Source organism: Gorilla gorilla, chromosome 12 (assembly GCF_029281585.2).
Source record: "Gorilla gorilla gorilla isolate KB3781 chromosome 12, NHGRI_mGorGor1-v2.1_pri, whole genome shotgun sequence".
Lineage (NCBI taxonomy): Eukaryota > Metazoa > Chordata > Mammalia > Primates > Hominidae > Gorilla > Gorilla gorilla.
Genome location: NC_073236.2, coordinates 37,087,820 through 38,240,379, shown reverse-complemented (window position 1 = coordinate 38,240,379; position 1,152,560 = coordinate 37,087,820). Strand labels below are relative to the sequence as shown.

General features: G+C 41.8%; 6 protein-coding genes and 1 long non-coding RNA gene across 30 annotated transcripts; 5 read left to right on the top strand and 2 right to left on the bottom strand.

Annotated features, from left to right (window-relative positions):
* The first annotated feature begins 66,249 nt into the window (after positions 1-66,249).
* Positions 66,250-115,087, top strand: LONRF2 (LON peptidase N-terminal domain and ring finger 2). The gene is made up of 12 exons (XM_004031509.5): positions 66,250-67,037; positions 79,305-79,423; positions 85,484-85,606; positions 87,741-87,884; positions 88,614-88,815; positions 89,213-89,306; positions 89,582-89,696; positions 92,975-93,096; positions 94,147-94,305; positions 98,126-98,288; positions 101,472-101,621; positions 104,042-115,087. The coding sequence occupies exons 1-12, from the start codon at positions 66,353-66,355 to the stop codon at positions 104,234-104,236; spliced, it is 2,271 nt and encodes a 756-aa protein (XP_004031557.3). The 5' UTR covers positions 66,250-66,352; the 3' UTR covers positions 104,237-115,087.
* Positions 115,088-134,355: 19,268 nt separating this feature from the next.
* LOC101154141 (uncharacterized) lies at positions 134,356-145,971 on the bottom strand. The gene is made up of 4 exons (XR_173936.5): positions 145,542-145,971; positions 141,170-141,296; positions 135,134-135,340; positions 134,356-134,783 (listed from the first exon to the last, which is right to left on the bottom strand). It is a non-coding gene; the product is annotated as an uncharacterized lncRNA (long non-coding RNA).
* A 135,988-nt stretch (positions 145,972-281,959) lies between these two features.
* Positions 281,960-850,981, top strand: AFF3 (ALF transcription elongation factor 3). 10 transcript variants are annotated; one of them, XM_063695617.1, is made up of 24 exons: positions 281,960-282,193; positions 283,198-283,314; positions 375,698-375,772; positions 378,339-378,459; positions 379,809-380,121; positions 380,249-380,634; positions 556,670-556,717; positions 642,237-642,317; positions 650,420-650,456; positions 667,769-667,820; positions 723,149-723,200; positions 745,993-746,033; positions 793,947-794,133; positions 801,291-802,385; positions 808,297-808,421; positions 812,560-812,761; positions 817,115-817,239; positions 826,644-826,707; positions 829,929-830,065; positions 835,129-835,200; positions 836,591-836,684; positions 840,835-840,884; positions 841,033-841,256; positions 845,245-850,981. In XM_063695617.1, the coding sequence occupies exons 2-24, from the start codon at positions 283,262-283,264 to the stop codon at positions 845,364-845,366; spliced, it is 3,756 nt and encodes a 1,251-aa protein (XP_063551687.1). In that variant the 5' UTR covers positions 281,960-282,193; positions 283,198-283,261; the 3' UTR covers positions 845,367-850,981. The 10 variants fall into 10 exon arrangements, with proteins under 10 accessions (XP_063551687.1, XP_063551690.1, XP_063551691.1 ...); XM_063695621.1 differs by having other exon boundaries at positions 282,114-282,193; positions 745,996-746,033; XM_055378436.2 differs by lacking the exon at positions 281,960-282,193 and adding an exon at positions 282,205-282,362.
* A 55,996-nt stretch (positions 850,982-906,977) lies between these two features.
* REV1 (REV1 DNA directed polymerase) lies at positions 906,978-995,497 on the top strand. Of its 12 annotated transcripts, none has more exons than XM_055378443.2 (24): positions 906,978-907,196; positions 931,711-931,774; positions 934,070-934,196; positions 947,191-947,359; positions 953,939-954,091; positions 957,106-957,815; positions 960,473-960,580; positions 961,972-962,088; positions 966,490-966,595; positions 971,548-971,655; positions 972,167-972,295; positions 974,735-974,889; positions 977,451-977,570; positions 983,490-983,710; positions 985,532-985,704; positions 988,286-988,388; positions 989,957-990,122; positions 990,341-990,537; positions 991,783-992,016; positions 992,630-992,750; positions 993,339-993,556; positions 993,645-993,801; positions 994,098-994,200; positions 995,099-995,497. In XM_055378443.2, exons 2-24 carry the CDS (start codon positions 931,721-931,723, stop codon positions 995,208-995,210), a joined length of 3,861 nt encoding a protein of 1,286 aa, XP_055234418.1. In that variant the 5' UTR covers positions 906,978-907,196; positions 931,711-931,720; the 3' UTR covers positions 995,211-995,497. The 12 variants fall into 12 exon arrangements, with proteins under 12 accessions (XP_055234418.1, XP_030864213.1, XP_030864209.1 ...); XM_031008353.3 differs by having other exon boundaries at positions 966,487-966,595; XM_031008349.3 differs by lacking the exon at positions 971,548-971,655 and having other exon boundaries at positions 906,979-907,196.
* Positions 995,125-1,057,882, bottom strand: EIF5B (eukaryotic translation initiation factor 5B). 2 transcript variants are annotated; one of them, XM_004031497.5, is made up of 24 exons: positions 1,057,545-1,057,882; positions 1,035,892-1,036,017; positions 1,035,704-1,035,788; positions 1,034,433-1,035,105; positions 1,032,387-1,032,604; positions 1,031,828-1,031,978; positions 1,027,601-1,027,699; positions 1,026,688-1,026,777; positions 1,024,436-1,024,510; positions 1,019,491-1,019,780; positions 1,016,991-1,017,098; positions 1,016,688-1,016,798; positions 1,013,912-1,013,979; positions 1,013,215-1,013,356; positions 1,006,543-1,006,674; positions 1,005,991-1,006,173; positions 1,005,690-1,005,851; positions 1,003,318-1,003,449; positions 1,002,005-1,002,136; positions 1,001,818-1,001,894; positions 1,001,520-1,001,684; positions 999,485-999,623; positions 997,475-997,636; positions 995,125-997,076 (listed from the first exon to the last, which is right to left on the bottom strand). In XM_004031497.5, the coding sequence occupies exons 1-24, from the start codon at positions 1,057,577-1,057,579 to the stop codon at positions 996,969-996,971; spliced, it is 3,663 nt and encodes a 1,220-aa protein (XP_004031545.1). In that variant the 5' UTR covers positions 1,057,580-1,057,882; the 3' UTR covers positions 995,125-996,968. The 2 variants fall into 2 exon arrangements, with proteins under 2 accessions (XP_004031545.1, XP_018876335.1); XM_019020790.4 differs by having other exon boundaries at positions 1,019,491-1,019,777.
* TXNDC9 (thioredoxin domain containing 9) lies at positions 1,057,861-1,076,141 on the top strand. Its single transcript, XM_019020791.3, has 5 exons — positions 1,057,861-1,058,894; positions 1,061,886-1,062,106; positions 1,067,458-1,067,576; positions 1,072,903-1,073,157; positions 1,075,312-1,076,141. Exons 2-5 carry the CDS (start codon positions 1,061,918-1,061,920, stop codon positions 1,075,427-1,075,429), a joined length of 681 nt encoding a protein of 226 aa, XP_018876336.1. The 5' UTR covers positions 1,057,861-1,058,894; positions 1,061,886-1,061,917; the 3' UTR covers positions 1,075,430-1,076,141.
* Positions 1,076,142-1,108,190: 32,049 nt separating this feature from the next.
* On the top strand, positions 1,108,191-1,132,429 carry LYG1 (lysozyme g1). 3 transcript variants are annotated; one of them, XM_055378490.2, is made up of 9 exons: positions 1,108,191-1,108,497; positions 1,113,740-1,113,860; positions 1,115,609-1,115,699; positions 1,118,125-1,118,215; positions 1,120,971-1,121,045; positions 1,124,029-1,124,133; positions 1,125,249-1,125,433; positions 1,131,847-1,131,979; positions 1,132,156-1,132,429. In XM_055378490.2, the coding sequence occupies exons 5-9, from the start codon at positions 1,121,003-1,121,005 to the stop codon at positions 1,132,272-1,132,274; spliced, it is 585 nt and encodes a 194-aa protein (XP_055234465.1). In that variant the 5' UTR covers positions 1,108,191-1,108,497; positions 1,113,740-1,113,860; positions 1,115,609-1,115,699; positions 1,118,125-1,118,215; positions 1,120,971-1,121,002; the 3' UTR covers positions 1,132,275-1,132,429. The 3 variants fall into 3 exon arrangements, with proteins under 3 accessions (XP_055234465.1, XP_030863990.1, XP_063551686.1); XM_031008130.3 differs by lacking the exon at positions 1,113,740-1,113,860 and having other exon boundaries at positions 1,132,156-1,132,422; XM_063695616.1 differs by lacking the exons at positions 1,108,191-1,108,497; positions 1,113,740-1,113,860; positions 1,115,609-1,115,699; positions 1,118,125-1,118,215 and having other exon boundaries at positions 1,120,906-1,121,045; positions 1,132,156-1,132,422.
* Positions 1,132,430-1,152,560: the final 20,131 nt, after the last annotated feature.

Here is a 1,152,560-nt window from a genome sequence, read left to right as displayed (position 1 = left end):
CCGCTGTGGTAGCACAACTGTCTAAAACAGTGCTTGGCACAAAGTTCTCAAGACTTTTCGAAAGCTGATTTAGACCCAAGTTTGTGCCTTCTGTCTGCATGTCTTTTTGAGCTTCTGACACTTATACCACCTACCTACTAGGTATTTCCTCCTGGTTGCCCCACACTCATTTCAAACTTATTAATTCCTGAGCAGAACCTTCATCTTCCCCTTCAAACCTGTTGGTTTATATGTGGCCATGATTTCAGGGAACAGTGACACAAACTATCCAGGTGTCTGAACCAGAAATCTGGGTCAGAATCTTGGACAACTCCTTCTTATTCACTCCTCACATCCAATCAGTCACCACTTCCAGTAGATTCAACTATTTACAGGTTTCGGGTTCCCGGCCACTTCTTTCCATCCCTGTTGCCACCTCTCCAGTATGGGCCACTAGACGTCCCAGGCGGGCCACACCCACAAACGCAGATGCCTGCCCTGCTGCTCCCCCTGCCTCTGCCTCTGATTTTGGCCACCTGCAATCATTTCTTTCTTTCTTTCTTTTTTTTTTTTTTTTTGAGATGGAGTTTTGGTCTTGTTGCCCAGGCTGGAGTGCAATGGCGCGATCTCGGCTCACTGCAACCTCCGCCTCCCAGGTTCAAGTGATTCTTCTGCCTCAGCCGCCTGAGTAGCTGGGATTACAGGCATGCGCCACCACACCACCACACCCGGATAATTTTGTGTTTTTAGTAGAGACGGGGTTTCTCCATGTTGGTCAGGCTGGTCTTGAACTCCCAACCTCAGGTGATCCGCCTGCCTCGGCCTCCGAAAGTGCTGGGATTACAGGCGTGAATCAGCATGCCTGGCCCCACCTGCAATCATTTCTATACCCCCACAGCTAGAGTGGGTTTTGTCAAATAAAACTCTAATTGTGTTGCTCCTTAGCTGAAACTGTTAAATGGCTCCCCATTGCTCTTAGAAAAAAAGTCCATTTTCTTCCACATAAAGTACAAGGTCTTTAAGGATTTAGACTCTGGTTCCTCTGCAGTCTCATCTCTCACCATCTCCTTCACTTTCACTCCGTGCCCCACCCATAGGCTTTGGCTATAGCCATCTATTCTCATTTCCATGAGTTTGCCATGGCCTCTTGTCATCTCTAGACCTTGTCACAGGCTGTTCCTTGCACCCCTCCTCTTCAGGTAGCTAACTGCTATTCATCCCTTAATATCCAGCTCAGAAAGCATTTAGGAACTCTTAAGCCCAAGATGCCCTTCCTTGAGATACAATTCATCCTGGGGCAAAATTCCTCTCCATCTGTGAACCTATGACCAGATAAGTTACGTGCTTCCAAAATACAATGGTGCGACAGGCACAGACATCCTCATGCCAAAAGGGAGCAATCAGAGGAAAGAAAGGGATGATGGGTCCCAAGCAGTTCCAAAACATAGTAAAGCCAATCACACTGGGGTTTATGGCTTAAGATTAATCTTTTTTGGTTTGATGCTCTGCCCTCCGGACCCACTGGAGCAGTGGTCTCCCCTTCCAGAACCACTGGGGTGGCAAAGTCACTCCCATGACTTGGCCTGTTGCCCCACCTCCTATGTTGCCCATGCTGGTCTCAAACTCCTGGGCTCAAGCAAACCTCCCACCTCAGCCTCTCAAAGTGCTGGGATTACAGGCATGAGCCACCGCGCCTGGCCTCTGCTGTCGTTAGTGTCAGCTGGCAGTGTTTCTGTTGGTATCATCCCATTTCTGTTCCTGGCCATCTCTGTTGAGATGGCTGGTTAGGTCCATGCTCCACACCCACACTAATCTCCTTATCAAATGGTAGGTCAGCCATACCCTTGTTCTCTTCTGAACATGTTTTCTTATTTTTTGCAACATAGACTGAGAATCTCAAAATCTTTAGGCTCTGGTTCCTTTTTGCTTAATAATTCAGTCTTCAAGTCATTTCTCTCTTCTTGCATTTTACTACAACCAATCAGGAGAAACCAAACTGCTTCTTCAACACTACTTAGAAATTGCTTCAGCTAAGTACTTAATGTCATCACTTGCAGGTTGTACCTTCCACAAAACACTGGAATGTCAACATAAGTCAGGCAAATCCTTTGCCGCTGTATAACAAAGATAACCTTTTCTGCATTGTCCGATGTCATTTTCCTCACTTCTGTCTGTGACCTCACTAGAATGACCTTTACCTTCCATATTTCTACCAACATTCTGTTCATAATTATGTATATATTCTCTAAGAAGATGGACGCTTTCTCTACAGCTCTCCTCTTTCCTATTTTTTTCTTTTTTTTTTTTTTTGCAAAGGAGTCTTACTCAGTTGCCCAGGCTGGAGTGCAATGACATGAGCTCGGCTCACTGCAACCTCTGCCTCCCGGGTTCAAGCAATTCTCCGGCCTCAACCTCTTGAGTAGCTGGGATTACAGGTGCCCACCACCATGCCCGGATAATTTTTGTATTTTTAGTAGAGACAGTGTTTCACCATGTTGGCCAGGCTGGTCTCGACCTCCTGACCTCAGGGTGATCCACCTGCCTCGGCCTCCCAAAGTGTTGGGATTACAGGCGTAAGCCCCTATGCCCAGTCTCTCTTTTCCATCTGAGTCCTCATCAGAATCACATTTCATGTCCATATTGTTAGCATGCATCTGAAACTTCTCCATTATCTGTACATCATCCATTTCCAAAGCTGATTCCACATTATTTGTTACAGCAGCACCCACTTCTTGGTAGTAATTTCTTAGTCTACTTGGATTGCCGCAATAAAATACTATAGACTGAGTGGCTTAAAGGACAGAAATTTATTTCTCACAGTTCTGGAGGCTGAGAAGCCCAAGATCATGGGGTTGGCAGATTCAGTTCCTGGCAAGGGCTCTCTTTCTGGCTTGCAGTCAGCTACCTTCTCACCATGTCCTCACGTGGCAGAGAAAGTGCTCTGATCTCCCTCCTCTTATAAGGATACTAATCCGATCATGGGTTCCTATCCTCATGACCTCATCTAAACCTAATTACCTCTCCATGGCCTTACCTTCAACTACCATTGCACTGAGGATTAGAGTTTCAACATAGGAATTCTGGGGAGCACAAGCATTCAGGCTATAACACTATGTGATCATCAGGGCAGGGAATATTTACATTTGCCATAGCAGCACCCAAGCCTGAAAACAATAGGTGCTTCATGAATGTTGAATTGACTTGTTATGTTCATGCAGATATGGTATTTTCTATCTGGACATTCACTGACCTCTTTGGCTACCCATATATTGTATACCTTGGCATGGATGCAGCAACCACTGAATCTTCCTCTCCCCTTCCCCTGCTGCCAGGATTCAACTAGGGAATAAGATATTAACTGAAACTCCTTCTACCCTCACCCTATTCCAAAACCCTATCATGAACAGCTCTCACCCGCCCTTCCTGTCCCATAATTTGAGGATGGGGATGAGGAAAAATAAAAGATCATTCCCACAGAAAAGTGGTTGCCAATTTCTAAATGTGTATTTTCTTTTTATGGGCCATCTATTGCCTTCTCCCTTAGAAAAGTGCCAGATGTAAAACAACAATAGGAATTTGCACTTTCATTAATCTCAAAGTAACTTAAGTGTAAGATATACTTTAGAGATCTTTGCACATAATATCAAAGCTGTCTATGAACATTGAGCAGCTCAACTCATGTCAGGCCCCACTGCTTTGGAAATAAAAGACATGGGAATCTCATCTTGAGCCAGCCAGGTTGGCCGTGCTCCACCTTAAGACCTGGAGGCCCAGTGAGTTCCTCCAGGCCCAGAGGTTCTAAAGGAAGAGGTAGCTATGCCTGCAAGCTAAGCCGGAATGGAATGGGCTGAGCATAACCAGAAAGAAGAAAGTATGGCCACCTGTCTCCACACTGGTCCTGGTAATAAAATTTGGCTACATGTAGAGGTTAGAAATGGTGCTTTGTGGCTGGATGAGAATGTGCTTTAATAAGAATTCATTCAAGGACTTCATAGAAAACCCACTGAGAACCCAGGTGCTAAGGAAGGAAAAGAGAATTCCTTTTACCTTCCTCCTAGATCCCTTATGCAAGAAATAGACTTGGAGCATCTGGCTTCCAGGCCCTTTGGTTCTACACTAATACATTTACTCCATTTTGTAAATTCAGAACTAGTACCCATGACCCTACATGAATAAGTGAATGGGCTCTGGGCCTTGCGTTTTTCAGAAAGTGAATTGTCCGCAAACCCTCAGTTTTCACCAAGATGTTGATAAGGAATGACAAGTTAAAGTATTTGCTCAGTACTCAAGTTTGAAAGTAAAAACTAGCATAGAACAGAATGTACCAAGTTAACCACCAGGGAAGTGGATCCTGTCCTGTTATCCAGGACCAGGTTTTATTAAATGATTCATAGAATCAGATCTATTTTTTCCAAGTAGACTGGAAATACTCATGTCCTGATCCTTTTTGTATGGTTGAAACCACTTCATTAGACATGTTGCAATAGTAAAAAGCCCGATTAGCTTAGTGTTTACTCATTTTATTTCTCAGTTATTTAATATTTTGTTTTCCTTAATATCCATGATGTTTGTCTCTGGTGTTCTAATGTAAAATCATAGTGTGTATTTTTTACACTAATGTTGAAATCTGAAATATATGCACCCATCTTTAATTTTGCGTGATGTGTTTTACGTGCCATTCCTTTCTCAGTGACAGAAATGAACAGACCAGAATTTGTGGGATTTGGGTACAGGATCTCCATTACCTGAGAATTCCCCTCTTGCTGTTGCTGCCAGACTTTCGGAGGCTCTGTGGCTGAGCCCCAGACTCCTTACTGTTTGGTCACTGACATGGGCTCTGGCCTCTGCATTTTCCAGAACCCCAGAGAGACCTGGAAAGTCATCCTCAGCCTCCATTCCTGGTCACAGATGATAATGTAGAACTGGCCTTAGCTGTCTTTCCTGGGCTCTGGCTTTCTGCCACCTTGGACTTTGCTACTTTCTGTAGGACTTAGTAGCACCTGCCATGCTCTGCCACTCCCTCCCCTCTAGGCTGAGCCCTGTCTCACAGACTCTGAACAATACGATGCTTTTGCTGCCCAAATTTTGTCATGATTGATTTAAACTAGCATGCCAAAAATAAATTCCTAAAAGTCAGTAAGTCAACTTAATAACTGTGAAGTTCAGTTATCAAAAACTTATATTATTTTTAGGGACAAAATCTTAATAACCTGGAAAGATAGATTTTTTTTAAATTAGTTTTTGTTCTTCAGCTTAACTGACACGTAATTTACAAAACATAAATTTTACCTTTTATAACTATGCAGTTCTATGTTTTAGTAAATGTACTTTTGCGACTATTACTACAATCTAGTTTTAGAACACATTTGTTACCCAAAAAATCTCCTAAATACCCATTTGAGGTCCAGCTTTAGGCCCAGGCAACCACTCTTCTTCCTCCTGTTTCTGTTTTTGCCTTTATTAGAAATTTCACATAAATGAATTCATATGATGTATAAATTCTTGAGTATGGCTTTTTTCCCTTAGTATAGTCTTTTAGATCCATCCGTATTGCTGCATGTATCAATATTTAGTTCATAGACTGGGCACGGTGGATCACACCTGTAATCCCAGCACTTTGGGAGGCCAAGGTGGGTGGATCATTGAGGTCAGGAGTTCAAGACCAGCCTGGCCAACATGATGAAACCCCGTCTCTACTAAAAATACAAAAATTAGCCAGGCATGGTGGCAGGCACCTGTAATCCCAGCTTCTTGGGAGGCTAAGGCAGGATAATTGTCTGAACCCGGGAGGCAGAGGTTGTGGTAAGCCAACATCACACCACTGCACTTCAGCCTAGGTAACAGAGTGAGATCCTGTCTCAAAAAAAAAAAAAAAAAAAAAAAATTAGTTCATTTTTACTGCTGTGGGAATTCCATTATATGGAGATACCAATTTTATCTATTCATCATTTGATGAACATTTGGGTTGTTTCCCAGGTTTGGCTCTTATGAATAATGCTGCTATGAACACTTGCATACAAGACTTGGTGTAGGTATATGTTTCCACTTCCATGGGATACCTAGGCATGTAATTGCCGGTAATAAATATATTTTTTTCTAATGAAAAGAAAATCAATGTTATGGCTTTTCCAAAGGGCAAAACTAGGCCGAACTTCCATGTTACAGAGAGAATAAAACTAAAGAATTAGCAATAGGCAAATTACACTGATAAATTATCTGAAAACTAAAAGGTTAATTATAAAAATAACAGCAACATATTTTCTAGTCTACAGTTGATCCTTAAATATTAGTAATTATGGCCGGGTGTGGTGGTTCACGCCTTTAATCCCAGCACTTTGGGAAGCCGAGGCAGGTGGATAACCTGAGGTCAGGAGTTCGCGACCAGCCTGGCCAACATGGTGAAACCCCATCGCTACTAAAAATAAAATAAGATAAAAATTAGCCGGGCGTGGTGGCATGTGCCTGTAATCTCAGCTACTTGGGAGGTTGAGGCAGGAGAATCACTTGAACCCAGGAGGCGGAGGTTGCAGTGAGCAGAGATTGCACCACTGCACTCCAGCCTGGGCGACAGAACAAGACTCCGTCTCAAAGAAAAAAATATATATGTACGTATTAGACAATTATGATCAAAAGCTGTAGACTTCTAGACCAGAGTCTAGAAGGGTGTGGCCATGCTTGCCCTGGGCAGCCCCATGACAGCTGATGTGGAAAGCGGGAAGAGGCTGACAATCCTTCTCCCCAGCATGTCTGCATGAAGCCTTGTGATTGACTTTCACCAAGTACCTGATGTTTCACAATTCCAGCATTCCCGTTAATGTTACCTCCCATTGATCCTAAAAAGAGGCAAATATGAAGATGTATATAATTTTGGATAAATCAAAGGTGGTTCCTGAGGAGGAAGGTGTCGAGAACCTCTGATCTGCATAGTATTTTACACACTTCCAAGCATAAGAAGATGAACAGAATGGCAGAAGTGAGAGTACTCATTTTACAGTGAGGGGCATCAAAGAACAGGAAGTGCAACAAATGAGGGAGGTTCTTGGGCTACCGTTCAAAGCTATCCACTTGGAAGTTTCTCTGTGAGTTTCATTTCCCCATGTTCCTCCAGGGGGCGCTGTTTCCTATTCTAGCTCCTGCTAAAGCCAGGTTCCCTTTCTGTAAACTCACTTGGGGAAACTCACTAAGGTACTCTCCGAAGCTACAATGATGACAGTTACAAAACATCACTGTTCGGAGATTAGGCCTAGGACATATGTGGTCAGATTTTTCTCTGTTGAAGAGCAGGTAGAGAATGGGAAAACAAGTGTACAGAGATCACCAAAAATCTCAAGAGCTGCGGGAACAGAAATTTTGTCTGTTTTATTAAATCATAAGTTCTAAAAACAATGCAAAGCTTCCCTCCCTAGAAGATAATTCCTAGTAAAAGGCTGCTAAAACCCACAGGGTTTTGTTGTTGTTGGTGGTGGTGGTGGTGTTAGTGATTTGTTTGAAATCTGGAACGCCTTGCTTTGGTCTTTGTATGGTTCCACCATGATTTTACCCATCCTGGAGCCTGCCCCAGCAATACTTGGGACAAGTCACACTAACTATGTATGTTTTCCTCTGAAAGGAATGGTGACCTGTGATGGGCCCAGAGCAGCCGTTCCAGTTACAAAGCGGTATCTTCACCTGCAGTGAAGAAAGCAACTCTCAGCCACAGGGGTGTTAGCCGACCTTGGCCTGAATAGAGGCTCCTCAGGGCTTTGGAGGGAGTTTTAGAAAAAGAGGCCTCTCCGTGCCTGGCAGAATTGTGCTCATCAGCTTCAACAAAACCCATCTAACTAAATGCAGGGAGCATTTGTGAGCAATTTTTCTATTCAATGATTGCTCAAAGTTGCAGATTATTCTCCAGATGATGTTCTTGCTTGATAAGAACCCAGCAAACAGTAAAATCAAGATATTCAGAAAAAGCTTTATATGTGTGTGTACGTGTATATACATACCATATAACTCAGGTTGGTTTCAGTAAGCCTACAGCTATAGCTTCCGTTCTTGGCAAAGATATATAAAATGTATACTTTGCTTTTATGTAATGCAGCAGGGTTTTTCTTCCTTTAAAAGCCTTCTGCTCCACACATTGACTGCTTTCTTGCTTCCCACGTTATCGTGTACACACTTCACTGACAACCTTCAGCCTGTATCACCTGAGATATGTTTCTCCTGCACAAAGACACAGCATCCTGCTGATTCTGTCTTTGTGGTATTAATGGCAGATGGCTTTAAAAATGCTTGTGGGGGTCAGGTGCAGTGGCTCACACCTGTAATCCCAGCACTTTGGGATGCAGATGTGGGATGCCGAGGTGGATCACTTGAGGTCAGGAGTTCAAGACCAGCTTGGCCAGCATGGCGAAACCCTGTCTCTACTAAAAATACTAAAAATTAGCTGGACATGGTGGCAGGCACCTGTAATCCCAGCTACTTGGGAGGCTGAGGCAGGAGAATCGCTTGAGCCCAGGAGGCGGAGGTTGCAATGAGCCAAGATCGCACCACTGCACTCCAGCCTGGGTGACAATTACTTGTGGGAATCTGCATGTGAACGTACCTGGCTGGGAACACCCTGGCAGATACAGTCATTTAATGCCAGGAATAAAGGGCAGGAAGGTGTATAGTGAGAGAATCTGAGAAATGGGCACCAGGTGTGGAAAGAGCTGTAATGTGAAGTAGAAATGGGTAGGCTTGCTTTATGTCTTTAATTTCTTTCTTTTGTTTTCTTTTTTGAGACAGAGTTTCGCTCTGTCTCCCAGGCTGGAGTGCAGTGGCGCAAAGCTGCCTCACTGCAACCTCCGCCTCCCGGGTTCAAGCAATTCTCCTACCTCAGCCTGCCTGGTAGCTAGGACTGCAGGCGCACACCACCATGCCCAGCTAATTTTTGTATTTTTAGTAGAGACAGGGTTTCACCATGTTGGACAGGGTGGTCTCCATCTCTTGACCTTGTGATCCACCCACCTCGGCCTCCCAAAGTGTGGGACTACAGACATGAACCACCATGCCCGGCCTATGTCTAATTTCTTTTTAGCCTGCTTGCTGCTGCTTTTTTTTTGCCACATGATTCTGGAGAATGCCAACTGATATCTACGAGATCTGTGAAACTGAGTTATACATATAAGAACTACTTTGTGAAGAAGATTTACCAGGACACATGCAAAGGATTTGGTGCGAGAAATTTCCATTGTAATGCTGTACATGCTCAGGTTCAGGGACTTCTAAAAGGGAAAAAAAGGCCACAGAGCTTTTGTCCAATCAATAGCCTCATTATCACTCAGCCAATAACTCCATTAACACTAATGATGGCTTGTTTCCACTCCTGGCAACAAGGTCTGTACTTGTAGAATGACTAATGGCCACTTCATACAGAAATCCAAGCCATCTCCTGTTCAATGTGCATCTGTGTCCCAGGCAGGTGGGATGTTGTTCATAGTTTATTTTTATACGCTTTGAATCATGTAAATCTGGGCCTGATGGTAAAAACTTGTCTGCCAAGGGCCAGTATGTAACGACAGTGATCGTGATGTTAATTGTGGTGGCCCGTGTTCATAGCACCATCCCACAGGGACTCCTCATCCATCATTTGGCTTTAATGTTCAGCCAGTCCTGCTCATTTGGGAATCAGCATGTCTTCTTGATGTAATGGTAGGTAAGTTCGATTGTGAAAATGAGGAACAGGCATGCTCAGTGCTTGCCGAGGGGCTGGCACCGAGTCTACTAGGTAGAACAGGGGTTTCTACATCTAAAACATGTCATTGCGTTTCTTTTGCTGTCTTGGCATATGATTGATTACTTCACCTTTGTGTATTCCTTAGTACTTTTCAGTAGACACAATAATGCCAGCTACCATCCTGGGATATAATGCTATAAAAACTAACTATAGTTCCTTGAATGTTTGTGTTTAGGAGGTGATACAGGCTAAAAATGTGCTTAAGATCAAGAAGATCTTAGATGCTATAGTAAATAATAAAGTATAGAATTTAATGATGAGAGTAGAATATTTTGGTTTTACACAGCACTTTGAGGTTGATAAATGGACACTACCAGGCTCTCTTTCAGAAGGATACACTGCATAGAGCATCATCCCTGTCATCATCACCATCAAACAACACCCCTCTGTAGGGCTCAATAATATATGATCTGCAAAGAGCTAATAATCTAGTGATAGGAACTCTCTGGCCCTTAAGAATGTACATTCTAAAATCAACTAATCATTTAGTATATCCTCTTGGTAAATGAGAAAAATGTAAATTTAAGCAAATATAATTGTGGAGAAGTTGGACCTCTTGTAGGAAGTCATTTCAGGATGCTCTTCTCATTTAGTTGAGAATCTTGATGTGTTGGGTGAGCAAAGAGCTGATTTCACTGAGGATGCCAAGAGCACTGAATGTGCCACATAAGAGAGGGAGAAACAGAAAGAGGTAGGCTTTAAGGGGGTAAGGTGAAACCAGTTGACAATTGTGCTGCCAGATAAGCAGTAATAATATTACTTGTATTTCTATTGTTTAAGTAACATTGGTATAACTACCTATTTTACCAATTTAAGAAAGTTAGTTCACTATTTCAGTGTTAGAACAACATGTAGTTTATAACTAAAAGCACCTTGAAATTAGTATAGATATAAAGATCGGATCAAAGGGGCTGGTTGACCACACCCACCTACCTCTCCTTCCCTCTGCTTTCATTATTTCTTTGCAACTTTCTTCTTGCCCACCTACCCAGGCAACAAGTCCTCCTCCTTCCCCTAAAACACTGGGGACAGGAGACAGCAAACAAGAACAGCAGCTACCAACAAGCGAACAGGGAATCTCAGACCTAATAATGAGTGATGCGCAATCAAGAAACATCAGACACTTGGGGGCAAAGCAGCACAGTGAAGCAGAAAGAACATTCCCTAGCAATAGCAGAAGAATGTCTTTCTACGAAATTTAGATTTGCAAAATCTGAACACCTTGGAATTGTTGCAGATGAACATCATGCCGTGGCCAGGGTAGATGGGCCCTGAACAGAAATAACACTTCTCAATAAGCATGTTGAACCTGTACGGGTCCCCACTGACCAAAGGCCAAACTTGAGAGGAAGTGACCGAATACCTTTCTAGTAAAGCAAATTAATAGCAATGCTGTTAGTGCCAGGAAAAGAAAAAGGGTCATCGATTGAAGGCAAATTTTAGGTAATCCCTGAGAAACAGAAAACAGACAGAATATGATTAATGAAGACAATGATAGCCTCAAACCCAGAAAGGGCTGTGGCAGCAAAAGAGTGGCCACTACTCTGGGAATGTTCCAAGTTCGGGGACATTGGACACAGGGAGCAGCAGGGAACCTGGGAAACCTGAAAAGGGATTGGGTCGAGAACGACATTCAGAGTTCCCAGTTAGGTCTGGCCCTTTGCCAAGCTTGTGCCAAGTAGGTAACAGCAGAGGTGTTTGCCCTCAGCTCAAAGTAATGAGTGGATGTGCCCTGGGGCTGGAGATTCCACACAGCTCAAGAGGAACAGAGAGGCTGGGCGCGGTGGCTCACGCCTCTAATCCCAGCACTTTGGGAGGCCAAGGTGGGTGGATCATTTGAGGTCAGGAGCTTGAGACCAGTCTGACCAACATGGTGAAACTCCACCCCTACTAAAAATACAAAAATTAGCTGAATGCGGTGGCACATGCCTGTACTCCCAGCTACTTGCGAGGCTGAGGCAGGAGACTCACTTGAACTCGGGAGGCGGAGGTTGCAGTGAGCCAAGATTGCACCACTGCACTCTAGCCTGGGGAACAGAGCGAGATTCTGTCTGAAAAAAAAAAAGAAAGAGAAGAAAAGAAAAAAAAAGAGGAACAGGGAGCCTCGGACTCAAGAGATGAGCTGCTACACACCTTCCTCCCAAAGAGACATGCCTCCTCCTTCCCCTCAAACACTGGAGGCAGGGCACTGCAAAGAGACAGCAGTTAATGACATGGGAGCAGGGAACCTCAAACCTCACAACCAAGGAGCATGAGACACTTGGGGGGAAACAGCACCATAAACAGGGGCAGCAAGGCCCACAAGGAACCTACAGGAGGAAGCATCATAAACAGAGCAGACAGAATAGGACGATTACAAGAAGTATCACTAACCATAGTTTTCAACCAATTTTTTAAATTAATTAATTTATTTCTTATTATACTTTAAGTTCTAGGGTACATGTGCACAACATGCAGGTTTGTTACATATGTATACATGTGCCATGTTGGTGTGCTGCACCCATTAACTCATCATTTACATTAGGTATATCTCCTAATGCTATCCCTCCCCCCTCCCCCCACCCTACAACAGGCCCCGGTGTGTGATGTTCCCCACCCTGTGTCCAAGTGTTCTCATTGATTTTGAACCAGTTTTTGAAAACCAGAAAGATGAAATTCTCTTGTCCTTCTTTTGTCTCATTTGAGCACAGGATTATACTGGGCTCCTAATGAGCTGGAGCTGGTTAGCATCACCTGCCTGTCCCCCCTACCCCTTTTTTTTCCTGTGCCCTGGAACAGTTTGCATAAGCTATGAGTTATTTGTTCCTTGGAGGTTTTAGAAAATACACCCCAAACCACCGTATGGGCCTTGAACCTTTGGCAGACAGAATAGCTCTTCAAATGTTATTTCATTTTTTTCTATGGTTGTTGGTTTGCATAAGCTTTCTACTCCACTTTGGACCAACTTTGGAATTTTTATAATCCTGTGAGTTGCCTATGTCATCTAAGCTTGCAAATTCAATGAAGTAAAGAAATATTAATTTCTAATTTTAAAAAACTCTTTTGTATCTGTAGTTAAGCCTTCTTTCATTGCTTCTGTTTTTCATTACTATCTTCTTCCTGGTTTTTGTCTTAATTATACTTCTAAATATTTGTCTATGATGTTGGTCTTCTCAAATGTTGGTCTTATGATGTTGGTCTTTTGACTTATTTTTATTTTTTTGAGACGGAGTCTCACTTCGTCACTCAGGCTGGAATGCTGTAGCATAATTTCGGCTCACTGCAACCTCCACCTCCCGGGTTCAAGCAATTCCCCTGCTTCAGCCTCCTGAGTAGCTGGGACTACAGGTGCCCGCCACCATGCCCAGCTAATTTTTGTATTTTTAGTAGAGACAGGGTTTCATCATGTTGGCCAGGCTGGTCTCGAACTCCTGACCTCATGTGATCTGCCCGCCTTGGCCTCCCAAAGTGTTGGGATTACAGGCATTAGCCACCGTGCCCAGCGCTTTCGACTTTTATTAGTCAAATCTACTGTTTTATTTTATTTTCTATTATTAATTTTTGTTCATTCCTTTATGATTACTTTAGTCCACTTTCTTTAAGTTTACTTTCTTGCTTTTTTTTCTTTTTTTTTCCCTGAGAGAAATTTAAAAATTTTTAAAATGTTCTTCAAGGCTCTAATTTTTCTCTCAGCACAGTCTTTGAGTTGTAGGTCTTTTTGCTGTCTAGTCCTAAAGAATTTTGACTTTGACATTCTCTTTAGATGTATTTTTAAAAATACCTTTAACATAAATATGTATAGTTGCTAGAAATTCATATTTTGTTTGCTTGTTAAGTCCTTTTAATGATTACCATATCACTAAACTGTGGTAGTGAATTCAGACTGTCGACAAAATTTTTAATTTTTTGTTGAGAGTTCCTTCGTGGATTAGGGAAATGTCAAATTGTTTGAGAAGTGTTTGCTTTTGTGAAAATAATTTTATAATAGCTCTATTACAGAGATATATTTCATATATCATACAATTTATCAATTTAAATGGTTTTGAGTATAATTGGTATGTGCACCTGTCTACCTAGTCAATTTTAGAACATTTCTATCAAGTCAAAAAGAAGCACCATACTCTTTCACTATTATCCTCTGTTTCTTCCCCACCTTTTCCCTCACCGAGAAATGACTAATTTACTTTCTGTCTCTATAGATTTGCTCATTCTGGACATTTTATATAAATAAGATCATATAACGTGGTATTTTATGTCTGGCTTTTGTGACTAAGTGTAAGTGTTCAAAGTGTTCATCCATGTTGTGCATGTAGCAATCAACATCAAATAGAAGTGGTAAGATACGACATTCCTTCCTTGTTCCTGATTTTAGGGAGACAGCATCCAGTCTTTCACCATAAAGTATGATGTTAATTACGAACTTTTTGTAGATGCCCTTTGTCAGATGGAGGAAGTTCTATAGCTAGTTTGTTTAGTGCTTTTTATCATAAGAGGCTGTCAGATTTTATCACATGATTTCTCTGCATCAATTGAGATAATCAATGGTTTTCTCCTTTATTCTACTAATTTGGCATATTAATTTAATGGATGTTCCAGTGTTTAAAAAAACACTGTGTGCCTGCGAAAATTCCCCCTTGGTGATGATATATAATCCTTTTTATACAACTCTGGATTCAGTTTTTCAATATTTTATTGAGGATTTTTATGTCTATATTCATAAGAAATAGTGGTCTATCAATTTTTCATGATGTCTTTGTTTGGTTTTGGTATCATGGAAGCAATTGCCTCATAGAATGAGTTGGGAAGTGTTTTCCCTTTTTCTAAATGTTTTGGAAGAGTTTGTTAATAATTGGAATTAATTCTTCTTTAAATGTTTGGTTAAATTCACTAGTGAATCCATCTGGTCCTGTGGTTATCTTTGTAGAGAGTTCTTTATTACCAATTCAACCTCTTTTCTATTGGTCTGTTCAGATTGTCTATTTGTTATCAGTTTTTGTAGTTTAGGAGTTTATAATGAATTTGTCCATTTCATCTAAATTATCCATTTATTGACACACAAATTATATTTCTTTATAATCTTTTCTATTTCTGTGATGTCCTTTTTTATTTCTGAGTCTAGTATTTTTTGTCTTCCTTCTTTTTTTTCTTGGCGATTCTAGTTAAAGCTTTGACAACTTTGTTCATACTAACTTCATTCCAGTGAGATATAAAAATGTCACTGCTATAGCTCTATTCACTTCCTCATTTTCTGGGGCATTATTTTTATACATATACTAATGTTAAACATGTAACACTACATTTTAATGATTATTATTTTTATAATTTTATGTATTTTAAAGGAGCTGTTATGGGTTGAATTATGTTCCCCCTAAAGATATGTACTAAGCCTCAGAACCTCAGAATATGACCTTATTTGGAAATGGGCTTATTGTAAACATAGTTAGTTAAGATGAGATAATTTTGGAGTAGGGTAGGCCCTTAACCCAATATGAGTCGTGTCTTTACAAGAAGAGGAGTGAGAAAGACATAAAAAGGAGAATGCCATGTGAAGACACAGAGACACACAAGGAGAAGAAAAGCACAAGGAAGGCAGACTGGAGTGATGCATCTACCTGGTAAGGAATGTCAAAGATTGCTGAACACCAGAAGCTAAGAGAGAAGCATGGAACAGATTCTCCCCCAGAAACCTGCAGGAGGACTCAACCTTGCTACCATCTTGATTTCAGACTTGTAGCCTCCAGAGCTGTGAGAGGGTAAGCTTACATTGTTTCAAGCCACTCAGTTTTGTAATAATTTGTTGTGGCAACCCCAGAAAACTAATACAGAAGTTATGGAAGGAAAGAAAAAAAGTAAGTATATATGTGTAGCTTTTGTTATTTCAGTCTTCTTATTTATTATGTCTGGCTCTCTTTATTTGCCTGGATTTGAGTTGCTAGCTGGAGTCATTTTCTCAGCCAAATACACTTTTTCTCTCATCCACTTGTGCTGTTATTGGCGTATATTTCTATATATTATAGACCCCTCATAACACATCATATACATATACACACACGTATATAATTTCTATCTTACGTATATAATTTATATCATATATACACACATATATAGTTTTATACAATTAGTTTGTAAAACAGTTAAGAGAATGAAAGAGAAGAAATATGCATTTATACTGTATGTTATAATTACATGATTATGTTTCCTGGTGGTCTGTGCTTTATCATGGGGATTTAAATTACTGTCTGGGATAATTTGTTTTCAGCCTGAAGAATTTCTTTAGTGTTTTCTGTAAGGCAGCTCTGCCAATAACAAATACTCTCCTTTTTTGCTTATCTATGAGATATTTGCCTGCATTTTCGAAAAAAAAAAAGCTCTATTTGCCTGCATTTTTGAAAAATAGCTTTGCTGAATATAGGGTTTTTTGTTGACAGTTTTTTTTTTTTTTTTTTTTTTTGCTTACTTTGAGCACTTTGACTATATTATCCTAATGCCTTCTGGCTCTCATTGTTTATACTGAAAAGTCAGTGGATAATCTTATAAGAGTTTCCTTGTGAGTTTCCTTGAAGGTTCCCACTCAGAAGCTGGACGTCCTGCTTGAGATATTCTTGAAAGAATATCTCAAACGGAAAACTTAATATTTTACAGTGCTTAAATTGTTATCTATAGAGCAGTTAAGGGGAATGATAATCTTATAACAGGATCTGCATGATTCTTGGACAGAGATTGTTTTTTTTTTCTGGCTGCTTTCAAGATGTTCTCATTGTCTTTGGCTTTCAGCATTTTTATGGTGATGTGTCTATTTGTGAATATCTTTGCATTTATCCTATTTGAGGTCCATCGAGCTTCCTAGTTGTGTAGATTAATGATTTTTCATCAAATTTGGGGAGTTTTCAGTCATTATTTCTTCAACTCTTTGTTCTGCTTCTTTTGCTCTCTCCTCTCCTGGTACCTTCATTATATGTATGTTAATATGCTTAATGGTATATTAAAGGTATAAACTTTCTGTTAGGTACTCTTCTTTTTTTTTCTCTCTGCTCTTCAGATTGTATAATCTGTATTGGGATATCTTTAAATTTGCTAATTCTTCTGCCAGTTCAAGTCAACTGTTGAGACTCAAGTGAATTTTTTATTTCAGTTATTGTACTTTTTAATGCTCTACTTATCCATTTGGTTCTATATGCAGACAGTCCCTGACTTACAATGGTTTGATTTACATTTTTTGACTTTGTGATTAGTTTATCAGGATATTAAATGCATTTTTTTATAGAGACGGGTTCTCATTATGTTGCCAGGCTGGTCTCGAATGCCTGGGCTCAAGTGATCCTCCCACCTCAGCTTCCCAAAGTGCTTGGATTATAGATATGAGCCACCAAACCCAGCAAAAATACATTTTTGACTCTTGATATTTTTGACTTACAATGGACTTATCCATTATAAGCCAAGGAGCATCTGTGTGTGTGTGTATGTGTGTGTGTATATATACACATATGTGTGTAATTTCTATCTCTTTATTGACATTCTACACTTTATGCAACATTGTCATCATACTTCCTTTACTTCTTTAGTCATGGTTCCCTTTACCTCTTTAAACAGGTTTGTAATGGCTACTTTTAATATTTGTCTGTTAAATCCAGCATCTAGTCACTTTCATAGCCAGTTTTCATTGCTTGCTCTGGTGGATGGGTCGTATTTCCCTGTTCTTTGTATGCTTTATATATTTTTATTGTTAGAAACTGGTCATTTTATAGTGACACCATACCTATGAACTTTATAGAGTTAATCAAGGAGCAAGAGGGGGAAGATGGGAAACTAACCAAACTTGCAGCACACTCAGCATTGGTCATTAGGTCAGCTACTCTCAGACCTGCTTCCTCAAGGTTTTTAGCTACCTACTGTCCAAGAATCATGCAGATCCTGTTATAAGATTATCATTCCTCATGGTGTGAACCCCGGGGGGCAGAGCCTGCAGTGAGCCGAGATCGTGCCACTGCACTCCAGCTTGGGCAACAGTGAGACTCCGTCTCAAAAAAAAAAAAAAAGATTATCATTCCTCTTAACTGCTCTATAGATAACAACTTAAGCACTATGAAACATTAGGTTTCCCATTTGAGATATTCTTTCAAGAATATCTCAAGAAGCAGGACATCCAGCTTCTGAGCAGGAACCTTCATAATGCCAGCAACAAAAGAGAAAATTAAATATGAGTGATGTTGAGAAAGGCAATAAGATTTTTGTTCAGAAGTGTGCCCAGTGCCATACCGTGGAAAAGGGAGGCAAGCGCAAGACTGAGACAAATCTCCATGGCCTCTTTGGGCAGAATACAGGTCAGGCTGTTGGATTCTCTTACATGGACCCCAATAAGAACACAGGCATTACTTGGGGAGAGGGTATACTGATGGAGTATTTGGAGAATCCCAAGAAGTGCATCCTTGGAACAAAAATGATCTTTGCCAGCATTAAGAAGAAGGCAGAAAAGGCAGGCTTGATAGCTAGTAATGAGTAATAATTGGCCACTGTTTTATTTATTACAAAACAAAAATGTGTTATGATTTTGTTTTATGTACCATAATTTAATAGATCTCATACACCAGAATTCAGATCATGAATGACTGACAGAATATTTTTGTTGGGCAGTCCTGATTTAGCCAAGACTGGCTTGTGGTTAAAGACTGGCTTGTGGTTAAATGAATATGTTCAGTTTTTTTTTTTTATTTTAATGGTAACTCTGATTCAGTAAAAGCTATCACTGTTTACCCCTTCTAAAGATATGATTGGGCTTCATTAGTAATGTTTAACTTTTCATAAAGATGGTGAATGCCATCTTAAAATCTATTGGAGATTGGTTTTATATTTAGGTTTATATAACCGGTTATGTGAATATATTTAAATAATGAGGAAATTCCTTCACTGTCTCACAACCAAGTAAGATGCACCTGTGTTTTGTTTACATTTGCCTCTTAAAGGCAAGGGCTGAAGATAAGGTAGGAATGTCTACTTTATATTTTTGGCCTTAACTATGCCGATCTGATTAGAATTCCCTGTATCTAAAATGGTTCCTTTGACCTATTGAAAGGCATTGTAGTGTGGCTTGTGTGTAATATCAAATAAAGATCATTTAATACTTCTCACATTTATAAAATGTGATGATCTATAAGGTCAGATGCTTTAAAAATAGTAGCAAGTTAAGCATCACTTTAAAATTCTTTACTATCTAAGTTAGACTAAGTTATAATTTAGGATTGTTTAGTCATTCAGAAACGTAAAACCGTAGAACTGCTCTGTATTTGTGATTAGGAATGGTGCTTTTGCCAACTTAAAGGATTAAAGTAGAGGAGATATATGCAAATTTAAAAATTATGTGTAATCATAAGACTTAAAATGATTAAAATCACAGATCATGGAAAAAAAAAGAGAGATTCTTTTAGGTCCTGCATACTAATGAAACAGCTGATGCAAGCTGGTCTTCAGGACCCCAACAAGAAGCTGATTCACCAAAGAATGCAGTTTCGAGATCCTGTTGATTTCATCCCCTTTACCCTGACCAGTCAATGACCTCAATTTTCCAGCCCCTGCCCTTCATAATCCCCTTAAAAATCCCAGACCAGAACTCCTCAGGGAGATGGATTTGAGGGTCTTCTCCCATCTCCTCACTTGGCTGCACTTCTATTTTTAATCTCTTTCTCTGCTGCAAACCCTGCTGTCTCAATGCACAGTGGGCATATGAACCTATTGCTCCTGTAACAGTAGAATACATTGTAGTAACTCTGGCCACTGGTCCTTCCCCCACCTTTGGGGTTTGTTATTGTTATTTGCTTATTTGTTAGTGACTGGCTGGATTATTAAGTCTTTTTTCATCCTACCTTCCCCCATCTCCCCTTCAGTGTCAAGCCTCTCATGTCTGATGTTGCTCTGCAGAGGGTATAGCCTCCTGTATGCCCACAGTGACTTTGGGATAACAGTAATTTTGGCAGTGCTCTTTTTTCTTGACTATACCCAGGTGTTAAGCTTCACTAATTGCCAGTTGATTTCTCTATTGTTTTCAACAAAGCCTGGGGCATATATTGCTTCACAGGCTAATCCAATCAACCTGGGGGTCTTTTGGAAGGATAGTTCCCTCTGCATATGTTTGAGATTTTTTTTTCTGACTCCAAAAAGTTTCCTCTAAGCTGTCTCTTTCTGTTTTTTTGTTTGTTTTTTGTTTTTTCTGGAAAATAGCTAGCTTGCAGTTTAGCCTATATCTCCAATGAATCTATTAATCTCCTCCCAACTGCCTGTCACTACACCTTGCACTGTTTGAGCTTCTCCACACTCTTGCAGCTGCAGCCAGTTGCTTTTTTATTGGATTTGGAACTCTGTTATACAGCTTGCTTATCTCCCTGGGCAAAATCTATGAGCCAGTGTTCTTGTCCTGGGGGTAGGGACAATGGCAAGCTTCTGAGTGACATCCCTGCTTTAAGAGCTGAGTACTCACTGGATGGAGGGAAGCAGCACCGGGTCTCCTCAGCTTGCCACACAAGCCAGGGCAAAGGCAATTGTTACTCCAGGATTCTCAGTATCCTTCTGCACAGGGAGAGCCTTCATCCCATGAATGTGAGCTGGCCAAAGGAAGGGAGCCAACCTCTCTCTGTTGCACTAACCTGGAGCTTGGCCACAGCAACAAATATCTGGGGGAAGGATGAGAAATCTGATGCCCTGCCCCTCCTGGAAAGATAGCCCTCTGACTAGCAGTTTGCATGGGAGAGAGGAAAAAAGAGTCCCTGAGTTCTTGGCTGTACTAGTCTGGAGTTGAGTTTCCATCTAACTGAGCTGGGAGCAGGAAGACAGTGCAGGTCTTGTTTTAAATACCACAGACTCTTGCAGTTCTTACGAGTTTTAGTAAATTTTTTAAAATTTGAACTGTAAAAAAATTTTTAAAAATTTATTGTATATCTCTAGAACTATTTTCATAAAACTTTAAATGATTGTGTATTTTGCGCATGTGTGTTATTGTTTTGTTTTCTAATTTAAATACGCAAATGTAAAAATCAAGTGTGTTTCTTTAGGTTTACTTGATAGAGATTTCTGTATATTGTATATTTCAGAGGATTATATAACTGTACATGAAAACATAGAACTTCACAGGTTTTGTTACTTGAAGTAGAAGAAACGTTCACAGGAAGTTTAAAACAAACAAACAAAACAAATCCTGTGACCTTCAGAGCCCTAAACAATTATTGAAAGGCAAACTAGGGAACAATGGCTGGTATCGCTTAACTAGGCCCACATTTTAGCAACATTCAGGCCCCTCCCATAATCCTAATCTTGTGGTCTTTCATAGGTCTTACAAAGGTGACTTCAGTCCTGAGCAAGGAGGGGGATAGCAAGGAAGGGACTGTTACCATCTTCGTTTTAAAGCTAACAAAGGCAGTTAGCTTGTGAGGTTTAGAAACAAGATGTTATCAGTTAGGTTAGATTTCTAATTTTTGCAAAGGCAGTTTCAGTTCAGTGTTCTAAGATTCACCCATTTTTTTTGAATTAATGTGTCCTGAATTGTTGCAACCCTTTGGTTAATTTGCAGAGCTCTAAAAACATTGATTCTGACAATTCTTTTTGCCAGTTTTTTTAATTGCTTTTATGAAGGAGATAATTTTCAAAGGTCCTTACTGTGATATTTTCTGTGATATCACCCTTTTATTGTTTAATGACTGCAGAATTGTAGTAATAGACCTTATTTCATTCCTGATATTGATGATTTGTATCTTCTATATTTTTATTGTTATCAGTCTTGCTAAAGTTTTATTAATATTAATTTTTTTCAAAGCTTTTTGTTTCATTGATTTTCTCTATTAGTGTCTTATTTTCAATTTTATTGTTTTCTCTCATCTTTATTTTTGTCTTTTTTCTTTGGAATATTTTTGCTCTTTTTCTACTTGATCAGATATTAATATAGCCTACTTTTTAAAAAACTTTTTTTTTTTTGAGATGGAGTCTGACTCTGTCACCCAGGCTGGAGTACACTGGCGCAACCTCAGCTCCCTGCAACCTCCGCCTCCCTGCAACCTCTGCCTTCCAGGTTCAAGAGACTCTCCTGCCTCAGCCTCCCAAATAGCTGGGGTTACAGGTGTCCACCATGATGCCTGGCTAATTTTTGTGTTTTTAGTAGAGACAGGGTTTCACCATGTTGGTCAGGCTGGTCTCAATCTCCTGACCTCAGGCGATCCACTTGTCTCAGCCTCCCAAAGTGCTGGGATTACAGGTGTGAGCCGCCATGCCTGGCCTTAGATGTTGGCTGGGCGTGGTGGTGGGCGCCTGAAGTCCCAGCTACTCGGGAGGCTGAGGCAGGAGAATGTCATGAACCCAAGAGGCGGAGCTTGCAGTGAGCAGAGATCACTCCAGCCAGGGTGACAGAGCGAGACTCCGTCTCAAAAAAACAAACAAATAAATAAATAAATACACTTTAATAATTTTAACTTAATGTCAGGAATGAAATAGATATCACAATAAATTTAAATTTTTAACAATTTTAGCTATTAGACTTTTAATTTTAAAATTCATGTTTGCATGGTATATCTTTCGTATCTTTTTTTTTATGTATTTATTTTTTTGAGACGGAATCTCGCTCTGTTGCCCAGGCTGGAGTGCCGTGGCATGGTCTCGGCTCACTGCAACTTCCACCTCCTGGGTTGAAGTGATTCTTCTGCCTCAGCCAACCTGCCTAATGTCACTGAATTTTAAACAGCAGATAATTAGTTCTTTTTAATATATATTTGGTTAGTTTCTGTGTTGTAGGAAGTCAGGGACCCCGAATGGAGGGACTGGTTTACCAGGACCCATGTCTGCCAGTAACCATAAAGTTGACTGTTTGGTCTCTTTTGCAACCCAAGAAGCTCAGGAGTTCCATAATCTCACTCATGTCAATGCTGCTGGATTAAAAGATAAATTTGCTCTTACCTGGAAACAGGCTAAGTTTATTGTTCACAGTTGCCTTCAGTGTCAGGTCTTCATACTTCTAAACCAGGAACCTGGCGTTAATCCCAGAGGCCTAACTCCTAATGCTTTATGGCAAATGGATGTGACTCATGTTAGCTCCTTTGGCAGACTGTCATATGTGCATGTTTCTGTAGATACCTTCTCAGGTTTCATCTGGGCTACTTGCCAAACAGGGGAAGGCATGGCCCATGTTAAAAAACATCTGTATTCTTGCTTTGCAGTTATGGGGCTTCCATATCAAATAAAGACAGACAACGCCCCTGGTTGTGTTAGTAAGGCTTTTGATTTATTTATGCAACAGTGGGGAATTTCCCATGTTACTGGAATCCCTTACAATCCTCAGGGACAGGCTGTGGTGGAACGGGCCAATCACACTTTAAAAGCCGAATTGTCCAAATAGTCTGACCAACAAAAACATAATTTAACTACCCCCCACTCCCAATTACATTTGGCATTGTTTACTTTAAATTTTTTAAATGTCCCTAAAAATAATAATCTAACTGCAGCCAAACACCATTATACAGGCAAAAAATTCTCCCTAAACGAAGGCAAGCCAGTGTTATGGAAAAACTCCCAAACTAATACTTGGGAACCTGGCACAATTATAACGTGGGGAAGAGGATATGCTTGTATTTCACCAGGAGATCATCAATCCCCTGTCTGGGTACCCACCAGGAGACTCAAGCTTCGGGTGAATACTGACAATGAAAACCACAGGGAAAAGACATCTGTGTCAGAGACCGCCCTCAGACATGGTGAGATCTGTGCCGACTCCTCAGAAGCAGGCACACCAAATCACAATGGGTCTGATTCAACCCTCCCTAATGGCAATGGAGACCCATCTAACTAATCCCACTTCTCCTGATTACCTTTCTTTTTCTCCTTACAAACCTAAAAATCTCACTATTTCTATTAGCCTGAAAATAACATCCCTCTGTTCTCTTCCTCCTTCAGCACTGAATCTCGCTTACAATAGGTTTTATTTAATGATTCTCCTCCTTATACTTTCTGTCTCACCAGTTTCCTCTCACACTGATTTACCTGCTACACATAATTATTCTTATGTGCCTTTTCCTCCACTTATTCGACCTCTCACCTGGATAGATGCTCCTGCAGAAATCTACACTAATAATAGTGTGTGGATGCCTGGAGCTACAGATGACCGTTGCCCTGCTCAACCAGAAGAAGGCACTGCATTTAATGTTACCATGGGTTATAAATACCCTCCTCTGTGCCTCGGACATGCACCTGGTTGTATCCATCTAGAAACTCAAATCTGAGCTGCTTATCTTCCAGAGAGATCAGCTACAGAGGAACCAGGACATTTGGTCTCTGGCCTCTCCCTTTCTTCTTTAAAATAAATGAAAGAGGGAGTAATTGGAGATACCCCATAATTTCAATATAAACCTGCAGGAAAACCATGCCCTAAAAATTTTGAGGGCCCATCTAAAACTTTAATTTGGGAAGATTGTGTTAACTCACATGCAGTAATATTAAACAATGACTCATATGGTTTAGTAATAGACTGGACACCAAAGTGCTATTTAAAAAACAATTGCTCCTCTGGCAGAAAGGAATGCCTGGAGGCTACTTATTTTATTTCTTATTGGGAGAACGAGAATCATCATTCTACTTTGCACAGGAGGTTCAGCTCATTCTTTCCCTTCAAATGGGAAGATAAAGGCATTACCCCTGCCTCACCGAGGCCTCGTATGATACTCCCCATTCTGAGCCCAGAACACCCAGAACTTTAGAAATTGGCTATTGCTATGTCTGGATTGCGAGTATGGGAAAGGGAAACTATTCTGTATGTTGTCCCCACTACCATTCCCCTCTCTCAGTATCAGTGTAGATCCAGACATTCTGCTTTACTTACCTCCAACCTGACTGTTCCCATACAGAGTTGTGTTAAGCCTCCTTACATGCTGTTAGTAAGAAATATCAAAATTTGGATGAACAATCAAACTATCCAATGCATTAATTGTCATTCATACACTTGTATTAACTCCCATTTTGACTCCAGAAAAAGTGTAATGTTGGTTCGAGCTCGAGAAGGAATCTGGATTCCAGTAACTTTGCCCAGAGCTTGGGAATCCTCCCCATCAATACATTTAATTAATGAAGTGTTACAGCAAATTCTAAAAAGATCTAAGAGATTTGTTTTCACTTTAATCACTGTGATCATGGGCCTAATTACAGTCACTGCAATGGCCACTACTGCTGGAATGGTGTTACATCACTCTGTTCAAACGGCTCATTTTGTTAATGATTGGCAAGCCAATTCCACCCAAATGTGGAATTCTCAACAAGGCATGGATCAAAAATTGGCTAATCAAATTAATGATTTAAGACAGTCTGTTATTTGGCTTGGAGATAGGGTGGTGAGTCTCGAACATCGCGTGCAAATGCAGTGCGACTGGAATACTTCGGATTTCTGTATCACTCCGTATTCCTATAACGAGACTGATCCTTCATGGGAAATGGTCAAAGGACACCTTCTGGGTAGGGAAGATAATTTATCATTGGACGTAACTAAATTAAAGAAACAAATTTTTGCAGCCTCTCAAGCTCACTTATCCATTGTGCCTGGAGCTGAGGCATTAGATCAGGTGGCAGAAAATCTTTCTGGACTAAACCCCACAACTTGGATTAAGTCTATTGGGGGCTCCACTGTAGTAAATTTTGGAATTATGTTTCTCTGTTTAATTGGCTTGTTTTTAGTGTGCCGGACCAGTCAAAGAATCTTGCATCAAAATCGAGAGAACGAACAAGCCTTCATCGCCATGGCACATTTATATAAAAAGAAAGGGAGAGATGTTGCAGGAAGTCAGGGAACCCAAACGGAGGGGCCAGCTGAAGCCATGGCAGAAGAACATAAATTGTGAAGATTTCATGGACATTTATCACTTCCCCAATCAATACTCTTGTGGTTTCCTATGCCAGTCTTTAATCTCTTAATCCCATCATCTTCATAAGCTGAGGATGAATGTCGCCTCAGGACCCTGTGATGATTGCGTTAACTGCACAAATTGTTTAAACAATATGAAATCTGGGCACCTTGAAAAAAGAACAGGATAACAGCGATGTTCAGGGAACAAGGGAGATAACCATTAGGTCTGGCTGCCTGTGGGCTGGGCGAAACAGAGCCACATTTCTCTTCTTTCAAAAGCAAATAGGAGAAATATTGCTGAATTCTTTTTCTCAGCAAGGAACATCCCTGAGGAGAATGCGTTCCTAGGGGGAGGTCTCTAAAATGGCCGCTCTGGGACCGTCTGTCTTTTACAGTTGTAGATAAGGGATGAAATAAGCCCCAGTCTCCCGTAGCGCTCCCAGGCCTATTAGGACGAGGAAATTCCCGCCTAATAAATTTTGGTCAGACTGGTTGTCTGCTCTCAAACCCTGTCTCCTGATGAAATGTTATCAATGACAATGCGTGCCCAAAACTTCATTAGCAATTTTAATTTCAACTCGCTCCTGTGATCTCACCCTGCCTCCATTTGCCTTGGGATATTTTATTACCTTGTGAAGCAGGTGATCTCTGTGACCCACACCCTATTCGTACACTCCCTCCCCTTTTGAAAATCACTAATAAAAACTTGCTGGTTTTGCAGCTTGAGGGGCATCACGGAACCTGCTGACATGTGATGTCTCCCCTGAACACCCAGCTTTAAAATTTCTCTTTTGTACTCTTTCCCTTTATTTCTCAGATTGGCCGACACTTAGGGAAAATAGAAAAGGACCCACGTTGAATATCGGGGGCTGGTTTCCCCAATATCTCTGTCTTTTGATTTACTTAGACCATTTACATTTGAGGTAATTATTATTATTATTATTATTATTATTGAGATGGATCTCACTCTGTTGCCCAGGCTGTAGTACAGTGGCATGATCTTGGCTCACTGCAACCTCCACCTCCCAGGTTTAAGCAATTCTCTTGCCTTGGCCTCTGGAGTAGCTGGGACTACAGGCACGTGACACCACACCCAACTAATTTTTTGTATTTTTAGTAGAGATGGGTTTCACCAAGTTGGCCAGGCTGGTCTCGAACTCCTGACCTCAGGTGATCTGCCCACTTTGGCCTCCCAAAGTGTGCTGAGATTACAGGCATGAGCCACCGTGCCTGGCCTTCATTTGAGGTAATTATTCATATGTTTGTGCTTATGTCTACCACTTTATTTATTTTTTTCAGTTTCCTATGTTTCTTGCTCAGTTTTACTTTTCTGGTCTTCCTGTGGATTACTTGAGTTGTTTTAAAGAAATTCATCTTGATTTGTTTGTAATGTTTTTGAGTGTTTCTATTTGTATAACTTTTGTATATGTGAAATTTTTCACCATTTACTGTTAGCAACATGTTGTTGATATAGGAGTTAAAAAGAAATTATTGGCTGGGCATGGTGGCTCATGCCTGTAATCCCAGCACTTTGGGAGGCCGAGATGGGTGGATCACGAGGTCAGGAGATCGAGACAATCCTGGCCAACATGGTGAAACCCTGTCTCTACTAAAAATACAAAAATTAGTTGGGTGTGGTGGCACATGCCTGTAATCCTAGCTACTCGGGAGGCTGAGGCAGGAGAATCGCTTGAACCCAGGAGGCCAAGATTGCAATGAGCCGACATCAGGCCACTGCACTCCAGCCTGGTGACACAGCGAGATTCCATCTCAAAAAAGAAATTATTTAGGCAGGTAGTAAGGGTAAGGAAGTCCTCGGTAAGGTTTTCCTTTTAATGAAAAGCAGCCCCCAAATCATTGCTTTTCTAACAAAGGGCAGTCTGTAAAATTGAGCTGCAGACACAGATAAGCAAGCTGGAAGCTTGCATGGGTGAATACCAGCAGCTGTGCCAATAGGAAAAGGCTACCCGGGGGCCACGCATGTTTAACATGGCAACTCCATCGGCTCTTTTCCTTGCTCACAGTAAGGAGCAGACAACATGGTGCCAGCCAAGTAGAAAATGCATTTGCATAATAAGAAGATTAGGGTGGGGTGGCCAGCTTCTTCATGTGCTACATAAACGTCACACCTGGTCCAACCAATCTTTGTCCCCTATGTAAATCAAACACCATCTCCTCAAGCCAGTCTATATAACCCCATGCACTTCACCACAAAACCAAAGACCCGTAGGGCACATTTCTCTCTCTGCAGGAGAGAGAACTATTCTCTTTTCTCTTTCTTTTGTGTATTAAACCTCCACTCTTAACCTCACTCCACATGTGTCCATGTCCTTGATTTCCTTGGCATGAGGCAACGAACTCCAGGTATTACCCCAGATGAACGACACTGCTTCCTTGTTACTGCTGGTCAAATACATAAACCTGTCTTCCATTTAGGCCCCTTAGTTTCTCTCACTTTTAAATATAATTGTCTTGAGTTTCAAATGGTGTCTTACTTTTTGTTTCAATCATCGAATATGATTTTAAAAATAAAATGTATCATTCTACAATTCAAGAGGAAGAGGCTAGCCTGTGGTGTACCTTTAGACCCTTGTTTTTTCTGTCATTCTGTCTTCCTTTCTGATGCTCCGAGATTTCTTCTATTAGCATTTTCTTTCTGTTTGAATAACTTTCTTTAGCCAATCTTTAGTACTAGGTCTACTAATGACAAATTCTTTTCATTTTCCTTCATCTGAGAATGTCTTTACTTCTCCTTTATTCCTCAAAAATAGTCTTATCCAATATTAAATTCACAGTTAACAGAGTTTTTGTTTGTTTGTTTGTTTTTCAGCATGTGAAGAGTGCTGTGCCACTTCCTTCTGATCTCTCTAGTGTCAGATGAAATCCACTGTTCTCTGAATAGGTGTTTCCCTATAGGTGTTGTATCATTTATCTCTGGCTATGTGAAATAATAGGAAATACTTATATTAGTATCTTCTCTCAGTTCCTGGCACAGAGCTCCTGAAACCCCTGTGATTTCCTGAGCAATAGGGATACTAGGAGAATCTTCTGTTCTAATTTTAGCCTTTGACTAAGATTCCTGACACAGAGCTCCTAAGTCCCTGGGAATTTCCTGGATGACTGGAGCATCTTCAGTTCAGACAAGGTGACTCTTAGTGGGCTCCTGAATAACCTCAGCATGGGGACCAGTTGCCAGGGGGAACTAACTATGTGCTTAGGGGGTAAGAACTTTTATCCCCATCCTCCTGACCTCTGGAAAGAGGAGAGGGGCTGAAGGTTGAATTAATCTCCAATGGCCAATGATATAATCAAATGTGCCTGTGTGATGAGGTCTGCATAAAAACCCAACTACTTCAGATGAGCTTCCAGATACCTGAACATGTGGAGGTTCCTGGAGAGTGGCACATCCAGAGAGGGCATGGAGGCCCCACACCTCTTCCTATGTGCCTTACCTACACATGTCTCCATCCAGCTACTCATCTGTTTCCTCTGCTATAGCCTTTGTTAATAAACTGGTAAATATAAGTGTTTCCCTGAGTTCTGTGAGCCACTCTAGCAATTAATCAAACTCAAGGAGGCATTAAGGGAACCTGGATTCATAGCCAGTCAATGGCTTCAGTGGCATCTGAAGTGGGACAAGTTTGTGGAACTGATCCTTGACATGGGACCTAATGCTGCCTCCAGGTATAGAGTGTCAGAATCGAGTTAAATTAGAGGATATGCAGCTTCTAGCCTCTGGAGAATCTTCCAGAAAATTGATTGGTGTGTTGGAATCCCCCTACCCCATATCTTGTGTCAAAAGTGTTGACAGAACTAAATAAAAAACAGAGAGGCTCTTTAAAAGAAGCTGACATTTATTTAGGAATACGGCATTGTAACGGGAATATGCATGCCATAGTAAACTATGTGTGTATTTTGGGAGGCAAAGGAAGACAAGGTTTTTAAAGGAAAAATTGATAGGATTATATATTTTTTGACATAATTATCCTTGGCTACAAGGATCAGTAACAAGAATGGCGCCAGTCTGGGGTTGGACAGGCAGTTGCTGGGCAGATGTCCTCGCAATGTCTTGTATAGTTTTTGTGTAGTCATAGCCTTTGTGCAAGGTTGCAGTTTTTGCAGAATTTTTTGTAATAGTTTTTATCAGGGATTTAAGGCATCTCCCATTATGGCCTTTCCAGGATCTATTTGTTAGGTTTTTGTTTTGTTTTGTTTGTTTGTTTGTTTGTTTTTTAACACAAGTGATACCATTTTGGTTCTGAGAACTTTTACAAGAGACTGTATGAGAGTAGAGAGTAGGAAAAAGACTGAGAGTAGAGAATAAGAAAAAGACCGATTTTTCCTATGTTACGATAGGCTTCATTCACGATTGTTTTTATTTTTTATTTACTTTTAATTTTTTTTTTTTTTTTGAGATGGAGTCTCGCTCTGTCACCAGGCTGGAGGGCAGTGGCATGATCTCGGCTCACTGCAACCTCCACCTCCTGGGTTTAAGTGATTCTCCTGCCTCAGCCTCCCGAGAAGCGGGGACTGCAGGTGTGCACCACCACACCCAGCTAATTTTTGTCTTTTTTTTTTTTTAGTAGAGAAGGGGTTTCACCATGTTGGCCAGGATGGTCTTGATCTCTTGACCTCATGATCCACCTGCCTCAGCCTCCCAAAGTGCTGGGATTACAGGCATGAGCCACCATGCCCAGCCATATTTTTTTTTTCGAGATGGAGTCTCTCTCTGTCACCCAGGCTGGAGTGCAGTGGTGCGATCTCTGCTCACAGCAACTTCCACCTCCCAGGTTCAAGTGATTCTCCTGCCTCAGCCTCCTGAGTAGCTGGGATCACAGGCATGCACCACAACGCCCAGCTAATTTTTTTTTTTTTTTTTTGTATTTTTAGTAGAGACAGGGTTTTACCATGTTGGCCAGGCTGGTCTCGATCTCCTGACCTCAAGTGATCTGCCCACCTTGGCCTCCCTAAGTGCTGGGATTACAGGCGTGAGCCACAGTGCCTGGCCAAGATTATTATTATTATTACTATTGCCTTTAGTTTCCAGAAGTTTAATTATGATGTGTGTGATAGGCAGAATCATGGCCCCCAAAGATGTCCACACCCTAATCCGCAGTACCTATATTAGCTTACATTGCAAAAGGGACTTTGTAGATGGGATTTGGTTAAACATTCTGAGATGGAAAGATTTTCCTGGTTACCTGGTTGGCCACAACCTAATTTTTTAACTGTTGTGTTCAGAGAGAGACATGATGACTGAAGAAAGTTCACACGGCTGGCTTTGAAGATGGAGGAGGGGGCCATGAACCAAGAAGCATGGGCTGCCTTTACACTCTGGAAAACTTAAGAAAACAGATTCTCCCCAGAGTCTCCAGATAGGAATGCAGTGAGCTCTGAATTGGACTTCTGACTTACAGAACCAGAGATAAGAAATTTGTGTTGTTTCAAGTTTGTGGCAATTTGTTATGATAGCAATAGAAAACAAATACAATGTGTCTTGATGTCATTTTCTTTGGGTTTATTCTATTTGGGGTCTGTTCGATTTCTTAAATCTGTAGTTTGTGTTTTTAATCAAATTTGCAAGTTTTCAGCCACTGTATCTTTGAATATTTTGTGAGTCTCACATTCTTTCCTCTTTTTGGAATTCCCTTTGACATGAATGTTTGATCTTTTGTTATTTATCACAAATCTGTGAAGCTCTGTTATTTCTTTTCTTTTCTTTTCTTTTTTTTTTTTGTCTTTCTCCTCTCTGTTACTCACATTGGAAGAGCGTATCAATTTGTCCTCAGATTCACTGATTCTATCCTTTGGAAGTTTCTAAAATATCTATTGTATTTTTCAGTTCAGTAATGTTTGTTTAGCTCTTTTTTATAACTTTTATTTTTTGGCAGAGATTTTCTATTCATTTCATTTAAGATAATTTGTCATTGATTTTTTAAGACTTCTGAAGACTGCTTTAAAGTACTTGTCAGATAATTCCACCCTAAAAATTATCTCTGTCTTGATGTCAGTTGTTTGATTTTCAAATTCAGATTTTCTTTGTTCTTTCCCACAGGTGATTTTTAAAATTATATCCTTAGCATTTTATCTGTTATGTTAAGAGACTCTGGGTCTTATAAAGTCCTTTATTTTAATGAAAAGTCACCCTGTTTAATTATCATGCAGATTCTGTCCTACTTTCATAGCCTATGACTTAATGTTCAGAACCTTTGTGGTGCTGTTTTCATTAACCCTAGTATCTGGTGGGGCATGTATTAGTCTGTTCTCATGCTGCTGATAAAGACATACCTAAGACTAGGTAATTTATAAAGAAAAAGAGGTTTAATGGACTCACAGTTCCATATGGCTGAGGAGGCTTCACAATCATGGCGGAGGGCGAAAGGAACATCTTGCATGGCGGCAGCAGAGAGAGAATGAGAACCAAGCAAAAGGGGTTTCCCCTTATAAAACCATCAGCTCTCATGAGACTTATTTACTACCATGAGAACAGTCAGGGAAAACCGCCCCCATGTTTCAATTATCTTCCACTGGGTCCCTCCCACAATACGTGGAAATCATGGGAGATACAATTCAAGACGAGATTTGGGTGGGGACACAGCCAAACTGTATCAGAGCAGAAGGGGTTCCTCAGTCCCACCCTCCTGGGATCTTTCTGGTGGAACAGGCGAGTCTCAAACCTAGCAGGGAAGTATTAATAGTAGTTAGTTGTTTATTGTTGGTTGATCCACAGCAATCTCCTTGCTCATGATGTCAGGCTTACCTGATGCAATCAGATGGACTTCCATTAGAGACAGGGGAAGATAAGCTTACCTGGACTGCTTTCTGTTGCTGCATCAAGGGTCAGAAAACTCCAGGTTTGAGTCATCTTCTGATGGGGAGGGGGAAGGGGACAGGGAACACACAAGGCACTTGCCACAGTGCCATTTCTCCAGTCTTAGGTTTCCAAGCCAGTGTGTCATCTTTCTACCACATTTGACATCTCCAAAGGAGATAGCCAGTTGGCAACCAAAAAAATATATATATATCCAGGGTTTATCCAGTTGTCCTTAGTGGGTAGGAGCAGAGAGAGATGAATCCACACCATCTTGTCTGGACTGCAAGGAGGTAGTATATTTTCAGTTCCAATTTTAATCCCTTCCCACACAATGAAACAATGTTATGCTATTTTAGTTTTATTTACTACTCTCCCTCCTTTTATATTATTGTTGTCATGGTTTATTTATTTATTTTTTTTTGAGATGAACTTTCACTCTTGTCACCCATGCTGGAGTGCAGTGGCATGATCTCAGCTCACTGCAACCTCCACCTCCTGGGTTCAAGTGATTCTTTTGTCACAGCCTCCCGAGTAGCTGGGATCACAGGCGTGTGCCACCACACCCAGCTAATTTTTGTATTTTTAGTAGAGATGCAGTTTCACCATGTTAGCCAGGCTGGTCTCAAACTCCTGGACAGGCTGGTCTCAAATTCCTGACCTCAGGTGATACACCTGCTTTGGCCTCCCAAGGTGCTGGGATTACAAGTGTGAGCCAACATGCCCAGCCTGTTGTCATGTATTTTAATTAGACATGTATTTTAAAGTATACTTTTTTAAATTTTAGTTCTGTCATATTGTTTTAGGTTCTATTTTTATTCACAAATCTTTATATATAATTAAATAATTATTCCTGTTGTTCATGTTTAAATAAACATTTTCCTGTGCATTTAGGAACAAATTCCAAAGTTCAGGGTGTGGATGGGCCAGGATAGTTTTCCTAGCTGTACAACTCAAGGGCTTCTTACTCTGTTGTTACCAGGAGGTAATAGAAAATGGCCTCTCTCTGCAGTTGGGCTCCTCTGATCCTCCCATGTTTCAGAACTGATGCCCCAGTTCTTACTCAGCTCCATTCGGGTTTACAAGTAGCAGGTTTTCCTCATGGTGCATCTTACTTCTTCTACAAGGGAGGTTGTGTTAAAGGGTTGGCCCCCATCTGATCTCCCTGCTGCCCCTCAGTGGGTCCCTGTGATCTTTCTGCATTCATACTCACAAAGGAACCTGTGGAGATGTCCCCATGCTGCCAGTGGTTCTCAGATCTACTTGCAGAGATCTGAGATCTCAGATCTCAGATCTACTTGCAGACCCCAACACAAGTTGGGGTCCGCTATTGGGCCCAACTCTCCCCTGCCCAGAGTTGCAGATCTCACATGGGTCTTAGAAGGTCTAATTGTTGTCAGATGGTTTGGCCGACTTATCCGTATTTCATGACTTCTGGGATATCTTGTCACTTAATTTCATTGAAGATGTGGTCCACAAGTTTTTCTGTCCTCATTTTTTTTTTTTTGGGGGAGTCTTCTTTTATCCCCCAGGCTGGAGTGCAGTGGCCTGATCTCGGCTCACTGCAAACTCTCTCTGCCTTCCCGGTTCAAGTGATTCTCATGCTTCAGCCTCCCGAGTAGCTGGGATTACAGGTGCCCACCACAACGCCTGGCTAATTTTTTTTTTTGTATTTTTAGTAGAGACAGGGTTTCACCATTTGGCCAGGCTGGTCTCGAACCCCTGATCTCAGGTGATCCACCCACCTCAGCCTCCCAAAGTGCTGGGATTACAGGCATGAGCCACCGCGCCCAGCCCTCATTCATTTTTGGGAGGAGATTTAAGGAATTTTAGAGGGGGATATTAAGAGGATTTAAGGGAGAGTCAGAAAACTATGATACCATCATGATTTTGCCCCTACTGGACATTCTGCCTTGTGCTGTTTCCCAGACTGTTCTTCTGAATTCAGCCTTGAGTTGGAGTTCTTGACTCTAAGATTCAAACCTTGACCCTAGGTTTGGTCTTCCAGGTGCATGTTCCTATTGGCCTTTCAAGCACCTGACAGTGGCCTTCTCCACATGGATTGGCTTGATTTTCCCCTTGTTCTGGGAACCTCACTTACCCCTGGAACCCAGCTGTGACAGTGACCATCTTATCCTAGTGCATTGGCTCACCTGATGCAATCAGATGGACTTCCACTTCCAGCCTCCCTCCAGCCACCCTCCAGCCAGCTGGAGAGAATCAACCCTTAGAGATCATTTTGTCTACCCTCCTTGTTTTATATGGGGAAACTTAGGCTTAAGTAAATTGGGGAAAATATCCAGAGTCACACAGTTTTTTCATAGCAACATAAACACGATAACTTACAGGTTTGTCTAATAGACACCAGGAGCCTCTGGCAGAGAACAGTCCTGCACTCTTTCCCACCGAGCCTCAACAGAGCCGCAGGATCCTCATGAACACAAAGTGCATGGCAGTCACTTCTAGCAGTTTCTAACCCCAGTGCAGAGCTCTTTCTAAAACACACTCTATTTCTGCTCCTCATCATGGCAACAAATATATTTACCTTTTGGTGTAAGTACACCACAATGCTGACTTGAGTTTTGTTTGTGGTTCACTATGATCCCTGGACCCTTTTCTCTTATTGTCACAAATAGAAGGACAGTCCCAACTGTATTTTACAATTTCTCCTCTTCGTCCTTCTCCTCCTTTTTTCTGTGCTATGCTTTGCTTTGTTTCCAAATACTTGTTACTTTTTTTCTGAGCATTTCTTCCACAATCATATATTTATTTATTTATTTATTTAATTTTTGAGATGGAGTCTCGCTTTGTTACCCAGGCTGGAGTGCAGTGGTACTATCTCGGCTCAGTGCATCCTCTGCCTCCTGCGTTCCAGCAATTCTCCTGCCTCGGCCTCCCAGGTAGCTGGGATTACAGGTGTGCACCACCACATCTGGCTAATTTTTGTATTTTTAGTAGAGATGGGGTTTCACCATGTTGGCCAGGCTGGTCTTGAACTCCTGACCTCAGGTGATCCACTCGCCTTGGCCTCCCAAAGTGCTAGGATTACGGGTGTGAGCAACTATGCCCAGCCCACAATTATTTTTTTTAAAAATAAAGTGAAGGATTTTGAGGAGGGAAACGAATTTAAAATTATAATGAGTACAAAATTGCCCACCCCCCGCCCCGACCCCGTCAACTGTAAGTAGATCAGCGCGTTATTTCCCAGGCACTTCATGACATCTTTTATCAGTATCTTCAGCGTGATTTCAATGGCTTTGAGTGCCTTTGCCACCCGCTTGTTTGGCCATGGTATTTATTAACTTGCACATCGTTATGCTTTAGCACCTCTCATACTGGTGCTCCAGTGAGGGGAGGGTTTAGTGTTTTATTAATGCCTCATTCATTTGTGGCCCATGCCTTCCTTGCCCTCACTGCTGTTACGTTATATTTTGTCACTGAATATTCATTTGGCTCAGCCTGCAGGTTTATAGCATCTGCTATTTAAAAGGTCTCTTTTGTCATCAAAACTCCTCTCAATAATTTTCTTCACCTCTTTTCTTCCAGTTTCTTCTCCTTTCCACTCACTCAACACTGAAAATCATAAATTTCCTATCCACCTTATATCCCTGATTTTTTTTTTCTTTTCTTCTCTGATTTTCTGCTGGATCTTGCTATACATATCCCGATACCCTGACTTCCTTGTATAGGAGCAGGTTAGCTGTCAAATATAATTGAGAGGAGAATCTCTCGACCTTGCTGGGCTAGGCAAAAGAAAGATCTGCATATTAAGCAAAATTGCATAAAACATATAAATACATGGAGAAAACTGAGGAAATTTCATGTCTTTTAAAATTAACTAGGAGAGAGGATTCTCATTTTTACCTTACATCTTTTTGGCTGGTACCAGGGCTGGGATGGGTTCCAAGTCTTGGGCCCATGCACCAGAATTTTATCCAGACCCCAAAATGACTCCTCTCTGGAAGACAATGTTTGATTCCAGCAGAGACTGCACTTTGTCCTCTAACCTTCTTTCGCCCGGGATTCCCGTTATTCCCAGCTGCAGCCCGGTCCCAGCCCTGCTAAGCCCAATATCACCTTGGGCTGAGGAATGAAGAGTGAAGAATATACCGTAAGCTGACTCAGGTGCCAGGCAGGTAGGTATGTTCCAGCCATCCTGGCTGATTCCCATGACACTCCCTTGAAACATATTATGAGGTTTATTTATTTATTTTTATTTATTATTTTTGAAGCAGAGTCTTGCTCTGTCATCCAGGCTGGAGTGTAATAGTAGGATCTTGGCTCACTGCAACCTCTGTCTCATGGGTTCCAGCGATTCTTGTGCCTTAGCCTCCTGAGTAGCTGGGATTACAGGCGCATGCCACCATGCCTAGTTAATTTGTGTATTTTTATTAGAGACAGGGTTTGGCATGTTGGCCAGGCTGGTTTTGAACTCCGGATCTCATGTGATACGTCTGCCTCGGCCTCCCAAAGTGCTGGGATTACAGGCATGAGCCACCATACCCAGCCTTATGAACTTTACTTTATCAAAGATTGTCAACAAGGTAAAAGTTTGAAACTGTCATAGAAGTGGAACCAAGATTCAAACTTAGGTCCTCCAATTTCTTCTCTCAAACTCTATTGCTGATTCAACTGTGATGACATCTTGCCCTTTCTCACTGATAACAATAGGGCAAATGCTTAATCACATAGTATATATGTCATTTATTTTAATTTGCTTAAAGGGTTTGCAGCCAGATTTTGACTGGGTGTTTTGTTTTGGTTTTTGTTTGTTAGTTTTTGTATAAATCCTTGGTTCATTCTGACCCTGTTCATTTTGACCTTGTTTAGGTATGCTCAGAGGAATGTTGTTGTTTTGAAATTAGAATTATCCAGAGACTGGGCTTATGCCTGTTTGACATATTTTTACAGTTTTCTTGGGTTAGGTGAAAACTGTGTTCGCTGAATGGTGCTTCTCAAATTGCCCCTTCCCACTGTTAATAAGAGAGATTTACCCAGCAGGGAGTCGTAACCCTCAGGCCTCGAGAGCCACCCAGCTCCTTCCCCTCCATGTAGGTGGTAACTGTGTTCCCTTTATTCCTCCAATTGGCTCACTGCTCCTTTGGTTTCCTCTATACAGCAGCGTAAACGCTGTCTTTGGATGCTCCCTGGTGCCTCTGGCAATGCTCCACTGCTGTCCAAGTCATACCTTAGTCTGGGGCAGTGCTTCTCAACCCCAAATCACCTGTGGCTCTGGTTAAAATGCACGTTCTGCTTCAGTAGTTTTGCAGCAGGCCCTGAGATGGTTCATTCTGAAGCAGCTCCAGGTGATGCCAAAGCTACTGGCTGGCAGACACCGTTAACAGCTGGGTTCAGGGAGACTTTCTTCCTGTGCCTTGGCCCTCCCTGCTGCACAGGCTATTCCCAATTATCCAGGGGCACTGAGTGGGAGCCGACTTACAGATAACCAAACGTCTGGCTAAAACAAGACTTCAGTCCTGATTCTTCAGGAACAAATTAACCGTGATAGGTATGGCAGGAACCTGGAACGGAGGGGCCTATCTCACCAGCAAGTGCCCTTAATTAAGCTGATAATTAGGCAGCAGTTAATGAGAATGGATTTCTGACTGTCAGTACAGAAGACAGAAGCCAGGTGGCTGGGTGGGAGGCCCAGTGAATGGCACTTCTCTGGAGGATAGGGGGGACAAAAGGGGTCCTGAGGCCCAGCTCATCTAGGCTGCTCTGGAGGGGGCTGGGACTGGCCATGAGCATGAGCCAGGAAGAACAGAGCTTGCCAGGTCCTGCCAAGCCTCAACAATAGTTAATCTGCACCATGGGACTCCAATGGCACAGAGGTGACAGCACTCAGTAGAGTGATTGTATTAGTGCGTTCTTGCATCACTATAAAGAACTACCTAGGACTGGGTAATTTATAAAGAAAAGAGGTTTAATTGACTCAAGGTTCCACAGGCTGTACAGGAAGCATGGCTGGAGAGGTCTCAGGAAGCTTACAATCATGGTGGAAGGTGGAGGGGAAGCAGGCACATCTTACACGGCCAGAGAAGGAGGAAGAGAGAGAAGAGGGAGGTGCTACACATTTGAAACACCAGATCTCATGAGAACTCACTCACTATCACAAAAACAGAAAGGGGGAAATCCACTCCCATGATCCAATCACCTCCTACCAGGGCCCTCCTCCTACATTGGGAATTACAATTTGACATGAGGTTTGGGTGGGAACACAAATCCAAATCATATCAGTGATCCCTGAAGGTGGACTTCTCAGGGCCCTATCATGACAAAATATGGACTCCTGCAAACTGCTCTGGTGTGCTTCTCCACAACTCTGCCTGGAGAGTGTGTGGAGAGGTCAAGCCCACTCACCCCTGCTGTGTTCTTGACGTGCAATCTGACTTGCTTCTCCGAATTGAGAACGTCTACTACAGAGACCTTAAGTTACTCCTGAACATAATGTACTTTTCATGAGTCTAATAATGATAATCCTTCTATCCAGCCCTTTATTCTTTATGTAGCACTTCCATGTCCACTAGCTTTTTTTTTTTTTTTGGAGGCGGAGTTTCACTTTTGTCCCCTAGGCTGGAGGGCAATGGTGCCATCTCAGCTCACTGCAACCTCTGCCTCCTGAGTTCAGGCAATTCTCCTGCCTCAGCTTTCCAAGCAGCTGGCACTACAGGCACCTGCCACCATGCCCAGCTAATTTTTGTATTTTTGGTAGAAATGGGGTTTTGTCATGTTGGCCAGACTGGTCTCGAACTCCTGACCTCAAGTGATCCACCTGCTTAAGCCTCCCAAAGTGCTGGGATTACAGGTGTGAGCCACAGCGCCTGGCCTCCACTAGCTCTTTTGATCCTGAAAACAACTCCGGGGGTTGGGTAGAGCAGTCATCATTGCCTCCTTTATAGTTGAGGGAATTAGCCTGAAACCACACAGTGACACCATCAAGACTGGAATCCATGGCTCCCTGTTCACAGGCCAGTCACCTTTCCATCATATTGTGTGGGCTGTCCATTGTTCCACTGCAGTGCACTGGAATTGATTGAAATTAATCTTGCTGAGTAAAGATCCTGCAGGAAACTGAAAATATCAGCTTTTTTTCTTTTGGAATGCCTGGGGGGCGGGAAATACCTGTTTGCTTTAGTAGCTTTCTTCCATGTGTTCAGTTTTGTATTAACCATATTAAGTTTAAATTGATGCTAAGATAGTGGAAGGATTGTTTTTACTTCAGTAACAAATACTGTGCATATGGAATAGCTAACTATTATTCCATGCGTTCAAAAAAATTCTATATATACTCCAACTTTCTGTCTGGAGGCTCATTGTGGACCATGGAGTAGGGAGGGGATCCCAAAAGTGAACAGAATCCTCCCTGGGCTTAGGAGACAGAGGTTGGAGTTCAGACAACTGAAAGTTGGGGGGGCAGAGTACAAGAATGGAAAGATAGAATAAACGGGAGGGAGAAAGAAAGAGCTACAGAAACTTACCTGGCAGTTGCCTTGAGACTTTCCTGAATTATAAAGTGTGCACATGTAGGATGAAGCTCCATGAGGTAGAGCAAAGAGAGGTCAGAGTTATGAGCTGAATGGTTCTCAGGGCTCACACACTCCTAGAAATTATGCAAGGTCGCCATTAGCCAGAGTAAACAGTTGTGCCTCACCACTCAGGGCACCCAATAGAAACCCCCAGATGGGCCACATCTTAGAAGTAAGGCTATGCTCTCCTTGATATAAAGGCAACTCTAGATCCACCATAACAAAACTTCAAAAAAAGCCTCAAAAGGAACAGAAAGTAACTTTACCAGAACAATGCCCTATACTTTTCGGGGGGCTGAGGGAGTCTTGCTCTGTCACCCAAGCTGGAGTATAGTGGCACAGTCATGGCTCACTGCAGCCTCGACCTCCTGGGCTCAAGTGATCCTCCCGTCTCAGCCTCCCAAGTAGCTGGGACCACAGGCACACGCTACCATGCTCAGCTAATTGGTGGTTGTTGTTGTTGCTGTTGTTGTTTTGGAGAGATGGGGTCTCACTTTGTTGCCCAGGTTGATCTCAAACTCCTGGACTCAAGTGATCCTCCCTCCTTAGTCTCTCAAAATGCTGGGATTACAGTTGTGAGCCACCATGGCCAGCCTTGCCCTGTACTTAAAAAGAAAATAATCCAGATACTCATTAAATAAAAGCACAATTTCCAGCATCCAATTCAGTATTATTAGACTTGCCAAGCAATAGAAAAATGTGACTCACAACTTAGGAGAAAAATCAGTCAATATAAACAGACCTAGAAATAATAGAAATAATGAAAGTGGCCGCAAAAGACGTAAATACAGTTATTATAATTATGTTTAAGTGCTTAAAGGAAAACATGAGTGTAGTAAGGAGAGAAATGGGAGATATATAAAGGAACCACATGGAAGGTCCTAGAGATTAAAAATACAATATCTGGAAAAAAAATTCATTGTGTGGGAAAAAAAATTCACATACTAGACCATGCAGAAAAAAAGATTAGTGAACTAGAATGCATAGCAATAGATAGAAACTATGCAAAATAAAAAAGAGACCACTGAAAATAAATCAACAGGATCTCAGTGACCTCTGGGATAATGTCAAATAGTCTAGCACACATGTAATGGGAGTACCAGAAGGAGAAAATGGGGAACAGAAAAATATATTTGAAGAAATAATGGCCTCCGAAATTTCCAAATCTGATTAAATCTATATGTCCACAAGTTTAACAAGCTCAGTGAACTCCAAGAGGGTTAAATACAAAGAAAACCACCCCAAGGCATATAAAATTCCTGAAAACCAGTGATAAAGGAAAAAATCTTAGGAGCAATCAGAAGAAAAAACAGCATATTACATAGGGGAACAAACACAAATCAGTCACAGACTTCTCACTAGAAACTATGAAAGCCAGAACAATGAAATGACATCTTTAACATGCTGAAAGAAAGTAACTTTGAACTTCGAATTCTATGCTCATCAAAAATAGCTTGCAAAAATAAAGGCAAAGAAAAAACTTTTATCAGGAAAAAATACATATGTCGTAATAGCACAAAAGATATGTAGGGAGTGAAAGTAAACTCCTACATATTGTTGTAAACTTTTTGCATAATTATTGAGGAGGTGCTAGGTAAACAGAGCAGCCAGTGTGAACATTTTCAGATGTCAGTCACCTCGCATGAATCCTATGCTCAAAGCCCTCCAGCAGTGTTCCACCTCACAGTAAATGCTGAAGTCCCTGCCATAGCCTGTGAGGTTTGGCACAATTTGACCCTCCCCTCTCAAATTCTCACCACCACTGTGACCTCAATTATGAATAGATTAGCAAAAATACACATTTATGAGTCTTTTTAAAATAAAATTTCACCAAGAATTTATGATTATCTTTTCTCTGGAAATTATGAAATACATCTTCTTAAAATGTAAGACCCATAAGACAATGCCATCATCTCCCTTGTCTGGAATTCGCTCCAACATGGCAGGGAATTTCTCCCAAGTTCCCATAATTTCTGCTTGGGCACATAGTCCTTTCTCCAATATTACAATTGAGCCCAGAGCAGAAGATCCTGCTCTTGTTGCCTTAACTTTCAGAATGATTTTTAAAATGGTAGCTAAATAGCCTTTCAGGAGCCACAATCTGTGCTAAGGGCTTTTGACCAAGGGGAGCATGTGGGTTACATTGGAGCTTTAATTGTTTCCAATGGATGAATAAAATCCTTGCTGTTCTTCTTCTGAGTCACTGCAGTCTCCACTGCTCCATTTCCTCCACTGTATTAGGTTTCAGACCATGGACTCTTCAGCTTGTCACTAGGGCCCTTTTCCCCTCACCAACTTATTTTCCAAGCCTTGCCTCCCTTTCCTTGCACATCAGCTAAATGGACCTAGTGACTTAGCCTTGGGAAAAGCCTACTAGTCCTCATCCACACCTCTGTTCATGACGCCCTGCAGCCAGGGTTATTTTTGTCCTCTAAAGACCCATAGCATAAAGAGCTGTATTTCTATAGTTGAAAGCCATACAACCTATTTTCAGCTGCGGATATCTATGAGGGTAAGTAAGGAAAACCAACTACACTGGGCTTGAGCAGACTTCCAGCAGCTGCCAAGATTTTGCACTCCTGGGGTGATCTTAACTTGTCCCAAATTTACAATTTATAATAGGCAACTATCATCTCTACAGAAGAAAAATAGAAAAATATGTAATGTAGAAAACTAAATATGCCAAGGTTTGGCGAGAGTTAATCACAAGTTTCTGTAAGAATAGGGCTTATCTTCCATCCCAACCTCCTTTTTAACCTATATTTACTCACTAACTCCCAAGTCAGTATCAAGTGTGCAGGAATGATAAAGAAATGCCTGTAACATTCTAGGAGCTTTTGCAGGCTCCTTGTCCTCCTTCAGCTGTTAATAAATAACAAATTAATGTATGAACTGGTAAAAATTATTCAGCAGGATTGACTTCCCGGTAGTTGTTGGAGTATATTTTAGGGTAGTTTAACAAATTGGGCCACTGGGGAAGAAGTAGCTGTATTAGTCCATTTTCATACTTCTATGAATAAATACCTGAGACTGGGTAACTTATAAAGAAAAAGAGGTTTAATGGACTCACAATTCCACCTAGCTGGGAGGCCTCACAATAATGGGGGAAGGCAAAGGAAGAGCAAAGCCACATTTTACATGGTGGCAGGCAAGACAGTGTGTGCAGGGAAACTGCCCTTTATAAAACCATCAGATCTTGTGAGACTTATTCACTATCACAAGGACAGCACAGGAAAGACCTGCTCCCATGATTTAATTACCTCCCACCAAGTTCCTCCCATGACATGTGGGGATTATGGGAGCTACAATTCAAGATGAGATTTGGGAGGGGACACAGCCAAACCATATCGTTCCACACCTTTCCCCTCCCAAATCTCATGTCCTCACATTTCAAAACCAATCATGCCTTCCCAATAGTCCCCCAAAGTCCTAACTGTTTTCAGCATTAACTCAAAAGTCCACAGTCCAAAGTCTTATCTGAGACAAGGCAAGTCCCTTGTGCCTATGAGCCTGTAAAATCAAAAGCAAGTTAGTTACTTCCTAGATTCAATGGGGGTACAGGCATTGGGTAAATACATCTGTTCCAAATGGGAGAAACTGGCCAAAGCAAAGGGGATACAGGCTCCATGCAATTGCAAAATCCAGCAGGGCAGTCAAATCCTAAAGCTCCAAAATGATCTCCTTTGACTGTATGTCTCACATCCAGGTCATGCTGATGCAAGAGCTGGGTTTCCATGGTCTGGGGGAGCTCTGCCCTTGTGGCTTTTTGCCTCCCTCTCTGCTGCTTTCACAGGCTGCGGCTTTTCCAGGCACACAGTGCAAACTGTTGTTGATCTGTGGCAGGCCAATTCTCCCTGACGGTCACACAGACAGGGCTCCATAGCACTCCAGTTATACAGGCAAACTTCCACAGCGTCTGCCTTAACAGTAAGTTAATAATTAAACCTAGGGAAACTGATGCCCAGACATTAAAGCCAGAAATGAAACATATGTTTCAGGAGAGTCTTGCTCAGGCTTCTCCTGAAGCTTGGAACAAGTAAAGATAATGGAAATAGCTTTACATTCTTTGTACCAGGACCCATCTTGGGTTGACCACACCTGGGGTAAGTCAAGATAACAAAGACAGCCCTACATTCCTCATACCAAGACCCATCTTGGGTTGAATAAATTTACTGGGGGTCTGAAGCAACTCTCTAGACACAAATCGTAGGTAAGATAAGACAGAAGTAATCACTCCAGTATCAGGGCCCTCATTAAACAGACTTAGGAGACATTTCTTAATCACCATGATTCCAGGGCCCTCATGGATTAAGTAGATTTAGAGGACATTTCTGGCCTCTGGCCTTGTAGTTAAAACAAAATTAATCACCTATAAACTTAGGTGAATATGGTACTGAACATAGGCATACAATCTAAACATATGTAGGCACTGGAAAAACTTTATAATCCTGAGTTGGTCTAACAAATTATCTCGGACCCTCTCCCTGTATCCAGTTACAGAAGCAAACGCTCTTCTTTCCCAATTCATATGCATCTCATTATAGGGCCATGAGAAAATGCAGCCAGACCTGGTTCAGTCCGGGAACAGATCTGTCATTCTGGGGTCTAGACATGGTAGCCCTCTTCTCACAGCTCCACTAGGCAGTGCCCTAGTGGGGACTCTGTGTAGGGGCTCCCACCCCACATTTCCCTTCCACACTGCCTTAGCAGAGGTTCTCCATGAGAGCTCCACCCCCGCAACACACTTCTGCCTGGACATCCAGGTATTTCCATACATCCTCTGAGATCTAGGTGGAGGTTCCCAAACCTCAATGCTTGACTTCTGTGCACCTACAGGCCTAAAACCATGTGTAAGCTGCCAAGGTCTGGAGTTTGCACCCTGTGAAGCAACAGCCTGAGCTCTATGTTGGCCCCTTTTAGCCACAGCTGGTATGCAGGGCATCAAGTCCCGAGACTGCACAAAGCAACAAGATCCTGGTCCAGCCCACAAAAACATTTTTTCTCATAGGCTTCCTGGCTTGTGATGGGAATGTTGCTGGGGAGACTTCTGACATGCCCTGGAGACATTTTCCCCATTGTCTTGGTGATTAACATTTGGCTTCTCATTATTTATGCAAATTTCTGTAGCTAGCTTGAATTTCATTTCAAAAAATGGGTTTTTCTTTTTTATTGCATCATCAGGCTGCAAATTTTCCAAACTTTTATGCTCTGCTTCCCGTTTAAATATAAGTTCGAATTCCGAACCATATTTTTGTGAATACATAAAACTGAATGCTTTTAACAGCACCAGGTGACCTCTGAAATGCTTTGCTGCTTAGAAATTTCTTCTGCCAGATACCCTAAATCAACTCTCTCAGGTTCAAAGTTCCACAGATCTCTAGGGCAGGGGCAAAATGCCACCAGTCTCTTTGCTAAAACATAGCAAGAGTCACCTTTATTCCAGTTCCCAACAGGTTCATCATCTCCATCTGAGACCACCTCAGCCTGGATTTCATTGTCCATATCACTGTCAGCATTTTGTCAAAGCCATTCAATAAGTCTCTAGGAAGTTCCACACTTTCTCACATTTTCCTGTCTTTTTCTGCACCCTCCAAATTGTTCCAACCTCTGCCTGTTACCCAGTTCCAAAGTCGCTTCCACATTTTCAGGTATCCTTATAGCAGTACCCCACTCTACCTGTACCAATTTACTGTATTCATCCATTTTCATACTGCTATGAAGAAATGCCCAAGACTGGATAATTTATAAAGAAAAAGAGGTTTAATGGACTCACAGTTCCACATGGCTGGGGAGGCCTCACATTTATAGTGGAAGGCAAAGGAGGAGCAAAGGCATGTTTTACATGGTGGCAGGCAAGAGCACATGTGCAGGGGAACTGCCCTTTATAAAACCATCAGATCTCATGAGACTTATTCACTATCATGAGAATAGCATGGGAAAAACCCACCCCCATGATTCAATTACCTCTTACTGTGTCCCTCCTATGTCACGCAGGGATTATGGGAGCTACATTTCAAGATGAGATTTGGGTGGGGATGCAGCCAAACCTTATCAGTAGCATTACTGGATTGCAAATACAGTTGCAAGACAAGGGTTAGCACCAGCCACTTAGGGAGGCTGGGTTTGGGGGAGATTTGACAATTTACCTCATAGGAAGAGAATAATGTGCAAGATTGGGCAGGAAGGGGGTGAAGGAGGGAGTAGAGGGAGCCTTGCCTGAGAGGCTGATATTCAAATACCTCCCAACAAGTTCCCAGCTTTTCCTATGGGGAAGGCAGAACAGAGATAAGCTAAGTCCTTTGCAAGCCAGGGAACTGTCCTGGCTTAAGCCATGGAAGGGCACAGTTGGGGTTCATCCTTTCTCTTGTTCAATAGCTAATGTAACCACTGATTATGTTTAGAGTCAGAATACAGTTAAATCCAATTACATTTCAAACTGTAGTTCCATATTACTCTTTTACTACCATGCTTGATGCTCAGGTAGTATTTCTTTTAGAGTTTTTCCTGAGCATTTGCTAAATTTCTTATGGATATTATCAATTCTACTGGATTTTCAGAGTAAACTTTTCTGAAAACTAAAAAAAAATATAGAGAGAGAGTTTGACTTTAGAGATTCTTATATTTTCTTTAAGATGGAAATAAATGTATCTCAATTTTTCCAGAAAATAGTGGAAAATAAATCCATTTGAATAAAGCCCACATTGGCCTATCTAAGGTGGAGGAGCTCATAGAAGGACAAAGATCACTTGCCACAGTTACCACTGACACTTTCAAAAAAGTTTCTCAGATCCTCCGCACATAACTGAAGTGGTTCACTTTGATTCCCCAAGTCAGTTTGCTCAAGGGAATGCTTGGCAGAGCAGCCTCTTGACCACCTTTTAAGTTTACACACAAATAAAAACAACACTCACTCTTTCCAAATAGTCTGAGGTTTTTTCTTTCCTCTTGAGCCCTCTTTTCTCTTTCTCTTTTAATTCCTGTTTTGGTTCAATGACAACCATCTAATAACTCTGTTATGCATGTCTATTTTATTTTTGACAAGTTATAAAGCATGAATTTAATTAAAGCCTTCTGGAATCTATGAGTAAGAGCAGTAATGTAGCAAACTAAACATTTCTATTAGTCTTCAGGGGGTGCCCTAATTGGTTTTAGTAATTAATTCACAGTCATCCTTTGCCCCTACACAAATGCATACACATTGTTCAATCCCTTTCTGTCTAACTTTATATTTAAGCACATATCTGTAATACACAGCTGAACAGTAAAGAAAGTAGTTAATTAGCCCGCATGGTGGCACACGCCTGGAATCCCAGCTACTAAGGAGACTGAGGTGGGAGAATTGATTGAGCCCAGGAGATCGAAGCTGCAGTGAGCTGTGATCACACTACTGTTCTCCAGCCTGGGAGACAGAGCAAGACCCTGTCTCAAAACAAAACAAAACAAAACAAAACAAAACAAAACAAAACAGATAAAAATGAAAAAAGAAAGTAGCTAAATTTCACAGCACCTAATGTAATTAACATGTGTTATTTAAAAATATTCCGACATAATATTTTTTACAAATTCCAATTTTATTTCTAGCTGGACCTGAGATAGTACTCTCTCATTAAATGCATTGGGTTGACATTCCAGTCTTATTGGCCCACCTGAATTCAGGAATTAAGACGTATCATTTTTCATTTACACTAACCAAGTTGTCACCCCTGTGAAAATGACTATTACAGTGAAGACATTTTCTAAATATTGCCAAAGGTAAGTGGGTTATTTTGTAGATAATCTTGAGGTTAGGCTAAGGCACTTGGATAATATATAAAAAGAAAGCAATTGTAAAAATATTTTCATAGGAAGTACATTTATGACGAAGCTGAATGGAGGAAGGTCAAGGTCAGAGAACATTCTAACCACTGGATCACCACACTGCCCCGACTACAAACGGGGCTGCAGATGTCTAAATTCTAGAAATGAGCATCGCTGGCCACTGGGCACAGGGCACATAGTGGTCAAAAGCAGAGAACCTGAAACCTGTTTGTCTGGATTCAAATATCAGCACTGGCCTTACTGGGGCCTCTCAGGTGGGGTACGAAAACCCCTTGTGCTCAGTTTCCTCATTTTTATTTTTACCACAAAATAAGAGCAGTAGTGGGGGAAGGTGGGGAGTTAGTGTCTTTTTGTGGGAAACGTCAGGGGTGTGCTCTTGACCTTGTCTTTCATTAGGAAAGGAAGTATCTCAGCACCTGATGAGCACAGGTATGTCTGCAAACATCTCCTGTTCGGGGTAGGAGCTTTGGAAATAGTCAGGAAACTGACACAGATGCTGCAGCATCCCATCTGCTCACTGCAGCATCTGAACATTCCTTTCTGAGGTCCCGGCTGTGGAACTGGCTCACCCTGATCCTTGGTGTGCAGCTGCTGGCAGAGCTGGTGTGCTGACCGGCCGGCATGCTGTGACCAACAGGACAAGCTGGCAGCTGGGCTCTGGTCTAGCTCCCCAGACATCTAGTGCCTCCTCTTGAGATCTGTCAAGGGAAGGAGATTGAGGCAGCGTGGCTGCTATGGTGGAAGCAGCTCCTCCCCGTCCACTCGGTGCCTGAGCATGGTGAACCTGTTGCTCCAGATGGCTTGTTTATGCTGTTCAACATATGAGATCATTGAGAGCTCATGCTTCTGTCTGGATCACTAGACACAATGCACCTGGATGACAAATCAATTTCCTCTCTGCTCTATGAGGCTTCGAAGTCAAAAACAAAGCACATTCTGGTGTGTAAGCTGAGGTGATGGGGTAGTTTGATAAGGAAAATTTCCAGGATGGCCACTCTTAAAAGGCAAGCATCTGAGTTACTCATTCATTGGCTCCCGTTTTCTATAAACAGAACCGGCCATATGTCTCCATGGTCACCGGGCTTTGTGGATTTGGAAGAGGTGAGATGGCATTCATCCTACAGAGGTTTATTAGGCATAAACCATGGGCTAGACCCCATGCTAGGAGCTGTTGGGGACATATATCATCTCCTTACATGAACTCACAGTTTCATGAGGGAGACAGGCCCAAAAAAAGCCTGCACATGTGGCAGATGGTGAGGGAGTATGGCGCCATTGGAGTTGTCCTCAGGCTGTCAGTTGTCAGCACCTGTGCAGGTGGTGCCAGGTTCATCTTATTTACATTTTTGAATTATTTAAGCAGTTTTAGGATATTGATGTATTCAAATTTTATCCCCCAAAGTAAGCTGGGTCCGGCTTCCATGTATTAGGTGTTCAACCTCTACCAGTACATGCTGGTTCTAGGATTAAACTATTTGTTTCAGTTTAGCTTTGTATGTAAATGAGACAAGGGTGGATATGGGTGGTGACTCCATGGTTTTATGTTTTGCTGCCTGACCAGGTAAGGAAAGAGGATGGATTACAGCAGCATGGTCACAAATGGGTTTCTAAACACAGGAGCAGCCCTCATCCATTTGGGTCAACTCATTTCATTTTTAAAGTATGAATATTCTTTTAAAGGATTAAGCCTTATTCATAATAGTAAGTCACTGCAAGTAATCATTAGCCCCTCTCAGAGAGTGCATTTACAGACTTTGAAATTTTGAGATTTGAAGTGGAGGCATTTGGAGAGGAGATGGCCAGCAGTTCAGCAGTGAAATATTTTTAACAGATAGAGGAAGTCATAAAAAGCTGGGGTAGAGATTCACCAAACCACTTACACAGTAATGCTAGCTTTGTTCCCTCCTCTCTCACACAGCCAAGTTGGGTGATTTAGCCAATCCTATCCTTCCCTTGACGCTCCCTAAAATTACACCAGTGAATTTTAGGGAGTGGTAAGGGAAGGATAGGATTGGCTAAATCACCCAAACACACATCCCAGGAAGAGTTGAGAAGGAAGGGAAAGGAGTGAGCATTAATCATTTCAATCTGATTAATCTGCATAAAGAGAATGGAAATATTAGATGAGGAAAAAAAGTTGGGATTTCAGTAAGTCAGTCTTTGTCAAACTATCTTTAATTTCCAAGTCACTGCAAATAAATACTTTTGTAAAACACAAAAAACCAAATTACTAGGAAAAACAAAAGAAAATAAAGATACACAAAATACAAGCCCAGATTTTTATTAATAGATTCAGCAGAATCTACTTAGTAATACATTCAACATAAAATTATAGTTCAATAAATATAACCAGCACAAACATAACATTAGAAAAAAAGAATTACAAAAATTATACACATGTACTGAAAGCACGCATTTGTACAGGTAGTCTATATACTTGTAACTTTTGGTTGTGTCACCAATGTAACTAGATAATATGTAATGAGCGAAAGGTGATTCTCCATATGAAATGTCTGTATGCACCCTCTGAATAAACACCATGTATATTAATACATGAAGTCTTTAGAGTGACAAATGAGCATGCTTCTTGTGTGTTAATCTCATTTGAATTGGATTACCAACAATGCCATTTGTAGAAGACAAGGTTTCTGTTTTGCTCCATATTTTGTTTTAATAACATTAGCAGTAGAGAAACCATGTCACAGAGGAATGTTGACCAAAATTTCAATTTAAAATGTTTAAATTTTAAAGGAATTTCAGTGAATTCAGGATATTTATTTTGAACTCTTTCCAAAATGAAGCAAGTGATACTATACTGTATTTTCAAAATTAATCTTCAATCCTTCATCAGTAGCCAGTTCCAACAAATTTGTCCTGTAAAGTTAAAATTGAATTTAATTATCTTTTTATGAAAGAAATTATTCCTGATTTATTACTTTCTTCTGAGAAATTCTTTTGATGAATAATTAAATTCAGGGCTGGGCACAATGGCTTATGCTTGTGATACCAGCCGAGGTAGGAGGGAGGCCGAGGCAGGAGGATCACTTAAAGCCAGAAGTTCAAGACCAGTCTGGGCAATATAGTGAGACCTCCATCTCTACAAAAAATAAAAATTATCAGGGTGTGGTGGTGCAGGCCTATAGTCCCAGCTACTCAGAAGGCTGAGGCAGGAGGATTTCTTGAGCCCAGGAGTTCAAGTGCAGTGAGCTATGATCGTGCCACTGTGTTCCAGCCTTCCAGCCCAAGGAACAGAGCAAGACTTTGTCTCAAAATTGTCTCAAAAAAAAAATTTAAAGCATTGTATCAAATGTATAAAAAGTGTGATGATAACTTTTTACAGCTATGCAATATCAAGAGCATCACCTAAATAATTTATCATTGAGGTTAGCTCATGCATGTTCTAACAATCTGTAGAAGCTCTGCTCCTCCGTGCTTCCAACTTTCTCTTTTGCCCGCCATCTTATCTGAAATTGAGAAACATGTCGCACTCCTTCCTTGAGTGGACGTATTAATGAAATGACTCTTGTCTGGGGAGTTACCCGTGGTTCTTTGTCTCACACGGAGAAAGATTTCAGGACACAGACACACATGAGGAGTGGGTTTAGGGGTGGAAAATTTAATAGACAAAAAAGAAGAGAAAGAAAGAAAGCTTCCTCATGCTGAGAAAGTGGGTCATCCAAGATAGAGTCTACGGTTTGGGGCAGAACGCAACCGATGTTGTACAGAGGCTTAACGAGGCAGTGATTGATTTAGATAGGGCCCAGGAGGTTGATTTGACCAGGTGTGCCCTTTACCTAGCCCGAGAAAAGGCTGGCCCTCCCAACCTAATCTTTTATTATGCAAATGTGGCTTCTACCTGGCAGTTGCCATGACACCTGCACATGTGGTTTTACCTGGACTGTTCCATGACACTCGCACACAAGGTGACAAGGAAAAGAGAGTGGAAAATGCCATACTGAATGTACCTGGATGCAGGTACAGCTGCTGGCATTGACATATGAAGCTGAAAGCTCCTGGTTTGTATATCTATGCTTGCGGCCTGACCTTTCAGGCTGCTTTCTGTTAAAGAAGAAATGGTTTGGGGGCTGCTTTTTATTAAAGGAATATTCCACCAAGAACTCTTGCCCTTTCTAGCTGCCTAAAAATAATTTCTTAATAGCTGCTATATTATTAAGACAATTAAAAATAATACCAGACAAATGAACAAGTCTGACTGTCCAATTTACATATTTAAAAAGTGGGATTGAACTTATTTCTTATATTGCAGGAGCTCTAAGCATTCATTTTGAAGTTCAAAAATTCTCAACAGAACTTTTTTCTTTGAAATATCTCAAGAGCAATAATAATAGTTATTTGTGATCAGCTGTCATGGTTTCACACAATTAAAAAAAAATCTTGAGTTTAACACATTTTACTATTTATACTATGTCACTTTAGTTGAGCTGACTTGTTTTCATAGCAAGCGTTTCTCCGTGAAAGCAGTGGTGCATTATTTTACATTCTGGTACAACTGCTTAATCTGACAACTCCAGAATGTTTTCCTATCATTGCAGCTTCACCATCAGAACACACGTCTACACAAAACCTAAAATCCAGACACTTTGCTGTAATTCTTCTCATGCAGTTCTTCCTACCTGTATACTATTCAGAACTCGTTGTTTGTTGGCAATAATGTTGTAATAAGGGATTCTCCACATCAACACAGTGTTCAAATTATACTGAAATAATTGCCACATTAATAATATCTGTGCATTCATCAAGTTTCAATAAACAATGCTTTGCTAGTTTCATCTGTTCTGTAAGGTGGTTTTTCATAACGTTAGCCAGTTCTTCAATCCTTTGAGCTACATGTCATTGGGAAGTGGTTCTTGAGCTATTTATTCTCTTTGCCTCAGATTCACTCAACATTTTAAACAAACATCTTTGATGCAGTTTTCCACTAATATATGCGTGCATGTGTGTGTGTGTGTGTGTGTTGTATGTATCTATATCTTTTTTCTTAGTGTTTCAAAGTATTACTTTGTAAGATGTGCTTGAGGCACTCATGTCATATGTAAAATATTAAATGTTTCTTCTGTCAGCTTTTATGCTACTCAATCATCCTTCTCTCTCTCTCTTTTTTTTTTTTTTTTGAGAGATGGAGTCTCAGTCTGTTGCTCAGGCTGGAGTGCAGTGGTGCAATCTTGGCTCACTGAAACAGCCGCCTCCTGGAATCAAGTGATTCTCCTGCCTCAGCTTCCCAAGTATCTGGGACTAGAGGCTGTACCACCACATCCAGCTAATTTTTGTATTTTTTAGTAGAGACGGGATTTCACTATATGTTGGCCAGGTTGGTCTCAAACTCTTGACCTTCAGTGATCTGCCTGCCTCAGAATAATCCTTCTCTTAAGGGGTTATTTCAGTTTTGGCTTTTAATTCTTTATGGTTAATTGTAAATGCCATTAGGCTTTGATAACTTCATTGTTTCACTAGCCAGGATGTCTCTGCAAATAACACACTGTGGTTTGAGCCTTTCACCATCAATCACAGCCACAAATCCAAACTCAATATGTGAGAAATCACACTTCTGAGGAAAATTGAAGCTAATTTTTGGTCTTTACTTCTTCATATCACTTATGTCATCATCATGAGCTTTACTGTTTCATGTCTACAGATGCATGCAGAAAACCTGTGTCTTCTCTTGACAAAATAGTCCAGAGAAGCTTGTTTACCAATCTGTAAATCAGAGTTTCAAATAAATAATACAGATTTTACTTCCCTGTTTTAGCTTATAACAGTAAACCAGAAATTTTTAAAAATTACTTTGTGAAAATTATAATAAATAACAATTATAAAATAAAATAAATGTTTACATTTTCTCAGCATTTTATACACTTGTAGGATACATTTGGCAAATATCACATATTGTATTGTGGTCCTGCTGTGCAGGAGGCTTACCTTGAGGGCTTGACAACACTAAACTTGTCGATACCCTGCTCCCTGAGAAACCCAGGGCTTAGATAGCCCAACAGTGTCACCATGTCACATTGCTGCAGAGGTTTCTAAGTGCCTACCCTCTGTTTACATACTCCTCATAGATTGAAGTACTACCTCACTTTGGTAGTAATGCTGTGAGTCACTCTACTCTTCTGTACCATAAAGCCAGGCCCCAGGGAGGGGGAGTGGACAGGACAGTTCATAGCCCTTGGTCTCCAGAAAATACAGGATGAAGGTAACCTAACCAACAAGGCAGAGCACCCTGGGATCCCCAGGGTTACGGCTCCATAGATTTTCAGAAGAGACTCAGAGTGGCTTCTTCCTCTGCTCACTCCGCTTTTCCTCAATTGACCCAGGAAATTCAAATTTCCATTAATTAGTTATATTGGCACTATTACTATGAACTCTCACTATCCATCCTAATTATCGTACATTACACTCGTTTTTCTAGCATTTGAGGATAACTATGCTTATTTGTATTGTTAAATAGCTATCACATTAACTTTGCTGTAAATTCGGTTTGATTATAGTACTAAATTCTTTCATATACTCAGCCTTTGTTTTGTTGCTCATTTGGTGTGATTGCATGCCAAGACCAGCTCGGTCGGGGAGACTCTAACCCAGCGGCGCTAGAGGAATTAAAGATGCACACACAGAAATATAGAGGTGTGAAGTGGGAAATCAGGGGTCTCACAGCCTTCACAACGGAGAGCCCTGAACAGAGATTTACCCACGTATTTATTAACAGCAAGCCAGTCATTAGCATTGTTTCTATAGATATTAAATTAACTAAAAGTATCCCTTATGGGAAATGAAGGGATGGGCCGAATTAAAGGAATAGGTTGGGCTAGTTAACTGCAGCAGGAGCATGTCCTTAAGGCACAGATCGCTCGTGCTATTGTTTGTCGCTTAAGAATGCCTTTAAGCAGTTTTCTGCCGCGAGTGGGGGGCCAGGTGTTCCTTGCGCTCATTCCTGTAAACCCACAACCTTCCAGCTTGGGCATTATGGCCATCATGAACATGTCACAGTGCTGCAGAGATTTTGTTTATGGCCAGTTTTGGGGCCAGTTTATGGCCAGATTTTGGGGGGCTTGTTCCCAACAATTGCATAATTATATCTTAAAAAATTAAAAAGGAAGTCTGAGTCCTGGATCCCTTTCTCCCAGCTCCCTTTTGAAATGGGTAAAGTTCCCTTATCCTCCTCACCGGGTGTGTGACAGGGGTGTGGCTTGCTTCTTTGGTGCCCCACTGCTCAACCCCCTAGCAGGAGCATGCACAAAGGCAGATCATGGGGAGCATTTCTGGGGTCCGACCCTATGGCAGCATGTAGGGTTGAGTGTTTACAGCTCCTGAAGCCCCAGTGGGCATGTGTTACAGTGTGCTCTTTCAGTTTTGCCTTCTGCAAGTGGCTTGTGTTAATCAGCTCAATTAGACCCTCTGTCTTATTACAAAGACAGAGGGCTTTCTGTATCCCGGGCTCTTGCCCAAGTGTACCAGAAAAATCGGATCACACGTGGGCTTGAAGGATGGGTGTAAGGTTTTATTGAGTGGTGGAAGTTGCTCTCAGCAAGGTAGATGGGGAGCCAGAAGGGGGACGGAGTGGGAAGGTGGTCTTCCCCTGCAGTTAGGCTGTCCAGTGGCCAGACTCTCCTCTGACTGCCCCTGACCAAATTCCACGTTGTCCTGCTGTCGTGGCCTGCCAGTGCCTGCTGCCTATTGGTGTGCTCTTCTGCTCCTCTTCTCCTCTCAACATCCAGCCACTTGTGTCTGTGCCCACTAGGGTCTCGGGGTTTTTATGGGCACAGGATGGGGTGTGTGGCAAACCAAAGTGGTCTTGGAAAATGAAACATTCAGGCATGAAAACAGGAGTGCCTGTCCTCACTTAGGTCCATGGGTACAGGCTCTAGAGTGGAGCCCCTGCCAGAAACCCCACCCTACCCAACACTTCCCTGCCCCACTTCCGTATCACTGGCTCAGCTGCCTGGTGTGGAGATGGAGAAAACTATATTAAATCAGCTTTATTCACCACCTATTTGCTATAATCAAGAGAACAGGTTGGTTCTCTTTCACCTTGCTCTTAATTGATGTACAAATATCTTTTGCTTGGGAACTGGAATGCTGTGTGTTGACCTTTTTGTGTTTTGCCTACTACAGATTGGTAACCACTTGACCAGCTCCATCACCAATTCCAGCTGAAATACAAAGGAAGGAAAGGCCCCAGGAAAAGGGGGTGACAGATTCCAAAGACTAATTCACCCATTTCAAGATTTCTCCAGGCTTCAATCCTGTTCTGTCTTCAACTGTGTGTGAACAAGTAAAGGAAAATATCAAAGCACATTTCCCTGAATGTGAGTTCTGCTCTGTTTTTCTGTCTGATATAAGGCTAGACTGAGTTTTTAAAACAATTTACAAATTTCAGTTGTATGTCTGTTTTGACTATTAGATTTGGTGAATGAGATCATAGCATACCTCATGCTTCTAGTAAAAAGGTGGATGACATGTATTCAATTGTTCTTGCTAAGTCCCTGGCAGTAATTCATCTGCCATTAAAGCCAACACACCTGCCATAATGGAAATTAGGTAAAGGGTGAAATGCCATCATAATTCTGAGAGGTGATCTCGAATTCATCCAATAAATAGTTGCCAATAGTCCCACGAAATACTCCTCTCTGAAGGACACTGGATCTGAGAAAAGTGAATTGGGGTCTAGATCTATTTCTATCATTGAATAGATGTGTGACTTGGCTTTGAACTGAAATCACTTAACCTCTCAAATGTTACGGGCATTTGCAATTACACAAATAAATCATTAAATAAACAAATAAACAGGGCAAATTATATGGTGCTCATCTTTCCGTCCAGCTCTGTAATTCTGTAATTCAGCCACCAAAAGACCTTAGATGCAAAATGAGAGGTTAGGGTCAACCAACAGTGTACAATAGTGTCATAGGTATATGGGTGAATACGTCTGATTCTCTTAGGGCAGTGTTTTAAAGGTAGCAATAGCATCTGCTGCCATTTCTTGTTTTAATAATTAATAGATAAAATGACAGTTTAATAGGTTTTACTTTTGAAAACAGGGCAGTGTCAGCTGAGTGTGGACATAGTGAGAGGCTTAGCAGAGAGGAACTCACACAGGTGACCCCTGACTCAGTGTGTCCACTGAACATCCCTCTCTTCCAGGGGTGGAGGTTGACTGCTACACACTTTTAAATTGTCTTCATTCTCATGAAATAATGTTTAATTCATCCCCAAAATGGACTGTTGGTTTGAAAAAAATAAATAGTGCTATTGAAACACACAAAATTAATAAGGACCTTAAAAATTTGAAAACTAAAAATTTAAGGACCTTCATTAGACCCGTGAACTGATGATCTGGCTTCCTTCTCACCAAAATTCTAATACAGAACATTAAGCTGTCCCTAGCATTTAAAAAGTCAACATTTTGAAAGACAAAATATAGTGACAATTATTTCTAATTTTCTCTTCATTTATCGAGAGAGGGAGGAACTATCCACATCTGTAACACATGATTCTTCAGATAAAATGTCTAATAAAAAGCAGTCTGAAATTCTGCCATCAGGTTGTTTAGTAACAAAACATTACTTGTAAGTAGAAACCTGTTGCTTTTTGTGAAGCCAAAATTCAATAATTCCAAATATTAAGACATAATAGTGGTTTTTGCGTATTTTTAGGCCTAAACCTTAATTAAATTTCAATCTACACTTCAGTGCACACTCATTTCTGAGAACAAGAACAGTGAGCAGTTCCACATTTGTCAACAAATCATTCTTTTCTTACATAATTAAATTGGGTGATGTGTCTTTAATATTAGGAAAACAGTATTTTTTTCTTTACATAATACTTTATAAAGATACTAAAATTACTTTTAATATAATTTAAGAATAATTTCCTGGCCAAGTGTGGTGGCTCATGCCTACAATCCCAGCACTTTGGGAGGCTAATGTGGGAGGGTCGCTTGAACCCAGGAGTTCAAGACCAGCCTGGGCAGCATAAGGAGAACACGTCAAGACAAAAAATTTAAAAATTAGCCGGCCATAGCAGTATGCACCTGTAGCCCCAGCTGCAGGAAGACTGAGGTGGGAGGATCACCTGAGTCCAGGAAGGTCAAGGCTGCGGTGAACTCTGCGGCACTGGACTCCATCTTGGGCAACAGAGAGAGACCCTGTCTTAAAAAAAAAATAAAAAAATTTTGGCTGGGCGTGGAGGCTCACGCCTGTAATCCCAGCACTTAGGGAGGCCAAGGCAGGTGGATCACCTGAGGTCAGGAGTTCGAGATCAGCCTGGCCAACACGGTGAAACCCCATCACTACTAAAAAATACAAAAATTAGCTGGGCATGGTGGCGGGTGCCTGTAATCCCAGCTACTCGTAAGGCTGAGGCGGGAGAATCACTGGAACCCAGGAGGCAGAGGTTGCAGTGAACCTAAATCGCGCCATTGCACTCCAGCCTGGGCGACATTTTTTTAAAGAGTAAAAATAACATCCTGTTCTTAAAAGATTTTAACTGAAAGTCACCTTTTTACATATATCTTACAAAACTTATGATCTACAGGGGGTCTGTAGTTACATATTTCCATGAAAAGTGTTCACTAGTAAAACAAGATTGGGAAACTTTTCATAGAGGATCTTGCAATATAAAGATGAGATTTGTCAAGGTGGGCTCACCCCTTCTGCAGGAAGGATCAGAGCCCTGCAGCACCCTCTTTTTCCACTCTAGCTAAGTATTGGGCCCTTTCAAATGCAGAACTCCCTCCCTGCTACCCCCAAATATGTTCCAAGATAAAAATACTATGACAGCCTTTAGAATGTGCAGAAAAAAGCAAAAATGTATACTTTTCCAAAGATGTCATTGCAAATGCATTTCACATAGAATTTCAAATTCTATGTGAATTTTCCCAAAAACAATGTAGTGAATATATGGTAGTATAAGGAATGTGTATTAATTTCCTTTTATACAGGAGGGAATAAGACACAGAGAAGTAAGATTATTAGCCTGTGGTGATATAAATATTGAGAAACAATCTACAAGTCAGGTTGGAAAAAAAAAACTCTGCTGTCCATCATAACTAAATTATTAAAAAGTGTTTTAACTTATTTTACAGGTAATTACCCACATAAATGTTACCATACTTGAATGTTTCTTGGAACATGTTGCTGAGAAGTGTTTGTAACATGCTATTGTAACTTTTTTTTTTATAACTTGTATCTTTGTAACTTACATCTTTCATTCCAGTGCTGTAAGAAGTGACACATCTCAGCATCTAGGACATTGTTATTTGTAATTGAAAAAATAGTGCTGCTTATCAAATTATCTGGAATTAATTACAAAGGCAAATAGTCTTCTTCATACCAAGTATTTCATAACCATCAGTTCCTTTAAAAATCTCTAAATTAAATGAAAAAGTGCCAGGAATCCTCATTTGCTTATTTTATTGGTATCCTTAAAGATATTTATTGTTAGATGAATAGTAGATACTTAATGCTTTGTTTGAAATACCAGACCACTCTCAGACCTGTCTTGAAATGCATTATTATTATTTTTTTTTTTTTAGTTTTAGAGAACTAGGATGACGTTGGTACCACATATATTTTTAACGTTTATTATATTTTTAAAATAAAAAGCATAAAGTTGAATACCATATATGTTTCAAACATACATTGTATTTTAATGTAAAACATATAGCCCTAAAATCTAGATAACTCCTAAAAATTTTTGATATATATATATGCATATTTTTCAAAAACATGGTGCATAAAGATAAAATGAAAACCACTTTCCATTGAAGAGGTCTAGAAACGATGACCCACCCAGAAGAAACAAAGAAAAAAGCACCCCTAAGGCCAGATTATTTTCTGATTACTATTTCCCACTAAAGAAACCAGGGCTCCTTGGAGAAACAGCTGGTTCCAAACCCAGCACAGAAAATGTGCCAAAGGAACTTACATTTTGTTATTCCAGAATGCAAGGAGGCTCTCAAAGACTTCCAGGGTCATGTCAAAAAAATCTCAGCCCCCAAATTTCAGAGGCTTCTACTGGAATGATGGGAACATTAATAACAATTATAACAGCAGTGGATTAAAGTATATCAAATATGTTTAAATCTATGTGTTCATAATGGTGAATAATAAAATACCATTTACCTTTGGAGGATGTTAGGAAACTAACTTGTTTTTTTAAAACTGATAATTTTTTAAAATTCCCATTCAAACTGTTGGGTTAAACAGATAACGAGAGGGAGTTTCTCTTTATAGAAGTATTGCAGCAAATAAGTTAAGAAGAACTGAACAGTCATTAAAACATCACCTTTTGGCAACTTCTAATGAATGAAACTGGATCTGGGCAATGATCATCAATGGCTGTTAACAGCACAAACAGACAACCTGACATTTTGATCTACAAACGTATGATCTGGTTTCTTCCTCAAAAAATTGAAAAGGAAAGTCGAGGCCGTGGCTCACACCTGTAATCCTAGCATTTTGGGAGGTTGAGGTGGGAGGATGGCTTGAGTTCCAGGCTGCAGTGAGCCATGATCACACCACTTCACTCCTGCCGGGGCGACAGAACAAGACTGTCTCAAAAAATAAATATAAATAAATAAATAAAGGTTAAAAAGATAAAGGAGAGCTTATATGTTGAAAGACACTGATGAGAGATATAAACCAATAAGAATATATGGACTTTATTTGAATTCTGATTCTGACTCAAGCAAACAAACTTGAAAAGTGATAAGATAGAGAATTACGAACTGACTGGATATTCGATGACATCACATGACTTTTTTTAAAAATGTGATGAAGGTGTGGTGTTTTCTTTTTAAAGGATTCCTTACCCTTTGGGGATACATGTTGAGTTATTCACAGATGAAACGATTTGATATCTAGATGTCTGTTGAAAAGAGCAGGGGAAGGAAAAGTGAGAAACAAGACAGGCTGTGAATTGAAGCTGGGAGATGGATACGTGGTGCTTTGTTATTACTCTCCTCTCTGCTTCGGCTATGCGTGCTTGAAATCTTGTACAATAAAGGGCTTTGGCCGGGCGCGGTGGCTCACGCCTGTAATCCCAACACTTTGGGAGGCCGAGACTGGCAGATCACGAGGTCAGGAGATCGAGACCATCCTGGCTAACACGGTGAAACCCCGTCTCTACTAAAAATACCAAAAAAATTAGCCGTGGTGGCGGGCACCTGTAGTCCCAGCTCCTCGGGAGGGTGAGGCAGGAGAATGGCATGAACCCAGGAGGCGGAGCTTGCAGTGAGCCGAGATCACGCCACTGCATTCCAGCGTGGGCGAAAGAGCAAGACTCCGTCTCAAAAAATAAAAAATAAAGGGCTTTATTAAAAAAAAATCCTTTTAAAAAGAGTAAAATTTCACTTTCACTCACAAATTCTTGTCTACCCAAGTAGTTGCATCAATTTCTTTTCTTTATACATTTTGAGAATCTTTTATTAATTTCATACCCGCTTAGAATTTAGTATATTCACGGTGAGTTGAACCTTGTATCATGAGGTGCTTTTTGCCTTAAAATCTATTTTATCTGCTATTAATACAGCCATCCTAGCTTTATTTTTGTTAGCATTTACCTGATATATCTTTTTTCATCTTTTTATTGTTAACTTACATCTGTTTTCATAATTTAGGTGTACCTCTTTAAAATAACATATAGTTGGACTGGATTATTTTACAATCTGATATATTCAGTGATTAACTGGTAAGTTAGTCTTCTTACATTTATTAACATTTTTGATACATTTTAACTTATTTCTGTCCTCTTACAGTGTTTCATATTGTTGCCCGTTTGCTCCTTTTTCTCACCTTTTGAGTTGATATCTGTATCTTCTTTTTACCAAGATAAGAACTATTCACTAGTTTCTTCTCTTTGTCTTCTTACTACTTTTGGGGTTTATTCTGTTGGTTTTTAAACCCCAACTTTTTGAATTAGATGTTTAACACATTGCTTTTTAGTTTTTATTATTTTTTAACACAAGCATTTAAGGCTATAGTTTTCTGTGAAATATAGCTTTAGAAGCATCCTATATATTTTTTAAAATTTTAATTTTTAAGTACCTCTCTTTAAATCAACACATATTTAAAAGCAGCCCCAATGAGGTATAATTGCAATACAATAAGATGCATATATTTAAAGTATATAGGCCAGGTGCAGTGGTTCATGTGTGTAATCCCAGCACTTTGGGAGGCTGAGGCAGATGGATCGCTTGAGCTCAGGAATTCGAGACCAGCCTGGGCAACACAGTGAAACCCCATCTCTATAAAAAATGGTTTTTGTAATAAAAAAGTATACATTGTGATAAGTTCTGACACACATATACACCCATGAGAACATTGCCACAATCAAGGTAACAAATGTATGCATCATCCCTAAAAGTTTCCTCATGGATCTTTGTAATCCCTCTTCCCATCCCCACATGACCACTCATCTGTAGTGTAGATTCTATTAGTGTAGATTCACTCATACTTTCAAGATTTTTTTTTTTTTTGAGGCGGGGTCTCACTCCTGTCGCCCAGGCTGCAGTGGTGCAATCATAGCTCACTGCAGCCTTGACCTCCTGGGTTCAGGCGATCCTCCTACCTCAGCCTCCTGAATAGCTGAGACTATAGGCATGTGCTGTCATGCCTGGCTAATTTTTTGTATTTTTAGTAGAGAAGGGGTTTCACCATGTTGCCCAGGTTGGTCTCGAACTCCTGGCCTCAAGGAATCTGCCCGCTTTGGTCTCTCAAAGTGCTGGGATTACAGGCATGTGCCACCGCACCCAGCCTAAGATTTTTGTATAAATAGAATAATTTATACATACGTACTCTATCTTGCTGTATTATTTCACTCAGCATAATTATGTTGGATTTCATACATGTTATTTGATACATTAATAGTTCATTCCTTTTTATTTCTGAATAGTTTTCAATTGTGTAGAGAAATCAAAATTTGTTCATTCCTTTTTATTTCTGAATAGTTTTCAATTGTGTAGAGAAATCATAGTTTGTTCATTCACCCGTTGAAAGACATTTGAATTATTTCTAGCTTGGGGCTGTTACAAATAAAGCTGCTATGAAGTTTCATGTAGAAGTGTTTGAATGGACATATGCTTTTATTTCTTTTGGATAAATACCTAGAAGTGGAATGGGTGGTTAATATGATAAGTATACAGTTAACATTTTAAGAAACTGTAGTCCAAAGTGGCTGCACCATGGTACACTCCCACTGACAGTGTGTGAGAGTTCTGCATATGCCCTGTATTTGCCAGCACTCAGCATGGTCAGCCTTTTTAATCACAGACATTCTACTAGGTGCGCAGTACTAACTGCTTGGGGTTTCATTTGCACTTCCCCAGTGGCTCATAATGCTGAGCATCTTATTTGCCATCAATATGTCTTCTGTAATGAAATGACGGTTCAAATCTTCCACTCACTTTTTAATCCAGTTCTGTATTTTCTTATTGAGTTCTTGGAGTTCTTTATATACTTTTGGTTCGTACTTTATCAGCTATATGATCTGCAAATATTTTCTCCTAGTGTGCAGCATGTCTTAGCAGTGTCTTTTAAACAGCCGAAGTTCTCAATTTGATCCAATTTATTGATGTATCAGTGCCCTAGGAGGAATACTTTTAAATTGAGATTTGTTTTATGGCTCTAAGATGTTCTATATCGGTAAATGTCCCATGTGCACTTGAAAAGAATGTGTATTCTGCTATTGTTGGGTGGAGTGTTCTATAAATATCAATCAGATTGAGCTGGTTTGTAGAATTGCTCAAGTATTCTATAGCCTCACTGATTTTCAGTATACTTGTATTAATTGTTGAAAGAGGGGTGTTTTATTTTTAAGTTCTGGGGTACACGTGCAGAATGTGAAGGTTTGTTACATAGGTAAACGTGTGCCATGGTGGTTTACTGCATCTATGAAACCATCACCTAGGTTTTAAGCCCCACATGAATTACTCATTTTTCTTCATGCTCTCCCTTCCTCAATCCCACCCCCGACAGGCCCCAGTGTGTGTTGTTCCCCTCCCTGTGTCCATGTGTTCTCATTGTTCAGTTCCCACTCATAAGTGAGAATATGCAGCATCTGGTTTTCTGTTCCTGTGTTAGTTTGCTGAGGATAACGGCTTCCAGCTCCATCCATGTCCTTACAAAGGACATGATCTTGTTCTTTTTTATGGTGAAAAAGGGATATTTAAATATCCAACTATAATTATTAATTTACCTATTTCACCTTACAGTTCTATCAGTTTTTGCTTCAAATATTTGAAAGCTCTGTTATTGGGAACACACGCGGTTAGGACTATTATGTCCTCTTGACCAACTAACACCTTTATCATTATGAAATGGCCATCCTTTCTCCTAGCAATGTTCTTGGCTATGTAATAGACTTTGTCAGCTATCAATATAGTCACTCTAGATTTATTTTGCTTAGAGTTAACTAGAACATCTTTTTCCATCCTTTTACCTTTACCTTATTTGTATTTTCATATTTAAAAGTTCTTTTTTGGTAGGCAGCATATATCTGGGTCTTCCTTTTGACAATCTTTGCCTTTTAATTATGGTATTTAGACAATATTTAATGAACATTAACCGATATAATTGGGTTTAAACCTGCCATCTTGCTATTTGTTCTCTATTTGTTTTATCTAATTGTTTCCTTCCTCTCTTTTTATGCCTTCTTTTGGATTAATAGAGTTTTTTTTTTAACAACTTCATTTCATCTCTATAGGCTTTTAAACTATAGCTCTTTGTGTTATTTAGGAGGTTGCTTTAGGGTTAGAGGACACATCCTTAACTCATTACAGTCTTTCTTAAGGTGACATTATACCATTTCACATATAGCATTAGAACCTTACAACAGTATCCTGCCATTTCTCCTCTACCTGCCTTTGTGTTATTTTTGTGATATATTTTATTTCTACATGTTATAAACCTCACAACACACTAACATTTTTGCTTTAAACACTTCTTGCTCTCAGCAGGCATACCTCCGGCAAGCTTCTTTCTGTTCTCTTGCTAGATATTTGTCTAAAATAAGAACAAATAGGATCTGAGATCATAAGGTTTCACAATCTTTACTGTATGGTCTGTGCTCTGAAGCTTTTTCCCCATTGCTTCCTGATTGTTGGTTGTGAATTTGATGGATAAATCACCCTCAAATATAAGTGAATTGTTATTCTATAAAGAAAGCAGATAAAAATCCAAACAGTGATTGAAAAAGTGAATTTGAAATAATTCAGTAATGAAAAAGAGACCCAAACAGTACACTGTTATCAATTAAGTTAAGTAGACAGCTGGGGGAAATCCTTCATGGAAAAGGAGGGGGGTACTCTGCATTTGTTTATTGTAGAACTAGAGGGCTGGCCAAAAATTGCCTCTTTTTCCCTTTTAGGAACTGGTCTAAAATGTTATCTCACTTAATGAGACATTTCTCCTTTCCCAAAGCCAGATGTGGTCGAGGTATTGTATATTTTCTTTAGCCAGCAGTTTTAGATGTAGAAAAACCTCTCCAATTTTTAAAAAAATTTATTCTTGAAATATGAACAGTAGTATGAATTCTAGAATATTGTAATGCATTTTATTGTATTCAAATACACAGGATAAAACAGATACTGTGACGACAGGAAGAAGCGAGCAGGCTATATAGGAGAAATTATGAACCCGGTTAATGCGCACAGAGGATTTTAATTTAATCCTTGCTTGTACACCAACGGAGCGTTTAGCTCCCTCTCCCCAGCAACTTATGTCTGCAGTACTCCATGCTAGGGCACACTTTCTATTTCTATTCTAATTCTATTAATTAGAATTCTATTTCTAATTCTATTTCTGCTTCCTAATCAAGGGCACAATACAATTGTCCATTTCTCGAATCCCTCCTCCTCCTGGTATCTGGTTCTCTTGGCCCTCCACGTTCTCTGTTAAAATGAGTTCTCAAAGGCCTCAGCCTAGAGTTAAGAGAAGCTCGCTGAGGCGGGGCCTCTGGGTGCCCACTTCAGCCTCCCCAGTCATTTAGGACAATTTCCTAAGTCGAAGCTAGAGATGCGTGATGCGTTTGGTGACTTTTCCTGGGTTCTCGCTTAAGCGGAGCCACAGGTTGTGGGGGCGGCCAGGCCTCTGGGGAAGAGCAGGTGCTGCGGTGCCGGCGCGCCAGCAGCCCGCGGCCAAGGCCACCTGCTCCCAGGGCCCCGGCACCTCTGCGGGGAGGCGGCGGGCAGAGGACTCGCGCGCAGTCGCGCAGGGGCCCTCAGGCGAGTGGGGGAAACATCGCAAGAGACGCGGACCTGGAGCGCGGTCACTGCGTTACCGCAGCGACCTGGGTTACCTAAGCCGGCGGGACTGAGAGGCCGCTGCGCGTGGGCAGGGGCTCAGATTGCGCCCGCGGTGCCTGTCCTGGTCCCCACCCCGGAACGATTGCAGCCCTGAGGGGCTCGCCGCCCACACCGCGCTGAGGACGCTGCCCAAGCCAGGCGCCCGCCCCCGCCCGCGGTCTCAGCCGCTCGCAGCGCGCCGCCCCCAGACGCGCGTGGCTGCTGGTGAGGGCTGAGACCGCGCTCCCGCCGGCCAGTTCCCAGCAATAGCGCATCCTCCCTGCTCCGCGCCTTCGCTCCGGACCCGCGTCGTCGCAGCCCCGCGGTGATGAGCCCCGAGCCGGTCCCGCCGCCGCCGCCGCCCCAGCCCCAGTGTCCTGGCTGCGACCGCGCGGAGCCGATCGCCCAGCGCTTAGAGGAGGGCGACGAGGCCTTCCGCGCAGGCGAGTACGAGATGGCAGCCGAGCTCTTTCGCTCCATGCTAGCCGGGCTGGCGCAGCCGGACCGCGGCCTGTGCCTGAGGCTGGGGGACGCACTGGCCCGCGCCGGCCGCCTCCCCGAGGCCCTGGGCGCGTTCCGCGGCGCCGCGCGGCTTGGGGCGCTGCGGCCGGAGGAGCTGGAAGAGCTGGCGGGCGGCCTGGTGCGCGCCGTGGGCCTGCGCGAGCGGCCGCTGTCCGCGGAGAACCCGGGCGGCGAGCCCGAGGCGCCCGGCGAGGGAGGGCCGGCCCCGGAGCCCCGCGCGCCCCGCGACCTGCTCGGCTGCCCGCGCTGCCGGCGGCTGCTGCATAAGCCGGTGACGCTGCCCTGCGGGCTCACAGTCTGCAAGCGCTGCGTGGAGCCAGGGCCCGCGCGGCCGCAGGTGCGGCGCGTGAACGTGGTGCTGAGCGGCCTGCTGGAGAAGTGCTTCCCGGCCGAGTGCCGGCTGCGCAGGCTGGCAGGCCAGGCGCGGAGCCTGCAGCGCCAGCAGCAGCCGGAGGCCGCGCTGCTCAGGTGCGACCAGGCCCTGGAGCTGGGTGAGTCGGCTGCGGGGCGGGTCCGCCTCCCCTACACCTGTCCGGCCCAGCAGCGGGGTGGGGAGCTGGCCGGTGGGCCCGACAGGCTTTGGGCTTTCGAGAGCTTTGTCTAGGCTTAGGGTCACTTTGCTTCCTAACGATGGGAAGGTGAAAGGTGGGGGCGGCCACACCCTGCAGCCAGGAGAGGCCATGTGCACCCCACTGGTTTTGTCTTTTCCAGGATGCTGGTAAGTTTCCCGCGGCCCCCGGAGCAGCTCTGTAAGGTCCTGTAATTGCTTTTCGGCACTTCTGCGCTGTTGAGGAGCGGGGAGGATGACGAAACATTTTTGCTCATCCTGAAGGAAAATGCACATAGCTGACACACTACAGGCGCAGAAAGGGGTGCCTTGTGCTGGGGCAAGATTTGCTTTGGGTTTCAGCTAATATAGCCAGGAAGGAACCGCCTCCACTCTGCTGTAATCACGTCAAACGCTCCGGCTCTAGCCTGCTCTCTGTCTCAGAGGCCATCATTAGATGTCATGGCGTATTTAACTTACTAGATAGTTACACTGACTAGTGTGTGTAGTTTTAAATTGTTCATTCAGTCATTCCCTTATTTATCTGAGGCCTAAGGCCAGCAACAGGCACTCTCCTGCCTTCACCCAGCCACCACCTGTTAACACTATTTAGCTGAAAGGAAGACCAAACTTCTGTCATCGTTTTGGCTTTGACATATGAGTATGCGCTCTATTGGCAGTTGTTTTGGGCAGTGTGAGGAGGACGGTTTGCTTTCTGGTTTCACCGGTTTTATAATAGGGCATATACGATTTAAAGCGCTAGCCGAGAAGACTTGTTGAATCTCTTGTTACCAAAATAATCTACTACCATGCTATAGTCAGTGCACATTTTATTTTAAACTTAGGATTAAGGTTTTCCCTTTTAGAAGGCAAAAATTATAAAGTGACTAGCATTCAATTTTGTCTTGCAAAAAAAAAGATCCAAATATTGAACAAGTGCTCAATATCTGCATCTAAATTGGGATATTCTCTGCTGGAATAGAGCACTTAACTCAGCTTTTCTAACGAGTATTCTGTAGTTTTTGCAACCAACATAGCCATACTTTAACAGGCATTTTTTTAGTTTTCTACTAATTTAGGTATTGATGGTGTTAGAGCAGCACTATCCAATTAGAACTATTGTGTAAGCCACACATAATTTGGAATTTTCTTGTAGCTACATTAAAAGGGTGAAAAAAGCAGGTGAAATTTATTTTAGCAATTTTTAACCCTATACATCCAAAATATTATTTCAACATGCCTTCAACTTTAAAAAATAATTGAGATTTTACTTTTTTAAACTAAGCCTTTGAAATTCGTTATATATTTTGCATTTACTGCACTACCCAATTCCAACACCAAATTTTCATCAGAAATACTTCATCTGTATTTAGATGTTGGAGAAGATGTAGAAAAATGAAAACTGTGATATTTATATGCTGCTAATGGGACTGCAAATTATACCCCTGAAAAATATTTGGTAGTATCTACAGATGTTAAGCCTGTCCTTGGCCAAATAGTTTCAAAGAGGTATATGCGTATGTGCCCCCAGAAGAATGTGCAAGTAGATACAAGAGTGTATGTCATTGTTAGAGATACCCCAAAAGTGCACACAACCCAAATGTCCAGTAAGAGCAGAAGGGGTGAATATATGATTATGTTTTCATAGCATACTATACAGAAAGAAAATAAATCAATTACAGTTACAAACTACAATGTGGACAAATCTCACAAACATAATGTTAAGTGGAAGAAGCCAGACTCAAGCATTTTTACTATATGATCCTATTTATCTGTAAGTCCAAACAGACAAAATTACTGTAGGATGTTAGAAGTAAGGACAATGGTTACCTTGGGGGGATGAAAAGGGAATAGTGATTGTGAGGAAGTATGAGAGGGATCTGTGGGGTAGTGGTGATGTTCTGTTTCTTGATTTAGGGGATGGATACACAAGTGTGTTCACTTTGCAATAGTTCATTGCACTATATACTTATATTTTTAGCTTTTCTGTATATATATTAAACCTAATTTAAACGTTTTTAAAATAGGCTATTTCAGTAAATTCATATGAGAACTTATATAGAATGTATTCACTTTTCTCTTCAAAGATTAGCTTAAAATTTTATGAAAACATTTAATTTCAAAATAAATTAGCCCTTTTAAAGAGGTTTTGATATAGTTAAAAAAAAAAGTTCACAGATGTTTGGAATCAGAAATACCTGTGTTTAGATCCAAGCTCTGACTTTTTTTTTTTTTTTTTTAAGACGGAGTCTTGCTCTGTCACCAGGCTGAAGTGTAGTGGCGTGGCTCTACAACTTCTGACTCCCTGGTTCAAGCAATTCTCCTGCCTCAGCCTCCCAAGTAGCTGGGATTACAGGCACGCACCACCATGCCCAGCTAATTTTTGTATTTTTAGTAGAGACAGGGTTTCACCATGTTGGCCAGGATGGTCTCAATCTCCTGACCTTGTGATCCACCCGCCTCAGCCTCCCAAAGTGCTGGGATATCAGGTGTGAGCCACCACGCCTGGCCTTTTCTTTTTTTTTTTTTTTTTTTTTTTTGAGACAAGGTCTCGCTCTGTCACCCAGGCTGGACTGCAGTGACATGATATCGGTCACTGCAACCTCTGCCTCCTGGGTTCAAGGGTGATTCTCGTGCCTCAGCCTCTCAGGTAACTGGGATTACAGGCATGCACCACCATGCCTCGTATTTTTTTTGGGTGTTTTCAGTAGAGACGTGTTTCACTATGTTGTCCGGGCTGATCTCCAACTCCTGTAGTCAAGTGATCTGCCCGCCTCAGCCTCCCAAAGTGCTGGGATTATAGGCATGAGCCACCACACCTGATGTCTGATACTTATTTATTATGTAACCTTAGCGAAGTGTGGTAGTCATTAGTGCTGGTCTGTCTCTATACCTTCCCCAGGCAAGGTAGGATTGCACTTCCCGGTCCACTTGTGATTAGGTGGGGCCATGTGACTACTTTTGGCCGATAAGTTATGAGTGGAATTTAAAATAACTAGTACGTATGTTGAAAGAGGTAAATAAATGTATGAAAATATAAAGCATTCAGAAGACAATTGTCCATAAAAAAGAACCAAGTGGGTATCCTGGAAATTCAAAATACAATGTCTGAAGTTGAGAATTAGTTAGATTTGTTACAAACCAGATGGCACACATCAGAAATCTGAATGAGAAAACTCAGAAGCAAGTTAACAGAAAATATCCAAACTGAATCACAGAAGAAGACTAAAAGAGAGCATGGGAGTTATGTGAGACACAGACAAAAGTTCCAACATCGATGAAATTGGAATCCTGGAAGAAGAGAGAGGGGAAGGGCAAGAGAAATATTTAAAGAAAAAAGTAATTGAGAATTTTCCAAATCTGATGAGAAACTTTAAATCACTGAATCAAAAAGTTCACTAAGCCCAACAGGGTGGACACAAGTGCACACACAAACATACACACAAAACCCATCCAAGTACATTATAGTCAAGTTCCTGAAAATCAAAGATAAAGAGAATTTAAATGCAGTTAGAGAAGACAGGACATATTTCCTTCGAAGGAATCATAGAAGACTGACAGTTGACTTTTAGACAAAATTATTGAAGCTAGAAGCTAATGGAATAATGTCTTTAAAGTGCTGAAAGAAAAAAAAAACCTAGCTGGAATTCTTTACCCAGCTGAAAATATTTTTCACAAATGAAGACAAAATCAAGGTGCTTTAAACCAAAGAAGTAACTCAAGCTAAAGGATTTTATTACCATCAGAATTGCATTTCATGATATACTGAGGGGAAGTCTTCAGGCTAAAGGAAACATGTCCATATGGAAGCATGAAACTAATGCATAAAGAGTGCTAGAAGGTGTAACAATATGAGACAATATTGACTATTTCAAATAACAATAATAATGTCTTGTGGTATTTGTAACATACATGAAAGTGAAAGATATGGCAACAGGACAAAGCCAGAATGGGTAAATACAGTTAAATTGTTGTATGGTTTGTACACTGTTTTGGAGGTAGTAACAGTACTAATTTAAAGTAGACTGCTAAATCAGGTTTGCATATTCTGTTGTCTTGGGTAACCACCAATGGGAAGGTAAAATTAAAAAGCTATAGTGGAATAGTAAAGTAATACTGGATTAATCCAAAAGAAAATGGGAGGGAAGAATAGAGAAGGAGAGAATAAGTGGGACAACTAGAAAAGAAATAGAAAAATGGGGATTTAATTTACATTAAATGTGAAGACCTAAATTTCCCATTTAAAAACTAAATGTTGGCAGATTGGATTAAGTGAAGTATAGCTACATGCTGTTTACACACGAGGTAAACTTTAGGTGTAAGAACACAAAAAAAGGTTAAAATTAGTAGGATGGCAACAAAGACTGACAAAAAAAAGCCTGATATGGCAAAGTGACTATCAGATAAAGTATTCTTTAAGGCAAGGAATATCAGAAGAAATAAAGACATTTATGATGAATGGGCCAGTTCAACAGAAAAAAAATGTGTAATAATATGCCTAAATTTTTATGCACCTAACAACAAGTGTACACACACACATATGGAGAGAACAAAAGGAGACAAAAGCAAAAGGGGAAATAATTGGAGATGTTGAACAAAACTTTTAGTAACTGATAAAGTAAGGATTGAAAAATAAGTAAGGATATAGATACAACATACTTCAGCACTTAGATTTAATTAATATGTGTCACTACATACAACTACTGCAAAAACATAGCCATTTAGGCTCCCATGACCATAGGCAGAGCGTTGGAGTTGGCCTGTGGTTGTGTTTGCCAGCTCCTGGATTAGGCCATGAAAGAAGTCGTAATAAATATTAAAAGATTGAAATCAGACTGTATATGTTCTTTAAACACTGTGGACTTAAACTAAAATTAAATAGCAGATAAATAGAATATCTTCAGATATTATGAAATTAAGCAATATATTTTTATATAATCATGGGTAAAATGAATCACAACATAAAGTAGAAAATTTTCTAATTATCTAATAATTATTAGAATTATTAGAATTTCTAATAATTATTAATATTATTAGAATTTCTAATAATCATTAGAATTATTAGAAATTCTAATAATTATTAGAAAATTTTCTTTCTTTTTTTTTTTTTTTTTTGAGATGGAGTCTCGCTCTGTTGCCCAGGCTGGAGTGCAGTGGCACGATCTCAGCATGCTGCAAGCTCTGCCTCCCAGGTTCACATCATTCTCCTGCCTCAGCCTCCCCAGTAGCTGGGACTACAGGCACCTGCCACAACGCCTGGCTAATTTTTTGTATTTTTAGTAGAGACAGGGTTTCACTGTGTTAGCCAGGATGGTCTTGATCTCTGACCTCGTGATCTGCCCGCCTCTGCCTCCCAAAGTGCTGGGATTACAGGTGTGAGCCACCGCACCCGGCCAGAAAATTTTCTATTTTGCCTGAATGATAATGAAAATACAAATATCAAACACTGTGGGATGCAATGCAACAGTGCTTAGAGGGAAACTTACTGTTTTAAATGCCCATACTACCAAAGAACAGCTGATAGTCAGTGATCTTTAGGCTTCCATTTCAAGATGCTAGGAAAAGAAAAGCAAATAGAATCCAAAGAGAGTACAAAGAAGGAAATAAAGGAGCCAAAATCAGTAACAAGACAGGAAAAATACAGCCCAATGTTTCTTACGAATATAGTTGCAAAAATCCTAAATAAAATATTAGCAAACTGAATCCATTGATACCCTTAAAGAATATCACATCAGTAGCAAGCAGGTTAAGTTTTGTTTAATCCTGGAAAATCAAGCAATGTAATTCACCATCTTTACAGAAAAAAGAAAAATGATATGATGCATCTCTCAGGAAACTATGAATAAAAAGGAACTTTCTTAATTTTTTAAAAGTCTACAAAAATGAGATAGCAGCTATCATAATTAATGATGAAATAATGTTTTCCCATTGAATGAGAAGGTAACACTGTTTTATTCTCACTGCCACTCAGCATTTCACTGGAGATTCTAGATAGCTGTGTATTAAGATTGGAAAAATAAAAGATAAAACAAAAAACTGTCATTATTTGTAGATGACCTGGCATACATAGAAACTCCAGAAGAATGTAGGAACTATTAGAAATTATAAATGATTTATCCAGATTGCTGACTACAAGGTCAATATAGAGGTTATCAAAGATAACTATATACTTAGAAAAACCAAATAGGAAAAAAATTTTAAACAATTTATGTAAACAAATTCCTTGGAATAAATCCTGAAATAGCTGAAAGATGTTTAATACCTCTACACTGAAAATTTCATTTCAATACACTGAAAACATGAAACATTTCTGAGAGAAATTAAAGCAGACTTAAATGGATGGATATATCATTTTTTTCATGGATTGCAAAACTCAGTATTGGCAAGACATCAGTTCTCTGCTGATTGAATGGTAAATTCAGTGCAATCTCAGAGAAAATCCTAGCCAGTGTTTTTGGTGGAAATTGATGAATGGCCAAGGCAACAATGAAGAAAAACAACAAAGCTGGAGGATTTACACTGGCAGATTCCAATACTTACTATAATGCTACAGTAATTAGGACAGCATTGTATTGGCTTAAAAATAGACACATTGAAACTGACTCTCACATATACAGTCTCTTGATTTTCTGAAAGATGCTAATGGAATTCAATGGGGAAAAATTCAATGGGGAAAAAAGAGTCAGTTGCTTTTTTATATGGAAAAAAATAAACCTGAATACCTATCTCACATCATATAACAAAATTACAATTAAGTATCTAGGAGTCATAGGAGACTGTTTTCAAGGACTTGGGGTAGGCAATTGTTTCTTAAATAAGACACAAAAAGCATAACAATAAAACTTCTGTTCCTCAGAGGCCCCCAAAAAAGTGAGAAGGGGATGAGTATACAAATATCTTACTGAGACCTCTAATGCAGAATAAATAATGCCTATGATTCAAAAAGAAAAAGCCAATCTGTCTAAATACAGTAAGTACTCACTTAACACCATTGATAGAAACAACTTTAGCTGAAACTACGTAATAGGCGAAGAGTTAAAAACTAGATCTCAAAGTGAGCAATTAACATCTAAAAGACTGCACAACATAATTAGTGCTCAAATGCAAATTAAAATGAAAATAAGTTAGTACATCCCCACCAGAGTAGCTGAAATGAAAAGAACTGGCAATACTTAGTTTTTATTTGCAGCAATTGGAACTCTTAAATTACTGGTGGAAGCATAAGTTTGTACGACAACTTAAGAAATGTGTTTGTTAGCACCTGCTAGAGCTAAACTCGTACAACCTCTGATGTGGCATTTCTACTTTTGAGTATATACTAGATAAAAATGAATGCTTATGTCCATCAAAATATGTGTACAGGAATGTTCATTGCAGCTTTATTTATATATGCCAGAAACATTTGGGGAACAGTTCAATTGTTCATCACTAGTAGAATGAGTAAATAAATCAAGTCATACAGTGTAATATTACACAGCAATTTTTAAATTTTATTTAAATATTAATTTAAAAATATTACTGAGACATATAACAATAAGAATGAATCTCACAGAATGATAATTTAGTGAGAAGTCAGATATAAAAAAGTACATTCCATTTATAAATATCCATTTATAGAAGTTAGAAAACAGGATAAAGTAATCCAAAGTGACAGAGGTGAGAATGGTGGTTACCTTTAGGAGGGGCACACTAAGTGGGATAGTGCACAGGGGAACCTTCTTAGGCCCTGGGAATGAACTACATGATGATGGCATGGGTACATATGCAAAGGTTGAGATATACACCTAAGATTTGTGGACTTGACTCTGTAATTACAGTCTTCCATCAGTTTGAATAAATAGGCTTTGAGGAGTATTGCCATTTATTCTTTCTTTTCATAGAGAACACTACCCGGTTTTTATTGCTTTATGTGTCCATTTGTTTGTTTATTTATTTATTTGAAACTGGGTCTCACTCTGTCACCCAGACTAGAGTGCAGTGGGACAGTCTTGGCTCACTGCAACCTCCACCTCCCAGGTTCAAGTGATTCTCATGCCTCAGCCTCCCAAGTAGCTGGAATTACAGGCACGTTCCACCACACCTGACTAATTTTTTTACTTTTAGTAGAGATGGGGTCTCGCTGTATTGGCCAGGCTGGTCTCAAACTTCTGACCTCAAGTGATCCACCCACCTCGGCCTCCCAAAGTGTTGGGATTGCAGGCGTGAGCCACCATGCCTGGCTCATTTAACTTGTGTAAAATAACATGTAATCCTCCATTTCTCACCACTGCACACATTTGACAGATTTTATAGCAGTAACCCTAGCTCCTAGTACAACAGTGGCTCTGGGTTGCTGTTGGAAAACAGCCTTTGGTCGACCCTAAACACAAATGTGGTAGACATCTCTTCTTTTCCTCTCAAAGCCTGGGTCTTAGGCTGCCCTCTTATGACTTTTCCCCATAGAGGGGTTAATTGGTGAACCTACTGAAATGTTGCATCAATTCTTTGGAAAGTACATATGTACATTTTTCTTCCATATGTTTTCTCTACACAAAGACTTTTAATAATTTGCACTTCCTCTTCCACTTAGTTTTGAGGGATCCTTGGAGAATTCCTTTAGTTTTGTTGAGCCTAAGGTTTAATCCTTAGAAAATGTGTAAGCATTTATTTTACGTGTTTTAAAAGACTAAATTGTGAAGTGCTGTCCTCACAAATGTATCACCAAATGGTGGACGTCAACAAAGAAAACAGTGATTCATTCAGTGTCGAGATGAGAAGTGATTGTTTCTTGGCCTTTTGGCTAAGATCAAGTGTAGATGGGAAGTGAATTTTATGAAATTTGGACTTCAGTTAAAGCACCCTTTAGAATGTGAGGAGTAGAGACTTAAATGTATTCATTAGAAAAGAATGATTAAAAATAAATGTAAATAAAATGTATTTTTAACACTAGAAGCTTTATCAAGATTAATTAAGCTAACACAAAGATAGTATAAGCAAAGGAATAATGAACAAGATATTAGTAAAACAGAAAAAAATTGAGTTAGTTAACAGGTGAGAAACTGATTCATTGCCAAGACCATTAAGGGACAAATATTTGATAAATGTGTTGAAGAAAAAGCAAGGCATAAATACCATAAGGAATAAAGAAGCATCATTGCGGATATAAAAGGATATTTATAAAAGATTTTAAAACTTATATAAAAAGGACAATTTTAAGGAAAATACAAATTATCAATATTTATCCATGAAGAAGTAAAAGCCTACAAAAAAATTGAGATGCTCCTCAGGGATTCTCTTCTGCTGAAAAGGCGCTAAGGTCAAGAAAGTCCTTACAGCTTTCAATGACTAATTTCCATCTTATTTCAGATCATAGAAAAATGTGGGAAGATTTTCATCTCATTTAATAAGGTTAGTATAATCTTGACACCACAATCAGGTAAAGCTTGCACAAGAAAAAAAAATGTGTAGGCTAGTCTTACATATGTATATAGATGTCAAAATCCTAATTAAATTTCTTAGTATTTTGAGTCCAGCAGTGTAATAGGAGTTAAGACCAAGAAGAGCTTATACTAGGACCATAAGGATAATTCAGTACTAGACAAATCTTTCAGAGTAATTCACCATAACAGGTTGAAGGAGATAACTATATGTAATCTCTCAGATGCTGAAAGCAGTCTATAAAATTCAACACCTACTTGTTATAAAGTCCTTACAGAAAACTAGGAATAGGAGAGAAATCACCTAACTTGATAAATATTTTCTCTCAGAAACTTACAACAAACATATTTTGTGTTAAAACATTAGATACATGCTTTTTAAAGTCAAGAATAAGAGAAAATGCTGTCACTATTATTGCAATATGAGAGCGTGAGGAAATAGGAGTATAAATACTAGAATGAAAAAGAGTGAATTGCACATGACATTCTTGTTTAAAATATTCAAGAGAATCCATTGGCAGATTGGACTAATAAGAAACTGTAGCCAAGTGGAAACAGGGTATGAGATCTCCATTCTCACACAGGTTTGCAGCAGGCATAACCCAAGCCTAAAAAACTATACTTCCAGGAGCACATTTTTTTTTCCAAAATTTTTTTTTTCCAAATCTCTTTTGGAAGATTTGGAAAAAAATCAGCATTATAGTAAGTATTACATTTTTTTCCCCAAATCTCCTTTGGATTTTTGGAAATCTCCAAAGGAGAATTGTATATTTCAAAATGCATTTAACTGTGTGATTGAGGCATTTTCACCAATCTTTTAGTTGGAAATAATCTAATAACATGCTAAAAAGGCAGATACCATGAGGAGAATCTAATAGAATTCTATAATGTCTTCCCAGCAATTAAAATGCTCAATTTAAAATCATATGAATTGATGCCAGCACTTTCACAGTTACTATGTGCATTTTCAAAGATGAAATACATAAAATCTCATGTTAGATCATAATTAACAGATGAATATTTTCAGTTGTTTTGATGATAGGAAACACTAACTTGGAAACTTAAGAAAAATGTTATTCCCCAAACAAGAATTCCATTCTTCTCATTAGTTTATCTGTATTACAAAAAAGTACTTAAATTATTGTTACCATATTTTAAATTGCATCAATAAGAAATCTGTCAAAATTTGTTTTCCTTCTTGTTAAGCAAGTATCTATATAATATCCTTCAGTTTGCCTCTTTGCCTGCAAAGCCTAAAATAGTTACTATCTGGCCTGTTACAGAAAAAAAGTTTCTGCCACCTGCTCTAGCCAGTTATCCATACCCAGCAATGTCTCTCTTAATAATTCAAATTGTATTGTTTAACTCTTGCTGTTTCTTTCCCCTTCTACTTTTTTCTTGTTATACTTTCTCTATATTACACATATGTGGTGATGACACATTTATAAGTAGTTACTTTTCACCATGTCTTGATGTAATATCTTTGTGCGTAAGTTCTTTGGCGTATGCTTGCTCAGTTACCTACATAAACTAAAAGGAGGCTAGTGGCATTTGGAAAGCACCAAGTGGGTAGTTTGAAAAGAATCAAGGTCAAGGTTTTGGAGGAAACTGAAAACGTACATTAGGTAGAGGGATGAGAACACATCTTAGGAGCTCAGAAAATTTGTGGTTGAACTAAAATGCATAGCTGTAGCCCTCCTACAAGGATCGTAGGTGGGCAAAGGTAGAGTGAGCCAGGCCCCACAGTATGGAAAATGGCTGTGATGGTTCTGCCTTTCTGAGGTCTGGCTTCCTGCCTTTTCCATGGGACCCTGCCAAGTCAATACTTCGTAGACTGCAAGTCAGTTCAAAGAGAGAGCCAGTCTTGGCTTCTGTGTAGCTGGACTTAAGTCTGTGGCAGCATGTGAGTTGTTATCAGGACCTCTGCTGTTGAGGAATGCAGAGAAAGGAGTTTTTTTTTTTCCTTTCCCTCCTTAAGAGAATATACTGTAGGTACAATTATGGGGACAAATCAACATCTACCAAGTTGTGTAGAAAAACAAATTATGGGCCAGGCATGGTGGCTCACACCTGTAATCCCAGCACTTTGGGAGGCCGAGGTGGGTGGATCACCTGAGGTCAGGAGTTTGACACCAGCCTGGCCAACATGGTGAAACCCCATCTCTACTAAAGATACAAAAATTAGCCGGGCGTGGTGGCACATACCTGTAATCCCAGCTACTGGGGAGGCTGAGGCAGGAGAATTGCTTGAACCCAGGAGGCAGAGGTTGCAGTGAGCCGAGATCATGCCATTGCACTTCAGCCTGGGCGACAGAGCGAGACTCGATGTCTGAAAAAAAAAGAAAAAAAATTATGTTTTACTTTTCTGTTTCTTAAACATGAATTTCCTTGCATACTTTCATAAAAATTATTTTAAATCTCTTCTAAAAATACCTAGTTATAGCAGTGAGAGGATTCAGCAGTTGCTGAATTTATTATTGGAGATGATGTAGCTCGTGTGTGTGTAGGAATACTCAGTGGCAGTCTGTTTTTCTTGGTGCTTTTTCAAGTCTTGTTAATCTTCTTCCTGTTTTCCTGAGAGGAGCTGTCTAAAATATACTTATCAAATAACTAAACTCTAAATATGATTGGAGGGAGGAATTCTTTCTTATTTTGTTTTTATATTTATTTTGTATTGTATTGTATTTATACTTTATACATATGTATATATACACTTTAATATATGTAATGACATTAAGATTACTTGTTTTTAAATGCAGTCATTTTTATTGATTTGTATTCCTCCTGTCTTTCAGCTCCTGATGATAATTCATTATTGCTGCTGCGGGCGGAGTTATATTTGACCATGAAGAACTATGAGCAAGCTCTCCAAGATGCCAGTGCAGCTTGTCAGAGTGAACCTCTCTTGATTAAGGTATTTGTATTTGTTAGCTTTGGAGATAATCAACGTGAAGTTTATACGATTTTCTTAAAAATAAAAGTAAGATTATTGTGATCAGGTACCTATAGACAAAGTATGTTTCCCTCACATTACTGTAACCTACGTTCAGCAATCCACCTCACACTAAAGCAACCTAATTTAAAAGACTAAATCTCCAACTGATTTAGCTGAGAAACACTAACTTCGATTACACTTAATAGATATTTAGCTGAATAATATGCTCTCTACATTGAAAAAATATATAAATAAAATCATCAAATTTTATAAAGTTGTAAGTGAAGAAAAAATATTTAAAATTACAATGTAAATAGGAAGATCACATAATGATCATGATTAGCTGTTGGGTCCTAATATGCATATGAACAAATCAATGTTATTGGTGAAAGAGTTAACATTTTGTGTACATTTTACACTAATTTTAGTCTCTGTGGTTTGATTGGAAAGGTTTACTATTTCTCTCATGACAAAAAACGAACTTTGCGGATCTAATAATGAGAGCTTAAGTTGTACTTAAAGAAGTTTAAGAAGCCAAAGAATAAAAGCCTTTTCATGAATCTTTGAATTTTAAAGTTTTAAAGAACTTGAAATTAACAGCTATAGCATGCTCTTTTAGTCAGTTAATAATTAAAAATATTTGCTATATTACTTTATATCAACTTTGTTTTATAAACATTAAAGAGACATTAAGCCAGGTTAGTAGACAAGCACCGGGAAGCCTGCCCTTTTTCCCTCCCATCTTTTATTTTTTTATTTTATTTTTTTTTATTTTTTGAGAGGGAGTGTCGCTCTGTCCCCTAGGCTAGGCAATTCTCCTGCCTCAGCCTCCCGCATAGCTGGGACTACAGGTGCGTGCCACCACACCCAGCTAATTTTTTGTATTTTTTAGTAGAGACAGGGTTTCACTGTGTTAGCCAGGATGGTCTTGATCTCCTGACCTCATGATCTGCCTGCCTCAGCCTCCCAAAGTGCTGGGATTACAGGCGTGAGCCACCGCACGCGGCCTCCCTCCCATCTTTTAAAACAAATGCTTTCAGGTTAGCCTGAGTGTCAAGTTCAACTTAGGGATAAGCCCAAGGATGGAAGCAGATGTTTGTTGGACTAAGCTCAGAAATCTATTTTGTTGCTTGTTTGCTTCCCTAAAAAAAAAGTTTAGACTCCAATTTCAAATGCCCTTTCTCCTATGCCTTCATCCATTCTTCTTTAAAATTATGTTTTTAATTGACAAGCAAAAATTTATATAATTTATCAGGTGCAATATGTAGATTTGAAACATGTATACAATGAGAAATGGCAAAATCAAGTTAATTAACATATGCATTACCTCACATACCATTTTTGTGGTAAGAACACTTAAAATCTATTCTCTTAGCAGTTTTCAAGAATACAGTACATTATTATTAACCATAGTCAACATATGGTTTTGTAATAGATCTCTTGAACTTATTTCTCCTGTTCAACTGAAATTCTGTATCTTTTGACTGACGTCTCCCCAATTCCTCTCCCCTGCCACTCTTCTTCTGAGTTAATTTCTATCAGTAATGATCAAGCCTTAGTTATTATGAATTATAACTATTATTTCTGACTGACAGCAGCTCTGCATTGCCCTCTGAAGCTAGATTCCTCTCCGTAGTATTCTTTGAGCTAAAAACTTGACAGTGTGTCTCTGACAAAAGATAGACTTAATTTCTACAGAGGTACGTGGCTAATTATAACTTGTCAAGGGAGGCAGCAAATGAATATTTAGTGTTTGAGATGGTATGAGACGGTGGTCATATCTGCAGAGTTTACTGCAAATCTGTGGACCTCAATTCTTGACAGATGCCCAGTGAAGAGCAGCTTCAGCCAAAACGTAGTTTAATAAGTAAGTTTAGGCCGGGCGCGGTGGCTCACGCCTGTAATCCCAGCACTTTGGGAGGCCGAGACGGGTGGATCACGAGGTCAGGAGATCGAGACTATCCAGTCTAACACGGTGACACCCCGTGTCTACTAAAAATACAAAAAATTAGCCGGGCATGGTGGTGGGCACCTGTAGTCCCAGCTACTCGGGAGGCGGAGGCAGGAGAATGGCGTCAACCTGGGAGGCGGAGGTTGCAGTGAGCCAAGATCGCGCCACTGCACTCCAGCCTGGGCAAAAGAGCGAGACCCCACCTCAAAAAAAAAAAAAGTAAGATTAAGATAGTAAAAGATATATTCTAAGTTTGTTATTATAACTAAGGATTGGGGAAGAAGTGCCATTGGAAGGTAAGGTAAGGGGATGGGGAGTAAGTTCACTGAGGGGAAGACTAAGGTGGCTGAGTGTGATCAAGCTGAGATGGAAGCTGTTTTAGAACCAAGCACTTTGAGAAGCACTTCTAGATTCTGGGGGGAGGTGGGTTACAGCAGAGTGTCTTACTCAAGCAAAACTGCCCTTTCAAGCATCCAGGCACGGCTAATATTCATCATGGCTAATGATTCAAAGCTTTTGGAGCAACTGGAGATAATCCATTGCCAGCAAAATATTTGCCCATTTGCAGAAATAGATATAGGCACATGATTAGTTTGATCTTACCCAAAGAGCAAACTTGTAAGACTTAAAATTACTTAAAAGCCAGTTAATTCAGTTAATAAATATTTATTGATACACTGTGGTATCAAAAATGCAAATCTCGATTGAGATTCTGTGCACATGTATGAAAAACTTGAAACTTTACGTGAAGTTCTTTCTGCATATAAGACAGTATTATTTTCTAAGAATTTTTGATAATCGAAGCAAATTTAGACACTACTGAAACATGAAAGTTGGGGACTTTTATAAGGCCTGAAAGGGGCCCTAGCAACTTTGTATTCTTAATTTTGTACTTTTCCTGACCAGGTGTGGTGGCTCACACCTGTAATCCCAGCACTTTGGGAGGCTGAGGCAGAAGGATCACTTGAGGTCAGGAGTTCAAGACCAGCCTGGCCAACATGGTGAAACCCCGCCTCTACTAAAAATACACACACACACACACAATAGCCAGGAAAAAATTAGCCAGACATGGTGGTGCACAGCTATAATCCCAGCTACTCCGGAGGCTGAGGCAGGAGAATCACTGGAACCTGGGAGGTGGAGGTTGCAGTGAGCCAAGATGGCACCACTTCACTCCAGCCTGGGTGACAGAGCGAGACTCCATCTAAAAAAAAAAAAAAAATAGTAACAATTTTGTACTTTTCCTTAAACAGACTTTCCAAATTATGTAAGATTCAAGCTCCACAAAAGCTGAATCTTTTGTGATTCTGCGTTTGTGAAAGGAGAATAAGAAAATTAGTAAAACTTCACATTTATTATCGATGTAAAGTCCCATAGATGAATCACTGATTGTCTGAAGTGTATTTGAGACTTCAGGGAGCTCAGGGATGAAACTGATGATTTGTTGTCTAAAATACTCGTCGTGTCTTTTGAAATGGCTGCTCTTCCAGAGGGCTGCAAGGTAAGCGATGTGTGAATAGACAGTTAGCAAACATGAGGAGAGATGTTGGTGCTGGAGATGGAACCTGGGCACCATCAGCACAGTCATGGTATTTCAAACAATGGAGAGAGAAGTGCAGTAAGACAGGACCTGAAAATAGACCTTCACATTTACCCATCAGTGGCTGCCAGTGTTCTGGAGAATTTTTATACAGAAATAATTAAAATGACATTAACAGGGGTAGTGGTTTACTTCTGGTAATAGTGAAGGAGTGAAGTCGTCACGTGAATCCAGAGGGGAAAACAGTTATAAAAACTGTATTAAAAAAATAAAGACACTGTAAAACATCCAAAAACAGAAGCTGGAGGAGAGTTTCTTAAAAAAACCTGCACATGAAAAGGGAAAGAATTGTGTGTGGGTTTTTTGTTTGTTTGTTTTTTGTTTTGTCTTTTTGGTCCCTGAGTTCTATCTATCTCCACAGCTACAACTGCACAAAGACAGTACTGGGACAAACACTCAGCATCACTACCTGAAAGTACCAGGAGTTCAGAGTTCCGAGTTCTAACAGAAGAGCTGGAAATTAGGGGAATCCCTAAAAGCAGAGAAATCCCGGAGTGGATAATTCCCAGCTCTGGCCAAATCCTGGCTTATTTCCAAATTTCATAGGCATCAGGGAGAACCACAAGGCTTAAAAAGGAGCCATGGAGGCTGGGTGCAGTGGCTCACACCTATAATTCCAGCACTTGGTGAGGCCAAGGTGGGTGGATCACAAGGTCAGGAGTTTGAGACTAGCCTGGCCAATATGGTAAAACTCCATCTCAACTAAAAAAAAAAAAAAAAAAAATTAGCCAGGCATGGTGGCAGGCGCCTGTAGTCCCAGCTACTCTGGAGGCTGAGGCAGGAGAATCACTTGAACCTGGGAGGCAGGGGTTCCAGGGAGCCGTGATTGTACCACTGCACTCCAGCCTGGATGAGCGAGCAAGACTCTGTCTCAAAAAAAAAAAAAAAAAAAAAAAAACCATCAACTAAAATTCTCTCTGAGTGGGCCCAGATATTATATTTTCCACAAAGAGACTTTGAAGAAGCTATTATGCATAAGTTCAAAGAGTTAAATTGCATGCAAAGAATTGAAGGACAATATGGTACCTTTGACTTAAGAGCAATCTCAGCAGGGAGATGGAAACTATAAAAAATGGAAATTCTGGCTGGGTTCATGGTTCATGCATGTATGCCCAATGCTTTGGGAGGCTGAGGCAGGAGGATCACTTGAGGCCAGGAGTTCAAGACCAGCCTGGGAAACATCTCAAGACCCCATGTCTACAAAAAAATTAAAAAATTAGCCAGGCAGGGTGGCATGTGCCTGTAGTCTGAGCTACTCTGGAAGCTGAGGCAGATTGTTTGAACCCAGGAGTTAAGGGTCACAGTGAGATGTGATCATGCCATTGCGTTCTAGCCTGGGCAACAGGGTGAGACACTGTCTCTAAAAAAGAAAAAAAAAAGGAAATTCTAGAGATAAAAATTATCAATGCTGAAATTTAAAATTTCTAGGTAGGCTTAATAACACATTATACATGGCAAAATAATCAGTGAAATTGAAGATAGATCTATAGGAAGAGAAATTATTCAATGCAAAAAACAGAAAGAAAAAAGATTAAAGAAAAATGAAAAGAATCTTGGAAACTTGTGGGACAATATGAAGTGGTACAACGTATGTGCAATTGGAATCTCAGAAGAAGACAGAAAATGTTTGGCAAGAAAAAGAAGAAGAAATAATGGGTAAAAAGTTTCCAAATTTAGTGGGAAACATTAATTTCAGATCCAAGAAGGTTAACTCAACTTATAAGCAATGATAAACTCAAGTCATAATCAAATTGCTAGGCTGTAAACCAAAGATAAAAGGAAAGTCTTGAAAGCAGTAAAGAAAAATGACATGGAATGAGAATGAGAAAAATGACGTACAGGGAAATAATATTTATGGTTGTCATCTCATCTGAAACTGTGGAAGCTGGTTGACATTGGAACAACATATTCCAAGTGCTAAGAGAAAGTCTTTCAACTATATGTAAACCAGTAAGAAAAGAAACAAAAATAGTGTTTTTATAGATTTGAGAAAATACTGCATTCATAAGATGAAAAGAAAATGCCATGGGAAATTACTGATCCGTATTGTATTTTGTTTACTTTTATTGTGGCACTTAGTATATTATGATTTGTATTGTAATTGTTTTTAGTCGTGTCTGTCTTAGCTCGTGAGACTGTAAACTCCTGGAAGGCAGGAAGATGGTAATGATCTGTAACTGCTGAATGAATTTAAAGTGGATAGCCAGTTTTCTCTTAGCACGTCCCTTAGAACTCCTTTGAGCAGAACATCTCAGGTATGGTAGCTCCTGTGTTCTGACTGTAGATTGTATTTATGAGCTATTGAAGTTTGCTAAGTTTCCAGGGTAGAGAAAGTAGCGATAGAGTCATCCTTTGCTGGGTTTTGTTTATTCTACGTAATGTGAAATTAAAACAAATTGTTCTAATAAATTTGTTCAGGGGAGTTTGTATTCAAGTATATAATCATGCTGGGTTTTAACAATGTACACTTTGTCTTCGGTGAATCTAGGGACATCAAGTAAAAGCTCAGGCTCTTTCTGGATTGGGAAGAAGTAAGGAAGTGTTAAAGGAATTTCTCTACTGCCTTGCTCTGAATCCTGAATGTAACTCTGTGAAGAAAGAAGCACAGAAGGTATGAGTTCTGTTAAAGGACTTTCTCTATCAGGTCTTATTTATAGCCTTCATGACCATGCTGAGTAACCCTTGCATGTGAAATATACAAGAAATATAATTCTGAATGTTCGTGATGATGTGATAAAAAATGCATGGCAATAATTGTAAGGTTCATACATTGGATAACTTCTAGGTAAACATTATATTTTGTCCCTGGGTAAAGCAGAGTGTTTCATGAGACAGTGTAAACATGCCTCGATTCTGTTGACATAAAGACACATGTTAGGCAAGGTTATTATAGTTTGTGTAGAAGCTTCATAAAAGACATTATGATATATGTAAAATGTATCAATTCGGCTCTATAGGGTGACCTGTAATTTTCAGCAAAGCTTCACCAGCATAGTGCAGAAATACCTGCTCTTTTACCCATCATCCAGTCACACTGAATGTGGAAATCTGTCCTGTTAAAAAGCTTATACGATAGTTACCTGATATTTACTTAGCATTTCCAATGACCAGCGTTTTTATGTTTTTATGTTTGCGCTTCCCAGTTTTAACACTGTTTATTGTCAACTTCTACCACGTATTTACCCTGTAATTTTTACTTACCTGTCTAGTTCTATTTTCTGGAGCAACAGAAAATGAATCAGTTCTTCCTTGTACAATTCAAACCACGTTAGATGTTTGAGAACAGCTATTATCTTTGCCTTAATGTCACCCTGTGGGCCAAACATTCTTTTCTCACAGAGTGGCGTTTCTAAGATTTCCTCTTCTGGATGCGTTCTAATGTACCCTGTATTTTAGCATCTACATTTGACAGCCACAGTTGGTGAAATGTTACCTTCACTTGTGTTCACATTAGGGGCATGCTTATTTTTAAATACCTTGTTCCTCTTTTTTTAAAAGTAAGAACTTTAGAGCAATGTTGTTTTTTATCTTCTCTTGTGCAGTTGATTGGCATTAGTCCTGTTCAGTTGTCCTGACAGTTGTTCAATTGACCAGTGTCACTCATTGGTTTTTGGCCGTCATTTCAACTTGTCAAAATAATATTGCATCTTCAGCCTGCTATTCAGCTATCCCTGCCTGCTTTGTCCTATACGGAAACTTCCTAAGAATCTTAAAACATATCTCAACTGATTCTCATAACACTTTTCTGAGAACGTCAGCCCAAGGTCAAAGAGATGAAGCACATTCACCAAGGTTCCTGGACCAGGGTTTAGGTCTTCTGGGTTGTTGTCTACCTGGAGCTTTTTCAGACATGGTGTTTTCCCCTGGACATTCTATGGCTGATAGATATCTTGTATCACAGATGGTACCAAAAACAATGTTAGCCTGTTTACATGGAATGTGGCTCCATCTCCAGCAGCTCTGCTGAGGCTACTCAGAGCTGGGGCTGAGGACATTGATGTCCCTGCTGAGGGTGGTGGTGTGCATTGCTGCAGGGCCATGGATTCTAGCGCACTCACCTTGAACCATGAGGAACAGTGGAGAGTGGGAGGAGTCTTTGTTTAGGTTTCAGTCACTCCTTTCTGCTTTCCTCAAGCCTTGGATGCAGCTGAAGCCATGAGGTTTGACAGGACCATTTGAGTGTCTGCTAGCATTGGGTGTCAGCTAGAATGCCTAACTGGCCATTGCTGACCACCCTTCCCCTGCCCCCACCAATGCCACTCCCTGGTTCTTGAACCACAATTAGGGCCTTTCCCTCTCTCTTCCTTTAAAGTTCTTTACGAGGTGGGTCTTCTGGTTCTCATAAATAAAGCAGTTCTCTATAGTGACCTCAGCCCTGCGGGTGATCACAGCTTAGATTTAATTCAAGGCCCCCAGCAACCTTTATACTCCCTTTCTCTTTTGTCTGTGTGGCTTTTAGGGGAGATTTTATGTAGTGTGTAAAGACCAGGTAGAAGGAAGTGGTATTGCTATCATTTTGTCATTGGGAAGTGTAAGATGGAAAGGGATTGGAAGCTAAAATAACTTAAAATATTGACTCTGGTTTAAAAAATGTTTGGATTTTAAAAGGTTGGCAGTTAAAATTATTCTTTTCAACATTTTAGGCTTATTTGGCCTCTTAGTTTCCTCTGAATCTATAAGACATACTATATTTTTACAGAAGTGTTTTAAAATATATATTTTTTCTTTTCTTGGCAATTTTATAGGTAATGTGTGAAGTGCTGTTTTCAGCTACAGAAAATGTGCATGAAAATTTAACATCTTCCATCCAAAGCAGATTAAAGGCTCAGGGTCACAGCCACATGAATGCCCAGGCTCTGCTGGAAGAAGGTGATGCAGGGAGCTCGGAGGTATGACATGCATGCATTTGTCAGGATTCTCTTGATTAAGCTTTACGTAATTGCTTCATTTTAAACAGTTTACAGATTATTCACACATTATGGCATTATGTTAGTTAGACATATTTCTCAAGACCAGTTGTAGCTCCTCAACCTGGGAGTTGGAACTTTTACATGAAGTCTATGGAAGTAATTAAAATGATTAAAGATTGAAAGAAGCTTTAGAACACCACCAAATCACCCCAAACAGCAGGAGACTTGAAGTTATTTTGGCTTGGAGAAAATAAAGCAAAGGGACAAGTTAACGGGGGCAGCACACCAACATGGCACATGTATACATATGTAACAAACCTGCACGTTGTACACATGTACCCTAGAACTTAAAGTATAATTAAAAAAAAACAAAAGAAAGCAAAGGGATGATTTGAATATGATATATGATTTTATGTGTGTACGTGTGTGTGTGTGTGTGTGTGTGTGTGTGTGTGTGTGTAGATAGACAGATTGCATACGAAGATAACTTTTCACTTGCCCTGGCTCAGGAAGAAATTATCCTGTATTTTACTGTGAAAAGAATAAAGCTCATCTTAGAAATTAATAGATGAAACCAATTGTGAGGAAGAGTGTATGCCTCCCCCCTTTTTTTTTTTCGAAGATTTCTAGTACAGGCTACTGCATTCTTTTTCTCTTATGCTATGATTTCTTTAATACTCAGGATTCCTTTTTTTCTCACTTAACCAGAACTCATCTGAGAAATCTAATATGCTTGGAAATACCAATTCTTCAGTTTTGTATTTTATACTGGGTCTACACTTTGAAGAGGATAAAAAGGCGTTAGAAAGCATCCTTCCAACAGCACCCAGCGCTGGCTTAAAGAGACAGTTTCCGGATGACGTGGAGGATGCACCTGACCTGAACGCCCCTGGAAAAATTCCCAAGAAAGGTCAGTGAATTGTTTTCATCAGGCAGTTCTGTGACTCCAAAGTGATAGAATGTTAACTGGTATTCAATATATTTTTTAAAATTTTACACCATTTAATATTAGTAATGAAATGATTATATCAGCTCTAAGATGATAGAGCATTTTAGATGTTTTATACTGCAAAGACTTCATAGTCAAAAATAGCAGAGAAAATTTAGCTATAATTTAAAATTTTATTCATGCTTACCATCCAGATAAATTATTGCTATATGCTATTAACTGGGCAGGAACTATTTCTGCCCAGTGTGATTTGTTACATTGATACAACACGTTTGGTCCAGAGAAAATACATTTCTTGCATGCCGTTGTTCAGGTGCTTAGGTGTTAATTACAGCGTTTTAAATTTTTTCACATTCAGATCTCTCACCTCAAAGGAGCCCAAACTCTGAGACAGAAGAAAGTCAGGGGCTCTCGCTTGATGTAACTGACTTTGAGTGTGCCCTCTGCATGAGGTAGGATGGTACAGAATCCATGCAACTCTTTTAAAACTGCAGCCTTTCTGAAATGTATACCAAAGTGTAATGGGCTTTTTATTATCACTGAAACTATGGAGAGCTCAGTAATAATTGATTTATTTTCTAAAGATTTAATAAGAGATAAAATGAAAGTGCATGCAAGTGATTTCTAGAACAGAAAGGGGATTGCATAAGGAGTCCTTCAAAAACCAGTCCATGATTTGAAAGTCTGTCCTGGACATTTCTGGCTGAAAACAGATATTTTCTTCCAGATTGCTCTTTGAACCTGTCACTACGCCCTGTGGACACACATTTTGCCTAAAATGCCTTGAGCGCTGCCTTGACCACGCCCCACACTGTCCTTTGTGCAAAGACAAACTTTCGGAAGTAAGTACACTTTAGGAAATGACGGGACAGCTCCTCCTCTCATCCCTTGGTGGACGCTTACTCCCTGTCTCGTGTTGCTTCCCCTACCCAGTTGTTAAAGAAAGTGAGATTTCTCCAATCAAAGATAGGTCTTTTCTCATCTCTTTGATGAATCAAGAAATACACAAGGAAGGTTGACATACAGAAATTGCTAAATGTTAAGGACATTTTTAGGTAGAAATTTTAGTTGAGATAGATTGAAAATAGCTAACATTATGAACCCTACATTACGTTCATTGTAAATGGTTGAGATGTTGTCATGGTGCACTTAATGTGCTCCAGGAATTCTCTTTTTCATCTTGAGAGTTTTTCGTAGGATTGAAGACTTGATCATTTCTGACCACTGGTGAGTCCCTTTAGGGCTTTTACAGTTGTCAGTTATTATTGTCTTTGGTCTGAAATCAAAACCAGTAAAATTCAGGTCCCATGGGGAAGCTATTTAATGATATTTAGCCCCAATATAAACTATTAAATCCGGGTTCCATGGGGAAGCTATTTAATGATATTTAGCCCCAATATAAACTATTAAATCCATTTATGTTAGGTATGGTAAATACAATGAAGAGTATTTAAAAGCTGAAGACCTTCTGATCAATTTCTGAAATAGTGAATCCATATCAGCTGTATTGGGCTGTGGTCCTATTAGTGCCATGAACTTTCTATGGAGCAAGTCATATAACATCTTAAGGGGGTAGGGAGTGTCTTCCTTTGTTTTGCATTCATTAAATGAGACTGATAATATTTGCCTTAATTACTTTCCAGAGATTAAACTTATTGAATGCATTTTAAGTAGGATAAAGTTTTTTTCTTTTTACAAATGTACAGTAAAATTTATTTTTTAAATCTGATGTGATAAGAGGAGATATTATACTTAAGTGAAGTTTTAAATAATTATAACCTTTAAAATTTACTGCCAAAACATTAAAATAACTAGTTACAATTGAAAACATTTTCTAAAACATTGTATGCACATACTTGCTTTATTAAATTGCATGCATACTGAATCTTTTTAAATTCTTCAGAGTTCTCATGAACATCAATTATTGTGCTGTGCACTGTGTGTCACAGTGGTGACTGTGTTCTGAGTCTGCAGAGCTGTTTCCTTGGTGGCCCCTGTGCAGTTTTCCTCTGGGCATTTGGTGTCTCTTCTTGCTAGTAGATGCATCGGACCCACTGCCTCTTGTTTTGGTGCCTGCCTGGGCCAGAACAGGCTCATCTGTTCTTACAAGAATAAAATGCATGTATGTGTGAGCCCTGTTTACAACACAGACCTTACTCACTTCTGTTTCAATGCTGCCTTGTAGGGGGCTGAGTGAAGAAGTGATAGCTGGAGGTCGGCACTAGAATAGAAGCTGCTTGGCCGGGTGCGGTGGCTCACGCCTGTAATCCCAGCACTTTGGGAGGCTGAGGCGGGTGGGTCACAAGGTCAGGAGATAGAGACCATCCTGGCTAACACGGTGAAACCCCGTCTCTACTAAAAAAAAAATACAAAAACAAAATTAGCCAGGTATGGTGGTGGGCGCCTGTAGTCCCAGCTACTTGGGAGGCTGAGACAGGAGAATGGCGTGAACCCGGGAGGCAGAGCTTGCAGTGAGCCAAGATTGCACCACTGCACTCCAGCCCGGGTGACAGAGCAAGACTCTGTCTCAAAAAGAAAAAAAAAAGAATAGAAGCTGCTTAAGTACTGAGACTTCCTGTGACCTGTTTTCCCTGTATTTCCAGGGACTAGCACATACACCAGAGACTCTAGAAGTCTTTGTTGAATGAATGAATGAATGATTACATGCAAACTATACATGGGTTCCTAATGTTCCAGAAATTAGAATGCTATAAAGTGAAATAAAATCCAAAATTATAGTTTTGTCTTTCTTCAATGCAGGAGTCACATCATGCTTATAGATGACTTTGCATGCACTACCAGGGACCTGAATCATCAATTATATATGAATCTCCAGAGCCCTTGGTTAGCATCATGCCAAGTAGAGCATGTTTTATTGTATTACTCTTCAATAAAAGGACATCATAAACCATTTATTAAATACCTATGTCATTAATAATGACAATTATGAAGCAGTTTTGTGAGTGAGATGATAGCCTGTTTCTCTACCAGTTACCCTGTGATGGTGGTTCTCAAACATAGGTGTTTCCAAAGTTTGAACTCCTGGTTCTCAGTCAATCACAGCAATACATTTAGTTTGTTTCACACCAACCACAAGGAAACCTGGCAGTATGCGAAGGACTCACCCAGCCATGGTGTGTTGGAAATACGTGGAGCCATCCCAAGCCCAGAAATGCAGCAGGCCACCAAGGAAAAAGCAGAGCCCTGAAGCCCGCCAGGCCTGGGGTCCTCGCTATGCCATGGTGGCTCAGCACTGACCCCTTACCCTTTCTGAATCACAGCTTTATGAATACAGTGGAGAGAACAACTATAGTATTATACTGTTTTCAGGACTAATAAAGCACCTGCAGCGGTCCCTGATGTGCATCAGAATGTCAGTGAAAAGAGCTACTATATGCTAGTATACATGCCTGCAATATAACAGTGCAACCTACCGAACTACTACTCTGTGTGTGCACATACACACGCGCACACACACACACGCAGAGTAGTAGTTCAGCCACATTGTGGCCCTTCCACCCACCGATCCCAGCACTTTCTTGTTCAGTCTCCTACCTTCCCTTCACATCCCGCTTTAATCCATGGTCCGTCTCTCTCTTTCTCAATCCAAAAAAAGTCAACCTTTGCCTTTTGCATGCATCCTAAGTAACACAACGAAGCTAGAAAAAAACACAATGTTGGGAAGATTGGTGTCAGTTTAAATGAACAATTTTAAGTCTCAGACTCAAAACATAAGTAATCATTCTTACATTCTTTCTCTAGTAGTTCCAGTTCTTCACTCTCCAAGCTGATCATTGCAAAAGTCTCTCCTCTCCCAACATGCCCTACTTCACTTCCTCCCCTCTCACCAACATCATGGCACTTGGTTGAAAATGTAGATGCTGTCAAGATTGAGTTGCCTCATCCTTCATCCCGGTGAACGCCTCCTTCTGGCCTTTTCTCACAGTGGAGGGGCTGCCCATGCTCTTGTTACAGGCTGGCCTGCTTCCCTCTCCATCCCTTTTCCTTCTTACCTGCTCAGAGATCCCACCCACCACCTCCTTGTTCACCTTTCCACTCGGAAGCTTCGTCCTTTAGAATCAATTACCATACAGTATCATTTGACTTTTTTTTGTTACAGTTATTGGCAAGCAGAAACTTTAACATAACTGTTCTGGCCGAAGAATTAATATTTCGATATTTGCCGGATGAATTGTCTGATAGGAAGAGAATTTATGATGAAGAAATGTCAGAGCTGTCAAAGTAAGTGCTCATGTTGTGTGTCCTTGGTCTTAAGTTCAGACTGAACTTTGTCAACTTCAGCTTCACCTCAGATTTTCTTTTCATGGCAGAGAACTCTCTTGGTCTGTAAATGGAAAAGAATGTTAATTGCAAAATATTTTTGGAAACATAATTGCAAGAAGTTATAAGAATTTGTTTTCTTTTTTTATAAGATATTTTTTAAAGTGTTTTAACAAAATTGTATAGTTGCTTTTTGTATGTAAATAAGTGATACTGAATTTTTCAGGATTTAAAAATCAAAGAAGGCTGGGCACAGTGGCTCATGCCTGTAATCCTAGCATTTTGGGAGGCCAGTGCAGGAGGATTGCCTGAGCTTAGGAGTTCAAAACCAACCTGGCCAACATAGCAAGACCCCACCTCTATATTAAAAAATTATTATAAATAATTAAAAATAATTTATATATTAAAAATAAATAAAAGGCAAATAATATAAATGTATTTGTTACTGATGAACTGTACACTTAAGGATAGCAAATTGTATATGTATATTTTACCTCAAAAAATTTTTAATGTAATATCTGCAAAGTGGAGTAAAGTGAAGCACAGTTTTTAAAAAGTAGAGAGAATGAGAACTAATACCCAGGATTGCGAATCACAGCAGGCTTGACAGTTTTCATCTTTTAGAATGGTAAAAGTTTTGTATTTTAGTAGAGATCTTATCATTTTTCCAGTCTTCTATTTAAAACTCATTGCCTTTGACTACTGTGTAGTTTTTGCTTTTATCAAAATTTTTTTAGAGTGCTTAAAAGGTATAACTTTTCCAAGCAAAGTAATATAATTCAGCATTTTCTCTTTCCTCAAGTTAAATAAGACAGATTTGTCAGGAAACCTGGGTGAGCAGAGAATTTTCACATGCTATGGTCCTTGGCTTTCTTGTTCCTCTTAGCCTGAGGGTTTTGTTTTGTAGAGGGAAGAAATGAGGTTGGCTGGCTTTTGTTGTTTTGGTGGCCAGTACTACCCTCTGATCTAACAGCTCATACATCTGAGATAACATGTCCCCTTGCTCTGCAGTCTGACCAGAGATGTCCCCATCTTTGTGTGTGCCATGGCCTTCCCCACGGTCCCATGTCCACTCCACGTTTTTGAGCCCCGCTATCGGCTTATGATAAGAAGATGCATGGAAACTGGCACCAAGCGGTTTGGCATGTGTTTATCTGCTGAGCACGCAGGGTAAGAACTGTCAGCATTTGGTTCAAAGGGTCCTAATGAAGGGCATCGTTTGTCATTTTTCTTGCAGAATAATTTAGGCTGATACTTGAAAACCTCCAGTGGCTCCCATTACATAACAAAGTCCAAGTTCAAGGCTGCCCACAATGCGGTTCCATCCCTTCTTTCTAGCCTCACTGCCCGCCTCTTCCTTTCAAGTGTCACACCCGCTAGTCCATTGCCATGCTACTTGCCCTTCTCTTGTGACAGCTCATGCTTCCACACCTCTGTGCTTCCCTCTGCCTGCAATTTTTTTAATCCCCATTTATATACAAACAAATCTAGTCCAACTTTTGAGGTCTAGGAAAATTGCGGCTGGGCTTGGTGGCTCACGCTTGTAATCCCAGCACTTTGGAAGGCTGAGGTGGGAGAATTGCTTGAGCCCAGGAGTTGGAGACCAGCCTAGGCAGCATAGGGAGACCCCATCTCTACAAAAAAATTTTAAAAAGAAAAATGTCTATATCCTGCACAAAGCTTTTTCTCTGTCTCTACAGCCAAATCATTTTCAGTCTTACAAAAACATACTACGCTTGGTTTTCACCTCCCCTCGTTTCACGTCTTTGTCCAGAGAGGGTGTTGCAAGCCAGCAGGTCATTCCCCTCTGTGGACTGATATGGGGACTCAGGACCCTCCCATCCCTTAGGGCCTTGTCAGCCCTACATGGTCATGATGAGGTCACTGCATTCAAGTGCTAGCTATGGAGGGGCGCACGTGCTCTTAAAGGACTCTGGAGAAAGGGGGCTGCCTCCTGTTCACACCTGCTGCAAAGGAACCTGGCAAATATAGTCCACCTACGTGCCCAGGAAGAAGAGGAGACTGCATTTTTAGGGCCACTCAGAATTTTCCACCATAAATATCTAGGGACAGATCTTTTTAAAATATGTGTAGGACCTTTATGGAGAAAATTCTGAAATTTTATTGAAAGATAAGAAGTTCTGAATCAATGGAGAGAAATGCCATGTCCGTTGGTACACAGACAGACTCAATGCCGTAGAGATGCCATATCTATCCAGTTCCACAAATCCAGAGTAATTCCCGTCAGCATCCCCAGGAAGCTTCTTCATGGACTTGCTCAGGCTGATTTTAGAATCTGTGTAGAAAAGCAAAAGACTAAGCCCAGATCTGGCTGAACAAACAGGAGAACATTCCTGTAATATCAAGTTTACAAGCCTTAGTAAGTAGACCAGTGACACAGTAATGGAGAGATCTGAAACAGGTCCACTCATATGTGGACGCCAAATGTATAGACAATTGTATGAGAAAAGACAAACTACTCAGTAAAGGGTGCCCAGAAAATTAGTGGGTGGTCCAAACGAGAGGGGGGGAAAAACTTTACCTTATGCCATAAATAAAAAAATAACACATTTGCATTCCTAATGTGAAATGTGAAAAACAAAATATAAAAACATTTAAGAGGAAATATTGGGGACTGCCTTTATAATTAGGAGTGGGGAAAGATTTTTTATACAAGGTGCTGAGAATACATAACAGAGGGAGAGATTAGTAAATTAGAATATATGAAAATTTGATTCATCTAAAGTCAGCAAAGAGAAAAAATAAGCTATAAGAGTTCCACGTGCACTGAGAATATAGAACACTGAAAAGAATGTTATTCCCATCCAAACAGCAAGAAAAACAAGAAAAAAACAGATAAACCACAGAACATATATTTCTTGAAGCCATCAGAGAGTGAAGGTTGCTCAGGGTAACCAAACAAGATCCCACAGGGAGAGAGTAGGCAGAGCCCAGGAAGAGACATAAAAGTGTGTAGGAAGAATTCAGCTATTGTTTTTTTTTAAACAAATTGCCAATGACCTTGTGTGGGCTGGCATCGGAGTGCAGGTCTGGAGAGCTGCACTCACAAAGGGAGTTTGCATCACACACAGGCTCCTGTCCACAGATAAGAGGCTCCTTGGTGAGTCATGCCCTGCAGCGAGGCAGGCTTGGAGGAGCTGACATTTGTCTGGAGGCCTCTGCTGGTTGCTGGGGCATTCAGTCCTCCCTTGAAGAGGAATCTTCAGGGCGCCTCCAGTTTCACCATGCTATGAATGAGATCATCCTGTTAGATACCAGGAAGAGAGAGTTTTATTAAGTATATAAGTAGAGGCATCCAGGTGGCAGTTTGAATCATCGCTGCTCTTTAGTTTGGGGGATGTGTAGTAAAGCTGCTCACCATGAGGACGTTAGAATCACACTGCCATGAGTTCTCATTTTGGCTCTAAATCTCCCTGTGGCCTTAGAGAAGTTAATTCCTCTGAGCCTCCGTGTTTTGTGGGCTTGAATTCATATATATTATAAACTGCTGTGTGTGGTGCTTGGCACGTGGTAGCGTGAGAACATCACTAGGTTACGGGTGATAGTTACAGTCAGAGTGTGGGTAAGAGCTGGGGAGAGCTTTGGAATGAGAATAGACACAGCCTAGAATACCACCCTGGGCAGCATGGAGCAGGAGGGACATGCAGAGGTAGGGGCTGTGAAGGGCCGGGCTGGTTAGAGAGGGTGCAGGAGAGCAGAAGCATTAGCTCAGCAACAGTCTGCAGGGCCGTGCCTTAGGGAGGTCAGACAGGAGCCTGTCAAGTGATTTGAGCAATTCAGAGGGCATCTCTGACTTCTTTTGGAGTCATTTTAATGGAACAGTAGGATATGGAGGAGTGAAGGGGAGGCAAGGAGATGAAGGCAGTGGCCGGGGACTGCTTTCCACGGCACTTTGGTTGGGGAGGGCAGAGCTGGCAGAATTGGAATGAGGTGAAGACCTTGTGGGCAAAGGCAGGAGGGAGGAGGAGCTGAGTGCCTTTGAAGGTGGAGGACTTGCTGCCCCAGCAACCAGCACCAGCAGAGGCCTCCAGATAAATGTCAGCTCCTCCAAGCCTGCCTCGCTGCAGGGCATGACTCATCAAGGAGCCTCTTATCTGTGGACAGGAGCGGGTGTGTGATGCAAACTCCCTTTGTGAGTGCAGCTCTCCAGACCTGCACTCTGATGCCAGCCCACACAAGGTCATTGGCAATTTGTTTAAAAAAAAAAAAAAATAGCTGAATGCTTCCTACACACTTTTGTGTCTCTTCCTGGGCTCTGCCTACTCTCTCCCTGTGGGATCTTTGTTTGGTTACCCTGAGCAATCTCCACTCTCTGGTGGGTTCAAGAGACATATGTTTTGTGGTTTATCTGGTTTTCCTTGTTGTTTTTCACATTCTTTTTAGTGTTCTATATTCTCAGTGCACATGGAACTCATAGCTTGTTTTTTCACTTTGCTGACTTTTGATGAATCAAATTTTAAGTGTGGGCTTGAATTCATATGTATTATAAACTGCTCCGTGCGTTGCTTGGCACATCGTAGCATGAGAATATCACTAGGATAAGGGTGATAGTTACAATCGGAGTGTGGGTAAGAGCTGGGGAGAGCTTTGGAAAGCCGAGTGTGTGTGTGGCACCAGCTGGGCAGTCCTGATGGTGCCCCGCCAAGGTGGCTGAGGAGCCACATTTGAGATTTCATCTCTTCCCATCTCTCGGGTCCTTCCCAAAACACTAGCCCGTTGGAACTGCTAAGGCACAAGTCCTGTCTCACCTGGAGCCCTTCCCCTGCAGCCACCATCACCACTATATTTAACATCTAACAGAAGCGACCTTGTGCACGTGTCTCTTAGCGACAATAACCTTTCTGGTCTGATGTGGAGACACTGTTTTGTGTGGCTTTGTATTCCTTTTAAAAGTAAACTCTCATCCAGGGAAAAAGAAGGCCCCCTGCATTTTAAAAATCACAGTCATTTCTCCTAACTATCTTTTCAGGCTTTCAGAGTACGGATGCATGCTGGAGATTAAGGACGTGAGAACGTTTCCTGATGGAAGTTCTGTTGTAGACGCGATTGGCATCAGTCGGTTCCGAGTGCTAAGCCACCGCCACAGAGATGGCTATAACACAGCAGACATTGAATATCTTGAAGATGAAAAGGTAAGGCTTATCATACTGGTGTATTTTATAGCAGTCGGTCCTCTCGTTTCCCTCTGCATTGTGGAAAAGCTTTGTCAAACTTGTACTGACAATATTACTTAAGTCCTTAATTCATCACTTAAGTTATTTATTTATCTATTTGTTTATTTATTTTTGAGTCAAGGTCTTGTTCTGTCATGCAGGCTAGAGTGCAGCAGCATGATCTTGGCCCACTGCAGCCTTGACCTCCCAGGCTCAAACGATCCTCCTGCTTTAGCCTCCCGAGTAGCTGGGACTGTAGGTGCACACCACCACACATGGCTAATTTAAATTTTTTTTGTTGTTGAAACAGAGTCTCCCCGTGTTTCCCAGGCTGGTCTCAAACTCCTGGGCTCAAGCAGTCCTCCCACCTCGACCAAAGCCTAGTAGCCCCAAAGCGCTGTGACTACAGGCATGAGCCCCTGCCTTCAGCAGTTATTTATTTTCTCAGTGGATTTTTACCTGAGTTGGGAGCTGGTACAGAAATCTCCTTTTAAAAAAATGATCTGGCTGGGCAGTGGCTCACGCCTGTAATCCCAGCACTTTGGGAGGCCAAGGTGGGCAGGTCACGAGGTCAGGAGATTGAGACCATCCTGGCTAATATAGTGAAACCCTGGCTCTACTAAAAATATAAAAAATTAGCCATGCATGGTGGCGGGCGCCTGTAGTCCCAGCTACTTGGGAGGCTGAGGCAGGAGAATTGCTTGAACCTGGGAGTTGAAGGTTGCAGTGAGCTGAGATCGTGCCACTGCACTCCAGCCTGGGTGACAGAGCAAGACACCATCTCAAAAAAAAAAAAAAAAAAGACCTTAATAATGTACTTATGCAACATGTAAACCTGCGCATTGCAAAATAGGCTTGTGATTTGTATTCGATGCTGTAGCCCTGGAGCTGGCAAACTTTTTCTGTAAAGGGCCGGATAATAAGTACTTTAGACTCCAGAGGCCATATGGTCTCTGTCGAAGCTACCCAATTCTGCCCTTGTAGTGCAAAAGCAGCCATAGACAATGTGTAAAGGCATGAGCATGACTGGTTTTCCGTTAAATGTGACTTCTGGAAACATGGTGGTGAGCACGGTTTGACTCATGAACAGCAGTCTGTCAGTCCCTGTTCTCTAGGTTGGTATTAATTCGGAATGTGACAAAATCTACAACTTAAAAAATACCTCCCAAAGCTAAATATAAAAGACTTGAATTTATTAACCCTTAAGAATTTTTTCATGTGTCTAATAGAAATATCAGTACATATAATTTGACAAATTAGCAAAATGTTTTGAGAGATTCTCCAACAGACATACACAAGGATGTCTGTAACAGTCTTACTCCATTATAGCCCCAAACCAGGAACAGCCCAGGTGCTGATCACACTTGAGTCAGTAAACACATTGTGGTCCATTCATGCAATGGAATACTACCTGTCAATAAAAAGAAATGAACCACTCGTGCATGAAACAATATGGATGACTCTCACAGACATGCTAAGTGAGAGAAGCCAGACACAGGACGAACACATACCACGTGGCTTCATCTGTATACTTCCAGGAACAGGCAAAACTAGACTCTGGGGACAGAAGTCAGAAAAGGCTTGTGGGGTTGGCTTTGTAATTGACTGGAGGGAGTGGTGAAGAATCTTTCTAAGTAGTGGAAATGTCTATCTGGTTTTGGGTGATGGTCAGACTGGTGTATACAGTTGTGAAAACTCTTTGAGCTAAACAAGACCTATGCACTTTTTGGTCTGTAAATTATACTGCAGCAAGAAATTTTAAAATACTTAAAAGGACAAAATCCTTGGAATTATTGTATCCCTCTTTTAAATTCTTTGGTTGACATTTGGAATTGTGGAAGTGAGGGTACGTAGCCACCCCACATCACACTGGAAGTCATTTTGGGGGCAGTGATGTACACTTATGATTTGTGAATGGAGTCACACCCAGGACACTGTCTCTGTGCCTCCTCCAGCTGCTGTTTCTGGTCATCCCAGTGCACGGGAGCAGAGCAGGGAGCCCAGCTCCCAGGCTGGACCAGAAAGTTGGGTTTCAAAGCTACAGCTGAAAGTGATAATTCTCAGGGTCTCTCTGTGGGATGGATAGACCTGACGGCAGGGTTTACTGACCGTTGTTGTAGATGACAGCTTTTAATAGTGTATGCGCTTATTTTAAACGGGGGTTTAAATAGCTACAACATGAAATAATTTTAGCTTATTTTTATAAGAAAATCCTCTATCACATATGAATATTTGATTTGTATAAATCAAATTGAGGGTGGTATATGCATTACATTATAATTTCTCAGCACACCGTAGTTTTTGTAGGTACTGGAATTTTGTAACATGAAAGGACCTTCATGGTTTATTCCTATTATACAGATGAGAAAACTCTGCCCTAACGAGGCTGTGAGACTGGCTAGATTCACACATGAGAGTTGGTGATGAAGCCAGAACAAACCCTGGCCCCGTGATTCCCAGTTGCATGCTCTTCCTCCTCTACCAGGTGTTTCTGAAGAGGACTGAGGCATAATTTAAATGACAGATGTGATGGTGACATAGGGACCAGAGGCCAAGCTTGGTCAGTCTAAGGTGCTGTGGCCGACCACAAGCTGGAGTCCATCAGCCCAGGCCAATGTAATGAGTGTAGTCTTGCCCTGTCGTGCCTTTAGGAATATAGTTTGGTGATATGGAATACAATTTTTAAAATGTCACCCTTTGACTTGGTAATTCTGTCAAGGTCTCTAGGAAACTATACTGAGGAAACCATACCTCCCTCCCTTGTCAAAAAAGCAAAACAAAACAAAATAACTTTTCCATAAATGTTTATATTATTGTGTTATTTTTAAAAATAAAAAGCTAGAATATTCTAAATAACTTACGTGAATAAAGTAAATTGGCATGTATCTCAAATATATAATTGCATGCAGCCATTGAAAATTATTCAAAATTACATGAAATGTGCTTACATTATGGTATTAAGAGAAAAATCAGGATACAATTGATAGATTTCAACTATGCAAAAAATGCAGATTTCTATATTGAGCATGTACCATTTTTGTGAAACTGATGAATTATTAAAATGCTAACTGCCACAAATCCACTCAGTGGCAGTGCAGAGGTCGCTGTGTTACATGCATTACTATGAATGGTTCACACAGCTGTGCCTCTTTGCCTGATCAGGTGGAGGGTCCAGAGTATGAAGAACTTGCCGCTCTCCACGATTCTGTGCATCAACAGTCTGTTTCCTGGTTCGCGTCTCTCCAGGATCGCATGAAAGAACAAATTTTAAGTCATTTTGGGGTAATGCCAGACAGAGAACCTGAGCCTCAGGTATGCCCTCCCTTTTTCCTTTATAATTCTGTTACTTCCTGCTGTAGTGTGCTGAGCCATCATTCTGGTGGAGAGCTTGGCAGTATGATGCTGGTTACCCCAATGTGGCTGCTTATGAACCAGTTCATCTACTAACAGCCCAAAGGAGCACCTACTGTGGTAGCACATGACTTGTGAAGCAAAACAACAAAGGCTCTCTAACAGAACATAATTTCTTTTCTAACAACAATCAGTTTATTCTGCTTGGCTGTCAGCTTTTGTAGCCTTTTGCTTCTTTCACTCACATCTTAAAATTTAAGTAGTAACTTTATTGTATTGGCATGAACATTCCACGTTTGGCACATAGCATTGCCTTGCACCTGGTGTACAGATGTTGAATAGGTGAAGAGAAAAATCCCATCATTCTTGTGACATTAGTAGTGTGACTTCCTTGTCCTCTAAGTACCCTGCTGCCCAGCTGTCATGGGCTTTCTCTGGTGCTCCCTACAAGTACTTTTGGTGAAGCTGGTTCTTTAAGCAATGAATGAGCTTAGGTTTGTGGAGCATTTCTAAGCTCAGGTGGCCCTCTCCTCTGCATTAGATGGGAGAGCCAGGCTGGGCTGGTTTAAGATTGTGCCTGAGAGTGTATACCTCCCACCTTACATGGATGCTCAGCTGTCAAAGACAGTAGGGGAGGGGGATTGGCTCTCAGCTGGTTTAGAGTGATGTGAAAAGTCTTTTCCCATCCATTTTAACTTTTTTTTTCTATCTCTTGGAGCTTCTGTCTTTTACCCCCTGCCTGAATTCTTTTTTTTCCAAACACAGAAAAATGCTTTAACTGCCAGAAATTGCCATTAAGTCCTTCCTGGCTTGCCCTTTTCGCATAAGCCTTTGTTCTACAGTGTCCTGGAACTCAGATTCAGAAAGCGTGGTGGTTACACTGACTTGCATTAGGATATGAGTCATTCTTTTTCCTAGGAGTTGTTGTTTATTAACCAAATTAATCAATCTCTACTTGGCAGCTATATTTGCTTCCTACTACTGCTGTTAAGAAATTTCACGAACGTGGTGGCTTAAAACAACACATATGTATTATCTTCCAGTCCTGGTTCTGCAGGCCAGACTATGATCAGGGTGATGGCAGCATGCGTTTCTCTTTGGAGGTTGTGGGGGAGAGTCTGTTTCCTTGTCTCTGCAGCTTGTAGAGGCTGGCGGCATTCCTCGGCTTCCTTCCTCCATCAGAGCCAGCAATGTTGCTTCTCTCCGACCGTTCTTCCAAAGCCACATGTCCCTCTGACCACAGCCCAGAAAGGACCCTATATGAACACATTGGGCCCATCAGGATAATCCCCCCATCCCAAAGTCCTTAACTGAATCACATCCTCCAATTCCCTCTGCCATATAAGGTACCATATGGGGGACCATTTTTCTCATGACTAGAGAGGGATTTTAGGTAATACATCAATTTTTATATGAGGTCCTTCCCATTAAGCGTGCTACTCAGTTTTTTTTCTTTCTCTGTGAGATGAGGCAGGGAAAAGAGTGTGAATCTGTATAAAAGGTTGTTTTCTCCATCTGTGCCTTTCTCCCTCTGAAGGGCAGGTTGATGTCTTCCTCACAGTGACTTGGGCTACCCCTGGTGAGCTTTGGCCACAGTGCTATTCCTAATCCTCCAGCATAATCTACCTCTCCCTGAACTAAGGTGACTCCAGAGTTCACCCTCCCAGCTCTTATTGGCATCCTGCACATTTTTGCAGAAGGAATAGAGTTAAGAATCCTAGACCCTGGAAACAAAAAGGCCTGGATATCTTGGTTCCAGTACTAAGAATATTGAGAACAAGTTTATGATCGGCTTTTGCCTAGCACTTAGTCTAGAAGTGCTTTGTTTGATTATGTGAAATAAAGGTTATTTGGTGGCATAATAATTCTTACATATATAATTTATGATAACTCTTGCATACGACATGCATACATATATATGTTTCATACATGTACTCATTTACCACATTGAGTATGTCACTCAAACTTGTACACATACTTTTAGCCTTTATAATATTATGCTTTATATGGCATGCTTAAGACATAAAAAATAATAGCACAGAACATTGGAAAATGAAGGTTAAAGTGATAGTATTCTTCTCTGACTGGTATATACTCTTAACTGAAAGCTTGAGAGAACAGAAGCAACTAATTCATAGAATCTCCCCATGGAAGATGCTTCTCTTTGCAGGCTCTTCCTTTTGTGAGTTCCCCCACCTTTAAATGTGTACCGTAAAAGTAAACTATGTATTTTGAGAGCTGAATGAATTGTGAAGTAGCCCTAAAATACAAGGTGGCATTTAATTCTTGCTCACGTGTCTGTTGGTGGAGCAAAAGACTGTGTTGGGGAACAGGCTTGCATTTTCAGTGTTAACCTTGCTTTCCCCTGATCTCTTTTGCAGAGTAATCCCAGCGGCCCTGCCTGGTCCTGGTGGATCCTGGCAGTGCTGCCCCTGGAGCGCAAGGCTCAGCTGGCCATCCTCGGCATGACCTCGCTCAAAGAGCGGCTCCTTGCCATCCGACGGATATTAGTCATCATCACGCGTAAGATGAATAGTCGGCAAGAGCTGGCTAATGCCAGGGAGAGAAATAATTGATTTTTCCCTCTGTCAAGGTTTCTGGCAGCCCTTGTACTTTTATAAATGTCAGGCATGGACGAATAGCCGTCCATTCATTGTGCTTTGTCAAGTGCTTGTGGATGAGGTTCCAAAATGGGACGCTTGCCAAACATTGAGTCCTCCTCAAAAATGACAATTCTGTGTCTGGTGGGATCTGACCTTGTATGAGGTTAGCCTGAAGTCTGAATGGAGCCCATAGTTGGAAAACAACCTAAGAAAATCTCTTAGAAGCAGGTGCTTGGGGAATGCAGTTCACTGACAGCACAGGACCCTGCAGATGGTTTACATGTGGTTTGGGTTTCACGAGAAAGAAGGATTCGCTTCCCAGTCAGTATCTGGCTCTGCCAGATGGTAAAGGCATGCTTTAGTGTATAGACAATATGGGGGAACCACGTTTTTATCTGGAAGTGGATTTCTTAGAACACAGGCTAACCAAAACTACGCTTAGGCTTTGCGTGTTGCTGTGAAGTTGTCTGTGAAATCGAATAATCACACCATTGTTCAGTGCAGGAGCCCAAACTAGTCCTTACCCAAGAAGTAGTAGCCTCTGGATAGAACTGTGTTTAATGTCCTGTTGTAGTCCCAGGTGTTGTAAATTGCATGTTGTAATCAAACGAATGTCAAAACATAAGAAAGTATACCTTGGATATAGAAAAACCTGAGAACAGTATCATTCACTTGAGGATATATATATATTTACACACAATAAAGTGAGTTAAAATTGTATATGCATTGGGATGTCAAACATAAAACCACCAAGTGCAAAGAATGCTTTGAAAGTAGAACCTTGTCTCATTGATCAGTGGTTACTAAGCATTTAGGAAACAGTCATCTTTTTCTATTGGGATTTGCATTAGAAATTAGCCCCATCAGTAAATTTCAGTTTACTATCCATTTATTAATATACAAAAACATTAAAAAATCTGCCATGCCATGGTAATCTATCTATTCCAGGAAAATAGATCAGAATATATGAAGGGAGGATGGCCAGTAAGGGATGTAAATATTTGGTAAGTTTTTCTCCAACACCAACCTAAAATTATCTTTATTTTTTTGAAAGAAAGTTTTACGGTGATCAGACCAGGTGTTATCTGTTAAAGGGCAGTAGTATGACTTCCATCCTGTAATGCACGTTGGTGATATTGATTGGAATAACTGTATCTGAGATACTCATATGTTCCCTCTGGCCCAACCAGCTGGTGCATTTGGTTGGCTTCCTCATCTGTAAGGTGGACATTCTTAACCAGAGGGTCACGACCACATCACAGCTGCAAGTTTTGCTTTGTTCATTGAAGGTGATTTTTTAGTTTTAAAATATATATATCTCATAATATACAATGTTGATGGTATATCAATCCATCAAGCAATTTATTAGAAAGACTTTATAATATTATTAATTTTTCTTTTAGTTTTCAGTAGATAAAACTCAGTCTCATCATGGGAGTTAGAAAATACCAGCATCACTTAATTGTAAAGAGAAAATGTGAAAGTATTTTCCAATCCAATGTTTCAAGTGCCTCACTTATTGTGAATCTCAAATATCATCTTGAGATGGTTTAATGGCAGTTTGGCCAAGTGATTTCTAAGAGAGTTTATTAATTTATGCATTAACAATAGTATTCAACTTTCTTAGGCATTATAACCTAACCCGATCATTTGATTGGAATAACTGAATCATTCATTGATTGGAATAAAATAAAGAAAACAAAATGCATCTCACATGCCAGAAGACCTTTACCAGAAGTGGTTCATGAAAATCAGTATGCATTGACCATTCTCTGCCTTTCCCTTTTGGAAAATTTTTTTGTACCTTCATATCACAGCTGAATAGTTATCAATGCCGTTTCCATTTGGAAGTGTCTAAATAACCACAATGTGATCACAGCTTCTCCACGAGCCTTCCTGAAGTTAAGCTGGTATGCTTGCTATAATACTTGGAACCTGTTGCTTTCTTTTCCTCACTCTTTAAATGTCATAAGGTCACACAGTTTTTGGAATCAGAACTATTCAGTTATTTCTTCATGATTCTGCCTGGCTTTCTGAGTCTTCTCATTTGGCATGTTATGTAAAAGTCTGAACAACAATGATGATGCATACGAGAGCAACATACGTTTTTATTTTTTGATAGGTTTTTATTTTTTTGATACCAGAGGGAATTAACTATGATCACATCGTGCTCTCTCTGTTCAGCATCACACCCCCACATACTGCAGTGTGGGAGTAGATTGGTACTTACTGAGCACTTAGAAACATCACGCATCAGGAACCGGGTCAGGGTGACAGCATCCTACGGTCATATCATGAAGGAAGCCTCCTTTACAAACCTAAAAAAAACAACCCCCCAGCTTCAGTTTGCTACCAATTAAGCTAAAGCAGAACGGTCTGCTTCCTCCTCCGCCTGCCCCCTTCTGCCTCTTTTCTGTTGGGGAGATGCCAATTCTAAGGATTTCTCAGAAAATAATGTAATCTCTCATTCAATGTCAGGACATTCCAGCTTAATTGTACTGAAAGTGCTCCAATAGGCATGCTCTCGTTACATTGGAATAAAAGCAGAAAAGAGTAATAGCAGCGTGGGGGAGTCATTTTTCTTCTTGAGGAACAATACATGCTGTTCTGTATTTTTCCATTCATCGCCCAAACCTGCCTGTGTCTTTGAAATGCAAGTAAGATCCCAAAGGCAGCTTTCTGAAAGCCCGTGGCATTTTTAGCATATCCCATCCCCCGTGTGTGTCCTCATCTTCAGAATTGAAAGTTAGGATACTTTTTAAAGTTTCAAAAGAAAATAATTTAAAATGTTAAGGTTTATCCATAGAAACACAATAATTCTTAACCAATTCATGTACCAAATTCAACAGTATTATCTCATTTTTAGGGTCACAAATGTGTCCTTTTTGCACTTAAACCTCCTCCCTCTCTCAAAAACAAAAACAAACAAAAATCACAGCAAGACTGTTTAACAAATTGTATCTCAACTCTTAATATATGTTAAGTCTTACCACAGGACTTTTGAATCATCAAGGAACAGTTGAAGTTTATGGATGGTAGAATAACAATGAACTATGATATTATCACTTTATTATAAGCTTTTTGGAAAATTGGCAGTTGTTACCATCGAAATACTCCATTGCCTGTGTTACACAGAATTTGTTATAATTTTTAAGGGCTTTAAAAAAATACCCATCTGTTGCTTCTCCTTCTTGTTTTCTTTTGTGCCCCACCACTTAAATTACTTGGGTAAATACCACTCTTCAAAATTTGAATACTGTCTATCAAATAAGAAGAAGTGTGAAAGATATGAAGAAGAAAGGTGATAGCAAATTAGAAGAAAATAAATGTGGGTGATTTCTTTTAGTTGAAAGCACAGAGTTTTATTTTTCACCAGTATAACTATTGAGTAGGGTAGGGAGGTCCCCGTATCCCCATTTTTATTTTTTTTGAGATGGGGTCTCACTCTGTCACCCAGGCTGGAGTGCAATGGCGCAATCTCGTCTCACCACAACCTCCGCCTCCTGGGTTCAAGGGTTTCTCTTGCCTTGGCCCCCTGAGTAGCTGGGATTACAGGCACGCGCCACCACACCCAGCTAATTTTTGTATTTTTTTTTTTTAGTAGAGATGGGGTTTCACCATGTTGGTCAGGCTGGTCTCAAACTCCTGACCCCATGATCTGCCCGCCTCGGCCTCCCACAGTGCTGGGATTACAGGTGTGAGCCACCGCGCCCGGCCCATCTCCCCATGTTTTAGCATAGACAGCAGTGGCATTCAGTGGAAGGAGTTCTTCCCCTTCAACATCGCCCTTCCCAAAGGCCACATTCTGATTCTATTGTTCACCAAAAACTAATTCCCAGGGAAGCCCGCTCTGGATGGGAAGGATGAGCTGCGTGAGCCATCGCCCACACAGGGAGATAACCGAACCCCTTTGCCAGCATCACCACCTCTCTACTGGGGTGAGACACTTCATTCAGAGCACTGGCTCTGACTCCCAGGGGCAAGTCTTTTTCCCTTTACAACTCCTCACCTCAGCCTCACCTTGACTTTCACTTCTCAACTGCTGAATTCTATAAAATAGCCTTTTAGCAGTGACTCAGCTTTTAGGTGAGCACAGATAATGAAGAAATTGAAGTGCCACCATTGCACTCCCCCAAGTTGGGGACATAAACTCGAATTTGCACCCAGGTCTGATAAAAGTAACTGATTGAGGACGCAGAAAGGTGGATGCCATTGACAACATTGACTGTTCTCACAATTCCTACAGAAATGAAAGAAAGAGAGGCCCAGCAGACCACACCGGGCCATGAGGGGAAGCATGGGAGACAGGCAGAAGCAGGAGTGAGGAGGAACGTGGCTCAGACCCTCTACTGTATGTTCTGCAGGAAAGGGCAGGGAAATAGCTAAGACTGGCTGGTTTGAATAACAGCTCAGACTCTAGGCTATACAGGCGGTCTCTAGCCATCTGGCACCTAGCCCTGGGTCGTTAGGATGGGGGATATTGCCTCCTAGGTTGTAAGAGCCAGATAGAGGAGGATGGGCTCTGGATTGGTCACTTTGCTCCCAGGGTAGCCCTTTGCTATGTCTAAGAATTGGCTCACCCTGGGATGGGCAGTTTCTCCTGGGTCAGCGAGGCCCCTGAGATGTCAAAATATCATAAAATATAGAAATCATGATTCATACAATTGGTCCTCTGCTGTTTTGACATACTAAGGTCACTTTTGATAGCAGAAACTTTTAAAGAGTAGGGCATACGTTGCCCTGAAGAGCATAGAAAACATTTTATTCTGAGAGTAGAAAGGAGGAAGACACGTGGAGATACAGGAGTCCCTTAGGCTGGCCCATAGCTGAGTCTCTCATGTGTGTGGCATTAGTCAAGAATGTAGTTCTGCAGTTTGTGGGGGGGGGCCTCTAACATTTCTTGGTGCAGTTGTTAACATGTGTTAAACATATGAGTCTGATGATGATATCGCGGTGTTTCTCGGCTCGGGGTGGCAGGTCTGGCGGTTGTGTGGCTGGGGGTGTGCACTGATAGTTCAGTAAAGGATAAGTAGAGACTCGTGGTGTTCATGTGTCACCACAGGGAGGGAGTGGCTGTGGAGACCCAGGGCAGGAAGTCGCGGTGGAAAGCAGGCTGGGGTGGTAGGAGAAGGCACCGGGGGTGGGTGCTCCTCCCCCAGGGGTTGAGGAGTTGACTGATAGGGGGCAGTTACCTCCTGGGAAAGCAAGACGCTCCCTTAAGTTTTAGAATGGTACAGAGAGTAGTCCCTTCTACCAGAGTTTCCATTTAGACATGGGAGTGTAGGGGGCCATGTTTTGGCAGAAGCAGGGCGTGTATCAGCATTAGTGGACTCCTCAGTATTAAAAGGAAGAACAGCAAACATGTCATGTGCCCACTTTGTGACTCAGGAGAGGCAGCCCATGGACATCGCTAGGGCAGAGGTTTTAATATCTGGGACAAAGTTATCTCCCACGGCGAGGTCGTGGCTGGGACCATGTCATCTTCAGCCGTGAGCTGCTGGGCTGGGCAATGTCTTCTGGGATGTGAGACGTGGGGTCTCCTTTCTAAGCGGACCCCCGCTTGTGCTGATGTGGGTCCCAGCATTTGCCGCGTTTGGTTGAAACAGTGGCTTACCTGGAGGGTCTGGGTCTCTGGATCATAAACCAGCGAAAGACCCCACATCAGTGGTGACAAGATCAATAGACCCCAGAATGTGTGCAGCTGTGCTTGATAGGGTTTTGGTTCTTGCTTTTTGGTGGAAGTTTAGGCTCAAATGGGTCCCGTATCAGATGAGCAGCTGCACGGCCTGTGGGAGCCCTGGGGTTAGTGGGTCCAGGAGAGAATGTGTTCTCTCTCTGGGCTCCGGCCCTGATGGGGTGGGGATAAGATCCAAAATTTATAGGAATAGGGGGAAACATTATGGAAGGCCCTAATATGTAATGAGCTTTTATATACAAGAATGCAAGACATAGCCCTCTTTTTATGTTTAAAGGGGACTATGGTAATGTTTTTTAAAGTTTGTGTGAGGTGTGAGTCAACCGAAAGGCCCTAAATTAAGAGAGGTTCAGGTTTGTGGTGCAAGATAGAGGCCCATTTCGGGGTCTGTTTGTAGACCAGAATTTGAAATGGAGTTGTTTGAGGAGACCATTGTGTGTCTTCATGAAACCTATTGTGTGGAACCTATCAGGGCTGTGGAAGTTGTAGCGAATGCCTTTTCCCAGAGCCCAGCATTGTGGATTCCGAGAAGTGGCATGTGTGTCTCGGTGACTTCCAGTGATGCCTGCCACTCTGAAGAGATGAAGGAGTGTCCTGGCAAGACCTGGAATCCCAGCTGTAGCACCTGTGGAGAGATGTGATTTAGATTTGGATTTGGGGTATCTGTGAGGAAGAGTCCCAGAGTTTTTCATCCTGAAGGGGGCAACTCTTGGGCAGTGGTCCAACAGTTGGCCATAAATGTGAAGCTGGGGCCCTGTGCTGACCAGGGCATCCAGCATTAAGACGACTGCCTAACTTTGGCCACATGCGTTTTTTTTTGGGTTCCGTTTTGTATCAGGGCATGCTGGCTAAAAGATGGGAAGCAGCAACATTCTCTTGGGCTCCATCATTTATATGAGGGTTGGCAATGCCATCTGTACCCTCTGTGAACTCCCACTGCTGTTCAGTTAATCTAAGGGACACCAAGGGGTCTGTGGGAGGATGACCTCACAAGGGACTGAGGACACGGGAGACCACCCTCCTGTGGGTAGAATACACCAGAGGGCCCAGGCTTGACTCTGTCCTGTGTTAAGGAGGCATCGGTAGTTTTGCTGAGCTTGTCAGGTGTTTATAATGGACAGTTGGAGATTGGGGTCCTAGGCTTAGGTCTTTGAGAGCCTCTGTGTCCAGGAGAGCCCAGTAGGCATCCAGCCATTTACTGCTTTAATAGGGTAGCATGAGGCTGAGAGGGATAGTTTCTTGCATCCGAAGCCCTTAGGCACCTTATGTCCATCCTAAGTGGGCCAGAGACTCCAGGCCTGCACAGAGCTTGCCAGAGCTTCTATAATGAAGGGGTCTCTGAGGGCACCAACAGGAGTGCCCATGGATTTTAAGGTTGGATTATAGAGGTTGTTTATGGAGGGTGCCCCATTTAAAGCAAGCTGATTTGTAAGCAGCAGCAAGAAGATTAAGTAAAATTTGTAAATGAGGACTACATTGCCATCAGAACCTTGAAAGTATCTAAAGATGTTGGGCTTGTATGTCCTTAATGAGTGTGACAGTGAGTCTCCTCATTTGTGCTCCTGGAGAAGGTGGATGTGGCAAAGACCCTGTCTGCAGACGTTGTGTGCCATGGCAAAGCCGTGGAGCTCCCTGTGGGTGGCCCGCAAAGGTGTATGTGCCCCTCAGGGCAGAAGGCAAACGGCAGCCAAGAAGCCGTGCAAGTAGATACTTAATGGGACATGTTAGCCGAATCTGTAAGAGCAAAATATTGGCCAGTTATTTATTGTGTAGAATTAATAATTTTAATAATAATGAAAATTGGGTAACGGATGGGACCGCAGCGATAAGGCTGTAGTAATCCACCATGAGGCACACTTTTTTTTTTCCAGGTTTAAGGATAGGAAAAATTGGGCTGTTCAATGGAGAAACAAGGGTATAATCACCCCTTTATTAATTAGTAAGTTTTAATCCTTGAATACCTCATATTAACTGTTTTAACTGGAGGTCCATGGGGCATTATTTTATCAAGCTAGTTTATAACTGCCAAAGACTGACTTTAATTTTAATTTATTATTTGTTTTATTAGAGTGTCTGTGTTCAATATGGGATATTAGGGCGTTGGGTACTATGACCACAGGAAATTTAGACAGGCTACAGTTAAAGTGAAGCATCCACCTTACCCATCCACCCCCCATTTTATATTTAGTTGCCTTTTTAAAAAAATTATAGGGGTACAATGTTTAGATTTAGTGGGATCTCCAGGTGTAACTGTAATTTGAGCCCCAGTGTTAAGACTATGAAGCTTTGTCAATGGGTACATTTTAGCAAATGTTACAATTAATTTAGAACCTAAGTTATGGAGACACAAAAGCCAATAGGCACCCTTTTATGTTTTGGTTAAATGTTTTAGTATATACATCTTATTTATTTGTAATATTAGTATATAATTTGTTGTATACATTTTTAGTGTATAAGCGTTGGATTTCTAATTGGATCAGATTAGGGACCTTCCGTTTAGCTGCATATGTACATATACATGTACAATTTATTATATATTTGCGCTAAAATAGCCTATCTACATGTGTATATATGTGTGTATGTGTATGTATATGCGCTCACACGCATAAATACACAGTCTATTTAGTTACCTTTAATGTTTTTTCCCTCGTACCTAGGCTTTTTCTCGCTTTTTCCTTATTTTCTGATTTTGTGGCAATTTAGTTGGAAGGAGGCGGTCCCAGCATGTTGACAGGCAGGGTGTTCAGAGTGCCCAGGCACACTGGCAGGGGGTGGTTACAGGCTCACGTAGCTCAGGGGCTTCTGCAGGTCTCAGGGGAGTGGGAACAAAGTGTCCCACCCCTTCCCCTTTTCCTTAAACCTCAAGCCACTGGTCTCTATGGATAGATCCTTTGCGTCCCACTGGATTGAGGAATGAGTCACAACAGCTGCAAGGCTCTTAAAGCAACATTTAAACCTTTTGGCGGCTGTCATTTCTGTGAGGAGGGTGCCTCTCACCGGCCACATGGCCGGAGGATCCCTGCAGCGCTTTGGAGACCAACACCCAGATCCTTTGCCCAGGAGTGCGATTAATTCCTCACTGGATGCTGGGGGAGGGCCCCTCAGGTGAGCAGCCCACCACTGACTTCAGCGTTGCTGGCTCGGTTATCAGACTCTCATCCAACACAAGCTCACAGGGAAAGCCATTCCTTGCTTCTTGTGGAGGGAGTTACCGTCATTGCCCTGAGACCACCAGCCAAGAAAATAGGTATGTCCAGGTAGGGAATTCAGAGGGACCCAGTGCATCCAATTATACAATTATACCCAGAAGGTCCTGTGTAGGGGACTGCGATTGACATCACCCTAGTCTGCAGCACCAAGGACTGAATGAGCTCAGTCCTCTTATAATTTAGGCTGGACTGTCACAGACACTCTGGCAGACACAGCATACATGGTGCAGCCAAAGTGCAAACATGCCAGCAGCGGCCATGCTCCCCAGGGTGGGGGTCCAGTTAGTAAGCCGCACGCAGCCAAGAGGCGAGGCATGCCCTCTGCCACACACGGACTCACCCTGCTCACTGTGCCCGTGGTATCAAAATGTACCCACGTTTAATTCATAAAGGAGAGGCTGCTGTCATTGAAAGAAAAGTTTGTTACTTGCATTTCTGGAGAAAAGGAGCGCACCAGGCCATGCAGGGCTACAGGAGGAGGAGGCACCAGAGTGGTCAGGAGGCAGAACTAGGCGAGCAGCTTTCCACTGTGTCTCCATGGCAAAGGCGAAGATGGGTGGGGGCAGAGTGTAGGACTGGCAGGTTTGAATGTCTTGGGCAGTAGCTACAGGGGTGGTCTCCAGCTGCCTGGTGCCTGGCCCTGGGTGATTAGGGTGAGGGGATATTGCCTTCTGCAGTGGAAGAGTCAAATCGAGGAGATGGACTCTGAATTGGTTAGTGTGCAAAGGTGCACTCCCAAGGGACCCCTTTGCTATCTCTAAGAATTGGCCTGCCCTGGGAAGGGCAGTCTCTCCCCAGTCAGTGAGGTTCCCGAGATGTGAAAACATTATACAGTATAAAAAAGCATGATTAATGTAAGCTCATTCTAGCATTTCAGGTTACAGCTTCTAGAAGAGGTTTGTAGTCTCAAATGAGTAGGTTTTTCCTCTAGAGAGGGGTGGGCCTGGACCTTCAAGCACCCCTTGGTGTGTTTAGGAGCTCAGGAGCAGAAGCACCTGCCTGCAGCCCTGCAGCTAAGGAAGTTCTCTCAGTCACTCAGAGCAGGGAGGGGCTGGGAGAGGCATGTGAGGCTCCCGGGGTACTACGACAGCCCCCGAGGTGAAGGATTGGCCCTGATCATAATAGAGAACCCTGAGGAAGTTTACTGTCATGAGTCTCGGCTGGTTGGCGCATGTGACCTTTGAAGGATGAAGATGGAGTTTGCAACATGAGTATCTCTAACCTTTTGCTTTTCAGGGATCATTTTCAAAAATTGCATTGGGGCCTTCATTATTTACCATAGTATTTTCACTTTCATAGTTTTGTCACCTTTTTGTACTGCGAACAGTTCGACCAGTGACCGACTTCTCTCTCATGCTGTTTACCCCACACACAATTTCCCACTCAATTCTGAAAATAAGAACCTGTTAATAGGTTGGAAAGCTGTGTACTCTATTCATATATTGTTCTTTCATGCTAGTGGAGAGTGGTGTCATTAGCATCTTAATTTTAGAGTTGTGAAATGATTTTACCAATTAGGAATTGAATGTGTATTTTTTTTCTGTTTAATAAGAAGAGCAAATTTGAATAAATAAGCCGGTGTAGATAAACTTAATAATCATGCTTTTTCTTGTTTGGAGATAGGTGATGTGTTGTCATATCCTGTGATACAGGTCACTCATCTGGCCTTCTGTTTCTGAAGTTTAAGTCTGGTTTGAATATGTAATAATACTACTCAGCATTTCTTGTTGCCTAAGTGAGACGAAACTTAAATGTTATGATATTTACTTCATGTATTCTTGTACTGTTCATTTCAATTAATTGGTATTGTATATCTAATATGTGATATTTGAACTGAATAAAACTTACAGTGTTGTAAATGTTCTTTAATAAATAATCACACCTAAGTAATAGGCTAGACTGATGAGAAATTAAATCAAATCAGTGCCTAGGCCTTTGTGTTTGTGTCATAGGGATGTACTAACACATCACCACAGGCTGACGGCTTTTCACAATAAATCAGTTTTCTTCGCTTACATTTCTGGACATTAGAAATCCAAAGCCAAGGTGCCAGTAGGGCCGGGATTTCTCTGAAGGCCCCAGGAAAACTACTACTTCACCTCCTCCAGCTGTTGTGGCTGCTGGCCGACCTCGGCCTTCCTCAGCCAGCGGCTGCATCACTCCAGTTTCCGTGTCCATCGTCACATGGCCTTCTTCCCTCTGTGTGTCTGTGTCCAGATGTCCCTTTCCTTATATAAGGACACCAGTCATTAGATTTAACTTCCACCCTAATCCAGGATGACCTCATCTTAACTTGATTACATCTGCAAAGACTCTATTTCCAAATAAGGTTATATCCTCAGGTTCTAGTGGACATGAATTTTAGAGGAATAGTATTCAACGCAGTGCAGATGTGGAACGATTCCAATTTAATTTTAGTAGGAAAAAAAAGGAAAGAGGGCTGCCAATGGCTTTGGCTTAAAACCATAATTACTTTTAAAAATCATTTCTATCCAAGGCAGATAAGATTTAATAAGAACTGAAGCTTGTATAGTTGTTTATTTGGGAGGAAGGGGGTAGTGCTTCTTAAGAAAAGGAATATGAATTGCAAATACTGAGTTAACTATGAAAGCATATATTTATTTGGAATTTTTAAAGGCATAAATTAAAATATTTAAAACAGCATAACACACTCTACAAAATACTGAAAAGTATTTTTATTAACTTTCTGGCACCTTTATGATACCTTTTCCATCCTTTTTTTTTCTTTTTTTTTTAACCTACATACTCTGGTTTGTTTGTTTGTTTGTTTGTTTGTTTTCCTCTTGGGGGACAGGGTCTTGCTGTGTCATCCAGGCTGGAGGGCAGTGGTACAAGCATAGCTCACTGCAGCCTCAACCTCTTGGGCTCAAAGGATTCTCCTGCCTCAATCTTCTGAGTAGCTGGGACCACAGGTGCATGCCACTATACCTGGCTAATTTTTTTACTTTCTATGGAGACGAGGTCTTGCTGTGTTGCCCAAGCTGGTCTCAAATTCCTGGGCTCAAGCACTTCTCCCACCTTGGCCTCCCAAAGTGTGAGATTGCAGGCATGAGCCACTGCACCTAACCCTGCATACTCTTTGATCATCTTTTTCTTCTTAGGACAATCTTGTGTTGGTTACTAAAGAGAGAATGATATTCAAGTTCTTCCTCTAACATGGATATGGGGCAAAAATCATAGACTAAACGTTTCAGTTTTCATAAGTCATTATTGGTAATGTCATTTAAATAGGATGGTTGTCAAATCTGGGAAAACCTCTGATGAAGTCTTTCATACATGAGCTGTAAGGATCAGGCATTTTCCCGCTTCCTCATGCAGTGACTAATCTTAAATCCTTCAGCACTGTTGGATGAAACTTTCTGTGATGACGGACATTGTTGGAAATAAAGCTCGGAGTCATAAGGAGAACAAGTACTTAGACATGCTCTGTATTTGCGCTGTACAGTATGGTAGCCACCAGCCACATGTCACTGTTGAGCACTGACGATGTGGTTAGTGTGGCTGAGAAACTAAATTTTTTATTTGATTTGATTTTAACATTTGGCTTTTCCTCCAGAAAGCTGCCCTCTCCCTCTCCCGGCCCCGTGGCCCACCTCGGTGTCCCCATCTGGGCCTCCCTCCAGGCCTGTGACTGTGTCCACTGACTGGGGCCTGAGCCAGTGGATTTGGTGAAAACTAACCAAGGTTTATTGTAAACAAAACTGTCCACCTCACTCACCCACCTGAATATGCTTGGAATGACTATTGAATCAACATGTTTAAAAATGAACAGGCGTATGCTTCTGGACAGGTTCCTCTTTATGTTCTTGAGATCTTTTCCTTCCTTTCCACATGAAGTCAGGTGTTTCAGTCAGGATGGGTTACATGATGCTGTGGTAAGAAACATCCCCCACATCTCAGTGTTCTCCATGGCAAAGGTTTATTTTTTACTGTTCCAACATATTTCTCTGTGGTGGGCACCCGTGGTCCATGGCCTACCTCCCCTTCAGTGAGAGACTGGTTGCTGCCACTGCGGGGAGCTCTGCTGGTGGTGGCTTTTGGCTGCCTGCCCCTTCACAGGGCCACCACACCCAAAGGCTCTCCCTTTTTGGGAAAGTTAACATTCTGTGACTGATCAAAGTCATTGCATAAAGGCCTAGCCATCTCAGCCACACATGGGACAACTCTGAAGGGCCAGGTTGCTCTGAGCTCTGAGCCCAACTGATACTGTCACTGCACCTGCAGGACAGCTGGACTTCTCCCTTTGCCCACAGCCACTTCCTTCCTTAGGCATGAGTCCCAAGAACACTCCTTAATAAGCACCTTGCCTGCTAAGTCCTTGTCTCAGATCTGCTTCCCTAGAGCCAGCCTGCAATGGTTAGTTAGTACCAGGAGTGGGGGTTGGAGCTGGATCACTCACCACTTTTCTAGCAATAAGAACCCCCATCACTGGTGGTAGGTGGAACACAGCCCCGTCATGAAGTGACGGTCCAATTTTTAAAACGTGAAGGGGGCCAGCCCCTCTACACCTGTGGGTATTTCTTGTCAGGTGGGACAAGAGACAGAAAAAAGACACAGAGACAAAGTATAGAGAAAGACAAGTGGGCCCAGGAGACCGGCACTCAGCATACAGAGGACCTGCACCGGCACCAATCTCTGAGTTCCCTCAGTATTTATTGATTACTATTTTCACTATCTCCGCAAGGGGAATGCGGCAGGAGAGCAGGGTGATAGTGGGGAGAAGGTCAGCAAGAAAACATGTGAGCAAAGGATTCTGTGTCACAAATAAGTTCAAGGGAAGGTACTATGCCTGGACGTGCACATAGGCCAGATTTATGCTTTTCTCCACCCAAACATCTCAGTGGAGTAAAGAGTAACAGAGCAGCATTGCTGCCAATATGTCTCACCTCCTGCCACAAGGCAGTTTTTCTCCTATCTCAGAATAGAACAAATGTACAATCGGATTTTATACCGAGACATTCTGTTCCCAGGGACAGGCAGGAGACAGAGGCTTTCCTCTTATCTCAGCTGCAAGAGGCCTTCCTCTTTTACTAATCCTCCTCAAGCGCAGACCCTTCATGGGTGTCGGGCTGTGGGGATGGTCAGGTCTTTCCCATCCCACGAGGCCATATTTCAGGCTATCACATGGGGAGAAACCTTGGACAATACACGGCTTTCCAGGGCAGAGGTCCCTGTGGCTTTCCGCAGTGCATTGTGCCCCTGGTTACTGAGAATGGAGAATGGCGATGACTTTTATCAAGCATGCTGCCTGTAAACATTCAAGCATGCTGCCTGTAAGCATGTTGTTAGCAAAGCACATCCTGCACAGCCCTAGATCTCTTAAACCTTGATTCCATACAACACATGTTTCTGTGAGCTCAAGGTTGGGGCTAAAGTTACAGATTAACAGCATCTCAGGGCAAAGCAATTGTTCAGGGTACAGGTCAAAATGGAGTTTCTTATGTCTTCCTTTTCTATATAGACACAGTAACAGTCTGATCTCTCTTTCTTTTCCCTACAAAAACGTTCACTGGTCGTGAACTGGGATGGTGTACTAGCTCCTGCAATCTATCAGCCCTTTGAGAAATATGGAGTAAATCATAACTATAAGGACAATGGAATTAGGTAGCTATCGCTAAAATTGGCCAATGCTCTGGAAAAAGATAAAATATATGAATAGTTAATCACCAGCTGAAACCAGTGGAAGAATCGGAATATCCAGATTCCCCTGAACCTATAGAAGTAGCTTGGAGATGATGGTACGAAAGCTTCTTGCAGGGGCCGATGCCACTTGCCTCTCGGAATCCACCCTCACCTTCCCTCCTGGTTACTTAGCCTGTAACTAGGGTGAAATATCAGTAAAACCCACTGGGATGTTCTGAGCCTGATGTGGGGGGAGGGAAGCACTATATTCCCCAGGAGCTGTAAGACCTTAGCCAGCATGGATCAGCAGAAGCCAGGAAACTGTACGCTGGGTGGGAACCTGAGGGTGTTTTATCCGGGGGACTGGAATACAGCATTGAATAAAGGAGAGCTGGCCAATCTGGGAGTGCTGTCCTAGGATTCAGGATTTAGCGCACTAACACGGAGCCCAGGAGATGGGAGATTATCCTGGTGAAAGGGACACCAGCCACACTGAAGTCCAAGCCAGAGCCGATGATAGGAGAGGCTGCTACAGAACTCGGCTCCCTCATGGCAATCAGGATGGTACAATTCCAAAACAACAGAGGCCACGTGGAAACACCAGAAGCCAGGTGAGCACGATGACTGTGATGAGGCACCGTGTTCGGGGAGTGGAGGGAGGGCTGCTGTTGGCTCATAGGTACAGAGGTGGTTATTAAAGCAGTGCATCCCTCGGGGCAAAATAGACGGCCAGCAGGGAGCCGCTCAGCCCCACTAAAAGCAATCAGGAGTGATGGTGAGGAGGCAAAGGGGCCTGGTCCTAATCAAAATTCACATTCCCTTGGACTGGTTTCCATGTCTGAGCTGCTTTCAGACCCAGAAGCCATTGACTGAAGAAGAGAACCACTCTCCAGGTGGAAGGGCCTGCGATATCATGGCCGGGTTCCCCAGTCCTCCTCCAGAGATGCCATCACCCGTTCTCTCAGATAACAGTACACTGGGGGAAGGGGAGATGGTGGATTTCAAGGACTCTGGGGGTCCAAGTCCACATCGCTTCCAGGGACATGAAACATCATCGTGACACCCCTATTAGAGTGGGTACATGGGGACCAGGTAATAAATGCAGCCTCAGTCAGGATTTGGGTCACAGTGGGTCATTTTTCTGGTACTTAAATATATTATCAGAATGGACACATTTTAGAGTATTCTTGGCCTGAGAGGTAAGAGCTATTACAGTGAAGAGGGGAAGTGGAAGTCTCCAAAACTGTTTCCTCTTCCCCTCAGCCACTCCAGTAAATAACAACAATATCATGTCCCAGGAGGGGTGGCAGAATTTAGCATCACTGTTAAATATCTAGAGGATGTGAGGTTGTAGCCCATCATTTATCTATTTAACTTACAAGTCTTGCCATTGAAAACTCCTGGTTGACCTTAGAAAATGTGAGTAGACTCTTCTAAACTCAACTGAGGATTAGCACTGATTGCCGTCTGCCGTGCCAGATATGTTTTTCTGTCTTTGCCAGGACATAGTCACTTAGACTGTAGCAAATGGTGTACAGACATTGATTTTCCAAGTGCATTTTCTATCAGGAAAGAGGCACTTTACTTTCGCATGAAACAATGTGTACATTTATAGTTTTGCCTCAGGGCTAATGTTGACCCATCTGCCCTCTGTCATAATTAAAGTAGGAAGAGATCTGGACCACCTAGAAGATTTGTAGAGCATCAAGTCACAATCTATTACATCACTGAGGCCACTCAAACTGGATGAGCAAGAAGTGGCTAGCACATCAGAGGCATGGGTAAAACACATGCACGCCAGAAGATTGGAGATAAACCTTACAATGATTCAGGGACTTTGCCACATCAACGAAATTTCTAGGGAGGCAGGGATGAGGGGCATTCAGGACAAATCACTGTATCTTGCACCTCCTACCATGAAGAAAGAAGCACAGTACCTTGTAAACTTCTTTGGGTTTTGGAGGCAGCGTATGACACATCTGGGAGTGCTGCTCGGACCTGTGTCCTGGGTGAAATGAAAAGCTGCCTGCTTTGGGGAGGGCCAAGAGCAGGAAAGAGCTCTGCACAGGGCCCAGGCTGTGGTCCATGGGGCGCTGACACTTGGGCACATCACCTGGCCGACTGAGACATGCAGAGGATCACTGGGGGGTATTATGGGCTGAATTGTGTCAGCTGACATCCCCCTCCCACAGAAATTCATATGTTGAAGTCCTAAATCCCAGTACCTTAGAATGTGACCCAAACAGGGTCACTGCAGAAGAGTTAATAAAGGTAAAATGAGGTCATTAGGGTAGGCCCTAATCCAATATGACTGGTGTCCATATAAGAGAAAATTTGGACACAACTACATCCAGGGAGGAAGCTCATGTAAAGACACAGGGGAAATCAGTCATCTGCAAGCCCAGGAGAGAGGCCTGGAGCACACACTTCCCTCTCAGCCCTTAGAGGGGACGAACCCTGCTGACACCTTGATCCTGACTTCTAGCCTTCACAACTGCAAGCAAATAAATTGCAGTTGTTTAAGGCTTTCAATTGTGGTACTTTATTATAGCAACCCTAGCAAAATAATACAACAGAAGAAAGGAGCTGTGTGGAATTTATGGCAAATTATAATAGGAGAATCACAAGACTGCCAGCATGCTGCTGGGCCCTGGTGGAGACAGAGCCCTTGACCATGGCGGAAAGTGGACATGCAGCCACAGCTGCCCCAGTGAGTTAGGGTTGGGCAGAACCATCATGTCATAAGACGAGGCAGGTCAGCAAAAATCCATCTTAAGATGAAAGTGGTATCCCTACAGTCACACACGAGCAGGACCAGGGCACACTACACAAACATAGCTCAGACCTCTGTCATCCACCATGTGTGTACCACTGCATCTTACCAGTTCATACCCATGGCTATGTGGGGGAATTCTCTATAACCAAAGGAGGAAGAAAACATCCAAGCTCAGTTCATGCTCAAGTGGGCTTGATGTGTTTGTGTGAGCTGCACACAGATGGCAGCTGCATACAGCCTCGATCAACGGTGGCCTCGAAAGACAGTAGCGATGGAGAAAGCTCCCAATGGGCAGAATTTGGGGCAGAGTACCTGGTCATCCACTTTGTGTGGAAGGAAACCTAGGCCACAGTTAGAATATACATGGACTCGTGGGCAGTGCCAAATGGCTTGTCTGGCTTCAGGAGCCTGGAAAGACAAAGGCTGCAAGATCTGGGGCAGGGAGGTCCGGTAGAGGCATGCGGGTGGGCACATGGGAGTGGCGGGCAGGGAGCGTGATGACAGTCTTATTACATGATAGTGCTTACTGGAGAGCATCCACCACAGAAGAGGCTCCTAGCAGCCAAGCAGGCAAAATGACTCGGTCAGGTAACATGGGCCAGCCTGTGTCATTGGCCCCCCAGTGCTGGCACAATGGTGGCAGGGATGGAGGCTATAAGTGAGCCCAATGGCACAGGCTTCTACTTACCAAAGATAATGTAGCTACTGCTTCCACCAAGTGTCCAGTCTGCCGGTAATGGAGACAAATGCTGAACTTGATAGAAAGCCGAAGGGCCACTGACTCATTCTGAAATCTAAATAGACTGCTACTCTGAGTACAGATTTCTCTCCCAACCAGAGGGCCTCCATCAGAAGCACTAAGACAGGGCTCATGGAGTGTTGGCTTCGTCAGCAGTGGACAGCACCTCCATTGTGAAGGACGCAGCATGGGCTGTGATGGTGGATGCACGTCACCTACTGAACTAGACAGCAGCTTCTGATCTTATAGGAAATTGGCATGGCTGTTAAAGGCCTAGTGCCAGCTCACAGGCACTACCTGACAAGAACGGGATGCTGTCCTCCAGGATGCAGGAGGCACTTGGGATCACGCACTTTTACATGACGCTTTGTCCCCAGTAGAAAGCCCTCAGGTCTGGAAACCAAGATGTGCTGACTCCAGCTCCCAGAAGCCAACTTGGAGCATCTGTGCTTCCCATGCCCTGAATTCTGAGCTCTGCAGGTTGAAATGTCTGGGTTTCCAAAGGGAAATTTTTTCCTGGGGACACAGCGACCCGACCCCTCACTCAACTCAAAGTAAGGGAGTGAACTGCTAAGGTCACAGACTAACCTGGGCCTATGCTAGGCCCCAGGCCTCCTGGATCCCTGCCTCTGGCCTGACCACGGTCTCAGGCAGGACCACTGCTTCTGATTCACACAACTGCCGCCAACGCCCTTTCACAGAGCGCATGGCCTCCGAAGGGTGGAGTCAGGCCAGGCAGTGTGGGAGCGTCCAGAAGATTCAGCACAGCAAGCATGAGGCGAGCACCTGCACCCAGCTGACACTCCCTGCGGGGAGGGAGGGCTTAGGTCTGGGGAGAAGGAGAAGGGTGGGTGTGTGTTGGGAGGTGAGAGTCAGGCATTTCTCCATGCCCCAGGGCCCTTTTTCTTCCTCCTGCCAGTCCTGAGGTGGGGGCTCTGACTCCTAGTACTATGCATACGGTGCCCTTATTTCTAGGGGAGGAGGTGGAGATCCCTGCGGTCTGGCTAGGGAGGAGAGTGTGCTGTGTCTCACACCCCTCCATACCCAGGGAGAGTGAGGGGCGTGGTATCCCACAGACCCCTGAGACCTAAGATCCCTAACATGGGCCTGGTGGCACACACCGTGGCCTGAAAGAGCAGTCGCTACTGCTCAGCAGATAACCAAGGTGCCAGCTGAGAGGAACCAGCCTCACAGGCCTGCAGAGGCTCAGATCTGCATGTTGGCCCAGACCCCAAAAATGGAACGCTAGGGTGCCCTCAAACCCATGCTCAAGGCTGCACAGGTGCCACCTGCCCCCAGATGCCGCCCCACCTGGGAGATTGTCCCTCCACTGTCACTGTGTCATGATGAAATCTTCAGAAACCTGGGGATGTGGGGACTGGCCAGAGGCATCTGTGCCCCCAACACTCAACACAGTTCCTGCACAAAGATGCTTGTGGAAGGAAGGAGGGAGGGAAGAAGGAAGGGAAAGAGGGAGGCAGGAGGGAGGGGAGGAAGGAAGGGCGGATTCTAGTAGAGACCTTCTCTCATTCAGTGGTTCGATGCCACAGCCCACCGTAAGGCTGTGCACGCCCAGTGTCTCGCTGGATGCTCATAGCTCAAGGGGCACTTGGGGGTGCTCCAGCCTGGGCACCAGAAGCTCTGCCGGGGCTGCATCTGATTCACATAACTGCAGCCACTGCCCTTAACCTTCCTCCATCACCTTTGCCGAAGTCAGGATTCCAGCTGAGCCCCATTCCTCCCTTGCCTCCCTCCCTGCCAAGATTTCCTGTGCGGGCCTCTGAGGAGGTGGAGGCCTGCACCCCGCTATCAGGGAGCTCGCAAAAGTGAGTTTCCATCTGCCGAAGACCACCATGCACCCCTCAGTCTGAAAAATGCCGCTGACTGACATGACTTTAGAACCTGGGGGTGCTGCACACTTGGTGGGGGAGGGGGAGGGAAGCCCCTTCTAGAAGGTCTGGGCTCTCCCTGGAGACTCTGATGAGGGTCTGAGGAAGTGGGATCCATCCTGTGCCGGCTGCTGTTTCCAAGACAGTCTCAGGAGCAGCAGGATTTACTACTGTTTGGGTGCCAGCAAGAGCAAGGAGGTCTCAGCATTTGGGGATTCCTAGCAAAAGAGAGGTGCAGCAAAGCGGCTCTGGGGCACGATTGGTGAGGAAGCAGTGCTCACTCAAGGGAGATCATCCTGGCATTTTCCAGCTATAGGTTGACCCCGGGAGAAATGGCATTTTCGGTGGATGCTGCAGCTGGCTTTATCAGAGTCTGTCCTCCCAGCCAGATTAACAGCTAGGCTGCTTTCTTCTCTTTTCAGTCCAGGCTGATTTTGACTGTCACAGAGAAAAGTGTTCAAGAAGATGTTGAAGAAATATTCACCCTGACTGCAAATCCCCACACTCAGGAGTATTCCTTCTATTTACTTTGTACCTCCTATAATAACAAGGACAGCCTTCTTCACATGGTTGTCATGCAAATGCCTATAGAATAAATGAATGCATGCAAGAATGAATGAGTTATATGTTTTAAATAACGTTTTGGTTTTTTTAAAAATGTGCTAAATGTTTTAGGTATGTTAACTCCTTATGCCAACCTTATGAACATGTCATAGGACAATCTATTGTTATCCTCATTTTACAGATAAGAAACCGAGGCTTTGAGGCATTAAGGAGCTTGCACAATGTTGCAGCAAGTGTGGTATTGGGACCAGAAGACAGACAAGACAGATTGGTCTGACTCCAGAACCTGCAGGCTGCGATGATACTGCTCAAGAGTGACACTGCTCCCTCAGAAGCCTGTGCTACCTCCTGTATTTCAGTTGTTTATTATTTTACTTTTTTATTATACTCCAGGTTCCTCAAAGGCAAGGGACCCTGTCCTAATTCATCCCCCCATTATCTTGCACAGAGCTCTGCTTGTAGTCTTTCATGGATACTTGATGATTCAATGAATAAAGAAGAAAGAGAGGGACAGAAGAGAAGGAGAGGATGGAAGGAAGGAAAGGAGGGAGGGGAAGGAAGGAGGGGGCTGTCATTTTGGTCAAATTTCCTTCATAAGGACAAGAGATGGGTAAGGCCAGCCCTTGTCTTTTGCGCCACCTGCTGGACATCCTGCAGTACTGCAGAGGACTGGAGAGCCTGGGTATGAGCTGCGAGCAAGATTTCCCTGCTTTCCAAAGATTTGGGATACATCAGCGACGTTGACAAGGCTTGGCTGAGAACCCAGGACGAATGGCTTCAAGACGACAAACCATAGGCCATATCATTGTGAAGCAGGACCACCCTAGATGTCTCTCCACTGTCACATGCCCTAGGCAGAGTTGGACGTCCCTCTGTCAAAGAGGCCAGTTGGAAGATCCTGTTGTCAACCAGCTCCAGTTCCCCGCTGACCTACATAGCGACCCTTCTTCATCTCCGCTTGATCTTCAGGTGGCGCTGTGTCACACACTCTAGCTTTAAGTTTCTCTGTGCTCAGGCCTCTTTCTTGAGTGGCTATTACTTTAAAATATTTTATATTTAAAGATGCTGGAGACCTTCACTTAAAGGAGCCCTGGAATGAGTCCTTTTATGAAGCCAAGGACCTTTTCACAAAGCCAAAGGATTTATCTTTATTGTACATTTAAAAGATTTTTTACAAAATCCTGGACACAGCTGTACAAATAGTAAAAGAGGATAAACTGATTATCTTTTACTGATCATGGTGAAACCAAAATCACCTAGTTTCACGGATATGTGGAAGGTTTCTCCTGGAGCCTGTAAGAGTGACAGTAGGTCAGAGAACGGATTAAGGGTCTGGGGAAATGAACTCTTGGGCAAACTTGCTTACTAGAATACAAACCCAGTATAGTGCTCTGTCCTTCCCAACAATGGTGACAGCGGCCACAGCTCCTTCCTCAAGAAGCATGTTTTCATGCTGCTTCCTCCATTTACGAGGAAGTATCAGTGGTTACCACGCCAAGGGAGAGTGGCTTTGTAACGTAGCTTTGGAAGCCTGAGTCCTGTGTCTCTGCCCCTTTGCTAGGTGCTGTAAGGTGAAGACCGTAGGATTTGAGTCATATCTAGTTTCAGATGTTGTCCCCAGCCCTCACTAGGTGTGGTTCAGTTAACCTAAGCTCACTAAACTTCACTTTCCTCACCTGTGAAATGGGATAACAAACTCTATCTGCCAGGGTTATTCTGAGGATAGATAAAGTCATGTAAACATAGTAAGCTCCAAAGAAATGGTAGCTGTTATTATCCCGAGTAGAGATGGGTGAGGTCTCTAGTAATCTATATCTCCATTCTCTCCCTCCTTCTAGGAATACGCTCAGCTCACAAACTACAGTTCCAATGGCCAGTACGATAAAAGGAAGTTATTGGGTGAAATCTCAGGAAATGCTATTGAAGGGGAAGCTTATGCTTCTGACAGTTGGCCTCTGAGCTTTCCCTCTTCTTTCTTTTCCCTGCCTGGGACTCAGGAGTGAGAGGGGAGCTGAAGCACGTGTCGTGACCATGATGTAGGTTTGTGGAGAAATGCCATGTTTTAGGACTGGTGAAGCAGAAGACAGAGTTGGGGTCTCTCATGACATCGTGGGGCCTCCCTAGCAGCCCTGGACCACCTGCTTCTGAGAAATTTCAAATTACATAAGAGAAAGACACCCCTACCTAGCTGAAGCCCCTGTGACTCGGCATATGTTGGCAGCAGCCACATGCAGTTCCTCACAGGCTCACACATATTAGTGGGCGGCTTTAAGGAGAGGCCTTGTCACACTCTGGCCCTCGCTGTCTTTATAAAATGTGGCCATAACTTTGATAACCCCATGGGCCCTCCCAGCTCTCACATGACAGCCCCCCATTTCCCCCTCCTGAGTCTGGGGGTGACTCAGTGCAGAGTTTCCTTGGTCTCATCTGTCTCTCTCTCTCCTTTCTCTACGAGGCAGCAGGCTGGTTGGGGCCTAGAAGGCTTCAGGCCAGCCGTCCAGATCACCTGTTGCTGCCCCTCCAATGTGGCCCGAAGGGGTCGCTCTCAGCCCACCTTCAGAGCTGGAGGGTCCTTGTGGCCAGCAGGCTAGGTGGACATTGTCCCTGCACGCTCAGCCCCGCCCTTCCCATTCCAAGCCACCTCTGTTGCCTCTCCTCCTCAGTGGAATGAAAGCAAAACTTCAGCAAAAGACAGCAATTGGAGAATTGCTTAAATGAAGAAGAAATAGCAGTCACAGCCCAATGTCCATCAAGTGGCTACACTTGGAATTGGCCACATGGGGTCACTGCACCCTCAGGAATGGAGGGACTTCGGCAGGGTGCCTCTGTCTCTGAAGCATGGACTGGAGAAAGCTGCTGCCTGTGGAAGGGATGGGAGATGCTCCTTTTCTGCAAAGTTGAGCTGCCTGGAACATGCTAAGTCCCTCCCCACAGCCAGGCGGGGAAGGCGCTTAGTGTAAGGCCTTGAACCAGAGAACAGTCTTCCAAAATATTACTCTTACCGTGATTTTCATTGTTATTACAGGATTTTGGAATTCCTACGTACTCTTTTTGTTGTTGTTCACAGCTGATGAAATCTGTAGATCCTCTCTGTAAAAAGGTGTGAATATCAAATGCAATAAATCCAGGTCCTGGATGGTGACTGAGTTTCTGGCTCTGTCTGCTGGGTGCATGATGCCAGGTAGTGTGGTAGAGTCAAAGGACTGTGCTGCAGGCCCCAGGCCTGGGTTTAAATCTTTGCTGGCTAGGTGACCTTGGACAAGGTGCTTCACTTCTTGGAGCCTTGAAAGCCTTATTTATAGAATGAGAATTCTAATATCTACCTTGGTTTGGAGTTAATGTATATGGAGCGCCTATCAGTGCAAGGCACATAGTGAGCAATTAGTAAATGACCATGCTCTTCTCAGGTTAGGGAGCCCAGGAATAAGAGAGGCTGGGGAGAAGGTGCTGAGCTCAGCTATATGTTTAGATGTAAGTTCTCAGTAGCCTGGGAAAGGCAGGTGCAGGTGGAGCTGGCTGTGAGCTCAGGAGACCTGAGGCTGCCACCTAGGGTGAGATACAGCTGCAGGTATGGGCATCAGCAGGTAACTGAAGCCACTATAAGTGATATATGCCAGTGCCTCTCAAGCCTTCACACACTCAGAGGCATCTGGGTTCACTGAAACACAGATTGCTGGGACACCCAATCCTGAATACTATGTGGTTGTAACCAGTTCTTTTAAGATGCACAACACAAGGCCTGGACTCACTGCTGTCTGATGCCTGGTCTAAAGCCAAGGGGGAACTTCAGAATTTCCATTTGGTTTGGAATTGTGCCTTAGGAAGTGTCTGGCACTGCCAAGCCCTGTACCATCACCTTGTTTGTTGCTTTATTATTGTTTGGTTTGTTTTTGTTTGTTTGTTTGAGACGGAGTCTTGCTCTGTTGCCCAGGCTGGAGTGCAGTGGCACGATCTCAGCTCACTGCAACCTCCACCTCCCGGGTTCAAGCGATTCTCCTGCCTCAGCCTCCCAAGTAGCTGGGACTACAGGCACACACCACCACGCCCAGCTACTTTTTCTATTTTTAGTAGAGATGGGGTTTCACCATGTTGCATGGGCTTGTCCCGAACTCCTGACCCCAAGTGATCCGCCCACCTCGGCCTCCCAAAGTGCTGGGATTACAGGTGTGAGCCGCCACTCCCGGCCTCATTGCTTTATTTTTGCCTCCAAAATATTTCATTTGACCAATCCCTGGCTTTGAAACACTTGTAGATTATGGGTTTAAACAGTGGTTCTCAAAGCTCATTCTTGAGAGCAGCCATGTTTGCATCGCTTGGGAACTTGCCAGACATGCAGTCTTCGGCCCCATCCCAGATCTGCCAGATGAGAAGCTCTGGGGTGGGGACCAGCCAGCTGGGTTCTAACAAACCTGCAGCAGCCACGCATGTGCTCGAGAGTCAGAAAAGCACTGCTCTAGAGAAAGGGTGGCTTGTGGCCATGCCTCAGCCATTCTCCTGTTGGTGAAGTCTGCCCCCAGCACCAGCTTCCTTAAGGTGACACTTCCCTCTTCGGCGTTCCCAACCCCTACCTTTCCTGCTGCCCCCCATCAGACTCCAGGTGCTACTTGCTCATTCCTCCATCCTCTGCTCTGGCATCTAGCAGTGGGTAGCGATGAGTTCATCAGGTGTGCCAATTTTTACTGGTGGTGTAAGGGGAGTAATAAGGTCCCATCCCAGATTCACCTGCAAAAAAAAAAGTGCACGCATTCTTAAGAACCTTAAAAAAGAGAAAGTACCACAAGGATGTATGCAGATGTGGGGATAGTCCGTGGCCTTTGGACACCCCTCAGATGGCTAATGCACAGACTGCCATTGGTGGGGCCATCATAATAGCAGTCCTAATAATGATGATGATGAGGACAGCCACAGCAGCTGACATCTGTGGGCTCCTCACTGCAAGCCCATGGGCTCCACAACTATTATCCCATTTTACAGAGGAGGGAAGGCAGACTCAAGGAGCTTAGGTGACCCTGCTGCCATTCACACATCTGAGGACTGGGGGAGCAGCAGGCTTTCCACCCCAGCCAGAGTTACCCCTGCCCTACACCAATGCCGTCCCCACCTCTCTGCCCCCCAGACCCCATGGGGTGTCTCTGAAGAGACAATGCTAGCAGGAAGACAGCTTAATTGGAAGACATTTTCTTTAGGCCAACCAAGTCTATGCATCTTACATTATCTGCGCACATCTGTGGAATGAGCATCCTCCAGGAGGATGCCTCCAGGATCCTGAGCATGGAGTCAGGAGTGGGAGGGGCAGGAGCACTGTGCCCACAGGTGAACGATGGACCGTGAATGTCAAGTTCGAACTTCAGATGAGAAGGCGCTCCTCTCCTGGGGTGACAAAGGAGGGGAAATTCCTTCCTTCTGATCCATGAGAAGAGAGAAAAGGGCCCCACCCCCAGCACCCTGTATACAGTAGGTGCTCAGGAAATACAAACTGAACCCATGACTGCTCATCCGCCCAGGGCCGCCGAGTCTGGATTACTGGTTTGGTTTTTCCGGGAGTCGTGTTTTCTAAGGACTCTGTTTCCTCTTGCCATGAAAATGTGCCTATTTTTGGCTTTGATTCGTGCAGGCTGCAGCATGAATCACCTAAAATGCCCCGCTAGAAAGAGCTGGGATTAGAGAGCAGGTAGTTGAATTGGACTCAGCGTCCCTGCATGAATGCAGGACCCTGAAGACCCTGGCATCTGGAAGGTGGAGGGCAGGAGGAACGCCCATGCCTTGGAGAGGGAGGGCTCTGGGCCTCCTGGGTATCTGACCCTCCTGTGTGTATTTAGTCCAGAAAAAGCAGGTTTTCACACAGTTCTTCAGTCTGATGAAATTCCACTTTCAAAAGGCCCTAAATCCAAAAGCTAAAATGCAATAAAAGAAAATAAGATGCAAAGCCACGGGAGTGATTTTTTAGTTTAATTGGGAGCCTTCCTGGCTCACTCCTCATTCTCCTTGCTCCAAATTTCTCCAGCTTCTCTGGCCAGGGTCCCAACCACACTATAAAACTACCAATGACACCACCCAGGGTGCCAGGGACAGCTCAGGGCCCTTTGCATGTGCTGCCTCCAAGGTGGGCACTGGCCTGGCCCCCCTGCCTAGATGGAGACACAGGCACAAAGAGACAAGTTGGCCTGCCCAGGGTTGTATAGGGGCCAGTGGCACAACTAAGGATCTGAGCCAGAAAATCAATGCCACTTATTGGTCTCTCTCATTGGCACGGGCCCTTCCTTTCCTTATCACTCCCTGGCACCCACCTGGGAGGAGCTGTGATGGCCGATCTTCTGCGTCAACTTGACTGGGCCACAGGGTGCCCAGATGTTTAGGCAGACATGACTCCAGGTGTTTCTGTGAGGTTGTTTTTGCGTGAGATTTACATTTAAACCAATAGAGAGAGTAAAGCAGATGGCCCTCCCTAATGTGAGGTGAGGGGGTTGCAATCAACTGAGAGCCCAGAAAGAACAAAAAGGCTGAGGAAGAGGGTGCGTCTTCTACCTGACTGCCTTCATTTGAATGGGGACATCAGCTTTTCCTGGTTCTCCAATAACTTTCCATCTGTGGACTCTAACTGGGACATCAGGCCTGTGGATTTGCCAGCCTCCACAATTGCGACAGCCAATTCCCTAGAATAACTATATTTCTGTGAATACAGATACACACTTTCTATTGGTTCTGTTTTTCCAGGGAACCCTCATCTAGGAGCTTTTCAATTCTATGCTTTTTGCAGCCCCAGGACACTTAGTGAAGCACCAAAGCCGTGGTGGGGACAACAAAGGTCTTTTGAACCCAGGGGACCCCCTTCCCAGTGGACCGTCATCCCTGAGAAGAGCGTTTCCTCCTCCCTGCCCTCCAGGAAGGGCTGTGGGAGGAAGTGCAGGCCCAGGAGGTGGGCAGGGTGGTGGGTGAGCGGGGTCAGGACTGGAGGTCAGGAGCGATTGGGGGCCAGTGATGGACCGGTGGGAGCAGAGGGGATGTCAGCCTGCGGCCCCCAAGCAGAGGTCGGAATGCAGCCTCCCCATCAGATGCAGCCCCTGACACTGGGGGCACCAGCAGAGATCAGGTGGGGGCCAGGGTGGCAGCCAACGTTAGTGTCCCAAGGGGCGCCCCATGGCATAGCAGACTCGCTGCAACATCTGTTTCTTATCACTTAATCAGAAAACAACATATTAACTCAGAAAACAACAATGAAGCACCTCCCTTGCCCAGGCTCTCTGATGGGCCCCGGGTACAGGAAAGTGAGCAAAGCCCAGGCCTGCCCTCAAGGTAAGACAGACACAGCATCGCCCCCAATATTAATATTAGCACCTTCCATGGAGCTCAGTGCGCCATGCACTGTTCCTGGTATTATTCTAGCCCCATGTACAGTCGCCCTCTCATCCATGCGAGAAAAGTTCCAAGACCCCCACTGGATGCCTGAAACTGAGGTAGTACCAAATCCTACAATACTGCTTTTTCCTAAATGTACATACACCTAGGATAAAGTTCAATTTATAAATTAGGCAGAGAAAGAGATTAACAACTAATAATAATAATAAAATAGAACAATTCTAACAATATACTGTAATACAGTTATGTGAATGTGGCCTCTTTCTTTCTCAGAATATCTGATTGTACTGCACTCACCCTTCCTGCGATGAGCGAGATGGTGAAATGCAGGCGTGATGAGACAAATGGAGGGAGTGGACAGAACAGGAGTAATATGCTGCTCGGAACGGCAGCAATGAAAAACTTAGGAATTGCTTATTTCTGAAAATTTCCATTTCATATTTTTGAACCATCATTGATGACTGCTAACTGACACTGTGGAAAATGAAGCCATGGACAAGAGAGGCTACTGTATGATATTAATTCATTTCATCTTCCCAGCAGCCCTGTGGAGGAGGTACTATTACTCCATTTTATATATGAGGAAACTGAGGCACAGAGAGGTTAAGTGATTGGCCTAAGGTCACACAGCTCTCAAGGGCCAGATCTGGGGTGTGTACCCAGGTAGTCTGGCTCTACTTAATGATAAAAAATTATAACGCAATACTAAAGTGCAACCCTAAGGTGTGCAGCAGGCACAGTGGATGAACAGATGGGGCATTCCACGTGGATGGGCAGTTATGGACCGAACGTTTGTGCCCCCCAGAGTCTCATGTTGAAGTCTTAACCCTGCAGTGTAATGGCTTTGTACTGGGAGGTGGGTCTTCGGGAGGTAATTGAGGCATGAGGGTGGAGCCTCCACAAATGACATTGGAGTCGTTATAAAAGTGACCCCCGAGAGCTCTCTTGCCCTCTTTCCACCATGTGAGGACACATAAGAAGCTGACAGAGGGCCATCGCCAGAGCCTGACCATGTGGCCCCTGACCTGAGACTTCCAGCCTCCAGAACTGTGAGCATCAGTGTTTATCTTGAAGCCTCTCAGTCTATGGTAATTTGTTATTGCAGCCCCAACTGACCAAGACGCTAAGGGCTTCACCGAAGGGGAGAGGCCAGGCAGGGTCCTGAGGCAAGGGTAGGAGCTTGCCAGCAGGTGGTGGTGAGGCCACAGAGTCCTGATTCAAGGCAGAGGCAAGAACTTCACGTTGGAGAGCGAGCCCAAGGCCGGGAGGCTGAGGGGAAATTGGGAGAAGTCAGGAAGGCTGGGTTGTAGGAAGCTAGCCATGGCCACTTGGATCCAGAGGGCCCCTCTACAGAGGGGAGAAAGGCCAAGAGTCACACCAAGGTACCACACAGTCACCTGACATGGCACATCTGGCCGGGCAGGGGCTGCGAGAGCCGCCCATTTGGGCAAGGAGCCATCATTCAGGACTGACACTGTTCACAACGGAGCTTGTGGTGGTGATGAAAAGAGGGCTAAACTTGAGTTAGTTTTCTTCTCATTTTAAATTCTCTATAGACAATGCACCTCCTGCTTCCCGTGCTCAGGCCAGCCACTCCCACCACAATTGGTTAAAAGATAATAAGGCCGGGCGCAGTGGCTCACGCCTGTAATCCCAGCACTCTGGGAGGCCAAGATGGGCAGATCATGAGGTCTGGAGATCAAGACCATCCTGGCTAACATGGTGAAACACCATCTCTACTAAAAAAATACAGGCGTGGTGGCGGGCACCTGTGGTCCCAGCTACTTGGGAGGCTGAGGCAGGAGAATGGCGTGAACCCAGGAGGCGGAGCTTGCAGTAAGCCAAGATCATGCCACTGCACTCCAGCCTGGGTGACAGAGCAAGACTCCATCTCAAAAAAAGATGAAGAAGAAGAACCTTTGGAACAGCTGGGTCATCCGGGCAGAGTGTTTGGTTTGGTCGCTGTTTTTTTGGGTGTTTGTTTTTTGTTCATTTAAGCCTGGATTCCTTAGTATACATAGGGTAACATTCCCTTAAGACAACTTAAATACAATGTTAGCTACACATGCAAGCCACATGGGTAATCGAGTAGCCATATTTTTTAAAAGTGAAGAGAAACAGATGAAACCAATTTTAATATTACTTTATTTCACTTAATATATTAAATATCTAAAAATTAGCATTTCAACATGTAATCCATAGAAAAACTATTCATGAGCTATTTTCCTTTGTTTTGTCTTTGAAATCTGGTGTAGGTTTTCAACTCGGCACCCACCTCCACTCGAGTCTCCACCCTTCCAGCGCCCAACAGCTGTGTGCAGCAAGTGGCCTGGGACAGGACAGCACAGCCCGGCGCCTCTAAAATGAGCCCAGATCAAGCTGTGGCCACGCAGACCATATCAGTCACTTTGAGTTTTTGGTCTGCTTGTTTTTGTCATCCAATAGGACCTTCACTGAGTCAGCAGGCATGTACCAATAAGCCCTAAATATTAAGAACACATTGACATGATTCCCAGGGTAGCAACATCTCCTTACTTGAAAAGCATAACCCAAACGCAGGCCTTGCAAAGTGGAGTAGCCGATGCTGAGAGAAGAGCTGCTTCCTCCGCTTTCATCAGCACCATAATCAAAAGGCATGAGAGGCTGCAGCTGAAGGGAGGGGAGGGAAGTGGTCAAGACCAGGAGTGATCAGCTGGGACCTCTACACCCAGCGTTCAGGGCGGACATGGGTCTCTCTGCTTTCCTGCTCTTTGGCTCCACTGTTCATTTTTAAAGCCATGCCGCTTCATGTCGGTAAAGGAACTGGTCCTAAGGTCAGCCCAGGGAAAAGCATGTTAATAGATCCTCCAGACCTCAGGTTCTAAAGAACTGAACAGCATTTTCCTAAGATGCCTCAGGAGCCACCTAAGCCACTGGGCAGGAAAGCCTGCCAAGTCTTTTTCAGGGCCAGAAGCAAGGTTTCACCACCCGGGCCCCTCCACCCTGGCCCAGGGACTCACATTCTATGGAGCTGGGGCTCTGCTGAGCACAGCTCTCCCCTGGGCTGGAACGCCCATCTGGCGGCCTGCCCTGGGTCAGGAGGAGACAAGCCTGGGAGGTCATCCATGAAAACTCCACACTGCCTCCTGGGCACTCGCTTCTTTCTTCTGACCCCCAAAACATATACACACAGGACTCTTCGACTTTTAGAACGGCTTTGATAATCCCTGCAAGGAGAGACTGGGTTACAGAAAGCACAAAAGTGGTCAATTTGCAAAGGTTCCCAAACCTTGGCAAGTTCTTCTAGTTCCTGACTTCTACCTGGGATGGCAGATGGCAACTTGACAGGACCCAGGGACGGATTTTTGAAATGAAATGTCGCATACTACAGAAAAGCCCTGTGAATATAATCCCACCTTTGGCCCCATTGTTGACTCTATCAAATCCTGTTTATGGATTTGATTCATATTTATTTTTAAGACGTGAACAATTATAGGTAGTATGATATAATAAAGAATAATAAAAATAATAGGTTTGTGAGTGCTGGTGTATCCTTCCCCCAACGTCTGTGTGTGTGCACACATGCACACACAGGCACATGCATTCATGCACACTCACACACACACACACACACACACACACACAGGCAGTGAGTGAGCCCTCAGATCCAGCCTCTAGCCTGGGAAACTCCTCATTCTGTACAGGCTGTAGAGACCACCGACCATGGAGCTTGTTTGAGGAACTAAAGATGTAAAAAGGAATATAAGCCAGTGGGGTGCGGTGGCTCACACCTGTAATCCCAGCACTTTGGGAGGCCAAGGTGGGTGGATTGCCTGAGCTCAGGAGTTTGAGACCAGCCTGGGCAACACGGTGAAACCCTGTCTCTACTAAAATACAAAAAATTAGCCGAATGTGGTTGCGTGCACCTGTAATCCCAGCTATTCAGGAGGCTGAGACAGGAGAATCGCTTGAACCCGGGAGGTGGAGGTTGCAGTGAGCCGAGATTGCGCCACTGCACTCCAGCCTGGGTGACAGAGCAAGACTCCATCTCAGGAAAAAAAAAAGGAATCTAAGCCGTTCACTTTATCCTTAAACTTGGCTACATACTTTGTGCTGTTTGTCTGCTGTTCCTCAGTAAAAAAGTGAAAATCACCTTAACCAAGCATGTGTTCTTACTCACCCCAGTCCTCAAACACTGACCAACCTTCCACAGTGTCCTATATATATATATATCTCCTGCAACCTGTGGTTAGGCCCAGCTTTATCGGTAATTAACATTGTGTAACTGTGCCTCAATTTACAGGTCTATCCTCTTTCCAGTGAACATTTGGGTTCTTTCCTTTTCCCGAACTAAACAAAGCTACAATTATTAACATCGTTTATGGCCGGGCACACTGGCTCACACCTGTAATCCCAACACTTTGGGAGGCCAAGGCGGGAGGATCACTTGAGGTCAGGAGTTTGAGACCAGCCTGACCAACATGTAGGCATGACCATGTCTCTATTGAAAATACAAAAATTAGCCAGGTGTGGTGGTGCGCACCTGTAATCCCAGCTACTTGGGAGGCTGCGGCAGGGGAATTGCTTGAACCTGGGAGGCACAGGTTGCAGTGAGCCATGACGGTGCCACTGCACTCCAGCCTGGGTAACAGAGCAAGACTTCATCTCAAAAAACAAACAAACAAAAATCATTGTTTACCAGTGCTGTTGTGAAACACTTTTGATTTCAGGTGATCTGATGTAATTGAAAGGTGTCTCACTGTGGTTTTTATTTGCCTTCTGATTCTAGCACAGCTGAGGATTTTTTTTTTTTTTTTTTTTTTGACAGGGTTTCACTCTGTCATCCAGGCTGGAGTGCAGTGGTACGATGGTGGCTCACTGCAGCCTCAACCTTCTGGGCTTAGATGATCTTCCCACCTCAGCCTCCTGAGTAGCTGGGACTCCAGGCACATGCCACCACACCCAGCTAAGTTTTTATAGAGATGGGGTTTTGCCATGTTTCCCGTGCCAGTCTCGAACGCCTGGGCTCAAGTGATCCTCTTGCCTTGGCCTCCCAAAGTGCTGGGATTACAGAGGTGAGCCACTGCGCCTAGCCACAGCTGAGGATCCTTTCATAGGCCATTGATCATCCTGCCTTCTTCTATGAATTGCCTGTCATGCCCTTGGTATGGACAGTTTTTTAACGTAGGAGTGTCATGCCTGACATGGTAAAGGAAAGGTCCAGTATCTTCCAATGGGAATGTCTTCCCAGCAGAATGACCCCAACAAAGGAGGCATTCGGTAAAGGCATGGATCACCCCAAGAGCCAGAGGATTTGTTCAGTCAGCACCTGAGCCTCCTCTTGCAGGTGTTCTAACAGAATGGGGCCAAATGTTGACTTCAGTTGCAGTGATCCCTCTGCACAGTCCCTTTTAGGAATCTAAAACCTTTGCAGGTGAAAATGACGTGTTTTCAAAATGAACACATGCATCACCAGGTTGCGCTGAGGGAAAACTATTTCTATTCGCTTTCTGTGGCAGCCAAGACAAATTACACAAAATGTTGACGTAAAACAAGGAAAGTGTATTATCTCACAACTGTGGAAGCCAGAAGTCCAAAATCAAGGTACTGGCAGGGCCATGGACCCTCTAGAAACAGCGCGGGGAAGCTGCTCTTACCCCTTCCAGCTTCTGGTGGTTGTCGGCCTTCCTTGACTTGTGGCTGTGATTCTCCAATCTCTGCCTCCCTCTTCACAGGACCTTCTCCTCTGTGTGTCTCATATAAGACACTTGCCATTGTGAGATTTTTATGAAGGGAGTGTGTGTGTGTGTGTGTGTGTGTGAGAGAGAGAGAGAGAGAGAGAGAGGCTGAAGGAGGGTGAAGGAAGGGCTGGTATTTTAAGCCATCCATGACCTTTTCACTGCTCTGCTGTGTGACCTGGGCCCGTTAGTTCACCTCTCTGAACCTCCTCTTCTCCACCCTATGAACTGGATCCAATGACCGCCAGCTCTTGGAGTCTGGAGCATTGATGTGGGTGTGAAAGCACCTGGCAGGTGGTCATTACTCAACACATAACTTTGAACTTTGCTCTTTTAAAGGAAAGATGCTTACAATCTGGAGGGAAGATAAGATTCAGTGCTTAAAATGATAGCGAACATCTCCATGTGTCCGAAGCTGCTCCCAGCACATTACATGTATTCATTCACTTTATCCTCTTCATGACTCTATGAGACGGGCACTATGACCCTCCTCATTTTGCAGATGGGGAAACTGAGGCCCAAGGTCACAGAGCTGCTGCATGTTAAGCTGTCTCTCAGGAGAAGGAATGTGCTAAGGGAGGAGAAAGAAGCTCAGTGTGGACTTGAGGACTCAAAGAAAGAGAATTGCTCTGGTTGGAGAAATGCAGGAAGAAATTCAGGAAGGCTTCAGGACCTTGGTGACCATTGACGTTGATGGAGGTGGGTGTGAAGTGAAAGCCTTTGAGGTCCCTGCCCATGGACAGAGGAGTCTGCTCTTCGCAGCAGTTTCTACTGTCACACCTCCCTCACCTTCACTGGCCTTTCCAGAGCTTCAGGGAAGCAACCCTGACCCCTGACCCCCTCCAACAGGGAGGAGGTGATTCAGCCAGGCCAGATGTCAGAGCCCAGATGTCCTTTCCCAAGGATAATAACTGTGGTTATTGTCCAAACTGAGACACTTTGGTGGGGTGGAAGTTGTAACCATTAAGCCAGGATAAGAGGTGTCATCTGCGACTATCTCAGCAAACCAGGTCAGAGAGTCACTTTGTCACTTTAGCAGCAGCTGCCTGAACCTATAGAACATAAACTGCAGCTCGACAGGCCCCTCCTGGACAGACAATGTGTTCAAGCGGAGTTTTGGGATAGTGGGGATCCCTGGTAAATGTGGCCCCAACTAAATAGAATTGGGTGACAAGAGAGCCTGGAGAAATCCTGTGCGGGGGCAGCAGGGAGAGGCAAAGGCACCCGCCTGCCCAGACATGCCTTCTTAACACACCCTGCACCGCCTTCTGTGTTTTAGAGATAACAAAAGGCCAAAGGCAAAGATCTGAGCAGAAGATATATAGATGGCAAATGAGCAGATGAAAAGATAATCCACATCATATGTCATCAGAGAAATGCAAATTAAAACAACAATGAGACACACCTACTGGATACCACACACCTATCAGAATGGCCTAAATCCAGGGCACAGATAGCAGCAAATGCGGTGAGGACGTGGAGCAATAGGAACTCTCATTCATTGCTGTTAGGAAGTAAAATATGCAAACTGTGAAAAACAGCTTGGTGGTTTCCTCCAAAACTAAACATCCCCTTACCACACAATCCAGCAATCATGCTCCTTGGTATTTGTGCAGATGAACCGAAAACTAATGTCTGCACAGAAACCTGAGCACACATGTTTATAGCAGCCGTGTTTATCATTGCCAAAACTTGGAAGTAACCAAGATGTCCTTCAGCAGGTGAAGGGATGAATAAACTGATACATGCCAGCTGGGCATGGTGGCTCACGCCTGTAATCCCAGCCCTTTGGGAGGCCGAGGTGGGCGAATCACTTGAGGTCAGGAGTTCGAGACCAGCCTGGCCAACAAGGTGAAATCCCATCTCTACTGAAAATACAAAAATTAGCCAGGCATGTTGATGGGCACCTGTAATCCCAGCTACTCAGGAGGCTGAGTCAGGAGAATAGCTTGAGCACGGAAGGTGGTGGTTGCAGTGAGCTGAGATCCCGCCACTGCACTCCAGCCTGGGCGACAGACTGGGACTGCATCAAAATAAATAAATAAATAAGGATATATCCAGACAATGGAATATTATTCAGCACTAAAAACAACTGAGGTACCAAGCTATGAAGTGAAATGGAGGAAATGTAAATGCTTCCAATTATGTGGCATTATGGGAAGGACAAAACAATGCAGACAGTAAAAAGATCAGTGGTTGCCTGGGATTGGAGGAAAGGACAGATGAACAGGAGGAGCATGGGGAATTTTAGGGTGGGCAAACTATTCTGTTAAAATGGTGGACGCATGTCATTACCTGCTCTCCACACCCATAGAATGTACAACACCAAGAATGAACCCTAATGCTAACACTGGGCTTTGGGTGATGATCATGTGCCCATGGGGGTTCATCAGTTGTCACAAATGGATAACCGATGGGGGATGTGAGTAGTTGGGGAGGCTGTGCCTATGCTTGGGCAGGGGGGACGTGGGAAACCTCTGTACTTTCCTCTCAATTTTGCTGGAAACTAACACTTCTCTAAAAAAAAAAAAAAAAAAAAAAAAAAAACAAAAACCTGTTTTTTTTAAACTACCATCTTAAACAAAAAGAGGAGGCCCCAGGTAAAAGACCTCAACCCATAATTTTCCACTGAGAAGGGACTTTCTCACTGGTGGAAGGAGGACACACCGGGTTGTTATTTGAGTAATCCAGGCAGGAGACCCTGCCTGGATTGAGTAATCCAGGCGTCTACTTCAGCCATGAGACCGCCTCAGGTGAAAATAGCTTTGCGGTTGTTTTTCTTCTTTTCACCCGATGGGTCTTTGGGGGTTTGTGGCATGCCCCACGTAACAATGAACTCTCAGTTCCCCTTTCTCATTCTCCCCAGGGAGCCAAGGTGCCCTGCCGGGAGAGGGGCCACCTGTACCAGGTGTGAGAGGAGCCGCACCTGGGCCCAGGCCCTGCATCCTCGTCCTGCCTCTGCATCCAGCATCCCTGCAGGAAGCCCTGCCTGCAGAAGGGCTGAAAAGTAGCCTTGCTGTGAAAGTGCTTGTGTGTCCCTGAAGGGAGAAGCAAGTCACAGTCAGGGCACTGGTTCCTGTCATCCGGTACAACACAAAGCAGGCCCCAGGACATGGGGTGCAGACGGGAGCACAGACAGGGTGGGTGCTACTGGGGTGCTCAGGCAGCTTGAGGAGGATGGAGATGGCAAACTTTCCTTCATCATTCCAGGGGCCACATTTAGGGCCGGAGGACCAGCAGGTCCCCAAAGCCTCCAATGCTTCTGGAGGCCAGTGGCGAGCAGTGTCCAGGGACCCCACAGCCACCACTGAGGCCCACCTGCTCATCCCTCAGCTGGGTGTCCACTGGCGGCCACTCTTCAGGTCTCCGGGATGCGGAGTTTGGGCTTCTCTCCCGAGCGGAGGTTATCCAAGTGCCCTCGGCATCCCACGGATTTGCTTTGTCTCTGAGGGAAGAATTAAGGAGTGTTAGCATGATATCAGAAAACTGCTAATTATGGTGAAGAGCTAACACGGCAATCTGGGAACTTGTGGAGCTCTAGTTAGTGATGACAGAAGAGGAAAATATTTGACTGTTTTGTGCTGCACCCAGGTTCTCAGGAGGCGGCAAGAGACGAGAGTTGGCGCTGAGCCATGCTCGGAGCCCCTGGTCCTAGAGACGCTGCTTTCCCCGTGGGAGTTCGGAGCAGAGGCAGTCAGCTGGGAAGCTCAGGATGGAGTGAGGAAGGAGAGCGACTTGGGGTGCTTGGGTTGCAGAGATCTAACGCCCCAAGAGAGACTGGCTGTGGCCTGTGCCCACCCCAAACTCACACACACTGTTGTGCTCACACACACTGTTGTGCTCACACACGTGTACACACTCACACACATTTCAACACTCGCACCCCCAAGCTCACACACCACACTCACACGCCTTAGTCACACACACATACACACATTAACACACATACACACTCACATTTGCACATCCACACACACAGTTATGCACCACAGACACACACTCCCAAGTTCACACACCACTATCACACACATCTCTTCACACACACACACTCACCTACACACTCTCACACATGGAACACCGACACACTCTCCATTACGCACCTGCCCTCTCTCACACACACGCACAAACACACACATTTCAAGCCGAATTAGAGCTCTTTTTTTGGTCCCACAAAGAAAACGGTAACCTCAGCATCTTGGTCTCAACGAGAACTGGGTGCATGATCCCATCCAACCACAAGGGGGAAAATGAGGAAATGGGTCCTCCATGTCCTCAGACACTGGAGAACAGAAGTATATGCCAGCTCTAACGGGCACCACACATGAACAGGAGGGATTGAAACAGAAAAGGGGTTCCTCCTGATGCGTGGCATTGACAGAGCCCAGTTCTGCCTCATGCCAAGCACCATCTCGCCCCTTGATGATGGAAAATGGTTGCATGTCTTGTTTCCTGGCCCCCATCTCTGTCTTGGTACAGAGTAAAGACTTGAGCCTCCCTTCTAAAGACAGGAGTCCCACTGAGCTGACCCACCAGCTGACAGATGAAGCCATGCCATCTGCTGACCAAGTTCCCCAAGACCCCTTGAGACTCAATTTCTGAAGAGGGTCTGCTGGGAATTTCCTGTCTCCATGCTCTGCCCCGCTGTTGGGACACCCTCAGCCTCTGTGGAGCCTCTTGGCCTGACAGTGGGGCTGGATGACTGGCCACCTCTTGACTGTGCCAGCACCTCTACTGCCATGTTCTGCCTGGGGGACTGGAGTTCCTTCTAGCCCTGGCAGAGGGGACTACCCCTAGGATCTGTCCCACCCCATAGCTGGAGTCCTCCCAGTCTACGGGGGTCAGCCCATATGACCAGCAGACTCCTAAAACATGAAGGCCTTTCATTTAGAGAGCTCAGTGAAGGATACGACCAGAGAAATGAGCATTAAGGCTGAGATGAGGGAGCCACACTGGGATACAGCCTAAATTAGTTTTGACCCCCCTGCAAATCCTGCCTTGTCCCTTCTCTCAGTTAACTGAAAACCCAATAGCAGTTAAGTTCAATTCAGAAGCTGAACACCAAGCCAGGCATTATATAAACGCCTGGGACCAGCAGTGAGTAAAAGACTAAAAAACATGGCCTTTGCCCTGTGGGATTTGTCTACAGGGAAGATGGATATTAAGCAAGTGTGAAAGTATGAAAAACCTCTGTGTGTGGGTGGGTGTATTAGAGCTCTATAGAAGCACATACAAAATGGAGAAATTATCCTAGTCTAGTGGCTCAGGAAAGAGCCTCCTAGGAAAATGGCATTTAATATGAAACTCAAAGTACGTAACAGTGCTTGGCCAGAGAAACAAGGTGTGTGGCTTAAAGATGGTCACAAGATTAAAGACACACATTAAAGGTCACACATTCTTTGCTCCTCCATTCTCTGAAAGAGTCAGATTCCCAGTCCTCATCCCCTGGATTCTGGGCTGGCCCTAGCCTTTGCCTGTAGAATGAGGTAAAAGTGACTTTCTGGGTTTTCTGAGGCTGAGTCATGAGAAGCCTTGAGCTTCTGCCCAGACCTTTCAGAAAACATGCCCAGGGGAAACCAGAGACTGCGTAAGGAGTACAGCTATCCGAGACCACCATGCTGTGAGGAAGCCCAAGTTAGCCTCGTGGAAAGGCAGCATGGAGAGAGGAATACCCAACTGGTCCCCTGCTGTTCCTGCCACCCCAGCAGAGCCCAGGCAAATGAGTAAGGAAGGCTTTGATAGTTCCAACCCCAGCCACCCTCTGACTATAACTGCGGGAGAAACCCTGAGTGGGAACCACCTATATAAGCCCAGTCAACCAACAGAATTGTGAGAAATAATAGTAAGTTATGCTTTAAACCACTGAGTTTTAGAATAATTTGTTCTACCGCTAGAGACAACTGAACCAGCTCCTCAGGACCAGCTGCAGTACCTCACCCTCCGGCATAGGACAGACAGAGAGATTTTTTTTTTTTTTTTTTGAGACGGAGTCTCGCTCTGTCACCCAAGATGGAGTGCAGTGATGTGATCTTGGCTCATTGCAACCTCCACCTCCCAGGTTCAAGCAATTCCCCTGTCTCAGCCTCCCAGGTCACTGGGACTACTGGTGCATGCCACCATGCCCGGTTAATTTTTTTTTTTTTTGTATTTTTGGTAGAGACAGGGTTTCACCCTTCCTAAAATGTGAAGGTGTTTCTTTTAGAGAGGTCAAGGAAGGATATGACCAGAGAAATGACCAGCAAGGCTGTGATGAGGGAGCCACCCTGGGATACAGCCTAAATTAGTTTTGATCCCCCTGCAAATCCTTCCTTGTTCCTTCCCTCAGTTAACTGAAAACCCAATAGCAATTCAGTTGAAGCTAGCCTCATGGAAAGGCAGCGTGGAGAGAGGGATACCCAACCAGTTCCCTGCTGTTCCTGCCACCCTAGCAGAGCCCAGGCAAGTCAGTAAGGAAGACTTTGATGGTTCCAGCCCCAGCCACTCTCTGACTGTAACTGTGTGAGAAGCCCTGAGTGGGAACTACCTTTATCCAGTTATCTGTAGTGGTGTAACAAATCATTCTAAAACTCAGTGGTTTAAAGCAATAATTTATTATTATTTCTCATAATTCTGTTGGTTGCCTGGGCTTATATAGGTGGTTCCCACTCAGGGCTTCTTACACAGTTACAGTCAGATGTCGGCCAGGCAGGTCTCTAACTCCTGACCTCAAATGATCTGGCTGCCTCGGCCTCCCAGTGTGGTGGGATTACAGGCATGAGCCACCGTGCCCAGCCCAGAGATAGACTTTTAATCCATCCACAGATGAACCGGGGAGAGGAGTGATTCATCAACGTTTTGAAACTGTATTTAAGTTAGTTTGGAGATGGGTGCATTAAATTTCTCCTGGGACAGGGCCTATCGTATTTAGAAAGCACCTGAGAACACTTTAGAACCAGGGATTCATGATCATGTTTTCTGAGCCGGCCATGATTATGCTGGGGAACTAACAACACATGCATGTAGCTGGATACAATGTAGATTCCTCAAAAGAAGAACCAAGGGAGGTCATAAGATTTGAGTTAAGAAATAGAGATTTCCTACTTACCCTGTGCTGATTTAGTTCATAAAAATAAGCATTTCCTCCTTGAGGTCTAAGAATGTGTGGGGCTGAGAAACATTTGGTAAGACTGTGAGGAAAAGAACTGAAAACAAAAGTTCAGAAAGAGCTGACAGAGCACAGGGCCTGCTGGGCTCTCCTTGCGTCTAGGTGGTCCCTGGGCCCTCGCGGGTGAAGGGCCCTGGCCCCGCTGGAGCCTGTCCAAGGCTGAAGGTGTGAGGTTGGGGTCTCCCAGGCCTCCTCAGAGCAGATGAATGAAGGTGGGGACAGAGGGCAGGACAGACCCTGCCCAGATAGGAATGTTCTGTCCCTGGGGCACCTGCGCCTGCATCTCTCTGCGTGTTTACACCGCCTCTGCCTCCAGGTGGCACTCTGAGGCCACATCCTGCTTCTCCCGCTTTGAAACAGCCAGGCCACCCCCTCCGGCCTTCAGCCAGTGTCTTCCAGAGAGCCCAAGCCAGGCCTGTCCTTTGGGGGTGAGGAAACCTCACACAGTGCTTTCCAGAAGTGGGGGAGACAGTAGCACAGCCTCCTGCCTCCTCCGGGTCTTGGCATCTGGGTTTCTCTATTCCTGAAGAAACAGAATTCGCAGCTTACCCTCTTCAGACCGTGAAACTGGACTGTTTGTGGGAGGGCCAGGCCAGCACAGCATTTTCTGTCTTCACCCCATCTGATATTCCAGCGTCCAGTGAAGGCTGTCTCCAGAGCCTGGGGGTGCAGGAGGCCGCCTGGAGGGATTTCCCCACTCTTGTTCCCCTCCACCTCCACCTCACGTTCTTTCCATGAGGCCTCATTTGCCGGTTCCTGGAGGTCTGAGCACACATCATCCACCTCGGACAGCTGCCTCATCTCCTGGGCAGCCCACACCACATCAGGCAGGAGGTGGCCGACAGCGCATCCCCAGCGCGGCCCAACGGAGGGAATTTGAGTGCATGAAGCAAGGGGACAGCTGTTCTTGCTCTGTGGGGAGTCCCTTTTCAGCTAGCACGCAGTCAGCAAATGACTCTTCTCTACAAAGAGACAGAGGATGAACCTCCTCTCCAGTTTTGGCAGCAGAGGCCATGAGATCCACGGCGAGAGGCCAGAGCTGTGCAGGCTGCAAGGGGCACCAGCTCAGGGATTCCGAACGGAGGAAGGTACTTTCCAGAGAGTACTGCAGGGGATCAAGCCTTCTCCACAGTCCCGCCAATAAAACCCCTGGGGCTCAGCCTAAACCCGATCCTATAAATGACATCCCAACACAAGCTTTGCAGGGTAAGTAAAATCTAGAGAGGAGAAAAGGCAGACCCAGGCAATGAGAAATACAGGTGGTCTGGACCAGCTCAGGACAGACACAGCACCTTTTCCATGTGCAGTGAATGATGTTCTCATGTTTGTTGGTGTGAGGAATTGAACATTAATATCAGAAGCATTCTGTGTTACCTACAGCTGACTTTATGTTATGTTGAAGTCAACCGGATGACAAACTGTCTTTTGTCTTCATTCTAGAGCAAAGACACTAACTATTCCTTTCATTGTCTTTAGGGACACTCACGTTAATTAAAACTCTTCTGGGGTTCGTCATGAATATAGTTCTAGTTCGGGCACCCAGAGGACCCAAATGAAGCAACTGCCACACTTATGGAGCACTGCTCTGAGAAGCCACGTTCCTGCCTGGTTCTCCATGGCTATGAGCTTATAGCAGAAAATGCATAGAAACACCCTGTCTCAGCCTGATTTCCCCTAAAGTACATCCCAAGACAAGGGCTGATGGGATTGAGGTTTATTCAGGGATGCAATCTCCAACAGTAGGAGTGAGGGGCAGGAGAGAGGGCAAGGAGCAGAGGCATTATGGAATTGGGCACCACAATGGGTCATAGATGCTCTCAAGAATCTTCTGAACCAGCCAATTGAGAAACCAGGGAGCACAATGACTCCCCTCTCATGCCTCCCAGGTCAAGGGGCTCCTTCCAGGGTATGAACTCTGCTGCACTCCCAGGTGACAGGGATGTGAGGCAGTTTCAGGCGCCCCACACCTGGGCATCACAGGGAGGTCCTGAGGCAGGGTACTGTCAGTTCTTCACTCCGGGGTGAAGCTGGTTGCCACCAGATGGGACCTGGTTCCTGCCCCAGTGGTGAGGCTGCAGAAGCTGGGTTGAGTTACAAGAGATGTTATCCACAAAAGCACGGACCACCGTGGGGAATGGGTCAGTGTTTAGACCACAATTCTCCATAGAAAGAGTGTTATGAATAAACAATGATTAGTGTAGCTTGTAGTCAAGTCCACAAACAACTTGAGCCCCCTTCTGAGTAAACTGTCCTGGGAAAAACATCAAGGCTCTTGCGTTGAAAGTCAACAGAAAAGGAATGATCTGGAGTAGAATAGTATGTTTAATGTTCATCGTGGATGCTGGCACTTGAGGAAAGCAGGCTTCCTTGGAGAAATGGAATGAGGTCGTTAGAGACAGCACTGAGACTGAAAGGTGCTTCTGGGTCTCTTCCAGAACTTTCGAAATGGAAGGCCCAGGAGCATCATTGCATTGACCTCCCCAGCAAAACACGGGTGTGTGCTTTTCCTCAATACACTATGATCACCAACGCCACATCCACATTGTTCGCCCCTGATTTTGGTTAGTATTTAGCTCCCAAACAGAAGGAAGAGAGGGATGGAAAATGGAAAGAAATTTTCCTGGAGAAACTCCTTTGAGTTGCAAGAGAATGAGAAGGAGGAAGAAATTAGAGAATAAAGATGGGCGTGTGTGAGGGAGGATGCCTGCGGGATGCCTGTGCGATGAACTAGCTCTGCACATCACTCACTGGTCACTAAAGACAAGAGGGCCATGGTGGAGGATGGGAGGTGCATGGCACACACTGGCTCCTCTCAGAAGGATGGGAGGAGTGAGGAGGAAGCCAGCCATCAGGAGTTGGTAGGAGGGGACACCGTTGACCCCAGGAGCTGGGTTGCTGCCGATGATGGGGCTAGCACGGTGCAGGGCCGAGGACCAGGGCAGCGATTGTTTGTGTGAATGGAAAACATGTTGTTTCTTAGGAAGGTGGTGCAGGCCTTGGGAACTCCAGTGGCTAGTTTGCATTTTTTAAAGTGTTATGCTAATAATATGTCACTGCCACGGAGAAAAGGCTCTGGTCTTCCGTGGAGTCCGGATTCTATGCCTGAACTGTTCTTGCAGGTAAAGATTTATATAAAACGCTCAGAGGAGGCTGTAATAGACTTTGAGACATATTTCATAATATTTTCTAGCATGCCACTTGATGTCACAGGCAGATTTATGAAAAGGCAGTATTTATTATACAATATTCATGTTTTATTAAATCTGATTACATTGCAGGAAAGAGAGAGTAGTGACGGCAGCCTCCAGGCTGAGCTGGGGCTGAGTCCCCCGCCCCTACCTGACGCCAGGATGAGGACCCAGACATCGCATTGTGGGCTCTCAGCTCTGTCAACGTCTCCCTCAGATAACCTGGGTGGAGGCGGGGGGCATCCCTTGCCTCTTCTGACTCTCACTCTGTAGGAAAAGAACCGTGCTTGCCCCTCTTCCCCCCTGGGCAGGCAGGCAGTGGCCTGAGCAGAGCATTAATAACACATGGGGAGACAGAGGACCTCTCTCTTACCTGTGGGAGAAAGGAGCCTGGCTGGCTATCCAGCCTGCAGCCTGAAGCTTCTCTAAGGAGCCACACAGTGCGGAATTCATCCCTGGGGCTCAGCGCTCCCAGCTCCCCAGCCAACCTGCCCTCCTTGGAAACCCGAGAAGATTCACTTCAAACAGGCCTCCCTGGGCCAAGAATCAAATTGGCCTGGCTCCCCTCTGATCTCCGGGAGTCTGTGAGCAGGGGGTCCCGGCAGCTGGAGTAACTCAACCCCTGCACAACCCAGGTTCTTTTCTTTTCCTGGACAAGATTTATGCAGCAGGGTTTAGTCTTTACCGCAGATAGACATTCCCAGGAGAGGCCCTGAACTCCCCTGTACCACAGCCCCTCAGTCCCTGCAAGCTAACTGGAAGATGGGCTTTTAGATAAAGTTCGGTTGATACCCAAGGAAAAGAGAATTTGTATGAGATTGAGGAATCGCTTTGCACAACTTGATGGACTGTGCTGACCCTTGGAGGGGAGGAAAACAAGGGGCTTTGTCAGCTGCGACAGTGTGAAGGAGTCAAGGCTTAGGCTCTGGAGATAAGAAAAAACAGATTTGAGCCCCAGCTACCTTGTGTGCTGTTTGTGTGACCTTTGGCACTAACATCCCCTGCCAGTTTTCCTACCTGTATAACAAGGAGGGGAACAACCTCGTAGAGTTGCTGTGAAATAATGAATATTAAGCACAGCCCTGGCACAGAGAAAGAAGTCAATAACTGTTAGCCATTATTGAGAGGTCATTTAGTTAATTCATTTAAAGCCACAGAGCCAATGGCTTTGCTGTTGTTTGATATAGGTCATTACTGACCAGTGGACAGTGTTCCCATACAGAGGGGTGTCGCCCAGGAAATGATGGGGGAACAGAGAAGCAGGCCCTGGCTGTCATCAGTCCCCACCCAATGCTAGGTCTACACCAGCCAATGCTTGAGCGCTAAGGATGTTAGAGTTAGGAGGGGGTGCTAAGTGATGTGAAATAATGAAATATCTTGTGCACAAAGCATCCCCGTGTGTCTGGGGGCTGCAGACCTTTGCCACAGGAGGGCTGTACCTCCCGTGGGTGCAGCTCTGCACTTCTCCACCGCGGGACCTAAGAACATGCTCAGGCTGCAGTGAATGTCCTTTTATTTACCTGGCGATGTCAGCTCCAGACAGCCTGGGCCTGGCTGCTGATCTGAATCCTAATCAGCTCCTCACATCTCCCTTTCTTTAAGGACCCTGGGATGCTAATCACATCCCCAGGGAGGGGCTGCCGCTCTGTGAGCATCTGCAGTGGATGCAGGGCGGGCCTCATTCAGCCTTTAGGCAGTGGCCAGGGAGAAAAAGGATTTTTTAACTTTGCTGACAGTTTCAATTAAAAAACAAAATAGAATAAATACTTGTGTCTGTTGGCCATACTGCAGTGACATTTGTATTTTTTAAACAATTATTCAAAATTACTTTCTATGCAACCTCCATTTTAGTTTGTCTTTAAAGTTGCCCTTGTCTATTGATGTGTAACTCAGTGCCCCCAAGAAATTGTGACAACAGCCCTGCACCTCACTCTAGGTTTCCCATACACACTCTCAGGGGTTGTATCAGAGGAACTCCTTTTCTATACAGATACCCTGAGAAAGGACCAGGACTGTTATAAGAAGAGTTTTAATGTCCTTGGAATTGAATCCAGCCCTTCTTTCATTGAGTGTATATGTGCTACGGCACAGCTGGGTGGAAGAGGCCCTGTCCTCAGGGGCTTCCACTCAAAGTGAGATGCTAGATGGCTTCAGCCTTTCGTGCTGCCTGGAGACCTGCTGGTCAGCTCTCCCTGTTGGACACCCACCCCCTTCCCCAGCAGATAGTGCTGGAGTGCATCGTAAGAAAGGAGGTGACACATCTAGGGAGGAGGTTGTGGGAGGGGAGGCCCATGGCTCTGTGACACTCATGCCCCCAGTGGACGTCTGCCCTGCACTGCGCCTGTCACCCGGCCCCTGGGAGACGGTAGATAATGACTGCAGGGACTCCTGGGGAGGTCTCCCTTCCCACCGCTACATTTATTCCATCAGAGTTTTGTTTTGTTTTGTTTTTTGTTTTGTGTCTGTGTGTGGGGGTGTTTTTCTTGCCTAAGTCTAATTAAGTCTAATTGGTGCAGTCATTATGTCAGAGTGAATGTTATTATTTTAGTCAAAAGCAGTAAACTAGAAAAGACAGTCTGTACGACAGCTTTCCTCTCTGTCCCATGGCTAAGGTTTTTAGGAGAGGCCCAACAAGACCTGACCGTTTACAGTTGTCATCAACTCAGACCTTCCAGGTCCCCAGAGAACAAATAGAAAACGGACCTGTTGAGTTTTGCCTCCCATAATCTTAAGTGAAGCTGTGAAGGTTCACATATCTAGACTATGTCTACCTAGAGAGGGAAGATAGCGCTGCATTCCTTTCCTCCTAGGAGTTGCTTGTCTACACGGTGGGATTCCTCACCGTCGAGTGTTGAACGCAGCAACGAGAGGGCAGTGTGCGTTTGTTGAATGAATGAATGAAATATTCAGCGTCTGTGTGTGTGACACACTGTACCATGTTAGTGCTGCATGAAGCAAATTAAACACAAGCCTCACCTTTGGTGAGCTCATGTCCTTCTCACCGCCTGCTGGCTGCTGGGTGACATGAGAAAACATACAGAAAGGAATTTGTGTTTATACTTCCACCCAGCAAAATGCATATCTGATTACAGAAAAATCAGAAATGTCTGTAGATAGAGTGCGGGGTTTTATCAAGTCATCAAAGTAAACCATGTTTTGCAAAATTGCCACAAAACTGTGCATGTTCTCATGGCCCTAATTTAGAATATGTTCCTTAAACAAAGAACATCTTTGTTTGATTCCATTTGTTTTGAAGCCCATATTCTACAGATACATTCTTTCCCAGTATGACACAAAAATGTAAGAATGTTAAGTGGAAAAATTACATCATTTTATCAGATGCATAGATTTTCCAATTGGCAATTATACAGAAGACTAAAACATGGTTAAGTGTAATCAATACGCATTCAGTCTAATTATCATCTAATAGTTTGGGACCTTGTGCTTTGGGTATCATCTCCCTAAGGTGTTTGTTTGTGTGCTTATTGGAAATCTGTCAGTAAAGACAAGTATTTCCTACAGGATGCACACCACCACTCTCCATGGATGGTTCTTGGAAGGTTTCCTGAGAAGTGAGGGAAATGTCACAGAAAAGCCATGGTGATTTTGAGCTGAAATCACTAACTCTGCCTTTGCCGTATTATAATGTGTAATAATTAGAAATAATTCTAGAAAGGCTGAAGCCATCTAGAGTCTTGCCCTAACAGTTCTCTCACACCTGAGAACTGTTGTCCACGGCATAGGTTTCTCTGAGAAGGGCTTTGAAAATGAGCTATTGTATTCGTTTGCTAAGGCGGCCTTTACAAAGTACCACAAACTGAGCAACATAAACTACAGAGAGGTGTTCTCTTGCAGCTCTGCAGGCTGGAAGCCCGAGACCAAGGCATCAGCAGGTGTCCTTCTGAGGGCTGTGATGGAGAATCTGCTCCAGGCCTTTCTCTTTGGCTTTTAGGTAGCCGTCTTCATGTTCACATGGCATTCCCTCTGTATGTGGGTCTGCGTCCAAATTTCCCCTTTGTATAAAGTCATACGGATTAGGGGCCCATCCTAATCCAGTGTGATCTCAACAGGCCTATTTCCAAATGTGGTCACATTCTGAGGTACACGGGTTAGGACTTCAATCTGTGAATTTTGGGGGCCACACTTCAACTCATAACAGCTGTGGCAACAGCTGACTCTGATACATCGAGAGACTGTGGAAGGCCTCTGGTTCTCCCCTTGCTCCTCTCCTCCCTGCCCCTCTGGGCTCTTTCCCTATCCTTCACCCACCAATATCTGAAAACCCTTAGAGACTTGTCCCTTTGCATCTTAAAGTTGGCTTGATCTCCTGGGATCTCACCCAGATTGCAGTTATGCCCAGGAGAGGCAGCGATAAGCCATTTCAGTGAGCTCCCGACCGTCGTGGCTCTTAACCTCCCTGTGTTAAGGTGTGTCCACACCTTCACTGCCAGGTCCAGCTTTCTGGCTGGAAGGCTCGCAGCATACAAGAAAGCCATGGGGCACACTCAGTGGGATGGAGCAAGGGGTGGGAGATAGGTCTGGAAAGATCCAAAGGAAAAAATCAAAGGCAGCAATATCAGAGCAAGAGAAACTGAGCAGATCTGGGTTTGAGTCTTGGCTCTGTTACTTCTGGCTGGGTGACTTGGACAAGTCACCTGACCTCCCCGTATGCTTGATGTGCTTATCGTCATACCTACCTGCAGGTAAGGCCACAAAATGCCCAGGAAATACGTTATGGTGGTTCTAATATCCTTGATGACTTCATCATTCTCCCTGGGCCTAGCACCGGCTGGCGGTAAAGGCGTAAGCTCTGTAATGCCTCAGAAGACTCAGCGGCTGTGAACTTGCCTTTGCCACAAAAGCTGCTCTTACAGTGAGAACAGGGCCTGGAGCCCCCAGCTCCCCAGGCTCCTGACCCGCGGTTGAGTTCTGCATGCACAGCCAGGGCTGCACAGCTTCCTGAGCAGCGGGGAGGCTGTGGGCAGGAAGGGGAAATGAGAGTGGCCGAGGCTGTGCACACCTGGGCTGGATCAATGGCCACGTTGTAAAGCCGGCCCTCTGGGACGGCCTGCAATGCCCGGATCTATAGCTGTGTTAGTCATCGCCTCGCCAGGCCTTCGTTTGTTTTTCAAAGTTTTGTTAGTGTGACTTGCACCTCCAGTAACTCACCTTTAACTGCCCTCCCTCCTGTCTGACCCAGTTCGCACACCATTCATCTTTTCTTCTTCCTAATACATTTGATTTTCTTTACGCTCTCTGTCTCAGTCTTGCTCTCTCTCTCTTTTTCTCTTTAATTTCTTCAGTCAACTAGAGATGGGGAAGCAGACCACCTGGGATGAAGGAGAGAAAGCGCTGAAGGGGAAAAGGCCACCTAGCTACATTAAGCTGGGAAAGTCTGTTTAGCTGACTTTGAGGTCCGCTAGCTCTCGGGCACTCGTCCTAGCAGACACGAGCAGCACCTTCCATTGCTAGGAGTATCATTTACCTAAATTCCACTTACTTGCAGGCTGAGCCCATTTCAACTGGAGAAGTCCTTAAGAAGGTTGCCTTGCCCAACCACACATTGCAGATGAGAAAACCAGGACACTGGGAAGCTTACAAATTAGTTGTTCGAAGACACGTAACCAATTGCAACTCTTGATTCGAGGATCTAAATAAACTTTGCCACATAGACTTCCCCATACCTTCCTTTGTTTATTCATGTGGGAAATTTGTCTCTTAGAGCCTCTATGAAATATCACTTTGAATGCCCACATGTTTACAAATTTCATGAATAACCCCTCCAGATAGCCACTGAATGGAAATGTGTTTCAGCCTACACTAAGATGGGCCCTGCCTTTTTCTTCTGATGACATGGTGCAAAGTTATGTAAAATTCCAAACCTTACAAGAATGTACGTAATCTCATTTCTAGGGACACGCTGCCAAAAATTGGTGCATAATTCTCCGTCTTCTTTTTTCACACTGATACTAACCCTCTTACTGTTGCTGTTGATTACTTTGCATGTGGACTCATACCGCCAATGCCGTTCGGAGCTTGCGTGTTTCACTTTACATATCAGTAGGGACAGGAAGGTCTAACCCATTCTTAAGACGTGTGCGGTATTTCATCGTTCGGCTGCACCAGCATTTATTTAATCTTCTTCTTCAGAGTTCATTTGGGTTACTTTTAACGTTTTTAATACTTTAAAGTCTTTAAACAAAGCCCCAAGGAACATTCTTGAGGCTTTAGAGGCTTAAATGTTAGAAGTAGAAATACAGAGTTAAAAGATTAGAACTTTAAACATTTCAGTAGATATTGCTAGGTTGCAAGCCAAGAAGGTGTACTGATTTACACTTGCACCAACAATGTACTTGGGTGCCATTTACTTCCTATACCCTCACCAATGCTGAACTTCATCAGCCCATTTTTACGTTGGTCAATTTGATAAATGGAACAATATGTCATTGCAGTTTAATGAGCACATCTTGATTAGCCCTTGTTTCCTCTTCCTGGCCAGTCACTGCTTCTTGACTCTTCTCACCCCTTAATGCATATATACATGGGAAGTATCCACACATTTTTTAGTCGATGTTTTAGTTAGCAAAACATAGCCAGAAGGCAATAAGTGGCAAATTCACACCCTAAAGTTCAGAGCGGAGAGTAAGTGACTTTCAGACAAGCGGTACCATCACGCGCCTCCATTAGCCCAGCTACGCGTCTATTACCATATTCAAAACTCATAACCAAGACATTTTCTGGCTGCCTTGACACAACAGGGATGATATCAGCTGGATGAGAGCGCTGAAGAACAATTCTGTTTCACAGGCAGGTGTCTTCTCCAACCAATCAGGCAGCCACCTCTAAATCACTCCAAGGGTGATGCCTCACATAAGGTAAAACTTGCAGGACCAACAGTGAGAAATGAACCTCGCCCCTGCTGGCCTGCACCACCTCAGACTTTAATCATTTTCCACTCTGGGCTGTTGAGCTATTTCTTGTCTCAGCATGGGGCATATGCTGGCTGGTCTCCAATAGACCTCATGTATGGCAGGTGCCAATGGCCATGAGAAGGAAGTTGCTGGGTGGATAGGTTCTGACTCTACCCTGGATCTGATTGGCTCTGGTGTTCATCGGGGTCCGCTCTGTTTGGATTCCCCAGACAACTTGACCTGCCCTTCCTCCCACCCTTTCTATTTTAACCTCATCTAATGATACCTGGAAATGAGCCAGTTCCAGAACTGGTAAGAAACCTGACTTGTCCAGGTGGCCACAAGACCACCCCCAAAGCCAGCTTGGACCTCTGCCCCTGAGTGGAACTGCTCATAAAACATGTTCTGTGTTTCTCCTCTCAGACACACATTTCTGAAATTAATATGTCACGACCTTCACTGGGGTCACTGCCTGATGCAAGGCTATATATACTCGTGTACCTGGCAACGATATCTGATTTATTTTTTTAAGAAAAATGCTCACGTTTGCAGCACTACATATGTTTCTTTAATTTCCCTAGATTAGTTTTTGAGTACCATGTTGCTTTCATAGTACTCGGCCTAAACACAATTAAGCCTACTTTAAGATTCACACTTAAAGAGTGTGAATAACATAACTCATTCAACCCCACTTATAAAAAGAGGAAACATGTGAGGCTCGTTAGGGTTTCTTAGGTATTAATTTAAAAATTAATTACCAGTGTTTTTATATCCCATCAGAGCCTTCCCAGCTCTCTTTAGGAGATATTCCTAAAATCAGTTCTTTATTATTACTTTTGAGCACATTTGCTCCATGACACCGTCTATGAAAAGAAAAATTCTTTTCCTTGAATATTCAAACCTGCATAATATTGTGGACTAAAGTATGAATGAAAACTTGTTGAGGGTTGTGATGAGTAACAGAGATTCTGTTGCAAAGGGCCCAGAAGATGATTAAGGAGTAAGGAAATGAAATAGCTAAAAGATGCTGGAATAATTCAGCCTGGGGAAAACCCCAATAAGTAACTTAGGGGGAAAAAAAGCTCATTAAGTTCTCTTCATCATAAAATTATTTATGCCACTTTTTTTTTTCTTTGTAGAGACAGGGGTGATGCCCAAGCTGGTCTCAAGCTCCTGGCCTCAATCCTCCTTTCTCAGCCTCCCAAAGTACTGGGATTACAGATGTGAGCCACCACGCCTGGCCACATATTCATGCTAATCCTAGAGAATACAATTTTAGAGGAAAGACAAAGGAAAATCACTCATAAGCCCACCATCTAAACAAAACTTTGCTGACATTTTTATTAATTTCCAGGCACTTTCTATACACACATTATTTTTACATTGTTGTGATCAGATTATATATGTGAATAACAGTCATGTCATTGTACACTGATACAGGTTCCCAAAATAGTTTGTTTCATGATCCTGGCTGCTGCTGCCCTCCTCAAACCCTGTTTATTTATTTGTTTATTCAACAAATACTTATGGAATCCCTCATTAAGGGCCAGGTCCTGAGAGGACTGGAGTGAACCAGACAGAAAGGAATCAGCTCTGATGGAATACACATTCTTGGTGAAGGAAACACAATAAATGAATAAACAAGTGTTAAGTGTGATGGGAAGCTACTGGAAATTTATAAGCAGGGAGTAGCGTCATCTGCTTTACATGTTTTAAAAGGTTTCCTTCTGTGTGGAGGGTGGATTGCAGGGAGAGGAGAGCAGCAGCAAGGAGGGCAGGTGGGAGGCTGCTGCGTTCCTGGAGACCAGAAAGATGACGGTGTATTAGTCCGTTTTCACGCTGCTGATAAAGACATACCCGAGACTGGGCAATTTACAAAAGAAAGAGGTTTAACTGGACTCACAGTTCCACTTGGCTGGGGAGGCCTCACAATTATGGCAGAAAGCAAGTAGGAGCAAGCCACATCCTACATAGATGGGGACAGGCAAAAAGAGAATGAGAACCAGGCAAAACGGGTTTCCCGTTATCCAACCATCAGATCTCGTCAGACTTACTCACTACCACGAGAACAGTTTGGGGAAAACCACCCCCATGATTCAATTATATCCCATCGGGTCCCTCCCACAACACGTGGAAATTATGGGAGTAAGATTCAAGATGAGATTTGGGTAGGGACTCAGAGCCAAACAGTATCAGGCAGTTTGGCTGGAAGGGATGGAGGGAGGTGGAGAGGAGAGGAATGGACAGCAGTGGGGGCCACAGAGCTTGCTGATGTGTGTTATGGATATGAAACGGATGTAAGGAAAAAGGAGGAATCTAGGATGGCTGCCAGGATTCTAGCTTGAATGACTGGCTGAATGAGGGAGATACAGGTTTGAGGTGAAATGGAGAGCCCTGCTGTGGGTGGGCGAGATGCCCATCCAGGAGGACACGTCAAGCTTGCGGTTGGATGAGTGCCTCTGGAGTCCAGAGCCAAAGTCATCTAATGGAGACTTGTTGACACATGGCAGCATTTAAAGCTGTGGAACTGGAGGAGACCTTGGGGAGAGAGTGTGAATGGAGAAGAGGAAGGCCCTGACTTTTAAAAGCTGAGCAGAGGAAAAGGAGCAACATGGCCTATACCCCAACCACATGCTCCCTGCCCGCCACCACAGTCCCTGGGATTTGTGAAATAAGAGATAGGCTCTTCTCAATAAATTAGGCCATTTTTATAAAGGAATATGTAGTATTCTACAACCTCTTAAAACTGTGGAAGTCAAAGCAGCATTCTACAATTTTGATTTAAAAGATGACAAGCTGTGTATTGACAATCCAATATTTAAATCACACAATAAAATATATTTAAATTATTTTATAAGTCCACATTATAAAAACTTTTATTTTCAAGGGCTGCTTTTAAAATGTGGTGGCATTTTTACACAGTTCTGTGTATATTTTAAAATTTCCTTTGGAACTTACTTCTTGACCAATGGATTATTTAGAAGTGTGTTGTTTAATTTACAAGTGTTTAGAGATTTTCCTGACTTCCTTACCTTACTGAGTTCTGGTTTGATTTTATTATGGTCAGAGAAGATAATCTGTATGATTTGAATCCCTTTACTTTTTTCTTTCTTTCTTTTTTTTTTTTTGAGATGGAGTCTAGCTCTGTTGCCAGGCTGGAGTGCAGTGGCATGATCTTGGCTCACTGCAACCTCCGCTTCCCATGTTCAAGCGATCCTCCTGCCTCAGCCTCCTGAGTAGCCGGGACTACAGGCGCCCGCCACCACGCCCAGCTAATTTTTTGTATTTTTAGTAGAGACGGGATTTCACCATGTTGGCCAGGATTCTTGATCTCTTGACCTTTTGATCCGCCCACCTCGGCCACCCAAAGTGCTGGGATTACAGGTGTGAGCCACTGCACCTGGCCAAATCTCTTTAAACTTTTTAAGGTTTGTTTTATGGTCCAGGATAGTGTATGTTTTCAGAACGCCCTTGAAAAAAATTGGTATTCTGTTGTTATGGGGTGGAATGTTCTATATGTATCAATTAGATCCTATTGGCTAATTGCATTGTTTAGATCTTCTCTCTTCTAGCTAATTTTCTTTCTAGAAATTCTATCAGTTGCTGAGAGGAAGCTGATGAAATATCCAACTACAACTGTGGAATTGTTTATTTTTCCTTTCAGTTTTATTAGTTTTGCTTCATGGATTTTGAGGCTCCATTACTTGGTGTGCACACATTTAGGATTGTTATTTTTCCTAGTGGATTGATTCTTTTATTATTATGTAATATCCCTGTTTGTCCCAAGTAATTTTCTTTGAGACCCACTTAATCATATATTAATACAGCTACCTCTGTTTTTGTATTATTGCTTGCATCTATCTTTTTCTATACTTTTGCTTTCAATGTACCTGTCATTGAATTTGAAATAATTTATTAAAAGCAACATATAGTTGAGACACGGTTTTTAATCTACTAAACTAATCTCTGCCTTTTAATTAGTATATTTAGACTACTTACATGTAAGGTAATTATTGATATGTTAGAGCTTAAGCCTGCCATTTTATTTTCTGTTTCTTGTAACTTTCCTATGATTCTCATTTCTGTTTCTTTTTTGTACCTTCCTATAGATTACTTGCACAAGTTTTAGAATTCCATCTTGATGTGTTTATAATGTGTTTGAGTGTATCTCTTTGAATAGCCTGTTCCGTGGTTGCTCTGGGTATTATAGTGAACATATGTGACTTATTGCTGTCTACTACTATCAACATTTTACCACTGCAAGTGGCATGTGAAAACCTTACTGCCATTGAGGCCCCTTTACCTTCCCCTCATTGACTCAAGTGAGAACTGGTCTTGTAATTTTTATTCCCTCAATCAAATATGATTGATGACACTCATAAGGAATAGGATAGCCTATCGTATGTACCCATATATGTTCTCTTTCCATTGTATTTGCTTCCTGATGCTCAAGATTCTTTCTTTCATCGTCACCCTTCTGTTTGAAAACTTGCTCTAGCCGTTCTCTGAAATTAGGTCTGTTAACCGCACAATCTTTTGGTGTCCTGTCATCTGACAATAGGTTTATTTACTGTTTATTCCTGAAGGATAGTTTTGCCAGATGTAGAATTTGTGGCTGGCAGGTATTTTTTTTTTTTCCTTTCAGAGCTTGAAAAATGTGTCACTTTCTTCTGGTCTCCAGGGTTTCAGAGGAAGAGAAATCCACTGTCATGCAAACTGGTGTTTCCCCATAGGTAATGTGTCATTATCCTCTGGCTGCTTTTAAGAATTCTTTTTGGTCTTTATGTTTTCAGAACTTTAATTTGATGTGTCTTGGCATGGATTATTTTGGATGTATCCTGTTTGGGATTCACTCAACTTCTTGAATTTGTAGGTTTATGTCTTTTTGCCAAATTTGAGAAGTTTTCAGCCGTTCTTTCTTTGAATTCTCTTTCAGCCACAGAATCCTCTGGGACCCTGATGTTACAAATGTTGGATTTTTTTTGGTTGTTATTTTCACACAGGTCCCTGAAGCTCTGTTCTTTTGTTTTTCAGTTTATTTTCTCTCTGTTGTTCAGATTGGGTGAAGCCTACGAGTCCTTCCTCAAGTTTATCAGTTCTAGCCTCACTCAGCTCCACTGTACTATTGAGCCCATATAATACCTTTAACATTTTTCAGTTATTGGATTTTTCACTTCTATAATTTCTGATTGTTTCTTTTTTATAGCTTCTATTTATTTTCTGAGATTTTAATTTTTCCATTTGTGTCAACAGATTTTGTAATTCATTGTTAAAGCAGTTTTACAGTGACTACTTTTAAATACTTGTTAAATACTTTCAACATCTGATTCGTGTCAGTATTGGCATCCATTGATGGTCTTTTTTCTTTCAAGTTGTGATTTTCCTGATTCTTGGTACAATGGGTAACTTTTTACATTATATCCTGAACAGCCTGGCTATTATGTTTGGAGATTATCTTTTTAGGTTTTGTGTGCATGCTAGTTTTGTGAGCTGTGAGTGCAATGCTAATTTCATTTTCACAGCCTTTGTGGTACTACTTTGGCCTTCCTGGTTTTTCTGGAGCTGCTGAGGCTCCCACTGGACCCTCCTGGTGCTACCTGAGAGGGCATGAAGAATTTCCCTAGTCTGGTGCCTCTAAAGGTGGAAAGGGACCCTTCTATGCCTTAGAAATAAAGAGCGCTTCCTGGGCAGGATCTCTCTTGCTGGGGCCCCCCTGCCACCCATGTGTCTGGGTGGGAGAGAGGAATCTCACATCCATGGAGACTAGAAGACAGAGAAGACGGAGCTTCCCATGGCAAAACCCCCCTTGCCAGTACTGCCCAGCTTCTGGTGTCTCTCAGTGGAGGAGAAAGGTCTCAAGCCTGCAGGGAGGGAGAGTACTTCCCTTATAGATTTTTGCCAGTGGATCTTGTGACCCATCTCTCTTGGCATTGTCCAGGGAACTCTTGTTTCATCCAGCAGAGGAATGAGCCTTCCTGGGCCACTTCCTATTGCAACTTCGGTGCTGGGAACCACAGATATGAGTCTCTTTCTTCAAGTGGGTGGAAGGTTGTACACACAGCATAGCCATGCTGCCAAGGTGTTTCTCCACTCCTTAGTTTCCAATCAGTTCACCTTCCTCTTTTCACCTTTCAGAGCACTCCTTTGGTTACCTTTTACATTAAAGAGAAATTCTTTGGGACTTAGGGCCAGGCAAACAATTCTTAGGCTTGACACCAAAAGCACAATTCAATTGATAATTTGGACCTCATCAAAATTAAAAACTCCTCTATGAAAAATTCTATGAAGAAGATATAAAGGCAAGCTACAGACAGGGAGGAAATATTTCCAAGCCACATATCCAATGAAGGTGGTAGTATCTTAAAACTCAATAGAATCAAGAGAATGAGAAGACAAGCCACAGAATGGGGAAAACAGTCGCAAGAGACACATCTGATAAAGGACTGTTATCAAAAACATGCAAAGAACTCCTAAAACTCAACAGCGAAAAAACACACAACTCAATTTAAAAATGGGCAAAAGGCCCAAACAGACACCTAACCAAAGGAAATATTCAGATGGTGAATAAGCATATGACAAGATGTTCCACAAAGGTACATATTACATAATTCAATTTATGTAATTTAATAGAAGTAAAAATTATAGAAGTGGAAAACAGATGAGTGGTTGCCAGGGACTAGGGACAGACAGGAGTCTGGGGAAGGAAGTGTGTGGCTATAAAACATCAACAGGGGGATCCCAGTGTTAAGGGAACTTCTGTATTTTAACTGTGGTGGTGTGCATACACACACACAGCCTTACATATGTGATAAAATTGAGTAGAATACACACATGCACTCACGTGCATGCACACACCCACACACACGCAAGTACCAGTAAAACTGGAGCAATCTAAAATCAGTGGATTTTTATCAATGTGAATATCCTGGTTATGGTATTGTGCTTTAGTACTGCAAAACATTACCATAGGAGAAAACTGGATAAAGGTGTCTCTGTGTTATTCTGAACTTGAATCTATAACTATTTCAAAATTTTTAAATTACTTTAAAAACAATCAGTGGGTAATTTCCTTCTTTGGGTGAACTGAAGCTGGGGTGTGTGTGTGCAGGTGCACATGTATGCAACAGAGAACAGAGCCTCAGGTTTAGTATTTGTGATTTTGGGGTCCCGTGGGATTAACTGGCAACTCAATTGTTAGCCTCAACCCTTCCTGGATTCTGGAGAATGAGGACACTTAGAGGAAGTCCTCTTTGTCACTTCTCCCCTGCCAAACACTACTGATTCCAACATTTCACACAGCTATCTGCATCAATTCTAAAAAGCGAGATGTGGTCTAGGTGAGGCTTTTCCTGTCGATAGCACTTTTCTGTTGTTCTTTGATTTGATTTCTGTTGTTCTTGCTTTTTAATGGGAAAAATGGCTACACTGTGGTAGAAAATTAAGTAGTTTATAAGTTTCAATACTCGTTAATAGATGTTAAGTGCTGTGACTTATTAAAATGCTAATAATTCTTCAGCGTGTAAAAATTAAGCATAGAACCTCTAACATGATCAACTTAATTGTGTGTGGTACTGATGCAGAAGGATGGTAATGGGGAATGCAGAGTGAAATCTTTATATTGTGTATTTGTAACAAAAAAGAGCTTGGCCGAAGCATTATCTGAAGAGAAACTTAATTAGACCATTGGAAACACAACAGAAAACATCGAGTCAGTAATTGTGAGCAGGAGTCCAAATTCTCCAGGCTCCTAAAGGAAATCTGTGATGTCTTTTGCTTCCTATGTGGATAACCTGGCATCCTCCCAGGGCTGATTTTTTTTTTAAACTTAGTATCAGATTATAGTATAAACATTTCTCCAAGTCAATAAAACTCTTAATACACATAATTTGAGTGCCTTTATAATGCTTAATGGAGTAGATGCATCATTATCTTCTTAACCTTTAGATATGTAGGCTTTCTTATTTTGTTTTTTTATATTCATGGTGTTTATTATGTTCTTATGTGATAGTCCCAGGAGAAATACCAGATGAGAAAGAACGAACATCTTGATGTAATATGATGTATTTTTGTCTAGATTTTTTTTCCAAAGGTGTTGTGTAAATTTACACCCCTTAGGAGAGAGTTTACCCCAGGAAAGCCTTTCCAGAATCTAGTGGTGTATGCTTAAAGAGAAACATGTGCTAATTTAGTAACAGGAATGTGATATCCCATAGTTCTTTTAATTTGCTTTTTCTTGTTTGTTAGGTGGGTGAAACTTTTGCCCTGTGCATCTGTTAACAATTTAAAGTCGTTTTTGAAAATTGTTTGTGTCCTTTAAGTAATACCTATGAAAAATTTCATCTATTTTATTGACTCTAAAATTCCACTGAGGAGCCAAAATGTAATTTACTTCATCCTTTTTCTGCTGTTGGATATGGGTTGTTTATGAATTCCACTATTATCAATAGACTCTTGTATTCATGCAGTGGATGTTAAAAGGGTGGTTTTTGTGTGTCAGTCACTGTTCCTATAGCAGTGAACCAATTAGACAGAGGGACTGCCCTCAAGGAGTTCACACTCCCCTGTAGGCAGAAGAAACAGACCCTAAACAGAGAAGCACATGATATGTCAGCAGGAGCTGTGAAGCTCCTAGCAGTGCTGTGAAGAAAAATAAACAGGCTAAGGGGAATCAAGGGTGGTGGGGAGGTGGAGTCCAAGCTGTTTTATGGAGAGTATTTAGAGAGGGTCTGATTTATAGGAGACTAGAAAGAGATAGGGGAGCAAGCGAGCAGGTATCTGGGGAGAAAGTACTATAGTCCAAGGATATAGACAGTGCAAAGGCCCTGAGGCAGATATTAGAGAAAGGACAGGAGGCCCACGGGCTGCTATGCAGCAATTTAGGATGAGGTCAGAGACATGGAAAGGATCCAATTTGACTGTAAGCAGATGGAAAGCCATCTTGAGGCTTAAGGCATGGAAGTGGTCGATACCAATGACGTGGCTTTTTGTAAAAGCCTCCTCTGGCTGCTGTGTAGGGAAAGATGATAGAGGGGCACAGGGGAAGCAGAGCCCAGTGAGGCCACTGCAGTATTCCTGGTGAGGTTATGCTGGAGGTGGTGAAAAATGGTTGGATTCTAGACATAGTTTGAAGAATTGGCCGATGGGTTGACATGTGAGAGAAAAAGAGAAGCCAAGGACAACTCAAAATTTTTTTGGCTTAAAGTACTACCATGTAGAAGTAGAAAATGGCACGTTGGCTCCAGAACTCTATTTTTGGATATAGGAATTTTGAGACGATCCTTGAGCCAAGGGCAGCTGTGAAGTGGGCAGTTGGTGGGAGCCTGCCACTCCTGTAAGAGGCCTGGGTTGCAAATCCAAACCCAGTGGTCATGAGCAACTGAAAGTCATAGTACGTCCTAGGGAGCGGGTTCGGAGGGGAGGAAGAGCTGAGAGCTGAGAACCATGCCCGGGGCACTCCATCAACCTCCATGTAGGACTGATGAAGAGGAAGCAGACTAGGAAGCAGCACTGAGGTAGGAGGAGAGCCAAGAGATGTGGTGCCCAGGAAGCCAGGTGAACAAAGCTCTTTCAAGGAAGAGATGGTGCATTGGAGGAGGGCTGGAAACCGAGCATGTGGCTAAGCATGGGGACCTTGACAGAAGGTGACGTAGATGCAAATGAAGGTCAGGTTGGAGTGAACTGAAAAGAGATTCAAAGAGAAAGTGGAGATGGAGACTACAGACCACCATTTCGAGGAGTTTTACCATAAAGAAGAGCTGACAAATGGGGCTGTAGTTCACAGGGAATGAATAACAAGAGGGTTTCTCTTCCTTTTTTGTAAATTGGGAGATATTTCGTTATGTCTGCTTGCTCCTGTAGAGAGGGGAGAAATTATGATTTGAGAAAAAGAGGGGACAATTGCTGGTGTGAAGCCCTTGAATAGGCAAGAGGGGACAGGACCAATGCCCAAGTGGAAGTGTGGGCTACAGTAGGCATATGATCAATTCCTCCATGGTAAGCAGGAACAGGCAGAGTACCTAGGTCTAGATTTAGGTGAGTTCCTAGATTTGTTGGTGGAAGCTTGCAGAAGTTCTCTTCTGATTGCTTCTGTCTTTTCACTGGAATAAGAAGCAAGTTCATTGGCTGAGAGGATGGTTGGAAGCAAGGAGGGTGAAAATAGCTGTCAAGGAGAGCAGAGCGGGCACATGAATGGATGAGGGGAGTTCAGGAGTGCTCAGGCACCACTTGAAACAAGTGGGCAGGATTTTTCATTCAGACCTGCTGGCTGGCTGTGTGGTTATAGTCAGCCCCATTCAGTTGCTCAGTTGCAGGTGTGAAGAGGGTTGGGTTTCATCATGATTGGGGATTTGCAGGCAAGTGTAGTGCAGGGAAAGAGGGCCAGAAATTCTAAGGGATAAGCACAGGAATGATGGATCACACTGGAATCTAACCCTGGACAAAAAGGAGGCTAAAATTTAAAGGATCTACTACAATGTTCTTCATGAACATAGCTTCTTTCATATTCCCATCTTTAGACAAAAGAGTGACAGTAATAGAAGCACAAATGTACAATGTGTTTCTATGCACATTGTACATTCAAATGCACATTGTACATTTGAAGCACAAATGTACAATGTGCTTCAATGAGTGACCTATAGAAGCACAAACGTACAATGCTAAAAGTCTAAGAGAGATAAGTTGAAAAGCTAACTGCCTTATTAATTAGCTCCTAGTTAACTTCTTACTAACTTGATTCAGGAAAGTCTGAACTTTGCTAAGGCACCTTCTAGGAATAATGCATTTAAAAAGGAGAGTAATAAAACTCCGGCTTGGGGAAAGAAGAAGGTACATTTTCTCTTCAAGCTGCTTAACTAACATGGTGGCCTGGGCCTCACTCAGCCCATAAACTGGATCCAGGAGAGATTCTGTTATGCAGTTAATGAGGTTTTTAGGTACCACTGGCAGCTGCTTGAGTGATGAGCTGTCGGGTGGTGTAAATGACATTCTTACTCAACCTCCAATCCCTTCAGTGAACAAATAGCAAAGCTCCTGCCCTCATGTAGCTTACAGTCTAGTGGGGAAGGAGGCAATAACAGAATTGAGAAGTAAGATACAAGGCAAGTAAGAGGATAGAGTGCTTTAGGGGTTGGGGTTGGGGATTACACTGTAAATGGAGTAGTCATGGACAGCCTCACTTTGAAAGTGACACTTATATAAATATCTGAAGAAAGTAAAGGGGTGAGCCTGTGAATATCTAGGGAAGAGTATTCCAGGCAGAAGGAACAGCAAATGCGAAGGGAGGAGTGTCCTTGGTGTTTTTAAGGAGACCACTGAAACCGGAGCAGGTGGAGAGGTGGAGCTCTCCTCTGGTCTGTGTGATGAGGATAAAGTTGGAGGTGAGGGAAGAAGCAGAGAGAGCTGCAAGGTGATCCCTGCAGTCACCCAGGTGAGAGGCTATGGGGGCGTGGTCAGTGGGGGATGCCATCATGGCCCTTCACTCTCAGTTCTCATTCTACCTTTGCAGACCCCCTCAGGGAAGAGACCTATAGGACTTTGAGACAAGGAAAGTCTAAATAATTGAGGAAGTTTGACAAGGCCTCCCTTGAGAACTAACTTGGAGAACAAGAAAACAACAACAACAACAAAGAGTTTCTGGGTTCCAGGCAGGAAGGAAGTCAATAACCATAGTCCAAGAATGGGAGAACTTGGTTGGATTTCTTGATCCTTGCAACTTCCCCATGTTTATTAGTTTGGCACTCTCAGTGCATTTGCAGTGATTAGCAATAGCAATGAAATGCCTCACAGAGATAGGAAGAGATTGGGAAGTCAAGCAAATGGAAACTTTCTTTGCAGCCAGGCTGGAGTGGAAAATAACTCACAAGGACCTGGGACCATGGTGACAACTCTGGAAGGCTCTGATGCAATGGGGTGGGGAAGGTGCTTATTGTTGATGACAACTTTCTAGAGGCCTCTGAGCTATCCAAAAGTGACAGAAAACAAGGACATTGTTTAATGCTTTTCCTGAAAGATGACTATCTCCAAGAAGCCACATAATATCACCTAGCCATCTCCATCTTCAGAGAAGTGCCACCAGCATCTGAATTAACACCTGTTGCATTTTGTGTTGGACTGCAAAATGATGGGAATTTAATTTCATCACACTTTTGCTCATTCACAAGCTCATATTTTGGATCAAATGGTTCAGGGAGTTCAGCTCACTCAAGAAGAGTTTCTAGATGACCCAACCACAATCTAGTTGCTTAGAAGAAGAAAAGACTCAGCCGCAGGTATCAACTCAATAGAGTTTTTGACTTTTACCTCCAATAGTGTTCACTCTTAAAGGTGACTTGATTCTCTTAAGAGCTTCCCAGTCAAGAAGAAATAGAAAAGATCTAAATAGACTAATAACAAGAAGAGAGATTGAGTTATTAATCAAAAAGCTACCCACTGAGAAATATCCAAGTCCAAACTCTTACTGGTGAATTCTACCGAACATTTGAAGAAAAATGAATGCCAATTCTTTAAAAACTTTTCCAAAAGACAGGAAAGGAGGGAACACTTCCCAACTCATACTATGAGGCCAGTATAACCCTAATACTAAGGCCAGACAAAGACATCACAAGATAAAAAGCTACAGACCAATATCTCTTATGAATACAGATGCAAAAATTCTCTGCAAAATACTAGCAAACTGAATCCAGCAACATGTAAAAAGGATTATAAACCATGATCAAGTAGTGTTGTATTAGTTGGTGTTCTCCAGAGAAACAGAGTCAATAGGATGTGTATATATACATCTGTATGTATACGTAAAAAGATATTTATTATAAGGAATTCACTCAGGTGGTTCTGGAGGCCGAGAAGCGCAGACCCAGGAAAGCTAATGGGATAGATCCAGTTTGAGTCTTAGTCCAGATGTCCCAGCTCAAAGACAGTGAGGCAGAAGAGAGAATTCTCTGCTGGGCGTGGTGCCTCGCACCTGTAATTCAAGGCACTTTGGGAGGCTGAGGCAAGTGGGTCACTTGAGGCCAGGAGTTCGAGACCAGATTGGCCAACATGGTGAAGCCCTGTCTCTACTGAAAATACAAACATTAGCCGGGCATGGTGGTGTATGCCTGTAATCTCAGCTACTCGGGAGGCTGAGGCACGAAAATCGCTTGAACCCAGGAGGTGAAAGTTGCAGTGAGCCAAGGTTGCGCCACTGCACTCCAGCCTGTGCAACAGTGCAAGATTCTGTCTCAAAAAAAAAAAAAAAAAAGAGAGAGAGAGAGAGAGAATTCCCTCTTACTCAGCCTTTTGTTCTATTTAGGCCTTCAGCAGATTGGATGAGGCCCCCCCACAGTGGGGAGGGCCATCTGCTTTAAGTGGAGGAGCCTCTGGTCAGGATTACAACTACAAGTGGCCCAATTAAAGATAGTGATGTGATTACTCCCAGCAGGTTCACAGATCCATGCAAGTTACCCTGGGTTCTTGTGGGAAACCGCTCCTTTCAGACCACATCCCTTTGCCACAGGGTTGCCCTTAAGGATCCACAAGCAAACAGCTCCCTAGCAATTGAATTTGGGAAAACCAAAATGCCTCCCCAGCCTCAAATGAGTCCCCTAATCCCTCATTCAAAGAACTTTAGCAAATCAGATCAAAGTTTTGTTTCCTGTAACTAAGAAAATGTCCCCATGAGAGACATTTACACTTTGGTAATGAATAAAGTTATACCCATTTCATGCTATACATGGATGAAAATGGAGAGAGGTTGGGTACCTCTGAGGACCCAAAGATAATCTAGGAAGCAAAGGGTGATGAAAAGGAAGAGTTTTTGATTCTCAGTGTTGGCTTTGGCCACTCTAATAGTCAATCAAAAATAAAGGAAGATCCCTTATCCTTGGATAAAGCTTTTCAGTTGATAATGCCTGTGCATGATCTCATTTGGTCTTTATAAGTAGCTCATAGAAGTAAACATGAATGTGATTCCCATTTTCAGGGAAAGAAAGTAGAACATAAAGATAATGATCACCCAAGGCCACCCTGCTATTAAACGGTAGAGCTAGGACCTAAGCCCAGGTCTCTAAATTCCAAATCGTGGATTCTTTCAACTACCCTGATGTGGAAGGAATTTGTCTACTTTTCCCCAGATAGAGGTTTTAAATCACAGCTGATACCCTTTAATATGAGACAACAATTGTTTAAAAAATAATTTTCAAGGAGTTTCTTAGATCAACTGAAAACTGAGGAGAAGAAGAGTGACAAGCACTCCTTTTATAAATTCATCATTAGAATGCTTAAGTTGATCTCTTGCCCCAAAAGACTGCACCCTATAGAGGATGTGTAAATTGCTATGCCATGAGCCTGTGTTTGAGAATTTGCTGTTTTAATTCAGGCCCTTGATGCAGCAATTGGGTTCTGACAAATGAATTAAGGAGAGTTTCAGAACTGGCCTTTGCTGGAGGGAGGAGGGGTTTGATTGAATTATTCTAAATCCTAGGAGACATGCTAATGATATTAGCATTTGTGCTGCTCGGAGTCAACAGGAATCTGCCTTACCCAAGAGTACCTGTGTTGGTGGCCTGAAAGTGGGTCAGAGATTTTTTTAAGATAAACATTCTTCTATTTCCATATTAAACAGTATGTAGGTCATTGCGTACCAAAGGGCTCAGTTGATGTTGAAGCTGAAAGAATCAGAATTGTACATCTTTCTGCTACACAGGGTTGTGGTGGCTGAGCAAGTGGCTGTTTTTGATGCAGTAGGTGGGGTGCAGTGGAGATGAATGGGAAAAGAGAGGAAGGAAGAGCATGCCAGCCTCAGATCTCCTCTCTGAGAATCAGAGACCTTGGAAGGTAAAGCAGGACAAGCATGGGGTCTCCAAGGCAGGGCACTTTGATAGAAAAGAAACCTTCAACCCTCATGAGCAAACATGAACTGCACCCCCAGATCACAGGAGGCCTTGGTCACCCCTCTGTCCTTTTCCTCTGGCTAGCTGGGGGACCAGGAGCAGGCCTGCCTTGAGTCTGATGAGGTGTGCATTGAGTTGGGGGTGCTGCTGAGGCAGGAACTGCACATTGTTCAATCAGTTGCATTAGCAATGAGATTTGGAATCTTTGCACCTTCTGTATCTTGTAGCCCTGACACAAAACCTGGGGTGCCTCACCCTGTTTAGGTCTCTGGCACTGGGGACACCAGATGGGATTGAAGGATCACCTCCACTCTTGCTAATTAGTTTTTCTATGATATTGGGGTTTCTTGCCTGCTTCTATTAAAACACTCCAGTTAGAGAAAAGCCTTTCTGGGAAACAAAGGGAGGTGTGTCATCGTATTTTTATTGAGACATCTGGGGATGCTTTGAAACATACACCTTAAAAGAGTCATACTTCCAAGGCCTGAAAAAGAACAAGCGTGTGAAGTGGCCTTGACCATGCAACTTCTTTTCCCTGACCTCAATTTCTTCATCAACTGATGAACTGTTGAACTCAACAAGGATATTTGGGCTTGCTGATGTAATGACTGGAGGATCCCTTAAGGACACTATTCTGCTTAGGAAAGCCTGGAATAATAAGGATGTTAGAGAGATACTGCTCAAGACCTTGTGCTAAGGCTGATATACTACCGCAGTAAGGACTCTGCATCCCAGCAGGGCTGCTGATGCCCTGGCCACGGGGAGTGGGCTTTTCTAACACCAATTCCTAAAGAAGACCTTAGTTCACTACACCTGGTTTACCTTTCACCAATGGGACCAAGACCCAGCTCTCAAAGTGAATGTGTCTAACACTTGTGAGCAGCAATTGGGGCAGAGCTGGCATGGACACATCTGAGGGACCATCCCGGCTCCAGAGCTTCCTGCGGGGTTGGCTGAGGCCTTCGCTGGGCATCACAGCCCAACTTCTCACCCTCCCAATCCCACCTCCTTCTCCAATGTTGATCCTGAGAGCCCAGAGGAACTCCAACAGCGGAGATGGGATTGCGGATCAGACAAAAAGGAAGAGGTTGGACTGGATGGCCACTGAGGTGTCCTGAGGCTGTGATGCTAAGTCTGTATTCACAACCTCAAGGGGGTCTGGGCTGCTAACTAATACGACAGATTCCTGAGCCCTGCCTTGGCCAGCCCCACTGACCTGCATTTTTAGCAAGCTCCAGGACCATTCACCCAACCACTAAGGGAGAGCAGCTGCCTTAGAAGGAAATCCTTGTGGTCTTGACTCCAGCATAGCTACAAGGCAGGTCGGTTCTTCTTGGTTAATATTTTAATTTTACTTTTAAATTTTTATTTATTTATTTTCTTGAGACTGGGTTATGAGACTGGCTGATCTTTGTATTTTTGGTGGAGACAGGGTTTCACCATGTTGTCCAGGCTGGTCTTGAACTCCTGGCCTCAAGCAATCCACCTGCCTCGGCCTCCCAAAGTGCTGGGATTACAGGCATGAACCATCATTCCTGGCTGCGAAAGTTCTGAGTCATCTGAGGTCAGTGTGGAATTTGGCTGATGGTCTTCTGGGCGTAAAGGAAGAGGGCTGGGGGCACTGGGGAGCTGTATCTTTCACAGAAGCAACTGTCATTTGAGGGAATATCAGCACCCACTGCCACCTCTTCTTGGTCCAGCATGCTGTCCTCACCTCTCAGAGTGAAGTGACCTCCAGGTTTGAATGGTTTTGCTATTCACGTTTCCTGCAAGGTCTGTTACTCCAAACAGATTTTTCTGGAGAGGTAATTTACATAGGTTATATCCAAAAATACAAGGGTCAGAGATTATTTGCAACTTTCAAGTGCAATTATCCAAGGATGTTGATACTCATCCAAAAAAAGAGAAAAACCTCTAATCAGCTATTAAATATTTATAGGTCATTTTATTATTAATTTATTTCGGCAGGAACTCAGGAAAGCACCCACATTTTACAGCTGACCTAATCATTCAGAGCTAACCCTGGCCACACAAAATGAGCATGAATCATATCATGAAATTCTGCAGCAAAAAAACTCAAATCTCAGCTTTACAGTTTTCTTAATTACCATTTGAGCTGACTTCCAGCTTTGTACCCAAACACACTTTCTCTCTGGTCAGTCCTTGCTTCGACAAGACCATAGCTAGGGCAGCATGCTGCAGAGAGAGGCATGAGGCTTTGCCCACAGAGCTCCAGCACTGGGTAGCCCTGTGGCCTGGGCAAGCTACTTGACCTTTCTGAGCCTCACCTTCCTCATCTGTAAAATAGGGTCACTAAACTCCTTCCTTTGCAGGTTTCTTGTAGGGCTTAGATGAGACGGAGTCTCCTAGCACATAAGATAGGCTGAAGCACCTATCCAGCGGGACTGGACATGCCTGAGTGCACAGTAAACAGTCAGATACATCCTCCTGCTCACAGCTTTAGGCAGAATTAAATAAATGCCCAGAGCTGGGGCAATGGCAGGGGAGAGGCTGTGAGGGTCCTCACTGCCTAGTTAGTGAAGGAGAAACAGCAAATGACAGGACAAGGAGACAAGGCTAAGCACCAAATGAGCAGCAAAGGTAAATACTCCAGAATTATTACTGCAGAAGCACATGATCTGGAAGGCCCAGGATGGCTTTCTAGAGCAGAGGCTCTCAACCTCGGCAGCGCAGTAGCATCCTCTGAGCAACCTAAACAAGGTGCCAAGACATGAGTCCTGCTCCCAGTGACTCTGATGGAATCTCTCTGGGGTACAGCCCAGGCATTTGTGTTTCTGGAAGTCTCTTGTTTATTCCAGCGTGTAGCCAGGTGGGATCTGCTGCGCTAGAGGAACGTGACCTGAAAACAGCACTTACTTACTCTGACATCTGAACAGCACTTGGCCATTTCCAAGCACTTTCACCTGCATGGCTCAGGAGACCCAGACTGGTGAGGGAAGGGGAGGAGTTTGGACCAAGGCCTGGAGGGCTATGTGACAGTGATGTTTCCCTTCCAGAGAATTCTGGGTCTATTCCTTGGGTTCTGTGGTCACAAAGCTATCAAAGTCACCATTTCACTTCTTCCTTAGAGAGAAAAAACAGTTGTCCCTTACAACAGGTAAATAGCCTTCAACAATGGGTGGAAATAGCTCCAGGTCTTTGCAGCTCATACCATTTGAGGTGCTCCCTCAAGCAAAGGATACAAAATTACAAATACAAAAACCTTAAGCTTCATTAGCTTTAGGCTAGATCAACCCCTGAGAGGGGGATCACACGGACTTCGCCCCTCACCAGGTTAGATAATGTGCCCTAGGTCCCATGGCCAGTGGCGGGTAGGACTGGCATTGGAGTCCAGGTCTGACTCTGTAACCTCTTCATGGCTACTGGGAACCCCAGTATCAGTCCTATCAGAGTCACTAAAACGTTTTTATTTGAATATTGATCCCACAGTGGAAGTTAAACTTGTCTGAGCCCTGACCAACTGTTCGTCTCCATCTGTAGGTACTGTCCCATAAGTGCTTCCCAGGAAGGGGGCCAGGAAAACCTCTACCGCCAAGGCCCACCCTTGCACAGCGGCCCCCAGGCAAAGTGCCAAGGACTGCAAGGGGAAACCTCTAGTGTGGCTCTAGCCAAAAGAAGGACGTTTATGGGCTGGCCCTGCCAGAACATTTTCTGGGATTTAAAAACAGAGCTGGAACTAAGTCCTTTTAGGGAGGCAGGAAGCCAGTGCAGGAGCTGCTGCTGGCAGAAGAGAGCCTGGGGCCACGAGGAGCCCGCCTGGGGCTGGCAGAGAGCGAAAGAGAGAAGCCCAGGGATGGGATGGGGTAAGGGAAGAGCCAAGGGGCCACCACAATCCTGGGAACGCAGGCCAACCCCAGTGGTGGGGAGCAGAATAATCAGTGTCCAGCCACCTCCACTCAGCCTGCTGGCCTTAAATGTCCTTTCATCCTTGCAGAGGGGAGGTACCTGCTCAGAGTCCATGGATCAGGGTTCAGCTGCCAGCTCACACTTCCACACCCTTACCCTGACTTTACACAAGGTTGTTTGTCTCTTTTGGCCCAGGTTTTTCATCTGAAAAATGAGGAGATAATTATAGCTTCCTTGCATGGTGGTTGCAATGACCAGAGAGGAAGTATGCAAGAGATTAGGCATGGATTAAGGCCTCAGTGAACCACAGCTACGTTTGCGACACTAGCTTTTTAGAACATTTTATTTATTTTGAATGAATGAGGAGTACCATTGCTTACTCTCACAGTGAAATAGACACAGAGAACTTCAGGGTGGAAATGGGGACCTTGAGACTCCCAGAATCACCGCAGCCTCTAGAATTTAGGGGCCTGCAGATGGTCAGTGGTGGAGAAAGCCTGGTGGATTGGCTGGCCTCAGAACTCCAGAGAGCCCATGGTTGAGGGTGACTCTGTTAACTGAAGGCCTGCCTACTGGCAGCCTCCAGTTTGGATTTTAGTGACAGCCCATGAGCCTCAGGCTAGGAACGCTGGCTGCAGTGGGCTTTGTCAGAATGCATGGCTCCCATGCTAAGCCACAGTAGACAAGTCATGGTGAGGCTTATGGGACCTTTTCTGCTCTTAAAAGGAGAGGATTCTTTCTGGCATCTCGTTATAGGCTGTACTGATGAGAGGTGCCAGAGTGAGCCGGGTGGGCTGGTGTCCAGACCTGGCTCTGCTGTCGGCCAAGTGTGTGACCTGGAGATGGCATTTCCCCCTGCTGAGGTCCAAGAGGCCTCATTAGCCAAATGGAGGTTGGCCTGGGTGACCTCCAAGCTGCTCATGCACTTTATTGCACCTATTGCAATAGTCCATGAAATTACATCTAAGAAACTAACTTTGGCTCTATTATCAAGCAATAAATACAGTCAACGAATAAACGAATCAATCAACCAGGCATGAAAAGAGGACCCATTAAGGGCTTAATGTGGTTCTAAACACTTGGGGGCATTCAAGAAAACTTCGCTGACAGTTAACTCTCAGCCTCTCAAGAACCTACAGTACAGCTGGCATCCAACGTCCCACCCACTGCAGCGTCCTCTCCCAATTCTATCACCCATGTCTTTGTTTGAAACTCTCCCGTGCACACTGATCTTGGCCTCTAAATGCCATTTCCATATACAACAAATCTGGGCTGCTTGGAGAAATGGCTGATTCCAGGACGGGGACAGGAAAGAACAAGATTGACCTGGATCATCTTGTAATGCCAGAAAGTAAGGAAGTACTCAAAGAATGCTGGGGACATGTTCAAAGGACTCAGGAGACAGAAGCCAGCTTGAAAGGGCTCCCACTGACCAAACATGGGACAATTTAGAGCATCTAAACAAGTCCTGCCAGTAATATATTTTAAGCCATTAAAATAATAAGATTCCTTAAGTCCATGCCTGCATAAATACATAGCCACCACTGGGAAAGCAGTCACGTGTGGTCTGTGCATCACTCTCAGCTGTGGAAGATGGGCCTTGGGCCTGGAACATTTTCTTATGGGAAGATAAAGAGCCTGCATAGCCTGTGCTGGGCTTATCACCTGGGAGGGGATATCGTTCCCTGTTACAAATTCCATGTGCACTCCTGTGTTCTGCTTCAGTGTGTGATCTGATGGCTGTCAGACACATCCCCAGCTTTTTGCATTTTAGATCCTACGTGGGGAAGAGTTGGGGTCCATGAAGTGGGTTGTGTGTGATCACACTGCCTACATCACCTGTGGAGTGGACCCACCAGCCATGGGGTCCAGCGCAATGCAAGGGGCTAGATCTTGTGTACACGCTGCCTCTTCCCTGGCTGCAAGTCATCGCTGGGCCACTCGAGCCAGGTGTGCATGTTGTCTGTTCTCAAAGACCTCAAATCCTGTCTGGTGTCTTCCCCGGGTGACACTTACCTACTTTTTAACATCGGCCATATGCACATTGTATTCTGTCTTGCAGCCCAGCCTAATGACCTACTGAACAGGGAAATACCCTCAGATATACAGCAGAGGGAAAGCTCTTTCTTACAGTCAATCACCAACTAATACATGGTGAATAATGGAGTTAAAAAAGAATGATGGAGTTTATTTTTTTATCAGCATTTTGCAATCATCATGGTAATAATTGAATCAGGCAAATAATCAGCAATTTTGCTAAAATGATGGGGTGAAACTTTGATGAAGGCTATGACAATAATTACAAAAGGAAAATTGGTAAATTTAACAGATAAGAAACCTTCACCAAATAATCAGAATTAATATCACCAACAATGGGACAAGCTGACATCAGGCACTAATACATTGAGAAGGATAATATCAACATGAATTCCTGAATTTGGTCATTGTATAATGCTATGGCAGATACTTAAGGTGGTCCTCATGATCCCACCACCTGGTGTTCTTTTTTGAGATGGAATCTGGCTGTGTCACCCAGCCTGGAGTGCAGAGGTGCGATGTCGGCTCACTGCAACTTCCGTCCCCCGGGCTCAAGCCTCCTAAGTAGCTGGGATTACAGGCGCCCACCATCATGCCCAGCTAATTTTTGTATTTTTAGTAGAGATGGGGTTTCATCATGTTTGCCAGGCTGGTCTCAGACTCCTGACCTCAAGTGATCTGCCAGCCTCGGCCTTCCAAAGTGCTGGGATTACAGGCATGAGCCACTGCACCTAGCCCATCTGGTGTTCTTGACTTGTGTGACACCCTTCCCTTGAGAAGGGGCAAGACCCATGAATTTCTTCTGACCGATAGATTACGGCAAAAGTGACTAGAGGTCTGCAGTTATGTGCACATCATTACGTGATTGTGTTACGTAAGATTGTAGCCGCTTCCTGCTGGCGTCTCTCACTTTCTTGCTGGTTTTGAAGAGTCAAGCTTCCATGCTGTGGGTTATCTGTGGTGGGAGGCACTGAGGGTGTCCTCTAGGAGCTGAAAGCAGCTTCCAGCAGAGATACCACAAGGAGCTGAAGCCCTCAGTCCTACAGCTGCAAGGACTGAACTCTGCCAAGACAGGCAGATTCTTCCCCTGGCAAGCCTCAGATGAGACCGTAACCCTGATCCACCCTTGATTACAGCCTTGTGCAACCCTATACAAAGAACCCAGCTAAGCCATACCCAGGCTACGGGATAACCCCACTGAAACTAAGGGATAATAAATGAGTGTTGTCTTGAGCTGTTAGGTTTGTGGTAATCTTTAATGCAGTAATGGAAAATGAGAGTGAATGTGTTCTGTAACAGAATGTCCTCACTTATGGAAGATGCATCCTGAAGTATGTAGGGAATCATCTTACCTACAACTTTGAAAAGGCTCAGCAAAAAAATAAATAAAATAACATAAAACTATATATGTTCACAGAGAGAGAGAGAGAGAGAGCCTATGTGGCAAAATGTGAACATTCTGTGAATCCACATAAAGGATATATAGGAGTAATTACTGTAGTTTTTCTATGAGTTTGAAATTTTTCTAAGTAACAAGCTCACTCCTGTAATCACAGAACTTTGGGAGGCTGAGGCAGGCAGATTGCCTGAGGTCAGGAGTTTGAGACCAGCCTAGACAGCATGGTGAAACCCTGTCTCTACTAAAAATACAAAAGTTAGCTGGGCATGGTGGTGGGCGCCTGTAATCCCAGCTACTCGGAAAGCTGAGGCATGAGAATCACTTGAACCCAGGAGGCGGAGGTTGCAGTGAGCCGAGGTTGTGCCATTGCACTCCAGCCTGGGCAACAGAGTGAGACTCCGTCTCAAAAGAAAAGAAAAGAAAAAAGAAAAGCTCTGCCCCAATCTCATGACAACCTATTGTCCTGAACACCATCACATTCTCAGACCAGTCTTTATTCCACTGTGTTGGAAGGAGTAGACACTGAGGCATCCACAATTTCTGATTTTTGATGTCTTCCCAACTACACTCTCCCCCAGCCTGACCTTGGGAATAACTGACACAATCATCATCTCGTTTGTTAACATTTTGTATGTATTGTTGTTTCTTTTGGTTTTGAAAACATGTACCTTTGATTTTATCATTTCCTACCTTTTCTTGAAAGTAAGAGGTAAATTAATCCTATGCCTGATATGCTGTGTTTTGGCGTTTTGAACTTGAGCTTGCACTTGACTGTCCATGCTACTACTCATTTGTGTTTAAGGGTTGTGGGTTGGAAAGTTCATCTGAGGCACTTTAGTGAAACTAGAGCACCCCATTATTTGCAGTGTCCCCAAGAGAAGGAAGCATGACTTCAACATTTTTAAATGCACAATTCCTGTAAAAAGTCAGTTGGGTTTTGGAAGAAATGGTCCATTTGACGTGATGGCTCATGATTGTGGTGAAGGTTTAGATCACGTATTGGCTCAGGTGCCCCAGGTGACTTGCTCTGAATGGTCCCCAGACCCTAATCAGATATTATGCAAATTTTGCTCTTGAAGACTTGGTCTGAGCAAAGATTTTTTGAGTAAGATTGCAAAAGCATAGGCAACAAAAGCAACGATAGACAAATGGGGTAACATCAAGCTAAAAATCTTCTGCACAGCAAAGGAAGCAGTCAAGAGAGTGAAGCAACAACCCACGGAATGGGAGGAAATATTTGCAAACTACCCATCCTACAAGGGGTTAATCACCAGAATATGTAAGGAACTGAAACAACTCAATAGCAAAAAAATGATAAAAATAATCAGATTTTAAAATGAGCAAATGACCTGAAAAGACATTCCTCAAAGGAAGATATACAAGTGGCCAAAAGGCATATGAAAAAATGCTCAACATCACTAATCATTAGGGAAATGCAAATCAAAACCACAATGAGATATCATCTCACCTCCGTTAAAATGGCTACTATCAAAAGACAAAAAAAATAACAGATGCTGGTGAAGATGTGAAGAACGGGCAATGTTTGCACACTGTCGATGGATGGAATGAACATTTGCGCACCCACTGTGGATAACAGTATAAAGGTTCCTCAGAAACCTAAAAATAGAACTACCATATGATTCAGTAATCCCTCTGCTGGGTAGATATCCAAAGAAAAGGCAATCAGTATGTTGAAGAGATACCTGCACTTCCACGTTCGTTGTAACACTGCTCATAATAGCCAAGATATGGAATCAACCTGTGTTCATCAACAGTTGAATGAATAAAGGAAATGCAGTATGTATATACAATGGAATACTATTCAGCCACAAAAAAAGAATGAAATCCTGTCATTTGCAGCAGCATAGATGGAACTGAAGGTAATTATGGTAATTGAAATAAGCCAGGCACAGAAAGACAAATATAGCACATTGTCACTCATATGTGCAAGCTAGAAAAAGTTGACCTCATGGAGGTAGAGAGTAGAATGATAGTTATTAGGGGCTGGAAGGGTAGAGGGTGGAAGGGGATGAAGAGAGGTTGGTTAATGAATACAAACACACAGTTAGATAGAAGGAATATGTTCTAGGGTTCTACAGCACAGTAGGGTGACTACAGTTAACAATGTCGTATTGTATATTTCAAAATAGCTAGAAGAGAAGATTTGGAATGTTCCCAACACAAAGAAGTGATACATGTTTGAGGTCTTGGATATCCCAATTACCCTGACTTAATACGCATTGCATGCATGTATCAAAATATTACATATAGTCCATAAATATGTACAACTATTACATATCAGTTTAAAAATAGATGACAGCCAAGGAAGAAGGGCCTCCAGAGAACCCGATGGGCCAGGACTGTGTGAGTAAATGAGCTTCCTGAGATTACCTGAGCCTTGGTGTGTTCATCTGCGAGTAGGCCTCTTTCCTGAAGAGAGAATGGAGACTGAAGGGTCTGTGCCGCTCCAGGTGATGCAGACAGAGCCCGCCGGGGCAGCGCTGGCCACTCTAACCCCACTTGCTGCTGTGCACCATGCTGACTCAGCCACAGGTCTGCCCCCAGGACACTGGGCCCTTGGGAGTCTCTGAGAAGCAATCATTGGTCTTTCAGCTCATTATGAGCCAATGGCTGGCGTGCTTGTCTCGTGGAAATAATTCCTTTATTCCCAATGCTCCAGTTTTCTGATGGCTTAACCACATGGATGGGTGTTCCTTTCTTTTCCTGGACAGACGATGGCATCGTAGCACTTCCTTAGCATACAAAACACCCGCAGCATCTTCCCTTGTTTGATTGGATCAGACATGCTGGAAGAGTCTGAGGTTTAGGGTTTTGCTTCGAGTTCTGGATGAAACAGATGAACGCCATAATCCCTATTTTTCCTAAAAGGGAGACATGAAAATCTTGCGTTTATACTAAAAAGTGTTCCCATCTCATTGAAATTCAGGCTTGAACTATCCACCCTGAACACGTCCAGAAGCCCTTTCTCTAATTCTGGAAGCAGTGATCTCGGGAGAGAAGTTTTCCATCTGTCTCCTTATGATGCTAAGCTGTTAGTGCAGTTCATTATTTATTACATCTCCTGCTTTATGTTAAGCCATGATTTTCTTTTTTGCCATATATTAAGAATTCAGTCGGGTTGGTATAAAAATAGGGTTGTTATCTGCGTCTCCAGACTGACTTTTTGAACAGCATATTTTTTGGGGTAGGGGAGGTGGTTATAATTATTCCCAAACTACTTTCATTCTTATCCAATACTTAATACTGACTCTGGCTATTCACTATAATACTGCTTCTTATCAGATATGTGTGTGGCCGCAGTGGCAGTAAAGAGATACGTCTTCCGAGGCCCTGCATGTGTCTGTAGGGCTGGAGAACATTTGCTCCCAGAGGCAAAGAGATGACATGGGAGAATGTCAGCATATCAAGGCACAGCATCTCACAGTCACAGCAAATCCAGTCTCTGAATAGGCAGTTTGTGGCATGTGCTTTTAAAATACAAACTAACAGACACAACAACTGGCATTCCAAACATCTCCTGGTCCTCCAGGGCAGATGGTGCCAAGGCAATGATGTATTTATCAGAGCTAAGCTCCCCAGGCTCATGTGGGGAAGGGAGCCGGGCTTTGCACTCTAACTCCCTCTTTGCCATCAGAGTTCAGCTCCCCCTTTTCAGCCCCGAGCCGAGCCGGGCTGTCTGCAGCTAATGCGCAGAGGGAATCCTGGCCTACCAGCCTGCAGGGACATAGCTGAGTGCACCACCATGGGGCAGGAAGGCAGTCCTGCACAAGACAGCCCCACGAGGGACAGAAGGAGGAAGGCACTGACACCATGGCCCCCTGTTTCCCCTAGTCCAGTCGTTATTGTCAACTCTCTTCTTGGTAACCCCTGGCCCCTCATGTCCCGCTCACAGAGGCTCAGGGGTGGTGAAATTGCCTCAAAGGGTCGTTATTTTATTGAAACAGAATCAGATCATTTTCCATCCAGCATCTTGTTTGTAGAAATATCCTATTAGACACAGAAAGGAAAAGATCAGTATCTTTTACACCATAATTAAAATATCACTTTTCTCAATGAAACGTTATCTAGATTATCTCACAAAACAGCATTGCTTACAACATTGCTTACAAGCCTTATAAATGTGAGGCTGCCAGCTAGAACACTATAGAAAATGTTAGTTATTGCACCATCTCCCACAGTTGTTCTTTTGATGTGCTGGCTTGGAATAAACAGACTTATCTTTCCTGTCATACAACACTGTCCTTAATTTAATGGAGATGTTATTAAGATAAAATCTCTATTCAATTCCATATTGTACCATATTAACACACACAATTAGTAATGCTTTATCAGTTATGAAGAAAGATGATGGCTGCTTTTAAGCTAAATTACCTTTATCATGGTAGCACATGAAAGAAGCGACAAATATTTATCCGCGTGTATGTTAATTCTTATTTAATTTTAACGCTGCTTTTATCAACCAAATTAACCAATGAATTTTATTAAAGGGAATGTTATTATAGAAAAGAGCTTCCAATACTCTCTTCCATCTGTTTTTATTTATATAATTTTGATGGTTTCTTTTTCTCTTTCATTTCATTTCTAATTAAGAGGAACACGTGGAAAATTGAACATTTGGGCTTAATTTTAACAGGATTTGGAATAATTAGAAGCATGTTCTTGCTAATATAAAGATTGTGAGTGTTGGGATTGCAGGGCTTACATCTGTGCATTTAACCCCTCCCACAAGGCATCTTGCTCAGTAAACCTCAAGAGGTGATGGCGGCATTGTAACATGGAAACGTAATCTCACCTTAGTGATTTTACACTTAGGGAAGCCAAGCAATTCCTTTCTACAGTTTTAGAAATGCAAGCAGAATGTGACAGCAAGACGCATCTTACAATTCAGGTTGGAGCATTCTCCTCAGCAATATATAAACCTTGCTTCCCTTGGCCCTGGAATCACCCAGGAACTTGTAATGTGTGATTCTAATTGTGGATGGCACATACAGATGGGAGAGACTGAAATCAAGGAAAGCTCTCCTCCTTGGACTATGACTTTTTTTGACTTAAACTTTCTTGACCTTTTTTTTTCTCCCAAGGTGAGATATCAAGTATAGTAGCAATGTCATTGGGAATGCATACACCCTCAGGTAACAATCTGCAATCAGAAGGGACATACTTATTCTATCTTAGGGCATATTCGAATTTGAATTACGCTAGTTTTGTTTTGTTTTTGTTTTTGTTTTTGAGACAGGGTCTCACGGGCACAATCACGGTTCACTGGAGCCTTGACCTCCCAGGCACAAGCACTCCTCCTGCCTCAGCCCCTTGAGTAACTGGGACTACAGGCATGCAGCCACCATGCCTGGCTAATTTTTAAATTGTTTACAGACATGGAGTCCCACTGTGTTGCCCAGGCTGGTCTAGAACTCCTGATCTCAAGTGATCCTCCCACCTCAGCCTCCCAAAGTGCTGCAATTACAGGCGTGAGTTACAGCGCCCCAGCCTGTGCTTGCTAGGTTTCTTATTTGCTCTCTGGAAACCTTCAGGGAGACAGAACTTATTCCCACCTTTCATTACTTTTAGGAAGGAAACCACAGTGACTGCGCAACTTGAGAGATGCCTCTAGGTGCAGTCAATGAGCCCTGAAGGCCCTTGGCAATGCTGTGGCACAGCTGGTGTCCCCGCAGCCACTTCACATGTGCCCCACTCTCCAAACATAGAGGCAGCCCAGTTTTGGCTGTCTCAGACACCTCTTCACACTGATCTGACGGCAAGTGTGCAAAACATAAAGACACCATCCCGTGAGCTTGACAGGCCCTCACATCAGCCCAAGCTGACCAGATCTCACACGAAAGGTCACAGCCTTCTGTAAGAGCCATGCTCATGAAGATTGCGGTGAAAGTGCATTGTGGTTTAGTTAACAGTGAAAGGAGTGGTTTGCATTTCCTATCATCCATATTTCATGTGCTACGGTTGAAAGCTGCAGAGCAGGACACCTGGAGCCTCCCAGTCTTCATGCTGACACTTACTTGATGCGTGACCTTGAGCAAGTCACTGGTCTCTCTAAGCCTCAGTTCCTTGTCTGTAAAATGGAGCGAATACCTGTTTAATCTATAAAGTGCAATAAATCACACAAATTCTCCTCACGCTCAGGATCTTTTAAAGCGAGCAAAAAAACACAAAATTGTTTTTAAATAATTGAAAACATGACAGTGCAAACTATCATTATCATTATGTTTTTAATTGAAATCTGAGTCATTTTTTATTTCTTCTAAGCCAAAAAAAAAAAAAATCTGAACACTTTACTGAAAAATAGATTGGAAAATGTCTGTGGCTGGCTGATAGGAAACCACTTCCAATTCCAGAAATACCGAAAATGGCATCTCTGAAAATCTAGCTCTGGTTTGGATGCACAGGGCATTTATGATCTTATAAACTTGAAAACAGCCAAGGGGTGTTTAATCAAGTTGGAAACAATAGTTTGAATTTAGTCCATATGTGTCAATCTTCAAGTTGCAACTTGCTAGTCATACTGGTAGTGTCATTATTACCGTTGAGTGATGATAGCCATCTGAAAGCTGGGTTAGAATGGACAGGCTTACAAAATTTTATAGCAGCTCTAAATGACAATCTAATGCATCCAAAGCCTCTCTATCCCCTACTTAAACCAGCACTTCACAGCTATGGAAGACTCATAAAATTCCGAGCCTGGCAATTTATACTTAATCTCTCTGAAGAGCATGTGTTCAGGGCAGCCCCCACTCTGTGAGATGGCATTTGAGTACCAACACCTCTGCTATATAAAACACCTTATCAGTAGTAAATATATTAATTTGACCCCAAGGGAGAGAAGGTGAGAGCAAATCAGTCGCAGCAAGCCATTTACATTCTTTATTTCTGCAGATGAATTCTCCAACTATTTTCATCTTGTAATCAGGCACTTGCCAAATACACAAGAATTTCATTTTCTATCTCCACAGCATATGTGTCTCCTTACTTTGATATGTCCTGTTTTTAGGAAGTAGAGATGTTTTAAAATTATATTTCAAACAGGAAAAAAATCAGTCTCCATATAATTAGTGAATGTTACCAGATTATTTGCAATCAACATATGCTTAATGCCTTATTACCCTAATGGAAGTTATTGTAAGTGATGATAAAATTGGCAGAAATAAGTTATGCTAAGTGATGATAAAATTGGTATTATTAAGTGATGAAAACCTTTTACCTTCCGCTGTTTTTTTTTCCCCATCTCTAATCTACCCAAATTCATCTTTAATGAGAGAACCTGGAGGACGCATTTATGGCACTTAGGCCAACGAGGAAAACACAGCAGTTTTTATCCACAGCCAGAACACATTTGCCAACCTCCAACCTCAGAGGGCAGAGGCAAGATGGACAGTTGGAAAAGCTCTCAACCTATTATTTGTAAGCTTTATATGTTCTTGCCCATTAGTGCATTCCTCTTTGTTCCTAATCTGTGGTTTTCCTCTTGACCTGTGACTCCCAGTCTTAGTGTCAGAGAAGAAATCAGAAGCAAAATGATTATTCTGAAGGCAGAAGAAAAACAAATAGAAAGTTATGTGCTGGCCAGGTGTGGTGGCTCACACGTGTAATCCTAACACTTTGGGAAGCCGAGGTGAGCAGATCACTTGAGGTCAGGAGTTCGAGACCAGCCTGGCCAACATGGTGAAACCCTGTCTCTACTAAAAATACAAAAAATTAGCTGGGCATGGTGGCATGCACCTGTAATCCCAGCTACTCGGGAGGCTGAGGTATGGGAATCCCTTGAACCTGGGAGGCGGAGGTTGCAGTGAGCCAAGATCGTGCCACTGCACTCCAGCCTGGGGGATAGAGCAAGACTCTATCTCCAAAAAAGTAAAACAAAAGAAAGAAAAAGAAAGAAAGGTATACGCCATGTAAATGAGAGAGGTCCTTGGAGCCAGGAGGGTGGGCTTCTTAGCCCCGGTGCTAGGAACTAAGAATGAGTAACAACTGAAAAATCTCTCTCTTTGGCAGGTAGCAGGTCACCCGCTCACACTTGACTGATAGTTGTGGGACACCTTGGCTCTCTTTAGGAACACGTCTTTGATAACCTGAAGGAGAAAAAAAAATAAACATGGATTTCTAAGTTGGCTATAACTGACTCCAGCTTTCCTGCTAAAAGCTCTAATGATATCTTCATGTCAGTGTGAGTGAGGTTGATGAAGCAGATGGGAACCTGTTTTCAGGGGTGAATGAATGGCAAATCGCTGGAGAAGCACATGGTAGGCCTGCAGTTCCTAGGTCATAATGCTCTCGAAAGAAACAAAGGCATGTATTTCCATTCCTTTCTCCCCAGCCCCACCCCCAGGATATAAGCTCTGTGCAGATGGGCACTTTGGCTTGTCCGTTCAACCACTTTCTCCTCAGCACCTAGGACAGGGCCTGAAGGAGCTCCGCACATACTTGGATGAGGCACACGTGATGATGACCATCACCCAGGTTTGAAAAGAAGAATTGAAGGAATTAATGATCCCTTACTTGCAAACCTTCTCATCTTTCCAGAACCTCCCTTTCTGCCTCAGTTTCCCCTCTCTTTCCAGAGGCTGGCATTTGGAAGCCCTGGGTCATTATGAGTCTTCCTCCACTGCTCACCACATTCCATTCACTGGCAAATCATGTCCTTTCTGATCTACAGTGTCCTTTGGATTCCCTCTGCCAGGTACAGGACTGGACTCTCTTGCCTAGGCAGCTACTGCAGCCTCCTCTCTGGTCTCCCTGCCTCTACAGTACATCCTACAGTCTAGGGCCAGGTTGGTCTTCCTCAAGGACATCTGTGGTCATTGTCTGTATGCTCAGGAGTTTGCAAAAGCTTCCCACTGTCCCAGGCATGAAGTGCAGTTGCCTCGTGCAGGCATGTAAGGCTCCCAGGATGGAGCCCAAAGTCACTTTTTGGCCTTGCCCTCTCTGGATATATGACACTTTAATAGGGCTTCTTTGATGCTCAGTACATTTTGATATGGGTGTTTTAAAATGTAGGTTTTAGTATTGTTCCAGTATGGTGAGGCCTAGAGATCAGGAGATGAGTGCCATTGAAAAGATAGTTTGTTACTCACAGTTCCCGAGAAGTGAGGACAGGCCATGCCATGCAGGGCCACATGGGAAGTACCAGGGGCTGTCAGGAGGTAGAGAGAATGAGGGGGAAACATGGGTGACAGCCTTTATTGTGGTTTCTGCAGGAAGGAAAGGACAAGGCAGTGTAGGCAGGCTTAGGATTGACTGGTCTGAATAATTTCAGCGGGCTCTGGGGTGTAGATGCCTTCCTGGGTTGTCTGGTACTTGGCCTTGGGTGATTACAGCCTACTGGCATAGTAAAGGCAAGTCACTTACTATCTCTAGGATTTGGCCAGCCCTGGAAGGGGCAGTCTCTCCAGAGTCAAGCAGGGCCCCAAGATGTCAAAGCACCAGGAAATATGGACAAGAAAAAGCATGATTAATACAATGGTCTTAAAAACCCCTCGAATTATTAGACTGTTAAATAACGCCTAAAATAGTCTCACCCCATCCCTGGGCTTCCCCAACTCTAAGACTCAGTCCAATGCAGACGCTCCCTACATTCCTATCTCCAGCTCCAGCTTGGCCCTTAATTTTCTGGAAAATGCTCAACAATGATGGGAAATTAGACTTGAGCTTTTCACGTTTGCTCTCTGGGGAACTGCTGATCCTTACATTTAGATGTACCCCACGCCTCGGTCTCAGCACCGACAGCCACTTCTGTGTCTGAAAGCCTGTTGTGGTCCATTTCCTTTACAATTGGCTATTAAGAATCCAAACCAGTCATCTGTTCAGCTAGGCATTTGCCATTTGCCAATTCATAATGCTTAAAATAGTCATCTCAAACTATTTTGTTAATTTTTAATAGGCTCTGTCTGTGCAACTGGATGCTGATTCCTGAGAGCGGCCCCTCTGCTCAGCCTCCCAATTATTTCAGGACTTGGCCAAGCCCCTAAAGACTTTTTTTCCATCTCATAGACTTTTATTCCGGCTTTAGGATAGCATAAATTCCACCTGATTACTCACTTCCCTGTTTTGTCCACACTTAGTCATTAATCAGTTTTATTAAAAATGGTGGCTGACTCAACTTGCCATTATATGTAAAAGCAGTTAACCATCAGTATTTGTTTGAGAAGGACTCTCTTTTGAAAATCATTTTGTTTCATATTTCTTCCCAGAAAACACGTGGGTAGTGAACACAGAAATGAGAATAGGAGACTATCAATCATTTCTTATATATTTCTCAATATCTTTCTTTAAAAGAAATACGTTATTACCTTCTTAATCTGTTGAGAATTATTTACTGTATTGTAGTAACTTTGAAAAACACCATATATATGCAACAGGTTAAGAATACTTATTAAAAACTATAATTAAGGTCTATTCCTTAATCTGACAATAAATGAAATAGTAGATGTAAAAAAGTGCTTTTATAATTAAATTTTTCTCCTCCAAATGTCTTTTGTGCTGGAGGATTCAGAAAAAAAAAAGCTCTCAAGGAATAATTTCGTTGTCTGCTATTCATTATGGTAGTGTTTTTAGTACTCTACATTTTTTATCTATGCCTAGATGCATATATAAAAATAAAGGACATCCAACTTTGAGTGGTTAATTGCACGTGAAGTAGTGAATCCCATAGGACACAATGATTTGCAAAACTTGTAGGATCAGCTAATGCCCGTTAGTGAAGATGATTAACACGGAGCCAAGCTTGCCTGAGTGGGTGGTAATACAACTTTGGACACTGTGCTAGCTAAATATTTTTATGTAGATTTTCTCATTCAATCTTTAGAATATGCTTAGGAGGCAGATACTCTGATGTTTTCCATTTGGCCAGTGAGAAAACTGAGCAGAGGCTTAGGGAGCCGGGTCCCTTACTCTGCCTTGGGTTCAGGCTGCTCTCCGCTGGGCCACCTCCCTGACCACACCGAGGGCCAGTGTATTGATCCATTCTTTCACTGCTGCAAAGAAATACCTGAGACTGGGTAATTTATAAAGAAAAGAGGTTTAAGTGGCTCACCATTCTGCAGCCTGTCCAGGAAGCATGGCGGCATCTGCTCAGCTTCTGGGGAGGCCTCAGGAAACTTACAATCATGGCAGACGGCAAAGGCAAGGGGAAGCCAGCACTTCACATGGCCAGAGCAGGAGGAAGAGGGAGGAAGGAGGTACCACACACTTTTGAATGACCAGCTCTCATGAGAACTCACTATCATGATGACAGCACCAAGTGGGGGATGGTGTTAAATCATGAGAAACCGCCCCCATGATCCAATCACCTCCCACCAGACCCCACCTCCACACTAGAGATTACATTTCAACATGCGATTTGGGTGGGGACACAGATCCAAACCTTATCAGCCGGCCACCACTTTTCTCACAGTGGCCAGCTCACCATCACAATATGCTCTTGAAGAAAATAAAATGATCACACATGCCCTGGAGATTTGAGGACTATGTCTTGGTGACCATTTGGGCCAGGAACTGCTGAACTTCGACTGCCTTTATGGAGACTGTAAGCTTCACGGGGACAAGATCCATGTGAACCTCGCTTCCATTAGTCCCTCCAAACCCCACCCCAGTGCCGGGCCCATGGCAGAGCCCTGCTAAGGACAATCTCATGGACAGAGCTCCTGCCTAGGAGGTCACTTGGGGAGTCAGGTACCTGGTTTGGACTCCTGCCTCTGCTCTTTGCTGTGTGACATTAGGCAAGTCACCTCACCTCTTCGAGTCTCAGCTTTCTCATCTCTAAATATGAAGATGAAATCTGCTTCCTGGGGTGGTTGTGAAAACAAGTGAGAAAATTATTGTGAAAGTGTTTTGTAAACTGTAATTAATATAAATACAAGCAATTAACCAAGATCCAGTTGCCTTGCAAGGCACTGATGGTGAGGCCCAGGGACCTCCAGCCGCTTGCTCTCCAGGCAGCCTAGCCGTCTCAGGGACCCCAATGCCTGAGTCCATATTGGGCAGGTTCCCTTGGAATGCTGAGAATGAAGGTGAATATACTTGGTCATGCCATAGGAACTTCAGGTCAAAACCCCACACAGCTGAGTCCCTCTGCTGGCCCTGCTCCAAGGCGGAAGAAGGGTGATCTCTGATACTCACTGTCACTCACTGTGTGCTGGCCATGTCCCATCACCAATGAGGCGAGCCGAATGGCCTCGTTCACAGAGGGGAGAGGCTGAGACCACAGCCTGGAGGGCAGGCACAGACCCCTGAGCAGGGCAGAAGCCACGGCAGGCTGCCTTCCAGGGCTGCCATCCAACTTCAGAGCCCCCAGCCGACCACGGGGGTGCACTGACAAGCTCTCCTCTGAGAACCTGAGGAGTTTTGAGGCTAGGATCTGTCTATCCTGCTCACTGGGGCCCAGTCCCATCTGGGAGATAGTGCCACAGAAGCTGCTGGCTCACTAAAAATTAAACCTTCCTCCAGCTAAGTCCAGGGCATAGACTGAAAGGACCATCCTTCACTGACTGCTTGTGAGGAGGCGTGACCGTGCCCGGCCAGGCCCTGAGTTGCTGAGCCTCTTGACGGGGGGATGAGGGCAAATGCGGGTGCCCCAGGCAGAGCGGGGAGGACGAGGGGGAGAAGGGCTGTGCTCTGCCGAGGGCAGGTTTGCAGGGAAAAGGTTTTAGTGTCTGTTTTTTATGAAGGTGAGATACATGTAAGATGAAGCATTTAAAATTATATAGCACAACTCAGAAGCATTTAGTATTCCCAGAAGCACGCAGCCATCACCCTTTCCAGTCTTAAAACATGTCCATCACCGCTAAAGGAGAGCCTGTGGGGATTTTGGAGCTGTGACCCTGACCACCTCCTGCAGGTAAGTCCTCAGGGTGCCTCGTGCTGCCTCTGCGTAAATGGATTTCAGGGGGAGAGCCTGGGGTATTCCACATCTGACTCTTCCTCAGGACAGGTGACACAGGAGCCAAAGGTAGGTGGGACCCACACCTAGAGTCAGTCTGGGGGTGGCAAGAGTCAGCAGGAGGCCACTGAAAAGGGGGAGTTTGTGAAGCCACCTTTACCTCACAGGACAGCCTCTTCAGAGCTCTCCAAGGACAGAGAGGCCCCAGCTGACCTCTGGGTTATATAAGCCATTTGTGTGTCTAAAAGGCAGCTTCCCAAGCTCAGCACAGAAATTTCTAGTACATAAAATGCCTTCCTCTGAGCTGTACCCATTGTGCCTTGCATTCCAGAAGCGACTGTGCTTCAGACAGCTGCTGTAAATTGTCCATGAAGCAAGGCTGTTCTCCTATTGGCTCTGTGATCATCTCCAAGGCAGCTTCCCATCTCTCACTGTTTCTGCCTTGGGCTGATAATGGTGCAAAGCAGGCAAGGAAGGGAGAGGGCGGGGAAGAGGGGCCCGAGCTCCCTGCTGGCCTTCTAGGCAGCAGCCTCCCAGGAGCAGGCGGCGGCGTCCAGCTTCCTGGAGCCACAGCCAGGCCCAGGCATGAGCTCTGCCCCTCCCCGAGGCTGCTGCTCCCCGCACCCCAACCTCTCCTCTTGTCTAGAGTCAGAGCCACATTTTTTATTTCCCTCTGGTGCATTTCTGGTATTTCTTAGTTGTTTTACCGAAAAGCCACTTTGAAGAACATCTCTATTCTTTAAAGCGAGGTGTACCTATGTACTCTTGAGCTAAGATTTTATTTTATTGAGGATTTCCTTATATTGTGATTACTTAATGGACAATCTGCCCTGCTGGGAATGGCAGCAAATGAAACTATTGACAGGAAAAAAAGATGCACTTTCTGAGACACACTTGGCAAAGCAAATCCAGCTTCTTACAAGAAAAGAATGTAATGAATTTTTCTCTATTTTTAGTCACACATAAATCCCTTTAATAGGTTTGAGCTCAAAACTCCATATTTGTCTTGGCCTGAAGTTCAATTTACAGGGTAAGTTTAAAGGACAGTGTGCTTGTCCGGCTCTGCACATCAAGTCTCCCCAAGTGGGCAGAGAGGCCTGCAGGATCCAGGGTGTCACGGCCACCCTGCAGCTGGGGCCCTCACACATGTTCGGGGATAGAAAGGAAAGGGCCTCCTCTCGGCTTTTCTGGGAGGAGATCAGATGGGGATAAAATGCCCACCATGGGCCTGGGAACAGCAGTTATCATATCCCAGTCCGGACAGATGGGAGGGAACAATTTTGAAGTCCACCCTTAGGGAATTTAAACGAAGGCCCCAGCGGGAAGGGGGTGGGATCACTACACTGAAATGAAAGACGGAGAAAAAGAAAAGCATTGCAGCGGCCGGGCGCGGTGGCTCACGCCTGTAATCCCAGTACTTTGGGAGGCCGAGGCGGATGGATCACCTGAGGTCGGGAGTTTGAGACCAGCCTGACCAACATAGAGAAACCCCATTTCTACTAAAAATACAAAATCAGCGGGGGGTGGTGGCACACACCTGTAATCCCAGCTACTCAGGAGGCTGAGGCAGGAGACTCGCTTGAATCCGAGAGGAGGAGGTTGCGGTGAGCCAAGATCGCACCTTTGCACTCCAGCCTGGGCAACAAGAGCGAAACTCCATCTCAAAAAAAAAAAAAAAAAGAGAAAAAGAAAAGAGTTGCAGCCTAGGGTCATGTAAGACTCTAAGCCTCCCTGTTGGACAACTTAATTTTTTTTAGGTCTTAACACGGACAGAGAGTCTTTGCCCTGCATAAGGGATACGGCCAGGATTATGTAGAGGGAGGCAGGCCCAGCATTGGCAATGAGAGGTGACTAAGTAGACAACATTAACAAGAGAGATCAAAGCCATGGCCAAACCAAAAGTTGCACAAGGACCACACCATGTCACCAGCCCCTTAGGAAGGCAAAGGCATTGGAGGCTGCTGACAGTGAACAAGAAAGGGTGGTGTCTTGACTTCAGAGGCAAAGGACCCTAAAGGACCACATGGGACTAACCTGGGAGCCCTGCCAGGAAGCTAGAAGGACATTGTGGGGTGGGGGAAAGAGGGTTTAGGGAGTCGTAAGCAAAGCAACCAGCAGACCCATACCTCCTTGACCACAGCCTCAGGTTGCCATGGTTTGGGAGTCCCAACCCATATATGTTTACATCAGGGCAACACACTTGAGATGAAAGAAAAACACTGCAGCGCACGTTGCCTGCAGTCTGGAGATCACCCCTGTTCTTACCATATGCCATGATTAGTGATAAAACAGGGCTTAGAGCTTCTGGGATCAGGGAGGGGCTGGCATCACTAGCTAGGGGTGTAACCACGGCTCACCTCCTTCAACATCTGCCCAAACCAGCTGCCATATGAACAGCCAAGACACACTGCATCGCTGCGGAACAGCCCATCCTTTCCACGCCCCCTCCTCCTTCCAACTCCCCTAGGAGTCAAACCAGGTGATAGCCCCGTATGCCTAGCAGACTGCCTTTGTATGATGCTCTGTGCTGCTTGAAGCACTTGAACAAGCTTTCACTCTGTCCCCATCAGCCCTCAGTGAGACAAGCAAGGCAGGGAGGTGCATCACAGCTTAGTCATTGAGAGACTAAGCCGCAAAGAGGCTCCGCCACTGCTCAGGGTCAAAAGCCCTGTGCTAGAACCCAAGTCTCTCCACTCCAGTTCTGATGGATGCACCATGGCCCCCCACAACCCACGGGATATCAACATCCTGCTGGGGTGATTTTTAAAGTATTCCTTTGAAATGCACGTGGCATAGACATACATAACTCATTTTTTAAATCTACATAATCTTAAAAATTACAACATACAGAGAATAGCCTCCTTGAGACTGCCAGCATTGACAGCACAAAGCAATAGAGAATTGGAAATCAATCTGTTTTCCAGGTCAAAATCCTTTAGTATAAGCTCTCATTAAAGCCTTTTAAAAGCACCTTTGCTGCCTTCAAGTTCTTTAAATGTCTTTCGCCTTCTTACCGCCTTTTGTGTGTGTGGTAAGAACACTTAACATGAGCTCTACCCTCTTAATGTTCAAGTGCACAGAACTGCATAATTAACTAGAGGCACTGTGTTGCGCAGCAGAGCTCTGGAACTTGTTCTCTGCACTTTAAGCATAAACAGCACCACCTGAGCCCCTTCAATGTGGTCACCAGGTGTGTCTGTTATTCCAGTCATAGCTGGGAACCTGCACAGTGCCTGGCCCCCGGGTGTTTACTGGGGAGGCAACAGAGTGCACGCCTATTGTCGTGGTCTCATTTTTCAGAACTTCTGGTGGAGAGACATAGGGTTTGAGATTTTTCTGACTAAATCACAGTAAGAAATCTACTCCAAACTTTACATTCTAAACTTGCATAGTTTGAATAACAATGGGATCTTAGTTCCTCTAAGTCTATGCCCAGGTTCATTCCCCACGGTGCAGAAATCGAACCCCGGCCGTTCTCCCTACAGTGGTGGAGGAACCAAATCTACCGAATGTTCCTTCTGTCTCAGGAAACAGAAGGACCAAGCCAATCTAAATCTCATTTTTTAAGAGAATTATGTTTTGAAAGGAGGAGATTTATGCAAGTTTTCCGTTTAATTCAGAGCTACAGGGAAATCTAGATTGATCACAAAAGTAGTTTCCACCCTTCCCTGTGGCATTGGAAACAGCACGTGCTGCACACGCCGTTGTGGAGGTCTGACCATCAGTGAATGCACTCAGTCATTGAAAGAACAAGACAAAACCCCCACACTACTGAGCACCTCATTTTGATTTTTACTCCCAAGGCCAAATGTTAAATAGAGCTCCTCTGCCTTGGTGAATGAAGACATTATCTGTGATTTACAAGGGGTAGCTGGCTCAGCAGACACATTTACATGTGCTAATAACTGCAAACCAGACAGCAACTTCCCCATATATAAAATGATAACTGATAAATAAGCCAAACTGAACAACAGCATCAACAGCAGAAAAGCTCTAAAGGAACAACAACAACAACCAAAAATCTTGAAAACAGGATTTTTTCCTCCATACTTTTCCTCCATACTTCTGCTTCAGCTCCAGGGTGAGCTCTTCTTGGAAGGACTTTGCATTGGTTGCTGTCTGCTTGCTCCCCACCCAGATCACTTCTCTCCCTTCCTCTGCTCTGTTCTGTGTGTGCCCCAGTAGTAGGCTGCCCTCTGCAAAATGCATTGTGCTGGCAGGACTTCTGGTTGAGTTCAGCCAATGGGAGAGGCTGGCAAGAGATTGGAAGGCATGAAGAAAAAGAGGGAATTTCTTCTTCCTTCTTCCATATCTTGGGGCCAGGCCTCCAATTATAAGCAGGTCCACAACTCTGCCTCCTTGCTCCAACAGGACTGTTTCCTTTTCTTGTCCCTTAGCCCCAGGAGAAGCAATTGAGAAGGAACAAGGACCCATTCTTTTGTCCCTCCCAACTCCCTATCATACATGGAAATAAAGTAAAGTCTTGAGTTCCTTCAAGGGAAACTCTAGGAACCTAGCTAGCCCTGAGAAAGTAAATGAGCAACTTGGTAAGCAAGAAGGTGATAGCAGCTTAAAACAATAGCCAATGGAAGTTAAAAATCACAAGATGTTTGGTTCCCTGTGGAAACTAAAGATAACATCTTAACGTATGTCCCTGAGTTGTTCCTCAGAAACCCCGCCCTCACCAAATGGATCTGCTGGCCTATAGACCTCAGATAAGAGGAAACTGCGGACTAAACTCTGACCACCGTTGTTTGTTCTAAATTTCTTCCTGAGGGGCCTGGAGGAAATGACGCCCACGGGCCACACCCAACATTCTTTTCTGCTGACTCCAAGTCTCTAGACAAAGCTTCTCTTCCTTAGCCAATTGCAAATCAGAAAATGTTTGAATCCACCTATGATGTGTAAGGCCTTCCCCACCTTCAAGATATCCCACCTTTTTAGGCCAAACCAATGTGTAACCTGCATGCATTGATTTATGATTTTGCCCGTAACTTCTGCTTTCCTGAAATCTACCCCTGCCTTTAAAAACTCTTGCTTGCAAGCCATCAGGGAGGTCAAGTCTTAAGCGTGAGCTGCCCAGTTCTCCTTGCTTGGCACCCTCCTTTCTCCTACTGCAAAACCTCAGTGTGAATGTTTGGTCTTACTGCACCAGGTGAGCAGACTCCGGGTCGGTCCAGTAACACAATGGAGTGCTGAGACCATGTGGACCTGGTGTCTGTTCCCAATTTTCAAGAGACGTCCAAAACACTGGGTTTTTATTTTTAAATGTCCATAACTAATCCAAAAATAGAAAAACACTGACGAAACCAAATGCAATATGTCAAGAGACCAGAGGCTGCCAACTTCCCATTGCTGGCTTCAACTATAGACCTAAAGGCCAAGCAAGAGTTAGCCGGGTAGAGAGGTCAGTGTGTGTGTGTGTGTGTGTATGTGTTAGTGCACACACACATATGTGAGTGCGTGTGGTGGGGGCTGGGGATAGGTGCTTCAGTGGAAAGAGAATTCCAGGTAAGAAGAACAGCATAAGCAAACACCGCAAACAAAGTCAGAGCTGGCAGGTTGAGAAAAGAAGAGGAATTTTATTGGCTGAGGAATGGGACATGAAGGAGACATGGTTGTGGAGAGGCTGAGTGAGCAAGCGGGGCTGGTAGAGAAGGGCTTGCTGGGCCAGTGTGGGAGGCACTGCTGATTGTGCTACCCCAGGCTATACTTCTTCACAACTGGAACCTAAGTTATTTAATTAGGAAGCAGCAAGTCACTGAGAGGAGGTGAGGCCCCTCCCCACTCCAAGATCTAAGCCAATCATGGTAATATCCCGTGACCACTCCGGGGATTGCTTTCACACTAAAAAGAATGCAGTGCTGTGCTTGCGGAGACGACAGTGGGGAAAAGAGCTTTCTACAGAGGTTTTCCTGATAACTAAGAGTGGCACAGGAACAAAGGTCCCCTCCCTGCCTTTTGCCATTATTCCCCTGTGGGTATATTCTGGCTACATCTTGGGATCAAAAGAAAAACCAACCTCAGAAGAAGAATCAATGTGCTGGAAGGCACAGCGGCCAGATGCAGACAATTTCGTCCATGATGGGATCCTTGGGCTGAAGAATTAAGTGGTTCTGAAGCTTCTCTTCCTTGGACTTCTTTTCTGTGAGGTATGAAATTTTCTTATTGTTGACCCATTATGAGTTCCGTTGTCTGATAACTACTGCAGGAAATGTATGGAGTAATCACCACTGGTTAGGAAGTTTGCACTTTATCCCGAGGGCACTGGGAAGCCATTGAAAGGCTTTAAGGACAGAAGTGTCCTAAATCTGAAGGATCACTCCCACTGTGGTGAAATAGAGGGGCACTGACGGCAAAATAAGAGTTGGGGAGGAAAATGTATCTTTTATTTTGTCCCAGAGACTCAGTTCCCTGAGGAAACTCTTCCTTAATCTGTCACAGCACCTTTCGTATGGTTGGCCCTTATGTTTGTTCAGTGACTGAGATGAATTGCTGAGTGGTCATCCCTTCCCTTACGGCCGAAACAGCAGGAGGTCTGCCTCCAGCTGGGTCAGTAGAAAATATCCACAGGTTTCCTTAACAAGAATTGCCAGTTAACTTTTTCCTTTTCTTTTCTTCCTTCCTTTTTTTATCTTTTCCTTCTTTTTTTTTTTTTTTTTTTTTTGCAAAAAGTATTTCTATTGCCAGAACTAGCTCTGTAATCAATTGACAGAGCATAGTGCAAAATGAATACATGAAGCCCCTTGTCCAAAAAGAAGGAAAAAAGTGCCATTAAAGGTACTAAAATACAGCCAAGTGTGGTGGCTCACCACCACACCCAGCTGTAATCCCAGCACTTTGGGAGGCCAAGGCAGGAGCATCACTTGAGGTCAGGAGTTCAAGACCAGCCTGGCCAACAAGCGGAAACCCCGTCTCTACTAAAAATACAAAAATTAGCCAGCCATGGTGGCGTGCACCTGTAATTCCAGCTACTCAGGAGGCTGAGGCAGGAGAATCACTTGAACCCAGGAGGCGGAGTTTACAGAGAGCTGAGATCGTGCCACTGCACTCCACGCTGGGTGACAGTGAGACTTTGTCTCAAAAAAGAAAAAGGTAGTAAAATAAAAAGGTTTTCACTTCCCTACATACATCTCCTCTGTTCACATGCATGTTCCATTGCCACATTGGACTTGACTTGCAAAACACAAGTTCAAAGAACTATTAAGAATTTAAAGCTGGTGGGCCAGGCGCGGTGGCTGACGCCTGTAATCCCAGCACTTTGGGAGGCTGAGGCAGGCAGATCACGAGGTCAGGAGATCAAGACCATCCTGGCTAACACAGTGAAACCCCATCTTTACTAAAAAAAATACAAAAAAATTAGCCAGGTGTGGTGGCGGGCACCTGTAGTCCCAGCTACTTGGGAGGCTGAGGCAGGAGAATGGCATGAACCCAGGAGGCGGAGCTTGCAGTGAGCCAAGATCGCGCCACTGCACTCCAGCCTGGCTGACAGAGCAAGACTCTGGCTCAAAAAAAAAAAAAAAAAAAAGAATTTAAAGCTGGTGAGAGCAGAGCATCAAATATCCAGCCTGGGACCCTTCCAAGAGTGGGGCCCCATGGGCCTGGACAGGTTTTGCATCCATGAAGCCAGTCCTGCCTGGAGCCAAGAGCTTCAAGCTGCGAGGTACATGGGCAACAAGCAGGCGGGTAGGGCAGAGGGGCACGCAGGGCTGGGTTTCTAGGATGCTAACTGCATTCCAGTTATTGATCCGTGGGCTTTATAATTATGACTTACTGGAATGTGTGTTTTTAATACACTTCTTTCTATCTATATTATATTTTCCAATTATAAAAATGCAAATGAATGATAAATTCATCATCGTGGGTTTAATGAATTTTCTAAATTTTTCTCTCCTGGGATCTTTTTCTGTTTTCATGATTGTTTTGGATGTTTCTACCTTGTCATTCATTTCCTTCAAATGTCCCAGGAGTAATCCAGATGCACAGGTTCCAGGTTGCACACTTCTTTATGATCCTGCGGCACAGTAAATAAACCCAGAACAGAGTTCAGGGGCAAATTAAAGGGTTAACCTTTTCCAAAAGTATTGACAGAGATGAAAAAAATTGTTTCACACATCAGAAAGAACAACTGACTCTCTTCAGTGCACAAATGATGTCCACTCCCCTGTCTCATGGCTGAAAAAAGCCTTCGTGTTTGTTCCATATAGGCCTTGTTCTTCTACAAAGGACCGGACTAACCTCTGTCTCCAAGAGTAATAGGCTCCACACCCTGCAGGCCACCCAGTGTACCTTCTCCACCTGTCGCGACAGCACTGCTACCCCTGCTCATGTGACTCCAGGAGGAAAGGGGCTCTAGTCTCATTCAATGAGGTGGGCTGTGCCCTCCTTGCCCTGCTCACCAAGTTATTAAATGGTAATTTTAAATGAGGGGCTGGGCTACAGCAGAGGCTTCCTATCAAGTGATCCATGTACAAAATACAATACTTACCTGTAATAGTTTATCAATATATATTGCCTTTGTCTTAGAAAGGCAATATATTTATGTTGCCTTTCTAAGACAAACATTCTTTTTTTACTTTAACCTTTCGGGAATTAAGACACACCTTGCAATCAATGACATTGTATGTCTTTTGTCAACAGTCCTGGGCAGGCACTGACATCTAAAATACCAGCATCAAAACCATGCAGAATAGAGATCAGCTGCTGGGACGAAACTCTCCGACGTCAGAGTGGAGTGCTGTTTAAACTCCTGGGAGCTAAAGAGTTGCCAGGACATGGTAGGGAGATGGTATTTAGATGGTAAGCCAGGCATACTTAGCAATATTCTCAAAGCAGGAGCCACAAGTGGGCTGGCTGTACAGAAAGAACATTAGCTGAAGAGCCCAGCACCAGTGCTTTTAGGGCCTTCTTCAGAAAATGCTGCATCACCAGTGAGTTTGATGGTCTTACAGCACAGAGCATAACATTGGGCAGGAAAATGTCACCTTCTCTGAATCACACAGTGCCTCAGGAAAGTCAGACTGGATGCAAAGAAGTTTAAGCAATGCCTGAAATGATTAATTTCACTTATATTTTCATTTTTACACAATTGCAAGAGTGCTATGTGATAAAAATCTACGTCCAATTAGGACGGCTATTATTTTAAAATGGTAAATTGTAAGTACTGGCAATGGTGTGGGGAAAGGGGGACCCCCTGCACTGTGGGTGGGAATGTAAAATGGGGCAGCCAGTGTGGAAAACAGTAGGGAAGTTCCTCAGAAAATGAAATATAGAATTACATGATCCAGCAATTCCACTTCTGGCTATATACCAAAGTAACTGAAGGCAAGGATTCAAACAGATATTTGCACACCCATGTTCGTAGCGGTATTATTCACACTAGCCAGAAGCAGCCTGAGTGCCCATCCATGGATGAATGGACAACAAAATGTGCATTCACACAATGGAATATTATTATTCTGCCTTAAAATGGAAAGAAGCGCTGACACGGGCTACAATATGGATGAGCCTTGAAGACGTTATGCTAAACAAAATCAGCAGCTCACAAAAGGACCACTACTGTATGATTCCACTTACATGAGGTACCTGGAATAGTCAAATCCATAGAGACACAAAATAGAGTAGTGGGTAATAGGGGCTCAGAGGAGGAGTTACTGGGGAATTGTTTAATGGGTACAGAATTTCAGTTTGAAAAGACGGAAAAGTTCTAGAGATAAAGTGTGATGGTTGCATAACAATGTAAATGTACTTAATGCCACTTAACTCTGCACTTAGAAAATGGTTGGAGGTTGGGGGTAGTGACTCATGCCTGTAATCCCAGCACTTTGGGAGGCCAAGGTGGGAGGATTGCTTGAGCCCAGGAGCTTGACAGCAACCCTGGCAACACAGTGAGACCCTGTCTGTACAAAAATAAATTTTTAAAAATTAGCCAGGCATGGTGGTGTGTGTTTGTGGTCCCAACTACTTAAGAGGCTAAGGTGGGAGGAACACTTGAGCCTGGGAGTTCAAGGCTATCGTGAGCCATGATCACACCATTGCATGCCAGCCTGGGTGACAGAGAGACCCCCTCCCTCCCAAAAAAAGGTTGGAATGGTGAATTTTATGGATATGTAACTCCAGTTTAACAAATCTATCTTATTAAACCTATATTAGCTCTATTACTAAGTATAAAATTATAATTGAAGTGATAAGAAAGCATTTTGCTACATTTAATTTACAGCGTTTTTTTTTCCTTGGTGGTAACTAAATTATGGTGCATCTTTCAGACATTGGCGTCCTAGATTTGTGAAATATGGCCATATGCCTTCTTTCTTTCACCCTCTCCCTCTGTATAAAAAAGGTCCACGTGAGAGTTTCCGCTTTGGAAAGGGAAACTTGTGCCCTGCAACTTCACTTCTGATCAATTATAGGATTTACTTCACACCCAGCACGAATCTAAGAGCTGGGATTAGAGACCTAATTCCCAACCTCAGTGAGTATATGGCTTCTTGGTCAGGTAAAAATAATGCAAAATGCTTAGGGGTGGAATTTTAAGTTCTGGGCCAGGAATCTGAAGAGGAATATTCTAGTCTAAACTGCACCTGGCAAGTCACCTTGCTTCTCTGAGCCTCATCTGCAAAATGAGATGTTTAAATTAAACTTCTGAGGCCCCTTAACACTTTTCTGCATCCATGAAGATAATTAGACAACATATAATCAAAGTGAAGCATCAACAAATAGAGCAGAGACAGTGCTTATGTGCCCACCAAATGTGTCCCTTTTCCTCCTGGGCCGGTAACTTCACTACATTACAGTGCCTCTGGCAGAGAGGCAGGGCCAGCTGCCTGAGTTCTGGCCAAAAGAACATGGTGAGAAATTACACCTGCCACCCTCAGACCTGGCCTCTGGAACATTCCAAGGAGATCCTCCACTCTCCACCCTTCTTTGGTACCCTAGGAGGTCACGGGTTGAAGATGCTTCTGCCACAATGGAAGGGACTTGGTTCCAGTGCCCAACCCACGTGGACCGTGACATGAGCAAGAATTACGTTGTCATTCCTTTAAGTCACTCAGATTTTGTTTGTTGTTTGTTTTTAATAACTAGCGTACCCTGAATGAAACAAAAAGCAAAGTATGAGTTTAATAAGAGTTTTGGTCATGCGTGGTGGCTCATGTCTGTAACCCCAGCATTTTGGGAGGCTGAGGTGGGTGGATCACCTGAGGTCAGGAGTTCAAGACCAGCCTGGCTAACATGATGAAACCCTGTCTCCACTAGAAAATACAAAAAATTAGCCAGGTGTGGTGGCGCATGCCTGTAGTTCCAGCTACTCATGAGGCTGAGGCAGGAGAATCGCTTGAACCCAGTAGGCAGAGGTTGCAGTGAGCCCGGATCACACCAATGCCCTCCAGCCTGGGCGAAAGAGCATGACTCTGTCTCAAAAAATAAAAAATAAAAATAAGAGTTCTTCAGATGTAGGAAAGGTCAGAGGGGAGGTCATTGACACAAGTCCTAAAGGCACAAACAAAATGGAAAAGGGAGATGTTCGGCCCTGGCAGAAGCAGAAACACTCAGAATGTGGATATTTGGCTTTGGTTTGTTCTGAGAGCTGGAGACGAATGTTTGATGTTATAATCCACCTCCATGCCCAACTCCCTTTGCCCACCTGCCCCCACACGTATCCAGAGATTCTCCATCATCCAACAGTATCACTGGAAAAAATCTTCAAAATGACTCTGGATGGATCCAGTAATATGGAAACAAAATATGCCTGACCATAAAGAAGCCAAGGCACTGTGGAGCCTAAGTAGATGAACTGTGCGTGTGCTGAGCATTCCCGCGAGATCCCCTGAGATCCACCTCCAATAATAGAAGCCAGCAAACCCAAACCAAGAAGAGGAGCGAAGCAGCAACTGGACAGGGGTGGACGAAATCCCAAAGGTGGAGCTTGCTAGGGTCCTCCCAGGCAGGAGGCCAGGATGAACTCTAAGACCCCCACTGTGCAGGTAACAGGCAGCATGGGGGCTATCAAGGAGGAGTCCCCTCCAGAAGTCCTTCAGGGAAGACCCACAAGCCCCAAGTTGCATCACTGCATTCATCACAGAACACCAGGGGAGGTGTGGGGAGGGAGGATGGAGACAAGGGAGAAAAGCAGGTTGGGAGAGGGAAAGAAGTGGGGAGGAAGGAAGAAAGGAATGAAGGGAAGAAAGAAGGACGGAGGGCAGGTCGGGGGGCAGGCTATAAAAATAGACATAACTTCGAGGGAAGCTTGCTAAGGATCTTAAATAAAAGGCAAAACCTTCCTAAATGGTTCAGGACCAAATATCCAAGAGGTCAGTTGACCCCTTCTCCATGACTAATTGATCTCCTTACATAAATAAGAAGGGTCAACATTTAGCCAGAAAGCAAAACAAGGGTTGTTTCATTTACCTACATCCAAGCCTCTGAATTCCTGCAGCTTCCAGGAGGGATTTCAGCCATTTAAATAAGACTTTGCAAGCACTTTATTGTAACTGCAAACTCAGAGACAAAGATGAGAATTACGCACGTGTGAACAATGATTGCCCTTGGCCAAGAGAGGAAAATGGGCTGGGGCAGTAGATTGGAGCCAGGCTGCAGGACAAGGATGGCAAACAGGTCTCAGGTGGGCTCCCACCCCAGGGCCTTTGCACTTGCTGTCCCCTGCCTCAAAGGCTCTCCCCCTGGATGTTTGCAGGGCTGGTTCCCTCACTTCGATCTGTTCTCTATTCAAATACCATCTCTTAGAAGGCCTTTTTTGACTCCCATTAGCAAAATGACTCCCCAGGAAACTTCATCTCCTTAACCTGCTTTGGTTTTTCTTTGTGATGTTATTTTCCCTATCTGACGCCCAATTGTATACCTGCTTGTCTGTCTCCTATGAGGGCACGTGCTTTTCTGTGTTTTCTGCTTTGTCCTTAAGGCCCAGAAGCGTGCTTGGAGCATAGGAGCCACAAATAGTTACTTGCTGAGCAATCTTCCTTGCTAACTCATGCTTGTAGCTAGTGGCCATTTGATGGCTGCTTTGAGAAAGACTTGGGAGAATCAGAGTGTGGTCATCAATGACCGACATCCTCCTCAGCCTTTGGGAGGCAGAGCTACACTGCCTGGTAGGCTGGCAACACTGCTGCCTGGTAGAGGGGTTGAAATGGTACTGAATTGGGGCTTCACTAATATGGTAGCCAATGAGTTAGCACTATAGGTGTAGAGGTGGGACGAGTATCATCATGAAAATGTGGCAGGGTAAGAGATTTCCCCTGGCAAGGTATACAGCTTCTGGTAGAATGGTGCTGATGTGGGATAAGCCTGGAGCTGGCAGACGCTGTGGGAAGCAGCCCAGGTCAGGGGCTGTGAGGCCCTTGGCAGAGAGAGTGCTTTGAGCAGGCTGCACTGGATGGTGAGCCTTGTTTGAGATCTCACCCCTCAGGAGGCAGGGCTTGTTTGAGATATTGCCCAGGGTTAAAGGAAGGACAATTGAGATGAGGAGGGACCAATCTGTCCACTGCCACCACCCCCACCCCCACCTCAGCATCCCAGCATCCTCGCATTACCCACAGCTGTCGCCTCCTTCCCAGTTCAAAGCAGAGTTGAGAAGAGTCCATGAAAGAAGAGTCAGCAGTGAATAAGTAAGCCCACAAGTTAATGTGTCATTAGGCAATATCCTTTAAACACTCTAAATTTGGACCTGTGACACAATTTCTCTTGATTCACGAAGCAAAACTTGACAGAAAGGAAACCTCCTTCCCCTTTTAAGCTTGAGGAGTCTGCCAGGCCAGACAACACCCAGAATCTTCTCCATCATATTTTTAATCATAAGTTGATTGTGAGCTCTTAAGCAATGTCCTCAGTGCCATGCCAGGGCCCAGCACAATAGTGCTGGCTTCCCAGGGCTGAAACACCTTCCAACTCTCTCCCTCTCATCTCTCTCCCGCTCTCTCTCTCTCTCCAAAGCAAATAAATGAGCATCGCTGAGCATCTTGGATCTGCATCGCCCAGTTTCTGGGATAGAACACAGAATTGATAGGCACATCTTTATTTCTCCCTACAATATGTATTCTTGTGTAATAATCTCCCTCCCATTTCCTAGAGTCTCTTCCAGCCAAATGATGACAAACATGATACAAACACCACTTGCAGAAGAGATGGTCTTTTATTAGTTCTTAGAAAGGGCTTCATTCCCTTCCAGGCTTGTCTTTGTAACTGGGAGCTGGCTGATGGTTGGGAGTAAAGCAAATAGATTAGAAGAGTAAACACCAGGTTTCAGAAAGATGATTATGCTTATAACGGCAAAATAATTATAAGCAAGAACCTCAGAGCAGACTTGAGTTTGCCCCCAGGAAGAACTCTACTATTAGAGTTTTATGATGGATGAAGATTGGGGTTTCAAACGGTTTAATTGCACCTCTTTTGAAGTGCTACCACTCGATTTCCAGAGATAGGGAGAAAATAATATTTAGTTTCTTATTTCTAATTTTTTTTCTGAGGAGCTGTTTGGGTTTCAGAACTGATTTCTCATGTAGAGGAGATATGGAAATGTCAGGAAATTATTCAGAGTTCCATTTTAGCAATCACCACTTGGGATGATTTAGTCTGCTGCAGAAACCGGAGTTTCTGGTTCTGGTACATAGGTTCTTTTTATGCAAATAGAATTCTACACAAATGACTCCAAATCCCAGGTTATTCATTTCTCACTTATTCACTTTTAAGCAAGAATTGAGTTTGAAAGTATCCCCATTACTGGCTATCTGTACAATTTGTGCCACCTGCATACTGCCTTTCCGACCGAGTGTCTTAGTTGATGCCACTTGAAATTAGCAGCCATTAGGGCTTATTTCCGCAAATCTACATGCCTCAGCCCAGATATTGCAGATCATTAGTGAGCCCAAATGGAGGCGTAGGGAACGAGCACCCGCCAGCACTTGTCACTTCATTTTGACTGCTGCCTGTTCTGATAAAATGGAACGAGCCAGCAAGAGGGACTTTTCTCCCACCCAGGACGATTGAACTGTTGCATAAAATGAGATAGCACATGGAGCGGAGACAGTATGATCTTGCTAGAGAGACTGGCATTAATGTGCCGTCTCCCAAGTCACTCAAGTGAAGGGAAAGATTCCAGCGGATGGCAGGAGGCCAAGTGACAAAGAAAGCCAAGGGCACAATGGGAAAGACGCTCTGAGGCCGCACTGGGGAGAGGTGAGAGACATGGACAATGGCCCAATTACTGCGAAGAAATCAAAGGCGCGCTGGCTGTGCACCAGGCACTGAATTTTCAAGTGACTCAAAGAATGGAAAGGCTAACCCGGTGTGCGTTTGTCTGACGGATGCAAGGTGGTGCATGCGGGTGTCTGGGCCTTTACAGTGTGTCCTCGCCAGATGAGATCCTCTTTTAGGCCTGCCCAGGGAGAGCCACGGTACAAGGGGAGTTCCTGAAAGGTTAGAGAGGTCAGACCTCCTGGAAGGAAGAGTCCCCACAGCCCAGAAGATTTTTCATCCTCCCTAGTGGCCTTTCCCTTCGTAGGGGCCTCTCTCTGCACCCAGCTGTGCCTACATCCCCCCACCTGCAGTGGCTTTAAAAGCCTGGGGATCCCCTTAGCCACATCATCCCTCTATTAAACAACAAAGCAAAATCATCCCAGGACGCCTGGGAAGAAAGCCACTGCTTAATGAAAAGCAAATGAGGGCCATTATACTTAAACTACAGTATTAGTTGTTGCCAGAGACAAAATGTAAGAACTGCCCCGTGATGTTTTTGTTGCCAAAACAAAGTAAATCAGTGAGAGTCCATAGAGATATATTTGTTCCTTCTAAATGGCACACTTTTTGGATGACCAACCGTTCTGGTTTGCCTGGATGCTCCCTGTGTTAGCACCAAAAATCCCAAGAGAAACCTGCAGTCTAGGGGAAAACGGGGCAGTCGGTCACGCTGCTTTTAGCTAATATCGGGGTAGCCGATTTAGGGTACAGCAAGATAAATGACTCAGTATTTTCAGACCTGGGTAACAAAAATCAAACAGAAGATTCACTCTCTTTGCTTTATCTACAGGCATTAAAGTATTATGACAAATTCCACATGACCCAGTTTAGCAGGTAGACCCCAAAGACTCTGGAGCCACGCTAGCTGGACCGGGATCCCTGGCTCCACCGCCCACCAACTGTGTGAACTTTGGCAAGTTAGCACTCAACTCCTCTGTGCCTCAGTTTCCTTCTCTGTGAAGTGGGGATGCTAATAGAATATGTCTTAGAGGGTTGTTTCAGAATTAAATGAACTGATAGAAGTGAGAGGCTTTTCTGTTTATCATGACTTAGTTACCATCATCATTATTGCTGTTATTATTTCTCTTTTCATAAACTCTAAATTACCACCAGGTATAGCAAGAGTTAAAATAAATCTAACCCCTGAGTACAAATTAAGCCTCCTATCACTACTTAACTGCTGTAATTCCTATGTCATTAAACATTGTCTTCTTCGAGACCTAAAAATGTGATTTTTTTTCCTTCTTGGCTCTGTGCTGGCCTGGAACCTTCCCACGGCCCTGGCTGTAGCTGCTACATCCTACTCAGGGAAAGGCACCCATTCGCTTCCTAACACCCCCGCTGCCAAAATTTTCTTCTGAACCTGTAGTTCAAAATCCTGAGCCCTACTGTCTTCTTTGCTTTTTTTTTTTTTTTTTTTTTTTGAGACAGAGTTTCGCTCTTGTCATCCAGGCTGGAGTGCTGTGGCGTGATCTCGGCTCACTGCAACTGCCACCTCCTGGGTTCAAGCAATTCTCCTGCCTCAGCCTCCCAAGTACCTGGGATTACAGGTGAGTGTCATCATGCCTGGCTAGTTTTTTTTGTTTGTTTTTTTTTTTTGTATTTTTAGTAGAAATGGGGTTTCACCATGTTGGTCAGGCTGGTCTCGAACTCCTGATCTCAAATAATTCACCCACCTCGGCCTCCCAAAGTGCTAGGATTACTGGCCGCCCTGCTGTCTTCTGTCTCTACCTTGGGGCACTAACTGCCCCAACACATATACATACACACACACACACACACAACCACACACACACACTGTTGTGCACCATTCCTGGTGGTCCATGGACTCCAGTTCACCCCTAGAGAGTGTGCCAGAATGTTTTCACCGTTTCCACATGGATTCAAAGTTGGGCCTTTCCCTAACGAACCTTTAAGAAAGGGAAAAAAAAGACACTTATAAAAGACATTTATATGTGATTCTTTCACTGTCACATTACAGACATCAGTTATGTAAAAGGCTATGTCAAATCTCAAAACTCTTGTGTACGTGCTGGTCCTTTGATATATTCAACAAATAATTAAAATCGCACCGTTTGTCTCTAGGACTTCACACAAGATGCCTCCTGATGTGTTGTTTCGTGTATTGAGGAACCTCTGTGTGCAAGGCACGGCATTAGGGGCTGTGAAACTGTCTAGCCTTGGAGTATGTGTGTGTCTGGTTGGGGGGCAGCTCCAATGTGAACTAAGCAGAGGTCAAGAAATTTTGACCAGGAGTGGAGGGAACAGAGGCTGACCTGGCTCCAAAAGTGCAATTGGTGGTCAGGCACTGTGGTTGAGTGGGGACAGTTGTTCTGACATATGAAGCTATTAGTTCTAGGTGACCAGCCAGGCAGCTAAGGGACAGTGGCAGAGAGGCTGAGTCCTGGTTCCTGGAGATTCATCCACTGCCTGTGGAAGAGATTTGGGATGCCGGAGCCATGGAGCTGGAGACAGAGATGGTGACAGTATAATAGCTAGGTGGGGCGGATCTCAGGGAAGGACACCGTTGTTGAGGGAAACTGAGGAAAGAGAAGACCACAAGAAGCCCCAGGTCGGATGGGAGGTAGAAGATGGCGCAGGTGGGGAGGTATTCCTGGGATTCTGCGAATCTTTGTCTGATTGGAAGGAAAGGAGACATAGACGGGGATCAAGGGCATTTGTGGCTCTGACCCCCAACTACCTTATCTCGGACCCAAGCATTGCCATGTGGGAACTGAAAATTATTAATGGGGGTTGAAACCATTCATCCATGTATCACTCAGGGTCCTGGCTGGACACAGAGAGCACCACAAACTGGGTAGTTGGATGATTTAATAAAGGAGCTATTTACAAAGGTACAGGCAGAGTTTAGGGAAATCAACAGAAGCATTAGAAGCAGCCATTACCACCCTGAGATAGGACTGGAGCCTGGAGAGAGGAGGGCTGCCTGATGGATGCCATGGCCTTCCTGGAGGGAGGCAACCAGCCCAAGACCATCCATATGCAGGGAGCTGGCAGAATCAATCCCTCCACCTCACTCTCTCCCCACTCTCTAACCAGAAGGCAGAGGGCAGGGACGTCTGTTAGTGTGGTCCACACAGGCTAGCCTCCCCAGACAAGGGAACTAGCCAGCCAACTTCACCCTTCTGCCCCTTAGAGTCCTTTCTTTTATTCAGGAAATAATTAGTATCTCCAACCAAGGGACACACAAAGTCCCCTCAGTGACTGTATTAGGGTTAATTTGGTCATACTCTCTCCTGAAACCTCGTACATTATCCATGACTTGTACTCTTCATGAGGGGGAGAAAACAGGAGGAACCACAATTCATTATCAGACACACAGATGCTACAGTCCCCTCTTCTGTACTAGGTCAAGGTCTGAGCTGATGACATTGCTTCCTTCTTCCACCTTTCCCTCTGCCATCACCTTGGACAGACAGATAGGGTGACTCAGATCTTTTCTTTTTTTTTTTTTTTTTTTGAGACAGAGTCTTGCTCTGTTACCCAGGCTGGGGTGCAGTGGCCCAATCTAGGCTCACTGCAAGCTCCGCCTCCTGCGTTCACGCCATTCTCCTGCCTCAGCCTCCAGAGTAGCTGGGACTACAGGTGCCCGCCACCACGCCCGGCTAATTTTTTTGTATTTTTAGTAGAGACGGGATTTCACTGTGTTAGCCAGGATGGTCTCGATCTCCTGACCTTGTGATCCGCTTGTCTCAGCCGCCCAAAGTGCTGGGAATACAGGCTTGAGCCACTGTACCTGGCCGACTCAGATCTTTATTCCTGCAAAATCTCGGTCCTGAGTGGCCTTGCCTTCATCAGGTTGCCAAAGTTTTTTATTTGTCCAGGATTTCTGGCAAGTGAGTGCTAAAAGGCACCCTAGGGAACCCCGTGGTTAGAAACATAGTTCTTCCTTCCTCCATGCTGTAGTGGTCACCCATCTCCCCTTTGATAATCAGATCAATCTGTGGATTTACTTCAATAATTATAGCATAATCAGAACCATCACTGTAATCACTGTCACCCTCTGGTTAAGATTGTCATCTTGTTATTGTCCAGGAGCCATCTGGCTATTTCAACAGGTAATTAAGTAGAGATGTGACTGGAGTCTCTGCTCTTGCTTATATCAGGTCTTTGATAGCAGCACTCATCTTTGCAAATTCGCAGGAACATGGCACGTCTTTGGTTTACTTTCTTAATGATGGGTGCTGGGGAAATTCCAGAGACTTCTACTTGACTCTTCCTACTGTAGTAGTCTTCACTCCATGTCCAGGAACCAATGTTAAGATTGGACCAGTTACTAAGTATATCTATTCCCATTGTAATCCTGATAGTGGGGAAATTAACCACAGGATGGGTTCCTAGTCTCACTAGACCTTCTGTGACATAGTCTAGGGCAAAGACTTTATCTATCCCTTATTTCAAAATGTCTCTACTGTGATGTGTGGCCCAGTGCTGCGGCAAAATATGTGAGTCCCAACGTTGGGAAGGTTTTTGGCTTCCCCCAGGAAAGAACTTAAGGATAAGCAGGTGATGTTGAACAGTACTGCTCTTCTGGGAGCAGAGCTACCTCATAGGCAATATATCCAGAGTGGTAAGGAGGGCTTTTGGCAAATATATTTATACTCATGTAAACCCACTTGCAATTATATACAAATTAAGGGGTGGGCCAATGCAAATCAAGGGGGCAGGTTATTTAGAACGTTCTAGGAAGGGGGCAGTAACTTCCGGGTTGTTGCCATGGAAAGAGGTGGTAACTTTTGGGTCATTGCGATGGCAACTGTAAACTGTCATGGCGCTGGTGGGCGTGTCTTATGTTAATGAGCGTAAGGGCAGCTTAGGGAATCACTTTCATCGCCACCTGCTGGTTTCTGCCGGTTTTTCACTTTATCCCATCTGGACCAGATTCTGTGTCAGTCAGCAGGGTTGTGACCAGAAAACAAGTCCTGCCGGTCTCTTAACCTTACAGTGGCTACTGGTTCTCCAAGGATTAGCACAAGTTCAGAGCCAGGGTCTAATAACGCGTGGAAAGTCTGGGTACCTCAGGACACAGTCTTGAAAAATGGCCTCAGGTCTCTCTGGGGAGGTTTGGAAGATTCTTCACAGGATACTATACCTCTGTGTACATAGTGCTGTATCCTTCTTCAAAAGAATCCAGTCACCCCTTCAATTAAGAAGTTCTTGGCCTGCAATCCCGGCACTTTGGGAGGCCAGGTGGGTGGATCACTTGAGACCAGGAGTTTGAGACCAGCCTGGCCAACATGGTGAAACCCCATCTCTACTAAAAATACAAAAATTAGCCAAGCGTGGTGGCACGTGCCTGTAATCCCAGCTACCTGGGAGGCTGAGGCAGGAGAATCTCTTGAACCCGGGAGGTGGAAGTTGCAGTGAGCCAAGATCGAGCCACTGCACTCCAGCCTTGGCGAGAGAGCGAGACTCTGTCTCAAAAAAAAAAAAAAAAAAAGATGTCCTTGAGCTACAAAATGGCTTATGTCTTAGAATTGCATAAGAGACCTTGAATTCCCACTATGGCAACTCAAGTTAGGCTTCTATTAATCAGACCTCGAATTTTTTTACCTCCATAGATCAAGCAGCACCATCTGTTTCATTCTCAGGGACCCCAGGGACCCAGCTCTTATCATCCTCACATTAAAGCATTCTGATAACAGCCCGCTGTTGTTTATTGTGATATTTGCACCTGCCTTGTCCCTGAAGGTTAAACAGAATCATCTGGATTCAAAAATGTCAAGTCTCCATTTAGATAAGAAAATTCAATAAATTGCCACACCTACAAATATCTCCAACCTTCAGAAGACACCACCTCAGAGCTGCTATTCAATAACTTTCAATAACTGCCCTGGGCAGTTATAGCACAAGGCCCACTGCCAGCTCCCTTGTTGCCTTGAGGCCCTAAAGAAAGTTCATTCCATTGCAGCCCTCATGCAGGGGCGCAAGGCCTGCTCTGGGAGGTGATATGCCATACCCTCAAAAGAGTTTCAGAACTTTGCTGAGTTTTACTGAAATTCTCAAGGATTGCAGGGCCCGCTTCTTTTCCAGCGCACTTCTTATGACCTGGTGATTCTTAGGCACACCAAAGTTTTCAAAGCATTACGAGGGGAGTTCAGCCTTGTTGATTATAGGCCACCATTTGAGTCCAGACCTCCATGAATCCTAACCAACTACTAATGCCACCGTCAAGTGCACAGACCAGTATTTTATTTTATTAATCAATTTTTTTTTTTGAGGCAGAGTCTCACTCTGTCACCCAGGCTGGAGTGCAGGGGCGCGATCCCGGCTCACTGCAACCGCCGCCTCCTGGGTTCAAGTGATTCTCCTGCCTCAGCCTCGCGAGTAGCCGGGATTACAGGTGTATGAGACCACTCCAGGCTAATTTTTGTATTTTTATTAGAGACGGGGTTTTGCCATGTTGGCCAGGCTGATCTCAAACTCCTGACCTTGGGTGATCTGCCTGCCTCGGCCACCTAAACTGCTGGGATTACAGGCGTGAGCCACAGCACCTGGCCTAGACCAGTATTTTAAATCCCAAACCCTGAGCAAGTACATCTATATTAATTAATTTGTCCCAATCTTGTTTTAGATTTTTCTTCCTTGGCTTTATGTCCAGAGAATTCACTTCCATACATGCTTCCTGGACCCTTGCTGATAAAACTCAGCAAAGTTCTGAGACCCTGTAAGTGTGTGGGTTATCACCTCACAGAGCAGTCCTGACACATCTCCATCCGGCCGGCAATGGGATGGAGCTGTCTTTAGGGCCCAGAGGCAATGAGGGTGGTGGCAGTGGGTCTTCTGCTACAACTGCCAAGTGCAGTTACTGAAAGGTTGGAGGGAAGGTGTTTGGGGAAGGGCAAATGTCTGCTTTCTGCTTCAAGGGATTAAGGGGGATTTGGTCGTTCAAAACTCTCCTCTATTGTCTGCCCAAATGTCCCCATTTCATTTCTTAGGGTGCATCTTATTCTCTACAGTGTCCTAATGCAGTGACATAAGAAACCTTAGCATAAGAGACCTAGTAGGGTTGAGCAATTAGTGGATACAGCAACACTGCAGTTGTTACAACCACACCCTGGCCTTGGTCTGTAGCTCCCCTGCAGCTATGCGATGTAAGGGACTCACTCAGTGCTTCCATAGAGGTTTTCTGGTTGTCCAGGAATTCTGGGTTTTCTTTTGTGTTTTCCCTATGTTAACTCCATTGGGCTATCAAAAGCAGTCATCTGAACCCACATGATTTATAATGACTATTATGCCTGCACTGGGTTGGATAATGTCCCTTCAAAACTCATGTTTACCGGCCGGGCGTGGTGGCTTACGCCTGTAATCCCAGCACTTTGGGAGGCCAAGTTGGGTGGATCTAGAGGTCAAGAGATTGAGACCATGCTGGCTAACACGGTGAAACCCCGTCTCTACTAAAAATACAAAAATATTAGCTGGGCGTGGTGGCGGGCGCCTGTAGTCCCAGCTACTCGAGAGGCTGAGGCAGGAGAATGGTGTGAACCCAGGAGGCGGAGTTTTTGTTTCGGAATATGAGGACCTAAAATCCCAGCTACACCTCTACTGATTGAGTAGCCTCGGGCAGGCTATATAATATCCATGTCTTAGTTTCTCTGGAACTCTTACATGTTATTATTCTTACTTCTCCCCTTTCTGCCTCCAGAGTTCTTCCATTCACAGGCATAGGGTAATAAGGTGTAGGGAGGGGCTCAGATCACTTGGTCAAGGAGAGCTACTCTGTCCTCGGGGGCTAGTCATCAGTAGTTGAGTTATCCCATCACTTGCTGCTCCGTGGGCCAGGAGGCAAAAGCAGGCAAGGTGTGCTAGCCCTGGGAGCTTCCCTGATGTCTTTTTACCTGCTTTCTATCCTTTCACTTCATTTTCTCTGTATTTTTCTCTTTCCACAGGGTTGGACTTGCATTTTCTCTTCCTCCTGTTGCTGCCTACCCACACACTTCCGACACTCTGGCCTTTCTCTCCATTCTGATAGTTTTAAACACTCTCCTGTCCATCCTGGATCACAAGCCCCTGGATGCCATGCCCCCAGTTAATACCCTATACTTTTTCCCTTCCTCGGCTTTTAAAGCCACATTTTTTCAAGATGCTGAATCCTACTGCATATCCAGCTCAACTACTATTGAAAGAAAAGTCAGGATCCATTACTTTTTCCACCCAGAGTTCAGACACAGCAGCATTTCCTAGCATTGACCACTTTCTTTTTCTTTTTTCTTTTCTTTTTTCTTTTTTTTTTTTTTTTTTTTTTTTTTGAGACAGTCTCTTACTCTGTTGCCGAGGCTGGAGTGCAGTGGCTCAATCTCGGCTCACTGCAACCTCTGCCTCCTGGGTTCAAGTGATTCTCCTGCCTCAGCCTCCTGAGTAGCTGGGACTACAGGCATGCACCACCATGCCCAGCTAATTTTTGTATTTTTAGTAGAGACTGGGTTTCGCCATGTTGGCCAGGCTGGTCTCAAACTCCTGACCTCAGGTGATCTGCCCACCTCGGCCTCCCAAAGTGCTGGGATTACAGGCATGAGCCACTGTTCATGCCCACACCCTGGGGTTTGCCCTCCATTCCCATCCTGACAGAATGCTGGTCTGAGAACGCCAGGCTCAGAGAATCATCTTCTTGTCTGTCCTGTGGGTCACGATCTCGAGGTTTCACCAGGCGCCCTAAGAGGATGAAGTATCTTGGCTCTGTTGAAGCCTGGACACAAGAATGTCCTTGAGAAAGCATTTCTGAAATCTCTATTACTGGAATGTGGATTAAAAAGGCTTGCTGGGGTGAGCTGCTAAATCTTTACAAATGTTTAGGATAAAGTACAAATGAGAAAAATATGTTCAACTAGGCTTTTTGTTTCTAATGAAAGAGTGTTCTTAATTCTTTTCTACTGAAAATAGAAGTGTTGTGATCCAGCAGAATGACCGCAGGCCAGATGCTGGGGCCATTGTCCTCAAGGGCAATGCTCTCGTTGCTTTCCAACTCTGTCTTGCTTCCTCTTTCTTTCTCTTTCTCGATCTCTCTCCCCCTTCTCATGACAAGGAAAGCCAATAATTTTGCTTTTATTTAACAACAGTCTATTGACTATGAGCCACAAACACATTCTTCTGGGCCACTGGCAAACATTTTAGATGGCGCTAGGTATTTTGGTGGGCTAAGGTTTTACTGATTAGGACAGCTAAAAAGAAACTGGCATACAGTGGCAGTTAAGAATTGGCTAACTTTACTGGCAACTAAAAATTGCAGAGGAAACTGAACATTGGTGATTTTATAGAGTTTTTAAGTAAAATTATTATGGAAGTATAATATACATTTAGAAAATTATACAAATCATATGTGTATAACTAAGTGTTCACTAAATGCATACATATATGATGATCACCCAGATCAGGAAACAACGCTACCAGCACCTCGGATGCTCTCTATGTGCCCTCTTTCATCACTACCATTATCCCCAAAGGTGACTGCTGTCAAGTCCTCTACCATCATCAGTTTTGCCTGGAATTATAAGTATGCACTCTCTTGTGAATGGGTTCTCTTAGGCAAAATTCTGTTTGTGACATTTATTTGCATTATTGCATGTAGCAGTAATACATTCATTGCTATTGATCTAGGGCAGGGAATGGCAGACTACAGCCCACCACGGCCTATTGTTGTATGAGTCGCAAACTAACAATGGCATTTATTTTGTAAAGGATTGTAAAAAAAATGAAGAATATGCAACAGAGGCAATCTGTTGTCTGCAAAACTGAAGATGTTTATTTTCTGGCTCTTGACAAAAAAGTCTGCTGATCCCTACTGTAGAGTATTCTGTTGTAGGACTATACCACAATTTATTGATTCATTCCACTGCTGAAGAATGTTTGGGCTATTTTTCATTTCAGCGTCCATCAGTAATGCTGCTATAAATATTCTTGCATGTGCATTTTGGCGTGTGTGTACACATTTCTGTGGGGGATATACCCAGGGGCATAAGTTATGCAGATATTCAGCATTAGTAGATTTTACTGTCAAAGAGTTGTATAAATTTACACACTCATCAATAGTGATTGGGAGTTCCAGTTGTTCCACATCTTTATCAACACTTGGTATTGTCTGTCTTTTTTATTTTAATCACTTTGGTGTATATGCAGTAGTATCTCCTTGTGATTTTGGTTTGTATTCATCTGATGCCTCATGATGTGAAATGCTTTCATATTAATATTGAACATTTGTCTTCCCTTTGTGATATAGCTGCTTGCATGTCTTGTCCAAGGTTTGTCTGCATTTTCTTCATTTATTGGTATAATTTCTTTATCAAATTCTCTGTTAGATATGAATTGCAAATACTTTGGTCTGTTCAATGATTTGCACCTTAACTCCCTAGCATTCTATTCTTTTGAGGAACAGAAATTCTTAATTTTAACATGGTCTAATTTATCAATTTTCCCTCATAGTCAATGCTTTTTGTATCCTATTTAATAAATCTTTGCTTAACCCTGTGTCACAAAGATATTCTCCAATGTTTTCTTCTGGAAGTTTTATGGTTTACCCTTCACAGGTAGATTTGCAACTCACCTGGAATTGGTAACTTTGTATGGTGTGACGAAGATGTCAAGATTTGTGTCCCTTATGGATATCCAATTGGCCCAGCACTGCCTTTGGAAAAAATGTCCCCACTGTGCTGCAGTGTCACCCTTGTCATAAATCAGTGACAATGTACATGCCAGTCTGTTTCTGGACTCTCCATTGTTTCCATAGAAATTACACTGTGGGTATGGCCAGGCACAGTGGCTCACGCCTGTAATCCCAGCACTTTAGGAGGCCAAGGTGGGCAGATCACTTGAGGCCAGGAGTTTGAGACCAGCCTGGCCAACATGGCAAAACCCTGTCTCTACTAAGAATACAAAAATTAGCCGGGCGCAGGGGTGGACGCCTGTGGCCCCTGTGGGCATTTGAGCCCAGGAGGTGGAGGTTGCAGTAAGCCATGATCATGCCACTGCACTCCAGCCTATGTAACAGAGCAAGACCCTGTCTCAAAAATAAATAAATAAATAAATAAGGAATTACTCTGTGGTTAGATAAGATCTTCATCTTTCTTCTTATTCTTCAAGGTTGTCTTGACTCTTCTTGGCCCTTTGCATTCCCATATAAACTTACTGAATCAATAGGTCAATTTGAGGAGAAAGGAGATTTTTATAGGATAAAAAATAAATATGGTATATCCTCCATTTATTTAGGTCTCCTTTAATTTCTCTGTATACTATCTTGTAATTTTCAGTGCAGAAGAATTACATAACTTTCATTAAGTTTATTCCTAGTTATATGACGTTTGTTGATTTTTTTAAATTGTATCTTATTAAGTTTTTATTTTGTGATTGTTCCTCATATGTAGAAATACAATTGATTGCTGTATGTTGACTCTGTTTGCAGTGTTCTCACTACATTTATTATTAATTCTGAGTGTTTGTGGAATCTTTCCTACATAAACAATCATGCTGCTGTGAAGAATAACAGTTTTATTATTTCCTGTCAATTCTTGTAATTTTTTTCTAACCTTCTTGTACTGGCCATATTATGTAGTATAATAGTGAACAGAAGCAGTGAGAGTAAGGCCAGGTACGGTGGCTCATCCCTCTAATCCCGGCACTTTGGGAGGCCAAGGTGACTGGATGACTTGAGGTCAGGAGTTTGAGACCAGCCTGGCCAACATGGTGAAACCCCGTCTCTACTAAAAAACACCGTCTCTACTAAAAAACACAAAATTTAGCTAGGTGTGGTGGTGGGTACCTGTAATCCCAGCTACTCGGGAGGCTGAGGCAGGAGAATCGCTTGAACCTGGGAGGCAGAGGTTGTAGTGAGCTGAGATCGCACCACTGCACTCCAGCCTGAGAGACAGAAAGAGACTCTGTCTCAAAAAAAAAAAAAAAAAAAAAAGCAGTGAGAGTGAACACCTTTGTTTCATGCCTAATCACAGGGATAAAAGCTTTCATTAGCTTTTCTATAATGTTTCTATAAGAAACATTAAGTAAAATGTTTCTTGTAGACTATTTGTAAATATTTTGTCATTCTAAGGGCATTCCCTTTTATTTCTAGTTTGCTGTTTTTTAAAGTAAATAAATCAGTCTTGAATTTAATCAAATGCTTTTTATAAATCTGTTGAAATAATATGATTTTTCACATCTATTGTGAAATTACATCCATAACATGAATTGCATTGAACTATTTTTTCAGATGTTACACTAACATTGCATTACTGAAAAAAACCAATTCCTTGTGATATGTTATACTCTTCATAAATTGCAGGATACAGTTTGTTAATATTTTCTTTAGGATTTTGCATCAGAAGACAGATTAGCTGACTTTTTATTGTATTGTCTTCTTGTGTCTGGTTTTGCTATCAAGAATATGCTGGGTTTATAGAACATGTTGGAAAGTATTTTCTTTTCATGTGTTCTCTAAAAGAGTTTGTGTAAGAATGGTATTATTTCTTCCTTAATGTTCAGAAGAATTCACCAGTGACTACATCTAGGACAAAAGATATCTTTGCAGAAAAACTGTATTTAAATTTATTAACAGGTTTATTGAAATGAATTGACAGATGAGAATGCACACATACCTAAAGTAAATCATTTGATAAGTTTTAACATATGTATACACCCGTGAGACCATTACCAATCACCACAATCAAGATAATGGAAAGCTCCAGCATTCCCACAAGACTGCTTGTGCTCCTTTGTGGTACCTCCCACTGCCCTTCCCATGCCTCATCCCTCAGCTTGATGACACTTTCTATTATTTGCCTTTTCTTTAAATTCAATAGAGGCGAAATCATAAGTCTATTCATTTTGTCAGTCTTCTTTCACTCAGCATAACTATTTTGAGATTCATTTGCATCGTGCTTTGTATTGATAATTCTTTTTTATTTTTTTTTTAGCTGGGCGATACTTCCACTGTATGGACACACTGCAATTCATTTAACCAATCATGTCTTGATGTGTGTTAGTTTCCCATTTGAGGCTATTGCAAATAAGGCTGCTAAAAAGATTTGCATACAATCTTGGCGTGGACATACGTTTTCTTTTCTTGTCTAGTCTATCTAGGAGTAGAATGGCTAGGCCATATGGTAGGTATGTGTTTAACTTTCTAAAAATCTGCCAAACTGTTTTTCAAAATAGTTGTGCCATTTACATTCCCACCAGCAATGTATGAGAATCGCAGTTGCTCCACATCCTCTCCAACACTTGGTACGTTTGGACATTTTAATCTTAGACATTCTAATCTATGTGTAGTGATATCTCATGGAGGTTTTAATTTGCATTTCTCATATTAATATTATTGTGCATCTTTCACGTGCTTACTTGGCATCTGTGTGTCATCTTGGGTGAAGTGTCAGTTCAAATCTTTGCCCATTTTATATTGGGTTGTTTGTTTTCTTATTACTAAGTTTTGAGAGTTCTTTATATATTCCAGATTCAGGTCTTTAATGAGAAATAGGACTTGCAAATATTTTTTCCCAGTCTGTGATTCACTTTCCATTGTCTTAAAAATATATTTTGAAAAATGAAACTTTTCAACTTTGATGACATACAATTTATCAATTTTTTGGTGTGTATCCTGATTTTGATATTGTATCTAAATGATACCTAACCTAAGTTCATGAATATCTTTATTTTGTTTTTCTCTAGAAGTGTATGGTTTTAGGTTTTACATGTAGGTGTATGATTCATTTTGTGTTAATTTAGTTTGGCAGTTTCTTATAGAACTAAACATGTCACTGCTTTACAGCCCAGAAATTGCATGCTTGGGCATTTATCACAGAGAAATGAAAACGTACGTCCACACAAAAATCTGTACAGAAGTGTTTGCAGCAGCTTTATTAGTAATAGTCAAAAAATGGAAACAACCCAAGTGTCCTCCAACAGGTAAGGTTTAAACAAACTGTGGTTCGTCTATTCCATAGGATTCTATGGAACAATACATAGGAATGAAACATTAATAATGGTTCGTTATTATTCTGTGCAACAACTTGGATGGGTCTCCAGAAAATTATGCTGAGTGAGAAAATCCAATCTCTGTTTAATTCCGTTTATACAATTTTATTAAAATGATAAAGTTATGGAGTAAAAGAAAGTAGTTGATGCCAAGGATTGGAGATGAAGCAGGAGATAGTAAAAAGGAGGTGGCTCTCGATATGTGAAGGTAGTATAAGGGCTATTTGCAACTGAACTGTTCTGTATTTGGCTTATGGTAGTGGTCACAGAAATTCACACACGTATAAAGAACTAAACACACACACACACACAACACACACACGAGGGCTTGTAAAACTTATGAAATTTGAATAAGGTCAGTGGATTCTATCAATGGAAATTTCCCAGCTGTAAAATAAACTAGTTAAGCTACTTCAATAAAAATCTTGATAATATGGACAAGAATGGGGGCAATAGAGTGAGAAAAAAAAGCAACGTATGTAACACACATACTGTACAGTAAAAGATAGTAACCTGGAAACTAATGTTCAGCAAAAATCACAGGAAAGCCATTTGACTAGATGTTCATCAGTTTTATTAATCTCAAAGAACCAGTTTTTTGTTTCATTGATATTTCGCTATTGTTTTCTGTTTTCTACTGTATGAATTTCTGATTTGATCTTTATTATTTTCTTTCTTACTGCTTACTTTAGGTTTCATTAGCTCCTCTTATTTTAGCTTTTTAATGTTTGGTCTTGGATTTGAATTTTTTTTCTTTTCTAGAATAGGCGTTTAGTGCTATAAATTTCCTTCTAAATATAATTTTAGCTGCATCTCATAGATTTTGGTAGGTTGTGTTTTCATTTTCATTCAGTGCAAAATACTTTCTAATTTCCTTTTTGATTGTCTTTCTTAGATCCATAGGTTATTTAGAAGTCTGTTATCTAGTGTCAAAATATCTGAGGATTTTCTATGGATTTTTGTCATTTACTTCTGATTTAATGCCATTGTAGAGAGCAATGACTTTGTATGACTTGATCCCTTTTTAAATTATTGAGAATAGTTTTATGGCCCAAAATAGGGCCTGTTTTGGTCTATTTCTATGTGCTGTTATAGAGTGGAGTGTTCTATAAATGTCAATTATTTCACGTACATTGATAGGGTTGATCATCTTCTTTATCCACCGATTCTCTGCATACTTGTTCTCTCAGTCATGGAGACATGGATGGTGAAATATATCATAATTGTGTATTTCTCTATTTCTCCTCACAGTTCCTCCCATTTTTGATTCATATATTTTGAAGACCTGCTTTAGATATATAAATGTTAGAATTGTAAGTTTTCTTGATGAATTGATCTTTTTATTATTATAGATGACCCTCTTTGTCCTTTTCCGAGGAAATTGACTTCACCTGATACTAATATACCCATTCAAGCTTTCTTTTGATTGTTGTTACTGTGGTATTTCTTTTTCCATTCTTTTACTTTTAACCTATTTGTGTCTTTACATTTCTCTTACATTTCTTCTAGGCAGCATATACTTGGGTCTTGATTTTGTTATCCCATCTGCGAATCTGTGCCTTTAGATTGAGGTAGTGGATCATTTCATGTGCTTTTTGACACAATTGGTTTCATCCCATCATCTTGCTATTTTTTTTTTCTATTTGTTCACCTATTGTGTGTTCTCTTTCCTTCTTTTTCTGCCTTCTTTTGGATTGAGTGTATTTTGTGATTTAATTTTATCTCTTTTATTGTTAGCTATAACTATTTTGTTATTTTAATGGTCACTTTAGGATTTATGGTATAGACATTTTACTTATCATAATCTATCTTCAAATGGTATTATAAAGCACTATACATATAGTTTAATAACATTACAATAGATTATATCCATTTATCCCCTCCTGGCCTTTGTGCTATTGCTGTCATGCCTTTTTCTTCTATATGCAGGTGTCCCCACTTATCTGTGGTTTTGCTTTCCACAGTTTCCATTACCCATGGTCAACCATGGTCCAAAAATGTTAAATGGAAAATTCCAGAAATAAACGGTTTATATATTTTAAATTGTATGCTTTTCTGAGTAGCAAGATGAAATCTCACACTGTCCTGCTCTGTCCCACCCAGGACATAAATCATCCCTTTTTCCAGTGTATCCACGCTGTATATGCTACCCAGCCATTAGTCACTTAGTAGACGTCTTGGTTATCAGCTTGACTGTCATGGAGTCACAGTGCTTGTGTTCGGGTCACTCTTATTTAATTTAATAATGCCCCCAAAGCACAAGAGTGGTGATGATGGCAATTCAGATATGGCAAGGAAGCTGTAAAGTGCTTCCTTTAAGTGAAGCGGTGAGAGTTATTGACAATCAGGAAAGAAAAAATGGCACGCTGAGGTTGCTAAGGCCTACAGTAAGAATGAATCTTCTATCCATGAAATTGCAAAGAAGGAAAAAGGAATTTGTTTACAATATATTTAGGATTCAGTACTATCTGTGGTTTTGGACAATCACTGGGGGTCTTGACATATCACTCATGAATAAGGAGGGGATTATTGCGTATTATAAACCTCAAAGTACATTATTATTTTTCTTTTACCCAGAAATTACCTTTGCAGAAATTCAAATAGTAAGAAAAAGTTTTGTTTTTACCCATATAATTGCCATTACTGCTGCTCCCTATTGTGTTGTGTGGATTCAGATTTCCATCTTGTATCATTTTCCTTCAGCTTGAGGAATTTCCTTTTACATTTATTGAAGTGCAAGTTTGATTGTGATAAATTCCTCCAGCTTTTGTATGCCTGAAAATGTCTTCATTTTTGCTGAGTAAAGAATTTGTTGACAGATTTTTTTCTTTCAGTACTTTAAATATTTTGCTCCACTGTCTTCTAATTGGCATTGTTTCCATCAAGAGATCTGCTGGAATCTTCCTGTGTGCATAATTTGTCTTTCTTATCTGAAGCTTTTATAATTTTTTTCTTTTACTGGTTTTAAGCACTTGTATTATGACATGACTAATTTACAAATAGTCATTTGGTTTCATTGCTGCGGTTGTTCAGAGATTGTTAGTATTTTCCCCAGAGCTTACGGTTTTTATTTGTGAGTGAGTTAATCTAATACAGGCTCCTCCACCATTGCTGAAAACAGAGCCTCTTATCACTCATTTCAAAATATTTTCTAATTTTCATTCTGATTTCTTCTTTGACCCATGATTTGTTTAGAAATGTATTACATAATTTCCAAGAATTTGGGGATTTGCTGGTTATATTTTGTCACTGATTTATGGCCTAATTTCACTTTTAGGTAAGATGATCTGAATGATTTCACTGCTTGTGTTATGGACCACAAAATGTTCAACTTAGGTAAATATGCAATGTAGATTTGAAAACACTGCATTTTGGGGTGGAGTTTTCTATATGTCAGGTCAAATTTCTTAGTCATATTATGCAAGTCAAGTCTTTTATGCCCTTACTAATTTTTTTTTACCTTGTTCTGTCAGTTAATTAGAAATTCAGCTAAAATGTCCCAGTAAGGTTGTGGATTGGTTTATTTCTTTCAGTTTTGCTTTATATAGTTTGTAACCATGTAATTAAGTAAATACATATGCTTCTTGAGGCCTGAACCTTTTATTAATTTTCATATGCTTCTTGAGGCTTGAACCTTTTTATTATTAAAAAAGCCTCTCCTTAACTCTGGAGATGTTTCTTGCCTTAAAGTCTACCTTGTCAGTTGACTAGTAGTTGGTAGATTAGTACAGTTATATCAGCTTTCTTCTCCTTAGTGTTTGCAAGACACAGTTCACTTTATCCTTTAAATGTCAACCTTTCTATTTTGTCATTTGTTTAGCTGTGTCTCTTGTTAGCCATATATAATTGGGTTTGGGTTTTGTTTTGTTTTGTTTTCATCTAGCCTGAGTCTTTGTATTTTTTTTTGTTTGTTTTCCTGTGATGGAGTTTCACTCTTGTTGCCCAGGCTGGAGTGGAATGGCGCGATCTCAGCTCACTGCAACCTCCGCCTGCCAGGTTCAAGTGATTCTCTTGCCTCAGCCTCCTGAGTAGCTGGGATTACAGGCACGTGCCACCACACCCAGCTAATTTTTGTATTTTTAGTAAAGACAGGGTTTCGCCATGTTGGCCAGCCTGGTCTCAAACTCCTGACCTCAGGTGATCTGCCCACCTCAGCCTCCCAAAGTGCTGGGATTACAGATGTGAGCCACCATGCCCGGCCAAGTGGCCAAGTCTTTGTATTTTAAATAGGCCATTTTGTCTTAATGTAATCAGTAATTTGTTTGGGTAGCTGCCATTCTCCCTGTTATGTACACCTTTTATCTAGCCTTTAAAAAAAAAACTTCTTTTACATAACTAAAAGTCTATTATTATTCTACAATTTTTATGTATTTGCTCTTAGTTTTTTTTTACTATTTTTTAAATGGCTACCCTAGAGACTACCACCTGTGCTTTTTACTTTTTAAGGTTCAATATAAATTAGTTCTCTTACCAGTTCCCAGGCTAGGACTTTTAACTCTATTCCTTTTCTGCTTTTTGTGATATGCTTGTCATGAACTTTAAATGTGCATACATTTTAGGATACATAAGTTGTTGTTCTTCTTCTTAATGTATTATCTGTGCATGTGTGTCTCTCCTTTATTCTCCATTCATTTTTGTACTTCAGTCTGGGATCATTTTCCTCCTGCCTTAAAAGCCCAATTTAGTGTTTCTTGTGTGGGTACCCATGGTGATACATTCTCAGTGTTTGTTCAAAAGTATTTTTATTTTTTCTTAATTTTAAAAAATCATCTCTTTGAATATAAATTCCTAGTTTGGCTATCACTTCTTTTCAATGCCTAAAGACATCTTTCCATTGTCTTCAGGTGTCTGAAGTTTCTGTTGGGAAGTCAGCTGTTAGCCTTATCATTTGTTTGTTACTCATTTGAAAGTGCTGCTCTGTCTTTTTTTTTTTTCTGCTTTTAAGATTTTTTGTCTCTAAGATTCTTCATTTTACTATAATGTACCTAGGTATGTGGGGTTTTTTTTTCCATCTTTGTTTATAGTGTTTTAGAGTAAGAATGATCCTTGAAGCTGTGGTGTCATGTCTTTCATCAGTTCTGGAAAACTCTCAGATATTATCTTTTTAAATATTATTTCTGTATCCCAATCAATCTATCTCCTCCTGAAATTCTAGGTATATATTTTTAGACTTTTTCATTCTAATTCATTTCATTCTAATCCATATGTTGTTAACATTTTTAAAATATTTCCTGTTCTTTTTTAAATCTTTGTGTTAATGTGTAAATTTTCTACTGACTTGCAAATATACTAGTCCTCTCCTTAGCTGTTTTCCATCTGTTGTGTTCATTAGGTCTTAATTTTAGTTGTATTTTTAATTTCTAGAATGTTCATAATACTTTAATATATTAGAGTTTTCTGTTGAAATTCTTTATCTTGGCTGGGTGCGGTGGCTCATGCCTGTAGTCCCAACACTTTGGGAGGCCAGCGTGGGTGGATCACCTGAGGTCAGGAGGTCAAGACCAGCCTGACCAACATGGTGAAACCCCGTCTCTACTAAAAATATAAAAATTAGCTGGGCATGGTGGTGCATGCCTGTAATCCCAGCTACTTGGGAGGCTGAGGCAGAAGAATCACTTGAACCTGGGAGGCGGAGGTTGCAGTGAGCTAAGATCGCACCACTGCACTCCAGCCTGGTGACAGAGTGAAACTCCATCTCAAAAAACAACAACAACAAAAAAGAAATCCTTTATCTTGCCATCTTCTTTCAAAAAAAGGATATATGAATATCTGTGTCTAATAACTGAAATATCTTCATCATTTTTGGGTCTATTTTTACTGCCTGTTTCTATTAACTTTGTGTCATATATACCTGATACTTTAATTAAAAGGCAATTATTATACACAAAAATTGAACAGTCTGAGAATGATTTATCTTCCTTCAGAGAGGATTAATCCTATTCTCTGCCAGACAACTCAAATATGGGCAGTTTACTTAAATCCCTGGCTCAAAGCTATGTTGCAGCCTTTGTAAGACTGAATCTGTCTCTCATTCAAACCTACATTTAGTATATACCCAAGACTCTAAACAGAGATCCAGGGTGTTTACTAGAGCTTGGAAAGACTAGACTCCAATTTTTGTCTCCCCAGCTATGTAAGGCCACTAAAACCTCTGTTTTATTTTCCAGCTGTTTTGCCAGAGATTTCTGAGCCTTTTGCATTGCAAAAATTAAGAATCACCAAATGTCTCAATGCAGAAACTAGTGTGGCATATTAGGCCCACTTTTCTGAACTTCACTTCTCTTTGAATGCTTGGCCCTTCAAGTGTTGACTGCCTTGGCAACCCTAAGTTCCTGTTTGCCTTTCCACTCCTATTTGAGATTATTAAAAGTTCTTCAGACTTATTTGATTCTTGGCATCCTTTTTTTTTTTTGCCCAGTTTAACCTTACTGTCTTTGGATCAGGAATCAGCAAATGTCCTAAGAGGATGAGTAGAATAAAAATTACTGAGTTCTCCTCAATGAACTTCCCTTTTCTCTAGGAGTTTGGCCCCTAAAGTCCTGGCATCTATCCCAGCATCTCTCCAATGCCTTCAAACAAGCTTATCTTGTTTTTTCTCCAGCTTTTCTACTTGCTTTCAGCTGAAGCATTAGTCTACTGCAAGTCATTCCATCATAGCTTAAAGAGAAATACTCTGATGGATTTTAATAAAAACAAGTTTGAATTATGAGCTCCTAATGTCAAAGATTGCATATTATTTTTTTGACCGTAGTGGTTCACACTTGCTAATATTAGTATTCATGAGTGTTTTCATAATAATGTTTTCTGATGTACTCACAGTGATAAAATAACTAACGGTCGTGTTGGTAGTAACAACAGTGGATTCTAGGAAAGGATAAAGTTCTGAGATAAACCTCCCATTATTTCCACCTTTGTTTTTATCCATTTGTACAGACTGTTTGCTCTGTGTCCATTTTCTCATGTGACAATATGTTAGAATAGAGAGTCAAAGAGACCTGTGCATTTCTGGCTTTGGTGTTTCCAAAACAGTGTGTTTTTTGTTGTTGTTGTTGTTGTTGTTGTTGTTGTTTACAGTGTTTCACTCTTGTTGCCCAGGCTGACATGCACCGTCATGCCTGGCTAATTTTTGTATTTTTAGTGGAGATGGGGTTTCACCATGTTGGACAGGCTGATCTCGAACTCCTGACATTAGGTAATCTGCCTGCCTCTGCCTCCCAAAGTGCTGGGATTACTGGCATGAGCCACCGTGCCCAACCCAAAACTTAGTTCTTTAGAAGAACTTAGAGAATTTAAGAACTCCACAACATTTTTGAGAAAAATGGAGTAGAGAGAGTAGAGTTCTCCCCACTCCAAGACAAGAAAATAGCTTCCCTGAGTTGGTGGTAATAGGAAGAGAGCATACTTAGAGAGAGCCATGATGGAGCAGATGCTTTGGATGCCTGCCCCATCCTCTGGCCCTCCGGACCTACCTTACAGTTGCCAGTCTGACTTCCAACTGCCACTACCTGAATCTCTTTGATTGAGAGTTTTCAATGGCCTCCAAATCCCACTTTGCCTTTGTCTATGGCAGACTGGAAGTGCCAGAGAATTAATGCCTGTAGCAAGCAGCCTTCAACTGATAAGAGTTGGTTGAAATACTCAATATAAATACTCCAGTCCTCCACCCCTGAGCTGAGCTGTGTGTTCTACGCTGGTTCCCAGGTCATTTCCCCAGAAGGTTAAGCTCCAGTTGGCCACAGTGTTTGATAGTACCCACTTTGGGCTGCTTTCTTTTCCCTGTTTCTCTCCCCAACTCTCCTATTGGTATTTCCGTTACCTCCCAAAGAAGCTATTTACCCTGGAATCCTTGTCTCAGAGTCCACTTCTGGAGCAACCCAAACTAAGACTTTTGGCTTGGACTAGTGCAGATATGCCAGGACCTGGCTCCCAGAGAGCAACCAGAGGAGACAAGGAGACTCCAGAGATGAAGGGCTGGGGATGCATGAGGGCTTTGGGCCGTGGGTCATGGTCAGCCTTCCAGAGGGCCCTGTGACTGTTTGTTGAAGGGGTGATAAATTTAAAGGAATCCTTTACACTATTGAGTGGTCTGTTTCCTATTTGAGTGGATACTAATAAGATAGCATCTTGAAAATAAGTGAAAAACACGAGCTACAAACCAGCGCTTTTCTTTGAAAGCAGAGCCTGTACTAAGCTTTTTATCAGGATGATGCGTTCTGCTTCCTTTGTCATTATTTGTCCCATATTAACAAGCAGAATGTTCAAAAAGAGGGAAATTACCCTGAATGTATAGAACCAAGTAGATTTTGATCATTATTCTAGATGGCATTCATTTCAGATCTTCTGATAGGCTCATAGAAGGAATCAGAAGTTAACTTTTTTTTTCTTAAGCCATTGAAAGTATGATACAACAGGGAGAGATTTTCAACTTAATTCCTTTTTGAAACTTTCATTTTGCTCATTAAACCTTGTAAATCAGGTGATATGAAACTGGTGGTTAAGTTAAGGCTTAAAGTCTTAAATTTTATTTTATTTTATTTTATTTTTTGAGATGGAGTCTTGCTCTGTCACCCAGGCTGGAGTGCAGTGGCGCGAACTCGGCTCACTGCAAGGTCCGCCTCCCAGGTTCACGCCATTCTCCTGCCTCAGCCTCCCGAGTAGCTGGGACTACAGGCACCCGCCACCACACCTGGCTAATTTTTTGTATTTTTAGTAGAGACGGGGTTTCACCATGTTATCCAGGATGGTCTCAATCTCCTGACCTCGTGATCCGCCTGCCTTGGCCTCCCAAAGTGCTGGGATTACAGGGGTGAGCCACCATGCCCGGCCTAAAATCTTAAATTTTAAATATGTCTTCATGCTTTAAAATGCCAGAAAGCATTTCTAGTGATCAAAATGCCCATCACTCCTAGCTAACTCAGTAAATTCACTCATGCAATATAGATGACACTTTTCTGTATGCGTGTATGTGTATACAAATATATCCGCCCCCCAGTGGAAGTCCAGTTTATCCTTGGTTCTGTTTCTACTCTCTTCTCAATAGAAGGGAAATCTTCTGCTTCCTTTAGAAGGGAAACTATAGGAGATTACATTAGCCTAGTAGTCATTATCCAAATCACCACAGTTATGAGGTAATGTAGCAGGGGCAACTTATAAAATGAGAAGGTCCATAACAAATTGACCACCTGTAAAGTTTTTTCCCAGTCAGACTTCCCTCTCCACTAAACATCAGTCTACTGAGTCAACAAATCCACATGTTTTAAGTCTGTATAAGAGGTATTTTTGTTTGTCCCTCCTGATCCGATTTCTCCTTTTCTGTTTTTCTTGAGACAGAGTCTCACTCTGTCACCCAGGCTGGAATGCAGTGGCATAATCTCGGCTCACTGCAACCTCCGCCTCCTGGGTTCAAGCAATTTTCCTGCCTCAGCCTCCTGAGTAGCTGGTGCTGGGCACCCACCACCACGCCCGGCTAATTTTTGTATTTTTAGTAGAGATGGGGTCTCACCATGTTGGCCAGGCTGGTCTTGAACTCCTGACCTCAAGTGATCCACCTGCCTCAGCCTCCCAGAGTGCTGGAATTACAGGCATGAGCCACTGCACCTGGCCCAATTTCTCCCTTTCTACCCAACTTTTTGTCCTGGGAAGCTGAACTTTATCAATGTAATCAAGGGACTCCTTTACTCTCTGGAATCCCTTAGGGCTTGGCCAGTGGGAGTCAGTGGCAGGAGGCCAGAAGACAGGAAGAGAGTGAAACCAGGGCAGTTGCTCTCTCAGCTCCATCTCAGCTGGGTTACCACAAATGACTGTGACCTAAGTCACAGCTCCTTTGAGGCAGCTCTCCCTTCTAGCTACAGCTCTCTGCATCACAGGTAGGTTGGGGGAGGGAGGTTGTAATGGCTTCCTGCTGAAGCTAACCCAGATATCCTTCAGCATCCTTTGTTTGTTTCCCCCAGCCCTGCCCAACAACATTTTGTAAGTTTTCTTTATTAAACTCTCCTCAATTATGCAGTCTGGGTGAGTACGCCATCTATTTCTTGCAGGACCCAGGGCTGGTACAGTTTGCCCCACCTCGTTTGTCAGACAGTAGCACAAGGCCACACAATACAATGAAAGGGCAATGCAAGTGAATTGCATGGTGAAATAACACCTCTTGCAAAAGATGGTGGGATTTCATGAAGGAGACAAAAGTGATGTTGGAGAATTGTACGAACCACATGTAAAACTACTAACCTGTTTAGTTTGGCAATTTCTCCAGTTATAAATGGAAAGGAAAACCAATGCTTAGGCACTGCAAAAGAAAGTGATTTTAATGCCAAAGGATTAAGAGAGGCATCAGGGAAATATATGAATCCTTTGCATCTATTTTTTTTTAAATAAAAGAGACACTTTCCTTATGCTTGTGATGTAACACTCTGTGTGAAGTAAAGGATGTCCTGATGAGCTACCCTACTCTTTTGTCGGGAATGTTGTACCCAAAAGCCACCCTAATACCACTCAGTTTGTTCCTTTTCTATCTTACAAATTAGCACATATATAATTACAATTATAATGTACATTTTAATAAATGTAAGATAAACTTACTTTCATAATTTTCACTCTATTTTTCAAGATAAAATCACAATTAAACCTATTATTCTTCTACTGAATGTCAAATTTTGGTCCTGCTTTAAGTGGATTTAAGTGGTGTTTTCCCAGGACCAGTTATCTTTGGCTAACGAGACCTTCTGAACATCCCTGGAGGAGCCACAGAAGGCCACTTTGGGAGAGGCTGTTCCTTCCAAGATTTCTGAGGGCCTTCCTTCTGAGTTGGGATTTGGCCTCCAGAATCACACAGCCTGCAGCTCAGGTTCCAGCTCCATCCCCTGCTACCCCTTTGGCCTAGCAAACTGTCATTGAGGCATTCTTTGAAACACTCAGCAAGATGGCCGAATAGGAACAGCTCCAGTCTACAGCTCCCAGCGTGAGCGACACAGAAGATGGGTGATTTCTGCATTTCCAACTGAGGTACCCAGTTCATCTCACTGGGGAGTGTCGGAAAGTGGGTGCAGGACAGTGGGTGCAGTGCACTGACCATGAGCCAAAGCAGGGCAAGGCATCGCCTCACCTGGGAAGTGTAAGAGGTCAGGGAATTCCCTTTCCTAGTCAAAGAAAGGGGTGACAGATGACACCTGGAAAATCGGGTCACTCCCACCCTAATACTGCATTTTTGCAATGGTCTTAGCAAACGGCACACCAGGAGATTATATCCCGCGCATGGCTCAGAGGGTCCTACGCCCACGGAACCCCGCTTATTGCTAGCACAGCAGTCTGAGATCAAGCTGCAAGGAGGCAGCGAGGCTGGGGGAGGGGTGCCCGCCATTGCCGAGGCTTGAGTAGGTAAACAAAGTGGCCAGGAAGCTTGAACTGGGTGGAGACCACCGCAGCTCAAGGAGGCCTGCCTGCCTCTGTAGACTCCACCTCTGGGGGCAGGACATATCCAAACAAAAGGCAGCAGAATCTTCTCAGACTTAAATGTCCCTGTCTGACAGCTTTGAAGAGAGTAGTGGTTCTCCCAGCATGCAGCTTGAGATCTGAGAACGGACAGACTGCCTCCTCAAGTGGGTCCCTGACCCCCAAGTAGCCTAACTGGGAGGCACCCCCCAGTAGGGGCAGATTGACCCCTCCCATGGCCAGGTACTCCTCTGAGACAAAACTTTCAGAGGAATGATCAGGCAGCAACATCTGCTATTCACCAATATCCGCTGTTCTGCAGCCTCTGCTGCTGATACCCAGGCAAACAGGGTCTGGAGTGGACCTCCAGCAAACTCCAACAGACCTGCAGCTGAGGGTCCTGAGTGGTAGAAGGAAAACTAACAAACAGAAAGGACATCCACACCAAAACCCCATCTGTATGTCACCATCATCAAAGACCAAAGGTAGATAAAACCACAAAGATGGGGAAAAAACAGAGCAGAAAAACTGGAAACTCTAGAAATCAGAGCGCCTCTCCTCCTCCAAAGGAATGCAGCTCCTTACCAGCAATGGAACAAAGCTGGATGGAGAATGACTTTGACGAGTTAAGAGAAGAAGGCTTCAGACGATCAAACTACTCCGAGCTAAAGGAGGAAGTTCGAACCCATGGCAAAGAAGTTAAAAACCTTGAAAAAAATTAGACAAATGGCTAACTAGAATCACCAATGCAGAGAAGTCCTTAAAGGACCTGATGGAGCTGAAAACCAAGGCATGAGAACTACGTGACAAATGCACAAGCCTCAGTAGGTGATTCGATCAACTAGAAGAATGGGTATCAGTGATGGAAGATCAAATGAATGAAATGAAGCAAGAAGAGAAGTTTAGAGAAAAAAGAATAAAAAGAAATGAACAAAGCCTCCAAGAAATATGAGACTATGTGAAAAGACCAAATCTACATCGGATTGGTGTACCTGAAAGTGATGGGGAGAATGGAACCAAGTTGGAAAACACTCTGCAGGATATTATCCAGGAGAACTTCCCCAATCTAGCAAGGCAGGCCAACATTCAGATTCAGGAAATACAGAGAATGCCACAGAGATACTCCTCGAGAAGAGCAACTCCAAGACACATAATTGTCAGATTCACCAAAGTTGAAATGAAGGAAAAAATGTTAAGGGCAGCCAGAGAGAAAGGTCAGGTTACCCAAAAGGCGAAGCTCATCAGACTAACAGCTGATCTCTCAGCAGAAAATCTACTAGCCAGGAGAGAGTGGGGGCCAATAATCAACATTCTTAAAGAAAAGAATTTTCAACCCAGAATTTCATATCCAGCCAAACTAAGCTTCATAAGTGAAGGAGAAATAAAATCCTTTACATACAAGCAAATGCTGAGAGATTTTGTCACTACCAGGCCTGCCCTAAAAGAGCTCCTGAAGGAAGCGCTAAACATGGAAAGGAACAACTGGTACCAGCCACTGCAAAAACATGCCAAATTGTAAAGACCATCAACACTATGAAGCAACTGCAACAACTAACGAGCAAAATAACCAGCTAACATCATAATGACAGGATCAAATTCACACATAACAATATTAACCTTAAATGTAAATGGGCTAAATGCTCCAATTAAAAGACACAGACTGGCGAATTGGATAAAGAGCCAAGACCCATCAGTGTGCTGTATTCAGGACACTTATCTCATGTGCAGAGACACACATAGGCTCAAAATAAAAGGATGGAGGAAGATCTACCAAGCAAATGGAAAACAAAAAAAGGCAGGGGTTGCAATCCTAGTCTCTGATAAAACAGACTTTAAACCAACAAAGATCAAAAGAGACAAAGAAGGCCATTACATAATGGTAAAGGGATCAATTCAGCAAGAAGAGCTAACTATCCTAAATATATATGCACGCAACACAGGAGCACCCAGATTCATAAAGCAAGTCCTTAGAGACCTACAAAGAGACTTAGACTCCCACACAATAATAATGGGAGACTTTAACACCCCACTGTCAACATTAGACAGATCAATGAGACAGAAAATTAACAAGGATATCCAGGAATTGAATTCAGCTCTGCACCAAGCAGACCTAATAGACATCTACAGAGCTCTCCACCCCAAATCAACAGAATATACATTCTTTTCAGCACCACACCACACTTATTCCAAAATTGACCACATAGTTGGAAGTAAAGCACTCCTCAGCAAATGTAAAATAACAGAAATTATAACAAATTGTCTCTCAGACCACAGTGCAATCAAACTAGAACTCAGGATTAAGAAACTCACTCAAAAACCACTCAACTACATGGAAACTGAACAACCTGCTCCTGAATGACTACTGGGTGCATAAGAAAATGAAGGCAGAAATAAAGATGTTCTTTGAAACCAATGAGAACAAAGACACAACATACCAGAATCTCTGGGACACATTCAAAGCAGTGTGTAGAGGGAAATTTGTAGCACTAAATGCCCGCAAAAGAAAGCAGGAAAGAGCTAAAATTGACACCCTAACATCACAATTGAAAGAACTAGAGAAACAAGAGCAAATACATTCAAAAGCTAGCAGAAGGCAAGAAATAACTAAGATCAGAGCAGAACTGAAGGAAATAGAGACACAAAAAACCCTTCAAAAAATTAATGAATCCAGAAGCTGGTTTTTTGAAAAGATCAACAAAATTGATAGACCGCTAGCAAGACTAATAAAGAAGAAAAGAGAGAATAATCAAATAGATGCAATAAAAAATGATAAAGGGGATACCACCACTGATCCCACAGAAATACAAACTACCATCAGAGAATACTACAAATGCAAATAAACTAGAAAATCTAGAAGAAATGGATAAATTCCTCAACACATACATCCTCCCAAGATTAAACTAGGAAGAAGTTGAATCTCTGAATAGACCAATAACAGGCTCTGAAATTGAGGCAATAATTAATAGCTTACCAACCAAAAAAAGTCCAGGACCAGACGGATTCACAGCCGAATTCTACCAGAGGTACAAGGAGGAGCTGGTACCATTCCTTCTGAAACTATTCCAATCAATAGAAAAAGAGGGAATCCTCCCAAACTCATTTTATGAGGCCAGCATCATCCTGATACCAAAGCCTGGCAGAGACAAAACAAGAAAAGAGAATTTTAGACCAATATCCCTGATGAACACTGATGCAAAAATCCTCAATAAAATACTGGCAAACTGAATCCAGCAGCACATCAAAAAGCTTATCCACCATGATCAAGTGGGGTTCATCCATGGGATGCAAGGCTGGTTCAACATACGCAAATCAATAAATGTAATCCAGCATATAAACAGAACCAACGACAAAAACCACATGATTATCTCAATAGATGCAGAAAAGGCCTTTGACAAAATTCAACAACACTTCATGCTAAAAACTCTCAATAAATTAGGTATTGATGGGACGTATCTCAAAATAATAAGAGCTATCTATGACAAACCCACAGCCAATATCATATGGAATGGGCAAAAACTGGAAGCATTCCCTTTGAAAACTGGCACAAGACAGGGATGCCCTCTCTCACCACTCCTATTCAACATAGTGTTGGAAGTTCTGGCCAGGGCAATCAGGCAGCAGAAGGAAATAAAGGGTATACAATTAGGAAAAGAGGAAGTCAAATTGTCCCTGTTTGCAGATGACATGATTGTATATCTAGAAAACCCCATTGTCTCAGCCCAAAATCCCCTTAAGCTGATAGGCAACTTCAGCAAAGTCTCAGGATACAAAATCAATGTGCAAAAATCACAAGCACTCTTATACACCAATAACAGACAAACAGAGAGCCAAATCATGAGTGAACTCCCATTCACAATTGCTTCAAAGAGAATAAAATACCTAGGAATCCAACTTACAAGGGATGTGAAGGACCTCTTCAAGGAGAACTACAAGCCACTGCTCAATGAAATAAAAGAGGATACAAACAAATGGAAGAACATTCCATGCTCGTGGGTAGGAAGAATCAATATTGTGAAAATGGCCATACTGCCCAAGGTAATTTATAGATTTAATGCCATCCCCATCAAGCTACCAATGACTTTCTTCACAGAATTGGAAAAAACTACTTCAAAGTTCATATGGAACCAAAAAAGTGCCTGCATTGCCAAGGCAATCCTAAGCCAAAAGAACAAAGCTGGAGGCATCATGCTACCTGACTTCAAACTATACTACAAGGCTACAGTAACCAAAACAGCATGGTACTGCTACCAAAACAGAGATATAGACCAATGGAACAGAACAGAGCCCTCGGAAATAATGCTGCATATCTACAACTATCTGATCTTTGACAACCCTGACAAAAACAAGAAATGGGGAAATAATTCCCTATTTAATAAATAGTGCTGGGAAAACTGGCTAGCCATATGTAGAAAGCTGAAACTGGATCCCTTCCTTACACCTTATACAAAAATTAATTCAAGATGGATTAAAGACTTACATGTTAGACCTAAAACCATAAAAACCCTAGAAGAAAACCTAGGCAATACCATTAAGGACATAGGCATGGGCAAGGACTTCATGTCTGAAACACCAAAAGCAATGGCAACAAAAGTCAAAATTGACAAATGGGATCTAATTAAACTGAAGAGCTTCTGCACAGCAAAAGAAACTACCATCAGAGTGAACAGGCAACAGGCAACAGAACAGGAGAGGAGAGAACAGAACAGGAGAGGAGAGAACAGAACAGGCAACAGAATGGGAGAAAATTTTTGCAATCTACTCATCTGACAAAGGGCTAATATCCAGAATCTTCAAAGAGCTCAAGCAAATTTACAAGAAAAAAACAAACAACCCCATCAAAAAGTGGGTGAAGGACATGAACAGACACTTCTCAAAAGAAGACATTTATGCAGCCAAAAGACACACGAAAAAATGCTCATCATCACTGGCCATCAGAGGAATGCAAATCAAAACCACAATGAGATACCATCTCACACCAGTTAGATTGGCAATCATTAAAAAGTCAGGAAACAACAGGTGCTGGAGAGGATGTGGAGAAATAGGAACACTTTTACATTGTTGGTGGGACTGTAAACTAGTTCAACCCTTGTGGAAGTCAGTGTGGCGACTCCTCAGGGATCTAGAACTAGAAATACCATTTGACCCAGCAATCCAATTACTGGGTATATACCCAAAGGATTATAAATCATGCTGCTATAAAGACACATGCACACGTATGTTTATTGTGACACTATTCACAATAGCAAAGACTTGGAACCAAGCCAAATGTCCAACAATGATAGACTAGATTAAGAAAATGTGGCACATATACACCATGGAATACTATGCAGCCATAAAAAATGATGAGTTCATGTCCTTTGTAGGGACATGGATGAAGCTGGAAACCATCATTCTCAGCAAACTATCGCAAGGACAAAAAACCAAACACCGCATGTTGTCACTCATAGCTGAGAATTGAACAATGAGAACACATGGACACAGGAAGGGGAACATCACACACCGGGGCCTGTTGTGGGGTGAGGTGAGAGGAGAGGGATAGCATTAGGAGATATATCTAATGTTAAATGATGAGTTAATGGGTGCAGCACACCAACATGGCACATGTATACATATGTAACTAACCTGCACGTTGTGCACATGTACCCTAAAACTTAAAGTATAATTAAAAAAAAAAAAAAAAGAAACACTCAGCCCAGGTTTCAGGCATGTGGTAAACACTCAGCTCGCATTAGCACCTACCAGAATTACTAGAATTACTGTAGTTGTGCCATTAGTAGTTCTACTTAACACGTGACTCTGTTCAACATAGTATCCATTTTACTAAGCTTCAACCCTTAAATATTGCTTGGTTTTTACCAGTTTCAGAATGATTAGATTTAGAGAATAAAAGACTAATGGGACTAAAACAGGATGTCTATCTTAAAGAAAGTTATATACAATTCAAATAGAAATATAATCAAAGAGAAGTCTTTAAAAATCAGAAAAGGCAAATAAACTAATTAAGACAATAAAAGTAAATGGGAAAAATTTCTAACGGGCAAATACTAGGTAAAAAATAAACTCTAAGCGTCTGGGCTCCTAACATATAAATAAAAATGATAAAGAAATATTAAAATTTAAAGAATAAAGGCTCTTAGGAAAATGCTAAACATAAAGGAAGCAGGGTTTATGGTATTTCTATTCAAACAAGTTCAAATTCAATGTAAAATACATTAGAGTTATAATGAGAAATTGAATCATTTTATAAATTGGTTAATCAATATCAAAAGTAAAGTTAACAGGAACATTCATGTGCCCAAACACATAGCATCAGAAGACAGAAAGCAAAAATTGTAAGAAAAAAAGTAATTAACAAACCCCAAAGGAAAGGCTACAGTAACAAAGATGTATCAGCCAATGGAATATTGAGTTTGAAAATAATAGCAAACTCTTAGCTTCTGTTGTTTAGAACAGAGTTTCCCAAACAATAAGCACCCTTGTGCCAGAGGATCGCCTGAGTCCTTAGGTCATCTACAGCGCTTACAGCTGCAGTAAACTTCAGGTTGGCCACCTCCAGGTTGAGCAGCTTTTTCTGAGACTCCTTAATGACAGCCTAAGCTGACTGGAGTCTGACCACATGGCCCACAATATGTCAGAGACAGAACACAAGGAGCTATTCCCGGCTCTCTCCACTTGACTGCATACATTGAGCACAGGCCAGGAAGTGTCTACCGCCTGGGCATCTGATTCCACAGCCACCCAAAGAGATCTGCAGGGGCCCCCCACGGAGCAGGTAAGTTCATTGAGGGGTGCCCAAGGAGCAAGTTACACAGCAGGGATGAGGCTGGGCATCAGGGAGAGTGAGCAGGAACACGTCCAGGTCTCAGCTGTAAAACTCTATCATTATATACTTTGGAAATTTTTGTCCAAAAGTTTGCTAGGAGCAGAGCAATCCTCCTAGCAATGCATGCACAACAAACTGCAAATGAGGGCTTCATTACTATTTTTTTTTTTTTTTGAGATGGAGTCACGCTCTGTTACCCAGGCTTGAGAGCAGTGGCGCGATGTCAGCTCACTGCAACCTCTGCCTCCTGGGTTCAAGCAATTCTCCCATCTCAATCTCCCAAGTACTATTTTAAAACATTGATATGTAGCTTAGTTCAGTACAAAATCCATTCATCGTTCACAATTTCTTTCTTTCTTTCTTTCTTTCTTTCTTTTTTTTCAAATACAGGGTCTCACTGTTATTTGTACTCAAGCTGGAGTACATTGGCCTAATCACGGCTCACTGCAGCTTCAACATCCTGGGCTCAAGGGATCCTCCCACCACAGCCTCCCAAGTAGCTGGAGATACAGGCATGCACCACCACACCCAGCAAATTTTTTAACTTCTTGTAGTGACAAAACCTCACCATGTTGCCCAGGCTGGCCTTGAACTCCTGGGCTCAAGTGATCCTCCAGCCTTGGCCTCCCAGAGTGGTGGGATTACAGGAGTGAGCCACTGTGCCTGGCCCACAATTTATTTCAACAATGCATTTTTCAAGAAAAGTAAAGAAACACTATTAGATTCTTTAAACATAATTGTAACTGTTGTAACATTTTGAATGGTTATGTATAAGTTTATATTTTTCTGACCTATTTGTGTAAACAGAGTTTGTGTCAATGGCAAAGAAGTATTTGAAGAAAGTATTCTTAAAAAGTCTTGCCTAGGAATTGTATGCAGCCTATCACAAGAGAATTAAAAATAATGTTTATGAAAATTTGGCATTCATTTTAAAATATTATTTCCTAAAATAATATTTCAAATACACAAGGCCAACCAATAAAAATGAGATACACACACCCCAAATACTGGCTAATATTGTGATTTGAAAGCCATGTACCTGTTTAAAGCTCAGTCAGCCATTTAAAATTTATTTTGGTGATGTAATATAGCTAACCCTACATGGTATCAACTTAATGATTTTTTTTTTTTTTGCCTCTGACATGCTTTAATACCATGTATGAGGCCTTATCGCTATCCTGTTCCTGTGCTTTCAGTATCTCATTTGTATGCAAATTCTCGTGTATGCAACTTATTCTTTGGTAAATGCTACCAGCAGATTGAGTGTCTCTGTAATTATGTTCCATCCCTGTCGGCCGTATTTGTGTCTTATTATATCACTGCTGCAGTCCCTGCTTCATGTTCCAATCATGAATTACATATGGAGTGGCCCAGGCAGCAATTTTTCTTATTGGTGATGGGCTGCTCCACATCTCTCCCCTGAATGCATTCCCCACTTGCACGATGTCTTTCTAAAATGCATGTGTGGGACTTGTGCCTCCTTTCCTTTTGTTTCTTTTTTAATCTACTTTTTAAAAAATTTCTTTAAGAGTAGGGGTTGCAGCCTCTAACTTCTGGGCTCAAGCTATCCTCTTGCCTCAACCTCCTGAGTAGCTGGGACAAAAAGGCTATGCCACCACGCTTGCCTAATTTTTAATTTTTTATAGAGATAGGGTCCCACTATGTTACCCAGGCTGGGCTTGAACTCTTGGCTTCAAGCAGTCCTCCACTTCAGCCTCCCAGAGCACTGAGATTACAGGCATGAGCCACTGTGCCCGGCCTTAATCTACTTTTAAAACTAGATGTCATTTGGTTCTAACAGAGATACGTTGTTCAACTAACTTAGCCTCTTCTCATTTTCTCCCCCATTTGATTTATGTGATTCTAACATATGAGGTAAAATCACTTTATATACACGCGTATGTTTTGGGTTGTTTATAGCAAGGCTGAGTAAGCTAATGAAAATTTCATGTGGGACAGCCATGCCAGGAATAAACATTATGCATATAGATTTACATACAAATATAAACACAATGTGTACACCTGTCTTTACACATACACACAAGTGTATGTGAATGAAATGTGTGTGCGTGTGTGTGTGTGTGTGTGTGTGTAGGGAGGGAGCAAGAGTGAGAGAGAGAGAGAGACTGCATGCTCTGGAGCAGTCATGCCTGTATTCGAACCCTAAATCTATTATTTATTTATTTTTCTTTTTTGGAGATAGAGACTAGCTCTGTCGCCCAGGCTGGAGTGCAGTGGCACGATCTCAGCTCACTGCAACCTCCACCTCCCAGACCCAAGCAATTCTCCTGCCTTAGCCTCCCCAGTAGCTGGGATTGCGGGCACACACCACCACACCCGGCTAATGTTGTATTTTAGTAGAGACGGTGAAACCATGTTGGCCAGGCTGGTCTCGAACCCCTGACCTCAGTGATCCCCCTGCCTTGGACTCCCAAAGTGCTGGGATTACAAAAGAGAGCCACCACGCCTGGCCCCTTAATCTATTATTAACGATCTGTTTGACCTTGGGCAATTTCTTAAACATCTGTGCCTCATTTTCCTCATTGGTAAAATGAGGCGAAGATTAAATACATTCATGTAATCATGAAGATTAAATACACTAATGCATAGAAGTGCTTCTCGGTGCATAGTAAGCTTCAATAAATGACAGCTTTTTTATTATCACATAGGATAAACAAGAGATATAAATATACACAGAACAGGCATTGATTAGATTCAATCCCCTGTTCACTCAGCCAAAATTCATGGTACCTGCTGAGGGCAGCCAACCTGTCAGCTGTGACATGGGAGCCCGCAGGGTCAGTGAAGATGAAGTTGGCCTCTGATGGGCATTCACGACCCTCCTCCCTCCTTGCCCATTTCTGTACCCAACCTAGCACCAGGACAGAATGGGCCACCAACACCCAGCCTGGTTGGGAATTATGATAAATGGCCCCAGTCAGTTCTAATCAGTCCTCCCTCACCCACTACCACCTTAGCTGTCCCTTTGCTCAATGGAGATTCCCATACGCATGTCTCCGTCCCCTCCCAGCCTCACGAAGAGACTCACGCAGGCCCTCTGTGTCCTTGCCATCCTCATGCCCAGAGAATGCAGGCTGTGTGGGCCTGTTTCCGGGGTCCTGGAGGACAGAACAGGGTGTGTTTCCTAGGGTCTCATTCCCAATCACAGGGCATGCTTCGGCTGCAAGATGCACTTCTTCCCTCCAGGAAAGCCAAAGGAACTTTGCATGGTAAACAGGGAAATGGCCCAGGGGAGCTACAGGCATAGACACAGCCCTTCCTGGGGGTGGTGGTGAAGCCCCGGCTTTCTCCTGCTGGAGAAGTGGGGCCTGCTTGGTGCACAGCGTTCCCGCCGCCAACCTGTGTGGACACAGCATGGCCCAGAACCCTCCCACCATCTTCTAACATCACGCCTCACTCTGCTGGCTCCCCAGGCTGTCTGGGCATCCAAGAGACCAGGACCAAAGGCTCATCCTGTGTCAGGACTGTGACAAGTCTTCCAGACCTTTCTAGAAGAAAGCTACACCAGGAAAGGAGAAGAGTCCAGATACACCCAGACACATCACTTCTGTAAAAAGCTTTGCAGTTTATGACCTGCTTTGGCAGCAACCGTGCCCCTGTGGGAGGATGGGTATTGACTGGGCTTTCCATGTTATGGCTGAGGAAACTGAAGCTCCAGGATGTCACAACTTGCTTGAGGTCACACAGTGACTATTTGACCAAATTGGCACTCAAGTTTGTTTTCCCTCACTGCAGTCTCGTAAACTTTTCATTCATTTATTCACTCAACAAATATTTATTGAGATCCTACTATGTGCAACAGGTCCTGCAGAGACAGGCGTGGGCAGGGCCAGCACCACCTCGACTTCACAAAGCCTCCAGTACCAGGCGGAAGACACACAAGTGACTAATTGATTATAATTAAGTATGGCGGGTGTTGCAGCAGGAGAAGTACATTTATTAACCATCGTTCTAGATGTTCTGCCAGAGGCTGGAAATAATTTTAAATGAATGAATATTGTGACCAGTCCAGCCTCCAGGGACCTGTTGCTGCTCTCACTGGATGTCTGCCTTCAGCGTGTCCAGCCGCTGGCCATGGCAGGGATGTCTGCATGGGGCAGATGGTGGCAGGCAGGCTCCTCTGAGTCTTCCCAGGCAGCTCAGGGGCAGCGAGGACCTCATACAAATGCACAGTGGCCAGACACAGCCCAGAGAGGTTGGTTGGAGTTTGGGGGGCAGCAGGGGATAAGTGGAGGACAACGTGGATGTGGTGTGGCTAGAGATGTCCACACCTAAACAGCTCGCAGAAAGTGCATTCTCAGCACTTCTGTTTCAATTGTACACTAAAAAATTCACTTTTTTTTTAGAGACAGAGTCTTGCTCTGTCACCCAGGCTGGAGTGCGGTGGTATCATCATAGCTCTCTGCAGCATCAACCTCCCCAGCTCAAGTGATGATCCTCCCACCTCAGCCTCCTGAGTAGCGGGTACTAGGGTATGTGCAACCATGCCCAGCTGATTTTTTATTTTTTTTTTAGCAACAGGGTCTCACTATGTTGCCTAGGTTGGTCTCAAACTTCTGGGCTCCAGCCATCCTTCCACCTCAGCCTCCAGAGTAGTTGGGTCTACAGATGCATGCCGCCATGCCTGGCTTTTTTTTTTTTTTTTTTTTTTTTTGGGACGGAGTCTCACTCTGTCACCCTGGCTGGAGTGCAGCAGTGCGATCTTGGCTCAGTGCAACCTCCGCCTCCCGGGCTCCAGCGGTTCTCCTGCCTCAGCTTCCCGAGTAGCTGGGATTACAGGTGTGTGCCACCATGCCTGGTTAATTTTTATATTTTTAGGAGAGACAGGGTTTCACCATGTTGGTCAGGTTCATCATGTTGGCCAGGCTGATCTCGAACTCCTGGCCTCAAGCAATCCGCCCACATCAGCCTCCCAAAGTGCTGAGATTACAGGCATGAGCCACCACGTCTAACCACCTAGCTATTTTTTTTAAATTTTTAATTTTTTTGTGCAGACAAGGTCTCACTACGTTGCCTAGACTGGTCTCGAACTCCTGGCCTTGAGCAATCCTCCTGCCTCAGCCTCCCAAAGCACTGGGCTTACAGGCATGAGCCACCAATCCTGGCCAACTTTTTAATTAAAATGAAGACATTCTGCCTTAGAAGTAGTAGCTCTCCTTGGTATGAAATTTATAAATTTTACAAGCAGTTTACAGAATAGTGAGGTAAACAAACAGAATAACCATCATGATAATCTCCACCACTTACTGAATACTTATGACATCCTGCACACACACTATGTTGTTTAATTTCTACAGTCACTCTGTGAGTGGGTACCGTATAGACGAGGAAGCTGAACGTAACATCCCCAAGGTACCCTTGCTAGTAAATAATAGAGGCCAAACCCAAACCCAGGTCTTTCTGGAGGCAGAGCCCACCCTCCTGACCATCAAATTGCCCATAGTATCATCTAACATGAAGGCAATGGCTTCAGCCGGCACAGGTGAGGAATTCTGCTTTGAGAGGAGCAGGGTGGAAGGGTTTTTAATATCCATGGGGATCTGCCAGATAGCCAATGCAAGTGAAGGCACCCCGAAAGAGGAAATAGCATGTGCAAAGCTGTGACGTAAAGCAGCCTGAAAGTTCAAGAAACCATGAGTGGTGGTGGGATTGTTGGGTGGTGAGGAAGGAAGTGGTATCAAGGATGGCAAGAGATGGTATTGGGGAGTGGGCAGAGGCCACTGAATCCAACATCTCGCCTGCCCAGCCATGGAGCCTTGGGATTTTCCTGTGGGTGACAGGGAGCCATTGAAGGGTTTAAGGACTGGTCGTGGGGTGAGGGGAGTGTACTGTCATCATTTTTGTAGTCTTTTGCCGAGAAAATTTGGAGGCAGTTTGGAAAACACTCTAGAGCCTGACATGTGAGAGATGAGTTAGGAGGTCACGTGTCCCCACTTTTCTAATTTTGTATCTTCTTCAGCAAAAAAGTCTTTGCCGCCTATTCTGAGCAGATGTATGATTATTCACAAATGATATACAATACAACTGTATTCACACATTGCATGCCTTGAAACATACACAAAATGTAAACACTAAAAACATGACGTAAAAATAGATGTAAGTCTGGGAACTCGATGGAGGTGGTGGCTGCACAACATTGTGAGTGTACTCAATGCCACAGGATTCCCCATCTTAAAATGGCTCATTTTATGGTATGTGAGTCTTAATTAAATACAAAAACCAGACAAGTGTGGGTAGATAGACATTCAATTCCTTTCTTCTCATCCTTCAGTGAACGGTCTGGTGTGCCCTGGGTGCACGTACCCCTTGGGGATTAGGGCAGTGATGAGAGGCGATGGAGGGAGGGTGTGGCTGTGGAGATGCGGACGGGAAGAAGGATCTGAGGAGTGACTGAAGAGGTAGAATGGGCAGGGCTTGGTGATGGAAGGTTGAAGAGTATTCAGCAAAGAGAAGAATGCGGGAAGCCTCCCCATTTCTGGTTTGGGTATAAGGTAAAGAAACGTTTTCTCCTTGCCAGGGACAGGAGGCAGACAATACTGGGATAATTTCCCAGGGCTTGGGACAGGACTGGGTGGGGAAGTTTCTAGGTATCCAGTCTCAGGATAAGGACAGGCCTGTTTGGATGAGGATAATGGAGGGTCAAACCTGAAGAAGCCAGATTAGTAAAGGCAAAGCGAGAGGTCAGAAGGTGGTAAACTCAGAAGGGGGTAGAGACCTGAGGAGCAAGCTGGGACAAGGCAGGAGGGAATTCACAGGCCACATGGTAAGCAATGAGTGGGGTAGAGGACAGAGCAGGGTTTCACTGTGGCGAGTCCTACGGGAGGTGCTGGGGGATGTTCCAGGAGAACAGCAGAAATGTGTGATGCTATGGATGTGGGCTTGGCAAGTTCCATCTGGAGCTGGGAAGAGGCCACCCATGGAGAACAGGAACCATGAGGCGGAGAGTGGAGCTTGCAGGAGGGCGAAAATTAAGACCAAAGAATGGAAGCCTGCCAGTGTGAGAGACCGCCTGACAAAAACCAGGAGAGTATGGAGTCATGGCGGCCCAGGCAGAAGTTCTGGGAGGAAAGAAATGGTCAACACTACAGGGAAGTCAAACACTGCCAGTGGAGACAAATAGGACAGGAACTGAAAAAGCATCCATTAGTGAATCCCTGGTGTCATTAGTGAAAATAATTCCAGGCATGAATGGGGAGAGGGAAGGGTGTCGGGCAGGAAGTCCAGTGCCCATGGGTTGACTGAATGGGAGATGAGGAGGTAACACCCATCATGTAGGTCATGTAGAGCAGCCTTAGGACATCTGATTCCTTGCCTAAGACTCTTCTTTCCTGGTGTAGCTTTGTTCTAGAAAGGTCTGGAAGACTTGTCACAGTTCCGATGCAGGATGAGCCTTTTGTCCTGATCTCTTGGAGGCTCAGACAGCCTGGGAAACCAGCAGAGCTTTGGACAAGTTAAGCAGCCCATTGAAATCAACATTCTTGATAATCATATATCTAAGAGATTCCAAAATGTTCCTGGGATTCTTTTATGGGTCCGCATAGGGTTAGAAAGCACAGGAGTCAAAGAGGCCTTCTCCCTTGGCCTCCAGGGCCACCATCCTCTGCTTTTGTCAGTTGGTCTCCCCAGAGTAGAGTCCAGGTTCCTGCTTCCAGGCTTCTGGTAGACCAGGCCCTGCCACAAGTGAGAGTTGGCCGGTTGGGTATCTGGTTTAGTCACTCGCCTCCACACTTTCACATCCTCTATCAACACCTGCACACTTGGGTTGTGACCACACATGCTCTTCCTGTTTGTACAGAAAGTGCCATTCAGAAAGCTCGCCAGCAAGAAGAGAGCTCCACGCTCAGCCTCAGAAGAAAGACGTTCAACGACTTACTGGGGAGAGAAAGAAAAGGAACGGGAGCTGAGAGGTAAGATCAAACTGGAGGGTGTGCGGGCCCTCTGGGATGCCTTGCATGGAAGAGAGGTAGCCCCGACTTTGTGTCCTGAAGGGTGGCGCTCTAAGTAGCTGTGCCCATGCTCCACTGGTCAGGGCAGTGGGGAGCATTCTTGGTCAGCCTCACCGAGATGGTCCAGGCCCTGGTGAACAGCCAGAGGGATTGAGAAGGAAGAGATGGGATGTGACCAAAGTTGGTCACTGAAGCCCTGAGTGTGTGTATGTGTGCGTGTGCATGTGTGTGTGTGTGTGGTGGAGGGTGCACATAAAGAAGACATAACCTGGGTGTGAACATGCTCACACACACATTTATGATGCTGGCTGGGGCCTTATGAAAAGTGTGTCTTAACCTCATGTTGCTCATTAGCTATAACCTCAAAAATAGAAACCATGACATGGCCACAGACTGGATCCCAGTCAATGGCCCCAGTGAGTGAGCTTGCAAGGAGAGATCATGGGCAGTTCCACCTAAGGCCACCGTCACTTCTGCAGAAATGACTTGGAATAATGACCTCCTCACTGTTAGGGGCTAACAGCACTATATTTGTATTTCTTGGATGGAACATTATATATGTGTGTATTTGTGTGTGTGTGTGTGTGCGTGCATAAACACATCATGTATTTATACACATTACATTGTGTATATGTGTGTTTATGTGTGTATATATATGTACACACACATATGATATAATGCAATATACACAGTGACCAGATTTTTGAAACCAAAGAGAACTAATAGCAAGACAAAGGGGTTTTTTTCCTAATATGTGATTTCCTTGCTATTCAAGTCTCACATATATAAAAATGAAATAATGTCTACACATGCGTTTCATAATTCCTTTTATTCAAAGAGGGGATCATTCAGGTAGCTAAAGGTCAAGTGTTTACAATAACAAAGTGGTGGTAAACTCATTCTTTGAATGTTGATTGTACAAACTAAATAATCCATCAAAAAATATTGTCTCTGCCATTATTAAAAGCATGTGTTCCTTGGTGCAAAATTTAAGAATGTTCTAACTACAAGAGCACCTTCCTTTACCTGGGGCTATCCCATCTCACTGTTGAAGTGAAGTGATTACAGTGAAAGTAATACAGACATTTAATATTCTTAGTTTTGGTTGCGTTTCTGTCAACTGCTTTCCCTTGTTCTAGGCGTAACTGCACTTAGTGTTTAGTGGTGTTATGCATATTTATATTTGATTTGCATTTAGAAAATAGAAAAATATATACATTGCTTATTTTCCAGATTTCAAGGTTTAAATTCCCACTCTAACGTGATGATTTTAGGCAAGTCACTATACATCTCTGCATCGGAGTTCCCACATCTGTAACACAAGTACAATAGTAGATAGTAATCCCTTCCTCTTAAGAATTAAATAAGCTAATACATGCAAAGTGCTTAGACAAGTGCCTGGAACACTGAAAGGGCTCAGTAAGTATTAGCAGCTGTTATCATTGTCATCATCATCATCATTATCATCATCACTACCTTTTGTACAATTAAGCCATCAAACTTGAAGGGACATGGTAAGAGTTCGGGAAAGGTGAAAGGTGGGAGGTGGTGTGTGTAAAATGGGTTTGGGAGGTGACACTTAAGGCCAGAGCAGTGACATTACAGTCCTTACACTGTGGCTACAGACAAGTAGTGAGCAGGAAAGAGGAACAGCCCAGAACAGCCCTCCCTATGAGGCCTGCTTGTGAGAGGAACATGTTCTGGAGCTCTGTGGGCTTGATGACATGTACTCATACACATCTTGTACAGCAAACCAGGAAATAGGCACATGGAACGGTGACATCCAAATGATAGTATATAACATGTGTTCAGTGCCTCTCAGGTGTGAGACGTGGTGCTCAGCATTTTACACACATTTTGTTATTGTATCTGAGCCATTGCAATTATGCTTATTTTAGAGGAGAGACTGGTAGGTAGCCTAAGAGTGCAGAGCAGGGAAATAGCAGCGTTGGGATCTGACGATCTCCAGATTCTGTGTCCCAATCCCCCACCCATCACACCCAGAATACAAAGCAAGTAGTAATAAAACGTGATCAGTGAGGACGTCCAGTTTCAGAGAGTTTAAGAAACAAGTTCAAAGTCACAGAGAAAGTTGAAGGCATGGTGAGGAGCTGGATGCTGGTTTCTAAATTCCAACCATTTTTTCTACGCCACTACTCAGAGGAAGGACCTGATGTCCTGCCTATCAAGGTTGACAGCTATGGACCCTTCCATAAATAACTTTTATCTTCTGCACTTCCACGTCTTTTTCTGTGAAGTGGGTGTAATGTCCTGTCCTACAGAGTTCACAGGATTTTATGAGGGCTCAATGAGTCTACATACGTAAAATGCTGTTATATTATTTCCGAGTCATGTAAGGAAAACGTGTTGAAATCCACCTTCGGTAAAGGCAAGTTAAATGGAAATGAAAAGTATAAATAATGTTGGTTCTTAATGACATGTCATTAGGTATGATTTAACTTGTTCTTTCAAATGACCCGTTTGCACCCTCTGGAGCTGATGTTCCATAATTTGTGCAACCATTCCCATATATGAAAATTTAGTTGATTTCCGGTTTTTGAATATCACAAGTTAAATTGCAATGACTGTTCTAGAAATCCTTTAGTGCAATCATCCTATCTGTTCTTTTAGTATTTCCAAGTCTGACAAACAAGTCATATCTCATTTCTGCTTTCATTTGCCTTTTTTTGGTTATTAGTGAGTTGATTCTCAATGTTTTAAAACATAGCTTTGCCAAAAACTAAAAACATTATTCTTCATCCAGAAAACAGCCAAAATACATGCTCCTTTCAAAGTGAAATGGCACCATTGTTCTCATCATTAAAATACAAGCAGGTGTTTGTGTACAAATACAAACCTATTAAAAAGCATCTTGCACAGATATTCCTCTTTGTAGTTTTTATCTGCACTAAAAATGGGGGGTTATAATGAATACAAGACAACTAGACTCCTGCAATAACTAATAAACATGACAATTTGATTTATTGCTGTTCCTCCCCTATAGCCTGTTGACAGATTTTTCTTTATGGAAAAATTACCATGGTTTAAATCTCTATCATATGGCACTTAATTCAATCGGCAATATGTTACCAATTAGATCCTGCTTAAACTACCATCAGCCAGCAGAGCAGGGGACATGTTAAATGGAATGACAATCAGTTAACTAGTAAAATGCTTTGTGGCAGCTTTCTCAGGACCAAGGAGCAATGTGGAGACCATGGATAATGAAGAGAGAAAGGGCAAATAGGGCTTTTACTTTTCTCCATCCTGAAAATTGAAATTGTTTCAAGTTCTCCTAAAAGCGTGCGAAGAGTTTGTGTTTCAGTGGTGGTTGTATAAGTTGATATTCACCACTTCCCTTCCGCCCTTCATCCTCTTGCCCCTTTGATGATAAATTGGCAAACAGAAAGGCATTCTACCCCCAAATCCTCTCTAATGTAATGATGCATAACTTCAACTTAGTTGTTGTGTCCCATTTAGTGGTGTCTTTTTTTTTTTTTTTTTTTTGAGACAGAGTCTTGCTCTGTCACCCAGGCTGGAGTGCAGTGCCATGATTTTGGCTCACTGCAATCTCCGCCTCCTGGGTTCAAGTGATTTTCCTGCCTCAGTCTCCTGAGGAGCTGGGATTACAGGCGCCCACCATCACGCCTGGCTAATTTTTGTGTTTTTAGTAGAGATGGGGTTTCACCATATTGGCCAGGCTTGTCTCGAACTCCTGACCTCAGGTGATGCGCCCCCCCCCCTTGGCCTCCCAAACTGCTGGGATTACAGGCATGAGCCACTGCACCCGGCCTACTGGTATCTTTTAAGATTTCACCTTTTTCCCAAGCCCTGGATGATGACCACAGTAAAGAGAAATCTTTTTAAGTGGTATGAGATCCCTTTTTCTATTTTCCTCTTGGAGTCTGGTTGTACCAGACAGTGCTCCTGTTGCAAAAGACAGAAACCGGATCAGGCTATGCTGAACAAAATGTCAATCTAGCAGAACAATATTGGGGGCTGATTGACTTAAAATAGAGCAGCAAGCAAAGGTAAGAACACCGTTAAGAACCACAGGAATGGAAATGTGGCAACAGTCTGGGCCACATGATGTGGCTGCCACAGTGACAGATATGACCTCAATTGTCCCCATATTGGGATGTCACTTATTTAAAATCCCAGAAAGAGGGGAGAGAGTGATGACCCCTGTTTAGATCACATGCTTGCCCCTTGAGGAAAGGTAGACACTCCATTAGACTTCCGGCCTATCTCCCACATCTATGCATGGTGAGGCATCCCCAGAAGGAAGACTGCGGTGGTAACAGGAAGGGAAGATAGTTGGTGGTGACAGCAAAAAAATCACAAATGTCTTCCACACAGTCATTGCACGGTGAGCTCTGAGTGGAGGCTGGCTTGTTATCATGGGCAATCTAACCGTTGGTGGGTTTGTTTGCAGAAATAGGCATACAAAAGGGAGAACTGGCAGATGGCCACCCCATGCTTCCTGCATCCTCATTCTGATTGCTTTGCTTCCACAGCTGGGAGTGGAGTATGACGACCAAGGAATTTTCTTAAAGACCTGAGCAGTTATCTGGAACTCCTCACAAAATCACAGTAATGGGTATTATTTCCCAGTTCCTACTCTACACTGGGCATAGATGTTATGGACAACTTCTGAGTCCCACAACACCCCTGCAAGGCAGATATGATACACTCCTTTCACCTATGGAGAACGGAGGCTCAAAGAGGCTAGGTGACCCTCGGGAAACACACATGAGGGGTCCCCGCCCAGTCTGCCCAGCTCTGAAACCTTCCATGCCAACTCCCTTAGGGCGATCCTGAGTCTAGGCTGTACAGGCAGTTCATGGGGTTGTATTTGAATAAAATCCCTTTCCTCCAGGATGCCTCTGTGTGTGTGTGTGCGTATGCACGTGTGCACGTACACACATGCACGCACCAGGCACACATAACCAGGAAGAGTACTGAGGGGAAAGTTAGGGGCTCAGAGGAAAAACATCCCATGTGTTACAACTTTGCCTGGGCTGTCCCTGTTTCTAAATACCATGGCAATATTTTTTGAAGCAAAGATCAAAGGACATGTGGTCTGACTCATGGGTTAACAAAGGGAAAAATCTTTGAAATTGGGAATATCTGGGACATTCTGAGATGTGTGGCTACAGTCATTCCCAGAGCACCTGGAAATCATGAAGTTCTTTGGGAAACACCATGAAATCCTGTCACATTAAATCCCATCCTCCAAACTAGGAACGATTTTACTAGCAGAGATTAGGACAGCCTTATACATCGGTTATATAACTTCATACATGTGGGATCCCACGCGGTGAAAATAATAAAGGTGTTGCAATCTGTTTGTATCAGCAGTAAAATAATTCAAAATAACAGAATTCTTTATATATAAATAGATTCCTTATGGCAAAAAGAAAAAGGCCAGTAAAACAATGCAATGGGGAAATGGGATGCAATTCATAAAAGGCATCAAAATTTAAATACCTAGAAAAGAATTTAAGAGGAAACACCACAAGACCTATATAAAAAGAATCTATAAAATCTATTTAGCGATGTAAAACATACGTAAATGGAAACATATACCACATAGAAAACTCAATATCAACTCTCAGGAAACCAATTTTTCTTTTAAAAGATTAAATTAAAATTCCAATGCATTTGGGGAGGGAGAGGACTTGATAAAATTCAAATGTCAAATTTCAAATTAATTTTAGATAAGAATAACCAGGATACTTTTGAAAAAAAGATGAGAAAAAGAGGAAGTGTGCTACTTGTTTTGTCAGATACAAAAGCTTCAGCGGTCACATAGCTCCAAATGGATAAACAGATCAATGGGGGAGAAGGGAAAGTGTGAAAGTGCACACACACTCCCACATGTGTCCATTTAGAATATGGGAAAAGCCCCTTTTCAAATCAGTAATTTCAAGAATGAGGACAGTCATAGTGAGAATTGTCAGTCTTCATTTGACTTGATTCTTCAGCTGATTTGACACATTCACTTCTTCCTTCTGGAAACCTTCCTCCTCTGCCTCCCAGATCATCATTCTCTTCCTCTCTTCCTACCACACTGGCCGCGCCTTCTCGGCCTCCCTTTTGGGTGCCTTCTCCACCTCTCCCACATCTCCGGGTGGTGAAGCTCCCCAGTCCCCCGATGGCCCTGCTTTATCTGCATTCGCTCCCAGATGATCTGGTCCACTGTGACCACTGAAACACCAACGATGCCCAAACTTACATCTCCCAGCCCTGACTTCTTTCCCGACTACAGACCCAGCTCTCGCACAACACTCAGTCTCTCCTTTTGAATGTGTGTTCAACCTTACGTCTTAACATGTCCGAAGCAGAATTGCTAATTTCTCTAACTCCAGCCCTGTTCCTCCCACAGTTTTCTCACATCCCCACGAAGCCCCTTCATTCTTCCAGTGTCAGCCTAGGACCTTGAAGCCATCCTTCACTTCTTTCCTTCACAACCCGTAGCTAATCCATCAGCAAATCCCATCTGTGTGTTCTTTGAAATCATCCAGAATTGAATTGCTTCTTAGCACTTTAGCCTCTGCCTCCCTGGTCCTGGATCCTATAGTCTCTCCCCTGCTCTCCAAAGCAATCTTCTTTCCACACTCTCCCTCCTTCACACTGTTCTTAGCGCAGAGCTGGAGGAATTCTTATAACACTTAAGTCAAAATATATGACTGCTCAGCACTCTCCTGTGGGTCCCTACTTCACTGTTCCAGTTGTCCCTTGCTGCATAACCAACTACCCTAAACCATGGTGGCTCAGAACAACCTTCCGTATTTGCTCAAGATGTCATGGGTCATGAATCTGGGTCTTTGGTTGTCTGGGCTGGCTGAGCAGGAGGATTCCCTTCCACTGACATGTCTGGTGCCTTGGAGCTCCTTGGGCGCTCTCTCTCTTCATGTGGCATCTCATTCTCCCAGGCTCTCCCTGTGCCTTGGGCTTCTCACAGAATGGCCATGTTTTGGTGGTTGCACTTTTTGCATTGTGATTGGTTTCTAAGAGGCAGGAAGCAGAAGCTGCCACAGCAGTTAAGAGTTGCTCCTAAAATACACAGCAGCCTTTATCCCGTCTTCTACTGACAAAAGCAGTCACCAGGCCTGCTAAGACTCAAAGAGGTTGAGGAATAGGTTCCACCTCCTGAGGGAGGCGTGACAATGCCACATTGCAAAAGAGCTCACACACACTGCTGTGGCCATCTTTGGGAAATACAATCCACTACCCTCACCCAGTGCAAAATCCAAGGTCTTCACTGTGACCTATCAGGGGCTACATGATCTGGCTCCTGTCACCCCTCTGAACTGTTCTAGTGCTCTCTCCCTTATTTGTGGTACTGCTCCAGTAGAGTGGTCTCTTCATCATTTCTTGAACACTCCTATGTCATGGCCTGGCAACTTGGAGCTCCTCCCCAGATGCATAGGTCACCTCTCACTCCCTTTAGGTCTCTGCCCAATGCCACCATTTCAGAGAGAGCTTCCCTGACCACCTTGTATAAAATAGCCAGCCTCTGCCTGTTCACTGCATTTAGCTCCATTTACCATATATATTTAGTTGCCATTATCTGCTGTTTCCATTAGAATGAAAGTTCCTTCTTGTATCCCAAGGACCTAGAACAATGCCTGGTCCTATGGGTCTTAGATAAACTGTTTACTGAATAAATGAACGATTGGATAACTTTTCAGTAAATGATATTGAGACACTGTCTAACTGCTATGGGTGGTGGAGAGGAGAGTAAAAACTAGATGCAAACCTAGTGTATTAAATCAAAATAAATTCTAAAAGGATCGTCATGTGAGATAATAAAGCTGTAAAATTGCTACGGAAAAATTCAGGTAAAGATTAAATGATCTTGGGATGAGAAAGTTTTTTGTAAGCCTGATACCAAATAAATAAAGTATAAATGAAAATAAAGATAGCTTTGACTCTGTCGAAAATGCCACAAAAACATAAAAAGATGAATGGCAAACCTGGAAAAATACTTCAATATGTAATGACAGCTTACTATCCTTCATATATAAGGAGCTCTGTCAAATAAATTCAGAAAAAAAATACAGATGCCTAATAAGCAGTTGGGAAGAAAAATTTTACCTTATTAGTAAACCAAAGCTACACATTGAAATACAATAATATTGATGAAATTTTAATGCTAGTATTAGTGTTGGAAAATGCATATTTTTATACAAGGCTTATATGAATTCATGTTGGTACAAACTTTCCTGTGAGTAATCCCCTGTAGTAGCTGTCAAAAGCCTTAAAAACTACATATTTCTCCTGATGGGTGTATGTGCAAAGATATTTATCATAATGTGTTTCATCATAGCAAAAATGTGGAAACAAGCTACATTTCCAAAGATAGAGAGTGGCTTGAGCAAATTGTACCATATTAGTCCAGTGAAATACTATGCAGTCATGTAAAATCCTGATATATATTTCTTTTGAAATATAAAGATGGCCCCTTTATATTATTATTGTTATTTTATTTTATTTATTTATTTTTTTGAGACAGAGTCTCGCTCTGTCACCCAGGCTGGAGTGCAGTGGCACGATCTCAGCTCACTGCAAGCTCCGCCTCCCAGGTGCATGCCATTCTCCTGCCTCAGCCTCCTCAGAAGCTGGGACTACAGGCGTCCACCACCATGCCTGGGTAATTTTTGTGTATGTTTAGTAGAGACAGGGTTTCACTGTGTTAGCCAGGATGGTCTCGATCTCCTGACCTCATGATCTGCCCACCTCAGCCTCCCAAAGTGCTGGGATTACAGGCATGAGCCACCGTGCCCGGCCTATTTTATTAAGTGAAAAAAAGTTGGATAAAAAGTAGTACATGAGAGCCAGGCACAGTGGCATGTGCCTGTAATTCCAGCTGCTGGGGAGGCTGAGAAAGGAAGATTGCTTGAGTCCAGGAGTTCCAGGCTGTAAGTCACTATGATCATGCCTGTGAGTGGCCACTGCACTCCAGCCTGAACTACACTGTGAAACCCTGCCTCTAAAAGAAAAAAAAAAGTAGTATGTGTAGTATGACTGCACTCTGGTTAAAAAACAAACAACAAAACATACATACTAGGAGATACATTTTCAAACATTAAAGTGAATATTTCCAGTGATGGAATTGTGGATGAGTGCAGGGTTTTTTTTAATTGTTTTTACTTCTCATATTTTATTTTATTTTTTAGAGACAGGGTCTGGCTCTGTCACCCAGGCTGGAGTGCAGTGGTGATCACAGTTCACTGCAGCCGCCAACTCCTGGGCTCAAGTGATCCTCCCGCCTCAACCTCCTAAAGTGCTGAGATTACAGGTGTGAGCCACCGCACCCAGACAGCAATGTAGTCTTTTAAAATATGAGAGCCAGGTATGGTAGTGCATGCCTGTAATCCCAGCTATGGGAGGCTGAGGTGGAAGGATCACTTGAGCCCCAAGAGTTCGAGGCTGCCGTGAGCTGATCACACCTCTGCACTCCAGCCTGCAAGACAAAGCAAAACCCCGTATCTAAAAAAACAAAAACAAAAACAGAACATTAAGAAAACCCAACCCATTGACCTAATTTCTTCTTTCAAATTTGAAAAGGCCAGCATCATTCAATTTTTAAAAATTTTTAATAATATATTTTACTTAATCCAAAACAAGAAAAAATATTATCATTTCAATGTGTAATCAATATAAAAACAGGAAATGAGATATTTAACATTTTTTTGAGTACTAAGTCTTCAAATTAGATTAGCCATGATTCAAATGCTCAGCAGTCACATGTGGTTAGTGGTTACCATAGTGGACAGTGAGAGTCTGGTTATTCACTTGGCATTAGTGTATGTATACTGCCTTGATACTTCACTTAATTTTCAACTAAAGCTGAGGATGAAGAGGGAAAAAGATACCGCACACTTTGCTTTTCAAGAAACTTTTCTAAATTTCTCTAGTCTTTCTCTTTTTTCTCTCTTCATTAAGTTATTATATCTTATTGATCTTTCTCTTGATTAAGCAGAAAAAAGACTTAACTACGTTCTTTGTCTTTTTAGTAGTGTTGGCTTTGTTTTGTTGTTTCTAGAGTTATTTTCTGATTGACAAAAATGTGTATATTTATGGCACATAGCATGATGCTTTGATATAGGTATACATTGTGGGATGGCTAAATCAAGCCATTTAACATATGTATTCATATGTATTACTTGTCATTTACTTATTTTGTGTGTGTTGTGAGGATACTTAGAATCTACTCTCTAAGCAATTTTCAAGCATATAACACATTGTTCTTAAGTATAGTCACCATGCTGTACAATGGATCTCCTGAACTTATTCCTCCTGTCTAACTGAGGCATCCTTCAATTTCAACAGCTGAATCCTAGGTACAACCTGTGGGATTAGATGGGGAACCAATTCTCCAAGATGTGGAACTAAGAATGTTCTGCCAAAGGAGGTGGAGTGTGTGGCGGGCCGGTCCTCCCTCGGAGCTGGGAGCAATGTACCCCTCAAGGCAGGCGCTCCATCCCACCCTGACTCCTTTATGTCCTGGCTGAGTGAGGGTGAGCCAGTTACCTGTTCTGTAAAAGGGGATGGCAGATTCAATGAGCAAAGATATGAACCCTTCTTAGAACAAGGTCTAGGATATAGTGGGTGCTCAACAAACATTAGCTTTTAACATTACTATTATCTTCTAATGCCATGTATGACACACAGATGGAACTTTAAAAATGTTTATCCACGCCTGTAATCCCAGCACTTTAGGAAGCTGAGGCAGGTGGATAACTTGAGGTCAGGAGTTCAAGACCAGCCTACCCAACATGGTGAAACCCCGTCTCTACTAAAAATACAAAAATTAGCCGGATGTGGTGGTACATGCCTATAATCCCAGCTCCTCGGGAGGCTGAGGCAGGAGAATCACTTGAACCCGGGAGGCAGAGGTTGCAGTGAGCTGAGACTGCACCACTGCACTCCAGCCTGGGCAACAGAGCAAGACTCTGTCTCTAAAAAAAATAAAAATAAAAAAATTTTAAAAAAGTTTATTTATTCTTTCACTCATTCATCCCTAGATCCCTGGGGTGTGTGGTAGTTTTTGGTGGCGACACTGCTTTATATCAACATTTGACTCATATATATAATGGAAAGGGTGCTGCAGAAGTTCTTTAATTCTTGAGAAACCTATATTAAAAGGCAGCCTCTCCCAGGAAAACTGCACTCACATCATATCATTAATACTAACCTGAAAATCATACTCATTCAAGTAGCTTAAGGGATGAGAAAGTACCATAGAGAGACTAAACCAACACTTTCTCAGTTTGGTTAAACCAATAATAAACTTTGTCCCCAGGTGTAAGTTTCCCAGGATTAGTAAGCTGCCCCGTTCTTAAGCAGTGGCTGAAATGTTGAGTGCATCTTTTTTGTTGTTTTTTTAAGTAGGGTGTTTATAATCTGGGGTTAGAGAAACGTGGAGCTGAAAATATTGCTATGGAGTTTCTGACCATTAATTTTATGAGTCTATTATTCAATCTTTATTGTTGTCTGGCCTGCAATTATATTTTTGTACTTTAAGAGATGGTTGACTATCTTTGTTTGGAAATGAAGAGTGAGTGGTTAACCTTCTGGCCTAGCAGGTGCCCTCTCTCATCTCAGCTGAGAAGCCTGCGGTACTGCTAGTGTCTCTGTCTCTGTGGGGCTGTCCCGGAGGTAGCTCATGCCCCAGGGACCTGCGATGGCAGCCCAGTGATCTCATCAACCCACACTGCAGCCAGTGATTTTGCTCACAAACCTCCTAAAAGAACTACAGAAAACTCCATACTCTGAAGCTTCCTGGAAATCAGTGTTTGAAACTGCCCCTTTGGTGCCCAGGGGCTTTTATTTCTTAGGCAACGCACTGCTATAAGATTTGGGCAGGCAGTGATGTGCCTGTGGGCACACAGCTGAGCCCGTGGATGGAGACTAAAATCCAGCCCACACTCCACTTGCTCAGAGAAAGGGAAACCTGTTTTCTAATTCTCACAAACGCATTGGCATCTCATCGAGCCCTGTGCCCATGGGGTGCACTCTTCAGAACAGGTGTCTCTTACTTTTGCGCAGAGGACAGGCCCAGGTGAGGTGAGTATCTGGTCTGGCAGAAACCTGGGGTGCAGAAACGTGGAGCTGGCATGGAGCCTTGCCTGCAGAGCATTCTCGGGCACATCAGCTTTAGGAAGGATGACATCTGCAAGCTATGAACCTAGCCATAGTTTGCACTAACACTGAATGTATTCATGAACTTCTGGAAACTTCACACACCCTACCTGAGTTTGGAGACTCCTATCTCAATCATTCTGCTTTACATGCCACACGCTGTCAACTGACAGGGAGCTACTGAAAGTGTGACATACACAATATGCCTCCCTTAGGACAGGGATTCCCGCTGGCAGCACTTGGTCATGGCATGCCTCCTTTTCATGCACAATATGAATTCTATGAGGCAGGACTACATAGAGGCCACGTGTAAAGGCTTCATTGAGTGTTAGACCTGGACTGAAATCCCAATTGTGCCTCCCACTATAAAATAATATTAATCATCACTCATTGCAGGCCTCCTACATGCCAGGCACTAGAAGCTATGTGACCATGAGCAAATTACTTTTCTCTCTGAGTCTCATTTTACTCTTCAGTTAAAATGGGGACGATAATGGAACTCTCATCTGGGTTGTTGTGAGGATTTATTGAAGCTGTATCCAATTCATTTAGAGTTCCGGGAACATGCTAAGTGCTCAGTAAAAATTAGCTGTTTTTATTATATAGACACTGGATCTGCATCAGCTTTAATGTGCCGATTACCTGAAGAACAAGTGAATTAGACGTATTGGGAAGAGGGTTAATTCCTCAGGCTGGTGGGGCATTTTGTGAAGCACAATAGTAATTTTCTAAATGGCTCTGAGTAACCTGTAAAAAAGCATGCATGTAACACAGGCCCCATTGGGTTCCTAGAGAGTAAATTGCCCAGCAGAATGACCTGACCATTACTTGCTTGTAAAGCAAACTGTTTTATACATGAATATGTATACACACACACACACACACACACACACACACACACACACACACACACACACACAGAGTTATAGGACATTTGCCAGGGAAACTACTAAACTGATGTTTTTGCCTAAATACCCAATCGCTTTTGTTTTGCAGAAAGTTTCACACATATGATTTAGACCTTATGATCAGCCATTGTTTACATCGGGAAGCATCAAATCCGGAGTAACTGGCAAGCAGGTACACATTCAAGTGATACAGTGATATCTCTGCTGCAGTTTCCTATGATTCGAGGGGAAAAGTCATTTGGGATTTTTGTTCCAGAATCTCATCAAAATAGATATTTTAGTTACGTTAAGTGGTTGCTGCTGCTAAGCCAGTCAATGGTGACAATGTTGATGAAACCAGGGGAACTGAGAAGGTAGCCAGGCCTATGAGCTGTGGGCCTGTGTTGTGTCCAGAGACAGATGCTCTGGAGCCCCCTGACCATTGGCCCTGACCTCTGATCCCACTCCCTCCCTCTGTACTCCAGGACAGAGAAATGTGTCCACAGGAAGGATATACAAATTAAATATCTCCGTGCTGAGACCTTAGAGGTCATCTATTCTAACCATCCTCTCCCTTCCCAGCACACTTAGACATGTAGTCAACAACTCTTTAACTACTTCTGGCAACGAAACCTTTTGACAGGGCCATTCCTTTTTCAAAGAGTTCTAATTATTTGAAAGTCCTTTATTTCAAACTGAAGTCAGCCTCTTTGTAATTTCTACCCTTGTGTCCCATTTCACCTTCTGGTGTCACAGTGGATCGATCTAAGGCTATGGGGTTGACTTAGGCATGCAGGTCGTAATTCTCCGCATTCAAAGCCTCCTTGGGGCCAAATAACAATAACCAACATTTATTAATCTCCAGTGGCATGAGTTTGAAGAGGCAGACTCTGGGAAAGTCATTGCTTGACCTCTGAAATTAACTTCCTTGAGTAGGTCACTCATGTCTTCCTTAACCAACCACAGAAAAAATCAGAGGCCTCTGGAGAGGTTTCCCCATGAGGCTGGGCTAGAGGAAAGAGAGAGAACCAGGGGTGGTATTATCCATACCTGTTTTAAAGGAGCGTCTGTTACAGGAAAGGGGTCCTGATCCAGACTCCAAGAGAGGGGGTCTTGGATCTCACGCAAGAAAGAATTCAGGGCGAGTTCACAGAGTCAAGTGAAAACAAGTTTATTAAAAACGTGAAGGAATAAAAGAATGGCTACTCCACAGACAGAGCAGCCCCGAGGGCTGCTGGTTGCCCATTTTTATGGCTATTTCTGGATGATACGCTAAACAAGGGGTGGATTATTCGTGCCTCCCATTTTTAGACGATATAGAGTAACTTCCTGACGTTGCCATGGCATTTGTTAAACTGTCATGGTGCTGGTGGGAGTGTAGCAGTAAGGACGACCAGAGGTCCCTCTCATGGCCATCTTGGTTTTGGTGGGAGTTGGCCGCTTCTTTACTGCAATCTGTTTTATCAGCAAGGTCTTTAGGACCTGTATCTTGTGCTGACCTCCCATCTCATCCTGTGAATTAGAATGCTTTAAATGTCTGGGAATGCAGCCCAGTAGATTTCAGCCTCATTTTACCCAGCTCCTATTCAAGATGGAGTTGCTGTGGTTCACACGCCTCTGACACCTCCAGCTTAGAAAGGGAGCTAGCCAGACAGGGTTGAAGATCTACCTGCTCCGTGAAGAACTGTTTTCTGATGAATGCCAACTCCTGCAGGCAGTGTCTGCCATCCTGGGAGCTCTCCAGGCCTCTGGGCAACAACTCATCAGTCTCTGGGCAGGGACCTCCTTGGGCTACTCTTCTCAGGGGTTGTTTATTCAAACATTCGGAGCATTTGTGCAGCAGTGGCATGGAAGAGCAGTTGAAGCTGAGAGGTCAGGCAAAACAGGACCGGAGGTCAGGGACTCCACAGGAAGTGACCGCAAGGAACCAGAAGACCCCGTTTGCCCACCCCAGGCTAGTTCTGACTCCGACACCAAGCAGCCTTGTGACCCTGGGCAAATGTCCTCAACCTTTCTGAACCTTGTGTTCCTTACCTATGAAAGGGGAATGACCTTCACCCCCACCCACATCACAGCAGGAATGTTAGAATCAGATGAGACAATGGAGGCACATGACAGTGAGGGCCAGTTGAAGTGACAGAGGGAGGGAGCAGGACTGAACATCCAGATTAAAATGAGACAAATGCGGTCCGTAATCCTGGATTTTCTAAACCGCTGAGTCATGGGCACTAAACACCTAGGGGAGCCTCGGTCATTTTTTCTCTGACTGGATGAACTGTGATCGCAGAGTTACCTCCTAGAGATGATGGAATGATGCCTCTTGGAGGGCCACCACCAGGGACCTCCCAGAGAGGATGGAATGATGCATATAATAGTGCCACCACCCGGAACTGCCAATAATATTTCTGTAACCTCACAGAGCAGCCAACAGCTCATTGAAGCAAATTTATATGCATCAGCACTGTTTCCATCTTAGACTTTAAACAAGTTTAATTAATAATACCCTCCTTTCCCAGTGTGTCAACACAACTCCACCTTTTCATTTTGAAAGAACTTAAATAAATATAGAAATAAAATATTCAATTATTGGAAACAGAAATGAGAAAACATAATTGATTTGAGAGGCTTTTGCTACAAAAATTCCCTGGGGCCACTGACTACATTTTATTAAAAAATATCACACACTTATATTTCTACATTTCTTATGTAATAATTTTGAGTTTCTCAAGGGGGAAATAGTATTATTGAAAGAAAAATAATTATGACAAGTATTAAAGATTAGTGAGCCAGATTCCCCTGGTGTGCAACCAACATCCTGGGAGTAAGTTAAGTGCCTTAGAAAGCGACGTGAACTCTTGTCATTGAGTAAATTACTGCTTCGATGCACTAACAAGGACCCTAGTGGGTTGGAAGAGTTAATTCAGCTTCCCAGAGCACCAAGCCTAATCCCCGTGCAGCATTTGTGCTCTGTGAGAATCTGGATCTGTGTGCATCCACATCTATTTCTGTCTTCTAAGAATGGGCACTTCTTCAGAATAGAGCCCATATCTTTACAATTATCCTTGGCAGCTGGCCCGGCCCCATGCTCCTGAGAGCCCAGTAAACACTCCTCTGGCTTCTCGAACAGAACATGCTTTGCCACTGATCAATGCCTAAATTGTCCTGATCGTGTTTCTCTGCCTCCGTGCTAAACCAGTGTCACAACTTCTGACAAGTAGCAATACCTTGGTGAGGAGAAAATCCAGCCATTTCCCCGGCATTCCCAGCACATCTCATTCGCCTCACGCAATAAGCACAGGATGGGTGTGAGAAGTTGGCCACGCTCTATTTATTCAGTTATCTAATAGGTAGCATTTTCTTCTCTTTTTTTTGGTTGCTCAAAGTAATTAGATCCCATACATCAAATCCAAAGGTCCAGGCCGTTCCTGATCAGTTAAGAACAGAATGTCATGGCACCCTGGTCCCAAGTGTGTGCACAGAGCATTTCTTGAGCAGTTCATCAGCATCCTGAATGTGGCCTACCATGCCTGTGTAAACCTGGCCCCTGCCTACCTCCCCAGGCTCACGCGGAGCCTGTCACCCACCCCCTGCTGTGCTCCAGCCAGCTGGATCTGTCTTCCTTCCACTTGGAGTCTCCACACTATTTCCTCAGCTGGGAACACCTCCTCTCCTTCCCTGGCTGGCTCCTCCTCCAGAGCTCTTCCTACATTCCCCTCCCCAAGGTGACCACCCCCTTCACAGCATGCCTCATTCTTTCATAGTTTTCACAATTACAGATTTTTTTTTTTTTAACCAAAATAATACCTCCATCTGCAACTACTCAATGTTGGAAAGCAACAGCCCCTGGCCCTTCTCTTCACCTCCAATACCATTGCCCAGGGTGAACTTCTTTTCATGCATTCATTAAGCAGGTATTCCCAGCACCCAACCATTCTAGGCTCTAGGGATACAACGTTGAACAAATGAGACAGGCATGGGCCCCAGTCTGCGAGCTTGTTTCCGTTTTTCCATTCTCTATTCTTCTGGTCTTGCCTTCACATAGACAACACGCTTACACCTCTATTTTTTTTCATTTGTCAATAATAGATGATATTTACAGACTCCATAATATGAAAGTTGAGGATATAGCTCCATAATACCACCCCTCTCCTCCCAGAATCTTGGACATTGCCAGGGTCTGACATTTGCATTTTTATCTCTGTTCTTCTTGTGTTTATTGTTGTAATGTAAGGTGTTATGCTAAATCTCCATTTCTCATTTTATCAACTTCCAATAATATGTCTCTTTATTTCCCACTTTAAAAGATAAAGTTATTAATGGCCCTCTCCTCTTCTCCACGTTCTATCCCCACCATTCATGTCCCATTTCCAGATACATGTTTACCTTTTGTTTTTGTGTTGACATTGCAACCAAGTTGCTATGATTCTGTCATTGACTGATGAAGTCTTGTATTAGGAATGTGTTCTTTTTAATATGTCTAAGGTCATGACACCTGGGCTGATCAAGGTTCCCAGAATCATGATTCAGTGGAATTTCTCTCTGTCTTTATGCTCTAATTTTGCCACATTTTAGTTTGCTTCATATATGAATTATGACCTTATTATACATTCAGATTTATTATACATTCATCCACCTGATTTTCAGAGTTTCCAACTGATGTTGTTTTCTTGCATTAGTTGCCCTTGATTAATTTTCCCCAAGTCATTTTTTTAAGTCCCCCTTTTCCTGAAGACCTGATACACCCCCCCATCTCCCCCCTTCTGCTCCATCTGTACTGGCTGCCCTCTATGTCAGCAATGCAATTGCCATGTTGTAAATTTCTTCTAACTGCTATCAGGGGTCTGGATTGGAACCACAATTTGCTGGAGCCCACAACTTCCTATCTCAGTCTTGTTTTTCTGGAATATGTCTATAATACCCTTTAAAAAAGGATGTATAAAAAATAAACTTTCTGAGATCTTTCTTTCTGAAAATACCATTATTCTGCCTTCACACTTGATTGATATCTGGCTGGGTATAAAAGCCTTTAGATGTTTGTTTTTATCCTTGGTACTCTGACACATCAAAGCTGTGCCTAGGCAAGCTTTCTTTTCACTAATTGTTCTGTGCACTCAGGAAACCCTTTTAAGTCTGAAGAATTTTGTCCTTCAGCTTTGGAAATTTTTTCTTCAAGTATTTCTTTGATAATTTTTTTCAACTCCAGCCTTGTATGTTAAATCTCCTAGACGCATCTTCAAGGATCACTCTCATAGTTTTCAATTCCTTTGTCTTTCTCTCCCTACATTCTGAGAGAGGAAAGAGAGTTCTTGGGCTTATTTTCCAAGTATTTTAAATTTTAAAAATGTAATTAGTCCTGTTTTTAAACCTGTGAACACTCTCTTTTATTCTTTGTTTCTTTTTCTTAGCATTTTGTTCTGCTTTTAAGAGTGTAATATTTTCTCCCAAATCCCCTGGCATATTAATTAGAGCACTTTTAATGTTGTCTTCTGTTCCTCAGTTGTCATTTTTTTCCGGGGGGAAGGCATTCTTGTTTCTTCTTCTTTCATGCTGCCATTCTCTTTATGTGCCTGGTGGTTCCTTGGCTTTGCATTTCTATCTAAGGGAGTGGGATTAAGTGACTGTGTTTCACGTGCTTACTGTTAGCAGGTCTATGTTTTGGCTCTGACCTCTCTCCTTTAGAACTGTGAGTGGGATGGGGTGGGGCATGTCTGCTAGGATATTTTGCTTTAGGGTAGGATGATGATGAGCTATGCTCTCCTGGAGATTTCTAAGAGTCAAAATGAGGAGGCCTTTATTCTACACTATTCAACACTATCGATGCCATTTTACAAATACAAAACGGAAGCACAGAGACTTATGATTACAGAGCTACAAGTAATGAAGCCAAAATTTGAACTGGAATATGCCCAATGATCACATATATTCTCATTCTACAAACCCAACACATTTCAATGTAAAGTGAAAAATGGTGTTATATGAATCATATTAGCTCTATTTTTTGTTAATATCGACTTTCATATGCCTTGACAGTCATGCCACCAGGAGCACACCAGGACTCTGCATCCTTCCACCTATGTAACAAGACATTGTTTGTTCCTCTTAAACAATTTATCAACCCTCTGCTATTAAAGAAAATGAAATAATTAAACTTCGCTTACAGTCAGAAGGCATCTAAGCAGAATTAGCAGTTTCAGAGGAACTACATGCTACAAAAATTGAGGGAATAATTTATCCCTGGGTTGGCCAAGCCAAATGGTAGACATTTTTGCCTTATTTTAGTGGATGTTAGTAAAGCCATATTCCTCCTAATACTAAGGTTTTCTTCTCATCCTGAAGGTCATGGCTACTTCACTTTTTTTACATCCATTTTTGAACAACTGTTGACAACAGATACAGATTTCATTAGAAAATTACTCATAAAAATTCAAAAATAAGCATTTATTGATCATCTACCAAATTAAACATTTGTTTCTTAACTCAGTGTTTCCCACACCTTCCTGGGAGGTGGTAATAGATGTTCCATGAAAAATGCATTCCAAGGTCAAATTAGTTTGATCCACATTGGGTTAAATGAAGTTAAATCGTTTTCTTTGTTGCCAGTATTCTCAGAGTCTTTCATTGCCAGTATGCATTGTGAATCTCTAAAGATTTAAAATTTGAAAAATGTACATTTTGGGAAATGCTCATTTTAGAAAACTCACATTTTGAGAAACATTGACTTCATTTATCAAAGAGCCATTTTGCTTTCCTCTCTTCTCTAGAGATATACTTGTTCTCAATTACACGCACCTGGCCCATGACTCTCAGGCATGTCGTTTTCCAATTCAGGGTCTCATATGTTCAGTTTTTACAACTTTGGGTTGGGCAACCTTATTATTATAGTCTTCACTCTCTGCCTCTCTGCTATGACCATCTCTTAATTTGCCCTGCACATCCTTGAGTGATGCTTTATTTTAATGCTTTTGTTTCTGCATCTACAAAATGTTGACACAATAACACATAGGTTTTAGCAAGAAATTAAAGTGACAGCCTAGCTATTACAGGAAAGTGATAAATAAATTTGAAATAAAGTTTCTGATTTTGGATGGTTCTCTCATGATCATCTCAATCTTTAGTAAATAATACCCCATTGTGCTAAATGACAAAATTAAAAGATGGGCTCTAGGAAAGTCAAAGAATGCACCAATAAAAAAGACTGCAGAATGATGTAAGTTGTGTCAATATGGAGAAGGGCAACTTTAGACAGTAACACTTGTCATGATGTACCAGTCTCTTAAACATTAATTTCCCCAACTTGTGGCAAAATAGCATATGCTTGTTATTAATTTGACTGACACCTCCTCCTCCATCCACCATCTTTTTTTATCAATGGTACCACTGCCCACCTAACTGCCTGGACAAGAACTTGAAGGTCATCCTCACCCCAGGTGCCTTTGCATATGCTTTCTTTGATTTGAACCCATCCCCTCTCCACTGGCCAAGCTCATCCTTTAAGATTCAGCTGAAAAGCTTGGCCAGCTCAGACACTGTCAAAATCAATTTATTTACCTAGCAAGCATTCATTGAGCACTTCATGTGCCAGGTATTACTGCCTGGCAGTGTACAGAGCTAGTTTATTGAGAATTTCACTTCCATATCTTCACTGTGGGAAGCCACTGCTTTAGCCTATATAACCACTGCTCCTTCATTGCCACCGTCTTTGTGAAGCAGGATATTCCCATCCCTGGCCGGACTCCTCTCCAAAGCTACACTGTCAAGCTGTCCCTCTGAAGTCAAACCACTTCTCTCCGATGTTCAACTATAGTCTCCAAAGCCCAGCTGCTTCTCCTCTCTCTGCCGGCTGAGCTTGAGGTTTTTATGGGCACTGGATGGTGGGCAGGGTGGGCCATGGGTGGTTTTGGAAAAGGCAACATTCAAGCAGGAAAACAGGGCTGTCTGTTCTCACTTTGGGCTGTGATATCAGGCTTTTCAGCTTGAGAGTGGGGCCCTCACCAGGGACCTGCCCTCCCAGAATTTCTCTGCCTCCTGTCCCTATCATTTGTAATAAATATTTCAGACCTTTTCACCTTCACACCTAAACCTTGACATTAACAGTCCCTGAATCTATTTCTATCCTTACTTAGACTTTGGTGAGACTAGGATAAAAGGCAAAGGTGGCCAGGCATGGTGACTCATGCCTATAATCCCAGCTACTCATGGAGATTGAGGCAGGAGGATCGCTTGAGGCCAGAAGTTTGAGATCAGCCTGAGCAACATAGGGAGACTCCCATCTCTAACAAAATTTAAAGGAAATATTAGCCAGGTATGGTGGCATGGAGGCATGGAGGATCGCTTGAGCCCAAGAGTTCAAGGCTACAGTGAGCTATGATCACATCACTGTACTCCAGCCTGGGTGATGGAGCTAGGCCCAATCTCTTAAAAAAAAAATGGCTAAGGTGGAGTGAAGGGACTCTTCAATCTCATAATAATTTTCTGAAGCTACATTTTAATTGCCTCAAAAAGTTAAGGGGAGAATTTCTTCCCTTCCTCAGATACGTAAGAATAACCAGAACTGTTTGGGTAAATGTGGATCTCAGCCTTCTGGCTACAGGCTTTTGGTTGGATAAGTATTCACAAGGCAGAGGGTGGGGGTGGGGGTGGGGGTGCAGAAGCAAAATAAAAAAGAAAACCTTTCCTAAGAAGGCCAGGCAACCAGACCACTAAGTAACTTACCAATTTTTTTTCTTATTTTAATTTCATTTTGCCTCCATAAAAGATACTCAAATGCAATGATTTCTGTGGGAAGCCTCAGACTGAGCTGTTAGAATCCTTAATGGGGGTAAATTCTGTGACCACGGTTTCATGCTGAATGTGTCCAGTCAGAGATCCTGTGGAAATACATATTCTAGCTGGGCCTGGAAGGCTGATTTTTCACAGGCATACACTGGCAGGTGTGTCGCCTTCCATTTTGTCAATTGTAAGCCTCTCTAAGAAGCTACTTCTCAAGACCTGATAATGCTTCTCGTATGGACTATGTATTAAACATCATCACTTATGTGACTAGATGATATCCCTTTGCTGCCAGACTTTTCTCCCCCTATTGTGATGAGTTGATTTTGATGTTGCTAACCTGTTTGCTTTAATTTGGTCCTCAGGCTCTATCCCCATCAGGATAGTCTTTAGAAGCATAATCTACTCCATTCTAACAGAGCGATTCTGTTAATAACTACAGACCTATTCACTTGTTAGACATTCCTTCAAAAAATTCACAATGGCTTCCTCCATAATGCACTGAAGGTCTGTGTTTCTCAGGCAAGTATTCTATGTCAGGGAGCACACAGACTCCAGGAATGGCTGACATGAACACTGTTGCTGGCTTGAGGCCTCAGATTAAATAGTTTTCCCCCTGTAAACCACACTTTCTTCCCTGTAAAACAGGGATAATGACAGTGCCTACCTCATTTGGTTGTTATGTGAATCAAATGAGAGAATGTGTGCACATTGCCTGCCACTTTATTAACACTCAATACTTGTTAGCAACTATTAAGCCATAATTAACTATTGTTGAACTCTTTCATTGTTTTGCAAAGTCAGCCAAGAATAACATACCATTGTTTGCTGCTTGTATTGACTTTTCACAGGGCTTTGACTCTGGGGTCAAGACCAGGTTAGGAATTAAGCAGCATGAGGCCAATGAAGACTCCTAGTTACTGATGTTTAAATGAGCATGCTTTCAAATGCCCAACAGTGGGAATTAGCAGGAATGGTCTCCTGAAGAGTGGATAATCTCTAGACATGTAAAACAGGGACAAGTGGCTTAAAGTAGGGCTGTAACAACAAAGCCCCTGAGGGTAATCACAGGGACTTTACCTGTGCACTTTTGGCCTTACCTGTGGGTAAAAAGGGAGCTAGTAAAGGCATTAAGACAACTGGAGCAATTGTAGAAACTGAGACACATAAGCAGGGGTCTCACATATCTCTGCATGAAGGTATGCATTAAGACTATGTGTATACAAATCCAGAATTAGGGCTAGGTGTGGTGGCTCACGTCTGTAATCCCAGCACTTTGCGGGGCTGAGATGTGCGGATCACCTGAGGTCAGGGGTTCATGACCAGCATGGCCAACATGGTGAAACCCCGTCTCTGCTAAAAATACAAAAATTAGCTGGGTGTGGTGGTGCACGCCTGTAATCCCAGCTACTCGGGAGGTAGGAGATTGGCTTGAACCTAGGAGGCGGAGGCTGCAGTGAGCTGGGATCACTGCACCCTAGCCTGGGCGACAGAGCAAGACTCTGTCTCAAAAAAAAAAAAAAAAAGTCAGAATTTTCCTTAGTTGGAATTTGTTATTGATCCAAGAATGCAAGGAAGTATTCCAAAGGGCTGAGTTCTACAGCATAAACAGTGCTAAGATTTGGGCATAGGAAAGTTATGAAGCAGGTATTCCCAGGGGCCAAAAATGATGACCTAAGAGTTCCTTCCTGAAATACAATGACCAGAAAAAAAAATCCCATCATTATAACCATTTTCAATCTAAAATACTTATCCTTGGTAAATGTTACATTTAAATGGCTCATATCAAATAAGAATAGATACCATTTGATGAGAGCTTACACTAGGTGCTGACACTGTAATATAACTTTGCAATGTTATTTCATTGATTTATCAACAATGGAGCTATAACCATCAGCTCCCTTTACCAGTCAGGGAAGTGGTAATTAGAAAGTTTAAGTAAGCTGCCTAAAATTGCACTGCTTCTAGGAGCATAACAAGGATTAGAAGCAGATTTGCTCACTCTAAATCTTGTGCTCTTAGCCCATTCACAGGATAGTTTGCAGGCATCCTGTGAAAGTCAGTGGAAGAGCAAGTTACTCAAATCCAAATAAAACTTTATTTGGATAAATGTGCATATAAATGCAATATATGCATTTATTTAGTTCATCTAAAAGAAGTTTTCAAATAATTAGGATATAAGGGCATTAGGGATCTAACAACTGAGTAAAGAATTACAGCACCCTGCTCCAGAAAAGATAGAAATCAAAAGAAGTAAGTGTGGTGTTTAGGATCACTTTTCCCCTGGTGGCCTTCCCTGGTTTTGGAGGTGGTGGAAGAGAGGCAAACTATGTTCTTGACAGTCTTCTGGAGCTCAGGTGAGGCAATGAAGTGAGAGTCCAATGGGGAAAACTCGAGTACAGTGAATCTCTATCATTTGGGTTGGAATACTGAAAGCATACACTAGAAGAAATGAGGTCTTGAAAGTATACATGTCCCTAAGGGGATTGCAGTATATTTTAAAATCCCCTGAACTTGTGAAATTATGTAAAGATAATCTTGAATTGCTAATGCCCCCAAGTACTTGGCAGAATTGGACATGCTCTCTGGAGAAAAATAATATCACCCTAGGTCTCAGATGTTTTTGCATATTATTGTTTTTCAAATACAATGTTGATCACATAATTCGAAATAACTAGCTACAAGGAGATTAATGAAATGCTGTCAGCAGAAACAACAGATAGGAGAAATAGACACCTATGGGCTCCACATAAAAGAGTCAGTAGACCCAAACTTTAAGATAACTATGCTTACAATCTCCAAAAGGCAAAAAGATAAGGTTGAGAATTTGGCAGAGGCCTAGAAACAATAAAAAATAACCAAGTGGAAATTCTAGAATCAAAAAATCGTGATACCCCAAATTAAGAACTCAGTGGATGGGTTTAACAACAGATGACATAAAGCTGAAGAAGAAACTAGTTGACTGGAAGACACATTAGAATAAAATATTCAGAAAGAAGCTTTCAAAAGATAAAAATGTAAAATTTCACAAGAGAAAGTAAAAGAAAGACAGCTAAAAATTCTAGCATGCATAAAATTGAAGTCTCAGAAGAAGAGGAAAGAGAATGAATGGGCCAAAATAAATAATTAAAGAGATAATGGCTAAGAACTTCCCAAACTGATGAAGCTATCAAATTTAGATAAGAAGCCCTATGAATTCCAAATAGGATGAATAAAATGAAATCCACACCTAGGCACATTATGGTAAAACTGCTGATAATCAAGGACAAAAAGAAAATCTTAAAAGCAGACAGAGGAAAAAGGGGTTTTATTTTCATCGGAACAACAGTAAAGTTGACAGCACTCAAAGTACTTAAGGAAAAGAACTGTTAATCTGTCATTTTAAACCTGGCAAAAATACTCTTCAATTATAAATGTAAAATTGATATTTCCAGACTGAAAGAAACAAAGAAAAATTGATGTTCTCGTACTAAAAGAAACAGAGAATTGTTCACCAGTGGAAACACAGGAAATACTGGTATTCTTTAAGGAGAAGAAAAATTATCCTAAATGGAAGACCAGAGATGCAGGAATGAATGAAGGGCAAGCAAAATGCTAATGAAAATTAACTATATAAAATAATAATGTCTTTGGGGGTTTAATATATAGAAAATTAAATACATGACAACAATGATACACAAATATGGAGAAGAGTAAATGGATTTAAAAAGTTCTAAGGTCCTTGAATTTTCCTGGAAGAAAATAAAAATAACAATTAATATTGGACTTTGATAAGTCAAGAATTCATGTTTTACTTTCAAGTTCAACAGTAAAGAATAGTAAACAAAGCCATGTATGTTCCAAGGTAATAGAGAAGGAACATAGGATAATAAAAGTATACTCAAATAATCCAAATGAGGACAGCACAAAAATAGACAAAGGAACAGAACAATCAGAACAAATAGCTCCTTGCAAATGGTAGACTTACAGCTCAATATAAATGTAATTACATTAACTGTAAATAGATTAATTTCTTTAATTAAAAGGCAAAGTTTGTCAGGCTGAGTTAAAAAAAAGCAAACATAGAGCTATATGTTGTTTACAAATGACACATATAAAACATAAGGATATAGAAAGGCAAAAAGTAGAAGTATGGAAAGATACTTTTCCTACAAACATAAACCCAAGGAAAGCTGATGCAGTTATATCTGTATGAGATATGCAGATTTTTAAGGCAAAAATCATCATTACAGATTAGGAGAGACCACTTATCATTGTTAACAGGGCCAATTCAACAGGATGGTGTAACTATTCTAAATCTTAGGCACATAATAGCATGATTTCAAATATGTAAAGAATAACTTGAAAAAAATTATAAGAAATTTTAAAAACCTTCAATTATAGAGGAAAATGTTGACAAACATCTCATAGGAACAACAATAAAATTGACAGCACTCAAAGTACTTAAGGAAAAGAACTGTTTATCTGTCATTTTAAACCTGGCAAAAATACCCTTCAATTATAAACATAAAATTGATATTTCCAGACTGAAAGAAACAAAAGAAAAGTTGATATTCCCATACTAAAAGACACAGAGAATTTTTCACCAGTGGAAACATAGGAAATACTGGTATTCTGACAAACCTCTTAGATAAGATAGACATAATACATCAGACATCATATCAGTAAGAATGGAAAGATCTGAAAAAAATGAGCTGAAAATATAACGGATGAACAAATAAGGAATACCATACCAACAATAGCAGGATACACTTATTTTTATTTTTATTTTTTGAGACAGAGTCTCCCTCTGTCACCCAGGCTGGAGTACAGTGCATGATCTCAACCCACTGGAGCCTCCACCTCCTGGGTTCAAGAGATTCTCCTGCCTCAGCCTCCCAAGTACCTAGTAGCTGAAATTACAGGTGCCTATCACCATGCCCAGCTATTTTTTCTATTTTTAGTAGACACGAGGTTTCACCATGTTGGCCAAACTGGTCTGGAACTCCTGCCTCAAAGTGATCTGCCCACCTCAGCCTCCCAAAATGCTGGGATTACAGGTGTAAGCCACCACTCCTGGCTGGTATACACATATTTTTAAGCATGCATGGAAACTTACAAAATTAGCTATAGGTGGGATCACAGAGCAAATCTCAACAAGTCTTAAAGTATCCAAATGATAGATAAAGAGTCTGCTCTGAGATTACAATGCAATTGAGCTATGAGCCAATTTTAGGAAGATCACCAGGAAATCCCACATGTTAATTTTGTACAACCATTTCCTCCTCCTCTCAGTTTCCCTAAGATTCATCTTGATCATCACCTTGCATAACAAACAAAAGTCTTTTTGAGGACTCTCTCATAGAAAGGGGAGAAAAAAATTGAAATACATACCTATAATTTGACATTTCCACCCCAATCACGTACTTACTGCTGTGCATGGCTTGAATTGTCTTCCTGTGTGTATATTATCAATACGATCAGAAACTAAAAGAAGCTTCTCATTTTGGAATGAACTCAACACAGGAGCTTGCATGATGTTATGAGTTCAGTGCTGAGCTCTCAATGTGTTGCTCAACTAGTCCTTGTGACTCCAGGCTTCAGGGAGCCAGCACCCACCCATTCTGTTAGTGAAAGGATGCCTGATGGTGCAAAAATGCAGGGCTGGCCAGGTGCGGTGGCTCATGCCTGTAATCCCAACACTTTGGGAGGCCAAGGTGGGCGGATCACTTGAGGTCAGGAGTTCGAGACCAGCCTGGCCAACATGGTGAAACCCTGTTTCTACTAAAAATATCAAAATTAGCCAGGCGTGGTGGCAGGCCCCTGTAATCCCAGCTACTCGGGAGGCTGAGGTAGGAGACTCCCTTGAACTTGGGAGGCAGAGGTTGCAGTGAGCTGAGATCACACCACTGCACTCTAGCCTGGGTGGCAGAGCGAGACTCTGTCTCAGAAAAACACAGTGCAGGGCTGGCTTCATGAGCCTGTGACCTGTGCAGTCACACAGGGCCGTACCCTTAGAAGGGTGCTATCTTTGTCTAAAGCTCTGCTGTCAACATTTTGAATTCTTAATAATTGATGAACAAGGCACTTCACATTTTCACTGTGCTCTGGGCCAGCTCTGTGCAGAGGGAAGGGGTTTCCAGACTTGCTGGATTTTACAACTAAGAAAAGAAAAACCCCTGGGCTGAATCCTCTGTGAAATACTTTCTCTGGCTTCTCAGAAGACATTTCCTCTTTTCAACTCTCAGTTGTTCCCCTGGGTTTGGCAGCTGGGTGTTCACTAGCTGCTTTACTGAATCTCTGATCTTGGTTTCCTGCTTACTTGAAAATGTTTTTACAACATCAATACAGGCCTCTTCACCATCTGGCCCCAATCTCTTGCCCTGGTCTTGGCTCCTTTTCCATCTCCCTTCATTCTGCTTCTTCCCCCAACCCCCATTTGACCTACTGACTTCTACAACCCCCCACCTCAAGGCAGCACTTTGACCACATAGAACCTTCTCTGCTAGGGGAACATGGCATGCTTCTTCTGGCCTCTGTGCTCTATTCTGTGGTTTTCCCACTGCCTGGAATGCTCTTCCATCACTGCCACCTCACTCTCACTTTGACTTTCATTCCGTTAGACCCAACCCAATGTTAGGGGCTGTATTAAGCCCTTTAGGAGTGCCTTGGTCATCATCCCCTTTCTTTTGCTCCTTTAGCTCCACAGACATGCTTCTGTCATAGCAGGTAATACGTTATAGTACACGGCGTTTGTTCTATTCCATTCTCCCCTATTCACTTAGTCTTGATAATTCAGTTCTTGACTTGGAATGCAAATCGGTCGTTCTTTCTGGAAAGATCTCCCTGAGTACCTGCACTTCTCTCATCATAGCACTAAGCATATTAAAACAACATTGTATATGGCCTGTTTCATGAGACCATGTCTGTTTCACTTTGGTAATAACCTCAGTACCTAGCATAGTTCTAAGCACCTAACTGAATCAAGAAGTATTTGTTCAATTCAAGGATGAGTAAGTGCATTAAGATGTGCGTGCATTATCTTCTAGACAGTGGGCTTTTTGGCCTTTCAAACTTCTCTTTCTCATCTTCTTTCTTAGCTCACTGCTTGGCATGTAATAGGTGTTCAATAATGTTTGTTCAGTAAATCGATATCTGAAATGACTTATGTGATCATTGAGATTATCCTCTTGAGGCCTGACCCCAGGACCCTGGTTTGGGAATGTATCCCCAATGACTTCAGCCCTGACTTGAGGTTGCATTCTTCAAGGGAAGATGACAGAGATGACAGCATGGGGATTTGGGCTGACACTCAGTCAAGTCCAAGAGGATGAATTTCCCTTTATGTTGTAATAAACCTCATATTGTTGTCTAGAGAGTGACAGAAAGCAATGCTAAATTCATAAAATTGTAACTGTCTGTGCCAAGTATATGAAATTATAATAAGCATCACAGGTGAGTAGGAGCTTTGGAAAAACACTGGGAGCCATCCCTGGAAAGAGTTGCTCTCATTATAGATAGTGGTGGAGCAGGGCAGGCCTTCGGGCCTGTAGCTCTAATCGGGGCCCCTTCCTTCACTCACTTTCCTCCTCTCACGACCTTGGGCTCCTGCTTTCTACCTCCCATTGTGCAGCTTCTTTCTTTTTTTCTTCCATTGGAGACAGGGTCTCACTCTTTCACTTAGGATGGAGTGCAGCAGTATGATCACAGCTCACTGCAGCCTTGACTTTCGAGCTCAAGTGATCCTCCCACCTCAGCCTCTTGAGTAGCTGGGACTACAAGTGTGTGCCACCACAGCCAGCTAATTTTTTATTTTTTGTAGGGACAGGGTCTCACCATGTCGCCCAGGCTTGTCTTGAACTCCTGGCTTAAGTGATCCTCCAGCCTCAGCCTCTCAAAGTACTGGGATTACAGGCATGAGCCACCATGCCTGGCCCAGCCTCTTCCCTGAGAACTAGCAGGGAGGTATCTTTCTTTTCCAGGGGTTTCCTGCCTCCTATCTTGTTGTGGGCATTTTCCTTCTTGTGGCCAGCTCTAGCTTCTTTATGAAGCTCCCTTCTTCCAAGAAACCAACTACAAATTAGAAGGTGGGGTTTCTCTCATCTCCATGGCCATGTGCTCCTCTTAAGAGACTGACTCGCCCTCTCTGTATGGTATTCCACTGAGCAAAGACTTCTTTCTTTGCTCTTTCACTTACCAAAGTGCTGAGGAAATACTTGAGCCTGTAAGTCTCAATATATGGAGGACCAATAGAAGGAGTTCAGCAAAGCTGAGCTCTAATTGCATGCTTACTGTGAGCCTGTGATATGTTAAGAAGGTACAGGGAAATCAATTTGGGATCCATAAATATAGGGAAGAATGTTGTTCCAGCTAGAGCTGAGCCCTTGAAAAGTAAAACAGGGAGGCTCTTCAGAGAGTGCACTCCCCACCACTGGAAACATTCATGTGAGGGAACTGCTGCAATGGGTAGGAGGTTAGCTAGAGAGAGACTTGATGGCTTCTCCCAACTTTCAAGCTTCTGCGATCTTATTATAGGGTTCCAACCCTGTAATGCAGTTTATATTTCAACATACTGTACTTAATTAGTTGTTTTCCTAAACTTCTTCTGAAGTAAATCAGCTTCATACAGTGATAATTAGTTTATTGGTAGAAACAATGACAAACTCTGAAACATACATATTTTTGTGTATGTGGCAAGGACACAAGAAAGGCTGACTATTATTATTCCTACACTGTTTTTCGTAAATGCCATCTGTTAGTATCCCTGTGAGGATGTCACAGCAACTTAACCAGGTTAACAAATAACATGAAAATAAAGAAACAAATAATATGGAATATTCAAAAAATGCTGGAGTCAGATTAATCAGTCTTCAGACAATTGAGCATGAGTTTCTTATTAATTAACTTGCTTACAATTGGAGTGAACTCAGAAGTCAAGATTACATATAAGGAAGTAATCACAGGTTTTTGTAAATCACACATAATTCTTTGGCAGTGCTGCCCCCATTGGGGCATATAGGCTGGGATATCTGGTAGACCTGACTATACACGGCAATGTGCGGGGCACATTTAAGGGACTGTGACTTCTCTAATGGGTTAGCTGCAATATTTAAAACACTGCTAGAGTGGCTTAGCCACATAGGGTCTTATTTTGTTCCTAAAAGTCCAGATCTGGGTAGGATGGTCCAAAGATGGTAGGGTTATATGAAGCAGTCATCAAGGACCTAGCCTCCTTTTAACTTCGGACCTGCCAACTTTAGTCTGTGGCTTTTGCTCCTAAAATTGATGATGGCTTCTCCACCTTTCTGGACAGGAAGAAGAAAGTGACCTAGAGGAAGGGGTGGTATCTACTGCAGGGAAGCAAAACATTCTGAGAAATCCTGACTGACATAAACGGGTGTCTTATTGGCCAGAACTAAGTCATATGCCCAGTTCTTGCAATAAGAGAGACTAGAAAATACAGTTATGTGAGCTGGGCTTGTGACTTCCCCAAATCAGACTCAGGTTTTGCTATCAAGGACAAGTGCAGATGGATGTTGGGTGGGCAGCCAGCCGTGTCTGTTGCATGAACTTGTTTATCTTAAGCTCCTGAAGAGGTGAACTCTGCTCTCTATTTCTTCTTGTTTGGGACTTGGGGACCCCCAGCAGGACTCTGAGCAGTGGGAGATGCCTGTACCTGAAGGACCTTGTGGGGATCTTCTGCTGCCCTTTCTCCACCAATGTTTTACCCATTAAGATGCAATTTTGGAATGTCACCATTTTCAGGCTGTAAGCCATAATTGCTGCATTTGCAGCTTCGGTTTCCTCTGAGGGCTGCATGGGGACTACCAATCCATGCTTGAATACTCTCTGGTGCCCCAGAGAAAAGAGCCTGACACCCACAGTTGTGTTGTGACTTCTTCCCCATGCTTCCCCCAGACCTAAGCTAAGTGTCCTCTTCCTGAACACATTCCTCTTGCTGTCTGCTAATACTTCACAGATAGCACAGCACTCCTGTTTGAAGCAGACCAACACCTTGAGATTTGTTTAAGCCAAGAAGGAGGTCCTACCTTTAAACAAGAAAAGGTTTATGACTCTCTTGACATACTCCAGGGATTCCTGTCTGGCAGTGCTCAGGAAGAACAACTGAAAAAAACAGAACTCTAACATTTCAGAACTGTCAGAGACAAAAACTGACAGAGACAAAGAACACCCAATCCAGCCTTCTCATGTTGCAAAGGAAGACGTTGAGGCTAGAGACAAGGAGCGCCTCACTCCAGGTGCGGTTATGGCAGAACTCAAGGGGCAAAACTGGGTGGGAGGAGAATTGCAGAGAGGGGTAGAGGGCTGTCTCTCGCCTTCCGACTGGGACTGTATTACTTTCATTATTTCAGTGCCTGTGAGCATGAGAATGCACCAGTGCTATAGATAATTAAGGCAAAAGTTGTGGGAGGTGGAGTATGGTATCACAGCTACCAGTAATACCATACCAATTCCTGATCTGCCATGCTTGGGTTTGTGACACTTACCTGTTCCTTAGCATACTCACCTGCAAAATAAAAACAATGGCAACATACCTCATGTGCTTTTGGGAGGTATAAATGGAGTTGATACTTTAGAACAGCACCCAGTTGATAGTAATATAGACATGTTTGCTAATGATACGATTAGTTATGTCCTATTCTCAACAGATTCAGAGTCCTTGAAACTTGCATGAATGGCCAGGGCACATCTTGAAGAAGTATGACAAAGAACCTGTGGGGATATTAAGATTTAAGTCAGGATGATTGGTTCTTGTTACCAGCATCAAAGGATCTTCTCATATCACAAAATAATGAGATTATCCCCCAACATAGGTCAGCATGGCATAAAATACATGACCTGTGATAGGAGATGCTTTTCTGATCCGCTTTTATGAAAAGTAAATGTCCTTCCTGCCTGCATTTTCAACTTTAGTATGTGTGCCTGCCTTTTTCTTTTTAAAATGTGGTAAGCTTCACCCACCAGCCTTTAGTACCGGCTGTATAAGGAGCAACTAACACCAAGACATACATGCTTATGCCCCATCCACTTTATTTTAAAGCACTCTTCAATTTGTCGATACTTTAATTCTCTAAGCAGTGTTATAGTGGCTGACCACTTTTGAAATTATCTTTGTTTTGTTTGGTACTTGAAGGGCATGAAAAACTTCCCTCCACTTCCTTCCCCTCTCCCGGGGCTCATTTTCCCCTCTCTTTTCTCTGCCCTGCTTGCCCTCCGACCCTGCCGAGCTCTGCTGTTTCCACAGACTTCTGAATCTAATTAATGTCATAGTGACTATATAAGTGAATTATGTAGGCAGGAGGATGCGGGAAACTTTGGGGAAGGTGCATTCCTTAGGGAAAAACCTGGTTTTGTTAAAAAAAAAAAAAAAAAAAAAAGGAAAGAAATGAACATTCCCAGGAACACTCATTCCCAGGGGGTAGAATGTCAGTGAAGCATAAAACCTCAGCAACTACTTACATTCAATAAATATCTGTTGTCTGATGAGCAGACGGAACCCTAGGAGCAGCTCTTTTGACATCTGGGCAATAATCAGCTATTATGGAAGCTGGCTGCAGGGACAGATAGTCCAAATATGTTGCCTTCTAAAACAGTTCTCAGCCCTCGACCGGGGTATTGGCCCCCTTTCTACCCTCCCTCCTTTTCCCAGCCAGTTCACAACCATTTGCAGGGAGTATGTCCTTAGATGATCTCTGAAATGACCCTGGCTTCTAGGGCCCCAGAAAGGTCTCCAACTCCCTAGGACAGCGGACAGGCTGGGGGGAGGGGCACAAGTACTGAAGTTCTTCGCCAGAGGATACTGTCAGAGAGCCCAAGGCGGAGATGGTCCCTATGCCCCATGTTTCCATGGAAACATAGGAGGAGTGATGACAGCCAGCACAGCCACACCATCTGCTCAGGACCTGGTGAATGATGAAAAAATACAGAAAGAAAGGCACCTCGAATCCTAGGTTAGAACCACTCAGAGATACCTGTGGAGAGAGAGGGAAAGGCCTGAAGACACAAGAACTCCTGGGTGGATCTAAAATCTACGCTGTCCTGGGACTCAACATATTAGCATGTAATTTGCAAGGAGAAAGCCTAGAAGGTTTATCCTGCAATCCCTGGATACAGTTACAAACACCCAAGAAGCCTCTGGAAGGAGAAGCAGATGGAGTCATGCGTCTGCAGCTTTGCTGGAACAGGAGAGAATAGTGTCCTTAGGGACAAAGCTGGAGGAGATGCTGTAGGGGATGAGGCAGCTTGATGATGCTCCTATCACCTTCCAGCAGTACCACCTGCAGAGCCAGCTTTTGGCCAGACATATTTTTCTAGGGGAATGGTGGGATTATAAAGAGAGAAAAAAAATCCCACTTGGTTACAAAAACGACCTCTGAGTTGCAGCTGTGTCTTCAGGATAAGGCATGAATTAAAGCCATGCAAGGCTTCTCTTCTATCAAATCATATCTGAAGGGAGATCTTAGATGCTATAGGTTTGCTTCTGGATTTATTTAGGAGGCTTCCAGCACTAGGTTGGCAGAATGTGAGAAGGGCCCCAGACTGAGCAGGATTCATTTGTTAGTCCCTTTCTTTGGTACATTTAGTCTACACCAACCAACCAACCTGACCCGGGAAGCCAAGCAGCTCCTCTCATTTAGCAGCTTCCCCCAGCAGCCCTCCCCTTAGCTGGGTGGTTTGATTCAGCTCCCAGGGGTGTTGCTTGCATCCGTGTGGGGAGAAAAGACCCTCAGGTCACAAGCACTATAGGATGAGCAAAAGCTAAGGCAGCTTCATAGAAAACATCACTCTAAAATTTTTATTTTTAGAGAGTCTCTTTCTCTTTTACATAAAAAAGTTCCCTTTTAGTTCTGACATTCTAATCCCCAAAAGTCCAAACCCTTTTTTTGCTTTGTATTAAGGAGTTAAAATTTTGACAACTAGATTAAGTGCTTGTTTTGGTTTGCATACCCAGAGGCTGGAGGATAATAGGAACATCTTCATAAACCAGATAAATAATAAAGATCTCCCATAAAGGCTCTCACTAACTGTTCTACATTTTACTTGTAAAAACTATTTTGGATTTATCTCCATGACAGCTTAGTAAAAAACAGGATCTGCAACTATTATTTGGGTTTCCTCAAAAGTCCTCATTCTCCAAGACACTATTACATGAAAACATAACTCTGGAAATAATCAATCCAACTATCCCCATGTTAGAGGCCCCAAACAGAAAATCATGGCTATTCCTAAAGAAACATTTTTAAATACCCGCCTTGCAATTGCTTTAGGTGCACACACTCTCATATATTAACACAAGGCACCAGAGTTTAAATTCAAACGTAAATCTGCCCGTTACTACATGGCTTTTTGGGAGAGGCCTTTCATGAGTAAACCCCTCAACCAGCTCTATACCATCCCAGGGCCTTCCCTCTTTCCTTTTCTGGGATCATCTATTTATCTTCAGCCTCCATGGTGAGGGCAAATCTGTATCTGAGCTCCAAGCCCAGCATGGGACTCGCAGTAAACACGGTTATGTTTGTCCTTCAGCGGCCCTCCTTTGTATAAACAGATGTGGTGGGAAGGGAAGGAAAGCCAGATCCCGGTGAGGGCCGGGAGGTCTCCTTTCTGAAGAAGCTTCCCAGCTGCAGCCAGGAGCACGGGAACAGGACACATTTCTTGTTCAGGCCTCAGAACTTGCAGTTCTTCCAGACAGGGGCTGTTCCTGCTCCCTCCTCCACCCTCCACCCCCAGCCTTTGTTCCTGGGAATGCTGTCTCAATGTCTCGATCTCACTTTCGCCAAAGCAAACATTTCCAACAAGGCGTATGCTAAGGGGATATTAGAAAGACAGATTTTCTTTTTTTTTCCTTTTTCCAAATACACTGTGCATTGGGATTTGGGCAGCCAGCCCTTCACACCTGTACTTTTTCCTATATTCATATTCTCTATGTTTTTACCTAACCTTCTTGCTACTTGCTACCTTCAGCTAATGAGAGGGGTTTTTGAGGGCTGAGAGTTATCAGCTTGTAAAATAACAATTCCATTTTCTCAGACTATGTTGATGCCAACTCTGCCTTAATTTAGCGTTTTACATTTTGCACATTAGTTATGGATGCTAATGAAGAAAGGATTGATTCAGAGCTGGGGGAAGAAGGGAGCCAGGCTGAGCATTCTGAAATCCGATCTCAAATAGGAAAGAAGTCTCATTGGCCTTTTGGTCTTCTACCTGTGTCCTGAATTGAGTTTGTTAATCCTCATTCGGAGGTGGGTGAGGTGAGAGGATGACTCTTCGGCTTGACGCTGGAGGGATCCCGTCACTTGCACCCAGGGTTTACATTTCTGGCAGCCCCAGTCAGCGGTTCTTGCCCAGAAAAAGGAACAAAGGGGAGAGTGCTGGAAGGGACTCCCTTTTGGCGGGGAGTGCGAGGTTTGGTTCGCGTGGTGAGGCACAACTGCAGGGCTCTGAACTGCTCTCTAGGAATTCTGGGGAATCCCTGGTGAGAATCCGGAGCTGTGGCCAAGAGGTCAGGAGAGTCAGGGGGCCTTGGAGGGGCTTCCGGTTCTAGGCCAACTGTGGAGAAGCAGAGGTAGGGCCCTGATGGAGACATGCGCTTCTCAGCATGTCTAAAAAAGTAAGCCAGGGGGAAGAGCTGTCTTTACAATGAGGGAGATGATTATTACTCTTTAGGAGCCACGATGATACTCTTATCACCCTTCTAGCTGATCACCTGCCTTTCCAGACCGGAGACGGGCGGCAAGTTTGAAGTCGACACCCAGAGGCCAGTTTGTCCCCCTTCCCGGTGAGAAATAAAAAGAAAGGAGGTTGGTTTCCAGGGCTGGCCAGCTAGAGGGTGGGTGGGACCACCACTGGAGGCCAAACCGCAACGGAGAGCAGGTCCGGGTGGAAGAGGTTTCCTCCGCGCCGCCGCTTTATTTCGCCGAACTTGCGCGCTCCAGAGACCTTAAACGGTTTGTTTGGGGCGCTGCTGCGGGCGGCACAGCTCACTCTCTCCGCGCCTGGGCGGCCGGGGAATTCCCCCGCACCCACCCGGGTCCGCCGCCCGCGGGAGCGCCCAGCAGGGTCAAGTGGATTCTGGGCCGCGGGAGAAGTGCGTGCAGCCGGGGCAAGGCCGGGCGGGGCCGGGCGCGGGCGGGCGGCCGAGGGATGCGACAGGGCCGGGCACGGCTCCGCATCCCCCCGCACTCGGCGCCGCCGCCTCGCTGCTCTCTCCCGCTTGCAGGGCCGCCCCGGGCACCCCAGGGCTGTTGAGGGGCGGGCGGGCCGCAAAAGCCGCGAGACAGGGGCGGCAGGGCGGCGCGGCCTGCGAGCGCCGCGGGACCCCGAGGAGCGGCGCGGGGAGTACAGGGGCGCGCGGGGCGGGCGCGGCGCGGGGCTCACGGTGCGCGCGCGCCTCGGCCTCGCCCGCGCACACGCGCCTCCCGGAGGAGAAAGAGGCGGGCGGGCGGGCGGGCGGGCGGGCGGGCGCAGAGCACCGCGGCGGCGGCGGCGGCGGCGGCGGCGGCTGCAGCAGCGGGCCGGGCCGCCGCGAGGGAGGGGAGGAGGGGCGGGCGCAGGGCCGGGGGCGGGGGGAGGCGGCGGCGCGGCGAGCTCGCTGCTCTCTCTTGAGTGTGCCTGCGCGCAAGCCGGGGAGCGGGTGAGTGCGCCGGCCGCTGCAGCCAGCCCGGCCGGCCCGGAGTCGGGGGCGGGGGGCGTCGGGAGCCCCGACCTGGGGGCGGGCGGTGGGCGGGCGGCGGCCGCTCTGGCGCGGCTGGGATGCACCTTGAGCGGCGCCTTTCGTTGCAGCGCGCGGGCGGCCCGAGCCTCGGCGGCGGCGGTAGCGGCGGCGGCGGCGCTGACACCTCCCACCATGGACAGCTTCGACTTAGCCCTGCTCCAGGAATGGGACCTCGAGTCACTGTGGTAAGTCCCCGTGCCGGCCGCTTCGGGCGGGCGGGAGCGGCGAGGGGCGGCCGCGGCGGCCCGCGCGTCCTCACCTGGGCCGGGGGCTCCGGGCGGCCGGCCGCCGTGGGGGTGGGGTGGGTCGGGGGCGCCTGCTTCGCCAGCCCTTTTCTGCCTCCCCGGGTGGGATGCGTGGCCGCCTGCCCGTCTGTTTCCCCCTCTCCTGTTCCCCTCCCTCGCGGCGGCCCGCCCCAGCCCAGGGACTGGTGATCTAGGTAGCCAGGGGCAGAGCGCAGCCGTGGGGAGGAAAAGAAGCGATTTGAAGACTGTGTCACTAATGCCTGGGGATCCACCCGTCGGCCCCCTGCTCCTCTCACTTCCTTTCCCTCCGACTGCGCCCCCTCCCTCCTTCGGCTGGCACCAGCGACCCCCTGGAGTTGGTGCTGCTGCGAAGTGCCCTTAGAGGATGCTCCAGCCTCCCCGCCTGCGCCCGGTCTCAGCTGCATCCTTTCTGTCTCTCCCACCCACTTCCACCGAGATGGAAAAGTGAACATCCAGGGCAGGAAACGAGTGTTTCTGCGTGCGGGTATTCCAGAGGCCTTAGCCCAGGGAGACTCCTTTCCTCTGGGTTCACAGTTCCTCTGGGCCCTTTCTTCACACCTCGTCACAGTTGCACTCCTCCTCCCCACCCTACCCGGGCGCCCCGGGTATCCCTTTATGCCACGCTTACAGCTCGCAGCCCGGGGGGCACTCCAGGTTCCGTTTCTCGGGGATCTCACACTGGGGAGCTGCTGTAGGTAAATCGCCGCTGGAAGCGGTTTAATTCCAGTTGCGGGCGTCTTAAAAATCCCATTGGCTGCTTTAGTATCTGTCTTATTCCCCCTTCTTTCTCTGCTCTCCCCCAACCCCCCACTATCTCTTAAATGTTTCCAACCAGCACTATTCAGGTGGTAAAATTACTGCCTGCATATTCCTGGAGGAACTTGTGTTATGTTTAATATTTACGGGGATGAACATCTGCTGGAACAAGCATATTAACTGCACTCTGTTCTGCCTCTGGTAATCGCTTATTGTAGAGCTGAGCTTTTTTTTTTCCTTTTGCTTTAATTCAGTAAAGAGTTCACATGTGTCTAAAACTGCAAGTGGTGTGCACATGAATATGCAATGTACAATTTTAAAGCTAAACTGCTTTATGATTTATAACTTATACAGATGATATGTGGGTCTGTGTGTATTTTCTGTGATTTAGGTTTCCAGTGACTTTTATTTTCCTAAAGACAGGTGTAACAAAATAAACTGGACACAAAGCTAGCACATTATCGAACGGTTTCTTATAAAAGATCCTATGATGAGTAAGTACCGCTTGCTCTGCATAATGTTGGTGCCTGTAAAACACTCAAGGACGGGCCCTAACATAATAAAACTTTTACGTATTGCACTGGAAACTTCAAAGAGCCAGGGCAGAAAGAATATGAAACATGTTATGACTGTGTAAAAGTTGCTAATTACTGTGTTGCTGCTCCTGGGGTTATTTCAGCCTTTCATTTACAGATACCTGTTATTTTATAGGTTTACATTTAGAAATGTTGGTTTCTGGCGCAAATTCAATAGCTTTCCAGATAGCAACTGTACTTTTAAAATGCTGTTTGCTTTTAAAAGGCAGTTTTTCAGTCAAAGGGAAGAACTTACTGTTTCGGTATATTTTTATGCTGCTTGTCTGCTTGCTGACTCAAAGCGAACCCCCTTATGACTTTCATAAGTAATATTTTGAGATTATCAGCGTAATTTGTGGGGTCTTCCTGCACAGAACCTGAGCTCTGTTTCCTTTTGCATCCTTAGTTCCCAGCTGAATTACCCTGGAGCAGTGTCACAGAATAAATATCTGTTGAATTGACTTGAAATTTACATTAGCAGTACATTTATTACTTTTAAAAAAACAAAAACTTACACGTTTTTTAAAAAGTTGATGTACGTGCAATCACATTTTAATCAGTGCATCGAGTTTTGGCTTATGAAGGCATGTAGACTTTCTTGATCACAATATACTAGGACAGTTTGGCTTGACCGGGAGGGTTTCTAGTTTTGCAGATGTAGAATTACATTTTACAAAAGCTTATATGTTTCTGATAAGTTAAAGAAAAACCAAGCTTGAGTATGCATTTCTAATATGTTTAGACATTTTCTCACAGATGAATTTTTGGATGCTATGTTCTCAGTTTTATGGTTTACGTAAACGTTTAAGTTTATGGTTACTTTTAAGCTTATAGATGGTTCAAAATAATTAATATTTGAGAACTTTCTGTGTGTCCAGTATTTTCATATCCATTGTTTTCTTATTTGAATCTCTTAATCCTGGAAAGAGTAAGTAAGTGGTAGTAGTTCCATTTTATAGATGAGGAAATAGAAGCTTTGAACTGTTAAATGACTTTACTGAGGTCATAAAACAGATGACAGCAGACTTTTTAAAACTAACATTTGCTGAACACTTATTATTTATCAGACACTGTTCTGGGTACATTACATGTTTTAGCTCATTTAATTATAAAGCAAGTACTGTTATTAGTTCCATTTTACAGATAGGAAAATTGAAGATGGGAAGATAGGGTAACCTGCCCAGAGTCACACATCTAAAAATGGGGCAGCCATATTTCAACCAGAAATCAGCTTCAAAGCCCAGTGACCTGACTTCAAATCCAGTCAGACAATTGCCATTTTCTAGAGTACTTCAAATGTCTCTCAGCTTATAAGGACAGCTCTGAAATTAATTACAAAACAAAACCTCGATGGACTGGAAGTTAAGGTCCTACTAAAATATCAAAGAGAGTGTTAGAGCCCTAAATGGTATTAAAATTAAAAATTTGAAAATAAGCTACCATAGTTAGGAAAGTATACCTGTTAATTATGAATTATTGTATTAGAGCAATATACATTTTAAAGACCATTGAAAGCTTCTTCCTTTGATTGATCATAGAAAAACTTTTTTGAAGGAGGAAGGAGGAGGTACAGATTAATGGCAAAAGAGAATCTTATTTTAATCCCTAAGAACTTTTTCTAATTGATGGACATCATTTTCCAATTGAACAAATTGGAATTTATTAGTTGTGACTGTGGCTTTGAATCTGAGCTAGTTTATTCTTGCAGTCACAGAGAGTGTCCTCAAATGACTGTATAGAAAATATAAAGAGAAAAGCTCAGTTCTGTTGAATATAATCAATATACACAATCAATTGATAATTCACAACTACCTCCTTTGCCTTCTTGCACACTCTTCCTGCCACTCAGAAACATCCATACTTACTCTTCAGGATGGGTTTTTTGAGCCTGAATTATCCAGATGGCTGTTTCAACTTTTTCAGCCATACCTTAAAGTTGAAAAGGATAGCCCTAATTTCCACCTCTAATTCCACTTCCAATTTCTGGTTTGAAGCAAGACTGGAGAACTTGGAAAAAGGTGAAGGTGTTCATTCAGCACCCGACACTGTAGCTTTGTTCTGTAGAGTCTTGAAGAGTTGGGCATTCCGTGAGTTTACAGGGGCAGCAGATATGCAGAGGCGCAAAGCTGCCCCCTCCACTCCCTGGTCTTCCTTCTGTGGTCCACCAGCTTTTGATTAGGTGCTAGACATATAAGCCATTCCTCAGGGCCTTTAAAATAATGACCATCCCTTTTAACAGGCTAACTGTTGCTTTCATTTAATTCGTTTAACAAATATTTATTGATCATCTCTTAAGTAGAAGACCTTGTGCTGGTTTCTGTGGGAGATGCAAGGATGAGTAAGGCGTAGGTTGTACATATTAGTGTTATTGTCAAGTGAGGAAATTAAGACAAGAACACACATGAAAAAGGAAGTTTTCAACACTGGTGATTCAGAAAAGAGACCATATTTGGGACTTGGGTGGAGGATGGAAAGAGGAAAAATTGAGTTAAAAAACAAAAAAAGGCTTCCATGAAATAGGTGGCCTTTGAACTAAGTCTTGGAAGACAGATGGTGTGGGTGGGGGTATTGAGAGTACATGGAGACATCTTGAGCAAAGAAAACTTGAACAAGGGCTTTCATGGTGTCTCTAAAAGATCATTTTATGCATCATGGTGGAATTACCTATACTGTCTATTTTAAAGATGCAGAACTTTGTAGTCATGAGGTAGTTTCAGTGAATGAGAAAAGTTTTCCAAAATGAACTTGTATTTCATCTTCCTTAAATGTTAACACATTTTAATAATTGGAGAGAAAGTCTATCAACATACAATAGTATAATAAATATTCTGATCTTCCCTACCACTCACCCCATTCCTCCACAGCTTCATATAAGCCAGAATCCACACACTTTTGTTCAGATAGGCATTATTCTTTATATTCCTTTAAGTTGGAGCCTTTGAAGTTATAATACATGGATCATTTCATACTCATCAACCTGTTAAATTCAATAAGCATTCACAGAATATTAGACAGAGGAGAGGTACCATCAGGGCAGTGACTTTCAAATGCTTCAGACCATGACCCCCAGTAACAAATACACATTTAACACTGCCACCCACCGCCCCTTGCACATGCATACACGTAAGTGAAACAAGAGCATCATGAAATAACGCTTATTACTATGTGTGATACACTTGGATATTTCCTATCCTCTTTCTTTCTCTTTTTTCTTTTTTTTTAAATTTCCCATTCATAGGCTGAAACCTGCAGTTTAGGAAACCCTGCTGTACAGGATGCAAAGGACAGTGTGTTTTTTGGGAACTTAATAGGAGAATAAGCCATACCCATAAATACCTGCAATCCAAGGCTGACACTGCCTGCTTGAGGGGGCATGGGCACATCCTGTTGAAAGTAAGATATTCATGGTGGGGTGGCATTTGAAATGGGTCCTGGAGTAGAATTTCAGGAGGAAATGGAAAGGAGGAAAACCATGTGGTGGGAAGACTGTGAATAGAAACATGGAGGGAATAAAGTGTGGATCTTGTTTGGTGAAGGTAAGCTAACACAGGCAGGGAGGGATGCAGAGGCACTAGCAGTTTAGTCTCCCTAAAGATGCTGCCCAGTAGTGCCCGCTGATGCTTTTGCTTGTCTTCAAATCAATCGCCAGGGGCCATGCGCAGGCCAGTGGGCGGCTTCCTCCAGGCCTTTTTAGACTTTACTTCATAGTGCCAGAAAATGCTATAGATCCCTGATCTTGACCTTCAGGTGCCTCTACCCTTCCCTCCAGCTGCAGTAAAGCAAACATTTTAAGGCCTATTCCTATCCTTTTGGTCAGTCCTTATGGGTCAAAAAGAGTACAAAGAAAGGGCAGAAGGAGAGTGCACCTGTCTGAGCCCCAGGTGTCCTGGAGCTGATTGGTAGACAGCAGCTCTGCAGAGCTGCATGTGCTCACACTGGCCGAAGGTCACCGTGTAGTTGACTGCGTGGCTCTCATTGGCCCTCAGCATGGGCCTGGAGGGGCCTTGGCAGGTACGAGGAGGCAAAGTCTTCTCAGAAGAGTGGCTTCCAGGGCTAGGGCTGTGGGCAGCAGTGGGGAAGGGGCTGCTCATCAGCCTGGAGGAGGCAGGGGGCCTCGATGGGAAGCAGTGGAGTGTTGCATCCGCTGTGGAGGAGCTCAGCCCTTGTGTGGGGCGTGTTTTGGAGAAAGCTGGGTGGAGAGACTGGTTAGTTCAGGGCGCCAAGAACTTGGGGACTCCAGCTGGGCTGGGACCCCAGAGGATACCAGGGAGGAGGAACCCAGGGAGTGTGCACCTTAATGTGCAGATAGGTTTTTAACCAAATGTATCTTGATGACGATGAAGATGAGTATTGTGTGTGGGGAAATGATTCCTTCCTGTGTTCCAGATTCTCTTTTGTGAAAATGTAGGAGGGTTTTAAAATGCTAAGAATCTATTTTGGGAGAATGTCCTTGTTAACCACAATGGGTCTAATCAATGACACTTGAGCAACTTGAACGAAGACCTTTGGCTTAATACAGATTAACAGGCAAATTAAGAAAAAAAAACCTCTCTATATGGAATGCAAGATTTTGTGTGTAAGTGGAATTTTTAACCTGGGATAGATTTGCCTGTTTGATATTTTTTTATTTTAATTTTTGGGAATAAAGCCTTGGTGGCAAAATCGAGGCCCCATAAAAGACGATTTTAATATCATTTAATGGTAACATAATTTTTTTTGTTGTTTTATTTCAAAGTGAAATCCATAAAACTTATTTTCAATGTTGGCTGTTCCCTTTTGTCTTGGAATTTAATTGAGGTTTCTGAATTCAGCTGGCCCAAACCTTGCTTTCTGTTTGGCCCTGAGCAGCTCATGATTTTTCTCATTTCCTATTCTCAGTCTTGGTTTAATCACTTATAAAATGACAGCACTTAGACTGGCCTACCTCATAAGGTTGTGATGTTAAGTAATAAAAGTGTCAATTGCTCTGAATGCCAAACGTAGCTCTTCTATACCCTTTGCTTTCTTAAAAATGTCTTTTTCATAAACAAGGAAGAATACAGAAAGGCCGCATAAGGTCAGATTCAGCAGTCCATGCGGTGCAGCGTTGTGTCCCTGGCAACAGGACCCTGGGACGGTTTTGAGTAGAGGTTGGTAGCTTTTCTTAGTCGTGCATCATAGTCCAGCAGACAAATATGCTCTTACTTAACGGTGGTGCTACTCACATATGTAGATCTATTAACCATTACATAATCTTTTATGTTTCACTGAGAATGTATTGCATTACCAACCATTACATCGAATGACTTCATTTGGCACTGTGGGTCTCATTAAATTATGTCAGGCTAATCATAATTTAGTTTCACTGGAAACAAAATACACAGTGTTTATATCAGAGTAAGAGGACACCACCCAATCCAAGGAACTAAATGGGTTGAATCTAAGGAAACTACCACCCGGGATATGATAGGGGCCTTAAGTGTTTGAAGGCATTTAGCTGGGAAGTGGGAATAGAGTTGTTCTGGGTTGCTCAAGGGCACGAGTAAGATCAGTGGGTGTGAGAGCATTTAACAGTGATGTGATGTGGGCTGTCTCAAAGGGTAACAATTACCTGACTTTGTAGAAAGACATTCCTGGGTAGGCAGAGCGGCAGCAATAGGCTATCTCCGAGATTCCTTCCAGCTTCAAAATTCTATGATCATTCCCCTCACAGGGTAGCAGGAATCAAAGAGTGCAGAAGTCATTAATTGTATTCACTTGTGTATTTTTCCTCTGCAATTTCCCCACTCACCTGTGGAGAAAGGCATAGAGGGTACTTAAACTTCTTCACATAATTTCTTCCCAGGAGGCTCATTGTTAGCGGAGGTAAACAAAAATGACTGTAATTTGGAGACCACTTTAACATAGCAACTCCATTTAGAGATTTATGTGCTTAACTTGATACTGGAAATAATTTTATTTTTCCTTTTATATGGGCAGGAAATTAGTTTCGAAAATCCCCTAGAGGACCATGATGTGAGTCTGTTGGTCTTAAATTTTTCTTCTCATATCTGTACTGTTTACCTGCGTTATGAAGTGACAGAACAGAATTTCAGCCAGTGTTCATTGACATGTTAATTAGTTACCTGGCAATTTAGATAGGAAGAGGCTTTACTGTAGTGGATCAACACCAGTTCTGGGAAATAATCTATTTTTGTTTTAAAATTTCAAAATATATTTGTTTTCACATAGAATGCTTGTAGAAGAAGAAAAGACCCAGGGTGTAGAAAATAGTTTTGAGAGCATAGGTCAGTATGCTTAGCTCTCACTTGGGGAATGCTTCTCAAACTTCCATGTGCATCCAAATAATCTAGAGGCCTTGTTAAAACACACATTCTAATCTAATAGAACCAGGAGTCCACATTTCTAACTGGCTCCCAAGTAATAGTTTTGGTCCACAGACCAAACTTTGACTTGTAAGGACTAAATGGACAAAAATTTCCTTTGAAAAGAAGCCCTTTCAAAATTTGCATTTTCTTTTCCCTGTTTTGGGGACACCTTTGTGTAATAACAGTACAGTTCCATAAAGCTTGACAGTTGCGTTTAGATGCAGTATTTATTTTATTTTTGTGAGTCTTTCTAATACAATTCTGATGAGTGAGGGGGTGGTTAATTGTATTCTGGTGGAGATATGGTGGGAAGTAAACATAAAAACCTAAGTAAACACAATTTGTAATAAATAGGCTAATCACTTTTTATAGCCTCTCAGTTCTCATCATTCCTTCAAAGCCCGGGACCTTCTGTTGTATCGGGCTCGAATGCTGAGAGTAACTGGATAGTCTTACAGACACTTTTGGATTTGTGGAGAATCTCTCAGTAACCCCTGTGGATGCCCAGGATTCAGACCAAATGTCCCCATTCTCTCCTAGCCATTCTGTCTTTGGGAGGGCTGGGGTTGGGGGGATAGGAGTGTTGGGGGTGGGGTCAGCTATTTGCAGAATTATTGCACTACCCCGTGGCCATAGCTGCAAATTGCAACTTTCCTAGTGTCCTGCGAGAAATCACAACTGAAGACTCTACGTGGAACCCATAGTAGGTTTCAGATACTTCAGTTGGGGACCTTGCATCCCCGCTCGGCCAACCTTCTTCTCTCTGCGCCATTACCGGAGTACCCTGAGTCCATTAGGTGGCCAAACTTAGCTGCAGTTTCCGTGTGTAATTTCCAGTTCTATTTCATTAGAATGTTTGCATATAGGATGGATAATGCAAGGAAATATTGCACAATTGACTTTGCATGTTCTGTGATACTGACAGGAAGTTTATTGACTTTATCTTTCTAAGGAGGGTGTGTGCATGCACATAAGCACATGAGTGCACATACACACATTTTCATTCTCTGAAGTAGGCATTGAAGACTGCTACTGACAAGAGAAACCCAGACTGGATTTAAACAATGGGGAGTATTCCAGATTTGGAAAAGAAAGGTGAATTTTCACGAATAGTAGGGCAAATTTAAATCTTGCAGTCTTGAGACACGTGAACTGGTGGATGAACTTCTTGCAATAGTGTTCAGCATTATTTGGGGCCATAGTTGGTATCTATACTCCTGGTAGCCGTGATACTGCCTTAATACGTCATAGTCCATTATGTGATCTGACTAATTGTGTTTAACCATTTCTTGTAATATGCAACATTACTTTCCACTGTTCTAACTCTTCCTTCAGATTGTGGGGGAGGAGAGAGGAAAACAGTTGCCGTCAAGCCTGAAGGTAGGTCAGGCCCATAGTAAGATAAGCAAGTATTTGATTATTGCTTCAGTACTAGTGTCATCAAATTAATACAGTTTCTTTTACATTTAAGAAAATACAGTTTACTATCAATAAATAGTACAAATAACAGGTGATTCAGACAACCCGCCCCCCATCACACACCAAAAAAAAAAGACTGTCGGACTCAGAGGTTTACTCTGTTGGGTCCCAAGAAGCGACATTCAGGAGTTCCTGAAGAATAGAAAAAGCTACTGATGATGGTCAGGTAAGTTCTGACCTTTAGATGCGTTGTTTGGGCTTTTGCCCTGGGACCCTGCCTTGGTTGAGAAGATAGGTTGCCCACATGGCCCACTTGCTTCTTGTCCCACCAATCGTATTCCATGGCAGGGAGGCTTCTAGTGTCCTTTCTCAGAACTGCTGAGGTAGAAACTACAGTTGGAGGCCGAGGACTTTATCTCAGGCTGTGAAGTAGATATCTTCACTGGCCATAGACTCTGTAGTTTACTAAAATAGAAGCTCAGAGCATCCTGGGAAGAAGCAGGTAGACTTTCCTTGCCAGGCCTTCTCAGTGTGCTAAAGATTCAAATGTTTACTTCCTTCCACTTTCTGAAACATCCTGCCGGGCCTCTCTTCTGTTAAGGAGTGCAGGGGTCCCCAGCCCCCGGGCTGTGGATCAGTATTGGTCCAGGGCCTGTTAGGAACTGGGCTGCACAGTGGGAGGTGAGTGGATGGCGAGCAAGAGAAGCTTCATCTGTATTTACAGCTGCTCCCCATTGCTAATATTACTGCCTGATCTCCGTCTCCTGTCAGATTAGCACTGGCATTAGATTCTCACAGAAGCATGAACCCTATTGTGAACCGAGCATGTGTGGGATCTAGGTTTCTCCTTATGAGAATCTAATGCCTGATGATCTGTAACTGTCTCCCATCACCCCCAGATGGGACTCTCTAGTTGCAGGAAAACAAACTCAGGGCTCCCACTGATTCTACATTATGGTGAGTTGTATAATTATTTTATTATAGATTACAATGTAATAATAGAAATAAAGTCTACAATAAATGTAATGCACTTGAACCATCCTGAAACCATCTCTCCACCCCTGGTCCATGGAAAAAAAGTCGTCTACAAAACTGGTCCCTGGTGCCAAAGAGGTTGAGGACCACTTCTGTTGTGGGAGTAGAAATGAGGATTCACCTTAAAGGAGGATACAGCTCTAGCAACCCTTTGAGCAAAATATATGAGCTGTCTGTCATCTCGAGGAAATAGATGGCAACATCAGAAATGGGAAGACCACACTACTCCAACTCACATCTATGTCTTTGTGCAGTAGGCCCTCTGTTTTGATGGATAATCAAATGGTCTCACGTTTTTACCATGGTGTGCCACCTGTGGCCCTAGCTGTGTGACTGTCTAGGATGAAGTCTGGACTCAGGTTACAGTGATGTGGATAAAGTCCGTTCTGCCTGAGCACCAGTGATCATCACGTGCGGCGGCATATTGTAGAGCCCAGGACAGAGTTTGACTTGGAGCCTGCTGAGTTTTTCGCAGAAGCATGTCTATGTGCAGGAGAGGACAGCTCAGCGGGTAACACCAGGACTCTCTTATTTGTGTTCCTTTCATTGAAGGTAGTTCCTTCCCCAGAACATGGCATAGCTGCTTTTGAGAACCAATCCTTGTAAGTGACTTCCTTTAATTTTTTTCAATAAGTAGAGTTTAATCTTTGAATATGAATGGAACACCTGAGAACATTCTTTGGAGTCTGAAAGGAAGTAGGGTATATTGGTTTCTAATAGTTAGGTAAATAATTAGTTACATAAATTGATTTCTTTTCCTTACTTTTATTCCTCAGCAGGACAAAAGTAATATTTTAGACAAGGCATGGTGGTACAGGCTGATCACACCTGTAATCCCAGCATTTTGGGAGGCCGAGGAAGGAGGATGACTTGAGCCTAGGAGTTTGAGACCAGCCTGGGCAACATAGGGAGACCACATCTCTACAGAAATATTAGCTGGCCATCGTGGTGCATGCCTGTGGTTCCAGCTACTTGGGAGGCTGATGTGGGAGGATTGCTTGAGCCTGGAAGGTCAAGGCTGCAATGAGCCATGATTGCATCACTGCACTCCAGTCTGGGTGGCAGAGAGAGACCTTGTCTCAGAAAGAAAAAAAAGGTAATGTTTTAGAGCCCTAAAATATATAATAATGTAACGCAATCCGTCTACAGTATAGAGGGCTTGAAGCTGCTCTTTGTAACTTTCTTCCTCTGGATTTCTAGGTGTCTGGGTTGAGATGAGCATCCTTTTATTGAGCCAGACACAGAAGTGAAGAGACCACATTTCTAGCCCTTGATATGTTTATATTTTAGCCTGGTAATAAGAACAGATTATTTCATTAGTCTAAGTAGACTTTTTACCTGCCCCAAATCCTGTGGAGTATGTACGGGGGGACCCTACTCAGCATGGTATTTTAGGGATGATTTCTTAGAGAAAGTGACATCTGATTGCAGTCTTAAAGGAAGGATAAGAGTTAGCCAGGCTGGGAGTGGGGTAGGGATATGGCAGGTACGATAATGTAAGGAAAGGCAAAGAGGTGAAAATTAGTAAGCTGTGAACAGTAGCAGTGACCAGTGCAGGTCAGTTTCAGGTCCCTGGCATTCAGGTTGGGAATGGCAGGATGGGAGGTTGGGCAGTGGAGCTGGGAGCAGCTCTCAGAGGGCCTTGCATGGCTTTCTAAGGAGCTCAAACATTTTCCAGTAGGTGATGGCCTGCATGAGGGCTTTAAGCAGGGGAGCAAAATGGTCACATTTGCATTTTTTTATTATTTCTAGAAGGCACTATAGATGGATGAGTCTGGTGGCTGTGAGAGGCCATGTCTGAAGGTCAGGAGGTCAGTGAGGAGTGAGGGCTGACTAGCCTGGGCCGGTGAGGATGGAGAGGAGGAGAGAGAGTAGAGGGCTGTTGGCATGACACAGACAGTATTCACTCATTTTCTGGGTAGAAGGGGATGAGGGTGCTTTGAGGCTATCTAGCTTGTGTGGTGAGATAGGGAAAGTAGGAGGAAGAGCAAGCTGAGTGGGGAAAGAGGAACCCTTTGGATTTAAATGTATTGCATGTAAATGCCCTTGGACCATGAAGATAAAATTGTCTCTGGGAAGTTTACTAAAGATCCTGACAGTTAGGGAAAAGGTCAGGATGGAAATAAGTGGGCGTTATCAGCATACAGGTGCTGGTGAAAGCCTTGAGATTGGACAAGATTGTCTGGGGCGGAGGAGGAGAGAATGAGAAGTAGGCTGCAGGCACCACGGTGTAGTGGGAGGGAAAGCAGCCGGCGAAGAGGGTTGAAAAGGGAAGATCAGCCAGGGCGAGGCCATGAGCCAGTGGGGTCTGTGACCAGCTGCTTTTTGGAGTTGGCAGTGGGGGTGAAAGAATGGGTGGGAGGTGGGAGGGCGGCTATGCGTGTTCCCACTCTTGAGGGGAAAGATGGGCAAACTGATGGAGGAAGGCCTCAGAGGAGATGTGGGCAGGCCAGGCCCAGAATCAGAGGAAGAACGCGAGGGTGGAATCTGTGTAGATACTTTGGGATAAACCTTGTGGGTAGGGGTGATATTTAACAAAATACCTATGAGAAATGGAAGGTTCACAGAATGGAACTACAAAGAAGAGGGTAATATGAAACATCAGATTGTAAAGGGAAACTAGTAGGTTCTTCCTAGTTATTTTTGAATATATGACTTAAAAGTCCGCATAAGCCCCTTTGGCATACATCTATGTCATACTATCTGTAATTTAAAGTAATTTTGATTGAGAAGTAATTTGGTGAAGGTACATAGCCAGGAAAAATTAGTGAGCTTGTCTAATTGTGGGCTGTTTTAAATGGATTTTTAAAAACTATTTTCAAATAGAAAAGACAGGAGTCCCACGATGTTGTCCTAACATTTGATGGCAGATTTTCCTTGGAAAGGCACCTAGGCCAGCTGGCCTCAGGGTGTTGTGTTTCTTACACATAAGAAGTGTCCTGAGCCTTTCACAGGTATGTATTATCTCTTTTAATCTTCATTACCTGTAGGGTGGATTCTACTATTCCCCATTTTATAGAGAAGGAAACAAAGGCACAAGGTAACTTGCCCAAGGTCCCATAGTTAGTAAGGCAGAACTGGGAATTTAATGCAGGTAGCCTGGCTCCAGAGCCCCTACACGTCACCACCATCCTGTAATATGTATCTCTTAATGACAGAATCAGAGGGCATGAGTACTGAGGTCCCATGCGACCTTAAAATATATGTGATATAGGCTGGGAGTGGTGGTTCACGCCTGTAATCCCAGCACTTTGGGAGGCTGAGGTGGGTGGATCACCTGAGGTCAGGAGTTCCAGACCAGCCTGGCCAATGTGGTGAAACCCTGCCTACTAAAAATACAAAATTTAAAAATACAAAAATTAGCTAGGCGTGGTGGTGGACGCCTGTAATCCCAGCTCCTCGGGATGCTGAGGCAGGAGAATCACTTGAACCTGGGAGGCAGAGGTTGCAGTGAGCCTAGATCGCGCCATTGCACTCCAGCCTGGGTGTCACAGCAAGACTCCTTCTCAAAAACAAACATATATATATACACGTGTATATATATATATATATACACGTGTATATATATATATATATATATGTATGTATGTATGTAAATGGTCTCCAGCAGGTACAGTGAGGTATATATGGAAAAACATCTTGAGATTTATTTTGAACTTTCAAACTCAGAATGAATAGTATATTGTGTTCAAGCTATTACAGATTTTAGACTAGTGGAATTCTAATTAAACAGGCTTCACCGTGCATGGATTGTCTGTAGTTCACTGTCATTAAGTCCTGCTCTTTTTGTTAGTATTTAAAATGTTAAAAATACACTGCCTATATATTTTCTTGCAATTAGTTGTATACTCCATAAAACCTCTAATTTGACAAATTTTATGGATGAAGACAATGGTAACAACTGTTTGCAACATCTGGTCAAATCTACCATAACACCTAAATGTAACTTCATTAATAACAATAATGATGGTACAGCAATACAATTTATAAAACCACTTCATGAAAGTCATCTGAAATTGTAAGGTGATTTTTTTTTCATGTAGATCATTTTGCTGTTTCTTCTTAGAAATGGAACTACACATGGTGTACAAATGGTCTGTGCAAAGTCAGACCATCTCTTCTAGTTGTATGACTCTAATTCTAGAAAGAAGCATTGCTTCAGTGGCCTGGAAAGAATAAACAGGCTTAATTTATATCACGAGATAGTTGAGTAAAGTAAAAATGATAGATTCTTAGCTTAAGGGATTGGGACATATTAAAACAGATGACAAAAATAACTTTAAATGTCTTTTTAAAAAATCTTAGAGAATAAGATGTTAAATAACGTTAGTTATTTTTGAATATTTTAAGTTAGGTTAAAAAAAAAAATCCAATTGGCTGGCAAAATTCCAGAAAGGCACGAATTAATGCTGGGAAGGGCAAAGGGTTCAGAGCCATCCAGCAATGGGTTCAGATTCTGACATGCCATTTACTAGCTGTGCCATCTTTAGTAACTCAGCATCTCTGAGCTTCAGGTTCCTTATATATAAATGAGATAATACTGCCACTGATTTGTTATGGGGATTAAATTAGATAATGTTCTTTTATACTATCAAAGATCTGTGCCTTACTGTGTGGTTTTCTTTTTACTGGAATTTATTATCTCATGAATTTTTATGGCAAAAAAGGGGGACTGATGAAGAAAGTCAGTGAAATGTTTCCATCCAAAGGGCTAAAGTTTTCATGTGATAGGTTTAAAATACTAGGGAAATTGTCTTTGAAAGTGTTTGCCTTCACCGTGTAGAGAGTAAGGTATACTTATATATCTTGATTCTTTAATTAATAATTCGACTTTGCTTGCCACTTAAAAATTAGAATCAAATTCTGAATGGAGAGTAAAGCCCACATATATATTGGAAGGGAACCAGGCCATAAACTATCTGATTTACAGAAAACAAAGTGTTTCGTGAATGCTTTCCTTAACCCAAGCTTTACTTGTAACTTGAGCCAGGTTTTAATTTTTGAAAAAATTTAAATGGCAAAAATATGTGAACCTACAAATAAATAGGGAGTGATAATCGACTGTTGAGGCCAATGAGTGAACATGTATTTGATGTGGCCCTGAGATAGAGGCTGTGAAGGGAGTTTCCTGGAACTTATCAGGAGCCCCCAGAGCATAGGTTCACACTTTATACCTCGTGACTTTTAGAGTAGGCAGGGTCTGTATTCAGGCCTGCAGAAAAATAAGTGTAACGCTTTTTTGAAATGTATAACAATGCTTCTTTCTATTTGTGTTTGGTTTATATTACCTAAGAAGCATGTTTTGTATTATTAGGATAGATACCACTTCTGTGTTTATTCTAATGAAAATGAAGAAGGAAACAGTCCCCACCAATATTGTGAAGTACTTAATGGTATTTAAAATCTCTATGAGACTGGGCCAAAGTAAAAATATAAATGAAATAAATGGAAATGTAGCCGTTACTTTCCAGTTTATGTGAGTATCACGATGCAATATTTGGAATTGATTGCAACTGCTGTAAAGTACTTTGAGGAAACCCATTAGAAGAGAATTAAAACTTGAACAGATTAGCTGATCTCTAATGGCCCTAGGAGAAGATCTTGTGTTGCTTCAAAATCTTTTCTGATTCTCATCACTCAACCTTCTTGGCTATGTAAACAAAGGAAGCTTTCCTTTTGTTTTCCAGACGTTTGGAAAACAAAATTTTCCAGAGCTGTGCATCTGCCAGGAAATGTTTCTTTTAACCTGATATCATAGATAGTTTTAAAAGCTAAAGTAAACTCTGGATTTTAGATTTCTATATCCCAGGTTGAGAGTAATAAAACTAAAAGAGGAAGCTTTTTAGGTGCCAGTGATTATTTAGTGATGGTAACATGGATCACTGATATTTTTACTTTCTTTTTTGTATATTGATTTTGTATCCTGTGACCTCGCTGAGTGTATTCATGAGTTCTAATAGTTGTGTGTGTATTTCTTAGGATTTTATATATATATACACATGATTATGTCATCTGTGAATAGAGATAGTTTTGCTTTTTCCTTTCCAATCTGGTTGCTTTTAATTTTTGTTTCTTACCCGATTGGCCTGGCTAGGACCTCCAGGAGAATGTTAAATAGTAGTGGAGTGAGTAGACATCTTTGGTTTGTTTCTCATCTTGAAAGGAAAGCTTTGTCATTCACTGTTGAGTATGATATTATCTGTTGGTTTTTCATAGATGCCCTTTATCAGGTTAAGGAAGTTTCCTTCTGTTCCTAGTTTGTTGAGTGTTTTTAAGCACAAAAGGATGTGTGATTTTTGTCAAAGGCTTTTCTACATGTATTGAGATGGTCATATGGGTTTTAATCTATTAATACTTTAATATACTTTAATCTATTAATATACTTTTATATACTTTAATACATTGACTGATTTTTATATGTTGAACCAACCTTGCATTCCTGGACTATGTCACTTGGTTATGGTATATAATCCTTTTATATATGACTAGATTTGTTTTGCTAGTATTTTGTTGAATGACTTCCTTTTTTAGAAACAGTTGCCTATTTTCTTCTTTGATAATGAAAGTTCATGAACACTTGAGATAAAAATAAAGGAATATGACTTTTCTCAGGACATGCCCATGGAAACATGAAAGCATTGTTTCTGCATATTCTCTGAATGATAGTCCTGTAAGTAAGAATAATCAAATCTCAAAAGAGATTTGAGTACTTGAGTACTCAAGTTCAGAAACTTTTACGTAATGATTTTCTGAAGAATTTTAACTTGACACCTGCTTAAGAAATCCTCACATAATGTAATTTCTTATATGACACATTTAGATTTTAGGTCCTGATCTTGTGCAAGTCATTCAATTTTTTTTAGCTTAGTCCTCTAATGAGTAAACAGGATTATAAGGAAGAAATAAAATATGCAGTGAATATGCTCATAAGGTGTTACATGATGGGAAGATATAATTATTTATATAAGTATATAAGTATAATTATTTAGCACAGGGGTCAAAAATTCAAATACCTTCAGGGCCAAGTAGACCAAATAAATGTCTGAAACAGTATCACAGTTGGATGTGATGGGGCTTGTGGTCCATTTGAAGCTCTACTACCTTGCTTCAATACATTCAGATGAAAAGCAAAACAAGCAAAATACAGTAAACAACACACACCCACACCTGTACTTTCTTGGCCAGACATCATACATCTGCCTCTATAGAATCCCTCATTCAGGGGGTCACTGATGAAGTGTAAGGCCCTAGGGTTGAGCTTCAGCTCCACTGTGGGGTAGGTTTTTACCTTCTCCAAAGCTTCATTTTCTCATTTGTAAAATGCAGATAATGTGTGTCTTGCCTAACTCTAAGGGCTGTTGTGAGAGGTTTAAATGGCATAACAGATAGAAATGATTCAAACTATTAAGTCCTTTATAAATGTGTGGAATGTTGTTTCTCTGTATAAATCTTAGCTTTCCTATTATCTCAACAAAGGTGATTTTCTTGTTAAGAAGGTTTAGTAGCCAGGCATTGGACAACTCCAGAAGACCAGCTAGAAACATCTTTTTTCAATAGTAGAATAACCTTGGTAATAGATTGAAGCCCATTTAATATACTTCCTGGACTTGAATTGTTACCTGGATCACCCCACTGTCATTCCAGCAAAAAGATCCATATCTTCTTCTCACCATTAGGTTCTCTTAGATATGGGAATTCTTTTTTTCTTTTCTCTCTCTCTTTTTTTTGAGATGGAGTCTCACTCTGTCGCCAGGCTGGAGTTTAGTGGTGTGATCTTGGCTCACTGCAACCTCTGCCTCCCAGGTTCAAGTGATTCTCTTGCCTCACTCAGCCTCCCAAGTAGCTGGGATTACAGGCTTGTGCCACCACACCCAGCTAATTTTTGTATGTTTAGTAGAGACTGGGTTTCACCTTGTTGGCCAGGATGGTCTCAGTCTCCTGACCTTGTGATCTGCCCACCTCGGCCTCCCAAAGTGCTGGGATTACAGGCATGAGCCATGGCGCCCTGCCAGATATGGGAATTCTTATGACACTATGGCAGTATGCATCATAATTCTTACAAACCACATACATTATCTCTGAGGGCTTTCTGTGGTTTCCTTAACATATAAACAGAAAGTCAGAACTTGTTGTATCTTGGTATACTAGAATTTGAAAGAGTTTGATTTCTACAGTTTTCTGACCACAGTAAATCCAGTGTTGACATCTTGATGCCTTTGTGGGAGATTCCTTTGGAGCAAGATGTAACTCAGTGTCTGCACAAGATCTGCCAAGTAGCCCTGCCACAGCAGTGCCTGGCTCAGCTTACTAATTACCCTCAGTCAGCGGGCACAGTCATAGAAACCCACGAGTCACAAGTTTATTGAGCTCCTTCTATGCATAACACACCATGCTGGCTTGGGAACAGTGAAAAAGTAATGTGGCCCCTGCTCTGAAGAAGCATGGAGTCTGTGTGGAGAGAAACCAGTATCCATGAAATAGCTATAGAGTCTGGACTCTTGGACTGTTAGATCTGTCTGGAAGGAACCTTAGAGATCATCTTTCCAGCCCACCTCCCTCAATGTACAGCAGAGAAAGTGATACCTATAACTAAATGCTTATTTCTATGGTGTAGTCCAGGGCTTATCAAATTTAGCTGCTTCCCAGAATCAGCTGGGGATCCAGAGTGCCTGGGGTAGGGACCCAGGTATTTATTTTGGAGTTCATAAGTCCTATAGTTTGCTTATTGGATTTGGGAATGGTAACAGGCTGAGAGTGGTTTTGGAATCTAGGATTTTGGGAGCTCAGTGAAAGACCAAGAAAGAGCCTCAGGGAGGAGATGATGCTGCATAAAGGGCAGGTAAGATCGAGGGAGACTGGAGCCTTTGGGGACAGGGGTGCAGTTAGGTGAGCATATGGAATTGGGAACTGGTGTGGCTGAGGTGATGAGGAAGATGTTTTACGTCACGTGACTCCCTTGGACAGCAAGGGGCTGTAGGAGATTTTGTACATTTGCTTTGAAAAAGAGCCGTGAGTATATTTCTGCTAAAGACATTTTGATAGTCAATTTGACTTTTTTTTTTAGTTTTAAGAAAGTATGTAATTGCATCACAATTAATTCTTCAATCCCAAATTGATTATATTCGACAAAGCGTGATTTTTTTCTTTAGTTTATCATCAAATCATAGTTAGTCTGTTCACTGCCATCTCAAAATAGTTGAGACAGAAACTGATAATTTTGTATACTCAGTTTCCGAATTTCTTGGTAATAAAGTAATTTATGTGCAATATGCTAATATATTTGGATAAAGAGGTGTACTATGGACAACCAATGAAAACACTTAACATCTATAAGCTATTCTTTTTGAAAATAATTTTATTCTCAAAGTGAATTCTCTTTATGGAACTTTTGATATTATAAAGATACACGAAATTGGACAATCTATATAAATCCTTCATAATAAATTTTATTTCTCCAATGTGTATAATAAGACATCAAACAGAATTCCCCTTTTATGAAAAAACTATTTTATACCTATGCATATTTCATGGTTGTGTTCATTTTCTTTTTCTAAGAAATTTAACCCTATGATTTAACTTATTTTTAAACGATGCATAATACGTGCACATTTTTATAGGGTACGTATAATATAATATTTTGTTACATGCATACGACGTGTAATGATCAAGTCTGGTTATGTTCATTTCACTGTCGAACTGTCAAACACAAGCAGTGCTTTTTGGTACTGTTACATTTCTCCTTGTTGTGTGGGTTGGTTGAAGGCAGGAACCGTAATGATTAAGAACACAGACTGTGAACCAGATAGTTTGAGTTCTGATCTCCTGCTCTGCCACCAGCTAGCTGTGGATAGCTCTATTTTGTCTATTGTGAATAGTGGAAAAGAAAGAATAATAACTACCTCAAAGGATTAGTGTGAGGATTAAATGAGCTAATATGCGTAAAGTGTTTAGTACAGTGCCCGACACACAGTTAAGTGCACAATGTGTTTAGCTATGATTACTTTTTAAGTGGTTATTAATTGTACCTGGCATATGACCTGACACATAGCATGTGGTCTCCGAGTGTTTATTGACTAAATGAGGGACTGTACCGATTACTGTAAAGTTTTGTTAAATAGAATACATTTTTTTTCTAAACTAGTTCCATCCTGTATATGCCCAAAGGCATCAACAATTTGTAGTAGAATAGTTTAATCAATGAGAGAGAATATTTGGTCAAAAAGATTGGTGTGGTCACGTGGAATAGCTAATGGCACTGTGGGCAAGGGAGCATTTTTGATGAAATCATAGAACTTTGTGGCTTTCACTGGGAATCTCGAGCCTGAGCCAGAACCCATACCGTCTGATTCCAGGCTGAGACAAGGGCAGCACTTTGTTCAGTGGCTGGTCCCTGGAGCTGGCTCACTCCGTACTCCCTTCTCTCCCTCTCTGCCTCTCCTTCCACCACCCCCTCCATTCTTCCTCCCTTAGCCTTGTAAAGCTGAGGATCCTTAACCTGGAGGTCAGGGAATCCCTCTCATCGTCTCTGCATTTCTGTTCCTTTCTTTCATTTTTGTCTTTCCTGAGAAGAGAGCCTACAGCTTTCATCAGACTCCCAAAGGCAGCCGTGACCTCGCTTCCGTGAGGGTGGAAGTGGCTCTGGCAGCAGCCGTTTTCCATTATGAGCAGACGCTGAGGTAGAGCTCAGAGAACTGTAAGAACTCTATTCCTTTGTGAGTGTTTCTGGCAGCAGAGGAAACGGTGGGCACGAAGAGGGTAGCTTGGCAAAGCCGTTGTGCCAGGCAGAAGTGCGGTGATTGTGGAGACACTGTGGAGTCCCTTCTTGACTGCCTGGACCAGCAGGGGCTTGCGGTGACCTGGCCAGGTCATAAGCACAATGCAGGCCATGGTTTGGAAGGTACTCCAGGAAAACCTCAGTGCCTGTAGGGCGTTCTCTTGTCTGTCATTTCCTCATGGCACAGTGGAGTCAGGTAGCTTAGATTTGCCTGAACTGCAAACCGGCTGATTGACATAGACTTTCTCGTAGCAAGGCACAACTGCTAAATGAAAAATACCATTGTTCTTTGCTTAAAATAAAATTAAGGGGGCAATGTTGTATATAACTACTTAGAAATTCAAATGCATTATTTTAAGAGCCGTTTTATTTCATTTTATTTTATTTTATCTTTTTTTTGAGACGGAGTTTTGCTCTTGTTGCCCAGGCTGGAGTGCAGTGGCACAATCTGGCATGATCTTGGCTCACCACAACCTCCGCCTGCCGGGTTCAAGTGATTCTCCTGCCTTAGCCTCCTGAGTAGCTGGGATTACAGGGATGCATCACCATGCCCAGCTAATTTTGTATTTTTAGTAGAGATGGGGTTTTTCCATGTTGGTCAGGCTGGTCTTGAACTCCCAACCACAGGTGATCTGCCTGCCTTGGCCTCCCAAAGTTCTAGGATTACAGGCAGGAGCCACCAAGCCCAGCCAAGAGCCATTTTATAAGAATGCATATCACACTATGTCCCAAGGGCTTTTCAAGTATTAATTGGAATTTGAGTTGTCTAGGTCACTACTCCATGACAAAATCATGACTAAATAGCTTCACATATCCCTTTTATAGCTGTAGTGTAAGTCCTTGATTTTTTCCCCTCCATTGTGCAATATTCAAATTTATCACACAACAGCTTTAACGTAACTGATGGCAGTGCACTTTTTGTTGCTGAGGCAGGATGAAGGACTTTTTAATATAGTCTGGCTAGACACCAAGAGTACAGAAGTGATCCATTTTCCCCTGGCAGCTAGGTGGAAGACAGTCCATGTTGGGACATTTACTTAAGCATGGCCAGACAGGAGGGCTTTATCAGGATAACATTCTTTTGCCAAGTATGTGTGATAAAGCCAGAGTTAGACTTTGGGAATTTGGACCTTGTCTATATTTAGCATCCAGAAACCACTATGGGGCTGTCATTGGTTAGGTGTTTCCAGTCCCAGTTCTTGCTGCAGTTAGATAGTTTGTTCTGAAGTTTGTCCATTCATTCGTTCGTTTGTTCGTATTTCAACATATCTTTTTCCTGACATTGTTTACTTACAGGACATTTTTAGAAGTATCTGAATTATTTTTGATGAGAAAATCTCATAATGAGAATTAAAATTAAGAAAAACTAGAAATGCTTATGTAATTTGGCAGATCCTCTTAAAAAGCTTTTCAAGAAACCAGATATTAAAAAAATCCCTAAATCAAGGGAAGAACTATCAATACAAATTTTTCTTTAAAGGAATTTAAAAAACACACAAGAGCTTTCTGTGAGATTACATCTCAGTTTTATCCCTAAGAGACATAATTCCTCTACAGAGGCTGCCTACTGAGACCTGTTGATCAACCAGAGGCCAAATGTGAGTTTACTTCTGACCATGCCACTCACTGGAATCTGATTTTTTAATTTTCATGTCTATAAAGTGAGGATGGGGACACTATGCTGTCTAACTCATGGGGTTGTGTGAGAATTAAATGAATTTTCACAGCTAACCTATGACAGTACCTTACACTCAACCCTCAATAAATCAGAAGAGTTTTCCCCCAATGATTCTGTGTGTCAGAAAGTGTGAAGGGTGAATCAGAGTTAATTATAGAGGCCCTGTGATCCTAATACACAGTCTCCCTAATCTTTTGTCTCTGAATATGGAACATGGGTGGGTCAGAGGCCAAATGGTTCCTAAGCTAGATGATGAGGGGGTGCAGGTCAGGGGACGTTCAGGAAGGCCGGATGCAGGGTGGAGGCTCAACAGAAGGTCTTCTGTTGGAGGAAGTGCCTGGGTGAGCAGGTGGTCACTGACATGGTGGCGATTTTCTCGCTTGCCCAGCTCTGCTTGGGTTGGCTGCCCAGAGGCATCCTCTTCTGTCTCCAGATCTGAGTGAAGGAGAGAGAGGTGCTTTTAGAAAGAATTGACTTGTAGTTTGGAAACTCCTTCCTGGTTAGAGAAAATGGGCCTCTGTATCAAGACTTTTTCTTTTTTAAAATATTTGTATAAATGTATGGAGTACAAGTGTAATTTTGTAACTTGCTTAGATTGCATAGTGGTGAAGTCAGGGATTTTAGGGTTTCCATCACCTGAGTGACAGACATTGTACCCAGTGAGTAATTCCTAACCCTTGTCGTCCTACTTCCTGAGGACAGTGACCTGATTCCACTTGTGGACTGTGGGCTTGGCTTACCTTGTGGATGGCTCCAACCCCCAGCAGAAAACTTAGAAGCATCAGATCTTAGTGTTGCTGTGGCTTTCTGCCTGTGGTTCAGGCTGCATTGCTGGTTTCCGAACCTTGCTTTTCCTTGACCTCTGTGTGTATCCCAGATCTCTACTGTGATCTGACTTTGTAGCCTCTTCCTTGATCCTGATTGCCAGCTACTGGGTACAACTTAGTCTGCTCCCAGCCCAATAAAGACCCCACCTCTGGTTCCAACATTTTCCTGGCTGTCATCCTAGGTTTCCACCTTCTTGAGAGCTTTCTTTTTTAGAGAAGTGCAGAGTTCACTATCCAGGTCCTTTGGCAGCATCCTGGCCGGGGGTGTGGGCAACATACAGATCATTTCCCTCAAGTAAAACATTGAGGCACACTGGTTAGTGCTTGGTTCATGCCTGTGTTTTTTCTTTTTCTGGAGTCTTGCCTTAATATATATATATATATATTTTTTGCTAATACACAGACTGTCTTTTCCTCACTCCCTCCCTTTAGAAGAGATGGTAGGTTTCATTTTGCCTCTTGTCTCCAGGTTTCAGGAAAATGAAAATGATTTATAAGAGAGGTGACAAATCTGCATAGAGTTTTTTTTTGTTTGTTTGTTTGTTTGTTTTTAGTTTCAGCTAAGGCCCCAGATAAAAATGTAAGGAAAAAGAAAATCTTCAAGATGAACTATATTAACGTTTTAATTAAAAGTAATATTCTTTGACAGAGCTAAACAAAATTACAATAAACATCTAACTACTAATAATAGCATCTTTACCTATATTCTCTCTAGTCCTCATAATAACCTAATGCAGCAGACACAGTGCCTCTATTGAACATACAAGGAAACAAAGGCATAGTTAGGTTTCAGCCTGAATTTGACATCCGACCTGATGTCATTCTACCATGCCATTCTGATTTGCAGCAAAGCAGGTGTTCACTCTGGCTCTGGCTATTCTAAAGGATAGTACAGTTCTCTTAAAAAACTGTAAATTCTGGTTCTTATTCTTGGTTGGTTTGCAGTGTCTGAGCTAGGCCACTGGAGTGCTGCTGTGTGATGAACTCTGCTGAAGTGATAGTGACAAGAGTCACGGTGAAATACATAGTGAGTTAAGAGCGAGGAAAATAAGATCAGGAAGTTCTGTCTTCATGGCCAGGCGCTTGAGGAACATCAGACGTCAAGGAGGCTCAGTTACTCTTCTTTTTGTGTGGTGAGTCTATTGACCCAGAACGCAGATATAACATCTGCGGCATCAGACCTTTCTTGTACCCTGAGAAAAATAAGCTTCAGACCAAGGAGCAAACACTAGTACAGGAATCTGGTGTTTGTACGGGAATCTGGGCCATTAGGACAAATTTAAATTATGTCTGCAAGTGGTTATGAGCTGGGGAAGCGTGAGTTCTGTTGGGGGGCCACAAGAAAGTACAGTTCATCATATTGCTTCATATTTCTAGATTCCTAGAAAATGTATTCTAGATTCATTTCTGGGAGCTAAGCAGGAACTGTGTATAACAGTTGAATTCAGCCCATACTGATTGTGCACCTGTGGTTAAATAAGGTGCAGCAGGCAAGAGAGAGAAGTATGTTTAGACAGCATCTGCCCTCAAGGAGTTTGTAACCTAGTTGAGAATCTTGAAATCTGATTTCTAGTTTGCTAGTTTCTAGTTGGCTTTAATTAATTAATTAATTAATTAATTTTAGATTCAGGATACTACTGTGTAAGTAAAACTTAATTACATTTGACATGATACAGTTGGCCCTCCATATCTGCGGTTTCCACATCTGTGGATTCAACCAAACTTGGATTGAAAATATTCAGCAAAAGGCCAGGCACTCTGGCTCATGCCTGTAATCCCAGCACTTTGGGAGGCTGAGGCAGGCGAATCACGAGGTCAGGAGATCAAGACCATCCTGGCTAATACGGTGAAACCCTGTCTCTACTAAAAATACAAAAAATTAGCTGGGCGTGGTGGTGAGCGCCTGTAGTCTCAGCTACTCGGGAGGCTGAGGCAGGAGAATGGCGTGAACCTGGGAGGCAGAGCTTGCAGTGAACCGAGATCACGCCACTGCACTCCATCCAGCCTGGGCAACAGAGCGAGACTCTGTCTCAAAAAAAAAAAAAAAAAGAAAGAAAATATTCAGCAAAGGAGCCCCAATAAAAAATACAACAATAAAAAATAATACAAATAAAGAAATTATAGTATAAGCTATTTACATAGCATTTACATTGTATTAAGTATTATAAGTAATCTATAGCGATGCTTTCAGGTATATGGGAGCATGTGCTTAGATTATATTGAAATACTATGCCATTTTATATCAGGGACTTTAGCATCCTAGGATTTTGGTATCCTCAGGGGTCCTAGAACCAATCCCTTGAGGATACCAAGGGACGGCTGTATAATTCCTCATTTGACTTTTTAATTCTTTTATTTAGGGATGTTTACAAGTCCATTTAACTCAGTTCATTCCACAGCTGAATGAGCCTGTTCTCTGTGCCGTAATTTACAACACTGATTATATTAAAAACAAGACCTGATGCTCTTGGCCAGGAGCAGAGAGCCCTCTGAGACATTGTATGTGCTTGGGTCAAATCCAAGTCCTACATAGATATTCCTGCAGAGAGAATTCTCTGAAAGGATTGAAATAATTATCACAAAGGTCACTTCCAACTCTAAATCTATGATTTTGGTTCAAAAAAATAAATAAATAAAAACAAGCCCTGTAAAAGCTGTAAGTTTAGGGTAGTAAAAACTCTCCTTAGTATTTTGGATGAAATTCATAGACCTTGACAAACCTGTATATTCGCTTACAGTATCTTCTGCATTTCAGCAGAAGCTGAATTCACCAGGTTTCAAAATTTCAATCTTTGATAATGTGGTACCTGGGCTGAGCCTGTGAATGGATGTTGTCATATGAACTGAAGCTCTTTGAGCCAGTCTAGCTTGGCATGAATTTGCTGGCCAGTCTGTGCTACTTTCTAGTTGGAATATGCAAAATATGCATAGTTTACTAATTGAAATATTCATTTTAAGGGAAAATTTGCCAAGGGAACTGGCTTAGGGCAGGAAGAATGCTTCTGAAGGAGTGAGTTGTTGACAATACTAGCAAGAGATGAGAAATTTAGAGAACTGGATTAGAAAGCCAGCAAAATTCACCCATTAACTGGTGTCCAGGGGCATTCCTGAACCCTTCTTTGTCCTTTCTTCTTTTTTTTTCTTTCCCTCTTGGATAAAATTAGAGGCTTGGCTTAAATGGCCTCTAGTTTATCCAGCCTTAAAAACTCTATGATGCTGAGTGGTTTCCAGATAAATAAACCATCACTTGGTTAGTTTCTGATAATGGAACAGATACTTGGTAGTGGAAATAGTAGAGAAAGAGAATTTGGGTATTAGCTAGATTTCCCCCCTCCACTTCCCCAAACTCCTGGATTGGATTAGATCAGGAAGGAGGAAGTAACAGATACTGTAGTTTCCCATTGCCGCTATAACAAATTACCACAAATTTAGCAGCTTAAAACAGCACACATTTATTATCTTAGAGTGCTGAAAATCAGAAGTCCACAGTGGGTTTCACTGGGCTAACATCAAGGTGTTGGCAGGCCTGTGCTCCTTCTGGAGGATCTAGGGGAGAATCTGTTTCCTTGCTATTTCCAGCTTCTAGAGGAGCTCCACATTCTGACTCACGGCCCCATCCTCCATCTTCAAAGCCAACAACCTCCTCACTCTGGCCCTCACTTGTCTAACCTTCCTGCTCCCTCTTTTGCTTAGAAGGACCTTAGCGACTACCTTGGGCCTGATCTTATTATTTTTAAGATTAATTTTAATTGTTTTATTTTCGTTTGAGACATCACTGTCGCCCAGGCTGGAGTGCAATGGTATGATCTCGGCTCATTGCAACCTCTGCCTCCTGGGTTCTAGCAATTCTCCTGCCACAGCCCCCTGAGTAGCTGGGATTACAGGTGCCTGCCACCATGCCCGGCTACGTTTTGAATTTTTAGTAGAGACAGGGTTTCACTGTGTTCGCCAGGCTGGTCTCCAGCTCCTGGCCTCAAGTGATCCACCTGCCTTGACCTTCCAAAGTGCTAGGATTACAGGTGTGAGCCACTGTGCCTGGCCAGGCCTGATCTTTAACTTATATCTGCACAGTCTCTTAAGTCATAGAAGGGAACACATTCAGAGGTTCCAGGCATTAGGAGGTGGGCATCTTTGGGGAGCCATTCTTCTACTTACTGCACATACATAACGTTGATAGCATTACAGAGCTGGGACACCACACTTCCCTCTCTGGAAATAAATGTTTCCAGCAGATTAAATCATTTTTATCATTAATGAGAGACTTTCAGCTTTACTGTTCCGGTCCCTTGTACCACAGCAGGGAATTTATTAAAAGGAAAAAGGGGAGAAAATGGGAAAAGAACTACATGTTGGGGAGGCAGTTTTATCAGCTCAAATGGAGTCAACCTCAGTGTCCTCAGAAGCAGAGTGTGCTGTTTACTTGGACTCAGTGGTGCAGAGGAAAAGGCAAATGGGTTCCCGGGGCTGGAGCCATAGGTGTTTTGAGACCTGTCTCTTAGGCAACTTGGTGAGGTATCAGGTTTTACATTTTGGGAGTTCACCTGCAGTGGCCACATTGCCTTCCATGTTGGGGTGACGTGTATTTACTTTCAGGTATCGAGGCTTTTTTAAAGCCCTGGGAAGTTGTCACATCCTCTGTGGGGAAGAAATTCCTGCACACAGTCTGAATGTGATACTGACTGTCTTTAGAGTTCTCTGCAGCAGAAGCCCTACTCTTACTATCTCAAGGGTGACATTTTAATTGTCACTGCATTAGATAAGAAGATATCTCGGTTTGTAGTTAGACATAATTGAGGATAAGGCAGAATTCGGGAGAAGCAGTCAGTGGCACTTGAGTCACATCTTTTTCACCATGAACACCAGCTGCTCTGCATCCATACCCTGATTTGACGTAGACATTCATGTCATCAGAGGAAACTCACTTGGTTCCTGAGACATTTACATGTCTGCAGCCCATTTTTGTATTCTAATTTGCTTTACATGCTAACCTGTCCACAAACCAGATTTAACACTACCTGGAATGGCAGAGAGACACTGGCCAGGGTCTTAAGGGAGAATCTGAGCTGCCTTTGGGTGTGGCTGTGTCTAAGTAGCCAGGTCACACCAAGCTCCATCCTACGGGCCCCAAAGCATTTGGACAGCACCATGCCTCCAAAGGCACAAAACATCTCATCGAGGGTGGGAACTATGGAGAAACAAGCAGTGCAAACAACTGAAATATAATATTCTGTGTTTGCCATCACTTGAGACATCATCAGATAAATGCATTCTGGGAATTTGGCCAGAACCTATCAGAAAAAGTAAAAGCTGGAAACATAAAATACAGAATTTGAGATTTTCCGTAATTATAGTGAAATTTCCATAATTATTTCCCTAATAAACAGTTTTTTTGGCCACTGTTGTTGCCGTTTCTAGAAATGGGATTATTCTGGTCTGACAGTTTCTAGGAAATATAAGTACTTATTCTCCAAGCTCTTGTCTGGTGGTGCTCCGAGGAAGGGCATTCTTTAGTGAAGAATCTTAATAGGATGTTCTGAGAAAGAGAAGCACACAGCCTGGACAATAATTTGCTGCACTTTCTGCATATTGTTTTTCTTTAATTCTCAGGGCTTTAATATAAAGAAATGCCCCCTCACTAGAGGGGGCAAAATGATCGCCCCAAACACGAGCTGTGGTTCTTGAAGACGTGTTTGCTAAATGAAGACACTGATCACGGTGTGTCTTAAGAGAGTTTTAGAAGAGGTGGACTGGGGAGTCAGGGATGTTTGCCCTGGTTTACCTGGGGGCCTTGACTTTTAACTTAGTTCATGGTCTGCTTCTGTTTGCCCGTGGTCCCCGTAAACGGGTCTTCTGTAAACTTATCCCATCACCCACCTACAAACATGAGAAGTTAGCTCAGGGCCTTCTTGTGAAAGCTGTAATACTCTGTGGAGCAGAGAGCTACTGTCTTTTCTTTCTAGAGTGGTTGTGTTTATACTTATTGTCATCTAAGTACATGCTGTGTTTGCTAGAAGGAATTAAGATCCTGTAATGGTCCTTTTAACATTTAAATTAGGATACTTTTACCTCTACAGGCTTCCTGCCTCCTCTCCACCAGTGCTCAAAGGTGGACTTTAATTGACCTCCAAGTGGCAGTGACTGTTTCCAACATCCCTTAATTCTCCAGAGTCAGAGTTTGTGTTATTGGCATAAATAAGGTCAATAAGCCCTCGGCTGGGGCTTTGTCCATTATCTCTAACTGGGTGTTGAGTCTTAGGAAGGACCTGCACATCCTCACCTTGGATGCAATTGAAAGCACATTGCCTATTGTGTACCCTCTAATATAGAATTCAGAGACAAACTGGGCTTTAACTTTTCACCAAGTAAAATGAGATAAAAGCCCTTGTTAAACCAAAGAATTCTGTAAATAGTGCTGGGATATGTTGACCTTTTTAAAGAAACTAATCTATTAACAAACCATTTTTTAAGTCACCTTATTGCTTCATGCTGTATGGATCAACTGTAAAATCGTAGTGTTCAGCACAGTATAAATATTATCATGCATATTATCATAAGTGCAAGCATATTATCATGATTATTAACATAGCTGCTGTCCTAGAGACTGCTCTTGGTAGGCGAGAGGTCAGGGTTGGACATGCAGGCAGGGAAATAGTGGGCCAGCTCCCTTTGGGAGAACACAGAGAGTGGCAAGAACGAGGGTACTGAGGAATACTTTGGACAAGTGGAGGAGGAACAGAGCAGGAGGAGGGCCAGGAGGCAGAAAAGTCCAGGAGCTCAGGAAGTGGGAAATTCCAAGGAGTGAGGGGTCAGCAGAGTAAAACGCAGCAAAGTCATTGAGCTCCGTTAGATCGGGAGACGGTGGAGCGGGCAGCCTTGCCTGAGACACCTGACGGATGCACACAAGGAAACCAAGGCTTGCAGCGATTCAGCATTGGGTCCGTGGCTGAGTTACAACAAGGGACCAGGGATGGTGGTCATTCTGCAGTTTTCTACTCAGTCTCCTTCTGACTTGTGAGAGATTAGTTCCTCTGATATGACTGTGTTTATAGTACCCTATTATACAGATCACGTGTTCTTGTTTTTTGTAATTTAACAATTTCTCATTTCATTAGTCTCTTATTCAGGTCCGTAAAGTCATGGATGAAGTAAAGTGTTGCATTTTGCACATTAGGTTCCTTATTTACAATTTTAAACTTAGGTGCAACACAAAATTTTCACAGGCAAAGAATAAACAGGATTCCTATGAAGAGGTCATCTGAAAAGCCCTTGACAGCAACCTTTAAATTATAGACAACGACAATTGTTCTTTTAATTTTTAACTTCTGACTATGATATATGAACTTGCCTTTATTTGAGAAAGAGGTTAGTGTCTTAGTTATTTGGTGCTCTGTGTTTCATTTTATTTGACCAAATAACACATTTTGTTGAATTTCAGGGTAGACAGAGAAAATGCATGGCATGTGTATTAATTTGATGAAGCTGCCCTATAAAGTCCCACAGCCTGGACAGCCTCAACAGCAAGTGTGCGTCACCTCGCAGTCCTGGGGGCCGGAAGTCTGAGAGGAAGGTGTTGTCAAGGCTGGTTTCCTCTGAGGGTGGTGAGGGAGAATCCCTTCATGCCTCTCCAGCTTCTGGTGGATGCTGGCGATCTTTGGCGTTCTTTGGCTTGTGGATGTATCACCCGACACCTTCATGTTCGCTGGGCATTCTGCCTGTGTGCATGCCTGTGTCCACGTATCCCCTTTTCATGAGGACACCAGTCACACAGGGTTGTGGTGCCCACCCTACTCCAGAGTGACCTCTTCTTAACTAGGTCTGCAACAACCTCATTTTCAAATAAAGTCACATTCTGAAGCATTGGAGATTAGGATGTCAGCATCTGAATATTGTGGGGTCTGCAGGGACACAATTCAACCTGTAACAGCATGTTAGACTACAGCATGGGAAGATCCTCTGAGGCTGAAGTTAGGGAACCTGTCCTCAACATTCATACTCACAGTGTTGGCCTTTATCTTGTTCTCCATCGAAAAAAGACATTGCAGTGAACAATGTCTCAGTCCAACAATAACTTCTTCATATTTTAATCAACGGGTGAACTAGCCAAGTCATTTAATATGGGAACAGAAATAGGAAACAAAAGAACTCAGTTAAGGTAAAAGGGATGGCAGGAAAGAGGGAAATGAAGGTGAAAAGGCAAAGATAAAATACAAACGAGAAGAAACAGCAATGAGGTTATTTTGGAAATTGGTTGACCCAACAGGTCAATGTTTGTGATATGGTGGATTCCTAGCATTCATGGCATTAATCCTGCACTTAATACACATGAAGAACAAGGGTGCAGCTGTTGGTGTGACTGCAGAGATGTTTCCGTTTGTTGTGAGCACCTCTCTTCTTGGTCTGAAATGGGCACTTTGTCTGGGGTTGCAGGCTTTACCAGTAGGACAGGCAGCTAGCTCATGGTATAGCCCGGCCAGGAAGCCTGCCGCAGCCCAACTCAGGATCAGCTCTCCATGGGTCCAGCTCCAGGTGTGCAGCATGTGCCGTTAAAGGCCAAGGGTTCATTTAAAGCAGTAATCCCCAACCTTTTTGGCACCAGGGACCGGTTTTGTGGAAGACAGTTGTTCCATGGACGAGGAGGTGAGGGTGGGGATGGTTTCAGGATGAAATTGTACCACCTCATATCCTCAGGCATTAGTTAGATTTTCATAAAGAGAACACAACCCAGATTCCTCGCATGCACAATTCACAATAGGGTTTACTCTCCTATGAGAATCTAATGCCGCCAGTAATCTGACAGGAGGTGGAGCTCAGGCTCGCTCACCCTCCACTCACCTCCTGCTGTGCGGCCCAGTTCCTAACAGGCCATGGACTGTTATGGTCTGGGGGTTGGGGACCCCTGATTTGGAGGACAGTCTGGGCATGAGCTGGACATGGGGAGGGGAAATGTCTTGTTCTGTGGTTAAAGTGCAGGTGATTTTACCAGCCACCACATCTCCTAGAGTAGAAATCTCTAGTTTTCGGAGATGCTTTCATTGTATTTAGTAGCAGATGTCAGAAGGCATAAAAATACATGATAAATGCTATTTAGTTGAGCAAACTGGGTTTACAGGCTGTACTACCTGTAGATAACCACATATGCTGTACAGTACGTGCCTTGAATAGATATCCCTTGAAACCCTGAAGTGGGTGTCTTTGTTGGAAAAAGACAGTTGATTCACGGAGGAGAAACAAGCCACAGCCGAGGTTTTGTAAAGAAAGTAGCAGCCCCTTTATGTCATAATTTGGTATTTACGGTTTTGCTCAAAGAATTTTTAGGGGTACACCTTCTAGCTCCCGCCAATCGCCATGCCAGCAATTTAAAGGTGCTAACCTTTAAAAGAAGACGCTAATACTGAGCCAGCTCATTTGTGCAGCTTCAGGCAGGAGTCAGAGCGTGGTGGTTTCTTTCTACAGACCAGGGGCCTCACAGAACCACACTTCCTCTCTCCCGACGTGTTTCCTGGGTAAAGTGGATGCTTGCTTTGTGTGTTTTTCAGATCTGAGTCCGTGTTTGTTAAGTATGGCATCATGGAGTCATCTCACTCACAGATGGTCTACTGTATATTTCACAATTCATGTTTTATATGCTATTCGCATAAAAAGCTCAGAATTTGGAGACTTGAACCCCTCCTGTCACTTTTATACTTTCATGTAAGAGGTACCTCAGATTTTTTCTAGTATTAGACATTTTTATTTTAAAATTTTTTCTCTATTGTATATGATGACATTTCCAGAATTAAAAGCTTTTGCATACATTCTATTTCTTCTTAGAAACAGGTCATATACTGTTAGACCCCGGTTGACAAGAAGAAATGTAGCATTAAATTGCAGTGTGTTTCAAGTCAAATGTTTTAATGCCACAACTTCTGAAATGTAGAGTAATTTTAAACAAATATTTGAGTATCTACACTGTGCTGGATAAGTATTTAGCTACAGTATTATTCTGTCTCGTCCTTTTATATATTACAAAATGTTCATTCCTATCAGCAATTTTAATACTGAAAACCAGAAACATTATATCCTATTTTAAGAAAAATCTCATTTATTAAAATTAAAAATTATCATGCAAGTTCACTAGAGATGGCAATTTGCAATACAAAAAAGGCTTTCGTGAAAAAAATGTCTTCAGGGAGTAGATCTTTTAGGTGTTAAAGATAATTACTTCATTCAACAAATCTTGGTTGAGCATCTACCATGAGCTGACACTTGTAATTATGTGACAGAAATGAGCGTAGAGAAATGGAAGGGAAGAGAGAATCTTCAGGAGCCATGGCCAGTTTGGATCAGTTGGAAATGAAGCTAATGCCTTCCTAAAATTATCATGTACTGTTAAGAAAACTAAGTGTTTTAATGGAAAAAAAATTATCATGTATGAAACGGTGTGCAAATATAACTGATGATTAGAATTCAACTTATAACTTTCTAAGAGCATGTCTGTAGAATAAACTATGAACATCATATAATAATTCAGGAGAATCACAGTGTGAAAATAAATGAAAGGCTGTCGTTGTATCTCAGTCATGAACAGGAAAGTTGACCTGGAGCATAAACATGACTGCTCCAAAAAGTGTTGTATCTTCTAAAAATGCGCAGATTTCTACTTCTAACAATTATAGCAACGATGGTTTCACATCTGTTAGACGGTTTTAATCTGCAAAAGGTTAAATGTTTGACAGTTACTTGTTCTCACATGCAGATTAGCTGCTTGGAGTTTAACCTTTAGATGTGCTTACGCAACCACGTTTTACAGTTTTTTTTTGTATAAAACCACCCAAACAGAAACAGTCTAATAACTTGCAACTAGGAATGCAGAAATCCAGGAGACACTTTTTTCACTTGATACAAATTACTCCAATTACCTTCCCTCTTCCTTTCTGTCTGGGAGTATCTTAACACTCACCCTAATGTGTAGAAGCAACTTCACAATTAAAGAACTGAAGCCATTTGTAGAGATATAAATGTCAGGACAGGATGATTCTTCCACTTCAATACCTTGCAGGATTTTAAAGGAGTGAGTGTAACTGCGCGATACAGAGGAGAAGAGACATGGGATCTTTTATCTTTACCTGAGAATGGGGAGATATGTATGAATTTTAAACTTTTTTGAGTGAGGAGTTTATATCTGGAGCTTCTGATTATTATAAAAGAGCAAAAAATCATAGGCTTTCTATTACTGCATTCAACTTTTAAATGCATGTTGATGATACATTAATTTTAAGGCATTATTCACATAGATGAGGCATTTGATTAAACTGATTCAAATTACATCGTATCAAATTTCTTTCTGATTTTGTGTTGCTTGAAGAACAAGACAGGATTAAAAAACAGGCAAGAAAATAGGAGATGGCTAAACATTAACTCTATGTAAGCCATTCTGTCCTCATTTTTAATCAGTGAATGCTCTTAAGCTTGATCATATATTGCAGAAAACGTTTTTTAAAGGGACTATGACTGTTTTCTAGGTAGAGGCATCATACTAGGTATTTTACGTGTTATTTAAATATCTCCATGACTCATTTAGGCAAAAACTATCATGTTTCCTATTTTACAAATGAATTCATAGGCTAAAAATGTTTATTGGTGGTTTCCAAAATTGTACTGCTAGCAACTCATGGGAAAAAATGGACATTCCTGGACCCCCCTCTGGAGGGTAAGATTTTGAAGTTCTGGGGTATAGATCTGATTATCTTTAGAGTTAAGTAGTTTCCCCAGTTGATTCTAATAAACACCTTGATTTGGAGGTCACACTTGGGTGGAAGAGCCACTCAGTATCACACAGTTAAAAAAAATGATAGAAATCCATCTATGTTCCTGCAAAGGGCATGATCTTGTTCTTTTAGTGGCCTGTTGGTGGGTGGAGGTTGGGAGGAGGGAGAGGATAAAAAAAATAACTAGAGAGTACTAGGCTTAACACCTGGGTGACAAGATAATCTGTTCAACACCCCCATGATACAAGTTTACTGTATAACAAACCTGCACATGTACCCCTGAACTTCAAAGAAAACTTAAAAAATATAAGGTTTGGTTACCATCTAAGGAGAAAAAAATACCCAAAGTGATAGAACTGAGGTTGGGACTCAGTTCTGTGTGACTCTCCACCTCATAGTCTGGAAGTGACTGTCATGGGGACCTTGAAAATCACCCTCAAATCCTAACAGTTGAAAGAATCCTAGTGTTTATCTTGTCCATCATCTTTACTAATGTGGGATTTCCCTCCCAGCATCCTTGATGGTGGGCGTCGGAGTCCCAGCTGGAAGTAGTTCAGAGGAGATGAGCCTCTGAGTGTTCCTTGCTATGGATAAGGCAGTCCTAATTATTAGCAAGCTCTGAGTATGTGTGTTCCTGCTGGCCACTTACTAGTTTTGCCCTCTGGAGCTATCCAGAATAAGTGAAGTCCTTTTTTACGCATGACAGCCTTTGGGCTATTTAAAGAAACTCATCCTCTTCCAACTGAGGCTTTCCTACTTTAGGATAATTGTGTCAGGCGCCAAGTTCAAATCTCCCTTCACCCTCTTGAAAAAGAAATCCCACCACAGCCTCAACAAACAGCTGTGATATCAACCACAAAATCTTCCTAGCTCATCAGAAGCTATGGCTGTTTCTCCCAGTGGCAGATTGTTTCTTAGCCTCCTTGGATCTCCCAGTTAATTTCCTTTGTTTTCTGTATTTCTTAGCACCGTGTATCAAAATTAGGACACTTGCTCCCTGTTTATAACACACATTTAAATTTTGTTTGTCAAAAAGATCACTCATGGTTCGGGTCAAAGCTATGAAGAAGACAGGAACTTAGAGCATTAAGAGAGAAGTTAGTTGTGCCGAAGCGAGCTGGCATCTCAATTCCATGTAGCTTGTGATCTTGAGGCCTTCGGCAGTACAACAAGGCCAGCCTTTACAGAAGAACAAACTGTTCCTGAACAGTTCCTCCACTGTATTAAAAGCAAACATATTTTTTCTCCTATATTGAACCCTTCAGCCTTTTGTGTTTAAACTATTTCTCATCTTGTTTGAACTATTTTTTCTGGAACAAACATTTATTGTAGGCAGTGTAAATAACAGCTGGCACTCTGTTTGTGTTGACTTTTGTATGTCTCTTCTGGGCCATTATTTAGTTAGCAGAGAGTTTGGAGACCCAAATTCATGTCTCTACCTTGTTACCAGTTTAAAGCTTAGACAAGTCTTTTAATTTTCTGGGACATAGTTCTCTTGTGAAATAGGGATAATAAGTACCCTTGCCCTACCTCATGGAGAGGGATGATAAAAATATGGGCTACCGAGAGTCTTAAGATATCTAGAAAAATGTGCTACAGAAAACAACATCATGCTAGTGTGCATTATTAATTGCCATTATTATTAATGCCACTATTGGCTTATCAATGGAATTTAGACTCTTCTTCAAGCATGCTTTTAGCTAAAATTTTTGTTGTCGTTGTTGCTGTTTAGACAGGGTGGAGTTATAAAAAATATTTACCAGAAAATTCTGACCTTTCAGGGAACAGACTCAGAAAGGATTCTTTTAATTTACTTCAGATGCACTTTGAGAGGGGCACATGTGTGCACACATGTGTACACTCACTTCTGTATGCTTGGTCCATTTGTTCTCAGGAAGGAAACAGATAAGAGGCACTTTCCCTTGTAGATTATCCTGCTCCTTCCTTTGGCTGTATATTGGACTGGAAAAAATAAGCTTTCTAAGTCCTGGGACGAAAGGGGTTTAGGATTATCTGTCTGTCTTTTGAACTACACCCTCCCCCCACCTTTTTTTTTTTTTTTTTTTTTGACTATGTGGAAGCATGAACAGATCTTTAAGTGTGCTAGGTAAGGGGGAATGAATTATGGGTAAGATGGTTTAGATGAAGATACAAGTCCATGAGTTGCAGTTGACATCGTCATGAGTGCATTTCCTTCAGGGCATAACCCTGGAGTTGAAGATATGAATCAAGTGACATTTTCTGCAGGTTGTGTTTGTAGAAGCTCTCAGACTTTTGTCAGGTTCTCCAAATATCTGTCCCCTCCTGTTGTCTTCTCTAAAATGTTAGTACAGTATTGCGCAGTTCTCTAGTTTTCCTTGCGGAGGGGCTGCGTGGATTAATTAACAGATTACTAGCAAATGCTTTGAAAATCAAAAGGTCCTTCAGAAATAATCAGCATTGTTTGGTTCTCCTTTTGAATGAGTAGAAAGGATATCTGATTTCTTCAAAGCAATATAACTAAGATGGAAGAGAGTGTTTCTCTTGCAGTGATACTAACTACTGTGTTCTGATGCACTACTCAGGTTGTATTATCATGCTGTTATTACAAGTGAAGAAATAAATGGGACCTCACTGGGTCTGCCAGAATCTCACTGCTGCAGAGCATTACAAACACATTAAAGTGTAATTGACATCTAGTAGCTGTATGTCTACAATGTGCCAATTAGAATATTTAGCTTTGCAATAAAAGAGGAGTTAATAAAACACATTTAAGAAATGGAAAATAAGATTAGAAGTGCATTTTGGCCCTTATTCAAGTGGCAGGGAACAGAAGAGGGTGTGGAAACCAAGCTCAGCTCAGTTCCCTGTGTCTTCATTCATCACTGGCTCGTTCATTACCAAATGTCTATAGATATTCAGATACCACCCCTTCCTCCAAAGTATTCTACTCTCCGTTTGATTCAGTACTATTTTATAGCTTAATGTCATATGGAAGTTTTAGAATTCAGCTCCAAAGTAAACAGTAAAATGAGTTAAAATTACAGTTCATTGATTTCTTGCTGGCTTTTTAATTTATTTGTAAGACAAATTGCATAGAGTTTCTACTTTCTTCCCCTCAAAACTCACAACCCCAAAAATATCTGGCAGGGGGAGGGGGCTTTTATTTTAACCACGAGTGAACTACTGTTTAGCAACATTGACTACAAATGTGCTTCTTGGGAATTTCACCACTATATAATTGCCTTCTTCATTTCTTTTCTTGCTTAACTAGTGTATATAATCACTGATTTATAAGTGTGAGCTGTAATAATGTCAGCTGTCTGCTGGCATGATTGGAGAACTTATTATGAAATGAAGTTAATTTTATATCTTCTTTTCTTGGAAACTCTTTTATACTTAATTTTAAGCAGATAAGTGACATAAAAGACCAAACTACTTGAAGATAATGCATTTAGAAATTGCTGATTGATGAGCTTATGCTTATCTAATTTTGTTTTAAAAAGATTCTAATATATCTTTTGAGAATAGATTTTTGAGTGGAAGAACAAAACTAGTGTAGGTGGATAAGGTACCAGCAAAAGAAAAATGGAAGGGTTCTGTTTCCCTCTGTCCCAAAATTATTTTAATGTTAATCCTAGAATTCATGTTTTAGTCATGGTTGTCAGTTGTGGAAAATATTATTTAGTTTAATAGTTTTACTTAAAATAAATGTTTGTGTTTTAAGCAAAACAGTTTATGTTGTAAAAGGGTAACAGCTACATTTTATGCATCTCTTTTTGCTGGATTTTCTTTTAGAGATAATGATCTTTAGGGCTGTTTTCTATAAATATGCATATCGTACTTGTGTTTCTGTTTAAATGCATACATAAGAAGAACTGAATTTGATTAACTTTATTAACAATAAATAATGAAGTGTACTCTTTTATGTTAACCCTTATTTCATTGTGTATCAGCCTTTAGACATTTGGCTATCTAGACAAGCAGTCATTTATATCCTTTTAAAAAATATTTATTGCTCTTTTGACTAATTGATTTTTATATGACTTTTTATAAGCCTTTTGCATTGATACCATTTGTTAAAACACAGCCAGAAGAAGGCAGAGCAGCCTCGTTTTTCAAAACTTTAGTGTCATTTTTATAGACAAATAACGCTTGTAAATGATGGATAATAGCCAGCAGGATGCTGCGTGGTATAAAATGTGCATGAATTATATTTTCTGGGAGTTAGAAGGTTAACTTGTCTATGAACTAATTGAAAAGCTTTATGGTAAATGCAAAGTGCTGTGTGCACATTATTGGCATGACTTAAACCAGCTGAAAAAGGGATTTTCCTTCCCTTGGGTATTATTCATTATCTCCTCCCCTTTTCTGGCTAGCTGATGTATATGGAGAGTATCTAATCATAATGAATCTATAGAATTTATAAAAAAGAGAACAGCGTAGATGCTTTTCACAATGAGTTGGCAGTTAATACGTTGCATATTAGAAATGGGATGGAGGTGAGTGCAGGCATTGAAATTATCACTGCATGATGATGTATTTTTGTATTTGCATAGGCCTTGTTTATCAAGATGACTGTGGTTTCTGACCCTGGGAAAACAAATGGTGAGAGATAGACTTGGTTTCTTCTGCAACTTGCAATGCAGAGGTAATAAGAATTTATCACAAGCTTTTTGTTAAGGAAGGCTAACTCACATGTCTCTCTTTCTTCCTACATTGGACAGTTGTTTTAAGTTGAAAACACACCATCTTAATTTAGTAGCAATTCAGATATTCAGTCAAGAATATTAATATGTTAATGAGAACTTCAGAAATTTCACTTATGCGAAAGTAAGACTTTCTTTGCCCATTGAAGACATGGCTATAGGCATCCATCCAGATGATGTGGGAGGAGGTAGGTTTAGTGTCATATTGATACTCTCCCCACCCCCTCCAGCTACTCTTTCTCATTGAGTGAATGCTGGGGAGAAAAGGGGTAGAGGAGGAGTAAGTGATAGTAAGAAATAGAAGGGATTTCTCACTGGGTCTGGTCATGTGCTGGCTTTGTGTTTTCTGGGCCTTGTTGCAATTTAACACCTCTTTTCTTTATCATTGTTGTTTATCAGTTTTATGACAATCACCTAGATTGAATTTCTTTTCTTTTCTTTTCTTTTTTTTTTTTTGAGACAGAGTTTTGTTCTTGTTGCCCAGGCTGGAGTGCAGTGGCACAATCTCGGCTCACTGCAACCTCCGCCTTCCGGGTTCAAGTGATTCTCCTGCCTCAGCCTCCCGAGTAGCTGGGATTACAGGTGTGTGCACCATGCCTGGCTAATTTTGTATTTTTAGTAGAGATGGGGTTTCTCCATGTTGGTCAGGATGGTCTTGAACTCCTGACCTCAGGTGATCCACCTGCCTCAGCCTCCCAAAGTTCTGGGATTAAAGGTGTGAGCCACTGCACCCAGCCTGAATTTCTTTTCATTTACCCTGATTAGTATATCTGTGGATTTATGTCTTTTAACACTCCTGGAAACATCTCAGTTATCATCTCCTTAAATATTCCCTTTCCTCCTTCCTTTCTATTCTTTTCTTCTAGGTCTCCTATGAGACATATTTTGGACCTTCTCATTGTATTCTCCATCTAGGTTAACATTTCTTTATATTTTTCATTTCCTTGTCTTACTGTGTTGCCTTTTAGGTAATTTCTTCATTTCTTCCTTCCAATTCACTAATTCTATTTTTAGCTTTGACTGAATGCTGTATAATCTTGCTAGCAAATTTTTTTATTTCAATAATTATAGTTTTTATTTTAAAAAGTTTTAGTTCTTTTAAAATCTTCCTTGTCATTTAAAAAATTGTGGTAAAATACACATAACATAAAATTCACCATCTTCACTATTTTTAAGTGTACGCAGTTCAGTTAATATTAAGTACATTCACATTGTTATGCAGCCAATCTCCACAGCTCTTTTCAGTTTGCAAAGCTGAAACTGCCTGGTCATTTTTTTTTTTTTTTTTGAGATGGAGTTTCGCTCATTGTTGCCCAGGCTGGAATGCAGTGGCGTGATCTTGGCTTACTGAAACCTCCGCCTCCCAGGTTCAAGTGATTCTCCTGCCTCAGCCTCCTGAGTACCTGGGATTACAGGCAAGTGCCACCACGCCTGGCTAATTTTTGTATTTTTAGTAGAGACGGGGTTTCACTGTGTTGGCCAGGCTGGTCCTGAACTCCTGGACTCAGGTGATCCACCCGCCTCGGCCTCCCAAAGTGGTGGGATTACGGTCGTGAGCCACTGCACCCAGCCCTGCCTGGTCATTTTTGATAGTCACTTGTTGCTTATTTATTTTTGTGATTATGTCTTTTACTTCTTTAGCCTTTCATATGTAGTTATTTTATAGTCAGTATTTGGTAACTGAAGCATCTGAAGTCCTTGGCACTTTGCATCTGTTCTTTCTCTCACTCCTGATGTTGTTTTGTTTCCCTGTCTGTTTAGTAAACCTTAATTGCTAGCTCATATTTGGTTGATCCTAATTGTAGAAAAAGTCTTGGGGCCTAAGTCAAGGATGCTTTTCTCACAGTATTTGCTTTTGCTTTTGCCAGTAGTCATAGGGTGCTGCTGTCCTGCGGGGGTACTGCGGTCCTGAGACAATTCCATTGCCTTCCAGATGCTGCCGTGTAACCCCGGAATTTTAGTTTAGTTCCCCCACCCAGCCGCAGAGCTGAGGCCCAGCCTCCCAGAGATCACGTGAGATCACCACATGCCCTCACAGGACCGTTCCCCTTTTCTGAGGCTCACTGCCCAGGGATTTTTGGTTGTTACTGTTTGTTCCTTTTCCTTTTTGCCCCTGTAGACATTTTTTTTTCATTTCCTCTGAACCCAACAAAACAATAATAATTGTTTTTCATTCATTCATTACTGGTAGACAGTAAAACAACAAGAGTATTAGTCTGCCATACTTCTGGAAGCCTGAGCTGGTTTTAAAGGGCCTTCCACATGGGCACTCCGTGTGCTCCTCTGCTGGGCCCCTCCAACTGCAGCCACCTTACTCTGGCAGCCTTGCCTTCCCCTGCTCCCACATTGCTTGCAGCTTCTGATTTTATGAGGTCTGCCTCATCCAGACCCTGCTGGGTCCATCTGACCCCCTGGAAGAAATCTCTTGGGCAGGATGACCTTGGTTGACATCCCCATCATAAATTCTACATCTGGCTTCCCAAATTAAGGTGCCTTTCCTCCACTTCAGAGGGAGAATGGGGTTCAGGTCCTTCCCAGTGCAATTTTAGCTAGCCTCTATCTTTTAGCTGTGTACCAGCTGCCAGTCCAGCAGGCCTCCAAAATTCTACGGGAATTATATCAAGTGCTGTGCATTTCTGCTTTGAAGCCTCTGTCAGTGGACTTGAGAGTAGACACCCCACCCTCACTGTGCTACCCATCTCTTTGGTGATGGTGGAGGGGATCACAACACAGCTCTTTTTTTTTCCCCCTCAAAGAAAAACAAAATTCTCTGTTGACTTCTGTTTCTCACTCAGAGTAGGTCAGGGGTATAAAAAATCATGAATCTAGTTATGACACATTAACTTTGAAAAGCTCCTTTGGAGAGCCTGGCACCTCACTTTGGAAATTTATATCTGTCATTGCTTGGAAACTTACTGGAAACTTCCAGTTTAATACCTGCCCATACAAACATGCAACATGTGTTGCCTCCATCATGGGATAGTTTCTTCTCCTTTCTCTGACTCCTGTTGTTTGTTAAACATCATCTAGAATGGAATGGACTTCCCTCTTTCCATGCTGGCCAGTTGTTTTACTTTTTTGTCACCTTGGAGATAGTACTTCTTACCTCCTGTGATTCTGAGACATAAAGATGATCAGGAAGCCATTACAGCCACTGCAGAGTCACCAACAATAGGGAAGGGCCGTACACTGTCACTTGGCATGTTGTTTTATTTTTTTTAATGCCATACGGATTAACCATCATTAAAAATAAGGTTATATTTATATAGTTACTCCCCATTAAGGATATGGAGCTTAACTCCTCATTCCTACAGCATGGGCTGCACTTTGGGACTTAGCTTCAAACATCACACGAGGGCAAGGAAAGAAAGTAACTTAGAGGTGGAGAAACCTGGCAAACAGTTTCTCATCCCAGTGATCAGTTCACATCGACTATGTCACACCTTGACAGGATGTGGTGAGAAGGACGTTTCATCTCTGTGACCTGAAAAACCCGTAATCTGGCTCTAGTGATGAGTGAGAAAAGCATCAGTCAAACCTACATTGAGGGATATTTTACCAAATGCCTAACAGTGTTCCTCAAGACCATCAACGTCATCGAAAACAAGGGAAGAAGTCTGAGCAAAGTGTCACTGACCAGGCCAGGCAAAGGAGCCATGAGCTCTAAACGTAATGGGGTGGGATCTTGGGACAGGAAAGGACATTAAGGGGAAAAAAGTTGTGAAATCCAAAGAAAGTGTAGCGTGTAGTTAATAGTATCATACCAGTGTTGCCTCCCTCATTGTGACAGATGTACGTAGTAATGTCAATGGTTACAACAGAATAAACCAAGTGAGGGGTATCCAGGGGGTGAGGGGTATACAAGGGTTCTCTGCACTATCTTTGTAAAGTTTTTGTACCCCTAAATCTAAAACTATTGTAAAATTCTATTTAAGTAGAATTTTTAAATATTTTTAAATAAAAATAAATATTTAAATCATTTATCTAATAGCTCAGAGAGCTGATATATATCTATAGTGTTACCTGTATTTCAGCAACACCTGTGACCATCTTTCAGAAGGGATGAGAAATTGTGGTGGAAAAGGTAGCCCGGTTAAGCAGGCGGCGCTTAGCACAGTGGTTAAGGCATAGCCTTTGGAGCCAAAATGACTGGGTTTGAAGCCCTATTTTGTTCCTTCTAGCTTTGTGACCTTAGGCAAGTTGACATTCCTGTGCCTCAGTATCTCTTCCTGTAAGATGATCACCCTGTGTTGAGTGACTAATGAGGTAACACATGTAAAGCTTATCTGGCATGGGCTACACCTCTGTTGTAGCACCAGGACTTTCACTGTATTTTTCCAACTTCTTCAAGTGACTATAAAGGTGACAAGTTTGTGGATAACACAGAGCTGAGCAAGCTCCTATGAAATTACCTGTTCTCGGAGGCTGGGGTTGAACCAAAGGAGGATGGAGGGTGTGTTTCCCTCATGGGTTGGGAGTGACCCCTTCACGTGTGTGTGTGGGACCCCTTGGGTGTTCTCTAACTGCACACGAGTGGATCAGAAGGATACACTTAGTCATAGGCATTTTTGTTTGTTGTTACACAGAATGTTATCTGTGATCTTAAAGACACGCATCATGACTGGCAATATCAAAGCCTGTTCTTTGGATCCTGCTGTGTTTCATGCCAGATACATTTTCATTGTCCTCTTTCAAAGGCACTTGCAAAGTCTCTCTGCCAGATCCTGGAAGTGGTCATCTTCCACTCCTGGCAGTTGGCTTCTTGGCTGACTCTTTGTCCAGATGGAGCACTGATGTGGCCTCTGAATGAAAATTAGACCTCTTTTTCCCATTATGCCTTTGCTAACTTGCCTTGGATTTGGAAGAAATGAGGACATACCATTTTCTTTAAAACAACAACCACACTGGCTATATTCAGATATAATTCACATACCATACACCTCATCTATATAAAGTGTACAATTCAATGGCTTTAGTATATTTACAGAGTTGTGCAACCATCACCATAATTTTAAAATATCTTCACGACCCTACCAGTAAACTCCCACTAGTGGTGTATGAGGGTTCCAGTTTCTCCACAGCCTAAGACTTTTTAATTATGTGTCTTTTTGATATAGGCATCCCAATGCTACATGTGTGGTGGTGTCTCATTGTGATTTTGATTTGCATTTCCTTAAAGACTAAAGATGTTGAACACCTTTTCCTGTGCTTATTTGCCATTCATTTATCTTCTTTAGAGAAATGTCTACTGAGATCCATTGCTTTTTTTTTTTTTTTTTTTTTTTTTTTTTTTTTTTTTTTGAGACAGAGTCTCACTTCTGTTGCCCAGGCTGGAGTGCAGTGGCACAATCTTGGTTCACTGTAGGCTCTGCCTCCCAGGTTCAAGCTATTCTCCTGCCTCACCCTCCCAAGTAGCTGAGATTACAGGCACCCACCACCAAGCCTGGCTAATTTTTGTATTTTTAATAGAGATGGGGTTTCACCATGTTGGCCAGGCTGGTCTTGAACTCCTGACCTCAAGTGATCCACCTCCCTTGGCCTCCCAAAGTGCTGGGATTACATGCATGAGCCATTGCACCTGGCCAAGAATGTTTGCTCATTTTAAAATAGGTTTTCTTTTTATTATTGAGTTGTAAGAATTCAGTGTATATTTCAGGTACAAGTCCCTTATCAGATACATGATTTACAGATATTTTCTCCCATTCTGTGTGTATCTTTTCAATTTTTTGATAATGGTTTTAATTTTGATGAAAACTTTTTTATACTTGTACTTTTGGTGTCATATCTAAGAAGGTTTTGCTAATCAAGGCCTATATTTTCTAAGAGTTTTATAGTTTTAGCTCTTACATTTAGGTTCATGATCTATTTTGAGTTAATTTTTGTTTATAATACGAGGAAGGGATCTCTTGCATTCGTGCTAAGTGGTGTGTAATTTTGGTAGAGGCTATACAGTGTATATACATGGCTAGCCATCCAAAAAAAAGGAAAGACTTCGGATACTGAGTCCCTAATGAGCTGCCCTGGCCCGAAGCATTGCACCTATGTTGCTGTTTCATCATTCAAAATTCCTAATTAAAGGTCTGCTATCCACTTAACCAACAATGTTTATATATTTTTTTCTAAAATGTATGTAAATATTATTTTTGCTTTTTTCATGATGTCCTTTTATTTTTAACTGTGTCTCAAAAACTAGTTTGGAGCACCTTCAGTAAAAAAAATACACGTAGCGTGGTATGTCTGAAAGAGCTTGAACTTAAAGTGCAGAAGACCCGTGGTAAGTGCTGTACCTGCCATTTACTAGTTATGTCCCTTGGGCAAGTGCTTCCTCTGAGCCTCAATTTCCAGCAAAATTGTTGAGAGGAATCCATGAAATCATGTTTATAAAATGCCTGGTATGCCATTTCTTGGCATATCTTAGTTACTCAGTAAATGGTTACTGTTTTTGTAGTTGATACTAAAACTGTAGCTATCACTCATTTTTCTCCTGTGTGGTCCCTTTTATGATTCCCCTATTTGAATGTGCCTTGGGTCAGTCCTTTTCTCAGAAAGTTAATGTCATTTTATTTTCTAGCTAGGGTGATTTACTCAAGCTATTTGAGAGTTGCAGTCTCCTAAGTTTTCAGAGTGTGTTCCCAAGGGAACCATGAAGGATAATAGTTTATCTTGATTCCAGGAAAGACAGTTGCTGAGGGATTCATGGAATACACGTTTGCATTTCTTTCCAGAGTAGCTCACAAATTATGTTTGTTATAAATGCTGGTTGCTTCTTTGCCAGAGAAGAAACTTCCTTGGAGTATTCCAGATTTCTAGTGAAGACAAAGATTTCTTTGTCAAGATGAGATAGACTTTACAAGATTGTGGGGAGGTAGCATTGAGTTTAAACCAGTAGCAAGAGATTGGTGAGAAAACAAGATGTGACATTCTGAAAAGGAAGGACAAACTGCACCAATAGAGAGTCACAGATACCATGTTGCTGTGGAGGGGTTGAGGGAGTTAATAACACTGATAGTAATATTGGTAATGATAATTGGTCTTGAGCATTTATCATGTGATATGTGTAAATGCTATGTGCTTTAATCATGCATTTAGTATTGAATAGGCACAGAGATTCCAGTGAGTTGAGCTGAGAGTTAAAGAGATTGGATAACTTATCCTGTGGTCATATAACTAGTAAGTGGCAGGCCCAGGATATGAATCCAGTGTGGCTAGAGTTTTGTTTTGTTTTGTTTTTTTGGGACAGAGTCTTGCTCTGTTGCCCAGGCTGGTGTGCAGTGGCGTGATCTCAGCTCACTGCAACCTCTGCCTCCCGAGTTCCAGTGATTCTCCTGCCTCAGCCTCCTGAGTAGCTGGGATTACAGGCGCTCGCCACCATGCCTGGCTAATTTTTGTATTTTTGGTAGAGACGGAGTTTCACCGTGTTGGCCACGCTGGTCTCGAACTCCTGATCTCAGGTGATCCGCCCGTCTTGGCTTCCCAAAGTTCTGGGATTACGGGCGTGACCATGCCTGGCCCAGTGTGGCCAAAGTTTTCAACAGAAATCGTTTTCTCTTTTTCTTGAATGTGTGGAAGACCTGAGAGCCCATGAACCCTGTGGAGTGCTTTACCATTTCTTTAGCTTTACTTATCGAACCAGCTGTTCAAAAAACCAGACACTTTTCAGAGTAAAGAGGCCTCTATTCATATTTACCCCAGGGCAGACAGTATATACCAGAGTGCCTGAGGTGAACCAGAAAGTGTGGTTGCCTGTATATAAGAGTTTTAAAACAATACTATTTGGAGCACTCCCCACAAAAAAGGACATAGCCTTATTTAGAACAGATGGTATAGAGTAAACAAATGACATGGACAAAACAGAACTGCTCAACTTCTATTTTGATTTTATCATCTTTATCAGGAAAAATGATCTTTAAGTTGGAAAGGGTAGAATAAACATGGTTAGGAGATATTAAAACCCAAGATAGAAGAGATAATGAGAATGACTAAAAAAATGCCTTTACGCCTCCTGGGCACGGAAGGAACTTGCAGATGTGATTGTGGAACCACTTTAGATAATATTTTGTGAATCAAGGAGAATAGGTTGCCAGAAGATTGTAAATGATTTTGACAAACATGTCCCAGCTTTCAAGGGGGAAAGCATGGTTTGGAAACTACAGATGGGTGAGCTTAAGTCAGTTTCTGAGGAATTCTAGAAGCAATATTAAGCAGACATTTGTGAACATATAATAAGGCAGCAGTGAGTAATGGGAGACAGAAAGGATCCTCTAAGAACAAGTCTTTTTCTTGTTTAGATGGGATCATTCGTCTGATACATGAAGGGAATGCCAGATAGAGAGTGAATATTGATTTCAGCCAGCCAATTTGAGAGTCTCTGGTGTCACAGATGAGATGGAGAAATGTGACTAGCGTGATAATAGTTTGATGAGTTTATATTTGCTGCCATAACCTGTGTGTGTGTGTGTGTGTGTGTGAGAGAGAGAGAGAGAGCGATTTTTTTTTTGTTCTAAGTGACAGGGTCTTACTCTGTTGCCCAGGCTAGAGTGCATGATCATAGCTCATTGTAACCTTGATCTCCTGGCCTCAAGCAGTCCTTCCTTCTCCGACCCTGAAAGCTCTGGGATTACAGGTGGGAGCCACTGTGCTGGGCCCACAACTATTTTAAAACTGGGTGATGAATGGATTGATCAACTAATGAAATAGCTTCTGGGGCAAAATGGCCTGTTGCTTGTTTTTATAAATAAAGTTTTATTGGAACACAGTTGTGCCCATTTGTTTATTATGTATTGTTTAAGGCTGCTTTTGTGCTACAGTAGCAGAGCTGAGCAGTTGCTTTAGAGACCATTTGGCCCGCAAAGCCTATAATATTTGCTTTCTGGCTCTTTAACAGACAAAGTTTGCTGATCTCTGGCCTAGACAGAACACTGGTTCTCAGCCTGCTGTACATTAGAATCACCTAAAGCATTCTTACTAATGCCCAAGCATCTTTCCTCCTCAGCCCCTGCAACTAAATCAGAATCAGAGGTTGAGCCTGGCATTTTTCTTTCTTTTCTTTTCTTTCTTTTTTTTTTTTTTTTAAGATTTCTAGGTGATTGTAATGTGAAGTCAGAGCTAGAGACCACTGGCCAGGAGGGAGGGTGCTGGTGGGGAGTGCAGCAAGGGCGTATGTGCCATCTCCTGTTTCCTATGAGGGTTAATGATGTACTGTGCAATCCAATCTCTGGATGACACAGAGGGAGAGGTGGACATGGTTCTTTAGATGACAGGGTAAGAACTGCAAAAATTCTGGCCCTAAGGTAACAAGATGATGTTGGCATAGTAAAAAATATAAAGGCCTTCCCTATGTACTAAAAGTCTCTTGCAGAAGTGTCAGGTGGTGATTTGGCCACACCCAGTGAAATGGATGTGAAAATGAGTTAAGGGTTAACTGCAGACTCAATATGAGCCAACAAACAGTATATGATAACCAGGAAACCCAAAACGAGATAAAACCCAACAATAACAACCAAGGCAATCTCAGCCTACATTGACATAATTACAGTGAAAGCAGGGATAAAATTTCTACTGTATCTGCTCAGGTCAAATCACACCTGTTGGAGAAACACTCTTTGTGGGTGGGAATGCGGCTGGTTCAGCTTTGGAGTCACCTGGGGTAGTGCTTCCCAAGAGGCTGACCTCCACTGCCCTTAGAGCAGGGTGAGGTGCCACAGGGAGCAGTGCAGTCTTGTCTCTTAAGAGGTGTATAAGTGGATCAGATGGCCATTTGGTAGGGGTTAGAAATGAAAGTTCATCTTTGGGGATTGTATTAGGATTTTCCAGGGAAATAGAACCAATAGGATGGATGGAAACCAATACGTGTAAAGCCTTAGGATAAGGAATTGGCTTATGTGATTATGGAGGTCGACAAGTTCCAAGATCTGCAGAATGACTCAGCATGCTGGAGATGAAGGAGAGCCAGTGGTGTGAGTTCCAGTTCAAAGGCTGGCAGACTGAAGACCTAGGAAAACCCAGTGTTTCATTTTGAGTCCAAAGGCAGGGAAAAACTGATGTCGCAGCTCAAGGCAGTCAAGCAGAAAGAGATTCCCCCTTATTCTAGGAGGGTCTGCCTTTTGATTCTGTTCTGGCTTTCAGCCAATTGTCTGGGGCCTACCCATGTTAGGGAGGGCAACCTGCTTTACTCAGATTGAAATGTTATTTCTATCCAGAAACAGCCAGAATAATGTTTGACTAAATGTGTGGCACCCCATGGCCCAACCAAGATGACACATAAAATCAGCTGTCACAGTGATCATCTAGTGCAACTTCCTCATTCTGTGGATGAGAAAACAGTCTCAGAGGATGTAACTTTCCCAAGGTGCCCCCACTTGGTCAGTGGCCAAGGTAGCTCTTGGATTATTAGGTCTTGTCACTCCACAGCCCTATGTTCTTCCTGCCACACTGTTCAGCAGGTGTAGAGGTTGTGTTAATGACCTCTGTGGCCCTCTCCAGCCCTCAGGATTAGACTGACTGTTAAATGGAAGAAGTCATTCCTCAGAAGGAGAGGCCTTAACCAGGATGGAGAACTGCAGCCATTGGGGGTGTGGTGCTCGATTTTGAAGAGACCATTGCCTAGATACAGAGGAGGTCAATGTAAACCCAAGTGGTGTCCGTTGTCTTATGTACTTGGATTGTGAGCTCTTCCTTTTGTACACAAACACTCTTCAGGCCCCTTCAGAGCCCCAAATACTACTTAATCCTTTAATGCTGTTGCTGTCAAGAGGATGAGGAAGAGGGATGTCAGGCAGATTTCATGCTGGCGTGAATAATTAAGTGAGTGCAGGGCTACCATCTGAAGCTCCATGGGGGAGTTCCCTTTGTGCTGTCTGCATATGGCCTCCTCTTCTTGAATCAGCAGATGATTCAGCTGGAAAGACAAAGACACTCAAAGGGACTTTTTTTCAGGGATATGTCTCATCATAATAGGCTGTGCTCCCACCCCAAGTCAAAGATGATTCTAGGTGCTTCTTATACATTATCTTTCCTGGTCTAAAAGACAACTATGAAAGGCAAGCTACACATTATTATCCCCATTCCATAAATGAGAAGACTGAGCTCTGGATGTGTTTTCTTCATGTTGGAGGAAAATGATATTAATTGACAGGTCCAGGTTTCTAATGTAATGCCCCCATGTGTTTTCACACTCTTGGCACTGAGCTAAAACATCTCATTTTAGGAACCAAGAATACAGTTATTAGAAGACCACTCTCAGAGTCAACTCTCGGGTACTGTCAAACAGCAGAATTTGAAATTCCACAGTGGCTAACACGCTGACACCCAACACAGTTCAAGTGTTGTATAAATAAAGTCAACAGGCTGACTTTTGAGTAAAGCATAATTTTTCAACTGCTGCCAAGAGGAAGATAATTGATGATAAAAGGTAAACATAAATGACTTTTTGATTACCTGTTGTTTTAGATTACCTTAGCTTGTCTTCATCATTACTGCAGAGACTTCAAAGCTATGCAGAGTAAACTCTCAGGATCAATTTCCCCCTCTCTACTTCCTCTCCTGTCACATTTCCCCACGCCTTTTAACAGAAGCCCTGCTCTTGGGGAAGTCAGGAATTAGTTGCTTCACTTTCTAATTATTACAAGTGTGTTAAACAAAATCACTGATAAGAGCCTCACATGTTGCAGGTGCGCATGCTCAAGCTCGTACTGGGGAAGGCGGCTGGAGGAAATGTGAGCAGGTGCAGCGCCCTGTCCTGCCCTGCGCCTGCAGGAGTCCTCATTAGTGAATGGACTGAGAGTGGCCTGGGCAGTGTTCTATCTGGACATACAGATACATTATTTTTAGGCTTTAAAACAGTATGATTTGGCAAATGGACCCACCAAGTTGAATCACAATCTCTAAACCCAGGAGCATTTCCTGGGTTCCTCTGGAGCAGTTCCTCTGTCTGGGTAAGGGAGGACTGGAGACAGACCCTGCACATAGAGTGGCGACAAGAAGTATAGGTGGTGTGACAGTTTGCTGTTAACACGGGACTGTTATGGATCCACTCTAAGCCAGGGTAGTTCTAGAAGGCAGGATATGGTCAGCTCCAGGTAGGTCCCAAGCATACTGGGTCATGGCCGTGGGTCCCAAGCATACTGGGTCATTGTCCTTCCCTAAATCCATGTTGTGGAAGGGATGGCATGGGGGACGAGGTAGAAGATCTGGAGCTACTTCTGCCTTTTTCTTCATAACTTCGCAATGTAAGTTTTGTGGATTTTCAGAAACACAAATAGAAATCTTAATCGTATTCTTTATCCTATTAAATGAGTTTTAATGCTGCAATTTTAAAATGAATTGAGTGACATGGCTGCTCATCCCTAGATTAAGGTTCTTTGGTAAAACAAATTTAATTCATACATGAACTACAAAATGAACAAGAAAACAGCACACCAGTGAGGGAAGGAAATGAAGACTTCATACAGCAAGCTCAGGTCTGTTGTCTGTTTCCTTCTGCCCCCTACCCTCTGCAGTCCTCCTCCTCAGCCTGTGATGAACATCCCCAGGCCCTTTGAAAATCCATTTGTGTTTTTTGTTGAATGCATCTCAGGTCTTGAAGACTCACAGCCTAGAGAAGTATTGATTGCATTTAAGGGTCCATTACTTAGGTAAACCAAATAATGTAACTGATCTTGGCTTTAATTGATCAAATCTCTCCCATAGTGTTGGAAAGATTGTAATCTAATTACTCTGGTTCCTGGTTTCTAAGGTGAAGGTTACATTTTGCTGAAACTTAGCCTGCTTCAGTAACCTCCCTTTATCTGGGCTGTCCCTTCTTGAAACACACACACACACAGTGTATGTTGTACATCTGTGAACACACAGAGGCGGACACTTACAAGTCATCTGTCCATGTAGAGACCCCCTGAGTTTTAATTTAAACTCTATATTAACAGTAGATAAGAAATGTGAGCCATGCTAGTTTTTTTCATCTTAACTTTTTACAGCTTGGGAAAGGGGACTAGCAAGATGCTCCTGTCTAATCAGGTTCAATACCAGCCTCTCTTGTTTCTCCTAACAAGCTTGGCCTCATCCTAATTCTTTCCTTTTCTGGAGACAGAAGATCTATTTTCAGCCCCAGAACATTGCAAGAGCAGTATGTTTGAAGACTGAGTTGAAAGCTGCTGAGCTGCTGATTTATCTGCAGATCAGCTCCCCCCTTAACTAGTTCTTCATGGAAGCCCCTCGACATCTTCCTGGGAGCCGTTGCGTGGGCTCAGCTCGTATTCTCCGGCTCTCTTTCAAAATACTTTTTACCTCCCTTATTAGGGCTGGTCTACCCCAGGGGTTTCATCCAGGGCTGGGGTGGGAGTGGGTGCATGTTTAAACAAAGGGGCTTGATGTCTGCCCTAACCGGCAGGATAACCACATTTAAAGAAGACTACCTGAATGACTATTTGAGGTGGAAGAAATGGGCTTTGCCATGGGGAGAAATCAGGACTCTTGTAAATAACTTCCCCAGCATTTCTAAAAATGACATAGGTTGCTGGAAAGCTTTGTGTCAGTCACATGGATTAGCGGAGAGCATGTTGGGCAGTTTCTCTCTCTGGGTAGCAGAGGATGGGAGACAGGGAACCTGGAATGTGGCATTCTTCTGGCAGGTCTTCTTTCTGCGGGACTGTTCCCTTGTTGGCTGTTACTCCACATTAGTCAATAGCAGCATCCCCAGAAGAGGTTGTCAGCATCACCTGCTGCATGGAAATTGGTGCATCAGTCAAGCCCATCTGCATCTGCAGGGGTAGCGTGGAAATGTGAAGCAGGGACTGCTGGGAGATAAGGGGTAATGATCTGCCCTTTAGGGTGCTTGGGGATTTCTCTCGGTCAGACAAAATCCTACGTGCACTGACGTTTACTTTCCTTTAAGAAAGCGTGTTTTTGCACACTTGTGCACAGTGCTGTGTAGTGGACCTTATAGTAAGGATCTTAAAATTGAAACACACTCTGCAGATACATCTTTTCTAGACAACAAGTACAGGAACTCTCACCTAAGCTGGCAAGATGCATGAGTCTTTATACAAGAAACATCTTGGCTGCTCTGTGGCATGGATTCTTTCTGGGATCTAAAAACAAGAATATTTGATCCAGGAGTCTTGAACTGCAAGACGACAGTGAGCTATGATCAAGACTTCAGTGAGCTATGATCGTGCCACTGCACTCTAGCCTGGGTGACAGAGCAAGACCCTATCCCAAAAATAAAAAGTAAAATAAAACATAAGAATGTTTATGTGACAATGTGAAGAATGTGCTTCATGGGAATGTTGTGACTGAATATTTTGAGAGACAACCGTGAAGCCATTTGCAAGCATAACTGCCTTTTTTTCCCCCCCGAGATGAAGTCTTGCTCTGTCACCCAGGCTGGAGTGCAGTGGTGTGATCTCGGCTCACCCCTGGTTCAAGCAATTCTGTTGTCTCAGCCTCCTAAGTAGCTGGGACTACAGGCGCATGCCACCATGCCTGGCTAATTTTTGTATTTTTAGTAGAGACAGGGTTTCACCATGTTGGCCAGGCTGGTCTTGAACTCCTGACCTCGTGGTTTGTCCGCCTCAGCCTCTCAAAGTGCTGGGATTACAGGCGTGAGCCACTACGCCTGGCCGAGTAACTGCCATTTTAATGGGTTTAACATTAATGCTAGAAAGCTTACATTCAGAATAGGGCAGTAATGTTTCTTGAAGTTTGGGGTGTAAGATGTTGTATGAGGAGTACTCCTAGTTTGACCTCCCACTCTGCCCATTGGATGATTTATATTTTCCCAACTGTGATTTTTTAAAATTTCAAGTATATAGAAAAGTTTAAAAAATGGTGTCATGGAGATGGGCGAATACTCATCGCCCACATTCACTAGCCATTCTGCCACATTCTCTTGATAGCTCTCACTTTGTTTTCTGAACATTTGAAAGACTCTTTCAGGTCACTACAGTTAATCCCTAAACATTTCTAGTGTAACTCAGGACACTTTAACCTGAATATAATAATATCTAGTGCACAGTTTATATTCAGATTTCCTTAATTGTCTTAGTAATTTTTCTTATGGCTGTTATTTTCTAAAGTCCGAAATCTAGCCAGAGATCACACATTATGTTTAGTTGTCACATCTCGTTAGCCTCATTTTGAATCTATAATAGTCTTCCAGCTTTTTCAAAGTCTTTTGTGACATGTAGCATCTTGAAAAGTCCAGGCTAGGTCTTGTGGAATGTCCCCCAGTCCCAATTGTTTCCTCCTATAAGATGCGAGAATATCCCATCAGGACAGAGTGGCCTTCCCCTGTGGCACCACAGGAAGTACACGGTGTCACACTATCCCTTTGGTGGTGATGTGTGGTCACATGAATAAGGCTGTGGCCACCAGATTTCTCTGTGCTGTAAGGTTCTTTCTTCCTTTTGTGATTAAGGAGCCTGTGGGGTGATCTTTTGAGACCAGGTGAATATCCCATTCCCTGTAGTCTTTCGCAGAATGATCTTTGCCTGAATTGGTTATTTCATTGGTAGTTACTGTGCCTCAATATTTGACAAAAACAAAAGGCAGTTGTACTTTGGAAGCCAGAGAAATGACTTCAGAGAGGAAAAAAGCCATGTCTTTTTTATTTTAAAAAACCGAATTTGCTTTTTATATGTTAAGGTGGGATTTTTAAATTTGTGAGTGTGACTGTCGGTAGGATTTGATAAAGTAGGATTTGAAATTTGTGAGCTTGAACATCAATAAAGAAATCCCATGTTAATTTTGGTTATAGATTTTTAAAGATTATACTCATACATTTCTACATTTTGCACACCGTATATTAAGATTTGCATTAAAAATTTCTAGAGCTGAATTCTTGTTACTGGTAATTATTGCAGTATTTGGAAAAAAAACGGGAAATGCTCTGAACTCATGAGTGAAAGATATCCATGTGGATATCTCTCTGTAGAAATATCACCCAAGGAATTTATGAAACACTGAAAGAATCTGTTGTATTTTGTAAGCAGTACTCATTTGAGAAATTGCTCTTCATAAATGGGTTTCACTAATTAAATCATACACTTCCATAGTACATTACATATAAAACTAGACTAGGAAATAAATATAATTAAAGTAAACATGCCCTTCTAATTAGTAATTGTTTCTGCCATTTTAAGCAAATTTCAGAGTCACGGAGAGCTGCTCCACTATAAACCTAATAATGAAGCTTGTGATAACAGGTGTAAATTAACACAATGGAAAACATTTACACTGTAACATGCTAAATTAAAAATGACATTAACAAGTCCCATTTTCAAATTCTCTATAATTAACATTTGTTCAACCCAGAGATGAGTAAGTGCAGTACAATGGTAAATGTCTTTATTTATAGCTTAGGATATTTGTCACGGCATTATCTTTGTTACATTGTAAACAACAGGGATGCATTCCTTCTTAAAATATGTCATGTTTATGTAATCTTAGACAGTTCTGACAAAGGGTGAGACGTGATATTTACTGGTGCCATTGTTGTGGGTAATCTGCAGGTATAACACCAGAACGGCTTTGGTTGAGAGTAGAGCTTGACATGAAATATCGAGAGTGGGTTGAGTATGGAGATACGCAGGTACAATGGCAGTAATATCCAGGACATGATAAAATATTAGGATTCTCTCAAGTGTTCCCCTCATTGCACATATGTGCTTCTAAGTGCCTTGAATCAGTGTTTGTTTCTGCAAATAAATATTATCTTAAAGGCTTTCTTTTATGGCACTAGTTAATACAAGCTAGAAAGCAGAGAACAGAGGAAACAGCTTTGTAGCTTAATTTGTCACAGAGGACATGATGTTTTACTCCTTACAGAGAATTTCATCAGTATACTAATGGTTGAATAAAGAACTTAAGCATTACTGCATTGCCTAAACATTGGCTTAGAGCTAATCGCTGACTTTTTTTAACTCAAGATTTTAATCACTCCAACTGTATCTTGTTTAAAAAAATTGTTGAGAATATATACTACGGATTATTTTTTGAGTAATTAAAAATGTTTTCAAGTTGTATTCAGATTGTTTGGAGTTTCTCCTCGCGGTGGAGGATGGTAATGTAATAAGGACGGGGTCTGTGTTGTGCCTTTGAGAATTGTAAGACTCAGCATTTACCGAGTTCTGGAACTCACCGTCTCCTTGGGGAGATAGAAAAGTAAATCAGTAATTGCATTCACCTTCTGTCACCACTATGACAGAGCCAAGGAACAAAGGGAAGGACTATATAAATAATGGAATAATGTAGGAGTGACAAATATTATAAGAAGTTCAATGTTTTAAATAAAGTACACTGAGCACATGTTAAAGGAAAATTGACTTGTCCACGTAGCATGTGGCTCAGCACTGCTCAAGAGCGCTTTCAGCGATGGTGGAGAGGCCCTAGATCTGAGCCATCCAGCACGGGTGCCATTGGCTCCACGTGGCCGTCAGGACCAAGGAACTGAGCTTATCATTTAACTTAATTTTAATTAATTTACATTTAAATGCCATATGTGGTTAGTGGCTGTTATAGTGGAAAGTGTAGATCTGTATTTTTAAAGTCTTACTCTTAAAGTCATTATTTCAAGACTTTTTTTTTTTTTTGGCTGTTAAGAGGAGTCATAGATTTGTTTTCACTCTGAGAAATTCTATTCTGAAATAGTTTCAAATCCACTGAGTTTAGACGGTTGAACTTTCTTTGTCAAGGCGGATTCCTGCCCTCACTTTTACACAGCCATTGGACAAAAGGGATGGTACCTGCTCAAGGTGCCTGGCTGAGAGTGTGTGGGAGTCTGGTTGGAGCCCAGATTTTATATATTTATATATTTTATTTAGCTTTGACCAAAAAGTGAACATAAAAACTGAGTCATGGCAATTAAAACTAACAGATAATTTATCTAAAATAAATCTTGATCTGACTAACATTGGTCAAACATGACATGACTTTTTACTCCTTAGAAGCACCTTGTGAGATAAATAGAATCCTTCCCTCACATTTTATAAATGGGAAACCAGAAGCACCAGGAGATGAAGTGAGGGAACTCAGCAGTGGGAGGACCTAAACTGCAGCCCAGTCCAACAGTGCCAGTCGAAACCTAGTTTTCCAATGAGGACTGCTTTCCTGTCCCTTCGTCTCCTCTTTTTCCTACAGCCTCACACCTACCACTTATTGACTATTTACTTGAGAGGCATCGTAGGTTAATGGTTTAAGAACATGGACTCTGGTACCAGACTTCTAGGTTTGAATCCTGATGTTACCGCTGACTAGCTGTGGGGCTGGACACATTACTGGGCCTCTCTTGTGCCTCATTCTCTTTGTGTGTGTAGCACTATAGAGTAGGTATAGGATAATGTAAACATTAGCTGTTATCAGAATCATTGTCTGCACCAGCTAAGTACATGCCTTACATGCATTATTAATTCTCTTATTCCTGTTTTACAGATCAAGAAAGGTTTTCTTTTGAAGGTTGAGTTACTTGCCTTAGATCATGTGATCAGCAAGTGGTAGACTATTCTTGGAACTCAGGAGTGTGTGCTGTTGACCCTTGAACAGCTCTGGGGTTAGAGGTGCCAACCCTCATGCAGTCAGAAATTCACATATAACTTTTGACTTCCCAAAGGCTCAACTATGAATAGCTTAATGTTGACTGGAACCGTTACTGATAACATAAACAGTTGATTAACACGTATTTTATATGTTACATGTATTATATGTCCTGTTAATATATGATATTATTCTTACAATAAGCTAGAGAAAAGAAAATGTTATTAAGAAAACCATAAGCAAGAGAAAATATGTTTACTATTCATTAAGTGGAAGTGGATCATCATAGAGGTCTTCATTCTTTTCGTCTTCCTGTGGAGTATACTGGCTGAGGAGGAAGAGGAGGGGTTGGGCTTGCTGTCTCAGGACTGGCAGAGGTGGGAAAGGTGGAGAGAGGGGAAAGGGAGGCAGGAGAGGCAGGCACATTTGCTGTAACTTTTATCAAAAAAAAAAAAAAAACCTACATATAAGTGGACCCGTGCAGTTTTCAAAATCCGTGTTGTTGAAGGATCAACTGTATTTTTGAAAGCCCTCCCTTAAAATAATAGATATTCATTGATAGCCTTAAAGGGGAAGACATAAGGCAGTTCTTAGCAGAGTATCTGACATAGGGTGAGAACACAGTCACGGGAGCTGCTGTTCTTATTAAGAAGTACATTAGTCTGCAGTTGCTTGGCTGTTTTCTGTGCCTCTTAGAGGCAGAACAAGAAGAAAAGAGCGCTGGTAAACATGCCACTGTTGCTGGCGGGTAGTAACCGCGGCACTCAGCTGCTCCCTAGCTCAGTTGTCTTCTGAGTGACCTCACCGTCTTCTCTACCACTGGCCACTTGATAAGGAAAACGGCCGGCTCCTCACCCTCCTCCCCTTCCCCACCTCTGTTGCCATGGCCAGTCCCCCTCCCCTTCCTTCTGTTTCTCTTCCTGACCAGCCACAGCCCTGAGTTTCATCAGGGAGGCTGGTTGGGCTGAGGAGGTGCTTTGAAGCCTCTGTTGGAAAGATTGAAAAAGATGCTGTGGGCTGATGCTCTTCTTCCCAAAGCAGATTGCCACCTTGTCCACATCCCCCTAGCTTGTTCCCATCTCTCTCTTCATGTCTGCTTGACGTGATGGTCTGACTTGCTGGACAGCGAGGCTGCTGTGGAGTATCCCCCATGTTTAGAAATAGTACCGTCCATTTAGAGGCCCCATCAGCCATCCCCCATGTTTGATAGGGCCTGTAAACGGACAGTACTGTGGTACAGTTTTCTTTGGCACATCCATAGATTATTTTAAGGACTATAAACCTATTAATTACTCCAAAGTAAATCTCAGAGGTTAACCTGGGGCCTTTGATATGTTTAGTGTTTTGAAGGCTCAGTCGAGTGCCAGGTCGATCATTATTGGCAAGTGAACCAGCAAGCATCTGTCTAGCCCATGAAGGAAAAAAGTGAGAGAGTATTCCTTTCTATATATTGCCCAGGGAAATTCATTTTATTTTTAGCTGTTGGCTACTGCAGTGGGACAGGAAAGTCAACTTAGGTGTTTAGAATGAAAAACAGCTTGAAAAAAAGACATTGAGGTTCATTGCACTCTATGACTTGGGTAGATAGATGGAAGGGGGTTGTGAAACGGAGCTATTCTGAATACGTTCAGTGTTTTCATTTAGAGATGCAGAGGTTTTCTCTTTATTTGTGTCTTAGTGGACAGTGACAGATGAAAACAGAAAGAGCCACTTCCCTCAAAATACATAGCTGTGCACGAATACACGGGGTGAGCTGTTTTCCACGAGAGGGGATCCTGCTCGGTGCTGAGAGGGTAGAATGGAGGATGTGGGTCCTGCCTTTCAGGCACCCCTGGTGTAACTGAGAACCCTGCCATCCTGAAGTAGGGTAAGGTGCAGAAGAGGTCAAGACAGCTGCACACCACCCTCATCACTCCTCCATGTGTTCATTCCTGGCCCCATGGCCAGATCGGCTGGGAAGGAAACTGCCGCGGTGAGCTCTAATTACTAGAGATGGAGACGCTTAGGTGCAAGCTGCCTAATTACAAAAGCCCAGAACACACATGCTCTCAGGGGGCCCACCAGGGTTAAAGAGACTGAAAAAATAATTTTGGCTGCAAATTTAAGTGAGGATGAACACCACGAGGAGCTTCATATGCAGAAATGAAGTCCTGGCTTTCTTAAAAAAATAAAAACACTAATGCCTCAACAACAACTACAACAGAAACCCTTTGGGTTTATTATTTCAAGCCAGGTCATGCTAGTTTCACAAGAGTGTGAAAATGGATGCACATGAATAGAGCCTTTAAAAACTCATGATTAAAGAGAAAGATTTCACAGTTGATGGTTCGGTAGATGGCAGTCATAAAAACAATTGCTCTTTGTTGTGTGTATTGGTTAAAAAAAGTTTTATTTTCTAATGTCCTGCATTATGAAACTTTTTTTTTAAATGCAGCTATTTTTTCCTTCATCTATGTTCAATTTCTTTGAAGATAAAAATTTCAAGTGCAGTGAAACTATTTTCATCTTTTTCGATATTACCGTCTCCCCATGTATGGAATTCATTTTGCATGGCCTCAGACCAAATATTTCCAAGTCCCGTCCTTATATATAGCAAAGCCATGTATTTTGCTCATGCCTTCAAGCCTGGGAGTAACACAGTTTTGCTGTCAGAAGAAGATGGTTGCTGAGGCAAGTGGGAACAGGCATCCCGCACCGTGCCATCCCACCTGCCCTTCCCGACTGGAGCTGAGGCCACAGGGTTTTTCACCGCCAAATTGATATGCTTTTGAAGGAAGCATCTGGTTCTTTGGCAGCTCCATAGGAGTAATCTTGGTGGTTGGAGAGTTTCTCCTGCATCTATCACATAGTCTAGTTATTGAAAGGGTTCCTGGCATTTTCACGTCCCAGTTTCTGGGCATAGGAATGTGAAAAAGCTGAAGTCTGTTTGCACTTGCAAAGCCTCTTTGAAATTTGTCAGGCTAAAAAAAAATTCACTGTGTTTAAAAAAAAAAAAATTCTTCTGGGTTGTGTCTTACCTGCATCCATGGATGATTTTTCTACTATTTAAGTTTCATACTCATATATCTGGTATTTATGCCGAGAAAAACATCAGTACGAATTATAGACAAGTGGTCTTTAAAAATATTCACTAAGAAAGCTAAAATAATATTTTAACGTTTTCTTAGTTTAAGAATTGCAAAATTCAGCAGTATTTATTAAGCAACTCTGATGTTCTAGGCAGTTAGGTGCCATAGCAGGGACCATGTTAGAAACTTCATAAAGTTCCTCATTCTCAAACCTCAGAGAGCTTTCCCAGCCTAGGTCATTAGCATTTCCATATGACATGTCTTGACTTAATAATTTATTCACGTTTGATATGTTCAACTAACTTTGATTACTTAATCATAATTAAGTATGCAGCTGCTAAATTTTTTTTTCTGTGTTTCTTGGCTATTTGTCCACTTGTTTCTCAATCATTAGCACCCAGTGGGTAGGCTGCCATGTCTGTAACTTGTTTTATCCACCTTCTAGCACAGCATTCATCTGTGTAACAAATGCTTGTGGTGGATCTGTTGTGTGTCAGACACAGTTCTAGGCCCTGTAGTGGAAGCAAACTACTTTCTTATTGGAGCTTATATATTTGTGGTCCGGATAATCAGAAAAAAAACAATATATTTCAGATTGGAATATACTTATGCTCTAGAGAAAATGAAGTGAGTGCGGGGTGCATAATGGTGATTGCAGGTGAAAGGCAGCACTCGCTGGGGTGGCTGCGGAGGGCCCTCTGTGGGGTGACATTTGACCTGAGATCGGAGAGTTAACTACTGCACGGAGGTTTCGGGAGAAAGCCTTTCAAACAAAGAAAACAGCGGGGACAAGGGCCTTTCTCTTAGCTTGTTCAAGAGACAAAGAACAAAGGAAGGCGGCCAGTGTGGCAGGGCAGAATGAGTGATGGTGGGGCCGGACCGGGGGCTGGAGAGGTTGGGATGGTGTGGGGGTGGTAGAGATGGGCTCAGAGAGCCTTGGAGGCGATGTGAGGGGTTGGATAAACGTTTATAGTAAGTGCATGGGGAAGCCATGTAGGGTTTAAAGCCGGGGAAAATATGATTTTATTAATGCTGCAGGTTTATTCAATAAATACCATTGTGATAGTAGTATTGAAAGTCTGCATGTAATTACGTGTAATAATAGCCTGTGTACTTGTGATGATGCAAATATCCCTTCTATATGTTTGGTTGAAAGCTAAAAGAAATGTTTTATGCAAAATGAGTCAATGAATTATATTTCCCTATGTTTCTAACAGTTTAATATTCATCATTTGGAGAAGATATATGGAGTTTTATCTATGTGTGGGCATAAATTGTTCATCCGAATAGGGCATGCCAGTTTTAGCTCAGGTCTCCTCTTAATTTTGACTGTATATCCCTTGTGGCTACATGTCAAAATATGACATATCAGCATTAGGCCAACCTGGATTTAATGACTAGGAAACTGTGGAATTTATATGATTTGGGGGCACTTGGGGGCTTTTCTAATGCCAATTCCAAGGATAAGTGGCATGGAGGTTATTTGATTAATTGGACAAGCATAAACTCTAGCTCAGCTTCCTGCCTGTCATCTGAACACAAAACATTGAAGATTAGGCGACTTAGCACTCCAGAATTAAAATCTTGATATTTCTTTTCCTGTTAACAGACTATTTTGCTTAGCATTACACTGTCTTTTAGGCAAGCATTCACTGGGCCCCTGCATATGTAATCTTTACTTATGAGTGAGGAATTTTCCAAGGTATATGTTGAAAACACTGTGCTCCCTGAAGTCCAGCTATGGTTGAAGCCATGCCTTTGCAATCAGGCCCATTTAGTAGCTTCCGTGTGAACCCATCTATCACTTTAGTAGAGCTGGAGAGTGTCATATGCTCACAAGGCTCTTACTGAACTCCTTTGCTGAGATGGTTTGTGTAGAGCCATCAATCACACACAACTCTCATCCTTGTGAGGTTATTCATTTGTGCATAGGCTTTGGCTCTGCATTGACTTGCTCGGGAAGACCCAGAGACCTGGATCATGGCTTAACTTTCACAGTGATGAAACAGAGGCAGTAACTTGATGATGGCTTGACTGTGAGCCCCAGTGCCACCTGACCCACCTGGATGATATGCCCTGTGGCCTCCTTGGAGGGTGCAGCCAGGTGAGGCTGTCTCCTCTAAAAGAGATCTGGCCTCTTGCTGCTCAGCATGACTTTCCAGCCAGTCTAAAACAACGCTGCCTCCCCAAGCCCTGAAGCTGTTTTCTAACACTGCTTTCACTTGTGATGGTCCATGAGAAAATCTTTGAAAGAAATAGCAAGCCTGTCGGTAGCAGGGGAACAAAGCAGGTGTGCCAGAGCCCTGGTTCTGCCTTGCTCTCATAGGCAGGCGACCTGACATCAGCCCTGGTCGCTCCTTCAACATCCTGCTCTCATCAGGGATTCATGGTGGTCCTCTGATGTAACTGATAAAACCAGGAGATTTTTGTTTCTCTTATTGCTCATGATTAGAAAAGGGATTCATGATCTTGTTTTCCCTCTGCCTCTTAACTGAGAAGAGGGTGGTCTCCAGGAACATTTGGAATGTTTGAAACTCAATGATGTATATTGGCCAAATTAGTAAAATAATTGCATCTCAGCTGGTTGGAACTCTTTCCTGGAGCAAAGTAGTGCTGCAGTCATTGGGTTGGAGGTCTTTCTTTGGGTGGAACACTGTATAGGGACTCAGGAGAGATGGAATTCCGGATAATATGTCACATTTTCTTTCATGAAGGAGATTGCAGTCTAACAGGTTAGGTTGTAAGCAATAATCGTCATATTACTTAATAACACTGGTCAAGGAGGGGAGGCTTCTTGTGACAAGAGCGTGGAGGGTCGTGAAAAGGGGGCAAAGGTATGGGTCATTTAGGTTGATGAAATTCCAGTGAGGAGCATGGCACATACTGTTACTGGGTTTTGCAGTCCTTCTTAATGCTGAGGCAGATGATTGCAAGGCTGAGGTAGTGAATCTGCATTGGAAATTCATAAGAAAGAATGATTAAGATGAAAACACAATTTGACAGACATTTATCCAATGAGGCTAGTCATTGAGCTCTGTGCTGGGGACAGCAAAGAGGAGTTCCTGTCCTAGAGAGAACAATGGAAAATTAGTCTGTACTGAATGTGAGCACAAGGTGCCTGGAACAAGGAGGAAGCGACAGGCAATCACCTCAGGGACTGTTTCCAAGAGGAGGGGAACTTTCACCAGAGCCAGCCAGTAAGTGGGATGTGGTGGGGAGAAGAGGAAGTTCAAACAAAGTTAGAAAGTGAGCGAAGGCATATGGATGTAAAGGAACATGACCCATTAGGGAGCCAGCCCGGACATCAAGAATATGGACCCATGCAGAAGAGTAACGGGTAGAGCTAATAAGGGAGACAGGCTAGGTCATTGGCCATGGGGGAGGGCCTTTTTTTTTTTTTTAGAGAGGAGTTCTCCCTTTGCCTTCCAGGCTAGAGTGCAATGGTGCCATCGTAGCTCATTGCAGCCTTGACTCCTGGGCTCAAGTGATCTTCTTGCCTCAGCCTCGCAACTAGCAGACACTAGAGGCACAAGCCACCACACCTGGCTAGTTTTTTAATTTTTGTAAAGATGGGGTCTCACCGTGTTGCCCAGGTTGATCTCGACCACCTAGGCTCAAGCAATCCTCCTGTCTAGGTCTCCTAAAGCCCTGAGTCTATAGGCCAGAGCCACTGTGCGCTGCCCAAGGGGACCTTTTATGTTATGCCAAAAGTTCTGGACATCAGGTCTGGTAGAAAACACTTGAAGGACTGTGAATTCGATAAGATAGCTATTGGGGAAGCCATTGTAGATTTTTGAGGATGAAAGAGATATAGTGAAGTTGGTATTTCACTTAACTACAAAAATTTTAGACACTGCTGACCTTTTTCTCATTATAAAAGTAAAAATTAATTTCAGAAAAATTCAAAAGTAGGAAAACTATAAAGAAGAAAATAGGCTGGGCATGGTGGGTCACACCTGTAGTCTCAGCACTTTGGGAGGCCAAGGCAGGTGGATCACCTGATGTCAGGAGTTCAAGACCAGCCTGGCCAACATGGTGAAACCCCGTCTCTACTAAAAATACAAAAAATTAGCCGGGCATGGTCGTGGGCACCTGTAATCTCAGCTACTTGGGAAGCTGAGGCAGGAGAATCGCTTGAACCCGGTGGCGGAGGTTGCAGTGAGCCGAGATAGCGCCATTGCACTCCAGCCTGGGCAACAAGAGCGAGGCTCTGTCTAAAAGAAGAAGAAGAAGAAGAAGAAAATAAATATGCTGCATAGTCCCATGACCCTTAGATACAAATTAAATTATTTAAATGCTTCGTTATGTGGCAGACTTTTTGTGCATGTATGTGTCACGGGTAACATCATGAGGAGATTTTGGACCCATGCCCAGCCTCTGTCCCCTCAACTGCAAGCCACATGATGTCTTTTACCCACCCTCTCCTGTGTTTATAAAATATATGAGAAATAAAATCAAAGCTCTCTTTGTGTTATTAGCTCACAAAATGGTTGAGATTGTTTACTCTTTGTCTTTCTGTAAAACACTTTTTGATCTGAGCAGCCCTTCTCTTTTTTATAAATGAGCCCTTTTTTTTTTTTAAATTTGAGGAAAATATAAGACAACTTGATTGTTGCTGGAAGGCTGGAATCCCAAAGTGAATGGGGTTGGGGTCCAGGTGGCTCATGTGGTTTTAATCTGCGGGAGTAAGACCAGACAGCGACTTTAGCCCTTAGAGTGGTGGGGAAGCGGGCGGGGCTTAGATGTGCCAGCCCAGCTGAGGTGTCCTTGGGCGTCTCCTGCAGATCCTTCTGTCTTAGACTTCATTGCAGGGGACTGATGGCTGCAGTGTCTTCACCCTCTCCTCTTCCCTTAATGGCTTGATAAGGACTTCCCAGGTACAAAGAAATAAAGCCTAGAGTTTTCTAATTTGAAATAATAATTGACCTTGAAAATTTTTCTTTTACCCATCGTCATTTCAGAGTCTGCAGAGATCCAAATCCAATAATTCCAAAACAAAACTAAAAACACAAAAACACTCAAGGTTGAAGTTGAGACTACTGTCCTTGACCTTCTCACTGATATATATATATATACACACACACACATATTTATATATTATATATTTATATGTAAATAGATATATATTTATATATATATTTATATATTATATATTTTATATAATATATAAAATAAATATATTTATTATATTTAATAATATATAATATATAAATTAATATAAATAAATATTTATTTATATATTTTATATATAAATTAATATATAAAATATAAATATATATATATATAAATAAATATATATATACAAAATAAATATACCCCCCATACATGTATGTATAAAATATGTGTATTCCTATTTGGGCCTTTCACACATGTTCAGATCATACCCTGTATAGTTTTGAATCTTACATTTTCACTAGTATTGTAAACATCTATTATTAAATACCATATTTTTCTTGAAAACACATTTGTAAACTACATTACGTAAATATACCATAACTTGTTTGTTCTTCCATTGGACATTGAGATTTTTTTCTTCTAATATTTTGGCTGTTACATGAACATGTGCTATGGTGAACATTCTTGTGCAGAAATCATTGCACACATTGCTGTTAATTTTCTTGGTAACAGTTTTTAACAATAGAATTACTGATTAGAGGACGTGAGCTTTCAGAACGCTTTTGATATATTGCCAAGTTTCCCTCCAGAAGGATTTTACCTGTTTGGCTGTCACCAGGAGCACATGAGACCTCCTGCCGCTCTGCACAGCTGTCTGTAGGTTATTGAGTGTTACACTTTTTAGTTCTTTGCCTATTTGGTAGGTAAAAATGGTATTTCCTTATTTGTTTTTGTTTTTTTCTTTTCTTTTTTTTTTTTCTGTTTGGAGTAGGCTGCTGCTTTTGTACTTGTTTGACTAGTTTCTCTCCCTCTTCACCCCCACCTCATGACTTACTACTATTCATGTCCCAACTCATATTTCTCTGATTTTCAACCATTTTCATTTGTAAGAGCTCTTTATATATATCATGAGACTACTGCCCCTTCTCTTATATGTCACCTATCTTTTTCCTAGTTTATCTTTAATTTTGTAACTTTGTGGTTATGTGTGTATGATTGCATGATCAAATATGTCCATTTTTTTACATTCTCTCTCATTGCTTTAATGATTAAGAAATGCCAGCCCCTGCCTTTCATTCTTGTTTTTTAATGGCTTCATTTAAAAATAATTATTCTTTAATTTATTGGAATTCATTTTTTTAAATGCGAGGTAGGAATAAAATTTATTTTTTCCCAAATATTTTACCTGTTATTCTAAAATCTAAAAGTAGGTTGATTGAAGCGCCCACTTTTCTTCATGGATTTGTAATTATATGAAGTTAGGTTTTAGAAAAGTTGGTAGGATACTAATGGGTGCTAGGGTAACGTGTGGGCAATGCTAGGATTATTAAGTAGAAGGACCTGGGGTGGCTGGGAAAGGGCTGGCACATTGTGAGCAGGGTGGTGCCATTGTGTTAGTGGGGAAATTCATGAGGGTGACTGTTGCCAGGAAAGACTTTGAGAAAGTTTTGTGTGTGTGTGTGTTTGTTTTTTTTTTTTTTTTTTTTTTTTTTTTTTTAGCACTGTATTTTTCAGAGCTTGGCACACATTTTTGGTTTTGATTAGAACCATATCAATTTTCTCTCTCAGTGAGTTGAACACCCTTTTAAGCCAAGAGGTAGATTAAAGGATTCAAGGGACAGAGGAGAAATCTGGGCTTTTCAAGGCCGTATTCCTTGAAGTAGCCTCATTGCTTCCACCACCCCCAATTCAAAGAATGCTTCTTTACTTGCAGTGTACCTTTGTAACAGACTTTATGGTTAACAGATAACTTTCATATCTGCTAGTTTGCTTGGTTCTTTCAGCAACCCAGTGTAAAAGGCATGCATTGCCTTACTATGTCCCCGTTTTTAAAGATTTGGAAACTTAAACCCAAAGATGTTAAGTGCTTAAGTCACATACATCCTATATATTCTCTTGTTCTTTCATTGAGCAAATACTCATCGAGGGTTCACAGTTTTGCAAACACTGCTAGGTGCTGAGGATATATAGATGAAAAGAAGGTTTTTGCTCTTCAAGTGCTTAAGTAAACTAAAAGGCAGAGCTGGAACTAAAGCCCGTATCATGGACTCCAAGTAATGCTCTTTCTGCTACACCATACTTTGTGGTGTCTGCTCCCATGTGCTTCTTGGCTAAGGCTGATCAAAAAAGTTAGTAGGTTGCTTCAGCTATAAGAATTTGATGGTCTTCCTTAGTTCACTGAAGAGTCATCATAGTCTGCAGCAATCATTTTTGTTCATCATTGGGATGTCTGCTTACTCCTGTTGAGTAAATGTGATATATTCACCCTTGGAAGCTCCTTGCACACCAACAGTATTCTTGGATAGGGAAAAGTGTTGTCTAATTCAGTGACGATTTCTTTAGCATAGTAAAAGGCTCCATGTAGGATGCTAATACTTGAGTGAAATATGCTTCATAAACAGCCTTGTTTTGACAGAGTTGGTGTAAAGTGAGGTTATGTCTTGGCCTGAGCGTCTTCAAAGCATGTGCCACTTTGTGCATCTGTGTGATTCCACAGGTGCCCAGAGACTAAAATTTAAATGGAGGCAGTTGGTTGTAGCCATAGCAGAGAGATCCATGGTTGGCACACAGGTGTATTGTTTATGATGTGGTGGTGTGAAGTGGTGTGCTGCCTCCTTGGTGGCCTTGAGGATACAGGGAGCTGAAGTCTGGGGACATGAGGATCCCCAGGGGAATGGACACTGGGACAAAGATTTGACTCCTTGTCTAGGTCAGACTTCATATTTTACAACCAGGCCCTACAATACTCATCCATTAAAACAAAGGAAAATTTACATGAGGCAGTTAATGTGAATGACATTGAATACTTCATGCATGTGAACTTGAGTGACCTTGATGGAACCGGGGGAACTTAGGTGATCATTAGATCTTGTGTATTATGTTGCTTTCTACCTTGGTATTCCATGTAGACCTTTCTGGGGCTCTTTTTATAGGCACTAGATCAAAAGCCAGGCATCTGTATTTCTTGGTTGTTTGTTATGTAAAGTGTAATTTAGAATCACTCAAAATCCTTGTTTTAAAGAGAAATGTTTTCTTCATTGATATTCTGATATAAATGTGCCAGCATTATCATCTGTATAGAAAGCTTAGTTTTTGCAGATTTAAAAAAAAAAGGGAAAATTAGGTTTTTGTGGACTTCCATTGTGTTGGAAGAAGCTAGTCCTTCTAATGAGTTTTTAAAATTCTGAAATGAAAAGAGATTGGTGTATTTGAAAACTGAGGATCGGAGTAAGTCTATTCAACTGATTTTTATCCTTTAGGTTTCATTCCTATATTTAATTTTATTTTTGCATTTAAGTCTTTATTTATGTTCATTCTGTTTACAGGCATGTTAATACTTTGGCATTTTATTTCTATTTCATCCTATATGATTCAGTGTACTTTTATGTGTTGCAATAAAATAATTGTTTCTACATGTGTTTTCTGATTGACAAGTTGAATAAAGAGGTTGATTTTCTTTGGCATAAAACTAAGTATAGAGTCATGCGGGAAAGCCTTTGGAAAACAAATAGAGCAATCCTTTTGTCAATGCTAATATGTCAGTTTTTAAGCTACTTGCATGACTGGAGTGATAACCAATCTTAGAACAAGCATTTGCTATTGATTTACCAGTCTAAAGTAACAAGTTACTGCTTCAGTTCTTATTGAGAATTAAATCAAAATAATTCTGTGCCCTATATAATATGTATTGTGAGAATTCGCCCACATGATTTATGTACTGTGGTGTAGCAGTGGATAAATGTTGAAGAATCATATGACTTTAGTTAGAGGTTGAAAATTATTACTACATAATTTTATTATATAGTAAATTTTAATTTGGTATACACAAAAGCTGTTGCAGAGGTTCTTATAAAGTTATGTGGAACATTGTATTATAAGAATTTGCATCTTTTTTATTAATCGTGATGAATTCTTAGCCCATATGGCTTTTATTGTCCAATAAAAACAGCAAGTGGGAAATGCTGATTTGTTAACAAAACGTAGACCATTTTGCAAATCAGAATTGATTATCATTCAAAGCTAATATTAGAAATAAAAATTCTATATTTTTCCTCTTCCCAAAATTAAAATGTTAAGTTACAGTTAGGTACTCTGTGTTTCATAGAAATGTCAGATAGCATTGTTTTGCATATTTTAAATTTATCTCCAGAATTTACCATCTGGTAAATGGTTTGAGTTAATTTCAGAGAGTTGCAAGTAACTCAGATGTTTCATATAGAAGTAACGATTCACGTATTCCACATTTGTGTTTATGAGTGTGTGTGTGCATATAAGCTTATCATAGCTCAGATATTTAAAATAAATCCACAGTTAATCTCAAATCTTTCTCTTTTAATGCTTCCTCTTACCTTAAGTTTTAGGGCCATATAATTTAATTTTTTTTAATAATGAGGTTTATTTCTTGCTAACCCTGTATGTTTGTAATGTGTTGATGGGGGTGAAGGCTCTTTGCAACATTGGCCTCACTCAGGACTCAGGCAAAGGGAAACTCCATCTCCATGCTTCCACATTTGGCAAGGAAGGAAATATGGGTATGGCATATGCAAGGATATGACGTACTTGCTCCCAAACTAGTTTCCAACAGTTGTGTACAAAATTGTATGTGGAAATTGGCAAGCTGATTCCAAAACATGTATGAAAAGTACAGAGGATAAGGCATAACAAGCCAATCTTGAAAAAGAATAAGGTTGTTGGACTTACTCTACTGACATCAAGACTTAAATCTATAGTAATTATTACTTACTACTTATGGTAATTACTCATTACTTATAATAAATAATTTTTCTTATTATAGTAAATAGGTAGATAAGTAAGCTATAAATTTATAGTAATTAAGACACACAGTGTTGATGCAGGGATAGGCAAATATACACATGGAATTGAAAAGTCAGTCCAGCAACAGAACCAAGCATATATGAAGACATAACTTGTGACAAAAATTGGCACCTCAGAGCAGTGGGAAAATAATGATCTGTTTAACCGTTAATGGGTCAATTGGATCACCATGTGAAAAAAATTGTACTAGATATCTTCATTACATCAAAATTAAGTTCATATTTTCTTTTTCTGAACTGAAGTTGGTTTGTATACAGTGTGAGGTACACAATTCATTGAATTGGTTATAACTTTGAGAACTTCGACAGAACTTAGATCAGTGATCAAGGTTAACAGAGCACAGCTAGAATCCCAGAATCTCTCTTGGGCATACTTTTTTTTTTTTTTTGAGACAGAGTCTCACTCTGTTGCCCAGGCTGGAGTGCAGTGGCGCAGTCTCGGCTCACTGCAGCCTCCGCCTCCTGGGTTCAAGTGGTTTTCCTGCCTCAGCCTCCTGAGTAGCTGGGACTACAGGTGCCCGCCACCACACCTGGCTAATTTGTTTTGTATTTTTAGTAGAGACGGGGTTTCACCATGTTGGCTGGGATGGTCTTGATCTCCTGACCTCGTAATCCGCCTGCCTTGTCCCACCCAAAGTGCTGGGATTACAGGCGTGAGCCACCACACCTGGCCTCTCTCAGGCATACTTCTAATCATTACCCTTTCCCTTTTCTCTAGAGGTAACTATATGCTGAATCCCAAGACTATAAGTTTACTTGTTTGGTACATTATAGACACAGAGTTATATAGTAGGTATTCTTCTCTGTGTTGCTTCTTTCAATATAACATACTTTCAATATGTAACACTCAATATTATGTTTGTGAGATTGATGTTGTTGCATATAGCTGTAATTCTTAAAGAGTGTAGTGCTATGCTTCACCTCCTTAAGGTTGGAATATCTACATAAATTATTTGGAATTCTTCCACATGGGTGATTCAGCTATTCCCCATTTATTTATTTACCGTGTGGACTCATGGATATTTGTTTTATACTTCAAGTGATAAGCCAATACTGCTTTATTGTGTTGCTCAAATTACTCTAGCTTTAGCCACTGGAAACTCTTTCAGTTGCCTCCTGTAACCCTTTGATACATACCCATTATTGTGTTGTTGTTGTTGTGAGCATTTTCTTGCTTTCTGCACTACAAGGTGCCTCAGACCTATTTTGTATATTTTTTGCCCCAGTCCTAGAATCAGCCATTTTTCCAAGTGGCCCTGGTTCTATTAGAAATGAAGATCAGGATGCTAGGTGTACTCATTGCTACTGGGTGTAGGGTCACTCAGCTACAGGGCAAGGAAATATATGTATGTATACTAATCTCTCTGTGTGTATGTATACATTTCTATATGTAACCCTCTATATCTACAGTAAGCTAATACATATGCTACTGAGTTCATCCTGATGTCTCCAGCTCTAATCCATTTATCACATGGATCATTCTAACTTCCTTCCCTTGCATATGTGTAATCCCACCCACTTCAACATTGAGAAATCTTGGTTCCATTATTCACCATCTATTTACTTACATCTTTAATTCCAGTATGCATGTATAGCAGTTTCAGCATTATCATCCTGTACTTCCACTGGGAAACAGCTTTATCAACTAGAGTATGATATTTATATGAAGTTCCTTTTGTCTTTTTTTTACAGACTCCACTTATTTCTAAAGTTATTATTTGGGTCAGCATTTTATTTCCTCATACTGTTAAGTGAGGTTTTTAAAATACATTTAAAATGCATATATATTATCTCATTCTGCTTTTCTTCCTGGGATTTCCCTAATCTCCTGAATGAGATTTAAGGTTTAGTCTTTGTGTTTATAAAGTTCTATGAATTTTGACCAATGCTTAATTTCTTGTATTAATCATTACAGTATCATACAGAATAGTTTCACTGCCCTAAAACATCTCCTGTACTCTACATTCAACCTTCTCTACCTTCCTGTCCCCAACCTGGAAACTACTCTATATTTTGCTTTTCTCAGCATGTCGTATAATTGGAATCATCCAATATGTAGCTTTACAGGCTGGCCTCTTTCATTTAACAATATGCATTTAAGATTCATCTGTGTATTTTTGTGACTTGACACCTCATTTCTTTTCATTGCTGAATAATATTCCATTATGGATATACCGCCAATGGTTCATCTATTGAAGTGCATCTTGATTGCTTTCAGATTTTGGTGATTATGAATAAATCTCTATAAACATTTGCGTGTAGATTTTTATATGGACGTACATTTTCAGATTAATTGGGTAGATATCTAGGAGCTTGATTGCTGGATTGCATGGTGGGACTATGTTTAGTTTCTAAGAACTTGCCAAACTATCTTCCTAAGCCGCCATATCCAGCTGCTTATATTCCAGCCAGCTCTGCATCTTTCCCAACAGCTGTACATTAGCTTTTTGGATTTTAGCCATCACAATAGGTGTGTAGCAGTATCTCGTTGTTTTATTTTGCAACTCCCTAATGACAAATCTTATTGTAAAATTGAGGTAAACTTCTAGAATACTGTCATTTTGCTATTGATAGCTAGTGAGGAAAATTACATGGTTTTTTATCTGAAATATTAATGAAATGTGTCAACATGTATCATTGTGAAACAATTTTTAAGGCTCAAATCTACTTTTAAAAAATTGTGGTAAATATCTATAACAAGAAGTTTATCATCTTATTATTATTATTATTATTATTTTGAGACAGTCTTGCTCTCTCGCCCAGGATGGCGTGCGGTGGCATGATCTCAGCTCACTGCAGCCTCGACCACTCAGGCTCAGGTGATCTTCCCACCTCATCCTACTGAGTAGCTGGGACTACAGGCACATACCACCATGCCTGGCTAATTATTCTGTATTTTTAGTAGAGTCAGGGTTTCGCCATGTTGCTCAGGCTGGTCTGAAACTCCCAGGCTCAAGCAGTCTACCTGCCTTGGTCTCCCAAAGTGCTCAGATTACAGGCATGAGCCACTGTGACCAACCAGTTACTTTTAAGTATATAGTTCAGTAGCGTTAAGCACATTCATACTGTTGTGCAACCAATCTCTGTTCATTTTGCAAAACTGAAATTATATCTGTTAAACAACAAATGCTGTTTTCCCACTCCCTGCATCCCCTAGTGGCTGTCCTTCTTTCTGTCTCAATGAATTTGACTATCCTAGGTTCCTCTTGTCAGTGGAATCACACAGCATTTATCTCTTTGTGACTGGCTTATTTCACTCAGCATCATATCCTGAAGGCCCATCTGTGTTGTATGCGTTAGTTGCTAGGGATGCCCTCACAAAATGCCACCGACCGGGTGGCTTAGACAGCAGAAACTTATCTTCTCACCGTTCTGGAGGCTGGAATTCCATGATCAAGGTGGTGGCCAGTTTTCTCTGAGGCCTCTGTCCCTGGCTGCAGATGGCCTCTTGCTGCCTTTTCATGTGGCCTTTCTTCTCTGCCCAAGCATCCCTGTTGCCCCTCTATGTCTGTCTCAGTTTCCTCCTCTTATAAGGACACCAGTCAGATTGGGTTAGGGCCCACCCTAATGACCCAATTTTAACTTAATCACCTCTTTAGTAACCCTTTCTCCAAATACAGTAGATACTGGAGGTTAGGGCTTCAACATATGGCTTTTGAGGGGACATAGTTCAGCCTGTCACATTGACCACATATTAGGATTTTCTTTCTTCTTAAGGTTGAATAATATTCCATTGTATGAGGGTGCACACTTTAAAAATCTATTCATCCATTGATAAACGCTTGAGTTGTTTCCCCCTCTTGGTTACTGTGCGTTATGCTGCTGTGAACGTGGGGGTGTAGATATCTCTCCAAGACCCCGCTCTCAGTTCTTTTGGATATATACCCAGAAGGAGGATTATTGAATCATATTATAATTCTACTTTTAATTTTTTGAGGAACCTCCCATACTATTTTGCACAGTAATTGTGCCCACTTTGTATTTCCATCAGCAGTGCTCAAGGGTTTCTTTGCAATATCTCCACATCCTCACCAATGCTTGTTATTTTCTGTTTTTTGAGAGTAGCCATCCTAATAGGTATAAGGAATAATAAATGTTTAATATAAAACATTCAAAAATAGTAAGAACAGAAAATGGAAAAATAAAATTTTATTTCTTCTGTGTCTCAAGAATAGCCACTGTTAACATCTTAGTGGTCTTTTAGATTTTATTTTGTGGATATATTCATATATATATGTATATGCACACAAATATCCATTTATATAATGTAAACATTTTATATTGTTATATGATTTTTCCCATTTAACATTACATTATGAGCCTTTCCTGTGTCATTAAATATTATTGAGGTACATGAGTATTAATAGCTACATAATGTTTTAATTATTTTCTGATTATTACATGTTAGGTTTCTTCTAGTTTGCCCCTCTTATATACAATTCTCTGATGGAAATTCATACACATAAATCTGAGCATTTCTGACAGTTTTCTTTGGTCAGATTCCTAGGAGGACATTATCGAGGTAAAGTGTTCTTTTTAAAGGTTCTGAAAATGTTCTACAAAATACAAAATTGTTTTTAGGAAGTTTCTTCTGATTTACACTTCCTCAGGCTGCCTGGGAGACACCACTGTCACCTAATAGCACTGTCACTGGTATTGAATATTACCTTTCCAACTAATTGAAAAAAACTGTTTCAACTTTGCAGGTAAAAATGGTTTCACCTTGATTTGGTTTGTATTTCCTTGATGATTAATGAGGATATGCAGTTTTCAGATATTTATCATTCTTTTGTGAATGTAATGTGCCTGCTAAAAGAATTCACATGGATAGTAAATGGACAGTGAATTTGCAGAATTACCAATGTTTTCATAGTAAAGTAATGAGATACTATTAGTTAACAACCTTTAATGTTTAAGAGAATATAATATGCTTAACATTAATATTAAGAAATGGTGTTACATTTATTAATGATGATTTCCTTGCTGTGTAAGACTGGTAAATACTAGTCAGAAAAAACTGCTTAAAATGTAAATATTTGTGAACAGGGAACACATTTTTATCTAAAGTTCTAATTTTATTACATACTTACTTGGGAAGAAATAATAACTCTTGTTTATCAAACAGCAAAGTTTGACTATATAGGAGTAAAGGGTACAGTTTTATGCAAAAACTGAGAAGAGTACTGATGAAATTTTAAAGGTAGGAGAGATGTGGTTAGGGGGATGAATAAGGAAGAGGAATAGACAGTTAGTAAATGTGTAGCCAGGAGAGTAGAATTCAGACTTCCTGGAAGGCCTTGGCAGTTCAGTAAATTGTTATCTATCTATAAATTAAAAAGTTCTAGAAGCCTTGGTACCCAAGTTCAGTCTGCAAGTTCAGTCTGGAGGTCCTATATCTCTTGGAAGGAGACAAGTTGAGTTTATAAAGAGAAGCCCCCAGGCCTGGTGTCAGAAGACCTGCTATCTTCTGAGGTATCCTGGGGAATAATGCAGCTTATTTATCAGAGACCACCATTATTCTGGAGCAGATGCAAATTAGGTGCTATCAGAATAGATACAGTGAGCTTGTTTTTGTTTTTCGCCTGCCTGAGTACAGAGGAATTACTTTGAGACTTGGAATGTCCTTAATCAACCTGGAGTTTGGTTGGGATTAAAGCCTATAGGATAGGTTTGTGGAAACATTGGTCTAGTTCACTTTTTTTCTCTGTTTATTTGTTTTTATTTTTCCATAGGTTATTGGGGTACAGGTGGTGTTTGGTTACATGAGTAAGTTCTTTAGTGGTGATTTGTGAGATTTTGTGCACTCATCACCTGAGCAGTATACACAGTACTCTATTTGTAGTCTTTTATCCCTTGCCACCCTCCCACCCTTCCCCCCAAGTCCCCAAAGTCCATTGTATCATTCTTATGCCTTTTTGTCCTCATAGCTTAGCTTCCACATATCAGTGAGAACATATGGTGTTTGATTTTCCATTCCTGAGTTACTTCACTTAGAACAATAATCCCCAGTCTTATCCAGGTCACTGAAAATGTCATTAATTCATTCCTTTTTATGGCTGAGTAGTATTCCATTATATATATATATTTATATATATATTTATTTATATATATCAATCACAGTTTCTTTATCCACTTGTTGATTGATGGGCATTTGGGTTGGTTCCACGATTTTGCAGTTGTGAATTGTGCTGCTATAAACATGCATGTGCAAGTATCTTTTTCGTATAATGACTTCTTTTCCTCTGGGTAGATACCCAGTAGTGGGATTGCGGGATCAAATAGTAGCTCTACTTTTAGTTATTTAAGGAATCTCCACACTGTTTTCTATAGTGGCTGTACCAGTTTACATTCCCACCAGCAGTGTAGAAGTGTTCCCTGATCACCACATCCATGCCAACATCTACTGTTTTTTGATTTTTTGATTATGGCCATTCTTGCAGGAGTAAGGTAGCATCACATTGTGGGTTTGATTTGCATTTCCCTGATCATTAGTGATGTTGAGCATTTTTTTATATGTTTGTTGGCCATTTGTATATCGTCTTTTGAGAATTGTCTATTCATGTCCTTAGCCCACTTTTTTATGGGATTGTTTGTTTTTTTCTTACTGATTTGTTTGTTTGTTGTAGATTCTAGATATTAATCCTTTGTCAGATGTATAGACTGTGAAGATTTTCTCCCACTCTGTGGGCTGTCTGTTTACTGTGCCGACTGTTCCTTTTGCCGTGCAAAAGCTCTTTAGTTTAATTAAGTCCCAGCTGTTTATCACTGTTTTTATTGCATTTGCTTTTGGGTTCTTGTTCATGAAATCCTTGCCTAAGCCAATGTCTAGAAGGGTTTTTCCAATGTTGTCTTCTAGAATTTTTATAGTTTCAGGTCTTAGATTTAAGTCCTTAATCCATCTTGAGTTGATTTTTGTATAAGGCGAGAGATGAGGATCCAGTTTCATTCTCCTACATCTGGCTAGCCAGTTATCCCAGCACCACTTGTTGAAAAGGGGGTCTTTTCCCCATTTTATGTTTCTGTTTGCTTTGTTGAAGATCAGTTGGCTGTAAGTATTTGGGTTTATTTCTGGGCTCTCTATTCTGTTCCATTGGTCTATGTGCCTATTTTTATACCAGTACCATGCTGTTTTGGTGACTACGGCCTTATAGTATAGTTTGAAATCAGGTAGTGTGATGCTTCCAGATTTGTTCTTTTTACTTAGCCTTGCTTTGGCTACGTGGGCTCTTTTTTGGTTCCATATGAATTTTAGAATTTTTTTTCTAATTCTGTGAAGAATGATGGTGGTATTTTGATGGGGATTGCATTGAATTTGTAAATTGCTTTTGGCAGTATGGTCATTTTAACAATATTGATGCTACCCATCCATGAGCATGGGATGTGTTTCCATTTGTTTGTGTCATCTGTGATTTCTTTCAGCAGTGTTTTGTAGTTTTCCTTGTAGAGGTCTTTAGCCTCCTTGGTTAGGTATATTCCTAAGTATTTTACTTTTTTTTGCAGCTATTGTAAAAGAGGTTGAGTTCCTGATTTGGCTGTCTGCTTGGTTGCTGTTGGTGTATAGGAGAGCTACTGAATGGTCTAGTTCATTTTTGAGGAGTGAGGAAGGAAGGGGTTGGTTAGGAAGGAAGAAGAATGAAGAAAATAGGCCTAGCCTGGTAGGGAAAGCCAGGATCCTGGTATAGTGTAGCACATAATCCTGTGCTGTATTTGATAGTTACTACCTTAATTTTACATTTTTCATGTTTATAGATAGTTTAAAGGGAAAGAACAAATTAAAACTTACACTGTCGATATTTTTAAAATGTAATGCTTTGTATTTAAAAAGTAATATTTGCAGTAAAACCCCCAACTAAAGCAGAAGAATATAAATTCTTCCCCACTCCTCACCACTCTATCCTTCACCTCAAGATAACTATTTTAAAATGTTCATGTGTCCATAAATGCACACACATTTTATGTACAAGAGATTATATAATCCATGCTTTTCTACAAATTATTCTTTTCACTTAATATTTGTATCTTGGATATTCCCCATATCTATACATTTAAATCCACTCCATCCAATGCAATGACTACAGTCTTCTATTGTATGAAGTGCTATAATTTACTAACCAGTCTCCTAAGAATGGATATTTCATTGGTTTTACAATTATTTTTGTTTTATAATAATAATAATAATTATTATTATTATTATTATTATTGAGAAGGAGTTTCGCTCTTGTTGCCCAGGCTGGAGTGCAGTGGCGTGATCTTGGCTCATCGCAACCTCCGCCTCCCGGGTTCAGGCAATTTTCCTGCCTCAGACTCCCGAGTAGCTGGGATTACAGGCGTTCGCCACCATGCCCGGCTAATTTTGTATTTTTTTTGTTAGTAGAGACGGGGTTTCTCCATGTTGGTCAGGCTGATCTTGAACTCCTGACATCAGGTGATCCATCTCGAACTCCCGACCTCAGGTGATCCACCTGCCTCAGCCTCCCAAAGTGCTGGGATTACAAGCATGAGCCACCGTGCCCGGCCTGTTTTATAATTATAAATAATTCTGTAGTGAAATTCTAAATACAAATAGTATATTCCTAAATATGCTATTGCTGGTTCGAAGTCAGTGTTTAATGACAGCCTACCCAGGCTACCTGTCTGAGATGGAGAAATAGTGTTTCTTTCTGAATGGTGGCTATGTTAGTTGTCTTTCATTTAGGTATTAATGATATTTTACCTTGGCAGAGCACTTAAACATTGCCAACCACTCATCACAATGTGTGGATTGGTTTCTTAACCCTGCTTGAGATGAGGGTGTAAGGCACAGAGTCCTGACTTGTCTCTGCTTGGACCTTAGCTGAATCTTCTCATTTCTGGCACAATGTTAATATCTTTGGAGGTAGAGGGGGCTCCTTGGAAACTATGGGTTCAGTAATAGGAAGTATTCTTCTTGTTTAATGGGGGGCCTTGCTGTTTCTCCCTCTTCTGTAATTCTAAGATGATCTGGAATCATTTGCTTCTTGTTCAAGACATCTTCAAGTTTAGTAATTTTCTGGTATGTTTCCCAGAAATTATGTAGTATCTTCTGTTAATGCATGTAGAATTTTAATTCCAAAAGGACAATGTTGACACTTCCATGTTTCTTTGTGCCAGTCATAAACAAAATTTGGTAAAAGCTAGCTTGATCTACTCCTTGAGGCTGCTGCTTCCAGAATGTACCTGAAGCAGCTTTATGTATTATAGTATGCGCTTTACTGTCCGGGAAGACCAGACAAATCTCACGTATTGTTTATCCTTACTGGCTCAGTGAAGGGAGGGCTTCAGTGAGAAGGAACACCAGATACTTATTCGTCCATCCATTCGACAAATGGTAATTGAGTGCTTACGGGGAGCCAGGGCTTGTTCTCAGCTAAGCTGAGAGGTGTGTTCTCTGAAGTCCAGTGGATGGAGACCCCAAAGGGCCCAGACAGCTGGGAAACCCAGACGGAGGCCCACAGAATGGAGGCCTGCTAACTCGGCAGAGGACTAATTGATGTTGAGTTGGCAGAGATCAAGGATGGGGAGAAATGTGAAGTGTCTCCCCCTATCTCCTCCTGTGTGTACAACTAAATGCCCAACCCCACCTACCCTAGCTTGTCTTTTGTTCTGTGCAGTGTTTCGAGGAAGAAGAGCCTTCTTCATGGGCTCTCTTCACATTAATAAATTTATCTCCATATCACAGAGCTAGCTGCCTGTATTGCCTGTGGCATTGGACTTGCTGTGTTGTATGTGGGTGTATATGGGAAACATAAAAAGAGACAGGGCCAGGCGCAGTGGCTCATGCCTGTAATCGTAGCACTTTGGGAGGCCAAGGCAGGCGGATCACTTGTGGTCAGGAGTTCAAGACCAGCCTGGCTAACATGGCAAAACCCCATCTCTACTAAAAATAAAAAAAATTGGCCAGGCATGGTGGCGCATGCCTGTAATCCCAGCTACTTGGGAGGCTGAGACATGAGAATCTCTTGAACCTGGAAGGTGGAGGTCACAGTGAGCCAAGATCACACCACTGCACTCCAGCCTGGGGGATAGAGTGAGACTCTGTTTCCCCCCAAAAAAAAGTGGGGAAGGGAGGAAAAGAAAAAAAGGGAAACATTTTAAGGTAAGAGGAAACAAACACATTGTTAGAGTAGACTTCATGTCCTCTTTGCAACATTTCTTTAAGATTTGTGATAATTATCATGCTTAGGCAGCCCCATGATATATAACATTCCTAATGTTCTAGGAAATCAAGTAAAATATTTGTATGATAGATTAGGTGTCTAACTGAAATTGGGAACTTGTGAGTGATGCCACAGCTATAGGAAGACCCCTTGGTTTTCTGACATTGTTATATGGATATTTAGAATTAATCGTCTTTAGTGTCACTAGCACAGAATGAATTATAGAACTGTGGAATTCAAATAATTCATAATTCTTAATGTCTTCCTCTGAGTCAAGCTTGATTGACTACAGAGTTTTCACCAAAGGAAGTTACAGAAATGTCCTCCGCAGTACCTGTGTGGAAGTTGTGGTCACAGACATTTTTTGTCCTGTGTAGCTGGTACTTTGTGTATAATGAGCATTAAATAATATTTTTTAAATTTAAAAGCATAAACTTTTTAGAACTTAAATTGTTTTTAATATCCACAGTTTCTATGCAACTTAGAATCCCGATTCTAATACTTATTGTGTGACTTTTGCAAACTGTTTAAATTTTCTAAGCCCCACTTTTTTCATTGATGAAAGGCCTTTATCTGTAAAATGAGCATAATAATGTTTATGGCACAGATCTTGTATCATTTTTAGATTTATATGCTTTTATTAAAAGTTTGTTTTGTATAAATAAGGAGGTTTGTTGAGGGGGTAAATAAAATAACAAATATAAACTTTCTTTACAAGCTTTCCAGCACCAGGCAGTTGCTCAATATTACTGTTATTATGACTCCCACTATTACTAAATTCTATAACCATAAATAAAATGTAGGACTCAGGATCTGAATGGGGTTTAGTTCTGTGTGTTCAAATGGTGATATGCATACAGCCTAAATTTTGAAAAGGAAGGAAAAAGCATGAAACAAACATTCATTTACCACATATTTTTAATGTATCTTATACTATTTTATTCAGTGCCCACTCTGTGCCAGTGTGTAAACAGGAGAACCAGGTTGCGTGTTTCAGGAAACCAGGAATTAGAGTGCCAGGTACTCTTCTATGTGCTGAGGATACAGTTTGATAGAAACTAGATGTAGACTTTCTTCTTATGGTACGGTTTAATAAAGGATTCAGATAATTAGCATAAGAAGTGCCATTATCGGGGAGAGTGGAGGGTTCTACGTAGGACTTATATAGGGCCCCGGGATTTGGTGAGGGGAGTCTGGGAATGTTCCCAAGAGGGAAAAATCACTAAAGTGAGACCTTCAGGATCAGGAGGAAGAGGGCAGGTGGACAGCAGAGGTGTTCAAGGCACAGGAAGGAGCCATAACATAGAAACTGGGAAGATTGGGAGCTGACCTTGAGCAGATGAGCAGGGGCTAGGTCCTGTAAAGCCGTGGCTACCAGATTGGGACTCTATCCTGAGGGCAGGGCAGTGGCATGACCAAACTGCTCTTTTTTAAAGAAACACCACCCTGGCTTGACGGGGAAGGAACGATTGGGCTGGGGTAGGAGTGATTGGGCTGGGGTAGGAAGAACAGCCGGGAGATATATTTTAGGAGGCTCTGCAGGGGGCTGGAAGGGAGCCCATGGTGGCCTGGGCCAAGGAGTTGGCAGTGCAGAAGGAGAGAGTTGGGCAAGTATGAGCGGTCTTCAGGTAGTAGAGTTGACAGGTCTAGAGGGGGTTGATTGGATATGGGGGGCATGGGAAATCACATAGTCCAGATGATGCCCAGGTTTCTGACTCAGGCAACTAGGTGGGTAGTGCTGCGGTCTGCTGACACAGGCAGCAAGTGGAAGCTGGGGTTGGGGTCGGCATGGTGGTGAGCTGAGTCTGGACATGCAGGCTGTCTATGAGAAACCTGACTTGAGAAGGCCACATAGGGAGTTGGATAATTGGTAGCTGAGAAGAGAGATTTGAGTGAATCTTGGAGACTTGTACAACATCAACATAAAGATGGCACCTGAAAGCAAGGAATGAATGACATCTCCCATAAAGACTGTCACTTGAGAAGAGACCAGGTTTTGCACAGAGCCTGGAGTGTCACAGGAGGGAAAAATGGCAAGCAAACTGAGGAGCAGCCAGAGAGACAAGAGGGAGACCACAGTCTCATGGTACCAGAGGGCCAGGGAAGGAGACCTCTGAAGGGCAGTGCTAGCCGAGGGGAGATAGGGGAGTGAAAAGCATCCACGGATTGCCCCATGAGGAAGTTGAAGCCTGGCAGTGGACAGGAGAACCAGATTGCATGTTTAGGGAAACCAGGAATTGGAGAGAGACAGTAAGTATAGACAGCTTTGCAGAAAACTGTGGCTGGTAAGAGAAGGTGTAATGGCAAGAAAGAGGGTCAGGGAGGGCCTATCATTCTCTTTTTCTAAATACGGAGGGGCCTTGACCAGGTTTATTTGCTGATTCAAAAAAGCCAATTGAGACCAAGAGCAAACACGAGAAAGTGGCATCTGTGGGAAGGTGGGGTTGGGGGGATAGGCCTCAGAGCCCAGGTGGGAGAGTTAGCCTGGGGAGGAGAAAGGGCTCCCCCCAGAGAGGAGGAAAGGGTGTGAAGACTGAGGTGAGGGAAGGTTGGAGGAGGGAAACTGAGGCACATCTGACCACTGGTGACTGCGGAAATGAGCCCCTGATCTCACACCCCGATTCTGCTTTTGTGGTGACCACAGGGGCTGCTCTGTGTTCTCTTCCAGATTCTGATATTTTTATTGTCTTATTTCTGTCTTCTATGTCCTCTTGACCCACTGAGACTTCTAGCTAAGCTGACAAACTGCCTGTACCAAAACAGGTCATTCTCTCTTCACACAGGGTGTCCTTTCCTCTCAGGTACATTAGTGAGTTTATTCTGTTGGTTTCCACCTGTGTTGTTTCTGTGGAGAACCGTGATGGTTGGCCTGTCAGGGTGATTAGCTATCATGAGCATTTGGGGCCATGCATCTCCTTTTAATTCTTCCTTTTTGAAAAGTCGGTTCCATTTATCTTCTTTCTAGCCTAGGGCTTGTTCTCTACCTCACAGGTAAGTTGATTCAGTTCAATGGATAGCAGTAGTTCAAGGTGACTCTTAGTCCTTTTCAGAAACCCCATTTCAACCACAGCCTATCTCCTTAGTAGTCCTGGGAGAAAAAGAAGTCGAGTTGGATTCGGGAAGAGCATGAGCCATTTTTTACAGCTAACGTTGAGGGTCTCTGGGCTTTCTGGGTCCGTGAGACTGACCAACCTGAAGTATGGGGATTGGATGAGAGGACTCAGACACCCTTCTCCCTTCTGACTTCAGGCACCAGCCCATGACCCTGAGTGGCCACAGCAAGGATTGCAGGGAAGGGCATCATGGTTAAAACATAAGCATGTTATAAAATATGACTCATTGTGTAGATAGCTTTTAAAATTCCTAGGAGCTGAAGTTCAGAAACTGGTGCTGTAAAGTGAAAATGAAATTTAACTGAGCATTTGGTGGAGGAAAAATAGTTTATTGGCTCTCCCATGAAAAGCCCTGGGAGTCAGCATCCTTCTCATCGCAGACACCTGTGATTGATGACTGCCCTGTGCTGCTGCCGGGAAGGGAGCTCTTTGAAATAGCATAGTAGGGACTTTGTAAGTGGGTCTCATTTGGTTAAGTTACTGCCTTTGTGAGGTTCTGCTGCATCTTTATATTCTACCAAGGAGAAGATGGTAAATCAGAGTAATTGCTTCATCCCAAGGCACTTTTATATTGTAAAGGAAAAAGGTCCTGTTAAGAAACTCAAATTAACTTCTGCTGTTTATACTATATAGAAAGACTCTGAAAGCTGCTTGTCATACAGCCTGGCAGTTTATTTATCATGGAACAATTCCATTAGAGCCTGACACTTGTTCTCATGGCACCAAGACTTAGGATCCCTCAGGAAAAGCATTTAACCCTTGGAAATGCAAAGCTGTCATTTATCTGTCATCTCTCGAAAACCCACTGGAGTATATTTACGAGAGAGATTTGAAACAGTCATCGTTCCCCTGAACTAGAAATGGAGTTGGGACTCAGTAAATGATCAGTAAAAAACTGATGAGTGTCCAATACCAGTTTGCAGCAACTCAACTGTGCTAGCTCTGTCATAAAATGAACTTGCCATGGCATTCTGTATTTCTTAAGGAATTCAGTATGCAGAATTCACACTAAAAAATCGGTAAAATAGGCGAGTTGGTTTACCTTACAGCTTCTGAAATATTCTGTTTGAAAAAATGTAGGGACTAGAGTATTAATTCACTGCTGGTGCTGTGTCATTTGAATTGCATATTCCAGTTATATTTTATAGGTTTTAGAAGAATTCTTAAAATTAGCCTATATATATATATATATACACACACACATATCAACCAAGGAGGCATAGCAGATCTTGGAAGAATGAACTGAAACAGGCATGATCTGTAAATTAATACCCTTTTGCCTAGCATTTACTAACAAAGGATGAAGGTACCATTTGTCAAAGCTTGTCAGTGAGCAGTTCCCCAGGGAGGCAGTGGAGCAGAGTCTAAGAATTTGGTCTCTGGTGCCAGACTGCCTGGCTTCACATCTAAGTGATGTCGCTTACTGGTTATGGGACTTGGACAAGTTAGTTAACCTCAGAGCCTCTTGTTTCTTCACTGTAAATAGGGAGAATGCCTCTTGGGGTTTTAAATGCAGTAATTCATGTAAAGTCCATGTAGAGTAGTTGTTACTAGCAACATTTAACATGGGCCAGATGGGCCTGGGAGGATGACATAGACCCAGAAAATTATTTGGGATGACTGTGGTTTAAACTTATCTATGGGTCTTTGTGACTTTGTGACTCCCTTTAATGTCATAGTTTCTCAAAAGATAGAGTACAGAAGTGGTTATGGCACAGACCACCCTCAATCTCATTCCTGCTCTGGTAGAACAGGTCAGCATAGCTAAAGTAGAGATCTAGAAATGCTCCCAGAAAATATTTTCAAGATTGAATTAAGATTGAGATAACCTTTACTTGTTTGTGGTCAGAGACAAACAAGTAAAAGGGGACCGATATTTTTGAGGAGTCCATGGTAGAAATAATACACTGTGGGTGAAAGGAGTGCTGGTGAGCCAATGTTATAGTGCTGTTGGGGGAAAGTAGAGTGAACATTCATGAGAACTGAAATTTTTTGGCTCATAAGGAAAATCCAGTATAAGTGAGCCGGGGCATAGTCATGTTCTTTAGGATTTAAGAATTTGTTATATGCACTGTGGACTGTTTCTCACTCCTCAACAGATTTTTAACCACTAGCACCTTCACTACCACTTTCACCACCACCAACACCGTTACCACCACCACCAGCATCATCATCATCATCACAACCACCATCACTACTGTCACCACCATTATCATCACAACCACCACCATCATTACCATTACCACCACTACCACCATCATCACCACCATCAGCATCACTACCGTCATCACCATTATCATAACAATCACCACCATATCATCACCACCACCACCATCACCATCAGTACCACCAGCACGATCACCACCTTCATCACCACCACCATTACCACCATCACCACCACCACCATCAGCATCACTACCATCACCATTACCACCACTACCACCACCACCATCACTACTACTATCACTAACATGTTCACCACCAATACTATCACCATCGCTACCACCATCACCACCACTACCGCCACCACCACCATCACCGCCAGTACCATCACCACTTTCATCACCAACACCATTACCACCACCATCACCACCACCATCACCATTACCACCACTACCACCACCACCACCATCACTACTACTATCACTAACATGTTCACCACCAATACTGTCACCATCGCTACCACCATCACCACCACTACCGCCACCACCACCATCACCGCCAGTACCATCACCACTTTCATCACCAACACCATTACCACGACCATCACCATCTCCACCACCACCACCACCACCACTGCCACCACTACCACCATGACCATCACTACCATCACCATTATCACAACCACCACCATCACCATCACTAACACCATCACCATCACTATCACTACCACTAACATGTTCACCACCACTGTCACCATCGCTGCCAGCACCGTCATCACCCCCACTACCACTGCCACCACCACCACTACCACTGCCATCACCACCACCACCATCACCACCACTACCATTGCCATTATCACAACCACAGTCATTATCAGCATCGCCACAACTACCACCACCACCACCACCACCACCATCACCATTGCTACCACCACCACCATCACTACCACTACCACCATCACCATCACTATCATCACCACCATTATCACAATCATCACCATCACCATCACCACCACCACCATTACCACCAACACCTTCACCACCACTACTGTCACCATTGCTACCACAACCACCATCATCATCACCATCGCCACCACCACCACCATCATAACCATCATCACCATCACTACCACCAACACTACTACCAGTACTTCTGCTGCCACTATCACCACCACCACGACTATCACCACCATCGCACCTATACCATCACAACCACAACAACTCAGAGCTTCAAAAGACTCCAGTTGGGAGATTCTTGCCTTTTTACCACGTTCTACCTTCAGCCTCACCTTCTCTGTCTGAGTTGCCTCTGTCCCATGCTCACTGTCTTTCTGCCTTTCAGTCCACCAGCTATGTCTATAGATTAAGAAGGGAATTTGCAAGTACACTTCAGCAACCTTGCTTTACTCTAATTTAAAAAACAATTTTTAATTTTTATCATTTGCTTTATAAATAACAAGAGATGTTAATTAGTTTGACTCATTAAATGTAAAACAATTGTTATAAATTTGGAGTGTTTGATTAAATTTCCTTAATTATACACAGTGCTTACGCTGCTGCTCTGGAGAGCAGGGGAGTTTCTGGGGAACGTTCTTCTCTCCTCCTTATGCCTTTTCTTCTTCCTCCTCACCCTCATGGCTCCAGGTCCATGCCCAGGAAGCATGTTAGCATGTTGTCAGGTCTCAAAGTATCTGAAAAGATTGTCTTCTCTGTGGCCAGGCTGCTTAGAGGCAGCCTGATGTAAACTGTAAAAAGGGGGAGAGTGTTTCTCTGTTTCGTCTGCATCCACTCTTCATGCATTTGCTCCAAACCAAATCTGCTCTTAGGAAGGGATCAGACGAACCTATTTAGAGTGAGGTAGCAATGATAGGTTAGCAGTGGGTAAACCACATAAATGAAACTTTAAATGAGGAATTCCACCTTGTTAAAGAAGTAAGGTGGGCCAGGCACAGTGGCTCACGCCTGTAATTCCAGCACTTTGGGGGGCCAAGGCAGGCGGATCATGAGGTCAGGAGATCGAGACCATCCTGGCCAACGTGCTGAAACCCTGTCTCTACTAAATATACAAAAAAAAAAAAAAAAAAAAAGAAAAAAAAATTAGCTGGCTGGGTGTGGTGGCACATGCCTGTAGTCCCAGCTACTCGGGAGGCTGAGGCAAAAGAATCACTTGAACCTGGGAGGCGGAGGTTGCAGTGAGCTGAGATCACCCTGCTGCACTCCAGCCTGGGCAACAGAGTGAGACTCGTCTAAAAAAAAAAAAAAAAGGAAGCAAGGTGGTATGGAGAGAGTAACATAACCGCTTCTGAATATACTCCCAAAGGCCACTTACTAGTAATCCATGTATTTTGTACCTCTAAGCCCTTCTTCCTTTCCATCTCCTTAACCTGCCGTTTTCTCAAACTCAAAGCTGGTCTCCTGCAGGAAACAATGCTGATTCCTTGTGCTACCCCTGCCAGTGCCCTGACCACAGGCTGCTCACATTGTTTGATTGTGAATGGGTGCCCTTCTTCCTTTTCCCCATTCTCCTTGCCCCAGACTGTTGTCTTCTCATCAGCAGGATGGCTCAATCACGACCCTGTCTCCCCAGTATCTGACACAGTGGTATTCAGAAAATGCTTTTGGACGAAAGTGAATTGTGTTTTTGTTATTTGAAAAGGACTGTATTTTAAAAACATGCAAAACATGATAAGTTTTTCCAAAAGATAGGTGAGAGATGGTTCATTCTCTTCTCCTTGAGTTCGCTTATTTCTTAGACGCCCCGCAACCCTGGAGACATATCAGTAGTTTGGATAGTTTTTTAAAAATAAGAATAAAACATTTTGATGATTCTAGTCAAGGGATACAATTGGCTTCATATACCCTTGCCTAAAAGTCTCCTCCATGGGAAATGCAGTTTGCTTGGAGCACTCACTCCAAGCAAACTGCATTTCATCAGATTTCATCAGGCTGCATGTGGATGAGTGCAGTGGGGAGGAGGTCATCCCCCCTGGCTGGCTGGGTCTGCTGAATCAACCTGTGGCTCAGCCAGAGGGCAGGCTGTCCTGCCTCCAGCACCTTTCTCACCAGTAGGGCAGCCTAGGGAGAGATTGGAGCAGGCTAATGAATGGGTAGCACTTGATAAAAATAGTGACATCAGTAGCCCTCGCTGGGCAACTTTAGAATCTTATCATTTTTCATTTTTTTATTTACTTCTCTATCTTCCATTCCACAATTCTAGGTTACATAGGTCTGCTTTGTGTGTGAGCTGTGGAAAGAGACTGATTTCTATCCTTTGTCAATTGGGGGCTGTAAAAAATTATAACAGCTGAGACTTTATTCCAGAATTCTCCTCGTGGTTCTCTCTGTCTGACTGGGAAATAGCTTGCCTTATTTCATTTATTCCTGTTTTGCCTCTGTGGGGCTCATGTTAACTACTTCTCACTACTGGGCTTGTCAGACATCAGGGTTTAAGAGGTGCCACCACTTCTTGGCTCCAGGATAGCTCCTGTTCTCTGGGCAGAGCTGAGTAAGGTACTTTGGACATTGCTGTTCCTTTTACACGGTGTGTCTTTATGACATTGTTTTGATGATCAAATTCTTATCCTAAGTTTCTTGATCTTTAAAAAAGTTAACCTAGTCATAATATTCACCATCAGTGTCTTTCTCCAAGGGGCATTGTGAGGATAATTAAGGGACATATAGGTGAAATGTTTTGAGCTCAATGGAAGAGAAAAGCCATCGGGCTCATAGATGTTACTTTTATTTAGTTTCATGCTGTTACCATATGATCAAGAATAGATGAATTTTGGAAATGATGACAGTTTCATGTTTAGACGTCTATTTCTACTTAACCACCATAATTGGCCTTGGCTGGAGCTCTACAAGATACCGCAATTTATAGATTTAAAACAAATAAGTGAGAAATGATCAAAAATGTTTTCACTACATTTTTTATTTGCTATTTTTTTTAATTCTAAAAATAAATAGGCCCTTTAAAAGGAGTTGATTAAAAAGGTTTATTTTCTGGGAATGTTATGCATCTGCAACAAATGATAAATAATATTGAAGCAGTTGGCTACCTCCACTTTCATGCAAAATAAATAAATACATTTGGTGACATACATTTGAGGAATGTGATTTTTGTAATTTTTATGGAAATAGGAGCAACTTTGCAGATGATAGAAATTTTTACCATCTGCTAGTAACAAAGAAACATAACTCATAACGTGCAACACATTTTGAGTTTAATGTATATGTTGGCATGCCAGGAATTGGAATTCTCTTAGACCTAGGTCAGCCATCCCAGGGGAAGCTGACCTGACTTTCAGCTTGTCAGGGGAAAGCTTTCTTTGCTTTTAAAGCATGATCTTCACATTGCTCAAATGGCAGGGGGACGAAGAGGGCTAAGCTTTCATGGCAAGAGATGAAGAGAAAGGCACTCTGCAGGCTGGTGAGCACCGGCACGATTTTCACTTGTAATTAGTGGGATGGGGGCTCACTGTCGAGAAGCTACTGTCTTTATGAGTCAAAACATTTAGTATCGGTAGAAAGGTGAGAGTTCAGACACTTAGGGAGATACAGGGGGCGGGAAGCCCAGCCTTTCTCTTACAGTGACATCTGCTTTAAGCAAGTGACATTTTAGCTCCCTAGCCATGAAATGACATGTGGTGGGGGGCTTCTAGTTAAAGAGAAGGAATGGGTAGGTTAGTTTTAAGAAGCAGCTCAGTGGAGGCTACAGAGCTACCCACTAAGGAAGGAGGAGAGAAACCAAAGGGAAGGCATTGCCTTTCTTTTTGAGTTTCCTTTCCTCTCCTTTGAAGAAGTGGGGACGTTGCCATTTTGAGTCATTCTGGGTTCATCGTATGGTGTGGAAGCATGGCACGAGCGTGATGGCAGGCCCCTGAAAAGATGGCTAGTGGATTTCTATTAGTAGATTATGAGTAAGTGGTCCTGAGGGTGTTCACTCCTTCTTGGTAGTAGGAGCTGTAGGCTGGTTATGCGGGTAGAACTTCATTAGTGGATTTTATCTAGCAATCTGCATGCTTTATAAAGCATCTTGGAGTGCTTTGGGGTATCTTTCAGCTTAAAGGGGTTTGGGGATGAGGCAGGTTTAGTTAAAGAGGAGCATCTTTTCTCTCACCTCCAACATTTTCAGAGTAGGACATGACTCATAACTCCCAGACCCTGGAAATGTATTGGGTCTGATATCTGCCTAATTAATTTTGGTTTTTATCCTGTTGCCTTTGTCTTAAACATTTAAGCCACACTGAAAAATAAGTGGAGTTTATGAATCTGTTTTCATGGCTGCATCTACTGTTGTCCCTTCCTTTGTTCAGCTTGCCTCCCGTTCTGACCCTCCGGGATCTTGGATTCTTTCCCCTTGGCTTCTGGAAAATATGCTGACAGACTCATGCACGCTAAGATACTCAAGGCTAATCAGGTTTAAAGTGTTTCAGCTTCTTGTGGTGTTTATATTTCTTGCAGGGGTGAAGACATCTTAAACCAGAGGAATGACTCTCTAGTTGTGGAATTTCAGTCATCAGCCAGCAGATGCAGGAGGTATTATTTTGGGCATGGGGGCCTTCTGAGAAGCCCAGAAATCATTCTCAATGACCACCTGCCTGCTCCATCTTACATAAGGCCACTTTGTGCATCACACCAGTCTTGTGTGTCTGGTTGGGTTGACCTGACTGAGGGCAGCAAGCATGTGTGTGGGAGTCCCTGCTATGTATGGGAAAAGGGGAGAGTTATGATGCATGCTGTGCAAGCTTTTTTTTCTTTTGAGAGGGAGTCTCGCTTTGTCGCCCAGGCTGGAGTGCAGTGGCGCAATCTCGGCTCACTGCAAGCTCCGCCTCCCGGGTTCATGCCATTCTCCTGCCTGAGCCTCCCGAGTAGCTGGGACTACAGGTGCCCACCACTGCCCCTGGCTAATTTTTTGTATTTGTAGTAGAAATGGGGTTTCACTGTGTTAGCCAGGATGGTCTCGATCTCCTGACCTCGTGATCCACCCATCTCGGCCTCCCAAAGTGCTGGGATTACAGGCATGAGCCACAGCGCCCGGCCGCTTTTTGTTTTCTAACTGCAGGTGTCAATATTGTTCCAAAAGCTAGAAGTTCATAATGAAACTAGAATTCTCCTGTTGATTAAAGGCTACTTCATATCCATCTGCAGTGTGGGTCATATATCCTCAGAGCAGTCTCCATTTTAAATCCATGGAATGTTCCTGAAAGCCGGGGTTTCATATTACAAATGTCCACAAGCAGGGCAGGACCATCATACCCTCTACTGGGAACTGGAAGTCTGGTTCTGTGAATAAGAGTGTCTTTCCCATCTCCTGCTTTCCTTAGGCTGGTCACTGTCACCACAGCCACCCCAGAGAGTTATTAGTGATCAGTGATCGTGATTTAGTGCTGTGAGCCTCTCAGTTGGTAGAAGATTCTAGAGGCTGCAGTCCCCGTTATATGAAGGTCACTGGTTGGACTCCCAAATCTAATAACTGTGGGTAATATACTAAGGATGAATTAAAATGCTAATAGGCTCCATGTTCTGGATATCTTTACATTCCCTAACCTTAAATTTAAATTAAATGCCTTAGGTGCTGCAGCAGCCTTGCCAGAAGCATGTTTAGTATCGCATCACCCCTTAGACAGCAAATTTAAACTGTACCCCAGCCACACGGGCAGAGCTAGGATAAGCAATATTTATTTTACAATAATTTGTGTGTCCCCCTACAGCTACATGATACATATACTTTCTGTTTTACTAAAGATAGTTATTTAGCTTTTAAAAATCACAATTTTTAAAAGTTTCTTTGAACCCACAGATCCTTTTATTATTAACAATATTTTATTAGCAATATGTTGGATTTTGTGGCACCTAAAGCTACTCCAAAGCCATTTTATAGATTACCTTCACATTTAAGCCTTATAACAGTGCCATGAAACGCCCGTGCTTTGTAATGAAGTCATTAAGGCGTAGAGAGACCGAGTGGCTTTTCCATCCCCATGTCGCTGATATGGGGAGAACCACATTTCGCAGGTGAGTGTCCCGACACCCAGCTCAGCATCTGCCCACTAGACCAAGTGGGAGCTGGAAGCAGAATGATGGCCAGGTCACTGAACCCACCTGCTTCTGCTGGGAAAGGAGGACAGAGCTCATCTTAAGGGATCTGTAAGCTCTTTTTGATTGGTAGTGTTGGTTCTGTTGTCTACACGGAGGCCAGATTTCTTTATCCAGGGAGCCAGAAAAACAAGTGCATTTCCTTCCTTCAGTAAACAGGTCACTTCCTCATCACTAGTTGAATTAGCCCCTTTGTTTTCTCCTTATTAGGGGGAAGGAACACTTTATTTCTTCCTCATTTCTTCCAGTTGTCTGGTGCCTGGCCACTTCATAATTGTATTTTGAGAGAATAGATATTAATTTTCTTCAACAAAAGGCGGAGTTCGTTGATGACACAACATAATTCAATTTCCGTTCTCTCCCCTCATTGCCTGCACCCCTTCCTCCTGGCACATTTTTCATAGTTAGGAGGAGTGATAGTGTCAAATATATCAGAAGGAAGAATTGATTCAGTAGTCGTTTGACGACTTGACTGATTAACAGAGATCAGAAGAAGGCTCATAACTGTGAAAACCACTGCAGCATGCAGTTTTAACAGCTCTTTAGGGAGCTAGTTAATGAAAGAATCACTACAGAAACACAGCCATGCAAAAAGGAAAAAAAAAAAAAAGAACAGGAGCATTCCCATATAACACTCAGAAGCTCTGTCATAGAGAAAATATGCTCATAATTTCTATTTACACATCACTGTAATTACCGTCTGCCTTAAGATTACTTTTAGTCTTCTACTGTCAAAGTTGCTTAGACAGTTCCTCTTTCACATACCAGGAAGAGAAAAACCTAGTACTGGTTGGAACTGGTCCTAAGGATTCTTTTCCCCCCGAAGAATGTAATTGTTAGACACCCCAGCACACTGCCTGATGACTCTGGCTTTTGTCTCATCCATGTTCTTGTTATCATCACCATTTGTCCACGAACCAGACTTCTGCACTCACACAAGTGTTACATTGGGCTTTACAGTTTAATTTGTGCATGTGGTTGTTCTCTCTTGTTTTTCCTGATGCAGTGTCTATGAACCAGATAGAAATGCATTACGGAGGAAAGAACGAGAAAGAAGAAATCAAGAAACTCAACAGGATGACGGCACGTTTAATTCTAGTTACTCTCTCTTCAGTGAGCCCTACAAGGTAGATAGTTTTCAGTTGTTCATCTCTACCTCTCACTTGTTTCTCTCACTCCCTGTGACGGTGGCCTTGACTAAAAGAATTGGCCGACCAAACTTGACTGCATCTTCTGTCTGTTCAGCCCAGGGAAGACAGCTCAGCCACCAAGTACGGGGTCTTCCCCCAGAAATTGAGGTGTGTGGTTCACATGGCTTTACTGGCCACTCCCTCAGTAACATGCAACTTTTGTTTACTATTGAGATCTGCTTGCTGTGATTTTTATCAATAATACAGACTTCATCTCCGCGTTGACATATCAAGGTCAATCCCATTTGTTATGTTTTCTCAGATCGTAGGAAACAAACACTATTAGAAGGAGGTTGTGTTACATATTTGTCGTACATGGATCACGCTAGGATTAGAGAACCTGTTAGGGCTAATGAGAAAGAAAGTCTAAGATTATTTCTCATTTTTACCAAAGGCCAGAAATATAACCTTGCTTCCAAAATGAAATGTCATCCCAGATTTCACAAATACCTTAGGCGGCATGGAGCTCTGGGTCATTCCAGCTTCCTGCACATTTAGCCCCATGTTCCTTTAAACTTCACATTGACATCTCTTGCCTGTCACTCTGGATTTCTGGCAAGAATGATATTTAGACTAATCCCGAGCCAAATCTGAATTTTCAAGTAAAGCATCTAACGGGACTACAATTACAGGACAATCCAATCATAGAAAGACTTAATCCAGTTCATTTTTTAAAGTTGCAATAGTTAATTTTCCTGATTTCCAGGTAATCTGTTTTAGCTGCAACACACACAATACCAAGGATAGATCCCCCTGCTCCTTTTTATTTTTTGAGACAGAGTCTCCTTCTGTCACCCAGGCTGGAGTGGAGTGGCGCGATCTTGGCTCACTGCAACCTCTGCCTCCCAGGTTCAAGTGATTCTCCTGCCTCAGCCTCCTGAGTAGCTGGGACTACAGCAGCCCGACACCACACCCCACTAATTTTTGTATTTTTAGTAGAGACAGGGTTTTGCCGTGTTGGTCAGGCTGGTCTCAAACACCTGACCTCAGGTGTTCCGCCCACCTCGGCCTCCCAAAGTGCTGGGATTCCAGGCATGAGCCAGCCACCGTGCCCGGCCGGATAGATCCCTTTTTATGCACCCCAAGGCCATTACAGGCTTCCTGTTCTGGTGCATCACCAAGTGCTGACAGACATCTTCAGAGACAATAAGAATTTTGATTTCATCTCTCAGATCTCATTCCACATGTGACAGCCCTGGCTCTGTGATTGATAAGGGCACCTGTTGATTATCTCCGGTGTTTCTGTTGTCTCTAACAATAGCGTGGATGTGTTTTTCTTTCTCCAGACTAACAAGGGGGATGAACTCTCCAACCGGATCCAGAACACTTTAGGCAATTATGATGAAATGAAAGACTTTTTAACTGATAGATCCAATCAGAGTCATCTCGTTGGAGTTCCCAAACCTGGGGTTCCTCAGACTCCTGTGAACAAGATCGATGAACATTTTGTTGCAGATTCAAGAGCCCAGACCCAGCCCTCGTCTATCTGTAGCACTACAACTTCCACACCAGCAGCTGTCCCCGTGCAGCAGAGTAAGAGAGGCACTATGGGCTGGCAGAAGGCTGGGCACCCACCCTCCGACGGCCAACAGAGAGCAAGTAAGCACAGGCACAGGCTGCTTGATTTGCACAAATCTGCTAAAACCCAGAGAACTATAATGAAAAAAGAAAATCCCTATGTGTCCACCCCCCTCATCCTTATCTTCCTCTTCTTCTTCCAACTCAGCACAACAGGGCTCTCTCAGGACCTTGCTTGGAGATGGTGTTGGCAGACAGCAGCCGCGGGCCAAACAAGTGTGCAATGTGGAGGTGGGCCTTCAGACCCAGGAGAGGCCACCTGCCATGGCGGCCAAGCACAGCAGCAGCGGACACTGTGTTCAGAACTTTCCTCCATCCCTAGCTTCAAAACCCAGCCTGGTCCAGCAGAAACCGACTGCGTATGTGCGGCCAATGGACGGCCAAGATCAGGCCCCTGATGAGTCTCCTAAGCTGAAGTCGTCTTCGGAAACTAGCGTGCACTGCACATCATACAGGGGAGTCCCTGCCAGCAAGCCGGAGCCTGCCAGAGCCAAGGCCAAGCTCTCCAAGTTCAGCATCCCCAAGCAGGGGGAGGTGAGTCTTTATCAGCACCGTTTACGTGCAACTGCGTAGTTACAAGTGACAATTTGACCCTCGTGAATTCAGTTTCCATGTTTCTTTTTTTTTAGTGATGTGGTTGCCTTCATGTGGTAGGATTTGTAGCAGTCACTAAAAGGGGAGGCAGACTTAAATAATGATTTCTTAAAATCTCAAATTTATTATAATTTGAATTTTTAGAGTTCCAGCAAATGCAGTTGTGTGTGTATGTATTAGTTAGGGAAGGAATGTCCCCTTCACTATAGTTTGAGAATTTTCTTCTGAATAGCTAGTGTTCACTGAGGGTATAAATAAAATTAAGAAATAAGTGAATAAGTGATTCAGAAGTAAGAAAAGCACTTAAAGGCTATAATTTCAGTATCTATTTACCTATTTAAGGTAAATTTTTATGTAAAAGAGTTCCAAAACTCTTTTAACATTTTTGTGTTTTGAAATATTTTAACACAAACTTTACCAAATAAACCTCATAATAGTTTTTAAATTAATTGTATAAATTATTCAACTTTGAATATGGTGAACTATTCAAATGTTTTGGAAATCCTGTCCTGTCTCAGACCATATTCCAAATTGATGATGGTTGTGAAGAGTACATGAAGAAAAAAATATGACCATGCATACATATTTTTTGCTGTGATATTGTATACTAACTAAAATTAAATGTGAGTTCTAGAACATTATACTTAGGAACTGTTCAGTTTTTTCTCTTTTTAACATATTCTTTAAAGACCGAGTAACAGTGTGGCCAGAATATTCTTTGTATCTTAATTTGATTTAATAACCAAATGAAAGCAATGATTTGACATTTGTTGTTGCATTTTTGACAAGGCTGAGCTTAAACATTTCTGAACTATCATCTCAGAGATCACCACGGACTGATAGGGAGATCAACATATCACCCTTAGAAAAGACTTCTTTTTTAATCTATGAGATGTTTACACTGGTTTTGTAGAGAAAATCAAGTGACAGGTATACCGTAACTTTTTTTGATTACACGTTTATGATAGATTCTAGAAAATGTTCACTAGAAAGTAATGGAAGCAAAATGTAATTTCTATAGGCATTTACGTTTTTAAAAGTTTGTAGGAGACACACGTAGGTACCACCTTACAAAACTGAATTCATCAGGCTGTTTGATTCGTCATCATCAAATGACTGGTAGCAGCAAATAAATTCCGGCGTATCCTTGAGCAGTGGTGACTGACTTTTACAACCACCAGGAACCCCTTCATTATTTCAGTCTCAATTGACTTCTTGTTAAAATGGTTTTTATCTACCAGAGAAACTTCAGATTTATTAGGTAATAATTTACATGTTTGTTTATTTTGGAATTCAGTGAGTTCATAAAACTCTAGTTAAAACAAAAAAAGACGAATTTTTGATTGCCAGTAAAGCCTTAAGCAGATAACTGTGCAGTTTTTATGAGGCTTTTGGGTATGTCATTAATAACCTGGACACTTTCAGGATGCCCTTTGAGGACTCAGATTGGAAAGAACATGCTGTGTATGGTGTCTGGTTAGCAGAGAGAGAGGGGGATGCCTCAGACAGAGACTCATGCTGAGAGAAATCAGAGCTTTCTATGGGAAGTGTTCCATTTCCCCTATATGTAGTGACATTGAGCTAGTGAGCCTGCCCTCTTCCTAACATTTTGTCCTGAATATTTCAAAAAGGCCAATCATGCTTTGATAGAGAAGAGACAAGAGGTGTTTGTAGAAGAAAGTTAAAAATTGGTGGGTGGGTTCTTTTTTTTTTGTGAAGGGGGGTGCAGTGTTTATCATAGTTAAAAGCACTGCATATTAGGAGAAATATTGTAATTTGAACCTTATAACACTTGTCTGTTTAATCGGTCCACTCCCACAATAAAAACATGACTAAATTTCACAGTCAGCAGCCAAGTAGTAAGTTACTTCTACCCTTCAAACTCAGAGATCTTTGTTGACAGTATTCCAAGAGAAGATTAAGACATACTCTTTCGCAGGTACATTGTTCAATGTTTATAGGCTATTCCAATAAAATCCATAATCAGGCCAGGCACAGTGGCTCATTCCTGTAATCCCAGTACTTTGGGAGGCTGAGGTGGGAGGATTGCTTGAGGCCAGAGTTCAAGACCAGCCTGGGCAACATAGTGAGATCCCATCTCTACAAAAAATAAATTAAAAAAAAATTCACAATCATAACATAGAAGCTGAAGAATTTTATCAACCAGATTTTACTTTTGAGGGAATAAATATTTTTATCTTTTGAAAGAGGTAAAACAATTTAATGTGACAATTTCAAAAATATTCATGCCAATATTTTAAAAAATAAAGATACTGCTGGTATGAAAATGTCCTCTCAATAGTACAGACATTAATTTCCAGTGAGGTAGAGAAGGGTTTTTTAGGGAAATTTCCAAAGAAAATAACCTGCAAGGTTATTACTTGACTATGGTTTTTCAGGATGTTAGCTACAGAGCAAGACTTATCACAGTGTGAAGAATTTGGGGGCTGGAAGGGTTAGGTAAAAATGACATGAAAACAAGGAGGGCCATGCAAAAATAGCTGTTTGGCATCGTATAGGTACATTCCTCATAAGAAAATCAGATTAATAACTAGGTGCAATGCAATGAGAGAATTTTTTTTAGTGTAAGATGTAATCTCTGCCTCCAAGAAATTTACATTAACTGAATAAATTAGACTGCAGCAAATAGCTTTTAATTTGCAGTTTCTCTCATTTACAGTCCAAATTAAGTTTAAAATTGGCCTTTTAGCCCTAGGAAAATTCCCTCACCTTCATCACCCTTGTAGTAGAAAAACAATTCTGTATTATTTTTAAAAATTAGGAAATTTTGAATCCCTTTTGCCTTGTTTTACACTTCATAAACTCTTCATTCTTTCCCTTACAACATCTGCACCCTACCTGCTGCTATGGCAAATTATTTGCAGTAATTCCTGAGTCTTCAATAATAGGTAATTAGTGCAGAAAAATCCAGTGCAATTTGATGTGGAAGTTAAAGACCTCAAGAGAATTCCTTAACTCTTACATCTGCTTCTTGGCTGGCTTTTTCCGACTCAGTTTTGTGTTTAATGAAAAACGTATTTTTGTTGTTGTGGCTGAGTCTTTTATTCTGAACACCACTCCTCATTAAGTGAGCCTCCCTGGGAGTGCCCCTTGGAAAGGTGTCTACGGTCAGGTGAGAGACCAGGGACTAACGAATAGCCAAAGCATGCCCTCTAGAATGTTCTAGGGCACAGCACACTGAATTTTATTTCTGACTGAAGTGAATTATTTTTTGTTCACACACACACACAAATTAATATTTTGTGCTCAGCATATAATTCCAGATTCAAACATTGGGGACTGTTAACCTAGAGAGGCAGATACAGTTTTGTGGGACCTCAAATTTGCAGTCTTGGGGATCTTCTTTAGAAATGAAGGAATAGAAAATATCTCACCTTTGCCATTATTTCAAAGACATATAACTGTGTTAACACAGTACTACCCCCACCCCCCCAACCCCCAGCTCCCCAGGGCCTTAGAGACCCTGAAGCTTAAGCATCATTAACTTCATAGTGTATCTGTCTTTGGCTCGTGGAATAATATAAAAGCATTACTAAGATGATCATTTTGGATTTGAAAAAAGTTATATTGGCCTAAACTTGGTAGAATTTAAAAATACGTATGTATATGTTAGGTGATGGGGGCAGGGCACAAAATAGGACAGTGGTGTGAAAAACCTAACATGCAGAGCCATTGAGACAGCACAGGAGTGTCCTGGGCCTTTTGCAGTTGGTGGTTTGACAAGTTACAGCTTCAGCAGTGTATTCCAAAACCTACACATTTATAGTTTTTTGTTTGCAATTTAATAAGTAGTGATAGTTTGAAACTGCTGTTGCAGAGGGCTCCAGTGGCTGAGAACAGAACTCATTTGATAAGCCAGGAGAGCAAAGGAAGCCAGGAGCTGGTGCCCATAGCTTAGTCAGTGGTAAGGAAAGAGACACCTGAATTTGAATATCAATCAATAGACTGTGGTATCCTAGATGTTTTCATAGTGGTTGATAATTCATCTATAAGAACAGAGAAACCATTTATGGTTGATCAGAATTCTATTTGTTAAAATAAGTAATTAAATAGTCTAAGATGTATTGATTAATCATAGAATTTTCATGAAGGGCATTTTAAAATTGCCGTTTATGCCATGAAAAAGAATAGAAAGATGAAGCACTGTGATTCCATAAAATAGCTTCCTAGAAAAGCAATTAACTGATTTTTTCTAAAGTTCACAGAAGATAAATGATGTAGGCTTCCTATTTCCTGTCACTCTTGGTTACCTTTGTATGAAAATGGATTTCTTCCAAATGAAAGTCGGCACCAGCCTGTCGGGCAAAAAAGGCATCTGTAAAGCAATGTGTACATTACATATTCATGCCAGTTGAATTTCTTAATTACATTTGAGATGTATAATGTTTTCAAATTGAAGTATGCTATCTGATTGCTCCTGGGAGAAATGAGGGTGTGTGGCAAGCCTGGAGACTCAGTTTCCCCACCTGTCGTGGTGTCATCTTTCCCATCACCCTCGCTCACCCATGGCAGTCGGAGGCCACGTCCCGCAGGACAGCGTGGCATAGCAACAGCACAGATGGTTACGCTCTGCGCTTCCTCCTGTCTGCTCGATGGGCAGCTTCCGTCCGCTTAGAACGTGGAGTGCCTGTACTGCGTATACCTGAAAGAGTGGAGACCCAAACCTTGATCTCAGATGCTGGAGGGAAGCACTTGGTTTCTGTAGTTTAGATGGGTCGTTCTGAAGGTCATAATGAAGACTGGCAAGTGGAAATATTTCCATATTTTCCAGTCCTTTTATGTTTGGCCATTGGGGTCTTAAAAGGTGAGGCACTTGGGCTGGGCGCAGTGGCTTACGCCTGTAATCCCTGCACTTTGGGAGGCCAAGGCGGGTGGATCACGAGGTCAGGAGATGGAGACCATCCTGGCCAACACGGTAAACCTCGTGTCTACTAAAAATACAAAAATTAGCTGGGCGTGGTGGCGCATGCCTGTAATCCCAGCTACTCAGGAGGCTGAGGCAGAAGAATTGCCTGAACTCGGGATGCAGAAATTGCGGTGAGACGAGATCATGCCACTGCAGTCCAGTCTGGGCGACAGAGTGAGACTCCGTCTCAAAAAAACCAAAAACCAAAAAACAAAACAGAAAAAAAGGTAAGGCATTTAACATGAAAAAACTTCAGTTTCAGTTTCTATAGTCTTGTGATGAGAAATTTGAAGAAAGTGCGTTAAAATGTATCGTGTGTGTGAAGGTGCTAGAGACTTTTTGCTTTCTCTTTCCTCTCTGGGCTCCTTCAGACTTATATCATTAAGCCAAGTTTTCTAGCCTTAAGGGTGGGAAACTACCACTGACCAGAAAGCGTGGAGGGTGGGACCTGGAGGGAGATTATTAGCAAGCCCACTTTATTTTCCATACTTTCTCGGTTCTCGTAAAGCTTTCTCGCCCGGAATGTGTCTGAACAGATTACAGGGCTGCTTTCCCTTCAGCTGCAGCCTCCAGGGCCTGAGCTCCGCACCTGGGGCTGCTCAAGAACCACCGGGCCTCTGTGTTTGGAGTTGGTTGAAAGTGACGTGTGATCCCGTGTTTATTCTACCCACAAAGGAGGTGTCACTCTTCCAGTTTCGTGAGAAAAGCTTGTGTCTTTCATCCTTTCTTTGGTCAGAAATCTTGTGCAGTCTTTCAGATATACAGGGAAGAGGTAGAATGCTGTGGAATGGGTGCAGCTATGGAGACCAGCAAGAACTGGGCCTGCCACCTGTCAGCCGTGTGACGGGGAGCAGGTGGTTTAATTCCTCAGGGCCTCAGTTTTCTTATGTGTGAGGTGGAGAACATGATAATGATACCTGCTTGGCAGAGTTATTGCAGCAGCGGGGAGTGAATGAGATGTATGTAATGTGCTTAGCACAGTGACAATATACTAAGCATTTGGCAAATATTGGCTACATTTCTGTTATTTAAACACCTTTGAAACGAAAGCAAACAAAATAGAAAAGCGAGTATATTGTTGAGAGTGATTTTATGTTTGTGTGTGTGTGTGTGTGTGTGTGTGTGTGTGCTAGAGAGAGATGAAATTCTACAAGTTCCTTTGTATTAGAAATAACTGATATCTTGAAAACTGAGATTATCCTGGATTAATATCACAAATCCTGAATAGCGAGTGTAATTCTTCCTTATTTGATGCTAGCCCCCTCCTGAGATTTTATGTTCAAGTCTGAGATCACCTTTTCTCTCTTTTTCTGTGTATTTGTTTTTTCTGAGCTATTATTATCTATAGTGGAACCTATCACATGAGAGCTTTATTCCCAATCAAATGAAATACTAAATCAACAAGATATGAGCTGAGGACAAGTATTAAAATGTTCACATAGTAAGCATTTAGAATGATTTGTTGAGACAGATCTGTCTGAAGCCACAGTGTATTAAATAGTGTGTTTAATTGGGCTGAGCAGTAGAATCACTTATCTCCACATGATTAACCAGCATTAGCAATACATTTACAGTAGATGAAAATGGAGTCTCCCTGGTGCTGTTTGCAGATCCCATTCCATAGCTACTCATGTGGCAAGCACCCGTTGACCATGCCTGGACACTCCCGCTGCTGTTCTGACCAAAGGGTGGGCTGTGGGACCAAGAGATGCCTCTGGAAGTGATACTGACTGGGACCCCTCTCTCTGCTGTAATTGGCCCGGTTCTAGAGCAGAGCGAGGAGTGTGGGTTCTAGAGCTGGAATGTCTGAGTTTCTTCACTCCATTTGCTGGCCAGATGGCCTTATGCCTCAGTTGCCTCATCTGTGACAGAATCATGGTAGAACCTCCTGATAGCATTTTTATGACTGTTAGATGAGTTAGTACTTACAGTGCTTAGCACGGTGGCTGGCACATAGCCCTCAGAAACAATTCACACTCATAATAATTCCTACAGTTATTTATAGTGGCTCTATTTGCTTTGCATTTACCTGCTCATGTGTCCAACCCCAGATGGGTTGACAGCTCTGAATGTAGAAATTGAAGAGAGGTGGATGAATTTCACTAGATTATAAGTTCCACAAAACCAGGGATTTTTGTTTATTTTGTCCCATTTTCATGGTACTGCTTACTGAAGCATCTCTAATGGTTCCTGGCACATAGTTTGTGCTCAATAGATGCTTATTGGATGAGTTAATTAGTTTAAGGATATGGATGAAAGAAGGTGCTCCCCACCAATCCTGGGCCTTCCCGTGTTGGGGCCTCCGTAATCCCTGCCAGACCTTTATGGGAAGAGAGGAGCCAAACACTTCCAACAGATAATTTATAGCTGCTGTTACAAAGCGAAATGGAAACCGTATTTACTGATGTATGTAAACACAGCACATATAAAATAAATCATAGAGCTAGATGCTGGCCTCAGAAACAAACATTTAACAGGCAGTGCTCTGAGTGGGACGCTATGTTCTCTGCCTCTTTTTCCTTGTTCTCCTTTGTTTGATTTTCATGAGCAGAAGTCCTTTCCCGGGGGTAGTGTGTGCGGGTGTGCTGTGCTTGTGCTCCCACAGATGGTCGTGTTCTGTGGCCACAAGATGATGTGGGAATAAGGAGGGTGATGAGGGGAACAGAGCAATATAGGAGGGAGCCCACATTTCCAGCGTCTCTGCCACATGAACTAGGTTTTAATGTACGAAAGGCCTAAAATATGCAGAGTTCTTAGAAACACCCGTTGGCCCCATGGGGTGCTGTTTCCCAGAATGTCTCTCAGCCTTTTTCTCTGCATGCCATTTAGTACTTTACCAATCCTGTTTCTGTCACGATTCCTCATTCAGTTATTCATGGGAATGCTGCATTGTTCCAAAATTTAGGTGAACATAAGCCGTGTATGTCTCCTGAGCTCTGTGTATTTGTTATCTGACAGACATAACCTTCAGGAATAGCATCTGTGTCCATATAGGCCTTGGCATGTTTTTAATACACACTAAACGGTTGACCCCTTATTTGTGTAACAAAAGGATTAACAGCAGAAAATAGGAAAATGTATGCAGTCAGCTATTTCTCTCTATAAGCCCTGACAAAAGGTATAGACAGGCCCTCTGCCCACCTCTCCCCCATTCTTGGATATCTCCATCAGCGATGAAGACCTCCTCCATCCCCCGAGGGATGCTCGATGCTCTCTGCGGCATCCCTGCTGAGGCTCATGCTGCTACATGCTGAAATCCCCCAGTTTCATGTTGAAACCCCCCAGCAGAAGGGGATGGTGCCCTCCTGGGGTGCCCTTTTCATCTTTGGGCAACTCTGACCCTTATGCTGATGAACAAATCAACCCATCTATAACTTAACGCTTCTTAGCTTTGGTCATGCCCCTGGGATTTCTTAATTGCTGGCGATTTCATTTTCATCCATCTTTGATGACTGATTCGTACCTACTAGGTCCTTACTGTGTCCCTCAGGACAGTCCCTCACACAGGGTCATGCCACCCTTTACCAGACAGACCTGAAAGTCAGAGGAGCCTTCCTGTGTCACCATAGCCTACCTAAATTCCTGTTAGAATTTTGATTTTTAACCTTTTGGCAGTTGACACTAAGTGGTACAGAGAGAGGAAAAAGCAGAGCAGGGGAAAGAGGGCTGGGGATGCCCATGGGGGTGGAGGGTGGGAGCTGGGTGCAGCATCAAGAGGGTGGCTGGGTCACTGCACTGAGACATTGAGATGTGAGCAGGAGAACAGTGAGGCTGGGACGTGGTAGAGTTAGCCAGGAAGACATGGCAGGGAGAAGGCACATGCCAGGTGGAGTAGGATGGAAAGCTGGAGCAAAGGCTGAGTGGGAATGTGCCTCCTCGCCCGGCATAGCAACAAGACAGCATGCTGCAGCGGTGTACATGGGGTGGGAGAAGTGGCAGGGGAGGCCACGTCTTGCAAGGCCTGCCAAGCCTCAGTAAGGACCGTGGCTCTACTGTGAGAATTGGGAGCCATTGAAGGGTTTGGAGCAGAGGAGTGTCATGATCTGACGTAGGTGTGAAAATGATCGGTTTGGCTGTTGCACTGAGAATGAGCTGTAATGGGTCAGGGGAGAAGTGGAACATGGCTTGGCAGGTTATTGTGCTAATCTAGGGGGGGTGATAGTTGCTGGGACCATGGGGACAGCAAAGATGATAAGATTGGATTCTCTATATATTTTGAAGGAGAGCCAGTAAGATTGGCTGACAGCTTGGATGGCAGACAGAGGAACTGAGGACAGATATTTGTTCTGAGCAAATGAAAGGAAGAAGTTACTATCAACTGAGATGAGAAAAACTATGTGTGAGGCAGGTTTTGGGGGAAAGAGCAAGAGTTTACTTACTCACTTGGGCTTATTGAGTTTGAGTTGTCTCTTAGACATCCAAGTGGAGGTGACCCACAAGTCTGGAGTTTGGAGAACGAAATCTGTATCTGGGCTGGAGGTGTAGATTTGGGAGTTGTGAGCATACGTGTGGCATCTAATGCCTTGAGCCTGGATGTCATAACCCAGGGAGTGAGGGCAGGTGACGAGGGCTGACCTGTGGTGTATCCCTACCTAAAGGGGTCAGTCTGATGAGGAGGAACCAGCAAAAAAGAGAAGAAGGGATCAGTAGGTAGGAAGAAAACGTACAGTATAGCATCGGGAAGCCACGAGGAAAGGGGGTCTCAAGAAGGGAAGGGAGTTATTACCAGTGTCACCTCTGCTGTGTTAGGCTTAGTAACATGGAGGTCAGCATTTCCCTTGATGAGAGCTTTTGGGGCCAACGTCTACTTGGGTTTGAGAAAGAAGCAAGAAGAGGAATTAGAGACATTACATACAGTCTTTCTGGAAGTTTTGCTGCAAAGGACAGCAAAGAATTTGTAAATAACAGGTCTTCCTTATAAAAATTTAGATAACATTAAGAACATAAAGAAGGGCTGGGCGCGGTGGCTCACGCCCGTAATCCCAGCACTTTGGGAGGCTGAGGCGGGCGGATCACAAGGTCAGGAGATCGAGACCATCCTGGCTAACATGGCAAAACCCCGTCTCTACTAAAAATACAAAAAAAAAAAAAAAAAAAAAAAATTAGCCGGGCATGGTGGCAGGTGCCTGTAGTCCCAGCTACTCATGAGCCGAGATCACCCCACTGCACTCCAGCCTGGGCAACGGAGTGAGACTCCGTCTCAAAACAACAACAACAACTACTACAACAAAAACATAAAGAAGAAAAAAATCACCTGTGGTTCTATAATCTGGAAATAATCACAGTTAACGTTTTGGTTAAAGAGCAGATCCTTCTGGTCTTTTTTCTGTACTTTATCTTTCTGATTAAATTGGGATTAAAGCTATTATATTTGGTTGTTATCTAATTTATTTTCCTTACTTATTGTAACCACTTTCCCATGTCGTTATACAGTTTTTGGCAACATTCAGTATGTGGTCTTTAGTGGTTCAGCATCTCATTTATTTGGACAACTTCAGTGATTATGTCCTATAATTTATTTGTATAATCCTTTTGTTGGTTATCTAAGATGTTTTAGGTTTTTTTCAGTATTACAAATTATTCTGCAATGAGTGACTAAATTTTGTATATATATGTGATTTGTTCCTAAGAAAAATTCTTAGACATCCAATTTATAATTCCAAAATGAGCAAACAATTCTCATATATAAACCTTTGTGCATTTTTTGTTCATATCCTTTACCCATTTTTCTGTTGAAGTGTTCATATATATTTTTTCTCATTGAGTTAAAAGAGTTGTTTAAATATTAAGAAAATCAATCTTTCCTAATTACATTGTAAACAGTTTTTCCAGGTTGTTGATTAACCTTTGTTCTTAGTGGAGAAATTAAATTTTGTATCTCTCTCTCTTCCTTTGTTAGTATGGTTACAAAGACTGTTACCAAAGATTAGAGTTAAATCTAACATAGGACACTATAAAAGAAATAGATGGGCTGGGCGCAGTGTAATCCCAGCACTTTGGGAGGCCAAGGTGGGCGGATCATGAGGTCAGGAGATTGAGACCATCCTGGCTAACATGGTGAAACCCCATCTCTACTAAAAGTACAAAAAATTTGCCAGGCATGGTGGCAGTCGCCTGTAGTCCCAGCTACTCGGGAAGCTGAGGCAGGAGAATGGCATGAACCCGGGAGGCGGAGCTTGCAGTGAGCTGAGATCGCACCACTGCACTCTAGCCTGGGTGACAGAGCAAGACTCCGTCTCAAAAAAAAAAAAGAAATAGATGAAAAGTTACCTATCTGGAATTTGTTTTGACGTAAGATGAGGCTTTAGTTATTTAATTTTTAAATAGTCAAATCCCAGCATAATTGACTTATTAGTCCATCCTTTTTTTATAATTTCAGCAAGAAAAAATGCTTTCTTTTTATGGAATTATAGCCACAGGTAGGAGTCACCTATGAAGACAATTTCTTGTGAAACTGGAAATCTTAAGTTAAAATGCTCTGTCCTTCCTTCAAGACCTAGTGCAAGTCTTACCACTTCCCCCACCTGCTCCAGCCACCAAAGTGCCCCTTCCTTTCTTCTCAATTCCTGTAGTGTCCACATGTGTTAAATTACCATACATTATTATTTATTTTTATTTGGTGTCATCTGATCTCACAAATTTCCTGAGGACAGTTCCCCTCTCACTTGTCTTTGGGCTATCATCTTCTAGGATGGGGTCCTATTAGAGCTGGTACTCCAGCTCTAATAATTTTGTTCCTGATGTCTGGACTTGAGTTTCTGTACCTCAAATATAGGGTGAACCCTACTTTCACTGGTTCAAATGATGTCAGGCAGATCAGTGACAAAAATAAAGAATAACACTAGAATGAGTTCAAGCATAGCATATAATCTGACCCAGGCTTGATCTCCATGCACTTATCAGACCTCTTGTCATTCCCTTAAACCATCATTTTCTTTCATACCTTTCTGTCTTTGTGTATGCCTGGGGTAATATCCTTTTCTAGTTTTCCCCACCAGATTATTCCTTCAAGGCCCGTTCCTCTTATTAAAAAATGATGATAATCTTTGGAAATTGGTCATGGGGATATTTGCATTACATCTTATTTTTGATATTTTTCTGTCTAATTTCTAATTGTTTATATTGACAGGTTACATGCTCATTTAGATAATTTGGATAATGAAGAAAAATGAAGTTTAAAAATCAACTCAAATCCCACTATCTGGAAAAAAACTAACAAACATGAATTGAGCTTCATTTCAGATGACAGTGTCTCACTTTTTTACCTCTCTTTCTGTTTCTTTGGTTTCATCGAATTTGGAGCCTCTCTTGAGCTTTGATGTCTTTTAAGATGCCCACTCTGTTTGCTCTTATAGATCATTCGTTCTTTCTATTTGAGTCCCTAAAGAATTATTGGGATTTCTGAAGCTTAACCAAAATATGTCTCAGTATTATGCATTTCCTGAAACATGGAGTGTTCTTTCAGTCTGCGTATCAGTTTGTTCTAGCTCAGGGAATTTTTTTAAAAAAAGATTAAGTTTGGCTGGGAGCAGTGGCTCACTCCTGTAATCCCAGCACTTTGGGAGGCTGAGGCGGGTGGATCACCTGAGGTCAGGAGTTCAAGACCAGCCTGGCCAACATGGTGAAACCCCATCTCTACTAAAAATACAAAAATTAGCCGGGCATGGTGGTGGGCGCCTGTAATCCCCACTGCTCAGGAGGCTGAGGCAGGAGAATTGCTTGAACCCAGGAGGTGGAGGTTGCAATGAGCCGAGATCACACCATTGCACTCCAGCCTGGGCAACAAGATCGAAACTCCGTCTCAAAAAAAAAAAAAAAAAAAAAAGATTAAGTGTTTGTACACATTACTTGCACAAACTGTTTTTGATTTGTCCCTTACTGAAACTATCCTTATGCTTAATCATTTTTGTCTTTCTTTCATATCTATTAGTTTCTCTCTAATTGCTTTGATCTGTATTTTTAGCTACATTCACTGTTATTTTCCTAAGCCTTTCTTGTATTTTAAAGTGTCCATTTTGTTTCCAACTCTCTCTAGTTTTTGTATATTATTTTTATCTTTAGTTTTTGTATATTAGTTTTATCTTTAGTTTTTAGTTTTCTAATTTTTAAAATTAGTTCTGGCATGTGGTTATATAATTTTATTTTTAAACTTATGCCCCCCAATGATTACTTAAATTATTCTTTTCTGAGAATTTACAAGATTTTAATTATAATCTCTATTTTGTTATTTATAAGATTGATTTATTGTCATAATTAAAGGTGTTATTTTCATGAAAAAGTTAGAAATTAAGCTTTTCTTTGCTTATACTATTCAATTTTGGTTCTTTCTTTTAAGGGGGCATTTTTCAGAACCAAAAATCCTTAGAAAAAGAAGCATCTCTGTTACATATTAATTAGAGCATGGGGCTGTTTCATGGGATAGATTCCAAATAACAGTGGCTTAAATACAAGACAAGAGCTTATTTTTCTATCATTGTCAATCTGAGGCAGTGTGCTGGTTCTGCTCTGTGACATTGGACTCCCTTTATTCTGTTGCTCTGCCACCTACAGGAGTGTTAGTCTTATCCACATGATCCAAGATGGTCCATATTCCCTTCCAGCCATCAGGAAGAAGGAACAGAAAGGGGAGGGCATATCCTGCCCATAGAGGTGCAGTCTGGAAGAGCAGGAACCACTTTTTCTCACACCCTACTGGCCAGAGATCACCTGGCCATAGCTTCCATAGCTTTAGTCTGGGCCATGAGGTCTTTAAGCTGGGTCACCATGTGTCCAGACTAGACATTGGAGAGAAACAAGCAACTCTGCCTTACAGTTGTCATTACTTTATATCAGTGGTTATTTAAGGGTTTATCTCACTTACGACTTTCTGAGCCCTTCAAAGGAAGGAATCATTTTCTCCATCCTCATTTTCTTAACACCTGAGCCCAAGATCTAATAGGTGTTTAGTAGTTACTTGTGGAATTGCTTTTTAGTTAAAATGACAGTCTAATATTTTTAATTTCTGAAAGAGTGGGGTCTATAAACTCCAAGTGTTTTAGAACATTCTAGAAATTTTTGATACAGAAAGGCTCCCTATTATCTTATTCTGGTTCGATAATTGTGCCCCAAATCAGTGATAGCTACAAAGTATATAAATTTGATTGAAGTAAGTATAAATATAGCTAGTAATATAGGCTCTCCTAACTTGATATGAAAACGTCTTTGGATAATAAGTGGATTCCTATCTAAATTCATGAGTTCTCTTATGACATTTGGGTTAAGCCTGAAACGGATTAATCTTTTTCTGATAAAGTTTCATAAGCTGTGATTTCTCTGGTGACCACATTTAATTAGATATTAAATAAACTGCTTATCTTTATACCAACAGGTTTTATGACTGCATTTTTTTTCTGAGCTGTATTTCCTAGATTAAATAGCTAGCAGAAGTAAAAAAAATAAATAAAATTTTAATTAAACCATTCTTTCCTTAGATTAGAAGTTAAAGGATGCCTACTTTTTAAATAAAAAATAAATGTTTAAGCTTAAATTTAAAGGACAGAGATAGGGAAGATACTCTAAATGTATACATTCTAGTGAAAATAAATTCACTTTTCCAAGTTCCTTTTTTTTTAATCTTTGAAATTGGCTATGCTTCTTGTAAGTGGAAAAGTTCCATTTAATCTGTCAAGACTGAAACTTTTTATGATAAGGTTTTTTGGGTTTTTTTTTTTTTTTTGAGACAAAATCTTGCTCTGTTGCCCAGGCTGTAGTGCAGTGTCGCAATCTCGGCTCCCTGCAACTTCCGCCTCCCGGGTTCAAGCAATTCTCCTGCCTCAGCCTCCTGAGTAGCGAGGGTTACAGGTATGCGCCACCACGCCTGGCTAATTTTTGTATTTTTAGTAGACACGGGGTTTCACCATGTTGGCCAGGCTGCTTTCGAACTCCTGACCTCAAATTATCCACCCGCCTTTGCCTCCCAAAGTGCTGAGATTACAGGCATGAGCCCCTGCGCCCAGCCCGTTTCGTGATAAGGTTCTGAAGGTTTTAGTTAAAAAACAGTTTTCTTTTTCTTCATCTCCTTATACATCACAATAAGATTCTCCAACTTCAAATCATGACATTCTGACTCAGCTTTTTTCCCTCTAAGTCTGGCAACAGAGAGGAGACACTTGCAGGTCTTGTGAATGTTGAACAGCAAGGATTAATTTAATCTGCTGTTTTATCGAGAGGAACACGGCAGAGATGGATCAGGATACACCAAATGACCTTCTGCGCAGATTACAAGAGAGTTTCTGAGTTTCCTGCAGTGCTAAGACCCAAACATGGAAAGAAGATCAACAATTGTCAGAATCTTGAAGAGCGTTAAGTGTGTGAAAGGCTTGACTCTTCTGTCTCCCTAGAGCCAGGGAAATTTTCAGAAGAGATCTGGCCCTCCAGAAATTTCTGCAGTCTCATCAAATTTGAAGTGAAATTATTTTTACCTTTCTCTGTTAATCCCTTCTCCCCGCTTGGGTAAACCTCAGGTGAAGACTGGGTAGGGGCAGGTGAGCAGCATGGCATCTTTGGGAGAACATGATGGTTCCACTGGTAAAGATATAGGTTCGTGAAGGTTGGATGCAGCGGGGCCTCATTTGAGCCTGTGGTTGTGGTACACACCACAGATTGGTATCTTTGGGGGCCATGGAGGTTCAGCATCTAAACTGTGGTCTCTTTTTTCCAGCTGCTCCCTGGGCATTTTCATTTTCTTGGTTTCAACTCAGGTTGACCGTAACAATAAATACCATGTTCTTGCTGAAATTCGACATCCTGGAATCGTCTTGGATTCTTTTTCTGTATCCATACCATATCCACACCTTGTTGATTGCTCTTCTCAAAGGTCTCTCGTATTCTTCCAAATTTTACTGCTACCTTCCTATTTAAATATTTCACTTTCATGCTGGCTTTCCTAACTTCTGAGTGTCCACCGATTCAATTTCTCTTTCATAAACCCTGAGTAGCATTATCTGGTGAATCCTCCTAAAGATCCAGTTTCACCTCTTTCTTCCTCAGCTCAAAAAAATTGACAAGCTCCCAATCCTTGCAGGATGTAGAACAAACAATTTATGGACAAACGTCAGTTATTTAAAGATATTTTAATTTCATAATATAAAAAATTTTTAGTTGTATGAAAATGATTAAGATGGTTAAATTTTATGCTATGTGTACACACAGCATAAAATTTACCATCCTAACTATTTAAAGTGAACAATTAGATCGTGTTAAGTCTGTTCACATTGTCGTGCAACAAAACTTCATAATTCTTGGGCTTTTGGTTTTATTCCTCACAAAAGAGACTTGTAAATCCTATTACATTTAATGCAGGATTGTAAGTATGTATACTGAAGTGTTTAAGGACTTCATACTGGTCACTGAATGCATTATATTCAATTAAGTAGTGGCCAACGGAAACCTCCTCGAACTCAGTTGTGAGTGGGCTACTTCCTCATCCTTTTCCTGGATGTCTCCTCTATGAGTGAGGACTGTGCCTCACTCATGTAAGGCCCTTGATAATGTCTGTTGAGTGGCTGCGTGAGCTGATATTCTGATATTCTAGATCAGATCTAGCTGATATTCTAGATCATTGTTGATCTAGAATACGGCTTTTCTTGACCACCCTTACAAGAATACAGGCTAATTCCCATGATATTCTGATGAAACACAACTCAACTACATCAAGAAAAAACAGCTAATATTGTTAGCACTCTCCTATCATAGCAATTAAAAATAAAAAGATAACATGGGAAAGCAGCAAAATGCTTTTCTAATACCTGATAATGATCTTACTTTCAAGTGAATTATCTGATTTTATTTGCATCCTCGAATGCCTTAGAAACAAGTAAAATGAAAGAGAATATCATATTTTGAATTAATTTTCAACCTTTTTTCATAGAATTAAAAATACAATTTTGATGAAAATTCACAGATGGACCTCTCAGGGTCCTTTTCAGACCTGAGCCCGTGATTCACTCTTTCTTTTTTTAAAAAAATCATTGTTGAACTAGTTGCAAATGAGACTAGCTATAAGGCTTTGGTCAATTCTCCTAATTGCTCTGGTCTTCAGGTGTATTTAATTAGATCCTATTCTATTCCAAACATATCTTGATTCCTTTATAGTATATACTGATGACAAATATTAAAAATATAAACCATTGTCAGGCTCAGCCCTGTATTCTGTTCTGGATAAGGTAAACGCAGATCTAGGACTGCAGTGTTAATGAATGTTGTATGTCCATAAAGCTGATGGATTAACTTTGTATTTTATATGTTGAAATGTGGGTATCCTGGATTCTGGATTCTTTTGTCCTGTGTGTTTTCCTGGAAGGACTTTATTCAGATGACTTCCTCTGTGGGCTCTGTGATTACAGTGTGTAGCTCTAGTCCTGACCTTCCTTGTAAGCTGAGGAGCCATATTTCTAACTGCTATCTTGATTTGCCTATGTGGATATTTTTGCAACATTCCATACTTAAAATGACGAGCACTGACCATACTACCTTTTCTGTAGAGCAGGCTTCTCCTCTGTAATTCTATTAGTTACAAGAGGGTCTTCCACCTGGCTCCTAAGCTAGAACCTTTGAAGTTACTCTTTGGTTTGCTCCCATCATTCTATATCTAATCCATTGTGAATTCCTTTTAATTTTATCCTAGAAAGTCTCTTGAGTGGGCTCTCTCACTTCTGCATTTAATCACCACCTGGCTTCTTGCCATTAATCTCTTCCAAACTTAGTTCAACCTCCATATCATTACCAGACATAGACTGCCAAATAAATATTTTTCTGTAGTAAGGAAAAGGAAAAAATAAATCAGATCATGTTACATTCATGCTCCAATAGCTCCTTTTGTCCTCTCTTTCCTAGGGCAGTGTTCAGTGTCCCCCATGTATTCTGCAGAACCCAGTGCCGAGGGATGTCAGGAGTTCTGCAAAAATGGTGTCCAAGTTAAACTGATTTCTTTCCTGCCACGCTTATCAGCCCCCTCGAGACCAAATATATGTTACTAATCTCTGAAAGGAGATTGTAGGAGGCAGCATTTCCCAAATGTACTTGGCCACAAAATGGTTTTTTGTTTTTGCTTTTGCAAAGCAACCCATAGAATTAGTATTCTGGGAAACTTATGCTAGAAAACACTAACCTAGAAGAGAAAAAGCTGGAGTTGTGGATCCGGCATACAGGACCCTTTACATCAACTCACCCCTCCAGCTTTAACCTCAGGATGCTGTGCCAGGTACACTATACTTCAGCTACTCAGAGCTTGACTGTCGTCCCCCTAACATGCTGTGCACTTTGCAGGCTTCCATGCTTTTAGCGTGAATTTCTCCATACCAGAAATATGCATCTACTCACCCTGCCTGATGAAGTCAAGCTGGCACTAAATCGTCTTTATCATTGCCTCCAAGAAGGCTTTTCTACTCCTCATGGAATGAGTTGCTTTCTATGTTCCTTCATAGCACTTCTCCCCCTGCCTTCACTCCCTGGCTTCTCTGTTGTCTACCATCTATCTATCATCCTTCATCCCTTTGTTCCTTCTTCCCTTCCTCCCATCCATTCATCCATCCATCATATTATATTTTTAGTCGGCTCACATAGCTGCCTCTTTTATTGTTCTGCGTGCTCCTGGAGGGCTGGCACGCTCTCTTATTCATCTTTATATCCTTGGCACTGAGTACAGTGCTTAACATGCAGGTGCTTCATAAATTAATGTTGAATTAAATAAAAAAGCTTTAAAAATCACAGAGCAGTTCTTTTTCATAACAGGTTCATAGTGTTTTATAAGCAAGCATTATCTGAGGCTGGAGATTGAGAAAATAGTACACTTTATTTCTTACATTCTGTCAGAGTTCTGCCTGGACATTAACTTCTTAAACAGCATAGAATACATTTTTAAAACATATGGGCATTGGAAGAGTAGGCTCACAGGTGAACCTTCCTTTGGGGTAGCAGATGATAGGTAGGAGAGTGTACACACTGTAAGAATGATTGGGAATCTTAAATCTTATAATTTCATTAAGGATGCAGACCTAGTTTTTTCAAATTGTGGCTACAGAAAAAGTGCTTGAAAACAAATGCCCCCAGCCAGGCATAAGGGGAAGTCCAGGTAGCACTGCTTATTTCAGCTAAAGTTGAGAATAAATACAATTAAATGAGCTGTGGCACTGCCCTGGGCCCCCAGCTAGATCTCAGACTGGCATTACAGGAGGGTCTGTGGATGGATCTAAACTAACGTTAGCTTAATGCACCAGCCCGGAGTATAGGGTCTGATTTCTGCAGTCATTGCAGTTGAGAGCTGAACACTCATCTGTGGAGTGCTTCATTGTGCTAGATACACATCGTCTATGACTTTCGCTTATAAATGAGGACCCCGAATTGATGAATGGAAAGAATGTGGATAAAGTTCTCCGTACCCCTGTCTTTTAGGTTTAATGGTTTAAACACTAATGACTTCAGCCTTTGCAACAATATTGAAATAGGTGAACAAACCCAAAGGGTGAGGTCAGAGAGACCCTCCTTTTAGGGGAAAGAAAGTCTCTTTATGCCTTTGACCCCTGGTTCATGCATTGATGGTCACCAATTGAGAAGTGCAGCTGGGAAGCCACTTAGAGCAAAGTGTGTGTGATTATGTTTGTAACGATCGGCCTTTTCGTTCACCAAAGACCTAACTAGGATGAAAGAGCCTGTAGAGCACCCTGCATGTTTTATCACCACCCTCATCATTAACAACCACCACTTGTTTCCTAAGTTTACTTCTCTAGGCCCTCTAATGCCTTCCTAGTTATTCCACAGCATAATTTCAACTTGGAAAAGTGCAATCCTGAATGAAAAACTCCACTATTTAAACTCCCAGTCAACCCTACTGAAATGTCATTTTAATTCAGGGTCTTAGAACATACTAGGTCATCTTGAATAGGCATTATCTTCCTTTTCTACTTTTGTATCAGCTTATTTACATCTATGGATTTCTGTATGAATTATTGTTCTTTAGGTAAAACAGTATAATAAGTCATTTTTAAAATGCACTTAGAACCACATTTGACTGCAAATTACAGGTTTAAAACAGCTTCTTTGCTTTAAATATAGTACTAATAATACAGTTCACAATAGAAAATTATGTAGCATTTGCACCTTTCGGGAGGAAAATCAGTTTAAAGTACTAAATAAGGGACTCTGTTAGAACATTGTGCTACTTAAGCTTCAGCATTTGGCCAGTTTATTCATTTAAAAAGTGAAACTTATGACTTGATAAAAATGGCTAATAAGGACACTGCTATTACAGTGTCATAAAGGTGTGTAAACGCAGGATGGATTTTGCCGCTTGAAGAGGTTGTGGCCAAAAGTGGTGAGTAAGCGCTATGGTTGACACTGAAAATCAGAAAACACAGTGCATGTCCTACCTTATTATTATTATTATTATTATTATTATTATTATTATTATTATTATTATTATTTGAGATGGAGTCTCGCTCTGTTGCCCAGGCTGGAGTGCAGTGTCATGACCCCAGCTCACGGCAAGCTCCGCCTCCTGGGTTCACACCATTCTCCTGCTTCAGCATCCCGAATAGCTGGGACTATAGGCACCCACCACCACGCCTGGCTAATTTTTTTGTATTTTTAGCAGAGACAGGGTTTCACCATGTTAGCCAGGATGGTCTCGATCTCCTGACCTCGTGATCCGCCCACCTCGGCCTCCCAAAGTGCTGGGATTACAGGCGTGAGCCACTGCGCCTGGCCCACCTTTTTATTTTTTTTCTTCTTATGAAAGTACAATTTCTATTTAGAAAAGTAATCCTAAGTATACAACTTGAAGAATTTTTACAAACTGCACACACCTGTATAACCATCACTCAAATGAAGAAATGGAGTATGACCAGACCTGAAGAAGCTCTCCTGTGCCCCCTGCTTGTGATGGCCCTACCCACCCAAGGGTGGCCACTATCCTGACTTCTAATGATACAATTACTTTTGCTCATTTTTGTGCTGTATATTATTGGCCTTTTTGCTTAGCATTTTGTTTGTGAAGTTCATCCATGTTGTTGTGTGAATTTTGAATTGTTCTTTCTCATGGTAGTGGAGTGGTTCCATTAATTTATCCTTACCTCTCACTTTTTGCTGTAATTTTATCATTTCATTAATTTTATTTCTCTGATCTAACTCCACACCAATTTACCTTTAAAAAGGTCAAATGCAATTCCTTTTACTGCATGTGCCATGCAGCCTTTTACAACATGGATAAATGAGGCAGCAATAAATTTAGCAAATTTTATGAGTAAAAGAAATGGGTAGGACATTTTCATTATTCAAAGGAGGTCATGTTCATGGCAGTCCATTGCAATTTCGAATATGTAAAAAGAAAGTGAATTTGGTAGAATGCCAAAATAAATTTAGTTGCAAGATGATGACAGAAATATAGTTGTACTTAGGTTTGGACATTGCCTTATACTTTATTATTGACTGGATATTTTTAAGGGAATATTTTAAAGCAGAAAAAGTAAATTTGGTTTGGTTATCCAGTACACAATTTCCAGTATGCAAATGCCTCACATCTGTGTATTTGTTTTGCTGCAGACATAACCAGGAAGAGTTTAGTGATGAAATCTGTTCTTAATTACGAGAGCAGCTGTTAGAGTGGTAGCCATTTTTTTTCCTCCTGATGTGAAGTTGCCTGATTTACTCATTTTTGCCTGCATTTTTCAGGCTTGCTAGTGCAGAAAGGGGCTGCTTTGTGAGAGGTTGCAATTTGTTTTCTGTCTAAGAGCCAGTGCAAATGGACTAAATCTACACAGCAGGGTGGTTTTATCTGTCCTCCTCACACACTGCAAGCTGTCCTACCTCAGCTCAGCACCAGAGACCTATAAAACCACCCAACAAATGAGGGGGCTGTTAAGTGTTCTGGCAAGAATTTCAGGCAGCAAGCAGTTCCTGTGAATTAACTAGATCCTTGTGATGGGGTTGGGGGTTGGTGGGGTGGGCAGACTTGGACCATATAGAACTGGAACAGATGGTATTAATACACTATTTTGTCTTTAGATTTGTAGATTTTAAATATGCATCTTTCCATTTCTATTCCATTATTTTTACGTTCATAGAGCTGTAGCATGTTTTTGATCCTATAGGTTACCCAAACAAAGCAAAAACACATTTAGATGATCTTTCAGGTTAGTTCTTAAGCAACCTTAATACTTGGTCCAGGCTGCCACAGAAGGGGACTATATTTATTTCCTCTCAATATGTTTCCTAGCATACTAAAGGACTTTGCATAAAACTGGAAATGGGAGCTGAGTGAAAGTGATCTCTTTCACTGTTATAATTTTCTACTCAGGACTGGATTTAGAAGCTTCATAGATTCCTTTCCTGTAGAGAAGTCAATGAACTGTTTCATTGGAAGCAGTTGATACCTACATATCAATCTTGGATACATCGTGTATTTCTTCACTGTCCATATTATGTTCAGCTCTAGCCACAATTGCCTTAACACTTGAAGTTTCACATTTTAAATTTTAATTTACACTATGTTGTGAAATTAAAAAATAAAAGACTAAAACAAATGCAAAAACAAAGCTTATTCTTACAGTCTGGGGGCAAAACCCTTCTATATTTTGTTTCGTTTTATGTAAAAGATCTTTTTGTTTTTTTAAAAGAGCTTTTTTATTTTATTTTTTGTTTTATGTAAAATAGCTTTTCTTTCTCATGCTTGAAAACCAGAGTTTTATAAAAAGCTTTTTGAAGTTGATTTTTTTTCCAAAATGAGTGAAACTAAAACTAATGTTATTTACATTAATTTTTCTGCTCTGCTGGCACTTTTCGGAGCTCTGTAGTACGATTGCAAAACTCTAAACCTTCTGAAAACTGCTTCCCTGACAGCATTATCCTCTTTCTTCTTTTGATTAAACTCAGACCAATGCAGAACAATTACCTGAGTAACTCAGTCCATTAAAGCCTCTTTACACAGAGAATTCAGGGAAAAGTGAATTTTTCTCACCTAGATTGCCCAGATCATTATGTTTTTTGCCTTCCAGCCTTTCTGAAGTCAGTAGATAAAAGGAGACTGGTACTGTTGCCCTTGAGGTTCTCCCCTCAGATGGCAAACAGCAGCAGACCCTTGAAGGTCAAGTCGCTGCCTGGTTAGCAGAGATGTTGTCAAGTATTTGATATTATTCCAGGCTATATTAATAACAATAATGATAATAGTAATCACAAAGACATTGACAAATAATTCACAAGTAATGCACACAGAAAAAGAATTGAATCATCTTGGATTAACAAAAAAAAAAAAACAGAGATAGGATCAAGATCTATTGGGGAACAGCCTTTATCTGAAGGATTGGAATGTTGTAAACCATTCAAAGCAGGACAGAGCAAATGGGCTAGATGAAGAATAGGCTTCAGTCAGCTCTGCCACCTCTGCCATTGGATAGCTGGTAGCTGATGACTTGACGAGGCCATCCTCTTCAAGGAAAACTTTGAATTAATCACATACTTGTACCAGGCTCTTCTGATTAAGCAGAAGTTAGATTTCATTTAATACATTTCTAATCTCTTATGGTTGAGTTCCAATCAGCCACAGACACCTGGATAGTTCTTTAAGGGGCTGAGACTTTTGTCTTTATTAAACTATGTATGGATTATACTCTGTATGCCTGATTATGTACTTGAAGTATGAATGAGTACTTACAAATTGTGACTAAGATTACATCCTGTTCCTCGGGGGTTACCCATATATGGCAATTACCTGGGTCATTATAGGTGAGCGAACCTAAGTCATAAAGCATAATGTTCTGTTTCCTCCACTGTTGAACTTTCCCATCTTTAATTTGGAATTTTTTTCTGTTCTGATTTTCTGTATTTTTTAAAATCATAATTCCTTTCTTGATTGCCTGGTTTTTAGTTTCATCATGAGTTAAAAACTCCACATTTAAAGTTTTCTACAAATGTCTAGTCGATTCAGTATCCTGGGTCCATAGCATGAGGGGAGTTGGAAACTCAGACCTCGAGAGTCATAAGGAATGTTTCCAGTAGTGAGCATGCCAGAATGAAACTTGGAAATTCAGGTAACTTAGTGTCTGTGGTTGCCTAAGCTCCTAAGCTGGATTGCATTTTTCTGTTATGTTTATGTTCTTTTGGTTTGGTCACTGTATTAGTTTGTTTTCATGGTACTGATAAAGACATACCCAAGACTGGGCAATTTCCAAAAACGAAGAGGTTTAATAGACTTACAGGTCCGCATGGCTGGGGAGGCCTCACGATCATGGCGGAAGGCAAGGCAAGAAGGAGCAAGTCACATCTTACATGGATGACAGCAGGCAAAGAGAGAGCTTGTGCAGGGAATCTCCCATTTTTAAAACCTTCAGATCTCGTGAGACCCATGCACTATCACGAGAATGGCACGGGAAAGACCTGCCCCCATAATTCAGTCATCTCCCACCTGGTCTGTCCCACAACACATGGAAATTATGGAATCTACAACATGAGATTTGGGTGGGGACACAGCCAAACCATATCAGTCACCTTGGAAGGCCAAACTGAACTCCAGAAGGTGGTAGTTTGGTCCCACCCACCTTCGCTTGCTTGTGTGTGTCTTCTCCAGGCTGAGGAAGAGCCCTGTGCAGGAATAACAGCTTTGAGGCATTGCCAGGTCCTGGCACTATGAATGGCAAAAAAGCAACAGAAGGTACTGGCTTCTTTTGTCTTCCCACAGTTGACAATTCAGGGCTCTCTTTTTTAAAAAAGACTCTAGTAGTTAACAGTCCATGGACAAGAACATAACATGCATCTGATTATTGTAAGTGGAGTAATTCTCAATGGCATTTTGAAGTTCATGTGAGAAATACTAAGTTCCTATTCGTTTGCATTTTTAAAAACATGATCTCAAATTCAAAGGCAGATGACAAACTGGGAAAACATTGCAGACAGTTTGTTAATATCCTTAAGATATGAAGTACTCTTATATATCAATTAGAAAAAGCCCCAGTGCTCTAAAAACAATAGGGAAAGGTCCTGAGCAGACAATTCACAAAAGAAGATTCCAGATATTCAAAAACATTTAGGAAAATGAATATGAAGACATGCAAATAAAAATATCATTGTCATAATGTGTTATCTAGCAAACTGGCAAAACTTGAAATCCTTCACTTGAAAAAGTGAAGGATTGGGAACCAAGATTCTAATCTAAACTTCTAGCATCCTTCTAGAAGTTTAAATAGTTGTTAACTTTATGAAGAGCAATTTGGAATATGAGTGAAGACAATTAAAAGATTGGGTGCATGAATATGTATCATAGTTTCATTAAGCACTTCAAGGAATTGGAAAAAATCTCTATGCCCTAATGTGATATTAAAACATGATTTGGGGCCGGGCACGGTGGCTCACGCCTGTAATCCCAGCACTTTGGGAGGCTGAGGTTGGGAGTTCAAGACCAGCCTCCCCAACATGGAGAAACCCTATCTCTGCTAAAAATACAAAATTAGCCGGGCATGGTGGTACATGCCTGTAATCCCAGCTACTTGGGAGGCTGAGGCAGGAGAATCGCTTGAACCTGGGAGGTGGAGGTTGCAGCAGTGAGCCGAGATTGCGCCATTGCACTCCAGCCTGGGCAACAAGAGTGAAACTCCGTCTCAAACAAAACAAAACAAAAAACCACATAGTTCTGAAGAGGAGTTAATGTCATAAGAAAATTTTCATATGTTAACTGAAAAACAAGTATATAAAAACAATATATAGAGGATGATCCCAATTTTATAAATAAGCAGTCAGTTACTAGAGCTTATCTTGATTGGTGGCATTATGAGCTATTCATTTCTTTTTGCTCTTTTCCAATTGTTACAGTGAACCTGAATTACTTTTATAATCAGAAGTAACTCATATACTTTAAAAATAACTCTGTGACTTAAAGGTGCCTTAGATGAACTACAAGAGCATGTTGTACCAACAGATATTTTGGTTAAATACAATACAGTGACTGAAAGGCATGCATTTTTAAGAGAATTAACCTGGATAAAGGAAAATTGATACAGATAATAACTGCCCAGGGAGCACTAAATAAGAAGAAAATACCTGGCTCTCTGCTTAAGGCCAAGAAACCTGGCATTAATGGAATCAGGAAAAGAAAAGCAGTTGCCACAAATCAAATCCTTTCATAGGGTATATCTGTCTGTTATTCCTTTGACATCTGAAAATTGCCACATATTGGGAAAGAGAAATCATTGCCTTTCTTCATGTCCCTCCAGCACAGTTGTTTCTGAGCTGCGCTGTCTCTAACTGCCAGCTCATGTATGCTCCTGCCAGAGAGTCATTCTGTCTGCACTTAGAGGAAAGAAAACATGGACTCCTTGACACCACGTCTCTGAGGACTCATCTTGTGTCTTCCATCCTGGCACAAGAACCAAGTGTACCAGACAGCCTTTGAGGCTGAAAAGAGATCGAGGAACAGCAGGGGAAAGGCAAATAGCACAATATTTGTTTCTACAACTGATGTTACTACAATGAATATGAAACTCAGAATTTTCTGTTAAGTCAAGCACTAGCTGAGGTTGAATAGCATGCTATGACAATAGCGGTGCTATAAACCCAAGGACATTGTTATGAGTTTTCACGTTAAAAAAAATGGCTGGAAACTTAGATTTAATTAAGGGCACACAATTATGGCAAGAGGGGTGTAGTTGAAAACCATAGAGAGTGAGAAATACAGGCAGTAAGATTCTCAGAGCCATGTTTGCATATCTACATTGCCTGTACTTTATGGAATTCTGGTTCTTGGTGATATTTGGAGTTCAGATAGTGGATTTATAGTGGGAAAGAGGATTTTGAATATAGAGATAGTAGAACTAGGGAATGATTTTTTAAAAATAAAAGGTAAAGAACAGAATAGGCCAGGTGCAGTGGCTCATGCCTGTAATCCCAGTGCTTTGGGAGGCCCAAGAGGGGGAATTGCTTGAGGCCAGGAGTTTGAGACAGCCTGGCCAACATAAAGAGACCCCATCTCTACAAAAGTTAAAATTTAAAAATTAGCTGGTCGTGGTGGTGCATGTCTGTAATCCCAGCAACTCAGAAGGCTGAAACAGGAGGATCACTTGACACCAGGATTTCAAGGTTGCAGTGAACTGTGATTATACCACTGCACTCCAGCCTGGGTGACAGAGCAAGACCCTGTTTCTAACTTTAAAAAAAAAGAGATAAAGAATTTAAAAAAATTTTTGAAGGTGGGGAGCTGTTTATTCTCCTTTTCATGGAATCTGAATAGTCCTTTCTCATGGTTTATGAGACTTCTCCTTGAATCTAAATATTCTCAGCCTCAGAGCCATAGCTGTTCTGAGCTTTGGATCAGCCTTCTTAACCCCTTTTCTTTAAAAGCCCCTCTCACAGGCTGCCTCTCACTAAGATGAGCTAGTTCTTAGGCACTGATTTTTCCCTTGGGAAAAAAAGCAGTGGAGTTCAGTATAAATCTTTGCTGTAAACCCACACTGTATATAACACACTGCAGGGTCTTTGCGCGATACAAGAACAACTTCGTCCCAGTCCTCATCTTTTGAGGATACTAGGGAGGCAAGCAAATATATCTATTAATACAATATGCCCTATTTATATACTTCCAGATCTTCAACAGACTGTTCTATTGAAGAGATCATTGCATTGATCTCTTCAGTTGGAGAGCCCATGTAGTCAGTCCTTCCACCACCTGCCTTTGATCCTGTTAGTTGCTGTCTTAGTTTATGTGGGCTGCTATAACAAAAATACCATACACTGAGTATGTGTGATGTGTAAACAATAAACATTTATTTCTCTCATTCTAGAGGCAGAGAAGCCCAAGATCAAGGTGGTGGCAGATTCGTTATCTGGTGAGGGCTGCCCCCATAGATAACATCTTATTGCTGTATCCTCACGTGGTGGGAGGGTAAGGCAGTTCTCTGGGGTCTCTTTTATAAGGGCACCATTCTCAACTGGCTCTGCCCTTATGATCTAGTCACCTTCCAAAGGCCCCTCCTCTTGATATCATCACCTTGGGGGTTATGATATTCAACATGAGAATTTTGTGGGGACACAGATAGTGAGATTATAGTGGTTGTTCATCTCTTCCCTGCCATGCCATGCACACACGTGGCACCTTGGGTTTGTCTGGGGGGAGAATGATGTTCCCGTTATCCCGATGGTGTCCAGCTTTTGTATTTGTCATGTCAGCTGCTGGGCCTGTCTTAGAAGTTGCTAATATCTTCCACTTTTATATTACTCTCATTGATGCATTGGGTTTTTTTATTGACCAATAAATAATTTAGGCATTGGCAATGTTAAGACCATAACATAAACCTTTTCTAAGTAATTTTTCCATATTGAGCTTATTAGCATCTTTTGGTATCTGCTGGGTTTTTAGCTTTACAACAGGCACTCACATATAAACATGTTTATCCTATTTAGATTTGTAGTTCCTGGGAGTCAGAGTTCTGTGAGCAGTCTTAACTTATAAAGCATGTTCAGACATACTTTTCAGATGATTTTGTTTCATTTTAAAAGGGGAAATGGCATTAACCTAATAGGAATTCTCCTCCTGAACCTCAGAGGCAGCAGATGGTACAGCTCTCTTTGAACTTTACTGCCCAGGTGAACGTTCTCTGCATTTAGATCTTCAGGAGTTTTACAGACTAGTGTGGAGTGGACATGTATGGACAAGAAGAAGAGGCAGGTTTCAGCTGAGCTCTTCTCCTCCTTAGAGCAGGACAGTGTTGGGATGGGCTGATTGTGAGTATGGAGTCCTTTCTGGAGGAGCTCCAGCAGGAGCTGGGCAAATACTGGGAGCTTTGACTAAGGGGCGTGCATTGCAGGTAAGGTTTGACCAGAGGTTTTCCAGGATCCCTGAAGAACTCTGCACTTCTAAGCCTGTAAGGACACAACAGGTGAGATGAAGGGGGGAGTTGAACTTCTAGCTCCTTGTGTGTCCCCTGGGTTCCCCTTTTGAGTCCACACAAAGGCTCTTGAGCCCAATCTGAAGGTCTAAGGCTATGGATATCTCCTCCATTTCTAAATTGGGACGAGGTTGTCCAGCAAAAAGAAAAGCAAAGACTGGTCCAATCTTAGCGACGTTTGTTTTGGAAGCAGAGCTGGGCTATTAGCTTTCCTCAAGAAGGAAAAAGGAGTGCTACAAAGTTAAATACTGACTTTTAAAAAAATTGGCATTCACACAATTTCTGCTACCACACATGAGACTTCTTTTTGTTTTTCTCAAAAACTTAGGCTCTCCGAGGGATTGGTGGAGGCTGTGGTACATACAGTGAGGGAGCAGAGTTCTCTGCCACGTTGGAAATCAGCCTCAGACAGGAGCAGGCCTTGGGTTCCCTATGGTGGTGGAGGCGAGCTGAGAGATGTTGAGGCAGTGAGAGCGATTGATAGACTGCTACCCAGCATTGGAGAGATGACTCTCTAGATGTCCTGGGCTGGCATTCTAGCGTCTGACATGCCAGTCAAACCCATAGATTCACACGTCCGAAGGGACCATCAGTGGTAAGATTTATCCTCCTGACTTCAGACAAAGCCACATCCAAGCCATCTCAGGCATTTAAGGATCTATCCTATTTTTGAAGTCTCCAAAAAGGATCCCTTGGTCTCTCAGTTTAATGTCATAAACTCTGTAAGTCAGGAAATTTAACTTTAGAGCAAGCTCAGATTCTTTATATGGTTCAAAGACCATTTTCTTTGGCAATCATCCTCTCTCTGAGTACCCTTCATGTATTTGAAAACCAATACTAAATTGGCTTTCAGCTGTCTCTTCTCCCCAGGTGGAATAATTTCAGTTCTAGTCACTTGAATTCAGAAGAAAAAGCATGCTAGCAAAATTCAAATCAAGTAAATATAAGCCTTTTTTAGGGAAAAAAAAAAAAACAGGAACAAAAAGAAATGGTTTTTCTACTGAAAATGTCCAATCTGAAGTTCAGGCTACCTGAAATGAAATTAAAGGTTTTATATTAAATTTTTATTACTGCAGAATTAATCAGTTGCTGTCCATTCCCGTTTTAGTGGGGGCTGGAGTTTGCTTTTCCTTGTAGGCCTTGTGGATTTCCTTTGTGAATTTAAAAGCAATTATGTGAGTTGAAGAGATTTAGGGGCTATTGAGAGAAACAAGATTCTTTAGTAAGGATTCCTTACCTTTGCCAAAACCTCAGCTCTATCTGGAACAGAACTTATTAATCTTTTGGAAGAGTTATAGATCCAGTTGAAAATCTGATAAATGCTACGAACCTTTTTCCTAGGAGCATATGTATGTATATGTGCGGGAACTATGCCATACAATTTCATTGAGTCCTTGGGCCTCAGCTTCTAATCTCAAAACCTAAAGTAGGATGCGTTTTAATCAGAGGTGAAAGTGACACATTTTACATAAAACTCTTAATTGATGACCAGAAAGAAAAAAAGTGAAATTTTTCTTTTGTAAAAGGGTAGAGTAAAAGAGATTCCTGTTGAAGTACAGTTCTCTGTGACTTAATTGGAAATTTAATTTAATTTAAATTGAAAATACTTTTTGATTTCTGAAGTATTCCCACCAGAAATCCTTAATATCTAATAGAATTTAATTTTGAATAAGAATTGGCGTTAACTCCTCCTTGCAATGCTGTGAGCATTGTAGAAAAAATCTGGGCAGGCACTAGGAAAATGAGCTCTTCTGGTGGTTCTGCCACTGGCTGGTTGTGGGGACCTGGGTACATCTGTCACCTTCTTGGGCCTTCTTAATTAGGAAATGCTGCTTTCAGAATCTGTTTCTTAGTTTCGTTTTTTTTGTGTGGGTTTTCTCTTTTTCTTTTTTCTTTTTTTTTTTCATTTTAATCTTCTATCTCCATGGCTGTGCCTTTCCAGAATTAAATGAAATGTTTCTTGATGCAGACTGTTATAATCTAGTAGGGTGGTTTGGCAAAAAAAAAAAAAAAAAAAGTGGAGGGAAAAGGTAATGAGTGAGATGTTGGCGAAAAGGGCTGTGTCCACAATTGCTCATCAAAGCTCATGTGTTATTCACCCCATCTCAGCTGCTGAGCTCCAAACACTGGTGCAGTAAAATAAAAATGAAAATGCCTCCTGCCTCCTACTGCTTCCTCCTACATACACCTTAAGGAAACAAAATCCAGATTTTCTAAACAATTTTCTTCATTTTACTTTATTTTGATTGGCAAAATGTCATAGGAAATGACTTGTCAGTGTATCAAGTTTACATATGTATTTCCATGACCATACATAGAATGTTGGCACCCATAGATTTGAAATCAGACTTTCTTGCTGTCATCATTAGTATTTCATAAGCAGGTATATCCTTTCCAAGTAAAATTGTTCAGTCTAGATAGTTAGATAATTTTGATAGATTGTTGGGTTTACTCTGCTTTGTATGATAATTCAGAATATCTAATTCTACCCCAATTCATTAGGGTTAAAAATGAGAGGTCAGTGATTCATTGGGTCTGGGTGGATTCCAGCTTCACGTCAACCGTGTATCCCTCACTTGCCCAATGGCTGTCAAGAGAAAAGACCCAGTGAGCTTTAGTGAAACACAAAATCAAGTTGACCTTGGCCTAACAATAAGTTAATATGATTACCAGGGTATGAATGCATTCCAGTTCAGCAGGCTTCTAGGATGGCCCACATAATCCTGGTTATTTCAAGTGGAAAATCTTAATATTCCCTTAGTGATTGAGCTACAGGTTTCAGGAAGTCCATTATTAACTACCACTGCCTTGAATTGAAACCTGATGATGTTTTCTTCCTTTCACCATGCCACAGAGCTACACTGCCATACCTTTCCCAGACCATCATTCACTCTGGTAGAGTTTGTCACACGTGTCACAATTTGGGAAGGCAGTGTGCATTCTCCATGGGCACCAGTGGGTGCACTGGGAGAAGGGACTCCAACAGATCTCATTAATTAGCCTTTTATTTCTGCCGTGGATGACAAATGTCAGCTTTTGCATTTGTTTTATACTCAACTGTTGAACTAAATCTCCACACTCGGAAGAGACCCTTCACTGCTGCGGGAACAGTAGTGAAAAATCATTTCCATTTTCCATTGGTCAGAGAGACAAAAGGTTGTCAGATTGGGTAGAGACAGGTTTGAGATAAATGCCGCAGCACCCTGGTAGAAAAGGAGAGAGGGTTATCTGTGCATCACTGCAGCGATTACTCATGCTTTTAGTGGTGTGCCTTTCATCACTGCAATTAGCTTCTTGTCTGCGAGTGTTTGGATACAGAGTCTGTGGTTGTCATGCAGTCAGTGTCAGAATCGCTCAACACTGTGCTCACTTTTGTGCTTGAGTACACTTATTGATGAGCACACAGGTGTTAAATTAGATTGGTTTCAATCCATTGTATGAAGTCACCAGGCACCAACTAAGCCTCCTCTTGCTGAGGTTTCCGAAGTCTAGGTTACAGGAAAATGAGGAATAATCAGTTTCAATCAAATAGGAATTATTATAGAGATTCACTTAATTAAAAAAAAATTATCACATTTCACTTAGGGGGAAAATAAAACAAGCCGTGGTAGAAAATAGACATTTAGAAAAGACGTCTACATTTTACATGACAATGCATTTGACTTTCATTTACCTCCGTTATATTAACATAATTTGTACATATTCAACATCTGAAGTCCCTTACCTTTCCAGCTCAGAAAATCACAGGTGAAATTGTTCTTCGGAAGTTATGTTTAAATGCAAATTAGAAAGGCAGTTTCAGAAATTCATGAGCATTTCTGCTGCTTGGGGTGTCTTGGGTGCTCTGGCTTCTGGCTCAAGGCAGGACTCTTATTACTGAAATGGCTCATTAACACCTGCGTTCCACAAGAGGAACCCTCCCCGGGCACTCCTGCCCCAGAGCGGGCCACAACAAAGGGACAGCGAACAAGCAGGCCCACTAATTAAAACAATAGCTGCAGAGACAAAATGTGCCTAGAAGACCTGTACCTGGAGCAATTATTTTCCATTAAACTGCTCATTAAAAAAAAAAAAAAAGGAAAAAAAAACTGAAGATGGTATTTACCTAAAAAGGGGAAAACATTGAAAATTAGAATCAGGCAATTGGAGCTTATGCAGTATGGTTTTGTATACCCAAGATGAAATGGTGATTGGCAGATCAAACTGAAGGAATTTGAGTCCAATTTTAAGTGACTTTTACCCCTATGTGCACAAAATGGAATAAACCATAACCGTCTGTCTTAGGGGTAATCTGAATCTATGGGTAAAAAATGTTCGGGAAATACTCTGAATTGACTTAGGTGGTGGGAAAGTGGAGCCAGTAGAACGACTTGCTTATCTGTTCTCTTTTCCCACCTTGCTTAAAACAATGTCAACACAATAGAAGTCCTGAGGTCTCTGTTTTCCCTCCTTATGTCAAAGCTTAACAAAGAAGTCCTTTGCTAGGGAGCAGGTGGAATGCTTTTTAGCTGCATCTGTGCCTTGATAAGGAGGCGTAGACCAGAGTTAGAGAGGTAAGTGCGACTAAAGAACAGGAAGAAAAAGAAGAGCAACTTTCTCTACAGTGAACACTCAGTGGAGAACAGCTGGGGGTCATGGGAATCTAAGCCTTAGAAATGACACAAGGTAAACCAGGGAAAACAATTACAGGTATCATGTGTTGTTTTCGGGTTTATTTCTGATCAGATCAAGTATATCAAAAAGCCTACTATTATGCCCAGTAAAATCAGTAGAGGAGAAAAGCTTGCATGCCCATCTATTCCTAACCATTTATAGGTGTTGAGGTGCCTGTTATGCTGGTGCCAGGTTTAACAAAGGAATAAAAAAAGCAACGCAGCATACCTTTTGAGCAGAAGTGGCTGCAGAGCTGGAGCCAAGAGGCACCTCTCATCTCTGGGAGTTGAGCGAGGAGTTGGGGACATATCTTTGCCTCCTTCCTGTTCCTTCCTTGACCATGCGTAAAGTTCCTGACCACTCTACAGTCACTCTCCATTCTTTGTAGACTTACAGATTCTTCGTATCACTTAGCACTGTCTGCAATTATTCATTTGCTGACTTATTGCCTGCTTCCTTAACAAACTAAGGGCTGTGTCTGTCTTGTTTATTGCTATATCCTTGGCACCTAAAAATGCCTAGCATACCATAAAGGCCCAATAACTGTGTGTCAAATGAATGAACTAATGAAGTAAAATACTATCTGTGATGAAAAGGAAAGCAATATGGACATTCCATGAAACTCTGTGTGTGGTGTCACTCTTTGTCTTTTTCTAAACGTCCCCTTCTTCCCTTATGATTCCCTAAAATTGCCCCTGTGCAGACCAGGGAGGGAAGAAGGACTTGCCTGAAACCTGCCTGAATCAAGAGTTGACCAACTGTAGCAGCTGTGAATATAAAGAATTCTCTTGGACTTGCTTCTGTCCAAATGTTTCTGCTGGATAGATCTTTGGGTCTTCCTGTGACCTCTGAGATCTCAGGGTAGACACATGGATGACTGTGAAGCCAGCCTGTGTCTTCTGAGGCACTTCTTTTGATTTCTGTAGTAGACTATCAGTGACCCCAGCTCCAGGATTTGGAATACATTTGTGTGATGCCTAATCTTATAGTCCCCTGCTTTTGGTCCCTGGTGGATTTCTTAGAACCACTAGCCATCTGGCAGATAGTCAGCTGGCCCTAGGTGAGGAGATTTCTGTGATGCTGAGAAGGACTCTGGCTTGATGTGGGTCCATTGTCAGTTGTTTCACCTGTTAATGGATTTAGCCTTCTTTTATTTTTAAAACAGACACATCAAGCTTTTTTGCTTTCCTATTCGTGATTTAGACAGTGGACATCAGTTCAAATTTTTCTTTTTTTCTGCCATAAAGCTTTCTTAACCAGGCATCAGGATATGTTTCCAGATCAGTCATACTGAGCTGAGGCCTCTAACTAATGCATTGACTCTTGTCGCTCATTTTTTTTGGTTTGGCTCTGGGCCTGACTGCCCAGTGGAGGGCTCAATGGTGAGTCATTATTTAAACCAAAATGCCCTTCAGATTATATTTTATGATCATATTACCCTGCTTAGGGTTTTCAATACAAAATGGATCAAAACTACATGCTCAGTCAACAGTGGACTGCACAGTGTGAATTACGCAAAATAAATTTAAAACGTAGACACAGACACACACATGGAGCTGCAAAGGGAGATATGACGTTTACATTTAGGAGTAGTGGGTTGTGGGTTGTGGCTTTGGAATGACTTGGAAATAATTTTGGCTGGAGAGAAAAGGTTATATTGTAGAGAATTTGAGAGTCAGCCAGAAGAGTTTGGATATTTTCCTGGCCATAGTGGGAACTATAATCATTTTAGGGAATGGGATGAGATGTGGTAGAAATTAAGTTTTAGGAAGATTATTCTGGGGGTAGCAGAATGGATCGAAGAGGGAAAATTGGAAATGTGTGAATTAGGCAGCTATTGCAGGAAGCAAGTCCTGGCGGATGGAGACCTGGGCAGAAAGAGTGAGGAAAGAGGAACTGGACGGGCAAGAATGGGCTTGTGAGGCACATCACAGGAAAACCCCAGGACCTGGAGATTCACCATCCCACCGAGGTGAAGGGAGAACAAATTGGAGAGGATTTAGAGCTTGTGGCTTAATAAAAAGAGTTATTTAGAGTCAGGGAGTTGGTAGGATAATTGATATGCCAATACTTTAGGTGTTTATGAAGATTTAAAAACCATTCCATTATTCCATCCACCCTCTGGATCAGGCAGGAAAGATATTTCAACGCTCGTATTATAGACGTAGACACTTAGGAAACTTAGGGAGTGCAAGGCTTGTGAGCATGGAGAAGCCAGGTTGGCGGTTGAGGATCTCAAGCAGTGAGTGCTGAGGAAGCACGGGAGGTAGAGCAAAGGTGCGTGAGACGCGCCTCCCCCATGTCTTCATCCGCACAGTGGTTCAGGCTCTTCAGGAAGGAGACATAGAGAAGAAAGAGCAGGAGGCTAAGAACTCCACCTCAAAGCCCCTGCGTCACTAGGGGCAACGGTAGACCCCAATAGGAAAGGGAGGAGAAGGAGGGTTAGAGGCTTGGACGTGCAGGAAGGGGAGCATGTCCGGAAGGAGTGGGGCAGGGGGGAAACTGTCCCATGCCTGGAGAGGCTATGAGGAAGGCTCATTTCCGTGGTGAAGGGAAGCTTGTTGTTGACTTTTATGCAAGCAATAAAAATAGTTTAATAAAGAATTTGAGCCAGCTCATGAAGGAAGTCAAAGTGTGTGGGTGGGTGATGATGAAATAGAGATTTTGATTCTAAACCAAACTTTGTAATGAAGAAAGGAAACGGGAGGTGAGGAAGGGAGATGTTTTCTAGAAAAGCAGCAGCACTGATCAGTGGCTGTTTCAAGCTGTAGAAGATCTGTGATTGTTTGAAAGCAGAAGGGGAGAAAGGATGGTCAGGGGAGAGGGTCAGGATGATGATCTGGAAAGAGAAGGAACGTCTCTGGGTCACAGGTGGAGAAGATGGGGACACCTCTCCCTTCAGGATGGTACGCGGACAACCTCAGTCTGTTGTTAGCTATCGAGTAAATGCCCTAAAGAAAAACTAGAGAGCACATCTTTTTGCGTCTGTGCTTTTTGCCATTTTCTTCCTTTATCCCTTATCAGAAAATATCTTTACCTCTCACAGAGCAGATCACCATTCGTCTGCTATTACACGATATGCTGTTTCTTCTCCTGCAGCATTCGGAGAGCAGCACAGAGAACTGCTATGAGACTGAGACAGAGAATGCCTGCAAGAGGAGAACATTATACAAATGTGGGACACTTTTCTGATAATTCTGTGTAAAATTTCATAAGTTCTAATTATAAAAGATACTAAATGGATATTCAGACTTAGAAATATTAAAAATTATTTGTATTGGTAGGTGTTAATTTTAAAATTTGTATCTAGATTTGGCCAGGCATAGTGGCTCACACCTGTAATCCCAGCACTTCAGGAGGCCAAGGCGGGTGGATCACCTGAGGTCAGGAGGTAGAGACCAGCCTGGCCAACATGGTGAAACCCCATCTCTACTAAAACAACAACAACAACAACAAAACCCGGGTGGGGTGGCAGGCACCTGTAATCCAAGCTACTAGGGAGGCTGAGGCAGGAGAATCTTTTGAGCCTGGGAGGCGGAGGTTGCAGTGAGCTGAGATTGTGCCATTGCACTCCAGCCTGGGCAACAAGAGTGAAACTCTGTCTCAAAAAATAAGTAAATAAATAAATAAATAAATGAAAATAAAATAAAATTTGTGTCTAAATGATCTGGTAGATATGGTGCAGATTTTCAGGTTAATAACTTTCCATTAATAAGAAATAATCTGTCTTTATAGACAAAGGAGTTTACTCCATCCCATATATGAGAGGAGTTGTCCAAACATGCATCTTCATACCAGTGAGTACATTTTGTTCAAATTGAACTGAGGTCACTAGTCACCCAAAGAGAACATGAAGTTGTGTGTCACCTCTGAGGGTAGCAATGGAGTGATGCTGTGGCCTGACGCCCATGGGGAGTCATGAACAAGAGAGGCGGAATATGTGCTGGGGCAGTGCACCTCCATCTTCTCCTCTCCCTTATACCCAAGCAATGGAGAGAAAGAAGCCAGAAAACTGCTCCCACACTCCATTGCTTCTTCTTGGATCTTATGAGGACAGCAGGAGTGTGGAGCAGAAGTCAGTTTGTTCCGCCCGACTCCAGGGCCTGCTGTGCTCTTTCTGCAGCCACACTCCCTCTTGCTGCTTTTTCATCTCATCTCATTTAGGACCCTGGAGCCTGTGGTTCTCTTTCTTTGCAGTGGCACATTGCTAAATTTTGGCACATGATGAAGAAGATGTCTCTTCAGTTGCTTAAGAAGTGGGGAGCAAAGAGAGGTAGAGGGAGGTGAAGCTTATAAAGGGAAAGGCAGGAGGAAGGTTGCCAATGCACCTTCTAGCCAGAAGCTGTCGTGGCTGCCCATGCCTTTTATGACAAACCAAACTTAACCATGGGCCATTTGTCCCCTGTGGCTCCCTTTGTGTTTCTCGTTTCTCGTCTATGTTGATGGCACTCCTGCTCCTTGTTTCTTGATGTTCCTGCATGCTAAATTATTTCAGGGCAGTGAAAGCCATCTCAACTCCTAGTTGTACCAAAGCAGAAATGTCAACTAAATTATCTTTAATGAAATCATTTTCTTTTTTAATCATAGAGTCAACCAAAGTGGAGAAAAAAAAGATTTGCTTTAATTGCAGCCACTTGGAACACCCAGCCTAGGGTTAAACATCCTTTCATCTTGCATGATTGTGACAGACAGAGTAGGCATCCTTAACTCTGTAGATGCTTATGGTTTGGGGATAATTGCAATTGGGTTAGGGAAGCAAAATGAAGAAAATACATGGTTGAGAGGAAAATAGAATCCACTTAAGGTTAAAAGTATGTTTTAAAAATGGAAGGAAATGAAGTCAGTTGCTGACCAAGTTGAGCAAGTGGGAGGCACTAAAGTATGAGGCCAGAAGAACAGGATGGCGCCAAGACAAAGGTCGTGTAGGCATAGAGGAGGGACTAGTTCATTCTTACTGAGGGGAGCTGGGAAGGGGCTTCTCAGCTGAGTGGGCCTTGAGAGGAGGGTGAGGGAACTCAGGGGACAAGGCAAAGATGGATGTGTGTAGGTGCATGTTTTTGTGGTCAGGAAACACAGAATGATCTACTGTTGCTGAGATGATTTGGGGCTTTGTTCTTTAGAACATGGTGAGACATTAAAGCAGAATGGTATGTTGCAGGCTGTGTTGAAAGTGAGACAATCCTGTGGCTGTGTGAGGGATGGATTGTGTTATAAAAGATGGCAGTTAGGGAGACCAGCTAGGAAACTGTTGCAAGAGCGTAGGCACACACAGGTGACCTTGAGCTAAGGCAGTGGCATTGGTTCTGGAAAGAAAGTGGCTGTGCGAGAGTCATTTCAGAAGTAGAATACAAATAACTTGGTAATTAATTAAATGTGGAGGGTAAGGTGGGTGAGGTGCCTGAAATGGCTTCAAGTTTCTTTGCTGTTTAAGGATATGGTGGTACCGTATAAGCAAGGGTGTGCTTTTTTCTCTGGTGAACAAAGGGCTCTACTTGTTGTGTTTGCCAGTTTCCATGGCGTAAATGCCCTCACCAAAGCCCATTTCAGCCTGCTCCCAGGACGGTGCCACTGAATGTGGAGGTGGGAAGAGATGGACACAGTCAGTTCACAAGCTGGTTTGAGCCAGCTCCAGCATACCCCTGTGTCTGGTAGGTTATAGAGAAAGATGCCAATCCAGTTTTGAATGGTTCAAATTTAATGCAACAGTGGAACGTCCATAGGAAAGAGTCCATAGGAAAGAGTCAAGCAGGCATTGACCTAGAACTGGCACTCAGGAGAAAGGACCAGGCAAGATGTGAAGATGGAAGTCATAAGCATTAAAGTGCTTGGGGGTGGGGGGGTGGGCAAGAGAGGCAGAGAAATTGGGAGAGGAAGAGGGGGAGGGAGACAGGATTTACAGAGGTGGGCTGAAAATGGAACCTTGGGGAATACCTGTGTACCTGTGTATAAGGGTAAGAGATGGGGAAAAACACAGAAGTGAAAGACTGGGGGAAAGAGCAATGGAAGGGCTGGGGTGAGAATTGTGAGAAGGCAGAATTGCAGTATGGAAGACAGCAGAGTCCAAGAAACACAGTGATGTCATCAGGACATAGGATGTTTTGACTTCCAACTTATGAATATAAACATTTTAATCAGAACTGGCCCAGCATGAATTAATTTTCGTGAAGTTCCTGAGGGAACATCATTAAGCCAATTTAATTCCTTCCCATAATCAATTTTCCATAGAGTGCTATTAATCTGTTTCCAATTTCTTCCCATTTTCATATTTATCTTAATGAAATCATTTAAATCAGAATCAATTATTTTCCTCATAAATATTATGATAAAGATTTTATTTATCAATGACTTAAAAATATCTCTATTGAATTTTACTGATTATATCCTCTGTCATTTTTCATTTTCTTTTAAAACCATCTTTTCTGGGTTTAGTTTCCCTAGGTTATTATTATTATTTTTTGTCCATGAATAACAAATGACCCTTTAGGCAGTATTTCATCTGTGTAAATTGTAATCTTTGGCCATTATAGCCATGTAAGTTTTACTTTATCTTTAAGTACAAACCTATTAAGTCCATCTAATTTAGTTGCTTTTTACCTGACAGGCTACTTGAGCACTGGGCATTAGGAAACTAGGTGGGAATCCTGACGGAGAAAGATGGATGTGGTCTGGAAAACTCAATATAAATTTATTAATAAAAGTCTATATCAAAATCTGGTATTGGAAGAAAATAATTTCATTGTCTATTGTAATAATTTTAATATCTTGGATTTTTCATAGTGCTTTAAAGTAAACAAAAATGCAAAATTTTTTGCTAGTCAAAATAAAAATCTCATGTATAGTACATTTCTACTCATCATGAGGCATTTGTGTTAATATATAGTCAAAGAACAAAGCACCATGTCTAATTAGCTAGTTTTGGCAGAAATATGACTAGTAGGTTTGAAAGATCACACTGGACCACAAAACAAACAGAAAGAATGTCCGTCGTCTTGAGAGCTCGCCCCACTTCTAACGGGTCACCTGTGGTTGGTGCCATTTCAGTGGTGAATTTCTCACAGCTCATAGGCTGGGCCTTGGGCTCAGAAGGCTAGTTTTGCCACCAAACTTTTAAGAGTGGACTCACATAAACTAAACTAATACGACAAACATGTGAAACCAGAATGTCAATTTATTCATTTAAACAGGAAAAGGACTAAAAAGCTTTGGAAAGAATATAGGATTGTGATCTTGGCGGGCTTAGAGGAAAAAAGCAAAGGCAGACCTTTGTACAACCATAAATTTCAGCTATTGTTCTCAGTTTTCCGGTGCAAGTTTAATGTGGATTTCTAAATATTTTCATTTATCTACTGTGCACTCCAGGAGAGAGAGCAGGACTGGAATAATTGAAGTCCGATGAATACAATTTTGTGTTTCTTCCTCCATGGTGCAGATGCCTTACCAACAGGGTGTTAGTAATAGATTTGACTAAGGCTTCTTTTCCCCTGGAAGTAGCTGGGATAGATGCTATGCACTTTCTTTGTTTCTTTGTTAGCATGGTTTCTTCAACCATCCTTCTGAGCCACATGTCCTTTCTTTGAATAGGTGGGTTCTGTCAGCTTATAATCTAGTCTTATATGTCTAACAATGATAGTGATCATAGTGATTTTTTTTTTGAAAATTTGTGTATTTCATCTTCTGTTCATTTTGTGTGGTTTATAAAGTTGAAATCTCAGAGAACAATCTCAAATCCTAGTTTTGGAGAGTCTTACCCCTGAGTATCAACAACCATGACACTGTCAGTCTTCTATAGCATAACATTGCTTAAACATTGATGGCTGAGTTGAATTATAGTCAGCATCCACAGGTGCTTTAATTTTTGAGATCATTGTAGAGTCACATGCAGTTGTAAGAAAAAACACAAGGAGATTGTGTACCCTTCACCCGTTTTCCTCCAGTGCTAACATCTTACAACACAATCATGAGCATATTGACATTAACACAGTCAGGATACAGAAGAGTTTCATGACCACAAAGATCCCTTATGTTGCCCTTGTGTCCTAGGAATAAATCCTAAATAAATCGTGGTGCATAATTCTTTTTGTACATTGCTAGACTTAATTTGCTAATATTTTATGGAGAATTTTTGCATGTAATACTTTAGATGTTCCTCAATTCTAATGTAGGCATTTAGTACTGTAAATTTCCCGCTCAGCATTACTTTAGCTGCATGCTACATATTTTGATGTGTTGTATTTTTATATTTATTACATTCTATGGATTTTTAAATATAACTTTTGAGATGTCATCTTTGAACCATTCAGTATTTAGAAATGAATGTTTAATTTTCAAGTATCTGGAGATTGTTCTGTTGTCTTTGTGTTATTGATTTCTAGTTTGATTTTGTTATGATCTAGAGAACATGCTCTGTGTGATTTTAGTTCTTTCAAATTTGTAGAATTTTGTTCTGTAACACAGAATATGCTCTATCATGATGAACATTCATTCCATGAACACTTGAAAAATGTGTATTCTGCTGTTGAGTAGAGTTTTAAAATATATGTCAATTATATCTTGTTGGTTGATTGTGATGTACATTTCTTCTATATCCTTGCTGATTTTCTGTCTAGTAGTTCTGACTATTACTGAAAGTAGGGTATTTAAGTCCTCTGCTATAATTATGGATTTATCTGTTTCTCATTTCAGCTGTATCAATTTTTGAGGCCCTGTTGTTTGGTGCATATACTTTTAGGATTGTTACACCTTCCTAGTCAATTGATTGTTTTATGATCATGTCACATTCTTTGTCTTTAGTATTTTACTTTGCTTTTAAGTTTACTTTATCTGATATTAATATAGCCATTTCTGCCTTTTTTATTTGTTTGTATGGTATATCTTTTTCTATCCTTTTATTTTCAATCTACATATGAAGTTGTATGTGAAATCAATTTCTAATAGACAGCATATTATTGGATCATGTTATTTTATCCACTCTGACAATCTCTGTCTTTTATTTGGTTGTTAAGACTATTTACTTTCAAGGTAATTATTGATACGTTTGGGCTAAGTCTTTTATTGTTTCTCTGACTCCTCATTCTTCTGTTTCTATTTTCTTAATTGTCTGTGGGTTATTTGAACATTTAAAAAATGGTTCTGTGTTGATTTGTTTTCAATGATTTTTGCTTTGGGGTTTTTTTTTTTTTAGTACATCTATTTGTATACTTTTCTTAGTGGTATCTCTAGGTATGATAATACACATAAAAAACGCATCACAGCCACTATCAGTGTTTTACCACTTTGAATGAGTGTTAAACCTCGTGTAGAATGTAGAAACCTGACTGCCATTTGGGTATCTTTATCCTTTCCTCTCTTTAAATGTAATTGTCTTAAGTATTCCCTGTATATACATTGTGTACCACATCAGATGCTGCAATAATTTTTGCTTCAACCATCAATTTTAGCCATTCTGATGTTCTTTTTCTTTCCTGAAGTTTCAAACTTGGTTCTTTTTATCTTTTCTGTTTAGAGAACTTTCTTTAGCTGTTTATTAAGGGTAGATTTGCTAGTACAAAGCTCTTTTCTTTCATTTAGGAATGTCTTTATTTACCCTTTCATTTTTTAGGAATATTGTTACCAAATATACAATTCAGTTGATAGTTCTTTTCTTTCAGTATTTGACAAATGCCAAGGACATTTTTTCTGGCCACCATGGTTTCGGACAAGAAATCTACTATCATATGAATTGTTACTCCCCTAGAGGTAATGTACCTTTTCTCTTTGGCTGCTTTTAAGGTTTTTTCTTCGTCTTTAGGTCTTAGAAGTTGAACTATATGATGTGTGTTGTTGTGGATTTGGTTGGGTTTGTTTATCCTATTTGGATTTCGTCTATCTGTGAGTTTATTTCTTTCACCAAATTTAAGAAATTTTCAGCCATTATTATTATTATTATTATTATTATTATTATTATTATTATTATTTGAATACTCTTTCATCCATACTTTCCTCTTCCCTTTTGGTACTCTAAAGATTAAAAAAGAAGTTAAATATCAGTGTAGATGTTGCTAATATTTAAAAAAAACCGGAAAAGACAAATGAGATGTATTTTTTCTCTACTGTTTAGATTGAGTAAATTCTGTTGGTATGTCTTCAGGTTCACTGATTCTGTCCTCTGTCATCTCCACTTTACTATTGAGCCCATCTAGTCAGTTTTTATTTCTGTTATAGTATTTTTTAATTATACAGTTTCAATATTGTTCATTTTTATAACTTCTCTTTCAGCTGAGATTTTGGTTTTATTTGTTTCAAGATAGTTTATAGTTCATTGTTGAAGTATCTTTTTGATGACAGCTTTAAAGGTCTTGTGTCATCATTTTAACACTGATCGTCTCAGCATTGGCATCATCTAATTGTATTTTCCCATTCAGGTTGTGATTTTCCTGGTTCTTGGTATGATGGGTGATTTTTTATCATCTCCTGACATTCTGGCTATTATTTTGAGTCTCCATTTTAACATTTAGCACACAGGCTACTTTTGTGGACTGTAGTTGTAGGGATGACTTAACATTCAGAGCCTTTGTAGTGCTACTTTGGTCTGCTTGGTTTATCTTGCGCTGCTGGTGCAGCTCCTTGAGGAGGAGGAAGGAGTTTTTGTCAGGCCGGGTTCCCTACTGCATTATGTGGAGCAATGGAGTATGTAGCCTATAAGAAGGAAATGGATAAAGAGTGCTTCCTGGGCTGGGTACTTTTCATGGTGGGATTCCCTTTTCTGGTGTGCCCAGCTGCCTCATGTTTCTGAGGCCTGGTAGGGAAGGAGAACCCTTCCTGGGCTGGGTGATCCCCCTTGCATGGTGGTCTGAGTTGGGAAGGAGAATATGAGGCCTAGAGAGGTAGGAGAGTGCTTCATCTGGCCAAGTTTTTTCAGTGGGGTGATTGATCTATCCACCTTGCGGATTCCACCCCTCCTGGTTTTGTTGGTGAGACTCTTTCAATTTGCAGAAGGAATGCACTTACCGGGACTGCCTTCTGTTGCTGTATATAGGCTGTGGGTTGGGAAATGCCAGGTCCGGATTGCCTTCTTCTATTGGCAGGGCAGCGTCTCTGACTAGTTTACCTTACTCTTTTCACCTTTCACATGGAACCTTTGGCTGCCCCTTGTGGTATTTTCAGGGTTTATCATTGTGCTTAGCAGGGAGGAGCAGGAAGAAATTTTCCAGACAAGAAGTCAGTCCAAAATACTTTTGAGACCCAGTTTGTGTAGGACTGTGTAGGACTGTGGAAAACTCAGAGACAGATAATCTCTAAAACCTGTGTGCGTCAAGTGGACCAGCCAGTTGGGAACAGAGAGCTAAGGAAAATGGCAAAAGTGAAACCGCAGATGTCTCAAGGCAAAATGTGATTCATTGCCAAGTGAGTGATATGGGCAAGAAACACCGGGGCCCCCGAGGGAGGAAAGATCAATACATCTTCCAGCCTGACTTGAGCAATTAATAACCACAGTTTTTCAGCAGTTGTGATGCCCAAAGTATATGATCTTCACATGAAAGAGGCCTCTAGCTGGTAGAACGGAACAGAAAGCTGGAGATTAGCATCTTAAAACAAGACACCTTTCCCAAGTTGTCTTGGCCCTGCTTCACCATATGCTGGGGGAGTGGGAGGCAAGGTGGGGAGATGTTAGTGGGAGAAGAGCGATGGGAAGAACTCTGTGACAATGAGTGGCTTTTAAAATGCTGACACATGATGACTGAAGCTCCACAGGCAGTAGGACTGAAAGGCTGAAAGGGTATCTGGCTGGCTCAGTGTGAGTTCCAGTTTTGAGAAAACAGGTAGCAAGTCCACCGTGTGGAAGGGCATTGCCTGTGGGGAGCCAGGAGCACAGGGCTGTGTGAAAGTAGGTCACAGGTTTGGCAGCTATATCAGGGCAGCTCAGAAGGAACCGCACATCATGGTGGTTGGCAAGTGTGGAGGCTGGGTCCCGATTAGCATATCACAGTGCTCTAGGAGTCCTGGAACGCCTTCCTCTTCCATGTGCACTGCTGCTGACATCCGGGCCATTTTGGAACCTGCAAATGTCTCTTCCCCAAATGCAGCAAGCCCCAGGCTGAATTTGGAGGACCCCTGTCCTAGCTAGTATGTAAGCAAGCACAAAGGATAGGACAGGAGAGGGAGGCAAAGAAGAAAGAGCAGAGGACGGAGAGAGCAAGCTTGACTTCTTAACGAAAGGTTGTAATATGAAGCAAAGCACTTGTTAGAAGAGAAAGTGTTTGGGGATTGTCATAAGGAGAGCAGCATTTAGCATATTGTTGATAAAGCATAGCATCTCAGCAGGATTCCTCTGAATTAGTCCATATGGTGCTAGTCATTTTCTCAGTAAACATAGAAAATAATTGTAAATAGTAATATTAAATGAAGTATCAGAATGACTACAGTACTTTTTTTTTTAACAGTTAAGAATGTGTGACATTATTTATGACCAGAAAGTTCAGGTTGAGTCTAAAAATCACAGTAGAGGCTAACCCGTATTATTATTATTTAAACACAATTAAACATTTAAAGATGAGTTCTGGGGGAGTAATTACTCAGATGTTAACACTAGTGCCCATCAAAGAAGGTTTTTTAAAAGATACATTTTCAGATTTCGTTTATTAAAATCTTGATTGTGCTACTCTATTAATATGAATAATCTTAAGTAGCAGGTAAGCAAATAAAATACATAATTGTATTTTGGCTTATTCTGTGTAAGTTTACAAATCTGTTTACCTTATTCAACAACAAAATATTTATTGATCAACACACTCTGTGCCAGTTACTGTTTTAGACACTAGAAATGTAACAGTAAACAACACACGTACAAATCCCTGTCCTTGGTTATTCTCTTTAGGTTACTGTTAAAATATCTGTGGTCCTTTGCTTGGGTGCAGATGTGATTGGTTGATGCAGGGGGAAGCCATAGGCTATGCTGGGTGTAGAGAGGAAGCTAACACGGGGTTAAAATGGGGAACATATTGTGAACATGGATTTAGCAAGAGCGGGCTGTGTTTACAAGCAGATAGAAAGGGGAGAAACACATGACTGATTTTTGGAGGAAAATGCCAATAATCGCATATATATATATATATATATATATATATATATATGCTATACACTATTTTTTAAAATGTAAGTTCATGTTTCCATTCAACTCGGCAATCTGTGAGCGCTTGCAATGTGCTGGACTAAAAGGATTACGTGTAACAGAGGGATTGTGAGGAAGATTTTTTTTATGCTTCATTTTCCTGTGATGAGAACATTATATTAATGTGATAAAAATTTTTTAAGTATAAATATGCCTTGGAAATATGTGTTAGATGTGCTAATCTTCCTTTTCTTGTCAAGCCCTATTTTCCAGCCAAAACTAGACTATTTTTGATATTTTTCCAGCCCCATACGTTTTGTTTTCTGACTCTTTGTCCTATTCTTGATAATGTTCTTTTTTTTTTTTTTTTGGTAGAGTCTTGCTACAAAAAATACGAAAATTAGCTGGGCATGGATGGTGGTGCTCAACACCCTGTCTCTAATACAAACAACAACAAAAGCAATATTTTATTAGGATTCAAACTACTTAGGGCTTAGCCTTTTGACAGAAAGGAAGCTGATTAAATTGCTACCTCCTTTTTCTTCCCTAAGAGCATTTGGTCTTTGCCTGCTCAGCATCTACTCTTGCCGTCCTCTCCTTTATTTATTTATTAGAGGCAGGGTCTCGCTCTGTCGCCGAAACTGGAGTGCAGTGGTGCGATCACAGCTCACTGCAGCCTCATACTCCTGGACTCAATCGATCCTCCCACCTTAGCCTCCCAAGTAGCTGTGACCCACGCCTGGCTAATTTTTGTATTTTTTATAGAGATGGGCCCCCCCTATGTTGCCCAGGCTGGTCTCGAACTCCTGGGCCCAAGTGATCCTCCTGCCTCAGCCTCCCAAAGTGCTGAGATTACAGGTATGAACCACCGCACCCGGCCTTGATAATGTTCTTATTCCTTACCCTCCCCTCAAAAATTCTCTGGCTCCCAAAATCCTGTCTGTTTCTCAGAAAGGTCCTCTAGTGAAACGTGGTCTTTTCCACCCATAGGTCATAGTACTGTGTGTTTCCTCAGGCCTGTTGTGTGTTTGTGACTTGCTTATTTTCAACCTCCCCTTCCCCTGTCCCCCATTTAGATTGCAGACTCCCTAAGGACAGAAGCTGTTTCTTATCGTTATCTACATTTCCCATCACGGTGCTTAGCGTGGGATTGTCCACCTGGAAGCTGCTCAGTAAATATTTATTGAATTGTGTCGCATTGTGTCCTCCCATTTTTTTTTTTTTTTTCGAGACAGAGTCTTGCTCTGTCACCCAGGCTGGAGTGCAGTGACATGATCTCGGCTCCTTCACCTCCCAGGTTCAAGTGATTCTCCTGCTTCAGCCTCTCGAGTAGCTGAAATTACAGGTGTGTGCCACCATGCCCAGCTAATTTTTGTATTTTTAGTAGAGATGGGGTTTCATCATGTTGGCCAGGCTAGTCTCGAACTCCCGACCTTAAGTGATCTGCCCACTTCAGCTTCCCAAAGTGCTGGAATTACAGGCGTGAGCCACTGTTGCCCTGCCTGTATCCCCCAGTTTTTTGAGGTAACTACTCAGTTCCATCAATTTTTCCAGGCTTTGCATCTATGGTTTCCCATCAACATTTCTTTCTGTTCGGTCTTGTTTGGATCGTGTCCCTCTTGTAGGTGTGTCTAAAACTTAAAACAGTGTTCTTATTGGGGCAGGATGCATCACAATGACCAGTTTCCTCATTCTAGGGGTAAAACTACCCAGGAGTTTGAAAACCATCCCGTTTTAATTACTGTGGCAAAGTGAGGTCTACCAAGAATTCTTCAAGCATCTAAAATCGTGTCACACTGACCTCAGCCCCAGTGACTGAGTGTGACTGGGCCAGGCCTGCTGCCTGCTTTAGAAGTCCTGGCCTGCCATCCAGAGACCCCCTGCTCCTCTGCCTCAGATGCTGAGGGTTCCATAGGCAGAAAAAGACCAAGCCTTTGTTTCCACACATTCAGTGAACTCCCCTCTGAAAAAGACTTAATGTGTAGACTTCTGTCTTCTACAGACCTTCGCAGCCTGACAGTGGTTTATTGTCTGTCACAGACAGCACTAGTGAAAGATCTTTCTAACCTGGATGGGCCAGTTGGTCCCTTTAAAACTTCATGCCATCTTTGGAGACTGTGCTGCCTCGTGAGTGCTCTGTAGGCCAACACCAAAGGGCCGGTATCTTTGTGACTGCACCGTGTCATTTTGATTCTGTAAAGAAATACAATGACTCCCTCTGTGTTCTGTTTTCTCCCCCTTCCACAGCCCACACACATACATAAATGAATTTCCTAATTTTACAGGCTGTGGAGGTACATTTAAGTGAAATATCATGCTGGATTATTGTCTTTAGATTTTAATTGATTTATGCATGCAACCCTAAGGTGTTAAGCATTACTTCCTTTCCAGTAAGAGTGATAAATTGTTTAACCATAACAGGGGAATGACCTCCCAGATTTTCAGGGGTCTACGTTGAATTGAATAAGGTATCTAATTGGTCTCTACCTAAAAATGTGCGTGCACACACACACACACATGCACACACACACACATATATGCACACACACACACACACATATATGCCCACACACAGCCTGTGAATGTGAGGGTGTCTTTGCAGTTCATGCAGTTACAGACCCCTTTCAGATTTCACAGGCAACAGAATGTATGTTATCTTCATAACCCAAGGCTTTAGCACAAGGCCTGGGATTTATTAAGCACCACTCTCAGCTGTTTCTGCTGAATCTTCCATAAATTTTAATTTTTGTGGGTAGGTGCTTATATTATTTTGTTTTATGCTTAACCTATTTTACATTGTGATTCTTATGGCATAGAACTCACATTGCCTCTTCAGTCACGGCAGCAACAGTGGTGAATTTCCATATAGTATCAATGACTTCCTTATTCCATTTTCTGTTCCTCTCTCAGAAACTCCTTGCCAGAATTACCTAGTGCCGCACTCCAGGTATAAAAAATTTCCTCTTGCTCAGTTATGCTGAAATGTTCTGTCATGAATAGAGATGGATGATGAACACACATGTCTCTGGAATTTCTTTAGTGGTATAATTTTGAGTTGTCAAAATCTGGCATATTTAAGGAATGTTGCCAAATCATTTAAATTTATTTTAATGTAAAAACAAGGCTTTGCAGGTGAGGGATAACATTTTTAGTCATTTAAAATCAGGTCCTTAAACCATAACTTGCTTGTAAAAACTGGATGTTAGGCTTTGTGTCAGTCAGCTTATGCTTAAGTTATGCTTCAGTAACAAACAGCCCCCCCCCCACTTCAGTGGCTTTTGATATCAGGGTTTACATTACATGTCCATCACAGTTCCATTTCAGCTCTGCTTCAGGAAATATTCATTCTGGGACTCAGACTTTTCCCCCACATCGATAAAGGAGGGCCCCAGTGCTTTCTAATAGTTTCTTCCTCCTTTGTCCCCAGTTCCTCACCCTGTAGCTCTTCTCTCATAGACACATATCAGTTGGTTCTTTCCTTAATTTAATGTCCCTGTAGTATTATTGTCGCTTGTGCCAGGGGTATCTTTGGACTAAAACAATATATTTTTAAAGCATCTTTGCAGCCAAAAAAAAAAAAAAAGACTAAATGAGGAGGAAAATGAAATACAATTGGATTTTTGAAGGCTGTTCTCCACACACAGTTCTCAGTTCTTCTGCTTTTATTTTGCCTTTCTGATGCCTGTACATGATAATTTTACCTACTAAAGTCATGTTCATTTTCCAGTGGTTAAAACATTTGTCAGTATAAAAATATATCCTATTCTCCTCTCACCCCCAGCAGCAGTGTAAAGAAGTTTATGTTTACAACTGCCTCTATGTAGAGAATTCTCAATACTCTCTGAATATGCTAGAAAAAGGCCAAAAGGAGAGATTTGTGTACCCTTTTAAAAACATTATGCTTCCCATAAGACACTGGAATGATTTCATGGAACAGTGTCCCACTTCCTTAAATGATGAAGAAACAAACTTGTATAAAAAATTTGGCCTGATAATTATTCATAAAAATATATGCTGTCACTCTTTCTGCAGAATGTTATTTTTGCATTAACATTAAATTTTTCTTCAATATTAAACTGTGCTCAGTTTGGCTATAGAAGAATTAGACATTTTCAACTGGAGCAAAAGTCAGTCCTGTGGACACCAGAAATATGACAAATATAGCAGAGTCCTAAGCGTCTTAAAATTCATCTTTTTTTGTATATAACACACATATTTAAATTTATGGCAGTACTTCTTATTAAGATGTTAAACAATCGTAAGAATTTTTTGGAGGCAATTCTCACTCAAAACATCTTGAGTTCACAGTAGTAAAGCGTCACAGAAGAAACTTAACAGTTTTCTATAAATTTAATTGCTGCCTTGGAATAATTATGTCTAGAGGACAGAATACTCTATATATTTTATTATCCATCAGTTTCTTTTTAATAGGAGTGCTGTGCTTTGTACAAGTCAATTATTTTTGATAGTTTCTGTAATTAATGTTTAATTATATTTTATTCTCATTTAAGTACATCACCTTGGTGATAATTGAAGCATTTCTAAACACTATACTTCCCTACAGTGTTTTGTATGTTATACAATTACCTTGTTAACATTTCCACAAAGTTTCAGGATTTGTGTTATGTGTAAGTTGCCATTTATTGCAAAAATATATGAAATCTATCTTCTCTATACTTTTTTTTCCAGCTTTCTTATTCTCCACTCTTTATTTATTTATTTATTTTGTAGTTTCCAAAGTCCAGCAATATTTTCTTTTTTTTTCTTTATTTTATTATTATTATACTTCAAGTTTTAGGGTACATGTGCACAATGTGCGGGTTAGTTACATATGTATACATGTACCATGCTGGTGTGCTGCACCCATTAACTCGTCATTTAGCTTTAGGTATATCTCCTAAAGCTATCCCTCCCCCCTCCCCCCACCCCACAACAGTCCCCAGAGTGTGATGTTCCCCTTCCTGTGTCCATGTGTTCTCATTGTTCAATTCCCACCTATGAGTGAGAATATGCGGTGTTTGGTTTTTTGTTCTTGCGATAGTTTACTGAGAATGATGATTTCCAATTTCATCCATGTCCCTGCAAAGGACATGAACTCATCATTTTTTATGGCTGCTTAGTATTCCATGGTGTATATGTGCCACATTTTCTTAATCCAGTCTATCATTGTTGGACATTTGGGTTGGTTCCAAGTCTTTGCTATTGTGAATAGTGCCGCAATAAACATATGTGTGCATGTGTCTTTATAGCAGCATGATTTGTAGTCCTTTGGGTATATACCCAGTAATGGGATGGCTGGGTCAAATGGTATTTCTAGTTCTAGATCCCTGAGGAATTGCCACACTGACTTTTATACTCTATACTTTTAAATCAGAATAGCCCTAAAATGTGACCAAAGATAGAAAAACCCAAAGAATGCCTTCTATGTATAATTATCAGAATGGCAAATTGTTAATTAAGTGGGGTTTTTTTTGTACCATGCATTTTTCTGTCCCTGCATTTAGATAATGCTAAAGGTATACAAAAACACATCACTGACCCTCTGTTGATAGTACTTATTCTTTGAGGTTTCTTATTTGTGTCCAGTAGTGGTAAATGATCCATATCACTCCATTCACACATAGACAAAAAGTCCCTGGAATAAGTATACAAGGCAACTTAGGCCATGGCCTTGTCCAGCAATCAAACCTACCAGATACAGGCTCTCTGTGCTTACTCAGCATTTGCTATGTCTCCCAAGTCACTCACTCAGGTGCATGGGTGAGAGCTGAGTCTCTCTCTCTTTGGACCATTGATCAAAGGAACATGCCAGAGAAGCCTGGTGATGTGGAGGTCAAGGCAGTGGAAGCCCAGCTTCCCACTTGGGTTCTTCCCACACCATCCCTCACCGTCTCTCATGTGTCCAGCCCACTGATTTGGTTCTACAATTCTTGCCATTCCTCACTTCACCTCTCATTTTCACGTAATTTTCTTACCTATTTTTAGAAACTGTTATTTTTCTCTTCTTCTATATAAAACAGAGCCCCAGAATGGGTATTACAATATAACTTTCTTAGTTCGTTGGTAAGCCACTTCAGTACAGGATGAAAAAATAAATTTTGAGGAATTTGAGAAGTTATAGCTATTACCGATCCACAATCTTTTAAGACTTATAGTTTGGACATAGAAGGATTTAAAATTAATCACAGATCACTTTCATTTAAATGGTACATCTTCTTCTAGGTATTTTGAAGTTACGTTTATGGTCTTCTTTTAAAAACAAAGGAAGGGAAATGCACATTTGTGAGTGTTGGGGTGAGTCTGTCCTAGACGCTTTCTCAAATGTGTCTTGTATGCCATACTCATTCCAAAGAACTTGTGGATTAAGGTGTATTGTCTCCATTTTTTTTCTAGTGGAGGAAAGTCTAAAGACATTAGAGATGCCCAATCTAGAGTTGTAGAGGTGCCAGGAGACACAGGTGGCACTGAATGTCCATCCCAGTCTCCCATCCCCAAATTGCACAGCTTGTGAATGTGAGGATACCTTTGGAATTCTAAAATCTTAGAACCCTTTTCAGTCCTGAGGCATGTATACGATCTCTATTCCCAGGCCTTAGTGTGGGGCCTTGTGTTTGCTGAGCACCAGTTGGTGTTTGATGTTCCCGATAAAGACTAGCACTTGGTGCTTACTGGACCCCAGGCACCATGGAGCACTTTCCATGTATTATCTTATTACTTAAATCCTCTTACTCAGCGGAGTAAGTACAGCACTGTAATTACCTCCATTTTACAGGTAAGGAAACTGAAACACAGGATGATTCAACAACTCACCTGTGGTCACATAGTAAGTTCGAGAGGCAGGATTTGCACCCAAGCTGCCTGCCCTCCACACTCACATTCCTGACCAGGAGGGTGCAGGTGCCCTGCCTGAGTGAGTCAGTCCTTTGAATAAGGAGCAGAAGGACCCTTGTAAAGGAAAACATGACACATGAGACATGTGAGAGGGCTTCTGCAGGCTCACCCTTTTCATCATAAATAGTATCGTTCAGATGAGTTTTTAATATAACTTTTATGTAAGTTATTTCTATTTTCATGTATTCATCTTTCTAATAAAGCCTAGAAATAATAACACACAGGACTGGCAGTCATGGAAGGAAGAAAAGCGAGTCATGGGAGGTCAGCCAAGGCAGGGCGCTTTCATGATGGGGGCAGCGGGACAGAGGGGGCTGCAAGAGGGTTTAGGAGCTTGAAAAGTGGATTAGTCCATTTTTGCATTGCTGTAAAGAAATGCCTGAGACTGGGTAATGTGTAAAGAAAAGAGGTTTAATTGGCTCACAGTTCTGCAGGCTGTACAGGAAGCATAATGGCTTCTGGGGAGGCCTCAAGAAACTTACCATCATGGTGGAAGGCAAAGGGGAAGCTGACATGTCTTACATGGTCAGAGCAGGAGGAAGGGGTTTGGAGGAGGTGCTACATGCTTTTAGATAACTAGATCTTGCAATAACCCACTCACTGTCACAAGAACAGCAGCAAAGGGCAAATCCGCCCCCGTGATCCAGTCACCTCCCATCAGGCCCCACCTCCAACATTGGGAATTATAATTCGACATGAGACTTGGTTGGAGACACAGATCCAAACCATACTAGAAAACAAAGGCCTTTCTGAAATAAAGGGAGAGTAACCAAACCTGTACCTCTTGCTCTCTAAGCAAGGCAGCTTAGCGCTTCTTTTTATGTCCTCCAAGCTGTTATTCTCAGAGATTTCAGTCAGTTCCAGGGTTGCAAAGACAATCAAAAGTTATTGTAATGGGAGGCCAAGGCAGGCGGATCACCTGAGGTTAGGAGTTTGAGGCCAGCCTGGCCAACATGGCAAAACCCTGTCTCCACTAAAAATATGAAAATTAGCCAGGCCTGGTGGCACACACCTGTAATCCCAGCTACTCGGGAGGCTGAGGCAGGAGAATTGCTTGAACCTGGGAGGCGGAGGTTGCAGTGAGCCGAGATTGCACCATTGCACTCCAGCCTCGGGGACAAGAGTGAAACTCCATCTCAAAATAAATAAATGAAAAGGTATTGTAATATGACAGTATTTACTAATAAACTGACCATTTGTAAAACTGGTTCCTTCTCAAACATCCCTCTTTCCTAACCTGTCATCTCTTGTACCCATCCATTCTACTTGTCCTTCACTAATAGATTGTTGTAAACATCTTTCAAGGAACTGCAGGTACAATACAATTTGGAAATATGAGTGTAAATCTTACAAAAATACGGGATTTCATGATGTCAGTGAAAGTGATGTTGGAGACCTGCTTGCATCGCAGGCAGAGCCACTGGCAAACGAGCATTTGGCAGGGTTAGGCAAGTTAGTAATTAAAGAGAAAATCGAGTGGATGATGGCATAGGAGGAATCTTAAAAAAAGAGTAGCTCTTGCAAGAATTGCAGAAACCGTAAGTTATTTTTGCAAAAATGATCCTCTTTATGAATACAAAATCAGAAAGATATTTTCAAGGGAAACCACATAATTTTTATCAGAAAAATTATTTTGAAAAATAATTATGACTTGATTCATTCTTTGCTTAAGGGTGAAGGTATAGTTTCAATTAGAACATGTAAAAATGTTAAGCTATAAAGTAAATTTCTCTTAGTCTTCAGACTAGATAAAGGCTTATTTCACTATTGAGTACAGAACTATGACCTCTATTTTCAGTGGATTCATATTATGCAGCCCCTTGTGGACACCAAATTTGATAAAGGGACATATGTGTATGTGTGTGCACACAGGCACGTGTTTTTGGATGTAGACATATGTAGTCTCATTATCTTAATTTTTTTCACCTTCAGTTTTCTGTCTACAAATTGGATTTTATTTGTCATAGACAGGAAGTACGTTTTCAGCTTCTCAAGAGTTTGTCACAGTAAGGCAAGAAACATAAATAATACACAGTTTAAAATTCACATATTGATATGAGTGATTGTAATTATGTATAGTAGGTTTTTATGAAATATTTGCTAAATGGATGCATAAATTTTCAATCTATGAATTTGGAATGGTTAAATCTGTCCTTATTTTGAGGTTGTAAGATAAAATGATTTCATGGATATGACAATTTAGTGAAAGAGAAGAAAAATCCCTCTAAATTTTCATTCAGTCATATGATCTTCATTATTAGTAGTAGCAATAAATTATTGTGATCATTCATTCAGGAAACAAACATGACCCAGGCTCTGGTATACAGAATACAGTGACTTTATATGCCTTTCACCAGAGAATGTTCAGATTCAACCCATGTATTTTTATTCTTCCTCTCCTAGAACCTCTACCACATATTCACCCACATACTTACTCTTCTTTAACTTATTTCTCCCTTATTTTTTGACAGGTTAAAGTAAAATGAAACAAAAACCAGAATCCCAACCACACAGCCAGAAATACTTGGCTAAGGAAAAGAGTACAGAAACAATCCATTTAAGCTTACTATTATGTTACATTTAATGCTTCTGCACAATTAATTGTATAATTATTTGTCCAAACTGAGTTGATGCAGTGGCACATATATGTAAGATTTAGCTAAAGTCATTTTGTTAATAGTGTGTTGTTGCCTGCCTCTTGTAAATCAAATAGCTAGTGTCAGAGATTGGATGTTTTAGAATTCCTTTGTTGTGGCTAGGGAAAATAGAAGAGTAGAAGTGATTTCAGTACCTGGATATCATTTCATGGTTATTGTGTGATGATGTGAAAAGACATTTTATTCCATTATTTGATATTTGAAATATTTATAAGAGTTATGAGTATTTAGAACATTCATATACCAAATGGAATCCACATGTTTCCCTAAAGTTTATCTTTTCTTCTGCCTTTAGGCAAGAGTCCCCAACCCCTGGGCCACGGACCGCTACTGGTCAGTGGCCTGTTAGTAACTGGGCCGCACAGCAGAAGGTGAGTAGCTGGCAAGTGAGCAAAGCTTCATCTGTGTGAAGCTCCCCATTGCTGGCATTACTGCCTGAGCTCACATTAGCAGCAGTATTAGATTCTTATAGAAGCATGAACCCTATTGTGAACTGCACATGCGAGGGATCTAGATTTCTCCTTATGAGAATCTGATGCCTGATGATCTGCCACTGTCTCCTATCAACCCCAGATGGGACCATCTAGTTGCAGGAAAACAAGCTCTGGGTTCCCACTGATTCTACATTATGGTGAGTTGTATAATTATTTCATTATATATTACAATGTAATAATAATAGAAATAAGGTACATAATAAATGTAATGCACTTGAATCATCCCCAAACCATCCTGCCCCCTGCTCTCCAGTTTGTGGAAAAATTGTCTTTCACAAAATTGGTCTATACTGCCAAAAAGATTGGGGACTGCTGCATTAGGTGAACTGAAAAGAAACAAATATTTTACTTAAGGAGATAGAAATAGTTAAAACAGTTTAGATATGTGAATGCTAGAAGCAATAAAATATCCTAAGTGGATGTGTTAAGTACTTTTATATGCAGGTATTTCACTTAATTCTTGACAGCCCCATTGGGTTGGTAATATTATTTTTCCATTTTACAGATGAGGAATCCAAAGCCTAAGTTACTTGCTTAAGGTCACCCTTGAAAGTGGCAGAGCTAGGATTTAAATCTCGAGGTGTTCTGACCCCCAAATCCATGGATTTACCCCTTGTGCCCTGGCATAACCTCCTAGCTGAAATAAACACTATGCCAAATATTATTGTCAACTTAAACAAGGCCCTCTGTTATGTATTTACCTTTATTTTTCCCAAATGAAATTTACTTTGGAGGAGGTAAATTGAGGATACCTTGGAGGTTTTCACACATTTCTTTCCCAGTATTCATATTGCTGTAATTGGGAAGATTGGATCTTGTTGTGAGCTCATGATACAGAAGACAGTTGGGGGTTTTTAGTCTGATTTTTTTTGTTTTATTTTTATGTTTTGAGACTGGTTTTAATTCTACATGGACTGCTGGTTTGGGATGAGAGGGGGATGCACACACTGCTTGTCCTGCTCTGGCCTTGCGGGCTCTGTCTGGAGAAGTTTTGTTCTTTTTGAGAATTAGGCAAGGAGGTTGATTTGGGGATAGCAGAGAATCTGCAAAAAGCTGATTTAAGTTAGAGCACCTTACATGGAGGCGCTTGCTGCCCTCTTTTCTCATTCATCATCCTTCCTCCTTTGAGTTTCTCTGTTCCAAATGAAACATGATAGAATAAAACATCAAAGAAAATTATTCATGCTATTTGAAGATAAAGCCAACCAGGGCCCTCAGACTGTGCTGCAGATATTAAAACGTGTAATGGGGCAGGGAGATGGAACCCGAGGCACTATGAGCAGTTGTTGCAGGATGTGTTAAGGGTAGGAGTCTTCAAAACTTGGAGCTTCATAAAGGGGTGAGTTTTGCAGGAACTGAGCACTGCAGATGGGGAGCAGTCAGGCCATCTTGGGAAAAAAGGTGGACACAGGCAGTCACGACATGCAGTGAACCTCAGCCACAGACCAGAGAGCTCCGAGTCCCACCCTAGATGGTGACCTGTACAGCAGCCTCTCATCAGTGCAGACCCGCGTGGGAGAAAGGAGTCAGCCAGCCTGAAGGAGCCTCCCCTAAGTTATGGAGGACTGGAGAAGCAACTTGGTTTTATTGCTTTTAAATACAATTGTCACAACCTTCTTGGCTTAAAAGCATTCAGTGACTCACTCTGGACTGCCAAATCTAGATGCCTGATCTCGGCTGCAGGATGCTCTGTGCTGAGTCCATGTTTTCTTCTGATTCATCCCTTCAACCCCAGCCCTTCATTTATTCCAGCGCTGAGAAAAAGAAATGTCTCAGAGTTGCCCATGGCCCCCATGCCATGCTTTCCATCTCTCTTGAGCTGGTGTCCAACCCTCTTATCTCCACACACCAGAATCCTGTGCATTCCCCAAGCCAGTCCTGAATGCCTTCCTCTGATCTCCCTGGTCAGATGCCACCTCCACTTCCTGTAATGTATTCACTCAGTGTGCCTGTGGATGGATGGATCTATCTATCTATCTATCTATCTATCTATCTATCTATCTATCTATCTATCTATCTATCTATCTTTCTTTCTTTTCTTTCTTTCTCTCTCTCTTTCTCTCTCTCTTTTTCTTTCTTTCTTTCTCTCTCTTTTTCTTTCTTTTTCTCTCTCTCTTTTTCTTTCTTTCTTTTTCTTTTTCTGTCTGTCTATCTGTCTGTCTTTCCTGTCTTTCTATCTTTGGAGGGGGTCTCACTCTGTCTCCCAGGCTGGAGTGCAATGGCACGACCTTGGGTCGCTGCAACCTCTGCCTCCCAGGTTCAAGTGATTCTCCTGCCTGAGCCTCTGGAGTAGCTGGGATTACAGGCGTCTGTGACCACGCTCGGCTAATTTTTTTGTATTTTTAGTAGAGACGGGGTTTTATCATGTTGGCCAGACTGGTCTCGAACTCCTGACCTCAAGTGATCTGTCCACCACAGCCTCCCAAAGTGCTAGGATTACAGGCGTGAGCCACTGCACCTGGCTGGATGTTCACTTTCTGACTTTATATCCCGTATATTTGTTTAGATGTGTTATGCGCCTTTATATTCAGTTACAGCACTTAATACAGAGCTTTGGACATAATAGATATTGAATAAATATTTACCTAATGAACGACTGAATCAAATAATATATCTGCTTGCAGGAGAAGACCAACATGTTGCCAAGTAGAAGCCCATAAGTGACACATTTTAACAAAGATCATTTTGTCTAGAATGGGGGGCAAGGCCCTTTGAGTGACACACAAGTGAAAGACATAGTCACTGCCTTAATGGTTTGTAATTAGTTTGTTAGTTATTGGTATATGATTGCGGATGCAGAGATGTCTGAGATACTCCAGTCTCCTAAGTAGGTTAAGTATGACTTATCCTACACAACAACTCTTGGTACTGTTGTTTCCTCCAACAGAGCATTTTATATGTGTAGTAAAAAACGTAAACTTTGGCCTAATTCCTATTTATTATTGATTTCAAATTAGGGTACCCCAAGTTAATTTGCTTTCCTATATTTTGGTAACTGTCAGTCTGCTAGAGAAGCTCCATGTCTGAGTTTGGGGGTATGGGGAAATTCTGCAGACAGTGGGGTGTCCTGAACCCTCCGGCAGAAGTCAGAGCCTACCTGTGTTCCATCCCCATCTTTTTTTTTTTTTTTTAAGATGGCGTCTCACTCTGTCAACCAGGCTGGAGTGCAGTGGTGTGATCGCGGCTCACTGCAACCTCCACCTCCCAGGTTCAAGCAATTCTCCTGCCTCAGCCTCCCAAGTAGCTGAGATTACAGGTGCCCACCCATGCCCAGCTTATGTTTTTGTATTTTTAGTAGAGATGGGGTTTACACCATGTTGGCCAAGCTGGTTTCAAACTCCTGACCTCAAATGACCTGCCTGCCTCAGCCTCCCAAAGTGCTGGGATTACAGGCATGAGCCACCACACCCTGTCCCATCCCCATCTTTTTACCACTCTGTTGCTGCCTATGTGGTCTCTTTATAATCTACCTCTTTGGGGTAAGGGCTGTGTCTGGTAGAACCCAGGGGAGGACTGCATGAAAGATACATGTTTCTTGAATTTCATTTCCTATGAAATGTTTAGAAAATCATTGAAATAGTTAACCAAGGAATTTCTGTTTGTCAAAATTTAGTTAACTGGCTTTGCACATACATAGTCATTGATACTAATCATTCAACAGTTATATTTAGAGCATCATCCAGACTTCTGCTGGGTGTGCTGGATCTCTCTGTCACATCCTTCACAGGTTTTCTGATAAGTGCCGAGTGGCTGGGAGGGCTTTTGTTGACAGTCTTTGTTTTTAAACCCCAAGCATCTTCCATAAGCATGGCTTACTTTCAGGGAGTATGGCTTCTATATCAATTATCCATCTCAGAGTTTAGAGCTGAGCCATCTATAACAATACTGGTAGATGAGATTATAAAGTCCACAAGAAGCTGTTTGAAGGAAGAGTTGTTTACATAACCTGGATCACATACAATTTCTCCAGTGAGGGTGAGGCCAATGGAGAGTTTCTCATTTTCCCCTGCTAGATAGCAGGAGGTAAAAATTGAGCAAGTAGAAAGCAGGAACTATTACTAACTCCTTCCTGTTCATTGTCTTCATGAAAAGAAGAAAAGGGGCCAAACCTGATGACTCCCAGGGTGGGAGCCACTGGGATGCCTGGGTGGGCAGTCTGCCCTCATAGGTGAGAAAGTGTGATGGGAACTGGGAGACCCAGGGAGGCTCTTTGACCTCCGCTCTTCACCCCATCAGCAGAAATAGGAGGTTCATATTTGCCATGAGTCTTCAAGGAAAGTGTGAAAACTTATTTCAGAGTCCCATTAGGCTACTGGCTTTACCTGGTCAAAGATCTGTTTTGCTGCTAGTTTTGCTAATTCTGTGTGTAAAGAAGACTTCAGCATCTGTTTGCTAACGTGGTCTTCCCACAACCAGCTAAAGGCTGTTTTGTGATTGATTGCCGGTTCCTGTGTGCTTGGTTTGTATCTCTCCACCAGCCTTATCATCCTCCATGAGTTACCTCTACACATGTGCTCATGTCTAAGGGCCAGGTCTCCCCAAGAGCAGGGTGCAGGTCGTGCCTTTGTTACTCCAGCACTAACAGTGCCTACGTGCATAGGTGTCCAATGAGTGGGGAGTACTTAAATGGATGAATTCTACTCAAAGACTCACGTGAAGTCCTTATGACTGCATTTTCTCTAAGTCTGTTTTTTAAAAAATCCAATAATTAGCTTCTTATGGTTCATATCTTTTCTCTCAAGTGTAAGACAATATATATTTTAGATTTTGATTATTATGTTTTGCTGGAAAAAGAAAACTCTTTCTGGACATAGGTCCTGTGGACCCTTTACTATATATCACTCTGGCTAGAGGCGAGCCCCCTGGCAGCTCTGTCACCCGATGCCTTGTCTTATCCTTCTTGTACCTTCCCCAAGCATGGTTCGTAGCATGTGCGTGCATGGTTCATAGTGTGTGAGTACTAAGGAATTAAAAAAACAAAAAGTAGTAGAGCAGGTTGACTCTTCTTTAAAAATAAACATATTGACCTGCATGGAAGGTGAGGCTGACCCTTCCCATTCTCCATTCGTCACTGGATTCCCAGCTGGGTATGTGAATTCAGTGGAATGGGAAGCATTGACCAACCTCTGTGTTTCTGAAGAAGTGAGAGCTTTTGTAGGTGAGCAGATAATGTATTTAAATAGCTCTAATTTTACAGTGAAAAACACCCACAGTGTGACAACATGGAAAGAATATAATCAACTTCAACCCAATATACTCAACTCCAATCCCAATTTTGGCAGATAGAACAAAAAGTCAATACATGTTATCTGACATTAAACAGAGCTTATGGAAGACAGAAGTGGGTGAGGTGGATAGGCCATACTTGGTCGGATCCAGATGAACAACCAGACAAAAATAGGAGTAAAGCCTGGCGCAGTGCTTCATGCCTGTAATCCCAGCACTTTGGGAAGCGGAGGCGGGAGGATGGCTTGAGCCCAGGGGTTCAAGACCAGCCTTGGTAATTTAGGGAGACCCTTCCTCTACAAAAATATGAAATCACTACCTAGGCATGGTGGTGCATGCCTATAGTCTCAGCTACGTGGGAGACTGAGGTAGGAGGATTACTTGAGCCCAGGAGGTCGAGGCTGTGAGCCGTGGTGGTGCTACTGTGATCCAGCCTGGGCAAAACTCTGTATCAAAAAAAAAAAAAATTGGAATACAGATTTCAGTGGGAAAAATTATCAACTAGTCTCAGTTTTAACTGAAATATTCACCTGAGAGAAACATGCAATACAAGAGGGAAATTACCGGGAGACTCCACTAAACTCATCAGCTCCATTGTTAGAGAGGAGACCAAGAACATTGAGTGGAGGCTTAATAGAAAACCAGTGAGAAATTACGATTCCACTTTTTTAACAAGCAGAATTCACTAGAAATAGATCAACAGGTAATAAACAGACAATTTATTCAGTGCAGTGAATCTATGAAAGGATAGAAAGTCTTTGTTAAAATAGGGAAAAACTCGTTCACTTGATAAAGTCATAGTTTTCAGAGGAAAAGAGCTAGGGTTTGGAAAGAAGGCAGTGTCACATTTTCTTTTACTGATCAAAGAATCACTGTCCATGTAATAACACCACCATTCATTGAAAATCAGATGTATCACCCCTGAAGTCTTCTAAAGTTGATTCTGTGACTAGTGCATTCCTAGTGCATTTCCTGATGGGTAAATAATAGTAACTAAATCAAAAGATTAGGGATGTCATCATCTTTTTGGTATTTGTCATGAAGCTATTTGAGGGTACCTAGGACTGCAGACACTGTCCAGCATGGTCGTGCGTGTTCATGGACGCTCGCATGGGACCAGCTTAGGATTTTGGAGTAAGGGGGCAGGTTGCATCAGTTTATCCTGCCTGGTGCTCTCTGCAGCTGTAGATCCTGGGGGCTGTTGCTCTTCTACACTGGTGTGGACTATGACCCATGACAATGGGGTTGATCCTTTTGAACTGTGGTACTGGGCAAACCTCGAACAGGAATGGTGTTTTAGTGAGCTTTCGTATGGCCATTGATCTGAAAGCAGCCTGGGTCTTATTCAGGACAGCTGCTTTTGAAGTGGTAGTGCTGCTGAAAAATGGTTTTCTCTAACGCAGAAGGAAAAGGAGGGGTTTCTTCTTTCCCCTCAGCCCAAGTCTTATACTTGGAGGGAGACGGCATCCATATTGCTCTTCAGGGAAGGAAAATATATTGGGATTAAGGCACAGATAAAGGTGTCACTGAGCCAGCTGTGAGGCCAGGTGGGTGGAGAGGGTGGGGTTCAGGCAGCTGTGCTCCTTCTCTCATGGGAATCCCCTGGCTCTAGAGAGGAGGAAGACTTGGTTATAGTCAAGGGCAACTTGGGAAACTTTCCTTGACTTCTCCCTTTCCCCACAATCAAAGCTCCTCTCTGAGCCATGAGCACCACCCTCTAACATTCTATCTGACCTGTTCCTGCCTCAGGACCTTTCTACTTGCTCTTCCTTCTGCCAAAAATGTTCTTCCCCAAGCCCTTCACAGGCCATTCCCTGTGCTGCAACCCCCCCCCGCCCCTCCCACCACTTAATTCATAATCTTAGTTTAAATATAACCTTTACATTGAGGCCTTTTCTGGTCACCATGTCTAAAATAGCTCCCAGCAGTCACTCACTAGCACATCATCCTTATTTTCTGAAGTTGTCTTGTTCCTTCATTTTCTTCTTTATTATTTTTCTTGTCCACCCTCTAACTTGCTCTGCCCCATGCCATCTAGAATATAGACTTGTGAACGTAGCCCTTGGAGACTGCCTACCACTTAGTAGGTGTGTAACAGACATCTGTTAAATGGATGCACTACATGCATCTTACTGTTCAAACAGCAGTTACCACTACTTCCTGAGTGTGTCCTCCAGCAGATCGTCATTTGCTTGAGGGCATGAGCTGTGTCTCATCCATCTTCGTATCTTCAACACTTGGCTGATAAGTAGGCACTCAGTAAGTGCTGAACGATTCACTAGAGAAAGGGATGACTGCGGCTGCCTGGGAGATAATCTTTCAATGATTGATTGGTTGATCTCAACAGGCTGCTTACACTTATATATATGTTGTATCTGTGTGTTCAGTGTACACTCATTCAGTTAGGAATTGCAGTTGTCTGTGAATGACCTGAAAATCAATGGTTTTAACAAAATGATATTTGTGTTTTCTTTCACATACCATGAAGTATAGAGGTAGGCACTGCAGGGGTGGAGCAGAGGCTCCGTGATGTCATCAGCACCCCAGATCCATTCATTTTCGTTATCATGTCATCCTTAGTGTGTGACTTCTATTCTCAAAATTGCTTCACTGTCACAAGATACTGTGGCTCCAGCCATCATGTCTCTATTCCTGATAGGAAGGAGGAAGAAGGAGGAAGGACAGAAGAGGGGTTTTAGCTAAGTCCCCACTTAGGAAGCTTTGTAAGAAGCCCCCAGATAGAGCTTCTTTGATCTCATTGAACAGAATTTAGTCACATGTGTAGTCACAGTGGAAATTAGGAAACGTAGTTTTTAAGCTGGTTACATTGCCTTATCCAACAAAATTCAGGGGCTGTTAGTCATGAAGAATGGAAGAATGGATCATCATGATATGCAGCTGTCAGACTCTGCTACCATATATACTTAAGGTAATGTAAAACTTTTGTAGATTTACTATGGTGTGCTAGGCTGCTCTAATAAGTGCAGTAAATAACAGTAGCGTGGTACATCATTAAACTGCCCACGAGACTGTTCAATTTTTCTTTCAGGTGAAGCCTTTAGTAGCACAGTGACAGCTGCCCAATCCTCTAAAGAATCCCTGCTGTCCTATGAGTTCAGAGTGGTGCTGAGATCGCTGTTTTCTTTTTTTCTCTCTGACTGTTTGCCAGAGAAACTCCCCTATGGTCACCGTCTGTGGCCTGGAGACGGGCCCTTGGTCAGACCCACCTTCTTGGCAGGGGTTAGTTTTTCCTGGTGTGCTCTCAGCAAGAGCTCACGTTCCCTGCTCAGGGCTTCAGAAGCACAGCCTGTGCTGCCTGGGAATGCTCCTGCTCTACCACAGTGTCTTTAGCCTCCGTCAGCCTTTTCTGATTTCCTCTCCAGTGGTCCCAGAGTGCTGCACCAGACAGGTGGGAGCCGGGAGCAGGTGGCCACGAAACAAAGACAGGTGGGGGTATGACAAACAGAAAAAAATCACGAGCTGGAATTGCCTCCTGGTTCTAGTTCTGGTTTTGGTTTTCGACACTGTTGTTAACAGGAAAGGGGTCCCGATCCAGATGCCAGGAGAGGGTTCTTGGATCTCATGCAAGAAAGAATTCAGGGTGAGTCCAGAAGTGCAAGGCTAAAGCAAGTTTATTAAGAAAGTAAAGGGATAAAAGAATGGCTACTCCATAGAAAGAGCAGCCCTGAGGGCTGCTGGTTGCCCATTTTTTTGGTTATTTCTTGATGATATGCTAAACAAAGGGTGGATTATTCATGCCTCCCCTTATTAGACCATATAGGGTAACTTCCTGACATTGCCATGGCATTTGTATACTGTCATGGTGCTGGTGGGAGTGTAGCAGTGAGGACGACCAGAGGTTACTCTCGTCACCATCTTGGTTTTGGTGGGAGTTGGCTGGCTTCTTTACTGCAACCTGTTTTATCAGCAAGGTCTTCGTGACCTGTATCTTGTGCTGACCTCCTATCTCATCCTGTGACTTAGAATGCCTGACAATCTGGGAATGCAGCCCAGTAGGTTTCAGCCTCATTTTACCCAGCTCCTATTCAAGATGGAGTTGCTCTGATTCAAATGCCTCTGACACTGTGAGGATAAAATGGAGAACTGGAATATTCTATCCATTTCAGAGAAGTCTTATTCTCATGGCTTAATTTGTGTGAAGTACTTTATAGTCCCAGAAGAAAGCCCATCTAGCAGATTAAGTGTACCAGCATACATAGACCCTGTGCACACTCACACACACACGTCTAGAAACCCTGGAGCATCAGGTGTCCTGACTTCGGATTATAGCATGAGGGATTTGCCACATTAGACATACGCATTTGGCAGTGGAAGTTACTGAAAAATCTAAGATCTTAGTATTTATTGAGGAATTTTGTTTCCCCAAAATTAACTTTTAAATCACTATAGCATAACACATATAACTATCATCTAAAGCTATATAGGCCCCACCAGAACAATACACCCATCATTGAGAGCAAGACTTAAATATAAAGCTTTTATGTACTCTTAAAACTTTAAAACTATCCCAGCAGAAAACTGACAGTAGAGCAGAGTGGTTCTTATTAGTGCTATAAACAGATAATGAGAGAAATACAGATTGCGTTTTTTACATTTAAAGTGTTCCACTAATCCAGCAGAAGTAGTCAGAATATCAGATGCTTCAGGAAGCTTCGTTTTAGGAAATCGCCATATACATTCCTGTATGGAGTTCAGAGTAAGACAACTAGTAGTTTCTATTTCAGTATATCATAGCCTTTCTAAAGCTGCAGTATAGAAGTTGGATTTTTCATCTTGGGTGATTCATTTCAATTTGTTGCAAATATTTAAATGTTCCTTAAATACAGTGTCAATCTAAACTGAAATGAGCTCTTCTGTAGGAGAGGAGCTTAGGTTTTCTTTAAGAGAGTAAAGAGGGAGACTCACCAGAGCCCTTTTCTTTCCTGCATCAGAGAACTTAGTTATGTTTATGTGATTAACTGAGTTAAGTGTGAAAACCTTTGCCCCATGGTGTCATCAGGAAGGTTAAATGTTACCCAAGTTTATCTTAATTAAACATTTGTATTTATTTTCTAATAAAAAGCAAATGACCAGGTATGCATTAAGTAACTTCTCTTGGCATTCTGCCAGTAGATTTATGGAACAAAGATGAAACAGGATAGTCCTTCCAGGGCCACGCAGAAAAAGTTGATCAAGCAGAAATCTTGTTTGTGATATTGATTTCTCACACTTCCTTTCTTTCTTAGCCATAAAATAATAAAATAACAAAATAACATTTGTATTAGATTAATAGGATATGTCAGACCGAGAGAGAGAGAGCAACAGTGCTTCCTTTGAGTGTCATGTTGGTACTCAAAAACTTTCAAATTTTGGAGCATTTTGGAGCATTTCAGATTTTCGGATTTGGAATGCTCAAGCCATATAAGAGCGAGTAATGACCTGGTTGGAAAGGCTGAGAGAGAAAGGAAAAAGGTAATTCTATAGGTGTATACAGAGGGGCTGCATGTATGAAAGCCATAGAATCTCTCTGTCTCTGACAAGTGTATGTTATATACATGGAGAACCAGAGAAAGACACTAAGACTCATATTAAAGAATTGGTTCACATAATTGTGGGGACTGGCAAGTCGCCAATCTGCAGGAATGGCCAGCAGGCTAGACACCCAGGGAAGAGTTGATGTTGCAGTCTTATCCAAAGGCTGTCTGATGGCAGAATTCCCTCTTCCCTGAGGGCCTCAGTCTTTTTCTCTTAAAGCCTCCAACTAATTGGATGAGGCCCACCCACATTACACAGAGTAATCTGCTTTACTCAAAGCCTACTGATTTTGATGTCAATCTCATCTAAAAAATGCCTTCACAGAAATGACTAGACTGGTATTTACCAAATGTCTGGGTACTGTGACCTAGCTAGGTTGACGTATAAAGCTAACCATTACATCATATCATCATCATCATCATCATCATCATCATCATCATCATCATCATCGACTGTGTGTCATGTACTATTTTGAGCACCTGACATGTATTAACTCAGTGGATCCTTACCACAACCATGTCAGGTACACACTCTTACTATATGCATTCTATGGATGATAGGTTTGCAGTCAGACGGGTCAAATAACATGCCCACAGTTTCCATAGCTAGTCTAACTTGGTTGTGCGCATGTCCGTCTTGCCTATAAATTTTCCTTGAAGACATGGCTGATGTTATTCTTCATTGGTAGGTGCTCAGTAATTGTTCACTGAGTGAATGGTAGTTACTGTTTTTTGATCAGTTACTGTGTGTTAGGACTGGGTTAAGCACCCTAATCTTGAAAAGTATCTGAAGAGTAGGTGTCTTAACTGATGGAAAGCTGAGGCTCTGAGAAGCCACTAACCTGAGCAAGGTCATGGAGCTCTGAATGATAGAGCCAGGATCCACATTCATCTCTTTGTGATTGTGAGATGCCTATGAAAATTTACCAGTATTAAAAGAATCAAGGCAACATTAAAGAATAGGTGACTCTGGAAATACATCAACGACTGGTTACTTGGTTTTTATAACCTTTTCCTTAAATCCAGGGATTGTGCATTCTGAATGTTCCAGGACATTCTTCCCAATTATAACCACCCTCTCTTAACACTCTCATGTTTGACCAGTTGTCGCTAGACATACCATCCTTAAGCAAAGTCTGTTATTCTATTACTGTTTTTACATCTTCTCTGTTAAAAATCCAATTCAGGGCCGGGCACGGTGGCTTATGCCTGTAATCCCAGCACTTTCGGAGGCCGAGGCAGGCGGAACACAAGGTCAGGAGTTCGAGACCACCCTGATCAATATGGTACAACCCCGTCTCTACTAAAAATACAAAAATTAGCTGGGCGTGGTAGCAGGCGCCTGTAGTCCCAGCTACTCAGGAGGCTGAGGCAGGAGAATTGCTTGAACCTGGGAGGCGTAGGTTGCAGTGAGCTGAGATCGCTCACTCCACTCCAGCCTGGGCAACAGAGCGAGACACCGTCTTAAAAAAGAAAAAAAAAATCCTTCAGTTCATTTAAATTCTATGGCCTTTATATGTATAGCTCCTCCATATCCTCCTAAATGTCTTTGTGAGTGACCTTTTCCCTTCTCTCTCAGCCTTTCAGACCAGGGCATCACTGGCTCTTATCCAGGTTGAGCATCCCAAATCTGAAAATCCAAATCCAGAATGCTCCAAAATTCAACTTTCTGATCACTGACGTGGCGCTCAAAGGAACTTCTCATTGGAACATTTTGGACTTCAAATTTATGGATTTGGGATGCTCAACCGGTATTCTATAATGCAGATATTCAAAAAAAAAAATCCAAAATCCAAAATGCTTCCAGTCCCAGCATTTTCAGATGGACCTGTTCCTGTCCATCAAGAAATAGGTCCTACCCTGCTTCTCTTTTCCTGAACATAAATCATCATTTCAGAATGTTATTTTCTGGGCTTTTGGACCCATGAAAAAACCATAGCTGTCTTGGGATTAGACCTGAGAGGCTGAGAGCTGTGCTTACTGAGGTGTCCTGAGTTGACACTGCTCATGAAAAGTGCCACAGTTAAATCCACCTTGGGCTGGTGTCTCAGCTGAGGGGGAAAAAATGCATGACGATACTTACTGAAGGAAGAACCCTTTCCTGATGAAGGTTGTTACAACTCTCAAGTGTGTTTGCCTTTTTAGCAAGCATGTTTACACTTCGGAAGTCCAGTCATTTCTCCCCATGAGCCCGAGTCTGCAGACAAAATGAATGCACCCTCCTGCCTTTTCCTTCCTGGGGTCTTGTGAGTTTGAAGTTGGATTTTGTCCCTTTAGTTTTGGGTAATTTATCCTACAGGTTAGAAGATGAAGTTACAGCCTGTAAACTGTGTAAGTACACAGCCTCAAACAGCATTTCCTCCCGTCCTTGTCAGCACCTATGGGGATTTGACAGATAACAAGAACGCCTTTCCTCTCTAATCCTCCTTGTTGCTTCTTGGACATCTCCCTGAAACTCAGCTGGCTCCCTTGTCTCTTTCATTTCTGGGTGGTCTGATTAGGGTAAAACCCATCATCAAAGCAGGCCAGGTGCTGATACTCTGCACACGAAGCTGTCAGGAAGTGATCCTTCAGATTTCCTGGGGATTCCTGCCCACATAGCCCCACCAGGCTGTAACAGCTCCCGTGCCTCGGATGGGGGATTAGCTGAGACTGTGTGGCTAGTGATTGCTAATCTTTCCGTACCAGCCAACTGAGATCCTCTAATTCATACCCAGCTCGTAAATACCCAAATCTGTTTCTCCAAAGGCTGTAGTTCCTGAGGGTTAGATTAGCCAGATAGTATGGGTGATCTTCCTCTTCTGATTTTAGAATACAAATACTGGAGATTTTTTTAAAGATTTATGTTTGAATTTATATTCTTACTTCCTACCTCCTCCTGCTTTTATTCAGTGATTCATCATGAAACTCCCTTAACTGAGAATGAGTAACCGGGTTACTTACTGGGAAGACCTTTTATTTGAAGTTGTATTGTTTCACGTAGACAGTCTCAATTCCTTCCTCCATGTCGCTGGGGACTCTGATGACTTACTCTCCTAGCTCCTTTAAGTGGAATGGAAAAAACTGAAGTGTATTCAAATTGTGAGGGGATGCCCAGGTGATGCTCAACAACCACAGCTTCTCCTGAGGGCAGACCCTGCCAAAATAGAAAAGTGGCACTAGAGTATTCAGGTAGATAATAGCCCTTTGACCGGTCTATTTATGGGGTCCTAGAAACACTGATGGTGCAGCCAAGGTCTCAGGAAGTTGTCAGTCATCATATGGAATGTAAGATTGTCACAGTCCATCATCAGGGGATGGCCCACCATCTCTGCACACTTTGGAATGTTTCAGTCCCCTTCTTCCTAAATTGTACATGCTACTGTAGTGAGAATGTGTCTTCTCAGTAAGGTTCATGGTACTTTGTTCTTAGTACTTCCTTATTTCAGAGAAGATCCTTAAAGAAAATGCCTGCTCCCCTGTCCCTCAAAAGAGTTATAAAGTGCTTATGAAATATTTGTAGAATGGCTGAATGAGAATAATGACTATAGGTAAATTGTTTGGCTAAGCACAGTAAGAAGGGGTTCTTCCGAAAGTGACATGGCCAGTGTCCCATAGGCAAAGGTTAGCCATAACAAATAGGTGATATTTCATGTTGCAGTGGTGGCCACCAAGTAGCTGCCCCGCCATGAGTACCATGTTGACAGGGATTCTGATGGGTCTTCATGGCTCTGGAGAATGCCACATGTGCAAGAGAAGGCAGTAGACATTTGCCATCCCTGTGCTAATGCGAAACATTAGATGACCTCCCATGTTCAGACATGAATGTGCTGGGAGTTTAAGAGGCTTATAAACACACATCTTTTCTTTCTCTCCTGAATTCAAAACTTGTTGAGAAATAAGGTACACATGACAGTCAAATGTAGGTCAATGTCCCAGCTGATAAAGCGGATCAGAGAGGGTGACCTTCAGTCTGTGTTTCTTCTCCCTGGAATTAAACATCCCAGTCCCATTGGTCTCAGGTGATGCTTAGCAGCCACAGCTTCTCCTGAGGGCAGACCCTGCTAGCTAAGTTTTCTGCATGGCAGGAGAGCAGCACAGATTCACTCTCTCCTTGGGAAGATTCAGAAGGACCTAGCTGAGCCGTGTGCACCCATTCTTCTCCCGGACAGAGGCACTAATAGAAGACGGTCCTCCTGCCCAGGGGGTTGTGAGTGAGGGGCTGAGCAAGGGTGGAAGTGCCCCTTCCCAGTGGCTTCTGAGGGGGCGGGGTTCTTCCGCTCTGGGTGATTTTCTCATTGTAGTTAGAGGTTTTGTGGGATATTCCCTTTCCTTACCCTGCTTCTGTGGTTCTTGAGAGGTGATTTGCTTTACATGTCATTGGCTGCTTGTGAGATGCTTAAGAACATGTGTGCAGCACCATGGAGGCCCTGGAGGTTTGTCTGTTGTTTTAGGGAATTCCCTTTATAGCTCTATACATGCGGGGCCACAGGGAGGATCCGCTTGGAAACTTTTTAAGCAGAACTTTATGAAAACTCACAGAACATGTTCATTCACCTTCCACACATGAAAATGCCCATTTGTCGTGTCAGTGTTCAGTGTGAAACCATTGAACTAAACATGTCAAACCACAGGACTAAAGGAGACCTGACACTTCATCTGGATACCCCTGTCTAGATCCTACTCCCACCAGGCACATGGCAGAAAGAAGTGACCTGAGTCCCAGTCCAAGGGCACCTCTGGTGGTGAGATTCGGGCAAGGCTTTCTGTTCCTCACCTGCTGTGTTGTACTGCAGATTCCTTTCAGTTCCTGGTGCTGTTGTTCTACACCATTCTAGAGAAATGACTGGCTGCCCTAGAGATGCTGGCGCTGCCTCCAAAGCCTGTAATGCATGGTGGATATTATGCAGTGATAGCCACGGGGACCCAGGGATGGTCGTGGTGCTCAGTTGGGGTTGGCACTGGAGTTGAAGCTTGTCTTCCATCCCTCCCTTTTTAACTACCTCCGGACACCATTAATTATTTGTTCTACCAGATGTCAAGTCTCGTATTTGAAAGAGCCTTTCACACATGTACATGTATGTTTATTGCAGCACTATTCACAATAGCAAAGACTTGGAACCAATCCTAATGCCCATCAATGATAGACTGGATAAAGAAAATGTGGCACATATACACCGTGGAATACTATGCAGCCATAAAAAAGGATGAGTTCATGTCCTTTGCAGGGACATGGATGAAGCTGGAAACCATCATTCTCAGCAAACTATCACAAGAACAGAAAACCAAACACTGCATGTTCTCACTCATAAGTGGGAGCTGAACAATGAGAACACATGGACACAGGAAGGGGAACATCACACCCTGTCTGTCAGGGCCTGTCGGGGGGTGGGGGGCAAGGTGAGGGATAGCATTAGGAGAAATACCTAATGCATGCAGGGCTTAAAACCTGGAAGATGGGTTGGTGGGTGCAGCAAACCACCATAGCACACGTATACCTATGTAACAAACCTGCATGTTCTGCACGTGTGTCCCAGAACTTAAAAAAAAAGAGTCTTTCCAATTCTTAAGCTAAATACTTTGTCTCAAGTTTAAGCCCCTTGCTTTCTTGATGAGTTCTCAAAGGAACTTTTCCCAAGTGATCCCCAAGTCTTTGATTTTCAGAATGTTGCGTTTGTCTGAAAGAGATCTCATAGAATTCAAAGACAGAGAAATTAAGTTTTTATTTAAAAAAAAAAGACCTCCGGTGAAACTCATCACTAATAGCACAGGGCTCAGCCTTTCTGCACCACCTTCTTCATTCCATTATGCTCCTTTCTGGAAACATCAATCTGTTTTAATTATGCACATATATATTTATTATCTGAAAACTGAATCCAGTTTGCCTTTCTCTGAAATTACTTTGTTGCAGTGCAGCTTCTAGGAGCATATTTAACATCAATTAAAAAAAACATATTATTGAAACTGTACATTATGATCTGGAATAGAACAAGAAGATCTATGTAGCACAACGAAAAAGTTAATTGGAAACTATGATTAATGGAGAAGTCTATGGGGTCACGTGGAAACTGTTTACCTTGCCACCTCTCTGTAGTCATTAAAACTCTTGAAAATGAATTTTCTTATCCTAAGAGTGTAAAACTGATGTTGAGGAGCATTTTGCACATGCCAGACACAGATGAATTCAAGACACAGTCCCTACACTCTGGGTTTCTACAGTTTAGCTGGACAGAGATGAACAAAATTGCAATGGAGTGTGTAAGGGGCCATAGTGTGCAAGGCCCAGCACCCTCCCTGAGCGAAGGACGTCAGCACTGGTTGGCTGGATCCTGGCCAAGCTTGCTGTGGGGAAGTGGTTGATGTAGTGTGGGGAAGGCCATTTGCACTGATGGCCCCTGTGGAGCGGAACATTCTCATGGCTGTGTCTGTTACCCAAATAACTAGAGGATGCTCTGTGTGCAAATCTTGTTTTCTTTAATCAGCATAAAATCTGGAATGAGGAGAAATAGCTTCTGAAATGCCCTTTCTCAAAGAATGATGAGCAGAATGAGCCATACCATCTATACCAGGAGTGTCCAGTTTTTTGGCTTCCCTGGGCCACATTGGAAGAAGAAGAATTGTCTTGGGCCACACATAAAATAAACTAACACTAACAATAGCTGATGAGCTAAAAAAAAGTCACACAAAAAAAATCTCATAATGTTTTAAGAAAGTTTATAAATTTGTATTGGGCCGTATTCAAAGCCGTCCTGGGCTGCATGCATCCATGGGCTGCAGGTTGGACAAGCTTGATCTATATCATCATATATGTGATCACAGTGCTGTATTAAGGAAGGTAAATGCACCTAGCATTTGCAGTTAAAAAGTCTGTGCCATTTAACATTTTGTTTTTCGGGGTTCCTGTGGGCAGACTAGGGCACATAACAAACCTTACAATGCAGATTACTTTCACTTGTAGTATGTTGGGTTTTGGGGGTTTGTTGAGACAGAGTCTTACTCTGTCACCCAGACTGGAGTGCAATGGTGCCATTTCGGCTCACTGCAACCTCTGCCTCCCGAGTTCAAGTGATTCTTGTGCCTCAGCCTCCTTAGTAGCTGGGATTACAGGAACCCGCCACCATGCCTGGCTAATTTTTGTATTTTCAGTAGAGACTGGGTTCTATCATGTTGGCCAGGCTGGTCTCAAACTCCCAACCTCAGGTGATCCACACGCCTCAGCCTCCCAAGGTGCTGGGATTACAGGCATGAGCCACTGCACCCAGCCTATAGTATGTTTATATATGTCAAATAACTGCAAAGGAATCGTAGTGATCTCTAAATAACTATCAATAACTGTTGTTTTAAGTAGTTAATGAAAAAAATAAAGAATCCATCAGTGTTCTTCCAACACCTCAACACCAGGGCCCTTCTGGGTTTATACCCACAAAGGTCCAGCCTGTTTCTAGCCATATCGATCAATAATATCTTTTTTCTCCCTAAATAAAAGATCCGTATATTATGCAAAAGAAATTGCTGTTTTTGCTTTGCTTTTAATGGCAACGCTGCAGTTACTTTTGCACCAGCCTAATTCTTTGGCTTTCCTGCGGAGAGAGCAGCTCACTTTTCTTGACATCTCCAGGGAGTGGCTTGAGCTCAATAACTGTTCCATGAATGGATGACTGTTAAGTCCTGACCCATCCCACCTGGGGCATAAACTAACCAAAGTAATAAGATGGGAAGGGGGTCCTTACATTTATTTCATCATTTTGGTAATTTTTGTGACAAATCCAACTGATTCTAGAGTCATGATAATCCATGGTTATTTAATGTCTTAAACCTATGAACCGTCTACAAGATTACAGAGTTGAAAAAAGCAAAGACTGGGTCTGTGAATTTCAATTCTGAACCTTAAGCTGGTGGTTGTCGGAACTTCAGTATGTAAGTGCTTAGACAAGTTACTGAGTTGCTCCCGGATGTGCTGTGAGAGCCATTGTAAGTGTGACTTTAAAAAAATATGTACATCTCTCAGATCTCATTAGAGCCTCATAGAAATGGAACATGTCCTTGAAAACCATGAATTGGAAAATGCATACATTTTGAGCTTGTGTTTGGGGACTAGCTCTCTGGGTCCCAGTGGTAAACTTAGCCCATTAATGGCTGATGCTTTAAAGAAATATAAAAGCCCCTCTAACTGGTGTGAGATGGTATCTCATTGTGGTTTTGATTTGCATTTCTCTGATGGCCAGTGATGATGAGCATTTTTTCATGTGTTTTTTGGCTGCATAAATGTCTTCTTTTGAGAAGTGTCTGTTCATGTCCTTCACCCACTTTTTGATGGGGTTGTTTGTTTTTTTCTTCTAAATTTGTTTGAGTTCATTGTAGATTCTGGATATTAGCCCTTTGTCAGATGAGTAGGTTGCGAAAATTTTCTCCCATTTTGTAGGTTGCCTGTTCACTCTGATGGTAGTTTCTTTTGCTGTGCAGAAGCTCTTTAGTTTAATTAGATCCCATTTGTCAATTTTGGCTTTTGTTGCCATTGCTTTTGGTGTTTTGGACATGAAGTCCTTGCCCATGCCTATGTCCTGAATGGTAATGCCTAGGTTTTCTTCCAGGATTTTTATGGTTTTAGGTCTAACGTTTAAGTCTTTAATCCATCTCACACCAGTTAGAATGGCAATGATTAAAAAGTCAGGAAACAACAGGTGCTGGAGAGGATGTGGAGAAATAGGAACACTTTTACACTGTTGGTGGGACTGTAAACTAGTTCAACCATTGTGGAAGTCAGTGTGGCGATTCCTCAGGGATCTAGAACTAGAAATACCATTTGACCCAGCCATCCCATTACTGGGTATATACCCAAAGGACTATAAATCATGCTGCTATAAAGACACATGCACACGTATGTTTATTGCGGCATTATTCACAATAGCAAAGACTTGGAACCAACCCAAATGTCCAACAGTGATAGACTGGATTAAGAAAATGTGGCACATACACACCATGGAATACTAAGCAGCCATAAAAAATGATGAGTTCATGTCCTTTGTAGGGACATGGATGAAACTGGAAATCATCATTCTCAGTAAACTATCGCAAGAACAAAAAACCAAACACCGCATATTCTCACTCATAGGTGGGAATTGAACAATGAGATCACATGGACACAGGAAGGGGAATATCACACTCTGGGGACTGTTGTGGGGTGGGGGGAGGGGGGAGGGATAGCACTGGGAGATATACCTAATGCTAGATGACGAGTTAGTGGGTGCAGCACACCAGCATGGCACATGTATACATATGTAACTAACCTGCACAATGTGCACATGTACCCTAAAACTTAAAGTATAATAAAATAAAAAAAAAGAAATATAAAAGCCCCTAGGCTAGTCTCTTCTTCCCTCCCCCCATCTGCATAGCAGGTACCAATCTTCATCAAAGCTTTTGAACCCAACTCTCAGATTGCCTTTGATCAGAAGCCTGGTTTGTCCCACAGTGCAGAAATGTAGGAACTGTGTGAGAGAAAGAGAAAGAGGGAGAGAGGGAGGGAAGAAAGAGGAGAGAGAAAAAGAAAGGAAGGAGGAGCAGGAGAGAGAAGCCTGTCTCACCTACTATAGAATTTTCTTCTCTCCTCTCAAAACAAGTTCCTTACACATTTGGCTGACCGCGTGGTACACGTGGCTGGTGTCAGGGTTCTGTCTGAACTCTGTGATTGAGGAGACCAACCTGCAGGAGCCACTTTGAAGATGCTTACTACTGACAGTGCAGGATCCCATGAGGCAGGCATTTCAGGGCTACCTTGTCCTTGGAATTCACATTTCTTGGAGCCCTGGAAAGGGCCCAGCTGTTCAGCTCTGCCTGTCTTGTGAACAGGTTGCAATCCTTAGGAAAGGAAGTATGACTTTTTGCTTCATTCTACAAAGTCTTCTTTTATAGTTTCTTGGCTGGAAGGCACAGGATTTGGATAAATTGAGTTTATCCTGTAGACCTCATCTACACAGTAAACACTCTCTTAGCCCAGAATCAGTGTTTTCTTTAAGTTTAGAGAGATGCTTGTGTACAGTTCTGTGACAGTCTCCATCTCATCCTGAAAACACTTTATCTATTTTAATATCCCAAGACTGTCTGCTTTCCTGAGTTTGTAACACATGAAGAAGTCAGATACTCATTTAAAAAAAAAAAAAAGCTAAAAATTCAAAATGTATGATGGTGCATTTACCCCCAGTTCTCTTTCACTGAACATGTCAAACTGTATTTTAATGTCATGCTCATTTTCAGATATTTGTTGGCATTCTAGCCTCTTCAGTTGTTCAGAAATGCCATTTTAAAGCTCTTTTGGTTGTAAAATGCTGTACCCAAAACACATTTGCTTTAAAATTTCTCAATTGCCTTGTACTTTATTGCACTGTGAACTTGGAGTCTAAATCAGGTGAAGGCAGGGCAACGTGATGTCAGAGTGTGCTTTGTCTAAGAGGACATTTTTTGGTAAAAAAGATATGTGTTGAATAAGTTTGTTTATTCAGATTATTAATATGGGAAGTCCAGGATAACAAGAAACTAGATTCATTAATAAATAAAAATAAATAAGCACATCAACATAAAATTAAAATGAAGAAGATAAGCAGTTACTGATGAAAGGGATGATTAGGTTCTTTCTGTTGCTGGAGCTGAGTTGCTCCAAAATTAATTTTATGAATTTTGATTAAGTAACGTAATGAGTCTGAATTTTCTCACCCTTGCTGAGCCTTTTTATTTTATTTTTATTTTTTGAGATGGAGTTTTGCTCTTGTTGCCCAGGCTGGAGTGCAATGGTGCAGTCTTGGCACACCACAACCTCTGCCTCCTGGGTTCAAGCGAGTCTCCTGCCTCAGCCTCCCGAGTAGCTGGGATTACAGGCATGTGCCACCATGCTTGGCTAATTTTGTATTTTTAGTAGAGACAGGGTTTCTCCATGTTGGTCAGTCTGGTCTCAAACTCCCAACTTCACCTTGCTGAGTTTTTACTTTCATTTCCCCATGCCATTTCTTAAATAATTGTCCAAAATGTATTAAACTGATGTCAATTATTCTTTTTTTACTTCTTTAAAAGTTGACTTTAATCTACAGTATTTCCTTCTAGACCTGAAAGTGTGGCCCCTGTGGTGTTTCTGTGATGTGTGGGTCGCACACTGCTGTGTAGTGTTTGTGCGGTCAGACTTGTTATCATCAAAGGCTGCTGCCACTTCAAGAGAGTGGGTCTGAGCTCACCCTGGACTAATTTGACAGGTCCCTTAGAGTTGAGATTATAAAATTCTTCATTCAAGTGAACTGAGGTTGGGGTGGTCTCAAGACACAGCCATGGTGTTACCTTACCCAGCATATGGCCAAGACCGGCCTCCGGAGCTGCATCTTGTTTTCTGGTTCCTTTCTGTGTTTCCTGTTGACAAGTGAGCACAACTGGCCTTATTTACTGAAGTGATACGATAAAAAGAGGAACCTGACTTAGTTTACACAGATACAGTTACTTAGCTTTTGAAGGAGGAGTCTTTCATCCATAGCAGCTTTCAAGCTGCATCTGACACTGGAAAACAAAGTTTACGAGAACAACAACTTGTTCTAGTTATAGAAATGTAATTAGGTGAGTATGTGCTGTGAAGATGACCTGGAAATATCAGCTTTCCCTTGTAGTTGTCTGTGAGGACAAAGAGCTTGTATTCAAGGAACAAGTTCAAGCTTCCTTGAACTTGTATTCAAGGAAGAATCCCTGGCTTAATGTTTTATATATTTTAAAAACTTACATAATGCCGTTTACCTGCTGCGTTGAGATTTTCACGAAGTTATTTAGTCTTGAACTTTAATTTCCCTTCCCATATTAGTACATCTGCCCCACAATAGCTATGTAGACTCTGAAGCATGAAACAGCCTCTGTATAAGTCTGTTTTCACGCTGCTGATAAAAGACATACCTGAGACTGGGCAGTTTACAAACGAAAGAGGTTTAATTGGACTTACAGTTCCACGTGGCTAGGGAGGCCTCACAATCATGGCGGAAGGCAAGGAGGAGCAAGTCACATCTTATGTGGATGGCAGCAAGCAAAGAGAGAGCTTGTGTAGGGGAACTCCCATTTTTAAAACCATCAGATCTCATGAGACCCATTCACTATCATGAGAACAGCACGGGAAACACCTGTCCCTGTGATTCAGTCATCTCCCACTGGGTCCCTCCCACCACATGTGGGAATTATGGGAGCTACAAGATGAGATTTGGGTGGGGACACAAAACCACCCAAACCATATCAGTCTCCCACGTGCTCTGTGGCCTCTCAGTATGTACATTCATGGTTCTCTGATTAGGACACTTAGTATTTAAAAAAGTTTTTTTTAACTTTTATTTTAAGTTCAGGGGTACATGGGCAAGTTTGTTACATAGGTAAAATTACATCTTAAGGGTCTGTTGTACAGACTATTTCATCACCCCGGTGTTAAGGCTAGTAATCATTAGTTATTTTTTGTGATCCCCTCCCTCCTTCTGCCCTCTACCCTCTGAAAGGCCCCAGTGTGTGTTGTTTCCTTCTATGTGTCCATGTGTTCTCATCATTTAGCTCCCACTTATAAGTTAGAACATGTGGTAGTTGGTCTTCTGTTCCTGAGTTCATTTGCCAAGGATAATGGCCTCCAGCTCCGTTCATGTTCCTGCACAGGGCACAGTCTCATTCTTTTTTGTAGCTGCATAGTATCCCATGGTGTATACGTGCCACATTTTCTTTATCAAGTCTATCATTGATGGGCATTTAGGTTGATTCCATGTCTTTGCTATTGTGAATAGTGCTGCAATGGACACATGTGTGCATGACACTTAGTACTTTTAAGAGTACCCTGGAGAGGCCCTGTGGCTGGATTGTTTCTGACTCACTTAGAAACCTTTGGAAAATTGTTTAATTGCTCATCTCCTAAGCTTTTGACTTGAAGCAAGCTTTGGCTTGTGCAAGTAGGGGCATGATGAGAAGTGGGGATATCCATAGTGCAGTTTTCACATCCTTTCCTTTAAGGAGGTAGGAGTCCAGGCTCTCAACAATTCTAGGACCACCCTACACATAGCTTATGCCCTGGGCCTGTGTGAGATTGCGGGTCTCAGTTGGAGGCGCAGTAGAAGTAGACCAGGATTGGCATCACTTGGCTGTGATGCCGCACTTCAGATTTTTTGGAGATTTACATTTGGGGGCAAAATCCTGATTGTGTTTACTTAAAAAATTATGTTTTTTTTAAAAAATTTTTAATCTGTTAACATAAGCGGAGGAAAGAAATCAGGCTTCCAGAAAGAGGTCAACAGAAGACTTGTTAAGCATATATTGTATTTTTTTAAGAGGTTGTTGAATCATGACAGTACAGACCATACTTAATCCTCTGTACCCCCCCAGGCAGGGCAGGCTTGCCCCTTGCACCAGGTCCTATGCTTCTGAAGCACTTTGCTTGTTCCACAGAACCATTAGACTCATACTCAGAGTATGAAGGAGAAATCACACTTAGTCGAAATTGTCCCTGAGGCTCCCTAAATCTCTCACAGAAAACAGCTAATCCATATTCTAATTTACCCGGTCCTATATGTATGTATGTGTAATGTGTATGTAGAAATTAATAATGCATGAAGTAGGTGGTTTGAGTTTGGAGGCTTTGTTGTATGAAAAATTTGTATCTTTAAACAGTAGCATCCAGCTCAGTGCAGAGAAATGAGAAGCATAAAGAACCAGTGCCTGACTGTAGGAGGTAACAGGCCCCGGGCTTCCACTCCAGTGTACTCGGGTGTGCATGCTTACTGGGGAGAAGGGCAGGTGGGAGCAATGGCACTGCTTAAATTTCTTTTGTGCTGTTGCACCCCTGTATGTGCACTTTGCACTTGCAGTCTCACTAGCTCTCTCGCTTTCCTTTCCAGGCGTATATATTTAGATTCTGGTATCGTACTCATTGGTTTATGCTACAGCTATAACCCCATGCCTGAGAGTTGCATGAGTACTGATGACTGCAAATTATTTTTGTATCCTCAATTCCTTGAATAGTTGAATTGGGGCTCAATACATGTTTGCTAAATGATGATTTCATTTAACTGTGAGCAGCGTTTTCAGATATTAATCAAAATGCCTGCAAAGACTATACAGTTGCAAGGGACATCAGCTTATATCCCAACATTATTGGTTCCTGATCCATAGTTGTGAGACCTTGGTTGATTCCCTGATAGTACAGCAACTCCCTGGGAATGGAAGTTCAGCTTGTTGGCTTTAGAACAACATAAGCAGTTTCACTGAACATTCACTGAATGTCTCCTCTGTGCTGAGCCCATGTCAGGGACTGGGTCTTCAATCATGTTCTTGTATGCAACATCCCTACCCTCTACCTGCACTTGACTTCTGAACAGCATGCTCTGCCCAGACAGCCTCAGTGAGGGCCAGGACTTGACCCCTGGGGAAGCATGTAAAGACATATTTCCGTGGTGGCAGAAGGCTGAGAGTTCAGCATACTGTCTGTCTTCACTTTTGAGTTGTTCTTTCATCTGCCTAAGACTCATGGCAGAGCACTCATTTCACAAACTTTCACTGAGTGCCGACTATGTCCCAGGCACTGTGCCATGTGCTGAAAGTACAAAGACTTTAATATGTAGTCCTTGACCTCAAAGAGCTCAAGAGTAATTGACAGAAATTCCTAGATCATGATCTGTGATGATGAGAAACATTCCTTAGAAGGGCTTGCATATAAACATATTTATATACTTATTTTGTAGGAAAATATCCTTAGTAAGCTTGAAGAAATAAGGATTGATCATCCATGTCAAGCCTGACATAAATTTTAATAAATCAGTGTGAGCAAAAGGAAAAAAAATGTACAATAATAATAAAATAAAACCGTAGTCATTTATACTTCATGCTGTAGTTCTAAAATAAAAATTCTCTTTTGGCGCTGGTGTGGTAGCTCACACCTGTAATCCCAGCACTTTGGGAGTCTGAGGCAGGAGGATTGCTTGAGCCCAGGAGTTTGAGACCATCCTAGGCAACATAGTAAGACCCTGTCTCTACAAAAAAATGTAAAAAATTAGCTGAACATGATGACACGCACCTGTGGTCCTAGCTATTCAGGTGGCTGAGGTGGAAGGACTGCTTGAGCCCGGGAGGTCAAGGCTGCAGTGAGCCATGATCAAGCCGTGTCACTCCAGCCTGGGTGACAGAGTGAGACCCTGTCTCAAAAAAAAAATTAATAAATCATTTTTGGTGTGTATGGACACAGGAAAATTAAGTTGATGAAATAGCATTTTGGGTTCTATATGTCATTTTAATAATTCCTAAATCTGCAGCATAGCACGTGATAGATTGACCTCATGATGTCGGTTTTTCTAGATCGATGTTGAATTCATTGCAGTAAGCAAAGGTAAAATGAAGTTTGAGTTTATAAGTAATGTGACAGACTGGAGAATGGTGCTGGTAATTAGAAGCAGGATTTCCACGCCTTAACCCTCCTCCTCATGACAGCCCTCTTCCATACTCCAGACTTAGATGAAAAGATTGAGAATACAACTATTATTTGCTGACCACTAACTGCATACAAGGTGCTATGCTAAGCACCATGGAAAGAATTCTGAGAGGACTAGAGAGGAACTTAGAGCCTACTACATATATTTCAGACATGAATTGTAAGTAGGAGCTATAATAAAGATGCTAATCGTAATATGGGTAGCAGGGTTCATTTCTTTGGGAACTCTAGGAAAACAGCTCAAAGGAGCTGATGGACAAGTGGAACCTTGAAGGATATTTAAGATTTGTGTTGGGTGAAGGGAGAGGATATACCTTGTTGTCTTTGTGTATATGTTTTTTGTTTATTTGTTTTCCAGAATAATTTAACCCCCACAATAGGGATCATATCTTTTGGGAAATTTTCCGAATCCCCCAGTCCAATGTGGAACACCGAAGTTTGTTCAGTGAGACTTGGAAAGGACAGGGCAGGTGAGCTCAGGGGAGGAATGTTACAATAAACATGGGACTAGCTTAAGTTGGAGAAATGTCTGATGCCTCTTTGAGGGTCATATCTAGCAGGCCGATTCATAGGAAGGTTCACTCCCAGTAGACTGCATTAAGTCATCTGCTCAGATTCTCTCTTGTCCATTCTATACTCAGAAAGCAGAGATATTCCTTAAAGTGAGATTTTCCTATCTTTTATAGGTAGGTATTGATTTTTTTCTTTACCTTTGTTTAATTTTAATTGTAATAATTATAAAATTAAAAGTGAATTATACACCGTGACTGTCTAGAGGCAGCAAACATTTAATATGTTTGGAGCACACATATTGCGGTAGGCCATAACATGTTCTCTTTTCTTTTTTTGCCTCTTTAAATGTCAGAAACCAAGGATGCAGAAATTTTCTATTTTGGGAATTTTTTTCTTAAAGAAAAATTGGATTTTTATTGGAAAAGAACGAACAATATGTTCATTTGCCATTTTGAACAACCATTGTTGGTTTGTGCTATATTTCTTTTGAGTAAATTCATTGGACCTCACTCTACATCCAGCTAGACTTCAGAGGATCCTGAACATCTTTCATTGGTCCTTTTGCATAAATACAAGTTTACTCTTAAGTTTATAGAGCTTGCAATTGTGGCTCTTGAGAGTACTTGGGTAGAATGTGAACGAAATAAAATACTTGCTGATTCTTTAGTCCAGAGCCTTTTTCTTTCGAGCTACTTGGTATGCTTTTCAACATCAAAAGCTAATATGTAGAAATTAACAATCTGTACTGTGGTAAGCATCACAAATGTGATTCAGACCTTATCAACACTGTGTGAACAAAATCTTGTAGCTCTCTAAGGAGCCATTCAACTTTGAGCAGTATGGTCTGAATAGATCCAGGTTAAAGAGAACCCCAATTCTGCCTTGTCTTCAGATTTCCTCGGTGTATCTTATCTAGAATGGAGATGGAGCTCAGTACTGCTGTGCTTCCTGTGGGGTGAGGAAGAGTTAGCTTAAAACATAATGAATTTGGCATGGTGGTTTTCAGTTCTTCCAAAGGTGGTATAGGGCAGAAATTACTATTCTTTTTTAAAGTTTGTAAAATCAGAAACATTTATAAGGTTGCTACTCCGGGTGCTGCACTAGGAACGAATGGCATAAGCATGAATGTAGTATACTACGTTCGAGAAGCATTTTAGGGACACACAGCAGCCTTCCCTGGCTGAGAGCTCCAAAAGGCTGGGTAGAAAATAGATGTAGACTACTGTTGGCAGAGGAGTGGCTGGAGGCCTGGAACCGTGAGGTTTATTTTAGCCCCAGAGGTAGAAAAGAATCTAGGCATGAAGGAAAAAACACTTCTCAAGTGTTTACTTGAGAAGATCTTATAATGGTTCTTTTAGTTCTTGAAAACGGTATTACTTTCTTTGAGGTACAATTTGCATGCAGCGAAGTGTTCAGTTACTAAATTTACCTTTCAGTCAGTTGTGATGAATGCATATCAAGACACAGAACATATCCATCACCCCTAAAAGCTCTCCCATGCCACTTTCCAGTCACTGTCCCGGCCCCCAGAAGCAGGCTTTGCTCTGGTTACTGTCACCATAGGTTGTCCTTTACTTAACTAGAATTTTGTAGGAATGGGGTTATACAGTATGTGCCTTAAGTTTCTGGCTTCTTTTTATCCAGCACAGTACTAATATTTTGGAGATTCATCAATATCATTGTCTGCATCATTAATTCTTTTTTTCATTGCTGAATAGTAATCTTCTATATAAATAAACTGCAGTTGGCTGATCCCTTGATGGAAATCCAGGCTATTTCTAGTTTGGGGTTATTATGAATAAAATGAATGTGGATATTGTAATATAGGAATTTCTGTAGATACATGGTTTGATTTCTTTTGTATAAACCCCTAGGAGTGAAAGTGCTGGGTTATGGAGTAGATTTGTGTTTAACTTTTAAAGAAACTCCCAAAGAGTTTTCCAAAGGGATTATGCCATCTTACATACTTAGTCAGCAGTTTTTTAGAGTTCCAGTTACTCCATATCGTTACTCGATATCCTCATCAACAGTTGGTGTTGTTAGTCTTTTTCATTTATTCATTCTAGTGAGTGAGTGTTGGTATCTCATTGTGGCTTTAATTTGTATTTCCTACATAGGAAAGATGTTGAATACTTTTTCATGTGCTTATTGGCCATGTACTATCTTCATTTGTGAAGGGTTTCTTCAAATCTTTCGCCTATCTTTTATAGTGTAGTTGCTAATTTTTATTATTGAGTATCAGAGTGCTTTTTATATTCTGGATCCAAGTCATTTGTCAGATATATGTATTGCAAATATTTTCTCTCATTTCATGGCTTGTTTATTCTTTTGATGGTACTCTTTGATGAACAGATATTTTTAATTGTGATGAAGTCCAATTTTTCTTTCACATTTATTCCTTTCTGTGTTACAAGAAGTGTCTCTTTCATTCTAATAACTCTTTTAAAGCTTTTTATTTTGAAATAATTTCAAAATTATAGGAAGTTGCAAAGATAGTACATTGAGTGCCTACGTACACTTTCTTCAGCTACGCCTGATGTTAACATCTTACATGACCATGGTACAGTTATTAAAACCAAGAAATGAACATTACAGTAGATTAAGTAAACTACAGACTTTGTTTGGATTTCACCAATTTTCCCCATAATGTCCTGTTTCATTCCAGGATCCAATCGGGGATACTACATTGCATTTAGTTGTGATAACTCCTCAAGTTTCCTCCAATCTGTTGTAGTTCCTCAGTCTTCCCTTGTCTTTTATAGCCTTGACACTTTTGAAGACTACTCTAAGAATTTTGTAGAATAACCATCAATATGTGTTTATCTGAAATTCTTCTCATGATGAGACTGCAATTGTGAGTTACTAGGAAGAATGAATGTTACAGAGTTGGCATTCTCATTGTTTCTAATAACATTTTTTAGCTTTGATATTTAGGTCTGTGACTGTTTCAAGTTGTATTTTTATGTGTTTTCTTTTGAGAAAAGTCTGCTGAGATTTTGACTTGGATGGTATTGAATCTTTAGATCAATTTGGGAAGAATTGACATCTGAGCACTGTTGAGTCTTCCAATTCATGCATGCATGGTATATCCCTCCATTTATGTATTCACTCAGTAATGTTTTAGAGTTTTTAGTATAAAAAGCTGGCTTGTTTTTTGTTAAATTTATCCCCAAGTGTGTATTTGATGTTTTTCATACTCTTGTAAAAAGCATTTTTAACAATTTTTATTGCTAATAGATTTTGTATTCTGAAACATCGCTAAATTCATTTATCAGATCTAGTAGTTTTCTTGTAGATTTATTCAGATTTTTTACATACACATGATGAATAATAGAGTTTCACTTCTTCGTTTCCAATCTGTACACCTTTTTTTCTCTTGCTTATCTGATTGTACAGGCTGGGACCTCCAATACAATGTTGAATAAAGATAGTGAGAGTGGACTTTTTTGTCTTCCCAACCTAAGGGAAAAACATTTAAGATTTCACTGTCAAGTGCCCTTAGCTATACATTTTTTCTAGATGTGCATTAAAGGCTAAGAAAATGCTATTCCTTGTTTGCTGAAAGTTTTTAGGATAAATGGGTGTAGTAACACAACTGGGTTATGTTAAATACATAAATAGATGTGTCAGTGCTTTCCCTGAGTCTACTGAAATGATCATGAGTTTTCCTACTTAAAGTGTTAATATATTGGACTACGCTGATTTCAAACCTTTAATACCTGAAATAAACTCTAGTTGATTGCGGCGTATTTTTTTAAATATATTTCTAGATGATAATGTTTTGTTAAAGATTTTTGCATCTGTGCTCATGAGGGATTTTGGTTGGTAATTTTCTTACAATGTCTTTGGTTTTGGTACTAGGATTATAATAACTTTATAGGATGAGTTGGGAAGTGTTCTCTCCTTCATTTTCTAAGACATTGTGTGGGATTGGTATTATTTTCTTTATTCATTTTTTGGAAAAACTTACCAGTGGAGACATTTAGTCCTAGAATTTTCTTTTGGGAAGTTGTTTAATTTCAAATTCAATTTCTTAAACAGATGTAGAGTTATTTAGATTTTCTATATCTTTCTGTGTCCTTTTGGTAAGTTGTATTTTTCAAGGAATTTCTCTGTTTCATCTAAGTTGTTGAATATACTGGCATAATGCTGTTCACAACATTCCCTCATACTTTTAATTTTTGTATAATCTGTAGTCATATTCACTGTTTTATTCTTGATATTGGTAACTTTGGTTTTCTCTCTTTTTAAAAATCTTCATCAGTGTTGCCAAATGGTCATCAATTTTATTAGGCTTTTTAGAGAACTGACTTCTGGCTTTGTTAATTTTTTTTAATTTTTCAGTTGTTTCATTTATTTCCTGTTATTTGTATTATTTTTCTTGTACATACTTTTGGTTTAATTTGGGGAACTGTATTGCTTTTAACTTTTGTCTTAAAGGAACTACCAATTGGTTAGGAAGGGGACAAAAGAGATTATTTAGTATGAAATACTTTTTAAATAATGAAGACTTTTTAATAAAAATATTGTAGGTAAGTTGAACTTAATATCAGTTTTCTAAAAATGAACAGAATTCACCTATTCAACATAAAATAATCTGAACAGTCATGGTTTCTCTGCTCTTAATGGTAGCTGCCTGGAGGATTGGGTTAGTTCGTAGAAGGAGCCATCCCGTATTCGACAACCATTCTAAAATTGGCAAACTAACACCTCCAGAAATATGTAGACAAGAGGGCATAAAACAGATTTCTTCACATAATTAAATTCATCTGAAATGTGAAAATTGTACATCTAGTTTTAATTGATGTGTTCAACCGTGGGCATTGATGTGGGAAATATGGTAATTACACTTAAGAGATAAACATTAATAGTTTTATGCTCATGGATCATCCATAAAAGAAGAATTAGGTGCCCCAAATGTTTTTCATCCATGTCTTTTATGAGGGAAAATGTTGCAGTGGAGGGAGATGATTCTGTACTACTACCGGGGGGAATTAATGATTATTGTCTATATTCATAAAAATGAGACAGTAACCTAAGATGTACCATAAAGCAGTAAAAATAATGATTAGAATTGGTATTAACTCCTGCTTTTTAAAGGAGGATAGCCAGGATTTCATTCCCCTGATGAAAATCAACTTTTCTGTGGGGAGATGGGGGAATATAGTGGTTTTGTGCAAAAATGGTTTTGAATGACAAAGACTCAAAGATACCCAAGTTTGGTCTTCATGCAAAACTCTTTCTACTGAATTTTGTTGGTGCTATTCATTTGTATAACAACCTTTGAAAATGAGATTAAAACCTATGAAAGGTTTGCATTTGGAGAGGCTGCTTCTACTGGGTTTTGGTTTCAAGTAATTACTAGTACTCACTATTCATACTTCACTTAATTACCACTTTTGTGAGGTAGCCTTTAGGTTAGCACTGACTGTAACTGTCATTGAATACCTATTTGCGTTAGGTGTATCTCACCTCATAAATATTTGTTGTCAGAATGAATGAATAAAGGAATGCAAAGTTGTTAATGAATTAAAGGTTAGAGCAATTAGTATTACAAACACTGTCGGGAGAACAGACGTTCTCCTTATGGAAGGCAGGACCTGAACCTGGTAAGTGGTGACTTGATCTGTTACTCTGCCTTCTGGAGTGCTACAGAACTAGGAATAGGGTAATGAACATGTGTTTTAGGAGAGTTTTTAAGAACATAGAAGGTGATGTGAATTAGTCTAATTTAAGGTATTTCAAATTATTCTAAATGGCCCAAGATATACCCAGAATGTTTCAAACTTGGATTGATTACCCTTTCCTTATTGTCTCTAAAGCAAGATGGTGTTTCAAAAAACTTTTCTTTATGACTTCTGAGTTACCATTCTTATAATCAGAAGATATACATCAATACAAAGGGCAAGCCAGGGGAAAAAATGCACCATATTTTGTAACTGCAACCAGTAAATATTTTTAAATAATAAGCGAGAGAGTTTCTTGGTTGAAGGAATAGTGAATTATTTATTCCACTTAGAAAACTACACTAAAAGAAAAAAGCAAGGTTTTTTCTTTTACCTTATTTTCTATCAGAATTGATTGTGCACTAGCATATTACCATTCAGGCCTATAAGAATTTGTGAAGTTTTTTTTCTCTTCCTAGGATTTTTATTTCTGTAATATTTTTATATAACGGCCATGTAATAAATACCCAACAGAATTTTTTTGCGCACTGTTTGCAGGGCAGATAATGCAGTTTCCTTGTTGAATAGCAAACTATTCTCCATCATTTACTTTTCTTACTAGGTAATGCTGTATCCTGTGTAGAAATGTAAATTAGTTGTGTAGAATTCTGGCTACTGTTAATGAGATAGATACCCATTGCTATCACTATTATCAGAATATCATAAATTCTCATACTTTTGGGTCCTTTTTAATATAGAAAAATCTGGCAGCCTGTTCAGTAATCTATTACGTCATCACTAAATTATTGTCATTCTATGATATGATGTATGATTATATGTTAAGCTCTTTAGGGGTTGTTCACCTTCCCTGACGAGCCTAGAATCTAAACTCTTAGAGGGAGACAAGGCGAGCACACAGGAAACAAGGGCAGAACTCACACAAAAAGGGGTAGAATCCAGATTCCCTGTTATAAGTGTTAGTGTGAGTATGCAGAGTCTCTTCTATCGGTGGCTCCTGGATCCACTCCCCGATCTCCCTTAGTGCCAGGGAAGTCCACTGTAGGAACCACATCAGGATCTCCTGCCCTCTGGTTTCTGGGTGGGTTCAGCCAATGAGGAGTATCAAGAGACCAGAGGGAAGCAGAAGAGTGAGGTCTTCTCCTCTTCCCCAGACACCCTGTTAGTAGCCTCAGGGCTCTGGCCCTTCAGGCCAAAGGGTGGTCACTACCCTTCTGTTTCTAACCTCAGACAGAGTCGTACCATATCCCTGCAATGGGGTAGGCAGATAGTCCCTTTATTAAACCCTTATCTGCCAGGACCCAGCTCGCCCCATTTGCCAGGACCCTGCCTGTACAGTGGGCTCAGTCGTCATAGCAAGTGTATGAGGGAAGTTTGAGTCTGTTGTTGGAAGTTGGGGTGGAACAGTATGAACAAGAGCAGAGATGCACAGAAAGTGCAAATATTCTGAGAGATCTCTGGCAATCCTGGCTCACCAAGGAGATGCCAAGGAATCCCTGCCCTTAAGCATCAGGCCCTCATCTTTGCAGGTGTCTTTGCCTTGTGGCCTCATGAGGATGAGATTCGGTCACAGCCTTCCCCTGTTGTGAAGTTTGAGACAACCAGAATTGATGACCTAGGGAGGCCGCTGCACCTGAAGAAGTGGCTCCTAATTCTGCCTGGGGAATGTTACCATAATATGTGTTCTCAGGAGGTGACTGGAGACGGTGATTTTCAAGAACCAGGGTGCCACTGGCCTGCTGGTTCTTGACTGTGGTTGTACTGTGCTTGCATACTGCAGGCCATTGGAGAACCTGTTGGAAGATCTTGCTCTGAGCTTTCTCCAAAAGGATGGATACTTTTAGGCCTCTCTCCATCTTTGCCAGTCTTTCTCTGTCTCTGCCTCTCATCCTAAATTCAATTCTTCACCCTATATTAGATGTCTTGTGTGCCAAGTCCTGTTTTAGGTGTTGCGGACATGGCAGGAGGCGAGGCATGTAGATCCCCGACCTCCCAGGGCTCAAATTCTGATGATGGAGAATAAAAAATGCGTAACTTCATAAGTAAGTGATAGACTTTTAGACAGTAGTAAATGCTGTGCAAAAACTAAAACAGGGTGAGGGATGAAGTGATAGTCCAGGCAGGACGGGAGGGATTACAGATGGGGAGTTTAAGAAAATGTCTGGGGGGAGGAGCCAAGATGGCCGAATAGGAACAGCTCCGGTCTACAGCTCCCAGCGTGAGCAATGCAGAAGACGGGTGATTTCTGCATTTCCATCTGAGGTACCTGGTTCATCTCACTAGGGAGTGCCAGATAGTGGGCGCAGACCAGTGGGTGCGCGCACCGTGCGCGAGCCGAAGCAGGGCGAGGCATTGCCTCACCTGGGAAGCGCAAGGGGTCAGGGAGTTCCCTTTCCGAGTCAAAGAAAGGGGTGAGGGACGCACCTGGAAAATCGGGTCACTCCCACCCGAATATTGCGCTTTTCAGACCGGCTTAAAAAACGGCGCACCACGAGACTATATCCCACACCTGGCTCGGAGGGTCCTACGCCCACGGAGTCTCTCTGATTGCTAGCACAGCAGTCTGAGATCAAACTGCAAGGCGGCAGCGAGGCTGGGGGAAGGGCGCCCGCCATTGCCCAGGCTTGCTTAGGTAAACAAAGCAGCCGGGAAGCTCGAACTGGGTGGAGCCCACCACAGCTCAAGGAGGCTTGCCTGCCTCTGTAGGCTCCACCTCTGGGGGCAGGGCACAGACAAACAAAAAGACAGCAGTAACCTCTGCAGACTTAAATGTCCCTGTCTGACAGCTTTGAAGAGAGCAGTGGTTCTCCCAGCACGCAGCTGGAGATCTGAGAACGGGCAGACTGCCTCCTCAAGTGGGTCCCTGACCCCTGACCCCCGAGCAGCCTAACTGGGAGGCACCCCCAGCAGGGGCACACTGACACCTCACACGGCAGGGTATTCCAACAGACCTGCAGCTGAGGGTCCTGTCTGTTAGAAGGAAAACTAACAAACAGAAAGGACATCCACACCGAAAACCCATCTGTACATCACCATCATCAAAGACCAAAAGTAGATAAAACCACAAAGATGGGGAAAAAACAGAACAGAAAAACTGGAAACTCTAAAACGCAGAGCACCTCTCCTCCTCCAGAGGAACGCAGTTCCTCACCAGCAACGGAACAAAGCTGGATGGAGAATGATTTTGACGAGCTGAGAGAAGAAGGCTTCAGACGATCAAATTACTCTGAGCTACGGGAGGACATTCAAACCAAAGGCAAAGAAGTTGAAAACTTTGAAAAAAATTTAGAAGAATGTATAACTAGAATAACCAATACAGAGAAGTGCTTAAAGGAGCTGATGGAGCTGAAAACCAAGGCTCGAGAACTACGTGAAGAATGCAGAAGCCTCAGGAGCCGATGCGATCAACTGGAAGAAAGGGTATTAGCAATGGAAGATGAAATGAATGAAATGAAGCGAGAAGGGAAGTCTAGAGAAAAAAGAATAAAAAGAAATGAGCAAAGCCTCCAAGAAATATGGGACTATGTGAAAAGACCAAATCTACGTCTGATTGGTGTACCTGAAAGTGATGCGGAGAATGGAACCAAGTTGGAAAACACTCTGCAGGATACTATCCAGGAGAACTTCCCCAATCTAGCAAGGCAGGCCAACATTCAGATTCAGGAAATACAGAGAATGCCACAAAGATACTCCTCGAGAAGAGCAACTCCAAGACACATAATTGTCAGATTCACCAAAGTTGAAATGAAGGAAAAAATGTTAAGGGCAGCCAGAGAGAAAGGTCGGGTTACCCTCAAAGGGAAGCCCATCAGACTAACAGCGGATTTCTCAGCAGAAACCCTACAAGCCAGAAGAGAGTGGGGGCCAATATTCAACATTCTTAAAGAAAAGAATTTTCAACCCAGAATTTCATATCCAGCCAAACTAAGCTTCATAAGTGAAGGAGGAATAAAATACTTTACAGACAAGCAAATGCTGAGAGATTTTGTCACCACCAGGCCTGCCCTAAAAGAGCTCCTGAAGGAAGCGCTAAACATGGAAAGGAACAACCGGTACCAGCCGCTGCAAAATCATGCCAAAATGTAAAGACCATCGAGACTAGGAAGAAACTGCATCAACTAATGAGCAAAATCACCAGCTAACATCATAATGACAGGATCAAATTCACACATAACAATATTAACTTTAAATGTAAATGGACTAAATTCTCCAATTAAAAGACACAGACTGGCAAGTTGGATAAAGAGTCAAGACCCATCAGTGTGCTGTATTCAGGAAACCCATCTCACGTGCAGAGACACACATAGGCTCAAAATAAAAGGATGGAGGAAGATCTACCAAGCAAATGGAAAACAAAAAAAGGCAGGGGTTGCAATCCTAGTCTCTGATAAAACAAACTTTAAACCAACAAAGATCAAAAGAGACAAAGAAGGCCATTACATAATGGTAAAGGGATCAATTCAACAAGAAGAGCTAACTATCCTAAATATATATGCACCCAATACAGGAGCACCCAGATTCATAAAGCAAGTCCTGAGTGACCTACAAAGAGACTTAGACTCCCACACATTAATAATGGGAGACTTTAACACCCCACTGTCAACATTAGACAGATCAACGAGACAGAAAGTCAACAAGGATACCCAGGAATTGAACTCAGCTCTGCACCAAGCAGACCTAATAGACATCTACAGAACTCTCCACCCCAAATCAACAGAATATACATTTTTTTCAGCACCACACCACACCTATTCCAAAATTGACCACATAATTGGAAGTAAAGCTCTCCTCAGCAAATGTAAAAGAACAGAAATTATAACAAACTATCTCTCAGACCACAGTGCAATCAAACTAGAACTCAGGATTAAAAATCTCACTCAAAGCCGCTCAACTACATGGAAACTGAACAACCTGCTCCTGAATGACTACTGGGTACATAACGAAATGAAGGCAGAAATAAAGTTGTTCTTTGAAACCAACGAGAACAAAGACACAACATACCAGAATCTCTGGGATGCATTCAAAGCAGTGTGTAGAGGGAAATTTATAGCACTAAATGCCCACAAGAGAAAGCAGGAAAGATCCAAAATTGACACCCTAACATCACAATTAAAAGAACTAGAAAAGCAAGAGCAAACATATTCAAAAGCTAGCAGAAGGCAAGAAATAACTAAAATCAGAGCAGAACTGAAGGAAATAGAGACACAAAAAACCCTTAAAAAAATCAATGAATCCAGGAGCTGGCTTTTTGAAAGGATCAACAAAATTGATAGACCGCTAGCAAGACTAATAAAGAAAAAAAGAGAGAAGAATCAAATAGACACAATAAAAAATGATAAAGGGGATATCACCACTGATCCCACAGAAATACAAACTACCATCAGAGAATACTACAAACACCTCTAAGCAAATAAACTAGAAAAACTAGAAGAAATGGATACATTCCTCGACACATACACTCTCCCAAGACTAAACCAGGAAGAAGTTGAATCTCTGAATAGACCAATAACAGGAGCTGAAATTGTGGCAATAATCAATAGTTTACCAACCAAAAGAGTCCAGGACCAGATGGATTCACAGCCGAATTCTACCAGAGGTATAAGGAGGAACTGGTACCATTCCTTCTGAAACTATTCCAATCAATAGAAAAAGAGGGAATCCTCCCTAACTCATTTTATGAGGCCAGCATCATTCTGATACCGAAGCCGGGCAGAGACACAACCAAAAAAGAGAATTTTAGACCAATATCCTTGATGAACATTGATGCAAAAATCCTCAATAAAATACTGGCAAACCGAATCCAGCAGCACATCAAAAAGCTTATCCACCATGATCAAGTGGGCTTCATCCCTGGGATGCAAGGCTGGTTCAATATACGCAAATCAATAAATGTAATCCAGCATATAAACAGAGCCAAAGACAAAAACCACATGATTATCTCAATAGATGCAGAAAAAGCCTTTGACAAAATTCAACAACCCTTCATGCTAAAAACTCTCAATAAATTAGGCATTGATGGGACGTATTTCAAAATAATAAGAGCTATCTATGACAAACCCACAGCCAATATCATACTGAATGGGCAAAAACTGGAAGCATTCCCTTTGAAAACTGGCACAAGACAGGGATGCCCTCTCTCACCACTCCTATTCAACATAGTGTTGGAAGTTCTGGCCAGGGCAATCAGGCAGGAGAAGGAAATAAAGGGTATTCAATTAGGAAAAGAGGAAGTCAAATTGTCCCTGTTTGCAGATGACATGATTGTTTATCTAGAAAACCCCATTGTCTCAGTCCAAAATCTCCTTAAGCTGATAAGCAACTTCAGCAAAGTCTCAGGATACAAAATCAATGTACAAAAATCACAAGCATTCTTATACACCAACAACAGACAAACAGAGAGCCAAATCATGAGTGAACTCCCATTCACAATTGCTTCAAAGAGAATAAAATACCTAGGAATCCAACTTACAAGGGATGTGAAGGACCTCTTCAAGGAGAACTACAAACCACTGCTCAAGGAAATAAAAGAGGATACAAACAAATGGAAGAAAATTCCATGCTCATGGGTAGGAAGAATCAATATCGTGAAAATGGCCATACTGCCCAAGGTAATTTATAGATTCAATGCCATCCCCATCAAGCTACCAATGACTTTCTTCACAGAATTGGAAAAAACTACTTTAAAGTTCATATGGAACCAAAAAAGAGCCCACATCGCCAAGTCAATCCTAAGCCAAAAGAACAAAGCTGGAGGCATCACGCTACCTGACTTCAAACTATACTACAAGGCTACAGTAACCAAAACAGCATGGTACTGCTACCAAAACAGAGATATAGATCAATGGAACAGAACAGAGCCCTCAGAAATAACACCGCATACCTACAACTATCTGATCTTTGACAAACCTGAGAAAAACAAGCAATGGGGAAAGGATTCCCTATTTAATAAATGGTGCTGGGAAAACTGGCTAGCCATATGTAGAAAGCTGAAACTGGATCCCTTCCTTACACCTTATACAAAAATCAATTCAAGATGGATTAAAGATTTAAACATTAGACCTAAAACCATAAAAACCCTAGAAGAAAACCTAGGCATTACCATTCAGGACATAGGCGTGGGCAAGGACTTCATGTCCAAAACACCAAAAGCAACGGCAACAAAAGACAAAATTGACAAATGGGATCTAATTAAACTAAAGAGCTTCTGCACAGCAAAAGAAACTACCATCAGAGTGAACAGGCAACCTACAACATGGGAGAAAATTTTCACAACCTACTCATCTGACAAAGGGCTAATATCCGGAATCTACTATGAACTCAAACAAATTTACAAGAAAAAAACAACCCCATCAAAAAGTGGGCGAAGGACATGAACAGACACTTCTCAAAAGAAGACATTTATGCAGCCAAAAAACACATGAAAAAATGCTCATCATCACTGGCCATCAGAGAAATGCAAATCAAAACCACTATGAGATATCATCTCACACCAGTTAGAATGGCAATGATTAAAAAGTCAGGAAACAACAGGTGCTGGAGAGGATGTGGAGAAATAGGAACACTTTTACACTGTTGGTGGGACTGTAAACTAGTTCAACCATTGTGGAAGTCAGTGTGGTGATTCCTCAGGGATCTAGAACTAGAAATACCATTTGACCCAGCCATCCCATTACTGGGTATATACCCAAAGGACTATAAATCATGCTGCTATAAAGACACATGCACACGTATGTTTATTGCGGCATTATTCACAATAGCAAAGACTTGGAACCAACCCAAATGTCCAACAATGATAGACTGGATTAAGAAAATGTGGCACATATACACCATGGAATACTATGCAGCCATAAAAAATGATGAGTTCATGTCCTTTGTAGGGACATGGATGAAATTGGAAACCATCATTCTCAGTAAACTATCGCAAGAACAAAAAAGCAAACACCGCATATTCTCACTCATAGGTTGGAATTGAACAATGAGATCACATGGACACAGGAAGGGGAATATCACACTCTGGGGACTGTTGTGGGGTGGGGGGAGGGGGGAGGGATAGCATTGGGAGATATACCTAATGCTAGATGACGAGTTAGTGGGTGCAGCGCACCAGCATGGCACATGTATACATATGTAACTAACCTGCACAATGTGCACATGTACCCTAAAACTTAAAGTATAAAAAAAAAAAAAAAAAGAAATACATTTTTAACCTTTAACATAAAAAAAAAAAAAAAAAAAAAAAAGAAACTGTCTGAAGAAGTAATGCTAAGGCCTCGCAGAAGGGAAGAGTGCCCCAGGCGGAGAGCCTTTCTTTTAACTGAGCTCTCGTGTAGGGCCACCCCACTTTGAAACGCTGAATTTTGATTTGTTATGGGGTTTTTCCCAGTTTTATGGCCACAGGCTACAGTAACACCTTAAGGTGAACTTGAGAAAAGATCCATCTAGTTCAGATTGTCTCTTTAGGTTCCTTTGATAAGTAGCAGTTCCCGGGGTTTGCTTTGTCTTTCAGAAACTTTACATTTTTGAAGAATAAAAGGCAGCATTTCAGACTCTTCTTCAGTTTAAGTCTGTTTAATATTTTATCATGATTAGATTCAAGTTTTATATTTTTTGCAGGAATCCCCAGGAGAGATGCTGGTTCTTCTCAATTCAATTCCATAATTAAAAATTTGAAAAAGACATTTAAATCCCAAAAAGTGAATAGACTAATACAGTAAACACCTAGGTGTGTACTACCCAGAAATAGCAAATTCATTTCAGTTATTTTTTTATGAAAGAAGTACAAGAAATAGGACTGGCTACATAATTCATGGGGCCCAGTGCAAAGTGAAAATGTGGGATTAATTAATTTAATAATTAAAAAATTATTAAGAATTTCAAGGCATCAGGCAGTGAATTAAACCAATCTCAAGGCCCTGTGTGACTGTCCAGATTGTGCCTGCGTCGGATAGCCCTGACTCGAAAGGGATTTGAACTCCTCTCCCTGGCTTTTGCTTTTTACTCCCATTCTCAGTTCCTTTTTCCCCACCGCAGAGATCATCAGTATGATGAAACTAAATAGGTATCCAGGCCAGGTTTGTATGGCTTTTATTACATTTGTATGTTTATATAAATAACGTGTAGTGATGTTTCCTGTATGTGTCTTAAATTACGTAAATGGTACCATGCTGTCCGTGACATTATCTAACTTGCCTTTTGATCCCTATTGATATCCCTATTGATCCATGTGGCTCTGGTTTTTTTTTTATGTTAACTGCTGTTAGATGATAACATGTAACGTTTTAATCTGTTCCATTATCGAGAGCCTTTTTAAAATCTTTTTATGTCAATCTAATTTTAAGACATAAGAATTTCATACTTAAAAGCTATAAGAAGAGTCAAAGAATTCCCTTACACCTTTCATTCAGATTCCCTAAACATGAACACTTCACCACGTTGCTTTGCCCTGCCCTACCCTGCCTGATCTGCCCCTTTCTGTATATGTATGTATAATACATGTGTTACACATCTACAGAGAGTAAGTTGCAGGCATGATGTTTATTTTATTTTATTTTATTTTAATTAATTAATTAATGTATTTATTTTTTGAGATGGAATCTCGCCCTGTCACCCAGGCTGGAGTGCAGTGGTGCAATCTCAGCTCCTGGGTTCAAGCGATTCTCCTGCCTCAGCCTCCTGAGTAGCTGGGATTACACACGCGTGCCACCATGCCCAGCTAATTTTTTTTTTGTATTTTTAGTAGAGATGGGGTTTCATCATTTTGGCCAGGCTGGTTTCAAACTCCCGACCTTGTGATCCCCCCGCCTCGGCCTCCCAAAGTGCTGGGATTACAGGCATGAGCCACTGCACACGGCCAGCATGATGTTTATTAACAAATACTTCAGTGTGCATTTCCCAGAAAGCAAGAATATCCTCTTACATATCTATAATATAATGATCAAAATCCAGAAGTTAACATGAATACAATGCTATAATCTACAGATCTTATTTGAATTTCTCACATTGTCCTAATGATGGCTCTTTCACCTTCCTGGTCCAGGATCCACTTCAAGCTCATGCATTTTCCATTTAGTTCACATGTCTCTTTAGGCTCCTTTAATATGTAGCAGTTCCTTGGGCTTGTTTTGTCCTTTACAAACTTTACATTTTTGAAGAATAAAAGCCAGCATTTCAGACTTTTCTTCACTTTAGGTTTGTTTAATATTTTATCATGATTAGATTCAAGTTTTACATTTTTTTGCAGGAATACCCAGGAGAGATGCTGGTCCTTCTCAGTTCGTTGCACATCATGTCAAGAGACAGGTGACATTGATTTGTCCCATTACTGGTGATGTGAATGCCATCACTTGGTTAAGAGGGTATCTGCCAAGTTTCTCCACTGAAGTTATTAATAAGTATCTTTTTGAGACCGTGTAGACATCTTTTCATCAAGCTCTCAGACATTACTTTTAGCATTCGTTGGTGGTACCTACCAGAAGCAATTAATACAGTGGTGCTTGCCAAATGGTGATTTTCTAGAAATGCATCATTATTTCTACGTTTATTACTTGGCATTCCTCTATAAGGAAGACCTTTCTCTTCTACCTTATTTATATTTAATCAGTATGAACTCATGGATTTTTATTGTATTCAGTAGGTTATGATTGATTATTCACATTTTTTTTGTCAAATTATCTGAGATTTGGTCAATGGGATCCCCTTCAAGTTGGCTTGTTTTCATTTGACACGTCCCCATCATTCCTCATTATTTCTTTTTCCAGTATAGCAAGATGTTATAGAATCATTTCATCATTCTATAACCCCGACCTAGAATCAGCCAGTTTTCAAGAGAGCCCTGGTTCCTTTGATTGCGGACATGGTATTTAGAAACCAAGATCCGGATACCACATGTGCTCATTACTACTTAAGTGTTGTGTGTTCTAGGCCCGTTCATTGGACAGAGCTAGACTGTATATGTATTTCATGTGCATATATACATATACATACATATATCTGTCCACATCTACTTCAGTATTGATCATCTATTATCTGTCTACCAATCTATCTAATAGAAACTAGGGTTCATATTGACATCTCCAATTCCAGTCCAGTTTCACTGGTTTATTCTAGTGTTCCCCCTTCTGCATTTATAACTCCCTTCTCTGACTATAAGAAACCTTGTTCCCACTATCCACAGTATACTTACTTATTTGGTCAATATCAGAATACACAAAAAAGTGGATTCAAAATTGCTAACATTGTGAAAATCAAGGCTGCTATCTAGAATTCAATATTTGTTTAATATAATTCTTTATATAAAGTTTCCTGTTGTATGTAGGTACAGTAGGGGCTATAGCTGAATAAGACACTGTCTTTGTCATTAAATTACTTCCTTCTCTTCTTTCTTTTCCCCTCTGAACTGAAGGGGTGAAATTGAATTGGTTTTGTCACAGTGGTTATCAGAACACAGTAAAGGGCTTGTGAGTCTAGGCTCTGATGGAGTGTGGGGTTAGTGGGGAACAGTGTGTTGGGGCGCAGATGGAGGTTTTTCCTTTCTCTTGTCTATTTTGGTCCTACTTAGTGTGTGTCTCTGTAAAGAGGACAGCCCTTCACGTGCATCTCTGAAATCTCTTTAAGGACATTTCTGGGTTAGCTATTGCCATGTAACAAAGTACTGCAAAATTAAGTGACTTAAAGTAGCCATAACAATTTATTTTGCTCATGGATATGCAATTTTGGCAGGGCAAAAATCAATCCCTAATAGAGAAACAGTAAGCTAAGAATTTGTTTCCCTATGTTATCAATTGGGTATGTGTGACCCTGTGAGATTTTGCCTCATTAAATTTATGGTTTCCTGATTGAATATATAGCTCTCTATCTCTTTCATATCCTAGTGATTTCTGATCTCGAGGGCCCATTTGGTGAGAAGTACAACTATGTTTATTGGGGTTAAAAATAGGACCTTTTGAAATCACTGCATGATTGGAAGCTACTCTAATGAAGAAAAATCTTCATAATCACTGGTGAAGAGAAATTATTTATTGGGTTTTAATGGGGACATACAGCATAGTTGTAAATTTGAGGACATGTTATAACAAGTTATGCGGTATTTGGAAGCACATATGCCCTAAGTGTGACTTTTGGCTAGTTTTTACCAATGCAAATTACCAAGTGGCATTTATGGACTATGTTTGTCATCAAGCATAAAACTTTAGCTAAATGTAAAACAATTGATTGTTAGTTTCTGGGTAAATATTTTCGCATGGATCAAGGTGGAGTTTTGCCCTAAGCCTCTAATAATGCTAGGTTCTTATGTTAATAAATAGGACAGTCTTCCTTTTATAGGCTAATCTCTTGTAGAAATCAGGACTCACTATTCCTTAGTTGTGTGAATGTAGCCTTATTCTCCTTTGGGCTAAAGAGCAATATATTACTCCCATTGATCTCTGAATTACTTCCACATGCCAAGGAATCCTGTTTCTGAGGCTTGGTGAGCTGGCTGTAGGTGGATTCTATTACTCTCTTTCATTTGGGCACTTTCTCCTGCCAGCTATTATTTTGTGCTTGTAAATTCTGCCACTCTTAACAAGACAGTCCTGATGAATCACCAGGGAGGTTAACCTTTACCACCTACAGCTTTTAAAATGTTAAATTGCTTTGCAGATACTCACCTCTTCTTGAAACTTCACATTATGGCATAACAACACAGAGTTCTCTAATACCTGGCACAGGTAGTGGGTTTTGTCTCTGTGGTGCACATGTTTTTGATACAAGTCTTTCCTTGCAGCCCCTGGGCTGCCATTCGTTTACCACTGAGCCTTCTTTCAGGGAGATGATGGCAGCTGCTGCTGAGAAGAGCAGCTTAATTTTTCAAAGGACCATTTTGCAAATAATACATAATACCTGCATTTACAAGCTGCATTTCTGTGCAGTTCAAGTGTTGATCAGTAAAGTTCGGTATGAGTCCTAGGGCACTGGAAACCCCAAATGACTACTGAACCTTCCTATTTGGAATTTTTCCATGTCAAAGGGGTCAGAACCTGCGACAGCAGCCAGACTCACATCCTTTGCACTGCCTGTCCCTCAGCATAAAAAGTGCATTTTCTTTCTTTTTTTTTTTTTTTCCAGAGATGAAGTCTCACTCTGTTGCCCAGGCTGGAGTACAGTGGCACGATCTCGGCCCACTGCAACCTCCACCTTCTGGGTTCAAGTGATGCTCCTGCCTCAGCCTCCTGAGTAGCTGGGATTACAGGCATGTACCACCATGCCCGGCTAATCATGCAAAATCATGAAGACCCATAGTGCCACATTTCCTACAAAACAGGTCAATCGACTGTCAAAAGGAAAGCATCAGACAACTAACAGAATAGATGGACTAAGATGCTCCGCGACAGGAAGCCCACACCCTAGCAGCTCTGACTCAGACACTGCACTGGGTTATTATATGGCGTGTGTGCGCAAATCAGAAGCATTTTTTATGCCTTCCTTAGCATTTATGTAAAAGCTTTCTTTTAAGATTCTTCAATTAAACTTCACCAAATGTCAGAGTGACCTTGGATAAGAGGGAAGGCATTGTAGAGTCTTAATTTCCTATGTGGAGAAGTGTCTAATGTTAGCTCTAATTATGTGATTTGTCCAGCCAAACAGCGAAGCTGGTCAGAGCTCCCAAAATGATCACATTTATCTTAGCCTTCCAAACTACAATGCTATTCTTATGTCCTTCTTTAGAAAAGAATGTAAGGTGACTTGTTAAAATTCATGCAATTATTACATTGTAAGTAAAAGTAGCCTGTAGACAGGCTTTGAGCTTCCTAGCAGCTGAAGTTAAAAGAGAAACTCGAAGGGCTTTGAGAGTCATATTGTCCTTAAATATCAACTTAGCAACTTAGAGAAGCACAGTTTTCCTTACACTTTGGTCCAAGACATGTTATTCCTGTTTGCACTATTACACAGTGATGCAGAAGGCAAGATTGTTTATGGCATCCTTGTAATAATTAGCAGTTTTCATCTAGAAGTTTCTGATGCATACCTTTGCACATGCAGTGATCAAAATGAAGTACAGTAGCAGTGGAGGAAGAACATATTTGTATCCTCTATCTAGATTTTTCCTTAATGTTTTATAATATCCAAATGCTACTGCATAATATAGTATATTAAATTATTAATCAAGTCTAGTTTTGAAAAATCTGCTTGGAAATGAAAACAAATGAGCAATAAAAATGTTAACTACCAATGCTTAGTGAATAAATAATGGGAGAATTGTTTTCTATTATTGTCTAAACAGAAGTATGCTTATTCTCAAATCAGGTATTAAGAGTGCTTTTCTCCTGAATGGTCATTTTAATAGAATTAATATTTAGCGAATAGTCTCTGAGGCAGGGGATAGCATTGTAGTAATGCTCTTTTCAATCCAAATCAGTACATTTTGTATTTCAAAGTTCATTTCAGATTGAATATACTGCTGCTATACATAAAAAGGTTATTTATTTATTTATTTTTAGCTCTTTTTAACTTTATTACCTCTGTAAAGACCCTATCTCCAAATAATGTCACATTGTGAGGAACTGGGGTTAGGACTTCAACACATGAACTTTTGGAAAAATATAATTCAGCCCATAACACTGTATTTATCCACTTGGTTTCATAGGTACTTCACAACTGCATAAGGATAGGGAAAAAACTCAGCACATTCTGAAGTAGAAAGCTGATCATATTGTCAATGTGTTAAAATATTGGGCATAATTTACGTGAAAGTTGAGAAGCAATTTCAAAATGAACCTCCTTTCTTTGCAAGGAATGCCACATTCTTGGTTTTCACTGTGCAGCTGACATGGCCTATACCGAGACCCAAAAGAACTTCTCCACTCTGTGGAGAAACGCTTTTTCTTTTTTCTTTTCTTTTTTTTTTTATTATTATTATACTTTAAGTTTTAGGGTGCATGTGCACAACGTGTGGGTTTGTTACATATGTATACATGTGCCATGTTGGTGTGCTGCACCCAGTAACTCGTCATTTAGCATTAGGTATATCTCCTAATGCTATCCCTCCCCCCTCCCCCCAGTAACTCATCATTTAGCATTAGGTATATCTCCTAATGCTATCCCTCCCCCCTCCCCCCACCCCACAACAGTCCCCGGTGTGTGATGTTCCCCTTCCTGTGTCCATGTGTTCTCTTTGTTCAATTCCCACCTATGAGTGAGAACATGCAGTGTTTGGTTTTTTTGTCCTTGCGATAGTTTGCTGAGAATGATGGTTTCCAGCTTCATCCGTGTCCCTACAAAGGACATGAACTCATCATTTGTATGGCTGCATACTATTTCATGGTGTATGTGTGCCACATTTTCTTAATCCAGTCTATCATTGTTGGACATTTGGGTTGGTTCCAAGTCTTTGCTATTGTGAATAGTGCCACAGTAAACATACGTGTGCATGTGTCTTTATAGCAGCATGATTTATAGTCCTTTGGGTATATACCCAGTAATGGGATGGCTGAGTCAAATGGTATTTCTAGTTCTAGATCTAGTTCTAGATCCCTGAGGAATCGCCACATCGACTTCCACAATGGTTGAACTAGTTTACAGTCCCACCAACAGTGTAAAAGTGTTCCTGTTTCTCCACATCCTATCCAGCACCTGTTGTTTCCTGACTTTTTAATGATCGCCATTGTAACTGGTGTGAGATGGTATCTCATTGTGGTTTTGATTTGCATTTCTCTGATGGCCAGTGATGATGAGCATTTTTTCATGTGTTTTTTGGCTGCATAAATGTCTTCTTTTGAGAAGTGTCTGTTCATATCGTTTGCCCACTTTTTGATGGGGTTGTTTGTTTTTTTCTTGTAAATTTGTTTGAGTTCATTGTAGGTTCTGGATATTCCCTTTGTCAGATGAGTAGGTTGCAAAAATTTTCTCCCATTCTGTAGGTTGCCTGTTCACTCTGATGGTGGTTTCTTTTGCTGTGCAGAAGCTCTTTAGTTTAATTAGATCCCATTTGTCAATTTTGGCTTTTGTTGCTATTGCTTTTGGTGTTTTAGACATGAGTCCTTGCCCATGCCTATGTCCTGAATGGTATTGCCTAGGTTTTCTTCTAGGGTTTTTATGGTTTTAGGTCAAACATGTAAGTCTTTAATCCATCTTGAATTAATTTTTGTATAAGGTATAAGGAAGGGATCCAGTTTCAGCTTTCTACATATGGCTAGCCAGTTTTCCCAGCACCATTTATTAAATAGGGAATCCTTTCCCCACCTATTCCAAAAAAAGGTTATTTTTATACATCTCTTTATCAATGACATGAGTGAAAAGTTGAAAACTATGTTCAGTGGCAAATAGGTGACCAGTTATTGGTTTAGACCAATAGGCAGGAGGTGACATAGCCAAAACAGATTAAAATTTATGAAATAGGAGAAAGTTGGGCAAGCACAAGCCACCTGAATGGAAACAAGCATCAGGTAGACAGTTTTGTTAAAGACCAGATAATTTGTACGCATCACATGGTCATAGGCCAGTACTCATTCACTCGAATCAAGACTGACAGTAAAGGATCAAGATTCTCTTTGCTTGGAAGGGGAGAATCAGAAGGTAGATTCTAGTGGGACAAAAAGGATACAGTGAACCCAAGAATGAATGTGGTTAGTAAACATAGTATTTGTTTTATATTAAGAGTAGCATTCCAGCCAGGCACTGTGGCTCACACCTGTAATCGAGAGACTGAGGTGGGAGGATCGCTTGAACCTGGGAGGCGGAGGTTGCAGTAAGCTGGGATCATGCCATTGCACTCCAGCCTGGGTGACAGGGTGAGACCCTATCTAAAAAAAACAAAACAACAAGAAGAAGAAAAAAACCAGAATTCCTCAACAATTCAGAATCATTTATTAAAAGACCAAAGGCAATGTTAGCTACTTTGAATGAGAAAAAAAAAAGAATAGTAAAAGCTCCACAGCAGACAAGGGAGGTAATTCCAAGTCTGGGTGCGTGATTCACGGTGAAGCATTAAGAAAGCGTGGGTTATTTAACCTGAAGAGAAGAATAGGCTTTTCTAAACTGGTGTCTAAGGAATAATATTTTGGTAATACTCGAATTACTTCACTTTAATCTTGCACATAGAATGACTGAGTTTTGCATGAACTTGTTAATTATATAAAATAATAAAATTACACACAGTGAACAGAATTGGCACAGTGTTAGGCAACTTACAGGTTTTATATAATTTTAACATCTTTTTATCAATGACATGATAAACACATGAGTGGCTTCAGATTGTGAAGAGGAAGGGTTGTAACTTTCCACCTCCGTTAGGATAAAAAGAGGCCCCGCTTACAAAAGGAGAAATAGCCATGAGTGTTGCTAGAATTAAATTGCTTGTCATTAAGGGGTTGAGGGAGGTTGATTTTAAAGACTATGGCTCATTCAGTAATTGCCTGGCATGTAGTACACATATAGACCTGTAGTACATTAACAGGTGAGAGTGCCTGGCATAGTATTAGCACCTGAGAGCTCTTCAGTCGTCAGTAAAAGCCCTTCAATGGTGTACCAGTATGGGCTCCAACAGAGAAACAGAAACAGTAGGTGATATATGGATGTGTACATAGATTGTGTGTGTGTGTGTGTGTGTAATATGGATAGGTAGGTTGATTGATTGATTGATTGCAAGGTGTTGGCTTATACGAATGTGGGGCTAGCAGGCAAGTCCAAAAGCCGTGGACAGGCCATCAGGAAGAGCAGTGTAGAAAGAAACATGTGGTCTGGAGCTGAAGCTGAAGTCCACCAGTAGAATTTCTTCTTCTTCAGGGAATCCTCATTTCTGCCCTTAGAACCTTTTAACTGATTGAATCAGGCCCACCCAGGTTGTCTAGGATGCTCTTCCTTAAAGTCAACTGATGATAGACTTTTTTTATTATTGTTATCGACTTTCATCTTATCTACAAAATACCTTCACAGAAACACCTGGATTGAATAACCTTTCTGTTTGATTGAATGACTGGGGACTGAGGTCTTGCCTCATTGACACATACAACTGACCATCCCAGATAGATAGGGGTAGGGTTACATTGCTGGCTGACACATAGGTCCGAAAGCACCCACTTGGTAGTTGAGAAGTCCTGAATCTGAAGCCCAGCTCTGCCACATCCTCACTCTGTGGCCAAGCGTGTTTCTTAACCTCTTTGCTTCTCTTTCCTCCTACATAAAATGAGGTTAATAATGCTGGCTTCATGGGGCTGTTAAGACAATCAAGTGAATATCTGGCATGATAAAAGTAAACAGTCAAAGGTAGTTATGGTTTGGTACATTTTAAGGTTTAAGATTCAATTTAGAGAGTTTTATCTTCGCATTATTTAGAATGGCGTCCAGAAATGTAAGAATGCCTAAAAATCAGCTGGCTGGAGTAGTAGGAATAGGTCAGAGTATTTTGGTGTTGGGACCTATGAAAGTTTCTTTTGTGTTTCCAGCCATGCATTAGTCAGGCCTGAATTTAATATTCTTTTATTGTGCAGAGCAAAGATTATCAGCGTATTTATCAAACATAGGGAATTTTAAAAAAAACATTGAATGGGAATGATTCTCTGATGGCAGTGGAGGGCGTGATACATGATAACATCTGTATGAATACCAAATGGAGTCATTAGGATCTGCTGCTGCTGGTATGAGTACCAACTGAATTCCTAATGACGGGACTCTTAAAATAATGCATTGCTTAGGATGTGAGGAAGTGGAGCGCTTAATTTTTCAGTTGGTTTATTGCAGCCCTTAACAAGCATGGCTGCTAGTAAGTAGACAGTTAAATTAAACTCATGAATATCTGTTATAGTTTTTAAAATATAAAATTCAAACAAAAGCCTTATATTTGTACCAATACGCAGAAATGCAGGAAGCTAGGAATAAACACAGGAGAGCAAAGGGAACAAACAATAAGCCAGTGTGGTTCCTCCTTGGCATTTTACAATAAGCAGCATCTGAAACAACAAGAGAAGAAACTGTAGCTGATGATATAGTCTTAATTTTTGAGCAAGAGGAAGGGAGGGCAGAGGGGCAGACAAAAAGTATTCGGACTGAGAATTTGAGGTAGGCTCATGGGTGACCATCCTTGGCCTTCTGTGTTGATGGTCACCATGACCAGGATAGCTCTTACGCAAGTTCTTGTTGGAAGCCTTTCCCCAAACAGGCAGGGTTAGGCTAGCAAGAACCTGAGCAGGCATCTCCAGGGCAACTCTGTGAAGACGTGGGCTCCACGGAGGGCAAGAGCAGCAAGTTCCTCCAGAACAGATGTGCGCCATCAGATTCCCACAATGTTGTGAGCAGCCAGAACACAACCCTTGATGCTGCCATGGGTAGCATGGTTTCTGGGCTGTCTCAGCATTGGGGCGGAGGTGGTAGAGAGAGCAGGAGGAGGAAAAGCTGGAGTGACAGCCACAGAGGAGAAGGCCACAAAGTCTGGCATGAGGAGGAAGAAGCCAGTGGTGGGAGCAGCAGTGGGGAGATTGGAGGAAAGGGGAGTCAGGATGATGGGGCCACTGGGCACCTAGGCACCATCCTGGAGCAGCCCAGCACTGCTGTGGGGAGGGCTGCAAGCACCAGCAATATGGGAACGGCTCGAACTCTAGACCTAAGGGGCCTTGAAAAAGAGGACCCACCTATGTTAGTTTTGCAGAGAGAATCTTGAAGGAGACAGGCTATGGAACGGGCCATACTCATTTGGGATTATCTTCCCCTCTCCCTGTGGGAAAGGAGGGACTCCTGGGTTGTCTGGGGAAGCGGCAAAGGGAAGGTTGATTATTGAAGAAACAAACAAAATGAAAAACACACAAGCTTTCAATAGTGCCCTCCCTGAAAAGCATATTAATAAAAAGAAAGCCCCCTTTAAATAAATAACTGTACAAGGAACTAAATCAGAGTATTCAAGTTTCAGATTTCAGAGTCTGATATTGTTATTTCAACTAGTGTTTGTCTCACAAGATACTGAGAGGAAAGGGTGTAAATACATTAATTCAAAATCAGACAAAAAGGGCCCCAAGGCAGAATGTATTTTTGGATAGGACTTTTTTTTTCTGAACTCTAAATTTAACCAAGTGGAATTCATTTGTAAGTACCGTCCTATTCAACCGTTAGAAATGAAGGATTTGCCATTTAATGGGAGGATGTGCATTTTATTTTAAAGATAGAACATGATGTCCTTGCATAGCTACTCTCCAGGGGTGTGGACCCTGTTTTGCATTGTGTATTGGGCACAGAGGAGACACAGATTTATCTCAGACCTGACAGGCCCAGCATTTATACATGGAGATCAAGGCTTGGGGAAATCGTAGCTTCCATTTCCAACTGAGCGTCAGATGGTAAAGCTATCAGAAATGATGTATCCAGTTTCCAGTTTCATACTCATGAGCCCAGGAAGGCAGAACAAGTGAGGAAGAAAAGAGAAGAGTTTTCAGATGAATGATAAAATTAATAAAGAAGATATATAAAACAATTGCTTTAAACTTAGCAAATTTAAGCAGGAATGAGATGTTATTAAATTCTCTCTTCATTTAGAAAAGGGCTGTCTACTGGGAATGTCTTAAAAGGATGTCAGATAGAGAAGACAGAATAGAGAAGATAAATAGAGTGGACTTCCTGTAATGTATTTAGGAAGAAGGTTCGTAATTGGCAGCATCAGCAGGTTGTTAGCAATGATAAAACGGCATTTTCCATTCAAATGGATGTGACTCAAGACAGAAGCCTATAGGGTGTCTAGTAACATTAAGATACCCCAGACCTGAGAGATAAGTCAACTAGGAGACAAATACAAATATATTTCAAACTACAATGGAAATTTTCATCATCTAGTTTTTAAAAATCTCATTAAATTCATATCTGATTTTATTTATCTTAAACTTGATGTTATCTATGTGATGGAAGTCTGTAAATAGTTTATTATTGATATTCCAATTTCTTGAACTCTAATTTTAAAGAAGAGATAATCTGGTATATAAAGCAACTACTGCTTTTTAAAACGTTTGATCAGTGCCAATCATTTTATAATTGTCTTAAATGCAAGATACATACCTATTTCATTGTTTTGAATATTCACTTATTATTTCTTCCTGTACTCAACAAGTATTGATAGAGTGTTTACTGTTGCCAAGCACTTTTCCAAATGCTGGAGATAAAGCAGAAGAGAGTTTGTTACCGTATATCATTGATTAAAAGATACACATTTCTCACATTTTAATAGCTCTGAAATTGGACCGTGTCTTACAATCTATTATGTGTCATAATTTGGTTGGCAGTTTTTCTGTCTAAATGGCACACGACATGGTAGTGTCTTATACTGGTAGCATCTAAGAATCCTTGAAATAGGGTGTAATGGTACAATTACATAATAATATTGTACATATATGCTGGTGTACCTAAGCAACTATTTACTTATTCATATTTATTCAGAAAATTGAGATTCTTCTCCCATGAAACTCATTGTTATGCCTCTGGAGGAGAAATGGCTTCAATATAGAATGCTCTTTGTGTCCTTGGTAGTTGTAAATTGAGAGTAAAAGAGAAAGAAAAATTTGAATTAGTAGATAAAATGGGATTCACAAGAATATAAACTCTAAACTTTCCTATATTTTTTCCATCATTATGCATGGGAGGCCTTTCAGACAGCTTAATCATCTCAGTGTTTGCATTATGTAGGATGTTGGCAGTGTGTAATGTGATCCACACATCTTACTGTTTTTTCTTTGTGTTTTATTCTTCGTTAAAATCAATTTAATTACTTTATAATACTGCTTTAAGTAAATCCAATTATGAAAGTCTGGATTACTCAAGAAGGTTAAATTTGGAGGTGATTCTTCCCTTTGAACATACAATTACCATAGAATTTGCTCAAATGGGACACTTAAAATCAACTTTGATTCACAAAAATTGAGTTTGCATGCTACTTTAAAAGAATGCCTATCGTGTAAAATGAGGTACCCCTGCATTGATGAGGTACACCTGCCTTGACGAGGGGGTGCCTGCCTTGACGAGGGACACCTGCATTGAGTTGAGATGACAGTTGAATTCTGCTGAATATGCCCAAGCATGTAGTGAGTGCGCGGTGTGTGTTTGTGTATTTATGCATTTAAAATGTTCAGAAGAGCCGCACACTGGAAATCAGAGTTTATCGCTCATGGGTTTTAAACAAATGCTTAGTTTGTCCATAAAAAAGAATTATTTCCTTCATTGTATATGTATAACAAGTCAATACTAATTGTAGCATGTGATTTCCAGATTTTAAGAATTTACAGGGCTATAAATTATTTATACTATTTATTAAAGTTTATACTGTTTTAAAGTCCATGAGCCTACAGTTTAAGCAGTCATAAGCAAATATACTTCCAAATATGTCAAACATCTATAGTTGATGAACAGTATTCACCCACACACAAGGGTTCTGTGGGAGCACCCAGGAGGGACCTCTGCCTCTAAGTAGGAGAAAATTACATCCAAGCAGAGACGCAAAGGAGGCACAGAGGGAAAAACATTTTCAAAGCCTCAAAGTGTGGGTGAGAGTGGAAAGAGGCCGGAACGTGGAGTTGTGACAGGAGCTGAAAGAGATGACTGTGGGACCGGTCGTGAAATGCCTTCTTAGCTGTGACAAGCAGTTGGCCTTCTGTTCTGGGGGCACAGCTATCAAAGTGTCTCAAGCAGGGAGCAATATAATCAGACTGGTGTTTTAGAAACATCCCTGTGACTGCAGCAAGAGAAACCACTGGAGAAAGAGCAGATGCAGGGAGGTGACTGCAACAATTTGATAAGAATGAGTGGAAGCTTGAGCTAGACTCAGTACTGCAGCAATGGAGAGGAGTCTCCAGAGAAGATGGCTCTTCAGAAAGACTGGAGGATGTATTGGATGGGGGTGAAATGAGGAGGGAGGAGAGGCTGAGCCCCAGATTCCCAGTTTGGCCAGTGGGAAGGGTGGAGTTGCCAGCCATTCTCTGAAATATTGAACACCTGAAGAGTAGCAGGTTGGGGTCACGATAATGAGTTTCTTATAAGTGGAGGTGTCCCTTCGGCTGTGAAGAGAGAGGAGGGCAATGGTTTAGTAGTGCCAGCAGGGTTGGAAGAACCCACTGGACTGCGGGAGAAACACAGATAGCTGCACAGCCCAAGCACCCAGACAAAGCTGCAGTGATGTTTAGATTTTCTGTAGCCAAACTAAATAATCCACATGTAGAGGAGATCCATGGTAGAGAAAGAGCAGGCTCAAAATACACAGACATAATGCTTTGGGGAGGTATTTTCAGGGATCCCAGCACACCTCAGAAGAATTGAGGGGTGAAAAAGAGAGAAGAGACATCCCATCAAAGATAACCTCACCTTATTTCTTTAGTGTCATGATATCAGAGAGACTTTTTGCAATGCGTTCATAGCCAGATTGCATGCATGCACACACACGCATATACAGGCATGCACACATGCATGTACGCACACAGTCTGTTTCTTCAAAAGACATGGAGCAACCTGCTGTTAGAGGGGACCTGCATTTTTACGAGCCTGTGGCTAATCCTGCACCTGCGGCTCTTTAGGAGAAGGAGGAAAATGAGTAGCATTGTTCACTCTGTGGACTCTTTCTAGCAACCTGCCGTCACGGAATTGAGCCAGACCTATTTTGCGGAGATCATCAAACCTGCCAGACAGCCTTTCGTCATGGGCATTTCCCCCTTTGACTGTACCCATGGCTACCGCTCTATTCTTGCCCAGAGTAGCTCTAGCAGCTGCTAGAACCACATTGCCAACATCCTGTGACCTTCAGAGAATCCCAGGCCTAGTCTGGCCACCCAGACACTTCCAGTCAGTAAATGCCATTGTATCCAGGGCCCACTGTGTCCTGCTGGGCACTGCACCAGCCCGCAGGAGATACAGCCCTTTTAGCTGCCTCACCAAATGCTGAGTGGGCTTTCCTCCAATGGGACCCTGAAAAACGTTGTCGCTCTGGGCAGGGGTCTTTGAGGGCGGCAGTGGTCCAATGGTCTGTGTGAAGGCAAGAATTAAAATAAGGAGCTTCTGAATGAGCCCTGGGTGGTCACTGAGAAGGGGAGTGGGGGTGGGCCCGAGTCTTAGAGCTACATATTTGGATTGGAAATGTTTTAAAGCTTGAGAGCCCTCTTAGAGGTGACCCAAACCAAATTTCTGATCTTTAACAGTCTCTGCATCCTGAAAGCTGTGTGTTCCCCTGGGGTATGGTAATTTAAGTGAAGTCTTTATTGGGCTGAAATTACAGTATCAACTCATGTACTTTCATCATCATCACTTTGTTTCATCATGAGATGGTAATACTGTCTCCATACAACTGCAGTAAAACCTTGCCAGTATAATTTCTCATGGTAAGTTACAGCCTCTTCACAGGGTTCCCACGTTTCCTACATTTGAATTAAAATTCTTCTCAAGCCTTAATATCCTATTACAGCCATGATGTTGTGAGCTCTCCATGGCCTTGCACTGAAATCTTTATGGGATCATTGCAGTGCAGTTACGTGGTTATTGGTGCAGCATGGTTTAACAATAAAGCCCTAAAAAGCCACTTCAAAGTGCACACCATCCTGATTTTCTAAGTCTAAATAGTTCTGCCATTTCCAGATGTGCCTTCAAAATATCCAAAGACATGTGTCTACCTTGGAGACCCTAGCAGTTACTTTCTAATAAGGCAGAAACAAATGTTATTTCCTTTGCCTTTCTATTTCATTAGGACTTGACTTGTGGCCCCTCTGTTTCTTGGCCCTGTGGCTCAGGCTTTGACCTGGCCCCATGGATTATGTAGGGCAGGAGAAAAAGAATGTTTCTATGTCGGTAGCTACTATTAAAACTACTAAAATGTGAAGCCAATTGTGTGGCTTTCAGGTAGCAGAATTGTCTGTTCTTTTTTCCTTCAAATCCTTGTGTCAGCAATACTTCTTTCATGATAACATTTATTTATCAAAGTTTATGCTACTTTGACTTTTTATAAAATACCAGTGAAGATAAATGGATCGATTGACCCCAGGAGCAGTTTATTTATCCCTTTAGTCACACTTCAGTGGCAAAATCAATACTCTTCTGAAATATCTGATATTACAGTGGTTCCAGTAAATAGTGACATTCCTGAGCTATGTGCAAGGGGAACTGAAATTTATTATCAACTTAGATTTTTTAGTATCTGTATTGATTTTCCTGGAGATGCTTGTGAATTTTTATTTATCTGTAGCTGAGCAAGTGACCTTTGTTTCAGAAAACTGTAGTTTAAACTTGCCAAGATTAGGAGAGTTGGAAGAACTTGTGTATATTTGTGAATGTGGCGTGAAAGTAGGAAGAGGTATTTTTTCAGAAGTAGGCATTTTTGTTTTCTTATCTATTCAGTATTTTGCATTCCATTTGTGTTGCCAAAATCCAGACATGTCAAATCCACAGGTACTTATTAAGACAATCTGTATGCCCAGCCCTGTGACAATGGCTTTAGCAGAAATATGGCATTTGCAGTGGTCTTGGTTTAGAGGGTGAGATTAGCATAAACAGAGGTTCGAGGGAAGAGTGGGAGCAAGGAGTGGAGGACAGGAAACAGGAAGGAGACTGGGCTGCTGGTGGGGAGGAGGCAGGACAGGCCCTGTGAGGGCAGGGCAAAGTGGGAGGCAGCGTTGGCCAAAGTGAGAGCTCCAGGCAGTGGAGCCTTTGATGTCGGGCCTGAAGGCAGTGGGGACTGTCTTAGAATTTTGTGCTGAGATGAAAATGTATGACTGAAAAATTGGTCTGGTGGCAGGAGGTGATCAGAGTGGGTGGCCGCAAGAGGCTTCCTGGGGAATGGGCTTCCTCAGTATCCGGGTGCAGCAGGTGGGCCAGAGGCGACCCATGGCAGCCCCCAGTGTCAACGTGAGCAAGTGCAGGACTGTGGACAAGACTGTGATGCCATGCCCAGGGCAGAAAAGATGATGGAAAAGGAGAAGTTGCCCCAGATCCAGTGGCTCACAGAAGCACTCTTCCTGAGGAAGAGCTTGTTCTTGAAGTTTGCACCCACAGCTTCTCCTAGGCGATGGGCTTGGAGAGCTGTGGTCAGCATCAAGAGCTAGCCTGGCAGCAGGGCAAGGATGTGGCTGCGAGATGGCATCATGGTACCCACTCTCTCTCGGTGCCTCAGTGTCCTTGCGGAGGATCTGGCCTCTGTGACTTGAGTGATGGTAAAGTGAGATGATCCCACATGGTGTTTGACATTGTGCTACACACGGGGTGGGTGCCCAGTAAATGGGAGTGGTTATTATTTTGAAGATCCTTTAGGGAAAAAATGTCCATTCTTTAAGAAGCTAAAGCAGAAATGAAGGGAATGAGCACTCAGGCATCTTCCACTCTGCAAACATTTTTGTTAATAACAGGAAGGAAGAGAAACAGCCACATTTTTTTCTGTGGTTCTCATATAACTTTGTCGTGTACTTGGTGGAAATTACAGAGGGAGCTAGACTTTGAAAAGCCTTAAGACTTGTCAACCCAGCTTATCAGATGAGGGAGGTCTCCAGTATTTTTCAGAAGGTGATCCCTTGAGAGGCTTTGTTTCTTCTTATCAATTCACAATTAATGTGTTTTTATTAAACTGGCAGATTATAATTTTGCATTAGAGTTCTGGGGCTCTTAAGTGCATAAAATTCATTTGCCTACATCTTTTTTTCAACTACGTATTTCAATTCAGTGTTTATTGGCATTTGCTAACTACATATTCATTACCTTACTGGTCAAATAAAACAATATATGTGTGTCTCACTCCTAAAGGATCTTATCAGAAAGGACTGTCAAATGATGATAGGAGACGGTAAGTGAATGAGGACTAACAGGAGTGGTCTAGACAGTGAGCTCCCCAGAACTGGAAGGAAGTTAGAACCGGGCACTAAAATCCTCAGCAGAGGCCTTGCAAGGTGAGATAAGAAGCCGGGTTTTGAAGAGGTGGTCTGGTGTGGGCAGTGGGAGGTCAGTGTGAGGAGAGATGACCAACATGAGCAGAGAGACCTGAGTGGGTCTGAGCAGGTCTCCACCAAAGGATGAGCAGACCTGGCCAAAGAGACATTTTGAGTAAGTCTGAGGGGGCCTGATAGCCACAGTCCGTGTGACTCTATTTCACTCCTACGATTCTATGAAAATAGGCTGGAATGATGTTTTAGGGGGAGAGAATGGGAGCCAGGGGGGTGTTTTATTTTGAAATTAATTGCATGTGACTGAAAATGAAATTTCAAAGTATATATGCTTACCATCCAATTTGTCTTATACTTGCTGCTGAATAAAAAGTCCTGAAATACAGTTTAAATATTGGTCTTTGTTATCCCAAAATAGCAATCATAATTATGGTAAATTAGTTGAATTCACTTTCATTTATTTTGTAGTAAATATCTATTTCACTTAACTTTAGTAGATAAAGTAACCAACTATTGTTCAGCTTTTTAAAAAGCCTTCACAATACAATTTTAAAAAATTATATATATTAACTAATAAAAGTAAACCATTTCTTTAAAATTCACGGGGTGTACTTGCAAAACAGTTCATGTACACCTGGGAAGATGAAGAGAGAACTATAAAATAAGAATGCACAGGGCCGGGCGCGGTGGCTCACGCCTGTAATCCCAGCACTTTGGGAGGCCGAGGCGGGCAGATCACGAGGTCAGGAGATTGAGACCATCCTGGCTAACACAGTGAAACCCCGTCTCTACTAAAAATACAAAAATTTAGCTGGGCATGGTGGTGTGTGCCTGTTGTCCCAGCTAGTGGGGAGTCTGAGGGAGGAGAATCTCTTGAACCTGGGAGGTGGAGGTCACAGTGAGCCGAGATCGTGCCATGGCACTCCAGCCTGGGTGACAGAGTGAGACTCCGTCTCAAAAAAAAAAAAAAAGCATTTTGACAGGGAAGTAAATGATCAAATGAAACATCTTGACTAGAAATTTAGAGTCATTTCACTTAAATCTGCTTCACTTCAGCTGGAAACTTCTGACAGGTTCTTGGGTGACAGTTCATGCAAAAGGCATCAGGCACTGACCCAGGAAGATAACTCCAAGAACCAGAGACTCCTGCAGAAGTGGCAGGAGTGGTCTTATGGACAGGTGGCTGCAGCATGGGAGTGGGTCAGGATGGCTTTCTATATTTCTAGAATTTGGGGATCACAGGTGAGTCTTTAGATGGGGAAGCTTCAGAGGTCCCTGATAGTAGTAGGAAACTCCTCAATGCAGAATGTTTGGTGCATTCCATAGTACACAGTTTCATACAAATTTACAAGGTCATATAAATACCCTACTTATTATACAACCAACTTAGGCCTCCCTAGTTATTTATCCAGAAACTTAAGGTGGACAGAGTTTTCTTGAGTTTTATATTGCCAGTTTCTCCATTGAAATTTAGGGGAAAAAAGAAAAAATGAGATAGCTTTTTTTTTTTTTTTTTTTTGAGAAGGAGTCTCACTCTGTCACTCAGACTGGGGTGCAGTGGTGCGATCTGGCCTCACTGCAGTCTCCGCCTCCTGGGTTCAAGCAATTCTCCTGCCTCAGCCTCCCAAGTAGCTGGGACTACAGGCATGTGCCACCATGCCTGGCTAATTTTTGTATTTTTAGTAGAGATGGGGTTTCACCATGTTGGCCAGGCTGGTCTCGAACTCCTGACCTCAGGTGATCCACCCACCTCAGCCTCCCAGAATATTGGGATTCCAGGCGTGAGCCACCACACCCATCCGAGACAGCTTTTTATAAGTGTAGAAGCAGCTATGGAGAATGTGCAAATATGGTTTATTCCCTTCTTCAATTCAGTACTTTAAATCACTCCCACCGAGTCCCTGCTGTGTGCTCTGTCTGTTCGTCAGCAAGGATGGAGAGCATAGCCCGGACGCTCACTGTGGCTGGCACGGTGGTGAGGGGCTTTGCAGTGTCAGAGGTCAGCCTTTATCAGGGGTAAGATCCTCTCTGCCATGAGCCTGGTGGCCTCTTTATAAAACTGACTTCAGAAGGTTATGTAAATGGATGCAGTTCAATAATATATAAGGGAAGGCTCTGATCCCTATTCCACAAGAATATCTCTGCACTTCAGCGTATCTAAATTTCAGCATATCATCTTTTTAAAATCAAAGACACGCTTCTACTCAATGTTTCTGAAATGCGGTTCAACTTAAAAAACACTTTAAAAATGTTTACATGATTTTTACATAAATCTCTTCCAAAGTATGGGAAACACCTTGTTGGTGGGATTGGACACAGGCATTGTCTTTGCAGAGCGTAATTTGGCAGTATCTATACAATTTGAAAGTGTGAGCCCTTCGAGCTTGATGTTCCATGCTCAGAACATATCCAGCAGAAATAGCCATGCTCATGCAACTCATATACAGAAAAACTGTCAACAACCCCAGTGCTTTCTTATACAGAAGAAGTTCAGTAAATCGTGGTGTAATCATGGTGTGGTTTCTCATGTGTCAGTTACACAAAATGGAACCAACCTATGTGTGCTGGCAATGAAAGGGCCTCGAGAAATGCTGAATGAAAGGCAGCTGCCACACCCGTACATAGCGTGGTTCCATTTTTATTTTTAAATAATGGCACACAAAGCTATTAGTAATTGGTTAATTTTGGATACAGACTGAAGCAGAAGAGGGACTTACATTTTTAAATCTATGTGCTTTTGTACTGTGTGATGTTTCTAAAAGCATACACCTATGTATTATGTAATTTAAGCATTTTAAAAATATTTTCCTGGCCGGGTGCAGTGGCTCACGCCTGTAATCCCAACACTTTGGGAGGCCGAGGTAGGCGGGATCAAGAGGTCAGGAGATCGAGACCATCCTGGCTAACATGGTGAAACCTCATCTTTACTAAAAATACAAAAAAAAAAAAAAATTAGCCGGGCATGGTGGCGGGCGCCTGTAGTCCCAGCTACTCGGGAGGCTGAGGCAGGAGAATGGTGTGAACCCGGGAGGCAGAGCTTGCAATGAGCTGAGATCATGCCACTGCACTCCAGCCTGGGCGACAGAGCGAGACTCCGTCTTAAAAAAAAAAAAAATTTCCTGACGCTGATCAGAAAAAACGTCAAACAACCAGAATGCTGATGAAGTACCAGACACTGCTTCTGGTTCCTTCCTTTTTTCCCTCCCTCCCTTTCTTCCCTTCCTCCTCCCTTTTTTCTCTCCTCCCTTCCCTCAACATTCAACCCACCACAACCATATTTAGTATTATCTTGTGTGTCCTTCTAGAGTTTTCTTTAAGCAGATGCACATGTAGCCATAAATATTATCTTTATTTTCCCTCCTTTTTTTTTTTCTCAAAAAAAGGCATCCAGGCACCATATCAATGTGTATTTTTCTGCGCTTTGTGAGGAACATCCTGTTTAATGCATTTAAACCTAGTGTTCCATTACTGGTTCCATTATTGCTAAGCTTGTGGGAGTTATTTACATCCTACTACTCAAGGTCATTGCAAAGGTCTGATTTTGCACAAAAAAAGAAATTTGCAACCTCTGGCATAAATGGGTTAATTTCCGCAACCATTCCATGAGAGAAGGCCGGTTATAGCTCCAGTTTACAGATAAGAAGATTGTGGTTCAGATACATGGAGCCTCAAAACTTAGAAAGTGGCAGAACAGGATGTAAACTCAAGTAGTCTGAACCCAGATTCTCAGTTTCTGAGTCCCTTAAATACTGATAGATAAAAATTTCAAATAGAATTTAAGGATAATGATAAAGGTATTTGGAAGTTTCTGTGTCTGGCCCCTCTCAATTTATGCAAATCAAATAGTGTTAGTTGATGTTCTTCTCTAGTTTATAAAACCATCAGTGAGTATTATTGGGCTGCCGTAACAAAATGCCATAGACTGTAGAGTTAAACAAGGGGAACTTATTTTCCCTGAATTCTGGAGGCCGAAAAGCTCAGGATCAGGGCTGGGCAGGGTTCAGTGTTTGGTGAGAGCCCCGGTCCTGACTTGCAGACAGCCGCCTTTGTGCTGTGTCTCTGATGTCTCTTCTTACAAGGACACTCATCACAAGGGCTCCGCCTTCCTGATCTGATCCAACCCGAATTACCTCCCAAAGGCCCCATCTCCAAATCCCATCACACTGGGGTTAGGGCTTCAACTTGTGAATTTTGAGGAAAAACGTGCATTGAGTCCACAGTGCTGTCTAAATAGAGACTGTCAGGCTCCCAGTCAGTCATACGTATTAAATGCTTGCTCTGTGTAGTACACTCTGAAATACTTCACTTATATTCATATATTCAGATGTATTACTGTTGTGGAAGGTGCTGAGAAGGTGTGACCATTGTCACATCCTGAGCAGAAGGTGGCCCCAGCACCAGGGAGCAGGCAGGTCCTGCCATGGGTAACAAAGACAGTTACGTGGATTTTTTTAGCAAAGCTGTTAATGGTCGTGGTTCACCCTGTGATGTCTTCTTCATGGGCACAGAATGATCTGTGGGAGCGCCAGGGAGGTGAGAATTAAGCAACCATATTCCCTTCCTTGCCCACCCTTGGAACAGCTTCTCCTTGGTCACTGGCATTGGTCACCCCCCAAGTCCACACCTTCCCTCTATGCTGTTCTAGGATGGAAGGACCCAGAGTTGAATGCTGGGCCCCACCACGAGCTGGGAGGTAATCTTAGAATTATTCTCCACAATTATATGGATCTCCCAAGATTCCCTCTGGTGCTCAGGATGTTGGTGTGCGTAGAGGCAATAACACTCTGTGGGAGCAGTCAGGGCCTGCAGTGCTACAGAGATCGGATGCTGTCTTGAGCAGGAAGCAGAGCCCCTGAGCCATTCTCAGCAGTGGGCCTGCTCTGAAGGGACCTCTGGAACTGCCGTCCAGGGCAGGTGTTGCTGGGGAGGGAATGCGAGTAGAAGGAGCTGGAATTTGAGAGCAGGTTGATGCAGGCAGGGCCCTTTGAAGACCTCCGAAACAGTAGGCCGGCTTTCTTTCAGAGGCCCCACCCCATCCTGGGAGACAGATTAAAATAGACTCACATCCCATATTAAATACAACAGTTTAAAAAATTGTTTAAACTTTGTAAAGTTTATTATAAAGCTCTTTATAAAGAGCTTTTATAATTTTGCTTTTGGAGTTATCTGACTATGAGTAATTCATTTAATTTATAGTTGGCTTCTCAGTAATCATTAGGCAAACTCAAGAATTCTTAGAATGTGGGAAAAAATCTAAGCTACATATTATTTTCAAGTGTAATGAATTTTGTAATGAAAACTAAATGTAACTGAATAAAAATGGCTTAATATGTTTTTAGACATTTAATTAAACATTATTAATTTTGACATTATTGCTTTCTCTTTTTATTTTGGAGCCCATATATTTTCCTTCTAAAGGTCTGAAACATTTGTGTGAGACCTTCAAAAGCTGGTGGGCTTTGGCCGGGTGTGGTGGCTCATGCCTGTAATCCCAGCACTTTGGGAGGCCGAGGCGGGCGGATCACGAGGTCAGGAGATTGAGACCATCCTGGCTAATACGGTGAAACCCTGTCTCTACTAAAAATAAAAAAAATGAGCCGGGCATGGTGGCGGGTGCCTGTAGTCCCAGCTACTCCGGAGACTGAGGCAGGAGAATGGCGTGAACCCGGGAGGCGGAGCTTGCAGTGAGCTGAGATCATGCCAGTGCACTCCAGCCTGGGCAACAGAGCGAGACTCCGTCTCAAAAAAAAAAAAAAAAAAGTGCTGGTGGGCTTTAAGCCCAGGGCCTGAGAGAGAAAATGGAGACAATCCTGGCTCTACCAACTATGAGCTGTGGGACCCTGGGAAAAGCACTTCCACACATTCTGAACCTCTGTGTCTTCGTCTGTACAGTGAGGTAGTATTGCCTCGCACAGTGAGGTTATGTCTGCTTGCTTGGTGTTGGGTGAAACATCCATCTGCAGCTGTCCTCCATATGTCACAGGACCAAAGTGGAAAGCTCAGTTGCCCGCCTGCCCGCACCTGCAGCAGGGGTAAGAGAAGTCTGTCTTCCCCAGCTTCAGCATCCTGCCGGGCTGGGCAGACTCTGGCTGCCTCTGCTGGAGGCTGTGATGCTCACCTGCCTGCTCCTTGTTCCCTTCTTTACTAATCATGTGTTTTTATTCTGCATTTTTGAAGCTTTGACATCTTAGGGCCTCACTGACCCTGAAAGGCTAGCTAATTCCCGGAGACAGCAAAAGACTGGCCTGCTGCTGTGAACACGCCTTTCACCCACAAACAACTGCTCCAAAGCCCATACCCCACCTCCTTTTCTGGGCTCTCACACTCTGGGCCCCTGTCTCCTGTCCTAATCAATCCAGGACACATACCAGATAACTCAGGACAGCCTCTGTGCTCCAGATCCCGCTGAAGTTATTCCAAATAGCCAGTCCTAAACCTACTTACTCAAATCCTTGTCTGTTCCCTCCCATGGAAAACAATAAAGGCTCTTGCCCACTTTTCTCCCTGGCTCCCTCTACCTCCCAGCTGACCTTGGTGCTTCCCTGTGTGACCCCCACCATGTGTGGCATGTCCCCTCCCATTGGGAACTGTGTGTAACAAACTATCATTTCAGTGGCAGTTATCTCCTGATCTGTTGGCCTCACCACACATGAATAATTAAATCTGCATTTCAAAATACCTCCCACCCGTCAGTTTGGCTATCAGAAGACACCAGCCTGAGGAAGGCAGGCCCCAGTGAGCAAGGAAATGAACTCCCAGTCTGTGCAGGTCCCCGTGGTAGTGGCAGGGAGGGTGCAACTGACAGGCTGTGGATCTGTACCTGATAGGCCAGGGGCATGCAGAGGTCACTGTGCCCAGACAGAAGTGGTGCACGTCAAAGCCTGCCCCCAACACCCCCGCAGTCCTGCCCTTTGAAGGACAGGGGCACGGAGGGGTAGTTAGTGTGCAGCCTGTGAGAGAGTGCTGGTTTGGAGAAAGTGCAGAACTCAGAGAGGTTACCCGCTTCTTCCTCCTGCTCTGGGGCTCCTGCCCACTCTGACCTCTGAGCATTCAGTGTGCCCGGTCAAGCCTCGTGACTGTCCAGGCAAGGCTTGTTTTGTTTTTGTCATAATTGAAAATGAGCTGGGAATGCATGTATCTCAATCATTTGTTAAAAGTATTTTTAATTGCATTTCTGATGAATGTTCAGTTGAAGTGAATACCAAAACTAAAGGATTAGAAGCAAAGTATTTGAATGTATAGAGCTAGGCATGAGAACCCAGAACGTACACCTAATGACAGAGCCTGTGTGTTCCCTGAATTGTGTACCAATCAAAACCCTTCACCTGTCCTGCCATTTCCCTTGCTGCTGCCTCATTGGGTGGAAGTGGCCACCTGTAGTTTTCCAGAAAATTCACAGAGCACCGCTGGCTGAGCTGGTGTCCCATTACCACTCCAGGTGTATGCTGGTACATGTACCAAATTCACACAGAATGTCTGGGGCACTCGGGGGAGAACACTGTGGAAACAAAAAGACCAAACAGAGAGCCCTCCTATTTCAGAACTCGCCTGTGCACACGCAAAAGGACACCTGTGTTTTCTGGTGGATGAGGCAGGGGCAGATTTACCATTAAAGAAGGCTAACTTTCAGGCTGGATGCGGTGGCTCATGCCTGTAATCCCAACACTTTGGGAAGCTGAGGCAGGTGGATCACCTGAGGTCGGGAGTTCGAGACCAGCCTGGCCAACATGGAGAAACCCCATCTCTACTAAAAATAAAAAAAATTACCCAGGTGTGGTGGCACACGCCTATAATCTCAGCTACTCAGGAGGCTGAGGCAGGAGAATTGCTTGAACCCTGGAGGCAGACGTTGCAGTGAGCTGAGATCATGCCAGTTCACTCCAGCCTGGGCAACAGAGTGAGACTCTGTCTCAAAAAAACAGCTTAAGTTTCAGGGCTCCTGGGTTGAGTGGTCCTCTTCTAAGGCCCTCTACTTAATTTCAAACCCATAATTTTGCTTTTTTCTTTAAAGATAGCATTATAGCTTTTAAGGGCCCAGAAAACCTGCCTGTGCCCCTGGGAAGGCGTTATGCGGGTGCTTGTGATGTTTTTACTCCTTTCATATAAATCTGTCGTAGTGAGAACACATGTTGGAGATGGCATGTGTCAACATGATTCAAAAACAATGGCACAGGTACCTCTGCTAATAAATAAATTTCAAATGGATTATTCATAACACCTTAAAAGGACTTGGATTGAAACCTATTGCCTTTCTTTACAAGATTCAGATCTGTTAGAAATCTGTGTGGAGTCAGTCCCCATGGCACCTGCCTGTAGTTCAGCTGCTCAGGAGACTGACTGAAGGATTGCTTGGTCCCAGGAGTTTGAGGCTGCAGTGAGCTATGATCTCGCCTGTGAATAGCCACTGTACTCCAGCCTGGACAGCACAGTGAGACCACATCTATAAAATTTAAAAAAAAAATCTGTCTAGAATATAAGAAAAAGAAAGAATTAATAAATCAGTGCTTTTATTTCTAGGCAACATGTCTGTCCTCCTCCTAGGTTTTAAGCCTAAAAATAAATTTTTAAAAGTTTAAAGCATACAGCTACATCATTATTTTTATGGCAGTCAAATTAATTCTTCCATCCACCACTTGAAGCCAGTGGAGATTGACGGTCCTGTTTTCTTACTTTAATGATGTAAACCTCATTGAAAATGAAGATTCTGGAGGATAAAAAATGGTACTGTGACTGCTATTGATTAAGTGTCTTGTTGCCTTCATTGTTCATCCCTCCTTGGCCTCTTGGGCAGAAGGAGGCCCAAGAATAACATTGCTGACATTTCCTTGAAAAGATGCAGTGCTTGACAAAGACAGCTGCATGCTTAAAAAAAAAAAAGATACAGTTTTGATGCACATGCTTTAGTCTTTTTAGGACAAGTGATTGATTACGTAAAAGAAAGAGTTCTTAAAGTCACATCGAGTTAAATGTCCATCTGACATACTTAAGAATAAAAGTCATTGTAAGATGGTGAGTTTCAAAAACTGCATGACTTACACGATTTTTAAAAAGAAATTGATGAAATATGGAGAAATAAAGGAAAAGATAATACACAGTAGAGTAATTGTAACATTTAATTGGAATAAACATTTCTAGTATTGTAGCTGTGAAATACTGAATGTGTTCAAAATGTAGTTTCTAGTGGCGCAGAAAACGAAATGCTATTTTTAAATGACAAAGTTCAAACATTATATGTATACTGAAGCTCCTGTTTAATTAACAGTTTTTATTCATTTGAAGTGGTAAGTTTGTCCTTGATATCTGTGCTTTATAGATGAGCTCTCTTTAATTTATTCCAATACCTTCATCATCTGCTGTCTTCATTTGTTCTCATATTACAGTGAAGTTTTACAATGTTTTATTTTTCGAGTTGTGCCTTTCCATCCAAGTATTTTATTGGGAATATACTTTTTCGTCTCTTTCTTGGGGATTATGAAAAGTATTGTGAATATTAGGCTCATTTCTAAGACATTTGATGCAAATTTTTGACAATGACAGCGTTTCTGAAGTTATTAATATAACACTTGCTGATTTTGATTACAAATAGTGAGTGCAGAGAGCTAGTTCTCAGAATCATGGAGGTCCATGGATATTTAGTGTAGCATTTAGGGACGTGCCTGTTTGGAGCTGGGTGGCCCTGGATGGAAGCCTGTCTCTTCCCTACACAGCTGAAAGATCTGGAGCAATTACCTACCTTACTAAGCCTTGTTTGCTTACCTGTGAACAGAGGGTGGTAATACCTGTCCCATAGGGATGCCATAAAGGATTAGACAATGTATGGAAAGAGTTGAGCACGATGCCTTTTGCAATAAGAACTCAATAGTTGATATCTGCTAGCATAGTTTAATGATAAGTATAGCAATAATAAATATTTATTTAATGCTAACCATGTTTCAAATGTTGTGTTATGAACCATGATTTTTTTAAAAAAGGAGTAACTCCTGACATTGAAGAGCTTATATTTCCTGGTAAACAGCGCAGATATTTAAGTGATATTTACAATATAATGTGATAACTACATTCCTAGTAATACTATGATATTTTGTGAGCAGGGATAATGTGTTGCTTTAAAAAGATAATCAGCTTCATAAACTAGATTCTAAATTAACAAGCACAGTGCTAACACTCCCCTGACTGAACAGTTATACGAAAGGCTAAGGGTCTTAGAATTTATTGTCTTTCTTGCTGAAAGATGATTCTAATAACAATAAGGTTTTCGCCCTCCTATAATTTTGTGTTTCCAAAAACAAATGGTGAGGAAACAATAGAGTATTTTTACCCTTTCTGGACTCAGGGACAGGGTCTCTAATTTGGTCTCTGATTTGGACAGCTGCTATTTGCCTTAGACCTTTTAGGTTGTGTTTCTAAAGACTGAGGCTAAATTGAACATGACAGAGAGGGTTCAGGTGAACAGATTAGCTCATCTGTCTTCCATCAGCACACCTGCTGCTTTAGGGAACCCAGCCCCCAACAGAGGGCAGAACCATTTCTCTTTCAAGCATGGGCTACTGATAAATTCAGCTAGGCGAGCTAGTTCAGCCTTCTCATTAAGGGAAGTTAAGAGAGAAGTGATGAAATTTTAAAAATTAGGAGTAACTGGACATTTCGTTAAGGGAGATGCATTACTTCTTATAGCACTAGGTATGAGTTGAAGTCAATGCATTTTAAACATGGTTTTCCTAAATTGAAGTCTTTAAAAAATAAAACTTTAAGAAAGTATCCTAAATAGATATGGTAAAAATTTTCACAAATACTGCTCTTTGGCCATTCAAGAAATCTTCAAATGAAATATGATGTTGGAATTTTTTCTGCAGCAGTTATTCTGATGTAATATACATCTGCCTTATTTTTTCCATCACTAATTTTTTTCAGTTTGGGTAATAAAACTTGTTCATGAAGCGTGGTATATAGACCATTTTTAAATGGTCCTACTCCAGTGGACTTGAAGTCCAAAATGCAATGAGGAGTTTTCCTAATGGCAAATGTGCATCTTTTACATTTTTGTAGCAGGGAGGGGGAGGCAGTAGAGGACTGTGGATGATTTTAGCTCTGCTCTCAGGCCTGGCATCATGGAAATGTGTCCAAACTGCTTTAGGAGGCTCTCTGACCTTGCGCGTACCTCCTTTATTCCTGAAAAAAAAAAAATTGTAATGACTCCAGTGAGTATGTTGTAATTTACTGTCAGCATCTTGGGGCATGTGTATGTTGGGACAGGCTAAGGCCAGTCCATTTAAAGACAAGGTTCCCCAGCAGGAGCTGGCCAGGGACAAAGTAAGTGCCCCACCAACTTTAAAATGTGTGCATGGAACATGGTGATCAGACCTCGCTAGCATGGTCAAGTAAGGTCAGGTAAACCTTTCTGAGGTAGGAAAGGTGCAATCTAACTGGACAAAATGTGATCAGCATTAGGTATGAGGCAGAGGGTACATACGAGGTATATTTGAAAGAGATTTTTAAATGCATTTTGGGGCATCAAGAAGGAGGGACACACTTGGTTCAGGACTTGTTTCTCTTTCTACCAATCAATCATTAAATGTAAACTGAATCAATAAACTTTCACTGTCTGCGTGTTCCTTGTTCCAGTATCTCCTGTCATATCTCCAGACAGTATGTGATGAAGCTAGTTGGTAACAGGTAAGCCTCTCTTATGGGTTAATGTAGTAAGAGAAGGTAGGTGGAGAAGCTCTATCACATGATAGATTCCAAAACCAATCCTGTGTGTATGATCTGCCCCAGAACTGAGTTCTGCCCTCCAAATGACCTTGTTCCAGTGGCCCAAGTGGCTGAGCTTCTCTGCCAACCAAGAGTATGATGGAGTGAATGCACAGACCCACTACAGACAAGTTCATGGAACCCCAAGGATTCAGTATCTTTCACAACCTCTAAAACTTACAAGGGGCCGTGGATGGAATTGTCAAGACTTAAAAAAGACCCTGCACCCTCTCCTTGAAACTCCCATCCCTGAAATCAGCAACTCCTGGGCACAAATATAGATTTAGGGGCCTAGAGTATCTCTGAGACTCATGATTCCTTGATTCAAAGTAGGAACAAGAAAATAACTTTTAAATGATTACATTTTTGTTTTAGTCTTTACTCTGGGTAAGATGTGATGTTACATGCAGACTGTGTGCATGTGAGTACAAAACACAATTCCTGCTCTCAGGGAAACATAGATAAGACTTAAACAAGTGAAATGTTAAATAGCCCTGTGAGACAGGAAGGAATGCATATCAAGCAAGACAGTGTGGTCATTGGGTTTTAAGGAGGAAAATGAGGGAAAGGCCTTTGTGTGTGAGATAGGGTAAAGTGGATGAATTTGAATCACATTTTGAAAGGCATTGCAGGTGGGATGGATGAGCAGATGTTCCCAATAGGAACGCCTGTAGACTGTTCAGAAGAAAATGCCCAAATGAGCCAGATGAGAAGGCTGAGGGCAGGGCTGCTTTTGGCTCTGAGGACTACAGATTTATCCTCTAGGTGATGAGGGGCTATTAACGGCTGGTAAGTCTGGAGAACTGAACAGTGGAAGCTCTATTTTAAGATTCACGTGGCAGTAGAGGATAGAGGTGTTTGGAAGGGGTGGGCAGTTGACAAGCTATATGGGAGACATTTCTGGCTTAAGAACACAAAAAATGTGGGAATACAAATGGATTGTTCCAGTGAATCCCCCAGGTAGAGGGAGAGGCTGGGATTGGAGGATGGTAGAAGCGAATATGGTGAACCCAGCTACCCCCTCACCAGAATGGGTCTCCTCTGGGAGCTGGCTAATGTGGTCTTCACAGTGAAAATTGATGGATGAGTGGTATAGACATATTATCCTTTAATTAAACATCTAACTTTGAAAATCTTGATTAATAAGCAGGCCGGGTGCAGTGGCTCATACCTGTAATTCCAGCACTTTGGGAGGCCAAGGCTGGCAGATCACTTGAGGCCAGGAGTTTGAGACTAGCCTGGCCAACATGGTGAAACCCCATCTCTACCAAAAAAAATACAAAAATTAGCCAGGTGTGGTGTTATGTGCCTGTAGTCCCAGCTACTGGGGAGGCTGGGGCAGGAGAATCTCTTGAACCCCATTGGCAGAGGTTGCAGTGAGCCGAGATCGTGCCACTGCACTCCAGCCTGGGAGACAGGGTGAGACTCCGTCTCAAAAATAAATACATACATACATAAGCAAATAAGCATGGTGACTATAGTTAATAGTAATGTATATTTCAAAATTGCTAAGCAGATTTTAAATCTTCAGGCCATACAATGAAAGTACGTGAGGTGATGGATGTGTTAAATAGCTTGATTTAATCATTCCATAATGTATAAATCTATCAGAACACCACATTGTAACCCCATAAATACATATAATTTTTGTCAGTTAAAAATAAATAATCAAAAAATAAATAGTTATTTGCTTTTCAAAAATAGTTGTCTGCTCAGGAAGGAATTATAATCAAATTACTTTATGGACCAATCTCTCCTAATGTAGTTACAACATGATGTCTGTACCTTTAGTATCACACAGTGGGTAAAATGAGGCAGTATTTGCCGTGACTGCACACAAATTTCCTCTCTTCGTTTGACCTGTTAAACAAATGTGCATGATTAATGGTTGGCGACTTCATGGAATAATCAAGCAGAGTTCTGTCTGCTTAATAAACAAGGCCCCTGAAATAGAGAATAAAGTCTGTACCATTTTTAATTTGGTAAAATTGTGTTCACGATAATGCTTCCTTTCTTCCTGAAATGTATAATAATAATTCTACCTAGTCTTGTTTTTATTTTCACGTATCCCTAAAGTTAAATTTTAGTTCCTTGCTGACTCAGTAGAAGGCCCTCTGTTGATTTTAGATTTAGGATGTTTCAGTTGGGAAGGGAAGAGAAGCCACCCTGAGGGCGAGAATGAGGAAATGATAAAAGAAAGATCATGTTATTTTCCTTCTCTCCATGAAATCATGGCTTGCCAAAAGAAAAAAGACCTTTGAGAAATGTAGTCGTTCTCCAAATGAAATTGAAGGGTCACTCCAAAGATTAATGACTCTGAGATGTTAATTCAGAAGAGAATTTATTCTTAAAGGCTAAGATTTATTCTGGGCCAGAGATTCTGAGTTCAGCTGGGAGACTAATGAAGCGTGTATTTTATTTTTTAGCGTTTTTAATGGTACTGTCAGTCATATAGCATGGGGCTTATTCGCAAGAATTTTAGGTCTGGTTAAAAGTCTGTACATTCAGACTGTGAGAACCTTCTTTGATGGGAATTTTTTTCAGAAAACCTTTAGGGGGTAGCTTATTTCTTTTATACTTGAAAGGTTTTATACATGAGAGTTCTGTGTTTTTATGAAGATATCGTATTGGTGTGAATTCATATTAATTATTAACATATTGCAAAGGTTAAAATGCACATATTTCACAGCAAGGCACCATCCCTTCCCTGGGTTGCATGTTGTTTTTCCTGCCTGGGGTCAAATATAAAACAATTTATTGATATCCTAGCCAGTTCTCTTCCTAAACTGTGGATGAAGCTTCAATTCCACTTTAAAATACATCTATCATTGTTCAACATTTCTTCAGAGTTAAATATCTGTGCAGAATAATACCTTGTTTTCCTTTGTTAGAAGTAACGTTCACTTCATCACTTAAACTGCACCGGGCCCTATCAACACAGGACATTGGCTTCTTCCTCACTAATTAGTGTTGTTCTTACATCATAAACCAATTGATGTGCCCGTCAAAATGTGCATTATTGGGAAATTGCTAGGGCCATGGCTTGGGCCCAGACTACAGTTTCTTTATGTGGGCAACTGTCATGACGACAGCCTTGAGCCTTGCATTGAGTTCAGTTCTGTCACATTAAAAAGAAAACTCTCCATTAAAAATAACAGAGTAAGTAAACTGGAACAGGATGGCCAGTGGATTACGCAGGCTTTACCATGAGCTCCTGTCTGTCATGATATGCTCTTTCATCAGCCAGACCTTCCAAGAGAGATGCCCCTTCTCTAGAGGTGAGCCTGCATTGGGCACTGCTGTGAGGGATGAGTGCTTCCCAAATGCAGCAGTCTTCATGAACCAGGCAGACTGAGGATGTGCTTCAGCCAGGGCTGCAGCCGGTCTGTGGCCGCTGCAGGACCCCCCAGGCTTCTGTGCAGTGCTGTCACTAGCTTGCTTCTTTCACAGCTGGATAGTTTCTACCCTCCCTCTGGGATATTTCTGCAACATTTGACCTCATAAAAATATAGTGTCTTTAGAATGCCTAGATTGGTTAACGATAATTTATTCGGCAGAGTGGGGCTTTTGAAACCCCCTTGTGCAGATTAATGGCTGTTCCCTGGACATCAGGCAAACCTCAACAGTGCAGTTACTTGTGTCTTCATTTTATATATGTTCACCCACAGAGAGCTGGGAGCTGAGCTCTCTCACATAAGCAGGAACAGCCAAAGAATGCGAAGAATGATTTATGGGTTGCAGTGAGAGAGGGTGGGGAGAGTGAGGGGGAGAGAGAGAGAGACAGAGAGAGAGAGAGAGACAGGCAAATGAGGACCAATCATGCCAAAATGAGACATGATTTGCTGCTATTTTCCTTTCCCAGCGTGTTTTTCCTGGGTGCCTCCCCAGCAGAGCTGTTCAGTCACTTCTGTTGTGTGTGCTCATGCATAAATTCAGGTCAAGTACAAAACCCTGATTTCTCTATTCATCATAGGAATGGGTAATGTTCTTATCAATACATAACAAGAAATTGCAACTAATTTGGCTCATGACCTTCTTCTTTTATCATTAATGGTTGAACTGGTGTTTGCTTAGCCATTAATGCATTCAGTTCAGTAAACTAAAGCTGTTTGAAATTTTCGCTAATCCTTTTCCATTGAGGGTTTCCCTGGACCAAATCACTTCTGAATAAAACAAAAAAGTGAATGCATGCACAGGTTTCTCAGATTTTCCGGATCAAACATCATTTACAGGGCATACCATTTTAAAAATGTGATTTTTTTTTTTCTTTTCAAATCACCAATCCCATAGTACTGGAGAATGAATGAACTGTTTACTGAAAATATGAATTGCATGAACTTACCCCATAAAGTGTTCAAGTACTGAGGCTTTTTTTCAATGAAAAAATGAAACAATATATAGAATAAAAGTAGAAAAAATGGTTTAACACCCAGCTTTTTTTTTTTGAAAAGATGCTTTTCAAATGAATCTGTCTTTGCTATTTAATTTACATTTTGAGGGCTCATTAGGATGATGAATGATGAGGCAGGAGAATAAAATACACTTCCTGAACAAAAGACAGTCTCTGTAGCCTAATAACATTTTATGCCAGCACTTACATTTGTCAGAAGTGGATGCTATTTATCCCTATGATTATTTAAAAATCATTTTTATTGTCCTTTGTGCTGTGTCCTCTTCTGGGAATTTTAATTCAGAGTTTGACACCTACTTATTAACTTCCATGAAGTATAGAGTACAAAGGCCTGTACTCTATAAAGAATTCTAAATGGCCGTGTTTATATTGCCTGCAGCTGTACACAAATTAGCTCAGTTTGGATTTGTTTCTATCAGAAATAGAAAGCCTGTTGGAATAGCGGGTAGCCTCTGCTTCTTCCGTGAAGTAAGTGCTCTCTGCTGTCTGCCCCCATCTGAACCAAGTGGGACTTGCGGGGTAGACAGAAGGGGAATTTTCCTAATTATGATACAGCCCTTATGCATAAATACATTACTTCCATTTCCTTTGCCTCCTCCAACTGCTCGTCCCAAACAGCACTCCGTCATCTGTCGCCACATACAGATGCCCGTTCTTTCCTCTCTGATCTCCTTGCCCAGCCTACACTCCAACTCCCACACCCTCACTATTATTCCAGATTGCTTCTTCCTGAGCCATCTGTCTCCCTGGCTGTGGATTTTCCCAGCTACTCAGTGGGCTAGATTTTTTTCCAGGGTGGGTAGCACCTTTTGGAAATTGAGTGGGAGTTCTGGATGCCAGATGACATGCAGGCCAGGGGTCCTAGTGTGAGGGATTCTCCACGCTATGGCATAGCCCACAGCGCCAGCCCACGCTGCCCATCCCATGGCCGCCTGTCAAGCCTTGATTTCCACCCACCACCTCAGAATGCCAAAGAACTTTACTTGTGATTCATCCTAGAGGTTTTATAAAAGGTCAGGTGTCTGGTCTTTCCCTAGGGGAAAAACAGTTCTGCCGCTGAATCAGAGGCCTCAGCGTGAGCCATATCCTGGGGAGATGCCGCAGCCAGCCCCAGAACACAGTTGGGCTCTCCAGGGGCGCGTGACACAAAACCAGGCAGTGCGTGTCTTGCTTCATTAGCTTTAATAACATGTACAAATGTTTCGTCGTCATTTCACTCCCGTTCCAGGCTCATGCCTGCTTGCTTCAGGTGATATTATGGTTTTTAGCAGGCTGGAAATAAAACAACCACCCACAAGAATTCAAAGATGAATCCTTGGAAAGTAAAATCTTTACTCCTATTTTAAATCTGTCTTACCAAACGATCCTTGCTGCTAATACTTCAAATCGATATTCTACAGGGAATCCAGCTTTGACTTATTGGTCTGGCTTCATTAGCAATTAAATGAACACGTAACCATCTGACCACCTTTATTGTTATTTTAGATAATACTAAAAAGTGATGCTGTATTTGGTTTTTAACTGTTTTTATATTTTAATGAAAGTTACAGTGATAGCTGATACTCATAACTGTTAAAAGAGTTTGTAGCTACTTTATCTGTTCCCATGGACATTAATAGTAATCAAAAAGGACATAAAATAAGAAAGTGGTGGACATTAAGACTAGGGTTTCTGTATTTAGGTCTTAGAGCACAGATATGGTCCTTGGGCACGTTGGCAAGATGTGATGGTTTGTGAACTTGGCCATGTGTGAAATGATGACTAATTTATTTTGCTGCCTTTGGCAAAATACACAAGAGTATAAGGACCATTCGTTTATACCCTGTTGACTTGGAGCAAACTATCCAAAAGCTCCAAATCATCTTGACAGAGAACCTCTTTTCATTCTCCTACCCACGAGGTGATAGAGAAATTCTACAAAGGTTGCTTGCTGTACCTCAAGGAAATGGAAGAAATACTGATACACACGCTGTAGTTTTTAATGTAGTGCTTCATTAATATTATTAATATTGTTGTTATACACGTTTATGGAGCTACTAGGAAGTTGATGAGCACAGCCCAGAAGATACAAACATGGTCCCTGTTCACAGTCAGAATTTAAATAAGCTGGAAGATGGATGTGATACTATGGATGGTATAAACATAAAAGTTCAGGGAAAGGAAATGATTTCAAGAAAGGAATTCCATGAATCTGCAGAACTCATTATGAACTGTGTAGGGACGTCACTGACTTTTTTCAAAAGCATAAATAATAGGTATCTTCGTTAAAGAATACAATCTGGAAAACAGTTTTAGAACTGCGTGCTTTATGTTTCCTTCACCGTGATCAGCTCCGGAATTTTTTTCAACCCTGTGAGTTATCACTTCAGTGCTTCTTACCCGCAGATTCCTGGGCTGCGCATGAGTATAGACTTGATGCACATAAAAAAATTCTGACATCTTCTCTCTGAAGTTACCTAATTTTGTGGCCTTAGGGTTATCTAGTTGTTTTTTTCTAACTTCTGTCTATGTTTCATTTAGATATTTGAAAGACAGTCCATGGACTTAAGGAATCCAAAGTGAATCCAAAGGGCTATTGTTTAAATCTCTGTGAAGTTTATTGGCCAGAATGCCCTAAAACAGAAAGTCTAAACCAGGTTTTGTTGGCAGGCATTGGGAATCCCCTAGCCAACCCTCTTTTTACTTTTACTTGGGAGACTTCATTATTTCCAAATCAAGAGTTTGGTGATAGTTTTCTTAGGGAATTGATGGAAATGTCTTACCTCTTCTTACATTTACATTTACCATTTACTATGTTTTTATTATGTGAATTCAGTAGATGCATACCCCCAGAGAGCATGAGACTTGGAAGAAATACAAGTCAGTGCCTCCTGGCAGAAACCTGAAATTTTTTTCCCTTAATTTTTATTAAAATCTACTTGTTATAAAGTAACATATTAAAGGGAGAAATCATGAGACTTTGAGTTAATTTGGAGGGCTCTGGGTGTTTAAAAATCCATCATGAGTTCTTAGTGTGTCCCAATAAGTACATGATTACAGGTTGAAAATTTTCCCTGACCCTAAAGTACAAAAAAGTCTGATCAAGTCTAATCACGCAGGGAAGAGCGTTCCATTGCAAGAACTGTTTCTCCCCAAAGTTGTAATTTAGCCACTTAACATTCAACCAAAAGAATTTTGTTCCAAGGTCAAATTGACCTGCCTGGATTTTTCTTCACAACTCAAAGCTCATGGATGACCTAGAGAATATTGCCATCCAGGTTAGGCAACCTTCCTCTTTCTGCTTCTTGTTTTCTCCTACTGCTTACCACAAATTTGCATTTTATTGGATGTCTATTTTTTTTCAACATAGGACTTAACTGTTAGGTGTTTCTGCAACATTTAATGATTACTAATCAAGGTAAGCTGACTGATAGTATCATGTCTGTGGAACTGGGGAGCAGTGTTGAGGGTGTGTTGTAATAATAGAGTGATTTGATTTGATGTGTTCATCCAACATGCATTTTTTTAGTGCCTTCAGTACTTCTTACTACTCTCTCTCCAGCACCTAGAATAGCATCTGGCCCACAGTGGGACTTAGTAATACTTATTGCATGAATGAATAGTGCACGTTTTTGTGAATTACTTTGTTTTGGAATGGAAAAAAATTAACACCTAGAGTCTAGATGATAGTGTCTAGTCTCTATTTAGCAAACTTCTTACTAGTAACAAACAAGCGGTGTATATTTTTCTAAACAAAGTAGTATATTATGCTCATAAAATAGTTTTATGTTTTCATTTAATCTTTTCATTGCATTCCAAAAATAATCATCCTGGCTTCATGTGTTTTGTGAACATGGTCTGAACTTCTGACTATAGAATGATGGTCTTTAATAAAGTGCCAGTGACAGTCTCGTCATAAAGGAGGTTCCCTGTCTATGCTGCCATCAGTTGTAATGGCTTTCACCACCCATGGGCCTCACAGCCTCTTTCTTCATGCTTCTAATCACTTTCAGTCTCATTTCTCGTAGTGGTGATTCCAATTGTTAGCATTTTCCCAAGTCCCCATCACAGCAGGTGGTGGACATCTGTACCTGAAGGCCCCCTGGCATCCCAAATGCATGCCCCAAACTGAGCTCATCATCTTCCTCCTGCCCTTCATACCGATTACATCTCCTCCTCAATCCCACTTCTCAATGGCTTCACTGTTTGACGAGTCATTCATCCAGCCCAGAAACTGAGAGGGCATCTTCAGCATTTCCATGCTGGCCACCACGTCCAGCTGATTCCCATGATTGTCCTTAAGGAATGTTTCCCAAGAATGGTGGGAGACAGGAATTTCCCAAGAATCTGTGTATTCCTCACTGTCCTGGAAACGTTGTTAGGTTAGACCTTCTTATCTTCCTCTCTCCCTCAGCGTTAGTAGCCTCCACCCACTCTACCAACCCGCCCTTATGTCCAGCAGCACTCCAATTCAGTTTCTACTCTTTTGCCACTATAAAATCCAACTCGACTTTAAGCAATTTTCCTTCTTAAAACCTTTCAATATGAATGAGAGCCTGTGGATGACTTAGAGAGCTGAAAAGCTGGAGGAAATACGTTCCAGGTTGAGAAACAGCATGTGCAGAGGACTTGGGGTAGGAGAAGTCTTTATATTTTAGGGAAACTGAGGGAAGATCCATGTTACTAGAGCTTCGTGAGCCAAGAGAAAGTATTTTGGCATGAGGGTGGGGAGGCACTAGATCGTATAGGACCACTTAGGCTATGTTAAGAATTTTGGTTTTTATTCTACTGGCCATGGAAAGCCGTTGGAGAATCTCAAGCAGGGGAATGACATGATCTGATTCCTCTTTTACAGAGACTCCTCTGGGTTCTATGTAAAGAGTGGAGTTGAGCGAGAATGGAAAGTGGGACACAGGCCGGGGGAGAGGTGATGGTACCTTAGGATACAGTGACAGCACTGGAGATGGATCAGGGTATCGTAGATGTGTGATATCTTTTGGAGGCAGAATTGTCCTGACTTACTGATGAAGTGAATGTGAGAGGGACAGATTCAGGGGGTTTATAAGGTGGATGTTCCCTGAGGCGGGAAGGATGGAAAAAGGGGAAGTTTAGCAGCAAAGATCAAGAGTTCAGCTTTAGACATTTTGAGATTTCTGTAAGATATCCAAATGGTTGTATCAGCTAGGCGGTTGGATAAATGCACCTGGAGGTCAGCCAGCAAATCTGGGCTGGAGATACACATTCAGGACTCAACTTAGAATACAAATGGTCTTCAAAGCCACCGGGATTCATAGCATGTCCTAGGGAATGAGCATGGAGTGAGAAGTGGAGGAGGCCCAGGACTGGGTTCTTTGTAACCCCTAGGGATCTTAAGTGATTGGAGAGGAGCTGGCAGAGGAGAGTGAGAATCAGGGAAAAACTGGAAGTCGCCAGTGCCATAGAAGCCTGAGGAATAGTCACTGAAGGAGGAGGGAGGGGCCCACTCTGTCAAGTGCTGCTTAGAGTGACATGGAAGGGAAAGATGGAAAAGCCTGTTGGATTCAGCAACGTGCAGATCGTGAATGGCCTTCGCAGGGACGGCTTTTGTGGAGCAATGGAACGAAAGCCAGACTGGGGCTGTTTGGAGGGTAAATGTCAAAGTGCATGCCTGGGAGACCATATTGAGCCAGGCTGCATGTGGGTTTCTCTGTATAATTCCCGAGCTCACCGGCCTTCCAGAACTAGTCCTTTTTAGAATTAGAAACTTTCTCTAATTTATCCACTCATTCACATATTGTCATTCAATCAACACATCTATATTGAGTACTTGCCATGCCCGGTACCCCTGGTGGAGGAAGAGCTTGAATGCCCACTGCCAGATCCTGGGGACATCTGTTCATTCATTCAGCTAACAGATATCTAGTGCGTGCCTACAATGTTCCAAGCACAAGTGGTAGCGACCAAAAATGCAAGGTCTCTACCCAGATGGAGAATAATCTGTTGGAGGAAGATAGATAACTGTAAATAAAGCAATTTTGGGCAGTGTTAATATTATTTGAAAGATAAATAAAATAGAAGTGGTTATAAAGAGTGACAGAAGTGGAAGTGAGGGGACTCCTTTAAATAGGAGGATCAGGAAAGGCCTCTGAGGTGGTGATACAGGCAGCCCTGGAGGAGGAGAGCCTGGAGAGTGGTCAGGACTAGGGAGCACCCAGAACCACAGGCCTCGGGGGCAGATCGGGGCCCACTTGAGGGTCAGAGACAAGGGCCCAGAGGTTGCAGTGCTCTGAGCTGGACAAGGAGATGGTACAGGACAAGGCCAAACAGATAAGCAGGGAGCAAATTGCCTGGGGAGCACTGTCATTAATAAGTGACACAAGAAACTCAAAAGAATGTCTTGTCCTTTTTTTAAATGACATTTTAAAACTTTCTATTTTGATTATTTTATGATTTCAAACTTACAGAAAAGTTATAAGCATAATACAAATAATTCCTATGTACGCTTTGTTCAGATTCCACAATTTTAAACATTTTACCATATTTACTTCTTTTTCTCTATGTCTCACTCTAATGTTTTTTTCCTAATCATTTTCGAGTAACTTGCAGACATCATGCCCCTTTACTGCTAAATATTTCAATGTATTTCCTAAGAACAAGGACAAGGTCTTACATAAACACAATCATTCAGATTCAGGAAATTTAACTTTAATATAATACTATTATATAATCCACAGAATATATTCACATTTCACCAGTTTTCTTAATGAAGATTCTTGTAGCTCTTCCCATGCCCCAACCTTCTGCCCTGTCATCCAGAATCATACATTTCAGTAAGTTATGTTTCTTTAGTCACAAAAAAAATTGTCTTAAAAAATCACACAAGTTTTTATTTTACTTCCTAATATATCCACATCTGCTTTAATTTTTAAAAATTCAACCTAGTATCATTAGGAAAAAACAACCCCCCAAATTAGTTCCCTGTCTTGTTGACTAAAGGGACAGATACCTTTGTTCAGAGTCTGTCCGTTTCTGAAAACCACGTTGAACCAAAGAGAACTGACATTGCACATCAGGTTCAGGGACCAGGCAATTTCTCTTCTGTCTCTTGGTGTCACAATATTTGAGAACACAGACACACAAAAGGACATGGATATAAACATCCACCTTTTTCCTCCAGTGTTTTTGAGTGGCAGCCCCTAAGAAGACATGCTCTGAAGTCTGCAGAAGTGGGCTAGGTAATGTTCTCAGGCCACATCAGGGGAAATTACAGTGAGTAGAGTATTTCGTGTTTTTTTGAGACAGAGTCTAGCTCTGTTGCCCAGGCTGGAGTGCAGTGGCGCGATCTCGACTCACTGTAAGCTCCACCTCCCAGGTTCACGCTATTCTCCTGCCTCAGCCTCCCGAGTAGCTGGGACTACAGGCATCCACCACCACGCCCAGCTGATTTTTTTTTTCTATTTTTAGTAGAGACGGGGTTTCACCTTGTTATCCAGGATGGTCTCGATCTCCTGACCTCGTGATCTGCCCACCTCAACCTCCCAAAGTACTGAGATTACAGGCGTGAGCCACTGCACCCGGCCCAGCTTCTTAAAGAGAAGTCTAGTTGTTTTGGCATTTGAAAGAGTCTCTGACCTGTTGGTGTCTCTAAGAATCTCAGGAAAATAACCAGGAATGTTCTCAGTGGACATAATTGATAAATGCAGTGGAGATAGCTGATAAGTGCTCTTTAAAAAAAAAAAAAAAACAAAACACTAAGATGGTGATTTTTGTCACACCTGGATTAACCAAGAGCCTCAAATGATGCCTGATCTCCTTATAGCCAGTCCGTAGATGGCATCTCCATAGGCCAGCTTTGTTCTTCATTGTTTCCATGATTTATTCCAGTTAGTCCTCACCACATCCCTGCGGGACATGTACTGCGAATCCTCTCCATTTTACAGATGAGAATACTGAGGCATGCAGAGGTGAAGGAATCTACCTAAGGCAGTGATTTTCCAGGTAGAGTCTTTGAAAGCCCAGTGATGCCTACGGTGCATACCCAAGATCAAAACTATCTTCATAATAATACAAAAATGTTGTTTGTCTTTTTTCACTGTGTTGATAATACACTAGATAGATGTAAAAACAATGGATGACAGTACTGCAGGCAACTTAGCAGGAATCAAAGCGGTGCTACCAAACACTATTAGCAGTCATTTTATTCTTTTCTGCCACAAACACCCAGTTTTTAAAAAATGCCAATTTCACTTAAGAATGTCCTTGATGAAGTAACAAACGTTACCAATTTTATTAAATCTCAACAGTGGAGTATGTGCTTTCTAATACTCTATAAATATGAAATATGTGCAAGGCGCTTCTGCCTGTTCAAGTAGGATGGTTGTCTTGAGAAAAGCTACGTTTATTCACGAAACACTATTTCACTTTAAAGAATGGGTGAGAGACAGACTATGATTTTCGAACTTATTTGACAGACATTTTCTCAGAAATGAATGGAGTGAACTTGTCACTTCAAGGAAAACAACTGACAGTGTTTGTTGTTAATGATAAAATTTGAGCTTTTAAGCAAAAATTAGAATCTTAGAAAACTTGTATCTGCCACCAGGAGTTTGACAACTACTTTAACTTAAATACTTAAAGAATTTTTTTGATGAGATCAGTGGTAATGTTAATGAATGTGGGCTTTTTAAATGTCGTGTAATGAACGATGTTATATTGTAAAATCAGTACAACTCAGTGAACCAAGATTTTCTAAATGACTGATGCATGATGTTAAAAAATTATTCATGTGTAAAAGATTCATTTAGAGCTCAAGATAGACCGATAAATTTTATTTTATTTTATTTTATTTTATTTTATTTTTGTAAGAAGCATTTTTGCATAGGACTTCATTGGGAACTGTGTGGGTTGAAGAGGTATTTCTTTTCTGAAGGATATTTTTAAAATGAGACCTAGGATTTCTCCCCGGGTTGGAGGGATTGTTCCTAGGCAGAGACAACACTGTGCTTGCCTGTCTGTGTGTATAGATCCCCTTCGCTCTGGGGTGGTCTTTCTCAGTGCTTGTCTCCACATTGTCTGAAACAGAAATACTTCCCCTAAACTCCCAAAATGTGGTGTTTAGACAAATAGGTTTGGACTCAGAGGCAAAAGCACATATATGGATCAAGTTCTTAAGGCATTTCTATGGTGATCACTAATTAGAGATGTTCTTGCCATGTGCCGCTTTCCCTTTTTTTTTTTTTTTTGAGACTGAGTCTCGCTGTGTTGCCCAGGCTGGAGAGTGCAGTGGCGCGATCTCGGCTCACTGCAACCTCCACCTCCCGGGTTCATGCCATTCTCCTGCCTCAGCCTCCCAAGTAGCTGGGACTACAGGCACCCACCACCATGACTGGCTAATTTTTTGTATTTTTAGTAGAGATGGGGTTTTACCATGTTACCAGGATGGTCTCGATCTCCTGACCTCATGATCCACCTACCTCGGCCTCCCAAAGTGCTGGGATTACAGGCATGAGCCACTGCACCTGGCCCACTTTTCCCTTTTTATATTTATTTTAGATTTGGGAGGGCGGGATGCATGTACAAATTTGTTACATAGATGTATTGTGTGATACTGAGGGCTTTGTCATGTATTGTGTGGGTTGCAACTAAACCCATCACCCAGGTAGTGAACATAGCACCTGACAGGTAGTTTTTGGACCCTTTTCCCCCTTCATTCCTCCCGTGTTTTGGAGTCCCCAGTGTCTGAGACCAGTAGATTTTAATGTGACAGAGTTTTTAAAGTTCGTTGTTATGATTTCAGGGTTCACATTACAACTTGTATCATTTATTTCTCAAAATATATTTTCCATGTGTAGTAACAATGTTCACAATACGGCCTTCGATTAGTTGTTGATTAAGAGTCAGCCTTGAAGAAACATCTGCAAAATAAGCCAGTTTTATGAGCCTTTCCTTAGGTGAACAGTAATTTTAATCACCTTATCTGGGTTTTTAATCTATTTTCGCGATGGATCATAGAGAATTCATTGAGGTGAGAAATAGAACCAAGCATAGTTCTGTGATATAAATAAATATTTAATAGAAATAATGATAGCTCATATTTACTTGGTTAGATGAGCACTCAGTAGGTGCCAGGCACTTTGCTGTCCATCCGAGACCAATTGAGTATCCCTTACCCGAAATGCTTGGGACCAGAAGTGTTTCTGACTTTATATATTTTTTGAATTTTGGAATATTTGCATAGACATAATGAGATATCTTGGGGATGGTTCCTGAGTCTATACATGAAATTCATTTATGTTTTTATATATGCGTGTACACATAGTCTGAAGGTAATTTATACAATATTTTAGTAGTTTTGTGCACAAAACAAAGTTTGTGTTAATGCTTGTGTGTAGAATTTTCACCTTGTGTGTCATGTTGGTGTTCAAATAGTTTCAGATTTTGGAGCATTTTGGATTTCAGATTTTCAGATTAGGGATGTGCAATCTGTAGTTACAAAATGCCTATGAGGAGAATAATCTTATATTGCCTATTTTATAGGAGAACAAACTGAGATACAAAGAGGCTTGAACTCAGGCAGCCCAGTTCCAGAGTCTACATTTTAAATGACATATTATGGTATTTAAATCAATTTGAGGGACCACAGAGTGGCTTCTTGGTGTAGTTGATAAATTGTCAAATTCTGTTTCTTATGGTTGCTATTTTTTTCCAACAAAAAGCTATATTGTCTGCACTTTTTCCACAGCTTAAGAGAGAAGGGTCCAAGGTGGTTACAAAGTGCCTTCAATTTTTTTCTTGGGGGAACTTGCCCAGCCTGCCAGGGGGCCTGCTGGCCTGCAGAGGATGGTCAGGTGGGCACCCATCTTCTCCATGAGTTTTACCTCCTTATCTAGGAAGTAGCTCTCCAGGAGATCACAGGGATGGGGTCTGCATGGGTAGATCCAGCAGGGCTGGTGCAGGTTCTTCTCAGAGCTAGGATGCTCAGGGTACAACCCCGCTTGTCTCAGCCAGTTTCACACATGATGGAAGAGGGCAGGCATGACCTTGCCCTCTCCTCCACCTGCTGTGGGGAAGGGGCCTACGTGGCTGCAGAGTCAGGGTAGAAATCTAGGTCCAAAGGGTTGTGGGTGTAGGAAGTTGATGCAGGTTGTCCAGATAGCTAACTACAGCCTCAATCTCAGAGGAGTAATTCTGTCATGTCTGGGGGCTTATGGCTGATCAGCGACAAGGTGCTAACTGCAGACTGCACTGTTTGCTGCTCCTGACACCAGAGCAGAGCCAAGAAGATGGTGCAGAGGCTAAGGCTGGGGCAGAGGTTGGAGGGGGAATCAGAATCTGCCAGGCTCTGTTCAGTTCAGACACTGGTGTTGAGGTAAGAGACTGACCTGGAAGACCAGAAGGCACACAGTCTAATTCATTTTCATAGAAACTTACTAATGGGGTCCCTGCAGATGTTAAGGAAACACAGGTGCACAGCCCTGGCAGGCGTCACCTCTGCTAGGTCCTTTGTGTCTGGTTCAGTGCAGGTTTCCCATTGTCTAGCCCATCTATCACTGAACATAGAATTTTCCTATTCTTTCTGAGCTTTCAGGAACAGCATGAAAATCGCTCCCAGAGAAGAGCAGGATTTTGAGTGCATCCACCAGTGATCAAAATTTTAAGAATATGTAACTTTTCCCCTTGAATCTCCCCCAGAACCCTTTGGAACAAGGTTATGTAGTTATACTTTGGTTTTGGTGGCTGTCTGGCACATCACTGCTTATGCTGGGGTGCCCGGGGGACCCCAGGGTAAGCTGTGCTGCTGCCCTGATGTCCCTTGAAAGGATGCACAATAGTGGCTGTACTGGGCTGGAGATAAATGGGCATGTTTGAGTAATTATTTTTCAACATTACTTATCAGTCAAAGTCCTGTGAAGTCCCCAAACTTCATAATTTCCAAGATTGTATTAGTGGCATTTTAAATGATGGGGTTCTATGCAGTAGCGAGCCTATCAAATCATCTTAGATTCCCTCCTCTCTTCCCACCCCCACCCTCCAGCTCTACAGCTGACACATGGGCATAGAAGGTGCTGAGTAAATGTTTATTGAGTGAATGCCTTCTTTTTATGGAAGGCCTTTGCTGAGATTTAAGAAGTACTGTAATATTATCAGCAGCAAAGTCTTTACAGATAAATGCTGTTGGGTATTTTCTGGGAAGATTGCAAATCCCATCCATTTCTTATAGTTTACCGCTTCCTGGGGACCCGCTTTTCTTGGTGTCAGATTTTTTTGGTGAAAGCCCTAAGCTGACTGGGTGCAGTAGGTGTGTCAGGTGCCACCTGGAAGTCCAGAACTAGGAACTTATATTAAAAATAGGACTGTTTGCTGGGCACGGTGGCTCACACCTGTAATCCTAGCACTTTGGGAGGCAGAGGCAGAGGGATCACTTGAGGCCAGGAGTTCGAGACCAGCCAGGGCAACAAAGTGACACCATCTCTACAAAAAATAAAAATGTTAGCCATGCACAGTGGTGCACATCAGTAGTCCCAGCTACTCAGGAAGCTGAGGCCAGAGGATCGCTTGAGCCCACAAGGTCGAGTCTGCAGTGAGCCATCATCAAACCACTGCACTCCAGCCTGGGTGACAGAGCAAGACCCTAGCTCTAAAACAGAAAATAATAGGACTGTTGGGCCTTGGCATAGCTCCTTTTCTTCTATGCACAAAGAGACAGCTTCATACAAAAGAGAACACAGTGACCACCCAGAGAATAGTAACCTTATCCTCTTTTCCTCTTTCATATTGTTCAGAGGATCATAGATGATACTGGTTAAAATGCTCAAAAAGCCTCTGGATCATCCGAGACAGACTCACAGTTCTTGGTCCTCTTCCTCCAGGCCTCATTGTCTTACTGCTTCCATGTTAAAGCACCCAGACCCTTGTCCAGAAGTTTTATAGCAAGATAAAAGATCCCTTCCCTGAGCAACTTCCTCCTGCTTTGGGACACATCTTCCCTCAGGGCACAATCTGTCAGACACTTGCTTGCCTGGCCTGCTGTCTCCCCTCCCGGCCTGACGTTGGATTTCAGTAGGTTGCAGCTAATGTTGAATATATTTCAGATGCTGTACCCTCTCTGTGAACTATGAAGACATGATTAGCAGATACAGTTAGCTACTTTAGCATTAAAAAAAAATCAAAAGATCTGTATTTTAGTTATTGCCCTGTTGGTTATTACTACATTGGCTTCTGCAATAGTTTATTTCTAAAGCAGGAAGAGAGTGGAAAATGGGTAGACCTGAGAATACAGGATTTCTTTTTTCTTCTGAAGGAAAGAAACCCAGCACTCTTTCAAAAGCTGTGAAAGCATTCTCATGATCTGGTAGATCCCATCTGTGCGTTTTTCAGTGACATACTTCAAGTACACGAGCTGCCGTCAAAGGACCTAAAAAAAAAAAAAAAAAAAGGAAAGAAAGAGAGTCGTGGGTGTTAATGAGAGGGGCCCAGCTTGACAGCTGTGGGGGAACGCTAATCTCTCCCTCCACGTGCCCGCCTCGCCCAGGGGCGTGATTAGCCTGCTCACACTTCCTGGAGGAAGTCTGGCGTAATGAAGTGTCACCCAGAGTCTGGAATGCCCCAGTGGATGCGTCACTGTGTAGCCAGAGAGGTTATCCTGGCTCTGACCCCAGCACTGTCCTCTGGAAACCACAGGGAAATGGATGGAAGAGATGGTGAGCACCTCCACTCCACTCTGCTTTCACTCCTGGGGGTTGGGGGGATATGGAGAGAAAGAACAAGACATTAGCAAGGAACATTCCGAACACCTGCAGTTCTCACTTATCAAATGACTTTCTCTCAAGGCTTTTGGAGAAAGGGGGCTGCCAGCCATGTTTTTTTTTGTTTGTTTGTTTTTTTGTTTTTTTTTAGAAATATAGGCCTTGGGGAGACTGCGTGGTGGATTTCTTGACTGCTGGAGGTTTCTCTTACTCCTATGATACTAGGAAGTTATTCCTGGTCACTTAGTTTCCCAGCAGAATGACCTGAAAACTCATCTGCCGTAATACAAGCTGAAACTCCTGGTTTCTCCTCAGCTTGTCCTCCTGTCAGTTCCATTCAGGGGAGAGCCGCCTTATCTCAAACCCACTGGGACAATTCCCAGTCAATGTCAACCCCATTTGTGAGTGACTGTGACCATCAGAATTCTTCCTAAAGAAGGATCCTTCGAAGCAAATGCTCTTCATCAAGTTAGGGAAGTTATGTTGCTAACTTTAGTTTTCTCACCTTTTGTCTTCAAGTGTTGGGCTTTGTTAAATGAGTAGTGGGAGAAGAATGGCTACACCTTATGTTGAATGTTTTTGGTCTTTGTTAAGGTGTTGAAACTCAGCATCTAGTGTACTCATAGAATCTCCTTTCTTGTGAGGCAGGGCCCACCTATAGAAGCTGAAAATGCCAGTGCTTGTTTTTTTTATTTTTTATTTTTATTTTATTTATTATTATTATTATTATTATTATTATTATTATTATTATTATTATGCTGTGTTACCCAGGCTGGAGTGCAGTGGTGTGATCTCAGCTCACTGCAACCTCCATCTCCCCAGTTCAAGTGATTCTCCTGCCTCAGCCTCCCAAGTAGCTGGGATTAGAGGCGCGTGCCACCACACCCAGCTAATTTTGTATTTTTAGTAGATACAGGGTTTCACCATGTTGGCCAGGCTGGTCTCGAACTCCTGACCTCAGGTGATCCGCCTGCCTTGGCCTCCCAAAGTGCTGGAATTACAAGCGTGAGCCACCACGCCCGACCGCCAGTGCTTGATTTTTTATCCCGCCTTGAAGCCAGGACTTAGAGCCATGACCCAGCGTGACCCAGACTCTGCCAGTCTGATTCAGCCTCACCAGACTTTCTTGTGGAGGCTGGTGACACAAAGACCTGGAGAATGCTTGGAATCCCTTCCAGTGAGGAGGGTGATGATGGTGGCAGTTTCTTCTGGTTTCCAGGCTGCTGTTTTCTTGTAGCACCATCCAGTGTCCCTTGACTGTGATGTGAGCTCATGGTTCGCTGCAGAGGCGTCGTCCCAGACCAGCTCTGCAGTGCATGGCTGGGCTTTTTTTCTGATGATGAGGTCTTCAAGCCTATTTTTGCAGGTCTCCTGGAGAGTCTATGGGAAACCCAGTATTCTCTTTAAAATGCCATTCATTTCAATTTAAATTTGCCAATGTTGGCTTTGGCTGCTTTCTACTGAACACCATGTGGAGTTGGTTAGCATCTCTCTTGAAATGTGGAAGAACTGAAAAAGAGAGGTACATAGTGTAACTCACAGATGATTGTAAACCTCTCTGAGGTGGGGAGCTTAAGATGGATGCATTCCATTTCCAACCAGTCTAAGACTGAAATTTCAACTTTTGCCTTACTCTCTTCAGCAACCATGTGTGAATTGTGTCCAGAAGGTAGCCCTGTTTATTTCTGGAAAGCTTGAGTATTGCGAAAGTTTTCCTTAACTGCCAATCGGGCTGCCTAGCACAATGGCTGACACATCGTAGGAGCTTAACATATTTGTTGAATGAATGATTGAACTGTAGTGTCCATCATTGCCTCTCATTTTATCCGTAATAGCCTTATAGAATAACTTCAATCTCTTGTCCACATCATAACCCTTTAAAATGTAAGCCTTTATGTCCTTGAGTTCTCACACCCCCGGAATAAATGCTGTCAGTGACTTCCTGTATTCCTCTTCTTTGAACACCTTCCTAATGGATGACATCTGGAGCCCAGCACAGTGCACTGCCTTTGGTCTGTAAACAGGGTTGTCTCCTTCTTTGTTTTACATTATTAATCAAATTAATTTTTCATCAGCTTGCTTCTTTGATGGCTCCCAACTATAACTTCTAAGTTTTAGACACACAGGGCTGCTAAGCTGCCACTCATATGTTCTTGGAGTTTCATCATTGGACCTACATATAATACCCATTTATCTCTATCACATTTCATTTTGCTGGGTTGGTCCATCCAGCTTACCGAGATCTTTCTGAATCTCATTCTGTCGTCAAACACGTGAACTCTGTGTGGCTCACCCAAGCAATTTGACAGCCAGGACCTTCCATGCTCATGTAAATTATTCTTTGGCTTGTTATTTCACCACTCTCTGTCTCTAGAGCCTATTGCTCATGGGCCAAAGCTGCCTGCTGTTTTCCTTGAAGGCTTCAAAGAGTCCACTCAAAGAAGCTGTCTCATTTCCACTGGCTAAGATCGTCCAACTGTTGCTTTCCCCCACACCTGATGGCTGGGCCATGGCAATGGAAGCTGTGCCATTGTGCCCTTAGAGGATTTTGTCCACCCACCCAGCTTATATTCATTTCCATTCAGCATCTCACCCGACCGTTGCTTAACTGTCTGGTTTCCATCCAACCACCACATGTTCTCAGCAGTTTGGGCTCAGCAAATACACTGAGTGTTGCAGTGTTGTCAGATTGGCTCTGTTTCAGAATCTCTTTCCTTTCTATTCAGTGCTAAAGGAAGTTCATAGGGGACACTTATTAAAATGCCTCAGGAGCAACATGTGACATTCATGTCACCTCTCAGTCTCCAGCTGCCAAGAAAGCATGACTCTGCCCTTTTGTTTGATTTGAATTTTGTGAGGTCTTCATGATGCTGAACTCTGCCTGTCACACTCCCAGAGAACATATTACCTAGCCCTTACTATTTTATGCCCAGTGAACACATTGGACTGTGAAGCAGAATTCAGGCAAAGCTTTCAGTTCTCTTTCCCCGATGAAGCCCTTTGGTTACTTGCAGTGTTCCCTGGCATTGGCTAACATGTTAAACTTCAGCTTCTCATTGCTCATTGTTGGTGTGTCAGGTACCAGTCGCAGCAGAGTGTTTCTAATATCTGGAATATGGGCGTCTTTCAGAGCAGTTGTGGGCAGGCAGCCCTTGAATGGCTGGTCATGAGGCCTTTTCATGACAATGGTAGCCTGTTAACTTGAGAGACTCTCCCAAAGGACTAGATGGATAGTTCTCCTAGCCTACAAGTCTATTTTTGTGTTTTTAAAAATAATTGTATGAAATAGATTGAACACAAGAGAGCCACCCTGGGGCTCTACTGCAGGCACATTGGAGACATTGTTGGTTCAGTCATTTTTGCCACTCCTGGCTTCCTCATCAAGGAAAAGAGTAGGTGGTACACGTAGGGACTTTTATCAGCAGATGAACTTATCAGGGACCCAGAATGGAGGTCCACCAGTGGGATCAAACACCTTTGGTAAAGGTGACAGTCCCAGAGAATAGACCTTGAACTTATTCCCCATCTGTTTTTTGCCTGTGTTATGCAGCCATCATCAGGTTCCTTGGATCACATAAGCACGGGAAAGCTAGATAAGCTGCAATTCTGCAAGACCACAGTGGGTGAGATTAGTAAGTAGCTCATCTAATCAGATGTTGCCAGTAGTGGTGAATTATTGCTCAGGACTCTGTGGCAACGATGGACTTTCTTGACTTCCTTTTGGAGGATTCTGTGGAATGGAGGCACCAAGTAGATGGTTGATGTCTGCTTCTGTTTCCTGATATTCTGATGGCTTAGAAGGTCCTCATGTTGTCTGTCTTTTGTCCCTTCTTTGTCATTTCCAACATGGAGAGTTTGCTCCACCATTGTGAAAGAAGCGACATCTTTGTGGCATATGCATTTCACATGAAAATTGAGCATGAACCTGTCATGTTCTTTCATCTGCTGTATCCATCCTAATCTGGCCCAGGGCTGCTCAGTTGGGTGCTAACCACCAGCTGACTCATGCATTCTTGCCACACTTAGCCCAATAACTTCTGGATATACCCTGTTTAAGAAGGGTCTGCCGTGTGGGTAAATTAGTCTCCATTAAATAATATTGATTGTATCTTGGGGTCAGAGCATCACGTATACATCAACAGCTGATTTTTTGGAGTGTTCTCTATAACATTGCATGTAAAAATCATAAATCAGTTAGAGGAATCCAAGTATTTTTCCAGTGTCTCTAAGTCATATTTATTTAAGATGCTTTATATAGTGGCTGAAGAGTTAGGGTTGGGATTATGCAAACTCTTCTCCGAAACTTTTTTTTTCTTAAAGAGGAGACAAATAGAATAGTCTAACTGTTGATATTTGTGTGGTTTAAATCAGTCATCATCTGACTTCATAGCCCAAAAGAAAATATAGTACACTGAAATAGTTATCTTTATTGCCCAAAAGCATTACTTTTATTCTGAAATAGTTATCCTTTTAGCACAAGATAAATTTTTACATTTTCCCCATTACATAGACAATGCAGAAGCTGTTGGCAAATGATAGAAACATCCATCTGTAAAAAAGCTTACGCTTTTCTTCTCAACCTCTGTTATTACTTGCAAAAATCAGTGGCCATAAGGAATGAATAGTAGAGTCTTTATTGAGCAAGGTGGGCAGCTGTCTAGAAGGATGAATTAGTTTTTAATTTCTGTGCTGCCATTGCCTTTGCAGGAAACACATCCACTGAGATACTTGATTGAGTGTTTCTTCTAAAACCTATTTATTTTAATAAAAAATCTTTATAATATTAGTTTGCCAAGATAGCATCATTAGATTATAGGAAGTGGTTGGAGTAGAGAGTAGTGTGGAATGACCAAAGGGGTCTTTTTAATTGCCATTGTAACTACTTAATAAAAGAGGGACAGGAAGAGGAAACCTTTTGGTGTCTGGCACTAGATTTTAATTTAGAAGAGAAAATTGAGGAAGTTTAACCACAACCTCATTTGGTCCACTTTGTGATGACTTTGCCTTTGGCAGGCTAACACATCAAATAAGTTTCAAAGGTCCCTTTTATGTTTGTAAAATATTGTTTTACACTGGTTCTTACACAGGATGAAGAGCATAAAGGAACAAGCTAGGAATGTGGAAATTCCCTTTCCTCAGTAATTTGGGCCAACATCAGGACCACACCGTGGGGCACTGGGCCAGACCTAGTGATGTGGGGCATTATCTGTAAATGCACCTGAAAAATTAGACAAGGCTGTGAAAATGGAATTTTAGTGATCCAGGGTTTGAGAAAAGTCCTCTTGGCTGGAGTAAGGCATGTAGGTAGGTCATATGATTGTTTCTGAAACATGAAACTCAGAACCCAAAAAGTTCAGCACATTTTGGCCCCAGTAAGTAGAAAACGCCCCGGACATTATCTATGGATGAAATAGCGTGCTGCAGAGGACAGTCCCTGGCCGGAAGCTGGACCATTCCAGTGAATTCAGCAAAACCAGAGAACTCTACCCCTTGTTTTGACAGATTTAAGAGAAAATGCAGTAAAATTCAGCTTTTAGGAAAAAAAATAGAAAGTATAGATATTAAAAGAAAACCTGGAAACTTTAAAATCATTTATCATTAGCTACCCAGGATCACAATGATGAGGTCTTGGGGAAGGGTGGGGGAAGTGTGGGGGAAGACTTCAAAAACTAATCAGTGAAGAAAAGCAGTTTGGCCAATGTGGAGACTAAAACATCTTTCTAAATCTGCAACAGTTCCCTGGTTGAGGAGAGCAGGGAAGCCTAAAAAAGGTGGCAGATGGGGAGTGTAAACAAGAAAATAGGCCATAAAAGAGTTTTTGAGCAACTTGCAAAGTTTCTTTAAAAATAGTGATGAACAAATATATAGTAAAACTATAAAGAAAAGCAAAAGAATGACAAAAACAACAATTAAGATGGTGAAGGGGGTTTGATGAGATAATTGAAGAGCACAGTGGCTCTGGACATTTATTGTTATAACTTTGTACCTTACGCTGTTTGGGTACACAAATATTTATTTTACTGTTATTCTCTACAAGGTACATATACATTAATTATGTCCATTCTTTTGTTATGTATGATGCGTTTCAAGATAAGAAAACAAAAAGAGGAAGTGGTTAAGTACAGAGCAGCTCAACCAAAGCCTTATAACAGTGCCAAGAATACACTCCAGAATTTCAGAAGAATGATAACAACTTTCAAATCTTGGCCTCTTCTAGTGCATGAGACATTATTTAACCATTTATTTTAAGTGTATAACCCATCTTATACACAGGTCTGTGCAGTAGGTTATTACCCTCATTTATGCAGTGGGGGAAACTGAAACACAGAGAGTGACCAGGATCAAATCCAGGTAGTTTGGCTCTAAAGCCCTTGTTCTTGGCCACTTCTCTACTCCCCATATCATACCATAGAAAGAGCCTACATATAAGTTTGTATGAGTTCTTATATTGAAAGGATCAACATATCTTTTGAATTGGCGATGTTGGAAGCTGCACATGAAACAGAGTCAGTGGCAACATCAATTTTGGAGCTGTTGACCAAAACCCGTCATTTAACTGGCAACATTGCTGAAAATCTGGTCTGTTACCAGTATGATTTCTTTCCATAAGAAACCTAAAGAATTTGGATTTGTGAGTCACTTCCATCTGAAGCCCTCTGATTCTCTCCACAAAGGAGAGAATCACTAAATTCAAAGGGGGAGCTGTTGGTTAAGGGTACAAACTTTCAGTTATAAGATGGACACGTTCTGGGGACCTAGTGTACAGCATGGTGACTATTCGTAATACTGCACTGCTTACTTGAAATTTGATGAGAGAGCAGATTTTAAGTGTCTTAACTGTACATGTATGCGAACTCACAGAACATGATAACTATGGGTAGTGACAGACACGTTAATTTTATTGTGATAATCTTTACACAATATATACATATGTCAGGTGATCACATTGTATACCTTGAATTATATACACTACTTTTATCTGTCAATTTAATATTTTTTTTTTCTTGAGACGGAGTTTTACTCTTGTTGCCCAGGCTAGGCAATGATGTGGTCTCAGCTCACTGTAACCTCTACCTCCTGGGTTCAAGCCATTCTCCTACCTCAGCCTCCTGAGTAGCTAGGATTACAGGCGCACACCACCGCGCCTGGCTAATTTTTTTTGTTTGTTTTTTGTTTTTTGAGACAGAGTCTCACTCTGTCGCCCTGGCTGGAGTGCAGTGGCACCATCTCGGCTCACTGCAAGCTCTGCCTCCCAGGTTCACCCTATTCTCCTGCCTCAGCCTCCCAAGTAGCTGGGACTACAGGCGCCTGCCACCAGCCCTGGCTAGTTTTTTTGTATTTTTAGTAGAGACAGGGTTTCACCATGTTAGCCAGGATGGTCTCAATCTCCTGACCTCGTGATCTGCCCGCCTCGGCCTCCCAAAGTGCTGGGATTACAGGCGTGAGCACCATGCCCAGCTGCTAATTTTTGTATTTTTAGTAGAGACAGGGTTTCACCATGTTGACCAGGCTGGTCTTTAACTCCTGACCTCAGGTGATCCTCCCGCCTCAGCCTCCCAGAGTGCTGAGATTTCAGGTGTAAGCCACTGTGCCCAGCCACAATTAAATATTTTAATATAAAAATTTGTTAATAAGTTTAAAAAGTTAAAAGTGCAAGGACAACACTTTGAGGAACGGAGAGTGTGGTTTCTATATGGAAAATACCTGACTAACCCAAGTATCACATTTTTGAGAGAATATATGCATTTCTTAGTAAAGAAGAACCACTGAAATAACTTATTTAGGTTATCCTTTTTGCGGGGGGTGACCATAAGCTTTGTTGGCTGAAAGTTCTAGGAGCCTGGTTTGCTAGGACTGGGTGTTCCTGGCTGATCACCCCCAGGCCTAAGCTCCCAGTTTCGTCTGGCCCTTCTGTAGCATGTTGTAGGTTACAACCAACTGATCAAAGATGATTTTTCCTGGTGCTTGCTCAGAATTTTGCAGCTTCTTCTCTTGTTCAGACAAAGGCTTTGAAAATATTTTGTACCAAGAGTACTTTTTTAAAAAATTGACCTTTCATGTGATGAAAAATGAAGAGAAGAAAACGTGTTGAAGTAGACAGAAAATGAACACATAGAAAACAAAAATTAGGAATAAACAAATGCATTTCTAGATGATGGTGGATAATCATCGAAATCCTCTAGGATTAGGTATTGGCTTAGGATCTGGTTAGTTAGCATATTCATAAATCAGGGTTTCGCAAACCTGGTTGTAATATAAGAATTTCCTAGGGAGCTGGTTAAAAATGTAAAATCTTGGATCCCACCCCAGGGATTCTGACTCAGTAGGTCTGGAGTGGGCCCAGCAATTGGTAATTTTAACAGCAGTTCTAAATGCTTGTGCCGCCGGTGGTTCCCGGACCACTCTCAAAAGAAAAAGAAATTCCATGCTAAAAAGGATGTGGTTCTAGAAGGCAGGGTAGAGTGGCATGTCTGCAGATAGCTCCAGCTATTCTGAAGAGTAGTGCACCAGAGTGCTGAGGATAACTCACAGGAAAATCTTGAAAGACTGAGTGGGCAGCAAGGAGAAACATTAGCTTTGATGTGGGCAAGTGTAAAATAATTCTATTAGAGGAAAGCCATCCAAACTCAATTTAGCACTGTGCTTATGACAGGAGAAGCGGAGCTGCTTTATTTTGGCAGTTCTTCCAAAATATGATTTAACCCAGCCATATTCATGGAGAATAAAGTTCCACGTTAATAAAGCAGGTGTATTGGTCAGCTATTACTGAAGATCAAACCACCCCAAAATTCTGGGGCTTAGAACAACATTTGTTTTCTTTTTTATTTAACTTTTAAGTTCAGGGGTACAAGTGCAGGTTTGTTACACAGGCAAACTTGTGTCATGGGGGTTTGTTGTACAGATTATTTCATCAACCAGGTATTAAGCCTATACCCTTTAGTTATTTTTCCTGATCCTCTCCCTCCTCCCACCCTCCACCCTCCAAAAGTCCCCAGTGACTGTTTTTCCCCTCTATGTGTCCATGTGTTCTCATCATTTAGCTCCCACTTATAAGTGAGAACATGCAGTATTTGGTTTTCTGCTCGTGTGTTAGTTTGCTAAGGATAATGGCCTCCAGCCCTATCCATGTCCCTGCACAGAACATGATCTCGTTCTTTTTTGTGGCTGCATTTTTTTTCTTAAGACAAGGTCTCACTCTGTTGCCCGGGCTGGAGTGCAGTGGGGAGATTGTGGCTCACTGCAGCCTCAACCTCCTGGGCTTAGGCAGTCCTCCCACCTCAGTCTCCCGACTAGCTAGAACTACAGGTGCATGCCACCATGCCCAGCTAATTTTTTTTTTTTTTTTTTTTTTTTGTAGAAACAGGGTTTCGCCACATTGCTCAGGCTGGTCTCGAACTCCTGGGCTCAAGCAATCTGCCCCCCTCAGCCTCCCAAAGTGCTGGGATTACAGGCATGAGCCACCACGCCCTGCCAAAACAGCAATTATTTATTCACTTGCTTCCGTTGTGGGCCTGCCAGCCCAGGCTGGAACTGGTTGGGCCCAGCTCCATGTTGAAGGTTGAATTCAGATCTGATCTGCAAGTCAGTCCTCCTTCAACCATGTGCTACCTGGGGCATGTCCTTTTCATGATGATGGTGGGAGTTCAGGCTGGTGAGCCCTGCTGAGCAAGCACATTTTAAGCCTCAGCTGCTGTCATGTCCAGTCCGTCCCATTGGTCAAAGCAAGTTAGTTGACCAACCAAACTCAAGGGGTAGGGGAGGATATTCCATCCACAGTGGGAGGAGGAGGGGAGTGAATTATTTTCTGAACAGGAATCCAGTATAATGTGGTAAACCAGCTATTTTTCTTTAGTTTATGTCAGGGGAAAAAAGTCATTAATGAGATCTTGAATTCCATGGGTTTAAGGTCAATTTGAGGAGAAGGACTTCCCTAACTTAAAGGTAGTCAAGGAAAAATGTGACAATGGAGACACAAAGTACTTTGGAAGAATATGAAAGAGAATGATTAATTATTTTTAGGACCAAGGTTGAATTGAGTAGGGTTGAAGGATGAGTGGGATCCTTCACCATCAGACACAGGAAGTTGATCTGCTGCAAGCTGGGATTTGTGTGTGTATGAGCTCTAATGTTACATTCCTATATCTTAATGTTTATTACACCTAAAAAGCACAACATATATTCACTTTAGTTTATTTTTGTAATGAACTCTTGACAGAATGACTTGGAAAAACCTCTCAGTTCTTGGACGTAAAGCAAATACAGTGAAATAAACAGCCCTGTAGTTAAACGTCTGGGAATGCAATGATTGTATTAAACATTTTCTAAAAACTAAATCATACAGAATCATTTGATAATCAGCATAATTATTTTAGAATTAAAAATTATTCAGTCTTATAAACAAACTGTGACAATTGATCACAATTAATGCAAATAAGTAGGGTGCAGGATTATGTTCTGATTCTCTCTGTTGTGCCTGTAAATGAGTGGCACAATTATAGGAACAGTTTGCAAATGAGCTCTCAAACAGATACCAATTATGATTATTTATTTATTTAGAGTGAAAGATGATCAGTTTCACAGATGTTTCTCTGTGAGAAAATAAATATTCATTTGAGCAATCTTCTTGAAACCTATGTACCTATGCAAATAGTTTAGTTAAAAAGTAAAGATAAAAATTAGAACACTGTTTGTCTCTGTGGTTCTTTCTAGGAAAGGACTGAGGAACTTAATGAGTAGTACTCTATAAAAGCAGAACTCATTCATTTCTAACAGTAATTTCAATGCCAGAGGAAGGGAGAAAGTTTAATAGTTCTCTCCTATATGCCCCATGTGAGCCGAGATCATTTTAGAGAGTTTTCTAAAATCCTTTCTTCCAAACTGTCTCCAAAATCCTTTGAGAGATATGAATAACATTGACATACTTATATATAATTTAATACCAAAATAATCAGAAGTCTCATGTTCCTGGGTTTAAATGGGGTCTCTGGAGTTCCACATTTTCTGAAATGCTTGGCCATCCACTTAAGAAAGGATTAGGTGCCAGAAGGTTTTTTGTAAGCTGATTGTTTGAAACTTAAAACGTAATTTATCTAAGAAATAATGGTGTGAATAGTAGTTATTTGGTTCCAGAATAGTCCATAAGAATCAATTTATCTCACTCTCAAGCTAAACTAATACTAATGTAATGCTTCAATGTTATCTGTACTCTTTTTAAAACTTTTGCTGCTGTTTTGTTCCTTTTGTTTGGAGGCATAATTATGTGTAATAAAATTCACCAATTTTAAATGGACAATTCAATGAATTTGATAACTTCAATATCTGGATGATCTCACTGTTGGCATCTGTTGTCTCTCCCCATGTGAGTTCATATTTTCCCGGTTCTTTGTATGCCTAGTAATTTTGGATTATATCTTGGACATTTTGAATATTGTGTAATAAAATTCTGGTTCTTGTTTAAATCATATTGTTAACATCTTATATTAGTATTGTATATTTATTACAACAAAGGAACAAATATTGATACATTATTATTAACTAAAGTCAATATTTTATTCAGATTTGCTTAGTTTTTACCTAATGTCTTTCTTACTCTTGAATTTCATCTAGGATACCACACATTTCGTTGTCATATCTTCTTAGACTTCTATAGACTGTGACAGTTTTTCAGACTTCCCTTATTTTTGATGACCTTGAGTTTTAAGGCATATTGGTCTGACATTTATAGACTACCCCTCAATTTGGGTTTGTATGATGTTTTTCTTATGTTTAGACTGGGATTATGGGTTTTAGGGAGGAAGACCACACAGGCAAAGTGCCAGTCTAATCATATCATATCAGGTCTACATACTATCAATATGACTTAGCACAGTTGACATTAACCTTAATCACTTGGCAGAGGCAGTGTTTGACAGGTTTCTCCACTCCAGAATTATCCTTTTTCCCTCCTTCCATGCTATACTCTTTGGAAAGAAGTCATTATTGGCAGCTCAGACTTAAGGACTGGGGAGTTACGCTCCACCTTCTTGAGGGCAGAGTAGCTACATAAATTATTTTAATTCTTATGTGCAAGATATTTATCCTATCCTATTTATTTATTTGGGCATTCATTTATATCAATATGGGATCATGAAAATTTTTTTAATACTTCACCTTATAATCCAGTGCTACTTTGTTTAATTCTTTTCTTGTTCTAGCTTTAGCCATTAGAAGTTCTTTCTATTGGCTATCTGTCCTTTTGACATACTCCATCAAGATATTTTTTTTTGCTCTCATTTTATTGAGGTGATTGTCTTCTTAGTGAGCTCTAAGAGTTGTAAAGTCTGGTTACAAACCTTCTGCCAAATATATGTTTTGCAAATATTTTCTTCCAGACTGTGTATTCTCTTAATTTTTTTGTAACAGCTTTATAAGATGTAACTCACACATCATACCATTCGCTAATTCAAAGTGTACAATTCAGTGTTTTTACTGTATTCAGACTTATGCAACCATCACCACAACCAATTTTCAAACATTTCCATCACACCCAAAAGAAACCCTTTACCCTTTATCTCTTCATTTTTTTACAGTTTTTTGAAGAAGAAAAGTTTTTAATTTTAATGATTTTTTGTAGTTTGTGTTTTTGTGTCTTATTTAGGAAATATTTTCGTAACCCCAAAATCATTAAGATTTTCACCCATGTTTACTCTTCTAGAAATTTTGTATTTTGGCTCTTACATTTAGGTCTGAGATCCAGTTTGAGACGATTTAATTATGTGCTATGGGGCAAGGTTCAAGGTTCATCTATTTGCATATGGGTAGCCGGTTGTTCTAGAACCATTTTTAAAACCATTACGTTTTCCTCACTGAGTTACCTTTTGACAAATCATTTTCATCAAAAATAAATGGATCATTATATGCAGATCTATTTCTTAACCTTCATTTCAAGTTTTTGGTAATATTGCAAAATGCCTTTCATATTTCCAGTTATAATACTCTAAACCTTAGCGTCTTTGTTTTCAAGACTTCCTGATGAGTGGAGAAGAGGCCAAGCTCTACCTACAGCCAAGGATTGCAAAAATAAAATGCCACTCTAGACCAGAGATTTACCAAGCACCCCAAATTAGAGAACAGAAGGCAGAAGTGATGGGAGGTTGTGAGCTGTAATTAATGACTATGTGTTTAGTGGATTTGTTTACATGGATTTTTCTGTAATAAGTTTGTAACTTCACAACTGCTTATCACACTGATTTATTTTACCCACGTTGTTTATTTGCTTTGTTTTATTTATAACTTTTAGCTGCATGAGATTTAAAGGGTTGCTAAAGACAGACAAGATTGCTAATCAGTGAAGAGATAAGATCATTAGGCAAAAGCAACAGACAGAGGAATGCCAAGTGAAAGTTTTGGTAAAGTGTTTCATAAGACCAAATAAAGTTCTGCACTGAGACCATTGCATGAGGCCATGCACATCAGTAACGCTCATCTATTCCTTTTTTTTTTTTTTTTTTTTTTTGCTATTGATAGTGTTACATTTGTAACTTCATTTATATCTCTACATTTAGAGAACTTAAGTGTTTGGCAGATATTCCTACTGCCTGACTTCCCTCAGGTCCGTTCTAAACTAATCATCACCTTTAAATATTATTTGTAATTTTAAAAAGTCTTCTTATGATCCAGATACAAAAGGAACTTTAGCATTTAAAATGCATGCACCAGACGCTGATCATTTGATGTAATATTTTTATATGTGAATTAATACTGCTATCAGTAATCATGTATTGAGTTCCTACTGTATCCACAAGCTACTATGTGAAGCTAGTAAGTTGAATGAAACTACTTTTTTAATTCATTTGAAACACCAAGGATTTCCATTATAAATTTGTAATTCTCTGGGCCTTCATAAATTTTGTAATTTAAAAAATTACAATGTTTTTGCAGAGATGGGATCTTGCTATGTTGCCCATTTTTAACCTTGAGAAGTCAGCACAAACATCTGAACACTGAATTGTTGCGTATAATAGCAGTTAAGAGCACAAACGTGGCTCCCACAATTGTTTGGACTGTGGCTCTGCCGCATGTTACCTGTATGACCTTGAGGAAATTTCGCATCTAGAAAATGTAGATAATAACAGCATCAACTTTATGAATTTGTGGTGATTAAATGATATAATGACTGTAAAGCACTTAGCAGAGTGCCTGGAAAATTACGATACTCAATGAGATTAGCAGTTATTACTGAGACAGTGAGATCAGGATGGAGAAATCAATAAACCTAAAACGAGATGTGTTCAACAATTTATATAGAGTCATCTGCACATTCCTTTTTCTTGAACAGGTGACTTTTAATCTTCCTTACTATCTTATTTCTACTTCGGAAAGGGTGAAACAAAAATTATGCTCCAGGTATAATTCAAGTAACTGTAAACACCAAGGAATTCAATGGAAAGAAAAGGTACTCAAATGGGAAAAAGAAACATGTTTTAGAAACCATTGGGTTGAAGTAGAAATTGCAAGCAGGGCGATTATTTTTTTAACCTGCTGTAGGGCCATATGGTTGCTGAATGTGTTGATGCTGGTTTTAAGATTCTTGAGTATTTTAAACTTGACATGTTATTTTTTTAATGATTTCAAACATCATTTCTTTCAGAGCCTTTTCCCAATGTTGCTGTAATATTGAGCAGATGGCTCAGCAGCATTTCCATTTGCATTTTGCAATACTGCCATGTTATTTGCAAAATTTCTTTTCAAAAACCTGTGATGTTTTTTTCTCTACCTTTTCAAAATGGCTGCGATAAAGCTATAAATAGGTTCTTCCAAGGGTCTTGGGGATGTGGTAGAAATTGAGATTGCATATTGCTTCTTCATTTGAAATTTACGTTGTTGTATTTTTGTCTTTTACACCTATTATGATTAATATAGTCTCTCATCTTAGGACTTCCATTCAAAGGACTAAAAGTCCTCATTATACCTTGTGATATGAGGGAAGTTTCATGCTGAAAGGAATCGTAATGATCAGACCAGCCTTTTTACATCACACTATTTACTTTGTTTGCAAGTACTTGTCACTATCTAAAATTGTTGTGTTTGTTTTTTGCCTGCTCCCCCGTAGAGTGTGCAAGCTCCCTGAGAAGTAGGCCCTACGGGTTTTGCTCGCTATGGTATCCCTGGTACTGGCACAGCATTGGTGCCCAGCAGTTATCTGTGAATGAATGAATGAGCACATGAATTTATTAATCAGTGACTTTCTAGAAACTAGAATTCTTGCACAAGCAGATTATGAGCTCCCTGGACATCATTTCTCTATCTAGTCTTTTGACTTTTCTTTTACTCAGGCATGTTTTCAGGAGGGTTTTTCCGGGAGTGTTCTCCTGATAGTCTTCATTTCCTTGGGTTTTTTGTTTTGTTTTGTTTTTCTAAAAACCGACTGTGTGGATATTAAATAGACAGTCTCTCGGGAGGTTTTTTTCTCTTCTTTGGGGGCACAGTGGGATTAGTGCCAACATGAAAGCATTTTCTTGCTTAACAGATTGAAAGCAGGAAGCAGGAGAGGCTGTATTGATCAGGGCTGACTCTAGGACTTTCCTTTTAAAGGCACATGATCATGAAAAATAAGCCCCCCAATCTCTCTGTTAAGATTCTTATATTTTTTTCTTTTTAAATGAGGACCGCTGGGGTGCCTGCTTGGCTCAGAGGGCGGTTAATGTAGCAGGCCACACAGTGGCTGACTGCTGGGTTACCAGTTCATGTGTTAGAGTTTACCCTTGATCATTGCTGTCCTGCCCGTGACCTGCATTAAAGGTCTCTGTGACTTCAGGCTAGGACTAGTCTTAGAGTTGTTCTGTCTTAGGCCTGCACTGATGGGGGAAAAAAACGTTAATATTGAAGGTTACATTATGCTATATCTAGAAAAGGACAATTGGCTCTAATTATTGTGAAGTGTTGGCAGGTTGTCAATGGAGTAACAAATTGTATCTATCAGCTCAGAGGTACAGTGGGAGGTGAAGACACACTTTTATTGCTACAATTATGTGTCTAGAAAGCATTTTAGGCTTCACTGAGTGGGTCTTTATAGATATTAGAGTTTCTGTGAAAGGGAGAAGAAGCTTCTTCTCTGCTGAATGAAAACTTTGATTTTTCTAAAGCTAGAATTACAAAAGGATCTAAAAAGTGGGGGTCTTTGTATTATGGGTTTATGTTTCCCACCTCTGAGCCTCAATTTTGCCACTGGCAAGCCCATGAGAAGCCTCAAACAGTGCTCGGAGTATGAGACAAAGTGCTATAGAAGGCAAACTCCAGCCCAGAGGCGGAAAGGGAAAATGTAAAATTTTTTCTCCACTGGCCTTCACAATACACAATATATTTTTAATAAAACATCAATGCAGGGAAGACTTGAGAAACCAGAAAGAGAACATAAAAGCCATCAGCTAGAGTTTAATTATTACTAACACAGTTGGATGAGTCAAGCCCAGCAAAGTTACAGAATGTCATGGACTCGCAGTAGTTGCTACCTCACTTTGGAAAATCTTGCCTGTCTTGTAAGAAGCATTATTTATGATGTATTTTCTAAGGCAAGGCTCTGCCTGATAGGGTTAAATGTCTAATAAATGCTGCCTAAATGTAGTATTTTCCTCAATAATGAGCTTAACCCTTTGTTTGCTGCAACCTGTAGCCTTGTGAACCCTTCTCTCTGAGCAAATGAATCTTAATTATCATTATAAACAGTTCTTCTCATTATGTTTTTATGGATGGCATCTTTTATAGCTTGCTAATTATAAGCATACAGAACTGAATGCTTGAAGTTAAATAACATAAACAGGTTGTAATAGATTTTCATGTTGAATACTTTATTGATTTATCATTAATTGTAATCTCTCAAATCTCTACCCAATTAATCCATTTAATTTGTTAGCTACTATAATGACTCTTATTTCATAATTTTAGATTGGTACTTTTAGAATAAATAATCTTTGTATTCTCTGTATGGGTTTTCTTAACAAAGAAGTCATAGACTTACTACTACACTAACCCAGAAAATACAGAAATTTACCATTCAACGTTTTATTAATAAAATTGTTGGAAATGACCAGAATTATAGTCTTAAAGTTAGAATCTTACATTTTAGAAGTGTAGGGTAATAAGTAACTTCCACTCAATCATTTAACTTCTGATTGAACATGAAATCAATCATGCTTACTTTCTTTGTAGATTATTCTAAATGTGAAAAAGAACTTTTGGGAAGCTGGAATGGTCCCTGGACTTTCCCCCATTAGTTCAAACTCCTGTGTCTGGAATGACCCAGAATGAGTATGAACCCTGTCCCATTAATAACAATGTCCTTTAAAAACACGAGGCATCCAGTGTGGTCCATTTGATTCTCCTTCCCGTGACACTTTCTGCAGCCATTCCTCAAATGCTGAGACCCTTCCTTGGTCTTGCCGTTCTCCCTAGACTCTGGAGCTTTCAGCTTAGCGACAAAGGTAAACATTAAACACACAATTATGACTCAGAGTAATGAAGTTCTCATAGTGGAAGGAAAAAAATACTACAGGTTTGTAAGTAGGAGGAGGGGAGGAGGCTAACAGCCTGGGGCGTATACTGTGTTTTGTTTGTCAGATAGCATGCTTATTTAACAGACAGATTACAAGCATAAAGCCCCATCCCACAGTCCCATACCCTTACCCTGGTCTAACTTTTCCCTGTAACATTCCATATTCTACTATACTGTATAATTTATTTATTATTTTACTGCCTCATCTCATTACAATATAAACTCCATGAGGACAGGAATTTTTGTCTGTCTTATTCACTTATGAATCCTTAGCATATAGGACATGCCGAACACATAGTAAGCACAATAAAGTATTTGTTGAACAATACTCCTTAGGCATGGCTGTTCAATTAGCTACCAGTCCGTCCAGCTATATGAGCAACCAATCCATCATTTCCTTCTACCCACTGGGAAATCAATCTTGCAGAAATCTAAACACATTATATTTAAAAACCAGAGGAGAATGGTAGAGATAACATCATCTGGTTCTTGTGAACTCTTGTTGCCTCCTAGTAATCATTGCTTTCTTTTCTAAATACGACAATACTTTTTATGTAATTCTAAAATAAAATAATTGCATTTATACACTGATCAGCTGTTGTGTAGTAGGCACCTTGTAAATGCTTTATATGCGTTGCCTCATTTTTAGCCCTCACATTTGGTAGGTGCTGTTGCTGTCTCAGTTCTACAAATGAAAAACGTATGGTCTAGAGAAATCAGATGACGCCCCCACTGCGGGGACATATGTAACTAATGGCAGAATTGGGTTTGCAAAGGTCCATGTTCCTGCCTACCGCGCCACACAGCCTCTGGTGATTTTGGGGACCCAGCAACAAATTAGTCTGCAATTTGAGGATCCTATCTTAGGGAAGAGCTAGGACATTTGCTTTTTCCGGCTGTGGTTTCTTTTAGAGAGTTGTTCTGTGACTGTATCTGCCAGTCCCTCCAATGCCATGGGTGCTGTTTTCCCTGGGGCTGCCATGTAAAGTGGTTGAAACATTCTCTTACTATTGCCATCTAACTGGGGTGAGTCCTCTCTTAATTTGTTCTGCTTGTAACTTTGAGGATGGTTTATGGTGTGCAGGCAGAAGTGAGGTAGAAGTGGAATCATGCTTTTCTCTGTCATCCATTGATTTTGTACCATTTCACACTACACTATTTACCTAAGCAGTAGCCAGCCTTTTTTTACATTCACTCTTTAGACTACCTTGCAGATCTTCCAAGTCCCTCAGTAGGTTGCATGTTACATTAAAGAGTCTGTATCATTTACTCCTTTACTACTGCTAGGTTTCCGAGTGTCCTCTTTTTTTAGCCCAATGGAAGTAGTTTCTAAAAACCATCTACTTTCCCAGTGCTAGAAATCAAGTCCATAATTAAGCATATTATTCCTTAGCGTGATTATGTTGGAGAGGAGATTCGAGAGATAACTGAATGATTTTTTAATTTTATTTTTCTGTAAGCCTTTAAGTCATGGCGTTAGATAGAAAATAACCATGACAGTTTTTCGTTTACACTTACTGACTTAATTTGACTGCTCTTACGGGTGTTTATCACAAAATGATCATTTTTTGTTAGATTGTTCCAACATCATCTTGGATGTCTTTTAGTTGGATTACAAGCCTTTTTAATTAATTTATTTTATATTCAGTAAACACAAACTTTTCTCCATTGGAAAGGTAAATTCTTGGTGCAGAAATTTGCCTTATGATCAGTTCTATACTCTAATATTCTCTTGAGAGAAGCCAAAGGTTGTGAAGCCAAAAAGTGGCCTAAGCACATGGTTTTCTTTGCAGCTTTTCCCTGTACGTGGAGGATCTCACACACAGTGTTAGGTGGCATTGAAGCAGGAATGTCTGCATTCTGTCCAGATAGAATCATGCCAGAATAATCTCAGCATATTTTACATGTGATGTCTTTTTTTATATTTTTATTTCATTTATTATTTTTATTTTTATTTTTTTGAGTCAGAGTCTGGCTCTGTCGCTCAGGCTGGAGTGCAGTGGCATGACCTTGGCTCACAGTAACCTCTGCTTCCCAAGTTCAAGCGATTCTCCCACCTCAGCCTCCCAAGTAGCTGGGATTACCGGCACACACCACCATGCCCCGCTAATTTTAGTAGAGACAGGGTCTTGAACTCCTGACCTCAGGTGATCCCCCCACGTCAGCCTCCTAAAGTGCTGGGATTACAGGCATGAGCCACCGCACCTGGCCTCTGATGTCTATTTCTTATTGACACTTTTGTTTTGTACAACTGTTTTTTCTCCCTTTGGATTACAATACCATGGAGTTTTATAATACTAGTGTGGGCGTCAAGATACAGAGAGATTGTCTTCACCTTGGGTCCCACCCAGAGGCTTTGGAATGAGGATAGAAAGCAGTTCTGAAGCTCCCTTCCCTTCTGAGTTGCTGAGCAGGATCACCCGGGGCTAACTTTATCTGGTAATGTTTTACCTGAAAATTCAGTGGTCAGCAGTCACTGCTGAGACGTTCTGAAGCCAGCTCTGAAAAACGAGAGGGGACACATGTGAGGATTAATATCTGAGTTCAGCCCCAGATACCCCAAGTTCTACAAGCAGAAGGACTCACTCTGCCTTTTACTGGGACACACACCTTGTTTTTCAAGGCTTTGAACATGTTATGGGAGTAGAAGGGAAAAGATAAAATAGATTGCCACTATAATAGCTCTCTTCATATCCTGCAAATATTTTCCAAGACTAACAGTAAAGCAACACCAGTAGAATAAAGAATGAAAATGCACCCACCTCAGCCTCCCAAAGTGCTGGGATTACAGGCATGAACTAAAGGTCAGGAGTTCGAGACCAGCCTGGCCAACATGGCGAAACCCCGTTTCTCCTGAAATACAAAAATTAGCTGGGCGTGGTGGCAGGTGCCTGTAATCCCAGCTACTCTGGAGGCAGAGGCGGGAGAATTGATGGAACCCAGGAGGCGGAGGTTGCAGTGAGCCAAGATAGCGCCGTTGCACTCCAGCCTGGCCAACGAGCGAAACTCTGTCTCAAAAAGAATGAAAATGCTATAAATGTTCATAAATTTAAAATAGGGTGTTGTAGGTAGATCAATTTAAAAATATAAGACTTGGAGTACTGAAAAATTCCTCAGCAGCCAACAAAAAAAAAGTGCCAGTTTCTCACTCATGTTTTCCAGTGCTACCTGCTCCCACCTCTCAGATAAGCCTTCTCTCCTGTGCTCTGGCTGATTTTAGCTGGATTTATTTATTCAGCATTTATTTCTAGCATATCACCTCAGAGAGCATATCTAGAAATGGCTGATGTTGAGTATGCAGAATGAGCCCTGTTCTGAGGGTCGGGAAGAGCTGAGACCCCGTGGGGAAGGTCAGATGATAATGGAGAGAAAGATCCATAAAGAACATGACATAGGAAGGGTGATTTGTGAGTCTGCTCTTTTAGCAAAATGCTTAAATAAAATTAATAGAATGTGCCAAATAGAATATAGTCAAATACGCAGCAGCACTTTTGCCATTTACAATGGTCATTTCCATTCATGGCTAAAAGGGAATTGATTATCCATCTTACTGTGGGACACAAATTAGAGTGGTGCTAAGTAGGATCTTTAAGTGGTTAGTTTCTTCAGCCACATTAGATTACTCTGTTTGTCTTGCAAGCTTTTGTGTTCAGAATTTTATGATTAGAAAACTGACTATAAGTGATAATTAGATGTGTTTTCGTGTACATTTCCTGCCATCCCTTAAAAAAAGAATATTAGATCATATAAATGGAATTGTATAAAGATTCAGGAAAATGTTCAGCCAGGCGCAGTGGCTCACGCCTATAATCCCAGCACTTTGGGAGGCCAAGGCGGGCAGATCACCTGAGGTCAGGAGTTCGAGACCAACCTGGCCAACATGGTGAAACCTCGTCTCTACTAAAAATACAAAAACTAACCAGGCATGGTGGTGGGTGCCTGTAATCCCAGCTACTCGGGAGGCTGGGGCAGGAGAATCACTTGAACCCGGAAGGTGGAGGTTGCAGTGAGCTGAGATCACCCCGTTGCACTCCAGCCTGGGCAACAAGAGCCAAACTCCGTCTCAAAAGTAAATAAATAGGCTGGGTACGGTGGCTCACGCCTGTAATCCCAGCACTTTGGGAGGCTGAGGCGGGTGGATCACGAGGTCAGGAGATCGAGACCATCCTGGCTAACATGGTGAAACCCAGTCTCTACTAAAAATACAAAAAATTAGCTGGGTGTGATGGTGGGCACCTGTAGTCCCAGCTACTCGGGAGGCTGAGGCAGGAGAATGGTGTGAACCCAGGAGGTGGAGCTTGCAGTGAGCTGAGATCGCACCACTGCACTCCAGCCTAGGCAACAGAGCAAGACTCTGTCTCAAAATAAAGAAATTAATTAATTAATTTAATTAAAATAAAGATTCAGGAAAATGTTCAAGAGGAAATGGTACATTTGCAAAATCTCACTGAAGTTTGCCTGTAATGTGAGGATTAAATGACTTCAGCATTGTCACTCCTGCCTGAACCTGTGTGATCTTCTTCTTGGTAAAATTAACGACTATAGGGTTTTAGGTGAAAGAACACAGAAATCTTAAAGTATTCTTATCAATGTCAAGTTGCACGTGGGAAGCCCTGTAACGTGGTTTCTTCACCCAGTGTTGACAGAGCAGTGTGGAAGACGACCCCAGTAGACAGTACTGCGGCACTTTTTTGAGACATGACCCCATGGATAAGCACTCAATATCAATTAGTCATCAGGATATGAAATCACTGTCTCTGCTTCTCATCTCCCATCTCTTCATGCCATCAATAGGTTCTTGACATCGTCAGCACACTGACAGACCACTTAACTTTCTGAAAACCAAATATGCTTTTAACTATAGGCTCTGATTCAGATCGCTAATTTCTGTTCATAAAAATAATAACATAATTGAAATACCTTGTCCTAGTGATAAATATCTGACAGAAAATTATTAGCTCTTTAACAATATTGTCTGCTAATAGAAGACTGATACTTACTCTCTAATTTACAGGTACCAATGTGGGAATTAGGGAAGTCAAATGACTTGTTAATGGTTTCTGTACTTAATGGATATAAGCCTAATTTTAATGAAGTAAATAAATGTTGATGTTCTAAGAATTTAGAACATTGGTGGTTTGCTGCTGTTGTAGTAGTTTTTGGATAAAGCAAAGACATTTCTTTGTAATGTAGATAACCGGCATTATTCTTATAAAGTTTAGGACTTTCATTTTGTAAATAGTCTTTTTTTTTTAGTGTATTGGCCATTAATTTATTCATTCAACAAATATAATTGAATGCCTGCTCTGTTGTACTGAGTTCTCTGCTAGGAACTGGTCAGAAACACGTAAATGAGAGGCAGCACATCCACTGGAAAATCTACCAGTACAAGCAAATGGTACCCATGAACATTTTCTCATGTTCTTCTTTTCAGTGCAGTGTAAAATGTTTTAATACAGTAAAATCATTGTAAAAAGTAAGCCAGGCATGCTGGCTCATGCCTGTAATCCCAGCACTTTGGGAGGCCGAGATGGGCAGATCACCTGAGGTCAGGAGTTTGAGACCAGCCTGGCCAACATGGTGAAACATCATCTGTACTAAAAATACAAAAATTAGGGTGTGGTGATGCATGCCTGTAATCCCAACTGCTCAGGAGGCTGAGGCAGGAGAATCACTTGAACCCGGGAGGCAGAGGTTGCAGTGAGCCGAGATGGTGCTACTGTGCTCTAGCCTGGGAGACAGAGCAAGACTCTGTCTCAAAAAAAAAAAAAAAGAAAAAGAAAAAATAGTTCTCATATTGATGGGGAATGGGGAGAAATTACGCATTGGTTATAGGGTTTTACTTTGAAACAGTGGAAATATTTCAGAGCCAAATAGAGGTGATTATGGTTTACAACATTGTGAATATACTAAATGCCCCTGAATTGTTTACTTTAAAATGGTAGATTTCATGTTACTTGAATTTTGCCTCAATAATTTTTTTAAAATTAATGTAGTTTGTGGTTTGCTCCTCTTCGTACATTGATTTGGCTTTATATCATATACCAGAATTGGGAGGTATCTGAGAAGTCTAGCTCAGTCCCTTTCAGGTCTTTTTTTGTATCTTTCAGTAAAACTCAGAAGATTTTTATTTTCCTTTTTTTTGTTTGGTCTTTTTGGTTGTTGTTGTTCTTGTTTTTGAGATGGAGTCTCACTGTGTCATCCAGGCTGGAGTGCAGTGGTGCACACTTGGCTCACTGCAACCTCCACCTCCCGGGTTCAAGTGATTCTCCTGCCTCAGCCTCCAGAGTAGCTGAGACTACAGACACCATCACACCTGGCTAACTCTGAAGTTTTAAAAACAAATCTCAAACATTTCTTGTTGAGGTTATCCTTATTTATTTTTCTTAAATTATGGATGGGATTTTAAAATATTTTTAAATTGTTTACTGCTACACAGAAGAGCTATTGAGATTTGACTGTTTAGTTTATAGTCAACTAATATAATTATTAACAATTTTAAAATAACAGTGAGTTTCAGTTTTTCTGGATTTATGATAAACACTCTGTAAGCTGATATAAATACAGTTGACTTATTTTCCCTTGGTGATACAATACATTAAAAGGGCCCTAAAATTGAGTATTGAAGCTGAGCTTTTGAATCCTTTGTCTGTTAGGAAAAATAGGGATGGATTAAATACTTCTAACTATAATAATTATATTTCTCTTCCTTTTTCCTAGCATATCTCATTTTGATGCTCTGTTAAAGCCCTGGCTGTTTGTGTATTTTTCCTTTGCATTTTCCTCATCTACATATATAGATGATGGTGGAGACAGGAGGATCAGAGGAGGCTCAGAGGCAGCTGGGCTTCTAGCTTGGGGATTGGGAGCAGAGTGAAGCCCCTGACGGGATGGTACAGGTTAGGTGTGAGACAGGCTGAATTTGGGAGAGAACTGGCTGTCTGCCTCTGTTCACAGGTGGCCCTATCCTTAAAGATAAGGCAGGAGACATAGTTGTAGGGATGGGCTTCCCATGGAATTATGATGGTCCCTGCATCTGAGCTCAGATTCTCACCAATGCTTTTGTGGTATTGACAGCATACCTAACTTTTTGTATGTCAGGTTTTTGATAAATCAAGAATAGATTGATTTAAAAATATTTCTGCAGGAGTGTTTAAGAGTGTACATGGGATACGCAATTTCTAAATGCTTGAGGGTCTTTTGAGTGCTTGAAGATAAACAAAGGCATTGTGACTTGAAAGTAGTAGTATTTTAGAATGCAAGTTCCACCTGAAATGTGTGTGATAAAGAGTTAAACTATTTTCAAAAATGAGGACTTGTGTAGCCCATCTCTGCAATGAAATACCATTTCCCACTGATTTGATCACACTCTTTTTCCTTAAGCCCTGCTTCTCCCCATATTCTGCGCTTGGCATGGTAATTAGGGACTTCCACCATCAGGGATGGGATCCTCCTGGCTATTCCCTGAGCTACACTTACCCACAGCATAGTTCTGTACATTTCTTGGCAGTGTGTGGCATGTACATTTAAATGGTAGGATTTAGGGAAATCACATGCTAGACAGTGCTGTAGAGGAGGAGAATCAGCTGGGGTTGCTAGCTCTTAATTGAAGTTTAGTTGGAGGTTCAATGAGGTGAGACTGTTATGACAGATTTCAAAATGTAATGATAGGAAAATGAGGTGGGTTCATCAAAGTTGGAGTAAATACGGAGCAACAGCTCAGCAACTCAGCATGAAACAACAGCTACAAACCGTCAAAAAATACAGAGTAATTAAAATGTGCATTGTGCAGCCTTCCTTCTCAGTGGGTACCTTTCCAAGGAAAGCAATAACTTTATTGTGAAAAATATAAACACGAATTTGGAGATGTAAATTACATGCATATTTTAATCTTGTTCATAAACATGGAAAGTTTTCAAAATGTAAATATAATCAAAGTAAGCACACAACTGCAGCTGAAACCAGATTTGAGAAAGACCTCAAGAAGGTAAACGTCCCCCAGATCCCCCAACCCCAGCCCTACCTATCTACCTATGCTTTCTGTAATTTGGAAAAGATAAGGTGGAATTCCCTCCTCCTACTTCTAAGGACACAAACCCTTACCCCTTATTTTTTAATGTCACAGAAGGGGTAGTAGATTTGACTTTTTCTCTCTACTTCCCCTCTCCTCTCTTCCCCCTTTGGTCTACACGTGTAGTGTTGGAGATTAGCTAGTGAGAGGCAATGATCAAGCGTTGAGTAATGTGCCACGTGGAAAAGGAGGAGGAAATTTACCCCAATACTATATGCATTCTTTTATTTTCATACTGTGAGCATGCAAGTTACCTCAGCATGAGCCAGCTCTAGGGATTGAGCTGCAGGAGACAGCATGAGATAGTAGAGAACTCAATGAGCTGGTGTTGAAATGTGAGTGGATTCTGCCTCAACTGTGCCTTGCTGCCAGAATGATTTTTGGACAGAGCCCTTCACTTCTCTGAGCCATGGCATCTCCATCTGTTAAAGTCATTGACTTGGGCTGAAAGGAGCTCCAAAGTTCTTTCCCATTCAGATTTTCTACAATACTGTGGCTCATGGATTCAGTCCAATCTAAATGGGGTCCTGGAGATTCAAACCAATGTGGTACTCTTCTTGAGTCCCCAGAACATTTCTCAGTGTTCTGAAAAGACTCAAGAGGTTCCTCTGCCAAAGACTGTCCATGCTGTAATTTAAGGCCAGGACTTCCTGAGACTGTTGTTAGAAGTCCCTCACCCTGGCCTCACTTCTGCCGCCTCCTTAGCTTTACAAAGGGCCTTCCTAGTCGGGAATGACCTGATGTCTGTCCAGACCATCAAGGCTTCTGGTTGGAGCTGCCTTAGAGATGACTTAGTGTAAAGATCCTACATCTATGTCTCCAGTGATGAGAGAAGTATCTAATAGGGCATCTATCCTGCATTTCTCTCTCAGTGCATTTCCTTATCAGAGTAGAATAGTTGAAATGTATAGGATTATAAGGGAGATGGTTATAAAAGCAACCTGTCATTTATATAAACTACATCAAAGGAAATTAAAGTGTGATATTCAGGGAAGCTTAGCTTTAAGGAATTAAACCCGAAGTTTAATTTTAAGAGTATTTGTAGTATGCTGTTATATCTGGGTGATTCCACCAGGAGGACCTGAGGTCAAGTTTTTCTTGATTAATTGTTTTGTGGTAGAAAACAGAAAGCACATTGAGAATTCAGCATTTGCCCTGCCAGCGTATTATGCAGTAGGAAATGGTTGGGACTTAGAAGTAGGATAAGAGTCATGATTAATGATATTCTGTAGGTTTGACAGTACATTTTCTAATTCAGACCACTCATTCCCACCATGAACGCCAAAGGAAATCCTTCCAAGTGACCATCAAGCCCCCCGGCCCGACTGAGACTTTCCTATATAACCTTTGTGATGGTCACCTCAGGCTTCCCTGGAAAAGGATCAGGTTCCAAAAGAGCTCTCTGATCCAATTTTATCAGAGTGTCAGAATGGTGATGTTTCCAGAGCAGTCCTGTGGTAAGGAATTGGGAATGGGAGTGAAAGCTTGTAATAAGTATGTGGCCAACTGAAGCTTTTGGGAAAACAGAAGGAAGGATGAGTATAGGAAAGGGTGTGAAGTATTAGTGAAAGCATTGGTGTCATGATATTGAACACTATTTTTCTTGGCTTATAAGGATAGATATGCATGTTGTCTTCATGCACTACTAGTAGCAGTGGCTGTGCCTTGCACATTTTGTTGTTGGTATTTTAATGATGAGACTAGAATGAAGCAAAAAGATAACATTCCTATTTTAATGAAAATTCACCAAATAATCCACAAGAAAATAAACCTCACCTAAAAGTTCCTAGACGATTGTATCAAAAACCTATACAAAAGAGCTAAAACTGTCTGTAAAACTCTTGAAAGAAAACAAACATAAAGGGACATTTTCATGGCTTGAATTTAGCAATGGTTTCTTAGATATGATACTCAAAAGCTCAAACAGCAGAAGAAAAAAACGGGTAAATTGGACTTCATCAAAATTAAAGTTTTGTGCATCCATGAACACTACCAAGAGCGTGAAAAAACAACCCATAGAATGGAACAAAATATTTGTAAATCATATATCTGCTAAGAGTCTTCTGATATCCAGAATATACAAAGCACTCCTATAACAAAACAATAAAAAGGCAACCCAATTACAACATGGGCAAAGTGCTTGAATAAACATCTCTCCAAAGAAGATAAACAAATGTTCAGTAAACACAAGATGCTCAGCATCATTAGTCATTAAGAAAATGCAGATCTGGTGGCTCACGCCTGTAATCCCAGCACTTTGGGAGGCTGAGGCGGACAGATCACAAGGTCAGGAGTTCAAGACCAGCCTGGCTAACATAGTGAAACCCCAACTCTACTAAAAATACAAAAATTAGCTGGGCATGGTGATACATGCCTGTAGTTTCAGCTACTTGGGTGACTGAGGCCAGAGAATCACTTGAACCTGGGAGGCGGAGCTTGCAGTGAGCCAAGATTGCGCCACTGCACTCCAGCCTGGGTGACAGAGCGAGGCTCCGTCTCAAAAAAAAAAAAAAAAAAAAAGAAAGAAAGAAAGAAAAAAAAGAAAATGCAGATCAAAGCCACAATGAGACATCATTTCTTATCCACTAGGATAGCTATTATAAAGTAGAATAAAATAGCAAGTATTGGTGAAAATGTGGAGAAATTAGAACCCTCATACATTGACGGTGGGAATGTAAAATGGTACAGCCAATGTGGAAAACAATTTGACAGTTCCTCAAAAAGTTAAAACAGGCCAGGCACGGTGGCTCATGTCTCCCAGCACTTTGGGAGGCCGAGGCGAGGGGATCACCTGAAGTCAGGAGTTTGAGATCAGCCTGGCCAAGATGGTGAAACCCCATCTCTACTAAAAATACAAAAATTAGCTGGGCATGGTGGTGGGAGCCTGTAATCCCAGCTACTCGAGAGGCTGAGGCAGAAGAATCGCCTGAACCCAGGAGGTAGAGGTTGCAGTAATCCAAGGTCGCGCCATTGCACTCCAGCCTGGGCAACAAGAGCGAAACTCGGTCTCAAAAAAAAAAGTTAAAACAGAGATTACCATATGGTAACTCTGTGTGGCCTTGGGCAAGTTGTGTAAACTTTCTGGGCCTCAGGTGGGAGACTTGGATAAATCCCTTAATTCTGGGTAGGAGAAGGTCTCGATCATGTGTGGGACCTTTTCAAGCCTCACATATCTTCCTTCAGCCTGGCGCCTTACTCGAGTGAAGGGTAGAGTGTTTCAAAGGAAATGCTCTACCCCAGGACAAGGAATGAGCTGGCAGACACAGGGCATGGAGAGTGTGATGGCACGGTCACTGGTAGAGCCTTCGTAATATTTTTTAAAGTCCTAGTGCTGATTCTGATGAGCCTCATGCCCCTCAGAACTGCAGGAAGTAAACTCATTCATTTATTCATACACCTACCACCAGCCAATAGTTATTGGGGGTGCCCCATGCTGTGTGGAGCACGGTGCTGGAAGACAGGGAGCCCTGGAATCCAGGGTGCTGATGTTTTAGAGGGAGGAGATATTGCTGGAGACTTCACTATTGAATTGCCGTCATGGTGAGGGCTTTGAAGAAGTGGAGGCTGCTGGGGGCAAGCACTCTAGGGTCAGGTGGCTGCTCGGAGGAAGCTGTGGATAAGCTGCTGTTCGAAGGATGACTTAACTAGGAATTAACTAGGAAATTAATTCCTAGGAATTAATTTAGGAAATTAACTAGAAAAACCAGGAAAGGTGCAGACAGCATTCTTGGTAGAGAGAGAACAGTGAGGAGGAAGGGAGAGTGGCCTTGGAGAAGAGACTGTGGAGAAAAGCCTCATTCCAGGATGTCACAGTGACATCTACTCTCAGGTTGACATCCTTGAATTGTAGGACCAAGAGAAGTGATCTCCCTGAGACCACAGGTAGGCACTTTCACCATCGTCCACTGCTTCTGTGTCCCCACAAACCCACATCCTGCACTCTTGGCTGTGTAGCCAGCAGGACCCACGCAGTATCTCTGGAACTTAAAATGCTCCCCAGAGTCGGCTGTGACCTGAAGCCACTGCACCTCGGAACATCTGCACAGCACAGGGCAGGCTGAGTGACAGAACAAGTGACTTGAGCGTGACGCCCCACATGCCAGTCCAACATCCAGAGGATGTTTCTCTTTTTGGTCTTTCAGTTTTCTGCCTATCAAGCCAGTAAACCAAGGCTTTGAGGACGGTGGAACTACCAGACTTTTACTTAAGCCGTAGCAACCATTGTGGTACTTGGTAGGCCCACGGCATATATTTGGTGGATAAATTGGATCCACTGTTGTAGCGGAGGCCACGGTTTCCACACGTTAATGGCACCCAAGGTGGATGGAGCTCATACCTGCAGGTCACGTTCTGTACCCCTAGGAGCCCGCCCCGCTTAAAGTGCGGTGGTTGGAGGGGCCACAGTTGAGCCTCTGGGGTGCGTGTGTGGTGCTCCAGCCAGAGAAGAGGGAGCAGCAGCCACAATGGGAGCCAGCTGTTAGGGAAAGGAGCCTGTCTGCCAGTCCCAGGTCAGGCATCCCCTCAACCTGTAACTCGCTGAATTTTTTTGTTGGTGGGGGGGGGGGGACTAATTTGGAACCTTGCATGTCTTCTGTGTGGTCATCAATCTATTCCATCAGGCTTAATTTTTTTTTCTTTGCTTTCAGGAGAGTAGATCTGGAGAAACCAACAGCTGTGTTGAAGAAATAATCCGGGTAAGATTATTCTTTAAACAGTCTTATCAATCTGTGGGACACAGACTCTAAATAGAAAGGAAACCTGCGGCTCCATGATAAAGGAGCCCATAGTCTGTTGTTTGACATTTACCTTTTCTGAGAGTAGTCACATAAGTTTTTGAAACAGCACTTCTGTTAGCAATCTAGGAGCTGCACCCCCTCTGGGCACCTCTGCACAGGCTGAGGTGACACCCTATTAAAGTGATCAGCTGGAAGACAGAAGAACAGAATTTAGATGAAAAATATGCTGGTGCTCACATGTGGATGCCCCATTTATCACCCTGCTATTTAAAAGCATCCTTTAATAGTCTGTACTTTTTTTGAGTCAGGCAGGGGTTGCCTGGTTATTTTTCCTGTAAACTTAATTGGAATCAGAAGCACTTGACAAAGAGGTAATGTTCAGGATCTGGAACTGTTATTTCTCTATTGTTTCACATGTTATTTTCCCTGTCACCCTCTGTGAGCCCGTCCTTTTCATCACCGTTGTGTCTAGTGTGGGTTCCCTCCCTGAACCAGTTTCGTGCCCAGATTGACTTAGGTTGGGCTGTTCCACCACATCAGTGTTTTCCCAAATATTCAGACATATAATCAGGATGTCGTCATCAACCCATATTTTTTCTTCACTCATATTTTTTCAGGGGAGTTACCTAATAATTTATAGTTCTCAAAAAGCTGATACTACACTGGGCAAAACACCAAGACAAATTAGGCCAGATGGTATGAATTTTACTGTAAAAAGAAACACTTTATTTAAATTTAATATGGTCCTTTCTTTTGGATATCCTACACACTTTTTTTTTTAATTGCTAGTGAATTACAGTAATACAATTACTTAGGTTAAAATTTTACATTAACAACTATTTTAAAAAGCCAGATGTTTTTCTCTCTGGAAAGCATTATTTCATAAATAAATCTAAGTCTCAAGTTGACCAGAATAACTAATTGAGGTGTGATTTGTTGAATTCATAATGATTTTTTTTCTGGCAGAGATTTATAGAGAAAGCAATTGTCAAAACAGGCAGCTTCATTTCTGGTATTTAAGTATATGTTAAATAAAATACATAGTATATTTTGTATCTATATTGTCTCTATTCTGGGGCTTTGTTTCCAGTTAAAGAACAATCAACATAAGATGCTGATATAACTTTTCCTATTTTTCTCTTTCAACATACTTTCATATTTGCAGTTCACATATTCCATTTTTAAGCCATCTTCCTTTAATTGGTTATGGTGTTTATGTCCGCAAAAGGATAGTACTAGAACATACCAGTCCCCTCTTTGGTTTCCCTAGGTAGAAAAATTCTACCTTCTTATTCTCTCTTGGCCCTTCTGAGGATATGGAAGAAATCCATCCTTTGACCTTCCTATTCTGTTCTCCATACAAGGCTTGAAGTTTGAATAAAGACTTGAGTAATTCACACACCAAAAGGATAGAGTTTAGGTAAAGCAAAATTCAATTTGAATAAAACTGAGTGTCACAATCAAGAGCTCATTCAGCTTTATAGTTATTGTTTTCTAAAGAGAGCTGATGAGAGCCTCATGCCCCTCTCGCCCCAGTCCTCCCCTCCCTCCCACCACCAGTGCTGTACCTGTGCCACAACCCTCTTTGGATGAGGCCTGAAACAAAGGGAGAACATGGACCCACCGGATCACAGATTTGTGTCCATATGCAAGGCTGAAGTCTGCATGGGTGTGCAAGAGGGCAGTGGAGATGGTGGCTGGATTAGGAGGCAACTGAGCTCCAAATTCCACTCTTCCTAGCCTATGAGCAGCAGTCAGGAGGGGAGGTGGGATGGACGAGGAGGAAAGAGAGAGAATGGTGACACTAGTTGAGCCTGGAGCTTTTTACTCTCTCTCCCTACTTGTCAGCCTAAGGCGTTAGTAGTAGTAGTTGGTATTTGGGGAGCTCCTAGGGGATTGCGTTAGTGTTCCCAGTGTTTCCTGGAATGGCTTTCTGTCTATGCCTGCATCACTGACATTAGTCATTCTCCAAGATCCTCTACCCCTCTTCACCTCCAAACACAAGCACCAGGACTCTTGGTTACCGCCCATAGTATTTATTGTGTATCTGTGACACACCAGGCTTCCTCCAAGATTGTGGCTCCAAGGAGAGGGAAAGCCAGAATAGTTGGTGAGCAGGTAGATAAAGCTAAGCAGGAGAGGCAGACGGAGCTAGGTCGTAGATCCTATAAGATGCGGGTCAGCTGAGCGTTTGAGCAGAGTGATGTGATCACATTAGCAGTTTAAATGCACCACTCTGGCTGCTATGGAGAGGGATCCACGGGGAAAAAGAGAAGCAAGAGGGAGTGGGAGGCTATTGCAGGAGTGCAGCCCAGAGATGCTTGGTGGTGCGCTTACGGCCATGGAAAACATTAGGGGAGATCCTGGTTTGCGGGAAGGGCGGAAATCATAAATTCATTTTTGAGCATGGTGAGTTTGGCATGCCTTTGGGACATTCAAGTAAACACAGAGAACATAGAACAACATATTGGAGGTCAGGAGGTCAGAGCAGAGGTCTGAGGTGTTAGACCAACATTTTGGATTAATTAGCATGCCATTGGTAATAACACCGTAGAAATAGGTAAGTTTTTCTGGAGAGAGACTGGAGACCGAGGAACATTGAGAATCTAAATTCTGACTTTAAAGACTAAGGGAAGGAATAGCCACTGGCAAGTGGGAGTGAGAGAGAGTGACAAGAAAAGTGAAGGGAAAATTATGACAGTGAAAAGTCATGGAATCCAAGGAATGAGATTCAAGCTCAGTGGTGTTCAGAGTTTCTGAGAGGACGAGAAAGATGAGGATCTAAAACCACACAATGGATTAGACCACAGAAACGTTGCTGGTGACCTTTGCAAGTGCCCTTTTTGTGGCGTAGAGGGGGCAGAAGCCAAACTCAAGAAAACAGAAAATGCAGTCAGTGAATTTAGAGACTTCTTGGGAGGAAAGGCTGTAACTTCCCTTCAGCTCCCTTTCCAATTGCAATACGTCCCTCATACAATAACAACCACCAAGTGATGAAGAGCTGACGTTGACTGAGGATGCATTATGTGTGAGGCACAGTTCTAAGCTGTGATTTAACCCTCACAGCTGCTTCATGAGGTAGGCATTGGTAACATTCCCATTTTACAGATGAGGAAACTGAAGTGAAAAGAAGTTAAACACAACTTGCCCAAGGTCACACAGCTAGCAAGTGGTAGAGCTGGGATTCTAATGAAGACGCCTTGCACAGCAACCTCTCTTAACATTGTACTGACTTACTAGATGAAGATGTCCCCCTGGCTCATTAACGAAATCACTCAGGCAATTCATTGTGAATGGGAGGTTTCCCGTTTCTACCTGTTTATGATTCGGAAGTGCCAGATCATGCATTTATGCACTTAAATTCAGAGGTTTTATAGCCAGTGTTATCAACCTCATCTTTAACTTCTTCCTCTCTCCTCCTTATTTTTACTGAGGTGACTGTTTTCAAGTCATTTGAATATTACGTTGTGTTCTAACATATAATTATTTTTTATCCTTACTCAGAGAGTTTTATTCCTGGGAGCTAATAAATCTGTGTGTTATTGCAAAATTCTCTTAACTGAGGGAGAAATTAAAACAGTTCTGTGAGGATGGGCGATCAGGGCTAGAAGGCTTCATGGCTGACATATGTTTGTAACAGGCAGTTTTCCAAGTTACACTCTATTTTATCCTTAAATGTTCCAGTGCTGTAATACTTAGGTGCTTTTCATAGCATTATCCATTAACGTAGAATGGCATTAACATTTGTTCAGCAAATAAAATTGGTTTATAACTTAATGGGTGGGGGTGCTGGGCTGGAATCTAGGATGTACAGTTTTTATGCAAGACAGCTTTACATGGCATTTGTTGAAGACACTCATAACATAGAGTGCCTTTGTAATAAGAGATCAGTGTTTGAGATTCTGGTTTGGACTTAAGGAATGAATTTAGAGACAATTTCAGTGTAACATCTGAGCAGATTACTTTCTTGCTCTCATCATCTTTAGCACTAATTTAATTCCAGTGTGCTGCAAAATATTCTTAGGGAATATTTACATAGAGTTGCATTTTCTGTTTATCTGAAGGGGGTAAGTAGTACTTGTTTAAATTTTGGAGACCTCAGCCAGTTTCCTGACATTATAGTGGAACAAACTTGAGGCAAATAAAGGGAACTCATTTTTTCCTTGGTTTTCCAGAAACTCAGGAGCATCCTGGATGGGATGATTTCCAGTTGTGGTCCTGGGAGATTTGTGAGTTGAGGGCACTGACTTGGGAAATGCACATCATGATAGCCCCTCACATGTACAGACCCCGGATGGTGGGACAAGAGAAGCCTTGTGCTCACAAATGTCAATCAAATGAAAACATACTCGCCATTCTCTGCCTACTGGAAGGTAGAGAACAAAGAGATAACTTGTTTTCAGTGACCTATTTGGGTCATTTGCAGAGCTGGACCTAGGTCAAATCTTCCCTGCTTCAGACCAGGCAGGCTTTTTTTTCTAGCTCATACTGTTTCCTTTATAAGTTATTTCATTTGTTTCCAAGAGCAAAGATTTCATCATTAGTGATGAAATGAAGCCCACCAATGGCAAAATCAATCCAGGTGTAACTGTAGAGGTGCGCCATTAATATATCCCATTACTTGCTGTAGCAAAATAAACTCAAAACAAAAGTCAGCCCCATGGAGGGCTAGAGAAATTCACTGAGAAAAACCTACAATAAGTCTAGCCAAGATAAGTTAGTTGACTTGGTAGTCCTGTGTTTTCGTTTTGCGTTTAGCCATCTGAACGGTTAGGGACAGAAATACCACACTTTTATATCTCATTTTATATCTGTGAGATTAATTGTTCATAAATGCTGTTATGCTAATCCTTTGGGGTGAAACCAAAAGCCCTTCCTAAAGGGCTCCACTTCTACCTGCTAAGGGCACCCTGGTGCCTGCAAGCTGTGGCCAACAGCTTGCCACTATGTTGCAGGGCCCTGTGACTACAATCTGTGGACTTGGCAGTGACTCTGGAGGTGTTCATTTTCTAGCAGAGGTGGGACAAGAGACCACCTTAATTCAGAATCTGTTCTGAGCCCAGAGGCTTTGGGGTGATGGGTAAAGGAATACTGGAAGTCCAGAAGCTCCTGTTGAGAATGAACAGCTTCACCCTTTGATACTTACCTGTTTCGTTTTGATGCACGTCATTAGAAATCACAAAGTTGTTTGCAGAACCATATGCCTAGAAGATGAAGGGCATGTTAGCAGCCCAAGCATCTAGAAGTCTGTGAGATTATAACTTCTGCCCTAACAGTAAAAAGTGGGTTCTGATACTGCAGTCAACATCTTTTCATGGGGCGTTTGTCAGTATTTTATGCGAAGGTTTCATACTTTCTTGGAGATACTTGGAGAACTTCAGCACTACACTAGAGGACTGACGCAAGTACGTCAAATGTAGATGTACTCAGTACCTTTGAACAGCTGCCACATGCAGAAGGCACTGAGCAGGTGGGATTAGTGAGTTACAGGAGGAATGCAGAGGAGAAAACAAATAGAGGTGTGCTTCTTTCAACAGCAGTATGTCCTTGAAAGGTGGTTTGCAGAGAGTCCAGCCCCAGCAACACAAAACAAGAGGGTAGAAGGGTGGGATTGGAGCTGAGAGATAACAACCTTACTGGCCTCGTATGTGTGTGGGCCATTGGACTACACATTGTCATCCATATAGTCCGTTCGCATTTTCATAACATCTTTATAGTTTTTTCTTCTTTATATTTTAGTGAGCATTTTCAAAAAATAAGGGCTTAAATGTGAATCACATAGAACAATAAGTGCAAATTCTTATCTTTATCCATGAATGAGGTTTTCGATTGCAGTGTTTTTTAATTGTACAGAGTTGAAAAGGTTAATACATGTCAAATCATAGTATCTATCAGTACCTTCAAATGTGTAAATTCCCCAAACACTTAACTTATTTTCAATCTGGGTTTTATTTGAGTGTTCTTCTCCGACAGTGAAATGCTAGTGTTCAGTACTAGCCAGCTAACCTGGTTTATGTCATTTGTTAACTTTATTTAAGAGAACCAATGCAATTTTATTTTTTCTTTCTTGTTCCCATACTTAATATCACCATACGTATTCATCAGACTTTGAAAACTTACTGGAGATGAGAACTGAAGATTACTTTTATAGTTATTGTATTTTAAGGCATTTAAAAGGATTTTTAGAATGCTAATTAAGAAGCATACAGCAGATGCTCAAATAACATCATTTCATTCAACTTTGTTTTGTTATAAGGTTGATGAGAAAAAAACCCAATTCCCATCCAGGGCCACCATGTGTGGAGCCTGTACATTGTCCCCAAGTCTGTGTGGGTTTTCTCTGGGACTCCAGTTTCCTCTCACATCCCAAAGATGTGCCCTTTAGGTTCACTGGCATGTCTTCACAGTCCTAGTGTCAGTGAGTGTGGGTGTGTGTGAGCGTGCCTTGCCAGGGGCTGTCTGGCGTCCTGACCAGGGCTGGCGCCCGCCTTTCTCCAACCACCCGCCCCACTGAACTAGGATAAGTGGCCTGAAAATGAATGAATGAATAGAAATGATTCTAACATACAAATCTTCAAGTCTACGATAGTCATACAGATGCACAACAACAAACAGCGTGGTATGAAAGCACTAGGTGAGCAGGCCATGTTGTGATTGTCTTTGTTTTATTTTGTTTTTGTTTTTGTTTTTGTTTTTGTCTTTTTTGAGACAGAGTCTCACTCTGTCACCCAGGCTGGTGTACAGTGGCACAATCTCGGCCTCCTGGGTTCAAGCAATTCTCCTGCCTCAGCCTTCCAAGTAGCTGGGTTACAGTCACCCGCCACCACACCCAGCTAATTTTTGTATTTTTAGTACAGAAGGGTTTTCACCATGTTGTCCAGGCTGTTCTCGAACTCCTGACCTCACATGATCCACCTGTCTCGGCCTCCCAAAGTGCTGGGATTACAGGCATGAGCCACCGGGCCTGGCCCGTGATTATCTTTAAACTTCGTGGCAGGAGGAGGTGCTCCTTACAATTTTTGCTTTGCAGACATTTATTCCTTGATGGAAACCACCACCACTGCAACTGCAGTCACTCACTGATTCACCAAGAATGGTGTAAGTAATTATCTTACTTGGTTTCTTATTTTTTTATTTTTATTTTTATTTTTTTTTTAAGCTCTGGGATACATGTGCAGAATGTGCAGGTTTCTTACATAGGTATGCATGTACCATGTTGGTTTGCTGTACCAATCAACTGGTCATCTAGGTTTTGAGCCCTGCATGCATTAGGTATTTGTCCTAATGCTCTCCCTGCCCTTGCCCTCCACCCTCTGATAGGCCCTGGTGTGTGATGTTCCCTTCCTTGTGTCCATGTGTTCTCATTGTTCAACTCCCACTTATGACTGAGAGCATGCAGTGTTTGGTTTTCTGTTCTTGTGTTAGTTTGCTGAGAATGATGGCTTCATCTATGTCCCTGCAAAGGACATGAACTCATCCTTTTTATGGCTGCATAGTATTCCATGGTGTATATATGCCACATTTTCTTTATCCAGTCTATCATTGATGAGCATTTGGGTTGGTTCCAAGTCTTTGCTATTGTAAATAGTGCTGCAGTAAACATACTTGTGCATGTGTCCTTATAGTAGAGTGATTTATAATCCTTTGAGTATATACCCTGTAATGGGATTGCTGGGTCAAATGGTATTTCTGGTTCTAGATCCTTGAGGAATCGCCACAATGTCTTCCACAATGGTTGAAATAATTTATACTCCCAGCAACAGTGTAAAAGCATTCCTCTTTCTCCACAGCCTTGCCAGCATCTGTTCCCTGACTTTTTAATGATCTCTATTCTAACTGGCCTAAGATGATATCACATTGTAGTTTTGATTTGCATTTCTTTAATGACCAGTGATGATGAGCTTTTTTTCATATGTTTGTTGGCCGCATAAATGTCTTCTTTTGAGAAGTGTCTGTTCATATCCTTCGCCCACTTTTTGATGGGGTTGTTTTTTTCTTGTAAATATGTTTCAGTTCCTCGTAGATTCTGGATATTAGACCTTTGTCAGATGGGTAGCTTGCAAAAATTTTCTCCCATTTTGTAGGTTGCCTGTTCACTCTGATGATAGTTTCTTTTGCTGTGCAGAAGCTTTTTAGTTTAATTAGATCCCATTTGTCAATTTTGGCTTTTGTTACAATTGCTTTTGGTGTTTTAGTCATGAAGTCTTTGCCCATGCCTATGTCCTGAATGGTATTTTTCTTGTTTTATTAATCTTTCTTAATGTATGTATAGCTCACATTTTTTCAGTGTTTAATATTAAAAGTGTTTGGACCTTATGGAGAAGTTCGGTGATGTTTTTGTGATCAGAAATGTGCTGTAGGAACTTAACTCTTGTTTATATCAAAATTAGCCTATGGTAAAACTGGTTTTATTATATAGCATTTCACTTAGAAGCCTCAGTTTCAAAGACCCTATTGATGACATTAAGTGAGGACTTACTGTAGAGACACCAAAATATCTGCTGAAGTGATTAGTACTTAAAATATGAAGGCAAATAAGATTCTACTAAAAGTATTTTTGGAATGTGAATGTGTGTACGTGTGTGATGTGCGTGTGTAATTCTTGTGCCATAAAATCCCTAGCATGAAGGGCTCTGTGAACTTCAGCTCTACCCAACATTTTTAACTTTTCACTCTGACCTAGGAATTCCATCAGGCAGCTGGTTCTTGCAAACAGGTCCTCGAGTGTAAGCCACCAAAGACCTTTCAGTCCCATTACTGCCTCCATCAAATTCCTTAAGGGCACTACAGTGTTTCTCCCCAAAAGCCTTGCTGGTTTCAGCCTGTGGCTGGGATCGTTATACTGAGTCGTGGCCCCCTTTGGAGGTGGGTCCGTCTCGTGGCAGTCTCTGCTAGCTCGCTACACGTTCGTGCTTGCTGCCTTGCTTGTCCACTCTCTGGTCTGCACTGCTCCTGAGTTGCTCCAGGACTGACAGGATGGAGTCCAGGCTGCTTCTCTCCAGCAGCCAGTGCTGGAGGCCTGGATCACGGACCCCTTCAGGCAGCCAGCCGGTTGCGACCTCTGCTTTATGCTGGATCTCACTGCCAGGGCAGGATCACAGTAACCAAACTATGCTCTCTTCCTTGAAGGGTGACTTATTCCCCGCTGGAGCTCACCATCAATGCAGTGTTCACCAGCATTACTGACTTGGAGGGTATCCTTCAGTCATTTTACCATTGACTTTATCAACCCCCTCAGGAACCTTTAAGACACTTTTCTCCCAATTGCTCCCAAATGAAATTCTAATACCACAGAGATACCGCATGTCTGTTTGTATATGGTATGTGAGTCTGTGCTTTATACACAGAGTAAGGTTTTCTCATCCCCAAGAACCAATTTTGTAAGGTGCCCATTGGGAATGCCTGGCTTAGACCATCCCTGCTTGCTGCACACCTGTGACACCAGCACCTCCTTGTCACTGTCCTCGTCACCCTCCACAGACGCTTCACCTTCTCTGTCCCCAGAGAGATGGATGCCATCCAGTGAGCACCCCTGGGCCAGTGGCATCAGACAGTCACTGTGCCAGGCTCTGTTCTCGGTGCTGGGGGTACAAGGGTGAGTGAAACAGGCACTACTGAAGCCAGCACAGGAGTGAGCACCTCCTCTCTCTGCCCTCTTCTAACCTCTGCCTCTCTGCTAGCGTCTCATTCTCAGTAAACACATACAGATTCTTTCCATCGTATGTGTGTGTGTGTACATATATATGTATATGTATATATATGTATGTGTGTGTATATATATACATATATATATCTTCAGTGCTACATTGCTTGCAGCTCTTTCTTCCTTCCTAACTAGACTCTCCAGACCAAAGTCTCTCTGTGTCTTCACTTTCATTTCCCCTTCAACCAACTGCCATCTCTCCCACCACCTTCCTTCCTGAAATGGCTTTTACTCAGGTTACCACCCCAGGCTTGCTTATCAGAAGTACAGAGAGCATTTCTCCATGTGATCTCTGGCAGGCATTTGATGTTGCTGACTGCAGGATCCACATGAAAATGCTCATGCCCTTGGTGTCTCTGTCACACCCTCCTGGGTTCACCCACTTTGTGGTCCTTTCTCCTGGGTCTCCTACGTGGACCTGTCTTCCTGTAAGTCCCCCTTGATGTTGGTGTTCCTCAGGGTCCCATCCTGACTCTTCTCTACTCACATGCTGTACTTCCATGGTGACTGGTAACATCTGTGTGGGGATGGGTCTCAAGTGTGTCTCAAACCCAGCTCTGTTTCCTGAACTTCTGTCACCTGCCCAGCGGCCACCAGATTGCTCCACTTAGATGTGTCATGGACACCTGCACCTTAACTCATCTCACACCTCTGCCGGCTTTTCCTGCAGCTTGGATTATGTTCATTCCCCGGCTGTCCATGCTGTTGGGTTCTTCTTCTCCCTCACACTCACCATGTTCAGTTCCTCACCAAGCCTGTCAGCTCTGTCTCCCTCCAGTGGGTCCACTTCTCTTTACCTCCAGCTATCTCCTTGTTCATCCACCATCCTTTTCCTACATGACTCCAGAGACCTGCTTGCCAGCCCTCTGCCTCCCACCAGTCTCCACGATGGAGGCAGAATCCACTTTCCAAAGCATAGGTTTGCTGGAAACCTGTTCGTGGCTCTCCCCTGAGTTCAGGATAAGGTCAGGCCAGAGACTGCCAGACGTGGTTTGCAGAGTCGCACATGCTGTGGCCGTGCGTATGCTTCCAGACTCATCTTTCACCACGTTGCCCCTCACACTCCATGCTGCACTTCTGCAGGAGTAACCACTGCTCTCACCATCACCTCTGGGCACAACTCATGCTCTTCCCCACCCCGGCACATGCTCTGCCTACCCCTGACCACACATTTAGCTGACCGACTCCTGCATATCTTCCAAGCCTCACTAGAGATGTAACTCCCTCCAGGAAGCCTTTGTGATTCCCAAAGTCTGAGTTAGAGGTTCCTCTTCCATGTCTGCCAGTTACACTTTATTCTTATTACAATACTTAATATGTAATGGTCTTTCTTATTTTCTCCTGGGCTGTTGTTATCTACCTCCAGGGGTGAGCACGATGACCGGCACATAGTTGATGTTTAATAAAAAGTGAATAAATGGCCAGATGGGGTGGCTCACGCCTGTAATCCCAGCATTTGGGAGGCTGAGGCAGGTGGATCACCTGTGGTCAGGAGGTCGAGACCAGCCTGGCCAACATGGTGAAACCCCGTCACTACTAAAAATACAAAAATTAGCTGGGCATGGTGGCGGGTGACTGTAATCCCAGCTACTCAGGAGGCTGAGGCAGGAGAATCACCTGAACCTGGGAGGCAGAGGTTGTAGTAAGCTGAAACCACACCACTGCACTGCAGCCTGGGTAAGAGAGTGAGACTCCATCTCAAAAAATTTAAAAAAAAAATTTAAGTGAATAAATGGATGAAGAATAATGAATGCATGATTTTGACCTCTTGCTCTTCACCCTTTTGTCCTTCTAGTCCTGAAGCAAATGGTTCAAGGTACCATCCCCTAAAACATGAGCTCTCCAAGGACTGCCAAGACTGTTGTGCTACCTGGAAGCATTAGAACACATTGTACAATTGGCACAAATGCAAGAGAGAAGAAAATTCACATGCTAACCCCTGAAGGCTAGAAACAGGAGGGAGTGCAGCAGCTCCTGCTAAAGTGTGTGTCAGAAAACTCAGACTTTTTGTATCTGCCACTTTTATCCTGAGTATCTTTCATGAGACTGAGCCTTTCATTTTGATAGGTAATGAATTTTTACAAGTTGAAGAAATCAAGCTAATACATTTGCAGGGATAATTTGGTTAATTACCATGTTGCTCCTGGTAGAATCAAGGGCTGGAAGTCAAAACTGTTTCCACTGCTAATATGCTCTGTGTAAAGCAGTTCTTGGAACAATTAAAACACATCTATCCAAAGTGATCAACTCGAAACATACATTTTAAATTTGTATTTATTATCATGAAAATCACATACAGTGTCCTCTGTTATTTTTTCAAATTAAGGGTTGTGAAATTACACTGATTTGCTGCAAATTACTATTGTACACACACAGATCTTAGAAAATAATTTCTAAGGTAGAAAATGATCATTTGAGGATGAAAGCAATATAAGCCTTGAAAAATTAGAACATCTATCTAGATAATAATCATATATTTTAAATAAGGCGTAATTACCTTCTTACAGTCTTGTAATCATTTAGTTTATTATAACCTAAAAAACCTCAGAAACCTAATTTCTCCTTTGCCATTGCATTTATCCATCGTTTTATACGTTCTGATAAACCTGATGTGTGGATGTGCCATTCTTTGTTTTTATGCTCATTGGATTCAGTGGAATGTAAGTATTGGGAAAATGCAGGGTTGGAACTCAGACCTGTTTCCAGAACTCTTCCAGCATGCTCCCATATTTATTTGCATGTTGTTTTGTTCTGATTTTGGAAGCAGTCCACACAGCCCATAATTTCAGAATCGCTAACCCACCGCTGGGGTTCTTTAGCCTCCTAAATTAACTGTTTTTTGAACATGAGCCATTATTTCATTGGCCCAGAACTCCATTCCTGGGCCCACTTGTACCTCAGAAATTCTAGAAAAGTGCCGTGTGCAGCACCTCCGCACTCTAGAGACCCTCCCTCTGCCAGCACTACGTTCCTAAGCAGCTTCAGTTTCTGACGACAGCTCAGGGTAGGTGGACCTCTTCATGTGTCTCCAGATACTAGGTTTGAAAGGAATTATCATATGCTAGCACTAGCTGATATATTTTATCATAACTCCCATACACACACTAATAAAGTACACCTATGTATGCAAGTGTGTGTCTTTCTCTCTCCCCTGGATTCCTTAGAAAGTTATAAAAGTTATATCCTATGGGCAGTTCATTCTTTATTATTGCAGTTTTTGGTTAGTAAGTTTTTATTTTAGTGCCTTTTTTATTGTGACTTCAAACAATTAGAGATCTGTGGTTCTGTGGAATTAAAAATATTAAGGATTTGGGGCTGGGTGCTGTGGCTCACGCCTGTAATCCCAGCACTTTGGGAGGCCAAGGCAGGTGGATCACCTGAGGTTGGGAGTTTAAGACCAGCCTGACCAACATGGAGAAACCCTGTCTCTACTAAACACACAAAATTAGCCGGGCATGGTGGTGCATGCCTGTAATCCCAGCTACTCGGGAGGCTGAGGCGGGAGAATCACTTGAACCCTGGATGTGGAGGTTGCGGTGAGCCGAGATCGCACCACTGCACTCCAGCCTGGGCAACAAGAGTGAAACTCCGTCTCAAAAAAAAAAAAAAGGATTTTATATTCTTTTTTAATAATTTTAATCTTATTTTAGATTGGGGGGTACATGGCATGTTTGTTACATGGGTATATTGCATGATGCTGAGGTTTGGGGTACAAGTGATCCCCTCATCTAGGTAGTGAGCCCGGGTATATCCGATCGGTGGTTTTTCAGCCCCTGCCATTTGGTAGTCCCCAGTGTCTATCGCTCCCATCCTGATATCTCTGTGTAGTCAGTGTCTAGCTCCTACTTATGAGTGAGAACCTGGTATTTTATTTTCTGTTCCTGCATTAATTCACTTAGGATAATGGCCTCCAGCTCCATCCACGTTGCTGCAAAGGACAGAATTTCATTCTTTTGTGTGGCTGCGTAGTATTCCATGGTGTACACATGCCACGTTTTCTTTCTCCAGTCCACTGTTGAAGGGCATGGAGATTGATTCCATGTCTTTGCTACTGTGAATAGCACTGCAAAGAACATATGACTACTCATTTTTTTAAGTATCTTTCTATGAACAGTAATTACATTTCTGAAACCTAGTTAAAATCATATGATCAGCATGCTTATTATACACTTATAATGTATTAATTTAAAACTATTCCTCAAGTGCTTGTAAATATCTTTTCAATAGTCTCAAATATAGATTTATTTCTACATGTAAAGTACATATTATTTTTAAAAATCACCCTGGGATTCTATGCTAATTACCTTAACATTATCAGAATACTTATTTCTGCACATTTATTAATACTTTCTGAATCATTGTAGCTTACCCTTCTCTGGCAGTAACTTGTGACCTAATGGTATTTTTCGTCAGTTCTTTGAACATGTTTTTGAATTCAGTTTAACAGTGCATGCTTGGGGAGGGCGGGGGGTTGGGGAAGGATAGGCTTTTAAAAATAGTACCTTTAAAGTTAGTTTAAAAATGTTTGTAAACACTTATTAAAAAAAGATCAACTTCCCAAAACCTACCTAGGCTGCAGCTCTGGAAACCAGATTACAGATTGAGAGCCTGGTGAGTCAAAGCCTGGGCTTTCAATATGGAGCCATTTGAAAACTTTGTTACAGATAACCAGAGGGAAAGCATGAAGGGAAAATCCAGCCGCAGTGCAGTGAAGAGGAGGATACTGCCCAGAAAAATGAGGTGCAGCAGGTTCTGTCCAGACAGTGAGATAAAAACCTCCTGTCTGGTCTACAAAGTAAGCGTTTATCATTCTGACTTTTTAACTTACAGTTTCCTTGTTTTCCTGCTGAAGTCGCCAGGAGCCCCTTCACGCACACCCCCACCCCGAACTCTGGAAAAAGGCAAGAAATAAAAGCAGAGCTCTTTTGGAGGTTGGCTAGTTACCGTATGGATGAGGAGCCCACTGTGATGGGAATAAAGCCCCGGGAACAGCAGCAGATTCCTAGCATGTTTCAAACTGTGTGGATGCGGGGAGGGGTCATGGCAGCGGAGCCATCTAGAAAGATTGTCAGCAGCCCTTGGATAGTGGAAATGATTAATCACTTCAGCACGAAAGAACACAAAGAGAGATTTGTTAAGAATAAGCAGGGGACAGAGTGCCAGCTCCAGGGGTGACGGGCTCATCTGTTTAATAATGTATTTTCAAAGTGTGTGCCACATCAAAAGCAAAGCACGTGCAGCTGGAGGAAAATGAAATGAAAAGGCAGTGGCTAAAATATTTGATGAATGTAGAAGAAAAGCTGAGAAAATGAGATCAGCAATAAATTTGGTTTGGCAATTTTTTTTTAATGTGTGCCTCCACCCCCATCCCCAGCGTCTTAGCATCACTGGGAAAACTCATCTTCCCACAAAAGATGTGTCTTGGACCTCTTATCCCCAAAAAATGATGAAGGGCCCATTAAGTCAGTATTGCGTGATGACTGCCTTTCTTTGAGGTGCAGGGATATGAAGCGTCTTGTGACGTCATCTTGTCTTACAGAGAAGGAAACTGAGATGCAGAGAGGTTAACACAGCGAGTAAGAGACGGAATTTAAACTCAGGCCTCCGAGAGCCCAGCTCATATTCCTAAAATCACACTGAGTAATTTTTTAAAATATCAATATTTCCAAAATGTAAGAAGGAATAAATTCTTCTTGTGAGGACACAAGACTTGTGTTTATACCACCTCTTTCTCATAGCCTTGGGGAAATGAAAGGTTGTGCCCTGGCTGCCTTTGTTTCTTCATTGGTGAGAAGCTGCAGATTGCTTGTGAGGAGTTAGACTGAGGCTCTCAAATGCCTGTTGTGTGACACGAGGGGCCCTAGTGAGCTTAGAAATAGTCATGTGCCGCATAACAATGTTTTGGTCATCACGAGGTCATAGCACAAGGCATTACTCACTGCCTGTGGTGATGTTGGTGTCGGCAAACCTACTGTGCTTCCAGTCGGATAAAAGCCCAGCACATACAGGTATGTCCAATACAGAACAGTTGAGAATGACAAGGAGCGATTGTGTCACTGGTTTATGTATTGACTATACTAAGCTGGTCCAGTCTGCGGGCTGCATGCAGCCCAGGACGGCTTTGAATGTGGCCCAACAAAAATTCGTAAACTTTTTTAAAACATGAGTTTTATGCACAGACCTTTTTTTTTTCTTTTTTTCTGTTTTTTAGCTCATCAGCTATTGTTAGTGTTTGTGTATTTTATATGTGACCCAAGACAATTTTGTTCTTCTTCCAGTATACCCAGGGAAGCCAAAAGATTGGATACCCCTGGACTATACTATAATTTTTATTGTTATTTTAGAGCATATTCCTTCTGCTTATATATTAAAAAGTTACCTGTAAAACAGCCTCAGGCAGATCCTTCCAGAGGTGTTCCAGAAGAAGGCATTGTTGTCCTAGGGGATGACAACTGACAACTCCATGCATGTAATTGCCGTTGAAGACCTTCCAGTGGGAAAAGATGTGGGGGAGGCCAGATGTAGTGGCTCAAGCCTGTAATTGCAGCACTTTGGGAGGCCAAGACGGGCAGATCACTTGACATCAGGAGCTGGAGACCAGCCTGGCCAACATGAGGAAACGCCGTCTCTACTAAAAATACAAAAATCAGACAGGCATGGTGGCGTGCGCCTGTAATCCCAGCTACTCAGGAGGCTGAGGCAGGAGAATTGCTTGAACCTGGGAGGCAGAGGTTGCAGTGAGCCAAGATTGTGCCACTGGACTCCAGTCTGGGGGACAGAGTGAGACTCTATCCAAAAAAAAAAAAAAGATGTGGAGGAGAAGACAGTGATATTGATGATCCTGACCCTGTGTGGGCCTAGGCTAATATGTATGTTTGTGACTTAATTTTGACAAAAATGTTTTAAAAGTAAGAAAAAAATTTAAAAACCTTAAAAATAGGAAAAAGCTCACAGAAGAGGATATAAACTTTTTTGTACAGTTGTACAATGTGTTTGTGTTTTAAGTGTTGTTACAAAAGAGTCAAAAAGTTAAGAAACTTTAAAAGTTCATAAAGTAAAAATGGTGCAGCAAGCTAAGGTTAACTTATTATTGAAGAAAGAAAAATATTTTTATTAATTTAGTGTAGCTTAAGTGCATAGTGTTTATAAAGTCTACAGTAGTGTACGGTAATGTCCTAGGCCTTCACATTCACTCAGCACTCACTCACTGACTCACCCAGAGCAGCTTCCAGTCTTCCAAACTCCATTCATGGAAAAAGCCCTATACAGATGGACCATTTTCAACCTTTTATGCTGTATTTTTACTGCACCTTTTCTATGTTTCGGTATGTTCAGATACACAACATACTTACCCATGTGTTACAGGGGTGTTACAGTTGCCTACAGTATTGAGTACAGTAACATGCTGCACAGTTTTGTAGGCTAGGAGCAATAGGCCATACCATATAGGCTAGGTGTGTAGCAGGCTGTGCCACCCAGGTTTGTGTAAGTGCACTCTATGATGCTTGCACAACGACAAATTCACCCAACAACACATTTCTCAGAATGAATCCCTGTTGTCAAGCGATGCATGACTGTGCCTTTGATAGTTCCTTACAAATTGATCTTGAGTGTGTATTCATGTGTAACCTAGTTACTGAATAATGCATCTCGAAATGTTGGATTCTTTTTGCATCCGCCTGTGCTGTGCTGCCTTCCATGGAGCTCTGTGATGACTGGCACCTCCTGGTGGAGGCATCCTTCCCACATTACCCCCAGTAAGAGCAACAACAGGCAAGGCTGTCCTCTTCCCCAGGAGGGGGAGGGTAAAGATGGAGAGTCAGGAGAAACCAAGAGTTTCCAGGTGGCAGAAGCTCCAGCTCCCCTGACCACACAGTGTGGGTTTTCACCAGAGCTTGAGCCTTAGCATCAGCCACTCCTACGTTCAACAACAGCTTTGGTGCTTAGTGGCTGGGTGATGCTGACCCAATATAGATGTCAATAGAGTGTACATTTTGCAAGGAAAAAAGCTACTGTTCTCATTTATTATTTCATATGCTTGTTACATCTATTGCTGGATAAATTTGTGAATACGCCCATCTTAGTGAATCAACATATCTAATAAAATGTTTTCATTCATCAAATGTGGTTGTGGAGGTAAACCAATTTTGTAAATCTGAGATTGAAGGAAACACTTTATTTTGGGACTAATGACTGTTAGCTGCTATTATTCTTGTTAAAATAACTGAATATTTCCAGATTCATTAGCGACGAGCTTTACTTAAAGGAAATCTCAACCTATAAAATCCATTTGTAGAATATTTGTGAGACTGTATTTAACGCTAAGAAACAATTGCTTTGCTAAAAGATTCTTGGCTATAGGAAAGAATTAATCTAGCATTAATAGCAAACTTCCCTGAAGAATCTAGATATTTGTTTACAGTTTTCTTTACAACTTAGCTTTAATTTGAAAACCAAAAGTGTTGGAAATAACTTTGGATTTAATTGAAAAGCAATAAAATATACAGACAAAGCTTCCTTGGAATAAAAATGAAAGCCAGTGGGACGTCATAAATCATTCTACAAAAATATAGTTTTTGTTCAACTGTTTTTCGGTGCATACGCCAGGTAAATTGGCTGCAGACATAATAAATGCATACTACACCCCCTGGTGGAACATTCATTTGATAGGTAGTTGATAGCTTTTTATCTCTTTAAATACGATGTGCTTATTTAAATGTCTTTGCCTTCTTAGTTGATTGTCAGTTTATGTTCATTTGTGTCAACTTATACCTGTAAGTTGTGTTTATAAGTATGTATATATGGCTATACTAAGTATGCCCAATGATGAATTAGATTACCCAGGCAAAGTAATTTTTATAATACATGTTCTAGTATACTATATTTCTAAAGATTTATTTTGAGAATTCACAAAGAATTTAAAATCATGTAGATCATGTATACCTGCTAACTTCTAGCAGTATTTTCACATAGAAATAAACTTGGTAGGTTGCTTGAACCAGCTATCTCATTTATTGACAAATGACTAAACCCTCCTACTGAAATGTAAGTGCTTTCTACATAAAGATTTATCCAACTAGGAGAGCAATGTGAAACTCAGAAATTTACTTGGACTTGAAAGGACTGTGAATTAAAATAGTGGGAGTTGCCAAAGAGATAGACTCAGAAAATCTCCAGACTTTACATAGACGTTTAAACAAAGACACAGGAGGGGAAATTGATTGACATTCATTTACCATGGATGAAGGATTGTCGGTTTCTTTTCAACATTGTATTTTTCATTGATGTACAGTTTTAATTTGATTAGAATGAGATTCCCTACATTTCTGTCGGGAAATGATTTTGTAGCACCCACCTAATAGTCTCAATAAGTACTTTAATGATTTGAGTATCTCTTATCTGAAATGCTTGGGAGTATAAGTGTTTCAGATTTTGGATTTTGGAATATTTGCATTATGCCAGTTGAACATCCCAAATCTAAAATCCTAAATGCTACAATAAACATTTCCTGTGAGCATCACGTTGGTGCTCAAAAACTTTCAGATTTTGGAGTATTTCAGATTTTGGATTTTGAAATTTGGAATTTGGTATGCTCAACCTGTATTGGGTATATTACTTTTAAATTATATTCAGTCCCTTGAGTTATTGCTATAAAAAGCCAGTTATTTCCAGGGTCCAGAAACGAGTCAGAGATGGAATTCTGCATATGTCTTCATAAGAAGGCAAAGGCATCTAAAATTATAAACTTTGTTTTTTTTACTTCTGATAAGAAGTCACTTCTGAGTGAATTTAGAGTTTATAATGACACTGTGATTACTTGAAAATGAAGGATTGGTCATGCATATTCAATGTAGTAAATACAGTAATAAGTTTTGAACTCATTTTCTTCTCCGACAATGGAAGCTGCAACATGTGCTTGACCCAGGCTAGTTGTTTAGCTCAGAGATTAAAGATTGCACGCAACTTGGTAAAGTGCTGATAAAACAGCAACAGGCTGGGCACCGTGGCATGCACCTGTAGTCCCAGCTACTCGGAAGGCTTAGGTGGAAAGATTGCTTGAACCTAGGAGTTCAAAGCCAGCCTGAGTAACATAGTAAGACTCCATCTCTAAAAACAAAACAAAATAAAAACTCAGCAATATTTCCACTCAGAGCTAAAGGCAGTAGTCTGGAAGGAGCAGTAATCCCCCTCTTACAACAGGAAAAAAAGCCAAAGAAACAGAAAACTCCTTTGGGAGATCTGAAATAGCATGGAAAACAACAATCTGAAATATGAAGAGAGATAGACATGTCAGGAAGAAGCAGGACTTGAACATTTGCTTACATGGGGGACACCACACAAGACCGTATGAGCCAGTAAGAAGATCTGGCTAGAAACTTTAAACAAATTGCTAAAGGCTGAACGTGGGCTCGCAGGAGAGGGTGGCAGACCCAGGGAGGTTTGTACTTTGTTGTAGGCTTCTCCTCTGCCAGGTGCCCCAAGGGAAGACCTGGGAGAATCTCGAGAAGCCTTTCCTGTGGTCTTGACCGAGGAAGTTGAACAGCAGCCACTGCAGAACCTCTAGCTGAACCCATGTCCTTCATCTCTCCTACTGACTAGAACATTAATCTTCAGGAAGGATACAGAACTGCAGCCTGAGGGCACTGGTGGATCTCCCTAGAGAAGGGGAAGAAGAATGGCAACCACCAGCAATATTCGACTCAGAATCATATTCCCTGTCATTCCTAAGAAACAAATGCCCTAATCTACAGGAGGAAGGGCAACCAAAATGTATCCTGAGGTTCCTGGTGGAAACTCACTGTACCCAGAGGAGGAGAAAAGAAGAACACAAAAAACTCTACCCGTGGGGAAGGGGCAGGAATGTGCACTACCTAACATTACGGTATATCTGGAGAAAGCTCAGGAACACTTGTGAAGGACACACCACCAAGACTGTTGTTCAGAGTGCCTACCTGAGGCTGAGGCTTAATCGGAACATCAGATACCATCTTCTCTCCTCCACTCTCCAACCACCACACTAACAAGCTCTGAGAAGAATAACAGTGGAATACAACTTGGAGAACCATGCAAAGGGAGACCCAAAGCCAAGGAGGGACACTCATAGCCAAGCAGATAGCAGTCTTCACAAACAACTAGACTTCTGACCACATTAACAGAAACCCCCACACTGAAGAACTGACAGAGGAGGAAGGCATCCTCATCTCCAAGCATGCAATGTGCTTACCTCGGAATCCACTGTCCTAGATGACATGTTTGGCTTTCAACAAAAAATTACAAGACTTACAAAACAGCAAGAAATAACAGTCTGAAGGGACAAAGCAGTCATCAGAAGTAGAATTAGAGTTGACACAGATGTTAGAACTCTCAGACAAAGAATTTAAATGGCTACAGTCAATATGTTAACGGCTCTTATGGAGAAGGTAAACAGCATGCAAGATTATATAGGCCATGTCGCCAAAGAGATGGAAACTACAAGAGAGAGCCAAATGAAAAAATTTTAAAAATGGAAAACAGAGATAAAGAATGCATTTAATGAGTTCATCAATAGACTGGACACCATTGAACAATCAGTGAGCATGAAGATAAGTCAACCAAAGTTACCCAAACTGAAATGCAATGAGATTAAAAAAAAAAAAAAAGAGCAGATCATCCAAGACTTATTGGATAATATCAAATGGTAACATTCATGTAACTGGAATCACAGAGGGGAAAATAAAGACAGCAGGGCAGAAGAAATAAGGGCCAATAATTTTCCAAAATTAGTGACAGACACCAAACCACATACCCCAGAAGCTCAAACTCAAGAGGATACCTTGCAAGGTAAATATCCATGTACACACACACACACAGAGAGAGAGAGAGAGAGAGAGGGAGACAAGGAACCAGGATAAGTAGTACAGCGGACTTCTTGTCAGAAACTCACAAGCAAGAAAACAGTGGGGTGACATCTTTAACATGCTGAAAGAGGAAAAAAAAAAAAAACTCTCAACCCAGAATTCCATGCATAGCAAAAATATGCTTCAGACGTTAAGGAGAAATACTTTCTCAAACAAAAACTGAGGGAATTAATTGCTAGTGGACATACTCTACAAGTAATGTTGGAGGCAATTTTTTAGGCAGAAGGAATATGATATAGTCAGAAAGTCAGATCTACACAAAGAAAATAAGAGCATTAGAAATTGAATAAGTAAAAGTAAAACAGCAGCAGCAGCATGGAGTGAGTGCCAAAGGCAGGAGCTGGGACTTGTGCTGAATTCTTCTATTTGCTCATTAAAATGCAATCATTACATATTGTTTAATGAGTATGGAGTTTCAGTTTGGGAAGATGGAGAAGTTCTACAGATGGGTGGTGGTGCTGGTCGTACAACAATGTGAACATACTTAAACTGAACTGTACACCTAGAAATGGTTACAGTGGTAAAATTTTGTTGTATTTTGCTATAATAAAAAATGCAACTGATACATCCAAGGAATAAGACTGAACAATTCGTGATCATAAAGCAACTCTATTTTTCTTCTCATTGTCTCTCTAGACCTTTTTTTGTGGGCTACGTCCTCCCCTGCCCCTGGATGAAATCTCATAGCTTCCATGGTGTTTCTAGACATTGTTATATAATAAAAAAGTTCTCCAGTCACTCTTAGTGACAAAAATGTGTCATTTTAATACAAAAATCAGCCGGGGGGGGATGGTACACTCCTGTAATCCCAGCTACTTGGGAGGCTAAGGCATGAGAATCACTTGAACCTGGGAGACAGAGGTTGCAGTGAGCCAAGATCACGCCACTGCACTCCATCCTGGGTGACAGAGTGAGACTCCATCTCAAAAAGAAAAAAGTGTAATTAAAATGCCAAATCATATGGCATAGTCAAAGCTCTAAACTTCAAGTTTTTCCTTCCTCCACCTTGGGCCTTCTTCAGGCTGTAATCCTGGGAGGGGTGGAGGGACATGGTTGCCCCTTCTCTCTTCCACTGCCTTGTATTTCTCCTTCTTTTATTTTTTAGCTGGGGCCCTGGCTCCTCCAGAAGCCGGAGCTAGTGTGATAAAAGAGTGGTAAGGGGCTGGAACAATCTTACTTGGCTATTCCTGTGAGCTGGCATTGGAGATTGGAGGGTTCTTTCTCTTGTGGAATGTTTTCATGGTTCCAGAAAGATTTTCCCCATGGAATGTCAAGCTGTAGCTCCCTTGATGAAGGTAGTGCCTCCCTTTCAATCTTCCACAGGACCTGCCCTTCCTTCTCTATGCATGCTCCAACTCAGCTTCTGCATGCAGTAGTATATTTTGTCTCTCTGTAGGTGGGAGTGCAGTTCACATCCAGTATACCCTTCTGTGCTATATCTCAGGCCATTCAGTTGCCTCTCCCCTGTGGGCTTTTTCAGGCTTCAGTTAGGTATCCCCAAGCCCCCAGAACAAATATAAAGTCCTTTGAGGGTGGTGGTGGTGGTGGTGGTGGTGGTTTGTGTGATTAGAAGCTCTTTTACTTAGGCTGGAGGTGAGAAAGAAATATCTGTCATCCCCTTACCCACTACAGATAGGGGAGGAGAAATGCCACACACTACAGAAACTTTCCCCCAAGAAAGTTTCTTTCTTGGCCTCTTCAGCTTCAACCCTTGTGGACCCTCAGGTGGGTATTGAGCTGAAGGTCATAAAACTCTTCTTGGACCCCTCCATTGCAAGGTTGGCCGTGCCTAGGTACACCCCTTCTTTGAGTATTTGGCATCTATTGTTTGCTCTTAGTCAGAAAACAGAATGGGTTTCATTAGAACAACTTGCTCAGTAGTACTCAACTTGGTAGGGTCAGCAGCCATGTGTTCAGCTGGAAGGTGCACTTTATAAAAGATGAACTGTTTTGTTCTATGTGACTGTGATCTTTGCTACTGTAGTGGCTACCATCTAGGTTACAAATAAAGCAGAGTTGTTGAGGAAGCCTGGGGAGATTCTTCCCAAAATTCCCTCTGTGTGAAGCTGACATCTTAGATACAGAGAAGTTTGTTCTCCTTTAATCTCCTCACACTCTCAGCTTCCTTGATTCTTTTTCATATTTTTTATTTGCCGTTTTTAAATAATGAATTTGGTCTCAGACAAGGTGCACAGACCTCACTGAAATAATGAGCCAACATGAGCATGAGGATCATAGTACACAGACCTTGTTATGTACTCCAGGTCAGGTTTCATAACTTCAGTAGGATCAGCCTGAGGACAAAGTGAATTCTTATTAAGACCTAGTCCTCTTTTAATTTAGTAAATGTTTCTTATCCTAGGCTTCCCAGTACTACTACTTAAAGAGCTCTTTTGGAAGCATCCTGTTAGCTTTTGAATAAAACTGGTATAAAAATCTATTACACAAATGGCATTTTTGTTTAGAATGAGAACATGGCAGTGTGATTGAGCTGTAGTTGGAACTGGTGCCGTCTCATCTTTAGAAAAACCTCGTGTGAGCAACTCCACAGCCTCCCCTGCTCGGCGCCCCTCCAACCTCTGCCTGCAACCCTGTCATGTGTACCTACTGATGTCCTTGGAAAAGTTGTTTAAAGCATGTTATCACACAGCATGAAAATGTTCCAGAAGGGAAGCACAGACTTGTAAAACTATGTCGGTATTTCCTGATTATCTTTTTTTTTTTTTTTGGAGGTCAAGCCCTTCATTTTGACACTTAATGAATAAAATGCCTGCACTGCGAGAAATAGGGTAATGAATTATAAAAAGACATAATCAGCAATGACTAAATAATTAAGAGAATTGATATGCAGAGTCATCTGGGAATGCATTAATAATAACACGATTTGTTCCATATGCTAAAGAATTCTGTTTTTAGAAAATCAGTCATCACACATGCTCCATGGCAAAAAGAAAAAAAATTAATGTTGACTAATAGGAACTGTAATTAGATGTTCTGCTTTTAAACAGCTGAATAAAAGATGAAATCATATAGAAAGTATATTTAGATACAAGTCAGAAAGTAAACCGATTATTATTCATAGTGCTGTTAATAGGAACTGCAATTTATGCATCTAGTGGGAATTGTGTTAGGCAATTAAGAAAGGGAGTCACACTTGACTTCCCTTTATGCATTTACATTTATGTAGTTTCCTCTATGATACCAACGACCATGTTTTTTCATATCTGTCATCAATATGACTGCCAGAGTCATGGATGATGCCGTGTACGTGAGAATTTGGGGATTCTGGGGAAAGTCTTATCTCCAGAGGCTGCTGCATCAGGTACCGCTCAGCACGTGTGTCCTCCGTGCCTTTGTGGGGCATTACCAGCAGGTGATCATGACTTTTCAGCCTCTGCTAGTGTTTCACCTTCAGAGGTTTCATCAGAGGGTATCGGAAGGAAGACAATGATCTTACTTCAGAAGTAACATCTTATTTGTAGAGGCCACTGTGGGTGGCTTCTAGAAGCTGACCGCTTCTGGAAAGGAAAGGAAAAAATGGAGAGGGAGACAATGTAGGGCCTGATTTGCTGGCTGGCAGGCTCTGGATGTCTGAACCTCGTCATCAGGATTGGCCACCTTACACTAATCATCAGGGCATCTCTTTGCATTGGGCACAAGAATCATTGCCTACACCCCCTTAAGGTAAGATATCAGGAGAAACCGTGAGATTGTGCTTAGAATGAGCACATTTCTGGCCTTGGATTCTCTATTGAAACAATGCAGCTTTATGGAGACTAAAATAATGCTCATTGGCTTACATGACTGAAATATTTTAATGAAAGTTCTTAACTTCTCTCATTGTCTGTGTTCAGGTACATAGCTACCACTGTCCACACAAGGCCAAGGCCATCGTACAGCTGCATTCTTTTATTCATACAAAGAAAATATGCAGACGTAAAGCGTGTGACTTATTTTAACTGTGTGCATGAAGTGCCCACATTGCCACGTTGTTCCACGTCCAAATGGTGACTCAACCTGTAGAAATTCTTTCTGTCCTTTCGTTCCCTTGTCTCTTGCTTTGCAAGCATGGATCAGGGATAAGACTGAATTAATGGAGGGAGAATCTGGTGCCTCAGCTCTTCAAGGGGCATACTTTATGCACTTTATTGAGTTTCTGAACAACCTCACATCTGTTTTCCTTTCATGAAATAGGAGCAGGATCTCTTCTTTTGGCAACATATGTCAATAAGACACATACTGTAAAGGTGTTTGCAGTATGGGGAGGACAAAGAGCACCAGACCAGAAACCCACATGCCTCGGTTTGAATATGCTGTTTTCTGTCCTTAAGGGAAAAAAAAAAACCCTCTGTGCCTCAGTTTACTCATCTGTAATTCAGAGATAATAATAGTTTCCTTACTTGTCTTGCAAAGTAGCTGAGAGGTTCTAACCAAAAGGATGAATGTCAAAGTGCTTTGCAAACTACAGGGTTGGTTTTGGTTGTTAATATTTTACATACTTATCACCTTCCTGAGAGCATAAAGTTCTGAAGGCAATAGATGATCTTACATAAGTTCCTGAGTTGTACCCATAGAATGAATGACCTTTCATTGCTCTCAACAGATAAATAATTACAGCCAGACACACATGCGGTAGGCAGAAAAGCACGTCCCTCCCATGTCCTAATCCTCAGACCATGTGAATGTGTTAGGTAACGTGGCAAGAGGGAATTAAAGTTGCTAATCATCCACCTTGAGTTGGGGAGATTATCCTGGATTATCTGGATGGGTACGATGTAATCATAAAGGCCCTTAGATGTGGGGGAGGAAGACAGAGGAAAGAGAATTCCAAAGATGAGAGCATCAGAAAGACTTGTCCGGTGTTGCTGGCTTTGAAGATGGAAAAAGGGGCCACAAACCAAAGAATGTGATGGCCCTGAGAAATTGCAAGCAGCAAGAACAGCGTTTACCCTAGAGCCTCCAGAACAGAACGTGGTTTTGCTAGCACCTTGGTTTTCATGCATTTTAAACTTTTAGCGGTCAAACTCTAAGATCATATATCTGTGTTGTTTTCAGCCACTAAGTTTGAGGTGATTTGTTAAGCAGAGATGGAAAGCTAATACACACACACGCACACACTCACACACTTGAACTAAAGTGGATAGACAAGATTTTTGAGATACTACTTTAAACCCTAAAGCCAAGACTAATGTGTGACCACAATTACCTGGAGGATTTAAGAACCTAATGCTTCTGCGGGTGGCACGTTTGCCCAGGTATTTGTACTAATCCTCTGCTTTGCTGCAGCTTGATTTCCTGGCTTAAGTAAGCAATAGGTTTATTGCTCTGTGCCCTGTGGGCATTCCATAAATACTTGTTGACTGCCTGACACAGTAAGTGTTGTAATTATCTCTCAGATGGGGGAACAGGTGTGGTGAGGTTAAAGCGGCCAGGTAAGACAAGGGACTTCTCTGGGGTTGCACAGCAACCGGGAGGATGCTGAGCTGACATCAAGTTGTTTTTGCCTGTAATTGTCTGCCCTTTCCATAACCACAGCATTCCACTTCACGTTATCCATCTTTTTTGCTCATTTCAGTTAGGCTGTGAGGTACCAGTATTGGTTCAAGCCCCCAAGGATCCTGAGTAAAAATCACTGGTCCATCAGCATATCAGGAAGACTTTGAAATTCCTGAGTGCATGATGTTGATTTTGTACCTATTTATTGAGCACTTACTGTAGTCCAGTGCAGGTGTTGAAGATAGCACTGTGAATAAGACAGATTCCTTTTCCCAAAGATTTCGTAAAACAAAGTGACCTTTCCCTTACCCACAAGTTGTCCATCAGTATTTACTGGAGGTCTCCTGAATAAAATGCTCTATTCAGCAGAAAACAGTTGTTTTAAAACTATTTCTTATAAAAATATAACACCTGGCCCTGTACCAAAGGAGTTAGTGAACAATGAGTAAGAAGCTTGCAAAAAATCATGGAAGCGTGCAAGTTAACAAATGTGCACATAAATACGGCGCAGTGGGATGTGGGACTCATCAGGAAAGTGGTTTCTTGTTTTTTATTTGTTTTATTGCTTCTTTGGAGGAAATAGCTTTCCTCCTTACTTGTGCTCCATGGGCACTAAATGGCAGCAATCCCAGAACATCCCCTACAGCTGGAAATTAGTGACAGCCAATGGAGGCAAAGGTGTGTGTTGGCTCTGAGGACAGACATGCTTAGTGTTAAATTCCAGCTTTCCAATTCACTAGCCCAGAGACACTGGGTAATCACCTAATCCCATTGAATCTATTTTCTGCTTCTATTGAATGGGCTTTCACAGAAGGATGAAATGAGCTAATGTATGTGTGACCCCCAGCAGGGTGCAAACCTGTGCCCCTTCCCCACTGCCAGAGGCGCAGGCTGCAGTAGGAGCGCCGGCCCCCCGCGTTGAGGGCTTGCCCCGTAGACCCTGAGAGCTGGGTGCCTCTGTAGCCGCTCCTTGTTCTTCTCTTCTTCTCAGCTAAAGCGCTCTGCTGTCACTTTCCTTTTCTATTGAACCTTCACTCCCATGTCCAAGGATATGTCTTGGAACCTCAAAGGCTTTCTGCCTTCCAGAAACTTCTTTCATATTCTAAAGAAAAATTTTTAAAGTCAAGGAACACTAATACTGCACTTCGACTTCATTCTCTGCTTTCCCTTGAAAAGACATAAGAGTGCACCTTCCTCTCTAGGTATGTGAATTCCAGTGCTTTGATTCATATCCATTGCTACCTGTTAAATTCTCCTGCCCAGGGAATGAACTCCTGTGCTTGAAAAGGAAACAAAAACTCCTCCCTTTTCTGTAGCTGCTGCCTCACTGAGTAGTCATTAAGTAAATTCAGTGTTTTAATGCACTAACAAAAACACATGATTGTTTAACAGTGTATTATGGAAAATGGTAGCGTTAATAGTCTCTGTGGAGTTCTAGTTGGGGGAAAGTACATTATAGCATTGCCAAGGCAGGGGGCTGCTTCTCTATGTGAAAATAAGTCACTGACATTGTACATCATTTTTATATCTTGTTGCCAGGCAACATAAGAATGCAGTTATTGCAATTGTGTCTACTTTCTTGTTTTTTTTTCTTTTGTTTTTTTAAAAAGCCACTTCTTAATTCTGTTAAATAAGCCTTGTTATTGATTCTGCAGTCTTTCCTGAGTGTATTGATTGAGGTTCATCCATTAGCTCAGAGGAGGGGGAGGGGCAGGTTTGTGTTTGTAACTAGAACGCATGCATTAGTTGTAATCACTAGTTTTCTTGTTCATCACTCTGTGTTTTCATACAGAGACAAATAGAGTTCTGGTACCTGGGCATGTGATAGCCAAAGAACTATGGTAAGAACAATAGAGTGCACTGGTGAATCCAATGAATAATGACACTTATTTTCTAGAGTAAGCTTACTGTCATTGATGGTCCTGGGATCCCAGAATATTTCTTTGTATACCTTTTCCTAAAGTATGGCTCTCTTGATTCTGCCTTGTTCACTTGTTCTTGTTCTTGTTTCCTGCCATTGTGTTACATCAGCTTCCATACCCACGGTCACTTAAGAAAACCTTGAGAGTGGTGTTTAGGAAAGGTGGAAAGAGTGAGGAAATGGGAATTTTAAATTCTAATCAAACAGAGTTCTTCTGGCCTCTCTTTAACCCACTCTTCTAAGGTTCCCAGAGCCTTGTTCTAAGACGTAGCTATTTTGGTTGCCTCCCCTTCACCCCATTGGCGAGGGAGGGATTCCTACCCTATGGTAATGGGTATGGCTGAACACACAGCCCCTGACAATGAACAGATGAGATTGACAGGCGCTTATTAATTACATATACTCACAGCCTGGGAAGGGGCTCAGGGGCACACAGGGGTTGTATTCAGGAACAGAGTGAGCCAGCGGGGACTGCCAGAGGCCAGCTTTGTAGTAACAAGAGGGTAGGTTGACCCCCGGTTCTCACAGTAGGATGTGATTGGCTTGTTTGACTAATTCCACAGGCTGGCAGGGAGCTAAACCCACCACTCAGTGATAAGCAGGAACTGTGCCTGGTCCCCTTGCTAAAGAGGGTGTTTGGCTACAAGACTTTATCCATAGGGGCGGTGTGGGGAGAACTTGTGGTTAGGCCAATTGAGGCCTTCCTTGTTTTACCAGATGTCAAGGCAGCAAGTAATATTGACTCTTAATTTCAGGACTAAGATCACAGCATCAGGTGACTAGATTGGTTCTTTTGACCTCAGAGTGAAAAACCAGGACCGCGGAGTAGAATTTATGAATTGGGACTCAATATCAAAAAGACCTTTCCACCAGCTGAGATATCAGAAAGCCAAATGGTCAATTAGGGGATGTGACAGTTCTCCATCCCAGGAAGAACAGAAACTGGGTGCGTTGGTAGGAATTCATGCATTGGGTACGTGGTGAGTCCAGGATCCTTTCCAAACTCCAGATTCTGTCATCTTATTAGACTTCAGGAGCCAACAGACCATGCAGCAACCCACCCACCACTCCATTTTCTCTGCCTTGTCCTATGCACCATCCTCTTCCATCCAGGACCCTGTTTCCTCATTTATGAGGTGACAACCAGCTAATCTGATGAGCCAAAAGTGCATTCATGGGTGACAGGTTCAATTCATGAACATGGGAACAGCAACTTTCTCTCGGTATCTGTTGATGAATGCAAGGGATAGCCCTGGTGGTGCCAGTAACACCACACAAGCAACACAGGGAATGTGGGGGGTTAGGCTGAGACGAATGCCATGCTTCCCAGTTCTGCAAAAGCCTCAGCTGAGCTTTGAGCTCTTAGAGGTCATGATCAGCTCCTGATAAACCAGGAAGTTTCCATGTGCCACATTCCAGGAGTATGTCTCTTTCTTCAGAAATGATGAAAATGTGTTGGAACAAAACCAAAACACACAAATGTATTTTACTATGGATTCTCAGTGGTATTCATGTAAGTATTCAGAATTCAACACGGAGCGCTTACTGTTTGCCATACACTGTGCTGGGCTCCAGTCATCTTCCCAACAAAGATGCATTAAGAGGAATGCTGGTGAATGTTTTATCTTGAATGAGGGTAGGGGGGTGGAGACAGGTATATGAAGAGGGGATAGGACTCCTGTGACTAGTAGGTCTGCTAGTCCAGGTTCTGCAGAATCAGGGTTGTTCTAAGTCACTTGCTCTGTCATATCAAGTTCAACTGGGATTTCCCCCCATCAAGTCTGGAGTGGTTCCCCAGGGGAAACAAATAGGGAGCCAGATTCTTGGTGCGTCGCACTGAATTTGTTCAGGCGTCCTCATCCTCCTCCATGCTCCTGGGGTCCTGGCACACACTCCCATCACAGAGCTGAGCATTTGCAGTGTTAGGCTTGTTTACGTGTCTGCCCTTTTCCTGGAACATGAACTCCATGAGAGCAGGGGCTATTTCCCGCTCTGTGTTGCACATCCCATACCCCACATGCTGCTTCACATGTAGTAGACAGAAGCTCAATAAATGTTGATGGGAGTAATTAATTAATGAATTGAACATTAACCTACCGCAGATGAATTCACAAGATGATTAGTGCTAGAGCAGTCTGCTGAAATTGGACTACCCTAGAAACCAAGTTGATCGGATCTGACAAATGCGGACCTTGTTTATCATGGCTGATGCAATGCATAATATGAGGGTTTAGCCTGTGGTTTACTTTGACTGTTCTGCTCTTTTTTTTTTCTATCATCTCTGTGGGACACATTCTTTTATTTTGCATTTGCATTTCTTATTTTGTCCAAGAATAAGTTGTCATTTGAGAATGATCTTTATGAGCATTTCCAGGTTAAACTGTTGAGTTTTCAAAGATGTGCTGGTTACTTGTGATGCGAAGAGACAAAAACAAAAACATCCCGTTCCATGAAAAGAGCAGGCAAATGTTCCTTCATCGTGTGTGTGTGTGTGTGTGTGTGTGTGTGTGTGTGTGTGTGTGTGTGTAAGACTCCTGCAGGCAGATATTTCCTGCGCTAAGCATTTGCCCTCCTGGAACTCACATTCAAAAGAAGAAATAGACATATACATAATTATGAAGCAATAGGATAAGTGTTATGTTATTAATGATTAAATTAATCATTAATTATCTCAATAGATAAATAATTACAGCCAGACACACATGTGGTAGGCAGAAAAGCACGTCCCTCCCATGTCCTAATCCTCAGACCATGTGAATGTGTTAGGTAACGTGGCAAGAGGGAATTAAAGTTGCTAATCATCCACCTTGAGTTGGGGAGATTATCCTGGATTATCTGGATGGGTACGATGTAATCATAAAGGCCCTTAGATGTGGGGGAGGAAGACAGAGGAAAGATAATTCCAAAGATGAGAGCATCAGAAAGACTTGTCCAGTGTTGCTGGCTTTGAAGATGGAAAAAGGGGCCACAAACCAAAGAATGTGATGGCCCTGAGAAATTGCAAGGAGCAAGAACAGCGTTTACCCTAGAGCCTCCAGAACAGAACGTGGTTTTGCTAGCACCTTGGTTTTCATGCATTTGCCCTCCTGGAACAAGTGTTACAGGCAGGTCTGAAGAGGAGTAGGGATTTTCCTGCACAGAGCATACTTGGCTGTGGTGTTGATTGTGGTCAGAAAAATCAATAATTGACTGCTGGTTTACATGATGAGGATTATTTCCTCAGGCAACAAATTGTAATGATTTATTATTACTTTTTTTTAAGTTTTGAAAGCCATTACTGTCCATATTCTCTTTGTGTTTTATTTATTGGCTCATGTGTTTGTCTGAACAACGCAAGGCCAGAGAACACATCTGATTTGTCATTTTATCCCCAGCATCAAGCACACTTGAATTATTATCATAATACCACTGATGTAACACACTTCTCACTTTTCAAAAATGTTTCTTCTTTAAGTTGAACTTAAAAGAAGAGAGGTGGATGTTTCTTATTATCAAGCAGGTATATAGTCAACATTTATTTTTTTAAGTAACATTTTGCCTTTGAAACCAAGCATGGGATTGAATCAGATATACCATTTCCTGGATTTACCAAAACATCAGCTGGGTGATGACTTTTGTACTAGTCATCACCGCTCATTATTTGCTGTCAATTACACTAAGAAAGCTTTTTAAAATACATATATTTTATTTTAATAGCTTTTAGGGTACAAGTGGTTTTTGGTTACAAGATGCATTGTGTAGTGATGGAGTCTGAGATCTTAGTGCACTTGTCATCCAAGTAGTGTACATTGTACCCAATGTGTTGTTTTTTATCCCTTGCCCGCATTTCATCTTTCCCTCCTCTGAGTCTCCAAAGTCCATTTTCCCACTCTGTATACCTTTGCGTATCCATAGCTTACCTCCACTTCTAAATGAGAATATAGGGTATTTGGTTTTCCATTCCTGAGCCACTTCACTTAGAATAATGGCCCCCAGCTCCATCCACATTGCTACAAAAGACATTATTTCATTCTTTTTCATGGTTAAATAGTATCCTGTGGTGTATATATCACATTTTCTTTATCCACTCATCAGTTGATGAGCACTTAGATTGGTTCCATATATTTGCAGTTGTGAATTGTGCTGCGATAAACATGTGTGCAGATGTCTTTTTAACATAATGACTTATTTTCCTTCGGATATATACCCTGTAGTGGGATTGCTGAATTGAACAGTTGATCTACTTTTAGTTCTTTGAGAAATCACCACACTGTTTTCCATACAGGTGGTACTAATTTACATTCTCACTAGCAGTGTATAAGTCTTCCCTTTTCACCACATCCACACTAACATTTATTGTTTTTTGACTTTTTAATAACGGCCATTCTGGCTGTGGTAAGATGGTATCTATTGTGGTTGTAATTTGCATTTCCCTGATGATTAGTGATGTTGAACATTTTTTCATATATTTTTTGGCCATTTGTGTATCTTCTTTTGAAAAATGTCTATTCATGTCATTTGCCTATGGTTTGATGGGATTATTTGGTTTTTCTTGCTGACTTGTTTGAGTTGTTTGTAGATTCTAGATATTAGTTCTTTGTCACATGAATAGTTTGCAAATATTTCTCTCATTCTGTGGGTTGTCTGTTTGCTCTGATGATTATTTCTTTTGCTATGCAGAAGCTTCTCAGTTAATTAGGTCTCATTTATTTTTTGTTTGTTTGTTTTTGTTACATTTGCTTTTGGGTTCTTAGTCATAAATTCTTTGCCTAGGCCAGTATCCAGAAGTGTTTTTCCTAGGTTTTCTTCTAGATTTTTTTCTGGTTTCAGTTCTTAGATTTAAGTGTTTGATCCATCTGGAGTTGATTTTTGTAGATGGTTAGAGATAAGAATCCAGTTTCATTCCTCTACATGTGGCTGTCCAGTTTTCCTAGCACCATTTATTGAATAGGGTGTCCTTTTTCCAATTTATGTTTCTGTGTGCTTTGTCAAAGATCAGTTGGTTGTAAGTATTTGGCTTTATTTCTGGGTTCTTTATTCTGTTCCATTGGTCTGTGTATCTACATTTATACTAGTACCATGCTGTTTTGGTTACTATAACCTTATAGTATAGTTTGAAGTCATGTCATGTGATGCCTCTGGCTTTGTTCTTTTTGCTTAGGATTGCTTTGGCTCTTCAGCCTCTTTTTTGGCTCCTTATAAATATTAGGATTTTTTTTTATTGTTCTGTGAAAATGATGTTGGTATTTTGAAAAGAGTTACATTGAATCTGTAGATTGCTTTGAGCCACATGGTCATTTTTATGATGTTGATTCTTCCAATCCATGAGCATGGGATGTATTTCCATTTCTTCGTGTCATCTATTATTTCTTTCAGTAGTGTTCTGTAGCTCCCCTTGTAGAGATCTTTCACTTCCTATCCCTGATGAACATAAGTGCAAAAGTCCTCAATGAAATACTACCAAACAGAATCCAACAGCACATCAAAAAGATAATTCACCATGATCACTAGGGATGCAGGGATGGTTCATCATACACAAATCAATAAATGTGATACATCACACCAACATAATTATACACAAAAACCATATGATAATAGAAACAGAATAAGCATGTGATAAAATCCAGCAACATTTTATCATATAAACCCTCAACAAACTAGGCATAGAAGGAACATACCTCAAAATAATAAAAGCCACATATGACAAACCCACACATACTGAATGGGGAAAAGTTGAAAGCATTCCCCCTAAGAACTGGAATAAGACAAGGATACCCACTTTCACCACTTCTATTCAGGATAGCACTGGAAGTCCTAGCTGGGGCAATCAAGCAAGAGAAGGAACTAAAGGGCATTCAGATTGGAAAAGAGGAAGTCAAACTATCTCTTTTTGCTGGTAATATGATTGTACACCTAGAAAACCCTAAAGACTCCACCAAAAGACGTCTAGATTTGATAAATGAATTCAGTAAAGTCTTAGGTTACAAAATTCATGTACACAAATCAGTAGCACTGCTATACACCAACAGTGACCAAGCTGAGAGTCAAATCAAAAACTGAATCCCTTTTATAATAGCTGCAAAAAAAAAAAAAACACCCTAGGAAAATACTTTTTATTTTTTAGAGACAGAGTCTCACTTTATTGGCCAGGCTGGAGTGCAGTGGCATGATCATAGCTCACTGCCACCTCAAACTACTGGGCTCAAGTGACTCTCTTGCCTCAGCCTCCTGAGTAGCTAGGACTACAGGCGCACACCACTGCACCTGGCTAAGTTTTTAAAATTTTTTATAGAGACAGGGTCTCACCATCTTGCACAGGCAGGTCTCAAACTCCTGGGCTCAAACAATCCTCCCACCTCAGCCTCCCAAAGTGCTGGGATTACAGGCACCGCGCCTGGCCAAGAAAACTTTTAATGTAAGTGGGAATAGGTTAAAAATGCAGTCAGACCTCATGATCACTTGAAGAGAGCTGCCTTTTTGTCTCCTTTTCCTACATCCAGATGCTGAGCCCTTGAAGGTTTCCAATATTCTCTTAAGATAAAAATCCATTAAAAAAGTTTAAGGTATTCAACATGTCATGTGAAATAACTGGCTTAGTGGATTTTAAATTGTGTTTTTAGTTAAAATGACTTTTAGAAGGCCTAAGTAGTGAGCTTTGAAAGTTTGTCTCCCATACATGCATTATTCATTTAAAAGAAATAATTTCCATAACTTTTTAAACTTGGTAATTACATGTTTTAATTATGTAATTACACATTCTAATTATACAGTTAAATCCAATTACAGTAATTATGTAATTATATGATAATTGATACATAATATACATGTAAAAACCTGCATATGCATGCATTTAACAAAGGAAATAGTTCTATTGGGAGGTGCTTATGGGAAGAGTGGCAAAAGGATTGACTTACAGAAAATAATGGAACTTGGCTGATTAATGACTTGAAATAATAGAGACCCCACATAACAATTATATATAAGTAACTCATGCTATAGAATTTGTTTTTACAATTTCCGCTTTTCTGGACAAAGATAAATTGATGAGCTCAGGAGCTGGGATTCAGGGACATAATTAAGAATGAGAGGTCGTAAAAGTAGATGTCAAGCTAGTGACATGGTGAAAACTTTTTAGCACAGCAGCCTCCTGCATCCAGATTGTCCCGAAGGAAATGGGAAGTACAAGTTCTGTGCTTCAGTAGTGGGAACTTGAGACTCCCTTCAGAGCGGGGAAGTATCTGCTCAGGACAGTCTCCTGCTTGGTCTGCGGGTTACCTTGCTTAGGGGCCCACCCCTGCCTTTCCAATCAGTAGTGCTATTGGCTTCGCTTTGTTGACTATGTAAATATTACAATCACCAAAATCTGTTGAAGCACTGATTAATGAAAGCATGAGAAAATATTTTGTAGTGCATTTGGACTAAGGTTAGAGAAGAAAGTTAACCTATGAAATTACAAGAAGAAATTGAAGTTGACATACTTTGAAATTTCTGATAAATTTCTCCAAATTATTTAGCTGATGTTGATGAAAGAAACCTTGCTGGGAGCTTACAGAAAGTATTACATGTATGAAGTCTAAATTGCATGGAATTAGGAAGAAATAGGAAATATCATTTTCACATTTCTTTGTTGAGGTATAATCGACATGTAAACTGCACATATTTAGATAATTTGGTAAGCTTTCACATTGGTATATACCGGTAAAAATATCACATATGTATAATTATATGTAAGTAACTCATGCTATAGAATTTGCATTATTATTATTTTGATAAGATAATGAATGTATCCATCATTGCCAAATTCATTCTCAGACCGCTTGTAATTGATCCCTCCTACCCTTCTCCACACACCCCACTCATCCCCAGGCCACCACTGCTCTGCTTTCTGTCACTATGGGTGAGTCTGCATTTTCCTAGAGTTTTATGTATGTGGAATCATATAGCATGTACTTTCTTGTTTGGCTTCTGTCACTCTGTGTAATTATTCTGAAATTTATCCATGTTGTTGCATGTATCAGTTGTTCATTACTTTTCATTGCTGAGCCGTATTCCATTGTACGGACATAACGAAATTTGTTTATCCCTTAACCTGTCAGAGGACATTTGGGTTGTATCCATTTGGGGGCAGTTATACATAAAGCTATGATAAATATTTGTGCACATGTTTATAACACACAAAATGTCTTTGTGCTTTCTCTCCTCTGGGGTAAATACCTAGGAGTGGAATGTTTGGATCAAATAATAGGAGTATGTTTAACATTTTCTTAAAAACCCACTAAACTGTTCTCCAAAGTGCTTATATCATTTTACATCTCTACCAGCAATGGAGGAGAGTTCTTGTTTCTCCACATCCTTGCCAACACTTGATCTTTTTAATCCTAAACATTCTAATAGGTATGTAGTGGTATCTCATTGTGGTTTTAATGTGCATTGCCTTCATGACTAGTTGTATTGAGCATCTTTTCATACACTTATTTTCCATCCATGTATCTTCTGTGGTGATGTGTTCAAAAAACTTTGGCCTTTTTTACTAGGTTGTTTTGTTCTCATTGTTGATTTTTGAAAATTCTTTTTTATATGTTCTACATTCAAGTCATTTACATACTTTGCAAATATCTTCTCTAAGTATGGGGCTTGTCTTTAGAGATTGTAAAGACATGTCTTTCAAACTTTTTTTAAAAATTAATTTCTATGAAGTTCTGTTTTACATTTTTAAATTTATGGTTCTTGTTTTTGGAGTTGTGGCTAAGAAATGTTGGTATAATCTAAAGTCACAATGGATTTTTTTCTACGTTAGGTTCAGAACATTTTGCAGTTTTAGACTTTACATTTGGGTTTAAGATTCATTGTGAAGTGTGGATGGAAATTCAACTTTTGCACATGAGTATCCAGTTATTCCAGTACCATTTGTTGAAATACTGTCCTTTCTCCACTGAATTGCCTTTGCACTTTTGCTGAAAATCAGTTGTTCGTAGATATGTGGTGTATCTCTGGATTCTCTGTTTGGTTCTTGTCAGTCCTTACACTGGTATCACACTGTCTTGGTCACTATAGCTGTATGATTTTCTATCAAATAGTATAATCTTTCGATTTTATTCTTGTTTTTCAAGTTATTTTGGTTATTTTAACACCTTTTCTGTGTAAATTTTAGAACCAACTTGTCAATTTCCACACAAATAAAAAGCCTATTAGGATTTTTATTATGATTGCATTGAATCTACAAATGAATTTAGAAAGAATTGGCATCTTAACAATATCGATTCTTCCAAATCATGAACATGGTATGTCTCTCTATTTGCTTCTCATCAAATGTTAAGGGTCTTTTTTTCTTTCATTATTTATTCAAATATATTTTCTACCCTCCCCCTTCTCCTTTAGGGAACTCCAATTTTATGTGAGACCACACATGTAGTCATTCCACCATTCACTTATATTCTTTTTTTCTCTTTTCACTATTTTTTTCTCTCTGTGTTTCATTTTATGTAGTTTGTATTATTATGCCTTGAAGCTCACTAGTGCTTCTTTTATAATCTCTGTTCTACCATTAGAGATTTAGATCTCTTTAATTTCTCTCTGCAGTGTTTTATAGTTTTTAATGTACAGGACTTGAACATCTTTTGTCAGATTTATTCCTAAGTATGTTTTATTTTTGATACTAGTATACATGGCATTTATTTTTAAATTTCAGGTTATATTTACTAGTTGCTGGCATATAGATATGTAATTTATATTTGTTTACTGATCTTGTATCCTGCAACTTTGTGAAACTAACTTATTAATTTTAGTAGCTTTTTCTGTAGATTTAATTACATTTTCTACCTAGACCATGGTGTCATAGTGTTGCTCAAGGCTACATTAGTCAGAAAAGTCTGACTAATTTTCTTCCTATGTATTCTATCAATTACTAGGGCAGGATACTGAAATCTCTGACTATAATTAAGGGACTGTCTATTTCTCCTAGAAGTTGTATTCGCTTTTGCTTCGTGTATTTTGAAGCTCTGTTGTTAGGCACATAAGCATTTAGATTTTTACGTCGTATTGATTGGTCCGTTAGACGTTGTGATGTAAACTTCTTTATCCCTGGCTGCATTGAGATCTACCTTAATATTAATATAGCCAATTCAGCTTTCTTTTGATTAATGTTAGCATGTAATATATATTTCTGTCATTTTATTTTAATCTACTTGGTTTTTCTTATACTTGAAGTATATTTCTTATAAACAGCATATAATTGGGTCTTGATCTTTTAATGCAGTCTGCTCATTTCTGTCTTTTAACTGGGATTTTATAGTGTTTACATATATTATTTATTATTTATCTGATTGGATAAATAAAAACAGGATGGAAAATAGACAATCCTAACCATATCAATAATTACATGCAATGTAATTCAATGCAATTAGCATTGAATGCAATTATTCAATGTAATTGAATAATTATTGCCCTTTCCTCTTGTCCTGTCTTCTTTTGCATTGAGTTATTTTTTTGTTTTCATTTAATCTCATTTGTTGTCTTATTAGCTATTACTCTTTGCTTTGTTATTTTAGTGGCTGCTTTAGGAATTATAGTAAACATCTTTAGCTTACTGTCAAGTAATATTTTACCACTTCATGTTCAGTGTAAGAACTTTGCGATTCTTCATTACTCCTTCCCCAGCCACCTTTTTCCTATTGTTGTCAAACATTTTACTTCTATATGTTATCAACTCCAAAAATATAATTTTTTCTTAACTAATCAGTTATATTTTAAACATATTCAAATTATAAAATATGTTTAATAGACTTACCATTTTTCAGTTCTCTTTATTGCTATGGGTATATTTATATTTCCGTCTGTTAGCACTTTCCTTCTGCCTCAAGGGCTTCCTTTAACATTTTCCATAGTGCAGATCTGCTGGTTATGAACTTTTCCAGCTGTTGCATATCTGAAAATGTCTGTATTTTACCTTAGTTTTTGACAAATATTTTTGTCATATATATATTTTGGAGTTATTTATTTTCTTTCCATGTTTTGGAGATGTTGCTCCACTGTCTTCTTACTTGCATTGTTTCCAACAGTAAATCTGTTGTAATCCTAATCTCTGTTTTGTCTTTCTCTGGCTGCTTTTAAATGTTTTTCTTTTACCACTGGTTTTGAGCAATTTGACTATACTTTGTCCTTTTGTAGCTTTCTTCATGTTTACTGTACCTATCATAACTGAGTTTCTTACATCTGTAGATTTATGTTTTTTATCAAATGTTACGGTTTTGTTCCTTCATTATTTATTTAAATATATTTTCTACCCTCCCCTTTCTCCTGTAGGGACCCCAATTTTATGTACATTAGATCACACATGAAGTCATTCTGCAGTTTACTTGTGGTCTTTTTTCTCTCTGTATTTCATTTTGTGTAGTTTCTGTTGTTATGTCTTCAAGCTCACTAATGTTTTCTTTTACAATCTCTATTCTACCATTAATTGCATTCAATGTATATTTTCATTTCATATAGTTTTCATCTCTAGATGAAAACTCAGTTTGGGTCTTTGGTATATCTTCTATGTCTCTACTTAACTTTTTGGACATACATATTACAAATAGTAACTGTTTAATATCTTTGTCCAATAAGTCTGACATCTGTGGCCTTTCTGGGTTGTCTTATTTTTTTCTCACTATGGGTTGCACTTTCTTGCTTCTTTGCACATATGGTGATCTGTCTATCTGGTAATCTTTGGTTGGACCCAGACAGAGTTTTGCTTTTTTGTATTTCTACAGATCTCCCTGTGCTTTGTTCTGGGATGTAGTTAAGTTACTTGGAAATAGTGTGATTGTTTTGGGTTTTGTCTCCACAGTTTGTTAGGTGAGAAAGAGCATCGTTTAGTCTATGGCTAATTATTGCCTAGTACTGAGGCAAGATTCTTTTGAGTGCTCTATCCAATGCCCTGTTAATTATAAGGTTTTACAGTCTGGCTGGTGAGCACAATTTATGTTCCTGGCCTTGTAAGCACCTGGTATTTTTTTCTGTAATCCTTTCAGATGATTCTTTCCCTAGCCTCAGGTTATTTTTTCATGTACTTGTGCCACTCAGAACTCTGCTGAATACTCAAGGAAGACCTGCAGATATTCAAGATTCTCTCTGTACAGCAATCTCCGCTCTTGTGTCCTGAGCAGCAAACTCAAGTCAACTTGTTGTCCCCAGACTCTCAGCTCAGTGTGTTCACTGGGCTTTCTCAGGGTTTCCCCTCCCTGTGCTATAGCCCAGAAGTTCTTAGTGCAGTAAGCTGGGGCAGTCATACAGCTTGCCTCATCAGTTTTTCATTTCCTGGGAATTAAGTTGTTGGTTGCTTGATGTCCAGTGCTTGAAAACCTTTGCTTCATGCATTTGTTCCAAATAAGAAACTTTTTGAGTTAAAATCTATTTTCTTATAAAGCAAGACAAATTTATGACACAATGTAATAAATTGAAGAGTTTTGTATTAAGTAATGTATTTGTTAGCACAATGTATTCATATGTTGGTTGCAGTGGGTGCTACAGTGGGATACTAAATATAGTTTAGTGGGAAGATTGCAGGTGGTTTGCCAATTTGACCCTCACCAGACTTTGGAAGGTCTGTTTAGATCATAAAATACCAAAAACCTTCATACTGAGATCTTTACATTTTAAAATTCTGGTTTTCTGTATAGGTTTTGATTGCAGGTGAGAGTTTAAGAGGAATAGATGGGGTGATTAGGTGTTAAGAGGCCGTTGGGCTTCTTTAGCTCTGAAGGCTGCTGTTAAATAAGAATATAGATATTAAACAATCTTCTAAATTGCCCCTGTTCCTCATCCTTTATCCAGTTTTTCACAAATATTGTTTCTGGTTTAATTTTTCTAAAACAGATTTCTTGATTTTTCTCTCACTTTCTCAAAAACCTAGTCTAGAAGAGGAGGAAACATGCAAATAAATTAATAGAATAGCATGAGGTGCAAGCCAAATCAGGTGCAAAGCACTGTGTAGACCTAGAGGAAGTTAATGTTTCAACCACTTGGAGGGCAGAAGAGGAGTTTACTAGATGAACAGGAGAGGAGAGTTGCTACACGTAAGAAATACAGCACTGTAGAGGCATTCAAGCTTAAAGGAATGAAGGTGGGAGGGAAATGAGGAGGGGAAGTAATGGGAGCCTAGAAGCCGAGCCGAGGAGTTTAGCAGTGACAGAAGTGCTAGTTTTCCTGTGATCATCCTGGTTTATGCTCATTATCCCCACACCTTTTTCTTGGATAAATTTAAGGGCTACAAGTGCTGTTTTGTTATGGGAGTATATTGTGTAGTGGTAAAATCTGGACGTTTAGTGTATCCACCATCTGAATAATGTAGATTATGCCCCGTTAGTAATTTCGCATCCCTCGCTGCCCTCCCACCTGCCCCCCAGCCACTGCCCTTCTGAGTCCCCAGTGTCTGTCATTCCACATACTGTGTCCATGTGTGCACATTATTTAGTTCCTACTTATAAGTGAGACTATCAGTATTTGACTTTCTGTATTGTTTCACTTAAGATAATGGCCTCCAGTGCAGCCAGGGATGTTGCTGCAAAAGACATGATTTCATTCTTTTTCATGGCTGAGTAGTATTCCATGGTGTGTGTGTGTGTGTGTGTGTGTTTATATGCACACTACTTTTTCTCTATCCAGTCATCCATTGATGGGCACTTAGGTTGATTCCATATCATTGCTATTGTGAATCACCAGCACTTCTTCTGATTAGCATTTTAGCACTTCAGAAATATACCAGTATAGACAGCAAATTATATAGTCAGCATGGAAGGGTTTTAAGCTGGAGAGTGATATCATCAGGTTTGTACTTTTGAGTGATTACTCTAGTTCTTCTTATGAAGTAATAAATGGCATAGAATTTGCCCTCCTGCCATAAACAACTAGAAAACTACCCAAAATATATGAAATCACTGTTTTCAGACATTGGAAAACAGTCAGTACAGAATCATGATCCCATGAAGGGAAATAAATTAGGTGACTACTGTAGTCATCTCAGATTTATATTCAGAGCTGCTTTCTAGACTGTAGTGAAGAGACAGAGCTTTAAACAGAACTAGAAGTCTCACTGAGTTGAGGGAAAATAGACTATGAAAAGGCCTAGGCAGCTGGAGTTTGCAAGACAGAATACTAAAGTGGAGATACTCAGAGGAAGAGTTCCAGAAATCTACATAGGGGACCCCTTGAGTCTTTAGCTGAATACTAATCCTTGCATGCATAATATGAAATTCCACAAGGCTATGCAAATAAAAATTGCCATGGAGCTACTAGATGAACAATCCCCAGAACTCACATACAGCAAAGATACATTTAAATTCTCACAAGCCTTAATGGAAAGACCCTGTTAACAACCCAGAGCATTAAGTAGAGATACTAGCTATGTCTTAGTAATACAGCTAAAGTATTTCTAGAATAAAGGGATTGGCTACACCCTAACACAATTTAAAAATAAGCTTTGATACACAAGTAACCTAATTTCTCGACAAAACAAACTTCATCAATCTCTGAAGAAAGAAAAGAAAAACATTTACCAACATCCAAAATGTTAAGCATCCATTCCAAAATTGTAAGAAAAAGAAGCAGCAAATGTGACCCATAGCAAAAGGAAAATAGACCATGTTCTGGGTATAAAACAAATCTCAATAAATTAGAAGGACTGAAATACAGAATATGTTTTCTGGCCAAAACAAAATTAATTTAGAAATAAAAGAGATATCTGGAAAATCCCCCAATATGGGGAAATGAAACAACATATTTCTAAATCCACGTGTCAAAGAAGAAATCATCAGAGAAATTAGAACAAATATTGACCCTAATGAAGATGTATATGTAAAATGTAGTTAGAGCAGTTCTTCAAGGAAATCTTATAGCTTTAAATGTTCATAACAGGAAAAGAAGAAAGGTCGAACATCAGGTTCCTTGAGTTTCCACCTTAAGAATCTTAAGTACAAAGAGTAAATTAAACCCAAAGGAAGTAGAAGGAAGAAATAATAAAGATAGGAGCAGAACTCATTAAAAATAGAAAATGGACAAAGATACTGAAAATTTATGAAATCTAAAGCTGCTCCTTTGAAAAGATCAATAAAATTAATAAAGTTCTAAGTGGGCTAAACAACAGAAAAGAGAAAACATGAATGATTAATATGAGCAATGAAAGAGAGGACATCACCACAGGTATTACAAACATTAAAAGAATAAATAAGGGGCTGTTGTTAACAACTTTATGCCAATAGATTCAACAACTTAGGGGAAATGTACAAATTTATTTAAAGATAAAAATGACCAAATCTACCCCAGAAAAAATAGAATCTGTGTAGTCCTATCTGTGTTAATGAAATTGAATTTGTAATTCCCCCAAATTCCATGTGTGTTAGTCTGTTTTGTGTTGCTGTAAAGGAATGCCCAAGACTGGGAAATTTACAAAGAAAAGATGTTTGTTTGGGCTCGGGGTTCTGCAGGCTGTTTAAGAAGGACAGTGCCAGCATTCACTTCTGGCGAGGCCTCATGAAGCTTATAGTCAGGATGGAAGGCGAAAGGGGAGCAGGCGTGTCACATTGAGAGGGAGGTGGAGAAAAAGGAAGTGCCATGGTTCTTTTTTTAACATCCAGTTCTTGCGGGAACTAATAGAGTTAGAAACTCACTCATTACCATGGGGAGGGCACCAGGCCATTCATGAGAGATCCACCCTCATGACCCAAATACCTCTCAATAGGCCCCACCTCCAACACCGGGGGTCATCGCATTTCAACATGAGATTTGAAGGGGACAAATATCCAAACCATATCACCGTGATCAGATGGTGTCACTCAAATGTTACCGGTTGAGGAAGAAATATTAACCATGTACAAAATTATTCAGAAAACAAATGAGGAGGAAACATGTCCCAGATATATTTTTCATGAGGCTAACATTAGCCTGATATCAACCTTTCACAAAACTTAGCTAGTTAAATTCAAAAATATATACTAAGTAAAGTATTCCAGGAATGCCAAGAAGGTTTAACATACAAAAATCAGTCAGTATAATTTTCTGTATTAGCAGAATAAAGGATAAAATTATATGAATATTTCAGTCGGTGCAGAAAAAGCATTTGGCAAAATTTAAGATATATTTAACTCTGAACAAACTAGGAATATATGGAAACTTCCTCAGCTTGATAAAGGGTATCCACAAAAAGCCTATAGTAGCTTAACTAATGATAAAGGAACAAATTGCTTTGCTCCTAAGATACTAAGGCAAAGATATACTCTTGCCAATTTCATTTTGTTTGAGTTTTTGTTGTTTTGTTTGTTTGTTTTGTTTTGTTTTGTTTTAAGACAGAGTCTCACTCTGTCACTCAGGCAGGTTGGAGTGCAGCAGCTCAGTCACGGCTCACTGTAACCTCAATCTTCTGGGCTCAGGAGATCCTCCCACCTCAGCCTTCCAAGTAGCTGGGACTACACACATGCACTGCTAGTGCGCCCAGCTAATTTTTTTATATTTTGTAGAGGCAGAGTCTTGTTACCCAGGCTGGTCTTGAACTCCTGGCTTCAAGTGATCCTCTATCCTCAATCCCAGAGTTCTGTGTAATAGTGTCTAGAAAAAGACTCACATATGCTGTCCATTCTCATTATTCATGGTATTATGTTTTACAAAGTCATACTGAATTAGCAAATACTGAACCTAGGGAAAATGCAAAGTTAAGTTCCTGTGAGCCTTCCATCACACATCAGCCAATCAGTATATAACCTTGTTGTATGTGTGTTTCTGTTTAAAGACACCTTATTTAACATATATTGTTGATTCACTAACACTGAACTCACAGCTAACAGTACTATAACCCATGCCCAAATGAAGCATATCTGATGCACTTATTTCCTCCATAAGGGACATCACAACTTTTTTGCACTTGGGATCACTAGACAGCACTGAGCACGATGCCTGGGGTCCATTTTAAACAGCAAAATTAAAAAAAAAAAAGAAAAACACAAAATTGCAAAAAATATGGCACTAAATATACCACAAAAAGGACAGTCATTTACAGTAGGAAAGCTGAAACAAGAAGACAGCCTGTCACCTTTTTCAACCTTGTCTGGAAACATGCACATTGGGCCAGTCACGGTTTTCACCATTCTGTGCCTGTCCATGAATGACCAGGAGAGCACTGTGAGTATGAAATTTCGGGCATCAGTAAATTTAATGAGGGGGCAAATTCAGAAATAAAGAATCCGTGAATAATGAAGGTTGACTGTACAGTCGGCTCTCTGTATTTGTGGGTTCCACATTCACAGATTAAATGAACCGCAGATCAAAAACGTTCAGGGGCCAGGGAAAGAATGGTGCATCCCTACTGAACAGGCACAGACTCTTTTTCTTGTCATTATTCCCCGGACAGTGCAATAAAGCAAGTATCTACATGGTATTTACATGACATTAGGTGTTGTAAGTAACCTAGAGATTATTTATTAAAGTACATAGGAGAATTACATGGAAACACACCATTGTATATCATTTTATATAAGCATCCATAGATTTTGGTATCCACAGGGGTCCTAGAACCAATCCGCCAAGGATAGCGAGGGACAACTGTATGTTACCAACTAATTTTCAACACATTTCCATCTTGAATAAAGAAAAAGAAGAGGAACCTCAACCCTTACTCTCCTATCCTCAGGCCAACATGATCACTGAAGTGCCTGTGGTCTGTATAGCCTAGTTCGGCATGGCCAGTTCTAGAACATCACCTGTCTAGAATCAGATGGAATATACTCTTTGTGTCTGGTTTCTTTTAATTACCAAACTGTTTTTGAGATTTACTCATGTTTTGTGGACTCGCTTCGTTCTTTCTGTTGCTGAGAAGCGTTCCATTCTATGGGTATATCATAATTTCTTTATCCATTGTTTATTGGCCATGGATATTTCGAGTTTTCGGTTTGGGTTGTTGTACATAAAGCTATGCCGTGTGCAAGTTTTTGGGTGGACGTGTGTTGTCATTTATCTTGAGTAAATACCCAGAGTACAATCACCGTACATTTATCAGAGTTGTAGATTGTTGTATATTTATCAGGGTTTCTTTGCCTTAGGACTATGGACATTTTAGGCCAGATAATTTTTGGTTGTGGGACTCTCCTATGCACTGTAGGATGTTTAGCAGTACCCCTGGCATCTACCCACTTGATGCCAGTAGCACCCGCTCTGTTATGACAACCAAACATATCTCCAGACATTGCCCCTGTTTGAAACCTGCTATAAAATTCAGTTACTACTTAATGGATATTGATAATAAAATTGTAAAAGCAAACTCCTCCATAAAGGAAACATCTTATCCTCAAATGCATGAATACAGCTCAGGGTTCCTTTGCAAAGAGAAGAAAATCTTAGATCTTTCATTCATTCACCAGGAGGTTCTCTGTAGTGTATTTCATTCAAAAATTACAAGGCCTTAGGCCCATTGTGTGTAGATGTTGAAAGCCTGTGGTAGTTTTATTAATAAATTTTGAGTTGTTTTGTTGTGGGTGCTGCTGTCAGACACTAGTTACCACATTAGCCCAGTTCCTAGTTGATGTCCTTATAGCACTTACTGTATGGGCTTTTCAGCCAGTTCAAGACTCTGCTGTTACTGTCACATTTCTTTTCTTATCTGTGCTGTATACACATTTTTGGACAAGAAACATTAGCTTGCACTATTTTCTAAGGCAGGTTGGTAAATGCTTGAGTAGTCATTTCGTTGGAAGAATTTATCACAGGCAAGAGTTTCACATGGGAACTCAGTATGTATTTTCTGATGAGCAATCACTTTGCATTTATTTTTGCAGGAGCTGCCATCAACAATCTAATTTTAGGTATCATCACCAGGGTCCATGCATGTGTAATTTTTACTGGATCTACATTCCTTTCATTGTTGAAATTAGTTGAATGATTCTGTAATTTGCTTAAAATGCAAAGAAGATCATTTTGTAGCCATCTTTTAATTTGCAGAGCTTGCGCTTATGCCACTGATGTTTATTTTTCCTGAAAGCCTTTAAAAAGTGTGAGAAGGATTCAGTTAGGTCTGTAACTTCCCATGGAAGCAGCCTCCGAATCCTCGAGCAATATCGTTCCCAGCCTCTCCTGACATGACCTGTTCTTGATGTGATTGTCAGCAGTTCCAAAATGAAAGTCTCTCCTGAGGCTGGAGGCAGGAAGAAGCTGGGCTGCCATCCATGCAGGTTAATCCCGGGGGGATGCAGAGAGGCCTGGTGGAAGTTCTGGGAAAGGGCAGCCATACTGTCATTCTGGTTCCATTTTCATGATTTCTAGGCTGTCTGGAAAAGAAGGCAGAACCAGTGGCCTGAATCCTCAACTACTTTTTTTTTTTTTTTTTTTTTTTTTGGTGACAGGGCCTCACTCTGTTACCTAGTCTGAAGTGCAGTGGCATAGTTAGCTCACTGCAGCCTCGAACTCTTGAACTCAAGCAATCCTCCCGCCCCAGCCTCCCAAGTAGCTTTGACTACAGGCATGTACCACCTTGCCCAGCTACATGCACTGCCATGCCCAGATAATTTTTTGTAGAGACAGGTCTCACTGTGTTGCCCAGGATGGTCTCGAGCTCCTGGCCTCAAGCAGTCCTCCCAACTTGGCCTCCCAAAGAGTTGGAATTACAGGCATGGCACCGCACCTGGCCAACAACTTCTTATTAAAATTATGAATGCCAAGCTTTGTATGAAACATTTCATATCCAGTCATGCATGGTATAACAATATGGATATGTTCTGAGAAATGTGTCCTTAGGCCATTTCATTGTTTTGTGAACATCACACTTCACAAACTAAGATGGTATAGCCTACTATACACTCAGGCTATATGGTATGGTCTGTTGCTCATAGGCCAGAAACCTGCACAGCATGCTACTATACTGAATGCTATAGGCAATTGTACCACAATGATAACTATATATGTATCTAAACACAGAAAAGGTAGAGTAAAAATACAGCATAAAAGATTTTTTAAAAATAGTATACTTGCATAGGACCCTTACCATGAAAGGAGCTTACAGGACTGGAAGTTGCTCTGGGTGAGTCAGTGAGTGAGTGCTGAGTGAATGTGAAGGCCTAGGACGTTATCGTACACTACTGTACACTGTGAACTTAGACTATACTAAATTTATTTTTAAAAAACTTCTATTTCTTCAGTAATAAATTAACCTTAGCCTATTCTTACTGTAACCTTTTTACTTTATACATTTTTAAAGTTGTGTAATTTTGACTCTTTTGTAATAACACTTAGCTTAAGCACAAACACATTGTACGACTATTCAAAAATAGTTTCTTTACATCCTTATTCTGTAAGCTTTTTTCATTAAAAATGCTTTTCTTTTTAATTTTTTTGGGCTAAAGTCAAAGGCACAGCACATTAGTGTAGACCTGCACAGGGTCAGGATCATCGACATCACAGCCCTCCACCTCCACGTCTTATCCCACTGGGAGGTCTTCAGGGGCGGTAACATGCGTGGAGCTGTCCTCTCCTCTGATAGCAGTGCCTTCTTCTGGATACCTCATGAGGAACTGCTTGAAGCTGTTTTACAGTTAACTTTTTTTTTTAGTAAGTAGAAGGAGTGCACTCTAAAATAATAAAAGTATAGTGTAATATAGTAAATACATAAACCTGTGACATCATTGTTTATTATCATTATGAAATAGTATGTACTGTACATAATTTTGTATGTGCCATACTTTTATATGACTGGCATCGCATTAGGTTTATTTACGCCAGCATCACCACAATGGTGAGTAATGTGTTACACTGTGGCATTACAATGGCTACAGCATCACTAGGTGATAGGACGTCAGCTCCATTATAATCTTACAGGACTGCCCTCATACATGCAGTCTGTCATTAACCAAAATGTCACCAAGTAGTGCACAACTATGCATTATCTAATTTCATATATGCCATCTAGTTCTGAGAAGTATCATAACAACTTTAGGAGGCGTTTGCTGATAAGGAAGCAGACTCCAAGGATGGCCAGCCCCAGATCTCAGAGCTGGTATACCGTCGAGCAAACCCAAAGCCGAGCCTCTCAGCAAACTCCAGGCTCCAGGGTTGTTGTTTGTTTGTTTGTTTGTTCGTTTGTTTTCTTCTCCCTGCTCAGCCAAAACTGGCTTCATCCAAATTTGAAAGCCAGCCTAGCCTAAGGTCTCCAGTCAGAAGTACGTAGATTTTCAGACCAGCAGCCCCAGCTCAGACCTCTGCAGGACGTACATCATTGGGAATTCATGATTAAGTGGCTAAATGATTTGTTTCTAAAACAGAGATGTATGCTGTCTGTGGCAAGGGCTGGGAGCTGGGCAACAGCTGGGCAGGGGGCACATCGCCTTAAAGCCTCATGCACCAAAGAGCCAAACCGTGAGGCTTTCTCAGAAAGCAAAATACAGCACTCACACTGCAGGGGTGGTGGCACAGGTGTGGAACCCTGTCTTGATGCCTAACGTGGGGGTCACAGCTATCCGAAGGCAGGCTCCAGAGAGCACCTTGACCATTTCTGCTTGTTTTCTCCCGTCTGTGCCCCAGCCTGGCAGTCACTGGCCTCTGATTTAAAGAGTCGAGTTTGCGGGTGGTTTGCTAATTATGACCCAACGAGCACTTCTGGCTTCGGTTGGAGCAAGTGGGGTGTGAGCCAGCACACAGCCGTGGCCTCCCGCTGCCATCTGTGATTTAGAGCAAAATCTTTGAGAGAAGTATAACTGCCTGAATTACTGCTCTTTTATATGTTTTTAAATGAGAATGTAAAGGCCAAGGGCATTTTTGCCCATTTAATACTATTAAATCCATCGTTAAGTCTCTTACTGAACACTGGCTGATTTTAATGATGCCCTCAAGTACCAATCCTGGTGCTTGACTGTGTTAATATTGTTGTATATATAGATACAATAAATAATGCTTAGCTAAGATGGTATGAGAAGCATTACTGCGTGTATCAATAAAAATACTCGTACTAATGAGACCAAGTGTCAGGAACAGATGGTGTGGTGGGAATTCAGCCATTGCAGCTAAAGTTTGGGAAAGGACAAAACTCCACGGCACATTGAATCCATCACTAAAGCCAGCCTGAATCCTCTAAATATTTTACAGCATGCTGGCATAAAAGGATTAGTTTGAAGTTATAGTTTATTTTTTTTTTTACTATGCAACTTTATAGCACTATGGCATAAAACCCACAAATGTTTTTCAGTATCTGTTCTATTTACTGGCCCCCACACCCCTGATTTCTGGGCAGAGCCACAATTATCAACCTTATGCTTACTGCATTGCGCTGTCATACTTGCATTATTACCATGTAAGATCGACAAGCAAAAGGTGGAAAATCTTGATCTTTTTAAGCATCTGTTGTTTTAAAGGTGAACTTTATTTTATCTGAACATTCAATATTCTACCTTTCGCTTTATGGCCATGTTAATCTTTAATCATTGCAATAGCCACAACTGACATTAACGGATGTACACTGAGCTAGTGTGTGCGGACTGATGGTGGCTTTAGTGCCGATATCTCATGGAACCTCACATTGGCCTCATGAGTCAAATACCGTTATCAATCTCCAGTCCCCATTTACAGATGAGGAAACTGAGCCTGAGGGATTAAACAACTTTCCCAAGAGTACAGAGAAGAAATGGCAGTCAGAATAAAAAGCCCAAACCCTTCATCTCCCTACCATCCTTTTGCAGAAAGCACCCGTAATTGTGCAAGATTTGAGAGTCCGCACTCAACGAATGGCCATGGGGCATCAGGCAGAGACTATGTCAATGGGGCACAGGCACTAAGTGAACTCAATTTCTTCTTAAATCACTTAAAGCACTTTGGGAGGTCAAGGCAGGCAGATCACTTGAGGTCAGGAGTTCGAGACCAGCCTGGCCAACATGGTGAAACCCCATCTGTACTAAAAATACAAAAAATTAGCCAGGCATGGTGACACGCGCCTGTAATCCCAGCTACTCGGGAGGCTGAGGCAGCAGAATCGCTTGAACCCGGGAGGCTGAGGTTGCAGTGAGCTGAGATTGCGCCATTGCACTCCAGCCTGGGTGACAGGGCATGACTCTGTCTAAAAATAAAAATTAAAAAATCACTTAAAGGTTCATGCTGATTCAAACTCTCAGAATTTCTTGAGTGTATGTGAAAAGTAGGAAGTTTTCTGAAGAGTTCTAAACTCTTCCACATATTCACTGGAAGGAGACAGCAGAAAAGCCTGTTATCTACAACAGTTTTTAGAACTTTTAAGTAAAAGAAATCTAAGGGGAAATAAAAATGTCCCCCTTTTATTGTTCATGTAGAACCTCTGATGAGATTGCATTGTAAAAAGAGAAGAGGAATAAGGAGAGAGTAAAGTTTTATTATTTCTAAGCTAATCTTCCTGTCTCTGGTAGTTGTAACCTTTACAGGTAATTTTTGGAGATTTGGATATAATTTTCGAACTAGCGCTGTCCTTATAAAGGCAGGTAGAAGCCACTTCTGTGCTATTACTTTAAATTTGGAAATGGCCATTTAATGTGAGTGTGGCACTAAGGTAGTAACATAGATTTTCATTTGTCGTGGACTGCATGAATGTAATTCTCGATTTCACTGGCTTTCTGTTATAGAGGTCCGCATAGATTAGAACCTGGAGTGGCTTTGCCAGAGTTCTATTAAGAACAGACAAGACAATTCAGGCTGACCTGCAGTAGCTGGAACTCACTCTCCTGCTCTTTCCACATCTGCATTCTCTCCTGGCTACTGGGACACAAGCAGGGATATAAATGAGGATAAGTGACTAAAACCTCAGAGGGCGCAACATCGCTGCTGTATGCAAACACTCAGCAACATGCAATGGTTTAAAAACAAGTCAGGATAATTGCAGAGCTGGAGTTAAGGAGTGAGGGAACACGCCAGCCACGGTAGCAAAGACATATTTGCAAAGAGGAAGCTGAACACAGCCTCCTGATCAGGTTATCATGAGTTTTTAAACTCTAATAACTTAAAATGTACTCACCTCAAGATCAGCCTATAGAGATCACCTGAAAGGTATGGACTGAATGATAGGACAATACAGTTACATTTGGTATATACTTATTAATACTTCATATCCTAAAATAAAAAGTGGCTAAGAGAAAGTAAGTCCACATTATTCAGTAGAATAAAATTTCTCTTGCAGCGAAATGCCTGATAGAGCTTCTTCTCTCAAATGCCAATAGCCTAAGATTTTAAAGTTGAGAAACAGAATGTCTTAATACTGCGCAGAGCTTTATGCCGTTCCAATATCATACTAGCATGTAATGTGAACTTGCATAATTTACTGAGCTATGCACTTTTATTTGCCATCCGGTCACCCTTTGCTCTGGGTTTGTTTCAGGCCTCTAGAGGGACTAACTCCCAGGCCTTGTATCTTTCATCTCCTTTCTGTGCTGTGCAGCACATTCCCTTTGCGAGACTGCCGTGCTCTATCATATTTAGAGCCTGCAGAGGTTTGGCAGGATATTACTACACTGAAATATACACACATGCTCCGCAACAACCCAAAGAATGCTTCCAGACCATCCACGAGGGTGCTGAAAATGGCAGACTTGTGGAGACTCACCCAAATCTTGTTTCTAGATGGGAAACTATCCGAGAGGACAAAGTTCTGGTAACTGAGCTATCTGGGCTTGGTTCTGATTGGCAGATGCTATATCCAGATTCCCTGAGGGGCTTTGGGTCTTAGCCCCCCTGCTAATCACTTATGCTAGAGCCACTGGCAAGGGGAATGCAGACTGGCTTCTCAGCAAGGCATCTGCAGAGGTTACCTCAGTGTTTTCTTTGAATACTTTTCAGAAACACTTGGGTGTGCTTAAAAAGTAAGTTTTTGATCAAAGAGAGTTAATGCAGCTTCAAAAAGTACTTGCAACGGGCAATATATAATTGATGAAATACAATATCTATGTTTAGCACATAGTAGGTGCTGAAAGGGTTTGTTGATTTACCGCTCGAGTCAGGTATAGGAGACCCTCTTGAATCACTTTCCCTTTCCAGGGGGGCCCTGTCATGTACCACAGCAAGAATAAAATATTTTAGAAAAGTGGCTGGATATATACCTTCAGTATGGTCTCCTGACCATTCTTTCTTTTTCTGGAAGTTTCTGCAAATGACAGCTTCCACATCACAAATTTTAGAAAGACAGCTCTGGATTCCAGAAAAGCAGTCAGGCTAACTGATTTGCTACAGATGATTTGAGCAAAGATGTTGTTTGGTTAATAAAAGAACACGTATTTCATCAGTGGCCAGCATGGCTTAGTCCTTAGGACAGTGTGAGGCAGAAGTGAATCCTCCTGTGCCGTGTATTCCTCTGCTCTCACAGGGCATCTTTCTTCTCATGAGAGAGGCCAGAGTTCCTGAGATGGATGAGTTCCCTCACACTGCAGCACAGCCACCGGCACCCAAATGCAGAATTTACATTTACACCCTCTCGTTTGCATTGTCTACCCAGCGTCCCCAGACATTGACAATGCGTCAGCCCCTTGGGATAGGCAGGCTCTAGAAGAGGAGATGGTGTGCAACAGCTTTTCAGAATCTCCGCAGTTGGAACCCCTCAAGTTTGGAGGAGAATATTAAAGGGGACTTGAGAGGTGGGGGTTGGCAGTGCATGGCAATTGTCAAACTTTGGGATAGAGCAAAAGCTTTATTACCATTTCAAAGTTGGGTAAATAATGAAGCTTTCTCATTTACTTCTCTGCTCATTGTCTGTTTTCCTTCTGTCAATAATGGATTTTATCTACCACTATCCTCTGCCAAAGATATGCCAAGAAAAGATAAGTCCAGCCTGGGCGCCAGGTACCAAGCAGCCATTGACTGTCTTTAATCCCTCATAAAATTCTCAGAAGCCCTAGGAACTTTTCTAAAACAGCAAGGAAAGACAGACTTTTTGGATGTTTAAAACTATTTGTTTGGAAAATATTTGTGCTTAAGAAAACAGATCCTCTACACACTCATGTGCCAAAATAAGAATTTGTGTCTTTTTTGCTTCTGGATTTCTAAATGCCATTGGTTTAAAATACTTTGTGTGTTGTTGTGGGTTTTAGAACACTAATGTTACCTGCAGAAGTCTTGTCTCTGAGTTTGCCGTGAACACTGCATTTGTATGTGTGTTGAGATGGAGGTGTTCATCCACAAACCTAATTACCAGTCAAAGTGGTCAAATATCAGAAGAGAGGCCTGAGCCTTTGATGTTAAACTCAAAGTAAAGCATAGAAGGAATTGAGCAAATGCTTGTTGACTGGCTTTCTTGAGAACCAGTGTTGCAGGTCAAAGTTGACAAAGTTTCAGGAGCAGTTTCAGATGGATTTTCGCGGAAGAGCTTTGCAGGGCTATGGCAGGCCCCTCTTCCTATGGCGGCAGCGCAACTCAGGCAGTGTGTCCTGCAACTGTTCACTGGGGACTTTGTACCATCTTTTAAAATTTTAACTCTGACCTTGTACTTTTTGAGTTCTGTTCCTTCTACTCTCTCTCATGCTGGCAGAATTGGTACCTTAAAAAAAATACCATCATAAAAAGGGAATCCTGCTTCTTTATTTGATAATGTTCACTAGCATTTACAGATGTTTGGGCCAAAGGGCTTTTGGTAGGGTCTACATTTAAGCCTTTCAGGTGTACTCTGTTAACAGTTATTACAATGTGGGGACCCCAACTCCAAAAGAAAACTGTCTTCATGCCCAAGGGGAAATGGAAAATCAAAACATTGGCCTGAATGTAAAGAAGATCTGTAAAGAAGAAAAAGAAAAAACCCTTTCAGGTTTCTGAAGCAATCGTTTTTAGTGTATGTGTGTTCATTTATTTGAACTGAAGTCCCCCAGATAATAAAGTTCTATATAAGCTTGAATGTCACACAGGCTAGCAGTATTCACCCCAGCATTTCCCTCACCTCATGTAATTCCCAATTTATAGAAAACAGAATTATAAGATTTTTTTTCTTTATTTGGATTTCTGTTAGGTTTAAATCACTCTTTCTAATATTTTGCTATACTTGGTTAATCTGGTAACAAATGCAAATGCCCTTTTGGTATAATATTTCTTAATCCGCTTCTTGGTTTCTTCTTTTATTTCATTCATTCATTCATTTATTCATCGAGCAAATGTGTTTGGTGCCTCTACTGTGTGCCAGCATTGTCTTCTAGACACCAAAACGAGCCAGCAAACATTTTCTGGAAAGGACCAAATGGTCAACATTTTAGGCTTTGAGGGCCATCCAGTCTCTGATGTGACAACTCAGTTATGCTTCTGTAGCACAGAAGCACCCATGGATAACAGCAGTGAGTGAAGTGGTGTGGCTGTGTTCCAGTAAAACATCGTTCAAAATAATGTGGCAGGCCAGTTTGGCCTGGCAGCCATTGTTTTGCTGACCCAGCCCTAAGATATAGCAATGAACAAACAGAGAAGGTTTCCTATTCTCATGATGTTTACATGTTAGCAAGGGGAGATAAAAAACAGATAAACCAATAAATATATAAATGTTAGGCAGTGATAAGTGCTAAGAAGAAAAATAAGGCAAGGTGAGGGAATAGAGAATGACTGGGCTGGTGTTATTTAAGATAGGGCAGACGGGGAAGCCCTCTCTGCTGAAGTCGTGGTTGAGCAGAGATCTATCAAGTAAGGGAGGGAGTGGCATTGCTGACACGGAGAAGGGTAGACAGGCCAAGGGAACAGTAGGTGCAAAGGTCCTGAGGCAGGAACCTGTTTGGTTTGTTTGGAGAAAATCATTGTAACTAAAGTAGAGTAAGCAAGGGGAGAATGATGAGAACTGAGTCATGGAGGGAACCAGGGCCAGATCCAAGAACCTTGGGTTTCATTCTTCATAAGATAAGAAGCCACTGGAAGTTTTTCAGCAGAAGACTGACATGATCTGTTTTGTGTTTTAAATGATCCCTCTGGCTGCTATAGGGAGAAGAGGCTTGTCAGGGAACAAGGGTGGAAGCAAGAGACCTCAGGAAAAGTCAAATGAGAGATGACAGTGTTGTATACTAAGGTGGGCAGCCTTGGAGGTCGCAAGCGACTAGATCCAGGATACATTTTGAGGGTTGGGCTATCAGGATTCACTAATATATTGCATGCTCAGGGTGAAAGAAAGAAGTCAAGATGAGTCCAGGGTTTGGATCTGAACAACTGGAAGAATGAAGTTGCCATTCACTAAGATGGGGAAGATAATGGAAAAAGCAGGTTTGTGGTGGAACTCAAGAGTTGAGTTTTAAATGTGTACACTTAGGGTTCTATTCAGATATCAGAGTGGAGGTAGCTGGGAAGCAGTTAGATGCACAAGTTTGGCATTCAGGCGAAAGGTGTAGTTTGGCAGGGTAAACGTGGCCAGGATGAGATCATCCAGAACATAAGTATATCTGGAAGAGGGAAGTGATTGTAGAGCCAAACCCTGGGTTGCACAGTCATATAAAAATCAGGAAGGTGAGAAGGATCTTACAAAGGAACCTGGGATGGAGAAGCTAAGAGTAGATGTTTTGATGGCCAGGAGGAAAGTGATCCATCTAGGAGAGAATTATTTACTCAGACAGAGCGCTGAGAGGTTCAGTAGGCGGGAAACTGAGAATCAGCCCCAGGAATGCCAGACCAGCGTCAGCTTGAAGCACAGACTGGAATCAGGACAGGGAGTTTAGATGGAGAGTTTTGCTGTAAAGAGGAGCAGAGAAATGGGATAGTTGCTCTAGTCTGCTGTGAGGTCAAGGGAGAGTGTTTGGAGATGGGAGATAAGTCCTGCTCTTCCTACAGTGATCAGAACGACCCATAGAAAAGGATTATGAACAGATGCTCATTAAACACTTTAGTGGTCCTTCAGATGCTGGGATTCTAGTTTTGAATGAGATGTGTTCTTTATCTTTTCTTATAATGATGTGCGGCTGTCTTTTCAGTATAACTATAACACTCTCTCCGTGCATGTGACTATTTAGACCACAAATGAGAAGACCTGAATCCAGGTCCTGGCTCTGCCATTTGCCAATGTTGTATCCTTGGAGAAGTTTCTGAGCTTTTGTTTCTTTACTTGTAAAATGAAGACTAATAATAATAACTGTGTGCTCAGAAACAGAAAATCAAATACCACATGTTCTCATTTACAAGTGGAAGCTAATCAATGGGTACACATGGACATACAAAGTGGAATAATAGGCCGTGAAAGGTGGGAGGGGAGTGAAGGCTGAAAAACTACCTACTGGGTACAGTGTTTACGCTTCGGGAGATGGGGTCACTAAATGCCCAGACTTCACCACTACGCAGTATATGCATGTAAGAAACCTGGACTCGTACCCTCTAAATACACAAAAATACGTAACTGACTAATAAGAATAATAATTGTGTGGTCACTTACCCAGGGTTTTTTGTTTGTGAAAATTCCCTGAAAAATGTGAAACACCACACTGCTATGTAATATTATGAGCATATGTATCATCTTGCTGTTGTTTTAAGAATTTATTTCTTAGGGATTTATGCCAAGAATTCAAAGTTGATTTTATATGTTGAAATTAATATAACATACTCTAACTATAAATAAATGATAACAGCCACATGGCCATCTCAATAGATACAGAAAAAGCATTTGACAAAATCCCAACAACCATCCATGATAAAAACACCCAACAAACCAGGAACAGAGGCAGCCCTCCTCCAGCTAGAACAGATATCCATGGAAAACCCACAGCTAACATCATGCTTAATGATAAAAGAGCAAATGCTTTCCCCCTAAGATCAGGAGCTAGACAAGGGTGTCTGCTCACTACTTCCAGTCAGTATTATCCTAGAAGTACTAGCCAGAGCAATTAGGCAAGAAAAGAAAAGGCATCCAAATTAGGAAGAAGTAAAACTATCTCTAATTCACAGATAACGTTATCTTCCATATAGAAAACCCTAAAGAGCTAACCCTGCCACACACACACACACACACACACACACATGCACACACACACACACACACAAAAATTATAGGTAATAAACAAGTTTGGCAAAGTTGCAGAATATAAGATCAATATACAAAAAATAGTTTTATGTCTATACACTAGCAATGAGCAATCAAAAAATGAAATTAAGGAAATTTCATTTACAATAGCATCCAAAGAATAAAACACTTAGCAATAAAGTTAACCAAGAAAGTGCAATACTTGTACACTGAACACTATAAAACATGGTTGAAAGAAATTAAAACTTAAAAAAGTAGAAAAATGTTCTGTGCTCATGGATAGGAAGACTTAATATTGTTAAGATAGATTGGCAGACCGATGACATAGATCACATTGATATTCACATGAAAGAGCATCTAGAGATGGGAGTGGGGAGAGACAGGCTACCAAGCATTGTCCCAGCCAGTTATGGTGGGAGTTGGGTGGCATCCTGCTGGTGTGCTTATGCATGAATACATCTATTGCTTTCTATGCGTGCTGTTAATCCCCTCTGTTTCTGCCTGTCTGAGGCACCTTGTGTCATCCCTTCCTTGTATCAATTGTACATTACTTCATGTTTTGAACAAATATTTTTGAGCTTCACCTAGTGCCAGGTACTGTGTAAACTGCTGGGGAAAGCCACAGACCTGAAGGAGGTAAGACATGAGAAGGAGAAGGAGGAAGAGACCAGAGGAAGAAGGAGGAGAAGGGTGTTCCGGGCAGACAGAGCTCCAGGCAGGATCCAGAAGGGATGCGATGTGCAGGGGTCACTCTGGCTTCAGTGCTTCAGAGACTGCTCTGCCTTCTGGCTCTCAGGCCTAGAACAAACCAACTGAAACCTGTCTTTACTGCACAGTCAGACCTGGAGGAGCCCAGCCATATGGACATGCACACTGCCCATTTGAACTGATAGTGCTGGAACTAATTTTTGCATTTTTTTTTTTTTGCTTTTGCTTTTTTTAAGTACCCCAGGGCCTGCTTCAGTAATGCTGTGCAAACTGAGCCTGCGCTCCCAGGGCCAGGGTGTACAGGACACAGCCTGTGACGCATCTGCTCTGTGGGACCACCAGGAGCTGGTAGAAGGCAGCCAACTTGTCTGTGTGCATGAAGACACGGCCTACAGGTAGCTTGCCTGGCCAAGACCAGCACTTCAGAGCATTTTCATAGAGGCAGAAAGCAAAGGAACCAGGTAGAAAGCCTGCAAGATGTTGGAGGCGAAGAGCTAGCAATCCTTACCTGAGATATTTGAAAGTGTTATGAATGAAGAGCCTTGTACATAACATCTATTAGAGAAGCTTACCAGGGCACGCAGATGGGAATGCTTAACCCAACCCAAGTAAGGACACAAATATCCAGTGCGGTGTACTCCTTTGAGAAAAGCCCAAAGACCACTCCCCATGACTCAGCATCTGAGCCCTGGGATGCAGCAGCATTCAGTCTGCAGATGCCCAGGGTCTAGGGACTCAGGACTCTGAACATGCACCCTTCAGAGTTGCGCCAGCCACTGTGGTATCAACTGGCTTAAAGCCCAGCAGGAAGGGCCTGGAGTCAAGTAGGATCAAGCAAACGTTGTGGAGAAATGGAAGGTTTCCTCTGTGCAGGAAGAACTGTGGTCTCCTAGTGGCACTCTCCCAGGATGCTCCTGGGAAGGAATCAGGTAAATGAGAGGACCTGGGTAGGAACTCAGCGTGGAGACTTACATGTAGGAAGTTCTCAGAAGATGCTCACACCCTGCCTGCTTTGTGTGGCACTGGCTACTGCCACTCACAGCGGGCTCTGACTTTGCTCAATTCCAAGCATCACCGCCCGTCCCTCATTTGGAATTTGCCACACATAACTGAGGGACTGTTGTGCTTTAGCATATGTGTGTTTGTAGATTCCTATCTCCCCAACTGCCCTGTAAGCTTCTTTAAAGCAGGGTCCATGCTTCCAATTTTCTGTGCCCCTTGACATGCTCGGCCCAGTGCCCCCCACAAACTCTTCATCGACTCATGTAGACAGTGATCCTGGTACCGATGGTGGTCTGATTTTCTGCCTTATGCAGGGCTGCTATCAGATGCCTCAGAGCCAAGCCGTTACAAATTTTGGCTGGAGTCTACCATTGAGCCCCAGATGGAGCTATTTGTTGTGCAGACAGGAATAATAAAAGATGATTTTAGCAGTTTTTTTGTGGTTGTACCAACAGCTCTTCATCTGGGAGCCTGGAGCCCACTGCCGGAATGGTGGAAATAACTTGCTGCCTCATGCCAGTTCCCTCTCCATTGTAATTAGGAAGTTGGCTTGTTTGAAATATAATTTCACAGGTGCAGGATTCATCCTCGACAGGTGATTATGTTTTGATTTTTATCATCACTTATAAAACAGAGTGGGGAAAGAATTCAGACCATAAAGCATATTCCACTCCAAATGAGATATTAGTGTTAAAAATTCTTCAGTGTTGCTAAATATTTACCCAATACAGGGTTTCTACCTTCTGCCAACCTGAAGCATTTTCTTGGCAAATGTGCCTCATCTGGAACTTTGGAAGTCTTTCTGCATTGCTCCTCTAACTACAGAAATACAACCATCTGCCTGTGCTAGGTAAACAAACTGACCCCTACTCTTCTGTGATTTTTTAAACCTTTGTTTTAATTTCTTGAAATTTGCCCAAAATAATTTTGACTCTGCTGCTGGTTCTTTGTTAGGAGCCAAAGAGACACAATTATAAGGAACTCCAGGAACATCGAGTGCATTCCTTTTTTCCCCCGGTGCTATTTGAAACCCCTTTGAGAGTTGTATTTAAAAGTTCCCCACACTTTGTTTCCTCCTGAGAGATAGTCATGCATTTTCACATGTCTCCTACTGTTGTATTATTTTATCATTCTACTGTAGAAGTTTGGTATTTTTAAAGCGTCGGGTTTATTTTAAAGTTTATATTTGCCCAGAACTAAACTAGTGTTATACCACAACTAGGTCAGTGTGTATTGACTTGTTTCCTTCTGTGTGCTAGTTGCTAGATTCATTTTAAAAAAGAAGTATTCATGTTTCAGGGTATTTTTAGTGCATGCAAGGAACTACTGTCCTTTGAAATAGTCATCTTGAGAATCTAAATACTCATTCTAATGATGTTGTCATCTTTCAAGAATTCCTATAATGGCTTTCTTCTTGAGAGCAAGAAGGATGAGCCATGAGGAATGGCATCCTGACTTGGGTTTTTTTTTTTTTCCAACTTTTATTTTAAGTTCTGGGGTATATGTGCAGGATGTGCAAGTTTGTTACATAGTTAAATGTGTGCCATGGTGGTTTGCTGCACCTATCAGCCCATCACCCTGATTTTTCCCCTCCTCCTACCTCCTCCTGCCCTCTGACAGGCCCCACTGTGTGTCTTTCCCACACATGTGTCCATGTGTTCTCATCATTTAGCTCCCACTTATAAGTGAGAACATGCAGAACACAGGTTTTCTGTTCCTGTGTTAGTTTGCTAAGGATAATGGCCTCCAGCTCCATCCAGGTCCCTACAAAGAACATGATCTCATTCTTTTGTACAGCTGCATAGTATTCCATGGTGTGTATGTACCACATTTTCTTTATTCAGTCTATCATTGATGGGCATTTAGGTTGATCCCATGTCTTTTCTATTGCTAATAGTACTACAATAGAACAATTTCTATTCCTTTGGGTAATACCCAGTAATGGGATTGCTGGGTCAAATGGTATTTCTGCTTCTAGGTCTTTGAGGAATTGCCACACTGTCTTCCACGATGGTTGAATTTACACTCCCACCAACAGTATAAAAGCATTCCTTCTTCTCCACGACATTGCCAGCATGTTGTTTTTTGATTTTTTAATAATAGCCATTCTGACTGGTGTGAGATGATATCTCATTGTGGTTTTGATTTGCATTTCTCTAATGATCAATGATGTTGAGCTTTTTTCATGTGTTTGTTGGCTGCATGTATGTCTTTTGAGAAGTGTCTGTTCATGTCCTTTGCCTACTTTTTCATGGAGCGGTTTATTTTTTTCTTGTAAATTTGTTTAAGTTCTTTATAGATGCTGGATGTTAAACCTTTGTCAGAGGCATAGATTGCAAAAATTTTCTCCCATTCTGTAGGTTGTCTGTTTACTCTGTTGGTAGCTTCTTTTGCTGTACAGAAGCTTTTTAGTTTAATTAGATCCCATTTGTCAATTTTTGCTTTTGTTGCGATTGCTTTTGGCATCTTTGTCATGAAATTTTTGCTCATGCCTATGTCCTGAATGGTATTGCTTAGGTTTTTTTCTAGAGCTTCTTTAGTTTTGGGTTTTACATTTAAGTCTTTAATCCATCTTGAGCTGATTTTTTGTATATGGTGTAAGGAAGGGGTCCAGTTTCAGTTTTCTGCATATCGCTAGTCAGTTCTCTCAGCACAATTTATTAAATAGGGAATCCTTTCTCCATTGCTTGTTTTTGTCAGGTTTGTCAAAGATCAGATGATTGTAGGTGTGTGGTCTTATTTCTGGGTTCCCTATTCTGTTCCATTGGTCTGTATGTCTGTTCTTGTACCAGTACCATGCTGTTTTGGTTACTGTAGCCTTGTATTATAGTTTAAAGTTGGGCGGTGTGATGCCTCCAGCTTTATTCTTTTTGCTTAGGATTAGGATTGCCTTGGCTATTCGGGCTCTTTTTTGGTTCCATATGAATTTTAAAATAGTTTTTTCTAATTCTGTGAAGAATGTCAATGGTAGTTTAATGGGAATAGCATTGAATCTATAAATTGCTTTGGGCAATGTGGCCATTTTCATGATATCAATTCTTCCTGTGCATGAGCATGGAATGTTTTTCCATTTCTTTGTGTCATCTCTGATTTCTTTGAACAGTGGTTTGTAGTTCTTCTTGAAGAGGTCCTTCACTTCCCCTGTTAGCTATATTCCTAGGTATTTTATTCTCTTTGTGGCAGTTGTGAATGGGAATGGGAATTCTTTCATGATTTGGTTCTCAGCTTGCCTGTTGTTGGTGTATAGGAATCCTTGTGATTTCTGCACATTGATTTTATATCCTGAGACTTTGCTGAAATTGCTTATCAGCTTAAGAAGCTTTTGGGCTGAGACGATGGGGTTTTCTAGATATAGGATCATGTCATCTGCAAACAAAGATAATTTGACTTCCTCTTTTCCTATTTGAATACCCTTTAATTCTTTCTCTTGCCTGATTGCCCTGGCCAGAACTTCCAATACTATGTTGAATAGGACTGACTTTTGATCAGTTTTGATCCAGAACTGCTCTCACTAGCTTAATCAGCCACTTCAGTTAAGGCTTGGCCCTGAGTGACTTTTGTCTCTTTGTTAATTCATATCCACTCTTAACTCTGAGATTCCCCACCCCCATCACACCAACCTCCACCCCCACCACCTCAACCCCAACCCCAGGAATTGACGTAGCACAGTTTCCAAAGAAGAATTCCCAAAACGTTTGAGCACTCCAAGCATTTTAGTAATAAAAGACTCACCTGCCTAGATGACAGCTTTGTAGCAACAAAAAAAATTATATGAATTTATATTACAGCAAGTAGTTTAAGAATCAGTCTCATTGTCTTATCCTACCTCACAAGTCAAGTAACCATTTGCTCATTTTGTAATTCTTTAATGAGCACCTGGCTAAGCTTGACACTGGGGAAGGAGCAGTGAACTAAACAGAGGGGGTCTCTGCCCTCAGAAACTTAGCTGTGGTCTCAATCAGTGGGCTGAGTGCTATAAACTATTAACACTGTAGACATTTAGAGAAAGGAACTTAAGGAGACAGTGAGCAGGTGTTTCCTGAACAGTGTGAGTCTTCTTGAAGGAAGATGTGATAGAAGAGTAGGATGTGGATGGGGAAGTGACAACGGGTGAGCAGAGCCTGCAGGTGAAAGTCACAGAGCCTCCTTCCTGTGAACGGGAGTGGGAACCCGGCCAGTCTGAACCCAGGCTCCCATGAGGAATGGTGGGAAGCACGTGAGACACTCAATGGCCAGGTAGGCCTGAGACAAGGCTGAGAACTTGGATCTAGTCTAACAAGCAGCCACAAACCCTCTCAGGCAGGAAAGGCATTTGGGGAAGATTAATCTGGTGTCAGGATTGACGGCCTTTCCCTTAGCTGCAGTCGCCCCTTCTTTTTGTTCAACTTCATTTAATGATAGATGGTTCTAGAATTAGCCAGAGACTAGGACCTTAACTTCCCAGGGTTGGGAAGCAATTTGAGAATTAAGTCATGGTTAACTCTGAAATAAAAGTGGTGCTAGGCTTAGCCATATCACTTCAGGCTGTTCAGCATAATTTTTCTTTTAATTGCCACCATATCTTCCTGAGGAGATACAGAAGAAAAAACAAATGCTAGAAAAAGGAAGGGGCAAGTCTGAAAACATTAAGATCTTGGTTATATATTGATACAAGATTTCCAGAGCAAATACTTTCTGTTTCTCTCCCTCAGAAGAGCTGAACATAGCCAGGCAATTTCTGTGTAAAGTTCAGGGAGAATCCTGACATGTATTTGTGTGTACATTGTTCTTGAGGCAGGGTGGAATGGGTTACATCTAATTCACTCCCTTCTTTTGGCAGACACTTAGACTATCACAGTTCTTCTCACAGGACTCACCAGTGGGAAGCCAGAGGCCCCACAGACCAAGCACATGGCCTGGTCAGAACAAAGCTCCCCATTTGCCTTCCCTGCCTCTCAGGCCCCTGCCACCTCGCCCAGGGCTCATCATCACTCTTTTCTTCCTCTTCTCTCCTTCCCTATTTTGTCCCATTTCTTGTTTATTCTTCCTCTTCTCTCCTTTCCTATTTTGTCCCACTTCTTGTTTTCTGAGGCGGAGGATGGGAAAGGGGACCAGAGTTGAGTATGAGACGAGAGAACCAAGAAGGCAGGAATACTGCATGTCGACTGCATTCACACTTAAGAAATCCTGCCGAAGCTCATTGTTCTTCATTAAATGACATATTTATGGTTTCCAATACAGTAACTTCTCAGAAAACCCCAATTAGCTATTCTTATCACTGTTTTGCAGACTGAAGGAACATAGAAGGACACAGTGGCCCCTGCCCTGCATTCTAGCTGTATCACAAATTACTGAGAGGCCTTGGGCAGCTCACAGAACTTCTTGGGGCCGGGTGTCCTCATCAGAAAATTTAGAAATACGTCACTTCCTGGGGTTGTCTTCACCTCCAGATTCCACGGTTCCCTGTGGCTCTGAAACCAGAGTCCACGTCTCCTCATTCCGAGTTCCACTTCTTTATACCATGTTATTCTTTTGTCTCTGAGAGCTTTGAAATATTGGGGGAATCATAAGGTCTTAAAACATAAATATTATATAAACAAGGTGACCTTTAAAATGCTTTTGTTGGAACTTTGCATCTCTAGAATGTGTTGCTGTATCCATTTGTGCCAGCCTTCTTCCTATTCAGAAACTGCTCTTGTCAGGACACCAGGGCTGAGACATCTTCCCTGGCATGCTGTTGAGTCTGAATTGCTCTGTTGTTTTTTTTTTTTCTTCATTTTTTAAGTTCTGGGATACATATGCAGGATATGCAGGTTTATTACATAGGTAACATGTGCCTCGGTGGTTTGCTGCACAAATGAACCCATCACCCAGGTATTAAGCCCAGTATCCATTAGCTGTTCTTCCTGATGATCCCCCATGGCAGGCCTCAGTGTGTGTTTTTCCGCACCATCCATGTGTCCATGTGTTCTCATTGTTCAGCTCCCACTTATAAGTGAAAACATGCAGTGTTTGGTTTTCTGTTCCTGCATTAGTTTGCTGAGGAGAACAGCTTCCAGTTCCATCCATGCTCCTGTAAAGGACATGATCTTGTTCCTTTTTATGGTTGCATAGTATTCTGTGGCATATATGTACACATTTTCTTTATCCAGTCTACCATTGATGGTCCTTTGGGTTGATCTCATGTCTTTGCTATTGTGAATAGGGAGTGCTTACACTACCCCTCCTCCAAACCCAGGCAACAAAGCTTCCAGCTTCAAAAGAGACCCCTTCCTTCTGCTTAAGGACAGGAGGGGCAAGAGTAAAGAGGGCTTTGTCTTGCATCTTGGTTATCAGCTCAGCCGCAGAGGGATAGGGTACCAGTCAGAGCTGTGAGGCCCCATTTTCAGGCCCTACCTCTCAGAAAACATTTCTAGAGAGACACCCTGGGCCAGAAGGAGACACTGCCTTGAAGAGAAGGACCAAGTCCTGGCAAGATCCATCTCTTGCTGACTTAAAGAGCCCTTGGTCCCTGAATAACCAGCAGTGATACCCAGGTCATATGCCATGGGCCTTGGTGAGACTCTGAGACTGCTGGCTGCAGGTGAGACCCACCACATTCCCAACTGTGGTGGCTATAGTGAGAGACTCCTTCTGCTTAGAAAAGCAGAAGGAAAAGTAAAAGGGACTTGGTCTTGCACCTTAGGTACCAGCTTGGCCACAGCAGGGTAGAGCACTAAGCAGGCTCTTGGTGTCCCTGATTCCAGGCCTTGGCTGTTGGATACCATCTCTGGACCTTCCCTGGGCCAGAGGGGAGTCTACTGCCCTGAAGGGTGAGTCCCAGGCCAGGCAGCAATCACCACAACTTGACTGAGGGGCCTTTGGGCATTAAGTTAACATCAGCAGTGGCCTGGCAGTAATCCCTGTGGGCCTGTCGTGGTGGTGGCCTTGGGATGAGGCTCCTCTGCCTGTGGAAAGGAGAGGGGACCATGGGAAGGACTGTGACTTAAAGTTTGAGTGCCAGCTCAGCCAGAGTAGAATAGAAGACCATGTAGATTTCTAAGGTTTTTAACTTCAGTCCCTGGCTCCTAGACAGCATCTCTGGACCCAGCTGGGGGAACTCGCTGCCCTGAAGGGAAAGACACAAACCCAGCTGGCTTCACCGTCTGCCGATCATACAGCCCTAGGGCCTTGAGCAAATACAGGCTGTAGCCAGGGAGTGGCCTTGGGTAAGACTTAGTGTTGTGCTGGCTTCAGGTGTGACCCAGCACAGTTCCAGTCGTGGTAGCCACAGGGGTGCTTATGTCACCCCACCCCCAGCCCCAGGCTGCTCAGCACAGAGAGGAAGAGAGACTCCATTTGTTTGGGAGAAAGTAAGGGAAGAGAACAAGAGTTTCTGTCTGGTATTCCAGAGAATTCTTCCTGATCTTATCCGAGACCACCAAGGCAGTACTTCTATGAGTCTGCATGAACTACAATGTTACTGGACTTGGGGTGCCCCCTAATGCAGATACAGTGTCAGTCACAACACCCAAGTCATTTCAAATACCTGGAAAGCCTTCCCAAGAAGGACAGCTACAAACAAGCCCAGACTGCAAAGACTACAATAAGGACCTAATTATTCAGTGCCCAAACACCGGTGACATCTGCAAGCATCAACATCATCCAGGAAAACAGCCTCACCAAAATGAACTAGATAAGGCATAAGGTGTCAGGGACTAATTCTGGAGAAACAGAGGTATGTGACAGAGAATTCAAAATGGCTGTTCTGAGGAAACTCAAAGAAATTCAAGGTAACACAGAAAAGGAATTCAGAATTCTGTCAGATAAATTTAACGAAGAGATTGAAATAATTAAACAGAATCAAGCAGAAATTCTGGAGTTGAAAAATGCAGCTGACATACTGAAGAATGCATCAGAGTCTCTTAATAGCCGAACAGATCAAGCAGGAGAATGAATTAGTGAGCTTGAAGACAGGCTGTTTGAAAATGTATGATCAGCAAAGACAAAAGAAAAAAAGAATGAAAAACAATGAGGCACAGGTATAAGATGTAGAAAATAGCCTCTAAAGGGCAAGTCTAAGAATTGTTGGCCTTAAAGAGGAGGCAGAGAGAGAGAGAGATAGGGAGAAAGTGTATTCAAAGGAATAATAACGGAACTTCCCAAACCTAGAGAAAGGTATCAATATCCAAGGACAAGAAGGTTAGAGACCACCAAGGAGATTTAACCCAAAGAAGACTACCTCAAGAAATTTAATAATCAAACTCCCAAAGGTCAAGGATAAATACAAAATCCTAAAAGCAACAAGAGAAAAGAAACAAGTAACATCCTATGGTGCTCCAATACATCTGGCAGCAGACTTTTCAGCGGAAACCTTGCAGGCCAGGAGAGAGTGGCATGACATATTTAAAGTGCTAAAGGAAAAAAACTTTTACCCTAGAATAGTGTATCTGGTGAAAATATCCTTCAAACAGGAAGAAGAAATTAAAACTTTCTAAGACAAACAAAAGCTGAGGAATTTCCTCAACACCAGACCTGTCCTGTCAGAAATGCTGAAGGGAGATATTTAATCTGAAAGAAAAAGACATTAATGAGCAAGAAATCAACTGAAGGCATAAAACTCACTGGTAACAGTAAGTACACAGAAAAACAGAATATTGCAACACTGTAACTATGGTGTGTAAACTATTCTTAGGTAGAAAGACTTTTAAGATGAACCAATCCAAAATAATAACTGCAAAAAAGAAGACACATTTGTATGTTGTGCTGGGAAAGATGCTCAGTGAAAAAGAGTATATCACCAAACAGTATGACCTCATTAAATATACATATATTAACATAATCCCCATCTTAGTGCATGTATATAAAAATCAGATAAGTACCCAGTGCTTAACACTGTTCGCCATTGACATTATCTGCAGGTGTTAGGATCTTGGGGGGTTTCACTCTCCTGCATTTGCTATTTTTTTTGCGATGTTTAACTTTTTAACCAGAAGCATATGTTATTTAAGCAGAAAATATTATGGAAATACTTTTTCAATAAATACTTTTTCAATTAAGTTAAAAACTAAAATGAAATCATGTGTCCCAAACCCACCAGGGATCACATATGAAATTAAGAACTTCATTGAGTCAGGAATTGAGACTGAAAATATTGAGACACAACAATTAAGGAAGGTTAAGAATAGAGAGCAGAAGTTGCCCTGAGCCCTGCATGTGGCTCCACCAAAGTCAGAGGAAGCTGCTCCAGGCTGGGGATTCCCAGAGACATCCCACTCTGCTTGTGATCCCAAATGCCTCGAGGAGTGCAGTGGCGCAATCTCAGCTCACTGCAAGCTCTGCCTCCCGGGTTCATGCCATTCTCGTGCCTCAGCCTCCTGAGTAGCTGGGACTACAGGCGCCTGCCACCGCGCCCGGCTAATTTTTTGTATTTTTAGTAGAGATGGGGTTTCACCATGGTCTCGATCTCCTGACCTCGTGATCCGCCCGCCTCGGCCTCCCAAAGTGCTGAGATTACAGGCGTGAGCCACCGCACCCGGCCGCAGCTCACCATTTTACTGATGGTGATGGCCAGTTTACTGATGCACAGTTTTAATGGTTACTATGTTATATTACATTATGCCAAATTATGCTGCTTTGGGTTACAACGTGTGATGTTACGTAGTGTCATATACATGTTTACTGTCTACCTCATTTTACCAGAATGTAGCCACCTGGAACAGTGCTTAGCACAAAACACCTGTGGAATGTTTATTGACAGAAATTGTTAGGAAGTTTATTAAAACCAAAATCTTCCCTGTAGCTTTAAACCACACATAATGTCTTTTCCACAAGCCAGCCCCTCAAATGTCTGACACAGAATCCATGCCCTTCTCATGCTGCTTCTTTGCCAAAATGCTAATTAGACCCATCAGACCCACGCAGCAACTGTTCGAATATAGATCTGTTGCGTTTACATGTATTTGTTCATTGTTTATTGCTTCTCTCCTCTCATGGTGCTTACACCTCCTGAGAGCCATGTCTGTTGTATTCTGCTTTGTTTCCCAAGACCTGGAGTAGTCTGAGTGTCTAAATGTGTGTTTGGTTGAACGCATGCCTGAGTGTACAGGTGCACTAATAGAAACTGAACTGATTGGCTCTATTAAGTCTCAGACTGTTCAGCATGATTGTTAGACCTCTTTTCAAAACAGGGAACTGCGTCTGTGTTGTCAGTGAACATCGAGGGATGAAAACATTCGTCTGAAATTTGTAGATTGCCTATTTGCCCTTGAGTACTAAGAACCTTCCTTCTCACCTTCTCTTAGAGACTCTTGTGAGATCATGTTGGCTCCCTCTTTAAAGACACGTTTAGGAAGTGAGTTCAGGCTCTCACCTTCTTTAGCCATTATTAATTTAATGTCTTCCTCTTTTATCTTTATTTGTTTGCTCCCATAGAATATCTTTTCCCAATGGAGAAGCACTTTATCAGGCTATACTGATTCAGTCTTCTAGAAAACTCTATTTTCTTCAAATAAAAGCAGTTGTCATCCTGTTTATATTTTGGTCCTAACTTCTCTTTTCTTGAAGATCTATGAACTTTTGGGGGGGAATGTTTTAATATTTTCCTTCTTATTCTTAAGGATAGTTTAACCTTATTTCTGAAAAAGGAGAGAGAAAAGAAAAAGAAAAGATGGTTTTTCCAAGGCTAACCAGCTTTCCTCCAGCCTCTGGATTTGACTGTCAATATCTGGAGCATGTTAGTAGACATTTTCTGTTTCCTATAAAGTCATCCTGCCTTCGCATTCATCCTTAAGACCCAGAGACATCCCTGCTGTCCTAGGGCAATGCCATTCAGTGATTTATAAATCACCTCTCAAAACTGAGAAAAATACTTGCATAAAGTTAGTAGAAGCCTGCTCATTTGGAAGTGGTTTAGCTGGGAAACATTTGAAAGGGAGAAAGGCATGTGCCTTCGGCAGGATTGGCCTAACCTTCCCTCTGGTAAACCAGAAGTCCCACCTGACCGGGAACTTTGATCCTGGCCCCAGTAGTTTCCAGGGTTTATTCTTGCCCAGGCTTGTCACCTTGCTCAGCCACCTGCCTGGACAGTAATCACTGCCCTGTCATCATAGCCAGGTAGCCTCCCGCTACACTCCCAGCTTGCCTAACACCTCCTATACTACCCAAGCTGGTGCCTGCAAGGGTAGTCTATAGCATGAGGGCAAAGCTTCTAATCTGTAGAGCCCCAAACTAGAAAGAGGATGCATGCTGATTTCTAGTAACTATCCCTTTGAAGAAAAATTCCAGACCCTGAGATAGCATTCTTCCTTCCCTTTATGGACATGCTGCTTCAGTGGTGAAGGGAGTTAAGGAAGCAAATTATTGTTTAATAAGCACATTTTTATTAAGCCTTCTATTTGACTATGAATAATTAACCAGTTAAATATTAAATAATTAAAGAGTAAAATAGATTAAAAAACAAATTCATAAACGTCTTCTATATTTATCCCCTTTCCTCACCAGGTCGAATCCAGAAGCTGCCAACACTAGTTATAAAGGTAGTAATACAGCAATAATTATTTTTTATGAGCACCTACTATGTGCCAGCTATTACGCTAGGTTCTTTGTATATTTATCACTAACCACTCAGGTAATCCTGCAAGATAGAATGATTGATACCAATTTACAGATAAGGACACTAATAATCGGAAAAGTAAACTTGCCCGAGGTCATTCTGCTGGTTTATGGCAAGGCCAAAATTATACAAGGTTTCCCAGATGCTGACTCCAAGCCCGATCTCTTCTACCCTCTGCTTCTCTGCAATTGCGACAGGGGTTTTATTGAATGCACATTTCCAAATTGTCTGTGGAAAGGGGTTCAGGAATGGGTTGTGTGGAAAACATGGCCAAGAATGTAATTTTCACCCCCTTCTCCTTCCAGCCTCCACAGTCTTCCAGTCTGTCCCAAATAATGCCATCTTTTCCTTTAAGTATATATGAAAGAGTGGTTTGATTGTCGCAAACCACAGTTAGTTCAACGATCATCTATTTGTCTGTTAGGAAGGCTCACTTCTGGGTGTTTGTGCTACCACTAAAAAGTATTATGTGAGTCAGAAATAAAGTGTCAGTGGCATAGTTAGTAACGTGCATTTTCTCCTGAGCTGATCAGAAATTTGGCTCACTTTTTGTAAACCTCGAGTTAACACGATTTGACAGGATTTGGCTCAGAAATGACGCAGTGATGTGTCAGCCCCAGATTCAGAATTTGGGAAATTCTCTCAGTGCCCCTCAAATGTTTTAATTTTTTTTTTTTTGCTTGTCAAAAAAAGCATTTTTAAAATTTAAAATTAGGCCAATTATTGCTTCTCATCATGAGCACGAGATTTGAAGGAGTGCCAGAAACTAGCAGGTGTCTGTATATTGCAGCAGGGACTCCGTGGTGAAGTTGGAGTCACCTGGGTTTAACAAGAGTCACTCAGTCTGTGCAGCTGTATACTCAGCAGCAAAACCATCTTCCTAAAATTCTGAAGACCCAATCTAAATGTTACTACTTTGAATATTTTAATGCAATGCTCAGTTCTAAAAACAATCTCCAAGTTAAAGAATGAGAATCATATTATTTTTTAAACACAAGTAATAAAATGAACATTGAAAACCAGGTGGATCGAAGAATAAATTTTTTTAGTGTTTCATTTTTATTGTTCAAAAAAGTTTCAAGTAAATAAATAGAACAGGAATGTACTTGATACAGAGAGACAATAAGACAGGTGACTCTCATCCTCTGCCCCAAAAGAAAGCTGGAAAAATGCAAAACGAGAACAAGAATTCTCCAGAAAGGTCCAAAATTAAGGGATCTAGCATGAAACAAACTTTTAAGGTGAAGACTGTATCTTGACTTTTCTCAATGTTCTAATCCTCTCTGTGGAGGGTTCAGTTTCCAGGGAAGCTGAAGTCAAGGAGGTGAAAGGTAGGGTCTCCAATGGCATGGAATTGACTTCCCTGTAATAAGGAGTGCTTTTGATGATGTAGAGGAAGTAATGAAAGGCCAGATGCCCTGTGGCCTCTTTTAGATAAGTGAGAATCTACAGACCAAGGAGCAAGTGGGATGCACAGGTCTGAGTTACCCTCAGTGTTTCCAGTTTGAATGGCTACTTTCGTACTTGTCAGTCTGCAAAACCTGAACTGAAAGCTGCCTCTCAAACTGATTCTATTGATTGTTACCCCATTTTATCCCTTGATGATTAACCTCATCGCAGGCAGGGGCAGAGTTCAGAAGCTCAGGCACTGCAATGAAGTAGATTAATCAGCGTCCCATTCTGAGATCCTGTCATTCAGTGGGTCAGTATAAGACCAGAAAACACGTGTACAGCTCCCAGGAATCCCCCTCTCAGGCCTGTTTCAGTTCAAACTGGACATATTCCTGGGTTTTCAGATTGAAGAAACAAGATTTTGCTACGATTTTTGTTAACCCTCTTTTTTGCAGTCTTTTTGGTTATTTGCTGGTTTGTATCTGTGTTTGAATCAGTTGCAATTTTGGTTTCTAGCATTTTAGCAGCCTATGCTATACTATGAGAAATAGATATTTTTTAAAGGCACTTTTTTCAGCAGCTACCATTTTCCTAAAAGTTTTCAATCAGTAGTATTTCCATCAAAATGCTAATTATTGTTGTTGTTGTTGTGTTTAAAGACAGGGTCTCCCTCTGTCACCCAGGCTGGAGTGCAGTGGTGCAATCATAGCTCACGGAAACCTAGAATTCCTAGGCTCAAGAGATCCTCCCACCTCAGCATCCCAAAGTGCTGGGATTACAGGCGTGAGCTGCCGTTCCTGGCCTGTTACTATTAATCAATATGAATGCATTATATTTATTACTTTTCAAACTATACAGGTTTGTTTGTTTTTTACTGTAGAGTGGTAAAATAAGGTTGTCTGTGAATTTTTGTTGAGTTAGAGGCCAACTTAAAGGTTTTAAGTGTGACTTCCTAGTTCTGAGCCTTCAAGCCTGACCCTGGAATCTGTGTTTAAAGGGGAATGTTGGGTCTTTGCCCACAAATGCTAGGAATGGATTGACAGGCAGAATGCACACTGCAGTCCCATTAGGGAAGGAATATGTGTCTCCCACTTGATCTTACTCCAGGGCTACTGCCTGGTGTCCCAGGTACAGGCCCGTAGGGGTGTTTTCCTCTTCACCAGGTACAGTGGCATTAGCTGCCAGCATTTAGATGAGATGCAGTGTTGTAAAAATCACCATGTCTGTTGTTGGCAGCACTTATCTGATAAGAGTGTCATAACACGAATAATACGTGTGAGAAGAACTGAAAAGCTGAATAATTATTCTGATACAGAAACTGAAAATGAAATCACGCTGTGATCAGCAGCCACTGCCACACATAAACATCAACGTGAGCATCTTGCATTTTTATTCCCGAGTCGCAGAATTCATCCCGTGTCTTGTTTAGAAAACAGTAAGTTTCTGAGCACAAAGAATTCTGGAGTTAACTGCGGTCATCTGCCAGGCAGATCCTTCAATCCTGGCAACAGTCACATACGCTTGGTGAAGCCAGTGTAATTTCTTGCTACCATTATTTCACAGGCAAGAAAAGAGACTTACAGAGAGGTTCAATTAATTCCTATTATTCTGACCATTGTGCTAGGCCTTTGAGGAGTTATAAGAGCATTATTAGACATGATCCCTTCCCTCAAAGAGTTTGTAATCTAGTAGGGATTTTAAAAATATTCTGATAGTGGTAACACATGACAAGAAAGCTCACAGCACTGAGTAGCATGTAGTTGCTAAATAAGTGGCATTGGCCGGGCACGGTGGCTGATAACCTGTAATCCCAGCACTTTGGGAGGCCAAGGCAGGTGGATCGCCTGAGGTCAGGAGTTTGAGACCAGCCTGGCCAACATGGTGAAACCCCGTCTCTACTAAAAAATACAAAAATTAGCTGGGCATGGTAGCATGTGCCTGTAGTCCCAGGACTCAGGAGGCTGAGGTGGGAGAATCGCTTGAACAGGGGAGGCGGAGGTTGCAGTGAGCTGAGATCACGCCATTGCATTCTAGCCTGGGTGACAGAGCGAGACTCCATCTGAAAAAAAAAAAAAGTGGCATTGATTATATATAAGTGGAGGGTAGAGAGGGCTCGCTCAGGGTAGCACAGGTCACCTTCACAGACAGGCCAGGATGAGAAAGAATGCAGAGGTAAGTGAGATGGAATAACGTGAAAGGAAAACAGAAACAAGATGGGGGCAGGAAAGCCTGGGGCAGGACAGGAAGTAAGACATCAGGCTTGGGGAAGACAGTGTATAGAAAAGCAGCAGGCGGTAATGCCACAGTGGTCCTTGATGGTGCCATGTGGCAGAGCATCTTGAACAATTGGACCGGGGTCACTGGAAACTTTGGAGCAAAGGTGACATAGTAAGTGTTCGAGATGGAACACTCCTGTGGCAGCGACAGACAAGGGAGAGAGACCAGGAAAAGTGTTTTTCTCGTCACTTGTTTTAATGGGGAAATGAAAACATGGCTTAAATTTTTTCTAGTTGAACCTATTGTAAGCTAAATAGACTTTGCAGGTCTTCTTAGCTGCACACTCTGAACTAGAAGATTTAACTTGAGGCTAAAATTCTATTTTTGTTTCTTCTCTCCTTTGGTAACAAAGAGCTGCTACGTGAGGTGGGGATGCCCAAGGCCTCCTGTCACTTGTCCTAAAACAGGCAGAGGCAGCTGGCATCAGAAAAGTGATCAGCTACATGGAGGGCGTTGTGCAGATTGAGCACATGAAAGTCTATGCACCATCAGGGTGTGGGTTCTTGGAGACTGGCGTCAGTCTTGCTGTAGAGTAGACGTGAAAATGGAAACTGGCCCATGTGCCCATGACCTCCTAAAAATTGGGATATGGAGGATAGAGAAAACGTTAGACAGTTATGAAGAGCAATATTCTGTATCCTTATCATTTAACCATCTATTCTTTCATTTTAGGAGAAAAGTGAGTATATTTAGTATAAAGAGTCTTGGCATTATAAGACTATACAAAAAAAAAGAAGTCACCTGAATGTATCTCTTGAGTAACTAGACATCTGTGTAGGGAGAAGGGACTGGCGATGCTGTGTTGAGGCAGATATGTGGATTCTCAGTTCCATCACCTGGAGTATCTAAAAGGCTAAGGAGTGGGACATGGCAGCCTGCACCTGTGTTCCAGCTACTCGGGAGGCCAAAGCAGGAGGATCATATGAGCCCCGGAGTTTGAGGCCAGCCCAGGCAACTTAGTGAGACTTTATCTCAAAAAAAGGAAAAAAAAGGGCAGGTGACTAAGAAACCCCAAGGGCAAAACTGAGGACCTCTCAAGACTAGGGGAATAGGGTGCAGGCTTATTCCTGAGTGACAAGAAAATGAAAAAGGAGAGAAGGCAGACAAAGCAAAGAAAGGGCAGGGGAGTTTATAAGATCCGAAGGTCGCCAGCTAGACTTTGGAGTAAGTGGCTTTAAACATTACATTTCTCTTCCTCTTACATTATGGTCTGGGAAGTGGTTAAAGGATGGCCAAAGTAGGTCAATAGAGGCAAAGCAGCAATGAAAGGGTGGTTGGGGGTGAACTGGGGAACACAGGCAGGGGTGAGGACCATGGCTACAGTGACGTGGGATCAGTGTCCTTGTAATGAAATAGCATTCTTTCTCAGTGATAAAATAATGTGGAGCAAGCTAAGTGCAATTTTAGCAGGAATGATAAATTTTACCTTTGCTTATATTTTAAGTCATTACCAGAAATGAGGTGCAAATGAAATACATTTTTATCAAATCGTATTATCCCACTGACTGCTATTATTTTGTCAGAAATCTGTTTCTATGAAAAAACTTATGGATATTTTCTCCAATAAAAAGTACAGATCATACTTAGGAATCATAATAATCTCTTTAAATATCTTTCTGTTTTAGTAATACATAGTTTGCATTAATAATCCTAGCTTAATTACAGGCTACATTTGCATGATACATATTCTTTTATTTAAAAAACTCTTTCCCATATATTCTCTCATCTCAGACTCCCAACAACTAAAGCTCAGAGTGAAGTTATATTTCTCATTTTAGAGACAATTCAGAAACTCAGCTTGATATTAATCAGTACTGTCTTTTATTGAATGCTTAAATGGGAGGGGAACTATACTAGTTTCTTTATATATATATGTATGTATGATCTCATTTAATCTTTATGACTAAACCATGGGATAGTTATATCCCCATTTCCTCTGGTTGTAAGGTACCACAAACTGAGATCTGATTGATCATAAAGTCCACAGCTTGAAATCACGGTAGTTTACTGAGCATGTGACTTACCTAAGCTCAGGAGGCTAGCAAGTGATAGAAGAGGAAATCAGGATAGTCTATTCGCCCTTGATTTTCCCATGCAGTTCTAGTGTGAAATTTTAATGTAATGGATAATCTTATAAAAGCATTGTACCTCATAAATTACATTTTGTATGTATATTACATAACACATTTTGTATTTGCATTACATTACAAATGTATTAAAATCATAGAAATAATTCTTATGTTTTTGGAAATTCTTACAGACCTGAATGCTTTAAGTGACCATATTTTCTTTACTATTCCTTCATGTAGTTAGTAGAATTTGTTAGATGGAAAAATCACACGGAAATACTTAGCTATAATTAAAGCAAAATTAGCAAGCAAGTTTGCATTGAAATGTGGATGTTCAGTTCAATTCAACAAGTTTATATAGAGCACTTACTATGTAAGATGTTCCAGTCTCCACAAAGATAAGTAGATAATATCCCTCTCAGAGGAAATTTATATTACTTCTTTAGGCGATTATGTTTAGTAAATCCAAATGCTCTTGAAAGGGATTATTAGAATTCCTATTTGGGGATTATGCCTAGTAAAACTGAATGCTCTTAAAAGAGATTATTAGGATTCCTAAGTATTGCTTTTATTTTACATTGGAGAAAGAGCATTCAAAGAGAGATAAATGGTTGGGTGTAGATTGAAGTATATATTCATAAAACTATAACACAAAACAGAATGTAAGAGAAAAAGAAATAAGTGCTTTGGAGGAGCATGAGCAGAGAACTGTCCTATTATATTGGCATAGAAGGGAAATCTGCAAAAGCCTCAAGACACAAATGATGTTTGAGATGAGCCTTAATGGATAAAAAGAGACCCAGAGACATATGAGGAAGGGTATTCACACACTAAGGGGATGGTGTAAGTAAAAGCAGAGGCTAGTTTTTCTTGTAGGTAGAGTATTTGTAGAGCAATAAAAAGGCATGAAGCTGAAGACTGGGACCTTATTGTAGAAGGTCTTGAGTACTAGGGTGAGGATTCTGAGGGTAAATTCAATAGAGTGGAAAACAAATATTGGACTGGGAGTAAAGAGTTATCTGGCCAAACCTAGGAACTGAGTGACCTTAGACTAATCAGTTAATCTTTTTGCGCTTTAACTTCCTTGCTGTACTATGGAGATAGCAATTGTTGCGTTAAAGATTGGGCATAAGTGACAAAATGCATGGGGAAGTATTTTGAAAACTAAAACTTAATAGGAGCCGTCATCATCTTCAGCGTCACCATCGCCATCATCATCATCATTGTGATGTGATGATGTATATGAAGCTTTTTTTTTTTTTTGAGATGGAGTCTCGCTCTGTCATCCAGCCTGGAGTGCAGTGGCATGATTTCGGCTCACTGCAACCTCTGCCTCCCAGGTTCAAGCGATTCTCATGCCTCAGCTGCCCGAGTAGCTGTGATTACAGGTGCGTGCCATCACGCCTGGCTAATTTCGTATTTTTAGTAGAAACAGGGTTTCACTACGTTGGCCAGGCTGGTCTCCCAACTCCTAACTTCAGGTGATCCTCCCTCCCGCCTTGGCCTCCCATAGTGCTGGGATTACACGCATGAGCCACTGTGCCCGGCCGCATGTGAAGATTTTTAGAGCAGTGAAGTTTTTCTGAATTACGAAAATTGAGTTTGCAGCAATGTGGAGGGTGGACTGCTAACAGAAGACAGAGAACCAATCAGGATGCTATAAGAGTACTTCAGGTTAAAGATAATGAAGGTGTGATTAGGATGGCAGTTCAGGTAACAGAAAGGAGAGAAAGGTAGACACACTGCAGAGATTCAATGCTGAATGTTCAATTCAGTATTTGTTCAGAAATGAAGTGAGCACCCATTCTGCTCCAGGCTCTGTATTAGGTGCTGGGCCACCAGACAAAAAATACACAGCCTTGAGGGGTTCATCACAGGTTAGAGGGGAGGCACAGATGTATAAACAAGTAACCACATTAGAGGGGACAAGTGTTCTAAAAGAGACCTGTACGTGGGAAATGTGGCACAAAGGAAGGTTGAGTCAACAGTGGCTTGGTTTGGCCAAAGAAGACTTCATAGCAAAGGAGGAAATGGAGCTGGGTCTTGATTGATGAGTAAACAACCCAGCAAACAATAGGAGGTTGGGAGGTGCTACCAGCATGTGCAAAGCATGGTATATTCAGGGGATATCAGCTTGAGAGGCTGGAGTTAGGAGTTGGCTAGAATATACAAGGTCTTGGATCCACTTAGAGGTAGCCCAGGATATGGTTAAGTCCAGCTGCTGGGTGAACTTCAGCAAATCACTTAACCTTTTAGTGACTTAGTTTCCTCATCTATAAAGTAAGAAAATAATAAAGCCTACCTTTCAGGGTGGGTATGAGAATTAAGTAAATCACATAAAGCGTTTAAAATCGTGCATAATGTATTTTAAATGCTTAATAAATGAGAATTATTGTTATTATTATGAGAGAGGGAGTGAAAGAGAAGGAATCTGGCATAACTCCAGGTATGCTGACTTGAAGAGTTAATAGATGTTGCTGCCATTAACCAGCATATAAAGTACAAGAAGAAGAAAAGTTTGTGTGGTGTGTAAGTTTAGCTTTAAACATGGTGAGTTTGAATCGCTCATGAGCCCCCAGGTTGAGTGGCTCAGTAGACATCTAGAGTGGGCACGTTAGACCTGGATGTGCTTTTAGGCATCACCAGCATACCAGATGGTTTTTAAAGCCACATAGCAAGATCAGCCAGGGAAGGAAGGGTAGTGAGAGGAAGGCTGAACACAAAACACCCAAGGAACTGTGAGAGAAAAGAAGTTTCAGCAAAAAAGAATGAGCATGAGATCTCTGAGAGTGGAGCTGGGCCAGAAGGACAGCATGGGAGCCACGGGGGAAGAGAGTCAGGGGGAAATGAGCATTCAAGGAAATCCAATGCCCTTGACAACAGAAGGAGTTACGTCAGGGCTGCTTCTATTGAAAGTGGTTGCTAAGGTCTTGGAAATGTGAAGGTGGGTCATGAGTTCACAGGTATTCGTTTCATTAATCTTAAGCTTACACACACACATGCACAATATTATATGGACTCTTATGTGTATAATCTGCAACAAAAAATCTTAAGTAAAAAATAGAAATGGTAGGTGAGGATGTCAAAACAGCAAGTATAAAGACTTCTTTGAGAATGTTAGCTATCAAGAGAAATAGAGAAATGAAGATCAGCTGGAGGAGGAATACAGTGTCAGGAAGGGCTGAGGCCTGAGATCATTTGCCAGTCTTGGAGGAAAAAGCCAGTGGAGAAGGAAAGATTGATGTTAAACCAATACCAGTGAGATACTGATGGAACTAGATCCCCAAGGACAGAGGAACAGACAGAGGGTGCAGGCAGGTATTAGCTTGGAGCTCATGCCTCTTACAGTCAGACCAGAAGGAAGGCAACGGGGTCAGGCATGAACACCCACAGGTCTGTCCTTGGGAAACATTTACACTTAAGAGCCTTTGTTTATTCAGTGCCATAGGAGGCAGGGTCACCTGTTGTGAGAAAGCAGGGATCAAAGTGAGGCTCAAGAAAAATCACCAATGTGGAAAGAACGTCTGAGGAACTCAGAAAAAGGAACAGACTAGGAATGAATTCAAGGATTGCCCAAGCCGCATGGCCCAAGCCACCAACAGATTGCCCAATTGCCTTTAAAAACCAATAGAAAGACATGAAGGTAGGGAGGGCAGGAGGCAATTTTGGAGGGAGCCATTAGGCTGATTTAAAGGGGTGGAGTGGACAGAGAAAGATGCAGATCATCTTTAATGAAGATCCAGAACCACCTGGCAAGAGCCTCAAAGGAGAAGGAAAGGAGGGCCCAAGTTTAGAGAAGTCCATGTCCTACTTCTGTATCCCACCATTGTGCACAGTTACCTTTCCTAAGGAGCCCAAGCATACAATCAGAGAAGCCAGAATGAGAGCTTGGTCCAAAACTGGAGACATGAGGGCTTGATCCAGATTTGTATGGACCTACCATTGATTCTCCCCTTGTGTAGGAGAAGCCAGCTAAGATGTCTGCAAGGTGGCTAGTGTTGGGTGTTGAATTTCAAGAGCAATTTAATATGCCGATTTTTACCGGATGAGAAATAGGGCTTGGCGATTCCCTGGAATGAGCTGGCTCAGAGTAGACTGGGAAAAGCCAAGATTCCGAATCTTCAAGATGAAGTCCAAAGATCAGAGTTAAAGTCAGGGTTGTGAAGCCAAAAATTTGAGGGGAGCAGAGATGGACTCAGAAGAAGAACATGTCAAGAAGGTGAAAAGAAATGCTTGTGGGTGCCCATAAGATTGCCCAGTTGCCTTTAAAAACCAATAGGGGCCAGGCGCGGTGACTCACTCCTGTAATCCCAGCACTTTGGCAGGCCAAGGCAGGCGGATCACCTGAGGTCGGAAGTTCGAGACCAGCCTGACCAACATGGAGAAACCCCATCTCTACTAAAAATACAGAATTAGCAAGGTGTGGTGACGCATGCCTGTAATCCCAGCTACTCGGGAAGCTGAGGCAGGAGAATTGCTTGAACTGGAAGGCAGAGGTTGCGGTGAGCTGAGATCGCGCCATTGCACTCCAGCCTAGGCAACAAGAGCAAAACTCCAGCTCAAAAAAAAAAAAAAAAAAATAGGAAAATATCATGAAGGTAGGGAGGGCAGGAGGCAATTTTGGAGGGAGCCATTAGTCTGATTTAAAGGGGTGGAGTGGACAGAAAAAGACGCAGCTCATCTTTAGTGAGGGTCCAAAACCACCTGGCAAGAGCTTCAAAGGAGAAGGGGTATTTGCATGAGGACAGCAAGCTAAGAGAATGTGTCATCTGCCTTCTGTGGATATTGCTTTTGAGGTTGGGTGGTTATTGGATTAATGAATAGGTGAGTTGGAGGGAAGGAAGAAAGAAAGAAATGGAAAGATTGATTACAAGCATAGCTGGAATTAGAGAAGAAAGACTGATAATAGCCACAGCCAGAGCCTATACCCTAACTTTCAAATTCAGTAGATGCTGAACTGAGCACTTCGTGTACATAAGACACAGTTACAGTGCCTGCCAATGGTAAGTTTTCAGGAAATGTTCAGGGAATGAGTGGGTGCTCAGGGATGGACCCTGATTAGGGTACAAAGATCAGGAGGACAGTTTCCACCCTTAAGAATCACAGCTTAGTGGTATCTCAAAGCTTGTCTGCTATTCCACTCTTGGATAAACGGTGTATTAAACAGATTTGAACCTGAAAGTGTCAGTTGTAAGAAGCTGTTGGTCTAGGAAGTGTTCTTTTGAAAGTACTGTTACTCATTTTTTATGGACTTTTCATTTTATTTATTCTTGAGTTGCTGGAGGACACACTGAAATAATAGTTTAACTTTTTGGATTTTAGCTACAGTCAGAGACAAATTGCACAAATGTGAGGCATTCTGATACACAGAGGGAGTCTGTATGCAAAGTTAACATAGACATACCGGGGTGGTGTGTGTAAGTCTGATGTTTAATCATGAGTAATTAGTTTGTACTTCGCAGTGTTGTCCCCTGAGGATCATATGGTGTAAATTGTGTAAGCAAAAGAGTGATTGCAAAGGAAGCTATTGAGTGGCTGATTAGCAGTGGGATGGACTCAGGGACACATCAGACAGTCAACAAAAGAGGAAAAGGACAATTGGTTTAATAGTTTGTAATTGATGAATAATTTCTCTACAGAAGATTTGAGGCCACTTATAGCAAAATCACATATCCTCTCCAGTAATGAAAATGGAAGGGTAAAATCAGAAACCTTGTAGAGGAGAGATGGCCCTATGGGAGAGCCAAGGTGTGGAAAACCCACTTGTGTCTTCATGGCTTTCTTAATCGGGTAGCAACACTCTGGGTAAGAGCTGACCAGGTCCTAGACAAGGTGGCCCAACTCTGAGAATGACGAATAGTTCCTTGACTCCGTGGACAAAGATGCCACTGTGGACACAAACTTGACAGTCCTGCTTATCAGCCTCCTCAAAGGGAGACCAAGGCACCAGCAGGGCAGAGATGGGAGGAGAGAGGGACAGTTTAAAGGGTCACTGGATCCGCCTTTGCTTTGCTTTGTGATGTATAAAACTGTATACAATTGGTTGGTAACAGCAGAATGGAGAAGGGACACCTGGAATGCGTATGTGCCTAACCCACCTACTGTCTGTGTCACGTGTCGTGGTGTGGGAGAGATGATACGGGGTCAGTAAATCCTTCCCGCATGGCTTTGAACACACTCGCCCTCCCACGGCTTCCTGTGTGGGTTCTGCACTATCTGAGGTGCTTGGGGGAGGTGAATGACCCAAGAAAAGAAGGTGCCCGACCATTCCCAAGAGCTCTTTCACTCCAAAAGCCTGACAGAATCGCTTTTCAACACCCACCCGCCAAAGGGAGGTAAGGAAATGTCCTCACCTCAAGCGAGAGAATTTCTCACTTTTCTGAAAATGGATCGACCACTGCTTCTGTGCTTGCTTAGGTTTGGAAGTGCAGGCAAATCAAGAAATAGGGTTCGGCCAGGCGCAGTGGCTTATGCCTGTAATCCCAGCACTTTGGGAGCGCAAGGTGGGCGGGTCACCCGAGGTCAGGAGTTTGAGACCAGCCTGGCCAACATGGTGAAACCCCATCTCTACTGAACATACAAAAATTAGCCAGGCATGGTGGCAGGCACCTGTAATCCCAGCTATACAGGAGGCTGAGGCAGGAGAATCACTTGAACCTGGGAGGCGGAGGTTGCAGTGAGCCAGATCACGCCACTGCACTCCAGCCTGAGCAACAGAGTGAGACTCCATCTCAAAAAAAAATAATAATAATAATAGGGTTCAGATCTAATTCGTAAACACCAAGTTGGCATCCTGGTCATCAGAAATCAATGTAATTCTGTAATCATTTATTGATTGGAACTCCCTTCCAGAGATGAAACTGAAGGTGAATACTGGAAGTGAATAAAACAACCCCTCTCTCCCTTTCCCAAGGCTTAGAGAAAGTGTGTCAAAAAGTGTATGAGAAATTATTCCATGTTAAGCTCATGTTGTGTTCTTAGTACTGTGTTATAAGAAATGACACCATTCTGTCTCTGTCTTTCATAGGCGTGATTTGTTTTTTCACTCTCCGTGAATGACATTTTATGAAGACCAAAGTGATGTGTGGGCCTTATTGAGAACTGATACTTTATTTCTAATTGTATAAATAACTCCTCTAATAAAGATCCATAAAGTTAAAAGTACCTTATGCATTTCTTTGGAGACACCCTGTGAATTCTGTGGGATCAAGTCCAAGTCTCCTTCATGTGGCATTTTCCATAGAACTTCTGCTACTAGATTGTCCTTTTACTCAGGACCTTAAATGAAGTGAAAATAGGACAGCCTTGCAAACTTTTTTAAGGTATAAAGGGAGCATGGGGAGAGCCAAGGAGTCAAGAATTGGTAAAATTAGGAAATGAAATCATAAAAGTGAATTTCACATCTTTTTTTTAAATTCTTTCAGCCTTTGTACATTTTTTAACCCTTCCCTGCCTTATGAAGGCCCATTTGTACAGCTGCTTTACATACCGCTGATTTTAAATACTGTCTGTATCACAATATTGTTTGTTTTTATCCCGTCCTTTAGGAGATGACCTGGCTTCCACCACTTTCTGCCATTCAAGCACCTGGCAAAGTGGAACCAACCAAATTTCCATTTCCAAATAAGGTGAGATCTTGCATCCCTCAGGAGGAATATGTTTCACTCGTGCAGGCATTTCTAGTGGGCAGTGGGCTTACCTGTGATTGTCTTTTCTCCTGTAAATATTCCTGCCAGAGGCACGTGAATCTGATCCTTCACAATTTGCAAGCACATACGTATTCATTTATGAAAGGGGGAGAATCAAGCCTCCAATCTTACTTACCTACACTTCTCTGCAAAATGTGATACTACTGTAATTATCATTTTATCTAAAAAACATTCATGAAGTTGAAATGCATCTTATAATCATTTTAAACATTCAATGTGATGTATAAAATTGTATGTCCTGGATTTTTCTGAAAAGCTATTATTAAATTAATGATGTATCTTAAAATCAATGTCTTAGTATTGAAGACGTGTGGTATTTAATTTCCCTGAATATCTTTTTTAAAGCTTAAGATATTTTCTAGGACTTAAAAAAAGATATCTGTATTTTCTAAGGAAAAGCACACCAAAAAATTGGCCACAAAATAAATGACTATATACATGAGTCTAATAGGCTTTCTTTGATTTGAATAACTGACACATACTACATACTCATTATGAAGGATCAAATTATACAAATGGGAAGAGACCAAAATCTCAACATCCCTGGCACTCCAAGCCAGAGATTATTTCCCTACCCAGAGATTACTATCAAGAGTTTATGTGCCATTTCATTTTCCCTGTGCATTATATATAGAAAATATATATATATGGAAAAATATATATATATTTCCAATTCCTAAGTTGTATAGTAAGAGCATTTTTTCCAAAAGTTGATTTTTTTCAACAATATGTATCGTTACTAAATATCAATATCACAGCTTTCTGGTCAGGCATGATGACTCATTCCTGTAATCCCAGCACTTTGGGAGGCCAAAGCAGGTGGCTCAGTTGAGGTCAAGAGTTCAAGACCAGCCTGGCCAACATGGCGAAACCCAATCTCAACTAAAAATACAAAATTAGCCAGGCATGGTGGTGCATGCATGTAATCCCAGCTACTCGAGAGGCTGAGGCAGGAGAATCACTTGAACCTGAGAGGTGGAGCTTGCAGTAAGCTGAGATTGTGCCACTGCACTCCAGCCTGGGTGACAGATGGAGACTGTTTCAAAAACAAACAAAACAAAAAAGTAAATAAATATCAATATCACCGCTTTCTAAGGTGAATTATTGAAAGAATTGTTCATGCTGTTATCACAAAGATAAATTCCATTCTAAGAGTTGATTTTTCTTACAATAAAATGTATTTGAAGACCTTTTCAAGTGAATATATAGAGATTTTCTTCATTCTTCAAAACAGCAGCAAAATATTTTGTATAAATTTGCCATAATTTAATCAAATTCCTTTCAGTAGACACTGAGATTATGTATGGCTTGTTATTATTACAAACACTGTTAGATCAAATGCCTCTTTTAATGCCTCTAATAAGGATACCTTGAGTAGGAATTGTGGTTCTGGGCATCAGAAGCCACAGTTACTTTGGATTGTGTTTCAAGAGTACTTTTGGCCAGGCGTGTTGGCCCAAACCTGTAATCCTAGCATTTTGGGAGGCCAAGGCAGGAGGATTGCTTGAGGTCTGGAGTTCAAGACCAGCTTGGGCAACATAGTGAGACACCATCTCAACAAAAATATGAAAAAATTAGCCAAGCATGGTGGCACACCTGTAGTCCCAGCTACTTGGGACGCTGAGGTGGCAGGAGGATCACTTAAGGAGGTCGAGGCTACAGTGAGCTATGATCACGCCACTGCACTCTCGCCTGGGTGACAGAGCAAGACCCTGTCTCAAAAAAAAAAAAAAAAAAAAGACAAAAAAAAGTACTTTTTACATATCTTTGCCAATGATTATTATCATCTGGGTTTTTTATCAGTGTGTCTGTATGATGAATGAAACGTTGATATCTTGTTGTTTTCATTTTCATTTTCCCAGTTACTTCTAAGCTTGAGCATTGACTGTTTTTCCTTTGCAAATTGCCTGTTCATTACCCATTACCACTTTTTAAAAACTAATTTGTAGGAACTCCTTAACTCTTATTCATTTATCTATTATATATGATACAACTACTTTCTTGCAAACCTTTTTTATGTGCTTTTACACTAGCAAAGTGTTTAATTTTTATGTCAGAGAAAAAAGATCTTTCCTGCTCCAATAGTCTAACAGTGTCCTCTATTTTATTCTAATTCTTTTATACTTTGTTTTAGTTGTGGATGTTACGATGTAGGATTCTAGTTTTCTTCTTTTCAGTGGTCAGTAAGTTATTATAATACTATCAGTGTAATAGCCCATTCCCCCCATCACTGGTTTGAAATACCCTATGTCAATAGTTGAGCTTCTCATAAATACATGAATTTGTCTCCAGACTGTCTATTCTGTTTTTCGACTTGTTTATCTAATTCTTTCCCAAGAACTCATTGTTCGAATCAGAGATCAAGAAGCTTTTTCAGTGAAGGATCAGACAGTAAATAGTTAAGGCTTTGTAGGCAACACCCCAGTGAATAAAATGTGCCATCTCATTGGTGGAATTGACATCAGAACCCATGTGAAGTTACCAGGCTTCTAGCCCTCTCATTGAGTACAGGGGAATTTAACTGAACAGTTTATTCAGTGTGTACTTCCAGTGGCATCCTGACATCCTTAGAATAAAATGCACAATGCTTACAATCTTTGCACGTAATCTAGCCAAAATAATCCAGACCCAAAATAGAATCATAGACATTTTTGTTATGTGTAGGTATCATGGTATAAGTACAACTTTTGATATAATTGGGCACATACCAAAGCATAGTTTATTACGACTTTTCCAAAAATATTGTACCAGTTTGTTCTGTTTTGTTTCATGTAGATGCTTAAGTGCAAGTAATGACTTGACTTCTGAGGTAAAATTGAGACTTTAAATCATTAGTACAAAAATTTCATTTTTTAGCTCTATTGAGGTGTAATTGACAAAAATTGTATTTAAGGTAAACAACTTGATGTTTTGATATTGTGAAATAATCACCACAATCAAGCTAATTAATGTATCAATAGTTACCATTTTATATATCACATAGTTACCATTTTCTTTTCTCTTTTTGGTGATGAGAACGTTACCTCCTAATAAATTTCTAAAGATCTACCCTCATTGTTAACTATAGTCACATTTCTGATACATCATATATTATTCATACACACACATATGTGTACACACACACACAGCATAGACATTGTACTGCGTGAACTAAGCCAGACACAGAAAGCCAAGTACTAGATGTCATTACCTATATGTAGAATATAAAATCAACACACAGAAGCAGGGAGGAGAATGGTGGTTTCCAGGGGCTGACAGCTAACACTTTTGCTGATTTTTCTTCAATGAATAGATGTTACAGAGCCATCCTTGGGTCAAGAAAGTAATAATGGTAGCCTTCCTCATGTGAGACTTGTTATCAAATTGTTTACTTTAAATATGTACGGTTTGTGTTATTGTCACTTATACTTTTTTTTTAAAGTCATTGTTGAAAAAATAGTTACTGTAATGGAAGTATGACACAGTGTAGCAAAAACATTAGAGTCAAGAAGGTTTCAAAGCACAGGGTAACCCTTGAGTTTACCTGTGCAGAGCCTCGAAGGAAGAATGAAGTTTGCCAGGCAGGAAACAGAAAGCAGCAGGATGAGCATTCCAGGGGGAGGGGATCAGAACAGGATACACAGCTGGAAGTATTGGGAGTGGCAGTCACCACATCACTTTCAGCCTTGGGCTCTAATGATTTGTACACATGTCACCTCCACTGCTAACTTGCTGGACTCACTTCTGTAACCCTTAAAAAGCCTAGTAGAGAATCTTGCAGGCCTAGTAGAGTGCTCCCAGAGGGGGACAATACCAATGCACAGATGGGGCTGGACCTCCCCAGGCACCTACCTACAGAAGACATTTGCAAGGGGAGAGAAGGCTGGTGAGACAGAAGCTACACATATGTAGGTATCTGGATGGGGTGGCAGGAGACACAAAAGTGGAAAGGACTTCAGTGTGTGGTCCCTTTGCAGAAAGGAACTTTGGTCTCCCTCTGTTCTGGACCCAGCCTTGCTCTGGCTCTGTGAAGAATATCTGTGAAGAATAAGAGAGCTGCATAGCCTGTGGGGCCCCTGGGGTTTTGCAGCTGGCTGGGAAGAACAGTCCTCCTTCAAAAGCAGCAGCCCCAGGACCCGAGGTTTGCCAGCAGACACCTTACCAGGGTGTCTGATAAGAGGACCTAAAATGTGGGAGTGGCCTGGTAAGGTAGCTGACCCCTCCACAAGCAGGCTGGCCAAATGCCGGTAAGAATGATAATGGGACATTGTTTGTACCCACAGAGTGGCACAGTTTAGAACACTGGGGTTATAGCCAATTACTTTGGCACTAGCAGTTGTTGTTTCAATGTACCACCAAGAAAACATCAGCTAGCAAGATAAGAGTATATATTAGGGACAAAGTCTTTGATTTTATTCTTGCCTCTCCTACAGAAGACTTCCACGGAGATTTTTTTTATACCAATTATTTCAACCATTTTGAAGTCTCTCCACTCCCTATCACACAAAACAGAAATAATAATGGTTATTAATCACACAGGTGTTTTAGTTAAAATTTAAAGTTTACTATCTATGGGATACATGATCTTATGGTTTGTAATCCTAATTCAGGTCATCTGTAAGCTCATCTCTGGTTCTCTGCTTGTGATCAACAATCATCCTGTGGGTTTTAGGACATACCAAGAAATTAACAATTTTAGCTAGGCATGGCGGCGCGTGCCTGTAGTACCAGCTACGAAGGCAGGAGGATCGCTTGAGCCTAGGAGTTTGAGGCTGCAGTGAGCCATGATCGTGCCACTGCACTCCAGACTGGGTAACAGAATGTGGCCCTATCTCTAAAAAATAAATAAGATAGGCCGGGCGCAGTGGCTCATGCCTGTAAAACCCAGCACTTTGGGAGGCCGAGGCAGGTGGATCACTTGAGGCCAGGAGTTTGAGACCAGCCTGGCCAACATGGCGAAACCCCATCTCTACTAAAAGTACAAAAAGTTAGCAGGGCCTGGTGGCAGGTGCCTGTAATCCCAGCTACTCGGGATGCTGAGGCAAAAGAATTGCTTGAACCTGGGAGGCGGAGGCTGCAGTGAGCTGAGATCGTGCCGTTGCACTCCAGACTAGGCAACAAGAGCAAAACTCCATCTCTAAATAAATAAATAAGTAAATAAAATAATTCTATTTTGTGTTAACAGTCTTAGAAAAATTTCTGTTCTTTTTTTTTCTTTCTTTCTTTTTTTAAATAAGCTTAATGCTGGAAACTATGTCAATTACCATTCTTGTCCATTTGATGGTGTGTATTTCCCCTCCCTAGTACAGATGCCACCGAATGGCCCAGATCTACAGACAGCAGAGTTAACTAAATGGGACTCAAAGTATTTTTCACGTGCCAAAGTTAAAACTAACTTATGTCCAGATATAAACTCTTAAATTCCCTTGAAGAGAAGGAAAACTTACCAATCTACATGGGGGATTTAATTGTGGATGTCTTCTTAGTGACAGCATCTATCCAAAATAGGCCAAAATCATTCTTACAGATGATATTTTAGTCCATTTCAGGAACGATATTTCATCTTCATATAATCATTTCCAAAAACTGAATCTCAGGGTGAGAGTTGAGCTTGTTCTTTTTCTTCAGTTGAATAGCTCATTATTACCATAATTGAAAGAGGTTTATTAGGCATCTGCATATGACTCAGGCTGTTTAATAGGGTGGGAATCCCTTCCCGTCTCAATTTTCCTACCCAACCTCTGCCCACCAGACTGGCTCATTTTATACTGTTTCAGTAGAATTTCTTTTTAAAGCAGACATTAGTACTTGGATTTCAATATAACACAAGTCACATCAAATGACACCCTTTACCCCATAACAGCCTATACTCGTGGAACAAAATTCTGGTAAAATACATTAAGCCATGTAATAGAAGTTCATTCAATTTCAATGGATTTTTGTTCCATGTGCCAAAATTTTAAAGGAGTTTTGCTGGATTTTATGTCCTGCTACTTTTTTTTTTTTACATTCCTATTCACGCATTCTTGTGTAAGTCTTTCATATTTAAATTTTTTTTATTTTAATAGCTTTTGGGGTACAAGTGGTTTTTGGTTACATGGATAAATTATATAGTGGTGAAGTCTGAGAGTTTAGTGTACCCATCACCTGAGTAGTGTACATTGTACCCAGTATGTAGTTTTTTTATCTCATGTCCCACTCCTATCCTCCCACTTCTGAGTCTCCATAGTTCATCATATCACTCTATGTGCCTTTGCATACCCATAGCTTAACTCCCACTTATAAGAACATATGGTATGTGGTTTACTTTCTATTAAATGAGAATTTTGCAAAGAAAGAGGATGTAAATCCTCAAAACAGATTTTAACATTTTGTTTTAATGCAAGTAAAATCAAATTCAATATCTATTTACCTGAGTAATAACTAAACTTAAAATACTGTGTAGTACTGGCTTTATTCCATTGCAGATAAGTAGATACCATACTAATCTTTTTATCCACCATCGTGAGATTGACAACAGTTGTTTAATAGAGTGTTACTGGTGGGATGATTGCCAAACCCATCTACAGGAAATGGGTGGCAGTAAAGGTTCATCAAAGAAAAGGTAGATTAAAAGTCAATATGATAATAGGTCAGTGGCGTGAGTATAAGAACCCAAACCGTAAGTATCAGGGAGGAAAACATAGGTTTAAATCTTCATGACCTTGGATTTGGCAATGCATTCTTAGCGATGACACCAAAAGCATGAGCAACAAAAGAAAAGTTAGGTAAACTAAACTTTATTAAAAATTTTTAGAATTTTAAATTTAGAAAATTTAGAACTTTTGTGCATCAAAGAACATTACTGATAAAATGAAAAGACAATTGACAGGATGGGTGAAAATACTGCAAATCATAAATCTGGTAACAGTCTAGTATCCAAACTATATCAAGAACTCATTCAACTCAACAACAAAAAGACAAACCAATTAAAAAATGGCAAAGGACTTGAATAGATATTTCTCCAAAGATGTACAAATGGCCAACAAACACATGAAAAGATGCTCAACATCATTAGTTATTAGAGAAATACAAATCAAAACTGCAGTGAGATACCACTTCACACACACAAGGATAGCTATAATTTTTTAATGGAAAATAACAAGCATTGACAAGGATGTAGATAAATTGGAACCCTCAAACATTGTTGGATTGCAAAATGGTTTCACTGCTGTGGAAAATCGTTTGGCAGTTCCTTAAAAAGTTTAACATAGAGTTATATAACCCAGAAATTCTGCTCCTAAGTATATACACAAAAGGATTGAAAACATGGACTCGAACTAGTGTACATACCTGCGTATTCATGGCAGTATTATTTACAATATCCAAAAGGTAGAAACAGCCCAAATACCCATTAACAGATGAATGGATAAACACATTGTTGTATATCCATGTGACGCAATATTATTCAGCCATAAAAAGGATGAAGTACCAATACATGCTACAGAGTGGATGAACCTCAAAAACATTATGTTAAGTAAAAAGCCAGTCACAAAGGTCACATATTGTATGATTCCATTTATATGAAATATCCAGAATAGATAAATCCAAGAGACAGATGGAAATTGGTGGTTGTGAGGGGCTGGGGCATTGGGAGGGCAGGGGTATGGGAGACCCTGCTTAATGGGTAAGGGATTTGACTTCAGAGTGATGGAAATATTTTGTAACTAGATAGAGGTAGTGGTTGCACAACCTTGTGAAAGTACCAAATGCCACTGAATTGTTCACTTTAAAATGGTTAATTTTAATGTTATGTGAACTTCACCTCAATAAACAAAACAGAAAGTCATTAATACAAAAGAAAAATGATTGTGAAGCATATTCCCAGAACTGCTTAACATGTATGTGTCCACCTTCATGTATATGTTTCTCATTAAAGTAGCTGATAGAGATTGAGCGCAATGAATCGGTTCTGAATGACCAGTTTTAAACATGATCTCATGTTTAACTTGGATTTTGAAAGTCAAAATAAGAAAATTAATTGATATTTCTTGTTCTTTCAGGACTCTCAGCTTGTATCCTCTGGACACAATAATCCAAGTAAGAAAGACTTCGCTCTGGAGTTTCATCTGGGGAGCAGGGGGCGGGGGCAGAGGGCAGAAGGGGAGGGAGGATGAGCACACATTGGACAGTAGGTTTCAAAGAAATTCACTAAAAAACTGGGGAAAGGGGCCATTTGTTCAAGTGCTGCCCAAATGAATAAGATTTATGATGACCTTAAGTGTGCATATTCAAGGAAAGGAAGGCCAAAACAGAAAATGGTGACTTTCAAAGCCATCCCAAGAGAAAGGAACTTCATGCTTTATTATGGCTGTTCCTAGTATATGTGGAGGGAGAAAAAAACTTAAAAGGCACATAATTGGTTGTCTAAATTAAAGGAAAATGAGTGGGCAGAGAAAATCAATCAGTAGACCTTAAGATAATTGACCTTAGAATCCATGAAGAAAAATCACAACCGGCTGGGTATATGTACTGTGCCCTCTTCCAGAAATAGACAGACTCAACTATCTAAGAAGCAGTTTCCTTATTGAATTGGTGGCTATTAAAACACATGGGCTTTTTTGTCAAAGAGAGGATGCTATCATTCCATGAAGTAGTGTTTTAATTCTCTTCTTTGGCACTACTAATTGGTATTAACGTTGGCTTGAGCATTAAAAATTCATAAGCTACCCTGCTCGTGTCCTAAAAGCACACTCACAAAGACTGGGCTTTGTTAGTTTCACGACCAGCCAGCAAGCTAAGAGCACCCCTTGCCAATTACAAAGCTGCATTTGAAGACTGAACATCCTCTGAGCTGTAGATCTGTCTGTGGAACTGAGGCTCAACCACTGGGCATCTGTGAGGCAAATGGGCCAGAGAGAAAAGATGTCCTGGCAAATGCACTGGGAAGCAGCAGAATTTTCATGCACAGCTAGAGAAAGGCCAGTGGAGGGGGTGATGGCACAGTGGTGCGGAGGCAATATCACTTAATTATCCCACCCTCTGTTGGGATTTGCAGTGGGTACAGGCACCAGCGATGAGGCAAAATGACAAAAGACATGAAATCTGAAGAAAATGATGAATTTAGTCCTAAGAAAAGAGATCAGAAGAAATGCTTGGTTAAGTCCACGTCGTGGTATACAGATGTCAGCATCGCACACCACAGACTAGAATGTCTTGAAGAGTTGCCCTTGCTTTCCTCCCTGTGTCTCACCATTGAATTTAAATGTTCAGGGTAAAGGGAGGATCCCATAGATGAATAAATGCACCTTCTGCCAGCTTGGCATTTTTGACAGACAGAAGAGCAAAGGAAATTCTTGTTGAGTGTCTATTCTGTGCTAGCGTCCTGACTTACAGTATTTCACTTAATCTTTACAATAGCTGCATGAGCTGCATGATCTCAGTGTTCACATGAAGAAGATGAGTTTCTGAGGCTAATAACGAGTCATTTTTTAATCACCTGGCTAAAAAAATGACAGCTAGAATTTGAATTCAGAGCTCTCTGCCCCAAAGACACAAGCTTTTCATCCCACTCTGTTGATTCCCAGAAAGCTGCTGCTATCACTTCACCGTGAGATTGAATTATTGTCCAAGGACTGTCTGCTGTGATTTCTGTGTGCCTCCGGCATATTTTTATGGCATGCTGTAATATTCACTGCAATTTAGATTCTATAAAAACGGACGCTTCTTCTATGAGACATGATGTGGCACTATCCCTGTGTGGTATAAAACCCTCTGGCATTTCATTGTCCACGAAAAGTTTTTGATTAGCTTTTTCTTTTCTAGGAGTAAGGGGATTTTTTTTTTAATTTCATTTTCTTGAGACAAGGTCTTGCTCTGTTGCCCAGGCTAGAGTACAGTGACACAATTATAGCTCACTATAACCTTGAATTCCTGGGCTCAAGCAGTCCTCCCACATTACCTTCCCAAGTAGCCAGGACTACAGGCACATACCACTTTTTAAAATTTTTCTTAGAGACAGCATTTCACTATGTTGCACAGGCTGGTCTTGAACTCCTGGCCTCAAGCGGTCCTCTTGCCTTGGCCTCCAAAAGTGCTGAGATTATAGGTGTGAGCCACCACACCTGGCCTTTTTTTATTTTTAAATAAATCTTTCTCCAAAACCCCAGCATGTGTATACAAAAATAATATTCCTATTAAGTCTGAGAATTCTCTGCAATTTACAGCACATTTGAAACTTTAGGCGAACTGACCCCACCAGCATTTCCCTTGCTGTTTTTGTATATGGTTTGGAATCATGATTCCAGTAAACATGTAAGAAATGGAGAAATACTCTGTTTTGGTACCAGTATCATGCTGTTTTGGTTACTGTAGCCTTGTAGTATAGTTTGAAGTCAGGTAGCGTGATGCCTCCAGCTTTGTTCTTTTGGCTTAGGATTGACTTGGCGATGCGGGCTCTTTTTTGGTTCCATGTGAACTTTAAAGTAGTTTTTTCCAATTCTGTGAAGAAAGTCATTGGTAGCTTGATGGGGATGGCATTGAATCTGTAAATTACCTTGGGCAGTATGGCCATTTTCATGATATTGATTCTTCCTACCGATGAGCATGGAATGTTCTTCTGTTTGTTTGTATCCTCTTTTATTTCATTGAGCAGTGGCTTGTAGTTCTCCTTGAAGAGGTCCTTCACATCCCTTGTAAGTTGGATTCCTCGGTATTTTATTCTCTTTGAAGCAATTGTGAATGGGAGTTCACTCATGATTTGGCTCTCTGTTTGTCTGTTATTGGTGTATAAGAATGCTTGTGATTTTTGTACATTGATTTTGTATCCTGAGACTTTGCTGAAGTTGCTTATCAGCTTAAGGAGATTTGGGGCTGAGACAATGGGGTTTTCTAGATATACAATCATGTCATCTGCAAACAGAGACAATTTGACTTCCTCTTTTCCTAATTGAATACCCTTTATTTCCTTCTCCTGCGTAATTGCCCTGGCCAGAACTTCCAACACTATGTTGAATAGGAGTGGTGAGAGAGAGCATCCCTGTCTTGTGCCAGTTTTCAAAGGGAATGCTTCCAGAAATAACGCCGCATGTCTACAACTATCTGATCTTTGACAAACCTGAGAAAAACAAGCAATGGGGAAAGGATTCCCTATTTAATAAATGGTGCTGGGAAAACTGGCTAGCCATATGTAGAAAGCTGAAACTGGATCCCTTCCTTACACCTTATACAAAAATTAATTCCAGATGGATTAAAGACTTAAACGTTAGACCTAAAACCATAAAAACCCTAGAAGAAAACCTAGGCATTACCATTCAGGACATAGGCATGGGCAAGGACTTCATGTCTAAAATACCAAAAGCAATGGCAACAAAAGCCAGAATTGACAAATGGCATCTAATTAAACTAAAGAGCTTCTGCACAGCAAAAGAAACTATCATCAGAGTGAACAGGCAACCTACAAAATGGGAGAAAATTTTCGCAACCTACTCATCTGACAAAGGGCTAATATCCAGAACCTACAATGAACTCAAACAAATTTACAAGAAAAAAACAACCCCATCAAAAAGTGAGCAAAGGACATGAACAGACACTTCTCAAAAGAAGACATTTATGCAGCCAAAAAACACATGAAAAAATGCTCACCATCACTGGCCATCAGAGAAATGCAAATCAAAACCACAATGAGATACCATCTCACACCAGTTAGAATGGCAATCATTAAAAAGTCAGGAAACAACAGGTGCTGGAGAGGATGTGGAGAAATAGGAACACTTTTACACTGTTGGTGGGACTGTAAACTAGTTCAACCATTGTGGAAGTTGGTGTGGTGATTCCTCAGGGATCTAGAACTAGAAATACCATTTGACCCAGCCATCCCATTACTGGGTATATACCCAAAGGATTATAAATCATGCTGCTATAAAGACACATGCACACGTATGTTTATTGCGGCACTATACACAATAGCAAAGACTTGGAACCAACCCAAATGTCCAACAATGATAGACTGGATTAAGAAAATGTGGCACATACACACCATGGAATACTATGCAGCCATAAAAAATGATGAGTTCATGTCCTTTGTAGGGACATAGTTGAAATTGGAAATCATCATTCTCAGTAAACTATCGCAAGAACAAAAAACCAAACACCGCATATTCTCACTCATAGATGGGAATTGAACAATGAGAACACATGGACACAGGAAGGGAAACATTACACTCTGGGGACTGTTGTGGGGTGGAGGGAGGGGGGAGGGATAGCTTTAGGAGATATACCTAATGCTAAATGATGAGTTAATGGGTGCAGCACACCAGCATGGCACATGTATACATATGTAACTAACCTGCACATTGTGCACATGTACCCTAAAACTTAAAGTATAATAATAATAAAATAAAATAAAGAAATAGAGAAATACTGAGCTTCAGAGAAACCAAAAACAAAATATCTGTGTGGATTGATTACTAACTCATTATTTTAGGCCAGTGCTTTTATTCTCTTTGAAGTGAGAAAGACTGTATTATAGATACTAAAGGAAAGATTGTATAAACAGAAAATGACTTTCAATACAAATCTTTTAAAAGGTAGATCGTTTGCTGAATTACTGATCAATTGAACTTGGTATTATAAAATGGAAGCTTATTAAGCATTGAGATACTTGAATATTAACATGGATGATTTATGTCTACATTTTTAAAAATTATGAGAACGTCCTGTTCAGTTGAGAGACTGCACTTAAGCAATTCTTCCCCTGCCTTCAGAATCCCCACCTAATAGCCATGAAGCTGTAGAAATGGAAATAAATCCAAAATAGCACCAAAACCAGGAAGAAGTGCCATCAGCAAACCAGAAATTTAGTTGTGTTCTGGAAAGCCGAAAGTAATAAAACCCTACTGAAAAATACTCCTGAACAGGGAAGGTCGTGACACAACAAAGGAAGAATCAGACAGGAACAAGTTTTAGTGGTGGTGGGAACAGCCCCCAGGAGCCCCAGGAAAGACCACATTTCCACTGGACCCCAAGAGAGAACAAGTGCGAATTGCTTGCAGTGATGGGAACACCTGGCCATCCTTCAACCATTACCCCTCCACCCCCATCCTCACGGATTCCCACACAGAGCTTTCAGGATGATTTTTTCTCAAAAACCCCCAAAAACAAAAAGTACAGTAATATTTGCTAAAAAAAAAAAAATTGAACAGTTCACTCCTCACTGAGAACTAATACCGAAGAGAGAAACAGAATAGATTCTAAGATAGTACCAGACCTTAAAAATAGATGACATGGAGTAATGGCAGAAGAGTCAACTATTTCTCAAGGGAAATAAACAAAAATTCTATACACCTAAAGTACAGTGCTTTATATTTTTCTTAGAGGAGAGGGTGGAGGAAGGGCTTGGGCTTACAGCTTGCCTGGAGGCTTCTCTTCTCTTGAGCCCTAAATGAATCCTTCACATCAACATACCCTGCCCACTTACAAAGAGCCATAAATCAGCTCCTCCCTACAAAGGATAAGTGTGTTAGAAAAATTGATCGGAATACTGATACAGGAAAGCCACGCCAACTACTTTGTTAACCAATTTTTTATTTAAAAATATGAATATATAACCAGTGACGCCAAAAAGAAAGACTAGTCCCAAAGGAAATCTAGGAAATCTAATTCAAGGTAAAGAAGAAAAAAGTTTCAAGTATAATTGCAGTCCTTAGAAAGATTTGAAATTATTTGTGTTAAATAAAAAGAGAACAGATTGGTATGAAAAAGAGGTAATTACAGAACAAATGAACACTTGAGAATTAAAAATATGATTGACAAAATAAAATCAATAGGAGGGATGTTAATAGCTGAAGTCTGAAACGTTGAATATAAACTTGAAAACTTTTTTTTTCTGAGTATAAAGCAAAACACAGATGGAAAATATGAAAGGGATTGAAGATACACGGCCAGTCAAGGTGGCAGAAAAAGAAAATGGAGAGGAATGAATAATAACAGAAATAGAGCACTAAGGGAAATGAGCAACTTACAATCAGAAAAGAAACCCTTACAAAAAAGGAAACGAGACCACGAGCAAGAGCAAGAACAAACAGGACAGCGGAGAATCAGACTCCTAATTCAGAAACTGGGGTTATCAAGCCTAGAACATGAAATTAGAGCCCTTGCTTTAATTTCTGGAAATAAAAGAGAGGATTGGAAATGTGGTAAAGAGCAAGAAAACTTGGAGGAGTGTTAAACAGAACTTCTAGGAATAAAATAATATGATAGGAATTAGAATTTCCATGGGTAGATGTAACAGCACATTAGACATAGCTGAGAAAGAATTAATGAATTGGAAAGTTGAATTTAAGAAATTATCTAGGATGCAGCCTAGAGAGACAGAAATGGAAAACAGGAAATTAGTTAACAGACATGGAGATAAAGCGGGGAAGTCTAACATACATCTAACTAGAATTTCAGAAAGGGAAAGGGAAGCGAGACAGTACTGAAGAAGATGATTGATGGCTGAGAATTTTCCAGACTTGGAAGACATTAATCCACAGAGTCAAGAAACCCAGTGAATACCAAGGATAAATGAAAAAAAAAAAAGTCCACACTACACACATTATAGCTAAAGTGCACATAAAAATTAAAATACCCTTTAATATCTTCAACAACTCAACCAACTTACACCTGACTTCACAACAGCATCAGTGGGAGCCTGCAAACAGAGAAGCTGAAGCTTCACTGAGTTGAGAAAAAATAACTATCAGCTTAGGATTGTGTATCTTGCAAAAAAAAATTTAATGAATCAAGACATTTTCAGACAAAAGCTGGGAAAGTATGCCACCAGTAAATCCTCACAAAAGAAATTTTAAAAGACATACTTTGTTCAGAAGGAATGTGAGGTGCGAGAAAGATTAAATGCAGTGAAAGTAAATATGGGGAAAATTTAAACAATGTTGATTGCATGCACCAGTAATAATATATTGTTAAGTAATCAAAATAAGTACAATTGGAATCCACAAAGCAATAGCATAAAATAAGATGAGGAGAATGTGGAATTAAAATCTTCTAAGTTCCTGTAATTATTTTGGAGAAGGATAAAAATTTTAACTTTGGGCTTTGATAAATTAAGTAAATATTTGCAATTTGTAGGTACCCACCAAACTATACTAAAAGGTATTTAACCTACAAACCAAATGTGGAGAACATCTGACAAACCAAGTTAAAAATAGAATATGAATATTATTAGTTAATCCAAAAGAATTAAAGAAGAGAAAATGAAACAGAGTACATGGAAAAATATGGTAGCATAAATTAAATCAGTAATTTAAAGGCCGGGTGTGGTGGCTCATGCCTGTAATCCCAGCAGTTTGGGAGACCGAGGTGGGCAGATCACTTGAGGCCAGGAGTTCGAGACAAGCCTGGCCAACATGGTGAAACCCCATCTCTACTAAAAATACAAAAATTAGCCTGGCGTGGTGGCGTATGCCTGTAGTCCTAGCTACTCAGGAGGCTGAGGCAGGAGAATCGCTTGAACCTGGGAGGCGGAGGTTGCAGTGAGCCAAGATTGTGCCACTGCACTCCAGCCTGGGCAACAGAGCGAGACTCCGTCTCAAAAAAAAAAAAAAAATCAGTAATTTAAACAAATGGATTAGATGCAATGATTCAATAACAAATATTGACCAAATTGATTTAAAAAATAAAACTCTAGCTCTGTGCTATTTACAATGACACATTTAGAAATTAAAGATTCAGAAAATTTGAAAGGAAAAAGGTTAGGAAAATATATGCCAGCCAAATACTGGTGATAAAAAAGGACGATATGTTTATTCTGATACCAGAAAAATAAACTTTAAGCAAAAAGCATTACTACAGTTAAAAAGGGTCACTACCCAAGGAAAGATACAACTTACCATATGGACAAAATAATTTGATATATGTAAATTCCAAATAGCATAGCTTCAAATTTTTGAAAGTAAAAGTCACAAATTACAAGGGGAAATGTATTATCTTAATGGAAGATGTAAACATAAGTTCATAACTGTTGTATAATGCAAACAGAAAAATTAGTAAGGATACATAAGATTTAAACAACACAATGAGCAAGAGTACGTTACCCAACAGCTGCAGAATATGCATTATTTTCAAGCAGACAGGGAACAGTTATGAAAATTGACAACTACTGGACCATAAAGCAAGTTTCAACAGATTTTAAGAGATAAATATTATATTTACCATGGTCTCCAACCACAATATGATTAAATTAGAAATTGATAATGAAAATATGACTAGGAGGGAAAACACATGTTTAGAAATTAAGAATCACTCTAGATATTAGTAAATATTTGGGACTGAAAGGTAATAGAAATACCTAATATTAAAACTGGAGGAAGAAACTGAATTAGAGGGAAAGTTGCAGCTTTGCATCTGAAATACTCATACTAGAAGCCGGGTCCAGTGGCTCATGCCTGTAATCCCAGCGCTTTAGGAGGCTGAGGTGGGCGGATCCATTGAGGTCAGGAATTCGAGACCAGTCTGGCCAACGTGGTGAAACCCCATCTCTACTAAAAATACAAAATTTAGCTGGGTGTGGTGGCAGGCACCTGTAGTCCCAGCTACTCAGGAGACTGAGGCAGGAGAATCGCTTGAGCCTGGGAGGCGGAGGTTGCTGTGAGCCAAGATCTCACCTCTGCACTCCAGCCTGGATGACAGAGTGAGACTCCGTCTCTAAATAAATAAGGAAATGACTCATACTAGCAAACAAAAAACTAATGAACTAAGCATCCATCTTAAGAGCTGAAAGAAGAGAAAATAAACCCAAAACAAATGGAAAAGAGATTTACAAAAAAAAAACAAAAGCAGAAATTAATAAAATAGCAGAGATAAAATTTTAAATGTCAATGGAGCCAAAAGTTTATTCAATGAAGATATAATACAGTTGACAAACTTTGCAGAGAGATTGATCAGGACAAAAAGAGAAAAGGCACAAATAAATAATATTAGGAATCAAAAAGGGAACAAACTGTGATGCAGATCAAGAACAAAAATATGTTATGTGCAAAATTATACCAAAATTTTTTCAAAACTAGATGAAATGACTATGATTAAAATGATTTTTCAGGTATTATATGTATATATGTATATGTTTTATATGAAATTTACATATAAATATAACCTGAATAATCCTATAGCCGTTTTAACAATTGGCCCAGTAATTTTTTAAAAATCATTCCACACACACAATTTCAAGGCTAGACATTTTTACTAAGAATTCTACCAAACTCACAGGAAGAGGTAATTCCAAACCTACACCCTTCTTCAGAGAATTAGAAAAAGCCAGCAGTTCTCAACTCATTATATCAAGGCAGTATAACCTTGATATCAAAACTTGACAAGCCAGTACAAGAAAAAGAATTCACAGGTATCATTCATGATCATAAATGTAAAAATTCTAGGTCAAATATTTGTAAATTCCATCCAGCAAAGTACAAAATATATTTTAAAATATAACTCATAATTAAGAAACTGTACTTATTTTAGGAATTCAAAATTGGATCCTTTTTATAATATTAACATGATTAATTATATTAAAATATTAAAAGAGAAAAATAGGATTGTTTCAATAAATTAAGAAAAAGCATTTGGGCCAGGCGCGGTGGCTCACGCCTGTAATCCCAGCACTTTGGGAGGCCGAGGCGGGTGGATCACGAGGTCAGGAGATCGAGACCATCCTGGCTAACACGGTGAAACCCCGTCTCTACTAAAAAATACTAAAAAAAATTAGCCGGGCGTGGTGGCGGGCGCTTGTAGTCCCAGCTACTCGGGAGGCTGAGGCAGGAGAATGGCGTGAACCCAGGAGGCGGAGCTTGCAGTGAGCCGAGATCGCGCCACTGCAGTCCAGCCTGGGCGACAGAGCGAGACTCCGTCTCAAAAAAAAAAAAAAAAAAAAAAAAAAAAAAAAAAAAAAGCATTTGATAAAATTCACTATACATGATTTAAAGGAAAAATAGCAAATCAGGAATAGAAGCCCACTTCATTAACACAATAACAGTATCTGCCAAAAAGACTCAAAACAAGAATCCTATTTAGTGTTGAAACATTTGCAGCATTCCCCTCAAGATGAGGAACGAGACATGAGTTCCACTTTTATGCAACATTATACTGGACATCCTTGGTCGAGGCAATAAATTAAGAAAAAAAAAGTACCTGTTAGAAAGGAGAAGAACATTCATTTTCTCAAATTATATTGTTCATGCAGAAAACTCAAAAGAATCTACAGATTATTAGGATTAATAAGAAAATTTAGCAAGATTGCTATATACACAATTAATTTCATTTCCCTACACTAACAACTGAAAATTATAGTTTAAAACAACTTCTAATATTAGTATAAAAATATAACTTACTAAGCAATAACCCTGTCAAGAGATGTGTTAAGACCTCTATGGAGAAAATTAACAAACTATTGAAATACGTTAAGGAATATCAAAATAAATGGAGATGCCTAATACCAAGTACATGAATTGGAAGATGCAATGTTGTAAAGATAGAAGTTCTCTTCAGATATCTATAGATTTAATACAGCTCCAATCAAATTTCCAACTTTTGGGTATGTGGAAATTGACAAACTGATGATACTCAAATTTATACAATAGATCAAAGGGCTAAGAATAGCCAAGGTGTTCCTGAAGAGCAAGGTTGGAGCTTTGCCTTACGAATATTTTTAAATATATATTAAAGCTAAGTAATGAGGGCAGCAATAGACAAATTGAGCAATGAAAGTGAGTGAGTAGAGACCCAGAAGCAGATCCACAGGCGTATGAAAACTGGACTCATGGCAGAGATGATGATATAGATTAATAGAGAAAGAATGGACTTCAAGTACCATAATAACTGGTTATTTCTAGGGAGAAAAATGAAACTAACTCCTACCCCACACCATATACAAAAACCAATCCAGGTATTTTTTAAAACTCAGTAAAAGTATATACTTTTAGAAGACAGTATAAAACATTTTTCTGATGTTTTTCTTAAATCACAAAAAGTGTCAAATAAAGAAAATTATCTATAAATTTGAGTACATTAAAATTAATAACTTAACATTATCCAAAGATAATAGAAAAAATAAAAAGGCTAACACTGAGAAAAGCTTTTTTGTTGTTGTTGTTGTTTTTTTTGGTTTTTTTTTTTTTTTTTTTTGGACGGAGTCTCGCTCTGTCGCCCAGGCTGGAGTGCAGTGGCACGATCTCGGCTCACTGCAACCTCCGCCTCCCAGGTTCAAGCAATTCTCCTGCCTCAGCCTTTCTAGTAGCTGGGACTACAAGGCGCCCGCCACCACACCCGGCTAATTTTTTATATTTTTAGTAGAGACAGGGTTTCACCGTGTTAGCCAGGATGGTCTCGATCTCCTGACCTCATGATCCGCCTGCCTCGGCCTCCCAAAGTGCTAGGATTACCACCACCTCCGGCCAAGTTTTATATATGTATTGAAAAGTTATACACACACACACACACAACTATATGTATGACTCTTATTGAGACGATAAAGTGTTTCTATGAATAAGAAATTAATACTAAAAAATAATTTTTAAGAAATGACACAGAAGAGCAAGTACAAAATATTTACCTCATTAGTGCTCAGAGAAATGCAGACACTACAACAAAATTATATTCTACATTATTAAATTAGAAAAAACTTTAAAACTTTGATCATAACAAGTGTTGGTATGGATGTGAATCCGTTTGAAGTCTCATATACTGTCTGGGGAGTGTTAATTTGGAAATCAGTTTTGGATTCCCTGCTAAAGTTGGCCATATGGAAGTCTTAAGGCCCAGAACTCCTAACATGTGCATGAGAAAGGGTGTTCATGAATGTTTGCAGTTCTATTGTTCATGATGGCAAAAATCTAAATGTCCATCAGGAGAAGAACAAATAAGAAACTGGTATATTTATACAGTAAAGTATTGCACAGCAGTGAGGATGAACAAACTGTAGCTACATGCAGGATGATGGCTAAATCTAAAATTCATAACACTGCATGATAGAAGTGAGTCTCAGAAGAATGCCTAGGTATGATTAGAGTTGTATGAAGTTTAGAAACAACAATGACCAAAACAGAGTTAATTTATAATACATACATAGGTGGTTAAAAAGAAAAAAAAACTCTCCAGAAAACAAAGAGAATGATTAACACACAATTCTTTTTTTTTTTTTTTTTTTTTTTTGAGACGGAGTCTCGCTCTGTCGCCCAGGCTGGAGTGCAGTGGCACAATCTCGGCTCACTGCAAGCTCCAGGTTCATGCCATTCTCCTGCCTCAGCCTCCCGAGTAGCTAGGACTACAGGTGCCCACCACCACACCTGGCTAATTTTTTTGTATTATTAGTAGAGACGGGGTTTCACCATGTTAGTCAGGATGGTCTCAATCTCCTGACCTGGTGATCTGCCTGCCTCAGCCTCCCAAAGTGCTGGGATTACAGGCGTGAGCCACTGTGCCCAGCCACAATTCTTTTACCAATAGCTGGTGGGAAGGGTGGGAAGAGATGGGAGCCAGTGAAGGCACTTTCGATGATGTTCCATCCCTGGCCTGGAAGGTGTTTTCACAGTTCATTCATTTTAATGCTTTGAAAGTGTCTATATACATTTCGTGTAAATATACATTTTGTGTTCACTAAATGCGTGCTCTATTTAACAGTATTTTAGGGAGAACATAACCTTAACTTGAGACATACCTGAGACGTGGTAGAACATAACAATGAGAATTCATTTGACATAAGTGTCGAGAACATTTGCACTCATTCTACCTTAGTGACATTCCCTCCTGTTCAGGTCTACTCAAGCTGCTTTCTTCTTTAGTGACTAATGTTTATATTGTCACAATATTGCAAATTCTCATTATTGGTTTATGATTTTTTACTTGACCTATAGGCAAGACCAAAAATTAAATTATTAACTAAATTAGTATTAAGGAGGATGACTCAATAATTACTGAACAGAGTATGAATATTTTAAATCTTAGTGATATAAAAGGAAAGACATAGCTGTGAGCGGGGAGGTGGGAGGGAAGGATAGATGGGTGAGTTTCCTCATTTTACATGCTATGAAAGAAAAGATACTGTCAGAAGGTGATTAATCAAGAGAAATAAGATTAAATATATTTAAAGTTACAAATGCCCACTAGAGGCACTAAAAATAATAACAGAACTAATAAAAATTATAAGGGAGGGGAGAATATTAAATACCTTGCCTCTTGTCTTTCATATCAGAAATCATTAGGCACTGTCTAAAGCTGGTACATCTAGAAATAAAAACGCATTGGCTGGGCACGGTAGCTTACACCTGTAATCCCAGCACTTTGGGAAGCCAAGGAGGGCGGATTACTTGAGGCCAGGATTTCGAGAGCAGCCTGGCCAACATGGTGAAACCCCATCTCTACTAAAAATATAAAAATTAGCCTGGTGTGGTGGCATGCAGCTGCAATCCCAGCTACTCAGGAGGCTGAGGCAGGAGAATCACTTGAGATTACCCGGGAGGCAGAGACTGCAGTAAGCCAAGATTGCACCACTGCACTCCAGTCTGGGCAACAGACTGGGACTCCATCTCAAGCAAAGAAAAATACATCACTTAGACTAATCGTTCAAGGGCTGACAGAATTTAAAATAAAAGCAAGCAAAGTCATTACCTTTTCTTTTCTGTTCATTTTTTTAAAACCATAAACATGGATTGCTTTTGATATAACTGTGTAGAAATGTGGCAGTATATGGCCGAGCATGGTGGCTCACACCTGTAATCTCAGCACTTTGGGAGGCTAAGGCAGGCAGATCACAAGGTCAGGAGTTGGAGACCAGCCTGGCCAATATGGTGAAACCTCGTCTCTACTAAAAATAAAAACATTAGCCGGGCATGGTGGCAGGCACCTGTAGTCCCAGCTACTCGGGAGGCTGAGGCAGGAGAATCGCTTTGAACCCAGGAGGCAGAGGTTGCAGTGAAGAGAGTGCACCACTGCACTCCAGCCTGGGCGACAGAGTGAGACCCTGTCTCAAAAAAAAAAAAAAAAAGTTGCAGTATAGCAAAACTTCCCTGTGCAGAATTCAATTTAATGCAGGATTATTTTGATTTCCTTTTCAAAAAACATATTTAGTTCCTATATGACACTATTGATGGAAAGTAAGATACTCCAGCAGTGCAGTCCATTTAAATGTTTAAAGAGCATGAATTCCACATTATTTATCTTTATGCTCACAAGAGCACCCAACATAGAAGTCCTGTGTACATTGTGTTAAAAAGGTAACTGTTATAATTTTTTAAGTGACTATTGGAGTCAGCAAGCTGTTTCATATCTCAAACTGTATATTTCATCTCACTGGCGGGGTACCTTAAGCATCTTTTCCCACTGCAGCATGGAATTCTGTATTAGTGACAGGGCATCAGAACAGAAGACACATACTGAGCACCTATTGTATGTTAGGCAATGTGGAAGGCCCAGCCAGACAAATATGGACTGTCAAATTGAAAGTGTATAATACACATAGATACATAGATTTTACATATATTTACATATATGCATATATATTTGCATATATAGTTCTTTCCGTGGCTCATTTTTTCCCCTCTTCCTCTCTGTAATTGTATTTCCGCATGTAAAATGGCTTCCCTGCACCCAGCTTATTAATGACCAATGCAGATTCCCTCCCAAAGAGACCAGTGTGAAACATTGGTCCATCATGAAATATCCAGCATGAAAACAGCTGACACAAACAGGAGGACCCTGGAGACAGCTGTCTTTGGATGGTGGGGCGGGCAGGGAGCGGGGTGGGAAACATCTCCTGCGCACCCAACTAAAAAAAAAAAAAATTTGTACTAATGTTCTAGAATGTTCCATTACATTCATCATTTTCCCTTGGGTCCTAATAAAGAGACCATAATTCTCAGTGGTGTATACACTTAAACATTTCAAGTTAACTTCAGAAATTTCATCACCTAAAATTTCAAGATGGTGGGGGAAGCTTTGTGTTTTATTCTTTCTGAAGGACAAAAATAGTTTTAATCCCATCTCGTTCCTGACCAGCTTACTTTTCCCCCCAGAAAGGCAAATTCATTATCAGCACTAAATTTGCTGAGAACGCTCCCTCTCAGACTGTTCACCATGTCCTGTTTGGCCCCACTATATACTTCCTATTTGCCAGAACCTATTCTGTTTGCCCTGTTGCCACAACATAAGTGCTGCTAAGAGCAAAGATAATCAGCTGCGCATCTGTCCCCATGCTGAAGACTTGGGCAGCATTATTGGTCAAGGCAAAACATATTTCTTCAAACATCCAAACAATGCCTTCGTTTTTATTTTCAATTTCCTGTTTTCTGACATAAATTGTTTGGGAATTTTACCATTGCCTGCTGCTTCCAAGCCTGCTGTTTTACATTCTTCATTAAGATGGAATGTGGTAACTACTGCAGGCTAGAGACTGGGGAAAGTAACCAGTTTCACCAAATTAAAGCAGGTTGGGGGAAGGGATCCATATATTTGAGAAAAAAAAATATACTTCCATTTAGTTTTGTCTTATATAATGCAGGTGTTATAACTCTCTATTTTAGGATTACAAGAGGGATTGTGGTTAGTCCATGGAAAAAATGTTTCTGCAAAGTACTAAATTATTTTCCAGCACTGAAGCAAGTTGAACAGGCCTTATTTGCCTCCTAAATGAGTGCACCACAGACCTTGCCTGGAAGACAAAAGAAAATGTACAAGAATGAGCTTTAAAGCAAATTTATTAATTTGCTGCTTTAGCCTTTATTCCAACATGGTTTTGTATGTATTAAGGCCCTGCCTAATCAATGTTTGTTATCAAGGCAGTTAAAATAGATTTTGTGGCTTTTTTTTTTCCCCCTCATCTGACCAGCTTTTAGCCAAAGTCCCTCATAGCTGTTCTGGCACTGGATAAATGTCTGAGATAGATGTACGAACTGTAGAAACTGTGTCTTCTTTTTCTCACAACTGTTTATTCCTATAAGAAAAAGAGAAGGACATATAAAGTTTGCTTTTGAGTTCAGTTTGGGCAATACCTTTGGGATATGTTCATTATGTAATTTAGGGAGTCATTCCTGGGACTAGGTGACGACAAGCTAATGTTGACAGCTAACAAAAGGGGTATGGTACAATGTGTGGGCCCAAGGACCTGAGCAGTAGACCAAGGGATTCTAGAGATCTCCAGGCCTGACTTGAAAGAGCATAGCAAACCAAGTTACTACCACAGTCCTATTTCTTGCAACTCACAGCCTTCTCTGGGGTGTATTGGCTCTGCACAACCATCAGGAAACAGATGAGCCCACACTCTCAGTTATCAGTGACTTCTTCCATCTCCAAGCCTCAAGGAAATACAAAGAAACTCCTTACAGAATGAGGATGCATGGTTCAAACCACCAATTGATTAAGGATTAGGAATTACATTAAGCCTACTGCAAACTACAAGAAGTGAACTGATTCCAAGCTCCCCCAACTACATACAACTCGTTAATTCCTCAATGATCACAGCCCACAGAAGCATTTCCTTAACTAGCCTTTCAGATGGTCAGAAAGGATTTCTGGTTTACATCTCATTCTGCTTTAAGCTAGGGGCCCCAAAACCTGCCACCAGGGCTCTCTATGGGGTATAAAATAGGGGGATCTTGGGACCTACAGTGCAACCTCAGTGTTCAGTAAAAATTCTCTCCTCCTGGCCGGACGTGGTGGTTCACGCCTGTAATTCCAACACTTTGAGAGGCCGAGGTGGGCAGATCACTTGAGGTCAGGAGTTTGAGACCAGCCTGGCCAACATGGTGAAACCCCGTCTCTACAAAAAATACAAAAATTAGATGTGGTGGCAGGCACCTGTAGTCCCAGCTACTTGGGAGGCTGAGACTGGAGAATTGCTTGAACCCGGGAGGTGGAGGTTGCAGTGAGCCGAGATTGTGCCACTGCACTCCAGCCTGGGTGACAGGGTGAGACTCTACCTCAAAAAAAAAAAAAAAATTCTTTCCTCCAAGTTCTGATTCAGCCTGACCTGGTTTGGCTTATGTTAGCAGAAGCAATCAAAGTTCAAAGTGCCTTGGATATAGAATGCCAATGGATTTATTTCCTGAAATTTTCTGTAAAGTGAAGTGGAAGGAAACAGGTTCCATCTGTAAGATATTCATCTCCTGGCAAAGTCTCCACTCCAAGCCTCTGGTTGTTTGCAAATAGCTCCTCAGTACCTACTCACAGATTTGTGCCTGGGCAGTTGCACTGCAGAAAAGAAATTATTTTGCAAATCCGGTTCTCAGACAATAAAAGATGTTTTAAAAGCCTCCTGCTACACATTTTGAAAGATTGTTAATAGGAGCATGGAAATATATTTAATCTCTCTTAAATCTTAAAGACTGTAAGACTCATATGTCGGTATTTTTTTCTGCTTCCTTTTTAAGAGAAAGGTGATGCAGAGCCAGAGAGTCCAGACAATGGCACATCGAATACATCGTAAGTTTCTTTCATTTTTCTATCAGAGATGCCTGTTCTTAAATATGCCTCATAAAATGAGATAATGCAAGTATCTTGTAATAGTAATAATGATGATGGAAGGAAGCCCATGGTTCTCTTTTCTCATGATAATGTCTTTCTAAATGCTTTGGGTGCAGATGCGTTTGAGGTCTTTTTTATGCTTTAGCAGAGTAAGAGGAATCTTGAAAAATGCAAATGCTTCTCTTTATGAAGTAGAAATGTAATGAGATTTGAGCATGTATGCTGGGGGGATTTGGTTGGAGACTTTCAGCATCATCTTAAGAATTGCAGAACTTTTCACACTTAAACTGGGAGGTATGCTGTCCCACACAGCTGTGCAGTAACAAGGTCATTTCAGAAGCTTGCCATCTGCAACCTCACCTTGGAATTATGTGAAAAGCACAATTATCGATATCTCTGGAATGTCAAGAGTTTTTTTTTTGAATTAACAAAAGCAGTTTTAAAAACATAAGAAAAGGCCCTTATAAAACATGTGCTCCTCACTCTATGTTTTGTCTGTTTCTTCTCAATATTCAAGGAATCCAAATATATTTTTACTGATTAATTTGATGCCAAATTGATATACCAACATTTAAATTAAAAAATTCATGAGCTAACAAGTGACTTTATTTTAGTTCCATAAGAGTCAATAACAGGTTTGCTCCTTAAAAATCTTTATTTTTATCACTTATGAGCAGTGGCATGTGTTTTCTTATTATAAGATAGGCTTTGTGAATTTATCTATATGGGGATCAGGATTTTAAAAAACAGCATTTTTTAAGTGCTGTTGATTGGAAATCAGTTTGTGGTAAAATACTGAGTGTCTTATTTTGTCCAAAATCTGTTTCTTTGTCTAGAAAGATCCTTTGGCTTGAATGGGAGAGCTGTGTATTTCATAAGAGATATGATTATATGTTTGTCTTTCTTAAGATACTTCCCTAAAAGTTTAAATAGTTCCATTGTCCTGCTTTCAGATGTTATAATGAATGTGACTGGTCTTAAATGGTTAAAATGTTACTAATTTTTAATTTTTTTGTGTTGTAAAATATAATGGGAAAGGCTTTTAATGCCATCTGGAGGCATTCTAGAGAACTGAAAAGGGTAGAATCATTGAAAATTCAGTTCTTTTGAGTAACAGTAGAAACTGCATAAAAATTCATGCAACCAGAATGTAAGCTATTTGGGGGAAGTTGTATTTTTTAATAAATTATTGTATAAAAGTTTTAATTGTAGAAACAATTTTTTCAAATTCTCAATAATGAAATTATTTTAAAGACTGACAAAGAATATACAAAGTATGTTGGAAAGTGACTAGCATCCTACATTTAATTTTACATAGTTAAAAATCACATTCAGTAGGCACCCATTTGGTTAAGGCAGTTGGATGTGCTTCTAAAGTTCTCCTTCCCTTATGTATTTCTAAAATGTCCATTCCCAGCCAGGCTCAGTGGCTCACGCTTGTAATCCCAACACTTTGGGAGGCCGAGGCAGGCGGATCACTTGAGACCAGGAATTTGAGACCAGTCTGGCCAAAATGGCAAAACCTCGTCTCTACTAAAAATACAAAAATTAGCTGGGTGTGGTGGCAGACACCTGTAATCCCAGCTACGCGGGAGGCTGAGGCACAAGAATAGCTTAAACCCAAGATCATGCCACTGTGCTCCAGCCTGGGTGACGAAGTAAGACTGTCTCAAAAATAATAAATAAAAAAATAAAAAGTTTATTGCCTAAAAGCACTGGTTTGCTTTACTCTGTACCTTATTTCTTATAACATCTATGAAAATAGGTAAGTTGCCCAGGCACGGTGGCTCACACCTGTAATCCCAGCACTTTGGGAGGCCAAGGGGGGGCGGATCACGAGGTCAGGAGTTCGAAACTAGCCTGACCAACATGCTGAAAACCCATCTCTACTAAAAATACAAAAAAAAATTAGCTGGGCGTGGTGGTGGGTGCCTGTAATCTCAGCTACTCAGGTGGCTGAGTCAGGAGAATCACTTGAACCTGGGAGGCGGAGGTTGCAGTGAGCAGAGATCGCACCACTGCACTCCAGCCTGGGCGACAGAGGGAGATTCCATCTCAGAAAAAAAAAAGAAAAAAAATAGGTAAGTTGTCTGAGGAATTAGTTTTAAACCCTCTGGAAATATAAAAACAATGGGAGCTTGAAGCATCACCCCATATTCCTGCCTCTTTGAGCCAAACGGTTTCTTAGGCACCTGCCTCTTAAACTAGAAATAACAGGTTGCAAGCATCTCTCCTATGAATGGAGAATTCTGAACTTGAAACCACTCAAGAGACCTCTAACAGAGGTTCTGTTATAATTGGGTATGAGGTACAGTACATTATGGATAAACAGTGAGATTCAGGATGCCTTTGATTTGTGTAGTATTTTACATTCTTATGTGCAGCATCTATCTGAGCTTTTTTAGGTAGGTAGGATAGAAACAATATCCCCATATTATGGATAAGGAATCTGAGGATCAGAAAGGTCACTCCAGGCCAGGTGCGGTGTCTCACACTTGTAATCCCAGCACTTTGGGAGGCCCAGGTGGGTGGATCACCTGAAGTCAGAAGTTTGAAACCAGCCTGGCCAACATGGCGAAACCCCACCTCTACTAAAAATACAAAAATTAGCTGAGTGTGGTGGCATGCGCCTGTAATCCCAGCTACTGGGGAGGCTGAGGCAGGAGAATTGCTTGAACCTAGGAGGCGAAGGTTGCAGTGAGCCAAGATTGCACCACTGCACTCCAGCCTGGGCAACAGCATGAGACTGTGTCTCAAAAAAAAAAAAAAAAAAGAAAGGTCATTCCACTGAAGTGAGGAGTTAGAGCATAAACCTTCTGATTTTTGCCCATTTTCCATACCAAGAGGGGGTGTGGGTCTCAAGAGACAAACTAAAGCCATGAGTCACAATCAAGTAGGAAAATTGGGAGCAGAGGATTTGTTAAGCGGTAAGCATACTGATCTGGTAGGGATGCCAGAGCAAAGTACCAGCAAGTAGGTGGCGAAAGTAACAGAAATTTATTTTCTCATGGTTCTGGAGGCTGGAAGTCCCAGTCAGGGTGTCAGCAGGGTTGGTTGCTTCTGGGAGATGTAAAGAGAGGAGTTATCCCCGGCCTCTCTCCTTCGCTTGTAGGTGACCGTCTACTCCCGACGTGTCCTCACGTCATCGTCTCTCTGTGCATGTCTATCTCTGTGTCTGTTTATATAGTCAGCAGTCATATTGGATTAGGGCCCACCCTAATGACCTCATTTTAACTTGATTACCTCTGTAAAGACCCTGTCTCTAAATAAAGTCACATTCTGAGGCACTGAAAGTTAGGATTTCAACATATAAATTTTGGGAAGAAGTAGTTTGGCCTGTAACATTAAGGGGCAGAGTAATCAGAGTGATTCAGAAGTCAGGTAAACAGAACCAGGGGTACACAGATTTCTGAAAATGGGAAAAGGGCAGACAGCCTAAGTAAAACATGAAACATAATAGGCTCCATGGCAGCTGCAGGAGTGGAGCAGAGCAAAGAAAACAGGGCTAGCAAGCATGGGGCACTGGGAAAGATGCCTCTCTCATATTCATGGTGTGGTGGAACCAGTGTGGCTTCAGTAAGGCCTATACATCCTTCTGTCTGTATAACTCTATGACCCTGAGTCACTAAAGCCATTATATGGACTTAAATTGTAATACAAGGTTGGGAGTCTCCAAACAGAAGAGCTTATTTCCTAAGGAAGCATCTTTCTTCATGGCCTCCTTTAAAAACAGGAGATCGATCATGATTGGTTTCAGATGGTCAATGCTTGGCAGTATGACACAGCCTGGACAACACCTGAGTAATCCTTCAATATATATTATTTAGTGATCCTATGAGCATTCAGGGCAATGAAAGGAGCGATTTAATCTTAACATGTGCGCACACACAAAAGCACAAATTAAAATGTCTGTGACAGACTTCCAGTTATATTAATGATGGAAGAACCTATCTTAGACTAACTCTCCTGCAGATAGCTGTTACAAACTCTGGACAAAATACTTTTGTTAAAAAAACTATTCATAGTCTAACTAAAAGAAGGCAGAGAATGTAGGAAATTTGATCCTTGAAAGAGGGTCATTTGATCCTTGAAAGAGTGAGAACTACGTTTATATAGCTTCTCCCATGAGGGCATGCCCCAGTCCACAAAGAACAATTAGAACTCAAGGAGAAAGCCACAGCTGTAATGGCTTGAGGTGTCAGGGGATAGAGTTTAGGGCTGCCAGAGTGGCTGGGAATTGAGTAAGTCACAGAAAGAAAAGAGCCATAAAGAAGAGAGCCCTCCATTCTGTATATAAATTTCCATCAATCCTTGAATAACCCCTAAACTGCATATGTGTGGGGAATATGCCAATGAGCGTAGTGGAAAACAATAACTAGAAAGCCAAAAATGCTGAGCAGAGACTCTTTTCAGCTGCTGCCTACTGCCTACAGCTACTGCCTACAAAGTTCAGAATCTGAATCCCACCCAAGTTAGAGGGGCTTGGTAAATGCCTCAGATTTTCTATTGAAACCCCAGAAGGGGGATGTGCTTTCAGTGTAAAGGAGTCACCGTAACACATTAAGGGCAAAACCAAAACAGATCCTTCCTAACAAAGTATAACACTAAGTATCCAAAAGCTCAAGCTAATCAGCTAGAGATTTTATTGCCTGATAGAACAAAAAACAATCAACATTGTTTAAAAGAAGAGAGTTTGGAATCTCTAAAACAAAATTTACAGTGTTCATTATCTAACCAAAACTTAAAAGACATATGAGTGGGAAAATGTGACCCATAATCAAGAGAAAAAATAGCCACTGTAATAGATCTTGAGGTGACCTAGATATTAGAATTTTCAGACAAGAATTATAAAGCAACTACTATAATATGTCCAAGGATGTAAAGGAAAACATAGTCATCATGACTGAAAAGAAGGAGAATCTCAGCAGGATAATGGAAACCAATAAGAATAACCAAATGAAAACTCTGGAACTGAAAAATGTAACATTTGAAATAAATGAAGCATAGAAATGAAAAAATAATCAGTAAACTTAAACTCATATCAGTAAGAATTGTTCAATGTGAAAAACAGAATAAAGATTAAAAAACAATCAACAGAGCCTCAGTGAATTGTAGGATAATATCAAGTAGTCTGATATACATGCATTGTGATGCCAGGAGGAGAGGAGAGACAAAATAGACCTGAAAAAATATCTGAAGGAATAATAGCTGAAAACTTCCCAAATTGGATGAAAACATTAATTTATAGATTCAAGAAGCTCAGCAAGCTGCAAGCAAGATAAACACAAATAAAACTACACCGTGGAACATTATGGAAAACTAAACAGAAAAAGAAAATCTTTAAGACAGCCAGAGAAAAATAATATCTTATACACAGGGGAACACAGATACAATTAACTGAAGAATTCTCATCACAAATATGTAATACAGTGCAAAGGCATCTTTAAGGTGCTGAAAGACAAAAGAGAAAAAGGAAGAACTGTCAAGCCAGAATTCTTTTTTTTTTTTTCATTTTTCTTTGAGACAGAGTCTCACTCTGTCCCCAGGCTGGAGTGTAGTGGTGCTATCTCAGCTCACTGCAACGTCTGCCTCCCAGGTTCAAGCGATTGTCCTGCCTCAGCTTCCTGAGTAGCAGGGACTACAGGTGCGTGCCACCACGCCCAGCTAATTTTTGTATTTTTAGTAGAGACAGAATTTCACCATGTTGGCCAGGATGATCTCAATCTCCTGATCTCATGATCCGCCCACCTTGGCCTCCCAAAGTGCTGGGGTTACAGGCATGAGCCACTGCACCCAACCCAGAATTCTAAATAAGCAAAAATATCCTTCAGAATTGACAGTAAAATAAAGACACGTTGGGATGTACAAAATATGAGAGAATTCATTTCCAGTAGGCCTACACTACAATAAATTGACAAAGAAAATTTGTCAGGCCACAGGGTAATAATATGAGATGGAAGCTCAAACCTACAAGAAGAAAATATTTATAGGAAATAATAAATATATGGGTAAATCTTTTTTTAATTAATGAAAGAATCAAAATATTATTTTGTGGGATTTGTGATGTATGCAGATGTAAAATATATAACAAAATAGCACAAACAATAAGGGAAGGCAAGTGGAATTCTACACAACTGCAAAGTTTTTACATTTTATGTGAAGTGATATGACATTGAATCTAAATAGACTGGGGATAAGATAAAGATGTGTGGTATAATACCCAGAGAAACCACTAAAAACAAATATCCAAAAGCAGCAGAGCTAAGAAGTCATTGTAGGAATTAAAATAAAATACTAAAAAATGGATTAACATAAAAGATGGCAGGAAAGAAAGACCAGAAATGAAAAACAGAAGGTATCAATAGAAAACAAATTGAAAAATAGTAAGCCTGAACCCAGTCATATTAGTAACTGCATTAAATACAAATGGACTGTCATAGTCCATTTAGTGTTGCTATTACAGAATACCTGAGCCTGGGTGGTTTATGAAGAAAAGAGGCATCCTTAGCTCGCGGTTCTGCAGGCTGTATGGGAAGCAGGGCACCAGCATCTGCTTGGCTTCTGGTGAGGACGTCTATGCTGCATCAAAACATGATAGAGAAGGGCAAAGGGGAAATGGGCAGGTGCGAAGAGGGAAACCTAAGAGATGGTCTGGCTTTATAACAACCTACTCTTCCAGGAACTCTTTCATCTCCTCTAGAGCTAATTTATTATCTCAAGAGTGAGAACTCACTCACCTTCAGGGAGGACATTAATCTGTTTATGAGGCATCCATGCCCATGACCCAAACACCACCCTCTGGGCCCCAGCTCCCAATACCACCACACTGGGGATCAAATTCCAACATGAGATTTGATGGAGACAGACAAACCATATCCAAACTATGGCATGGACTGAAAAAACTCCAATTAAAAGGAAAAGATTGTCAGACCAGCTACAAAATTAAGACTGCCTGCGGTCTACATGATACGTACTTTATTTATTTGTTTGTTTATTTATTTATTTATTTATTTTTGATACGGAGTCTCGCTCTGTCACCCAGGCTGGAGTGCATTGGTGCAATCTCAGCTCACTGCAAGCTCCGCCTCCCGGGTTCACGCCATTCTCCTGCCTCAGCCTCCTGAGTAGCTGGGACTACAGGCGCCCGCCACCATGCCCAGCTAATTTTTTGTATTTTTGGTAGAGATGGGGTTTCACCGTGGTCTCCATCTCCTGACCTTGTGATCCACCCTCCTCGGCCTCACAAAGTGCTGGGATTAAGGCGTGAGCCACCGTGCCCGGCCAATATGTACTTTAAATAAAACACAAGTAGGTTGAAGCCAGAAGACAGAAAAGATAAACTATGTAAATAATAAGCATAAGAAAGCTGATTCGTGACCATATTAATCTACCACATAGACTTCAAGACAAAGAGTATAAGAGGCAAAAAAGGACATTTTATAATACTCAAAAGGTCACTGGTAAATTCTATGAAAACTTTAAGATATATTTATATCAATGGAACACCAACAAATGAACTAACACTCTTATAAAAACTTTCAGAAAATAAAGGGAGAAGGAAAACTACCCAATTTATTGTATAAGGTCAGTACAACCCTGATACCAAAACCTGACATAAACTTGATAAGAAAAGAAAAATATCATACAATATCCCATCAATGTTTGCACAAACACTGATGCAAAAATTATTCACAACATATTAGCATATCTGATTCAGTGACGCATGAAAATAATGTAATTCACTATGACTAAGCAGGATTTATCACAGGAGTGCATGGTTGGTTTACCATTAGAAAATCACTTAATGTATTCCACTATACGAAAGAATAAGGGAGAAAAACCACATGGTCATCTAAATAGATGCAGAAAAAGCTTCTGGCAAAATGGAGCATCCATTCATGATTTAAAAAGAAAAAAAAAACACTCCCAGCCAACTAGGACTAGAAGGAAACTTATTTATTCTAATGATGGCCATCAGGAAAAAAAAAAAAAAAAAAAGGCCGGGCGCGTTGGCTCATGCCTGTAATCCCAGCACTTTGGGAGGCCAAGGCGGGTGGATCATCAGGTCAGGAGATCAAGACCATCCTGGCTTAACACGGTGAAAACCCATCTCTACTAAAAATACAAAAAATTAGCCGGGCATGGTGGCAGGCACCTGTAGTCCCAGCTACTCGGGAGGCTGAGGCAGGAGAATGGCATGAACCCGGGAGGCGGAGCTTGCAGTGAGCTGAGATCGCGCCACTGCAGTCCAGCCTGGCCAACAGAGTGAGACTCCTTCTGAAAAAAAAAAAAATTGAAAAACCTACTGTTAACATCATATTCAATAGTGAATTTCCAAGCACTCCTTCCTAAGATCAGGAATACAGCAATGATATCTACCCTTATCACCTCTATTCAACATTGTCCTGGAGGTTTTGGTCAGGCAATAAGGCAAGGAAAGGAAGTAGTAGACATAAAGATTGAAAATAATTACTGTTTATGGACAAAGTCCTAAGAATCTAAGGACTACTACTAAACAACTACTAGAATCAGTAAGTAAACTTATAAAGGTCAATAACCAAAAATCTATTGTGTTTCCATTTATCAACAATAAACAATTGGAAAATGAGATTTAAAAAGCAATTCCATTTAAACTGACATAAAAAACATAAAAACTGAATAAATGTAGCCAAAGACGTGTAAGACTTGTATAATGAAAATTACAAAACATTTTTGAGAGAAATTTAAAACCTAACTAAATGGAGAGATTTTCATGAATTGGAAAACTTGATAGTGTTGACATCTCGATTTTTCTCATCCTGATCTATAGATTCAACACAATCTTGATCAAAAGACCTGCAGGACATTTTTACAGAAAACGGTTTTACAGATTCTAAAATCTTTATAGAAAACCAAAAGAGGTAGCCAAAACAATCTTTAAGAACAACAAAGTTGGAGGCCTTACAGTACCTGACTTCAAGACTTAACTGTAAAACTAAAGTAATTTAAGACAGTGTGGCACTGATATAAGGGCAGACAAATAAATCAAAGAAAAAATAGTCTAGAAGTGGATCCACACGGATATGGTAATTTGATTTTCCTCAAAGGCACCAAAGCAGTCCAGTGGGGAAAGCCGGGTCTTTTCAACAAATAATGCCAGAGCAACTTCTCAGGGGAAAAATGAATCTCATACCACACACAATTGAGATGGAGCACAGATCTCAATATAAACGCTAAAACAACAAAGTTTCTAGAGGAAAACAGAAGACAGTATCTTTACAACTAGGAACAGACAGAGATGTCTTAGAGAGGTCACAAAACCACACAACATGAAAGAAAGTTCTAATGGATTAGACTTCATCAAAATTTAAAGATAACTGCTCATCAAAATGAAAAGTCAGGCTGCGAACCGGGAGAATATATTTGCAATACATGTATCTGACAAATAATTTGTGTCTAGAATATATAAGATATTCTGACAATTCAATGACAAAATTATAAATTTCTTAAATGGACAAAAGCTTTGAACAGACAAAAGAAGATACACAAATTGACCAATAAGCAGATGAAAAGGTGCTTTTCACTAATAACGTTTATTTTAGGGAAATACAAATTAAAGCCACAATGAGATACCAGTATACACCCACTAGAATGGCTCAAATTAAAAAGACCGATACCACTAAATCATGGTAAGCGTATGGAGCAATTTAAACTCTCATGCATTGCTAGTAGGAGTGTAAAATGGCCTAACAATTTTTGAAAACTGTTTGTTTCTTATAAATGAACACACATTTATTGCATGACCTAGCCATTGCATTTGTAGGCATTAGTACAGGAAAAATGAAAAACGTATTCATTAAAAAGATTCATGCAAGAATATTCGTAGCTACTTGATTCATAATTGTGCAAAACTGAACCCCAATGTCCATCAACTCGTGAATAAACAGTTGTGGTATATTCATACAATGGAATACTTCTAATCAAATAGCAACAAACTGCTCACGCTATAGCATGGATCAATCACAGAAGCTTATGTTAAATGAAAGAAGCCAGACACATAAGAGTGTATACTGTAAAATTTGCTTTATGTGAAGTTCAAGAAAACAGGCAACAGGGGTTGTTGTGAGAGGCTGGGGATTGATTGGGAGTTGCCATGATGGGATATATATATATATATATATTTTTTTTTTTTTTTTTTTTTTTTTGAGACGGAGTCTCACTCTGTCACCCAGGCTGAAGTGCAATGGTGTGATCTCAGCTCACTGCAGCCTCCGCCTCCTGGGTTCAAACGATTCTCCTGCCTCGGCCCCCCAAGTAGCTGTGATTACAGGCGAGCACCACAACGCCCAGATAATTTTTGTATTTTTAGTAGAGATGGGGTTTCACCATGTTGGCCAGGCTGGTCTCGAACTCCTGATCTAGTGATCCGCCCACCTTGGCCTCCCAAAGTGCTGGGATTACAGACATGAGCCACCACACCCAGCCTATATATATAGTTATGTGACAGCTTTTTTACCTGATAATAATTAACCTGTTTTGAACACTTACCTTAACAAGGTACAACTCTTGGCACTTGACATGTTTTATCCTCTCTAACCCTTACAGCAATCCAGTAGTACTCCTGTTTTACCAGTAGAAAGAGGCGAATTAATGTCCTTGCGTTTATTAACTTAAAGTGGCAAAGCCAAGATTTGAACCCAGGATTCAGATCCTAGAAGCCAAGCTCTTAACCACTGTGCCATTCTGCTACTGTCCCAGAGCTCTTATATTGTTTCTCTAGAGACAATAACCATCTCAAGAAGATCAAGTAATTGAAATAATGCCTGAAAAGCAGTAGGTCAACATCCTGCTAGACTGTTGCCTGTACTAGAAAAATTCTAGGAATAATGAGCAGATGAAGATTTCCAAGATTCTGTGAAGGCCACAATTTGGCAGGATCACTGTGCTTGCTCAATCCACATTTACCACCACTGAAAATCCACTCTCAAGTCAAGGGTCAATTACACAGGCTTGTAGACAGATCCCAAGAGCATACCCTTCTACATTTGTAGATAACCCTCAGTTGTACAAAGTAACTGTAGCCCTAAAGAATAAATGAAGATTTGAGGCTGGGTGCAGTGGCTCACGCCTGTAATCCCAGCACTTTGGGAGGCCGAGGCAGGCGGATCACGAGGTCAGGAGATTGAGACCATCCTGGCTAACACGGTGAAACCCTGTCTCTACTAAAAATACAAAAAAATTAGCCGGGCATGGTGGCATGTGCCTGTAGTCCCAGCTACTCGGGAGGCTGAGGCAGAAGAACGGCGTGAACCCGGGAGGCGGAGCTTGCAATGAGCCGAAATCACACCACTGCACTCCAGCCTGGGTGACACAGTGACACTCCATCTCAAAAAAAAGATTTGAAATGACCTACATAAATCAGAAATAAACACAGAGCGTTGAACTCCTCGGAGAAAAAAATAAACAAAATGAGGCAGAAGGAAAATGATCCAGCCAGGTGTACAGTAAAAGACTTGGAAACTGTTATAAGCTCAGACCGCATTATAAGTCTTATAACTATTATGAGCTCAGACCCATGAAATGTTCCTTCTTCAAAAATTAATATATTAGTTGGAATTAATATATGGAAAGTGCCTGTTTCGTAATAGGCACTAAATAAATCATTGTTCCTCCTGTTATAACAATATTCATAACTTATAAAAGCTATAAAACAGCCTCATGTCTGCAGTTGGTACTGATCAGAGCTTTACTAGAATTTTTCTCTTCTTTTTTAAAACTAAAAAGTGGAAAACTAAGAAGATGTTAAGGGTGGTAAAAACAAAAATTAATAGAAAGTTTTAAAAGATCTCATGAAGCTAGGGCTGAGGAGGAGAAAGACTGAGTGGTCTACTCCAGAGATGCCAGCCAGAGTGAGCTCTTCTCCAAGGACAGGACCTTCTCCGAGAGTAGGACCATCAGCAAGAAGCATGTGGCTTTACCTCTCCCCAGAGTGAAGGATGCAGGTCCTGCAGGAGGCTGAAGAATTCACCTCCACCACTGACTTCTATTTCAAAATGTCTTGGAAGACGTGAGCACCACAGATTGGTGGAGCAGGTCTGGATGATGCCCAGAGGCTCTTTCAGGTACATAATGTGCAACTTGGAGTCATATAGAAACATGCAAAGTGCAACATGTTCATGTCAGTGTCCCTGCATTGATATAATATTCATTAAAATTTTTTAATTAGCTCATTGTAGCACTATCTTAGAAAACATTAAATATGGAGGGAAAAAATACAGAGGAACAATTGTGTGCTAAACATATAAAGAAATCTATCATTTATGCAAGTGCATTTAACAATAAGTTTACACAAACTAATCATAGAGTAGTGTCTGCAAGTTGAGAGATCAAGGTCGATTTGAGAATTGTTACCAAAAGATTTTTTTTCCAGAGAAACTTGAAACCTTCCTGATACTTATTTTGGCTCTAGCAATACATGTTTAAAATGATGAACTGTGGCTGATCTTTTAGTCTATGAGGTGTCTGTCCACAGAGACCTCCTTTTTGTATCTGTTTAAGTGATTTGCCACAATCATTTCAGCTAAGAAAATGAAAAACCTAGCATACAGCCTTTGTCTAGAGAAAGTTGGCCAGATCCTGTTTCTCCAACTATTGGAAACCAAGAATAAAAAATAAAATAGAAAGGGCCTCTTCAAGTTCCTCAGACCCCACCTCATTAGTTAGAATCACAAATTAGACTGGAGGCCTGCAAAGGGGCATGGCTTATTCAATGAATAAGGAAGGAAGACTGACCAGCCTTTGCCTACCAAGGAGTCAGCTTTGGGCTGGGGAGAGTTACTGAAGGAGAAGAGGTGAGGAGGAAAGGTCAGTTTCACCTGAGAGGGCGATTAGGCATTGCTGTTGTATTTGTTTTGCTCTCAGAATAAAACACTAAAACACAGGAATGTCTGTTGGAAATGATACCATCATAGAAAAAGACTGCAAACCCCATTTTCTGTGTTCTGGCACGACATTGGAAGGTCCGGGGTCCCAGAGGTCATAAAAGAGAGTTTATAAAATTAGGGAGTCTGGCTGGGCATGGTGGCTCACCCCTGTAATCCCAGCACTTTGGAGGCTGAGGCAGGCAGATCACCTGAGGTCAGGAGTTCAAGACCAGCCTCGCCAACATGGTGAAACCCCGTCTCTACTAAAAATACAAGAAAATTAGCCAGGCATGGTAGCAGGTGCCTGTAATCCCAGCTACTCAGGAGGCTGAGGCAGGAGAATGGCTTGAACCTGCGAGGTAGAGGCTGCAGTGAGCTGAGGTCACACCATTGCCACTCTAGCCAGAGCAACAGAACAAGACTCTCTCTAGAAAAAAAAAAAAAAAATAGGGAGTCTATATTCCCCTGTCTCCTGTTTAATTGCCCAGGGCCCACCCTTTGTCTTCTACACCCAGGCTCCTTCCAAATGTACCTTTCCTCGGGGGGTTATCTAGGTCAAGGTTCCTCAAATATTTTTTAATTTAATTTTTTAAAATTTTAATTGTCTGTAATCCTAGCACTTTGTGAGGCCGAGGCGGGCGGATCATGAGGTCAGGAGATTGAGACCAACCTGGCCAACAGGGTGAAACCCCATCTGTACTAAAAATACAAAAATGAGCTGAGCGTGGTGGCACGTGCCTGTAATCCCAGCTACTCGGGAGGCTGAGGCAGGAGAATCGCTTGAACCAGGGAGTCAGAGGTTGCAGTGAGCCGAGTTTGTGCCACTGCACTGCAGCCTAGCGACAGAGCGAGACTCTGTCTCAAAAAAAAAAAAAAATTAACTCTGGCAGAATACACATAACATAAAAGGTACCATCTTAACCATTTTCAAGTGTGCAGTTCAGTGGTATCAAGGATTAATACATTTACATGTTAAGCGGCCATCACCACCCTCTCCTTAGAACTCTTTTTATCTTCCCAAACTGAAACTCTGTACCCATTAAACAATAACTCCCTGTTGCCTGCTCCTCCCCATTTCTGGTAATCACCATTGCTGTCTCTTTACATTTGACTACTCTGGGGACCTCATACAAGTGGAATCATACAGTATTTGTCCTTGTGTGTCTGGCTTATTTTCCAAACTGTAATGTCCACAGGGTTCATCCATGTTGCAGCATGTGTCAGAATTTTCTTCCTTTTTAAGGCTGAATAATATTCCATTATATGTACAGACCACATTTTGTTTATCCATTTATCTGTCAGTGGACCCTTGGGTTGGCTCCACCTTTTGGCCATTGTGAATAAGGCTGCCAGGAACATGGGTTTACATTATCTCTTTGAGCCCCTGTTCTTAAGTTTTGGGGGCATATACCCACCTCAAAACTTTATGACTATAACCTACACAGTCAGAAGTACATTTTATACCGTATCCTTTGTGAAGGTACTGAAGCAAAAGTGTCACAAACATCACCTACCATTACTCTGACATTTTCTATTCCTCATCTTTAAATGCAGGTCACAATTGCACATGTTCACTTCTGTCAGCCGCTGTTCACAAAACACAATAGAGGTTACTGACCAACTTCTGAGATGCTTTGTGCCAAAGGAGTGAGGAAGGAGAAGGAAATGGCGTGCACTGGGCCCTGCCATGTTTCTAGCCCTTGCCTAGTCACTTTGTGTAAATGATCTCTTCAGTCCTCCCAGTAGCTCTGAAAGGTGGGCTCGTCTTTCCTCAATTTACAGATGAGGAAACTGAGGCTGAAAGAGCTCAGCCAGTGAGTGTCTTCCTACACAGGCCTTTCCTCTGGTGCACGCTGCCAAGAGGCGACTAGAATATATGGCCCCCTGAAGTATTCCCCTTGGAGAATCCGAGAGCATTCCAGTAGGACCTAGGAAAGTTTTAACCCAAAGAACTGACAACCCAGAATATTTTAGGACCCATTCACAGGTTCAACAAGTAGGCATTTGGAATATATGTCATGGGAGAAGGGAAGTTTTCAGTGACTCCAGTTAGACCACTTAAGCAATGGTTTACTTCAGTTATGATTAAGGTGGGGAACAGTCTCTGGAAGCGAGTTTGACCCTTTTGCAATGAGCTCTTCAGTCCACAGAGACATGAGTTAAGGAACTTCAGCTACTCCATACTCACTGTGGCTTTAACAGATGCCAACGTTTTTCTGAGGAGTCGCCCGGGCTGTGGGAGAGTGTGGCTGGTATTACCATATTTATTGACTGCAGCAAGCAATCAATAAATATTGCCTGACATTAACAGACTGCCTGTGCTTCCTCCCAATGTTATCTTTAATGAATCTTCATGCTCTTGTGTTGAAGTGTTTCTAGCATTGAGAACGTAGTACTTATTCAGTAAGCAAGTACAGTATGAATAAATGAAGGAATGCAGGATACTACAAAGGATGGCTGGAACACATACATTCGCTGTGCGTCTTCTTTCAGAAATACCATCAGCTGGATTTGTTCTCCCTCTTCCTTGGATTCTAGTTGAGATGTAAAACCTCCTAAATGCCAAGCTTGCATATTTGCACACTGAAGCCCGCCCACCTTCCACCCCTAGATCGCAGGTTCTCTTTGCACCCACATGCCTCTAATGCTGACCCCTTCTCAGGCAGCCTGGGACCATAAAGATACTTCGCATGCCTTAGATGCCTATTTTGTACCAGGCAGTCTACTGGACATGTTGTCTCATTTAATCCTCATAACAATCCAATGAGATGTATTATTACATTATTACATCTCGTATTACAGAAGAGAAAATCGAGGTCTCAGAGAAGTGAGTTGGCTCCTGGAGGGGTTTGCAGTCATGAGCCACAGAGCCAAGATTCCGACTGGGTCCGCCTGCTCCAGAGCCTCTTGGAGACACCACACGCGGCCTGGCACAGAGGGCACATGAAACGGGAGAGATGTTAAGGAAGAAACCCCATTTCTGAAGAAAGGGCTGGTATTTCCCTAAAATCCCTTAATATCTGCTCTCCCTCCCTACTGTCAAGAGAATTGCATCTTGAGGCTGTGAGGAGGCTGGGGAGGAGCGACAGGAGGAAGCCTGGCTCCTGTCGCTGAGTGAGCCTGGTATTTCTGTGCAGTGATGGGGGCCTTGGAAACCGCAGGGGCTGCAGTCTGGGATTCATCTGACATTCCGAGTAGCTGGCAGAAGTCAAGTGACAGCTTCCCAGCCTCGTCCCACCTGCTCACCTCAGAGGGCCTTCTGCTGTTGGCAGAGTGTATTTTAGTAAAGCTGTGCTCACATGATCCTGCCAAAGCATGTAAAATATGTTAGCCTCTGCCTCCAAGGTTCTACCGCAGAGAATTCCACCCCCACTTTTAACTTCTTAAATGACTGAAATAGCCAAAGGGACAGGGAATGTGGAGATAATGGGCAGGTGACCAAACTTTCACATTCAGGCAGGCACTCACCTTTTTATGTCAAAAAAGGCTATTCTTGCTTTAAAAATAAGGATTCCATGGGATTTCAAGGATTTAGTTAGAATACTGCAGGTGTTGGTATATCATGATTAAGAGGTAACAAATACTGAATACTGACCAGGCACAGTGCCTCACACCTGTAATACCAACACTTTGGAAGGCTGATCACTTGAGGTCAGGAGTTCGAGACCAACCTGACCAACATGGTGAAACCCCATCTCTACTAAAAATAGAAAAATTAGTCGGGCATGGTAGCGCATGCCTGTAATCCCAGCTACTTGGGAAGAAGCTGAGGCATGATAATCCCTTGAACCGGGGAGGCAGAGGTTGCAATGACCCGAGATCACAACACTGCACTCCAGCCTGGACAATAGAGACTCTGTCTCAAAAAAAAGAAACAAAAAACAAATACTGAATACTGTGTGCCAGGCTCTGTATTAAATACTTTATAAAAATAAGGGTAATAGTGTAACAATTCTGCAGGGACAATAAGTGTAAGCTGAAACATAGGATCACCCTATACATGAATCTGCTCTTCGAATCTTTATAGCAACTCAGAAAGGAGACAACATTAGAATATCCCATTGTATAGATAAGAAACCAAGGCAGAGAGAGCTCACCCAGGTAGGCAGCATGACCAAGCCAGGATTTTACCCCAGAGGTGTTTGACTCAGAAGCACTTGTTTTCCTTACTGCCTCAGACTACAGACACCTGAGCTGCATTAAAAACATGGATAAACAAATGAAGTTCAAAGTGGTTTCCAGATGACTGGAAATCCAGTGATTTGGGACTATTTCATTTGAAAATCTGCTTAACAGTAAAGCTAGACGATCGAGTTCGATTAATTGGCTTTGGGGGTAGGGATGAGAAAGAGTGTCATTTATTTGCTTGTGGAGTTTCTGGGAGTAAATAGAATAATAAGTAGGGTGAAACAAGAATAACCAATAGTTGGATAGAACTGATAACCATATAGCTTCACTTCTTGGAACAGTAGTATCATGCTAATTTCACACAACCTTGGAAGTTGTATCCTCTGAAAATAAAGAGAAGTTTCTTTTTAATGAGTAAATACATAAAATATTGCTATTTATAATTTTTTTTAAATACCCATTTGACTGCAAGAGAAAAATCTTTTCTCTCATGACCCAGTTATCAAAGTGGAGACATTCTCTGACTTTTATCTTTCTATTGATAGTTTGGGCTGTATCACGTGATCTTCACCCCTAAAACTTACTGAGCATTTACCGTGTTCTTGGCACTGTTCTGAGTGCTTGTCTCATACTCTTACGGCTCTCTGGGGTGGTTATCCCCATTTTCAGATAAGGAATATGTGCACAGAAAGTTTAGGAAACTGGACCAGCCTCACACAGCTAGTTTGTGACAGAGCTAGGGTTTGAACCCGGTTTGACTCCTGAACTCATACTTTTTTTAAAAAAGAGATCTCCCTATTTGCCTGGGCTGGCCTTGAACTCCTGGGCTTAAGTGATCCTCCCTGCTCAGCCTCCTGAGTAGCTGGGATCACAAACAGGTGCTAGAGCACCTGACTCTGCACCCACCTAGAGCCCATACTTTTACTCACACCTCTGTGTGATTATTTTGTTTCTCCTTCTGGTACTTTCTCCCTTTACCCCCTTCTGTTTCTCTTCCTTCTTCACCTATCTTGTATTATTCTTTGAATTGAATTAAGAATTTAAAGTCCAGTTTAAGAATTTAAAGTACAGCCTCCATTTCGGCTATTAAACTTCAAAATATTTTCAAAATACTGAATATCAATGTGTCTCTAAATAAGAGAACGGCATTTTGGAATTATGTGTCGCCCTCCTGGGTTTCTTTAGATGTTCAGAAATACACCTGAATTAATAATTAATGTAATTAAGATCTTCATCTTATCTTTAAATGTCAGAAGCATATCAATATTTTTATCTGCCCTTTCAAAATGCCCAAGAAGTGATCATTTTATTACATTTCAACATTCATGTGGATTCTATTGGGTTTTCTAATAATCACTATTACTAATCATGCTAAATTGCCCCAAAGTGAGCACTGAGGAGAGAAAACTATATCAGTGCCTTCGAAAGTACTAAATTTGGTGTTCAGATTTTGAAGGAAAAAATTAAAACTGGAGTATTTGCATTGTTCTGTTACTGCGCTAAGGTCCCATGTTGCCTAGGGGACCAATTTTGCAAGCTCTGGCCTGGCCTGACACCGAGTGAGACCTGAAACCTGGGATGGACTTCTTTAATATAAGGATGTGACATGCTCTGTGGAGCTTTTAGTACAACTTACTGGGTCAAAAATAAACTAAATTGAGGTAATCAAGAACGTTACATCTAGACAAAAAGCATTCAAAAGGATAGGAGTGGAAATTTCTCCTCTTCCAGGAGTTGTAAATGGATGCCTTTGTTTTTTTTAAAATCCCTTCCATTGAACCTCCAAAGTAGTGTTGCCAGATAAAATACAAGACGCCCAGTTAAATTTGAATTTCAGATAAACAGTAATTTTTTACAATATGTATGTCCCATGCAATACTTAAAAATAATTTGTAGTGTAAATGTGTCTCATGCAATATTTGGGACATACTTATGCTAAAAATTTGTTTGTTGTTTACCTGAAATTCAAATTTAACTAGGCATCCTGTATTTTCATTTGCTAATTCTAACAACCCTACCAAACATCGTATAGACTGTAGTCCAGTCCACCAACCGGACTTTAAATTCTTAATTCAATTCGTAGAATAATACAAGATAGGTGAAGAAGGAAGAGAAACAGAAGGGGGTAAAGGGAGAAAGTACCAGAAGGAGAAAGAAAATAAGAATGAATTCTGGCAATCTGCCAACCAAAATAACTAAATTTTGCAAGAAAGAAATCCTAAAACTGAGGTCATAGGATGGAAAAAGTCTGCTTCACAGACTCTTTAGCCTGAAGATTGGCCAAAAAAAGAAAAAAAAAAAAAAAAAAAAGGCAGGCATCCTATTAACATCTAAATACCAAAGCTCTTCCAGGAATGGAAAGATTTGGAATGTGAAGATTCTTAGCTTTGGAACTTTGTTAAAATACCACAACTTGTTTATTAATTGCAAGGGGGATTTTTTTTTTTCAGCAAGATACTTTGGTAATTCAATATCAAAGAAGGCTACCTAACTTCAGTTTATGTTACTAAGACGCGTTTGAAACTTCGTGGATAACCTTTTGTTTGTTTGCCTCGTGCTGAAATGCAAAAAAATTATCTGATACTTGATACAAAGAGGAATTTACCTCCATCCATTTAAAAATCACACATTTCTCCCATGAAGCATGAAGATGGCTTTTTTAATTTAAAAATATTAACTGACAGCTTCAAGATTGATTTTTTTTTTCTTTAATCTCTAACCAGACAAATTACTAAAAGCAAGAAGGCTCTTCCTTTAATCTTGGACATGTCACAGATATGACACTGTTCTGTAGGAGATGGCTTTTTAACTGTGGATGGGGAAGAATAACCTTTGGAATTTTAGGATGTTGTTACAGGCAAGTTTACTAGTTTTTGACTTGCTAAGCCACAACTGGAGCCAGCCTTCATCGGGGTAAGAATATTTTCATTGTACTATTATATCTTCGGTATTTCAAAAGTAGGATGATTACATTCTGGGGAATATGGCCTTTGAGGCTTGTGCTGTCTGCTGAATATGCAAATGTGAATGTCCTATAAAAGAGGAGAGGAACTGACAGTTTCTGTCTGTGCCGTAAACTTTAAAGAGTCCAACAGATGATATGTTGGGGCTGCTGAAGCAGGAATTGGATCACACCATCATTTTAGATAAAAGAAGAATTTGTATTTCTTTGAGAGGCATTTAGAGGGCTGGGCTTACAGCTTCCCTCAAAGCCAAACAGCTATATGCGAGACTCTCATTTCTGTAGTTGTTTGGTGATGTTACTGCTGCTTTAAAACAAAAAATCAGCCTAATGGTGCAAGGAATTTTCTCACCAAATTAATTATGGGTCTGCCTGATAATATTTTTTTCTAATCAGTGAAATATGAACTATTATTGCTTTTTCTATAGTCCTTCCTCCATTCTGTGTCTTACTGTTTCTTTTATAAGGTGCATTGTGTGGTTAGTTCAGATAAAGAACAATGAAATTTCGTATACTTTACATTAAAGATACTACAAAAACTTCCAAAGCCAGGCTCTTTCCAGAGGGCCAGAGATGGTAAGCCCACAAGCCTGGCTGCCTGGAGAAATCCACTGAGAAGCCACAGGGAACCATCAGCCCACCAGTGACAGCCCGGATAGAAGCAGGTGCTGTTTTAATAGGAGAAAAGTGTAAAGTTAATTGTCAGGCAATCTGAATGACAGAGGACCAATCGGTATGGTAAAGTCAAGTATGCTATCCAGATAGTTTATTTTTCCAAACCAGTCCCCTGACTATGGTTTATAACCAGGGTGTACATCAGAGCACTTGCGGAGCTTTTTAAAAATATTAATACCTGTAATCTGGAGAGTCTGGGTCTACCAATACCTGCCTTATGATTCTAATATACATACATGGTTGAACATCGTAACTCAAGAGGTCCCAAACCTGGTTTAACCCTCTAAATCACTGAAGAAACTTTAAAATGCTGCTTCCTGGGCCCCCTCTACCAGGGATTCTGCTTAAGTGTGGCTGGGTTGGGGCCTGGGAAGCTGTATTTTTGCAAAGTTTCTTAATCGATTTTGACGTTTGGTCAGATTTGGAAACCACCATTGCCCCAACAGGATCACATTAATTTCAGCAACCCAAAGGGCGTGTTTTTTTTTTTTTGAGGCGCAGTTTTGCTCTTGTCACCCAGGCTGGAGTACAATGACATGATCTCGGCTCACTGCAACCTCCGCCTCCTGGGTTCAAGTGATTCTCCTGCCTCAGCCTCCTGAGTAACTGGCATTACAGGTGCTTGTCACCATGCCCTGCTAATTTTTGTATTTTTAGTAGAGACAGGGTTTCACCATGTTGGCCAGGCTGGATCTCAAACTCGTGACCTCAGGTGATCCACCCACCTTGGCCTCCCAAAGTGCTGGGAATGCAGACGTGAGCCACCGTGCCCAGCCAACCCAAAGGTTTTTTAATGCAAAAGAAAAATAAGCTAGTCAGCTGTGTAGTTCATTTGGAGCAGCATCCTAAATTTCTATTTTTTTCACCTTAAACTTATTTCTAGCTTGATTCATGCCTGCTTCTCTCCCATTTCAGGAAGAAATGCCTGATCCTTTTCTCCTCTGGTGCCGTTGACCTCATTCTTTCTCTCCCCCTCCTCTCCCAGCCCCTCTCTTATTGTTTTCTTAATTGTTCTTCCTACCCAGGCTTATAACATGTCCATATTTTCCCAAACAATACAAACACAGGCAAATCTATCAACCATTGTGACTACTGAGCACTCTCTCCCTTCCCATCCTTTAATTTCTCACCAGCCCTTCCTCCCTCACAGCTGGTTCCCAGCATCTGTGCATTGTGGGCCTCCATGGTTTAGTTGCCCCTGGGCCAAGCCTCTGACATCTTCCCAGTCTTTAACTTCCTTGACCTCTTTGCAGCATGGAACCCCATTGACAAGGCCTTCTTCGAACCGTCTATTCTTTGCTGCCATCCTACTGTATCCTCTTGATATTCCTACCAGGGTTCAGCCTTGGGTCTGTTTTGGTTTTTTTCCTCTACATTCTTCTCATGGTGATCTCATGCATTCCTATAGCTGCAATTTTCATCTCTGTCCAGATGCCTCCCAGATCGAGATCTCTAACTCTGATGTCTTCCTGGAGCTCTTAGCCAATCCTTCTGCTAAGAGTTTTTGACATCTGAGGTCTGAGCCATAATGAATGGTTATATTCTTATTCCTGTAAGGTACACCCCTGGTCATGAATGAGGGTGTGTTATATGTGGTACCTTCAGGCCTGGGGCCTGTGCCAATAGAGTATTGCTGGATATAGGAATGGCTCTGACACCTCAAGGTCACCCTAGAAGTTGAAGGATTTCAGGGCTCACATATTTTAGACTCAAACTTCTAGAACACTGTTCTGACCCAACTGAGCTATTGAAGATAGTTTTCACAGCACTGCTATCCTTGATTGACCTCCTAAGGGATCTGTCTCTCTTGAGAATAGGCCTGAACTCTAATTTCCTTGGGCCCAAGACCAAGAGTGGGCAAGGGGAGCCTAGCCTGCACCTTGCCACCTGGTGTTGGCCATTACCAGGGTGCCAGGAGCTGAGGTGGCACATGTTAGTGTCTACAGAGTGCCACGTGGGTAGTGCTAGGTCTTCCAGGAGGCTCAGCCACTGATGACTTTAAGGCATGCAGGTCTCCAGCATGGCTGCAGGAAAACTGAGAGAACTTGTTTCTAGTAGATCTACCCTTAAAGAATAGCTAAAGGAACTTCTCCACCAGAAAGAAAATGGTAAAAGCACAAAGCTGAGATTTTCAGAGCACGGAGAACAGGATGAGTAAAAATACAAGTAAACATACTAGACTATTCTTTATCTCATGAGCTTCTTTCATCATATGAAAGAAATGGTGATGCAGAAGTTATAATGACATCTGATGGTGCTGGTCAGTGCATGTGGAAGAAATACTTAAGATAATTGTATTTTAAAACTGGAGGGGATACAGAGATCTAAATGGAGGTAAGGTCTCTACACTTCACTGGAAGTGGTAAAACATTGACACCAGTAAGCTGTGATAAGTTACCTATGTGTATGGCAATACTTAAAACAACCCCTAAGGAAACTGTGTACAAAGCAGTGTACTCAGAAACATTATAAGTAAATCAAAATGCAACTCTAAGAAATGTTCAGGGCCAGTTGCAGTGACTCATGCCTGTAATCCCAGTGCTCTGGGAGGCCAAGGCAAAAGGATTGCTTGAGGCCAGATGTGTGAGGATGTAGTGAGCTATGATCATGCCACTGCACTCCAGCCTGGGTGATAGAGTGAGACTCTGTCTCTAAACAAAAAGAAAAAAAGAAGAAAAATGTTCAAGTACCCACATGAAGGCAAGAAAAGAAAAAAAAAAGAGAGAAATGAGAAACAAAAGGAATAAAACAGTAAACGAAGAAAATGGCAGACTTCAATCCTAACACGTCAATAATTACTTTTAATGTAAATAGTCTAAATACATCAATTAAAAGACGGAGATTGGTGGAGTGGAATGTTTTCAATGAATGGTGTTGAAACAATCGGACATTCATAGGCTAAAATAAAATGAACTTCAATCCAAACTTCACATCGTATCCAAAAATTAACTCAAAATGCATTCGAACTTCTAGAAAAAAAACTGTGATAGAATAATGCCCCCCACCGTATCATTCACATGCTCATCCCCAAAACCTGTGATTGTGTTACCTTACATGGCAGAAGGAACTTTGCAGAGCCAGTGACAGATCTGGAAATGCTGCTGGCTTTGAAGATGGTGAAAGGGGCCATGAGTCCAGAAAGGCAGGCCGCCTCTAGAAACTGGAAAAAACAGGGAAATAGATTCTCTCCTAGAGGCCTCGGAAGGAACGCAGCCCTGCATCATCTTAATGTTAGCCCAGTGATACTGATGTTGGACTTCTCACCTGCAGAATGGTAAATATACTTGTGGTGTTTTAAGCTACCAAATTTGTGTAATTTCTTATAGCAGCAATAGGAAACTAATATGAAAACATAAGAAAATATCTTTGGAACCTGGAAATGGATGAAGAGTTCTCTGACTTGACACAAAAAAGCTTGATCCATAAAAGGAAAAATTGGTAAATTGGACTTCATCAATATTAAAAACCTTTTGCTCTGTGAAAGACCTACTAAGAGGACATCAAGAGAAATTATGGCCTGGGAGAAACTATTTGTAAACCACATATTCAACAAAGGACTTGTATCTGGAATATATAAAGAACTCCCAGACCTTAGCATTAAAGAAACCATCCAGTTACAACAATGGATGAAAGACATACACAGACATTTCATTGAAGTGAATATACAGATGGCAAATAAGCACATGAAAAGATACTGAACTTCATTAGCCATTAGAAAATACAACTTAAGGCCAGGCATGGTGGCTCACACCTGTAATCCCAGCACTTCAGGAGGCTGAGGCGGGCAGATCACTTGAGTCAGGGGTTCGAGACCAGCCTGGCTAACATGGTGAAACCCTGTCTCTACTACAAATACAAAAATTAGCTGAGTGTGGTGGCTCACACCTGTAATCCCAGCTACTCAGGAGGCTGAGGCAGGAGAATCACTTGAACCTGGGAGGCGGAGGTTGTGGTGAGCTGGGATGGCGCCACTGCACTCCAGCTGAGTGACAGAGTGAGACTTTGTCTCAAAAAAAAAAAAGAAAAGAAAAGAAAATGCATATTAAAACCACAATGAGATGAGATACCACTACATACCTACCAGAATGTCTAAAATAATGATAACACCAAACACTGGCAAGGATGTGGAGTAACTGGCTCACTAACATATTGCTGGTGAAAATGTAAAATGGTATAGGCACTCCAGAAAATAATTTGGTAGTTCCTTTTATAGCTTAAAATGGACCCAGCAGTTGCACTCTTGGGCGTATATCCCAGAGAAATAAAAATATATTTTCACACAGCAACTTGTACGTGAAGGTTCATAGCAGCTTTATTTGCAATAGCCAAAAACCAGAAACTACCTAAAAGCCCATTGAATGCTACCCAGCAATAAAAGGAATGAACGGTTAATACATACAACTTGGATGGATCTCAGGGAATTTATGCTGAGTGGAAAAAAAGCCAACTTCAAAAGGATAGATACTTCACATTCCACGTATATAACCTTTGTGAAATAGAATAATTATAGAGATGGAGAACAGATCAGTGGTTACCTGTGGTTAGGGTTGGGGTTGAGGGGTGGCTATACAGGGCTAGCATGAAAGATGTTCGTGGTGATGGTGTGGTTAAATACTTTGATTGTGGTAGACTGTTACGTGTAGCTACACATGTGATAAAATTACATATAGCTACGTGCACACACATGCACAAATGAGTCCATGCATAACTGTTGAAATCTGAATAAGCTCTGTGGATTGTTCTAATGTCAGTTTCCTGGTTTCGACATTTTACTACAGTTACGCATGACACTAACCTTGGCAGAGGCTGGGTGAAGAGTATTCAGGACTTCCCTGTACATTTTGTGACACCTTCATGTGAATCTATAAATATTTAAAATTTAAAGTTTTTGAAAACATACTCATCATTCTCAAAGAAGCAGCTTTCTATTTTTGTGTATTTTCTTCTGGTCTTAATCTGTCTAATAAACAGCATACCTGATGAGAATACTAACAGAATCCTCCAGTGTGCCAGTGACTTCAGGCCTCTAGCAGGAAGTCATGAGGTACCGAAGAGACGTTCTTTCCTTTTTGCTTCCTGGGCATTAGCAGGCCCTTGCTTTTTCTGTCTGCACGACCACACGTCACTTTGGTGTGCCATTTGTCATTTGTAGCCTAAGCTAAAAATGCATGGGAGTGAGTGTTACCAGTCTATCCTGCTGCCACCTTGCATACACACCCACGTCCACACCCACACATCCTCACTTTGCCATCTAACCCAGTGTGCCAGCTTGCTGCTCCGGCCACTGTGGCATTCTAAATCCTATGGAGTCCAGCATGCCTAGTACTCTGGTCCTGGACATGCTGTCAGTCAGGGCCACACTGTCCCTTTCAGTATGAGTGTGGAGTGTTCCCCGGGAATTTACGAAGTGTGAAAGCATTGGGCCTCCTCAATCCCTGAGTACACGTGACCGTCTCACGCTCACTCCGAAGAGGTCAGGCAGGTGACCAAGGCCAGCCCCAGTGGACCTCACAACAGACAGACATTGTCTTTGGCCCTTTCTGTTCCTCCTTCTGTGCTTCCTCCTTCCCCCTGTCCCCATCCTCTGCCAACAGGCAACAGTTTGTCCTTCTGCAGCACAATTGCAAGTCTGTCTTCTGGACGTTGTTCTAAGCTCTGAAACTTCCCAGCTCCTAGTCCTTAATTCTGCCAGACAGGCTTCTCTGCCATGTGTTCTGTTCCCTCAGGACACTTTCAGGTAAACAGAGCTGACAAACCAATTTGTACTGCGGATTTAATAAGAGATATAAACCAAAATGTGGGTGGCTTTTAAGAATGTAATTTGTAAGTCCCCACCTTTATCTTCCTGCCATTTTTATCTTAACTGAAGATTTTGATGAAAGCCTTTACCTCAAATAAACAAGGTAATGTGAATGTGGGAATTTTGAGCACCAAAGAGAAGCCAATAAAACAGAGGCTTTGGCCAGGCACGGTGGCTCACGCCTGTAATCCCAGCACTGTAGGAGGCCGAGGCAGGTGGATCACAAGGCCAGGAGTTCAAGACCAGACTGGCCAAGATGGTGACACCCTGTCTCTATCAAAAATACAAAAATTAGCCAGGCATGGTGGCACACGCCTATAATCCCACCTATCTGGGAGGTTGAGGCAGGAGAATCGCATGAACCAGGCAGGCAGAGGTTGCATTGAGCTGAGATCGCACCACTGCACTCCAGCCTGGGCGACAGAGCGAGACTTCGTCTCAAAAAAAAAAAAAAGGAGGCTCTGAAGCAAGTTGCAGCAGCTGGATGTTCTCCCACAGACTCATTCTTACCTTGCAGGCAGAGTAGATACTGTCCAAAACATCATGAATGTTATTTGCAAAATCCACTTTCTTCCATGCTAAATGAGGAGCAGGAACCCTTGGTGGAAATCCAATTCCACAAGATGGGGATGAACCTAAATTCAGGAAGTTTCCCATGTTAACACGTGGAAGCCCGTAGACACCACAGAATGCGATTGGTTAGAATCATGTTTATCCCTCAATTCCCTTTCAGCAGTTGCCCACTAATAATTGATACACAGAAACCATTATGGTTCTGAGCAGAAGGAAAGCATTGTGGTGACCTTAAAGAGTGAGGCAGAGATCGGCACTGCTGTAGATGAAATTGCCCATGCCCTATGCCCATAATCCTGTTTTGCACTTTTGTGTGTGGATTGAGGGACAGGGAGAAGAGTTCTCCCATAAACCTGGGACACAAGCTGAAGGAAGCCTGTGCCACTGGCCACCTCTGTGGGCACTACCATCTGAGATACAAATTCAATCTCAGTTTAAATTCTCCCAGAAGTTACGTTATCCCTAGAAGTTCACTTGATGATTAATGCAGGTTTAGGAAAATACCATTAACTACAGCAGAAGATTAGAGAATTGCTCTCCCCACTTTTAGTAGGCCAGGCGATAGGTCCTGTCACATCAAGGATTTTGATGTTGTTATTAAATGAGTGTTATTTAGGTGAACCGCATGGTCCCTCTTCTTACATTTTCATGTCCTGCCCATGACCCAGTGGCCCAGGAAATTGAACTGACCCCAGTGATCAAAGGGTGCCCATCAGAAACCAGCGGAAGCCACAGGTGAAGGGGTGGAAGGTGGCAGGCAGCTGGAGAGGCACAGCTTCTAACACCTGAGCAGAGGTTTCTTTGCATTCATAGGAAAAGCCAGTGGTTTTTCAGCTAGACACTCATGTGAAACCTTTATATTATATAACTGTTATCCCAAAATGATTGCATCATTTAAATGTCTCATCCACAGAAACCACATGTGTGGTTACTCAGGTATGCAGCTTTGTAAGGAACTGGCATTCTGAGTTGGTGAAGGGATTAGAGTTTTTTAAATCCCTGTTTACCAAAGTTTGTTATATATTTTACTAAAGCCATATACTTCTTACATTGGTGTGCTCCCTTTACTGTTTTTGTTCTATTTAAATGTAAATATTAACATCAAAATAAAGCTAGAATGGGTAATCATATTTTTATAGAATCCAGTACAAACTAAAAATAACATTTTGGTTATATTTATGTTTCTTTTGATTAACTAATACAATAAAAAGTTACCACCTAGTTAAAAATACAAGGTTTCTCTAAGGTACAATAATAAAACTAAGCTTATACCTAAAATATTCTCACTGGGTGCCTGTGAATCCATGACTATTAGCACTGTGGAGCAATTTCTCCTTGCAGAAGAGTGCTAATTCTATCCATTAAAGCCTTTGAAATTGCTGGTAAATATGTAAAAAATCAAGTGCTTAAATGGATAGCAATTATTGGCAGGACCTAAACTGATACAAAAGTTTTCCACTGTCTCAGTATCAAAAGCCCAAGAATGCCAGATTCCCAAAGTGAGTCAAAGTGCTTGGATTGCTTTGCATAAACATGGTTAGCCAGAATCAACACCCTGGGAGTGGAGCTTGAGGTGGAATTTCCAAATCCTGCAAATGTTATGGCTACAGCCCCCCAGCACCCCAATGCTGGACAGCCTAAGGCATGAGTCACAGGCAGACTCTTGGCCAGTCAGCACTCTGCAGATACCAGCTTGGCCCTAATACTCATTAGTGGTGCTGGAAGATATGGAGCTATCCTGTGGGTGGAGAAATGAACTTTAAAAAACACAAATAAGCTACTAAAACAGTACTCCAAAAGCAAGTGTGAGAGATGCCTATCTAGAGATTATTGTTGCACAGATTAGATTAGGGTTTTCATGCTGGTGGGAAGTTCAGAGATGGGCTAGCTCTTGAAACTTTGGGTTAGGTTCAGGAACAACATAGTGCTCTGCCGTGGCCCAATTCTACAGATGATACACACTTGGAATTATATTTTGAACAGCTGGGAATACACAGAAAATTTTTAAAGGAAAAAAAACAAACATAGAGCATCATAAATGAGACCTTATGATGCAGGCGTGCATATATTGGCAGCACGCAAATTCACAAAGTCAGGTATTTGTTCACTACCTTACCTTGTGTTCATAAAACAATGTTTGTGAAAGCACTTCCAATTCTGTTATATCATGCTGTCTTCAGCAATATCCTGTGAAGAAGACAGAGCTGGTTTTATTATCCTCATTGTAAAGAAAGCACAAGGAAGTTATGGCTGAGGAGTTAACACCAGAACTAGGGCTAGAACTCAGATCCACTGATTCTCAGCTCTTCACACCTGGCAGAGATGTCAGACCCTAAAAAGGTGTTCTCAGAACCTGGGTCCTTACCAGGATCTATTTTCCTCTTATTCTGATCCCAAGGGCCTTTCTGCAAGAGCAGAATGTCTTGCCTATTTAAATAAAGAATTACTGTTAACAGTAGAGGTATGTCCAGAAACCTAGTTTAGTATTTTACAAATTGCTCTTCCTCACTATATTTGCTCTGTAGTCCTGAAACTTGCATTTTTTTCTCTGTAAAAACTCTGGACTCTTCACAGTTGCTCTTTGGGTTGGAAAGTCCTTTTCAAAGTAAGATATCCACAATCTCAACCATACATACACACCCTCCCAATCCCCCATACCCAGGACAGTGATGGGCAGAAGTTGGGCAGAATTTGGGCAGGAAGGCCATCTCGCCCCACCTGCCGTGCTGCCCAGCTGAATGGGCGGCAGGACTCCACGTGGCATTTAGGATTCTCAAATCTGCAGGAAACTGAATGGAACTCTTGTAAAACACGCCCTCGCCAGCTTTCTCCTACTTCTTCTAGTCTCTGCTTATCAAGAGCTAGGTGGACTTTTTGCCCTGGACTGAGATTCCGAGGTGGGAAGAGAAGTTGGATTAAGAGACTTGATGCCTTCAAAACGTTCAGGGTATGACAAGGGCCTCACTCTGTTAGAAAGAAATGGGTGGTAGAAGAGGAAAGCAAAGGGAACTGCAAGACTGGTAGGTCCCTGCCTATAGCCATCAAGAATTTCATCAGGCCAGGCATGGTGGTTCACATCTGTAACCTCAGTGCTTTGGGACGCCAAGGTAGCAGGATCACTTGAAGCCAGGAGTTGGTGACCAAGCTGGGCAACATAGCAAGACTCCATCTCTACAAAAAAAATTTTAAAATTAGCTGGGCATGGTGGCACGTGCCTGTAGTCCTAGCTACACTAGGCTATGGCGGGAGGATCGCTTTAGCCCAGGAGTTTGAGGCTGCAGTGAGCTATGATTGCGCCACTGCACTCCAGCCTGGGCAGCAAAGTAAGAGCCTGACTCAAAGAAAAAAAAAAAAAAGAATTTCATTATTACATAGTTAGAAAGCACATGCTGTGCTATAAGATGTGGCAGAGCTTGTTAGTCCATGCTCTGGGCTTCCAGAGACCATGTCTAATACAGAAGGAAGAAAGAGCAATACAAGTATAATAATAAGTTTGACCTGATTCTGTTCTCTTCATAGAAAACCACATGGGTGCAGATATAACTGTGTAGGATGCTGATGCACACCCTAGATTAGACCTTTTGCAAATATTAAATGCAGAGTTTGAGTAATAGAAGTGTTAGATAAACCGACTTAAAATTGCACACTCTTTGGCTGAGATGCAATGATTTCTGCTCCCTGTGTGTAAATCACCTGAGCCTTGATGCTCTAACGTGCCATGAAGTTGGTGCAAAGAGTTGGAGTGAAATGAAGCTCATGTTAATGAAACTTTTTATAGTTCTTCCAAGCAGCAAAGATTTTATGGGATATTATGTCAAACTGACTTCTCAGGCAATTCATTTGAGAATCTTATCTGCACCCCTCATGAAAAAAAAATAATCAATTTTGTCTGAATGGGTTTGGACAGCTAACTGTTGTCTGAGGCTGTCAGGCTGTGAGGAGTGAATGTCTTTCTTGGGAAAGGGATGACTAATGTTCAGTTAAAGAGCCGTGTTGGAGTGGTTGGGGCTTTGTTTTTTGTTTTTTGTTTTTTGTTTTTTTGGTTTTTTTTTTTTTTTCATTTTTCCAGTAAGTAATCTTTCACAGATTCTAGAGAGCTCTCTGGCTAGGGAAAACGACCCTGTGATTGATCATCTTTGTTTTCACAGATATTTTATTGCAGTCTCTTCATCACCTCAATCATCTTAGAGCATTAAAGTGCTTGTAAGTGCCCACAAATTCTCAGAATTATACATTACAAATGAAATCCCATCGCTTACCAATAAAAAAGTAGAAATGGAGTACTGTGTTGTGCATTTGAGAAATCTTCTGCTTATTAAGGTTGTTGGAACTGAACATGTTCATTTATAACACAGCAAAGTAGGGAAGGGCGGCCCCTCCCTGTCTGTCCTGTGTGGCAGCCCTGACTGTGGTGGCTGTGGGCATGCATGTAAAATCAGAGCTTTTACAGGAAAAGGCATTTCCCAGATTTTTTTTCCCCTGCAGTTTAAGGGCACATTTCCAGGCTATTTCAAGAGACCTGACTAAAAAGAATACGTGTGTGCCCATGGATGTAGGAGCCAGCAGTACATCCCCTGGTTGTCGGGAAGCTAATGAATTAAATGAATCAAGCTGTCAGCAGTGAAGGCCTTGAGTATATGAGGGTCCCACCCTGGGAGACTCGCCCAGTGAAGAACTGAGCGTGGGGCCAGAAACACCCAAGATACGAAGGACTGGCCCAGCCAGGGCCACTGGTGCTGTCCGGTCCAGGAACTACCAGGCACACGTGGCTGTCAAACACTTGAAATGTGGAGTCTGAGCTGAGGTAGGCTTAAGTATGAAATACACAGGTGATTGTGAACACTTTGTACTAAAATAATGTAAGCAGTATCATAAGTAATTTTCATATGTTTAAATGGCAGTATTTGGACAACATATTGGATTGAGTGAAATATATTATTAAAATTTACTAGTTATGTTATTTAAATTAATAATTAAATCATTATTAAAATTAACTCCAGGCACAGTGGCTCACACCTGTAATCTCAGCACTCTGGGAGGCCAATATGGGCGGATCACGAGGTCAGGATTTTGAGACTAGCCCGACCAACATAGTGAAACCCTGTCTCTACTAAAAATACAAAAATTAACCAGGATGTGGCACGCGCCTGTAATCCCAGCTACTCAGGAGGCTGAGTCAGGAGAGTCACTTGAACCCAGGAGGCTGCGGTTTCAGTGAGCCGAGAACGTACCGCTGTACTCCAGCCTGAGTGACAGAGCAAGACTCCGTCTCAAAAAAAAAAAAAAAATTCATTGGGTTTTTGTTTTTGTTTTTTGTTTTTGTTTGGCTTTTTTAACATAGCTCCTAGAAAATTTAAAACTACATAGGCAACTCACATATTTCTGTTAGAGAACATTGTTCTAGAGAATGATTCAGCGTGTGGGGTGGGACAGGGAAAGGACTTACGGAGAGCAATGCAAAAAATGTCACACTGATTAGTAGGCGTCCATGTTCTTAAAAGCCCTCAGCCACCCTGGCTTCTCCCTGGCGCCTGGGTGACCTCAGCACACACCCAGCACCCTCACTCATGTCTAGGGCACCCAGCTTCTTCTGCCTGCCACTGTGGCCTACTGCTCATAGCTCACACCAAATGTGCCCCTGTCTTTACACCTGTTGTCTGGCTAGTGGGTCAAGAGTGCCCAGTGGGTCTTCCCTTCAGTCAGAATTTGACCTTAATGTGCATAAAATTCTTTGAACGTCTAAAACACCTATCTCTAATGTATTGACTAGAAAGTTCTAACAAAGGATTAAGGAATGAGGCCAGACGCGGTGGCTCACACTTGTAATTCCAGTACTTTGGGAGGCCGAGGCAGGTGGATCACCTGAGAGCAAGAGTTCGAGACCAGCTTGGCCGCTACTAAAAATACAAAAATTAGCCTAGTGTGGTGGTGCACGCCTGTAATCCCAGCTACTCGGGAGGCTGAGGCAGGAGGATCACTTGAACCCGGGAGGCAGAGGTTGCAGTGAGCCGAGATGGTGCTGCTGCACTGCACCCTGGGTGACAGAGTGAGACTCTGTCTCAAAAAAAAAAAAAAAAAAGTATTAGGGAATGAGAAATGTGGATTTCTACAGTGAAAAGGCTAGATTTTAGATAGGATAACTTAACATTGGAAATAATGATGTAGTGGGAAATACAAGAAATGTTTGGGGTGTTTTTCTTATTTACAAACCTGAGAGTATGAATAAGGAACCAAAACCTACTGGCTTTCACTTTTATTCCTTAAAAAAGATTTTAATGACATTATTTTTTGGTAATAAGGGAAAGATAGAAAGAAGTATTAGAATCATTGGATAAAAAGAATCATGCCTGGGAGCATGCAATAGCCATTTCCCTGCTCTTAAGGAACCGGCCATAAATCTAAGACTTACAAATTGCAGTATCCAGGAGGCCATTTCTATATTAATACTCAGCAACTCTTTCATTTTTCTTTGGCTGAAATCATCTAGACTTCTCAAAAAATTATGCATTTTTCTTTAATAGAAAAAATTTTAAAATTTCTGTATATGGTGATACTAGATTAAAAATCCTAATAGTATATCAACTATTTCCATATGAAAATTAGATTTGGGCCTATCCAGTTTTTGCAGTATCCAGGAGTAGAAAGTTTATTTCCAAGAATCTGATTAAACATACACAAGAAAAAATAAGATTTTTCTTGTACAGTCACATTTTAAATTACCCATTTTGGGGCAATAATTTTAATGTTACTATTAGTTAATGCTGACTTTGATTCCAGTTTATAATGGAATTTGCATCACAACTTTTTAAAATCCCACTTCTCCTTATTCATCAGCCAGTTCTTTTTTCTGTGTCTTCACAGTAGTCTCTTAATTTCCATTTGGTTTGTTGGGAATCTGTCCATTTGTTGAGTTCCTCCCCTGTTAATTCTATGCAATGCCCTGGAAATAACAAAATGCATATGGGAGTATGGATTGATGACTGCAGCAGTTTGCCCTGCAGAGGGTGAAGCTGGAGTGAGAATGGTCACTTCAATATAAGGTGACAGGAGCTGTGATAGAGGTACCTGTTCAGAGAGTCTCAGAGCCCTACAGAGCCACCTGTCCCAGGAAGGCACTTGAGCCTTCAGGAAGCTGATACAGCTTAAGACTAAGTCACCTCCTTCTGCACTGGGTTAGTGCCTGATAACCTGGCTCTCTGGAGTATACAGAGGAGTTTAATGCATCATCTCAGTCCAGAAGTCTGGTGAAGGAAGATCTGCCAGGGCTCAGTCCAAGACAACATATCCTCCATAGGGTTCAGAGAAGAGGGAAGGTCGGGGAAGGCAGGAATGTCTGGTGGACTTCTAGAGGAGTGATACTTGGGATGGACTCTCAAAGGTGTGTAGGATTTGAATTGGCAGAGGAAGGAGGCCAGGCATTGCAGGTGGGAGCCCAGCATGCAGCACCATGGGATGAGGCTCACTGCTCCCTCCCCACTCCCCTCTTAACCTTCTTCCAGGCCCTTCATCAGCCTGTCCTTTGCAATCACTCGCCTGTCTGAGGCATAGCCCCTGCCTCCTGCCCCCATATGCTGTGACATCTTCCCAACTCTTGCCGCCATTAATAAGATGAGAGAGTGAGAATGAGGAACGTGATGCTGAAGAAGGGGGAGAGCAGAATCCACTCTCCTGTCTCCCTGTCCACAGGGGCCACCATGTCCATGGAGAGCTCAACAAGGGCCAAATCAGAGTTAGCAACTGGGGCTTTCCTGGGCCTTGGGACTGAGTCCTGCAGGAGGAAGAGTTAAGAGTCCTCTCTGGATTTGGGCAGGAGGAGGTCTCAGTCCACAGAGGCAGGGTGTGGGCCAGGGCTGCAGAGGCAGCCACACCCGCCCTGGCTTTGAGCAAAGCTCTTCTGACCTCGCTACACCCACGGGCTCCGCTGCCAGCTCCAGAGGCTGAGCACCAGTCGCTACTTGAAACAGCTGCCTCCAAGAAGGGGGAGAAGGCTGTTCAGAAATGTACATAAAGCCTTCCATACTTTAGACCATCCTAAATTACAAGAATTTAGTCCTTTCCTGGGCTCTTGCCACTAATTAAATATGCTTGTGAACAAGACCTCTGTTAGAATGAATTTCCACCTTCTAGCTAAGAGCCCTACTATTGTGGGAGCTTTTTCCTGGAGTTCGTCTTCCTCCTGACCTAATCCTATGATCATGGGCTCTGCAGGGCTCATCCCATTACCCCACACCCTGTCACTGACAGCAGGCGAGCAGTTGACTCAAGAGACATCAGAGTGACACTTGCATTTTTGCAACTCTGTCCCCACAGGAAGGATAAGTGATACAACTTTACTTAAGACTCTTTTGAAGAAAAGGTTGGGGTGCCAAAAACAAAAGCAAAAGTTGATAAACTGCTGGTCTTGATAATCACTAAAGCCTCTTCACCTCTAAAAAATTCTCTGGGTTGTTTTGAGGATTATGAGGCAGCAGTTGGTCTGGTGCACAAGCTCATTAATAGTGCGAGTCCTTTGTGGCCTCAAGTGAAGGCAGCTCTAAGAAAGCAAGGAAATGCTCCAGTTTGGACACCAAGCGGGGACAAGGGCACAATAGCATCAGCAACACTGAATGCTCCAAAATAACACTCTGTCCCAAACCGCAGGCTGCAGGAGTTCAGGAGCAACATGCATTTTTAGCAGAACTTTATTATGGAGCCCTCAGTGAACAAATGAGACTCTAAGTATCCCCTTGAACCTTTTCCTCCACATGGGCGGAATGAGCAGTGACTGAGCACAGCCTGGTTTGGGTCCGGCCTTGGTAATCCAGCAGCCTGAGATGTTTCTGGAACAGGGAATGCATTGTGGATAGGAGGTGAAGAAGTCCCGGCTAATATCATTTTGGTGAGGGAGAAGAGGAGACAAGGCCAGAAATGTCAACAGTTGCTTGGCTTCAGCTGTCCTAAGTGACTGGTCCTCTGGGCCCTAGACATGAGGGCAAATGAGAAATGGGTCCCTCCAATATGCATTCCTTACTTTCCTTTGTCACAGCCTGGACATTCAAACAGAAACACACCCAGCATGCCTGGCACTGCCCACCATGCTGTTATCCGTCCCCATCTCCTTCCTCCTGACCTCTCTGCTTCTGCCTTTCCCACCAAGAAAACAGAAAGAAGGGATCTCCACTATGCCTGAGTATCAACTCTTCAAAATACACATTAGATTTTCTTTTTTTGAAAAAAAAAAATTCTTACCTTGGGTTAGTATACTTTTAACCAAAATATATTTGTGAAAAGTCTGATTTTTTCTGGGAAAAGCTCTGGCTAAAAAGTCGTACATGGATTCTAACAGCAGTACATGTTCACTCATTCTTGCAACTTTTATTTCATAAGCAGCCATACAACCAATCGAAGCCCTGGGATTCTCAGCACTTTCCAATTGAGCCCTTCCTGCTGCTGGTCTGATTCCATAATAGACAAATCTGCCCAACCATTCCTTTGTTTTTAAAGTTAATAGACAATGAACTTTAAAGATTGTGGTTGTTGGCCGAGCGTGGTGGCTCACGCCTGTAATCCCAGCACTTTGGGAGGCTGAGGTGGGCGGATCATGAGGTCAGGAGATCGAGACCATCCTGGCTAACACGGTGAAACCCCATCTCTACTAAAAATACAAAAAAATTAGCCGGGCGTGGTGGCGGGTGCCTGTAGTCCCAGCTACTCGGGAGGCTGAGGCAGGAAAATGGTGTGAACCCAGGAGGTGGAGCTTGCAGTGAGCCAAGATCGCGCCACTGCACTCCAGCCTGGGCGACAGAGCGAGACTGTCTCAAATAATAATAATAATAATAATAATAATAAAGATTGTGGTTATTATAAATTTAGGTGTTGTGGGGTTTTTTTGGGGGTGGGGGGTTTGTTTGTTTTCTGAGACAGAGTCTCGCTCTGTCACCCAGGCTGGAGTGCAGTCGTGTGATCTCAGCTCACTGCAACCTCCACCTCCCAGGTTCAAGCAATTCTCCTGTCCCGGCCTCCCAAGTAGCTGGGACTACAGGCACATACCATCATGCCCAGCTAATTTTTGTATTTTTGGTAGAGACGGGGTCTCACCATATTGGTCATGCTGGTCTTGAACTCCTGACCTCAGGTGATCCACCTGCCTTGGCCTCTAAGTGTTGTTTTTTAAAGTAAGCTTTTATAACTTGTTTTGAGCTCATTTTTCTTTTTCTGCCCACTCCAGATGTATTTTAAATGTATTCCATTCCATTTGGAGTCGTGGATCGATTGGGTGTTTCTGTGCTCTTTGCAGGTCTTGTCTCCTATTTTGAAGGGGTGAATGCTCTTTTTTTTTTTTTTTTTTTTTTTGCAATTAAATAAATACCTGTGTCTCCAAGGCACTGGAGATACAGAAAGGAGTAAGGCTCAGACAGTACTCTCAACTGAGAAGCACATGAGTAGGCAGATGAGACAGACATGAAGACTTATCATTCCAATGTGGAGTGGCAAGTGCACTAATAGACATGTGTACAGCAGACGGTAATTCAATAAGGTCACTGAGCACCAAAAAGCTGTGCCCTTTGGGGTGGTCTTTGAGGAGTAAGTAATAAATGAGAACAGTGAGAAGGGCATCAGGCAGGAAGGGCAGCCCAGGCCGAGACTCAGAGAAGTGGAACTATAAAGACTTTGCATCATTCCAGTATTGATTTACAGGGCTGGGACCAGGCAGCAGCTGCAGTGAGCTGAGGCCAACCATGAAGAGCCTTGTCTACCCTAAGAAGCAGCCGGTGTTAGGAATTTAAATCATAGGGGGACTGCAGCAAGGTGGGAAATAGAGCCTGGAGAAGGGACTGAAGAGAGGAGTTAGTTATGCCAGTGAGAAATGAAATGTAAACTGAAGCAGCATCACAAGGGATGGAGAAAGGGAGGAATTCCAAGAAAAGCTTGAGAAATAAGATTAACACCGCTAGGAGTTTTGTTGTCTGTAGGGAGGAGAGAGAGGAAGTCAAAACCCACGTGCAGAGGACCAGGTGGGTGCTCGTTGGATTCCAGGTGGGGAGGTAATAGGTTCTGGTTTGAGGCCAGTCAAGGTGGAGGCACATCCAAGTAGGGATTAACTTATTGGCTCAACAAACATGTATTGTGTGGTGATTGCATGCCGGGCATTTTCCTAGATGCTGAAGATGCCCAGTGAGATAAAATATGAGTTCGAGCCTCCGGGAAGCCACAGTGCAGAGATGCCCAGGCGCAGTGGCCTGAGGGGGTGGCACTTGGAGGAAGCAGTCATGGATGTCATGGTTGGGAGTGGATGAGGACATGAGAGACCTCAGAAGAAAACTGAGGCTGGATCCTAGGGTGACAGCAGCTCTGAAGAGTGGCCAGAAAGGGGTAGAATCATCAAAGGAAAAGAAAGAGCACCTCGAGAATCGGAGAAGCTGCACAAGAACAGCTCAATGAAGGAATATACGAAATGTCACATAAATCAGAGTGACCAAGCAAGACAAGGAGATCAAGGTGTCCATTTGATTTGGCAATTGAATGCCCCCAGTAGTTTTAAGGTATATGTGTGGATATGCAGATACCTATAATTTGGAAAGTATACTGCTTTTGCTGGTCAAGCATCTGATTGCGTTGTTAGGACTGAAAATGTCTTTTTGGCTAGAATTTTAACCACTTTGCACAGGTAATGATAAGCCTTTGATTTGTGTCCATCACTACCATGGGCAGCACATGGTAATTCTGCCACTTTGCTGTATGTACAGAGTGCCTGCGCCACTGTAGTGTAGTACCTTATATGTGATTCAGGAACAGTTGACAAGTATTGGATTATAATCCAAAGCAAGAAAGCATGCAAGAGTCCATACTGATAGAAATAAATGATTGGGGCCGGGCGCAGTGGCTCACACCTGTAATCCCAGCATTTTGGGAGGCCGAGGCGGGCGGATCACGAGGTCAGGAGATCGAGACCATCCTGGCTAACATGGTGAAACCCCATCTCTACTAAAAATACAAAAAATTAGCCGGGCATGGTGGTGGGCACCTGTAGTTCCAGCTACTCGGGAGGCTGAGGCAGGAGAATGGTGTGAACCCAGGAGGCGGAGCTTGCAGTGAGCCGAGACCGCGCCACTGCACTGTAGCCTGGGTGATAGAGCGAGACTCTGTCTCAAAAAGAAATAAATGATTGGAATAAATAAATAGGGCAAATAAATCTCCCATACAACAGAATTCCAAATAACCTAAGCATTATAGATAATGCCCCGCAAGGAGAGGGAACATCACTGCCTGCTTCTGAAGTGCGAGTTGTGCTTAGTGGCCTCCGTGTCCTGTCTAGAAAGGGAGTACAAAGAGTAACTTTAAAGCAGAGGAATCAACAAATGCAACCTCAGCTGCATTCTCAGTGATAAGTCATGTTGATGGAATGGGATGCAAATGGTCGTTTATTTCTGGGGTCTTCCTCCTAAAAACCTATCACCTCCATCTAATCATGAGAAAAACATCAGACAACCCAAATTGCAGGACATTCTACAAAATACATGGCTGAGACTCCTCAAAACAGTCAAGGTTATCGAAAACAAATTAAGTCTGAGAAACTGTCCCAGCTAAGTGAACCCTAAGGCGACATGATGACCAAATGTAACATTCTGTCCTAGATGACATCATCTGGGACAGGGAAGGAACAGTAGCTAATCGAAATAAAGCATGGGGCTGGGCGTGGTGGCCACGTCTATAATTCCAGCACTTTGGGAGGCTGAGGTGGGTGGATGGCTTGAGCCCTGGAGTTCAAGACCAGCCTGGCCAACGTGGTGAAACCCCATCTCTACTAAAATCACAAAAATTAGCTGCATGTGGTGGCGGGCACCTGTAGTCCCAGCTACTCAGGAAGCTGAGGCAGGAGAACAGCTTGAACCTGGGAGGCGGAGGTCGCAGTAAGCTGAGATCACGCCGCTGCACTCCAGCCTGGGTGACAGCAAGACTCCATTTCAAATGGACTTACGTTATCATAGCAATATAGGTGTATTCATTGTGACAAAGGTATCATTCTGCCGTAAGATCCTAAGGACAAGGAAAACTGGACACTGAGTATTCGAGAACCCTCTGTGTTCTCTTGGTAACTTTTCTGTAAATCTAAAACTACTATAAAAGCATATTTATAAATAACAACAGCTGACTGGCCACCAGCCTGATTCTCCCTCTAAGCCCCATACTTTCCTCCCTGCTTATGAGACCCTCACTTGGGAAGGTTCATCAGCCTCTTTATTCCACAGGCCAGTGAGAGCCCACCTCTCCTCTAGCTCCCGTCTCCTAGAGTTCTGGGAGCTCAGCCTCGTGGCTTGAACAGTGTCCTCGCTGAGTTCTTAGAACACTCCCTCTGTTCTCCATGACTTGAAGCTCCCACTCACTCCCATTACCCACCTGGCTCATTTGATAAAACTGGTCCTCCTTCTCCCACATCTGGCCCCTGCCATACCGGGACATTTCTCTTCTTGTCTTGGTGTCCTGGTAGTGTTTCCCTAGCCTGACACTACCCAAATCAAATAAATAATTGCAAAGTGCCTATTTCTGAATATTTAGCTATTTACTATTAAAAATGGCTGCATGGGTGACAATGATCAAAGTGCCTCAGAAGCCAGGAATACGTTTGTGGTAGGAACACATCTCTTGGCCACACAGGAAATTGCATTCCTAGATCCTTCTCTTTGTTCTGAGTTTAATGTTACATACTCATTGCACTCAGGAAACTGTTTAAAAGATCCTGGGACAGTTTGTTGCCTGGGTAAGAAAATTCAGTGAGCCTGAGTTCCCTTCCAGACTGGAGCTCCCTAAGGGAGGAACCATTTCTTATTCATCATTGGTTTGCTATTGGCTGGCAACATGCCTGGCACATAAAGGCAATCAATGAAATATGACTTAAATAATTGATTACCATTGCCACAATGATAGAGGTTGCTGATGTGCTGTTATTACAGAACAGGGTAGGCTCCCAGCTGTAGAGGGCCCTTTAGGGACCATGCTGCCTGGAGTAGATCAGACAGTCTCATCTCTGCTTCCATCAGGCCATCACCAGGGTTCTCAGTCAGGAATGCCTGCTGCTGTCTATATTTGCCATGCAATAAGATTAGACGGAGGAAAAATGGCCATTTGGGGGCTACCGCTGTACCTTAAAAATTCTACCATTAATGTCACTCCCTCAGGATCTTTGTTGCTGTTGAGGTTTTGTTTATTTGTATTTTTTGCAATTACAGGTCAATAGTGCTTGGGAACCTTTTAGAAGGAGTCAAATCTTACCAACTCTTCAATATGCAATATGGCTGGCTCACAACAAATCCCAAGGGTATGGGACTGAGAAGAGAAACACTTTAGCAAGTAGGCAGGAAAGGAGACCCATTCCAGACCATGAGAATAGCTCCAGTTCCTTGGTCAGAAAGGAATAATCTACATGGGAGTATGAGTCCTGGAGAGGGAGTGTGCACCTAAAGTGGTAGGGGTTTTCAAAGGTAAACTCAACTTCCTTCACAGTGTTATTTGGTGTTGGCTCTGAAATCAGTTGACTTTCTGTCATTTTAATTGAAACTGTGGATCAGGACTCTTGACTCATCTAAAGTAGGAAAGTCAGAAAGTCTGCATTGGACTGGGATCCTGTCTGCTTTCTTTTTTAGATGGAGTCTCGCCGTGTCGCCCAGGCTGGAGTGCAGTGGCGCAATCTCGGCTCATAGCACCCTCCACCTCCTGGGTTCATGCCATTCTCCTGCCTCAGCCTCCTGAGTAGCTGGGACCACAGGCACCTGCCACCAAGCCCGGCTAAATTTTTTTGTATTTTTAGTGGAGACAGGGTTTCACTGTGTTAGCCAGGATGGTCTCGATCTCCTGACCTCATGATCCGCCCACCTCCGCCTCCCACGGCCTACTGGGATTACAGGCGTGAGCCACCATGCCCGGCCTGGATCCTGTCTGTTTTCATCCCTACTCTCCTGTCCTCCATCAGTGAATAGACCTACTTTAGCAGTATGGACACCATGACTTCCAGGATAGTAACTAAATAGATCGTTATTTTCCTGATTATTTTCTTAAGCACTAAGCAGAAGCAACACTATTCTGTAGTCTGATCCTATCTCAGAAGTGTACATTCCCACTTAGAGTTTTTCACAGGAATTTTTTTTCTTGCACTTAAGATTCGTTTCTTCCAGTTGAAAGAGAAATAGATGAATATGTTTAAAAAGTTAGGAAGGCAACAAAGGACTTGATTCTGCAGTTTTACTCTTTTTTTATATAAACTCGAAATATACCTGATATAAAACCATGACGAAATGCTGAACCTTTCTTAAGGAGTGGCCTTGACTGGTCCTGGTGACACCGCTTCCAACCCAGTAAATGCACCCCTTTTCTGCAATGGGTATGGCAAGGCTTAATTTACATGGATTATTTGACACATTCTGTGTCACCATGAGTTGAACAACTCCCAGTAGAATGTAATTGGTGTATAGAGAGGCATGTTGGCAGGGTAATCAGGTTTCTCATTGCAAAAGCCAGTTGTATGTACCTGACAATGGATTTAGAACTCTCAATATACTTGGCCTAATTTTCAACTCTATTTTTAAAAAAGAAAGGCCAGGGGGGTGGCTCAGGCCTGTAATCCCAGCACTTTGGGAGTCTGAGGCAGGCAGATCACTTGAGGTCAGTAGTTTGAGACCAGCCTGGCCACACCATGGTGAAAACCGGTCTCTACTAAAATTACAAAAATTAGCCAGGCGTGGTGGCGGGCACCTGTAATCCCAGCTGTTTGTGAGGCTGAAGCACAAGAATCGCTTGAACACGGGAGGCGGAGGTTGTGGTGAGCCAAGATAGCGCCACTGCACCTCAGCCTGGGCAATAAAGCAAGACTCAGTCTCCAAAAAAAAAAAAAGAAAGAAAGAAAAAGTCCTGGTATATAGTGAGTTTTTTTGAGATTAGAGTTATTTGATTTCTATATTCAAACCACCTGGATTCATTTTATAATGAAAAATTCTGGAAGTATCAGAGAAAATATGCAAAGTGCTACAAAAGTGGTAGTATTAAAGCTGAATTCATGGGCTGGGCACAGTGGCTCAGGCCTGTAATCCCAGCACTTTGGGAGGCCGAGGTGGGAGGATCACTGGAAGCCAGGAGGTTGAGGCTACAGTGAGCTGTGATCACACCACTGCACTCCAGCCTGGATGACAAAGTGAGATCCTGTCTCAAAAAAAAAAAAAAATGAGTTCATGGAAATGCCTTAGTGTGAGGATCATCTACCAATCTCCAGCCAATAAATAGCTCATAGGATGCTTTTTCTTTAATATGGAACATTGAAGTCTTTTTCTCCTCTTCACGTTTATACGATCTGCTTATGATGTTTGTGGCAGAGAGGATTAGTGGATTAGTGTGAAAGCCTCCATCTAGTCACAAGCAGCTGAAGGTCCTGGGAGCACGTTTTCCAGGAACTGGACAGCTGCAGGGGGAGGCGGGATGGCTGCACCTCTGTAATACCCAGGTACAATGTGGTCCTCACTGCAATCACGGGAGCCAGATGGTCATCTTGGTCCACACAGCGTAGGATAAGGTTGTTAAAATTCCATGATGAGTCTTAAATGACCCCATGGCTGTCCTGAACAAGGAGGCAGATGGCTTTTTTCCTCAAGACATTTGGGGAAGGAGAGACTAAATGAGCTTAGGTGGAGAAAGCTTTAAGTTATGAGTCTCAGGCCTTAATTCTCAGAGCTGTTGACTTCCAACATAAAGCAGGTCATTCTCCCCCTACAGTCCATGCCGATAGAGCCTGTAGAGTGGACTGTGTCCCACACGTGACTATAAATTTGGAAGGACACTGGGGAACTTGTAGGAGATACAGAAGAGAACTACAGACTGAAGAATAAAACTACAAGGAAAAATAAAAGGGCCGGGATTGTCTGACAAGGAAAAAAGATGGTCATCTGTGCTCCCATAGTATTTATCACCTCACTGGCTTTCTTTTCTGCTTCTGCTCCCAATAAGCAGTGAGACACTTGAAAAGGAAGACTTCTTCAGTTTTATATCTCTGGCACCTAGAATGTGCTCATCGGAGGTGGTCGAGAAATTAAGAAGTTTATCTTCTCTGTTAGAGAAAGTAAATGGCTATAATCCCAGCACTTTGGGAGGCTGAGGCAGGTGGATCACTTGAGCCCAGGTGTTTGAGACCAGCCTGGGCACATAACAAAACCTCTCGTCCCTACAAAAATTAGCCAGGCATGGTGGGCCACCTATAGTTCCAGCTACTTGGGGGGCTGAGGCAGGAGGATCACTTGAGCCTGGGAGGTCAAGGCTGCAGTGAGCTGTGATATCACACCACTGCACTCCAGTGTGCGCAACAGAGTGAGACTCTGTCTCAAAAAAAAAAAAGAAAGAAAAAGAAAAGGAAAAATGGACTTAAATTGTAGCATAGTTGCTGTGACGAGATGGAATGGGTAATAAAATGCTAGTTAGAATACTGAATATTTATTAATTACTACATACCAGACACTGTATAAAATGTTTTCTACATTTTCTACAACATTCCTAGGAGGTAAACACTCTCGTTTTTCCATTTTACAGATGAGGAAACAGAAGGCAGAGCAACTTTAAGTTCTTTGCATAAGGACACAACTAGCATGAGGTACAGCATCTGGATAGAAATCAATAAACCAGGCTTTCTGACTGCAGAGCTCATGCTCTTAATTACTATACACATCAGTCAGTTTGATCTGGAGAAGAGAAACCACTCTAGGTATTTCAAGTAGAAAGACACTTCACATAGGGAATTAGTGCCTTCCAAACCCATCAGGAGGGCCAGGGAAGGGGGACCAACAGGAAATCAGCCATCATTTCAGAAAGTCATTTCAAGAAATCAGTAAATGCAAGAATAACAGAAAACTGCTAACAATAATCTCAGATGTCTCCAGCAGGCATTATTCACAGAAGGGTGCCTGGAAGCCACTCACAGAACCTCGTATCTGCCATCTGCTGAAGCTTCTGCACCTGCTTCACTGTCCTGGGAGTAGTAAAGGCTTCTGTTAATCTTTGATTTTCCAAGCCCTATTCAGGTGCCTCTCACTGGCAACATTTAACCAAAAACCCTATCGGCAGGGATTCTGGGGAAATGTAGTTCCCAGGCCTCCAGCCCCTGTGATAGAAAGGAGTGCTTCAAAGGGGAGATGATGCCAAGTTGCCACTAGACAGAAAACCCAGCACACTATCCTATGCAGTCTTGACGAAAGTGTGGGGACTTCTCCAGGGAGCTTGAAAGGTGTGGCATTCATAAAATTTTCTGTTTCCTCCCCAAGGCTGAAGAACAAGCTGGAATCTCAGATTCCCCAGCACTGCCTTGTGGTTTCTCAAAACAACCACTGAAGAATTCTAAAATGCCTCGTGGTAATTCCTTAGTAATGATGGGCTTATGCCTTATCCTAGGTGTTGAGGAAACACACCCCTTCCCTTCAAGCATTCTTATTCCAATGGAAGATGGGGGAGAGTGAAGCCAGATAAGTTAGAAAATTCCAACATAATGCATTAGTTATGTACAAATTATTCACTTAGATAAGAAGTGACTAATTCTGTCCTATGGATTGGAGATGATTTTAATAGGAAGGTGATAGTTCCGTTAGAATTAAGGCAGTGGCCAGGCGTGGTGGCTCACACCTGTAATCCCAGCACTTTGGGAGGCCAAGGCGGGCAGATCACCTGAGGTCAGGAGTTCGAGACCAGCCTGGTCAACATGGCAAAACCCTGTCTCTACTAAAAATACAAAAATGAGCCTGGTGTGGTGGCAGGCACCTGTAGTCCCAACTACTCAGGAGGCTGAGGTAGGGAGCATTGCTTGAACCCGGGAGGCAGAGGTTGCAGTGAGCCAAGATGCACCATTGCACTCCAGCCTGGATGACAGAACGAGACTCCGTCTCAAAAAAAAAAAAAAAAATAGAATTAAGGCAGTGGTTCTCAACCCTGGCTGAATAGAAGATTCACTTAGGATGTTCATGTCTTAGTTTATTCAGGCTACTGTAAAAAAAAATACTTCAGGCTAAAGTAACAAAATAAATTGGGAAGCTGCTGAATGACAGTAATTTATTCCTCACAGTTCTGGGGGACGGGGAGTCCAAGATCAAGGAGCGAGATGTGGTGTCTGTTGAGAAACTGCTTTCTGGTTCATCAACAGCACCAGCGAGCTGGGTCCTCATACGGTGGAAAGGACACAAAGTCGAAAGAGCTCTTTGAGTTCTCTCTTACAGGGGCACTAATCCCATTCATGAAAGCTCTGCCATCATGAGCTAATCACCTCCCAAAGGCCCCATCTCTGAATACTATCACATTTAAGGTTAGGTTTCAATATGTGAATTTTGAGGGAACACAGAACATTCCGACCATAGCAGCTTGTCAGAAGTACTGATGCCTGTGGCCAATCCAAGACCAATTAAATCAGAATCCCAGGGGGGTAAGGCCCATAGACCAGTATCTTTCAAAACATCCCAGGTAATGCTAAACCCATTACTGAAAACTCCTATGAAGCTTTACAGTTTACAGTGGGCTTTCACCTTTATCGTCTCATTTGAATCTCAACTATCATCCCCTTATATTAATGAACAAACTAAAACTTAGGGTGTGGGACTTGATCCAAGGTGCAGAGCTATTCATGACCTTCAGCTCTTATGACTCAGTCCAGCTCGATGTTATATAGTGGGTCCCAACTTTGCTGTGAATCAGAATATCTGGGGCTGAGGCCCATGAATCAGCTCCCTAGGGAGCTTTAAAAAAAGAAAAGAAAAAAAAACCAGATGCCCAGATTGCACCCCAAACCTATCCCATCAGAATATGGGGTTGGAGTGGAGCTGGGCATCAATAATTTTTAAAGATTCCCAAGTGACTCCAGTGTGCAATAAAGTTTGGAAATCACTGTGTTATGCCATCCTCAGGTAATGTGTGAACATTGGTATAGCTTAAAGTGCATGGATTCGCTAATTAGGAGATTATGCTTGGTTCTCTTTTCTAATTCTAACAGTTTATCTGTTCAAATCTCTTAATTAGGGACTCTTTTAGCAATTAACTTATCAATAACAGCAGCCATAAAAATGCAAAAACTGATGTTTCCAACCAAAGAACAAATCTTAACCTGATGTATGTTATGACCCTTACAGATTCAATGCATTCTTATTGTCAAAAGTTATTAAATAAGCAAACCATTAGCTAGCAAACAGAATAGGCAGCTAACTTACTTACTTACTGATTATCAATATTCAACATCAGATTTGAGCAATATAAATACGTACATATCTCATTTCCCCTCTGGTTAGGTGCAAATCCCCCTTCAAAGAAGTTTAAGTAATGTCCACCACCAAATCTGTACAGCCACAGAAACTTTATGTTCCCAGTCAGAATCCTCTGACCTGTCCTCTGCTGTCTGCCCGGGAAAGGATCATGTTCTTTCACACACTGTACTTGCATTCATTTAGCCTTAGAAACTCAATTCTTTAATACTGAGAACATCGAGCTCAGAAACTAATTTTCTAGAAGTCCTTAAAACAGGCAAAGACAGGATTTAAACCCATCTTCAGGGAGAAAGCACTCCGGGTTAAAGTGCTCTTTCTAAAGCCTCAGTTTTTTGATAGAAATGATAGAGTATATCCAGCCCTCTTTCCCTGTAATTCTTTTAGGAGGAAGCAATTTTAAAGCCTAATATATTTGGAGAATGCTACTTCATAACTGTGGCCTAGATTGCCCTAAGTGGAAAAGATGGAGCATTTTTATATTTTCACAATCACACAAACCGTGTGTGGCACTTACGTATTTCTAGGTGGAAAGCATCATGGGATGTTCAAGGAACTGCTGCTGCTCCCAGTAAACAGTGAGACACTTGAAAAGGAAGACTTCTCCAGTTCTATATCTCTAGCACCTAGAATGTGCTGAGTAGTACCAGATCATCTCATTCTCCAGCAGTCTTCCTGGACATTCTACCCATTGGTAAAGGCACAGAACCAAGGAATTCAGACCAATAAGAGGATATATAGTGGTTGTTTTATCCAACTCTCACTTTGGAGATGTGGAAACAATGTCTAGGGGAAGTGGGTGATTTGCCTAAGTTCACAGAGCTAGTTAGGGACAGAATTCAGACTAATGCTGGCTAGCCTCCAAGCTGCCATTTCAAAATTTATTTCACCACCCCAGACTCTGTACCACTGACTGTTTCTTCTTATGACTGTTGATTTCCATTTTCCTTTTATTTCTGCTTATTTTCTATTACTATAGATGTGCTTACTGTTGGGAAAGACAGTTGACTGATTGAGATTTTGAAGACACACATCATCCGGCATCTCACCAGGATTTGGCAGGTTTCCCAAATGAGACTGGCTTTTGTGAGGGTCTTCTAGGGTAGGAGATGAGATGCCATCCTCCAGGGAAGATGGGCCTGCAGAGAAGGTGGCAAGTGGATTCAGCATGTCAGTGGAGAAAAGGACCATCAGAAGTTGCTGTCCCTAACTAAAAATAAGGTCATAAACTTAAGCGAGACAGTGCACCTTCACCCCAGGTTCAACATGGCAGAGTTACAGGATCATGGATGATTTCACTGACAATCCCTCCCCGGGAGGGAGGGAGTCCAGGAAAATGTATGAGCAGATACCACCTTGCTATGGACCAAAATTGCTTCAAAAGATGTAGAGATCCCTGGGTTTTAAAACATCAGAGTTGGAAACACTTAGGTCAGGTAGAGCACTCCTTCATCTTGTTCCTGATTTCTCCATTTGCCTCCAGACTAAGTGAGTTCATCTGTGCCTTGGATGCACTAAATTGCCAACCCCTAGAGTGGGCCCATGCTAGCCTTCCGTGTTCCCAGTTAGCTGGGATGGCATGAGCTAAGTTTTTCCGAACAAACGCCGAGAAGAAGGTGGTTACTTGTTAATGAAAATAACCACAGGCAGATGGTAGCACTGACCCTGACAAAGCAGTAGACTTCAGAAAGGATGAAATGAGTTGTATAACCTTCCCTCCCGTGTTCCAAGCAGTGGAGATGATGGCTTGGGGAATAACTGCAGAGAGATGCACTTGCATAATGAATAGGGTCTCAGGCAATGCTAATTGTTAGAATAGATATTTGCATATATGAATATGTTTAATGGAGATTCATAAACATTTGTCTTTGGCTTTAAATCTCACGTAGGTGGAGATAGTAGCAGCACCAGCTATAGAAACAAATCTGAAAATCAAACAGCCCAATTAAAACTCAGATTTTTTAAGAAACTATTAAAACAAAGCAAAATGAAATGACTTTAAAGGACTAAAGGATTCCTATCTGTTAAGGGCCCCAAATGACAACTAATTCAGGGAAAATCCTATTAATTAAAAACCGCTACTCTGTGAAATGGCTGCCATTACATTTGCAGGTAGTTAACGTGCCCGTTTGCAATACCTGTGGAAGATATAGATGAGCTTTGGAAGCAGTTGGCCATCTGTTAAGTGTAGGCTGCTATTTCTGCTTCCCAAGAAATTTTAGGCCTCAAAAATGCAGGCGCCAGCTACAACATAAATTTATCACTTGCTCAATTAAGAAAATAATACACACAGGGAAGTTATGGTAATCAAATGTTAAAATTGCAAAGGTTGTACTGAATTACTCCCTTTTCTGAAAAGTACCGAGTTTACCTTCAAATGACACAGTTGGGTTCTGCAAAAGTTGTATTTGCCAGAGCTTCACAATTCGAAGGCATTTAAAAATACGTAAAATGACAATGCTGATTTGAATGTCATGTGTGAGGGGAACCACCCTGGGAGACAGTACACCTTCTGTGGATAGGTGCCTGCCACACAGTGGACACAGAAGTAATTGAATGAGTCAACAATTGGGGGTTTGGCCAGGCGTGGTAGCCAGCGTCTGTAGTCCCAGATACATGGGAGGCTGAGGTGGGACGATTGCTTGAGCCTAGGAGTTCGAGGCTGCAGTGAGCTATGATTGGGCCACTGCACTCCAGCCTAGATGACAGAGCAAGACCCTGTCTCTAAAACAAAACAAAACAACAATTGGGAGTTTGGATACTGGTTCCGCTGGTGGTGATGAGGCATGTTTCCATTCATCTTTCCCTTTCAGAAAGAAAAAAGTCCTCCAGGGTAGTGCTCGGCAAACTGCAAATGGGCCTGTTTATCTTTGGCTCCCTCTTTAGAGTTCTGAATGAAAGTCGCATTGCGTCCTTTCCTCTACAGAGCTCCTGCAAGGCCCGCTCTCCCTGCATGAAAGTGTGAGCGAGTGCAGCTGGGGGCTCATAACCCTTCGACTCCTTGTCTGCGTGTCAGGAAGGGTGTTACAACATGCCCAACAATCATTGTAAGGACAAGTTCCCAAGTAAAAATGGGTGGAATCTCAATCGCTTAATCGCACGTTAAAAAAAATCTTGCTTCTGTCCTTAAAGTGTCACAGTTCTCATGTAGCTGGTTCAGACTCTACTGTAAAGTCACCATGAGGTGCTAACGTGGAGTGTCCCTGACAGTAGTTTGATAACTCTTCAAGTGTTAAGGCCATGAAGTCCAGGTCTGTCCACACCTCAGGCTGCACCTCTGCTCTGTTCTCAATTCAAAAAGTTCAATTTTTTTTTTTTTTTGAGACAGGGTCTTATGCCCAGGCTGGAGTGCAGTGGTACAACCTCGGCTCACTCTAGCCTCGACCTCCAGGGCTCAGGTGATCCTCCTACCTCAGCCTCCCTAGTAGCTGAGTTTACAGGTCCATACCACCATGCCCGTCAAATTTTTATATATTTTTTATAGAGATGGTATTTTGCCATATTGCCCGGGCTGATCTCGAACTCTTGGGCTCAATGATCCGCCAGCCTTGGCCTCCCAAAATGCTGGGATTACAGGAACAAGCCACCGCGTGCAGCCAAAAAGTTCAATTTTAGTACCTATTTTATTTCAACTTTCCCATTGTCATCTGGCAACACCCCCTTGGCTCCTCGTGGAGGGACTCCTGGCCTCGTGGCCACCCGCTAGCTCCCAGGGCGGACCTCCCCGTGCACTGGGGCTGATAGGCGTGTTTACTGTCCTGTCGACATAAAGCCACTCAGACCAGCTGACAGCAGTTACAGGCCGAAATATATTCCCCTCCACCATCTCTCAGGAACATGACCCTTTCTTTTCAAAATGGCCTGAAAATAGAGCAAATGGCTCTGTTTTAAGGCATCATTACAAAGACATCTCAAAGTCTCAACTTGTTTATCCACATGAGTTTCTTAAATGCTCTGAGGCCCACTTCCCTCCTAGGGAAAAGGGAATATTGGTAAAAATGAGCATTGATAAAAATGAGCATTGATTGGAGGCTCCCTGGCGTAAGGTCCCGCGCTCAGCACTATCCAAGGATTGTGGAGTAAGTTCTCCGGGAAGCCCTCTGAGGCAGGTCCCAGGGCCCTGGGCTAGATGAAAGGCAGAGCTAGCATTCTGCCTGGGCAGTGTGACCCTGGAGTCCCTGCTCTGACTACCACGGTCCGCAGCCCCCTATAGCACCCACCTCCCACCTCGGAGGAGTTGCTGCAGGGATTGACAAAGTAACATCTAGAAAGTACTTAGCTGGTCTGCTACCGACGGGCATCCCTTAAACAATGAGAGCTGCTACTGTGAGTTGAGGGCTTCATCCCCTGGGAGGGATCTGAAGGGCTATGAAGGGGAGGGGCTAAGGGAACGTGAAAGGGGTGGCCCTGGTTGGCGGGGGGCCCCATCAGCTGCGGTAGGGCCTGGAGGAACCCAGGAGTAGGGGTGTAGCCAGGGTGCTGTGGATGGATGCACAGGCCCTGTGCTTCCATGCAGATGGCCAGTCCTTCCGTGCAGATGACTTAGCCCTCAGGAGCCCCTTAGAGCAGCAGGGTCTTTGCCTTCCCTTTAAAAAAAAAAAAAACAGTAGGAGATCTCCACCCCTCCCCAGTAGCCTAATCAGCACTTAATTTGCATCTTCCTTTTACTCTTGGTTGAACACTTTTGTTTGTTTATTTATTGTTTGATATACCTATGTTTCCACAGGGAAACAGACAAATGATAAAAATGTTCCCCAGGGTTTGGGAGTGGGTTGGGCCCATGACCACCACGGTGCCATTTGTGTGTTTGGTGAAGGCGGCCATGCCTGCTGTCTGCTGGCCATACACCAAGTACAGACAGTTCGTATGATCCTGTGAGTGTCACGGGTTTTCTCTTCTCCTAACCATGTTTCATTGTTCAGCTATAAACTTCAGCTCCTCCTTAGGCTCTCTAAGAGGCCACTCGGATATGTTCAGCATTCAACATGGAGTTGTTTGTGAATGTTAAACCGGATTTGAAGATGCAGTGGTCACAGACAAGAACAAGCGCCGTTTGCTAGGGAGTTGAGCCAAGGGCCTGCTCATGACCATCAGAATAAAGCAGAGGGTTCCTGCTGTCAGACCGCGGGGAGCCTGGGTCTCCTCAGGGTGTGTCTCTGTGCCTGTCGGGGCTGGGATGCGGTATGGCCGTGGTCGTCTCTCCCAGGTCTGTGATTTCATGTTTTGGGAATAGCACCACCCAGGATTGCTCTAGGAATGTTGTATAAGCTGTGTGAGTTTGTTTCCATGACCACTTTCTCATATTTCGAAATATTCTGAAGTTTAGTTAGATTTGAACTTCTCTTGAAGTCTCTCTTGAAGGCAGTGTATTTTTACATGTGATTTGTTGTATTTAGAACCCAGCCGGAAACACAATAAATTCATTTTTTTAATATAAGAGAGGTAAAGTCAGTGATAGAGTGATGATTATTCACAAAGCAAGGTTGAACTCTGACTGCTTTTCTTCTGGAAATGATGATGAGATAGATGAGTCTCATTATAGAAGCACAAATGCTCAGCCCCAGAGGTGCACCTCACACAAGATTGTGGTGCAAGGGGCTCTGAGATTCAAACAGATGCGTGTTTATGTGTGGACGCGTTTAGCACACGTTTGAAATAAACAAAAGTAAGCCGCATTCCCTACCTTGAAAGAGAGCCTCACACAGCAGCATTTTGACTGTTGTGGTGACTTTCAGCCATGCCAGGCTCATGTGGTGACTGAGTTGCACAGCTAGTTTGCAGCCAGCCTAAGCTCCCTCACTTCGGGCCATGTTGGTCTTTCCTGCTCTGGGGGATGATGGCCTTCCAATCCACGCACAGTATTGTCCATTTAAACGTTAAATTTCCCAGCCACACAGCCTCCATCTGACAGCAAGGGGGTTGTTAACCATGATTGTGTGAGTTCTCCCCACTCTTTCCACCCCTACCAGCAGGACCACCCACCCTTTAAAGACCCAGTGCTTGCTGGGCAGTCCTAGAGATTAAACCACACTGCAGTGGTGGTTTACCCAAAAGAGGGCATGGGAGTGGAGGCAAGGACCTGTCCCCTTCTCTGGTCTTTTTCATTAGGAAGAAATCTGTGCCTTTGGGTAGGAAAATGGTCTTGGGGAAGGGGCCTCATCCCAGCCAGCAAACTGGCGTTGTGTTCTGTGCCGCACTGTGCTGGTCACTGGGGACTCAAGGACAAAGGAAACACAGCCCACTTCCCTAGGCTACTCCCAAACAGTGCTCTAATAAATAACCAAGAGGTCTCTTCTCTTTGAAGCCAAGCGTATGTGTCTGTGAGGTGAAGGAAATGAATGGTGTGCCAGACGTGCAGAGGAATTGGGGGTGCCGCTTTACAGCCTCTGCTGACATGTTCATTTGTTCACTTGTGGTTTAAATAATACAAGAACGACACCTCTCGGCACTGGGAGATGAGCAGGAGCCTGTGAGGAAGCAGATTTGGTGCCCTGATGGCAATGCCTTAAATAGTACCCTAAAAACTACTTAGAAGTTTCTCCGTTGTGTTCTCTAGAGCAAATAGAAGGGTTTTTCTCCTTGACGAAACTGGGGAGCATATTTATTTTGTAGACTCACAACAGAATCTAAAGCAGGATTCGACCTTAGGCTTGCCCTCTATAACACGTCACTGCACAAATAGGGAAATGGGGTCAGGGTGCGTGAAGCGACTCACCCCACATGCATAGACAGGTGGGGCAGAGCCTGGGCCATGCCTTATCCTGCCAGTTCTTTACCCCCCAGTTCGCCCCAAAAGTGACTGAAATGACTCCTACGAATGTTCAGAGGCATGTATCCATGATAGGCCTACAACCGGCTTTTAAAGGACACTAGGTACATTTTAGGGGACAGCCTTTGGAAGCTGGCTTCAATGAGGCCTTTGAGCACAAGGGCTCAGCGGGCTTCACACTGATGTATGGAGCCCCGGGGTCCCTCAGAAGTGGGCTCTCCCCTGCTCCCTCAGAGCGTCTCTGCGTGGAGAGCACGCTTTTATACAGTGCACTTCTGAGTCAGGTTTCTTTTGAAATGAATTAATCTGAAAACTACTATAAAGAAAAATTTAGCCATGCTGAAAAGAATACAGTGTTATCATAACAAATAACAGAGTCTGAAGTTCTGTTTCTTTTTTTCACTTTTAACCTCGTGCTTCCCCGCTGTCTCCTCAGGATGAACGGGGTGGGGGGACCTGGGTGGGCTGGGGAATCACCTTCACAGGCTTTTCAGAAAGCGCCCTCCTGCTTGGTTTTCCCCACTAGGTAGGATCTTGGGGACAACATCTTTTCCAGCTCTTTGACTGATGGATGGCCTAAGAAGCTTCGCTCACAACTCAAGTTTATGGCTTTATGGCTCTTGTTCTCATCTCTCTTTACCATGAAAGCCCCTGGGGCAGGCACGGAGACACAGCCCAGCACTGGGAGCTTGGAAAACACTAAACAAGTAATTGTGGAATGCAAACTGCCCAGGGGAAAAGCCCCTATGTATTTGAGAGAAAAAAAAAAAAGCATCTTCTTTTTTATTGCTATTTTCAGGTACGTGTGATATTTTGATACAGGGATTCAATGTGTGATGATCAAATCAGGGTAACTAGGATATTCGTCACCTCAAATATTTATCTTTTCTTCCTGTTGGGAACATTCCAGTTCTTCCCTTCTAGCTATTTCGAAATATACAATACGTCATTGTTAAGTATTATTTCCCTGCTAACACAGCATCTTCTGAAAGTTGCCCGTCTTAGCTGATGACTGTTGTGAGGGTTAATTTTTATGATGGGACTGTCTACTATTTCCTAAGTGCACCAGAGGAAAAGTGCATAAGAAGGAAAGAAAAAAAATAGGAAATCAAATAGACTTACTTCCAAAATGTTGCTCTAATAGCAACATTAAGGTGATATTTTGGTGCTGAATTATTCTGAATCCACTAACTATCTGTACCTCTTTGTACCTCTTTGTTCCTTCTTTCAGAATGCTGGAAGATGACCTTAAGCTAAGCAGTGATGAAGAGGAGAATGAACAGGTAAGATTCTCTTTTATGTCACCATCCTTTGGAGGTGACACTGGTAACAGTTACCTGGTGGACCGTGCTGGGTGTTAACCAAGCTGAATGGTGGCACTCCAGGCTGCTGGTCTTTCGTCTGCTAAGTGTGAGCTTCTATGCAGTTGCGTCAGTATATTAAAATAGCTTGCCCATAATTTCCCTTAAGCCTTGAATTCTGTAATTTTTTATGATGTTGAGACCAGCAATGGGTATTACAAGGAAGCTAAGATCAGGCTTCCCTCAGAGGTAGACAGAGCCTTTTTTTTTCTTTTTTATTTATTCGTGTGTGTGTGTGTGTGTGTGTGTGTGTGTGGCTAACTGGCCTTCTGGAGATCAAACATATGACCTTAACCTCATCAGCATGCAACAGGCAATCTGTAACATTAAATATTGAGAAGTCTTACACAGATATTATTAACATTGAGAAGGAGCAAATGTAGAGGTGAGCCAAAATGATGAATAAAAAGTAATCATGCTCAGTATAGGCTGTTTGTCTTAAATGATAAATGTGCTTGAAATATTCTCCCCTGGTGTTGATTTATCAGCTCGAGACATCAGTTAGGGGGTTATAAATACTCTTCTGATCAGTCAGTTAAGGTGAAAAAATATCCACTTAACATTCATCACTTTCACTTCTGCATTTCAAGAAATGTTTGTATTTCAAAGCAAGTTTAAAAACACTAAAGACAGATTTTTCTACACTTCTGTTTTCTTTTTCTCATCCCCTATGTTGTATTTTGTCAAGTTTAGATACATGTGATGGGTAGAAAGACAATTCAGAGAGGCTTTTTTTAATAAGTCATTTTTGTATGCAGTACAAAATAATAATGCTGTTCTGTTGGTTTTGGAATAGTGAATTAATAGAAAGGTATCATGAAATGCTATGCAGATGATTTGCTGTCTAGACATGCAAATACAAATAACTTACAGAGAGAACAAGCAGAGGTTAAATAAAAGTCAAAGGAGAATTTCGAGGAAGAGTGAGCAGAGCATAGCTATGAGGTCACAAAAGAGGTTATTCATGTCATGGGAGAAACTGAGGCACCAAAAAGGGAGAAGAGCTTGAGGAGTCTGGAAACCAGATTGGCAGGTGGAGAATACCCAGTGGAAGAAGGTTAACTGGGCAAAGAAGGCCACTCGGGCTTTGAGTGTTTTAGAGATCTGTTGATTTGTTTCCAGGGCAGCCAGATATCTGCCACACAGCAGTCTTAGCAGAAATGTAGAATGGCTTCACTCCTAATTTTGGCTTCTTATCTACATGATGATAAGCAAATGATTTCATCTCTTTGTGTTTTTTCCCATTAAGTGGCCTGGATACATAGATTGTGGATTAAATCATATCAAACATGTAAATTGTGTATACTTTTTATTAGAAAAAGGGTTCACAGACTATTTCAATCTGCAAACCTTTTTAAATTTGGAAATAATTTCCTGAGCTATTTCCAGGAAGTATTTCCAATGAAAACTCAATTTTAATAAACATTACTAATGGCGTACTATACATGTTCTCTAAGGCAGTAAGAGCTTTTAGTTGACTCATTTTGCTTTTTAAGCTACCCCCTTCCATTCTGTACTCACTGATAATATTGTGTTATGAATGTACAGGTCAGATCCTTTATTCTTGCATTTAATTCCTATGTGAATATACCTTCCTATTTTTGCAATAAAAGGAACTGACAGAATGAATAATTTTTATACATTAATCCCTTTTTCCTAATTAAGACTCCAGACAGTGGTTTTGCGTATGATAGTTTAAGTTATTGCTTCAACAGTAAGACAACATTAAGTTGTCCTGCTTTGGCCTATAATTATACCCTGGTCTAATCACAAAGTTGTAATTCCCATACTTTTAAACAAGACTAATGATATGGTATTTTTTTCTCTTCAAGACCAAACTATGCTTTATCCCTGAAACAGCATAGCCAGTGCACGAACACACACACACACACACACACACACACACACACACACTCATTCCCTGGCATTCTGAGATAATTGAACATTTAACATAAATGATTTTTCTAGATGTAATCAGAGTTTGCACCGTAAACCCAAAATATTTTTAAAATCCCTTGCCTCAATAAACATAGTACAGTGTATGAAAATCCTTAACCTTTTCTGACATTATGTCTGGCTGTCTTTGTGAATATTGGTTCAACCAGCCCATGTGCCACTGTAATAAAGAGGTGTCTACAAGAGCTTCAAGTTGCTACACCTGCCTGCCCTTCCTCAGATCGCCTCAGACTCCATGCTTTTGAACACTCCTATCTGAGGTTTCCTTTTCTCCCCATGGCCTTTGTGATCCTGAAGGTCAAAAGACAGTCTAGTTTAGTGGTTAAGAGCACAGCAGCCCCACTTCAAGGGTTCAAATCCCCACTCTGCTACTTAGTTTTGCAACCTTGGCCCAGCCTCTGAACTGTTTTCTGCTTCAGTGTCTCTGTTTGTAAAATTGGAATTAATGCTAGATCCCCAAGCCTGCCACTTCATCGAAACTTGAGGTCACCCATCATCTTCATGTCACCAGATCCAATAGGCATATTTTGTGTGTGTACGGAGTTTCACTCTTGTCGCCCAGGCTGGAGTCCAGTGGCACGACCTTGGCTCACTGCAACCTCTGCCTCCCAGGTTCAAGTGATTCTGCTGCCTCAGCCTCCTAAGTAGCTGGGATTACAGGTAATTTTTGTATTTTCACTAGAGACGGGGTTTCACCATGTTGGCCAGAGTGGTCTCAAAATTCTGACCTCAAGTGATCCACCCGCCTCGGCCTCCCAAAGTGCTGGGATTACAGGTGTGAGCGACTTTGCCCAGCCTGTTTGTATATGATTTATAAAAATGCTATGTCTTTAAAAATGATTATATATATATATGATATAACCAGTATCCAGATGAAAATACAGACATGACCAACCTCCCAGGTGCCCCCATGCTCCCACCAGTCACCACTCTGCAGAAGAGTAACCACTTTCCTGTTTTCTAACACTATAGTGTAATTTTGCTTATTTTTGCACTTTGTATCAATGGAATTATTCGGCATGTACTCTTGTGTCTTGCTTCTTTCGTTCAACATTGTTTATGAGATTCACCCATGTTGTTACCTGTAATTGAAGTTTGTTCATTTTCATTGCTGTATCCTATTTCATTATGTGTGTATGCCATAATTTACTTATTCATTCCACTGCTAATGGGCATGTGGATATTTTGGCAGGGGTCGGGGAGTAGAATAGTGTGCTCTTATCAGCATCCTTGTACAGGTCTTTTTATCCTTGTACAGGTCTTTTCATCCTTGTACAGGTCTTTTGTTGAGCACATGGGAACATTTTTGTTGGATCTATGCCCAGAAGTATAAATGCTGAGCAGTAGGGTATGTGCATGTTCAACTTTAGTAAATTATCTCAAACCATTTTCCAAAATGGTTGTACCAGTCGAAAGTCCCACCAGCAGTGTAAGAGAATTTCAGTTGCTCTACATCCTCACCACACATTTGTCTTTTTAATGTTCATGAGAGATATTGGTTGGAAGTTTTCTGTTTTATACTGTCTTTGGCTAGTTTTGATATCAGGGTAATACTGACCTTATAAAATGAATTGAGAAGGGTCCCCTGCCCTTTTCTCAAAAAGATTATGCTTTTAAAAAATGATGTTAAGTCGGGCACAGTGGCTCAGGCCTGTAATCCCAGCACTTTGGGAGGCCAAGGCAGGTGGATCATCTGAGGTCAGGAGTTCGAGACCAGCTGGACCAACATGATGAAACCCCCTCTCTACCAAAAATACAAAAATTAGCCAGGCATCGTGCATGTGCCTGTAATCCTAGCTATTTAGGACGCTGAGGCGGGAGAATCGCTTGAACCTGGGAGGCGGAGGTTGCAGTGAGCCAAAATTGTGCCACTACACTCCAGCCTGGGTGACAGAGTGAGATTCCTTCTCAAAAAAAAAAAAAAAAAAAAAAAGGATGATAATTATTTAGCAGAATTCTCTAGTAAAACCATATGGGCCTGGAGATTTTTAAACTTAAAAATTCTATTTCCCAGCCAGGTGTGGTGGCTCATGCCTGTAATCCCAGCACTTTGGGAGGCTGAGGAGAGCAGATCATGAGGTCAGGAGTTCGAGACCAGCCTGGCCAACATGGTGAAAACCAGTCTCTACTAAAAATACAAAAATTAGTTGGGCGTAGTGGTGCGCGCGTGTAATCCCAGCTACTCGGGAGGCTGAGACAGGAGTATTGCTTGAACCCAAGAGGCTGAGATTGCCGTGAGCTATGATCAAGCCACTGCACTCCAGCCCGGGTGACAGCATGACTCCATCTCAGGGGGAGAAAAACAAAAACAAATTTTTTTTTTTGGGAGACGGAGTCTCACTCTGTCACCCAGGCTGGAGTGCAGTGGTGCAATCTTGGCTCACTGCAAGCTCTGCCTCCTGGGTTCACGCCATTCTCCTGCCTCAGCCTCCTGAGTAGCTGGGACTACAGGCACCCACCACCATGCCTGGCTAATTTTTTATATTTTTTAGTAGAGACGGGGTTTCACCATGTTAGCCAGGATGGTCTCGATCTCCTGACCTCATGATCTACCCGCCTTGGCCTCCCAAAGTGCTGGGATTACAGGTGTGAGCCACCACGCCCAGCCAAAAAAAAAAAATTTAATAGTTATAGAGCTACTCAGATTATCTAATAGTCATAGGGCTATTAGATTATCTGTTTCATACTGGGTATAAGTGGTACACTGTTCTTCAGTAATAAGTCTATCCGTGTCACTTAAGTTGTCATGTTTATGTGGATAGGGTTGTTTATAGTATTCCTTTATTATCCTTTTTATGACTGCAAGATCTATAGTGTCAGCCCGTTTCATTACTGATACTCATCATTTGTCTTCTTTCTTTTTTATATCAGTCTTGCTAGAGGTTTATTAACTGTATTGATCTTTTGAAAGAACTAGCTTGTTGTTTCATTAATATTATCTATTTGGTTTTTCTGTTTTGGTTTCACTGATTTCTTATCTTTATTTCCCTCCTCTTGCTTGCTTTGGGTACATTTTTGCCCGTTTTCTAGTTTCTTGAGGGAGATTAGATTATTGATTTGAGATTCGTTCTTTTTTATGATATAATAAGTATTTAGTGCTATACATTTGACTGTCAGCAATGCTATAAACTTTATCCCACAAATATTGATGTGTTGTATTTTATCGTCATTCAGTTCAGTAAGACTTCTTTGACTCATGGATTATTTAGAAATGTGTTGTTTAATTTTTAAGTGCTCAGAGATCGCCCTTATTCTTAACTTTTATTGGTTTCTAGTTTGGTTCCTTTATGGTCAGAGAACATAGTCTGTATGACTTCAATTCTTATACATTTGTTGAGGATTTCTTGTGACCCAAGATATGGTTTGTATTGGTATATGTTTTATAGGCACTTAAAAGAATGTGTATTCTGCTGCTGTTGGGTAGGGTGTTCTATTAATATCAATTAATCTTATTTGATGTTCTTTTGTATCTTTTCTGGACTTTCTGTCTCATTGCTCTATCTAATGTTGAGAGAGAGGTGTTGAAGTCTCTGGCTATCATTGTGGATTTGTTTATTTCTTCTTTCTATTCAATCGGGTTGTTTTCACATATTTCACAGCTCTGTTAGTTGGTGTGTGTATATTTAGGATTGCTATATTTTGTTAGATTGACCCTTCTATCATTATGTAATGTCCCACTCTGTCTCTGGTCATTTTCTTTGCTCTGAGGTCTACTTTTTCTGATAACAGCATAGCTACTCCTGCTTTATTTTGATTAATGCTTTCATAATGTAACTTTTTTCCATTCTTTTACTTTCAGCCTACCAATATTGTTATATTTGAAATGAGTTTCTTATATACAGCATAAATTAATAGTTGTCATATTTTTATTCACTTTGCCAATTTCTGTGTTTTAATTGATACATTTAGACCATTTACATTTAATGTAATTATTGATTTGTTAAAGCTTAAGTCTACCACTCTATTTTTTGTTTAGTTTCTTCCTGGTTTTTATTTTCTTTTTCCTGCCTTTCTGTGTATTCCTTAAACCTTTTGAATTCTATTTTGATTTGTCTGTAACATTTTTATGTGTATCTCTTTGTACAGCTTTTTTAGTGGCTATTCTAGGTATCACACTATATATACATAACTTATAACAGTTCGCTGGTACTGTCATTTGTGCATGCTTTCTCCCTTAATATCCTATAATTACCTTTGTTACAGAATGAATAATAATAGGTAATACAAATGTAGTTTTCTGTCTTTCCAACTTCATAAGTAAACAACCTGAATTTCACTGTGTATCTTATTCATCTTTATTTCCCTACCTCATACCATGGCTGACTGGCTTCTAGCAGAGAAACCTAAACTTCTCAATACCACATCTGCACCACTGCTTCCATCTTCACTCATCCTGTGTCCTCCTGTTGCAAGAGGACGCTGCCCTGCTCCTATCCAAAGTTCATCCATTTCCTCAGAGCTACATAGAGACTTGTTCTTTTGATCTCATTATGACCCCATCTCTTTACCAGAAATGCTCCTCATTGGGCCCCCAATGACCTCTGTAGAGCCAATTATACTGGGCTCTTTTCAGTCCCCTGTCTTGCTAGAAGACTTACAGCATTGAACACTGTTCATCACCCACTTCTCTGTCGGAGTCTAACACCACACTCTCCTGGTTTGGGTCCTGCCCCTCCGGCTTCTCTTCTCAGGCTCTTTTGCTGACTCTGATTTTCTGCCCAATGTTGGAAACTTTCAATGTTTATTCCTGACTTTTCTTCTCCATGTCTGCTCTCTGGGTGATCTCACCCATTCCTATGACCTTCAATTTTTATATACTGACAATTTCTAAAGTTATATCCCCAGCTCAGAACTCTCTTGTGAACCGCAAACCTACTTTACTTTTCCACTTGGATGTCTCACAGACATTTCAGATTCAGTCTGTGCCCAGCTGGACTTCTGGCCTTTGCCACCGCTACCCAGACACACAAACATGCTCCTCTTGTTATTGTTCCCATTTCCAAAACTAGCACTGCCAGATGCCCAGCTGTTCCAGCCTAGAAACTTCGGACTCATCCTTGATGATTCCCTGTTCCTCACTCAGGTAGTCACTTCTCTAAGTCCTATAAACTCAGCCTCCAAAATTAAATATTGGTCCATCTACCTCTTTCCATTCCCAGCTAGTCAAAACCAGTCTGGTATAAACTATTGTATTTCTGTTTCCTGCCCTCTGTAATACAACCTCCCCACAGTGATCTTTTAAAAATCAGATCAAGTAATTCCTTGGTCTAAAATCTTAAATAGGTTTCCCATCCCACCTGGGATCAAATTCGGAGCCCTCAGCATGGCCGACACTACCCTGCACCATCTGGCTTTGTCCACGTCTCATCTTCACACTGAGCTCATTTGCGGCCCGGCCCTTCTCCCAGCTCCTGCAGGAAGCTGAGCTCAGCTGCCTTAGGGCCTCCATAGGCCTCTACTCCCTCACTTTTGCCTTGCTAACACCTACTCATGTTGGAGGCGCAGCATAACTTTCACTTCCTCAGGGAGACCTCCCTCTTATCTAATCAACTCCCGGTTAGTCCTTCTCACAGTATCCTTCATCTTTTTACCTAAATCTCATCGTAATTTTAGTTATATGTTATGTTTACTTTTTCTAAGATCTGTCTACACCAACTAAACTGGAAGTTTCCTGAGGTCAGGGACTGTGTCTGGCACAGCAGAACTGCTAAATATTTGTTGAACGAATGCGTGGATAAATGCATAGTGATGCCTTCAATTGAGAGTATTTCCCACTGTCCATTGTACAATATCAGAGATGACCTTTGCTCTGCCTTTGTTCCTTTTCCTGAACTCTATGATTTTTCAAATGAGTTCTGTCCAAACATCAAAAGTATTGACAGAGATGACAAAAATATAAGGCCCAATATCTTAAATTGGCTATAGATTAATACACAAATAACCTAATTGAGAAAAAAAGCATTTATCCAATCTCCATGGAAATGTCTATAGCCCCTTCTTAAAGATGCTTACATCAAGCTATATTGAAGCTACAAGTTTTCATAAGTTATCTCAAACAGAAGTCTTCAAAACCAAGAGACTGAGTTTCTCCACAGCCTTCCCTTTCAAGAATAACCAAATTTTGGCTGTAGCCTCTAGTGCTGGGGTTGTGACCAGGTTTCCTTAGAAAGTTTACAAACATAAATGAAATGGAAGCATAGCCTTATGGTTGCACCTATGATTTTCACACTGGATGAGGTTCCAACTGGAAATAGCACAAAATATCTGAGAATCAGTTTTCTTATTTAATCTGAGTAAATGAAAGGTATGTGATACCTGGAGTAATTTGTTTGATCTCCTTTCTGTAACTGTTGGTTTTAACAACTCCAAAGACCAATGTTTTTGTGAAACAATGTGAAGGAATTAGAAGACTTAAGACAGTAAGTATAAAAAAAATTTAATAGATTAGGAAGAGAGTGATTAATTATATTGCATGTCTTCCCATTTGGCAAAAAGATGAGCTCTGCCTCTCAAGTCAGGGTAAGCTTGGGAGGCTGGACACAAGCAAATAAGTAGATGGCATTACTATAGCTAAGGCGTGAGGACAGGGACACATGATTAAGACTTTCAGCAAGGAGCAGCTGAGATAGTGTCAACTGTAGACAAGTGTTTCAGAGATGACAAATACATAGCTTAGGGAAAGGAAGGGACCAGGGATCTAAATTGAACGGCTATGTGCATGCCTGCAGCTTCCAGTAATTACGTTATCCAAACATATTGGGCAGTCTTTTTATTTTAACTCTGTTGCCACATTTTTCTCTTTAAATGAGCATGGTTTATCCACTTTAACTGACTATTTTAATTTTACAGACAACAATCATTGGATCTAATCTGTAGAGGGAAATTTCCCCATTGGCGTTAATTTACTTCTTGCACAATGAAAAGTTGCCTTTTAATCCCCAATCAATATTTGGAGAGCATGCAATTAATTTAATAGATATCTAGATCATTAACATAAATCTGCAAATTAAAGAGCCAATTATTTTCTTATTTATAATGCATAGAGTAATAATAGTGTCTCTTAGAAATAATGTAAAGCCTTGCTTCGTCAAGATACCAAGATTGTAGGTGAGGTTGCTCTGAGCACAGAATTGCAGTTCTTATTGCTGTTTCCTTTGGTTTCCTATGGAGCAGCACAAGAAACATTCCCATCTCAATTCTGTGCTCTTTACCATAGAGATTACTGGATGACTCACATCAGTTTTGGGTGTACTGTTAAAAGCAGATTGCCAATTGTAATGGAAGCTCTTCATTTTTTCCCTTGTTTCTTTTTAATATGACAATTGCATAACACAAAGCAGAGCTTTTAAAATGTCTGAAAGCATTGACAGTACATGTCAATCAGTAACTAAACGAATTAGCTGAATGATATGCAGACATGGAATAAAAACAGGAGGTTTTTGCAGCCCAACTCTACTTCCTTAGTTGCATTTTTCTTCTCAGGATCAGCTTGGTTGATCCTGAAGCACTTGGCCTGTGAAAATTTATTACCCACAGAGTCACTCTGCATTCAGGCAGCCAAGTCTGAATAAATAGAATCATTGTGCTTGTCTGGGATTTGTGGCCAGGGTTCATCCAGTCAGCGTGACATTCACATCCCAGGAGATTCATAAAAGCCAACACCCTGGTATGTGCTCTTGAATCCTGCCAAAATTGTGTAGAATTATATAAACAGGAGTTGAAGCAGTAATCAGGACCAGGTTTGAGGGGCAAGGCTCCAAAATGAAGTTTCTCCTACATTAGAAATGAACTGTATTGTCAATGTTATTTGTAGGCAAACAAGAGCTAGACAGTTTTTGCAAAAAACTGAGCATAGTCTCAAATACCTACTAAGTACCAAACATCATGTAAGATGCTGGCTTGTTGGTCTTAATGAATTACACATTAGTAATATTCATTATGATAACCACAGATATTTTAAGTAAATTTTCAATGCCAGGAAATCCCTTGCCCCAATGGACCATACAAAAAGTATATATTAAATATATTAAACCTCATAGCAACATAGAAAAAAAGAATACTGTATGTTCGTTTTTCTTTTTAGTGTTGCATTTTATGTTGTACCTGAGCTAAATACCCAATCTGTTCATAATAACTAATTGGTTTCTATTAATATGGAAACAGAACAATAACTCTAATTGAAAACTGCCTATCAGACCTTTTTCACATCCGTATATGAAGTAATCATATATTTGAACCTCCCGTCATAATCAGTGAAACTCAAACGTTCAGCAGAAGGGTTGGTTTGTTTGTTTAACCATCCTAAAGTTTTAGTTAAGTAATTGCTTTTTTTTTTTTTTTTGAGACAGAGTCTTGTTCTGTCGCCAGGCTGAAGTTCAGTGGTGCGATCTTGGCCCGCTGCAACCTCCGCCTCCCGGGTTCAAGCGATTCTCCTGCCTCAGCCTCCTGAGTAGTTGGGACTACGGGTGTGTGCCACCATGCCCAGCTATTTTTTGCATTTTTAGTAGAGACGGGGTTTCACCGCGTTGGCCAGGATGGTCTCAAACTTCTGACCTCAGGTGATCCCCCGCCTTGGCCTTCCAAAGTGTTAGTATTATAGGCATAAGCCAGCGAGCCTGGCCAGTAATTGTATTTTATAAATAAAATTTTACTGTCACCGGAAGCAAACACAAAATTATTTTATTTTATCATGCCACTCTTTATAAACATTTGCAAAAAGCACAAGCATAGGTAGAAATATACAAACATGTAATTGCCTTTTTTTCATGTTAATGGACTATAATTTCCAAAATTGAAATGGTCAGCCAACTTAAATATCACTGAGCACAGAGACTCACAACGCTGTTTCCTAAAATATTTTCTCATCGAATCTCCTCGGAGACTCAATGGAGATTTATGTAGATTTAGTTGTGTCCAACCAGCCTGGGCCATGGGATATGCCTAATTTCAGCCTGAGGACCCTAAATGGAAATCTGGAAAAAGAAAATTATATAAAAACCAAAACATGATCCATCAAATTTGGGCAAACATACAATTAAGACAAAAATGGGAAACCATTGCCTTTGTTATGATGAAGAATTCATAAAAGGATCTACATTTTTTAAAGTAAGCGAAGTTTTTGTTAATGGTGGGTATCAATACCACCAACACAGACTCTCCATTCAGGAGCCAGGAGAGGGGTTAGGCATCATTAGTTGATAGGCACACTTTTCTCAAACACAGCTGCCAGCAGGGTTGCTGGTTGGCAGAAGAAGTGGAATTCTCCCTCCAGGGGACATTCTTATTTAACTCAGAGGAATAGCCCTTTGTCCCATGACTTCAATGGTTTTTTTCTTCAGTAGCTTTTTAGGAAGTGAAACCCTGCAAGAGATGTTGTTCCTTGGAGTATACGCTATCCCTCATTTCCAGGCATGGGCAGTGTCATATAGTAAAGGATTTACCGACAGTTCCTCAGGTGTTTAGTCCATATATACAGTTGTAAAGTTGAGTTTTTGTTTTTCTTTTTCCAAAGCTTCTCCGGGTAGGGCTGGTTATCTCACAAGCCCAGCTTTTCTCAGGAGACTCTCTTAGCCTGTTGTTTCTACATGGAGAAAAATCGTGTGTGATCATTCAAGGTCCCTTGGCACTTCCCAATTCCATCCCCACCAGATCTGCAGCCAAAAGGTTGTGTTAATTAAAACGAGACCATGTTTAAGAAGCAGACCAGATAGTGGCTAGAATGTTAGGCCCCCAGACATGGTCATCTGCACGCTAGAAAACCCTGCACGCAAGGATTCCAGTAGAGAGATCTGATTCTCTGGAGAGATCTGATTCACATTATTTCTCTGAGTACCTCTTCTTTCAACCTGGATTTGTTCTTAAAGTTCAAGGCATTTCAGAGAAGACTGTGTGATTATTATACATTGCATGCGAAAGCACTTTCACATATAAATCGTAAAGCACTGTTCACTTGAGAGGTAAAAATCCTGATAACAATAATAACACATTCAGAACTGGTTCAGCTTTCTCTTGTATAATTGGTTTGCAAAGTGCAATTAAGAAATTAGGAGAATCTTTCCTAATCATTACAAACCTGTTTTTACCTTCAAATATTGCTATTTTGCCTAAGTAAAAAAGGTTTAAATGAAAAATAAAGCCAGACTTAGATTTAAGTTCTTCAAGCCCAGATTGCATTTTTAACAAAAATACCAAAACATTTTGTGTTATTTTCATCTGGTCTTTCTACAAAAACAAAGTAACATTTGTATTTCACAATTTAGGCGCTAGTTGCTTTCTTATTACTCAACCACCTGCCAAGGCCAGTGGAAAATGGACAGGACTCTACCAAAGCATCATATTGCGATAGCATAAGGACTTTTTAAAGGTCCAGAATGTATTTGGCAAACTCAACAAAATAGGAAATGACCAATCCCAGTATCCACCTGCTGAGCCAAAGATGAAAGCCATTAATGGACATCGCCATCTTGGCCTTGCTCAAGGTCTGGCCTGCATTGAAATTGCCCTGTGAGATGAGTTCCAGGAACATGTGAATGACCAAAGCCCAGATGAGCAGGCCACAAAATCATGATGGAACCTGCAGTACTTAGTGCTTTCATCTGGTGGAGGGATTGGACCACGAAGCAGCAGTTTCTGCGCACACAGGTCTTTTTGTGCTAGGAAACTTGATCCATTGTCCAAGCAGAACCTAAATAGTCTAGGCTGTGATAAGGAGCTATGTCAGTATCACCCTTATGCAAAGCTTCATTGTGTGCATACGATCGCCTCATGCTCCAGTCACTCTGACATGTCATCTCTTCTGCATTAAATTCCACCAAGGCTGGAACTATCTGGAAAGACAAGTCAACTGGCACTTTTCGAACTTAGCACTTATTAGTGGTGATTTACTTTCTATTTTTTCCCCTAAAATTGTATGTCACAGACCTCTAGAAAAGACCTGCCCATTCTAGTGAGATCTGGAAGCCAAGGCAGCTGTCCAGAAGATAAATCACTTCCTCACTTTGACCAGCGTCACCATCTGCACTCCACATTTAAACTTCCATTCCTAAGAACCAGAAGTTTAAATGCATATACTACCTGCATTGTATCTCCTAGCAGCTCAGCCAGCGTTGGGTCTGATGGCTACTCTTGTTTGTTTGCTGTCACTTTGAGATTGTAGCTAGACAGGCACATGTATGCATGTGTGCACACCCAGAAGGCACAGTTGCCTTGCCAAAACTCAGTCCCAGGAACCATGTTTCAGCCACCTGATTCTGAGAACAGGCAGCTGAGCTTGGATCTTCCACCAGCATCCAACAGCACCAGTAGGTTTGCCCGCTCTGCCAGGCGAATCTTCAGCGATGTTCGCTCCTACCCAGACCTAACCCAGACAGCTACTTCCTTTACATAGTTCTGTCATGGTGAGCCCTGGAGGTAAAAAGAATTCTTCCCCAGAAGATTTTGACAAGGGCCAAGATCAACAATAAGGATATAACCCTCTTGAGAAGAGAAGTTAGTCTCAGAAACCTGAAATCCTCCCATCTCCTTTGCCAACACTTGTCTAAGAGGTGACTCCTATTATTCCCCTTCACTGGCATCCCCAGATAAAGGTTTCCCCCAGTGTCTGTTAGCATCCACCCAGTGTCCCAGCAGTCCTCTTCTCACTGAAACTGCCACAATTCAAAATTCACCTAGTCCCCTTTGCTTTCAACCTCCAGCCACAGGAGTCCATGGTGAGGCCAAGACAGAATGGGGCTGCTCTGTGGAGCCCTCACTGGCCTGGTTCCTTTACTTACTGGCTCTGAGACCACAGGCAAGCTAATCTTCCTGGACCTCTGTTTCAATATCTTAAATGCACTGGACAAAAATATTAAAGTAGATTAATATAAAATATTTTCTATGAATATAAATAAATGTTAGTGTAAAATTATGAAAACAAGCCTGGCCAACGTGGTGAAACCCCATCTCTACTAAAAAACAACTACAAAAATTAGCCAGGCATGGTAACAGGCATCTGTAATCCCAGCTACTCAGGAGGCTGAGGCTGAGTTGCCCCGAGAATCTGGCTTAGGGCTAGATATCACCCACCCCACATCATGGTGAACACTAATAACCTCACACATGGACATGGTCTTCTTGCCATCATCCTCCCACTTCAGAGTGACCTCTTACCACCCCCACACCAGCCATGTGTCCCACAGCCCTCCTCCAGGCATCCTTCTCACCTATAATGTTGCTTTCATGGTGTTCAGAATGTCCTGCCCTGCAGGGTGCCATGTATCTTCTGTGCCCTCCATAGAGCCTTTACCTGGACAGGGACAGTCCCTGCGGCACCCTCTCACATTGTCCTCACACCTTTCTCTTCTTGCTTCTGACTGATAGCATCTGCCTTCGTTTTCATTTGTGATGGCAAAAGCCTCCAGAGCCTAGAAGAGCCACGTGCTTTGGAGCAAGGAGAACCAGGAAGTGGATGTCACACGTGGGTTTATCTCTAGGGAGTGAAATGTCCTAGAAATGCTCAAAAAAATAAGTATGCCTCTCTCAGTCCTCTCAGATTTGACTTGCCAAATTAGAGCCGTCCCTGACAATCTGGCCTCACGTAAGGCCCCCAGATCACTCTGTTGATAACAGGATCCACCTTATGAGATAATGTTGCCTGTGCAAACTTCATCTGGTATGGTCAACCCTAATCAGCATTTTTCTCAGGATATACTAGGTGCTCAATAAATGTTTTTTATTGTCTATCAAATTTCTAGTAGACATAAACAAACCTAAGTAATGTGGGGAAGCAAAAGATAGTCAAATATTTTTCAAAGAGGAAAATGTGTCCAAGTATTTAAATAAAGCAAATAGGGAAATAATACACAGATATGAAAAAAATGTATTTCCACAAACCTCTTAGATTGGAGATCGTGGCAAATAGTAGTATTTGTCATCCCCGAGGTTACCTGCTCACATCTTGTAAGTGTTATGGGTTGAGAGAGAGCTCTTTTAGGTGGAGGGAAAATGAGCTAGGATCTCTGCCATCAATGTTCTGGTAAGGAACTTGGGAAGGCAAAACTAAAATTGTCATGAGGCAGACGGCATACTCCCCAAAAATGACTAGAATCCAGGGCTACCTCATGTTACAGACTAGGAGTGCATGGAGAGGAGCTTGAGAATTTTTACAAAAGAGTTAACACTTAACACAAAGGGTGAGCTAGACCTCAGAGTGTCTGCTGTGAACAGAGGGAGGAGCCGATAGACAGAGAGCCAGAAAATCATACAAGCATCGGTTGGACTCAACATTAGGAACTGGAAGGATTCGTCCTCTGCTGACCCCGTTCAGCTCTGTGCTTTAGTTACTGGCATGCTCCTCAGGCCCTGAGGTCTGCCTTCTTATCATGATCTTATTTAACAGGGTTTATAAGCAGCAAGTCATATTTGCACAGAGCAGTCCTCATTAGAGCGACTGTGCAGCCCCATGTGCCCAGAACAGCCAGGTTTTCTCATTTTGTCTCTGACTCCAGTCTGGTTAGCATCCCCTTTCTCTCTCAAATTTGTTCTTATTTGGATGATAAATTATATTATCATCCCTGACTGCCTGACCCCTATAGAGAATGGGATGAGGTCAAAGTTGACCAAACAAAATGCTTCCTAGGCAGCATTTATTTCTAGGAATCCGAAAATGCAAAAGACTCATTATTGCTGAGGAAAAAATAGAGAGGAGTAAGAATTTTTCCTTTGTCTTGCAGATATTGCTAAACGGGTTGAAAAATACTAAATGGAAGCCCACAGCATAAAAAGTTAAGAGACCCATTAAGTAGGACTGAAGTGAAAAACAGTGGCATAAAAGTTCAGATAATGAAACATAAAATTGCTTATAGATGTGGAAGGAAATTAAACCGTGAAATAAATTAATAAGTACAAGTCTCAACTTGAAAAAGAACAGCAAAAATGTAAGGCTTTACAAATAGAACTACTATAAAAATATGTGATTGGGTCTAAATTTTACAGTGTGCTTCAATAACAGCAAAACACAAACTAAGATTGGCTGCAAGGGCGTTTATTCAAGTATTTGAATATGGATACAATGTCCTATCACAGGTGCAACAAGCTGATTAAAATCCCTGTGCAGAGATACCTCTTTTATTGTCAGCAGAATAAATCTGATACTGTTGATAGCAAAAATGGAGGTTACTGACATCCATAATGAAAACACAAAGATATATCCCAACCAGTTGAAACCTAAATCTTTTTCTCTTAGAACAGTAGCAAAATATAGATCCAGAAACCTCAATCCATTTTTAATGACTGTTATTGATGTTTCTTACTGAATTGGCATTTAATAACTTCAGTCTCATGTATCCAGCTAACTACTCAGAGTCTCCACTGAAACATCTTGTAGGCGACTTTAACTTCACACACCCAACACTCAATTCTACCTTTGCCCCCTGCTCTTATGCCCCCAGTTTAATCCACTTAACAAGTGGATCTCCATCCATACCAGGTGCCCAAGCCAGAAACCTGGACCTCACGCCTGATGCCTCTCCCTGGCCTGCCACATCCAATCAGTCACCTGTTCCCTCAGTCAGACCTTCACAATGTAACACAAGCTCTCTCCATCTTCACTACTACCATGCTCTTCTCTTGCCCACATCACTGCAATAACCTCAAACTTTGTCCCTTCCTACCCAATTCCATTCATCATGCAGAAGCCAGCAAGATGTTTGAAAAATCTTATTGCCTCACTCCGTACTATTTTTTTAATTATATAATAGATTCACAGGAAGTGCAAAGAACATATAAGCAAGCCCCATGCATGCTTCACCCAGCTTCCCCTAATGTAAACCCTTCGATGACTTTCTATTGTCCTGTGGTTAATACCTAACATACTTCACTTGATGTCTAAAACCCTTGGGATTGGCCTCATCTTGCTCTGCTCCTGTCCCTACCACTTGCCAAACTGCAGCACAGTGACATCTTGTAGTTCTTCAGCTGAGCCAGTATCTAGGCCAGCTCCTGGCCTTTGCTCCCAAACTAGAGCTTCCCTGCCTAGAGCACTCCCCTCGCCACCCACCCCCATTTCTCTGATCTGATCATTTTTCTTTATCCTTTAAGCCTCAGCTTTGTTATTTCTTACTTATAAGCCTTCCTTGACACTCATTCCAAACAAGGTTTCCTTCATTAGTTGGTTTCAGAGCACCCTGTCCTCTTCAGCCATGCCCCTTGGAATGTAGACTGCTGTGTGTGTGTGTGTGTGTAGCTTTTCATGTCTGCCCCACCTCTAGACACTAAGCACAATATGGCAAGGGCTTTGTTTGTTGTGACTGCCACCTAAGCCAAGTCCAGTGCTTGCACATAGTAGGTACTTCAGACTGAATTACAAACCTCTCCAGGCGTAAGTTCTGTTTCTATCAAGTAAGAAATGAGATCATTCTGAGAGCCCTCTGAATTTCAGCCTCTCCCTTTGTTTTCCTCCCCACTCCAGGATCCATGAGCTTGTTCAGTGCTTGACCCAATTACAATAAGGGCATTTAATTTCCTCTTTGATTTCCCTTCAATAACAGAATGTGACTTGTAATTCATTTAGCATACATTGAAACCTGAATATCTACTGATTGTGTTCCCAAGCAACAAGCTTGCTATAATAAAGACAGAGAAAATATGTCATCTCTTGAGGAGAACCTGAAAATGGCAATTTCTGGCAGAAAAAAAAGAACATGTTTTGTCTCATAGACTGGAGTTTAGAATCATTCGTAATGAATAATGAACTCAGGAAAGATCAGTGACGTGTTCTCTTAACCCTCTCAACCTATTTTGCTGAGAACTGAATAAAAGGCAAGTTGCAAGGAAGAGATGATGTGAGATTTAGGAAGAGAAAAATATAGTTGCTGTAATGTATAACTCTTGAAGGAATGAAATTGGGCAATTCATCTAGTTTACTATGAGTACTTTTTCAAGTTTCAATCATGAGTCACCTAATTTTTTCTTTGCCATTTAATTCCAATATTTATTCGTTTTATTATTTTCCAATAGTAAAATAAAATAGTGTGCGAAAGCTGAAGGTTTTTTTAAAGAGAGGAGTCAGTAAAAACATCTTGGTGGTCTTTGCTCTGGTATATGACATGCAATTAATATAATGCCATGAAGGGTTTTTTCCTCAAATTATTTAAAACATCTGACATATACTCCTCTTCTTTCATAATAGATGATGAGTTTTTGTAAAATTTTTAATGATGTAGAGTAACTGCAAATTAAATAGCACAATGAAAATTAGTCATTAAAAAATAGCAGAGCAGGCCAGGCGCAGTGGCGCACACCTGTAACCCCAGCACTTTGGGAGGCTGAGGCAGGCAGATCACTTGAGGTCAGGAATTCGAGACCAGCCTGACTAACACGGTGAAACCCCGTCTCTACTAAATACAAAAAAATTAGCTGGGTGTGGTGGCGCATGCCTGTAATCCCAGCTACTCTGGAGGTTGAAGCAGGAGAATCGCTTGAACCAGAGAGGCAGAGGTTGCAGTAAGCTGAGACCGCATCACTGCACTCCAGCCTGGGCAACAAGAGTGAAACAACATCTCAAAAAAAAAAAAAAAAAAGCAGTGCAGGCAATTGATGGTGCTAAGTACCATGCTGTTGCATGCGTGGTAGGATACATCATGTGACAGATTGGAAGAGTGAAGAATCACCGGAGAACACTGCTTAGTGCCTGGTAGGGTGCCCTGTCTCTCGGCCCAGAAGGACCTTTTGTTCCCAGCATCACACCAGTCTGCTAAAGGAAAGCAGCCCTTGCTCTAAGCTTCCAACTCAGCTTGTATTAGAAGACGGGGCTAACGTCAGTCCTGTGGCGTTGCCAACAGGTGCCGCCACTGGGATGCCTCAATTCCTAGGCACTCCATTGGCGGCCAGACAGCAGTGTCTCTTGCTTTTTGTTTGTTTGTTTTCTTTTTGCTTTTTAAATCATTTTCTGACCAGCTGCCCATCAACAAGCACTGTTTCGGTATCACAGAAGTCAGCAGGAATTGTTTGGAGGTGGGAGAGAAAAGAGTCAATAGCGTTTTAAAATATTGACAGCCTTGGTCTATTTCCATGGCTAGGGGGAAATTCAGATGCCACGTTGAGGGTTTCTATTGAACTTTTAGTCACACCTTTTACGATTTCTGTTACTCCAGGAAGAGCCAGTCTCTCATGGCTCCTGCTGAGATGATGTTAAGAGACAATACTGATAATACATTCCACCTTTCTTTGGGGCAGTTCAAAAATACTTCTTGTATATTCAGCCAAACAGTCAGGAGTAGGGAGTTAAATTAAGTTCAAGTATCGCGGCCTAAAGCGAAAGCCATCTTGCTGAGTGAGAGGGAAACTCTCCAGGAGACAAACCTGCCAGCAGTGATGCCACCTGTTGCCCGCTGGGTGCGTTTTATCAGCATGCTCTGGGCTGGCTCCCTGGAAGAGCACAGGAGAAGGACTGAGGGGAGAGGGAAGCACCCATCCCTGGAGGTGTCTGCGTGGGCTCCTCAGGCTCCGGTCCTCTTCCCCTGCCTCTCGCTGCTCCCTCAGCTCTCCTTATCAAGAAGATCGGTAGATCTGTATTCTTTTATCTGTTGTGGTAATCCTATGACAATGGAATACCAGGACATGGGGTCTTCATTCAGAATCTAGGGAATGAGGAGGGGACAGTAACCCCTTGGATTGTCCATAGTAGCCTGGACACAGACTGACTGTCTCTTTCAGCACCCTATTCAGAGAAGGAAAGGGTGGTTTGGAAACTAAGCCGGAGGTTGAAGGCCAGACGCAAGGTCCATAGCAAATGCATGGCAAAACCTGTCCCAGAATGTCAGACTCTCCAACCCCGGCTCCACACACTAGATGGTTTTCCTAATTCAGTGTTGCTGCATTACTTATGGAGGTTGTCTCAATTCCTCTTATCTTTGCCAGGCCCTAGAGCTCATGTTCCCTACAGCCCTTCTTGCTGCTCTCCTTTCATTCCTACTCTGCCGCAGTGTTTCTCTGCAGGCACCCTTTGTCATTTTAAGGGGACAATTCTTCATTATACAAGGGACCTTCCTGCTCTTTGAAGGGCTTTAGTATCCCTGGCCCCAGACACTACTGCCATTATTGATCCCCCTCGTGAATGTAATGCACAGAAACACCCTCATCAATTCCAGACACCCAGGGTTTGGGAGTCATGGGTGCCCCGGTTGAGAGCTGCTGCCAGAGGCTGGGACAGGCCCCTGCTGTGCCGTCTAGCCCAGTGCTATCAATGCCTCCTCTCTCCTGATCACATCCCTTCTTGTCTTTAAAATTATGCTCAGATTTCAGAGGGAAGGCTTCCCTGACTGATTCATCCCTCTAACATTTACTCAGCAGATATGTACTGACACCTGCTCACGGTTCCAGGCGCCATTTGAGGAGCGGCCGCCCATCCCTGCACCTTCCTGACACTGCCCTGCCTTAATCTTTCATGTCCATGTTATTCTAAAAGTGTACCGAGGTCATCCAGCTCCTACCTTAGGAAGGAGCTTTTCTGGGACGATAACTGCTTCTACTTGTTATCGTCCCAAGATGTGGAACTGTCACCAAGGATGTATTTTATTTCCGTAACAGAGAAAATGGTTCTGAGGTGTCATTTTTTTCTAACCTGAAGATTCTATTTTTCCTGATATCTAAATGTGATGGGGGATCAGCATGAGAAGTATTGTGAGGTCCTTGGTCAACAGTAAACATAGGCCAGGCGTGGTGGCTCACACCTGTAATCCCAACACTTTCAGGGGCAGAGGTGGGTGGATCATTTGAGGTCAGGAGTTCGAGACCAGCTTGGCCAACATGATGAGACCCTGTCTCTACTAAAAATACAAAAATTAGCTGGGTGTGGTGGCATACACCTGTAATCTCAGCTACTTGGGAGGCTGAGACAGGAGAATCGCTTGAACCTGGGAGGCAGAGGTTGCAGTGAGCTGAAATCACACCACTACACTCCAGCCTGGGTGACAAAGAGAGACTCTGTCTCAGGAAAAAAAAAAAAAAAACAGTAAACATGACCTGTGTATCATGCAAAGAGGAAAGTACCATTGCACAGTCCTTGTTTCCCCGTGCATGCTGAGTAGGCCTGGTCTGCTGACCTCCCAATCATGACTTCTGAGACAGAGAGCATCGTGTGCCATCTGCCTTCCTTGGCCTCATTGGGCCCAGAGATAGAAGGCAAATGGGTGAAAAATAGAATACCAGAGAAAAGGAAAGCAAGTACAAAACTTGGGAGAATCTGATGGAGAAATGGAGCCCTTTTTTTTTTTTTTTTTTTTTGAGACAGACTTTTGCTGTTGTTGCCCAGGCTGGAGCACGATCTCAGCTCACTGCAACCTCCGCCCCCCCAAGTTCAAGCAATTCTCCTGCCTTGGCCTCCCGAGTAGCTGGGATTACAGGCATGCGCCACCATGCCCATCTAATTTTGTATTTTTAGTAGAGACGGGGTTTCTCCCTGTTGGTCAGGCTGGTCTCGAACTCCTGACCTCAGGTGATCCACCTGCCTGGGCCTCCCAAAGTGCTGGGATTACAGGCGTGAGCCACCATGCCCAGCCAAAATAGAGCCTTTTTTATGATTTTTTCTTTTAGTTTTTTATTATGGGAAATTTCAGCACACGCACGCACACACACACACACACACACACACTAATTTTAGTAGAATAAAAAAACAAAAAACAAATCAATACATTTTCAATACAAAATGAAAGTTTTGTTCATTTCATGTAGGGAAATGGCCAGAATAATATAAGAACCTGCCCTGTGCTCATCGCCTAACGTCAGCAGTTCTCAACCCAAGGCCATCTTGTCTTATGTATGTGCCCACCCACTCTGCCCTTCTCCCACTGTATTTTTTAAATTTTTTTATTTTATTTATTTATTTATTTTTGAGATGGAGTTTTACTCTTGTTGCCCAGGCTGGAGTGCAGTGGCATGATCTTGGCTCACTGCAACCTCTGCCTTCTGGTTTAAGCGATTCTCTTGCCTCAGCCTCCTGAGTCACTGGGACTACAGGCGCATGCCACCACACCCAGCTAATTTTTGTATTTTTAGTAGAGACAGGATTTCACCATGTTGGCCAGGCTGGTCTTGAACTCCTGACCTCAGGTGATCCACCTGCCTCAGCCTCCCAAAGTGCTGGGATTACAGGCGTCAGCCACCGCACCCAGCCCTCCCACTACATTATCTTAAAGCAAATCCCAACAGCAGATAATTGTATCCATTAACATTTCAATGTGAATTTTAAAAACCATTGTCATAATATCATTAACTATGCCTAAAACAAATCAATAATCCCTTGAGATTTCTAGTGGCATTCCATATTCCAACTGTGGAAACTTTCAATCTGAAATCTGAGTGAAAAATTACACCTTCATTGGGAAAGAAGCTACAAAGAAACCAAAACAGACCTTTTTGTTTTCTTATAGGAAAGGACAATAAAGCAATGGGAAAGTGATTTCAGAGAAGTAGCTCTGGTCTTTGCCAATTTCCAGAGGCCTGTCCAAGCTTACCTGGGTACAGTCCTTTGCCCCCCGACAAACTCATCCCCTAGTTGCAGGTGTGCATTGCCGGGCTTTAGTTAACTGTCCGTGAAGGTTCATTTCATCACACACACTTCACATTTTACAGTAGTGCTCTCTACTTCGTTGCTAGTCGTTTAAAATTTGGCCACATGGCAAAAATGTGTGTAATGCAGGGGTCTTTTTTTTAAGTGTTCATTGAGCACGTAATTCAAAAGTCAGAATATTAAATAAACATCTCTGCCCTTTCTTTCTTCCAGCAGGCAGCTCAGAGAACGGCTCTCCGCGCTCTGTCTGACAGGTACATTTTGTCATTTTTATGAACTATAAATTGCTTTATGAAACATTGAGCCCTATTTATTGTGGCATATAATTCATAATCGGATTTTGTCCCTAAAGTATCTGTGAACTGGGATGTTAAACATTTTGCATGCTTGGATTTGTCATGCATGTGTGGAGTTTATCACTGCAAAAATCGCCTTGTTGTATTTCATAGCAAGTATGAAGAATCCCTTGTTGTGCAGTGAAACAAGAGACAAGAAACTTAGAGAGAAAGGCCTGAATGGTGCGGTAAATTCTGAACTTTGGAATTGGCTGAGATCTAAGCTCATTTTTCAGCAATAAATACTTCATTTATTTTGAGATGTTTTCTTCAGACTTTTTCCATATCATTTCACCGGGAGCTATCTATCTTTTGATAAGATTCTCTCTCTTGAAATATTTTATGCACATAACCCAACAACTCACGGTCCCACGTGCTTGACGTTTTACTCCTTGCTTTGGCGTCTTTCTCCTGGCGCGTGTTACTGAATGAGATGTGTAAACCTCATCAAGAAACACACACAGGCTGTATTTTATATCCTGCTTTGTCTGAAAGGCTGTAGACAGATAGTTGAATGTGGGTATGTAAAGTCACTTTCTAGAATAGACCAGACCCTTGGTTTGGTTTAGTTGGTTTTGGTTTTTGTTTTTTCACTTACTAAGATTGGAGAGAGAGAGTGTGTGTGTGCGTGCGTGTGTATGCGTGTTTTGAGGAACTGTCAGGAGGTAAAGATGAAATCCCTGTGTGTCTCCACAGCATTAGAAGCAGCAGGAGGAGCTGTGCCCTTGGCTGACTGGCTGGCAGCCACCTCCACATTGTCTAGCTAACCTTCACCACCCTGCCTTCCTTCCCAGTTCCTTTTTCATGGAATGAGCCATCATTGACTGTGTAAACCAGCTTAGCTCGGTGCTTCCTCCAAAGTAAAACCTGTCACTTAGGCAAATTATCTGGTGTGCATGAGTGAAAAGCATTTTCTGTGTGGTGGCAGACTGAGCATGAGTATTTTTATTTCAATTACAAAACCTTCCCCATGACAACCACACAAGCCTGCGTGTCCTGAGTGGCTGGCACATGATCTTCTGGAATTGCTTTTGGGATTTTCACAAAAGCTGATGACTGCTCTGCTTCTGAATGTGTCAGTAGGAGGAGGAAAGAGTCTAGATCAAAACACATTTAGAATATAACATAGTCATTTCTTTCCTATACATATTTCTTTTCTGTCTTTGACTTTTCTTCTTAAGTAAGCAATTCCTTCAACAAAATGCACTGAGACGCAAGGGAAAACCCTCAAAGTTTACAGAACTTTGTCATTGTTAACGAGTAAAAGATTTCTTTTGGAGATGATGATGTTGTAAAAATAGATTATGGTGATGGTTGCACAACCTTGTAAGTATACCAGACCACTGAATTATATGCTTTAAATGGGTGAACTTTATGGAATGTAAATTATATTTTAGTAAAGCTACACATATAAATACAAAAAAAAAAGGTCATTATGACCTTTAGTAGAATGAATCAAAACCTATTTTAGGAAAATAAAGATTTATTTTGAAGACATGGTCACAAATACAAAGACAATTCATCAGAAACTAGAACTGATACATTCGAAGATTTCTTCCCAAAACATATACGACTTTGTCCTAAAGAGAAAATGTCCATGGATTTTAATGATGAACAATGCCATTTACTTTAAGTTTTTTCTGATATTTTCACAAAAAATCCCTTGTCAAGCCCATTCCCCACCCAAAAACAGAGGTTTTCATTGTCACCACTCTTCTTACAAATTTCTTTATCCTCAAATGTAATAGGGCATTTCCCTTACTTTACTGTAGCACTTTTTCTATTCAGAATTGGTCATTTCAAAGTGACGAGCTGACTTTGCTATTCTAGCAATGCAGTTATGTAAAGCTACCTTCTCTGTGCTTTTTCTTTTTTCTTTCTTTCTTTTTTTTCCTTCAATTTGTATTTTAAGTTCAGGGGCACATGTGCAGGATATGCAGGTTTGTTACATGGGTAAACATGTGCAATGGTGGTTTGCTGCACCCATCAACCCATCACCTAGGTATTAAGCCCAGCATCTATTAGCTGTTCTTCTTGATGTTATCCCTCCCCTGACACCTCACCGGCAGGCCCCAGTGTGTGTTTCCCCCTCATGGGTCTCATCATTCAGCTCCCACTTACAAGTGAAAACATGTGGTGTTTGTTTTTCTGCTCCTGCATTAGTTTGCTGAGGATAATGGCTCCATCCATGTCTCTGCAAAGGATGTGATCTTGTTCCTTTTTATGGCTGTATAGTATTTCATGGCATATGTGTACCATATTTTCTTTACCCAGTCTATCGTTAATGGGCATTTGGGTTGATTCCATGTCTTTGCTACTGTGAACAGTGCTGCAGTGAACGTACACATGCATGTGTCTTTATAATAGAATGATTTGTATTCATTTCGGTATATACCCATTAATGGGATTGCTGGATCAAATGGTATTTCTGCCTCTAGGTCTTTGAGGAATCACCACAATGTCTTCCACAATGATTGAACTAATTTACACTCCCACCAACAGTGTACAAGCATTCGTTTTTCTCCACAGGCTCTCCAGCATCTGTTGTTTTTTGACTTTTCAATAACAGCCATTCTTTTTCTATTGTCTATTCTCTACTAATTCAGGGCCACAGACGTAATCCCCATAAGTGATAAGCATTTGTAACCATTTCAAGATGGAAATTGAAACCCTTCTTCAAAATAATGATTTTAAAACACCTGCTGAATTAATTGCATTCATATTTTCTAGTTTTTAAGTAGAGAATAACTTATCAAGTGACAGATGTCATTTTCTCTCACATTACTTATTCTTTTGAATAAACCAATATTTTCTAGAAAAATGACCCGAGTGCCTCAAGTCAGACCACTGTATGACTTGCCTAATGTTCTGTCTGCCAGAGGAACCTCAGGGTGGGAAAGGAATTGAGGTCCTGAATATCCCAAAGTGGGGTTCTAGGCCCAATATCTCTGGCTACTTGGAGCCTGGTATTAACCTATTATACATTCATTTACACAAACCATCCTGGTTTCCTAAACTTTTTGCTTTCAGCCTGTTATCACCTCTTTATATAAAATTTCATAATGATTAGCTCATGCCTTCATCTTTGTTCTTGAGGGAGAAGCACTTTTTAGACCTCAAAAGGTGCTTCCTGAGTTCTATAATTCTGGGACGGGACAGAAAAGCCCGTACTGGCTCTGGCCATGCACACTGGTTCCTCATGGAGGAGCATGTCTGTGACACACTCTGGGTCTTATCCTCCTTCAGAACCTCAGTGTCCTGTAAGTTTGCTCATCCGTGGGCTCATTTCACTTCCACTGAGCCTCAACCTTGAGTGTCCAGTGAACACAAGGACATTTAGACAAGGCCGGAGCTATTTTGTTCCAAGATATACAAATCGATGATGAAACAGGATTTCATTGACTTGGGGTTGGTGGAAGGACATGAGTTTACACTGTAGGAAGCCAGTTTTTGTTATCTGTTTCCCTATAAGGAAGCCCAACTTCAAAGCCTTGAGATCTGACCTGTTGAGACCAGTTATAAGAAAAAGAAAGGGGTGTGTTTCCCTTTCCCTTCCTAAGGAGTGGGTAGAAGTCTCATCCCTCTGGGTTGTTGGAGGTTAGAGAATGTCCAGATGTCTTTGGAAAGTCAGTCTTGTCTCCATTTCTCCAGTCGCCTGATTTATTTTCTAAATTGGCATTTCAGCACAAATCCAATATCTGACAGTTTAGACTGTATGCTTTAAAGTTCAGAGAATCTTCTGTAATCAATATACCATCTTGATAAATTAAAACTGTGATATTTCCGTTACGTAAATTTTAAAAATCAACTGTGATCATCCCCAAAAAACCTTTTCCCTTGCTTGGTTTTGCCTGACCAATGGACTTAATTTATGGTTGACCCCAAATAGGCAAAATGTACTCCAGGTTGAAACTGGATCACCATGGCAAGCAGAAGGGGAGTTTGGGCTTCAGCCCCACTCGCTTGCGCCTCTCGCCCAGCAGTGACAGGAAGGGGTGTGTGAGAGTGGGGTGGTGCGTTGTCTGTTCTTTTCTACTCTGGACAGTAGAATTTTTTTATCTATTTTATACCACTGAGAGTCAACTGGCCTACCAGAGGCCCATTTATGTCCCCCAGAAATGAAAAAAGCAGACAAACAGGGCAAGAAGAGATGGCAAAATTCTTTTTTCTTTTCTGGTTTTGTTTGTTTGTTTGTTTTTTGAGACAGGGTCTCACTCTGTCACCCAGGCTGGAGTGCAGTGGTGTGATCACAGCCCACTGCAGCCTCGACTTCCCAGGCTCAAGCCATCTCAGCTCTCCCCGTGCCCTGCCCAGTGCCATGGTAGCCACCATGCCTGGCTAATCTTTGGACTTTTCGTAGAGGGGGGGCTTCACCATGTTGCCCAGGCAGGTCTCGAACTCCTCGGCTCAAGTGATCTGCCTGCCTTGGCCTCCCAAAGTGCTGGGATTACAGGTGTGAGCCACCACACTCGGCCCAGCAAAGTTCTTGACAAAGTAAAGAAGCCAATTACAAGAAAATCTCAGTTTGCAAAGGGACACAATTCGTCTCACTTATTCACTGCTTATTGTGTGCCTCTCGTGTTTTTTCTTCTTGTGAGTGGGTGTATTTGATGCTGGTTAGTAGAGACAAAGAAGAGGGACAAACAGGATAAAGGTGGATCTTTGGTGTGGACCCTCTGCACTGCGAAAGATGCCACATCACCGCCAATGTGGAAAATATGCAAAGTGCTGTTAGGAAGAAGGAAGGATATGTGTGCAGCATATGAAGTGCCTTGAATACGATTAACTTCCCTTCGTGAGTAGTAAATAGTAGATAACTCTGATCAAAAAAGGGATTCATGTGATTTATCAAGCTGAGCAACTGTGCGTCTGCAGAGAAGCTGGAGGTCAATCTTGAAATCTAGGGCAAGAGGAGCACTAGGCAATTGCCAGGACTAAGAAGTTAATCATACCCTTGGACTGCTTCCATCTGTCTCAGAGCGACAGCGCTGCTCTCAGCGAGCAGCCATGCTTTATAGCAGCAGATCAGGAATTAATATTTTCTGTGAAACCTCAAGCATCATTTGCAGTAACTTGGGTTTTATAAAAATGGAACATAATTTTATATGAATAAATCACGTTCAGCTAGAAATACGAGAGGCTGCAAAAAATTATGCTTGACTTAAAAAAAAAGAGAGAGGAACGAGCAAAAAAGCCAACATGAAAACAGTTGTTGAAGCGATGGCACTTGGAGGGCACAGATAGCCATGTGGTTAAATTGTGCATATAATCATCTGAAATGTCAGCCTGCGACTCCAACAACGGCTACATTTTTATAGCCTTGGAGATGCATCACCAGACTGTAACCTGTCTGCCCATCTGGCAGTATCTCAGGCCCAAGATCCATTTATATTGAAATCCAAACAACTGCCATTGATTTATTCATTTATTTCACAAATATTTACTGAACGCATCCAGCATGCTCTGTGGGGTGCTGTGCTGGGGCTGGGGGTGCCAGGATGAGAAGCAGCCATGTGGCTGTGCTCTTGGCTTCACCAGCCAGACGAGTGTTGTCTTTGCGAGGAGAAAGGACTCACAAGGCTTACACATTTGCTGCCCTCAGTTTTGCCCTTTCTCGAATAAATCTCACACATCCAATCTCCTTGTTGCCCATTAGGGAGTATATAATGAAATTAAGTAAATGAGGAATTGCCTAAAACTAAGGGAGTTTCACCTCCACGTAGGTAGAAGAATGTGAAATGGTCTGTGTCCAGAAGCCAGATCAGAAATGGTCCATAGCAAGGTGGGGAGGGCAGCGGGTACCCACCTGGCAGTGTAGGGGGTTGGATTCAGCTTCATCTTCCTGACCCCTTGTCAAGTGGACCAGCTCCAGCCAAACAAAGGAAGTGTGTTGGAGTGGCCACCAGCACAGAAGTGTACCTTTCTGGGTAATGTGTCACCCAGTCCCCTGGCCATGTGAGAGGACAGGCACAGTTGCCACACAGTACTAATAGTTGGTCTCTTCTTTAAGGGTCAAAAAAAAGGAGGTGGAGCACTTTTAAGAAAGTGTTAAGGTTCCATGAAGATGTTAAGGTGGCGTGCTGGCAGGTGCACATCAACCCTGCCCTGAGGCCCTCAGCAGCCTTCAGTCTCCCCAAAGCAATATGGCTCCTTATAAAGAAGTCTTTTAGGGCTGGGCTCGGTAGCTCACACCTGTAATCCCAGCACTTTGGGAGGCCGAGGCGGGCGAATCACAAGGTCAGGAGTTCAAGACCAGCATGATCAATATGGTGAAATCCCATCTTTACTAAAAATTCAAAAATTAGCTGGGCGTGGTGGCGTGCACCTGTAATCCCAGCTACTCAGGAGGCTGAGGCAGGAGAATCGCTTGAACCCAGGAGGCGGGGGTTGCAGTGAGCCGAGATCACACCTTGCACTCCAGCCTGGGTGACAGAGCGAGACTCTGTCTCAAAAAAAAAAAAAAGAAAGAAAGAAAGAAAAAAGAAGTCTTTTTAAGTATGCCATATGAATAAAAACTTTTTAAAAATCCATTCCCTCAAGCATTTATCCCTTGTGTTATACTCTTTTAGTTATTTTTAAATGTACAATTAAGTTGTGAATAAAAACTTTGAGAGCTTTAGAGTTTAGAATCACTATCACATTTACTGTCTCATTTTATGATCCTCACAACAACCCTGAAAGATAGATGGGGCCCATTTTACAGATGAGAAAACTGAGCCTCGAACAGGTGATGTGACTCACCCAGGGCCACAAGTGGCAGAGCCAGGACTAGATCCCAGATCCCTGGACTCCTGGTCAGTATGATTCTCTTGCCTCCCATCATGCACCAATAGAGCAGCTTGGCTGGGGTCAGAGATAGGAGGTTTGGGCCACGTTTTGCATCGTAACAATATTTCTGGCTTGGTAACCTTTTTATCTCTAGCACCTAGCACAGTACCTGGCAATTAGCAGACACCGTAAGTCATTTGATAAATGAATGGATGAACTACACCAATGCTTTGTGGTTAAAATAATGGCAACTTTGGGCTTAAAAGAGAAAACAATTCTTTGCGACTGTGGCTATCCATCCTTGCAACAGATGCCTCAGGAATCACAGGTAGATGATCAGGGGCTCATCGCTTAGTGGCTCAAAGAGGTGTTCATGCCTGCTTGTATGGATGTTATAGAATCCAAACACACAGGGGGAAGAAATGGAAAAATCAGAAAAAAACTCAGTCCAAAAGTAGGCAAGAAAGTCTCAAAAAAAAAAAAGATCAAAACCACTCAGTATAATTAAATTAGAGTGGAATTAGATTAGAACTCAATAACAAAAGAGAACTATATGATGCCATCGAGAAGTCTCTTGTAGCGAGTGGGGATTGGGCCAGATAGCCTCTGGCTCCTCCCTCCCTCTCCTGCCCCCTCATTTTTGTGCTTCGTACTGTTGACATGACTTAAAGTGTGCTGTCTTCACCAACTATTCATACTTATGTTTTTCATTTGTACTTCTTCATTCATTCAGTGAATATTTACAGTACTGAATCCCTAAAATGTTAGAGATTCTGCTGTTCTCTATAGAAGACACAAAAATTCATTACCCAAGGATTCCACTCACAGGGAATCTACAGTGTGGTAGAGGACATGTAGGCTTGTGCATAAATACTGAGTATACTACAACGCCGACATACACATAACTAGTCATAGATCTCCTTAGAACAGTCGCATGTCCGGTAGTGTACTGAGCATCTCACATACCTTACTTCATTTAATCCTCGCGACAACTCTCTTGGTGAGGAAGGAAGAATGCAATGTGAGGGCCTTAAAGAGATATTTTCCATGAAACTCCATTTCATTTCATTTCGTGTTCTTTTTTGTTTTTGTTTTTGTTTTGAGACAGAGTCTCGCTCTGTTGCCCAGGCTGGAATACAGTGGTGTGATCTCAGTTCACTGCAACCTCCACCTCCTGGGTTCAAATGATTCTCATGCCTCAGCCTCCCAAGTAGCTGGAATTATAGGCATACACACCCAGCTGATTTTTCTATTTTTAGTAGAGATGGGGTTTCACCGTGTTGGCCAGGCTGGTCTCCAACTCCTGACCTCAGGTGATCCACCCACCCCAGCCTCCCAAAGTGCTGAAATTACAGGCATGAGCCACCACACCTGGCCTCATTTCGTGTTCTAAAGTACTCTCCCTAAAATCCTAGTGAGTCTTGCTTTCCAAACTCAGGTAATTCACCCCCAGTCTGGAAAGCCACAGAGTGGTCTGTGCGGCTCCAGAGTTGGTGCTCTTAGCTACTTCAGTAGCAGCCCTCTGCATCAGACTATGAAGAAATCAGTGTCACTGGAGGGACACAGGTACAATATTACCCTACTCTCTGACAGGGGAAGGAGAGGGGGGAGGACACATATGTGGTGTCATGTGGAGGACAGGAAGCATCGGGTGACCCAGGAGTGGAGAAGGGAGGAGAACACAGAAGGAATGGCCTGGGCAGGGCCAGGCTGCAGGGTGAACAGGGAGTGGCAGACCTCCCCTCTGTGGCTGTGGGCATCTGAGTGGAAAGTGTCTGAAGCCAGCTCTAGACAGCTGCCAGTGCAAGAACGCATGGGAGGGGTCTTCGGCTACGCAGTGCGTCCCTCAAGCATGCGGTCAAGCCTCATCTTCCACGGAAACCTTGAATAGCCAACTGCCCCAGCGCCCACAGCTCCTATTCCATCAGCACCTCATGTAATTCCTGGCATAGGCCCAGCTTACAGTCTCTGCCTCCTTTATTTATGTCTGGTCTTAACTACTGAGAGCAAGAACCACATCTTGACTATTAGTAGTACTTTATACAAAATGACTGCTCAATCATGACTTATTGAATGCAGTAAGACCAAGAATGCAAATTATGCCACTCATTTATGCTGTCATGATTAAGGAGACAAGAAAGCAAAAGAAAAAAAAAACCCCTCTGGCCCAGCTTTCCCTACCCTCTCCTCTTTTTACAAGACATCGTGAAGCAAGCACAGGACTTTGAGTCCTTGAACTTGGCCTGGAATTTACTTTGGGCAAAGCATTTACACATCCAAGTCGCAGCTTTCCCAGTCACAGAAGCGGGATGCTACTAATGCCCTCCTTGTTAGGTTTATGTACAGATTAAAAGACGTGATGAATAGAAGAGGCGCTTCCTTTGTCCCTCCATATGATAGTAATTACCTCATCGCACCACCAAGAAAAGTCACGCACGAGGTATCATAAGATGTTCTTTGATTTAAGTCCTACCAAGAGGCTTAAAAACGAAGAGAAGAAAATAACAGAGTATGGGTTGAATGTCTGAAGCAATTCATAACTAGTAGTATGGGGCATGTTTTTATATTGATATTATAGAAAAACAAGTATCAACAAATCCTAAGAAATATCCCTTCTATTACTCATGCCATCCCTATTTTGAAATATGTTTTACTAGAGCCTGTTCTCTCCTAAAAGCCAAACTGTGGGTCTTTGGGTCCCAGGTGAGGCTCCTGCATGCCTCCGAGGAGGCTACCACCTGTTTCTGCCACATTGTCTTTCTACTTTACTCACAGAAAAAAGTCATCCTGGGCCGGGTGCGGTGGCTCACGCCTGTAATCCCAGCACTTTAGGATTCCCCTCACTCGAGGCCAGGAGTTCAAGACCAGCCTGGCCAACATGGTGAAACCCTACCTCTACTAAAAAAAAAAATACAAAAATTAGCTGGGTGCGGTGGCACACCCTTGTAATCACAGCTACTCGAGAGGCTGAGGCAGGAGAATCGCTTGAACCCAGGAAACAGAGGTTGCAGTGAGCCGAGATTGCACTCCATTGCACTCCAACCTGGGGGAGAGTGAGATTCTGTCTCAAAAAAAAAAAAAAATTAATTAAAAAAAATACATAAAAAAGTCACCCTGGGTCATATCCTGACACCTTTCCAGCTAATCTCCAAAGAATTGGTCTCATTTTATAATTTCAAAGTAAATAATACTTATTATTTCAAAAGCAAACAGTAATGTTCAATAACGTGGGGGAGCCCTGGCAGAGAACTGTCGGGGGCAGTGTGAAGAGAGATAAGTGCCAACTGAGTCTCCATGCAGTCCTCTCCTCTCTAACAGGCCCAGCAAGTACCATCTATATTCACAAAAGTGGAGCCCCTTGGCCTCACTGCTCCAACAGAGAGGCCACAGAGGTGTCCCTCACAGCCCTTTGGTGGCTGTTAGCTCAATCCACTGCATTAACGTGAACAAACGCAGGCTGTCAGGTCTAAAAATCAGCTTTTAAAAGCCCCCCTAGTACTAATTTCCACAATAAAACAGAATGGCTCCAGAGAAGCCATTGAGTTCTATCAGGTACATAACACACATTTTAAAAGGTCCCAAATATGTATTTTACACAGTAGAAGAAGAGAGCAGGCCAAGGATACAGTCTTTTGAGTAAATAAATAACGAGTTGTATAAAGCCACTAATTGCCCTTTAAGATGGTTTAGTGGCCAGGGATTCCTGAGGACTAATACAGACTCGCTGCCTGATGTCTGGTAAGGAGGCCACAGCCCAAGGCTCCTCCGGGTGAAATTCAGTTTTAACCCATTCAAGTCAATGTTCACAATTCCCACAAGCCTGCAGGAACACATGGGGTGACTTGATCTGGGGCACAGTTAGAAGAGTTTTGATCTCTTTCAGAAAGAATGATAGTGGTCTAGGCTGCACAACAACATACATGTACTTAATGCCACCTAACTGGACACCCTTGGCCAATTTGATGTTATGTGTATGTTTCCAGAATTAAAAACAGGAAAAACAGGTGGTGGGGGGGAAGAGCAAACATCCTGCAGATGCCAGTTTCCCAGGTTCTTACAGATGCCCCCTTTCTCATAGGCCTGGACTGGGAATCCCATGTTCTCTTTCCTGGGTTTGAGGTGCTGGAGTTTTAGCCTGGACATGCGTCCTTTCCTTCTCTGCTAGTGGAGAAGACTTCCTGCAAGTTACTCAGATCCTCTGTGGGCGGGGGGACAGCTGGGCACAGCCCCACCCACCACCCCTCCCCTGCTCCTTAGCCAGGTGTCTGTGACCACAGACAAGAAAAACTAACCCGCATCACCAGAGTCCCCCACCCCCACCACCGGAGTCCCCCAGCCTCGCTGCAGTCTGCGAACACAGGAAAGGGCCAAAGGGAACCAGACTGTCCCTAGAGGCAGTGAAAAGACAACTGGTTCTGGCCGTGGCTCATGCCTGTAATCCCAGCACTTTGGGAGGCCGAGGTGGGCATATCACCTGAGGTCAGGAGTTTGAGACCAGCCTGGCCAACATGGTAAAACTTCGTCTCTACTAAAAATGCAAAAATTAGTCGGGTGTGGTAGTGTGCACCTGCAGGAGGCTGAGGTAGGTGAATTACTTGAACCTGGAAGACGGAGGTTGCAGTGAGCCAAGAGCATGCCACTGCACTACAGCCTGGGCAACAGAGCAAGACTCATCTCAAAAAAAAAAAAAAATACTGGTTCTGGCCCGTTGTCATCCCACTTTGTGCTACCTCTCTTCTGAACTCATCCTCAGACTAAGTATATTAAGTTACCAGGGGTAAAATATTGAAATCACTAAGCTATAAATTATTTTTACTTGAGTCTTTGTCACTATGTCACACTCCTTTTGAATGCCAATGTAGCTGTCCCTTCTAGACCAAGGACAACATAACACTGTGTGTCTAATGCTTAATGGTTCATTTAACTTGTATTTAAATTTACATCCAAAAAAATTTTAAGTATCCAATACACATGACGTCTCATAGTTGGAATTAAGAGAGAGAAGACTTAATTAGCATAGTTTTCAGTGTTTGTCACTGCTGTCTACCGTACTTCTTTTTTTAAAATGTCTATTTCTGAAGTAGAAGTACACCTGTTCCTTCTTGAATGTACTTAGATTAAATTAAGCACTTGCTGTCTGCGTGGAATGTGTTGGTTGGTGATTGGTTAATTGGTGGTCGGTTCTGTTAGAATGTTTACACTGATGCCATGTGAAGGTACACCTGGTAGTCCCCCCTTTTTAATTTTGCATATGTCGTCCCCATTCTCATTGAGCCAGATCTGACCTCAAAAGCAGTCCAAACGCAACAAATGATATATGTGACAGGGAGAAAAAAAGATTCAAAAAAGATGCATTTCAGTGCCCGTATGTGTTTCTGAACACAGATGCCGCTGTCTTCATCACTCATGCCTGTGCCTGCAGTGGGCGGAGGCCGTGCCACAAAAGCATCTGTGATGAGTAGGTGGTTTTAAAGCCAATAGATAGACTGAGGTGTTTTGCTTTGTTTTGCTTTGTTTAAAACCAAACTACTTAACTACTTTTCATGGGAGTTAAAGTCATGATATCAAATCTGTTTTGTTTTGTTCTGTTTTTCATCTCCTTTTAGTGAAGAAAACTGGCCAAAGCCCATGGAGTCTGTTCTCTCTGGCTTTAAGAGCCCTTCAGGCCAGCACCCCCTACCCACTCCCGTCCTCTGCATTTCCCCCCCTTTTCCCACCCCTGGAACAGTCCCACCCTGACCATTCCGCTCTCCAGCCTGGGACTCCCAGAGCCAGCTGGAGCACATCACCCTGCAGCTGTTCACTCTGGGCACAGGGCCTGCCCTCACCTCCGCTCACAGGCTGCTGCCCCGTGACCTGCTCCCAGAGGTAGCCCCGGGCCAGCCTTGGCTGCACTGGGCTGGCTGGCCTTTGATGACTGCATTTTGGAGCCTGATAAGCTCCCCCGTGGCTGTGGAAAGGTTAATGTGCTCCCTGTTCACTGGGGCGGCCTGACCTTCTGACTCCGTCCAACTCCCTTTCCTGTGCTGGCTCCCGGCTGTGGCTGGCTGGCCCACTGCCACGTCGTGTCCTCCCGCTGGCCCTCAGAATGCAGCATCTGCCTCTGCCCTCGCCAGGCAGCATCAGACCCCAGCCATCTGCATGCCTGTTATTTGGGGACAGCCATTCGATCCGCCAAATTCTGAACAGACTTCCTCTATGTAATTGTCCGTGGCCTTGGGTTTGAATTGTCACACTGCCTTCTACCCATTGCCGCTCTCATCCCGAGAGGCAGCATTTACTCAATGTGACAGTGCTCATTAATTTCAGGTCAGTTCCATTAAAATGTTGAAGTGAACCAACCGCTTGTGAAGGGTGAGTCCATGGCCCCTTTTTCTATTTCACAGACAAAGTAAGCCTGCTCACTGGCCCCAATCCAGCCGACTGGACAGGGCCTCGATGAAGCCCAGCCCAGGCCAAGAGTCTGAAGCCCTGGCAGCTCCCCACATGGCCTCCCTGTGGCCTTGTTCACCCTGTTCCCAGCCAGTGAGTCAGGGAGCCACATTAGGCCATAGTTCCTCCTCTTACTTTGGAGACATAAACCCCTATTCAGCCTGGCTAATGCTGGTGCTAAGAAGCCAAGAAAATTAACCATGGACCCAGTGCAAGCACAGCAAATTAAGGTGTAGTCATCTGAGGGACTATGTGAAGGAGGTCCAGGTTCTCTTTGAATCATGGCCCCAGCCACTAAACTATTTAATGGAATTACAGAATGACTGCGGTCATGGCCTTCGCTGTTGTTGGAAGGTTCCCACCAAGCCAGATGATAACCTGCCCTCTCTGGCAAAGGCATGTGGTCCTGGCAGATGTGGGGGGCGTATGTGACCTCGTAGTCTCTCAGGGTTGAATGCTTGCTGCCCCAGGCCCTGTGCTGGGGACTTGCTGCCATCATCCCATTTCATCCCCAGACAGCCCAGGGGACAAATGTCAGTATCCTTGTTTTACACGTGGGGAAACTGAAACCTAGAGAGATGGAGCCACTTGCCCAAGGTTAATGAACACAGTAGGGGGTAGAGCCAGGTTTAGGGGTGGCAGTGTGGCCTTCGGCAGGGAGGGCCCGGCAGATGGAGCTAGATGCCTGAGAGATCCCTCTTCCATCAGCCTGAGTGCCCTTGAAATAGAACAAAATTGGCCAGATGTGGTAGCTCACACCTGTAATCCCTGTACTTTGGAAGGCCAAGGTGGGAGGATCGCTTGAGTCTAGGAGTTTGAGGCCAGCCTGGGTGCCATGGCAAGACCTCATCTCTGCAGAAACACACACACACACAAATTAGCATGGTGGCACACACCTGTAGTCTCAGCTACTTGGGAGGCTGAAGTGGAAAGATTGCTTGAGCCCAGGAGGCAGAGGTTACAGTGATCCATGGTTGTGCTACTGCACTCCAGCCTGAGTGATGCAGCGAGACCCTGTGTCATATATATATATAATATGTGTATATGTATGATATGTATATATGATATATATCATATACATAGATGTGATATATATATCATATACATAGATATGATGTGTATATATACATAGAGATGTGTATATATCATAGAGATATGTGTATATATCATATACATAGAGATATGTGTATATATCATATACATAGAGATATGTGTATATATCATATACAGAGATATGTGTATATATCATATACATAGAGATATGTGTATATATCATGTACATAGAGATATATATCATATACATGATATACAGCAACCATATGTGTGTGTGTGTGTGTGTGTGTGTGTGTGTGTGTGTGTATATATATATGACAGAATCCAGCTCTGCCTCAAGTCGTGCTCACAGCACAAGTCTGAGCACTGCACATGGGGCCAGGGGCTGCTCTGTTCTCCTGCCCAGATGGCTGGATTCTGCTGGGGGCTGCTTGCAAGAACACACCTCGTCTAGTTCTGTTCTATCCAAGGAAGTGGATCTGGGGACTTCAGCCATCTTTCTGTGTTCTGCACTTAAATATAGAAAATGACAAAAAAAACTTGAAAAGTGCAATGGTTGTGTTTAGACATATAATGAAGGAGGGGAGTGCCAAGCCAACATTATTTCCTAAGACATATTTCTTGAAGCTTTTCCCCTTCATTCCAACTGACTGGAGAACTATTACCTATTCACTAGCATTTGAAAATGAAGGACAAATTTTGCTCCCTTCTCTACACCAACTTTGTATGCCATGGGTTTTTAAAATGTGAACCGTGCCCATATATTGTTTCTCTGGGCACCGGCCTTCAGTCATCTAACTCCCTTGCCTCAATGAGGAAGTGAAACTCCAGGACTGTGGAGACCATGCAGATTCCCTGAATAATCGGAAGGGCTCACCAGTGATTTCCTGGGTCCCCTTCAAGCCTTGGCTCTGCCAAGCCACAGCTTAGCTCTGCCATAGCCTCGTGTGACTACAGACAGTCACAGAGGTTTCGTTCTCCCTCACCTGTGCATGCACATTGTCTTGTCTGTTTTCTCTTGCTATAAAGGGATACCTGAGACTGGGTGATTTAGAAAGAAAAGATATGGCCTGGCGCAGTGGCTCACACCTGTAATCCCAGCACTTTGGAAGGCCGAAGCGGGTGGATCACCTGAGGTCAGAAGCTAGCCTGGCCAACATGGTGAAACCCTGTCTCTACTAAAAATACAAAAATTAGCTGGGCATGGTGGCACACGCCTGTAATCCCAGCTACTCGGGAGGTTGAGGCAGGAGAATCACTTGAACCCAGGAGGCAGAGGAGGCAGTGAGCTGAGATCATGCCACTGCACTCCAGCCTGGGTGACAGAGCGAGACTCCATCTCAAAAAAAAAAAAAAAAAAAAGGAAGGAAGGAAGAAAAGAGGTTTATTTGGCTCGCAGTTCTGCAGGCTGTACAGGAAGTGGGGCACTGACATCAGCTTGGCTTCTGGTGAGGGCTTCTGTGCTGCATCCAAACATGGTAGAGAAGGTCAGAGGAGAAGTGGGCAGGTGCAAAGAGGGGCCAGGAAGTGGGGAACCACTCGCTTTGTAAGAACCCACCCTCATGGACTAATCCATTCCGTGAGAGCTAATCCCATCTTGCCAGGATGAGAACTCACTCCCTTCTGGGAGGACGGCACTGAGCCTTTCATGAGGGATCCACCACAGCCATGACCCAAACACCTCCCACCAGGCCCAAAACCACACAGTGAGGATCAAACTCCAAAGTTGGTTTTGTTGGGGGACAGAAAAACCATATCCAAACTATAGCACACATGCTGGCCCTTCTCCCTGGAGCTGTTTTCCTTTCCTGGCTCCTTTTCTTTCCTCCCCTCCAGCTTACCTGGCCACCTTCTACCCATACGTTAGGCTACAGCTTAAACACCCTATCCCCCAGCAGGCCCTCCATGCATTGCCATCGTCCACACAGCACCATCTGCTTGCCTTTTGATGACCCTCATCACTGCTGTGCCGTGACCCCTCATTTCCTGCCTTCCATGGACAGCAAACCCCAGCTTGTGCCTGTCAAATCTCGGCACGTGTACGGTGCCTGATGCACCCCTGACTATTGACTGACTGACTTTATTTCTCTGAGTCTTTTTTCCCATCTGTCAAGTGGAGAGAGTAATAGTCACCCGTCCGCCTCTCAGCACTGTTGTCAAGCCTTAGCAGATGATTTTGGGGAAAGAGGCGTGTAAAACAAAAAGCTGATTCCAAATAGCCCGTGTCTCTAGGTAGTACAGTCGCACTAAAAAGACAAAAAGCGACATGATTCGCCATTGGCCTTGACGAGTGATAAAGGATAAAGTCAAACACTCCGTTTCCTCCTTCACCCTCAACTCTTCACCTGCATGGTTAGGGTGGCTGGTGACTTCTTTCAAATGGTGACTGATGTGATAAGGTGTACAATAGTAATGCTGGTAAATATTTTCATAGACAAGGAATTACTGAAGTGACCATTACAATCAAAATCATTTTAATTACGTGAGACTTCAACTAATTTAAAATCCTGTTTCCACAGGAGCCTCCTTGAGCTTCTAAAACTGTCTGCACCTTGATTACCTGGAGATAGTCTGGGAAATTTTCTTCTGCCTTTCAGTGAGCAACTAGGGGAATTCAGGTAGACAGGCAGCTGGGTAGATGATAGGTAGCAGCTGGGCCCCTAAGAAGGCTATTCTGCTCTCCAACGAAGCCTGGCGCTCTGGTCTTCCAAACCCCAGCCCCGGGGAGCTCAGAAGGCCCCAGTGGCACCACTCCCCGTGCGATGCCCTGGACGGACCATAGCTGCCGTCACCCCAGCTTCCGCCCATGCCTCTGTATAATTACAGGTGGTGCGTCCTTCACTCTTAAAAGTGTCTTGGTTTAAACCACAGTGAGATATCATATTTTCTCAAACTGAAACTCAGTACCCCTTATCACACCCATTAGGACGGCTACTTAAAATAAGAATTAAGAAGTGTTGAGGCCAGGTGCAGTGGCTCACTTCTGTAATCCCAGCACTGTGGGAGGCCGAAGCGGGCAGATCACCTGAGGCCAGGAGTTCAAGACCAGCCTGGCCAACACGGTGAAACCCCTTCTCTACAAAAATACAAAAATTAGCCTGGCATGATGGTGGGTGCCTGTAATCCCAGCTACTCGGGGGAGGCTAAGGCGGGAGAATTGCTTGAACCCGGGAGGTGGAGGCTGCAGTGACCCGAGATCACGCCATTGCACTCCAGCCTGGGTGACAGAGCGAGACTCTGTCTAAAAAAAAAGTGTTGGCAAGGTTGTGGATAAATTGGAACCTTATGCATTTTTTATGAGAACTAAAATGGTGCAGACACCGTGGAAAACAGTATGGCAGTTCCTCAAAAGATTAAAAATAAAATTACCACATCATCAAGCAATTCCACTTTTGGGTATCACCCAAAAGAATTGAAAGCAGAGACTTGAACAGGTGTCTGGACACCCTGTCCACAGCAGCATTATTCACAATAGCCAAAAGGTAGAAGCATCCTACTGTCCATCAGCAGATGACTGGATAAACAAAACTGGCATATCCGTACATTGGAATATCATTCAGCATTACAAAAGAAGGAGATTCTAACACAATGCTGCAACACGGATGAATCTTGAGGACATTTTGCTAAATGATAGAAGATGGTCACAAAAGGACAGATATTGTATGATTCCACTTATATGCAGTATCTGGAGTAGTCCAGTTCATAGAGATAGGAGGTAGAATGGTTGTTGCCAGGGCTTGGGGTGATGGAAGATGGGAGTTGCCGTTTAAGGGGTATTGAGTTTCAGTTTGGGAAAATGAAAAGGGTTCTGGAGATGGGTGTTGGTGATGGTTGTACAGCAGTGTGAATGTACTTTAACACTACTGAACTGAACACTTAAAAATGGTTAAAATGGTTATTTTTATATTGTATGTATTTTACTGTGAGTAATCTCTTGATAGGCAGATGGGGACAAATTTAAAGGACATTGTCTGGATTGGGTGTCATGACAGGTGGCAGTTCACACAAGAATCAGGCCACCTATGGAGAGAAGTCCAGCTTAAGCATTTCATTGACCTGGGGCTGGGGTTCTTTGGGAGAGAAGAGCACATGCATTTCTAGAGTGCTAGTCCTGGGACTTTGGCGGCCGAGGGGAAGGATCACACGTCCAGGCACTCCCAGGAGCCAGGCCCTCCCTGAGCCCCACTCCATGTTCTGCTCTGCCTGCCTCCCTGCAGCAGCTCACAGTGCTTCCCTGTCTTCAGCCTTAGCTGGTAGCTGCTTCCTTCTGAAATGCCCTCCTCTGTCTCAGCTCCACTGACCCTACTGAAACCGTGTTCTCTACTATGTCACTTCTACAAGGTGAGCCCAGAACACGCCTGGTGATATGGTTTGGCTCTGTGTCACCACCCAAATCTCATCTGGAATTGTCATCCCCACACGTCAAGAGAGGGACCTGGTGGGAGGTGATTGGATTATGGGAGTGGTTTCCCCCATGCTATTCTTGTGAGTGAGTTCTCACTCAAGGTGATGGTTTTAAAAGTGTGGCACTTTCTCTTTGCTCACTCTCTGTCTCTCTCCTGCCACCATGTAAGACGTGCCTTGCTTCCCCTTCACCTTCCACCATGATTGTAAGTGCCCTGAGGCCTCCCCAGCCATGTGGAACTGTGAGTCAATTAAATTTGTTTCTTTATAAATTACTCACTCTCAGGTAGTTTCTTTATAGCAGTGTGAAAATGAACTAATATACCTGGCCTCTCTCTTTCCACCAAGGCAGGGGCCCCTTTGCTGTACCCCAGCCGTGTGAAAGCACCCCTGTTGATTCTCCCTGGGACTGTAATCCTTCCCACTCTGGCCTAATCTCTATTTTTGTTGTGAATTTATTGAGGAAGCAGTAAAGACTGTATCCTAGTCATGTCTAAATTCTGAGACAGGTGTTCAGTAGCTATTGTAGACTGATGTTTTCTAACACCACTGCCATCACTGTGGTTAGTATTTAACATTTCCGTGTTAACCTCCCCCTTTGCAAGCTTCATGCAGCGCATCCCCATCATGCTTCCAGTGTTATCTTTACCTCTGGCCATGAGCTTTCCGATGAAGAGCATCTCCTGGAAGTCTTGATGCTAAAACCTTAGAAAAGGCAAAGCTCCTAAAAGAAATGTGGATCTTCCTGAGCTCACCCTTCCATGATGTTAGTGTTTCTGAGGTGTGGGGACACTTGCCCCCATAGGCAGCCCTCAGAAGGGGGTCTGTAGTGAAACATGGTACTTGTCACCAGCTTATCTATCTCAGCACCTGTTATGAACTAAATGTTCACGTTCTCTTAAAATTCACACAATGAAGCCCTAATCCCCAATGTGATAGTATTAGGAGGTGGGGCCTTTGGTGGGGGTGATTAGATTTAGGTGAGGTCATAAGGGTAGGATCCCATCATGGGATTAGAGCCCTTATAAGAAGAATAAGAGGGACCAGACCACTCACAAAGGAGAGGTCATGTGAGCACACGGCAAGAAGATGGCCATCTGCACACCGGGACGAGGAGCCTCCCCATGGGACCAAATCCACTGGCACCTTGATCTTGGATTTGCAGATTTCAGAATTGTGAGAAATAAATGTCTGTTGTTTAAACCTCCCAGTCTATGGTATTTTGTTATAGCCAGCCCAAACCGACTGAGACACCATCCTACCTGCCTGTTCTAAAAAAGGAAAGCTGCACCCAGTACAGTCGGAGGGTCTGTGTAATCGGGTCTACAGAGGAATTGCATCATCTCTGATTGCTTTGAGCAGTGTTTTGTAGTTCTCATTGTAGACGTCCTTCACCTCCCTGGTTAGCTGTACTCCTAGGTATTTTGTTCTTCTTGTGACAATTGTGAATGAGATTGCATTCCTGATGTGGCTCTCGGCTCAGCTATTGTTGGTATATAGGAATGCTAGTGATTTTTGTATGTCGAGTTTGTATCCCGAGACTTCACTGACAAAAGTCACTCAGGGCCAAGCCTTAACTGAAATGGCTGATTAACCTAGTGAGAGCAGTACTGGGTCAAAACTGATCAAAAGTCAGTCATATTCAACAAAGTACTGGAAGTTCTGGCCAGAGCAGTCAGGCAAGAGAAATAAAGGGCCCGGGTGCAGTGGCTCACACTTGTAATCCCAGCACTTTGGGAGGCCGAGGCGGGTGGATCACTTGAGATCAAGAGTTCGAGACCAGCCTGGCCAACATGGTGAAACCCCATCTCTACTAAAAATACAAAAATTAGGCTGGGCACGGTAGCTCACACCTGTAGTCCCAGCACTTTGGGAGGCTGAGGCAGGTAGATCACCTGAGGTCAGGAGTTTGAGACCAGCCTGGCCAACATGGTGAAACCCCATCTCTACTAAAAATAACAAAAATTAACTGGGCATGGTGGCACGTGCCTATAATCCCAGCTAGTCAGGAGGCTGAGGCAGGAGAATCGCTTGAACACGGGAGGCAGAGGTTGCAGCAAGCCAAGATTGTGCCATTGCACTCCAGCCTAGGCGACAGAACAAGACTCTGTCTCAAAAAAAAAAAAAAAAAATCAGTCAGGCATGGTGGCACGTGCCTGTAATCTCAGCTACTCAGGAGGCTGAGGCAGGAGAATCTCTGGAACCCAGGAGGCGGCAGTTGCAGTGAGCCAAGATCACGCCATTGCACTCTAGCATGGGTGACAGAGCGAGACTCCATCTCAAGAAAAAAGAAAAAAAAAAAAGGAAAGAAAGGGTATTCAAATAGGAAGAGAGGAAGTCAAATTATCTTTGTTTGCAGATGACATGATCCTGTATCTAGAAAACCCCCATTGTCTCAGTTCAAAAGCTTCTTAAGCTGATGAGCAACTTCAGCAAAGTCTCAGGATATAAAATCAACATGCAAAAATCACTGGCATTCCTATACACCAACAATAGGCAAGCAGAGAGCCAAATCATGAACTCCCATTCACAATTGTCACAAAAAGAATAAAATGCCTAGGAATACAGCTAACAAGGGAAGTGAAGGACCTCTTCAAAGAGAACTACAAACCACTGCCCAAGGAAATCAGAGAGGACACAAATGAAAAAACATTTTATGCTTTTGGATAGGAAGAATCAATGTCATGAAAATGGCCATACTGCCCAAAGAAATTTACAGATTCAGTGTTATTCCCATTAAACTACCATTGACATTCTTCAAAGAATTAGAAATAAACTATTTTAAAGTTCATATGAAACCAAAAAAGAGCCCTAGTAGCCAAGGCAATCCTAAGCAAAATGAACAAAAAGCTGGAGGCATCGTACTACCCAACTTCAAACTATACTACAGGGCTATGGTAACCAAAACAACATGGTACTGGTACAAAAACAGACACATAGACCAATGGAACAGAATAGAGAGCCCAGAAAAAAGGCCACACACCTATAACCATCTGATCTTTGACAAAAGAAGCAATGGGAAAAGGATTCCCTATTTAATAAATAATGCTGGGAAAACTGGGCAGCCATATGCAGAAGATTGAAATTGGAATTGGACCCCTTCCTTATACCATATACAAAAATCAACTCGAGATAGATTAAAGACTTAAGTATAAAACCCCAAAACTATAAAAACCCTGGAAGACAACCTAGGCAATATTCTGGTCATATGAATGGACAAAGATTTCATGACAAAGATGCCAAAAGCAATTGCAATAAAAGCAAAAATTGACAAATGGGATCCAATTAAACTAAAGAGCTTCTGCACAGCAAAAGAAACCATCAACAGAGTAAACAGACAGCCTTCATAATGGGAGAACAGTTTTGCAAACTATGCATCTGACAAAGCTCTAATATCCAGCATTTCTAAGGAACTTAAACAAAAAACAACAACAAGAAAAACAAGAAAAAAACAACCCTATTAAAAAGTAGGCAAAGGACATGATCAGACACTTTGCAAAAGAAGACATACATGCGGTCAACAAGCATATGAAAAAAAGCTCAACATCACTGATCATTAGAGAAATGCAAATCAAAACCACCCTGAGATACCATCTCACACCAATCAGAATGGCTATTATTTAAAAGTCCAAAAAAAAACAGATGTTAGCGAGGTTGTGGAGAAAAAGGAACGTTATACACTGTTGGTGGGAGTGTAAATTTTATTTCAGCCATTGTGGAAAATACTGGTGATTCCTCGAAGACCTAAAAACAGAACTGTTCAACCCAGCAATTCCATTACTGGATATATACCCAAAGGAATATAAATCATATTATAAGACACATGTATGCATATATTCATTGCAGCACTATTCACAATAGCAGAGACATGGAATCAACCCAAATGCCCAGCAGTGGTGGACTGGATAAAGAAAATATGGTACATATACACTATGGAATACTGTGCTACTATGCGGCCATAAAAAAGAACAAATCATGTTCGGATGTAGCAGGAATCCATTATCCTTAGCAAACGAACACAGGAAAGGAAACTAACTACAGTATGTTCTCACTTACAAGTGAAAGCTAAATGATGAAAACACATGGACACATAGAGGAGAACAACAGACACTGGGGCCTGTCAGTTGATGGAGGGTGGGAGGAGGGAGATAGTCAGAAACAATAACTAATGGGTAATAGGCTTAACACCTGGGTGACAAAATAATCTGCACATCAAACCCGGTGACATAAGTTTACCTATATAACAAACCTGCACATGTACCCCTGACCTTAAAGGTGAAAGAAAGGAAAGGAGAGGGGAGGGGAGGGGAGGGAGAAGGGAGAAGGGAGGGAGGGAGGGAGGGAGGGAGGAAGGAAGGAAGGGGAAGGGAAGGAGAGGGAGAGAGGAGAGAGAAGGGAGGGGAGGGAAGGGAAGGGAGGAAGAAGGGAGGGAGGAAGGAAGGGAGGAAAGAGGAAGGGAGGAAGGGAGGGAGGCAGACTTTCCAAAGGAATTTTCTACCTTTTATGTAGTGTAAAAATAAAACTGGCAACAACAAACATGAGCTTGGGAAATGGACTCTAGGTTTGCAGATACTGTGTTCTTTCAGTAAAACACCACAAAGAGAGCTTGTCTTTATTAAATTCCAACATTTCTACCGAGCTGGTTCTGTTGAATAAAATAACATCTTCTAATGTTCTAGTGTCCAAACGCAGCAGCTTCAGATGGGTGGCACTCAGCTAGCTCAGATGAACTGAAGACCCTTCAGTAACTGCGTTCTCTATACCTGAACTGGAACGCAACTGGGACATTTCTTTTTATAGAAATTCTAATCTTTTCATGTGGCCACTTGAGAATTCTAAATTAGCTGGAAGGTGTTTCAGTCACCAAGATGTAAACAGGTTTTATTTCACTGGAAAAGTGGTTACATAAAGCTTGCCTTTCATCCCCTTCAACTAATTCAAAAGCTCTAAAGAGAAATATTTTAACCTTGAATTTTGCAACTTTGAAATAGACTCATATGATATTTTATCAATGCTTTACTTTTATCTTCTGACTGTTCTTCCATTACAACTGTTGTATTACATCGCTTTTTAAATAGCTTTGGCAACCTGAAATATGAATTCCCAGGCCCTCAAACTTTCCTTCTGTGATTAATTATAATTAATCCTCTCGCATGTCATTTCGTCTAGTATCCTGTCATACAACCCAGAAGACACTTTGCAAAATTTCAAGCAGGAAATCTCCTGCACATGGTTTAATGTTGATGCTGTTTCCAGGTGTCGTTTATCTTCCTTAAGCAATCCATACACAACCCCTCCAAGAAAGGCCCTCTCTGTGCTCAGCACCAGACATGCTCAGCACCACACATCTTTATGTTGGATGGATAAGAAAGATTGCAAACTTAAGGTTGCCAGATTCAGCAAGTAAAAATCCAGGAACAATGAATAATTCTGTAGTCTAAATGTGTCCCTAATATTGCATATTTTTCATTGTTTATCTGAAATTCACATTTCACGGGGTGCCCTGTATTTTGCCTGGCAACCCTACGCAAACGATATTTTGATTGAAAGACCGTTAAGAAAAAAGTATTCTCTAAAAGTATTTGATCTTTCTTGGAAATTGCATAAGAAAATGTCAGGATCTTGAAAGACCATCTATATACAAACAGTGGATGCAACTTAAGTCAAAATTCTATCTCACCCTTCAAGAAAGCTTCCTTGAAAATGAATCTCCTCTCTTTCCAAACAGTAGAATAAGCATCTCACTTCCAGCAGGAGCTGTGCACAACCGTTCCTCCAGATTTTCCATGAGAGACTGTATCGTGTGTGTCAAGTGTGTGTGGTGCTTGCTGCAAGCACTGGGCCTGTTTGGAAATCGGTAGGGTGGAGCCGTATGCAGGTCGGAGGCATCTGGCGGAGCTCCCACTTGCTGCCCTCCCGCCTTCGTCTCCGGAGGGCAGACACGAGACTGCCACTTTCTCTGAAGCATGGCTGGCAGCCTCAGCACCCGGCTGGCCTTTGGGTGCTATTTCTAATTTGTATTTTTGCTGAGTTACTTGTGCCAAGGACTGTCTGCTTTGATAAAGTGGAAGCTTTTTCTTGCTGCCATTAAGGAGAATTCCTGACCTATGTGCACGTCTGTGATGAGGCTAAGGAGATTTTTCTATTGACCTCTAATAACAGGAGGCAACGGGCCAGGGCCTCACCTCCTTGCAAGTGGCATTGGACTGCGAGGCTCTTATTAATGGGGCTGCGTGTGGGTGACACTTTCTTTCAAGCTCTGTTTTTAAGCACCATTACTCCCTTGGTTATCACATCCTATTAATTATTCATTGACTGACTTTTCTCCAACAGTAGCTAATGAGGTAAGTTACACAATGGCAATGGTAGTAAATATTATAATATAAAAGCAATTACTGAAGTGGTAGTTTTAATTCAAAATTATTTTAATTACATGGGACTCCAGCTTATTTAAAATTCTGTCTCCATAGAGCTTTCTGTAAGCTTCCCAAACTGTCACCTCCTTGGTTACCTGGAGATAGTCTGGGAAATTTTCTTCCACCTTTCTACTAGCAAGCACCTAGGGGAATTCAAGCAGATAGGTAGCTGGGTAGATGATTGGCAGGAACTGGATGCCTTCAGAAGGCAACAATCCCCGGAACCTTGGAGGTAGCTGTGGCTTGGGCATTTTCTTTTAGAGGAAGACAAAGGTAGAAGCAACCCGGTGGCTCCAGGCAGGAGCAGTGAACTGTGCAGCCTCCCAGGGCCCTGTACGCAGATGGCCTCTTACTTAGTTTAATGCTCTGTGGTTGGCATCTTGAAATCCTTAATAACTTTATCTTTGAATTCGTGTTTTTTAAGTGAAGTCCAATGGGACGATGGAGCATCTGCCTGGGCTCAGAGCCTTGGCTCCCATGGGTCCCTCTCAGCTGCCAGCTCCAGCCTGCTGCCCTGGCCCCACCTGGCCTTGCCTGCTCCACCCTACACAGTAACTGCTGCTACCCAGCACCCCAGGAGGACATGGGTGCATGCCAGGTCAGGACAGGGCTTACAGGCCCAGACATGGCACCCGCGTTTTGCCCCAAGCTGACAGCACAAGGGCACATGCAGTGGGTGGCTGGGCAGGGGGACGAGCCTCTCCCCGACCCTAACCCAGAGGCCTCATGTGTCCCAGTTCAAAGGTTGCAGTCCCCATGGGGATTGTCTTCTCTCCCTTGTCGGTTGGGCCCATGAGACACAGAGATACCTGGCTCAACCTCACTCACCCCAGCCAGGGCATCACACGCCCATCCTGGGCTGGCAGAGGTGGGGAGCTCCTTGCACATGCTAAATTGCAGGGCGAGCCTCCAGATACCTGTGGGATCCTACACTCACCGCATGAGTATTCCAGTGCCCAGAAAGCAAGACATTAAGTAGCAAATTAAAATGCCTTGACCAATTGACAGACCATAGAAGAAAGGAGGAACCTTTGTATTTTGAGCGCCTAGGATGGCGCTTTTATCTTGCTCTTTGAACAAGGGGCTCTTATTTGCATTTTGCACTGCAAATGATGTGGCAGGTCCTGGCTCCAGGAATGGGGAAGCTGATCATTGCCCTTATTTGGCATCAGGAAAGACCTATCTTATAAGTTTAAAAAAAAAAAAAAAAAAAGAACCAGAGGTCAACCAAAAAAATTGAAGGTCCCAAATGCATTTTGCTCCTTGGAGTTAACGGAGGCACGTGCTGCCAGGCGTGCTCTGAAGTCTGACTAAATACCTTCCTCCTGTCCTCTCTCCCTTCAACCACCAAAAGTCTCCTGGGAACTCTCTCACTCATCTTTTCTGCAGTGGAAAAAAGCAAGGCTACCTTTGTTCAAAGCAGAGTCATTCTGATCAAAGACATGAACCAGAGCTTCCACCGGGAGCTCCCTGTCGGCAAGGACTGTCTCCAGTACATGTCTGAGTCGTCCTGCCTGTGCCCATGCCCAGCCAGGGCCTGACTCTGCATCCACTGACCCCGTGGTCTGAGTTCAATGAAAGAATGGGCTGCAGCCCGGCAGGCCTGCCTTGTCCTCCAGCACTGATGCACAGGTCATTCAGACCCTGCTGGGAGGACTCCATCCAATCAGGCTGGGCTGGGCTGAGAGTTTTATTGGCCTGTTCTGTGATGGGTGATTCTTTTCCTTTTAGTGGGCAGCTCATTTCTGGGAGCGAGATTGCTCACATTCTCTGTGATGGTGGAGCTGGGAGTCGCAGAACTCAGACTTATTGGCACCATACTCAGGAATAATAAAGCAAATAAAATTATATTGACCACATTCTAGTTTATTTCATTCCCTCTTCTTTTTCTTACCACCCCCTCTCTGCCTTCTCTCTCTTTGCTCAGCCTGCCCATAAAACAACCTTTCTATTTTCAGCAAACCTTAAAGAAACAAAGGCCTGGCTTTGACATTCCTTCCCTTGAATAAAATGTGTTCGTGGTAATTTGCCTCTCATGGGTTGGGCTCATTCTCAGCGTCTGCACGTGGGAGCCATTTTCGATCAGAACCACCTCCCTGAGAGTCCTCTGGGGGCACAGCCTCTGCAGTGCATTCAGAATGAGTTGCCATGGTTGGAGGAGAACGCACCCACCCTCGACGCATTTTCCCTCCACTCCAGCAAGGACTGTACCAAAGTGGGGCTGGAGACCACTGGTCCTGTATTGTTCTCAGCACATCCTAGTTGGTGTAGTCTTATTTAAATTACATAGATTTGCTCATAGAATTTCAGCTTCACACCCTGTAGGAAACCAGGCAATCCCAGTCTGTTTTTTCCGCTCTCTTCCTTGTCACCCACATATCTAAATAGAAGGGCTGCCTGGTGCTGGATGCTATAAAATTGAAGGAAGGATAAATGGTTCCTACCCGTGGCCTGCGTCTATTTCAGCTTCCCCCACACAACCCGCCCTGCAAATCCCAGCCTCCTGTTATTCCACCCGCTTTGCCTGGAGCTTGCCCCCTTCTCTCTTTTCCTAGCAAATCCTACTCAGTGTTTCAGGCCCCACTTCCTCCAAGAATTCCTGCCTGGAAACTCTACTTCTCGTTCTTCCCCCTGGCCTCTCAAGTCTTAGAACTAAGAATTAGGACTAGGAATTTTATGGTCGCATTGAGCACTTGACATACACTGTTTTCTCTTAAACATTATTCTAGGCCCTCCAACTATAAGGACATGATTAACCTTGTGCCTTCTGTCCCCACCACACTCAGAACAGTACCAGGCACATGTGGTTGCAGAGCAACAGTGACAGGCAAGGAGCACCGACCATCCGACCATTCTTCATGGCAGAAAAATCCTCACCCACCTAAACCTGAAATCCAAAATGCTCTGGGTGGACGAGGTTGCAGGCAGATCCCTTGAAGCCACTTTATATACAGCAAGATAAGAAATCTCTACCCACAGCACAGCATAGCAGACTTAGTTATGATGAGAATTACCTAGACTCCTAGAGGTAGCAAAGCCAGTAATCTGTCACTTGCTCAGCTGTTACACAGCAATGCTGTGTGCGAATTTAGGGAGGAAACCCCAGGCAGCTTGTTATAGTCAACTGAAGATTAGCAGGAGTGAATCGTCTGTGACTCTGGCTCCAGGGTTCTCTGGTCTTTTCTTGGCCTCGCCATTGCTCATCAGCCTAAATGGGAGGAACAGAAAGAATTAAAATAGAAATTAACACAGCTTCTAGTTGGAAATTCGGGTTAGGCATCTCTAGGGATAGTAATTTAAAAAACGGTGTGTTAATCTGTTTGCATTGCTGTAAAGGAATACCTGAGGCCAGGTAATTTATAAAGAAAAGAGATTTATTTGGCTCATGGTTCTGCAGGCAGTACTGGAAGCATGGCAGCAGCATCTGTGTCTGGTGAGGCCTCAGAAAGCTTTCACCCATGGTGGAAGGTGAAGGGGAAGCAGGTGTGTCACATGACAAGAAGAGGGAGAAGAGGAGGAGGTACTAGGCTCCTATAAACAGCCAGCTCTTGCATAAACTAATAAAGTGAGAACTCACTCATTACCTGGGGGAGGGCACCAAGCCATTCATGAGCAATCCTCCCCCGTGACCCAAACACCTCCCACTAGGCCCCACCTCCAGCAATGCAGATCAGATTTCACCATGTGATTTGGACAGGACAAATATCCAAAGTTTCGAGGGTCTTTGGGGATTTTTGTTTGTTTTTGGAGACAGGTCCTCACTGTGTCACTCAGGCTGGAATGCAGTAGTACAATCATAGCTCAGTGAACCCTCTAACTCCTTTGGCTCAAGTGATCCTGCCACCTCAGCCTCCGAGTAATTAGGACTACAGGTGTGCACCACCACCCCTGGCAAATTGTTTTGGTTTTGCAGAAACAGGGGTCTCACTATGTTGCCCATTCTGGTCTCGAACTCCTGGCCCCAAGTGATCCTCCCACCCTGGCCTCGCAAAGTGCTGGGAATACAGGTGTGAGTCACCACACCTGGCCTGTTTTTTTCTTTTTAATTAAGTATACATTTATCGAAGGGTATTAGAAGTGACAGGGACCACAGAAATCATCTAGTCCAAGCCCATCTCTTCATGTGGGTCACTGAGACCCACAGTGGGGTTATCAGCACAGCTGTGACTAGAGCCCTGGTGTGCAGGTTCCTAGGCCCAATGCCTCTCTCCCGGAGTCTCAGTTGGGATGACCCACGAAGCCAGCCTGTTGGTCTGGAGCAGATGTCTAGCTAATCTGGTTTGTCTGGAATACCCAGGATCCCATTACTGGAGCAGGCCTTCTGCATGAGGGAGACACCATTGATTGCCTGCTCAGCAGTCACCCATCACTTCCTCACAGAGAACCCGTTTGGGTCACTGTACTCTGAGTGGCCAGGGTCTTCAGGGGAGGTTGGTCGTCCTCCATCCTAAGGGGTGACTGTTAATTGGCCTAAGCTAGCATTTGTTGCCTTATTACCCTTGCTGTGGAACTGGCTTAGTCATGGGCATGTGCTGACATTCAAGCCGGTGAGGGGTGATCTACTTAGCAAGGGACACAGGGCAGTAATATCCCTTTCTCTGGACACTGTCATCTGTGTGTGAGAACCGCAGCAGCCATCAGAGGAGTGAGGCGAATCCACCTAAAGACAAGCCAAGGGTGGCAGTGAGGAAAGACAGACAGAGCCCAAGTCCTTGGTGAGGCCCCTGAGCCTCAGAATTGCCCAATCCTGGGCACGCCCCTCCTTAGGGGCTTCTGATGGAGAGACATGCATGTTCTTACTGTGTTTTCACTCATTTTAATTGTGGTCCCTGTTCCCTGTCACCAGACACAGTCTATCAGCTGTGCTCTGTGGTGCAGCCTTTGAAAAGGATGAACAGCACTCCCTGCAGAAACACCTGAGTAATATTTTACACATTTGCCCTGAGAGTCCTCACCCAGGGAACAAACCCAGCTTGGTTTATGACAGCTAACAAGATCACAGCTTGAGCTGATATGGCCACAAGCCTGTGTCTCAGATGCTGTAATTTGGTTTCCATAAAAATCTTTTTCGCTCATCATCCTTAAGTCTTGTATTCCTTGGTGAGATGCAAATTAAACACCACATGCTGCTGACATTCAGAGCTCACTTTATTTGCTTTAAACACAGGAGAGAAATGGAATTGGTTTGTTCAGACAGAGATTGGGTTAGAAAGAGGGTTTTCAGGAGCCAAATGTGATTCCAGACTAAGATCTGGGCACTGCCATCTCTCTGGGTCCTTGCAGTCTCTCTTGGGAGCTTCCTTTGACCTTGTTCAAAATCAGAGCTGTCTGGGCCGGGCATGGTAGCTCACACGTGTAATCCGAGCATTTTGGGAGGCCAAGCTGGAAGGACTGTTTGAGGCCAGGAGTTCTAGACAACCCTGGCCAACATAGCAAGCCCCTGTCTCTGAATGAATGAATGAATGAATGAATGAATGAATCGATCAGAGCTATCTGTAGCTTTGCACTGAAGCAGCCAGGTTTATGGAAACAAAAGAGGAGACTTCTGAGAGGTCGTGTTGGAAAACTCACTTGCTGTGCAATCTTGTACACGCCACTTCCGTTTTCTGGGGAGTTGGACTAGCTGATCTCTTCAATTCCTTCCTGAGAACACATTTATAATTCTGCAAAATGACCAGATGGGTAATGTGAGTTAATAATGCAGGTAAACTGGAAGAATTCTTACTGGTTAGGCTACTATGTTGGAAGAAGCATTACAGTTAATAAAAATTAAAGAATAATATTAACTATTAATTGAGCATTTGCTATGTGCTAGGCACTATGTTAAGAATGTTATGAAGGTGGGTGCAGTGGCTCACACCTGTGATCCCAGCACTTTGGGAGGCCGAGGCAGGCAGATCACCTGAGGTGAGGAGTTTGAGACCAGCCTGGCCAACATGGCAAAACTCCGTCTTTACTAAAAAATACAAAAATTAGCTGGGTATGATGGCGAGTGTCTGTAATCCCAGCTACTCAGGAAGCTGAGGAAGGAGAATCATATGAACCCAGGAGGCGGAGTTTGCAGTGAGCCAAGATAGCGCCACTGTACTCCAGCCTGGGTGACAGAGCAAGACTCTGTCTCCAGAAAAAAAAAAAAAAGAATGTTATGAGCATTTTCTCATCTAAACCACCTAGCAACACTATGAGGTTGTCAGTTTTGTTACCCCTTTAAATGTCAATGAGGTAGCCAAGGCTCAGAGAGGGTAAGTAACTTCCCAAAGGTCATATAGCCAGTGAGCAGAGGCAGTAAAACGTCCACCTGGGTCTGTCTGACTATGCACCATCCTGCCTCACGGGGCAAAATGACCTGATGTGTCCAACTGGGGCCAGAAGCCTGGTAATTTATCCCCACTTGTTGGGAAAGTTTCACTCCTGAGAGAACACAGGGTAGTATTAGGAGCCCGAGATCTGGGCTTCAGCCTCTCTCCTCCACTAACCTGATATGCAGCCTAGAGTGAGTCACTGGACCCCTCTGCTCTGCCTTCTGTAGACATAACTGTAGCTGACTTTTGTACTCCTTTGGTTTGTTGTGAGGCTCAGAGGTGGGACTTGGAAAGAAAATGCCTTGAAAACAGTTAAAGAATCCTATATATTTAAACATCTGTTACTATTAAGCGAAGTCAAGTAAGGACAAGTGACAAAAGAAAGATATAGGTTACCTGAACTATCGCAAAATTAGAAATGTTTGTGTTGTAGCGAATGATACCATCAAGGAAGTAAAAACACAAACCACAGATAGAGATATATACTGATATACATTGCACAATGTATATCAGATAAACAACTTGTATCCAGAATATATAAAAAATTAATATAACTCAATTATAAGTTTTTAAAAGGCCAAAGGATTTGAATACACATTCTCCAAAGAAAATATGCAAATGGCTAACAAGCACATGAAAAGATACTCAACATCATTTTCCTCTGGGGAAATCCAAATCAAAACCACAGTGAGACACCACTTCACACCCACTATGATGGGCAGAATGAAAAAGATGGACAATAACAGTTGCCGACAAGCATGTGGAGAAGTTAGAACCCCGTGCACTCCTGGTGGGAATGCAAAGTGGTGCAACTGCTTTGGAAAATAGTCTTGCAGTTCTCAAAAGATTAAACTTAGAGTTAGCAAAGGACCCAGCAATTCCTCTTTTATGTATATACCCAAGAGAAATGAAACGTATGTTCACACAAAACTTAGACATGAATGCTCATAGTGGCATTATCCATAGTAGCCCAAAATGGAAACAATCCGACGTCCATCAGCTAATGAAAGGATAAACAAAATGTGGTATATTCATACAATGGAATATTATTCAACCAGGAAAAGCAGCAAAGTGCTGATACATGCTACAGTATAGATGACCCTTGAAAACATTACACTAAGTGAAAGAAGCATTCACAGAAGACCACATACTTACATCATTCCATGTCTATGAAATGTCTAGAATAGGCAAATTTATAGCTACAGGAAGGAGATTAGTGCTTGCTTAGGGCTGGGGGCAAGGGGAGCTTGGAGTGGGAAGAATGAGAATTGACTGCTGATGTACACAGTTTCTTTTCTTTCTTTTTTTTTTTTTTTGAGACAGTCTCACTCTGTCACCCAGGCTGGAGTGCAGTGGCGTGATCTCGGCTCACTGCAACCTCCACCTCCTGGGTTCAAGCGATTCTCCTTTCTCAGCCTCCTGAGTAGCTGGGACTACAGGTGCACACCACCACACCCGGCTAATTTTTTTATATTTTTAGTAGAGACAGGGTTTCACCATATTGGTCAGGCTAGTCTCAAACTCCTGATCTCAGGTGATCCACCTGCCTCAGCCTCCCAAAGTGCTGTTTTCTTTTAAGGAGGATAAATGAGGATAAAAAATGTTTTAAAATTAGATCATGGTGATAGTTGTACAATCCTATGAAGATTATAAAATACATTGAATTATATACTTTAAATGGGTGGCATGTAAATTTTATCTTAATAAAGCTGTTTTTAAAAAAAAAAGTCAAAGAGCTCTGGTACAGTGTTACTGCCATATGGATTATGGAGTTTCCATGAGGATGGCAGTTTGAGGCCGCACTATCCAAAAGGCCTCCTCGAACTGAAAATATATATGAATAAATGGAAGGACTATTACAAATAAGTGCATGGGTGGCAGGATCTCTAATGGGTTATATTGCCTTAAAACGCTCCCATTGCTTGGGGTAAAAGAGGTGTTCCCCACAGTAGAGCCTCTCTCTTCCAGGATTGAGGTAGGAAGCAGATGGGTTTACAGAGGTGCCCTCAACATGATTTTACCTCTATAAGCAGTCCCTGGGAATCTAACCCCTGAGATTAGGGCTAGAAAGAAGCTCAGAGTATCAGGCAATTCTGGTAGCCCAGAATCTCCCAGCATTTCCCCATAGACCTGGTGCCTGAAAAGCCATCGAGTAGGAGCTTCCCTGCCCATATCCAGCAGCTGCAGTGGCAGGGAGAGCACACAGAGGAAATCGTAAGCATATGGAAGCTGTGTCCTGCAAGCAGGTCAGATGAAACACTGCTGAGGTTATTCGCTCATCTGGGGCAGCCTGCTCACTCTTGGCAGCTGGAGGGCAATGGCCCCCAACCCCTGGCACGGCCATCCCACCCGCCAGCCAGCCAGCTCAGCCTCCAAAGAGGCAGCGCCTCCCATCCCATGCACCCCGGCTCCCACACGCCCACCAGATGGCCGTCACTCCATCCACGCTTTCAGCTCCCTCTGCCAGGGGAGGAGTTGTCCAAGTGGATGTTCTCAGCTTTCTCATGGCTGGGCCCAGGCCACATGGCAGCTCCCATCCCAGTTGTCGAAGAAGGATGTTGAATTCCCTGCTTGAGGTTCTCTCTGGGCCAAGAAGGGCTTTTCAACTCAGTGTCTCTAGTGGTACCACCCGCCTGAAAGGGGGGAGGCGAGTTGTATCACCAGAAGGCAGCTGCCGCTTGTCACAGTCTCTCAAACAGTGCCCAGGACAGGCGGGAAATGCAGCTGCAAACTGGTCTTGCCAAGCTGTGTGGTGCAGAGGGGACCTGGCCAAGCCAACACAGGGCTTTCAGAGAAGCCTTTTACAGGGGACAAGCCTGGCGTCCTCCAGGGCCCTCCACCATCTGGACTCCCAGCCTAATTCATGTTCGTACATAAAAAGATCGGCAGCCATTTCCATGCTGCCCAGTGACATGTACAGATCTCCAAGAACACTTCCGTCTGAAGGACAGGCTAGAGGGCTCTGCCCCATTCAAAGCCCTGGGTCCAGAGAAGACAGCTGTATAGAAACTGTTCTCTGATGGACTTTTAGTATTAAATAAATATATTACTACATTATACTCTGAAAAACTATCAGTAAGCCCAGGAATATTTGGGAACCAATGAATGTCTGTACATTATTGTATTTTTTCTTTATTTGTGAAATGCCTTTATCTTTGGTGGGGCCACACGTGGGTCTTTATTCAACTGAAAGTAAAACTTGGTTCCCAATATGACCCAGAGCTCCAAGCAATAGCTTTTTTGTCTTGGTTCATCTACAAGAGAAGGTTCTTCACCCATCTGAAAAAGAAAAGCTGATAAATCCAAAAGCAGGGCTGAACCCTGAACAAAAGAAATTGTATTTCTTAGCAAATGTCAGTAGTCAGGTAGTGATGCTATAAACTCAGGAATTCCAAACTAAGAAATGTTTCGAGTGTTAGAACAGATTCCCCAAGCCAAAGCACCCCTCTACGCAAGAGAGTACAGGATCCAGCAGCTGGTTAAGAACTAATGGCTTATTGTCGTCTATGACATTTTATGGAAGTAACTAGGACCCCACAAGGTGACATCTGTGCTCTCTGGTATCTCAAATTGGGGATCAAGCCTTGTGTCTCAACACTTCTTAAATTGGAAGTTGGGCCTCAGCACCTCACTCCCTGATATGTCTGTGTAAATGGCCTAATGGGCTGGTCAGGAGGATCTTTGAATTCTTTGGTTTGTAACTGAAAGAGTTCCAGATGCTACAATAGCATCAGCAGTGAAATGTGAGACTTAATTTATGTCCAAGTTTATGGACCTCCTGTATTACTGAGTTTCTCCTCTGCTAAATGTGGCAGGTTCTGTTGACTTTTATTGTTCCCTAAAGCCAATAGAAGGTTTCAGGGCCCTTTGGGATATCACAGTGGTGCATAAGTCTTCTTTATGGCCTAATCCCTTCCCCAGGCCATTCCCTACTCCCATCCCACTCCTGGTTCAGAGTTAATGAGCTGTGCTGCCTGTCCCTCCTCTCACCTTTTCCAAATCGGCTCAAAACAGCTCTAAGGTTCCTGCCCCAGGCTGAAGCTGCTGACCACTGAGGTTTCCACATGTGCTAAGCTATTATACATTCCCATCCTGTTTATTTTTGGACCTAAGTGTAATGTTTATCCCACTGAAATGTCATCAGGTATTGAAAAGCATTCTTCTAAGTGACTATTTGATCAAACAAGACTTAAAAACTACTTCAGTGATCTATTTAGAAAGTAAGGAAAATAAAAACAGAACATAACAAGGATGATCGCCTGCAACCATGGGTATACTCAGAGGCAGAATGATAGTCGCAAAGGCTGCTATTATTAAGGAAGAGTAAACATAGCTGAAACAAGCATTCAACACAAGAAGTTTGTAAAAGTATTATAAATGAACATGAAAATGTAGCAGCAAAGCCAGAAAATACTAGAGTTATTATGGTATATCAATCAAAAGCTGTTTCTTTGAAAATAGAAAACTTTTGGCAAATATAATGAAGAAAGAGGAAAAATTTAAAAAGAAGTAATATAATAGATACCATGCTTTTATTATAAGGGAACACTATATAACTTTTGTGGTAATAAAATTGAAAATATAAATTAAATAGGATCTTTTGGGAAAAAAATTCAAAAATTGACAAAAGAATTAATGGCCAATAACCAAATAATAAATTGTGAAAGATATCAAAGAATTGCCATTCTAAAAGGTTCTGAGATTAGATGGTTTTATTGGTGACAAATTATTTTAAACTTTCAAGGAACAGATAACTTTTATATTACTTAACATTTCCCAGAACACTATGAAAAGGTAAAACACTATCCAATTTATACTTTTAAGCTAAAACCATCATGATACAAAACCTGCCAAAAATCTCCCCCAAAATGTAAAATATGTGAATGTAAATATTAAGTTCCCCTGTGAATATCAACCCCCTAAACTCCTAAATAAAATGCTAGCAAGCTAAATTCAGTAATACATGAATAGTCATTTTCCACAATCACGTAGACTTGAAAATGGTGTCATGTGTTTTATTGGTGAAAAGAAAATGAGAATTTTGAAAATACAGAAAAGTTCAAAAACCATTTAATCCCCATAATTCCACCATCCAAAAATATCCACAGTTAACATTTGAATATCCTTCCAGCATTTTTTTCCTCTGTGTGTATATTTTTACATAACTGTGATCATGCTGCTTTGTAGCCCACACACTGGCAGGGAAAGACCACAAACTTACACCCTGTGAGTTTAGATGAGGTCCTCGGCTTATTTAGCCAAGGTCACGGAATGACTGAGGCAGAGGTGCTCCCACAGAGCTGGAACAGGTGTGCCATGCACCGGCTCAGATTCCAGGTGCCCCAGGAGGCTCTAACTCAATCTTGAGCAAAACCCAGCATCAGCAAAACCCTATCCTCTCCCAGGGAAAAAGCAAAGTCAACACTTAGATATTCCAATCCATTTCTCTGTCCCCAGCTAACTGGAATCCTGGAAAGCCCATTACCTCACAGATATGCTGAGAGAATGTTTCACTATGAACATAACATTTAAAGCACTCAACTTTCTATCCTTAACATTTTTACAGCCTCATTTCATTTGAGTCATTTTTCTCACGAGGCTGTGTACATTCTTGGTAACATGTCCTTTTCAGGTTTGGTATACACCCTTGTAAAATCTGAGCTTAATTCTCATAATAGCAGTTTTTAAATGAATGAATTAATGCCTAATTTGACTAGGTGATAAAATGGGCAGGAACTATAGCAGAGACTTTTGTAATTGTTTCATTCGTCAGCTCTTGAGATAATTAACTAGAGCTGGAGGTTGGAAGTATTGAGAGAGGGTTCCTTTCTACTTGCTAAATACCAAGTGGGTGGTTGCCTGTTCTGGGACAAGATGTTAATGCACTTTTTCCTCTTCCTCCTGCTAAGTACAGCTAAACTCCATGGATGTTACATATAAAACAAACATAGCAAGGCTGAAAGGCGGGGAGAAGGCAAATCAGCTTGGACTTTCGGGCCTGAGGAAAAGACATGGTGGTGACTTCCCCAGGTTTCCTTTTTTCCTTATATAGCGCAGAGTGGATGCTGGAGAAGCTGGCAACCTGGCAGCAGGCACAGACAGAAGCCACAGGAAAGCCAGTTCTCTGTAGTGAAAGGGTCAGGAAACGCATATCCTAGCAAGAATAAATTTTTTTTTTGAGATGATATCTCAGTCTGTCGCCCAGGCTGGAGTGCAGCAACGCAACCTCGGCTCACTGCAACCTCTGCCTTTCACGTTCAAGCAATTCTTCTGCCTCAGCCTCCCAAGTAGCTGGGATTACAGGCACACGCCACCACACCCAGCTAATTTTTGTATTTTTAGTAGAGATGGGGTTTTACCGTGTTGGCCAGGCTGGTCTCGAACTCCTGACCTCAAGTGATCCACCGGCCTCGGCCTCCCCAGTGTGTTGGGATTACAGGTGTGAGCCAGCATGGAAAACTTGTAGACAATAACCACCCTATTCCGGACAAACACCATGGGGGAAAAAAAAAACAGAACTGTGGCCCCCATCTTCATCAGCAAAGCCTGAGTGGGGAGCTTAAACTTCTACCTTTGCACAACTGTAGGGAGACAACCCTCCCTTCCCCTGCCAACATCGCATTAGTGGAGGCCTGCAAAAACAAGCAATAATTTTTAAAAATCAAAGTATTATAATACCAAAAACATTCAGAATACAATAGAAAATCACTCGTCATACCAAGAACCTGGAAAATCTCAACTTGAATGAGAAAAGACAATCCACAGATGCTAATACTGAGACCAACACAGATGTTGTAATTATCTGACAAGCATTTTAAAGCAGCCATCATAAAATGCTTCAGTAAGCAATTAAAAACAAGCTTGAGACAACTGAAAAAGTAGGGGCGGTCTCACCACAATAATAAAGAAAATACAAGGAAAAAGCAAATAGAAATTTTAGAACTGAAAAATTCAATAACCAAAATTTGAAAAACTCAATGGATGAGCTCAACCGCAGAATGAAGAGAGCAGAGGGAAGAATTACTGAACTTGAAGATGGAACAAGAGAAATTGCCTTATAGGAACAACAGAGAATAAACAGACTGGGGGGTAGGGAAGGACAGAGCCCCGGGGACCTGCAGGACTGTAAGAAAAGATCTTACATGGGTGTCGTCAGAGTTCCAGAAGGACAAGAGAAAGAGTGAGGCTGGAAATTATCCAGAAAGTTTTCAAACTCATAATGGCTTTAAAAATGCCAAATTTTACAAAAGACATAAACCTACAGACTCAAGAAGCTAACAAATCCCAAACAAGGTGAACTCAAAGAAATCCCCACCCAGACTCATCAGAGTCCAATTCTGAAGACAAAAGACAAATTTGAAAGTCCCGGAAGCAGTGTCCCAGAGAAATGGACGTTTACATCCACATAAAAACCTATACAGAAATATTCATATCAGCCTTATTCTTAACAGTCCAAAACTGGAAGCAGCCAGAATGTCCCTCATTGGGTGAATGGTTAAAAAACAGAGGAACCTTTACAGGTCCGTACCATGGAATCCTACCCGGCAATAAAAAGAAACAAGCTATGGATATATTAAAAATCATGGATGGCTCTCATGACATTGTGTCGACTGAAAAAAGGCCCATCTCAAAAGGACACTTACTATGAATAAATTGTATCTCAATAATTTAGTTTAAAAAAGAACACGTAACTATGTGATTCTGTTTCTATAACATTCTCAAAATGACAGCATTTTAGAGACGGAAAACAGATGAGTGGTCACCAGAGATTAGGAATGGTAGAGGGCAGAGGTCGGCGTGAATGCTCCTAAAAGGGTGTCTGTCATGAGGGAGATCTTTATGGTGATGGGACAGTTCTATATTTTAATAGTGGTGGTGGTTACATGAATCTATGTCAAGCGCGTCCGTGTGAAGAGACCACCAACAGGCTTTGTGTGAGCAACAAGGCTGGTAAGCAGTGGAAAGTTACAGTTAAAGGTGGTTATCTATTCTCAGCAGAGGAGGGGTCACAAGGTGCATGGTGGGGAGATGATGGAACTCATTGTCCAGAAGAAGAATGTCACGAGGTCGATCGGTCAGTTGGGGCAGGGCAGGAACAAGTCATCATGGAATGTTGTAAGGTTGGTCAATCAGTTAAGACAGGAGCTGGCTGTTTCACTTCTTTTGTAGTTTTTTATTGCCTCAGGCCGTCTAGATGTATACACGCAGGCTTGGGCTCAGAGGCCTGACAATCTATACATGTGATAAAATTACAAGGAACTATATATTGTGCCATTGTCAGTTTTCTGGTTTTGGTATTGTACTGTAGTTACATAAGATTTAACCTTGGGAGTAACTGGGTGAGGGGCACATGAACGATCTCTGTACTATTTTTCTTGCAACTTGCAGTGAATCTGTATTTATTTCAAAATAGAATTTTTTAAATAAGTGGACTGATCAATCAACAAGTGGATAAAGAAAATGTGGTGTATATATATACCATGGAATACTATTCAGTCATGAAAAGGAATGAATTAATGGCATTTGCAGCAACCTGGAAGGGTCTGGAGACTATTATTCTAAGTGAAGTGACTCAGGAATGGAAAATCAAACGTCATGTGTTCTCACTCCTAAGTGGGAGCTAAGCTGTGAGGATGCAAAGGCATAAGAATGATACAATGGACTTTGGGGATTTGGAGGGAAGGTGGGAGGGGAGTGAGGGATCGAAGACTACAAGTTGGGCTCAGTATATACTGCTAGGGTGATGGGTGCACCAAAATCTCATAAATCAATGCTAAAGAACTTATTCATGTAACCAAATGCCACCTGTTCCCCCCCAAAACCTATGGAAATAAAAAATTTTAAAAAAAATCCTAAGGTTAAAAAAATAAAGAAAAAAATACAAAATGGTGTTTGGTAACTGCTCTGTCTATGGAGTAGCCATTCTTTTATTCCTTTACTTTCTTAATAAACTTGCTTTCACTTTAAGAAAAAAAAAAGGTGGGCTGAGGAAGTGAGAGTGTTTGGTTCACCCCTTGTTTGTCCCTGGCCCTGCTAGTCTAAATTCCTGAGTGGGTAAAACTTCTTCTGGTTGTGGTCTCTATATTTTTCTATTTTATATTGAGCCATCTCAAAACGTGTAATAATGGGACACAGATCAGAGGTCTCAGAATGGTGCCCCACAGGCCTCTTCTTACCCACATGTGTTTTCTTTACCAAATGTGTTTCATTGCTAAAATACAATGAAACTTTTCATGGTTAAAACTTTTCAAATTAGTTACCAGCATTTTAAAATCAGGAGATTTGATATAAACATAAGGATTTGGGGCTTCATGTGAAAAAAAATCAAAAGATTTGGTAATAATGAGCTCTTGTTTCCAGGTACAGAGATAGGCTAGCCTGGAGAAGCAGCGTTCGACCTAGTGGGATTCTCCAGTTTGGTTCCTTCCTCCCGGCTGGGGAGCTGAGGGTCTACTGCCATTTATAATGTTACACATTTGTTTTGCTTATACCTGAACACTTCATTCATGGATGCTACTTGTGTGGCCCCCGTGGGTTCTCAATTTTCAACCTGATACGTATGTAAATGATAGCATTCTAAAGTTACCAGTTTTAAGAACTCCTGCATATTCCCAAGGGAACAGAAAAAAATACATTGCATGGATAAATTAGATGATTCCAATCCTTAACGTGGTAAGGGCTGCAATAGAGAAGTGGGCAGTGTGCTAGAGGGACTCAGAGGAGGAAACATCATTGATGCCTAGGGGAGCTGGGAAAACCTTTACAGAGTAGGGAAACATAGCCACTCAGTCCTGCAGAGGGAGTAGGAGGTAACGGTAACTCAAAGGAAAAAGAGAGAAAGGGCTTTCTGGCACAGAAAATAGCATATGCAAGGGCACCCTGCTGGAAACAGACCCAGCCTGTCCAGACGCTGAGAAATGTATTATTGCCAAGGTTTAGGGATAGACCCATTGAGGTGAAGCTGGAAATCTGATTGAGACCAGACCCTGAAGAGCTTCAAAAGCCAAGCTGTATAGAGAAATCATTCTTGGAAGTGTTGCAGAACAAACAATTACATTTCAGGATAGAAGCAACAGTCCTGCCAGTTGGGTTTTTTTTGGACGACAATTCTTAGCAATAGCAAACCTCCTCAATCCCGCATTTACCATTTTTACTTATCATGTGGTATGGTTTTAGATGAATTAATATCAATAGTGATGCTATTAATAAAGGAATACTGTTGCCAGGACACTGGTTACGGTTTGGATATCAAGCATGTGTTCTCAAAGAGTGTTGAAGAGGAGGAGCAAACATTATTATTCAGTCAATCCCAGTGGAGTGCCCACAGCATGTGTGGTGCGATGTGGGCACCACAGCTGTCCACACAGCAACAACCAGGCAGAGAGCCTCTCTCTAAGTTACTTGTCAGTTAAAAGTGTGTGGACAATTTTGGATATGTATTCAGGCCCCACAATACACTTGGCAGGCAGGAGCACCCTTGACTGTGAGATCCAAGATTTTGTCATTTTGGTTCCAGGCCTTTTTTTTTTTTTTTTTTTTTTTTTTTTTTGAGACGGAGTCTCACACTGTCGCCCGGGCTGGAGTGCAGTGGCACAATCTCGGCTCACTGTAACCTCCGCCTCCCAGGTTCAAGCAATTCTCCTGCCTCAGCCTCCCGAGTTGCTGGGATTATAGGCACCCACCACCACACCCAGCTAATTTTTTGTATTTTTAGTAGAGACAGGGTTTTACTATGTTGGCCGGGCTGGTCTCAAACTCTTGACCTTGTGATCTGCCTGCCTCGGCCTCCCAAAGTGCTGGGATTACAGGCGTGAGCCACTGCACCCAGCCTCCAGGTCTTTTCTTTTACGATCTGCATTCAGACTTAGCCAAGGCCAGATTCCAAAAGGAAGGTGTCATCACAGCCATAGGAAGAAACACACCAAGCAGATCATTTAGAGAAAGCTGGACCCCTCTCAAAGGTGTATTTGGCTCTGACCACTCACAAAACCAGCCAAACATTTCATGAAGTCAAAATGCAAAAAGTAAACAAACCATCCAAGAGGGAACTGTGCTTAAATTATAGCAGATGAAACTTGAGTACATTTAAAGAAATATTCTCAGAAGGGAAGAAGTCTGTCTTAAAGGTTGCTGAAGTACTCTTTTTTTTTTTTTTTTTTTTTTTTTTTTGTGAGACGGAGTCTTGCTCTGTCGCCCAGGCTGGAGTGCAGTGGCGCAATCTCAGCTCACTGCAAGCTCTGCCTCCCGGGTTCACACCATTCTCCTGCCTCAGCCTCCTGAGTAGCTGGGACTACAGGTGCCCACCACCACGCCTGGCTAACTTTTTGTGTTTTTAGTAGAGACGAGGTTTCACCGTGTTAGCCAGGATGGTCTTGATCTCCTGACTTCGTGATCCTCCCGCCTCGGCCTCCCAAAGTGCTGGAATTACAGGCGTGAGCCACCGCGCCCAGCCTGAAATACTTTTAAATATTTTTTAATTGGAAAAGTGACATTATAACCTTTTCGAAAGATTCAATCTCTTTTTTTAAAAAAAACTCATTAACCCAGTGTTGGATTTTTTCTCTTTACTTTTTCATTTAGTAATCACACATGAACACTTATTATGTGCCAGGCACTGTGCTGAGCTTTGGTGACACAAAGACTTTTATTCCATGATTTCAGTAATGTTTTCTGGCTGCTGTCAAATGGTACTGTGTTCATGAGATGGCACTGGGTCCAAGAACTTGGTAGGTAGCATGCTAAAAATTGTCCAAGCTTGTGTCATCATGTCAACCAATCCATGTTATCATTTCAGGAAAAAATCCACTATAATATATATATTTTTTTTTTACAGGGCCTTGCTGTCATCCAGACTGGGGTGCAGTGGCACAATCATGGTTTACTGCAGCCTTGACCTCCCAGGCTCAAGTAATCCTCCTGAGTAGCTGGGACCACAGGCACATGCCAGCACACCCAGCTAATTTGTTTTTTTGGTAGAGACAGGGTCTCACTATGCTGCCCAGGCTTAAGTTAATTTTTTTAAAGCATCTTTGGTATGTAAACATGACAACCAATTGGCACACCAAAATTTTCAGTTTGCAATTTTAAATATATAAAGCCTAGGCTGGGTGCAGTGGCTCACACCTGTAATCCCAGCACTTTGGGAGGCTGAGGTGGAAGGATTGCTTGAAGCCAGGAGTTCAAGACTAGCCTAGACAACATAGAAAGATCCTGTCTTTATAAAAAATACAAAAATTAGCCGGGTATGGTGGTACATTCCTGTAGTTCCAACTACTTGGGAGGCTGAGGAGGGACGATTGCTTGAGCCCAGGAGTTTGAGGCTGCAGTGAGCTATGATCACTACTGCACTCCAGCCTGGGCAACAACAAATTCTACAGACGTATGTATATGTGTGTGTTTGTGGCTTAGCCGAGTCCATCCTTTCACTAGCACTCGTCTGCAGGGAATGCCATTCCTGGCTTCCTCATCTTGGCTCTGCCACCCTCACTGCTGCAGCTGCCCCACGATGGGTAAAGCAGCTGCAAGCACCCGTGGTGGGAGCAGTCACTACACTGAGGCCAGAATGGTCAGCTGACCCCAAGGCCCCAGGCAAGGATGGGTTAGAGGAGTTGCCTTTGTGGAAGTGGGGAGAGTGATCTTGATCCCACAACTGGAGCTACGAGCGCCCTTCCAGGAAAGTCTGCCCCCATCTTTGCTATGATTGTTTCTGGATATTATGCATACTCTACCGGGACCATTGAAACATGAATATATTTAATCCAGACATCATAAATTTCACAACCCTTACAAGTAAAGTATGAAGAAAAACCTAAACTCTTGGCTCTCTCAGCTGTTTTAAAAACAAATAATAGGCCAGTAAAACTGTCATTTTAAGTGAATTTCATAATTTAAGAAAGGAAAACATTAACGTATAAGGTTTTTCTGCCAATGTAATTCAGATCAGAGATGCTGCCTCCTTGGGCTAGTGTGCCTCATCACTTCAGGACCGCAGCCATTAAAGGCAGGCAGCATGGTAACTGTTGAATGGGCGCTTTCCCAGAAATTAAAGTGCCAGTTTTCAAAAGACAGTCACTTTGTGGTGCAAGCCACAAGGAATCCCACACACCTTGCTGCCTCTGCTGTACACGCAAAGCCCAGAGCACACAGAACCAGCATCGCATGTTTTTTGTTGAGTGAAAGCAGATAGAATGTACTGATTGGTTTTCTATGATGTCCAATGGCTTTGATCACCAATCAGAATGTTCTTTATTCATCTTCATTTGCTAATCTTTGGCAGATGTCACTCCAGAGGGTGACAGAGAAACACATATCTTTCCTCCACATCTATGTCCCCCAACCCCATCCTTCTAACAAGGAAGCTTTTGAGCCATGTGTTGTTTTGCTTTTTTATTTTTGTGTGTTTCCCCCCAGTGTTTTGGGTGTTATGGGACCTACCAAAAAACGATTTTTTTAAGTTAAGGGGCACCTGTGCAGGATGTGCAGGTTTGTTCCATAGGTAAGCGTGTGTCATGGGGGTTTGTTGTACAGATTATTTCATCACTCAGATATTAAGCCTGTACCCATTAGTTATTTTTCCTGACCCTCTGCCTCCTCCCATCCTCCACCCTCCAATAGGCCCCAGTGTGTGTGGTTCCCTTCTCAGTGTCCATGTGTTCTCATCATTTAGCTCCCACTTATAAGTGAGAACATGTGGCATTTGGTTTTCTCTTCCTGCATTAGTTTGGTAAAGATAATGGCCTCCAGCTCCATTCATGTCCCTGCAAAGGACATAATCTTTTTTTTTTAAATGGTTGCATTGTATTTCATGGTATATGTGTACCACATTTTCTTTATCCAGTCTGTCATCGATGGGCATTTGAGTTAATTCTGTGTTTTTGCTGTTGTGAATAGTGTTGCAGTGAACATACGTGTGCATGTGTCTTTATGATAGAGTGATCTATATTCCTTTGGGTATATACCCAGTAATGGGATTGCTGGGTTGAGTGATATTTCTATCTTTAGGTCTTTGAGGAATCGCCACACTGTCTTCCACAATGGTTGAACTAATTTACACTTCTACCAGCAGTGTATAAGGGTTCCTTTTTCTCCACAACCTCGCCAACACCTATTATTTTTGGACTTTTACGTAATAGCCAATCTGACTGGTGTGAGATGGTATCTCAGTGTGGTTTTGATTTGCATTTCTCTGATGAGCAGTGATATTGAGCTTTTTTCTATATGCTTTTTGGCCACATGTATGTCTTCTTTTGAAGTGTTTGTGTCCTTTTCCCACTTTTTAATGGGATTGTTTTTTCTTGTAAATTTGTTTAAGTTCCTTATAAATGCTGGATATTAGAGCTTTGTCAAGTCCATAGTTTGCAAAAATTTTCTCCCATTCTTTAGGTTGTCTCTTTACTCTGTTGATAGTTTCTTTTGCTGTGCAGAAGCTCTTTAGTTTAATTAGATGTCACTTGTCAATTTTTGATTTTGTTGCAATTGCTTTTGACGTCTTTGTCGTGAAATCTTTGCCCGTTCATATGTCCTGAATGGTATTGCCTAGGTTGTCTTCCAAGGGTTTTATAGTTTTAGTTTGTAAATTTAAGTCTATAATCTATCTTGAGTCGATTTTTGTATATGGTGTAAGGAAGGGGTCCAGTTTCAGTCTTCTGCATATGGCTAGCCAGTTCTCCCAGCACCGTTTATTAAATAGGGAATCCTTTCCCCATTGCTTGTTTCTGTCAGGTTCTACAAACTATTAACATGGATCCCAGATGTTCATGTTCAGTCAGAATTCAATCGTCTTTTTTTATGATTCCATTGACAGTAACCATCTCGATTCAGCCAACAGGAAAGACAGATTTTTGTTCATGAGGAAGGAAAGAAATATTACAGCCCCTGAGCTCTAACTATCCCTTGCCCTACTCTGTCTTAAGATCCAGGATTCCTCACTCAATTCTAGACACAAATAACAGGCTGGAAAAGAAATCGCTGCAGCTCAGGCAAGGCATAAATGTGCAGATGTTGTCTGCTGCTGAAGAATTTTGTCAGACAATCAGTGTGGACCGTGACATTGGTGGAAGAAATGAAAACCCCACTAGGGAAAGTTATGTTCACACTCTGGTTCCCCTAACCCTGCGGTTCCAAGAGGTGCTTTTATTTTTAGATCCCCTGCAAGATAGTTTCTTGTCTGGTGGTTTTTATAGAAACAAAGCTCCAATGAGTATTACCTCCATCCCCACCCCCATACCCAGGATTTATGAAAGTCCTCTTTGGGCAAAGCACGTATCAAAGATTTAAGGGATGGGTGAAACAAGTCCTTTACCATGTCCAGGCTGCTTTGCACTTGAGACCATAAAACCCCCACAAGCTCCCTGGCCCCTGGCCTTCACTGATGCTCGGTCCTATAGAAGCACTGGTCACAGTTGGAAGCAGTTTGCTGACTCAACATACAAGAGTGACCGGCATTTTTGGTATTTAGAGCTTGACCTCAAAAGAACACATTATGGTGTGTTTCAATTTTGTTAATAAAGGACTTTGAAGATGTTGAATATTATGTGAGTACTGAAATTTTCTTTTCTGCTCAAACACTTTCTGGGTGGATGTATGCTATTTGAATTTTTATGGTTAATTAATTACTATCGGAAAGCATCAGTCAATTTTTCTTGTTATCTTTGAGTATGTAATGACTTTCTGGCAAATTTCAGCGTAGATATAAACATCAAGTATAAATGTGAAATGCAGTTCCTATAAGTCACAGCACCGGGACTGAATTTTAAAGTCCAGAATATACAAAAGTGTGTCAGTGAGGGATCTTCAGTTCTCTAGGAAAGGGCTCAAAGGCAGGTTACAGTTTATAACAACATCCCAGCACCTGTAATCGCTACAGCACTCAACTACAGGTGGGAAAAGGGAGGAAGCAAGACATGAACTTGGACAGTCCCTTGGTCTCTGGAACCTTCCAGCAGGTCGTGAAAGCTCAGAGCAGAACGCCGTGCCCTTCCTGACAGCCCTCTGCCTAATCCCTGCCATCATGCTGCATTTTCCTCTAGGGCAAAAATAAAGCAGTCATTTTCATGCTTTGCAAAATAGTTCAAGCTTTTTGGATTTCCTTGCATTTTTGTAGATGATTGGATTTGGGGATGCATTTGAAAAGCCATTCCCAGAACAGCAGCAAAATGGAAACAGCCATTTGGATGTTATACCACCTTCCCTTCCAAAATGGCCACATGAATAACCAGTGCCCGACTACCAAGGGGCACCAACTTCACCCCCAATTTTATTTCTGTATATGAGTTGCTTTAACCTTTAGGATGACTTTGACCTCGACGCCTGCTCTTTGAGTTCCAGGTCATGGTTGACAGATGTGTAGGCTGCGTGCCTCCTCCCTCTTTAGGGTGCATGACAGCTTGGTGGTGTTTTCCTGTTTGCTCACTTGGCTTTCCTTCCCTCTCCTTCCCGGGGGCCTCGCGGGCTGGCAGCGCCGTGGTCCAGCAGCCCAACTGCAGAACCTCGGTGCCTTCCAGCAAGGGTAGCAGCAGCAGCAGCAGCAGCGGCAGCAGCAGCTCCTCCAGCGACTCAGAGAGCAGCTCCGGATCTGACTCGGAGACCGAGAGCAGCTCCAGCGAGAGTGAGGGCAGCAAGCCCCCCCACTTCTCCAGCCCCGAGGTAAGCGCTGCCTGGCTCAGGCCTCTCCTCTGCCCACTTCTGTCTCTATGAGGATGGCAAGTCCGGGCATTGTCACTGTCACACTGCTGCAGGTCTCCTCCCTCCTGCAGACCCCAAGCCAGGTGCTGGACAGGAGGAGGCTGTGGGCTTCGGGCTCCACATTTTCCCCCTCCTCACAGTCTCCTAATTTCACAGGTTCCTTTGAAGTACAGAAACATCAACTTTCATTGCCCCCAGATTCTCTCTTGACTTCCAGAAATTTCCAAGTATGCTATAAACATCACTGACAGGAAATAACCTATGGCTCAGGTCTCCCTTGGGGTCAGCCAGGGCAGTCGCTGGACAGAGCCACTCACTGCCTGGGAAGTGTGACCACCCATAAATCACAAGGAAAGGGGTTTTATGGATTGGACATGGTCAGATTCTTACCTTTTTGCGGTTTGTCACGGATCAGAAGAAGAAGGGCTATAAATATTAATAAAACCTTCTTAACTGTGTTTTCTTTGTGAAAATAGAAAAAGAAAAATTAGCATCACCCTACAAAAAATGATGAAACCTTTTATAGCTGTGATGAGTATCTATGTGGAAGATTTAGGTGCCTCCTATAAAAACATTAGAAGGTACCAATAAAAACCATTGCTGTTTCTACTTTAAAGTAGGAAGGGGAAAATTAAATAGTAATTCAGAGCATGAAGATTCTTGGGAGAGGGCTGAGAGAAACTTCCCCAAGCTGCAGAGCTCTAAGGGTAGACTCTAATTTCTAAACAAGGAATAAAATAGAGTTTCTTCTTGAGTGTGTAAACATTTGACATGACTAATGATTGTCAGGTTTAATTTTTTACTTACAGCCCTCTGTACCATTTGGGGGGGGGGCCATATTCCTAAATAGGCTCTGAAATGGAACTAAACCCACTTCTACAAACCATCTCAGTGGGAGGAGAGCACCTTAATGGGCCCGATCAGCATCCCCATGTCCAGCTTTTATAGCGGTGCCTTGGTTGTTATCACACCTGAAAGCAGTGGTTCCATCTCAGGTTCACAGAGTGGCTCTTCAGTTCCTTCAGGTTTTTCCCCTCCCTACTTATTTCAGGAGGCTGAGGCTTTTTGCAGGAGCACTGTGAAATCAGGGACATTTTGTTTCCCCAAACTCCTCATTTTCTCCTCAGCACCTTTCTGCCCTGGCTCAGGACTCTCCATTCATCCTGAACCAAGCCATCTCTCCACACTCTCCTTCCCATGAGGTTCAGTCTCTGCCTCTCCATCTGTCCATCTATATCTATCCATCTATTTATCCATCTATCAATCTCCGTATGAGGGAAAGGCTCTTAGCAACATTAACCTATGAAAGCCTTATGGTAACATAACCCTGGCTTTTCCCAGAAACTAAATTATTATTCCTTCAGCATAATTTCATTTACTCATTCATTCATTCATTTACTCATTCAGAATTCATTCAACAAATATTTACTGAGCATCAGTCACACAGTACTTGGCCCTGGAATACACAATTATATGACAAAAAATGTCCCTATCTTCATAGAGCTGACATTCTAATGGGGATAATTCAAAATGAAAAAAATACAGGAGTTAAATAAAGTAGAAGAGTTAAGCAGGCTTCTTTAAAGCCTGCTTTATGCTATACTTTGTGGAGAAATTCTGGAATATTTAGTTATAAGAAATAACTGCGTCCCAGGGACAGTGCAAGGACAGGGCAGGCAGTGAGGATATCCAAAAACTGTTTGTGTCTGTGAAGATCATCCATCCAGGCTCCTCCTTGTGGCTTTGCAGGTTAAATTCGTGAATGTTCAGGCTTATTTTCATCCTGAAATGTAGGTCCTAGAGCTCCTGTGTTGGCTGGAACCTCGTTTAAGACCAGTACAGTTGGCCGGGCGCAGTGGCTCATGCCTGTAATCCCAGCACTTTGGGAGGCCGAGACAGGTGGATCATGAGGTCAGGAGTTCGAGACCAGCCTGACCAACATGGTGAAACCATGTGTCTACTAAAAATACAAAAATTAGCTGGGTGTGGTGGTGGGTGCCTGTAATCCCAGCTCCTCAGGAGCCTGAGGCAGGAGAATCGCTTGAACCCTGGAGGCGGAGGTTGCAGTGAGCCAAGATCACACCACTGTACTCCAGCCTGGGTGACAGAGCGAGACTCCGTCTCAAAGAAAAAGAAAGAAAAAAAAAAGAGCAGTACAGTTATAAAGTGCTTTAAGCAAATGCTTTCTAAATGTCACTGAGATAATTACAAAGACTTGAACTCTTGGGTGATGAAAGGAGGCTCTTGTCATTTCTTCCAGCAGCTATCAGAGGCCCCTCGCTAAGGAGAAGGGGCAAGAGCCTCCTGAAGGAGTCAGTCCTAAAAGTTTAAGTCACCTGAGGCCATGTGTGGTTTTGGATTCCTGGCTTCCCTACGCAGAGGACTGCAGAAGCAGCAGGTGATGTGTTAGCCACGCTGCACGTTCATTCTTTCTGCAGGAAAGAAATGTATTTGTTGGAATAAAAGTAAAGTTCTTTTAACACTTTTCCTAAGGATAATACAGACACACACACCCTTTAGAAAGCAAATGAGTTTGCAGACTGCAAATGGCAAAGGCGGGAAGTAACATCACCCTGTGTGTCCTCCGCAGCTGTGCTGCCTGGTCTGGCGGAGCTGGCCCAGGTCACCTTACAGAGGGCAGTAAGACTCCTTTTCCTGAACCCCACATGACAGTCAGGCTCTTCATAGCCATGCACCTCACATTCCGCTGCTCAGACCAGTTTGTGCTGCTTTGAAGCAGAACGCCTCTGTTCCTCACTCCCCTGCTGTAACATCCTGCTATGGGCGTAGGAGGCGCCCCGTATTCTCCCCACCATGTCCCAGCACTCAGAAAACCCACTGGGCTCAGCTGAGTTGCGTAGGAGATGTTCTTTCTGGCTGTGTGTGTTGAGAGCCAATTTGTTTCACGTAAATCACTGTAGTATGGTAATGCCATGTTCCCGCGTAGCATGGAGGGGCCCTCTCTGTGGCATGATGTGGGCTTCATTGGTCTCAGACAACTTTTTCTCACCGGAGTCTAATCTGCTTTCCGGGCACTGTACAGCCTCTTATACCAGAGCTTTGCAGGAGAAGTTGCTTTTGCACTCAGCTAACACGTTGACCCCACACACGGAACTCCCTCGGCCTTTGTTGTACAATATATATTACGTGGAGGAAAAAAATAAAATAAAAAAGCCTGGATACATAATGTTGAAGAGATCTGGGACAAAATAGGTTTATCCCACCTCTTTACCTACAGAATCATCACCCAGCCCTTACTATTGCTCGGGTATACTGTGTTTTCCATTGTGGCATTTCCCAAATTGATCTGACTCTGGAAACCCTCCTTTATGGGATAGATGAGCTAAGAGCACATTTTGGAAAATGCTGCCCTAGATCGTTCTTAAAAATCAGCAGAAATGTGATTCAAGTTGCTCGCTGATTCAACAAGCTTCTCATTTATTAGGTGCCTACGAGGTCCATGGCAGTGGGTACTTGAAGGATTTAGATGAAGCAGGGACCAGAGTGCATGATGGAGAGCTGGTGCGTGAGTCAGAGGGAAGATCAATTAGGGAGGAGAGTCATGGCTGAAAATATAAAGCAGCGAGCCAGCAAACAAACCAGAACCTTGGGCAGAAACCCCGGATGGACGGCTCAGGAGGTGGACTGTGGCCAGCCGCATGCCAGTGGCCTGGCGTCTGCAGCCTGAGGTTCCCCTCCTCACTGCCACTAAACTCTGTATCCTTGCAGCTTCCTTGGCCACAATTGCCTCATTTCCAGAATGGCAGATATTCCTGCTCTGCCTAACCTGTGAGGTTGTCAGGGGGAAATGATGATGATAAAGGAACAAATGGTACAATTTGAGTGACAGCTCATTGTGAGTTGTTCTTATTAGGAGGAGAGACGTGGCAATCTGCCTCCCTGACCTAGTATAGATGCTGAAAGGGATACTAAAGAAACAGAGACCTGGCCCTTGCCTCAAAGAAGCATTTGGCTTTTTTGAAGACACAAGACATACATACACATGAAACAAATACGAACATCAAAAGACAACGCAATTGAGTATAACAGAGGGCAACAAGTACTGTTTGGAGTGTTCTTGGTGTTTTCTCCAAAATTCAGATCTAATTCTGTCATTTTAGGTTGAAGACTGACATTTCTCAAAGGAATGCGGTCCCCCTTTCACGAGGCCATGCCAAACAGTGGGAGACACAGTGATGCAGCCGTGGAGACAATGGTCTTTAAACCTAGATGAGTACAAAGTTAGTCTCGGTAGAGCCCAGTAGCTGTGCAGCTCTGGGTATGTCCCTTAGCCTCTCTGAGCCTCATCTACAAGTTAGGGGTGATAACCTTTCTTATCTGTAAAGATTAAATGAGATAATACACATGAAGTGGGAGTTAAACTGTAGGTATTCTGACAATGAAAGATGATTACAAGATAATGGACGCCCTTAAAAGCCCCCCTTAGAAATTTGGATTTTGTTTGAGAGGCAATAGGAGGTTATTGTGATCCTTGAGGAAAAAAAAAGTATGATTTAGTGATGTGTTGAAAGTGGGTACTTCAAACTGATTTCCTCAGCTGTGAAGTGCAGAAAAAATGACCCTAAAGCATACCAGGCAGTCGGTCTGTACTAAATGTATTAAATTCTGCCCTTCTGTTAATGCTCCTGCTAGGAAGTTTCAGTGTGAATTTTCCCGTGTGCAGCTGTGTTTTGGCTACAAACAGACTTCTCTCACATATGAGATGTGGGCTATAGAAGGCTCCGGATGGTAGCAGTGAGGGAGAACTAGTGTGAAACACAGTGGCGGGGCCAGCGTGAGGGGTGTGTTCTGCCATGTGTGTGTGTGCCCTCTCCCAATATGTGCACCCTTTCTGCAAGAGGCCCCTTCAGCATCCATTCCTATTTACTGTGTCCCATTTGTCTAGGGAAGCTGAGGCACAGGCGAAGGCACTGACTTGATGAGAGAAATGGGGGTTGAGGGAGACAAAATTAGAAGCCATTGATTTTTGCCACCAAATTAGCTTTCAGGCACTCTCAGCTAATCTCAGGGGAGGTGAGGGATCCCCCTTGGCCGAGAAGCTGTTCCGTGTCTTACTGTCCTGCTTTCTCTGACCGTGGGAGGGCATCTGCCACCGCCACATGCACTGGGCACGTTCCATAGGTTTCCCGTGTTCCCTTTCTCTGGAGAAGCCAAATAAAGCGAGGTCGTGATTTACGTAGAACTCGGAGGTACAAAAACCATCTGTCTTTCTACTCATTTGCATATTTCTCTGGAGCCCCTGGTTCTGTTGGTGGCCATGAAAACAAGCAAAGAAAAAAGTCACGTCAAAGACCAGAATCTGTGTCGGGGCCAGGGGGTCCCCCCTTCCCCACCTGCACTCCAGGATGGGCTTCCGCATCCTCAACAGCCCAGGGAAGGGGCCTTCATCCTCATTCTGGCCTTCACTGAAATGTTCTTGCTTCTCCAAGTCACCAGACACCCTGTGCCAGTCTGCCCCAAAGGGCAGTTGGTCCCATCTGGTTTGGGGCAACCAGCAAGATGTCCATGGTCCCTGTCATAGCTCTGGTTGCCTGATCCCCATGCTCTGTGGCCAATTCCTCTTGGCCCCAGCCCGCTCTGGCCCATCAGAGGCTTCCCATTTCCCTGAGCTGTGCCCCGGACTCAGTCAAGGCCCCTGCTTCTATGATACAGCCCTCTTATTCCCCTTCTGAAATCCTCAGTGCCTGGGGTGAGGCCAAGAGCCCTGAGTTCTGCTCTTAATACAGGCCTCACTGTTGAAAAACAAACCTTGATACTTCAAAGGAACCTTTTCAAATTTTATTATTTAAATTTATTTATTATTTTTATTAAAATTTTATTACATTGTATGATTTATATTTATTATGTTAAACCATTTTTTCTCTGGCAACAGACTCAATTTGCTCTAGACTTGAACTGATCAAGCTTGAAGTATGGAGCTAAGCAGTGTCTTCTTATTCTAGCCTGGTATCTGGTCTCCCCTGAAACAATGGATGCCACGAATTCGAAAGGTGGAAGGCCATAGGGAAGAAAAAACACATCACCTTAGCCAAAATACTTTCCCCATTTCACTTAGAGTCACAAATTGAAAATACTCTGGCTAAAATTCTATTCTTCTCAATACACCTGTTTTCTCTTAATTATCATAATGCTGGATAAATTGACTTTTTAGACATCAGCATTTACTCCCTGTAAAATTATTGGATTGGTCCTTGATTTTTTTTTTTTTTTGCTTCTGAGACACAGATTCTTAGAGACACAACTGAAAAGTACAGACCTCTTCTAGGAACAAAATGCATCTACACATTTCCCATCCATTTCAGGGCATTCCCTAGCCATCCCCACACCCTCAACCACAGAGCCAACCTGTGGGGCCACAGTTCAAAACCAATGACTTTCATGAGTTGCTCTAAGTTAGCAAACCTGCTTGTAGGAAAGTGTTCCATCTCACCTCCATGTTTGAAATATTTCTAGCAAAGTGTGATGGAAGCAGGTTGAGGATAGACTGACCCAGTCAGGCTGCCAAAGATGCACAAATACCTCTGAAATAGTTCTATACGCAAAACAAGCCATCTTCCCAAGGTCATTGCTCCTACTACCAAATTACTACAGCCTACCTGCCTTCAACACATAAATCATGTGTTAATTGTTTGGGATTGTAGGTTCCACTTAGTCCCCTCTTCAGATCTCCCCAAAGTTTTAAGTGTCACCAAAAAAACAAGTGATTTATGCTCAGGGCCTCTAAACTATTCTCTGAGTTTTGGGGAATTTCAAGTTTACATATGTACGTATAATTATAAAAAAAAATTTATACTAACACTCAAAAGTACTAGGAAATGGGTTCTAATGAGGCACAATGCTTTCCTTATTTTTCCAAAGAGGAAGTGCTGCAAGGACATTTGGTGCCACGGGCCGGTAAGGACAGCATCATCCAGGCATCCTGAGTGCCACATGGGGCTGCCACACACGCTTAATGCTTCCATTTTCCTTTTGCTTCCAGCCCATTCGTTTTCTGCTCATATACTTAGAGAAGTAAGTCAAGATAAAAACAGCCAGGCCCCTTTTAAGTGAGCCTGTAATGAAAGATGTTTTGTTTGTCACCGGTTTTCTGCTTTCAGGCTGAACCAGCATCCTCTAACAAGTGGCAGCTGGATAAATGGCTAAACAAAGTTAATCCCCACAAGCCTCCTATTCTGATCCAAAATGAAAGCCACGGGCCAGAGAGCAATCAGTACTACAACCCGGTGAAAGAGGACGTCCAGGACTGTGGGAAAGTCCCCGACGTTTGCCAGCCCAGCCTGAGAGAGAAGGAGATCAAGAGCACTTGCAAGGAGGAGCAGAGGCCAAGGACAGCGAACAAGGCCCCTGGGAGTAAAGGCGTGAAGCAGAAGTCCCCGCCCGCGGCCGTGGCCGTGGCGGTGAGCGCAGCCGCCCCGCCACCCACAGTGCCTTGTGCGCCCGCGGAGAACGCGCCCGCGCCTGCCCGGAGGTCCGCGGGCAAGAAGCCCACCAGGCGCACCGAGAGGACCTCAGCCGGGGACGGCGCCAACTGCCACCGGCCCGAGGAGCCCGCGGCCGCAGACGCGCTGGGGACGAGCGTGGTGGTCCCCCCGGAGCCCACCAAAACCAGGCCCTGTGGCAACAACAGAGCGAGCCACCGCAAGGAGCTGCGCTCCTCCGTGACCTGCGAGAAGCGCCGCACGCGGGGGCTGAGCAGGATCGTCCCCAAATCCAAGGAGTTCATTGAGACAGAGTCGTCATCTTCGTCCTCCTCCTCGGACTCCGACCTGGAGTCCGAGCAGGAGGAGTACCCTCTGTCCAAAGCACAGACCGTGGCTGCCTCTGCCTCCTCCGGGAATGATCAGAGGCTGAAGGAGGCCGCTGCCAACGGGGGCAATGGTCCTAGGGCCCCTGTAGGCTCCATCAACGCCAGGACCACCAGTGACATCGCGAAGGAGCTGGAGGAGCAGTTCTACACACTGGTCCCCTTTGGCCGGAACGAACTTCTCTCCCCTCTAAAGGACAGTGATGAGATCAGGTCTCTCTGGGTCAAAATCGACCTGACCCTCCTGTCCAGGATCCCAGAACACCTGCCCCAGGAGCCAGGGGTATTGAGCGCCCCTGCCACCAAGGACTCTGAGAGCGCACCGCCCAGCCACACCTCGGACACACCTGCAGAAAAGGCTTTGCCAAAATCCAAGAGGAAACGCAAGGTAGGCCTGGGGCTGACTGGGGTGCGGGGGCGTGGAGAGGAAGGGGCTATCTCTTAACTTGTGGGTACTTGGATAGAGCACCCATAGGCTGCTGTTTGGGACGGTAGGCTGCCGCAGGAGTTTTGTGTGTCCTTACCTAACACACACTTCTAGGGTACTTTCTATATCCAGACACTGTTGTAAGCACTTAACATCTAACTTAGTCCTTAGAACTGCTCAGTGAGGGAAGTACCATTATTATCCCTTTTTTTTTTTTTTTTTTTTTTTTTGAGAGGGAGTCTCGCTCTGTCGCCCAAGTAGGAGTATGATGGCACAATCTCGGTTCACTGCAACCTCTGCCTCCCAGGTTCAGGCGATTCTCCTACCTCAGCCTCCCAAGTATCTGGGATTACAGGTGTCCACCACCATGCCCAGCTAATTTTTTTGTATTTTTAGTAAAGACAGGGTTTCACCATGTTGGCCGGGCTGGTCTCGAACTCCTGACCTCAAGTGATCTGCCTGCCTCAGCCTCCCAAAGTGCTGGGATTACAGGCATGAGCCACCACGCCCAGCCTATTATCCCTATTTTATAGTTATAGGTAATTAAGTCTTGTCCCACTGCATGTCAAAATAGGAAATATTAAGCGTGTGCACACTCAGCTGGATGCAGGGCCTGTGAGAAAGCTAAACACATGAGAACCCTCACTCTTTGCTGGGAGGAATGGGGTGACATTGATGGTGGGATCACTCATTGGCCCAAGAGGCCAGTGGCCTCATGAAGTTCAAGGTTGTGGCAGGTGAAAATGAATACGGCAGACCCTGATGCAGCATCAGAACCAGCAGCTGTTGCTTCCGTTAGCATTGATCAAGGAGGGCTTCATGGTGGAGGGGCCCTGAAAACAGGGCTCTGTAGAGGAGGGATATTTGAATATGTCCAGGGTCAGGAATGGAAGCGGTGAGTCCAGGGAGTGAGAAGGGCAGCAAAAGCAAGGACAGGGAGAGCTGGGGGGCATCTCTGGCAGCAGACACTGAACGTGTAGCCCATTTCGAAGGTTTTTGTGCAGGGGAATACCTTGATCATCCATTAAAGCCAATTTTGAGGATTTTTAACCCCTCCTGTTACTGTATCTTCAAAAGTAATTTTTATCACAGTGAAAAATACAATGGGTGACAGACCAAGATTGCAATATGCATGGATGGCTCCAAATTTAGGACAAAGTTTTCAATAACAACAGCTCACAGGTATATAAGTCCCCATGACAGATGCTGCTCTAGGCACTTTATACATGTTAAATCATTTCATCCTTATAACTTTATGAGGCAAATATTGTCATACCCATTTTACGGAGAGGGAACAGAGGCTCAGAGAGCCTAAAGCAACTTGCCCAAGGTTACATAGGTCCTAAGGGGCTGAGCCAGGAATTAACCCAGGCTGTCTGGCTTCAGAGCGTCACAATAAGAAATCAGTCTGAGGTTTGTATATTTTCCAGTTTTCTGAAGACAGTCTAGTCTATCAATAGAAAAGTTAGACCGGACACATATGTTTCACAGCTATTTCGAATCCCTGATTGAGAAGGGGACTAAGGAGTACAGCTTGTTACCTTGTCCTGGCCACGATGAATATATTTCTTGCTTTGTAAGTGCGCATGGAAAAGGCACTCAGTCTCCTTTTTATGACAATCATCTTTGTAACCTAAGGGCACCTATGACCAGAGAAATTCATTCTAAAGTACCAGACCGGGTACGGTGGCTCAAGCCTCTAATCCTACCACTTTGGGAGGCTGAGATGGGCAGATTGCCTGAGCTCAGGAGTTCAAGACCAGCCTGGACAACATGGTAAAATCCCATCTCTACTAAAATACAAAAAATTAGCCAAACATGATGGTGCACACCTGTAGTCCCAGCTACTCAGGCAGCTGAGACAGGAGAATCACTTGAACCTGGGAGGCGGAGGTTGCAGCAAGCCAAGATCATGCCACTGCACTCCAGCCTAGGCAACAGAGCAAGACTCCATCTCAAAGAAATAAATAAATAAAATAAAAAATAAAGTACCAAAGGATGTTTTTCTTCACATAATATTAATAACATTAAGTAATTTATCCCTATAAAGTAGAATTTGAAGCCCTTGCAAGAAAGTTCATGAAAAGAAATATCTTCAAGGGGCAGCTTTTTGCTTTTCCTTGGTATGGATGCAAAGAAAAAAAAATTTTTTTTTTTTTTTTTTTGAGACAGAATTTCGCTCTTGTTGTCCAGGCTGGAGTGCAATGATGCTCCACCATCTTGGCTCACCACAACCTCCACCTCCTGGGTTCAAGTGATTCTCCTGCCTCAGCCTCCCGAGTAGCTTGGATTACAGGCATGTGCCACCATGCCTGGCTAATTTTGTATTTTTAGTAAAGACGGGGTTTCACCATGTTGGTCAGGCTGGTCTCGAACTCCCAACCTCAGGTGATCCGCCTGCCTCGGCCTCCTAAAGTGCTGGGATTACAGGCGTGAGCCACTGCACGTGGCCAGCAAAGATAATTTTATAAAGAGGCCCCAACATAGTTTCTACCCAGCACTGGCCATTATTAGCTGGCAGTGGGCGCCCTTAGTTGGTCCCCATTGCCCTGAGAGTGCTCACATATAATGGAAAGTGTGTGGATTTTCACACCAAAGTGTCCTGACTTCAAATCCCGTCTTTACCATTTACCTGCTGCAGGGCCAGCTTTTCATGGGCCCCATGCATGGGACCATACTGGTGTGCATCACCCAGGGCCCCTTGGAATTGAATGCTTGTGGCTGCCATCTTAAAATTTTTCCTGTAATCTTTGAATTTGTGATGCTGCAAATTGATGGTACATGTGCAGGGGCATATGGAGCTTTGACTCACTGTGTTCCCACCTCCTGCCTGTTTCTGCAGGGCAGGTTCTGCCTGCGCTTCTGCCTCCTGGCACCCTGGGCCATAGGCAGCCTCCCACTTCCTGTCTTAGTCCAGGGACTATTGCTGCCCTTGCCCCAAGAAGGGGCCTAGGTGCAGGCAGAGGAAGGATCTTGCCCATCCCTCATCCAGGTAGTAAGACATTCCAAAGAGGGTCTTGAAATCACCTGGGGGTTGCCCATTTGCTGTGGGTTGTTGGGGAAATGCCTGACAACTCAGGCACCACAGGTAGGGCCTCTGATTGGCAGAAGGGGAACGCCCACACTGGTGGGCTGCACACATATACCTCGTCCAGGGGCAGACAGGGCCCTTGAGAGGCTACACTTGCCCCCTCAAGTATCCCCATGCCCAAAGAAGTACAGTGTGTATAGCAAATACTGTAGACACCTCCATGACAGAGACTGTGAAAGAATGGAAAATGTTTTCTATTTGAGGGCTTTATAACATCACTCTTTTCCTGCTTTTTGAACAAAGGGCCCAGCATTTTCATTTTGCACTAGACCCAGAAAGTTATTTATGGTCCTTGGCCTCCTCAGTGACCTTAATCAGGTGACTTTACTTTCTCTGAACATCAGTTTCTCCATCTAGAAAATGCTGACATCGGGGCCGGCCGTGGTGGCTCACTCCTATAATCACAGCACTTTGGGAGGCCAAGGTGGGCGGATCATGAGATCAAGAGATCAAGACCATCCTGGCCAACATGGTGAAACCCTGTCTCTACTAAAAATACAAAAATAGCTGGGCGTGGTGGCGCGTGCCTGTAATCCCAGCTACTCAGGAGGCTGAGGCAGGAGAATCGCTTGAACCCTGGAGGCGGAGGCTGCACTGAGCTGAGATCATGCCATTGCACTCCAGCCTGGCAATAGAGCGAGACTCTGTCTCAAAAAAAAAAAAAAAAATGTTGACATCTTTGCAGGGGTGTTGTCAGATTCACACAATATGTTCCAACAATGCAAGTCAGTAATACTTGGCAGCTCATTTTCTTCCCTACCTGCTATTCCTCCTGTTTTTCTCTACACACCCTGTCTTCCCTACTACTTGCTGGTGCTCAGTCTTTGTTGAGTGTAGGAATCAATCAATTAATCATCTGGGAATGAGTGTGGCTATTACCTCTAGGATGGATGGCTAACTGAATAGGCTGATGGAAATATACACATATGAAATATGCAGAGATAGACATTGGTAATATATAGACAGATTGGAAATACATAAAGCCATCCAGGCATGCAGAGTTTACTAGAGAGATGTGCAGAAAGATGTACATAAAATTCCGTAATATTCTGTTTAAATAGTTGTATTACTTATGGCCATTTTTATTTTAACTTAAGCTTCATTTACAGTAAGGCTGACACCTGGCTGTACTCATAAAATCTAAAGAATCATTAAACACAGACACAAGAGAAGTGAAAGAACATTCTTATAGTGCTCTTTACTTGGTATTCTGGGCATTAGTACCCCAGTACTGGGTGCTGGAGATGGGACCCCATAGACCTGGCTGTCAAATTTGTGGAGTCTCGCCCTGCTGGAGCCCTGGAGCTAAGGACTAAGAACTCGGAGCTTTGGTTTGGGCCCTCCATGGGGGTACTATTACAGTGTGGGCATCTGGGAGCCCCTGTGGCAGAGGCTGTGTGGCAAAATCCCAGCCAGAGCGAGAAAGTCAGAGTCTTTCTCTCTTTGGTGTTGGCACTTGTCTCCTGGAAAACAATGCAGACAGCCCTGAGGATACCATACTAGGTTCCTGTTATCTCATGGAAAATGATACTTTCTGAATATATTTGTGTTGCACCTTAACACATATCTGAAGTTAAACACAGGCTGTCCTGATAGCTGACACCTGTAATCCCAGCACTTTGGGAGGCCAAGGTGGGAGGATCGCTTGAGCCCAGGAGTTTGAGATCAGCCTGAGCAACATGGCAAAGCCCCGTCTCTACAAAAAATACAAAAAATTAGCCAGGCATGGTGGCACACACTTGCATTCCCAGCTACTTGGAAGGCTGAGGCGGGAGGATCACCTGAGCCTGGGAGGTTGAGGCTGCAGTGAGCCATGATCGCACCACTGCACTCCAGCCTGGGTGACAGAGCAAGACTCTGTCTCTAAATAAATAAATAAAATTAAACCCAATCATGGCAACAAGGATCCAATCAAAGTACTGTTTTAGAAAAAGGTACTTTATGGATTCTAAGATGTCATGGGATAGTAATTGAAAAACTAGAATTAAGGCACCAAGAGATAATAGCTTCTGCTTGCAGTTCACAAAAGGCAATAATTTTTTTTTTTTTTTGAGACGGAGTCTCACTCTGTCACCAGGCTGGAGTGCAGTGGCGTGATCTCCGCTCACTTAAATCTCTGCCTCCCAGGTTCAAGCAATTCTCCTGCCTCAGCCTCCCAAGTAGCTGGGACTACAGGCGTGCACCACCACACCTGGCTAATTTTTTGTATTTTAGTAGAGATGGGGTTTCATCATGTTGGCCAGGATGGTGTCGATCTCCTGACCTCGTGATTCGCCTGCCTCGGCCTCCCAAAGTGCTGGGATTACAGGCATGAGCCACCGCACCTGGCCAAGGCAAGAATTTTTAAAACAGAAAAGTCCAGGCTTGCCACTGCCCTTATGGCATGAATCCCAGAGAACACACACTTGCTGTACTTTATTCTGATACCAAGAAATGCCAAGGTGAGTGCCACTGGAGCTGCAGTGGGAACTCAGACCAGTTGGAGGGCTAAATCCTAAGCCGGTTGATGGCAGAGCAGCTTTCAGAATTCAAAATGTTGAATCATGGCGTTGTGCCTCTCCTCTCCATCAGCTGTCAATTGTAAAACTGACAGATTTCATCCTTGCTTGTTGAGGAGCTAATGGGGAAGCTATGGCAGGGGCACAGCTGCTCAGGCTGTGCTTCGGGGAAGCCAGGTGAGTGGGGCTCCCAGGAGGCCTTGCTCTGTGGAAGTTGGTGCCTGGGAACTCATAATACCTCTTGAAATCCCATGCTGATTGACTTTAGTTTATTCCCATACAGTGTGACAACGAAGACGACTACAGGGAGATCAAGAAGTCCCAGGGAGAGAAAGACAGCTCTTCAAGACTGGCCACCTCCACCAGTAATACTTTGTCTGCAAACCACTGCAACATGAACATCAACAGGTACGTGCATTCCCTCCAAAGTGGAAGTGAGCTGGAGAGATCTCTGGGTCTGAAAGTCACCTGTGTTGGAGGAGGGTCAGGCTTTTTGAGGACTACTCTGGTCAAGGTCTGCAGACTTGCTTCCCTCCTTTAACCCAAATCTTATCATTATGGCTACACATGTGCCACACATTATAGCTCCAGATACTCAGGCAGGGTACTTCTCCATAACCAAAGACCAGATACTAGTTACACACAGCTCTGCACTCCCCAAGACATGCCCTTCCCCCAAAAAAACTTAATAACTGAATTTCTAATCAATATTTTAATGGTAACTGCTAAACTCATAAGAACACTAAGCTTATTACACAGACGAAATACACACTTCAAGCTGAATCTCCGTGTGTAGCACCTAAAGCAATTAATTGGATATAGACTAAAATTGTGGCCTTAGAAGGGTCCGTGCTCCCAAGGTTAAATGGCCACCCACACACTCCTCTCAAGAGGTTCCAGATGGACCCACCCAGCACTGACTCCCCTCTGTGATGAATGGCTTACAAGCAAAGCAAGATCCCAGGTATTTATTAGAAACAAGTAGCTTATCATCAGTCGTAGAAGCTCTTTCCGTTTTGAAATACCACAGCACGGAAACCACTTTTCCTCTCTAAGACACTCCACACCCTCCCTGACCGTATACATAGAATTTTGAAGAGAGATGAATGTCTCGGCACAACACATAAAAATGTAAACTGAAAGGTTAGGAAAAGATGTAGAGCAGTGCTAAAACTTGGCGAGGGAACTGGAGGGCGAGGGTGCACACACACAGGCCCACTGCAGCGCCAGAATCACCTTGAAAGGCGAGGGCTTCTGTGGGTCTGAGCGGGAGGGAGGGCTGCCCCTGGATGCTGCCCACTCCTCGGTCCTCTTTGCAGGGTGGATGCCAGCCCAAAATATTGGGAAAGGGGAAATGGGGAAAATGTAGTCCCCAAATATTTTTAAATGTGTGATATCCTTTAGTGCTTGTTAATGCACTAAATAACCTTTCTAGCTGATCTGGTGGCTTCCAGAATTTCTAAGCAGTGAGGAATATAAACCGTATGTATGCACAACTGCAATATGATATGAAAATAGCTGTGATTTGGCTGGGTGCGGTGGCTCACGCCTGTAATCCCAGCACTTTGGGAGGCTGAGGCAGGCGGATCACAAGGTCAGGAGTTCAAGACCAGCCTGGCCAATATGGTGAAACCCCGTATCTACTAAAAATATAAAAAAATTAGCTGGGTGTGGTGGCACGCCCCTGTAGTCCCAGCTACTTGGGAGGCTGAGGCCAGAGAATCGCTCAAACCCGGGAGGCAGAGGTTGCAGGGAGCCGAGATTGCGCCATGGCACTCCAGCCTGGGCGACAGAGAGGTTCCATCTCAAAAAAGAAAAGAAAAAGAAAAAAAGAAAATAGCTGTGATTTATGCCGGTGACACAGTCGCAAGTGTTGTACTACTGCTCCTGCTAAACCATGACTCTGGTTTCATGCCTTTACTCATAGTTGAAGGAAATGTTCTGTTACAGTGAGAGGTTAGTGAAAATGAAGAGGTCACTTCTCTATTCAAGTTATTGGACCCCAGGTTAAAAAACTCTTGCTCTAGAGACTTAGCCTGGCAGAGCCTCCTAGTTCTGATGGTTTTGTTGCTGTTAAGTGGTGACACAATGCATATAAAATGCTTAGAGTACATTCTTGGAAAGGTGGTCTGTGTACCTCTGGAGTTGTGATTACTGCTATCAAGTTTTACCAGTGCCGTACAGCAGTCCAAGAGAAGGGGATTGCCAATTTCAAAGAAGAGCTCCAAAGAAAGTTTCTTTGGCCAACTTGAATATATATATAAACTTGCAGTGATGAAAAACAGGCAATCATGATATCCATGATAATATTTAATGTCACAGTTTTGTTTTCCATGCACTGTAAAAATCATAAAGTATGTCAGATAATAGAGACTGAGGAAAAGGTCTTTCTTCACTCACATTTCGAGAAACTATTATAATCAGGCTGTTCACATTATCTTCAGCATCAGCATCTTAGCCATCACTAGATGAGCAACTTTTGATTCTCCCAAAGCACTTTTGCGTGACACAGCCTCTATGTTGTTAGACACACAGTGCTTTTGGAACAGTGCTTTTCACCAGAAATTCTATCCCCACATGTATCCATTTGCATAACATTCAGAACCTTGGTTTTGTCATTTGTTCTAGAGGTCTGTGTTTGTAATTTCTCCACTGTGACCACCAGCTAAGGAAATTGCTTTTCGAAGTGACTTTAGTGGCTTCTTTGCGGTGATAACCAACACGTGCAATTAAGAGATCCCAACCTCAAGAATAATGAGTAAATCTTTGTTAGATGGCTTTACCATTTTTTAACTGACTCTACCAGGTGACCTCTATAAGTATCCTAAATTAGCGATGACTGAGTTTATTTCAAACTAATCTGTCTTCCCCAAACAATACTTTTAAGTAATAGAGCCCTAACAATATAATATACATTGCAAACTCAGATATAAGTGAATCCCTCTTCACTGATGGTTGATTTTGGAGAATGTTATATTCAAGCACAGACAGTAGTTTTGAAGGTAAAATAAGGAGTTAGGAATCAGAAACTGTAACTTCTACTCACCATTTTTATTTATTATTTTATTTATTTATGTATTTATTTTGGAGACGGAGTCTTATTCTGTCGCCCACGCTGGAGTGCAGTGGCGCAATCTCGCCTCACTGCAACATCCACCTCTCCCAAGCCATTCTCCTGCCTCAGCCTCCTGAGCTGAGTAGCTGGGATTACAGGCATGCGCCACCACACCCGGCTAATTTTTGTATTTTTAGCAGAGAGCGGGTTTCACCGTGTTGGCCAGGCTGGTCTCGAACTCCCGACCTCAAGTGATCCGCCCACCTTGGCCTCCCAAAGTGCTGGGATTACAGGCATGAGCCACTACACCCGGCCTCCTACTCACCGTTTTTATATTCTAGGTTTAATCTGATCAATCCCTGGTTAAGTCATAAACTCAGATATTAAGAATTGGCTTCACATATTGCAAGTTGTTCTCTGGTTTTATTATTTTTCTATATTATATTTAGTACAAGCTCAGATGAGATAGCAAAAGTCTTTTTAGAAATGTGGAATATGGACTGGGCACGGTAGCTCACGCCTGTAATCCCAGCACTTTGGGAGGCCGAGGCAGGTGGATCACCTGAGATTAGAAGTTCAAGACCAGCCTGGCTGACATGGTGAAACCCCATCTCTACTAAAAATACAAAAAGTAGCCGGATGTGGTGGCAGGCACCTGTAATCCCAGCTACTCGGGAGGCTGAGGCAGGAAAATCACTTGAACCCAGGAGGCAGAGGCTGCAGTGAGCCAAGATTGTGCCATTGCACTCCAGCCTGGGTGACAAGAGCGAAACTCCATCTCAAAAAAATAAAAAATAAAAAGAAGTGTAGAATTTGGCTGGGCACGATGGCTCATGTCTGTAATCCCAGCACTTTGGGAGGCCGAGGCACCTTGAATCCAGGAGTTCGAGACCAGCTTGGGCAACATGGTGAAACCCTATCTCTACAAAAAATATGAAAAATTAGCCCAGTGTGGTGATGCATACCTGTAGTCCCTGCTACTCAGGAGGCTGAAGTGGGAGGATTGCCTGAGCCCAGGAGGTTAGGGCTACAGTGAGCCAAGATCCCACCACTGCTCTCCAGCCTGGGCAGCAGAGCCAGATCCCGTCTCAAAAAAAGACAGAAATGTAGAATTCATTTATTGTTGTTGATTGACTTTCCCACTGCTTGCTCGTTATGCTTGTTAGGAAAACAGTAAGTTGTTTGTTGGGTATTTTGAGATCCTTGGATAAAGGACTTGGAAAATGAAGGTGTTATTAGTCTTAGTCATGTACTTTGGTGCTGGCTCCAGAATTACTACTCATCCTGATGGGAAGAGGAAAGAAACAGTGAGTGAGATCTGCTTATTGTTTGTTATGATCCTAATGCCATTAACTTGTTTCCTGGTATAATAATTCCCAATAAGCTTCTCCTACCAACAGGTCCCAGTTGGGTGGTTTGGGTCATATGAAAACATTTACCTTTCCCTGTGCTGACTCTGTAACATTCCATTACCGTCATTTCCTTTTTCAGTGTGGCAATACCAGTAAATAAAAATGAAAAAATGCTTCGGTCACCCATCTCACCCCTCTCTGATGCATCTAAACACAAATACACCAGCGAGGACTTAACTTCTTCCAGCCGACCTAATGGCAACAGTTTGTTTACTTCAGCCTCTTCCAGCAAAAAGCCTAAGGCCGACAGCCAGCTGCAGCCTCACGGCGGAGACCTCACGGTTTGTTGATGCTCTTCCTTTCCCAATTAAAACCAAAATGAAATTGAGCACCCCCAAGCTCTGTCTCTAACCTAGCACAGTCTGAACACGTGCTTGAGGTCCCTTGAGAATTCCTGAATGCCTCTCGCTTCTAGGAAGACCCAACAGAGGACAGCCCCCTTCACTGTCCCAACAGAGAGCGGGGAAGAAGAACCCTGAGGGAGAGTTCTAACCCTCAGTTGCTTAGGCAAGATTTTATTTTTCCTTCTGAAAAGAAAAGACCTCAAAGTAATACCATCCCGGGACAAAGTAAATTAGGAGTTTGAACCAACCAATCTTTCTGTTGGGAAAAATTTCTTATCCCAGGGCAGAGTTAAATCTGGGATTGAAACCCCACACCGAAAGCTACAGGGCCCCCACTCTGCCCTTATTGGCCAGTGTCACAGCCGCAGTGGGGGACCCCCACCACCACCCCTTTTCCAGTGATCTCGGGTGATTCCAGCACGCCCCAGGGGAAGAGCAGGGGACTTGGGTTCACAATCTGACCTCACCTCTTAGCTGTGGTGTGATCTTGGGCCAGTTGCTTAATCTCTCTGCTCCTGTTTCTTTACCTGCAAAATGGTAGTGATAAGACTTAAAAGAGACAATATCATGAAAAGACCCCGACCGGGCGTGGTGGCTCATGCCTGTAATCCCAGCACTTTGGGAGGCTGCGGCGGGCGGATCACCTGAGGTCAGGAGTTCAAGACCAGCCTGGCCAACATGGTGAAACCCCATCTATACTGAAAATACAAAAATTAGCCTAGCGTGGTGGCAGGCGCCTGTAGTCCCAGCTATTCAGGAGGCTGAGGTAGTAGAATTGCTTGAACCTGGGAGGCGGAGGTTGCAGTGAGCTGAGATCTCAGCACTGCACTCCAGCCTGGGCAACAGAGCAAGACTCTGTCTCAAAAAAAAAAAAAAACTCCAACACCTAGGGACGCCTATGCAACTAACACTACATGTTAGTTCCTCTTCACTGCCATGCCAGCCTCTAACAGCCAGTGGCCCTGGACCACTCATCCTTTCAGGAACATTAGTTACTTCCAAACCCTCCCCTGTAGTAATCACTGTGCCTATCAAAACCAGCTGGGTGGCCAAGCGTGGTGGCACATGCCTGTAATCTCAGCTACTCAGGAGGCTGAAGCAGGAGAATCGCTTGAACCTGAGAGGTGGAGGTTACAGTGAGCCGAGATCGCACCACTGCACTGCAGCCTGGGTGACAGAGCAAGACTCTGTCTCAAAAAAAAAAAAGAACAGGACTCTGCAAAGAAAGATGAGAAAGATGAGGGAGGGAGCAATGTGTAACACTTTATCCCATGAATTAAAGATTATTAAAAGTTGCTGGAAGTTCCCACGAGAGCCTAAATCTTACAGCATCCTCAGGAAATGAACCTTTTTTGTGCACCCTCACTTGGGAGCAGTGGTCTTTAATTCTAGACTGAAAGAATTGGGGAAGACCTATATTAGAAAAACATGGAACAAAAAGCCACCAACTCAAGTTTTTTAATTTCCCTCTATATCCTTATATCATGAGCAACTATGATATGCAGAGAACTATAAACCAATTGTAGATTTTATTTAGTTATTTTTCACCGAACAGGTGCTCATTCAGTAAGTACTTATTACGTGCTGGGCACTGTGCTGAGCACCAGAGATGCAATAACAATCCAGCGGATCCCATTTGTGCCCACATGAAGCTTACAGTTCTAGGGAGAGAGCCTTATACAGGGGATCACACACATGCATGATTCACCACCAATGGTTTCAGTGCTAAAAAGGGAACTCACAAAGAACTAGGAGCTCTTATAACAAAGCAGCTTGAATTAGTCCTAGGAGTGGCAAACTTTCTGCAAAGCAGGTTTTTTGGTTTTTTTTTGAGACGGAGTCTCGCTCTGTCACCCAGACTGGAGTGCAGTGGCGCGACCTCGGCTCACTGCAAGCTCCGCCTCCTGGGTTCACACCATTCTTCTGCCTCAGCCTCCCGAGTAGCTGGGACTACAGGCGCCAGCCACCACTCCCAGGGCTAATTTTTTGTATTTTTTTAGTAGAGACGGGTTTTCACCATGTTAGCCAGGATGGTCTCGATCTCCTGACCTCGTGATCTGCCTGCCTCAGCCTCCCAAAGTGCTGGGATTACAGGCATGAGCCACCGCACCCGGCCTCTGCAAAGCAGGTTTTGACATTTTGGACTGAGTAATTACTTGTGGTGGGGCTGTCCTGTGCAACGTAGGATGTTTGGCAGCATCCCTGGCCTCCACCCAGTAGATGCTATGAGCCCCCACTCGCAGTGGTGACAACTAAAAATGTCTCCGGGCATTGTCAACTTGCCCCCAGTTGAGAACTGCTGCTGTAAAGAGTCAGATAAATAATTTAAGGGTTTATGGGCTGCACAGTCTCCATCCCAGCTACTCAACTCTGCTGTTGTAGCAGGAAAGCAGACAGTAGATAAATACATAGGCAGGATTGGTTTCCAGTAAAACTTTATTTACAAAAAGGGCCAGGTTTGACTCCCTGGCCATAGATGGCTGACCCCTGATGCGAGATCTCTAAAAGGCAAGTCACCATATAGTAAGAGACAAAGAGCATTACAGGCAGAGGAAGCAGCAAGTGCAGAGGTCCCGAGAAAGAACTGCACACGCTCATGAATCTGGGGAACAGAGGCCACAGGCAAAGAATGGCTGAGGGGCCACTTGGCTGGGATCGCTCCTTTTACCAAGAGCGAGCAGAGGCCGCTGGAGGAGTTTAAGAACAATTTTAAAATGTTGACATCTGAGCTTCCTGGTCTTCTATGACAGTAGACTCTAACCCTTACAGTGCTACACGTAAAAGCAGTCCATATTTAAAGAAGCATTTGTATACACTCAATTTAATTACTTCAGAGAAACCATTTGCATTTCCTAACCACTGACATTGTTTTATGATCCATGTGTTTAGCACACAATAGGTGCCACGTAAATGTCTGTATCCCAAGTAATGTGATTTTTAAAACTTTTCCACAGACTAACGTGTTCCATATATATATATATACACACACACACACACACACATATGTATACATATATATTTGAGATGGAGTTTTGTTCTTGTCCAGGCTGGAGTGCAATGGTGCAGTCTTGGCTCACTGCAACCTCCACCTCCCAGGTTCAAACGATTCTCCTGCCTCAGCCTCCTGAGTAGCTGGGATTACAGGCACCTACCACCACGCCTGGCTAAATTTTGTATTTTTAGTAGAGACAGGGTTTTGCCATGTTGGCCAGGCTGGTCTTGAACTCCTGACCTCAGGTAATCTACCTGCCTTGGCCTCCCAAAGTGCTGGGATTACAGGTGTGAGCCACCATGCCTGGCCTAGAATTTATTTATTTATTTATTTTTTTTTTTTTTGAGACGGAGTCTCACTCTTGTTGCCCAGGCTGGAGTGCAATGACATGGTCTCGGCTCACCGCAACCTCTGCCTCCCGGGTTCAAGCGATTCTCCTGCCTCAGCCTCCCGAGTAGCTGGGATTGCAGGCATGTACCACCACGTCTGGCTAATTTTGTATTTTTAGTAGAGACGGAGTTTCACCATGTTGGTCAGTCTGGTCTCGAACTCCTGACCTCAGGTGATCTCCCTGCCTCAGCCTCCCAAAGTGCTGGGATTACAGGTGTGAGACACCGTGCCCAGTCGATTTATTTTTTAAGTAATTCCTAGTGGTTTCTGTTGTCTCCTTCTGGTCTTCACAGACAGCCAACAAGAACCAGCAAACCTGTGAGATGAGTGACTGGTTGACTGTTGAGATGAGTGAATGGTTCTGAAAGCGTGGTTCCAGGATGGCGGGTGATTACAACATCCGCATCACCGGGAACCAGATGGAAAGGCAGATTCTAGGTCCCCACCCCAGCCCTGCTGAATCCCAGACTCTCAGGGTGGGGCCTGGCAATCTGTGTTTTCACCAGCCCCCTGGAGGATGCTGATGAAGACTGAACTGGCCAGCCTCCAGTCTAGCGGACTGGGAAAAGTGGGCGTCTGAACCCTAACCCCTGGCCTCCACCACAGTCACTGAGTGTGGGCAACTTGCTGAACCTCACCAAGCCTGTTTCTGGATCTGTGACAGTGGGCGTCATGACTTCCCTTTTGATAGTGTCATGAGAATGACAGTTGAGAACACAGGTAGAAGCCCTCGGCAAATACCTAGAATGCATGTATTTCTTTATTGAGACAAAATCACCATCAATTCTAATACAGCACACAAAGATGTTCTGTAGAGCCAAAGATATTCTATGTATGTATGTATGTGATGGGCTGCTCGCTTCACCAGGTGGCCAGTTTCTCAAAGACGTGTGTTGTTTGTTGTTTAGAAAGCAGCTCACAACAATTCCGAAAACATTCCCCTCCACAAGTCACGGCCGCAGACGGAGCCGTGGTCTCCAGGCTCCAACGGCCACAGGGACTGCAAGAGGCAGAAACTTGTCTTCGATGACATGTAAGTTCAGACCCTTTTAAATGTGGTGAGGGGCAAGACAGAACAGAAGCTGCTCAGGTGGAAGGGGCATGGGCACCTTGGTGTGGCCACCTTCAGCTACAGTGCGGCCTTTTTTTCCCCTGGGACTTGGTCTTTTGAATGGAATTGGAGCCTTAATTTTGAGTGCACGCCTGAGTCCTGGTGGGGTTTTTGGGTAGACGGAATAATCAGTGCTAATGGGGTTGGATCCAGGACATCAAAAAACAAAGGCAAATAGCATTAATGAGTCTTACACTTCTAAGCACTTGTACTTGGGCTGTTGGCGGTTTTATGCTACTAGAAAGAGAAGCATTGTTGTTTTTGTAAATTATAATAGGCAATGAATAATAGTGATTTACTCCTGAAAGCTTTTTTCCTCCAACTGCTATATTCTTTATAATAGTATAAATGATTCTTATATAGGAAAAAAATGCCATCATCCTTCACCCAATTCTAGCACTTTCAGTTTCACCCAAGTATAACGTCCATTCCCAGCATCATTTTAAAAGGAGGAAAAACAAGAGGAGAAGATGAATAAAAACAACCTCCTGGAATGCTCTCGAGAGGCTGAAAATGACAAATGAGAAATGATAAAATGATGCTGAAAATTATTTCGGCTTGTAGGGAAAATGTATGTGTCAAGGACAAGCCTGGAAGGCAGAAGAATCCTCTTTTCAGCTTTAGCAGTCCTACGGGTGTCAAATACATGGCTGGGTGAGGCAGGAAAAATTCAGCTCTGGGGTGGAGCAGCAGCAGAAATAGGCACTCCTGCCCTCTGAGGGCTTCCAGTCCAGCTGAGGAGCAGACTACAAACCACTAACGCCACTGGACATTGGAAAATAAAATGGCTCTACATGTCCGAGAGTCCCAGTGACAAATGCCACAGCTCACTCAGCGGGGCCCTCCTAGGATCCATTAAATGCCGTCTCCTAAGGGGTGTCACATGGAGCACAGAAAGCACCATGCAGGGGTGGCTACTCCAGCCTCATCGTCCGCCCTGCTCCTCCATCCCTAACTGCCACCCGGAGTCTCGGCATGATCTATTTATTCACCTCTGTACAATTCCCTGGGCAATTTAAAATACTAAGTTTTAGTCTTCAAGTATTGCATGAACTCCTGTAAGCTAATTAGGGCACAGGGTTTTGGGGGTGAAAGCCAAATCCACATTTGTTGTTTGTTTTGTTAAATGAACACATTCCAAGGTAACTGGGTTTAGGAAGGCTTGAGGGCAGCCCAGGAGGGCATGTGTGTTTCTTCTCTTCCTGTGGTGGCAGCTGCGTCCCACCCCACACATACTCCTGGCCCTCACCACCCCCCTTCCTCTCACTGTCTTCATTGCCTTTGCCAAGCAGCCAGGGAGGTAGGTGGTGATTAACCCCCCCCAAGGGAGGGCATGGAGTGGGAGTACAGTCAGGTGACCAACTACATTTATAATTAGGGTTCAGTGATATAAATTGTTCATGTGAACTTCAGCCATTTGTAAAAAGAAGAGATTAAAATTGTATATAAGGATAACATAGAAATTTGCATTTGGAAGTCATAACCCAACAACATGATCAAACAGAAGGAGCATTAGACCCTGAGGTACTCACACCACCGCATACTTGCAGTGGGTGGTTTTGAGAGCATGGTATATACACACAAAATACAAACACATATGTCATATTAAAATGCAAGGAATTTTCCAGTGTATGAACCAGAAAGCTAGGTCAGAAACAGCAACAACTAAATGATTGTACTTTGATCTACAGGTACTTGGACTTTTTTTTTTTTTTTTTTTTTTGAGACAGGGTCTTGCCCTGTCACACAGGCTAGAGTGCAGTGGTATGAGCATGGCTCAGTGCAGCCTCAAACTCCTGGGCTTACGCTATCTTCTTGCCTCAGCCTCCTGAGTAGCTGGGTCTACAGATGCATGCTACCACACCCAGTTAATTTTTTTTTTTTTTTTTTTTTTTGTAGAAAAAGTGTCTCACGGCTGGGCGCAGTGGCTCACACCTGTAATCCCAGCACTTTGGGAGACTGGGGCAGGTGAATCACTAGGCCAGGAGTTCAAGACCAGCCTGGCCAAGATGGTGAAATCTTGTCTCTACTAAAAATACAACAATTAGCCAGGTGTGGTCGCAGGCGCCTGTAATCCCAGCTACTCTGGAGGCTGAGGCAGAGAATTGCTTGAACCTGGGAGGTGGAGGCTGCAGTAAGCTGAGATCGTGCTACCACACTCCGGCCTGGGCAACAGCGAGACTGTGTCTCAAAAAAAAAAAAAAAAAATCATCTCTCACTATGTTGTCGAGGCTGGTCTCGAACTCCTGGCCTCAAACAACCCTCCCACCCCAGCCTCCCAAAGTGCAGGATTATAGGCGTGAGCCACCATGGCTGGCAGCCCTTGGACTTTTTATAAGAGGAAATGTTTCTCAATCTGCTATGGCTGAAACTAATATAATTTTGTCACTATTGGTGTCAACAAAGAGGCTGTTATCATTTGTTCTTCCCATTAGCAATGTGTATAATTTTCCTGGCTGACAGCTACAATGAAACTGTTTCTCCTTTTATGGATATAGATATAATAGAATAAAAAAACAGTTACATATCCATCATATGGAGAGATAGATGTCGCATTCCAATTGCCATATGTCCCAACTGATTTGAAATCCATAACAGTAAAATAAACATGCAACTCAAACAGCCACTCAACCATCGAACTAAGAAAGTTGTGGAAAGATTCTTCAAGCTTGAAAAGCAAAAATAGGCCAGGCGTGGTGGCTCATGCCTGTAATCCCAGCACTTGGGGGGGCCGAGGTGGGTGGATCACTTGAGGTCAGGAGCTTGAGACAAGCCTGGCCAACACAGTGAAACCCCATCTCTACTAAAAATACAAAAAAAAAAAAAAAAATTAGCCAGGCGCCTGTAATCCCAGCTACTCAGGAGGCTGAGGCAGGAGAATCACTTGAACCCAGGAAGCGGAGGTTGCAGTGAGCCGAGATCATGCCATTGCACTCCAATCTGGGCAACAAGAGTGAAACTCCATCTCAAAGAAAAAAAAGCAAAAATAGGCATCGTCTCTTCCTTTAAGCAGTAAAAATAAGCAACCTTCAAGAGATCACTGGGCTAGAATGTCACCTAAAATTGTGCAAAACGTCTCCCAGGTTCCTTTTGGTACATATGGAGCACTTACTAAGTGCCAAGTACAGGCACAAGAGCTGAAGTATAATGATTAATTAATTCTCAGTTCTTCAGGGGAGAGAGAGGCACATGATGACCTCTCCAGGAAGGTTTCCTAGGATTACTAAATTTAATTCTCGGCCTCCTTCCTGCCCACCTCCATTCTATGCCAGCTTCCCCACCAGCAGCCTCAGTGACAGAGGAAGACCTCAGCCCTGTCACCTTCCTTGACTTCTCTTCGCCGAGGGTAAAGAGTGAACTTTAGCCATTTGTAAAAACAAGCAGTGAAATGACCAAAGAGAGGCCACCAGTGGAAGAAAAGACAAGACTAGATAATTAGCACTGGAGTGATTTCGAGTTGATGGAAATCCAGTTACAGTGATCCAAAAAGTAACAGATGCCACACTGTCATTTAATTTTTAAAGCCGCATCATGCAGCTTTTTTAAAAAAGTAAACTCATCTCTTTGTATTATAAATACTTGTTAATGGTTGAATAAACATGGGATTCAGACAACAGCTGAAGCCAGTAGGCTTTCAATAACAAGTGTTGAATGAACCCAGCTGAATTATAAATTACATTCCCAGGGAAGAGTGCCTGCAATTTTTTTTTCTATGACTATAAGGAATCTACATGCAGGTGAATGTAAATTCATGGGTTTCCAAGCCCCTTTTCCTAGGTTACTTACCAAAAAATTAGCCGGGCGTGTTAGCATGCGCCTGTAATCCCTATAATGCCTGTAAACAGGCACCAGTTAGTTCCTTTGGGATACAGACAGAACTGAGCAGAATAACATTTATTTTTAAAAATGTGATCCAGGTCAGCCTGTCCTTTGTATGTTGTGGGCTCATATTGGTGGCAGTGTGACCTCACCTCCTCCCCTGACATTTAGCAAACGCACAACATTCACTACTTGACAGCCACAGTATTAAGGTGACACTAGTGTGGTTATCAAACTTTTGTTTAAAAAATGGATCTGTAAGAATTTATGTCAATGAATGACAGCACTTGATTCAACTTGAGGCCTAGAAACTGATCTTATTAGTGCAAAGCCATGAGCTGTAAGTTACTTGGTATCATAATTAGTGACAGGGGAATTCTTGGCTGGGGAAAATTGAGAGAGAACAACTGTGTCATGAAAGCCTCCGTACAGAAGTCCTGAACAGGGCTAAGTGGTGGTGAGATGCTTGGCTGGAAAACCACCTCCTCCATCCTGCCCGCCATTCTGCTGTGCTAGGAAGCCAGAGAACCCCAGGTGCCAGGGCTGCCTGCCACTCCCTGGAGGAAGTGCTGGCTGCTGCCTGTATGTCACATGGAAAAGTCAGTCACAATCAGCACATTCAGCCAAACCACCAAACGTCCCTTCTGTCCTCATGGTGCCCGTAACAGGAGCCCGGCTACCTGAACCTCCCGACAGTGAGGAAAGACTGACTTATAGACGCCAGGTGCTGAAGGCCATGGCATGTGAAATGTGGCCGGGAGGAAGGAAGAGGGACTTGACATTTGTAATGTACTTGCACAGCAGTCTCAGAGCTAAAGGATTTTAATTTTATAGAGGATGGGAAGACTCCCATATTGTAAAAGGTTGAATCCCTAGCAGCATGATTTAGTCAAAGGACACCAATTAAGATCCTTGAGTAGGCGAAATTGCAGCTGGGAAGGCGCTCCCCCACCAGGGGCTTGCAGTGGGCATGTTCTCTTGAGGGTCTCCTCTCCTAGTCCTTTCAAAGCAGGACCCTACCTTTTTGTTTTCCTGATTAATCATTAAGCCTTTATTGGTCTTCATATGGAATTTCTCCCATTATGAAATCCCTGTCTGAAGGCCAGGAGCTTCTTTTGTTCTAACCAAAACAGAGTGAGAGAGTAAGAGTGAGTGAGAGAGAGGGAGAAAGAAATGAAGTAGGATTTGCAAAGGGGTGCGGGGGGCAGGGTGCGGAGACAAGGACATTCAGATCTCCTGGATTGAAATCTCAGCTGTCCAATCATCTTTTAGGGTTTTGTAAGATTATTTTAAATGTCACACTCAGAGAAAAACAACCATCAGATTGATAATTCCCCAGTTCAACAGAAAGTTACTTTTGATTCAACACCCAAACCTGCCCCACTTAGCCTGAGCATCCTGCAGAGCAAACCCTGCCTTCTGTGGCCGGCTGAGAGGGAAGCAGTCCTGTGGCCTGAAGAAACAGTGAATAACCGCTTGTGCCTGGGAGAAGACCGGTTCCAGGGACTCTGAGCCCCAGCCAACATCAAAGTTGTGGAAATAAAAGCTGTGTTTGAATCCTTGCTACCCAAATGCAATCTACCTGCATCTGTGGGGAAGTGCCTATAAAGCCAGTGCCAGCATCCTGGAGTGGCTGACTCTGAAGTGCCCTCATCCATAGTCATCACTGACTCTGTGTATTAAAAATAATTACTTAACTTCTTATGCATTCTCCTCAAAGCTTGGGACATATTAACACCTCTGGGGCTTATCAGATGACAAGCTGACATATCGGATAGCAGATGATGAATTCATTTGGTATGCAGTTGCCTATTTGTCTGATTTGGATTTCAACTTCCCTAAGAAAATCATCCAATTTCTGCCGCGCCGAGGAACTTGTTGTTCAAACACATTGAGCTCTCATCCCTGCCAGTTTTCACAAAACAGGCTGGCTCTACTGAGGGCGGCATTTCACAGAGGTAGGAATTACAGAAAGGAGTCTGCCAGGCTCTCCGTGGGAGACCATTCAACTCTATCCCAGCCACAAAGGAGAACAAAAATCAAGGTTGCTTTAATATTCCCATGCCAGAAGAAATATGGGGGTAGCTCAAACCCTGATGCTGCTGAGAACCAAGGCCGTGTGTTTCTAGGTGGGGGTGGTGGGAGGGGGAAGAGAAGAAAAGAAAACATTCTATTTGGATCAAGTGCTCAGAATGCTTTTGTTGGAGAGAGCTCTCATAATGAAGATGCATGCAGCTAAGCTCTGGCTTTCAGATCACTCAAGCCCCATTTCTGAAGAGCCCATGATTCACAGTTCCATTTATGGTGTTTAATTAAACTTTTATTAGGTTTGCTCATGTGTCATCATAAAATACCATCACTGTGGGAAACAATGGGAAGAATTTTATTACACAAATGAAAAACGAAAACTCTAGGTTTTCCATGTTAAAAAAAAATAGAAGATTAGATGCAAAATCTATTTGAACACTCAGATAAGATCTCATTTTAGTACCTTTGCTGTATTATATTCTATAACTGTCACAATGGTGACAGCAATTTTACTTTTCCTACTGACTTGTGTATTGCTGTCAGAAGGGATGCCTTTGTGATTCGTGGCAAGGCTGGACACTGGGTGACATCCCATTGGTCCCTCTGGCTTTATAATGATCTGCTCTGGAAGTACAGCACTAGAAATCACCCGAAAGGAGAAAATGGGCCAATCATCAGGCAATCTTCAGTGACTCATTATAGTGAGCCCTCCATTCTATGCAAAGATGAGAGTTCTAACAAATGTGTTCGTAAGTGGCCTCCAGATGGTACCTATGCTATTAGCATCTCAGGTTACTGCTCTGATTATAGCTGCTCTGATACGGTCAGAAAATTAGGTGTGTTACTTACCCACATGTGCTATGGTGAGAGTCTATGACTCAGCCTCCATATCAGGATTTAAAAATATGCCCCTATGCTGCAGATGAAAACAATATTGATTAAGGAGCTTATATTAGGAATTGTGAGCCACTGCCATCCATAAGGGTAACTTAGAAGGCTGGTGGAAACTAAGATGCCATAGCTTATTACCAAGATAATCCTTTAATGAAATGCATTTGAAGTAGTGATCTGTTAGTGACAAAACAGGGCAAGAAAAAAAAATGACCTAACTTATATACTACAGTATAAAACAGATAATGATGTGGAGAATTTCAAGTTGCTATGGAGACATTCTCTGGCTCATTGGATGCGATGCTGCACCCCATCGGAAGACACCACTCTTTTCTAAGCTCAAAATGAATTCAGTGCCATTCATTCAAGGGAGACCTGCTTACCTTCTACCGTGTGCCAAAAACTACAGGGTGGGAAAGATCAAAGAAGTCTACAGCATGGTCCTTACTAAAAACGTACCAGCAACCAAGTTGCACACATGCCCAGTACAGCTCAGAAGATAATGAAATACCAAGTGTAGTAAACAAGAAGTGCTGTGTGAGCTCAGGAAGGACAGAGGTGAACATGGACCAAGGTTACTCGGAATGCCTTACAGCGGGGAAATTGAGGGCCAGGCAACATTCGGCTCCTAGAAGGCACTCAGTGAATGAACAGAGAGGAGAGTGTTCCAGGTGGGGGAAGTGATGAGCAGATCTCCTCGGACCAGGATGCCATGTTATCAAGACAATGAGGAGCCACCTCTGACTTTGGTCAAGGGCCTTTGTGAATAAGCAATATGATGAAGTGGGTTGGGCAAGATTATTGGGGATCTGAACTGAGATTTTATCTCGTAGACCCTGGAGATTGATTTTAGGTCTGTGAGCAGGATGGTGATGTGATGGAAGCCATGTAATCCCAGCACTTTGGGAGGCCGAGGCAGGTGGATCACTTGACCTCAGGAGTTCAAGACCAGCCTTTGCAACATGGCGAAACCCTGTCTCCACTAAAAATACAAAAAGTTAGCCAGGCATAGTGGCACACGCCTGTAGTCCCAGCTACCTGGGAGGCTGTGGTGGGAGGGTGGCTTAACCCCAGGTGGTTGATGCTGCAGTATGGGTGATTGTACCACTGCCCTCCAGCCTAGGCGACAGAGTGAGAACCTTTCTCAAAAAACAACAACAAAAATAACATCAATTGCCAGAGTTGGAACCAAAGACCAGACAATATGTGGACATTCTTACAATATGTGTCAATATGTGGACAAAGAAGGAAAACTCACCAAGGCAACAACAAAGCCATTCATATGGAGAAAGCATGGGCACCCAGGAGATGCAAGAGAGAAAATGGAGTGGCAGGAGCAGGGCCTTCCTAGGAAGGAGACCTCAGGCCTCACCCTCAGTGAAAGACCCACCACAATGAATGGACGGCTCCAGCCCTCAGAGGGGGGCATGGGGATGGGGTGAGGAGCCATTTTGACCCCAAAACTATGCTGTGATTCTGGTTTGTTTGATTAAAATGCAATGTCATTGTCACACATTGCTTTTCTAAGCGTTTTGACCTCTTTGGATACATGAATGTTCTGACTACCTAATATTACAATAAGGTAAAAGACCCATTAGGATCTGAAATAAGGCAGTTCAAAATAAGCATGTAATCATCGGCTAAACAGTCCATGATTAATATCACTACTTCCGTCGAATCTCCCATTCAGAGAGTCCTGGCTTATATTTGATATTCATGAATAGGTCAAGTTTATTGATTATATAAAGTTTATGCTGCCGGTGCCTAAAAATGTCATTTTTTTAATCTATCGGGCTAAACACTTAAAGATACTGTCTGATGAGTACCTTAGCGTAACTGGGCCTCATTACACACACTCAAATCAGTCTCTGGATGAGTTACCTTCATCTCCCGGCAGAGTCACCGCTGGCCAGGGTTATTGCTTTAATAATCCACATGTCTGCTGTTAATGTTTACCAGCTAGCTAATCAGAACTCTAGAGAATACATGGCATGTTTGCATTGTTACAAGGTAGACATCATTTTACAATTAACTTCATTACAACTGGAATGTAATCATCCAACATTACCTCTTTTTATTTTTCACTGTGAGGCTTTAAGATAATTCAGTATATATACATAAAACTCTAGGTACTAGATATGCATATAAATGACACTTATTTTCATAAGGATACATAAATATACTCACCCATATATAGCCATACAATTATTATGAGGTATATTTACAATCTTTACATTAAAAGGGGATTGTTTTATGTAAATATTACATAAAATAAGATTTCTCGCTTTTTTTTTAACCATACAATAAAAAAATATATTCACAAATTAGGCCCTAGGGGGCCATGTTAAATCCACTGTAAATAGAGACTACTGGCGTATGTTGAGTGTGTTTCGAATTGCTAACTTAAGAGAAAATTTGTTGTGGTGTTTGACATATAGGCAGTAGTTTGGAAAGGCAAAAAACACACTTAATTCCGCATTAAGCAGAGTTTTTAAATTGTGCCTTAAGTTTGAGTGAAAGGAAGGAATATTTTAAAAAGATGTTGCACTTAAGCCATAATGACGTTTAATATCATTCTCTCCTTGTAGGCCTCGCAGTGCCGATTATTTTATGCAAGAAGCTAAACGAATGAAGCATAAAGCAGATGCAATGGTGAGACCCTTTTCTTTCCAGATACGTTCTTCCAAATTATGTGTGTACTGCAGCTTCATCACTGGGACAATATAGCTAGGGTAATTATAAAATCTATTACAAGGATGGCTGGGTCTGTTAAATGGAGAAATGTTTATATAATCAAATGTTCATAGCCCAATAAATTATGACTTCAACCAATAATGCCTGACTGGGAAAAAGCCCTAGACAAATGAATATTTCAGTTTAGTCCTAAGGTTTGAATAGTAACTAGAGCCAGTGGAGGCAGTGGGCGGTAGTATTTTTTTTTCCTTTAAAAAGTAAAATCTAGATTTGCATTTTTCTCTTGTTAGCCTGACAAACCCTTGGCTTGGTCCCAGGATCAAATCTCTTTTCAAAAACACTTGTGTTCTTCACATGTATCTGCCAAAATGAATGCTTTCTCTGAAACTGTACAACACAGAAACTATTATCTGCACATAAGACTCTAAAGTCACCATGATTTGATGTTTTCAAAGAATAACTTTTCTTGCTTGGATGATCTCCTGTTTTGGAAAGCTTGAAGCTCTCAGGCAAGAGATGGAAAACTTTGTTTTCTTTTCTAAAAGAGATCATATGGTTGTTCCATCTTAAATGAATGAAGTCCAAAGGGACATCTTCCCACCTAGTAATTCCAGTTTTAGTCTCCTCCAGTGTTCATAACTGAGATTAAGGCAGGTGCTGGAAATGAAGAAGGCATTTCCAGTGACCTTCAGAATACTGAAGATGTTTAAACAGTAACAGTACCCCTCTTCCAGTGCTACCAGTGTCACCTATTGAACACTTATTTACGTGAAGACCACTGCCTATGTACACTGGGGTACAGGAGGAATAACCCCTACGTATCAGAAAATAGAGGAGGGCAGCGGAAGGTACAGCTCTTGTCCACACAATCTGAGTCTGATGGACAGTTCTGGTCATCTGGAGAAGCCAATGCATGGCCACTCTTGGAGAAGAGCATCAGATTTTTAAGGAGAAAGAGATTTTCTGCCTGAATCCAGCATCTAAAGTTTACAGCATTATTCATTCATTGTCCTCTTGCCCAACCCTATCTTTCCTGTTGACGATTTCCCAAGAGGAGACACTCTGCTCCAGCCAGGCTGGTCCCCTACTGACCTCTAAGCACACCTTGCTCCTGCCAGCCAGCAGGCCTTTGCACCTGCAGAGAGTCACTCTCACACACTCTCATGGGCACACTCACACCGTCAGCATCCTCCCCAAATCTAGCCAAACCCTACCATTCCTTCCCGGCATCATATTCAGTCTCCTCCCTGTGGCCTTCCCAGTCTCTCCGCGGCCCCATCACTAGCTCACTTTCCTCCATCTCATTTGCACTGGATGCCTCATTTTGTATTTTGTTGGGTAATCACAGACTGCCTTGCACTTTGAACTATCTTGTAGGTGTACATTTTCTCTCTCCAAGTCTATTATATGTTCCTGGAAAGAGCTTTCGCTTGTGGAGTGCACAGACCACAGAATTGGGTGCTTTAGGAAATATTAATACTAAATGAAATGACTTCATCTGAAAGTGTTATCAAGAAATGTTGCATTACAGGCCAGGCACGGTGGCTCACACCTGTAATCCCAGCACTTTGGGAGGCTAAGGCAGGTGGATCATTTGAGGTCAGGAGTTCGAGACCAGCCTGGCCAACATGGTGAAACCCTGTTTCTACTGAAAATACAAAAAAAAAAAAAATGAGCCAGGTGTGGTGGTGCACACCTGTAATCCCAGCTACTTGGGAGGCTGAGACAGAAGACTCGCTTGAACCCGGGAGGCAGAGATTGCAATGAGCCAAGATCATGCCACTGCACTCCAGCCTGGGTGACAGAGTGAGACCCTGTCTCCAAAAAAAAAAAAAAAAGAAAAAAGAAATGTTGCATTATAGCCTACACTACCTTTATAAGCAGTTTAAAATTTTGATTTGCTAATGAGAGGAAGTTTTGCTCTGCATTTCTGTTTTTGAAGCTATCATTACTAATGAAGTTTTTTTGTATTTTTAGTGGCAAGACTTGGAATAGTATTTGAGTATTATGTCATTCTGTTTTAATTGATGAATGAATCATTTGAAAACTGGGGAGATTCTGCAATCCAGAGTTAGAATATGTAATTACCTACAAAGAGTAGTCAGGTATGGAACCAGGAACTTGATGCATAAGTTTAGATTGATGAGATCTTAAGAATATAAAGCTGATTTGTGGCTGCCCTTGCTGATGAATAACACAAATTTCGACAGCTACAGATAATCCCATAGAAATGTGTTTTGTTTTGCCTTTAGAGACAGCGTCTTGCTGTGTTATCCAGGTTGGAGCACAGTGGGGTGATCATAGCTCACTGGAACCTCAAACTTCCAGGCTCGAGTGATCCTCCTGCCTCACCTTCCCAAAACACTGGGATTACAGGCATGAGCCGCCAGGCCCAACCAAAAATCATTTTTATTAATAATTTTCAACTTTTTGTCCTATTTTAGCAAAGCTGAAATAGCTCCTTGAGGTTTATCTCCTCTCCTTTCCCCTACTCACTCTCGCTCTTAAGTGAGGTTCTAAATATTAACAACAACAACAAAAAAAAACAATTGAGACCAGGTGTGGTGGCCTATGCCTGCCTGTAATCCCAGCTACTTGGAGGCTGAGGCAGGAGAATCGCTTGAACATAGGAGGCAGAGGTTGCAGGGAGACTCCATCTCAAAAATAAAAAAATTAAAAAAAATTGAGAAGAGGAAGGCATGGAGATGTAAGTGCCACAAATAATGTAAAAGATAATAACCAAGGCCTGGAACCATCCAAGTTGGGGATGTACCAAAAGAAGTATGAAAATTCTTATATGGGACCAGACCTACCAACTTTGATGCATATTTAGCATAGCATGGAGGAACAAGGAATAAAGTCGCCAAACCATTAGGGGTTAGAAAGAGGGAAACAGAAATCAGAGCAGCCATGCAGTTCTGAGCTCTGTTGATTGACAGCTGTCACATGGGTTTGATACAATTCTGTATATAACTGTTCGCTCACTTACTCCAAGCCAGTAGCAGTTTGAGAAAATAAGTAGGAAAAGAAGTATTCTATTTCTTTCTTCTCTCAGCTTCATTCCCAGGATTTTAGAAGTCAGAGTTGGGTTTCTCAAATAAGGTGTATAAACTACATGACAATGCCATTTAAAAAAAAACTATTGTTTAGGAAGACACTGTATTAACTCTGTTGATCAGGTGGAAAAGTTTGGAAAGGCTTTGAACTATGCTGAAGCAGCATTGTCGTTTATCGAGTGTGGAAATGCAATGGAACAAGGCCCCATGGAATCCAAATCTCCTTATACGATGTATTCAGAAACAGTAGAGCTCATCAGGTAAGCACCGTGTTTTCTTGCTGGATGAGGGGAGGAGTGAGGAATGTGTGGAAGCGCTATGGATACAGAGAAAAAAATGTCAGCCTGCACCATCCCCCACCAGGAGCCAGTGTTCATCCCCCCAAAATAAGAGGGTAAGGTCGTGCAAGGCGCCTTGGCACACCTTGCCCCCTCTGTCCTCTGTGAGCAAGGGGGGCAGCTGCTGTAGCCCCCGATTGCCGAGGGAGGAGGCTGAGTCTGAGGGGGCTGTGACATGCCTGCTCCTCTCAGCTAGGAAGTGGCAGATTTTGAGCCTATTTCAGCCCTAGGCTGCTTTAAAAAAAAAAAAAATCTGGTTCAGGTTAGTATCATCTAAATCTTAGCTCCATCAGTAAATACTTCTGGAGTATTTAATGAAAGAACATTCAGGAGTATTTTATGGAAGGAGAAGCCATCTTATACTGTCTGGTCTAAAAACTGGACATGGGCACCATCCCCCAACCTGGGTGAAGACCTGTGAGCAGACGTGTCAAGGCATTCGATGGGAAACACTTGTCCTCCATGATGGAGACTTGGAAAGGCACCTCCGTCACATCTCTGTAATCAACAGTTAAGGGAATTTCATCCATTAGCCCTACTAAGAACCTTCATAGTATGGTTTATGTTTTTAGCCAGTTTAACTGCTTGACATAATGTCTAATATCCATAATGAGAAATAATTCTTCCTAAAACTAACTTTTAAAAGTTTTTCTGATTCTGGGGTTCTGTGCAATCAAAGCTTAGACATTTTCCACCATGTCCCAACATTCTGCGTGGAAGATTTCTAATCATCTTAGGATGTGATCTTTTTGGTCTACATTGGCCCAAAGATGCTACTTGGTGTTTTACACACCACTCTCCCTCAGTAAATAGTTTCCAGCCTTTGAAACTGTCATGCCGACATCAGAGAACACATCACCTCCATAAAGCATTTTTCAAGAATGTTTTAAAGTCAACACTGCCCATTTTTCTTAATAAAGTATTTCTACTAAATCAATATATTGGTGAATCCTTTATACTGTCTTTTTGTATGGCACATTACTTTCAGTAGTGATGAAATGAAAGCAGCAAAGTAAAAAGACTGGTAAAAGTTACTCTAAGAGATCCTAGATCCATACATTCCTTCCTCAGAACAAGGCCCAGCCCCAGATGTTCATAGGCAGGCGGGGAGGAAAGTGGGAGAAACTGGACAGGGACAAAGCTGGAAGATGCCTTAGAGTGTGAGTACCTTGAGCACAGGGAGTTTTTTGGGTTTTGTCTGATTTGCTCACTGGGGAATCCTCAGCCCCTCGAATATTTTCTGGCACATAGTATGTGCTTAATAAACAATTGAGGAATCAATGAATAAGCAAGCCATAGGGCCTGCTGTGAACTGAAGTATCATGACCTGCTTAAAGGCATTCACACTTGAAAATCAAGCAAGCCCAAACAAACAAAAAACCATGCCAGCCAGATATACCATCAAAGAGAGGGTTCTGGGGTACCACACCCACTGTGCCCACTGATGGAAGTAATCTTTCACAGGTAGAGAACACTGTCCACCTTCCAGATACTTCAGAATCAATAGAATCACGCAAAATACAGAGAAAACAAAGACAAAAAGACAAATTTGGCTCTTTTTCTTTCTTTCTTTTTCCTTTTTTTTTTTTTTGAGACTAAATTTCGCTCTTACTGCCCAGGCTGGAGTGCAATGGCACAATCTCAGTTCACCACAACCTCTGCCTCCCGAGTTCAAGTGATTCTCCTGCCTCAGCCTCCCCAGTAGCTCAAATTACAGGCATGCACCACCACATCCAGCTAATTTTGTATTTTTAGTAGAGATGGGGGTTTCTCCATGTTGGTCAGGATGGTCTTGAACTCCTGACCTTAGGTGCTCTGCCTGCTTCGGCCTCCCAAAGTGCTGAGATTACAAGCGTGAGCCACCGCACCTGGCTAGCTCTTTTTTCAACCTACATTAGAAAACAGCATTAATTCTCCAGGCGCGGTGGCTCACGCCTGTAATCCCAGCACTTTGGGAGGCCGAGGCAGGCGGATCATGAGGTCAGGAGATTGAGACCATCCTGGCTAATACGGTGAAACCTCGTCTCTACTAAAAATACAAAAAATTAGCCGGGCATGGTGGCCGGCACCTGTAGTCCCAGCTACTCAGGAGGCTGAGGCAGGAGAATGGCGTGAACCCGGGAGGCGGAGCTCGCAGTGAGCCGAGATCACGCCACTGCACTCCAGCCTGGGCGACAGAGCTAGACTCTGTCTCAAGAAAGAAAAAAAAAAAAAGAAAACAGCATTAATTACATCTGCACATTGCCCACCCTGCCTGACCCTCCTCTCCCCTACTGAGACACTGAAGGGCCTGGAGCGCTGGCAAGGGGTTCTCACCACCAAGATGACCTAGCCCAGGATGTACACTTTGTCCCTACGGGCAGAATTCCCTTCTCTACCAGGGAACTCCAGATGGCCAAGCAGGCGTGGGTCAGTGGAGCACTGCCACCACACGAGCTCAGCCTGGTGACCCTCTCCTCCCACCCTCCCACTCTCCGCAGGCAGCACCATCAGGGACGAGCTGAAGCCCCGGTGGCACCAGATCAACCACACAGACTAAAATAGTATCAGAAAGGCTCTGAAAATTAAATTATCATTGGAACCACAGCCCCCAAAGTAGGCTAGGGCCTTCCTGCTAGACCTAAACAGGGTGGCTGGGTTTAAAATAGGACTCAAGAGTCTCCTAACCTAATGGTCAAAATGTCCAGGATACCATAGGAACTCACTCATCATACCAAGAACTAGGACAGTCACCACTGGCATGAAAAAAGATGATCAGAAGACCTCAATGCAAAGATGAATCAGTTGCTGCAATTATCTGACAAGGATTTTTAAAGCAGCCATCGTAAAAATGCTTTGATAATCACAGTTATCACTCAACAAACCAAACCAGAAAATCTTTTCAAAGAAATGGAAGTTATTTTAAAAAGAACTAAATGGAAATTGTGAAACTGTAGAATTTGATAATATAAACCCCAAAAATGGACTCAGTAGTAGAGTGGAGATGACAGGAGAGAGTCAATGAGCTTGAGGACAAAAAATATAATTTACCCAATCTGAGCAGTAAAGAAGAAATAGACTGAAAAAATTAAATGAATACAGCCTCAAGCACAAGAAGAAAAAATCCAACATTTGTGTCATGGAAGTCTCAGAGGAGAGGAATAGAGAGTGGGACTGAGAGAGTATTTGAAGAAATAATGGCTGAAACTTGCCAAATTTGTCAAAAGACATAAACCTACAGATTTAAGAAGCAGAGAAAAACCTAAATAAGATAAACCCAAAGAAATGCATGCAAAAACACACCATGATTACATTTCCAAAAACTAAAGGCCAAATATCCTGAAAGCAGCCAGGGAGAAATGATAATTATCTGCAGGGGAGAATCAATTCGAATGACAGCAGGCTTCTCTGAAACCATGCAGGCTGGGAGGGAGTGGTGTGACAGTTTCCAAGGGTTCAAAGAAGGAACTGTGAAGCCATGAATTCTAGAGTCAGTGAAACTATTCTTCAAGAATGAAGGGAAATAAAGATATCCTCAGATTTAGGAAAAGTACAAGTACAAGTATGTGTCTCTAAAAGACCCACCCTTAAAGACTGGCTAAAAGAAGTTTCTCAAACAGAAATAAAATGACAAAAGAAGGAATATGGGAGCATTGGGAAAGAAGGAAGAACAGACACATAGATATATATACAATAAACTACTCTCCTTATGAGTTTATAAACCAGGTTTGAGGATTGAAACAAAAATTATACCAGCAGTCCAGGCACAGTGGCTCACATCTGTAATCACAGCACTTTAGGAGGCCACGCTGGGAGGATAGCTTGAGGCCAGGAGTTTGAAACCAGCCCAGACAACATAGTAAGACCCCACTGCTACAAAACAAAACAATAAAAAATTAAAAATTATACCACCATCTGATACTCAAGACAATGCTATTTTTAAGTGGGGAAGGTAAAGGTATCTAAATTGAAGTAAGACTTCCATACTATCCCAAAGTGATAAAATATTGATACCAATAAATTACATGTATATGGTAAAATCCAGAGCAACCGCTGTAAAAATTATGCAAAGAGATAACACTGAAACATGCTACAAGTCTGCATGTTGAGGAGATAGTGCAATGATAACAGTATGTCTCTTGAGGAATTTTCAAGCCAGCCAGCTATCCCAAGAGCTTTACAAACACTATCTTAGTTAATTCTTAACACAATGTTATGTGATTGGCAGTATTAGTCTTATTTTATGGATAAGGAAATGGAGGCTTAAAGATGTTAATACATTTGTCTAAGCACTTACAACTTACAAGTCGCTGAGCTGAGATTTGAACCTAGGACAATCTGATCATTACACATATTGCCTCAGCTCTCTCAAAGAGTCTGCATATGTAATTTGGTATGTTGTTGGGAGAAAGCAATGGCCACAGTCCCCTTGGTTCAGAAAAATAAATGGAATTAAGTGCAGTCCATAAAAGCCACTAGTTTCTTGTAGTATCTGTCTGTAGAAGCAAATAGAGATTAAAAATGTACTCAGGACACTTATGTAGCTGTCAAAGTAAAAGTTACATAACAAAGAAAGAGGGGTAAATCTAAGCATTCCTCTGCGTACCCAGGATGGAAATTCTTCTGGGGGTAAGCACAGAAGGATAGAACTTCACCTCCATCTGTCAGACACTCAGCCATAAATCAAAATTTGGAAAAATGGACATGTTAGCATATACATGAATAGTTCTTGAACTGGTATCACTCCCGACAATCTGTAGCATTTGAACTTGTACTGTTAAAGAGCAGAAAGTAGCTGTTCTAGTCATCACAGTAATGTAATACTTGGGAAAATGGAGCAGCACCAGCTAGCTTTTAAGAAAGAATTATCAGCAAGTACTATGAAAAGCTAAGGATCAGGCAGGGAGAACTACCATCATAGAAGTTCTGTTAATAAAAAAGCTTGTTTTACTATTTCTTTGCTTTTTATGTTTTTTATTCTATTCCTCCTCCCCCCTTTTTCTAAGGTATGCTATGAGACTAAAAACCCACTCAGGCCCCAATGCCACACCAGAAGACAAACAACTGGCTGCATTATGGTGAGTGCCCATCTCCGCTTAGAATAGCAGCCCCAGCCTCGCATGCCGTCATTGGCAAACCACGTGCTGAAAGGCATAGTGTTTGCCCAATGTCTTCTAACATACAAAGCCCCAGAGCAGTTCTAATGACCAGGGGAAGTCCAGACCATTTTTTGCTGCCGTACTATACATGATCTGACTTCACAGTGATTGAAAATCGACAGGCCTCCCAAAGTGCTGGGATTACAGGCGTGAGCCACTGTGCCCGGCCTAATTTTTGTATTTTTAGTAGAGATGGGGTTTCACCATGTTGGTCAGGCTGGTCTTGAACTCCTGACCTCAAGTGATCTGCCTGCCTCAGCCTCCCAGAGTGCTGGGATTACAGGCGTGAACCATCGCGCCCGGCGCAGCCGCTTACTTTGAAAATGATGCCACAGAAAAAAGGGAACGATCGGGTAACCTATAGTTCCTTTACCTGTCACCCTTCCTTACTCATCAGTAGGTGGAAGGCAGAGAATGTTGATAGAATACATGTCTATCAAGCAGTGAAATAAAGACGGTTGAATTAAAAAATAATAACAGCAACAGACACAAAAAAGGTCTCAAATTGTTACCTGTCCTGGATTTGGTTGGTAGGAGGAGATGGTGCCATTGTACCCAGAATGTTGGTATTCTGGATGTCAGCATCAGATCCGAGTTAGCAAATAACTGAGTGAAGAGCTCCAAGGAAGAGAGGATAAGTCTCAGAAACGCCCTTTGTGCCCCTTTCAAACTTGAAGTCCCATATTGGAATAATACACTAAATGACAATAATATGATTGTATAAGATAGAATACTGACATATAAATAAGTATACAAAATATTATAGGAAATAATAAAATGATGGCACCTATTCCCAGCATAGTGTTTTTGTTGTTTATAATGATGGCACCTATTCCCAGCATAGTGTTTTTGTTGTTTATAAAGTACATCCATGTTTGTGACTTTAGTGGAGCTGCTTATAGTTCAGTAAAATCAGGTGGCAGTGCCGTCCTTTCCGCAGAGCGGGGCTCGCCCGCGAAGCAGTGAAGGCTGCGTGCTAGAGCTACCTCGCGCCTCTCGTGGAGAGACAGTGCCCTCTCGTGGTGAAAGAAGGAAGCGGCCGGCCCCTGTGACCCAACAGTGATTCACATAACGCTGTAAAATTATCTAGTGATGAATGTATTTATGGAATACCTTCCTGGAATTTTGAATTCTATTTTTGGACAAAAGATGTTCCCTCACAGACATTATATGCACGTATAGAAAGATTTCCTATGTAGAAACAAGGTATTGTTATTGAGTACCTTAGAACAACAACAAAAATGTTTAAGTCTTGTTTGCGCAGGACGCACTCAGCCGCTTCTGGGCCTGTTTCTCTTTTCGCCTGCAGTTACCGATGCCTGGCCCTCCTATACTGGCGGATGTTTCGACTCAAAAGGGACCACGCAGTAAAGTATTCAAAAGCACTCATCGACTATTTCAAGGTACTGTCTAGAGAATGAGCAGAATTGTTCCTTAATTTCACTTGTCTCCCTGTCAAATTTGTGAAGCACCTGGTAGACTCCATTGCTTTGGGGTTCATGCAGGTCACCTCTGGTCCCCAAGGTAACCCCATTTATGCCACACTTGTGGCTTTCAGGCCTCAGAATGGACCTTTGAGAGCCCATCTAATGTATCTCCCTGCCTTCTTGTCCAAGTATTTTTATTTTTTTATTTTTATTTTTTTATGTATTTTTGGAGACAGAGTTTCACTCTTTGTTGCCCAGGCTGCAGTGCAATGGTGCGATCTCGGCTCACTGCAACCTCCGCCTCCTGGGTTCAAGCAATTCTCCTGCCTCAGCCTCCCAAATAGCTGAGATTACAGGCGCACACCACCAGACCTGGCTAATTTTGTATTTTTAGTAGAGACGGGGTTTCACCATGTTGGTCAGGCTGGTCTCGAACTCCTGACCTCAGGTGATCTCCCCGCCTCCACTTCCCAGAGTGCTAGGAATACAGGTGTGAGCCACCACGCCCAGCCTTGTCCAGGTATTTTTATGGCTTCAAGAGAAAGAAGATCCAGTTACTCATTCCAGTGTCCTAGGAAATTCATCTTTATAGCTAACATAAATTCCTCATGCTCACTTAGAGCTTCTTTTCCTTAGAAGTAACCCCTTAGAGCCATTCCCTCTTAGCTAGTCTCTAGTAGCTTATTTAATTTTTAATAGAGGCGTTATTTAAAATGGTAAGAGATGACTTGTTAGAACTCAGAAGCAGTAGATAGCCATGTGTAGCTATAGGGATAAAATTGCAAACCATGCCACCTTTTACTTATCACAGGGAATGAAATTATTTTCACTGGGAGAATAAATTTTTAAAAGCCTTCGCTGATGTACTGTTGTGAGGTCGACCTTACATTAATAATTAATTTGAGATTTCTGGGCCTCTTCTCTGTTTATCTATAGAAACTAGAAATTATGCCGTCTCTATCTCCAACAGCCCTTTGTCAGATACACAACCATCATTTGAGATCTGTTCATGCCCAACCTCCTCTAGAGGTGATCTCTAATGGCCAGGCTGTGCTGGGGGTTCCTGGGGTATGTTCAGCACACTGCCTTCTAATTGTGCATGTAGAGTAACCAGGTGCTAGGCCATGGACATCACTTTCTCAGCCCATTGACCGTCGTGTGTCATCAGGACAAGAACCAGCACTGAGCCTTCCCTTTCCTTCAGGTGCCTAAAGTCAACATCAATAGTGTTCAAAAATCCAGAACGTAAGATCTACTGCTAAAGAGAATTATTACAGTCAAGGAAAATGCTTGAATAAAGAAGGAAGCTGAATTCTGTAAGCCGCCAGGGGCTACAACAAACTTTTAACGGATACAAGTTCTTAATATTCTCTGCACCCCACTAATACATACAGAATGGGTAGAAAACACACCGGGCGTGGTGGCAGGCATCTGTAATCCTAGCTACTAGGGAGGCTGAGGCACGAGAATCGTTTGAACCCGGGAGGCAGAGGTTGCAGTGAGCCGAGATGGCACCACTGCGCTCCAGCCTGGGCGACAGAGTGCGACTTTGTCTCAAAAAAAAAAAAAAAAAAAGAAAACACAACCAGAAAATCAGAGTTGCTCCTCAAGGAATTAATGTCATTTACCCTTCATCAAAAGCTATTTTTAAAATTTTTTTAATTAATCAACAACAAATTGCATGTACTTATGTATAATGTGTTGTTTTGATATATTTATACATTGTGGAATGATTAAACCAAGCTAATTAACATATCCATCACCTCACATACTTACCGTTTTTGTGATGGGAACATTTAAAATCGATTCTTTTAGAGATTTTCAAGTATACTATACATCATTATTAATTGTAGTCACCATCCCATACAATAGATCTCCAGAACTTATTCCTGATAACTGAAACTTGGATACAAAGTTTCAAGGACTTTTTTTTTTTTTTTCTGTCCCGTTCTGTTGCCCAGGCTAGAGTGCAGTGGTACAGTCGGAGCTCACTGCAGCTGTGAATTCCTGGGCTCAAGCAGTCCTCCCACCTCAGCCTCCCAAGTCGCTGAGACCACAGATACACACCACCACACCCAGCTCATTTTTTCATTTTTTGTAGACGGAGGGTCTCCTTGTGTTGTCCAGACCCTTATCGAACTCGTGTCCTCCAGCAAGCCTACCGACTTGGCCTCCCAAAGTGCTAGGATTACCAATGTGAGCCACACATCCAGCCTCAAGAGCTATTTAAATGCTACTTTGAGTTCAGAGACCATGAAATCTTTAGGTACCCAGGACAATTTGGCTATATGTGTTTTATCAGTACAGAGCTATCTCTAAAAAAAAAGAACTTTGTTCCTACCAGTATTTCTTGGGCATGGGGCTTAGTGGTAGAGGAAGAGAACTCAAGACTTCTTTTTTGTTGTTTTTTTTTTTTGAGACGGAGTCTCGCTCCGTCACCCAGGCTGGAGTGCAGTGGCACAATCTTGGCTCACCCTAACCTCCACCTCCCAGGTTCAAGCGATTCTGTCTCAGCCTCCCAAGTAGTTGGGATTACAGGCATGTGCCACCACACCCGGCTAATTTTTTGTATCTTTAGTAGAGATGGGGTTTCACCATGTCATCCAGGCTGGTCTCAGACTCCTGACTTCAGGTAATCCACCCACCTCAGCCTCCCAAAGTGCTGGGATTACAGGCGTGAGTCACTGCCTTCTTCCTCCATTCAGTAGCCTTTACTGGACTGTTTCTGCAACCCCCAAGCCTTTCTCCCCTTCTGCCATTAGTGTTCTTATATCCAGAACATGCATTCTATAGATCACGTTCTCAGAACCACAGGATGAAGTGGAAACAAAGTGATCAGTCCAGTAGCACCAGCTTGAGAAAGGTGTCAGTAACATTGTGTCAGGAAAGGGAGGATAAGCTCCCCTGTTCAGGAAGGTTTCCTAATTCTCCTCATGAAAATAATTGTATTTCCTGAGACAGGTAAAAGTGGCATGGTTTGCGGTGTTGTCCTTACATTTACATCTTGCCATTGTAGCACCTCAGAGTTCTGACAGGCCATTTCTTGCCATTTTAATAACACCCGCACTAAAACCAGAAAAATCAGTCACCACTCCATAAAGTTCTTTCTAACCAAAAGAAACATGTTGTCTCTGGAGAACCAGGCTGAGGCTGTTTTCTTGTCTCTGGAAAGGGAAAACTCCCATCAGCATCACAAAGACCACTTTCTCCCTTAACAGTCCTATGAAGGCATAATTGGGTTCTCAGAGGGGAAATCTAACTGTGCATTGAGCAACTTCCCTAACTAGAGGCAAAACTTCTAAATATCTGATGCAAGCACCTGGCTTGTGCAACAGAACTTCCTAAACCAGAATATTCAGATAAACCAGAATGTTTGAACATCCTGTCTGTTATGGAAATATATTTTAATCAATTCTTTTAGGAATATGCAACAGCAACTTCCTTTAAGAAGAAATACTTTTAAACTTCCTAAGTTAAAACAATATAATCTGATGTCATGTATTTTCAGGCACTAAGTAAATGTACGTCGACTGTTTCTGCAAATATGTCCTACTTTTAAATATAAAGTATTGGCTATAAGGGGAGATATGAGGGTGTTCCTGCTCTTTTTTCCTTTTAAGAAAAATTAATTTACAATGAAAAAGTAAGGCTGCTTCAAGATTTAACAGACTCTTGGGATTATGACTTAATGTGGTACCTAAAATTTGTACATAAAAACCCAGGCTGTGGGTGAAGCCCTTCACTTACCTCACTGAGGGCTGATGCAGGCAACTTGTCCATGCAAAATAACTTCTAAATCAGAATATTCAGATAAACTAGAACTTTTGAGTATCCTGTTGGCTAGGGAAGTACATTTAAATATATTCTCTTAGGAATATTCAAGAGCAACTCCCTTTAAGAGAAATACTGTTAAACTTCCCGAAGTCCAGGCAGCTGTCCCGACTCCCTTCCAGAAAGGGAACAGAGAACTGTGATGGAGACTTCACAGGTCCAGTTTCTCTGAAGGTGCCTTTTTCCCTCAGCGTCTGCCTTTGCTTCTCTCTGCAGTCACCTGAAAACACGTTCATGTCACCTGTTTCACCTCACGCAGATGGCACTCACTGTCAGTGTTTTTATTTTCTTGCAGAACTCATCTAAAGCTGCCCAAGCCCCATCTCCGTGGGGGGCCAGTGGAAAGTAAGTTCGCTTTTCCAAAGTCAATGCCATAAACCAGACAATGCATGGTGCCGGGCCACTGCGCTTTGCTTTCTGTTCCCCAAGGGGCTGCCCTGCCTCGCTTGCTCCCGACCTCGCCACTCTGGTTTTTCTACCTCTCCCCTTCCAGGAGCACTGGAACCCCATCCCCCATGTCTCCCAACCCCTCTCCCGCCAGCTCCGTGGGGTCTCAGGGCAGCCTCTCCAACGCCAGCGCCCTGTCCCCGTCGACCATCGTCAGCATCCCACAGCGCATCCACCAGATGGCGGCCAACCACGTCAGCATCACCAACAGCATCCTGCACAGCTATGACTACTGGGAGATGGCCGACAACCTGGCCAAGGAAAACCGAGGTGAGTGCACACCCCACGGGGAACCAGGGGCCCACCCGATCAGGGCAGCGGTGGGCGAGTTTCCATGGCCTCTCGAAGGAGACATAGGAGGAGTTGTCGCCAATGGTGGGAAACCCTTCCTGCCCTCTCCCCCACCGCGGGGCCTCCGATGCCTTTGTCTCCCTCAATTCTTAGAGGAAAATGGCATGAGACAGACAGAGGTGCAGGTATAGATACGCACACCTACACTTTTCCCTTTAGCCTGAGGGCTTCTTGAAGGTAGGAACTGCACTGTATTCAAGTTTGTGTTCCTAAGCCTAGCCCAGTGCCTAGAACACACTGGCCCCAGAGCCCAGAGCTCTGAAACACTGAATGAATGAATGAATGAATGAATGAATGAATGAATGAATGGAGTGAGTGAATGAGAATGTTACTCTGAGTGCCAGCTGCTTACAGTTGAAAAGAGCATTTTATGTGTAGCAGTAAGCTGTATTTCTTTTTGAATAACATTTGTTTTTACTGATTATAAAAGTAATATAAGGCAGGGCACGGTGGCTCATGCCTGTAATCCCAACACTTTGGGAGGCTGAGGCGGATAAATCACTTGAGGTCAGGAGTCCAAGACCAGCCTGGCCAACATGGCGAAACCCCATCTCTACTAAAAATAGACAAAATTAGCCAGACATGGTGGTGCACACCTGTAATCCCAGCTACTTGGGAGGCTGAGGCAGGAGAAAGGCTTGAAACCGGGAGGCAGCAGAATGGCTTGAACCCTGGAGGCAGAGGTTGCAGTGAGCCAAGATCATGCCATTGCACTCCAGCCTGGGCAACAGAGCAAGACTCTATCTCAAAAAAAAAAAAAAAAAAAAAAAAGCCACGCATGGTGGCTCACGCCTGTAATCCCAGCTCTTTGGGAAGCTGAGGCAGGCGGATCACGAGGTCAGGAGATCGAGACCATCCTGGCTAACACAGTGAAACCCCATCTCTACTAAAAATACAAAAAAATTAGCTGGGCATGGTGGCGGGCGCCTGTAGTCCCAGCTACTCAGGAGGCTGAGGCAGGAGAATGACGTGAACCCAGGAGGTGGAGCTTGCAGTGAGCCGAGATGGTGCCAATGCACTCCAGCCTGGGCGACAGAGCGAGACTCCGTCTCAAAAAAAAAAAAAAAAAAGTAATGCACACTTACCGTGGCTACATTTGTAAAGCACAGAAAACTTCAGATAAAACAACTTTTAAATCATCAATAATCTTTTTTTTTTTTTTGAGACGGAGTCTCACTCTGTCGCCCAGGCTGGAGTGCAATGGTGCGATCTCGGCTCACTGCAAGCTCCGCCTCCCAGGTTTAAGCCATTCTTCTGCCTCAGCCTCCTGAGTAGCTGGGATACTCACACAGTTGTATATGCTTTCTTCATTTGACATTATATCAGGCATTTTCTCATGTCACTAACTAGTTCAAAAACACCCTTTATGGTGGTTCTATAATAATATCCTAGTACATTGATTGATTATACAGTCACAAAGTATCCTGATTTCTCAAACCATTCCCCTGTTGTTAGACATTTAAGTTCCTTCCAATTTTTTTCCACTGTGACACATAATGTTGGTGTAAATATCCCTACATAAGTCATTGTTCATATTTCTGGTTATTTTCTTTTTCTTTTTTTTTTTTTTTTTTTTTTTTGGTTTGAGACAGAATCTTGCTCTGTTGCCAGGCTGGAGTGCAATGGCGCCATCTCGGCTCACTGCAACCTCCATCTCCTGGATTCAAGAGATTCTCCTGCCTCAGCCTCCCGAGTAGCTGGGACTACAGGCATGCGCCACCATGCCCAGCTAATTTTTTTGTATTTTTAGTAGAGGCGGGGTTTCACCATGTTGGCCAGGATGATCTCGATTTCTTGACCTCGTCATCTGCCTGCCTCGGACTCCCAAAGTACTGGGATTACAGGCGTGAGCCACCACGCCCGGCCATATTTCTGATTATTTTCTTAGGAGGGAGTTGTGGAATAAAATTTGGGGGTCAACAGGTACAGATTCTCTTAAGATATATATTGTTCTATATATTGATATACACTGTTAACTCTTCTCCTGAAAGATTATACTAATTTACTATTGGCCCTGCAGCAGCAGGTAAGAGTGCAAATCTGAGTTCACTTTCAGGCCATGAAATGCAAACTATGTTCCCATGATAGCATGGGAGCATGATAGCTCCAAAGTCAAGAGCAAGATGTTCAGGATGAGATAAGGAATGTATGGCAGAGTGCATGAGATTGTAAATAAAACCACATAGTACATAACATGCAGCCCAGAGAAAGTCCAGTGAGAATGCCATGGGGGTCAGAAGCCACCAGGAGGAGCTTGCTAGAGGAGCTGGCATGGAACCATCGAACAGGGCTTTGAAAAGCACTTAGATTTTGGGAGGCTGAGGTGAGTGGATCGCCTGAGGTCAGGAGTTTGAAACCAGCCTGGCCAACATGGAGAAACCCCGTCTCTACTGAAAATACAAACATTAGCCGGGTGTGGTGGTGCTCGCCTGTAATCCCAGCTACTCAGGGGGCTAAGGCAGGAGAATCGCTTGAACGTGGAAGGCAGGCGGTGGTTGCAGACAGCCAAGATCGCACCATTGCACTCCAGCCTGGGCGACAGAGCGAGACTCCATCTCAAGGAAAAAATAAAGAAAAGAAAAGCGCTTAGCAGTTGAGTGACTGAATTAGGTGGGTTGGGTGTCACCAGTGGACAAAACAGAAAGGACAAATGTATAGAAATACACGTGTCCAGTTTGGGAGACTGTGAGCAGGCCAAGCTCCAGATGGCACTGCCAGCTGCCTGCTAGATGTCTCCTGCCAGAGAGCTCAGTGCCAAGTGTCCAGTGCAGACTTGGCATTGTTCCGCTACCCCTACCTGCTCCTCCTCCTCTGTTCTACCCCTGGATCCCTGCCCTGGCCAACCTCCTAGCCACCTCCCCATCCCTGCCCCAGCAAGTCTTCATTCAGCATGTATGTGAGGACCTTTGAGACACTTCTCCCAGATGCTTACTCCCAAGAAGTGTATTCAGTGACCAGCCATGACAGTAGAGTAGCCATATGAATGTGTTTTCCTCTATCAGCCACTAAACTGTGATTTTGAGACAGCAGAGCCCACACAATTCATCCTGCTATCATCCCCTACCCCCCTGCACCTAGCAGAGTGCCTTGGTACATCATAGATATTTGTTTGTTTTTGAGGCGGAGTCTTGCTCTGTGGCCCAGGCTGGAGTGCAGTGGCGCAATCTCAGCTCACTGCAACCTCCTCCTCTCGGGTTCAAGCGATTCTCCCGCCTCAGCCTCCAGAGTAGCTGGGATTACAGGTGTGCACCACCACACCTGGCTAATGTTTGTTTGTATCTTTGGTAGAGACAGGGTTTTGCCATGTTGTCCTGACTGGTCGCGATCTCCTGACCTCAAGCGATCTACCCACCTCGGCCTCCTAAAGTGCCGGAATTCCAGGTGTGAGCCACCGTGCCTGGCCACATCATAAACATTTGGTGAAAGGGCAAACCTAGGGAATGTTCAAAAGCTAGAAGGTGACTTCAGTCCAGATGTCTCGTGACCCATCTCTGATTTGCCCCCCAGGAACCTGGAGCCTCACCCCTTGGACTCACTCCAGGGGCTCAGCGCATACCAGAATTGAGTACAGGGTGAGGGACGACAGAGCCACGTTCACGTTCAGGAGTGGGAAGCATTACTGGACTAGGAGAATGCAGCCGGAGGATATGGATTTTCTTTGCTATTTGGCTAAGCAAATACTATTCGAGTTAGAAATGGCAGATATCATGTATTTATTTATTTGGATATAGGATGAGTTCCCCACCCTTGGATTTTATTTCGTTCAAAGGAATGCTAAAGTTACATGATGGAACGGAGAATCCTTGATTTATATAGAGACCATGAATGGAATTTTTCCTTACATCAGTTGCTCAGGATAGCACACCTAGCATGTGTGGCATTCTTAACAACTCTTTCTGTCCCCTAGAATTCTTCAACGACCTGGATCTGCTCATGGGGCCGGTCACCCTGCACAGCAGCATGGAGCACCTGGTCCAGTACTCCCAACAGGGCCTGCACTGGCTGCGGAACAGCGCCCACCTGTCATAGGGACCTCACCCTGGGGCCAGATTGGGCTCTGGTCTCCACAGATGGCTCAACGTTTTTGGACACTGTGCTACTGAAATTCCCAGCCACAGCATTTATCAGACTGCAGTGAACATTTCCTCAGCATTGAACAATGATCTTTTGCAGGGCATGTGTGTTTGTATGTGTGGGTATATAAGAAGCTGCCTGTGTATGTGTGTAAGATACACAGCTCTTCAGAACACACCTTCTTTGTCTAGTTTCCATAATCCCAGGCTAGACAAAGTGGTCAGAGGTTTCTGATCAGAGGAAGTACACACACACACACACACACACACACACCGTACACTCACACACAATCACAGGCACACACTTTCTATTCCATTCCAGTGCTAAACCATGACTTCTTAGAAAATTCAACCAAAATCTCATGGGTTAGTTAACCAGGTGCAATACAGCACACCAAAAGCTTGACTGCCAGTGAAGATGGACCTGCTCTTATACTGTTGATTACTTTCAGTATTAATATACTATTCCCCAATTATTTTTTGATTGGTATGTATTAATGGGTAATTGAATAATGAAAATAAGCCAGATATTTTTGTGCCGGAAGTTTACTAGATTGCATGTTACCAAATACCCTGCTCTTCCTCTAATTCCCTTCCCCCATCTGACTCTATTATCAACTAAATGCATTCCAGGCAAACAGATGGACACTCACAGCCCTTCCCAGCCCCACCTCCAAGTAGTATGCAAATGGCACTGAGATTTAGCAAAAACGCGGCGTCTTTGAAAGTTAACAGACACTAAGGTAGCAGTGCCTGTGTGTTGGAGCTCAGTTAGGAGTTGAAGTTTTCTGCACCTGTGATAACAAGCCCACCAGCCACATGCATTTCTTCTTCCTGCCACTGTGACTCGGTGGCTGTAGAGCCACATGGCATTTGTCAGCCAATCTGTTTCAAGTCTTTTCTTTCCACCAATAGCTTTCTTACAGATTTTCTTGGCTAAATGAGGCCATTACCTAGAATGTCCCTTCAGCAGGAGCCTGAATCCTTTGCTTACCAGGCTGAGAGCTATTTGCCGTGATAATGCTGATTCTCTCACTCCTCATGCAGAATGTGCACCTGCAGCCCTTTGACGCGTTTTGATTTGGGGGTGATTTTTCAGGCTTTGATTAGCAGGCTGCTTGCAATGCAGAAGATCACAGTTCCTTTCTGGGGCAGCAGCAACCAGAGCCTCTTCCTGTGTCCTGTGTGTCTGGTATGTTTACACCTTGCTCTGAGTTTTTCTCTTGTTTTCTTTTTTTAATTAAGTTTACATTTTAGTTTCTTTGACATCTTGTTTACAGTTTTTGTCTGATGTTTTTTCTTTTGTAGTGTCTTATGCCCTAGATTTAGTCATCTTGTTAAATATATTTGGATATGAAATCTTGACGAAAAGAAAATAAGTCCTGAAAAAGAGGGTCTATCTTGCCACACGTTAAAAACAAAAATAATGTCCTTGAGGCCTCTTACTTGATAAAGTTGCACCAGGACGGTCTGAGAAAGGCAGGCGGTGTAATATGTGGTGCAATCCATTTTTTCAAGGTGATGACGGCACAAAATACTTAGACTAGATGCTGATCCATAAACATTCACTGATATTCTTACAGGTTGGGTTGCAGTGTTAACATTTTTGTTAGCCTGATCTGTAGGTGGGAAGTAAGATCATCGTAATTCCTTAGCTCTGAGCACTGATTCAAAATTGTATAAATGACTGAACAACTTAGATGATTTGAAATTAAATTGAAAATAAGAAGGGCTTGTGGAATTTGCATTTGGCTTTGGCCTTCAAGCATTTGGAAATATTAAGAGAATTTCCATTTTACATGTCTCCAACTGGGGTGCTTCTTACAACCCTTTCACTTTTTTTTGAGACGAGTTTCGCTCTGTTGCCCAGGCTGGAGTGCAGTGGCACGATCTCGGCTCACTGCATCCTCTGCCTCCTGGGTTCAAGTGATTGTCCCGCCTCAGCCTCCCAAGTAGCTGGGATTACAGGCATGCCCCACCATGCCCAGCTAATTTTTGTATTTTTAGTAGAGACTGGGTTTCACCATGTTGGCCAGGCTCGTCTCAAACTCCTGACCTCAGGTGATCTACCCACCTCCACCTTCCAAAGTGTTGTGATTACAGGCATGAGCCACCACACCCAGCCCTTTCACTAATTTTTGGCAGAGTTCACAATCCCATCCTATGTTAGAAACTTGAACCTAACTTAAGAAATTTTGAGCCATTTTTTTGGAGGACTGAGACTTTGTTCTACTTACTCTTGAAGAATTCTGATGAAATATTCAAACACATAAAGGGATGGCCCTGGAGGTCTGTCCTGCATACCTGGAGAGCTTCTCTGGTCCTGCCCACCTTGAAAGTTGCAGACTTTGTTGTAACATCTATGTGATGAGCTTCCCTGTGAAGCACCATTTGACAGGTGGGCCAGCAGTGTTTTATCAGCACTCTGATGGCCCACGTTTCCCAGGAAAACTTCTTGAAACTTACCGTTGTGGGCAGTGGTCAGAGCATGTAGTTCTTATGACTGTCTTGTTTCATCTGTGGAGCACGTGTGGAGCACATTGGTACAGCAGTTTCTGTGGGGTTTGGCATGGGTGATTTTGGTTAGTAACCATCCTCCAGTTGTTGCTTGTGAAAGTCATTCATAACTTGTTCCTTTTACTTAGTTTTGTTGTTACTGCTGTTGTTGTTGGTTTGGTTTGGTTTTGAGACCAGGTCTGGCTCTGTGGCCCAAGCTGGAATGCCGTGGCGCGATCATGGCTCCCTGCAGCCTCAAACTCCTGGGCTCAAGCAATCCTCCTGCCTCAGCCTCCCAAGCAGCTGGGAAGATAGGCACATGCCACCACACCCGGCTAATTTTTTCTTTATTTTTTTTGTAGAGATGGGGTTTCACTATGTTGCCCAGGCTGGTCTCAAACTCCTGGGCTCAAGCGATCCTTTGGCCTCAGCCTCCCAAAGTGCATGAGCCACCATGCCTGGCCTGTTTAGTTTTGTTTCAAGTTGAAATACCTTTCTTGTGTTTTCTAATTAGAAAAGTAATATCTACTCATTGTAAAAACTCAAACAGTGCAGAAATGTAGAAAGTAGAAAGTGTAAGTCCCTGGTTGTCCCTTCTGCCTGAGACAACCACTGCTCACAGTTTGATGTATATCCTTCCAGAGACTCTCAAATTTAAGCAAATAATTTTTATTACCATGTCTTTTTATTTGAAGACGTACATTTGCCTCCAAAGTTCAACACAAGTTCAACTGACCATATCCTTCCATGACCTGAATAGATGCTATCCTTTATCACGATGTTCAATTGCCTTTGAAAGAGAGTAGCCCAGGTATATTCCTGATCAAAATTTGGCATTTTTGATGATACTACTCTACACAGATCAGACTCACGTGCAGAATCGTGCCTGGAGAGAGAGGTTTGGTTAAGACAGAGATTTCTGGAAACATTCAAATTGCAAATGGAAACTTGAAACCCACAATCTAATGAGGAATGTACTGGAAAAATAATCTGAAGAGTTGACAAATTGTGTACTAGATTGAACACATGGAATGCAATGCAATGAGACTTTCTGCACTAAAATTTATCCTCATATGTACAACAATGATGTGTGTATTATATAACAGTGATGTGTACATTTCTGACACCCCATACATAATATACACAGTTTGTATAAATGCATACATTTAAAAATATATATGTACAATACAGCTAACATAAAACTGTAGTACGCCTGAAGGATATTACTAGTGCCTAATATTGAGTATGAGTCACTGCGTGTTCGCATCAACTTGGAAGTGCAGTAATTGTTATAAAATTAATCAGTGCAGCCAACATTATTTATGAATCACATCTTTGAAACTGTGCAGTAGCATATACATATATATTTTTAAATAACATTTTTCACAGTTTTCCAGAGTTACTGTTGAAATCTGCATCACCAAAAAAAAAAAAAAAAAGCAAGATTTTTTTAACAATGTAGACACTCTTCAGACCCAGTAATCTGCGTGTGATTTCCTATTTGTAGATTCCCAAGAGACTTTAGCAGTCACCAGCCTTAATGCATGTACAGGATATTATTGTGACTTAATTTATCTGCAGTTTTTAATCCATGTGAAATTGGAATTTATAAACGGACTTGGATTAAATATGTCTGCCTTTCTAAGGTTGCAAATGTTACATTAAATGATTTATGTTGTAAATGAGAGAAGCTGAGTTGTACGTAAAAGACATCCACCAATTTCTGTGAATATTTTTACAAGGAAACTTGAGAATCAAAATACGTTCGAGTCAGTTGTTCTGGCTCCCAGTTTATAATCTCTCTAAAAGCAATCTTTTTGTTTCACAAATGGCTTAAATGTAGCTCCCACAGATTATCAGTATGAAGTCTGACATTTTTCATGGAAAAGAAGTATGTTTTTCTTCATTATAACTATAGTTTACTATTTGTCTTTGCTATTTCCTGATACATACACATACGCACACATGCGCGCACATGCATGCACGTATGCACATGCACGCTCCCAGTGTCCCAGTGAAGGCTCAACAGGAAGCTTGAGAAGGTCATCTCAATGGCCACAGGGTTCCTGTTCAACCAGTAGCCCTGGGATGCCGCTTTGCTTGTCATTCTTTAGTGTCACAAGTTAGTTCCCTGACTTGTGTGCAGTCAGAGAACTGCACACAACTGAAACCAACATGGTGGAATCATGTTTGCAATATTTGGTTGAGTAAAATAAGATAATTTTGAACTAAAGAAGACGGAGGCATTAGACCAGTGGCTTGACATGAAGCATCCCCTATGTGGGAGGGTAAGTTTGTTAACTTCATTTTTAGTCTTATCTCCAACCCTTTTCCTTATCCTCCTCCCCAAACTAAAGAAGCAGAAACAGCAACAAAAGCAAAACCATCCCTTCACCCGGTCCAGCCCATGTCCTTAGATTCAAATATCCTTTGTCTTTTTTACATTATACCATCTGACATAATTCACTCGTGTCTAGACAGAAAAATGCAGAAAGGGTTTGTTTGCAGATGGGCAGTTCAGTTGAGTCCTCATTAACCAAGCAGAGGGGTGCAGAAGAAGCCTGACTCAGGGTCACCATGGAGAACTCCTCATCCCAGAGATGGGTGGGACAGGGACTTGGCTTTGCTTCACCAACCACTGAGCTTGATACTCTTTCAGAGGTGGTTTGTGCTAAGAAACACCCAGCAGTCTTTCAAGAACGTTCTCTTCTGCAGCTTTGCCTACTACACAGCTGAAGTCTGTCCCTATAAGAATTATATTTGTAAGAAGTAATACATTTTCGAAGAAACCCGGATCAAGTGGAATCTTGAAAGTTTTTTTTAATGAAAGGGGAAAAACAACCTGACCACATAAACTGCACTTCCAACCATTTGGAACCAGAGTTTATGTCCTCGTTTTCCCATTCTCAGAAGAGCACAGTTTTTCAATATTACAACTTCCTGGCAGATAGCACAAGAAATGTTCAGACTTGAGATTTGTGTTCCCTTTGTCCAGATTATTCTGTATATGTCACCAAAGGGGTTAACTTGTTTGCTTGGCATGAGGAAAATTATAAACTCCGTTCTCAAACTAATTACATCTGACCACGGTTTTGGTTTTTATTATTTTAATTGGCACTCTGAGGCAGCGGGGGGTAAATTTTGTGTTGGCTGCAAGGGGATTTAGGTTCACAGCTCTTACAGTAATAGGAATCAAGGGATTAAATCTCTGTGTGTTACTTTGAAAATCCACCTCTTACAGCCAATTTTATAGACATTGATCTGAGGGTTGAATTCAGGGCACTAATTGCCAGTCAATACAAGGGTCAGCATTTGTGTTAAAGCACCAGGGGTATTGATGTAGCCTGAAAAGCTGAATCAGGGACTTGGGTTTTGTTTTGTTTTTATTTTTTTTACCCATTTTTAAAATAGGAAAGCTCATCCAGAAATACTTGGATCTAGACATGATATAACATAGCACCAATGTTTAGGATTTTTAGAGTGCTGTTGGGTAATTAAAATAATATCAATGTTCTAGTTTCTTTATCATTGCTTCTTCAATTTTCCATAAAACAAAACTGAATTTTCCCCAGTATTCAGGATCCCTTTATTTCTAGATGCCCATAGGAGCAAAAAGAAAATACTCAGCAGTGAGGAATGTGCATTACTTCACTAAGCAGCATTCCATCCACGGGATCCAAGGGTATCTGACTTTTCAAAGAACATTCTTGGAGTCTCCCATCTTACCTTCATCTGTAGCATGAGTGATCACAAAGCCCAAAGGATGGCCATGTAGCTGAGATGTCTGTAATTCTAAGCATGTGTCACATGGATCTTACTTACAGACACTTCCATAGCATCACCAGCCATCTCTGAGGCCTCTTTAAATGGTGACATAGCAGCATTGACACTTTTGAGTAATTTGCAAACTGATTATTAATCCCTTGAAGTTCCCAGGGCTTCACACACACACACATCCTCCTCTGTGGGCGGGGTTGATCTTTTGTTCCTTTAGAGTTTTTCCTTGTAAGTTCTGTAAGTCGGATTTCATTTCTTGACTCCTTACTATTAATAGAACAGTTGTTAGCAACAGTGGAGGCTTTAAGGAAATAGAGCTCCAGTGTAAGAATGCACTCATGTTGGGGCCACGCAGTTGGAACAGTAGCTGGAGTGCCCAAGCACCCTCTTCCTTTGTCCTGCTGCACCGGGTCTTTGAATAAAGCTCCTCTCTGTGCCTCAGTTTTCTCTATGTGAAGTGTAACTCAACATGTCAATCACCTTACTGAGCAACTGTGAGGAGCAACAGATCTGGGCAAGCTTTTTGAGATACCCAGGTGTCACACTTGACAGGGTTTTAAACATTAGGAACAGAGGCAAAGGAAATATATTATGTCTGCAGGCACCAAGGTGCAGACATGTACAATGTGGGAGATGGAATTTTCTCCTAGGGTCTAGATTGGACTAGGATCTAGCAGACCAAGAGGATGACAGCAGGGTAGCCATACCCACCCCCATGAGATGGGAGAGAGACAGGACTAGCCAGGGAAGACGCCAGCGAGGGAGCTCCTTCACCTGTGTGGCTACCACTTTGAGTCCTTCCTGGCTGCAGGCAGAGTTCTAACAGACCAAGGCGGGCAGGGCAGCAGGGCTACCTAATACCCCACTGTGGGTGGTACGCCCCATCCTCCTCCTCCTCATCACACCCTAGTTTTAAGAAATCAGAGGGGCTGGGCACTGTGGCTCATGCCTGTAATCCCTGCACTTTGGAATGCCGAGGCAGGCGGATCACCTGAGGTCAGGAGTTTGAGACCAGCCTGGCCAACATGATGAAACCCTGTCTCTACTAAAAATGCAAAAAATTAGCCAAGCATGGTGGTGGGCACCTGTAATCCCAGCTACTTGGGAGGCTGAGGCAGAAGAATCTCTTGAACTCAGGAGGCAGAGGTTGCAGTGAGCTGAATTTGTGCCACTGCACTCCAACCTGGGCAACAAGAGCAAAACTCCACCCCAAAAAAAGAAAAAAAAAGCAGGGGCTATCCAGATGGGAAGGGGAAGAAGCAACATGGAGTCCAAGCTTCCAATGGCTGCCATCTTCCATGAGAAAATAGCATATGTACTACACACCATGCTACAAGCGTCACCAGAGGCCTGTGGCACAGTCAGGCTTCCTGTGCCCCCATGGTGAGTTCTCTTCATGTGGATCTTGTGCCTCTGATGGTAATTTTTGTTAGGGGGTGGGGGTAGGAGGTGGAGGACAGCTGCTCAGGGAGGTTCGTCTCTGAGAAAGGAGATCTGTCATAAGGGACTTAGGTATGTCATGCATGAGCTTCGGGAAAGAAAGAGGAAACCTCTCTTGAGAAAATGGATGTTTTTCTTTTCCTCTGGGGGTTAGGTGGTTGCATCAACATAACTATTTAATTGTAGGAGAAACTTGTAGAGAGGAAAATCAACATATGATCTCACTGATCTTTGTGATGCCCAATGACTGGACATTCTAGCCCCAAACATGCAGACAAAGACTAGAAATCCAACTAATGATCTGGATGTTGCATACCACTAGGGTCAAAGCCCTAAATGGTGGATTGAAATTTTTAGCTGTTGTATTTTTTAGGCACAGGGCCAGTGTGTCTGCCTTGCATCAGTAAATCAGTGCTTTGAGCTTAACCAAAGTACTCATGACATACTGAAGAGTCCCTTCTTTTCATACTCACTGGAAATCCCTTTCCTAACCTTTCTCTAGTTAAAAAAAATAAAAAATAAAAAAAAAAGGAACCATGGCTGGAGATGATGAAAGGTTCAGCCTGATTTATGCCTAACTTAATACTAATGTCATTTTCACAGGTGCACGAGACCTTGCCCAGTGCAAGCAAATTCCAAGTAGTTGGCTAAAAACTTCTAGAGTGGCAACAAAAAAAAAAAAAATTTTTTTTTTTTTTGAGAGCCTCATTCTGTCACTCAGGCTAGGGTGCAGTTGCACAATCTCAGCTCACTGCAACCTCCCCCTCCTGGGTTCAAGCAATTCTCCTGCCTCAGCCTCCCAAGTAGCTGGGATTACAGGCGCCTGCCACCACATCCGGCTAATTTTTGTATTTTTAGTAGAGATGGGGTTTCACCATGTTGGCCAGGCTGGTCTCGAACTCCCGACCTCAGGTGATCTGCCCGCCTCTGCCTCCCAAAGTGCTGGGATTACAGGCGTGAGCCACAGCACCCAGCCTGGCAACACAATATTTATTAGCAGGAGGAAATACACCAGGTGGACACTTGGACTTCACCCTTTCTCAGGCAGGGTGCTAAGGAACAGATACTCCTGTTACAGTGTAACAGTGTTACAGTGTAAGTCTCTTGCTTACACAATTCTGTAAACATCTAAAGTCCCTCGCATGAAGTCTGCCCCAGTCAGTGAAGGAATTTAAAATTCCACCATTTTTTTATGCTGTGTGTGTCATCTTGGAGGTTTATTCATGGAGCTAGCAACTCTGCTTCAGTATTCTGATATCAAAGGCCTAGTGTGTCACATCAAACACCGTTTCAAATTCTGCGTTTTGGTCTTGGGAAAGCTGTCAGCAACTTGGGAGCCAGCTTATCTCCCTCGAGAATTTTCCAGGTATCCAGCTTTGGCAGTCACAAAAACAAATTATAGGATCTTCAGCATCAATCTTAGGATGGTTTCAAGAATTGAAGAGGATTTTAAGTAGGACAATTCTGTATAGTAATTTATGTCATGAAAATGTACATATTGTAGCATTGATGAAAATGCTGTTTATTAGGTCCAATACCATTTTCATATCTCTTCTAGTTATTCTCTATTAAAGTAGATCAAGTTCATTTTGTTATGTGATATTCATTTGGGGCTTCTTGTTAGTGCATTTGGATGTGATTGTGGAGAAAGTCCAGAATCTGTGTTGATAGTCACTATTTTAATCCAAGTAGCCGTAATGGCTCTGTTAAGCAGCAACATTACAAACACTACTGCTGAGAAAGTTGCAGGCTCCTATCTGTGTCTCTGAGTATGTGGGGAAAAAAAAAATTAATCCAAGCAATTCATTAAAGACCAGTGGCTTTAGTAAGAATCACTTCTTCCAGCCTTCTCAAAATCCGTGAATACTTCTTGCAAGGAAACTTTATTTTTTTTTCTACTCCAAAACATTATATATGATAAAAATTTATTTTAAGGCATTCATATAAATAGACTGGAAAGTACATGCATCAAAATATTTCACTGTTTGGAAGATTGGTATTTTCTTTTGTGCTTGTCTCTGTTTTCCAAATTTTCTGCAATGAGCTTGTGATTCTTCTGAAATTAGAAATTCTAAAAACCAGGCTGAGACAGAATTGCTTGAACCCGGAAGGCGGAGGTTGCAGTGAGCCGAGATCACGCCACTGCACTTCAGCCTGGGCAACAGAGCGAGACTCCGTCTCAAAAAAAAAAAAAAAAAAAAAGAGAAAAGAAAAAGAAATTCTAAAAACCAGGCTGAGGCAGAAGAATTGCTTGAACCTGGAACACGGAGGTTGCAGTGAGCTGAGATCGCACCACTGCACTTCAGCCTGGGCAACAGAGCGAGACTCCGTCTCAAAAAAAAAAGAAAAAAATTCTAAAAACCTACAATAAATGTTGTTTTCTTCATAAAAGCACATCTACACATAACTATGAGGACATTGCGCATAGTTCTGGTGTAGTAATGTGCAAAAATAATTTGCAGTCTGCGGTGAGGTTGCAAAGTATATCAGCTGAAACAGTGACCTTTTAAGTCTTCCTAGGAAGTTTAAGTGGATCCCTCCCCCTAAGCAGGCCATATCTCTTATTCCTGTTTAGGAATCCCATCTCCCAGTCTGCTTCTAAGATATCTGCACACCTGGAACCTAAAATCTTCACTTTGGGGGTTACCCATATCTGCATGAGGCAGTGCAAATGTTAAACCCCCTTTCTCTCTCTCTCTCTCATGTCACCACAGTTGCATTTATCATATTGCAAAGAGAACTCCACATTCAAATCATGAATAATTTAATAGTGAATTATTTTGGCACAATCTTAGGAAGGAGTGGAGAACACATCTAATATTAAGAATTTGTCTAGAAGGATCTTGTATTTTGTCTGAGTCTAAAATTTACAAGTGCAAAGATGATGGAGTCTTTGACCACTTACTTTACTGTTTGGAGATTTTGCTGTTTCTATAAATTCACCTGAAACTCATGCAGTGCAGTTCCTGGGATGGGGAAACATCTTACTGTACCGTAACAGAATGAGCCTTAAGGATTTGTAAGCATAAGCACTTTTATATTTAAAGGGAAATATTAATTCATCAGTGAAATTACTTTTTTAATGTCTCAATAAGCCTTGAAATCAACATCACTCTGTCTCTAAAACATCCTAGTGTCTCTTCCTTAAACTTCTTTCCAAGTAAAATGTTGTCCTTTCACATGTGTTACATTTTGTCTTAAATATAATCAACTAATCATAAAAAAAACTACCTTTTCCCCTACAAAAGTATGAATCCACCCGACCTACTAAAATGGGCAACATCATTGTAAAGAAAGGAGCAGCAGCCAGGGGCAGTGGCTCAGGCCAGTTAACCCAGCCCTTTGGGGGTCTGAGGCAGGCAGCTCACCTGAGCCTAGGAGTTCAAGATTAGCACGGGGAATATGGCGAAACCCCGACTCTACAAGAAATACAAAAATTGGCCGGGTGCGGTGGCTCACGCCTGTAATCCCAACACTTTGGGAGGCCGAGGCGGGCGGATCACGAGTTCAGGAGATGGAGACCATCTTGGCCAACATGGTAAAACCCCATCTCTACTAAAATACAAAAAATTATCCGGGTGTGGTGGCACATGCCTGTAGGTCCAGCTACTTGGGAGGCTGAGGCAGGAGAATCGCTTGAACCCGGGAGGCAGAGGTTGCAGTGAGCTGAGATTGTGCCATTGCACTCCAGCCTGGTGACAGAGCAAGACTCTGTCTCAAAAAAGAAAAGAAAGAAACACAAGAATTAGCCAGGCGTGGTGGCACATCCCTGTGGTCCCAGCTACTCTACTAGGGAGGCTGAGGTAGGAGGATCACTTGAGCCCAGGAGTTCAAGGCTGCAGTGAGCTATTATCACACCACTGCACTCCAGCCTGGGCAACAGAGTGGGATCCTGTTTCAAAAAAGAAAAAGTAAAGGCACACCAATCTGAGAATACTCTTGGAAGGAAATGTTAAGTAAGTGTCACGTTAGAGTAAAAAAGAAACAACCTGTAATAGAGCCTGGAATATTCTTGCTAAAGGGGGTTTTTTGCTTTTATGTTTTTTTTTAATATGTCTAAGCTTTATTTACTGTAAAGCAGTGTGCAAATGTAAGCCGTTACTTTGTGACATGATTCAAATAACCAGCAGACAAATATTTAAAATATTCAATGCTGAACCCCAACATAAGCCATTTTTAGTTCACTACATTTCTTTCCCCTTTTCTTCTTTGAAATTTATTTTAAATCAAGTAATACAATACTGCTTTAAAAAAAGTACACAATATAAATAGATAAGAGTTCCCCTTTATCCCCATCCAGTGCGCCCCAAAGAGAGCCACACTTGTCTTGAGCTCCTGGCCGCAAGTGATCCTCCGCCTCAGCTTCCCAAAGTGCTGGGATTGCAGGTGTGAGCCACAGCACCCACTCTTGTCAATTAGATATATCTGTCCATATTCATTTACATGTCTGTGTGTGTGTGTATGTGTGTGTATTTAACACAAATAGCTTCACATTATACATGCTGTTTTGTGTTCTGAAACTTGCTTTTATCATTTAGTAGGAAATCTGGGACATTGTTCAGTATCAGTACAGAAAGATCTACTTCATTGCTTGGGACCTCTGCTCAGTATCTCTGTAGTACAATTCATCTTGGTTTATTTAACATTCCCTATTGATGGATATTTAAGTTGACTCATTATGTTTTTGAAAATTGATATATAATTCACAAAGCATAAAATGTATCTTTTACAGTGTAAAGTCCAGTGGTTTTTAGTGTATTCACAAGATTATGCAACCATCACCACTGTCTAATTCCAGAACTTTTTTTTTTTTTTTTTTTGAGATGGAGTTTCGCTTTTGTTGCCCAGTCTGGAGTGCAGTGGTGTGGTCTTGGCTCACTGCAACCTCCGCCTCCCAGGGTTCATGCAATTCTCCTGTCTTAGCCTCCCTAGTAGCTGGGATTACAGGCACCCACGATCACTCCTGGCTAATTTTTGTATTTTTAGTAGAGATGGGATTTCGCCATGTCAGCCAGGCTGGTCTTGAACCCCTGAACTCAGGTGATCCAACCACCTTGGCCACCCAAAGTACTGGGATTACAGGTGTGAGCCACCGCACCCAGCCTCCACAACATTTTTATCACCCCAGATAGAAACCCTGGACCCATTAGCAGTCATTCCCCAATCTCCCCTCCCCACAATCCCTGGCAACCACGAATCTAGTTTCCATCTCTATGGATTTGCCCATTCTGGACATTTCATATAGGTGGAATTATACAATATGTCTCCTTTTGTGTCTGACTTCTTTCACTTAGCACAATGTTTCCAAGGTTCATCCATATTGTAGCATGTTATTAGCACTTCATTTTTATTTACAGCTGAATATCTCCTTGCATGGAGAGAAACACATTGTTTTTATCTATTCATCAGTTGATGGGCATTGGGTTATTTCCACCTTTTGGCTACTATGAATAATGCCAGTATGAACATTCATAGCACAAGTATTTGTGTGAAGATATGTTTTGAATTCTCTTCAGTATATACCTAGGTGTGGAATGGCTGGGTCATGCTACCTGTATGTTTAGCCTTTTGGGAAACTGCCAACGCATTTTCTACAGGAGCAGCACCATTGTATATTTCCACCAACGAGGAATGGGATTTTCCATTTCTTCATGTCCTTGTCAACACTTGTTATTGTCCATCTTTTCTTATTCTAACTATCCTAGTAAGTGTGACGTAATATTGCATAGCAGTTCTGCTTTGCATTTCCCTAATACTAAGGATGTTGAGCATCCTTTTATATACTTATTGGCCATTTTATATCTTCCTTGGAGAAATGTTTATGCAAATCCTTTGCCCATTTTAAAATTAGATTATTTGTCTTTTTATTGTTAAGTTGTAAGGGTTGTTTTTATGTTCTGAATGCTAGATCCCTATCAGATATATGATTTGGAAATATTTTCTCAAATTCTGTGAGTTTTCTCTTCACCTTCTTGATACTGCCTTTGGTTGTGCAAAAGTTTCTCATTTTGATGAAATCTAATGTATCCATTTGAAATTTTGTCTCAGGCTTTCATGTCATATATAAGAAGGCTTTGTTCAACTCAAGGTTATGAAGATTTGCTCTTATATCCTCTTCAAGGACTTTTAAAGTTTTAGCTGTAGTATTTAGATCTGTGATTCATTTTAAGTTAATTTTTGTATATGGTGTGAGGTAGGGGTGCAGCTTCATTCTTTTGCATGTGGATATCCAGCTATCTCAGCACCATTTATTAAAAAGAGTATTCTCTCCCCACCCCCATTGAATTTTCTCGGCACCCTTGTCCAAAATGAATTGGCTGCACACACGAGGGCTTATTTCTGGACTCTCATTCCCATTCCAATAACCTCTATATCCATCCTTATGGCAGCACCACACCATCTTGATTACTGTAACTTTGTAGTAATATCTGAAATCAGGAAATGTGAGTCTTCCAACTTTGTTCTTCTTTTGCAAGATTATTTTGGGTTAAATGTTTCTTTTTAAATTAACTATCCATTGCATATCATATTTCCTATAAATGAACTTGTTCCAAACAGGGGACTATCTGTTCCAGTTTAAAAAAAAAAAAATACTGCATGCCTTAGTAGCATGGCTTACAGGACTGTATGAAAAGTACCGAATGACTTCATGAGCCTTTTCCTGCCAACCAAGTTCCTGACCATTCTCAGTCTCTGTTCTCCAAGAGACAAGGCCCATATGAGGGTTATTGGGCTGGTGTCCAGCTGCCCCCTGCCCACCAAGCTGCAGTGTTTTATATATGTAATATGTCTCCCCAAGCCATGGTGACCTGGGGGCAAATAGAAGCACAAAGCTGTTCCAGCAATTTTTATGACTGCAAACTCCAGCAGCTTCCCCCTGCCCCCCTGTCCCTGGTCCTTCACCCCTAGCTCCGGCCCTGCTGCACCCTGCATGGATTTGTTGCTTTGTACACTCTGTCCCGCCCAAAGGCACTGCCTGGAGTGGGTCTGACAGGTCATCAGAGGCAAAGGGCTGTGGCCACCTCTTCACTGCTTCCCTGCCCAGCATTCCTTCAGTGACTTCCAACTCTAGCCCAAAGTGTAGGGAGGGAGATTTTTCCTTCACTGGCTTGGATGTGCCTGGGATTGGGGTCCTAGCCTGGTGCTGACTCTGTCTTGGGGTGTCCTTAAAGTGTCTCTGGAAGAAAACTCTCTTCCTCCTGCCTCCTCCACTCCCATCACAGGGATCTCTCACCTGTGGTTCCCCAGACAGACAGAAGTATGCCAACTTGTATAGGCTGAGCATGTCCCCACAATTCACAGGCAGAAGTCCTGGCCCCCAGTGCCTCAGAATGTGACTGCATTTAGAGATTGGGCCTTTAAAGACGTAATTAAGTTAAAATGAGGCTGTTAGGGTGAGCCCTAATCCACTCTACCTGGTGTCCTTATAAGGAGATATGGACACACAGACAGCCACCAGGGGTGCACAGCACCAAGGAGCCAGGCCTGGAACAGATCCCTCCCTCACAGCCTTCAGAGGGGGCCAACTCTGCCAGCAACTTGATCTTGGACTTCCAGCCTCCAGAACTGTGAGACGGTCTATTTCTGTTGTTTAAGCCCCAGGTCTGTGGAATTTTGTTAGGGCAGCCTGAGCAAACAAATATCCAGCCCCTCCTCAGCATCTGGGCATCCTATGGGACCCCCCAGCTTCTCTCTGCTGAGGCCTCCACATCTCTCCAGGACACATCTTGGGCAGGACTGGAGGCCAGGCTCTCAATCAAGCCTAGACCAGCTCTCTTGCATGTGGCCCCACCTGATACACAGAAGGACATGTATTTGACCCAAGCAGGACAGGGGGGCACTGGTTACCTCCCAAACACATCCCTTCTCTGCTGCCACAGGCAGCTTTGACTTCCACACCTGTGAGTGTGAGAAATTATCCCACTCTGCAAGCTGCAGAAGCACAGGCCAAACTTTCTCCTCAGCGCTTCTCATTAGATGTGCTGGAACACAGAGAGCAGGGCTGAGACTCAGAACACAGCACCTCTTCCTGTCCGTAGTCCTAGCCCTTCCTGTGGCCTCTCCAGTGTCCTCTCCAGGCCAGAAGCAAGTCATCTCAACTCAGGTTCTGAAGCGCAGTTCTCTGCTATCTGCACTCCCTGCGTGGTAGGCCTCACCTCACTGTGGGACACGAGAGTGGTTGACACCTACTGTCTTGGGGACTCCTCAGAAAACAGAGTCCTACGTGAACCTCCCATTAAACTAGAATTGAGACCTGCGTGTCTTCAAGTGAGGCCTAATGACACCGTGGGGTTTGTCTCTCTTTGCAGCGCCCAGCAAAGTGACCACCCTTCAGGCAGAGGACAGGGCCAGCTGGTGGGAACAGAAACTGGTGCAGCCACTGTGGAAAACAGCTTAGCAGCTCCTCAAACAGTGAAACCCAGGTTACCATATGACCCAGCAATTCCACTCCTAGGTATATACTCAAGAGAATTGAAAGTATATATTCGCATAAAAATGTGTACATGAATTTTCATAGCAGTGTCATTCATAATAGTCAAAAAAAAGAAAACAGCCCATCAACTGATAAATCAATAAACAAAGTGGGTATGCCCATATAGTAGAACAAAAAAGGAATATTGATACATGCTACAACATGCAAGAACCTTGAAAACATTGTGCTAAGTACAAGAAGCCAGACACAAAATGCCACATGCTGTAAGATTCCATTCATATGAAATGTCCAGAATGGACAAATTCAGAGAGTCGGGAAGTGGATTGGTGGTTGCCAGAGGTCGGGGAAGGAGAATGGGGAGTGACTGCTGATGGAGACAAGGTTTCTTTTCAGGGTGATGAAAATATTCTGGAATTGAGTAGTGGGATGGTCGCATAACCTTGTGAATATACTAAAAATCACTGAACCCTATACATTTTTTTTTTGAGTCAGAGTTTCGCTCTTCTTGCCCAGGCTGGAGTGTAATGACACAATCGCAGCTCACTACAACCTCGGCCTCCTGGGTTCAAGTGATTCTCCTGCCTCAGGCTTCCGAGTAGCTGGGATTACAGGCATTCACCATCATGCCTAGCTAATTTTGCTAATTTTGTATTTTTAGTAGAGACGGGGTTTCTCCATGTTGGTCAGGCTGGCCTCGAACTCCCAACCTCAGGTGATCCACCCACCTCAGCCACCCAAAGTGCTGGGATTACAGGCATGAGCCACTGCACCTGGCTTTTTTTTTTTTTTTTTTTTTTGGAGACAGAGTCTTGTTTTGTCTGCCCAGGCTGGAGTGCAGTGGCACGATCTTGGCTCACTGCGACCTCTGCCTCCTGGGTTCAAGTGATTCTACCATCTCAGCCTCCCGAGTAGCTGGGACTACAGGCATGCGCCACCATGCCCAGCTAATTTTTGTATTTTTAGTAGAGATAGGGTTTCACCATGTTGGTCAGGCTGGTCTCAAACTCTTGACCTCAAGTGATCCACCCACCTTGGCCTCCCAAAGTGCTGGGATTGCAGGCGTGAGCCACCGTGACTGGCCAGGCTGGTCTTGAACTCCTGACCTCAGGTGATCCACCTGCCTCAGCCTTCCAAAGTGCTGGGATTACAGACGTGAGCCACTGCACCTGGCCTTGCTGTGGAACTCTAATTCAGGAGTATTTTCCTCAGAAGTTGGAAGAGATTGCTCCAGTTTCTTCTTGCATTCAGTACGTCTTTGTAGTAATACAGTCTCACCTCTCCCCACTCCCCTGACCGCAGAAGCATTTGGGGTTTTCTCTTTATCCCTGTTGTCTGAAATGTCACCATGCTGTAGCTTGCCCATGATTCTGCTCAGCCATTCCCGGGCACTTTCACTCTGGGGCTGTCACCTGCCCTTGCCCTGGGAGCCCATCCTCCGTGATTGCTCTGAGTACACTCTCTCTTCCGGTCCGTCTGTCTTGTCTTCTGAAGCTCTGTTAGATGCATGTTGGGAACTATAGGGTCTATCTTCGAATTCTCTTAACCATTTTCTGTACTCCCCATCTCCTTGTCCATTTTTGCTATTCTAAGAGCATCCTGTGGCTCAGCCTTTCAATTTATTCTATAATCTCCAATGCTTCTGCCCATTTACAGAGATTTTTATTTCAATCATCAAATTTGTCATTTCCAAGATCTCTAAAACATTCCTTTTTATGGGTGCAATATCATTTTACTTCTCTCCGAGGATTCTAATTATATATATGCCAAATCCTTGTGTGGGTTCCTCTATTAACACTGCTTCTTTGGATGTAAACTTTTCCATTTGTTAGGATTGATGCCTCTCTTATGGCTTTTCTCAAATGTTGAGAGGTTATTGGTGTGAGCTCAACTCTGGGATTCGGTTTGCAGCCTCTCCACCAATGCTCTTTCTATAGTCTGCATTTCACCTCCTGGACAGAAAGAGCATGCCATCCCTCCTGGGCATTGCCGGGGTGCCAGCGACCTCTCCATCCTAACCATCTGAACCCTCTGCTCTATACTAGGGGCTCACATCTTGCTGCCTGCTTCCTGGCCTGAGGATGGAGAAGTGGCTGCTCCTCTAGGGATCCTCCATGAGCATGAGCAGCCCATCCTTTAGGGTTTTTTTTTCTTTTTGTGCCTTTTTTTATTTTTTATTTATTTATTTTTTTAAGAGACAGGGTCTCATTCTTTTTGCTCAGGCTGGAATGCAGTGGTGTGATCATAGCTCACCATAGCCTTGAACTTCTGAGCCTCCTGAATAGCTGGGACTACAGGTGTGCCTCCACTGTGGCCAGCTAATTTTTTAATTTTTTATTTGTAGAGACAGTGTCTCCTTATGTTGCCTAGGCTGGTCTCAAATTCCTGGCCTCAAGTGATCCTCCCACCTCAGCCTCCCTAAGTGCTGGGATTACAGGCACGAACCACTGTAGCTGGCCCTTATATTTTTCATTCTGCATAGCCTCTGGACTGTGATTTCCTTCTTCACAATGATCCCAGACTTCTTCCATCTCTCAGAGGTGCCTCAAAGCTCCTGGACCTTTTAAGGCACCCTTTCTTGATTTTTAATGAAATCATGGATTTTATCATTATTATTATTTTTATTATTATTATTATTATTATTATTTCTCTATGGCTGTCTTGATCCTCTCTCTGCTTTAAAAACATCAGCCAAGCATGGTGGCTCCCGGCTGTAATCCCAGCACTTTGGGAGGCCGAGGTGGGCAGGTCACCTGAAGTCTCCTGCCAGTTCGAGACCAGCCTGGCAAACATGGTGAGACCCCATCTCTACTAAAAATACAAAAGAAATTAGCTAGGCATCATGTCACGTGCCTGTAATCCCAGCTACATGGGAGGCTGAGACAGGAGAACTGCTCAAACCCAAGAGGCAGAGGTTGCAGTGAGCCGATATCACACCACTGCACTCCAGCCTGGGAGACAGAGCAAGACTCTGTCTCAAAAAATAAAATAAAATAAAATAAATCAAATTTTAATGTTTGCCAGTGGCAGGAGAATTTCCATGTAAGCCTCAGACCTGACGCAGCTCAGACTTCCCACGGGGTGTTCTGCACGCTGGTGGGTGGGTTCCTTCTTCTTCTTTCTTTCTTTTTCTTTTTTTTTTTTCTTTTTTTTTTTTTTTTTTTTTTTTGGCTCACTGCAACCTCTGCCCCTGGGTTTAAGTGATTCTCCTGTCTCAACCTCTCAAGTAGCTGGGACCACAGGTGTGTACCACCACGCCCAGCTAATTTTTGTATTTTTAGTAGAGACGGGGTTTCACCATATTGGTCAGGCTGGTGTCGAACTCCTGACCTCAAGTGATGCGCCCACCTCAGCCTCCCAAAGTGCTGGGATTACAGGCATGAGCCACTGCACCCGGCCCCGTCTAACTTGCTTTCTGAGAGTGCCTTGGCCATCTGGGCACCTCACTGAGGCTGCAACCCTGCTGGCTGCCACCCTACTTGGCTCCAGCTCTGGCTACTCTGGCCTTCCTGGTTCACTTTGCTGTTCATTTCCGCTGGCTGCTTTGCCACGTCTCTGCTCAGTACATCCAGTGGGACCCTGGGGAGGTCTCTCCTCCCTGCGAGCTGTTTTTGGCCTTTGTTGTCTCAGCCACAGCTGTGAGTCTAGTGTGAGGTGGATTTTTGGCAGGCACTCCTAATTTAGCCTTTAAAAATATCCCCTTGAGGCAGAAATATTTTCTCTATCAGAGATCACGTTGAGACCATTTCTACTCTGGCCTTGAAACAGGTGCACTCAGAAGTCAGGCCAGATGGTTCCGACCCACTGCGGATCAACACAGTACATCCTATGCTGGGTATGAACCAGGAACCTAGTCCAGGAACAAGGGCAGAAGCCACCTTTTTTTTTTTTTTTTTTTTGAGGTGGAGTCCCGATCTGTCACCCAGGCTGGAGTGCAGTAGCTCAACCTCAGCTCACAGCAACATCTGCCTCCCTGGTTCAAGTGATTCTCCTGCCTCAGCCTCCCGTGTAGCTGGGATTACATGCTTGTGCCACCACGCCTGGCTAATTTTTGTGTTTTTAGTAGAGACAGGGTTTCATCATGTTGGCCAGGCTGGTCTGGAACTCCTGACCTCAGGCAATCCGCCCACCATGCCTGGCCAGAAGCCACTTATTTTTTAATTTTTTTTAATTATTATTATTTTTATTTTTTGAGACAGAGTCTCGCTTTGTCACCCAGTCTGGATTGCAGTGGTGCAATCTGAGCTCACTGCAAGCTCCGCCTCCCGGGTTCACGCCATTTTCCTGCCTCCGCCTCCCAAGTAGCTGGGACTACAGGCGTGCGCCACCACGCCCGGCTAATTTTTTGTATTTTTTGTAGAGACGGGGTTTCACCGTGTTAGCCAGGATGGTCTCGATCTCCTGACCTCGTGATACGCCTCCCCTGGGCCTCCCAAAGTGCTGGGATTACAGGCGTGAGCCACCGCGCCCGGCCAGAAGCCACTTATTAGTGCGGGGACACATGAGCCGGAGCAGCACAAGGAGGGTGGACTGAGCCACCTGGGCTGAGATGTGGCTTCTGACTCAGGACAGCCCAGAGTCCAGAGCCTGGGGCGCATGGCATCAGCCATGGGCAGGAAAAGGCTGAGGGATGAGGAGCAGGTAAAAGGGTGCAGTCCTCCCCCTGGGACCCATTCTCAATGAGCCTGCTGACCAGAGAGGAGCAGTTCCACATTTAGTCATTGTGCCGTTAAGAAAGCAGCCATTGGCCGGGAGCGGTGGCTCATGCCTGGAATCCCAGCAGTTTGCGAGGCCGAGGTGGGCGGATCACCTGAGGCCAGGAGTTCCAGACCAGCCTGGCCAACATGGTGAAACCCCCGTCTCTACTAAAAATACAAAAATTAGCCAGGCATGGTGGCGGGTGCCTGTAATCCCAGCTACTCGGGAGGCTGAGGCAGGAGAATCGCTTCAACCCAGGAGGCATAGCTTGCCGTGAGCCGAGATCAGCTTGGGCAACAGAGTGAAACTCCATCTCAAAAAAAAAAAAAAGCAGCTATTTAGCCTGGGACATGTCAAATGTGGTACATGGAGACATCGACATTGGTGGCTGATGTCATCACAATACACTGAGGGTTATTTGTGCTAAATAAGGCAAGACCCACGGCAGGGGGCCAGGGCACTGAGTGGACAGGTGGATGCCTGAGCCTGGCCGCCAGAGCATGGGACCAGCCTCCTGGGGAGGCGAAGGCAGCAACAGCCAGTATGTGGTTCATGAAGTGCCGGGAAGAATGCTGCTCCTCCCTCAGGGACCAAAAACTCCTGGAGGTCCACCTCCAGACTCCTCTTTGTAAAAACCCACATTCCCGGTTCACACACGAGTCCCTGGCACCTCCGTGACATCCCATCACTCTGTCTTTTTGATTGACAGGAGGAGACCACTGCCCCAGCACTTGCCCCCTAACAAGCCATTAACCTCCAGTTGTTTGGCTGGAAAATGGGACCTTGATCCCAGAGAGAACTGACTTTGTGTGAATACTCCTGGTCTGTCCTCCTTATGCAGGCAGTGCTGGGATCGAAGTGGAGACCCCCGCAGTGGGTGAACATCGCAGCATCCCTGGGAGGGTTCAGCATGTTTATCTTGGGCTGAAGGTTGTAATTATGATTTAGGGGAATGCCATTTTATAATGACTTTTTCTTCATTTCATGTAAATTAAGTTCCTAGTGTGCGTGGGAATGCATATGTCACTATTCCTAAGGGGAGTTGGAGAATTCATTAGTTACTGTCTGGGAAGTGTTCTGCAAATAAAAAGCTCTCCAAAAATGCGAGGTATTATTATTAGGTGCCTTCAATTTGTAAATCATCTTGAATGGGTTGTTTTGTTTTATTCTGTTTTGTTTTGGTGTAAAAAAGATAGCTTCAAACCCTGTATTCAGCAATGGCCAGTACGCATATCAAAGAAAATATGGAAGACGCAAATGCGTATTTCAATGGTTCTGGAGTATTCACTCCAAGAAGGGTTTAGGAAGCGCTGACAATTCCAGCCGAGGACTCTGAGGCCCAGGGGATGGTGCCACTGAATAACACCTGTGACCTTGAAAAGTGCATTAACTTCTCTGGGCTATGGTCTCCACATCAGGAAGGTCAAGCAGTTGGGCTCAATGACCCCTACAATCCCTTCCGCACTGGCATTTCATGTAATAACCCATTGCACACAGGCCTGCCATTGACTGAGCCCTTGCAACAAGTGGGGCAGGAAGCTAGGGCTCCCTATCTGGTGTAAGGTTGGCTTACACATGGCGAAACTGGAACCGTGCAACTTCTTCAGGGTCACACAGCTGAGGGCAGCGGGGATGGTGCTCGGCCTCTCTCCTTCACTCCACTCATGGAGCTTCCAAATGGTCCAGAACACGATGAAGAAATCACTGAGTAAAGCAGGGACAGGTTCTCATTCTGTTCTCCTCTATAGCCACATAACCCAACCTCAGACTGGCCGGGAAAAATGAGGACTGTTAGAGGTTTCTGTGGATTCTCTTCCCTCTGCCACCTCTTTGTGGTCCCAGCCTCTTTCTCTACAGCTCAGGGTAGTAAGGGAGAGACCTGTTGACCATGGTGCATGCCTGAGCCCTAGAGGGGAAGAAGAAGGGAGGGAGGAGAAAGGAGATGAGGGAGGCAGAGAGGGAGGGAAGGAAGAAAGAGAGAAGAGGCAGGGAGGGAGGGAGGAAGGGAAACACGGTTGAATGACGTCTTTAGATCTGCCTGATTTCTTTTAATTCACATGGATTCATTAAGATGGAGAGGAAGGAGCCATCATCCATGCTAAGATGAATGTCTGATGTCAGGAAAATAATTTCCCACCTTCAGGGAGGCCCCTTCTATCCGGTTGCATGATCCTGACAGTCTGACAAATTCTAACAGGGCACACAGGCTGAATCTGTGCCCACCAATCCTTTCCCACTGGAAAGATACCGCTTCGTATCTTTCTATGAAAGACTCATTCTGAAAACGGACAGGTTTGGCCTGAGAATCTCCAAATAGTTGGTGACTTGAAAATTCTGCATCTTGGCCAGGCACGGTGGCTCACGCCTGTAATCCCAGCACTTTGGGAGTCCAAGGCAGGTGGATCACAAGGTCAGGAGTTCAAGACCAGCCTGGCCAATATGGTGAAACCCCGTCTCTACTAAAAATACAAAAATCAGCCGGGCATAGTGGCACGTGCCTGTAGTCCCAGCTACTTGGGAGGCTGAGGCAGAAGACTCGCTTGAACCTGGAAGGTGGAGGTTGTAGTGAGCCGAGACTGTGCCACTGCACTCCAGCCTAGGCAACAGAGGGAGTCTCCATCTCAAAAAAAAAAAAAAAAAACAAAAACAAAAAAAAAAACTGAGAAAGAAAATTCTACATCTGAGGTCAACAATTAGGCAGTAGAAGAGGTAGTTGCTGAGTGCACAGAAAGTAAGATGCAGGGAGGCTCTGAACAGGAAGAGGAATTGACAGGAGTACGGACTCACAGATGCAGGCTTTTACATTAGGATTGGTGATCCAGGGTCCTAGACTTTGGGAAGCCCGATGAGCCAGCTTGACCTCCAAAACCAATGAGAAGGACTGTGGTGTGCTGTGCAGAGTCCTGCTCTCTGTTGAATGAATGAATGAATGAAGAGACTGTTGGTATTTCCTGCCTTCTGCATTCTTAATATCTAGAAAAACAGTGGGTTTTTCTTTTTACCTGTTTGTTGATTTATGGGACACACATAAAGAAAGAAAACTTTTGAACAGGCTGCATTTCCTCTTAACATTGGAAGAAGGAAATTTACATGAGACAGAGGTGCAATAATCGGGAGTTGGTATATTTATGATGCAAAGGGGTCCTGATCAGCACATTAGGTCAAAAGGCATCTTCTTCAGCTTCCTGAGGCCTGATGTATTTTTTTTCCTGTCCAAATCTTTAAGACTTTATTTTTCAGAGCAGTTTTAGGTTCCCAACACAATTAAGAGGAAAGTGCAAAGATATCCCATATATCCTCTGCCCCCACACATGACTAGCCTCCCCCATTATCAAAGTCCCTCCCCAGAGTGGTCCATTTGTTACAACTGATGAATCTACATTGATACATTATCATTACCCAGAGTCCATAGTTGATATCAGGGTTCATTCTTGGTGTTGTCCATCCTGTGGGTTTGGACAAATGTATACTGACATGTATCTACCATTACATGTATCAGAGTTTCCTCACCACTCTAAAAATCCTCTGTGCTCTGCCTGTTCATCCTTCCACCTAACCCCCCAGCCTAATGATATTTTGCACATACTGCGAAATTACTGGGTGTTCAATTAAGAGTACATATGAAGTGGCTTTCAGAGCAATGTTTGACAAGGAAAGGGCTAGATGTTTCCCTTGGCAACACTCATGCACTCCACCTGCAGACTCAGGTAAAGAGAATTACAAACCCTCATGGGCAGAATCTGGCCCTGCAACTCTAATACATGCATTTGCCTCTTTGCTTTCATTTGTACCAATCTAAAATGGATTACTTGGCCAGGTGCAGTGGTTCATGCCTATAATCCCAGCACTTTGGGTGGCTGAGGTGGGTAGATCACTTGAGGTCAGGATTTCAAGACCAGCCTGACCAACATGGCAGAACCCCATCTCTACTACAAACGCAAAAATCAGCCAGGTGTGGTGACGCACGCCTGTCATTCCAACTACTTGGGAGGCTGAGGCATGAGAATCACTTGAACCCAGGAGGCAGAGGTTGCAGTGAGCCGAGATTGAGCCACTGCACTCCAGCCTGGGTGACGGAGTGAGACTCTGTCTCAAAAAAAAAAAAAAAAAAATTAAAATGCATTACTTGAATATGTATTTTAGACTTAAATTATTTAGTACCTAAATGCAGCATTTCACCTCTAAAATGGTCATTAGACAGGTCAAGGAATATTTTTTGTTTTTATCTTTTCCCAGGTTACTATATTAGACCCCCCTGTGATTTGAATGTGTCCCCTAGAGTTCATGTGTTGGAAACTTAATATGCAACAATGTTGGAAGGTGAGGCTTAATAAGAGGTGAATGGATTAGTGTCGTTAACTTGGGGGTGGGTTAGTTATCTTGAGAGAGCCAGATGTTATAAAAGGGAGGGCCGGGCATGGTGGCTCACACCTATAATCCCAGCACTTTGGGAGGCTGAAGCGTGTGGATCACCTGAGGTGAGGAGTTCCGGACCAGCCTGGCCAACATGGTGAAACCCTGCCTCCACTAAAAATACAGAAAGTTAGCTAGGTGTGGTGGCACATGCCTGTAATCCCAGCTACTTGGGAGGCTGAGGCAGGAGAATTGCTTGAACCCAGGTGGCGGAGGTTGCAGTGAACCAAGATTGCGCCACTGCACTCCAACCTGGGTGACAGAGCAAGACTCCGTCTCCAAAAAAAAAAAAAAGATGATGTTATAAAAGGGAGTCTGACCCTCATGCTTTCTCTCCCACCCTCCCTTGCCCTTCCTTCTATCCATCATGGTATAAGGCAGCAAGAAGGCTGTCACCAGATATGGCCCCTCGATCTTGGACTTCTCAGCCTCCAGAACAGTGAACCAAATAAATTTATACTATTTATAAATTACCCAGTCAGTGGTATTTTGTTATAGCAACACAAAACAGACTAAGCCCCTTCGCCTGTCAGGGTTACATATGCCTGTTCACAAAGCTATAATTGTGCCTTTCCCAATTTATAACTTTTATTAACATTTTTTTTGGGGGATGGAGTCTCGCCCTTGTTGCCTAGGCTAGAGTGCAGTGGTGCGATCTTGGCTCACTGCAACCTCTACCTCCTGGGTTCAAGCGATTCTCCTGCCTCAGACTCCCGAGTAGCTGGGACAACAGGTGAGCGCCACCATGTCCAGCTAATTTTTGTATTTTTAGTGGAGACAGGGTTTCACCATGCTAGCCAGGCTGGTCTCAAACTCCTGACCTCGCGATCCACCCACCTCGGCCTCCCAAAGTGCTGGGATTACAGACGTGAGCCACCGCACCCAGCCTGAAAACCTTAACAATGATTGGAAACCAAACCTATTTTTAAGGATCTTACTGGTTTTTATATACGCATAGGAGGTGTGTGATCACTCCCACATCATCGGTCTCAGCTTTTAAAGAAAGAAAATAGGCCGGGCGCGGTGGCCCACACCTGTAATCCCAGCACTTTGGGAGGCCGAGGTGGGCAGATGATGAGGTCAGGAGTTCAAGACCAGCCTGACCAACATGGTGAAACCCGTCTCTACTAAAAATACAAAAATTAGCTGGGTGTGGTGGCACATGCCTGTAATCCCAGCTATTCAAGAAGCTGAGGCAGGAGAATCGCTTGAATATGGGAGGCGGAGGTTGCAGTGAGCCGAGATCACACCACTGCACTCCAGCCTGGGTGACAGAGTGAGACTCCATCTCTAAATAAATAAACAAATAAATGAAAATAAGATGCCAGACATACCTCTTAACCCAAAATATCTTCCTCTTCAACCAGGTGCTTAAAATAGAGATTCATACATTTGCATGTTTAAGTTTGTCTACCTCCAGAGCTCCTAATAAAAAGCACTTGAGGAATTACTAGCTGACACCTTAATGGAGTGTATTAGTTTTCTATTGCTTTGTGATGAATTACTAGAAATTTAATGGTTTAAAACAACACCCTTTTATTATCTCACATTTCTATGGGTCAGAAGTTCAGGCAGACTCTACTGGGTTCTCTACTCAGGGGCTGAAATCAGGGTGTCAGCTTGGCTGGGCTCTCATCTGGGTGCTGTGGGAAAGAACACACTTCCAAGTTCTTTGGGGGTTGCTGGCAGAATTCAGTTTCATGCAGCCACAGGGCTGAGGTCCATTTCCTTGCTGGCTGTTGGTGAAGGGTCACTGTCAGCAACTGTGGCTTCTCTCTGGTCCTTGACTGTGGTCCCTCTATCTTCAAAGCCAGCAAGGACACGTCAAATCCTTCTCATGCTTTGAATCTCTCTGACCTCCTCATCTGCCACCAGCCAGAGAAAACTCTGCTTTTAAAAAGGATATAATTAAGTTAGGCCCACTTGGATAATCTCCCTTTTGATTAACTCTAAACCAAATGATTATTAGCCTTAATTACATCTTCAAAATCTCTTTTGCCAGTAGTAACACAACATAATCATGGGCGGATAATCTCATTAAAGTCACAGGCCCAGGGATTAAGGTGCAAAATCTTGGGAAGCCAATTTAGAATTCTGCCTACCACATGGGAACTGGCTAAGAGCAAAGCAGAAACCAGGAGAGAGGAGGAGTGTTGACTGGGGAGGAGAGAGGAGTTCTGACTATTCCAGTTCACACTAGACATTGAGTGTGCACTGGCTCATTATGCACAACCTTCCCATTCATGTATCCTAAGCCTCATCAATATTACTTCGCTGTGGCACCCAAGGACCATCAAACCTCTGGAAGTCATCTGCACAGGGTGATAGAGTCATCTTTATTCAACTTCACTGTGGCATGTAACTGTGGGTAAGTCATAAAATCTCCCACAAGATGGATACAATAGTGACAATACACCCCCAAAGGGAGCTGTTATGGGTATGAGTCAACTGAGAACACCCAGCAGAACCCCTTTCCCCCTTCTCTAAGAGTTCATTCTCTCTTCCTCAACAAGACGGCACACCTTTCATCTTGTGTGTGCAGTGGGGTCCTGCTTGAAAGGCAGGATGCCTGTGCTTGAGAACATCACAAAACTCAACTTCAGTTTACTTCAAACTGGAGTAAGCCATAAAGAGGATTGTAATGCAAAAGTTAAGAGCTTAATGGGAAGAGGCTTAAGGTGTAATTCAGTCAATGATTTGGCTTCATTTATTGGCAATTCTCTCTAACAGAGCAGGAGCACCGTCACCTTGGACAAACACCACCACTTTAAATTCCAGCTCCCTTTCTAGCCTCATCTATTTCAAGGAAATTGCTTCTTTTTTTTTCTTTTTTCTTTTTTTTTTTGAAGGTGGAGTCTGGCTCAGTTGCCCAGGCTGGAGTGCAGTGGCGTGATCTCAGCTCACTGCAAGCTCCGCCTCCTGGTTTCACGCCATTCTCCTGCCTCAGCCTCCCAGGTAGCTGGGACACAACGCCCAGCTAATTTTTTATATTTTTAGTAGAGTCGGGGTTTCACCGTGTTAGCCAGGATGGTCTCGATCTCCTGACCTCGTGATCCGCCCGTCTCGGCTTCCCAAAGTGTTGGAATTACAGGTGTGAGCCACTGCGCCCGGCCTTTTTTTTTTTTTTTTTTTTTTTTTGACGGAGCCTCTCTCTGTCACCAGGCTGGAGTCCAGTAGTGGCCGGATCTTGGCTCACTGCAACCTCTGCCTCCTGAGTTCAAGCGATTCTCTTGCCTCAGCCTCCCGAGTAGTTGGGACTACAGGTGCATGCCACCATGTCCAGCTGATTTTTGTATTTTTAGTAGAGACAGGGTTTCACCATGTTGGCCAGGATGGTCTCGATCTCTTGACCTCATGATCTGCCTGCCTCAGCCTCCCAAAGTGCTGGGATTACAGGCGTGAGCCACTGCGCCCAGCCAGAAATTATTTCTCTTCTAGCTACAAGCAGCCAGAAAAAGCAGATAGTAAAACACAGATAAGACAGCTTGGGCACAGAGGGAGGTGGGAAGAAAGTCTCTTGGTAACTGCCAAACTTCACCCTCATACAATGGGCCCCAGTAAAACTTAGTGGGCCTCAATAAGCACATTCCTTTCCCATCAGGTGCACCAAGACATAGGGAAGCTAAAAGCCGACTCGGGGGATATGCCTGCAGCTGCAGAAAGATGTATGGGAAGAGACATGCAATTCTGTCTCCCAGATAAGCACAACAAAGAGACACAGAAGCAGTCCAAGACTCTAATAAACTCTCCCACCCTGAATCCTTAAAAACTCTTAGTCTGTAAGTGGGTGTGGCTCCTAACCCAACTTGGTCAGAAGTCCCTCCCAGGTTTGTTTTCTGAAATAAACCTGTTGACTGTCAAGCCACCTTCGTGTTTCTCTCTCCTTTCTTTAATTCTTACACTCAGCTCTGTCTTCCTTCATGTGTTGGCTTTTTTGCTGACACGGCTTTCCTCATCATGACAATATGGCTTCCAGTGGCAACTGGTACTCCTTGTTTACACCAAGAAGGAGAAAGCAAGCAGGTCCAAATCATGGAACAGAAGTCCTGGCTTCAAGTTGGTTGGCCACTTCTTTGCTGTGGCCATGGGACCGCCATTGTCTGGTGACTTAGGCCTGTGTTATTCAAGCCAATCACTGTGGCTAGGGGATAGAACTAACCTGGTTGGCTTAGACTAGTCAGGACCCATGCCTAGGGCAAGGGTTGGGGTCAGTCACAACATGGCTGCTACAAAATGGGGCAAGGAGATCATGGATGCTGGAGCAGCAATTTAAATGGCACTGCTAATTCTACCCACCAGTATGTATGGTGAGCCAATGACTGGCCACTCTAGAGTGAGCATGGTACCGAGACCAGTGTCTGCTCTCCTCCCAGTCAGTCTCAGTACCTGTGGGCTGCTGGTGGCATGAGCGTCTCCCCACCTTGAGTGCAATTCCAGTGTTTAAACATTTTTCATGCAACACAGATGCTAAACATAAGCTCCCAACTTCACACATCATCCCAACTGAAGGATGAACAATCTGCACCCAAGCTGGAGGAAACCTGGTTGGGTGTAGCACATGGCAAGCAGGTGTGACTTTCACCACCCAGCACCTTCCTAAGGGATTTTAAGGGTATTTGACTACATGCAATTTTTTCAATCCACACTTTTTAAAATATATTAATGGCTGGGCACAGTGGCTGACTCCTGAAATCCCAGCACTTTGGGAGGCCAAGGCAGGTGGATCACTTGAGGTCAGAAGTTCAAGACCAGCCTGACCAACATGGTGAAGCCCTGTCTCTACTAAAAATACAAAAATTAGCCAGGCATAGTGGTGAGCGCCTGTAATCCCAGCTACTCAGGAGGCTGAGACAGGAGAAACACTTGAACCTGGGAGGCAGAGGTTGCAGTAAGCTGAGATCGCTCCACTGCACTCCAACCTGGGCAACAGAGTGAGGCTCTATCTCAAAAAAATTAAAAATTAAAAAATAAAATATATTAATCCTCTCCCCTGCAAGAAAGATGCAAGTCCACTCCTCCCCTACTTGGACCCAAATGCTACACTGTCTGTCCAAAAGATTCTTCTAAAGCATAATCTTTTCTTGCCACCCGTCCCCAAACTCAGTCTTCTCTAACTGTTTAAAATCCTTCAATGGCTCTCTATTTCCTTTAGAACAGGGTTTCTCAACCTCAGCAGTATTGACATTTTGGGCCACATACAGGGCTGGATTCGTGGGCATGCAACTCACACAGTCCCACAGGGCCGGGTGCTCAGAAGGGCCCTCTTCCTGGTTTCCTGCTCTGCTTCACCATCTTGACATTCTAATAATCTTAACTTTAAACATGTGTTTTGTGGCCAGGCACAATGACTCACACCTGTAATCTCAGCACTCTGGGAGGCTGATGGGGAAGGATCACCTGATGTCAGGAGTTAGAGACCAGCCTGGCCAACATGGCAAAACCCGGTCTCTACTAAAAATACAAAAATTAGCTGAGTGTGGTGGTGCACACCTGTAGTCCCAGCTACTTGGGAAGCTGAGGCAGGAGAATCACCTGAACCCGGGAGACGGAGGTTACAGTGAGCCAAGATCATGCCACTGCACTCCAGCCTGGCGACAGAACAACACTCTGTCTCAAAAAAAATAAATAAACTTGTGTTTTGTAAGTTAAATCCAATGGGACGATGCAGTGTGCCCATGAGCAGAGCAGATACAGCAGTATGCACGCCATGGCCATTGCTGCCCCATTTGCAATATAATGTTCCCAGTGCCCCACAGCACAGAGTTCGGGTGGACCCATGATTCATGGAAGTTCTGTGAAAATCAGAGCAAGTACAAAATAAGTGTGTTGAGTTTGCAGTTGAGTAAACAGGGTCCCTGATAGCCCCAAGATGCTTTCCGACCACACCCTGCTTTGAATGCAGAAAGCAGGCAATGGCTACTAAGAAATGCAAATGGCCAAGAAACTCTAACATACTCTTTCTTATTAATGTTACTTCCCTGAACTTACCAACTACTTATGCTGAAAATGATGTTACAGAAGAAGGGTTTAATTTAGCAAATAAAAATACAGGATACCTGTTAAATTTGAATCTCAGATAAACAGCAAATAATTTTTTAGTATAAATATGTCCCAAAATATATAATGGCACATATTTATAATACATTTTTATTTACCGTTTATCCAAAACCCAAATTAAACTAGTAATCCTATATTTTATCAGGTAACCCTACATAGAAGGAAAGGGAAACTCTGTTCCTTTTCCTTTCAGCCTTTCCTCCCTCATTACTAAGCAGAAGGTAGAGAGGATTGGTGGAATGTGCCAATATGAAGAAGTGAAATAAAAACAGGTGGCTGAGTTTTGTGCACCATTTCTACTGTTCTGGTAAGAACAAAATACCTATGCATGTACGAACTACGACATACAAATAGCTTAATTTTGATGATTCTGCGGATGATTAAATATTCTTATGTTTGCAATTTAAAACTGGCATTGAGTGATAAAAAGGTAAATGGTAAAATTCATGCTCATAGTTTAAATTTTTAAGTTTTTATGTATTTAGAATAACATTAAACAGCAAATAAAAAACACCGTGAGAAATAAAAAGAGACCATGGAAAAAAGGGAAAAAAAAAACTTTAGGTTTTAATACTTTTTAAAAAATTTTAGAGACAGGTTCTTGCTCCATTACTCAGACTGAAGTGCAGTGGTGTGATCATAGCTCACTGCAGCCCCAAATGATCCCCCTGCCTCAGCTTCCTGAGTAGCTGGGACTATAGGCATGTAAAAATTACCATGCTGGCTAATTTTTAAATTTTTTGTAGAGACGGGATCTTGCTATGTCGCCCAGGCTGTCTTCAAGAGATCCTCCTGCCTCCCAAAGCACTGGGATTATGGATGTGAGCCACCATGTTGGCCTTATATTTTAATACTTTTTTTTTTTTTTTTTGAGATGGAGTCTCACTCTGTCACCCAGGCTGGAGTGCAGTGGTACCATCTTGCCTCACTGCAACCTCCGCCTCCTGGGTTCAAGCAATTCTCCTGCCCCAGCCACCCAAGTAGCTGGGATTACAGGCGCCTGCCACCACACCTGGCTAATTTTTGCATTTTTAGTAGAGACGGGGTTTCACCATGTTGGCCAGGCTGGTCTCGAACTCCTGACCTCAGGTGATCTGCCTGCCTCTGCCTCCCAAAGTGCTGGGATTACAGGCGTAAGCCACCGTGCCTGGCCTTTAATGCTTTTAAAGGCACCTTTTTCCTGCTTCTTGAACAAGGGGACCCATAATTTCACTTTGCACTGGACCTTACAAATTACGTAGCCAGTCCTGGGGGTGAGGTGGGGAGTGGGGATATCCTTGTGCGTTGGAGGATGTATACTGACCTTAACCTCTTGACCATTAGATGCCAGCAGCAACCTGTCTCCACAATGTCACAATGAAAACTGTCTCCAGACATTGCCAAATGTCTCCTGAGGGGCAAAATTACCCCACATTGAGAACCACTGCTTTAGAAGAAAATCCAACTCTTTGATACGTAAGACCCTTAGTGACCTGGCCCTTGCCTCTCTTAACCCACTCACTTCTTGCCATGGAGAGCTCCCATTATGCTGAGCTTACTTGGGGATTCTTGAACAAGCCACACTTGAGTGACTCCATGCCTTGGTGTACCCTCTTCCCACTCCCTAGACCACTTTTCTCCAATTTCACTCAGCCAATTCCTTATCAGCTTTCAAAACTCACTCTGGATCGGGTGCAGTGGCTCACGGCTGTAATCCCAACACTTTGGGAGGCCAAATCGAGCTTATCACCTGAGGTCAGGAGTTCAACACCAGCCTGGCCAACATGGCAAGACTCTGTCTCTTCTAAAAATACAAAAATTAGCTGGGCATGGTGGTGGGCACCTATAATCCCAGCTACTCGGGAGGCTGAGGCAGGAGAAGGGCATGAACCTGGGAGGCGGAGCTTGCAGTGAGCCAAGATTGTGACACTGCACTCCAGCCTGGGCAAAAGAGCGAGACCCTCTCTCAAAAAAAAAAAAAAAAAAAAGAAGGGGAAAAGAAGGAAGGGAAGGAGGAGAAGAATTAGGTAGCATATACAGAATATCAGCAGAATCAATAAGGAATTAAATATTTCCTCTTCTGCTAGAATAATACTTTTTGAGGTATTTGTCAGTTGTTTTCCCACATTTTTAAACTTATCACCTGTCCTCACCTTAGAATTCAAGCACTCTCAATATTCTGTGCTCATCGTCTCAAGAGAAAGATGTGTCCGGCTAAAAGAGAGGGAAACCCAAAAGCTAAAACCCCCAGGGAAGGGGAGAGGATTTTAGGGCTCAGCCCTAAAATTAACAAGAGTAGGAGTGTAGGCTTTCAGGAGAGTGGTTGCCTCACTGGAGGCTAGAGAGTGATCCCAGGCTGGCTGAGGGAAGTGTGGCTGAGGATATGGTATGAGTGTTGACTTACACGGGTTCCAGGGAGGGCCCAGGAACTGGCTCCAGGTCAGAGCCCTACAGACAGTGCAACCCCTAGACACGTGTGTGGGAGCCAAGAGCAGAAAGTGGCCATGCCCTCCTCCCTAACACAGCCCACGAAGGCAGCAAACCCAGAGAGGAAAAGTGTGGAGGTGCCTGGGCCTCGGGAGGACGTGGATGTGGACCGGCAACCAGCATGGATGACAGCAGGATCAGCCTGCGTAGATGGACACTGTCAGGACCCTGAAGTGCCCGGGTCCCATGAAGAACCTCAAATTTATAAAAAACTGAGGGAAAGCAAGTTGACTGAGGCAGAATTTTTGTCACTCACGGGCAAAGGAGGCTCAAAACAAAAATTAGCTAGGATCTTGCTTCAGCTGCTGTGACAGAGACTCAAAACTAACAATGGCTTCATCAGGAAAGAAGTTGATTCCTTGGTGGTTCACACCTGTAATCCAGCACTTTGAGAGACCGAGTCGGGCAGATTATCTGAGGTCAGGAGTTCGAGACCAGCTTGGCCAACATGGTATAACCCTGTCTCTACTAAAATACAAAAATTAGCTGGGCATGGTGTTGTGCGCCTGTAGTCCCACCTACTCTGGAGGCTGAGGCAGGAGAATTGTTTGAACCCAGGAGGTGGAGGTTGCAGTGAGCCGAGATCGTGCCACTGCACTCCAGCCTGGGAGACAGAGAGAGACGCTGTCTCAAAAAAAAAAAAAAAAATGTGAGCAAGGATGTGGAGCAACTAGATCACTCATGCATTGTTGGTGGGAATGTTAAACAGTACGGCAGCTCTGGAAAACTGTTTGGCAGTTTCTTATAAAACTAAACATGCAACGACCATATGACCCAGCAGTTATATTCTTGGGCATTTATTTAAGATAAATGAAAACTTATGTTTGTGCAAAAACATGTACATGTATCCTCATATCAATTTTTCTTCATTAGAGCCAAGAACTGAAAACAGCCTAGATGTCCTTCAGTGGGTGAATTGGTAGAAGTGGAATACGACTCAGCAATAAAAAGGAACAAACTATTTGATACATGCTACAACTGGATGAATCTCCAGAGAAGTAAGCTGAGTGAAAAAGGCCAATCTCAAAAGGTTACACACTGTAGGATTTCATTTATGTAGCATTTTTGAAATGATGCAATTTTAGAAATGGAGAATGGATTATTGGCTGCCAGACGTTAGAAGTTTGGGGAAAAGGGGTGGGAGAGAGGTGGATGGGTTTATCCAGGAACAACAAAGGGGGTCCTTGTGATAATGGAACTGTTCTATATCTTGACTGCAGTGGTGAATAGACAAACCTACACCTACCTATAAAATCATATAGAACTAAGTACACACACCCACAGAAATGCATACGAGTAAAACTGTGGATATCTGACCAAGATGGGTAGATTGTATCAATGTCAATATCTTGTGAAATTGTCTTATAATTGCAAGATGTTGCCATTGGAGGAAACAGAGTAAAGAATACATGAAATTTATCTGTATTATTTCTCAGAATTGCATGTGAATTCACACATAAAATTTAATTTTTAAAAATCAAATGCATTTTGCTCAATTGGGAGTACTTAAAATACAGCAAATGGGTGACAACCTCTTGGAATTATAACACAAGACCTTCCTGCTAAAATAAGATGGTAACACTATTACTACAATAATTTTGTTTTAATTTTAAAAATAAAAATAATAAAGAAAATAAACTGGACCTTGATTCAATCTTGCAAATAGCAAAAGAGACACCAAAGGGACGTTGGTGACAGACTAATGAGCACATTTAGATAGTGTTCTAGGTTAACACCTGATGTTGGCATTTCTAGTGCCCTTTCCACCTTTTTTGTTGGACAGATATGGAACGTAAACTCAAAAAACATGGCTTACAAATTACCATATTGCCTGAACTTCAACATTTGGCGGAACATTTTGAAGAGGCTTCAGATACCCAGAAGGAAAACAAACACAGAAACAAAGCACATCATGTAACAATTAAAGCAATTATTTCTATCTTCCTCTACCTCAAGAGACAGTAAAAACCTTCCCTTTGACAAAAACACTTACTTGTACAGTCCTCCCTTGATATCCGAAGGGGACTGGTTCCAGGGCCTGCTGCAGACACCAAAATCCACAGATGCTCAAGTCTCTAAAATAAAATGGTGTACTACTTGCATATAACCTATACAAATTCTCCCCTATACTTTAAATCATGTCCAGATTACTTATAATACCTAATACAATGTTGTTATACTGCATTGTTTTTTAAATTTGTATTTTTATTTTTGTATTATTGTTTTTCATTTTTTTCCAAATATTTTTTATCTGAGGTTGGTTACATCCATGGATGTGTCATCCACAGATACAGAGGGCCAACTGCACTTAACAAAGGGGAGAGCACTAGGAAAAGTAACCCATCTTAACTAAAATGAAACAGAAGTAATGCTCCTTCCCTGTTATTCTAAATAGGAATAATGAAGGGACTCTGGGCAATATTATAGTGCCCAATTTCTCCTTCAAATCACTAAAGAGAATTATCTTTAATAATAGAGGGAGAAAGCAAATCTTTCTGATAGGTACAGGTGCTACTCTGTCTACTATAAATTCTACCATGATTCCTACTCATCTTCCTTAAAGTCACTAAACTATTCTGGAATTTCAAAACAGCACTCAAACACTTCCCATTATGCAACCTGTGACTGTAATTCTTGGCCTCTTCACTAGTCAGCATGTATTTCGTCTCTGTGACACCACACAAGTATATTGCACTGGGAGGGATCCTTTTTTTTTTTTTTTTTTTGAGATGGAGTCTCGCTCTGTCGCCTAGGCTGGAGTGCAGTGGCGCAATCTAAGCTCACTGCAAGCTCCGCCTCCCGGGTTCACGCCATTCTCCTGCCTCAGCCTCCTGAGTAGCTGGGACTACTGGCGTCCGCCACCACGCCTGGCTAATTTTTTTGTATTTTTAGTAGAGACGGGGTTTCATCCTGTTAGCCAGGGTGGTCTAGATCTCCTGACCTCATGATCCACCTGCCTCGGCCTCCCGAAGTGCTGGGATTACAGGCGTGAACCACCGTGCCCGGCCAGGAGGAATCTTTTATGTGAATGGAACTGTCAACTCAAATGTTCCTCAGATGGCCTATTTCTAAAAGCACCTAAAAACTCTCCCAGGCATGATCCTTTAATAATGCAATTTATATGGCACTTTGTTTGTCCTTGTACGTTTAACCCAATGTCTATTTGAGGAATTACGTAAGGTACTTGATTCTCTCTGGGACAAGAGTTCTGACAAGGGAAGCATTCTGGGGACCAAGCCCATCAAAGCAGAAACCGACTTTTCTAAACCTTTACCTGTTCTTGCTCAATACCCTTTAAAGCCCGAAGCTAAGAAAGCATTAAGGCCCATGATGGAAGATTTTATAAACAGGGACTCATTCATTATTCCTTGCACCCGCCCTTGTAATACTCCAGTGTTGCTCTGTAAAAAACCTCACAGGCATAGATATTGATTTATGCAAGACCAGAGGTCCATAAATAAGATCGTGATTCCTCTTTTCCCAGTGGTCCTTAATTCAAATTCTATTTTGTCTTCAATACTACCTGAAGCCACTCACTTCACTGTGATGGGCTTATGTTTTTTAGCATCCCATTAGATCTAGGCAGTCAATATTTATTTCCCTTCTCATGGGAAAATCAACAATATACTGTACCTGGACTGTTTTGCCTCAGGGATTTACTGAAGATCTTTTCTTATTTCTCTCAGGTTCTTAATTGGGACCTCAAGGATTTGAGATTTCTTTGTGAGTCTATTCTAATATAATACGTAGATATAATACGTAGATGATCTTTTACTATGTTCAAAAAATGAGCAAAACTTTAAGACTGATTTTGTGTATTTATTAAAGACCTTCGTTCAGAAGAAACATAAAGCCTTCAAAGAGAAATTAAAATTCTGCTACAACAACAACAACAACAAAATGTTCATTATTTAGGGCACACACCATCAAAAGAAGGTAAATCTCTCGCTGCACAAAAATTACAAATTATTCAGTTTTCCCAAACGAACTATTACAAAGCAACTTTGAGGGTTCCTAGGGTGACTATACATTATGGGTGATGGGTGCCAACCTCTTCTGCCATTGCTACCCCTTTCCGTGAATTAAGTCCTTAGATCCTGAACCTCTTACTCTAGGAAGATTCATATAATAAGACTTCCGAAACCTAAAAAAGTCTCTGCAACAGTCCCCAAACCTGGCGTCACCTTTTTATCATAAACCCTTTTCCTATTTTGTTATTAAAAGTCTAAACACTAGGAATACTAACCCAATTACCTGACAACCATCAGAGGCCCTTTGCTTATTTCAGTCTTCCCATTAGATCCAGTAGCTAAGACATAGTCACCTTGTCTAAGAACTATAGCAGCACCAGCATATTTATGGAAGCCTCAGGTGGCTCAGTTCTAGTTTCTCCATGAAACTTAATGGTTTCTCATGTACACACTCCTTTATTAATGGAAAATAGTCAGCATTTCTCAGCTAGCTGCCTGACATCCTATCAAACGCTATGCTTTCACCTTCAAACATCACTATCACTGCAACACTCTAAACCTAGCCACTCCCCTTCCTTTACCTGAAGGAGAACTTCACAATTAAGTCCGTCTTACAGATTTACCTGAATCTTATACAGGTTTGTTACCAATTCCCCGATATCCCTGACATAATTTTTTTTTTTTTTTTTTGAGGTGGAGTCTCGCTCTGTCACCCAGGCTGGAGTGAAGTGGCACGGTCTCGGCTCACTGCAACCTCCACCTCCCAGGTTCAAGCAATTTTCCCTGCCTCAGCCTCCTCAGTAGCTAGGATTACAGGCACCCGCCACCATGCCTGGCTAATTTTTGTATCTACAGTAGAGACGGGGTTTTGCCATGTTGGCCAGGCTGATCTTGAACTCCTGACCTCAGGTGATCCGCCTGCCTCGGCCTCCCAAAGTGCTGGGATTACAGGCGTGAGCCACTGCACCCGGCCATCTGATGTAATTTTATTTGTGGACGGTTTCTTTTTAAAAATAGAAACTTAGGGCTGAGCCCTAAATTTATGACCTTCCACTTTTATTATAGTTACTTCCCTGCTTATAGAATGCAAGGATCCCAAACCTCATGGTAGTGCTTTAGCTGACCACTATGCCAAAAAAGGCAACATTAGCCAAACATAATTGTTCCTATAATAACACAGAAAAGAGAGGCCTTGGAGAATTCAAAAAGGCTATTATTGACTGTCAGAGACAAGCTCCTGGTTTGGAAAAAAGCAAATGGAAAAAATTAGGATGCTCATTGCATAGAGATAATATTTGGCATTTGCAGAATGATCTGCCAGCAGTGCCAAAAAATGAAAAATGGAATTTAGTAAAGATGCTTCATGATATTACAAGTAATAGCAGAAATAAATTGGCAACAATATTAGACTAACATAAGCGGGCTAAATTTAGAGATAGTGCTGAGGATGTTTCCAAAACATCTCCTACCTTCCAGTGACACAACCCTGGCAAAACTGTAAAGATCAGACATGGACAGAAACCAAACCTCGAGGGCCCTTTGAACACTCCAGATGGACTTTATATAAATGCCTCCTGCACTGGGTTATGAATATGTTCTGGTTATTGTCTATTTATTCTCAGAGCAGGTTGAATCTTCTCCTTGCCAGAGAGCTAAGCCTCTAAGAAAAAAAAAAAATCTTGCTTTTGTTTTTCCAACTTGGGAAATTCCCACTTATCTCTCTTTTTATTAGTACTATTCTTTTTATTAGTACTACTAATACTCTGTAAAGTTTTGTCTTTTACTCAAAAATGCATTATCCGTAATCCTCAGGGAAAAAATAGAACTAATGGAATTCTAAAATAAAATTAGCAAAGCACTCAGGAACTCTTAATTCCCATAGCCTGAAGTATGACCATTAGATTTAATGTCTATAAAATGAACCCCCTCTGAAAACCCACAGATTATCTCTTTATGAATTAATAACAGATTGCCCCATGTATTTGGGAATTTCACCCCCAATCTTATATTCTACCTTAATTGTCTCCCCTAAAATTTATGCTCAAGTCCTAACCCCTGATACCTGTGAATATGACCTTATTTGGAAATAGGATCTTGGTAGATGCAATCAAGATTAAGTTACAATGGATCACAGTAGGCCCTAATCCAATTACAAGGTGTCCTCGTGCTTTTTTTTTTTTTTTGAGATAGGGTCTTACTCTGTTGCCCAGGCTGGAGTGCGGTGGTGTGATCTCAACTCACTGCAGCCTCGGCCTCCTGGGCTCAAGCAACCCTCCTGCCTCAGCCTCCGAAGTAGCTGGGACTACAGGTGCACACTGACACGCCCAGCTAATTTTTGTACTTTTTGGTAGAGACAAGGCTTTGCCATGTTGCCCAGGCTGGTCTCAAACTCTTGGGCTCAAGCTATCTGCCAACCTCGGCCTCCCAAAGTGATGGGATTACAGGCATGAGCCCGGCCAACAGACGTCTTTTTAAGAAGAGAGAAATTTGGGCTGGGCGCGGTGGCTCATGCCTGTAATCCTAGCACTTTGGGAGGCCGAGGCGGGCAGATTGCCTGAGCTCAAGAGTTCGAGACCAGCCCAGGCAACGTGGCAAAACCCCGTCTCCACTAAAAATACAAAAAATTAGCCGGGCATGGTGATGTGTGACCGTAATCCCAGCTACTAGGGAGGCTGAGGCGCGAGATTCACTTGAACTGGAGAGGCAGAGGTTGCAGTGAGCCGAGATCGCACCACTGCACTCCAACCTGGGTGACAGAGCAAGACTCTGTCTCAAAAAAAAAAAAAGAGAGAGAGAGAAATTTGGATACAGAGACACACACAGAAAGAAGGCCATGTGGTGATGGAGGCAGAGATTGGAGCGATGGTTCTACAAGCCAAGGAAACCCAAGGGTGGCCAACAATCACCAAAAGTTATGGAGAGGAAGGATTCTTCCCTAGAGCCTTCAGAGGGAGAGTGGCTCTTCAATACACTGATTTCAGGCTTCCGGCCTCCAGAACCGTATTCTGTTGTTTTAAGCCATCCAGTTTGTGGAACTCTGTTTTGGTAGTCCTAGGAAGCCAACACATTATCTTTCTACAGGCAGATATGATTAATTACTTCATCAACAAGCAAAAGGTGCATTTCCAAACCACCCTCTGAACAACCTCTATATAATCTGCAACATGGAGGTTTAGTCTTCCTGGAAAAGACCCTAGAGAAAGACTGCCCTTGAATCACAATGAAAGGACCTTACCAGGTACTATTAACAAATAACATAGCAGTAAAACGCCAAAGTAATGTTCCTCTGATTCACATTTCCCAGTTCAAAAGATTCACATCTCGGCCAGGTGCAGTGGCTCACACCTGTAATCCCAGCGCTTTGGGAGGCTGAGGCAGGCAGATCACGAGGTCAGGAGATCCAGACTATCCTGGCTAACACTGTGAAACCCCGTCGCTGCTAAAAATACAAAAATTAGCCAGGTGCGGCGGCACATGCCTGTAGTCCCAGCTACTAGGGAGGCTGAGGCAGGAGAATCGCTTGAGCTCAGGAGGCGGAGGTTGCAGTGAGCTGAGATTGAGCCACTGTACTCCAGCCTGGGCAACAGAGCGAGGCTCCGTCTCAAAAAAAAAATACACATCTCTTCCTCCTGACTACTAAACATCCATTTCATCTGAAGCCTTAAACTGAAGATTCTTAGGAATTCTCTAGAAGTTGTCAACTTCAGAAATGGACAGCACTGACCCCAGATTATGGAACAAATAATGAAGCTCCAAAATGGACAGCTTCTCCTGAAGATGAGGGAACAAGATATATTTTCAGATTCGTCATCAATTTTCTGATTTCCCTCAACAATACAATGTTGTCTAATGTACCACTTCAACACCTTCTAGAACACTAATATAATGCCTCTTATTTTCATCCTAATATTTTTTTTTTCACGCGCCACCACGCCCAGCTAATTTTTGTATTATTAGTAGAGACGGGGTTTCACTATGTTGGCCAGGCTGGTCTCGAACTCCTGAGCTTTTGATCTGCCCACCTCGGCCTCCCAAAGTGCTGGGATTACAGGTGTGAGCCACTGCGCCTGACCCATCCTGATATTTCTGACCATTGTGATCTTCTTGTATTCCTTAATAAAAAGCAAAACTCTCATATGTTTTTCCCAGATCACAGCTGTGGCTCTGAAGCCAATGGATTGCTGAATCTGTAATCCCCTAACTGACCCTGTGGACAAAAATATAACAGCTGTTCCTTTAAATACTTTAGAATGAAAATTCCCTTTTACAGAACCCTTCTGGTACTGGAGTTTTCCTCAAGTCATTAATCCCAATCTCTAATCTTGCAAAAAATTAATCTTAACTTTATATCAATGAAATGTTTCTACTGAGATCATCACAATCCTATCAGCAAAGTCTAGTCAATAGGTAATAAGCGCTAATGTTGGGCTATCCTGATCATGATAGTTTGTTCTCTTCAGAGATACTTCAGCCTGCCTTGCAGGAACTGTTTAATTCCACTCAAGGGATTTGTTAATCTCAAGGGAATTCAGTCTGTGTTGCACTAAGGATACTACTCCTTAAATGGACATCAGGTGTATACCTCCCTACCTCACGATCACTGATCTGTGTATTCAGAGCAATTGTCAGAGATTTCCAAATATTTAAAACTATCATCCTTCTATTGGATCCTATATCCTTGTGAAGGATATCCAGAAGCCTTCAAAATGAAGCAAACACAAATTATTTGAGGGAACTTTCAGGAGCAATACCTCATTTCCTCTTCATGTATACTCTGCAAGCTGTGATTCCTATAATAGGAATAATACAATTAGAAAAGTGGTTTGAGGCTGGGTATGGTGCCTCACGCCTGTAATCCCAGCACTTTGGGAGGCTGAGGTAGGAGGATCGCTTGAGCCAAGGAGTTCAAGACCAGCCTGAACAACATAGTGAGATCCTGGTCGGGCGCAGTAGCTCATGCTTGTAATCCCAGCACTTTGGGAGGCTGAGGCAGGCAGATCACCTGAGGTCAGGAGTTCAAGACCAGCCTGGACAACTTGGCGAAACTCCATCTCTACTAAAAAATACAAAAATTAGTCAGGTGTGGTTGTGCGTGCCTGTAATCCCAGCTACTCAAGAGGCTGAGGCACGAGAATTGCTTGAACTCAGGAGGCGGAGGTTGCAGTGAGCCGAAATCATGCCACCGCACTCCAGCCTGGGCAACAGAGCCAGACTTTGTCTCAGAAAAAAAAAAAAAAAAAGTGAGATCCTATCTCTACCAAAAAAAAGAATTAAAATCAGCCGGGTGTAGTGGCAAACACTTATAGTCCCAGCTACTCAGGAGGCTGAGGTGGGAGGAAGAGAGAGAACCTAGGAGTTTGAGGTTACCATGGGCCATGATCACGCCACTGTACTCCAGCCTAGACAACAGGGAGACCCTGTCTCTAAAAAAAAAAAAAAAAAAAAAAAAAAAAAAGTGGCTTGAAATTTGAAATTTGTCCCTGACTTTAGCAGGAGTTGTAAACAACACTACTCCTGCTCTTGGAGCCAAACGAACTAATCTAAGCTCATTAGCTAGAGTTGTCATGAACAATTGTACAGCCCTTGATTTTCTCTTAGCCAGCCAAGCAGGAGTTTGTGCCACAGCAAACACTTCAGCTGCACCTATATAAATACTTCTGGGTAAATAGAACAGTAAATGACTAAGCTAAAAGAAAAAGCCATCTGGCTCTCTCAGATGGATTATGGGACGTGGTTTCATTGCCTGGGTTTCATAATCTAGGCCCTTGGCCTCAAACCATAATGTAAAAACTAATTGTCATTTTGCTTCTGATAATGGCCTGTGGTGCAGTTGGCTGATGGATCCTGTGCAGAGTCTTAAATGCTTCTGTGCAGCCATTGTCTCATCAGAGGTGCAGCCACTCATCCTACAACAGAAGGTAAAGGAAAGATTAACCCTAGATCAATCACAGGCTACATTCAACAAGCAATCTTCTGATCTTAATCAACAATATCTTGGCAATGATGAAAATCTGGATATAATCATTAATGTCCTGTGGTCTGACTTTGTCTGCCATTGGCCAAAAGGGAAATAAAAGGAATAAAAAAAGAAAAAAAAAAAAGGCAGCCCCTGACATTCAGAAGCAAGTCTGACTCTCCCAACTAGGCATATTAATCTCCTATTAGACAGGTATAAACAATCTCACAGAATCCCAATCTCAGACAAAGCCATTATGAGAGCATGACAAAATGAGAAAAAGCAAGGCCACTTCCTAATTTGATCTAAGCACAGGCAAAACAAGGTCACTCTCCCAATCACAAAATACCAAACACCCTCTTTCCCACCCCAATGAGTGGCTGTTGCTTCTTTACCAATTATAACTTTATCCTAGTTCTAAACTCCTCTCCCTATAGATAAGATGTATTGGCCAGGTGCAGTGGCCCATGCTTGTAATCCCAGCCCTTTGGGAGGCCAAGGCGGGCAGATCATGAGGTCAGGAGATCAAGACCATCCTGGCCAACATAGTGAAACCCCATCTCAACTAAAAATACAAATATTAGAAGGGCGTGGTGGCATGTGCCTGTAATCCCAGCTACTCGGGAGGCTGAGGCAGGAGAATTGCTTGAACCTGGGAATCGGAGGTTGCAGTGAGCCGAGATCACACCACTGCATTCCAGCCTGGTGACAGAGCGAGACTCCATCTCAAAACAACAACAACAACAAAGATTTATTAAGACATGAAATCATAGAATCACCCCTGCTTTCTGGCAACATCCAACTTCCTTGGGCCTTTATCACTCAACGAAAGCCAAGTCACATAATAGGTTATTTTTTATTTTATTTTATTATTTTTTTGAGACGGAGTCTCGCTCTGTCACCCAGGCTGGAGAGCAGTGGCATGATCCCAGCTCACTGCAACCTCAGCCTCCCGGGTTCAAACGATTCTCCTGCCTCAGTCTCCTGAGTAGCTGGGACTACAGGTGTGCACCACCATGCCCGACTAATTTTTTTTTTTGTATTTTTAGTAGAGATGAGGTTTCGCCACGTTGGCCAGGCTGGTCTGGAACTCCTGACCTTAGACGATCCACCCACCTTAGCCTCCCAAAATGCTGAGATTACAGGCATGAGCCACCATGCCCAGCCAAGTCACATAATAGGTTCTTTCTCATGCCCTTTGTCTGAGACACCCATGAGTCCCCATGGCATGTGTTCTCCCTCACTGCAATGAATAATAAACCCAACTTCTTCAACTAACAGTGTGTTCCTGGTGGTCTTTGACTGACAGGCATCGACAAAACCATCCTAGGGAGAGTTCACAACAAAGATGGTACTTTAGGAAGAATCGTCTAGAAGTAACGTGTGGGGTTCTGGGTAATTGGGAAACAACTGTGCTTACCTCAGAGTAAAGAGATGAGGGATTGTGCCAAGACGGTAGTTAGGGGAATAAAGATGGTAGCATTTTGGAAGAAAATACATTTTGTAAGAACTAGTAGGAACTAAATAATCACCATGAATTCATTCACGCAAGCAACGCATACCAGGCAGGGACATAGAGCTGAACAAGACAACTGAGTCCTTCTTTGAAAGGAGCTCATATTCCCACGAGGGAAGACAATGACAAAGACCACCTGTGCATGTGTAAGAGGAGACAGCAGATAGGGATGTTGGTGTGATGCAGAGTGAACCAAGGGGTGGTGGCAGCAACTTCAGACAGAATGGTGGGGGAAGATGGCTCTGCTGCAGTGAGCTGTGAGCATTATTTGAACACAGTTCAAACAGCTGGCTACATTTGATTGGCCAAAACTTGGTGATTGGCACAAGTGTAGGCTATGGTCTGTTCACACTTCCACTTGTTAGAGTTCACCATGTACAGAGAAATCTTTAAGCCAAACTTAAAATATGTAAGGAGGCAGCTTTAGGCTAAATTTGATTTAACAGGCATGAGCCACTGTCCCTTGCCTAACAGACTTTCTGAGCAGTGATGTCCTGGTTCCAGCTTCTCCTGGTCAGTCAAGCATACGGCCATGCACCTTCTGATTTCCAGCTTCCAAAGTTTTGTATACATTTCCTCTCCTCTCCCAGTCCCCTTTCCTTGTGTATTTAAGTCCCTTTTATTAAAAAGAAATTTACAGTCATTTTTATATTTGAAAATGGCCAGAGAAACTAATGTGTGTTCAATCAAGAGTTTAACAGGAAGTCACCTTGTTTGATTTTTTTTTTTAATTAACAAATGATTATTTTCATACTTAGGTCAGTTAATTGGTCCTTTATAACACTTACGTCAGATGTTCAGAGTCTGTGCTTTCTGGCCAAGATAGATCAATAATCTATGTAAGTGATTATTACACTTAAGAGGAGAGGCTTAGAAATATACCCTTAACCACCGTGAGAGACATGAGGATCAAGTTCCTGGGTTAAAAGTAAGTGCACTTCCTCAAATTTAATGTCCTAAATGATGCTGTATATCTTGTTTTTCAACTGTCTTTTTAATTTTCTATTTTTCCTTTTAGTATACACATTTTTCTCAATAGACTGACTTAGATGAGGGCTTTCAGATATTCTGTCTATAACTGGAATCCAACACATTAGGAAAACCCAAGGGGGAAATAATCTCAAAGTTATACACCAAATCAGCAGCAGAGCAGAACATAAAGCCCAGGGACTTTCACTGTTCACTCTGTCAATAACAACTCTGGGGACCTGTAGGGACATCGAATTTTATTGGAAGATTTCTCTTTTGTGGGTGTTCTAATTATGAATACTGAAGGGGAAAAATACACACGATGTGAAAATGATGACTTATACTCATGGTATTCAAATATAAATGACACTTTAAATGGAGATGCAGTCCTGCTATAGAAAGAGCACTGGACAGGAAGGCAGGAACCAGGCTTCTCGTTCTAACATTGTAACTAATGAGCTATTTAATTTTGGACAAATAATTTAACTTCTCTGGACCTCAAAGTCTTGGTCTGAAAATGAAAGTGTTACAGTACACAACATATTCTCTAGCTCCAAAATTGTATGAAAACCTTCATTTTAAAGATTTTGAAACTAAAGGTGAGTTGAAATGATTGTATCATGTAGTCTTGAAATATTAAAAATAATACAATTCATTTACTATAACTTTAAAAAGATAGAATGGTTACAGAAATATATTCAATTTAGAAAAGACAGCCCAGGTGTGGTGGCTCAAGCCTGTAATCCCAGCACTTTGGGAGGCCAAGGTGGGCGGATCACCTGAGGTCAGGAGATTGAGACCAGTCTGGCCATCATGATTGTTATAAAGTTTCGGTGCCGCAAAAGAAATAGCACTCGAATATAAAATTTTCTTTTTAATTCTCAGCAAGGCAAGGTACTTCTATAGAAGGGTGCACCCTTAGAGATGGAGCAATGGTGAGCGCACACTTGAACAAGGGAGGGAAGGGGTTCTTATCCCTGACGTACTTGGCCCCTGCTGCTGTGTCGTTCCCCTATTGGCTAGGGTTAGACCGCACAGGCTAAACTAATTCCGATTGGCTAATTTAAAGAGTGTGATGGGGTAAATGGTTTGGCAGGAAAAACGGTTATGACAGAGCAGGTAATCAGAATGAGTCAGGGTGGAGCAGGTGATTGAAATGAGTCACAGTGGAGCAGGTAATTGAAAAAGGTTGCTTTATGAGGAAGTTAAGTTTAAAAGTAGAAGGTAAAGGATTTAACATACTGACATATTGAGTCTTTGAAAACAAATTTAGAACTCATGTCTAACAACCCCTCCCCTGGTATTTCCTTACAGCTTTCTTTTCAAACTTGTTTTAACATGTCTTGGCTTAGTTGTTTTGCTTGATTTTCCAAAAGAAGCAGCTTCTCTGGATAAGGTGGAGGATAGTTAAGGGAGGTTTCAATAAGTACCATTTTTATGAGCCTCTTGTATCAGCCTATGGATGCATGGTATGACACAGCACCTGACAAGAATAAGTACACCCATTACGGCTGTGAGGGAAGTAAGAATTTACCAAACCACTTTTCTAGCCATCCTGTAAAGGGGTCATTTACCCCTGAGTTGCCGGCTAACTCATTGGACGGAGCAGTGAGACCTTGCAATGCCTTTGTTATACTTCCATTAGGGGTGGTGTTGTTTGGGATGAAGGTTCAACATTGAGTTTTAATCGTGATGCAAACTCCTCCTCTTTGTGCTAATATCATGTCTAAGGCTATCCTATTTTCCTAAGCCATCTGGCTAGTAGCCCCTAATTGTTCAGCTATTCCTTTAACAGCATCTCTAGTGTAATTAATAAATCGCTGTTGGTTGTAGTAGATGTAATTTATCCAATCTACACTTTTATTAATTGTCAGCTACCAAAATACTGACTTAAATCCTACAGCTATTTGACTTCGGGTTTTAAATTGATCTGATGTTCCCTGTGGGACTCCAGCTGCATCTAAATAGACGTGAGAGTCGAAAGATCCATTAGGGGCTGCTCTCGCTTTACCATGTCTTATTTTTCCTTCCTCTGGTTGATGAAATGCCAGGGTGAAAGGGATAGCCAATTGGACTAAAGTGCAAGTGCCACTCCAGTTATTTGGCAGAGTGTCCAGTAAAGGTCCACCACAATACCACCATACATCCGCTCATACCACCACACATCCGCTCGGGATGAACAAGAGCTGACCGATTGATAAGCTCTTGAAAATTCTTAAGCTCACTGCATCCCTTCAGGTCTCCAAGGAACGCTAAGTTTCCTCCCTGTCATGAGAGACATGAAGTGAACTCAGGGTTGGGAGACAGAAGCTGGATGGCCCTCAGGGGCTGACCGGCAGGGTGCTGGACTTTGGGATATAGCAGAGAGAGAGCTTGGCACGACTTACTACTCCAGGCTGTAGAATCCTGGAAAACAGCTACTATGCAGCCCACGCCTGGTCGACTGGAAGACCACCTTAGTGGAAAGGGGACAATCCGGGCCTCTGGCCTGCTGTGTGCACAAGCATAACAATTGCTTTTGTTTAACGTGTGGACAGAATATTTGATCCATTCCGACCAGGCATTTGCATGTTGGTATCCTGTCTTAATTGCCAAAGTTTATTTTAATTCTTTAACTTCTATGATCCTCTAGTAAGATGAATGCATGGTTTTAGGAAATTACAAAAACCGGTTGGGGCAGTCCATCTTTGCTCTTTAGTGGTCCACAGAACATTGGACCAACTAGGGCATAAAAGCTCTATATCGGGGGGGCAAGACTCCTGGTTGACATGGGGGTCTTTATCAAAATCTCCCCGGATTAAATGGTCCCAATTTACTAAGGCCCAGTCTGAGGAGAGTTAGGAGGGACAGAGGTACTTTTCCTTTTTTTTTTTTTTTTGAGACAGAGTCTCGCTCTGTCATCCAGGCTGGAGTGCAGTGGCGTGATCTCGGCTCACTGCAAGCTCCATCTCCCGGGTTCACGCCATTCTCCTGCCTCAGCCTCCCGGGTAGCTGGGACTACAGGCACCCACCACCATGCCCGGCTAATTTCTTTTGGTATTTTTAGTAGAGATGGGGTTTCACCGTGTTAGCCAGGATGGCTACAATCTCCTGACCTCATGATCTGCCCGCCTTGGCCTCCCAAAGTGCTGGGATTACAGGCGTGAGCCACCGCGCCCAGCCAGACAGAGGTACTTTTCTGAAGTCAAGAGCTGTCTTTGACTTGGCAAGCCCCCACAGGGTATAACAAGGCCAGCATTAAATGCAACAGTTTGAGGCGAAATTAACTTGGTTATGTTAATAACTAGATGGTCAGCAATAGAGCTAGGAAAGAAGAAAGAGTAATAGAATAGATGAAAGAGTTAAATTTTTCTTAGCTTTAGTTTGGTAGGGTTTTCCCCTGGGACCATGGCCCACGACTCTGCAGGGGACGGTGCTTTCTTGACTCAGGTGTAATGAGTCCATTCCTTTTCTGCTGTACGAACAGCAGTCTTGGTGGTTAGCAGCACAAGGTAGGGTCCTTCCCAGGCTGGCTTGAGTTTTCCTTCTTTCCACTCTTTGATGAGAATGTGACCTTCAGGCTGGTGCTGGTTTACCAGAAATTCTAGGGGTGGTACCTGTGCTAAAAGACTTTTAATTTTGAGGAAAAGGAAACTGGAAGATAAACCAAGTATATAATTTCTAAGAAATCGATCTTTTGTTTTAAATGTGGGGACATCAGCAGTGGACTTTATAGTTCCTGGTGCCTTTTTACTGAGAAATTTCCTTTATCACCTATTTTTATTAGTTTTTAGACCAAAGAAAGCCAAACACCATTTGATATTTGACAATGCTTCCTGTATGATTTTTATACCAGATAAACTAAATTTCATCTTTATATTAGTGTTTATTAATGTTAAACTCAATTTTAATAAAACCTTGTAGACATATTTTATCTAATTTTAACATCAGACCATAAGGTAAGATTTTTATAGACTCTTTTTAACCTTTTATAATTTTTGTTAAAGAGCAGGTTAGTGCTTTAAGAAAAACCCGTTGTGCTTTTAATGTCCAATTCACAGAAAAACTGGATGATACCCTTATAACTTTAGCCAATACGTTTACACACAGAATTTCCTTTAAGATTAACGTTTTAAACTTGCTTAAAACCCTCAAAACAATTTTTTAACCTTTTAATGTAGGTAAAAATCCACGTTCTTATTCCTCCTTATAATCCTTTTACCAAAAGTATATTTTACTTTCCTTATATACCTTGCACATAAACTGTTTCTTCAATAGTTTTACATTCAGGATACCTAAATACATTTAAATTATACAACATTTCTTGCATAAATCCCCCTTTATAACATGCATTTTTTTCATGACTTCCACAGACAATTCTTCGATATGCCTCAACTTTGTCGTGTTGCAAACATCCCTTTCTTTAAACAACCAGTTAATTTATTTTCGCACAATAGTTTACCATATAGCATTCTTTTTACATAAATTCTCCACTCCCCCCACCACTTTTTTTTTTCCAAAGATGATAACCATTCTTTTCCAAAGCGAACTTCCTTCATGTCTGTGGACTAGACTGCCTAACGCCACAAGATTGGAAGTCAGGATAATACATGTTACACTGTTAACTTTTAGCAAACTTTACTTTTTTGAAAACCTTGTAAGTTTGGGATTTCAATTATCCTTTGCTATTAATAAGACCTTGTTTAGTCCAAATTAACTTAGAATTGGTATAGATGTTCCCTTCCTGGTTCTGTAAGTACCTTAAGGCTTGGCTGAGTGCAAACAGCTCTCACATTTGAGCAGACCAATTATTAGGCAATTTTCCTAACTCTGCTTTTACAAGAGTTTCCCTATTAATTACTGAATACCCATTGTGTCTTTTTCCCTCAGTCACTAGGGAGGAACCATCTATCCCCCTGTCCTGAAGGGAGTTCCTCCTAGGTCTGGTTGGACCTTTGTATGGTAATTAAGATTTAGATCCCCTGTTAGGAAACCTGCTAAGGGAATTATCAGTGGTTAATGGTAAATTGTCTTTTTCTAATGGAATAGCCCCATACTTTAAGATTTTTGAGTTCGTAAGCTACCTTTTTGCTTTTTTTTTTTTTTTTTTTTTTGACTTAGGATACTTCTGAACTGGTGAGGTGTGCTTACAATAAGGTTTCCTCTAAAAGTTATTTTTCTACTTTCATCTGCTAGCAAAGCAGTTGCCGCTATAGATTGAATGCATTTGGGCCATCCGCGGGTTACCGGGTTAAGGATTTTTGATAGAAAGGCTACGGGTTATCAGTAGCCTCAGTGCTTTCAGGCTATGCCCTTGTTAACACTGACAACAAAGTGGTATTAGAGTGTTATAGTGTCACGGGGAAGACATTCGATTATGAATTATAGGTTTTGAATTTACCCTGGCTTTTAAAGGAATAGCGTACATTGTTTTCTCTTTACTACTTCTGTCTCTCTCTCTCTGACTTTGTCTCTCTCTCTCTCTCTCTGACTCCCTCTTTGTCTCTTCCTCTCTGACTCTCTCTTTATCTCTCTGTCTCTTCCTCTCTCTCTGCCTTTTTCTCTCTTTTTCCTCTCTCTCGCTCTCTCTTTCCTCTCTGCTGGTCTTTCCTGCCTCTGCCAGCTGCTTATGCTGCTGTTCTCCCCCCTCCTTCCCCTTTTATCCTGGAGACTAAAAGTTCCTCTGAGGAGGTGGCAACATTAGGCGGGGGGAAGCAAACAGAGGAGTGAGCAGCCCCTGAATTGACTAAAAACGTGATAAGCTCATGTTTAGGTCCCACCTCCAAATTTATCAAGGGCTCCTGGTGGGACTCAAGATAAAAGAGACAGAGCCCCTGATCCCCCTATTCTTCCTCGAAAGTCATGAGTGGAAGGGCTTCTTTCTCCTTTCTTAGTTCAGGACATCCTCTCTTGAAGTGGCCTGTTCTTCCACATCTATAGCACCTATCTTGTCCTTCCTCCCTCTTAGTTCTGGGATTCTTTAACTCTTCTCCCCCATAATCTTTAGGGGGCCTGGTAGACGAGAACCTTGGTCCTCCAGATGGAGGCTGGGATCCTTTAAAAGAGGGTTCAGACCCTTTATAGTTTCTGGCTCCCTGGAAACTGTCTAGAAGTACCTGGGTTTGGAGCCATCTGTTGGAAGGTGGAAACATAAATTTTACCTTTTGTTTCTGTTTTTCTTCGTCCCTTTTCATGTACACTTTCTGAGCTTCCCTGAGAAGCTCACTTAGGGGAGGGTCTTCCCAATTGTCTATCTTTTGTAACTCTTGAAATGTCTGGCCAACTTTTAGTGACAAATTGGAGTTTCAACATTCCTTGCCCAAGGGGATCATCCAGTTGAGGCCTGCATATTGTCTCATTTGCTCCCTCAGTCTGTCTAGGAATTTCATAGGCCGGTCATCCTTTTCCTGTTGTATATCAAATGCTTTAGAAAGATTTTGGGTTCGGGGTACTGATTCCCGAATTCCTTTTATTATTATCTCCCTTAGGTCCTGCATATTTTCCTGGTGATCTGCGTTGTTATTGTCCCACCAGGGGTCTCGGGCGGGGAATTTCTGGTCCGCGGTAGGAATGTTTTCACCGGGAGGGTGCTCACGTTCCCAAACTACCATAGCAGCCCTACGAATCATACTTTCTTCCCCTGAAAACAGGATGCCCAAGATGGGTATTAACTCGACCCAAGTGTACAACTGAGGTCCTAAGAATTGGTCAATTTGGTCTGCCACTCCATAAGGGTTATCTAGTAGCGGTTTAAGCTCCTTTTTAAAATTCCAGACTTCTGAACTGGTTAAGGGAGCATTTACAAAGCCAATGGCGCCCCCTCCTTGTGGTACCTCTTTCAAAGGGAAGAGGGTCGGGGCTGACCTCTTAGGTATGGAGGGAAATGGGAAATTCTGAATATCTTTTTTACATAGTTCTACTTCATGCTGGAGTCCTTTTAGAAAGGGGTATTTAGGTTGGGAAGGAACAGGCTGAGATGGGATGGTAATTCCCAAGTGTCAGGGTTATAAGAAGGAGGGATAACGTGAGAAGAGGGGGAATTTGGAATGGGATCTGAGGCAGTAGTGGCTGTCTGAGGGGAAAGATTGGGGACAATGAGTGGGGGAGATAGTCTCAGGGATCCCATGCGCTGGAGTCTTTAGGCGTGAGAGCTGGCTCCTCTGACTTTTCATTTTGAGGTGCCAGATTGGGTTCCTCCCTATTTGTTTTTAAGGGAAAAGGAGGGCAGGTCCTTGCCTCCAACAAAGGGCATAGCCTAGTTCTTGTTGAGACACTGGACTTTTATCATTAACATATCAGATTACAAGCTGACACATTACATCCTCATTTGACCCAAACTGTGGCCGGAAAATTGAGGGTCTGAGGATGGGTCCTGAGTCCAAATAAAACAGCAATATTTTATCATTTGTTGCTTTTTGCTATGTTTCATCCTTTCATTATCTTTCCAGTGTTTTAGCATGAGACCTAGGGTGTTATCTGGGGGGATATCTTTGTTACCATCTTTATTCCCCTTGCTCCCTGTCTTGCTTGGGGTATTTCCCATCTTGATGGTTTTGGGGTAAGGTTCAAGTTTCAATTTCCTTTACTGGAAATTTCTCACCTTTTGGGGTGAGGCTCAATTTCCCCCACTGGAAATTTCTTGCCTTTTGGTGTGAGGCTCAATTTCCCCCACTGGAAATTTCTTGCCTTTTGGGGTGAGGCTCCCCCCACTGAAAATTTCTTGCCTTTTGAGGTGAGGCTCAATTTCCCCACTGGAAATTTCTTGCCTTTTGGGGTGAGGCTCAATTTCCCCACTGGAAATTTCTTACCTTTTGTACTACTGGAGATTTGTGTGAAGTTAAATGCCCCCAATGGGGATGTCTTGCCTCTTTTTTAACCTCTAAGCCAACCCAACCAAGGAGTACTTCACCCGCTACACCTCCTGAAGCTTTCTTACCTTGGTCCCGAACACTAGGGAAATACTTTACCGGCTCCTGCAGCTTCTCCTTCCTTGGGCTGTGCACAGAGTCATCGCTACAGTTTGTGAGGATCCTTTAAGCTACACTGCTGGCCAGTTTTGTTTTTTTTCTTTCCCCCTACATTGCTGAGAGCTGGGTTATTCCTCACACTGGGTGGGTTCTGATTTCTCACCCCTGAGGCCACCACAAGGGGCGGGGCGCATGCCTCCTCACGAGAGAGAACCAGAGACCGTCCCAGGAGGGGAATGTAATCACGGGTGAGCCCCCAAAGTGTTATATATAAAGTTTCGGTGCCGCAAAAGAAATAGCACTCGAATATAAAATTTTCTTTTTAATTCTCAGCAAGGCAAGGTACTTCTATAGAAGGGTGCACCCTTAGAGATGGAGCAATGGTGAGCGCACACTTGGACAAGGGAGGGGAAGGGGTTCTTATCCCTGACGCATGTGGCCCCTGTTGCTGTGTCATTCCCCTGTTGGCTAGGGTTAGACCACACAGGCTAAACTAATTCCGGTTGGCTAATTTAAAGAGAGTGATGGGGTGACTGGTTTGGCAGGAAAAATGGTTATGACAGAGCAGGTAATCAGAATGAGTCGGGGTGGAGCAGCTGATTGAAATGAATCAGGATGGAACAGGTTGCTTTATGAGGAAGTCAAGTTTAACAGTAGAAGGTAAAGAATTGAACATACTGACATATTGATTCTTTGAAAAGACATTTAGAACTCATATCTAACAATGATGAAACCCCATCTCTACTAAAAATACAAAAATTAGCTGGGCTTGTTGGTGCGTGTCTGTAATCCCAGCTACCTGGGAGGCTGAGGCAGGAGAATCACTGAATCCTGGGAGGTGGAGGCTGCAGTGAGCTGAGATCATGCCATTCACTCCAGCCTAGGCAACAGAGCAAGACTTCATCTCAAAAAAAAAAAAAAAAGAAAGAAAGAAAGAGAAAGAAAAAACAATAGAGAAGACTTTTGTTTCTGGACTTTTAAGAAAAATAATATGAAGAAGCCAGAATAAAGATAAGAGAATTATAAAAGACAAGCAGAATTAATCATGATATATGAGTTTAATCAGGAAAATATTTTAAAAATCAAGAGGCTCAATATTGCAAGCAGTATTCATAATCATGGGCTTTTTAACCATATACACAGACATAAAATATTATTACACAGGGAAAAAGAAGGGTTCAAAGTACAAGAGAGATAAAGACAGACTAGATTTTGAAAAGACAATTTCATTACTCACAGAAGGAGAGAGTAGAGAATTGCCAAAATGAAGAGTCACATCTAGGAACAATAGCGGATATCCAGGAGGCTAAGTTAAAGGGTGCTGATAGTAGAAATGATTAACAGGCAGAATGCATTTCAGCCAAGCAGAGCGCCAAGCCCAGATATTATTGTCTCAGGAGTATTCAGCAAATAAACAGAGATATAGGTGAAACTTGAAAGATTTCAAAATAGGAAGAAGCATGTTTACCTTGAAGGGAAAAATAAATGATAAACAAAACAACACAGAAAGACCAAATCAGAGTATACAACAATTTAGAAATGAAACACCTATTGTGGGAAAATGACCAGCAAAAAAGCTTTGGGAAAGTCACTGGAATTTTTTAGAAGCACCATTTGGTCTCATTTTTAGACACAAACTAGTCACACATAACCAAACTTTGGGCACTTCTTGGGGTCATCGCTGTGATTATGAGGGAAAGCCAGTGGCTGGGCCGTCCTGCACACATCGATTGTTAGTAAGGATTATTTGCAAATTCCCACATGGGAAATTAATTTCAAATGCTGAGTCAGAGGCAGAAGTTGTCCAATTTAAGAGTCAGCAAGAGGTAGGAAAGTGGCCCATCAGAGTCACATCTAGGAACAATAGCTGATATCCAGGAGGCTGAGACTCTGCTTGGCTGCTTTTTAAGAAGAAATTATAGTTTATCCCAGTTAGTATGGGAGGTTCTTTGAAGAATGCCAACTAATAAATGCAGAAGGAATTATGGAATTAGGAAAACATCCTTTGCAACCCACTAGATATAGTTTGGATGTATGTCCCCTCCAAAACTCATGTTGAAATTTGATCCCTAATGCTGGAGATAGGGCCTAGTGGGAAGTGTTTGGGTCATGCAGGCAGATCCTTAAGAACAGTTTGGTGGCTTAGTGCCATCCTGAAAGTAATGAATGAGTTCTTGCTCTATTAGTTTTTGAGAGAGCTGATTTTTGAAAAGAGCCTGGGACTTCGCTCTCCGTTGCTTCCTCTCTTGGAATGACATGCTGGTTCCCCTTTGCCTTCTGCCATGACTGGAAGCAGCCTGAGGTTCTCACCAAAAGCAGATACCAGAGCCATGCTTCTTGTACAGCCTGCAGACCTGTAAGCCAAATAAACTTCTTTTCTTTTCTTTTTGAGACAGAGTTTCGCTTTTGTTGCCCAGGCTGGAGTGCAATGGCAGGATCTTGGCTCACTACAACCTCCGCCTCCCAGATTCAAGCGATTCTCCTGCCTCAGCCTCCCTAGTAGCTGGGATTACAGGCGCCTGCCACCATGCCCAGCTAATTTTTGTATTTATAGTACAGACGGGGTTTCACCATATTGGCCAGGCTGGTCTCAAACTCCTGACCTCAAGTGATCCACACGCCTCGGCCTCCCAAAATGTTGGGATTACAGGCGTGAGCCACCGTGCCCAGCCTTCCTCTTTTCTTTATAAATTAACCAGACTCAGGTATTCCTTTACAGCAATCAAAATAGACTGAGACATCAATAAAATGGTTTATTCAGGCCAGAATCATTAATAGATGCTGAAACCATATGGTGAAAGATTGCTGAAGAGGATATCCACTTGGTAAAAAAAATTACCACTCTAGAGCCACCGCACCTGGCCTGGCCCTACCTATTTAATAAGCAAAACTGTTAGATATAGCTTTTGGCAAAACTCTTAGGGATGCTGGGAAAAAATTACTGAGGTACTAAGGATGCCATGAACAGAGAATGTTTGGGAATCTCTGTCCTAGGACCACTACTATATTAGAATGGAATATACTGAATGATGTTCATCCTTCTGACCTGGAGCCATCAAGATCATATTCTGGCTCACTGCCCCTTGCTCCAACACGACTCCAGTCTTTATTCTTGATGATTTCGATATACACAGAGATGATCTTTCTCTCACTTTGGCCCCTCATATCCTTGAACTTCTCTCTTCCATGACTTTGTCCTCCCTTGTATCTCAGCCACTAACTCCCTCTGCAATCTTGTCATTGCCACATGTAATGTAATGTTAATACCTGACTCCAAAGAGCCTTTCAAACAACCTCCATGCCTGCCCTTCAGCCCCCACCCATTGATACCATCTTTCAGCAACCTCCACCTACCCTTGGCATGTGCTCTCTCCCCTTCAGCTTAAGTTCTACAATCAATCATTATGATTCCCCACTTGCCTACACCCTCAACTTCCTTGCCTTCTTCTTGTTTCATTATATTGCTCTACAGACCCCCTACCCTGGTGAAATCTAGCCGCCTGCTTTCTCTAGGCTGCACCTGTACACCTGGACTATTGCAAGACCCCGTGACCACCTCTCAAACCCATTCTCCATGCATCAGCCGGAGAGACTTTCAAAACTCACTTTATTGCTTAAAACCTTTCAAGGGTTCATTGCACCCTCAGAATACAGTCAAAATGCAGTTAAGATACTTTATGGGGCCTGATATGGTTTGACTCTGTGTCCCCACCCAAATCTCATCTCAAATCGTAATCCTCATGTCGAGGGAGGGACCTGTAATCCCCCCACCACGTCAAAGGACGGAGGTGATTGGAACATGGAGGCGGTTTCCCCCATGCTGTTCTTGTGATAATGAGTGAGTTCTCACTAGATCTGATGGTTTTATAAGGGGGTCTTCCTCCTTCGCTTTCTCTTCTCTCTCCCACCACCTTGTGAAGAAGGTTCCTACTTCCCCTTCTGCCATGATTGTAAGTATCTTGAGGCACCCCCCCCAGCCATGTGGAACTGTGAGTCAATTAAACCTCAGTCCTTTATAAATTACTGAGACTCAAGGAAGTTCTTTACAGCAGCGTGAGAACAGACTAACACCAGGCCCTTTATGCGCTGGACCCTACTTGCCTCCCCAACCTCCCTTTTCAACATGGACCCTTCCCCACAGCCCATACCACTCTGCACTTTGCACTCTGCAGTTTCTAAAATGTTCCCTGTTCTCTCTCCTTTCTCTGCCTTTGCACATCTCGCTCCCTCTAGAAATGGCATTTCCTAACCAACTGGACTAGTCTCTCAGACCTTACTGAGATGTCACATTTTTAGGAAGCCTCCCTGACACCTGTCCTGTGTGCTTCATAGATTGCCCTCAAGTAACAGCCCTGAGCCTGTACTGCAGGTACCTGTTTATTTGTTTGCCTCCTTCACTACACTGGGAGCTTTTTGGGGGCAGGCAATGTATTTTGTCCGCTGTTGACCCTACAGGGTCTGGCACAGGGACAGGCATATAGAATGTACATGATAACTGATTGTTGAATCATCCTAAAATCTGTGAACAGTGTTGCTTAAATACAGATATATACACCTGTCCATGTATGTTTGAAAGAGTTCAGTCATACTGTCAAACATGATGATATGTTTGAAAGAGTTCAGTCTTGGTGAACCAATTCCACTTCCAACTTCCTAAGTTTCTGTGGGTATGAGATCATTCTCCCTTATTATTTCATCTTTCAGCATAATGCACTGAATCCTTATTACAATCAGCACACTCTTTCCTATGGAGTAAATCACATGTTATTGTGTCTACATCAGCCAAGGGACTTGAGTACAAACCTCTGTTTTTAGTAGTTTCATGCTGTTTGTTTTTTGGTATTTGAGAGACTAGATGTAAATGTTTCCAAGGAAAGTTTACTGCCAGATACAGAGGTGAAAGGACAGAAGTCATGTCCTTATCCATGGCTGTCCCTCCAAACGTCACTGGTTGGCACTTTCATAGGCCTCTTGAGATAGCAGTAATGAAATGAATTTTAATGAGGTTCAGAAAACGGAAATAAGGTACAGTGCCCCAAAGCACTCCCCCAAGTGTAGGGGTCCAGCATGGCCATCTCTAGACCCCCAGAGTGGCCCAAAGGTCAGCCTGACTCCCCTTACATGAGAAAGATAATCCTATGAGAATAAATATAAATAGATAAGTGGGTGAATAAATGTAGGTGCATGAAATTGAAACAAGAGGACTTCATTATGTGATGGCATAAAACAGAACATTCTGGAATGGACAAAAATAAAACTTTGGACTGGGTGAGGTGGCTTATGCCTGTAATCTTAGTGCTTTGGAACACCTAGGTGGGAGGTTCGCTTGGGACCAGGAGTTTGAGGTTACACTGAGCTATGACCTTGCCACTGCACTCCAGCCTGGACAACAGAGCAAGACCCTGTCACAAGGACGCTAGAATCTGTCCATAAATACATTTTTATTTATGTATTCTCCATCTCTCTTTTTAGCCTATTTTATGTAGACAGCAACGTGATTTTTTTTCGTCCTTTACAGAGGCTGCCTACTAGTTTGCAGTTAATACCATTTTACTGTATTCTATAAAGGTATTGCCAAGGTCAGTTGGCTCAAGGTTTGTGTTTCTTCCTTGAGAAAAATACAAAAAGAAGAAAAAAAAAGATCTTCGGTTTGAATACGAGAGTGGAAAAGAAAATTGAAATACAATCGTGCACGAATGCTGCCATTTAGACATTTAAAACAAGCAAAAGAACAACAACCAAAACAAAACAAAACAAAACTCACCCATAACAAGGGGTTACCACTGTTTTTCTGTAGCATCTCAGCAGATGACCTCCTGGTGTTGCAGGCGGCAACTGGTTGTGAGTCTGTTGAAATTATGCGCAGGCACGGTGGCTCACGCCTATAATCCTAGCACTTTAGGATGCCAAGGCTGGTGGATTACCTGAGGTCAGGAGTTCCAGACCAGCCTGGCCAACATGGTGAAACCCCCTCTCTACTAAAAATACAAAAATTAGCCGGGCATCGTGGCGCATGCCTGTAATCCCAGCTACTCGGGAGGCTGAGGTGGGAGAATCACTTGAACCTGGGAGGCGGAGGTTGCAGTGAGCCGAGATCGCGCCATTGCACTCCAGCCTGGGCAAAAGAGCAAAACTCCGTCTCAAAAGAAAAGAAAAGAAAAGAAAGCAATTACGCAATTTGTTTTAAATTATGACGTCTTTGAAAAGTATGCAATCTAAATTCGATGGATTAGCGACGAGAATACTGAAGTTGAAGTGCATTTATAGAAGTCTATAAAATGGCAAAAACCGAAAGGGAAAGAAATGAGCTATTTGAGTATTCTCTGTCTTGCTAGTAAACAAGTTCCAACTCTGCAAATCAGTTTTCAAAAGAATACTGATTGTTTCCTAAGTACCTGCAAACTCTGAAGCATTTTAGGCAAGGGAATGAGGGGGAAAAAAGTATCTTCATGTTTGTGCATTACAACAATAAAGACTATTATGTAACAATGTGGAGTCTTCAAAGCGACCCTGCCAAGAGGGAGAAAGTGGTCCTTATGGACGGATTGTTTTCTGCTAGAAGGCCCTCAATCAGAATTGTACTTACGCATACATAATATAGGATATTATTTTTATATTCGTAGAAAACTGCTTTCTCCGGTAACTCCAGCGCTGTACATGGGATGGGATACCGGCCCTCCGTTTGCAAATACTCAGGTGCAATGCTGCCTGGGCACTCAAAGGACAGAAGATAGTGTCTGTGCCCTGCGGGAGCAGGCCACGAATCCCGAAAACGCCGTGGCGCAGTGCTCCTTCCCGCGACACTGAGTGGGCCGTGGTTCTCGGTTGCTCCCGACATAGGAAAATGTCAGTTCATGTGTGTCCCTTTCTCCACTAGATGTCACTGTAAATCAATTGCTTAAGGAGGGAACCCGGGTGTCTGGCGCATCTTCACACAGTACCGGGGTTTGAAGCCCGGTCAGTGTCTGCACTTGTGTCCTTCCCCACTGGGGAGCCCCAAGGCTTGGCAGGCGCGGGGACTCGCTGTGCAAGGAGCGGCGCGCTGTCCGAATGGCAACAGAAGCGCCGCGACCCGCTCAACGAAGCGCGGGGGTGACCCGAGCAGGGCGGGCGGGCAGGCGGCGCAGTGCGGGGGCGGGCCCGCGCTGCGCTCCCCTCGGCCCAGCTAGCGAGACGGTCACGTGCCGCCCAACCGCTGCCCCTTGCGGGCGGCTGCAGAACAAGAGGGCGGGGCCGGGGAAGGGAGGAACACGGAGGCCGACGCCGGGCGCCGCGGTGCCACGCCCGAGGCTGGGGTCGCCCCGGGCCGGGGGGAGCAGAGCGCGTGCGCCGCGCGGCTGTGAGCGCGAGCGGGGCCGCGGAGGGGGCGTGGGCGGGGCCGGGGAGCGCGCGCGGGACGCTAGGGGGCGTGGCTGCGGCGCGCGCACTAACCGGAGGGGGAGGGGCGGAGAGCCACCGCGGAGCGCGCGCGGGGTTGGTTGCCGCGAGCGTGGGGGAGCGTGGACCGCGGCGCTGCTCGGCGGTGGGGCTGCCTTCCCCCGGCCCTCCTCCCTGGTCCCTGGCGAGGGCACTGGCGGCGGCGGGGCCGGGGTCCGCAAGGCCGGAGAAGGCGGCCGGGCCCGGGCATGGTGGTCTGGGGCAACGCGGAAGGTGAGCGACCCCCGGGCCGGCGGCGGGGTGGGGGAGGGGCGGGATCGGACACGCGTCGCTCGGAGGCGCCGCAGACCTGCCCGGCAGCGGCCAGAGCGCGGTCGGCCTGAGGTGGCGCGGGGGAGGGGTGCGTCGCCCCGGCCCCGGCCCGCGGCGGTCCTGTCGCGGCCTGGGCTGTCCGCGGCGCCTTCCCCTGGCGCCCGCAGCCGCCGGGTTATGTAATGTGTGACCTCCCCTCCCCTTCCCTTCCGTCAGGGCGCGGCCGGTCCCGCGCCGCCGCCAGCCCCATGGCCGCCCCGCGCCGACCCCTGGCGCAGCGGCCCTTCCCTCCGCGCCCCGCCGCATCCCGCCGGCCCGGTCAGACCGCGCCGCAAACTCCTTCCTCCTGCGCCGGCGCCTAGGCCGGCCATTCAGTTCCGCGCCATTCATTCACGCGCGCGTTCGGGCGTTCGTTCCACAAGCGTTTGTAGAATGTCGACCCGGCCGAGCCGCCGCTCCCACCCGCACTCCAGCCACAGCGTTTTTCCGCACCCCGCCTTCGACGTCCCCGGTGCATCCCAGAACCGGTCGGAATGTCCGAAGGCGGTTGTTGCTCCCTTGTTTTTCCTTGCTGCTTGTCCGTTCGCTAAATACGCTGGGCGCCGTTCCCCAACTGTCCTTCCGAGAGCCCTTTGCCCACTTCTGTACTGTTAGACAGTGACGCCGCTCTGGGCGCACCGAGCCGCGCTGTGTTTCGCTGCTCTTCCTACCTATTCCCAGTTTGTAAAGAGATAATCTCACATAACACTCCTTAATGTACTCCTCCGTAAGATAAATTGCAGATAATATACGTCTGCTAATTCTCTTTATCTCCACGTCTTCTCACGCCATGTACTAAGTAGAAATGGTTTCATTTAGGTGAAAATAATGCAGACTAGCACATAGCATAACAAGGGCTTGTAACTATTAAGGACTTCATGTAACAGTCCGTAATTCTGTGTATCTGTCTGGTCTTTCCGTACTTGGCACTTTAGTCTCCGAGAATAAGCCATTTCCTGTTTAGGTAGGGTAGGACCAACCATAACCTTGGTTCTTTCTATGGAGTTCTGTATGTAGCAAATCAGCCTGTGGGAACCATCTATCTGTCCACCAGCCTTTCACACATATTCTTGGGTTTGCCCGTGCAGGCACCAGTGCTGCGTATTGTTCCCTGCCTTCCTGTACTGGACACTTAAGAGCTCACCTAAAGTTCCTCTTCCAGGAATCATTCTCCAGTATACAAGGCTCTCTTCCATTCAATTCTTAGGCTATTTGCGCCTTTTCCTGTGTTGCGTTTATCTTTTTAGCCCTGTCTTCTCTTATTGTGTAGGACCTTTGAGGGTAGAGTCTGTACCAAACTCCTATCTTTTGTTGTAGAACCTTAACCGCTATTTTATGGTAAACCGTACATATTTAATTTTTTTTTGTAAAGATGGGAATTGCTCTTTTAGAATTAATTTCTATGAGATCTCAAGTAGAACATAATTTTTAAAAAATAATGTGCTTGAATATATAAGATCACTACATTTCCAGCTTCCCACTCGCAACTTCAAAACTCTGATTCTACATAAGAGCATTAAAGAAACGTTGTCCTCACCAGCAACAAACTAGTCATTATTCATAAGAAGTTGCAGTGACTACATATATATTTGAAAGCACTTTCTTTGATAGCTGCTGTAGTGGAAAGACAGGAACTTCACAGTTACATGGAGGTTAGATTTCTGGCCCTACAAATTGTTAGCTGGTGACTGTGGACAAGTTAAGTTACTAGTATCTCTGATTTTTTCTCGTTTGTAGAATGAAGATACCATTTCCCACCTTGGGTAGCTGAGGATTAAATCAGTTCTTAAACGTGAGACATCTAGTGACACCATGGTACTCAGGAGGTGCTCAGTAAATACATATTCCCTTTGGTATACCTGTTTATTGCAGTTCACAATCTAGAATGAGCCAGGATGTGCTAGAGACAAAGCGTGAGAGGAAAGGTAATCAGAAGAGGTGACAGGTACCTCTCGTCTCCAAATAAATGAACAAGTCCTACACTAAAGAGCATTGTGGCTCTTTCTGCTTTTCAAGAATGTATGGGTGTGTATATGTGGCGTATTACTAATCATAGGGTATATTAAACAGAACATTTAAAAATGAAAAGTTTTTTTTGTTACTATAATAGCACCAACTGAAGCGTTAACATGGACATTAAAAAATAATCTATTTTTTTTCCAAAGGCAAGTCAGGAGACGAGACGGGAAAAGGGTTATTAAAAAGGCTCTTTAGAGGCAATTAGGTTGCAGGCTCTTCTGTTAGCATCTACTTGTAAACAGTACATGAATCCTAGTCTAAGTTCCATTATCTCTTGGTTGGAGTGTTGCCATAGTGCCTTTACTGGTTTATTTCTCTTGCTCCCTGACTGTTCCCTAGGGATTCACCTTGACAACCAGAGGGATCTTTTTAAAAACGTAAATCCGATTGTCACTTTCTTGCTTAGTGTCCTCCAAAAGCATCCTGTGAACACTTACATTTGAATCTTAGTCGCTTAGCACATCCCATCAGGGCGTAGCATGATTTGGCAGCTGCCAGCTTCTAACGTTACCTCTTACTAGGTGACTGACTTTCAGCAACCTACCCCAGTCCCATAGTCATTTTGCCGGTTCTTGAACAAAGTGTTTCTTCCTTAGGATGTTATACTTACTATTCTTTTAGCTGGACCACCCCTTCCTCTAAGTGGTCAAGGCTCTTCATGTCTTGTGTTTCTGCTCAAATGTCATCGCCTCAGGCCTTTTCTAATTCTAAAATAGGAACCAGCCCCTTCCTTTATAATCTTTTATTGTTTATTCTCTTTTTCTCCATAGCATTTATTACTAGGTGAAAATACACTGTTTTTTTTTCCCACTTATTTATTTCCCCCCTTAGACTTGTTTGCTGCCAGCCCTCTTCTCAACAAGAGAGCAGAGGTCTTGTCTGACTTGTACACAGCTTTATCCCCAGTGCTTAGAACTGTGCCTGGTACATAGTGGGCTGTCAGTAAAACTTGTTGAGTAAACGAATAGTATAGTTGATTTAAATATTGGCTCTGGAATCAGACAGCTAGGGTCAGAATTCTCTGGCTCCTACCATTTACTGATTGAGACTGTGGGCAAGTTAATAACTTGGTGGTGCCTCAGTTCTGCTCATCTGTAGGATGACTGTAATAATACCTACCTCAGAGGATTATGGTGAGTAATAATTGAGTTAATATATGTAAAGTGCTTAGAGCAGGGTATTTTTTTTTTTTTTTTTTGAGATGGAGTCTCGCTCTGTCGCCCACGCTGGAGTGCAGTGGCACCATCTCGGCTCACTGCAAGCTCCACCTCCTGGGTTCACGCCATTCTCCTGCCTCAGCCTCCCGAGTAGCTGGGACTGCAGGCACCTGCCACCACGCCCGGCTAATTTTTTGTATTTTTGGTAGAGACGGGGTTTCACCGTGTTATCCAGGATGGTCTCGGTCTCCTGACCTCGTGATCCGCCCGCCTTAGCCTCCCAAAGTGCTGGGATTACAGGCGTGAGCCACCGCTCCCAGCCCAGAACAGGGTAATTTTAAACCTTCTAGGAACTATTTGAAATTAGCTTGTTCACTTAGGATTTTGTATTTTGGCATGAGATAAAGGTGGGTTAATTGAATTTTTTTCTTTTTTAACATTTTTTGAGACAGGGTCTTGCTCTGTTGCCCAAGCTGGAATGCAGTGGTGTGATCATGGCTCACTGCAGCCTCAACCTCCTGGGCTCAAGCCAGCCTCCCGCCTCAGGCGCTCGAGTAGCTTGCACTACAGGCATGTGCCACCATGCCTGGCTAGTCTTTTAATGTTTTGTAAAGATGGGGTCCTACTCTTTTGCCCAGGCTGGTCTCAAACTCTTGGGCTACAGTCTCCTGCCTCATCCTCCTGCCTCATCCTCCCAAAATGGTGGGATTACAAGTGTGAGCCACTGTGTCTGGCTAAATTTTATATTTATTACTTTGGTGCTGAATTTTTGTTAGCTACCAAAATCGTGTTTATGGAACGCCTTTAAAAAATACATTTTGTGGATGTCTAGAGCAAATTAAAAAATAAACTGTTTAGAATGGTGACTGGTGTTTGGTCTTAATGTGTAAGTCAGGTTTTTTATTCTTCAATCTGTAGAAGATGCTAAGAGTGATTATCTCAACAACCGCCCACTAGAGTGGCTTTTATAGAGTTCCCTTTGAAGTTCAGCTGGAGATCTGATTGTGGTGATGAAAGGACTTGCTAGAGGCTTCGTGTCTTCAGACAGGAAAGTCCTTGAAGATCCAGTTGAAATATGAGTCTTGTAGTATTTGGGAAGGAAATTTTTATCATTAGTTGTGTTCAGTTTCTCCCTTCTTTCACTGGGTTTTTCCCCTCAGATTATATTTGGTTATTAATTGGAACTTAAAGTAACCCAGCTGTGCTTTGTATCTTTCTGTTCTTTTCATAATATGATTTATTTTTCTTTAGCAGATACAGAAATAGAAGAAAGAATTGATGGAGACAGTGACTTTGTAATAATAGATACTTTCAGCTAATACAACTTGAATTATTCTCATAAACTAAGATTCTGCCTGTGGTAATTGAACTTGCATAATACCAGTTATTTTAAATTCACTTGTCCTTAGTAAAATGCTTCTTTGTAGGATTGTTATTTCATTTCTCAGTCTGAACTTTAACAAGTAATAGGATCCTAAACCCTAGGCCTAAATTTATTTTTTAAAAGTCAAAGGGCTGCTGCTTTGTGTAACATTTCTTCCAAAATTTAATAATTGTGAGTTATTATTTACTGTGTGCTAGGCTCTTTCCTAGGTGCAGTGTCTTAATTAATATCTACAGCTACCATATAAGGTTGGCACCATTATAAAGAAACAGATTTAGAGAGGTGTTGTTACTTGGCTGGTTACACAAGAAAGGAGGCAAGATTTCAGGCCAGTTCCGGAGGTCATAACCGGTCTGCTGTGGGACACCTTAAAATGACAAGGTTTTTGTTTGGAAGCTTGCCATTAAATTTATCACATTATTTGTGAGTGTGTGTTCTTAACTACTGGCAGCTTCATCATTATTTATGGCTAATTTTTTGTTTTTTTTTAGATTTAACTACTACTACTATACTTAAATGCTTGTATTATAAGTGAAATGTTTTAATAGGATGATGACTTGCATCGTAATTAATGTTTTTCTCATATTTAAAAGTCATTAAAAATAAGTCAAAGAATCATGTGTTTTGGTGCTTCAGCTTTGTAAACAGTTTGAAAAGGTTTTGCATACAGTACATTAGATTTAAGAAAACATAAATGTCTTAAGTTTGCTCAGGGCTAAATTGGAGGTAGCAAGTAAATATTTAGTAAAAGTTACTAGTGATGTGTTCCTGCTGACTATGGGGCAATTTTTTTTTTAAACTTCTATCTTAGGTTCTGGGGTACATATGAATGTTTGTTATATAGATAAACTAGTGTCATGGGGGTTTGTTGTACAGATTGTTTCATCACTCAGGTATTAAGCCTGATACACAATAGTTACTTTTTCTGCTCGTTTCCCTCCTCCCACCCTCCACGCTTAAGTAGACTCAGTGTCTGTTGCTCCCTTCTTTGTGTTCATGAGTTCTCATCATTTGGCTGTCACTTGCAAGTGAGAACATGTGGTGTTTGGTGTTCTGTTCGTGTGTTAGTTTGCTAAGGATAATAGCCTACATAGGAGATCTTTACCTGGATCTCCTTCAGTAAGGAGGAACACATAGGTGGGATGTTTTTACATAAATTTTAATGGTTTCTGACATTTCCTTGCAAGGCTTTTTTAATTTGTAAGAATATCTAAATTATGAGTTATTGGCTTCTCAACACCTCAGAATGTCAGGGGTAGAAAGAATCTTACAGATTCCAGAGGCAGTGCCATTATATCTTACTGGAGGAAGGTGAGACCCCAAGAGTCATTTGCCTGCTAAAGAGGAGAAATAAGACGAGAGCCTAGGTTTTCCCCCCAAGGCCATTTTTTCCCCTGCTGCACTAAACTGTTCCCTGCATTACTGAGGGAAAGACCAGCATCACTTAGTATCTCATATTCAAGAGGGTGGAAAATAAAACGATATGTTCCTGTAAAATTGCGTTTTAAAGTCTTGATTTTATCATTGGAACATAATAGAAAAAAATTTTGTCCTCTATTATAATGCAGTTGAAAATGATACTTTCTCATATAGGCAGGAGACTGCCTTATCCACATAGGATGCTTTGAGAAACCTTTTAAAGACTAGTCGGGTCCCATGGCTTTGTGCTTGAATTAAAATATTAGGTAGTGATGGGCAAAAAAAGTTGGTTGTGATGTGAGTAGTTCGTATTCAAACTCATAGCCTATTAAGCAAAGTGTTGCTTACTGACCTCAGTCATTCCTGATCATACCCAAGGCTAAAATGAACTTTTTGGAGGTTTAGTCACAAAATAATGGCTGCATCTTACATTCTCTAAGCTCCATCATTTCTACATTTGCTATTTCTAGGAATGGACTTAATGCATTTTTATCTTTTAGGCACTGGTCTGAATTATGTAGTTGAAACTACTTAGATTTTTTGCTCTTTTAAATGGTTTTCATTAAGTTCTGTATTTTACTCATAATAAATTCAATGTCTTGACTCCTTAGCTGTTTATTTTAAGCCTTTTTTTTTTTAAAGCATTTAACCTGGACAGTTCTGAACTTTACAAATGTTTTAACAATTTCTTCTTCAATATCTTAAAGAGCGTAACAAAAAAAAATTTTTTTTTTGAAACGGAGTTTTGCCCTTGTCGCCCAGGCTGGAGTACTATGGCATGATCTTGGTTCACTGCAACCTCCTCCTCCCAGGTTCAAGCGATTGTCCTGCCTCAGCCTCCCGAGTGGTTGAGATTACAGGCACCTGCCACCACGCCCAGCTGAGTTTTGTATTTTTAGTAGAGACGGGGTTTCACCATGTTGGCCAGGCTGGTCTCGAACTCCTGACCTCAGGCGATCCCTCCCGCCTGCCTCGGCCTCCCAAAGTGTAAATTTTTTAATACAGAATTTTTTCTCATCGTAATCTTCTCTGTGTCATTCCAATTTTAGTGTATGTGCAGCCGAAGCAGACACAACGTTTTATATCTTAAAGAGTGCTTTTACCTAACTTTTTTCTCATTTAATTCTCTTAAGAGTCCTGGGAAGAGAAGTAAGGCAGCATATCCTATTTTATAGCTGTAGTGTAATTTGGGCACCTGCTACCCAGAGTTAGGTAAGGCATCGTAAGTTAAGGGTACAGTCTGCAAGACTCTCCTCACTTCTTATATTAGCTACACACTCCAGGACTTGCACGTTATCCACACTCTGACCAACTGGCTACAACTTTCGGAGTTCCCACTACACCTCACGTTTGATAATTTGGTAGAATGACTCGCAGACCTCAGGAAAGTGCTGTTCTTGGAATTACAGTTATGATACAAATCAGGACCAGCCAATTAAAGAGACACATAGAACAAGATTTGGGAGACTCCAAGAGTAGAGTTTTCCAGGAATCAGACAATGGCCAGTCAAATTTTTTTGTTTTTGTTTTTTTAGGGACAGGGTCTCACCCTGTCACAGTGGTGCTATCATAGCTCACTGTAGCCTCCAGCTTTCAGGCCAAAGTGATCCTCCTGCCTCAGCCTCCCCAGTAGCTAGGACTACAGGCACGCACCACCGCACCTGGCTAATTTAAATTTTTGTGTGTGTGTGTAGGGATCTCCCCATGTGGCCCAGGCTGGTTTCAGACTCCTGGCCTCAAGTGATCCTCCTGCCTTGGCCTCCCAGAGTGCTGGTATACAGGCATGAGCCACTGTGCCTGGGCCCCAAATTCTTTATTACACAATGCTGGCTAAAGAAGTGAGAACAGACACTTGCTCAATTTATGACAGCTAAAACTAGTAGTAGTGATAGTAACCCAATTACCTCTGTTGTATTAAAAATTGGAAGAGGTTGCATTTGAATATGTATAGGATTGCCTTCTGTTGAGAATTACTACATAACATTTTCTTTTATTGATACAATATAATTTAAAACTTGGGTTATTCACTTGAGTTAAATGTTTTATTACATAAATTTTGTAGCTTGGGTTATAAACTGTATACTTGATACTTTAAAGCTTAATAATCAGCTGTAAAAATCTGAATTTTGGTATTGGTCTTGAATTTGTACTTTTAGATGTACGTAATTATTCATTTAGTTATTTGGAAGAAGAAATTATGAAGTGAGATATGGGTAGGGTGGAGGCGTTGATAATCTATTTGTGTTAGGGTTGTAAAATGTTTCAGTAACTTAATTGCTGTTTTGAATTTTAGCACTTGAGTCAAAGTTACTAACACTTCAAGTTTACTGTGTTGGAGGTTAATATTCTTTTGCATATTATTGATGCCTAATCTTATTTCAGATTGTCACTTGAAGATTATATTGAATTATCTTGGAACTCACTGTTTCTCAGAGATGATAGTGTGCTAAATTGTTACATTGAATAAGACTTCTGGTGTCTTGAAGAATGTAGCATGTTGTAGTGTTTTGTTTTTGTTTTTTTAAAAGTATATAATTTTAAATATATTCTTGGTGTAAGCAAGGGAAAATTCCAGAAGCAGTGACAACTTCTGCTCCCTTTATGTTTATTTGGAATTACATTTAATAGAAGCATTTGTGAGAAAAGGGATTTGTGAATGCTGGAACTGATAGCAGGTCCAGAAAAAAAGAGTTTAACTATATTTTTGAATTGCAGTTGCTCTGAGGGATTTGTTTTTAGTTATGTGTCATTGTTTATGCCAGTTACCTTGTGAGTTCAGAGATCTAATGACTTGTGTGGGTGGAATGCACAAGGTGAGGACTTCTGCTAAGATTTATACGTTATGGTGTAGGCTAGGCTCAGGAGCCAGAAACTCTCCCACCCAATTTACACTTGCTTAAAACTTACAAAGTAAGGTTTAAACTTCTTAGTATGATATATTCAAGGCCTTCCGTTATATTTCTCCACCTACCTTAGTTTGTCTACCTCTACATCTGGCCATGTTCCTACATACTGGTAAGTTCTAGAATGTTGTCCTAAACATCTTTTTGTATTTTTTATGAGGCAGGGTCTTGCTCTATAGTCTAGGCCTGAGTGCAGTGACGTGATGATGGCTCACTACAGTCTTAACCTCCCAGGCTCAAGCAGTTCTCCCATCCCAGTCTCCCAAGTAGCTGTGGCCATGGGCGTGCACCACCATGACTGGCTAACTAAAAACAAATTTTTTGTGGAGACAAGGGTCTCACTTCATTGCCCAGGCTGATCTCGAATTCCTGGGCTTGAGCAGTCCTCCTGCCGTAACCCCGCAAAGTGCTGAGATACAGGTGTGAGCCACTGCACTCGGCCCTTTTATGTTTTTAATTATGAATTTTTCTTCTTCCTGAAATCTTTGCCTTCATGTCACCCCTTCCCACCTACCTTGTATCCTACCTTCTATCCTGTAAAATCCTACTGATTGTTCTTAGTTCAGATCTACCTCTCAGTGATGCTTTCTTGGGTGTCTTCTCGAACATGAGATTTATGGCTGTTTTCTCTGTGCATTTATTGCACTCCATTAGTGCCTATAATGCAGGATCTTGTATTATTATTATTATTTTTACTTTTTTGGTCTTGTTCTGTCTCCCAGGCCAAGTGCAGTGGTTCACTGCAGCCTTGACCTTCCAGGCTCAAGCGATCCTTCCACCTCAGCCTCCTGACTACAGGTGTGTGCCACCATGCCTGGGTCTTTTTATTATTTTTATTTTTTTTGTAGAGATGAGGTCTTGCTGTGTTGCTCAGGCTGGTCTCACGCAAGAGATCTTCCCACCTTGGCCTCCAGAAATGCTGGGATTACAGATCTCATATTATAGTTATATGCAAATCTCTGATAATCTTGGATTGTGGTTTATTCTCATTTTACTCACCTTGAAAACTATAGATTATAGTAAATTCTAAGTGAATGGAGAAAAACCATTAGCTCAGACCTGGAATTTGGGGAATAAGGGGAAGTGGGGGGCAGGACAGGAGAGATTTTGTCACCTGTAATCTTTTTGTTTTGTTTTTTTTTTTTTTGAGACAGAGTCTCGCTCTGTCACCCAGGCTGGAGTGCAGTGGCGTAATCTCAGCTGACTGCAGCCTCCGACTCCCTGGTTCAAGCAGTTCTCCTGCCTCAGCCCCCAAGTAGCTGGGACTACAAGGGAGTGCCACCACACCCGGCTAATTTTTTTATTTTTAGTAGAGACGGGATTTCACCATGTTGGCCAGTGTGGTCTCGATCTCCTGACCTCGTGATCCGCCCACCTCGGTCTCCTAAAGTGCTGGGATTACAGGTATGAGCAACCGTGCCCAGCCTGTCGTCTGCAATCTAATTAAAACCTTCACCTGGTGAATTGCATTACTCCTGATGTGAAATTCATTCTACTTAGGACACGTTGTAGCATCATTCTCTCTACTGTATATAACCTTTCTCACCACTGAACTGTCCTTTTCTCTATTATCACCATTATAGATACATTTTTAGGTACAGGCAAAACCAGTGGTTCTCAAAGTGTGTGCCGCAGTCCAGCAGCATCAACATTACCTGGGAACTTTTTAGAAATGCAAATTTCCAGCCCTGCCCTAGACTCACTGAATCAGAAACGTTGGAGTTGGGGCCCAGCATCTTGTGTTTTAACAGGCCCTGTGCTAGTGATTCTGATGCATGCTCACGTGTGAGAATTACTGCTTTAGATACATTTCCCTCTTCTTTGATATTATTTCCTTTATTCTTTAGCTAAGTTCTGTTCCTGTTACTAGCTCTTCTGCTGTGGCCTTTGGAATCCCTGATTTATTGCAACCTTGAACTTTTCTACAGATAATCATTTGGCTTTCCTGTGAGATTATACCACTTCTCCTTAGTGAAGATCAGTGGCTTCTTCCTCCTTTCTATAGACTCTTAATTTTTATCATGTCATCTCTAGAACATTCTTTTGTGTTCCTTCGTAGCTTGATCCTGCTTATGGACATGCTGACTTTGAGATGTGTAGAACATCCTAGTGGAGATGCTTAATAAATGCAATTGGGCCATGTGGTTTGGAACACAGGAAAGCAGGAAAATTGAGGGGAAGGTGTTTGGAAGGTGGGTGATTTGGCTGCACTCTGGAAAACTAGAGAAGGCAGTTCTCTTTGGTACTTTCTATTTTTTATTTTTTTGAGACAGAGTCTCAGTGTTGGCCAGTGCAGTGGTGTGATCTCAGTTTCACTACAACCTCCACCTCCCGGGTTTAAGTGATCCTCCTGCCTCAGCCTCCCGAGTAGCTGGGACTACAGGTGTGCACCACCACGCTCGGCTAATTTTTGTATTTTTATAAAGATGGGATTTTGCCATTTTGGCCAGGCTGGTCTCTAACTCCTGACCTTAGGTGATCCACCTGCCTTGGCCTCCCAAAGTCTTGGGATTACAGGCGTGAGCCACTGTGCCTAGCCTCCTAGGTACTTTATTAAAACAGTGGCTCTACTTCTTTCCCTTTCTATGGAAATCTGTAATTGAAGGGAAGAAAAGCATTAGTTGTTGTTTCAGGAAGCCCCCTTCAGTTTGTATTAACTATTGATTTTGTTAAATCAAGCATCTTTTTTTGGTAGTTATGAATAACAAGAATAAGAGAAAACTCTTTGTTATATTGAATTGTTTGGGATAGACGCTTTCCTTTTAATCAGATCAGCCTCAAACTGGGACATACAAATGTTTGTTATACATTTTCATGTTTAATATATCCAAATATTTTTTATACAGTACATCTTATTGTTTGTCTCTCTATTTTTAATTTATATAGATATTGAATCAAAATCATATTAAAATGCTCAGATGTACTTATGCATTAGGGTACAAGCTAAGCTGCTGTAACAGGGACTTCAGAATACAATGGGACAAACAATTTTTAAGTTTTTCTTTCTCCTGTAATAGTCCAGAGGTAGATAGGCAGTCCGTAGTAGGTGAGCACCTCAGTGTTTTAGGGGTTCCACATTTCTCTGTGTGCTTAGCCCTTCCATAGGGTATTGTCCTTATTCCCATGGTTGAAGCTGGGTTACCTCACAACTGCATCCCAGAAAAAGAAGTAAACAGCTTTCTTTAGGAATATGGCTCATATTTTTGTACACATCACTCTGCTCATACCTCCTTGGCCAGAACCTAGTCACATGGCCACCCCCAATTTTGAGAGGAGCGTGGGAAATGTAGTCTCTGGTTGCCCACTCTGCCTCCTGCTAAGAGGGGTGGGAGAGGTGTTCCATTACTAAAAGTAAGAAAGAAGAATGAATACTGGATGGCCGTTTTGCCATCGTGGAGTTGGGGGTCCCAAGACCACCCTCACTTATGAGATCAACTGCAAGTTTGGGGATCCACACCATCCTTAGGTTAAATAATTGACTAGAAGGGTTCAAAGAACTCCTGAAAGGGCTTTTACTTATGGTTGGATTTATTACAGTGAAAAGATACAGAATAAAATCAGCCAAGGGAAGAGGTGCATGGGGCACACAGAAGAGTCCACTTACGAAACTTCCAGTTATCCTCTGCCAGCGAAGTTATGGACAGTGCCAACTTCTGGCACTGATGTGTGACACTACTCATGGAGATTGCCAATCAGGGAAGCTCACCCAAGCCTTGGTGTCCAGCATTTGTACTGGGACTTGGTCACTTAGATATGATTGACTGTTGGCATGGTTGACCTTTAGTTTTCAGCCCTTCAGGAGGTTGATAATACATGGCTCAAAGCCCTTCACCGTAAATCACAGTGCAAAACTATCTGGAGTGGCTCAAAGCCCCCAGGTAAACAAAAGCACTTAACAGGGTGGACATTATTATTATTATTATTATTGTTTTTTGACAGAGTCTTGCTCTGTCACCCAGCCTGGAGTGCAATGGTGCAATCTGGGCTCATTGCAACCTCCGCCTCCCGGGTTCAAGCAATTCTCCTGCCTCAGCTTCCTGAGTAGCTGGGATTACAGGCCTGTGCCACCATGCCTGGCTAATTTTTGTATTTTTAGTAGAGACGGGGTTTCACCATGTTGGCCAGGCTGGTCTCGAACTCCTAACCTTGTGATCTGCCCGCCTCAGCCTCCTAAAGTGTTGGGATTACAGGCGTGAGTCACTGCTCCCATAAGGTGGACGTTCTAAGGGCTTAGAGGTTACCTCCGAGTCTCATCTTGGACCATGTGAAGAGGGGGAAAAGAAAGGATTACCTCCCAGGAACCAAGGGCAAAGGCCAAACATCTGTTTGGGTTAGGATTCTTACTGCACAGCCACATCTGTGGATAGGTACATCTTGTTGTTTTTTGGCAAGCATAGAAAAAGTTACATAAAAAAAAAAAAGTTGCATAATATGTATGTGTTTGTTGAAAGCGTTTTTAAAACTAGATGTGTAGAATCATACACATTTATTTGTTTATTTATTTTCATTTATTTTTTTGAGACGAAGTCTCACTCTGTCACACAGGCTGGAGTGCAGTGGCATGATCTCAGCTTGCTGCAACCTCCGCCTCTTAGGTTCAGGCAGTTCTCTGCCTCAGCCTCCGGAGTAGCTGGGATTATAGGCTCCCACCACCACGCCTGACTAATTTTTGTATTTTTTAGTAGAGATGGGGTTTCACCATGTTGACCAGGCTGGTCTTGAACTCCTGACCTTGTTATCCACCCACCTCGGCCTCCCAAAGTGCTGGGATTACAGGCGTGAGCCACTGTGCCTGGCCTATTTATTTTTTTTTGAGACAGAGTGTTGCTTTGTCACCCAGGCTGTAGTACAGTGGCGCAATCTCGGCTCACTGCAATCTCTGCCTCCTGGGTTCAAGCGCAGAATCATGTACATTTAAAAAATTGCAAAAGACTCTAGAATTTGTCAGGTCTGTAAAAAGTAAAAGTAGATGTACCTCTTCAGAGACTTTCCTCCGCATCTGATTAGAAATAAATAGTAACTTTTCTTAGAAGCAAAATTTATTCAAAGACCTGTGCTCCTAAATATTTGCCCTGGCATACTTATACTGGTCCAAGCAAGCATTAGGTCATATCCTGTTCTCTTCCTTATTTAAAAGTGTTTTTATCCTTCTCAGCATTCCACAAGTTACTTCCTCCTTCCTTTGTTCTCCTCCACCTTTGCCTCTTTTAAAAAGTTCTAAGTTGCTAGCCAATCGGAACAAATACAGAATGTAAGGTCCCGTTCCAGCCAATGGAAACCGGACACAGCAGTATGATGGACGCATCAGGTTATAAATGACCCTGTCTCCTTTGTTCGTTGTACTCTCGTGGCAAAACTGCTGGCGAGTGTACCTTTTCTGCAGGAAATAAAAATGGCCTTACTAAATAAATTAAATTTATGTTCAAGTGCTGTTTCTTTATGGCACCGGGGAACAAGCATTTCAAACAGGTCCAACTCTTTCCACATACGGAGGAACTAAAATATGACTGATTATGACTTGCTTAAGTTCAGAGAACCGGTTAGCAACAAAGTTGATGCTGTCTTTGAATCTCTACTTCTTTTTTTTTTTTTTCTTTTTTGAAACGGAGTCTCACTCTGTTGCCCAGGCTGGAGTGTAGTGGCGCAATCTCGGCTCATTGCAACCTCTGCCTACCACGTTCAAGTGATTGTCGTGCCTCAGTCCCCCAAGTAGCTGGGATTACAGGTTCCTGCTACCATGCCCGGCTGATTTTTTTCTTTTTAATAGAGACAGGGTTTCACCATGTTGGTCAGGCTGGTCTCAAACTTCTGATCTCATGTGATTCGCCTGCCTCAGCCTCCCAAAGTGCTGGGATTACAGGCGTGAGCCACCGCGCCCGACTTCTGCTTATCAATATGGACTAGTTGGGGTCTAGATGGAGCTTAATTGTAGGACCTGTTTTCTTCCTTAGTTTTGTTACATATATGGCTCTATTATGATCCAGACTGTTGCTAGATTACCTGGTGAAGAAGCATCTGTTTTGTTGAATTGTGTTAGGTTACTTCAGTTCAATAGGAGTGTTCTTAACTTTTTAGCAGTTCATGTTGATACCATTATTATTTTTTCCATTGAAGATTTGGGAACATAATTTTGTAGAAGATGAGTATGATTTTGTGCCACAAGCCAGCAGTACAGCCTTACAGAACTTTTTAGCTTCTCTACCCTAGAAGTCAACTATTGTGTGCAAAATAAATAGTACTTGACTGACTCACTCTATGGATGAGTTGTAAAGATAAATGGTAGATGTAAAGGGGTCTTGGAAGACTAAGGACACTTCAGAAGTGAAAGGTATTACTAGTAATGTGAAATGTAAATAAATTAAATTTGAATGTTAAAAATTAAAGGAACACTAAAAGGAAGGAAATATAAAGTGTCAGTTAATAGGTGAATTTTTTTAGGTGGTAGGAATTTGGGTAATTCTTTCCTTTTCTGTTTTCTGTATTTTCCAATTTTCTGCAATAAACACGAATTGCTTTTATAAATAGAGCAAGAAAAACTATTTTTGAAAAGGAACACCTAGCAGGATTGCATACTGTACTTAGCATTACAAAGCAGTGTATAAACACAAGTCAGTGATGAAGGAATAATAGAGAATGTCCCAAGAAAAGATGGAAAGATCATACTTACTTCAAGAAAAGGCTTATGTACCAAAACCTGTAATTTTTTCTGTGGAGAGTGCTGTGTGCCACTTTGATAGACTGAAGTTCTTTGAATTCTGTGTTTATCAAGATAGTATCTCATCTGGTACAGAAATTGTTTTATTGCAGCAGAAAAAATTAGCAACAGGAAAATGTTTCAGTATGCTGAAGGTGTAAAAAACCACATAAAGTGGCAAAAATGGGTTTTATTAGTTTAGGAATAAAGCCTGATCTAAATATCTTAGGCTTGTATATTTTTAAAAGATATCTTAAATACATGAAAGACACGCAGCACTATGCTTAGAATGTGAACTGTTGGCTTGGTTTAGAATCAGTCGCTAAAAGCAAGTACAGGTTTCCAGAGCCAGTACTTGTACTTCTGGGAAATTGTGCCCTTCACCTAGGTGTCTGAGTTTTTTTCTTTCTTTTCTTTTCTTTTCTTTTTTTTTTTGAGACAGTCTCGCTCTGTCGCCCAGGCTGGAGTGCAGTGGCACGATCTTGGCTCACTGCAACCTCTGCCTCCTGGGTTCAAGTGGCTCTCCTGCTTCAAGCCTCCTGAGTAGCTGGGACTACAGGCATGCGCCACCACGCCCAGCTAATTTTTTTTTTGTATTTTTGGAGACAGGGTTTCATCACGTTGGTCAAGCTGGTCTCAAACTCCTGACCTCAAATGATCTGCCCACCTCAGCCTCCCAAAGTACTGGGATTACAGGCATGAGCCACCAGGCCCGGCCTTTTGTTTTGTTTTATATACCTTGGTGAGAGTCCCTTCAAGATCAAAACCTGACTAGTTGTACGGGCATGTCTGTAGTGCCCGTACAACTTCAGCAATTGTTTGAAAACTGTAGCCGTAGACAATGATGGTCTGTAAGGTTGAATCAAAACAAAATCCACAAACAGCTGTATTTTTATGTCTAAATGTTACATACAAAGCTGTTTGTGCTGTTAAAACTTTTACCATTAAAGGACAGAATAAGAGCACATTGGAGCAGACTGTTACCAAACTTTTTTTAGGGCATGCGTGCTAGCACTTTATGTACTTAGTCACTCATAAAGGCAATACCTGGTTCTTGTAAATTCTACAAATGGCCTCCCACTACTGCCAATTCAAAGTAAAGAACAAACAAAACACCCAGGTACTGCTGTACAGATCTCTTGAAGTAGCCTTTTTCCCAGCTTTGCACCCCACCTGAAGATCCTGTCCACTGCAGCTTGCAGGTGCCTATGCAGTGTTTCCAGCTTCGGAACTACTTTTTTTAAAAACTCTTTTCTTCTTAATTGTGGTACGATACATATAAAACTTTACCATTTTAACTGTTCAGTCACATTAAGTACATTCACATTGTTGTGCAACCATCACCACTAGCCATCTCCAGAACTCTTCACCTTGCCTGAGACTCTACCTGTTAAACAGTAACTCCACCCGCAACCACCATTCCGCTTTCTGTCTCTGAATTTAACTACTTTAAATACTTCATATAGGTAGAATCATACAGTATTTGTCCTTTTGTGAATGGTTTATTTCACTTACCATAATGCCTTCAAGGTTCATGCAAGTTGTAGCACGCTTTGGAATTTCCTTCCTTTTAAGGCTGAATAGTATTTCGTTGTATGTATATACCACATTTTGTTTACCCATTCATCTGTGGATGGACACTTGGGTTGCTTCCACCTTTTGGCTATTGTGAATAATGCTTATTAATATGAATGTACAAATAAATATCTCTTTGTGTCCCAGGTTTCAGTTCCTTTGGATATATACTCAAAGTGGAATTACATGATAATTCTATTTCTGATTTTTTGAGTAACTGCCATACTGTTTCTCATATCAGCTGCACCATTTTATATTCCCACCAACAGGGCTCGGGGGCCCAATTTCTTCCTATCTTTATCAACACTTGTTTTTTTTTTTTTTTTAATAGTAGCTATCCTGCTGGGTGTGAGGTGGTGTCTCATTGTGGTTTCTATTTGCATTTCCATAGTGATTAATGACACTGAACGTTTTTTTGTGTGCTTATTGGCCATTTGTCTATCTTCTTTAGAGAAGTGTCTGTTCAGATCCTTTTTTTATTTCTTAGTGGCGTTGTGTGTTTATTATTACAGTTTATGGTAGGAGTTCTTTATATTGGTAAGTGTATGAACCCCTTATCAGATATGATTTGCAGATATTTTCTCCCATTCTGTGGATTGCCTTTTAACCCTTTTTTGCCCTGTGATTCACAGAAGTTTTAAATTTTGATGTAGTCCAGTTTATCTGTTTTTTTCTTTTGTTACATTTTCCCCAAAAAGTCATTGCAAAATCCAGTGTCATGAAGCTTTTATGTTTTCTCCTAAGAGTTTGATAGTTTTAGCTCTTACATTTATGTCTTTTGTACACTTTGAGTTTTTTTTAACATGGTGTAAAGGTCCAACTTCTTTTGCATGTGATATCCAAGATTGTCCTTTCCTCATTGAATGGTCATGAAGAGGTTCTTTTAAACACAGATGACCCTGGGTTGGATCATACCTTAAGCCATTTATTAACCAGTTCCTTAGTTGTCAATAAATGCCTTAGCAGAGAATTGACAGCTAAGTAAGATAAAGAGGCACTGAAAACAGAGAGGTGTTGAGTAGAGATATGGCAGGGCACCAAAGGCAAATTGTGTTTCAACCTTGCCTAGATAAGGGGTGGCCACAGGCTGCTTTCTTTGCATTTGTGTCACATTCATGAATTATGTTATGCTACTATAATGTGCACATTCATTCATTGCATATTCTTTGCATGTCAATTTGTAACTACATTCAGTAAATATTTCTTAGATAACTATTACATAAAGATAGGATAAACCTCTTTGGAATGCTTGTTCCCTGGTGCTGTAAAGAAGTAGCACTTGAACATAAATTTAATTTCCTCAGCAAGGCCATGTTTATACTTTCTGCAGAAAGGGTACACTCGCCAGCAGTTTTGCCATGAGAGTACACCGAACAAGGGAGACAGGGTCATTTATAACCTGATGTGTCCACCCTGCTGCTATGCCCGGTTTCCATTGGCTGGAACGGGACCTCACATTCTGTATTTGTTCTGATTGGCTAGCAACTTAGCCAATCTTTTTTTAAAAGAGGCAAAGGCAGAGGAGAACAAAGGAAGGAGGAAGTAACTTGTGGAATGTAGAGAAAGGTAAAAACACCTTCAAATAAGGAAGAGGAACAGGCTATGACCTAATGCTTGCTTGGACCAGTATAAGCTTGCCAGGGCAAATATTTAGGCTAAATCGTGGGAGCTAAGAACATAAAGTACATTGATTTCTTTATTACGGCTAGCAGATGTTTAAGAATGTTAGCACAGGTCTTTGAATAAATTTTGCTTCTAAGAGAAGTTACTATTTATTCCTAATTACATGGGGAGGAAAGTCTGAAGAAGAACCTCTACTTTGCTTTTTACAAATGTATACATTTGTATATGACTGTATTAATAAAGACTGATTAAAAGCCACTCAAAATGAGTTTCATTAGTTAATCAACAGACTTTAGAGTTACAGATATGTAACCATCAGATTAACACTGAACATTTGAACATTTTGTGGATATGTAGTGGAAGTTTTTCTAGTGTGTGATGAACTGTTTAGAACCTTGTAATGTTAGTAATTATTTTGTAAATAGATGAAATATCTTTTTTTTTTTTTTGAGATGGAGTCTTGCTCTGTTGCCCTGGCTGGAGTACAGTGGCCCGATCTCGGCTCACTGCAAGCTCCACCTCCCGGGTTCACGCCATTCTCCTGCCTCAGCCTCCCGAGTAGCTGGGACTACAGGCGCTTGCCACCATGCCCAGCTAATTTTTTGTATTTTTAGTAGAGACGGGGTTTCATCGTGTTAGCCAGTGTGGTCTCGATCTCCTGACCTCATGATCTGCCCGCCTCGGCCCCCCAAAGTGCTAGGAAATATCATTTTTACATGAAAATGAATGTTCCTGGTGATAAACATAATTCTCGGGGTAGATAGTAAAATCTACCGATAACTATAGTAAAAAGAAAGCAGAATAAAGTTTAGAATGAACTGATAGTAGTGTGTTCCAGCAAAAGATAAAACATTAGGAAAAATGCATGCATAAGTAATGTTGTTATATTTTTAAATAAGCATGTCCTTGATGAGACTCTTGATAGAGTTTTGAACATCCGTATTGAGAGAATGGAAAGAGGAAGTCTTTTGTATAGGCATTCAGGATCCCTGGGCTCCTCATAGACAGAGCTGCTCTCCCATTTGCCTTAACCTTACCTCACCTGGCTAGTTGTTACTGCATGTTAGCACTGGGGACTGGACATGGCTGTATTGACAGCCTGTAATTCAGTTGGTCTTTATAATTTGATTACTTGAGTTTTAGCTCGTAGGTGAGTTTTAGCTTGTGAACCTTTTGAGGGTTGGGAGATTTCCACGTGACTGTCTTACAAAGTCACATATGGAAACAGAAAAGAACCAAGAAATTTTTTACTTAGTTTTTAGTTCATTACTCTTAGTTATCAGTCTTTTTCAAGTTGTCGTGCTTTTTCTTCAAGAACAATCTTGTTCAGACCCTAAATCTAAAACTTACGGGGAAAAAAAAGCATGGCTGCTAAAATTGAAGGTGAGTTTAGAGACTGGAACCTTGCTTGCTTGCTGTTTTTACCCCCAACTTTTTTCTTCTCCCCACCATATCCACCCTTCATCCAGTCATGGCCCCACAAAGATTCTGCAGTCAAACTTTCTTGTTTTATAGATGAAGAAATGTTAGGCTCAGTGCTGTTAGACTCACTCCAAATCACATTGTTAGGCAGTCGTAGAATTGGGATTTGAGTCCGTATCTAGTCTACTGTTATCATTATGTTGTAGACCATGGATAACTGACTTAAAATAACGATGTTCTCTGTGTTATAGTTTTCAAAGGGTTTCCACATGTGTAGTCTCACTCGATTTTCACTCTGTAGACTGGCAGAATAGATTACTATAACAGTAGTTAATGTTTATTGAAGGTGTACCCTAAATGTTAAGGGTAAGGGTACTTTTGCATTCATGTATTCACTCTTCATCCGTTTTTTAAACTAATTTTTTGAAACACAGTAATTGGCTGCCCTGTTAAAGTTACTGGATAAGGAGAGATTGGCAGGTTATTTTAGGTTGTGAATCACAGTTTCATAAACTGTTATCACATTCCTCAAGGTCATCAAGTTATGTGGAATTAAATTGGGAGCCTGGTCTGCAAGAGTTCCTCTGAAAACTAGAAGGCAATTTTTGTTTACAAGTCTAGCTTGATAATTGGATGGTTTGTCAATACAGGGCAGTCACTTCTTAGTGAGTAGGTTTAGTCAAGAGGACACATTGTAATTCAGGAGGTTGCTTGGAACAGGATAAAAACAGAGGGAGTGTGTTGTTTCTGAAGGATATTTCTGTCAAATAGTGGTATCCTGATTAAATGCACTCCTCCGTTCTAGGGAAAGTCCTATTTAAAGAAGCAAATCAGTCATCTTAGTGTGGAGAACTTTTCCCTGGATGTGATTACAGAGGCATTGGCGGCGTCTCTTTTTCGAAGATCCCTGCTGATTAGCAGAAACAGCCCCCATGCCCGGCTAATTTTTCTTTCTTTCTTTTTTTTTTTTTTTTTTTTTTGAGATGGAGTTTCGCTCTTGTTGCCCAGGCTGGAATCCAATGGTGCAATCTCGGCTCACCGCAGTCTCGGCTCACCGCAACCTCCGCCTCCCGGGTTCAAGCGATTCTCCTGCCTCAGCCTTCCGAGTAGCTGGGATTACAGGCATGCGCCACCATGCCTGGCTACTTTTTTATTTTTAGTAGAGACAGGGTTTCTCCATGTTGGTCAGGCTGGTCTCGAACTCCCCGCCTCACGTGATCTGTCCACCTCGGCCTCCCAAAGTGCTGGGATTAAAGGCGTGAGCCATCGCGCCCAGCAATCTTTTGTATTTTTAATAGACACGGGATTTCACCATGTTGGCCAGACTGGTCTCCAACTCCTGACTTCAGGTGATCCACCCACCTCGGCCTCCCAAAGTGCTGGGATTACAGGCATGAGCCACCACGCCTGGCCCACGATCTCCTTAATCTGTTTTCAGAGATTGAAATAATGAATACAGTTTCTGCAAAGTTTGGTCTGTCTACTTCCAATTTCTTGTTACTCATAGGGTTCTGATACCAGTTGTGGCAATCTGTATCCTTGGAAGACCCTTGGACTCTACTTTTTCTCTCCTAGCACTGTTTGTCAGAAACTTTGCCCAGTCTCCCAGCCACTCTTCTAGGATTGCCAAATGTTCTCAGAGGGAAAAATAATCTGGTTTGGGGAAGAGAGGTGGGGTGGCAGATCTCTGAAGATTTTTGTCCTCTTTGGAATGTTGGCTAGTAATTTTTGACTGTTTGATTTCTGGATCAATAGGAGTTTGTTGTTCATGAGTCAAGTTATTGGAAATGATGAAGCTAAAATTTTCAGTCCTTCATTCTTTCCTTTTCCTTTTAAAGTTTTAAACATTTGTCTGGAATAGTTTTGTTACTTTGGAGTTGGGGGAAAGAACCCTTCATAGCTGTTTTTTTTTTAATTTTTGTTTTTGTATTATAACTGTGTTTCATGCTTCTAGCCTCATTAAACCATCATTAAGGAATTTTCTTATTGGCCTTGTGCAGTAGGTATACAACAGACGTTACACAACTGGATCTCTTAAATGATTGGGCCACCAAATGTATTAAAATACACTTTACTCCTTTATTTACCTTTATTTAACAGTTTAATAGCTGCCTTTAATTATCGGGGTATGTGTTTTTAGTGTATAATGGCCAGAACTCCCGAACTCTTTACTTGTTCCAGCAGGTGTATGGATTCAGTTTACATGTAGTCCAGTGCTGTGTGTTAATGTATCTCCCAGATTTCCTTTAAGGGCTGAAGTCTGTTGGGACTGGACAAAGTGAGCCTCTTGAAAACAGGAGAAATATTTAACAGAGCATGTGGTACTTCTGGGACTTGATAATGAGCACATTGGGTATTCATGCTCCTCCTGCCTTCATCAGACTTAAAAAAGAAATCTCTCCTCAGGGTTAATCAGTTTACCACCTTTTCTCGGAGCACCTTGCACATGCCCCTAAAACGTTTGTATTATCTTGTCTCTCTGTGGGGACTTAACCTTTTGACAACACTTCTGCATGTCTTTTAGGCATCTTTTAAGGGTGACAGTAAAAATTCAAATTGTTATAAATGTCAACAAACAAAAACCAAATCCTGCAGTATACTAAGAATAAAAATATTCATAAGAAAATATCTGCTGGCCAGGCATGGTGGCTCATGCCTGTAATCCTAGCACTTTGGGAGGCATAGGCGGGCAGATCACCTGAGGTCAGAGGTTCAATACCAGCCTGGCCAACATGGTGAAACCCCATCTCTACTAAAAATACAAAAATAGCCAGGCATGGTGGCAGGTGCCTGTAATCCCAGCTACTCAGGAGGCTGAGGCAGGAGAATCACTTGAACCCGGGAGGCGGAGGTGGTTGTGAGCCGAGATCGTGCCACTGCACTTCAGCCTGGGTGACAGAGCAAGACTTTGTCTCAAAAAAAAGAGGCCGGGCTTGGTGGCTCACGCCTGTAATCCCAGCACTTTGGGAGGCGGAGGCGGGCGGATCACGAGGTCAGGAGGTGGAGACCATCCTGGCTAACATGGTGAAACGCCGTCTCTACTAAAAATACAAAAAAAAAAAAAAAAAAAAATAGCCGGGCGTGGTGGTGGGCACCAGTAGTCCCAGCTACTCGGGAGTCTGAGGCAGGAGAATGGTGTGAACCCGGGAGGCGGAGCTTGCAGTGAGCCGAGATTGCGCCACTGCACTCCAGCCTGGGCAACAGAGCGAGACTCCGTCTCAAAAAAAATAATAAATAAATAGAAAGAAAGAAATTATCTGCTAATGTGTGTGGGGTAAAGTGTCATGGTTTAAGGTGTTGTTAAGTAAAAAATTCTCATAGATCATATCAGAGCTGATTTGACATGGATAATATATAAGGCTTCATATGGTAACCATTTGATACACATGTATATAGTTACTAGAAGAAAATTATCTTAATAGAAGTCATATTAATTTTGTTAAGAATAAATGTAGTCATAGCCCAAAATGTAGCTGTTTGTGTTAAAAGGCTTTGACTTTACAAGGGGTTTCATTTAGCCTCTTTTTATGAATTATATATTTTGCTAGCCACTGAGCCAGCTGCCACTTAATGTGAGCCATCATTTGGTCATCCTGGTGGTTTTATAGTATAGTTAGTTAAGTAAGTGTTGCCTTAAGGAGAATGACAGATTTACTATTATAGTTTATTATCAATGATAATCTTTTCTGCATCATTTTTAATTGACTTCTTCTAGGGCTTTGGCAGAATATGTGAATCAGGCTATGACTGAACTCTTAAGTGTCCAGTATGTAATAGCAAAGACAGAGTTTAAAAGCCACACTATAGGACAACTCATGAAGGGAAATGTTTTGTTAGATTGTCTTATATAATAGTAACAAGTAAAGTAAGCATGGCCATGTTAGTTGGATTTGGTGTTTTATGTAAGTGAATGTTAGGATTGGTGCTCAGGAATGCATAAAGATATTTTTCTATTGAATTTTAAATTTAAGAGTTACAATTTAAACATATCTGTAGGAGGGTGTTTTATAGACAAATTTCACTTGTAAAGCTGGAGAATGGAGAACTTCAGAAAAAGTTTACTTAATATTGTATTCTTGACTTTCATCAGTTGGACATTTGAATTCAATTTCTCATTTTCTTGATATTGAAATAAATATCAAGAAATAAATATTGATATTGAAATAAATATTGAATAAATATCATTTAGGAATACATTATGTTATAAAATTGACATTTTTTTTTTTCCTCCCCAATATAGAAGCTCCACCATGAGGCGAGGTGGATGGAGGAAGCGAGCTGAAAATGATGGCTGGGAAACATGGGTGTGTTTTAAAAGAGTAAAAATAATTATATCGAACTGTCTAGTTATTTTTCATTCTTCTATTATAATGTGGTTTAAGTTGTTTTCTAAATTGTAAATTACTTTAGACACCAAATCTTTGGGTTTTCACAGTGTATTGAAAGCCTTATGATGTTTATAAACTTTATCCCCTAAACTTTACTCTCAGGAATTTTACCCTGAGGAAATAAATACGCCTAGTGCACAATAATTTACTATATGATGATTTTATTGCAGCATTGCTAATAATACTGAAAAACAGGAAAACACATAAATATCCAATAATAAGGGATTGGTCAAATAAGTTATCTGTGTATAGTGGAGCACTGTACAGTCATTATTCAGCTTTATATATCTCAACCTGGAAGGATAACCTTGACTAAAACAATGTGTTACAAGGAAACATTTTGTATGATTATATGTTTGTAAAACCTCTGTGCTCTGAGTTACGGAAATAAGCTTTGAAAACAACACCCCAAAGTTTTAATGAATAGGACTATACCAGTTTTAATTTTCTTCCTCATATTTCCTGTATTTTCTGAAAAGAAACTTCATAGTGAGCATATAATATTTTAATAATCAGCAAAAATAATGCAGTCATTTCCATTCTGGGGAAAAAACATCATGTACTTTTAGCCACCTGCACCTTTAATTTAAAGACCTAATAATTGAAATCAAGCTTAATTATATCAAAGTTCAGGAAAAGTATAGTTGAATCCCTAGATCTGTCAAGATGTTTAGCAAAAAAAATTATTTTTTAATATTTATTGTGAGGTGGATGTTATCTAATGAAAGTTAATATTACTATCAAATAGATTGATTAGATCCAGAATTTAGCCACTGGAGCATTCATCGTATTCTTTTCCATGTGTAGGGAGGACTACACTGGTTTATCCAGTTGCCTCATTTTTACCTAAAATAATTCATTTTAAGCCCTCTGTGTATGGGAGATAGTGGAAGCCAGTCTAAAATATGCTCTGAGGTTGGGCGTGGTGGCTCACACCTGTAATCCCAGCACTTTGGGAGGCTCAGGCAGGTGGATCACCTGAGGTCAGGAGTTGGAAACCATCCTGGCCAACATGGTGAAATCCCGTCTCTATTAAAAATACAAAAATTAGCTGGGCATGGTGGTGAGCACCTATAATCCCAGCTACTTGGGAACTGAGGCAGGAGAATTGCTTGAACCTGGGAGGTGGAGTTTGCAGTGAGCTGAGATCGTGCCACTGCACTCCAGCCTGGGCGACAACAGCAAGACCCTGTCAAAAAAATAAAATAAAATATGCTCTGAGACCACTTGTCAAATTTGTAATTGGTTTAAACTTTGGTGTAGCTTGCTCAATTATGTACATAAGAACAATATTTTGTGAAATTATTACTATGTTTTGATATGCAGTTTTGCTCTTGTTGTCCAGGCTGGGGTGCAATAGCACGATCTCAGCTCGTTTGCAACCTCCACCTTCTGGGTTCAAGCGATTCTCCTGCCTCAGCCTCCCGAGTAGCTGGGATTACAGGCATGCACCACCATGCCCGGCTAATTTTGTATTTTTAGTAGAGACGAGGTTTCACCATGTTGGTCAGGCTGATCTCGAACTCCTGACCTCAGGTGATCTGCCCACCTCGGCCTCCCAAAGTGCTGGGATCACAGGCATGAGCCACTGTGCCCAGCCAGTATTATTATTATTGACTTAGCTTTTTTTAAAAGTAACTTTTATAATCATAAGAATGTAATAAAATTAAAACTTGAGTTGATAGAGGGAAAATTCTTCTTTGACCTATGTGTTTTATTTATTTATTATAATTTTTTTTTGAGATGGAGTCTTGCTCTGTCACCCAGGCTGGAGTGCAGTAGTGCCATCTCAGCTCACTGCAACCTCCACCTCCTGGGTTCAGGCAATTCTCCTGCCTCAGCCTCCCAAGTAGCTGGGATTACAGGCGCTTGGCACTGCACCTGGCTAATTTTTGTATTTTTAGTAGAGACGGGGTTTCACCATGTTGGCCAAGCTGGTCTCAAACTCCTGATCTCAGGTGATCCGCCTGCCTCAGCTTCCCAAAGTGCTGGGATTACAGGTGTGAGCCAACTGCGCCCGGCCCAACTTTCCTGTTTTATTTATTGCCTTGCCTTATGGTTTATGTTTATGAGATCATCATTATGTTCTGGTCACTAGCACAGAATAAGGTCCATTTATTTATTTAGTTTTTAAAATATAATTTTTTTTTTTCAAAAAAGGGGGGAGAAAATGTAACCTTTGTGATTGGTTTACCTTTTCTTTAATTCTAGGGTGGGTATATGGCTGCCAAGGTCCAGAAATTGGAGGAACAGTTTCGATCAGATGCTGCTATGCAGAAGGATGGGACTTCATCTACAATTTTTAGTGGAGTTGCCATCTATGTTAATGGATACACAGGTTGAGTACTTTTTACTTAACCCTATTTTGGCATCTGTTTTTATTAGGATTGAGAATGATTTGTTTTAAAATTCTATTTTTACTCATTTATTATAGACAAATGATTGTAAGATGAGAAGAAATAAATCATCTGCTTAGATACTTCTTTTTCCTTTCCATGTTGCTTTTACCTGCCATTGTCTTTAACTTTTATCAAAGTACATAGTTTCAAAACGTCACATGAGGTTTAAAATGAAAAACGGGAAATTACCACACATGGGTAGTAGGACTTGTAAACTGTGAGCTTCACTGTAGGTCCATTTCATTGGTAAATCTCTAGATGTCATTATCCATAGGTCCTTTAGGGTGGGGTGGTGTGTGCGTGTGTGTCAGTGTCAGATTTCCTAGAGAAGAGTCTTTTACCCTCTTGTCTGTAGAAGAGTGTAAACTGCCAGCATTTGGGTCACCAAGCAGGGAAGGAAAGGACCTGAATTCTCACAATTTAGGAAGTAAAATTTCACTTAGTCTCTCTATTCATTTTCTCATTCCTACCTCCTCCCCACCAGCTGTGCCTATTGTCATTGAGTCCAGTATCTGGAAGGGGTAGTGTAGTCTTTATTCTTGGTGAAAGGAAAGAAATGTGCAAATTCTTGTTTGCCTGTTGCACAGTTTCAAGGATGAATTTATCCACACATCCACTTTTGAAGGTGCCTGTGTGTTTATTTCATGACTTTCTCTTTGTTTTACTGGTAACAAGCAGCTTCTTTCCAAGCTTCCATATGGCCAGCTTCAGTTTTATCTTTCACTGAACTGTAAAGTCAGTTAGCACTTGCCTGTTAGTTACCAGGTTTTCTGCCTAAATTTTTCTCTATTTTCTTGGGGATTCTTCTTATTATCATTTCATTGTATTTTTTGAAGTGAATGGCTGTAAATATTTGTGTCAGTCTGTTACATATTCCCTTGTCCCCTTCTCAACTGGCTGATACCTGCTATCTTTCAGGTCTCCGTGCCTGGCTTTCCCTTGATTGCTTGACTGTCTTCATACTGATTTAGGTGACTTCTTGTGCTCTTCTGGAGCTATGGCTCCTTGAATGAATCTGCATCTTAGAATTCTTTAGACCTTTCCATAGTTGTCTGTTTACTGGACAAGAGCTGGAGCTACATTTTCATCACTATATCCTTGGTGCCTCTACAGTGACTGGACACAATCATTCAGGACATATTTGTTGAATTGGAGTTAAGTATTAATTAACTGGTACATTTATCTGGTTTAGTAAGAGAAGAGTGTGTTGCTTGTAATTAAGTTGTTTTATTAGGCATCATTGATGATGAATTTAGTCCAAGAATGTCATCTCAAAATAAATGCTGGTGCAGCATTGGAAAGTTCACATGCAGAAAGCTTGTAACTTTTCTGTGTAGGAAGGTATCCTGACAAATTCAAGCTCTGTGGACTTCCTGAGATGCTCTATGAAAAATTAAAAACGTTAATGAAAACAGATAGGCATTGCTTCTTACATTAGCCAGTCATGGAAGTCTCCAGTTCAAGAAAGCACCCTTATTCACATAGGAGGAAGAAAAAGAGATTCTTTGTGTGAGGGAAGAAAAATGAATATTGCAGTAATCACTTTTTTGATTGAGAATCTGGAATTCTAAATCTGCTTTTATCACTAATTTTTGTGTGACTGTAAAAACATTTTCTGTTTGGATCTATTATTATCTCTATCCTTTTCTGCAGGATAGAGATGATAATATTTTTGCTCTTGTTATTAAGATTTCATTATAACTGTACAAATAAAGTTCCATTATGCTGAATTTCACCGAGATATCCAAACTGTGGTGCTGTAAAATAACTTTATTTTTAGAAAAATTCAGTTTTAGTGAATACTTTACAACTTTATAGATAAAACAGCGTTAACAATTAGCAAGTAAAAATAACTCTTTAGATGCAATAAGACAAGTAGGAGGTGCTATTTTGTTTTTGATTTAAAAAAATAAGCTTTATTTCACAGTCTTGAGGAGTACTGGTCAGCTATTTTGTAAAATGCCTATATATATATTTTGGTATCATCTTTCTTCTCCATTAGCATGTAAGCACCAAAAGTGCAGACTTTGTCAGTTTTGCTCATTGCTATTGTGAAAGAAAGTTTTCAGGCCGGGCACGGTGGCTCACACCTGTAATCCCAACACTTTGGGAGGCCGAGGCGGGCAGATCACAAGGTCAAGAGATTGAGACCATCCTGGCCAACATGGTGAAACCCTGTCTCTACTAAAAATACAAAAATTAGCTGGGCGTGGTGACGTGCGCCTGTAGTCCCAGCTACTCGGGAGGCTGAGGCAGGAGAATCACTTGAACCCGGGAGGCGGAGGTTGAAGCGAGCCGAGATCGCGCCACTGCACTCCAGCCTGGCGATAGAGTGAAAAAAAGAAAATAGAAAGTTCTCTGAAAAGGAATTTGGAGGAAAGAGACTTCATTCCAGTGAACAGTTTGCAAACCTGGGAGATGCAGTTTTCACTGTAAAAGAAGCTGTGGTGTCCCTTCTTGTTGATTCTTAACCATGCTCCCCACAAACTGTAATAATCCAAGTGTTCTTGATTCCTTTAAAGCTCCCAGTTCAGCCATTTGAGCCTCTCATGATTTCGTAGTCCCTATACCTTCCAACCCAGTTAACATTGAACTTGAACTTGGAGGGAAGACCCTCTAATAGTTCACCTGTCAACCTATTCTTCCCTTCACCTGGCCCCAAAAATGTTTTTTGCTTGTTAAGATTGACTTCTTTGCCTTCTATCCTTTTTGTTTGTTTTGTTTGTTTCTTTGTTTTGAGATAGGGTCTCCCTCTGTCACCCAGGCTGTAGTGCAGTGGCACTATCACGGCTCACTGCAGCTTCAACATCCCAGGTTCAAGCCATCCTCTCTCCTCAGGCTCCCAAGTAACTAGGACCTCAAGTGTGTACCACCATGTCCAGCTGATTTTTTAATTTTTTGTAGAGACGAGGTCTTGCTGTGTTTCCCAGGCTGATCTGAAACTCCTAGGCTCAAGCGATTCTTCTGCCTCAGCCTCCCAAAGTGTGGAGATTACATGTATGGGCCACCATGCCTGGCCTATCCATTTTTTAAATTAATTTTTTTTAGATAATTGTAGATTCACATGCAGTTGTAAGACATAGCACATAGTGATACTGTGAACCCTTTACCCAGTTTCCCCAAATGGTAATATGTAATAAACTTGCAAACAGTATCACAACTGGGAAATTGATACTGATACAGTTAATATACAGAACATTTCCACACTACAAAGATCTTTCTTTTTTTTTTTTTTTTTTTTTTTTTTTGAGACAGATTCTTGCTCTGTCACCCAGGTGGGAGTGCAGTGGCATGATCTCGGCTCACTGCAAGCTCTGCCTCCTGGGTTCACACCATTCTCCTGCCTCAGCCTCCCGAGTAGCTGGGACTACAGGTGGCCACCACCACGCCTGGCTAATTTTTTGTATTTTTAGCAGAGACGGAGTTTCACCGTGTTAGCCAGTATGGTCTCGATCTCCTGACCTCGTGATCCGCCCACCTTGGCCTCCCAAAGTGCTGGAATTACAGGTGTGAGCCACTGTGCCTGGCCTCCACACTACAAAGATCTTTCATGTTACTCTTTTATAGTCACACCCACTTCTGTTCTCCGCCTTTCCTTAACTCCTGGCAACCACTAATCTGGTCTCCATTTTTATAATTTTGTCATTTCAAGAATGTTATATAAATAAAACATACAGTATATAACCTTTTGGGGCTGGCTTTTTTCACTGAGCATAAATTATCTGTCAAGTCATCAAAATTGTTGCTTTTTTATTGTTCAGTTATATTTCATACTGTGGATGTACCAGTTTGTTAACCTTTCATCTGTTAGGGACATCAGAGTTATTTCTTGGTAGGCTATGAACATTTGTGTATGAGTTTTTGTATGAGTATAAGAAGAGTACAGTTGTTGGTTCCCGTAATAGTTACATCTTTAGTTTTTGTAAGAAACTGCCAAACTGTTAACCAAAGTGGTTGTAGTATTTTATACTCCCACTAGCCTTGTGTGAGGGATCAACTTTCTTTGCATCCTTGCCAGCATTCAGTGGTTTTCATTTTATCCATTTTAATAGATGGTGTTGTATCTTTTTGTGATTTTAATTTGCATTTGCCTCATGGCTAATAATGTTGAACATTCTTTCATGTGTTTATTTCTTATCTTTACATCATTGGTGAAACATTTGTTCATGTTTTTTTCCTCATTTTCTAATTGGATTTAGTATTTTTTACTGTTTAGTTTTGATATTTCATTATATATTCTAGAGACTACTGCTTTGTCATAAAAGTGGTTTGCAGGTATTTTCTCCCAGTCTGTAGTTTTTCATCCTCTTGAAATGGTCTTTTGCAGAACATTTTTAATTTTGATGAGATCTGATATGTCGATCTTTCCTTTTATGGATTGTGCTTGCAAGTCTAAGAACTTGTCACTTTGGTGCTAGATCCCAAATATTTTCTTCTATATTTTTAGATTTTATAGTTTTATGTTTTACATTGAAGTTAATGTTTCATTTTGAGGTTTTACAATTTTTTTTTTTTTTTTTTATTTGTGGATTTCCAGTTGTTCCAACACAGTCAGTTGGGCATATTTTGGTGGATCTGTTTCTGGGTTCTCTGTTCTCTTCCATTGATGTTTGTGTCTGTTCCTTCACCAGTACCACACTATATCAAATATTGTACCTATGTGGTAAGCCTTGATATCAGGTAGAGTGATTGCTTTCACTTGTTTCTTCTTTGTCAAGATAATTCTGGCTATTCTAGGACCTACGCCTCTCTCTCTCTCTTTTTTTTTTTTCTTGAGACAGGGTCTCACTTTGTCACCCAGGCTGGAGTACAGTGGTATGATCTCAGCTTACCGCACCCTCTGCCTCCCTGGCTCAGGCGATTCTTGTGCCTCAGCTACCCGAGTAGCTGGGATTACAGGCACATGCCATGATGCCCAGCTCGTTTTTTGTGTGTTTTTAGTAGAGATGGGGTTTCGCCATGTTGGCCAGGCTGGTCTCGGACTCCTGACCTCAGGTGATTTGCCTGCCTCGGCCTCCCAGAGTGCTGGGATTACAGGTGTGAGCCAGTGCACCTGACCTATATAAATGTTAAAATAAGTCATTTATCCACAAAATACCTTGCTGGGATTTTGATAGGAATTACATTAAACCTGTAGATCAGTTCGGGGAGAATTGACGTCTTTACTATGTTGAGTTTTCTAGTTTACAGACCTTATATCCCATTTTATTTTTCTTTAGTTGATTGAACAAATATATTTTGGATGCTGCTTGTGGGTTAGGAGCTATGTTTGAAAAGAGATAGCAGTTGATGGAGAATGTGGATTTTGTGATGAAAAAGTAATCTCTAAGCCTTAGACATGAACAGAGGAGGGTGAGTGCCAACACAGAAGAGGAAACAATTGCCTTTGGGAGTGGGAGTGAATACTTCATAAAGGAATCGAAATGTTTAGCTTGGTCTTAGATAAATAGGCATTTTCCAAATGAAAATGGAGAAAGACATTCTAGTCCTAATTCTGACCTACATTTTCAACCTCATGTTCTTAAATTTTGCTCAACAAGATTACCCTGATATTCTAGATTTGTCTTTTTACTTTTACAGTTCTGTGTTTCTGTTTGTTCTTTTGCCTCTGAGGAAAAACTCCTTCCCTACTCACTTCTGTGAACTGGAAGTATATTCATTCATTAAGATCCAGATAAAGTTAGGTTTTGCCTCCTTCCCTGTCTAAGCCAGTCCATAGTAGTAGTATTTTATATAGCGAGATATATAATTCATAGCATTATTGCTAGAAACATTTATTTTGACACCTGGGTTTTGTCTTGTATTGTTAGGTCTTAATTCTATATTAAGTTCTTTGGCATTAGGAAGCCTGTTTTATGTATAGTAATCCCTTGCCAAACATGGATTAGAGATAACACCTCAGGGCCTTAAATTTGCAGTTCCTTCTGCTTCCTCGGGTCTTCATCATTCAGATCTCTGCTCAAATGTTACCTTTTTACGGAGACCTTCCCTGACTTCGCCTATCTAAAACAGGTGTACTTTGCCCTCCAGTCGCTCTCTAACCCTTTATCCACCTTCCTCTTCATTTATTTGCACCTAAAATGGTATTACTTGCATGACTTATTTTTGTCTCCTCAGTGGAATACAAGTGCTATCACGGGGCACAGACTTGAGTCTTTTTCATTGCCATATCTCCAGTGCCTAGAACCTTGCCTGGCACATTGTAGATACTCAATAAGTATTAGTTGAATGAATAAATAAATAACAGGTTTTGTATTTGTACATCAGAATGTTAAAATATTTTCACTCAGATGCTAAATCAGCTCAGTCTTAAGGAATGGGCCACATTTGAGGCCTGCATGGTAATCTGGGAGGTAGGCTCTGGGCATGTTTATTTTTGTGAAAGCTGCCCAGGGGGAGTCAGTGCTTCAGACTTAGTGGACAGTGGTTGCACTTTAGTGGTGTGAGATTGGGACAGTTCATATGGAAAGAGGTGTTCAGGTTAGTTTCTACTTCCTTTAGTACGTGGGTAAAAGACCAGGTCTTTTGATTTTGGCACTGCTGAAGTTTGTGAAAAAGCAGGTGGAGGGGGGCCCGGACAAGTACTTTAGCACAATTCACAAAATGAAACAAGGGGGAATATGCAAGTGTAACAGACTTATATTTCAAATAAGGATTTGTTTGAAAGCTGACGGCTTACATTGATGTTTTCTAAACGTACAAATGTGTTTTAGGAGAGGATTCTCTTTAAGGTTGACAAGTCTAATTTTTTGGAAATAAATGCCTCCCAGATATTATTTCGTATGGATATATAATGTCTCTCCTTCCATTTCCTGTGAGACTCTGATCTTGTAGATAAGAGATGGAGGAATTGAACCTCTGACATAGAAGACTTACCGTATTAATTTATGCCATCTCCTGTAATTTTGCTAGTACCTGATGTGAAATTTGCACCTAATTGGTACTCAAAAATTTGTTCCCTAAGCATTTGAAACTTTTCTTCAGTTTTTGTTTGGTTGAGCGTATCTGTGGCTTTTAGTTGATTGTGGTGACTCTGTTGGTAAGTCTGAGGTAGTTAGGGGTGAGAAGAGTCAAGAGAGTAGTATCGCTGCTACAGAAACTGAGGGACAGGAGTCCAAAGACAGAAGGGTATGCACAGTAAGTTTTCTCTGTTGCCTCATCAATAAGTTATCTTTTCTAATTCATAAGATTGTGAAACTCAAATGAAATAATGAAGATGTTGCCATGGTAGGAGCAAAGGAGGTATAAGCAGCCATTCACCTCACTTCTTTCTGTGATTTATATAGCACAGCCAACAATTAATTAAGTTCTTTGGATATGCAGGATGAAATGGTGCATATAGTAAATGTTTTCTCAGTAGAGATCTAGCTAGGAAAGCTTTTGTGCAAGATTTAAAAATTTTGTTTATAGAATATGTTTTAACCAGATGAGCAAAACTTTCTATAAGCTGGGCCTACAGACGTGAAAGTGGTCTTCATATGGCTCTTTTGATGTTATATGGTGGCATTTGCTCTTGTGACATTTTACTTGTAGGACTTTAGGTCTAAACGTGGGCTAAATTGTGGTCCTTGTATATGGCTTTTACTTTTACTGTGCTTTCAATTGTCTGTCACTGTGTCTGGTTTTAGTTAAACCTCAAATTTATTTGCATATAGAATGTTCTGCAAAATAAAACTAATAATAGGAGTATTGTGGAATTTTATTTATTTGTTGATTTAAGATAAGCTCTGTTGCCCAGGCTAGAGTGCAGTGGACTGATCATAGCTCACTGCAGCCCCAAACTCCTGAGCTCAACAGATATTCCTGCCTCAGCCTCCTGAGTAGCTGGGACTAGAGGTGTGTGCCACCACACCTAATTTTTGGGTTTTTTTTTTTTTTTTGAGCTGGAGTTTCGCTCTTGTTGCCCAGGCTGGAGTGCAATGGCGGGATCTTGGCTCACTGCAACCTCTGCCACCTGGGTTCCAGTGGTTCTCCTGCCTCAGCCTCCCAAGTAGCTGGAGTTACAGGCGCATCCATCACATCCAGATAATTTTGTATTTTTAGTAGTGACGGGGTTTCTCCATGTTGGTCAGACTTGGTCTTGAACTCCTGACCTCAGAGGATCCACCCGCTGTGGCCTACCAAAGTGCTGGGATTACAGGTGTGACCCACCATGCCCAGCCTTTTCTGTTTGTTTTTGTTATTGTTTTTTTGTGGATTTTTTTTTTAAAGACGGATCTTGCTGTGTTGCCTAGGTTAGTCTCAAACTCATGGCCTCAAATGATCCTCCTGCCTCAGCCTCCCAAATCTTTCAAATTACAAGCATGAACCAGGAGGTCGAGGTTACAGTGAGCTCTGATAGAACCATTGCAGTCTAGCCTGGGTGACAGAGCCAGACCCTGTCTCTAAATAAAAAATAAAAAGGCAGAGAACAATGAGCAGAAAAGCACTCACTCTGACATTTCAAAACAGTGACATCGATTGTAAAAATTTGGAGGATAGAATTTCCCTGAATCTAGTTTTGTTTTGTTTTGATTTTTTTTTTTTTTTTTTTTGGAGACAGAGCCTCACTCTGTCGCCCAGGCTGGAGTGCAGTGGCGTGATCTTGGCTCACTGCAACCTCCGCCTCCCGGGTTCAAGGGATTCTCCTGCCTCAGCCTCCTGAGTAGCTGGGACTACAGGCGCGTGTTACCACGCCCAGCTGATTTTTGTATTTTTAGTAGGGACGGGGTTTCATCATGTTGGCCAGGCTGGTCTCGAACTCCTGACCTTGTGATCCGCCTGCCTCAGCCTCCCACAGTGTTAGGATTATAGGTGTGAGCCGCCATACCTGGCCTGTTTTGATTTTTTATTTTCTGTTTATTCTTTGCTAGTACATCAAGGACATTCTTGAAGGAGTATATACTGAAGGGTGGGCAACAAGAGAAGGATTTGTAGGAGGGATTATGAATTGCAAAATTTAATGTTTTGTGTGAATAGAGAGCAGCTTTAGCTCTAGAGCTCCTTCTTGCTTCCCGGTTTGGGGTAAGAAATGGTAAAAATAATACTGATAATATTGTTAAGAGCTGACACATAATTCTTTTTTTTTTTTTTTGAGACAGTCTTGCTCTGTTGCCAGGCTGGAGTGCAGTGGCACGATCTCAGCTCATTGCAACCTCCACCTCCTGGGTTCAAGCGATTCTGCTGCCTCAGCCTCCTGAGTAGCTGGGACTACAGGCACGTGCCACCATGCCCAGCTAATTTTTGTATTTTTAGTAGAGACGGGGTTTCACCATGTTGGCCAGGATGGTCTCGATCTCTTGATCTCGTGATCTCTCCGCCTCGGCCTCCCAGAGTGCTGGGATTACAGGTGTGAGCCACTGCACCTGGCCACATAATTTTTACTATATGCAGGATACTTTTCTCAGTAATTTATAATTTTTAGCTCTTAATTCCCACAGAAGTCCTTTGAGACACTATTATTATCCCCAGTTTACACGTGAGGAAACTGAGGTTCTGAGAAGTTAAGTAACTTGCCTGAAATCCACGTAACTAGCAAATGATGGAGCCAGGATTTGACCTTAGTCATTCCTGCTTTGGAGTCTGTCCTCTTAATACATTATATGGTGTCTCTAATTTGTGAGTGAGTGAATAAGTGTTTTGAGATTTTACGTATTTATACCACTTGTACTCCACTTTTGCTGGAGGGTGGATTCTAGGCAGGAGTCTGTGATGCATTGAGGATGTTAATGAATTTAGCAAATACTCACTGAGCACCTGCTTTATGTCAGGGATATGAAAGTGCTTGACAGACAAGGTTCCTGCCTTCAAAGAGCATATGTTCCAGGGGGGAATCTGACAGTAAACAAGTAAACAAACAGACATGGTAATTTCAGATTATCAGTGCTATGGAGAAAGTTAACTGTTACAGTACATTGCAGAGATGGGTTCTGTAGGCAGTGTGTCACACAATGTTTAATGTCATATAGCTTTCATGATGTTGGATATTATCTCCCCCTTTTTTTTTCTTTTTTCTTTTCCTTTTTTTTTTTTTTTTTTTTTTTAAGACAGGCTCTGGCTCTGTCAACCAGGCTGGAGTGCAGTGGTGCAATCTCAGCTTACTACAAACTCTGCCTCTCTGGCTCAAGGTATCCACTTCAGACTCCCTAGTAGCTGGGACTGCAGGCACACACCACCACACCTGGTTAATTTTTTTCCATATTTTGTAGAGACAGGGTCTCACTTTGTTGTCCAGGCTGGTCTTGAATTCCTGAGCTCAAGCAATCTGCCCGCCTTGGCTTCCCAAAGTGCTGGAATTACAGGTGTGAGCCACTGTGCTTGGCTCCCAATTTTTTTTCTAATTAACCCCACATCTGCTGAATTAAAGGAGAGTGTTAAATACAAAAATGAATTTATTATGCAAATCTGCAGTTATCGTGTATGTTCTTTTGGACTTGTAATAAGGGAGTATGTTCTAGTATTGAAGAAATAGAACCAGAGAGGAATACTGCTGTAAAAATTAAAAAAAAAAAATTAAAAATAGGGTAGCTTCCAGCAACCATGCATGCCAAGAGTTAGCATGCCAGCCTGTTGGGCCTGACAGAGTGGTCCCTGGCTGCTGTCCATAGTGCACTATTGGCAGGTCTGTTTTTGTTGAAACTTTGGGTCACCATGTGTCAGCCTATGTATATTGTCTTCTGTCATTTTTTCTTTTCGTAGAGTCTAGGGCAGGATCCTGAGGTCATATACATTACTCGAAAGGAGTTCTAGTGTGATCATAGTTTATAATAATAGCAGTTTTCATATTGAGTGACCTCTACATGCCAGACTAATTTCATTGTAACAGCTTTGTTTATGGAGAAAGAGGAGAAAGCCTAAAGAAGTTAAACAACTTCTCCAAAGTCAACACAACTCAGGAGTGTGAAAGCTAAGATTAAACTCAGATCGGTCTTATTCCATAGTTTATGTGATCTTGCCTTTTAACTAGATTGGTTTTCATGCTTCACTTCACACTGAAGAATATGTAAGAGCTTTCAGAAGTGAACTTCAAAGAGCCCTCTTAACTTCATCCAGTAGAAGGGCAATGTATTTTCCAGTTCCAAATTTCTGGAGTAATTAGTTTTCAAAGAGCAGCTAGTAGACGGGTGAGTACTTTATGAGTATGTATATGGAAAGTTAATGTGTTCTTGACGTGTCTTTTTATTCGGTAAAGGACAGCCATTTTCTATTTAAGTCATTAAATAGAATTAGTTTAGGAAAGTTACAGATTAACTTGCAAATTAATTTTTTAGATTTCTGTGATTTCATTGGATTTGGTGCCCATATTAATGCATTGTAATGTAGCCTTTAATTTGATACTTCTCACTGTTGTTTTATAAGATCAGCCAGGTTCTTTAATGTTAGAGAAAGAAACTGAACTGTAGATTCCTGACTGGCTAGCTGTTTAATTTCTACTGTTTCATATTAAATCACTCTGATGCTGTAGTTCAGTTTTTAACTTAACCTTAACCCTGAAAACTTCCATTATTAATTTTGAATTCATTTTGTTTAAAAGGATGCTTTTAAATCTCTTTGTATGACACTGCCCAGTTTGGTAGCTGCTAGTAACATGTGTTAAGCACTTGAAATATGGCTATTCTAAATTGAGATGTGTTGTAAATGTAAAATACCCGCTGGATTCCAGAGATTTAAGAAGAAAAAAGAAAGTAAATATCTCAGATTTTTTCTGTTGATTACATGTTGAAATATTTTGGATATATTGGGTTAAATAAAATTAATTTCACCTTTTCACTGTTTTTAATGAGGTTACTAGAAAATTTTTATTTATGTGGCTTGCATAATATTTTCTACTGAATAGTGCTAATATTTGTCATCAGTAATGTCAAATTTTGTGCTGTAAAATTTAGACAAACCTGGTATGTCTGTACGTGCTGTTAGTTTTTTATCTTCTAGAAACTAAAGCTCACCTAATTATTGTCATAATGAAAATGTTTATTTAAATACTTGGACCTATATTGCTTGGGATTAAGCTTGCGATAAGCCACATGTGGAAACTCCCCCTGGGTACAGCTGTTGTTAGGGGAGGTGTGAGTTAGAGCATTCATTAAGATGATAGGTGAAAGAAAGAGAACAGTGATGATTAATGTGATGCTAGTAATGCAGGTCATAATATGACTTTAGTGAATCAGACATTTCTTCTTAGGGGGAAGCATAAGTCACATTGTGTCTTTAAGATATTTTCTTAAAATATTTCCAATATTTAAGACATATATTTTCTGTAGTTTTATTAAGAATAAATCATTTGAAACAAAACTGAAAAAAATTGGTGTTTCTTGGTTTGCAGTCTTTTTTGTTTTGCTGGACTTTATTTTTTGGCCTTAATGAAATTTCATATTAGGGAACTGGATAATATTTACTATTTGATTAACTTTTAAGATATTTTCTTAAATAAAAATAAAAATTATAAAGCTTTCTAGAAGTAAAATCTACTAATAAGCCCTACAGTAAGTCTCCTTTATAGTAAATATGAGTAACTATTATTTATCTGACTCCTCTTTTATACTCTGGAGGAGTGGAAGGATTAGTCTTTGTAAAATGATTCATAAATGGGTTTATAGTTGTTAATTTTTAAAAACACAATATCAAGGTCATATGCTAAGTATAGTAAAAAATGTAAAAATATTTGTACTGTTATTAGTATTTGATTCATTACTTGAGATCCCTATTTGCTCTGCTAGGCACTTCTTAGATGTTTTTGTGTTAGTTGGTTGTCTGGCAGCCAGGGAAGGAGGATGTACTAAAGCAACATAGCTTTCTCACTTTGTGATTTACCTCCCAGCTTTGTTTACTGGCAACACAGCCAAGGAGAAGGTGAACCAATGACATTCTTAAAGTTGACCTATTTAAGGAGTTATTCATTAGGGTTCTACTTCTTACACATAAGACTCTTAATATATTTTAATATAAATTTTGCAGATCCTTCTGCTGAGGAATTGAGAAAACTAATGATGTTGCATGGAGGTCAATACCATGTATATTATTCCAGATCTAAAACAACACATATTATTGCCACAAATCTTCCCAATGCCAAAATTAAAGAATTAAAGGGGGAAAAAGTAATTCGACCAGAATGGATTGTGGAAAGGTAAGTTTAATTTATTAAATTTAATTAATAAGTTTTTAAAGTTAGAATACTTTTTATTTTTTTTTTTGGGATAGGGTCTCGCTTTGTCGCCCAGGCTAGAGTGCAGTGGCATGATCATGGCTCACTGCAGCCTCAACCTCCCAGGCTCAAGCAGCCCTCCCATCTCAGCTTCCAGAGTAGCTGGGACTACAGGCATGCGCCACCACACCTGGCTGATTTTTTGTAGAGATGGGTTTCACCATGTTGCCCAGACTGGTCTCAAACTCAAACAGTCCTCCAGCCTTGGCCTCCCAAAGTGCTGGGACTACAACCACTGCGCATGGCCTTTTTATTTCTTTTATAAAATTGTAACTAATATATTGCCTCCTAATTGACAGGGTGAAAAATAATGTCTTAAACAACACTACCGTTTAAGCTCATGTTGATAATACTATAGCCTAGGATTTGGCATCCTAATAAAAGTAGCATGTTAATGTTTTTGCCAGGAATCAGGGGTGATGACTCAGGAAAGTGTCAGGAAGCAGTTATGGGAGAAGGTGGAGCAAGCGTATTATTCAACAAATATATGTGTACCTCTTGAAGACTAGGCAGTGTTCTGTGTTCTTGGGAAATAACAATGAACAAAGCAAAGATCCCTTCACTACCTCATGGAGTTTATATTCTGTTGGGAGAGAAAGAATAAGTAATGTATGAGTACATTATACCATGTTGTCTCTCACATAGGTTTTTAGCAGGATAATACATCAAGATAATGTGGACCTAGAATGCTAGGAGTAGGGGGAAAGGAGGGAGTACAGTCGCAGTATTATTTACTGTTTTTTAATGATTATATTGTGGTTTCTCTGCTGTTGGTTTGGAAATGATAAGTTGTAAATCAATGGTGACCATTCATATTGACTTCCTAAGTTTAAATATGTTATCTGAAACCTTGGAGATGAGCTAAAACTTAAGTGGTTTATATTTTTAAATGACATGAGGTATGTAATACATATGAGCAATTACTGATTTATAAAAGATAGAAGTAAAATATTAAAGTAGTAATTTTATGTATGGATAGATTATAATCAGTGTATGAGAGATTGCTTATCTTTTTAAGTCAGTTGCTGAATTTTTTTTCTAGTTCTTGCTTTTACTAATTATGACACCCTCCATTAACTGTTCCACAAATTAAGTATTAACTCAGTTCCTTTGTATAGTGTATTTAGCCGCATAAATTCACGGAGAAGCAGCGTGGTGGAAAAGGCTGCGCCTGGGCTCTGGAGACATACTTGGCTTCAGAACTTCCAAACTCGGCAGTTCAGTATCCATATAACCTGGTATAATTTTAGAAACTTTATGCTTGGCCAGGACCTTGTTTTCTCATTTGTGAAAGAAGGCTAATATCTGCCTGCTGTGGTTATGTGAGAAATAAAAAATCATTTGTCCATACAACCTGGCACAGTGCCTAGCATGTTGTAGAGGTGTAATATATAAGAAGCTACTGTTACTATTTTATTTTTATTCTGTAACATTAGCAATTATTAGAAAATTCCAAAAATTCAAAAGTACATTACTATCTCTAGAAAGTCAAATATATTGGCTGGGCGCGGTGGCTCACGCCTGTAATCCCAGCACTTTGGGAGGCCAAGGCAGGCAGATCACGAGGTCAAGAGATCGAGACCATCCTGGCCAACTTGGTGAAACCATCTCTACTAAAAATACAAAATTAGCTGGGCGTGGTGGCCCACGCCTGTAGTCCCAGCTACCCGGGAGGCTGAGGCAGGAGAATTGCTTGAACCTGGGAGGCAGAGGTTGCAGTGAGCCAAAGGTTAAAATGAGCTGAGATCGCGCCACTGCACTCCAGCCTGGTGACAAAGTGAGACTCTGTCTAAAAAAAAAAAAAAGTCAAATAAATAACATTTTACATATTAAGGATTTTTTAAACCTGGAGGGATAAAGTCAAAGGCTCGTCCCTATAACATCCCACTGATTCCTTCCTTTGCACTGTGGTCTCATGACCTAACCACTGTCTATCAATGATATAGTATTGATTAAAATGGCTTTTAGGTATGTGTCTCTTCAAAGGACTTGGTCTTAGTATATGAAGTTGGATCACTCGGAGTTGAGCTGTGTTGTCACTAGAGCTAGAGTTTTTATCTGGGGGCAATAGTTAGGCTTTGGAGGGAATGGGGAATTTCTGTGGACAGGAGGAGAGTTGAGGGGAAAGGGATCTTGCTGGGGGGAATTGATTTACTTAGAAAATGGTGTTTTCCGGCCGGGTGCGATAGCTCATGCCTGTAATCCCACCACTTTGGGAGGCCGAGGTGGGTGGATCACGAGGTCAGGAGTTCAAGACCAGCCTGGCCAATATGGTGAAAGCCTGTCTCTACTAAAAATACAAAAATTAGCCAGGCATGGTGTTGGGTGCCTGTAATCCCAGCTACTCGGGAGGCTGAGGCAGGAGAATTGCTTGAACCTGGGAGGTGGAGGTTGCAGTGAGCTGAGATCACGCCAGTACACTCCAGCCTGGGTGGTAGAGCGAGACTGTCTCAAAAAAAAGAAAAAGAAAAGAAAATGCTATTTTCCATTACAGTTGCTTGTTTTGCACGTGTTCTTTTTGCCAGATGCGCCTAGGGAGATCATAAGATAGAAAAAGCAACTTAGATAGTTAAAATTCACTTTAATGGATTTTATCTTAGTCTGGACTGAGGTTTAATCATTTGTCTTTAAATAATTAAGAGTGATTTTGGACAGCATGATTATATATCCTATGGGCCTCATTTTGTATTTGAGGAGACAGGGCCAGTGGGGCTCACTGACTTGCCCAAGAACAGAGTAGGTTTTAGAGTCCAGGTGTTCTGAATCCTGTTTGTGTCCTCTTTTTACCATTTAATTAAGCTTGTTATAGATGGCCCATGTGGAAATGGATCAGTGTTGGCATGTGTCTTAAATGCCAGGAGTCCATTATGTCGTTGTAACAGGGAATCCTTTTGGTTAAATCATGGCACTGTTTTTATTCACACTCTAATCCCTGGTTGATCTCTTCTTAGCTGTGTTTTAATGAGATTTTATTATACTTAAAAATTTTAACATGTATTAGCTATTTAATAAACGTTACATACTCTTCTGAATAATTAGTTTTTGTTTTTATTCGAGCAGTTTGAAAAGGAACTGCCACTTGTAAGTATGTGGGGTGTTGCTTTAATATCAGTTCCCTGATGTCTGTATGTCGGTAGATCTGAGTTAATGTAGGCATGGTTATAGGGCCCTGACTTTGAAGAGGCAAGGGAATCCTTTCATGAGGAGCCTGTGTACATTAAAGTATGAAATTATTTTACTAAAACCTTTGTTTTGTAAATCTCACACTTGTACATAGTGTATTAAAAGTAATGGTTTAAAAAATTTTTGTCAGTCTTTGTCTTGAGACAATTTTACCTTGAAATTTGAAATGTGGAATAGATGAGAAGCTGCTATGACATACCCCACTGGCCCATCAAACCTGAGGAGTGTCATGGAGCATAATTTACAAATATTGTCCTAAGTTGCTACAGATTGTTCTTGTTTTTGTTCTTGATTTTGTGTTGATCCTTGTAGATTGAGAACCTTGTAGCGTGGGTTTTTTATATTTGTATATCCTGTGATTAGATGGTCACATAGATCTGTTGGGAGTTGAGACAGAATGATAATTTATTGTTCTGGTTCATGCCAGCTCAATGGGATCTACTAGTAGGACTTTCAGTTTATCTTTTCGTTCTAAACTCCCAAACCATATACATTTGTCATGTGCTTACATATGAGTCAAAACTTTGGTTTCTAATTACATTCAGTGTGAATATTAGAGTGCTTATGCAACTCATTTAAATAAAAGTTGATTGCAATTTTATCTCTCATGAGTTTTTTTTGCCATTCCTTGTGTTTTTTTTTTGTTGTTCTGCCTAAACGCAGAGGCTGTAGGACAAAGCAAGACTAAGACTTCCCAAAATAGATGAATATTTCACTTGCTATGACTATGTTTTGATTCGTTGTATAGAATGTAAACTCTTTTATATATATATCAGAATATAGTTTCAATGTACATGAAAAAACTCAGTGTATAAGGAAACCGTGTAGTATTATCTTTTGGATAAAGATGGATTTTTTTATTATCCTCTCCTTTTGGTTTTGAAAGAATAGTAGAAAATGTCAGTACAGTTCCTTTGCGCTTAGAACAAGAGGGGAAATTAGTAAATGTGAGAAATTAATCCCAGAGAGATTTTTAAAAAGGTCTTATACAAATATGCTTTCAGATAATGTTTCTGTCTATATATCTATAGATAGATAAATGGGTAAGCAGGGGTAATTGGGAGTATACAACTGATAGATAGTGGTTTAGGCTTCAAATTATAACTGACATTACTTCACTAACATTACTGTAGTGCATTGGGCTTTAATTCTTTTTGTTGAGTATCTCTGAGGATATCTGATTTGAGACTTGCAGTATTTAAATTGGCTGTCTAATTTTGTAGCAGTCTCCATGGACTGACTTATGTAAGCCTAAGAATTCTGTAGGTGGCCACATGGCTCTTGTTAGGAGTTGGATAAGGCCTGACACCCTTGTATATGATCAGTGCTGACCATAGAGAGTACCTGTAGAGTCTGTATCACTCCAGCATGCTGTCAGTAGGGCAGGAAAAGCGAGAATGATCATAGGGCATTTTGTTCCTTGCACTTTTGGTTTTACCTGAGATGTGCAGCTGGCACAGTGGGTGTAGTTTCACTCTCTACTTGTCTCTTAGTTACAGCTATCTATGATAAAGGATGGAAAGCTAAGGTTAGGATTTTATTTCAGGTATTAAGTAGCTGTACTTCTTTTGGTGGGGGAAGCAAGTGAGTTTGATATACATAATACCACAGAACAAAGATTTATAGTTAGGCAATTGAGACCAACTATTAAAGGAAGAAAAGGGCTGGGCGCGGTGGCTCATGCCTGTAATCACAGCACTTTGGGAGGCAGAGGTGGGTGGATCACGAGGTCAGGAGATCGAGACCATCCTGGCTAACATGGTGAAACCCCGTCTCTACTAAAAAAATACAAAAAATTAGCCGGGTGTGGTGGCAGGCGCCTGTAGTCCCAGCTACTTGGGAAGCTGAGGCAGGAGAATGGCGTGAAGCCGAGATCGCGCCACTGCACTCCAGCCTGGGTGACAGAGCGAGACTCCGTCTCAAAAAAAAAAAAAAAAAAAGGAAGAAAAGTTGGTTTGAGGAAGAATAAAGTAAAAAATAGTCAAAATTTAGGGTTTCGATTCTAATATTTGAATGTAACCTGAAATTTTGAATGTGTTTTGAATGTAACCTGAATTTTGGTAAAACATTTAGCCTGGTCATAAATCCATTTGGTTACATGTCTTGCGACTAGTATAGTATGTTCTTTACCATCATAATTTAATAGTTATAGCATTTGATATAGGTTAAGGTACTTTAGGTAGAATTGTTAAATATATATTGACATAATTATATAAAGGACATACTCTGTATCATATATAGTTCCATTTTTAGAATCTGTTAGTATGTTTTCCTGTATTCCAAGTTGTTGACTCAGTTATTTTTAATTAGTATTCTGTAAGCCAATTCAGTCATTTCTTCAATGATTATTTTTTAAAAAGTTTTGTGAGACACCATTTAAGAAAATGAAAATGTCAAGTCTTGGATTTATGAGACAATAAGAAACATTTTTATCATGTTATTTATCAGTCTTTTTCTAAATAACTGAGGGATGATTCCTTGGTATATATTTTAGGTTTAAAATCCAGAGGTTGTTTTGAAATATTTTCTAATATTAAAGGAGCTTGTTTTGAAATTTGGATGATAGCATAAGTATATTGATTGGTTATTTTTAAATTTGAAGTGAAATGATAATTTTAAAGGTAGAGTAGCCGTATATAACTCAGTTTATTAGCAAGAAAATGTCAAGTTTTAGATACTGCAATCAAATTAGTTTTAGTTCTGAAGTACAAAAGGAAGCAGACATTTGGGAACTTCAGTTACAGTGCTAGTACCACCTAGCGTTACAACACTGGTGTTCCCCTGGATTTGAGTGGTGATGTGTGATATGCTGTGAGGATGTACATGGTAGTTTTGGCCCTTGTAGAGTTCATATCTTCAAATGGCCTTGGCTCTTAACCATTCTTGTATACATAAAAATAGTATAAATTATTACTCTTGAAGTTGAGATTCTTTATTTTGTCCTATATTTTTATTTTACAGTTTCTGACATGAATTTGGAAATTGAGCATCCTTATTCAGTTTATTTATCCTGGAAAACCTTAATAGATGGGATTTTGATGAAGTCTTGATGATTCTCTGTTAACTGTTGACAGGGTGGTAAATACTAAAGTCATGAGGATTAAAATATTGACTAGTTCAGCTCTGTGCTTGCAGTTTTTCCACACTCTAAGATCATACTGTATTAGGACCACTAAAACCGAGCAAGAAGGAATAAACTAGGAAAACAGATGACCTGTTGTTGGTGAAATACTGTATCTTTAAGGACATTGATTATTTTTCATGAAGCTCATTGTCACCAGGTATGGAACTCTAAATTGGTGTTGCTTTTTGTTTCAGCATCAAAGCTGGACGACTCCTCTCCTACATTCCATATCAGCTGTACACCAAGCAGTCCAGTGTGCAGAAAGGTCTCAGCTTTAATCCTGTATGCAGACCTGAGGATCCTCTGCCAGGTCCAAGCAATATAGCCAAACAGCTCAACAACAGGGTGTAAGTAGTTTGTCTAGTTGGGGATTACTGCAAAGCTGGTTGGTTGTTTTTTTTTTTTTAAGGATGGAGTTTTGCTCTTGTTGCCAAGGCTGGAGTGCAATGGTATGATCTCGGCTCATTGCAACCTCTGCCTCCCAGGTTCAAGTGATTCTCCTGCCTCAGCCTCCTGAGTAGCTAGGCTTACAGGCGTGTGCCACCACGCCTGGCTAATTTTTGTATTTTTAGTAGAGACGGGGTTTCACCATCTTGGCCAGGCTGGTCTCGAACTCCTGGCCTTGTGATCTACCTTCCTTGGCCTCCCAAAGTGCTGGGGTTACAGGCATGAGCCACCACGCCTGGCCACAAAGCTGGTTTTTAGCAGTGAGCATGGCCCCTGCTCTGTTACAGTCAGACAGAAGCAGATACAAACCCTGGCCATTCACTTATAATAAACATGTTGAAATATGTGTGTATGAGTGTCTTATCTAAAAATGAATTGTTTTTATGATGATAATTTCATAAATGTAAGTAAGTTTTTACAATCATACTAGTTTCTCACCTTAAACTAGTGGATCTTAATTGTTAATAAGTTTTTTCATGGATTTTCATGAAAGTAATTATTTCCTCACAAGTAATTTGCTGTATTGCTTTCTCAAAAATGGAACTAACTGCACCAGCTATATTTTTGTTGTGTTCCATGCATAGAAAGACAAAGAAAATGTTAATATTTCTGGGTTATTTTTGAAAAATTCAAAATTCATAACATTCTAAATATGTAAATATATAAATGGAAGTTTAGTAGGTGAACCTTGGTTATAGAATTGAAAGTGAATCTAGACTTTATTCCATGTGGCTGCTTTTTTTTTTTTTTAATATTGATTTAAGCTTTTAATTGCAACCCTGGATAAATTGGTTTCACAATTAATTGGTGGGTTGCCTTACCTTGTATATCAGGTGGTTCATTATGGTTAGCCTTCTCTTTATTTATTAAATTGCTTGCTTTGGGAGTTGGATATTTTTTTTTCAAAAACACCAGGAGTCTAATTAATCTGAGAGGATCCAGTATCACTGCCTTCTGTAATTTTTGTTGTCATTTGTTAATTTAACTTGTACTCACAAGCATATTCAAATATTTTTCATGTTACCTGTAGCTTTTAATTTTTTTTAATGTGCTATCAAGGTATATAGCAAATAATACCAGAAAACCTTTTCACAGAATACGTAGCTTTAGCCTTCTGTTCTTACCCACATTAATAAAAGTAGAAAATAGATAATGTTTTTTCAAAATCTTCTTTGTGACACTTTAGGAAGAAATTGCCTTTTAGATTTTACTTCTTAATACATTTATGCCATTGCCTAAAAAATGTATCTCTACCCGTGATATTTCCAGTACAGCTACTTCGCAAATGTCCATTTGTCTAGGCTGAGAAACTATAGTACAGCAAGAATGTATGTTAACAATGTATTTTCTTGCCAATATATGGCTTTCTATTGCATGTGTTGCTATAATGCGTGTAAAGGGTCTGAATGTTTTTGACACAAAACTAGATGTAAGACTTTCTGACGTACATCACTTTTGTTGTTTTCTGGGGTTTTTTTGAAGGGTATATTCAGTACATTTTGTACATTTCTTTGAAATGCTCATCTGTGACTTCTTGCTCCCTTGCATTCTGTTTATCTCAAGAGGCTGAACTTTCTCTGCATGTGACAAATTAAGTTTTCTTTTTTTCTTCTTTTAATCATATCTACTTTGTCTTTTTCCCCATCACTGGCGTGATCATCTGTGAGCATGGCATCTACTCAGAGTTGCCTGTCACATTCCATATGATGTTTAGCCAGAGCCTGAGCTAACCCAGAAATGGGTGATCATCCAGCTTGTGGGACTTTTCTGTGTAGTCAGGCTCTCATTACTAATAAACCAAGTTGGTATTAGGGTGAGGGGCTTTAGGTGGAACCTGATAATACTGTGATAATTTCACCTGTGGCTTACTACTCTGTAGGGTAGCCCTTCATCTGGAGCCTGTGCTGTAATTGAATTAATGCTGTGGACATTTGGACATTTCTAAGTAGAATGAATTACTGCTTTGTAATTCAGGTTGTTGTTTTTTGTTAGTTAGATGATTCTCGTGAATGCATTTCTAAACAAACGTCTAGAGGAGCCAGGATGTGACTTTAGCATAATATTTGTCATAGGTTCTGCATTTATAAAGCTGTCATCAGGAAACTTAGTCCAGATTGCCTTGTACCACCCTGGCATCTAAATATGCATTTCTTAGAAACGAAGTGCAATTTCCCTTGTCAGTAAGGCAAGCGTCCTTATTTTTCTAGGTGTAAATTTTACTGAATTACCCCCACACATTGACATGGCTTTACTTTTTGTCTATTTGTGCAACAATTAGCTCATTAATAGGTTAATCAATATAGTCAGTTTTTTTCCTACTTAAACCATCTGGTTTTGTATTAGATTTAATGTGTTGAATAGTACCTTTCATAAAAACTAAAACTAGGAATAAGAATTCAAGTAAGGTTTTTAAATCCATTATTATGAAAATTATTTGTAGTATATTAATTCAGCAGATATTTATTGACCATGTAGTAAATGCCAAGCACTGTGCTTCAGAACTGGGTATTTAGAGCTTACAGATTCCAATTAATTTTTTATGGGAAAAATAACTGAAAAGTTGTTTGGGTTTTTCTTCAGCCATGAGAAATGTTCTATTTTATTTCTTCTTTGGGACTATCTGAAGTGAAAATAAAAAACAAACAAAAAACACCTAAAGGGCTGTTAATATTCTAGAATTTTTCTAGCTATCTTGCTACTTTTGCAAAGAATGATCTTTTGTCAAATCAGAATATAAAGTTTGTGGTTTAATTTTCAGGGTTTTTTTTTTCATTGTCAATATTCAATATAAGAATTTTCTGTTTTTAAAGGGGGAAATACCAAACTGTGTACCACTAAGAAAATGATGAAATGAAAAAATTGTTTTAACCTAAAAGTCAGACATTATTAACTCAAAAATTTTTTCCTGCTTTAGAAATCACATCGTTAAGAAGATTGAAACGGAAAATGAAGTCAAAGTCAATGGCATGAACAGTTGGAATGAAGAAGATGAAAATAATGATTTTAGTTTTGTGGATCTGGAGCAGACCTCTCCGGGAAGGAAACAGAATGGAATTCCGCATCCCAGAGGCAGCACTGCCATTTTTAATGGACACACTCCTAGCTCTAATGGTGCCTTAAAGACACAGGATTGCTTGGTGCCCATGGTCAACAGTGTTGCCAGCAGGCTTTCTCCAGCCTCTTCCCAGGAGGAGGATAAGGCTGAGAAGAGCAGCACTGATTTCAGAGACTGCACTCTGCAGCAGTTGCAGCAAAGCACCAGAAACACAGATGCTTTGCGGAATCCACACAGAACTAATTCTTTCTCATTATCACCTTTGCACAGTAACACTAAAATCAATGGTGCTCACCACTCCACTGTTCAGGGGCCTTCAAGCACAAAAAGCACTTCTTCAGTATCTACTTTTAGCAAGGCAGCACCTTCAGTGCCATCCAAACCTTCAGACTGCAATTTTATTTCAAACTTCTATTCTCATTCAAGACTGCATCACATATCAATGTGGAAGTGTGAATTGACTGAGTTTGTCAATACCCTACAAAGACAAAGTAATGGTATCTTTCCAGGAAGGGAAAAGTTAAAAAAAATGAAAACAGGCAGGTCTGCACTTGTTGTAACTGACACAGGTAGATACTTATTAAAATTGTCTTCTTAAGAAACAGTCATGCTTGATCATTTTGCTCTTATGCTATTATTGGTATTTCTGGTCAATATGAAGTTCTCATAAAAGTCTCTAAGTATGTCAAATCATGTAAGTTACAGTAAGCATAAAATTATAGAAAGCTAATTTATTAAAATATTTTTAAAACAATTAGATACAATTGTGGCTGACTGAAAATTTTCAGAGAATTTAAACAGTAAGATGGTTGGGATTCTGAGCATTCATTCCTCACGTAGACCTTATCAGTTGGTGAAGTTTTGAACTGTGTTAATATAACATCTATCCAGTGCTTAAACTCCTGTAAGAATGAAATTGGTTTGATAAGAGTAATTGTTAATTTCTAGAAGCTTGCATCATAATGATTTTTAAATTAATTTTGACATAGAGCTGTTGTAATTAACAGTGGTAAACTTTCAGTGAGATTATTTCACATCTAAGTACATTGGTTCATTGTATTTTGTTTTTTAATACTTTTCTTGTCATCAAAAACAAATGCACACACAGTAGCAGACTGTTTTTCTGGGCCAGTCATTATAAATTAGTATCTGGTTTGAAATTTTAGTTCCTTTTACAGATTATAGGATTTTTTTATGGGGAGAGACCTCAGAGATTAATACTATGATTTATAGCTGTGGAAACTGAGGTATAGAGAGAAGCTCATGGTTCTGTCCTAGAAAGTGATAGAGACTCTATGTGGGGTGTTTTCTGTTATGTTTTACTGAGTTTGATGTATTCCTATGTGCTTTTAGTCAAAAAATGCTTTTTGGTATTTATGAAATATTTCAGAATAATATAGATACTAGATTATCCTTACATCATGTCTTGGCCTTGTTACCTGAAGGTTATTTAATTCTTAATGCTTCTAAGAACTATGATTAATTAGTTCTGTGAATGGGAATAAAATGAGAAATTTTGTTATTGTATGAAAGCATTTGGTAGATACTGGCTTATGCATTCTGTACTACTTGAATGTTTAAAAGCGTTATTTTGAGTTGTTTGCATTATGTTTATATGATATTTTGAAAAATACTTTTATACAGCAGAATTGTGATTAAGATTATTTTATGAATCATTTCTTGAGATAATATAGAGGGTAGTAAGGAAGTATCTGGCTTTGGAATTAGATAGTTTAGCATGGATCTAAATCCTTACTCTGCCACTCTTATGCTGCAGGACTATGGGCAAGTTAGTTCACCTCTCCGAGTCTTAGTTTTCTTTGTGAATAGAAGTGATAGATAGTCCATGATGTTTGCCTCATGGGGTTGTGAGCTTAAGAATACATGAGCAGGCTGGGCACAGTGGCTCATGCCTGTAATTCGCACACTTTCGGAGGCCGAGGCAGGAGGATTGCTTGAGCCCAGGAGTGCAAGACCAACCTGGGCAACACAGTGAGACCGTGTCTCTACCAAAAAGAAAAAAAAAAATTAGCTGGGCGTGGTGGCACGCACCTGCGGTCTCAGCTACTTGGGAGGCTGAGGCGGGAGGATTGTTTGAGCCCTAGGGGTTGAGGTTGCAGATCGCACCACTGCACTCCAGACTGGGCAGCAGAGTGAGACCCTATCTCAAAAAAAAACCCAAAAAGTTGGGGGAGAATTAGGTACATGCTATCACAGTCACAGTTTGGTAAATGGAGTGGTCCAAAACTGTTAGGGGATATCTGTTTTTGGAAGCCTATTATAAAGACTGACCCTCAGTACTAATATTTTTAAGCCTGAGAAAAACTCCTTTATGAGATCAGAACTTTTTACAAGCCCAGGGTTCTTTTTCCAGGATTTGTGTATCTTAGAGGACCAGACGAACAGGCTAAGGATGAGACTGATAATAGAGGAAAGCTCTGCTTGTGCCTGGATTAGGGTTAAAATGACCCTGATGAATCTCTGTGTAGCTCAGGATGATTAGAAGCTTTTGTCCTTAGGTGAGGACACTCACCTTTATCTCCTTAAATGTGGTATATGTCATTCAGCTCTGATCTTTAATAGTATTTAATGGCATAAGGATAAAAATGTACAGATTTACATTTTATAGACTGTTTTTCAAGTACTTAGAACAGCAACATGGTAGTTTAAAGGCTCTGAAATCAGACTGCTTGAGACAGAATCACAGCTCAACCATTTAATAATAGGCTATGTGACTTAAACTTTTAGTCTACAAGATGGAGATGATACGATTACCTACCTCATAGTTGTGAGAATTTAAATAATTACATACACATAAACCTCTTAACAGCAGTGCCTGACACCTACCAAGCACTGGATAATAGTAGTCACTTTTATTGTTATTTTATCCAGGCTCGTTTGTAGATTGCATGGAATAGTGATCATCAAAAAAAGTTTTACTTAGCTTCATGTAACTAAATGTATGCCAACACCTTTGTATTTTTATAAAATAATCAGCACAATGAAATAATTTTAAGATGCACTTTTTGACAAACTAATTAGAGACTTAATTAAATTTGGCTTCTCTTGAGGTGATAGAAATAATCTGTACTCAATTCTGGTTTTTTAAAAAGACTCCATTCTGGGTGTAAGCATGTTTTAAATATAATTTCTAAAATTAACTAGACCTGATGTTTTAAATAGTAAAAATTAGCTTGGGGTTTGAATGTTGTCTTTTTCCTTCTAGGAGATATGTCAGTATTGAATTCTCCCAGACATCAGAGCTGTATAATGCATGTTGATATGGATTGCTTCTTTGTATCAGTGGGTATACGAAATAGACCAGATCTCAAAGGTCTGTATTCTTGCTTATGTTTTAAGAAAACTGATATATTGTTATAAATATATATTCAAAGAGATTACAAAATCTTTTTTTAAAAAATTCTGATTTTCCTTGGGAAAATCGGTTCTTCCAAATTTTCTATATTCGATTATCAGGGAAGGTATAGGGAAATTAGAGTTTTTCTTTCTCCCTATAGGGATCTTCAGGGAAGAATATTCATCTTCAGCTGAAGGATATGTCATCGAAGACTAATGTAGGCAGGATCTGTATTGGGCATTTTCTAAATTTTTATCTGTATTTATTCCTTGTTAATGAATGGAAATTTTATGGTGGCTCTTGTCTTTGAGACTTGGGTCACTATGCTTTCTCTTGAGCAAATAACTTGATTAACTGTCCTGATGCCCATGAACATCCCAACTTTTTGATTGTAGGATAGTTTTGCATTATTGAATATTGCTAAAATGTGTTAAGTCGTCTGGACAGTCTTTGTCTTAGTGAAATTGCAGATATTTGTGAACTAGTCAGTACTTTAAAAAGCATACATTCTGGGTTTTTCAGTGTTTACCTCTGTCTGAAAGAGATAACTTAGTGTTTTCTTCTGAGAATCAATTCTTCCCTTAAATAAGGAATCACTGTGGCACAGAAGCTGCTGTGTTAAAACCAGGACTTTATTTTTGTCATGGGTAGTAGTAGTTCCTCAGCTCTGAAAGGAGTTTTTAGAATGTTAAATAATTGATTTTCATAGAGTAACTTTTTAATGCATTGTTGATTTTATTTCTTGGTCCTCAAAATAATGCATTAAGTAAATATATATTTATCCCTGCTATTGCTTTACAAATTTATAGTAATCTTGTAACTTAACATGCATACAAAAGGAAATGATACAGGAAAGTAAGTTTATACTAAAGCAAAAATTGAGGGGCTGTATGCTCATGTTTGATAATGTGGTAGGTCAGATTGTGATTCCTATGCATATGTATTTAGTTTCTGTTGCTGTAAAATTGAGAGATAAGTATAGATGTTAACTCTAGAAATACAAAAAAAAAAATTTAGTTTTTCTTTCCCCACTGCTTAAGTCTGAATCTAGACTCTTGAGTTGCCTGTTTCCTACAGTACAAAATCAAACAAAAACCATGAAAGGCTGAGTTGACTGCTGCTTTCAGGTTGAATAAATGTATCAAAATGGTCACAAATAATTGGCTTTTCTGGAGGTGCTAAGAAACTTAAATGACATTTACATGGTGATTGATAATCTTTAAAGTATTAGCTTCTTTAAGGATTAATGTCTAAGTAAAGCTAAAGAAAAAAAAGGCATGTTTTTAAAATCCTTTGAAAAATTTTTGCTTACATGTTGTTAACATTCCTGTACCACATACAGAAATAATTTAATACTTTCCTCACAGGAAAACCAGTGGCTGTTACAAGTAACAGAGGCACAGGAAGGGCACCTTTACGTCCTGGCGCTAACCCCCAGCTGGAGTGGCAGTATTACCAGAATAAAATCCTGAAAGGCAAAGCAGGTACAAATGAGCTCTCTTTGAAGTCTTAGTGCTCCTGTGGATGGCTTCTGGATTTTGCTATTGGCATGGTTGTTATAGAAATGAGAGCAGAGTTGTAGCAATTAGCTTTTTCATTCAGGGGTTTTAAGGATGTCACTGTTAGGTTTTGTTGAATTGGAGGGTGATATTTTCCTGAAGTAGAGAGTGAAGAATGTTTTACAAGATATGATTGATTTGCTTTGTATAAAGTTAGACTGGGGATAAAAATCATGGGCAGAATTTAAAGAAGCCTCTTTCTATTGTGAGAGTTAATTACTGGTCATTTGGTTATTGTATCACAGTAAGAATGTTAAAGTTTGTGTTGCTCAAGATTTGTATGAGGAAGTAGAGTAACAAACAGTAGAACTTGTAATTTATTGGAATTTAAAGTAAACACCAGTAATCATTCTCCATATGCTTTAGTGAACCTATTTGTTTTGAGAAATAACCTTGTTGCCTCTCTTGACTTTTTAATTTTGGATATTAATAAGCAAAATCATAAGTTGTACTAGTCATAATACTTATTAAGATTTTCATGTGTCTATTGCTTTTTTCCCCTGAGTAAATTCACTGAGAAATGTTTTCTTAGAAATTAAATTGTTTTTGATAACTGATTAGTTTTCTCATGGTTGTTTTGCAAAGCCAAAGAGAATTTTTTAAATTAGTTTCTCAGAAATATATTACCCAGAAAGTAGTCAGAAGTTAGATATACAGTGAAATGCATGCAGTTTAGTTTTATTGCAGTTATTTCAGTGCCCTTGTCAGTTATAAAATGTTGGGCTTGTCACAATGACTCCAATGAAATTAAGGCAAAAGGAAAGCCAGCGAACATCTCTGAGGACCTTTTTTGGGATTATAGTCTTTTTGTTGGTTTTGATCATCTGTTTATGTGGTCTTAAGTATGAAATAACATAATTGCAGATACATATTTATGCTTTGTGTGTACATTTATTTCCAAGTTGTATAAAGGTTTTCTTGGTCTTTAAATCTTTCAGAGATTTTTGAGATTCTAGAATTTTGTGTGTCATGAGTAGATGTGGAGTAGCTGTTACTGAACTTGTTGAGATTTAGTTGTATTATGGTATAGGTAGTTTCTTAGGTATTGGTAGTATGGTTTTTGTGGTAGGTTGGTTTTTCTTTTTGTATTTTCTGTGTGCTGTTAAACAGATGAAATCTTAAGTTCTAGAAAATAAGAAATAGCTTAAGGAAGTACACAATACTTGTCATATATTAGGCATTTATGAAATACTAAAGAATGCTGAAAGAAGAAAAACCACCATATATATACTTGCAGTAGCATCTTCAGTGCTCAGAGTCTCTCTGGTAGGTAGTCTTGTTACACACGTCCTTTTATCGGCAGCCTACATTTAAAATTTTGACCTTGACAAGCTCACATTCCTTAGGAGTAGCAGAGAGCTAGTCCTCTTTTGTCTTTTCTTCTGTTACAATCTTACTATAAATGGTTTATTAACACAGTACTGTCATTGGTTACTTATCTTCATCAGTTTAGTCACCTAATTTTTATAACATTTTAATGACCTTCTATAATCACATCCCCTTCACATCTAAATGTGGGTGGTAAACCAGAAGGTAATATTAGGAGAAATATTTAAATTTCACTTGCCATTGAAAATTGTCAAAAGGAGATTGTCCCGTCACTAAAAAAAGATTATATGACAGTTTGTTTTTTATACTCTTACTTTAACTTGATGTCATTTACTTTTATATCCTAAGCCTTTTCACGTATTAGGAGCTCACCAGAATATTTGCTACATATAAAATGAATAGATTATCCTTTATTATAAAGTTTGATTACAACTAAGCTTGTGCTCAGAACTTTTTTCAGTGCTTTTGTTCCTCTTTGCTTGTTATTCCCTGATCTTTCTTTCTCTGGGTCATTATCAGACATGGCACCAAATATAAAAATATTGAGGATCGGTTTAGGAATTAGAATCTTTGGCTTCTGTGCACTAGCTTTGAAAAAAAAAAAAATCAGTTCTAATGTTTGGCTTATATGTCTAGACAAAGTATTAGGACAAATAGCATCCTTAGTCCTTTTTGAAACTTTAGTTTCTTAGTTGTCGTATCCAAAAACTCTTTAATTAGCCCCGTGCAACCAGGGTATCTCATCCATCCATGACTTCTTTTGGAGGCTGCTTCCTGAGCAGTACTCAGTAGTCACACTTCTCATTGATGATCTCATTGTTTGGAACAATTTATGCTCCAAATTTCATGATTGGGGCCTTTTACCCCTTCCTGGATTTCCAGGATACAGATGTTTTCTATCCCATCGACAACTTCAGTTTTCATTCTAAAGAACAACAGTTTTAAAAATCGTATTAGTCATAGATTTATTCTCAGCGATTTCTTTTTCACAGACTTGGGTCCTGGCCTCTGATTTCTCCAACCGTTCCTCCACATTCTCCATGTGCCCGTCTAGTTTGTCAAGTTTTGATGAGCAGTTCTCTACTTTGCCCTCCAGTGAGGACAGTGTGTCCCTGCATTTCCCTGAATCTCACATGAAGCAACTCACTCCGCTCGTGGAGGGACCCACGCACTCTGCTGCACTGTGGAACAGGTCAGCCAGCCCAATGGAGAGGAACATGATGGTGCTGCCTCTCAGGCCAGGGCACTGGGGGCGCATGGACCACAGAGACTGTTCTCTCCTCAAGCATAAGTTTTCTGTTATTTTCAAGACAATATCTTAGATAACTAGCCCTTCAGATACCAAAGTCAGGTAATTCTCCAACTTGTAAGGCATAACTCATGGTTACACCTTGGAAAGACAGTTGGTTGTGGCTGTTCAAGCTTCAGCACTCCTTTTTTTGGGGTCTAGTAGCACCCTCTGTTGAAATGTGATACTGACAGTCCTGAAATTCTTACAGTTTTTCAGCTTAGATGAATGGACTATTAAAATTTATATTTAGCCTTTTAAAACCCTCCAGAAACACTGGGTAATCTGCTTGGGATTCTGTCTTTAATTTGTAATAGTATAGCTAGCATACGTTATTCATATGTTAGAAACTATAGCTCACATTACACACTCTGCTGTTTTGAAGCAAGTAGGATTTGACCCCACTGAGATGTCAGTCAGTTTGATTTGCATTTATGCTGTGTATATATGGTTGCCGAAATCCAGAAATGCTTGTATGGGTTGCATAGTTAGATGAGAGATGCTGATGATTACTGGTCAAACCAGGAAGAGTTGTTTAAGCCCATGAAGCCAGAGACTTTGCCAGTTTTCCTGGTGGTGCATTAACGTGGCTGACTTCACAGAACAGTAAGTCTGAAATAAACAAAAGAGAAATGCTCGGTTTCTTAGTTATGTATTGTTACAGTGCACTCAAAATAGATTTGTCTGGAATAGCTGAAGTGATATATTTTGGGTTTGTTTTACTAATGGTACTTTTGTTTATAATAGTAGAGATGTGGCTGAGGTTGTGGTTTTAGAATGTGATTTTTTTTTTTTTTTACAGCATACTCTTCCTGGAACCTAATAGTAGTATCCCAAGAGACCTATGATGAAATTGTGTTTTAATTTATTTCTCAATTACTAGTGAAGCTAAAGGTGGCAAAGGAAGTAAAGTGGCATGCAGCCAGTAGGCTCTCCAGAGTGTGTGGTTTTGTTTTCTTGTGTAAAGTTGTAAATTTGGTTTGGATATTAAGAGATGTTGGTAAGCCACACTAGGCTCCAGTTGTGTTCTCTAAAGCATCGATACTCTGATCACACTTGAATGTTTTTAATTGAACATGCATTATTAAACCAAAACACAATTACCTGTAGCGGGGGATAATGTGACATGTGTACAAAAGAAAAAGCTTGAATTTAGGATGAAACCTCTTCATGGTTTGTGACCTACTAAATTATTGTTTGATCAGATAGATGGTAGGAATTTCATGTTTGTTGTACCCGTTAGTTAGCTTTAAGTTTTACAGATAGTTCTTTTAGGAAACAGCAAAGAATATTCAGAGAAATTTATATTTTTCATTAACTTTTCCCCACTACTGAGAGCTGTACAGTCCTTTTAAGGTTATAGGAGGGAGTTCATCTCCCTGATCACTTCTCATCCATGTCCACCTCCAGGGACTGTGTGTTATAGGATATTTTATATTTATCTTCTGGTGTATTTAAAAAAAAAAAAAACCTCCCAGGACACTTTGAATTTATTATAAGTTTTTATCTGCTGATGAAGAATATAATGGAAGCGAACCATTTTAGAGTTTTCTTTTATTAGATAAGGAGATAATACCAATAGAGATAACTGTATTTGGAATTTACTAAACATTTTTATATGAAAGTAATGGAAAACAAATTTCTTGAAAAAGTTAGGGAAAATCAGTTTATAACTTATAACCATTAATTTTTTTTTATTTTTAAAGCAGATATACCAGATTCATCATTGTGGGAGAATCCAGATTCTGCACAAGCAAATGGAATTGATTCTGTTTTGTCAAGGGCTGAAATTGCATCTTGTAGTTATGAGGCCAGGTATGTAGAAGTTGTGTGTTATAATTCTTAATGAATAATTTGGTTAATTATTTTTATATAATTTTTTGAACTATAATCTTTTGAAGTGGATTCAGACATGCCAGTCAGGCCAGTGATTTAAATGTTACAGACGTGTTATGAGGTTTTAGCCTTAATCATTTCATTTATGCCCCCCACAGCCCCCCACCAGTGCTAGACAACTTTAAACAAACAGCTTACTAGTTCCCTGATGAGAACCAATAGGTCATATAGTAGGAACCAAAAGAAATTGAGGATCATCATTTTTACTGTCTTTTGAAGAGTGAAATAAAAGAATTAGATTTTTTTTTAATGGAAGAGGACTTTAATATTTATTTCCTCTAATCTTTTGTTTTTATTGCTAAGAAAAATATCTTGTAATCCATACTTCCTGATACTCAGTTTTTTTAGTGTTAAAACCCATTTGCCTATTCAATTATAAGTAAATAATTGAATTATTGGCATTCTTAATATCTCTTCACTTAAAAGTGGTAAGAGTGTTGTCAACTTGTTAGCACCAACTTTTTGTATAGGTCTTTATCTTACAGTGATCTGAAACCATAATTATAATTGGCTGTTTCAGTATAGGAAGAAACACACACACACACACATATATATATATTCCTCATAATTTAAAAAATTGTTTTGAAATAATTGGAATAGTTGTAAAAGTAGAGGGAGTAATAATTAAAAAGAGAAGTCTTCATTTTTTTTTCCCCTGTCAACCAAACACAGACATTTTTACCTATATCACACAGCAAGCCCTTACACATTGCTGGCAAGTGTTAAAGTATTCAATAATTTCAAAACGAAACAGAGTCTTAGATCAGTTACATCTTTTTTTTTTTTTTTTTGAGACGGAGTTTCACTCTGTTGCCCAGGCTGGAGTGCAGTGGCACCATCTTGGCTCACTGCAAGCTCCACCTCCCAGGTTCATGCCATTCTCCTGCCTCAGCCTCCCGAGTAGCTGGGACTACAGGCGCTCGCCACCATGCCCGGCTAATTTTTTTGTATTTTTTTAGTAGAGGCAGGGTTTCACTGTGTTAGCCAGGATGGCTAACTGACCTCGTGATCCATCCGCCTCAGCCTCCCAAAGTGCTGGGATTACAGGCGTGAGCCACTGCGCCTGGCCTAGTTACATCTTTTTAGTCTTGATTCAGAGTTGTGGCTATTCAGGCATCTAATCTGAAGAAAAAATATTTGAGCTCAGCATCGTCTAATCATAATAGTTTTTTTTAAATTTGCTAATTATTTTATTTAAAGTATATTTAAGTTAAAAAGCATTAAGTTCAAACGTGCATGCTTATATTTTAAACTGTTTTCCATTCATGACATGCCAAACTTTTCCTCCCCGGCTAACTTTGCCTTTCTCATTAACAGAATTATGTTTTAATGGTTTTCATTGTCACTTGATGCTGTGGCCAAGGAATTGAAACTTACTTTAAATGATAATTAAGTCAAATACAAATACGTTTTGAATTGTTATACTGCTTTTTATGAGCACAGGCACTCTAGAGCTGAGTTTATGTTGTGCTCAGTAGGCTAGTCTCTTTTTCCCTACTAAGTTAATGAATGGTGGCCTGGACTTCAGATGGCTAGACAGTTATGTGCAGTATCTGGAGGGTGTGATGAAGCCCAGAAATATTCCCAGTCCTTGAATTTCGCTAGTTGGTAAAATGCGAGCTCCGTTTACCCTTGCTAGGCTGCCTCTGCAGGGTCTCCCTTTATACCTTCATACCAGTCCCCACCAAGATGAATGCTGGCTGGGGAGCAGGGCTGCCTCCAGGTGAAAGTGTCACCAGCTCTGGTGGCTTTGGATTCCAGGAGCCACAATTGTGTGTAGGCACTAGGCTTCTGTTGGGTGTTTGGATGGTGCATTTATATTTACCCACGGTAAATATAAATTTACCTTTATAAATTTGGTCAAGCTTCATGCCTTGCAAAATAATTGGGGTGACTATATGAGGACAGAATACTATATAGTGAGCCATTCAAGTGCCACTTAAGTGCAGATGTTTAAGAAGATGCATAAAGTGATGAAAATGAATTTAACTTGAAGAAAAAAAAAATGCAGCCGTAAGATTTTTGTCCCTTAATTGTGATTTTCTGTTTTCTAGAAGGCTATTCCTAGTGAAAGTTTCTAGAAAATAGTTTCTGGATACTTGTTTTGTGGCCATCCAACGGGTTATATTTTCCTTATCTGAGGAAAATTTTTTTAACAATTTGCGTAAGAGAAATGTTTCTGAGTTTGGAGTGGGGACTAGATTGTGGGGATGATCTGCTCAGTTTGATGCACTGGTGAGTTTTCACTATACATAGCTTAATAATGGGGCCAGCAAAGGATAGAATGTGAATATGAAATGGTAGAAATACAAAGTAGAATGTGTATATGTGGGTCACAGTTTGCACTGCTGTTAGTAGTTGGCCTATACTTACAGTAGAGAGCAAACTTTATATGGAATCAGTGAGAAGGTAGATTGTACATGAATAGGTATGATACACAGATATCCTAGAATCACAGATCTTTAAAGTCAAATAATTTCTAAACCCCATTTTCTTGTGCTTTTGTAAGGACCCACTACCTTTCTTACTTTATGGATGTATTTTAGTATGTAGAATGGACAGTGACAGTGGTTTGATGGCAATTTTTTTCCCCCAGAGATGAAGTCTTGCTCTTTTGCCCAGGCTGGAGTGCAGTGGTGCTATCTCGGCTCACTGCAACCCCTGCCTCCCAGGTTGAAGCCGTTCTCCTGCCTCAGCCTCCCGAGTAGCTGGGATTACTGCTCCCGCCACCACGCCTGGCTAATTTTTGTATTTTTAGTAGAGATGGGGTTTCACCATGTTGGCCAGGCTGGTCTTGAACTCCTGACCTTGTGACCCGCTCGCCTTGGCCTCCCAAAGTGCTGGGATTACAGGAGTGAGCCACCGCACCCGGCCAGAAATTTTTTAATATTGTTGAATCCAACACCAAATACAACTGTCTGAACAAAGCATATTGCCAGACAGAATATGTCCTCTATGCTTTAAATGTAGGAATAAACTGTTTTTGCAGCATACACTTAACGAAGTTTTGGTAATTTATCCTGTATGGGATTTTAGTTGTAATAGATGAGTCACGGTAATGAAGAGACACTTTGGACTTTTTTGTAATTGTCTTTACTCATTTATTTTCTATGGAACAAAGCTCATTTCCCAGCCATCAACTCAAGGTATTTGGCTTCCCTTAGTATGGCAAACCTAAGGCAAACCAAAGGAAAAAGGTTTTCCTTTTTTGTTTGTAACTTCCTTATAGTGTCTAATGGCTCTTAAACAGTTTTCTCTGGGTACATTTTACATGAGTACATAAGTAGATGTACTATATTTTACTAAGTAATGTGCTTCGGAAAATCTTTGTGTAAATTAATGTTTTGAAAATGAAAATATTGTAAATATAAGAACATGATATTTACAGGCATTATAAACAATTTTTTTTTTTTTTGAGATAGAATTTCGCTCTTGTTGCCCAGGCTGAGGTGCAATGGCACGATCTTGGCTCGCTGCAACCTCCACCTCCCAGGTTCAAGCGATTCTCCTGCCTTAGCCTCCTGAGTAGCTGGGATTGCAGGAGTGTGCCACCATGCCCGGCTAATTTTTTTGTATTTTTAATAGAGACAGGGTTTCACCATGTTGGCCAGGCTGGTCTCAACTCCTGACCTCAGGTGATCCATCCACCTCGGCCTCCCAGAGTGCTGGGATTACAGATGTGTACCACCGCGCCTGGACTGTAAACGTATTTGGGTTTTTTTTTTTTTTTGAGATGGAGTTTCGCTCTTGTTGCCCAGGCTGGAGTGTAATGGGGCGATCTCGGCTCACTGCAACCTCCACCCTCCAGGTTCAAGCGATTATCCTGCCTCAGCCTCCCGAATAGCTGGGATTACAGGCATGCGCCACCACTTCTGGCTAATTTTTAATTTTTAGTAGAGACGGGGTTTCTCCATGTTGGTCAGGGTGGTCTTGAACTCCCCCTCTCAGGTGATCTGCCTGCCTCGGCCTCCCAAAGTGCTGGGATTACAGGCATGAGCCACTGTGCCCGGCCTTATAAACACATTTTTTAAAAATAAGTTATCTTTAATTTGTAAACTCAGCTTTTACATGCTGGATCTATATATCTGGCATAATTATTACCTGAAATTTACCCTTTTCAACACTAGACCTTTTTTCTGCTTTGTTTCTGATAACGTTTCTAAACTATTTTATGTTTCTACATATATGTCTAAACTGTTAGGTATCTACTTTCTTCGTTAGTGGACAAAGCCTGTTGACCATAGGTCATCCTTTTCTAGGCAAGTGCAAGGTTGTCCCCACGGAGGTCATGGAGTTTGCTTTATTTGCCATCCTATACCCAGCACCTCGCTAAGTCCTCGACACATCAAGAATTGTTTTCTTTACAACTCTGTCATTTTCCTTCCTCTTAGGTATTTCTTATCTACTAGGGACTTAGCACTGAGACCATTTATAATATTACTATTTTTATAAACATAAAAATGCATGTGATTTTGCATCTACTGCTGAGTAACTTGGAGGACTCTTTCTTCTTGGCTCTCATGGTCTGGATGTTGGGAGGGTGCCAGAGGCCTATGAGTAATTGGCAACTGTTTGTATATATGTTTCTTAAAACAGGGCACGTCTCCATGCTGTATAGTAAATATTTATTGAACAGATATATAGAATAACCATTATCCTATTATATAATATGTAATTTAGTGAAACATTGCTTTATTATTTTGCTTGTTTTTACTATAATTTTTTTTCTTGATTCTTTACAGAGTGATAAAATAGAATTTTACTAATTATGTATAATTCCATAATTATAGTTTTGTGGTGAATGCTCCAAATGTCAAAGGTAATGTGGGGCATTGAGACACACAGATTTAAAATTTACCATTTTCAATTAGGTCCCTCAAAGTTCTGGAACCCTGGCTCCTGCCCAGAGTGATGTCCTACCATGTACAATGCTGTTGGCATCTCAACCACTGTGGAGCCACTTCAGGAGCATGGAATTGGTCAATTGGGAATTGGGTGGTAATAGGATGAGTACATTTTGTTTGTTTGTCACATAGCACTGTTTTGTGTAGTTCTTTTGTTTATATTCTTTGTCTTTGGGGGATGAACCCTGGCCAAACTGTGCCTTGTATTAGGGGAAGAAAACCTCTTTTTGACAGCATATTCCTGCTCTGTGGTGGTTGTGATATCACCAGCATATGGCATGCTGGCATCTCTGCAAAGGGGCCAGAGGTATGAGTTTTAGGAGAAAGCTTCAGATACAAGAGCCAAACCTGGTATTTTAATGACATAGTTGGCACATCTACATGTGTCATTTACACTATTCAGACAGTTGTGACTTTTGGGGGAAAACAAGGCTGTAAATTTTAATGCCTATCTTTAATCCCTAATGAGAATGGAGTTAAGTGGAAATTATAAATTAGTGGCATGGGGAGATATCAACATATTTGATAAATATTTGAGTTTAAAACTTCCTAGAATAACCTCCATTGTGTTTTGTTCTCTCTCTAGGCAACTTGGCATTAAGAACGGAATGTTTTTTGGGCATGCTAAACAACTATGTCCTAATCTTCAAGCTGTTCCATACGATTTTCATGCATATAAGGAAGTCGCACAAACATTGTATGAAACATTGGCAAGGTACAGTGTATCAAACTGTCATTTTGTGTCTGTGTTTTCCTTCTTTTAGCTAATAGTAAAGACAGTTCAAGTTGTCTTTAGGATTGTCAGGATCACTTTTGTTAGAATTTTATCTTCCAGGAACCACTCCTCAGCATCCCAGTTTGAGACCTTTCTTTGGGCAATTTCCAGGTAGCTCAATCTCAAAGGATAGTTTTGTATTGCCAAAATTGTTCATGTGCTTCCTTGGTTGATGTAAGATCTGATTATTCGCTTATATTACTTCTAGTCTGTGGTTCTGGTTTTCTTCCCATGGAGCCAGATAGATGAAGGATGGAATTTTTTAACCTGGTTATTCTCTTTTATTTCATTTTAATTATAGTTTTGTTCAAAATTAGAACTGATGGGTTGATAACAAGTGGAGACACTTTAAAACCTTTATCTTCTTAAAATCATTGGATATGCCAAAAGTTAGTTTTCATAAAAGTGGGTCTTTAATAATAGTTTCAAAATGGTTGAGTTGGCTTGAGAAAAGGTGATTAATTTTAAAAATATTTAAAAGTGTAGATATATTTCATATTAACTCAGAACTCAGATTTGTTAGAAGTATAACCAGCCTATTATGCTGTAAACCAGGGGTCAGCACAGTTTTCTGAAGGGAGCCAGATAACGTTTCTGTCACTCAACAGAAGTTCTCAGTTCTGCGTTGTGAATGGAAAGCAGCCACGGGGAATGTGTATGAATGGGCTTGGCGTAGTTCCAGTAAAAATGCATTTACTGGATGTTAGGCCAAGGTTTGTCAACTCCTGGGCGGTATTAATGTTCCAAGAGATAGACTTCTTGCCTCTGTTTTCACCTCTGCCTCTTCCTTTTTATGCGTTGATTTGAACACCAGTATCTGCTAAGTACAGGTGACTGCTAGATGCTGCTAGTCCAGAAAGGAATATCTAATCCTTGCCCTTGTGGGAGCTTGCTTTAGTAGGAGAGAGAGAAAATGTGAAGGAACTGATTATTTCCTGGCGTCATTATGTAGGAGTAAGTGCTGAATGATAAGCCACTTATTATAGCTATTCTATTAAAGAGAACACACTAATTAACTTTCCAGTTATAAGTTGGGTAACTAAATAAATAAATCCCAAATACAGGAATGTTGGTATTGTCAAGTGGAACATGCTTTAAATCCTCTTTGAAAGGAGGAAGTCAGTGGTAGCATCCAAACGAGGGCTAGATAGGGATGGGTGACTGAGGTCAGTACTGTGGTGCTCCTGTGTCCTGGGTATTGAAGCCCTAGAGCAAGCATCAGCCTGTGCCTGAGGTTATGAGGATGTGAGAGAGAGCTGTGACCTATACTCCTACACAGTCACATGCACACGGTCCCGATAGAAGGCTGGAGACAGTTTCAGTGGCATGTTTCTATTCTTAGGGGAAAAATATCCACAGTAGTATTCTTCTACCACCCTTGGGAAATCCTATCTCAGCTTCATGTTCTCCCTGCCTCAGGGCAACTTTCACTCTGAAGCAAAATACCTCATACCAGATATACCCTTCTGTTCTTAAAAATGTCATACTTTAAGCCTAAACAAAACATACTTATTTCTTTAATAGAGATCTTAATCTGATTGTAACCTACCTACAGTAAGGTGTAGGTGAGAGATGAGGACCGCCTTCCTAGTATACATTACCAAGTGGATTATGAAAGACATAGTTTTGATCCTGAGGCCTCTTGGGTTTCCTCCCATTTCCGGTCCAGTTCTATTTTGTGATTTCTTAGTCCTTGTATTACCATGGGGGCCACATAGCAACTCTTGTCTTCCTTTTTCTTTTCTCTAATTAAAACAAATCCTTTTTGTGGATAGATCCTATGAGATGATTTTTTAAAAAGTATGTCCACATGCAGAGAGTGTAGATACTACTCTCAGACAAGCAGTTGGGATGACTGGCCACTTTTTCCTTCTGTATTCTAGGCCTGCTACAGTGAGTGGAATTTAACTGTGACATTTTTGTTTTAGGAGAGTAGCAATTACTGATTTGTCTAATTTTTCTGTTCCTTAAAGGATTCTCGTAAACCATTAGATTAAATGTTTTGACAGTTCAAATTCACCCACCGGTTTTCAACTCTTCAAAGGTTTATAGAAGTATTGTCAGTATAGAGAAACTGAAATAATAATTTATGCTGTGTTTTTGTTTTTTTGTGTTTAAATTTTTTTTGTTGGTTATTTTACTCCTCAAACATTTTCCTATCCAATATGCTGTATTTTGGTAGTTAATAAGGAGAAAGAGAACACACTAATTAACTTTGCAGTTAAAAGTTGGGTGACTAAAATGGTACTTCAGCCAATTCATTTAAAATGCCTTGTGAGGAAATAGAAAAAAGAGAGGATAAGAAGACTGTTTTGCAACATTGGGTCTACCAGATGGTGGCTGTGGCTGTGATTCGTTGCCTTTGCTCTGTGTTGATAGCTACACTCATAACATTGAAGCTGTCAGTTGTGATGAAGCGCTGGTAGACATTACCGAAATCCTTGCAGAGACCAAACTTACTCCTGATGAATTTGCAAATGCTGTTCGTATGGAAATCAAAGACCAGACGAAATGTGCTGCCTCTGTTGGAATTGGTTAGTATCTAGCTTATCTTGTACTCAAAAGAGTGGCTTTGAGATTCTTGAATATCGGTTAATTTTATGGAGTTTTTCTTTTTATTAGCTTCCTCTCACTTGTAAAACCGTTTTTAGCATTGCTTACAATTGTGTGACACACGAGATAAGTGCTGGAAATATAAGTAAATGGTTGATAATCTTCGCAATAAATAAGTTAGAATATTTCTTACTTATTCTTAAAAAATTGGAAAGGTTTCATTCAACATTTGTAAACAGTTTTTTTTTTTTCCCCAAAAGTGAATGGAAACCGTATTTAAAGCTAGGTGGTGGTATGGGTTTAGAGTTCCGTGTTAAGTCTGAGTCTTGTTACTCTCTGCACTTCAGCCTCCCGGCACATGGAGCTATTCCTGTCTTCACTCAGTTCTAGAAGTCACCCTGACTCCAAGTGCTCTCAGTAACTGTCCAGTCTCTCCTCCATCTCCATCCATGCTGTCTTTAAACCTTGTACTTTGTTTCCACAGCTGCTCCCAGCACTTACCCTGCTTTTGTTGATTCTTCCAGCCGTGTCCTCTGGAACTCTCTCTTTCATACTTAAGCTTCCCTGAGTCACCTCTTCCTTTCTTAACCCACTCATTACCTTCTGGCAAGATACCCCTTTTCTTGCCATTCTGTTACTAGAGCCAGTTTGTCCCTCCCATACTCAGTATACCACAGGCTTGGAAGGTAAAGTTAACTGTCTTAGCTTGCCATTGTCACTTTCAACCATTATTCCTCCATCTTCATCCAAAAACCCTTCTTCCTCCAAAGTTCCCTGTCTCCTTTGTACCCATGAAATTTACTAATGACTGAGTGGTGATGCAGAGAGGCTAATGCCATTGAAAGAAGAATTTGTTACTTCCATTTCCCGAGAGGAGGGGGCACACCGTGCTACACAGGACTACTGGGGAAGCACCAGGGTGGTTAGGAGACGGAAGCTGAAGGAGTGGCAGACGGAAAGTCTAGGCTCCAGAGCCTTTGTTAGGGTTTTTTTCAGAAAGGCAAGGCAGGGCTGAGGAAACACTTTAGGAGTGGCTAGTTTGAGTAATTCTGGTGGGCTCTGGGCTATAGGGGTGGTCCCTAGTTGCCTGGTAGCTGGCCCTGGGACAATTTAGGGCAGGAGGTGGTTAGGTTGCATATGACAAGTGTGCTTCCAGGTAAGAGGTTTACTGTCTTTAGGAATTAGCCAGCCCTGGGAGGGCAGTCTCTCCCCAGCCAGCAGGATTTTTAAGATTTCAAAACACTGCAAGATACAGAAAATAAAAAGTATGATTAATACATTCCCAGCATTCCTACAGCTACTGGCTAGCCTACCTTTTACCCCCTGATGTTGGCCCACAGACGTTGGTAACATTTCACTTAGGAATTCTATATTCCATTGTCAGGCACAATTTTATTTTTTTGTTTTTAATTGTCCTTAATTTTCATTTATAAGTGATCATATGAATCCATTCTTTTAAGTTCAAGCATATGTAATGCCAGAGTCCCACTTTATATTTCCACTCCTCAGTGCCTTTCCCCTCCCCTGAACTCACTACTTTTATCATTTTGGTGTGACTTCCCAGAACTTTCCCTGTTCGTGAATCTCTGTTTATATAAGTCTTCTATAAAACCAAGATACGTCCTCAATATAAGTCTTCCCTTTGGAGATTTTAGTATTCACGGAGAAGCCCACCTAGCAGCTGAGCTCTGCAGATCCCTGCCCCTTCTCAGGGCTTGGTGCCCTTTTCCTCCACTGCTTCTGTGGCCCCTGCCCACACCTACACCGTGAACCTCACTGCCTGTCTCTGTGTTTTGAGGACTCTTCTACCCTCAGTTCCTGCTGCTGCTTTGGGCTTTCTGGTTTCCCCAGTCCAGTAGCGCTCTTTTTATTGTCATTTCCCTACCTATTCTGTCTCCTGTGGCTGGGAACATGAACTACTCTTTGATCATGGCCTTCAATTCCTACAAACACCCACTCTGAAGATCAGGACTGCTGATTGGGCACGGTGGCTCATGCCTGTAGTCCCAGCACTTTGGGAGGCTGAGGCGGGTGGATCATGAGGTCAGGAGATCGAGACCATCCTGGCTAACATGGTGAAATCCCGTCTGTAAAAATACAAAAAAATTAGCTGGGCATGGTGGTGGGCGCCTGTAGTCCCAGCTACTCGGGAGGCTGAGGCAGGAGAATGGCTGGAGCCCAGGAGGCGGAGCTTGCAGTGAACTGAGATCACAACCACTGCACTCCAGCCTGGGCGACAGAGTGAGCCTCCATCCCAAAAAAAAAAAAAACAAAAAAAAAAACATCAGGACTGCTTTCTCTATTCCTGCTTCTGGTTAGATGCTGAAATGGCACTTGCGTTAGAGCAAAGAGAAACCTCTGTCCAGGTACTCTGTTGGTTATAATCTAAATACTTAGCAAAATTCTACACCTTATTTGAAATAATCAAAATTTATTTTCATTGTTTTTAGAAACTTGATAGATAACCTGTATGAAGAGATCTTTGTTGAGAAATTTAAAAAATAATTGTGACTATTTCTTGGATGACTTTTTTTTTTAATAGGTTCTAATATTCTCCTGGCTAGAATGGCAACTAGAAAAGCAAAACCAGATGGGCAGTACCACCTAAAACCAGAAGAAGTAGATGATTTTATCAGAGGTCAGCTAGTTACTAATCTACCAGGTAAATACAAATATTTTAACAATACTTTTATTACAGGCATTATAAGTACTTTTCATATCTATAATATAGAACTGTGAGACCTCTTTTTGCCCAGACATGAATATTATAAAAATTTTTAAGTCTTATTGAGTGCCATGAAAAACAAAATTTGGAATTCTGCATTAAATATCCCCTCAAATGATTTGTCAGGACCTTAATGTTACATTTTTGTTTTGCTTCTAATCAGTTTTACTTTAGGTATTTCTCAAGTAGCAAGATTCTAAGAAACAGTGTTAAAAGGGAGGATGATGAAATTGACTTTCAGTCCTTTAAATAAATGATTATTGAAATAGTTTACTCCTGGGCTAAAGATAAAAGTTTTGAGCTTCGATTCTCCTATGTCATGCTGCAGGACTAGCGACAGTTTTCTGAGTTTATTAAACAAGTAGTTTTAAAAGTATAAATAGAATGTGTGTGAGCTGTATTAGGAAAAAGGAAACGTAAAGAAGGATTGTGTTTTCAATTAACTCCACTCATGGAAGAAAACCTTCCATCTTAACCTTTCTCACCTAAGGGGCAGGATGTTCAGTTATTTCATATTTTTGTGTAGTTACCTATTTATTATAAAGTGCCTCTGTCAGCTTTGTAAAGTCTTCATCTTCATTTATAGTGAAAGTTTTAAAATTCATTTGTTAAAAGTAGATTTAGTGGCATTTTTAGATGCCTATTTTTAAGCCTAATAAAAGTATGTCCGAACTAACTTAGAAGTTTCTGTTAACAGGCCATAAATATTAAACGACAGAAATGGCATTTTATGGTAGGTTAGTTTTAAAGCTTCCTGACCCCCGTAGTATATAACTTAAAACGATGTATTAGTGTCAGAAATGTGTAACATGACATTTTTGATGGTTAGTTTCACATTTAATTTGAGAATACTTTATAAAATCAAACTAGCAAATTACTGTAGTAGACAACACAGTTTAAACATTTTTAATAAGAAATCTTACTGCAGTTTTATATAAGAAGGAACTGGTATATTTAAAGCTGCATGTAAAATTTGAGTTTTAAGTTTATTACACTAGCCATCTCTGTTAGTTTTCTAGGGGTGCCATAACAAAGTACCACAGACTGGGGTGCATAAACAACAGAAATGCGTTGTCTCACAGTTCTGGAGGCTGGAAGTTCAAGATCAAGGTGTCAGCAGGGTTGGCTCTTTCTGAAGCCTCTGCTTGGCTTGTAGGTGACCCTCCTCTCCCTGTGTCTTCACATGGCCTTCCCCATATGCATGTCTCCATCCTGATCTCTTCTTGTGAGGATACCAGTCATGTTGGATTAGGCTCATCAATATGACCTTGTTTTATCTTAATTACCCTTTAAAGATTCTGTGTCCAAATACAGTCACACTGTGGCCGGGCATGGTGACTCACACCTGTAATCCCAGCACTGTGGGTGGCTGAGGCGGATGGATCATTTGAGGCCAGGAGTTCAAGACCAGCCTGGCCAACATGGTGAAACCCTGTCTCTATTAGAACTACAAAAAAAATTAGCTGGGGGTAGGTGGCACATGCCTGTAGTCCCAGCTACTCAGGAGGCTGAGGCACAAGAATCGCTTGAGCCTGAGAGGCAGAGGTTGCAGCGAGCCAAGATTGCACCACTGCACTCCAGCATGGGTGACAGAGTGAGACTGTATTGAAAAAAAAACAAAAACAAATACAGTCACATGGTGAAGTACTGCAGTCAGGACTTCAGCATATAAATTTGGGGAAGACACAGTTTAGTCCAAAACACCATCTTTAAATCGAACCCTTTTTGTAGTTTTCTTTGTGTTTTTGTTTGTTTTAATAGAAATAGGGACGTTTTAGCTACTTAACCTAGTAATCCTACCATTCACCTTCATTTGCTTCCTGGCTGGAAAGACTTTATTTCTTTTTTTTTTTTTTTTTTTTTTGAGATGGAGTCTCGCTCTGTTGCCCAGGCTAGAGTGCAATGGTGCGATCTCGGCTCACTGCAAGCTCCGCTTTCTGGGTTCACGCCATTCTCCTGCCTCAGCCTCCCGAGTAGCTGGGACTACAGGCACCCACCACACACCCGGCTAATTTTTTGTATTTTTAGTAGAGATGGAGTTTCACCTCTGTCTCGGTCTCCTGACCTCATGATCCGCCCGCCTCGGCCTCCCAAAGTGCTGGGATTACAGGCGTGAGCCACCATGCCCAGTGAAAGACTATTTCTTGAAGGGCAAGTGTGAAGTTACGTGTCCTGGCCAAGCTGAGGCACAGCCTTGAATTTCCTAAGGGAGATTTGAAAGATAGGGCAGCAGAGTTGGCCTTCTCTTCTTCAGAGCCAGGTTCTGTATTGCTCACAGTGGTTCATGTGGTTTTCATAAAATCCCCAAATCCTTAACCTGACTGTTATAGAACATTTCAGGTCTATAAAATATCTCCCTTCTCCATTGTTACTCCTGTCCTGAAGTGTGTTCCACAGATTATAAGCTGTTCCTTTAAAAAGGGGTTTCATATAGGAGAGGGAACCTTCTGTGGTGGAGGGGTTTGTACAGTGAAAGTCCTGGGAATTATTTTAGAAAAGAAACCTATTTATCTTTGTTAAAGACTAGTAATTTCTCAAAGATATTTGGTGATAAATATACAGTACCTATTTATATCTTGTGGAACATGCTTTGGAGGAACTTGGTTCTCTAACCAATAACCAGGAGAAATTCAGTGGTAACTTGCCCCATCTCCAACCTCTTTAGTCCCTTGTACCCATAAATGTTTAGTGACGACATACGTGCTGCGTACAGTAATAAACAATTAGAATAGCTACATAAGAAGGAGAAACACAATAGTAAGTTTTTGTTTTAGGAGACTCCACAGAATAATAATTGTGTATTACACTAATAAATACGTTTCTTAATATGATCTGGTTACCTAAGGAAAGAAAGGATTGACCCCAACGACTATTACAGTTTGAAGAACCGTTTCTACTTTTTCTTTGGATCTTTTCAGGGCTTTTTACCTGCGCATGCACTCTTCAATGAAGGGCCCTCTGCACCTCATTCAGCCTTTGCTAGGTTTGTGCATCTAGCATATGGATTCCCTCTCTATCCCATTTTCAGAGAACCACCATGATCACGTAGGCATTCATAAAGTCTGCACTAATACAGTAGCTACGTAGCCAAGTGAAGCTAGTACAATTTGAGTTAAATTAAAGTTAAATAAAACTACCAATTCAGTTCCTCACTGCCCTGGCCACATTGCAAGTGCTCAGTGGTCACATGGAGCAAGGTTCTCCTGTATTGGATGGCAGATGAGAACATTTCCATCACTGCAGAAAGTTCAGTTGAACAGCACTCCTGTAGATGGTGAAAACTTTATTCTTTGAAGTTTACTCCTCTATGTCTGTATTGGATAGCCAAGTTCTGGATGCCAAGGAGGGGACATTATTGGCCACTTTTAACCTAGGGTAATAGTTCCCCTTCAAGGACAGATGCCAAGTCTTTGTCCCAGTTGCTTGACCAGGAGCCTCCTTGACTCTCTCTTCGTTGAGATTTGGTTCTAAAAGAGCATATTTTCCTTCACCTTTTCCTTAATAGGTGGCTGCACTCTTTGGGCCCGGAGCCCCCCTTACTTTGTCCATAGAGTGGCCATCTTTCCCTTATAAACACCTACTTAATTGACGTATTTAGTTAAAACTAGCAGCCCTCTTCAAGGTTTTGGTCCTGGCTCCAAGTTTAATTTTCCCACCCCCACTCAGTAGGAGTTGGAGGTACACCACACCCCCTGCCTCCCTCCCCCACCTCCGGTTCAGGCCATTTCATTCCATCAGATGAGCCTGCATGGAGAAGAACTGTGCCTCTTTCATAGAGGGATGTCCACTTAGATTAGATTGATTACGGTTAACTTGGTGATGTTTAATATAGCCTTTCCTTTGCACCTGTAGTGCATAATTTGTTCTAGTATACTCAAGATACTCTAAAATTTTAAACTATGGGTTTCTCCCCATGCCCATCCACCCCAACACGTGCACACACTAACACAACCCAGGATGATGATTGTCTCTTGCTAATCTTGGAAGTCCCTGAGAACAGATTTGTTCCCCAGAACTGTAAGGGAAAGATCATGGTCAGATTATGGGAGTGGGAAGTGAGGCAACAATGGGAGGGACAAAAGAGAGACACAGAGTCTTCCCTGATGTTAAGAAGTCTTATGACAAAAAAATAACAAAAAGAACAAATTGAAGAAAAAAGCCTTTCTTAAAAGCAAATAGCTGTGCAAAGTGTCTATCTTTGACAAACCAAGTATGTAATTTGTCTATTCCCTTGTGTTTCTCCTCCCCATTTTGAAAAGCACTTAGGTTTCACTTAAAATTTTACCTTTTGGTGAATGGTACTTCTCTGGAGGATTTTTTTTTTTTTTTAATTGTTAACTCGGGGTCTTTGGTATTTACTTGCCCTTTGTTCTGGCTCGGACTTTAAAATGGCACAATTGTGAACGAGCACCCTTAACGCCTTCATCTCACTTCCATTAAGGAATAAAGTGTCTGGGTTTAAACTTGTCTGACCCACATTGATGACTTCCTAACCTTGTGTTGTATACTGGTTCCAGAGGTTTTCCTGGCAGAACTTGGACTAGCTAGTTTTTCTGCTACTGAAGACCACTCAGGAGGATGGGAGCTATGAACAGAAGTTAGCAGACTTCACTCTGAGCTCTCTTTTTTAAACACAGGGTCTTGTTCTGTCACCTAGGCTGGAATGGAATGGCAGGTTCATAGCTTACTACAGCCTCGAACTCTTGGGCTCAAGGGATCTTTCCAACTCAGCCTCCCAAGTAGCTGGGACTACGGGAGTGCACCACCACACCCAGCTAATTCTTTTTTCTATTTTATAGAGACGGTCTACCTCAGTTGCCCACATTGTCCTCAAACTCAGACTGTTGGCCTCCAGCAATCCTCCTGCCTTGGCCTCCCAAAGTATTGGGATTACAGGTGTGAGCCACCACACCCAGCCTGAGTTCTCTTTTGATAAGTTCCTACAGAAGACCAGAAACACAACGCTGTCTTTTCCTCATTGATGGAAAATTTTTACTTGATGATGTGGAACCATTTTAACAAGCATTATAGTTTCCCTCAGTTACTCCAAACCTCTTTCCCAAATTTGTGGACCTTTTTAAAGCATTTAGGGCAAATTGAAGAAAACCAAGACTCCAACTTAGAGCAACAGAATTAATCAGTATCCTTTAGGTGGGGCTCAAACGTTACATCTTGCAGAATAGGACATAAGGACTGCTGCCTGCTGGCCCAGCTGTAGGAGAGTTCATATCTCTTCAGAGAGATCATCCTTTTGATTAAAAAAAAGTCTGTCTTCTACCCCCACCACCAGTTGGTTTGGTTAGGGTCCTTCATCCTCAGGTCAGTGGTATGTGTGATAGCATGTAACATTTCTGGACTTTGGCCCATTTTGTGAATTCTTGTTCTGTTTTTCACTGAAAAAATGTGGCTGATACCACTGTGAGATTTGGTGATGACTGAAATCATAATAGATCCCTTACATTTCGTGAGTTGGCTAGTACGTCTGTAAGTCACACTATAGACTTGTTTAAATGACAGTTGATTCCTTAGTTGATTTTGTGACTAAGATACATATCTTGGTATTATTCACTAATAAAGAAAGTGACATTTTTGATAACTTGAGTTATACATATTTTAAAAGTTTCTGGTTCATCTATATGTGGAGTCCAAATTGAGAAGTAGAGTCTAGAAATACACCTACTAGCATGATTTTGCACCAAAAAATTCTTTAGCCTGTGGATGCTTCAGTTATGTTGCCTAAAGACTTTAAAGATTATTTTAAACTAGTTGTTTTGTGCATAAATGGTGGGTATTTTGTGTTAATAAACTTGTTATTAGTAGCTTATTCTGCATACTTAACTATATTCCCTTTCCTAGGAGTTGGACATTCAATGGAATCTAAGTTGGCATCTTTGGGAATTAAAACTTGTGGAGACTTGCAGTATATGACCATGGCAAAACTCCAAAAAGAATTTGGTCCCAAAACAGGTCAGATGCTTTATAGGTTCTGCCGTGGCTTGGATGATAGACCAGTTCGAACTGAAAAGGAAAGAAAATCTGTTTCAGCTGAGATCAACTATGGAATAAGGTTTACTCAGGTACTGATCATTGAACAGATTTTACCATCTGTTGCTCTTTATATTTTTACATAGTCCTACCTCTACAACTAAACCATTAGACCCTCGATGCTTGAAATTAAGTCTTAAAACTGTTGTATCCCCAGAGCCTCAAGAAGGCCTTTTAAGGCACTGTGTGGTAAGGTGTAGCCCCAGATAAGACTGAGACTGAGGAAACTTAGCTCTTGGGGAAATATACTAAAAGATTATGCTTTGGAGGCCAGTTATTAGAGAACTTGAGATTATAATTATTCTAATTAACAGTGAAAAAATAAAGATGAGAAAAATATTTTTAATGTTGAAATATTTTTTAAGCTATAGTTAAAATTAAGTTTCAGCAAACCCCTCCTTATGCAAGCTTTTGGAAAGCTGCAGCACAGATGGCTGAGTAGTTTCCATTTTCCTTCAGATTATGGATTTGGATATTTTTTTTTTTTTTTTTTGAGATGGAGTCTCACTTTGTTGCCCAGGGTGGAGTGCAGTGGCGCAGTCTCGGCTCACTGCAACCTCCGTTTCCCAGATTCAAGAGATTCTCCTGCCTCAGCCTCCCAAGTAGCTGGGATTACAGGCACCCGCCACCACGCCCGGCTAATTTTTTGTATTTTTAGTAGAGACGTGGTTTCACCGTGTTGGCCAGGCTGGTCTCAAACTCCTGACCTTGTGATCCGCCCGCCTCAGCCTCCCAAAGTGCTGGGATTACAGATGTGAGCCACTGCGCCCGGCTGGATATGTCTTGAATTTGTATGTACAAACACCACCATATCATAAGGATTTGAAATGTGATGAGTTAATTACCCTCTGTGCCTACACTGTGGACCTCAGGAGTTTTGTTTCCTTAGGCATGGAGATAGATGATGTTTGGGCTATAAGCACAGTGTTGGAACACACATTTTATTAGCAGAACTTATTAACATAATTACAAAAGAATTTTCAACAAGTCAGTGATGGCATAGAAAAGAAAGAAAGGGGCCCTATGCGGTGGCTCACACCTGTAATCCCAGCACTTTGGGAGGCCGAGGCAGGCCGATCACCTGAGGTCAGGAGTTGGAGACCAGCCTGGCCAACATGGTGAAACCCCGTCTCTACTAAAAATACAAAAAAAATAGCCAGACATTGTGGCAGGCGCCTGCAATCCTAGCTACTCGGGAGGCTGAGGCAGGAGAATCACTTGAACCTGGGAGATGGAGGTTGCAGTGAGCTCAGATCATGCTATTGCACTTCAGCCTGGGGGACAAGAATGAGACTGTCTCAAAAAAAAAGGAAAGAAAGGAAAAATATCTTTTAAAAGTACTCATTACTTTCACTTTGTTGGGAAGGTGGGTATTTGTATTTAATAGTTGAGGGTATACCAAACAGTTTTTGTTGTTGTAGTTTTACTTTTTTGAGACGGAGTCTCCCTCTGTCACCCAGGCTGGAATGCAGTGGCATGATCTCAGCTCACTGCAACCTCCGTCTCCTGGGTTCAAGCGATTCTCCTACCTCAGCCTCCTGAGTAGCTGCGATTACAGGCACCCGCCACCACGCCAGGCTAATTTTTGCATTTTTAGTAGAGATGAGGTTTCACCACGTTGGCCAGGCTGGTCTCGAACTCCTGACCTCAGACGAATCCACCAGCCTCGGCCTCTCAAAGTGCTGGGATTACAGGTGTGAGCCACCGCGCCTGGCCACGTTTCTTTTTAATAGATGCTGAGCATGATAGTGAGTAACCAACATGTTTAATATTCAAAGTTAAAATACTTGAGAACAATTATTAGGTATATAGGAAAGTGGAATGGAAGTTTCTCCACGTTTGTCTTTCCATAGCCAAAAGAGGCAGAAGCTTTTCTTCTGAGTCTTTCAGAAGAAATTCAAAGAAGACTAGAAGCCACTGGCATGAAGGGTAAACGTCTAACTCTCAAAATCATGGTACGAAAGCCTGGGGCTCCTGTAGAAACTGCAAAATTTGGAGGCCATGGAATTTGTGATAACATTACCAGGTAAGCTCACCTCAGAATGATATTGGTAATTATATTTCAGTACAGGTTGTTGTAAGTAATAGAAAATGAAGAAAACCAAGGAGGAGTTTGAATAAAGACCTGTAAACCCGTTAATCTGGTATTCTGTAGAAGCAGGCATCAGCCCAAGGCATTCAGCTTAGGTTAATGCACTTGGTTTCAGTGAGGCCCACACACAGAAGGTTGGTTTGACAGCATTGCTGACCTTGGCAGCCTTTGCTTGGCATCTTTGGGCTGTTAACTTTACTGCATGGACAGAAAGAAAGGGCAAGGCTGCAGACCAAAGGGACTGCTATAATTTCGGGACTTGGTGAAACTTTTTTCCTGAGGAAAATTTCAATGTAGTTCTTAAAAACAATGATACAGGCCACGTGTGGTGGCTCATACCTGTAATCCCAGCACTTAGGGAGGCTGAGGCAGCTGGATCACTTGAGGCCAGGAGTTTGAGACCAGCCTGGCCAACATGGTGAAACTCCATTTCCACTAAAAGTACAAAAATTAGCCAGACATGGTGGCATTCGCCTGTAGTCCCAGCTACTCAGGAGGCTGGGGCAGGAGGATTGCTTGAACCCAGGAGGCAGAGGTTGCAGTGAGCCGAGATCGCGCCAGTGCACTCCCGCCTGGGCAACAGAGCAACATTCTGTCTCAAAAAAATGATACACAAAGGCAGACTATAGTAGCTAGAAAAATGATGGTGAAGGGGAGCAACTTCATTTACATAGGTGTATAAATTTAATTGGTAAAAAGATGAATGAATCACTGTAATGTCTGAAAACTGGTAAAAGCATTTAAAAACCCTGTTTTTTTGGGGGGGTGGGTTTTGTTTGTTTTGAGACAGAGTCTGGCTCTGTCACCCAGGCATGAGGGCAGTGGTGCGATCTCAGCTCATTGCAACTTCTACCTCCTGGGTTCAAGCAATCCTCCTGTCTCAGCCTGTTGGGTAGCTGGGATTATGGGGCATGCCACCACGCCCAGCGAATTTTTGTATTTTCAGTAGAGATAGGGTTTCACTATGTTGGCAAGGCTGATCTTGAACTCCTGACTTCAAATGATCAGCCCACCGCAGCCTCCCATAGTGTTGGGATTACAGGCATGAGCCAATGTGCCCGGCCTGAAACACTTGTCTTTTATGTCAGGGCCAACTACTTAATATTAAACTTCATGTAAGATTCGTGACCAATATGAAGATGGCGTGGTTTTACATGTCATTCTATATTGCACTGTATTTCATCTGTGAAACCAAAATTTTGAGACTTTTGACACTGAAAGCTACTTATAATATGAAGTATAGTTTCATTAAAGATTAGCTCATGCCACCATACATGGTCCATTCATGTATATGATGATATTGCTAAGTCGTGAGATGACTGCTCTTAAACAGAGAAACTCCCAAGTTACCATGAAAGCAGGAATTATAAATTACAATTAGACAACATAATTTATAAAATACATTTTTTATCAGTTGGTTATCTTGAATTATATTTACCTACCTGTTATGATACACATGTATCTCAAATAGTAAATAGTGGTCATTTATTTATTTACTTTAAAAACTTATTTATGTAGAGACAGGATCTCGCTCTGTTGCCCAGGCTGTCCTTGAACAATCCTTTTGCCTTGACCTCCCAAGCGTTTTGGGATTACAGGTGTGAGCCACTGTGCCCAGCTTTTAGTGGTTATTTCTATAAGCAGATGAAGTAATGTGATTATCTTCTTAAACATTTCTATGGGAAAATCCAATTCAATTTATAATAATTTTTTTCTGGGAATATTTCTTGTTTAAAGGCCTGGAACTTCATTTGTTCATTATACATGGAAAGGATCATCCAAAACACGAAATAACTTTCCTTTGGAAAGAGAACTGGTAGTAATTTGTTAATCTGTTACTGAGTTAGTAATTCTGTTTGCAATGGGACAGCCCACTCATGCCAGAGAAGCTCAAAAGGCTCTGAAGGAAATGGTGGGTGAGGTCAGCACATCTTTGAGACCTAATAATGCTGATGGACCATTTGGTCCTCCTTCAAGAGTTCTTAAAGATCTAAGAATTGTTTATTGGCTGTACTGTAAACACAATGAAAGGAGAGTCAAGAAACAACATACAGAGAATTTGTCTTTCTCTTCTGAATATTTGCTATACCTCAGCATACATAATCTTGGAACCTAAAACTTCTCTTGGAATCAAGAACATTGTGTTTACCATTCATTTGTGCTTTAGCTGGAAAATATGTATTTATTTGTGCATATGTTAGCTAAAATCTACCTTTTTCTAAATTTCTCAACTTATTCTTAGTTGACCTAAGTGTCCATTACCGTTTTTAACTTAAAGTTCCAGTGTTCCATAATTTTTCTTTCCCCCTTGGTTGCCAATGTAACTAATTTGGTATTTCTGGCTTCCTTGAAGGGAGACTATGGCATTCACTTTTATAATCTTTGTAACTGTTCACAACTTTTCTATAACTCTTTTAAACAGTTCCATACTACTTTAGTACTAGTGAATACAGCTTTTGTACTAGTACTAGTACTAGTGAATGAAGCTTTTGTTTTTTAATTCTATCACTTACAGGACTGTAACTCTTGACCAGGCAACAGATAATGCAAAAATAATTGGAAAGGCGATGCTAAACATGTTTCATACAATGAAACTAAATATATCAGATATGAGAGGGGTAAGTGTATAGTAACATTGTAAATTCTGACTTTGTGTAATGTTTCTCTCATTTTTGAGGCTTGCTCTCAAAAGGGTTATTGCTGGTGTATAGGGACTTTATATGTAACTCTTTAGCTGCTTTGTAATACAAGGAAAAGAGAAACAAAAATTCTTGACTTCCTCCATTTTGACCTCCTTCATTTTGGAATAATTTTCTTAGATTCTTACTGTACTTTTCCAAGGTACCCCTAATTAACCAGGGGCTAATATACATGTCCTCCCTGTTCTTGTTTCCTAGAAGTAGATATGACTGTGAGGAATATGAATACATAAATTTTGTACCTTTAAGTTCCTTTTTAATCAGAAACATACTCTGCTGTCTGCTGTATGATGACCTAGAAGGGAGTGAAACCACAGGCACATCAAGATGCCTTTGAAACAGGCAAGAGGCATCAAAATGTCAAAACCATAGATTTTTGTGTGGGTTTTTTTTGTTGTTGTTGTTGTTTTTTTTTTTTGAGACAGTTTTTGCCCTGTTGCCCAGGCTGGAGTGCAATGGCGTTGTATCGGCTCACTGCAACTTCCGCCTCCTGGGTTCAAGCAATTCTCCTTCTTCAGCCTCCCGAGTAGCTGGGGGTACAGGCACCCGCTACCACGCCCAGCTAATTTTTTATATTTTTGGTAGAGACGAGGTTTCACCATGTTGGCCAGGCTGGTCTCAAACTCCTGACCTCAGGTGATCCACCCACCTCAGCCTCTCAAAGTGCTGGGATTACAGGCATGAGCCACTGCGCCTTGCCCCCATCTCTACTAAAAATACAAAAATTAGCCGGGTGTGCTGGTGCATGCCTTCATAGTCCCAGCTACTCGGGAGGCTGAGGCAGGAGAATCACTTGAACCCAAGAGGCAGAGCTTGCATGAGCCAAGATCGTGCCACCGCACTCCAGCCTGAGTGACACAGTGAGGCTCTGTCTCAAAAAAAAAAAAAAAAAAAAAAAAAAAGAACCTTTGTAGGTTTAGTTTTATGTGTGCATATGTGAGTAAAGGGTTGTTCTGGCTTGATGTGGGCTTTGTTGAAGGATTAGTCACTAAGCCAGCCGTAATTGTGATTTCTCCCTGAAATACTGTTATAATGGCACTTTATGGAGGGGTCTGCAGTGTACCTGCTGTTCATCACTCCCACCAATATTTTTTGAGAAGTATTTCATTTAAAAAAGATAAAAATAGTGAAGTTTCCAAGTAGACTGTCCTAATTTTTTTTTATCCTAATTTAAAACCTTAGTTGACGAGAACATCAGTGGAATACAGTATTCCACTTGTTTGGATTTTCTGATTTTAAAGATCTTTTGGTATATTTTGGGAGAATTGGATACTGTGAAGTTTGAGATGAATGACCACTCACTAGCTAGTTTAGAAATTGTTTTTGTAATAAGTCATATAGAATGCTGTTTGAATACTTTCATTTACCTTTATTCTAGAAACAGGATCTAGGAGATAGTGAAAAGGATTTGCTGAGGATTTTGCTTAGCTGAATTCATATTTTCACTTTAGTTTTCCTAGAAGCATACTCTTTATTCTGGGTTCTAGGTTGGGATTCACGTGAATCAGTTGGTTCCAACTAATCTGAACCCTTCCACATGTCCCAGTCGCCCATCAGTTCAGTCAAGCCACTTTCCTAGTGGGTCATACTCTGTCCGTGATGTCTTCCAAGTTCAGAAAGCTAAGAAATCCACCGAAGAGGAGCACAAAGAAGGTTGGTGGTCATCAATGTGGTTCTTTTTTAGGTGCTGCTTATGTCCTTGGAAAGACGGCAGTTGGTTTTAAAATTGACACAGCTTTATGTGATTTAAAAAATTTATATTATTCATTATGATGAATCAATAATAAAGTTTTTCTATTTGTAATGGACAGAGGATTAAAGGCCCTGTCCGATGATCTGAAGAGGCTATTTTATATATTTTCTTTTTGTAGTATTTCGGGCTGCTGTGGATCTGGAAATATCATCTGCTTCTAGAACTTGCACTTTCTTGCCACCTTTTCCTGCACATCTGCCGACCAGTCCTGATACTAACAAGGCTGAGTCTTCAGGGAAATGGAATGGTCTACATTCTCCTGTCAGTGTGCAGTCAAGACTTAACCTGAGTATAGAGGTCCCGTCACCTTCCCAGGTACATTTTTATAGTCCTAAATATAAGTACATTTTATACTCCTAAATATAAATACAAAAATACAAGTTTAAAAATGAAAATGGCATTTTTATTTCTTCATCCATTTAACCAAGAAAGGGAGAACGGGCCACTTGTTTGGGTAGATCATGATGTTGGATTCTAAATAAGCAATAATTGGGTTGAGTGAAAGTGCTTTTGCAAAGATTTGCCACTCTTGCAAGTTGTAAAGCATAGCTGAAAGGCAGTCCTCCTGTGGACTGCTGTTGTCTGTGACAGTGGTCATCATGCAGACTTACTGTATTCAGCAAGGCAGCTTTGGTGACTAGTGGTGAAGTAGAGGCCTTATGTCGAAGGGTTTTTGCAGTATTTGCAAACAGGTCTCTGGAGATTTGGATGGTTTAATTCAGCTTGTGTGGGCTGTACATGTGATATACTGCTGGCATCCCTTGGTCCTTGAAAGTAAGGTAGCACCTTAAGCTATATTGGGCAAGTTTATTTGTGCCTCCTCCGCTTCCCCTGCATGGAAGGAGGCGGAAGGAGATGTTAAATACTGGCTGTAAAACTAGGGGAAAGGGCAATGCTGATATGCTTGTATGGTGACAGATACCCACAATTAGTTACTCCTGGCAAGATAAGATTGGTCCACCCAGTTGATGGGATTGCATGTTTCCAAAGGGCCAGATGTGGATGCACAGGTAGGCCCTGGCCAAAGGAACAGTGGATTCTGTCCTGTAAGTTAGAGAAAATTCAGCTTCTAGAAACCCTTTCTTCCAGTGTGCTGCTCTCAGAGTAGAATTATTTGTATTTTTGGGCAGTCTCTCATCTGAAAGGTGAACTTTTGACCCAGGACTGTTACCTGTCCAGAATTTTAACATGTGCCTCAGGCCTTCACCCCTCCCCGGGGTGGGATCTAATTTGAGCTTCACCAAGGCTATCCATATCTGTTGGCCCCAATTGCAGGACATTCTGTGAGTATATTTGGACCTACCTGGTCATGTGGTAGTGGCTGGTACTGTATATACACTTCTTTCCAGACTACACATATTACTTCAGGCTTCAATGACAAAAGGCCAAGACGTTCCAAAAATGTGCTGATTTGGAGGTGGCTTTCCTAGCTTGATGGTCTGTACCTTACATTGATTATCCACAGTATTCAAATTGAAATTTAAAGTGGCGTGTTAACTCCCAAACACCTCATCTCTGAGCATGCTTTAACTTCAAACTCGTGTGTTTGGCATTTTATAGCTGGATCAGTCTGTTTTAGAAGCACTTCCACCTGATCTCCGGGAACAAGTAGAGCAATTCTGTGCTGTCCAGCAAGCAGAGTCACATGGCGACAAAAAGAAAGAACCAGTAAATGGCTGTAATACAGGCATTTTGCCACAACCAGTTGGGACAGTCTTGTTGCAAATACCAGAACCTCAAGAATCGAACAGTGACACAGGAATAAATTTAATAGCCCTTCCAGCATTTTCACAGGTAAGTTAAATATGGGAACCCTCTGCTGTAGTTTCAATATTCTCACCCCCCTGCTCCAACTTAGGACCTGTCTCATTTCCCTTTCTCCTCTGTATCTGACACCACATCCACTGGGGAGGGGAGGGGAGGGGAGGGGAGAGTGGGCTTGTCTCCATCTCCTGCATCTGCAGGATGTAGACTTACAGAGCAGCCTCCCGCTGAAGCAGCAGGGAAGAGACGAGGGAGGGCATGCTAAGACTGAAACACACTGATCTGGCGCAAACACATCAATGGCCACACTTGAATACAACAGAGCGGAGATGTATAATCCTGCATGGGGGACAGTAACAACCTGAGTCCCTGTTTCAATGTTTTGCTTCCCATTTTCTGCTAGTGCATTTTGCCCAGGTTGTTCTGCTGTTGTAGTGGGTTTCTTTAAGTTAGTACTCTTAATTCCTTATTCTTGCTCTAACCATTTTGAAGATTTAATCAGCTTTGATATTGGGGAACTGTTAAGAATTCGTACAGATCAGAAAAGTGAGATTTGAAAACAAAGTCTATTTTGTGAAAAAGAGAAACCAGCTACCATCTACAATTAGTTCAGGTTTGACTTTGACCTTGTCTTTTCCACTAGGTGGACCCTGAGGTATTTGCTGCCCTTCCTGCTGAACTTCAAAGGGAGCTGAAAGCAGCGTATGATCAAAGACAAAGGCAGGGCGAGAACAGCACTCACCAGCAGTCAGCCAGCGCATCTGGTGAGCCTTGGAAGTGGCATGTAACAAAAATGAAGACAGAGTAATGGAGTCACTGTTGTCTAATTATTGCAGTATATAATGGGCAAAGTCTAAGCTGTTGCATTAAGAGCTCTTCATATTGGGATAATATCTGAAGTATACAGTATGAGTAAATATCGTCATATTTCTAGTTGGATTTGTGTCTATACTTTCAGGATTTAAACATACCACTTTTTACTTTTTAAAAAGGTGGAATAGGACATTACCACAAATGTCTTAAATACTTGTTCAGCTAGTTGTCCTTTGAGATGAATACATTAAAGGATGTTGGTTCAAAATGCATCACAAACATCAAACCCACATTTCTTACTACCCATCATAGATAAGCAACATGCCAAAGGTCAAATTAGTAAGTGGCAAAGCAAAGAGAGAATTGGAGAGCCTGTACTTTGGGCCATTGCCATTCACTGCCTCTCACTTGGGGCAGGAGGGGAGGTGTAGGCTAGGGAGCCTGTTGTATTTGGGAGGAGAAAAGAGAACCCAATGTACTATCATCCAGACTATCCGTACTATCATTTTGTTGAGAATCTTATATCCATCTTCTCTTAGTGCCAAAGAATCCTTTACTTCATCTAAAGGCAGCAGTGAAAGAAAAGAAAAGAAACAAGAAGAAAAAAACCATCGGTTCCCCAAAAAGGATTCAGAGTCCTTTGAAAAACAAGCTGCTTAACAGTCCTGCAAAAACTCTGCCAGGGGCCTGTGGCAGTCCCCAGAAGTTAATTGATGGGTTTCTAAAACATGAAGGACCTCCTGCAGAGAAACCCCTGGTAATTCCTTAACTTTGACCTTTATGAGATCTTAATGTACCTGGATAATGTGTGAATATAGCAATTTTATCCTTTGTTTTCTTAACAGGAAGAACTCTCTGCTTCTACTTCAGGTGTGCCAGGCCTTTCTAGTTTGCAGTCTGACCCAGCTGGCTGTGTGAGACCTCCAGCACCCAATCTAGCTGGAGCTGTTGAATTCGATGATGTGAAGACCTTGCTCAGAGAATGGATAACTACAATTTCAGGTTGGCTTGGCCTGTGTTAGATGGCCCAAGGCTGAGATGTAGTCGTCTCATGATTTGAGAACATAAACAGACTAAACTATGTAGATTTAACCCATTTCTCTAACTCTGATAAGCTTAAAGCAGCTACCCCCAAATCTTTTAAATTCTGGGACTTGCTTTGAAAAGTAACAAAGCCCATTCCTTTGATAGCTGTTAGTGACATAGTTGTAGAAATGCAGTTTTCCTTTATCCATGCAGATCTCTGACTTTCTCCTTCAAAAAGATCGGTCCTCATTTGAAGTTTTTCCCCTTCCTAGATCCAATGGAAGAAGACATTCTCCAAGTTGTGAAATACTGTACTGATCTAATAGAAGAAAAAGATTTGGAAAAACTGGATCTAGTTATAAAATACATGAAAAGGTAGTAATTCATCACTTTTATCAAATGGGAAAAAAATGGCATGTCACAATGGCTGAGGGTGTACTGAGTTGTTTTAAACTTTCTGGGAAACTACTCATTAGGGTTAATGAGAAAGTGATATCCTTTATTTTGCCATGTTGACTAAGTAGTAAATAAGGTTCCAAGTATGTTGCCCTCAAGGTCTTACATGTGATTAAAAAACCATAGGAAGTGGGCTGGGCACAGTGGCTCACGCCTGTACTTCACTTTGGGAGGCTGGGGTGGGTGGATCGTTTGAGACCAGCCTGGCCAAAATGGCATAACCCCATCTCTACTGAAAAATACAAAAAATAAATAATCTGGGGGTGGTGGTGCCCACCTGTGGTCCCAGTTACTTGGGAGGTGGAGGCTGCGGTGAACCATGATTGCACCACTGCATGGCTCCAGCCTGATTGACAGCTTGTCTCAAAACAAAATAAAAAAAAATTTGAGTGTTCTAGGATTTTATTTTTTTTGAGATGGAGTCTCACTCTGTCGCCCAGGCTGGAGTGCAGTGGCAGGATCTTGGCTTACTGCAGCCTCTGCCTCCTGGGTTCCAGTGACTCTCCTGCCTCAGCCTCCCGGGTAGCTGGGATTATAGGCATGCGCCATCAGGCCCACCTAATTTTTCTATTTTTTGTAGAGACGGGGTTTTACCATGTTGGCCAGGCTGGTCTCAAACTCCCGACCTCAGGTGATCCGCCCTCCTCGGCCTCCCAAAGTGCTGGGATTACAGGCATGAGCCACCACACCTGGGCAGGACTTTTTTTTTTTTTTTTTTTTTTTTTTGCCAAAGTCAATTTTTATGTATAAAAAGGAATAATTAGTCTTAAGGACCTTTCCTAACTCCTAATGACATTTCTTCTCTCCCCACCTTTAGGCTGATGCAGCAATCGGTGGAATCGGTTTGGAATATGGCATTTGACTTTATTCTTGACAATGTTCAGGTGGTTTTACAACAAACTTATGGAAGCACATTAAAAGTTACATAAATATTACCAGAGAGCCTGATGCTCTCTGATAGCTGTGCCATAAGTGCTTGTGAGGTATTTGCAAAGTGCATGATAGTAATGCTCGGAGTTTTTATAATTTTAAATTTCTTTTAAAGCAAGTGTTTTGTACATTTCTTTTCAAAAAGTGCCAAATTTGTCAGTATTGCATGTAAATAATTGTGTTATTTTACTGTAGCATAGATTCTATTTACAAAATGTTTGTTTATAAAGTTTTATGGATTTTTACAGTGAAGTGTTTACAGTTGTTTAATAAAGAACTGTATGTATATTTTGTACAGGCTCCTTTTTGTGAATCCTTAAAAACTCAACTCTAGGAAGCAACTACTGTTTATTATACTAAAAGGCTGAAAAACCTCCAGGCCAGACTGCTAAGCTCTGAAATTCCTGAGAGGTCTCAGACCGGGATTCTACTTGTTCCAAGAAAGGGTAAAGCTTCTAAACCATCTTATTCTTGTCTCCAAGCATGAACACAGGAGCATGTTAAGAAAATCTTTACTTCTTCCATGCGGAGAAATCTACATATTTTGAATTAGAAACACCCTCACACCCACTTGAAGATTTTTTTCCTGGGAACATTATGTCCCGTAGATCAGAGGTGGTGGTGTCTTTGCTTCTACTGGCCATTGAGAAACTTTGATGATAAAAAAGAACGGTATAGATTTTTCAAACGTATATAAAATATTTTTATGTTATATGTTATGCCATAACTTCTTTAAAATAAAAATAGTTTAAAATTCTATGCTAGTGGATATTTGGAACTTTTTCCTCAAACACACACCCCACACTGACTTCAGCAAAACCCTAAAACTAGCTACAGATTACTACTACGAATGAATCATTAAGTTTTGTGTCTGCAACAATTTAGAAGCACTAAGCCCAAATATCAGGAAATATGTGTATGATGGAATTTTCTAGGACAAAACAGATCAAGATTAATGTAATGTATAAAAATCTCTACTGTTACCAGGTGCTGGCATACAAGGTAGTGTGATTGATAGTTTAGTTTGTAAGATAATCTTGTCCTAGGAGGACAACTTGTGGGAGAGAAGCTACACTAACATGGAAGCCTAACAGAGCTTGCTTACTGGTGGATGTCTGTTTTCTTTATTGGTAGTTTGGTTTAGAATTGTGATGATTACAATGGACTTGTGACTACACAAGCAGTAAAAAGCAGCCAGCTGTGCTTTTACACCATGGTTTCACACAAAGCAGATAAAGAAATATCAGAATGCCTAATTTTCTATTTTATAAAAGCCCTAAAGGCATATGGCAGAAGAATGCTGGAAAAAATCACTGTGGGAAGAATATGCATAAATAAAGAAGTATTTCTTACATCAAAAAAGTCCCAAGAATCACAAAATCTGCAGAAGCTTGGTTAATCAAATACTGCAGTACTGATTTAATCAGTATAAAATCGAAAGAGCTTTAGATCGGTAATAAAAATCCAAATTTGGGGAAGGGCAAACTTTAAAACAGCAGCCAAGTAGAGAAGGGTTGGGGAAGGGAGAGGTGAGTGAACAGGCACATTGGAACTGTGGGGACATGTAACTGACCACTGTCAAACCAGTGTAAGTTTCTTGGTTTCTCATGGAAAACATTTTATACACCTATTTTTCTTCCTTCCATACTTAAGTCCATCAGTGTCCAGATACGTCTGTTCCATTTTTTGTCTGATCTTTGTTGGGATATTACAACACAGTATTGCATTTACTCCAGTTCCTGCTCCATGTGAAAAAATTAGATGATTTCAAATACTTTCTTCAGCTCCACAATAAGCTGCCAGTCACTCTTCTGCATTTCATCTCTGAACCAGTCTTTGAGTGCATCAATGGACTGCCGGCTGATCTGCAATGCCCGAGGCACAAACAGGGTAAACAGAACATAACAAACGTGCCAAAGAAAGCTGTGGCCCCAGATGCCCGCTCTCACTGTACTAAAAAGCTTAAGCAGAAATAAAAAACAGGGCTTGCCTGCCTAAGGGAGTAGAATTCCAAAATCACATCTGGTTTGCATGTCAGGCACGAGGGGACCTAAAAGTCCTAGCTTTCTCTGTTGGTGCTGCTTTCCTGATAGAGCAACTTCCTCAACAGACAAGGCCCAGCTAGAGGTCAAGCCCTAATGGGGGATCCAGTCCCATCAGATTCTACAATCAAACTGAAGCTCAAGGAGCTACTAGGTACAGGTGACCCAAGAAGAGTGATTCCCTGTTGCTTAAAGTGTGCCACTTTTGCTGAAATACTTACCTTACTAACAAGAATGTCTGTAGCTTCAAAATGTCTTCCAAACATTTTGGGTGACTCACCAGGGATAGGTTCTATTTTTACACAGACTTCTTGTCCTTTTTTTGCAACATCCACTTGTTTATGGTTTATTTCAATACTTGTTACTATTCCAATGTCAACAAACTATAAAATAAGAACAAATTAAAATGCATGCAGAAGAATTCATGCCAATCACAGGCGCCATGGCTGGATAGCTGAAGTAAGAACTAGAGTAAAAGCCTGTTTTAAAAGTCATGGCAGTGCGATCCTTTCGTCACTTAAGGTCTCACGGTGTAACATTTTGGTAAACTAGGCTGGCACCACCAACACCCTATTCCCTTCATGACGGTTGTAAGAATGACAGGAGATAATGTGCTTTGCAAAACATTCCAAGTGCCCTGTTGACCCAATGTCATTTCCTATTTTTGCTCTACCATTTCACGTGACAGGTGCCGTAACAGGAGGGATCAGCAGGCACAAAGGGTCTGAGTCAGGAATGAGCTTGAAGTGGCTGATGGGAATGAAGTCAGAGTGAGGACCAATCCTGAAATTTTAAGAATGATGGCCTGTGAGCAGATGAGTGATGTGATCTCAGAGTTTGGGGCAAAAAACCCTGACTCCTTTGTGGAGAAAAAGATTCAGGAGAGTAAGAGTGAAAACAGGGAGAGCTCTGGTTGGTTTAGGAGGCCAAAGCCACATAGAAAGTAACACAAATAAATGTCCAGGCTTAGTCCACTGAAATGGTAGCAAAGCAATGACAACTTCTAAGTGCCGTTGCCCATTACAAGAACCAGGTTTGGGCCAGGGAAAGTACTAGATGAGGCTGGAACATCTCAACCAGAAAGGAAGATGATGCTCAGACTGCTGTGTGTCAAGGATACAGGAGCCAGTTGAGCTCCTACTGACCACACTAGAAAATCTGAGTATCAAAAGAATAAAGGTAATGGATTATATTAAAAAAGTAAAAAACCCACTGAGTCTATGACTCAATAAAAAGGTCAGTGGGAAGAGGTTCTTTGTAAGAAATGGGGGGACAGGTATATCCACAATTTTGCAACCATCTACATAATAGTTGACTTAGGCAACGCTTGCCAGTGGGTACTAAAGGCACTGGGATAAAGGTTGTTGAGAAACAGGATATCCATTAGGAACTCCAGGTACCAGACAGATTACGGAGTAATTACAAAGGGGCAAGTTTCTAATGGAGATGGTTGGTGTCTAGCACTTTCCCCAGGAAATCAGAGCATCAGCAGCAGTGAGACAGGCTGGGTCATGCAAGAGGCAGGCACACAGGGAAACTGCATGAGTGTCTTTCCAATAATTCTAACCTGTGTCTAGTTGGGAGGGAGAGAAACAGATAAATCCAAATGGAGGAGGAATTTGCAAAACAACAGGGACACTTCAAAAAGAATGGAGGACTGTTCTTGACTGAGACTCAGCCACAAAACAAGCCCCAGTGCAATGCAGCTTGCAGGGCACTGGGCCAGATTGGTGGGAGAGTTACCAAGACATCTTTGGAATAACTGGTGAAATAATGTTGAGGGCTGCAAATTATAGGATATTGTTGAAATATTATTAATTTTTCTTAGGTATGCTGACAGGGAAGGTAAACATGACATTATACTAGTTTTTAAACTTTTCCACAGGCTTGAAACCTTTCAAAATAAAATAAAAGGCAATAATGTAAAGTGCCTTGGAGCCCCAATTAACTGAAGCACTGAGATCAGCACTGAGTCAACACTGACTATGGAGCACTGATATTTACCAATACTGAAGCACAACAGAAGGTGACAGGCTCTGCTTGTTTTAAAGTTACCACATTTTCTTCCTACTGAGGTAAAAACACTGAAACATTTGTTAAGAAGGTGGAGACCACACTAAATACACAGCACAGTACTGTGAACTACAGGCACAAAGCTGTGTTGGTACGACTCTTGGACACTCATTTACTGCTTTAAGAAATGACCCACAAAATGTACAACTAGAACTTACATTTTTGCTTGGGACACACATGGGTGTCCCCTGTTTCACCTGACCTGCTTCCACCGTCACCCCCATCACTATCGGATCTCGAGAATTAAAAATGTACTGAGGGAGGATTTTTATCTTGCAGGGAAATACTGCTATGTGCCTGAAAGGAAAAAAGAAAAGAATTTTAAGCTTACAGAATCACTTAAACATAAAAAGAAAAACTGCAGCTGAACATCAGGCTTCTCCCATTAGAGGAAAGCAGCTTTCCCCAGCGGCCACAGGAGAGGGGCAGGCAGGGTGCTGCAGCCCAGGGCCACCCCATGCCCAGGGCGCTTCTTCCTTGTTCTTAACCTCCTCCTCCCCATTCTGTTGCTTCCCAAGTCTTTGCTTTCTTCTCTTTTAAAGCCCTACCTCCAAAAGAAGCTGTATCACAGGAGTATTCTGTTCCTAGTCTAAAACACTGAGCTTGGCTGCTGAAGATGTCAGCCACAGTCTGGGGCTTAGAACCTAGGCAGTACCCTGGTGACAGGCAGGTCTTCGTTCGGCACATATGTAGGCTACTGGGGGATCACATAGGCATCAGACCGTATTATCACCCTCCTTTTCTCCACCACGTTCCCCAACCATTGATCCAAAAGGCCACTACAGAATTACCCTGCTTATTGAGCACACGCTTAAAATGCTTTAAAAGTTTCCAGCAGTCTTGTTAAGTAGAATTCTTCTCACTTCAGGTTTCATGATCTAAAGTGAGCACATACCAGTCTAAATCCTAATATTTACTAGTAAGCTCCACTTAAAAATGTATCCCAAACTACGCCATCACTCCTATCATCACGGTGGTCTGAATCACCTAGACCTCTTGCTTGGACTATGGGAGCCTCCTGACAGGCTCTTGCCACTGACTTCCTAACAACCCAAGGTCCACATAACAACCCAAGGTCCACATAGCAACCCAGTTAACCAGTCTGATTGTGAACACACAGCCTTGGCAATGGCTTCTTGCAAAACTAAGAGAAGCTCAATCCTTCCCATAGCCTGTAAGATCCTTGACGATACAGGTCCTGCCACCCTCTCTGACCTCATTTATCACTGTCCCTTCTGGTCACTCTGCCTTGCACTGCTGTTCTCTCTGGACACTCCCCATGTGCCTGTGTGGCTTACTCTGTCTGAAGAGGTGAGATGCCTTCCCAAACCACATCATTAATCACAGTCCCTCCTCTCCTTATCTAGGCCCTTCCCTGCTTTATTTGGTTTTTCAGCACTTCTCAACATGTGTCAATTGTCCTGCAATAAGAGCATGTCCCAGACCAGGCACAGTGGCTTATACCTATAATCCCAGCACTTTGGGAGGCAGAGGCAGGTGGATCACTTGAGCTCAGGAGTTCAAGACCAGCCTGGCCAACATGGCGAAACCCTATCTCTACCAAAAATACAAAAAATTAGCCAGGCATAGTGGTGCGAGCCTGTAGTCTCAACTACTTGGGAGGCCAAGGTGGGAGGATCACTTGAGCCCAGTAGGCAGAGGTTGGAGTGACCCATGATCATGCCACTGTACTGCAGCATGGGTGACAGAACGAGACCCTGTCTCAAAGGGAAAGGAGGAGGGAGGCTGGCCTGGTTCTCTGCTGATGCCTCCTCTACCACTGCAGCAATGTAGGTACTGTGAGTACTTGAGTGAAAGTTTGGTACAGGAATGGACTTCTCTCCCACAGAATCTCTTATTTCCCAGTTTTCCTCACTCAAGTTTTGTTACTTCCAATCTATATAATCCCAGATGAGCAAGATAAAGTCCCTACATTTAATAACTACGAACCCATTAACAAGACCCAAGTCTGCCAAGATTATTAAACTGAAGTCACAGACAAGACTTGTTTGCATACTGCTGGAATGTCCCCAGTATGTTGGGTTTCTGGCTTGTAACACACCATTTCAGGATGCAGCCTCTGGTAGATGAGTAAATGCCATGATTTTGCTGTTTACAGCCCTTTCTGGAATTCAGTAATTCTCAATCATGTTCATTAACAAAGACTCAAAGTAAATAAAAACAGTAACTTACTTAAATTCTTCTTGTTTCTGTTTCTTGTAGTCTTGTCTATATTTTGTAAAGGCATCAAATAAATGATAAATAATTTCTGCACTAAAAATTCTAACTCCTAAACTATCAGCCATTTCTTGTGCATCTCGTTCAATTCTCACATCGAAGGCCAAAATTACTGCATACCTAAAAGGTTAAAACACATCAAAGACCATTCAATGAAAAACAGAGTATGTCATAGAGGACAGTTTTTTAAGATAGGACAGTTTTAAGATAGGTAAGTAACATGAAAGCCTTCATAGCAAGAGAAATTACTTACTGAGGGTCATGTTCCAACATCACTGAAGCCTTCATAACATCTTTTTTATGCACTGGGCCAATGTTAATTCCTGCATACTGAAAAAATGGGAGTTTCCATGTTTATCTGTATGTACCAGGTAATGGCGATGGCACCAAAAACCATGACCAACCACCATTCACTTGTGGAGCGAGGTGTAGTTACTTACGGGCACTTCTGATGTTTTCAGAAATTCCAGTAGAGCTTCCAAAGAACCCAGTGTAGATGCCTGGACATAGACTCCTTTTTCTTCTAATTTGATAGCATTTAGTGTCTGCTTTAACTCATGGATTAATTCATCCTTGAAAAGAAATCAGATTTGATAAGGTTGTCAACACACCTCTATCCTCAGCAGTCTAGAATTAAATTGTGTTTCTCTCTTTGGTTAAGTACTCATCTGCAAATATGAAACTAAGGCTTAGATAGAGCAAGGCATCACAGAACCTGTGCTGGAATGAAGGAGGAGATTTGGGGGCCATACCCTAACTGTATCTCGCTTCACCTTTGTCTTAGGTTTACTAACTTTGAAATATGTTTAATCTCCGCTCCACTTGGCAAATACAGTAGATGGGTGGGCAGAATTAAACAGTACAGAAGAAAAATTTTTTAAAAGTTAAAAAAGCACCACATAAACGTAATGTGTTATGATAGCCCAAAAGTTCAGCTTGACTGTGTTAACTAGGAAATACCATAATCTCATGATCTCAGCAGCTCCTTCCTCCATCACTGCTTGTCGGGAAATGGAAGAAGAGATTTTTAACCAGAAATAAGTAAAACAAGTTTATCAATGCCATTGAAGGGACGTAAGTCCACTCCATACTCAGGACTGGCTGAAGAGACAGGCCTGCCCTATTCTCTCACTGGCCCTAAGATAGCTTATTCCCAACAGCATGACTTGATGCTGCCTAAATAATAAACACGGCCCCAGGACACAAGAGCCATGTGCTGGGAACAGTTGTATTTTCTCTTTGGCAAGTGAACAAACTATGGCTCAAAGTCCACTTTTATGAAACTACAATGGACATGGGCCAAAAAGAATATACAATTTCTAGCTTTTTTTTTTTTTTTTTTTTTTTTTAAGACAGGGTCCTGCTGTCACCCAGGTTGGAGTGCAGTGGCACGATCTTGGCTCACTGCAGCCTCTGCCTCCCAGGTTCAAGTGATTCTCCTGCCTCAGCCTCCCAAGTAGCTGGGACTACAGGTGTGCATTCACCATGCCCAGCCGACTTCTAGCTTTTGACTCATTTTTTTATTTGAATAAATGCATTATTTTTATAATTCTAGTACATATAAAAATTATACCAATTTCTATGATTGTACAAACTGAAGTAATTCAAAAGCATCAAGTTTGCTAAGAGGCCAAGAAATGGCAGGCTTCACAAAGACAAAGCCAGTTTTGGTCACCATCCCTAGCATGTGCAATGCTGACACATGCCAGAACTCAAATAGCTTTTAAGGAAAAAAAATTTAAAATGAACTTACTTTAAGAACAGGGATTTCATCTTCTTTATAAGCCACGAGGAGGGGTAAACCAGCCAATGTTTTCTCCAGGTCTTTTCCAAGAATCTTTACCCCCTGAGCTGCTTCTACTTCCTTATGCTTTTCATACTGGTTCTACAGAGATAAAAACATTTGTTACCAAACGTACTTTAAAAGTGGTTAGCAGTAGGAGATGATATAAGAGAATCTCATGATATTAGAGAGAGGTTTCTTAAACGCACAAAAAGCAATAATCACAAAAGACTGATAAATTTAACATTAAAATTAAATATTTCCATTTCTCAAAATACCACAGGAAAAAAAAAGTCGCAAAACACACCAACTAACAAACCGGTATCCTGAATATATAAGCGCATATAAATCTGTAAGAAAGATAATGCAGAAGAAAAATGTACATCTCACGAAGGAGGAAATAAACGGCCAATAAACATTTTTAAATGACCAACCAGGTTAACAATTAGGCAAATGCACACTGAAACGGCAATGAGCTACACACTTAGCAGAATGGCAAAAAAAATTTAAAATCTAACATCCAAGAACTGATGAAGATGTAAAACAATGAAACTAAAATACTGCAGTTGAGAATATAATTTGTTATACCCACTGTAGACAAGTGTGGCCTTCACTCCTAGGTATACATACCCTGGGAAACCGGCACAAACACATCAAGAGATATACACAAAAGTTCACAGCAGCAGCATTATTAGTAACAACAAAAATCAAAAACTGGTCCGGGTGCAGTGGCTCACTTAGGGAGGCTGAGGTCAGGAGTTCGAGACTAGCCTGGCCAACACAGCAAAACCCCGTCTCTACTAAAAATACAAAAATCAGCTGGGTGTGGTGGCGTGCACCTGTAATCCCAGCCTGGATGACAGACTGAGACTCCGTCTCAAAATAAAATAAAATAAAATAAACATAAAAAACTGGAGATCACCTACATTTCCCATCAACAGAACAGATAGATATGTTGTGATATAGTCACACAATGGAATAGAAATCTTAAAATTATATACTTTTTTTTTTTCACTAAAGGAAGCCAGATATAGGCCAGGCATGGTGGCTCATGCCTATAATCTCAGCACTTTGGGGAGATCAAGGTGGGTGGATTGCTTGAGCCCAGGAGTTCAAGACCAGCCTGGGCAACATGACAAAGTCCCATCTGTAAACAAATTAGCCAGGTGTGGTGGTGCATACCTATAGTCCCAGCTATTCAGGAGGCTGAGGTGGGAGGATCACCTGAACCCCAGGGAGGTTGAGGCTGCAGTGAACTGTGACTGCACCACTGCACTCCAGCCTGGGTGACAGTGAGAGCCTATCTCCAAAAACAAAAGAGCCAGCTATAAAAGTACACACTGAGAATAACTCCATTTCTACATAAAGTCTACAGACACTTCTAAGGGAAGTATTCTTAGACACAAAAACAAAGCAAAGCAAGGATATTTGTTACTGTCATAAAATGCAACCATGGTTAACTCTATGAAAGGTCAGGGGGTAGGAGGGGAAGGCGGGGGAGTTGATCAGGAAGAAGCACACAGGAAGCTTCTGGGTGCCAGCAGCGTTCTGATTCTCCATCTGGTTGCTTCCCAAAAATGTGTTAAACTTTTCTTCTATGTTTTGTGTACTTTTCAGGAGCAATGTTTTATTTCACAATTAAAAATGTTAAAAAACTACAGCTGACCCTTGAACAAAATGGGCTTGAACTGCATATGTCCACTTATACTCAGATTTTCTTCCGCCTCTGCCACCAAACACAGCAAGGCCTACCCCTCTCCTTCTTCCCTCTCAGCTTACTCAACATGAAGATGAGAATGAGGACCATTATGATGATCCACTTCCACTTAACAAATAGTAAATCTATTTTCCTTATGATTTTCTTAATCACGTTTTCTTTTCTCTAGCTTGTTTTACTGTAAGAATGCAGTATGTAATATATAAAACATACAAAACATGTTAGTCGACTGTTTATGTGATTGGTAAGGCTTCTGGTCAATGGTAGGCTATTAGGAGTTAAGTTTTTGGGGAGTCAAAAAATATATGTGGATTTTCAACTGGCCAGGGAGTCAGTGCCCCTAGCCCTCATGTTGTTCAAGAGTCAACCGTAGTTAGCAGTGTAGAACCAAAACAGCGTAGTTTAGAATCTGGCAAAGGCCTAGTCTGGTAAGCAGGTACTTTCACACATCTCTACTCTGACAGACAGGCCTTCCTGTATGATGACATCTAAAATAAAAGGGAGAGCGAGGGATGTATGTGTTCTGTATTAAGTCAAACAGCTTTCAAAGTGAGGAAACCATCTCAGCAGAACTTCTAAACACTGTACAAGTCCCCACGTGTCAACACTTCCCACCTCAGCGTACCTTCACTCGTAATTCCTTCATAGGAGGAGGTAACAGGAGGCCTCGAATCTGAGTTACAATGGGCCCTTCTACTCCAGGAACAATGATTGTATCTCCTTCCTTCAAACGCCCATTGATCAAGATGACATCTATAGTGGTGCCCATCCCCGGGAGAGCTTTAACCTAAAAGGCATTAATGCAAAGAGAAAGACATACATACAATGCACCATGTTCATTAAATCTAAAAGTAGTAAATATCCTCCACTCAAGGAACCTGCTATTTTTTAAAAAAAAAACAATAAACTGAAAAGTTGATCATTACCTCCATCACCTGTGCTCTCAGCTCTTCACAGTGTGCAAGTCTCTTGCTCAACATGGTCTGAGTTAACTCTACAAGAAGGTAGATCAGACTTCCCATGCCATCACCAGTATGTGCAGAGGTAGGTACCAAAGACACAAAAGTGCGGGGATCTTTATTCTCATAAAACAAAGCAGCATTCAAACCCTAGGAGCAAAAATCATCCAAAATGCCAGGCTGTAAAGAAAACGTATCTGGAATAGGTGTGACTAACTAGAAGCCGGATGAGCAAATGGCTCATCATTTTGAAACTCCTCATAAACACTAAAAATGATCATGTATATCCTATAATCATTAACTGTATTACAGCAAAGTAGTTCTAAGTCAACTCAGTTTTCTAAATTAAAGTATTCAGACTGCAAAGAAAAAGGAGAAAAGGGAAGGAGAATTTTAAAAAAGTAATTGCTGTCAACAGAGGAAAACTACCAGTATTAATGAAAATGCTGACTTCATTAAAAAGATAATATAATACATATTCTGAGATAGGCTCTTCAGAAAGAAGGAAGGCCTTCTTACCTGCTGTGCAAATTCTACAATAATAGCCTTTGCTCGCTCCTCAAATTCATCTTTTGTATTCTTTTTCTGCTTCTTTAAAGTAGCAGCCACATCAGAGTCAGGACTCTTTTTCCAATCATATAACCTATCAATCTGAAAAAGTTTTTCATGAGAAAGATCTCTAAAAAATTCAGAACATTCAAGAACTGTATTAATAGCTCCAGAAAATTCCTCATGTATGTCTCATATATACAGAACAGTGTGACTTACTTACTCATTCACTTTATTGTACCAAAAGATCCTTTCAGACTGCTTATCGGCACCTGCTCTTAAATTAGAAACTGCTGTGGTGCCATGCTACCCCTGTCAGCCTCCATGAGTTCCTAAGTGGCTGCCATTTGTTTGCAAAAGATAATATCCTAGAATTATCCTAAGACTATTAATGTATATTGTTGGAATTCCAAAACAGTTTTTGTAACCAATCAATCCCAGCAAGTACCATCACTATAAAATTATATACCACAAAATTAAAAAACATATATTTTCTAAGGGAACAGCCTATTTTAATTATTTTATTGCTCAAATTAGGGTTAAATCTGTTTTGTTAATGACAGAATCTATTTTCCCTCACTTTTCAACAAGAGAGATAAATGAGCATAGAAGAAATGAAAAATACTTGCTAGCCAAACAATCAAAAGCATAATCTGTCTGGGGACTGAGTCTAGGGTGACAAAATAAAGAATCAGACGAATCTGAATGCTACTAAGGAGACAAATCAGTAGGAAATGACGAAGATGTTAAAATTAGCATATGAGGTCCTTAGAATATTTATAAACATGCTCAACACCTTTAAAGGAAAAGCCTGAAGCTTATAAAGCTAAATAATAAAAACATGTCTAACTAGTAATTAGAAATTAACACTTTTAAATGCTTATATTAGAAAAGAATATCAATAAAACCAAAAGCTAATTCTTTGAAATAATCCAATTCCTGCACATTCTTTCAGAAAACAGAGGAGGAAACACTTCTCAACTCGTCTTAGGAGGCCAACATTACTCTGATATGAAAACCAGATAAAAGACATTACAAGAAAACTACATACTCATATCACTCATGAACATAGACACAAAACAACAATGAAACATTACAAATCAAATCTAGCAATATATCAAAAGGATAACAAATGACAACCAACTAGGGTTTATTTTAATAATGTAAAGTTGGTTTAACATTTTAAAAATTCAACAGTAATTATGTTGTTAATAGAATGAAGGAGAAAATCCACATGAACATCTCTACATACGCGGAAAAGAATTTGACACAATCAACAACCATTCATGATTAAAGAAATAAAAACATAAAGCACTCTAAACCACCTAGAGTAGAAGGAAACTTCCTCAAACTTAATAAAGGGCATTGACAAAAAAAACAAAAAAACAAAAACCCTGCAGCTGACATCATACTTAAGGGTGAAAGACTGAGCACTTTCCCTTAATATCAGGAATAAGGAAAGGATGATGTCTACTGTCATTCCTTCTATTCAACATTATTTAGAAGGTCTAGTTAGTACAATAAAGAAGAAAAAGATGTAGAAAGCATATAGGTAAGGGGAAAAAAACATAACTGCATTTATAAGCAGATAACATAACAACATACATAGAAAAACTCACATTATTTACTAAAGAAGATACTAGGCCTCATCAGTGAATTTAACAAGGTCACAAGATACAAACTGAGTGTAAATGTGATAAACAGCTGGAAATTTAAAAAGTTTTCATGCTATTTACAATAGCATTAAACCATGAAATACTTAGGGATAAATTCAGAAAAATATGTCCAACATGTGGACAATAAAACTACAAAATATTGCCAAGAGAAAGTAAAGAAGGCCTGGCCAGGCATGGTGGCTCACGTCTTAAATCTTAGCACTTTGGGAGGCTGACGCGGGTGGATTGCTTCAGCCCAGGAGTTCGAGACCAGCCTGGGTAACACAGACCTCGTCTCTATTTAAAAAAATAAATAAAATGAAAAATAATTTTTAAAAATGGTAAAGAGGACTAAGTAAATGTACAGAGATACCATGCTCACTGATCAAAAGATGCAATATTGCTAAAAGAGCCAATTCTCTCAAAATTTATCTACAGATTGAAACGCAATCCCAATCAAAATCCTAAAAGGCTTTTTGTGGAAACGAACAAGCTGACTGAAAACTTTATATTGAAATCCAAGGACCTAAAATAGCCAAAACAATATAAAGAAAACTAAGTTGAAGGATTTACCACTACCAGCTTTCAAAACTTTACTATGAAGCTATAATGAGACAGGGTAGTAGTGGCATAGGAATGTATATAGAGCAATGGAACAGAAGATAAATTCTAGGAACAGACATATATGGTCAATTAATTATTGACAAAGATTCCAAACTAATTCCATGGGGAAAGAAATAATCTTTTCAGCAAAGAGTCTTTAAGTAACAAAATATTTCTATGGAAAAAAAGTAAACCCTGACCTCACACTATATAAAAAAAAGATCACTGATCTCAATGCAAAAAAAGCTCCAACTATTAAACATCTGGAAACACCGGAGAAAAATTTAATGAACTTGGGATAGGAAAAGATTACTTACATAGAACACAAATCGTAAAAAAATTAATTGGGGCCAGGCACGGTGGCTCACGCCTGAAATCCCAGGGCTTTGGGAGGCCAAGGCTGGCGGATCACTTGATGTCAGGAGCACAAGACCAGCCTGACCAACATGGTGAAACCCCGTCTCTACTAAAAATACAAATTAGCCAGGTGTGGTGGCATGTACCTGTAATTCCAGCTACTTGGGAGGCTGAGGAACAAGAATCACTTAAACCCAGGAGGTAGAGCTGCAGTGAGCTGAGATAATGCCACTGTACTCCAGCCTGGGCGACAGAGCAAGGCCCTGTCCCAAAAATAAATAAAATATAAAAATTAATTGGATTTCACCAAAATCAGAAATTTCTTCTCTTCAAAACACACTATTAAGAAAAGGAGGCTGGGGGTGGTGGCTCACGCCTGTAATCCCAGCACTGTGGGTGGCCAAAGCGGTGGATCACTTGAGGCCAGGAGTTTGAGACCAGTCTGGCCATCTTTACTAAAACACACACATACACCGCCCCCCATCCCCCCCCCCCCAAAAAAAACAACCCTAACCGGGTGTGGTGGTGCATGCCTGTAATCCCAGCTACTTGTGGCTTAGGCACAAGAATCGCTTGAGCCTGGGAGGCGGACGTTGTAGTTAACCAAGAGTGCGCCACACTGCACTCCAGCCTGGGCAACAACAGCAAGAGATGGTCTCCAAAAAAAAAAAAAAACACACATACACACACACACAGCAACAGACAGTCTCCAACACACACACACACACACACACATGCAAAACAAAACAAGGAAAATGAAAAACCAAGTCCCAGACCATAAGAATACATCAGCAGTACATACAAGTGAAAAAGGAATTATATACATAGAACCAGAAGTATAAAGAACTCTTAAAACTCAACAATAAAACAATCTAATAAAGAACAAAGGATTTTGAACATATTTTTCAAAGAAACAGATATGGTCATCTCTCTAAGCATAAGTACATGAAAAGATGCATAAAGCCATTAGTCACTGTGGAAACAAACTAGACCACAATAATTTTGCACTCAACTACACACCTACTAGAATGCTGGAGGTAGGGCGAGTATTCGCAAAGATATGCAGGAACTAGAATTCTCAACAGATAAATGGATAAAGTGCAGTATTATTCAGATAATGGACTACTATTCAAAAATAAAAAGGAAAAACCCTTTATACATGTAATGACAACATGAATAAAGCATAATAACATGAGTAACAAAAAATGCCAAACTTAAAAAATTACATACTATATGATTCCATTTATATGAAATCATAAAACAGGCAAAACTAGTCCATATGACACAGAAAGATCAATACTAGCTTGAGTTTAGGGAGGGCAGCAGAATGACAGCAAAGTAACATGAGAGAACTTTTCTGGAAATATGGAGATGGTCTATGTTCTGAATGACAGTGGTTGTAAATTTGTCAAACAAATTAAAATAAACACTTAGCATGGGGTGCATTTTCTTATACATGCGTAACTCAGAGATACTGCAGGTTTGGTTTCAGACAACTGCAGTAAAGCTAATACTACAATAAAGCAAGCCACACAATTTTTGGGGTTTCCTAGTAGTGCTTCTAAAAGAGATGCTTATACTATATTGTAGTCTATTAAGTGTGTGATAGCATTATATCTTTTTTTAAAAAGCAATGTATACACCTTAATTTTAAAATATTGCTAAAAATGCTAACGAACACCTGATTCTTCAACAAGTCATAATCTTTTTGCTGGTAGAGGGTCTTGCCTCGATGTTGATGGCTACTGACTGATCAGGATGGTAGCTGATAAAGGCTGGGGTGGCTGTAGCAATTCCTTAAAAGAGACAGCAAAGAAGTCTGTCCCATCAATTAACTGATTCTTCCTTTTATGAAAGATTCATTGGCTGGGCGCAGTGGCTCACGCCTGTAATCCCAGCACTTTGGCAGGCCGAGGCAGGCAGATCACCTGAGCTCGGAAGTTCAAGACCAGCCTGACCAACACGGAGAAACCCCATCTCTACCAAAAATAAAAAATTAGCTGGGAGTGGTGGCGCATGCCTGTAATCCCAGCTACTCAGGAGGCTGAGGCAGGAGAATCACTTGAACCCGGAAGGCAGAGGTTGCGGTGAGCTGAGATTGCAGCACTGCACTCCAGCCTGGGCAACAAGAGCGAAACTCTGTCTCAAAAAAAAAAAAAAAAAAATTTATCTGTAGCATGCAATGCTGCTTACAGCATTCTACCCAGAATAGAGCTTCTTTCAAAATTGGAGTCAATCCTCTCAAACCCTGCCACTGCTTTATCAATTAAGTTGATTGCTATCCTAAATTCTTTTTTGTCATTTCAACAATGTTCACAATACCCTCACCAGAAGGAGACTCCACCTCAAGAAACCACTTTCTTTGCCCACCCATAAGAAGCAGCTTCTCATCTGTTCAAGTTTTACTTAAGATTGCAACAATTCAATTACATCTTCTGGTTCCACTTCTAATTCCAGTTCTCTCGCTACTTTTCTACCACATCCGCAGTGACTTCCTCTACTGAAATCTTGAATTCCTCAAAGTCATACATGAGAGTTGAAATCAGCTTCTTCCAAACTCCTATCAATGTTTATATTTTGTCCTCTTATGGATCATGAATGTTCTTCATAACATCTAGAAGGGTGAATCCTCTCCAAAAGGTCTTCAACTTTTGCCCAAATCCATCAGAGGAATCTCGATCTATGGCAGCTATAGCCGTATAAAATGTATTTCTTAAGTAACAATACTTGAAAGTTGAAAACACTCCTTGATCCATGAGCTGCAGAATGGATGCTGTATTAGCAGGCACGAAAACAACATTAATCTCCTTGTCTGTCTCCATCAGAGCTTGGGTAATTAGGTGCACTGTTAGCAAGCAGTAATATATTGAAAGCAATCTTTTTCTCTGAGCAGTTGGTCTCAACAATGGGCTTAAAATATTCAGCAAACCATGCTATGAATAGACGTGCTATCATCCAGGTTTTATATTTCCATTTATAAAGCACACAATGGATTTGGCATAATTCTTAAGGGCCCTAGGATTTTCAGAATGGTCAATGAGCACTGGCTTCAACTTAAAGTCACCAACCACATTAGACCCTAACTAGAGAGTCAGCCTGACCTTTGAAGCTTTAAAGCCAGGCAGTGATTTCTCTCTAGCTATGAAAGTCCAAGATGGCATCTTTTGCCAATAGAAGGCTTTTTTGTCTACATTGAAAATCTGTTGTTTAGTGTAGCCATCTTCATCAATCATCTCAGCTAGAGCTTCTGGATAACTTGTTGCAGCTTCTGTATCAGTACTTGCTGCTTCAACTTGTAACTTTAGGTTACAGAAACAGCTTCTTTCCTTAAACCTCATGAACCAACCTCTACTGGTTTCAAACTTTTCTTCGACAGCTTCCTCACCTTCCTCAACTTTCACAGAATTGAAGAGAGGGCCTTGCTTTAGATTAGGCTTTCGCTTAAGGGAGTGTTGTGGCTGGACTGATATTCTATGTGTGACTCCTCCTTTCACTTGAACACTTACAGGTCATTGTAATGTTATTAATTGGCCTAACTTCAATACTGTCTCAGGAAACAGGCCCAAGGAGAGAGAAAGAGACAAGGGAACAGCTGGTTGCTGGAGCAGTCAGAACACACACAACATGTACTGACTAAGTGTGCCATCTTATAGGGGTGTGGTTTGTGGCACCCCAAATCAATTATAATAACAAAGATCATTTATCCCAGATAACCTAACAAATGTAATAATGAAAGAGTTTGAAATATTGCAAATTAACAAAATGTGACAAGAAGTGAACACATGCTGTTGGAAAAATGGCACCAATAGACTTAATACTCTTGCTTGATGCAAGGCTGCTACAAACTTACAATTTGTATTTAAAAAAAAAAAACTATACACAAATACACACACAATATCTGTGAAGCACAATATAGTGAAGCACAATAAAATGAGCTATGCTTGTAAGTTAATTATACTACTTTTTTTAATCACAAAAAATTAAGAAACATGTTTTCCTAGGTTAATTTTTCAGAAGGCGCACATACCTTATTGAGTGCAACAATGAAGGGACATTTTTTAGATTTGAGAAGGTTGATAGACTCAATTGTCTGGGGCTCCAAACCATGCATAATATCAACAACTAAAATGGCAATGTCACAAAGAGAGCTTCCTCTATTTCTCAGATTACTGTTGAAAAGAAGGAAAAGATCTATAAGTAGAAAATCTTGAAATTAATACTTTTCTTAAACTTTTAAACTTCTTTGTAAAACCCAAACAAAATAGAGTATATGTATTAAATTGTTCAAGTACTATTAGCCCTTAACTTGCCAAATGCTCATCTACCAATCACTTGAATTGACCTCAAGTGGAATGAGCTAGTTTTAGAACCAACTAATATTTCTAATAATTTTACTGACCAAGTTTTCTGTGTTACAAAGAATATGGACAAGAGACAACAGCATAATATTCCACTTGTAACGGGTTTTACAGAAGATAGGCCTGGCATGTATTAGCATGTTTTCTGCATTCCACATTAAGGGGGTGCTCTTTTAAAGCAGTAAAGACTTCCCTCTATAAAAAACAAGTATTCAAAGAAAACATTACTAAATCAATGAGGTGCAAAGGTGGAGTGGTGGTTATAGAGATCAAATTACTACTCAAAGGTTAATGACTCCGCTGAACTTTTAGACTTAATGGTTTCAAGTAGATTGCTTGATGAGAAAAGACTCAAATTGCTCTTACCTGAAAGATTCATGCCCAGGAGTATCAATAATTAGCATTCCTGGAATCCGTACATTCTCTCTATCAAACTAGAAACAATGGGGAAAAGTTCAAAGTTTAAGAAAGTCAGACATGAAAGCTTCTTTACAAAACAATCCTTTTGCCATAAAACTCTGAAAGTATCACTACTCCCTTTTCCATATAAATGGCTTTAGAAACAGTGAGTTAACCAGCAAAGTACAGTTGTCAGTATTTTCATTAAAATCCAAAGGTGTTTTAACAAAAAAATAACTAAATGAGAAAATATCTCCTTTCTTAAGGTCTTACAACTATGTAGTCCAAGTTTGAGCAGATTATTAAGTGGTGATACAAATCACAGGGCAGTCATCTAAAACATTCTATAGAAATCTGACATGCAAGAGGTGGTTCTCAGCATTGGGAAAATCTATCTGGTCCAATTTTAAAGCAATTCTGACTTCAAATATATCCCAAAAGTACATTTTAAAGTAAATTTACCACATTGATCAAAAGTGTTAAAGAGTAAACGCATACCCTGTTGTATTCAAATAATGTCATAAATGCTTGACTTTCTGGACAAAAGGACATAAATGTATGGAAGTAACATTACAACAGATCTAATCTGGACATTCCCTTTTAGTCTAAAAAGTAACACTGACCAACTAATTTCACACACACATACACACCCTTTTTGTATTATGCTTATCTACATTTTCTTTTTGCTAATCTTCAAATGATCTTCCAAAATTTGGTATCCTGATCTACATCAAAATAATGCAATGTAAAACATTTCAGATCCACATTCTGGTTCACTGAGCACCATAATTATTTCCACTTTAGTGTCTTATATACTAACAGTAAGTAATCACAATTGTCATATAAAGGTTATCCCAAGAACTTTAATACAGGCCTAATAATAATCTTGTTCCTTACGTTCTAAAATAACAACGAGAGTTCAAGTTCTGGCAACTGGTGGAATAAGGTGTTATGAACCCTCTCCTCTAGTGACTAAAACATAGAAATACTGTTTAAAATAGGATGAAAATAAATTATAAATTTGAAAAGCTATAATTCAAGAAAACTGTTCTAAAATAAAAATTCACTACTACATATTATAATAGAACACCACATAACTGGAAAACTCAGAAGCGACATCAAGATGTAAAACGATCATATGCCTTATAAAAAGACGAAATTCAGCTGATGATCAAACTTAACAGCAATACTTTATGCGAGAATAAATGGGACACAAGATACTTAAGGAATGAAAATGTCAACCAAGGATTTTACATGTGGCCAATGACTTTCCAGTATAAAGGCCACAAAATAACTCTTCAATATTCAAAAATTCAAGGAATGTTAATTCTTCTAATTCCTTCCTTAGGAATTGACTAGAAGACACGCTTCATAAAACCCAGTCACAAAGAAACAAAACAAAACCTGGACAGACAAACTCATAGACTCTTTTTACATGCAGAACTAAGACTCAGTAAGGAATAAAAGGAGACATTAGCATATAATAACATATGCTCTGTTTGTTTTTCAACTTACTGCTTCTCAGTTCCAAAGCTACCACTTTCACCTGCTCTGTGATAATGAAACTGAGGAATTATTAACAAGGCCCAGTTCTCAGTCTGGGTAGTTTCTATATTACATGAGCCTGGAACATCCTGCTATATCAGACAGCATGAATGCAACCAAAACTAGGACAACCAGAATTGTATGAGAAAGATTCAGGAGCCAACCACTGGGCAAAGATGGGACTATCTCAGCACAATAATAACTGAAATGGACTAATGCACAGTAAATATGTTTAATCCATGAGTTCATAATAATACAAAACAGAATCAGGCTGGGCACAGTGGCTCACATCTGTAATCCCAACACTTTGGGAGGCTGAGGTGGGAGGATCACTTGAGCACAGGAGTTCAAGACCAGCCTGGGCAACACAGGGAGACCCTGTCTCTATGAAGGGCAAAAAAAAGAAAAAAAAAAAATCATATTGGCCACTTTTTATTTTAAAAGCTGGTTAAAAAAAGGTAAAGGATCAGGCATTAATTCTGCCCGTCCTAAATAAGCCATCACTGAATAATCAAATAGTAGATTAAGTAACGTTTCTCTATAGAAGTAATCCAATAATGGCTGATGGAGTTCGAGTATCAACATTTTGCAACTCCTAACACATTAAAAGGTAGAGATTATCTTAAAAAGTTGTGGCTAGAGAAGAGATCTTTGATTGGAAAGCTACACCTGGAGGGCTTCTGAAGCAGCTTGCAAGGTTCTATTGCTCAACAAAGGTGACACTTAAAGGGTGGTGTGTATTATACTGATTCTTTAAGCTTTACATTTATCTTACTGTGTTACATTTAACATACATAAACTGAATATCTCCAAACAAGCAGAAAAATATGGGAGAAAAAGAAAAGAAACTGATTAGATTAGAAGGGAAAAAGAGTAGAGAAGGAAACAAAATTTTAAATTATGGGGATAAATGGTATCAGTGTTAAAGCATGGAGGCAAATGACAAACTAACTTTGGAATAGTGGCTGCCTCTGGGAGAGGGAGGGAAGGAAATGGAATGTGAGAGCTCCTATAATATGTAGTGTTTTATTCTTTAAAAAGAATGATCTAAAGCAAAATAGGCAAAATAGTACACGTTAATTCTGAATGGTGAGTATATGGAGCTGTTATCCTAGTCTCTGTCCTTTTTCTATGTTTGAAATAGTTCATATCTTAATTTTTGTCAGAGATTAAAATATATGAAATACAATGTACTTACATTTTTAATCATCTTAGTCTGTTCATTAATAGCTTCAAGAGGAACATTGGTGGCCCCTATTTGTTGTGTGATACCACCTGCTTCACCGTCTTGTACATGTGTGTGACGGAGCTATGAGAAGATAGCAAATACAGATTGGTATTTGAACATGGAAAAGATAGCAGCAAAAATAATAAGAAATTAGCAACTTATTTATTGTAAGCAGAATTGCTTATATGTCCTATTGGTCTCTAAAGTTTTTTTTTTATAAGGTACCATTCACTTATTTTCAAAGTTCTATCAATACATTTAATACTTTCTTACCTTATCTAGAATTTTTGTCTTCCCTGTGTCCACATGCCCAAGTACACAGATAATAGGGGCTCTTAGCTTTTCGGTATTTACATTTTTACTATGTTCAAGTCGCCGTTTCTAGAAATAAAAAAAAAAAAAATCAAAAACTAAATATTATTTCAAATCCTCGCTATGCTTATTTTCTATTTTGCCTTGGCAAAAGAATGCTACAACCTGCATCCAAGTTCTTTGTTGATTTGACTATACATAATTGGAATTTATAATGTGAACTTTACAATCGAATTCCCATCACAGCACCTTTGGACAAGGAAAAACCTGTTTAGATTTCACAGCAGCACTGCTGAATATGAATAGAAATATTGTAAAGTGTCATTTCAAAATTTTTGAATACTTTTGTACACAGTTACTTTAATGGAATATAATGACTAGAAAAGGAATCAATCTTCCCATCATACTGACTATATAGTGCAACCCTGAATTTGTGTGAGGATTTATATAAAAACAGGTGAACTTGTACATTTTAAAAAATTCACTGGAACCTAAGAATTTTAAAGATTTTTAAAGGCAATTTATTTCACACTTTTATCCAATATACAAACGCTATAAAACCTTTCAAGGAGGAGACTGTTTATTTAAGCTTCAGCTTAAATAAGTATAACATGTCCTGACTTTCCAAGGCTCTACCACTTTATGAACACCAGAAGAGCGAGAAAGCTCTTCCTTGAACCACAACGTGCTTCTCTGTCGCATTTACCTAAATGCTTCAGCTTTCTGAGGACCAAAAACACATGCCAGCAATAGGAGGTTTTCTTTGAAATGACCTCTCAAATACAGTAAAGTTGGCATTCAAATTAGATAAACTTGAAGCAAAAACTATGAAGTAATGTCATTTACAAAACTATTTTTCATCTAAAAACTATTTCTGTAAGAACCCTTTACTTGCATTTCTAGTACTAGACATTAGATTTTTTGGTAGAAACTGAAACTGAAAAACTTTTTAAAATACCAAAAGTGAGATGCCAGGGATGAGCACAAAGTAGGATTTAATCACTAGCAAAGAGTAGTACCCGACAACCTCACAGTACATACAACTCAAATTCAAACATCATGACTTTATTTGATATGGCTGAAAACTGTCTCTCTCTCCCACACTTAGTGAAGTATTAAAAATTTTTGGAGGGCAATGAGTTACAAACTGACTCAGAAATTCTAAGTATACTGAAGCAATGACAGGACAAGAATACAAACCCCATTCCACAATGGAGATTCTGACGCAGGAATGGAGTGAATTTCAGAAAATCATAATATGTAGCAAGGTTTATGGATCCATGAAGTTTGTTATGGACTGAACATTTCCCCAAAATTCCTACCTTGAAGCCCTAACCCCTTATATGACTATATTGGGGGCTAGGGCCTTTATTTTTAAAAACATGAAGCTCATACACACTACCATTAACTAATCTAGGGAGCAGGATAATTGAGAAACTCTTCTGCTTTATACTTATTTTGTTTGTTAATCAGCAAGCACAGTACAGATATTCCATCACTCTCTCGAACATGGGTATATGGCAAGGGAGCTGGTGGGAGTAGGTGCTACGGGAAAAGACAGTCATAACTGAGGTGCCAGGTGGGGAAGAATGCTACAGGCATCTAGTAGGCAAAGGCCAAGATGTTGTTTGGTATCATACAAGGAAGAGAACAGTCCCTGTCCCCAACAACAAAGAATTATCTGGCCCCCAAATTTTAACAGTGCCAGGGCTTAGAAACCCTAATTTAGAATAACAAATTCTCTTAGTCCTTTAGAAATTTAGACAATTTATCCATACCTAGACTTTACAGGAGAAAAAGCAAATGTTGATATATAGGTAGTAAAACAAAAAATTAAAAAATTAATAATACACAAAAAGGAAAGCTAAAATAGTTTTTAGCTTTAAAATAGTTTAATATCCTCAAGCAAACTAGATTTTAATGTATTATTTACATTAAGCTGACAGAACTAAAGAAAACTTTCTCTTGAAGCCTACTGAAATCTACTGCATTAAGTAGGAAAAATACAGAAAGTCTATCAGATATCGGACTTTACTAAATAGAAGCCTCATCAACCCACCAGATTTATACAACTAAAGTGATCAGATGCCTCATGGTGACTAACCTAAATATGTGAGGCAAACACATAACTGATGTTTATAAGCAGAGGGCATATGCTCAGAATACCTCTGCATACTTATAAACTATCACTCAAAGAGTACATTAAAATTTGGAGAAAACAAGAAAAAAATGAAGTAGTCACACCATTCTATCTTAGGTAAGAGCGGGGCGGGGGCGGGGGGGGGGTCCTTGGGTAAGACCAATATCGAAGGCCAATAATATTTCAACATTACAAAAACTGAAGGGTATTCTATTCTTGAGAATATATAAAGTGCTGTTCAAAGCCTTCAGTTGTAGAGTACTGTTTTAATCATCACAGAGGAGTGGGAAGAAAACTAGAGAGAAACGGTAAAATAAATACCTCAATCCTCCGTTTTGCTTTGTCATAAGCCCTTTCTTCTTTAGTCCGATCATCATCAGAGTCATATTCAGAATCTGAGCTCATTTCTTTACTTGGCTTTTTATCTAATGTCTTCCCTGAATCCCTCTCATCTGACACCTTTTCATCTTCCTCATCACCTTCACTGCCTTCACTTTCTCCCTCCTCTTCCTCCTCTTCTTCACTTTCTTCATCTTCCTCTTCCTCTTCTTCTTCCTCCTCCTCCTCTTCAGGGTTTTCTTTTACTTCTATATGAACTGTGTTTCCTTCTACTAGGAAAGCAAATATATTTTTAAATAAATAAACATTAATATGATAGATTTATATCAAGATAAGAGATTTTAAAGCAGGGGTGTCCAATCTTTTGGCTTCCCTGAGCCACATTACAAGAATTGTCTTGGGCCACACATAAAATACACTAACACACTAACACTAACAATAGCTGATCAGCTTAAAAATAAAAATCACAAAAAAAGTCTCACGTTTTAAGAAAGTTTACGAATTTGTGCTGGGCCACATTGAAAGCCATCCTGGGCTGCATGTGGCCCACAGGCTGCAGATTGGACAAGCCTGCTTTAAAGTAAGGGGAGGAGATAATGCCTGGACCAGAACTGTTTCAGATTTTTTAAAATTTGGAATATTTGCATTCTATACTTACTTCATATTTTTTTTTAATTTGGAATATTTGCACCTGAAATCGGAAAAACCTGAAATATGAAATGCTCCAATGAGCATATCCTTTGAGCGTCACGTAGTGGTGCTCAAACTTGATTTTGGAGCATTTCAGATTTCAGATTTTTGAATTTCAGAGGCTCAACTTGTATTTAAGACAGTAACATGGTGTTTTCATACATCATAAACGCAAGGTGTTTGTCTATATGCTAAAACGAAGTCTGTCACTTAACAGTAAAACCTTAAGGCAGTAATCCATACTGAAGTCAGCATTAGTAAGACAGAATCCATGGGAGAACAAAACTCAAGGAGGTGGAACAGTCTTTAGTACCACTTTCCCCTTATGGTCATTTGTTGATTCGGGAAGAGGCAGATGAAAGGCTAAGCTGCATTGGGAGTCCAGACCTACCAAAATACTAAGAATTCAATGGGGTGCAGTGAGCAGACATTGGGTTACACCCTTACTGTGGGGTAAAATCATGAAGAGCTGTACCCTAGGAATAAGGATGAATAAGAAATAAACAGGATCTCCCCATTATTGGCAGATCACCTTCAGATCCTCTGGATTCTAAATCTAGAATAAGATTATTCCATATTGCTAGTTCACTCAGGTACCTTGTGGAAGTAACACATAAATTAGCTCTGGAGAAAAGAAAACATCATCCTTGACCTCAAATTACTTCTCCAAGCAAAATATCCAGCTATAAAAATAGCAAGGCACATGAGAAAACAATTTATGTGAGAAGAACCAACATATAAAACACCAAAAGGACTTTAATAAAGTCATAAAATCAAAATTTTAAAGTGACTGTGCTTCTAACATTCAGTCAGAAGCAAAAGACAAAGTTAAAATTTTAGAAGGTAAATTAAAACTATAAAAAAAAAGTTAAATGGAAATACTAAAACTGAAAAATATAACAAATGAAATTGAGAACTCAAAACATGGATCTAACCTCAGAATAGAAAGAGCCAAGGAGAAAATCAGTGACCTAGAAGACAGTCAAGAGAAGCAATCCAGAATGAACCACAGAGACTCACTAGGTGGAAAATACAGAAAAGAAAATAGGAAACAATGATACAATAAGAGGGCCTATCAGAGACATCATTGGAATTCTGAGGGAGAAAATGACTCCTAACATAAAACTGATAAAAACATAAAACCATATATTAATAAAGCTCTACAAGTAGAATATATTTTTAAAAAGCCTATTCTGAGTACGTCATGGTAAAACTGCTGAAAAGCAAAACCATATGAAAAATGTAGGCTGATACCTGACTTCTCAACAGGAACAATGAAAGCCAGGGCAAGGGAATAATAACTTCAAAGTGTTAAACTTCAACCAATAATTCCTCACTCAGTAAACATATAAAACTAAAGAATGAAGATGCAATAAAGATGTTTTTAGAAAGCAAAACAGAATGTCTTACTAACTGATCCATACTAAAAAAAACTCTAAAGTGTTCTTCAGATAGGAAGAAATGATCTCAAATGGAAGGTACAAGATGCAGGAAACGAAGTGCAACAAAATGTTAAGAATGTGGGTAAACTTATAAATAATAAGTATTGACTATATAAAATATAAGCTAATTTGAGGTTTTAAATAGATAATGAAAAGAAATGAGAAAAATTATATCTTTTTTTTTGTTTTTTGAGATAAGAGTCTTGCTCTGTCGCCCAGGCTGGAATGCAGTGGCACAATCTCAGCTCACTGCAACCTCTGCTTCCCGGGGTCAAGCGATTCTCGTGCCTCAGTCACCTGAGTAGCTAGGATTACAGGCGCACGCCACCATGCCCAGCTAAATTTTCTAGTTTTAGTAGAGGTGGAGTTTTGCCACATTGGCCAGGCTAATCTCAAACTCCTGATCTCAAGTGATCCGCCCACCTCGGCCTCCCAAAGTGCTGGGATTGCAGGTGTGAGCCGCCATGCCCGGCCGAGAGCAATGATATCTAAATAGAGTATTGGGTAAATGTCATTCAAGTACTCTAAAGTCCCTGCATTGTTAGAGGATAACATCAGACATTGTTAGTTCAAAGGTACTTGCTAAAAATTTTCTTAATCACTAAAAAGTTGTTTGAAAAGTATACAACTGCTAAGCTCATGAAAGGAAAAAAAAATAAAATTTTAAAAACCTAGTAACCAAAAGATGATTAGAAAGGAGAGAAAAAGAACCAGGCAGAACAAAAAAACGACTTAGTAAGATGAAATGTTTAAAATCAATATACTTCATTAATTACACCAAATGTTACATTTAATGAACGGGCTAAGTACTCTAGGTAAAATATAAAGATTGACAAACTGGATTGAAAAAATCTCAACTAGATCCTAGCTGTGATTTGTAAATGGTGTCCCCTCTAAAATTCATGTTTAAAACATAATCCCCATTTTGCTGGTAGGAGGTAGGAGGGTGGTGGGGAAGGTTTCGGGGAGTGATTAAGTCACTCTCATAAATGGATTCACGCCTGCAGAAAAGTGCCTTCAAAGAGAGTTTGCTCCTCTTGCCCTTCCCTCCCTTCCATCATGTGAAGACACAGCCATCCTTCCCTCTGGAGGATGCAGCACCAAGGTGTCATCTTGGAAGCAGACAGCAGCCTTTACCAGACACCAATGCTGGTGCCTTGATCTTGGACTTCCCAGCCTCCAGAACTGTGAGAAATACATTTCTGTTCTTTAGTACTACTGAGTCTGTGGTATTTTGTTACAGCAGAACAAATGGACTAAGATAATGCTATTTACGGATACAAAAAGAGTCATAAAGATAGAAAAAGATCATGTAAATCAAAGCTCGTGTACCTATATGAATTTTAGGTAGACTTTTATATCAAAAGGCATTGTTAGAAATATATATATCAATGATAAAAGAGTCAATTCATTAGAAAGATACAAGATTGTGTTTACCTAATGACACAGCATAAAAATACATAAAGCAAAAATTAACAGAACTCAGGAGAAATAGACAATCTACAATCATGATGGGAGATTTTAAGACATTGGTCCCGGTAACAGAGAGAAAAAACAGATCAGAAAAAAAACAAAAGCAAAAACAAAAAAACCCTCAGAACGCTATAAAAGACTTGAACAAAATGATTAGCAAACTTGACCTAAATATAGAAAGCAAGGCATCCAACTACTGCAGAATATAAATTCTTTCCAAATATGAAACACTTACAATAACTGACCATGCTAGGTTGTATAGCAAAAATCAACATATTTCAAAGGATAGAATCATGTATGTTCTCTGATCACAATGAAGTAACAAAAGACAATTAGAAAATGCCCATTTTTGTAAATTAAGAAATACACTAGGCGGGGTGTGGTGGCTCACACCTATAATCCCAGGACTTTGGGAGGCCAAGGTGGGCGGATCACCTGAGGTCGGGAGTTCAAGACCAGCCTGACCAACATGGAGAAACCCCATCTCTACTAAAAATACAAAATTAGCTAGGCATGGTGGCGCATGCCTGTAATCCCAGCTACTCTGGAGGCTGAGGCAAGAGAATGGCTTGAACCCGGGAGGTGGAGGTTGCTGTGAGCCGAGATTGCGCCACTGCACTCCAGCCTGGGCAACAAGTGTGAAACTCCATCTCAAAAAAAAGAAATACACTAAATAAATATTGTAAAACTTAATACATCAAAATGAAAATGAGAAAATATCAACATATCAGAACTTACAGAATTTGACTAAAGCCATGCTTAAAGAAAAAGGTATAGCTTTAAAAACAAAGATGGGGGGAGGCTGAAAAAAATCAAAGAGCCAGATACCATTATCAGTAAGTTAGTAAAATTAACAGGAAATTAAATCTCAAAGTAGAGATTTCAGTAATAAAGAAGGGGAAACAATGACAAAAACGTTTACTTTCTATTCATACTTATCAGGAACTATAGTATTTATCTCATTACCTTTTAAGTTAACAGTGCTTTTTGTAGGTCAGCTTTAGTAACAACCCTATTTGTAACATCATCACTCTGAAAAAATGCATTCTAAACCTTAGGCAGCTATCTTACAAATAACATTCTGAGGAATCACTCATTCATAAAATGAAGATCCACTTGAGGACTTAGAAACCATGGCAAAGGAGAGAACAAGAGACTTATCCCTATCCCCAGAAATGTTCATATGGCTTTCATAATCAAAAGACTATTCATTTAAATATATATCATTCATTTCTAATAATGAATGTATTATTATTCATTATTAATAATGAATAATATTATTCATTATTGGATGTATCAGTGTGTGCTTATGAGGTATTCACCTTTTTCTGTCTCCTCATCACTGGCCATAGCTTCCCAATCATCCAATCCAGCATCCTCAGTATCTTCTTCTTCTTCTGTTAAGTAAAAATTTGCATTTAAGACACAAAAATTATTTAGAAATATGAAGGTCTTTTAGAAAAAAGTAAAAAATTAAGCTCTGACATAAAAAAAGAATGTTTTAATTATGTAAAAAATATGTATGCAGCTATTATCTTTAGAACTATCTTTTTTTTTTTTTTGAGACGGAGTCTTGCTCTGTCGCCCAGGCTGGAGTGCGGTGGCGTGATCTCGGCTCACTGCAAGCTCCGTCTCCCGGGTTCACGCCATTCTCCTGCCTCAGCCTCCCAAGTAGCTGGGATCACAGATGCCCGCTGCCGTGCCCAACTAATTTTTTGTATTTTTAGTAGAGACGGGGTTTCACCGTGTTAGCCAGGATGGTCTCAATCTGCTGACCTCGTGATCCACCCGCCTCGGCCTCCCAAAGTGCTGGGATTACAGGCTTGAGCCACCGCGCCCAGCCAGAACTATCTTTTTAATATAGCTAGCATGTTATAATTTACTATTACTTAAATGCTTCCATTTCCTACTACTGTCAACATATTAAACTTAACCAATTTTACATTCAAGCTAATTGTTTCATTAATTTAATTAATTTAAATGTTTCTTTAGTAGATCTTGAAAAAGCTACATGAATATACTCAGTTCTTGAAAACAAATGAAATTTCATATATATCTTCTTTTTGATCATCCAACTCATACTTTATGCAAGGAATTTATTATTTTGCTTTTAACCTTTACAGGTATTTAAATATACTTAAATTCTGAAGTTGAAGGTACAAAACTACCACCATCACTCTGGGTCAATGCTGTGCTCATAACCCCAAAACAGCCAGAAAGCTAAAATTCTGAATATTATTTAGATATTAAAGACCTAATACTCTTCTTAACAAGAATGCTTTTCTTTACTGAAATCTAACCAGGCACAACTATTCTTAAATGAAAGTAAGATGAGGGGTAGGACATGTGGTACCTGCTTCCCTGAAATAATCATTATTTACTAACAAGCCTGCATAAGTTATCTTGAGGAGGAAATGAGACTCAGGTACCCAAAACATCCATCTAAATTAGCAATTCTTTCTGGTGCTAAAAATACGATCTAAAATAGTGGACTGCTATTAAGCATATCAATCTAAATTTCTCTAATCTCGTCATATCAGGCTAGGCTGAGGTCTACCCCCCAGGTGAGATGATCCTATTCGCTCAGAAGAGAAAAGAGAAAAAGGAAGGAAAGGAACTATCAATAATATAATTCACCAATGTAAATCAGGCTTAGTATTCTCTAAAGGCTTTTCCCATTCCTGATCCTATCTTTAATCGCTGGGGATTCTCTTGAATACCAAACATACATTTAGGCAGCCCCAGCTCTCCCATCAATATCTAGTCTTAAGAGTTAGAACAATGTTTTTTTTTTAAAACCAGAGATTTTTCCCCAACTCCTCAACATATACACAGATACCCCACAATGAGTAAGTTGAATTCTCTGATTATTGTAAATAGAAGCCGACCTTTAGGAAGGTCTAAAAATGCCAATTTTTATGGTTCTTAAAAAGTTCTAGTTAAAAATCCTTCCAATTTGCTTCTGAAGCATTAAATGAAGACCTTCAGATCTTTTTTTGAGATTTCTGACTCATAAATAAAAGCATCAGAGAAAATCCAAAACCTACTATCCTTTCTTCCTTTTTTATTGAGATGGAGTCTTGCTCTGTCGCCCAGGCTGGAGTGCAATGGCGCAACCTTGGCTCACTGAAATCTCCCTGCAACCTCCGCCTCCCAGGTTCAAGCAATTCTCCTGCCTCAGCCTCCCAAGTAGCTGGGATTACAGGCGCCCGCCACCACGCCCGGCTAATTTTTTGTATTTTTAGTAGAGATGGAGTTTCACCATGTTAGCCAGGATGGTCTTGATCTCCTGATCTCGTGATCCATCTGCCTCACCCTCCCAAAGTGTATCCTTTCTACAAAACATTTTCTAACACTGCTGAAAAGAACAGAACTGATTCAAGTCTCACTTGGATACTTATTCAAAGTAGAAATGAAAAGAAATAGAAAAGAAAGAACTATGAAGAAAGAGGGCCATCCAGCCAGATACTTACTTGGTTCTCCCCAACTATTTATAATAACTAAGACAACTTATGACACACCAACACTATTTAATAAGAATTCACTAATTAAATAATCAGATAACACTACCCGCCTGGTTCAACAGGAGGTGGTGTCTCTTCCTTTTCTGGTACTCCTTGTTCCATAACTTCTACAGCAGCACATAATTCCATTGATTCAGACACTGAAAAAGGGGCAGAAACCAAGATAATACTTTTTTTGGTGTATAATTTCTGTTAAGATACTCCATTAAGTACTGAATAAAAAACAGTAGTGTAAACCTATTTATTTTTTATTTTTTTGAGATGGAGTCTCGCTCTGTCACCCAGGCTGGAGTGCAGTGGTACAATCTCAGCTCACTGCAACCTCCACCTCCCGGGTTCAAGCAATTCCACCTCCCGGGTTCAAGCAATTCTCCCTGCCTCAGCCTGCCAAGTAGCTGGGATTACAGGCGCCTGCCACTATGACAGGCTAATTTTCTTATTTTCAGTAGAGGCAGGGTTTCATCATGTTGGCCAGGCTGGTCTTGGACTCCTGACCTCAGGTGATCCGCCCGCCTCAGCCTCCCAGCGTGCTAGGATTACAGGCGTGAGCCACTGTACCCAGCCTGTGCAAACCTATTTCTTCAAGTTTAGAAAATGTTTAAATATAGTCATATGTTTTACAGGAAACTACTCTTTCTGCTCAATAAATAAAATACAAAAATCACAGAAGGCTAAGAAGGAAACCAAGAAAAGATAAGAATGGTAGTTTTACTTCTCAGAGTTAACAACAGTTACAATATTCATAGGGTAGAACCCAGATTTTTCAAAGTAAAATACTTTTTCCATTAGCTTGTCATTTGAATCAAGTGAGAATAATGGCATTAATAAGAAATAAGTTTAGAAAATAAGTTTCAATATGCATTTCGGATTTTTTCCTTTCTTCTTTACAGACACTGTATTGAAGATTGTGGGGGAAAGGCAAACAAAATATTTCCTAAATTAGCGGCTATTTTGTATACAAACCTTCTTTACTTTCTAGCTGCTGTGGTATTTTTTTCCTCTTTTTATCTTCATAAATTGGCCTCTTCTTTGGCAAAGAGTCTTTTGATGGCACTTCAACACCTGAGGGATAAAAATGAAAAACTTCAGGCTTATACTACTTGCATGTCACCTGAGAAGTACTATTTAAAGGATAGCATTTCATTCACCACAGAGACACATACCCTAAAATATGAAAGGATATTCATGGAAAAACTTGTATCTTTTACATATAAGGTATTTTAAAATTTACATACAGTAAAAATCCTTGTTTCACATACAGTGAGAGTTTTGATACGTGTATCACCATCACTATGAAGATGCAGAAAAGCTCCATCACTCCATCACCCTGTGCTGCTCCATGTAATCAAACCCTCCTTACCTTCTTAGCCTCTGGTAACCACTGATCTGTTCTCCAACCAAAAGATTTGCTTTTTCTAAAATGTCACATAAATGGAATCTTACAGTCTGGCCTCTATCATCATAATGGATTTGAGAGTCACTCACTCTGCTGCACATGTCAATACTTCGTTTCTTTTTATTGTTGGGCAGCATTCCATTGTATGGATATATCAGTTTGCTTATCCATTCAACAGCTGAAGGACATTTGAGTTGTTTCTGGTTTTTTGCAATTATGAATAAAGCAGGTATGAACATTTTCAGACAGGATTCTGTGTGAACATTTCTCTTGGGCAAATATTTTGTAGTGTGAATGATGAAACATAAGGTAAATATGACCTTAATTTTTATAAAGACACTGCCAGTTGTTTTACAAAGTGGCTATACTATCTTGCATTCCCACCAATAATGCAGAAGAGTTTTGGCCAGGCGCGATGGCTCATGCCTGTAATCCCAGCACTTTAGGAAGCTGAGGTGGGTGGATCACCTGAGGTCAGGAGTCCAGGACCATCCTGGCCAACATGGTGAAACCCCATCTCTACTAAAAATACAAAAAATTGTATTATATAAAAAAAACATATATTGTGGTGGTGGGTGCCTATAATCCCAGCTACTCAGGAGGCTGAGGCAGGAGAATCACTTGAACCTGGGAGGCAGAGGTTGCAGGGGGCTGAGATTGCGCCACTGCACTCCAGTCTGGACAAGAGCGAAACTCTGTCTCAAAAAAAGAGGAAAAAAAAAAAAAAAAAAAAAAGAGTTTCAACTGCTCTGAATGTGGTAAAGGTTTCTCTTTTTTTAGAACATTCTTTTCAGATGCGTATAGCTTCCTGGTGAAAGTGTCTGTTGATACCTTTTGCCCATTTTCAAATGAACTTATTGGTTTTCTTATAGTTGAATTTTGAGAGGTCTTTATATATTTTGGATGTTAATTCTTTCTCAGATATCTGACTTGGAGGTACTGTCTTGGAATTCTCTTGACAGTGTCTTTTGCAGAGAAAAGTTCTGAACTGGTCTTTCTCAAAATGTATCTTTTTTCCTTTTATGGTTTAGAGTCCTATCTAAGCACTCTGCCTAACACAATAGATATCCTCCTATGTTTTCCTCTGAAAGTATTACTGTATATTTTACATTTACATATGATACCCATTTGGGTCAATTTTTATACAGTGGGGATTAAAACTGGTTTTGGGTTTTTCTGCATACAGATGTCCAATTGTTCTAGTACCACTTGCTACAAATACTGTATTTTATCCACTGAATTACCTTTCACCTATATACTAACCATGTATAGACACCATGTATAGACTATTTATCTGTTTGTCTATCTTTCTGGCAATATCACACTGTATTAATTCCTATAGCTTTATAGTAAGTCTTGAAATCAGGTATTCTAAGTTTGTTCTCCTTTTTCAAACATATTTTGGCCATTCTAACTCTCTGGTCTCTTCATATCCATTTTAGAACTAGTTGACAGATAGCTACAAAATACCATGCTGTGATTTTGACTGGGATTGAACTGAATCTACAGATTACTGGATTACTGACCCAGTCTCTCACTATGGGCAGAAGCCTTAGAATAAAGACAACAGAAATTGTATACCATGGGATTTTGAATGAAGTCACTAATAAAGGAAAATGACTAAAAATGTTATCTCTAAAGTAGGAATGTATATGGATGTGTGTTGTGCATGTACTGAAGAATGGCTAGAATGGTAAAACCATAGCTATGACTGGTAAGACAAATACATTAAACAAACCAAAGAAAGAGGATAAAGCCAGCTGAGAATGCAGAGATCATCACTTTGATTAAAGTTTTCCTTGCCTAGCAGCCTACACCTAAGATGAAAAGCATGGGCCTGAGGGGAAACTGTAGGCTGGATTACCTGAAGGGTGGTCCCAATAACACCCTAGACTTAATCAACTGACTACTGCTCTAGTCTCAGACTCTCAAATAAGCTGCTGTATTTGGAATCAACACCAAGACTTGTATGTGTTTAGACATTCCATTCACTTTGCAAACTGAGACATAACAATCAAGTTCTTGAAGACGCTCTTTGCCTGAAATGAGTTTATTACAAATTATTGATAAAGTACTCATATATGTGTGTGTGTGTGTGTGTGTGTGTGTGTGTGTGTGTGTGTGTGTGTATGCTTAGTAGTCACAGGCTAAAGGATGACTGAAAAGTTAACCTGCTGCACATTTCAGAGTAATTATATGAAAACACCTGCAGATGCCTACACTCTCTGAGAGTACATTTTTAGCTCAATGAATAAGTTTTACAATATTCTAGGTAATAAATGTGGTAAGCAGCTGTCTTTCAAACATACGATGAAACAACACTGTAGGATCTTTTAATGAGATGACTCACATGAGTGGGCTGTGGGTGGGGGGGAACCTTGAATGTCAAGCTAAGGAATTTGGATTCTTATTAGTAGACAATAGGGAACTAATAAGATGGTAAACACTGGACAACACTATGAAGAGTAAGAGACCAGCGTCAGGGATGCCACTTGAGAGATCATCTCTTACAAGCCTAATGCTAAAGACTGATGCTAAAAGTCCACCATTCTACACTGTAATTTCCATAACTACAAGTCTAACTGCTCCTTAAAACAGCATTTTTGAGACTGGCAAATTACTCCCTGCTTGGTCCCATCTGAATTTCTTCATGGGTGCTTTCAGCCTCTCCAATAGTCACCAATGAAATCTGATGTATGAATGCTAACTATATTCAAGTTTGTACCTAATTTCATTTAAAATTTTACAAAAGCTATATTCTCCATTAAAAATAAAACTTTCTAAAATCTAAGTACTGGGTTTCTTCACATCTAATGCTCCTAGCTGAACATATGCCTAAGAAAAAGTTGCACAGACCAGCTTAAATTTCAGCTCTGTGGCCTTGGGTAAGCTGTTTACACTCTGAGCCATCATTTCTTCATCTATATGATGGAAGTAAAAATAGCTATAAGATTTTTTATGAGGGAAAAATAGACAATGTCAAAGACACTGTAGCATCAGTTACACACTAAGCACACAATAAATGGTAGCTATTACTGTAATTATAGCATAAACACCAAAATGACTGTAATATAAAAATCTAGGGAATATAGGAACAGGAAATTTAAGAGAGGTCCCAATATATTCTTCTCATTGGAGCAAAGACACTATTTTAAATCACCTTACCTTTCAAAAAAGTAATAAATTATATGCCCAGTTGTGATCTCTAAACACTATTACCCTCTAAAAGGAATAAAAGCTCTTTGGATAAACAACCGATTCCAGGTCTCAGCCCATGCAAGATGAACCTGGGATATCTTGTTGCATCAGAAAGTAAGGAAAGGGTTAAAAAAAAAATGGTCATGAACACTTTTTCACCGTGGTCATGTGGGCAAACTAATATGCTGTCTGGGAATCACTGTATTTCTTTTTTATTTTTTGGGATTCACTTTAAAACACGCTAGGATAAAAAGTAGATGGAGAGGTACAAAACAAGAATGTCAAATGGTCCTAATTGTTGGAGCTGGCTGATAGGTACACAGGGACTCATTCTATTATTACCACTATTCTTGTTTGTGGGAGGATAACTTATTTAGACATACTATTATTTACATATAAATTTTTATCCTCATGTAGATGTCATCTTCCTAAACAATGAAATGACATTACCTATTCCTTACGTTTTACTGAACTTTTTCACAGATTTTTCATAGGAACTGTCCTGATGCAAATTCCATTCTCCTTCTGAACATTAAGGGATATAACTGCATGTGCAGAGCTCTCTGACCATTCAGTTAATGAAGAGTACCACTCACCCTGAGCTTGTAGGAGTTTAAGAGTAGCTTCGGCTCTGGCTCTGGCTTCTCTCTGGGATTTAGTTAAAAGTTTCCCTTCTTTTTTCAAGCGTTCTTTTCTTTCTTTTTCTTTTTGCTTTTTCCTTTCTCTTTTTTCTTGTTCCAATCGTTCCTATAAAAGAGTACATGTCAGACAAAACCTGTATTCATTTAATGAACTATAAAATTCAAATGTAAACAATCCAAACTTCAAACAAATCTCTTGAGACACATGCAAAGTATTATGTTAGGAGATTCCAAATCAAAGTATTTTAAATGTTATACATGATTATTAATTAATATCACATCAGATTATTGGCAATGATACATAAGCAACTTATGTATCGAGCAATCTGTTCTTGAGAAAATAAAGATAAGATGTGCTGTACCTCTTCATCTTATTATTTGTATCGGAACAATAATATAACTGAATTACCATGCAACTATGAAATTTTCAGAATTAGAAGATTAAAGATATTTTACAGAGAATAGATTTTAAGTTAAACACAATATCAATGTTACCAACTTCATGAAAACATACCTCTTCTTTACGCTTGGCTTCTAATTCTTCAAGCCGTTTTATACGTTCTTCCTCTTCTCTCTTCTGTCTTTCTTCTTCCTCTTTAAGCTTAGCCAGAGCTTCTTGCATAGCTTTAACAGTGGCTTTGCTAGGTCCTTTTTTCTTCTCTTTCTCTTTTTCTTCCTTTTCTCCTTTCTTTTTCTTCTTATCTTTCTTCTTTTTGTCTGCTTCATTGTCATCTACCAAAAAGAACAAAGGCAAAGCATTGAAATGAAAAAACAATTCCCTGTGGTGATGACGAGCAAAACCCAACCAGAATTCAAGGACCATAATGGGCCAAGGCCAATGCCAGCAGCAGGCTAAGTTCAACAGGCATCAAGGCATCCTGAGCACTTTGGTAACTAGAATAGCTCAGAATAACTCACAGATGGCCTCCTGAGAAGTCTGCAATACTGATGTTGGTCTCAGATGTCCTGAGGAATACAGTAAGACAGAAGGATACTGTCAGCAGCAAAAGGGCAATCCTGTACCTAATGTATCTCTAAATCCATGGTACCTGAGTGGCTGGTATCCAACAGATGCCTATATGAAGCTCTAACAATCAGAATGAACCAACACCCACGTAAGTTCTGTAGCTAATTTCACTTCTACAAGATGGAGTTAATGAGAATGATGTCCACTTTAGGGGGTATTAGTAGGATAAAATACAAAAATATAGGTAGTTATACTCCAAGAACTCTAAAGAATTAAAAGCTATGAAGGTACTTTCATGGTGTTCCTCCTCGAATATATCCAGATAATAAAAATGCTAGCATTTAAAAAAGTTGCTGGGCACGGTGGCTCACGCCTGTAATCCCAACACTTTGGGAGGCTGAGGTGCGTGGATCACCTGAGGTCAGGAGTTTGAGACCAGCCTGGCGAACATGACGAAACCCCATCTCTACTAAAAATACAAAAATTAGCCGGGCATGGTGGCGGGCTCCTGTAATCCCAGCTACTTGGGAGGCTGAGACAGGAGAAATCACTCGAACCTGTAAAGAGGAGGTTGCAGTGAGCTGAGATCGTGTCATTGCACTCCAGCCTAGGCAACAAGAGTGAAATTTCGTCTCAAAAAAAAAACAAAGTTGTGTCAATTTTCCCATTAAAAGTTTTCCAGTCAAAACAAAAACTACTGCTTTTGTTTGTTTTTTGAGACAGAGTCTCACTCTGTCGCCCAGGCTGGAGTGCAGTGGTGCGATCTCCGCTCACTGCAAGCTCTGCCTCCTGGGTTCACACCATTCTCCTGCCTCAGCCTCCCGAGTAGCTGGGACTACAGGCGCCCGCCACTATGCCCAGCTAATTATTGTATTTTTAGTAGAGATGGGGTTTCACCATGTCAGCCAGGATGGTCTAAATCTCCTGACCTCGTGATCTGCCTCAGCCTCCCAAAGTGTTGGGATTACAGGCGTGAACCACCGCGCCCAGCCCAAAAACTACTGTTTTAAGAATATAGTATGGCCATGCAAACCATCTGATCTTTAGCTATTTTCATTCTAAATAAGAGGAAGAAATTAGCTAGAACTTTTATTTTATAATTGGTTGTTAAAAAAAGGCTCATTATTGCTTAAAAGACACTAATTTTAGTATGTTGAGTTTTAAGTGAAGCAGAAAATATTAGCAACTTCATGAAAACATTTCTTTGTGAATTTCATAAATTGAACTAGGTTTTTAAAGACAGGAAAGAATTCAAATATTATCTGACACTGAGTTATCAGAAAGCAAGAATAAATTTTTCATTAAGTAACTTCTACAGCCTTTATCAACAGCAAAAAAAATAGTTTTCATAATGCAATTCTATAAAAATTCCAGTCTGTACATAAATAATCTGAAAGATAATTATACTATATATGTAAAGAATTAACAATGCAAATCAAGTCAAATACTTAGACGTAATTTTTTAGATGGCTCCTTACAATCAAGTGTCTTTATACCCACGGACAAATAACAAAATGACCTTGGGGCATAATGATTACAACTTATACTGTGAATCAAAAGCCTTTTGCTCTTTCCTCTAAAGTATTAACCAACCTTCTGCAGCTGTGGGAGTCTCTGCTTTCTCTTCAGAGGCAGGAATTACTCCAGTATCAACAGTCACTTTGGATTTTACAGTTTCTTCTTCAGATTTCCTTTGAGATTCCTTTTGTTTACTCTGATCCTTTTTACCTGTTTCTAACTCTTCTTTTTCTTTCAGCTTCCGCAGTTTCGCTTTTTCTTCATCTCGCTTTTTTCTCTCGCGCTCCTTCTTTTCTGCCTTCTTTTGGGCCACTGTCTTAATTTTGAAGGAGGCGTCATCATCTTCATTCCCACTTTCTATGTTAGGACCTGGCTTGTTTTTCTGATTTTTTTTCTGTCCTTTTCTAGATTGCAAAAATTCATCTGATTCATCACCACTTTCACCAGAAGAATTTACTCTTGAACGCTCTTTAATTTTTTTACTGTTATCCTCATCCTCCTCTGACCCATCCCACTTCTTATTTGATTTTTGAGCTTTCCCTTTAGCTTTTTTAGGAAGTTTGTTAAAATCATCATCATCATCACTCCCAGAGTACATTTCCACTTTCGGTTTTGCAGTCTTTTTTGATTTTGAATCTTTATCTTCCAATTCTTCACTATCATTATCATCAAAACTCTGTTTTTTGCCCTTCTGTCCTTTCTTTTTTTTATCTTTTGAGGTGAATTCCTCTTCATTGTTTTCTGTTGGCTAAAAAATTTCCATTGTTAGAAAAAATTAACAGAATTATAATTGAGACCAGAGTCATGTGCTTCATTAAGTAAACATTTTTTTAAAATCTCAAAATGATTTCAAAATCTTTTTCAAAGTCTTTTTCACAGAAATATAAAATTCAAACAAGCAAGAGAGGTTGGCCTTGGCCTCAGACACATCTCGCATCATTGTAAATTGCAGAATCCAGGGGCTCTTGAAACAGGCACTAGTCACCACCCATTTACTAACTTTACAAAGCCTAAGGGACAAGTTGAAAGAAGAAAAAACATCTATGATTTTCCCATTACTCTGAGGCTTATCCAAATTCGAAGGATGAAAAAGAAACAACACAGAAAACTGAAGATGGAACGAGTGATTACATCGTATCTCCAAATGTACCAATTTTATGAACAATCAACATACCACAAAATACCTTTACATTCCTATTTTTCCCTTTGACATCAGATTTCATAGAAGCTTTTAAATAACATATTGTACACTGCTCAAAAGTTTCCAAATGTAGCTCCCCAAACCAACATTAAGAAGCAAGAATAGAATACGAAATACGAATAGGTAACAAAGGTCTGTCTTTCACCTTCACTGCAACAGTTTCTCTGTCAGCTTTGATGCCTTGAGCTTCCAAAGACAATTCTTCCAGTTCTTTCAGGATATCATCTTCACTAGAAAAGGATTAAAATACATTGTGAAGCACTGGTATAGTTTTTATTAAGTGAATCCAGTATCAAAACAAATAAAAATCAAATACATTTAAAATATACTTACTCAAAGTCCTGCTTTTTTTTCTCTTTTTTCTTTTTCCCTTTTGACTTTTGAGGCTCCTGTTCTTTGGCAGCACCAGCTCCTTCTATTTCTGCAGCCAAGGCATCAAGATCAATGTCATCCTTGGTGCTTAAATGAAAACAAAAACATCCTAAATGTTACTCAAAAGCAAAATAATCATTCATTTACATAGATTTTATCATTTTAACCTTTTTCATGGATTAGCAGCACAATGAGAAAAATTATTTGGCAAGTTCTTTCATCACAACACAAGTTACATCTACTTATCAGCCTCCCTACATCTGCTTCAGTGAAGTTTCTGGATTACACTCAAGTAAGGGAGAGAATGAAAAGCTCCAGAAAAAAATCAGGGTAATCAAGAAAAGGAAATTAACTTTTACAGACACCAAAGCTTTTTTGTGCGTCTGAATGAAGTTATTTATAAAATGGGAGATCTTAAAACATAAAACAAGTCTTATTTCTCGACGATCAATAACAACACCTAAATATTTGGATCCCTGTGCATTTTTACTTGGAATAGCAGAAATTTCAGAGTTGGAAGGAAGTTTAGAGATCAGTCATCTAGCCTATTATTTCATTTTACCAATGGGAAAACTAAAATGCACAAGGATTGAATGTCCTGAGAAAAACATAACCACACATTCAAATCTAAATGAATTAGGAATGATTCACTAAATAAAATACTTAACCAAAAATCCAGAACTAAACCTGCTTGCTCCTGGTTTCATTTCTGGATCCATCCAACAATGTCGTCACCTACCAACTTACTTGGAGTAAACCAAATTAAGTTCCAGCTAAAACCTACAGAAAATGAAGGCGGTCCAGTCTAAAATGTACAAGTAGCAAAGGCAGATGAATCCAAATGAATGGCACAGTAAGAAAACAACTCATGTAACGTGGCCTTTATAATGGACGCCTTGTAAAGAGATGCTTTAGTTCAGCAAAGAAAATTTCTTTTTTTTTTTTCCTTTTTTTGAGACGGACTCTCACTCTGTCGCCTAGGCTGGAGTGCAGTGGCGTGATCTTGGCTCACTGCAACCTCCACCTCCCGGGTTCAAGCAATTCTCCTGCCTCAGCCTCCCGAGTAGCTGGGACTACAGGAGCCCGCCACCATGCCCAGTTAATTTTTTTTTTTTGTATTTTAAGTAGAGACGGGGTTTCACCATATTGGCCAGGCTGGTCTCGAACTCCTGACCTTGTGATCTGCCACCCTTGGCCTCCCAAAGTGCTGGGATTACAGGCGTGAGCCACTGCGCCCGGCCTCAGTAAAGAAAATTTCTAAAGAGAAGTAACTTTCAACCATATTATAAATATAATTAAAAGATTATATGACAAGATATTGAGGATATAGAATTTAGCCTTAAGGAGCTTAATAGGGAAGACAGCAAACCAGTAAACCCCAAATTGCAAAATGTTAAATGCCTTGAAGTAAAAGAACTTAATGCTTTTATAAATAGTTGGCCAGAACTGAAATGTGCTCCTTTTCTTCCTACATTTTAGATAATTTGACACTGATCTGCTGCAGTGGTGGTGACTTCCTACAGTACCAAATCCAGAATGGGAAAGTCAGAGGCACCTTATTCTTAGTAAAAGGGGTACACATACCAGACACAGTAAGTACAAAAGCCTAAAGGCAACAAGGTGTGTTACGCCTCAAGAGGGCTCACAAAAGGCATCTGAACCACCCAAGAAATGTTTGAGCATTATGTATTTATTGACCCCACCCAAGATAGAGGGAACCAGAAACTGAGCAGGGAGCCAGGCAGTATATTTTTAGCAACAATATTTCCAGGTGATTGTGCACCAGATCTGAACACTGTCATTCTTCTTCCTTTACAGATGAAGTAACTACTAACTGAGGCACAGAGAATCTGCCCAGGATCACACGAGTTGGAGATATGGGATTTGAATCCAGGAAGTCTGATTCCATAGCCAGATGTCTTACTTCTGCTGACATAATCCAATTTGCATTTTAGGCCTGGATGCAGTGTCTCACACCTGTAATCCCAGCGCTTTGGGAGGCTGAGGCAGGCAGATCACTTGAGCCCAGGAGTTCGAGACCTGCCTGGCCAACACTATGAAACCCCATCTCTAAAAAATATAGAAAAATTAGCCAGGCATGGTGGCACATGCCTCTTGTCCCAGCTACTTGGGAGGCTATGGTGGGAAGATTACCTGAATCACCTGAGCCCAGGAGGTTGAGGCTGCAGTAAGCTAGAATTGTGCCACTGAGTAAAACCCTGTATGTGTGTGTGTATATATATATACATATATATATATATACACATATATATATGTATATATATATGTATATATATATACACACATATATGTGTGTATATATATATATATATAAGCATTTTAGAATGCTACATCTGGTACGACGAGTGGCAGGGCTGAATCCTGACTAGTCAGGAAGCAAGGAGACCAGTTAGGAAGCTTTTGTAGTAACTGTAATGAGAAACAATGAGCACCTGACTTGCACCAGTGGCAGGCAAGATGTAAATGAGTTAGATAAATATTAAGGGAATAGAATCAACAACACTTAAGTGGTCAACAGGATGAATATAGAAAGGAGTAAGGAAGAATCAAGGACAATTCTCAGGTCTCTTCAGGTAACAAGAACCTAAGTCTGCCCTAGCATCTCCCAGGAGTATCCCCAAAGGCATCTCTGGCAACATTTCACACTACAGCAGCTTCTGACAACTGCATGAGAAGAGAAGGCTGAAGTTTGGCATCTCATTTCCAAAAATTTATCGGCCCTCACCCAAACTATATTCACCTCATCAAAATAGCTTCAAGAATCTTCTTGTGATTAGCTATATTTCTGGAGAATTCATCAATAAACATCTCTAGGATAACAGAGTATAGGACTACATTTGTACATTATTAAGTCTGAAAGGCTTTTTGTGACTAACAATATAAGATGAACAGTTTTTTAATATGCTTATATTCAGGCATTGTGCTGACCAATGCCTAGACATAATATATACACTGTCACTTAATATTCATAACAATTACATAAAATTATTCTTAAAGATGGTAATTTTTTATTTTTTTTATTTTTTTTATTTTTATTTTTTTATTTTTTATTTTTTATTGATCATTCTTGGGTGTTTCTCGCAGAGGGGGATTTGGCAGGGTTACAGGACAACAGTGGAGGGAAGGTCAGCAGATAAGCAAGTGAACAAAGTTCTCTGGTTTTCCTAGGCAGAGGACCCTGCGGCCTTCCGCAGTGTCTGTGTCCCTGGGTACTTGAGATTAGGGAGTGGTGATGGCTCTTAACGAGCATGCTGCCTTCAAGCATCTGTTTAACAAAGCACATAAAGATGGTAATTTTTTAAAGGCCACCAGCTACAAAGTAGCATACCAGGAATTCAAGCCCAAATTTTAACACCAGGTTCTACTGCCTTCCTAGAAAATGGGAAATGATCTAGTTTTTTACTTGCTTGAAAAATTCAAACATAGCTATGAAATTCCTACAGTTTACATAGAAAGGCAAAAGACTTAGCATAAGTCAACATAATACTGAAGAACAAAGCTGCAAGCCTCATTACTCAATTTTAAGATTTATTATAAAATTACTATCAAGACAGTGTAGTACTGGTGAAAGAAGAGACACACAGATCAAGGCAACAGACCAGGCAGCCCAGAAATAGAGCTCTGAGGATACTAGTATTAAAATGAAAACACTAACCACAGACTGAAAGAGATATTTGCAAAGCACTACTAGCTGAAAGACCTGTATCCCAAATACACAGAGAACTCTTAAAACTCAACAATAACAACCCAATTAAAATATGGGCAGTCACCTTGTCAAATTGGGGGCAGGGGGAGTAGATGAAAAATGTTCATCATCATTTGTCACTGGGGAAATGCAAATTAAAACAAAGAGATAGTGGTATATACCTATCAGAGTTGCTAAAATCCAAGAAACTGACAATACCAATTCCCGGTAAGAAAGCAAAATGGCTGATTCTGGGGCAGGGGCTGGACATAGACAAAATAAGCCTGGAGCACTGTGTAATGGTAGGAAGTAAGGAAATGATTTAAAAACAAAAAACAAACACACAAACAAGAAAATGCCAAAACACACAAAAACACACACACACAATGTTGAGTCTATGACAAAGGGACACATGAGCCAACTGAAAGAGCTCCCAATGGGCAATGGGAGCAACAAATTAATATGTTAATTAATTAGAAGAACAAATTAAATAACAATATTAAATTATAAGCTAAAGTATGAAATAATTCCACTAGTCATACCATTAGAGAGAAATGATTAAGTAAATAAATGGGGAAGAGACAAGCGTGTGCAGAAGAAAGCTAAATATGCAGAATCCCATCCTCAAGGAGGTGGAACATAATTTTCCACTCCTAAACTATGAGCTGTGTACAGTGATTTCATTCCAAAGAGTACAATATAGAAAGAGGAAGAAAAGAGTAACATTATAATGTAGAAATCTGACAAACACAGCCTCAGCCAAGTGATCAACATCGACATCACTGATATAATGAAATCTGAGAAACTATCACAGATAAGACAAACCTAAGGATAAATGATGACTAAATGCAATGTGGTATCCTGTATAGGACCCTGGAACAGATATAGGACAGTAGAGAAAAACTAAAGAAATCTACACAAAGTATGCACTTTGCTTAATAATATTGATTCGTTGACTGAAACAAGTGTACCATGCTAATATAGTAATAACAGAAGAAACTAGGTGTGGGGCATATGGAGACTCTGTATTATCTTCACAATCTAAAACTTCTACAAATTAAAGTTTATTTTTTAAAAACTGAGCAGGGAGGCCGGGTGCAGTGCCTCACGCCTGTAATCCCAGCACTTTGGAAGGCCCAGGCAAGTGGATCATCTGAGGTCAGAAGTTCGAGACCAGCCTGGCCAACACAGTGAAACCCTGTCTCTACTAAAGATACAAAAATTAGCTGGACGTGGTGGCACATGCCTGTAATCCCAGCTACTCGGGAGACTGGGGCAGGAGAATTGCTTGAACCTGGGAGACGGAGGTTGCAGTGAGCTGAGGTCACACCACTGCACTCCAGCCTGGGCGACAGAGCGAGACTCTATCTCAAAAAAAAAAAAAAAAAAAAAAACCCCAAAAAACAAAAAAACAAAGAAACAGAAAAACTGAGGTGGAAAAAACAATCATATTACTTATAGTTATTCCAAAGAAAGTAACATACTTAAATCTAACAAAATATGTAAAGTACTTATATGTGGAAAATTACAAAATGCTTATGAAAGAAATCCAAGACTTGACTACGTGAAAAGACATGCCATGTTCATGCGCTATAAGACTCAACACAGTAAAGATGACAATCAGCCCTAAAATGATATACAGGTTTAATGCAATTCCAATAAAAATCTCAGCAAGATTTTTAGGACATAACCAATAGAGACAAGGTTATTCTAATATTTATATGAAAAGGCAAAGAAACTAGAATAGCTAAACCAATTTTGAAAAAAGACTAAAATGTGAGGAATCATACTACCAGATTTCAAGACTTAAGCAAAGCTCTTGGTACTGGCAAAGGAATAGACACAGATCAAGACGAGAAGAGAGAGAGCCCAAAAACAGTCCCACAGAAGTATAACCATTTAGGCCCAGGCTCAGTGACTCACGCCTGTAATCCCAACACTTTGGGAGGCCAAGGCGGGTGGATCACTTGAGGTCAGGAGTTCAAGACTGGCCTGGCCAACATGGTAAAACTCCGTCTCTACTAAAAAATACAAAAAGTAGCTGGGTGTGGCGGCAGGTGCCTGTAATCCCAGCTACTCAGGAGGCTGAAGCAGGAGAATCTCTTGAACCCAGGAGGCAGAAGTTGCAGTGAGCTGAGATAGCACCACTGCACTACGGCCTGGGTGACAGACAGAGACACTGTCTCAAAAAAAAAAAAAAAAAAGTACAACCAATTAATTTCTGACAAAGGTGCAAAAGCAGAGGGTAGCCTCTTTAACAAACAGTGCTACAGCAAATGGACACCTATCACACAAAAATGAACCTCACCCTCAGTCCTTATCCAAGAGTGAACCCAAGATATATGATGTACTTTAAAAAATAAATAAAAGCATAAACTTTTAGGAAAAGAGTAAAATATCTTTCAGATCTAGCACTAAGCAAAGAGTTAAGAGTTAAGACTTGAAACTAAAAGCACAATCCAAAAGAAGTGGAACTCATCAAAAACTTTTGCTGTGAAAGACTATGTGAAGGGAATGAAGAACGAGCTACAAAATGGGAAAAAATATTTCCAAATCACAAGGATTAACAACTAGAATATACCCAAAACTCTCAAAACTCAACAGTAAAATAAATCCAAACAATCCAATTAAAAAATGGGCAAAAGGCATAAAAAGACATTCCACTGAAGATATACAGTTGGCAAATAAATGTTCACATCATTAGCTATTTGGGAAATGCAAATTAAAACCACAATGGGATATCACTACATATGAATCACTACATACCAATGAGAATGCCCTCCTCCCCCATAATAGTGATAATAACCAATACTGGTAAGGATAGAAAGGAACTGGAAAATTCATACACTGCTGGTAGAAATATAAAATGGCAATGCCACTCTGGAAAATAGTCTATCAGTTTCTTGCAAAACTAAAAATGTACTTACCACATAACCCAGCAACTGCATTCTTGCACATTTATACCTAAATAACAAAAATTTATGTTCATGGAGAAATTTGTAGACAGAAGTTCATAGCAATTTTATTTTCAATAGCCAAAAACTGGAAACAACCCACATGTCCTTTAATAGGTGAATGGTTGAATAGACAGTGGTTCATTTCCATTCCATGAAATATTATTCATCAATAAAATGGAATGAACCATTGATACATGCAACAACTTCCATAGATCCCAAGAGAATTAGGCTGAGTAGAAAGAAGCCAACCTCAAAAGGTCACATATATACTTAATTCCATTAATACAACATTTTTGAAAGGACAAAACTTTAGAAACATACAAGACACTTGAGGTTAGAGACAGGTGAGGGGTTGGGGAGGTGGGTAGGGAGTACAGGAAGGAGATGGTTACAAATGTACAACATGAGGGATTTTTGCACTGATATTCTGCATCTTGACTGTGTAATGGATATACAAACCTACACATGTAATAATATTGTACAGAACTAAATATATAAACACACACACACAAACACAAAGAGTATAAATGAAACTGGGCAAACCTGAATATAATCAGTGGATTGTATCAATGTCATTATCTGTGTAATGGCTGGGCACAGTGGCTCACGCCTGTAATCCCAGCACTTTGGGAAGCCGAGGTGGGTGGATTGCTTGAGCCCAGGAGTTCTAGATCAGACTGGGCAACATGGTGAAACCCTGACTCTACAAAAACTACAAAGAAATTAGCCAGGCAGTCCAGACGCGGTGGCTCACGCCTGTAATCCCAGCACTTTGGGAGGCCGAGTCTGGCGGATCAAAAGGTCAGGAGTTTGAGACCAGCCTGGCCAATATGGTGAAACCCCGTCTTTACTAAAAATACAAAAATTAGCCAGGTGTGGTGGTGTGCGCCTGTAGTCCCAGCTACTCAGGAGGCTGAGGCAGAAGAATTGCTTGAACCCAGGAGGTGGAGGATGCAGTGAGCTGAGATCACGCCACTGCACTCCAGCCTGGGCAACAGAGTGAGACTCCGTCTCAAAAAAAAAAGAAGAAAAAATTAGCCAGGCATAGTGGCATGTGCCTGTACTTTCAGCTACTCCAATGGCTGGGGTGAGAGGATTGACAGCCCAGGAGAGGGAGGCTATGATGAGCCATGATTGTGCCACTGCACTCCAACTTGAACGACAGAGTGAGACCCTGTCTCAACTGCATATGAATCTATAATAATCTTGAAATAAAAGTTTAACTTTAAAAAAGACACTGTTAACAAAATAGGCCAGGCACAGTAGCTCATGCCTGTAATCTTAGCGCTTTGGGAGGTGGGTGGATCACTTGAGGCCAGGAGTTTGAGACCACCCTGGCCAATATGGTGAAATCCTGTTTCTACTAAAAAATAGAAAAAAAATTAGCCAGGCATGGTGGCACATGCCTGTAATCCCAGCTACTCAGGAAGCTAAGGCACAAGCATCACTGTGCTCCAGCCTAAGCAACAGAGCAAAACTCTGTCAAAAACAAACAAAAAAAGACACAATTAGCAAAATGAAAAGGCAAGACAGGCTGGGCACAGTGGCTCACACCTGTAATCCCAGCACTTTGGGAAGCCAAAATGGGTGGATCACCTGAGGTTGGGAGTTGGATACCAGCCTGACCAACATGGCAAAACTCCATCTCCACTAAAAATACAAAATTAGCCAGGCATGGTGGCGCATGCCTGTAATCCCAGCTACTCAGGAGGCTGAGGCAGGAGAATCGCTTGAACCCAGGAGGCAGAGGTTGCAGTAAGCTGAGATCATACCATTGCACTCCAGCCTGAGCAACAAGAGTGAAACTCCATCTCAAAAAAAATGAAGAAAAGAAAAGGCATGATAAAGAGGGAGAGAAAATATACGCAATACATATATCTCATAAAGGATTTGCCTATGAAGAAACAACACAATTTTTTAAATGGGAAAATGATTTGAACAGACACATAACTAATGAGATGAAAGAATGACAAACACATGACAAGATGTTATCGCTAATAAGGAAGCATAAATTAAAACTACAATAAAGGCAGGGTGTGGTGGCTCACACCTGTAATTCCAACACTTTGGGAGGCCAAGGTGGGCGGATCACATGAGGTCAGGAGTTCAAGACCAGCCTGGCCAACAAGGTGAAATCCCGTCCCTACTGAAAATACAAAAAAAGTAGCTGGGCATGGTGGCTCGTGCCTGTAATCCTAGGTACTCAGGAGGCTGAGGCAAGAGAATTGCTTGAACCTGGGAAACAAAGGTTGCAGTGAGCCAAGATCATGCCACTGCACTCCAGCCTGGGTAACAGAGTGAGACTTCGTCTCAAAAACAAACAAACAAACAAAAAAAAACCCACAATGATATGTCACTACACAGCCACTAGAAATCCTAAAATTAAAGATTGGTAATAATACCAAGTGTTGAGACAGGATATGGAGTAACTGGAGCACATACATCCCTAGAGGGAATGCAAAAATGGCACAGTCACTTTGGAAGAGAGTTTGACAGCTTCTTGTTAAATATACACTTACCATACAACCCAGCAATCCCACTCCTAATCCCACTTCTAGGTATTTACCTAAGAGAAATGAAAATACATGTCCACACAAAGACTTATACTCAAATGTTCATTGCAGCTTTACTCAAAATCAGGAAAAGCTGGAAACAACCCAAATATCCATCTACCAGATAATATATAAACAAATTGTCATATATCCAGGCAATGGAATACTACTACTGGGTAACGAAAGGGAAGTACTAATGCTACAAGCACTAACATAGATGAATCTCAAAAGTATACTGTACTAAGTGAAACCCTGTCAGCCAAAAAGGACTATGTAGTCTATCATTCTACTTATATGAATTTCTAGAAAAGGCAAAACTACAGTGACCAAAAATAAAACATGAAAACTACAGTGACTACTGGGCTCAAGTGATCCATCTGCCTTGGCCTCCCAAAGTGCTGGGATTACAGTGTGAGCCACCATGCCTGGCCCTTTTATCCATTTTTATAAGTTACAAAAATAAGAACAAATCTATAATCTTTTTCTAGTATCTTAATTTCTATTAAACACAGTAATGTGGAGTTAAAATGATGTTTAATGAAGGAGTCTTTTAAAAAATTTTATTCTTTATTTCTTCATTCTCATCTCACCACTTAACAAAAATCAACTCAAAATGAATTACTTAAATGTAAAATCCAAAACTATGAAACTATTAGAAGAAAACAGGAGAGACGCTTCATGACGTTGTTTAAGACCTCAAAAGCTCAAGCAACAAAAGCAAAAACTGACAAATACAATAAAGGAAACAACCAACAGAGTGAAGAGACAGCCTATAGAACGGGAGAAAATGTTCACAAACTATATATCTAACAAGGGGTTAATATCCAGAATACATATGGAACTCAAAACAACAATAGCAAAAAAGCAAATAATCCAACTAAACAATGGGCAAAAGATCAGAATAGACATTTCTCAAAGGAAGACATAAAAATGGGCACCAGGTATATGAAAAAAACATCAGGGAAATGCAAATCAAAACCACAATGAGATATCACCACACCTTAGACTAGCTTTTACAAAAAGACAAAAAATAATATGGTGAGAATATGGAGAAAGGAGAACTATTATACACTGTGGGGGGAAATGTAAATTAGTACAGCCATTAGAGACAACAGTATAGAAGTTCCTTAAAAAAACAGAACTATCATATAATCTAACAATTCCACCATTGGGTCTATATAGCCAAAGGAAATGAAATTGCTATGTTGAAGAATATTTACACTCCCACATTTACTGCAGCACTGTTTACAATAGCCAAGATATGGAGTCAACCTAAATGTCCATCAACAGATGAATGGATAAAGAAAATGTACGTCTACACAGTGTGAATACTATTCATCCATAAAAAAGAATGAAATCCTGTCATTTTGTGACAACACATATGAACTTGGATGTAATTATGTTAAGTGAAAGATGCCATATACGGAAAGACAAATACTGCATGATCTCTTTCATATGTGGAATCAAAAAAAGTTGATTTCATAAAAGTAAAGAGTAGAATAGTGGTTACCAGATGCTGGGAAGAGTAGGAAGGAGAGGGAATGAGGAGAGGTTGGTCAACAGGTACAAAGTTACAGTTAGGAGAATAAGTTCTGGTGTTCTACTTCACAGTAGGATGACTATAGTTAACAATAATGTATTATACTTCAAACAGCTAGAAAAGAGAATTTGGAATGTTCTTATCACAAAGAAATGACAAGTGTTTGACGTGATAGATATGCTAATCATCCTGATCTGATCATTACACAATGTATACAGATACCAAAATATCACATTGTACCCTATAAATATGTACATTATGTGTCAAGAACAAAATACAACTTGTATTTTTCCAGTTGTATAAAAACAGTATTTCTTTATTATGTGTGCACGCATGTACTCAACTTTGGAGTTTGGCTTTTGGAATTAAATAAAAATCATATATAAAAATAAAAAGTAAGACAAATACTTCATCTTGAGACCAATATAGTAGAAAGCCTTTTAAAGACACATATTACAAAAAATTGTTCACTGCAAAGTAAAAGGAAAATTAACCTCACGTACAAATCTCCTCTCAATTCCAAACTTAGCAAATTTCATTTGATAATGACAGGTATTTTCCACTGAAAACTTGTGTAATGAATGTAAAGTTAGACAAGAAACACAGGAAATTCAACTCCTTTCCAAATTATTCCACACTTGAAAATCTCCAAGATGTCTAAGACTCCTTTTTACCAACCTCTCTTCTCCAATGCCTCTTTTACCCACTGCAGAGGTTTTAAAACCTGGCCCAAAATATCTCTGACACTCTTTGAGAGGTGGAGGTCTATCTCCTTTAATGTGGGAGTTGTATGACTGCTTGCTAAATAGAAGGATGCAACTTTTGCTATAGTTTCTAGGCCTAGGCCTTAACCTGGCAGCTTCCTGTCTCTTGGAATGCTCACTGCCAAGCTAATGGGGATGTCCAGGTCAGGAAGAGAGATCAAATAGAGATGCTCCAGCTGACAACTCCAGCTAATTAAGCCCAGTCAACCTCCAGAACCATGAAAGATAATCACAAGTTTTCTTGTTTTAAGCCACTGTTTGGGATGACTTGTTATGGTACAATAATAACCAAAGCACCCCCATATTTCTTCCTATTCCTAATCAATACCAGGACCTATAGTAATGGACAGCATGTTGGTAGAAGTGTAAAATCCAAACTACACCACTCCTTCCTCCGTCCCCATCCCCAAGTTGATGGACAAATTGTCCAAAACCTCAAAGTATTAAAGGAAGGATAAGTCACATATAACACTGTTGCTGCCCTTTTTCACTTACTTTGGCTTCTGCCCCTCCCAGCCAAAACTCTTAATAATAGTAAACAAGAAGAAGAGCATAAGAGGGAATCCTCTTTATTCTTAATTCTATCTCAGCAGTAACAGCTGCAGTAAGAGAAACTGGGAAATTCAGTCCCACCTTCTCTACAGGTTACCTTCTGACATCTCATTTCCCCAGTCTTCATCTTCTTACCCAGAACATCCTTGATCATCAACAGTTACATATAAAAAGAGGAAAAACAAGACAAAAGAAGGGAAAGCCCAGCAGTCATTGCTCCTCAGTGGCCCCCACCACTTATAACCACAAATCTTAACAGTTTTCACTCTCAACTCTCTTAATGAAGTTATGGCTCAAGTACTACAATCAATAAGCTGAGAACTAGCTATGTCTCAAAAGAAAACCCTCCCAGCTTACGATGTCCTTATGAAGTCATGACTCCTTTAAAAGGGATATGAAACCATACTGCTACTATATTATACAATGCAATGCAAAGGGTATGTGTATCTTATCACCTTCTACAAAATTCAGCCTAACTCTTTATTTTCTAAATATCTGATACATTAATTTGATAAGAGTACAAATCTTGTAGACCCCCCCATACACATATCCTAAGTTCATATGTATTATAGATTCCAGTATGTCTAACTATCAGATCAGTACAGCTTTTACAAACTGGATTAAGTGGGGAGGAACACAGAGTTGCAGGGATTTCAGAAGCTTCAAAATTCTCTCTAGCAACTTCTGTTTTACCTGTTTTAAATTTTAATTTGATAATAAAGATTTAAGATGAATACAGACAGCCACCTTATCACAGTATACTGTCATAGAACAGCAACCCAAGGTTTTGTTTACAACCCCTACCCCCCAAAATTGTTTCCGGTTGATGAAAAAGATCAGATGCACACTTACTAGGTAAATTAAACCTTTCTGTCAAGAGAAGAATCTGTCATGTAAAGCTCAAAATCACTAGTTCAAATAAAAAAAAAAGTATCAGAAGAATTGAGCTCTTGCTAGTTCAGGCATGCTGAACTCAAAAGAAATCCATTATAAGAGGCAATACATTCACAATGAAAATGGTCATTTAGATCCTACTACTCAAAGCATAGTTATAGGACAAACAGCATCAGTATCATCACCTTATTGAAAATGCAAAATCTCAGGCCTGTTAAAAAAAAAAAAAAAAAAAAACTGAAAAATGCAGAATCTCAGACCCTCACCCCAGATCTACTGAATCAAAATCTCCATTCGAACAAGATCCCCAGGTGAACAAATTTTGAGAAGCCCTGATTTAGATTCAACAACGTGGCATCATCTTTCAAATCAATACTGCAGATTGGAACTTTACAAAATTTTATATTTGTTACTACTTGATATAAGACTATTTGGGGGCCTGGCACAGTGGCTCATGCCTGTAATCCCAACACTTTGGGAGGCCAAGGCAGGAACATCGCTTGAGTTCAGGAGTTCAAAACCAGCCTGGGCAATAAACCAAGACCTCATCTCTACTAAAAATCAAAAAAATTAGCTGGGTGTGGTGGCATGCATCTGTAGTCCCAGATACTCAGGAGGCTGAGGTGGGAGGGTCACTTAAGCCCAGGAGATCAAGGCTGCACTGAGCTATGATCAGACCACTGCACTCCAGCCTGGGCGACAGGGTGGGATTCTGTCTCAATAAAATAAAATAATAATAAAAAAAGAATATTTTGGGTTTCATAATTACAGAGATACAAGTTTATATTTAGGATTATGTCTGCAGATATATATAATATTGATAAAAATTCAGATCCACATTCTCAATAAACACCTTAAGATACAACTTATATGGGCCGGGCGCAGTGGCTCACACCTGTAATCCCAGCACTTTGGGAGGCCGAGGCGGGTGGATCACAAGGTCAGGAGATTGAGACCATCCTGGCTAACGCAATGAAACCCCGTCTCTACTAAAAATACAAAAAATTATCTGGGCGTGGTGGCGGGTGCCTGTAGTCCCAGCTACTCAAGAGGCTGAGGCAGGAGAATGGCATCAACCTGGGAGGTGGAGCTTGCAGTGAGCTGAGATTGCTTGAGACACCTTCTCAAAAAAAAAAAAAAAAAAAAAAAAAAAGAGATACAACTTATGTTCTAAAATAACTAATCACATGGTAAATGCTCAAAGCAAACTCAGTCTCTGTACTCCATAGAAGTTAACTCTGATCCTTAATCACTGTTAAAGGATTTTCCCCACCTAACTTGTATAGTGCCTGGCACTCTAATATTAATAAATCATTAATATTAACAAACTAATAATTACTAATAAATTTTAACAAAAATTTTTATGTAGACAACCACTCTCGAGACCAGATTTCTGAATAACCAATTTGGTGAACACCATCATTAGAATGGTCTGGCTGCACCTGTGTACAAAATTACTGGCAATACAGGAGCAACTGAAGATCTCAAATATTCCTCATGGTCACCCTTGGTACTCTAGAGACACAGAAACACACAGCATACTCCCATTCCTTCCAATCTGCACGCTCTCTTGATGGCAAACTTAATTAGAAAAGGATTTTAAAGATGCATAAACAATAACTTTAAGAGGCAAATGTGAAATCTCGAGGGTGGTACTCTCATACTCCATTTTCTCCCTTCAGCACTTCACTCTGTATTATCTGTGCATATGCCTATTTGCTATGTTAAAATGTAACTCCCTTTGAGAACAGAAAACTCCGTTTTGTATTCCCAATTCACATTTTTTTTTTTTTGAGACAGGGTCTAGCTCTGTCACCCAGGCTGAAGTGCAGTGGCACAAACATGGCTCACTGCAGCCTTGACCTCCCAAGGCTCCAGCAATCCTCCCACCTCAGCCTCCTGAGTAGCTGCGACCACAGGCACACACCACCACACTCAGCTATTTTTTTTTAGGGGGTAGAGACGGGGTCTCCCCACGTTGCACAGGCTGGTCTTAAACTCCTGGCCTCAAGCAATCCTTCTGCTTCAGCCTCCCAAAGTGCTGGGATTACAGACATGAGCCACCGCACCCCGCCCACCTACCTATGTTCTACAAGTGGCAACCAGAAAGGCATGTTAGACATTCCATTTTTTTTTTTTTTTTTGAGACAGTCTCACTCCATTGCCCAGGCTGGAGCGCAGTGGTGCAATCCTGGCTCACTGCAACCTCCACCTCCCGGGTTCAAGCAATTCTTATGCCTCAGCCTCCCAAGTAGCTGGGATTATAGGCATGCACCACCACACCTGGCTAATTTTTTGTATTTTTAGTAGAGACGGGGTTTTGCTATGTTGGCCAGGCTGGTCTCCAACTCCTACATTCAACTGATCCACCAGCCATGGCCTCCCAAAGTTCTGCAATTACAGGCACGAGCCACCACCATGCCCAGTCGCATGTTAGACGTTTCAAATAGGCACTAATAAATAAGGAAAAAGTCCTATTCTGGAGTGGCAATCACAACTCTCATACAACAGGCAAGGCTAACCCGTTTCAACACAGCAGTTTAATAAAAAAACACGTCTAACACTATAATAATTACTGTACTTTTGATCATAAAACTTCCAAATGGAATTTTCTGAAGCAATAAATTGAAACGCTAGTTTAAATGCCTCTGAAAAAGTACAATGACATTTCATTTATCTGACAACACAGACAAGGATTCCATTGTATGTGAATTTTCCAAATGAATGAAATGTACCGCTTCTAAAAATTTATATTTAAGATATAAATGTTTCTTATAATACATTATATAATTTCTTGAAATATTTACAAATGTCTGAGGTTGTATCAAGATAATGGAGAAAAGAAAGGAGGGGGCAGAATACATATGAAATGAGATTTATGAATGAATTTGAACCTGGGTGATGGACACATGTTTGTTCATTAGATTATTCTACTTGTGTATGTGTTTGAAATTTTTCATCTAAGGAAATTCACACCACAGTAATCAAAACTGTGGTGCCGGCTGGACGCAGTGGCTCACATCTATAATCCCAGTACTTTGGGAAGTTGAAGCAGGTGGATCATTTGAGGTCAAGAGTTTGAGACCAGCCTGGCCAACATGGTGAGACCCTGTCTCTACTAGAAACACAAATATTAGCCGGGCCTGGTGGCGCACACCTAAAATCCCAGCTACTCCGGAGGCTGAGGCAGAAGAATCCCTTGAACCCAGGAGACAGAGGTTGCAGTGAGCAGAGATCACACCATTGTACTCCAGCCTGGGTGACAGAGTGAGACTTCGTCTCAAAAAAAAAAAAAAACCAGAAACAAAAACAACAACAACAACAACAACAACAAACTGTGGTGGCAACACTGACACAGACATACAGACCAAAGAAATAAAACTTAAAGTCCAGAAATAAATCCATATATCTAGCATCTAATGATCTGACAACGGTGCCAGAACCTTTCAATAGGGAAATAAATCTTCTCTTCAACTAATTTTTAAAAATTAGCTGAGTACAGTGGTGTACGCCTGCAGTCCTAGCTACTGGGGAGGCTGAGGAGGGAGGACTGCTTGAGTCCATGAGTTCAAGGTTACAGGGAGCGATGATCACACCATTGCACTCTAGCCTGGGTGACAGAGTGAGATTCCGTCTCTCAACAGAAAGGAAGGAGAAAAGGAGACAAAAAGCTTACGATTTACCCAAAAAAAAGGAGGGGGAGGAATGATTACATTAACAGCAACAAAAATTCTGAGATACATGGGAAAAAGCCAAATCCTAAAGATTAAAATGAAGAAAATAATAATATTTTACTGTTATAGAATTAAATTAACCAACTAAATGGAGAGGCAAATCATATTACTTATTTGTTCACAAATATATTTCTAGCATCCAGAAAAATATCTGGCACTCAAGTGCTTAAATCTCAATATATTTCTTGAATGGAATGATTCAACACCATAAAGATGTCAAGTGTCACAAATAATCTATAAACTTAATGGACTCCCAATTGAAATCAATCTCAACTGATATTTACCTTGGCAAGTATTACATTTAAAAAAAAAAAAAGGAAAAATCTCAAATTGTTAAAATATCAAGAACATTAACATGCCCACAGATGTCTTCAGTTGCCTTTAAGTGATTCTCAAGCATTCTCAGCACCTGTAAGACATACATGAATGATGGTCAAACAGCTTGAGAAATGTCTCACAAATGCCTAAATCTAGTTTAGAAATCCCTAGGCCAGCAGTCCTCAAATTCATTCCCAAGATCTCTTTAGGGAATCTAAACTATTTTAGGGGGTCAAAACTATTTTCAAAATAATACTAAGAGGATACTAGCCTTTTTCATTCTCATTTTCTCACAACTGTACAGGGGAGTTTTTCAGAAGCTAAATGATGTGTGATGATGCTGCAGATCAAATGCATAAGCAAATGTGAGGATCTATCTTCCATTAAGTCATATAATAGTGAAGATGTTTGCAAAAACGCTTAGCTCTTCTATTTTTGAAAATATGGTTATTTAATAATGTTATGTATAATAATGTTAAGTTTATTTTTATTTTTAAATTAAATATTTGAAGAACTTTTCAGTTTTAGTTTGTAATACCTGTAACTGGTAGATATAACCCACATACACAAAAGCCTTTTGTGTTCCTTAGGAATTTAAGAGTGTAAAGGAGTCTAGGACCAGAGTTTGAGAATTGCTATTCTAACCTAACCACTGACACTCAGTTCCTTGGTAAAACAACACTCTGCCCACCTTATAGATCAACTGCAATACTGGAATAAACTTAGAAGCATAAATAAAGCACAACAAATGAGCAAGTAACATTAAAAGTAGCTGAATGAGCTCCCCACAGGGACAGCATGGAAGGCTAGAGAGGTTACTATCAACAAAAATCTATAACCTGTTTTCTTATTAATTTATAGCAAACTAGGACTTCTTCCCCTACCACTTCCTAAAGCGTCAGGATAGGAACAGGCTAGACCAAAAGAATTCTGATTATGCATCTTTTTTTGATGTAATTTATGCAGACAAGAGTTTCATTCAAATATATGCAAGTAAGAAACGAATTCCTTTATTAAACCTAGGCTATCTGTATTATATTTGTTTGATATGTGGATATTGAATCCTAGCCTTTGTCTCAACAAGTTTCCCGAGTCAACTGAAAAAGGTCAGGAAAACTTGCTGAACAAACACCACATCAAAATCTCATTCTTAGAATTACACAAACTGGGGCTGAGCGTAGTGAATCACACCTGTAATTCCAGGCCTTTGGGAGGCCAGGGTGGGAGGATCACTTGAGGTCAGGAGTTTGAAACCAGGCAGCCAACATGGTGAAACCCTGTCCCTACTAAAAACACAAAAATTAGCCAGGCATGGTGTTGGGCGCCTGTCATCCCAGCTACTTGGGAGGCTGAGGCAGGAGAATCGCTTGAGCCCAGGAGGCGGAGGTTGCAGTGAGCGGAGATCGCGCCACTGTACTCCACCCGGGGTGACAGAGCAAGACTCCATCTCAAAAAAAAAAAAAAAAAAAAAAAAAAGAAGATTTTTCACAAACTGGAACAGAATTCTAGAACTTGGTCTTTAAGCAAAATTCTAGAATTCTAAAAATACACAGACAAGAATAAATATCTTGATCACTGACACATGCTGTACAAATAAAATTAGGTAAGTTAAAATCTAATTTTAAATGAATACTGAGTGGCTAAGAAGTTAAAATAAGGATTAATTAAATATAAGAATTAAGGACAGTGATTATTGTATGTTCTGTCCAAGAACTGATAAGTGGCTCCATGCCTTCTCTTGATAACTAAATAAGCAGTTGTGCATTTCTCACCCAGTTCACACCTTGCAAGAAACATGCCTGACATAGCCAAGGAGGGGAGGTGGAATGACAGTAAAATCTTTAAAGTGTGGACCTTCACCCAGGAGAATAAAACCGGATCTCTATCTCATTTTACACAAACAAGAATACTAATCCTAAAATTGGACTTTCTCCCTCTAGATTTTCTTTCCAGTCTGTGTTTTTGTCCCATTTACAAATATTCAAAATATCCCTGAAGAAAGGAAAGAAATATTAAAATAAAGGTAAAAAGCTGACTCACAAAGCAGTGGAACTTCCCATTCCCCATCTCCCAATATCTCATGTGGAAGACCAAAATAAAAACCCAAGCAGTTCCGGTCAAAGGGAACTCTGCTAAAGCTCAGGATTTCTTACACACAATCTGAAGGCCATTAATAAAAAGGAGTCCATGAAGCATTTATACACACACACACTCACAAAATGTATCAACTTCATATATTGGTATATGAGAAAATAAATGTTTTAAAATTATATTGCCACCACTTTCCCTTCAACATGAGCCAAAAACAAACAAACCAAAACAACAACAACAACAACACACAGATTAGGTTGAGAGGGGAAAAAAAAACAGCATTTTTTCTACACTACCAAACCAATCATTTAACAACAGGGTTTAGTGTGCAATTTAAACTTTACAGCATCCCTGAAAATCTTTATAAATCAATAAGACACCCACTTTTCCCTAAAAAGACACAGACAAGAATAAACATCTTGTCTCCCAATGGCTTTTTTCTATTGTGAAAGAGCCTGGAAAGTAAAAAGTGTCTAAGTAGGGAAACATATAAGCCGGATCGCGCCTGTAGTCCTAGCTACTAGGGAGGCTGAGGTGGGAGGATCACTGGCTAGGAGTTCAAGACCTGACTGGGCAACATAGTGAGACTGCCCCTCCATCTCCAAAAAACAAAACAAAACAAAAACACATATATATGTAATTTTAATCTAAAGAACACATTTGTGTAATCCTAAACCAAACGAACGAATTGAAAAAAAAATTGTAATAAGGCAATCAGGGAAATCAGCAAACTGACTGAATATTTGCTAATGTTTAAGAATCACTGTTAATATTTCTTACAGATATACTTGGTGGATTTACAGATGAAAAGCTACTAAGATTTGCTTTAAAATATCTAGTAGGTGGGGGCCAGGGGCGATGGATCACGTCTGTAATCCCAGCACTTTGGGAGGCCGAGGCGGGCAGATCACCTGAGGTCGGGAGTTCGAGACCAGCCTGACCAACATGGAGTAACCCCGTCTCTACTAAAAATACACAACTAGACGGATGTGGTGGTGCATGCCTGTAATCCTAGCTACTCGGAGGCTGAGGCAGGAGAATCGCTTGAACCGGGGAGGTGGAGGTTGCAGTGATCCGAGATCGCGCCATTGCCCTGAGTTTCTTGTTGTCTGGGCAACAAGAGGGAAACTCCGTCTCAAAAAAAAAAAAAAAAAGTATATATATATATTTGTATATATATATAGGTGGGATGAAACCAAGTAGGTCATGTGCTAACAATGGTTGAAGGCAGGTAGTTAATACATAAAGGTTCATTATACTCAGTTCTCTATTTTCTAGAGACAGCTGAACATTTCTCTGGCAAGGAAAAAAGTACTCTATACATCAAAAATTCCTGTCAAAAGTACAGAAATTTGCGTTCCCCTACATCACCCATAATCCTTATTTTTTCTCATTCATCTGGTTTAACAATAATTCAATTCTCCAAACCAATTAACTTCCTCCAATAGACCTAAAACTGAAATACAAGACTATCTTTGTTGTCTTTTAATTCTACTCATAAGCTAGTCAAACGCTAGGCGAGAAAACGATCCAGGCTTCCAATTTATAATTAGTAAACTTATTTTAACTTCAAGACAACATATCGGTTTTGAGTCAGACTGATGAACTAGCACTAGTTTTTTTAATTTACCTTACTCTCCGCCTCGTATTTAAGTTTGGTAGGTAGTGTACGAACGTGTAATGTAACAGTTGTTGTTCACTCCCAGGAAGTCAACTCTTTCCATCATGAGTAACAGAACTCAATTGAATGTGACACACAGAAATGTCTCAAAAATCTCTAGGTAAGTAACTCGCATATACCCTTATCCTCCCTCCCCAAAGCATTTCAGGTGGTTAGAAAGGAGCGACCCCGGTTGGTTGGTTTCTTCTTCTTCCCTTCCTTTCTTAGGGGAAGGCTAGAGAGCAAAGAAACGACCAAAAAACAGGCCGGAAGAAGGAAAGCGAAAAGCATGAGGGCTGGACAGTCAGCCCTTAAATAAATGAAAACTTTATCCAAATCAGATTAAGTTGAGAGACAGCGAACTGCTAAACACCTCCCCATAACTCTAACGTACCTGAAACCGCGAGTAGAGAAACACGGCCGTACATCACATTCAAGCTCCCTTCCCTCCCAAGTACTCACAGGTACAAGAGGCATAAAAAGAACTTCCCCACCCTCGCCAAGAGTAGCGCGGAAAAAAACTCACACTGGCCTGGGCCACGCTGGCGAAGCCGCCTTACCCTCCCCGCGCGACCAGGAACCCTCAAATGACTACCCCGCTCCTCAGGCCGGGGAAGGGGTAGCCGGGGGAGCGAGGCTCGACTGGGAGGACCCGCCCGCCGTCGAGGCCCTACGTGCCCACCCGGCCCGGGGGCTTGGGCCCGCTCCGCACACTCTGGGCCCAGGCCTAGTACCCCGCGAAGCTCGTCGCGAGCCCAGACCCCGGTCCGACCCCGCGCCCGGCGAGACCCGCACACTCCACTGAGCCACGGCGGCCGCCGCCATACGGACCCAACCCCTATCTACCTGTCTTCGCTCTTGTTTTTCTGTTTCTTCCCCATTGCTTGTCAATGGCGCTCGTGGCCCCAGCCCCTCTATTCGGTCTCTCACAGACCCACTGTCTCCCGGCTGACTTTGGTCTCCGTTCAGCTCTTTTCCCCCGTGCTGCCGCCGCTCGCACCCGGCTCTCCACAGACCCGCGCACTGGAACAGGGCACATATGGTGTGAGTTCTCAGTGCGCAAGCGCATCGCCCAGCCGCCTCGGCGTGAGGACGCAGGGCGCGGCTTATCGAGAGCTGCGCTTCGGGTAGAGCGTCTCCGGTTGACCGGCCGGCCAGGCAGGAGCCCGAGCGCCCCCTGCCCTCAAGCGTCCGCCACGAGCCGACACCCGCGGGTTTTCCACGTTCTAGAACCCGGAGGTGGACAATGAAGCTGTCAATTTCCCCACCTCACCCCTCTCCCAACGGGGAACGCACGCTTCGGTTCAGGAGTGGGCTTTGGGCTTCCCTTTATATCTTTGTATTCTCAGCCGCACGAAGTTCAGTAAAGAACCACAACGAACCAATAGAGTCCTCTGGGGTTTGCGAGAGAGATAAATCCAGGACAAAAGAGGAACCTCTCAGTAACATCCATGCATTATGCATTATGTACAGTCACTGAATAAAACATAGAACAGGACACAGCCGATCAATTCCCTAACATAGGTCTTCATCTTCACCCTCAAAGCGAGGGCGAGTTCTAAAAATTCCTGTGTTTAGAAGAGTCAAGAGGGAACCTACAGGGGTGGTGGAAAATGTTCTATATCTGGATCTGGCCGGTGATATTTTGGGTTTTAACTATGCAAAAGTTAATTGTGCTGTATATGTTTATGCCTCGACTTTAGGAAAAATGTTAACGAAAGAAAACAAAAAAAAGAAAAATGTTCATTCAACACTAACAGAATGGAAACGCAGTTCAAGCGTCACGGCTGAGCGAGAGCACAGCCGTCTCATTTCCAGTCTGGCGCACTGGACCGTGAATACTGAAGCACACCCCTGAGAAAGTCCGGCCACGACAGCCTGCGCACTAAGAAACTGCAACTCCCACAATGCTTTGCGGCCTTCCAGTTCGGCCGCGTACCCGGAGGAAAGCAAGGGTCGGACACCTTGGGTTCCGGGCTGCTGGCGGGAGGCGCACGCGCAGAACTGTTCGCCACCCGACCGCCCGCCCCTTCCTCTGGCGTCCAAGGTGATATCGCGCGAGGTTCGCAGCCAATAAGGAGGCGGATGTGACGGCCCGTTTGCAGCCGCCGGCAGCTACTGCAAGGCAAAAGCCGGAGTGGACGTGTCTTTTGAAACTGCTGCTCTTTCACTTCTCAGGCGTCACCGAGAGCTCAGGTGAGGCAGAGGGTAGTGAGAAAAATCCGACCACCACGTCCGGGTGCTGGTGAACATTCTGCTGCTCCACATCCGGAGCGGAGGAGGGGCGCGGCCCCAGCACCGGTGTCGGTGTCCTGGCAGAGGCTCTTGCGCAAGCGCACCAGGAGGCGTCGAAGTTGGGGCCACCGGGACTGTGCTTTCCTCTGTTTCCCCGGGCGCAGGGAGTGGCCGGCTTGCCATTGGGGAGGTACCTGGGGTTCAGTTAAGGACCAGGCCCCTTGATTGTTTTGGCGCATACCTGTAAGGGTGTCCAGGAAATGACTAGGGAATTTGAGGACGCGCTGTGTCCCGTCCCACCCTTCCAGCGGAGCTGTAAAAAGGAAGAATCAGGCTGTGGTTTGAAGAATGAAAAGCTAACGAGGGGTTGCATCGTCTCTTTACCCCGTTCTCAATGCTCTGACCACCAACACCTACACCCAGAATAGCTCTTCTTAATCGCATCTTTTTCCAGTTATCCCATAATTAAATTCTGGGCTCATTCTATAAAGTTCCAGGGTAAGCATTCTCTGTGCTTATCCCTGGAGCACAGCTTCCAACGTGCAATTCAGTATCTTATTATCTTCTCCTTCCAACCCCCTCACTGAGGGTCACAGTCCTACTGACATTTTTCTTGGGCGGTAGGGAGCGTGGAAATCTTTGCTGTGTTTGAAATACAGCACCTTTCCAATTTTATAGCACTCACGAGGAGCTTACAATTTGTTTTTTTAGACTCACTTTTGAAACTTAACAGTGTAGTAATTTGAACAGAAGTTAGGCACGTGTTCATTCAACGTTAAATACATGTTTATTGAGTACCTGCTGTGTTCTATGGAGATACAAAGATGAAATCAAGTATGCTTTTCAAATGCTTTTCCTGTAAAGAAAAAGGAATCAGAATTGAAGTTTGCAAGAATATTTCTCTTCAGCTCAACGTTTATAGAGGGCCTGTGTGGGTCAGAATCTGTGTCAGAAGCTGAGTGAATGAATTCACAGTTTGTTGTGAAGTTTGGGGTGCTTCAGTATTATTTGCAAATGTATCATAGTTTATTGATATGCAACAGCTTCCTGCTTTGATAGGCAAATTATAAATCATTTCTGCAGTAATAACCCTGAGATACACATAAACTTGCCCTCTAATTGTTGGTATAAAATTTATCGTACAAAATACTCCATTTCTTTTAAAAGAAGTAAAATTTTGGCCGGGCGCGGCTGGCTCGCGCCTGTAATCTCAGCACTTCGGGAGGCCGAGGCGGGCGGATCACGAGGTCAGGAGATCGTAGCCATCCTGGCTAACACGGTGAAACCCCGTCTCTACTAAAAATACAAAAAGAAATTAGCCGGGCGTGGTGGCGGGCGCCTGTAGTCCCGGCTACTCGGGAGGCTGAGGCAGGAGAATGGCTTGAACCCAGGAGGCGGAGCTAGCAGTGAGCGGAGATGCGCCACTGCACTCCAGCCTGGGCGACAGAGCGAGACTCCGTCTCAAAAAAAAAGTAAAATTTTGTACTAATTGCTAGTACAAAATACTCCATTTCTTTTAAAATATATAGTCATGTGCCATGTAAGGACATTTCAGTTTTATGAGATTATAATACTGTATTTATCATACCTTTTCTATGTTTAGATACACAAATGCCATTATGTTACAGTTGTCTGCAGTATTCAGTACAGTAACATGCTGTACAGATTTGTAGCCTAGGAGTAATAGGCTGTATGGTATAGCCTAGGTGTGTAGCAGGCTGTACCATCTGGGTTTGTGTAAATAGTCTGTAATGTTTGAAACAATATCAGAATCACCTAATGATGCATTTCTCAGAATGTATTCTCATTGTTTTGTGGGTTTTTGGTTTTTGGTTTTTGAGACAGGGTCTGGCTCTGTCGCCCAGGGTGGGGTGCAAGTGGTGCGTTCTCAGCCCACTGCAACCTCTGCCTCCTGGGCTCAAGGTATCCTCCTCCCACTTCAGCCTCCCTAGTAGCGGGGACTACAGGCACACACCACTGGGCCTGGCCAGTTTTTCTATTTTTAGTAGAGACAGGGTTCCATCATGTTTCCCAGGCTGGTCTCAAACACCTGAACTCAAGTGATCTGCCCACCTTGGCCTCCCAAAGTGCTGGGATTACGGGCGTGAGCCATAGCACCCAGCCTAGAGTATATTCCCATTGTTAAGTGATGCATGACTAATTGAGATAGGTCTTCCTTTCTAATCTGAATTAGTTCTATTTTGAAACTCTGATTTTACACAGAGGAGTGATGATGGAAAAAAACGCAAAATTTAGAAAAGTATTTGGAGTGTTTTACATCAAAGTTAACACTGTCAGTAAATGGAAACCAGTATTAATTTTTGTGACCTCATAGACTTTTTTGTTAGGTAATGGGAGAACAGGAATGGACATTAATGCTCAGGGAACACCAGGCACTCTTCTTTACATAAATGGTAATGAGACGTCTTAGGAGTTAAATGAAACTCATTTGGGCAGCAGCCATGAAAAAAATCTGTGTTTTGCTCAACTGTACTCTGTGTTTAAGTAAAGTTTAATATATATATATTTATGTGTAAAACCTCAGTAGATATACCTTCCTATTGTTCGCAGTTGTTTCTGATTTCTCTTTCCCATTGGTAAAGAACACTGATTGTCAGTATATATCACTAGGTATAACTTCACAACTCATTTCTCTGTGGTTTGGTGATGGTCTTAAAAACTTGTCTTGGCTTTAGTATAGTAAAACATATGCTAAATCAGAAGCACCCTAAATTTGCTATAAGTAGTTTTTGAGTGATGTGACTAGAACCTACTGAGAATTAAATTTAAAAACACATAAAAATTGTTAAGCCCAGCATCAAGTGCTTGGATGTCGTTAGAATACTCCATAGAGTACACATTATACACTTGCCAGAATTTTTGAAAATGGTAGAGAAAAGCTTGCTTATTGTTTGCATTTTTTAAAATGTATTTTGTAAATCTTCTCCCCAGCACCCAGGCTGAACTCTGTACCATTTGGAAGAATGGAAGCTGATGCATCTGTTGACATGTTTTCCAAAGTCCTGGAGCATCAGCTGCTTCAGACTACCAAACTGGTGGAAGAACATTTGGATTCTGAAATTCAAAAACTGGATCAGATGGATGAGGATGAATTGGAACGCCTTAAAGAAAAGAGACTCCAGGCACTAAGGAAAGCTCAACAGCAGAAACAAGTAACCTCTCTGCCCTGCTTTCTGAAATTGCTATAACAGTATGCGCCTAACAACTTATATATACATGTGCTGTAGTAGTTACATTTCGTTCTTTGTGTTTAGGGTTTTTGGAATTCAGAATACCTATTACTGTTAAAAATTTGCCCAGAAAAAAATATGTTTTAAAGACATTCAAAATTAGCCCAATCTCTATATTAATCCACAGTCGAGTAAAAGAAAGATCTGCCCAAGATCGTTTTTCTGAGCTTGGATTTGTTTGGTTGAATGGAGGGCTAGGGAGTCATTGGTTTCCATTTCAGGTAATATTGAAGCCGATTTAGCTATTTTCAAAGCAAACGAGATAAGACAGATGAGATAAGAGCAATTAAGTCAATTTATGTTGAAAAATTTATTTCAGGCATTTCCAATGAAATAATTATGTGGCATATTCAAAAGAATGCATGCTTTGTAACAAAGGTGGCCACAGCTCTATCGTTGTTGCCTCTTAGAATGTTTGTGTAGAATAAACGCAGAGTTGTAAACTCTGATTGAAACCAATGGATTAAATTCTGTAAATTGAAATTTTTTTTTCTTCTTTTTGAGATGGAGTCTCGCTGTGACACCCTGGCTGGAGTACAGTGGTGTCATCTCAACTCACTGCAACCTCCGCTTACCGGGTTCAAGCAATTATTCTGCCTCAGCCACCCGAGTAGCTGGGACTACAGGCGCGCACCACCACGCCTGGCTAAGTTTTGTATTTTTAGTAGAGATGGGGTTTCGCCATGTTGGCTAGGCTGTCCTTGAACTTCTGACCTCAAGTGATCCGCCCACCTCAGCCTGCCAAAGTGATGGGATTACAAGCGTGAGCTACCGCACCTGGCCAAATTGAATTTTGTTTAAAACATTTTTTCCATTGGGTTACATGGAAATACTTTATTACCAACTCTGGTTCCTTTTCAGTTGACTGTGACTTAAACATGAGGCTTAACTTTTCTGAAGAAATAGGGAGTTTTGACCGGGCATGGTGGTTCACGTCTGTAATCCCAACACTTTGGGAGTCCAAGGTGAGCGGACAACCTGAGGTCGGGAGTTCAAGACCAGCCTGGCCAACATGGTGAAACCCTGTCTCTACAAAAAATACAAAAATTAGCCAGGTGTGGTGGTGCACACCTGTAGTCCCAGCTACTCAGGAGGCTGAGGCAGGAGAATCTGTTGAACCCGGGAGGTGGAGGTTGCTGTGAGTCGAGATTGTGCTACTGCACTCCAGCCTGGATGATAGAGTGAGACCCAGTTCCCCCACAAAAAAAGAGAAGGAGTTTTGTTTGTATTGCTGTAGCATCACTTTGATGTGTTTACACCCTCATGTTTAGAAGAGTTACTACAAAAGGAAATAATCTTTTATAAGTGAGTCCAAATTTTTATATTTTGAGTTTTCTAAAATAGAGTACGTTATATGGCTTTTACCTGTACCCTACCCTATTTTAGAAAATAGGCTGCTTTTCTTTTTCTTTTTCTTTTTTTTTTTTTTTTTTTTGAGAGGGAGTCTCACTCTGTTGCCCATCCTGCCTTGACCTCTCAAGTAGCTGGGATTACAGGTGCCTGCCACCATGCCCAGCTGATTTTTGTATTTTAGTAGAGATGGGGTTTCATCATGTTGGTCAGGCTGGTCTCGAACTCTGACCTCAAATGATCCGCCTGCCTCGGCCTCCCAAAGTGCTAGGATTACAGGTGTGAGCCACCCCACACCAGGCCCAATTGGCTCCTTTTCATAGTATAGGGCTGATAATTAGTATGCAAAGGACGGATTATTGGAATTTAAGGTAATATATGTTTAGGTTCTGCCACAAACTCATATTTCATAGTCACATTTAAGTACTAATTGCTAATATGCAACTAAAAATAATTATTTGTAACTAGGATATTTTTGCAGAGACTGAATTCACCTGATTTACAGTGATGAACATACATTAAATAATGTCTTAAAGGAACTTTTTGGCAGTTCAAAACAGTGGTCTGAATATAATTAAAACCAACTAAGGCAGACTGGCTATAAGCCTTTTTTATTATTAACGTATAAATCAATTTAAAATGAATTTGCCATCGAGTAATTCAGAGGGTCTTATTTTAGAACTTTCACTGCATTTTAGTAGGTCTTTTATTAAAATATTTTCTGGAAATAGGCAAGAAACCTAGTGATTTGTATAGATATTCTTTTTATAAGAGATTATACAGTAATTAGATTATACAGTAATGTTGATTTTCTGATCCACGAGGGTATTGGGGGAGATCATTGTATGCATTGACTTACACTCGGCACTTAATAGGCCTAGGTGAATCTATATTCTTCTGTCAGCCAAGCACCCTCCTACTGTTAACTACAGCTGGCACACTTAGGTAGGGAGCAGAATAGAGGGATAAGGTAAGAAATAGGAGTTAAGCAGAGGCTTGGGTGACAGCCACTGACAGCCAGGTGCTGCCCAGCTGCCATGCCTCAGGTAGGCCCATCCTGCTTGATTCTGTTCTGCAGATACCTTAGGAGCACATGCTGTCCAAAAGGGGCTATGCTAAGAGCACAGGGGTGTAGTGAATGTGTCAGGAGAGGCCCTGAGCATTGGTAGAGGTTTGGAATGGGCACATCCTCCCTCAAAGGAGCCAGGACAGGTTCGGGTCTTCAGCCTCTTGGTTAAATACCTGAGAATAAATAATGAAAAGAAATAGCAGCTTTTTTTTTTTTTTTTGAGATAGAGTCTTGCTCTGTTGCCCCGGCTGGAGTGCAGTGGCACAATCTCGGCTCACTGCAACCTCCACCTCCCAGGATCAAGCGATTCTTCTGCCTTAGCCTCCCAAGTAGCTGGGATTACAGACGCCTGCCACCATGCCCGGCTAATTTTTGTATTTTTAGTAGAGGTGGGGTTTCGCCATGTTGGCCAGGCTGGTCTTGAACTCCTGACCTCAGGTGATCTGCCCACCTCAGCCTCCCAAAGTGCTAGTATTACAGGCGTGAGCCACTGCGCCCGGCCTAGAAATAGCAGCTTTTTAAAAGACAAATACTTTTTTTTTTGAGACAGGGTCTTGCTCTGTCACCGAGGCTGGAGTGCAGTGGTGTGATCTTGGCTCACTGCAACCTCCGCCTTCGGAGTTCAAGCAATTATTGTGCCTCAGCCCCCAAGGAGCTGGGATTACAGGTGTGTGCCAACACACCTGGCTAATTTTCATATTTTTTGTAGAGACAGGGTTTCGCCGTGTTGCCCAGGCTGTTCTCAAACTCCTGTCCTCAAGTGATCCACCTGCCTCAGCCTCCGAAAGTGCTGAGATTACAGGTGTGAGCCACTGCGCCCAGCCTAACAGATACTTTTTAAGGGCACATATCATTGGTAAGTTGTGAAAGCAGTCATGAAACGTCATATGTCATTAGGGAATTGTATTTGAGAGTTAAACTGTGTGTAGAAATTTCACATAAGAAAATATCAGGGTCTCCTGCAAGTGTCAGCTCGATGTAAATGGATGTGATTTTGACACCGCAGTCATCAATATAGTCTGGGCCATGTTCACTGACGTCCAGAGGAGGAAGGGAGATGGCCCTCCTGGCTCTTTGGTTGGACCCCTTCTGGAGGCTGGATTCAGACCTCTGTCACATTTTAAGAAGACATTGGTGAATTAGAGTGTGTTTAGTTGATATCCTGGAAGAGTAGGAACTCTAGAAATCTTTTCATATGAGAACAGTTAGAAGGAACTGGAAGTGTTCAGTGTGGAGAAGGGAAAACTTAGGCAATATGTGATGTTTGAAGGGCCCACGTGGGAAAGAGATTAAAACTTTAATCTTTGTCCAAGCTGGAATCCACAGACCAGAATTATGGATATATTGCAGTTCAGTGTGAGATGACCTTTCTAACAATTAGTGCAGGTATAGAGACTTTTTAAACATTTATAAAGTGGTTATCAAAAGCAGACAGGGCTCTTGAGCTTCAGAGCTGCAGTATCCTCCTTTTCTCCCCAAGACGAATTGGGTTTATCTCATAAGCATTATTTTTATTTTTATTTATTTTTGAAATAGAGTCTCACTCTGTTGCCCAGGCAGTGGCGTGATCTCAGCTCACTGCAACCTCTGTCTCCTGGGTTCAAGCAATTCTCCTGCCTCAGCCTCCCAAGTAGCTGGGATTACAGGCGCCTACCACCACAGCTAGGTAATTTCTTGTATTTTTTTTTTTTAAGTAGAGATGGGGTTTCACCATGTTGGCCAGGCTAATCTGGAACTCCTGACCTCAGGTGATCTAGCCGCCTCAGCCTCCCAAGGTGCTGGGATTACAGGCATCAGCCACTGCACCCAGCCTCATGAGCATTATTTTTAAAAGACTTGTAGTAACTTGGATCAAATGCTTCTGGTTTTAGTAGTTTAAGAGTACATGGATAGAGTTAAGTGGATATTTACATTCTGAGTCTCTCAAGTCTAAATTTTTATTTTGAAAGTTCTGAGAAAATAGATGTTTTAAGCTACAAAGACAGGTAATTGTCTTGAACCCAGGCCATGCTGTGGAGACGTTCATTGTCCGTAGACTAGTTTTGCATTGACAGTAGAAACAGGAAAGTAAATTGCTAAAAGAAATTCATTTTTCTTTGACTTCAGCCAGGCACACTGGCTCATGCCTATAACCCAAGCACTTTTGGAGGACAAGGTGGGAGGATTGCTTGAACTGAGGAGTTTGACACCAGCCTGGGCAATATAGTAAAACCCCGTCTCTACCAAAAAAAAAAAAGTGCCAGGCATGGTGTGGCATGCGCCAGTGGTCCCAACTCCTTGGGAGACTGATGTAGGAGGATTTCTTGAGCCCAGGAGGTTTGAGGCTGCAGTGAGCTATGATCATGCCACCATACTCCATCCTTGGCAACTTTAGCAAGACCCGTTCTCAAAAAAAAAATAATAATAATAACACTTTTGGGCCAGGCGCGGTGGCTCACACCTATAATCCCAGCACTTTGGGAAGCCGAGGGAGGCGGATCACAAGGTCAAGAGATCGAGACCATCCTGGCCAACATGGTGAAAACCCATCTCTGCTAAAAATACAAAAAGTAGCTGGACATACTGGTGCCCGCCTGTAGTCCCAGCTACTCGGGAGGCTGAAGCAGGAGAATTGCTTGAATCCAGGAGGCGGAGGTTGCAGTGAGCCAAGATCGCGCCACTGCCCTCCAGCCTGGTGACAGAGCAAGACTCCGTCTCAAAAAAAAAAAAACACAAAAACAAAAACAAAAACAAAAAAAACTTTTTTTTTAAATTGACTTCATTACAAAATACGATGGTGATTTGGACACTTAAAATGTCAAGTGGTTCTGAAAGAGATATCTCACATGTGTAATGTTTTGCCTCTCCAAATTAGGAATGGCTTTCTAAAGGACATGGGGAATACAGAGAAATCCCTAGTGAAAGAGACTTTTTTCAAGAAGTCAAGGAGAGTGAAAATGTGGTTTGCCATTTCTACAGAGACTCCACATTCAGGTAACTTTGTTTCCATCTGTGACTTTTTTTAAAAAAACACAGTGAATTGTTTGGCTGGAGATATACTGGCTTACTAGAGAAATGAAGAAAACTAAAAGAAAAAACTTCCTAAGTTGTTTCATTGTACTCTCTCATATGTTATTTAGTATTAAGTTAAGCGGGCAGGGGCCCCGTGACTCAAGCCTGCAATCTCAGCACTTTGGGAGGCCAAGTGGGGGGGTGGATCACTTGAGGTCAGGAGTTCAAGACCAGCCTGGCCAACAAGGCGAAACCCTGCCTCTACTAAAACTACAAAATTAGCCGGGTGTGGTGGCAGATACCTGTAGTCTCAGCTACTGGGGAGGCTGAGGTGGCAGAATTGCTTGAACCCAGGAGACAGAGGTTGCAGTGAGCGGAGATCGCGACACTGCACTTCAGCTCGAGCGATAGAGTGAGACTCCATCTCAAAAAAAAGAAAAAAAAAAAGTTAATTGTTATTTTAAAGAGTAACTTAAAGAACAGTTACATGCAAAAGTATAAATGAATATTACTGAAAGTCAATATTCCCATATAAATGGCTTATATTTTTGAATTGTATTTTCGCTAGCTAACTAAAAACATCTTAGAAATGTACACTTAAAATTCTTATCACCATGACAGTAATTATTTCCCTCTAGTATTGTGATATAGCCATGATATTGGGAACGGGCAACAGCTGTTGAGAGTCAGTGTTCCTTCAGTTCCTCCTAGCAACTGTAGTGGGGAGACGGTGGCTTGGCCAAACCTTTCACCAGAGCAGAGTTGGGACTGCCAGTCTTGGCTAGAAGGAGAAGTGATTTTTCTTAGACCACCCTAGGTCTCCAAATTTCTCTAAGGAAGCAGATCTCTTATAAAATGTTAATACCTCCTCAGAAGAGGTCATATCTTAAACCAAAGGACCCAAGCCTTTGTGGTTTTTTGTGCACAGATTTGATTAGTTGCCAACACTTAAAAATCGAGAGATAACTCCTTTTGAAAATATCCACATTTAGAATTTTTCTTTAAAAAATCAGAAAACTTGCTAATAGCATAGCTGGAACTATAATGGCAGTCATCTGCTGACTGGCACCTGCCTACCCGGGACAGACAAGCACTGTGCTCTAGAGTCTCTGGCACTCACTGTGGTTTCAGCCCTGCTGTCTTTCTCATTTCTGTGGCCTTCTTGCCCCTTTGTCTTGATCTCACAACCCAACAGCTTCGTTGTCGGTTAACACCTTTCAAGAATTGATTGCCTGGTATTCATTGACTAAGAGAATAAAAATGAAACAAAATATTGAGATGGTGAAATCCCTTGTGAGGAACAGTGAGAGAAGGGATTAGGCAGGTAGAAAGGTATCAGAGAAACCTCTGTCCTTGTGGTACACAACCATCTCGCATTGGCACACATTCCTCAAGTTGCCAACCTCTGACAAATATGATGAGGTGATATATAAATATACTAGTATGTAAAATATTATTTGTCCACTTGTTTTTTTTGTTTTGTTTTTTTCTGTTTTTGAGACAGAGTCTTACACTGTCACCCAGGCTAGAGTGCAATGGCAGGATCTTGGCTCACTCCAACCTCCACCTCCCGGGTTCAAGTGATTCTCCTGCCTCAGCCTCCCGAGTAGCCAGGGCTACAGGCACCCACCACTACACCCGGCTAACTTTTGTCTTTTTAGTAGAGACAGGGTTTCTCCAGATTGGCCAGGCTGGTCTCAAACTCTTGACCTCAGGGGAACCACCCACCTTGGCCTCCCAAAGTGTTGGGATTACAAGTATGAGCCACGGCACCCGGCCTCACTTGTTTTTTCTATGTCTTTCCCAACTAGATTGTTTGTTTTGTAGAGGCAGCGCATTTGCCTGTATTGTGACCTACTGTTGTCTGGGATCATAGCCCTAAAGCAACTGCCTGACACATAGTAGGTGGTCAATAAATACATTTGATGGTGTATAAACAGTGCATCACCAGGAGTACTCAACTTCAAACAGAACTGAAAAATCAAAATCATCCAGTTAACTTTATATATTAGCAAAGCTCCTAGCACATAGTAGGCAGGATGCTTTCATGTATATTATCCCTAGAACATTCACAATAATCTTCAGAGGCACTTATTATTATTCCTGTATTTCATGTATGGAAACCAAGAGTTGGAGAAATTGACTCACCTAGTATCACTCAGATACTAAATGATAAAAAAAGAGAGAGATTGGAACCCATGTTTTAAGCCTATTGCTGTTTTTTTAATTTTTAACTTTTGTGCGTAGTAGTAGGTAAATATGGGGTACATGAGATATTTTAACACAGGCATGCAATGTTTAATAATCACATCAGGGTAAATGGAATATCCATCACCTCAAGCTTTTATCCTTTGTGTTATAAACAATCTAATTATGCCCTTTTAGTTATTTTTAAACATACGTAAAGGCCTATAGCTATTTATACCATGACTGTTGTTTTGGATTTTTAAAAATTGATTGACGGGTTGGGCGCCATGGCTCATGCCTGTAATCCCAGTACTTCGGGAGGCCGAGGCAGGTGGATCATGAGGTCAGGAGATCGAGGCCATCCTGGCCAACATGGTGAAAACCCATCTCTACTAAAATACAAAAAGTTAGCCGGGCATGGTGGCGCGTGCCTGTAGTTCCAGTTGCGCAGAAGGCTGAGGCAGGGGAATTGCTTGAACCTGGGAGGCGGAGGTTGCATTGAGCTGAGATCGTGCCACTGCATTCCAGCCTGGCAACAGAGCAAGACTCTGTCTTGCTCCTTAAATACAAATTAAAATTAGCCAGGCAATGGTGCGGGTGCCTGTGATCCTAGCTTCTTAGGAGGCTGAGACAGGAGAATTGCTTGAACCCAGGAGGTGGAGGTTGCAGTGAGCAGAGGTCGTGCCACTGCACTCTAGCCTGGGCGACAGAGCGAGACTCCATCTCAAAAAAAAAATACGTTCCTTACTGCAGTTAAAGTATGGAGTTGATTTATTTACAAATTTTCAGGAACATATTTCTCATACAAAGGTTGATTTATCATTTGTTTTGAGCTTTATTTGAAAACCATTTATTAATTTGTTCTCTCTTACCATTTTTCACTGAAATCTCGTTACTGAACTACATGAGTGACATATGAAAAAACATATCCAGGGAAAAAGTGATGAGGCACCAAGGTTACACATAACTTATGTTAGAGCCAAACTTAGTTCAGGAAAAACTACATCAAGTGCACAAAAAGCTTACTGGTAAAAATAACCATGAAGTATTTTGTGTGTGAGTCATCTAGAGGTAGTTCTCAAGCTGTATTTGAGCATAAGAACAGCTGTATGTTTCCCAACTCCACTGCCAGAGAATTTTGATTCATCTGGATATTTTAAAAGTTGACGGCAGGCTGGGTGTGGTAGCTCACACCTCTAATCCCAGCACTTTGGGAGGCTGAGGCAGGTGGATTGCTTGAGGTCAGCAGTTCAAGACCAGCCTAGTCAACATGGTGAAACCCCATCGCTACTAAAAATACAAAAATTAGCCAGGCGTGGTGGCAGGTGCCTGTAATCCCAGCTACTCGGGAGGCTGAGGCAGGAGAATCGATTGAACCCAGGAGGCAGAGATTACAGTGAGCCGAGATCGCGCCACTGCACTCCAGCCTGGGTGACAGAGTGAGAGTCCAACTCAAAAAAGATAAATAAATAAAAGTTGATCATAATGAACACCTGGGGTTAAGAACCACCAGTCTAAAAGATTGTTACAACAGTCTGTTTTAGAAACACTCGTGAATTGGCCAGTCGAAAATGAATTTTTTGAGACAGAGTCTCACTCTGTCGCCTAGCCTGGAGTGCAGTGGTATAATCTTAGCTCACTGTAACCCCCACCTCCCAGGTTCAAGTGATTCTCGTGCCTCAGCCTCCTGTGTAGCTGGGGTTTCAGGTGCCCATCATGACGCCCAGCTAGTTTTTGTATTTTTAGTAGAGATGGGGTTTCACCATATTGACCAGGCTGGTCTTGAACTCTTGGCCTCAAGTGATCTGCCCGCCTCAGCCTCCCAAAGTGTTGGGATTACAGGCGTGAGCCACTGCATCAGGCCAGAAAATACATTTTAATGTAAAGAAGATGTCACTTTTTTTGTTTGTTTTTTGTTTGTTTGTTGAGATGGAGTCTCACTATGTTGCCCAGGTTGGAGTACAACGGCACAGTTTCGGCTCAGTGCAGCCTCCACCTCCCAGGTTCAAGTGATTCTCCTGCCTCAGCCTCCCAAGTAGCTGGGACTACAGGCATGCACCACCACACCCAGCTAATTTTTGTATTTTTAGTAGAGACAGGGTTTCACTGTATTGGCTAAGCTGGTCTCAAACTACTGACTTCAAGTGATCCGCCTGCCTCAGTGTCCCAAAGTGCCAAGATTACAGACGTGAGCCACCGCACCTGGCCAAGAAAATCTCACTTCTGTTTCCGTCTTCATTGGAAGATGGCTTAATAAAAGTTACTACTGGTAGGCCGGGTGCAGTGGCTCACGCTTGTAATCCTAGCACTTTGGGAGGCCGAGGCAGGTGGATCACAAGGTCAGGAGATCAAGACCATCCTGGCTAACACGGTGAAACCCTGTCTCTACTAAAAATACAAAAAATTAGCCGGGCATGGTGGCAGGCGCCTGTAGTCCCAGCTACTTGGGAGGCTGAGGCAGGAAAATGGCATGAACCAGGGAGGCGGAGCTTGCAGTGAGCCGAGCTCGTGCCACTGCACTCCAGCCTGGGGGACAGGGCAATACTCCACCTCCAAAAAAATAAAAAATAAAAAAGTTACTACTGGTATTTTTTAATTCCCTAGAAGCATAATGGCCACATTTATTTAAATATTATTAGTAACCCTTAGCCTTAATGTGCTTCTTACTGACAGCATTGCATATTTAGGAGTAAGAAGTTTTTCCTCGGTAATGCTGTTCAGTTCTTCTTCATGACTTCCAAATATGGCACCATGTGTGCATTTCTGATTCTTGTAAGTCTCTTCCGAGTTTTGTCAAGTTTCAGTTTGTTACTCTTCAAGTTTCCTGTGTAGGAGATAGGACAACTTCCTTTATGACTTAAAGCATATATTTAATATTTTAAAAGAATATCATTAATGCAAATCTGACTTTCTAGAATCTTATAGGCTGTTTTCCCATCTCGTAATCAGGCAGCTAACCTCTGATCTGGAAGTGAGGTCATCTGACACAAGTTTAAGTTGGCTGCCATGTTATGAGAGTCAACAGAAAAACTACATAATTAGATTTCCCTTGATGATATTTATTTTGAAAAAAGCGATCTGTGGTTTTAGCTTATAATTTTCTATGTGTGGTCACTTACAGGTGTAAAATACTAGACAGACATCTGGCAATATTGTCCAAGAAACACCTCGAGACCAAATTTTTGAAGCTGAATGTGGAAAAAGCACCTTTCCTTTGTGAGAGACTGCGTATCAAAGTCATTCCCACACTAGCACTGCTAAAAGATGGGAAAACACAAGATTATGTTGTTGGGTTTACTGACCTAGGAAATACAGATGACTTCACCACAGAAACTTTAGAATGGAGGCTCGGTTCTTCTGACATTCTTAATTACAGGTAACTTTTAACAAAAGAAGAGATTGATTTTAATTCATATATAGTTGATATTTTTACAAAAGATTTTTGTATTGTAACATTTATTTTATGAAATTAAGGCATTTTGGCTGAGATGTAGAAAGTTTCTCAAAGGAAAACCATGTTTTTTGAAGTGTGTAATATTAGCGTGATTTTACAGCAAAATCAGATTTACAGATTAAACTGATTTAATAGGTAAAACTGAGTCTCACCGTACTCCTGACTATAAAAGTTTTCAGCTTAACATATGCTATTGACACTAATTTTGTATTAATCTGGAAACTTAAAATGGCAATCCAGTGTTGACTATTCCCCAATTTAAGCCAGATTGCTCAAATGGATTCTGACTTAAGTGATTCTCTTTGATAAAATAAAAATTAAAAGCAGACTCTTGCAAAGAAAGTTATATTTTAAAATACTAGATTTTTAACATGGATATTTCTGTTTTACTTATAGAGGCTGATTAATAGAAAAAGGTTTCTATGCCTAGCTTACATTGCTTGCTATGAAGAACAGTTTTAGTTTGAAAACAATCTAAAATCCAACTTCCATTTCTTTGTCCACTTCTTCAAACAAATAATTTATCTAATTCCACAAATCAGAGCATATCATCTTGTCTTTTTTGCCTTTTCTTGATTTGCAAAAGTAACAGGTAAAATTGTGCAATTACCATTCCAGAGTCATGGTGCCTTTCAGGAAGTAGAAGGTTCTCTCACATTTTTCTTTCTCCCCCATTTCCCTCCCGTCTTTTCTCTGACTCTCCTAGACATGCCGAAATCATTCCTATGTTGTAGAAATTGGTTTCATTTTCTTAATATTAACATAAAATATTAATATTTATTAAATAAAGTTATATGTTTTGAAGTAATTTTAAGCCTTAAACAAATTGCAGCTGGGTGGGGCACTTGTGTAATCTCAGAAGATTACAGACTTTGAGAGGCTGAGGTGGGAGAATCAGTTGAGGCCAGGAGTTTGAGACCAATTTGGGCAACATATAGTGAGATGAGACCTCGTCTCTACAAAAAACTAGTAGAAACAACCCCCTGCAGACTAGTACAAAGAATCCTCATTGACCCTTTGCCCATATTACCCAATTTTAAACATTTTATATTTGTTTTATCATTGTCTTTATAGATACTATGAAGTATTTTGGGAACCATTTGAGTGGAAGTTGTGAATACAGTGTCCCTTTACTCCTAAAGACTTCCATATATATTTTCTAAGAACAAGAACATTTTCTTACGTAGCGACAGTACAATTATTAAAACAGGAATTATTGTGTAATTTACCGCTCTTATTTCAAGTTTTCTCATTGTCCCAATAATTGTCCTTCATACCAAAAATGCAGCACATTTAGTTATTACGTCTTTAGTTACCATTGTTATTCTTTGGTTCTTAAGACTGACGTTTTTGAAGAGTACAAACTGTTTATTTTGGAGAACATCTCCCAGTTTGGGTTTGTCTTATATTTCCTCAAGATTAGGTTCAGATTATCGATTTTTGACGGGCATATTATGGAAGTGATGCATCATATCAGGAGGTGTGTGATGGTTTCTCTCATTTCCGGTGACAGCTGAGCACTGTGTTAACCAAATGTTAATCCATAATTAATGATAAAAAGGAAAATAGGTCTGGTGCAGTGGCTCATACCTATAATCCCAGCACTTTGGGATGCCAAAGTAGGAGGATCGCTTGAGCCTAAGAGTTCAAGACCAGCCTGGGCAATGTAGTGAGATGTCATCACTACAAAAAATGTAAAAATTAACCGAGCATGGTGGCACACGCCTGTAGTCCAAGCTACTCGGGAGGCTGAGGTGGGAGGATCGCTTGAGCCCAGGAACTGGAGGTTGCAGTGAGCTGTGATCACACCACTGCACATCAGCCTGGGCCACAGAGTGAGACCCTGTCTCAAAAAGAAAGGAAAATAAAATTGATCTAAAACATTCAGTAGTATACAATAAGGTTTAAGGCTATTAAACATCAATATCAATATAAGCATTATACCTCTTCCCTGACACCAGCATTTTAAAGAAATTTTATTCTATGTTACAGGAAGAAAACAAAGATAGATTTTAGTGCAGTTTAGTGTACTAGTACTAAATCATAAAGAATAAAATGCTTTTTTTTTTTTTTAAGTGGAAATTTAATGGAGCCACCATTTCAGAACCAAAAGAAATTTGGAACAAACTTCACAAAGCTGGAAAAGAAAACTATCCGAGGAAAGAAATATGATTCAGACTCTGATGATGATTAGAGCTCAATAATTCTTTGTAAATTGTCTTTTTTTTCTGCTTCAGATTTAAATGTGTTTTTAAAATTCTATTAATGTCTATACATTGGTCACCTAAATACTCATATTCTCAAGTTTTATACAGTTGTATCACATCGAAAAGCGTCTACTGTTTTCTGTGTGGCCATCATGTTTAAGTTGAGGAAAACTCAGTTCCTGAATTATCTGGGAAGGGTCTGGATTCTCTATTTTTGAGATTGACTTTATCACAATATGATTCTTACATCTTTATACCATTTACAATTGTGTTTTAGATCTACAGAGTTAGAAATTCAAAAACTATTCCAGGACTAATTCTTAATCGGCATTATTTATACAAGAGGTCAAGTAACATTTACTAGCGCAATACTGCACTTGTAAATGAATTATAAACACTCTTCTGGAATATATTTAAATAACCATTAAAGAACTGCTTATTTATTCTGGACACTGCATGTTGATGTTGAATCAACTGATGCCAGCAGAAAGCTATTTTGATTTGTGAACATACTGCCTTATTTAAAGGGTCCTGATTGCTTGTATTTTAAGACATTCATTAAAAAGAAACCAGGAAACACTTTTGAAATAACAACATAAGGAACTTCACTGTCTCTGCTCAATAAAATACCTGTAACTGGAAGTTTATGTGGAAATTGTCATAAAAGCATACATCCAATAAAAACATTTTTTCAAGAAAGTCTTCTAATCTTTTAGAATAGGGAGTCTGTGGCATTGGAGCCATGACCCCATTCCCTCTCTCCAGTTCCCAATCCTGGACTACAGTTGCTCCTCTGGAAGAGTAGATTATTAGCATGCCTCATTCCCTGAAGCTCTGTGTTGCAGAAGCCCTTTTGCAAGCAAGAGTAGCCAAGAGGTTTGGCACTCCTTCCTCCACCTAGTCCCCACTTACAGCACAGAAGCTCTAACTCAGGAATATCAGACTGAGAATACTGGGCCTTAGTTGCTTTTACCCCAGCTTACTCATAGGATGAAGGCTCTTTACTCGTACGTAGAGTGAAGGTTCCATGCAAGGAGATGCACTTGGAGGAGACCAGGAGTTATATCACCCCTTTCCCCCTTGTAGACTGTGAGTTATAACTCCTAGAAAAGCAGGCCACTGTCCCCACCCCTAGCTCTGGAGCAGCAGAACAGAGGTTCTGTCCAGTGGAAATGGCAAGTCATAAAAACAGCTCTGGGCCGGGCACGGTGGCTCACGCCTATAATCCCAGCACTTTGGGAGGCCGAGGTGGGTGGATCACAAGGTCAAGAGATCAAGACCATTCTCGCTAACTTGGTGAAACCCCGTCTCTACTAAAAATATTTAATAAAGGGACTGACTAGAATAGAATGAGGGAAGATGTTGAAGTGTAAGGGTGCCACCAAATACGTTGGATCTGGGGAGGGGAGCAATTAAGAGCGTATTGACAGCTCCCTGATGGCAACAAGCAAAAGGGAATGCCAACAAGCTCAACAGAAAGAGCCTGGCACGGTGGCTCACACCTGTAATCCCAGCACTTGGGGAGGCCAAGGCGGGCAGATCACTTGAGGTTAGGAGTTCAAGACCAGCCTGGCCAACATGCTGAAACCCTGTCTCTACTAAAAGTTTAAAAATTAGCCAGGCATCATGGCACGTGCCTGTAATTCCAGCTATTCAGGAGGCTGAGTCATGGGAATCGCTTGAACGCAAGAAGCAGAGGTTGTAGTGAGCCAAGATCACACGACTCCACCCGAGCCTGGGTGGCGGAGTGAGACCCTGTCTCAAAAAAATAGAGGCAGCTGTTATTAGTCCTAGGGTTAAAACAAGCCTCAAAGATACTCTACAGGGGCCTGAATTTCACTGGATTAAACTGCAGCGACTTGTGCCCCAGAGCATTGTCAGAAACAATAGAGTGGCCAGGTGTGGTGGCTCATGCCTGTAATACCAGCACTTTGGGATGCGGAGGCGGGAGGACCACTTGAAGCCAGGATTACAAGACCAGCCTCGGCAACATAGTGAGACCCTGTCTCTATAAAAAATGAAAAAAAAAAATGAGTGGTTAGCTAGTAAATTAGTGGGTGCTAATAGTAGGATGTGATAACAAAAGAGGTTCTAACTAACTAGAACCTTTCCCAAAAGATCAGGAAAAGGTAAAAGAGAGCCCTATCAAAACCACTGTCCTTGGGGCTAGAGGGAGTAGTCATGGTGACTGCACATGCCCAGACTGTACTCTGAGGAGGGACATCAGAGCCTGCATACTTCAGGGTAAGTGGACTTAACTGAAATCATCCAGCCAAGAAACTAAACAAGAAGAAATGCGCTGGAGGGTAGGGGGTAGGGGTTGGAGGGAAATTAGTATCCAGAGCTGCTGTGACACAGTATCTAAAATATCCAGTCCTCAACAACAAATTACAAGACATACAGAAGAACAGGAAACTAATCCATACAAGGAGCGAAAAAGCAATCAAAGGAAACTGAGAGGGTCAATAGGTTGGAAGCAGATAAAAACTTCAAAGCATTATTATAAGTGTGTTCCAAAAAAACTAAAGGAAACTGCTGGAAGTAAAGGAAGGTATGCTTACAATATTCCATCAAACAGAGAATATCAACAAAGAAAGGAATTTAAAAGGGCCAAATAGGCTGGGCACGGTGGCTCACGCCTGTAATCCCAGCACTTTGGGAGGCGAAGGCGGGCGGATCACGAGGTCAGGAGATCGAGACCGTCCTGGCTAACACCGTGAAACCCCATCTCTACTAAAAATACAAAAAATTAGCTGGGCGTGGTGGCAGGCGCCTGTAGTCCCACCTACTGGGGAGGCTGACACAGGAGAATGGCGTGAACCCGGGAGGCGGAGCTTGCAGTGAGCCGAGATTGCGCCACTGCACTCCAGCCTGGGCGACGGAGTGAGACTCCATCTCAAAAAAAAAAATAAATAAAATAAAATAAATAAAAGGGCCAAATAGAAATTCTAGAGTTCAAAAGTAAAGTAACTGTAATGAAAAATTCATTAGAGGAGCTCTACAGCAGATTGTGTTCACAGTAGAAAGAATCAGCAAATTATTGGAAGAAATGATGCCTGAAAATCAAATATTTGATGAAAACATTAATCCAAGAAGGTCAAGTTGTAAGATAACATAGAAAGATGCATACCAAAACTATAGTGAAAACAATGAAAGAAAAAAAATCTTGAAAACAGAAAAAAAAACTACTCATTGTGTATAAGAAAACCCACTGGCCCAATGCTGTGGCTCACTCCTGTAATCCCAGCGCTTTGGAGCTTGAGGCAGGAGTGCTTGAGGCCAGGAGTTCAAAACCAGCCTGGGCAATATAGTGAGACCCCATCTCTACAAAAAAATTTTAAAAATTAGCCAGGTGTGGTGGCATCCACCTCATAACTACTTGACAGGCTGAGGCAAGAGGATCACTTGAGCCCAGGAGTTTGAGGCTACAATGAGCTATGATTGCACCACTATACTCCAGCATGGGCAACAGAACAAGACCTTGTCTCTGTTTTGTTTTTTGTTTTTGTTTTTGTTTTTCATTTTCCAGTGTTCTTAAGTTTAAAACAAACAAAAAAAGAAAAATAAATGCAAAGCTTTATTTTATGAGTCAGAGGACTTGATATTAAGTCTTAAGATTGTAATACTGCCCCTGCCAAGTTAATTTGCAAATTCAACAAATTCAAAAAAACAAAAACCTCATATACAGAAGTTAAACTCGATATACAAAAGTTAAACTCGAAATGTAACAATCACCTAAATATAAGAATTAAAGCTATAAAACTCTAAGAGGAATATCTAAGGGTAAATCTTCACGACTTTGGGTTACACAAAGCCTTGTTGATGTGACAAGTCACAAAAGAAAAATAGATGAACACCAAATATAAAAACACTTTTGCTGCAATTGATACCATCAGATTAGAATAACAACTCAGAATTGGAAAAATATTTGCAAATCATATATCTGATAAAATGTATCCAGAATGTGTAGAGAATTCTTTCAACCCAATAAAAAGAATACAAATACCCAATTTTAAAAATGAGTAAAGGGGCCGGGTGCGGTGGCTCATGCCTGTAATTCCAGCACTTTGGGAAGCCAAGGCGGGCAGATCACGAGGTCAGGAGATCGAGACCATCCTGGCTAACACGGTGAAACCCCGTCTCTACTAAAAATAAAAAAAAAAAAAAATTAGCCGGGTATGGTGGCATGCGCCTGTAGTCCCAGCTACTCAGGAGACTGAGGCAGGAGAATGGGGTGAACCCAGGAGGCAGAGCTTGCAGTGAGCCAAGATCACGCCACTGCACTCCAGCCTGGGCGACAGAGTGAGACTCCAACTCAAAAAAAAAAAAAAAAAATTAACCAGGCGTGGTGGTGGGCGCCTGTAGTCCCAGCTACTCGGGAGGCTGAGGCAGGAGAATGGCATGAACCTGGGAGGTGGAGCTTGCAGTGAGCCAAGATCGCGCCACTGCACTCCAGCCTGGGCGACAGAGTGAGACTCCAACTCAAAAAAAAAAAAAAAAAATTAACCAGGCGTGGTGGTGGGCGCCTGTAATCCCAGCTACTCGGGAGGCTGAGGCAGGAGAATGGCGTGAACCCGGGAGGTGGAGCTTGCAGTGAGCCAAGATCATGCCACTGCACTGCAGCCTGGGCGACAGAGTGAGAGTCCGTCTAAAAAAAAAAAAAAAAAAATGAGTAAAGGATCTGTACGTCTTCCCAAAAGAAATGGACAGTTGGGCAGTAAGTACATAAAAAGATGCTCAAATCATTAACTGTCAGGGAAATGTAAATCCAAACCACAGTGACATCCCATTTTGCACCAGCCAGGATGATTATAATAAAAAAGGCAGACAACATGGTGAAACCCCGCCTCTACTAAAAATACAAAAATTAGCTGGGCATGGTGGCACGCGCCTGTAGTACCAGCTACTCAGGAGGCTGAGATGGGAGAGTTGCATGAACCCAGGAGGTGGAGGTTGCAGTGAGCCAAGATCGCGCCACTGCACTCCAGCCTGGGTGACAGAGTGAGACTCTGTCTCAAAAAAAAAAAAAAAAAAAAAAAGGTGTAGTATTTGCATATAACCTGCAACATATCCTCCTGTATACTTTAAAACCTCTCCAGATTATGTATAATACCTAATACATTGTAAATGCTATATAAATAGTTGTTATACTGTATTGATTAGACAATAATGACAACAAAAAAAAGTCTACACCTAATAGGTACAGACAAAGCCAGATATTTTTCCTTTTCTGGAATATTTTCCATCTGCTGTTGGTTGAATCCACAGATGCAGAACCCAAGGATATGGAGGGCCAAAGAAGCATTTACAGAGGAAGGACAGTGTAGATTCATGAAAACTAAGGAAGGAGATTTGAAACAGGAAGACTTGATTCACAGTTTTAAAGGCTGCAAAGGAGGTAAATTGAAAAAAAGACTAAGAGGCCATGTGAAGGTCATCAGCCATCATCCAGAGAGAAATTCTGCAGAGCAATCAGTGCAAAATCCATGTTTTCATTACCAAACACCAAAAAGTTTATCACAATATGATATGAACTTACCTATGTGAAGTCTTTCAGTGGCCCCAAAACAAATCATATATATTTAATGAATAGCCATTATTGAAAAAATATATACTAAAAAGTAACTACACTGGAAAACCCATGATGTATTGTTACTATTGTAATTGGGAGAGAAGTCAGATGTTAGAATATTTTAGGAATGAAATAGGTCAAAAGAAAGAAAAATGTGAAGGATATGAATAAACAGAGAAATGTAGGAGGGACAAAAGGACCCCCTCTTTAAACTGTCAATGGCAGGCTAGAACTGTTTGTGCTTATGAGGACTTGGAGTCCCTGCAGAGGTCAGGGTGGCTTCTAACATTGTATGCCCACCTATATTTCATCAGGCTAACAATAATTTTGATGGCTGATCTGCTGAGAGTAGATTTTTTTTAAGAGACAGGTCTTACTCTGTTGCCCAAGCTGGAGTGCAGTGGTGGTCATAGCTCACCATAACCTCAAACTCCTGGGCTTAAGTGATCCTCCCACCTCAGCTTCCTGAGTAGCTAGGACTACAGGCATGTACCACTGCACCCAGCACAAGATGGTCTTGATTACAGGCATTTATTTAGGGATACAATTTAAAATGACTGACTTTTATAACCCTATCACTATATATCACCATATTCTAAATGTCTAGGGAAAAGTAGGGGGAAAGACTGGATTAGGCCAGGCGTGATTACCAGTAATCTTAGCACTTTGGGAGGCCAAGGTGAGAGGATTACTTGAGGCCGAGAGTTCAAGACCAACCTGGCCAACAAAGCAAGACTCTGTCTCTATTTCAATTAAAAAATAGAAGAAGAAAAAAGACTTGGTTGGCAGTTTTGTTTGTTTTGTTGTTGTTGTTGTTGTTTGTTTTTTTGAGACAGAGTTTCGCTCTTGTTGTCCAGGCTGGAGTGCAATGGTGCCATCTCAGCTCATTGCAACCTCCGCCTCCTGGGTTGAAGCAATTCACCTGCCTCAGCCTCCCGAGTAGCTGTCATTACAGGCATGCGTCACCACACCCGGCTAATTTTGTGTTTTTAATAGAGATGGGGTTTCTCCATGTTGGTCAGGCTGGTCTCAAACTCCTGATCTCAGGTGATCCTCCTGCCTCGGCCTCCCAAAGTGCTGGGATTACAGGCATGAGCCACCGTGCCCAGCCTTGGTTGGCAGTTTTTACCATTAATTATACAATTATTTTTCTGATTATGAAAGCAATAAGGCATACAATGTCAATCATTAAGGAAATATGAAATATGTAAAATAAGAATGTTCTCGTCTCATCTCCACAGATAACTTCTTTCAAGATTTGATGCATTTCTCCCAAATTTTTATTTTCTAGACATACACTAACATTTGTCTTTGTTAAAATGGGGTCACTGAGTACATTTTATTTTGCAACTTGTTTTTTTCCCATTTACCTGTACAGCCAGCACATTTTCTTATGTCATCACAGTAGTGCCACCTCTCTCTTTAATTAATGCAAAGTGTTCTATTGTGCAGATGGTATATATGAAAATATTTCTTTCTTTTTTTTTTTTTTTTTTTTTTGAGATGGAGTCTCGTTCTGTTACCCAGGCTGTAGTGCAGTGGTGTGATTTTGGCTCACTGCAACCTCCACCTCCCGGGTTCGAGCAATTATCCTGCCTCAGCCTCCCCAGTAGCTGGGAGTACAAGCATGTACCATCACGCCCAGCTAATTTTTCGTATTTTTAGTAGGGACGGGGTTTCACCATATTTGCCAAGCTGGTCTTGAACTCCTGACCTCAAGTAACTCACTCACCTCAGCCTCCCAAAGTGCCAAGTGAAATATTTTAGTGGGAAAATGTCCACAGAATAAGGGATGTGGGCTTGGTCAGTGGAGAGTGGTTGAAGAGGTGAGAGGGAACCAAGGCTCTTCCTGCTATTTCTTTGCTATTGCTGGCCCCTTTAGGGGCTTCCCTTCCCTTAGAGATGACTGCCAGGGTCTTCCATCCCTACTTTCTGCCCCTTCTCTGAGGGGCCTGAGCCCCCTCAGCCTCCCAGGTTCATCCAAACAAACAACTTATGGCCTTCATAAAACTGTCTGATTAAATGTGTATTATTATTATTTTTCCTTTTTTATTATACAGGATATATAAATGCTTAACTCTTTTCATGTATTTTTAAACCAACTGACAAATAATTTTGAGCTTGTCATTAGCATCCTTGGGCTAATGTAATAAAACTTTGTTACTTAAAACCATGGTTTTCTAAGTTTTAAATTGCATAGCAACAATAAGGATCTGATCATAAAGACAAAAATAAGGCTGGGCATGGTGGCTCATGCCTGTAATCCCAGGGGATTGGGAAGTCAAGGACAGAGGATGGCTTGAGGCCAGGAGTTCAAGACCAGCCTGAGGGCTGGGCATGGTGGCTCATGCCTGTAATCCCAGGGGATTGGGAAATCAAGGACAGAGGATGGCTTGAGGCCAGGAGTTCAAGACCAGCCTGAGGGCTGGGCGTGGTGGCTCATGCCTGTAATCCCAGGGCGTTGGAAGGCCAAGGATAGAGGATGGCTTGAGGCCAGGAGTTCAAGACCAGCCTGAGGGCTGGATGTGGTGGTTCATGCTTGTAATCTCGTCTTTGGGAGGTCAAAGCCGAGGATCACTTCAGCCCAGGAGTTCGAGACCAGCCTGGGCAACATAGTGAGACCCCTCCCCCACCACCATCTCTACAAAATATTTAAAAATTAACCGGGCATGGTGGCACGCACTTGTAATTCTAGTTAGTTGAGAGGCTGAGGTGGGAGGATCACTTGATCCCAGGAGTTTGTGGCTGCAGTGAGCTGTGATCACACCATTGCAAACCAGTCTGGAGGACAGAGACCCTCCCTCAAAAAAAAGGAGGTGGGGGGACCAGCCTGGGCCACATAGGAAGACTCCATCTCCACAAAAGATAAAAAAATTCTCCTGTGTCAGAAGACCAGTTGAAAAACAAAATTTAAACATTAGCCCAGTGTGGTGGCACACACCTGTAGTCCCAGCTACTGGGGAGACTGAGATGGGAGGTTCACTGGAGCCCAGGAGTTTGAGGTTACAGTGAACTATGATTGTGCCACTGCACTCCAGCCTCAACAACAGAGGGAGATCCTGTCTCTTAAAAAAAAAAAAAGACACAAATACAACTAAAGCAGGGTGAATCTCTTAAGTAAAGGGAAAAATTCTGATCAAGAAGACTGGAAACAGCTGGGACTAGCCTTTGCCTCTCAGGAAGGAACGGAGAAAAGATTTTGGCAAATGATGGCCAAGAGGCAGCAGAACCCCTCCTGCAGTGGTTCATAAACGTGGCTGCGTTGCCCACTGCTGCTGTAAAAATTACCACAACGTTGGTGGCTTAAAACAATGTAAGTTTATTTTTTTTAATTTATTTATTTTTAGAGACAAGAGTCCCTAGCGCCTGGCCCCTTCCCTCTATCTTCAAAGGCAGCAAGAGCTGGTTCCATCTCTGTGAAACTGACTCTTCTGCCTCCATCTTCCACATTTAAGGGCCCACCTTGATAATTCAGGATATCCTATCTCTTTTAAGGTCAGATGATGAGGAACCTTAATTCCATCTACTAACTGGAGTCTCCTCTGCCATGTAACTTAACATGTACATAGGTTCCAGGGAGTAGGCTGGAATCACATTAGTGATTCCAAACATTCTAATGAGCAGCCATTGAAAACCACCGCTCTGGCCGGGAGTGGTGTCTCATGCCTGTAATCCCAGCACTTTGCGAGGCCAAGGATCCAGCTACTTGGGAGGCTGAGGCAGAAGGATTACCTGAGCCCAGGAGTTGGAGGCTACAGTGAGCTGCCGTGATTGGGCCACTGCATTCCAGCCTGGACAACAGAGTGAGACTCAGACTCAAAAAAAGAAAACCCCAAAATCTTCTGCTCCAAAGAGATCATATATTCTATTTCTACACATGTACCTGGCACTGCCATGGATGTGTTTATTCTGTACGTCCCATTTAACCTTCCCAAAGACCTATTTATTTTTAGTTAACAACTAACATTTACATGCCAGGCATTGTGATGAGTTAGTTGTGCTACTATTGTGATGATCTTTCACAAATATTTTATTTTGAGTAATCATCACAACAACCCTGTGAAGTACGTACTCTTTTTATTCCCATTTTACAGACGACAAAGCTGACTCAGAAATTTGCCCGAGAAGGCTGGGTGTGGTGGCTCATGCCTGTAATCCCAGCACTTTAGGAGGCTGAGGCAGGTGGATCACCTAAGGTCAGGAGTTCAAACCAGCTTGACCAACATGGCGAAACCCCGTCTCTACTAAAAATACAAAAATTAGCTGGGCATGGTGGTGCATGCCTGTAATCTCACTACTCAGGAGGCTGAGGCAAGAGAATCGCTTGAACCTGGGAGGTAGAAGTTGCAGTGAGCTGAGATTCTGCCACTGCACTTCAGCCTGAGCAATAGAGTGAGACTCTGTCTCAAAAAAAAAGCAAAAAGAAAAAAGAAATGTGCCTGAGGCCATGAAGATAAACCATGTCGGCCAGGCTGGTCTCGAATTCCTGACCTCAGGTGATCCACCCACCTCAGCCTCCCAAAGTGCTGGGATTACAGGCATGAGCCACCATGTCCAGCCCCTGGGTTTTTTTCTTTTTCTTTTCTTTTCTTTTAATTGAAACAAGGTCTCACTCTGTCTCCTAGGCTGGAGTGCAGTGGCCCAAAATTGTGGAATTATCTCACCATTATAAGCCTGTAAGAATGTCTCATTAGATTACTCTTTAATTTTTAAAATTGTTATAATTTTTTTTTTTTGAGACAGGGTCTCACTGTCACCCAGACTGGAGTGAAGTGACATGATCTCAGTTCACTCCACCCTTGACCTGACTGAGCTCAGGTGATCCTCCTGCCTCAGCTTCCTGAGTAGCTGGGATTACAGTCGTGTGCCACCACCCCCGGCTAATTTTTGTATTTTTAGTAAAGACGGGGTTTTGCCATGCTGGCCAGGCTGGTCTCAAACTCTAGGGCTCAAGCAATCCACCTGCCTCAGCCTCCCAAAGTGCTGGGAACCACCAGCACCAGGCCTATTTTAAAGCTATTTTTAATTTTTTATTATTTGTAGTTTTTAATTTTTTAAAATTTTTGTTTTAATGTTTTTAAATTTTTTAAATATTTATTTTATTTTGGCCAGGCACGGCTGCTTACGCCTGTAATCCCAGCACTTTGGGAGGCCGAGGCGGGCAGATCACGAGGTCAGGAGATCGAGACCATCCTGGCTAACATACTGAAACCCCGTCTCCACTAAAAATTAGCCAGGTGTGGTGGCGGGCACCTGTAGTCCCAGCTACTTGGGAGGCTGAGGCAGGAGAATGGCGTAAACCCGGGAGGCGGAGCTTGCAGTGAGCCGAGATCGCACCACTGCACTCCAGCCTGGGCGACAGAGCAAAACTCCATCTCAAAAAAAAAAAATTATTTTATTTTAAAAATGTTTAAATTTTTAAATTTGTTAAAGGCCTTTCCAGTAGCATCACATTGTACTCATCCTCCTCTTGTTATTCTAATCTTCTCCCTCCCTACATATACACACACGTACACACACACACGTACACACACACACGCATGTACAGCAACATTCCAGCCCATTGCCTCACAGATTGCTATGCACCAACAGGCCTAAAATTAAAATAGTAATAGCAATGTAGTCACAAATATAAAATAATGTAAAATTATTCTGCCACTAAGATCATGTTTTCTTGAGAAAAATACAACTGTTTTTTTTTTTTTTTTTTTGAGACGGAGTCTTGCTTTGTCGCCCAGGCTGGAGTGCAGTGGCGTGATCTCAGCTCACTGCAAGCTCCACCTCCCGGGTTCACGCCATTCTCCTGCCTCAGCCTCCCGAGTAGCTGGGACTACAGGCGCCCACTACCAAAAATACAACTTTTTAGAGCAAAAATACAGGGCAGCAACAGGAAGGCTCATTTTAAGCTGTTACGCTGTGTAGAGCTGCACCTTCACATGGCTGTGAAAAATACCTATTCACTGAATTTGGATTGTAATCAATAATGACCAGCCTAGAAGACCTCTGAAAGTTTGATCATTTTCTTCCCTCTGGGCAGGCAAATCTTCCCTGCATAGAGAGACTGTGAGCTGGAAGGGAGTTCCTTCTCTCAGTGCGTCCTCTGTGCCTGCTTTTCCCATTTGCGTTTTTGAGAGTTCAGAACTCCAGGAAGGATCATCCTATGCTGGAGATTTCCCCATGAATGTTTCCTTCTGCACAAAGAGCAAATCAGAGAGACTTGGCCCCTCTGTTCCGTCTATGGACTCTAGAGGCGTATCTGTCTTTTTAGTCTGTTAGCCGAGGCTGTTAGACATGTTGGCCTTAGTTCTTACACAGCTTGCAGAGAAAATAAGGCTGTTATAGAACCAATACTTATGGTTATGGGTTAATGTAGCATTGGCAAGACTGCCCATGAGGGCAGGCAAGAGATTTACCATCTGGCAAAATGCAAACACCTTAGTCTTTTGGCTTTCAGTTTACAAATATGACATCGCATTTGGCCCTATTACAGCTACAGTTAAGTGTACACACATTTCTTTTCTCCCATTATTCGATTTGCACATGCTCACAAATCCAAAAGTAATGACATACTTGCATTAAAAGATATCTACATTTTGATAAGTGTTGTAATGAACAGGAAAAATTATTCTGTCATCTACAAATCTTCCCAAACTTGGGTTTTCTTTGCAAGGTCCTTAAGTTTCGCCTGAGTCCGATATTTCTTATGCAGCAGAGACACAATCATTGCCAACTGATCACCATACACTGGATTTTCATCCTCAATAAGCCCGAGTGTAAGATCCATGCCTCTGCTTCACACTCACCTGTCTTCAGTCAGTGCTCCTCCTTAGAGGTGGTGAGCCCACAGCGATTTATATAGAGTCCTGTTCTCTTGTTAAAAGTGTTGATCTCATCCTATTTTGGAGAGATTTATGACATCTCATAAATTATAATAATAATCATAATAATTATAAATACTCTGAACTTATATAGGGCCTTTTATTCAAGAATGTCCTGGCATTTTGCAAACTAACCAATTCGTTTCTTGCCATACCTCAGAAGGCAGATCCTAGTTGTAGTTTAACTTTGACACATTGAGGTCCAACACTTGTCTTTATTCACATCAGTTTCTAGGAATGTGGGTTAGGTAAGAAAACAAGGAAGGAAGAGAGAGAGAGAAAGAGAGAGAGAGAAGGAGAAAGAGAGTGAGAAGGGGAAGGGAGGAAGGGAAGAGGAAGGGAGGAAGGGAAGGAAGAAAAGGAAAAAAGGAAGGAAGGAAGGGAGGGAGGGAATTGAACTTGGTGTGTCAGAAACTCATTATTGGTTTGTATTTCAGGTAAGCAGAGCTCCTAGACCAGGGGTTGGCAGCTTTTTCTTATAGGCCCAGACAGGTTTTTGGGCTACGTGGTCTTTATAATGCCTCTGACATTGTAGCATGAGAGCGATCATAGATAATATTTAAATGAATGGCCATGACTGTGTTCCAAAAAAACTTTCTTTACTGCACAGGTGGTGGCCCTAGAGCCGTAGGTTGCTGGCCCCTGTTCTGAACCACCGAGAGATACCAATCCACATGTCCTCAGTTCAGCAATGTGGGGAGAGATGATCAGCTAGATAATGCTATTTTATAGACACCCAGGACCTACAGCGTGTTCCAAATGTCTACATCGATAAGTACTTTGAGAGGGTTCATATGAAGTTTCCAGGAAGGATTCTTTCCCAAGTTGTGGAAAGGGTGCATTTCATGACTAAAAGAGGGAGCCCCCTCCCTCACCACACCCTGTGCCCCAGCTCAGCTGAACAGCTTGATTTTCCCCAAACACAGCACCATTCTTTGCACTAGGCCTTCCTACAGGCTCTTTCCTTTTTATCTAAACCCTCAGGGACAGGGGCTGTGTCTCATTTGTCTTTATAATACCAGCATGCAACACTCTGCCTGACACATATTAGACACTCAGTAAAACCCGTGGAATCAATGGCTTGCTTATCGGCTGACTGGTATACAGTCTGTTTCTTCTGCATCCCCTGCCTTAGCTCCCTCCCCACACCACAACTCAAACGCAAGCTCCGTGAGAGCTGTGAATCTCGCTACTTCATTTATAAGACTGAGTCTTCAGTGCCCAGATAACAGCCTGGCACACTGTAAGTGTTCAGTAAATCTTTGTTGAATCAGTCAATGACCGAAGAATTCCTACAACCTCACCCAGCAAGATTTGGACTGGGCTTCCAATGCTGGGCCCCAGGTTAGACGTGTGTTCCTTGTGTTTCAAGCAACATGTGGATATTTCTACCATAGCACCTACAGCACTTTGGTTTGTTGTTGTCTTGAGAACAAAAACAAAGGCTTTTTTTTTTCCTGTATTCCATATGGCACATAAGGGGTATTCAATACATGTTTATGGAATGAGTAAATGAATGATTTAAAGCGTATTTATGACTTTTTGGAAGTCACTCACTCTGCACACCCAGTGCAGACATTGAAGGTTAAGATTTTGTTATTCTCGGCTGGGCGCAGAGGCTCACACCTGTAATCCCAGCGCTTTGGGAGGCCGAGGCAGGTGGATCACTTGAGGTCAGGAGTTCAGACCAGCCTGGCCAACATGGCGAAACCTGATCTCTACTAAAAATACAAAAATTAGCCGGGCATGGTGGTGCACACCTGTAATCCCAGCTACTCGGGAGGCTGAGGCAGGAGAATCACTTGAACCAGGAGGGAGAGGTTGCAGTAAGCCAAGATCATGCCAGTGTACTCCAGCCTGGGCCACAGAGCAAGACTCCATCTAAAAAAAAAAAAAACAAAGATTTTACTGTTCTCTACCTGTGGCTGAGATGGTGAGACCACAAGGCAGGGCACTGTGAGCAAGGATCCAGATTTGGACACCCAGGGAGTTCCTGAACTTTAACTCTGGGAGGGGAGTGTGAGAACACTGGGTTCCTCTCGGTTGTTGGCAGAGTTGGGGTAAAAAGAGAACTAATGCACCCATTAAAAACTCTATCCTGACCCCCAAAATGGAACTCATCCATTTTATTTTTTCCACCAAGCTCTAGCACATACCAACAATTAAAAGGTATTACAGTGTGGGGAAATCTGGGGATGCCCAGCTCCACCTACGAAAGCACCCTGTCATCAGCCCAGAGGGCCACGTTAGCATCCTGGGAGGTTCTCCTGGGCAGCAGCCAGCATGTTGCCTGGCAAAGGCTCCACAGAGACGATGCCCACCGGCGTCCTCAGGCTTGTTTAGTGCTTGCCAGCCCCTTTATGGATAACCTTCCTTTCAAAGACCTGGCATACACTCTCAAATACTTACCTCCTAGAAAGAGGGAGGATTCCAGACAGCCAGTGTGGGAGTGGAGGAGGTACTGAAAAGAAAGCTAGGTCGGGCACAGTGTTTCAGCCCTGTAATCCCAGCACTTTGGGAGGCTAGGAGGATTTGCTTGAGGCCAGGAGTTCAAGACCAGCCTGGGCAACATGGTGAGACCCTCCATCTCTACAAGAAATGGAAAAAAAAAAAAAAACATAGCTAGGCATCATGGCTCACACCTGTAATCCCAGCACTTTGGGAGGCTGAGGTGGGCAGATCACTTGAGGTCAGGAGTTTGAGACCAGCCTGGGCAATATGGTGAAACCCCGTAGCTACTAAAAATACAAAAATTACTGGGGCGTGGTGGCCACCTGTAATCCCAGCTGCTCAGGAGGCTGAGGCATGAGAATCGCTTGAACCTGGGTGGCAGAGGTTGCAGGGAGCTGAGATCGAGATTGCGCCACTGTACTCCAGCCTTGTTGACAGAGCAAGACTCTGTCTTAAAAAAAAAAAAAAAAGGAAAAGGAAAAGAAAGAAGAAAAAGAAAGCTTGCTGCACTTGGACTTAGGTGGGACTAAACAGAAACAGCACAAGATATTCCTTACCACACCCTCAGGGCCAGGGGAGCTGTGACTGCCCCACCTCATGCCTGTTTTACTTCCCAAATGCAAGATCCTCTTCTCAGTTTGAGTTTGTGTCTCAAATGAATTCAGTCTTCTCTCACCTTTAGTCCAGGTGCTGCCTGGTACTTGTTCCAAGGAGCACAAATTAGTCACCAAAAGCCTGCAAAAGGAATACAGAGCTTTAGAGAAAATTACCTTGCGGGCACCAAAAAGAATGATTTCACACATCACAAAACCAGACTTCCTAAAAATCCTCTTTGTTCAGTGATCTCTTCAAAGTTTCAGAAAGTGTCTGCTCCCACCCATATTATTTCTCCTCTGAAATATCTCCTAAATATCTTCCTCATGGCCAGGCATGGTGGCTCACGCCTGTAATCCCAGTACTTTGGAAGGCTGAGGCAGGCGGATCACCTGAGGTCAGGAGTTTGAGACCAGCCTGGCCAACATGGTGAAACCCTGTCTCTATTAAAAATACAAAAAATTAGCCAGGCGTGGTGGTGCGCATCTGTAATCCCAGCTACTCGGGAGCCTGACACAGGAGAATTGCTTGAACCCAGGAGGCAGAGGTTACAGTGAGCCAAGATTGCGCCACTGCGCTCCAGCCGGGGCGATAGGAGTGAAACCCTGTCTCAGATAAATAAATAAACTCTTCCTCCTCATTCCCTCTGTCTGGTACTTCTTAACATTTCCTGTTACTCCAGTATTATAATAAATATTATAAGAAAAGACACTGTTGCATATAGGTTGAAAGTATTTATTGAGGATATCAGGATCTTTTGCAAATGTCATCTCTTTGAGTTCTCATCAATTCACTGGAATTGACAGCTGAGGAAAGTGGCTTCCTTGAGAATGGAGGAGCTCAGCTGGAAACCCAAGTCTAGGCTGACATCAAAGCTTCTCTTCCTGTGGGTGCTACCCCCCGGCTGCATTCAACTCTTAAGTTCTAGGTAATTCATTTTAGGCAAGTGCTTCCTGGACTCTTGCTTCTTCAGTCTCCTGTCCCACATTCCAGCTGCCTTCAGTCCCAAGGGGAGCTATTGTCTCTGGTTCCCATAAATTTCTCTGAGAAATGGCTTCTCACGAACCCTGCCTCTCTATGATGACTTCCAACTCCTCACCTGCTGCACCTGGGTCCCCAACCCTATGAATCCTAAAAGCTGAGGAGGGCGTTCTCCATCCAGCCTCCTGGACACTCCGCAGGCACATGACGGTCAGATTTATGTTTTAAAAAGTGTCCCCTGGCTGCTGATTGCATTGGAGGTAAGCCAGAGTGACTCGGGAGACTTCACAGAAGACCAGACGAGAGATGATGGTTGAACTAGAGTGATGGGGCTATGGCTTGGCTGTGTCTCCACTGAAATCTCATCTGAAATTTTAGCTCCCATAATTCCCTTGTGCTGTGGGAGGGACTCAGTGGGAGATAATTGAATCATGGAGGTGGTTTCCCCCATCCTGTTCTCCTGGTAGTGTGTAAGTCTCATGAGATCTGATGATTTTATAAGAAGAAACCCTGGCCGGGCGCGGTGGCTTACGCCTGTAATCCCAGCACTTTGGGAAGCCGAGGGGGTGGATCACAAGATCAGGAGATTGAGACCATCCTGGCTAACACGGTGAAACCCCGTCTCTACTAAAAATACAAAAAAATTAGCTGGTCATGGTGGGGGGCGCCTGTAGTCCCAGCTACTCGGGAGGCTGAGGCAGGAGAATGGTGTGAACCCAGGAGGCAGAGCTTGCAGTGAGCCGAGATCTCGCCACTGCACTCCAGCTTGGGCGACAGAGCGAGACTCTGTCTCAAAAAAAAAAAAAAAAAAAAGGAAGAAGAAACCCCTTTCGCTTGGCTTTCACTGTTCTCTTGTCTGCTGCCATGTGAGACGTTACTTTCACCTTCTGCCATGATTATGAGGCCTCCCCAGCCACGTGGAAGTGTGAGTCCATTAAATCTCTTTCTTTTGTAAACTGCTAAGTCTCGAGTATGTCTTGTTTGTTTATTTATTTATTTATTTTTGAGACAGAGTCTCACTCTGTCACCTAGGCTGGAGTGCAGTGGTGCGACCTTGGCTCACTGCAACTTGGGGTCAAGTGATTCTCCTGCCTCAGCCTCCCAAGTAGCTGGGATTACAGGTGACTGCCACCTTGCCCAGCTAATTTTTTTTTTTTTTTCATGTTAGTAGACACAGCGTTTCATCATGTTCTCCAGGCTGGTCTGGAACTCCTGAATTCAAGTGATCTGCCTGCCTCGGCCTCCCAAAGTGCTGGGATTACAGCCACCACGCCTGGCCTTGGGTATGTCTTTATCAGCAGCGTGAAAATGGACTAATACAGTAAACTGGTACCGGGAGTGGGACACTGCGGAAAAGATACCCGAAAATGTGGAAGCAACTTTGGAACTGGGTAATAGGCAGAGGTTGGAACAGTTTGGAGGACTCAGAAGACAGGAAAATGTGGGAAAGTTGGGAACTCCCTAGAGACATGTTGAATGGCTTTGACCAAAATGCTGATAATGATATGGACAATGAAATCCAGGCTGAGGTGGTCTCAGATAGACATGAGGAACTTGGGAACTGGAGCAAAGGTGACTCTTGTTATGTTTTAGCAAAGAGACTGGTGGCATTTTGCCCCTGCCCTAGAGATATGCAGAACTTTGAACTTGAGAGAGATTATTTAGGGTATCTGGTGGAAGAAATTTCTAAGCAGCAAAGCATTCAAGGGGTGACTTGGGTTCTATTAAAGGCATTCAGTTTTATAAAGGAAGCAGATAATAAAAGTTTGGAAAATTTGCAGCCTGACAATGCAATAGAGAAGAAAATTCCATTTTCTGAGGAGAAATTCAAGCCATCTGCAGAAATTTCCATAAGTAATAAGGAGCCGAATGTTAATCACAAGACAATGGGCATGTCAGAGATCTTTGTGGCAGCTTCCTCCCGCACAGGCCCAGAGGCCTAGAAGGAAAAAATTGTTTTGTGGGCCAGGCCCAGGGTCCCTCTGCTGTGTGCAGTCTAGGGACTTGGTGCTCTGTGTCCCAGTAACTCCAGCCTTGACTAAAAGGGGCCAAGGTACACCTCAGGCCATGGCTTCAGAGGGTGCAAGACCCAAGCCTTGGCATCTTCCACATGGTATTGAGCCTGCAGGTACACAGAAGTCAAGAATTGAGGTTGGGAACCTCTGCTTAGATTTCAGAGGATGTATGGAAATGCCTGGACGTCCAGGCAGAGGTTTGCTACAACAGTGGGGACCTCATGGAGAACCTCTGCTAGGGCAGTTAGGAAAATAAATGTGGGATGGGTGCCTCCCACACAGAGTCCCCACTGGGGAACTACCTAGTGGAGCTGTGAGAAGACAGCCACTGTCCTTCAGATCCCAGAATGGTAGATCCACTGACAGTTTGCACTGTGTACCTGGAAAAGCTGCAGACACTCAACGCCAGCCTATGAAAGCAGCCAGGAGGGAGGCTGTACCCTGCAAAGCCACAGGGGAGAAGCTGCCCAAGACCATGGGAACCCAACTCTTTCATCAGCATGACCCGGATGTGAGATGTGGAGTCAAATATTTTGGAACTTTGAGATTTCACTGCCCTGCTGGATTTCAGACTTGCATGGGGCCTGTAGTCCCTTCGTTTTGGCCAATTTCTCCCATTTGGAATGGCTGTATTTACCCAATGCCTGTACCCCCCTTGTATCTAGGAAGTAACTAACTTACTTTTGATTTTGTAGGCTCATAGGCAGAAGGGCCTTGCCTTGTCTCAGATGAGACATTAGACTGAACTTTCGAGTTAATGCTGAAATGAATTAAGACCTTAGGGGACTGTTGGGAAGGCGTAATTGGTTTTGAAATGTGAGGACATGAGATTTGGGAGGGGTCAGGAGTGGAATGATATGATTTGGCTGTGTCCCCACCAAAATCTCATCTCAAATTGTAGCTCCCATAATTCCCTTGTGTTGTGGGAGGGACCCAGTGGGAGACAATTGAATCATGGAGGCAGTTTCCCCCATACTGTTCTCATGGTAGTGTATAAGTCTCCTGAGATCTGATGATTTTATAAGAGGAAACCCCTTTCGCTTGGCTCTCACTCTTCTCTTGTCTGCTGCCATGTGAGACATGCCTTTCACCTTCTGCCATGATTGTGAGGCCTCCCCGGACACGTGGAACTGTGAATCTATTAAACCTCTTGTTTTTGTAAATTGCTCAGTCTCAGGTATGTCTTTATCAGCAGCATGAAAGTGGCTAAGAGAAAAAGGAAAGATATTACAGATCTATTTTAGAGGTGGAATTGACAGGACTCGGTTTGGGACAGGATGCCAAGGATGAGAGCAAAGAAGAGGACATGAGTGCCTGGGAGGATGGTACTAAGTCTGGAATGCTGAAGATGAAAGCACATTTACCAAAGAAGATGAAGTTTTAGGCTGGGTGGAGTGGCTCATGTCTGTGGTTCCGACACTTTAGGAGGTCAAGGCACTTCAAGACCAGCCTGGGCAACATAGCAAGACCCTGTCTCTATTTATGAAAAAGAAAAAGAAAGGATTATGTTTTAACTCCCATGTTACAAACCTACACATGTACACCTCAATCTAGAAATGTTTTTAAAGAGAAAAAATAACAAATTCTGGTGTAGACATGGAGAAATGGAGCCCTTATACACTCTAGGTGGGTATATACACGAATCTAGCCATTATGGAAAACAGCATGGAGGTGCCTCAAAAAATTAAAAGTAGAAGTGGCATATGACCCAGAAATCTCACTGCTGGGTATGTATCCAAAGAAAATGAATATGCCAAAGGGAAATATGCACTCCCATGTTGACTGCAGCGTTACTTATAATAGCCAAGACACAGAATCATCCTAAGTGTCCATCAACACATGAATCGATAAGGAAAATGCAGTATATACACATAATGGAATAGTATTTTGTCATTAAAAAGCATGAAACCCTGTCATTTGCAGCAACATGATGAACCTGAAGGACATTAAGTGAAATAAGGCACAGAAAGAGAAAATCACCCATTTGTGAAATCTAAAAAAGTCGATCATGTGTAATGGCCGGGTGTGGTGGCTCACGCCTGTAATGCCAGCACTTTGGGAGGCCGAGGCAGGCAGATTACCTGAGTCAGGAGTTCGAGACCAGCCTGGTCAACATGGTGAAACCCGGTCTCTACTAAAAATACAAAAATTAGCCAGGTGTGGTGGTGGGCACCTGTAATCCCAGCTACTCAGGAGGCTGAGGTAGGAGAATTGCTTGAACCCGGAAGGTGGAGATTGCAGTGAGCCAAGATCCCGCCACTACACTCCAGCCTGGGAGACAGAGTGAGACTCCATCTCAAGAAAAAAAAAGGTGATCTCATAGAAGTACAGAGCAGAATAGTGACTACTAGAGGCTGGGGAGGAATAGGGAGAGATTGGTTGAGTGCAAAATTACAGCTAGATAGGAGGAATAAGCTCTGGTGTCCTATTGCACACTGCAGTGACTATATTTAACAATATTGTAGTGTATATTTCAAAATATCTGAAAGGGAAGCTATTTAATATTCTCATCACAAGGAAATGATAAGTATTCAAGGTGATGGATATGCTAAATACCCTGATTTGATCATTACACAACTTATCCCATAAACCTGTGCAATTCTTATGTGTAAATTAAAAATAAACCTTTTACAAAATACATAATTTCCTATAAGTAAAAACACACAAAAAAGGAGAGGCCAGAGAATTGAATCCAGCCATCTAAATGGACATTGAACCTGCTCAGCATGACAGAGTCAAGAATAAGACTTTGAGACAAGTGTGAACATTTTCATTGAAAAAGAGAGGATCCAGGAAGTCTGAAAGGACAAGCCAGGGACATGGTGGCTCATAGCACAAGCTTCTAAGGAGCAAGAGATTTTCTAATAGGAAGAGATAAATAGTGGTTTTAAAGGAATTAGAAAGAGCAAGGAGAAGAAATACCTCACCCACATTCTCACCCTGAAGTACTTTAGAGTTTGAAAGAATGAGTAGTCTCTACCTGAGATACAAGGGAAACAGTGTCCTCAAGAGAAATGCAGGTACAGTTAAAGCCAGGAGTCACAGGGGACTGTCAATAAAGAAGCACTTCTAGGGAATAGGGGAGTTTGCTGAATGATGTAGCTGGACTTCCAGAGAGTACAACGGAAGGTTTTGTCAAATAATAGAGGAAAAGAACGTTGGGGAAAAATCAGAATATTATGGAGATGTTGATGAAAAGAGTTAAACTTTGTAAAATATTTGAAGAGATTGATTCTGAGCCAAATATGAGTGACCGTGGCCCATGACATGGCCCTCAGGAGGTTCTGGGAATATGTGCCCAAGGTGGTTGGGGCACAGCTTGGTTTTTTATGTTTTAGGAAGGCATGAGACATTAATTACATTTCAGAAATACATTGGTTTGGTTTAGAAGGGTGGGACAACTTAAAGTGGGGGCTTCCAGGCTATAAGTAAATGTAAACATTTTTTTGGTTGACAATTGGTTGAGTTTGTTTAAAGACTTGGGATTGATAGGAATGTTTAGCTTACAGATAAAGGATTGTGGAGACTAAGTTTTATTGCGCAGAGGCAGCTCTCACTTAGCCGACTGAGACTGAAAGAGATTATTATATTTAGCTACAGAGAAGTCAATCCAGAACCAGGCAAGAACAATTTTAATACAAGTGTCTCAAGTTTTTTTAATTGCAGGTAACTAAAAACTAGGTAACTAAAGACTCAAACTGACTTAGGCTATACAGATTTATGAACTCACATAATAGAAAGCTCAGCGGTAGGGTGAGTTTCAGGGATGGTTTGATTCAGCGTTTCAACAGTGTCATCAGGCATCTGGAATCCTTTTGTCTCTTCGCTCTGCTTTCTTGAGTGTCAGCTTCATCCTAAGGCTCCCGCCTTCCCCGATCCACTGCCCGAGATGGCTGCCAACAACTCCCAGGGTTCAGACTTACTTATCCAAATCTGCAGGACAGGTGATCACATTAGCAACTCTCAGACAAGTGAGAAAGCTTCTTTCCTTTGAACAACCAGGAAGCCTTACCTCATGTCTTACTGACTCCAATTGAGCCATATATCCATCTGTTATTAGTCATAAAGAAGCAATGTGACTATAACTAGGGACTGTTGCAGTGTTTAGAGCCTTGACAACCCTAGAGTCCAAGATGGAATCAGATCCCTCTGTTTCAGGTAGATTGGTAACCCAATGGAAATCAGGTTAGTTGTAAAGAGAAGAGGAATAGATGTCAAGGATCAACCACAATGAACACAGCAGAGGAGAAGGAGTTGGATGGGAGAAGATTAAATAGTGAATGGGGGTGAAGTACTGGGGACAACACACCACACACGGAGACAACACTTTCAAGAAGTTTGGCTGTGAAGAGAAGTAGAGAGATAAGGTGCTAACTGGATGGAGATGCGAGGCAAAGAAAGGGTTTTTATAACTTTTTTTTTGTTTTTGAGATGGAGTTTCTTTCTTGTTGCCCAGGCTGGAGTGCAATGGCGGGCTCTGGACTTACTGCAACCTCTGCCTCCCAGGTTCAAGCGATTCTCCTGTGTCAGCCTCCTATCTGGGATTACAGGTGCCCTCCACCACGATTGGCTAATTTTGTGTGTGTGTCTGTGTGGTGTGGTTTTTTTTTTCTTTTTCTTTTTTTTTTTTTGAGACAGAGTCTTGCTCTGTCACCCAGGCTGGAGTGCAGTGGTGCCATCTTGGCTCACTGCAAGCTCCGCCTCCTGGGTTCACGCCATTCTCCTGTCTCAGCCTCCCGAGTAGCTGGGACCACAGGCGCCCGCCACCACGCCCAGCTAATTTTTTGTACTTTTAGTAGAGACAGGGTTTCACCGTGTTAGCCAGGATGGTCTCGATCTCCTGACCTCGTGATCTGCCCACCTCGGCTTCCCAAAGTGCTGGGATTACAGGCGTCAGCCACCGCGCCCGGCCAATTTTTTGTGTTTTTAGTAGAGACGGGGTTTCACCATGTTGGCCAGGCTGGTCTTGAACTCCTGACCTAAGGTGATCTGCTCGCCTTGGCCTCCCAAAGTGCTGGGATTACAGGCGTGAGCTACCACACCCGGCCGTTTTTATGATTTTTACAAGAGGAGCTACTAGACATCGCTGAATACTAATGGAGGGGTCGCGAGGTGTGGATCCAGCAGGGGAAGAAGTTGAAAATGCATGGAGGGAATAAGAAATGGAGCAAAGTCTCCATGAAGATGAGAAGGGGTGGGGTCCTGAGTTGGTGTGAGGGCTTGGCTTTTACTGGGAAAGGAGGAAGAGTGACTGCAAGCATGAAGTTCAACACCTGGAAGATCTGGGTGACTTCGGGCAAGTTCATCTCATTGAGCCTGTTTCCTTGGCTTTTAAAATGGAGGTGAAGCTCTTACTTCACAAGGATGTTGTGAGGATTAAATGAGATAATGTGTGTAAATGACTCAATGATATCCTTTAGCTTTCTTCAGACCTTCCTCCTTCCCCTTCCAACCGCAATCAACTGTACCAACTCATTTTAAGCCAATGATAAACATCTAGTGAAGTGTTGGATTGTCTTTTGGGGATGTGGGACCTAGTGACACACTAAAGGAAAGGGAGAGGGAATAGGGAAGAAGGAGAAAAGATGGATATAAATTTATATTTGCAGGGCTTTTTTTTAATCAAATAGCCTCGAAGTTCCTTACCAAGGAATCTTAACAAAGTCCTTGAGGAGCTTTTCAAGGTGGCAATTACACAAATCCTGCTGACAAGAATATTGGCTACTCGGAAAAGAATGCAGTCAGCAGCATCCTCTTCCCAGATAAAGGAAGGACCAAGATGTCGTTGTTCTTCAATCATTTTTGACAGCTTTACTAGGTTATGGGCGGTTCTAGCCACAGAATCAGGAAGCAGACAGAAGGAAATAAGTCAGAGAAGGGCAACTAAAAATGAGCCATCAGTGCTGGCTTTGGACACCACCAACTTAGTATGTTTTATTGTGGAAATCCCTGAACTTCTTGCATTCTTAGTGTTTCTTTTGGTGAAGCAAACAAATAAACAAACAAACCGTAAAACAGACTGTGTCTCCACCCAAATCTCAACTTGAATTGTATCTCCCAGAATTCCCACGTGTTGTGGGAGAGACCCAGAGGGAGGTAATTGAATCATGGGGGCTGGTCTTTCCCGTGCTAGTCTCCTGATAGTGAATGTCTCATGAGATCTGATGGGTTTATCAGGGGTTTCTGCTTTTGCTTCTTCCTCATTTTTCTCTTGTTGCCACCATGTAAGAAGTGCCTTTCACCTCCCACCATGATTCTGAGGCCTCCCCAGACATGTGGAACTGTAAGTCCAATTAAATCTCTTTTTCTTCCCAGTCTCAGGTATGTCTTTATCAGCAGCATCAAAACGGGCTAATACACAGGCTGGACACAGTGGCTCACGCTTGTAATCCCAGCAATTTGGGAGGCAGAGGTGGGCAGATTACTTGAGGGCAGGAGTTCAAGACCAGCCTGGCCAACGTGGTGAAACCCTGTCTCTACTAAAAATACACACACACACACACACACACACGAATGCCAGGCATGGTGGCAGGCACCTGCAGTCCCAGCTACTCAGGAGGCTAAGCCATGAGAATCGCTTGAACCCAGGAGGTGAAGGTTGCAGTGAGCCGATATCACACTGTTGCACTCCAGCCTATGCGACAGAGTGAGAGCCTGTCTCAGAAAACAATAACAACAACAAAACGTAAAACAAACAAAAAATGAAGGCTTCTTCCTACTTAGATCACTGGAATAGGCTAAACTGTTTTCAATTAAGCGTGTTTGGAAATACAGTATTTTGAGTTGTCATAATTCTGGAGTATGCTACTGGTATTCAGTGCCCCCTCCAGAAATGCTGTTGACTGTGTCCAGTAGGAAGCTTCAGTTGTGCCAGTCTTTTAAGTTCTGTACTACCACCCAGTTTGGAGTCCAGGAATGGTCCTGATGGTATTTCACAACAGGCGGCTGGGTGGGGAAGAGGCTGCAGTGTGCTCTGCTAACGTCTCTGGGGAAGAAACCTGACAGCTCTCCTTGCCCTTCTCTGAGGCTCCTAGGACAGTGTTCTAACTCCCAGCAAGTACCCAGTAGATATTGGGTGTGGCATACATGAGTATGTGACAGACTCAAGAGGGCTCTCTGTTTCCACATCTTGGAAAGACCTTGTTAGTGCTTTTTTGGAAGGAACTGATATGATTCAATGTGCACCTATAGCACCTTTGTAGTCAATTGAAGAGACCCCATAAACCTTATCATTTGCCCTCTACTATAGATAAGTTGAAACATCAGGAACAATAAAATCTACATTATTCGTTTCACACCCTGAGCACAGAATTTATACATTTTTTTCTGTTTTCACACTGTGTGATGCCATCTTCAGAAACAAAAGTTTACATGTAGTCAAGCATTCTCATTGTATATTTGTGTTTTAATTAAGGTTATGGAAGGAAAGCTGTGATGAAGTTTCAGCATAAGAAAGGTTTGCCTATGTAAAACTGTCGGATGGAAAACAGTGCTGTGTCTAAGCTTACTGCTGGCTGTGGCAAAGGCAATTCAAAATCTTGCTGCTCTTCTGAGTGATTCCTGAAACAGGAGAAGCAGATTGGTCACTCTTGCCCAGGAAAACCTCCTGCCGGCTCCGCGGTTCAGAGACTGTTGGCTTGTCCTTAGTCATCAAACCTCAGTCTATTGAGAAGTTCTATCACGTTTGTTTATTTTTTCTGGGGGAATAAAACCCCCTCTACTTTGCGTTTCTATTTTTCATCTTTGATGAGGCACATCCCTAAATTGCACATGCACATCCCTTGTGTGCTAAGAGCAATGACTAATACCATGAGTACTTGTATAAATTCAGACATGTCAACATGCATCTTTTATTAGCTTTCCTCTTATACCTAATACAATCTCCAAGAGAAATACTTTTCAATTGTCAAAAACCTTAAATTACATGGACCTGAAACTACCTTTACCTGAAAGCACTGGGGAGAAGGGTTACGAAAGAAAGCTGGTTCTTTAATTTGTTTTAGATTTCTTCTAGTTTACACACAGAAAAATAATAACTTGACATTTGAATGATGAACCTGATATAGGTACTGTGTGCGTATTTTCAATTTATATTCATGGTGCCTTTTCTCCTATAAGTGTGAAATAAAATATTGACCCCATGTGACAACAAAATATCATGCAAAAACAAGACAAATAATGGTTATGGAGATAGGCAATTCCAGGAAGCAAGTAACAACCTTATCCCTTCCAAAATATTTCTATCCATCCATACAATAAATGTTTACTTAGCACACACAATGTGCCAAGCACTGGGCTATATGCCAGGAATAAAAAGTTGAGTAAGACACAGCTTCTACCCTCGAGAAGCTCACTGCATTGGCCAGGCGTGGTGGTTCACGCCTGTAATCCCAGCACTTTGGGAGGCCGAGGCAGGTGGATTACCTGAGGTCAGGAGTTCGAGACCAGCCTGGCCAACATGGTGACACGCCCTTCTCTCCTAAAAATACAAAAATTAGCCGGGTGTGGTGGTGGGGGCCTGTAATCCCAGCTACATAGGAGGCTGAGGCAGAAGAATTGCTTGAACCAGGGGGACAGAGGTTGCAGTGAGCCGAGATCATGCCACTGCACTCCAGCCTGGGCGATAGAGCGAGACACAGTCTCAAAAAAAAAAAAAAAAAAGAAAGAAAAAGAAAAAAGAAGAAGCTCACTGCTAGGTAATGGAGGGGTTAAATCACTGGGTCTCACTAGAACCAACATCAAACCCTTTATGTTCATAGATCATAGAACTCTGTAGAATCCACCAGCCCATCAGCCACAAACTGATGAGGTAATGCTAAGTAGAATTCTTTATTGTCCACAGGCATGGGCATGTGAGCCATATTTTGGAACCAATAACACCGTGTTAGATGCAGTGACTCATGCAGCTTGTCTACAATATCTCAAATACCCCTGGACTGGTGCCCAGGGGACCAGTCATACCTCATAGTTGTGGATTACTTCCCAGGGAATAAAGCACTTTCACGTATGCTATTACCACCTCCATGGCAAATGTAGGGCAGGTATAATGATTACTCATATTTTATAGATGAGGAAACTGGAATACTTAATGAAATGACTAATCCAAGTTACCAAACCAGCAAGGGGCCAAAAGTCAGGTAAGGTAGACTTGTTTGCTTTCATTCAAATGTTCTATAACTCCCCAGAGAACCTAGAGTTCCTCCCTTAAATTTAATAGGACCTCTGGGAAGTACTATGAGTTGAGAACCAGTATGAATCAAGGCCACAAAATGTTGGCTATAATGTGGGGACTGGCATGGCACGGTGTCTCATGCCTATAATCCCAGCATTTAGGGAGGCCAAGGTGGTGGATCACTTGAGGCCAGGAGTTCAAGACCAGCCTGATCAACATGGTGAAACACCGTCTCTACTAAAAATACAAAAATTAGACAGGTATGGTGATGCACGCTTGTAATCCTAGCTACTCAGGAGGCTGAGGCACGAGAATCACTTGAGCCCTGGGGGAGGAGGTTGCAGTGAGCCAAGATCGTGCCACTGTACCCCAGCCTAGGCGACAGAGACTCTGTCTCAAATAAAAAAAAAAATAATAATAATGTGAAGACAAGTGGCCCACCATGATTGCATAGGGGTGATTCCCTTAGGTGGTGTCTAAGATCCCAGGGGCATGCTGCATCCTGAAGGAGGCTGGGGAGTATGCCGTTGCCTCAGGTCAGGGAATGGATTAATGGGCTTACACTCTGGGGACTGCATTTGGGAAGGGGAGATTGGATGCACTGATAGCTTCTATTGAAGAGCACAGAGCTCCAGGTGTTCTTAACTAAAATCCAATCGGGTTTGAGGGTGGAGGGGGAAGCCTAGGTTTGCAGAGTCACTGATACCAGGTCTTTTCATGAAGATCCTGTGGTACTGGAGGGTGACTCTGGAAATTCTAAAATGGGGGTTTACCTCGGTATTCAGTTTTTTTGCCTCAGGAAGCAAAGACCGGGGTCTTGGGGATTTCTTATGAGTAGCTAATAACTTCAAGCCATTTAGGGACTCTTTAATAGTGGCCACTTGACTAAGGGGACGAGGAAGCCCTATAGTTTGTAGATGTTTCCTAGAAAAAGAACTGCCTAGTGTCTGTAGTCCCTGGCCAAACTTCTTGAAAGTGTTGTCTCCGTGTGTGGTGTGTTGTCCCCAGTACTTCACCCCCATTCACTATTTAATCTTCTCCCATCCAACTCCTTCTCCTCTGCTGTGTTCATTGTGGTTGATCCTTGACATCTATTCCTCTTCTCTTTACAACTAACCTGATTTCCATTGGGTTACCAATCTACCTGAAACAGAGGGATCTGATTCCATCTTGGACTCTAGGGTTGTCAAGGCTCTAAACACTGCAACAGTCCCTAGTTACAGTCACATTGCTTCTTTATGACTAATAACAGATGGATATATGGCTCAATTGGAGTCAGTAAGACATGAGGTAAGTCTTCCTGGTTGTTTGAAGGAAAGAAGCTTTCTCACTTGTCTGAGAGTTGCTAATGTGATCACCTGTCCTGCAGATTTGGATAAGTAAGTCTGAACCCTGGGAGTTGTTGGCAGCCATCTTGGGCAGTGGATCGGGGAAGGCGGGAGCCTTAGGATGAAGCTGACACTCAAGAAAGCAAGCGAAGAGACAAAAGGATTCCAGGTGCCTGATGACATCGTTGAAACGCTGAATCAAACCATCCCTGAAACCCACCCTACCCCTGAGCTTTCTATTATGTGAGTTTATAAATCTGTATTGCCTAAGTCAGTCTGAGTCTTTAGTTACCTAGTTTTTAGTTACCTGCAATTAAAAAAACTTGAGACACTTGTATTAAAATTGTTCTTGCCTGGTTCTGGATTGACTTCTCTGTAGCTAAATATAATAATCTCTTTCAGTCTCATTTTCTCTTCTTGACAGCATTTGACAAATATACCACTGACTCCTTAAGGCAATCTCTTAGCTTGGCTTCTGTGAGATATATACATACTGAGACAGATTCTTTCTCTGTCACCCATGCTGGAGTACAATGGCATGCTCACAACTCACTGCAGCCTTGACTTCTCTGGCTCAAGCGATCCTCCTGCCTCAGCCTCCCAAGCAGCTGGATCCAGAGGTGTGTGCCACCATGCCCAGCTAATTTTTAACATTTTTGTAGAGATGAGGTCTCACTATGTTGCCCAGGCTAGTCTTGAACTCCTGGGCTCAAGCTATTCTCCCACCTTGGCCTCCCAAATTGTTGGGATAACAGGTGTGAGCCATCACACCCTGCCTTCCATGATATTATGCTCACTGGTGTTTCTCCTCCTCTACAGCCTCTGTTCTCTGGTCTCCTTAATCCACTCTTTTGTCTCTACCTAACCCCTGAATATTGGAGGTCTTCAGAGACTGGTCACATGCACACTTCAATTCTCACTTGATACCTTCTCCCTAGGCAATGCCTTTTATTTCCCTGTGTTTAAGTCCCACGACAGGGCAATGATGCCCAAATTTATGCTCTTGAATTCAGACCTCATTTCTGAGCTGCAACTGCTATTGGGACTTTTTGTTTGTTTGTTTGTTTGTTTGTTTGTTTGAGACAAGGTCTTGCGGTCTTGCTTTGTCACCGAGACTGGAGTGCAGTGTCCCAATCGTGGCTCACTGCAGCCTTGACATCCCGGGTTCAATTGATCCTTCCACCTCAGCCACCCAAGTAGCTGGGCCTACAGGTGCATGCCACCATGCACAGCTAATTTTTGTCTTTTTAGTAGAGACAGGGTTTTGCCATGTTGTCCAGGCTGGTCTAAAACTCCCGGGCTCAAGTGATTTACCTGCCTTGGCCTCCCAAAGTGTTGGGATTACAGGCATGAGCCTGTAATGAGCACCTGGCCTATTGTGACATCTTGGCCATCTCACAGGACCTGAAACCTAATTTGTTATATTAAAATATAAGCTTTACAAGGTCAGGGCCCATGGCTGTCCTGTTTGCCACTGTATCACCCATTCCCAGCATCCTGCCCCACACAGAAAGATTCCATGAAACTTCTGAATGAAAGAATGAATGAGGGACAGATGAGTGAATAAATTAAGTAATGGTGCCCTCTGGTTGCAAATAACATGATATCCCAACTCAAAGTAGTTTAAATAAAAAGAGGAAGTTAGTGTAGACAACTGGGGGTGTCTCAAGTGCACTTGGGGAATGTGGCTGAACCTCAGGACTATTTAGAACATTGGCTTTGGACACTGTCAGGACTTTCTTCAACTATAGCCCCTTCTTGGTATGCAGTTACTTCATTTTTCTCTCTTGCTGCCTTTTTAGTTCCTCAGACCAAATAGAAATTCTAGACCTCCACTGGAATTGGCAGGCTTTTTTGTTTTTGTTTTTGTTTTTGAGACAGAGTCTCACCCTGTCACCCAGGCTGGAGTGCAGTGGCATGATCTTGGCTCACTGCAACCTCTGCCTCCTGGGTTCAAGCGATTCAGCCCCCTGGGTAGCTGGGATTGCAGGTGTGCACCACCACACCTGGTTAATTTTTGTATTTTTAGTAGAGGGGGGGTTTCACCATGTTGATCAGGCTAGTCTTGAACTCCTGACCTCATGATCCGCCTGCCTCGGCCTCCCAAGGTGTTGGGATTACAAGTGTGAGCCACCATGCCTGGCCTGGCAGGTTTTTTAAAAGGCCCCGAACCTTATGATATCACACTCTCCTGGTTTTCACCCCCTACAGCCTCTCTTAGCTGGTGTCATTTATCAGCTTTTTCCTCTACCCAGCCCCTAAGTTTTGGAGTTCCTCAGGGACTGGTCACTTAAGCTTGAGGGTCAAGAGGTCTCTCTCATAACCACTCACCTTGGCCATTGTGCACGAAAGCAGTTATAGACAGTAGGTAAATAAATGGCCACTACTGTGTTCCTAGAAAACATGATTTACTCACTGGCTAGAGTAAAAGGAAAAAAAAAAACAAAAAACATTATTTACAAACAGGTGGTGGCCCTTAGGCTGTAGGTTGCTGGCCCCAGTCTAGAATACCAACAGATACTGATATGGTTTGACTGTGTCACCCTGTCCCCCTCCAAATCTCACCTTGAACTGTAATAATCTCCACATGTCAAGGGCAGGGCCCGGTGGAGATAATTAATTCGTGGGGACAGTTTCCCTCCTACTCTTCTCATGGTAGTAAATAAGTCTCACAAGATCTGATGGTTTTATAAAGGGGAGTTCCCCTGCACAAGCTCTCTTGCCTGCCGCCATATAAGCCGTGACTTTGCTTCTCCTTTGCCTTCCGCCATGATTGTGAGGCCTCCCCAGCCATGCTGAACTGTGAGTCTATTAAAACTCTTTCCTTTATAAATTACCCAGTCTTGGGTATGTCTTTGTTAGACACATGAGAACAGACTAATATAGATACTAAGTCCACATGTCATCATCAGTTCAGTAATTTGGAGAAAGACAGTCACAGCTCTCTCTTGATTCTGTGCTGTCTCTTAGCCTAGCTCGGGTGGCTTTCCCATCCCTGATCCAAGGGACTGGCGGAGGAGGCAGGGTCAACATATTACTCTCTAGGTCAATATGGCTACTCTCATGGCACTCACCTGTACTGCAGAAGGACTGAAGATTGGGAACAATTCCTAGGAAAAATCACGCTACAAAATTCCAATGTCTAAAACTTAGTTTAATTTTATTTATTTGGCTTTAAAATAACATTTATTTCTCGGGGCAGTGCACACATTGGGCATGAAACCGGGGGCCTCACTCCACCGCGGGGATGCCACTGGTGGCCATCATCTCCTCCCAGGCTCCACATCTGAGCCTTGTACAGAGCCATGTCATTGCAGACCCTGCAGTGGTTCAGCCTGCAATCTGGGCATTCTGGGTTGAGGGGGGGCCCTGAGTCCCATGCAGTTTCCTGGTTTTCGGTCTGTGTCTGGGTCCCTCTTCCTTGGTCCCTGGGCAGTGTGGTGAATGAGATTCCGAAACCTGGCCTCTCCAGGCTCCTCCAGGTTACCATGCGAAGACATGGGCTTCCTGGTGATCTGTGGACCTCGTGGAGGGGTTCACGTGATACCGCGCATAGACGTTCTGGGCTGGTAGCCCTTTGAGGTACAGCTCCTGCAAGATCTGGTTCTGACGGACCTCATCCTGGATCACCTTCTCCCTGGGGTGTCCCACCATGGCTTGGCGTTGCTCCATTGGGTTCGATGCGCTCTCTGCTCCCTCGTGCCTCTCTCCCTGGCCCCGGGCTTCTGCCGTCTCCAGGCAACGGTGTCCCACGCGGTCTCCAGGCAACAGCGCTCCCACAGCCCCAGCTCCTGGCGACCCAGCCCTTACCCCAACCGCCCGTGGACACCTCCAGGAAAAGGCTTCCTGTCACGAGACAGACCCGGAGGTCACGGGCATGCGGTTAGGCTTCACCTTGGCCAGTCGTTTCCCTCCCAGCGAGCAGAGGCGCTGCTTCCTCATGCTCTCCCTTCTCCGTCTAGGGCCTGCAGTTTGCTCGGTGGTTCCAGACCAAGGCCCACGGGGAAGCCATTGCCAAATGCAGAGGCTGGCGCGGCTGGCTGAGCAGGCAGCGGAGGCCGAGGGTGGGTGTCCGTGGTCCTGCGTCCCCGTGTCCACAGCCAGGCCGCGGGGACCCCAGGGTCCGCTCTTTCGCTGCCCGAGCATGGTGCCTGCAGGGGCCCCTCCGTGGGGTCGTGGATCGTCAGGGCCGCGTGGGTGGCTGGGTGGGCGCGGGCTGCAGGCAGGCTCTAAAAGCAGGGGCTGGGCGGGGGCGTGGGGGGATAGGGAGGGACGTAGTGGAAGTTGGGGCCCCAACGGACATGCGGGCGGCAGATGCAGCTCTTATGAAGATTCAGGCAGGAAGAGCTCGGCAGGGCGATGCCCACGACGGGGTAGTGGACGGGGACGAATTGGTTCAGAGACGGGTAGCAGATGGGGCAGAAGGACGAGTAGGTGGGATGGAACAGGAGCGTAGTCTGCGGGTCCAGAAACGGGGGACGGATGGGAGGAAAGAAGAGCAGACTGCCAGGGCGCGGCGGGGTGGCGCCGAGCAGGAGCCGGGGTTGGGAGGCGGAGAGGCGGGGCAGCTTTCGAGTCATTTTCAGCGAGTGCAGCGCTCCCTCGTCGGAACGGTCGGAGTGCGCGGCGAGCGCGGCGCCTGCGCGGCTTTTGTCTCCTCCGGGGGTTCCAGGGAGGAACGCGCTTTGTGACCCGCGCCCCACCCGAAGCCGGGAGCGCCCCGCCGGTCGGCACAGGGCCCCGTCTCCGGGTTTAGGACGGAACAGGGGAAATGGAAGACAAGACAGACTACAGGCTCCCGTCATCATGCCCAGCTAATTTTTTGTATTTTTAGTAGAGACGGGGTTTCACCGTGTTAGCCAGGATGGTCTCGATCTCCTGACCTCGTGATCCGCCCGCCTTGGCCTCCCAAAGTGCGAGGATTACAGGTGTGAGCCACCGTGCCTGGCCTGTGACTTACTTTTCAATCTAACTCTGGCATAACATTATAAGAGAAGGAAAAAATATTTAACCCCAAAATATATTTCCTTGCCATACCTTAAAATTGCCCTGCAAAGTCTCTTGTGGGAAAAATCCGCATTCTATAGAGAACCCCCTCCCCCTTTGTTTTCCTTCCTTTCTTTCCAGATCCAGGAGATAATCAACTAAGAGCCAGGCACCCTTTTAGGTCCCATAAGAAACATTTTACAACCTGCTCTCTCTAAAGTCGGCTATGTGAGAGCTTCCGCTGCGCAATAAAACTTAGTCTCCACAATCCTTTATCTGTAAGCTAAACATTCCTATCAATCCCAAGTCTTTAAACAAACTCAACCAATTGTCAATCAAAAAAAGTTTACATTTACTTATAGCCTGGAAGCCCCCACTTTAAGTTGTCCCACCCTTCTAAACCAAACCAATGTATTTCTGAAATGTAATTAATGTCTCATGCTTTCCTAAAACATAAAAAACCAAGCTGTGCCCCAACCACCTTGGGCACATATTCCCAGAACCTCCTGAGGGCCATGTCATGGGCCACGGTCACTCATATTTGGCTCAGAATCAATCTCTTCAAATATTTTACAAAGTTTAACTCTTTTTCATCAACATCACCATAATATCTGATTTTTCCCCAACGTCCTTTTCCTCTATTATTTGACAAAACCTTCCGTTGTACTCTCTGGAAGTCCAGCTACATCATTCAGCAAACTCCCCTATTCCCTGGGAGTGCTTCTTTATTGACAGTCCCCTGTGACTCCTGGCTTTAACTGTACCTGCATTTCTCTTGAGGACACTGTTTCCCTTGTATCTCAGGTAGAGACTACTCATTCTTTCAAACTCTAAAGTACTTCAGGGTGAGAATGTGGGTGGGGTATTTCTTCTCCTTGCTCCTTCTAATTCCTTTAAAACCATTATTCCTCTTTTCTATTAGAAAATCTCTTGCTCCTTAGAAGCTTGTGCTATGAGCCACCATGTGCCTGGCTTGTCCTTTCAGACTTCCTGGATCCTCTCTTTTTCAATGAAAACGTTCACACTTGTCTCAAAGTCTTATTCTTGACTCTGTCATGCTGAGTGGGTTCAATGTCCATTTAGATGGCTGGATTCAATTCTCTGGCCTCTCCTTTTTTGTGTGTTTTTTACTTATAAGAAATCATGAGGCAGGGCGTGGTGGCTCATGCCTGTAATCCCAGCACTTTTGGAGGCTGAGGCCGGCGGATCATGAGGTCAGGAGATCGAGACCATCCTGGCTAACACGGTGAAACCCCGTCTCTACTAGAAATACAAAAAATTAGCCGGGCATGGTGGCAGGCTACTGTAGTCCCAGCTACTCGGCAGGCTGAGGCAGGAGAATGGTGTGAACCCAGGAGGCGGAGGTTGCAGTGAGCTGAGATCAAGCTCACTCCACCTGGGTGACAGAGCGAGACTCCGTCTCAAAATAAAAAGATATTATATATTTTGTAAAAGTTTTATTTTTAATTTATACATAAGAATTGCATAGATTTATGGGAAAAGTTGTGTAATGATCAAATCAGGGTATTTAGCATATCCATCACCTCAAATTGATGAGAATATTAAATAGCTTCCCTTTTAGATATTTTGTAATATACACTACAATATTGTTAAATATAGTCACTGCGGTGTGCAATAGGACACCAGAACTTACTCCTCCTATCTAGCTATAATTTTGCACTCAACCAATCTCTCCCCATTCCTCCCCAGCCTCTAGTAGCCACTATTCTGCTCTGTACTTCTATGAGATCGCCTTTTTTTTTTTTCTTGAGATGGAGTCTTGCTCTGTCTCCCAGTGCAGTGGCGGGATCTCGGCTTACTGCAACCTCCACCTTCCAGGTTCAAGCAATTCTCCTGCCTCAGCCTCCTGAGTAGCTGGGATTACAGGTGCCCACCACCATGTCCGGCTAATTTTTGTACTTTTAGTAAAGACGGGGTTTTACCATGTTGGCCAGGCTGGTCTCGAACTCCCAACTCAGGTAATCTGCCTGCCTCGGCCTCCCACAGTGCTGGGATTACAGGCGTGAGCCACCACACCTGGCCATGACACATGATCAACTTTTTTAGATTTCACAAATGGGTGATTTTGTCTTTCTGTGCCTTATTTCACTTAATGTCCTTTAGGTTCATCATGTTGCTGCAAATGACGGGTTTCATGCTTTTTAATGACAAAATATTATTCCATTATGTGTATATACTGCATTTTCTTTATCCACTCATGTGTTGATGGACACTTAGGATGATTCTGTGTCTTGGCTATTATAAATAATGCTGCAGTCAACATGGGAGTGCATATTTCCCTTTGACATATTCATTTTCTTTGGATACATACCCAGCAGTGAGATTTCTGGGTCATATGCCACTTCTACTTTTAATTTTTTGAGGCACCTCCATGCTGTTTTCCATAATGGCTAGATTTGTGTATATACCCACCTAGAGTGTATAAGGGCTCCATTTCTCCATGTCTACACCAGAATTTGTTATTTTTTCTCTTTAAAAACATTTCTAGATTGAGGTGTACATGTGTAGGTTTGTAACATGGGAGTTAAAACATAATCCTTTCTTTTTGTTTTTCATAAATTGAGACAGGATCTTGCTATGTTGCCCAGGCTGGTCTTGAAGTGCCTTGACCTCCTAAAGTGTTGGAACCACAGACATGAGCCACTCCACCCAGCCTAAAACTTCATCTTCTTTGGTAAATGTGCTTTCATCTTCAGCATTCCAGACTTAGTACCATCCTCCCAGGCACTTATGTCCTCTTCTTTGCTCTCATCCTTGGCATCTTGTCCCAAACTGAGTCCTGTCAATTCCACCTCTAAAATAGATCTGTAATATCTTTCCTTTTTCTCTTAGCCACTTTCATGCTGCTGATAAAGACATACCTGAGACTGAGAAATTTACCAAAACAAGAGGTTTAATAGATTCACAGTTCCACGTGTCCGGGGAGGCCTCACAATCATGGCAGAAGGTGAAAGGCATGTCTCACATGGCAGCAGACAAGAGAAGAGTGAGAGCCAAGCGAAAGGGGTTTCCTCTTATAAAATCATCAGATCTCAGGAGACTTATACACTACCATGAGAACAGTATGGGGGAAACTGCCTCCATGATTCAATTGTCTCCCACTGGGTCCCTCCCACAACACAGGGGAATTATGCAAGCTACAATTTGAGATGAGATTTTGGTGGGGACACAGCCAAATCATATCATTCCACTTCTGACCCCTCCCAAATCTCATGTCCTCACATTTCAAAACCAATCATGCCTTCCCAACAATCCCCTAAAGTCTCAGGCGCCCCCCACCACGCCTGGCTAATTTTTTGTATTTTTAGTGGAGACGGGGTTTCACCGTGTTAGGCAGGATGGTCTCTATCTCTTGAGCTCGTGATCCGCCCGCCTGGGCTTCCCAAAGTGCTGGGATTACAGGCGTGAGCCACTGTGCCCGGCCGGGGTTTCTTCTTATAAAATCATCAGATCTCGTGAGACTTATTCACTACCAGGAGAACAGTATGGGGGAAACCACCTCCATGATTCAATTGTCTCCCACTGAGTCCCTCCCACAACGCAAGGGAATTATGGAAGCTACAATTTGAGATGAGATTTCAGTGGAGACACAGCCAAGCCATAGCCCTGTCACTCTAGTCCAACCATCATCTCTCGTCTGGTCTTCTGTGAAGTCTCCCGAGTCACTCTGGCTCACCTCCAATGCAATCAGCAGCCAGGGGACACTTTTTAAAACATAAATCTGACCGTCATGTGCCTGCGGAGTGTCCCGGAGGCTGGATGGAGAACGCCCTCCTCAGCTTTTAGGATTCATAGGGCGGGGACCCAGGTGCAGCAGGTGAGGAGTTGGAAGTCATCATAGAGAGGCAGGGTTCATGAGAAGCCATTTCGTCTCTGTGGAGCCTTTGCCAGGCAACATGCTCGCTGCTGCCCAGGAGAACCTCCCAGGATGCTAACGTGGCCCTCTGGGCTGATGACAGGGTGCTTTTGTAGGTGGAGCTGGGCATCCCCAGATTTCCCCACACTGTAATACCTTTTAATTGTTGGTATGTGCTAGAGCTTGGTGGAAAAAATAAAATGGATGAGTTCCATTTTGGGGGTCAGGATAGAGTTTTTAATGGGTGCATTAGTTCTCTTTTTACCCCAACTCTGCCAACAACCGAGAGGAACCCAGTGTTCTCACACTCCCCTCCCAGAGTTAAAGTTCAGGAACTCCCTGGGTGTCCAAATCTGGATCCTTGCTCACAGTGCCCTGCCTTGTGGTCTCACCATCTCAGCCACAAGTAGAGAAAAACAAAATCTTCTTTTTTTTTTTTTCAGATGGAGTCTTGCTCTGTGGCCCAGGCTGGAGTACACTGGCATGGTCTTGGCTTACTGCAACCTCTCCCTCCTGGTTCAACTGATTCTCCTGCCTCAGCCTCCCGAGTAGCTGGGATTACTGGTATGTGCCACCATGCCCGGCTAATTTTTGTATTTTTAGTAGAGATGGGGTTTCGCCATGTTGGCCAGGCTGGTCCAAACTCCTGACCTCAAGTGATCCACCTGCCTCGGCCTCCCAAAGCGCTGGGATTACAGGCGTGAGGCTCTGTGCCCGGCTGAGAATAACAAATCTTAACCCTCGATGTCTGCACTGGGGATGCAGAGTGAGTGACTTCCAAAAAGTCATAAATACGCTTTAAATCATTCATTTACTCATTCCATAAACATGTACTGAATACCCCTTATGTGCCATACGGAATACAGGAAAAAAAAAAGCCTTTGTTTTTGTTCTCAAGACAACAACAAACCAAAGTGCTGTAGGTGCTATGGTAGAAATATCCACATGTTGCTTGAAACACAAGGAACACACATCTAACCTGGGGCCCAGCATTGGAAGCCCAGTCCAAATCTTGCTGGGTGAGGTTGTAGGAATTCTTCGGTCATTGACTGATTCAACAAAGATTTACTGAACACTTACAGTGTGCCAGGCTGTTGTCTGGGCACTGAAGACTCAGTCTTATAAATGAAGTAGCGAGATTCACAGCTCTCACGGAGCTTGTGTTTGAGTTGTGGTGTGGGGAGGGAGCTAAGGCAGGGGATGCAGAAGAAACAGACTGTATACCAGTCAGCCGATAAGCCATTGATTCCACGGGTTTTACTGAGTGTCTAATATGTGTCAGGCAGAGTGTTGCATGCTGGTATTATAAAGACAAATGAGACACAGCCCCTGTCCCTGAGGGTTTAGATAAAAAGGAAAGAGCCTGTAGGAAGGCCTAGTGCAAAGAATGGCGCTGTGTTTGGGGAAAATCAAGCTGTTCAGCTGAGCTGGGGCACAGGGTGTGGTGAGGGAGGGGGCTCCCTCTTTTAGTCATGAAATGCACCCTTTCCACAACTTGGGAAAGAATCCTTCCTGGAAACTTCATATGAACCCTCTTAAAGTACTTATCGATGTAGACATTTGGAACACGCTGTAGGTCCTGGGTGTCTATAAAATAGCATCATCCAGCCGATCATCTCTCCCCACATTGCTGAACTGAGGACATGTGAACTGGTGTCTCTCAGTGGTTCAGAACAGGGGCCAGCAACCTACGGCTCTAGGGCCACCACCTGTGCAGTAAAGAAAGTTTTTTTTGGGAACACAGTCTTGGCCATTCATTTAAATATTATCTATGACTGCTCTTGTGCTACAATAGCAGAGGCGAGTAATTATGACAAAGACCACATAGCCCAAAAACCTGTCTGGGCCTGTAAGAAAAAGCTGCCAACCCCTGGTCTAGGAGCTCTGCTTACCTGAAATACAAACCAATAATGAGTTTCTGACACACCAAGTTCAATTCCCTCCCTCCCTTCCTTCCTTCCTTTTTCCTTTTCTTCCTTCCCTTCCTCCCTTCCTCTTCCCTTCCTCCCTTCCCCTTCTCACTCTCTTTCTCCTTCTCACTCTCTCTCTCTTTCTCTCTTCCTTCCTTGTTTTCTTACCTAACCCATATTTCCAGAAAATGATGTGAATAAAGACAAGTGTTGGACCTCAGTGTGTCAAAGTTAAACTACAACTAGGATCTGCCTTCTGAGGTATGGCAAGAAACGAATTGGTTAATGTTTGCAAAATGCCAGGACATTCTTGAATAAAAGGCCCTATATAAGTTCAGAGTATTTATAATTATTATGATTATTATTATAATTTATGAGATGTCATAAATCTCTCCAAAATAGGATGAGATCAACACTTTTAACAAGAGAACAGGACTCTATATAAATCGCTGTGGGCTCACCACCTCTAAGGAGGAGCACTGACTGAAGACAGGTGAGTGTGAAGCAGAGGCATGGATCTTACACTCGGGCTTATTGAGGATGAAAATCCAGTGTATGGTGATCAGTTGGCAATGATTGTGTCTCTGCTGCATAAGAAATATCGGACTCAGGCGAAACTTAAGGACCTTGCAAAGAAAACCCAAGTTTGAAAAGATTTGTAGATGATAGAATAATTTTTCCTGTTCATTATAACACTTACCAAAATGTAGATATCTTTTAATGCAAGTATGTCATTACTTTTGGATTTGTGAGCATGTGCAAATCGAATAATGGGAGAAAAGAAATGTGTGTGCACTTAACTGTAGCTGTAATAGGGCCAAATGTGATGTCATATTTGTTAACTGAAAGCCAAAAGACTAAGGTGTTTGTATTTTGCCAGATGGTAAATCTCTTGCCTGCCCTCATGGGCAGTCTTGCCAATGCTACATTAACCTATAACCATAAGTATTGGTTCTATAACAGCCTTATTTTCTCTGCAAGCTGCGTAAGAACTAAGGCCAACATGTCTAACAGCCTCGGCTAACAGACTAAAAAGACAGATAAGCCTCTAGAGTCCATAGACAGAACAGAGAGGCCAAGTATCTCTGATTTGCTCTGTGCAGAAGGAAACATTCATGGGGAAATCTCCAGCATAGGATGATCCTTCCTGGAGTTCTGAACTCTCAAAAACGCAAATGGGAAAAGCAGGCACTGAGAGAAGGAACTCCCTTCCAGCTCACAGTGTCTCTATGCAGGGAAGATTTGCCTGCCCAGAGGGAAGAAAATGATCAAACTTTCAGAGGTCTTCTAGGCTGGTCATTATTGATTACAATCCAAATTCAGTGAATAGGTATTTTCACAGCCATGTGAAGGTGCAGCTCTACACAGCGTAACAGCTTAAAATGAGCCTTCCTGTTGCTGCCCTGTATTTTTGCTCTAAAAAATTGTATTTTTCTCAAAAAAAAAGATCTTAGTGGCAGAATAATTTTATATTATTTTATATTTGTGACTACATTGCTATTACTATTTTAATTTTAGGCCTGTTGGTGCATAGCAATCTGTGAGGCAATGGGCTGGAGTGTTGCTGTACGTGCATGTGTGTGTGTGTGTATGTAGGGAGGGAGAAGATTAGAACAGCAAGAGGAGGATGAATACGATGTGATGCTACTGGAAAGGCCTTTAAGAAATTTAAAAACTTAAACATTTTAAAAATGGAATAAAATAAATATTTAAAAATTTTAAAAAAAACAAAAATTAAAAAGTAAAAATAATAAAAAATTAAAAATAATTTTAAAACAGGTCAGGTGTTGGTGGTTCCCAGCACTTTGGGAGGCTGAGGCAGGCAGATTGCTTGAGCCCTGGAGTTTGAGACCAGCCTGGCCAACATGGCGAAACCCCGTCTTTACTAAAAATACAAAAATTAGCTGGGCGTGGTGGCACAGGGCTGTAATCCCAGCTACTCAGGAGGCTGAGGCAGGAGAATCACCTGAGCTCAGGCAGGTCGAGGGTGCAGTGAGCCGAGATCACATCACTTCACTCCAGCCTAGGTGACAGTGAGACTATGTTTTGAAAAAAAAAAATTAAAACAATTTTAAAAATTAAAGAGTAATCTAATGAGACATTCTTACAGGCTTATAATGGTGAGATGATTCCACAATTTTGGGCCACTGCACTCCCACCTGGGAGACAGAGTGAGACCTTGTCTCGATTAAAAAAAAAAAAGAAAAAAAGAAAAAGAAAAAGAAAAAAACCCAGGGGCTGGGCGTGGTGGCTCATGCCTATAATCCCAGCATTTTGGGAGGCTGAGGTGGGCGGATCACCTGAGGTCAGGAGTTCTCAACCAGCCTGGCCAACATGGTGAAACCCCATCTCTACTAAAAATACAAAAATTAGCTGGGCGTGGAGGTGTGTGCCTGTAGTCTCAGCTACTCAGGAGGCTGAGGCAAGATAATCACTTGAATTCAAGAGGCGGAGGTTGCAGTGAGCTGAGATCGCACCACTGCACTCCAGCCTGGGCGACAGAGTGAGACTTTGTCTCAAACAAAACAAAGCAAAACCCAACAAAACAAAAAGTAATTAAAATTAAAATTAAAAAATTAAAAAAAGAAAGGCCTATCGGCACACAATGAGTAGGTAGACACAGAGACATGTTAGCAATAAACAAGGGTGACAACACAGCTTAGAGCAGGCGACCATGCCTAATGTGGATGCATACAGGAGTTCTCAGTTCTCTCAGGATTAGGTGGGGACACCACAATGGGGCAGGGGCACCTTCATTGGGCACATTGAGGTGTTAATACGTCACATTTCTGGGCTGGATGGAGGGCCCCAATGACCTGCAATGATACTGTTTAAGGTAAAGATTGAGAGCATTCATGGAAAAGGTTCTAAGGTGAGAAAACCATAAGACCAAAGATACCTGTTTCTACCTTTTCTAGAAAAATTGATGAACTGAAGAAGACATGGTCCATTATGCCTTACAAACTTACGCAGTGCTTTGGGAATTCCAAAGTACTCAGTGGAGAGAGGGTGAGTAGAGGAAGATGTCCCCATCCAAGCCACCAGGAACATGAGGTAGCTCCTGAGGGATGCTCTGGTTGTCAGTTTCCAGTGTGCCTCGCAGGCCTGTTGCCCCAGCTTGTTGACACCCCCTTGCTGTTTGTTACTATTTTGCTCTCTGGGAAGGGAGAAGAGGGATGCTACCATAAACATTGTGCTTGACATCATGACCACTGTGCTGCCTTGGTCTGACATCTTCATAATGGTTTTAAGCAGAGAGCCACAGGGGAATTAACAAATGAGTCGTAGGGAACTGACAGACACTCTTTGAGCACACCCGAGTGATGTCTCAACAATCTCTTCTAAACACAGAGTACTTTTCGTCACTTGTAAAGTTGGGCCATAGAGTTTGGGTTGCTTCAATATGCTGTATTTATGGACAAAATGACATTGTTCATCCATTTAAGAATTCCAAGCTAGGTGTGGTGGCTTGAGCCTGTAATCCTACCTACTCAGGAAGCTGAGGTGGAAGGATCACTTGAGGCCTGGAGTTCAAGACCAGCCTGGGCAACATAGTGAGACCCATTTCTACATAAAAACTAAAAAATTATCTGGGCATGGTGGCATATACCTCTAGCCCCAGCTACTTGGGAGGCTAAGGTGGGAGTATCACTTGAGCCCAGGAGGTCAAGGCTGCAGTGAGCCATGATCGTGCCATTGCACTCCAGCCTGGGTGACAGAGTGAAACTCTGGCTCTAAGAAAAAAAAGAAAAATTCCATTGTCACTTCTTGCTCTTCCCTGATGAAACTGAAAAACTTTACCTTGATGACCTGGTCCCAGGAGCAACTAGAAAGTAATTCTGTGTTCCCATCAAGTGGCACATGTATTTACATAGACTCTTTCATTAAAGTGACTTCTCAACACAGATATTTAGTTCCAAGCATGGAAAATAAGGTAGCTCTCCTGTTACAATAAAAGCTGAGTCCTTCCACTTGGGTTTCCAAGAGGAAGTATTTTTTCTTTCCTGGAAAAGCAGCAAAAGGAGTGAAATACCCTGGGTGGAGCATTTGAATGTGAGCAGTGCTTTTTCCTGAAGGGTCCTTCCATAAAGCCAGTGATGCACTTTCATGAGACCATGAGCTTTTCCTATACCCAAGCAGCTCTTTGTCCATTCTTTTCTCCTGGGATTGGTTGTCCTCTCTTGTTTACTGCTGGAGGCTCAGGATGCTGAATAAATGACTCCTGTTGGGTGATTAAATCTGAGAGTTCCTGCAGACCCAGCTAAGATTCCAGGTCCCTGAATCTTTTTGGTGTTGGGACTGAGCATGACATTTTGTGCTCAACTAAGCAAAATCGGACAGACCATCTCAATGTTGTAGAGAGAATAACAAAAAGCATGACTGCATCTGAAGGTCATATGCCCCCTCAGTTTAAGAAGACAGAAAACGAATAACTTCCTTTTTCTTTTTTGAGACAGGCTCTTGCTCTGTTTCCCAGGATGGAGTGCAGTGGTGTGATCATAGCTCACTGCACCCTTGACCCTCTGGGCTCAAGCAATCCTCCTGCCTCAGCCTCCCAAGTAGCTAGGACTACAGGTGTATGCCACCACACCTGGCTTCAAATGACTTCCTTAAAGCCTCTCCATCTTGAGATGTGATCTCTTCCTGGGTGTTTGAAAGAAACAACCCATAAGGTTAACCTCAAAACAAAAGAGATGAGAAAAGCATCATGAAAGTACCAAGTGCCTTGTTTATATGCACATTCCTACATGTAATGACAGTAATAATTCAAAATGCTAGGCTGCCAGGCTCTGCTGACTGGGGCAATGATGACATACACCCTGGAGTGGCAGGGCTTGGTGGGAGGCGCTTTGGAGGCAAAGGTCCAGAAACTCTACCATTCCCTGAGGTTAACAGCAAACTATCCTGGGTGGTATTTGTGTATTGGTTTGGTAGCCAGTAGGAAAACCAGGGCTGTTTGTACTCATGGAAGGTGATTAGGGGAATGGTTGGGATAAGAGAGAGAGAGAGCACATGAGCGGGTGCTCCATGTTGGCCACGTGTTCATTCTCCAGTCTCGTGAGCACCTCATGAGTTCAATCCTGGGACCCCTGCCCATGAGCCAGCTTCTTGGGGATTTGCTGGTGGAGGTAGCTCCATTCTCCCTGGGCTCTGGTCCAGGTTTGTTGCCGCATTGGGGTTTTACAGAGGGGGAATGGGGAACATGGCTCAAGGTGATAAAGGGGGTCTGTGATTCCAGGCTGGGGTTAGAGCAGTGGGAAACGTCTTCCAACCAGTGTACATTCCAGGGCACTGAGGAAAGCGTGGTCTTTCCTCAAACCTGAAGAAGAAGGGACCTAAATTCCAAGAAGTCACCAATACAAAATTTTCCTTTTGATAATGGAGATAATAAAGAGGCTCTTGGGATGAGGTATGGGCATCAGAAATTTGCTTTTCAGGGTCTGGAGCCAGGTCAGTATGTTTCTCGGTGGTTGAGATTCAAAGTGTCTTGCCTTCTTGAAATAAAGTAGTTGGTAACTTGACTGTATGTTGAGTTCCTGTGGGCTGAGTAAGAGTCTTCTCATTTTTAGATTAATTGAAAGGATGAATGGAGCACTTACTTGTCCTACTTTTGCTTTTTTTCACTATGATTCAAATAATTCATTTTCTTAGGTCAGATATGGGGAAATTTGTTCTTTTCACCCCTGCTTCTGTAGAAATATTACATGTTGTTACGAAGATGACTGATATTTTTGTATTCTCAAGCTAATTTTTGTTTTAAAAGTGTTTCAGGAGCCGTAGAGCCAGATCGTCATCATGTCTGCATTGTGGCTGCTGCTGGGCCTCCTTGCCCTGATGGGTGAGTGTGGCTGATTTTTCCAAATGACTTTGGAGATGGGAAGGATAAGCACAGGAACACAATGGCACTTCTAATACTTGAAAATGCAACAAAAAAGATTATTTTTTCCCTAAACTGTCCAACAAATCCTGGAGTTAGGAACAGCCACCAACAATCAGCCTCTCCCCAAATGTCCCACAGAAGATTGGGGTTCTCTGGAATGCAAGGTGGGCTTAAAACAGCACTGCTTGAAGCCAGACTTCAAATATACACCATCAACAGCTGCTCATTGTCCACTATAAAAAATGCCAAATTGAATTTATTCCTAAAGCATTTATTTCCATAGAAGAATCGAGGTGGTTGCCAGAATAAGACTAATGAATAAGACTAATTCAAATAGAAAACCAGAATCAAGGCAACCGAGTACATGTGACTAAGCTAATCACTGAGGCTGATTTAGTTGCTGTGATTGAACTTCAGCTTTGCAGCTGGAGGAAAAAGGGAAAGTACTTGTTTTTGTTGGTTGGCTTTTGTTTTTGTGTTTTTTGAGATGGAATTTTGCTCTTTCGCCCAGGCTGGAGTGCAGTGGTGCAATCTCAGCTCACTGGAATATCTGCCTTCCAGTTTCAAGCGATTCTCCTGCCTCAGCCTCCCAAGTAGCTGGGATTACAGGCGCCTGTCACTACACCCGGCTAATTTTTGTATTTTTAGTAGAGACAGGGTTTCGCCATGTTGGCCAGATTGGTCTCAAACTCTTGACCTCGTGATCTGGCCTCCCAAAGTGCTGGGATTACAGGGTGATCCACTGCGCCCGGCCTACTTGTTTTTTAATAAATAAAAGGAGGAAGCAAAGTTCCTCAGGAGAAGCTAAATTTTCCTGACTCTAAATTCAATAGATTTCTTAGATGAGGTCTCATAGTCATTCATTTAGTTATTGACCCATTCATTCAACAAATATTTAAAAATGCCTACAAGGTGCTAAGCATTGGGAATACAAAGAACTTTGAGGATCATAGAGTGTGGCTAGGGAGAGGTCCACAAGGCAGGAACCACGGAGTGATAAAACCAACTGCAGTACTAAGGGTATTTGTCACCAGTCATAAAGATAAAAGTGCACTGATTAAAAAATAAGAACATGTCAGCTGGTTTAATTTTTAGTATATTCATAAAAGATCTAGTCTTTTCATTTCCACATTTTTCTTAGATTACTTATCACAAGTTTGTAAAGTAGAAGTATTTACTCCAAAAGACGAGTATTTATGAACCCCATAAAGTTCTAAGAAAATAGAACCTGAAAATGCATTTATGTAAACACACAGGACACATATGATTATAGGCAATAGATATATCTCCAAAGATCTGCAAATCATTAAGGTTTGATAATCTAATCTACTTTAGTCAAAGGATCAAATAGATTAAACAGAGTAAACCAGGTGTATGCGGTGGCTCATGCCTGTAATCCCAGAACTTTGGGAGGTCGAGGCGGGCAAATTGCTTGAGCTCAGGAGTTTGAGACCAGCCTGGGCAACAAGGCAAAACCCCATCTCTTCAAAAAATTACACAGGTGTGTTGGCTTGTGCCTGTGGTCCCAGCTACTTGAGAGGCTGAGGTGGCAGGATAGCTTGAACCTGGGAGGTTGAGGCTGTGGTGAGCCATGATCATGCCACTACACTCCAGCCTGGGTGACAGTGAGACCCTGTCTATAGATTAATTAATTAATTAATTAAAGAGTAATCTAATGAGACATTCTTACAGCCTTATAATGGTGAGATGATTCTCAAAAGGAGCAATTTCCTGCCTACTGTAGGTATCTTAGTACTGACTCATGTGCCCCCATTCTGGTGTGAATTGTAGATATATTATAAATACTTGTGCACCCACCTTGTGTGAATTGTAGATCTAAATACTCATGCACTCTCCTCCTGGTGTGAAGAGAAAGAACATTCTCCTCTTCAATGGCCTTTGTGAAATCCTGAGTGTCTGAAACCACTCCTCCCCTTCAGTGATGACTGGAATGACAGAGGTAGAGAGAGATGGAAAGGAGAAAGAGATAAAGGGGAGAAGTGGAAAGTGGGTGGTCTCATGTGGAGACTGGTCCCATGCCTCTCTCCTTCACTCCCTTCTGCAGCCTTAGGCTCTTATCTAGAAGTGTACCTGACAGAAAGTGTAGCCAGCCTCAAATCCTCATTTACGAGCAGTGCCTTACTTTGGATCTGGGTTGATATCCCAGAAAGATCCAGGTTTTATACTTGTTTCTCCAGAGCAAACATAAATATTTCATCAGAGCAACAAGTTAGGAGTATTTGACGGAGAAGTGCTCAGAGTTCATATAAGATGAAAGAAGAGGCTGGGCGCGGTGGCTCACGCCTGTGATCCCAGCACTTTGGGAGGCCGAGGCGGGCGGATCACTTGAGGTCAAGAGTTTGAGACCAGCCTGGCCAACATGGTGAAACCTCGTCTCTACTAAAAATACAAAAATTAGCTGGGCGTGGTGGCATGCACCTGTAATCCCAGCTACTTGGGAAGCTGAAGCAGGAGAATCACTTGAACCCAGAAGGCAGAGGTTGCAGAGAGTCGAGATCGCGCCACTGCACTCCAGACTAGGTGACAGAGCCAGACTCCATCTCAAAAAAAAAAAAAGAAAAAAAGAAAAAAAAAAGTAAGATGAGGACTATTTTACAGGGAACAAATCCTCTCCTTTGTGTTCCAAGATACCACCTGACAACATCAAAGGGCACCAGAGCTTTACAAAGAGTGTAACTGCTTCAATAGCTCCAATAGTTACTCATGTCTGCAGGGGAGCAGGTGAGAATTTGGTATTAAGGAAATTTTTGTGATCATTTATCGGATATTTCTCATTTAAATTTCAAGAGTTTCAATTGCAGGGTGAAGGTGATGTAATGGATTTTATTATTGTTACTTTTATTAATGTAATTTTATTCATGAACAGAAGAATGATGAGAACTAGTTCCGTGCCTGAGGCTGAACTTTCCTCAACTTGTAGACTTGTCTGAAAGCAGCAACTGGGGATGCTATGGAAACATCCAAACCCTGGACACCCCTGGAGCATCTCGTGGGATTGGAAGACGTCACGGCCTGAACTACTGCGGTAGCTATGAGCTTTTGCCCTCTCAACCTATCCCCCGGCTTTCACTGTTTCCCATGCCTCACGCTACTGAGTGTTGGAAAGAGTTCCGGGTATGGGGTCCCAAAGCTCCGCTTCTTGAACAAGTCACTTAGCTGCCCCTGCATCCGTGGCAAGGGGGCTAGCAGTACGGTATTTACAGTGTTGTTGTGAGCTCTGATTGACACAATGTGGACAAGGGTGCTTTTTATTTTTTATTTTTATTTATTTTTTTTGAGATAAGTTTCTGTCTTGTTGCCCAGGTTGGAGTGCAATGGTGCGATCTCGGATCACTGCAACCTCCACCTCCCGGGTTTAAGCGATTCTCCTGCCTCAGCTTCCAGAGTAGCTGGGTTACAGGCATGTGCCACCATGCCTGGCTAATTTTGTATTTTTAGTAGAGATGGGATTTCACCATGTTGGTCAGGCTGGTCTCGAACTCCTGACCTCAGGTGATCCTCCCTCTTTGGCCTCCCAAAGTGCTGGGATTACAGGTGTGAGCCACTGCTTCCGGCCGAGGGTGCTTTTTAAACCATAAAAGCACCTAGAAGGTAAGGCTAGCTAAGTAGATTAATATTGGCTTTCCTTTTGCCCAGCATTCTTATTATTTCAGAAAGGTTTAAACTTGCATGATTTCTTGGTATTGTTTAGGAGCGGAAAACTGTGCAATTGTGAACAAACTTGTTGAGGAACACTATCTAAAGACTTATTGAAGGGTTTGGCAGAATTTCTCCTTCATGTCAGGTTGCAGCTGATAGGCAGGCACATTTCATTTTATTGGGGTGCTTAGAATGGGACCAATGGTTCCTATGGCCATGGAATTGTCCTGGGTGGGCCAGAGCAGCCCCTGAGAGCCCAGCCGAAGGGCACTGACAGCCACAGGGGACCCTGGCTCAGGGGATGCTGACTCAAGCTCACAGGAGGAGAGCCCTAACCTCGGGTCAGGGAGTGGCCACTACTAAAGATTTAAGACCAAAATCTGGGATTCTCAGTCCTCGACCATTACCCAGATCCTTGGATTGTTCTTTCTCTCTCCCCTTGAGCTCCTGTTGCAGCATAAGTCACAACAAGCTGCATCATTCCTTTTGCGTTTGGTTTAGGAGTTCATGCTTCTGAAAGGCTGGCTGAAATAGACATGCCATACCTCCTGAAATATCAACCCATGATGCAAACCATTGGCCAAAAGTACTGCGTGGATCCTGCCATGATCGCTGGTGTCTTGTCCAGGAAGTCTCCCGGTGACAAAATTCTGGTCAACGTGGGCGATAGGACTAGCATGGTGCAGGTAACTCTTCATCCGTTGACACATGTGGCCATTCTGCTATGTGGCACCACTGCTTTGTTTTTTGGATGATGGCAAAGCTTCACAGAACACAGCATGAATGAAGGTCTCTAGAGCTGTGACAGTGACAGTTCTGCCTGAGAGATATGAGCAGCAACATTTCTGCTTCATGTTGAGCCACAATTTCTTTTCACAGTAAATAATGCCGTGTTTCCAGAATATCATCCGGGCCACGCTATTCTGGATTTCTGGACCTAAGTGGTCCAAGAGAAAGATCACAGATTAAATCTTTCCTCAGTTACTTTGTAGCCACATGGCCTTGAATAAGTCATTTAATCTCACTGGGCCTTAGTTTCTCTACCTATAAAATGCCATTCTTACAGCATTATTATGAAGATTCCATGAAACAATGCAAAAAAGTACCTGATATCTGTTGGATTCTCAAAAAATGTTAAATTTATTTTCCTTTATCTTTTTTCTGTACAATTCTTAGTTCTGAAGATTGAGTTTTATTTTTGCATGAATTCTGTCTGGTATCACTTGCCAGATAGAGACTTCTGGGGAATGGTCACTAATCCACTGTTGAATTAACTCTGCGCCAGGGAATCAGTGATGGCAAGGGTGAGAATGAGGCTTGATTTTTTCCATTGATCTCACACTGCTTTTGTGGTTGTTATTGAGGAACCTGTGAGTATTGCAGTCTTTTTTTTAAGATTTTAGAAAAATTTATTTCTCAATGATCTCTCCAAATTTGCTTCCCTTGACTTTTTTGTATGATACTTTTAAAGTACTTTCAAATACTTTATTTTACTTCGATTTGGAGACCTATCCAATAATCTGATAAGATGAGGTGAGGGACACATAATCCATCCTTGACAAGTGAGGAAATAGAATCACAAGGAAGGAGTTGCTGCTACAAAGTCACATGGCAGCTGCAAGAGGCAGAACTGGGACTGAGAATATCTTGTGATGTTAGGGCTGGCATCATTTCTGCTGCGCTGTTCTGTCTCCTTTGTAAAATCTGGCTTTTGAGGAAAGGATGAGTCCATTTCCTTTGAAGATGAAATAAGAATTCCCTAGATTTGGGTCAGGTGCAGTGGCTCATGCCTATAACCTCGTCCTTTGGGAGGACGAGGAGGGTGGATTACATGAGGTCAGGAGTGCGAGACCAGCCCAGCCAACATGGTGAAACCCCATCTCTACTAAAATTCAAAAATTAGCTGGGCATGGTGGTGCATGCCTGTAATTCCAGCTACTTGGGAGGCTGAGGTGAGAAGATTGCTTGAACCTGGGGGGTGGAGGTTGCAGTGAGCTGAGATGATGCCACTACACTCCAGCCTGGGCGAGAGAGTGAGACTCCATCTCAAAAAACAACAACAACAACAACAACAAACAAGAGAATTCTCTAGATTTGGACATTTCTCCCAAATATGATGAAACCTACATGGAAGTGATAATCAAAGGTGTATAAGAAGGGTTAGAAGTCCCTTTAGACGTTCAGACCATCTGGAAAAAGAATTACAAGTTCAGACAGAAAAATCCCTTTCTGGCCTGTTTGGAGGGTTTGCACTGGCAGCATTGAAGGAGGGCATCACACTGCTACCTACACTAACTCAGTCATTAACTGAGTTACACCCTTAAGCTGAAGCAGCAGTGAAAGGTCTGCTCGTCCCTTCCTTAGCCCAAACCTTGTAACTTGACTATCTTTTTTCTTTGGCAAGAACACCACTTAACATTAACATGAGATCTATCATCTTAACAGATTTTTTTTTTTTTTTAAGACAGGGTCTGGCTCTGTCACCCAGGCTGGAGTATAGTGGCATGATCTTAGCTCACTGCAACCTCTGCCTCCTGGGCTCACACGATCCTCCTCAGCCTCCCAAGTAGCTGGGACTACAAGCATGCGCCACCATGCCTGGCTAATTTTTGTATTTTTTGTAGAGATGGGGTTTCATTATGTTGCCCAGGCTGGTCTCGAACTCCTGGACTCAAGTGGTCTGCCTGCCTCAACCTCCCAAAGTGCTGGGATTACAGGTGTGAGCCACTTTACCCGGCCACAGATTTTTGTTTTTCAAGTCTAGTTTACTGACTCTCGAAGCTTATTGTGCATATGAACACCTGGAGCTCTTGTTTACATGAGAATTCTGATTCAGTAGGTCTGAAATGGGGCCCAAAGTTCTGCAATTCTAATAAATAAGTTCTCAGTTGTTGCTGATGTTGCTGGTTCCCAGACCACATTTTAAGTAAAACCCAGGGTATAGGTTTGGTCAATATGATGGGTGCTGGAAGCAGTGGTGGGGAGACAAAGGATCAGAGAGTCCTTGCCTTATTTAGGGTGAGACATAGTTTCGGTTACAAAATAGGCTGGGCACAGTGGCTCACGTCTTTAAAATCCCAGCACTTTGGGAGGCTGAGGCGGATGGATCATTTGAGGTCAGGAGTTTGAAACCAGCCTGGCCAACAAGGTGAAATCCTGTCTTTACTAAAAATACAAAAATCAGTCAGGCAGTAGTGGCAGGTGCCTGTAATCCCAGCTACGCAGGAGGCTGAGGCAGGAGAATCGCTGGAGCCTGGGAGGCGGAGGTTGCGGTGAGCTGAAATCATGCCACTGCACTCCAGTCTGGGCGAGAGAGTGGGACCCTACCTCTAATAATATTAATAATAATAATAGTTAAGACAAGAGTAAAAAGGAATGTATAAAAAGAGGGACACATTGAAATAACAAATTAAGATGATAGTAGCAACTACAAGATATTAATAATTGCAATAAATATAAATAGAGGAAACCTACTGGTTTAAAGACACAGATGTATGAACGAGATTAAAAGCCCAAATCCAGATTTACATGGTTTATGTGAGAAACACTTAAAGCATTTGAATATGCAAAAGTTTGAAGTAAAAGTATGGTAAAAAGAAGACCTATCAGGAATACAATAATCAAAATAATGTTGATAACTATGATATATTAAATAAAATACACTTTAGAAGAAAAAATATTTGGTATGGAGAGAATCATGACATAACAAAAAAGATTGAATTTATCCAGGAAGTATAGCAATTTAAAACAAGTAGACGCCAGTAAAATAGCCTCGAAATATATGCAGCATAAATTATTATTACTATAATAATAAACCTGCTATCATAATGGGAAATTTCAACACATCTCTCTTGATTATTTACAGGTTATACAATAAACAAACCAGCAAAGATATAGAAGAAAAATAAGTAAAACAATTAACACATTTAACAAGAACACAATTAAGAGGCTTGATTGTTAATTGGGGAGGGAGGGAGAGCAGGAAAGAAAAATGAGGGGGATATAATTATTTACGTATCCATTAGGATATATACAATTGTTTCATGCACATGAGGAACATTTTACAAAAGTTGATCATATATCATCTATTAAAGAAATCCTCAAAAATTTCAGATCTCACAATAATACAATTATGCTAGAAGATAATTTTAAAAATTAAAAATATCTCTGATCATATGGAAATTTAAAATACATGCACACACACACATACACAACACTAAGTAACTCTTAGGTTAAAGAAACAAATCATAGTGAAACTTAAAAATAACTAAAACAGGATGATAGAGAAACACTAGATATTAGAAACTATGAGATATGGTAAAAATGCTTTAAGGGAGATTTACAGTCACAAACCTAATATTAAAAAAAAAAGAAAGCCTTTTTTCTAACCTTTAAGTTCAGGGGTTTATGTGCAGGTTTGTTCCATAGGTAAACGTGTGTCATGGGGGTTTGTTGTACAGATTATTTCATCACCCAGGTATTAAGCCTGTACCCTTTAGTTATTTTTCCTGATCCTCTCCCTCCTCCCACACTCCACCCTCCAATAGGCCCCAGTGTGTGTTGTTCCCCTGTATGTGTTCATGTGTTCTCATCATCTAGCTCCCACTTACAAGTGAGAACATGTGGTATTTGGTTTTCTGTTCCTGTGTTAGTTTGCTAAGGATAATGCTGGCTACAGATGTGTAAACACACAATACAGTGTTGTTAATTATAGGCACAATGTCATACAACAGATCTCTAGAACTTACTTGTCTTGCATGACTAAAATTTTATACCCATTAATTAGCAACTCCCAGTTTCCCTCTCCCCATCAGCCCCTGGCAACCATCATTCTATTCTTTGCTTCTATGAACTTAACTATTTTAGATACCTCATATAAGTGAAATCATGCAGTATTTGTCCTGTGACTGGCTTATTTCACTTACATAATGTCCTCAAGGTTCATCTATGTTGTCATATAATGCAGGATTTCCTTTTTAAGGTTGAATAATATTCCATGATATGTGTATACCACATTTTCTTTATTCATTCATCTGTCAGGTACATTTAGGTTGTTTCTACCTCTTGGCTATTGGGAATAGCTTTGCAATGAATGTGGGAGCTCAGATATCTCTTTGAGATCCTGATTCCAATTCTTTTGGATGAATACTCAGAAAGGGGATTACTAAATCATATGGTATTAATTTTTACTTTAATTTTTTTTTATTTTTTGAGACAGTCTCACTCTTGTTGCCCAGGCTGGAGTATAATGGCATGATCTCAGCTCACTGAAACCTCCACCTCCTGGGTTCAAGCAATTCTCCTGTCCCAGCCTCCCGAGTAGCTGGGATTACAGGCGCCCACCACCACACCCGGCTAATTTTTGTATTTTTAGTAGAGATGGGGTTTCACCATTTTGGCCAGGCAGGTCTCAAACTCCTGCCTGGTGAGCCCACCTGCCTTGGCCTCCCATAGTGCTGGGATTACAGGTGTGAGCCGCTGCACCCAGACCATATGGTAGCTCTAATTTTAATTTTTTGAGAAACCACAGTACAGTTTTCCATGGTAGCTGCACCATTTTGCATTGCCATCAACAATGTACGATTCCAGTTTCTCTACATCCTCACCAACCCTAGTTGTCTTAGTCTGTTTTCTGTTGCTTATTACAGAATACCTAAATATGGGTAATTTATGCAAAATAAAATTTATTACTTACAGTTCTGGAGGCTGGGGACCCCAAGGTCAAGGGGACACATCTGGTAGAGCCTTCTTGCTGGTGGGGACTCTTTGCAGAGTCCCAGGGTGGCTCAGGGCCTCACATGGTGAGAGGCTGAGTGTGCTGGCTTAGTCTCTCTTCCTCTTCTCATAAAGCCACCAGCCTCACTCCTGTGATAACCATTAACCCACTAATCCATTAATCTATTCATAGATTAATCTAATCACCTCTTAAAAGCCCCACCTCTCAATACTGCCACATCAGGGATTAAGTTTCAACATGAATTTCACAAGAGACAAGCATTCAAATTATAGCACCTGTCTTTTGCATTTTTGACAGTAGCTATTCTAACAGGTATAAATAGCTTTACTGTCTGATCTCCAGGTGTTGTTGGAGGGCCAGTTCAAGTTCTTGACTTTGCCGCACAGAAGAATTTGGGCACGAGTCCAAAGTAAAAGTAGGCGAAGAAGTTTATTGCAAAGCAAAACTACACTCTGGTAGCTGGGTGGAGAATGAGACAGCCTCATGTGACATTGGGAAAATCCCTTCATGGAAAGCTTATATGATTATTCATAAGACAGAGGGGATGGTTATTGCTGTTAAGCATGTTTTGGGTTCTCCGGGATGCACATGCGCTATTGTTGTGCATGCTAGCACGTACATCGCGTGTCTCAGCATTTTAATTCTCCACCCAGGAGTGTGCTTTTTTTTCACTCTTACAATGAGCATAGGTCAGCCCAAGGACACTAATCATGGGTTTCTGTGCTTGCATGGATTTGGGGATTTTCCCTTCTGTTCTTTGTCTCCTTACTGCAAATTTTTTTTTTTTTTTTAAGACAGGGTCTCACTCTGTCACCCAGGATGGAATGCAGTGGTGCAATCATGGCTCACTGCAACCTCTGCCTCCCAGGCTCAATTGATCCTCTTAGGCTCAGGTGATCCTCCCACCTCAGCCTCCCAAGTAGCTGGGACTACAGGCACACACCACCACGCCCAGCTAATTTTTGTATTTTTTGTTGAGATGAAGTTTTCCCATGTTGCTGAGGCTCGTCTCGAACTCCTGAGCTTAAGTGATCCACCTACCTTGGCCTCCCAAAGTGCTGGGATCACAGGCATGAGCCACCGTGTCTGGCACTGTAGGATATTCTGACCATGAGTCCGAAATGTAGTTTGTGCACTGTCAGTGGTTTGTTCTGTCCACCTGTCTGGCAAATTTGTTCCCCATAAGGGAGGCTATGACCACCCTATCTAACCTACCTCACAGGAGACTGACGGTGGCATTGGTTCCATCGAAGGTGAAAGGAGAACAAGAGACGGGAAATGAACAAGCGCCATTGAGCCCAGTAAGCCGGATCACCCTCCCACCCAGCTTACGTGGCTTCTTCTCTGCCTCCTTCCCTGCAGGACCCTGGATCTCATGCTCCCACATCCTGGATTAGTGAGTCTCAGGTTTCCCAGACGACTGAAGTTCTGACTACTAGAATCAAAGAAATCCAGAGGCGGTTTCCAACCTGGACCTCTGACCAGTACCTGAGAGGTACGTGTAACGCTATCAGTCAGTTGTCTCAAGCACAGAATTAATAGGGACAAATATAATACATTGCACCAGATTCCCCGAAACTCCAGCTGCCTCCTGTTAGGTAGTTAGTAAAGAGAATCAGAGTTAACTGCTGAGTACGCTAGGTCAGCATTAACCTATCTCATGCATTTCAGGTGGACTCTGTGCCTACAGTGGGGGTGCTGGCTATGTCCGAAGCAGCCAGGACCTGAGCTGTGACTTCTGCAATGGTGTCCTTGCACGAGCCAAGTACCTCAAGAGACACGGCTTCTAACATCTCAGATGAAACCCAAGACCATGATCACATATGCAGCCTCAAATGTTACACAGATAAAACTAGCCAAGGGCGCCTGTAACTGGGAATCTGAGTTTGACCTAAAAGTCATTAAAATAACATGAATCACATTAAAGGAAGAATTTTGACCTGCATTTATAATATGTAGTGTATGTCTGTGTGGATCAAGGGCCGTGTTTCTTTAAAGGTATTCTCATGGACATTAGGCATGCTGTGGGTTTTCTGTGAAGTGAATTTTATTTTTCACTGACTGGCGTTGCCAGATTTAGCAAACAAAATGTAGGAAGCCCAGGTCAAATTTGAATTCCAGATAAATGACGAATAATTTTTTAGTATAAGTCCCACACAATATTTAGAACACATTTATACTAACAAATTATTAACAGTTTATTTAAAATTCAAAATTATCTGGGCTTCCTATATTTTATCTGGCAACCCTAACATTAACTTCTTTGATAAAAGTCAGTGTTTCACATTTTAACTGAAAAATTTTGATGAGAAAAAGGGTAAGATGGCAGCCAGCCCCATCTACTGTATGAAATGGCTTTAGGAAAGTCACTTGCTAACTTTCTGGCATCATCTTAACCCTAGAATTGTCTCTCTGTCATGAAAGTTATTGTCTCCTTTTCTTTCCTGGACAACTGAACCTTCTCCTACACCCAAACTCCCTAATTTTCCTACCCAAATTGTCTCTAACTCAGCTAAATTATTCCCTAGTTTGGGGGCACTTAAGTCACCAAGAGAGCCAGGCCATGGGAGGTAATTCATCAGCCGGAGCTGCCCCCAAGCACATTGACTGTGCACTGTACTAGTAAATTACTGAATTTGAAGATTTATATTCTATAAAAGTTATTCATGTCCCATTCTATTATCTGTACAATATCAGCACTTTACAGATTGAGAAAGATGATATAGCAACTAACAAATCCTACTGAATCCTCTATCTGCAGCCACTACATTAAGAACTATAAAACCAGGATGCAAAGACATTGTCCTTGTTCACAAAGGCTCCTGTATTAGTCCATTATCACACTGCTATAAAGAACTGCCTGAGACTTGGTAATTTGTAAAGGAAGAGGTTTAATTGACTCGCAGTTCCGCATGGCTGGGGAGGCCTCAGGAAACTTACAATCATGGCAGAAGGGGAAGCAAACACATCCTCTTCATATGATGGCAGGAAGGAGAAGTGCCAAGCAAAGAGGGAAAAGCCCCTTATGAAACCATCAGATCTTGTGAGAACTCACTCACTATCATAGAACAGCAGCATGGAGGTAATGGGAATGTGGGGATTATGGGAACTACAATTCAAGATGAGACTTGGGCAGGGACACAGCCAAACCATATCAGCTCCTTTTCTAATTCAGATACAGACAATTAGTTAAGAACACAATAAGCTAATTTCGCTAAAGAAGAAATAAAAAATATCAGCCGGGCACGGTGGCTTACGCCTGTAATCCCAGCACTTTGGGAGGCCGAGGCGGGTGGATCAGGAGGTAAGGAAATCGAGACTATCCTGGCTAACACGGTGAAACCCCGTCTCAACTAAAAATACAAAAAATTAGCCGGACGTGGTGGTGGGCGCCTGTAGTCCCAGCTACTCGGGAGGCTGAGGCAGGAGAATGGCGTGAACCCGGGAGGCGGAGCATGCAGTGAGCCGAGATGGCGCCACTGCACTCCAGCCTGGGCGACAGAGCAAGACTCTGTCTCAGAAAAAAGAAATAAAAAATATCGAGGGCGTGTCAATAGGTGAATTTTGGAGAACTGAGGCCCAAATTCACGCAAGAAAGAGGCAAGGCCATTTATTAGGGATTGCTCTCACACCAGCCCTGAGAGGTTGCATCATTTTTATTCCCTAGAACAGACAAGAGAAGTGGCAACCAGAGTTGTTGATAGTATAGTTGGCCCTCCATAGCCATGGTTTCTGCATTGGTGGATTGAATGTGAATGGAAAATATTCGGGAAAAAAATTGCATCTTGGGAGGCTGAGGCAGGAAGATAGCTAGAGCCCGGGAGTTTGAAGCCACAGTGAGCTATGCACCACAGCACTCTAGCCTAGGCAACACACTGAAACCTTGTCTTAAAAAGAAAAAAAAACTTACGTGTACTGAAAAAGCACAGACTTTTTTTTCTTGTCATTATTCCCTAAACAGTACAACTATTAACGTATCATTTACATTGTGTTAGGTATTATAAGTCATCCAGAGATGATTTAAAGTATACATGAAGTTGTGCATAGGTTATATGCAAACCCTACATCATCTTGTATCAGGGACTTGAGCATCTGTGGATTTGGGTATGGGGGGTAGCTCCTGGACCCAGTCCCTCAGGATACCGAGGGATGATTGTAATTCATCAACAGAAACTTGCCCTAGGTCACAAAACTGGTGAGGGACAGGACCATAATACAAACCCAGATGTCTTCAATGTTAAAGCCTATCTTTTTATTTTAAGTTTTAATTTTTTCCTAAGTGGCACACATACATAATTAGATGGTTGGCACACACATGTGCATGTGTGCATATGTCATGGGGTGTTCAGTTGACCAACTGTCCTGGTTTGCCTGGAACTAGTGGATTTTCTGGGACATGAGGCTTTTAGTGCCAAAACTGGTAAAATTAAACTTGAAAAGTCCCAGGCAAATTGGGATGAGTTGGTCATTCTAGCTTGGCCTTCCTTTTCCAGGAGGTATTTGAAAATATGTGAGGGCAGTTTTCTTCCCTCCCTCCCTTCTCCTCATTCTCTTTCTTTTGTTATTGCTACAATGCCCAGGGTAGGGGGTTGGGATTAGACATTACTGGTATTTTGGGAAGGGGCTGGGCAAAGACTGCTAAGTATTTTGCAGTTTGCACTGGGTGGGATGGTCCCACCCAGTGAAAAGTATATAAAATTTTATTTTTATATCTTCCTGAGTTAGCCTTGTGTCACTTTACAACCCAGGTTGTTTTTTTTCAGAAATCTGAGAGCCATCTTTTTGAAATGTAAATAAACACCTAGGAAAATAATGTCTCTATGTTCCATTCACTGTGGAAGTTTAACCTCTGAGCACCTTTCTGTCTCTATCTTCATCTGCTTGTCGCAGAGATAAATTTTATTATTCCTTCTTTTTTTTTTTCTTTTTCTTTTTTTTTTTTTTTTTTGAGACAGGGTCTTGCTCTGTCACCCAGGCTGGAGGGCAGCGGCACAATCACAGCTCACTGCAGCCTCCACCTCCTGGGCTCAAGTGATCCACCCACCTCAGTCTCCTAAGTAGCTGGGAACACAAGTATGTGCCACCACGCCTTGGTAACTTTTAAATTGTTTTTAGATATGAGGTCTGACCATGTTGCCCATGCCATTATTATTCCTTTTGATAAAGGTGAATTTAGGCTAAACTGTGAAAGAATGTACAGCAAATGGCTCTGTTAATTCTTCTCATAGGAGGACAGGTTACTGTTAATAGAGAACATATGTATGTAATGGCTAAAAATAGGGCAGTAGAAAAGGAATGTAACTTCTCACCTCCTTTGAGAATGAAAAGAAAGAAAGAAAAAAGGATTGTTACTTCTTGGCTGCCTAAGTAGGGTGGAATTTCTCTCTGCATATAAAATATCTTTGCAGATGATGAGCCTTTGTCCATGGTACTCTGGTTTCTTTCTTTTTGATGTTTTGTAGAGATTTTAAATTTCCCAACAATACAAAAAGGAAAGAATATTTGGTTAAAGATCACTAAACTCTGGGCTGACAGTCAGCTGGGTGTGTAGGGGACTGGTGTCTCAGTGTAAGTCTTAATCACATTAAAGTTGTTATTTGTTTGTTTTTAAGTACAAGATTTTTCTATCAGGATGCCAGTGATTTCTTCCTAGAGACTGTGAATTACATCACAAAAAATGGTTTGGTCTCAGATCAGATACTATGCAAACACTGTTTACAGCTGAGTTGTGTAATCACCCAAGATTACTTTACTTTCTTGAATAATAATGGAGTTAATAATTATCCATTGCTTGCTGCCTTAGTTCTGTCTGTACTTATCATTAATTCAACCCTAAATATCCTCTTAATTGGTAGTTCTTATCAGAGAGTCTATCAATTATTTTTCATGAAGAACTCTTTCCTGGAAACTTCTGACCTGCTCCTGTCTCAGGTAAGTCAGAAAGCCCTGCTAACATCCTGGGATCCCCTTCCCCATATTCCTTTGTAGCTGTCCTATGTTGCACCTTTCATTTTTTACATCCTTTCTGAGCCTACTCTTTTGTTTTAATGGAGCACATCCTCTAGCAGCTTTCTGAGAAAAGTGAATGGGAGATAAGTTTTTTGAGACTTTCTAGATCCAAAATATCTTTCTTTCTATTATCACATGAATTAGTGAATTTGTCCTGGAACAGAATTCTAGTTTGGAAATAATTTTCCTTTGGAGTTTTTAAAGCATTTCTCTGTTGGTCTTTGGGCTTTTAGGGTTACTCTTGAGAAGACTGAAATAATTTTGATTTTAATCCTCTCTCTATATTTCTCTTTCTTCTCTTTAGAACAGTGGTGTCCAATCTTTTGCCTTCCCTGGCCACACTGGAAGAAGAATTGTCTTGGGCCACACATAAAATATGCTAACACTAATGATAGCTGATAAGATAAAAAAAAAAAAAACTCATAATGTTTTAAGAAAGTTTACAGGCCAGACACAGTGGCTCACACCTGTAATCCCAGCACTTTGGGAGGCCAAGGCAGATGGATAACCTGAAGTTGGGAGTTTGAGACCAGCCTGGCCAACATGGAGAAACCCCGTCTCTACTAAAAATACAAAATTAGCCAGGCGTGCTGGCACATGCCTGTAATCCCAGCTACTCGGGAAGCTGAGGCAGGAGAGTTGCTTGAACCCAGGAGGCGGAGGTTGCGGTGAGCTGAGATTGCACCATTGCACTCCAGCCTGGGCAACAATAGCAAAACCCAATCTCAAAATAAATAAATAAATAAATAAATAAAATAAATAAAAATAAAAAAATAGAAAAGAGAGTTTACTAATTTGTGTTGGGTCACATTCAAAGCTGCCTTGGACTGCATGAGGCCCAGGTTGGACATAATTGCTTTAGAAGATTATAAAATCTTTTCTTTGTTACATACATGTTGACACTTCACACCAATGGGCTTATTACTTGCTTAGTGGAATTCTGACTTTACCAGAAGAGCAGCACCCTGGCCTGACTCATCCAGCCTTGGGGAAGCCTGCTTTCCAGAGACAGCTTCCAGCTTTCATCCAGCATCGGCACTCAGACCCACAGCTGTGGTTTCATTTTCCTGGGGAAGATGGGTGAACCATCTGTTCATCCTGAAGGGAGACCCTGCATTGCTCCTCAGATGAAAGACTGCCTCTACCTTGTTTTTCCATTTCGCTCATTGACATATGACTCTTCTGTTGATAATTCATTTGCTTCAAACCACAGATATCTCTGGAATTATGCAACCTAATCCTTAGGAAAACACAGTTTTATGTGGCCTTGGAGAGTCTGCAGCTGCCTTATTTGATAAAGTTGCATCGGGATGTGTTATTTGAAACATCTCAGGAGAGAAGACTGTTCATAACTGTCCTTAGAGCCTGATGTAACAACATTGATTACAGCCTGGCAGGCATTGTCCTTTCTAAGCTAAGTGAAAACACAATACAGAAAACACTCAAGCATTTAAAAAAGATTTTTGTGACACTGTTTTCTCTGAGGGAAACAGTTTACAGTTGATAATTTTTTGTTAATTCCTAAGCACCATTGGGAAGCTCCCCTCAGTGTTTTTTTCCTGTTGGTGACGTGTTGCCCTGATGTCTCCAACCAAGAACCTGTTGGGAACAGGCCCCCAAATCTGGCCATAAACAGGCCCCAAAACTGGCCATAAACAAAATCTCTGCAGCACTGTGACATGCTCATGATGGCTATGATGCCCATGCTGAAGGTTGTTGGTGTACCAGAATGAGGGCAAGGAACAGCTGGCCCACCCAGGGCAGAAAACTGCTTAAGGCATTCCTGAACCACAAACAATAGAATGAGCGATCTGTGCCTTAAGGACATGTTCCTGCTGCAGATAACTAGCCAAGCCCATCCCTTTGTTTCCCATTTTAGTTAATCTATAATCTATAGAAACACTGCTTATCACTGGCTTGCTGTCAATAAATATGTGGGTAAAACTCTGTTCGTGGCTCTCAGCTCTGAAGTCTGTTAGCCCCCTGATTTCCCACTCTACACTTTATATTTCTGTGTGTGTGTGTCTTTAATTCCTCTAGCATCGCTGGGTTTGGGTCTCCACAACTGAGCTGGTCTCAGCAAGTGGCACCCATATGTGTGGCTCGAACCCGGATCGAAGGGTCACCAGAGCGATGGTTGGAGAACATGGAACTATGCTGGAGGACACCCAAGTATTCTTAAGCAATCCCCATGGTGAGTAAGAAGGGGAGCTCAGAAGCATCAAGGTAACAATGGGACAAGTGTGGGCTCTGGTTGGTTCCACCTTGGAACCTTTTCACACTGATGATGAGGAGGAAGGAGAGTATAATGAAGTAACAGAAGAGGTGACAGAGCAGGTTTGTTTGCCAGCTAAAGCTAAAGCGGCAAAGGAGGGAGAGGTTTGTCCCTACCTTTCTGCACCCCTTAATTATTTTGAAGAAAAAGATTGGCCTGACCCTCCAGATCTTTCTTTTCCAGAGGACACTGGGCAAAAAGTAGTTGCCCCAGTGACTGTTCAAGCAGCACCTTGAGCTACCACTCTCAGTTGTATTTAGGCAGGAATTCAGCAAGCTAGATGAGAGGGTGATATAGAGGCTTGGCAGTTCCCTGTTAGAATACACCCCCCAGATCAACAGGGAAATATTATAGCTACATTTGAGCCTTTTCCTTTTAAATTACTCAAAGAATTTAAACAAGCTATAAATCAGTATGGACCAAGTTCTCCTTTTGTAATGGGACTGTTAAAGAATGTTGCTGTCTCCAGTTGGATGATTCCTACTGACTGGGATGCTCTTACTCAAGCTTATCTAACTCCTGCTCAGTTCTTACAATTTAAAACTTGGTGGGCAGATGAAGCTTCCATTCAGGCTGCTTGCAACGCCCAGGCCCAACTTCAAATTAATATAACTGCAGACCATCTTTTGGGGGTCAGTGGCTGGGCTGGTTTAGATGCACAAGTGGTCACGCAGGATGATGCCATAGAATAGCTTAGAGAAGTGTGCATTAGAGCTTGGGAAAAAATCACTTCAGGAGGAGAACAATACCCTTCCTTTAGTGCTGTAAAACAGGAACCAAAAGAACTGTATGCAGATTTTTAAAAAATTATACTTTAAGTTCTAGGGTACATGTGTACAACATGCAGGTTTTTTACATATGTATACATGTGCCATGTTGGTTTGCTGCACCCATTAACTCATCATTTACATTAGATATTTCTCCTAATGCAATCCCTCCCCCATCCCCCCATCCCATGACAGGCCCCGGTGTGTGATGTTCCCCACCCTGTGTCCAAGTGTTCTCACTGTCATTTCCCACCTATGAGTGAGAACATGCGGTGTTTGGCTTTCTGTCCTTGTGATAGTTTGCTCAGAATGATGGTTTCCAGCTTCATCCATATCACTACAAAGGACATGAACTCATCTTTTTTATGGCTGCATAGTATTCCATGGTGTATATGTGCCACATTTTCTTAATCCAGTCTATCATTGATGGACATTTGGGTTGGTTCCAAGTCTTTGCTATTGTGAATAATGCCGCAATAAACATATGTGTGCATGTGTCTTTAAAGTAGCATGATTTATAATCCTTTGGGTACATACCCAGTAATCGGATCGCTGGGTCAAATGGTATTTCTAGTTCTAGATCCTTGAGGAATCGCCACACTGTCTTCCACAATGGTTGAACTAGTTTACACTCCCACCAACACTGTAAAAGCATTCCTATTTCTCCACATCCTCCCCAGCACCTGTTGTTTCTGTATGCAGATTTTATAGCTCAGTTACAGGAGTCTCTTAAAAAGGTGATTGCAGATTCGGCTGCTTAGGATATAGTGTTGCAGTTACTAGCTTTCGACAATGCCAATCCTGAGTACCAGGCTGCTGTGTGACCTATTAGAGGGAAAGTGCATTTAGTTGATTATATCAAGGCCTGTGATGGTATCGGAGGTAATCTGCATAAAGCTACTTTGTTGGCACAAGCCATGGCAGGACTGAAAATGGGTAAAGGAAATATTCCATTTCCTGGAGCTTGTTTTAACTGTGGGAAGCATGGTCATACTAAAAAAGAATGTAGAAAAAATCAGCAAGTCATGCAGCCAGTTGAGGGAAAAAAGAAAACTGCTGAGCCTGGAACATGTCCAAAATGCAAAAAAGGAAAACACTGGGCCAATCAGTGTCATTCTAAATTTAATAACGATGGAAACCCAATTTCAGGAAATGCCATGAGGGGCCCGTCCCGGGCCCTGTTCCAAACCGGGGCATTTCTGGCTCAGGCCATTCCTTCACTCCTGAGCAATGCCTGTCCCCTGCCACAGCCAGTAGTGCCGCAGTAGATTTATGCTGCACAGAAGCTGTGAGCCTTCTGCCTGGAGATCCCCACAAAAAGTGCCAACAGGAGTCTGTGGACCCTTGCCAGCAGGGACGGTAGGATTACTTCTAGGTTGATCTAGTTTAAATTTAAAAGAAGTGCAAGTACATACAAGAGTCATTGATTCAGATTACAATGGGGAAGTTCAAATTGTTGTATTCTGTTCCCTGGAAAGCAGAGCCAGGAGAGTGTACAGCACAGCTCCTGATTGTGCCATATGTGGAAATGGAGAAAAGTGAAACTAAACAAACAGGAGGATTTGGAAGCACAAGTAAACAAGGCAAAGCAGCTTATTGGGTGAATCAAATTACTGATAGACATCCCACCTGTGAAATAACTATTCAGGGAAAGAAATTTAAAGGTTTGGTAGATACAGGAGCGGACATCTCAATCATTTCTCTACAGCACTGGCCATCCGCGTGGCCAATTCAACCTGCTCAATTATCATAGTTGGAGTTGGTAATGCCCCTGAAGTATATCAAAGTAGTTATATTTTGCATTGTGAAGGGCCTGATGGACAACCTGGGACTATTCAACCAATTGTAACTTCTGTACCTATAAATTTATGGGGAAGAGATTTATTACAATAATGGGGATCACAAGTTCTAATTCCAAAGCAATTACATAGCCCTCAAAGTCAATATATGATGCATGAAATGGGGTACGTCCCTGGTATGGGACTAGGAAAAAATTTGCAAGGTTTGAAAGAACTGCTTCAAGTGGAAAGACAAAGTTTCTGACAAGGTTTAGGATATCATTTTTGATGGCGGCCATTGTTCAGCTTCCAGAACCTATACCTTTAAAATGGTTAACAGATAAGCCAATTTAGATAGAACAGTGGCCACTAAGTAAAGAGAAACTGGAGGCTTTAGAGGACTTAGTTACTGAACAATTAGAAAAAGGACACATAGCTCCAACATTTTCCCCCTGGAATTCTCTGGTCTTTATTATTAAGAAAAAATCAGGTAAGTGGAGAATGTTGACAGATCTTAGAGCCATTAATTCAGTTATACAACCTATGGGGGCATTACAGCCAGGATTGCCTTCTCCTGCTATGATCCCGAAAAATTGGCCTTCAATAGTCATAGATTTAAAAGACTATTTCTTTACTATCCCCTTAGCTGAGCAAGACTGTGAACGGTTTGCATTTACAATTCCTGCAGTAAACAACCTGCAGCCTGCTAAGTGTTTTCATTGGAAAATGTTGCCACAAGGCATGTTAAACAGTCCAACAATTTGCCAGACTTATGTAGGATAAGCAATTGAACCTACTTGTAAAAAATTTTAACAGTATTGCATTATTCATTATATGGATGATATACTTTCTGTTGCCCCCACTTGAGAAATATTACTCCAATGTTATGATCACTTGCAAAATTACTCCGATGTTATGATCATGCTGGTTTAATTATAGCTCCTGATAAAATTCAGACTACTACTCCTTACTCCTACTTAGAGACCTTAGTAAATGACACTACAATAGTGTCACAAAAAGTAAACATATGTAGGGATCAATTGAAAACATTAAATGACTTTCAAAAATTACTAGGGGACATTAACTGGATATGACCTGCTCTAGGCATTCCTGCCTAGGCCATGAATAATCTATTTTCTAACCTTAGAGGAGATTCTAGTCTCACTAGCCCTTGGCAATTAACAAAGGAGGCTGAGGGAGAGTTACAGCTAATTGAGAAGCGAGTGCATAAGGCTCAAATAAATAGAATAGATCAAGAAAAGACTCCAGATTTGCTAATTTTTTCAACTCAGCATTCACCTACTGGAGTTATTGTTCAAGAGGAAGATCTTCTACAGTGGCTTTTTCTTCCATATACTAATTCACAGACTCTAACTCCTTATTTGGATCAAATTGCTACTATGAAAAGAAATGGGAGAACTCGGATTGTTAAATTACATGGATATGATCCTGGAAAAATTATTGTCCCTCTCACGAAGGTGCAAACACAGCAAGCTTTTATAAATAGTCTTACTTGGCAAACCCATTTAGCTGACTTTGTGGGTATTCTTGATAATCATTTTCCTGAAACAAAACTGTTTCCATTTTTGAAATTAACCAATTGGATTCTCCCTAAAATAACTAAATTTAAACCAATTGAAGGTGCTGAAAATATCTTCACAGATGGTTCTAGTAATGGTAAAACTTCTTATTCTGGCTCTAAAGGTAAAGTTTTACAGACATCCTACACTTCAGCTCAAAAGGCAGAGCTTGTAGCTCTAACTGAGGTATTGACTGCTTTTAATATGCCTATTAATATGATTTCTGATTATTCATACATGGTTCATTCCACACAATTAATTGAAAATGCTCAGTTACGATTTCATACAGATGAACAACTGATGACTTTATTTACCCAATTACAAACAGCAGTTAGGAGTAGAATGCACCCTTTTTACATCACTCACATTAGGGCTCATACACCTCTTCCAAGACCTTTGACTGCAGGTAATCAAATGGCTGGTCACCTAGTTGCTACTGCAATAACTAATGCCAGACACTTTCACAATTTAACCCATGTTAATGCCTCTGGTCTCAAACGCAGATACAGCATTACCTGGAAAGAAGCTAAAGCTATTATCCAGCGATGTCCAACTTGCCAAATGGTGCATTTCTCATCTTTTACAGGAGGAGTTAATCCTTGAGGATTGGAACCTAATTCTCTTTGGCAAATGGATGTTACCCATGTTCCCTTGTTTGGGAGTCTAGCTTATGTAAATGTAGGTGTGGACACCTTTTCTCACTTTGGGATACATGCCAATCAGGAGAGTCTTCTGCCTGTGTTAAACATCACCTTTTGCAGTGTTTTGCAGTGTTGGGCATTCCAGCTTCTATTAAAACAGACAATGCCCCAGGCTATACTAGCCAAACTCTAGCTACATTTTTCTCTATATGGAATATTAAACACATTATTGGTATCCCATATAATTCTCAAGGACAAGCCATAGTGGAAAGAATCAATCTCTCCCTGAAACAGCAGTTGCAAAAGCAAAAGGGTGGAAACAGAGACTACAGGACACCACATATGCAATTGAATCTAGCATTATTGACTTTAAATTCTTTGAGCATGCCTAAAGACCAGATGAACAGCATCTGAACAGCATCTGTTCAGCAGTTACAACAGTGGCTGAACAGCATTTACAGAAACCAGCTGCAAAGACAAGCAGAACAACTGGTTTAGTGGAGAGATCCGATAACAAAAAGTTAGGAAATAGGTCAAATAATAACTTGGGGTAGAGGTTATGCTTGTGTTTCTCCAGGACTGAATCAACAGCATATTTGGGTACCATCGAGACCTCTAAAGCACCACTATGAGCCAGATACCCAGGAAGAGGTTTTGGGAGGATCCCAAAGACCTACCGGTGGCAGCGCTGTCCAAGTTGATGCTAAGGAGGACCCCAACTGTCACGAGCAACACCCGCTGAACACAGCCACCTACCTGGGGACAGATCAAGAAGCTGTCACAGATGGCAGAAGAAAACCTGAGGAAAGTGGGACAACCAGTCACAATGAGTAATTTAATGATAGCCATGATAGCGGTGATCACCATTGCCATGAGTATTCCTTTAGCAAGGGCTGACACAGAGAACGATTATACTTATTGGGCATATTTACCTTTTCCACCACTTCTACAGCCTGTAACTTGGCTGGACCCCCATTGGAGGTATACACTAATGATAACTCTTGGATGCTCAGTCCTACAGATGATAGAGGCCCATCTCACCCACATGAGGAAGGAACTGTTATGAATATTTCTTTAGGATTTGAACATCTGCCTATCTGTTTGGGAAAGGCCACTAGTTGCCTACCCCCTCGCTATCAAATCTTGACTGGCAATAATGCCTGGATGTAATCACTCTATGACACACTTACACATGCTTTCTGGTCTCAGTATTTGCCATAATAAATCTGCTTCTATACTTGAGGCATACCGCCCTCAAAAACCTATTTGTAAACAGGATTGGACCTGGTCAGAAAAAATGAACATACTTGTTTGGAAAGATTGCATTGCAGAACAGGCAGGGAGGCTGCACAATGATTCCCATGGAATCATTACTGATTGGTTCCCTAAGAGGATGTTTAGTTTGAATTGCACCTCTCAGTCTGCATGCCATGGCCATACTATGTTCAGCTGGTCTGAACAAAATGGTCAGATGGTAGAAATGGTAAGAAGTATGGCAAGAGTTCCTATTATCTGGAAACATGGTGGTACAGTGGCACCTCAAATTCAAATGATATGGCCCACTCTAGGAGCTAAACATCAGGATTTGTGGAAACTATTAATGGCTCTTAATAAGATCAAAATTTGGGAAAGAATAAAAAAGCATCTAGAAGGACACTCTACAAACTTGTCGTCAGATATTTCAAAATTAAAAGAACAAATATTTAAAGTATCCCAGGCACACCTGACCTTAATGCCAGGAACTGGAGTGCTTGAAGGAGCTGCAGATGGATTAGCAGCTATCAACCCATTAAAATGGATAAAAACACTTGGATGCTCTGTGATTTCAATGATGATTGTGTTATTAGTCTGTGTTGTTTGTCTTTGTATAGTCTGCAGATACAGATCCCAGCTCCTGTGAGAAGTAGCTCACCGTGACAAAGCCACCTTTGCTTTTATCGTCTTGCAAAAACAAAAAGGGGGACATGTGGGGAACAGGCCCCCAAATCTGGCCATAAACAGGCCCCAAAACTTGCCATAAACAAAATCTCTGCAGCTCTGTGAGATGCTCGTGATGGCTGTGACGCCCATGCTGAAGGTTGTTGGTTTACCGGAATGAGGGCAAGGAACACCTGGCCCACCCAGGGTGGAAAACCGCTTAACACATTCCTGAACCACAAACAATAGCATGAGCGATCTGTGCCTTAAGGACATGTTCCTGCTGCAGATAACTAGCCAGAGCCCATCCCTTTGTTTCCCGTTTTAGTTAACCTATAATCTATAGAAATAATGCTTATTACTGGCTTGTTCTCAATAAGCATATGGGTAAAACTCTGTTCGTGGCTCTCAGCTCTGAAGGCTGTCAGCCCCCTGGTTTCCCATTCCACACTCTATATTTCTGTGTGTGTGTCTTTAATTCCTCTAGCGCCACTGGGTTAGGGTCTGCACGACCAAGCAGGTCTCGGCAGAACCCGTGAGCACCCAGTGATTTCTCACACAACACCTTCCTTGTCCCATCAAAATGTACCTCTCCTGCTGCTGTCTTCTCTGTGTCACATGCCCACTCTCTAACTAACCTAAGAGGGAAAAATAGTGAGAGACGAAGAGAAAGAAAGAGAGAGAGAGAGAGAGAGAGAGAGAGAGACAGAGCGCGCGCTTAAACGCACCAATGGGCTAATACGAGTTGCAGTTTCCTTGTCTATAAAGTAAAAATAAAACTACCTAGAAGCAGTCAAATTAAATCAAACTACATTTAGGCCTGCAGTTGAGAAAAATACTCAGGTTACCTCAGAGGATGGTGATTAGCTGTAAAGATTCATAAGGGAAGTGAGTGAGAAAGCACTGGAAGCCACCTCAGCAGAGGGTGAGTAGGTGGCATGAGGACATAGAATGTTCTCCAGGAGACCTCCTAGTGGCCTAGGGGCAGCTCTTGGTGGCCTTTCCTGAGACTCAGGAAGTCTCCATTCTGTATTAATAATGACCACTTCTAACAGCCAAGTGACTTTCTGAGTACTCTCTGGTCTCCTGTGGGTGTGCACTCATGGCTTCTCCTGCCTCAAGGCTTCTGCTTACTGTCTCCTCTCAGAGGTCTTTCTGCTTTGGGCTCCTCTACTGCACATGTCCTTCTCTGTGTCTTACATTCAAACTCTCCAATCAGAGATTCTTGGATCACTTTCTGGCACAATCACCCACAGAATGTTCCAAACTTGCCCCTTCCCCTGGCCCATGTAAGCCATTCTTCGAGCTGTATCAGGGTTAAACTGACACCCTTCCATGTTTATCCAACTTGGTTTTCCCCATGTGTTTTCTCGCTTCATTTTCAGCCCACAGTCATTTAAGAGCACCCGGGTAGGCCATGTGCTATGCTAAGAACAGGGGACATAAAACTGAATATGACAGAACATGAATTGACAATCTATTGGCAAAGCCACCTAGAAAAAAGTATGATGCTGTATTCATTTCCTAGGACTGTCATCACACATTGCTGCAAACTGGATGGGTTAAAACAATGGAAATGTATTATCTTTCAGTTTTGGAGGTTAGAAATTAAAAATCAAGGTGCCAGAAAGGCCATACTCCTGAAAGCTCTAGGGAAAAATCACCTCTCACCTCTTCCTACCTTCTGGTGTTGCCAGCAATCCTTGGCACTCCTTGGGTGGTAAACACATCTCTCCAATCTCTGCCTCCAACACCACACAGCCTTCGTTATGTATTCCCCTGTGTCTTCACTTGGCCTCCCTTTAAGGATGCTAATCGTTGGATCTAGGCCCCACCCTAATCTGGTTGGACCTCATCTTGATTACATCTGCAAAGACCCTGTTTCCAAATAAGGCCACATTCATTCAGTTTTCTGGTGGATATGGATTTCAGGATGACTCTATTCAACCCAGCACAGGTGGTCACAGGTATGCTGGTGCATGGATGTCCAGGGGTGACTGAGAAGGTCAATTCCTTTTCTCCTCCTCAAGTGGTGGCTACGTACCAGGCTGATCTAGTCATAGAAGGTGGAGCATGACTGAACAGCGTAGAGGGAGGAGAGGGCAATCAAGAGTTGCTGTTGTTGAAGTGTGGATATATAGGACAGGCACAGTGATAGGTCCCTATACAGAATATTAAATTTAACTCACACAAAAGTACTGAAAATATGTCATAGTATTCTGGTTTGGTAGGTGAGGAAATAGAGGCCCAGAGACGTTAAGTCAGTTGCTCAGGATCAAACAACCAGTTACAGGCAGAGCCAGGTTTGAATTGAGACTTAAGACAAATGCTTCAAGGGAGCTTGGAGCTGATATGACCTGGTATAGCACAGTTTCACATAGTCCAAAATATTTCCTCCATAGACAGGAAAAAAAAAAGCTATGTTAGGCCACATCTTTGCCTTAGGACATCAAAAGCTCACATTACAGTCACTATTTAAAACTCTCTGGTCCAAGCAGGTGCTGGTATCCTTGGCTGGGAGACCTGAAGACAGATCATATCCCAGGCTCTTTGCAGACATTCCCTACCACCATCCCAGAGCCTGGTAGCCCCGATGGATGGCTAGTCCCAGAAGGGAAATAACAATCACTGCAGTTCAGCTCTCAGGAAGCCCATCCTTAGGGGAAGGGGAGAACACCACATCAAGGGATCACCCCATGGGACAAAAGAATCTGAACAGCAGCCCTTGAGTTCTAGATCTTTCCACTGAAATAGTCTACCCAAATGAGAAGGAGCCAGAAAAGTAATTCTGGTAATATGACAAAACAAGTTTCTATAGCAACCCCAAAAGATCACATTAGCTCTCCAACAATGGATCGAAACCAAAAAGAAATCTCTGAATTGCCAGATAAAGAATTCAGAAGGTTGATTATGTGAACCCTGAAAATCTGAGACAGGTTTCAGTTAATTTAGAAAGTTTATTTGGCCAAAGTTGAGGACATGTGCCCGTGATACAGCCTCAGGAGGTCCTGATGACATGTGCCCAGGGTGGTCAGAGCACAGTTTGGTTTTATACATTTTAAGGAGACATGAGACATCAATCAACATATGTAAGATGAACATTGGTTTGGTCTGGAAAGGCGGGACAACTCGAAGCAAAGGTGGGACAACTCAAAATGGGGAGGGGGCTTCCAGGTCATATGTAGATAAAAGAAAAATGGTTGCATTCTTTTGAGTTTCTGATCAGCTTCTCCAAAGGAGGCAATCAGATATGCATTTATCTCAGTGAGCAGAGGGGTAACTTTGAATAGAATGGGAGGCAGGTTTGCCCTAAGCAGTTCCCAGCTTGACTTTTCTCTTTAGCTTAGTGATTTTGGGGGGCCCAAGAAATTTTCCTTTCATATTTCCCTGCTTTTCTTATTAAAAATCTTTTGGAGAAAGCATTTTAGAAGAAAATGAGTCTGTGGTCTCAGGTTTCATCTGATCTCTCCTGGTTGGGATGGTTTATTCCTAGATGGGTAGGTCCTGAGTTATTAGGAAAGCTCATTTTTAAAAGGTTGTGAAGTCTCATGTCCTTTGAAGAGAAAATAAGGGGAGGAAGCGAGAAAAACAATAACAGGCAAAAGAACAATCCTGGCAAATCGATATAGCCCACATAACTCTGAAGTCCATACATCAGTAGGCAGGTATGAAAGTGGTTGTATGTATATAGGTTGTACATAGGATGTACATATGTACATCATGTATGTACATAGGTTGCTGTTATTTTCCTCTGAAGTTTAAGTTGTCTGGCTTCAGTTCACAGGAAAGCACAGTTTAGTTTTCAGTGACTCCAAATTAGGAAAAATGGGGAAAAAAAGAAGAGAAAAAAATGAAAACATTATTTTGAAGACGAAGACTTGTAGCCAAGAAAAATTAGAATTCAATCCAAACTGCAGAAAATCATAAAAATTGAAAAACATTAGGGAAGACTAGAATCTAACAACAGGTGTACTATAGTTTTTGAAACATAATTTTTCTCTCCAGTTTCCCATTTTTACTAAAGACAAATCATGGTAAGATTGGTTTGCTTTCTTATACTTGGCCTAATTATTTGTATACAGTGCAGCAAAAATATTTACATAGGCTTATAAATTGGCTTTGATGGAACTTTGTTCCGTACAGGGAATCTCAGATAAGACTTTTTAAAAGCCAAGTCCAGCCATGGATTTGTACCATCAAATACCTGTGAGTTGAGTAAATTCCTCTTCTCTTGAGGTCCCAAGATAAACCTGGGGCTCCTGGGCCTGTCAGAAGGTGACATTCTTTACTTGCCACAGGTCAGAAACCCTATACAGGGACTGTGTAGACAAAGGTATGAGGTCAGTTTTTCCAAGGGGCTTTTAGTGACTCCATAAGTCAAGTTTGATTCCTTAAAGGAAAGCATGCCATCCCTGTCAAAGCCTTGGTAAAATACCAGTTTCTCCAACTGTGTCCTGTTACAGAAAACAGATTATTATTGCACTTATGCAAATAACATATTGTCATAAGTTAAAAATACCCACAAATAATTTCCAAGTTCTGGAGAAATCAGTTAGAAATGAATATGCTCCAAATTTTGTTCATAGGAGTATACTTTACTCAACTATTAAAAGCTGTAAATAACTTAAAAGTGTTATTGACTCTGAAAAACAAAACAAAGGATCAGCAACATTTTAAGCAAAATTTAAAAAGATTATTTCAGACTTCTATTAGTTTAGTCCATGCAGTTAATTACTGTTCTGCTTGATATTCATGAACATTTCAGTACTCCGTGAGTCCTAAAAGTTTTCTTCTATTCTGATGTCACAATCTCCACAGTTATCAGAAACCTGCATTTAAGAGCACCTGTTGGAGTTTTATAGCTGATTATGAAACCACCTTCTAAAGAGGACCAAAACAAGCCAACACCGGAAAAACTCTTCCAGGCATTGGCTTAGGCAAAGAGTTCATGACCAGGAACCCAAAAGTAAATGCAACAAAAACAAAGATAAATAGATGAGACTTAATGAAACTAAAAAGCTTCTGCACAGCAAAAGAAATAGCAGAGCAGACAACCCACAGAGTGGGAGAAAATCTCCACAAACTATGCATCCAACAAAGGACTAATATCTAGGATCTACAAGGAACTCAAACAAATCAGCAAGGAAAAAAGAAGTAATCCCATCAAAAAGTGGGTTAAGGACATGAATAGACAATTCTCATAAGAAGATATACAAATGGCCAACAAACATATGAAAAAATGCTCAACATCACTAATGATCAGGGGAATGCAAATCAAAACCACAATGTGATACCACCTTACTCCTGCAAGAATGGCCATAATTTAAAAAATTTTAAAAATTATAGATGTTGGCAGGGATATGGTGAAAAGGGAACACTTTTACACTGCTGGTGGGAATGTAAACTAGTACAGCCACTATGGAAAACAGTGTGGCGATTCCTTAAAGAACTAAAAGTAGAACTACCATTTGATCCAGCAATCCCACTACTGGGTATCTACCCAGAGGGAAAGAAGTCTTTATATGAAAAAGACACTTGTACACCCATGTTTATAGCAGCACAATCTGCAATTGCAAAAATATGGAACCAGCCTAAATGCTCATCAACCAATGAGTGGATAAAGCAAATGTGATGTATATATAGATAGATAGATAGATTTATATATATATACATACACACATATACACCATGGAATACTACTCAGCCATAAAAGGGAACAAAATAATGGCATTTGCAGCAACCTGGATGGCGTCAGAGACCATTATTCTAAGTGAAGTAACTCAGGAGTGGAAAACCAAACCTTGTAGGTTCTCTCTTACAAGCGAGAGTTAAGCTATGAGGATGCAAAGCCTTAAGAATCATACAATAGACTCTGGGGACTTGGGGAGAAGGGTGAGACGGGGGTGAGGAATAAAAGACTACACATTGGGTACAATATACACTGCTCAGGTGATGGGTATGGCAAAATCTTAGAAATCACCACTAAAGAGCTTATCCATGTAACCAAATACCACCTGTTCCCTAAAAACTATTGAAATAAAAAATAAATTTAAAAAGATGTGGTAAAAGATTAAAAATAAATAAAAATAGAAAAAAAAACTCTTCAGTCAAATATGGTGGCCACTAGTGGCTACTGAGTACTTGAAATGTAGCTAGTTAGAACTGCAATGTGCTGTAAGCCTAAAATACACACATTTAGTACAAAAAAGATTATAAAATATCCCAACTTTTATATTGATTTTGAAATAATATTTTGAGTATATTGGGCTAAACAAAATGTAGCATTAAAATTAATCTCACTTCTTTCAATGTGGCTGCCAAAAAGTTTAAATTAAATGTGCGGCTCACATTTTGTTTCTATTGGACAGCACGGGTGGAGAAGGTCTCTGAACATAAAACACCAAATAAGTATATTTTCCACTGGGACTGGGGGTGGGTGCTTTGGGGGAAGTGAATAGGTGCTGGGTGGTGTTAAAATCAGGGTGGGCGTAGGTGGCAGTGAAGGGCAGTCTTTGTGCAGCCAGACGGCAAGTGAGAGCATGAATGCCTGACTGTTGGAAATGACAAAATAAATCATGGAATCCTGAAGTTTCAGGGTGTAAAATGCTTTAGAAATCATCATCTGACCCAATAAATGATGGAAAGAAATGCCCTGGACTCGGAATCTGAATGTTTTGGTTCCAGTCTCAGCTCCATCATTTATTAGATAGGACGTCTTGGGCAAGTCAGTCTCTTTTCTTATATGTCTAATGGGGGACATAAAATCTGCTTGATCTTTCTTGGAAGGTTATTTCTATTATTTTAACTTATTTGAAAGCCCACTCAAAATTCCAAAGTACTGCAACAATATGAGATATTAAATAGATGTTGTCTATTTTACAATCCTGGCTCAGCCCAGTTCTACAGACAGTTGGTAATTTTCAAGGTGAGTAATTAATACAGAGATACTTTGGCAGTGAAAATATTATTAGTGTGTTTGTGCTTATGTCTACACAAAGAGAGAGGAGGCAAAGATAAAACCTGTAGCTCCCATTTTCTTCTTATATATTTTTACTTATTTTTTCTATCACAGTTATAACCCCTTAAGAAAAATTTAGATGAGTACTAGA

What these genes read in the sequence shown, in the direction of transcription:
- LONRF2 (XM_004031509.5), top strand. Translation starts at nt 66,353, where the DNA reads ATGAGCCCCGAGCCGGTCCCGCCGCCGCCGCCGCCCCAGCCCCAGTGT. An exon ending in GAAATGTCAGAGCTGTCAAA is followed by an intron (nt 93,097 to 94,146) that starts GTAAGTGCTCAT and finishes CTTGCTCTGCAG; the next exon opens with TCTGACCAGAGATGTCCCCA. An exon ending in TTATCTGCTGAGCACGCAGG is followed by an intron (nt 94,306 to 98,125) that starts GTAAGAACTGTC and finishes CTATCTTTTCAG; the next exon opens with GCTTTCAGAGTACGGATGCA.
- AFF3 (XM_063695617.1), top strand. Translation starts at nt 283,262, where the DNA reads ATGGACAGCTTCGACTTAGCCCTGCTCCAGGAATGGGACCTCGAGTCA. An exon ending in TCTTCAGTGAGCCCTACAAG is followed by an intron (nt 378,460 to 379,808) that starts GTAGATAGTTTT and finishes TTCTTTCTCCAG; the next exon opens with ACTAACAAGGGGGATGAACT. An exon ending in GCATCCCCAAGCAGGGGGAG is followed by an intron (nt 380,635 to 556,669) that starts GTGAGTCTTTAT and finishes CTTTGCTTTCAG; the next exon opens with GAGAGTAGATCTGGAGAAAC.
- REV1 (XM_031008353.3), top strand. Translation starts at nt 931,721, where the DNA reads ATGAGGCGAGGTGGATGGAGGAAGCGAGCTGAAAATGATGGCTGGGAA. An exon ending in AATCCTGAAAGGCAAAGCAG is followed by an intron (nt 962,089 to 966,486) that starts GTACAAATGAGC and finishes TTATTTTTAAAG; the next exon opens with CAGATATACCAGATTCATCA. An exon ending in ATGGAATAAGGTTTACTCAG is followed by an intron (nt 983,711 to 985,531) that starts GTACTGATCATT and finishes GTCTTTCCATAG; the next exon opens with CCAAAAGAGGCAGAAGCTTT.
- EIF5B (XM_004031497.5), bottom strand. Translation starts at nt 1,057,579, where the DNA reads ATGGGGAAGAAACAGAAAAACAAGAGCGAAGACAG. An exon ending in GAGAAACTGTTGCAGTGAAG is followed by an intron (nt 1,035,106 to 1,035,703) that starts GTGAAAGACAGA and finishes GAAATTTTTTAG; the next exon opens with CCAACAGAAAACAATGAAGA. An exon ending in TGAGAGCACAGGTGATGGAG is followed by an intron (nt 1,005,852 to 1,005,990) that starts GTAATGATCAAC and finishes AATGCCTTTTAG; the next exon opens with GTTAAAGCTCTCCCGGGGAT.
- TXNDC9 (XM_019020791.3), top strand. Translation starts at nt 1,061,918, where the DNA reads ATGGAAGCTGATGCATCTGTTGACATGTTTTCCAAAGTCCTGGAGCAT. An exon ending in TACAGAGACTCCACATTCAG is followed by an intron (nt 1,067,577 to 1,072,902) that starts GTAACTTTGTTT and finishes GGTCACTTACAG; the next exon opens with GTGTAAAATACTAGACAGAC. An exon ending in TCTGACATTCTTAATTACAG is followed by an intron (nt 1,073,158 to 1,075,311) that starts GTAACTTTTAAC and finishes TTTTTTTTTAAG; the next exon opens with TGGAAATTTAATGGAGCCAC.
- LYG1 (XM_055378490.2), top strand. Translation starts at nt 1,121,003, where the DNA reads ATGTCTGCATTGTGGCTGCTGCTGGGCCTCCTTGCCCTGATGG. An exon ending in GGGCCTCCTTGCCCTGATGG is followed by an intron (nt 1,121,046 to 1,124,028) that starts GTGAGTGTGGCT and finishes CTCAACTTGTAG; the next exon opens with ACTTGTCTGAAAGCAGCAAC. An exon ending in ATAGGACTAGCATGGTGCAG is followed by an intron (nt 1,125,434 to 1,131,846) that starts GTAACTCTTCAT and finishes CCTTCCCTGCAG; the next exon opens with GACCCTGGATCTCATGCTCC.